This window comes from Triturus cristatus, chromosome 10 (genome assembly GCF_964204655.1).
Source record: "Triturus cristatus chromosome 10, aTriCri1.1, whole genome shotgun sequence".
Lineage (NCBI taxonomy): Eukaryota > Metazoa > Chordata > Amphibia > Caudata > Salamandridae > Triturus > Triturus cristatus.
The window spans coordinates 27597235-28750667 of NC_140593.1; the positions used below are offsets into that span (position 1 = coordinate 27597235).

Here is a 1153433-nt window from a genome sequence, read left to right on the forward strand (position 1 = left end):
CACCATGCTGCGTTAGTTTGTTATAAATCTGCCCCTCTGTTTCTACCACTCCTCCTCTCTCTATCACTCATTTTCCATCTTTGTTAATTTTTTAACCTTCTCCGTCATTCTCCTTCCCTCACCTTCCCTAACTGTCACTATCCTTTACTCATAGTCACTCCTATTCTCCTACTTCACTTTCTCCCGTCTGTATCTCACACCCCTTCACCTTTTCGCATTCTTTCCTTCAGTCAACATTTTATTCCCAATAAGTCTGGTGCCGGTTGACGAATCTTCGCGAAATTTTTCAGACTTTTGGCCACCCTCCGGTCTGCTCCTATCCTGAAAGTTTCGTGGTGATTCGTCAAGCGGGGGCTGACAAAGAAGGGGGGTCCCAAAACGCGTTTTCCCCATGCATTTTCCCATAGGACCTGTTGACGCAGCTACAGCCCGAACTGCTGAATCGAATTACACCAAATTTGGCAAAGAGGTAGTCCTCAGTTTAAACTCGTGCCTTTTGCATAAATGGTGTAAATCTGTTCAGTAGTTCCTGAGAAAATTAGAGTTAAAAAGATAGATATATCTATGGCCTCGGAGGATCTGCGCACCCTATGCGCACCCTGAACGCACCCTCTGCGAACCGAGCACGCACCCCCCGACCACGCACTGAATGCTAATTGGCTGTCAAGTGTCTGTCTACATTCGAAACCAGGAACTGTTGGCAGCCATTTTGTGCCTCGGTAGAAACGAGGCTGATTAAGTAAGGGAAATAAGTGTGTGAAAGATGTAAAGGGGGCAGGGTAGAAATACTTTGACTCTCTAGTGTTGATTAGGGGGTCAATCAATCAATCAATCAATCAATCAATCCTAGCACTTGTATAGCGCGCTACTCACCCGGAAGGGTCTCAAGGTGCTTGGGGAAGGGGTCCGCTACTGCTCGAACAGCCAGGTCTTGAGGTGTCTCCTGAAGGCGAGGTGGTCCTGGGTCAGCCGAAGGTGGATGGGGAGGGAGTTCCATGTCTTGGCCGCCAGGTAGATGAAGGATCTGCCTCCGGCGGTGGTTCTTCGGATGCGTGGTACGGCGGCGAGGGCGAGGCTAGTAGACCGTAGCTGGCAGGTAGAAGGTCAGTCGGTCGTTGAGGTACTTGGGGCCCAGGTCGTGGAGAGACTTGTGTGCGTGGGTGAGGAGCCTGAACGTGATCCTCTTGTTGACGGGGAGCCAGTGCAGGTCCCTCAGGTGGCCGGAGATGTGGCTGCGTCGGTGGATGTCCAGGATGAGTCGGGCGGAGGCGTTCTGGATGCGTTGGAGTCTTTTCTGTAGCCTGGCTGTGGTTCCGGCGTAGAGGGTGTTTCCGTAGTCCAGTCGGCTGGTGACGAGGGCCTGGGTGACCGTCTTCCTGGTTTCGGTCGGGATCCATCGGAAGATCATGGGAAGCATGCGAAGGGTGTGAAAGCATGATGAGGAGACGGCGTTGACTTGTCTGGACATCGAGAGGGAGGAGTCCAGGATGAAGCCCAGGTTGTCACTTCAATTGCACACCTCCACTGACTCATTTGGCACTAAGTACTAATCTATTCACTGCACCAAAAACTTAAAAAGATTCACCCAGTCACTCTGTTTGTAGTACTCTAATGATTCAGTCAGTACTCAGGTAGTTTTGCAGTGATCCAAGTGTCACTTTATGGACTGTTTCAAAGTCTATCCACTATTCATGTAGGTCTGTAGCTACCTACACACTTGTCTTTCACACCTTCAATATCCCAGACAGTATTCATACAGTTCCAGGTAGTTTTGCAGTGATCCAAGTGTTACTCTATGGACTGTTTCAAACGTCTATCCACTATGCATGCAGGTCTAGCCAACTACACACTTCTCTTTCACACCTTCAATATCCCAGAGAGTATTCATACAGTTCCTGCAAACACCCTGTCACTCCCTTTATACTTCTCCGGTGACTTATTCAGCACCATGTACTAATGTATTTACTGCACCAAAATACAAATACTTATAAATTCATCCTGGCACTCTCCTTGCAATACTCAAAACATTCAGTCAGTATCCAAGTACTATTGAACTGAGACAGTCCTTAATATATGGATGGATTCAAAGACGTATCCACTATGCATGTAGGTCTCTAATCACCTACACACTTGTCTTTCACACCATCAATATCCCAGTCAGTATCCATACACTTCTAGCAAACACCCTGTCACTCACCCAGTGTCTCTCCTTATAGTACTGTAATCATTCAGTCAGTTAGCATGTAGTCTTTTAGTGAGGCAGGCTTTAGGGCATGGACTGCTTCAAAGTAGTATGCACTATGCATGTAGTGTTTTAACCATCATCACACTTGTGCTTCAGGGCTATAGTTTCTTAGTCAGTATTTATATAAAATGTGTTTGTACAGTAATACATTTATTTGTGATTATTTTTTACAGATACTGTTTTTCACCATTAAAATAGAGAAATCATGCCAGAAAAAAAAAAGAAAAGAATAGAGACAGGAGAATAACTTGAAGAAACATCAACCACAAGTATTGAATGAAAAACATAATGTGGCTAAAAAGAAAAAATCTTCTGGTAAGATCACAAAGCAATTGATTAAAAATGTTTGTAGGACCAAACAGAATATACAGAATACTGAAACCTGTGAGAATGCTTCAACTAGAAAAAAAAATCAAAATAAGACGAAAAGCAAAAAAGCAAATGGACAGTCAAAGGAGACAAAGTATGGTAAAAGAAGGCAAAATCAGTATAAGGAAATAAGCAAAAAAATATTTTACAAGAGAGTAGTACATAATTTGCTGAAAGATGTGAAGAAATATAAAAAGAGAGCTCTATTTTATAAAAAGAAGAGGCATATTGAAACCATGGTTGAAAAGGCATTTGAAGTAAAAAGGAAACTATTCATTTTGTTATTAAACAGAATTCGATCACTAGATAAACCAATCCATTTAATGAAGGCCAAAAGTAGGAGGAAAAGAGTAATTAACATTTTTTAAAAATTAGATTTTTTGGGGAGTAATGGAAACACAGTTCCAGTTCAGAGCCTTTCTTTAATGAAGAGAGTTATTTACAGAGCAATAAATCATTGTATGCAGTTGACACCAGTGGTAGAGGTTATGAGGTTAGAGATGGTTGTCCAATTGACAAAGAGAAAATGGTTGAAAGAAATGCAGAAGAAGTGATAGCCGATGAAGTTCTAGGGAGACGTCCTACACACCCTGTGTACACTTGGGATTGCAGTAGTATTTGTAGAGTACAACAAGTATCTATTGATAAATTATGTAGTTTTTTTACAAGCATATAGTAAAAAAAGTGTTAAACAAAAGATTAAGGTGTTGTAAGGACTAGACCCTTGCAGAGTGAGAAAAAATACTGGTTTGCAAGGTCATTCTCTGGCTTGTCTTTCTAGGAAAGTTTGTCAAAGTGTTTTTCACCATTTCAGGATGTTGGCAGTACATCATACTCCAATGCTGAAGTTAGTGAGAAGAATCTATTATGCAAAAAGTCCAGCACTAAAGTTGAATGAGTTGAACAGTGCTCTTTTGCGTGGGTCAGTATCAGATGTCAAGAAGGTTTGTGATGATATTGAGTTTTGTTACTTTGGTCCTCAGCCAGAGAGTGCCGAAACTGACACATTAGTAGAACAAAATGTTGAAGACAATGTAGAACCTCTGATTACAAAAATTTTTGAGGATGAAATCACAAAGTTTAAGGTAATTTCAGGTGAAAGACCAAATGTTTCTTGCATTTGTTTTTGGCGAAGTCACTATAAAAATCAGACTAGGGGTGTCAATCTGTATTTAAAAAGTGAAATAGAAGATAATGATAAGTGGAATAATTTGCAACTTATTTGTTGGTAGAGGATTGTTTTGATTTGGGATCTGAGCAGCGTATTTGCAAATATTGTTATAACAAATTAGATGAGAATAAAATGCCTGCTAGAGCTGTTCATAATAATCTAGAGTTGGTTGCTATTCCTCCAGAGCTGATATATTTAAATACGTTTGAGTCTATTCTCATTCAGTGTGGGCACCCGTTTCAGGCTATTATTCGTATGGATCCTAAAACAGGTAAATTACCTCCATCAGAGTTACAAAGAGGATTGAAAGGAAGAGTTGTGTATTTACCGTTAGATTTAAAGAAAAATATTGAAACTATTGGTGTAGACCATGCCGAAAATGAGTCACTAGTCATTCTAGTTAATGGTGCTCCTACTAAGAATAAAAAAATCTGGCAAGAGTTAGTGGATGTTAGAAAAGTGCAAAAGGCATCATTGTATCTGATAAAAAATAATGAGTACTATAGAAATGTGTTTGTAGGAGAAGAAGAAATAAATTTAGCAGAAGATACTGAAACAATAAGTGGACAAATTGAAAAAGTGGACATGTCCAGATGTCAAGAAATCTATGAACATTACAGTGTACATCCACTTCATTCCAAAGAGGTGATGGGGAATACGATTGAGTTGTTCCAAATGAAAAAAGCAAGAGGAAGTCCCATGAGTGTATGGGAAGAGAGCTTGGAAGCTCGTTGTTTCCCGCACTTGTTTCCAACAGGAAAAGGTGGACGATATGATGAACGTCCCGTGCAGATTCCTGCATCTGAATATCGGACAACAAGATTTTATGCAGAAGATCCAAGATTTCGACAATGGATACCTTATATGTTTCATCTTCTGTTTGAAAGTGACTTGTCTGGACTTTCATATGCAATAAATCGAGTTTTTAAAAACTGGAATGCATCTGCAAAATGTAACTGCAAAGGATTTTATGGATGAAGTGCATCAGAGAGATGATCATTTAGAATCTCAGTTGATTAATCTGATGGCATGTCAGCGTGGGATTAATGAATATTGGTACCGTCATCATGGAGAACTGAAATGTATGCTACGGAACTTGGGAACTCCTACATGGTTTGTTACACTAAGCTGTGCTGAGTATGCTTGGGATGATTTACTTGAATTTCTTCGAGAGGCAAATTCCAATATAAAAGATATTGAATACAAGACACCTGGAGAATTGTGCTCTTTGGATCCTGTTAATGTATGCAGACATTTCAAGCATAGATTGGAAGCTATGATGTCTTTCATCTGCAATAAAAAGAATCCTCCTCTTGGAGAAGTTGTGGATTTCTTTTGGAGAAAGGAGTATCAAGCAAGAGGTGCTCCTCATATACATATGTTGTTATGGATCAAGGACGCCCCCAAATTTGGAACAGATTCAGATGAAACAGTTTTGTCTTTCATTGAAGATTATGCCACATGTGCCGTACCAAATAGCAGAGAAGAGAAAAACTTAAAACAACAAGTCTTGCGATTTCAAAGCCACAGGTGTGGAAAATAATGTCGACGAAAGTACAAGTCGAAGGATAAGTTCTATACCAAATGTCGTTTTTGATTTCCACATCCTGTATTATCCAAAGGAAGAGTGAACAGTTTTATGTCAGCTATGCGACATACCATCACAAGAAAGTCTCCAAAAAATACCTACAACTTAAGAAGAAGCGAAGAATCAAAATACATAAATGACTACAATCCAGTTATTTTATCCATGTGGAACGCTAACATGGATATTCAGTATGTTGCGAACAATTCCATTGTTGTTGCTCGATATGTAACGTCCTACATTACTAAATCAGAAAAGATGGAATTGAAAGAAATGTGGGAAGAGATTTCTCACGAGAAGACTCTAAGTAAGAAATTATACAGTTTCAGTTTGAAGATGTTATTGCATCGTGAAATTGGAGCATATGAATGCTCAGATCGGTTATCATCTGCAAGTCTATATTCCAAAAGTAGAAGAATCATTTGGGTGAGTCTAGGTCTTGCAGCAATGCGAAATCGGGTACTGAAATCTGTTCAAGAAATTGAATATTTAGCAGAAAAAGAACCAGAAAGTACAGATATTTTGAAAACGAAAATGTTGGACACATATTTCCCAAACAGAAGTCATCATCTTGAGAACATGTGTCTCTATGAAGTGCTGCAACACTACACTTTTAATCGGAATACTACAGAGAACATCAATGATGGAAAATATGCAGTGATTGGTTCCGAAGGATGTCTGGTGAAACAAAGGAAAGGAAATGTAATTATTCACAGGAAACTGAGTTGCGACACTGCTGACAAAAGGGATTTTACTATTTAGCCCTTTTGCAAATGTTCAAACCGTGGCGTTCAGAACTTGAATTACTTGGAGATTTTCAGAGCTATGAAGATTCATTTAATGCTTGTAAAGATAGCATACAATGCAGTGCTTTTGCAAATTATGTGAAAATGTTGAATGATGAAATTGATCAAGAAGCTACAATTGCAGCTTAGATTGCTAGAGACAGTTCTCAAGACAGTCAAAGTTCTGCTGCACTGAGTCAAGATCCACTAGGACAATTAACTGTTGAAAATGAAGCAGCGATTGCCATGAATGAGATGGAAACAGCAATGTATCAAGCTCAAGAAGATGTAATACAGTTAGGTAACTTGGAAGAACAACTAAATGTTGAACAGAAACAAATATATCAACAAGTGAAAGAGCAGATTGACCATGGATTACTTCATGAAAAGAAAGGGTGCTCATGTACATCATTTCAACCTATCCGAATGTATGTGAGTGGTCAAGCTGGAACAGGAAAAAGTTTCTTAATTAAAGTAATTACAAGTTATCTGCAGACAACAACTGAGTCACATTTGTCTTCTGTTGTCACTGCTCCATCTGGGTTGGCAGCACATAACATTAAAGGAATTACTTTACATTGTTTACTAATGCTACCAGTAGAGCATGGGAACAAATTGGAATACCACAAGCTATGTGGAGAAGCTTGTTGTGAAGTTTCAAGAGTCTTGAAGAAGATGAAACTTCTCATTATTGATGAGGTGAGCATAGTCTCAAACTTGATGCTTGCCTTTGTGCATTTAAGAAAGCAGCAAATTCTTAAAACAGAGTATGTCGTGTTATTTGGAGGAAAACACGTCATAGTTTTTGGAGATCTAGTGCAACTGACTCCAGTAAAAGGACAACCGGTATTTAAAACATTTGCACATGAAGATACCAGAAAGTCTCTTGGTAGTGTTAGTAACGTGAACATTTGGACTTAATTTGACTACAAAGAACTGACAACAAATATGCGACAGGCAAATGATGCTGAATATAGAAGTAATCTTCAAGATATAAGAATTGGAATTCTGACAGAACATGGCAAACAAGCTTTGGAGAGTCGATTACTTTGCAATTTGTTTCCAAATGAAAATGTAGTTCCTGAGAAAGTATACATGAAAATTGCAGAAAACAAATCAGTGATCTGCTTAATGCCAACACTGCGCGAGTGTTCCATATTCAACGAAGAACTATTGAAACTGGAAAATGAAGAAATTATAAAAATGGAAGCCATGGATAAAATAGAGCATGAAGGAATCACTATTATTTTGATGGGAAAGTTGAAAACAAAACTGGATTGTTTAGGAAAAAAAATATCTAAAACAGCTGGTTTAGAAAAGACACTATATGCATGTGTAAACTGTCGGGTCATTTTAAGGCGTAATCTGGATGTAGAAAAAGGTTTAGTTAATGGAGCAATGGTGGATTTTGTTAATTATCATAAAAAAGAAGGAATTGAATTTTTAAAAATTAAATTTGATCAGATTGAAGAAGTTAAAGAAATTGGTCGTTGTTCAGTTTGTTTTTTGCTTGTTAAAGATTTATATGTCCGTAGGAAACAATTTCCATTTTCTCTGGCATATGCAGTGACTATTCATAAATCTCAAGGATTAAGTGTAGACAGTGCATTGGTGAACATTGGATGTACCGTATTTAAAGAGGATATGGTATATGTTGCTTTGTTGCGAGTCAGAACATTATCTGTTTTGTTTTTGATTGATTTTGATGAGACAAAGGTTACTGCAGATGCAAACTGTGTAAAAGAGTATAATAGGTTAAGAAGGGCGTATGCTCCAAATTTAGGTCAATATCCTGTATTTGAAAAGCGTGTGGTTGGTCAAAAAAGAAGGTTTGAGAATATCTGCACGAAGGTGTAGAGAAGGGAAAAGAAAAGATAATGTTGTGATTGCAAGTAAAAAGAAAAAGGACACTATTGAAGAGATTGTTGGTTATCAGTTTGAAAATAGTTCAGGTGGCAACCGCTATGCTAATGTAGTGGTCAATGTTGTTTTTTATCTTGAAGGTTTGCAAGAACAAATTATGCTGAATCAGCAAAAAAGATTTTGTTCTTTGTTGCATTCTGTTTATGAAAAATTGACAACAGATACAAGTAAAATACAATCTGTTTCAGATGTTCATAATCTTTTGGATGTGTGTTCTGGTTCTACACAATTTACACAAAATATGCAACAAGATGCTCAGGAATTGTTAATGTATATGCTTACCATTTTTGAAAATGAAGGTGTAGAAATAGAAAATATGTTTGGCCTTTCTTACAAATGGGAACATCATTGTGAAAATTGCATGTATACATGTACCACTAATGTAGACACTGAAAGATTTCTGTATTTAACATTACCAGACTGTAAATCACTGTCTTTCAATAAATTAGTTAAAGGTGCAAATCAAAACATGGAGTGTAGCCAATGTAAATCAGAAATGTTATCCACATTATTTTTAACAAAATATGGACAATACATAATTTTAATGAGGCAACGTTGTACAGCTGATGGAAGAAAATTGGATACTTTAATAAAGCAATTTGTAGCAACACAACTATCAATATCAGGAAGGACTTTTGTAGCAATTGCAATAATTTTCCATGATGGTCCTTCCACCACATCTGGACATTACACTGCCTATCTAAAATGTGACAAATGTTGGACACTTTGTAATGATTCCCAGTTGGTTTTCAAACAATGTTTGCCTAGGGAATTACCAAATTCCTACCTAATATTTTTAAAGTCAAAGTTTTAGGAAGATAATTCACTCTCTGAGGAATTTATTATTATAATTAAGTAGGCTTACCATTGGACAATTTACATAAAAAGGAGTGCAAAAATACCATTTGGACTCAAGGAAAGGTGTATGTTTGAATTATGTCCTTTTTCGTGCTCATTGACTCGGTGAATATTTTAAAGTGGCAACATTTACAGTTTTTATAAGTTAAAGTTATAACATTTTGTCAGCCATAAGCATTTCATATATGTGTGATTTGTATTTTCTGGTATTTTACTGAGAATAGCATGTTGGTTTGTTTAAAACAATCTTTTTGATTGTTTTTTTTTGCCCGCTGTTAAGTTATGAGTATGATTGAAATCACTATTTCTAGTGAAATTCAAAATATTCTGAGAACATCAAAAAAGGCAAACAAATTACTTTGTATAAATGATGCTGTGTTGTAAAAAAATGTATTATTACATGTTATAACTATTTTTTCTTTTCTTTCACAGATCCTAATTCTAAAATAAGCAATTTACCCCAATTTACATTACAAAAAAAATCTGAAAAAAATGTGTACCCTTTTTAATTTCTGTTACTGTGAAGGTAAGTTTAATTAAGTATTAATGTGTAGAATGGGCAGATCTGCAAGAAGCTACAAAGTTTAAACACCTTTTTAAAAACACTCTGTTTATACCTATGTAGTTTTGAAATCTCTCTGTCATCGGATATCATGTGACTTCCAAAAAATCAGATTTGAGTGGTTCATAATATTTCCCATTGTACCTATTGAAGGACCACAATCATTTCAACCATTCTTCTTTGAGCATCTTTGCAGACAAAACTCTGTGCTTACCTTCTATCATTCGCAAGCAATTTTCAAAACAGAAATATGTCACTTTTTGTAACATAGTTATTGCGCAAGACACTCTTTCATATTTACAAAGAGAGGAAAAGGCACTCTGTGTACTTTTTCTACTCCATGTAAATACAACCTCATCATACACACCACTTTGCATTGAAAGGGTGTTCTATAAGTGTTGTTGTGCGTGATTGCACTGAAAACTCATAGAACAAGACACATCTCCAGATTTATCAGAAATCATGAATCTCGATATGTGTGTGAATGCTGCACCATTCGGCGATTGGTGTAAGAAAGCACAACAAGGAGAATTGTTTTCGTTTTTCCTCATTTTTTAATCCACAATGCATGCTAAAATGTTCAGCATACATTGAAGGAAAAAAATGCGTTTTCTGATTGTTTTTGTGCAGGAAGGTGTGTCTTCCTGCACAAAAACAAACACCACATGACACAGATATCCTTGCACCATGGTGCAAGGGTGCCTTTGTCAAGACATGGCTGCAGTTTAAGCAGCCGTGCAGACAGAAGCATAGATTTGCAACATATTTATGTACATATGTTGCATCCCTGTGCTTCGGAAGTACTACAGCTCACTGCAGTTAAAGAGGTTACTGTGTGATGCTGCAGCACTTCCTCATAGTTCTGCACTTATACATTCACCATACGCTACTAATGCATTCGTTCAGTCAATTACGTACTACACATACATTCATCTAAACTTTCACACACTAACAAACAAATATAGCTCTTTTTTAACACCAGGAAAGTTAGTTCTTAGAAGAACTTTTTTTTTTCTTCTATTTTCTTTTATATTTTTGGTTTTTTTTTTAACAACTTTTAAATTTGGGGTGTTTTTCTCGAAAAAAAAGGAAAACCAGATCTGGAGGAACAAAACAATGAACTGCAGGAAAAAAAATAAAACTAGCAATGATGACTCTCTTGCTTTCGACAGATAAGATCAATTGACTGCTCTCCATAGCATAATACAGCATTGCATTTTATGCAGAGCACTTTTAGGGTTTGAAACTGTGGACGGATGTCCAAATTTTGCACAGATGGATCCACCCTTGAAGTGCTTGGCTGCGATGGATCTGATGGAGCAGGAAGAACTCTCATTCTGCGGCATTCCTCTCGAGCAAGGTTCACCAGATAGAGGGTCCTCAGATGCTTCATCATACTTGCTGTTCCGCAGGAATATTTTTTGTTCAGGTCCCCACGGGAGAGCACTCTCTGGCAGATCTTGCAGGTTACTAAGGTGGCATTGGTTTTGGTTTGCCCCTCCGGAAAAGTGAAAAATTTCCACACCACAGATGAATATCTTGGTGAGCGTGGTGGTTCTTCCAAAAAAACATCCTCAGATGAATAAGGAGATCCTGGAGATGCCTGATGCCCTGAAGCCATTGTTTTAACAAAATAAGATAGAGCTAAGTGTAAACTTAGTCCAAAAAAGGTTCTTCTCTGCAAAGAGATGCTCCTCCAAAGAAGGTCAAAGAAGAATGATTGAAATGTGTGGGCTCTTTCAATAGTTAGAATAGGAAGTGTAATGAACCAATCAAATCTCTTTTTTTCAGGTCACATGGGATCCGCGCACCGTGCGCATAGGCAGCACACACCGAGCGCGCATCCGTGAAATTGAATTTAAAAGGAATATAGGATTAGAAGTAAAAATATATTACTTTTATGAGTAGTTTAGAGTTTGTCTTCAATTAATATTCACATGAAATACATATATATATGTTTTTTTAAATGTAAAATATTTTGCGGGATTCGCGCACCCACAACATCATACTCGCACATGACGTATCACGGAAGCGCGGCAGCGTCTCGTAACGTGCATCGTACGTGTCGCGTATAGGCTTGGAGTCGCGTACCGGTCGCATTGCAATCGCGCACCAAAATACGTACCCAATGCATACCGTACGCAGATGCTTTCGTGCAGGGATCGAGAAAGGTGCGCATAGGGTGCGCGAATCCCAAAACAAAAGAAAAAAATAAATAAATAAAGTATCGAAAATATAGTATAAAAAATATTTTAAACAATATAAAAAAATATTTTTTAAAAATGTAATTTTTTTTAAAAAACACTAAAAACAAATAATGTGTTTTAATTTTTAAAAGAATTAATTGAAAAAATAAGTTAAAAAATTGTGAAAAAAAATATTTAAAAAAAACATAATTAAAGGAATTGACACACTGAAATAGAAAAATGTAGAAATCCAATGAAAATCATTAAACATAATAGCTTTAGAGATAAGTTATAGATAAGAATTAGCATTTAAAAAACCTTTGAAATTCACTGAAAAAAACATAGGTTTCATGCACGTTATAGTTAGGAATTGGCATTTAAAAGACCTTAGAAATTCACTGAAAAAACTATAGGTTTCAGGGGTGTTATAGTTAGCTGGACATTTCACTCGTACAAAACCATTGAAATTCAACTGACGTGCCCGCAATGCACTGCTGATAACGTCACATATTACATCACTCATGACATGGTCAGTGACATCACTGATGACATCACTGATGACATCTCAAATGACATCACTGATGACATCACTAGTACACACAATATGATGGTAGAGGCTATAGATACCGCACTTTACAAATGAATAGTGTTTTCTATATAGGATTCTTACAGTGCAGAGAACCAAGGAACACTCCCCTCTATGTTCCTCACCAGGAACAAGTCCTGTCACAAAATTGCATACAAAGGGGTTCAGTACTGTTCAAAGAAATCAATAGGTATAAAAGAATATCCAAAGCGTCAATATGTTTTTCTTGAAAAAATCCTTTTCTTTATTGCATATAGGGGTGGGCGGAATTTGCGCAATCGCGTTATGCAAATCTCCGCGAAACTGTAAAAAATCTCCGCGAACACGCAGAAATTCCGCAAACACGCGAAATTGCTTGTTCGCGATGCTTTTTTCCTGTTCACAATCGCTGTTTGCGTGCTCGGGGAGAAATATCTCGTGAACACGCATTTTGAGAACGCAAACAAGCAAAAATTTCGCGAAGTCGCGGAAAGCGGAATTTTGGGCAATTTCGCGTTCTCCGCAGAACGCGAAATTGCCCAAATTCCGCAAATTCCGCGAACGGAACGGAATTTACCACCCAGGCCTAATTGCATAATCACATAAGCATGAAGAGTCATGGTCACATAGACATGAAGAATCTTAGCCGACGCCTTTCGTCTCTAAAAATAGACTTCTTCAGGGCTAATGAAAAAACATACATAAAATGTAATTAACTTATTAAGAAATATCAATATATATACAATTACATGTGTGTTTCTGTAAAGTTTAAATATGTTTTATATATTTATAGGGAAAGGCCTATGGAAGAATGAGAGGGTGAATAAGTGTGTGAATGAATGATTTTGTAGATGCGTGACTGACTCTACAAGTGAGTGATTAAATCTTTGTAAGTGCGGACTAGTGACTAAACTGTGTGAATGTCTGTATCTATCTGTCTGTTGGTGTGTAAGCAGCTGCATGGGTTTGTGAACGGCTACATGAGTGTCTATATGGGTTATTGATTGGTTGTCTAAGTATCTGTATGGGTAGCTGAGTGTTTTTGTGGGTGGGGTGTGTGTGTGACTCTGTGCATAGATGTGTGAGTGGGTGTTTCAGTGGGTGCATGGTTTTAAGAGTGCATCTGTGATGGACTGTATGGGTGGGTGAGTGTATGTATGGTTGTGTTAGTGAGTGAATACATATTTCATTAGTACATGTGTAATTTACTACATATGTGAACAGCAGTTTATATGTATGTTGGAGTACAGAAATAACTATAACTGAGAGTGTGTGACAGTGTGATTGGCTGTATGGATGATTGTATAAGACCATAAGAATTTGATAGTATTTGTATGAGTAGTTGTGTTTATTTGTGTATAATTGTATAGGTGAGTAAATGGCAGTGTGATTAATTACTTGCATGACTGAGTATATGTGTGAGTAACTCTATGGATGAGTAGCAGTGTGGGAGTGTCTATATAGGTGTATGAGTGCATATGATAGTCCTGTACTGAGTGACCATAAGTTTGAGTGACTGTACGGGTGAGTGAGTGAATGAGTGTTTAGACGTAAGAGTCAGTGATGGAGAATCTACTTATTGGTGTTGGATTGTCTATGGTTTTGAGAGTGGCAGTATGTAATTTAGAGTGGGCATATCAAAGGTTATATTAGGGTGTGACAAGAAGCATCAAATGATCACATGAATGACATCATCAGTGATGTCGTCAGTGATGTCATTTGAGATGTCATCAGTGATGTCATGAGTGATGTCATTGACCATGTCATGAGTGATGTAATATGTGACATCATCAGCAGTGGATTGCGGGCGCGCGAGTTATAGTTAGCTGAACTACCTATAACTGGGGAATTTCAATGGTTTTGTACGAGTGAAATGTCCAGCTAACTATAACACTCCTGAAACCTATGGTTTTTTCATTGAAAAAAAAATGTTATATATATATATATATGTACTAATCCTTCACGTTGCCTTGTGGGAATCGGAGTCCTTTTAATTCCAACATGGACGCTCCCTCAATACGTGCCGATTAAAAGCTCTCACATGAGCCCCAGAAGTCTCCTTTGTCCGCAATCCAGCCTTACACCCCACATCAGGAATCGTTGATATCAGCGGTTCCGTGGCCCCCCTGCTTTTGTGAGAGCTTTTAATCGGCACGTATTGAGGGAGCGTCCATGTTGGAATTAAAAGGACTCCGATTCCCACAAGGCAACGTGAAGGATTAGTACAGCCCATTGGGGCTCACGATAGAGCCGAACTAGGCCATTGGAGAACTTTCACGCTCCTTCCTGACTTTTAACCTATGAGGAAGATGGATATCGAAACGCGTCAGGTTGTCAGGTGCTTGTAATCACCAGTTAATGCTTTTGTCCAGACCAAATAAAGCGATTGGGGTAAAGTTATTGTTAGGAACTTGTTTCTATTCAAAAAGCATTTTTTCTTTTCCCAATAACTTTGGCACGGTTGATAAATCTTCGCAAAAGTTTCAAAACTTTGGTCCTGCTCCGGTCAGCTCCTATCCTGAAAGTTTCAGGGTGATTCGACAAGCAGGGGCCAAGAAAGAAGTGGGGTCCCAAAACGCGTTTTCTCTATGTTATTTCCCATAGGAAACTTTAGACACGACTACAGCCCAAACTGCTGAACGGAATTACAACAAATTTGAAAAAAGGTAGCCTTTGGTTCAGAAAGAGACCTTTTTTTTAAAGGGTGTGAATCCATGCAGTAGTTGCTGAGATATTAAAAAAATAAGAGTCAAAAAATCCATTTCCTATAGGAAACTTTATGCAAGGATTCAGCCGAAACTACTGAACGGATTTACCCCAAATTTAGCAACAAGGTACTGCTTGACTCAGAAAGTGACCTTTTTAAAAATGGTGTAAATCTGTTCAGTAGTTGGTGAGAAGATCAAATATAAAAGTTTCAATATTTAGAGGCACGGAGGATCCGCGCACCCTCCCGATCACGAGCAGCATTCTAATTGGCTGTCAACACTTTAAACCAGGAAGTGTTGGCAGATATCTTGTGCCTCGGTAGAACCTAGGCACAAGAAATCAGTAAAACAAATGCGAAAAACAGGAAAAGGGGCAGGGTAGAAACCCCCTAACCCCCTAGGCCTGCTTAGGGGGTCCCACAAGGACCCCCAGGGCCAAAAAAAGCATTTCTTTTTAAAAAATAAATCGCGGTATACGTGGAGGATCCGCCCGTGAAAATAAAAAACATGAAGCGCGGGCTCCCGCGCTTCGTTATCAATTAGCCCCTGGGTTGGCCAAGTCCCGAGGGCATATGAAAAATATATTTGTGGGGGCCCAGGGGGACCGCAGGACTGCCACCCCCTGGAGCATTCTATAAATATTGACAGGGGGCACACAGTCCCCCCCGCAGCCCCAGGGACCACCACCCCCTGGGGCTTTACTAAAATATTTGCAGGGGGGTCACAGGCCCGTCACCCCTGGGACTTGTTTTAAAAAAAAATAATGACCTCTGTGGGGGGCTCGAGCCCCCCCACATGCCCCGGGGACCGCCACCTCCCCGGGGCACTGAGATGTCATCAGTGATGTCATGATTGATGTCACTGACCATGTCGTGAGTGATGTAATATGTGACGTTATCAGCAGTGCGTTGCGGCACGTGAGTTATGGTTAGCAGAACTAACTATACCTGGGGAATTTCAATGGTTTTATACGAGTGAAATGTCCAGCTAACTATAACGCCCCTGAAACCTGTTTTTTTCAGTGAATTTCCAAAGTTTTTTAAATGCTAATTTCTAACTAAAACGTGCCTGAAACCTATGGTTTTTCAGTGAATTTCAATGGTTTTTTAAATGCTAATTTGTAACTATAACGTGCCTGAAACCTATGATTTTTTCAGTTAATTTCTAAGGTGTTTTAAATGCTAGTTTCTAACTATGCTTACAGAGGTAAGACATGTGAAGAAAGAAGAAAAAGAAATGCAAAAAGAAGCAACAGAAGTCCTCAAAGATGAAGTAAAGTGCAGGAAGAAGGAAGACATGCAGAAAGAACAAACAGAGGAGCAGAAGAGGCCTTGTTGCAAAATCATCCTGTGCCCTCAACTTTTTCAGATGGGTACTGGTGATAACTGACTCTAACTAACCAGTAGGGGTGGGCGGAATTACCGGAAGTGCCTTTCGCCAAATATCGCGAAACGGCACAAAATCTCCGCGATCTCGCGATATTTCGCGAGATCGCGGAGATTAGTGCTTCCGGTTGGGTGCCCTCGAGTCAGCTGTCCGTCATAGTGGGGGAAAGGGCGGGAAGACGATGCCCACCGCTGGTGTGTGTGGCGGGGCTTCCATGCAGTCCACATGCCGCTTGTTTATAAAGGGCCAGAGACCGATCAGAGCAGCAGATGAGGAGACAGAACCTCCTGGTGTCAGGAGCTACACGGGGGTTGAGCTCGAGAAAGTCGTGGATGCACAGAGCAGGTACATCGAGGATCACAGCCAGGTAATTTTTGACGGTAGATGTGGGGAGAAAAGCACACCTGCCCAGCCTCGACCTAGCTCCCGAATGTTTTGTGATGATTAATGCGTTACTGAATTTGAGCATCAACTCGGGCCCCTGCTTTATTTATATCTGTAAGTGCTTCCTGTTGAGGTTTAATTTTTGTGACGGGAGCATCGTGCCAGAATGAAACCTGCTCTGCATATCTACCCAAGAAGATGCCACCGTTTTGTGCAATACCTCTACTCAACTGGAGTACTTTCTACTGGCTAATCAGTAAGTGCTACCTTGTTGGGTAAATGTATAGTGCTTTTCCTGCACTGCAGCTGTGTAAAGGGCCAGAAGAGTTGTCTACAGTGACCGTGTGTGTCTGTAAACGTTGCCACGGCGCCGACGGGCCCCCTCGAGTCAGCTGTCCATCATAATGGGGGAAAGGGCGGGAAGACGCTACCCACCGCTGGTGTGTGGGGCAGGGCCATACGGGCGGGGCTTCCATGCAGTTCACATGCCTCTTGTTTATAAAGGGCCAGAGACCGATCAGAGCAGCAGATGAGGAGACAGAACCTCCTGGTGTCAGGAACTACACGGGGATTGCGCTCGAGAAAGTCATGGATGCACAGAGCTCCATCAAGGACCACAGCTAACTTTTGACGGTAGAAATGGGGAGAAAAGCACACCTGCCCTAGCTCCCGAATGTTTTGTGATCGCGGAAGTTTCGACATTTTGCGTTCCGCGCGGAACGCGAAAATGTCAAAATGTCGCAATTTCCGCGAGCGGAACGGAAATTCTCGCCCACCCCTACTAACCAGTCCTAGAGCCAGTGCTATGCTAAAAGACACTTAGAATACAGGTAAAACACCTACATACACTAGGGAACACTATGCGTTGCGGTACCCCTGTTATTAGCATTACCTCCTCTGTAAGCCTCTAGTATATATTAGTCTAGGGGGATTAAAACTACCTCTTAAAACACACCACAGGGTGCGTTTGCACACTGGTGAAGGGAGGGGGGCTGAGCTGATATGTGCAAACACGCTCTGTGGCCGTTTTAATTTGGTAGATAAAGTCCCCTTTAATCCTGACTGTCCTTTGGGTACAACTAGCCCACCAGGTATCTCCAGTTAGTGTAGCAGAGAGGTGTAAAAATGGGCATGGCCTGGACCACCTCTCTGCAACGCAGCACAGTGGCGCTTACTGGAAGCACCTGGTGGGCTAGTTAGCCCCCAAGGGCACTCAGGATTGAAGGGGAATTATTTCCCCAACTTAAAACGTGCCATAGGGCGTGTTTGCTCACGTCACCTCAGGCCCCGTCCCCTCTCTTCACCACTGTGTAAATGCGCCCTGTGGCCGTTCTAAGTTGAGAGATTAAGTCCCCTTAAATCCTAAGGGTCCCTAGGCTCAAACTAGCCCACTAGGTACCTCCAGTAAGAGCCACACGTTGCAGAGACGTGTAAAAAGGGTTGTGGCCTCTGAACACCTGTCTGCAACGCAGCTCCCTGGCGCATACTGGAGATACCTGTTGGGCTAGTTGGCCCTCAGGGACCCTCAGTATTGAAAGAGAATTAATTTCCCAATTTACAGCTCTCCCCGGGGCGCGTTTGCACAAAGGTGAAGGAAGGGGGTGTGGCCTGAGGTGACACATCTGCAAACACGCCCTATGGCACGTTTTAAGTTGTAGAATTAATTCCTCCTCAATCCTGAGGGTCTCTGGGGGCCAACTAGCCCACCAGGTACCTCCAGTATGCGCCTTAGAGCTGGGTTGCAGAGAGGTGTTCAGAGACCACACCCCTTTTTACAAAACTCGGCAATTTATCTCCGTGGGGCTTACTGGAGTTACCTGGTGGTCCACGAGTTTTTGAAAATTTCGCGAAGATTCGTCAACCGATGCCAAAGTTATTGCAAATTGAATGTTGTAAATTTCCTATGGAAAATAGGTCTTAACTATATATATATTCACTGAAAAAAACGTAGGTTTCACACACGTTATAGTTAGGAATTAGCATTTAAAAAACCTTGCAAATTCACTGAAAAAAACATAGGTTTCACACATGTTATAGTTAGCTGGACATTTCACTCGTACAAAACCAATGAAATTCCCCCGTTATAGTTAGTTCAGCTAACTATAACTCGCGTGCCCGCAATGCACTGCTGATGACGTCACATATTACATCACTCATGACATGGTCAGTGACATCACTCATGACATCACTGATGACATCTCAAATGACATCACTGATGACATCATCCAGTGAATGTGTGTTTTTCTGAAAATTACATATGTTTTATATATGTTTATCTAACGGTCGATGAAAGAATAAATGGCTATATAAGTGTCTAAATGGATGATTTGTTTTTGAAAAATGTATTGTATATCTGACTGATTAAGTGTATGTTAGTGAATACATGGCTTAGTGAGTAATGTTTAAATATGTAAATATCTGTATCAGTCTCTCACTTTGTGTATAAGTGGCTGCATGGGTTGGTGAGTAGCTACATGAGGGTCTATATAGGTTATGAGTTGTTTTTTAGAGTATCAGTACGAGTGTCTGAGTGTCTGTATGGTTCGGTGGGGGGTATTACGTAGTGCATAGGTGCATGAATGAGTGACTCACTGTTTGTATGTGTTGAAGACAGCATGTGTGCAGGACTGTATGGGTGGATGAGTGTGTGCATGGGTGTGTTAGTGAGTGAATGACTGTATCAATAGTGTCTTTATGAGTAACTACATATGTTTTAAACTAGTATATGTGACTATTGGTGTATATAAGTGAGTATATGTGAGAGTGAGAGATTGAAAGAGTTCCTGTATGAATAAGTATGTGTTTCTATAAGTGATTGTTTAAAAGACTAAGGTGCCGATTCGGACCCTGGAAAAAATTTCCCCATACGAATCGTATCCGGGATTTTTACCATACGAATCGTACAAGTAGCGTACAAACTGCCAAGTACGATTCGTATGGGAAAAAGTCCATACGAATCGCATTGGGAAAATATCCCCACACGTCCTCGGGTCGGAAAATGTGTCCGACACATCCGCGGACGATTTACCCTACGAATCGGAAAAATTAAGTCCGACCGCGCAAGTACGATCCGTCCCGTCCTTCCAATTTTACAACCGTATGGAAAATACACCGTACAGACCGAACTGCAATACCAACCATGGAGACATGTGCCCGCATACGCACTGAACCCCCCCCAGACCCCGCGGCTGTACGTGCCGTACCCCCACCCGTGTATGTACACCCGTGTATGTACGAGTCGAACCCCCACCCGTTTATGTACACCTGTGTATGTACGAGTCGTACCCCCACCCGTGTATGTACGAGTCGAACCCCCACCCGTGTATGTACACCCGTGTATGTATGAGTCGTACCCCCACCCGTGTATGTACGAGTCGAACCCCCGCCCGTGTATGTACGAGTCGAACCCCCACCCTTGTATGTACACCCGTGTATGTATGAGTCGAACCCCCACCTGTGTATGTACGAGTCGAACCCCCACCCATGTATGTACGAGTCGAACCCCCACCCGTGTATGTACACCCGTGTATGTACGAGTCGAACCCCCACCCGTGTATGTATGAGTCGAACCCCCACCCGTGTATGTACACCCGTGTATGTACGAGTCGTACCCCCACCCGTGTATGTATGAGTCGTACCCCCACTCGTGTATGTATGCGCTGGGGGTACGCACCATACATACACGGGTGGGGTACGACTCGTACATACACGGGTGTACATACACAGGTGGGGTTCAACTCGTACATACACGGGTGTACATACACGGGTGGGGGTTCGACTCGTACATACACGGGTGGGGGTTCGACTCGTACATACACAGGTGGGGGTTCGACTCGTACATACACGGGTGTTCATACACGGGTGGGGGTTCGACTCGTACATACACGGGTGGGGGTTCGACTCGTACATACACAGGTGGGGGTTCGACTCGTACATACATGGGTGTACATACACAGGTGGGGGTTCGACTCGTACACACACGGGTGTACATACATGGGTGGGGGTTCAACTCGTACATACACGGGTGGGGGTACGACTCGTACATACACGGGTGTACATACACAGGTGGGGGTTCGACTCGTACATACACGGGTGTACATACACGGGTGGGGGTTCGACTCGTACATACACGGGTGTACATACACGGGTGGGGGTACGACTCGTACATACACGGGTGTACATACACAGGTGGGGGTTCTGTACATACACAGGTGGGGGTTCGACTCGTACATACACGGGTGTACATACACAGGTGGGGGTTCGACTCGTACATACACAGGAGTACATACACGGGTGGGGGTTCGACTCGTACATACACGGTGGGGGTTCGACTCGTACATACATGGGTGTACATACACGGGTGGGGGTTCGACTCGTACATACACAGGTGGGGGTTCGACTCGTACATACATGGCTGTATATACACGGGTGGGGGTACGGCACGTACATCTGTGGGGTCTGGGGGGGGTTCGGGGCGTACCGGGCCCCCAATTCCGCTCGCATCGCGCCGTACTTCACTTTTACGGCACTTTTTGGGTGCCGTAAAAATATTGCCGTCCGGACTGGTGTCGGTTTGAATCGTACTTCCCTGTTCGTGAAACGGAGCCTGACTGCGTCCCGACGTCACGTCGGCGCTTTCCCGGATCACATTTGTATGTATATTTTCGTCGGTCGGTGTTTTTTACGATTCGTACGGAAATGGTGTTTCCGTGCGAATCGTACTTCCATGTTTGTAATGTTTTTTTACCGGGTACGAGTCGGACAGAGAAAACCCTCCGACCGACGGTTCGTACCCGGTTTTTCCAGGATCGGAATCAGCACCTAAGTATGTGTAAGTTTCTGTAAAAGTAAGTGTGGTGGTGTGTGTATAACTGTATATGCAAGTAAATGGATGTTTGATTCTTTATTAGCATGAGTGACTATGTGTGTGAGTAACTCAATGGATGAGTGGCATTGTGTAACAGGATGTATAGGTGTATGAGTACATATGATGACTGAGTACATGTATGAGTGACTCTATAGGACTGTTGGTGAATGAGTGGATGTGGATCTTAGAATAATGAATAGGTTGTTGTAACTGATATTAGTATGTTCATTGTTTTGAAAATTTTAGTTTCTATTTTTGAATGTGTGTATCAAAGGTTATATTAGGGGGAGAGGAGGTCTGCCACTCTATCACAAGGATGATGTCATCAGTGATGTCATCAGTGATGTCATTTGAGATGTCATCAGTGATGTCATGAGTGATGTCACTGACCATGTCATGAGTGATGTAATATGTGACGTCATCAGCAGTGCATTGCGGGCGCGCGAGTTATAGTTAGCTGAACTAACTATAACGGGGTAATTTCATTGGTTTTGTCCGAGTGAAATGTCCAGCTAACTATAACATGTGTGAAACCTATGGTTTTTTCAGTGAATTTGCAAGGTTTTTTAAATGCTAATTCCTAACTATAACGTGTGTGAAACCTATGGTTTTTTCAGTGAATTTGCAAGGTTTTTTAAATGCTAAGTTATGTATTTTTTATTTATATTTTTAAAATATTTGTTTTTTAAAAAATTTCCTATGTATTCATTTATATATTATCTTTATCCTTTAATTTTGTTTGGCTCATTTTTTTTAAAAATTTGCAATTAGGATAAAGTTGAACAGCATAGTTAATATTTTCTATTAGGTTATGTCCTTTTTTTTTTATATATTAATTCTTAGGGTGCGCGCTCAGAGCGCGCAGCTAGTACGTTTGCGTAAGTTTATTAAGAATTCTGTTTTACGTTAGTTACATACGCATACATACATTTTCTTTCGCGCTCGGACCGCGCACCCAGTACGCATGCGTACGTACGCGTACGTACTCATGCGACCGTACGCATGCGTGCGTACGAATGCGTGCGTACGTATGCGTACGTACGCATGCGTGTGTGCGTCGTACGTGCTCCACGCGGTACACTTCCGTATACACGTAGAGTACGCGCGCTGTTGTTCGCGTATTCGCGTGTGCTACGTATGCGCATTACGTACGCGCAAACCGCGTATGCACATGCGCTCCTACGCGTTCGCGCATGCGTAATTGCCGGGTGCGCGCTCCGAGCTTGCTCCGTGGGCGCACCTCGGGTTATGTTCATAATAAAACAACACTTCTAATTGGTTTTCATTACTTTCAGTTTCTGATTGTTTCAACTAGGCCTGGGCGATAAATTCCGTTCCGTTCGCGGAATTTGCGAAATTTGGGTAATTTCGCGTTCCGCGGAGAACGCGAAATTGCAAAAAAATCTACGTTCCGCAACTTCGCGAAATTTTTTGCTTGTTCGCGTTCTCAATATGCGTGTTCGCGAGATATTTCACCCCGAGCACGCAAACAGCGATCGCGAACAGGAAAAAAGTATCGCGAACAAGCAATTCCGCGTGTTCGCGGAATTTCTGCATGTTCGCGGAGATTTTTTACCGTTTCGCGGAGATTTGCGTAACGCGATTACGCAAATTCCGCCCACCCCTAGTTTCAACACCACACCCAATCCCCTCATTGCAAGTCATGTGATCCACAATAATGACTTTTGATTGGTTTGAAGTACTTTCAGTTCCAGATTCTTCCAACACCACTCCCACTTTCTTCATTATTAGTTCTGATTCCCTTGGAGAAGGAGCTAATCTGTTGTTGAGAGACAATGGCTGAGCAGCAACCATCTTCAGAGAGTGAACAGGACACTCTTGAGAGACAGAGGAACAGGAAGCAGAAAGACAGCTTTATATGGCAGTTTTTTACTTTCCCTGAGGGACAAAAAAATGTGAATGCACCGAAAGTTACTTGTGTATTGTGTCAAAAAGTCTTATCACGTGGGAATGCTAACAAGAAGTATTCTTTTAGCATACACACAGTGACGAGGCATGTTGAGGCAATGCATCCAGTATCTTTTCGTCGAGCTTCTGGAGCAAACACTCCAACTGCTCAGCCGACGACATCTGCAGCAGCTCAGCCGAGCACATCTTCGGCAGCTCAGGCAAGCACTTCTACTGCGATGGTGCCTTCACCTTTTTCTACTCCTCTTGTTGGTCCACCTTGTTTGACGAGGTTGTCTACACGGTGCACTGATTGCGGTAGTCTTATTTCTGTGGGGGAGACCAGTCTTGATCTCCTTCAACAAAAATTTGATGCGCATCAGTGCTCTAGGCCAAAGATGTTTTTTCTTTTTTTCGTTTTTCTCTTCCTGTTTCCGTACATTAACTCAAGAGCTCTTTTCAGAGCCACCTAAAAACTAAGCCCAAAAATATTTTTGGGGGATTTTTATTAACAATTTTTTTGGGGGGTGCGCGCACGCTGCGTGCACCCAAGGAGGTTTTTCAATTTTTTTTTTTTTTTTTAATTTTAATGAACTAAGAGAGGTGAAGAAAAGGAATCATGAAAAGGAAGGATTAAGAAATACAAATATTTTTTACTTCTCTTATTTTTAAAAAAAATTATTTTGATAAAAAACATTTTTAATAATTTGCAAGGAATCAGAATTTCATTTTTTAATTTTTCTTTCAAGTTCTGAAAAAAAAGAAAAAAAATATTAATATTCAATCATAAATTTTATAAAGCAGTACATGTTTTTACATATTTTACAAAGCAATTTTTTGCCCTTTTTTTGCTGTTTTCAGAATTTTTTAATTTTCACTTAAAATAGTGAAAACAATTTTATTCATCATTTAACAGCAGGCAAAAAAAAAAAACAATCAGAAAGATTGTTTAAAAAAGCCCCAAAACTATCCACACTAAAATATACCTTGTTACAAATATTACATATATATTACAAATACCTTTCTAGATGAATAATCATTTTTTAGATATTCCGTCTTTAAACCTTGTTGCAAAAGCACATATGCCAAAATAATATCTATCAAAGAAGTCCACATTTGTTTTTATTACTTTTCCTTTAGGCCAAATAGTAATTTCAAAATCCTTTTATTACTTTTCATTTAGTCCAAATAGTAATTTCAAAATCCTTTTTAAGTGATATCTTCAATTATAATCCTTTAAAATTACAAAAAATGCTTTCTTCAGATGCAGTTTTTATTTTTTTAAATTTAGGTTTCAGAAAAATTAAGTAAGAATTGGGTAAATCATAAGGCAAACGTTGCTTGAAAATCAATTGGGAATCATTACACAATGTCCAGCCTTTTTCACATTTAAGATAAACTGTGTAATGTCCCGAAGTTACAGTAGGTCCTTCATGAAAAATTATTGCAACTGTAACAAAAGTTTTTCCAGAAATTGATAATTGTTGTCCTATAAACTTCTTTATTAAAGTATCCAATTTAGAACCATCAGCTCTACAACGTTGCATCATTAAAATAACATACTGACCGTATTTCTGTAAAAATAACGTGGAAAACATGTCAGATTTACATTCAGAACATTCCATGTTATGATTGGCATCTTTAACTAATTTACTAAAAGTCACTGATTTACTTTGTGGTAATGGTAAATATATGAACCTTTCAGAATCAACATTACTACTGCATGTGTTCATACAGTTTTCACAGCAATGTTCCCATTTATAAGAGACACCAAATAAGTTTTCTACTTCTACTCCTTCATCTTCAAGTACCATCAGCATATATATTAAGAATTCCTGTGCATCTTGCTGGACATTTTGACTAAACTGTGTACTTCCTGAACATACATCTAAAAGATTTCTAACATCAGAAGCACTTTCTATTTTAGTTTTATCATTACTCAGCTTCTCATAGAGGAGACTCAGCAAAGAACAGAATCTTTTTTCATGATTTAGTATTATCTGCTCTTGCAAAAAATCAAGATAAAATACAACATTCAGCACTACATTTGCGTAGCAGTTGACACCAGAGCTATTTTCAAAATGACAACCAACAACCTCTTCCACACTGTCCTTTTTCTTTTTGCTTGCAGTCTCATCACTCTCTTTTTGTTTTCTCTTCTGTACATCCTCATTACAGATATTCTCAAATCTCCTTTTCCGACAAACAACACGTTTTTCAAACACAGGATACTGACCTAAATGAGGAGCATAGCTCCTTCTTAATCTATTATACTCCTTTACACAGTTTGCATCAGCACTTACTTTTGAATCATCAAAGTCTATCATGAATAACCCAGATAATTTTTTCACGCGTGACAAAGCAACATATGCCATACCTTCTTTAAACACAGTAGATCCAATGTTTACAAAAGCACTGTCAACAGTTAATCCTTGAGATTTGTGAATAGTTACAGCATATGCTAGAGAAAACGGAAACTGCTTCCTACGCACATATAAGTCTTTCACAAGCAAGAAACGAACTGAACAACGACAAATGTCTTTAACCTCTTGTATCTGATCAAATTTTATTTTTAAACATTCAATTCCAACTTTTTTCTGGTAATTAATAAAACCCACAACTCTTCCCATAGCTCCATTCACTAAACCTTTCTCTACATCCAAATTACGTCTTAAAATTACTCTACAGTTCATACACACATAAAGATTCTTTTCCAAACCAGCTGTTTTTGAAATGTTATTCTCCAGAGAATCCAATTTAGTACCCAATTTGCCTGTCAATATAACAGTTATTCGTTCATGTTCTATTTTATCCACAGCTTCCAGTTTTATGATCTCTTCATTTTCCAATTTCAAAAGTTCTTCATTGAATACAGAGCATTCATGTAGTGTTGGCATTAAGCAGATTACAGTATTTTTTTCCGCAATTTCCTTGTATATTTTCTCTGGAACTATTTGTTCTGTTGGAAACAAATTACTCAGCAATCGACTCTGTAATGCTTTTCTGCCATGTTCTGTGAGTAGTCCAATTCTTATATCTTTCAGAATACTTGCATAGTCCTCATCATTGGCTTGCCTCATATTGGTAATGAGTTCCTTATACTCAAAATATGTCCAAATATTTACATTGCCTATACTTCCTAATTACTTTTTTGTGTCTTCATATGTAAGAGTATGGAATACCGGTTGTCCTTTAACTGGAGTAAGTTGCAAAAGATCTCCAAAAACTATGACGTGTTTTCCTCCAAATAGGACGTCAAAGTCTGTCTTCAGAATTTGCTGCATTCTTAAATGCACAAAGGCAAGCATTAAGTTTGATACCATGCTTACCTCATCAATAATGAGTACTTTCATTTTCTTCAATACTCTTGAAACTTCCAAGCATGCTTCTCCTGCTAGTTTGTGGTACTGTATTTTGTTCTCATGCTCTACTGGTAACATTAGCAAACGATGTAAGGTAACTCCTTTGATGTTATACGCTGCTAACCCAGTTGGAGCAGTAACAACACAAGACAAAATGGATTCCATTTTCTTCTGTAGGTAGCTTCTAATTACATTAATTAAGAAACTTTTTCCAGTTCCTGCTTGTCCACTTACATACATTCTCATTGGTTCAAAAGATGTACATGAGCACTCTTTATTTTCATGTAGTAATCCGTGATCAATTTTTTGTCTGACTTCTTCATAAATTTGTTTTTGTTCTTCATTCAGTTGCTCCTCCAAATATGTTAAGTCTATTAAATCTTCTTGAGCTTGATTCATAGCTGTTTCCACTTCGTTCATAGCTATTGCTGCTTCATTTTCGATGATCGGTTGTCCTCGAGGATCTTGACTGAATGTCCCAGAACTTTGACTGTCTTGAGAACTGTCTCTAGCTACTTCAGCTGCAATTGTTGCTTCTTGTTCAATTTCTTCATTTAACATTTGAACATAAGTTGTGAAAGTACTACATTCGATGCTGTCTTTCCTAGCATTGAAGGAATCTTCATAGCTCTGAAATTCTCCAAGAAGTTCGTCCTCTGAACGCCATGGTTTAAACAGCTGCAAAAGTGCCAAGTAGTAAAATTCCTTTTTATCAGGAGTGTCGCAACTCAGCTTCCGGTGATTTATCAAACTTCCTTTTGTTTGCTTCACCAAACATCCTTCCTCACCAATGACTTTATATTTTCCATTGTTGATATCTTCTGTGACATTCCGTTTAAACATAAAGTTCTGCAGCACTTCATAGAGACACATGTTCTCAAGGTGATGACTTCTTTGTGGGTAATATGTGTCCAACATGTTTGTTCTTAAAATGTCTGTACTTTCTGGTTCGAACTCTGCTAAATATTCAATTTCTCGAATAGATTTCAGTACCCGATTTCGCATTCCTGCAAGACCTAAACTTGCCCAAATTATTCTAATGGATTTCGAGTAAAGACTTGCAGATGATAACCTATCTGAACATTCGTAGGATCCAATTTCTCGATGCGATAACATCTTTAAACTGAAACTGTATAGCTTTTTACTGACAGTCTTCTCATGAGAAATCTCTTCCCACATTTCCTTCAATTCTGTTTTCTCAGATTTAGTGATGTATGATGTGACATACCGAGCAACAGCAATAGAATTGTCTGCCACATACTGAATATCCATGTTAGCATTCCACATGGATAAAATGACTGGGTTGTAGTCATTTATGTATTTCGACTCTTCTTTTCTTCTTAGGTTATAGGTATTTTTTGGCGATTTTCTTGTAATAGTATGTTGCACAGCTGACATAAAACTGTTTACCCTTCCTTTTGAAAGGACAGGTCTTGGAAATCCAAATCGACATTTTGTGTAGAATTTTTCTTTGCTCTTGTACTTTCTTCGACAGTATTTTCCACACCGATGATTTTGAAAACGTAGAACTTGCTCTTTTAACTTTTTCTCTTGTGTGCTTTTAGGTATAGCACATGTTGCATATTCTTCAATAAAACTTAAAACTGCTTCATCTGCATCTGTTCCAAATTTTGGGGCATCCTTGATCCACAACAGCATATGAATATGATGAGCACCTCTTGCTTGGTACTCTTTTCTCCAAAAGAGATCCATAACTTCTCCAAGAGGTGGATTTTTTTATTGCAGATGAAGGACATCATAGCCTCAAATCTATGATTGAAATATCTGCAAACATTAACCGGATCCAATGAGCACAATTCTCCTGCTGTCTTGTATTGGATGTTTTTAATGTTAGAATTTGCCTCTCGAAGAAAATCCAGTAAATCATCCCAAGCGTACTCGGCACAGCTTAGGGTTAGGAACCATGTAGGAGTTCCTAAATTCCGTAACATACATTTCAATTCTCCATGGCGTCGGTACCAATATTCATTTGTCCCACGCTGACAAGCCATCAGATTGATCAATTGTGTTTCCAAATGATCATCTTGGTGCTGTACTTTCTCCATAAAATCCTTAGCAGACACATTATGTAGATGTACTCCACTTTTTAAAATGTGATTTACTGCATAAGATAGTGCAGACAAGTCGCTTTCAAATAAAAGATGAAACAAATAAGGAATACTTTGACGAAATCTTGAATCTTCTGCATATAATCTTGTAGTCCGATACTCAGAAGCTGGAATCTGTTCTGGGCGATCATCGTATCGTCCACCTTTTCCTGTAGGAAACAGCTGGGGAAAACATCGAGCTTCCAAGCTCTTCTCCCATACACTAACGGGAGTTCCTTTTGCTTTCTTCATCTGAAACAGATCAATAGTGTCTCCCATAACTTCTTTAGAATGAAGAGGATGTATGCTAAAATGTTCATAAATTTCTTCTTCTTTTGACTTGTCCACTTTTTCAATTTGCCCAGTTTGTGTTTCTGTGTCTTCTTGTAAATCTTCTTCATCTTCATCTATATAAATTGATTCATACCATTTATTATTCCTTTTCAAATATAAATTTGCTCTTTGTACTTTCCGTACATCTACCAGCTCCTGCCAAATCTTCTTATTCTTTGTACGTACACCATTAACCAGAATAACTAATGGTTCAGTTTCCAAACTATCTACATCAATAGTTTCCATATTTTTTTTCAAATCCAATGGCAAATACACCACTCTTCCTTTTAAACCTCTCAGTAAATCTGAAGGAGGTAATTTACCAGTTTTGGGCTCCATACGTACTATGGTCTGGAACGGATGAACACACTGAATGAGTATAGACTCATATGTATTTAAATCAGAAAGTTCGGCAGGAATAGCATCCAATTCTAAATTATTATGTACAGCTCTGGTTGGCATTCTATTTTCTTCTAACTTATTATAACAGTATTTACAAATACGCTGATCTTCACCCAATTCAAAACAATTTTCCAGAAATATATATGTTGCAAAATCCTTCCACTTATAATTATCTTCATTTTCACTTATTTTATACAGATCAACATTCCTTGTTTGAATTTTGTAATGGCTTCTCCGGCAACAAATACAAGTAATATTTGGTCTTTCATTGGAGATGATAGTAAATTTTGTCATTTCATCTTCAAAATTTTTAGTAACAGTGAGTTCTGCATTCTCTTCCACATTTTCCTCATTAACTGTGTCCTTTTCTGCACTTTCTTGTTCTGGACCGAAGTAACAAAACTGAATCTCGTCAGTAACCTTCACTACATCTGATACAGATCCACGGAACAGAGCATTATTTAACTCATTTAACTTTACTGCTGGACTTTTAGCAAAATACAATGTTCTCACAAACTTTCTCATTTCAGTATGATGAACAGCCAGCATCCTAAAATGGTGAAAAACACTTTGACACACTTTCCTAGATAGACAAGCCAGAGAATGTCCTTGCAAACCAGTATTCTCTCTCACTCTGCATGGATCTAGTCTTTGAAGCACCTTAATCTTCTGTTTTACACTCTTTTTACTATATTCTCTTAGAAACTCAAGTAATTTATCAATAGATTCCTGACGCACAGTACAAATACTACTACAATTCCAATTGTACACTGGGGCTTTTGGACGTCTCCCCATAGCCTCAGCAGCCATCACTTCTTCCTCATTTCTTGGAACCATTTTCTCCTTTTCCATCACACAACCATCTCTAACTTCATATGCTCTACCATTGGTGTCAACTGCATGCAACAAGCTATTACTTTGAAGATAACTCTCTTCATTAAAAAATGGTTCAGTACTTGATCTGTGCTTCCATTCTCCCAAGAACACTTTACAAAAGTTACTTTTTTTCACTTCTCTTTTCCTTTTGCTTTGTGACTTCATTGCATTTACTAATTTATGTAATCTACGCATCCTATTCAAAATTAAAATAAAAAGTTTTCTTTTTATTTCCAAAGCCTTACTTACAATATTGTCTATAAATTTTATTTTCTTAATAAATTTAGTTTTTTTCTTATATTTTTTCACATCCTCTAGCAAATTTAACATCACTCTTCTCTGAAACATTTTTCGACGAATATTTTTAAAATCTAATTTTCGTGTTAAATCACTTTTACTTACTTCTGATTGTACATTAGCTTTTGTTTTTTGCTGTTGACTCTGTTGTTGCTTTGTACCTAAAACACTGTTTGTTTTACATTTTTTTTCTCCATTTTTTTGTTTTTTGAAGATCTTTTTTAAGAAATCTCTACTCTGCTTACCAGTAGACTTTTTCTTTTTGCCATCACCAGCTTTTCCTCCTATTTTTTTTTCCAGTTTTGTCCAGATATAGTTGTTGTTGCTTTTCTTTCCTCTTTCTTGTCCTTAAAGGCATTTTTTTATTTTTTCACTGTTGCTCAGCAATACCTGCAAGAAACTGTAAAAAAAACACCTTTTTGTAATTATAATTCATTAAAAATTTTTTTTAGCTTTTCAATAATTTAAAATGTTTTAGCTTTTGCCTCTCATTTGCGATTTAGTGATTTCTGCTGAGTGCTAACCACCACATTTGAAGAAAACAAGCTGTCCCTTTCCTGCAAGTGCATGTTTTACGGAACAACTGCAACACAAATTACATCTCTGGCCACAATTCCTGTGCGCACACAGCCTCATGGTGTGATTCTAAGCAGAAAACAGAATTTGATTGGCAATTTCAAAGCACATTTACTACTGTGGTAGAGCAAGTGATAATTACTGTTACAGCCTGACACATTGTCCTTGTAGATTACAGAGGCAGAAAAGAGCACATGTCCTAACAGCTACTTCATACCATGAGCATGTGCAACCTGGGTGAGTGACTACACTAGAGCAAAGGAAATGAGCCTTGGTGACGTTGAATGTGTTTGCGTTACACAGTGCTATCTGAAACAGCACACAGAGCTGAGTACTATGCATGGGAGTGTTGGAGAAGCTGCTGCGTGTGTGCCAAGAGTGTGTTTCTGGAGACTGTGTATTGTCTGGTGCAAGAGAAATGAGCAAAGAGACTTCCAAAACTGCATGAAGACTGCTGGGATGTATGTAACAGTGCATGTGTGCTAAGGGTTAATTTCAGTTTTGAACATATGGCAACTACCTGTGCCTTTGCTATTTTGAAAGGAAAATCTACCCTGTTGGTTTCAAATGTTTTAGCTTTTGCCTCTCATTTGCGATTTAGTGATTTCTGCTGAGTGCTAACCACCACATTTGAAGAAAACAAGCTGTCCCTTTCCTGCAAGTGCATGTTTTACAGAACAACTGCAGCACAAATTACATCTCTGGCCACAATTCCTGTGCGCACACAGCCTCATGGTGTGATTCTAAGCAGAAAACAGAATTTGATTGGCAATTTCAAAGCACATTTACTACTGTGGTAGAGCAAGTGATAATTACTGTTACAGCCTGACACATTTTCCTTGTAGATTACAGAGGCAGAAAAGAGCACATGTCCTAACAGCTACTTCATACCATGAGCATGTGCAACCTGGGTGAGTGACTACACTAGAGCAAAGGAAATGAGCCTTGGTGACGTTGAATGTGTTTGCGTTACACAGTGCTATCTGAAACAGCACACAGAGCTGAGTACTATGCATGGGAGTGTTGGAGAAGCTGCTGCGTGTGTGCCAAGAGTGTGTTTCTGGAGACTGTGTATTGTCTGGTGCAAGACAGATGAGCAAAGAGACTTCCAAAACTGCATGAAGACTGCTGGGATGTATGTAACAGTGCATGTGTGCTAAGGGTTATTTTCAGTTTTGAACATATGGCAACTACCTGTGCCTTTGTTATTTTGAAAGGAAAATCTACCCTGTTGGTTTCAAATGTTTTAGCTTTTGCCTCTCATTTGCGATTTAGTGATTTCTGCTGAGTGCTAACCACCACATTTGAAGAAAACAAGCTGTCCCTTTCCTGCAAGTGCATGTTTTACAGAACAACTGCAACACAAATTACATCTCTGACAACAATTCCTGTGCGCACACAGCCTCATGGTGTGATTCTAAGCAGAAAATAGAATTTGATTGGCAATTTCAAAGCACATTTACTACTGTGGTAGAGCAAGTGATAATTACTGTTACAGCCTGACACATTTTCCTTGTAGATTACAGAGGCAGAAAAGAGCACATGTCCTAACAGCTACTTCATACCATGAGCATGTGCAACCTGGGTGAGTGACTACACTAGAGCAAAGGAAATGAGCCTTGGTGACGTTGAATGTGTTTGCGTTACACAGTGCTATCTGAAACAGTACACAGAGCTGAGTACTACGCATGGGAGTGTTAGAGAAGCTGCTGCGTGTGTGCCAAGAGTGTGTTTATGGAGACTGTGTATTGTCTGGTGCAAAACAGATGAGCAAAGAGACTTCCAAAACTGCATGAAGACTGCTGGGATGTATGTAACAGTGCATGTGTGGTAAGAGTTAATTTGTGTTTTGAAAACAGACTGCCCCTTTCCTGGGTCTGCAATTCATACAGAACAACAACTTCACAAATTAAATCTCAGACAACAATTCCTATATGCACACAGACTCATGCTGTGTTTGTAGGCACAAAACACAGGCTTCCCCTTTCCTGGGGCTGCAATTCTTACAGAACTAATGCTAATTTCAAATGTGTTGCCATTTTCCTCTCTTTTCTTTCAAAGTGATTTCTGCTAAATCCTAACCATCACAATTAAAAAGAAGCTGTCCTTTTCTTTCAACTGCAAGTCTTACTTTTCAACAGCAACACAAATTAAATCTCTGTCAACAATTCTTCTCTGCACACAGACTCATGGTTTGATGGTAGGCACAAAGCAGTATTCCTCATTGTTACCACTACACATTAACTTATGGTGAAAACATACTCCATAATATTTAACTAGTTAAAGACAGTTAAATATCTCCCAATCCTCAAAATGTAAAACATAACTTTTGAAGAAGATTCACAATTCTAATATTTATCTCGAAAATCACCACATACTTCCCCTCTGAAACTCATAACTCACCTTTAAAATTAGTTAGTTGTGAAAGAAATGTGCCACTCAAACAGCAGACTATCAGAGTCAGAATATCAGAGCTCTACACCTCTCTCCTCTCTCCAGAACCAGTAAATGGCAATGTTTCCCTCTCTTTTTTCACACATATACATGTTAATTTCAAATCTCAGTGCTTCCCACTTTTTTCAAATGAAATCACACATTTCTATTGGTTGAAAACTTCAACCCCTTTCCAAATGTACCCTTCCCCCAACTTGACTTCTGCCTGCTACCATAGCAACAGCTCATGGAACACTGCTGTGAGGAGAGAGGTCAGAAGTTTAGCACACAATGTTTCAAATCCAAAGAGCAAGAGTGCTTGACTTTTCAAACCTAACAGCAAATCCAATCTAATCTTCTGTGGGAACAGGATTTTCTGAACCAATACAAAACATGCTCCTAAAAATATACACATACAGCCTACTTTTTTCTGTTAAAAGATTTGAATCAGCCAATGTGTTCTTTTTATGTTAAAAAAATATGTATGCCTCCATTTTACAACTGTCTTTCATTTCATATTGCCTTTCTACTGAAAGGCACCTCCTGAGTGCATCCAGATCTCCTTGGAAGATGTTCACAGTGTGGATTGTAGGTCACAGCTATGTCTTCTGGAGTGAAAAGTTTGCAGAAAAAAGAGGTATGGTGAGAGACCTTGCTTTGCCAAATGTAGACATTAAATGGATTGGTCAGAGAGGGTTAAAGTGGCACCAATTAATGCCTTTGGTGAAAACCTTTCTACATCTCCCTCAGCCTAACCTTATTATTGTGCACTGTGGTGGTAATGACCTAGGCACTCTAACTGGGGTCGGCCTGGAAATGCTTATTAAGGACACCTTTGTGCAATTGATGTAGCTTTTTCCACAAACTGCCTTTGTATATTCTAATATATGCCAAAGGCAAAAGTGGAACTGGTCCAACCAATTTTGTCCACAGATTGACAAAGCAAGGAAGCACGTCAACAAATCTATTTCTACTTTCCTCAGAGACTATGGTATGGGTTCTATATACCACAACAACTTGCGTTACAACATGCAAGACATTTATAGAGGAGATGGTGTACACTTCACTGATGAAGGCAACAGAGTCTTCCTCTTGAACTTTAGACTCTGCATCGGTACTTACTTGTAGGTACCAAAAAAACACACAATGAACACAGGGGCTCTTTTTAGAGCCACCTTATATCTAAACACTTAAATGCGATTTTTTATATTAGGATTTTTTCGGGTGCGCGCTGGGTGCGCGCACTCGGCGAAATTTTTAAAAAAAATATTAATCTATTTTTTTGCCCTACAAGGTCCTACTGTGACCCCCTTACAATGCCTAGTGGGTCAATATCTCCCCACTCTGCCCCCTTTACATGTTCTCCCCCTTTGTTTCTCACCCCCTCTTTATGCGAGAGACAAAATGGCGGCCGCCGCTTCCTGATTTCCACTGATTCGAATGTTTACTTACTTCTAACAACCAATCAGAAGTGCGCTTGCGCACTGCCGAGTGCGCGCACCCAGCGCGTACGCTGCGCGCTTACAGATATATATATTGTTTTAAATGCTTTTTTCTCTGGAAATACTGAACAGATTTACACAAAACCTGCAAAAGGCACTTCATGGACCTTTTAGCTACCTCTCTGCCAAATTTCACATAATTATGTTAAGCCGTTCAGGCTGTAGCTGCGACTAAAGTCCCTATGGAAAAATCCATGGGGAAAACATGTTTTGGGACCCCCTTTTTCTCGGCCCCCGATATACGAATTACCCCAAGACTTCCAGGGTAGGAGCTGAGCGAAGCGCCCCATTAGTTTTGAAAATTTCGCGAGGAATCGTCAACCGGCGCCAAAGTTATTCAAAATAGAATTTTGAGATTTCCTATGGAAACTCGGTCCTAACTATAACTATCTACTGGCGACCGCCAGTAGATAATATATATATATATATATGTATATATATATATATATATATATATATATATATATATATATATATATATATATATCACCAACAAGTGCTCACTTACGGGTACGAAGTAGGCAGGACACCGCTCCGGGGTTCAAAGTGGCTTTATTGAATCAATTGATGCGTGCAAAGAAGTCCGTGAAACGCTAAGGCAGACGCGTTTCTAGCCGGGACGGCTTTCATCAGTGCCGGAATCACAGGTATGGTCTATTTCACAAGGAGATCTTTAAAGCGTTCCGAAACCACTCCCAATGTAACAGTTTCTTAGCTCCTCCTCATTTACCAGGTGTGTATCTCATCACGCAGCGTTTCCTGGCAGGCTGCATGCTGGATCATGTAGTTTATCGTGGAAACATTATCAGGTGATAAGGAGAATCCAAAACACACAGTGGTGTCCCCAAACTCGGCGATATTCACATATTCCGCCGCAGCTAGCCATGGTAAAAATATCCGGTTCATACCACTCGTATCCCCTTAATCAGGTAGTACAGTTACTCCTCCTCTCTCCCCTTGTAAAACGATACTGCTCCATGGCAATTACCAGCTTGGGGGGGCTCTGCGTTGCAATGTCATTGCGCCATACCAAAGTTTGTCAACTCTCGCAGAGCGCCTGAACGAGAGGGCGTGTCTTTTGCCGGTGTTGACAATACCGGCTAACCATCACCACCAAGTGCTCACTTACGGGTACGAAGTAGGCAGGACACCGCTCCGGGGTTCAAAGTGGCTTTATTGAATCAATTGATGCGTGCAAAGAAGTCCGTGAAACGCTAAGGCAGACGCGTTTCTAGCCGGGATGGCTTTCATCAGTGCCGGAATCACAGGTATGGTCTATTTCACAAGGAGATCTTTAAAGCGTTCCGAAACCACTCCCAATGTAACAGTTTCTTAGCTCCTCCTCATTTACCAGGTGTGTACCTCATCACGCAGCATTTCCTGGCAGGCTGCATACTTACGGGTACGAAGTAGGCAGGACACCGCTCCGGGGTTCAAAGTGGCTTTATTGAATCAATTGATGCTTGCAAAGAAGTCCGTGAAACGCTAACAGTTTCTTAGCTCCTCCTCATTTACCAGGTGTGTACACACCTGGTAAATGAGGAGGAGCTAAGAAACTGTTACATTGGGAGTAGTTTCGGAACGCTTTAAAGATCTCCTTGTGAAATAGACCATACCTGTGATTCCGGCACTGATGAAAGCCATCCCGGCTAGAAACGCGTCTGCCTTAGCGTTTCACGGACTTCTTTGCACACATCAATTGATTCAATAAAGCCACTTTGAACCCCGGAGCGGTGTCCTGCCTACTTCATACCCGTAAGTGAGCACTTGGTGGTGATGGTTAGCCGGTATTGTCAACACCGGCAAAAGACACGCCCTCTCGTTCAGGCGCTCTGCGAGAGTTGACAAACTTTGGTATGGCCCAATGATATTGCAACGCAGAGCCCCCCCAAGCTGGTAATTGCCATGGAGCAATATCGTTTTACAAGGGGAGAGAGGAGGAGTAACTGTACTACCTGATTAAGGGGATACGAGTGGTATGAACCGGATATTTTCACCATGGCTAGCTGCGGCGGAATATGTGAATATCGCCGAGTTTGGGGACACCACTGTGTCGTTTGGATTCTCGTTATCACCTGATAATGTTTCCACGATAAACTACATGATCCAGCATGCAGCCTGCCAGGAAACGCTGCGTGATGAGGTACACACCTGGTAAATGAGGAGGAGCTAAGAAACTGTTACATTGGGAGTGGTTTCGGAACGCTTTAAAGATCTCCTTGTGAAAAAGACCATACCTGTGATTCCGGCACTGATGAAAGCCGTCCCGGCTAGAAACGCGTCTGCCTTAGCGTTTCACGGACTTCTTTGCACGCATCAATTGATTCAATAAAGCCACTTTGAACCCCGGAGCGGTGTCCTGCCTACTTCGTACCCGTAAGTGAGCACTTGGTGGTGATGGTTAGCCGGTATTGTCAACACCGGCAAAAGACACGCCCTCTCGTTCAGGCGCTCTGCGAGAGTTGACAAACTTTGGTATGGCGCAATGACATTGCAACGCAGAGCCCCCCCAAGCTGGTAATTGCCATGGAGCAGTATCGTTTTACAAGGGGAGAGAGGAGGAGTAACTGTACTACCTGATTAAGGGGATACGAGTGGTATGAACCGGATATTTTCACCATATATATATATATATATATATTCACTGAAAAAACCATAGGTTTCACACACGTTATAGTTAGGAAATAGCATTTAAAAAACCTTGCTAATTCACTGAAAAAACCATAGGTTTCACACATGTTATAGTTAGCTGGACATTTTACTGATAAAAAACCAATGAAATTCCCCCGTTATAGTTACTGTAGGCAACTATAACTCACGCGACCGCAATCCTCTGCTGATGCTAATACTGTATTTAGACACTTATTTGCCCATATCTTCTTCCATTAAATTTTAGCTATACATATATTACAAATATTTTTTTTTCATAAAGACACATATGTCATCAGCAGAGGATTACGGTCGCGTGAGTTATAGTTGCCTACAGTAACTATAACGGGGGAATTTCATTGGTTTTTTATCAGTAAAATGTCCAGCTAACTATAACATGTGTGAAACCTATGGTTTTTTCAGTGAATTAGCAAGGTTTTTTAAATGCTATTTCCTAACTATAACGTGTGTGAAACCTATGGTTTTTTCAGTGAATTTGTACGGTTTTTTAAATGCTAAGTTACTTTACGCCATTTGTGGCGTGCGCGCCCACTTAACGCAGTTCGTTCCGTGCACGGTTTTTATCAACTTTAATAAGCCCTGTACATTTGGTGGCCTTCGGCCACCAAAAGCACAGGGGGTGAGGTCAATGTGGATAGTGTTTTTTTTATTTCGATTTTATAATTTCATGTTGCCAAAATTACGTTTTTTTTCTCTATTAATAAGCCCTGCACATTTGGTGGCCTGCGTCCACCAAAAGCACAGGGGGTGGGGTAAGTGTGGATAGTGTTTTTTTTATTTTTATTTTTTTACCGTAAGCTTACGGTAAGCTTACGGTAAGCGTACGGTAAGCGTACGGTAAGCGTACCCCGCGAAATTGCCGAAAAAAAAAAAAAAACGTTTTTGCTCTTGGGGGATGTTTGGGGACTCCCTCAACATGACTATGTGGGAGGGAGTTGTCAAAACAGCCCCGTAACATGTTTTTGGCCATCATGTTTGATAAACAACACTCAGTGCGAGAGACAAAATGGCGGACGCCGCTTCCTGGTTTCGGCCGATTCGAATGTTTACTAAGATGTAAGAGCCAATCAGAATCGCGCTCGCGCACGCCACCGTAAGCTTACGGTAAGCGTACGGTAAGCGTACGGTAAGCGTACCGTAAGCGGGCTCAGATATATATATTGATTTAAAGGCTATTTTCTCAGAATCTACTGAACAGATTTACACCAAACCTACAAAAGGCACTTCCTTGACCTAGGGACTACCTCTCTGCCAAATTTCTAGTAATTCTGTTCAGCCGTTCGGGCTGTAGCTCGTTCTAAAGGTCCTATGGAAAAATGCATGGGAAAAACGCGTTTTGGGACCCCCCTTTTATCTCAGCCCCCGCTTGACGAATCCCCCCGAGACTTTCAGGGTAGGAGCGGAGCGTAGCGCCCCACCTATTTTGAGAAATTCGCGAGGATTCGTCGACCGGCGCCAAAGTTATTCAAAATAGAATGTTGAGGTTTTCCTATGGAAACGTGGTCCTAACTATAACTACCTACTGGCGACCGCCAGTAGGTAATATATATATATATATATATATTCACTGAAAAAACCAAAGGTTTCACACACGTTATAGTTAGGAATTAGCATTTAAAAAACCTTGCAAATTCACTGAAAAAACCATAGGTTTCACACATGTTATAGTTAGCTGGACATTTCACTTGTGAAAAACCAATGAAATTCCCCCGTTATAGTTAGTTCAGCTAACTATAACTCGCGCCCCCGCAATGCACTGCTGATGACGTCACATATGACATCACTCATGACATGGTCAGTGACATCACTCATGACATCACTGATGACATCTCAAATGACATCACTGATGACATCATCCAGTGAATGTGTATTTTTCTGAAAATTAAATATGTTTTATATATGTATATCTCAAGGACGATGGAAGAATAAATGGGTATATAAGTGTCTAAATGGATGATTTGTTTTTGAAAAATTGATTGTATAACTGACTGATTAAGTGTATCTTAGTGAATACATGGCTTAGTGAGTAATGTTTAAATATGTAAATATCTTTATCAGTCTCTCACTTTGTGTATAAGTGGCTGCATGGGTTGGAGAGTAGCTACATGGGTGTTTATATAGGTTATTAGTTGGTTTTTTTAGTATCAGTGTGAGTGTGTGTATGGTTCGGTGGGGGTATTATGTACTGCATAGGTACATGAATGAGTGACTCACTGTTTGTATGTGTTGAAGACAGCATGTCTGCAGGACTGTATGGGTGGATGAGTGTGTGCATGGGTGTGTTAGTGAGTGAATGACTGTCTCAATAGTGTCTCTATGAGTAACTACATATTTTTTAAACTAGTATATGTGACTATTGGTGTATATAACTGAGTATATGTGAGAGTGAGAGATTGAAAGAGTTCCTGTATGAATAAATATGTGTTTAAATAAGTGATTGTTTAAAAGACTAAGTATGTGTAAGTTCCCGTAGAAGTAAGTGTGGTGGTGTGTGTATAAATGTATATGCAAGTAAATGTATGTTTGTTTCTTTATTTTCATGAGTGACTATGTGTGTCAGTAACTCTGTGGATGTGAGGCATTGTGTAACAGGATGTATAGGTGTATGAGTACATATGATGAGTGAGTACATGTATGAGTGACTGTACAGGACTGTTGGTGAATGAGTGGATGTGTATGTGGATCTTAGAATTACTGAAGAGGTTGTTGTAACTGGTATTGGTGTGTCCATTTTTTTGAAAACTTTAGTCTCTATTTTTGAATGTTTGTATCAAAGGTTATATTAGGGTGAGAGGAGGTCTGACACTCTGTCACAAGGATGATGTCATCAGTGATGTCATTTGAGATGTCATCAGTGATGTCATGAGTGATGTCACTGACCATGTCATGAGTGATGTAATATGTGACGTCATCAGCAGTGCATTGCGGGGGCGCGAGTTATAGTTAGCTGAACTAACTATAACGGGGGAATTTCATTGGTTTTTCACGAGTGAAATGTCCAGCTAACTATAACATGTGTGAAACCTATGGTTTTTTCAGTGAATTTGCAAGGTTTTTTAAATGCTAATTCCTAACTATAACGTGTGTGAAACCTTTGGTTTTTTCAGTGAATTTGTACGGTTTTTTAAATGCTAATTTTTGAATTATTGAATTAAAAAAAAAAATGTTATATTAAAAATAAAATTCCTATGTATTCATTTATATATTATCTGTATCTTTTTATTTGTTTTTGCTTTTTTAAAAAAATTTCAATTAAGATAAAGTTGAACAGTTTTTTTAATTTTTGCAATTAATTTTTCTCCACTTTTTTTTTTTTATATAAATTCTTGGGGTGCGCGCTCTGAGCGCGCTCCTAGTGCAATTTCGTAAGTTTTTTATGAATACCGTCGTACGTTATTTACGTACGCATATATACGTCATAGTGCGCGCTGGGAGCGCGCACCCAGTACGTATGCGTACGTACGTACGCATGCGTGCGTGCGTGCGTCCTACGCGCTCCGCGCGGTTTACTTCTGCAAACGCTAAAATTACGCGCAATAACGGTCGCGTATACGCGTGTTCAACGTATGCGCTACGTACGCGCATATGACGTATGCACAAGCGCTCCTACGCGCTCGCGCATACGTAATCACGAGGTACGCGCTCGGAGCTTGCGCAGTGCGCGCACCTCGGGTATATGCATAATAAAACAGCACTTCTTATTGGTTATCATTACTTTCAGTTTCTGATTGTTTCAACACCACACCCAATCCCCTCATGGCAAGTCATGTGATCAAGAATCATCACTTTTGATTGGTTTGAAGTACTTTCAGTTCCAGATTCTTCCCAACCACACCTACTCCCCTCATTATTAGTTCTGATTCGTTTGGAGAAGGAGCTATTCTGTTGTTGAGATGCTGAACAGCAACCATCTTCAGACAGTGACCAGGACACTCTTGAGAGGCAGAGGAGCAGGAAGCAAAAAGACAGCTTTATATGGCAGTTTTTCACTTTTCCAGAGGGACAAAAAAAGGTAAATGCACCTAAAGTTACATGTGTACTTTGTCAAAAAATCTTGTCACGTGGGAATCCTAACAAGAAATATTCTTTTAGCATTCACACTATGTTGAGGCATGTTGACAAAATGCATCCAGTGACTTTTTGTCGAGCTTCTGGAGCAAACCCTCCACCTGCTCAACCGACGACATCTGCAGCAGCTCAGCCGAGCACATCTTCGGCAGCTCAGCCGAGCACTTCTTCTGCAGTGGTGCCTTTGCCTTCTTCCACACCTCGTTTTGGACCACCTTGTTTTGCTAGGTTGTCCACACGCTGCACTGATTGCGGTAAACTTATTTCTGTGTGTGAGACCAGTCTTGATCTCATTCAGAGAAAATTTGATGCCCATGAGTGCAGTAGGCCATAGATGTTTTTTCTTTTTTTTCGTTTTTCTCTTCCTGTTTCCCTCCATTAACTCAAGGGCTCTTTTAAGAGCCACTTATAAACTAAACCCCCAACATTTTTTGGGGGGGATTTTTAAAAAAAAAAAATTTTGGGGTGCGCGCACCCTGCGCGCACCCAAGGGTTTTTAAAAAAAATTTTTTTGTTTGTTTTTTTTAATTTAATGTACAAAAAGAGGTGAAGAAATGGAAGCATGAAAAGGGAGGATTGAGTAATACTAATATTTTTAACTTATTTTTTTACAAAAATAAATTTTTTAGAAACTTTTTTTTTTTAAAGTATTTTGCAAGGGAACAGATTTTTTTTTTTATTTTTTCTTTCCAGTTCTGCAAAAAAAGAAAAAAAGTATTAATATTCAATCATACATTACAAAAAGCATTACATGTTTTTACATATTTTACAAAGCAATTTTTTGCCCTTTTTTTGCTGTTTTCAGAATTTTTTATTTTTCACTTAAAATAGTGAAAACAATTGTATTCATCATTTAACAGCGGGCAAAAAAAAAACAATCTGAAAGATTGCTTAAAAAAAGCCCTAAAACTTTCCTCACTAAAATATACCTTGTTAGAAATTTTACATATATATTACAAGTACTTCTCTAGATGAATAAAAAATTTCTAGACAAACCGTCTTTAAACCTTGTCGCAAAAGCACACATGCCAAAATAATTTCTGTCAAAGGAGTCCACAATTGTTTTTATTACTTTTCCTTTAGGCCAAATAGTAATTTTAAAATCCTTTTTAAGTGATATCTTCAATTATAATCCTTTAAAAATACAAAAAATGCTTTGTTCAGATGCAGTTTTTAGTTTTCAAAATTTAGATTTCAGAAAAATTAAATAAGAATTGGGTAAATCATAAGGCAAACTTTGCTTGAAAATCAATTGGGAATCATAACACAGTGTCCAGCCTTTTTCACATTTAAGATAAACTGTGTAATGCCCAGAAGTTACAGTAGATCCTTCATGAAAAATTATTGCAACTGTAACAAAAGTTTTTCCAGAAATTGATAATTGCTGTCCTGTAAACTTCTTTATTAAAGTTTCCAATTTTGAACCATCAGCTCTACAACGTTGCATCATTAAAATTACGTACTGACCATATTTCTGTAAAAATAATGTGGAAAACATGTCTGATTTACATTCAGAACATTCCATGTTGTGATTGGCATCTTTAACTACTACATGTGTTCATACAGTTTTCACAGCAATGTTCCCATTTGTAAGAGACACCAAATAAGTTTTCTACTTCTACTCCTTCATCTTCTAGTACACTCAAAATATATATTAAGAATTCCTGTGCATCTTGCTGGACATTTTCTTTAAACTGTGTAGAACCACAACATACATCTAAAAGATTTCTAACATCAGAAGCACTTTCTATTTCAGTTTTATCAGTACTCAGCTTCTCAAAAAGGAGGCTCAGCAGAGAACACAATCTTTGTCCATGATTTACTATTATCTGTTCTAGCAACTTTTCAAGATAAAATACAACATTCAGCACTACATTTGCATAGCAGTTGACACCAGGGCTATTTTCAAAATGGCAACCAACAACCTCTTCAACACTGTCCTTTTTCTTTTTCCTTGCTATCACATCACTGTCCTTTTTTTTTTTCCAATTCCAAAAATTCTTTATTTCGGTCATATAGACCATAAAAGACACAATAAAAACATTACAGACAATAAAACATTATTAAAATACATTTGAATAAAAACGACTCTCCCAGCGAGGAATGAGTTAAAATTACATTTAGAAGAATCTTTAAAAAAAAAAAATTCAAGGAGCTTCAGACAATTTTTTTCCTTCTAATCAACCAAATGGCCATAAGAAATTTGGAAACAGCAAACACAATGTGGCCCAGGGTACTAGTTTTCAAAATCCTGTATGCTTGTGCATACTCTCTGAATTCCAGGTTCTTACAGATTGGCGCTATCCAGTATTTTCTGGGCCTTTGGTATGCAGGGCACACAAACAAAATATGGGGGTCATCTTCCACATGGTTATTACAGCAGGGACATATTTTGTCGCCCCCATTTGACCACTTCGAAGTGTATGAATTAATAGGTAGTGTGCTATACCTCCACTGAACATACAATTTCCTTGCCAGGATGGGAAAGATAAAATCCATAAAAGGTTCGAAAACGTAAGAATTTTTGGATTCTAAAAATTGCAAAGTTAAGGTGCCACTATTTTGAGCAGCCGTCAAATGTGCAAGGGACCTGGCTTTATAGATTTGTGCCAGAACCTTGCGCGAGATTGCACGGCAGCCTCGTGCAGGGTCCTCCCACAGGACACGGAGGTTAATGGCAGACAGCTCGTTTTCCACAAAGGTGAGCCAGGGGATTTTACCGCTAGAGTTTAAGCTCATGACATGGGTAAGATCCTCCCTATAATGATGGAGTTCGTCCGTAGACCAGAGCCTGTGCCAGAACTTCACTGGCTTTGACACAAGCTCCTCTGCGATAGGGGGGAGACCCATGTCCATTCTCAAAGGCTGGAGTGGCGTGGCACTTGGAAGGGCTAGAAGGCGCCTTAGAAAGCTATTTTCCACTATTGATAGGCCCTTCACCGTTTTATGTCCCCATAGCTCACTGCCATACATGGCCGCTGCCTTGGCCTGGGTCTTATAGGTTTCAAGGGCCGGGCTTATGGGCTTGAAGGAAGAAGTGTTAGCCACTTTCAAGATTGCACCCGAGAGTTGGGATAGTTTAGCCTTGGATCATACTATCTGTCGGTCCCATGCCAAGTTTTCCTGCAATGTAACCCCCAGATATATGAAGGTGGAGACCCTCTCAAGGCTAGCGGTCCCCAGGGTAGGATTAGGCCTAGTTTTAGTTGGTGGGTTAAAGATCATAAACTTGGTCTTTTCTGTATTCACCTCCAACCCATGCTGATGGCAGAAGAGACCAAAACCATCCAGGATCCTCTGGATCCCCATTGGCGATTTTGAAAGGAGGAGGGTATCATCGGCAAACATGATTGCCGGTACCCTCCTACCTGCCAAACAGGGGGCGTCGTTGTCCTTGACGTTTTCCAGATGTGAGATGACATTATTGATGAATAAACAAAACAGGGTCGGTGCCAAGACACAACCCTGCCTCACACCTCGGCACACAGGAAACCTGGATGAGAGACTACCATCCTTCCCACACCTAACTTGCGCATAGTTGTTCTCATGCAGCCTGACCAAGATGTTAAGTAGCTGGGGGGGAATGCCTAACTTTTCCAACACCTCCCAGAGTTTCCTGCGCGGGACTAGGTCAAAGGCTGACCTCAGATCCACGAAGACCATGTACAATCTCCCGCCCTCGATCCTCACCGTCTTCCAGTAGAGGAGAACTAGGCGGAAGATCTGGTCCATGGTCGATGTGTTTCTCCTGAAGCCAGCCTGCAAGGGACTCAAGATGTCATTTTCCTCGACCCAGTCTAAAAGGTGGTTCAGAATGAGGCGCGCAAAAAGCTTTTGGGGCACATCTATCAGGCTGATAGGCCTGTAATTTGCAGGACTCAAGGGGGACCCTTTCTTATAAATCGGAACTATTTCAGCCCCTAACCAAGAGAAAGGGATCGCCATACCTCCCAAAATGGCATTGAAAAGGACTAGAAAGTACGGAGCCCAAATGTCAGGGTGATATCTGAACAAATCACCGGGTAACTTGTCCAGCCCTGGTGCCTTCCCCAGCGCTAAGCCCTCCAGTGCCAGCTTCACCTCCCCCAAAGAAAATTCCAAGGCCACATATGGCAAGCAGGGGGACTCTACCATCATCCCTTCCGGCCAGAAAGTGGATTCTTGATATAGAGACCCAAAATGAGCCTCCCAAACAGAGGGGGCAATATTGGGTTCTACTGCAGACAACAAATCCCCTGTTCCATTGTTTACAAGAGCCCAAAATTTTCTAAAATCTTTAAGATTTGAGGGCTCCAGACAGGTCATGCCAGTGATTCCAATCCCACTCTGCCCTTGCGTTGGCCAGTGCTACCTTGTACTCCCTCCTAAGGGCAGCGATCTTCACCTTATCACTACCATCTTTAATTGCAGAAAGAAGCTCAGACTTAGTTTTCCTACAGATGGAGGTGTACCAAGACGGAGCACAAGTCTTTTTCCTTCTAATAGGCAGGGCCGGGTTGAAGACATCTGCGAGGTCCCTTACTAGGGCCTGGTGAATGCCAGATAGTCTCTCATTATAATCTGCGGGTCTAGGTTGGTTGATGAGGGCGTCCACCTCCTGGAACCTAGGGAGTGCTATACCATAGAGGTTTGTTAAAGCTTCTTCTTTCTCAACTAGCTTCCCCCATTTCACTCGACGCCTGCTTGTGGTGAGTAATATGTCTCCCTGATCAGTTACAAGATCGGTAGTTGGCGTCCCTAAGGCAGGGGCTGGGTGCTGGATCTCCAAGGAAAGGGCATTATGGTCACTGTCTATCCTTGGGATCACTCTAAAATCTAAAACTTTAGGCCACAGGGAAATATCTATAAAAATGTAGTCCAGCCTTGACTCATGGCCCTTTTTGTTGAAGGTGCACACCGAAGGAGTGTCAGAAGGGGTGCGCCCATTACACGCCCTTAGTGCAAAATTCAGGGTGAGAGAAGTAAGTTGTACTGCCAACGGGGACCAAACTTTGGGGTGAGGTGATGAAGAAGGAGGGACTCCCCAATGGTCATCCTCGGCAGTAAAAACACCCTCCATTAAGCCCTCCAGGGGTTCAAAGTGGCAATTGAAGTCTCCTCCAATCACTATTTTCAGGTTGCCTGTCAATTGCCCTAGAAAAGATGAGAGATCAGCCAGAGTGGGAGATTCTTTGCCCACAGCGACAGGTCGAGAGTAGACATTAACAATAGCCCACGTGCTTTTGTCAGGCCAACTGAGGAGCACACACTGAATGTCCGGTGAAAGTGTATCCATACCAACCACCTGACACCCAATGTGGCTCGCCACCCAGATTGCCAAACCTCCCGAGGGTCTCCCTCTCCCATTCGATCTTGCCGGGATTTCATAAATGTCATATCCCCTCCTACCCTGAGGCGCCCTAGCCCATGTCTCTTGAAAGAGGAGTATGTCACCTTTACTAACCAAAGTTTCCCACTCTGGGGTATTCACCTTACTAGAGATGCCAGCTACATTCCAGGACAAGATGGTCAAACCTGGGCCTTGGGATTGGGGACCGACTTCACTAAGTGCAGACGGGATGTCGAATGCAGAATCACCCAAGTCACCCAAGCCAATGGTAATGGGCGGCCGAATGGGTAATTCAACAAGCTCCACCAATTGCATTGCAGCAGCAGATAATGTATTTGGTGGATCCTCATCTAACACTTGAGTGCTTCCCAATATGGTCCCTCCGTCTTTTGCAGGGGCCAGGGACCTTTTTTTATTTACGGGAACGGATGTACCTTCCCCCCTGAATGAAGACCCATAGGCAGAAATTATCGGGTGTTGCGGAATGACCCCCCTTATTGGTCAATCTACTAGGTCCAGACAGGAGAATCTATTCTGAAGGACAAGATTACCATGGACAGGCAATGAATTATACTTCGGTCTGTACCGTGAACCGTCTACGGCAAAGCCCACTCTAGTCCAACTCTGTTCCCTCCCCACTCCTAAATTGGAAACATTTGGATAGAAATGCGAGAGAGACACTACGTCTATGTTGGATTTATCCGGCCTTACCAGCCAGTTGCAAATGTAAGGAGCAACTAGTGGGCTTTTAAAGCTAATTATGATACAGTCCTCTGCCCTATTTTTGGGGGTAGTTCCAATCCATGGGATCCTTCTGACCATCAGCACATCACCTTTGATATTAGAAGGGAGAGGCCTGTTAATATTCAGCCAGCTAATTACTTTATTACGAAGTGAGTCCTGTGGCTCTCTGATATCACCAGTGAGCTCAGGAACTCCCACCATAATCGCTGTGTAAGGCACAGCCTCGGGGGGCAAATTAACCGCCCTACGTCTACTATTAGGACTCATGGGGCGATCAGTAAAATCATTATTGGCTCGCCCCCCACTCGTTGGGAGGGATGGTGTTGGTTGTTTAGATCTTCTAGGTGCCAGAACAGGGGGCCTAGACAGTTGTAAGGGGAGCAATGGGGGAGCATAGTTACTTGTAACACTATCTTGTGCCCCAACCGGGACCTGTATGCTTATTCCAGCAGTAGACGGTCCAAACCCTGCAGAATCCAGGGGAGCCGTCTGTGCACCTGGACCCAACCCCCTGCTAGGACTGATCCTATTATGTGCATCTTCTAAAGCCTTAAGTCTATCAACTATGGAATCCAATTTTGCAGACAGAGGCTCCAACATGCTCCTAAGGATAGCCTCTGTTGCATTTGGAGGATTTCCTCCGAATACGAACGGGCCAGAACACCCAGGAACCACTTTGGCTAATGGCGGATCTGAATGATCACAGCCAATTCCTGGGGAGATAACCACGGGAGAAGCCGGAATGGCAGAGCTAGCATCTAATATTGGGTTGATTTTATCTACTTTGGCCCTTTTTGCCCCTCCTAGTTTCCTTAACCTTTTCCTTTTCGAGGGGTGGTAGACTCTCCTGCCTGCGGGATCAGTTGGCGCTGCAACCTGCCCTTCATCCTGCACTTTAGACATTTCCGCACAATTAATATACGGAGTGGACTCCACCACCCCCGAGGGACACAGAGAATCACTATCCCTCAATAGATTGGAAGGAGTCCTAAGTTGTTGGAGGACTGTCTCGATTGTCTGGTCAATACTATCCATGAGAGATAGATGAGTGGCATCAAATGGTGTTGGAGTACTAATATCAATGGATGAAGAGTCCGAGGGGACCATTGAGACTGACACATTTTCCACACTTGCCTCAGGGAGAGTGACTGGTGGTATGCGGCCTTTACTAGCCGCAGCACTAGTCTTAGGAAAGAATTTGTCCAATGTGCTGGAGCACTGTTGGGCAGCCTTACTCCTGGATACTCTAGTGGCCATGGCGGGCGGGACAGTCAAAGCCACAGGCTAATGGAGTATAAAAATGAGCCTTGGGATGATGACAAAGTTAGAGAGGGGGCCCGGTCCGGTCTCTGCCGGCCTCTAACGGCCTAAAACGGCCCGCTCTTTGCCCGGTCTTCGCCCGCGCTGCGATCCGCGCTGCGAATTCGCGTGGACTGAACTAAGTAGTGAGGGGGGCGGGGCTGCCGGAAGAGGAACAGGTGAGCTGGATGAACGGAGCGCAATGCACCCAGGTCCTCGCAGTCCCGGTGAGTTAGGCAGTTCAAGGGCCCCACGAGCAGCGTAGCGTCCTGGGCACAAAGATCAAAATAAAGACCCAACCTTCAGCGCGCCAGCCGAGCCTTTAAGTAGTGGTGGTGATGAAGCCTGCGAGCGGCTCCCGCGCAGCGGGGGCCGCGAGGCGTGGCGTCGGACTGATCAGCGGGAAGAGGAACAGGTGAGCTGGATGAACGGAGCGCAATGCTCCCAGGTCCTCGCAGTCCCGGTGAGTTAGGCAGTTCAAGGGCCCCACGAGCAGCGTAGCGTCCTGGGCACAAAGATCAAAATAAAGACCCAACCTTCAGCGCGCCAGCCGAGCCTTTAAGTAGTGGTGGTGATGAAGCCTGCGAGCGGCTCCCGCGCAGCGGGGGCCGCGAGGCGTGGCGTCGGACTGATCAGCGGGAAGAGGAACAGGTGAGCTGGATGAACGGAGCGCAATGCTCCCAGGTCCTCGCAGTCCCGGTGAGTTAGGCAGTTCAAGGGCCCCACGAGCAGCGTAGCGTCCTGGGCACAAAGATCAAAATAAAGACCCTTTTTTTTTTTGTTCTGTTCATCCACATTACAGATATTCTCAAATATCCTTTTCCGACAAACAACATGTTTTTCAATCACAGGATACTGACCTAAATGAGGAGCATAGGTTCTTCTCAATCTATTATACTCCTTTACACAGTTCGTATCAGCACTAACTTTTGAGTCATCAAAGTCTATCATAAATAAACCAGATAAAGTTTTCACTCGTGACAAAGCAACATATGCCATACCTTCTTTGAACACAGTAGAACCAATGTTTACAAAAGCACTATCTACAGTCAATCCTTGAGACTTGTGAATATTTACAGCATATGCTAGAGAAAACGGAAACTGCTTCCTACGTACATATAAGTCTTTCACAAGCATGAAACGAACTGAACAACGACAAATGTCTTTAACTTCTTCTATCTGATCAAATTTTATTTTTAAACATTCAATTCCTTCTTTTTTCTGATAATTAATAAAACCCACAACTCTTCCCATAGCTCCATTCACTAAACCTTCTTCTACATCCAAATTTCTCCTTAAAATCACTCGACAATTCATGCAAACATATAGATTTTTTTCTAATCCAGCTGTTTTGGAAATGTTCTTCTCTAGTGAATCCAATTTATTTTTCAGTTTGCCTGTTAATGTAAAAGTAATTCTTTCATGCTGAATTTTGTCCTCTGCTTCCATTTTGTTAATCTCTTCCTTTTCCAATTTCAAAAGTTCCTCATTGAATATTGAGCACTCACGTAGTGTTGGCATTAAGCAGATTACAGTATTTTTTTCTGCAATGTTCTGGTATATATTCTCTGCAACTATTTCTTCATTTAGAAATAAGTTATGTAGCAAGCGACTCTGTAATGCTTTTTTGCCAACTTCTGTGAGTAGTCCAATTCTGATATCTTTCAGAATATTTGCATAATCTTCGTCGTTTGCTTGTCTCATATTGGTAGTGAGTTCTTTGTACTCAAAGAATGACCAAATATCCGCATTACCAATGCTTCCTAATGACTTCTTCGTGTCTTCATGTGTCACAGTATTAAACACTGGTTGTCCTTTAACTGGAGTGAGCTGTAAAAGATCTCCAAAAACTATGACGTGTTTACCTCCAAATAACACGTCATAGTCTCTCTTAAGAATTTGTTGCATTCTTAAATGCACAAAGGCAAGCATTAAATTTGAAACCATGCTCACCTCATCAATAATGAGAACTTGCATCTTCTTCAACACTCTTGAAACTTCGAGGCATGCTTCTCCAGTTAGCTTGTGGTATTCTATTTTGTTCTCATGCTCCACTGGTAACATTAGCAAGCAATGTAAGGTAATTCCTTTTATGTTATAGGCTGCTAACCCAGTTGGAGCAGTTACCACACAAGACAAATTTGAAGCTGTTTTTTGCTGTAGGTAGCTTCTGATGACTTTTATTAAGAAACTTTTACCAGTTCCAGCTTGTCCACTCACATACATCCTGATTGGTTCAAATGATGTGCATGAGCACTCTTTCTTTTCATGTAGTAATCCATGATCAATTTTTTTGATGACTTCTTCATAAATTTCTTTTTGTTCTTCATTCAGTTGTTGTTCCAGATTTAGTAAGTCGATTGAATCTTCCTGTGCTTGATTCATAGCCGTTTCTACTTCAATCATGGCTACTGCAGCTTCATTTTCTATGATTGGTTGTCCTAGGGGATCTTGACTAAGTGTTCCTGAACGTTGGCTGTCTTAAGAACTGTCTCTAGCTACTTCAGCTGCAATTTTTGCTTCCTGTTCATTTTCTTCATTTAACATTTGGACATAAGTTGTGAAAGTACTGCATTCTATGCTGTCTTTGCTAGCATTAAAAGAATCTTCATAGCTTTGAAATTCTCCCAGTAGTTCGTCCTCTGAACACCATGGTTTAAACAGCTGTAAAAGAGCCAAGTAGTAAAATTCCTTTTTGTCAGTAGTTTCGCAACTGAGCTGCCTGTGATTTATCAAACTTCCTTTTGTTTGCTTCACCAAACATCCTTCCTCACCAATGACTTTATATTTTCCATTGTTGATGTCTTCTGTGGCTTTCCGTGAAAAAATGTAGTTCTGCAGCACTTCATAGAGACACATGTTCTCAAGATGATGACTTCTCTTTGGGTAATATGTGTCCAACATGTTTCATTTCAAAATATCTGTACTTTCTGGGTCATTCTCGGCCAAATATTCAATTTCTCCAACAGATTTCAGTACCCGATTTCTCCTTCCTGCAAGGCCTAAGCTTACCCAAATTATTCTTCTGGATTTCGAGTAAAGACTTGCAGATGATAACCTATCTGAGCATTCGTAGGATCCAATTTCTCGATGCGATAACATCTTTAAACTGAAACTGTACAGCTTCTTACTGACAGTCTTCTCGTGAGAAATCTCTTCCCACATTTCCTTCAATTCTGTTTTCTCAGATTTAGTGATGTAAGATGTCACATACCGAGCAACAGCAATAGAATTGTCTGCCACATACTGAATATCCATGTTAGCATTCCACATGGATAAAATGACTGGGTTGAAGTCATTTATAAATTTTGACTCTTCTTTTCTTTTTAGGTTGTAGGTATTTTTGGGAGATTTTCTGGTTATAGTATGTCGCACAGCTGACATAAAACTGTTGACTCTTCCCTTTGAAAGAACAGGTCTAGGAAATCCAAATCGACACTTTGTGTAGAATTTATCTTTGGTCTTGTACTTCCGTCGACAGTATTTTCCACACCGATGACTTTGGAAACGTAAAACTTGTTCTTTTAACTTTTTCTCTTCTGTGCTTTTAGGTATAGCACATGTTGCATATTCTTCGATGAAAGATAACACTGCTTCATCAGTATCTGTTCCAAATTTTGGGGCATCCTTGATCCACAACAGCATATGAATATGAGGAGCACCTCTTGCCTGGTACTCTTTTCTCCAAAACAAATCCACAACTTCTCCAAGTGGTGGATTTCTTTTATTGCAGATGAAGGACATCATAGCCTCAAATCTATGATTGAAATATCTGCAAACATTAACTGGATCCAATGAGCACAGTTCTCCTGCTGTCTTGTATTCAATGTTTTTAATGTTTGAATTTGCCTCTCGTAGAAAATCCAGTAAATCATCCCAAGCGTACTCGGCACAGCTTAGGGTTAGAAACCATGTAGGAGTTCCTAAATTCTGTAACATGCATTTTAATTCACCATGGCGTCGGTACCAATATTCATTTGTCCCACGCTGACAAGCCATCAGATTGATCAGTTGTGTTTCCAAATGATCATCTCGGTGCTGCACTTTCTCCATAAAATCCTTAGCAGACACATTTTGTAAATGTACTCCACTTTTTAAAATGTGATTTACTGCATAAGATAATGCAGACAAGTCGCTTTCAAATAAAAGATGGAACAAATAAGGAATACTTTGACGAAATCTTGGATCTTCTGCATATAATCTTGTAGTCCGATACTCAGAAGCAGGAATCTGTTCTGGGCGTTCATCGTATCGTCCACCTTTTCCTGTAGGAAACAGCTGAGGAAAACATCGAGCTTCCAAGCTCTTCTCCCATACACTCACAGGAGTTCCTTTTGCTTTCTTCATCTGAAACAGATCAATAGTATCTCCCATAACTTCTTTTGAATGAAGAGGATGTATGCTAAAATGTTCATAAATTTCTTCTTCCTTTGACTTGTCCACTTTTTCAATTTGACCAGTTGGTGTTTCTGTGTCTTCTTGTAAATCTTCTTCTTCTTCATCTATATAAATTGATTCATACCATTTATTATTTTTTTTCAAATACAAATTTGCTCTTTGTACTTTTCGTACATCCACCAGCTCCTGCCAAATCTTCTTATTCTTTGTAGGTACACCATTAACCAGAATTACTAATGGTTCAGTTTCCAAAGTATCTGCATCAATAGTTTCCATATTTTTTTTCAAATCCAAGGGCAAATACACCACTCTTCCTTTTAAACCTCTCAGTAAATCAGAAGGAGGTAATTTACCAGTTTTGGGCTCCATACGTACTAGGGTCTGGAACGGATGAACACATTGAATGAGTATAGACTCATATGTATTTAATTCAGAAATTTCGGCAGGAATAGCATCCAATTCTAAATTATTATGTACAGCTCTGGTCGGCATTCTATTTTCTTCTAACTTATTATAACAGTATTTACAAATACGCTGATCTTCACCCAATTCAAAACAATTTTCAAGAAATATATATGTTGCAAAATCCTTCCACTTATAATTATCTTTATTTTCACTTTTTTTATACAGATCAACATTCCTTGTTTGAATTTTATAATGACTTCTGCAGCAACAAATACAAGTAATATTTGGTCTTTCATTAGAGGTGATAGTAAATTTTGTCATTTCATCCTCAACATTTTTAGTAATAATGAGTTCTACATTCTGTTCCTCATTTTCCTCATTTACTGTGTCCTTTTCTGCACTTTCTTGTTCTGGACCAAAGTAACAAAACTGAATCTCATCAGTAACCTTCACTACATCTGATACAGATCCACGGAACAGAGCATTATTCAACTCATTCAACTTTACTGCTGGACTTTTAGCAAAATACAATGTTCTCACAAACTTTCTCATTTCAGTATGATGAACAGCCAGCATCCTAAAATGATGAAAAACACTTTTACACACTTTTCTAGATAGACAAGCCAGAGAATGTCCCTGCAAACCAGTATTTTCTCTCACTCTGCATGGATCTAGTGTTTGAAGCACCTTCATCTTCTGTTTTACACTCTTTTTACTATATTCTCTTAGAAACTCACGTAATTTATCAATAGATTCCTGACGCACAGTACAAATACTACTACAGTTCCAAGTGTACACTGGGGCTTTTGGACGTCTCCCCATAGCCTTAGCAGCCATTACTTCTTCCTCATTTCTTGGGACCATTTTCTCTTTTTCCATCACACAACCATCCTTAACTTCATATGCTCTACCATTGGTGTCAACTGCATGCAACAAACTATTACTTTGAAGATAACTCTCTTCATTAAAAAATGGTTCAGTACTTGAACTGTGTTTCCATTCTCCCAAGAACACTTTACAAAAGTTACTTTTTTTCACTTCTCTTTTCCTTTTGCTTTGTGACTTCATTGCATTCACTAATTTATCTAATCTACGCATCCTATTCAAAATTAGAATAAAAAGTTTTTATTTCCAAAGCCTTACTTACAATATTTTCTATAAATTTTTTTTCTTAATAAATTTTGTTTTTTTCTTATATTTTTTCACATCCTTTAGCAAATTTAACATCACTCTTCTATGAAACATTTTTCGACTAATGTTTTTAAAATCTAATTTTCGTGTTAAATCAGTTTGACATACTTCTGATTGTACATTAGCTTTTTTTTTTGCTGTTGACTGTGTTGTTGCTTTGTTCATAAAACACTGTTTGTTTTACAGTTATTTTTGCAATTTTTTTGTTTTTTGAAAATCTTTTTTAAGAAATCTCTGCTCTGCTTACCAGTAGACTTTTTCTTTTTGCCATCACCAGCTTCTCCTCCTATTTTTTTTTCCCAGTTTTGTCCAGATATACTTGTTGTTGCTTTTCTTTCCTCTTTCTTGTCCATAAAGGCATTTTTTTTTCACTGTTGCTCAGCAATTACTGCAAGGAACTTAAAAAAAAATCCTTTTTGTAATTATAATTCATTAAAATATTTTTTTTAAATTTTCATTATTTTCAAATGTTTTTCCATTTGTCTCTCATTTGTGATTTACTAATTTGTGCACAGTGCTAACCACCACAGTTGAAAAAAAACAAGCTGCCCCTTTCCTGCAAGTGCATGTTTTACAGAACAACTGCAACACAAATTATATCTGTGGCCACAATTCCTGTGCGCACACAGCCTCATGGTGTGCTTCTAAGCAGAAAACAGAATTTGATTTGCAAATTCAAAGCACATTTACTACTCTGGTAGATCAAGTGATAATTGCTGTTACAGCCTTACACATTTTCCTTGTAGATCACAGAGGCAGAAAAGAGCACATTTCCTAACAGCTACTTCATACCATAAGTATCTGCATCCTGGGTGAGTGTTTAGAGTAGAGCAAAGAAAATGAGGCCTTGGTGACGTTGAATGTGTTTGCATTACACACAGTCCTGAGTAGTACGCATGGGAGTGTTGGAGAAGTTGCTGCGTGTGTCCCAAGAGTGTGTTTCTGCAGACTATGTATTGTCAGCTGCAAGAGACATGAGCAAGGAGATTTCCAGAACTGCATGAAGACTGCAGGGATGTACGTAACAGTGCATGTGTGCTAAGGGATAATTTGTGTAAACACAACAGGCTGCCCCTTTCCTGGGACTGCAATTCTTACTGAACAACAACTTCACAAACTAAATCTCTGCCCACAATTCCTGTGCGCACACAGACTCATGCTATGTTTTTTGGAACAAAACAGTGTCCCTGAATAGTACCAAATTTCTCTTACTGCCTGACACATTTCCCTTATCATTTACAGAAGCAGAAAACAGCACATGTCCTAACAGCTCCTTAAGACCATGACCATGTGTTACAGGGTGAGTGATTAGACTAGATCAATTTAAATGAGGCCTTGGTGACGTTGAATGTGTTTGCATTACACAGTGCTATCTGAAACAGCACACAGAGCTGAGTACTACACATGAGAGTGTTGGAGAAGCTGCTGCGTGTGTGCCAAGAGTGTGTTTCTGAAGACTGTGTATTGTCTGGTGCAAGACAGATGAGCAAAGAGACTTCCAGAACTGCATGAAGACTGCAGGGATATATGTAACAGTGCATGTGTGCTAAGGGATAATTTGTGTAAACACAACAGGCTGCCCCTTTCCTGGGACTGCATTTCTTACTGAACAACATCTTCACAAATTAAATCTCTACCCACAATTCCTGTGCGCATACAGACTCATGCCATCATTTTACGCACATAACACAGGCTGCCCCTTTCCTGGGACTGCATTTCTTACTGAACAAAAAATTCATAAATTAAATCTCTGCCCACAATTCCTGTGTGCTCACAGAGTCATGCCATCATTTTAGGCACATAACACAGGCTGCCCCTTTCCTGGGACTGCATTTCTTACTGAACAACATCTTCACAAATTAAATCTCTGCCCACAATTCCTGTGTGCACACAGAGCCATGCCATCATTTTAGGCACATAACACAGGCTGCCCCTTACCTGGGACTGCATTTCTTACTGAACAACATCTTCACAAATTAAATCTCTGCCCACAATTCCTGTGCGCACACAGACTCATGCTATGTTTTTTGGAACAAAACAGTGTCCCTGAATAGTACCAAAATACTGTTACTGCCTGACACATTTCCCATATCATTTACAGAAGCAGAAAACAGCACATGTCCTAACAGCTCCTTAATACCATGACCATGTGTTACAGGGTGAGTGATTAGACTAGATCAATTTAAATGAGGCCTTGGTGACGTTGAATGTGTTTGCATTACACATTGCTATCTGAAACAGCACACAGAGCTGAGTACTACACATGAGAGTGTTGGAGAAGCTGCTGCATGTGTGCCAAGAGTGTGTTTCTGAAGACTGTGTATTGTCTGGTGCAAGACAGATGACCAAAGAGACTTCCAGAACTGCATGAAGACTGCAGGGATGTATGTAACAGTGCATGTGTGCTAAGGGATAATTTGTGTAAACACAGCAGGCTGCCTCTTTCCTGGGACTGCATTTCTTACTGAACAACATCTTCACAAATTAAATCTCTGCCCACAATTCCAGTGCGCACACAGACTCATGCCATCATTTTACGCACATATCACAGGCTGCCCCTTTCCTGGGACTGCATTTCTTACTGAACAACAACTTCATAAATTAAATCTCTGCCCACAATTCCTGTGTGCACACAGAGTCATGCCATCATTTTAGGCACATAACACAGGCTGCCCCTTTCCTGGGACTGCATTTCTTACTGAACAACATCTTCACAAATTAAATCTCTGCCCACAATTCCTGTGTGCACACAGACTCATACCATCATTTTAAGCACATAACACAGGCTGCCCCTTTCCTGGGACTGCATTTCTTACTGAACAACAACTTCACAAATTAAATCTCAGACAACAATTCCTATATGCACACAGACTCATGCTGTGTTGGTAGGCACAAAACACAGGCTGCCCCTTTCCTGGGTCATCAACTCTTACAGAACTAATGCTTTTTTCAAATGTGCTGCCATTTTCCTCTCTTTTCTTTCAAAGTGATTTCTGCTAAATCCTAACCATCACAATTAAAAAGAAGCTGTCCTTTTCTTTCAACTGCAATTCTTACTTTTCAACAGCAACACAAATTAAATCTCTGTCAACAATTCTTCTCTGCACACAGACTCGTGGTTTGATGGTAGGCACAAAACAGTATTCCTCATTGTTACCAGTACACATTAACTTATGGTGAAAACATACTCCATAATATTTTACATATTCAAGACAGTTAAATATCTCCCAAAACAGAAAATGTAAATCACAACTTTCAACAAATAATCACAATTCTTTTTTTTATATCTAAATTAACCACAAACACCCCCTCTCAAACTCATAACTCACCTTTAAAATTAGTTATTTGGGAAAGAAATGTGGTAGTCACACAGCAGTTTATCAGACCAGAATCTCTGAGCTGAACACCTCTCTCCTCTCAGCAGAACCAGTTAATGGCACAGTTTCCCTCTCTTTTTTTCTGCAAATTTTTCACTCCAGAAGACATAGCTGTGACCTACAATTCACACTGTGAACATCTTTCAAGGAGATCTGGATGCATTCAGAAGGTGTATTTCAGTAGAATGGCAATATGAAATGAAAGACAGTTGGAAAATGGAGGCATACATATTTTTTTAAAATAAAAAGAACTCATTGGCTGATTCAAATCTTTTTACAGTAAAAAGTAGGCTGTATGTGTACATTTTTAGAAGCATGTTTTGTATTGGTTCAGAAAATTGTGTTCACACAGAAGAATAGTTTGGATTTGCTGTTAGGTTGGACAGGTGAAGCACTCTTGGTCTTTCAATTTGAAACATTGTGTGGTGAACTTCTGACCTCTCTCCTCACAGCAGTGTTCCATGAGCTGTTGCTATGGTAGCAGGCAGAAGTCAATTTGGGGGAAGAGTACATTTGGAAAAGGGTTGAAGTTTTCAACCTATAGAAATGTATGATTTCATTTGAAAAAAAGTTGGAAGCACTGAGATTTGTAATTAACATGTATATGTGTGAAAAAAGAGAGGGAAACATTGCCATTTATTGGTTCTGCTCAGAGCAGAGAGGTGTACAGCTCTGATATTCTGACTCTGATAGTCTGCTGTTTGAGTGCCACATTTCTTTCTCAAATAACTAATTTTAAAGGTGAGTTATGAGTTTGAGAGGGGATGTATGTGGTGATTTTTGCATGAGTCTGTGAGCACAGAGGAATTGCTGTCAGAGATGTATTTCGTGTCTCTCTGGTTCTTTTTGGAAGTATCCATGCATATGTCTCTTGCAACTGAAAATACACAGTCTGCATAAGCAGACTCTTAGCACACACCCAGCAGTTTATCCTGTACAATCATGCTGAGTATTCACAAGTGAGTGGTGTTTCAGGTAGCAGTGAGTAACGCTAATACATTCAACATCACTAAGGCTGATTTCTTTTGCTGGAGTGTAGTCCGTTACCAAGGTCACACATGTTCATGGTCTCAAAAAGCTGTTTGCACATGTGCTGTTGTCTGTATCTGAAAACTGTAATGAAAACGTATGCGACTGTTAGAGTACTTAACACTTGGAGGAAAAAACAGTTGTAAGTGTGCTTTGAAATTGGCAAGCAAATTTCATTTTCTGCCTATAATCACAGAAAACAGTAGTAAGTGTGCTTTGAAATTGGCAAGCAAATTTCATTTTCTGCGTAAAATCACAGCATGAGTCTGTGAGCACAGAGGAATTGCTGTCAGATATGTATTTCGTGTCTCTCTGGTTCTTTTTGGAAGTATCCATGCATATGTCTCTTGCAACTGAAAAAACACAGTCTGCATAAGCAGACTCTTAGCACACACCCAGCAGTTTATCCTGTAGACTCATGCTTAGTATTCACAAGTGAGTGGTGTTTCAGGTAGCAGTGTGTAATGCTAATACATTAAACATCACTAAGGCTGATTACTTTTGCTGGAGTGTAGTCAGTCACCAAGGTCACACATGTTCATGGTCTCAAAAAGCTGTTTGCACATGTGCTGTTTTCTGTATCTGAAAACTGTAATGAAAATGTATGCGACTGTTAGAGTACTTAACACTTGGAGGAAAAAACAATAGTAAGTGTGTTTGAAATTGGCAAGCAAATTTCATTTTCTGCCTAGAATCACAGCATGAGTCTGTGAGCACACATGAATTGTTGTCAGAGATGTATTTTGTGTCACTCTGGGTCTTTTTGGATGTATCCATGCATATAACTCTTGTAACTGAAAATACACAGTCTGCATAAGCAGACTCTTAGCACACACACAGCAGTTTATCCTGTAGAATCATGCTTAGTATTCACAAGTGAGTGGTGTTTCAGGTAGCAGTGAGTAACGCTAATACATTCAACATCACTAAGGCTGATTTCTTTTGCTAGAGTGTAGTCAGTCACCAAGGTCACACATGTTCATGGTCTCAAAAAGCTGTTTGCACATGTGCTGTTTTCTGTATCTGAAAACTGTAATGAAAATGTATGCGACTGTTAGAGTACTTAACACTTGGAGGAAAAAACAGTAGTAAGTGTGCTTTGAAATTGGCAAGCAAATTTCATTTTCTGCCTAAAATCACAGAAAACAGTAGTAAGTGTGCTTTGAAATTGGCAAGCAAATTTCATTTTCTGCGTAAAATCACAGCATGAGTCTGTGAGCACAGAGGAATTGCTGTCAGAGATGTATTTTGTGATACTCTGCTTCATTTAGAATTGTATTCGTATGAAAGGGGAAGCTTGTTTTCTGGAAATGTGGTGGTTAACATTCAGCCCAAAACAGTTTCTCAAATAAGAGGCAAATGCTAACATATTTGAAATCCATATAGTAGATTTTTCTTCGACTCTTGCAATGGGTCATGTAGTTGCTACATGCTAAAAACTCATATTAACCCTTACCACACATGTAGGTTTACATACATGTTTACAGTGTTTATGCAGTTATGTAAGGGTCCATTCAAGTCTCTCTTGCGCCTGACAGTAGACAGTCTTCAGAACCACACTCTTAGCAGAGAGCTAGCTGTTTTTCCTGTACACTCACGCTTACTAATCAGCACTGTGTGGTGATTTAGGTAGGAGTGAACGCTAATGCATTGAACATCACCAAGGATCATTATCTTTGCTGGAGTGTAGTCAGTCAGCCAGGTTACACATGTACATGCTCTAAAAAAGCTGATTGGACATGTGCTCTTTTCTGCCTCTCTAAAGTATAAAGAAAATGTGTCAGACTGTTAGAGTAATTAACAGTTGCAAAAAAAAAAAATAAGTGTGCTTTTGATTTGCAAATGAAATATCGTGTTCTGCCTAGAATCACACAAAGAGTATGTGTGCACACAGGAAATGTTCTTAGAGATTAAATTTGTGTTGGTTTTCTTGTGTTTTTCACTTGTAGGAAAGGGGTAGATAGTGTTATAAGAAAAGAAAAGATCATAACAAATATAGTAATATATTAAAATTACAAAAAGGTATTTTTTTTTAGTTTCTTTCAGGTATTGCTGCAGAGCAGTGAAGGAAATATAAGATGCCTATAAAATCAAGACAGCGAAAAAAACAGAAAAAACATGTATATTTGAAGACAACTGGAGGACCCAAGTTAGTTGAAGATGCTCATGTTGGGAAAAAGAAAAAGTCTTCTGGTAAGCAGACAAAGGAATTCTTTAAAAATATATTCAAAAAAAGGAAAAATTTAAAAAATGTCCCCATTGGAAAAACTGTTTCAAGTACAAAACAACAGGAGAATAGTGAGAATTTACTAAATGCTAATGGACAAGCAGAAGCTATAAAAATTGACTTGAAAAGAAAATCAGCATTTAAAGAGATCCGTAGGAAAATGTTTCAGAGAAGAGTGATGTCCAATTTGCTAAAGGATGTGAAAAAATATAAGAAAAGAGCTAAATTTTACAAGAGAAAAAAAGATATTGAAGCCATTGTAGCTAAGGCTTTAGAATTAAAAAGAAAACTATTCATTTTAATTTTGAACAGGATGCGCACACTAGAAAAAAAAGTCAATGTAATGAAGTCACAAAGCAAAACGAAAAGAGTAGTGAAAAGAAATAACTTTTGTAAAGTGTTTTTAGGAGAATGGATGCATAGTTCAAGTACTGAACCATTTTTTAATGAAGAGAGTTATCTTCAAAGTAATAGTTTGCTGCATGCAGTTGACACCAGTGGACGAGCATATGAAGTAAAAGATGGTTGTATAATGGAAAAGGAGAAAATGGTTCCAAGAAATGAGGAAGAAGTGATTGCGGATGAGGTTATGGGGAGACGTCCTAAAGCCCCAGTGTATACTTGGAATTGTAGTAGTATTTGTACTTTGCGACAGGAATCTATTGATAAATTACGTGAGTTTTTAAGAGAATATAGTAAAAAGAGTGTTAAACAGAAGATTAAGGTGCTTCAAGGACTAGATCCATGCAGAGTGAGAGAGAATACTGGTTTGCAAGGACACTCTCTGGCTTGTCTATCTAGGAAAGTTTGTCAAAGTGTTTTTCAACATTTTAGGATGCTGGCAGTTCATCATACTGAAATTAGAAAATTTGTGCGAAGATTGTATTTTGCTAAAAGTCCAGCACTAAAGTTAAATGAGTTGAATAATGCTCTGTTTCGTGGATCTGTATCAGATGTTGAGAATGTTACTGATGAGATTCAGTTTTGTTACTTTGGTCCAGAACAAGAAAGTGCAGGGAATGACACAGTTATTGAGGAAAATGTGGAAGAGAATGTAGAACCCTCCGTAAATAAGAAATTTGAAGATCAAATAACAAAATTTGCTATCATCTCTAATGAAAGACCAAATATTACTTGTATTTGTTTCCGGAGAAGCCATTATAAAATCCAAACAAGGAATGTTGATCTCTACAAAAAAAGTGAAGAAGAAGATAATTATAAGTGGAATGATTTTGCAACATATATATTTCTTGAAAATTGTTTTGATTTGGGTGAAGATCATCGTATTTGTAAATACTGTTACAACAAGTTAGAAGAAAATAAAATGCCAGCTAGAGCTGTACATAATAATTTAGAATTGGTTGAAGTTCCTGCAGAACTTTCTGATTTAAATACGTATGAGTCTATACTCATTCAATGTGTTCATCCGTTCCAGACCATAGTACGTATGGAGCCAAAAACAGGCAAATTACCTCCTTCAGATTTACAGAGAGGTTTGAAAGGAAGAGTTGTCTATTTGCCGTTGGATTTGAAAAAAAATATGGAAACTATTGATACAGATACTTTGGAAACTGAACCATTAGTTATTCTGGTTAATGGTGTACCTACAAAGAGTAAGAACATTTGGCAGGAGCTGGTAGATGTACGAAAAGTACAAAGAGCTAATTTGTATTTGAAAAAAAATAATAAATGGTATGAATCAATTTATATAGATGAAGATGAAGAAGATGTACTAGGAGACACAGGAACACCAACTGGGCAAATTGAAAAAGTTGACAAGTCAAAAGAAGAAGAAATTTATGAACATTTCAGCATACATCCTCTTCATTCTAAAGAAGTTATGGCAAACACCATTGATCTGTTTCAAATGAAAAAATCACAAGGAACTCCCGTGAGTGTATAGGAGGAGAGCTTGGAAGCTCGTTGTTTTCCCCAGCTGTTTCCTACAGGAGAAGGTGGACGATACGATGAACCTCCAGTCCAGATTCCTGCTTCTGAGTATCGGACTACAAGATTATATGCAAAAGATCCCAGATTTCATCAAAGTATTCCTTATTTGTTCCATCTGTTATTTGAAAGTGACTTGTCTGCACTATCTTATGCAGTAAACCACATTTTAAAAAGTGGAACACATCTACATAATGTGTCTGCTAAGGATTTTATGAACAAAGTGCAGCAGCGAGATGATCATTTGGAATCACAATTGATCAATCTGATGGCTTGTCAGCGTGGGACGAATGAATATTGGTACCGACGCCATGGAGAATTGAAATGTATGTTACGGAATTTAGGAACTCCAACATGGTTCCTAACCCTAAGCTGTGCCGAGTACGCTTGGGATGATTTACTGGATTTTCTACGAGAGGCAAATTCAAACATTAAAAACATCAAATACAAGACAGCAGGAGAACTGTGCTCATTGGATCCGGTTAATGTTTGCAGATATTTCAATCATAGATTTGAGGCTATGATGTCCTTCATCTGCAATAAAAAAAATCCACCACTTGGAGAAGTTGTGGATTTGTTTTGGAGAAAAGAGTACCAAGCAAGAGGTGCTCCTCACATTCATATGCTGTTGTGGATCAAGGATGCTCCAAAATTTGGAACAGATGCTGATGAAGCAGTGTTATCTTTCATTGAAGAATATGCAACATGTGCTATACCTAAAAGCACAGAAGAGAAAAAGTTAAAAGAGCAAGTTTTACGTTTCCAAAGTCATCGGTGTGGAAAGTACAAGAGCAAAGATAAATTCTACACAAAATGTCGATTTGGATTTCCTAGACCTGTTCTTTCAAAAGGAAGAGTCAACAGTTTTATGTCAGCTGTGCGACATACTATTACAAGAAAATCTCCCAAAAATACGTACAACCTAAGAAGAAAAGAAGAGTCAAAATATATAAATGACTACAACCCAGTCATTTTATCCATGTGGAATGCTAACATGGATATTCAGTATGTGGCAGACAATTCTATTGCTGTTGCTCGGTATGTCACATCTTACATCACTAAATCTGAGAAAACAGAATTGAAGGAAATGTGGGAAGAGATTTCTCATGAGAAGACTGTCAGTAAGAAGCTGTACAGTTTCAGTTTAAAGATGTTATCACATCGAGAAATTGGATCCTACGAATGTTCAGGTAGGTTATCATCTGCAAGTCTGTACTCGAAATCAAGAAGAATAATTTGGGTCAGTTTAGGCCTTGCAGGAATGCGAAATCGGGTACTGAAATCTGTTGGAGAAATTTAATATTTGGCCGAGAACGACCCAGAAAGTACAGATATTTTGAAAACAAACAGGTTGGACACATATTACCAAAAAAGAAGTCATCATCTTGAGAACATGTGTCTCTATGAAGTGCTGCAGAACTACATTTTTTCACGGAAAGCCACAGAAGACATCAACAATGGAAAATATAAAGTCATTGGTGAGGAAGGATGTTTGGTGAAGCAAACAAAAGGAAGTTTGATTAATCATAGGAAGCTGAGTTGTGACACTACTGACAAAAAGGAATTTTACTACTTGGCACTTTTACAGCTGTTTAAACCATGGCGTTCAGAGGACGAACTACTTGGAGAATTTCAAAGCTATGAGGATTCATTTAATGCATGTAAAGATACCATTGAATGCAGTATTTTCAGGAATTATGTCCAAATGTTAAACAAAGAAATTGAACAGGAAGCTACAATTGCAGCTGAAGTAGCTAGAGACAGTTCTCAAGACAGCCAAAGTTCTGGAACGCTCAGTCAAGATCCACTAGGACAGCCAATCTTAGAAAATGAAGCTGCAATAGCCATGACTGAAGTGGAAACGGCTATGAATCAAGCTCAGGAAGATTTAATAGACTTACCAGATTTGGAACAACAACTGAATGAAGAACAACAACACATTTATGAAGAAGTCAGAAAAAAAATTGATCACGGATTACTACATGAAAATAAAGAGTGCACATGCACATCATTTGAATCAATTAGGTTGTATGTGAGTGGACAAGCTGGAACTGGGAAAAGTTTCTTAATTAAATTCATCAGAAGCTACCTACAGCAAAAAACTGATTCAATTTTATCTTGTGTTGTTACTGCTCCAACTGGGTTAGCAGCATATAATATTAAAGGAAATACTCTCCATCGCTTGCTAATGTTACCAGTGGAGCATGAGAACAAAATAGAATATCACAAGCTAACTGGCGAAGCATGTTTCGAAGTTTCAAGAGTGTTGAAGAAGATGCAAGTTCTCATTATTGATGAGGTAAGCATGGTATCAAACTTAATGCTTGCCTTTGTGCATTTAAGAATGCAGCAAATTCTAAAGAGAGACTATGACGTGTTATTTGGAGGAAAATATGTTATAGTTTTTGGGGATCTACTCCAGCTCACTCCAGTTAAAGGACAACCAGTGTTTAATACTGTGACACATGAGGACACAAAGAAGTCATTAGGAAGCATTGGTAATGCGAATATTTGGTCATTCTTTGAGTACAAAGAACTCACTACCAATATGAGGCAAGCAAATGATGAAGAATATGGAAGTATTCTGAAAGATATCAGAATTGGACTACTCACAGAAGTTGGCAGAAAAGCATTACAGAGTCGGTTGCTACATAATTTATTTCCAAGTGAAGAAATAGTTGCAGAGAAAATATACAAGAACATTGCAGAAAAAAATACTGTAATCTGCTTAATGCCAACACTACGTGAATGCTCAATATTCAATGAGGAACTTTTGAAATTGGAAAAGGAAGAGATTAGGAAAATGGAAGCAGTGGACAAAATCCAACATGAAAGAATTACTATTACATTAACAGGCGAACTGAAAAATAAATTGGATTCTCTAGAGAAGAACATTTCGAAAACAGCTGGATTAGAAAAAAATCTATATCTTTGCATGAACTGTCGAGTATTTTTAAGGAGAAATTTGGATGTTGAAAAAGGTTTAGTAAATGGAGCTATGGGTAAAGTTGTGGGTTTTGTTAACTACCAGAAAAAAGAAGGAATTGAGTTTTTAAAAATAAAATTTGATCAGATTGAAGAGGTAAAAGACATTAGTCGTTGTTCAGACCGTTTTTTGCTTGTGAAAGACTTATATGTACGTAGGAAGCAGTTTCCATTTTCTCTAGCATATGCTGTAACTATTCACAAGTGTCAAGGATTAACTGTTGATAGTGCATTTGTATATATTGGATCTACTGTGTTCAAAGAAGGTATGGCATATGTTGCTTTGTCACGAGTGAAAACATTATCTGGTTTATTCATGATAGACTTTGATGACTCAAAAGTTAGTGCTGATGCAAATTGTGTAAAGGAGTATAATAGATTAAGAAGAACCTATGCTCCTCATTTAGGTCAGTATCCTGTGTTGGAGAAACGTGTTGTTTGACGGAAAAGGAGAATTGAGAATATCTGTAATGAGGATGTACAGAAGAGAAAACAAAAAGAGAGTCATGTGATTGCAAGCAAAAAGAAAAAGGACAATGTTGAAGAGGTTGTTGGTTGCCATTTTGAAAATAGCAGATAATAGAAAATCATGAAAAAAGATTCTGTTCTGTGCTAAGTCTTCTTTATGAGAAGCTGAGTGTTGATAAAGCTAAAATAGAAAGTGCGACTGAAATTAGAAATCTATTAGATGTATGTTCAGGACAAACAAAGTTTTCTCAAAATGTCCAGCAAGATGCACAGGAATTCTTGATGTACATCCTTTTGGTACTCGAAGATGAAAGGATAGAAATTGAAAATTTGTTTGGTCTCTGTTATAAATGGGAACATAGTTGTGAAAACTGTTTCTACACATGCAGCTCTAATGTTGATTCAGAAAGGTTTATCTATTTAACATTGCCAGAGACTAAATCAGTGACTTTTAGTAAATTACTTAAAGATGCCAATCACAACATGGAATGTTCTAAATGTAAATCAGACATGTTTTCAACGTTATTTTTAAAGAAATATGGACAGTATGTAATTTTAATGATGCAACGTTGTAGAGCTGATGGAACAAAATTGGACACTTTAATAAAGAAATTTACAGGACAGCAATTATCAATTTCTGGAAAAACTTTTGTCACAGTTGCAATAATTTTCCATGATGGGCCTATTGTAACTTCTGGTCATTACACAGTTTTTCTTAAATGTAAAAAAGGCTGGACACTGTGTAATGATTCTCAATTGGTTTTCAAGCAACGTTTGCCTTTTGATTTAGCAAATTCCTATTTAATTTTTCTGAAACCAAAATTTTAGACAGAAATTGCAACATCTGTACAAAACATTATTGCAATTTAATTGGATTACCATTGGAAATGTCATCAAAAAATATTTTAAAAATTACCATTTGGCCTAAAGGAAAGGTAATAATTTGCATTGTGGACTTCTTTGACACAAAATATTTTGGTGATTATGCTTATGCAACAGAATTTTCAGACGATATTTATTGGAATTAGTTATTGTTCTTAGGTGAGATTTTTATTGCAAATGTTACATTTCTATTACCGTATGTTTTAGTGAGAAGAGATTCTGGGCTTTTTTTAAACAATCTTTCAGATTGTTTTTTTTTTTTTGCCCGCTGTTAAGTGATGAATGCAATTGCTTTTACGATTTACAGTGAAATGCAATATATTCTGAAAACAGCAAAAAAAGGGCAAAAAAATGTTTGTTGAAATATGAAAATATGTGCACTGTATTCTAAAATGTATTGTTAAATATTAATACCTTTTTCTTTTTTTACAGATTGAGAAAGGAAAAATATAAAAAATAAACTTCTTTATAGAAAGTTAAATAAATCACTTATTTTTAATTCAGTTATTTTGATTGTCAGGTAAGTGTGAAATTTCTGGAATTATCACACATTTACTTTAATGCTCACTTTTTTTCACTACTCTTCTCTATGCTTTTCTCATTTCTGTAGTAGTCCCTCAAGGACCTTGTAGGGTGATTAAAAATGTTTTGTTTTTTTAAAAAAAAAAAAAAATGCGCGCACCGTACGCGTACGGTAAAAAAAAAAAAATTTAAAAAAGTGATTAAAAAAATTAAAAAAAAGTTAAGAGGTAAGGTTGGCTCTTAAAAGAACCGTTGTTTTCATAAAGGGAAAGAGGAAAGAAAGAATGGGAATACTAACAAGGACCACAGATGTGCTGGTCTATCCTATTGTTTATTAGGGAAACACTGGTCTCCGCATGAACAATAAGGCCATGACATCTTGTGCACCTCATTGTAACCCTCCCAAAACGAGGGTTTATATCCAGAGGAGCAGAAAAGGGTGATGCTCCCACCACAGAGGAGGGCTCAGCTGAGCTGCCGAAGATGTACTCGGCTGAGCTTCTGCGGGTGTGCTCGGGTGACTTACTGGAGATGTTTCTCCAGTATGTCGAGCATAAGTCCTGGGATGTTTATCCTTAATGTGTCTAACCATAGAGTGATTTCCAAAGGAATACTTCTTCCTTGGATTCCCTCTAGATAAGACACGCTCACAAAGTGAGCAGGTGACTAAAGGAGCGTTTACCTTTTTCTGCCCCTCTGGATAGGTAAAATATTCCCATACAAAAGAAGTCTTTTGTTTCCTCCTTCTCTCTCTGATGATGCTGCTACCAGGCTCACTCTAAGAAGAGGACTGCTGTTCTGCCATCGTATCACAAAGACAACTCAGCTCCTTCTCCTAAGGGGTCACAAGCAGTAATGAGGGGAATGGGTGTGGTGTAGGAAGGTTCTAGAACTGAAAGTAGTTTAAACCAATCAAAAGTGTTGTTTCTTGATCACATGACCAACCGTGCGCGTACATTACGCTTACGGAGCGCTTACGGAGCGCTTACGGTAAAAGTACGCATGCGTGTACGAAACACACGCGCACGCGCGCATGCGCATAACAGGCACGCACCAACACTTCCGCGTAACGTGCGCGCGCGTGTACACGTGTAAAGTATGCGCTTACGCGTCGCGTAGGAAGTACGGACGTCTACGCAAATTGCGTAACCATACGCAAACAGAGTAGAAATATTACGTACATAAAGCGAAACATGCGCTTACGGTAAGCTTACCGTACGCGCACAGTAAAAAAAAATTTATAAAAAAAAAAAAAATTGTAAAAAAGATTCACTATGTTATACAACTATATCTTACCTTTTTTTTAAAAAAAGGTGAAAATTTATATATTGCAGAATGCATTAAATTTTACCATAGTGTTTAAAGGGAAAAAAAAGTAAAAAAAAAAGATGTAAAAAACCTTGCAAAGATAAAAAAAAATGAAATGTTTCACACACGTTAAATATAAGAATTAGCATTTAAAAAACCATACAAATTCACTGAAAAAACCATGGGTTTCACACACGTTATAGTTAGGAATTAGCATTTAAAAAACTTCGCAAATTCAGTGAAAAAAACATAGGTTTCACAGACGTTATAGTTAGCTGGACATTTCACTCGTAAAAAACCAATGAAATTCCCCCGTTATAGTTAGTTAAGCTAACTATAACTCGCGCGACCGCAATCCACTGCTGATGACGTCACATATTACATCACTCATGACATGGTCACTGACATCACTCATGACATCACTGATGACATCTCAAATGACATCACTGATGACATCACTGATGACATCATCCAGTGAATGTGTGTTTTTCTGAAAATTAAATAGGTTTTATATATGTATATCTCAAGGTCGATGGAAGAATAAATGGGTATATAAGTGTCTAAATGGATGATTTTTTTTTGAAAAATGTATTGTGTAACTGACTGATAGCGTGTATCATAGTGAATACATGGCTTAGTGAGTAATGTTTAAATATGTAAATATCTGTATCAGTATCTCACTTTGTGTATAAGTGGCTGCATGGGTTGGTGAGTAGGTACATGGGTGTCTATATAGATTATTAGTTGGTTTTTTGAGTATCAGTCTGAGTGTCTGCATGGTTCGGTGGGGGGTATTACGTAGTGCATAGGTGCATGAATGAGTGACTCACTGTATGTGTTGAAGACAGCATGTGTGCAGGACTGTATGGGTGGATGAGTATGTGTAAAGGTGTGTTAGTGAGTGAATGACTTTCTCAATAGTGTCTTTATGAGTAACTACTTATGTTTTAAACTAGTATATGTGACTATTGGTGTATATAAGTGAGTATATGTGAGAGTGAGAGATTGAAAGAGTTCCTGTATGAATAAGTATGTGTTTCTATAAGTGATTGTTTAAAAGACTAAGTATGTGTAAGTTTCCGTAGAAGTAAGTGTGGTGGTGTATAAGTGTATATGCAAGTAAATGTATGTTTGATTATTTATTAGCATGAGTGACTATGTGTGTGAGTAACTCTATGGATGAGTGGCATTGTGTAACAGGATGTATAGGTGTATGAGTACATATGAGTGAGTACATGTATGAGTGACTGTATAGGACTGTTGGTGAATGAGTGGATGTGTATGTGGATCTTAGAATTACAGAAGAGATTGTTGTAACTGGTATTGGTATTTCAAATATTTTGTTAATTTTTAGTCTCTATTTTTGAATGTGTGTATCAATTGTTATATTAGGGTGAGAGGAGTACTGCCACTCTATCACAAGGATGATGTCATCAGTGATGTCATCAGTGATGTCATTTGAGATGTCATCAGTGATGTCATGAGTGATGTCAGTGACCATGTCATGAGTGATGTAATATGTGACGTCATCAGCAGTGGATTGCGGTCGCGCGAGTTATAGTTAGCTTAACTAACTATAACGGGGGAATTTCATTGGTTTTTTACGAGTGAAATGTCCAGCTAACTATATCGCCCCTGAAACCTATGTTTTTTTCAGGGAATTTCTAAGGTTTTTAAAATGCTAATTCCTAGCTATAACGTGCCTGAAACCTATGGTTTTTTCAGTGAATATATATATATATATATTACCTACTGGCGGTCTAACTATAACTCGCGCGCCCGCAATGCACTGCTGATGACGTCACATATTACATCACTCATGACATGGTCAGTGACATCACTCATGACATCACTGATGACATCTCAAATGACATCACTGATGACATCACTGATGACATCATCCTTGTGATAGAGTGGCAGACCTCCTCTCCCCCTAATATAACCGGTCGCCAGTAGATAGCTATAGTCAGGACCTAGTTTCCATAGGAAAAGTGTTTTTTCTTTTCCCGGTAACTTTGGCGCCAGTTGACGAATCTTCGCAAAATTTTCAAAACTCGTGGGGCGCTCCGGTCAGCTCCTATCTTCAAAGTTTCGGGGGGATTCGGCAAGTGGGGGCTGAGCAAAAAAAGGGGGTCCCAAAACGTGTTTTCTCCATGTTAATTCCCATAGGAAACTTTTGACACAGCTACAGCCCGACCTGCTGAACGGATTTACACCAAATTAAGCACAAAGTTAGCCCTTGTTTCAGAAAGAACTCTTTTGTTAAATGGTGTAAATCCGTTCAGTAGTTCCTGAGACATTAAAAAAAGAGGTCGAAAAATGCATTTCCCATAGGAAACTTTAGACACAGCTACAGCTGGAACTGCTGAACGGAATAACATCAAATTTGGCAAAAAGGTAGTGCTTGCTTCAGAAAGCGTCCTTTTTTTAAATGGTGTAAATCCATTCAGTAGTTGCTGAGAAAATCAAACAATAAAAGTTTTGATATTTAGAGGCACAGAGGATGCGCGCACCCTCCCGATCACAAGCATTATTCTAATTGCCTGTAAACACTAAAAACCGGGAAGTGTTGGCAATCTACCGAGTCACAAGAAAACAGGGAAACAAAGGTGAAAAAAAGAAAAGGGGGCAGGGTAGAAACACCCTGACCCTAGGCCTGCTCAGGGGGGTCCCACAAGGACCCCCCGGGTAAAATAAAGCATTTTTTTCAAAAGAATCGGCGAGATTCTCGCACCCAGCGCGAACATTGGCCGAAAAAAAATAATAATTGAGTGCGGGCTCCCACGCTTTGTTATCCAGGTGGGCTAAGTCCCGGGGGCAATATTTATTATGTATCCATCCTCTCCCACATTGTTATAGGCCCAAGCTGCAGGTTTAGGGAATGTAACAGGCAGTGTAGTGCTCACAAGCAGGATATAAAGCTATAAAATGTAACACGACCGTCAGTACCTGTTCAAAACAACATATATTTCTTGCTTTTACCTTCAGCCTAGTCTGTGAAGCAATAACGCTAAAAAGAAGGAGGGAAAATAGTACATAACATGAGGTGTTGAGTGTCCCTCCCACAGTAGCACAGAACTGTCAAAACTCCCTTGTAAAAGCAACGAAATAGCAACAGAAGTTTTCCGTCCAAACCCTGAGCGGAAGCGCTGGCATGATTCCACTGTTTGTGTGGGCGCTGGGAGGCTGGAAGCGCTGGCATGATTCCATTGTTTGTGTGGGCGCTGGGAGGCCGGAAGCGCTGACATGATTCCATTGTTTGTGTGGGCGCTGGGAGGCCGGAAGCGCTGGCATGATTCAATTTTTAGGTCTCGCCTGAGCCAGCGCTTTAGCGCTGCTCTCGTGAGAGCTTTTGTAAATGGGGGATTTGAAAGTGCAAACTAGTGCTTTCAGGCCACCAACTACAGTGCATGTGCACCAGGAGCACGCACCATTTGGCAGCCTGCGTGATCATTGAGCCGCGCGTCCACCCAGAACATCAAAGCGGCCGCGAAATGATTACTCTCACTTTACCGGCCGCACAGCCGCTTTGATGTTTGATCGCGATCGCGATCACTTTCGCGGCCGCACGGCCACTTTGCATAGCCAATAGGTCTCACTTTTTGGACCTTATACGTATTTAGTAATGCAACTATTGCATAGCTAAACACTTATAAGGTCCCAAAGGCGAGACCTATTGGCTATGCCAATGCTTGTTTTTGTGGGCGCTGGGAGGCCGGAAGCGCTAGCATGATTCCATTGTTTGTGTGGGCGCTGGGAGGCCGGAAGCGCTGGCATGATTCCATTTTTTTGTGGGCGCTGGGACGCAAGAAGCGCTGGCATGATTCCATTGTTTGTGTGGGTGCTGGGAGGCCGGAAGCGCTGGCATGATTTCATTTTTTTGTGGGCGCTGGGAGGCAGGAAAGCGTTGGCATGATTCCATTGTTTGTGTGGGCGCTGGGAGGCCGAGCAGTGTCAGCAGTTTGTACCACGTTAGATGAGGTGAATAAAACCCCCATTTCCCAGAAGTGTGCTCCGGTCAGTTTTGCACCGCCGGCCTGACAGCCGTGGGCGCACAATTGAAAGGGACAATTAGAGCCAGCAAGGAGCCGTGTATTTGACTCCTGCCCCGGGGATGTGTTCATCAGGGGGGGTTTGATCACCACTGCCGGTACTGGCCCTTGTCATTTTGCGCAATCTCGTTACATGTGGCTCGCTTCGCTACTTGACTCGGGCCCCTTTAGGAATACATACTGGAAATCATGTTTGCTATCTAGTTTTATTGCCGAGGCGAAAACATTTAGTTAGACATCAAAGAAGCAGAAAATGCTGACATGGGGATCGTTAGCACGCCAAGTCTATCCTCTTGATAGCTGAAGGAGGAAGAAATGCGATATTCTTTATTTACAACCAAATTTCGAACATTTTGCAAGGTGTCAGGATGAAAGGTGTTTAGATTATGATACATTCACTATCGGTAGCTCCTCGTTTGCAATGACACAATGCACGCTCAAAGCTGACAGGCCAGCACTGTAGTTCCTGAGTGAGTCAATACTGCGTTCCCATCCATTCCATCCCATACAGCTCTCACATGCCTCACATGGCGGATCCTGGGTCGCATTCCTTTGCTCTCATGAATATTCATAAGGGATGAAGGCAGGACGCCAGACCCTTTCGTGACCGCTGCTTGCTCTAAGGCTGTGGACTCGGATCGGAGGTCTGCCTTGGAGGTAGACATAAGCAAACTTCACTTCCTCTTCCCAATCCTAATGGAAACATTGATCGATGACTGTAGTGTGCGTTCTAGTTCTCGCACGCTGTGTGACTACGCAGCGCGCGAGGGCAGAACGCGCGAGAGCCAGTGCGCATGCGCGAGAGCGCGAATGGGAGAAGTGGAGCCGCGGCACAGAGCAAGGTGCTTGCCTGGCGCTCCTATTAGTGTAAAGTGTTTAATAAATACACACCGTGTTCCTACATCCCTGAGTTGTGTCATCCTTCAAGGGGGAGGCTAATTACGACTCTACAATGACATCATCCAGAATGCAGCTGTTCGACTCAATAAAGTACAAAGGAGAAATGTCAACCAACACGGAAATCAGCTGAATTCTCCTTGTACTAAACTTTCCATACAGTGTATTCTGAATCTTGTGCCCACCTGAGCTTATAACCACACTCGTTCCAGTTCTTTGGTGAAAAGAATGGCAGGTTACATTGGCGTAGCTGGGGGGGCAGTGGGGGCGGTCCGCCCCAGGCGGCACTCTTTTGGGGCGGGGCGGCAGTGGAGGTGGCTGCGCCGCACACGTGCTTGAAGTGCAAGCACAAATGCTTGCGAATACTGCTGCACACACGTTTCCAGGCCGGCATGGAGTCTCCTGGAGAGTCGAGGCACGCTGCTTCCAGCAGGCTTGGCGGTTGGGTAAAACTGCTCACAGGCAGCTCTAGCTGCTAGTGACAATTTGACCGCCAATCATCACGTCCTGCCGCCCGCGGCATGTGCAGAGCTAGGGTCAGTTGCAGTTCATTGGCTGCTAAGCCTGCTGCTAGCAATCACTATCTGGGGTTGATCTGGAGCCGTCCTCCAGTCAGTACACTGTACAGTACTGCAGCACCGACCGTCTCAGACTAGTGAGGTCAGGCAGCTCAGCATAGTTGTTCTGTGCACCTCGACGCCGGGCGTGGCCCCTGCCTCTCGCTGGTCCCTGTGCTGCTGGGCAGGATAAGGCATGCTGGGTTGCTTGCGCGCTCAGCGCCGCTGCCTGCGGCTGCCTGCCTAACGACGATGTAGAGTAGAAAAGCTTGGTGTTATCAGTGAGTGTCACTCCCAGTCTCACACTCCAGTCACTCTCACTCACACGGTGACGTGATTCGACTTGAGAGTTCATTATAGGCTCGTATATTTATTACGACTGATTAAGGTCCTAAAATATTTGAAAACCAATCATTGCCCTTTGACGGAAAAGGGAGGGAGGTGTAGATATTCATCAAGTGGCTTAAATGCACAATGTGTAATTCATATCACAACTTTACCACCGGACCAAACTAATCCTACACAAATCACTTTACTACGCTGTCGCTCATTTGTGAGTATCAAATCTGAGAGCACTTTGAAGGGCTGAGTTCTGGGTGTGTGCTATTCAACATCCCTTCTTACTGTGGTTTACCAGACAATTATGGTGGCGCGCATGCTTCATTCATAGGGGCATCTATAGAGTTCACTTTACAAAGTGTCTGAGCCCTCTTGGGTCATTCATGACAGTGCTGCCAGGGCATTGGGTGGGTGGCGCGGTGGAGGGATTAATATTTAAATTCTGTCACTTTAAGCAGATGCCAATCCGGTGATGCAAAATAATGTATTGAAGCGACACACACAGGTTCAAGAAATAACCTCTTTTGTCTGAAAGAGCCTTCGTCTGAGCGCCTCTGCTACTATCTGGCACTGGTTGGTTAATCTTCTCACGCACACGTGCACTGGGCTGCCTGGCCTGGGCTGGCTGGCCTGTGTCACTCTGTGTGCACTTACTGCACTGTCTGCTGCTACAAGTCGCTTTGCGGCCCCGGCCCCAGCCTTCAATCCTGTAACTCCTTGAGTTAGTAGCTGCCTTCTTCAACTTCAGGACGACGCCACGAGTGGACCAGGATGGTTCGGTTGACTGACTGTATCCTTCCCTAATATAAGTAAGTGACAATTAATTTGTATCTCTCCCTTCAGGCTCCCTATACAGTAGGAGCTTGTCTAGGTTACGATTCATGCCACAGAGGGGTGTGGGTGTGTGTGCACTGACCGATGCGTCGTTCCATTTTTCAATGTATATTTTTATTATGTCGCTGTCCTTTTCCCCCACACCTCCCCCCCCCTACCTGCCATTAGCGGCAATCTGGGGGATAGCCCCGGGCGCCAGAAGCTCTAACTATTCCACAGGCAGGTTACAAGCTCCAAGTTTATTATGCATTAATTCAGCGGTTCAAGCCATTTAGTGTCAGCAGTGAAACATTTCATGTCATTTAATTGTTGTTAGTTAAGGTATGGCACAGTAATTTTATGTATCAATTTTGGAGGAACGTGCCCACGATAGCTTTAAATACAGCGAGCGTTACTCTGACAAACCATCTATATTTATTTTAAGAAAGGAATAACAAAAGCTTTGGCAAACAGCAAAGGCTGTCTGGGAGACCTGAAAAATGGTTATGATGAAGAAAGTGACCCACTAAGCTTCTACATTTAAGGGACTGTGGGTAGTATGTGGGAAATATTTTTTGAAAACAAGTTGACCTTTCATAAAGCTGTAGGTAAATATCTGGAAAGCATTACAATCTTGAGTGTGTGGTACTATTGTGTTACTATAAACAATGCCATAAGAACAAAAAATGACATTAAAAAGGTTCTGGGAGAAATGCAACTTCTAATGAAATGCGTGCATCAGCCATTTGATTCATGTAGCACACATTAAACCTTGCATGAATGACACACAACAAACGCACACACACAACACACATGCAGGTACATACACCACACATAGCACAGGCGCACACACACACACATGCTGGCGCGCACACACAAAACACACACACAACAAATGCACACACACAGAACACACAAACAAAACACACGCAGCACAGGTCCCGGGGCAATATTTTTTATGTATATGAAGTGCTGCCGGGAGCACTCCTTACTCAGACACCTGTGGAATACGAGAGAGTGAAGGAGGCCATCTTATCTCTAAACCGGAAGACGCAACAGAGTGGAGGCTTAATCAACCAACCTGGGGAAGGGATGAATGAATGGGCGCGTCTAACTATGCAGCAATGTAAGTATTAGTGCCACTGTAAATTCAAGATGAGGGAGGCCAGGCATCAGAGTGCTTCCGAGCAAAGCTCAAACCCACAGCCATTCTGCAGTGTTAACATAGACCAACTCCAACTAAGGAAAGGATGACAGGGGGCGGAGGGGGTCTGACGGACATCCCTTCATACACAGTCACCGAAAACAAACTCTTATCAGCGGCGCCCATAGGTCATTTACAATTAAGCATGTGCTGCTGCGTAATATCCAGCAAGAAGGGAGGGGTGATTAGGGAACGCCACTGATCCCCGGCCAGAGACCCTGCTGGCCGCACGTTCATCCTTGTGAGGTTGGTGTGAAATAACCAGAGCACAAACAGAAGATATCATGGAAGGAGTGGCCATGGTCAAACTTGAGGGTGAGCGGTCTAGAGTACGTGCTCATAAACGCACACAGCCCACACACAAAAACACAACACAACACGCAAGCGCACACACACACACAAATGCACACACACAACACACACGCAGGCACATACACCACACAACATATGCACACACACAAAGGCACACACAAAACACACGCAGCACACAGACACAACACGCACACACAACAAACACGAGGTTGCACACACAATACACATGCACACACATTTACGCACACACACCACATTCCCACAGAAACACGCACACGCACAATTGTGCTGCAGGTATGCAGTATGCACAGTGTCAGTACAAAGAAAGAATTATCATATTACTAAGAAGGCAGAGAGAAACATCATGCTCACTCATAAACACATACACGTGTGCTGACAGACACGTGCACTCAAGCGCACGCTAACACAGTGCACACACACGCGGAGAGAAAGCGTTGCACTGTCCCCATAAAATACGTTATTGTTTGAAAGCAGAGCAAAATCGCAACGCCACATGTGTACAATTTTATTTACAGTGCACAGAAGATGCAATGATGTTTGCTGGACGCTATCTCAATAAGGAAGTCAGACAAGTGAGTGTCACCAAAATGCCGATGAGCCGTTCAATGGCGATGGGTGTGCACTTTAAAAAATACCACACATTACCTGGAAGTTCCTGAAGGCCCCGTAGAGGTGTGCCATATGCAGTGCCAGGCAGCGGGTCATGTACATGGCTCTGAAGACCTCCTGTGCCAACTTTGCCCCAGCCCCTTCTTCACAGTCCCTGCACTGGGAAGAGGCAACTGGCAGCACCCCGAAGCACAATAGGGCCCCGCAGTCCATAACCTCACAGCCATACGGAGAGCTGGTGCCCTCAACGAGGTGTAACAAACACGGACCAAATGGGGTGATGCGCAGCGCCTCTGACACCATGAGCTTGCCCTCCACACTGCCTTGCGCCAGCAGCGTGCAGCAGAATGCCCTGTGCGTGAAGGAATGCAGCCTGGCTCCTTTGGGGACCCTTCCTCCCCAGCTCCTGTGGGGACCCACAATCCCCTCCTTTGCCTCTGTCTTGTCCCACCCACCGGCCCTGGCACACGAGGCACCAGCCAGGAGCTGTCTGTTTACATCTGGCCTGACAGGAATTTAGGCCCCTCACACATGTCGGAATAACTGCAGAGACCATCAAAAATTGTTCACACAGGACTTTTATCCTGAAAACTGGTAAAACATATAATGATCACATTTGATGAACTTTTCACCCGCTTTTGATGACGTTAACCTAATTGGCCCGTATTTGGAGCTGTAGAATTAATACACCTTCAGAGAGCGCCTCTGATACAGTTGGGCGCTGTGCCAGGTACATAATTTGCCAACTCCAGAATGTATTTTTACAGGTGGCAGTTCCGACTAATTCCTTCGAGTCTCATTTCACAGAAAGGTAAATGTAATTACGTGTTTTAGGGAGATTTCTGGTAATTGCATCAACCCAGCCTCATAGCCGGTTGCAGAGGGCTACCCTGGCCATGAAAAGCTCTCTACCTGTGTGAGAGGCCCAAACTGCAGGTGGGGGCCTATACCACCCAAGAGGGCTTTTAACATCCATTGTCTCTCTAGCCAAAAGGACTACAGAACATTTCACCTGCTAAGGGGATTATGCCCTTGGGAGAACCAGTAAAGCAAGTCTATACCAACTATTATTGCCACCCTGTCACCCCCTTGTCTTCAAAGCAGCTCCCAATCAGTGGTGTAGCAAAATGTGTGCCCCCCGCAAAGTGTTGCCCCTGCAGTCATGCAATCACCCAGGCACTATCTACACACTACTCAAATCACCCAGTCATTAACCATGCAGTTATGCAATCACCCAGATATCACCCATGCACTTTTTCAATCACTCAGGCAATACCCATGCACTCCTACAATCACTCAGACACTACTAATGCACTAATACAATCACTTAGGTACTAGCCATGCACTCATACATGCCCTTACACATTTCTGCTGCACTTACACATTCACTCAAACACTACCCATATAATCTTCCAATCATCCAGACACTACCTGTACACTCATGCAATCAACCAGGTACTTGTTATGAACTCTTCCAATCACACAGAAACTACCCATGTACTCTTCCATGCACCCAGCCATTATCCATGCACTCCTCCAATCACCCAGATATTACACCTGCATTCATGCAATCACCCACGCATTACGCATGCACTCCTACAATCACTGAGGCAGTGCTCATGAAGTCTTTCAATCATACCGACACTACCTGTACACTCATGCAATCACCCAAGTACTTCTTATACACTCCTCCATTTACCCAGAAATTACCGATGCACTCCTCCTTGCACCAATGCACTACTCATGCACACTTACATGCACCCAGGCATTACCAATGCACTCCTCCAATCAACTAAACATTAACCTTGCATTCATTCAATCAATCACTGAAGCATTACTTATGCACTCCTTCAATCACCCAGGCAGTACCCATGCACTCGTCCAATTACCCAAATATTAACCATGCAGTCCTTCAATCATCCATACATTACCTCTACACTCATAAAATCACCCAGCCATTAGCAATGCACTCTTCCAATCACTCAGGCAGTACTTATGCACTTCTACAACCATACATGTACTACCCATGCACTGCTTCAATCACCCAGGCATTAGTCATGCACTCCTTGAATGACTCAAGCATTACCTATGCAGTTACAAAATCACCGAGGCATTTCCAATCCACACATTTAATCACTCAGGCAGGTCCCATGTACTCTTGCAAACACCCAGACATTACTCCTATATTCTTGCAATCACCCAGACATTACCCATGTGCTCCTTCAATCATCCACACATTACTCCTACACTTATGGAATCATCCAGGTATTAGCCATACAGTTCTGCAATCACCCAGGCACTTACTATGCACTCATGCAATCACCCAGACATTACTTATGCACTCCTTCATTCACTTAGGCAGTACCCATGCACTCCTCCAGTCACCCAGACATTATCGCTGCATTCATGCAATCACCCAGGCACTACCCATGTACTCATGCAATCACTCAGTCATAATCCATGCGTTTCTTCAATCACTAAGGCAGAACCCATGCACTCATCTAATCAGCCAGGCACTACCCATGTATTCATACAATCACCCAGACTTTATACATACACTCATGCAATCACTCATGCATTACCCATGCATTCATCCAATCACCCACACATTACCTCGTCACTCACACAGTCTGCATGGCATTGCCCATGCACTTACCAAATCACAACGCACTACTTTTCAACTACTCCAATCATCCAAGCACTACTCTTGTACTCATGCAATCACTCAGGCATTACTGATACACTCCTCCAATCACCCACCCATTACCTCTGCACTCATGCAATCACCCTGGCTTAACCCATGCAGTTACAAAATCACCATGCCCTACCTTTGCACTACTCCAATCATCCAGGGACTACCTATGCACTCATGCAATCACCCAGGCATTACCCATAAACTCCTACAATCACTCAGGCAGTTCCCATATACTCATCCATTCATCCAGACATTACTGTTACATTCATGAAATCACCTAGGCATTATCCCTGCACTCATGCAACAAGCCAGGCAATACCCATGCAGTCATGCAATCACTAAGGCACTACTCTTGCATTCATTCATTCCCTCAAACACTATCCGTGCACTCATCCAATGAGTCATTTAATACTGCTGCACTCATACATTCACTGAGACCCTACTTATTCACTAAAAGCATGACTCAGACATTACCCTTTCACTCATTTTAAATCTTTTTGTGTTTTTTAACTCTTTTAGTAATTTTGTTGGTGGTTTTTTAAACAAACAATTGAAAAAAACAAGGGAATGAACTAAAATATATTTTCAAAACATTTTGCAATTAAAAACTCGCTGCAAATAATAATTTTTTTAACAACGATGATTGTTTGCAGCAAAAACAATAGCTCCAACAGATTGCTCGCCTGCACACAGACGTTTCTTGCACTGAAAAAAACATAGGTTTCAGGGACATAATAGTTATAAATTAGCATTTACAAAACCTTTGAAATTCACTGAAAAAATAACGGTTTAAGGGACGTTATAGTTAGAAATTAGCATTTAAAAAAACCTTAGAAATTCACCGAAAAAACCATAGGTTTTAGGGAAAGTCATAGTTAGTTGGACATTTCACTCGTACAAAACCAGAGAAATTCCCCCTTTATAGTTAGTTCAGCTAACTACAACTCGCGCCCCCGCAATGCACTGCTGACGATGTCACATATTACATCACTCATGACATGGTCAGTGACATCACTGATGACGTCACTGATGACATCTCAAATGACATAACTGATGACATCACTGATGACATCATCCATGTGATAATTTGATACATCTTCTCACACCCTAATATAACCTTTGATATAACCACTCTAAATTACAGACTGCTATTCTCAAAACCAAAGACACTCCAACACCAATAACCACATACCCACTCACTGATTCTTAGGTTTACACACACATCCACTCACTCACTCGTACAGTCACTCATACTTATGGTCACTCAGTAAAGGACTATCATATGCACTCATACACCTATATAGACACACACACACTGTCACTCATCCATAGAGGTACTCAAACACCTAGTCAGTAATGCAAATAATTAATTACACTGCCATTTTCTCAGCTATACAGTTATACACACACCAGCTCTTATATAATCACTGATACAAGCACACACTCATCCATACAGCCACTCTCACAATCACACACTCTCACTTATAGCATGTATATACTGCAACACACATATATACTGCCTTTCACATATGTAGTTACTCACACATGTACCACTAAGATATACATTCTTCACCAACACACCTATACACACACTCACCAACCCATACAGTCCATCACAGATGCACTCTTGAAACCATGCACCCAGTGAATCACCCACTCACACATCTATGCACAGAGTCACACACACCCCAGCCATACAAACACTCAGGCACCCATACAGATACTCAGACAGCCAATCAATAACCCATATAGACACTCATGTAGCTATACGCAAACCAGTGCAGCCGCTTACACATCAACAGACAGACGGATACAGACATTCACACAGTTTAGTCATTAACCCATGCATTCAGTAAGATACGTTTAATCACTCACTTATAGAGTCAGTCATGCACCTTCTAAATCATACATTCAGACACTTACTCATTCTTCAATACGCCTTTCCCTATATATATATTAAACATATTTAAACTTTACAGAAACGCACAGGTACTGGATGATGTCATCAGTGATGTCATCAGTGATGTCACTGACCATGTCATGAGTGATGTAATATGTGACGTCATCAGCAGTGCATTGCGGGGGCGCGAGTTATAGTCAGCGGAACTAATTATAACGGGGGAATTTGTCTGTTTTTGTACAAAACTATAACTTTCCCTAAAACCTATGTATATATATATAAATATGTAAATATATATATATATATATATATATATATATATATCTGTCAATATCTCGCGCTGCGAACAACGCTAGAAACAGTCACACTCAGGATAAATTTAAGCAGATAAATTATTTATTGACTTGACGCGTTTCGACACACTGTCTTTGTCAAAAAGTCATACATTGGATAACGGGCAGCCATGTCTTTTTAAAGAAGCATTTCCGGGTTATCATCATAAACATAGAAGAAATATTTACATCTATGTAGGTATATCCTGAACACTTGTTGGAAGAAAGACAATATAATTCAAACAACAAAACTTTATCGTTAGTAATTAGCAACATAGTCACAAATTATTTTCTAAATAAGACAAATTAAGAATTCATGAGTGAATTAATTATAATTGCTCAATCAACAATAAATGGCTCGTATGTAAGAAAATACATGAATTCAAGGAAATTGAAGAAATGCCAAGTGGCATATATCTGAAAACAAACACTCGGGCCAGTGCCCGTGGCATATTGTATAAGAGTTCAGGATATAAAGTTTCAAAGGGAATGCAAATAAATCAAAGACCTAAAGTCAAGTCTGCCCATGATCAGTTTTAAGTTAGAAACATAATAAAACAGTATTGGAATGGCTTAGAAGCAAACACCGGGGCAATAGAGAAAATACAACTGGGAAGGGGGATATAAGCCTAGATTAGGCATAATCAGACCCTGGTGTCTTAGCTGCATGTGCATAGTACAGACAATTAAGGATCTCACAGCCGTGAGGATCTAACGCAGTGGCGTCCTAATGTCGTATGTAAATGACAAATAGCACAACTACACAAAATTATAGAGAGGAGAGAGAAATTCAGCCTAGGTGGACATGGGGATCTTCCTCATGGTTGAGGCCTCCTGGAGTCTTGCTTTGTAACTTCACTATGTACTCTGATTCCAGGCGTCGCAATTGACGTTCCCGGTCTCCTCCTCTCGTGGATGACACAACCCTGTCAATGCCAAAAAATGAAATTTTAGTGGTAATATCTTTGACATTAGGATGTGCCTGATCACAATGTTTGGCTATGGCATAAGACAAATCGCCATTTTTGATCGCGCGCAAATGTTCTAGAACACGCTTCTTCACCGGGAAGATTGTGCTTCCCACATAACGTAGGCCACAAATACATACCAAAACATAAACAACAAAGTCTGTATTGCAGTTTATAAAACAGCTGATTTTCCCTGTTTTACCATTAGCTAAGATGAATGTCTTAACATTTATACTGCTGTTGCATGCTTTGCATCTCCCACATTTGTGGAAACCTGGAAGTTCTTTTAACCAGGTTCCACGTGGCCTTGACTTGATTGTGAGGTGGCTATGCACCAAGATGTCTCTTAGCGACTGGCACTTCTTGTATGTTATATGTGGTGTAGGACTGACCTTTTTCCCAATAACAACGTCATTTCTGACTATATGCCAGTGCTTTTTTACTATTTTGTGAATCTCCTGTGAGGCATGATTAAAGGTGGTAATGAGTCTTATCTCATGTTTATCACTGTTATTTTCTTTAGGTAACAGTAGGCTGTTTCTGCTTATTTTCTCTGCTTTATCAGCTGCTATTCTGATAGTCCCACCCGAATACCCTCTGTTTTTAAAGCGAGCCCTCATTTGTTGTGCTTTTCGCTCGAAGGCATTCATAGTGCTACAATTACGTTTAGCTCTTAACAATTCCCCATAGGGGATACTGTTCTTAAGTCCCGTAGGATGATGACTGCGTGCATGTAAAATGCTGTTACTGGATGTGGGCTTTCTGAAGAGGCTCGTATTTAATGTTTCATGTTCGACCTCCACTAGAATATCAAGAAATTCAATTCTTGTTTAGTCGGTTTTCTGGTAAACTGTAGGTTTAATTTGTTTACCAACAGGCCTTGGATAAAAATATCTAGAGAGCTTTGTGGTCCGTCCCATATTAGAAAAATATCATCTATATAGCGGGTCCACATCATAACTTTGTCCATGTATTGTATGTTATTATCATGCCACAAATGTTCCGCCGCCCACCACCCCATACAAAGACATGCATACGATGGAGCAAAGCAACTTCCCATCGCGGTACCTGTATACTGTTCATACCAGTCATCTTCAAAGAGGAAACAGTTATTGTACAGACAAAATTGTAGCATATGCAATAGTATTTCGGTATAATCGTACATAGTGGTGGGTCTGTTCCTAAAATAGTATTTACATGCTTGTATGCCCAAATCATGTTCGATACAGGTGTATAGTCCAACCACATCAATTGTCGCTAAGATATACGTTTCCTTCCATGGAATTTCCTGTACTTTAGTTAGAAAATCCATGGTGTCCCTACAATATGATGGTAAATTCAGGACATAAGGACAAAGAAAATAATCAAGATAAATAGAAGTGTTTTCGAGGAGACTCTGTTTGGCCGATATAATGGGTCTCCCGGCGGGATCTGTTGGGTGCTTGTGCACCTTTGGCTGCATGTAGAATACCGGAGTTACAGGTTTCTTGACCAGCAAAAATGAATACTCGTTTTGGCTAAGCATGTCATCCTCGCGCCAGCCATTCAGAAGTTTATGGTATTCTAACATAGTCTTGTTGTATCTTGCCTGGCTGGATCTAAGGTAGCAACCTGAGAACTCAAGTTGCCTCTTAGCCTCTGTTCGTTACTTGTTAATGTCCCATAGGACCACGTTACCCCCTTTATCAGAGGGTTTGATAACAAAGTCAGTCGCTGCTTTTAAGGACTGCATACCAGTCTTTTGTGCAACGGTCAGATTCCTGGCAAAATTGTTGCCCTCATTTTTCCAAAGGAACAACAGATCAAGTAAAACAGCCTCATGAAATGTGTCTAATCCATCATGTAACAGGGTTAAATTTGGAAATGGGTTTAAAGTAATTTCTAGATCTTTTACTGACTTCCATGTCCAAACTAATCAGGAGGTCTCGATCTGTATCCCAATCTCTGGTACCAATTTGTATTTCCCTCATATCAGCCATAGTGTCAATATCCCGTATGGCTAAGGTGGTATCAGCGGGGGTCTGAGACATTGGACGCCTTGTATTGGAAAAAAGTAAATTTTGTTTGGAAGTATATAACTTCAGTAGTTTTAATTTACGTAAGAATAAAAACAAGTCAATATGTGTTTTAGCAAAGTCAAAGTTTGCAGTTGGACAGAAAGAAAGGCCTAACTCCAAGACCGATCTTTCCTGGGGGGTCAGGGTATGTTGAGAAAGATTAATGATAGTAAAAATAGAATTTGGTTGCTCACCCATCACTTGTTTCTCTTCGATCGCCTGATGCCTCTCCCATGTGGCGTTAACTTGTCGCTGGCCTTCGCCCCCTCTCCTGATTCTTCTCCTTTGTCTCGTCCTCTGCCTCCTCATTTTCCTCTTCCCCGTGTCGGTTTTTTGGCGGCACTGAGGCTTAGTTGCATAAAACGGTACTCCTCCAAAGATGTAAATGGTCATCTTTGTAATATTGAAGTGGTATTCCTGTCCTCGTCATCAGACGGAGCGGCGGAACTTGAACCCGATGTTTCTGATTCTAGAACTTGGATTGTTTCCATTCTCTTGTAATCCTTCCTAATTGCATCATATTTTTTGCTGAAGGTAAGAATGCGTCCTTGCGCATAATCATTTCTGTCTCTGATGAATTTCCACCGTTTCCTGGCCTTAATTCTGTCCTCGTATTTTGTTAATCTGATCTCCATTTCCTTTATAAAATTCATGATTTCCTCCTGATTGGGCAATTTATTGAGTGCTTCACGGAGCTCTTTCAGTTCCTCCCCGATGAGTTGTAGCTCCATAGCCGCATATTTGGAAAGGAGACCAAGCATCTGTTTGCACGTACCTGCCATTAGGGCAGACCATTCCTCTAAAAGTTTAGGGTTGGGATTTTGGTACGTGGGTGTGACCAAGATTCTGAGCCCCCTCGGGACACGTCCCACTTCAATATAGTTGTCGAGGGAGATAACTTCCCAACTGCGGTTAATCTCCTTTTTGCACAATTTTTCAAGCTTGGTGAGGTCTTGTTTTAAAGACCGATTTTCCCCTGTGTCTCCCACAGTCGGCCTCGTGGTATTCGCTTTTGAAGATGCAGTCCACAAGGTAAGTTTGACAAAACCTGTTTATTTCATGAAGCGGCATTATGAAACCCAGTTCAATTATTTCCCTGATGTGTTTCAGTGCTTCCAGCACCATAATCATAGGGTTGGCTTGTAGGTGAAACAAAAACGGACTGCCTCATTTTAATACCCCTATGGCACTCGCTTTTCAGCAAGCGGTATGCCGGGAAAGGTAGTCTGAATTCTTCCTCCTCGGTGAGGTCGTTTCACAAACAATGTTTAACTACCAAATATTTCAATTACTTTTGCAGGCCCTGGACGAACTTTACAACATTCATTTTTTTTTTGTTGTGGCATTGATTCAATGTTCCACATGTCTATTAGTGGTGGAACGCACCTTTAGCAGGCATTTGTATTATTCTGAAACAAGTATTGCTAGATGGTTATACACGGTGATTGTGTAGGTAAATTGAGGACAACTGCTGGGCGGCTTAGCCCCGCCCGTCTTACTCTGACGTGGCTTGGATTTCTTCTCGTGAAGCGAGACTATGTGTTTGAGCCAGCGTACGTTTACGCATGTATTATGACATTGCATTACTATTTGTACATTTTATTTTTGTGCACATTCTGAGACTTTAACCATCGATATGTAAAGGAGATTATATTCTTACCGTTACATCATGGCTGCCAAGTTTCTGTTTATTGACATGTCCTCTTTTGATTTCTAGTGTTTGTACTCGTGCTAAAACTTTATTAACTACCGCATCCTATGTGCTCTTTTCACGTGATCAAGGCTGTTTACATTCGAAACGCGTTGTGGAATAAACTTGGATATACTAAACTGGTGTCCTGCCCATGATCCTGAGAGCGTACTTTATTTGGACTTTTTGCATTGGAGATAATATTGCCGGTACGCTCTGCCGCCGTGTACACCACTCTTCTCGGGTCCCTGCACTCCAGAAGGAGCTACGCGTGTTTTTGAGATATATATATATATATATATATTATATATATATATATATATATATATATATATATATATATATATATATATATATATATATATATATATATATGTATATGTATAGGTGTATTAAAAAATGAGTGGCTGTATGAGTGTCTGAATGGATGATTTAGCAGATGCGTGACTGACTGTGTAAGTGAGTAATTTAGCATGTCTTACTGAATGCATGGGTTAGTGAGTAAACTGTATAAATGTCTGTATCAGTCTGTCAGTTGGTGTATAAGTAGCTGCCTGGGTTAGTGAGTAGCTATATAAGTTTGTATATGGGTTATTGATTGGTTGTCTGAGTATCTGTATGGGTGTCTGAGTGTCTGTGTGAGTGAACGGGGAGTATGACTGTGCATAGATGTGTGAGTGGGTGATTTGATGGGTGTATATGTTCAAGAGTGTATCAGTGTATCTGTGAAGGGCTGGTTGGGTGGGTGAGTGTGTGTATGGGTGTATTGGTGAGTGAATGGCTGTCTCAGTGGTGTATATGTGAGAAACTACATATGTGAAAGACAGAATATGTGAGTGTTGGAGTATATAAATGACTATATGTGAGAGTGAGTGATTGTGAGAGTGGCTTTACAGTTGAGTGTATGGTTGTATCAGTGATTGTATAAGAGAGTAAGTATGTGTTAGTATTTCTATAAATAAGTGAGGTGGTCTGTGTATAATTGTATAGGTGAGTAAATGGGTGTGATTGATTCTTTGCATGACTGAGTAGGTGTGTGAATAAGTCTATGGATGAGTGGTGGTGTGTGAGTGTATATATAGGTGTATGTGTGCATATGATACTGCTGTATTGATCAGTGACTGCATATATGAGTTACTGTGTAGGAAAATGAGTGGATGTGTGTGTAGACCTAGGAATGAGTGTGCGAGTATGTTGTAAGTGGTATTGTTGTGTCTATGATTTTGAACATGGTAGTCTCTATTTTAGAGTGGGTGTATCAAAGGTTATATTATGGTGCGAGGAGGTGCTTCAGATTATCCCATGGGCGCGAGTTATAGTTAGCTCTACTAACCATAACAGACAAATGCCTCTGGTTTTGTACAAGTGAAATGTCCAACTAACTATAATGTCTTTGAAAACCTGTGTTTATTTCAGTGAATTGCTAAGGTTTTTTAAAAGCAAATTTCTAACTATAACGTGCCTGAAACCTATGGTATTTTCAGTGAATTTCAAAGGTTTTTTAAATGCTAATTTCTGACTATGACGTCCCTGAAACCTATGGTTTTTTCAGTGAATTTCAAAGGTTTTTTAAATGTTAATTTCTAACTATAACGTGCCTGTAACCAACGTTTTTTCCAGTGATTTTCAAAGTTTTTTTAAAGTGATTTTTTGTAAGTGTTATATGTAAAAAATATTTTTACATAGCTTTTTATTTGATGTAAAAATAATATAATACATTTGTTTTTGAAAATATATACATTTGTTTTTTAAAAGTGTAGTCCCGTACAGATCGTGTAGCTATTTCGGTGGTTGCGCCGATTCAAGCCACCATATTGCTAAAGTCATGGTGGTTGCTTGTTTGGTATGTGACGGGTGCACGGTGTCAGGCCCTGCATAACGTCACTTACGTATGCAGTCGTGCTGGGTGCGCGACTCCCATAAAATGTTTATATTTGAAAAGTATATGTATATAGCTTTAATATGTGTATTAAAGGAAGATATTATATAAACTAAATATTAAAATCACCTATTTGTAATTGCAATAAAGGTATATTATTGATAAATATATTTTTTGAGAGTCACGACCGATTTGGTTTGCGATTGGACAGCCGTTTCCGGCCCTACATTACGTCACAAACACGCTGGGTGCTGGACTCCCGTCAAATGTTTATCTTCTAAAAGTATATATATATATATATATATATATATATATATATATATATATATATATATATATATATATATATATATATATATATATATATATATTATCTACTGGCGGTCGCCAGTAGATAGTTATAGTTAGGACCGAGTTTCCATAGGAAATCTCAAAATTCTAATTTGAATAACTTTGGCACCGGTTGACGAATCCTCGCAAAAGTTTCAAAATAGGTGGGGCGCTCCGCTCAGCTCCTACCCTGAAAGTCTCGGGGGGATTCGTCAAGCGGGGCCTGAGAAAAAAGGAGGGTCCCAAAACGTGTTTTCCCCATGCAATTTTCCATAGGACCTTTAGTCGAAGGTACAGCCCGAACGGCTGAACAGAATTACTTGAAATTTGGCAGAGAGGTAGTCCTCAGGTCAGGGAAGTGCCTTTTGTAGGTTTGGTGTCAATCTGCTCAGTAGTTCCTGAGAAAGTAGCATTTAAAAGCATATAAATATCTATACGCGCGTACCGTGCGCGCACCCTAAGCGCACGGTACGCGCACCCTAACGTGCACGAGCGAAATTGTGATTGGTTGTTACATGTCTGTAAACATTCAAATCAGTCGAAATCAGGAAGTGTCGGCCGCCATTTTGTCTGTCACACTGAAAAGGAAAGTTGGAGAACGTGAAGAGGGGGCAGGGTAGGGAGTTCCTGACCCCCTAGCCTTTGTCAGGGGGTCACAGTGGGACACCAAAGGGCAAAAAAAAAGATTTTAATTTTTTTTAAATTTGCCAGGTGCGCGCTCCCTGCGCGCACGCCAAAAAAAATGTACAAAAACGATTTAAAAAAAAAGTTAAGTGTTTAGATATTGGTTGGCTCTAAAAAGAGCCGTTGTGTTTATGAAGTGTTTTTTGGTACCTACAAGTAAGTACCGATGCAGAGTCTAAAGTTTAAGAGGAAGACTCTGTTCCCTTCATCATTGAAATGTACACGGTCGGGGGGCGTGGTCTGGCCACGTAGGAAGATGGCCGCCTAACTGTGAGGCTCTGCTCTGGGCCGCACTCAAATGGACTGAACATCTATTTGCAGGTGTCTAAGGATGTTCTTTTGGCATTTCTGAGCAATCGGAACATTGAAGCTGTCAGCTGTGAAAATTCTGTCCTGCTAGACCATCTCTAACTGGCTTTTCTGAAGTGTGGATACATTGTGGCTTGCCAGGCCTTGCAGAATCCTAGGATCCCCGGTGCTTGCGTAACCTGAACTCCCGATGACCTCACTGCTAATTGGGCTGTGACTCCAGAGACACCGGCTGGAGGAAACATTCCCGGTCAAAAATATTTTTTCTTCATGAGGTAAATTGGCCCTTTTTATAATCATCTATAACTAAAGTGTTGTATTCTGAGGAAAAAACCACTCACAATTCACTGCTAATACAACAATTTAAAGAAATTCTGCTGTCTCATATTATTAAGTTGCCTTTTTAAGCATTTTTCCACAGTTCCTTTTCAAGCAAGAAACATTGTTTCAATACACTTCTGCCAGGCCCAGCAGTAATTTATGTTCTCTGGGTTAATGTTAAGCTTTTTTCAACTGCTTCAGTGAAATAAGAAACATTGCTTCAACACATGGCTGCCGGCCCAGTAATAATTTATGTTTCCTGGAGCATGTGTGACTTGTATTCCTGCTGACTCCTCTGCTAAATGGACTAACAATGGAAAATGTATTTATGAAAAAAGGCAGCTTTACTTTTGGCTAAAAGTAATCAGTGTACAGACATGTGTTAAAAAAGGAAGTGAGTTGATAGCACATTATATTCACTGCTTACCTGCTAATTGGGCTACAAGTGTTGCAGGCCTCAGTCTGGATGTAATATTCCCTGTCACATATTTTATATATGATGAATGACAACTCCACTTGAGGCTTAACATAATCAAAGTGCAGAACTGCGCAATCTGCATTTTTTTTTTCTCTTTAACATGAGGATTATTACTGAAAGAAAGTGAGGGAAAGCATTGTTGCAGTGATTTTTCCAGCATTCCCTGAAAGGTTTAATGCTGTCTGCATGTACATCAATATGCATCAATGCTATTCATATAGCGCAAACTCCTCATTTATTTTTCTCCTCACAACTTAAGTATTTCTCTCATGATAATTTTCATTAAAATAAGGAGATTTTTCAGCTGCAGGTTTACTGGTTGCTTACTTTTCTAATCTACATAAAACTGCTGCGATATTTTCCTCCATGCTTTTTGACTCCAGTGTGGTAAATAATTTAATTACCGGGACTTAATTTGATACAGAATCTTAATAAACATAGCTCAGTAAAATAAGAGGCAGAATCCGTGGTATAAGAGGTTCGGAATGGGCTTTATTCCAATGAACAATTCGAATTGTCGACCTCAAGTTCCATCACCACGGGGGTTCAGGAAGTGAAGTACAATACATTATTGACAAGCAATCGCTTTTATAGAACATACATTACAGTGAAACCAATTTAAGAGGCGTAACAATTGATAGCAAAGATATCATCTCACATGCGTAGCTGAAAGAGGCGTAATTGGGAGTAACAAAGAAACGTCATTGGTTGTGATGTCACATATGGGCGGATCTGTGAAATAATTTCGCAATATCAGCAGAAATACTGGGCAGAGATGCGCGCACAGCAGCATGACGTGTGATTGACGTGCAACTAAGGGGTGAAGGGGACTTGACATTTAGCTCTACATGTGGAGACAAGAAGTCTGGGGGGTCAAGTCAACCTAATCCCAAATCATATCTAACATCCTATGTTTAAAGAACTATGTTATCCACAAAGGAAGGACTCTCGGACAAAATCTATTCTATACTGACTGTGTGTGCGTGCACAAGCGTCTAAGTGTCTGCATGAGATGCAAGGGGCAGAAATCTTTCCATGGTAACAGGGCTATGAATTACTTGCATGAAGACAGAGAAGCCGGGCCCTTTGCTCAGTAGCTGAAGGAAATGTTTACCTAAACTACTAGACAGGAATGCATCGGCTGAGGAGCGAAGCAGATAACTTGAAGGTAAAATACAGTTTTTGGCAGGCAGGCAGACCGGCCGAGTCAGGCACCGTTAGCCGCACAGGGAGCAGGACAAAGTTCATGGATACAGATGTGAGCTCAGACTGGAGCTGTCAGAGGTAGAAAGCAGGGAAAGGCTTGATGGCAGAATCAGGGCCTACTCGCCTGAACCGCAAAAATGGAGTAACTGAGCCATATAAAGTCGGTGGCCTTTCGTACTTAGGAATCGAATATCCAGCCCATTCATGGCGGATCTGAAAGAGGACATGTTAACGGTGGACGCACATGTATTTGCGTCTTCATAACTGGAACTGGAGGGAACATACATGTACTTATAACATGTACAGGGAACCGTTGGGGTCCAAGATAGGGGACATAACTGATCATAAAAATCCATATTTCCACATTCCCTCCTTGTCCCCTACTTGCCCTTCAAGAGATATCAATCTTCATTAATCCATTGATCTGTTCATCTAGCATCATTTGTTCTTCTTTCTTCTTTCGGGATCTTGAATGAAAACCTTGATGTGGAATACACGATGTGGCACACAGACCACAAATCGCTGGTCCACATTGCAGGCATAAGCAGCAACTGAATAGTATAAGAAGGCCAATACCTAGGAAGGATAGAACTCTCCATCCCCAGGCTGATAACACGCTCCAAAACCACCCGGACCAAGTCCAAGTGCCTGGATTCTGGTGTATCTGGCTCACAATCTTATGAAGGCGGGTTATAGCTTTATATACAGATGGTGAATTTTCTGGTATGAATACGCAGCAGCTTGATCCGATGACCCTACAAGCTCCGCCCCTATCGGCCAGGATGACGTCAAGGACAAGACGATTTTGAAGAACAACAATCCTCATCGCAGACTGCTCCTCTGTCAGGTTGCCTAGGGCGTCAATAGTTTCATTCACTACGGCTTCAAGAGTCCTAGTTAATCTACGTATTAGCTTACTATTGGTAACTGTACCTATATAAGGAAAGAGGCCTTTATTAAAATCTACATACTTTTCCCATGCCGTCTCAGTGTAATCGACAATTGGGAGATCTCTCCGTTCTCTATTGTGTACTAAATGAATATTTCTGTGGTAATCAGGAGGAGCTAGGAAAACAGGTGGCAAAAGGAATGAAATGTAACAGGTACCATCCCAATCTAGGGGCAGACGCATATATGCAGTCTGACCACATATGAAGTAGGAATGGCGAGAAGCTCTAAATGAAGACTTGCCTTGATCACTGAATTGTATTACAGTGGTGCATCTACTATGGCCCATATGTATGGAACCATTCTTTCTTACACACAATTCACCCTTAGCTGGGAACACTGACATGGCAGGCAAAATTGGTGCAACTTCGGATTCGACATTCAGAATCATGAGATTAAGTGTAAAATTACCTAATCCATATACTTCATTTTCTAGATCAGTTCCTGTTCTCTTGGGACGACCCTCCTTGTCAGGGTAGCAGACTTTGAGTAAAACTAAGTTCAGATTTCCCCATACCCAATTGTCTTGATAAACTGCTGCTTTTGAATCTAAAGAATTGATTAAACTAAACCATGCTCCACAGGAGCCATTATGTGTAAACGGATATGGAAAGAGGGGCAGAACTCCCTTATAATTCTGATAGGGAGGGAGTCGGCCACATACCCAACAATTGATGGCATTACTAGTCTGATGGGAATGATGTAACATACTAATGAAAGTGTTATTTCGCAGCGCAAATCTATAGGACACTTCATGCGGGGGTAGGTCACTAAAAGAATGTTCAGCAGTAACATTATAGACATGTTTAGAAATAGGATAATATATGTGCAACAATATACTTGCAGTAATTATTATAAGACTCAAGAAAAACGAAATTAATAACGTCACTATACAGGGAGGAGCCAAGATGGCGACCGGGACGGCAGCGTAGACTCCCGGCTCCGTGAACCTCCGCATCCCGCACGGATATCCTGCATGAGATCCTTACCCGGTGCTACGTGGTCGTGTTTATGAAGGAGAGGGGCTCCCGACGGTGTGACTCCGAGGTTTCTAGCTGCGATATTGCCGGAGAAAACGACATCGGAACTTTGCGGCCTGTGCGGCCCTGGATCCGGGACATCGAGTGGACGCCGTGGCCGGGTGGCAGTGCGACAACAGCGGCCGGTGGTGACTGGGTGGAGTCGGTCCACCGGAGCGGTGCCAAACTCGGCCTACATTTCGGCGTGGTCACTGCTACTGCCCAGCTTAGCGGCCCGAGTGCATGACCGGGGGTGCACATCTTAGATCCTCCGGTGGCTGCCCCTGCCTTGTTGGTGAGCTGCCCGGCCGCCGTCCGTATCCTACCCCGATCATTGCGGGCCGCCCCCGGATTTTTACGGGAGCTGGTCCGTGGTGGGGACGACTGTTGCCCGTGACCACGGATAGTTTTTCTTGCCTGCCCCCGGACCCCGGACACCCGCGACGTGGACATCGCGGCGCTTGTCCCGGGGTCCCGGCCCCGGTGAGGGTCGGGCATACTTGGCGGCCATCTTGGGGCCATGAAGCCTACCATCCTGACCGCTGGGCCGCAGCGGGCCTGTGAGCGTACGACTTTTGGGAGTGTGGCGGCGAGAGCACAGCGAGCTGAGCTGGGGTACGGCGACCTCCTCGAGGCTCTTGGTACTCTTCACTCCTCCTTGGTTCATGGTTTCGTGATCTTGGGGAGTAAGCTCGATGGTGTGGCGTCGGAGTTGGGGCAGTGGCGGCCCGCCTGTCCGCACGAACACAGAGACTACCTACACTGCGCGCAGGAGGACGCTGTGGCGGCCGCCCCTGAGGTTAGTACACGACTGGACGCTCCGGCCAGTATGCTACAGTGTGTTCGATCATCTGAGGGCCTGATCTGTCCCGGAAGCGTTGGCCCTGAGTGGGATGTGGTGGCCTCGTCCCGTACATGCCCTCCTGCGACCCAGGGACAACTCCAGCAACTAATGTCTGCTTTGGCTGCTTCTGCCTTCCTGAACCTTGCGTGCAGTGCAGATCCTAGGGCAGCACTGGGAAGCCTGTTTCTTCACGCGGCGGACTGTGTTGATGCTCAGAGACTTCCACCCCACCTGTGTGCGTCGCTTCTCGGTCGTTGTTGGACACTCCTCTGCCCAGGAACATTGGGTATGGTGCTGGGTCGAGGGGCTGGCATGGGCAGAATTCCACAGAGTGGTCAGGGATGAGGCTGACCCCTCGGGGGTGGTCGCCTAGTGGACGGGCGGGCTTAGGAGTGGCGTGCTCTCCGGACATGGCTACTGGCACAATAGGTGCATAACGCTCCCCATTGTGGTTTGAGAAGATTGTTTTTGTGCTGTTCCTTGTTCACTTTAGGGGAACCTTACCGTGCGGGAGGGAGAAGCCGGGGGTCTGTTATGAAGGCCCTCCTCCAGTTTATAAATACTTTCTCTACCCCCCCGTCTGGTGGGGGTCTTTTCCTACTTCCTTTTCCCTATTCTTCTATATTTCGGGTCTGGTTCCAGGGCGACAGGCACACTGCTGGGGGGGGGCCGTACTCATCTGCAGAGGTGCAGGGTGGGGGGTTGGGGGAGGGGATTCTGTGTTCTTTCATCTCTTTTTCCATGGCCTCCTTTTTCTTCTCTGATTCTTTTTGTTTTTCTTTTTCTGGGATCAGCGTGATACACCTCCTTCTGCTATGCCTTGTTGCTGTTCCATGTGTTTACAACTTCCGGGGTGTTCTTGGGGAGTTCTGGCGGGGGATTGCGGGCGCAACTGTATATTATGTTCTTTCCCATCCTGATGTTCTTGTGTTTGCGCCGTTGACCTAATAGATTGCTATGAATCGCTACCGTTCAGTACTCTGCATATCCGTGATCGTTGTTTTAAAATTGCTTGTCACCTGATCCTTCTGCCTTGTTTCATCATAAAATGAAAACCTCTTTCTCCTGGTGCCCTACTTACGCTGTTCATAGTATTAGCAGTATGATTTTGCTCCCCGAAGTGCTGCCTGTGTTTATACTTGTCGTTATCACTCTGATTGCTTAGCGGCCGGCCCTGGGGGGTTGTAGGCCCATACTTGTCTTTATGGAAATGTCAATAAAGGTTTTCGAAAAAAAAAAAAAATAAATAAATAACGTCACTATACAATGACTACGCAGTGATTTACAGTACGCATGTCGTTTCAACATTTTTCGGGTTTTTTCTCTATTCAGGTCTAAGGGATACATGTCAGAGACAAATTCAACCGCTTCACCTTGGAGAGGACTTAAACAATCAAATTGTCTGACTTGTTAGACCTCAGTTTTAATTTATATTGTTCCTGGTTACTGGGTTCAACCAAAGGGAGCTTTGAGTCAATGGGTGAAGACACACGAGGTGTGGTATTTACATCCGATGGTAGTCCATGAAATTTTTTGATATGACTTGAATGTACCCAGCCTTTTCTGCCCTCGATCTTCACGGCTGTCCTTGTGGTAAGCAAAACTAGTTGTGGCGACTTCCACCTAGGCTCCAGCTGAGTCTTCCGGTCAAAGTTCCTCACCAGCACTAGGTCTCCCGGAACTACGTCATGGGGTTTCACCTCATTGTTGTCGGGAAAGGCTGCAGCTACCTGTGAACGACAAGATTGTAGTGCAGACATCATGGAAGCCAGGTAATCTGTCAGCATATTACAGTCAACATCAGTTATTTTACGGGGTATAGGCGTCCCCCACATATTCGGTGGTCTTCCAAAGATCACCTCATAAGGGGATAGCCCTGTTCGAGAGTGTGCTACCATTCTCATGTAAAAGAGTGCAACTGGTAAGGCTACTACCCAATCGACACCCTTCTCTCTACATATTTTGGACAATCTGATTTTCAAAGTTTGATTATGTCGTTCCACGAGACCTGCTGCCTCGGGATGTCGGACACAATGAAACTTCCACTGATATCCTAGCAAAAGTGAAACATGTTTCATCAGTTCGGATGAGAACGGCTGGCCGTTATCTGAATAGACAACACGTGGTAAACCGTACCGTGGGAAGAATTCTCGAACTAGCTGCTTGGCAGTAGTCGGGGCAGTGTAATCTGATACTGGGTAAGCTTCGGTCCAGCGGGAAAGAGCACAAACAACTACGAGAACATATTTGAATCCTCGACATCGTTCCATCTGAATATAATCCATCTGGAGGACCTCAAAAGGGTGATCAGGGGGCTGAAATCCACCCTGTTCTACGGGGATGCTTTTACCTGGGTTAAACTGACAACATATCATACAGGTATGGACTTTTTGCTTAGCTGCTGCTCGTAAATGTTTGTTGAACCAAATGTGTTGAATGCTGTCTAGCATAGCTTTCTCTCCTAGATGCGCTGGACTGTGTATTGTATTTATGATAGCTTGGACCATTGAGTCAGGAAGAAACCATACAGATTTCTCCTTCGTCATCCATCCCTGGTCCGTTTGGATCCCTCCTAATTCAGTCCATTTCTTTATTTCGTCTGATGTAGCATGTGTCTGTATGTCAATTACGTCAAGAGCGGGATCCTTAATTGTCATACAATGTGTTGGTGTCTGGACTATTGTCTTTGTCATGTCGGATGTGCGAGTTTGAGCAGTCTGTTTAGCTGTTCTGTCAGCTAAATCATTGCCTTGAGAAATGATATCAATAACTTTCGTATGTGCTTTGCATTTCATAATTGATATAGCAGTGGGTAAATGGATTGCATCCAACAAAGCATGAATGAGGGATCCGTGCTGAATGTGGGTACCGTGAGAAGTTAAATAACCTCTCTCTCGCCACAGCACGCCGAAGTCATGTACAACTCCGAATGCATAACGTGAATCAGTGTATATGTTGACTTTCTTATTTGTGGCTTGAATACAGGCTTGTGTCAGAGCAGTGAGCTCTGCTGCTTGAGCTGACAAGGTATTTATACAGTTTGTTTCAATGACTTCAGTATCTGTTGTGACTGCATACGCGGCCACTAAATCTCCCGTACTTGTTCTCATAAATGAACCATCTACATACAACGTGAGGTCTGGATCTAACAATGGGACGTCTGTCAAGTCTTGTCTGGGTTTCGTCGTTATTGTAATAACTTCAACACAATCATGAGCTAGTGGGTCTGTTCCAATTACAGGTAAAAGTGTGGCAGGATTCAATGTATTACAGCGTCTGATTTCTATATGTGGCTGAAACAATGTTAATTCATAACCTGTAAGTCTTGCTATGGTCAAGTGTTGTGTTTGCGTTCGATTCACAAGAACCTCTACTGCATGTGGTACTTGTACTGTCAACGGATGTCCTAACACTATGGCATCGCTTTGTCTGATTGCTAAAGCTGTCGCTGCCACTGATTTCAGGCACGCAGGCAAAGCCTGAGCTACGGGATCTAATGTACTAGAGAAATAGGCACATGGTTTGCGTGATCCTGCTTGTTCCTGAGTGAGTACTGACAAGGCAGTACCTTCGCGTTCTGTAACAAAGAGTGTAAAATGTTTCCTATTTCATGGTGTCGCTAAAACAGGTGCTTGACATAGAGCTTTCTTTAAGCTTTCAAAAGCTAGTGTGTGTTCCTGAGTCCAAGGGAGGACAGTCGATGTGGCCGCCTCCTGTGTTGTCAACTGAATGAGCGGTTTTGCTAAAAATGCATATTGAGGGATCCACTGCCTACAATATGAAGTGAGGCCTATAAAAGCCCGCACCTCCTTTTGTGTCTTGGGTATTGGCATGTTAGCAATTAACTGAATGCGGTCGGGTGTAAGCTGCCTTCCCTCCTTGGACAGCGAGTGTCCAAGATAAACAACACGCTGGACACAGAATTGCAGCTTAGAAGGGGACACCTTGTGCCCCTTTTCGGCTAGAAATTGTAAAACCGTCAGTGATGCTTTTTCACATTCAGGTTCTCTTCGAGCGGTGATCAGCAGATCATCGACATATTGAAGCAGGGCAGTGTTGACTGGCATGTGTATACTGTCCAGTTCTCGTTTCAGTGCTTGGCTATAGATGCTGGGGCTTTCTGTAAATCCTTGAGGTGCGCGTGTGAATTTAAAACTTCGTCCATTTAAACTAAATCCGAACAAGTATTGGCTTTCCGGATCTATTGGGACGCTGAAAAAGGCATTCTTGAGATCAATTACAGTAAAGAACGTTGCTTGTGAATCAATGGCTGTCAGTAATGACGAGATATCTGGGACCACAGGGAATTGTGGCACAATGCATTTGTTTAACTCGCGCAAATCAATAACCAATCGATATACTGGCGGGGCCTTTGGATCAGTTCGTTTAAGAATCGGAATTATCGGGGAATTACATACATTGGAGTCGGTTTCCACAACCACTCCTTGGGCAATAAGCTCGTCAATGATTTGCAGTAAGGCCACTACAGCATCTGGTGGTAACTTGTATTGTCGCATTCGTGGTAGTACCACTCCTGCCTTTAGTGTGACTCGATATGGTGTAATGTTCATGCAACCAACATCAGTAGGGCCTTGTGCCCATAAATGTGTGGGTAAAGTCTGCAGTCGGTGATCCATGTCTCGAGATACATAGTGACCTTTGAAATCACGTAAAAACAATCTTACTCCTTCCGGAGAACAACATATTATCGCTCCTAGAGCTTTCAATGTTTTTATACCTAACAGATTTTCTGGACATGATTTAGAAAGCAATAAATCTGTAGTTCGTGTCAAGGGTCCAATCGTAAGTGGAAGGGGCTGTGATACTTCGTTCACAATAGGTTTTCCTGAAAAACCAAGGGAAATATTCTGTGAGCCTGAGAGGGGTGCCCCTGGAACTTCACTACGTTTTATCGTTGTTCGACTTGCCCCTGTGTCAAGTAAAAATTTTCTATCTTGGCCTAATAATTCACTGTGCACATAAGGTCCTTCTTGGTCTACAGGGATCTCGATAAGGGGTAAGTCAACTTCCCTCTCTAGGCTGGTTCATGCGTATCGTTGATACTCAGGATAGTCATACTGTGCGGTCTGGTACAGCTGTCGTGTCGTGGTTTGTGTGGCAGCCACAGGCAGCGCTGGTGCAGCTGGCACAAACTGTATAGACTGTTGCGGAGCTGGCATGGACTGTGCATGCTGCGGAGCCCCTTGTTCATTCTGATCCTGTCTAGGTGGTCGTGGTCTTTCCTTTGCAAGACCTACGGCGATATTACGTTTCAGGACTGGACAATCGTGTACATAATGACCTGGCTGTTTACAATAATTGCATGTCCCTTTTACAGGAACTGCTGAATCTCCAGAATGTGTCACACCCTTTTTGTGACCATCAGTTGGAACTGTCTGGGAGACTAACATTTTCATTTTCGTGTCTTTCATACGTCTTTGTTCATGTTCTTGTTCCTCTCTAATTCTATTGTGATGATACTGTAACATTTGTAACATTTGTGACGGAGTGTTACCCTGCCAGGTACTCTCGAATTTCAATACTCTATTCTTCACTTGGGGCAAGGAATTTTCAACTAATTTTGTCACAAATAGATGTGGATATGACTCACTACTTGCTTTTATGCCACTATTTATACCAAAACATTTTTCGAATCGGGCATAGAAATCACTAGTGTCTTCATCTTGTTTTTGTTTACAGACTGAGATTGCACCCCAATCTTCTTTTTTCGTAGTTAATAAACGTGGCAGTACCTGTACTAATAAACCTGGTAGTGCTTTAACTTTATCCCCGAGCCCTGAACCTGCAGTTCGGGCTTTTTCTTCTGCTTCTAATGCTGTCCAGTCTATCTTTTGGTCTCCCACTTCCCACTCTTTTTCCTTAAGTTTTTCATAAATGCCAGCAGGCATTAATACCTTTAATATGGTCATAATGTCGGGATAGGTATACTCTCCCATGAGTAACATGTCTTTAATTTCTCGATGAAAACCCGCTGGGTCTTTGTCATGACTGGGTACCACTTTCTTCATTTCTAACAATTCTATTTTAGATATGGGTGTATATACAAATACACGTTTAAACTCATTGTCATCGCCTTTTATTGGGTGCACTTCTCGCAAGGGATTCTGTCTATCCATGTAATACGGCGTTCTTTCCTTGATGGGCAGTGAGACATGTTCTGGGCATACAAAAAGAATGTACTGCTTTCTGGATTCTAGTATTTCTCTAATTAACTTAGTACCTGAACCTCTCCATCTATTCGTGAGTAATTCAGTTAATATATCAGGTAAGGGACCAGGATCAGAATGTTGGTTCTTATATAATATAAGAAGTTGTTGGATCATATAAATTCCAGCTAAACGCTGTTCATCTGGGCTGAGGTTCAAAAACGTGTGTGCTACTGTATCATCACCATATTTTCCGGGACTGTCAATCCAGTGAACGGCTGACCTGGCTAATTCTTGTTCATCCATAGAATCGAGTAGGTGATAACCCCTTCGTTCTCGGAGTAATTTGTCAGCGGCTTGGAACGAATGCTCGGGAGACCTCATATTTATTATAGGTGTTGGATAAGTTCTGTTATTATCTGGACATATGGGACGTATCGGATCAGTAAAACATCTAGTATTATTACAAGATCTTCCTCTACCTACATAGGCTATAGTTTCTGACTGTCTTGCGGGAAATTCTAATTCTCCCTCTTCGTTTTGTTCAAACTCGTCTACCGCCAATCTCTCTTCATGTATTCGTTCTATTTCTTTACGGATCTTTCGGCACATGGCTACTATACATGCTTGCTTATCATGTTTCCCGTCTGATATATTCTGGCTCCATCTCGTAAGAATTTGCATTACTTCCGGGTTTACCCCCGGTCGGTCTTGATTTCTGATCACACAATTTATGAGGAAACGTAACAATTCCCCCTGTATCTCCACTTTCTGGTATTCCATAGCTCTGTTAATACATTCAGAATCTCGCCCTGTTTGGACAAAATGGTATATATTATCTAGATGCATAGTCATTCCTGGTAGCTTCCCTAAATACGTCGCAGCTCGTCTGATACGTAATGATGCCAGGACCATTTCGTCCTCTTTGCCGGGCACAGGGTCATATCTACAATCTACTAGAAGTTCCTTAAGCGTGCGGGTATTTATAAGTTTGGGCGTACGTGGATGTGCTGATTCTTGAAAGGAAAACTTATTTATTCTGGGTGGCGTGGAAAAATCGTTGATAGCACCTCCGGTAGCCCCATCTGGGGTACTGGGCGCGAAAGGATTCGTTGAACGTGATACAGCAACTATAGGCGTGGGCCCAGCTGTAGAAACGGCTATGGGAACAGACGTAGAAACAGATGTGCTTGCCGGAACTTGTGTCGGAGTTTGTTGTTGCACAGATACAGACACATGGTCTTGACGTTGAACCCCCCCAGCAGACGGTCTATGTGGTGCGGGGTTAGCATACTCGGGAGCTGCGTCATCTAAATATGAGGAAAGAAAAACATCTTCTGCGGTTCTGGGATGCCCCTTTGGATGTGCTTTTATCGGAAACAATGGGGGTGGCAAGTCTTTTGGTATCTCCGGAGTAGCCTTAGGTAATCCTTCGGCCAGAAGGGGATACATACCATTCATAAGGGCATTTCTTTGTCTATCTACTTGTTCTGATTTTACCCGTGTACCTTCTTCAATCAATAGATTTTCTCGGACTTTATTTGAACTTTCCTTACTTTTCTCTTCCTGTCTTAGTGCTTTTTCTGCACGTCTATGGGATTCTTTACGCCATAACTCAACGGCGTCTTTCTGTGACTGTCTAGCTTTCCTTTTCCATAACTCTTCCTCTACTTTCATGATGCACTCTGCATCCCAGGTCCCCGCTGCGGGCCACCTCTGACTTTCTGGTAATTCCTTGGTGTAGTCCACCCATAAATCAAGAAATAATATGGCGTCTAAGCCATGTTTGTGATACATGAAGTGCCCTGGAGTGTCCCTAGGAGGAATAGGAACAGCTTCTTCGAGTACCCCTTTTCTAGTTGTGATCTGTCTTAATTTCGAAAAGAGCGGCATATTGACAACTGATCTGATACTTAATCTTGAACACACTTAATACAAAAGCACAAAAATGAACAGTCATTCATACCACAATATGCAGGACGTATTGACACATTTAACATTTAGCATTTAAATGAACAACAATAATGATAGTCTAAGAAACTAGTCACTAAACATAATTCTCGGCAATAGCTAGATGCTTCTGAATACTTGATATACTGCTAAACAGTACATATACACTGCTGAAACAGTGCAGACCGGATTTGTGTACCCAAACCCGTCTTTGACCGGCACAACCTATGTGCACGTCAGAATGCCTCCCCAGCAATGGTACTCACCGGGTAGCTCGGAACGGAAGGCCTCGGAACGGAACTGAACTGAACTGGACCGGACTGGACTCGACTCGAAAACTTCGGAACTTCGGAACATCGGAAACCTCGGAACGTCGGGACTTCGGAACTTGGTGGGCCTCTGTATACCTCGGATCTTGCTCTCTCAGCTAGGCTCTGGTCGGGATACTTCGCACTTCTCACCGCCTCGTCTGGGTTGATCGCAGCCTCAGTCGCCCCCGCTTGACCGGAGGGAGATACAGGAAATTCTGCTGGTACGCGTTATTGTCCGTCCAGCTGTGGCAGGAGACCGGGCCTGCAACGCACCACCGGCGCGTGAGATGAGAAAGTGTCCCTGTTCGGGCGCCAATCATGTGGTAAATAATTTAATTACCGGGACTTAATTTGATACAGAATCTTAATAAACATAGCTCAGTAAAATAAGAGGCAGAATCCGTGGTATAAGAGGTTCGGAATGGGCTTTATTCCAATGAACAATTCGAATTGTCGACCTCAAGTTCCATCACCACGGGGGTTCAGGAAGTGAAGTACAATACATTATTGACAAGCAATCGCTTTTATAGAACATACATTACAGTGAAACCAATGTAAGAGGCGTAACAATTGATAGCAAAGATATCATCTCACATGCGTAGCTGAAAGAGGCGTAATTGGGAGTAACAAAGAAACGTCATTGGTTGTGATGTCACATATGGGCGGATCTGTGAAATAATTTCGCAATATCAGCAGAAATACTGGGCAGAGATGCGCGCACAGCAGCATGACGTGTGATTGACGTGCAACTAGGGGGTGAAGGGGACTTGACATTTAGCTCTACATGTGGAGACAAGAAGTCTGGGGGGTCAAGTCAACCTAATCCCAAATCATATCTAACATCCTATGTTTAAAGAACTATGTTATCCACAAAGGAAGGACTCTCGGACAAAATCTATTCTATACTGACTGTGTGTGCGTGCACAAGCGTCTAAGTGTCTGCATGAGATGCAAGGGGCAGAAATCTTTCCATGGTAACAGGGCTATGAATTACTTGCATGAAGACAGAGAAGCCGGGCCCTTTGCTCAGTAGCTGAAGGAAATGTTTACCTAAACTACTAGACAGGAATGCATCGGCTGAGGAGCGAAGCAGATAACTTGAAGGTAAAATACAGTTTTTGGCAGGCAGGCAGACCGGCCGAGTCAGGCACCGTTAGCCGCACAGGGAGCAGGACAAAGTTCATGGATACAGATGTGAGCTCAGACTGGAGCTGTCAGAGGTAGAAAGCAGGGAAAGGCTTGATGGCAGAATCAGGGCCTACTCGCCTGAACTGCAAAAATGGAGTAACTGAGCCATATAAAGTCGGTGGCCTTTCGTACTTAGGAATCGAATATCCAGCCCATTCATGGCGGATCTGAAAGAGGACATGTTAACGGTGGACGCACATGTAGTTGCGTCTTCATAACTGGAACTGGAGGGAACATACATGTACTTATAACATGTACAGTGAACCGTTGGGGTCCAAGATAGGGGACATAACTGATCATAAAAATCCATATTTCCACACCAGTAGCACTTGATTATATCTTGCTTTTTGGATCGCTCTACTTGAAGGGGTCTTTGTCTGCAGTTTTAAATATTCCCCGACATTTGAAGTTAGAGGTGAATGTCTAATAACAAGAGTGGAAACACACCTCATTAACTTTTATTTGCTGATGTATTAAAACAACCACGCAAGATGTCTGGAAAAAACTCCACTGCATCAACTTCTAATAAGGCACATAATACTTCCTTGGCGGTATCCAATGCTGCCATGGATCGTCTTTTCCAAGAAATTTCAACAATCAGCTGTCGGCTAACAGACATGGATATAAACATTTCATCTCTTACCTCAGAAACTAAATCAATACGAGCTGACATAGCACTATTCCATGCTAAAACAGAGGGTCTTGATCAACGTTTGACAATTGTTGAAAATAAAATCGCATCAACGCAGTCTAGAAATGAAGAACTTCTTTTTCTGCGTAGTAAGTTAGTGGATTTAGAAGACCGCAGCAGAAGAGACAATATTTGTTTTTTTGGATTTCCCGAAAAAATTGAAGGCCAGAATACCAGAGCCTTTTTGTGTGATGTACTCCCTAAATTAGTTGGCATACAGTTCGATCCACCGCTTGAGATCCAGAGAGCACATCGATTAGGTCATCCACGGCACGGTAAAGACACACGTCCAAGACCCCTTATTGCTTGTTTCCTAAGGCATGAGCAAGTTCGACAACTACTGATAGCAGCACGTACTCAGGGTTCCTACTCTTATGACGGTTATGAAATACGATTGGCAGCTGATTTTTCCCGTGACACCAATGAAAGAAGGAAAGCGTTTCTCTCCATGAGACCTCAATTGAGGAAATTAGACATTAAGTATGGTTTGTTTGATCCAGCACGCTTTCGAGTCTCTAAGAATGGGGACACCAGAGACTTCTACAATCCAGATGAATTACAACGTTTTTTGGTTGACATGACATCTCAAGACATGGACACGCAGTCTGCTCCTACCCCTGCTCCTTCTCGGAATCCTCAAGCTATTACCACATCTGTGGATGACATGCGTCGCAATCTACATGAATCCCGTCAAAGAGGCAGAGAATTTGATCGGTCTATTCGCAGTCAAGATGATACATCTTTCGCCTTAAACACTGTCTCCACCTTAACTCAGGAACAACGTCGAGATAAGTCCCGTTCTCCTCTAAAGTCTGCCTCTAATGAGAATTTTGATGTCATGGCTCCTATATAACTTATTAAGCCATAGGTTGCAGATACTTTTGCTTATGTCTCTCTAATTGACAGATATAGATGATCTCTGTGCTGTTTTACTGGTTAAATTCTCTTGTCCTTTTGGAATGTTCTATTTAGTTTCCTGTATTCATGAATAGATAGTCACAACTCTGTAGCATTTTACATATATTAGTCATCAAAATGTCTCAGTATTAACTTTTCATGCTTATCTTTTATTAGGGCTATTATTTAGGTTATGGATTTTGATTATTCACTACTATTATATTTCTTGATGATGTCCTTTATAGGTAATTAGTGCATGATTTATCTATCACATGCAATATAGTTATTTTATCTATGATGACTATTTGACCTATTCTTAGATATTTATATATTTCAAATCCTATATCTTTATCAATATTTAGTTTACTATGACTTAAATCTTCTAATATATTTCCAAAATGTTATAATATAAATGTTATGCTCTCTTAATATGCTATCCTTTAAAGGGCAGATTTTATATCCCTTTATATTCCTTACCAGCTTAGTTCATATTTTCTATTTTTACTTTATTTTATTCTTTCAGGGTTTTCTTTCCTAGCTTCTCATATCAATGTTATTGGCCACTTTAAATTGCTTTTTTTTTTCCTTCTTTTTTCTCTCTTTAAATGTTCTAGCCCTGGATTTTCCTTATTAATGGAGTCCCAGCCCAGAGCGGTGCTATAGTGCGCCCAGACCCGCGGTTAAAAGTCTATTGTTATTCTATTATACTCTTTCTATTATTCTTTTGTAGTCTATAAATCTTTATTTATTTGCTTTCTATACTTTATCTTTATTTATCTTTCTTATTGGTGGCTTTTTTCCTTTCCTCTTCTATATCCATTTCCATCACATCTTTTTGCAAGTCCCTCTCTTTTTTTTTTTTTTTATTTATTTTATTTTATTTATTTATTTTTATTTCTAACATGGTCCTTGCTCATGATTTATTTGCTATATCCTGGAATGTCAATGGATTAACACACTATATCAAACGGAAGAAGGTTCTTTCCTATTTACAATCTAAAAAGGTGGATGTGGCTCTTCTTCAAGAGACTCATCTAAATACACTCGAGTCTGACAAACTTCGTAGAGATTGGGTGGGTAAAGTTATCCACAGTAGTATCAGCAATGGGTCTTCTTCAGAAGCAGGCCCTACTCGAAAAAGTGGGGTAGCAATCCTTATCAGAAAAACATTACCAGTTCGTGTACTTAAAACATGGGAAGACTCACAAGGCAGATATGTTTTTGCAAAAATGTGCATTGGTAATATTCATATAAGCGTGGGTTCAGTTTATGCTCCTACTGGTGCTAAAAAAGATTTCTTTTTACGTTTGAATCGTTTGCTGTCGGAGATTGATGCCTCACAATACATTATCGGAGGCGATTGGAACCTGGTGAGAGATCCAGTTTTGGACAAAACTGGACCTCTTGATAAGAATAATGCAGCGGACAGAGCCCTTATGAATGATATCATTGCAGACAACGGCCTTATAGATCATTGGCGCTTATCACACCCAAATGATGTTGAATATACATTCACATCTCCCTCCCATGGCACCTTATCAAGATTGGATTACATTTTAATTTCTCAAAGAACGGTCCAATCAATCCAAGATTCTTGTATTTTGGAGGCATCCATCTCTGATCATTCTCCGGTCCTCTTGTGCCTACAGACTGGGACACCCAAACCAGGTCGTAAACCCTGGAGAATGAACATCCAACGTCATAAAACACCCCTTGGTAAAAAACAATTGCAAGAACATCTTCATGATTATCTCACATTTAATCAAAATTCAGTGGATTCTCACAGGATCATATGGGCTGCTGCTAAAGCTGATATTCGTGGTAGACTTATGCGAGATGCAGCCCAGTTCACCAAACAAAATATTGCTAAACAAAATCAATTGGAACAAGACATTTTCCAATTTCACACGTTTATATACTAAAAGCCCTACTTTACAAAATCGAAAATTACTGGAACAATCACGCATGGCATTAAATTCTCTTTTCACCTCCAAGGCGGAATATGCCTTACAAAAAATGAAAGGAAGACATTATGAACAGGGTGAAAAAGCGGGTAGACTTCTAGCAGCACAATTGAAGCAAAGAGAGGTTGCTATGGCTTTACAATCCTCTAAGGGTTCCATGTTAACATGTCCTCAGGATATTGCTAATGAATTTGCCACATACTATAAATCTTTATACACTCCAGACGCCCATATAGATCAGGGTAAAATGTTGTCTTTTTTAAATGGATTAGAACTACCATCTCTTTCTGATGAAGATAGATCCATACTGGATGAAGACATTAGTAACGAAGAGATTTCTCACGCTATCCTTAAACTTCCTTATCACAAAGCACCAGGAGAGGATGGTTTTCCAGCAGAATTTTATCGCTGGTCCGGAGATAAAATTATAGACTGTTTGCATGCGGCATTTCAAGAAGCCGAACGTACTTCCACCTTAGGTTATATATCTAATAAAGCAGTAATAGCAGTTTTACCAAAACCAGGAAAAGATCCACTTCTTTGTAGCAGTTATCGTCCCATTTCACTTCTTAACTGTGACATTAAAATTCTAGCTAGTATTCTTGCTTCTCGTCTGCGCAGAGTTATTCCCTCTCTCATTCATAATACCCAGGTGGGCTTTGTACCTGGTCGATCTTCCAGAAATCATTTACGCTCCCTAGCTCACACTCTGCATACTGCTAAATCTTTACAGGATGATGCTTTGGCATTATCATTAGACGCTGAAAAGGCATTTGATAGAGTGGAGTGGGATTATTTATTCCTAATCTTAGAAAAATTTGGTTTGGGAGAACAATTTAAAAGAAAGATTAAATTGTTATATGAACAACCCACTGCACTAGTCAATTGTTTAGGATTTACTTCCGATACTTTTACTATACAGCGAGGCACCCGCCAGGGATGCCCCCTCTCCCCGCTTTTATTTTTATTAGCCATTGAACCTTTAGCGGCCGCTATTCGGCAATCTTCCAATGTGGTTGGTATTTCCTTACCGGTGGGTGAATCTAAACTTTATCTATATGCGGATGATATACTGCTCACTATTACTGATTTAAACAGATCTTTACCATCGTTACTTCAAATTATAGAGGAATTTTCTTCTTTTTCTGGGTATAAAATAAATTGGGATAAGAGTGAAGCACTTCCCATTTCAGATGGCACCTCAAGGGATGTGATACAGGGATATCCATTTCATTGGCAACCTCCTCGGTTAAAATATTTAGGTATCTTGGTAAATAAGGGATTGGACGCCATGGTACCAGATAATTTAGGGCCTTTAATCATTCAGATGCAACGAGATTTTGATAAATGGAAAGCGCTGGGTCTGTCTTTATGGGGTAGAGTTCAAACGGTGAAGATGGTTACGTTACCGCGCTTTCTTTATATTCTTGGTATGCTTCCTCTGCATGTTCCCTTATCCACATTGCGCCTTATAGATTCCAAAATTAAATCTTTCATATGGGGTTCTATTAAACCTCGTCTGGCTATACATAAATTAAATGCTCATCATTCCTGTGGTGGTCTCAGTCTTCCCTCCATTGAACATTATACCATTGCCTTGCATTTATCACAGCTCTCATACATGCTCCAAGATAATTTAAATACACCACATTGGGTCCATGTTGAGCGACATCTTCTCTCTGCAACAAATGGTCTTGCAGTTTTATATGGATCTGGTTCAAGCCGAATAGATCCACGTAACCCCCTTTTGTCTGCAATGCGTAAGATATGGCAAAGACCGCATCGTATCTTGGGCATTAATTCTCGTTTACATGTAAAGGCTCCTATATGGAACAACTCCAGAATACGCATTAAAGGTAGAAGCTTTCTATGGCCTCAATGGAACTCGGCAGGCATTCTCACACTAGACCAAATTCTCCATGACGGGGATCTTAAACCTCTATCACAGTTAACGGATGAATTCAACTTACCCCCGCTGCAGCATGCCAAATACGATCAACTTAGAAAATCTCTTCTGAAAGCTCTAGATGCCACACCTTGGTCATTATCTATATCACCAATAGTGTTTTATTTACAAATTTGGGGCAAACAGAAAGGTGTCATTTCAGGTCTCTACAAAACAATTACATCTCAATTATTTTCACACCCATTATCCTGCGATCTCCGTCATAAATGGCAAACACGTTTACAGATTTCTTTTTCAGATATGGAATCGATATTAGATGGTTTGGATAAGGGAGCTCGAGAAGCTCGTTTAAAGTTTTGCTTATTTAAAATTCTAAATGACTGGCATTGGTCTCCGGTTAGATTATATAAGGCAGGCTTGTTACCGCATTCCAATTGTTGGAGATGTAATGCTTCTGGATGTGATATTGTTCATATTCTTTGCACGTGTCCATTGGTTAAACATTATTGGTCTTACATAGGTCAGACCTTACATAAGTCTATCTCACTGCATTTACCCCTCTCCACAGCTAATATTATATTACATGATTTCAGACATGTTCCCACTCTTTCTAAACCACAATCTCGTTTCCTACATACCGCGCTTGCAACTGCTAAAATCTGTATATTAAGACAATGGAAATCTTCCACTCCACCATCTCAAGAGTCCTGGTTATCTGCTATGATTCAAAATGCTTCGCACGAAAGGATTATATATAATATTCAAGATCAACTAGAGTTATTTTCACAGATATGGAATCCTTTTTTACTTTCTTAACATGTTTGTATTTGTTATCATTTCGTTTTTAAAACTTGATTGTGTATGCTTTTTCACGCTTTCCTTTATATATTGTTATATATATTTATTGTCCTAGATAGCATAATATTAAATATTGTTTTATATATGAATTTACTTTTTAATCTCTATCATATGATCCTTACCCTTATTACTTGTATTTGAGTTTTCTTGTTTTTGTTTAATGATTCTGAAATGCTAATAAAAAATTTCAACACAAAAAAAAGAAATGTACACCGTCTCCTCTATAAATGTCTTGCATGTTGTAACGCAAGTTGTTGTGGTATATAGAACCCATACCATAGTCTCTGAGGAAAGAAGAAACAGACTTATTGACATGCTTTCTTGCTTTGTCAATCTGCGGACAAAATTGGTTGGACCAGTTCCACTTCTGCCTTTGGCATATATTAGAATATACAAAGGCAGTATGTGGAAAAAGTGACATCAATTGCACAAAGGTGTCCTTAATAAGCATTTCCAGACCTACCCCAGTTAAAGTGCCTAGGTCATTTCCACCACAGTGCACAATAATAAGGTTAGGCTGTGGGAGATGTAGAAAGGTTTTCACCAAAGGCATTAATTGATGCCACTTTAACCCTCTCTGACCAATCCATTTAATGTCTACATTTGGCAAAGCAAGGTCTTTCACAATACCTCTTTTTTATGCAAACTTTTCACTCCAGAAGACATAGCTGTGACCTATAATCCACACTGTGAACATCTTCCAAAGAGATCTGGATGCACTCAGAAGGTGTCTTTCAGTAGAATGGCAATATGAAAAGAAAGATAGTTGTAAAATGGAGACTTACAATATTTTTTAAAAATAAAAAGAGGTGATTGGCTATTTCAGATCATTCTACACAATAAATAGGCTGTATGTTTACATTTATAAAAGGATGTTTTGATTGGTTGTGAAAAATGTGTTCTAACAGAACATTAGTTTGGATTTGCTGTTAGGTTTGACAAGTCAAGCACTCTTGCTCTTTGGATTGGAAACATTGTGTGCTGAACTTCTGACCTCTCTGCTCACACCACTGTTCTATGACCTGTTGCTATGGTAGCAGGCAGAAGTCAAGTTGGGGGTAGGGATCATTTGGAAAGGGTTGAAATTTGCAACCGATAGAAATGTGTGTTTCCATTTGAAAAATTGTGGGAAGCACTGTGATTTGAAGTTAACATGTATATGTGTGAAGAAAGAGAGGGAAACTTTGCCATTTACTGGTTCTGCTGACAGGTGTACACCTGAGAGATTCTGGCTCTGGTAATCTGCTGTGTGATTGCCATATTTCTGTGTGAACTAACTAATTTTAAAGGTGAATTGTGAATTTGAAAGGGGATGTATGTGGTGCATTTTGATATAAATAATAGAAATGTGATTTTATTTTAAAGTTGTGTTTTAGATTTTATGTTTTGGAAGATATTTAACTGCCTTGAACTTGTCAGATATTATGGAGTATGTCTTCACCATAAGTTAAGGTGTTCTGGTATCACCCAGCAATACTGTTTTGTGCCTAGAATCACACCATAAGTATGTCTGCACACAGGAATTCTTCTCAGAGATTTAATTTGTGTTGCTGTTGCTCGGTTAGACTTGCCCTCGCAATAGAGGGGCAGCTAGTTTTCTGGAACTGTGATGGCTAGCATTCAGCAGAAATCACTATCTCACAAATGAGAGGAAAATGCTAACACATTTGAAATCAACACGGTAGATTTTCCTTCCACTTTTAAAGCTGTGTTTTACATTTTATGTTAAGGAAGATTTGTAACTGCCTTGAACTTGTTAGATATTATGGAGTATGTCTTCACCATAAGTTAAGGTGTTCTGGTATCACCCAGCAATACTGTTTTGTGCCTAGAATCACACCATGAGTATGTCTGCACACAGGAATTGTTCTCAGAGATTTAATTTGTGTTGCTGTTGCTCTGTTAGACTTGCACTCGCAATAAAGGGGCAGCTAGTTTTCTGGAACTGTGATGGCTAGCATTCAGCAGAAATCACTATCTCACAAATGAGAGGAAAATGCTAACACATTTGAAATCAACATGGTAGATTTTCCTTCCACTTTTAAAGCTGTGTTTTACATTTTATGTTAAGGAAGATATTTAACTGCCTTGAACTTGTTAGATATTATGGAGTATGTCTTCACCATAAGTTAAGGTGTTCTGGTATCACCCAGCAATACTGTTTTATGCCTAGAATCACACCATGAGTATGTCTGCACACAGGAATTGTTCTCAGAGATTTAATTTGTGTTGTTGTTGCTCTGTTAGACTTGCACTCGCAATAAAGGGGCAGCTAGTTTTCTGGAACTGTGATGGCTAGCATTCAGCAGAAAACACTATCTCACAAATGAGAGGAAAATGCTAACACATTTGAAATCAACATGGTAGATTTTCCTTCCACTTTTAAAGCTGTGTTTTACATTTTATGTTAAGGAAGATATTTAACTGCCTTGAACTTGTTAGATATTATCGAGTATGTCTTCACCATAAGTTAAGGTGTTCTGGTATCACCAAGCAATACTGTTTTGTGCCTAGAATCACTCCATGAGTATGTCTGCACACAGGAATTCTTCTCAGAGATTTAATTTGTGTTTGCTGTTGCTCTGTTAGACTTGCACTCACAATAAAGGGGCAGCTAGTTTTCTGGAACTGTGATGGCTAGCATTCAGCAGAAATCACTATCTCAAAAATGAGAAGAAAATGCTAACACATTTGAAATCAACATGGTAGATTTTCCTTCCACTTTTAAAGCTGTGTTTTACATTTTATGTTAAGGAAGATATTTAACTGCCTTGAACTTGTCAGATATTATGGAGTATGTCTTCATCATAATTTAAGGTGTTCTGGTGTCACCCAGCAAAATTGTTTTGTGCCTAGAATCACACCATGAGTATGTCTGCACACAGGAATTCTTCTCAGAGATTTAATTTGTGTTGCTGTTGCTCGGTTAGACTAGCACTCGCAATAAAGGGGCAGCTAGTTTTCTGGAACTGTGATGGCTAGCATTCAGCAGAAATCACTATCTCACAAATGAGAGGAAAATGCTAACACATTTGAAATCAACATGGTAGATTTTCCTTCCACTTTTAAAGCTGTGTTTTACATTTTATGTTAAGGAAGATATTTAACTGCCTTGAACTTGTCAGATATTATGGAGTATGTCTTCATCATAAGTTAAGGTGTTCTGGTATCACCCAGCAAAATTGTTTTGTGCCTAGAATCACACCATGAGTATGTCTGCACACAGGAATTCTTCTCAGAGATTTAATTCGTGTTGCTGTTGCTCTGTTAGACTTGCACTCGCAATAAAGGGGCAGCTAGTTTTCTGGAACTGTGATGGCTAGCATTCAGCAGAAATCACTATCTCACAAATGAGTGGCAAATGCTAACACATTTGATATCAACATGGTAGATTTTCCTTCCACTTTTAAAGCTGTGTTTTACATTCTGGTGCCGATCACGATCCGGTAAAAAAATATCCCGTACGACTCGTATCCGGTCTTTTTACCGTACGAATCGTACAAGTGCCGTACAAACTGGAAATCACGATTTGCATGGGAAAAAGTCCATACGAACCGCCTTGGGAATTATTCCCCACACGTCCTCGGGTCGGAAAATGTGTCCGACACATCCTCGGACGATTTACCGTACAAATGTGAAAAGTGAAGTCCGACCGAGGAATCACGATCCATCCCGTGCGTCCGATGTTACAACCGTATGGTAAAAACACCGTCCGCACCGAACTCCCATAGCAACCATGGAGACATGTGCCCGCATACGCGCCCAACACTCCCCCCAGCACCCATACATTCGAGTCGTACTCCCCTTGTATGTACACCCCCCCCTGTATGTACACCAGTGTACGTGTCGAACCCCCACCCGTGTATGTACACCCGTGTACGTTCGAGTCCTACACCCACCCCTGTACGTGTTGTACCACCGTGTATGTACACCCCAGTACGTTTGAGTCGTACCCCCACCCGTGTACGTGTCGTACCACCGTGTATGTACACCCCAGTATGTTTGAGTCGTACCCCCACCCCTGTACGTGTCGTACCAACGTGTATGTTCACCCCTGTATGTTCGAGTCCTCCCCCCACCCATGTACGTGTCGTACCACCGTGTATGTACACCCCAGTACGTTCGAGTTGTACCCCCACCCGTGTACGTGTCGTACCACCGTGTATGTACACCCCAGTACGTGTCGTACCACCGTGTATGTACACCCCAGTACGTTCGAGTTGTACCCCCACCCCTGTACGTGTCGTACCACCGTGTATGTACACCCCAGTACGTTCGAGTCGTACCCCCACCCCTGTACGTGTCGTACCACCGTGTATGTACACCCCTGTACGTTCGAGTCCTCCCCCCACCCGTGTATGTGTCGTACCACCGTGTATGTACACCCCAGTACGTTCGAGTCGTACCCCCACCCGTGTACGTGTCGTACCACCCTGTATGTACACCCCAGTACGTGTCGTACCACCGTGTATGTACACCCCAGTACGTTCGAGTCGTACCCCCACCCGTGTACGTGTCGTACCACCGTGTATGTACACCCCAGTACGTTCGAGTCGTACCCCCACCCCTGTACGTGTCGTACCACCGTGTATGTACACCCCTGTACGTTCGAGTCCTACCCCCACCCGTGTACGTGTCGTACCACCGTGTATGTACACCCCAGTACATTCGAGTCCTACCCCCACCCGTGTACGTGTCGTACCACCGTGTATGTACACCCCAGTACGTGTCGTACCACCGTGTATGTACACCCCAGTACGTTCGAGTCCTACCCCCACCCGTGTACGTGTCGTACCACCGTGTATGTACACCCCTGTACGTTCGAGTCCTACCCCCACCCGTGTACGTGTCGTACCACCGTGTATGTACACCCCAGTACGTGTCGTACCACCGTGTATGTACACCCCAGTACGTTCGAGTCGTACCCCCACCCATGTACGTGTCGTACCACCGTGTATGTACACCCCTGTACGTGTCGTACCACCATGTATGTACACCCCAGTACTTTTGAGTTCTACCCCCACCCGTGTCGTACCACCGTGTATGTACACCCCAGTACGTTCGAGTCGTACCCCCACCCGTGTACGTGTCATACCACCATGTATGTACACCCCAGTACGTTCGAGTCGTACCCCAACCCGTGTACGTGTCGTACCACCGTGTGCCTACACCCCTGTACGTCAGAGTCGCACCCCCACCCGCGTATGCATGGAGTGTACCCCCACCACAACATCCTAAGGACGGAGCACACCCCAGGCCCCAACATCACAACCGAATGTACGAATTGTACCAAGCCACACACAAGGACAGCACTGTACAACAAAATGGGCCATGTACACACCGTATACACGCCAAAAAATGCACGTACACAACCAGGACAAACCAAAACGACACAAGAATACACCATTTGAATGGCACAAAGCCACAAAACATGTCCAACAACTACCAAAACAACACATTCACTGACCTGCAACTGCCAAAAACAAACAGAGGCCCAAAACACCACCACTCCTTATAACACACCCACCCAAACTTCAAACACAGCCACACCCACCAATGGACCAATAAAAAGGGCCCACACACACAAACCATGAGCCTTTGCAACAGACTCACTGCTGCCAGACCCCACAGACAACCTACAGCACCAAACTAGAAGCTTCACCACACCTTACACTTGCACACATTCACACAACCACCTTCACAAACACCCCCTCATCACATTCACACACACACCTGCACAACCACACCCACACACCCACAGCCATCCACACCCACCCCCCCCACCATCCACACCCACACCCCTCACCATGCCCACTAACAAGAATCCAAAGTTCAGTAACCGAGAGTTGGAGGTCCTTGACGATGAAATCCTCAGAGTCGAGCCACAGCTCTTTGGAACATTGGTCAGACAGACCAGCATTTCAGAAAAAACAGCCATATGGCAGACCATCATCGATGCTGTGAATGCTGTTGCGGACACCAGAAGGAACAAGCAGGAATGCCAAGCCAGATGGTACGATCTGCGGAGGGGGTTCCAAACCAAGATGACGGATGAACACAACCAGGCCAACGTCACTGGAAGAGGGCCGTCCCGCAGAACCGTACACTACCATCCCTGGGAGGAGAGGGTGATGGCCATACTGCCGGTGGAGGCAGTCGCAGGATTAGGAGGACTGCGAGACCCGGGTGAGTACACAAACAACGCACCTCACATGGGGGAACGTCATCCACAACCAAACTCACAAACAGGCACGCAACCACCCCAAGCTATCGCATGACTCAACCACACTCCATGAACACGCACATGCCACTGCCGCCACCATGCCCCATGCACCCAGCTGGACAATGTCAAGTCACAGGCCACAGAAGACACCAACACATGACACGGTAACCCGGATGGCGGGAGGGTGGGCCCAAAAAATCACATAGTGCAACTCAGAAGCAGACAACAATGCCCTCTGCCCATATGGCCTAGGTCACAGCCAGACAAACAGTGTGTCCCCACACAGGAAAGACTCGCCAGCAAATGGCGGACGCCTTGCATTGACACATGGGGGTGAAGGCACTGTTTTGCACATGACAGCAGCTAATGAACAGCCAACATTGTGAAAGAGTGGCAGCACACACCACCACAGCAGCAGCGCAGAGACACACACTACACCCAATGGGTGCCTGGAGATCAGAAACAAACTCACATCAACAAGTCAAGGGCCATTCAAAGATCTGCTAACAGTGTGTGCCCAGGAAGCTGGGCTGAGGTGACAGAGGGTGACACACAGAGGGAGGGAGAGGGGGACAGAGAGGGAGGGAGAGGGGGACAGAGAGGGAGGGAGACACAGGGAGACGGACAGAGGGAGGAGGCTGACACACAGAGGGAGGGAGAGGGGGACAGAGAGGGAGGGAGACACAGGGACACGGACAGAGGGAGGAGGCTGACACACGGAGGGAGGGAGAGGGGGACAGAGAGGGAGGGAGACACAGGGAGACGGACAGAGGGAGGAGGCTGACACACAGAGGGAGGGAGAGGGGGACAGAGAGGGAGGGAGACACAGGGAGAGCAAATCAGCCATGTGGTGTGTGGGAATGTCTGCTCGTCAGCAGGTGGACTGCGTGCATGTAGACAAGGGTGGCCAGTGCCAGCACCCCCCTCTCCTCCATGGCAAAACACAGGGCCATGTCACAACCTGTGCACGAGCACAACGACAGCTACCTGCATCATATAAGTGTGTGTAACTACTTCATGTGCCCACGTACAGTCCAACACAGAAGGGGCCAATGCACGGCTCGCCACACCTGCCCACTCCACTGCTGACTGCAGTCACACTTGACGCAGCAAGTAAGACTGTGCCACACATAGTTAAAGGCACCAAAGCTGTGCCCAAGGGACACACCCATGCACAAGTGCACTGTGAGTGGAATGCAAGACAGATCCAAATTCCCAGAGGAAATGTTCCAACTTTGAAACTGATGAAACATGGATGTTGCATGGACCAAAATTAACATTGTCTCTCTCACACACAGGTCAATGTCATGGTTCACCCCCCAACACTGGGGGGGAAGACTCACAGGACCCTGCTCTGCGGGAGGCCGATCCCACCGGCAGCGACGACTCTCACCACTCTGTGGACGACCCCGACCAACCTGGCCCCTCTGGTGTCCAACCACCTGCAGCACCTGCGTCAGGTACAACGGGGCCAACCACCACCCCCACTCCTGCCACATCCCAGGAGACACCCAGGATCCCTGCCCCACCACCACAAAGCAGCCAGGCTGGCCAGGAGGGACACGGTGTCCTGGGCACCCAGGAGGAGGCAGGCGACAACGCCAATGCCACCCCTCAGGGGTCCCGGAGACCCGATGTGCCCACAAGGGCAGGCCAGGTGCAAGTGGGCAGGGGTGGTGGGAGTGGAGGACGGCGGAGGCGCCAGCCTGACCAGTTGGCTGGGGATCCGGTATATTCCCATGTCCGAAACATCCTGGACACATACCGGCAGGACACCACGGGCCTGGCCCAGGTTGTGTACGTCCTCGAGGGTATCAAGACCCAGCAGGCCCAGCAACATGCGGAGCTACATGCCTGTCTACTGCAACACCAACGGAGGATGGAGGACGGACAGGCTGAGCTCGTGACGGTGTACACGGGAATTCACGATACACTCCGTCGGATGGCCGACAACATGAGCAACCCTCCCTGTGCCAGAAGGCGTAGAACATCACCACCCACAGGGGGGGATCAGGAGGAGGAGGAGGAAACATCCGATGGAGCATCCCAAACATCGTCACGGCCTGCTTCTGAGGGTCCCCGCAGGAGGGCGGGTCGTCCACGGAAAAGACCGTGAGGGTCGGCGCTACAGCACCATCTCCCAGGACACCTGGCCTGGCACCTGGCCCACTGGAGCAACAGCAGCACAGCATCAAAAGACATTCTCTGCCACGTGGCCTTGCTGGTCACTGTCTGACCAATGTTGACAAAGACTGTGGCATGGACTCTGAGGATTTCTAATGGCAAGGACACCAACTCCCCATCTGAACTTTGGATTCCAAACACCCGGAAAGCCCCTCATGTCATACCCCCCCCCACTAAAATAAAAATTCACACCATGAAGAGAAGATGCCTGCTGGTTGCATTATTACCTTACATGTGTCTTGTAAAATCTAAACATGCCTGAGTTCTCTTTTGACTTCAACCATACACACCCTGGGGCCTGAGTCTGGCACAGGACACACGGGTCACAGTGTATTAGGCAAGACAGACATGGAGCACCATACACACCCGTGATGGGCCCAACCAGCTGAGGGGGTGGCCGCACAACCATGCTGACAGACATATTGAGTACAGCAACAGTCATGCGCAGAGGTCAGGGATCATGTCCAGTGTCCTGGGGGGCACCCAGGTATGTGTAGACAGGTGGCAGAACCATGTCCTGCAAGCTTGAGTCCGGTGGATGCAGATAATGGGGGCCTGGCCAACGTTGGATGCATGGGGATGGCACATGTCACAATACCCACACAGTCATGGACATCATGCACAATACACAGTCTCATCCCACACACACAGCTTGCATCTTGCTACTCGACACATAGACACATAGCCACTATCAGGGAAAACCATGCCAGACATGCTGGATGCACGGATGTATGACGTTACAACGCACACTTTTACAACGCATGCACTTACAACGCATTTTTTACAACGCACAATCCATTACAACGCATGACATTACAACGCAGGACACTACAACGCATTTTTAAAAACTACCTTTACAACGCATTTCCATTACAATGCATACTACCTTTACAACGCATACCATTACAACGCATAATATTAAATTGCATTTAAGGTAAGTATTAGATAGTATAGGGGTAAAAATTACTATTCTAACTCCAGGGGGTGCAACAGTAGGGTAAGTGTTGGATAGTATAGGGGTAAAAATTACTATTCTAACTCCAGGGGGTGCAACAGTAGGGAAAGTGTTGGATAGTATAGGGGTAAAAATTACTATTCTAACTCCAGGGGGTGCAACAGTAGGGTAAGTGTTGGATAGTATAGGGGTAAAAATTACTATTCTAACTCCAGGGGGTGCAACAGTAGGGTAAGTGTTGGATAGTATAGGGGTAAAAATTACTATTCTAACTCCAGGGGGTGCAACAGTAGGGTAAGTGTTGGATAGTATATTACTATATTATGCGTTGTAATGGTATGCGTTGTAATGGTAGTATGCGTTGTAATGGAATGCGTTGTAAAGGTAGTTTTTAAAAATGCGTTGTAGTGTCATGTGTTGTAATGTCATGCATTGTAATGGATTGTGCGTTGTAAAAAATGCGTTGTAAGTGTAGTGCGTTGTAAAAGTTGCGTTGTAAAGGTTGTTCCCCTGGATGCACCGTGGCAACACACCAGCATTGACTGAGAAGAGGCACCTTGGAGGCATAGGGACACCTTTATTAGTCATGTTTTCTGGATTGCAGAGGCAACTTGAAGTACACATGAACACTTCGTGTGGAGTAACATGTGGGTCCAACACTGGCACCCCCCTTCTGCAGCACAAATGCGTAATAGCCATGGAACTGGCACACAAGTGTCGGCTAACAGCTAAACACCCACAGCTGCTCACGGAGAGCCTGCCATACACCATTGATCCGCTGATGTGGAAGTCCCACAGCATGTCAAGCCAATGCAAACCGTATGTGTCCGAGGGCAGTGTTACACACATTGATGCCATCATCACAATCCACTATCCCATCACTGATGACTGTCAACAAGTCTGACCATCTATTCAGGTGTACCCAGCTGCATGTCATGTGTACCATGGTGATGCAACATGGCTGCAGAGGAACCAAACATCGACAGGGGCAGTGTGCATACATCGTCAACAACTGCCACACCCAATGCACCCCTGATGCATCCCTTACCCTAAGGAGACTTCCAAACGTGTCCGTGCCTGTAACGCAGAGTCAGCACACGATGACGTGTCCATGAGGAATAGCAGTGCCACAACAATGCAACCAGCAGACGGCATGCGCAAGTACCTGGGGAAGAGAGACACACAAGAAGTCAACCACAAAAAGCACAGCCACTTGCATGTGCATTTACTCGACACATGTATGGATGACAACATGCTAGGTCACAATTATGACTGGGGAAATACAACCATCACTGGCACCATCCCTCCAGTGACACACCCACACACACCTCTGACTCACGTGCCATATATGCAGGTGGAGACACACATCACAACACATGCCACACGGGGACCAATGCGTGCACACTCAGACACTGGTACTCACCACTAAGCAAAGAAGTCGCGTATGAGCCGAGTCCGGATGTCCTCTTGCGGCTCCACATCCTCCACATCACTAGCCCCATTGCCAAGCCCTTCATCCTCCACGGGTGGATGGTCCTGGTCATCTTGATCCAGGATGAGTGGCACAGGTTTATCAACTGCCATGTTGTGCAGCATGCAGCAGACCATGAAGATTTTGCAGACCTTCTCCGGGGCATATGGGAGGGCGCCGCCGGTCTTGTGTAGGCACCTGAATCGGCTCTTCAGCAGGCCAAACGTCCTCTCTATCACTCGCCTTGTCCGGCCATGGGCGTTGTTGTAGCGGAGCTGGGCCGGCGTGATGGGGTTGCGGAGAGGTGTGATCAGCCATGGCATGTTGGGATAGCCAGCGTCCCCTACATGGGAAGCACACGGACATCGTTAGAACAGGAGAAGCGGTCGTGCTGGAAGTCTACGCAAATTACAGGACAGACAGACTGTACCCACCAACAACACATGCTCGTTCGTTGCGCAGCTGCGTCATCATTTCAGGCATCCTGCTACGCCTCATGATGTAGGCATCGTGTGCTGATCCTGGGAAACGAGCACAGACATGTGAAATCACCATGTTGGACAGACACACCACAAGGGCATTGATGGAGTGGTAGTGCTTGCGATTCCGGTACGCTACCTCCTGTGCGTGTGGTGGTACCAAAGCAACATGTGTCCCATCTATGGACCCAATGACATGGGGCATCCCTCCCAGGGCATAGAATCCACGCTTGACCCCAGTCAACATTTCAGGGGTAGGAAAATGTATGAAGTCATCCAGGTGAATCAACAAGGCCTCTAAGAAATCATGCAGCACACGGCAGAACATGCTCTGGGACATGCCACCAACATGAGCTATGGTATTTTGAAAGGTACCCGTGGCTAGAAAATGTAGGGCTGCCATTACCTTCAGCTTGGGTGTCAGTGCCGTAGGATACCTGTGCAGGGGTTGCAGGTGTGGTGACAGCCTCGCCGTCAACTCCAGAATCAACCGTTGGGGGAAGCGGTAGCACCTGATACAATCATTCTCCCGCATGTCAGCCAAGTCCGGAATTGGTCGGGGAAGAGGCGGCGCTCTGCAGTAATTTGGAAGTGACAAGGAAGAGTGAGTGCACCACAACAACAAATAATTTGTCCTGAGCACATGTTAATCTGTCTATACACATATGCGACATACGGAGTCAGGTATGTGCCACATGCCCTGGACACGTATGGCTGCCAGGTGACACTCCTACCAAGACCCAGCTACACACGCAGATTGAGAACCTCCACATGCCATGGCATGGGATTAGCTGTGTCCCAGTGTAAGTGAACAACCAGATGCAACACAGGAGTGACATACATCCACACATCAGCAGAAGTAGGATGTCGATTGCAGAGACTGGTAGCGGAACACTAGAGCCACAGGTCACATGACATTACACTAGGACAGCCCACACACCTTGCCATGAAGGTGCACATGTCATGACTCACCACACATTCATAGAGAGTATGCAGACATGTCCTTGTTACGCTACTCCGTGTCCCATGCATACATACGCACCTCACATCCGATACCACATGTGGCATGGTGTGTGGAACAGTGTGCCATGGCCATCTACACACAGACACATGTTGGTTGCTGCAACGGCTGCAGCTTTTGAGGGAGCTCAAACATCTACCTAATGTGTGAACCCCCCACACATACATGACATAGTCACATCGTGCACCGTGGGTAGTGACATGTCAGGTGTGGTAACCCCTGTACCGGGCCTCTGTGGACACTTCCGTGTGTTGCTGTCCGTGCCATGCCAGTGACGCTCATGCCAAGTGTGCAGTACGACATGCACACATGTCAAAGGAGTCAAGGGCATGCCTGGCACACATTGCACCGTCACACATCACAAATGTACACATCTCATCATACATCTGGTGCCTTCTCCACTCAGGAGTATTGTGCCACATCACAGCCTTTCACACCTGTGCCCCACACATGTAGTACTGCCCAGACAATGCCTTGATGTCCATCCATGGACAAGTATGTCATCCCTATTCCTTCCTGTGTGCTGCCTGTCACCACTGTGATGTGTGAAAAACAACGTACTTCTGCGAAGAGGGCCTGTGTACCTTCCCGTATCACTATGGGAGTGCTGCCGTATGTGTACCCATCGTGATGGTGAGCGTACAGGCATGTGTACGGTCCGTACCACTACGAGTACGCATACGCAAGAACACTCATAGTGGTACGGCCCGTACACCCGCCTGTACGCTCCCTATCACTATGGGTGTCCTCGCGTATGCGTACTCGTAGTGGTACGGCCCGTACACACGCCTGTACGCTCCCTATCACTATGGGTGTCCTCGCGTATGCGTACACGTAGTGATAGGGAGCGTTCAGGCGTGTGTACGGGCCGTACCACTACGAGTACGCATACGCGAGGACACCCATAGTGATAGGGAGCGTACAGGCGTGTGTACAGTCCGTACCACTACGAGTACGCATACGCGAGGACACCCATAGTGATAGGGAGCATACGCACGCGTGTACGGGCCGTACCACTACGAGTACGCATACGTGAGGACACCCATAGTGATAGGGAGCGTACAGGCGTGTGTACGGTCCGTACCACTACGAGTACGCATGCGCGAGGACATCCATAGTGATAGGGAGCGTACAGGTGTGTGTACGGGCCGTACCACTATGAGTACTCATACGCGAGGACACCCATAGTGATAGGGAGCGTACAGGCGTGTGTACGGGCCTTACCACTACGAGTACGCATACGCGAGGACACCCATAGTGATAGGGAGCATACGCACGCGTGTACGGGCCGTTGCTATGCATTTGGGGTGCCCTAGGGCCCCGGAACGCACCGTACCTGTGTGTGAAGCTCAAAATTACATAGGGGACACATGAGGGACAAGTATTAAGGCCTACATGCATGCTGGTTGTCATGGAGACCAAGTTTAAACTTTGATTTTGTTCTGGAAGGTGCACAGCAGAAGTCAGTTGGAATTAATCTACTTTGTTGCAATGTGTTTGTAGGGTTGACATCATGCTGAAGAAAAAAAAGGGATTGGAGGAATCATAGGATGCAAATGTGAGTGACCAATCACTCTGCACTCCTGTGCATGAAATGGGCCAGCAAGGCAGATATAAGGCAGCCAGGTCCCATGAGGGAGCACTTGCCTGCACATCTCTGTATTCCACGACCCAGCTGCTGCTACTGATTCCCTGGAACCATGTCAAGGGCTGTGGATAGGTCACAGCCATTCACCCTGGAGGAGAACATGGTTTTGGTGGATGTGATCCTCCCACAGTACCCCATGCTGTATGGGCGACCAGGTTATCAGGTGAGTGCAGTGTGCACTGGCACAGACTGTGTCCCTTTTTTGTGACTGTGACTTCTGCCATTGTGTCCAGGTGGGACACACATGCTATGTACTGTAGGGGGGTCCCAGGGGGGGAACGCCTGATGTCTCCCAGCAGTGCCCAGAGACAGGAGGGGTGTGTGCAGAGTCCCCCCAGCAGTGCCCAGAGACAGGAGGGGTGTGTGCAGAGTCCCCCCAGCAGTGCCCAGAGACAGGAGGGGTGGGTGCCTATCACTCCCAGCAGTGCCCAGAGACAGGAGGGGTGGGTGCCTATCACTCCCAGTAGTGCCCAGAGACAGGAGGGGTGGGTGCCTATAACTCCCAGCAGTGCCCAGAGACAGGAGGGGTGTGTGCAGAGTCCCCCCAGCAGTGCCCAGAGACAGGAGGGGTGGGTGCCTATCACTCCCAGCAGTGCCCAGAGACAGGAGGGGTATGTGCAGAGTCCCCCCAGCATTGCCCAGAGACAGGAGGGGTGTGTGCAGAGTCCCCCCAGCAGTGCCCAGAGACAGAAGGGGTGGGTGCCTATCACTCCCAGCAGTGCACAGAGACAGGAGGGGTGTGTGCAGAGTCCCCCCAGCAGTGCCCAGAGACAGGAGGGGTGGGTGCCTATCACTCCCAGCAGTGCCCAGAGACAGGAGGGGTGAGTGCAGAGTCCTCCCAGCAGTGCCCAGATACAGGAGGGGTGGGTGCCTATCACTCCCAGCAGTGCCCAGAGACAGGAAGGGTGTGTGCAGAGTCCCCCCAGCAGTGCCCAGAGACAGGAGGGGTGTGTGCAGAGTCCCCCCAGCAGTGCCCAGAGACAGGAGGGTTGGGTGCCTATCACTCCCAGCAGTGCCCAGAGACAGGATGGGTGTGTGCAGAGTCCCCCCAGTAGTGCCAGAGACAGGAGGGGTGGGTGCCTATCACTCCCAGCAGTGCCCAGAGACAGGAGGGGTGTGTGCAGAGTCCTCCCAGCAGTGCCCAGAGACAGGAGGGGTGTGTGCAGAGTCCCCCCAGCAGTGCCCAGAGACAGGAGGGGTGTGTGCAGAGTCCCCCCCAGCAGTGCCCAGAGACAGGAGGGGTGGGTGCCTATCACTCCCAGCAGTGCCCAGAGACAGGAGGGGTGGGTGCCTATCACTCCCAGTAGTGCCCAGAGACAGGAGGGGTGGGTGCCTATCACTCCCAGCAGTGCCCAGAGACAGGAGGGGTGTGTGCAGAGTCCCCCCAGCAGTGCCCAGAGACAGGAGGGGTGGGTGCCTATCACTCCCAGCAGTGCCCAGAGACAGGAGGGGTATGTGCAGAGTCCCCCCAGCATTGCCCAGCGACAGGAGGGGTGTGTGCAGAGTCCCCCCAGCAGTGCCCAGAGACAGGAGGGGTGGGTGCCTATCACTCCCAGCAGTGCCCAGAGACAGGAGGGGTGTGTGCAGAGTCCCCCAGCAGTGCCCAGAGACAGGAGGGGTGGGTGCCTATCACTCCCAGCAGTGCCCAGAGACAGGAGGGGTGAGTGCAGAGTCCTCCCAGCAGTGCCCAGAGACAGGAGGGGTGGGTGCCTATCACTCCCAGCAGTGCCCAGCACCCGAAGGAACCACAGGCCCCAAGGAGGGGGGGGGGTCAGAGGAATGGGTCGCAGCGCCACTGGGGGAGGGTGTGGACAGGGGGGGGGACTCAAGCACCCTGACCGGGGACTTCCTTGACCGCTTGCGGGGTGGTGTCACTGTGGGGCTCAGGGACAGAGCGGCCATGAAGGAGTCTTTGGGGGAGATGTGGCCAGGAGAGCTGAGGGGAGGGGATTTGGAGGGAGTGGATTGGGTGGAATGCGGACTCCCACTCTGGCTGCGTGTCACACGTTTGCCCCCCGACCCAGTGGGTGTGCCTACTACACCCTGTGTGTGCGTGTCAGGAGGTGTGCGGCGGACCTTCCCTGCTGGTGTGGTGCCTGTGTCTGTTGTGGTGGGTGCATGCTGACGTCTGGGTGTTGGACAGGCCACACAGAGGGCTTGCTCCCTCCCCGCACGACAGGGCCCGAGCTCCGGCCCACCAGGCATACCCCCGCGACCAGCACCTGTACTCCGTCTCCCGACGGACCCTCTGCCCTCGGACCTCTACTCATCACGGGGTCCCGCCCCACCGGCTCCCCCGGCCGGGTCAAGCCGCCATCTTGGGCCCTGCACCACGCGGCCGCATGGCCTTCCCTCGACCCTAACCCCGGGCCTGGCCGGCCCCGACATCCCGGCACCACCATCCACCCAGGAGGTGAGCGGACCACTTGGCAGATCAATGGGAGAACGAAGTGTCAAGGCCTCTCCCCCGCCAGGTGCCGATCGCCCCCAGCTCCCCCAGGCACTGGCTCCACCCCCTGCTGGGTGTCTGGACACCTTCATCCCGGACCCTCCGACCTCCAAGTGCGAGGGTCCGGACATCAAAGGGCACCAGCCCTATAACTGAGGCAGCTCCGGAGCAGGAAGGCAGTTGTATCCTGGAGTCGAGAGACACCGAGTGAACTCAGCCTTGACGGTCTACTGGCGCTGCCGTAGCCCGCTCTTGTGAACCATCGTCCTGCCTGCTGGCGCTGCCGCGGCCTTCTGCAACCTTCATCTTCCTGGGACCTGCTGGCGCTGCCGTGGCCCGTTGTAACGACCATCATCACCGGGACCTGCTGGCGCTGCCGCGGCCTTCTGCAACCTTCATCTTCTTGGGACCTGCTGGCGCTGCCGCGGCCCGTTGTAACGACCAACATCACCGGGACCTGCTGGCGCTGCCGCGGCCTTCTGCAACCTTCATCTTCCTGGGACCTGCTGGCGCTGCCGCAGCCCGTTGTAACGACCATCCACACCGGGACCTGCTGGCGCTGCCGCGGCCCGTACCACCTAACCACCAAGCTCGAGGATTGTGAGCTCATCATCATCTCATCTGAACTACCTGATTGGTAAATAGACTGTCCCGCTACCCCCTTCCCTACCTTGCGAGACTCTAATCGAGGGGACCCCTGAGTCCAGACCTCCTTGTACCATTCAACCGTACCTTAAATAAGTGCTTATAAAGAACACTGAACCTTATCCGTGTGTGATATCTGTCTGTGGGGGGGAAGTTACTTGTCTGTACGATCGCTGGAGACGGCTCTCCCCGGAGACCTCTCCTCCTGACCCCGGCCGACCCTCCCGGTCCGTCTACCTTTTCTAACATTGGTGGCCAGCGGCGCGATCCGAATCAACGCGTAATCGTACAGAAAGTAGCTCACCCCACGACAAAGCACGATGTCGACCAAAGATAGCAGCTCCACCGAGAAGTTCCAAATGGAGAAATTAGAAGAATACAACCACCGCGAACTGAGACAATTTTGCATTGAACTTGGCATTGCTACCACCGGCCTGAGTACCAAGGATGATCTAAAACGCGCTCTTGAGTCATGGACAGAAACTGGGGTCGCAGGACCCTCCGACCAAAGCAGCGTCACACCAGACCAGAACGGCATCACACCAGAGGGGAACACCACGGCTCCCGAGGAGCGGGGAACGGGCCTCTCGCAGGAGGAGATACGAGAAAGAGACAGAGTCAGATTACACGAATTAGAGATGGCACGACTCAAGATGGATGGGGAACTTAAGTTAGCCGAACAGAAACTCAACCTCGAGCATATGCGACTTCGAGAGGAACGAGAAGAAAAGCAGAGACAGAGAGAGCTGGAAGAGAAGAAAATAACGCTCGAGCACGAGCGCCGACTGGCGGAAATAGAACTGCGCAAACAGAATAAGGAACTGGGGGTGCCTGAACGACCACACACCCCGGGGCCGATTGAGAAAAAAGTTCACATCCCCAAAGATGTGGTCCGCGAGTATGTCCGAGAAGACGACATACAACAGTGGTTTAAAGCCTATGAGATCGCAATGACCTCCCACCGGATCGACCGGAGTGATTGGGGAGCCGGGCTTTGGGGGAGATTTATCAACGAGGGTCGCGATGCCCTGCTGCAGCTCCCCGATCACCAAATGTCGTCCTACGACCACATGAAGGCTGCCCTCCTCACCCGCTACGGCCTCACGCCCGAGATGTACCGCCAGAGGTTCCGAGATTGCACCCGGATCCCAGGTACAACTTGGGTGGAATACGTGAACTATTTCAGCCGGGCCTTCGAGGGTTGGATCAAGGGAAGTCAGGTCACCACCTACGAACAACTCTTCAACCTGATGGTATGGGAGCACCTGTCAAACAACTGTTTCATCGAGCTCAGGCAGCACCTACTCGACAGTAAGCTGACTGACCCCCGGCAGCTCGCCGCCGAAGCGGACAGGTGGGAAAGCACCCGAGTGGGCCGGAAAGGGCCACACGACCAGAACAGAAGCAACCAAGGCCAGCACCGTCCTCGGGGAGGAGGAGGGGGCCAGGGGCGAGGGAGAGACGCCTTACCAGCAACACCCATGGCCAGCACCCCGCCCCCGGCCGGCCGGGGCAACCCCCCGTTGCGGCCTGGGTACCGAGCCAACGTCACGTGCCACCGGTGCCAGCGGCTAGGCCACTACGCCAATGATCCGAACTGCCCGCTAAACCAAACGACCAAGCCCCGCCAGGTAGCTGCCGCTGCCCTAGGGGAAGAGCCATCATCAGAGGGACCCGAGGAGTATGAGCCGGCCCAGCAAGGGTGGGAACCGGCCGCCATGGTCCTGGCATGCTTAGGGGGAAGGGACATGGTTCCGAGGGCTCCCCTACCCGCCAACACCAGAAAATACGGTCAGTGGGTGACCATTAATGGACAGAGAGCTGAGGCCTTGCGCGACACCGGCGCCAGCGTGACGGCCGTCCGCTGTCACCTGGTGAAGCCCGAGCAGATCCTACCGAACATTCTCTGCCCCGTCCGCTCGGCAGACAACTCGGAGAGCATGTGTAAGATGGCCTGCGTCCCGTTTGAATGGGGAGGGGTCTCCGGCCTACTGAAGGTGACGGTCCGGGACGATGCCCCCGTGGACTGCCTCCTGGGGAATGACCTCGAGAGTTCCCCGTGGGCCACCGTCGAGAGAAGAGAGCACTTGGGGATGCTGGGCCTCCCAGACTGGGCCTGCATAACCACCCGATCCATGGCCGCCCGTGCCGCCCCCCGATCAGAAGAAACCGAATGGCCAGCACCTCCACCCCCGGTTGCCCCCGTAGAGGACAACGGCAAGTCCGACCTCCCGGACCCGACTACCGAAGGAGACCCGCAACACCAGGACCTTCCGGAGCTGGCTCAGTGGCGGCAAGAAGGGGGGCCCACACGAGAACAGTTCCGCCAGGAACAAAAGACCTGTCCCTCCCTCGAGGGACTCCGCCAACAAGCCAGCACCCAAAACGCCGGGGACACCACCGGAACCCACTGGGTCTACTGGGATAACGACCTACTCTACAGCGAGCAAAGAATCGCCGAGCTGGGGGCCGGTCGAGTTCTGGTGGTACCACTCCGCTTCCGAGACTTTCTGCTCAACCTGGCCCATGATGTCCCCCTGGCTGGACACCTGGGCCAGGACAAAACGTACAGTCGCCTGGTGACCCACTTTTTCTGGCCGAAAATGAGGAATGACGTCCTGAACCACTGCCGATCTTGCCCCACATGCCAAGCCAGCGGGAAGAGTGGCCGGAAGCTGAAGGCCCCTCTACAGCCCTTCCCTGTGGTCACCACCCCGTTCGAGAGGGTGGGGATAGACATTGTGGGACCTCTGGACCCCCGCACGGCACAAGGACACAGGTTTATCTTGGTACTAGTGGACCATGCCACCCGCTACCCCGAGGCGGTGCCCCTACGGACAGTGACCGCTCCGGTGGTTGGCCGGGCCCTGATGGGGATCTTCTCCCGGGTAGGCTTCCCCCGAGAAGTCGTCAGCGACCGAGGCACGAATTTCATATCTAAATACATGAAGTCCCTCTGGCAGCAATGCGGGGTCACCTACAGATTCACGACCCCCTATCACCCCCAAGGGAACGGACTAGTGGAGCGTTTTAACCGCACCCTCAAAGGGATGATTGGGGGATTGGAAGAGCCTCTCCGTCGCCAGTGGGATGTACTGCTCCCGTGCCTCCTCTTCGCCTACCGGGAAGTTCCCCAGAAGTCCCTCGGTTTTAGCCCCTTCGAACTCCTATATGGGCACCCTGTGCGAGGGCCCCTCAGCCTAGTCAAGGAAGGTTGGGAGATGGCCCCCCTAACGACCCCTCCAGACGTCTTCAAATACATCCTGGCCTTGCGAAACCAGACCCGGCGTTTCAGGGAGATGGCCAAGGCGAACCTCGAGGCCAGCCAGGAGGACATGAAGAGGTGGTATGACCACAATGCCTCCTCCGTTGAATTCGAGCCTGGGCAGCAAGTATGGGTGATGTCCCCCACCGAACCATGTGCCCTGCAAGACAAGTGGACAGGGCCCTTCAAGGTGGTCGAGCGCAAAAGCCCCGTCACTTACCTCATCGACATGGGGTCTTCCCGGAACCCCCTGCGGGTCCTCCACACCAACCGGCTCAAACCACACTTTGTGCGTTCCGAACTAAGCCTCTTGATGGCTACAGACAGTGGCACAGAAGAAGACTCCGAGCCCCTCCCGGATCTCCTGAAGACTCAGGAGAAGGACGGCTCCGTGGACGGGGTCCGGCTCTCTGACGCCCTCACTTCGGAGCAACGCCAGGACTGCCGGGACCTCCTGCTGCAGTTCGCTGCCCTGTTCTCCCTCACCCCCGGGGTCACCCCCTGGTGTTTGCACGACGTAGACACCGGGGACAGTCCCCCTGTCCGGCACCGGGCCTACCGCGTACCAGATCGGGTACGGGCCTGCATACAGGAGGAAGTGGCCAAAATGCTCACGATCGGGGTCATCGAGCCCTCAGACAGTCCCTGGGCCAGCCCGGTCGTACTAGTTCCCAAGGCCGCTGCCCCCGGCGCCGCCCCTGAACTGAGATTCTGCGTCGACTACCGGGGCTTGAACGCTGTCACCCGGACCGACGCTCATCCCATTCCCCGAGCAGACGAGCTGATCGACCGGCTGGGGGCCGCCCGCTACCTTAGTATCTTCGACCTAACGGCGTGCTACTGGCAGATCGGCCTCACACCCAGGGCTCAGGAACGGTCAGCCTTCTCCACCCCCGATGGCCACTATCAGTTTAAGGTCATGCCCTTTGGCATGAAGAATGCCCCCGCCACGTTCCAACGCCTTGTGAACCAGGTCTTGGCGGGGCTTGAGGAATTCAGCGCTGCTTACCTGGACGATATCGCTGTATACAGCCGCCACTGGGCCGACCACCTCCGACACCTCCAAGAGGTCCTACAAGCCCTCCAGCGGGCCGGCCTCACCATTAAGGCCGGCAAGTGCCAGATTGGCCAAGGGTCTGTGACCTACCTTGGGCACCAAGTGGGGAGCGGGCTGGTGGCCCCACTACAACTTAAGATTGCTGCCATCCAGTCCTGGCAGCCCCCCGTCACCCAGACCGAGGTCCGAGCCTTCTTGGGGCTCACCGGCTACTACCGGCGGTTCGTGAAGGACTACGGCAGCATCGTGGGGCCCCTCACGGGTCTCACATCCAAGAATCAACCGAAGCGGGTCAATTGGACTCCTGATTGTCAAGCGGCCTTCGAGGAGCTGAAGGCCGCCCTGTGCACCGCCCCGATACTCCAGGCCCCCTATTACAGTCGAGAATTTGTGGTGCAGACCGACGCCTCCGACCACGGCATCGGAGCCGTCCTCTCTCAGTTGAACCCCGAAGGTCATGACCAGCCGGTGGCCTTCATCAGTCGACGTCTCCTGGCCCGAGAACAGCGTTGGAGCACCATCGAGAGGGAGGCCTTTGCAGTAGTATGGGCCCTCAAAAAGCTCCGACCCTATCTCTTCGGTACCCACTTCCGGGTACAAACCGACCATCGACCCCTGCAATGGCTGATGCAGATGCGGGGGGAAAACCCAAAACTCTTGCGCTGGTCCATTTCCCTGCAGGGAATGGACTTCACTGTGGAGCACCGCCCAGGCCAAGACCACGCCAACGCGGATGGCCTGTCCCGCTTTTTCCGCCTCGACGAAGAGAGTCCCCAAGGAGATGGGTGACTCTCCCCGCCTTCAGCTGGGGGGGACGCATGTTGGACAGGCCACACAGAGGGCTTGCTCCCTCCCCGCACGACAGGGCCCGAGCTCCGGCCCACCAGGCATACCCCCGCGACCAGCACCTGTACTCCGTCTCCCGACGGACCCTCTGCCCTCGGACCTCTACTCATCACGGGGTCCCGCCCCACCGGCTCCCCCGGCCGGGTCAAGCCGCCATCTTGGGCCCTGCACCACGCGGCCGCATGGCCTTCCCTCGACCCTAACCCCGGGCCTGGCCGGCCCCGACATCCCGGCACCACCATCCACCCAGGAGGTGAGCGGACCACTTGGCAGATCAATGGGAGAACGAAGTGTCAAGGCCTCTCCCCCGCCAGGTGCCGATCGCCCCCAGCTCCCCCAGGCACTGGCTCCACCCCCTGCTGGGTGTCTGGACACCTTCATCCCGGACCCTCCGACCTCCAAGTGCGAGGGTCCGGACATCAAAGGGCACCAGCCCTATAACTGAGGCAGCTCCGGAGCAGGAAGGCAGTTGTATCCTGGAGTCGAGAGACACCGAGTGAACTCAGCCTTGACGGTCTACTGGCGCTGCCGTAGCCCGCTCTTGTGAACCATCGTCCTGCCTGCTGGCGCTGCCGCGGCCTTCTGCAACCTTCATCTTCCTGGGACCTGCTGGTGCTGCCGTGGCCCGTTGTAACGACCATCATCACCGGGACCTGCTGGCGCTGCCGCGGCCTTCTGCAACCTTCATCTTCTTGGGACCTGCTGGCGCTGCCGCGGCCCGTTGTAACGACCAACATCACCGGGACCTGCTGGCGCTGCCGCGGCCTTCTGCAACCTTCATCTTCCTGGGACCTGCTGGCGCTGCCGCAGCCCGTTGTAACGACCATCCACACCGGGACCTGCTGGCGCTGCCGCGGCCCGTACCACCTAACCACCAAGCTCGAGGATTGTGAGCTCATCATCATCTCATCTGAACTACCTGATTGGTAAATAGACTGTCCCGCTACCCCCTTCCCTACCTTGCGAGACTCTAATCGAGGGGACCCCTGAGTCCAGACCTCCTTGTACCATTCAACCGTACCTTAAATAAGTGCTTATAAAGAACACTGAACCTTATCCGTGTGTGATATCTGTCTGTGGGGGGGAAGTTACTTGTCTGTACGATCGCTGGAGACGGCTCTCCCCGGAGACCTCTCCTCCTGACCCCGGCCGACCCTCCCGGTCCGTCTACCTTTTCTAACATTGGTGGCCAGCGGCGCGATCCGAATCAACGCGTAATCGTACAGAAAGTAGCTCACCCCACGACAAAGCACGATGTCGACCAAAGATAGCAGCTCCACCGAGAAGTTCCAAATGGAGAAATTAGAAGAATACAACCACCGCGAACTGAGACAATTTTGCATTGAACTTGGCATTGCTACCACCGGCCTGAGTACCAAGGATGATCTAAAACGCGCTCTTGAGTCATGGACAGAAACTGGGGTCGCAGGACCCTCCGACCAAAGCAGCGTCACACCAGACCAGAACGGCATCACACCAGAGGGGAACACCACGGCTCCCGAGGAGCGGGGAACGGGCCTCTCGCAGGAGGAGATACGAGAAAGAGACAGAGTCAGATTACACGAATTAGAGATGGCACGACTCAAGATGGATGGGGAACTTAAGTTAGCCGAACAGAAACTCAACCTCGAGCATATGCGACTTCGAGAGGAACGAGAAGAAAAGCAGAGACAGAGAGAGCTGGAAGAGAAGAAAATAACGCTCGAGCACGAGCGCCGACTGGCGGAAATAGAACTGCGCAAACAGAATAAGGAACTGGGGGTGCCTGAACGACCACACACCCCGGGGCCGATTGAGAAAAAAGTTCACATCCCCAAAGATGTGGTCCGCGAGTATGTCCGAGAAGACGACATACAACAGTGGTTTAAAGCCTATGAGATCGCAATGACCTCCCACCGGATCGACCGGAGTGATTGGGGAGCCGGGCTTTGGGGGAGATTTATCAACGAGGGTCGCGATGCCCTGCTGCAGCTCCCCGATCACCAAATGTCGTCCTACGACCACATGAAGGCTGCCCTCCTCACCCGCTACGGCCTCACGCCCGAGATGTACCGCCAGAGGTTCCGAGATTGCACCCGGATCCCAGGTACAACTTGGGTGGAATACGTGAACTATTTCAGCCGGGCCTTCGAGGGTTGGATCAAGGGAAGTCAGGTCACCACCTACGAACAACTCTTCAACCTGATGGTATGGGAGCACCTGTCAAACAACTGTTTCATCGAGCTCAGGCAGCACCTACTCGACAGTAAGCTGACTGACCCCCGGCAGCTCGCCGCCGAAGCGGACAGGTGGGAAAGCACCCGAGTGGGCCGGAAAGGGCCACACGACCAGAACAGAAGCAACCAAGGCCAGCACCGTCCTCGGGGAGGAGGAGGGGGCCAGGGGCGAGGGAGAGACGCCTTACCAGCAACACCCATGGCCAGCACCCCGCCCCCGGCCGGCCGGGGCAACCCCCCGTTGCGGCCTGGGTACCGAGCCAACGTCACGTGCCACCGGTGCCAGCGGCTAGGCCACTACGCCAATGATCCGAACTGCCCGCTAAACCAAACGACCAAGCCCCGCCAGGTAGCTGCCGCTGCCCTAGGGGAAGAGCCATCATCAGAGGGACCCGAGGAGTATGAGCCGGCCCAGCAAGGGTGGGAACCGGCCGCCATGGTCCTGGCATGCTTAGGGGGAAGGGACATGGTTCCGAGGGCTCCCCTACCCGCCAACACCAGAAAATACGGTCAGTGGGTGACCATTAATGGACAGAGAGCTGAGGCCTTGCGCGACACCGGCGCCAGCGTGACGGCCGTCCGCTGTCACCTGGTGAAGCCCGAGCAGATCCTACCGAACATTCTCTGCCCCGTCCGCTCGGCAGACAACTCGGAGAGCATGTGTAAGATGGCCTGCGTCCCGTTTGAATGGGGAGGGGTCTCCGGCCTACTGAAGGTGACGGTCCGGGACGATGCCCCCGTGGACTGCCTCCTGGGGAATGACCTCGAGAGTTCCCCGTGGGCCACCGTCGAGAGAAGAGAGCACTTGGGGATGCTGGGCCTCCCAGACTGGGCCTGCATAACCACCCGATCCATGGCCGCCCGTGCCGCCCCCCGATCAGAAGAAACCGAATGGCCAGCACCTCCACCCCCGGTTGCCCCCGTAGAGGACAACGGCAAGTCCGACCTCCCGGACCCGACTACCGAAGGAGACCCGCAACACCAGGACCTTCCGGAGCTGGCTCAGTGGCGGCAAGAAGGGGGGCCCACACAAGAACAGTTCCGCCAGGAACAAAAGACCTGTCCCTCCCTCGAGGGACTCCGCCAACAAGCCAGCACCCAAAACGCCGGGGACACCACCGGAACCCACTGGGTCTACTGGGATAACGACCTACTCTACAGCGAGCAAAGAATCGCCGAGCTGGGGGCCGGTCGAGTTCTGGTGGTACCACTCCGCTTCCGAGACTTTCTGCTCAACCTGGCCCATGATGTCCCCCTGGCTGGACACCTGGGCCAGGACAAAACGTACAGTCGCCTGGTGACCCACTTTTTCTGGCCGAAAATGAGGAATGACGTCCTGAACCACTGCCGATCTTGCCCCACATGCCAAGCCAGCGGGAAGAGTGGCCGGAAGCTGAAGGCCCCTCTACAGCCCTTCCCTGTGGTCACCACCCCGTTCGAGAGGGTGGGGATAGACATTGTGGGACCTCTGGACCCCCGCACGGCACAAGGACACAGGTTTATCTTGGTACTAGTGGACCATGCCACCCGCTACCCCGAGGCGGTGCCCCTACGGACAGTGACCGCTCCGGTGGTTGGCCGGGCCCTGATGGGGATCTTCTCCCGGGTAGGCTTCCCCCGAGAAGTCGTCAGCGACCGAGGCACGAATTTCATATCTAAATACATGAAGTCCCTCTGGCAGCAATGCGGGGTCACCTACAGATTCACGACCCCCTATCACCCCCAAGGGAACGGACTAGTGGAGCGTTTTAACCGCACCCTCAAAGGGATGATTGGGGGATTGGAAGAGCCTCTCCGTCGCCAGTGGGATGTACTGCTCCCGTGCCTCCTCTTCGCCTACCGGGAAGTTCCCCAGAAGTCCCTCGGTTTTAGCCCCTTCGAACTCCTATATGGGCACCCTGTGCGAGGGCCCCTCAGCCTAGTCAAGGAAGGTTGGGAGATGGCCCCCCTAACGACCCCTCCAGACGTCTTCAAATACATCCTGGCCTTGCGAAACCAGACCCGGCGTTTCAGGGAGATGGCCAAGGCGAACCTCGAGGCCAGCCAGGAGGACATGAAGAGGTGGTATGACCACAATGCCTCCTCCGTTGAATTCGAGCCTGGGCAGCAAGTATGGGTGATGTCCCCCACCGAACCATGTGCCCTGCAAGACAAGTGGACAGGGCCCTTCAAGGTGGTCGAGCGCAAAAGCCCCGTCACTTACCTCATCGACATGGGGTCTTCCCGGAACCCCCTGCGGGTCCTCCACACCAACCGGCTCAAACCACACTTTGTGCGTTCCGAACTAAGCCTCTTGATGGCTACAGACAGTGGCACAGAAGAAGACTCCGAGCCCCTCCCGGATCTCCTGAAGACTCAGGAGAAGGACGGCTCCGTGGACGGGGTCCGGCTCTCTGACGCCCTCACTTCGGAGCAACGCCAGGACTGCCGGGACCTCCTGCTGCAGTTCGCTGCCCTGTTCTCCCTCACCCCCGGGGTCACCCCCTGGTGTTTGCACGACGTAGACACCGGGGACAGTCCCCCTGTCCGGCACCGGGCCTACCGCGTACCAGATCGGGTACGGGCCTGCATACAGGAGGAAGTGGCCAAAATGCTCACGATCGGGGTCATCGAGACCTCAGACAGTCCCTGGGCCAGCCCGGTCGTACTAGTTCCCAAGGCCGCTGCCCCCGGCGCCGCCCCTGAACTGAGATTCTGCGTCGACTACCGGGGCTTGAACGCTGTCACCCGGACCGACGCTCATCCCATTCCCCGAGCAGACGAGCTGATCGACCGGCTGGGGGCCGCCCGCTACCTTAGTATCTTCGACCTAACGGCGTGCTACTGGCAGATCGGCCTCACACCCAGGGCTCAGGAACGGTCAGCCTTCTCCACCCCCGATGGCCACTATCAGTTTAAGGTCATGCCCTTTGGCATGAAGAATGCCCCCGCCACGTTCCAACGCCTTGTGAACCAGGTCTTGGCGGGGCTTGAGGAATTCAGCGCTGCTTACCTGGACGATATCGCTGTATACAGCCGCCACTGGGCCGACCACCTCCGACACCTCCAAGAGGTCCTACAAGCCCTCCAGCGGGCCGGCCTCACCATTAAGGCCGGCAAGTGCCAGATTGGCCAAGGGTCTGTGACCTACCTTGGGCACCAAGTGGGGAGCGGGCTGGTGGCCCCACTACAACTTAAGATTGCTGCCATCCAGTCCTGGCAGCCCCCCGTCACCCAGACCGAGGTCCGAGCCTTCTTGGGGCTCACCGGCTACTACCGGCGGTTCGTGAAGGACTACGGCAGCATCGTGGGGCCCCTCACGGGTCTCACATCCAAGAATCAACCGAAGCGGGTCAATTGGACTCCTGATTGTCAAGCGGCCTTCGAGGAGCTGAAGGCCGCCCTGTGCACCGCCCCGATACTCCAGGCCCCCTATTACAGTCGAGAATTTGTGGTGCAGACCGACGCCTCCGACCACGGCATCGGAGCCGTCCTCTCTCAGTTGAACCCCGAAGGTCATGACCAGCCGGTGGCCTTCATCAGTCGACGTCTCCTGGCCCGAGAACAGCGTTGGAGCACCATCGAGAGGGAGGCCTTTGCAGTAGTATGGGCCCTCAAAAAGCTCCGACCCTATCTCTTCGGTACCCACTTCCGGGTACAAACCGACCATCGACCCCTGCAATGGCTGATGCAGATGCGGGGGGAAAACCCAAAACTCTTGCGCTGGTCCATTTCCCTGCAGGGAATGGACTTCACTGTGGAGCACCGCCCAGGCCAAGACCACGCCAACGCGGATGGCCTGTCCCGCTTTTTCCGCCTCGACGAAGAGAGTCCCCAAGGAGATGGGTGACTCTCCCCGCCTTCAGCTGGGGGGGACGCATGTTGGACAGGCCACACAGAGGGCTTGCTCCCTCCCCGCACGACAGGGCCCGAGCTCCGGCCCACCAGGCATACCCCCGCGACCAGCACCTGTACTCCGTCTCCCGACGGACCCTCTGCCCTCGGACCTCTACTCATCACGGGGTCCCGCCCCACCGGCTCCCCCGGCCGGGTCAAGCCGCCATCTTGGGCCCTGCACCACGCGGCCGCATGGCCTTCCCTCGACCCTAACCCCGGGCCTGGCCGGCCCCGACATCCCGGCACCACCATCCACCCAGGAGGTGAGCGGACCACTTGGCAGATCAATGGGAGAACGAAGTGTCAAGGCCTCTCCCCCGCCAGGTGCCGATCGCCCCCAGCTCCCCCAGGCACTGGCTCCACCCCCTGCTGGGTGTCTGGACACCTTCATCCCGGACCCTCCGACCTCCAAGTGCGAGGGTCCGGACATCAAAGGGCACCAGCCCTATAACTGAGGCAGCTCCGGAGCAGGAAGGCAGTTGTATCCTGGAGTCGAGAGACACCGAGTGAACTCAGCCTTGACGGTCTACTGGTGCTGCCGTAGCCCGCTCTTGTGAACCATCGTCCTGCCTGCTGGCGCTGCCGCGGCCTTCTGCAACCTTCATCTTCCTGGGACCTGCTGGCGCTGCCGCGGCCCGTTGTAACGACCATCATCACCGGGACCTGCTGGCGCTGCCGCGGCCTTCTGCAACCTTCATCTTCTTGGGACCTGCTGGCGCTGCCGCGGCCCGTTGTAACGACCAACATCACCGGGACCTGCTGGCGCTGCCGCGGCCTTCTGCAACCTTCATCTTCCTGGGACCTGCTGGCGCTGCCGCGGCCCGTTGTAACGACCATCCACACCGGGACCTGCTGGCGCTGCCGCGGCCCGTACCACCTAACCACCAAGCTCGAGGATTGTGAGCTCATCATCATCTCATCTGAACTACCTGATTGGTAAATAGACTGTCCCGCTACCCCCTTCCCTACCTTGCGAGACTCTAATCGAGGGGACCCCTGAGTCCAGACCTCCTTGTACCATTCAACCGTACCTTAAATAAGTGCTTATAAAGAACACTGAACCTTATCCGTGTGTGATATCTGTCTGTGGGGGGGAAGTTACTTGTCTGTACGATCGCTGGAGACGGCTCTCCCCGGAGACCTCTCCTCCTGACCCCGGCCGACCCTCCCGGTCCGTCTACCTTTTCTAACACTGGGTGTATGTGGGACAGGCATGGGAGTGGGAAGTGTGGAAGGGGCAGGGGTAGGGGGTGGGACGTAGCACTGCAGGAGACCCACTGCTGCAGTCAGTGTTGAGTCTATGGACCTCAGCAAGTTGCGTTGGTCAGCCTGCGATGAATGAATGCCCTCCAAGTATGCCTCCATGTTGTTGAGGACCTGGCTGTGGGCATGGAGGACATTAAGGATCGCAGTCTGACCAACCTGCAACTGCCGCTGGATGTCCACAGACTCGACATTGGCGGCAGCAGTGGAGACAGCGGCAGGGGGTGCGGTGCCTGGCAGGAAGGAGACATGCGGTGACTGGGCATGCTGGGAAGGGACACGAGCACGTGGGAGGCAGCTGATGCCAATGGAGGGGGCAGTGCAAGATGTAGGGCTGCTGTCAGATGGTGGTGCAGCCACCGCCCACTCGGAGAGATCGTCCTCGGACCCGTCAGCTTCATACTCTGTTGTGCCAGTCGACAGGTCCCCGGCTTCACTCTCCTCCGCCTCAGTCCCACCCGATGTGCCAGCCACGATGTCACCGCTGGCACTGGTGCTCGGTCCCTCTGCGCCGTCTGTGTCCATGTCTCCCTCCGTGTCCCCCGACGATGCTGTGGGCAGGGTGAAGAGACAGAAATTAATCATACACCTGTATACATATGTCACATGAGTCCAATCTACTTAGGTTACAGTGCATAGCCTGAAACAAAAGAAGAGTTACAACTACAAAACAAGGTACATATGTAGGCCCTGCAAGACACAGTTGTTTGACTCACCATGCCACGGAAAAACTATGGAGAGCATGACACAATAGCAAATGAGATGACATGGAATTTTGACTGAGGAGCAAGGCCCTGGGGACAATCCAGCACTGCATCTGCACCACACAGCGTGGCAGGAAATAGGGATGAGCAGGGACCATAGCCAGGAACTAGAGGCACATGCAGCATAGGTAATACTGATAACATGCCCACCCTGACTGGGACACTGCACCTTGAGTGTATGTCCAGACAAACAGCACACACTGGCCAGTCCTAGCAAGGAGATTTCAGGTCTTGACATGTAGGCCATGCCCGCACCACCCACCCCCTACATGAGACAATTCTTCGGAGACACAGGAAGCACGTACATCTCTTAGTCTGGGTGAAATACACATGGGATGCAAAAATTCAATATTGCACACAAAATACCCAAGGTGCGCCTGTCCAAATAATCATGTTCAAATGGGCATCATCAGATGATTGTAACAAGACACACAGGCAATGGCCACCGTGAGTATGTACTTGGAAAATCAGGTCAGGCTGGACAGTGGACACTTGTACAACATTTCACGTCAATATACATGGTGCCAGGGGACAATGGCACAGAGCACAACCTATGCTGTAGACACAGAGATTGTCGACATTTTCGGATTACACACATGATACCTAGGTAAAGATGCCCCTGGGGACAGTAGTGGCCACACAACTCCATGCTCCTGAATGGGAATGACTGCAACACACGCTAACATCCCTGCACTATGTGTACTGCACACTCATGCACATCATGTCACAGGCCACCACATAGGACATGCGTGCTGGAAGGCCTCGCACTTGAGAGATTAACTCCCATGTCTGGACTCAGCATTAGTGCCAACTGACATGGAACCCACAAGTCCAGAACTGGACAGGGCACAGGCAAGGTCCCAAAACCTGTTACACACCACCCCCACACATGATGCTGCAGGCATAGTACACTTGGAGAAGGTGCCAGGCTACATAACCTTGTGACGGAGTGACTACACACAGACCAGGGAACACATTGCAAGGAGGGGAAGGGAGGCAGGAGAGCACTGCAATACTGTGGGTAACAGGATCTGCACAGCACCATAAAACCCTGGCAGTGTATCCATGGAACAGTGCACGTACAAATGCTGGTGAAACACAACAAACACACATGCACCTACCCCGTTCCTGCTGCTGCATCTCCTGTAGGCGCCTGTCCAAGTCTGGAAAGACCACCGCCAGCACACGCTTGTGGATGTGGGAGAGACGGCGGCGCCCGCGGTTCTTATGGCTCTCAGGTGAGTCCCCCAGCAGGACCTGTGCGATCCTCCGCGTCCAGCACCGGATATCCTGCCAGCGTTTCCTCACCTGGGACAGGCGCCGCTTCCGACCATCCGCACTCCTCACGGCGCTGACGGCGGTCAGCCATATCTGCTCCTTGGCAGAGGCGTCTAACTGTGAGGATGAACAAGTGACACTACATCAATACACCTGGCACATGTCACAGAGACACATATTAGAACACATTTGCTGTTTACAACAAGGCATTGTATGCATCCAACGCATTGCACCTTTGTCATAGGGACATGAACCTCTGGGGAAGGCCAAAAGCAGTACGTGCCATTGAAAGGACACAGGTGGAATGAGGGCAACACACAGTCAATGATCCAGGCTCACACTGTGCATCACACCCACCCCTCCTGTCTCTGGGCACTGCTGGGAGTGATAGGCACCCACCCCTCCTGTCTCTGGGCACTGCTGGGAGTGATAGGCACCCACCCCTCCTGTCTCTGGGCACTGCTGGGAGGACTCTGCACACACCCCTCCTGTCTCTGGGCACTGCTGGGAGTGATAGGCACCCACCCCTACTGTCTCTGGGCACTGCTGGGGGGACTCTGCACACACCCCTCCTGTCTCTGGGCACTGCTGGGAGTGATAGGCACCCACCCCTCCTGTCTCTGGGCACTGCTGGGAGTGATAGGCACCCACCCCTCCTGTCTCTGGGCACTGCTGGGAGGACTCTGCACACACCCCTCCTGTCTCTGGGCACTGCTGGGAGTGATAGGCACCCACCCCTCCTGTCTCTGGGCACTGCTGGAAATGATAGGCACCCACCCCTCCTGTCTCTGGCACTACTGGGGGGACTCTGCACACACCCCTCCTGTCTCTGGGCACTGCTGGGAGTGATAGGCACCCACCCCTCCTGTCTCTGGGCACTGCTGGGGGGACTCTGCACACATCCCTCCTGTCTCTGGGCACTGCTGGGGGGACTCTGCACACACCCCTCCTGTCTCTGGGCACTGCTGGGAGGACTCTGCACCCACTCCTCCTGTGTCTGGGCACTGCTGGGGGGACTCTGCACACACCCCTCCTGTCTCTGGGCACTGGTGGGAGTGATAGGCACCCACCCCTCCTGTCTCTGGGCACTGCTGGGAGGACTCTGCACACACCCCTCCTGTCTCTGGGCACTGCTGGGAGGACTCTGCACACACCCCTCCTGTGTCTGGGCACTGCTGGGAGTGATAGGCACCCACCCCTCCTGTCTCTGGGCACTGCTGGGAGGACTCTGCACACACCCCTCCTGTATCTGGGCACTGCTGGGAGGACTCTGCACCCACCCCTCCTGTCTCTGGGCACTGCTGGGAGGACTCTGCACCCACCACTCTTGTGACTGGGTACTGCTGGGAGTGTTAGGCACCCACCCCTCCTGTCTCTGGGCACTGCTGGGAGTGATAGTCACCCACCCCTCCTGTCTCTGGGCATTGCTGGGAGGACTCTGCACACACCCCTCCTGTTTCACAATATGTACGCTTAGAACATACACGTGTGTGGGTTCGCTCCATGCATACGAGGTGGGGGTACATGTCGTATTTACACTCTTGGCATGGGGGGTACGCTCCTTGCATACGCGGGTGGGGGTACGTGTCGTACCTACACTGTTGGCATGGGGGGTACGCTCCTTGCATACGCGGGTGGGGGTACGTGTCATACTTACACTGTTGGGGTGGGGGTACGCTCCATACGTACGCGGGTGGGGGTACGTGTCGTACTTACACTGTTGGCATGGGGGGTACGCTCCTTGCATACGCGGGTGGGGGTACGTGTCGTACTTACACTGTTGGGGTGGGGGTACGCTCCATGCATACGCGGGTGTGGGGGCGTGTTGTACTTACACTGTTGGGGTGGGGGGTACGCTCCATGCATACGCGGGTGGGGGGACGTGTCGTATGTACACTGTTGGCATCGGGGGTACGCTCCTTGCATACACGGGTGGGGGTACGTGTCGTACTTACACTGTTGGGGTGGGGGGTACGCTCCTTGCATACGCGGGTGGGGGTACGTGTTGTACTTACACTGTTGGGGTGGGGGGTACGCTCCATGCATACGCGGGTGGGGGGACGTGTCGTACGTACACTGTTGGCATGGGGGGTACGCTCCTTGCATACGCGGGTGGGGGTACGTGTCGTACTTACACTGTTGGGGTGGGGGGTACGCTCCTTGCATACGCGGGTGGGGGTACGTGTCGTACTTACACTGTTGGGGTGGGGGGTACGCTCCATATGTACGTGGGTGGGGGTACGTGTCGTACTTACACTGTTGGCATGGGGGAGTACGCTCCTTGCATACGCGGGTGGGGTACGTGTCGTACTTACACTGTTGGGGTTTGGGGTACGCTCCATGCATACGGGGTGGGGGTACGGTCCGTACATATCCGTCCCCACGCTATGTGATGCTTGTACGGGCCGTACCCAGGCCTTTGCCACGTGGGTACGAGCCGTCCCGCCATTGTTGGGGTGACGTAGGTGTGGGCGTGGTACGACTCGTACCCACGCTCTTAAGGCATGGGTACGGGACGTACCTGTCTGGTTGTGTTGCCGGTTCGCGTCATCAAGAACTTCCGTTGTGGCGGTCGCTGGCTTAGCTGGACACGCCCCCCCCTCGTAGTGACCAGGGCCTGAGGGTCAGTTATGTCCAGGGCATGTGTGGTGTGTGACTTTGGTGGGGGATTTGTGGCCTGCCCTGGTCCTGCCACCCCCCCCCCTTTCCCCCCTCCCTTAGTTGTTCTGACCTTCTGCGGCGTCTGCGGCGGAACCTGTAGAGGAGGTCGACTGCTATGAGGGCCGGGATGACACGTAGGTTCGGGTCCATGTCTGTCCGTCGCGTACGGGTACTCCTTGTTCGCGTCGTCCTGTCTGTCCATCGCGTACAGGTACTCCTTGTTCGCGTCGTCCTGATTTCCCGGCAGTTTTTGGCAGCCGGAAAATATTCACCGTGCGGGATGACGTCGGTGCGAATCGTAATTCCTGGTTCGTGAATGGCAGGCTGCGTGCGTCCCGACGTCACGTCGGCGCTTTCCCGGATCGCATTTGTACGTTTATTTTCGTCGGTCGGGGTTTTGTACGATTCGTACGGAAATGGTGTTTCCGTGCGAATCGTAATTCCATGTTTGTATATTTTGACGACCGCGTACGCGTCGGACAGAGAATATGCTCCGTCCGACGGTTCGTACCCGGTTTTTACAGGATCGTGATCGGCACCTTTATGTTAAGGAAGATATTTAACTGCCTTGAACTTGTTAGATATTATGGAGTATGTCTTCACAATAAGTTAAGGTGTTCTGGTATCACCCAGCAATACTGTTTTGTGCCTAGAATCACACCATGAGTCTGTCTGCACACAGGAATTCTTCTCAGAGATTTAATTTGTGTTGCTGTTGCTCTGTTAGACTTGCACTCGCAATAAAGGGGCAGCTAGTTTTCTGGAACTGTGATGGCTAGCATTCAGCAGAAATCACAATCTCACAAATGAGTGGCAAATGCTAACACATTTAATATCAACATGGTAGATTTTCCGTCCACTTTTAAAGTTGTGTTTTACATTTTATGTTAAGGAAGATATTTAACTGCCTTGAACTTGTTAGATATTATGGAGTATGTCTTCACCATAAGTTAAGGTGTTCTGGTATCACCCAGCAATACTGTTTTGTGCCTAGAATCACACCATGAGTATGTCTGCACACAGGAATTCTTCTCAGAGATTTAATTTGTGTTGCTGTTGCTCTGTTAGACTTGCACTCGCAATAAAGGGGCAGCTAGTTTTCTGGAACTGTGACGGCTAGCATTCAGCAGAAATCACTATCTCACAAATGAGAGGAAAATGCTAACACATTTGAAATCAACAAGGTAGATTTTCCTTCTACTCCCGCAATGGGTGAGGTAGTTTTTAGATGTACAAAACTCCAATAAACCTTTACCACACATGTACTCTTACATACATCTCTGCAGTCTTCATGCAGTTGTGAAAGTGTCCATGCAGATCTGTCTTGTACCTGATAATACACAGTCTGCAGAAGCATGCTCTTAGCACACAGGCAGGTGCTTCTTGTGCACTCCCATGTTTAATATTCAGCACTGTGTGGTATTTTAGATAGTAGTGTGTAACTCTGAAACATTCAATGTCAGCAAGGCTCATTTTCTTTGCTGTACTCTAATCACTCATCCAGGTTACACATGCTGATGGTCCCAAGTAGCTCTTTTCTGCCTCTCTAAAATATAAGGAAAATGTGTCAGGCTGCCATAGTAATTTTCACTTACTCTATAAAAGTCGTAAATGTGCTTTAAAATTGCCAAACAAAAATTGTTTTGTGTCTAGAATCACACCATGAGTCTGTATGCACACAGGAATCGATGTTAGAGATTTAATACGTGTTGGTATTGTTATGTCAGACTTGTAGTTGTAGGAAAGGGACAGCTCATATGATAGTATTTGAAAAGTTGAAATAAAAAATCGTAATGTATCAAAATTACATAAAGATATATTTTTAGTTTCTTTCAGGTATTGCTGAACAGCAGTAAAATTAATTAAAGATGCCTATAAAGTCAAGAAAGAAAAAAGAACAGCAACAACATCTATATTTGAAGAAAACTGGACAAAAAAAAAAGTTGAAGAACCTCATGTTGGAAAAAAGAAAAAATGAAAAAATATAACTAATGCAAATAGTGTTTCAAGTACAAAACAACTACAGAGTAGACAGAAAATACTAAAAGCTAATGTAGAATCAGAAGTAAGAAAGAGTGACTTAACACAAAAAATAGATTTTAAAAACATTCGTCGAAAAATGATTCAGAGAAGAGTGATGTTAAATTTGCTAAAGGATGTGAAAAAATATAAGAAGAAAACCAAATTGTATACAAAAAAGAAATATATTGAAACAATTGTTGCAAAGGCATTGGAAATAAAAAGAAAACTATTCATTTTAATTTTGAACAGGATGCGTAGATTAGAAAAATTAGTCAAAGCAATGAAGTCACAAAGCAAAAGGAAAAGAGTAGTGAAAAGAAATAACTTTTGTAAAGTGTTCTTAGGAGAATGGAAGCACAGTTCAAGTACTGAACCATTTTTTAATGAAGAGAGTTATCTTCAAAGTAATAGTTTGTTGCATGCAGTTGACACCAATGGTCGAGCTTATGAAGTAATAGATGGTTGTGTAGTGGAAAAGGAGAAAATGGTTCCAAGAAATGAGGAAGAAGTGTTAGCTGACGAGGTTATGGGGGGACGTCCTAAAGCACCAGTGTACACTTGGAATTGTAGTAGTATTTGTACTGTGCGACAGGCATCTATTGATAAATTACGTGATTTTCTCAGAGAATATAGTAAAAGGAGTGTTAAACAGAAGATTAAGGTGCTTCAAAGACTAGATCCATGCAGAGTGAGAGAGAATACTGGTTTGCAAGGACATTCTCTGGCTTGTCTATCTAGGAAAGTTTGTCAGAGTGTTTTTCACCATTTTAGGATGCTGGCTGTACATCATACTGAAATGAGAAAGTTTGTGAGAACATTGTATTTTGCTAAAAGTCCAGCACTAAAGTTAAATGAGTTGAATAATGCTCTGTTTCGTGGATCTGTATCAGATGTAGTGAAGGTTACTGATGATATTCAGTTTTGTTACTTTGGTCCAGAGCAAGAAAGTGCAGGAAATGACACAGTTATTGAGGAAAATGTGGAAGAGAATGTAGAACTCACTGTTACTAAAAATTTTGAAGATGAAATGACAAAATTTACGATCATCTCTAATGAAAGACCAAATATTACTTGTATTTGTTGCCGGAGAAGCCATTATAAAATTCAAACAAGGAATGTTGATCTCTATAAAAAAAGTGAAAATGAAGATAATTATAAGTGGAAGGATTTTGCAACATATTTATTTCTGGAAAATTGTTTTGATTTGGGTGAAGATCAGCGTATTTGTAAATACTGTTATAACAAGTTAGAAGAAAATAAAATGCCAGCTAGAGCTGTACATAATAATTTAGAATTGGTTTATATTCCTGCAGAGCTTTCTGATTTAAATACGTATGAGTCTATACTCATTAAATGTGTCCATCCGTTTCAGACCATAGTGCGTATGGAGCCCAAAACAGGTAAATTACCTCCTTCGGATTTACAAAGAGGTTTGAAAGGAAGAGTTGTCTATTTGCCATTCGATTTGAAAAAAAATATGGAAACAATTGATGCAGATAGTGTTGAAACTGAACCATTAGTTATTCTGGTTAATGGTGTACCTACAAATAATAAGAAAATTTGGCAGGAGCTGGTAGATGTACGAAAAGTACAAAGAGCAAATTTATATTTGAAAAGAAATAATAAATGGTATGAATCAATTTATATGGATGAAGATGAAGAAGAATTACTAGCAGACAAAGGAACACCTACTGGGCAAATTGAAAAAGTGGATAAGTCAAAAGAAGAAGAAATTAATGAACATTTCAGCATACATCCTCTTCATTCTAAAGAAGTTATGGGAAACACTATTGATCTGTTTCAGATGAAAAAAGCACAAGGAACTCCCATGAGTGTATGGGAGGAGAGCTTGGAAGCTCGTTGTTTTCCCCAGCTGTTTCCTACAGGAAAAGGAGGACGATATGATGAACGTCCAGTACAGATTCCTGCTTCAGAGTATCGGACTACAAGATTATATGCAGAAGATCCAAGATTTCGTCAAAGTATTCCTTATTTGTTCCATCTTTTATTTGAAAATGACTTGTCTGCACTATCTTATGCAGTAAATCACATTTTGAAAACTGGAGTACATCTACATAATGTATCTGCAAAGGATTTTATGGACAAAATGCAACAGCGAGATGATCATTTGGAATCTCAATTGATTAATTTGATGGCTTCTCAGCGTGGAACTAATGAATATTGGTACCGACGCCATGGAGAATTGAAATGTATGTTATGGAATTTAGGAACTCCTACATGGTTCCTCACCCTAAGCTGTGCAGAGTACGCTTGGGATGATTTACTGGATTTTCTTCGAGAGGCAAATTCAAATATTGAAAACATCCAATACAAGACAGCAGGAGAATTGTGCTCATTGGATCCGGTTAATGTTTGCAGATATTTCAATCATAGATTTGAGGCTATGATGTCCTTCATCTGCAATAAAAAAAATCCACCTCTTGGAGAAGTTGTGGATTTCTTTTGGCGAAAAGTGTACCAAGCAAGAGGTGCTCCACATATTCATATGCTGTTGTGTATCAAGGATGCACCAAAATTTGGAACAGATGCTGATGAAGCAGTTTTATCTTTCATTGAACAATATGCAACATGTGCTATACCTAAAAGCACAGAAGATAAAAACTTAAAAGAGCAAGTTTTACGTTTCCAAAGTCATCGGTGTGGGAAATACTGTCGACGAAAGTACAAAAGTAAAGATAAATTCTACACAAAATGTCGATAAGGATTTCCACGACCTGTTCTTTCAAAAGAAAGAGTAAACAGTTTTATGTCAGCTGTGCGACATACTATTACAAGAAAATCGCCGAAAAATACCTACAACCTAAGAAGAAAAGAAGAGTCGAAATACATAAATGACTACAACCCAGTCATTTTATCCATGTGGAATGCTAACATGGATATTCAATATGTAGCTGACAATTCTATTGCTGTTGCTCGGTATGTCACATCTTACATCACAAAATCTGAGAAAACGGAATTGAAAGAAATGTGGGAAGAGATTTCTCACGAGAAGACTGTCAGTAAAAAGCTATACAGTTTCAGTTTAAAGATGTTATCGCATCGAGAAATTTGATCCTACGAATGCTCAGATAGGTTATCATCTGCAAGTCTGTACGCCAAATCCAGGAGAATAATTTGGGTAAGTTTAGGCCTTGCAGGAATGCGAAATCGGGTCCTGAAATCTGTTCGAGAAATTGAATATTTAGCTGAGTACGAACCAGAAAGTACAGACATTTTAAGATCAAACATGTTGGACACATATTACCCACAAAGAAGTCATCATCTTGAGAACATGTGTCTCTATGAAGTGCTGCAGAACTACATTTTTAAACGGAATGCCACAGAAGACATCAACAATGGAAAATATAAAGTTACTAGTGAGGAAGGATGTTTGGTGAAGCAAACAAAACGAAGTTTGATTAATCACCGGAAGCTGAGTTGCAACACTACTGACAAAAAGGAATTTTACTACTTGGCACTTTTACAGCTATTTAAACCATGGCGTTCAGAGGACGAACTACTTGGAGTTTTTCACAGCTATGAAGATTCCTTTAATGCTTGCAAAGATAGCATAGAATGCAGTACTTTCAGAACTTATGTTCAAATGTTAAATGAAGAAATTGGACAAGAAGCAACAATTGCAGCTGAAGTAGCTAGAGACAGTTCACAAGACAGTCAAAGTTCTGGGACGTTCAGTCAAGATCCTCTAGGACAACCAATCGTAGAAAATGAAGCTGCAATAGCCATGACTGAAGTGGAAACAGCTATGAATCAAGCTCAGGAAGATTTAATAGACTTACCAAATATGGAACAACAACTGAATGATGAACAACAACAAATTTATGAGGAAGTCACTAAAAAAAGTGATCACGGATTACTACATGAAAATAAAGAGTGCTCATGCACATCTTTTGAACCAATCAGAATGTATGTGAGTGGACAAGCAGGAACTGGAAAAAGTTCCTTAATTAAAGTAATTAGAAGCTACCTACAGAACAAAACGGAATCAACTTTGTCTTGTGTTGTTACTGCTCCAACTGGGTTAGCAGCGTATAAAAAAAAAGGAATTACCTTACATCATTTGCTAATGTTACCAGTAGAGCATGAGAACAAAATACAATACCACAAGCTAACAGGAGAAGCATGTCTTGAAGTTTTGAGAGTATTGAAGAAAATGAAAGTACTCATTATTGATGAGGTAAGCATGGTATCAAACTTAATGCTTGCCTTTGTGCATTTAAGAATGCAGCAAATTCTAAAAACAGACTATGACTTCTTATTTGGAGGAAAACACATCATAGTTTTTGGGGATCTTTTGCAGCTCACTCCAGTTAAAGGACAACCAGTATTCCATACACTTACACATGAAGACACGAAAAAGTCGTTAGGTAGTATAGGTAATGTGAATATTTGGACATACTTTGAGTATAAAGAACTCACTACCAATATGAGGCAAGCCAATGATGAGGATTATGCAACTATTCTCAAAGATATCAGAATTGGAGTACTCACAGAACATGGAAGGAAAGCTTTACAGAGTCGATTGCTATGTAACGTGTTTCCAACAGAACAAATAGTTCCAGAGAAAATATACAAGAAAATTGCTGAAAAAAACTACTGTAATCTGCTTAATGCCAACACTACAGGAATGCTCTATATTCAATCAAGAACTTTTGAAATTGGAAAATGAACAGATTATAAAATTGGAAGCTGTGGATAAAATACAGCATGAAGGTATAACTATTATATTGACAAGCAAATTGACAAGTAAATTGGATTCTCTAGAGAAAAACATCTCGAAAACAGCCGGTTTAGATAAGAATCTTTATGTATGTAGGAACTGTCGAGTAATTTTAAGACGTAATTTGGATGTAGAGAAAGGTTTAGTGAATGGAGCTATGGGTAGATTTGTGGGTTTTGTTAATTACCAGAAAAAAGTTGGAATTGAAATTTTAAAGATAACATTTGATCAGATTGAATAGGTTAAAGACATTTGTCGTTGTTCAGTTCGTTTCTTGCTTGTGAAAGACTTATATGTACGTAGGAAGCAGTTTCCGTTTTCTCTAGCATATGCTGTAACTATTCACAAATCTCAAGGATTAACTGTAGATAGTGCATTTGTAAACATTGGATCTACTGTGTTTAAAGAAGGTATGGCATATGTTGCTTTGTCACGAGTGAAAACATTATCTGGTTTATTCATGATAGACTTTGATGACTCAAAAGTTAGTGCTGATGCAAACTGTGTAAAGGAGTATAATAGATTAAGAAGAACCTATGCTCTTCATTTAGGTCAGTATCCTGTATTTGAAAAACGTGTTGTTTGTCAGAATAGGAGAATTGAGAATATCTGTAATGAGGATGTACAGAAGAGAAAACAAAAGGAGACTGATGTGAGTGCGAGCAAAAAGAAAAAGGACAATATTAAAGAGGTTGTTGGTTGTCATTTTGAAAATAGCTCTGGTGTCAACTGCTACGCAAATGTAGTGCTGAATGTTGTATTTTATCTTGAAATTTTGCAAGAGCAGATAATAGTAAATCATGGAAAACGATTCTGTTCTCTGCTGAGTCTCCTTTATGAGGGCTTGAGTAATGATAACACTAAAATAGAATTTGCTTCTGATGTTAGAAATCTTTTAGATGTATGTTCTGGATGTACACAGTTTACACAAGATGTCCAGCAAGATGCACAGGAATTTTTAATGTATGTTCTTATGGTACTGGAAGATGAAGGGGTAGAAATAGAAAATATACTTGGTGTCTCATATAAATGGGAACATTGTTGTGAAAACTGTATGAACACATGCAGCAGTAATGTTGATTCTGAAAGGTTCATATATTTAACATTACCGGAGAGTAAATCAGTGACTTTTAGTAAATTAGTTAAAGATGCTAATCACAACATGGAATGTTCTCAATGTAAATCAGACATGTTATCTACGTTATTTTTAAATAAATATGGACAGTATGTAATTTTAATGATGCAACGTTGTAGAGCAGATGGAACTAAATTGGAAACTTTACTAAAGAAGTTTGTAGGAAATCAATTATCAATATCAGGTAAAACTTTTGTTGCAGTTGCAATAATTTTTCATGATGGACCTTCTATCACTTATGGTCATTACACAGTTTATCTTAAATGTGAAAAAGGATGGACACTGTGTAATGATTCTCAATTGATTTTCAAGCAACGTTTGCCTTATGATTTACCAAATTGTTACTTAATTTTTCTAAAACCAAAGTTTTAGATACAAATTTCAGCATCTGAAGAAAGTATTGTTTCAATTTAATTGGATTTACATTGGATATTTCAATTAAAAAGGATTTTAAAATTACCATTTGGCCTCATGGAAAGGTAAAGGTAACAATTGAGGACTTCTTTGACAGATATTATTTTGGTGTACGTGCTTAAGCAGCAAGTTTAACAGATGTTATTTATTGGAAATAGTTATTGTTGTTAGAAGATATTTTTAATATATTTGTGACATCTCTATCAAGGTCTGTTTTAGTGAGGATACATTCAGGGCTTTTTTAAACAATCTTTCAGATTGTTATTTTTTTTGCCCGCTGTTAAATGATGAATACAATTGATATCACTATTTTCAGTGAAATTCAATACCTTCTGAAAACAGCAAAAAAAGGGCAAAAAATTGCTTTGTTAAATATGAAAAAACATGTACTGTTTAAGAAAATGTTTTGTTGGATATTAATACTTTTTTTCTTTTTTTCAGATTTTGAAAGAATATTTAGGAAATGTAATCCATTTTACTTGCAATTAAAAAAAAACATTTATTTCTAATTAAGTTATTTTGTAGATCAAGTACGTTTTAAATATTTGTATTTCTCACACCTTCCTTTTCATGCTCCTTTTTCTTCACCTCTCCTCACTCTGCTTTTCTCATTCCTCTTCTCTGTCTCTTCTTGCTTTACTACTCTTTCGTAACTCCCTCATGCCCCTCTGTTTCTACCACTCCTCCTCTCTCCATCACTCTTTGTCCATCTATGTTAATTTTTTAACCTTCTCCGTCGTTTTCCTTCCCTCACCTTCCGTAACTGTCACTATCCTTTACTCATAGTCACCACTATTCTCCTACTTCACTTCCTCCTGTATGTATCTCACACCTCTTCTCCTTTTTGCATTCTTTCCTTCAATCTCCCTCACTCTGCTTTGCTCATTGACATCCTGACTCCCTTTCTCTCACTCCAGTTTAATGAATCCCTCCATCCCCTCACTCTCCATTTCTCACTTTCCCTTACCCCATTTTCTAATCCTCATGGCCGTAAAAAAAAAGAGAATTAAAAATCAAATTTAAGTGTTTTGATGGTGGTTGTCTCTAAAACGAGCCGTTATCTTTTTTGAGAGTTTAAGTGTAGATACAAGTAAGTACTGATGCACAATCTAAACTTCAAGAGGAAGATTCTGTTTGCTTCATCTGTTAAATGTACACCGTCTCTTTTATAAATGCCTTGCCACTCCCCTCACAATTTCTTCTTGTTTCTTTCAAAAAGGAGCTGAAAAGGTATCAATTTTCCTTTTAAATTGTAGAACAGTAGTCTAATTCAGGGAGTGAGGAGGAGACCTGGATCCACTCAGAAGTTGTCTTTCAGTAGAATGAGTTTATGAAATGAAAGATAGTTGTAAAATGGAGGCTTACATTTTTTTTTTATATTAAAAACAAGTCATTGGCCGTTTCAGACCACTCAACACTAAAAACTAGGCTGTATGTTTACATTTTTAAAAGCATGTTTTGTATTGATTCAGACAAATGTGTTCCCACAGAACATTAGTTTGAATTTGCTGTTACTTTTGAAAAGTTAAGCACTCTTGCTCTTTGGATTAGAATCATTGGGGCAGATTTACAAGCCCCTTGACCACTTTTGTGGCTCTTTTTCAATTTTAAAAGTGACGCAACAGTGGCGCAAGGGGCTTGTAAATCTGCCCCATTGTGTTGTGAAGTTCTGATCTCTCTGGTCACACCAGTATTCCATGATCTGTTGCTGTGCTAGCAGGTAGAAGTCATGTTAGAAGTATCCATTTAAAAGAAAGGTGGAGAACATGGAAAGGGGGCAGGATAGAGACTTCCTGACCCCCTAGTCTTTGTCAGGGAGTCCCTGAAGGATCACAAAGGGTAAAAAAACGATTATTTTTTTTAAAAAAAAATCATAGGGTGCGCGCTCCGTGCGCGCACCCTAAAAAAAAATGGACAAATAGATGTAAAAAACAAGTTTTTGTGTTTTTTTGTTATGTGGCTCTAAAAAGAGCCCTTGTGTTAATGTAGGGACAGAGGAAGAGAAAAACAAAAAAATGAAAAAAACTATGGCCTGGTGCATGAGTGCTGCTCTAATTTCCTCTCAATTAGATCAATACTGTTCTGACCCATAGAAATGAGAGCATGACAGTCTATGCACCATGTATACAGCCTCCGAAAAGAAGGGCGTATATCCAGAGGTGTAGAAGTAGGAGAAGGCACCACCGCAAAAGAAGTGCTCGGCTGAGCTGCCAATGGTGTGCTCGGCTGAGCTGTTGCGGATGTGCTCAGCTGAGCTGCTGGTGGGTTTTCACTTACAGCTCGAGCATAAGTCACAGGATGCACTTTTACAACGTGCCTTAACATTGTGTGAATACTAAAAGAGTATTTCTTATTAGGATTCCCACGTGATAAGGTCCGGTGACAAAGTTTGCAGGTGACTTTGGGTGCATTCACCTTCTTTTCACCTTTAGGAAAAGTCAAAAACTGCCATGTGAAGGAGTCTTTCTGCTTCCTCTGTCTCTGTCTCACAAGAGTATCCTGATCACTCTCAGAAGATGGCTGCTACTCTGCCATTGTATCACAAAAACAGATTAGCTGCTTCTCCTAGGGAATCAGAAGTAATAATAAGGGGAGTGGGTGTGGTGTTGGAAGAATCTGGAACTGAAACTACTTTGAACCAATGAAAAGTGTTGTTTCTTGATCACATGACTTGCCTTGAGGGGAGTGGGTGTGGTGTTGGAAGAATCTGAAAGTGAAATTAGTATAAACCAATAAAAAGTGTTGTTTTATAATCACATAACTTCGGGTGCGCGCTCCGTGCGCGAACGAGTATGTGTATTACGCGCGTACGATGCACGCATACGCATTACGCGCGCATGTGCGAACATACTACATGCAAATGTTACACGCACACGGAATACGTCTGCGTGCGCGCACGGAGCGCACACTATGACGTACGCATGCGTACGTAGATAACGTACGCATGCGTACACAAAAAACTGGGTGCGCGAAATATGACGTACGCATGCACGTAGATAACGTACGCATGCGTACACGAAAAACGTACCCATGCGTACTGGGTGCGCGTACTATGACGTACGCATGCGTACATAGATAACGTACGCATGCGTACGCGAAAAACGTACGCATGCGTACTGGGTGCGCGCACTATGACGTACGCATGCGTACGTAGATAACGTACGCATGCGTGGTCAAAAAACGTACGCATGCGTACTGTGTGCGCGCTCCGAGCGTGCACAGTAAAAAAAATCCCCCCCCAAAAAAAAGAATTAAAATGTATATAAGTTAATAGAAGATATTAACTATGCTGTTTAACTTTATCCAAATTAAAAAAAAAGCAGAGCCATTCCAAATTAAAGGATACACATAATCTATAAATATATACATAGGTAACTTGTTCTAAAATAAATATATAAAAAATATAATAAAAAATTCATAAATTAGCATTTAAAAAACCTTTGAAATTCACTGAAAAAACCATAGGTTTCACACATGTTATAGTTAGGAATTAGCATTTAAAAAACCTTGCAAATTCACTGAAAAAACCATAGGTTTCAGGGGTGTTATAGTTAGCTGGACATTTCACTCGTACAAAACCATTGAAATTCCCCAGTTATAGTTAGTTCAGCTAACTATAACTCGCGCGCCCGCAATCCACTGCTGATGACGTCACATATTACATCACTCATGACATGGTCAGTGACATCACTGATGACATCACTGATGACATCTCAAATGACATCACTGATGACATCACTGATGACGTCATCCATGTGATAAATGAGTGCATCTTCTCACACCCTAATATAACCTTTGAAACGCCGACTCAAAATTTCAGACGGACATTTTGAAAAGCAAAGGTAGTGCAATACCAATAACTACATAACCACCCATTGACTCTTAGGTCTATGTATATCTCCACTCACTCACCTGTACAGTCACTCATAATTACAGTCACTCCATACAGGGCTATCATATGCATTTATACAACTATATAGACAGTCACACACCGCCTATCATCCATTGAGGTACTGACACACCTAGTCAGTCATGCAAATAATTAATCACAGTCAAATTTACTCACCTATACAGTTAAACACACTCAAGTTCACTTACTCATAAACATACTAACAGATTCTGACGCTCTTACACAATTACTGATACAAGCACACACTCATCCATACAGGGACTCCCACAATCACACACTTTTACATATAGATAGTTATATACTCCTACACAGACATACACTGCGTTTCACATATTTACTTACTGACACATGTACAACTGAGATATACATTCCATCACTAACACACCCTTACAAACAGTCACCCAACCATACAGTCCATCACAGTTGCACTCTTAAAACCATGCACCCATAGAATCACCCACTCACACATCTATGCAGAGAGTCACACACACCCTACCCACACAAACACTCAGGCACCCATACAGATACTCAGAAAAGCAATCGATAACCCATATAGACACAGATATAGCTATTCACAAAACCATGTAGCCACTTATACACCATCACACACACACATACAGACATTCACTCAGTTTAGTCACTAGTCTGCAGTAAGATACATTTAATGACTTAGTTATAGAGTCAGTTACGCACCTAGAAAATCATCCATTCACACACTTGTACACCCACTCATTCTTCAACAGGCCTTTCCCTATATATATTAAACATATTAAAACTTTACAAAAACACATACTCACTGGATGACGTCATCAGTGATGTCATCAGTGATGTCATTTGAGATGTCATCAGTGATGTCATCAGTGATATCACTGACCATGTCATGAGTGATGTAATACGTGACGTCATCAGCAGTGGATTGCGGGCGCGCGAGTTATAGTTAGCTGAACTAACTATAACTGGGGAATTTCAATGGTTTTGTACGAGTGAAATGTCCAGCTAACAATAACACCCCTGAAACCTATGGTTTTTTCAGAGAATATATATATATATATATACATAACTTTAATTTGTGTATTAAAGGAAGAGATTATCTAAACTAAATAGAAAAATCATATATTTCTAATTGGAATAAAGTTATATTATTGTTGAATATATTTTCCTGAAGTCGCGCTGGGTGCGTGCTCGTTGCGCGCCCAGTGCGCGAACCCCATACGATTTGAAAGGAAAGCATCTTATTAGTTTACAAGGTTTTGTTTCTAAAATTAGAAGGACCCCCTCCCTTTTTTCATTCCTTCATCTACATCCGAGGAGACACTCCTGTTGTGTTTGCTAGCTACCTCGCACCTTTTGGGGGTGTTTTTTCATCTAAAAATGGCTGCTTCAACTGATGTCAACTTGGTGACAGAGGAAGAAGAAGAGATTAAGGAGGAAGTAACAAAGAAGAAAGAATCTATTATTTGGGCCTTCTTCAGAATTCCTGATGGGGAATAGAAGGTCAATGCTAGAAAAGTAAGCTGCACACTATGCCCGGGGGTGCTCTCATGCGTAAGCGATTTTTTTTTCCTGTGACACGTCCACCATGCTCAATCATCTCCAGACACTACATCCTCAGCATCTGGCCCGCGAACAACATCGTCGCGCCCAGAAAGCTGCGCAGCATGATGACCAGGATGCTAGACCAAGCACCGCTGTAGTAAACCGTGGATCTGACATTTGTCTAGAGTTTGCTAATCTTAAACAACTTTGCATCAAGTGCAACGCTATAGTGTGTTTCGGCGAGCAGTCTGTTCATGCTGTGGTTTCTGCAACAAGAAACCACAAATGTTATTTTTTTTGGCAAATTCGGGCACTTTGTTCTGTTGTTTTTCCTTTTCTTTAAAACACCTCAAAAATGTACAAAATAGTTAAAAAACACAAACAAAATTATAAAAGTGAAAAAAGCCCAGTTCTCTTCAGAACCACCTATTCTGTTTAAAAAAGAGAAATAAGTGTATGGTAGTGCCTGGATGATTGCATGGGTACATATGTAGAGCTTGAGTGACTGAAAGAGTGCATGGGTAGTGCATAAGTGATTGCATGAATGCATCACTAGTGCTTGTGTGATTGGATGAGTACATTGGTAGTGCCTGGGTGATTTCATGAGTACATGGGTAGTCCCTCTGTGATTGGACACGTGCATTGGCAATACATGACTGATTGCATGAGTGCATGGATAGTGTCTGGTGATTGGACGAGTGCATGGGTAATGCTTAGCTGATTGAATGGGTGCATGGGTAGTGCCTGCATAATTCGATGAGTGTATGGGTAATACCTGGCTGATTGTATGAGTGCATGGGTAGTACCTGCCTGATGCATAAGTACATAAAAAATGTGTGGTGATTGCATAAGTGTATGTGTAGTAGGGGTGGGCATAATGTGCATAAGAGACCTACGTGGAGAGGCACAGAGAAGAAACCAATCTCTGCACTCTCTGCATAGTTCCCATGCGCAGTTCCCAGAAGAAGACACGCTGCAGAAGGATCAGAGCCCGGGGACGCCACCGATAAGGTAAGGTTACTCTTAACAATTGTTATTCTTTTTTTTTTATTGGAAGCAAAATTCAAACAATCAGTACATCTCTAATAATCCAACACAGGAGCGTGGAGTAGAGAAAGCGTCAAATACTTCAGCAATGCAAGATACAGTTGTAAAATGAAAATAAATAAATAAATAAATAAATAAAGATTATATGATCCAGAATGCATTTAGACAAAGAGATATATATAAAAAAATATATAGAAATCAAATCTATATAATCGTTTCTAGCCATTTAGTAATCGGGGACCAGATTTTATGGCCCCGTATTCGTTTCTTGAGGCCACATCTTTTGTGAACAGATAGTTCTAAATTATATAACCGGAGAATCCTTAATCTCCAATTACAAAAAGTAGGAGCATCGGCATTGATCCAGTGGGTGGTTATACATAGTCACGTAATGGACATAGTAATAAAAAGAAAGCTAATTTCGGCACTTTCACTGGATATTCCTTCTGACTCACTCTCCACCCCAAAAATTACCAACTCAGGGGTCAATATAACAGGCATTAATAGAATTAGATTTAAAAAGTGATTAATGTCTTGAAAGAAAGCTCTTAAGCTGGGACATAAAAAAAACATATGAATAGAATCAGCCCCATATAAACCACACCGATTACAGAAGTTATATGAATTCCCCTGGAAGTGAGTCCATTTAGAGATTTTGGCAGGGGAGTAATACAACTCGAAGACAGACGAAAAATGTTGTGATTTCAAACTACCAGACAGAACTACTGAATTTGCCAATTCCAGTGATTTAACCAAATTTATGCCACCTTTATCTAGTTTCCTCTCCCAACGAGCACATTGCGATATTAAATCGTCGGGGGATTCCGTCAACAGGGTCTGACATATTACCCCGATATGTGATTGTCGTAGCAGCATTTCAATTATGCTAATTGGACCTAGATTCGCCTGCCCCACTTGTAGTTTAGAGCAAAGAAAACTCAGAATTTCTAGAAATTTTAAAAAATCATTTTTAGGAAGGCCGAACTCCTTTTGTAAGAGTGTAAATGGCTTCAAGTTTCCGTCTAAGCTTAGATCGCCAATAGTCGTAATCCCCAAATCAGCCCATCTAAATGTAGTCCTATCCTGAAATATTGACGGTAGTAGAACATAAGCTGAGAAGGGGGTATATAAATTAATATTGAATATATTAAATCGTTTCCTAATTTTCTTCCAAGCAAAATATGCAGATTTGATTATCTTAAATCTAGTTTTCTTGTAATAGCTGGGTTCAAGAGTTTTAACTAATCTTTGTCGAGCATGTTCACCTAAGAGCATCTCATAAATTGTTGGGTTAGTAGCTTCAGATCTAATTCTTTTGGTGGTAACAAGTATCTCCTTATGCTGCAATAAAGCAGCCAGATGGTATAATAAAAAATCCGGCATACCCCAGCCTCCCCTTAATCTTGGAAGGGTCATCCATTTTATAGCCCTTCTAGGCTTTCGGTAACTCCATAAGAATCGACAACAGATCTGTTCAATTTTAGAGTAAAGAGAGGGTGGAAAAATTAATGGGATTGTTTGAAAAAAATATAAGATTTTTGGAAAGATAGACATTTTAATAACATTGCATCGACCATATAATGACAAATACAGATGATCTAGTCTCTCCAGAGAAGTATTAATAATATTAATGATAGGTAATATATTGCATTCGGGAATACGTTCTACATCCGGCATAATCCTGACCCCCAGATAGGTAGCCTCAGAGGTTATAATATCTAGGGGGCAGGATTTATCCGAATGCAGACATTGCGTTGTATCCATGTTCAATTTATAACCAGAAAAATCACCAAACTGTTTAGCGCAGATATCCACAGTTGGGAGAGCGAGTGGTAAATTACTGGTAAAAATAGCTATATCGTCTGCATAGGCCATAGTTTTATACAGGGTGTTGTTCACAATTACAGGCTCAATATTAGTTTCCCTTTCAAGTTTTTCTAGAAAAGGATCAATATAGAGCGAAAATAATAGTGGAGAGCATGGGCAGCCCTGCCGGGTACCTCTGGTGATATTAAGTGTTTGTGAATTTTGACCGGATATACGGATAACTGCTTCTGGGGATGTATACAAAGCTTGAATGGCTTGAATAAATTCGGGTGAAAATCCTTTCCAGTGCAAGACAGACCACAGGAACCGCCAGGAGACCCTGTCAAACTCTTTAAAATAGGTTTTAACATTTGCCGAAATTTCCTGAAGGACTCTAAGGGGATTCCGTCCGGCCCAACTGCTTTACCAGATCGCAGTCTCAATTTCATCCCAAGTAATTGGAGAGTTAAGAATCTCGTTTTGTTCCATAGTTACTTTATTCGTGGTTATTCCATTTAAAAATCCCAGAATGCTATCAGTAGCAGCTTCTTCTTCGGCCTTTTAAAGTTGACTATAAAAGTTGTGAAATACCTTTAGTATTCCTTGCGGGGTATCCACAATTTGATCGTGCTTATCCTTTATTCTATTGATACCATTATTCACAGCTCTTTGTTTTATACGTTTAGCCAGAAGTTTCCCTGTTTGCTCCCCGAATTCAAAAATGTCTGATCGATATTGTATATATTTAGAAGCAAGTTCTTCGGCATAATAAGAGTGTATTTTGGTTTTAATAACAGAAATTACATTTAAACATTCGTCAATTTGTTGACCCGCACTAATCTTCTTGATAAGCTCTAGCTCTGCTATTGTTAATTTGTCTATCCAAGATTTTATCAACTCTTTGGTCTTCCTCTGGAGGTGTAAAGAAAAGCTAAGTGTTTCCCCGCGTAGAGCAGCTTTGAATGCATCCCATATAATGATTTCAGAAGCGTTGCCATTATTGATATTAAAAAATTCGAGGACCCATTTGGCAATATGTTGGCAATAAGCCTCTTCCAGTAAAAGTTTTTTGTCAAATGTCCATGTATTTGTATGCCTAGGAAGACCGTATAGTGGCATCTCAATAATTAATGGGTTATGGTCAGAAATAAGTCTCGGATGTAGATTAATATTGACTTTATCGGCTAACTGTTGTGAGCAAAAAAAATAATCAAGACGTACAATTTTTTATGTGGTGCTGAAAAAAAAGTATATCCGGGCTCTCTGGAGTTGTATCGGTACCATATATCCACTAAATCATACTCATTGACCAAGCCCTGTAGAGCCTTAAATGTTTTGTTCTTGCGGCCAGAATATGGCACGCTGCTGGTTAGATCAAAATTATGTTCTAAGTGAATATTGAAATCGCCACAGATAACTAGAGGCGATGGCCAAGTAGCAAGTTCAATATTGATATTGTTCAGAATTTCTGGGTCATCTAAATTGGAACCATATATGGAACAAATAGTAAAAAGAAAGCCACTAATATCTGCCACAAGGATCACCCAGCATCCTAGCTGATCCTCTTTCTTACGCCTACAAATGATAGTCCCATGTTTTGCTAAAATTGCGACCCCACGAGTGTTGGTACCCTGATGTGTGCAAGCTAAGAGATCAAGGCCCAGCTCTCTAAGTAGGTTGTGGTTGCACCAAGAAATATGTGTTTCTTGTACACAAAGTATTTCTATTTGTAACTGCTTAATTACTTTAGTAAATAATTTCCTTTTTTTATTGTCGTTAAGCCCACAAATATTGATGGAACAGATTGACAATTTGTCTCTAGCCATTCTCAAAATGTAGTAATTGAATCTGCATTTGGTCAGGGTCAAAATTTCCCGTAGATTTTTTGAATATTGCTGAATGTTATTTCTCTGTTCGTATAAAGATGTACACACAAAAAAAATATATAAAGCATGTCATTTGCCTCATTTCCCCCGCCACCCCAAGACCCGGTGCCCTGCCCTCCCTGAGATCCCCACCCCCACCCCTCTACCCAAGTCACGAGGCATAGGGAACTCAGTCCCTGGTGATGACAAGCGAGACTCAGCCCCGACCAGCGTAAACCCCTTCCCCTCTCTAAGCTAAGGCTAACCAAACATTGTTACGATAAGTATTCCTAGCAAAGCTAAATGGAGGACAGAAATTCTTGAGCTTGAATCTCAGACATAAAAAAATGAGTTTGCCCATGAAAGATAATTTTTAGCCTTGCAGGGTTTAGAAGAAAAACCTGAGCCCCTTTTGCTTGAAAAGCAGGTATCAATTGGCGCAAGAGCCATCTTTTCTCTACGGTAGCCTGACAAAAGTCAGGTCGAACAAAAAAATCGCACCCTTTGGCCTTGCGCTTTTTATCAGTTCTAGCTAGATCATATACTGCTTCTCTAGCTAGAAAGTTATTAAGTGAAATAAGGATCGCACGGGGTCTTTGCTCAGTTGATACATCAGTTTTCTTGCGGATATTAAAAGGGAAGCGATGAGCCCTTTGGATTTGTGTTTGCCATGTCCAGTGTTGGAGCTCAGGAAATGCTTCGGCAAAAAGTTCTACCACAAATTGTCGGACATCACCCCCTTCTTTCCCCTCGGGAATTCCAAGAATGCGGAGATTGTTCCGTCTTGCACGATTTTCAATATCCGTCAGTTTCCACACAGTATCATCCTTGATGGTCTTAATTGTTTCTGTGAGTGATTTTTGGGCAATTAACTCATCCTCTAATTGGGAGATCCTCGTTTCAGCTTCCCCCATTCGAGTAGAGAAATCCGAACAGGACTTGGCAACTTGTCTAATAGAGTTTTGTAGTTTACGGTAAGCCCCCTGTGCTCTTAAGCTTTCAGATTAAGTTTCCTCTCTGAGGGCCATAATGGTTTGAAATATCATAGGAAGCGTGATTTCGTCTTGAGCCAAAACCTTGTTATTACCCGCCTGTTGAATCTCTACTGGGATCCCATTGCTGTTCAATCTAGGCGAAAAGGAATAATCCCATGTCATAGAACCAGTTGCCCCCTTGAGTTGGTTTGCTGATACCTCAGAATCATGCGGTGCGGCAGTTGCACCTTGACCCAGCAGGGTTCTGTCATTCTCCTCCTCCCAGTGAGGGCTATTACAATCGCTTTCATCAGCCACAGAGTCATTTGCTGAATGTTCATCGCCGGAGGAATGAGAATAGTCTGAGAGGGAGTAGAATTTATCAGGCGCCTCCTCATCTTTATGGGTTAAAGACACTTCCTTACCCAAACTTGTTGGGAGCACAGACATGGGATTAAACTGGGAGTTACCTGAAGGGACTACAGTACCCACAATGCATTTGGTTTGATGTTCTAGGGTGCCCATGCCATTATTATCATCTTGGAAAGTGCTGCAAACTGATTCAGGTGTTTCCAAAACCCCAACAGCAGTTAGTTCATCAATAGTATGTTTCAAAGGCTCCAGAGTCAGCTCAGATGCTGATAAGTCAGCTGATAGAATTGCAGGACTTTGCAGCGTCAGCTGAGGCACAGTTTATGCTGCAGCGGTAGATACCATGAATAGTACATTGATAGATGCAATCCCCGGGTTGCCGGAGTTCGCTTTCCCTTTCCCGTCACATTTAGGAAGTGTCTCTCTATGCTTAACTCCGTGGGGTACCGTTTTGGGATTGTTCTTATTTATTCCCCCAGCCCCCGAGAGACCCCCGGCGGGAGTACTCACGGAGCAGCGTTTGGTTTCGGTATTCGCTTTGATGTCAGGAACCGGAGCAGAGTTCACTGAAGGACCGCGATTCTTTAATCCTTTCGTCCCGGCTTTCGGCGGCATCTTTTCCAACACGTACATGCTGCGTGTAGACACAGAGACAGCGCTAAGGGCTTTCCAGGGCACCAGCTGGCATGGCAATGGCGTCTCCCAGAACCAAAGCCAAGATCGCCAAATCATGGAGTACAGATGGGCTTGAAGGTGTGGAGAGGGGGTTTTCACAGCCGGTAGAGGAAGCGAGTCAGCTCACACAGCCACAGCAGCAGCCGCCATCTTGCCTCCTCAATGTTCAACACAATTGTTATTCTAATGTATTTAAGGAGGGCGGGAGGCAGGAGGCGGGAGGCGGGCAGACAACTTCCATTATGCCCACGAGTGTGCGGAGATTTGCCCTGTTTCTCCACCTATTATCGCAGAAGGCGGAAGGGCAAATCTCTGCACATTCCATGGGTGGCACAGAGTTGTTCGCCCACCCTTAATGCGTAGTGCCTGCGTGACTGGACGAGCTCATGAGTAATACTTGGGTGTATGCATGGGTAGTGCATAGAGGAATGAAGCAGTGCATGTGTTAGTGACTGGGTCATTGCATGAGTAGATGATTAGAGTACTGCAAAGAGAATGTGTGGTTAATTTATAAGTGCTTGGATATTGGTGGAGTGTTTGGTTTTGTACATGGTAGTGGCTGGGGCTGCAGGAGTGCATGGGGAGTGACAGGGTGATTCCTGGACTGCATGGGTACTACCTGGTTAATTGGAGGAGTGAAGCAGTAGTGTGTCGGTGGTTAGAGTACTGCATGGATAGTGCACATGTGTTTGTAGCCTGGGTCATTGCATAAGTACATGGGTACTGACTGGATGATTAGATTACACTAAGGAGAGTGCATGGTGAACTTATAAGTGCTTGGTTTTTGGCAGAGTGATCGGTTAAGGACATGGGACTGGCTGGGTAATTGGAGGAGTGCACAGGTAGTAACAGGGAGATTACTAAACTGTATAGGTAGCACTCAAAGGATTGTAGAAGTTCATGAGTTAGTGCCTGGCTAATTGTATGAGTACATGGGTACTGACTGGATGATTAGAGTACTGCAAGGTTAGTGCATGGTGAATTTATAAGTGCTTGGTTATTGGCAGAGTGATTGGATTAGTACATAGTACTGGTTAGGTGATTGGACAAGGGCACGGGGAGTGACAGTGTGATTGCTGGTCTGCATGGGTACTACCTGGGTAATTAGAGGAGTGAATCAGTAGTGTGTAGATAGTTAGAGGACTGCATGGATAGTATGCATGTGATTGTAGCACTGTATGTGTTAGTGTGTGGGTCATTGCATGAGTACATGGGTAGTGACTGGATGATTACAGTACTGCAAGGTGAGTGCATGGTGAATTTAAAATTGCTTGGGTTTTGGCGCAGTGATTAGATAAGGACATGAGACTGACTGGGTGATTAGAGGAGTGCATAGGTAGTAACAGGGAGATTACTGAACTGTATATGTAGTGCTGAATGTATTGTAGAAGTGCATGAGTTAGTGCCTGTGTCATTGCATGAGTACATGGGTACTGACTGGATGATTAGAGTACTGCAAGGAGAGTGCATGATGAATTTATAAGTGCTTGGGTTTTGGCGGAGTGACTGGATTAGTATTTGGTACTGGCTGGGTGATTGGAGGAGTGCATGGGAAGTGACGGGGGATTGCTGGAGTACATGGGTATTACCTGGGTAATTTGAGGAGTGCATGAGCAGTGTCTAGGTGGTTAGAGGACTGCATGGGTAGTACACACTTGATTGTAGCAGTGCATGAGTTAGTGCAGGGAACATTGCATAAGTACATGGGTAGTGACTGGATACTAAGAGTGTTGCAAGGAGACTGCATAGTGAATTTATAAGTGCTTGGGTTTTGGCAGAGTGATTGGATAAATACATGGTGCTGACTGGGTGATTGGAGGAGTGCATGGGGAGTGACAGGGGAATTGCTGGACTGCATGGGTACTACATGGGTAAATAAAGGTGTGAATGGCCAGTGTCAAGGTGGTTAGAGAACTGTATGGATAGTGCAGAAGTGAATGTGGTAGTGCATGGGTAGTGTTTGGGTTACTTAATCTTACTTTTTCGATAGTAGATATGAAAATCTTTGAAACAATTTTTTCACTTGTTTATTATAATTTAAATTTAAAAAACATTCAAACTTTAGAATTTGGGTCTGTAAAAGAGAATAAAAAATACAGTTATAATCTAATATGTTATAGCTTTAAGAACACAACATAATTCTACCATTACATAACATATTCAGTATGCCTTTTTTGCTGTTCTCAGAATATATTGAATTTCACCATATACAGTGATTGCTCATCATGTACCAGCGGGCAAAAAAATACAATCAATAAGATTGTTAAAAAAAAACAAATCTGTGTTCAATATATTTACAACAAACTTAACTATCTCTTCACAATTCCTAAAATAAACATCCTCAATAGCATTGCATATAATACAAAGATCAAATATATGAAATATTTATTTCTAAAACAATTTTGTAAATACAATACGAAAGAACAGAAACCATAATTGAATGATGTTTCCGAAATCATTTGTATTGAGAATATTTAAAATAAACTTCTTAATTCATATTCACATCTTCCTGATAGGCCGAATGATGTTTCTGAATTTGTTTGTATTGAACATTTCCAATAATAACCTCATTAATTCCTGTTAACATCTTCCCAATAGGCCGAATGACATTCTCAGAACTTTGGAATCAAAAATATTAGATATGAATTTGATAATTCATAGGGCAACCGATATTTGAATTGCAAATGGGCATCTGTAGGAAGGTGGAATCTGACGGCATGGTTGCCCCCACTTTTTTCCTGGTGTTTTAATGTTTTTTTACTTAGTTTGGCTGGAAACCTGCTATTCAGGACCCCAGCCTATCTGCTTTCTCTCAGAAATTGATTCCATGTACTTTACGTACACTCCAGATTGGATTCTGGGGTACCCTTGTGAGTCCCTAGTATATGGTATACTATGTACCCAGGGCATAGGTACCCCAGAGGCCTACCAGGGGCTGAAGCATGTATTAAGCCACCCCTGGAAAGCCACCCAAAATGATACCACAGGACTGCTACTGCAACCTGGGTAAGGTGGTGCATGCACCCCTTACTGAGGTATAGGTTCACTACACCTCACCTATCACTGCACATACAAACCTATCAGTCACTCTTATGGCAGGCCTTAACAATCCTGCAGGCACAGTGCTTGGTTATATGTGAGAGGGTGCCCAGGCATGAGCAGAGCCCCTCTGTAGCCTTCAGAATCTCTTATTCACAGTTGTCAGTGGTGCAGCCTGACCATATACTCTTAAGTGCATTATTGCTTAAATGGTTAATGCTAACTTTGGACTGGCTGCACGGAAACATGGTGTGATTGGTGTCAAACACCTTGGAATCATACCCCCACATCAGTTCTTGATGTGAGGATATTATCCCACCCTGCTAGAAGTAGCGACATGGCAGTACTGGTATACCTGGTCGAAATCTAACAGAGCCCTGGCATCACAAAATGGATGCTGCAGCCACAGACATGGGTCTGGCCTCCTGCTCCTGACCGAAACTCTGGCAGGGCAGGCCTGGACATTAGGTTTCCTGTCATAGGGAGGTGTAACCACCTCCCAGACAGGATTATGTGTATTGGGGCTGGGTGGGATCCCTCTCAGAGTGCTTTGAAGTCCTGCACTAGGGGCACAGTTTGTGTCCATGAGCATAGTCCAGCTCTGGTGAGAAACTGGACAAAGGAAATTGGTGAAGCCACCCCTCTTTCCAAACCCTCCCATAGGTGGGTCCCCAGAGATAGTCCAACCCCTGCCTTAGGTATAAGTAAGGAACCTCTGTAACCAGAATTTTAGATATCCCTGGATGAAACTCTGAAGCTGCATCCTGGAACTTCAACACTCTACTAAAGACTAGAGGACTGAAGAAATCTCTCTTGGGGTCAAGGAGTGACTCCCCTGCTTGGCAGGCACCAATGAAGCATTTTGCCGGTGTGTACCTACGAAGCTCCCACCGGACCCCAAAGTAATTGCAGCCAAGGAAGAGGATTTCCAGACATTGTAGAGGCTGACCCGAGTCCTCAGCAAAGCTAAGACCTGCAGCCCTTGTGAGTAATGAGGAACTACTAGTGCATTGACTTCTCAACGTCACTTGAAGACATGCTCAGGGTTACTTATAGCCGCCATCTCAGGCAGTAGATCCACTGAAGATTGTTGGCCTAGTCACGCCGAGTGACCCATGGGCCAGCATTTTGTGTTTCCTCTCGAGGTCCCTTTGTGATCCCTGGTCTGTGGACTGGTGGGTCCCTGTGGGTCCCTGAGGGGGTATCTTTGATTTTCCTTGGGCTTCCCTGGTTGCTCAAGACGTGCCCTGACTCCCAACCAAGTGGTGAGTCCCTCAGACCTTGCTGGTCTGCACCAAAGCATTTCTTTCTGCATGGGTTGCTGTTGCCAAGGCTTGTTGTAGCCAATCTGGGAACAGACACTGCAGCACTTGACATCCTTTGTGGGACAGTTTGAATCCAGCTCCAGGTTGTCCTCGACACCTCCTGGTCCACATGGCTGAAGAGTCAAGCTTCACCTTCTTCACCTGAAACACCTGACATCGGTGGGCATCCGCCTATCACCTTCCAGTGACCCAAACTCTGTCCCCTCTGCTTTCAGGTTCTTCTCATCTTCGATCCAGGCTTGGATCTCTTTAGACACTTTGCATCTTCCCGGCAGCAACACTTCTTCGCCAGCTCCTATTGAAATCGACGACGCGACCTGACACCATTTGACACCTATGCACCCGTGTTCCCTGGGTGAGGTAACACAAGTACTCCAGTGCTCCCATGGGTGTTCACCCTAGAACTTCCTAAGTCCCAAAGGTTTTAGTCCTGACTCATTTCTAAGTGCTCCTAATCTTTAAAAATCGAACTGCAACTTTCCCCATAGAAGCTAACGGGAGCTCTTGGCTGTGTTCTCACACTGCACACGGCCCCCGTGGGTCCCCTGTGTCCCTACCTTGGGTGGTTCCTTGGGGTCCCAGCGATTCTACAGGCTCTAGGCCTTGTGTCTAGTTAAGTCGTGGTCCATATACTACTATTTTAGTATATGGTTTGGCTCGCCCCTAGGGCCTGACGTGTATTTGTGCTTATTACTGTCATATGTGAAGTATTGCTTATTTGTTTTGACCTCTAGCCTCATAAAGAGACTAAGAGTGTGTGTTTAGAAATAAATACATATATTTTATATATATACCTGGTGTGGTTGCCTTTCATTTAGCCATTCAAGAGATTATAGACTGGTAAAACAAGCTGCTTTAAATTCCTTCAAGACTTAGCCTGAAGGCTGCTCTCCATAGCTACCACTAGAATAGCTTTCATTAAAGGTTGTCTTTAACCTATAACCAATAAGGGATTGTTTGGACTGGTACAAGGTGCCCACTATATTTAGCGGACAGCATATACCAGGCCAACTTCTCACAGCATCATTACAATTTGTCCATCCTTTATTACATTTTAAATACACAGTGTAGTGTCCAGATCTTGTAGATGCTCCATCATGGAAAATAATTGCTACTGCTTTGAAAGTTCTTCCTGAAATTGACAGTTGACTGCCAAAAAATCTTTAATATTAGTTTCCAATTTTCTTCCATCTGGTCTGCAATGTTGTATCATTAATATTACATAATTGTCCAAATCTTTCTACAAAAAATGGTGATAACATTTCAGATTTGCACTGACTACATTCCATATTTTGATTTGCTGATTTTACTAATTTTTAAAAGACACTGTTTTACAATCTGGTATTGTCAAATATATGAATCGTTCAGTGTCTATTTCCGTGGTAGAACTAAATGTCTTCACATTCATGTTTTCATCTGTAACGAAGTACAAACAGATTTTCCATTTGTACTCCTTAATCTTCCAATACTGCAAGCATAAACATGAGAAATGTATGAGCATCTTGCTGAACATTCTTTGTAAATTGTGAAGAACAAGAACATATATCCAGAAGATTCCGAATGCCAGCAACTCTTTGAATTTTAGTTTTATCAGTACTCAATTTTTCAAAAATAGAATACAACAAGGAACAAAACCTTTTTTCTAGGGTTGAGCGGAATGTGCATAGTCGCGCTAGGCAAAGTTCCGCTAAATGGTAAAAAGTCTCTGCGAGCATGCAAAAGTTCAGCGAACACGCGGAATTGCTTGTTCCGCCTGTTCGAGATGCTTTTTTCCTGTTCGCGACCGCTGTTTGCATGCTCAGGGAGAAATATCTTGCGAACACTTATTTTGAAAGCGCAACCAAGCAAAAAATTCTGCGAAGCCACAGATCACGGAATTTTTGGCAATTCCGCATTTTCCGCGGATCGCTAAATTACCCAAATTACACAAATTACTCAAGCGAAACAGAAATTACCGCCCAGGCCTTCTTTTTTCTTGATTGTCCATAATTTGCTGTTGGACATTTTCTAGAAAAAATACAACGTTCACCACTACATTAGCATAGCAGTTGATACCTGAACTATTTCCTAATTGATTTCCTGCAATCTCTTCAACAGTGTCCTTTTTAGGTCTCACCTGAGCCAGCGCTTTAGCTCGCGAGAGCTTCTGTAATCGGGGGATTTGAAAGTGCAAACTAGTGCTTTCAGGCCGCCAACTACAGTGCATGTGCGCCGGGCCCGCGCACCTTTTGGCAGCCTGCGTGATCATTTCGCGGCCGCTTTGATTTTCTCAGTGAGCCGCGCGGCCACTGAGATCATCAAAGCGGCCGCGAAATGATTACTTTCACTTTAGCGGCCGCTTTGATGTTTGATCGCGATCGCGATCACTTTCGCGTCCGCACGGCCGCTTTGCATATTTAATATGTCTCGCTTTTGCGACCTTATAAGTATTTAGTTATGCAACTATTGCATAGCTAAACACTTATAAGGTCCCAAAGGCGAGACCTATTGGCTATGCCAATGCTTGTTCTTTCTGTTTGGAATCTCAACATTGTCTTGATTTTTTTTTTTCCAACTTCACTACAGAGATTCTCATATCTTCATTTTCAACCTACTACACAATTTTCATATACAGGATATTCACATAAATTGGGAGAATACAGTCTTCTTAACCGATTATACTCGCTTACACAATTTGCATCTGCACTAATCTTTCTCTCCACAAAATCAATCAAATACAATCCAGATAATTTCTGACTCGGGACAATGCAACATATGCCATTCCCTCTTTAAACACGGTACTTCCATTGTTTACCAAAGCGCTGTCTATAGTTAAAACTTGAGATTTATGAATGGTGACCGCATATTCTAAAGAAAGAGGAAACTGTTTGCTACGAACATACAAATCTTTAACAGGCAAAAAATGAACAGAACCACGTCTAATCTGTTTTACTTCTTCAATCTGATCAAATATAATCTTTAAAAATGTAATTCCATCTCTATTTTGATAGTTAACAAAATCAACAACTTTTCCCATTGCTCCATTTACTAAACCTTTCTCCACATCCAAATTACGCCGTTAAATGACCCGACAGTTTTCACATACATATAAATTATTTTCCAAACCATCAATTTTAGATATAGATTTTTCCAAATAATTCAATTTTGTTTTTAATTTTTCTGACAAAATAATAGTATTTCCTTTGTGCTCTATTTTATCAATGGCTTTCATTTTTATTATTTGTTGTTTTTTCAGCTGTAAAAGTTCTTCATTGAATGTAGAACACTCTTGCAGTGTTGGCATTAGGCAGATTATAGATTTATTTTCTCCAATTGTTTTGTATATTCTTTCCGGAACAACATTTTCATTTGGAATCAAGTTTGAAAGTAGCCGGCTTTGCAGAGCTTCTTTTCCATGTTTCCTGCAATAAACCAATTCTTATATCTTCTAGAATGCTTCCATAATCTTCATCACTTGCCTGTCGCATATTTTTCATAAGTTCTTTGTATTCAAAATATGACCAAATGTTGACATTTCCAATACTTCCCAAAGATTTTCTGGTGTCTTTATGCACAAGTGTTTTGAAAACTGGTTGCCCTTTTACAGTAGTAAGTTGCAGTAGATCACCAAAAACTATCACGTTTTCCTCCAAATAAAACATCATATTCTGTTTTTAAAATTTGCTGCATTCTGCACAAAGGCAAGTATTATGTTTGAGACCATGCTAACCTCATCTATAATCAAACGTTTCATTTTCCTTAGTACTCTTGAAACTTCTAAACAAGCTTCTCCAGAAATCTTGTGATATTCCAACTTGTTTTCATGTTCAACAGATAACATTAGTAAACGTTGTAAGGTAATCCCTTTAATGTTCTGTGCTGCTAACCCAGTTGGAGTAGTTACAACACAAGACAGATGTGATTCTGTGGTTTTCTTTCAATAACTTGTCAAAACTTTAATTAAGAAACTTTTTCCTTTACCAGCTTGACCACTGATATACATTTCAATAGTTTTAAAAGATGTGCAGTTGAATTTTTTTTTCATGAAGTAAACCATGGTCGATCTGTTGTGTCACTTGTTCATATAGTTCTTTCTGTTCAATATTTAGTTGCTCTTCCAAATTTCCTAAGTTCATAATACTGTGTTGTGCTTGATAAATTGCTGTTTCAACTTCACTCATGGTGATTGCTGCTTCATTTTCAAGCATTCAATCAATCAATCAATCATAGGCATTTGTATAGCGCACTGCTCACCCGGAGGGTCTCAAGGTGCTGGGGGGGGGGAACGCTACTGCTCGAACAGCCAGGTCTTGAGTTGCTTCCTGAAGGCGAGATGGTCTTGCGTTGTCCGGAGGTGGATGGGGAGGGAGTTCCATGTCTTGGCTGCCAGGTAGGAGAAGGATCTTCCTCCGGCGGTGGCTCTGCGGATGCGGGGGATGGTGGCGAGAGCGAGGCTGGCGGAGCGGAGCTGGCGGGTGGGCTTGTGGAAGGTCAGGCGGCTGTTGAGGAACTTGGGGCCCAGGTTGTGGAGGGCCTTGTGTGCGTGGGTGAGGAGTCGGAACATGATTCTTTTGTTGACGGGGAGCCAGTGCAGGTCTCTCAGGTGTCCGGAGATGTGGCTGTGTCGGGGGATGTCCAGGATGAGTCGTGCTGAGGCGTTCTGGATCCGTTGGAGTTTCTTCTGGAGTTTGGCGGCGGTGCCGGCGTAGAGGGCGTTCCCGTAGTCCAGCCGACTGGTGACGAGGGCCTGGGTGACCGTCTTCCTGGTCTCGGTGGGGATCCACCGGAAGATCTTTCGAAGCATGCGCAGGGTGTTGAAGCATGAAGACGAGACGGCGTTGACTTGTCTGGTCATCGAGAGGGAGGAGTCCAGGATGAAGCCTAGGTTGCATGCGTGGTCCGTTGGCTTGGGGGTGGCTCCCAGGGTGGGGGGCCACCAGGAGTCATCCCAGGCGGAGGGTGATGATCCCAGGATGAGGACCTCCGTCTTGTCTGAGTTCAGTTTCAGGCGGCTGTTCTTCATCCATTCGGCGACGTCTTTCATCCCTTCGTGTAGGCTGGCTCTGGCGGCGTCCGGGTCGCTGGTGAGGGAGAGGATTAGCTGGGTGTCGTCGGCGTAGGTGATGATCTTGAGGTTGTGTTGACGTGCGATGGTTGCGAGGGGGCTCATGTAGACGTTGATGTTCAGGCGCTGTACCAGGGTGCGGTGGCAGACAGTGTCGAACGCTGCGGAGAGGTCCAGGAGGATGAGGGCCGCAGTTTCCCCGTTGTCCATTAGGGATCTGATGTCGTCTGTGGCTGCGATGAGGGCGGTCTCCGTGCTGTGGTTGGCTCGGAAGCCGGATTGCGAGTGGTCGAGGGATCCGTTGGTCTCGAGGAAGGCAGCTAGCTGTCTGTTGACGGTCTTCTCGATGACTTTGGCAGGAAACGGGAGGAGCGAGATGGGGCGGTAGTTCTTGAGGTCGGAGGGGTCTGCAGTTGGTTTCTTCAGCAGGCCACTGATCTCGGCGTGTTTCCAGCACTCCGGGAAGGTGGCGGTGTTGAAGGAGGCGTTGATGATGTCGCGGAGGTGGGGTGCGATGATGTGGTCGGCCGTGTTGAAGATGTGGTGTGGGCAGGGGTCCGTAGGGGATCCGGAGTGGATGGTGTTCATTGTGCGTGTTGTGTCTTCGGTGCTGACTGGGGTCCAGGTGCGGAGGGTGGCGGTGGGGGGCATCGGTTCGGTGGTGGGGTTCGTGGTTGGTGGGCCGAAGCTGTTGTGAATGTTGGCGATCTTGTCGTGGAAGAAGGCTGCGAGGGAGTCGCAGAGGTCTTGCGAGGGAGTGATGTCATTGTTTACGGCGTCGGGGTTGGAGAGCTCTTTGATGATGCTGAAGAGTTCCTTGCTGTTGTGGGTGTTGTTGTCCAGTCGTTCCTTGAAGGCTGTCTTCTTTGTGGCGCGGACCAGTTGGTGGTGTTTGCGGGTGGCGTGTTTGAGGGCCGTCATCTTGTCTGTGGTCTGGTTGGTGCGCCAGGTGTTCTCCAGGGAGCGGCAGTTCTTCTTGGAGGTGATGAGCTCATCGGTGAACCAGGAGGCTTTCTTGCTGCCGCATCTGCAGGGGGGGGTTCTTCTTCAGTGGTGCGAGGGCGTCTGCAGAGTTGGTGATCCACTGTGTGAGGTTGTTGGCGGCTTCGTTGGGGTCCGTTGAGCTGGTGGGGGGGTTCTGGCTGAGGAAGGTGGTGAGCTGGTCGCCGGTGATCTTGTTCCAGCTCCTGCGGGGGGCTTGTTGAGGGTGGTGGTGGGTCGTCGTTTTACTGAAGCTGAAGTGGACGCAGCTGTGGTCAGTCCACTGGATATTGGTGAAGTTGCTGAAGGTGACGTATTTGCTGGATGAGAAGACTGGGTCAAGCGTGTGGCCGGCGTAGTGGGTGGGGGTGGTTACCAGTTGCTTGAGTCCGAGGTTGGCCAGGTTGTCCAGCAGAGCAGTGGTGTTGCGGTCCTTGTTGTCCTCCAGGTGGAAGTTGAGGTCCCCCAGGAGGATGTAGTCGGTGGAATTGATAGCGTGCGGGCTGATGAAGTCTGTGATGTCTTCGCTGAACTGTGTGCGTGGTCCCGGTGGTCTGTAGACGAGGGTGCCTCTGAGCGTGGTCTTGGGGTCGGGGTGTATCTGGAAGTGGAGGTGTTCGGAGGAGGTGAAGTTGTCATCGGAGTTGGTCGTGATGGGGATGGTGTTCTTGTGGATGATGGCGATGCCTCCTCCTGTCTGGTTGACGCGGTCCTTCCTGGTGATTTTGTAGCCTTCCGGGACGGCGATGGCGACGTCGGGCGCTGAGGAGGCGTTCATCCAGGTTTCCGTCAGGAAGGCGATGTCTGGTGCTGTCGAGTCGAGGAGGTTCCAGAGTTCGACGGCATGCCTGTGAACGGAGCGGGTGTTGAGCAGGATGCACATCAGGTGTTTGTTGCTGGGGCTCGGTTTAGCAGGTGCGGTGTTGGGTCAGAGGCCGGTGAAGCGGCAGGTCAGGCAGGTGAAGGGTCCGTGGGTGCGTCTCGGGGTGGCTCGGTAGCAGGCGGTGTTTCGGCCGGCGTTGAGTGCGTGGAGGGTTTTGGCGTCGTAGATGTGCAGGGTGTGCTGGCGAGGGCGAGGACCAGGGGGTCTGGCGCTGGGCGTGGTCCAGGCGCGGACGGGCACAGACGGGCTTACCTTTGGCGCACCTTCGGCGCTCAATCAGCGCTCCCGCTGCGCGCGTCCGCTGCGCGGTCGCTCTGGGGGCGTCATAAGTAAGGAGCCGGGAGGGCTCTCCTACTGGATCTTGACTCAGTGGAGCAGAACTTGACTATCTTGAGAACTGTCTCTAGCAAGCTCAGCTGCAATGCTAGCTTTCTGTTCAATTTCTTCATTCAACATTTGGAGATAATTTGGAAAAACTGTGCATTCAATGCTATCTTTACATAAATTAAAATAATCTTCATAGCACTGAAAATCTCCAAGTAATTCCAGTGCCGTACGCCAAGGCTTCAAGAGTCGCAGAAGTGCTAAATAGTAAAATTGCCATTTATCAGGAGTATGGCAACTCAGTTTCCTATGATTAATAAGATTTCCTTTACTATGATTCACCAAACATCCTTCTGAACCAATCACTGCATAGTTTTCTTCATTTATGTTCTCTTTGATATTTCTCTTAAAACTGTAATATTGCAGCACTTCATAGAGACATATGTTTTCGAGATGAGGACTTCTATTTGGATAGTACGTATCCAACATGTTCGTTTTAATAATATCTGGGCTTTCCTCCGGTTCTTTACTGCTAAAAAATTCAATTTCTTGTATAGATTTAAGTACTCGATTCCGTGTTGCAGCAAGACCTAAACTAACCCAAATTATTCCTCTTGACTTTGAATATAAACTTGCAGAGGACAACCAATCCGAACATTTGTAGGATCCAATCTCTCAATGGGCCAGCATCTTCAAACTAAAGTTGTACAATTTCTTACTAATACTCTTCTTGTGGGTAATTTCTTCCCACATTTCTTTCAACTCTGTCTTTTCTGATTTTGCTATGTATGACGTTACATACGGAGAAACAGCAATGGAATTATCCTCAACATACTGGATATCCATATTAGCATTCCACACCGACAAAATAACTGAATTATAATCATTAATATACTTTGATTGTTCACTTTTTTAAAAATTGTAAGCATTTATGGGAGATTTTCTAGTGATGGTATGTCTCACTGCTGACATGAAACGTTTGCCTCTTCCTTTGGATATTACTGGATGTGGAAACCCAAAATGACATTTGGTATACAACTTTTCCTTCAACTTGTATTTCCGTTGACATTATTTACCACATAGATGAGTTTAAAACCATAAAACATGTTGCCTTAAGGTGTTTTCTTCTCTTGTTTTTGGTATAGCACATGTAACATAGTCTTCAATAAAATATAAAACAGTCTCCTCTGAATCAGTTCCAAATGTGGGTGCATCCTTGATCCATAAAAGCATACGTATATGAGGAGCACCTCTAGATTTATACTCCTTTCTCCAAAATAAATCAATAACTTCTCCAAGAGGAGGATTGTCTTTATTGCAGATAAAAGACATCATAGCTTGAAACCAATGTTTAAAATATATGCACACACTTACAGGATCCAAGGAACACAGTTCTCCAGGTGTCTTGATTTCAATGTTTTTAATATTTGAATTTTCTTCTCGAAGAAATTCAAGTAAATCATCACATGTGTATTCAGCACAACTTAGCATAACAAACCACGTATGGGTTCCTGAGTTCCTTAACATATATTTAAGTTCTCCATGATGACGATACCAATACTTATTAGTACCACGTTGACACGCCATCAAAATAATCAATTGAGATTCTAAATGATCATCTCTCCGATGTACTTTGTCGAAGAGTTCCTTTGCAGAATGATTTTAAGGATGAACTCCTGTCTTTAATATGTGGTTCACTGCAAATGAAAGTCCAGACAAGTCACTTTCAAATAAAAGATGAAATATATATGGGATACATTGTTGAAATCTTGGATCTTCAGAGTACAATCTTGTCTGAAATTCTGATGCGGGAATCTGTACTGGTCATTCGTCATATCGTCCACCTTTTCCAGTGGGGAAGAGCGGTGGAAAACAACAAGCTTCCAAACTTTTTTCCCAAACACTCATGGGGGTCCACTTCACTGTCTTCATTTGGAATAATTCAATAGTATTTTCCATCACTTCTTTGGAATGTAAAGGATGTACACTATAATGTTCATAAATTTCTTCAGTTTTGGACATGTCCACCTTTTCAATTTGGCCACTTGAAATTTCGCTATCATCTCCTAAAAATATTTCTTCTTCTTCCACCTACACATTTTTGTAGTAATCATTGTTTTTTATGAGATATAACGTAGCCTTTTGCACTTTGCTCACATCTAATAATTCTTGACATATTTTCCAACTCTTCATAGGAACACCATTAACTAGAATAACTACAGGTTTAGTTTCCTCTTTCTCTACACCAATAGTTTCAATGTTTTTCTTTAAATCCAACGGTAAATACACAACTCTTCCTTTTAATCCTCTTTGTAAATCTGTGGGAGGCAACTTACCTGTTTTAGGCTCCATATGAACAATAGCCGTAAACAGGTGCACATATTGAATCAGAATGGACTCATAAGTATTTAAATCTACCAGCTCCAGAGGAATAGCTACCAACTCTAGGTTAATATTGTAGTGTCTGCACTTCATACTTCCTTTCCCATAGTCTCCTGCCTAGCCCTGTAGAATGTTGTCATTCTTATGATGTGCTAAAATGCGCATAGCTCGAGGATTTCAGTTGAGAGTTAGGGCTGAGCTGGCACCATCCTGCTCCTGGTGGGGTTTTATTTCCTTTACTTTTACTTAATGAATGTACTCTTATCCTGTACCATCTTACTTTAAATAAACATACTGCATGAAACTACGTGGATCTTGATCATGCTTCACCACACATTTTGGTGACGATTTGGACGATCTTCAGCCTCGTTCTGAAATGGACCTTCTATTAACAATCTTCAACCTACTACCTACAAGGACTTTCAATTTCAAGCAACTACAAGATAATGAACTTCGACTTCTTCCTCATGCATACTGGCTAGCCCCACCAGTGACCAATCCACCAGTTGCCCTCTTCCTGAAACTGCCAGTCTCTGCTGTAATTGATGCCCTCTTGAAGCTAACATCCCAGACCTTGGTGCAATTTCCTGCCTAAGAAGAACACCTATTTCCTTCCTGATACCTTCAAAGTGTGTTTCTTCTAAGCGCAGTTTACTACATCAGCCCTCACCTTCCTGCTCCTTTTCCTCATGATTGCCTTCTACAGCAACTAACTACTTCTGCCTGCCTTCGGCATGCCTATCTTGTCTTCCTTCTTTATTTTTCCATCTTTATCCTGTGTTATGTTTTCCTTTTTCTCTTCTAAGTTTTTGTTCTCCTTTGCTTACACTTGCTGTTCTGGTTTTGTGCCTCTTATATAAGTGTGTTTCCTAATGTTTCCTCTTAATGTTCTTCACTGTGTCATTATGTTATTGCTATGGTTATATTGTGTACTTTTTGATTGTGTTTGTAAAGGGGGAACATGTGTAGTGTCTGCACTTCATACTTCCTTCCCCATAGTCTCCTGCCAAGCCCTGTAGAATGTTGTCATTCTTATGATGTAATAGATTGCTGCATAACTCGAGGATTTCAGTTGAGAGTTAGGGCTGATCTGGCACCATCCTGCTCCTGGTGGGGTTTTATTTCCTTTCCTTTCACTTAATGAATGTACTCTTATCCTGTACCATCTTACTTTAAACAAACATACTAAATGAAACTACGTGGATCTTGATCATCCTTCACCACAAATATGTGCAGCTCTAGCTGGCATTTTGTTATCCTCTAATTTGGTATAACAATATTTACAAATACGTTGATCACTCCCCAAATCAAATCAATCTTCTACCAACAAATAAGTTGCAAATTCCTTCCACTTATCATTGTTTTCTTTTTCACTTTTTAAATACAAATCAACAGTCCTAGTTTGATTTTTATAGTGAGTTCGTTGACAACAAATACAACAAATTACCTTAAACTTTGTAATTTCTTCTTGAAACTTTTCAGTACTACTATCTTGCATGTCTTCTTCAACACCTACTTCTATGAATGTCTCACTTTCTCTACACTCTTGTTCAGGACCAAAGTAACAAAACTCTATTTCTTCACAAACTTTTTTTACATCTGATACTGACCCATGCAAAAGAGCATGGTTTAAGTCACTTAAAATTATTTCTGGAATTTTGCGTATTACAATCTTCTGACTAATTTCCACATTTGAGAGTGATGTACTGCTAACATTCTGAAATGATGAATAACACTTTGACACGCTTTTCTAGAAAGACAAGCCAGAGAATGACCTTGCAAACCAGTATTTCTTCTCACTTTGCAAGGATCTAGTCCTTGCAGAATCTTAATCTTTTGTTTAACACTTTTTTTACCATACGCTCGTAAGAAATTTAGTTAAATATCAATAGACTCCTGTCGTATACTACAAATACTGCTACAATCCCAAGTATACATTGGGTCTTTACTACATCTCCCTAGAACTTCATCAGCTATCACTTCTTCTACATTTCTAGGAACCATCTTTTCTTTTTCAATTGGACAACCGTTCTTCACTTCATAAGCACAACCACTGGTACCAACTGCATACACTAATGTATCGGTTTGAAAATAGCTCTCTTCATTAAAAAAATGCTCTGAACTTGAACTGAACTTCCATTCACCCAAAAAAATATCACAAAAGTTAGTTCTGTTATTTAGTCTCTTCTTTTTACTTTTGGCCTTCATAAAATGTACTGCCTTATCTAATGATCAAATTCTGTTTAAAACTAAAATTAATAATTTCCTTTTTAATTCAAAAGCCTTCTCAACAATAGTTTCAATCTGTTTCTTCTTTTTATAAAATGCTGATCTTTTTTTATATTTCTTGCCAACTTTTAATAAATGAAGTGCTATTCTATTGTGAAACATTCTTTTCCTTATTTCATCAAATTGATTCTTTCTCCTTTCACCATAGATTGTTTTTTGAAAACGTGATTTTCCATTAATTTCCCCTTTTTTCTTTTCATTCTTCTTTGTTGTTGAGGTATTCTTCCTACTTTCTACATTGTGAAAACTGTTTCTAGTCTTTGAAAGTCTTTTGATACATTTTTTTGTTTTTTATTCTCTTACCGCAAGACTTTTCCTTTTTTACCACATGTTGTAGTTCATCTAATTCTTGCTGTTATCTTTTCTTTAAATAATACTCTTTCTTTTGTTGCTTCCTCTTTACTGTTTTTTTAGTCATGGTAAGTCTTTTTTTAATGATGATGAAGAATATCTGGAAAAAAAGTTATATTTTAATATAAATCTATAAAATATACCATTCTATTACTAAACAAACACGTTCTACATAAAACCCATTTAAACGCTTTGTTTTGAAATCACAATGCATTTACTGCAGTACACAGGTACTAACTGGATAATTGTAGGAGTGAATGAGTAGTGTGTAGCTGGTTATTTCATAGTGTTTAGGTGTTTAGAGGACTGAATGGGCAGTGGAATGAGGATTGTAATAGTGCATGTATTAGTACCTGAGTAATTGCATAAGTACATGGGTAGTGACTGGATGATTAGTGTACTGCAAGGAAAGAGGATGGTGAATTTATATAAGGGCTTGGGTTTTGGTACAGTGATTAGATAAGGACATAAGACTGGCTGGGTGATTCGAGGACTGCATAGGAAGTAACAGGGAGATTACTGAACTGTATGGGAAGTGCACAGGTGATTGTAGAAGTGCATGTGTTTGTGCCTGCGTTATTGCATGAGTACATTAGAGTACTGCAAGACGAGTGCATGGTGAATTTATAAGTGCTTGCGTTTTGGTGGAATAATTAGATAAGGACATGGTACTGTATGGGTGATTGGAGGAGTGCATAACTAGTAACAGGAAAACTACTAAACTATGTACGTAGTGCTTAAGGGATTGTAAAAGTGCATGAGTTACTGACTGGGTCATACCATGGGTAGTGACTGGATGATTAGAGTACTGCAAGGGGAGTGCATGGTGAATTTATAAGTGATTGGGTATTGGCGGAGTGATTGGATTAGTTCATTGTACTGTCTGGGTGATTGTAGGAGTGCACAGGGAGTGACAGTGTGATTGCTGAACTGCATGTGTACGATCTGGGTAATTGGACGGATGAATCAGTAGTATGTAGGTGGTTAGAGGACAGCATGGAAAGTGCACATGTGATTGTAGCACTGAATGTGTTAGTGCCTGGGTCATTAAATGAGTACATGGATAGTGACTGGATAGTTAGAGTGCTGCAAGGAAAGTGCATGGTGAATTTATAAGTGCTTGGGTTTTGGCAGAGTGATTTCATAAGGACATGGGACTGGCTGGGTAATTGGAGGAGTGCATAGGTAGTAACAGGGAGATTACTAAACTGCATAGATAGCACACAAAGGATTGCAGAAGTGCATGAGTTAGTGCCTGGGTCGTTGCATGAGTACATGGATAGTGACTGGATGATTACAGTGTGGCAAAGAGAGTGCAAAGTGAATTTATAAGTGCTTGGGTATTGGCAGAGTGATTAGATAAGTCCATGGTGCTGGATGGGTAATTGGAGGAGCTCATAAGTACTGACAGGGCAATTACTGCACTGCAAGAGTAGTGCTTAGGGGATTGTAGCAGTGCATGAGTTGGTGCTACTGCTTTACCATTCTACAAATACTTTTAATATTACACCTAGCCAAATAGAAAGCATGAACCATTCACATGTCTCTGCTATAAGTCTCACCATATTCCTGAAAACATGCATGGATATCTCTGTACCAAAACACTACGTACACCTCATAAATTCACAGAACAAACTTCAAATTTAAATCAAACACTAAAAATGATATGGCATATTTCAACAGTACCTCTCTAGAGACTTATAAAAAGCTAGTCTAATCACAAATACCTTAACTCAACATATGCAAGCAGAGACATACCCTACACACAACTCTATGCACACCTTAAAACTTGACAGACTGCACTACCAATTTGAAAGTGACACCTAGAATTATGAGGTATACTATAAATGTACATGTGATTTTGGCGAAAAGCGCGATGGAGTCGTGAATCCCACCAACATTATTTTAATATTGAAGCGCAGTACATGTGATTGGAGAAGTCTAAAGGTAGTGCATGTGCACTGCCTAAGTGATAGGAGGAGTGTCAAGCAGAGGAAAGCAGAGGAAAGATAAGATCCTAAGAGAACAATGGGATAATTTGGCCAGCGAGTTTAAACAACAGAAATGCCTTTGGGGCATATGTTAAAAATATGAGAACCATGGGTTAGAATTTATCTCCTCTAAGCTGTAATATAACCAGTAGCACATTTTTCAAAAATATATACAGCTCCTATTCAGAATGAGGCCCATATAGATCTTCACGTTGCTACACGAGTCCAGATATCGATAACTGAAGTTGAGGATGCTATTGATCAAAGTCTAGGTAACTAGGCCCCTGGCCCGAATGGGCTTTATATTGATATTATCAAGCATAAACCGGAGTTTTGGGTACCGCCTTTACTCAATGTTTTTAACAATCTAACAAATTCTCATATCCCCAAGACATGGTCAACTAGTATTATAGTCCCAATTTTTAAAAAGGGGGACAGGTCCAACCCTAGCTGTTACAGACGGATCTCTGTAATTGACAACACACTCAAGATACTTGAGTAGGTATTATTTAATAAAATTAGGAGCTGGGCTGAGGATGAAAGTATTTTAGATAAATGTCAGTTAGGTTTCAGAAGCAAATTGGGAACTGTAGAGCAATGCCTTAATCTAAATGTAATTATTGGTGAATACACGATAGCTCAACAGTCCCCAATTTACCTGGCCTTCATGGACCTCACCTCAGCATTTGATTTTGTAAATAGATCACGTCTTTGGCTATGTCTTTTAAATTACGGGCTGGATGAGGCCTTAGTACACTTTTTGGGTTACTTACACAGGGATCTGGGGGCTGCGGTGAGGATCAGTAGAGACGGGGCAGTATCAGGTAACATTGTGATTGACAGAGGGCTCAGGCAGGGATGCGTACTGCCCCTCTGCATTTTATCCTATATATTAATGAGTTGAATAATGAGTTGTCTAAAGCTACCCTCCTTATTGTATGCGGATGATGCGGTCCTAATGGGCCGCACACCCAATGCATTGCGCGTCTTAGTTGGGGGTTTTGTAGATTTTATGAATAAGCTGGACCTTTGTACAAATTAAAAAAAATATTTTTTAATGAGTTGCGGCCCCAAAAAATATTCTGTCAATGTAATCAACTCTGGTTCCGAAAAACTATTATGCACATGCACTTTTCCATATCTGGGCTTGGTATTTTCAGATTATGGCTCTTGGGCTGCTCATTTGGCACATAGCAGGAGTACATTTTTAGAGGCTACCAACTAGATTCTGTGCTTCCGCCAACCGAGTAGAACTGTGGTAGTGTTACCCCTACTGAAAATATATAGAACATGGGGGCATATCATCAAGCTGACGATAAAAAATTATCGCCGCTTTTGCGGCTGTTTTCGGCCGAAAAGCGGCGATAATTTTATCGCATAATTAGCAAGGCCACGCTAACGCGTGAAACCTTGCTTTAGCGCTGGGATTCCTAACGCCCAGCTTTGCATCTCTAATGAGAAGCAAAGTGGGCGTTCCTGACCTGACATGATAGGAGAAATGTCGCTAAGCGACATTTCTCCTATCATCAAGCCCCACGCTATGAAGCATAGTGGCAGGAAAAGTAGCGATAACCCCTGTTATCGCTACTTTCCTTACGCCTGCTTCAGGATTGACTTAGCCATGATATCCTATGGAAGGTGGATATCATGGCTAAGTTTGTGAGTCCCTATAAGCAAGCTAACGCCACACTACATGAGATTATCGCTGGGTTTCCAGCGATAATCTCAAGTTAGGCAGTTAGCGCCAGGATTTTTATCGCTTTTGAGATAAGCGTTGCTAATAGCACGCTATCTCAGCAATAAAAATCCACGCTAGCCGGCGATAATTATCCTAGCGCTAAGTGCGCTTAGCGATAATTATCGCCGGTTGTTGCTGATATGTCCCTCAGTGTTTACCTACTGAAACAAATGGAGCGGAAATTTGGGGCCATGCGAACTGCAACAGCATCCAGGTAGAAGAAAATAGATTTTGTCGGAGAGTTTTGGGGGCGTCGATTTGTTCTTCTTCCTTTGATTGCCATCATGAGTTAAAATTACCCTTCATTGAGGACTACACAAGGACACGTCCAGTCATTTTCTGGATAAAAGTATGGCAAAATCCAGCAGCCACGTAAACTAGAGACATCATAGTTGATTGCATTTATTGTGATAAGGGTAGTGACATACCATGGTTGGTGGCTGTCAAGGCTAGCCCGACCACTGTAAATCTGTCACACATTTTTACAGACCCAGGGAATATGGCAGGCATTAAAAAAAGATCATCCAGGGGGCCCTGTGCGAATACTATGACGACTTGAGACGTAAGCATTGAAACTTTGAAATCCTCAGTCGCCCGGTATATAACCATGGTGGATGCCGATGGCCCCCCCACAAAGCTTCCAGCCAGTTATCTTTTAAAGGTGACTAACCGCTGGGAACGAAGCTTGCTCTTTTGTCTTAGGGATGGCACTTTAAAATATTTACTTTGCTTCTCCTTAGGATTTAATATTAATCTTGAGCAAATGCCTTGTCCCTGTGGAAATCGTGGCAGCCAATCCATGCTATACTTTTTATTTTCTGTGATTTTTATCAAATATATAGCAAGCAGCTGCTGATTCCTCACTTTAAGGCTTCGGCCATTACTGATTTTAAGGTGTCATACAGGGATATTGTCATGCTCAATGGGGAAAATGTTGCCCTTTATGTTAGTACCTTTCTGAGGGAGACTGGCTGTTCGCTCCCCTGCCTCTATGAGTACAGTATAAACAGTTTCAATTGTATGCCCGATATCTGAATTAATCAATATGCGGGCCGCATCAATATCTTGCTGTATGCATTTGATTGTATTATGTTATGTGTCAAAGTGTCTGCATTTTAATATTTCATGCTGTTATATTCTAAGTATTATATTGTTACTACCTGTGATCTAACAATTTAAATTATAGATCCATGATGAATTTGTTGCACTCACCTTTTGCACTATGTATATATTTCTGTGTATTTATAGCGCCGTGTTTATCGCACTCATTGTTTTTAACTTCTTATTAATGCATGTACCGGTTTAATGTTGCACTGGTATTTTTTATTCTGTACTTTCATGGATATTTCTTTGTATCCGAATAAAGAATTGAATTGACTTTAATTGATAGGAGGAGTGCACACATCCTGACTGGGTGATAACAGGAGTGCACGGGTAGTGGCTGGGTGATGATTACATGATTACAGAAGTAATGTCTGGGGATTAGAGGAATACATAGTTAATGCCTGTTGATTCCATGAATGCACAGGTAATATGTGGGGCATTTTAGGAGTGCAAAACTAGTTCCTGGGTGATTTTATAAGTGCTTAGGTAGTGGCTGTGTGATCAAAGCACTTCAGCAGTAGTGGCTGAGTGATCGAAGGAGTGCAGTGGTAGTGCCTGTGTGATTGCATGAGAACAAGGGTAGTGCTTGGATAATTGGAACAGTAGTAGAGTAGTGCTTGGGTGATTACATAATTGCATAGGTAGGGCCTACGTGATTTTGAAAGTGCTTCAGCACTGCCTAAGTGATTGGAAGAGTGCTTAGATCCTGACAGTGTGATTGGAGCAGTGCAAGGATTGAACCAGTGTATAGCTAATGCATTGATGAATCATTGATGAATCTATGTTTGCAAACATGTGTCTGGGAATTACACAAGTGCATAGGTAATGTCTAGTGATTCCATGACTGCTAGGAAAGGTCTGGGACATTTTAGGAGTACATACAAACTGCTTGACTGATAATATCTCTACAAATATATCACAAACCTCACATTTGTGCTGCTGCTTTACCATTCTACAACTACTTATAATGTTACACCGAACCAAATGGAAAGCAGGAACCGTTCACATGTCTCTGCTATAAGTCTCACCATATTTCTGAAAACATGCATGGATAGCACTGTACCACAACACTATGTAAACCTCATAAATTCTCAGAAGAAACTTCAAATATGAACCAAACACCAACATTTTTGTGGCATATATCAACTGTACCTCTCTAGAGACTTATAAAACTAGTTTAATCACAAATACCTTAACTCAACATATGCAAGCAGAGACATACTTCACACACAACTCCATTCACACCTTAAAACTTGACAGACTGCACAACCAATTTGAAAACGACACCTAAAATTATGCGGTATATTATAAATGTACATGTGATTGGAGAAGGCTAAATGTAGTGCATGTGCACTGCCTAAGTGATAGAAGGAGTGCATAGATCCTGACAGGGTGATTGCAGGAGTGTAGGAGTAGTGTCTGGGTGATTACCAGTCTATAACTAATGCATTGATGATTACATGATTACAGAAGTAATGTCTGGGGATTAGAGGAATACATAGTTATTGCCTGTTGATTCCATGAATGCACAGGCAATATGTGGGGCATTTTAGGAGTGCAAAACTAGATTCTGGGTGATTTTATAAGTGCTTAGGAAGTGGCTGTGTGATCGAAGCACTTCAGCAGTAGTGGCTGAGTGATCGAAGGAGTGCAGTGGTAGTGCCTGTGTGATTGCATCAGAACAAGGGTAGTGCTTGGATAATTGGAACAGTAGTAGAGTAGTGCCTGGGTGATTACATAATTGCATAGGTAGGGCCTACGTAATCTTGAAAGAGCATCAGCACTGCCTAAGTGATTAGAAGAGTGCATAGATCCTGACAGTGTGATTGGAGCGGTGCAAGGATAGTGCCTGAGTCGTTGAACCAGTGTATAGCTAATGCATTGATGAATCTATGTTTGCAAAAGTATGTCTGGGGGATTACACAAGTACATAGGTATTGCCTAGTGATTCCATGAGTGATAGGGAAATGTCTGGGACATTTTAGGAGTACATACAAACTGCCTGACTGATAATATCTCTACAAACATTTCACAAACCTCACTTTTGGGCTGCTGCTTTACCATTCTACAACTACTTATAATGTTTCACCTAACCAAGTAGAAAGCAGGAACCGTTCACATGTCTCTGCTATAAGTCTCACCATATTTCTGAAAACATGCATGGATATCACTGTACCACAACACTACGTAAACCTCATAAATTCACAGAACAAACTTCAAATTTGAACCAAATACCCAAAAGTGTGTGGCATATTTCAACTGTAGCTCTTTAGAGACTTAAAAACTAGTCTAATCACTAATACCTTAACTGAACATATACACTTCCAACTTCAAAGCAACACCGAAAATCATGCCGGATACTACAAATGTACGTATCCACACACTGAAACAAAATACCATAATCAGTAATAAATGTTCCAAAATACAGATAATACTATACAGAATCTATATTAAACAACATTTAAATACATTACAACAAACTGTAGTAAACATTTCTACATTTAAAAATATACGTCAAATTTCAAAGTTTATGATTTATATTTTACCTTTAAAAACAAAGCCAACACATAATACAACTCACAAATTTGTAACTCACCTTTCAAATTGATTTCTATATTATGAAGTATCAGAAACTGAAAAGATTTTCCTATGCACATAATCAATATAATGCACTGCTCTTAGCAAAGGAAAAACAGTAATTTGCAAAGTTTCCCTCTCTTTCTCCACAAATATACATCTAAATAACAAATCACATTGCTTACCAGAATATTTCAAATTCTAAAACACATTTCTATTGGTTACAGACAGAGTCAGAGTCAGAAACAGCTTTATTCGATTTTAAAAACAAAACCATAAAAGCACACATATATTACATTTCATTCATAACAATAAAAAAAAAAAAAAAAAAAATACTTAAAAAATCGGAATATCACCAATTAAAAATAATCTAATTCATGGAGATCCTGAATCTAATAATGGTTTTAAGGAACATTGACACGGAAGAAATAAGAAATTCATCATCTAACATTTGCAATCTGACCAACGCCACTCTACATTGTCTGAGCCCTAGCTTTTTTAAGACGGGTCGAAGAATGCTTTTCCTTGGTTCTAAGTAATATTTGCAAAAAAGGATACAATGGAGAGAAGATTGAACAGAGACCTGGTCACAAGGGCAAGGGATGAGTTCCTTGAGCCAACAATTCTTCTCAGGGAAGGTGACTAATCTAAAAAAGATGTCAGCCCTGAAGCGAGACAATAACATACGGGAATAACAACTGGGGACTAATTTCAAATATGGTTGGATACCTTCATTTTTAATAAGTAAATGGTGGGCCATAACAGAACTCTTGCATTTCTCTGACAGCCAACGTTGCTCTGTTAGGAAATGCAAGCAAGTTTGCTTAAGCTTCTTTCTTGATAAACTCACCATGCTATCTGGAGAGTCAAAGAATTCCGGATGACCCATCTCCTTAAAGAAATTTCTTAGGTATTTAAACCATGAAATTTTCAAGGCTCCATCGAGACTTAGGCAATCCTTAATTATGTCCCTGTTCAAGCCTGTCTCAATTCCAGTCCAAACTTTATGCCACAACAAAATGGGCTCCAATTTAATAAGGTCCGCAATGTATGGTACGCCCAGCTCTCGATGACAGACATAAGAAGAAGTGGACCCAGGCACTGCCAGTAAATAACGCAGAAAGACATTCTGACAGGTCTGAATGCTTGGGGTATTTACTATCCCCCAAATTCCCGCACCGTATAATGCTATGGATACACATTTAGACCTGTAAATGTCAAGCAAGACTGATACTGGCCGCCCTCCTACCCTATTAGAAAAGTGTTTGACAGCCCCTATTGCTCACGAGAATGCTAGTTTTCGTGATTCACCAGCTACTGTCCAGGTTCCCTTTTTGTCAAAATTAATGCCTAAGTACGAAAAAGTATTTACAGTCTCAATTTTGGTGTTAGATAAAAATGAATTGCAGTTAAGATTCTTCTTTTTTGTGCAGCACATATTAAAAGTTTTGCTTATGTTAATCTTTAGGCCTCTGCTACCCATATACTCCGAAAAATTACTAATCGATCTCTGAAGACCGATTTGGGTCCGGGCCATAATTACAGCGTCATCTGCATATAAAAGAATGGGGATATAGGAGTTGCCGATTTTAGGATAATCCTGCTTGTCTTCCCGGAGGTGAGACGCGACCGAATTGATATATAAGTTAAACAAAAAAGGAGCTAAGATACAGCCTTGTCTCACGCCCTTTCCTATAGAAAATTTAGAAGTGCAATCCCCCTTTTCCCCAAAGCGTACCCTAGCACCTGCCTCCCGATATAGTTCTCTAATAAATATTAGGAGGTTAGGGTCCACTCCCATATCCTGCATGGTTAGCCAGAGTTTATTGTGATTAATGCAGTCGAAGGCCGAGCTTAAATCGACAAATGAGAGAAATAAGTTCTCGTTTTTGGCCTCGACATATTTGGCTACTAGGAGTGCTATGTTCAATCCTTGCTCTAGTGTTCCCAAGCCTTCCCTAAAACCATATTGAAACTGAGAGAGACTACCTGTGTCGTCAGCCCATGTTTGCAATTTATTGAGTATAACTCTCCCCGCGATCTTCATGAGAGAATCGAGTAAGGAGATCGGTCTATAACATTTCGGTATATTGCGATCTCCTTTCTTGAAAATGGGTACCACGATGGCTTCCTGCCAAGTCAGTGGAAAACCCACTTTAGTAAAGCTGTTAAGGACATTAGTTAAAAGAGGAGCCCATAGCTTATTATTGGCCTTGAAAATATCCACGGGTATTCCATCCGGGCCCGGGGCCTTTCCCGCTGGGCTCTTTTCAATAGCTATCAAGACTTCCTCCATAGTAAAAACCACATTGATTGGATAGGGTGCTACATACTGAGTTCCTAGATTTAACCCCCTCTCTGACTCTACCTGAAGGTCATCTGTGTAAAGCTCCCGGAAATAAGTCAGCCATGACTCTTCCGAAATGGCTATTACAATAGAATCTGTTGCATCATTGGTGAAAAAAGGAGCATTCACCGCTTTCCAGAAAGCAATATTATTTTTAGAATGGCAAGCTTCCCGGAGAGTATGCCAGGCCTCCTGTTTAATTTGTTTCTTTCTTTTCTTAACTGCCTGTTGGTAAGCAAGTCTAGCGGTTCTGACTTCAGTCATTACCCTAGGGTCTCTTTTTTATTGGGTCATTAAATAGGCATGGGTCTTGCTACACTCTCTATCAAACCATCGCTTAGTTCTATTGTGCCCAGAGTGCAAACGTCTCGTGAGTTGCTTTCTAATTTCGTCTGAAATTCTAAGGAATGCATCGTTGACTTTAAAAGGTTCAACGTTCTCTGTGAGACAGGTATTAAATTCCACTTCCTTGGAACGAATTAAGTTTCCAAGGAAAGCCACTGGTTCCACTTTGTCCCATTTTAGGGTATAGCCATTCTTCCTTGCGTGTTCCAGTCTAAAGTCGTATAGGTTCTGGACCGTGGTAGCAGTGTTGTTTTTCCCCCTCGAGATGGCAAGGGACATACTAATGGTAAGTGATCACTCATTGCTACCTCGCATGTTTCAAACGCAAGGATATAATGGAGATAACGTTTAGAAATTAACATAAAGTCAATGGTTGATTTACATCCCCGACCGATGAATGTAGGGGTAAACGGGACTGACGGAGAGCATAGTTCATTTACAAAACCCAGGTCCAGTGAGAAAAGTATATTGTTTAGATGGTTTCCCAGCGGTGTATGGGAGAAATGTGTCAAGGGAACACCGTCCATTTCTCCCAGTCCACATGTGTCTTTGTCGCTAAATGGGCAAAGGAAGTAGTTAAAAATCGCCAGTCCAAATCACACAGGTATCGGAGGGTTCTTTTTCATCTATGTTTTTTAGGGTCTCATATAATTCTTTAAAAGTCGAGGCCCATAGTTCTTTCGGGATATTGTTATAGAAGTTTATCAAATTTATATGCTGTTTACCCTCCAACGTTATGTGTAAGATGTGATAAAAAACAGAATCAGAAAGAAAAGAAATCTTAGTTTCTTTTAAACAGTTTGAGACATAAGTGCATAGACCCCCTTTATTTCTCCTCTCACCGTTCGATTCCAGAGTCTTTTCACTTTCGGCCGAGTGCGCCGTGGTTTGGAACTACTCAAAACCAGACGGCGCACTCGGCCGAAAGTGAAAAGACTCTCTATAATGTACCGATTCCTACAAAGGATAATGATATGCTTTTAAATAGGTATGTGTGCAGAAACCCACTTAGGGAATACAGTTTTGCTCAAAGGAGGGACTTCAGGTCCCATCATGCCACGTAATAATGATGCACTAAGCAAGAGCTCACACAATGGAACGGTGAGCGGAAATGCGCAAATAAAAAGAGCACACTCTGCAACATCCTGTGCAGCCAGCCTTTGATGAAGATGTATGGCACATTGAAACGCGTGAGGCTATGAAATTTTATCGGGACATTCAAAGAGAGCTAACAAGGAAATCCGGATGGATGGCTGAGTGCCGAGTGACCTCCTAAAGCTGCAGGGCATTTGTTTGTTAATATATATATATATATATATTCACTGAAAAAAACCATAGGTTTCAGGGGCGTTACAGTTAGCTGGACATTTCACTCATGCAAAACCATTGAAATTCCCCTGTTATAGTTAGGTCAGCTAACTATAACTCACGCGCCCGCAATGCACTGCTGATGACGTCACATATTACATCACTCATGACATGGTCAGTGACATCACTCATGACATCACTCATGACATCTCAAATGACATCACTCAGTATTGAAGGGGAATTAATTCCCCAATTTACAACTCGCCAGGGGGCGCGTTTGCACAATGGTGAAGAAAGGGGGCATGGCCAGAGGTGACATGTCTGAAAACACGCTCGTGGCGTGTTTTAAGTTGGAGAATTAATTCCTCCTCAATCCTGAGGGTCCTTGGGGGCCAACCAGCCCACCACGAACCTCCAGTATGCGCCAGGGGGCTGCGTTGCAGAGAGGTGTTCAGAGGCCACGCCCCTTTTTACAGCACTCTGCAACGCAGCACCGTGGCGCTTACTGGAGGTACCTGGTGGGCTAGTTGGCCCCCAGGGACCCTCAGGATGGAAGAGGAATTAATTCCTCAACTTAAAATGTGCCACAAGGCGTGTTTGCACACATGTCTCCTCAGGCCCCCCCCTCCCTTCACCACTGTGCAAACGTGCCCCATGGTGCGTTGTAAGTTGGGGGATTAACTCCCCTTGAATCCTGAGGGTCCCTGGGGTGCAACTAGCCCACCAGCTACCTCCATTAAGTGCCACAGAGCTGCGTTGCAGACAGGTGTAAAAAGGGGCGTGGCCTCAGAACACCTCTCTGCAACGCAGCCCCCTGGCGCATACTGGAGGTTCGTGGTGGGCTACTTGGCCCCCAGGAACCCCCAGTATTCAAGGGGAATTTGTTCCCCATCTGCAAACGCACCAGGGGGCGAGTTTGCAGAGTGCTGCAAGGAGGGGGCGTGGCCTCCGGCGCAATGCCGGTCTTTGATTTATTTATTTATTTTAAGAAGGGGGGCTGTGTGGCCCCCCCTTCTTTTTCTAATTTATTGGCCCTGGGGACCCCATCCCCCAGGGCCTCCCCCTAATTATTATTTTTTTTTTATTTGGAAGGGGGCCACGTTGCCCCCCTCCCGAGGCCTTAATCGGCCCTGGGGACCCCATCCACCAGGGCATGGCCTTTTTTAAAAAAATTCTTTAGGAGGGGGGCTGTGTTGTCCCCCTCCTCAGTCCACTTATGGCCCCGGGGACCCCATTCCCCGGGGTCGGCCTTTGTTTTTTTTTTATTTTTTTATTTTGGGGTGTGGCTCCCCTCCCGGGCCACTTGTAGCCCCAGGGACCTCATCCCCCAGAACTGGCCCTCTCCATTGGGGACCGTGGGGGGTCCCCAATCCCCCCATGGTCCCGCCGGCTTCCCCTCGGGAGCCGTAATTGCTTTTCCACATGGGGAGCTGCTAAGATGCCCCCACACAGGTTATTTGTTTTTTAAAAAGCCCCGGGGGTGGCGGTCCCCGGGGCTGTGGGGGGCAGTGTGCCCCCCCGCAATAACAATTAAGTAGCGGCCCAGGGGGTGGCATTCCATGGGCTTGGGGGGCCTTAGAGGCTCCCCAACATTAAACTAAGAAGCCCAGGGGTGGCGGTCCCCAGGGCTGGGGGGGCTGTGAGCCCCCCCGCAATTATGTTTGAAAGTCCCTAGACCTGGGGGGCCCCTTTGGGCCCCACATCCCTATTCAATTATTACCCTCTGGATTTGGCCCACCCGGGGACTAAATAGTAACGAAGCGCGGAGCCTGCGCTTCATTTTTTTAAAAATTTTGACCAAAATTCACGCTGGGTGCGCAAATCTCGCTGATTTTCTTTTTTAGATAAATGCTTTTTTGGGCCGTGGGGGTCCTTGTGGGACCCTCTGAGCAGGCCTAAGGTGTCAGGGTGTTTCTACCTTGCCCCCTTTTCTCTTTTTTCGCATTTGTTTTTCTGATTTCTTATGCCTCGGTTCTACCGAGGCACAAGAAAACTGCCAACATGAGGCACAAGATGGCTGCCAACACTTCCTGGTTTGGACTGTTGACAGCCAATTAGCATAAAGCCCGTGCTCGGCCGCGGCCCTAGATATATATGTGTTTTTACTTTTGAATTTCTCAGCAACTACTGAACGGATTTACACCATTTAACAAAAAGGGTTCTTTCTGAACCAAGAACTACCTCTTTGCCAAATTTGGTGTAATTCCGTTCAGCAGTTCGGGCTGTAGCTGTGTCTAAAGTTTCCTATGGGAGATCGCATGGGGAAAACATGTTTTGGGACCCCACTTTTTTCTCAGACCCCGCTTGACGAATCGCCCTGAAACTTTCAAGATAGGAGCGGACCGGAGTGCCCCACGAGTTTTGAAAATTTTGCGATGCTTAGTCAATAGGCACCAAAGTTATTTGGAATAGAATGTTGTGAATTTCCTATGGAAAATAGGTCCTAACTATAACTATCTACTGGCGACCGCCAGTAGATAATATATTCTCAACTGGTGGTCACTAGTAGGTAGGTAGTTAGGTCTGCTTTTCCATGAATAGAGAGTTTTTTGGTTTGCTAGTTTGGCCCAGTTTGTCAAATCTTCACAAAACATTCCAGTTAAAACCTTAATCCACTGCATCTCCTTCCTGGAACATTTTGGAGTGATCCATCAAGTAGCAACCAAGGTAAAAGGGGGTTCCAAAACTTAAACTCCTTGTGCATTCTCAATGGATTTCTTTAGACATGGCTAGATTGAAAACTTCAGAATGGAATTAAACAAAATTAGGCTGAAAGCTAGATCTTGGAATGCATATTGTACATTTTATGACTTGGTGTAAATCTGGTTAGTAGTTTTTGAGAAATTTAGGGTAAATATAATTGTATATTTGAACAGTTGGGCTCGCAAGAGTCCCACAAGCCTCCTGCAAGAGCACAAATTCAAACATTAAGCCCTGTGATTGGTTGAGAGGACAGTTTTTCCTGTGAGCTTTCACCCTCTCATGGGAGCGAGAGGCTCCCAAAATTCCCACAAGAGCAAAAGCTCTGATTGGCTGGCTGTTGGAATGTTAGAAATTAAATCATGCGATTAGCTGTTTTCTGTTAAACAATTTGAGGTGTTGTGGAAATGGAGTAAAAAACTACATAAGGAGGTAGCAGAAGGCAGCAGAAGGCCACATCTCATAGAACTCTCATGAGATTGTAAATAGCAAAAATGATATACCTCCATTCTTTAAAACCCTACTATACTCTATGCCACTCTACAGCACTCTATCCCCATTTACTTCTCTGTCCATATTTATACTCAGCTCTATGCCCGTACACTCTATTGTGCAACTCTCTTCTCCACTCTACAACAGTTTCCAACACTGTCTGACACAGCATTCCACTCTACTCCCTAGGACTCTATTTTATTTTATAATAGTTTACTCAACTCTATACTGTGCCACTTTAATGTGTGCCACTCCACTCAATACTAATCCATTATACCCTACTCCACGTCACCCCACTTGACTATACATCACTCCATTCTATGCTATTCCACTCTAGGCCTCGTCAATCTTCTATGCTCCTCAGTACAGTACACTCCTCTGTCCAGTAGCCCATTGTGTGCTACACTATGGACATCTATTCTGTGCCATTGGATGCCTTTTCACTTTACCCCACTCCACCATATGCCAATCCAGTCTACACCACTACACTGTATGCCACGCCACTGTGCTTTTTTCCACTCTAAGCTATTTAACTCTATATCATTCCACTATAATCCACTTTACACTAATCCACTGTATGTCACTCTACTGTACGCCACTCGACTGTATGCTATTACACTATACACATCTTCAATCTTTGAAACGCTAATGTATGGCATTCCACGGTACTACACTCCTTTGTACACCACTCCACTCTATGCTATTCCATTGCAGCTCACTTCGCTGTATGCTATTACACTCCACTAAATCACCACTCCATTTGATATCACTCCACTGCATTGTACTCTACTACACTATACGCAATTACACTCAACACTACTTCACTGTACAATACTCCACTCTATGCTACTCTGCTGTATGCCACATCAGTCTATGCCACTCCACTGTACACCACTCCACTGCATGCTACCACACTATGATCTTTTTAATTGTACTCGCACTCCACTCTTCACAATTCTACTGTATGTCACTCCACTCGATGCCACGCCAGTGTAGGATATCCCTCTGTATGCTTCACTAGTGTCCCACAGAGTCTTCTTATTTCTGCATATGCTGTATCACTGGGATCTCCCCGATGTTTACCTTTGCCTTTATAACACTGCACTGTGAAGTACTTATTGAAGTCATAGTTTTTAAACATAAACCATCAGTACACTAAGTAAGAGGCAAGTCAGTTGTCATTTTAATGCTGTAGGTGGTGCAGATTAATATAGAGTAAGTTCTGAGCAACATAAGAAATACCTTTGGGTCAAGTTATTGCAGTCTCTACATAATAAATGCAATTACTTACTGGCTGAGCTGTACAAAATGAAACCAGAGAAAATGGAGACATTGCAGCTTACCCACTTAAATTGTGTGATCTTAGCCATTTTATCTTACCAATAGCTGACCAATATTCCTTTTCTGTTTTATTCTGTATAAAAGCCTTTTCAAACATGTGGGGTCATTCTGCTGGGGGCTGCAGGTCCCAAACATCATCGGGGCAGAGGAGACCTGCTTTATATTGCACCCGACTCTGCTTGCTTGTGCTATATGGAGTCATCTGTGCCCCCACTGTACAGGCACATGCAGGCCATACCGGGTGAAGCCCAGGCCAAGGGCAAGACCATCCTGTACCTCTCAGTGCTAGGAAGAGGCAGGGCAGGGCCACCCACCTCATGTCCGCTTTGGACTCTCTCGTCCTCTCGCCTTCTAGATGGGAATTTCATTTCCTCCACGGCTCATCTAGCCCTGGGTCTCTATGGGCAGGAGGAAGGCTGCAGAATCTCCGGCTAGGCAAAGGACCAAAAGCTCAAACATCTCCTGGCCCAAAACTCCTACTCCAACCCAGAGGGCCCCAAAGCCAGAGGATATCAACAGGTTGATAGAGAACATTGAATCCATACTGGGAGATGGGCAAATTGAGATGTAAGTCCCAAGTAAATCAGCTGGAAGAATTGTTCCCTTATTTACCAACAAACTAATACGCCCTTTGCCAAGTCACTCAGGTGAACTCATTGGCGTGGACCCTGGTTCGACAAGTGCAGTACAGGGGGACCCAGATATGTCTGCCATGGCCCATGGACCTCCCGCTCCATTGGCCCTTGCAATTGTTGTGACAAATAGATTTGTGACCCTTGCGGACATCACAGCGCCTCAAATGTAATACCACAGAGGGTAGCAACAGAGGAGAGTGGGTGGTGTATCCTGCATGGGTGTTTGCAATGTGACCAAGGGCTCGCTATAACGGAGATTCTACAAATAAAGGTTATTTATTTGAAGGCCCAAGTGTCGGCTCCAGCCAATGAAGTAGGGAATTTAAAGAAAGTGAAATCTCCCAAAATAGCCTTGAGGATACAGCGTGCCTGATACAAGCCCTAAACACACTTATATATCTCTTCATGATAAGTGCAATCTGTGCAAAAATCATAAAGACACAGGGGTCCAGGTTAAAGGGAGCCCAAATAAGAGACAGCGCAACTCTGACACCACCCCCTATACTCATCAGTCAGCAACACCTACGCATGGGGAGAAGTAGTCCAGACCATCGATGTTTGATCAACAATCACACACATAGCGAATACCAAACCACAAGTGATGGTTTGTTTTTAGGAGGAGGCAATAGAGCAAACTTGCTTGGACATCCAACTGTTTTTTTACCAATGTTTCAAAGTATCTGCTGGGGTAAGTGAAGGCAAGGATTTGTTTCAAAATAAATGCATACATTTGATTAGACACATACACAAATGTTTCTCTGTAATCCACTCTGACGTAGTACAAGAGATATGGTTCCACAACCCCTCAAAAACAAATCGGGATTACATGTAGCTCAGAGTAAAACAAGTGCAATTGTTGGAAGCCTTGTTGGGCATGGGGCCACGCAAAAATGTTTCCTTTGGCTCATCAATCCAGTACAAGCTTAGCCCACCCCTGAGCCACCAGCAGGCCACCTCGGTCTCCTCTGATATCCCACCCGGCAATGAGGCACTCCAGGCTTCCTTGATCGACTGACTCTCCTCGGATACCTCCCAGCCTTCTTGGTAGTGGAGATTTTGACTTCCATTCAAGCCCCTATGGCAGGGGATATTATGAGCAGTGCCAGCCTCATTGAACCCCTAGGGAGGAGAGCGGGGTTGTCTGGAGTATGCATAGTTGAGCGTCCACCTGCCCTGGCATTTGAAGTTGACAATTACCTGAAACATATCAGTATCTAATCTTGGAATGTTGCAGGCCAAAAAACGAAATTGGGCGACCCAGATGGAGGAAAGTTCATAGACCAATTCAATGTGTGTCTTTTTCAGGAGACATGGTGCATGGAACCAGTATATATGGTGAGCTATTGACACTTTAGCATTCCTGCACCACTGCCAGGAAGTGGCCCTCCATCTAATATGAGCTTGGCTCTCATTGGGTGCAAAAACAAGGCTTCTCTGATTTTCAAGGCATTTGTGTATCAAGGAATGAGGGGGACCCTTATGCATCTATGATATCTACAATCGAGGGGTCAGACGGGTATTTAAGCATCTTTTGGCCCATATAGGAAATCCTTTATCCAATGACCATTTGATCATCCCAGTGGATTTAAATACCACCATTTAGCCCTTGACTAGTCCGGATGAAACTCTGGTGAGACAGAGGATGAGGAATAGGGAATCCCATTGCTGGACATACCTCCCATTAAGAGACACACAGAGGTATCTTATAAGATGCTATCCCCTACACTAGCATGTGACTTGCAGCTCTCCAGTGGACACACCAAATCAGATTCCCATGAGCATCGTACATATATTATCCAAGGACACACTAGCAAGCTTGACTATTTGCTTGTATCCCTGCCTTTATGTGGTTGATATAAAGGAAGTAACAAGATTAGACAGCAGCCACAATGCTATTCATTAGACGATGGCTGATATCACACTTCACCATTAGCCCCCTCCTTCATCCCTTAGTAGGGACTTTGGCCATGCCAACAACAGCTAGTTCTACGTTGTTATCCATCCCGAGAGCCTAAACAGTATAAACAGGGCCTTCATGATTGACTTGGAGAGCATAGATAATGTCTTTGACTCAGTCACAAGAAACCAGGGCATCCACACCATACATAAGGATTCATGTTTCTTGGTTAGCAACCATTTCCAGTCCTATTATAGGAGGGTTTGCCCCTAATCCACAGCTAATGACTCTTGATTCAACAAGGATTGCCAAAAGGAAACTCCACTCAGCTTTAAAAAGTGGAAACTGTGATCAGATGGATGCAGTATAAAGCAGTGCAGCAGAGGCGCTGTAGTTTGTGGATTCCTATTTATGGGATCCTATTTCCAATGTAGTTAAGTCCACTGACTTCAGAATATTTTGGAAGCTAGTGGCCAAAGGTAGATGACCTGCAGGAACCGCCTTGTCCAACCATATCCTGCGCCACACCTGGTGGAAAGATTTTACATCACTCTATGATAGAGTAGGGGAGGCAGATTTCCACATCCTGGATTTATGCAGTCAAAAGAGGCCTGGCCCATAATTGTACCTCACTATAAACGTTCAGACAACTAGGAGTGCAACAAGGAGTCTTATCCCTGAGAAAGCTGCGGACTGGACAGAATCCCCGGGGATCTCTTCATTGCACTTATCGACAAATAGTCGAAGTATTTGAATAAACTTACTCCGACACATTTGGGGGCCCACAAATTCCACAATTTTGGCTAGTGACTGAAATAGTCCCCATTCATAAGAAGGGCTCGAAGGACATTCCACTCAACTACAGGCCAATTAGCCTGTCAGACTCCTCCCCAAAACTATTTGCAAGGCAAATCCTCTTCTCCCTTGAAACCTGGATTGAAGAGGTGGGCACCCTTTCTCAGCTCCAGGCAGGGATCTGAAAAGAAGTCAGTGCAATTTACCAGGTTTTTAGATTTATGACTATATACTAGAAAATGGTGGCTATCCAGAAGGAGCATCTTTATGTCATCTTCATAGATGTAAAAACAGCTTTTGACTGAGGTTCCTGAGCCAAGGGGACGCCTGCTCCACCTCTTGACACCTTAATGCGTCTGCACTTGGATACCTGTGCACAAGTGCGATGGGGGAAACAAGGAGAGCGCACAAGTCCAATTAGGGTCAGACGAGGGCTCGGGATTAGCTCCTACCCTCTTTGCTCTATACTTGAATGATGCTGTGGCCTCTATGGGGCAATGTAGGGGTGATGAGCCGCTGTTAGTTGGGTGTAGAACACTGAATATGTTATTTGCTGAAGATACCTTGTTAGTATCAAGCTCCACAAGGGGTTTACAGGCTTTGATTAATCAATTTGCTGACTTTTGTATGGATAAAGTCCTTCTAATCAACCTGAGCCAAACAAAGTGTATGGCCCTTAATCCTCACAGATCTTTCAGAGGACTGATTAGTTTAGAAGTTGCCAGTTTGGAAAGGGTCTCCAAATGTGAATATCTGGGTATTAGGCTCCATCCACATGTCCTGGATCCCCCAGGTTAGAGAGTCATTTGACCCTTCATGCCTCAAGGGTGTTAAAATGTTACCATCTTTCTTAAACTAGGCAGGTTTCACCTGCTTTAAACATACATCAATCAAAAGCAGTAGCATGCGCTCTGTATGGGGCCGAACTATAGGGGCCATCTGGGGCTTGCACCCCTGGCAACCGGAGAAAAAATCTTTCTTAGATCACCCCTAAACCTCCGTGTGAGCACTCACACTTTTGGACACAGGAGTAAAGGCAATCACAAAGAAGGCTAGGTTTAGACCAATCACTCATAGGCAAAGACTGAGGTCCGCTTCAGCTCTGATTAGCCACTTTCAAGCCTTCCAAGGGATAAGGCTATACTTTCTTAAGTCAAGCATTTCCTGCTTATAAACCTTTGGGGCACGAACGCTTGATTGAAGAAATCTGTATTGGGCGTGTGTATGACGAGCAGGTGTGTGTGACACAAGTGTAGCCGCCTCACCATCGATGTCATGGACCACGAGTTAAACTGTAAGGGGCAGATTTACAGGGCCCATGCGCCACTCTTGCATCATTTTTAACATGGGAAAAGTGACACAAAAGTGGCACAAGGGGCTTGTAAATAAGCCCGTAAGTCTGGAGTATTGTTGGATCTTATTTCTGCACAAATAGCTAGGACAGCTAGAAAATTAATAATCCAATTCCACTTTTTCACTCTCTGTGTGCTGATGTTTGTCGATAATGGAAGGTTGCAGTGAGCTGCGGCACTACGTGCCCGAGCTGCCTACAAGAAGGTGAGTTCTTTTTGTACCATTTCTTTTTCAGCCTGGGCTACCCACGCCCAGGGAGGAGTTGGCTCACACCAATCTTGCCGTGAGACACTGTTTCATTGCTCTTAGGTTGCTGCCTGCTGAAACAAAACAGGCAATTGTGTGTGCATTAGACAAGTATCTTCATAGTAGTTAGATTATATGAGCAGACAAAAAATATAAAACAACCAAAAAGATTCTTCCATTTACTACTAACGTTAATATATCCTTCCGAATCTGAAACTCTTATATATAGATGGATGGCTGCAATGAGTGTAACCCAACGAATTGACCAGGGAAACACTATGTTTTTTTTTGATAACCCTCACACACCAAATGCTCATTCGGTGTCATGCTTCATCATCAGGTTCTTCCCGCCCTGCTGCGGGACCGAGCATGCTGAGACCAACGGAAACGCGGGAGCACTTTTTTGTGAAAAGACAAAGGGCCTCATGTAGGTAACATACTATTTACGGATTCATAAATACCGATTTTTACTGATTCGGTATTTAAGAATCGGTAAATAGTATGTAGGTAAAAAATCGGTAAACTTTACCGATTCGGAAAGTTTCGGTATTACTGATTCGGTATTTACCGAATCGGTAATGAGGCATACCTTCCCATTGATTCCTATGGGCCTGGAGGCCTATAGGAATCAATGGGAAGCCAATCACCATTACAGAATCGGTAAATACCGATTCGGTAATAGGGGGAGCATATACCAGGGTGGCAGGGTGTCACATTGACACCCTGTTGCACCCCTGATTCGTGCATGTGTGCACATGTGGCGCACATACATGCCATAAGGGCATGTATGTCTGCCACATGGCACTGTCATAACAGCGGAAAATAGATTATTGACAGGTATTCGATATTTATCACCAACCTATATTTGGTGGTAAATACCGAATCCTGAATACAGTCAAACACTCACTTGACTGCTCCCTACATATGAATTAAGGATTCGGTAATTTACCGAATCTGTATTTTACCGATCCATTACCGATTCGGTAAATTACCGAATCCTTAAATCATGCCTCATACATCTCAAATGCCTAAATACCGGTCGGTAACGGGATATTTACCGAATTTAGGCCGTTACCGACCGGTATTTAGCTACCTACATGAGGCCCTATGTGTGGTGCAGATGTGAGAGAGGTAGGGTCAAAAGGATTAGTGGTGCTAGTTAAAAGTTATCTGGCTAGTAGAAAAAAATGATTTATTGCTTTCCATAGCTGGTAGCACTAAAAAGGGGAATGGAGGTGATCTATTGTAATGAGATATCACCTTGTAGGTCAAGATGTTTCGAAAGCCATCCCCTTGGCTTTCTCGGCAGGACCATGAAAGATCCCTAGTCCACTCAAGCATAAATTAATAATAAATATTATGTGACTATCAATGTAAACTTCGCGCTCACCGGGGTAATACCTCAGAGGTATTACACCGGTGAGCGTGTAGCCATGATGACTGTCTGCCTACAGATGCCCTCCCCTCCTGTGCATAGCTCACAAGGCTATAGATATTCTTGAGTAATATTAGTAGTTTTGAATCAGATTCCAAATAGGTATGGTTTTGCATGCATAATTGACCAGCATGTACCGAAGCAAGAAAAAGCGCTGCATGGAATTTTAACATATGTAACAACAACTTTGCTTTTTATCAATGGAGGCATAAGTAAAAGGAACAGAACTCTGATGCCCTTGATGAGAAACTGCCGCTCTTTAGTTGTGTTTTTTCAGGGTCCCAGCTAATGAAATCAAAAGGTCAGTTGGATTTTAATCCAGTTTCAGATACTGTCAGGACGCTCAGCATTATGTAGTCTTTGATCCGGTCAAAGAAGTTGGTTTGTTAAGTCTTATATAAATCTGCATATCATCTGCATGTTGATGGGAAGGGAGACTCTATGAGTTAAAGAAATCAAGAAGAGGTTCCAGATAGAATTTAAAAGAGATGGAGGGGGTAGATCCTTGTGTAACCTCCAAGGGTGTTTACAGAGTACTAATCACAAGGGAATAAAAGGGATAATGAAGAGTGAGGTTGATTGTTATTTCAAAAATAGCAACTCTATAAAATAGAGAATATTATCTTCAAAAGCCACCTGCATAATAAGTAACTCAAAGTAATGTATTTTTCTTGCAGCCTTACCCCTCGTTACATTCGACATTTCTTCGCCTTTTTTTTTGCCATTGAGGAGATTAACAAGAATCCTGATCTTTTACCCAACATCACCCTGGGCTTTGAGGTCTTTAATTCATTTCTCAACATGGCCCAAGTGACCCTAAGCACAATGGGGTTATTATCAGGATTAGAAGATTCGGTCCCAGTCCCTAACTACAGATGTCGGTCGAGAGGGGTCCTGGCTGCTGTCATTGGTGACATGTTATCGACCACATCTGCTGCTATGGCAACCATCACTGGGCTCTACAGGCACCTGCAGGTAAGAAGAAGCTTACTTATATGACATGCCTTAGAAATTCTTCATTCTGAAACCAATACAAAGCGAATTTATGTTTCCTTTTAGGCACAATCTCCAATCAATGAATCAGACATTTGTTAAGTGTGACTACTCACACGTAAGGGTCTCAAGGCGCTTGGGGTTAGTAGGTCCAAGTCCATCAAGGGGGGGCTGTCAGAGAGCCAGGTTTTGAGGTTTCTTGCAAAGATGGGGAGCGATGTTGTCTGTCTGAGGTGGAGCGGAAGGGCGTTCCAGGCTCTGGCCGCGAGGAATGGGAAGGAGCGGCCTCCCGATCTGGTCTTTCTGGTGTGGGGGACCACGGCGTAGGAGAGCTGTGCTGATCGTAACGTCCTCTGGGGTTCGTGGAATTTGAGTCAGCTGTTCAGGTATGCTAGTCCGGTGTTGTGGAGGGCTTTGTGGGCATGGGTGAGCATCTTGAAGGTGACTCCAGCTTCGATGGGGAGCCCGTGGATTCTGTGCAGGTGCTGGGAGATGTGGCAGTGTCTTGGCAGGTCGAGAACCAGTCTTGCGGCTGCGTTCTGAATGTTCTGTAGCTTGCGGGTGAGGTTTTTGTTTATTCCACACAGAGTGCGTTGCTGTAGTCGAGTCTGCTGGTGACCGGGGCATGAGTGAGGGTTTTTCTGTGTTTTAGGGGGATCCATTTGAAGGTCTTACATTGGAGGCAGAGGGTGAGGAAGCAAGAGGATGAGATGGAGTTGATCTGGCAGTCCATTTTGAGCTTGGAGTCTAGGATGATTCCCAGGTTGCTTGCGTGGTCCGTGTGGGTGGGCGGGCTTCTGAGAGTGGGAGGCTAACAGGTGTTGTTCCAGGTGGTGGGGTTTGGGCACATGATGAGTACTTCTGTTTTGTTGGTGATTAGTTGTAGGCAGCTGTTTTTCATCCACTTGGGGAATGCTTCCATGCCTTCTCAAAAGTTGTGTCTGGTGGTATTAGGTTTGTTGGATAGGGAGAGGATGAGTTGGGTATCGTCTGCGTATGACACAATGTTGAGTCCGTAGGTTCTGATGATGGGAGCGAGCTGAGCCATGTAGACATTGAAGAGCGTAGGGCTGAGGGAGGACCCCTGGGGGACTCCGCATGTGGTTGGTGTAGGGTCGGAGAGGAAAGGGGGGTGTCTGACCCTCTGTGTTCTGCCGAAGAGGAAGGAGCTGATCCAGTCTAGGGCCTTGTTTTGGATCCCTGCATCGTGAAGTCTGCGTATTAGGGTGCAGTGAGAGACTGTGTTGAGCGCCGCTGAGAGGTCGAAAAGGATGAGGGCTGCTGTTTCTCCTTTGTCCAGGATGGGTGCGGATGTCAACTGTTGCAGCGAGGAGAGGGGTTTCCTTACTGTGTTTTTTTCTGAAGCCATATTGGGAGAAGTTGAGGATGTTGTGCTCTTCGATGAATGTGGTGAGTTGGCCGTTGAAGGCTTTCTCGATGACTTTCACTGGGAACGGGAGCAGGGAGATGAATCTGTAGTTTTTGAGGTCGGTGGGGTCCACCGAGGGTTTCTTCAAGAGGGAGTTGACCTCGGCGTCTTTCCAGTTGTCGGGGAACGAGGCAGTTGCCAGGGAGCGGCTGATGGTGTGGCAGAGCATGGGTGCAATGGTGCTGGCGGCGTTGTTGAAAATGTGGTGGGGACAGGGGTCCATTGGGGCCCCGGAGTAGATTGACTTCATCATCTTCAGTATGTCTTTGGTGGTGAGGGCTGTCTAATTATCGATCACTGGCTTCAAGGAGTCGGGGTGGTTGGTGAGGGCTCAGTGTGTTGGTTGTCTTAGTCGAAGTTGTCGTAGATGCTCTTGATTTTGTGGTGGAAAAAGGTGCTGGGTTTGTCGCAGAGGTCTTGTGAGGGAGGGATGTCGGTGGACTTACTGGTGGGTTGGGCAAACTCCTTTATGATGCTGAAGAGTTCTTTGCTGTTGTGTGTGTGAGTGGAGATTCTGTCTTCAATCACTATTTTCTAGGCCTGGGCTAAATTTCCGTTCCGCTCGCGGAAATTGCGATAATTTGACATTTTCGCGTTCTGCGGAGACCGCGAAAATGTCAAAATTTCCGCATTCTGCAGCCTAGCGATAATTTGTTTCTTGCTCGTGCTGTAAAATAATACATTCTCGTGCACGCGCGATTGCCTTACCTGAACCCCCGCGTTCGCCGACAAGTTTTCCCGATCCGGTCGCGTTCTCCACGAGATGTTGGATTGTTGGTAGCCATTTGCGCTGTCTCACGACAGTTCGCGCCCACAGTAATGTCATTCATCGCGCGATCACGTCTTTCTTCTCGCGATCATGCACCGCGAGAAGAGTGAAAACAAGATGACCGTGCCCGCGAGCAACCGCATGGGTAAGTTGGCGAGCCGCGACCACGTAGAAAATACCGCGAACAGGCAGGAACAAAACTTCCGCATCTTCGCGATATTTCCGCTTGTTTGCGGAGATTTTTAACATTTTCACGATAATTTGCGAAAGTCACTTTGGCAAATTCCGCCCACCCCTACTATTTTCCTAATTTTTCTGATGAGTTGGTGGTGGGCGTTGGTGGCGGCTCTGAAGTTGTTGTGGGCGTCTATGGATTTGGTGTTCCTCCAGGTCATTTTGAGGCGGCGGCAAGTGCGTCGGGACTGTTGAAGTTCGGTGGTAAACCATCTGGTTTTCTTGGCATGGGTGTTGTTTTTTTTGAGGGGGGCTATGGTGTTGGTGCTGTCGGAAATCCATCTGTGCAGGGCTCCGGCTGCAGTGTTGGGGTCGTCTTTTTTCGCTATGGTTAGGGTTGAGTTGCTGAGTGATGAGGTTAGCTGGTTGTCAGTGAGTCTGGTCCAGTTTCTTTGTGGGAGCATGTGCTGGTGTCTATGATGGTGGGTGTTCTGAAGGTAAAGTGGAGGCATCAATGGTCAGTCCATGGGAGTTTGGTGGTATGGCTAAAGGTGATGGAATTTCCTGTTGTGAAGAGGAGGTCGAGGGTGTGTCCTGCTGACTGAATGGATTTGGTCATGATCTGTTGGAGTCCAATGTTGTGGAGGTTGTCCAGGAGGGATGTGGTGCTGGGGTTCAGTTGGTTTCAAGGTGGAAGTTGAGGTCTCCGAGTAGGGTGTAGTTGGTGGCCATGATGGCATGTGGGGAGATGATGTCCATGATGGAGTTGGCGACAGGTCTGCAGGGTCCAGGGGGTCGGTAGATGAGGGTTCCTTGGAGGTTGGTGGTAGGGCTGGCCAGTATCTTGAAGTGAAGGTGTTCCATCAGGTCTGTGGGCTCGTCAGGGAGTGTTCTCAGGTGGGGGGTGGATCTGAGGGTGATGTTGATTCCTCCTCCCTGGTGGGTGGGGCGGTCCTTCCTGGAGATCTTGTATCCTTTGGGAATGGCGATAGCGATGTCCAGTTCTGAGGTGGAGTTGGTCCATGTTTTGGTGAAGAACACTAAGTCAGGGGTGGTGCTGTCGAGGAGGTCCCAGACTTCGGTGGCATGTTTGTGGAGGGATCAGACATTGAGGAGGATGCATTGCAGGGTCTTCGGTTTGGTTGTGGTCTTGCGGGTGGGTTGCGCCGGGTCCGTGGTCTTGGCGATGCTGCAGGTCTGCTGGCAGTGGTGACAGCTGAAGGGTCCGTGGGTGTCCGCTGGTGATGCTAGCTTGCAGTTGTTGTTCCATCCTGGGTTGAGAGCGTGGAGTGCCACTGGGTCATAGTGTCAGTGTTGCGGAGGTCCAGGGTTCCTGGCACTGGTCATGGTCGGGTCGCGGACAGGCGCAGACAGGCTTGCCTTTGGCGCGCATTTGGCATGCCAGCGGCACACCCACGCAGCAGCCGCCATTAAGCAGGTGTTGGGGAGGGCTGGACAGATGGGAGGCCAGAGCAGGGAGAGGAGCTGGATTCAGCCGGTCACGTTGGTCGTGCTGTGGGGCTCACGGGGGCAGCAGCAGCACAGAAAAACGGGCAGAAAAAGGCAAAAAGAGAGGAAAGAGCAGAAATGAGGCAGTGAAAATTTCAAGAAAAGTGGAGGAAAGAAACAGAAGGAGAGTGAGAGGGGGAGATTAAATCAGTGAAAAATGAGTAAAAACTAGGGGTGGGCGGAATTTGCGTAGTCGCGCTACGCAAAGCTCCTCGAAACGGTAAAAAATATCCGCAAGCAAGTAGAAATTCTGCGAACACACGGAGTTGCTTGTTGCGCCCGTTCATAATGCTTTTTTGCTATTCACAAATGCTGTTTGTGTGCTCGGGGGAAATATCTCACGAACACGCATTTTGTACACGTGAACAAGCAAAAACTTCCGTGAAGCTACGGATCGCGGAACTTTTGGCAATTCCGCGTTCTCCACAGAATGCAAAATTACCCAAATTTCGCAAATTCTGCAAGCGGAACGGAATTTACTGCCCAGCCTAATAAAAACAGAGGAAAGACACAGAGGGGGAGTGAAAGGGGGAGATTGAAATCAGTGAAAAACAAGAGAAAATGAAGGAAAGACAGAGAGGGGGAGTGAAAGGGGGAGATTGAACTCAGTGAAAAACAAGAGAAAATGAAGGAAAGACACAGAGGGGGAGTGAAAGCGGGAGATTGAAATTAGTGAAAAATGAGTGAAAACGGACGAAGGACACAGAAGGAGAGTAAAAGGGAGAAATTGAAATCAGTGAAAAACTTGTGAAAACAGAGAGAAAGAGCGCAGCGAGAGGTCCACTTGACCACCAGGGATGAGGCGCAGATAAAACCTGCGGGTGGAGGAGGGCCTCGAACATGAACACTCGAGAGTGCAGGGGCTCGGGGGAAGGCCGCACTTGATGGTGGAGCTGCGAGGGAGGGAGAGCAATTTCACTGACAATGAAGTCTGTTTAACAGACTTTCAGTGGGTCTGGACACATGTGAGTCGGACAGAGGGTGTTCTGTCCGTCCACCTCCTCAGCTCTCAGTAGATCCCATGAGTGCCCAGGAGATGGTTCTCGTAGGAACAGCATGGATTATAAGAGAGGAAGGGGGAAGGATGCCTCTATAGTAGGGAGGTTTATAAATTCATTATCTATTTATGTATTTGTAGTTTTGTATAGTGCTAGCATTACCCGAGGTTATCAGAGCACTTCACAGCAATACATGCTGGTAACAGTTCGCTTATGCAATCATTCCAGTTGAATTTAAACAAAACACTTCAGATTATACTCATTATGGTGTGTGGCTGAAACTTGCATTTTCATGAGGAGATGGAGGGCTTTTAAGCTGCAGCCTCCTGTCCAGTAATATCCCACTGTCAACCTTACATATACAAATTGTTAAGTAAGCAGGGGGTTCAAGGGGCATGTATGATACAGGTTAACATGCATTATTGCCTTCACGCTCACCCCTTGTGGATAAACCTGTTTGCATCTTCCAGTTACAGTCCTTCACTTGCAGCTGACCCATAGGAGGTGCCTTGAGGCAGTTGCCTCACAGCACCTTATGGATGCCTGAGCTGGATGTAAGGAGATCCCTGGATGAAGGGAGTGATCTGGCTCAAGAGCCGGACATTCTGATGTAATACTGGCCATTGCTGTACCTTCAAGTCTGCCTACAAACCTCCCTAATGGTGACACTTGGGTGACTGCACAAGAGCAAGCAGCTCAGTGCCTCTGTGCAGACAAGAAGGAGCTATTCCATCACAACCCTGATGAAGAATGCAAGGATGTCAAGGAAGTGAGAGGCAGCAGTGTCATGTATTTCATGCATGGCCCACAGCAGTGTTCACAATGTTGTCCTAACTCTGCCAGTTGTAGGCTTTAATTTCCTTTGCGCATGTTACTATATAAATCCGCTTGCCTTTGTGCCACATTGTACTTTCACACGGAACCTGCATATTTTTTGGCTTTCTGTTCTTTTCCTGGGATTTAGTCTGAGCACCACCTACAATGTCAAACAACAATGTCCCTTGTCATTCACTCTCACACCAGCACCTAGACATAACACAAGAATGTGGCTGTTGTTTATGTGTATACATATCCTATCATAGATGAGTACATGAGCTACAAACAGACACATGTAATGAGAGTTCTGAGTCAAGTGCCCTGCATCTGCAGAGATTTAGAGCATCCATCTGTGTATGCTAAGTTATGGGATCAGTCAATAATCTCAGAGATCTTTCATATAATCACATAGCTTTAGGAGCAGTGGAGGGAGGTTAGCTTACTCTGTCTTATAAAATGATACAGCTTTTCCTCGTATATGGATTATTAACCATGCTGACAGTGTTTTTACTATTCATTTGCTTCCTAATTGTGGCACATAAACTGCATTTCAGAGCACAATACTTTGAATAAATATTCTAAGCTTTCCTCGTGTCTCCTTATTATCTACCTGTGTACAAGTATGAGTGAGACAGCGAAAGGGTGTGTCTTGATTAGGCCTGGGTGGAATTCCAAGAGTTTTACTTTGTCGAACTCCGTAAAGTGACAGAAAAAGTCTACCACACTCCGCGGAGCTCCACAAGTGATGGAGCATGTTAGGTCGAGCTGCTCACACAGATTTTAAGAACCAGGAGTTTGTCCCACACTGTAAAATCAGCGCAAATGGCACTTCACATCATGCCTGAGATTGCTGATGCTTTTTGCTGCTTGAGTGGGCCTCTAACTCGAGCAGCAGTTTCCTCAACTTGAGTGGCATATTTCTCAACGTGAGCGGTCGCGACCTACTGTAAACGCCCACTTTGAGAAATCTGTCCGAAAGGAGGTATAGAATGATTTGTTTCTCATGAACACTCGCCAACTTACTGCTGGTGAGCCACACAGGAGAAAAAACTCCTCTTCACGTCACATCGCAGAGTTTTGTGGAACTCCCCACGCAATGCACAATGAGCAAAACTCCACAAACTCTGCTGGCAGAGCGGAATTCTTTGCCCATTGCTAGTCCTGTTACAGTGATCCCTGAGAGGGTCCAGATTGTTGTGCTCTGGGGTGCCAATTCACTGGTTTTCTGGTAATGTTAGGAGCGCAAGTGAGGCACTATTGGTTGTCAGACTCGGGCACATAGGTATTAAGGTCATATGGTGTCCCAGTCCTTGCATACTGATGTTCTATGGTCCCAAGCATAGTTCTGTTCCAGAGCAAAATCCCTGCAACAGCAGGACCTCCCAGGTGAGTCACAGGTTGGACTGCAGGTGCCTCAAAATGGAGACCAATGAAACCACCTCCCTTGTCTGACCCAGCAATGACTATGTCTGCGGTGGTATACTCTGGGAGTAGAGCAGATGTTGGTTCTGCCACAATAACAATAATTAAGGCAGAAAGACATGCAGTTCTCTCTGAGAGGACTAGTATAGGGACAAAATCACATCTGCTGTTGGTAGCTGCCACTGATTCTACCTCTGTAACCTGTGTCGCAATTAAAAGAAAGTTTGAAATGTGCACAGGCAGAGTGAAGATGTTTGAGTTTCACAAATCCACCATACTTTTTCATGATGGACACCCAAAACTATTTACTGACAGCCACAGAATGCCAGAAGAATATCAGAAACATTTCTAAGAAATCCCAATTCTACCAATACAGGGGCTTTTTCACATTAATAAGAGTACATATTCTACAATTACTCATATCTAAATGCCATCATCTGTGGACGAAACAACATTTTTTAAATTATTTTTTTCCCATTGATCATCACTTTGGAAATATATTTACTTCTGCCTTTGACAAAGGTTAACCACTGAATTTGAAAAACATTTCAAGGTTGCAATGGGTCTGAGATGAGTTCCTGATTACACACTCACAAATGTGCAACTCTATGTGTTTGCACAAACATACAGGGTATTGCCTTCATGTAATGCTCCCTCCCCACTCACCTCACACCCTTGGTTGTAGACCTACTTCAGTGAAAAGGGATTTACAGTCATAAATTGGAAAAGCCAATCAATCGTGCTTTGCTGTTGACAACAACCAAGAAATTAAAACTTACAATACAATCATGAAGCATATGGGTCAAAGAGTGATGTGTGAAAACTGACAAGGGCTCCACAAAGTGCAATACTGGGCTGCATATCCTAGCACCCTATGATGCTAGTTTGCAAACTATGATTGTTGCATGTTTATAAGACTTTTCTGGGAATGGAGTAGGAAGGGACTGGTGGGCCAGTTGCCCCAGGAATGATTTCCAGCTGTACCAGCATGTATTTTCCATGGAGAAGCATGATTGGGCTCTTCTCCAAGGGGAACCCATCACGCTTGGTTTAGAGGGTAGGTTTTTCCTTCCCTATTATTGCAGGTACAGTAAAGGTATAGGAGGGCAACAAATCTTGTTCTACAGCAAAGATTTGTTGAGGAGGAACCTAATGACCATCACTTTGCCATCGCTTGTTCTAGCGTGCAATAGAGCTACTGTTCTTCCATCCAGAACAACTTTTATTTCATTTGAGTAATTTCATCAGACTTGAGCTAAGTTCAACTGTACTCTCAGAGTTATCTAGAGCTCCTATGTCCAAATCACAAGTCTCCACAAAAGGTTGATCTAGATGTGTTCTCCACTTTACAATATTCACAGTTGTCCAATACATCCAACATGAAAATGTAGCCAACACGTGTTTCATCTATGTTAGGTACACCACTGACTTCATCAGGGTTATTGCAAATGATCTGAAGTCGTGCAATCAAGTTTAATAGTTAGTGCCTTCCAATATCCACATTATTATCCATGGCTGACAGCCCATATCACAGGAAATATCTCCAATTAAAATAATTTATATATAACTTGTAATATTAGGTCTCTGACAAGAGTGTGTTCCAATCATTGGCCAACATATTTATCGATTTTGTCAGCTGGCCCATTGAGTATCATCTCTTGGAATGTTGCAGGCATCACACCCAATCGGATAGACCCAGACTGGATGCAATACCTAGAAGACTTTGATAGAAGACTTTGAAATCTGCATGTTCCAAGAAAGCTGGGCCACAGAATCTTACCCTTTACAAGAGGAGCTACAGAGGGATATAGCGCAGGTCGCCCTCCACTCAAAACCCAATAATCATAAACAAACCTGCTATACATCGGGATAAACATCATGAGCATCTCCACAACAAAATCTTGGTTCAACTGCTTCGGTAACAGCTTATGAATGCTGTACACACTGGGTACTATCCCTTACTTAAAAACATTTCTCACGGCCAACATTTTTGCCATCATATCCAAAAAAGAAAATGTGTGAAGGAAGTGAAGGCACCTCACGGAAACACCACCATAGGAGCTACTGATAGGTTCTCATCAGTGTGCTCCGATTATCATCATTGGCAATCTCCACAACCGAAAATGTGAAAAAATGTGCACAAATGAATTAAAAGTGTGAAAAAGGTAACATACGAACCCCGAAAAGTATGTGTGTGCCTATCAACCCAGACCCCCTACTGTCAAAGCAAAGAAAAAGAGTTTTTCTTACTTCTACAACATAAAAACAAGCTAAACAGTCACTAGCACTACTGCCAATTTGAATCACTGCTGTGTGTTTTCTCACTTTAAAACCAAGACCTACTGTCACACTCCATCAGTTCATTATGAGAAGCCAGCATGTTTCATTGCCATTTAATAACTTTCTGGCAATTTCTTCAGGGCTAGGGGTCAATCCTCGCCACACTGTGATTTCAATAATGTACCTGGTGGTTGCCTACACCTTGCATACCAGCAGCCACCTTTCAAGGTATGTGTACATGTCCAGAATACCACAATGTACTTATTACGGTTGCTCTCTGTCAGCTGCCCTTTAGTTAGCGTCTGTCTTAATCACTCCGCGCCCCACAAAAAAGGGTATATCACCTATCAAGCTAATGCCCTTCCCTCTACCCATGGAAGGGCATCTGAGTGGTTATCAATTTGTATAAAAATACACCTCAACCTCCATATTTTGAACTTGGACATAATCTCCCCAGGTGTTCTGGGTTTAAAAATTACTCTTCCCAAGGGGAGTTGCTTATACATATACAATGTGTATTGCAGGCCTAGAAGCAAGAGTATGGAATCACCTACTCTAGCCATCTTGCAAAAGTCTGTGTGCTTAATAGTTCCAAGTGACCAGATAGTTTTAGGAGGTGAACTCAATATACATTCCGAACCCATATATAGCTATGACAAGATTTTAGAATAGGAAGTTGAGAGTTGGGGCATTCCATCCCTTAATACAAAGCAGCTCGTTCCCAGTTCAGTCGCAGCATTGCAGGTTGTAAGCTTTACGCTGGTTGAGAGTCTGCAATGGCAGGTCTACATCCGATTACAGGGAGCTCAGACATATAGTAAAGGCCAGTATCTTTAAAAAATAGATTACATCATGATCAGGGCTCCTATGTGGGACATGCTGGATAATTTCCATGTAGACTCCAGGGTGGAAAGTGATCATTACCCCTTATGTCTCAAATTATGGTGTTATGTAACTCAATTCCATCCTATAGTTGCTTCACTAACTACTACCACAACACTTGCGAATAACCGCCGATCCGCTAAATGGCCTGCTTTACTAAATAGCACAGGAACCCTCAGAGAAATATATAAAGCCTTTGCAGAGGTGTTCCCTGAGGACACCGCCCTAGACTCTCTATGTGCTCCCACCACAGATGCACAAACTAAACTGCCACTAGCCTTGAAATCAATCCTGACCAGGCCCCCTCTAAAGAAAACAACACCAAAGTAGAAAGCAACCTACGGTACACAAAATGTGCCCTGAAGCAAAAAAGGCTTTAATAATTGCTCTAAAAATACTAATTTGCAAGAGGTGCGTGTTCTAAGATGCCTTCATAAGACACTAAGGGAAGCCCGGTCAGCCTGAGAGGAAGCATGCTGGGAGGACCTTGTGATGGCTGCCAAAATGGGGGATAATGCCCTCTTTTGGAAAATGATCATGATTGGAGTAGGACTGCAACCCCAGAGATAGACTGCCACCTGAACCCAGGGGCCTGGGTGGCTTATTTCTCCCATTTATATGAGCAACCCCTGATGGACACCTAGGCACAATCCACTCTTTTTATTGATCACATTAGTTCAGATCCATATTTTATGCCTGAGGAGACTAGGTTAGACATTCTCTCAATTAAACTTGGCACGGCCCAAAGGTCCAGCTAAAATCCCTGGAGATGTGTTCCATCATGACTTTGCAGTCCGAGTTCCCTATTTCCATTGGTTGACTAATGCAGTAGCAGCAGGAGCCCCTATCCCTCACACTTGGAAAGGGGCAGAAATCATACTCATCTTTAAAAAGGGGGAGCGGGGAAACTCAGCAAACTACGCACCAGTTAGCCTACTTCATACCCTGCAGAACGTCTATGCTTGACAATTGTTAAGAATTATTAAGTAAACTTAACGATTGTATTCAGGAACTAGAGATCTTTTCCCTATACCATAGGGGAGTGAAACAAGGATGTGATCTGGCCCCTACCCTTTTTTCTCTATATATTAACAACCTAGTGATAGCTCTCCCCCTAGGGAATATAGATGCATCTAAACTGCACTCCGATTTGCCATTGCCCCAGACCTGATGGACAACCAGCAGCTCTTGACTAATTTTAACTCTTATTCTCTAGCTAAGGACCTCGAAATCAATATATCAAGAACCTGATTTATGACTGTTAGATCACACAAAACATTAAACAAGCTATCTCTCTTGGAAATTAAAACATGGAACAAGTATCGATATTTAAGAACCTGCAGAGAGGTGTAAAAAGGGTCGAGTCCTGGACCACCTCTCTTAAACCCAGCGCAGTGGCGCTTACTGGAGGCACCTGGAGGGCTAGTTGACCCCCAGGGACCCTCAAGATTGAAGAGGAATTAATTCCCCAACTTAAAACACGCCACAGGGTGTGTTTGCACACATGTCAACTCAGGCCCCACCCCCTCCCTTTACCACTGTGCAAACACGCCCCGTGGTACGTTTTAAGTTGGGGAATTAAGTTCTATTGAGTCCTGAGGGTCCCTGGGGTCCAACTAGCCCACCAGGTACTTCCAGTAAGCGCCACAGAACTGCGTTGCAGAGCGGTGTAAAAAGGGGTGTGGCCTGGACCACCTCTCTGCAACCGAGCCCTGTGGCGCTTACTGGAGGTTCCTGGTGGGCTGGTTGGCCCCCAGGGACACCCAGTATTGAAGGAGAATTAATTCCCCAATTTAAAACGCGCCACAAGGCGTGTTTGCAGAGTGTTGCTGGGAGGGGGCGGGGCCTCCGGCACGATCACGGTCTTTTTTTTTTTTAGAAGGGGGGCTGAGTTGAAATAAATATATATATATTTATATTCACTGAAAAAACCATAGGTTTCAGGGGTGTTATAGTTAGCTGGACTTTTCACTTGTACAAAACCATTGAAATTCCCCCGTTATAGTTAGTTCAGCTAACTATAACTCGCGCGCCCGCAATGCACTGCTGATGACGTCACATATTACATCACTCATGACATGGTCAGTGACATCACTGATGACATCACTGATGACATCTCAAATGACATCACTGATAACATCACTGATGACATCATCCAGTGAATATGTGTTATTCTGAAAATTAAATATGTTTTATATATGTATATCTCAAGGTCGATGGAAGAATAAATGGGTATATAAGTGTCTAAATGGATGATTTGTTTTTGAAAAATTGATTGTGTAACTGACTGATTAAGTGTATCATAGTGAATACATGGCTTAGTGAGTAATGTTTAAATATGTAAATATCTGTATCAGTCTCTCACTTTGTGTATAAGTGGCTGCATGGGTTGGTGAGTAGCTACATGGGTGTCTATATAGGTTATTAGTTGGTTTTTTGAGTATCAGTCTGAGTGTCTGCATGGTTCGGTGGGGGTATTACGTAGTGCATAGGTGCATGAATGAGTGACTCACTGTTTGTATGTGTTGAACGCAGTATGTGTGCAGGACTGTATGGGTGGATGAGTGTGTGTATGGGTGTGTTAGTGAGTGAATGACTGTCTCAATAGTGTCTTTATGAGTAACTACATATGTTTTAAACTAGTATATGTGACTATTGGTGTATATATGTGAGTATATGTGAGAGTGAGAGATTGAAAGAGTTCCTGTATGAATAAGTATGTGTTTCTATAAGTGATTGTTTAAAAGACTAAGTATGTGTAAGTTTCCGTAGAAGTAAGTGTGGTGGTGTGTGTATAACTGTATATGCAAGTAAATGTATGTTTGATTCTTTATTAGCATGAGTGACTATGTGTGTGAGTAACTCTATGGATGAGTGGCATTGTGTAACAGGATGTATAGGTGTATGAGTACATATGATGAGTGAGTACATGTATGAGTGACTGTATTGGACTGTTGGTGAATGAGTGGATGTGTATGTGGATCTTAGAATTACTGAAGAGGTTGTTGTAACTGGTATTGGTATGTCCATTGTTTTGAAAATGTTAGTCTCTATTTTTGAATGTGTGTATCAAAGGTTATATTAGGGTGAGAGGAGGTCTGCCACTCTATCACAAGGATGATGTCATCAGTGATGTCATCAGTGATGTCATTTGAGATGTCATCAGTGATGTCATGAGTGATGTCACTGACCATGTCATGAGTGATGTAATATGTGACGTCATCAGCAGTGCATTGCGGGCGCGCGAGTTATAGTTAGCTGAACTAACTATAACGGGGGAATTTCAATGGTTTTGTACAAGTGAAAAGTCCAGCTAACTATAACACCCCTGAAACCTATGGTTTTTTCAGTGAATTTCTGAGGTTTTTTAAATGCTAATTCCTAACTATAACGTGCCTGAAACCTATGGATTTTTCTGTTAATTTCAAAGGTTTTTTAAATGCTAATTTCTAACTATGCCTACAGAGATAGGACATGTGAAGAAAGAAGAAAAAATGCACAGAAAGAAACAAAAGAAGTGCAGAAAGAAGCAACAGAAGTCCTCAAATACGAAGATAAGTGCAGGAAGAAAGATAACGTGCAGAAAGAACAAAAAGAAGAGCAGAAAGAAGCCTTGTTGCAAAATCATCCTGTACCCTCAACTTTTTCAGACGGATACTGGTGGTAACTGAGTCTGACTAACCAGTCCTAGAGCCAGTGCTATGTTAAAAGACACTTAGAATACAGTGAAAACACCTACATACACTAGGGAACATTATGCGTTGGGGTCCCCCTGTGATTAGCCTTACCTCCTCTATAAGCCCCTAGTATATAATAGGGCATGGGGATTAAAACTACCTCTTAAAACAGGCCACAGGGCGTTTTTGCACACGTTAACTCAGGCCCCGTCCCCTCCCTTCACCACTGTGTAAACACGCCATGTGTCCGTTTTTAGTTGGGAGATTAAGTTCATTTGAGTCCTGAGGGTCCCTTGGGTCCAACTAGCCCACTAGGTACCTCCAGTAAGTGCCACAGAGCTGCGTTGCAGAGAGGTGTAAAAAGTGGCACGGCCTGGCCCACCTCTCTGCAATGCAGCTCAGTGGCGCTTACTGGAAGCACTTGGTGGGCTAGTTAGCCGCCAGGGGCCCTCAGTATTGAATGGAATTTATATCCCCAATTTAAAACGTGCCATGGTGCGTGTTTGCACACGTCACCTCAGGCCCCGTCCCCTCCCTTCACCACTGTGTAAACGCGCCCTGTGGCTGTTCTAAGTTGAGAGATTAAGTCCCCTTGAATCCTAAGGGTCCCTAGGGTCACACTAGACCACTAGGTACCTCCAGTAAGCGCCACAGAGCTGCGTTGCAGAGAGGTGTAAAAAGGGGCTTGGCCTCAGAACACCTGTCTGCAGCGCAGCTCCCTGGCGCATACTGGAGATGCCTGTTGGGGGCGCGTTTGGAGAGTGCTGCATGGAGGGGGCATGGCCTCCGGCACGATGCCAGTCTTTTATTTATTTTGTTTTTTTAAGAAGGGGGGCTGTGTGGTTCCCCTTCTTATTCTAATTTATTGGCCCTGATGACCCCATCCCCCAGGGCCTGTCTCCTAATTATATTTTTTTGACCCCAATCCCCAGGGCCGGCCACTGTTTTTTATTATTTTTAAAAAATATATATTTATAGACACGCCTAGGACATGCTGGACAAACCGTACAAACCTATCACCATGACGATTTGCGTGATATTCATTAAAAGGCGACTATGCATGCAATTAATCCATGTGGAATGTATTTACACCACTAGTGAAGCTCTGACATGTCGGATGCTCTACCGTGCCTAATCCCGGTAGACACCCTTGTCGTTTATTTATACAAACATGGGTAGCTATTGACGGGAACATTTAATACACATGCACACCAAGCCATTCAAAGGGGATTCGACAAAAATTCGACCAAAACTATGCAAGAAACCCCCCTCACAGTTAATAAAACACACATCCACTGCCAAATGTGTAATACTTTTTATTTTACTCTCTGGAAAGGGGACGAACATCACTTGCGAGTCACAGCGCGCTCCTGACAGAGCCCAATGCTGTGTTACACCCACCATTGCCTGCCGAGTGCCACACACCTCTGTATTGTATTCCACTAGCTAGTGCATATGCTATGACACTCTCTAGCCCATGTGCACTGTAACACCACCCCGTGAAAATGTCATGCCACACTTGTCTTCGCACGGGTTATATTGCCCCATCTAACGTGCCTTCCTCGATGCCTATGTTATAACGCACAGTGCTATGCCATACATATTACAATTTGGGATCCATATCTTTGTCACAGTGCATATGCAACGTTACACTCATATATTTTATATTACAACTTTAGAGACTAGTTAGGTTACACAACACTGCCCTGTGCATATTACACTCCAAGGCGCATATCGCATAGCACGCGCTAGTGCCTGTGCTATCTCGCGCTCTCCAATGAATCTGTCATTGCGCACAATGTATTGCATATTATATTTCACGCCTGGTTCATCTTATATCACACTTTTTGGTGCATAGTTTATACCATACACTATATCTAGTTTTCATTTTCAATCGTGCTCTCAGGACTATGTTCTATATAACACTGTGTTCACCTACCCTTTTCACGGGCATTACATTTTGCGATAGGGGGTGGAGGGTCAGGGGGTGTTTTTGCCAAGTGAGCCCGGAGTCACAGTCACTAACGTCTTCTTCTTCCTGAATAAAAGTGAGATTATGCTGCATACTTGTTCATATTTTAAGTAGTTTGCACAGACAAAATGTTTTAAAAACAATAAAGTTTCTAATACCCGCCTTCTCTGAACAGTTAGCTTGCTGCCCCATCCCCCTCCTCCCTATCCTCTGTTGTGTGAATCCATGGACTAGCCTCCTCCCTCCTGCCATGCATGGTCTGATGTGCTGCCACTGCCCTCAATTTAGTATGATGTACCAGTCCACTCCTCCTGCCCTCCATTGCCCAATTCTACGCCCCATCATTGACCTCCTGCTTAAACTCTGTGCTTAGCTTGCTGCCCCTATTCTCCTTCCCCCTGCCCTCCGATGTCTTTGTGCATGCCCCTGCTCCATCCTTTTTGCCCACCATGTCCCATGGACCTGCCACTCCTATCTACTCTGAGTGTTCTGTTGAGCTGCCACTCCCCTCCCACCTGCCTAGCATTGTCAGATGACTGTAACCTGTCCCTGCCACCTCCACCCTGCCTGTCCACATGCCATTCCTCTATCCTCTTCCTCCTGTCCTACATGGTCCATTGTACTGCCACACCCTTCTGCCCTCCCTGGTCTGTTGTGCTGCAACTGCTCCTCCTGCCTGCCCCGTGTGGTCTGTTGTGAGGCCCCTTCCCCTGAACTTTCTTGTCTGTGCACAGGTCCTGACCCTCCCTTCTATCCTCCATCGTCCTTTGTGCATGCCCCTGCACCCTCCTTCTTGCCCATCATAGCCATTGTGCTGCCACTAACCCTCCCACTTGCCATGCATGGTCTTCTGTGCTGCCATGGCCCCTCCCACCTTCCCTGTGTGGTCAGTTAGCTGCCCCTGACCCCCTCCCACCTTCCCTCCATGGTCTGTGTGTATGCCATCACAGTCTCACTGTTGCTCTTCATGTTGTGTCTTGCTTCTAGTGCCCATCCTGCCTGACCTCCATGGCCATCTTGCTGCTCCTGCCCTGCCCCCTTGCCCCCAGCCCTCTGTTTACATGTGCAGACCCCTACTCCCTCCCTCCTGGCTTGTCTGTTCCATTGTAATGCCCCTGATCCGTCCCTCCTGCCCTTTATGGTCTGTTATGCTGCAGCCTTCTCTCCTGTCTGTCCATTATGGTCAGCTAGCTACCATTGCCTCTTGCCCCTCTGTTCTCTGTTGTCCATGTGCATGGTCTTGTCCCCTCCCTCTTGCTTTCTATGGATTGTTGTGCTGCACTCCCGTCCTGCATGCCCTGTGTGGTGTATTGTGCTGCTGCAAACCCTGATGCCTGCCCTGCAGGGTCAGTTTGGTGCACCTCTCCATGTCTCTCCTGTCCTCTGTTATCCAAGTCCATGTCCTTATCCCATTTCCTTCCATGATCCAATGTACCATACTTGCGAACATTTTGAACTTGGTAAGAGGGAGATTTTGAAAAAAAACTGGGGTATTGATTTTCCCCTTTGAGTTACATTGAAAAAGAGGATATTGTAGACAGGAGACAGATCAAATAAAGCCCATTTGAGCTTAAAAACATTGGACGTTTCCTGGCTGAATCGGGTCTGTTGGCATGTATGGTTGTACTACCATTGCCTCTTCCTTCTGCCCACAATGGTCTATTACATTGCCACAGCCTTGAAGGAGGGTAGATTTTGTATCACAGGGGGCCCCTGGCCCGTTCTGTCCACACCTGAAGTATGAGACCCTTGTCCTTGCCCTGCCAGCCGCATTTGTAGGCCGTATTAAATTGACCAGCGGGTCCTGTGTTGCTATATAATTATCCTGAGACATCCTTACCACTCAGCCAGCATAAAACCCCTGTGTAGGCCCTTCTGTTCAATATGTAGGCCTCTTTGTTAAATTGACCATAGCTCTGCAATTTTAGTGTATAGCAGTCTGAAGGCAGGTCTGCGAGGCCTTCTGCTCCAAACTAGTAGCCCCCACCCTACCCGAGTGCTCCGTGCTCGGTATCAAAGTTCAACATCCCCCTGAAGCTGTCGACATACAGTAGGCTGCATCCTGGACTGGTACTTGCTTCCTGGGCAGGTTTCCCGCTTTTAAGGAAGTGGCAACCGCAGAGCGTCAAGTTAGGAGAACTGAGGAGATTTTATACATGAATATATTGAATTCCTGTACAATACCCATTATTTTCTGCTTGCTCTATGGAACTTACGATAAGCGATTGGCCTGAGAGACTGACCTTTTCACCCAGTCCATTGTCAGCATTAAGTGGGTAAATGACGAAATGTCTGGTAAAATCTGCAGACGAAGCTTTTGGGTAGCATACGTAGGTAGATGTAGCGTGCAAAGGAGCCCACAAAATGATATAAAAAGGGAGCACCCACAGATATCGACGGACAACCTCGCCGTCTGTATGTAGGTTAACAGGCTGTGCAGGTTTTCCCCAAGAACTGGGAGCTCTTGTCTTCCTTTGCTTAAAATGTCTTGCTCTGCTTTGCTTGAAGTATCTTATTCTATTTTACCTATATGAAATGTCATGTTATGTTTAACCATTGTTCTCTTTACTTTTGCATTTAAAAGATGTTGTATTGTAATTGCAGGAATGCTTGCTCTAAGAGTAAATGTGAGTGTCCCTAGGTAACATTTTCCTTGGTGTAACTTGTTTCTCATGATGCATTTATAGATGTGTTTTCTCTCTCTCTCTGTCAGTCCATTAATTGAGATACAGAGAATATCATGACAGCTGTATGATTATCTGGATTCTGTATTTTGTACTTTATGTCTCTATTCTGCGGTTTCTTTGAAGTTGCATCTTCTCATTAAACTGCCATTGTATTCTGCCTCCAATTCCATGTCTCATATGTCTGTTTTCTTCATTTTTGGAGCAAGCGTTCCTAGGCACCCCGGCTCAAATTAAGGTGCCCCTTTTGTCCCTGACTCACTCTCCTGCTCAGTTCTGTGGTGGCTCCCGGGGCTCTGGGGACCGCCCCTAGCTTCCTTGACCCGTAATAGATCTTCCCTCCAACAGCCTCTCTTGCAAGTCCTGTATTGTTGGTTTGTTGCCCCTGCCCCCCTTTCCACTGCCCTCCATAGTCTGTTGTGCTTCCACGGCCCTTCCTGCCTGCTCAGTGTGGTTAAATTGTTGCCTTTGCACCCTCCTACCTGCCTTCAATTTTCAGAGTCCGTGCCCCTGGCCTCTGCCTCTCAACAGTATCCTAATGAACAACTAGATTGCTAACATTCTATATTTATTACAAAAGTGTGGAACGCCTGACATCATCTTGATGTAATCAAAACTGTAATACCTAGAGCATTCCTTTAGAAATTACATATATGAGAGGGTCTTATTGGCATCAAAATTATGGTTAGTGCTCTAAAAGACTAAAATAAGGACATATTTTCTGAGTTTTCAAATAGCGACAAAGCACTTTTAAATTATTTGTTATCTTTATGTTTTTTTATCTAGTTGACAACTTGATTAAATGTTGCACTTAGGGGAGAGGATGTGGTGTTACTTCCAGAACTGCAGACTTTGCAACTGGGGAACCAGGTTGAAGTTTCTGCTTCAGCTCGACATTCTGTGATTCTGGTCAAATCACTTAGTCTCCCCATGTCTACAACCAAAATGAATTTGTTCTTGTGTGATGTAACCAATGCTCATGTAAAGCACTCCAATACCTGACAAGTCTGCACTATATAACACTGCAAAAACACAAAATAATAAGTGTTTTGCACACTTCTGTCATTGGGCTATATTTGGGCTATATCTGGGTGATTTTGGGCTACATTTGGGCTCTTTTGTCGCCGGTGGCCATCTTGGGAGATTTATTTGTTATGAAGTTTCCTAATTTCCTCATGTACTGCAGTCTCCTCAGTCGGAAATGCTTTCAGTTTTTTACTTTGATTCCATCATGAAGGTATTCAGATATGTCACACATTTGCCATGAATTCTGAATGTTAGCACTCTAGTTGCTCATTAGATCACTGTAGTAAAACTACTGTTCACCATGGAAGTCTGCTCCTGGTATTAAAAGTGCATGTTTCAGTCTGCATGTCAGAATTTTTTAATGAAATAGAAGAGGATTTGAGAAGTCACTCAAAATGTGCCCTCATTTTCTTTCTTCAGCATTAATCATAATTTCTATGGCAAAATGAACCCCCTCATTGTGTTCCTTTTTAAATTAAATGTTTTAAGTGTTACCAGTTTATTCCAATCAAGATGGCTTCAGGTGTGCCATACTTTTGTCATAATGAAGACAGTAAGTGCTCTAGTTGTTTTTAAGAACATTCTTGGACATTCTGTCATTGGGCTATACTTGGGCTATATCTGGGTGATATTTGGGCTACATTTGGGCTCTTTTGTCTCTGGTGGCCATCTTGGGAGACTTATTTGTTATGAAGTTTCCTAATTTCCTCATTTACTGCAGTCTCCTCAGTAGGAAATACTTTCAGTTTTTTACTTTGATTCCATCAAGAAGGCATTCAAATGTGTCACACATTTGCCATAAAATCAGAATGTTAGCACTCTTTTTGCTCATTAGATCACTGTAGTAAAGCTACTGCTCACCAGGGAAAACTGCTGCTGGTATTGAAAGTGCATGTTTCAGTCTGCATGCCAGGATTTGAGAAGTCACTCAAAATGTGCCCTAATTTTTCTTTCTGCAGCACTAATCATACTTTTTATGGAAAAATGAACCACCTCATTTTGTTCCTTTTTAAATTAAATGTTTTAAGAGTTACCACTTTAATCCAAGCAAGATGGCTTCAGGTGTGCCATACATTTATCATAAGTAGGACGGTTAGCTCTCTAGTAGTTCTTTGGAACACTCTGGAAAGCTGCAGTAGAACACAAAGGAATCAACTGACAGTCTCTGCCCTTGTTGGATGTACATGTTTTACTGAGAATGTCAGACTTCATTCTCACATGACTGAGAAAGATAATGTGAATTTACAGAAAATAAGCTCTCAGTTTAGCTTATAGATCACCTTCCAAACCTCTGTGGTAAAAGCATGAGAAAATATTTTTCTCTCAATCATGATATCCCAGCAGAAGGCTTTTTCACATGGTGAAATCACCTTAGAACATACCACAATTCCTAAAATGAGTATGGTACCATCAACAAATGATTTATAATGTAACTAAAGTCTTAAAATCTTCTATTAACTGCAATGCTTTTTAATGAGGTGCTATCATGTATATTGGTCCCAAGATGGCTGCCAACACTTCTTGGATGAAGTGCTGACAGCCAATCAGATCTCAGAATGAGATGTGTGGTTAGGCTCCGCCCACATATATATATTGATTTAAATGCTATTTTCTCAGGAACTACTGAACAGATTTACACCAGACCTACAAAAGGCACTTCCTTGACCTGAGGACTACCTCTCTGCCAAATTTCAAGTAACTCTGTTCAGCCGTTCGGGCTGTAGCTGTGTCTAAAGGTCCTATGGAAAAATGCATGGGAAAAACGCGTTTTGGGACCCCCCTTTTTTCTCAGCCCCCGCTTGACGAATCCCCCCGAGACTTTCAGGGAAGGAGCGGAGCGTAGCGCCCCACCTATTTTGAAAATTTCGCGAGGATTCATCGACCGGCGCCAAAGTTATTCCAAATAGAATGTTGCGGATTTCCTATGGAAACAGGGTCCTAACTATAACTATCTACTGGCGACCGCCAGTAGATAATATATTTATTTCAAAATATATATATTATATGTTTTGTATTATTCATTTAAAAATATATATATATATTATATATATATATTTAAAACCCTAAACCCGCCCTGAACCCCAAAAATACCCCAGCACCCCAAAACCTAAACTCACCCTGAACCCTAAAATTAGCCCCTACACCCCAAAACCCTAACCCACCCTGACCCCTAAAAATACCTCAGCACCCCAAAACCTTAGACCCACCCTGAACCCTAGAGTTACACCCTACACCCCAAAACCATAACCCACCTTGACCCCTAAAAATACCCCAGTACCCTAAAACCTAATCCCACCCTGTACCCTAAAAATACCCCCCACATCCCAAAACCCTATCCCACCCTGACCCTTAAAATTTCCCCTGTACCCCAAAGCCTAAACGTACCGTGAACCCTCAAAATACCGCAGCACAACCAAAACCTTAAACATACCCTGAACGTTAAAAATACCCCCTACTCCCCAAAAACCTAACCCATCCTAAAATTTCCCCTGTACTCCAAAACCTGAATACACCCTGAACCCCAAAAATACCCCATCACCCCAAAACCTTAAACCTACCTTGACCCCTAAAATTACCCCAGCACCCCAAAACCTAAATGCACCCTGAACCCCAAAAATACCCCAGCACCCCAAAACCTTAAACACACCCTCAAACCTAAAAATACCCCTTACACCCCAAAACCCTAACCCACCCTGACCCCTAAAAATACACCAGTACCCCAAAACCTAAACACACCCTGAACGCCGAAAATATCACAACACCCCAAAAAATTGAAACCCACTGTGACACATAAAATAACCCCAGCTCCCCAAAACCTAAATGCACCTTGAACCCCCAAAATACCCCAGCACCCCAAAAACGTAAACACACCTTGAATCTTAAAAATATCCCCTACTCCCCAAAGCCCTATCCCACCCTGACCCCTAAAAATTCCCCAGCACCCCAAAACCTTAAATACGCCCTGAACCCCAAAAATACCCCCTACACCGCAAAACCCTAACCCACCCTGATATCTAAAAATACCCCAGTACCCCAAAACCTAAACGCACCCTGAACCCCAAACATACCTCAACACCCCAAAAACTTAAACCCACCCTGACCCCTAAAATTTCCCCAGCACCCCAAAACCCTAACACACCCTGAACCCCAAAAATACCCCAGCACCCCAAAACCTTAAATGCACTCTGAACCCTAAAAATACCCCCTACACCTCAAAACCCTATACCACCCTGACCCCTAAAAATAGTCCAGCACCCCAAAACCTAAACACACCCTATACCCCTTAAATACCCCAGCACCCCATAACCTTAAACGTACCCTGAACCCTCAAAATACCCCCTGCACCCCAAAACCCTAACCCACCTTGACCCCTAAAAATTCCCCAGTACCCCAAAAACTAAACGTACCCTTGAACCCCAAAAATACCCCATGCACCCCAAAACCCTAACCCAACCTGACCTCTAAAAATACCCCATTACCCCAAAACCTAAATGCACCCTGAACCCTAATTATATGCCCTACACCCCAAAACCCTATCACACCTGACCCCTAAAAATATCCCAGCACCCCAAAACCTAAACGCACCCTGAACCCCACAAAATACCCCAGCACCCCAAAACCTTAAATGCACACTGAGCCCTCAAAATACCCCTTGCACCCCAAATCCCTAACCCACCCTGACCCCTAAAAATACCCCACTACCCAAAACCTAAATGCACCCTGAACCCCAAAAATACCCCAGCACCCCAAAACCTTCAATGCACCCTGAACCCTAAAAATACCACCTGCACCTCAAAACCCTAACCAACCCTGGCCCATAAAAATACCCCAGTACCCCAAAATTAAACACCATGATCACCAACAATACCCTAACACCCCAAAACCTTAAATTCACCCTGAACCCTAAAAACACCCCTACCCCTAAAACCCTATCCCACCCTGACCCCTAAAAATATCCCAGTACCCCAAAACCTAAACGCACCCTGAACCCCAAAAATACCCCAGCACCCCAAAACCTTAAACATACCCTGAACCCTCAAAATACCCCCTATACCCCCAAACCCTAATTTACCCTGACCCCTAAAGATACCCCGGCACCCCAAAAATAAATGCACCCTGAACCCCAAAAATACCCAAGCACACCAAAACCTTAAAAGCAGCCTGAACCCTAAAAATAACACCTTCACCTCAAAATCCTAACTCACCCGGACCCCTAAAAATACCCCAGTACCCCAAAACCTAAATGCACCCTAAACCCTAAAATTACCCCCTACACCCCAAAACCATAACCCAATCTGACCCCTAAAAATACCCCAGTACCCCAAAATCTAAAGGCACCCTGAATACAGCAGCACCACAAAACCTTAAACGTACCCTGAACCTTAAAAATACCCCTACACCCCTATACCCTAACCCATCCTGACCCTCAAAAATACCCCAGTACTCCAAAACCTGAATGCACCCTGAACCCCAAAAATATCCCAGCACCCAAAAACCTTAAACCTACCCTGAGCCCTAAAATTACCCCAGCACCCACAAACCTAAATGCAACCTGAACCCCAAAAATACCCCAGCACCCCAAAACCTTAAACACACCCTCAAACCTAAAAATACCCCTACACTCCAAAACCCTAACCCACCCTGACCCCTAAAAATACACCAGTACCCCAAAACCTAAACACCACCTGAACGCCCAAAATATCACAACACCCCAAAAAATTGAAACTCACCGTGACACCTAAAATTACCCCAGCTCCCTGAACCCTATCCCACCCTGAACCCCCAAAAATACTCCAGCACCCCAAAACCTTAAATGCACACTGAACCCTCAAAATACACCCTGCACCCTAAATCCCTAACCCACCCTGACCCCTAAAAATACCCCAGTACCCCAAAACCTAAATGCACTCTGAACCCCAAAATTACCCCAGCACCCCCAAAACCTTAAACACACCCTGAACCCTAAAAATACCCCATTTACCCCAAAACCCTAACCCACCCTGATCCCTAAATATACCCCAGTTCCCCAAAACCTAAACACACCCTGAACCCCAAAAATACCCTAGCACCCCAAAACCTTAAACACACCCTGAGCCCTAAAAATACCCCATGTACCCTAAAACCCTAACCCACCCTGACCCCTAAATATACCCCAGTCCCCCAAAATCTAAACGCATCCTGAATCCTAAAATTACCCCCTACACCCCAAAACCATAACCAACCCTGACCCCTGAAATTACCCCAGCACCCCAAAATGTAAATGCACCCTGATCCCCAAACATACCCCAGCATCCCAAAATCTTAACTGCACCCTGAAACCTCAAAATACCCTTACACCCCAAAACCCTATCCCACCCTGATCCCTAAAAATATCCCCGTACCCCAAAACCTAAACGCACCCTGAACCCCAAAAATACCTCAGCACCCCAAACCCCAAACATACACTTAACCCTAAAATTACCACTGGGCCCCAATAACATATACCCCTACAGACCAAACCCCAAACTTACCTTATACTTACATGTAAAAAACATATGCTTTTACCATTCATTCATTTACAACTAATTTTGTTGTAAAATCATGTGTGGTAAAAGCATATAAAATGTAATGCCATGCGTTGAAATGGCATTGCGGAAAATTGTATTTGCGTTGTCATGGTATGCGGGGTGAAGGTATGCGGGGTAAAATATTTGTTGTAATAGTTGTTTACACCCATCTCCCATTGAGCACTCCCTAAATACCGATGTTCTACGATGTAAACATAAAAAGAGTAGGAGAAGTAATCAGACTAAGGCCCCTTTTGTACTGGTATCAGGGTTTGTAAAGCACAGCTACTCACCTGTCAGGGTCTCAAGGCACAGTGGCAGGGGGGATACAGCGGATTAGACTGAGGGGCTGATTAGGATGTACCATATGGCCGTTAGGGTCATTGTCGACATTGCTAAGTTAGCATGAGCTCTGCTGCCTTGATGCTGCTTTTGCGCACGTTACTACATGACTTTATTTTTCAAGACTGTTTGTGCCTTTCACATGAGAACCGTCTGCTTTCTGCGTTCTCTGCCTGTTCCTGGAGTTTAGTCTGAACACGGAGTGCAAGGTCGATAAATAATGCCCCTTGTTATTCTGTTCTGGTCAGTCATTAGCATTTAGACAAAACATGTTAAGCACAGCTGCGGCTGCTGGAACCCGGTCCCTTGATATCGTGGGTATGCATGTTGGGTTAAGACACACTTGGAGAGGGACTTTTCTAGGGAGAAGAGCTATACCTTTACTATGATGTAGAAATACCATCTAGGCACTAAGGTATGGGGTCTGCTAACAAAGCCCGGAGATCTTCTTTAATATAATAAAACTTCTTCTTTCCAAGGGGAGGGTGGTTAGGCCTTATAGTCCTTTATCCACTATCTATGTACGATAATATCCCCTTTCATAATGTATGGGCTTGCTACAATGCTAACTGTATTAGGTTTACGCATTTTGCTGCTGGTAGTGGCTTGTATACTGCATTATAGAGCACTATAGTTAAAACAAACATTTTGAACCATAACAGGGAATCTGTCAATTCTTATTGGGGACAAGCATGAGTGAGTGAGCGAAAGGGTACGTCTTGCTACCTCCATTCCTGAGAGAGTCGGTAGTGTTGTTTTTTGGGTTGTCTAATCATTTGTAGCTTCGTACTTATGTAGGAGAAAGAATGATGAACTACTATCTAGTCGGTTCTTGGATTTTGGGTACTGAGGAGGTAAGAAGGCTTAGCCCCGTACCCCGAGGTCCTGTTTTCCTGCGCATAGTTATGTGTATGTGCTGAATCCCCGCAACAGATGGTAGTGAGACCCCCACCAACAGGCTGTCGGTGGCAGTCTCCCCATCATTTTAAGCAGCTTTCACACCCTCCATATTTTGATGGCAGGTGGTGTGCTGGCAGGCAGAAAGCCTGACCACCATGGGTCCTACAGTAGCAATCAGTCCGATTGCCTGTTGGACCGCTCCACATCCCCCAAATGGTGGCAGTGCCTACCAGGCACCGCCATAGGGATAACAATTGTCCCTTCCCGCCAACCTGTTCACTGTGGTTCATCTGCCATGAAAAGGATTGCGGGGAGGGACATTGGGCAGCCGTAGTGGGCCCCCCTTCAACTCCTCCTCAGATATGGGATCTGGGGGGAACCTACAAATCCCTGTATCATGTGACAGGCACTGCATGGTGCCTGTAACGTAGTGCAGGGAAATGTAAAACAGAAGCGCAAGCCACTTTCTCCTGTCTCTCCAGCAGCCTTAAACAGCATCTTACACTTTCACCGTCAAAGTGAAAGATGCTGCTTAACGCTACTGGAGGGAGCGGAGTCAGACAGTTTGACCACATACATATTCCACTTTAGTCTATGTTCTGTTGCTAGCATTATAACAGTCTGCTATGAACTTCTTTTCTCTGTGGCCAGTATTGAAAAGACTAATTGCAGAGTAACAGAGAAATTATTGAATATGCATGTGATTGCACTTCTGCAGTACAATCCGATTTTTAAAAAAACAGACCAACGTGAATAGGTTCCTACTGTGTGAGAGGGTAATAATTGGGGCCACCAGAATTATGTGGAAGTGGAGGGCAAAATATGCCGCAGGGTTGAGTAAATTATGTGGCAAGAAAAGGCAAATTACGAGGCACAATGCCACACATTTTGTGACGGTATTACTGCATTATTTTGCCATTTTGTAAACATGCTAACACTGTCTGAGCTTTGGCTCCACTTCATTAGTACCAGTGGAACACCTAAATATAGCGATAAGCAGCAGATAGGTGATCAGTCAGGCTTTGTAAAGGGCTTTCAGCAGCACTGCAAGGAAATGCATGGGTTCTCGGATATCCACTTTCGGCAGTGCCACATACTTCAGTCCATGTTAAACTAGGATGGGCCCAGGTGATGTGACATTACATTAAACAAATATATGCCTGGGCCTCCGGGTGAACAACTAGGAGGAAAGATAGAGGGCTTTCTCCCCTGGTCTGTTTCCTGTTGTGAAAAATTCCATTTTGTGTGGGGCATCTGCTTTTGGTGAATATCACTCCTGTGCACGAGTGCCTTCTCGTGGGCTCTTAGGTCTTCACGATCTGGCTAGGGAGCAGACTTATGCATGGCCCTGTGGGACATTTTAAGTCATGACTATGGTCACTGCAAAATATTCTAAAGGAAAACATCACAAAGTTATTGAAACATATCTGTTAAGGAGCATAAATAATCGTAGCACAATAAAAATATCTCGGCTCTAAAATGCATTGAATGGAATCATGTTATGTGTTCTGGAGAGTTAATGTTCTTTCCAAATTAGTTATGAGATTTAATTTAAAAAACGTAATTTATGAATTTCAATCTTTTGTTACATATTGTTATAGCCTGCTTGCAGAGCGCACACATTCATATGAGTTACCATGCTACAAAATCACTACGGATAACAGAAATATTTGTAGTGCGCAACACAAATGCTCAAATAATAATACAGATAACATTTTTAATAAAACAGATTGAGGTAGTTCGTTATTTTATGAGAGGTGTAATTAGATGTATAAGAATCACGATATTGGTCTTGTATATGAAGTTCTTAAAGAATCTTTTGTATTTTAGATGCCCCTGATGAAGGGAAATCCTGAAATGCATTGGGCAGTTCTCAATAAAGATGAGACGTGTGAAAGCTATCACTGCTCTTGTGCTTATGTGATCATCTCTGCTGTGGATTAGAATGGATAAAATGAATTGAAGAAAGAGAAAATTGGTGAAAAAATATTGAGTAAAAAGATTGGATTAAATGGAAGAATAAGTTAATAATTTGTTTGATTGGATTCATTCAAATACCCGGCTGTGCGGCTTGAGTTGGGTCCATTGTGTTCAGTTATAGTTACAGCGCTATTGGGTGGAGCGCGAATCAAGCAGGCACGCCAACAATAATAAACTTCAGTAAAAAAAACTTGGAATATAGGGTGTGCATCTCACTATTGTTGAATTCTCACTGTATGATTTTTTCCGTCCTACCAGTGAGTTTGCAATCAAGGACGTAAATGTTTAATGGAAACGTGGAACTATTGGTATAATATGCACATAAACACAAAGATAAAGAACGCAGAAGTATGGCTTCTGGTCACAAACGACGATGAGAATCGTGAAGAGAACAGACATTTAGAAAATGAAAAATAGGACCTTTTTTCTAACGAACACTTGTTGTTTTTTTAACGAACACTTGTCGTTTTGAACACATTCGCAGTAATTAGTAAATTGTATATATTTTTTAGGGGTGATTATACTTAAGGTCACAAACCATTGACAATCTATCATGCAAATTTAGTTAGTAAGATGGTCTTATTGTTATTTGGGTTGGGGAGAGTGCAACATAACCCTTAAAGGTTCGGAAGGATGCATTCTGGGTAATGTAGTATAGCTTGGTGAATCAAGTGATTGAGGGCGCGTCCGGAAGATGAAAAACCTGTGGTTTAATGCAGAGATTACACGTGACTAATCACCTGGTTGAAGTTGGGGAGGGGTGATAAAGCAGTCATATTTGATCGCAACATTTGAGCCCATCATGAAGGTGAAGGAGATCAGTGCTGCAGCACCTTTAGAAATGTTAACATACTGATAGGAATTGAGCATGTTTGTTTGGGAAGAGTCGGCATGTTACAAGCTACAGTGGCAGAATTATAGACGTAATGCAATATGAGTCACGTGAGTAGATTTAGTTCAGAGTAGTTCGAGGACTTGAATAAACATCTCGAATAATTATGGGGGTTATGATGGTTACGCTTTGTAGGTTTCAGTTTAAATGCAGTGGATAATGCTGTGGGCTTTTGAAGAAGGGATTGTTATTGATGTCATTTTAAATGCAGATTAAAAACCCCAGTAAGAGCCACAGATAAAAAATTTAATAAAAACAGATTGAGGTAGTTTGTTATTTTATGAGAGGTGTAATTAGATGTATAAGAATCACGATATTGGTCTTGTATATGAAGTTCTTAAAGAATCTTTTATATTTTAGATGCCCCTGATGAAGGAAAATCCCGAAATGCATTGGGCAGTTCTCAATAAAGATGTGACGTGTGAAAGCTATCACCGCTCCTGTGTTTATGTGAACATCTCTGCTGTGGATTATGAATGGATAAAATGAACTGAAGAAAGAGAAAATCGGTGAAAAAATATTGAGTAAAAAGATTGGATTAAATGGAAGAATAAATTAATAATTGGATTGATTAGATTCATTCAAATACTCGGCTGTGTGGCTTGAGTTGGTACCCAAATGTGGGTCCATTGTGTTCAAATAATGATAAAGCATTTGGGGGGGAAAGATGTGGTGCTGACATGTACAGTACCTTATAGGGTGCCCTACTGCTTTTTAAGATTTATTCCTTGCTATCTCCTGTCTAGCCTGACAAATCACAATCATTTTTATTTTCTCAGTATATTTCATTTCTAAAAGTATATAATTAAATAGAGAAATATGTGAGGTACTCAGCATTGTAATCTCAAAGTCTGTTATGATATATACACACATACATCCCACCGAAACACATCATATCACAACTCACCACTACATTCCACACCATGTCAGCGCCCTTACGTAACTAAACAATGCATCACTTGCACACCAACTTTACAGTACAAAACACAGCAGCTACATTGCTGTACAACATACCTCAAAAACATTGCCAATATCTCTGGCTAAACATTTAGAAGGTCCCAAAGGCGAGACCTATTGGCTATGCCAATGCTTGTTTACATTACAGCAGGAGCTGCAGCTAACAGCACCCCCCGCAATGTCAAACATGGGCAATGTAACCGCCACAGTGGTGGTTGCATCCTATATTGCCCTGTGGGACTGCTGACAGCATATCGGGTGGTCCCTATCCTCAATGGGTTGGCGGGCGGATGTAATGTCACTCACCGTCCTATCAGCCCCTAAGCACTGAGTTCATCCAAAGAGCCAGGTCCTGAGGTCTTTCTTGCACTGTTTCAGTGAGGGTGATTTTCTTTTTTTAATTTCAAAAGGTTTTTATTAGTTGTTTCCAAATAAAGCAGTACAAATAAAGCAAGACACACAATACTACAATTGAAGGGAGATAAGAAAACAAATGTATGAAAATAAATAAAATATTTGGACGTTAGGTAACATAACTATACATAAGAAATCATTTCGGGTATGGTAGTATATCGTTTTTCAAAATATACATAGCGTTTGCCTTAGATTGAGTATGGTTAACATCAGTATAACGATGTCGAAAGGTATGTTTAATTAAGGAGTAGGAGACTGTCTTTGCTCGGGGAACAGACCACAGTGTAGAACATAGCTGCTATATGGTGCTAAGATGTACTTGGTTGCAGCTAACCTTGGTGCGGGTCGTCTATGGGAAGGCGTAGCAGAAGTGGGCTACAGTGGTTCATGGCGGCTTGTGAGTGTTGAAGTAGAGGTCAAGGGTGTCCCATAAGTGCCTGATAGGGGGTTTCCAAGGTGAGGTCTGCAGAGCTATGTTGTCAGCCCCTCTCAGGTTGGATATCCAATTCAACCAACCTTTAAAGGATGCTTTACGTGTGTCCTTCCAATTACGGAGAATTATCTTAACCGCAGCCGTCAAGAGTAGATCCAGGAGTGCCTCATCTCTTTCATTTAGTGATTTTGTTCGGAGAAACCCGAATACTAGTGTCGAAAGGTCTCTATTGGGGGTGTATGAGAAGAGATTAGATATGAATTTGAAAACCTTGTCCCAAAAGGGTCTCACACATTCGCATTGAATCAGTAGGTGCTCCAGGTCTCCTATTTTATCATTGCAGTTCCAGCAGGTGGGGGTTTCACGTATTTTATGTGAGTGTATTCGGGCTGGTGTCCAGTATGCCTTATGTAATATCCAGAACTTCGTCTGGGAGAGTATTGGGCTGATCTTGTTCCTCATAACAGAGTCCCAAGTTTTGGACCAGTCTTCCGCTGAGATTGGGATAGAGGAGTGTGATTCCCAGAAGGATATAAGTTTCTTTTTGAGGGCAGATTGTTGCGGGCGTATAAGTTTATATATCCAGGAAACCTGGTGGCCCAACTTGTATAATTTTGATATGTAGGGCCTCATGTAGGTAGCCAAATACCGGTCGGTAACGGCCGATATTCGGTAAATATGCCGTTACCGACCGGTATGCAGACAAGTGAGATGTAGGAGTCCAAAAACCACTTTTCGGTAAATATGAGGCGGTAAATACCGATTCATATATACCGAATTCCAAAATACCGATTCAGAGTTACCGAATACATAATTAACGAATCGGTAAACATGAAGTGGTAAATATGAAGTGGTAAAAATTAAAATGACATGTAGGAGCACTCGGTAATTAAGAAATCCAAGAAAATCGGTAAATAAGAGTCGGTAATTAACACGGATTGAAAGCAGGTGGTAACCATCAACAGTGCAGATAAGCAATCCCAAAATGCAACAGCGTGGACAACATGCCCGCTATGTACGTCATTGCAAGGCGCCTACGTCTACAGGCAGCAGGACTGAGGGTTTGGCGACGGGAGGAACGCATCTACAGACAGCGCATCACACTATTCCAGCTGACTGATGCAGAGATACATGAGAGGTACAGGCTACACCCCAAAACCATCATGGACTTAATCAGGGACCTGCACCCACTCCTGGACCAGCCAATAAGAAGGGCGCACGCCATACCCCCACATGTGCAGGTGCTCTGCAGCCCACATCTGTTGGCATCCGGCAGTTATCAGGTGGTGACAGCTGCGGTGGGTGGTGTATCCCAGAGTCGCCTGTCCCGTTCCTTCAGGAATTTCCTGGATGCCATGATGCAGAGAATGCACCACTACATCAGCTTCCACAACACACAGGCTGCACTGCAGTAAACAAAAACAGACATTTCTCACATGGCACAGTTCCCCCATTTCATTGGCTGCATTGATGGTACACACATCCCAATCTGTCCACCAGCTGACACAGAGCACATCTACAGGATCAGGAAGTCCACCCACTCCATCAATGTGCATACCGAATTGAATGATTTTGTGAATGGTCCTGTGGGTGGCTGAACCAAAAGGTGGGCGTATGCTATTTACAACGAAGTCTGCAAGTTGTCGCACAGTGAGGCGGCTTCCAGATTGAGAGCTATTGACCAAGCAAACATGGAGAAGGCTTTAGCCGTTATAGATAATAGCTTTAGCACTCTCTCTTCTAGGATTCATACATGAGACAATAGGCACATGCAAGTACACGGCGCATGCAATGTACAAGCCCACAATTTGGCGTGCGTCCTACGAGGTATCCCAGTGCCTGTGATTACACCTTCTTTCACTCTGCTTGCAAACGGTATTCATTTAATTTTGAATAATGAAGCTTGCTGCGGGATGTGAGTGGGAATCCCGTACATAACTGTCTCGCATGAAGTTGTCTGCTGCAATACTGTTCTATTTTCCACCCCCGCATGTGCGGCTGGATGTTTCCATCTGGCCTTCGATTCCAACCTTGAAAGCAGAGTTCAACAAGTTGAGCAGAATAGAGCGCCATTGTCCCACAAAGAGGTGCCTATGACTTCCTCTCGTGAAACATTTGTCCTTCACGTTGCTAATACGCGTACTGAGGTACAGGCGCCTCTGAATACTGACCTCCCCCTGCATTTCGGCTCTTTGATCCAAACTATTTTCAATGCCTCGTCCACGACCGGCCTGGCTCATTTTTTTAAACATGTGGGCTCGGGTCTCGTGACCTCTTTCCAAACTATTTTTGGTGTAATTCCGGCATTTGTTCATTCACTGTTCTCGAGCATCTTTGGAGGTGTCCCGCTGCTCCTTGCGCTAGTGGCAGGTGTGCTGCTTTTCCTTTTCATACTCCGGAATGGCTGCTCCTTCTGAGCCACACGAGCACCTGTCCCGTCTGCATCTTCTTCGTGACAGGATGCTTGACTTCTATGGTACTTTGCCATTGGCGACTTTGAGCCTGGCTTATGGATTATCCTTCAGGTATTCCTACTTCACCTGCGTACAACCTGTATTACACTGCCTGGATTGTCCCTTTGAATGGCCTCTGGATTTGTGCTTGACCAACATGGTGTCTCCGGTGCCGGATTTCGATCGACTGATGAGGCCCTTAGTGTCTCACGAGTTGTCCTGTTCTGGTGTCCGGATCATGGCGTGTGGTGCGGCGCATGGTATCCTGGGTAATTGGGACATCTCAGCGGCAGCCTACGACTTCTTGTCCATGAGCTATTTGGAGGAACATTCCGGGTGCCCTCTGATTGTGCTAGAGGCTCCGTTGGTTGGAGAACACGTATGTTCCTTTTCTTTACTTAATTGGATGGCTGAGACTTTTAGTGGCCCTGCAAACGATTTTTTGTTGGAAGCCGTGGCCACATATGCCGCCTATACATTCATGGATTAACTGGATTGTCGTCCATTGCGCCTGTGCTACTGGACAGCACCCTGGCGCAACATTTATTCCTTTTATTTCTCTTTTTTCTCTTCCTGATGGTTGGCTTGAGTTTTTTACTATACTTGCATTGTGTTTTTTGGAATTTTATGCTGCAATTAATTGGACTTTAGGACGTTGGCGCTGCATTGGTTACGCCTTGTTCTGCTCTGACGAAACTGAACTCTGCGTTCTCTCTTTTCTTGCCTATTAAATATTGCTTCGCTCAAGGGGGCGTGTAGTGAGTTCTCCCTGAATACGTACATGCATTGTTCAGTTAGCATAACCACGTTGAATGTTATGTAGCCATCTTTTTGTCTTTGCACACGACACTGCGTTTACATGTTCTTTCTTGAATAAACTGCTGACTCGAGACTTCCTTCAGACGAGTGCATTCTGTTGTTCCCATCCCAAGCTCTGCGCAGCGACCTTGGTCTGTACATGCTGTGACACACAGTCTGGAATTTTACACAATGCATGTTTTCCACTCTAGGTTGTTCGACCCACTATTTACACATGACACACGCGCAGCTGCAAATACCTGAAAGTTGGTGCTTTTCATATCACAGACATCATGTTTATTATTCAGACCGAAGACGAGCCTTCCTGCGAGACGGCTCCTGATGCTCCTGTGATGTGATTTCACTGAGCTGATTTTTGAGGTATGGGGTCCCCTATTCAAGCCTAAGAGACCTTCTATTATGACATAATTATGATATTAGCTACTTAGTTAAGGGAAGGTGGTAGTTTCCTCGGTATTTTCCGAATCGCTAAATACCACCTCGGTATTTTCCGATTCGGTAAATACCACCTCGGTATTTACCGATTCGGTAAATACCACCTCGGTATTTACCGATTCGGTGAATTCCGATTCGTGATTACCGAATGTTACCGACTCGGTAACTGTTACCGAATTTTTACCTACATATAACTTAACGGTTCTAATTTACCGATTCGGTACGGCTCGGTATTTAAGAACCGGTGAAATTTATTTACCTACATGAGGCCCCTATTGTGGTAAAGAAGGAGATACATTTGATAGATTCACTTTGGTTAAAGCAGATTTTATTTTCTGGAAGTTATAGAATTCAAGTGGATCTAACTTATATTTGGCTTGCACCTCCTTAAAGGTTAGCGGGGAGACTCCGTTGAAGAGTTGCTGGGGGTCATAGATACCATTTGTGACCCAGGCAGCATTGTACAAAGTATTCCCTTTGTATAGGATTCTGCGGTTATTCCAGAGGGATTCAAGGTTCGATCGTTTAATGCTGACGTCTAAGAACATATCCACTTTTAGTAGGGCCAATTTTGTGTTTTTGAATATAGGTTTTGAGCAAGTGATTCCAGTAAGATTTGCGGTTAGAAGGGTCGCTGGGGTAAGGTTGTTGAAGGATAGAATTTTCGACTTCTAGCCAAACTGGGGTATAATCCTCTGGAGGTACAATCCAGTATGATCCTTGACGTCTTTTATAATTTAAAGTCAGCCAGGTTGACTCCTCCCAGGGATTTGTTTAATCTAAGCTTCTTCAAACCAATCCTTGCTTTTTTTCCCTTCCAAAGGAATTTAGAGATAAGGTTGTCGAGTTTATGGTGGAAGTCTTCTGATAGGATGAGGGGAAGCATAGTTATGCAATAGTTCACTAGGGGAGAGATCATCATCTTGATGGTTTCAATCCTACCCCAACACGTTATGAATCTTGGGGACCAAGCATCAGGAAGATATTTAATTTTCTCTATGGTGATATTTTTTGTAATGTTGGAGTGTTTCTAATAAAGTACTGCCAAATTCAATCCCCAGGTATTTGATAAACTTAGTTTGCCAAGTAAGGCCTGAGTCACCCATTATATCAAGTGTGCAGTAAATGTTCAGGGGTTTGACCTCAGATTTGTCTCGGTTCAGTTTGCCCAGAGTGTTTGGAGTAAATTTCTATGGTGGACATTAGGGCCTTAATGGAATCCCTTGGGTTTTCTGTGACAATGAGGATGTCATCCGCATATGCGGCTATTTTCACCTGAGTTGCCCCGAATGCAACTCCGTGTATTTCATTGTTTCGTTTGATGTCCTGAATCAGAGGCTCCAGGGCCAGGAGGAACAAAGCAGGGGATAGAGGGCAACCCTGTCTGGTGCCCTGTTCTAGATGGAAAGGTTCTGAAAGGGGACCGTTGATTGCTATTCGAGCTGTGGGTGCCGAATAGAGTGCCATAACCATATTAATAAATGAGTCGCCCAGGTTGAAGGATGACATGCAGTGCTTCAGGAAAGACCATGATACTCTGTCAAACGCTTTTTCTGCATCGAGAGTAATGGCGACAGAGGGGGTAGGTGTGGATTTAGCTTTCTCTAGAATATGGCATAGTAGTCTGGTGTTATCGTTGGACATACGATATGTTAGAAAACCTACTTGTGAGTTGCTGATTAGTTTTGGAAGGACTTCATTAGGTCTATTGGCTAGGATTTTGGAATATATCTTACAGTCCACGTTGATCAGTGATATTGGTCTGTAATTTTTTGTTAACAGTGGGTCTTTTCCTTCCTTCGGTATTACGATGATGTTTGCTTCTCTCATTGAGGTCGTGACACATCCTTCTTTTGCAATTGAGTTAAACAAATTTAATAAGGTAGATTGCAGTGAGCTCTCAATTTCCTTGTAGAAGGAAGCTGAGAAGCCGTCCGGGCCTGGGGCTTTATTGTTCTTAAGTGATCTGATAGCGGTTGAGAGTTCGTTTCCCGAGATGGGCTTCCCCAGCGTCGCTCTGTCGCTCTCTGATAGTCTTGGCAAGTTTAATGAGTCTAAGTATTTGGTACATTCATCTGCGTCCATTTCAAGTTTATTTTTGTATAAATCCTCATAGAAGGATTGGAAGACTCTTAGGATCTCTTTCTGTTTGTTCCGGATAGCGTTAGTGGAGTCTTTAATCGAGGTAATTGTAAACTGTCTTTGTTTGTGCTTAAGGTAGAAGGCTAGTAGTTTACCTGCTTTTTTACCTTCGCATAGCTTGAGAGCCTTGAATTTGTTAATCCATACCCCCGCCCATTTACTCACAATTTTATTATATTCGTACTTCCTCTTAATCAGCTGATCTAGTAAGTCTCTGTTGTCTATTTTCTCAGAGTGCTTTATTTTGAATGATTTAATTTCTTTTTCCAAGGTTTCCAGTTCGAGGTTTAGTTTTTTATTGATCTGTGCTTTGATGTTTATAATGACTCCTCTGATGGTCGCCTTAAGAGCATCCCAAAAATTGGAAGTGTTTATCTCTGGGAGGTCATTATCAGAAATGTATTGTTTAATTGCTGTCACGATTTTCGTTCTGTTTACTGGGTCAGAGACTATCTTGTCGTTAAAGCGCCATCTTTTCGGTGGCAGGATGGGGTGGGTACCTGCAATTTTGGTGCTGATGCAGGAGTGGTCTGAGACTAGTTTTGGGGCTATTTCTGTCTGATCTATGAGGTGCGTGAAGGAGCTTGAAATTAGTATATAGGGGCATATGTATCAAGCCCTTTTCCCGTTCGCAAACGGGCCGATTCTCAGAATCGGCCCGTTTGCGAACGGGAAAAGGCCTTTTGGGATGTATCATCCCAAAAGGGCATCGCAAATTAGAGAATCGCAAATTTGCGATTCTCTATTTTGCAATTGCATTTAAGGAATTGCAAATTGCGATTCCTTAAATGCAATGTAACAAGCACCCAAGTTATGCAATTTCTCATTAAGAAATCGCAAATTACCACCAACTTCAAGTTGGTGGTAATTTGCGATTTCTTTGAAAGATGCACTTTTTGGCATTTTTCAAAGTGCCATGTGGTGCACATACATGCCCTTAGGGCATGTATGTGCGCCACATGTGCACACATGCTCATTTCAGGGGTGCATCAGGGTGTCCTTATGACACCCTTGCACCCTTGAAATTATTCTCAATTTGCGATTTTCTAATTGCGAATCGCTAATTGAGAATGTCTTCCCATTCATTCCTATGGGCCTCCTGGCCCATAGGAATGAATGGGAAGGTATTCCTTAATTGCGATTTGCAATTTGCTAATCGCAATTAAGGAATGCCAAGGAATCGCTAACAATTTGCAAATTTTTACTTACATCTCGTTTGAGATTCCCAAATAGCGATTCTCAAAAAATCGAGATTTTGATACATATGCCCCATAATCAATCCTAGAATAGGAGTTGTGCGGGGCAGAGTAAAATGTATAGTCTCTTGTGTCTGGATGTTGGAGACGCCATGAGTCTTTAAGGTTAAATCTGGAACAAATTCTATGAAGGATCTCCTGTGCGCGTGTTGGATGGTATTTTCATTTTGATTGGCGATCTTTTAAGGGATCCATTGGCATATTAAAGTCCACTCCTACTATGATAAGGTCGTCTTGTGGGATGTTCTCAATTGTGCTTGAGATCTTTTCCCAGAAGTTAGGATCATCAGAGTTAGGGCCATATATGTTGATCACATGAATAGGGTCGTCTCCCCTCTGCAGGTGTGTAACTAGTACCCTTCCCTCCTCATCATGCGTGTGTGAAATCGGGGTGATGTTGGATTTTTTAGCTATGAGGGTAATGACACCTTTTTTTTGTGGATTGCTGGTGAGCTAAACGTATGAGAGATCCAGTTGTGTTTGATATATCCCGCATCATCTTCTGATAATTTCGTTTCTTGGAGCAGGATGATGTCTCCTTTAGTTTTAGCTAAGTACTCTAAGATTTTCCTGCGTTTGACTGGGTGGTTTAGACCCTTAACATTCAGAGATACAATGTTTAGGTCCTCTGTTATGGTTTTACTTTGAGCCATCTTAGGATCTAGTTATCGCTAATGGTTGCAGTATAGCTGTTTTCTTGTGGGCGGGTAAGCTGCATAATTATTGGTAAGCTCTGAGTGTGAGTGATGGCTGTTGTTTGGTGCAATGAGTTCGGAGCAAATATATAATCTATACCATATAGCATATCTGATGTTTCTGCATAGACTGGAAAGTAACCTAAGTATACATAGACAGATCCTACACTAAAAGAAAGTAAAACGGAAACAACCATAAGTTCATTTACCCCTTGCCCTCCTCCTCCCCCCTTCCCCTCCCTCCCCTCCCTCCTCCCCCCTCCCCGAAATAATCGAGTGCAGGAGCTGCGACGGCAGGACCGTCTGTTGACAACTCGGATAGTAATACATCATTATATTGTCAGGAGTAACAATTTCAGCAATGCAACGTTAGGAGAAACATTAGTGAGAACAACCATGAGGTTAACACAGAGATAATGAGGAAGCCACTGAGGGCTAAACGTGTCATTGAGTGGTATAATGTTATGAAAATGTTAGCAAAGTCAGTCACAGTCTAAGGAAGATGTTGCCTTAGGTATCGCCTTAGTAGCTGTTATTTGCAGAACGATAATGTGGTCGGTGGTATTACCTACTAAGGGTGAAGTGGCATCTTATTAGAGTAATTAGTAATGGTGCAGGTTACAAGTAGGAGGTTTGAGCACCATGGTGGACTCTGCTACATTACAAGACCAAAACTGTGCTCCAGTTCAAACCAGTTTAACAGTTTAACATTATAGAAACTGAAGGAACCTCTTGAGAATCCACATTAGTAGCTATTAATGGCAGAAATATTACGTAGGGCTATGTCAGAGGTTTTACGCATTGCATAGATGGAAAAAAGATGAGCCATGTAACACCCATAAAAAGGATACTAAGTCTTCCTTTTGTTGGAAGAGCCCAAAGAGATGTCCATCTCCTGGGCAGGACTTCCGTTTAAGTGTCGTGCCAGGTCTTGGGGGTCTGTAAAGATGAAAACCTTCCCGTTATCCACTATTTTAAATTACGAGGAGCCTGCAAATGAGAATTGAATATTTTTCTCTCTCAACTTGTCTCGCTGTTGAAGGAAGCCTTTCCTTGTGTCTACAGTTTCTTTCGAATAATCCTGTGTGAAAATTATTCGTTGACCTTCCCAGGTTACTTGGTGGTTTTTCCTTGCGAAGTTCAGGATAGCTTCTGTGTGTTGGTATCGAAGGGGTTTACAGATCATGGGCCGAATGCCTTTTTTGTTAGAGGAAGCAAAAGCAGGCATTCTGTGGGTTCTGTCTAGTTCCAAGCCGTGGTTGAACTTTATCCCCGTAATCATGGGTATCCAAGACTCCAGGAAGGTCGCACATGATCCCGCATCAGATTCTGACCCTTCTGGAATTCCAAAAATGCGTATGTTTCCTCGTCGGTTACGGTCCTCCAATTCTGCATTATGTTTCTTTAGATCATTAGTGACAGTGCGAAGATATTCAATCTCTTTAGTAGCTTGGGCTGACACATCTTCGACATCGCTTATTCTTTGCTCGGCTTCACCTATTTTTGAGTTCATGGTATTCATATCTGCGCGGATCGCTGTGAGTTCCAGTTGCATGGCGTCTGTATTTTGTTTTGTAGATTTTGCCAGATCATGTACATCCGCTAGTTTCTTCAGTATCATGTCCATTGTGCTGCTTAGATCTGGTTTGACTTTGATTGGCGAGTCTGAGAATGCTGGTTCTGGCTTTGCCTTCTTATATGAGGTTCTGCTTTCTTTGTCCGCCATTGCAAAGAAGGTTGAGGTGGGTACCTTTACAGTTACTTAGATGTTAAGAGTAGTGAAGCTTCTGATTTCTTTCTGATGGCGTCTGATGATTAGTGGCCAAAGTTATAGATGTGGTGGGTTAGAGATTATCCAGAGTAAAGTCTGCTCCTAATAGGCAGCAGAAATTCAGCGTCAGTGAATTAATTTCGAGTTATAGAGGCGGCAGGGTGTAGAGGGTGTAGAGTCAAGACCAATTTTATGGCAAAGTTAATCTATGGCATAGGCAGTGCACCCTGTGCAATGTGATTAGACACAGTAACGTGTTAGATAGCAGGAAAGGGCGCTTGTCGCTTGACGCCTCACTTTCTTGCTTCGCTTGATGTAGCGCCTTTATACTAAATAGTGCTGTTCAGTACTGCTTAATACTGTTATATAATTGTTAATGCTGGTGAATGCTGCTTATGCCTAATACTGTTTATGCTTAATACTGTTTACTGCTGCTTAATGTTGTTGGTCTTAACACCCCCCTCAGCGAGCTTCAATAGGCACCAGCTGTGCAGCAGAGCATTATTGATCCAATTTGGCAACGGAAACCCTCCAGGTCTTCATTGCATTACAAGCGTCGCCATCATCGACAACCTAGGCGAGGTCCGTTTGCTGCACTCCTCGTCATTACCATGTGGGTGACTGAAACCTTGTTATGATGTACATGTTGGTCTCCGTTTCAGATGCTGGTCTCCGTTACAGATCTTCCCGCGTAATCAGGAACCGCCGCCGCTTGTCGCTACCCCCTCAGAACTTCAGCATTTGCTCCGCCATCTTGGAAACAGGCTACTCGAAGTTTTTCTCCTCTAATGCCGGCGCTGTGGTTGACACTGGGTGGTGGGTGATGGCGGGAGGCAAATGCGGGCAATCAGCGTAATCATAGTCGCTCTTCGAATGTTAGTGTCGTAAACATTAGCACAGGCTGTGAGGTGAGGTTGAGAATGAGGTATGAATATCTGCTCGCAGGGCGGCCATTGCAGGGTCAGGCAAAGCGTGCTGCTAGCTTGTGGCGCTGAGAGATTTAATCTTCCTCCTGCTGCAAAGCGGTTGCAATTTTAGCGTATAGCACCCACCTTCAAGGCTAGAAGATCACACAGGTTGCTGTAGCGAAGCAGTGTAATCACGGTGTGCGGTAGAACCGCATCTTCTTGGTCGTTTTGGGCATCACCGCCATTTTGTGCAATCCAGGCGGGCTCCGCTCGTTTCTAAGTTGCCGATCTTCCGAGCAGTTAGAACGTTAGTACTCGGTCACAGAATGATCCCCACACCATTATGGGAAGAAGTCTAGTCTCCGCTTCGTTGTTTCTCGTTTTTAACCCCTGATTGCAGCCTGAATCGCTCCTCCGTTTTGACGAGCGACGGGATTAGGCAGCCATTACCACCGCCGTCCAAGCCGGGTGATTTTCTGAGGTGGATCGGCAGGGTGTTCCATGTATTGGAGATGAGGTAGTAGAAGGATATTCCTATGGTTCTGGTCTTGTGGATTTGTGGTAGCCAGGGAAAGCTGGGCAGAGATGAGGAGTCTGTTGGGTATGTGGAATTTGAGACGGTGATTCAGGTATGCAGGTCTGGCACTGTGACGTGCTTTGTATGCGTGGGTGAGGAGTTTGAAGGTTATTCTTCTGTCGACTGAGGCCAGTGGAGGTCATAGAGGTGTTGAGTGATGCAGCGCCACACTGGAGAATGTTGAGTATTTGTCTTGCTATGACATTCTGGACATTCTGGATTCTGTGGAGGAGATTCTTGGTTGTGAATTCTCGGTTGCCACCTCGGCTTAATTTAGGTACTACATCAATTACATAGTACCTAAAATGACTAAGGTTATTATTGTGATGTTGTTTAAAGTGATGGGCCATCAGATAAGTACGATCAGAATGTACTATGGCTCTTATGTGTTGTAGTATTTGTTTGTGTACTAATTTAGGGGCATATTATCAAGGACGGAGTTAAAATTATCGCCGGTTTAGCGGCAAAAAACTGCCGCTAAAGCAGCGATAATGGGCTTGATAATATGCCCATGAGAATTCCAATAGAAGCCCATGTTCACACCAGAACATGGACTTCTATTGGAATTCTCAAGGGCATATTATCAAGCCCATAATCGCCGCTTTAGCAGCAGTTTTCTCCTGCTAAACCGTCGATAATTTTTAACACCGTCCTTGATAATATGCCCCCAGTGCTCCCAATGTAACGTAACTTACACGAACAATCAAGACCATAAACTGCTAATTCAGTTTTATGCATAAGACATTTGTCAATCTTGACAGGTCTATCATGCAATGGGGAATGGTACTGGGTCATGTTGGTGCCAAATTGGCAAGCTCTACAGGAATTACATTTGTAAAATCCCTTTTTGGAATTCATTTGAAATGTCATCAGTGATGCCCTTTTCTTTTCCACCCCTCCCCTGAGTCCCAGAACCATGGCCAAGGGAAAGGGCAATGGAAAGGCCAAGGGAAAGACTGCTTGCAGTCACAGCCACGACCACCTTCCCTGCGGAAGGCGGCTCCCACATGGGGTGCAGCCATGGGCCTTATTTAGTGAGGCGGAGGTTGCTGCACTTGTTTTTTTTGTCCATGCGCCACCTCCCCTTAACCCTGGAGGTAGGCCTGGGTCTGGGTACGGGCTCCGGGAGCATCGCCAGCGGTGGGCAAAGGTGCGCCGGGCAGTGTTTTGTTTCTCTGGTGTCCGGCGCACCGATAACCAGCTGACACACTGGTGGTCCGATATCCTGGACCAGGAGCAGGACCTGCTGGACCTGCTAGAAGTGCAGGTCCCGGAGCTTGGTGAGTAGCTATTTAATATTAAATATTACTACTTTGTTTTCTTCTGCTCTGTGGTATATATTGCGAATATATTTTTTTTCTGAACAGCAAGAATGCTGCTGCTTACATTGCAGGTAAATTACGTTTAAAAATCTTCTGTGATTGTTATGACACAGGTGCTTGGTGCTAACAATCTTAATTGTTTGCAACTATACGCTCGCTTGGCATGATTATGTAAGAGTTTACTTTAGAGAACTTAAGTTAGATAATGCTAGAGAGACTCTAGTCCTTTCTTTGTCCTCCTGCCCCTAAGAAGAGATAGTGGTGGATTGATAGGTTTAGTTACTTATTAGTAGGTAATTTTTTAGTGGTCTTCATGACGCATCCTCTGTCACATCACGTGCTGCTGAGTGCTGCTTACCCCAGTCCTTAGTAGAACCTTTTGTAGTTTGTTTAGTGAGTGGTAATAGGCTTATCAGTAGCAGAACATAAGCAGCAACCAACCAACAATTTTAGTGTATGCAAAAATGTATGCACGTCCTTCATCAATGCATTTTTGAGGACCAAAATAAATGGAAATGCAGACTTAGTGAACAATTGGCCCATCTGGAATAGGTGGGCTAGGTCAGGTGATACTTAGGCTTAGTTAGTATTCTGAAATCAGAATGGAACACTGGATTAGTGATCATAATAACTAGGTGGTCCATGAATCCCGCAATACTACTTATTGCAGTGGTTGTTACCAAAAATGTGTTTGGAGCGTTTTAAATTAAAAAAAAACATTTTATTTGTTTCACACCAATCATTAATGTTTGTCTCTTTCTTTATTATATCTTACATGATCAGCACCTAGGGGCAAGAAGACGGGGTCAGACTCAGCGGGAGCAGGACAAGATGCCGCCCAAGGCCAGGACTGCTCCTCTACTGCGGGCTCTGCTGCTGGCCCCAGTAACTCCTCCAGTGGTTAATATTAATAATTATATTTCCCTAACTTTTACTGTACCGTATTTTTTTTGAAGTATTATTTTGGTTTCCTAATTCTATTTTTTACAAAATCTTCTTCGATATAGACTATCTGTTTCTAAATTCTTGTTATCCCTGCCTCTAACTGCTTCTGCTATGACTCTTGGTACTACTATGAGTAGTCTGTCTGTAGCTAAGCTTGCCCAGTTGGCCAATCTTTATTTAAAAGGTTTGAAATAAAACTCAGATTCACCAATAGCTCTACCCACTGAGTCCAGTCCTTTGGGTTGTCCTCTTCTAGTCTTCTTAATCTTGAGGCTTTTCGACAATTCCCACCAACAAAATGCCCAACCAGATATTTTACTCTTTTTGATAGGATAGTACATACTACTACTGTTGTAGGGATTCTGCACATACAGAACTATGCACAAGTAAATAGGCTGTTGGTGATGGGAGGTTGGACCTTCCTCACTCCTCAGAACCCACCACAATCCCCTGACCGGCTTGCTATAGTGTCCCATTAGCGCCCGAACCCCCCGAAGAAACCCAATGATTAGACAACCCAGAACATAACACTCCCGACCTCTCTGAGTTGCAGAAGCAATGCACACCCTCTCGCTCACTCACTCATGTAAGTCCACACCAAATACCACAGAGTCTATGTAAGTTCAAAAGATTTATTTTTAACTAACAAGCTCTGTACGTTGTTCTATAATGCAGTATACAAGCCACCACCAACAGCAAAATGCATAAGATTAAACCAATAAACATTGTTACAACCACAAGTCCATAGAAGACAAAAGGGGAAATCATGGTAACCACCCTCCCCTTGGTAGGAATATAGTTTATATAAAATTATAAATGAAGATCTCTAAGTGAATTCTGGGGGACCCCTCACCTTGGAAGAACCTAGAAGTACTGGTTACATCATAAGCTCTGCAAAGCTCTGGTCCGTAGAAGGGAATCTTCCACCTGTTATGAGAAAAATGGTGCGCGTTAGTATATTGAAAGCATTTCTCAGTCGTGCCAAAAAGTGTAGCATTTTTATGGCTAAGCAATACGGAGTAACCACCAGAGCTCCAAAACAAAGTGACTTGTTTTTTTTTCCTTGTACGCAGCGCTCAGACAGTAGCAGTATGAGCTCATGTTGGCTCAAAGGCGTCTTACACAACAAGCTGTGAGGTAAGATGCGCAAAAATAAAAGACAGTTAGAATGGTTGCATGGCTCAGACTAACTTAGTAATGACTAGAATGGGGGGGCGGAGCTAGCCGGCGGCTATGGCGGACGTGTGGGCGCGGAGCTCCCGCTCGAGACCCCTTTCTATCCGTACAAATGATCCTGAATAGCAGCATTGTACTGCGCGCTGGTGCGGAGGATCCCCCCTGGCACTGAGTGGTGTCGCCCCGGGAGTCTGGCGGAGCCGCTTGAGCCCCGGTGCGCGGATCCCGGCGAGCTCGGGGCGAGGAGGCGGGCTGGGCCGCGATCCCCGGACTGGCCTGCGGCTCGACCCGGCGTGCGTCAGCCGACGTGCGGCTGCCGGGCACGAGGCGGACCCGACCAACGGGGTCCGACCGGCTGCGTGGCGCGGTCGAGCGCCCTGGACCCGAGTGCGGGGGGTCGTCTGCGGTGGCGCCCCCCCGCCCCCCCTGGATTGCTGACGGAGTGGGCAGCTAAGTGCGACCTGCGGCCTGCGCCGTGTCGGTCTTCGGGCGCCCCGGGGTCGCGGGCACGGAGGCCCTCACCCGAGGCATCTTGGCGCTGGGAGACGCCACACTTGGAGTAGCGGGGAACCACTTGCGCAGGCACGGCGTGCCCCTCTCGCTCCCGCTCTGAGGAGGTGACCGGACACTTGCAGTAGCACATAGCCGCTGGAAGACCACGTGGCGGGGAGGTCGACATCGAGTGGAGACGGCGGTGGTCAGCCGGACTGGGCCTCTGGGCAGTGGAGGCGATCTCAGGCCAGCGGCCGTCCCCAGGCGCAGCCATGGGCAAAAGTGATAAACTACAGTCCAAACTGTCTTTTGATCCCCGCAAGCCGAAGGGAGCGGTCGAGGCCTCGCCGGCGAGACCCCCGGACGGGGCGGCTGCGGAGAGCGCCATGTGCGCCGACATCAAAGCAACACTGGCTGCAATGGAAAAAGGGCTGCAGGGCAGTCTGACCGCGATAGACGCTAAGCTTGATGCACTCACGTACCGCATGGACCGCATGTCGGAACGAGTGGATAAGAACGCAGAGCGGCTGGACGCGACCGAGCAGAGGATAATGCAGGTGGAGGAGACGCAGACGGCATGGGACGCAAACCGCCGGCAATTCAGTAAACTCCTGCAGGTCATCCAGGATAAGTCCGAGGATTTGGAGGCCCGTTCGAGAAGATCGAACGTCCGTATCACCGGCGTGGCGGAGTCGACGCACACGGGCCGAATGGAACTATTTGTGGAAAAACTACTGCGGGCCCTGCTCGGAGAGGAGGTGTTCTCCCCTATGTTCGTGGTTGAGCGGGCCCACCGCTCGCTGGGCCCTCGACCCAAGCCTGGGGCGCCTGCCAGACCTATAATTGCAAAACTGCTCAATTACAGAGACAGAGACACGGCCCTGCGGTTGGCGCGAGAAAAGGGGAAGCTGCAATATGAAGGGATGGATTTCTCCATCTACCCCGACTTCACGGCGAAGGTGCAGGAGGAACGCAGGCAGTTTGCACCCTACAAAAAACAGCTCCGCGACTTGGGCCTGGACTACGCGATGCTATACCCGGCGCGGCTCCGTATCAACAGGCAGGGGCAGTCGCACTTCTTCACAGACCCGAGGGAGCTGCAGCGATCCCTGAAAGAGTGGTCGAGGGAGCAGCGGCGTGGAATGCAGGACGACGTGACTGCCCGCACGGAGGTCTCCGACCTGGGGGGCCAGGACTAGAACACTGGCGGTGGCTGCTTGATCTGACTTGTCTCCGGGTGAGTGGACACCGACCTGTGAGGGGGGCTGCCGCTCCACAGGTGGCTCGGCAACAGCGGGGACTATGTTGGCACGCACGAGGCGATGAACGCCATGGAGGACGCTGAGGCTGCGGCTGGGTGAGGCCATTATGCTGTGTTGGGGGAGCCCCGGGCTTCGCTGCCCTAGTGCCGGATGGGGGGCGAGAGACTGGACTTCTGCTGCGGCTCTGATGGTGGGTGGGCGAGACTTTAGTGGGGAGGGCAACTGGAGCGCGCCGCATGGATTGATCTGGGAGCAATGGACCGCGACCTGGTTGACTGCCCGGGGGAGGCTGGGGGGTGCTGTGCGGATTCGGATAGACTGGGGCGCTTGCCACTGAGATGAGGTCTTATTCGCTAGAGCTGCGTTTAGCTTCGTTTGGGGGTCTGGAGGTGGGGGCACGGCCGCACGGCGGACTCTTGAGAGTCTTGAGGAGCAGCCCAGCGGAGGCCCCTGCCCCAGCGCTAATGGCTCTCTTGGCCCCCACGGGGGCTGGTTTGGGGATGATTTTGTATGGTTGTTGTTGTGGGGTAGGGTGGGGGGAGGGACGGGGGATCTGTCTGGCCAGGTTGGGGACGGTCGGCTGTGGGAGGGGGGCTGGGAAGTTTGGGGGACGTTCGGCGTTGTGCATTTGTGCTTTATACTGTCTCTTGCATGGCAAGTTATTTGATTTACTGATGTGTGGCTGTTTCGGACTGTCTGAACTAGAGGGGCGGGAGGGGACTTCCTGCTGCCCCACGTGCAGTGCTGATATTAGAACGAGCAACTGGGATGACTGGAACGGATGAACGAATGGATGACTCTGACGGGGAAGTTCTGAGAGCGCTGACGTGGAATGTCCGAGGGCTGAATGACCATCGCAAACTCAGAAAGGTCTTAAACTACCTCCACCGACATCACATCGACCTGGCATTGCTCCAGGAGACTCACCTCCCACTTACTAGTAGGTTGCTGGCGGCGAGGGGCCTGGCGGGTTCCAGCGCGGCCGCGGGCTTCACATCGCATTCTAGGGGGGTGATTACCTGGGTGAACCCACGATCGAGACTCCGGTTGACGCCGCTGCTTGCCGACCCGGACGGGCGATACTTAATAGCGCGGTGCGTGGGTAAAGGCCATGACCTGATAGTGGTCAATGTGTACGGCCCTAACTATGATTCCCCAGACTTCTTCGACGCTCTGGCGGCACAGTGCAGGCAGCACGTGTCCTCTGGCATGGTGTGGGGAGGCGACTTTAACTTCACATTCAGCCCAGAGCTGGACCGCTCGTCGGGGCCGGCCCGCCGCCCAGCGGCAGCCGCCTTACACATGCAGGTGGAGCTGATCAGGCTTGACATGCTAGATGTCTGGCGACACCGTCACTCGGGTAAAGGGGGTTTTACGCATTACTCGGCTTTCCATGATGTGCACACCAGAATAGATTACTGGTTGGTGTCCCGGGCACTGCTCGCGAGCGTCGCGGACTGCAGGGTGCTTCCACGCACGTTGTCAGACCACTCTCCTCTGCTACTGGCCCTGACCACTCCGCGTCGGCGGCCACCGCCGTTCACGTGGCGACTACCGCCGTACGCACTGCTGGATGATGTGTTCCGTGGGGAACTGGCGGACGAAATAGACACGTTCTTTAAGGTAAACACGGGCACAGTCCAGAGTTTCCAAATAGTGTGGGACTCGTTTAAGGCCTATATCCGTGGTGTAGCGATGACTAAGCATTCGGGAGTGCTTAAGTCCATCCGGCGGCAGCTCGGGGCACTGGAGTCGCAGATAGCTCAAATGGAGATGAGACAGGGAGACTCGGCGGACCCGGAGGTGGCCACGCGGCTGCAGCACCTGGTTGCTGAATTCAATAGTGAAGCGGACCGAGAGGTGAAACATATGGGGAAGTATGCCACGGCCCGCACGTACGGGGAGGGTGAGCGCCCGGGATCCGTGCTGGCGGGAATACTGCGCACTTCTAGGCGACCTCTGGTCATTGACGAGCTCGTCACGGCTGCGGGCGATGTGATCTCCGAGGAGGAGGGGGTCATAGAAGAATTCAGGGCCTATTACGCTGGCCTATACAAATCACAGTCCTCGCGTATGGAGGCAGAGATAGACGACTACCTCAGCTACCTCAAAATGCCATTTTTGTCTAACTCGAGGCGAGAATTCTTGGCCCTGCCCATACAAAAAGACGAGATCTTGGAGGCATTGGGGAGTATGCGGGCGGGCTCCACCCCGGGAGCTGACGGGCTGACGGTGGCCTTCTATAAGGCCTTTCAGGACCAGCTCCTCCCGCATCTTCTGACCCTTTTTGATGACATTTGCCTCGAAGGCAGTATGCCCGAGACGATGCGAGAGGCCCTGCTCGTTACAATCCCTAAACCCGGGAAGCCCCCTAACCAGTGCGGATCCTATAGACCACTCTCACTGATTAATGTCGATGCCAAAATATATGCGAAAGTGCTGGCCACGCGCTTGGCGCTCCTGGTCCCGGAGCTCGTGGCGCCGGAGCAGGTGGGCTTTGTCCCAGCCAGGAACCTTACGTATAACATCAGCACGGTCCTTGGCGTCATGCAACATGTGCGCCCAGAGAGTAAGGCCATAGCGCTCTTCCTCGATATGGAGAAAGCTTTTGACTCCGTGGAGTGGCCGTTCATGGTGCGGGTTCTCAGGAAGCTCGGGTTGGGGGAGCCTTTCCTACAGATGATAGGGGCTTTGTATTTCAGACCTACTGCCAGGCTTCGCCTCGGAGATCGAGTCACGGAGCCGTTTGCAATCTCTAGAGGGACCAGGCAGGGCTGCCCTCTCTCCCCACTTCTCTATGCGCTAGTGGCCGAGCCCTTGGCGTGCGCGATAAGGGAATACCACAGACTCGAGGGCATTAATTTTCCCTCCTACAAGATAGGTATCTCTACCTATGCTGACGATACGCTACTTTACATCAGAGACCCGGAGGAGAATCTCGCCTCTATACTGCGGGAGGTGGTTAGATTTGGGGCGCTATCGGGCCTCAAAGTCAACTGGAGCAAATCGCTGGCATTCCCGCTGACCACAGCAACATTGCCGTTCCCAATGGAATACCCACTGCAGTGGACAACAGACTCTATTCGCTATCTGGGCATTAGACTGCACAAGGACCCGGAGGTCTTGATGAGGGAAAACTATGGGGTGGCTTATTCCAAACTCGTGGATGAGGTGGAAGTGTGGAACAGACTGCCCCTCTCGCTGATGGGCAGGATAGCCATTATGAAAATGATCATCCTACCGCGCTTCCTGTTCCTATTTGCCAACATTCCTATAGTGTTGCCCAGGTCTTTCTTTGCGCAGCTGACTCAGACCCTCCTCCGGCTGGCTTGGGGAGGTAGACAACCGAGAGTCCAGTGGAAAGTGCTAACGTTGCCATATGAGATGGGGGGGCTTGGAGCCCCGGACCTGGAGAGTTATTACAGGGTGGCGCAGGCGTCCCATCTGCATTCGTGGATACACGCTGACCCAGAAGTCCCACATGTGCTGCTGGAGCGCTTGTTCGCGGAGCCGGTGCCACTCCCGGCGACGATATGTCTGCCCGTGGATCGACGGACTGGACTGTTGGACTCGCTCGGATCCACTAACCACGCGTGGCACATGCTTATGAAACGGCAGGACTGTGCCATCTTATACTCGCCGCTGATGCGGGTGGAGTGGGCGGTTTGGCTCCCTCCTCTGCGAGAAGCGGGGGTGACGCGGGCTTTGGGCGCCCTGGGTATAGCGAGGATGGCAGACCTGTTCCAAGACGGCGTGGTTAAGACGCTGGAGAGCGTCGTATTGGCACATCCGGGGTGCACGTTACTCCAACGCTTTCAATTCCACCGGGTTAGGGGTGCACTGCTGTCTCTTCTGGGGCCGACTGCGGCGGAGCCGCCCGAGATCCCGGAGCTCACCTATGTCATTAAAGCGGCGGCGCCGTCCAAGCTGGTCTCGACACTCAAAAAAATTGGGGATCAGCACAGGGAGCCTCAGTGCTCTGCCGCGCGGCGAGCCTGGCAAACGGACCTCGAAATGGACATCTCGGATGAGATGTGGAGATACTGCTGCTCCAGCACCAAAAAGGTCTCTTTGAACGGTCGTCACCGTTTAATACACTTTAAGTTCTTGCAGCGGGTATACTATACCCCTGAAAGACTACACAGATATGGGCTGCGCCCCTCGGCGGAATGCGAGCGGTGCCATGCTCCTGTGGCTGACTTCCTACACATGGCCTGGCTTTGCCCAGGAGTGGCCCGGTTCTGGACGGCTGTATTCCGAGAGTTGAGCAAGATCTTGGAAAGGGAGATCCCCCCAGACCCGGCTCTAGCGTTACTGGGCTACTCCAAGCCGCTTCCGCGGGCGCTGCGGCGACTGACGGATGTGGCGCTGCTGATCGCGAGGCGAGTTGTGGCGGCCTGCTGGATGAGAGGGCCGCTTCCCACTAAGAAGAGGTGGGCCAGGGATATGTTGTACTGTAGCACGCAGGCGGAAGCATATAGCGAACTGCTGCCCCCTAGAAGTCGCCCTAAGAACTTCTGGGCGCTGTACAGCACCTACATATCCGCGGAACAGGCTGAGGAACCTGGTAGCGGGGACACGCAGCAGGAAGCCCCGGCGGTGTGCGGTGGGGTAGTGGAGAGTATGTCTCCGGACTAGAGTGCGAAAGTGGTGAGATAAGCCATGAGGCCTGTGTGATGTTCGAGAGAGAGACTGGTTGGCGGGAGGAAGGAGGGGGCATCCCTTTTGTGAGGCGAGGGTTACCTAGAGACGGGCCCTCGCGGCGGGCACCGGAACCGCAGGATTGGCCAGGGCTGGAGACATGGGAGGTGAGGTCGGCCCGGAGTTCGGTACCCTGGACGGAGACAGTGCGCGTGAGTATGCATGAAACGAGTGAAGATGGATGCATGATGGCGAACGAGGGGGGAGGGGCGGGTGTTGAGACTCGAAGTGTGAAGTCACGGGTACTTGAGCAGACTGCCGTCAGGTGGGCAGAGATGGTCGATCACATTATGGCGCGGTCCGGTGGGGCACACGTACCATATGCATTGGAAGCGTTTCAGCCCGAACTGCATTATGTACAACTGCAATGCCACCGGTCCTCCGGGATGTCGGCTAAATGGCTGTGTGAGAGCTGCTGGACTACAATGGCCGTTTTTTCTGAAGTAACGAACTGCAGGAGGAGCACACGGCAGTCTGTTATGTATATTTACTGTGTCTCAATAAAGGTTTTTGAAAAATCAAAAAAAAAAAAAAAAAGTAATGACTAGAATGACCCTAGGGACCATATAACACTACTAGTGTCTACTCTACTCTAGTACCTGACTTGCACTAGTGATGTATGTTGTATATGTATGTATTAACTTTTTTTTCAATCTTGCTAGTGAAAAAGAATAAATAGGGGGAGGTGTATATGGCATCTAAAAAATATGTAATGTTTTTTCTAGGCGCACTACCAACCACCAGTGCCGGGGCCAGTTGCGATGGCGAAGCGGCCACTGAGGGAGCAGGAGATGTGGCAGTTGCAGGATGAGCTGTAGGGGGTTAGCCATCAGCAGTGGCGAGCAGTGGAAGTTATATTCCTTACTTATTGACATTACACTCGCTGCAAGAGTGTAAACTGTACTATTGAGGGAGACTAAGTTGTTGTGAACAACAGCTGAAGAAGATGACCTTTACTTAGCATTAGCAATAGCATTAGCTGCAGGAGTTGAGTAACTAGTAATGGCCTCTTCTATCTGAGTTCAGCTGAGCTGTGAAAGTATTATGGAGAAGATTAAATGTCGGATCAGATGACCTTGATGGATGGGTTAAACGAAAAGGGAAAGAAGGGTGGAAGGAGGAAGGACGGGCGAGATTAAATATTTATGACTGACAGAGAAGGATATGAGGGATGCATGCATAGGTGGCTGATAGGAATCAGTTGCATGGGTGGTTGAAAGCCTGAAACTCCCACAAATGTTAGGCGCCAAGGAAGTGGGAGGATAGATACATACAACAATTGTTATATACTGTGCTTGCTAGTGCTACTGTTCCACTATCTGTAGAATTAATTTGTCTTACTGTTTTGCTAAGAGTATATTGTTACAATAGTCTTGTTTATTCTTCTTGATATAGCTACTCCTTCCAAAGGGAAACCAGACAGGAAGAAGTTGGCAGCCATGGCCCGACGCTGGAAGCTAGAGGCCAATCAAACTGAATACCGGCGGCTGGTGGTTCTGGCGGAGGAAGAGGAGGCGGCAGCAGCTGCAGCCACCGCCAATGTCCCGGGCCTCAGCCAGTCCCAGGCCCCTCCAGTGTTACAGCTCAGCCGTCTGACAGCTGCACGCTGCTGCACTTCTTTATCTAGCACTGCAGCCCCCGTGTGGATGCAATTGTCAGGTATTGAAGCGCCACATGGCCCACCTAGAGGAGCGTAATAATGTCCTGGAGAAGTGAGCCCACCGATGAGAGTTGAGACCCATTTTGCTCTTTTTTATTTCTTTTTTGGTGGGTGGAAATTGGGCATTGGGGATTATGGACATAGACAATTGGTTGGACTTTTTTGTTTCGGACATTGGTTGGCGTTTGGGAGAGGGGTTGGTCAGGTGTTGTTGTGGGATGTTTTACAAAGTTTATTTTTGTTAGGGAATTAAATTATATTTATACTTTACATACAATGATGTTAATGTTTTGTGGGGGGTTACTGTTTTACATCACACTGTTTCCTTGTTGCTGCAGGGCCACAGCCAGTGTTTGATTTAAATAATTGGCTGATTTTGTAAGACACAACAAGATACATGTGGTACCCCTCACTGAGTGACTTGTCCTACTAGTACTGTCATTCTCTCCTCCTTGTCTATGCATTCTGCAACTGGACTCAAGGGGTGTGTGAATCAATGAATTAATTTCCATTATTAATTATGCCTCCCCCAATATTCTTCTCTTACCTGTGCTTGATGTTTAACTTAGGCACAGCGATGGCTGCATGGTGATGAATGGTTTGGTTTTGCCATGGTTGCGGTGGTAGTAGTAGACACTGGCAGTAACATTTGCAAAAAGGGAAAATGAGACAGTCAGTCACCTGAGAGAGACTGCGGGAGGAGTAGTAGAATGAAGTACAGTACAGTAGACAAGAAGACTGCCAAACAATAATAATAATGATGATTAGCAATGCTAAAGTAAAATAAAACATAATTGTGGCAGGGATAGCCTAGTCCAACAAGTTACAAATTGTAGTTGTGTCGAGTCACTCGACTAGGCCTACACTCGACACAAGCGTAACCTTTAGTGCTGTGATATGAACATGGGCTATACCTTCGAAAGAACAAAACTTAATAAAGAAATTTGGAGAAAAAAAAACCTTTAGTGCTGTGTAGGAGGATGACAAATCCAATCAGCGCCAGCAATTAATGATGATGGATTAGGTTCCTTTGGAAAAAAAAATGACCTTGCAAATATACTGATAATGGGTGAGCAAGCAGAAGAAGATCCTCGCCTCGCCTTGAAATTGAATTAGTGTTGCTTTCACCACATCCGCCCCAACAAACGTGTGATCAATTATTGGTGTACATTTAATTTAGTCACACCTCAATAAATCACACAGCACGGGGAAAGAGGGTTAGGGTTTGATGAATGGTTGAGAAGGGGGGTTTTGGGGAAAGGTTTGACAAAGAAAAACACTACGCATGGACAAACAACAAAACACAATCTTGGCAGACAACCATATCCATAAATCTGTTAAGGGAGAAAAATGAAATGCATGCATGATGATGATAACTTGATGGTTATTGATAAGCAGTACTTACTATCTACTACTAGACAATTAGATAGTACAGGGCAGGAGTATATTATGCAATTTGCCTTGACTGTCTGCCCTCAGAGAGACACAAATTACATACAGTTTCTGTTCTGCTGTACCGTGCTTACTTTAAAAGATAGCAAGGAAAATTAAAAAAGACCTGTAGGGATGAATTACAAGCAGAAAACAAACATAATAACAATGCACATTCGTAATGATTGAAGATAACAAATGAATCAAATTATTTTAAAAAGATGATGAATGTTGATACTGTTACTGTATCTTATCCTGGTCAAATTGGGGAGTTGCATCTTGGCATTCCTCTTGGTCCTCCCTTCCATGGGTGCTCCGTCCATCAATCTTGGGTGACGCCACTGCCTGCCTGGAGGATGCGGGTTGGTAAGGTAAGTGTGAGTTGTTTTTCCCAGTATAGCACAGGGTAAGGGCCGGTCTGTAATTGTAGATGGAAAAACAAAAGGGATGTTATAAAATCAAAGAGAAAAAAAATGCATACATTACGGTGGAGTGCAACAAGAACACTTTCAGAGGTGGCATGGATACATCATGTCCATTCTGTTTCCATCATTAACCTAAAACAACAACTGGCCAGAGCAGGCCCACGGCACCCGTGACCCATCCTCCATTTAGCGTACATTTTGACAAAGGCAGACAAAGCACATATACAGCCACATAGCATTTTACAAATTAAGTGACTTAATCAATGCACCGCTGTCAGTCATACACCTACACTCGACTCTACCACTACAAAGACATGTAGGTCTGCTGTGGTTGTTGTTGACTTGTTTACCTTTTATGCCACTCATGAAACGCCCTGACTTATTCCATCAATCATCTCTGATCCTACTGAGTGACTGCGAAGATATTATGTCACTGTGGTCATCATCATGGTGTTGTCCAACTCAGTGTGCAGTGTACAGAGTGAGTCCACATGCCATATTGAAAATGCAATGGATCGGCCTGCAGTAGAAGTGCAAGTTTGTTATTAAAAACAAGAAGGGAAACATTGACTTGAGTTACTTTTAGTGTGTAGATTAAATATTAGTACACAGTGAATTCACTTCATGCAAAACAAACAACAACAACACAAATCACTCAGTCAGCGTCCAATGCATGCCATAATTCATTACCTGTTCCTTCTCATCTTAAGTTAAGGGGCAGTCTCTCACGACTCGGAAAGGAGGATAGCTATTGTAGTCATCATGTTCCGCTTGTTTTAGAGGGACTCAACAAGGCAACATTTTCTTTTTTCTTCTATTATTCTACATCCAATCATCATCTGGCTTGAGGGAAATGGATTTATGGCGAGTCAGGAGGATGGAGGAGCTGGATGCGGAGAAGTGGACTTCAGTTAAATGTAGATAGGTGCAACTCCATTATGGCAATAAAAAGACTAGACGACAGTGGTGATGGATTTGTTGTGATTCGAAGTTTCGAACCCGAAAGACAGACACACACAAATAAAAGTAAATAAGGAAGGAAGAAAGTAAGAATTTCAAGCCGAATTGTCAGGGAAGTATAGCTCGTCCTCAAACTCTGGGGGTTCAACCAGAAGTAGGTAATCATCTAACACACTACTTCCGTCACCTAAGTCTCTCTCCTCATCTTCCTGCATTGATTCACGTATTGTGGAATTTGGTGGTATAAAGTGCTGATTTATTTTGATCATGATTAACCTCTCCACGGTTTTGGGTGAGAGACTGGTCTTTTTCACTGTTACAATGACACTAGCAGCACTGAAAACACGTTCAGAAGAGGCACTTGCGACAGGGCAAACCAGATAGTTTATCTCCAGCCTGCTGAGCACTGGCCATTGGCACCTTTTTCCATACCAATACCGCAATGGGTTTTGATCAATGTAGACCTCTGTTGGGTCATCCAGATAGGCCTGAACCATCCGCTCAGTGTTCAGGGGTGCTGCACTTTGTTTGGACTCTTTGGTCTTTGCATCAGCACTGGACTTAGCAAGCCCTTGCTGTAAATACCAATCCTGTGCCGATTTTACTAGGGCTGATGACCCGGTTCTTGCTGTTGTCGATAGTGTTAGTGACTGTTCTGAGCCAAAGGCACTGCCCTAAGGCTCTGAAGTGGATCTTGACACCGGATGCCCTGCTGCAGTACTTGTGGAATTGAGTAGCGGGCCTTTAATTGCCAGCCGTTCATTTTCAAAGTCACTGGCTGCCTCAGCTATCCAAGTTTTGTACCGGGCAACCTTCAGTTCTGAAAAAGGAATTACTGTTCAGTGCCGCTTTGTACCGTGTATCCAGAATTGTGGCACAAATGTAATGTTTTTCTGACACATTCTTAGTTTGCGCCCTTATATTTTCAGCTAAGCAACGGGATAAGCTTTCCACCAACTCATATGCTTCATTTTTTTCCTCCACACCTATGTACGCTTCAAACACCTCCTTCAGCTGTTACTCTAGCATGTGCAACAACGGGTTAGCTTGGCCTATAGTACAGTCCTCCTTGCTGACTTCACGTGTGAAGACCTCAAAAGTAAGAAGCATCTCTGTTAGGCATTTAACTAGGCACCATTGGTTCATCTGAAGGGTCATACCTTTCACAGTAGCATCCCCTCTTTGCATAACATATTCATTGATTGGTCTGTACTGCTCAAACAGACGGTCAAGCATGTAATAAGTTGAGTTTGAACGTGTTGCCACCTTCTGGATGAGTGCTTTGACTGGCATCCTATAGACACATTGAATTATCCTCAGCTACTTCCGGGCTTTAAAAGAATGGCTGAAATGTGTGCATATTCATCGGCAGGTGGTCAGTAAGTTGCTTACTATGGCTTCTTTTTTTCAGAAAGACTTGAACAATAATGTTAATGCAGTGCACCAAACATGGGACCCTGAAATATCTACCATCCTCCATGGCCTTAAGTACTGCCATTATCCGTGTCAACAAAACCAATCTTAAGCCCTTTTGGGTGCATCCATTCAAAGACCTTGCTGTTAAAATCTTCTAAAATATTTGCAGCAGTATGAGATTTCTCCATGCCGAACATGGCTACAGTTGCATGTTTCCGAGTAGCATGAAAAATCTCGGCAGTGTCAACAACACCTGCTTCAGATATCTTTTCTGTAACCTCCACAAAAGAGATCCAGTGTGCAGTGATGCACATGTAATCAGTGGCTTCGCAACTGGTCCACATGTCTGTTGTCAGGTGTATATTGAGAACAGCACTCTGCTGCAAAAAGTGTCCAAGCAATTCTAGCACATCATGATGTAGAGCTGGAACAGCAACTCTGGCGAAATAGGACCAGCTGGGAACCTTCCATTTAAGGCAGATGGCTGACACAAATTCAAGGAAACCCACCTCTTCCACAAAAGGAAAAGGGAGAAGGTCTAGCGCTAACATTTTAGCCAGCTTTGCATTGTACAAATGTGCCATTGGGTGGTTACGTTTGTACTGCCCCTCCAACCTAAGCATGCTGTCAATGGTAGGCTGAATTACTTTCCTTTGTGGTGCAGCTGTCTTCTTGAACCCAGTTAGGCTCAACAACGCACTTTTTTTCATTGCAGTACTCTTTTACCTTGGTGTCTCAGTCTGACTCTGAGTCTGACTCTTAGTCTTCTTACTGCGGTGCCACTGAGATGTTGCTGAGGATGTGGGCGGTACCACTACACTGCTGGGGACAGGGCTAGAAATGTCTCCCTCTTGTTCACCTTCCACCGCATTCATATTTTCTTTTACTTCTTCATCCCCACCAACAGCAATGGGTGCAATTTTACTTTTTTCTTGTATGCAGTAGGTGAGCCTCCCACTGAATTATGTGGTGTTTTTTAGATGACTGTTTTGGCCTCCGGTACAATAGTTTGTACCAAGCTTATCCCGCCTAACAGCGTGTTGATAAATTGAGCATATACCAATGTTCTCCTCCTTACTGCTAACCAAAAAGAAGTCCAAAACTGGGGAGGTGAACTTTCTGGCACTGCTGGAGGTGCCGCTTTCAATGCCAGATGAACTGGAGGGTGGGCGTGGAATTTGACTCTGTGCACTTACGGTACCACTACCTACTGAGGTGGTGGCTGAGCTGGATGCAGTTCCCTGCCGGGCCTTAGCAAATACAAATATGGAAGCTGGAGGTGGTGTTACCTGTCTTGGTGGTATCCGTGCTACATCCCTTGCAGCAATTTTGGATAGGGTAATAATGTTGGTCTCCATCTCCTCTGGGCCAGGAGTGATGTTCATGATGACTGGCTAGTCATCATCATACCCCACTTCTACATCTACCTCCATAACTCTAAGGCTTTCTGGAACCTTCCTTTTCACTAGCCTTGTCTTGTGGCATGCATCACTCTCATACTGGGCTGGTGGCTTCCAAGTGGCATCTAGATCATCAGAAGTGAGGCTTGAAGAAGAAGTTGACGGACTAACCCTCCTTTTCCTTGCTGGGGATCTGGAAGACAATGGATCTTCTGAAAGTGTGGCTTGCTCCTCTTCGTCTGCAGGAAGCTCGATTTCCTGAACTGCCCTTACCTTAGGAGGAACAACTACTATTGTGGGGTGTTGTTGCGGCTGTTGTTGCGGCTGTTGTTACCCACTTATCTGCTGAGTTTCTGCCTGCATTGATTGGGTACTACTTTGCGATAATGACATTTCAACATCACTGCTCATTAGTAGACTGGCTACCTCTGCAACAGTCTTGGGCTAGGGCCTAGGTTGGTGGGGTGAGCCCGCTGATGTGGAGGTGAGGCTCCCAGCTTGGTCCCCGGACACCGCTGATGCAGGCCTCATTTTCTGTATCCAAAAAAACATCTTGGCCGGCACACTAGTCTTGGTAAGTGTCACTTCCTTCTTCTGTTCCTTCTTCTCACTGGCAACTTTCTTGGTACTGGAGGACTTGGGACCTTTCTTTGGGGCCATCTGCTTCCTTCCGATGTCAGCAGAACACTAGTGCACAAGTTGGAGAGATGTGTATGGTCACACGTTAACGTGACGTGGTGTGCAGCAGAACGTCTATCTGGCAGTACAACGGGTGATGATGACACCTCCTTCTCTGTCTTTTTGTGTGCCCAAAAGCAAACAAGCTAGGAGAAGAACATCAATGAAATGTGGCATTTGTTGTTGTGGTTCAATTACTACTAGTACAAACAAACAAATATAATATGTAACTTAGTGTGTGGTGGTCACACTTGTTAGTTTTATATTATCACATTTTATTAACACAGTTTAAGTTATAAAAACATAACAGTGTAGCTATTTGTGAGATTTTGACAACAAGGGCTTTCATGGTATACTGTGTACACTCAGGAAGGATAGGAAAGAAGAAGAACAAAAACAAAAATACAAGTGTAATGGAAGTGGAACCTGTTTGGCATTAATTTGCTCATCACATCATTCAGGGAGCTGCAGCTGGCAAAGGGGATGGAAGCAGTAACCAAGAGGAACATAGGAAAGACATAAAGGCATATATGGCAAAAGCAGCACACTACACACAACTAAAATACCATCAGAAATGGCCACCAGCCACATGGACATTCACAGTAACAAGCAACAAGCAGGAGGCCTGGAAAACAATGAACTGAAATGGGCCTATAATAGCCAGGCAAAGGAGGCATGCAAAACAACACAGCTTTAATGCAATAAAATGCAAAAACGAAAATCTACAGGGCTAAACAAGGTGTGCAAGTTACACAACAAACACACCACATACACACAGCAAAGGCATTTATTTAACACACACCAAAAAAGTTAAATGCCCCCCCAAAAAAGACATTTTGCAATTCAATCCAATTCCATCCATGCCCTAAATGATGTTTAAATTCAACAGAACATACAGAAACAGTTGTTTCATGCACCCATCACTACACCTGAGCCTACTGGATGAAAGGCATATTGGCAGGCTAGGGCTCAAGCTTGCAGACCTATGGCAAAAGCACACTGCCTGGCTTCAAAACGGCCACCAGCCACATGGCCAGGCCCACAACAAAAAGAAACTAAAGGGAAGACAGACAATGCATGCCTATGGCAAAAGCACACTGCCTGGCTTCAAAATGGCCACCAGCCACATGGCCAGGCCCACAACAACAACAATTCTAGGACAAAAAAGAACAAATGAAACACATGCAGGCCTATATGGCAAAAGCAGCACACTTATAACTACCACCAGAAATGGCCACCAGCCACATGGACAATCACAGTCACAACAAGCAACAATCAGGAGGCCTGGAAAACAATGAACTGAAACAGGCCTATAATAGCCAGGCAAAGGTTGGATACTAAACAACACAGCGTTTAATACAATAAAATGCAAAAACAAAATTCAAAAGGGCTAAACAAGGTGTGCAAGTTACACAACAAACACAACACACACACACACAACAAAGGCATTTATTTAACACACACCAAAAAAGTGAAATGCCCCCAAAAAAAAAATTTTGCAATTCAACCCAATGCCATCCATGCCTTAATTTATGTTTAAATTCAACAGAACACATAGAAACAGCTGTTTCATGTACCCATAACTACCTCTGAGAATACTGGATGAACGGCATATTGGCAGGCTAGGCCACAAGCTTGCAGGCCTATGGCAAAAACACACTGCCTGGCTTCAAAATGGCCACCAGCCACATAGCCAGGCCCACAACAACAAGAAATTAAAGGCAGGACAGGAAATGCAGGCCTATGGCAAAAGCACACTGCCTGGCTTCAAAATGGCCACTAGTCACATGGCCAGGCCCACAACAACAAGAAACCTGGGCCAAAAAGGAACAAAGGAAACACATGCAGGCCTATATAGCAAAAGCAGCACACTTATAACTACCACAAGAATTTGCCACCAGCCACATGGACACTCACAGACACAACAAGCAACGAGCAGGAGGACTGGAAAACAATGAACTGAAACAGGCCTATAATAGCCAGGCAAAGGTCGGATGCTAAACAACACAGCTTTTAATACAATAAACTGCCAAAACAAAAATCCAAAGGGCTAAACAAGGAGAGCAAGTTACACAACAAACACACCACACACACAAACACAACAAAGGCATTTATTTAACATACCCTAAATGATATTTAAATTCAACAGAACACACAGAAACAGTTGTTTCATGCACCCATAACTACCTCTGAGCATATTGTGTGAAAGGCCTATTGGCAGGCTAGGCCACAAGTTTGCAGGCCTATGGCAAAAGCACACTGCCTGGCTTCAAAATGGCCGCCAGCCACATGGCCAGCCCCACAACAAGAAACCTTCATCTTTAGATAACAAAGTATGAATAAATATTCATAAGGCTACTTGGAAACCAGGCAGGGGCTATTGTCAGGAATCACGGGAGGTTTCCTCCCTCCACCTCCACAGTGGCTACCATTTTCTCTCTACAAACCCATCAAAAAGCAAGTAATCCCTTTAGTTGGAGTACTTGTTGGCACCGCAGAAATTCCAACATGGCTGCCAACATTCTGACACTGCAACAGCACACCGCTGTTTAGCAGTCTAGTGTTTCTAGCATCAACTGCCTGAGGAATGTTCTTCAACATTCCTCTGTGCACTTCACTGAGGAATTCATAGGAAGAGCACCTGTTATCACAGCGTCGTGGAAGTTAGTCAGGGTAGTCGCGGTTCCACGGGGTTAGATTCACTGGTCAACTTACATACTTAAAGAAAAGGTTAGCAGGTTTATTTCTGTTTATTTTAAAACTAAAAATTCTGTGAGGAATTAAATAGGTCAGTTGGCGTGTTTATATGCAAGCCGGTAGAAAAGACCTTGTGGTATTTGTATTCCTGAGACATTTCTTAGTCAGTCTTCCTTGTCTTCTCCTTGCAGCGTCTGTCAGGAGATTCCGAGTTGGCCAAAGGTTTGTTGACTGGAATGCGGGCACTTCAAGCCTTCGTGCCGCATTAACAATGTTATGAGGAATAAGGTAGTTCAAAATTAGAACGCACCTGTTGGGAGCCCTCCTCTGACGGCTCTCGAGATATTCCTAATGCATTTTAAAATAAAAGAAAAGAATGCAAGGGGTTGCCTTTCGGCAGCATTTCTAGGAAACTTAAAATTAAATGCGAAGCCTAGAGAAATAAGACGCTTCGTTACAAAATCAGAAAGGGCATTATATTACTAGCTAAATATAGCTCAGTTTGTGGTGAGCTCGTTTGTTGGGAACGCTAATGTAAAAGTGCCTTCCAAATTCAAAACTTCACATTATTTATCGAGGCTAGTTTAAATGCAGCAAAAGAAAAAAATGTATAACTGCAAGCACAAACTTAGTATATACCGCCACCTGCTGCCCTAAAACGAAAGTATCAATCAAAGGTTTTTTCCAGATTCTCTGAGTTACTAACTAGCTGGAGATTTGGAACCTGCTGATTAGAAGAAGGGTCAGGAATACATTCCTGTTACTCCAAATAAAGACTTCACGTTCAGTTCTTCACAGTGAGTAGGCCAAAAGAAAGAAACAATAAGGAACATATACAATTAGTAGATAATAGAAGTTCATACTCACCGGTTATTTCTCACCTCTCGATAATGTAGATCAGGAGCTGAAGAAACCTGAAAAAGACAAGCAAGAGAACTGAGTGAAGACTTCTCAAACGAATAGTCAGCCAACAAGGAGAAGTAAGAAGAGGGGCAAGCTCAAAACTCCTTCCTGGTAAGATAAGTAATCCATTGTAAAATATAAAAGTAAGTTTAAGGTTTTCACAGACATTTATGAATGTAAATGTTTAATCTAGACGGAGAGTAAGAAGTAAGACGAAGCAGTACTAGAAGAGTTTTGGAGCTGTCTCTTCTCTGTCCCAATCCCTTTTCCCCCTTTGAAACTTACCTGCGATGGAATTCTAAATGCCTAGCAGGGGAGGTTCTGAGAGGGGCATTGGTACTTAGCGTCATTCTGCTCCTGTGTGATATACATAAATTGGAGGTACTGGCCTTGACACCTATACACCACCTTCCTAATATCTACGCACAAGGTTCATCACACACATCATCCTCATACCCAACAATGGCCAACACAAGAACAAGGGACAAAGGGACTCTATATACTTGACTATATAAATACAGCACTTCTTGCTAGCAGTAGTTAGAGGGAACTGAGACTTCCAGGCCGACACACTGACCAGAGACCCAGAGGCTCCTGAATGCAGACACTCCAGCTGACAGTGGTCTGAACATCCATTGCGGGGTGTCCAAATCGAGACCAAGAAGGGCTCTGACATTTCTCATACTTCAGGTAATGGGTTTGACTAAATCCTAGAAGGATTCTTGGCTTTTACACCTACTCATATGCTAGGTACACTTAGGTACATCTAGATAGGCAATGTAGGAGTACACGCACTTTCATTATGCATTTTTATTTATTCATGCTAATTGCACAATCGTAGAACTGTACTATCCGTTTATATTCATAGTACTGCTAATCATATATCTCTGCGACTGTCTAATGGTTGTTACTAGGGGTGGGCGGAATTTGCGTTGTTACACTATTCAAAGCTCCGCGGTAAAAAATCACGCAGAAATTCCGCAAACACGTGGAATCGCTTATTCGCGATGCTTTTTTCCTGTTAGCGAATGCTGTTTGCTTGCTCAGGGGGAAATATCTCGCGAGCACGCACTTTGAGAACATGAACCAGCAAAAAATTTCGGGCAATTCCACGTTCTCCGCGGAAAGCAAAATTACCCAAATTCCGCAAATTCCACGAGCGGGACGGAATTTACCGCACAGGCCTAGTTGTTACAGCTCATATATTCTACACAAGAATAACAACTGTTCAATAAACCTTTTATTACAACACCCAGACTGTTTATTTTGTGTACCTCTGAGATAACCTAAATGTGCACAAGTGACCGAGCGAAAAGTAGTACATTTTTCCATGGTCTTGAGAGATCAGGGTTGTCATGTTTTGAGGCTGCCAGAAACGAATCTCTCCCCAATAAGAGGAGGCACTAGTGGCACTGTGAGCTAGCACATATGCAAACAGGCTAACATACGCCATTGGGTGCTCAGAGTTAGTCGGTCACCAATCCTACAGTTTATGTTATACAACACGCAGGTCCTGCATGGGTACTATAGGAACTACACGACGTGGCACCACCAACGTTGGTAAGGCACTTATTTAACAGTAGAATCTGAGTAGTTCAGTCATGCTAATTCTCAGAGACCCCTACTCTCAAACACCAGAGACATCTGGAGTGGGTGGGCACAAACTCCGCCACAGCTGAGTAGGCAAAATATCCTCGCTTTTGGCTGCTGGTTAATCAAGCTTGAAGGACATAGTGTTACTAAAATTGTGCATAACACCTTTCCTTAGTTCCCTTGAATAAACTTTTCTCTTTAAAAAATGACTGAGACTGGGGCTGAAAATAACACAGTTATAAATCTACACCCCTCGGAAGCAGAAAAAGAGGTGGATGGAATTCTGATTCCACCTAAATTCAGACGTACTATCACCCTGAGACTACTCGAACATGGTTTAAAACTAGGGCTGGCTTAGAAGTCTTTGTGATTGAAGCACACTGATGAAACAAAAACAGAGGTATTCTATTTGTGGGTTACATTCCCAGACGCAGATGCTAGAACACACACTTTTCACTTACAAAGAGGGAGATGCACCAGCGAAAAATGGTCCCTGCGAGGACATAGAGGTTCCACTCACGTACCAGGAACAGTTTTACTAGTTTAAAGGCGTCCTACCCCACTTAAGAAACAGAGTAAGATTAGGCCTACTCGGAGGAGACGAGTCAACATGGCCCATACTAGCAGGCTACACACTGATACAATGCCACAACCAGACTTACTCACACAACACAAAGATTTAATTAGAATCTATAGAAACTTGACTCAATACATCATGAGGACTTTCAGTTGGAACTAATGGTACTCAATCCCAGGGTACACCAACGATAATAATTTCACAAACATTGCACTGGGTAATGGGCAAAATGCCCACGAAACACGAACAAATACCATTCTGGGTAGTTCAGAAAATAACTCAGCTCCAAGCTGTATTTTCAAATACTAACATGTTTGAAAAACACAGAATGTTAACAATCTGCTTGCACATGGGGATAACACCACAGTTAGAGGATTGTACCACTTGGGGTACAGTCTTTGCTGCCATATATACCAAAACTCATGGTATTACTTCATTAACGGTGATACCTGATGTATTGAGACAATTACAGAACGAGTACGGAGCAGAGCCTGCTCTGAACTTAGAGATGAAGTTATTAAATAACTATGAACAGGTATCAGCCATAATACTGGCTAATATTAAAGGGGAAGCAGCATCAGTGGCAATCTTCCAACACCTAAGGGAGCTTGATCCTTTAGATCAACAACACGAACTACCCAAAATAATTGAAACTGCATACGCAGAATTAGGCAGAGACAGTTTGGGTGGGAAAGCTTTAAAACCACAACTGATGGGCAGTCCTGACAAGGACACTTCTAAGCAGAGACCTGCTTCTTCTTCTTCTAAAAAGAAGTGGGGTAATAAAAAACAAACAAACTATACAGAAAAGAGATCTCAATCCTGAGGTAGATCTCGTCCACAGGAGCCCTCTGAAAAGAGGCACAACCTTAGGAATAGGGATAATATTAGGAAACCTGATACACGTTCCTCTTGTTCCTTTCAGGGCTCAATGAAAACTACTGAGAGAGAAGAACGGTCAGAACACAGAGAAGAGCGTAAAAAGTCCACAGACAAGCAACACGCTCAAGACTATACTTCCAAAAAAGAAGACAAGCCAAAATCACAACCTCAATTTAAGAAAACAAAAGTTGCAGGTCTGAAGATCAGACATGCCCAGAATACTGAGGATGCAGCTTCTGAATGGGGAATGGGCGCTGGTGATGCTAGACAGTGTGGCAGAAGTAACAATAGCTTACCAGAACCTGATGGAATTTCTGGTGACAGCGGACTTGAATGATTACATGACAGTGGAAACACCAGACACCTGGGTGAGCGTCCCACATTAGTTACACAAGATAATATTTCAGATGGAGGGGGACAAGCCCGGGAAAGTAAAGGGTCTCTTTTGGGAAAATCTGTCATCCAGGTATGGCATCCTATTAGCAGAACAAGATTGGCCGCCAGCATTCGTTATGGAGTGCCCAAGGAGAAAAAATATAATGTTTCCATCTTTTTCCGACTTCGTTCCGATACATCTTAAACATGTATATGCACAGGAGTAGGCAGTAGCCCTAGCTCCAGCATTGTATAAAAATCATGCCATATGGGATGAGGACTCAACTCACCACATGATCCTGTTAAAAGTTTCACCAAATGCTCAGAGGCAATGCACTATAAAGCAAGAAGATAAACAACAGGTCAGGGAGATCCTAGGTCAACTTGAATACCAGGGGGTGATCGAAAATTGTACCTTGCCTATTAACAATACTTTGTTTCCCGTATCAAAACCAGATAATTCATAACATCTAGTTTTAGATTACAGACATTTAAACGCTTGCACAAAGACAGTTGCTGTCGAAAACACACACAGTGCAGTATCGATGAATAACATTGTGCGGAAAAAATACAAACTACACTTGATATCTCAAATGGATTTTTCTGCCAAAATACAGCACCTGAAAGCAGGTATTTGCCCGCATTCTCAGCGTTGGGGTCCCAAAGACAATTTTGTCAACTCCCCCAAGGGTATAAGAATAGCCCCGGGGTATTTTCAGCAAGGGTAACTGAGTTACTCCAACATTTTGATGAAGAAGCATTGTCCTATGTGGATGATATTTATCTTACAGGCGACGACTTAGAGAGACACTTGAGCAGAGTCACATTATTTATCTACTATTTCTGTGTAACATCATTGTATGATACTCCATGAACAAAAGTCTTGATCCACGCCACCGAACACAAAAAAAATTGCAGTCAATCTGGAATTCCTAAATTTCTGCAGAACATACATTTTAATTATGCAGAAAGAATATGGGAAATAGACCATATTAACGAAGAAAAATCATTAGCTGTGGTAGACAATGGTTTAACAACCTTGTCCTCCAAGATATTTTCTTTAGGCAACATTGTGTCTTCTGCGATAGACATCCTAGAACAAGATTTGGCCATATTACAACACGGGCAATCTCAATTACGTTCTAACATGTCATTGAGCCGGATGCTGCAATCTTTGCGTGCAGGCTTTGTGCCTTGGCGTTTTATAAATGGTACGTCTCTGTTTTCTGAATATAATCTAACAGATAAACAGGTTGAAATGGCACAAAGGGGAACAAAATATACAATCCTGCGTATTGAAAAACTGGACCGACTTCCATTTACAGTAGCGGAAGCTCAATCTGCTGAACGGCTTGTCCATGGCCACATAACTCTACTGGTCACTACTTTTCAGTTTCAAAATTGCCTTCCAGTGAAATACACTAATTGTTAAACAAAAATCTCTCTTTACATTTCAATGAACTGGCACCTTTTTTAAACTTGTGGGCACGGACTTGTGACATCTTTTAAAACTATTTTTAGAGTAATACCAACTTTTATACATTCTATTTTTTCCAGTGTGTTTGGTGGGTTCCCGCTGCTGCTCATCTTGATTTGCGGCATTATAGTGCTGTTCCTGCTATTCACTGCAGTTGTAATTGAGCACATGCTACAGCACTTTGGAATGGTGCCCCTGGACATTCTGCGTACTGAGTTTTGTTTGACCTTCCGCTATGTTTACTTTACCTCTGTGCAACCTGTGTTTCATTGCATCCGGTGCCCCTTCCAAGGGGCCTGGAAGTTTGCCTGGCTACGCCTCCATATGCTGCGCAGGATTTCAAAATGTTGATGAGTCCCTTAGTGGCCCATTACTAGGACAGCTCCTTGGGCATGCAAATTTTCCAAAACCCAGTGCTATGACCAGTGGCTGGAGATGATCCCTGTCCAATAGCACAGCGTCTTCTAGATCTCAGTATCATCAAAATCAACACAGGTTGTCCCAAGATGATCTTGTCGACTGCTGACATCGAAGAGCATCTTTGTTCTTGAGATCGGCTCACTTGGATGGTTGAACATTTTTCTTTGGAAAACTTGGATTTCTTTTTGGAATAATTTGCTTTTCACTTGTCATCCCACGCCAGTGGCCCCGGCGAAATGCTGTAATTTATTTCAAGGATTAAAAAATATATATTTTTGCAATGGCCCGTGTCTGTACAACAATGTCTGAACTATTTTTTCAAATGCTTTGGATAGGCCTAAATCCTGATTTCTGTTGTCACTTTGATGCTGCCATTCTGACCAAGGGGAGGGTGTCATATGTCTCATGCAGCCCCACTGTTGTGTTTTCCTATGTTAGCCTCAGGACATTGATTGCTACACTTTGCAATGCACACGTTACTATACAAACATATTTAGCTTAGTTCCAAGCTGTACTTTCACTCAGAACCCACTGCTGTTTTTGCATTCTGTTCTTTCATGCAATTTAGTCTGAACACCATAGATAAGGGCAAGCAACAATGCCCCTGTTCAGGCTCTAGCAGCTAGACAAAACACACAAATGCAGTTATTGTTTGGGAACATGAACTCTGTCATAGGTATGCACAGACAAACAAATACACACAGAGAGGCCCATTAGTATAGCGGGCAGATCGCCAACCACCTGTATGGCGGTGGCGATCTGCCCACTAAAAAACACCGCCCGCTTCAAAAATCCCCGCCACATTAACATGGTGGGGGGGACCCCGGTGGACGAAAAGACCGTCCGCCGGTTTTCTGCCCGGTCGCAGGGTCGACCAGGCGGAAAAACAGCTTACATGGTGGCGGTGTCAGGGAGACACCGCCATCCATATTAGCATACATGCGGGCATGTGCCTTTGCCGCCACAGAAAGGCAGGCGGTCTTTGCCATTGGGATTCTGGGGGGTGGCGGTGCACATGGGGGTACCCCCCTGCAGTTCCATGCACAACATGGCAGGCACCGCACGGTGCCTGCCACGTTGTACATGGAAGTGCATGACATGACTTCCTGGCATTGTGGCGGGCTGTGCTGAGAGCACCGCCCGCCGCAATGTTAGGAATGCAGGATGCACCCGCCAGTGTGGCGGGCGCATCCTAATGTCTACAAAGGGACCCCCGCACCGATGGCAGGGGGTCCCATTCCCCGACAGGATGGCGGGCAGACAAAGTCCGCCCGCCATCTTAATGACCCTCCTAGAGAGGAGATTGCAACTACACCTGAGATGTAGAATGTTCATCTGTGCATGCTAAGGTATGAGGTCCACTGCAGATACCCAGAGATCTTCTAATATATCGTCACTTTGCTTCTGTAGAAGAGGAGGGCGTTTAGTCTACCCTGTCTAATATCATAACATCTTTTATGAATTATGAATTATGAATTACTTACTATGCTGACCATATTTGTGTTAGGCATTTTCTTACTTATTGTGGCATGTATACTGCATACTATATATTTTAAACTTTTCTCAAGTCTCTGTCAGATCTCATTGTGGAAAAGTACGAGTGTGAGAGTGAAAGAGTGTGTCCTGTCACCATCATTCCAGAGAGGGTCGGAAGTGTTGTGTTCTAAAATGTCTAATCACTTGTCCCTCTATGAGTGAGTAGGAGGGCAAATGAGACATTATACCTAGTCCGTCCTGGGATCACGGGTACTAAGGTTGCAGGATGACTCAGTCCCTGTCTGCAAAGGTTCTATGGTCCCAAGCATAGCTCCGTGACTCCACAGAATCCCTGAAACAGTTTGAATGCAGAGCACAGACCATTCAGGTGTAAGTGGGGCTGTACTCAGCTCCGCCCCATCCTGCCAGTTGCTGCTCCATTGAGGCACACCTAATCCCTTTATTGTGTGACTGTCTGGAAGTAATTCAATAAGTATAACTGTCAGCTGCACCCAGTAATGTGACTAAAGACAGGTTGCAGGCACAAAGGGCTAAGGGAAGGAAAATGCCACCTTTCTAAAAGTGGCAGTTTCAAACTTGTAATGAAAAATTCAACTTTACCATTAAGGAGGATTTATCATCACAGTTTCATAGGTATACCGAACATGACTTATCTACATGCTCCCAATTGGAAATTACACTTATTAAATGTAATGAGCAATCCCCACTGTTATCCTGTGGTGGATGTAGACCTCACAGTAGCGAAAAACACATTTAGAGTGTGTTTCACTACCAGGACATGCAAAATGTAATAGTACACAATAGCGGCCCATGCAGGTGAGCGCATTGGGGTGGTGCGGAAAGGGCAGGGCAGTGGTGGGTGGGGGTGAAAGTGACAAACAAGGGGATAGGGAATGTAAATTAAATATTTAAATATTTAAATAAAGCCACCTACCCTGCGCTCAAAGCATCTCCGGCTCAGCCCTGGTCCTGAGTTATGCTGCTCTGTGGAATACAGCCTTTCCACTGCCATGGTCTGACTAGCCCTGGCATGTTTCAAAGCACTGACAGGGACCCCATTCACCTTGACCTGGTGGAATTGATGACTCCTACCCTTATGGATCACAAGTCTCCTACCCTTATGGATCACATTTTCCTCTGAGTTCACACCCCTACTAAGGGAGATAAGGGCATGATCTACTTCCTGCCCTGGAGTCTACCTACCCCTAAGGCCATATTGGCCAACCCTGTAGAGTTTTCAAGATGCAGAGGATTCTTACAATGAACTTGCACAGGAACAGATGTTGCCTTTTCCCAACTCCATCTCAAGGATACTCTGGAGACCGTTTACAACTTGTCTCCAAAAGAGGCAGTGGATAAAATAACAAACAACAGAAGAGGCTGATTCAGGACCACAGATTTTTTCAATTCCTCTCTTCAGTAATGGTTCGCTCTGGATTGTTGTTGGACTGGGAATACCTGAGGAAACTAAACATGAACAATTACTGCAACCCCTTTTCCACTCTATTCTTTCTTGCGTTAATTATTTCCTTATGTGCTTCCAACCTACTCAGCATCCTGAAAGACTGCGCTTCTCTTCTTTTATTTGTATTCAATTCTTTATACTGTAGTAAAGTCTCTTTCTTTTTATTCAGTAAAGAATTCAAATGGTGTTATCCTGTAGTATATTTATTTATATATCACAATTTATGCTGTTCTGATCCATTCTTATTCCTCATTAAGTGCCAATATGTTGGCTAATATTCTACCTACCCAAACTTTCTGAAAGCTGCGTTTCTCTTCAACCACTGTGTAAGTTTTCTTATTATATTCATGATTGAATCTGAATAACTATTTTCATGTGTTGAACTTTATCTCTCTTTTTAATTTTCTTACAGATATTGCTAAATTTGTCACATTTTACAGGTAAACTTTATTTTTCTTATATTTATAAATGTATGTATATAAGTGCTTTAATGTGTTCTTAGAATTTCATGAAGTCTATATTTGGCCACTTAGCTTAATTTTCTTTTTCTTTGCAGGAACAGAGGATAATGCTACTGAGGGTCTTCTCTTCTTGCTCAATTCATCCGAAGACACTCTGAGATAGATGGGAGGAGCAACGTTCGTGAGCGATGCCCAACACGGGTCCTCACTTCAGGAAATAACGAAGTGCGCAGACTCTGTGACTGAACACTACAGGAGGTCCTACTCCAGACGAGAAACAGGACGGAACAAAAACCGAGAGCAGATACTGTCGAATATCTAGGGAATTCAAATGAGGACACGGAGCAACTTTGATAAGGTACTCACTCTAGGAATACTTCAATGAAGTTGGCTGTCACTAGGGAGCACGTGCTTCACCAAGATTGCAATCAGCTCATGGAGAAAAACACTAGACTGCAATATGGGTAGGAGGGTCGGCAGCCATCTTTAAGTTTTTTTTATGCCACAACGTTTTCCAAATGAAGTCTTTGGTCTGATCTCCTCTCTTCTTGCAGCATTTCCTGATCAGTAAGGCTCACACAAATCTAGTTAGGGGATCTAGAGGTCTGACAAGAGGTTCCACCAGTGGGTGGTTTCTTTAGATAGACAGACTCTCCCTCCTTGTGTCCTACACGAGAACAATCAAAGCAGTGGTGTTAGAAATGGGGCGCACTGGGCCACTTTCTACTGGAACCTCCATCTTTCTTCTCGGAATGCGCATAGGAACCCTTTCCTTCTCCCTCAGTCTGGGACTTGTCTGTGTCTCCCGTGACTTACCCCTGACTCTGCTGGGGGGAACCTGAAACACTCTTCCTGGGTACCTTTTTGGACATTCTGGTGCTGATCCAGATGCCCGCCTCCTCAGCAAGCTTCCTGGGGCCAGTCAGCTTACTAGCTACCAGGTGTTGCTGCAGCACTGTAAAACAGGTATCGAGCATGTGTTCCCTTAGAATTAGGTTGTACAGCTCAATAAATTCATTTACCTTGCTGACCCTTACCCAGCCATTCAGTGACTTGCTGGAATATTCTAAGAAGTCCAATCAGGTCTGTTTTCAGAATATTTGGCTGTCCCTGAACCTCTGTCTTTACCTCTCAGGAGTCAGCCCAAATTAGGTAAGAAGAATGGCCTTCATGGGGTTCATACTTGGTTTGGTCCTCTACCTCAAGTGTCAAGAATGTGTCCCTCCCCATCATGGGCATGTGGCTCCACAAGCTACATTCTCAGTACTTCTCTGAGACCTTGTGTGCTGTCAGATCTACTTTGTATGCAGAGAACCATTTCATTATATCATCTTTCACCACATAACTTACCACCAGATCTTTTGGTATGCACACCCTAACCTCTCCATTGTACACTGCTGGTACACTGCCACCAATATTGCTGGACTCCATCTGGTGTCCTTCAAGTACAACTTACCATCCCCCTCTCCTCCATGGACAGTCTTGTTTCCTCCAAGACTCTCTCAGCCTTCAACTTCTCCAGTTTCAACTTGGTTAACTCCAGCTTGCGCTTGTATTCCTCTTTCCTCTCCTTCAACTCCTGTGGGCTAAGCCCCTGCTCTCTGCTCAATCTTGAGCATCTTGGTCATCTGCTGGGGTCGACTTGGGTTCTCCTGGCTGCTCCAGATCCTGTGCTGCATCCTGTCCTCCCTTGTCCCCTGCTTGTGCCCCCTCCTCCTCTTTGCCATCATTCCCATCCTTTCCTGCGGTGGCCTGCCAAATCTGTGCTCCCACAAGGCTCTGAGGGCTTCCTCCATATCCTGTTAGGTAGCCCTCCTATTGGCTTCTCAGCCCCCTCTGTTTGCAAAGTATCAACAGCTCAGCCATGCTGGCATCACAGTTGCACAGCTCCATCTACAGGGTGGAAATGGAATATAGAGGTTCATAAATTTAGAAGGAGGAGTAAACATCCAATTGAAAAACTAGGGAAGAATTTGAAAAAATGGTCATTCTGATGTCACATTATTTATCTACTATTTCTGTGTAACATCATTGTATGGTACTCCATGAACAAAAGTCTTGATCCACGCCACCGAACACAAGTTTGAGAAGTTGGGTTGCTGGTTGACTGGGGTGTGAGCCCTGGTCAAGTGACAGCCAAAATCCTTTTCCGGGTGAACCTCAAAAAGTTATTTAAATAACCTGTGCTTAACACTGGGTAGCTTGGCACAAAAAAGCAGTCAGACTTAACTTAGAGGCAATGTGTAAAGTATTTGTACAGCATATAAATAGTAATACAGTTAGAACACAAACACAAGAAAAATCCCAATTCAGTTTACTAAAATCCAGTAAATTTTAATAAATCATTTGATACCAAAATGACAAAAATCCAATCAGTAGAACCTGGGTAATGATTTTTTAAAGTTTTTTTTGTGAAAACTAGTACCTAAAAGATCAAAGCGCAAAGAGCGAACATCTGGTTGCACTAGACTGGGTCACAGATGAAAAATGTTGTGCTAGGTGACATAAAAAGCCTGCTCAGAAGCCTCATCGGGGAGGAGAACGACACACTGTTTTATCGAGCCTGCATCCCCTCAGACATGTTGATCAATGCTGAATACGATGGGGCCGCATTTAACTCACTTAAACATCAGATATGGACCGCACTGAGAGAGATTTTCCCTGAGTGCCCAGATGTAGGAGTATTGATTGCAGAAAGCATGAAGCCTGGGGAGTCCATAAGCCTGGGGCGGTGCCTCCCTTAGGGCGATGGGGCATTGCTTCACTCATATTTTGCCCTACTTGACCCCCAATTAATTGTCAATAGTTTGAATACATTATATACTACTAGCTAAACATTTTAAAGCCCTTCTCTTAGCCGCAGCCAGGTCTCAGCATGTATCACCCGTGAGAGTTTGGCGGGTCCAGGAAAAGCCAGTGTGGGCCTGAGGGGGTGGGACTTAACAATATAACTGACAGACACAGGGTAACCATAGTACCAGGGCATCTGGCCCAGGTGACCATGTCAGGTTGGACGGCTGCCTTTTTCCTGCCAGCCCGACATGTGCCTTAGAGTCCTCTCTCACACTCTCTCCACCGCACATTAGTGAGCCAGAGGTGACTCAGAGCCACAGCTGGCAGTCTCAGTAATGAGAGGTGAGGCTGCTTGCCCGAGCCATTCCAGGCGCTGCTGTAATAGTAGCAGCAGCATCTGGATTGGCTAGAGTAGAGACGCAGCAGTTACTAGGGGCGTCTAGGGCAGAGTGTGTACGTGAGGGAGCATGGAGTGAGGAGGTTTTCTACTCTCTCTTGGCATATAGAGAGACAGGCAATGTTCGCTTTGGTTAGGTCATGACCGGCTTTTTCCATCTATTGCAGTGAACGGAAGACTATGCGGAGACTCTGTGAGCCCGGGAGATCTCCAGGATGCTAGAAAATATGCACCAGCCGAAAAGAAAGTGACCCTGATTAGAGAACTTGGAAGAGTACAAGACTGAGACAACTGTTTCTATTTACCAACTCTGGGACTCTTCGGGCTCAGACCAACAGTAAAAAGTGGAAAACTGTGATGTCCTACTTGCAAAAATAAAAACTGCCCTGATAAATACCATCCCCTAAATTTAATCATGGTCTCCTGTTGAAGGTTGAAATGCGTCGGCTATTGCGCTTCGGAGGCCAAGAGCACCCATACACTCGAATGATTGCACAGAACAGTGCAAAGTCTGGACTTGATTAAACAACCTTAGAACTTGAGGCTTGACTAGAACTCTGACTCCTCTAGGACCTTGAAAGTCTCTTGAAATTGAGGACCTAATCAGATCAGGTCCGTTTTGATGCATTAGTATCTTGTAGGACAAAGATTCTCTGTTCTGTATATGTTTTTTGTCACGTATTGTACTTTGTCAATTGTGTATGTTGTGGAATGTCATATTTAATAGCTTGATTTATGCTATGCACTACGTTTTTTGTAACAAGAAGATTTGTTATGTCTGTATTCTGTAAATAATGTTTCATATGTCTACAATTTTTGCGGAAATGTCAATAAGGAGTATTTTGAAAACACTGATAAGGAGAAAAGCTGATGAATAGAAAAAATAGACATACAAAAAAAGAAGTATAAGCCCGAAGTTAATAAATATGACTTCTGAAGGCATGAAAAAAAGTGATGGTTGATTTATGGTGGGAGAGGCATTTTTCATTTGACTAGGTTTGCTTCTAGCTCGGCATGTCTTTGTAAAGAGATTCCTGCTTCCATATAGGTAATTTTAATAATTAACAGTGAGTTAGCAACCAGTGACCGTCCAAATATTATGCGTGTATTCAATACAAGTGGGTTATTACCAGATTTGGATAGTATTTTAAGCAGCAGCCGTAAGTTCTTCTGAAAACTTCTTAAAAGTGCACATATTTTAATGAAATAGTTCTATGCATTTCAGTTGTCAGGACTTCCATCTGACCAACAAACATTATTGAGGCAATAAATAGTACTATATACATGGAGTATTCAGTACACAATGTTACTGTAACACCGTTTGATTTGCATATACTATTCAACAACAACATACACCCTTTCACATCTCCAAACACTTCTACCAAGTCGTCAGTGGCAGAAACTGAGCAACACACATTCTTGAAACACACATGATCTACACATCATGTTTTGGAAAGGCAAAAGGGACCACTTGCAATCACAGACCTGTGTGCAAACACCTGGCACAGTTCATATCAGCCTTTTGTCCTTTAGTTGCCGATACAAATTACTGTTGAATTTGGTAATAGTTATGACATATTATCAATCAATCAATCAATCAAGGAATTTATATCGCGCACTACTCACCCGGAAGGGTCTCAAGGCGCTTGGGGGAGGGGGTCTGCTACTGCTCGAACAGCCAGGTCTTGAGCTGTTTCCTGAAGGCGAGGTGGTCCTGGGTCAGCCGCAGGTGGACGGGCAGGGAGTTCCATGTCTTAGCCGCCAGGTAGGAGAAGGATCTTCCTCCGGCGGTGGCTCTCTGGATGCGAGGGACGACGGCGAGGGCGAGGTACGCGGATCGTAGCTGTCGGGTGGGCGTGTAGAAGGTCAGGCGGTCGTTGAGGTACCTTGGGCCCAGGTCGTGGAGGGATTTGTGTGCGTGGGTGAGGAGCCTGAACGTGATCCTCTTGTTGACAGGGAGCCAGTGCAGGTCTCTTAGGTGGCTCGAGATGTGGCTGCGTCGGGGGGCGTCCAGGATGAGACGGGCGGAGGCGTTCTGGATACGCTGAAGTCTTTTCTGAAGCTTGGCTGTTGTACCGGCGTAGAGGGTGTTTCCGTAGTCTAGTCTGCTGGTGACGAGGGCCTGGGTGACAGTCTTCCTGGTTTCAGTCGGGATCCATCTGAAGATCTTGCGGAGCATGCGGAGGTTGTGGAAGCAAGATGAGGAGATGGCGTTGACTTGTCTGGTCATCGATAGGGAGGAGTCCAGGATGACGCCCAAGTTGCGTGCGTGGTCCGTTGGCTTGGGTGCGGTGCCCAGGGCCGGGGGCCACCAGGAGTCGTCCCATGCAGAGGGCGATGGTCCCAGGATGAGGACTTCTGTCTTGTCCGTGTTCAACTTCAGGCGGCTGATGTTCATCCATTCGGCGACATCTTTCATCCCTTCGTGTAGGTCGGCTTTGGCGGTGTCGGGGTCTCTGGTCAGGGAGAGAATCAGCTGGGTGTCATCGGCGTAGGAGATGATGTTGAGGTTGTGTTGGCGTGCGATGGCAGCGAGGGGTTTTATGTAGATGTTGAAGAGAGTGGGGCTGAGCGATGATCCTTGCGGGACGCCGCAGATGACTTCGGTGGCCTCAGAGCGGAACGGAGGGAGGCGTACTCTCTGTGTTCTGCCGGAGAGGTATGAGATGATCCATTCCAGAGCAATCCCCTGGATGCCGGTGTCGTTGAGGCGTTGGACTAGGGTGCAGTGGCAGACAGTGTCAAATGCTGCGGAGAGGTCAAGGAGGATGAGTGCCGCTGTTTCACCTTTGTCGAGCAGGGCTCGGATGTCGTCGGTGGCTGCGATGAGGGCGGTCTCTGTGCTGTGGTTGGCTCTGAATCCGGATTGCGATGGGTCGAGGGATCCGTTCGTCTCGAGGAAGGCGGCCAGCTGCTTGTTGACGACCTTCTCGATGACTTTGGCAGGGAAAGGAAGGAGCGAGATAGGGCGGAAGTTCTTGAGGTCGGTCGGGTCCGCAGTTGGTTTCTTCAGTAGTGCGCTGAGCTCGGCGTGCTTCCAGCTCTCTGGGAAGGTGGCTGTGTCGAAGGAGGCGTTGATGATGTCTCGGAGGTGGGGTGCGATGGTAGAGGCGGCCTTGTTGAAGACATGGTGGGGGCATGGGTCGGTCGGAGATCCGGAGTGGATGGTTTTCATCATGCGTGTCGTGTCTTCGAGGGTCACTTTGGTCCATGTCTGGAGGATAGCGGCGGGGTGCGTAGGTTCGGTCGATGGGTGCAGGGGTGGAGCGCCGAAACTGTTGTGGATGTCGGCGATCTTGCGGTGGAAGTACGAGGCGAGGGAGTCGCAGAGGTCCTGCGAGGGAGTGATGTCGTTGTTGCTGGTGCTGGGGTTGGAGAACTCCTTGACGATGTTGAAGAGCTCCTTGCTGTCATGGGCGTTCTTGTCCAGTCGTTCCTTCAAAGATTTCTTCTTGGTGGTGCGGATGAGCTGGTGATGTCTGCGGGTGGCGAGTTTGAGGGCGGTCATGTTGTCGGTGGTCTTGTCGAGGAGCCAGGCCTTCTCGAGTGTGCGGCAGGCCTTCTTGGAGTCCTTGAGTTCGTCGGTGAACCAGGGGGCCTTCTTGCTTCTGGGCCTGGTGAGTGGGTTCTTCAGTGGGGCGAGGTCGTTGGCACAGGAGGTCAGCCATTGCGTGAGGTCGAGGGCTGCTGTGTTAGGGTCCGTTGTCCTGACCGGTGGGTTCTGGCTGAGGGAGGTGGTTAGCTGGTCGACGGTGATCTTGCTCCAGTTTCTGTGGGGAACCTGCTTCGGGTGGTGGTGGACCGTGTTCTTCTTGAAGCTGAAGTGGACGCAGCTGTGGTCAGTCCAGTGGAGTCCGGTGCAGTGGCTGAAGGTGATGTGCTTGCTGGATGAGAAGAGGGGGTCGAGCGTGTGGCCGGCGTAGTGGGTGGGGGTGTTGACCAGTTGCTGGAGTCCGAGGTTGGCGAGGTTGTCCAGCAGGGTGGTCGTGTTGCGGTCGTTGTTGTTCTCCAGGTGGAAGTTGAGGTCTCCGAGGAGGATGTAGTCGGTGGAGGGGAGGGCGTGAGGGCTGATGAAGTCCGTGATGTCTTCGCAGAACTGTGCGCGTGGTCCCGGGGGTCTGTAGATGAGGGTGCCTCTGAGGGTAGTCTTGGGGTCGGTGTGGATCTGGAAGTGCAGGTATTCGGCGGTGTTGAATGCGTCGGTGGAGTCAGTCGAGATGCGAATGGTGCTTTTGTGAACGATGGCGATGCCCCCTCCGGTCTGGTTGTTGCGATCCCTCCTGATGATCTTGTAGCCGTCCGGGATGGCTATGGCGCTGTCGGGGGCTGAGGAGTCGTTCATCCAGGTTTCCGTGAGGAAGGCGACGTCTGGAGATGCGGTGTCAAGGAGGTTCCAGAGTTCCACGGCGTGTCTGTGGACTGAGCGGGTGTTGATCAGGATGCACTTGAGGTGGTTGCTGTAGTCCGTCTTGGTGGGCGTGGTGCTTGTTCGGAGGCAGGAGAAGTTGCAGGATCGGCAGTCGAAGGGTCCATGGGTGCGTCGCGGGGACGCTCGGTGGCATCCGGGGGCTCGGGCGGGTTTGAGTGCGATGAGCGTAGCGAAGTCGTAGGTCCTGCGGGGGGGCTGGTGGGCGCGGGGGCCAGGGGGTCTGGCGCTGGGCGCGGTCCAGGCGCGGACGGGCGCAGACGGGCTTACCTTTGGCGCACCTTCGGCGCTCAGTCGGCGCTCCCGCTGCGCGCGTCCGCTGCGCGGTCGCTGGGGGGGCGTCATAAGTAAGGAGCCGGGAGGGAGGGTCCGCTGGGAGGCGGGAGGCTGGGTGGCCAATGGGCAGGGAGGAGAGGCGGGACTGCGGGGTCAGCGGCGGGAAACCAGGAAGGCGAGTGACCGGGGCAGCGGCGGCGGCGAGGAGGCGAGGAGAGTGGCCAGCAGCAGCAGGAGGAGAGCGGCGTGAAGCGGAGGTCAGCGCAGGTGAGGAGGGAGCGGCGTGAGCGGGGTCGGTACCAGCAGGTAGGCGACAGGCGACAGGCAGCAGCAGGCGACAGGCAGCAGCAGGCGACAGGCAGCAGCAGTGAGAGGTGAGCGACCGTCTGTGTGGGGCACAGGGGTCACACTGACCAGCCCGCCGCGGTCACCTTAAGTAAGGAGCCGGGAGGGAGGGCGGGAGGCTGGGTGGCCAATGGGCAGGGAGGAGAGGCGGGACTGCGGGGTCAGCGGCGGGAAACCAGGAAGGCGAGTGACCGGGGCAGCGGCGAGGAGGCGAGGAGAGTGGCCAGCAGCAGCAGGAGGAGAGCGGCGTGAAGCGGAGGTCAGCGCAGGTGAGGAGGGAGCGGCGTGAGCGGGGTCAGTACCAGCAGGTAGGTGACAGGCGACAGGCAGCAGCAGGCGACAGGCAGCAGCAGGCGACAGGCAGCAGCAGTGAGAGGTGAGCGACCGTCTGTGTGGGGCACAGGGGTCACACTGACCAGCCCGCCGCGGTCACCTTAAGTAAGGAGCCGGGAGGGAGGGTCCGCTGGGAGGCGTGAGGCTGGGTGGCCAATGGGCAGGGAGGAGAGGCGGGACTGCGGGGTCAGCGGCGGGAAACCAGGAAGGCGAGTGACCGGGGCAGCGGCGGCGGCGAGGAGGCGAGGAGAGTGGCCAGCAGCAGCAGGAGGAGAGCGGCGTGAAGCGGAGGTCAGCGCAGGTGAGGAGGGAGCGGCGTGAGCGGGGTCTGTACCAGCAGGTAGGCGACAGGCGACAGGCAGCAGCAGGCGGCAGGCAGCAGCAGGCGACAGGCAGCAGCAGTGAGAGGTGAGCGACCGTCTGTGTGGGGCACAGGGGTCACACTGACCAGCCCGCCGCGGTCACCTTAAGTAAGGAGCCGGGAGGGAGGGTCCGCTGGGAGGCGGGAGGCTGGGTGGCCAATGGGCAGGGAGGAGAGGCGGGACTGCGGGGTCAGCGCCGGGAAACCAGGAAGGCGAGTTACCGGGGCAGCGGCGGCGGCGAGGAGGCGAGGAGAGTGGCCAGCAACAGCAGGAGGAGAGCGGCGTGAAGCGGAGGTCAGCGCAGGTGAGGAGGGAGCAGCATGAGCGGGGTCGGTACCAGCAGGTAGGCGACAGGCGACAGGCAGCAGCAGGCGACAGGCAGCAGCAGGCGACAGGCAGCAGCAGTGAGAGGTGAGCGACCGTCAGTGTTTGAGCACAGTGAACTCAACAGGCTGCAATACCTTATATTGAATCAACTAAAAATAATCATAAAAAAGATTTTCTCTGATGGTAGAATGAGCCACACATGCCTTCAGATGGCAGCAACAGCACATTTAGGTACTTAGAAAACAAAATAAAGTGTTAGATTGTACTTCTCAATCAGCAGTCAATCGAGAAGGTCTTGACTGCATTATATGTGGCATTGTACAATAATACTTAGATAGCGCTTACCATCAACAGTCCAGCACGTTGAAACACTTGCCTGCGTGGTATGTCTGCTACTCCATGTAGAGGACAGGACAGCCCACATAAAATAGCCATCCACAAAATCAAGCCCAGAGCAATGCCATTACAGCTTGCAGTCAGCCCCAGGGAAATAAGGCTACCAGTGCCCCTCCACAGCAGGGATCAGACTGTTTGCCAAATTCATGTCAACAGTCACAGCAGACAGGGAGCCCAGCCAAGAAAGGTCCAGGCCACGGCTGCAGCACGAAGGGGGGACTGTTTGGGGAGGTACAGATACATGTACTTACCTACATCCATAACAGCTGTGTAGGGTGAAAACTACTAGTTCGATCAGGAGGCCACACCAGAGTTGCCATCCAGGTGCTTACAGGAGCCTAGGCCTCTGTAGTATCCTCATGTAAGGTTATTACTGTTCTCCTGTATCTTGTAACTTCAGCCTCCCCCCACTATTGGTCTCCCATGGTGGGGCTGACTGACCACACCTGAGGGGAAGACAGTCTGACAAGGAAGCTAGGTGCCCCCCAAGCTGGTGCATAAAAGCCGACAACCAGGATCAATCATCCAAGTCCAACTTTGGGTGATCTACATGTGTCTTGCCAATTTCAAGGTTTTCTACCAAGTGGAGGCACTTTTTTAGTTCCAAAACCAGGCAAATGCTCCAATGTCAGGAGCCGTGTTCCTCACATGCATAGGGCAAAACACAGAAAAACACAATCACCCAATCCCAGCCTTTAGAGGAGAATCCATTGAGTCCATTAACATTACCCACATTGGACCAAGCACGACCAGTCTCTGTGGTAAACCGACCCTCCATGCCGCCATGGAAAGGGGGGTGGGGATTTGCTTTTGGTGCCCATTGCGGACCCCAGAGGGGGTGGGGGGTGAACTTGGGGGGTACCAATAGTACCCCCTCCATTTCCATACACAAGGTAGCAGGCACCCCTCGGTGCCTGCCACGTTGTGTGTGGAAATGCACACCATAGCACTTTGGCATTGCGACGGGTGCTGCTTACAGCAGCACCCGCCACAATGTCAAACATGCAGAATGCGACTGCCAGGGTGGCGGTTGCATCCCAATTAGCGGTGCAGGACCACAGCACATCTGGCGGCTGGTCCCAGCCCCGCGAGGATCACCCACCATCCTAATCACCCCCATAGTTGTTAAAAATATTGTTTTTTTAGTTAGTATTATGTATTTTTGTATGTATTTTAAATGTATGTACTCTATGCTTTTTTGTCTAAGTATTGCTTTTGTTTTTTAATATATGTGTTACATTTTTAGTAGTTATTGATTTTATTTTAATTTAATTTAATGTTGTGTTTTAGTTCTGTAGCGGGTTGTGGGTTTATATGGGATTAGGGTGGGAAGTAATTTCATTATAATAAATTAATTAAATATAGATTTTTATTTATTAGTATTTATTCGATTTAGAAGTTATAGTGTTAATTGTGTGAATTAATGTATTATTAATTAATTAATAATTGGCTGTTAATTTTTATTAAATAATTAATTGGTAAATATGTTAATTGTGTCATTTTATAAGGAGCGGGTTGTGGGTTTATTGGGGAATAGGTTGGGAAGTAATTTAATTATAATTGAATTATTATTTTGCATTAATTATTATGCATTTATTTAATATTTTATGCAGTTAATTGAGGGAAATATTTCATTATTAATTGTTTATTAATTGTTTGGTAATTATTCATAATTAATTGGTAATGATATTAATTGTGCCATTTTTTTAGGAATGGTAGTGGGTTGATAGGGGAGTACAGTGGGGAGTAATTTAATTTTAATAAATGTATTAATAGGTTTAATATAATATTAATGTAATTTTATTTTATAGTGTTAATTGTGTGAATACATTTATTCATAATTATTTAAAATTTGCTTTTTAATTGTTATTAATTCATTCATTCATTCATTGTTAAATAATTATGTTAATTGTGTTAAGTTTTTAGAAATGGGGGGTAGAGCTTATAGGGGAATAGGGTGGGAGGTCATTTATTTATAATTAATTAATTATTTTTTAATGAATGCTACTTAATTAATTAAAATTTAAATATAACAATTGTGCAATTAATTTGATGTGTGAGTTGGGGGGTTATAGTGGTATATGGTGGGAAGTATTTTTTTTTATTAATTAATGATGTGTGGTGAATTCATATTCATTTCTTAATGTAAATTTAGTTCGGGAAATTGTGTAATTATTTTTAGGTGTGTGTTGTGTTTATTGGGGTAGAGGGTGGAAAATAATTTAGTTTTATATTAATTAACAATTATTTGTTGATTAATATTCATTTATTTCCTGATAAATATTTTTGGTAATTGTTTATTTTTATTTTGTTTGTGGATTTTGGTTCTATAGGGGTAACATTTGGTCAGTACATTAAGTTCTACCTTTTTTAATGTGTTGTTTATTATAATATTTATTTAATTGATCATTAATTATGTTAATTATGGAGGTACACTTTTTTTAAATTTAGATGTGTGTTGTAAATTGTTTAGTGTTATAGGGTAGGAAAAACAAAATATTTAATGGATGTAATAATTGATGTTTTTAATAAAAAATATTTTTTTTACAAAATATTCATTTGTTTGTTATTTTTTTTAAATTGTTTTAAATTAATCTTTGTATGTAATCTTTAGATTTTTTACCATTATAATATGTTTATAAGTTTTGTATTCTTTTTAATTTTTATATATGTTTTGTTTTGTTGTTTTTTATTATCTTTTGTAATATAGTTGATATTTTGTTTGTTTGTAAACTGGAATAGTCCTCAGTGGGAATAGTAATTTATACCCCTCCGCTATCCAACACTTTCCCTACTGTTCCATTCGCTGGAGTGTAAATAGAAATGTATACCACTCCACTATCCAACACTTTCCCTACTGTTGCACTCACTGGAGTGGGAATAGTAATTTTTTCCTCTCCGCTATCCAACACTTTCCCTTCTGTTGTACCAGCTAAAGTGGGAATAGTATGTTTTTACTCCTTTAATATCCAACATATTCCCTACTGTTGCACTTGTTGGAGTGGGAATAGTAATTTTTACCCCTCCGCTATCCAACACTTTACCGACTGTTGCACTCATTGGAGTGAGAATAGTAAATTATTACCCTCCGCTATACAACACTTTTCCTACTATTGCATTCACTGGAATGGGAATACTAATTTTTTCTTCTCCACTATACAACACTTTCCCTACTGTTGCATTCACTGGAGTTGGAATAGTAATTTTTTCCCCTCTGCTATCCAACACTTTCCCTACTGTTGCACTAGATGGAGAGGGAGTAATAATTTTTACTACTTTGCTATCCAACATATTCTCTACTGATGCACTCGCTGGAGTGAGAATAGTAATTTGTTCCCCTCAGCTATCCAACACTTTCCCTACTGTTGCACTCATTGGAGTGGGAATAGTAAATTATTCCCCCTCTGCTATCCAACACTTTCCCTACTGTTGCATTCGCTGGAGTTGGAATAGTACATTTTAACCCTTCGCTATCTAACACATTCCCTACTGTTGCACTCGCTGGAGTGGGAATAGTAGTTTATACCCCTTCACTATCCAACATTTTCCCTACTGTTGCACTCAATGGAGTGTGAATAGTAATTTTTTACCCTCCACTATTTAACTCGTTCCCTACTGTTGCACTTTCTGGAGTGGGAATAGTGATTTTATCCCCTATGCTAGCCAACACTTTCCCTACTGTTGCACTAGTTGGAGTGGGAATAGTAAGTTTTACTCTTCGGCTCTCCAACATATTATCTACTGTTACACTCGTTAGAGTGGGAATAGTAATTTCTACCCCTCCGCTATCCAACACTTTCCCTACTGTTGCTCTAGCAGGAGTGAGAATAGTAATTGTTTCCCCATTTCTATCCAACACTTTCCCTAGTGTTGCACTTGCTGGAGTGGTAATAGTAATTTTATTCCTTCCGCTATCCAACACTTTCCTTACTATTGCATTCACTGGAGCGAGAATAATAATTTTTACCTCTCCGCACTCCAACACTTTCTCTACTGTTGCACTCAATGTAGTGCAAAATGTAGGTTTACAAAGTATCAATTATTTAGGTGCCGATTCCAATCTGTTAAAAAATGTTTGCGTACGACTCGTATCCGTATATTTTTACGTGCGAATCGTACAAGGGCCCTACATCCGGCGAAGTACGATTCGTACGTGAAAAATACATACGAATAGCGTCGGGAAAAGTGTACGAGAGGGAGCCGGACATATTTACATGCAAATCGTAAAACAGAAGTCCGAGCGCGCAATTACGATCCGTACCGCCCGTCCGAATACACAACCGCATGCAAAAGGCCCCGTACAGAGCGAACACAGTAGCACACATGTACACGGGTAAACTTGTGCACGGATACGAGTTGTTTAGCCCCTCTCCCCCGCATATGTCAGCACCGTACCCCCCTGTCCGCACTGTATCCCAGCCCCGCACCTGTATGCGCCACACCCCAGGCCCATACCCCAGCCCTGTGCTGTACGCGCCGCACCCCAGGCCCGAACCCCAGCCCCGCACCTGTACGTGCTGCACCCCAGGCCCGTACCCCAGCCCCGTACCTGTACGCACCGTACCCCAGGCCCATACCCCAGCCCCGCACCTGTACGCGCCGCACCCCAGGCCCGTACCCCAGCCCCGTACCTGTACGCACGTACCCCAGGCCCGTAGTGCCTGTACGTGCCGCACCCCAGGCCCGTACCCCAGCCCTGTGCCTGTACGCGCTGCACCCCAGGCCCGTACCCCAGCCCCGCACCTGTACGCGCTGCACCCCAGGCCCATACCCCAGCCCCGTACCTGTACGCGCATCACCCCAGGCCCGTACCCCAGCCCCGTACCTGTACGAGCCAAAGGAGGTTGTGTAAGTTAAGGTGTAGTTAACTACACCTTAACTTACACAACCTCCTTCACAAAGACCCCCTCTTCACATTCACACCCACACCGTCACATTCACACCCACACACCCACAACCATCCACACCCAAACCCCACACCATGCCCACAGACAAGAATCCAAAGTTCACAAGGGAGGAGCTGGACATCCTTGTCAACGAAGTCAAGAGAGTCGAGCCACAGCTCTTTGGAACATTGGTCAGACAGACCAGCATAGCTGAAAAATCACGCATGTGGCAGAGGATCGTCGATAGGGTGAATGCTGTTGCGCCCATCAGAAGGACCAGACATGAATGCCAAGCCAGGTGGTACGATCTGCAGAGGGCAGTCAAGCGGAAGATGAACGAGGAATGCGCCCAGAGTAACATCACTGGAGGTGGGCTGCCCCGCAGACGGTACATTACCATCCCTGGGAACAGAAGGTGATGGCCATGCTTCCGACGGTGGGAGTACATGGAGTCGAAGGAGTCGCAGAGCCTGGTGAGTACACAAACAACTGACGTAACATGGGGGTAATGGCATCCACACCCCAACTACACCAAATGCACGCAACTACTGCCAAGCCCTCACCGGACACAACCACACTCAAAAACCACGCTCATGCCACTAACATGTCCATGCCTCATTCACAAAGCAAGGCCATGCCATGTCCCAGGCTACACAAACCACAAACCCAAGACTGGATGTCCGGGATGCTGGGAGGGTGGGGCTCACAAAACACATTGTGCAACTCAGAAGCAGACACCATTGCCCTCAGCCCATATGGCCCAGGTACATACCCATGCACCATGCCCAATGCACAGGGACTGGCAAAGTACTGACAAGGTAGCTGACACTTGGCCCTGCTGTATGCAGCACAAGGCCTTCCTGTGACCACTGTACACTCAAACACCAACTCCACAAGCTCAGATATCTAGCACAGGAACTCACATTCACGTTCATGCCAGCATGCACCATGAGTGGACAGACACATCACCTGGGAGACCCAATGCCAAATCACACTACACACAACAGCTCCCCTGGTCACACACCCCCCTTACACAAGCACAAACCCCTGGGGCATGCAACGGATTAACCCACTCTCACAATGGACATGTGACACAACAAGATCAATCCATAGCCAAATAAGCATCCTAGCCAAAATTCTATAGGTCAAACACTCAGGAGAACATATCAATCTGTCCCACACAACATACCCATCCACAAGTGGACATTGAGAGGAATGCTAGGCACATCTAACTACCTGGAGGAACTGTGCCGACTTGAATATGTATGAAACATGGATGTTGCATGAAACAGCATTAACATTGTCTCTCTCTCACACACAGGGCAACGTCGTGGATCTCCCTCCAACAATGGGGGGGGGACAATCACAGTCCCAGACTCGGCGTGAAGATGATCCCACCGGCAGTGACGACTCTCACCACTCCGTGGATGACCCCGACCAACCTGGACACTCTGGTGCCCGAGCCCCTGCAGCACCTGCTTCAGGTACATCTGTGCCAACCACCACCCCCATTCCTGCCACATCCCAGGAGACACCCAGAAGCCCTGCTCGCACTAAACAACAGAGCCAGTCTGACCAGGAGGGACAAGGTTCTCCGGCACCCAGGAGGAGGCAGACAACCCCGCAAATGCCATCCTTCAGGGGTCCCGTAGACCCGATGTGCCCACAACGGCAGGCCAGGCTCGTGTGGGCAGGGGTGGTGGGAGTGGAGGCAGGCGGAGGCGCAAACCTGACCAGCCAGCTGAGGGAACAGGTATGTCACACATACGCCACATTCTGGACACATACTGGCGTGACACCAGGGGCATCAGCCAGGTAGTGGGGACCCTCACTGAGATGAAGGGGACCCTCGACGAGATGAAGAACCTGCAGGCCGATAAACATGCCAGTCAACAACAACACCAAGGACGGATGGAGGCAAGACTGGCTGAGCTCCTGGCGGTGCAAAGGGACATGAGCCAATCACTCCGTCGGATCGCCGAAAACATGGGAAACCCTCCCTGTGACACCAGCACCAGCCACAGGGAGGGAGGAGGAGGAGGAGAATTCGTCTGACGGAGCATCCCAAACATCGTCAAGGCCTGCATCTGAGGGTCCCCGGAGGAAGGTGGGTCATCCACGGAAAAGACCGTGAGAGTCAGCGGACCATCCACATCTCCCAGGTCACCTGGCCTGGCACCTGGCCCTCTGGCGCAACAGCAGCACCTCATCCAATGACATTCTCTGCCACATGGACTTGCTGGTCACAGTCTGACCAATGATGACCAACACTGTGGTCTGGACTCTGATGACTTCAAATGCCAAGGATACCATCTCCCCCTGTGAACTTTGGATTCTATGCACCCGGTAGAGCACCTTATTTTATCTACCAAAACACGCACCCCACCGCAAATAAAAATGTATTTTTTTTAATGGGATGTTGCAGTCATTTTGCATTAGTGCACAACATATGTGTGTGTAAATGTCAAACTATGCCTGAGTGTTGAACTAACTCCACCCATCCACACCCTGGGATCTGAGTCTGGTACAGGACACACATGGGTCACAATGTATCATTCAATGCAGACATGGAGCACAATACTCACCCGTGATGGCCTCGAGCTGCTGAGGGGGGGCTTGCAATACTGTGTGGACAGACCTATTTGGAAGAGTATCATTAAGGCGTAGAGGTCATGGCTCATGTGGAGGTTCCAAGGGAGGGAGTCCCAGGTATGTTTGGCCAGGTGGGAGAACTATGTCCTACATGCTGGAGTATGGTGGATGTGAAGAATGGTGGCCAGGGCAAGGTTGGATGCAAAGAGATGGCCCAACGGGGTCTCGGATGACAGACGTACAAGGTTGGTTTTGGGTCGTGGTTGTGGACTGCCTCCTGAGTGTGGGTGGGGAGTCTGAAGGTCATCCTGCAGCAGACAGTGATCCATTGCAGCTATCTCTGGTAGACCGTGATGTGGCTCGGGCGCCGGATGTTGAAGCTGAGGTGTGCAGATGCACCCTGGATGTGGACAAGTTTCCCGGGAGTTTGGATGTACTTGCTCCGTAGAGGGCAGGGCAGTATTTGACACGGATGTTGTCGTGGACCTGGGGGAATGTCTGTCTTTCTTTGGAGTGTATCTATCTGTGGATCATGTGCATAATGCAGAGGGTGTTACAGCATGAGGTACAGATGCTGGGTATTAGCATGGCAAATGTGAGCGAGCAATACATGATGCACACCATCTTGTGTGCGTGGCCACTGTGTGCTTGTGCAGGGCTCTTGCGGGTGGGACACAAGCAGTTGACCCAGCTGTAAGGGGACAATCCTCAGATGATCACCTCAGTCCTGTACAAGTCCAGCCTCAGGTGGCTCATGTTCAGCCATTTATCAATGGATCTCATGTATCCTTGTATATTGCAACTGGCAATATCTGCGTCTTTGGTGAGGGTGAGGAGCACCTGGCTGTCAATGGCATACGAGCTGATGATGAGGTGCTCTGCGCATGTGATGGTGGAGAGAGAGGTCCTGGACACATTGTAGATTGACACGCTGAGAGATGATACCTGTGCCATGTGCCAGACGACGACACCATACTACATGCTGAAGCCTTGAGTCCCACTCCCATGGCCTTTCTGGGGTGCAGAGCCGGTGGGGAGTAGGAGGGACATGACCTGGTTGGTGTGACAGGGCCTGGTAGGCGTGGCAGCACTGTGTAGGCAGTTGGAGTTGCACACTCATCATGCAAAGGTGTTGTGTGTGCGCTTAGGGTATGCCTGAGAGCAGGCGGTAGATTTGCGGATGGACATTGCTTGGAGGGTGGCTGCAACATCAGACTGTAGTGTGATGTGTGTCATGCAAGGACATGAGGGTTGTGCAATGTGCACGTTGCATGTGCTGACGGTCCAGCCTTTAGCACCGCGTGGCCACAACAGTGGCACAGACAAGCTGATCACAGCCAAATGAATGGGTCGAGGGAGGAAGGGAGGAGCATCTTTGAGGCGTGTGTGTTGCCAAATCTGGATACTTTGTGGGCCCTTGCTGCAGGGGCTGCGGCAGCAGGCGGCATGTCCTGGAAAATATGCCACAAGTTGCACACAAAGACAAGGATGTCAGAAAGGACAACTGCAACAGGCGTATGTAAAGGAAGGAGTGTCCGGTTTACCATGGCTCACCCAGAGACAATGCATGCACAATCACCAAAGATGACTGACACAGGATCAGGAAACTGAAGGCCGAGCTGCGCACAGGAGACACACCCTCAGCAGGTGTTGACGGCCCGTTGTGGGGACCAACATGCCGAAATACGTACACAACCATGTACTTCATACACAATAGAGATCATAATCCATGAAGAACTGCATGCATGTTGCTAAACTACACATGGACTCATATGCACAATCTTTGACAACTATGCCAGAGATGCCGCATGCAAAGTGGAAAGAGACCTGCATTGACAGAGATGAGGCACCTTGGAGTGTGAGGAACACCTTTATTAGTCAGGCTCACACTAAGGGAAATGCATCAATATGAACAGACTCACAGGTCATTTGGCTGACCATGTGGGACCTACACTGGACACCCCTTTCAACACACAGATGTGGTAAATCCTATTGAGCTGGCACACAGTGAAGGGGGTGAGCCAAACACCCCCTGCTGCACACGGAGAGGCTGCAATTCCCCATTGAGACTCTTATGGGGATGTCCCACACTATGTCCACCATTAGCATCCCGTATGTTCCTGAGGGACGTTTTACACACATTGGTGCCTTCATCAGAATCCACAAACCATTACAGATGACTGTCAGGAACGGTGACTATCAATTCATGGGAGTCATGCTACATGTCATGTGCCCCATGGTGAGTCGACATGTATGCATGGTAACACAACATGCACAGGAGCAATCCCCACATATTCCAAACACGTACCACCCCCAAAATGCCTTGCTGCACTCCTTACCCAAAATGACTTTTCACCATGTCCGTGCATGGAACGCTGATTCAGCACACGTTGCAATACTCATAAGGAATAGCAGGAGGCCAACGATGACACGAGCAGGCGACAGGCGCAAGAACCTGGGGATGACAGACAAACAACAATCACGTGCCTGGTCTGCCCATGTGCGTCGTTGTAACGGTGTTCTGCGGCTGTTCTGGGGTTGCGGAGAGGCGTCATCAGCCATGGCATGTTGGGATAGCCAGAGTCCCCTATATGGAAACATCATGTGAAGAAGTGTGTCAGGAGATGCCGTAAGATACAAAGATAGTGCTAACCACAGGACAAACAGAGTATACCCACCAACAAGACATGCTCGTTCGTTGTGCAGCCGCAGCATCATTTCTGGCACCCTGCTACGCCTCATGATGTAGGCATCGTGTGCTGACCCTGGAAAACGGGCACAGACATGGGAAATCAGCATGTTAGGTAGACACACCACAAGGGCATTAATAGAGTGATAATGTTTATGGTTGCGAAAAGCTACCTCCTGTGCCTGTGGTGGTACCAAAGCCACATGTGTCCCATCAATGGCCCCAATTACATGGGGCATCGTTCCCAGGGCATAGAACTCACCCTTGACACCTGTCTATTGCTCACGAGTCGGAAAATGGATGAATTCATCCAGGTGCTCCAACATGGCTTCTAAAACATCATGCAGGACACGGCTGAACATCGTCTGGGACATGCCACGTACTGGTTGCAAAAACATTTAGGGCTGCCATCACCTTCATCTTGGGATACCTGTGTCGCGGTTGGAGGTGTGGTTCCAGCAGGGCAGTCAAGTGCTCAATCAACTCTTGCGACAAGCGGTATCGTCTTATGCAGTCACGTTCCCTCATGGCACCCAGGTCTGGCATTGGTCGGGGGAGAGGCAGTGCCCTGCAGAAAATTGGAAGGAAGAACGAAGAGTGAGTACATAACAACAAAAAATGTCAATGAACTGAGCACATGCTCAACTGCTACTACACATCTGCTAAATAGAGAGTCTGGTCTGTGCAATACATCCAGGACACGTATGCCAGCCAGGTGATACTCCTAGGAAGACGCAGCTAGACCTGTTGATTGTCAAGGTCTACATTACATGCCGGGAAGCTAGCTGTGGGCCAGTGTAAGTGAACAGCCAGACACATCACAGGAGTGACATACATCCACATATCTGCATTCGAAGGATGTTATTTCATACAGACAGCTGGCGGCAAGCTAGACGCACAGGTCACATGTCATGAGAAATTTACAGATCACACACATTGCGATGAAGGGGTACACGTGAAAAACGAAAACACAGACATGGAGACAACGCAGATATGTCCTCATGTCAGAAATTTATGTTCGAACAATCCTGACACACGTAACGTGTGAATCCACATGTGTCATGGTGTGCGTATAAGTGTTCCATGCCCATATACACACAGACACATGTTGGATGCAGCAACAGCAGATGCAGTTTACGGAACACCAACAGCAAACTCATGGGAACACATGACACACACATGACATAGTCACATCGGGGCACGCTGGTAGATAGATGTCAGGTGTAATTATCCGTGTCTCTGGCATCAGGGGACAGTTGCGGGTGTTGGTGACTGTGCCATACCAGTGAAGCAGTGCTTGACACATTTGTACTACATGCACACGTGCAAAGTGTGAAGGGGAAGTGTGCCACATAGTGCCCCATCACACATGGCATGTGTACACAGGTCATCACACATCTATTGTGCTAAAACATGAGGAGACATGTGCCATATCACTGCCTGACACACATAGTCACTGCACAAGAAGGACTGCTATGACAATGACTTGATGTACAGCCTTGTGCGAGTCTGAGACCTCATTCCTTTCCTGTGCACCTCCTATCACCAGTGTAAGATGTGAAACGCACCGTACACACGCTCTGAGGGCGTGGGTACGGTCCGTATCACTATATTGGTGTTGGTGTAGGAGTACGCGTGTGTGTACGGACCGTACACATGTACGTGTGCGACCAGTGTGTACACGTACGTGTACAACGGTAGTACACGGACGTGTACACATTGGTGGTACACATACGTGTACTACCATAGTACACATTTGTGTACTACCATAGTACACATACGTGTACTACTGTAGTACACGTACGTGTACACACACTGGTGGTACACGTACGTGTACTACCGTAGTACACGTATGTGTACACACACTGGTGGTACGTACGTGTACACACTGGTCGTACACGTACGTGTACTATGGTAGTACACGTACGTGTACACACACTGGTGGTACACGTACGTGTACACACTGGTCGTACACGTACATGTACTTCCGTAGTGCACGTACGTGTACACACTGGTGGTACACGTATGTGTACTACCGTAGTACATGTACGTGTACTACGGTAGTACACGTACGTGTACATACACACTGGTCGTACACGTGCGTTTACTACCGAAGTACACGTACGTGTACACATACTGGTGGTACACGTACGTGTACTACCGTAGTACACGTACAAGTACTACCGTAGTACACGTACGTGTAAACACACTGGTGGTACACGTACGTGTACACACTGGTCGTACACGTACGTGCACTACCGTAGTACACATACGTGCACACACTGGTGGTACATGTACGTGTACTACCGTAGTAAATGTACGTGTACACACTGGTCATACATGTATGTGTACTACCGTAGTACACATACGTGTACACACTTGTCGTACACGTACACGTACTACCGTAGAACACGCACGTGTACACACACTGGTGGTACACGTACATGTACATGTACTACCGTAGTACACATACGTGTCCACACTAGTGGTACACGTACATGTACTACCGTAGTACATGTATGTGTACTACCGTAGTACACGTACATGTACACACTGGTCATACACGTACGTGTACTACTGTAGTACACGTACGTGTACACACTGGTGGTACACGTACGTGTACACACTGGTCGTACACGTACGTGTACACACTGGTCGTACACATACATGTACTACTGTAGTACACGTATGTGTACACACACTGGTGGTACACATACGTGTACACACTGGTCGTACACGTATGTGTACTACCGTAGTACACTTCTGTGTACACACTGGTGGTACACGTACGTGTACTACCATAGTACACGTACGTGTACTAACGTAGTACACGTACGTGTACACACTGGTCGTACACGTACGTGTACTACCATAGTACATGTATGTGTACACACTGGTGGTACACGTACGTGTACACACTGGTCATACACGTACGTGTCAAATGTACTGTGCAACTGGTGCCGTAGGGGTATGGGTGAAACGCACCGTACCTGTGTGTGGCTTGTAAAATTACATAGGGGACACATAAGGGACAAGTCTTAGGGCCTAAATGCATGCTGGTTGTCATGGAGACCAAGTTTCCAGTTCAAATTTTTCCATCAGGTGGCCAGCAGAAGTCGGTTGGAGACAATATACAATGTTGCAAAGTGGTTGTTGACTTGACATGATGCTAAAATTTTGAACCATGCAACGGCACTCACTGGTGTATGTTTAAAGGGATTGGAGGAAACGTAGGATGCAAATGAGTCTGACCAATCACTCTGTACTCCTATAAATGAAATAGGCCAGCAAGGCAGATATAAGTCAGCCAGAACCCATGAGAGGGCACTTGCCTGCACAACCTTTCATTCGACACCACTGCTGCTGTTTTTGCTTCCTCTGGCACCATGTCCAGGTCTGTGGAGTGGGCCCAGCCTTTCACCCAAGAGGAGAATGAGGCGTTGCTGGACGTCATCCTTCCACAGTACCCCAGCCTGTATGGGAGACCAGGGGAGCAGGTGAGTGCTGACTCCACTAGCTTTGACTGTGCAACTTTTTTGTGACTGTCACTTCTGGCATTGTGTCCAGGTGTGACAGACATGCAATGTTGTTTAGAGTGGGTCCCGGGGGGGGGAATGGCTTATGTCTCTCATGCAGAGCATGATGTAGTTCATATGTGCACTCCTCACTTGCATTGTGCTTACTGTGACATTCACTGCATGGTGCATGGCACATTGAGCCTGGCTAATCCTCTTTGGCATTTTTGTTCTATAGTCCTGAGGTGATTCAGTGGTCCCCCCGTTGTGACAGGTGACTGTACCCACAGATGTGTGTGAGTTGAGTGGAGCTGTGGTGAGAGTGTGTACGCCCCCTGGACATTGATGTGTGTGAATGTTCCTTGTCATGTGGGTGAGTGTCTATGTGGAGTGTTGCACCACAGCTGCATGGAGGAGGCAACTGCTCAACCCATCTGATGTGAGAAGGAAGCCGTGCTGTGTGTCTGACTTGGTGAGCTAGCCCCACACCTGTGACATCCCCCAGCCAAGTGGCACATGTTTGTATCCGCTGTTGCCATTGGCAGGTGATTGATCTGTGCCTGTGTGTGTCTGTGTACTCTGCTGAGGTTGCATCAGTGGCCTGGGGCATGTGACTGCTTTGAGGTGCTGTCCATCAGCCTTGTGTTGCTTGTGATGCACAGTGTGTGCCATGATCAGGGAGTGTGTCGCACCCCTCATGCCACCTGAGTACTTTCAATGCCATGTAGTGCATTGGGGCTTCCACAGAGGCAAATGTCCCTATGACAAAGGTGCTATTAGTTGGCAGCATACTATATCAAAGATGTTCAAATGTGTGTCTCTGTGACATGGAGCAGGTGTAGTGATGATGTCTCACTTTGTCATCCTCACAGGTAACCGCCTACAAGAAGGGGAGAATTTGGAAGCGGGCCGTCAGGGCCATGATAACGGTTGAGGGTCGCAGTCGGCGCCTAGCCCTAGTGAGGAAACGCTGGCAGGACATCCGGTGCTGGACCAGGAAGATCGCCCGGGTCCTGCTGGGGGACTCACCACCAAGCAAACATGACGGGCGCCGGCGCCTGACCCACCAAATGAAGCGTGTCCTGGCGGTGATCTTCCCTGAGATGGATAGGCGGTTACAGGAGAGACAGCAGCAAGGAGGGGGTATGTACATGTGTGTTTGTTGTGTGTCACCAGCTTTTGGAAGTGCTCAGTCGCCTGGATACACTGCCAGGGTTTATATGTGCAGTGCATATCCTGTTCCCCCAAGTCAACCGGTGCTGTTCTTCCTCCCTTCCCCTCCTTGACATGTGTTCCCTGGTCTGTGTGTAATCACTATTGCACATGGTCATCTAGGCTGCAAGTTTATCAAGGTGCACACTGCTTTCTGCATCATGTGTGGGGGTGGTCTGCCTGTGCCCTGTCCTGTTCAGTCATTTGGGGGTCCATAATTGTTGGCACTGATGCTGAGTCTCAACATAGGAGTGTGAGGTTTCATATGAACAGACTTGCAGCATGCATGACCTATGTTGTGGCCTCAGACATGATGTGCATGAGTGGGAGATATGCATAGTGCAGGGACGGTTGCTCCGGTTACAGTCAGATCATTCCAGGACCATGGAGCAGTGTGCCCACTACAGTCCCCTGAGACACCCTTGCCCCGGAATCATGTGTGTCATCCAACACTGTGCCCATTTTCTGTGTGTTCAGCATAGGTTGGCCTCTGTGGCATTGTTCCCTGGCCTCATTTGTATTTATCGAAAGTGTGCTACATGTGTCCACTGTACAGGGTGGCCCCATTTGGCTTGTGCATACTCACACTGGGCAGTGCCTGTGTGTCTATGTGCAACTATCTGTTGATGGTTGTTTGTCACAAATATGTGTGGGCAGCCTCACGAGGTGATGTTGATAACATTTAGGAATTCTTCAAGCACATTTTAGTGAACCCAGATTAAGAGGTGTAACTACTTGATCTGTCTGAATCACATTGTCTCAGGTATGGGGGGTTTGTGCGGGCAAGGCCTACATGTCCAAACTTTATGTCTCCTTGCCAGGTCTGACCTGTGTGTGATAATTGTCTGGACAGACACTCAACATGCAGTGACCCAGTCATGTTGTGCAGGGTTTAATGTTTGTGCTTTGCAACATGTGTAAAAAGTTAAAAGACATGGTTCCTGCTCATCCATTAGTGGCACCAGTGTGTGGTCCAGATGCTACGTAGTTTGGTCTGTGTGTGCTGACATCTGTGTGGACAATCTTGGTTCCCATGAGGGTGTCTCCTCAGTGCAGGTGCTCCTTATTCCGACACAATTGCAGGCCCATTAGCTAATGCATTGTCCTGTGTTTGGACATGTGTGCCACTCCACATGACAGGCAGTGGCTCAGATGTGTTGGCAACTGTGTCATCATGGTACGGATGGCCATGTGACAGGTGGCAAGTTGTTAGTCAAGAAGTCTTGTACCTTGGCACTCACTACACTTGTCAACATTTCTCAATGTTTTATATGCTTGAACTTGATGTTTTGTTGTGAAGGACAATAATGTGCCTGCATGACAGATGTCTCCCAAGGAAGTGCACAAGACTCCACCTTTACACTTTGCGGGGACACGCTGGCACATTTCAAAGAAAGGCACAGTTTGAAAAACAGTTGTTTTGAGATCATACATATACATGTTCCCACAGTGTGGTTGCATTTGGGTTCGTCCTTGGTTGTTGCTGATACCAACTTACGAGTGTCAAGTCATCCAGACCACCGTGGTGCCATGTATATGTACTTACTGATACCCCATTTCTTCCTAACAGTGGCTTATTTCAATAAGGCTGGCAGCTCAGACAATGACTGTGTAAATGTAGTTTTGTGTGCACCTCCTTGTGTGACTTCTGTTATACAGGCACATGTGTGTTCTGTTCACAAAGTGGCACATTCACACATTCTAAACATGTCGATTGTGTAAAGTGTTGTGATTCCCAAGGAATCACAATGTATTTCTTTTGGGTTTCCAAAGTACTCACAGGTCTCTGAGTGTGGGGACACCTTCAGCATTGGTGTCTGTTATTTGGCCTTGGGTGCACCAATACTGTTTCGCTCACAGTGAACAAGAGGTGGCATGCCTTCATAGTCTTGCTGTGCTCAACTGTTCCCAGACACTAGCTTCTCAGTATATTTGGATATCGAGTTATTTGCTGTTGTGTCCTAATTTTCCTTGTTTCCAAGTGGCATGGTGGGTCAACCAACTGGGGAGTGCAGGGCTTACATTAGTGCGGAGTATTCTAGATGTTACTCATGATGCATTTCCTGATATGCACTGTGACCTATTTTGTTTCGACTCATGTGTCAGATGTATACAGGTGACTGATTCTTTTCTGTATCTTCACCTTGCCCACAGCATCATTGGAGGACACAGAGGGAGACACCGGCACGGAACTGGAGGAGGAATCCAGCACTGGTGCCACCACTGCTGGCGAGTCGGAGGAAGCAAGTGGCACGGAGGGCGAGGGGAGTCAGGCGGAGGACCTATCTAGTACCAACACCGACTACGACGCTGACGGGTCTGAGGCTGAACTCCCAGAGGGGGCGGAGGCTGCTCCAACAGCTGGCAGCAGCACTACATCTTTCACCGCCCCCTCCATTCCCATCACCGCCCTCCTAGTTGCTCCGGTCCCTTTTGTCTGTGCTGGGCAACACCATGTCTCCTTCGTGCCAGGCACCGCACCCCCTGCCCCAGTCCTCCCTGCTGCCCTCACTGCAGAGTCTGTGGACATTCAGCGTCAGTTGCAGGTTGGCCAGACATCGATGCTGACTGTCCTCTATGGCCACACCAGACTGCTGACACAGATGGTGTCGTACATGGAGGGCATGTCATCAGCGATGTCTGACCAACGGATGTTGCTGAGGTCCATGGACTCTTCACTGATGGCAGCAGTGAGTCTCCTGCAGCACTTCATCCCCCCTTACCCCTGCACCATCCACACCACCCACTCCCATTCCTGTCCCAAGCACACCCAGACATTCACAGTCACGCACACCACCAGACACAGGCAGCACACCAACACGGAAGGGCAAGTGCACACCTCCTGTCACGCACACTCTGGGGGAGGAAGGCACACCCACTTGGTCTGGGGCACACAGGCATGCACGCAGCCACAGTCTGAGTCCGCATGCCTCACTTACCAGTCCCTCCAATGGCACTCCCCTCGGCTCCCCTGCCCCACAATCTGAGAAGGAGAGCTACTTGGCTGTGCTGGGCCTCAGCCCCACTGTCTCGCCAGCCCGCAAATGTGCAAGGCACTCCTCGGGTAGGGGAGTTGAGTCCCCACCCCTGTCCACCCCCTCCCCCAGTAATGCTGCAACCCATCCCTCTGACCCCCCCCTCCTTGGGGCCTGTGGTTTCTCCGGGTGCAGGGGAGACGCTGGGCGACCTTGCAGAAGTGTGCAGCAACGTGCTGACATCCACCTTTGGCGCTGCCCCACCCCCTGTGGTAGAGTCGTCCGTCCCTGCACCCACCACACCTACCCTTCCCCTCATGTCCCTGTGGTGCCCGGTCCTTCCCCACATGATCCCCCCCAGTTGACGAACCTGAGGGTTCTCATGTGCAGGCAAGCTAGGGGAGACGCGTGGCCATGTATCCCCCCCAAGGACTTCTGATTTGGACTGGCCTATGGCCTTTGTAAATAGTGTCCTTTAATACCTTTTGATTTAATGCTGAATAAAGCATTTTCTTTTTCCTTTGAACAGCATTGCATATCAGGTATTGATGTTGGTGCTGATGCTCCATGAGTTGGGGTGGTGGTGATGTGTTAGGTTTCTGGGAAATGTTGTAGTGTGATGCTCATGGGGTGGACCCTGGTATCTGCATGCCATCACAAGGTCTATGCAAAGAATCTTTGGTCGGGTATGCTCTTTGTGTTTGGAGACATTGTACCAAGGAGTGTTCCCTCCTCTGTGGCACCTGACATCTTCCCTGCAGAGAGTTGCACAATTGTTGTGTTGACCTGTGTCTACATTTCCTTTGTTGGTGACGGACCCCTTCAACTCTGGCCATGCCTGCTCAGCAATGTCTCCGGCTGCATCGTCTGTGCCATCCTTGCTAGTCACTGTACTTGTGTATTGAGTATGTTGAAATGCCTTCATGGAGAAATTCTCCCTTTTCAGCACCATGCATGTGTGTAATCCCAACCTAGCACACATATGGTACTTGTTCTGCAGGGTATTTGGGCACCTGACTCACAATTGTGGGCATTGTATCTGTGGTAACTCCACCCTATTCTTTCCATGAGAGACAACATCTCGGTGGCTGTCCCAGCACCTGTACATTCTTATCAGTCCTGGGATGTGCGTGACAGTGTGTGTTCCCTTTGGCACTCTTAGTTTAGTAGGCATTGAAATGACTATACAGTCTTGTGGCATGATCTCAGTGTGTGTATTGTGCTGCATCTGCCAGAGGTGGGTATGCATGTGTCATGTGTCCTCACACCCACATGTGGTGTGTCATGCAGTGGGGAAAAGACATCCATCCTCATGGGAGTGGGACACTGCTCTCACTGATGTGTTGTTATGGCACTATCAACATATTTGAAAATTAGGGATGCGTACATACACCCATGGAGTTGTGGTCATCTGATACTGATGTACACAGCCCCATGTCTCTGTCCAGTGCTGGGAGTGATAGGCACCCACCCCCATGTCTCTGTCTACTGCTGGGAGTCCTCTGCACCTACCCCCATATCTCTGTCCACTGCTGGGAGTGATGGGCACCCACCCCCATGTCTCTGTACACTGCTGGGAGTGATAGGCACCCACCCCTCACATGTCTCTGTCCACTGCTGGGAGTGATGGGCACCCACCCCCATGTCTCTGTCCACTGCTGGGAGTGATAGGCACCCACCCCTCACATGTCTCTGTCCACTTCTTGGAGCCCTCTGCACCCACCCCCATGTCTCTGTCCACTGCTGGGAGTGATGGGCACCCACCCCCATGTCTCTGTCCACTGCTGGGAGTGATAGGCACCCACCCCTCACATGTCTCTGTCCACTGCTGGGAGTGATGGGCACCCACCCCCATGTCTCTGTCCACTGCTGGGAGTGATTGGCACCCACCCCTCACATGTCTCTGTCCACTGCTGGTATTCCTCTGCACCCAACCCCATGTCTCTGTCCAGTGCTGGGAGTGATAGACACCCACCCCCATGTATCTGTCCACTGCTGGGAGTAATAGGCACCCACCCCATGTCTCTGTCCACTGCTGGGAGTGATAGGCACCCACCCCCATGTCTCTGTCCACTGCTGGGAGTGAAAGGCACCCACCCCCATGTCTCTGTCCACTGCTGGGAGTGATGGGCACCCACCCCCATGTCTCTGTCCACTGCTGGGAGTGATAGGCACCCACCCCTCACAGCTCTCTGTCTACTGCTGGGAGTCCTCTGCACTCACCCCCATGTCTCTGTCCACTGCTGGGAGTGATGGGCACCCACCCCATGTCTCTGTCCACTGCTGGGAGTGATGGGCACCCACCCTCATGTATCTGTCCACTGCTGGGAGTGATAGGCACCCACCCCCATGTCTCTGTCCACTGCTGGGAGTGATAGGCACCCACCCTTCACATGTCTCTGTCCACTCCTGGGAGTCCTCTGCACCCACCCCCATGTCTCTGTCCACTGCTGGGAGTGATAGGCACCCACCCCTCACATGGCTCTGTCCACTGCTGGGAGTGATGGGCACCCACCCCTCACATGTCTCTGTCCACTGATGGTATTCCTCTGCACCCAACCCCATGTTTCTGTCCACTGCTGGGAGTGATAGGCACCCACCCCCATGTCTCTGTCCACTGCTGGGAGTGATATGCACCCACCCCCATGTCTCTGTCCACTGCTGGGAGTGATGGGCACCCACCCCCATGTCTCTGTCCACTGCTGGGAGTGATAGGCACCCACCCCCATGTCTCTGTCCACTGCTGGGAGTGATAGGCACCCACCCCTCACATGTCTCTGTCCACTGCTGGGAGTCCTCTGCACCCACCCCCATGTCTCTGTCCACTGCTGGGTGTGATGAGCACCCACCCCCATATCTCTGTCCACTGCTGGGAGTGATGGGTACCCACCCCCATGTCTCTGTCCACTGCTGGGAGTGATAGGCATCCACCCACCCACCTGCCCGCACCCTTGGTGCAGTACACTGCTCTCCTGGGCATACACTCACCCCAATATACTGGTTAGATGCTGCACCAGGCCCTATGACAACATTCGTGGCGTGTGTACGCTCTCAGAGCGTGGGTACGGTCCGTATCCCTACGTCACCACAACAAAGGTGGTACGCCACACGTACCCCTACATCACCCCAACAATGGCGGTATGGCCCGTACCCACGACGTCAGAGTGTGGGTACGGTCCGTACCACCATTGTTGTGGTGACGTGGGGGTACGGACCGTACCCACGCTCTGAGGGCGTGGGTACGGTCCGTACCACCATTGTTGTGGTGACATAGGGGTACGTGTGGCGTACCACCTTTGTTGTGGTGACGTAGGGGTACGGATGGTACCCACGCTCTGTGGGCGTGGGTACGGGCTGTATCACGTGTACCCCTACGTCACCCCAACAATGTAGGTACGGCCCGTACCCACGCCCTCAGAGCGTGGGTACGGTCGGTACCTACATTGTTGTGGTGACGGGACGCGTCCATGTCCACTTCCGTTGTGGCGGTACTCAGGCATTGGTGGACACGCCCCCCGAAGTGACCAGACCCTGGAGGTAATGTATCTACATGATATATGTGTTAAAAATTGGGTAGGGGTTACGTTTCCTGCCCCTCGCACCCCCCTTTGCCCCTGGGTGTTGTTCTGATCTTCTGCGGCGTCTGTGTCGGTTTCTGTGCACCAGGTCATAGGCTAGGAGGGCCGGGATGACACGTAGGATGGGGTCCATGGCTGTCCGTCGCGTACAGGTGCTCTTTATTCGCGTCGTCCTCAATTTCCCGGAAGTTTTTGGCTGCCGTAAAATATGAGCCGTGCGGAGTGACGTGGGCACGAATCATACTTGCTGGTCCGTAAAACGCTGCCTGACCCCATCCGGACGTCACGTACGCGATGTCCCGGATCGGAATTGTGGGTATTTTTTCACGGCACGTAGTTTTTTACGATTCGTACAGAAATTGTATTTCTGTACGAATCGTACTTGCGGGTTTGTAAGGTGGTTTTCCCGGGTACGAGTCGGACGGAAAATAAGCTCCGTACGACCATTCGTACCCGGGTTTTACAGGATCGGAATTGGCACCTTAATGTTTTAATTTATAATATATTATTTTTTTATTAAATTTTATGTTACACATGTATATATATATTTATAATTTTTTATATGTTTATAACATTTTAAAATTAATTAAAATAAAATAGTTTTTAATTAAATATATACATTTATATTATATTGTATATATGTATGTTTATTTTTTATTAAATGTATTACTTATAATTGTTAAAATGGACAAATACATCTAAATACATGTTTTTAAGTTAATTTTATTATTTAATTAATTTCACATTATTTTTTATACATATAAAAAACAATATTTTGTACATCGATATTTTTTGCAACAATATTTTTTTGATATTTTTGTACTTAACATGATAAATATAGGACGGTTGATATTTTTGACAACGATATTTATGTCCCGATACTGTGGTGGACGATATTCTGTCAGTGATCCCATTGCAGCTACATGCAGAGACTAGAGGTATGCACACATGTCAACAAGTCCAACACCAAAGCACACAAGGTCAACACACCAAATTACCTCACCAAAGACTTCATCCAGGGCAAAAGTCTACACCTGCAACTGATATATTCCAGATAGGTATTCCAATATAGGCTCAGGTAACATCGTAACCTTTCACCTACACTCTCCGCTACAATTCACACATAACAATTCTTGGGGACTGAGCTTTTACCTAGATACTACACTGGACAAAAAAAGTGGGATTTTCCCTGGTAAAAGCCTCATACATTATGCATGAGGATTCTTGGAAACTCAGATGGACTATCATCTCCTGTATAAAAACTATGTATAAAGTTATTTCCCGACGTCATCCTAAATCCTACAAGTGGCACAGCAAGGTAGAACCCCCAGGGAGACTTTTGGGTATATAAACATCACATCTTGCAAAGACAAACAGAGAAGATCAGGACTTCCAAGCCGACACACTAACAAGAGACGCTGAGGCTCATGCATGCAGATACTCCAGCTCGAAGTGGTCTAACATCCCTTGCAGGGTGACCAACTCGAGACCAAGATAGGGTCCCGCAGTCTCTCACTTCAGATAATGGGGTTGACTTTTTCCTAGAGGGATTCTTGGCTTAACAGCTACACACATGATAGGTACACTTAGGTACATCTTGTTAGGGTAGCATCGTAGGTGTACACATTTTATTATCATGTATTTTATATACATGCCTGTATTCATGGTTATAGCAAAATGGTAGAAATCTACCATCCTTTTACTTTCTTAGTGCTTCTAATCATTTATATCTATTACTGTCTAATGGTTGTTTCAGCACACCTATTGTACACTAGAATAACGACTGCTCAATAAATGCTTATTGAAAAACTTCCATATTGTTTATTCTGTGTACATCTCTGAAACCAAATGAGCAAGAGTGACTGAGCAAAAAGTAGGACACTTTTTCCAAGGTCCTGAGAGATCAGGGCTGTCATGTTCAATAGTTGCCAAGAACTATTCTCTCCTTGGTAAGAGGAGTTTCTAGTGGCACTGTGAGCTAGCTGGTACACAGGCCAACATACCCGGTGGGGGTTTCTGGAATCAGTTTGGACAGCAAGCCCACAGTGAAAATTGTCTAAAGGAGCAGATCCTGTTTAGGTTTTATAGGAAGTACACAACAAAACTTTGTACAGAAGTGAAAGCAGGCTAACTTCGAAGGGCCCTATTGAGTAATATTTTCCACAGCAACCACCGTCAAGATGGGAGGAAGAGAAGCCTTGTTCCACTTCTCTGACGTACGACCTAATTGTTGAACTAGGGAACACCTCTCTGAAAATCACCTAATATTTAAACAAACTCTGTTTCTTACAATTGCACGCAGTCCATGCAAGTCAAAAGGATGCCGGCACCCCCATGCAAGTCAAAAGGATGCCCACCTCAATTAAACAACACACCTTTTTTAACAGAGCAGTCCACAAGGGAAAGTACTGTCCCCACCCTATCAAGGAGAGAAAGGAAACAAGTAATAGTAGCACTAAAATTAACTTAAACTCATCATTTCCCAAAAATGCTAGCACCTCATTCCAAGGCCCACTAGAGAATGTTGCGCACAGTAAATCATAGATTGTGCCAGGAGTAAGAAAACACATGAAAAACTGCCTAACAATGTGTTTTTTCCAAGCTAACCAATAAACCACAGCAGTTATCCTGCAAGTCTGCAATATAACCAAATGTACACCATCATTGCAGCAGCTGCCACCTCTTCAGCTGAAGCTTCCAAAAGAAATTTCGATCACAGCCTCCAAAAGGGACTTCCACAAGCCAACCACTCAACAGCTCAAAGAACAAAGACTACAAATTGACTTTACAGCCATTTTTTGATAACAAACTTTTTGCTCTTCACCAAGACCTCTGGGCACTAAGACGACAAACATCTCCCCCGAAAACCATCCTCAAGCCTACAAATGCTACCAAATTATGTACCCCTGCATTTTTGTACATACTCTGCTCGTGCGCACAGTCGGTCCCTGAAACTTGCCTAGTCCCATGACACCCTCCTTGTCATTCTTGCCACATATGCGCAGAGACCTCTTGCACCTCAATATATATATATATTTATATGGCAGTCGCCAGTAGGTAGTTATAGTTAGGACCAAGTTTCCATAGGAAGAACATTTTTTGTTTTGCTTATAACTTTGGCATCGTTTGATGAATCTTCATGAAATTTTCCAAACAAATTCTTTGTTCATATGAGCTCCAATGTTGTACGTTTGGGGGTGATTCATCAAGGGGGCCTGAGAAAAAAGGGGGGTCCCAAAGATTGCTTTGTGCTTTCCTGATGGCTCCTGCTACTCGCTTATGATTTAACAACATTTTGTCCAGATGGAATCTCCAATTCATCTTGTCAGAGAGTCTTACCCCCAAATAATCAAAGGTTTTGACTCTCTCTAGCTGGGTTCCATCTAGGATAAGGCTAGTTCTAAACTGTTTGCAAGGGTTAAAGGCCATAAACTTCGTTTTTGCAGTGTTTATCTTAAGGCCACGAATTGTGCAGAAAAGATGGAATCTATCTAGCAGCTTCTGTAGACCAGCGGGAGTTTTGGAGATGAGCAATGTATCATCGGCAAAGAGGAGGGTCGCGATTTTATCACCAGCCAGAGTGGGTGCGTCGGCAGGATCTTTCCCCAAAAAATCAACCACCTCATTCACGTACAATGAGAATAGGGTGGGAGCCAAGACGCACCCCTGGCGGACCCCCCTGCTGACCATGATGCTATCAGTAACTTGGCCCTGGGAGCCCCATCTTACACGAGCGTAATTATCCTCGTGTAAGCCAATCAATAGGTTTAGAATTTGTGGTGGGATGCCCATTTCTGCTAGAACTGACCACAACTTCCCCCTGGGTACCAAGTCAAACGCGGTCTTAAGATCAATAAAGGCAAGATATAGGCTGCCCCTACCAATCACTACCACTTTCCAGTAGAGGAGGAGCAACCGAAAAACCTGATCAATAGTCCCAGTATTCCTTCTAAACCCCGCTTGATATTGAGAAATGATACTGCCATCATCAATCCAATCCTGAATCCTATGTAGGAGAACCCTGCCAACCACCTTCTGAATGACATCTATCAGGCTTATAGGCCTGTAGTTGGCAGGGTCCTACTTATCCCCCTTTTTCTATCTTGGAACTACTTCGGCTCCTTTCCATGAGTCTGGGACTGGTGCGCCCTTTGCAATTAAGGTGATCAAAAGCAAAATATAGTTAGCCCATCTGACTGGTTCTAATCGGAGTAAGTCACCCCGAATACCATCCGGTCCTGCTGCTTTGGCAGGAACGATGCAATTAATTGCATCTACAATTTCTGTGGTGTTGAAAGATATGGCTTCATCAACAGGGTGTGGATAGTGCTGGTTAACCAAGGAATCCTGTTGTGAGTATAGTTTAGAGAAGTGGGCATGCCATTCTAAATTAGTGATATGGTTGGGTATTGGAACAGTACCTTTGGAATCAGCAGCTTTAATCAAATTCCAAAAGACTGTAGAATCCCTTGGGTTGCAGGCATCTTTAAGTGCCGTCCAATACGATTCCTCCCAATCACGTTTAGCATTTTTGATGGCGGCATTGTATTCTTTCCTAGCTTCTCTAATTTTCAAAGGAATTTTCCTTTTAAGGGCAAGAGATAAGGCTTTCCTCTTTATCCTACAAGCCTTAGTGAACCAGGAGTTGAGCCCTTTTTGTTTTTATATTTGTGATTAGGGAATTGCCTAATCTGAAAGTAGGAACTCATCTGACTGATAGTTGCTTCATAAATAAGAGTTGCCTTAGATGTTGCTAGTGGGTTTATGTCAACTGCCTCCAATTCCTTAGTTCTGATCGACAGGATTTCAGAAATAGACTGGATTTTAAAGTCTTGCCCAACAACCTTCGTCCACTTCAGGAACCTGCCAGAATTGGAGGGGACAACGTCTTTAGTGAATAAAATAGGATCAGTGCTTGAAGCTTGCTCGGGCCATGTCCAAGAATTCTTCAAGCGGCAGGACAGAAAATTATGGTCGCTATCCACTGTGGAGCCAATTACCATATCAGTAGATACATTCCAAAGGCGGATATCTAGTAGAATGTAATCAATGCGTGAGGTGAGCCCTACTCTATTGTATGTGTGGGCTCCTAAGCAGTCAGATGGAGCTCTGCCATTCAACGCCCTCAAACCAAATTCTGAGGTGATAGCGTTAATTTGGATAGCCACCTGAGTCCACTTCTTGATGGGTACTAAGTCTAGGGAAGGTATTCCCCATTGGAGATCTTCATCTGCTGTACCCAAGAGATCATCCGAACCCAAGGGTTCGAAGGTACAGTTGAAGTCTCCTGCTACCATGATTTTCGCAAGTGCGTGGCAGCTGCTTAGTTTTTCCACAAGAAGTGAGAGGATGGGCGAAGTCTTACCCCCAGTTGTCCCTCTTACATAAACATTAAAAAGTTTGAGGGTTTCCCCTCCCTTTAATCCTTTTATAGTGAGCCACAGGATGTCTTGGGATGGAACTACATGTTGTTTTACTGTCCACCCCAGATCAATGCTGACCCACACAATCAGGCCACCGGATGGGTGCCCCTTTCCAGCATGCACTGCTGGAGTAAAGAAAGTAGTATACCCTGACTTATGGAGTGATGTCAAACTCCAAGTTTCCTGAAAAATACAGAGATGGTGATCATCAACTAAGCTACTCCAATGGGGCAATGATACTTTATTCTTGAGCCCTGCAATGTTCCAAGAAAGGATCTTTAAGGGAGTATTGCACGGCTCGGGTTCAGTAGCCCCCGCATCAGTAGCTATGTCATTCATCAATGTGGAAGAATTGATTGTTGATTGGTCGTAACCTGGAGCTTCCTGTCCTGCCTGGTCTGTATTAGTAAAAATGGCAGGAGTAGCATGGAGAGTCAATCCCCCTGGTGGTATAGAGTCTAAGGGTAAGTTCTTAAAAACATAGGGGTAATTAAGAGCGAGCCCTTCACAACCCCTTCGGCCTGGGTCAACAGTAGATCCTGCGCTATGGCTTCGAAAGATAGCCATGTGCGGTATATCATACAAAGAGGGATAGGGGCAGCCAGGCAAAGTATATTTGCCCTGATAAAGATGTTTATTCTGCCTCGGATTCTGGACAGGGGTAATGGTAAGTCAATTTGGCTCAATGGTGAGGGAAGACCACACTCTAGAGGTTCCTGATGGCAAACTGCTCTTTTCTCTACTATAGGTGGACAGCGCCTAATCTGTATTGAGGACAACTCAGGAGAAGATGTACGATACTCCAGCACAAGCAGATTATCCGCCAGATCTACATTTGACAAGGTTAATTCAATATTGTCAAACGCCCCATTTGCAGATGGGCACCTACTTGCTCTTAATATGTCCTCCCGTATTATAGAGCGGCAGCCTCTGATATGCCGTAGCCAGTGAATAGACTTATTCACTAGCGATTCTCTACTCTCAAAACAACATGTGGGGTTTAGTTTAGGGACATTAACCATAAAAACAGTGTGCATTGCATTCATTTGGTCCCTATGATTAAAGGGAGGTAGGGGGTTCATTGGGACCCACAGTTTTAAGTGGGTCTGGGATTGAGAATCAGATGGTAAGATGGTACTCCTAGAATTAGGATATTTTTTAACTAGGGAATGATTCTCGAAAAAATTATTAGTACGGGGAGCTTGGGGTATATTGTGAGCGTTATATTTATGGTCATACACACAATGGGGCACAGAAACCTGTACCATTCCTGGCCCTTCTCTCCCTTTCCCAGTACTCGGTATTGTGAAGGAGGGACACTCTAGGGTGGGTGGATGCTGGTTTGGGAGGCAGACTGAAGGAAAAGACCTGACTATGGAGGTGAGTCCTGTAATTACATTTTTTAAAGATTCAACCTCAGCCTTAAGAGACTGGACGATTTTAATCAGATTATTGTCAGAGCATTTACAGAAACAATTTCCATTCAGGTGAGTTTGAGGGAGCGAAATGGGAGCCGTAATTTCCACCGGTGTGGTAGTGGAAAGGTCTGCTAAAATTTCAAACCTGTTTGAACAGGGTATTGGGATACCTGATTGGCTCGATATTAGGCTTGGAGGGTCAGCCTGTGAATCCGGGGCTATAGCTACGGTTTGTTTGTGGCCCAGGATCTTTAGTGATTGCTCATCAGATTTATATGATGATTTTTTAAACATTGGTGGTATGATAGTTGTCGAGGAGACTTTTGTATTAACTACTGTTGGGAGGAGAGCAGGCGGTTTCTCGATCAGAAGATCCTCACACTCTCTGACAAGGGTGTCTATCCGATCCATGACACAGTTGTCAGCAGCGCTTTTGGGAATATTCCTGGCCTTTTTTATCTTCCCTACACAAGTGTTAGAGCCGCTACCACCCCCAGCCCCCTCCATAGTTTTCTGCTTCCCCATTTTGACACCAAAAAATGTACAGCAGGCCAAAAGTACAATAAAAGCTATATTAACAATAAAGTTTTGATTATTGTTCCTATTTTTTTATGGTTTCTAGGGAACGTGCATTTGTTCATATGTTTCTCAGTACTTTAACGAGACAGTCATGTGTTCACAGTACCTCTACAATATGTTCGGCTTGCTGGCGTGAGGAAGTATGAAAGTAGGCCCAGCCCAGCCTCCTCCAGGCGATGACGGGCAAGGATGGGCCCGCCCTTGGCCTGGGCTTTGCCCGGGTGCCGCCCGCGCGCGTCCCGCTCCGCGGTGGATGCTTCGGTGCTATGAGCGCGTCTATCAGGTAGCTCCTCCCCTTCTCGTCAATGCCTGCAGCACCTATAGCAGGAAAAAGGGATTCTGGGGGTTGGAGTCCACTAGACTCGAGTGGCCCTGGGCGATATCACTTTGCCCGCAGCGACGATCCTGGGACTCCCGTCCCACCAGGAAAACACAAGCAGCGATCCCCAAGGGCAGCCGCACACGGAGCAGGCAGTCGGCGCTTCCTGCGCTGCGGTGGATGCTTCGGTACTATGAGCGCGTCTATCAGGTAGCTCCTCCCCTTCTCGTCAATTCCTGCAGCACCTGGGCCGGGAAAAGGGATTCTGGGGGTTGGAGTCCACTAGACTCGAGTGGCCCTGGGCGATATCACTTTGCCCGCAGCGACGATCCTGGGTCTCCCGTCCCACCAGGAAAACAGAAGCAGCGATCCCCAAGGGCATCAGCACACAGAGCAGGCAGTCGGCACGTGCGGAAGTAGTGTGAGTGTGTGTTTATACAATACAGGGAGTGGGAAGCGAACTACTCACCCCTACCAGTCTCAAGACTCGTGGATGAAACCATGAGCTCATTGCTGTAAAGTCATGTGCTCTGTGTAGTATTCCAATGTAAGTCATATTAGAATGTTAGTATGTAATGCTACTAGAATGTAAGTATGTAATGTTAGAATGTAGGGCTGTCGTGAGGGGAATCTTGGGGAGTTTTTAAACGGTACTGGAGAAGACGGTTGCCTTGCTGTCTGCTCCTGCTGGTGGCTGTTTAAGCTGTCTTCTTTTCCTTCAATAAATCTACTTATTGGATCCACTGCACTCTGCCTCTTCACAACATAAATTTGGCGACGAGCAGGGGAAGGTAAAAAGAAGGGAACACTCAATAATATGTCCTTGCGTTCTGCTGAAGACCCGTATTCTTCGTGAAGTTGTTTCTACTCATCCCAGGGTCATCGGCTCATTGAACTATGTCATCCGACCTCTGGTAGGATTTATATTTTTTGATTTTGGGTGTCCTCTGCCTCTTCACTACACTCTGGTTGCTGTACTACACGTGTGCAAGTAGTGTTGGTATGCATTTATACTAATTCTGTAGTTATGCAGTAACCAATGCATCATGGCCTTATGGAGCGTCACCTCCCAGGCGCAGCTCATTCAATGTCTTGGGGTGTGCATCCGCAGGACATTTATGTTTGCTATTACAGGGCAGGAACATGGCTTCCACCCTGTGATAGCAAATCCTTGTTTGCCTCTTTGAAGCGAGAGGAGGAAAACCTCGTATCTCTTCAATAAAGCGGATCCGGATGGTAACAATGGAAAAAAAACAATTAAGCGGGTTCTCAGCCGTTCATTTAAATGAGCCCCGTGGTGAGTAATGTTCCGGGGCCAATCCTATTATTATATTGCGGGGTCTCTGCAGCACTGGGCACCTTAATCTCACATGTAAATTAGGCGCGGGAGGGCACAGAGACGTTTCGCAGCCTAGGGGATCGCCACCTCCCGAGTATTGTTTACTAATTGTTCGGGGGCTTCGAGGACAACTCAAGTCCGGGAATCGCAACCCTCCGGAGCTTTACTTAGATATGCAGGGTGGGCCTTGCCAGTCCCTGAAGCCTCGGTGGCCCTAGGCAGTGCCTTATTGATTCTGTAATCACACGGGCAGTACTCATGGTGCTATAAAGTGATACACTCATAGAACCCTTGCAGTTGTAGAATTACCCAGGCTTTATTTATGTAATAGTCTGTTGGTTTATATTGTGTAGGTGCACCGCAAAATTACAAATGTTTTCCCTCATAAACTCCTATCAACCGCCGATTTTCACAATAAACTACAGACAAGTGTTGTCAGAAAAAGAAGACCCATACACTCACTTATTTATTGGTAAAAAAAAATAACCTTTATTAAAACAAAACAAATAAATGGAAACACAACTTTATTCGAAATAACAACAGTATAACATGACATACGTGGGTGGGACTCCTCCGGAAGCATCGCACAAAACCTGCAAGACAAAAAAGAAATATAAGTATGTGTGCCATGTCCAAGAGAAAAAGAAAGGTAGTCAGAATGAAAGGAAGAAAGTGAGAATGGGACAGAGAGCGAGTGGGTAGAAGGGAGAAGAGGAGAGAGAGTCAAAAAACAGAGGAGGAGGAGACAGAGCATCAGGCTACTGCACCCAGCCCTCACTGTTCACCTCCCGTCACCCGTGTGTCTGGGAAGCTGGGGTCCGCGAGAAAGAGTGCGTTCCAGCAAGTCCTTAAAATGAAACAGAGATATGAATGAGGCCAGAGATTACATTATTATCTACGACAACATCGCTTGCCTGCACCTGTGCACCCAGGCTGCTACACCCCTGCCCCTTCCCCCACACTGTGCTCAATTGCAGCTCCTGCACACCGAGGCTTCGAGGCTCACCTGCCACAACCGGTGTGTCCAACGACGTGCCGGTGCAAGCTCCAAGTCCAGGGTGTCTCTCTCTCAGGGTGGCACAGCAGGTCTCCGGTCAGGGATGGTGTCTTGATATCACGATGGAAGGCGTCAGCATGCCCAGGGCATCATTACGGGCTGAGCACCTGCTTTGCCCATTTTGGTGCCACTAACTCATTGTCTGAAAAGAGAGAAATAATATAATGTTGGAAACGTCTTGAGGTAAATGAAGGTTTATTTCAAGCTTAATAGAGAACACCAGTTGAGTGCATCCTTCCTTCTTGAAGTACGATCTACCAACTGTTAGTGATAATCATGGTTCAAAGAAGAGTTAGAGTGCATGAGAATACACAAGGTTAAATAATAATATGGTATGCCAACGTTCACATAAAAAGGAACAGAGCGCATGCTAGAAGCATAATGTGCACGTGCAATGCAGTAGCGCAAGCCTGTGTGCATTTACACTTAGTAATCAGCTCACTACAGTGCCCCAAAAGCCAACGCCACATGTCTGTGGGGCAGTGCTGCCTAATGGCTCAGGCCTAAAGTACGGTCCAGCAGATCCTTAAAATGAGACAGAGATGTGACTGAATGAGGTCAGAGATCACATCCTTACGCACAGCAACATCTATTGCCTGCACCTGTGCACCCACGCTTCTACACCCCAGCCCCTTCCCCTGCGCTCAATTGCAGCTCCTGCACACCCAGGCTTCACTGCTCACCTGCCACCACCGGTGTGTCCAACGTCGTACTGGTGCAAGCTCCAAGTCCAGGGTGCCTCTCTCAGGCAGGCACAGCAGGTCTCCGATCGGGGACAGTGTCTTGAATTCACGATGGAAGGCGTCAGCATGCCCAGGGCATCATTACTGGCTGAGCACCCGCTCTGCCCATTTTGGCGTCACTAACTCAGTGTCTGAAAAGGGAGAATTAATATAATGTTGGAAACGTCTTGAGGTAAATTAAGGTTTATTTCAAGCTTAATAGAGAACACCAGTTGAGTGCATCCTTCCTTCTTGAAGTACGATCTACCAACTGTTAGTGGTAATCATGGTTCAAAGAAGAGTTGGAGTGCATGAGAATACACACGGTTAAATAATAATATGTTATGTCAACGTTCACATACAAAGGAACAGAGCGCATGCTAAAAGCAAAATGTGCACATGTAATATAGTGGAGCATGCCTGTGTGCATTTACACTTAGTAATCAGCTCACTACAGTGCCCCAAAAGTCAATGCCACGTGTCTGTAGGGCAGTGCTGCCCGCTGGCTCAGGCCTACATTACGGTCTAGCAGGTCCTTAAAATGAGACAGAGATGTGACTGAATGAGGTCATAGATCACATCAGTACGCAAGGCAACATCACTTATTCGCACCTGCGCACCCAGGCTGATGCAACCCACCCTCCCACCGCACCGTGCTCAATTGCAGCCCCTGCGCACCCAGGCCCCACTGCTCACCTGCTGTCATTGTGTGTCCAACACGAAGGCCAGCAGGGTTCACAATTCAAATCGAGTTTTGATTGCCAGGATGGTGTACACCTCATGGATCCCTTTTTTTTATTGCGCATTGTGATATGCGAGGTGGATGCGGCCATATCACCTGTGGCAGTGTGGAAGAACTGGGACATGTGGCGTTGTCGTTATTCTATTTATATGTATGCAAAGTGGGCTGGGCTTGGTACGCCAGGCCAGTGTAGGGGTATGAATAATAATTATTCCGGGGACCTGGGCATTGTTCAGTTCCTGCCTGGCCAGGAAGAGTACTTATGTGTGTGTCCCTGTTGCTGTTTTGACGTTGCACAATCCGCAATTTACATTAATGTAGCATGTATCGGAAGGGAGGCAACTATCGCTAATGAGATGCTGTCCAAAAACATTGAATGGCCAACATCACATATCGTTGTCAAGCTTGTGGATATGCGCAGACATGCATGTCAATGGTGTGCGGTACTATTGAAAGTGTTGCTATCACGAAGCGCACATATGTGAATGTGCTCGGATGGAGGGAGGATGTGCAGTTAGGCTATATCATACACAGGGATAATGCTCATTACAGTCAAGCAATGCATGTCAAACGTGAATCTGAAAGTCTCACATATGACACACTACTATACTGGTAAAGCCTGACAACAGAGCATACTGCAACACAAATCTACACATTACTCTTTACTGTTTGTCACATGTGATCTAGGATGTGCACTCTACCCATGGCTGATGATACCCCTTCGAGCCACCACTATCCAGGCCGAAAGGCAGCACAATAACGCGCACACACAGACACACACACAGCCCAGGGGCATCGTGTAACACACATTTGTTTTTTGATGTAACGTTTCAGATGCATGGCCATCACACGTGGAAGGCTACTGTAAAGACAATGAATATTGATCAAGATGATCGTTGCTTGTTGTGTGTAGTATAAGATATGTGTACACAGCAAAAAACATTTCAGAAAAGCTCTCTAAGCAGAAGAGGTGTCTCTCATCAAACGCTGTAGAGAGAATGACTAAAATATGTGGTGTTCTCCAAATGTTACAATGGGAAATGTTATGAACCAATCAAATGCTTTTTTATAAGGTCACATGGCAATCGTGCACCGAGCGTGCATGGAGGCTGCACAGGGCGCGATTTTGAGAAAATATATTTACCATAATATAAGTTTACTACAGTTAGAAATATATAAATGTTTAAAATATTTTAAAATATCACTTGCTCTCATATACATTTTAAACTTATTTAGATATAGTTTTGAGACATAAAAATAAATGAGGGAATGGCGTACCCGGTGTGACACCATACGTCTATGAGGTAACACAGGGGCTGGCAGTGTGCACTCGTCGCATACACAACATGCAGCGGGTGCGACCCCATACGTACATGACGTAATGCGCGGCTTGGTACTGCGTACCCGTCGCATACCAAAGTAGCAGCTGGCGCGACCTCATACGTATATGATGTTATGTGGGACGTGGTGCCACAAACCTGTTGGATATGAAATGAGCATCATTTGCGAGTTTAGCAATATGGCGGATAGGATTCGCGTGCTGATGGAGCTTGGTACACTACTGGTACGGTACTCCAGTTTTCTCCCCAAAAAATAAAAGATATACGCATTTTTTTTGAAGATATAAAACATTACATAATTTTTAAAGTTAAAAAAGGATAATAGAGTTCCAAAATATTACAAAAAAATAGAAAAAATAAAGGTTTTATAAATAATTAAATATGAAAATAACATTTTAAAAACTTTTGAAATGCACAGAAAAAACCATAGGTTTTACAGACGTTATAGTTAGGAATTAGCATTTGAAAAACCTTTGAAATTCTCTGAAAAAACCATAGGTTTTACAGACGTTATATTTAGGAATTAGAATTTAAAAAACCTTTTAAATTCACTGAAAAAAACATAGGTTTTACAGATGTTATAGTTAGGAATTAGCATTTAAAAAATCCATAGAAATTCACAGAAAAAACCATAGGTTTCAGGGACTCACATAAAATCAGAGAAATTTGCCCATTATAGTTAGTTGAGCTAACTATAACTCGCGCACCCGCAATGCACTTCTGATGACATCACATATTACATTGCTCATGACATGGTCAGTGACATCACTGATGGCATCTCAAAATGGCATCACTGATGACATCACTGATGACATCATCCACGTGATAATCTGATGCACATACTGATGCCCTCATATAAACTTTGATACACCCACTCTAAAATACAAACTACTATTTTTGAAACCATACACACAACAATGCCAGATGCTAATTACCACCCACTATTTCCTAGGTCTATACACAGATCCAGTCACTTATAGAGGTGGGCGGCAAATTCCATTTTGCTTGCGGAACTTGTGAAATTTGGGCATTTTCGCGTTACGCACGGAACGCAAAAATGTCTAAACTTCCGCGATACGCGGCGGAACGGAATTTGGGGGGCATGAGGTATTTTAAAACCGCACCAGGAAGCACTTGCAGGAGCCCGAGTATCCACTTCTCTGCCTCTCTCCCTCCCTCCCTCCCTCTCTCTCTCCATCTCTCCCTCCCTCCCTCTCTCTCTTTCTTTCCATCCGTCTCCTCGATCTCGATCCTACTGACTTGCTGGCAAACTTCCTCCATTTGTTCCCCAGTGAAATGGATCCAAAATTGAATGAAACTCTGTTGCTGGAAAAGAGGTCTGTTTCTTTAATTTTTCTCTTTCAAAGTGCAGCATCTGGATGTAAAAAGTAGAGAGTGGGAAACTCTCCACGTAAAAAAAAAAACCTGCTGAATTCTGGATAAAATCCATTGTTTACTTTTTTTCGTTTCCTTATGTGTGATATTTGTCACATTTGCATTGTGCTTGGAGGTGACAGAATGTCTCAGTGTGATAGATGCTCGCCGCTGACAAATGCAGTGATCCCAAGGTCACAAGTTTTACCCTTGCTGTCAGAGAGTGGAGCCATTTCTGCACTCCCAAGCAAACAATTACTACAGTTCTCGACTGTAGCTATTTATAGTGCCCGAGAGTGAAACCGCTACAGCTGCCTGGGAGTCTGTGGAGCCACCATTAGTGCCTGGGTGTACAGCCATCACTAGGACTAAGGAGTGCAGCTGTTACCTGGGTCAGGGAGTCAATCTATCACGACTTCCAATCATAATTCATGCCTGAAAGTGAAATCTCACTAAAGCCCAGAAGTGCAGCCATCACTAGTGCCTGAAAGTGTCAACATCTGGGGATACCCGAGAGTTCAGTCCTCATCAGTGTCTGTGTGTCCAAATATCATTAGTGGCTGAGCGTGCCACCCTCACTAGTGCCTAGGAGTAAAGACATCATTCGATACTCTTTAACTACAGTCATCACCGAAACAGTGTACTGATGGGTTGTGAGTGCACTAATGGCTTGGAAGTGCACTGATGAAATGTAGTTTATTGGTGTCTGGCAGGGAGGTTTGTTGTGTACGAATGCCTAGGAGAGACTGTCAGCACTGGCACCCTGCAGTATGCTGACAACCTGGAGTTTCACTGACAGTTGTGCACGTGCTAGCTCTATGCAATACACTAGCTGATGTGAAATACAAAAGTGTCTGGATGTGCTCTATTTTTCTGACAGTGCATAGTTGTGTTGGGGTGCTTTAGTGTGGAGCTCACATGATTGCCCCAACCATCTACTTGCTGAATGTCATTGCTCTAGCTTTTGGAAGTGCACAGTCAGGATCGATGCACGGGCTCCCTCAAATAGCCCGTAAGAGCGAGGTTCAACAACCCTCGGCAAATAAATTAAATAAATAAATAAATAAAGCAAGACACAGTGACCAGATTGGTTTTATTCTCACGCAAACACAGAGCGCCAGTTTACAGGCGATAATACTTTTGACGGGCGCAGCAAAATTTCTTGCAGTTTTGAGGAAATTTGCAGAAGGCAACTTTGCAAATTCTGCCCACCCCTACACTTATACATGCAGTTACTCATCAATACAGTACTATAATATGCACTCATACACCTATACATACAGTCACACTCCGCCACTCATCCATAGAGTTACTCACACACCTAGTCAGTAATGCAAAGAATCAATCACATACCCATTTACTCATGAATACAGTTAAACACACATTAACTCAGTTATTTATACACACACCACATCACTTATTTATGCAGATACTAACACATACTTACTGTCTTATACAATCACTGATACAAGCAGACACTCATTTATACACCCACTCTTCAAGTAACTTACTCTCACGTATAGTCATTTATATATTGCAACACTCACATATACTGCCTTAAAACATATGTAATTATTCACACATATATCACTGAGACATTGATTCACTCACCAACACACCCATACACACACTAACTTACCCATACCACCCTTCGGAGATGCACTTTTGAATCCATACAACCAGTGAATCACCGACTCAGACATCTATGCACAGAGTCACACACCCCCACCCACCCACACAGACACAGAAATTAGCATTTAAAAAGCCATAGAAATTCACTGAAAAAAACATAGGTTTTAGGGAAAGTTATAGTTAGTTTGAAATTTCAATCATACAAAACCATAGAAATGTCCCCGTTATAGTTAGTTCAGCTAACTATAACTCACGCCCCCGCAATGCACTGCTGATGACGTCACATATTACATCACTCATGACATGGTCAGTGACATCACTCATGACATCTCAAATGACATCACTAATGACATCATCCAGTGACTGTGTGTTTCTTTAAAGTTTAAATATGTTTAATATATATAGGGAAAGGCGTATTGAAGAATGAGTGGGTGCATAAGTGTCTGAATGGATGACTTAGTAGGTGCGTGAATGACTCTATAAGTGAGTGATTAAACGTATCTTACTGAATGCATGGGTTAGTGAGTAAACTGTGTGAATGTCTGTATCCATCTGTCTGTTCGTGTGTAAGTGGCTGCATGGGTTTGCGAATAGCTACATGAGTGGCTATATGGGTTATTGATAGGTTGTCTGATTATCTGTATGGGTGCCTGAGTGTTTGTGTGGGTGGGGTGTGTGTGACTCTGTGCATAGATGTGTGAGTGGTTGATTTACTAGGTGCATGGTTTCATTAGTATGTCTATGATGGACTGTATGGGTGGGTGAGTGTGTGTATGGTGTGTTAGTGAGTGAATGTGTATCTCAGTGGTACATGTGTGAGTAACTACATATGTGAAAGGCAGTATATATGTGTGTTGGAATATATAAATGGCTATAAGTGAGAGTGTGTGATTGTGAGAGTGGCTGTATGGATGAGTGTGTGCTTGTATCAGTGATTGTATAAGAGCGTAAGAATGTGCTAGTATTTGTATGAGTAATTGAGCTGGTGTTTGTATAACTGTATAGGTAAGTAAATGGCAGTGTGATTAATTATTTGAATAACTGACTAGGTGTGTGAGTAGTATATATACGCACATATATATAAACATACATACATACATTATATATTGCCTACTGGTGGTCGCCAGTAAGTAGTTATAGTTAGGATCTTTTTTCTATTCAAAAAGTGTTTTTTTCTTTTTCCAATAACTTTGGCACCGGCTGACGAATCTTTGTGAAATTTTCAAAATGTTGATCCCGCTCCAGTCAGCTCATATCCTGAAAGTTTGAGGGTGATTCGCCAAGCAGAGGCCGAGAAAAAAGGGGGGTCCTAAAACAGGTTTTCTCCATGGTATTTCCCATAGGAATCTTTAGACATGACTACAGCCCGAACTGCTGAAAGGAATCACACCAAATTTGGCAAAATGTAGCCCTTGGATCAGAAAGAGACCTTCTTTAAAATGGTGTAAATCCATTCAGTAGTTCCTGAGAGATCCAATAAATAGAGGTCAAAAATCAATTTCCGATAGGAAACTTTAGACACTGTTACAGCTGAAACTGCTGAATGGAATTAAACCAAATTTGGCAAAATAGTAGTGCTTGGTTCATAAAGCGACCTTTTTTTTAAAAGGTGTAAATCCGTTCAGTAGTTTTTGAGATATTAAAGGAATTTTTTTTATATATATCTGGGCGGGACCTAACTACACAAGCAAGAGCTTGGCTCTAATTGGCTGCCAACACTTCAATCCAGGAAGTGTTGGCAGCCATCTTGGTGCAATGCTTTTAAGGTCTCACCTAGTGACGCAGCGCTTGTGCTGTACACTACACAAACAGAACTGCACTGCCCTAAACCCTAAAACACTACCCCAGCACGACTCTCTAAAATGCCCAAACACCACTGCACTACCCTAAACCCTGAAACACTACCCCCAGCACAACCCCCTACACTGCCCGAACGCCACTGCACAGCTCTAAACCGTGAAACACCACCCCCAGCATGACCCCCTACACTGCCCGAACACCACTGCACTTCCCTAAAACCTGAAACACTACTCCCAGCATGAGCCCCTACACTGCCCGAACACCACTGCATTGCCCTAAACCCTGAAACACCAACCCATGACCCCCTACACTGCCCGAACACCACTGCACTGCCCTAAACCCTAAAACACCACCCCCAGCATGAACCCCTACACTGCCCGAACACCACTGCACTGCCCTAAACCCTGAAACACTACACCCAGCAAGACCCCTACACTGCCTGAACACTACTGCACTGCCCTAACCCATGAAACATCACCTCCAGCAAGATCCCCTACACTGCCCAAACACCACTTCCCTAAACCCTGAAATACCACCCCCAGCATGACCCCTACACTGCCCGAACACCACTGCTCTGCCCAAAACTCTGAAACACCAGCCCCAGCATGACCCCATACACGGCCCGAACACCACTGCACTGCCCTAAACCCTGAATCACCAGCCCCAGCATAACACCCTACACTGCCCAAACACTACTGCACTGCCCTAAACACTGAAACACCACCCTTCTGCATGACACCCTACACTGCCCGAACACCACTGCACTGCCCTAATCCCTGAAACACCACCCCCCACACAACCCCCATAAACTGTCCAAACACCACCTTACTGCCCTAAACCCTGAAACACCAGCCCCAGCACGACCCCCTACACTGCCCAAACAAAACTGCACTGCCCTAAACCCTAAAACGCCAGCCCCAGCACAACCCCCTTAAGCTGTCCAAACACTACCTCACTGCCCTAAACCCTGAAACACCAGCCCCAGCACGACACCCTACACTCCACGAACACCACTGCACTACCCTAAACCCTGAAACACCAGCCCCCGCACAACCCCCCACACTGCCCGAACACCACTGCACTGCCTTAAACCCTGAAACGTGAATGAGAAGGATGTCCTTTGGACAGAGTGGATTAAATGCAAACAATAGTTCTTCCACAACAAGCCTCAATCAGCCTCTATTGTCACATTCATTTGTCCATACTGAGGAAGATTGAAATATATATTCACTATTACATACAGATACAATATGTCATTAGGAAAATTACACATCCGTGAAAACAATACATAGGACGTAGAACCCGGTATTTTCGTGTTTTGTACTCGTTAACTAGCGCCCGTGTTAGCAGATTGTGTAGTTTATTGATTGGTAATTTGTTTTTATTTAAGCTTACGGTTTATTAATGATGAATAATAATTTTATCAAATAACCCTTTTTTCTTTATTATATTTTGAACAACTAATAAATTAATTTGTGAAGCCAGATTTTTATAACTTTGTTTTGTTTATTTTTTGACAATATGTATTTCAACCTTCCTCGGTATGGACAAACGAATGTGACAATAGAGACTGATTGAGGCTTGTTGTGGAAGAACTATCGTTTGCATTTAATCTACTCTGTCCAAAGGACACCCTTCTCATTCACGTTTCAGGGTTTAAGGTAGTGCAGTGGTGTTCATGGAGTGAATGGTGTCGTGCTGGGGCTAGTGTTTCAGGTTTTAGGGCAGTGAGGTGGTGTTCAGGCAGTTTATGGGGGTTTTGCTGGGGGTGGTGTTTCAGGGTTTAGGGTAGTGTAGTGGTGTTCAGGCAGTGTAGGGGGACTTGCTAGGTGTGTTGTTTCAGGGATTAGGGCAGAGCAGTGCTATTCGGGCAGTGTAGAGAGTCTTGCAGGGGGTGGTGTTTCAGGGTTTAGGGCAGTGCAGTGGTGTTCAGGCAGTGTATGGGGTCATGCTGGGGCTGGTGTTTCAGAGTTTAGGGCACAGCAGTGGTGTTCGGGCAGTGTAGGGGGACCCCCTACACTACCCAAACACGACTGAACTGCCCTAAACTCTGAAACACCACCCCCAGCAAGACCCCCTACACTGCCTGAACACCTCTGCCCTAAACCCTGAAACACCACCCCCAGCAAGATCCCCTACACTGCTTGAACACCACTGCCCTAAACTCTGAAACACCACCCCCTGCAAGACCCCCTACACTGCACAAGCACAACTGCACCACTGCCCTAAACCCTGAAGCAACACCCCCAGGAAGACCCCCTACAATGCCAGAACACCACTGCCCTAAACCCTGAAACACCACTCCCTGCATGACTGCCTACACTGAATGAACACCACTGCACTGCCCTAAAACCTGAAACACCAGCCCCCGCACAACCCCGCACACTCCACGAACACCACTGCACTGCCCTAAACCCTGAAACACCAGCCCCCGCATGACCCCCTACACTGCCCAAACACCAATGCACTAACCTAAACCCGGAAACACCAGCCCCTCATGACCCCCCCAAACTGCCCGAAAACCACTGTACTGCCATAAACACTGAAACACTAGCCCCCGCACGATCCCCTACACTGCCCGAACACCACTGCACTGCCCTAAACCCTGAAACACCAGCCCCTGCACGAGTCCCTACACTGCCCGAACACCAGTGCACTGCCCTAAACCCTGAAACACCAGCCCCAGCTCGACCCCCTACACTGCCCGAAAACCACTTCACTGCCCTAAACCCTGAAACACCACCCCCAGCAAGAAACCCTACACTGCCCGAACACCACTGCCCTAAACCCTGAAACACCACCCACTGCAAGACCCCCTACAATGCCCGAACACCTCTGCACTGCTCTAAACACCAAAACACCACCCCCAGAAAGACCCCCTATACTGCCTGAACACCACTGCCCTAAATCCTGAAACACCACACCCTGCAAGACCGCCTACACGGCCCAAACACCACTGTACCGCCCTAAACCCTGAAACACCACCCCCTGCACGACCCACTATACTGCCTGAACACCATGCACTGCTCTAAATCCTGAAACACCACCCCCCACACGACCCCCTACACAGCCCGAACACAACTGCACTGCCCTAAAACCTGAAACACCAGCCCCCGCACAAGACTCTACACTGCCCGAACACCAGTGCACTGCCCTAAACCCTGACACATCAGCCCCAGCACAACCCCCTACACTGCCCGAACACCACTGACCTAAACCCTGAAACACCACCCCCAGCAAGACCCCCTACACTGTCCGAACACCACTGCCCTAAACCCTGAAACACAGCACACTGCAAGACCCCTTACAATGCCCAAACACCACTGCACCACTACCATAAACCATGAAACAACACCCCCAGAAAGACCCCTACACTGCCCAAACACCACTGCCCTATACTCTGAAACACCACACCCTGCACGCCCGCCTACACTGCCCGAACACCACGGCACTGACCTAAACCCTGTAACACCACGCCAGCATGACCCCCTACACTGCCTGAACACCACTGCACTGCACTAAACCCTAAAACACCACCCCCAGCATGACCCCCTACACTACCCGAACACCACTGCACTACCCTAAACCCTAAAACACCATCCCCAGCATGACCCCCTACACTGCCCGAACACAACTGCACTTCCCTAAACCATAAAACACCAGCCCCATCAAGACTCCCTACAGTGCCTGAACACCACTGCAGTGCCCTAAACCCTAAAACACAAGCCCCAGCATGATCGTCACACTGCCCAAACACAACTGTACTGCCCTAAACCCTGCAACACCACACACAGCACAACCTCCTACACTGCTTAAACACCACTGCACTGCCCTAAACCCTGAAACACCACCCCTGCACGACCCACTATACTGCCCGAACACCACTGCACTGCTCTAAACCCTGAAACAGCACCCCCCGCATGACCCCATACACTGCCCGAACACAACTGCACTGCCCTAAACCCTGAAACACCAGCCCCCGCACGAGACCCTACACTGCCTGAACACCAGTGCACTGCCCAAAACCCTGAAACACCAGCCCCAGCACGACCCCCTACACTGCCCGAACACCATTGCCCTAAAACCTGAAACACCACCCCCAGCAAGACCCCCTACACTGTCCGAACACCACTGCCCTACACCCTGAAACACAGCCCTCTGCAAGACCCCTTACAATTCCCGAACACCACTGCGCCACTGCCATAAACCCTGAAACAACACCCCCAGAAAGGCCCCTACACTGCCCGAACACCACTGCCCTATACTCTGAAACACCACACCCTGCAAGACCGCCTACACTGCCCGAACACCACTGCACTGCCCTAAACCCTGAAACACCACCCCAGCATGACCCCCTACACTGCCCGAACACCACTGCACTGCCTTAAACCCTGAAACACCACCCCCAGCACGACCCCCTACACTGCCCGAACACCACTGAACTGCCCTCAACCCTGTAACACCACCCCAGCATGATCCCCTACACTGTCTGAACACCACTGCACTGCACTAAACCCTAAAACACCACCCCCAGCATGACCCCCTACACTACCCGAACACCACTGCACTACCCTAAACCATAAAACACCACCCCCAGCATGATACCCTACACTGCCCGAAATCAACTGCACTTCTCTAAACCATAAAACACCAGCCCCAGCAAGACTCCCTACACTTGCAGAACACCACTGCACTGCCCTAAACCCTAAAACACCAGCCGCAGCACGACACCCTAGACTGACTGAACACCACTGCACTGCCCTAAACCCTAATACACAAGCCCCAGCATGACCCTCACACTGCCCAAACACCACTGTACTGCCCTAAACCCTGAAACACCACACCCAACACAACCTCCTACACTGCGTAAACACCACTGTTCTGCCCTAAACCCTGAAACACCACCACCAGGAAGATCCACTACACTGTCCTAAAACCACCTCACTGCCCTAACCCTGAAACAACACCCCCAGCAAGAGCCCCTACACTGCCCAAACACCACTGCACTGCCCTAAACCCTGAAACACCACCCCTGCACAACCCCCTACACTGCCCGAACACCACTGCTTTAGCCTAACCACTGAAACACCACTCCTAGCATGACCCCCTACACTGCCCAAACACCACTGCACTGCCCTAAACCCTGAAACAAAAGCCCCAGCAAGACCACCAACACTGTCCGAACACCACTGCACTGCCCTAAACACTGAAACACCAGACCCAGCACCATCCCCTACACTACCTGAACACCACTGCACTGCCCTGAAACCTGAAACACCACCCGCAGCAAGACCCCCTACACTGCCTGAACACCCCTGCACTAAACCCTGAAACTTCAACCCCAGTAAGACGTGCTACACTGCCCGAACACCACTGCCCTAAACTCTGAAACACCACCCCCTGCAAGACCCCCTACACTGCACAAGCACAACTGCACCACTGCCCTAAACCCTGAAGCAACACCCCCAGGAAGACCCCCTACAATGCCAGAACACCACTGCCCTAAACCCTGAAACACCACTCCCTGCATGACTGCCTACACTGAATGAACACCACTGCACTGCACTACCCTAAACCATAAAACACCACCCCCAGCATGATACCCTACACTGCCCGAACACAACTGCACTTCTCTAAACCATAAAACACCAGCCCCAGCAAGACTCCCTACACTGCCAGAACACCACTGCACTGCCCTAAACCCTAAAACACCAGCCGCAGCACGACACCCTAGACTGACTGAACACCACTGCACTGCCCTAAACCCTAATACACAAGCCACAGCATGACCCTCACACTGCCCAAACACCACTGTACTGCCCTAAACCCTGAAACACCACACCCAACACAACCTCCTACACTGCGTAAACACCACTGTTCTGCCCTAAACCCTGAAACACCACCACCAGGAAGATCCACTACACTGTCCTAAAACCACCTCACTGCCCTAACCCTGAAACAACACCCCCAGCAAGAGCCCCTACACTGCCCAAACACCACTGCACTGCCCTAAACCCTGAAACACCACCCCTGCACAAACCCCTACACTGCCCGAACACCACTGCTTTAGCCTAACCACTGAAACACCACTCCTAGCATGACCCCCTACACTGCCCAAACACCACTGCACTGCCCTAAACCCTGAAACAAAAGCCCCAGCAAGACCACCAACACTGTCCGAACACCACTGCACTGCCCTAAACACTGAAACACCAGACCCAGCACCATCCCCTACACTACCTGAACACCACTGCACTGCCCTGAACCCTGAAACACCACCCGCAGCAAGACCCCCTACACTGCCTGAACACCCCTGCACTAAACCCTGAAACTTCAACCCCAGTAAGACGTGCTACACTGCCCGAACACCACTGCCCTAAACCCTGAAATACCACCCCCTGCAAGACCCCCTACACTTCACGAGCAACATTGTACCACTGCCCTAAACCCTGAAACACCACCCTCAGCAAGACCCCCTACACTGCCTGAAAACCCTGCTGTGAGAAGTTGGCCTGGTATATGATGTTCACTAGTTAAAGTGACCACCTTGTACCATGCCAAGCAACCCTTATGGTGTGGTTGTAAGTCAACCTTTTCGGACTAGCTGCCCTAGTGGTAGCGTAGGCTAAGCAGTCTTTGAGGCTAAACTCGTGATGCGTGTTAAGCCAGCTGTTTTACCAAATGCAACCCCCTTTTATACCAATGAAAGGACACCACACAGATATATATTCAAAATATATATGTATTTATTTCTCAAAGTAACCCCTAGTCTCTTTATGAGCACAGGAGCACAAATCGTCAAACAAGATTATCACAGAATACACAGAAGTTGCACTTTATATGGATAGGCCCTGGTGGCCACTCAAACCATATACTAAAATAGTGGTATAAGTACCACGAACAGAAAAGGGAAAAGGCCTAGGGCCTCTAGAATCGCTGGGCCTACAAGGAGCTAACTTCAGTTAGTGACCAGGAGGTCCACGGGTTGCGTGTGCAGAGCAAATAGTCACACGCGTGCTCCCATAGGTTTCAATGGGTGCGTAAAAAGTACAAAGTTACTGCAAAGAGGATCTTCCGGATGGGCTAGGAACTCAAGATTTGGAACACAGGCACTAGAGATGTAATACTACACTTGGGCACAGGAGTGCCAGCTTTACCTCACCCACAGGAAGCGGGTGCATAGGCCTCGAAGTGCGTCGGGTTTCTTCTATCTGTTCCGTGGAGCCTGAAGACAAAGATGCTGCAGGCGACCGGCCCGGAGGAGATGCAGTAGATCCAAGGGTGGATCGGAGATGTTGAAGACCTGGAAGCAGAGGGGACAGTGTTCACAGTCACTAGCCAGTGACCAGCGTGGCACCAGGTGGGTACCAGGCGATGTCGGGTGCAAACAGGAAGGAAGGTGTAGCTTGTCTCTGCAGCCACGTGATCCCTGAAGGTCGACGACGTCCAGGAGTCGAGTCACGAGTTGTCCCATGCAGGCTCTCACTGTCGGCGGTGTCGGCGACTTGATCGAAGCAAACAAGCCTTGGCAAAAGCAATTGTTGTGGGAAAGGGAATAAGCTAATGGCTCTGACCAGCAAGGTCAGAGGAACTGCTCCTTTGGAGGGGAGCAAGGGCCAGTCTGGAGCAACCAGACCAGCAGTGTATTTTGTAGAGTTCATCGCCAAGATGGCCACTAGCCAGCGGGCCAGCAACCGGTTAGGCGCGTCGAGTGGCAAAATGCAGAAGGGCCCCACGCAGATCGTGGAGATGCTGGAGGGCTCACCTTTGGTGCAGATGCTGCTCGAGGGTTGGGCTTCTCAGATCCCAAAGCACAACTTGGAGGGAGCCTCGGTTGTTGCACTTGTCAGCTTGTCGTAGTCGTTCCAAGATGGCTGGCTCCACGTGTCTCGGTGCCTCCACGGGTCTCCTCTTTTCAGGGACTGTGGATCGGGCGGTAAGAGGTCTGGAGGTCCAGGTCTTGTCAGTCTCTGGGCTCGGGCTCCGGCGGGAGGCGGCGGCAAAGCAGACGTTGATTCACTGGATGGTGCTTGCGTTAGCAAGGTGGTCACTCCCTGACCACAGGGGAGATTGGCTTCAGTCCTCTGTGCGGCAGAGCGTCGAAGTTCCCGTCTTCTTCTTAGTTTCAAGTTGATTCCAGGATGTCTGAAGTCTTAGGACACAGCTCCTACCTTTAAGCGGATTCTAGGGGCCGGACTACCTGCTAGGTCCCTCCCTAAGGGTGGGACCAGGAAGGGGGGTGGTTACACCCCCAATCCTTTGTCCAGCTCGCCCCAGGCCCAGGACTGGTGTGCCCCAGGACCGGTTTGAACTGGCATATGCCCCGAGGCTCCTTGTGAGCCACAGGCATGTCTGGTCTCTTTCAAGCCCTACCTGACCAATACACAAAATCCTGTCTGGGGTGGTGCACGCACCTCCCCTGGCAGGAAACCCTTTGTCCACACCTCCCAAGCTGGAAGGACTCCCAGCAGCAGGAGGGCAGACTTGTGTCTGTGGTGGCAGCATCCATTTTGTGGAGCTGAGGCTATGTCTGATTTTACCCGGGTTTCAGGTACTGTACATGTCGTGTCCCTCTAGAAGGGTGGAATGCTAACCCCGTCGCCAGAATTGGCGAGGGGTTAGTATTCCAATTCGTATGACACCTTACTCGACATGTTTTGATAAAGTCAAACCAAAGATAGCATTTAACCGCGAGGTTCATAATGCACTTAAGAGTATATGGTATGACGATATCTGGAAACAGTAGAAGGAAGTTGTTCCGACCACTGCAGACAGGCTCAGCTCATGCCAGAGCACCATCTCACATGGAACCAAGCACTCTGCCTTCAGGAGTGTTAAGGCCTGCCATAGGAGTGGCTTATAGGTTACCAGGTGTCCCATTTAAGGTTAGGTATAGGTATACTACACCTAAGTAAGAGGTGGTTACACCAACTTACCCCAGCTGAGTGATCAGCCAGTTGTGTCAGATTTGTTAGGCCAAGCCTGGGGTGGCATAATACATGCTTCAGCCCCGGGCAGGCCTTGGGTACACCAATGCCCTGGGTACCTAGTGTACACTGGTACAGGGGCTGACAGGGTGATCCACTTCCAATTGGTTATGCACCTAGGGTGCATAGTTTTAATTTAGTAGAGAGAACAGCAGGCTGGGGGTCTGATTGGCAGGCCCACAGCCTCAATATGTCAAAAACCAGTGAAGCAAAAAGCAAAAATTTGGGGTGACCATAGGATAGCAGACCCTACTCTCCTACACAACCCCCCCCCCCAAACGCTGGGACATTAAACTAGCCTTGACCAGTCTCGTCTTCATGTCCTAAGTGGAAGTACCTGGAGAGACCATCTGCATTCCCATGGTCAGTACCTGGCCGGTGCTCCACTGTAAAGTCCATACCCTGTAGGGAAATGGACCACCTAAGCAGTTTGGGATTTTCACCCTTCATCTGATTTAGCCACAAGAGGGGCTTATGGTCGGTCTGAATCTTGAAGTGAGTGCCAAACAAGTATGGCCTCAGCTTCTTCAGGGCCCACACCACAGCAAAGGCCTCCCTCTCAATATCTGACCAATTCTTCTCTCTGGGGGTCAACCTTCTGCTAATAAAAGCAATGGGTTGGTCTTGACCATCTACATTAAGTTGTGACAGCACAGCTCCCACACCCAACTCAGAAGCATCTGTTTGGACAATAAACTCTTTGGAGTAGTCAGGACTTTTCAGGATAGGTGCAGAGCACATGGCCTCCTTCAGGTCATCAAATGCCTTTTGACAGCTTACTGTCCACTGAACCTTTTTGGGCATCTTCTTGGATGTCAGATCATTAAGAGGAGTCACTATGGACCCATAGTTCTTAACAAACTTCCTGTAGTACCCAGTCAAGCCCAAGAAAGCTCGAACTTGAGTCTGGGTGGTTGGAGGGGACCAGTCCTTGATGGATTGGATCTTACTCTCCAGTGGTTGAACTTGGCCTCCACCTACAAGGTGGCCCAAATACACAACCTTACTCTGCCCTATCTGGCACTTAGTAGCCTTGATAGTGAGGCCTGCCCTCTGCAGGGCCTCAAGAGCCTTCTTCAGGTGGATCAGGTGATCCTCCCAGGTGGAGCTAAAGACAGCAATGTCATCAAGATATGCTGCACAAAAGTAATCCAACCCAGTGAGGACTTGGTTCACCAACCGTTGGAAGGTGGCAGGTGCATTCTTCAGACCAACGGGCATCACCACAAACTGATAATGCCCACCTGGGGTTGAGAATGCTGTTTTGGCCTTAGACTCCTCAGCTAATCTGATTTGCCAATAGCCAGCTGTTAAGTCAAATGTGCTCAAAAACTTTGCAGAAGCTAGTTTATCTATGAGCTCATCTGCCCTTGGAATAGGGTGTGCATCTGTCCTGGTGACAGCATTGAGACCCCTGTAGTCCACACAGAACCTCATCTCTCTCTTGCCATCTTTGGTGTGAGGTTTGGGGACCAGAACCACTGGGCTAGCCCAGGGGCTCTCTGAGGGTTCAATGACACCTAATTCCAGCATTTTATGTACCTCAGCCTTTATACAGTCCCTGACGTGGTCAGGTTGTCTGTAAAGCTTGTTCTTTACAGGCAGACTGTCACCAGTGTCCACCACATGGGTACACCAGTCAGTTTGAAAACATATGTGAAAATGATTGTAGAACCTGTCTACATTCCGTCTGCTGATGGGCAGTGAGGTTGCCTCCAAGGGTCACTCCTTCAACTGAGCCATCTTCAGGGTTCTGAGACAACAGGTCTGGGAGAGGGTCACTCTCTTCCTCCTGTCCCTCATCTGTAGCCATGAGCAAACCCATGTCTGCCCTGTCAACATATGCTTTGAGCCTGTTAACATGGAGTACCCTGTGGGGACTCCTGGGAGTTCCTAGGTCCACCAAGTAGGTGACCTCTCCCTTCTTTTCCAGGATTGTATGGGGTCCAGACCATTTGTCTTGGAGTGCTGCTGGGGCCACTGGCTCCAACACCCATACCTTCTGTCCTGGCTGATACTCAACCAAGACAGCCTTTTGGTCATGCCAAGCTTTCTGTAAGGCCTGGCTTGCCTCAAGGTTTTTGGATGCCTTCTCCATATACTCAGCCATCCTGGAGCGGAGACCAAGTACATAGTCCACTATGTCTAGCTTAGGCTTTTTGAGAGGTAACTCCCATCCTTCCTTCACCAAACACAGTGGGCCTCTCACAGGGTGCCCAAACAACAATTCAAAGGGGCTGTAGCCAACCCCCTTTTGTGGGACCTCTCTGTAAGCAAACAGAAGGCAGGGTAGAAGGATGTCCCATCTTCGCCTGAGCTTTTCAGGTAATCCTTTGATCATACCCTTTAGGGTCTTGTTGAATCTCTCAACAAGCCCATTGCATTGTGGGTGATAAGGGGTGGTGAACTTGTAGTTGACACCACATTCCTTCCACATAGCTGTCAAGTATCCTGACATAAAGTTGGTACCTCTGTCAGATACTACCTCCTTAGGAAACCCCACTCTGGAGAATACTCCCAGCAGGGCCCTGGCCACAACAGGTGCTGTAGTGGTCCTAAGGGGAATTGCCTCTGGATACCTGGTGGCATGATCCACTACCACCAGTATAAATCTGTGCCCAGATGCAGTGGGAGGATCCATGGGACCCACTATATCTATTCCCACTCTTTCAAAGGGAACCCCCACCACAAGTAGTGGTATCAGGGGGGCCTTTGTTGTGCCACCTGATTTGCCACTGGCTTGGCAGGTAACACAGGAGCGACAAAACTCCTTTGTATCTTCATTCATATGAGGCCAGTGAAAGTGAGGGACAAGTCTGTCCCAGGTCTTATTCTGGCCTAGGTGTCCTGCTAAAGGAATATCATGGGCCAAGGTAAGAAGGAAGCCCCTAAATTGCAGAGGTATAACCAACCTCCTGGTTGCACCAGGCTTGGGGTCTCTAGCCTCTGAATAAAGGAGCCCTTCATCCCAATACACTTTATGGGTACCTTGAGCATTCCCAGCAGCCTCAGCAGCAGCCAGCTGTCTGAGGGGTTCAAGAGAGGGACAGGATAACTGAGCCTGCCTCAAGTCAGCCCTTGAAGGTCCCCCTGTCCCCAGAAACTCAACCTGGTCAGGTTCAAGCTCTTCAGGGACAGTTCCTTCAGGGTCCTCTAGATCAGCTTCCTGGGAAGGCTGATCATCACTCTGAGGCAGGGGGGAAGGCACAGCCTTGACCCTCCTGTTCTTCTTCTTGGTAGGTGCTTGGTCCATTGTTCCAGGATCCAAGACCTGAGGTTCAGTGAGGCACTTTTTGGCCTGTGACCTGGTCACAGCAAGGACATGTGATGATATACCTAACATCTCTGCATGAGTCCTGTACTCCACTTCTGACCATAGAGAACTCTCTAGGTCATTGCCCAACAAACATTCTACTGGGAGGTCTGCACTAACCACAACCCTTTTGAGGCCAGTTACCCCTCCCCATGAGAAGTTAACAACTGCCACACTATGTGAAGTAGTGGCATTGCTGGCATTGGTCACCAGGTAATTCTCACCTGGTATGTACTGTCCAGGATCCACAAAGCCTGGTGTCACCATAGTGACACTGGCACATGTGTCCCTGTAGGCTTGAGCCACTTTGTCATTAATTAAAGGAGTCTGTCTGTACTTGCCCAGGTTACTGGGGCTCACAGTCAGGGACAAATCAATGTCCCCATCACAGATCAGGACTGCCTGTGTCAGGGTTCTGTCTAAGTCAGAATCTCCTTCAGTTCCCAGAGTGATTCCCACTACACCCTTTGTCTGGGGACCAACACTGCTAACAGTAGTACTGGGAGCAGGTGCCTTAGGGGCAACAGTGTTGGGGGCTCCACCCTTTTTGCAATCACTAGTCCAGTGAGTTGTATTCTTGCAATGATTGCACCAGGGTTTCTTTTGACCTTCTTTCTTCTTTTTGGACTGTTGGGACCCACCCTCCTTAGCAGTAGTTTGGGGCCCTGTTGAAGACTTCTGGTCTTTAGGTTTCTGATCTCCACCCTTCTGGTCTGTTTTCTTCTGATCACCTCCTTGGCCCTGGTTCTGGTTCTTTTGCTTAACCCTGGTTCTGACCCATTTGTCTGCCTTCTTTCCCAATTCTTGGGGAGAGGTCAGATCAGAGTCAACCAAGTGTTGATGCAGTTGCTGGTTTTGACAGGTATTTAAAATCTGTTCTCTCATCATCAAATTATACAATCCTGTAAAATCAGATACCTTACTTCCCAGCAACCAACCCTCCAAAGCCTTAGTGGCACATTCAATGTATTCAGACCAGTCCTGAGTCTGTGTCTTTTGGGTGTCTCTGAACATTAACCTGTACTCTTCAGTGGTTAAGCCTAACCCATCAACTAGGACACTCTTCAGGACTCTGTAGTTTCTGACATCCTCTTCTCTAACAGTGAGGAGTCTGTCTCTGCCTCTTCCTTCAAAGGAGAGCCAGAGGATTGCTGCCCACTGGTCTTCAGGAACCTGCTGTACTTTGCAGGCTCTCTCAAGAGCAGTTATCCACTTGTGGATGTCATCCCCACTTTTGTAGGGGGGCACAACCTTAGACAGGTTTCAATTATCGAAAACCCTATCTTTGTCCCTAGGGACAATGCTGCCACCAGTGGGTATAGACCCACTCTCTTTATGCTGCCTAGCCTTGCTCAGTTTCTCTTCCATCAGGGCTACTTCTAGCTCCTGCTTCCTGATCCTCAGCTGGGCTTCTTGCATCTTGGCCTCATGTTCCCTCCTCTGAGGGGTGGTCATCCTTCTCCTGGAGTGACCTTGAGAGCCTCTAGAGCCATGGGAAGCATTGGACTCACCTGAGTGATTCCTTTGCCTCCAAAGCCCTGGGTTAAGTCCACTGGGGAGATCCAATGGGGTAAACCCACTGTCAGTCCCCAATAGCCTTGGTTTAGCTGAGCCAAGTATAACACTTGGCACTGGGCTAGTTCTCCCTTCATCCCCACTCACATCTGTATCCCCATCACTTTCCTCCTCTGTAGTATGGTGTTCATCTAAGGGATGGCTAATGGAAAGGGGTACCTCAGTGGCATCTTCAGAAGGGGGGCCTCCTGTTCCTGTCCCTAAGGGGGCTAACTGGGAGGCTTTCTTGAGCTCTCTTTGATTCTCATCATCCTGCAAGAGTTCTCTGAGCTTGGCAGAGGTAGGGTTCTTGGACTGTTTAAGGCCTCTAAGAGTTGCCAAATGTCTGAGCTCATTCTGATTAAGGGTAGCAAAGATGGATGGTGCCCTCGGGGGGTCACTCTCAACAGAGATGGGTACAGTGGACCCCTCTGCCCCAGCCATTGCTCTTAAGTGTGGGTGGATGTGTTGCAATCTACCTACACTTGGGTTTACCTACTAAACCTATCTAGTAGTTGTAGTCAGGGTGTGCTACTCCCTGTGCTCTACAACAACTAAGTTCAGTAGAACTTATGTATATCTAATCTTGTTTTATATGTACCTACAGGTACCTATGTGATCTTTCAATTGGTAACCAAGAGATTACAATGGTAAAACACAGCAAGCTCAAATCCAACCGCTGCTCACCAATGTGAGAAGTTGGCCTGGTATATGATGTTCACTAGTTAAAGTGACCACCTTGTACCATGCCAAGCAGCCCTTATGGTGTGGTTGTAAGTCAACCTTTTCGGACTAGCTGCCCTAGTGGTAGCGTAGGCTAAGCAGTCTTTGAGGCTAAACTCGTGATGCGTGTTAAGCCAGCTGTTTTACCAAATGCAACCCCCTTTTATACCAATGAAAGGACACCACACAGATATATATTCAAAATATATATGTATTTATTTCTCAAAGTAACCCCTAGTCTCTTTATGAGCACAGGAGCACAAATCGTCAAACAAGATTATCACAGAATACACAGAAGTTGCACTTTATATGGATAGGCCCTGGTGGCCACTCAAACCATATACTAAAATAGTGGTATAAGTACCACGAACAGAAAAGGGAAAAGGCCTAGGGCCTCTAGAATCGCTGGGCCTACAAGGAGCTAACTTCAGTTAGTGACCAGGAGGTCCACGGGTTGCGTGTGCAGAGCAAATAGTCACACGTGTGCTCCCATAGGTTTCAATGGGTGCGTAAAAAGTACAAAGTTACTGCAAAGAGGATCTTCCGGATGGGCTAGGAACTCAAGATTTGGAACACAGGCACTAGAGATGTAATACTACACTTGGGCACAGGAGTGCCAGCTTTACCTCACCCACAGGAAGCGGGTGCATAGGCCTCGAAGTGCGTCGGGTTTCTTCTATCTGTTCCGTGGAGCCTGAAGACAAAGATGCTGCAGGCGACCGGCCCGGAGGAGATGCAGTGGATCCAAGGGTGGATCGGAGATGTTGAAGACCTGTAAGCAGAGGGGACAGTGTTCACAGTCACTAGCCAGTGACCAGCGTGGCACCAGGTGGGTACCAGGCGATGTTGGGTGCAAATAGGAAGGAAGGTGTAGCTTGTCTCTGCAGCCACGTGATCCCTGAAAGTCGACGACGTCCAGGAGTTGAGTCACGAGCTGTCCCACGCAGGCTCTCGCTGTCGGCGGTGTCGGCGACTTGATCGAAGCAAACAAGCCTTGGCAAAAGCAATTGTTGTAGGAAAGGAAATAAGCTGATGGCTCTGACCAGCAAGGTCAGAGGAACTGCTCCTTTGGAGGGGAGCAAGGGCCAGTCTGGAGCAACCAGACCAGCAGTGTATTTTGTAGAGTTCGTCGCCAAGATGGCCTCTAGCCAGCGGGCCAGCAACCTGTTAGGCGCGTCGAGTGGCAAAATGCAGAAGGGCCCCACGCAGATCGTGGAGATGCTGGAGGGCTCACCTTTGGTGCAGATGCTGCTCGAGGGTTGGGCTTCTCAGATCCCGAAGCACAACTTGGAGGGAGCCTCGGTTGTTGCACTTGTCAGCTTGTCGTAGTCGTTCCAAGATGGCTGGCTCCACGTGTCTCGGTGCCTCCACGGGTCTCCTCTTTTCAGGGACTGTGGATCGGGCGGTGAGAGGCCCGGAGGTCCAGGTCTTGTCAGTCTCTGGGCTCGGGCTCTGGCGGGAGGCGGCGGCAAAGCAGATGTTGATTCTCTGGATGGTGCTTGTGTTAGCAAGGTGGTCACTCCCTGACCACAGGGGAGATTAGCTTCAGTCCTCTGTGCGGCAGAGCGTCGAAGTTCCCGTCTTCTTCTTAGTTTCAAGTTGATTCCAGGAAGTCTTAGGACACAGCTCCTACCTTTAATGGATTCTAGGGGCCGGACTACCTGCTAGGTCCCTCCCTAAGGGTGGGACCAGGAAGGGGGGTGGTTACACCCCCAATCCTTTGTCCAGCTCGCCCCAGGCCCGGGACTGGTGTGCCCCAGGACCGGTTTGAACTGGCATATGCCCCGAGGCTCCTTGTGAGCCACAGGCATGTCTGGTTTCTTTCAAGCCCTACCTAACCAATACACAAAATCCTGTCTGGGGTGGTGCACGCACCTCCCCTGGCAGGAAACCCTTTGTCCACACCTCCCAAGCTGGAAGGACTCCCAGCAGCAGGAGGGCAGACTTGTGTCTGTGGTGGCAGCATCCATTTTGTGGAGCTGAGGCTATGTCTGATTTTACCCGGGTTTCAGGTACTGTACATGTCGTGTCCCTCTAGAAGGATGGAATGCTAACCCCGTCGCCAGAATTGGCGAGGGGTTAGTATTCCAATTCGTATGACACCTTACTCGACATGTTTTGATAAAGCCAAACCAAAGATAGCATTTAACCGCGAGGTTCATAATGCACTTAAGAGTATATGGTATGACGATATATGGAAACAGTAGAAGGAAGTTGTTCCGACCACTGCAGACAGGCTCAGCTCATGCCAGAGCACCATCTCACATGGAACCAAGCACTCTGCCTTCAGGAGTGTTAAGGCCTGCCATAGGAGTGACTTATAGGTTACCAGGTGTCCCATTTAAGGTTAGGTATAGGTATACTACACCTAAGTAAGAGGCGGTTACACCAACTTACCCCAGCTGAGTGATCAGCCAGTTGTGTCAGATTTGTTAGGCCAAGCCTGGGGTGGCATAATACATGCTTCAGCCCCGGGCAGGCCTTGGGTACACCAATGCCCTGGGTACCTAGTGTACACTGGTACAGGGGCTGACAGGGTGATCCACTTCCAATTGGTTATGCACCTAGGGTGCATAGTTTTAATTTAGTAGAGAGAACAGCAGGCTGGGGGTCTGATTGGCAGGCCCACAACCTCAATATGTCAAAAACCAGTGAAGCAAAAAGCAAAAATTTGGGGTGACCATAGGATAGCAGACCCTACTCTCCTACACCTGCCCTAAACCCTGAAACACCACACCCTGCTAGACTGCCTACACTGCCCAAACACCACTGCACTGCCCTAAACCCTGAAACAGCACCCCCTGCATGACCCCCTTCACTGCCCGAACACCACTGCACTGCCCTAAACGCTAAAACACCAGCCCCAGCACGACCTCCTACACTACCCTAATGCCACTGCACTACCCTAAACCCTAAAACACCACACCCAGCACAACCCTCTACATTGCCCGAACACCACTGCACTTCCCTAAACCCTGAAACAACACCCCTAGCAAGTCCCCCTACACTGCCTGAACACCAATACACTGCCCTAAACCCTGAAACTCCACCCCCAGCAAGACCCCCTACACTTCCCGAACACCACTGCATGGCACAAAACCCTGAAACAACTCCCTCCGCACGACCCCCTACATTGCTCGAACACCACTGCCCTGCCCTAAACCCTGAAATCCCATCCCCTGCATGACCCCTTACACATCCCGAACACCACTGAACTGCCATAAAACCTAAAACATCACCCCTGCACGACCCCTTACACTGCTCGAAAACCACTGTACAGCACAAAACTCTAAAACACCACCACTAGCATGACCCATACACTGCCCGAACACCACTTCACTGCCCTAAACCCTGAAACACCACCCCATATGACTTTTTAAACTGCCCGTACAGCACTGCTCTGCCCTAAACCCTGAAACACCATCCCCAGCAAGAACCCCTACACTGCCCGAACACCACTGCACTGCAATAAACCCTGAAACACCACCCCTGGCAAGTCCCCCTACACTGCCTGAATACCACTGCAGTGCCCTAAACCCTGAAACACCATCCCCTGCCTGACCCCCAACACAGCCCCAACACCACTGCACTGTCCTAAACCCTGAAACACCACCCCTGCACGACCCCCCTACACTGCCCAAAAACCACTGCACTGCCCTAAACCCTAAAACACCACCCTCAGCACGAACACTACACTGCCCGAACACAAGTACACTGCCCTAAACCCTGAAACACCACCACCGCACTACTCTCTACACTGCCCAAGCAGCACTGCTCTGCCCTAAACCATAAAACACCACCCCCAGCACATCCACCTACACTGCCCGAACACCACTGCTCTGCCCTAAAACCTAAAACACCAGCCTCAGCACGACTCCCTACACTGCCCGAACACCACTGCTCTGCCCTAAACCCTGAAACAAGAGCCCCAGCAAGGCCCCCTACACTGCCCGAACACAACTGCACTGCCCTAAACCCTGAAACACCACCCCCTGCACGAGCCCCTACATTGCCCGAACACCACTGCACTGCCCTATACCCTGAAACACCATCCCCTGCACGACCCCCTACACAGCCGGAACACCACTGCACTGCCCTTAACCCTGAAACACCACCCCTGCACGACCCCCTACACTGCCCAAAAACCACTGCACTGCCTTAAACCCAAAAACACCACCCTCAGCATGACACCTACACTTCCTGAACACCACTGCACTGCCCTAAACCCTGAAACACCACCCCGCACGACTCTCTACACTGCCCGAAGAGCACTGCTCTGCCCTAAACCATAAAACACTACCCTTGCACATCCCCCTACACTGCCCGAACACCACTGCTCTGCCCTAAACCCTAAAACTTCAGACCCAGCATGACTCTCTACACTGCCAGAACACCACTGCTCTGCCCTAAACCCTGAAACACCTGCCCCAGCAATGCCCCCTACATTGCCCGAACACCACTGCACTGCCATAAACCCTGAAACACCAGCCCCAGCATGACCACCTACACTGCCCAAACACCCCTCTACTGCCCTAAACCCTGAAACACCACCCCCTGCATGACTCTCTACACTGCCCGAACAGCACTGCTCTGCCCTAAACCATAAAACACTACCCTCTCACATCCCCCTACACGGCCCGAACAGCACTGTTCTGCCCTAAACCCCAAAACACCATGTGGCGGGGTGATAGGGACAGAGTCGACAACCAGGTTAGGGCGGTGTAAAGATGGCTTTATTTTTGTCAAAGTTCTCTTTTGGCGCAATGTCCTTCTGCTAGCTAGTGACAATGGAGAGTCCGATGCTTTTTGCCCTGACGCCTCCAGGCTTCTGGTAGGGGAACGCGTCTCCGGTTTTCGCTGGTCTTGATCCGCACCCCCTGGATGTATCCGGTGACCTCTCAGCAGGGATATCGGCAACCGAAAACAAACAACAAGGAAAACCACGGATTAGGACAACGTCCTGCTTATCTTGTATCAAGGGCCGGGAGTGAGGGACACCGAGTGCTCTAGTGCTCTTTTTAACCGCCGGCGAGTGAAATGGACAGGGTGTCGAGTGAAGGGAGGGGGTTGTGGCTGAACTATACGGGTTCTTTAGAGTTACGGTGGCGGCTTCCGTCCCACCCAGCCCGCTACTTTCCCCCGTACCTGCTCAAGCCACGCTCCTCCCGTGGGAACGTGGCAGGGCGACTCGAGGGGTCGGTGGCCTCCTGGCTTGCAGCGGTCTTCTCTGCTCGGCTACGTGCTCCGGTCGTCACGTCCTTCTCTTCCTCGATCTCTCTCCTGTCTCCTCGTACTCCTTGGCTCGGTCTCTCCTTCTTCCTCCTGGGAAACGCCGTTCGTCGTCTTCCGGGTCTCTGCAGCTTTTATCCGCCCCTCTACGACAACGTCCTCGGTGGGCGGGGTTTCGTCCGATTGGAAGGCTGCATTAAAGGAGCCCAGTCCCTGTTCCAGAGTCCAGTCCTGTGTAGGATAGGAATACCACTCTGAAGTGCTGGGGTCCGCTGGTGGCTGTAGGGGAAGAGAAGGGGATGAGTCCCACGGGTACCCGACTGTTGGGGCGTAACTCTCTTCCCCGTCACACACCTCCCCCCCTGGATTCTCCCGTTCGGGGAGAGGAAAGACTCTGGACAAATAGTCCGCATTCCCATTGTCCTTCCCCTTCCGGTGCATCACTGAAAAGGCATAAGGCTGGAGGGAGAGGAACCATCGGAGAATTCTAGGGTTCTGGCTCCGGTTCTGATGCATCCATCTAAGAGGGGCGTGGTCTGTGAAAAGAATGAACGGTTTGCCCTCGAGATAGTAATGTAACTTCTCGATGGCCCATTTGATGTCTAGGCATTCCCTCTCTATCGTGGGGTACTTTGATTCCCTAGGAAACAGCTTACGGCTTATGAACAACACCGGGTGTTCCAGCCCCCTCTGGTCGACTTGTGACAATATTCCCTCTATACCTATGTCTGAGGCGTCCGTGGCCAGGACAAATGGTTTATTGAAATCAGGAGACACCAGCACCGGATGGGTGGTTATGACTGTTTTAAGGTCCTTGAATGCTCTTAGTGCCTCTGGACTGGGAGTCTGTAGCTCTCGGGGTCTGGTCCCTTTCCGTAGAAGGTCAGTGAGGGGAGCCGCTAAATCGGCGAATCTGGGGATAAACCTGCGGTAGTACCCTATAAGACCGAGAAACGCCCTTAAGTCTCTTTTGGAAGTAGGAAAGGGGGTTCCCTCAATAGCCCTCACTTTGTTGATTTGTGGACTAATGGTCCCATCCCCCAATACGAAACCCAAGTAATTCACTCGGTGATATGCTGCTCGGGACTTCTTTGCGTTAACATGTAAACCAGCCCGATGTAACGCTGAGAGGATGGTACGCAGATGGGTCAAGTGATCGGACCACGTTTTGCTATAGATGACTATGTCATCCAAATAGGCTGAACTAAACTGGTGGTAGGGTTGTAGTATGGTGTTCATCAGGCGTTGAAACGTTGCGGGAGCCCCATGGAGTCCGAAAGGCAGCACAGTGAATTCGAACAGGCCTTCGTCCGTAATGAAGGCCGTTTTCTTCCTGTCCTCCTCTCGGAGGGGTACCTGCCAGTACCCCTTTGTTAGGTCCAATGTGGTTATGTAGACAGCTTCCCCCAGTTTCTCGATCAGCTCGTCCACTCTTGGAATAGGATAGGCGTCGAAGGATGAGATAGCGTTCAGGGCCCGAAAGTCCATACAGAACCGTCTCGACCCATCCGGCTTGGGGACCATTACAATGGGCGATGCCCAATCGCTTTTGGAAGGCCGGATGACTCCTAGCCGCAGCATGTCGTCTACTTCCTTTTTGATGGCTTCTCTACGGGCTGCTGGTATTCGGTAAGGTTTTTGTTTTACCCGTTTTCCTGGGTGGGTCTCGATGCTGTGTTCCACCAGCGTCGTTTTTCCGGGTAGATCCGAAAATATATCATCGTAGGGTACTAGCGTTTGTTCCAGCTCCTCTTTCTGTTGTAGCGTGAGCTCTTCGTTGATAACCAACTTATTCAATGTCGACGTTTCTTTGTTTGAGGTGGGTATGAGTAAGTTCACTCTCTTTGGTGGGGGCCCAATCCATTTTTTCAATAAGTTGATGTGGTACGACTGTACTTTGGTGGATGTCATCTTCAAGCGGTAGGTCGTGTCTCCTATGACGTCCACCACCTCATACGGCCCCTTCCATTCAGTTTTTCCTTTACCGGCAATGGCCGGGAGCAGTAGAAGGGCCCAGTCTCCTCTTTTCAATCTACGGAGTCTTGTCCCTCTATCGTAGTATTTCTTTTGCTTTTCTCTAGTTTGTTCCAGATTGGAACACGCCAGATTTTGCAACTTTCCCAGTTTAGATCGCAGCTGCTGGGTGTAGTCTAGCATGGACAGTTGTTCTTGCTCTTCTTCTTTCTCCCACGCTTCTTTCGTGATTTCCAATAATGACCTTGGATGTCTCCCGTATACCAGCTCGAACGCCGAACATCCTAAGCTGCTCTGTTTCTGTGACCGTAGTACGTAGAGAGCCAGGGGCAACAGCCGATCCCAATCACCTCCTTCAGTCGAGAGCATCTTTTTCAGAGTGGTTTTCAGCGTCTGATTGTACCTCTCCACCAAACCATCGGTTTGGGGGTGGTATACTGATGTACGCAGGTGATGTATGTTCAGTGTTTTGCAGACATCCCTCATCAATTTAGACGTGAAGGGTGTCCCCTGGTCGGTTAGAACCTCTTTCGGAAAACCAACTCTGGAACAGAGCTCGACAAATTTTTCTGCGATATGTGCCGTTGTCGGTGTTCGTAGTGGAAAAGCCTCAACAAACCGTGTTGCGTAGTCCACAATGACCAGAGGGTAGAGGTGGCCTCTCGATGACTTGGGTAATGGTCCAATCAGATCCATACCGACCCTCTCAAAAGGTCGTCCGATGGTGGGTAAAGGTTGTAGTGGCGCCGCAGGGGGCCGGTGTACGTTCTGTCTTTGACATATGTCACATTTTCTGCAGTACTCTTGAACGTCTCTGTAGATGCCTGGCCAGTAGAAATGCCGTAGAATACTATCGATGGTTTTTTCCTTCCCACTATGTCCTGCTGTGAGGTGTGTGTGCGCAAAGAAGAGCACTTGCTCCCGGAATGATACTGGCACTAACAGCTGAGAGTCTCCTCCCTCCACCCCTTCCCTATATAGAAGATTGTTGTAGATCCTAAACCTAGGGTATCTCTGGGTTTCCTGATCCTGGGTGACATGGGCACTTTCCCAAGCGTTACACAGTGTAGGATCACTGGATTGTGCAAAGCGGAAACTGCGATCTAGCACCCACGGTTCCGCCGAGGTGAGCGCTGCTACAGGCTCGGACTTGCATGAAGGGGGAAGGGACAACGATCGTTTAAACAGAGCTAGAAACTCCGGATTATCCACCCCTTGTATCACATCCTCTGGCAGGGAATCCACCACCCCCAGTCTTACGGTGCAGGGTTCTTTACCAAGGGGGGTCAAGGTCACTTGGGCGAGGGGGTAGGGCTTTATATCCCCGTGTACACATCTTATGTGGACCTTTGCCCCTACCACATACTGTTTTGGCAGTACAAGTCTCCTACGTATCACTGATTGTCTGCACCCCGAATCTAACAGGGCCTGTACCGTCAAACCGATCATCCTTAAACTCACATAATAAGACGCTCCCATTTCGGCCGAGTAAAGTACAGTCCTGGGTAGATACCCGACCTCCATGGGCTCGTCTGCTGGTCTTTTCCGGGGACAGAGTCTTGCAATGTGGCCCCATTCCCCACAGTCGAAGCACTGGGGCCCACGTATTGGTGGTCCCTCCATCCTCGTAGGTGTGGGTCGGGTAGGTTCGGGAGTAGGCTTCCCTCTTCGTTCTGGTTTTACCAACGGATGGCCCTTCATGTTTTTCTCTGTGTCCCACCCTAGGGTTTTCGGTTGTGCTCGGGCATAATTGGCCGCCATTTCGATGGCTTGTTCTGGGGTAAGGCCGGGATGCTGTTTCAGCCATCGCTGTGTAGCATATGGTAGCGCTTCCATGAGCTGTTCTAAATATATTCTGTTCATGACTTCCTCCTTTGTACTGGAGGCCGGCCTTAGCCATTTATCCGCTGCCATCTTCAAGCGAAAGAAGAGGGTCTTGGGATTTTCACCCGGTATGCCCCGTTCCTTCCTGAACCGTAGCCGATATGCCTCCCCATCTAGACCCAGGTGATCCAAAATAACCTCCTTGATCGCCGGGTACGGTGTGATTCCCAAGGGGTTGGCCACCTGGTAGGCGAATTGCGCCTCGCCTGATAACAGTGGGGCCAGAAAGAAAGGCCATTTTTCCTCGGGCCATCCCAAAGCCCTAGCAGCCCTCTCAAAGTTCATGAGGAAGACGTCAGGATCTTCCCCCGCTGCGTATTTCTGCAAAGCGATCCCTGACGGGTTTTGAACGTTCAGTGGTCTGTTCTCCAAAGGAGTAGGGGTTGCAGTGACTGTGCCGGATTTCTGCAGGCTCTCGATTTGTGCCGTAATGGTGTTTTGGAATTGTTCCCGATCTGCTTGGGCCGACGTCATCTGCCTCTGAACCGCCCATTCTAACTTCTCTTGTCCCTTGATGAGATGTTGGATGAGTGCGTCCATCTCAGTACTACAGACGGACTTTGTTGGAGATCCCACTTCTGACACCAGTTGTGGCGGGGTGATAGGGACAGAGTCGACAACCAGGTTAGGGCGGTGTAAAGATGGCTTTATTTTTGTCAAAGTTCTCTTTTGGCGCAATGTCCTTCTGCTAGCTAGTAACAATGGAGAGTCCGATGCTTTTTGCCCTGACGCCTCCAGGCTTCTGGTAGGGGAACGCGTCTCCGGTTTTCGCTGGTCTTGATCCGCACCCCCTGGATGTATCCGGTGACCTCTCAGCAGGGATATCGGCAACCGAAAACAAACAACAAGGAAAACCACGGATTAGGACAACGTCCTGCTTATCTTGTATCAAGGGCCGGGAGTGAGGGACACCGAGTGCTCTAGTGCTCTTTTTAACCGCCGGCGAGTGAAATGGACAGGGTGTCGAGTGAAGGGAGGGGGTTGTGGCTGAACTATATGGGTTCTTTAGAGTTACGGTGGCGGCTTCCGTCCCACCCAGCCCGCTACTTTCCCCCGTACCTGCTCAAGCCACGCTCCTCCCGTGGGAACGTGGCAGGGCGACTCGAGGGGTCGGTGGCCTCCTGGCTTGCAGCGGTCTTCTCTGCTCGGCTCCGTGCTCCGGTCGTCACGTCCTTCTCTTCCTCGATCTCTCTCCTGTCTCCTCGTACTCCTTGGCTCGGTCTCTCCTTCTTCCTCCTGGGAAACGCCGTTCGTCGTCTTCCGGATCTCTGCAGCTTTTATCCGCCCCTCTACGACAACGTCCTCGGTGGGCGGGGTTTCGTCCGATTGGAAGGCTGCATTAAAGGAGCCCAGTCCCTGTTCCAGAGTCCAGTCCTGTGTAGGATAGGAATACCACTCTGAAGTGCTGGGGTCCGCTGGTGGCTGTAGGGGAAGAGAAGGGGATGAGTCCCACGGGTACCCGACTGATGGGGCGTAACTCTCTTCCCCGTCACACACCACCTCCTGCACATCCCCCTACACTGCCCGAACACCACTGCTCTGCCCTAAACCCTGAAACACCACCCCTGCACGACCCCCTACACTGCCCGAACACCACTGCACTGCCCTAAACCCTGAAACGCCAACCCCTGCACCACTCCCTAAACAGCCCGAACACAACTGCTATGCCCTAAACTCTGAAACACGACCCCCAGCGCTGCCTGAACACCACTGCACTGCCCTAAACCCTGAAACACCACCCCTCTGCATGACACCCTACACTGCCTGAACACCACTGCACTGCCCTAATCCCTGAAACTCCACCCCCCACACGACCCCCTAGACTTCATGATCACCACTGCACTGCCCTAACACCTGAAACACCACCCCCAGCACAACCCCCTACACTGCACGAACACCACTGCACTACCCTAAACCCTGAAACACCACCCCCCGCACGACCCCCTACACTGTGTGAAAAACCCAGCTCTGCCCTATACCCTGAAACGACACCCCCCAGCACGACCCACTACACTGCCCAAACACCACTGCATTGCCCTAAACCCCAAAACACCACACCCCAGTAAAACCCCAAACACTGCCCGAACACTATTGCACTGCCCTAAACCCTGAAACACCACCCACAGCAAGACACCCTACACTGCCCGAACACCACTGCACAGCCCTAAACCCTGAAACAATACCCCTAGCAAGTCCCCATACACTGCCCGAACACCACTAAACTGCTCTAAACCCTTATACACCACCCCCAGCAAGACCCTTTACACTGCCTGAACAACACTCAAATGCCCTAAACCCTGAAACACCACCCCCAGCAAGTCCCCCTACACTGCCCGAAAACCACTGCACTGCCCTAAACCCTAAAACACCACCCTCAGCACGACCCCTACACTACCCGAACACCACTGCACTGCCCTAAAGCCTGAAACACCACCACCGCACGACTCTCTACACTGAACGAACAGCACTGCTCTGCCCTAAACCATAAAACAACACTCCCGAACATCCCCCTACACTGCCCGAACACAACTGATCTGCCCTAAACCCTGAAACATTAGCCCCAGCAAGGCCCCCTACACTGCCCGAACACCACTGCACTGCCCTAAACCCTGAAACACCAGCCCAAGCATGACCCCCTACACTGCCCAAACACCACTGCACTGCCCTAAACCCTGAAACACCACCCCCTGCACGACTCTCTACACTGCCCAAACAGGACTGCTCTGGCCTAAACCCAAAAACACTACCCCCACAAAACCCCCTACACTGCCAGAACACCACTGCTCTGCCCTAAACCCTGAAACACCACCCCTGCACGAACCCCTACACTGACCGAACACCAGTGCACTGCCCTAAACCATGAAACACCACCCCCTGCATGACTCCCTAAACTGCCCGAACAACACCGCTCTGCCCCAAACTCTGAAACACCACCCCCAGCACGACCTACTACACTGCCCGAACACCACTGCACTGCCCTAAAGCCTGAAACACCATCCCCTACACGACACCATATACAGCAAGAACACCACTACACTGCCCTAAACCCTGAAACACCACCCCTAGCAAGTCCCCCTACACTGCCCGAACCCCACTTTACTGCCCTAAATCCTGAAACACCATCCCCTACTCGACCCCCGACACAGCACAAACACCACTGCACTGCCTTAAACCCTGAAACACCACTCCTGCACGACCCCCTACACTGCCCGAAAACAACTGCACTGGCCTAAACCCTAAAACACCACCCTCAGCTCGAACCGTACACTGCCCGAACACCACTGCACTCCCCTAAACCCTGAAACACCACCCCCGCATGACTCTCTACACTGCCCGAACAGCACTGCTCTGCCCTAAACCATAAAACACCACCGCCCGCACATCCCCCTACACTCTCCGAACACCACTGCTCTGCCCTAAACCCTAAAACACCAGCCTCAGCATGACTCCCTACACTGCCCGAACACCACTGCTCTGACATAAACCCTGAAACACCAGCCCCAGCAAGGCACCCTACACTGCCCGAACACCATTGCACTGCCCTAAACCCTGAAACACCAGCCCAAGCATGACCCCCTACACTGCCCGAACACCACTGCACTGCCCTAAACACTGAAAGACCACCCCCTGCACAGCCCCGTATGTTGCCGGAACACCACTGCACTTCCCTAAACCCTGAAACACCATCCCCTCATGACTCCCTAAGCTGGCTGAACACCACTGCTCTGCCCTAAACTCTGAAACACCACCCCATCACAACCCCCTACACTCCCCGAACACCACTACTCTGCCATAAACCCTAAAACACCAGCCTCAGCATGACTCCCTACACTGCCCGAACACCACTGCTCTGCCCTAAACCCTAAAACACCAGCCTCAGCATGACTCCCTACACTGTCTGAACACGACTGCTCTGCCCTAAACCCTGAAACACCAGCCCCAGCAAGACACCCTACACTGCCCGAACACCATTCCACTGCCCTACACCCTGAAACACCAGCCCCAGCATGACCACCTACACTGCCCGAACACCATTGCACTGCCTTAAACACTGAAACACCACCCCCTGCACGGCCCCCTACGTTGCCCGAACACCAATGCACTTCCCTATACCCTGAAACACCACCCCCTCATGACTCCCTAAACTGGCTGAACACTACTGCTCTGCCCTAAACTCTGAAACACCACCCCATCACACCCCCCTACACTGCCCGAACACCACTGCACTGCCCTAAACCCTGAAACACCACTCCCCCATGACCCCCTACACTGCGTGAAAAAAACTGCTCTGCCCTAAAACCTGAAACGACACCCCCCAGCATGACCCACTACACTGCCCGAACACCACTGCACTGCCCTAAACCCCAAAACACCATGCCCCAGCAAAACCCCAAACACTGCCTGAACACCACTGCACTGCCCTAAACCCTGAAACACCACCTCCAGCAAGACCCCCTACACTCCCCGAACACCACTGCACTGCCCTAAACCCTGAAACACCACCCCCAGCAAGACCGCCATGCTGCCCGAACACTATTGCACTGCCCTAAACCGTGAAACACCACCCACAGCAAGACACCCTACACTGCCCGAACACCACTGCACAGCCCTAAACCCTGAAACAATACCCCTAGCAAGTCCCCATACACTGCCCGAACACCACTACACTGTTCTAAACCCTGATACACCACCCCCAGCAAGACCCTTTACACTGCCAGAACACCACTCAAATGTCCTAAACCCTGAAACACCACCCCTAGCAAGTCCCCCTACACTGCCCGAACACCACTGCACTGCCCTAAACCCTGAGACACCACCCCTGCATGACCCCCTACACTGCCCGAAAACCACTGCACTGCCCTAAACCCTAAAACACCACCCTCAGCATGACCCCTACAATGCCCGAACACCACTGCACTGCCCTAAAGCCTGAAACACCTCCACCGCACGACTCTCTACACTGCACGAACAGCACTGCTCTGCCCTAAACCATAAAAAAACAGCCTCAGCATGACTCCCTACACTGCCCGAACACCACTGCTCTACCCTAAACCCTGAAACACCAGCCGCAGCAAGGCCCCCTACACTGCCCGAACACCACTGCACTGCCCTAAACCCTGAAACACCAGCCCCAGCATGACCCCCTACACTGCCCAAACACCACTGCACTGCCCTAAACCCTGAATCACCACCCCCTGCACGACTCTCTACACTGCCCAAACAGGACTGCTCTGTCCCAAACCCTGAATCACCACCCCCTGCATAACCCCCTACACTGCCAGAACACCACTGCTCTGTCCTAAACCCTGAAACACCACCCCTGCACGAACCCCTACACTGACCGAACACCACTGCACTGCCCTAAACCATGAAACACCACCCCCTGCATGACTCCCTAAACTGCCCGAACACCACTGCACTGCCCTAAAGCCTGAAACACCATCCCCTACACGACACCATACACAGCACGAACACCACTACACTGCCCTAAACCCTGAAACACCACCCCTAGCAAGTCCCCCTACACTGCCCGAACCCCACTGTACTGCCCTAAACCCTGACACACCATGCCCTACACGACCCCCTACACAGCACGAACACCACTGCACTGCCTTAAACCCTGAAACCCCACCCCTGCACGACCCCCTACACTGCCCGAAAATAACTGCACTGCCCTAAACCCTAAAACACCACCCTCAGCTCGAACCGTACACTGCCCGAACACCACTGTGCTCCCCTAAACCCTGAAACACCACCCCCGCATGACTCTCTACACTGCGTGTACGTCTAGGTGCTCACTATTATAACGAAGTGTGCTCTTCGTTATAATAGTGAGCACCTTTTCCCACAAGGTCTCGTAACTTTGAAATAATATTGTATCGGTTTTATTTATTTTCCCGTTAACATGTCTACCACTCCAGCACTATATATTCACACCGCAATTTTTTGACGAGAACATTTGTGTTCCTTGTTTGCACGTCTTTAACATGAGCACTATCGGTATTTTTCTTAGAAACAATACTCACCACGCGTTAACCATAACCTACACTAGCCATTATAGCCTGGCATCCTGGACCTTTGCCTATTGTCCTCCTTTATTTCTTTTGTAGAATTCCCCTGACGAAGGTCGAGTCCCGAAATGCATCGGGGACATCTGAAAAAAATCTTGGCCTTAAGAATGAACACGCATTTGTGAACCTTTTGTTTGAACTATTTTGAAAGTATGAGTAGTATCATACGCACGAAAAGTCATATGAATTAAACAAGTTACAATCAAGTTACACCGTCTGTACCTTCATTCAAAGCGGGTCTCCCGAATAATGAGTGCTATAGTGAGGACGTCTTTCACTGAGACGCAACTTGACATTGACTAAACTATAAAACACCACCCCCGGATATCCCCCTACACTTTCCGAACACCACTGCTCTGCCCTAAACCCTGAAACAACACCCCCCTCAGCACGACCCCCTTCACTGCCCAAACACTACTGCCCTGCCCTAATCCCCAAAACACCACCCCCAGCAAGACCCCCTACACTGCCCGAACACCACTGCACTGCCTTAAACCCTGAAACACCACCCCCTGCCCGAACACCACTGCACTGCACTTCCCTAAACCCTGAAACACCACACCCTGGAAAACCCCCTACACTGCCTGAACACCACTGCACTGCCCTAAACCCTGAAACACCACCCCCAGCAAGACCCCCTACACTGCCCGAACACAACTGCACTGCCCCAAACCCTGAAACACCACGCCAGCAAGACACCCTACACTGCCTGAACATTACCGCACTGCCCTAAACCCTGAAACACCACCCCCAACAAGACTCCCTGCACTGCCCGAGCACAACTGCATTGCCCTAAACCCTAAAACACCACCCCCAGCAAGCCCCCCTACACGGCCCGAACACCACTGCACTGCCCTAAACCCTGAAACAACACCCCCTGCATGGCTCTCTACACTGCGTGAACACCACTGCACTGCCCTAAACCCTTAAACAACACCCCTAGCAAGTCCCCCTACACTGCCTGAACACCACTACACTACCCTAAACCCTGAAACACCAACCCCAGCAAGACCCCCTACACTGCCCAAACACCACTGCATTGCCCTAAACCCTGAAATACCAACTCCTGCATGACCCCCTACATTTGTCGAACACCACTGCACTGCCCTAAACCCTGAAACACCACACCCTGCAAGACCCCCTACACAGTCTGAACACCACTGCACAGCCCTAAACCCTGAAACACCACCCCTGCACGACCCCCTGCACTGCCCGAAAACCACTGCACTGCCCCAAACCCTAAAACACCAACCCCAGCACGACCCCTACACTGCTCGAACACCACTGCAATGCCCTAAACCCTGAAATACCACCCCTGCTCATCCCCTTACACTGCACGAACATCACTGTTATTTCCTAAACCCTGAAACACCACTCCCTGCATGACCCCCTACACTGCCTGGCCACCACTGCACTGCCCTAAACCATGAAACACCACCCCTGCACGACCCCTGCACTGCCCGAAAACCACTGCACTGCCCCAAACCCTAAAACACCAACCCCAGCACGACACCTACACTGCCCGAACACCACTGCACTGCCCTAAACCCTGAAATACCACCCCCGCTCATCCCCTTACACTGCACGAACATCACTGTTCTTTTCAAAACCCTGAAACACCACTCCCTGCATGACCCCCTACACTGCCCGACCACCACTGCACTGCCCTAAACACTGAAACACCACCCCCTGCAAGACTCTCTACACTGCCCAAATAGCACTGCTCTGCCCTAAACCCTAAAACACTAGCCCCAGCACAACCCCCTACACTGCCCGAACACCACTGCTCTGCCCTAAACCCTGAAACACCACCCCCTGCATGACCCCCTACACTGCCCGAACACGACTGCACTGCCCTAAACTCGGAAACACCACCCCCTGTACAACTCTCTACACTGCCCAAACACCACTGCACTGCCCTAATCCCTGAAACAACACACCTAGCAAGTCCCCCTACACTGCCTGAACACCACTACACTACCCTAAACCCTGAAACACCACCACCAGCAAGACCCCCTACACTGCCCGAACACCACTGCACTGCCCTAAACCCTGAAACAACACCCCTAGCAAGTCCCCCTACACTGCCTGAACATCACTGCACTGCCCTAAACCCTGAAACACCACCCCCAGCAAGACCCCCTACACTGCCCGAACACAACTGCATTGCCCTAAACCCTGAAACACCACCCCCAGCAAGTCCCCCTACACTGCCCGAACACCACTGCACTGCCCTAAACCTACCTGAAACACCACCCCCTGCATGACCCCTACACTGCCCGAACACCACTGCACTGCCATAAACCCTGACACACCAGCCCCAGCACGACCCGTACACTGTCCAAACACCACTGCACTTCGCTTAGCCCTGAAACACCACCCCTGCATGACCCCCTACACTGCCCGAACACCACTGCACTGCCCTAAACCCTGAAACACCACCCCCTGCACGACCCCTACACTGCCCGAACACCACTGCACTGCCGTAATCCCTGAAACACCACCCACAGCACAACCAGCTACACTGCCCAAACACCACTGCACTGTCCTAAACCCTGACACACCAGCCCCAGCACGACCCGTACACTGTCCAAACACCACTGCACTTCCCTTAGCCCTGAAACACCACCCCTGCATGACCCCCTACACTGCCCGAACACCACTGCCCTGCCCTAAACCCTGAAACAACACCCCCCAGGACGACCCCCTACACTGATCGAACACCACTGCACTGCCCTAAACCCTGAAACACCACCCCCTGCATGACCCCCTACCCTGCCCGATCACCCTTGCACTGCCCTAAACCCTGAAATACCACCCCCCAGCAAAACCCACTATACTGCCCGAACACCACTGCACTGCCCCAAACCCTGAAACACCACCCCAGCAAGACACCCTACACTGCCCGAACACCACGGCACTGCCCTAAACCCTGAAACATCACCCCTAGCAAGTCCCCCTACACAGCCTGAACACCACTACACTACCCTTAACCCTGAAACACCACCCCCAGCAAGACCCCCTACACTGCCCAAACACCACTGCATTGCCATAAACCCTGAAACACCAACCCCTGCATGACCCCTTACATTTGCCGAACACCACTGCACTGCCCTAAACCCTGAAACACCACCCTCTGCAAGACCCCCTACACAGTCCGAACACCACTGCACTGCCCTAAACCCTGAAACACCACCCCTGCACGACCCCCTACACTGCCAGAAAACCACTGCACTGCCCCAAACCCTAAAACACCAACCCCAATACAACCCCTACACTGCCCGAACACCACTGCACTGCCCTAAACCCTGAAATACCACCCCACGCATCCCCCTACACTGCCCGAACATCACTGCGCTTTCCTAAACCCTGAAACACCAGCCCCAGCACGACCCCCTACACTGGCCGAAAACCACTGCACTGCACTAAACCATGAAAACAACAGCCCCAGCACGACCCCCTACATTCCCGAACACCACTGCTCTGCCCTAAACCCTGAAACACCACCCGCAGCACGACCCCCTACACTGCCCGAACACCACTGCACGGCCCTACACCCTAAAACACCATCCCCAGAACGACCCCTACACTGCCCGAACACTACTCCACTGCTCTAAATGCTGAAATGCCACCCCCAGCAGGACACCCTACACTGCCCAAACACCACTGCACTGCCCTAAACCCTGAAACATCCACCCCTGCAAGACTCTCTACACTACCCGAATAGCACTGCTCTGCCCTAAACCCTAAAACACCATCCTCAGCTCAACCTCCTACACTGCCCTAACACCACTGCACTGCCCTAAACCTTGAAACACCACACCCTAGCACAATCCCCTACACTGCGCGAACACCACTGCACTGCCCTAAACCCTGAAACACCACCCCCAGCAAGACCCCCTACAGTGCCCGAACACCACTGAGGTTCCGTGTGAGACGGGACGGCACTTTTTGAGTGGTGACGAATATGGACGAGTGTGGTATCTATGAACCGCAAATGACGAGTACAGTGGGCGTACGAAGTTTCGCAATACAGCCACGTATGGCTCGTCTCATTTTTGTGTTCGTTCATCTGAACCCTCGGGTTCCATTTTAGATACAGCGTCCATTTTGTTTCTTGCCCTCAAGTGGCCAGCGAACGGGCTTTTTGTCCGCTTCGTGACCCTGGGACTTCCAAGTTAGTACGAAGGACACGTGTTTCTTTGAGGTGACTTTTATGACGAAGGGAATGACACGAGTGAGGCAGATGGCCCCGCTCGAGGCTCATCTTGCCGCTCCGGTCTATTGTTTCAGTCACGCATACATTAGACAAGAGGTCTTTGATCCCTCTATCGAGTTTCCTTTATTGCCCCTAACACTCTTTCCTAACCTGTTGTGCATCCTCATCCTTTCCTTGTATTTTGTTTTCCGTCCTTCCTTAATGTGTTTATGGTTGGAAGGAAATGTGTTTATTGCGGAGGGAATATGTTTTTACAGTTGGGAACTGGCAATACTGTTGTAATTATGTTCCGGCATCCTGAAACATGAACGCGACCCTTTTGAAGTTTATTGTGGGAACTGAGTTGTAACCTTTGTTCACCATACTGTGCTATGGCAAAAACGTGTATAAAAGGAGCGACCCACTTCTACGAATTTGAAGCAGTCTCCGAGAACCTACACGCTGTGTACTTCTTGTGACCTCTGTATCCCTGCAGTAAATAAACGCTGATCTCTGACGTCGCTGGAAGTGTCCCGTGTCTCTGTGTCTTGTACGCCAGAACAGGTAACCCACGAAGGTTTCAGGTGTTGTCCCCTGGCACCGCTGGGTCTTAAGAATAACCCAGTCCTTCAGTTGGCGCCCAACGTGGGGCGACATCAGCGGTACCGGTCCAAAGCCCGACGATCGTGAGGAACTTCGTGTGAAATCTCCGAGGGAAGGTGCACCCCGCTTCATCGATCCAGTTGTCGAAATAAGTGGCCCGACGTCTTTTCCCGCGAAGACCCCCGCCTCCTGACGGCTGCGACGGAACGATGCCCTGACTGTCGACCTGTTTGGCACCTGGCGTAGTCCTTTGTACGGCGAGACGATCAACGGGCCTTCCTGGTGACGCCATTGTTCTCTCAGTTAAGTATTTGTGGGTCGCTCCCAGTGTTGCTTTGTTGTTTGCATGGTTCCATAGCATTCGTGGTTCTTAGTTGTGGGGTTTATTTGACGATTGCAATTGCCAAAAACCGAGGGTCTTGCATTTTTGCGAGGACATCGTAATTCGATAGCCCTTGAAGTTTGTATACTTGGCTAGTGTGCACGATGCCTGGCCGTAGTACTTTGTTTGGGTTTCTCAAATGTTGCAGCATGGATTCCCGGCTGGAGGATTCATGCCCGATACCTCCGGTTGGAACTCCGCTTTACGAGCTCTATAGTCGCCATGGCGTGGGTCCTATCGTATATAATGAATATTGGGTTCGTTATACTAAAAAGGATGGTGTCCTTAGTTGGCCACCTCATGGTAGTTTTGAGACTGCCATTTTAGATAACTTGGAAGCTAAATTATTTAAAAAGAAAGCTAGGCCGGCCATGTTTGATTCCTTCCGGTTATGGCGGAAAGAGGCCAAGCAGAAAGAAATCAAACAGAACAAGAAAAATAAACGAGAAGGTGTCATTACGGTGATGCGCAATGCAGAACAGTATCAGTTAGACAGAAATGAGAAGGAGCAGGAAGTCAGTGCTCGGCTTCACCATATGGCGGTGGACAAATGTTATCCGACGCTATCTTCTACGATCGATAAGACAGGAGAAGAATCGGTGGAAGATTCGCTTTTGTCTTATCTGATGAAATCGCCACCTCCTTATGCTCCTGACGTTGTGGGTCCCGTTCCTCCACCTCTTCCTCAACCTGCTGTTTTGGCGGCTGCTGGTCAGCCCGCCGTTCCTCCTGTACTTCCGAATCCCCTTGGGCCACAGATCGTACATCCCCTTGTTCCGGCTTCTCTCCCTGTTGCGCCTTTTCCAGTCCCTCCTCCGTCTGTTGTTCCCGCTACTCCTGCTGCTGCGTCTACCTCTACCGTTTCCGCCCCTATGGCTGCTACACCTGTGTTCTCTTCCTCTTCTCCTTCTGTTCGTAGTCGTCTCTTGACTGCTGTTGCTTCTCTTTATTCTCCGTTCTTTGGGCCGATACTTGGCTCGACTCTTTCGGATGTTGCTCAAAGACGCAGTCAGCTTCCTGATGATAGGGAACGTGAGTCGTTGGTGAAGATGGCGCGCAGATGGATTCGCAACCCTGTTAGATACACCCCACGTGTAGTGTTCAAAACGTTTTCCCAGTTCAATGTGCCCACGCAACGATTTGTGTTCGAAGAATTGTGTAAGTCATTGAAAGAGGAGTGGGACGATGATATAGTTGATGATATCCCACCTGAGGTTTCTGAGCTACAGCTTCGGTTTGCCACGGGTGTTATTGTAGGTGATAAAGTTCGAGAGGCTCTGGAACGCTTGTTATCCTTTCGATGTACAGTGCAACCACGTGCACTGTTTAAGGACGCGACTGCGGAATGGATGGCACAACCTGGTCAATATCCTATGCGGGAAGTTCCCCCAGTGTGGATGCCAGGTGATGCTGGCGCTAACCCTCCTGTCCCACCGCATTTCCAGAGAGTGTGGATACACCTCCCTTGGAAGCGATCGGAAGTTTTGCAAGTGAAGCAATCCCTACCCGATCCTCGTAAGAATCCTGCGGGTTATTATAAGGAGCTGTCCCAATTGGTGGATGCTACTGTTATGAACCTAGCCGATATTGATATGTTGTTCGGTAATGTAGTGCCTCAGCCGGTTTGGACGAAAATCCGTCATGAGAACCATATAGCCGAGTTAGGCGGTGACTGGGCTGCCCTTACAGCGGCAGATGCCCGGCAGGTCGGTGGGGCTAAACCTGAACAGGTTATTGCGGCTTTGCCCCAGAGGATAATTACCCTCATGAAAACGCTTATGCCAGCGATGCGCGTCAATTGGGACAAATTATCAGCATGCAGGCAAAAGAAGGATGAAAGTGTGTCCGACTTCTTTACTAGGTTCGAAGAAGCGTTCCTTGACCATAGTGGTCAGGACATGGGTTCCGAGGGTGGTCAGCGGTTGTTCGTTGACAAATTTGTATCGAATTTGTTGCCCGACTTGAGCAACAAATTGAAGAATTCTGAGAGTGCATGGGCTGTTTCTACCACTGCCCAAATATTGGCTACGGCCCAATATTATGAGAATAGAGAAAAAGAGGAAAGTGAGCGTGCAGAAAAGAAAACGAAGGATCTCAAAACTAAGGTCTTGCTGCAGCAAGCTTATCCTCCGCGTTCGAATTTGAGTGATACGCAGCAGCCAAACAGATCGCAACCACAGTTTTCTAGGCCACAGTCGCGCAATGCTTCGCCTGCGCCTCGCTTTGTGCTAGGATATAATCAGTGCGCATATTGTCGTGGGGAAGGCCATTTGAAGTTCGATTGTCCGGTTCTCCGTGATAGGGCCAACGGTGTGTCGGCTCGGGGAGGACGTGGTGGTCCTCAACAGGCTTCTCGTGGTAGAGGTCGCGGAGTTACCCAGAATCAGACCGAACGCTTTGCGACGTCTTCGGATTCACAAAATTGTTTCGATCGACGCGAACCATCGTCCGGTCGGTCTGCACAGTATCATGTGGATGATCATTATGTTGAGTGTGATGTTGATGTGGATGGTGTCTACTAGGACAGCCATAGACAAAGGAAGGGAGAAGTATCGGTTCCGGTTGATCAGAGAGGGCCTTATGTTGCAGTAGCCACTTTGGGCGTTGTTGAGCCTTTTCTGTTGGACACTGGTGCTGCAAAAAGTTCCATCATGCATTCGAAACTCCCTGGCGCGCCTTTGTCTGGCTTAACGAATGTTTCCGTTGGATTTTCTGGCGCCCCCGTTAGCAATCCGGTCTCTAGCCCTTTGCCTCTTACAATTGGGTCTCATGAGTTGGAAGCTCCTTTGATTTTGACTACTGGTTGTGGTGAGAATCTTTTGGGTTTAGATTTGTTGAAAAGGTTACATGCGACTTTGTACTGTTCCCCTACGGGTGTGGAGCTTACGTTGGGTACGAGCGTGATTTCTCCTATGTATTTATCGATCGACAAACTCCCCCCGGAATTAAGATCTCTTCCAGATTCCTTGTGGGCGACAGGTCCCAATGATGTGGGCCTGTTGGATATACCACCTTATGTTGTCCAACTTAAAGTGGGTGCGCGTTTGCCACGTATACCTCAGTACCGTATTTCCCTTGATGGTGAAAGGGCACTGTTAGCGATCATTTACGATCTGATCGGCAAAGATGTTATTGAGGAGACACGGGGTAATGTGTGCAACAGTCCTGTGTTGCCTATTCTGAAACGAACGGATCCCTCCAAGCCTCCCGTGTATCGTTTAGTTATCGATTTGCGAGAGGTAAACAAAGTTGTTGTTCCACAGTTTCCTGTGGTGCCAGACATTACGGCTTTACTGACTTTGATTCCAGCTACTGCATCATGGTTCTCGGTCATTGATCTGAAGAATGCGTTCTTCAGCATTCCGATTGCTGTGGAAAGCAGAGACTTGTTCGGTTTCTCATTAGGCGGTCGTAGCTTCAGATTCAAACGCGCTCCACAGGGCTACTGTGAGAGTCCATCAATCTACAGCCAAGCTCTTAAAAGTCAGCTTGATGCATTCGTGTTACCGGCTGGTGCAGCCTTGATTCAGTACGTTGATGATCTGTTAATTGCTGCTGACACTGAACAGCTTTGTCAATCTGCTACAGTGTCTTTGTTACAGCACCTTTGCGACTTCCATCATAAAGTGTCGCCTTCCAAACTACAATATTGTTGTCAAGAAGTAACCTACCTCGGTCACTTATTGTCAAAGGCGGGAAGAAGGTTGACCCCTGAAAGAATTGCAGCAATTGCTCGAATGACTGTGCCGACAACTCAGAGAGATGTGCGTGCCTTTTTAGGTATCACGTCATACTGCAGACAGTGGATCCCGAACTTTTCACTGTTAGCGAAACCATTGGTAGCTCTCACGTGCAAGGACGTTTCGACTCCTTTGCCTTGGACGGAGGAATGTCAGAAAAGTTTTTCTGAATTACGTGACGCTCTGTGTTCGGCTCCTGTGTTAGGTACTCCTGACTACAGTAAGCCTTTCACATTATACGTCCATGAGAGGGACGGTTGTGCGTTGAGTGTTCTAACGCAACAATTTGGCGACAAGCAGCGTCCGTGTGCATATTTTTCCTCGACCTTAGACCCGGTAGCTAGAGCGTTGCCAAGTTGCTTGAGGGCGACGGCGGCGGCTGCGGCGTCTATTCGGCAGTCCGCAGGTTTGGTCATGGATAATATGCTCATAGTAATGGTTCCGCATGCAGTTGATACGCTCTTGAATCGGACAAAGACTCAACATCTAACGAGTGCACGGTTGTCTGGGTATGAGCTTACCCTTTTGGCAAGTCATATACAGATTAAGCGTTGTAATGTACTGAATCCGGCGACATTGTTGCCGATTAATATGGAATCAGATAATGCGCTGCCCCATGATTGTTATTTACGGACTGAGGAAGAAACAAAAGGTCGTGTGGACCTGAAAAACACTCCCTTGTCAGATCCCGATGGTACTTTGTATGTGGATGGCTCTTGCTTTAAATTGCCGAATGGCGATGTGACGACTGCGTATGCTGTGGTGACATTGAGCACGATTGTGGAAACTGCGAGATTGAACCAGAATTCAGCACAAGCGGCAGAATTAATTGCATTGACGAGAGCGTGTGTTTTGTCGAAAGGAAAGCGTGTGAATGTGTTTACCGATAGCCAGTATGCATTTGGCGTTGCGCACAACTTTGGAAGATTGTGGAGAGAAAGAGGATTTATGACATCGCATTGTACGAAGATTCAACACGGGCAACTAGTGAATGATCTTTTGGATGCACTTACATTGCCTAAACAAGTGGCGATTGTGAAATGTAGTGCGCATCGGAAAGTGACGGATGATGTTGGTCGTGGTAATGCATTTGCGGATGAGATTGCTAAAGAAACGGCTAAGAACCTTGCGACTCGAATGTATGTTACGAGTTCAGTGAGATGGCCGGCAGAGACTGGTATGTGTGAAAATACTGTCGAGAGTGTGAAAGAAATTCAGAATGGAGCTACTGAAGCTGAAAAGACCAAGTGGAAAGAAAGTACAGGGAAATTGGATATGCATGGATGTTGGGTTGATCTGACGGAATGTCAGAGATGGATGTTACCAGATGCATATGTATTAGCTGTTGTGACGATGGCTCATGGATTGTCACATATCAGTGCGAAAGGAATATGCAAGTTCTTGTCTCCTGTGTGGAGGAATGATGGTATTGCTAAATGTGCTGAAAGAGTGGTTAAGAATTGTATGGTGTGTTTGATGCACAATCCCGGAAAAGGCACCCCCACTCCGCCTGGTCATTTCGCTCCTCCTGCCTGTCCCTTTGAGGTTATCCAGCTAGACTTCATCCATATGGAGAGATGCAATAACCTGAAGTATGTTTTGGTTGTGGTTTGTGCGTTCTCCAGATGGATCGAGGCCTATCCTCTTAAGGATAATACTGCCCTGTCCACAGCGAAAATTTTACTGAAGGAATACTTTCCTAGGTATGGAATGCCGCGGATTGTGTGGTCGGATAATGGAAGTGAGTTTGTGGGAAGTGTAATGCAGAGTGTGTGTAAGGGCCTTGGAATAAAACAGAAATTCCACAGTGCCAACCATCCTCAGGCAGCGGGTTTGGTTGAAGGGTACAATGGTACCCTGAAGCTGAAACTCGCTAAGATCCAGGCTTCGACTGGTCTGTCATGGCCTGATGCCTTGCCTCTGGCTCTCCTATCGACCAGAGCAACTGTACACTCTCGAGTAGGGCTCAGCCCATATGAGATTGTGTTCGGTCGCCCTGCGAATATTTGGGGAGTCCCGAGACCTAGGGCTTTTGATAGTCTTGAATATCCAATGTTGATCGATTATTTGTATGATTTGACCACTAAACTACGATTAATTCATCAACAGGTCTTTGAAGCTCTACCAGCGCAGACAGAGGGTCCTGGACATCAGCTCCGGCCAGGTGACTGGGTGGTCACCCGAAATTTTGGTCGGAAGCGTAACTTGGAGCCAAGATTTGTTGGACCCCACCTAGCCTTGTTGACGACGAGGACAGCGGTTCGACTGGAGGGCCGGAAGAATTGGGTCCATGCCAGTCACACAAAGAAGGTACCGATCCCCTTACCAACTGACGGTTGGGTGAGAACTGGGACTTCGGCCGAAGAAACTGAGACTCCTTCGCGTTTTGTGCCATTCAGCGACGCTCAACTTGTGGAGGATTCGTCATTGCCGGATCCACAAGTGGAGTCATCAGTAGCAGAAAACCCAAGGTCCGACTCGTCATCTGCTTCATTGAACACTGTTGCGCCATCTGAACAATTGTTCGTAGAGCAAACTCGACCTGGAAGAAGTCGATACTTTCTTCGTTCAAGGACTTCAAGGACTAATAAAAATTGATAGTATAGTGGTTTTGACGTTACGAATATTATAGACAATTACATCCTTTCTTTCTGAGTTTTTGTGCCTTCCACTGCTAAGAGGCTTGTAATAAATTTAAACGTTTCGAGGAGACCTCTCCATCCGGGTTACCGTAGGGCCGTGCGGGTACTTCTTTCTGTTTAGCAGGTTTCTGACGCTAGGTCGGTTACTTTTGTCGATTCCTGGGAACTCCTGGGGATTGATAATCGCTGCTCAGAACGAAGTGCGTCAAGTACGTCACAGACGGTTTGTAGAGGATGGCATTCTCTAAGCTGGTGGGAGAAGAAAGGGTGTTGGCACAGAGATCAGAGTTATGGAGGGTCGCACGAACAAAATGTTTTCTGTTTCAGGTGTTTCTATTGTTTCTAACTGTATCTATGTTATTGGTGGGTGGAGTGTATTTTGGGGTATCGCAATTCTTGCCTTCTGTTTCACCTACCTTTTCTCCTAACCTAAGTTCCCTCACTACTGTCTCCCCACATTCCTTTCATCCTTTGCCTCAACACGAGCAGGTTAGACGTGCGGAATTCATGAATAATTCCTTTGTTCAACTCCTACATCAGCATCAGTTGGTGGTGAACACTACCAATTGTTGGGTATGTGGGTTAATGCCACACACCATGGATAGGGGTATTCCGTACTTGGTCCTTCCATACAGCTCCCAGGGTTCAGCTCGAGCATTCCAAACTATGTTTCGCAGCGCACTAGACTCCTACCCCAGTCGAGAGCCAAGATCTGTCAGATCCGGTCCTGGGCCATACCACAAGCCTTTGGCGATAGCCATAGCAGATCTGGACAGAGATGTTTTCGATGCATCACTCATTCCAGACGAAGAAGTGCAGGCTTATAAGGATCTGAGCCAGGCTGAATATGGTACGTCAGTGGGAGATAGACAGTTGAAGAGCTCGTCCCCGATATGGATTGTACCGCACCTTGGTAATTTCTGCTTGCAAGGTTTGGGTCGAAATCCGAGAGCACAACTTGGGAACAGTGCTTGCACTGAAACGTATGTCCTGCCGATGCTCTCCTCCCCTGTTTTTCTGACTGCCAAGGGCACCTATTTTGTGTGTTATGAACGCGCATATACATGGTTACCCCGCGATTTCTCGGGTACCTGTTATATTGCGAATCTCTTACCTCCGACCTTCACAGTTGCTTCGGACTACCACAAAACTAGAGTCGTGAGAGGTGTCATTAGCAAAGAGGATACCGCTGGTCAAGAAGCGGGAGACTTCTTTAAGGGTTTCCTGCCGTTTTGGGGACCTATGGTTAATAGTAGGAACCTAAGACAGTTGACCCGCGTGGTAGAGTCGACTGCTAATATTACTGCAACTGCCCTTGGTAATCTAACAGCGGAACTACAGGCGGATAGACTCATGACGTTGCAGAACCGTATGGTTCTAGACGTTGTTCTTGCAGACAGAGGGGGTGTGTGTAAAATTATCCATTCGAGTTGTTGCATTTTCATTCCTGACAATGCTCCAACTGTTTATCAAGCCATCTCGAAGTTGCATAAGATTTCCGAGTCCATACACGTGGACGAAGGTAATTGGACGCTTCTAGGATGGTTTTGGGGCCTAATGTCAACTTGGGGTTGGAGGATTCTGATGATTGTAGGGGCTGTTGTAGCGTTTCTGTTCACGTGTTGTCTTTGTGTACAGTGTGGTCCTGCCTTATGTGGCCTATGTGCTGCGACGTGTATAAGGCGGCCATCTGTTACCAAGGAGACATTGATGAATAGAATGATGTTTCAGCAGCATCTGAACGATCTGATGAATATCGATATAGATTCCGATCTTGACTAGTGCTTGCCTACATGAGGGCAAAAGGAGCGTCTGAGGTTCCGTGTGAGATGGGACGGCACTTTTTGAGTGGTGACGAATATGGACGAGTGTGGTATCTATGAACCGCAAATGACGAGTACAGTGGGCGTACGAAGTTTCGCAATACAGCCACGTATGGCTCGTCTCATTTTTGTGTTCGTTCATCTGAACCCTCGGGTTCCATTTTAGATACAGCGTCCATTTTGTTTCTTGCCCTCAAGTGGCCAGCGAACGGGCTTTTTGTCCGCTTCGTGACCCTGGGACTTCCAAGTTAGTACGAAGGACACGTGTTTCTTTGAGGTGACTTTTATGACGAAGGGAATGACACGAGTGAGGCAGATGGCCCCGCTCGAGGCTCATCTTGCCGCTCCGGTCTATTGTTTCAGTCACGCATACATTAGACACGAGGTCTTTGATCCCTCTATCGAGTTTCCTTTTTTGCCCCTAACACTCTTTCCTAACCTGTTGTGCATCCTCATCCTTTCCTTGTATTCTGTTTTCCGTCCTTCCTTAATGTGTTTATGGTTGGAAGGAAATGTGTTTATTGCGGAGGGAATATGTTTTTACAGTTGGGAACTGGCAATACTGTTGTAATTATGTTCCGGCATCCTGAAACATGAACGCGACCCTTTTGAAGTTTATTGTGGGAACTGAGTTGTAACCTTTGTTCACCATACTGTGCTATGGCAAAAACGTGTATAAAAGGAGCGACCCACTTCTACGAATTTGAAGCAGTCTCCGAGAACCTACACGCTGTGTACTTCTTGTGACCTCTGTATCCCTGCAGTAAATAAACGCTGATCTCTGACGTCGCTGGAAGTGTCCCGTGTCTCTGTGTCTTGTACGCCAGAACAGGTAACCCACGAAGGTTTCAGGTGTTGTCCCCTGGCACCGCTGGGTCTTAAGAATAACCCAGTCCTTCACCACTGCACTGCCTTAAACCCTGAAACACCACCCCCTGCAAGACCCCCTACACAGTCTGAACACCACTACACTGCCCTAAACCCTGAAACACCACCCCCAGCATGACCACCTACACTGCCCGAACACCACTGCACTGCAGTAAACCCTGAAACACCACACACAGCACGACCCTCTACTCTGCCCGAACACCACTGCACTGCCCTAAACCCTGACACACAAGCCCCAGCACGACCCGTACACTGTCCAAACACTACTGCACTGCCCTTAGCCCTTTAACACCACCCCTGCATGACCCCCTAAACTGCCCGAACACCACTGCACTGCCGTAAACCCTGAAACAACACCACCCAGGATGACCCCCTACACTGATCGAACACCACTGCACAGCCCTAAACCCTGAAACACCACCCCCTGCATGACCCCCTACACTGCCCGAATAGCACTGCTCTGCCCTAAACCCTAAAACACAAGCCCCCGCACAACCACCTACACTGCCCGAACACCACTGCACTGCCCTAAACCCTGAAACACCATCCTCAGCTCAACCTCCTACACTGCCCTAACACCACTGCACTGCCCTAAACCCTGAAACACCACACCCTAGCACAATCTCCTACACTGCGCGAACACCACTGCACTGCCCTAAACCCTGAAACACCATTCCCAGCAAGACCCCCTACAGTGCCCGAACACCACTGCACTGCCTTAAACCCTGAAACACCACCCCCTGCAAGACCCCCTACACAGTCCGAACACCACTACACTGCCCTAAACCCTGAAACACCACCCCCAGCAAGACCACCTACACTGCCCGAACACCACTGCACTGCAGTAAACCCTGAAACACCACACACAGCACGACCCTCTACTCTGCCCGAACACCACTGCACTGCCCTAAACCCTGACACACAAGCCCCAGCATGACCCGTACACTGTCCAAACACTACTGCACTGCCCTTAGCCCTGTAACACCACCCCTACATGACCCCCTAAACTGCCCGAACACCACTGCACTGCCGTAAACCCTGAAACAACACCACCCAGGATGACCCCCTACACTGATCGAACACCACTGAACTGCCCTAAACCCTGAAACACCACCCCATGCATGATCCCCTACACTGCCCGATCACCCTTGCACTTCCATAAACCCTGATACACCACCCCCAGCAAAACCCCCTACACTGCCCGAACACCACTGCACTGCCCCAAACACTGAAACACCACCACAGCAAGACACCCTACAGTGCCTGAACATTACCGCACTGCCCTAAACCTTGAAACACCACCCCCAACAAGACTCCCTGCACTGCCCGAGCACAACTGCATTGCCCTAAACCCTGAAACACCACCCCCAGCAAGCCCCCCTACACTGCCCGAACACCACTGCACTGCCCTAAACCCTGAAACAACACCCCCTGCACGGCTCTCTACACTGCGTGAACACCACTGCACTGCCCTAAACCCTTAAACAACACCCCTAGCAAGTCCCCCTACACTGCCTGAACACCACTACACTACCCTAAACCCTGAAACACCACCCCCAGCAAGACACCCTACACTGCCCAAACACCACTGCATTGCCCTAAACCCTGAAATACCAACTCCTGCATGACCCCCTACATTTGCCGAAAACCACTGCACTGCCCTAAACCCTGAAACACCACCCCCTGCAAGACCCCCTACACAGTCCGAACACCACTGCACTGCCCTAAACCCTGAAACACCACCGCTGCACGAAACCCTGCACTGCCCAAAAACCACTGCACTGCCCCAAACCCTAAAACACCAACCCCAGCACGACCCCTACACTGCCCGAACACCACTACACTGCCCTAAACCCTGAAATACCACACCCGCTCATCCCCTTACACTGCACGAACATCACTGTTCTTTCCTAAACCCTGAAACACCACTCCCTGCATGACCCCCTACACCGCCTGGCCACCACTGCACTGCCCTAAACCCTGAAACACCACCCCCTGCAAGACTCTCTACACTGCCCGAATAGCACTGCTCTGCCCTAATCCCTGAAAAGACACACCTAGCAAGTCCCCCTACACTGCCTGAACACTACTACACTACCCTAAACCCTGGAAAACCACCCCCAGCAAGACCCCCTACACTGCCCGAACACCACTGCACTGCCCTAAACCCTGAAACAGCACCCCTAGCAAGTCCCCCTACACTGCCTGAACACCACTGCACTGCCCAAACCCTGAAACACCACCCCCAGCAAGACCCCCTACACTGCCCGAACACAAATGCATTGCCCTAAACCCTGAAACACCACCCCCAGCAAGTCCCCCTACACTGCCCGAACACCACTGCACTGCCTTAAACCCTGAAACACCACCCCCTGCAAGAACCCCTACACAGTCCAAACACCACTACACTGCCCTGAATCCTGAAACACCACCCCCAGCAAGACCACCTACACTGCCTGAACACCACTGCACTGCAGTAAACCCTGAAACACCACACACAGCACGACCCTCCACTCTGCCCGAACACCACTGCACTGCCCTAAACCCTGACACACAAGCCCCAGCACGACCCGTACACTGTCCAAACACTACTGCACTGCCCTTAGCCCTGTAACACCACCCCTGCATGACCCCCTAAAGTGCCCGAACACCACTGCACTGCCGTAAACCCTGAAACAACACCACCCTGGATGACCCCCTACACTGATCGAACACCACTGCACTGCCCTAAACCCTGAAACACCACCCCCTGCATGACCCCCTACACTGCCCGATCACCCCTGCACTTCCCTAAACCCTGAAATACCACCCCCCAGCAAAACCCCCTACACTGCCCGAACACCACTGCACTGCCCCAAACCCTGAAACACCACCACAGCATGACACCCTACACTGCCCAAACACCACTGCACTGCCCTAAACCCTGAAACACCACCCCTGCAAGACTCTCTACACTACCCGAATAGCACTGCTCTGCCCTAAACCCTAAAACACCATCCTCAGCTCAACCTCCTACACTGCCCTAACACCACTGCACTGCCCTAAACCTTGAAACACCACACCCTAGCACAATCCCCTACACTGCGCGAACACCACTGCACTGCCCTAAACCCTGAAACACCACCCCCAGCAAGACCCCCTACAGTGCCCGAACACCACTGCACTGCCTTAAACCCTGAAACACCACCCCCTGCAAGACCCCCTACACAGTCCGAAAACCACTACACTGCCCTAAACCCTGAAACACCACCCCCAGCATGACCACCTACACTGCCCGAACACCACTGAACTGCAGTAAACCCTGAAACACCACACACAGCACGACCCTCTACTCTGCCCGAACACCACTGCACTGCCCTAAACCCTGACACACAAGCCCCAGCACGACCCGTACACTGTCCAAACACTACTGCACTGCCCTTAGCCCTTTAACACCACCCCTGCATGACCCCCTAAACTGCCCGAACACCACTGCACTGCCGTAAACCCTGAAACAACACCACCCAGGATGACCCCCTACACTGATCGAACACCACTGCACAGCCCTAAACCCTGAAACACCACCCCCTGCATGACCCCCTACACTGCCCGAATAGCACTGCTCTGCCCTAAACCCTAAAACACAAGCCCCAGCACAACCACCTACACTGCCCGAACACCACTGCACTGCCCTAAACCCTGAAACACCATCCTCAGCTCAACCTCCTACACTGCCCTAACACCACTGCACTGCCCTAAACCCTGAAACACCACACCCTAGCACAATCTCCTACACTGCACGAACACCACTGCACTGCCCTAAACCCTGAAACACCATTCCCAGCAAGACCCCCTACAGTGCCCGAACACCACTGCACTGCCTTAAACCCTGAAACACCACCCCCTGCAAGACCCCCTACACAGTCCGAACACCACTACACTGCCCTAAACCCTGAAACACCACCCCCAGCAAGACCACCTACACTGCCCGAACACCACTGCACTGCAGTAAACCCTGAAACACCACACACAGCACGACCCTCTACTCTGCCCGAACACCACTGCACTGCCCTAAACCCTGACACACAAGCCCCAGCACGACCCGCACACTGTCCAAACACTACTGCACTGCCCTTAGCCCTGTAACACCACCCCTACATGACCCCCTAAACTGCCCGAACACCACTGCACTGCCGTAAACCCTGAAACAACACCACCCAGGATGACCCCCTACACTGATCGAACACCACTGCACTGCCCTAAACCCTGAAACACCACCCCATGCATGATCCCCTACACTGCCCGATCACCCTTGCACTTCCATAAACCCTGATACACCACCCCCAGCAAAACCCCCTACACTGCCCGAACACCACTGCACTGCCCCAAACACTGAAACACCACCACAGCAAGACACCCTACAGTGCCTGAACATTACCGCACTGCCCTAAACCTTGAAACACCACCCCCAACAAGACTCCCTGCACTGCCCAAGCACAACTGCATTGCCCTAAACCCTGAAACACCACCCCCAGCAAGCCCCCCTACACTGCCCGAACACCACTGCACTGCCCTAAACCCTGAAACAACACCCCCTGCACGGCTCTCTACACTGCGTGAACACCACTGCACTGCCCTAAACCCTTAAACAACCCCCCTAGCAAGTCCCCCTACACTGCCTGAACACCACTACACTACCCTAAACCCTGAAACACCACCCCCAGCAAGACACCCTACACTGCCCAAACACCACTGCATTGCCCTAAACCCTGAAATACCAACTCCTGCATGACCCCCTACATTTGCCGAAAACCACTGCACTGCCCTAAACCCTGAAACACCACCCCCTGCAAGACCCCCTACACAGTCCGAACACCACTGCACTGCCCTAAACCCTGAAACACCACCGCTGCACGAAACCCTGCACTGCCCAAAAACCACTGCACTGCCCCAAACCCTAAAACACCAACCCCAGCACGACCCCTACACTGCCCGAACACCACTACACTGCCCTAAACCCTGAAATACCACCCCCGCTCATCCCCTTACACTGCACGAACATCACTGTTCTTTCCTAAACCCTGAAACACCACTCCCTGCATGACCCCCTACACCGCCTGGCCACCACTGCACTGCCCTAAACCCTGAAACACCACCCCCTGCAAGACTCTCTACACTGCCCGAATAGCACTGCTCTGCCCTAATCCCTGAAAAGACACACCTAGCAAGTCCCCCTACACTGCCTGAACACTACTACACTACCCTAAACCCTGGAAAACCACCCCCAGCAAGACCCCCTACACTGCCCGAACACCACTGCACTGCCCTAAACCCTGAAACAGCACCCCTAGCAAGTCCCCCTACACTGCCTGAACACCACTGCACTGCCCAAACCCTGAAACACCACCCCCAGCAAGACCCCCTACACTGCCCGAACATAAATGCATTGCCCTAAACCCTGAAACACCACCCCCAGCAAGTCCCCCTACACTGCCCGAACACCACTGCACTGCCTTAAACCCTGAAACACCACCCCCTGCAAGAACCCCTACACAGTCCAAACACCACTACACTGCCCTAAATCCTGAAACACCACCCCCAGCAAGACCACCTACACTGCCTGAACAACACTGCACTGCAGTAAACCCTGAACCACCACACACAGCACGACCCTCCACTCTGCCCGAACACCACTGCACTGCCCTAAACCCTGACACACAAGCCCCAGCACGACCCGTACACTGTCCAAACACTACTGCACTGCCCTTAGCCCTGTAACACCACCCCTGCATGACCCCCTAAAGTGCCCGAACACCACTGCACTGCCGTAAACCCTGAAACAACACCACCCTGGATGACCCCCTACACTGATCGAACACCACTGCACTGCCCTAAACCCTGAAACACCACCCCCTGCATGACCCCCTACACTGCCCGATCACCCCTGCACTTCCCTAAACCCTGAAATACCACCCCCCAGCAAAACCCCCTACACTGCCCGAACACCACTGCACTGCCCCAAACCCTGAAACACCACCACAGCATGACACCCTACACTGCCTGAACATTACCGCACTGCCCTAAACCTTGAAACACCACCCCCAACAAGACTCCCTGCACTGCCCGAGCACAACTGCATTGACCTAAACCCTGAAACACCATCCCCAGCAAGCCCCCCTACACTGCCCGAACACCACTGCACTGCCCTAAACCCTGAAACAACAACCCCTGCACGGCTCTCTACACTGCGTGAACACCACTGCACTGCCCTAAACCCTTAAACAACACCCCTAGCAAGTCCCCCTACACTGCCTGAACACCACTACACTACCCTAAACCCTGAAACACCACCCCCAGCAAGACCCCCTACACTGCCCAAATACCACTGCATTGCCCTAAACCCTGAAATACCAACTCCTGCATGACCCCCTACATTTGCCGAAAACCACTGCACTGCCCTAAACCCTGAAACACCACCCCCTGCAAGACCCCCTACACAGTCCGAACACCACTGCTCTGCCCTAAACCCTGAAACACCACCCCTGCACGAAACCCTGCACTGCCCGAAAACCACTGCACTGCCCCAAACCCTAAAACACCAACCCCAGCACGACCCCTACACTGCCCGAACACCACTGCACTGCCCTAAACCCTGAAATACCACCCCCGCTCATCCCCTTACACTGCACAAACATCACTGTTCTTTCCTAAACCCTGAAACACCACTCCCTGCATGACCCCCTACACTGCCTGGCCACCACTGCACTGCCCTTAACCCTGAAACACCACCCCCTGCAAGACTCTCTACACTGCCCGAATAGCACTGCTCTGCCCTAATCCCTGAAACAACACACCTAGCAAGTCCCCCTACACTGCCTGAACACCACTACACTACCCTAAACCCTGAAAAACCACCCCCAGCAAGACCCCCTACACTGCCCGAACACCACTGCACTGCCCTAAACCCTGAAACAGCACCCCTAGCAAGTCCCCCTACACTGCCTGAACACCACTGCACTGCCCTAAACCCTGAAACACCACCCCCAGCAAGACCCCCTACACTGCCCGAACACAAATGCATTGCCCTAAACCCTGACACACCACCCCCAGCAAGTCCCCCTACAATGCCCGAACACCACTGCACTGCCCTAAACCCTGAAACACCACCCCCTGCATGACCCCTACACTGCCCGAACACCACTGCACTGCCGTAAACCCTGAAACACCACCCACAGCACAACCCGCTACACTGCCCGAACACCACTGCACTGCCCTAAACCCTGAAACAACACCCCTAGCAAGTCCCCCTACACTGCCCGAACACCACTGCACTGCAGTAAACCCTGAAACACCACACACAGCACGACGCTCTACTCTGCCCGAACACCACTGCACTGCCCTAAACCCTGACACACAAGCCCCAGCCCGACCCGTACACTGTCCAAACACTACTGCACTGCCCTTAGCCCTGTAACACCACCCCTGCGTGACCCCCTAAACTGCCCGAACACCACTGCACTGCCGTAAACCCTGAAACAACACCACCCAGGATGACCCCCTACACTGATCGAACACCACTGCACTGCCCTAAACCCTGAAACACCACCCCCTGCATGACCCCCTACACTGCCCGATCACCCCTGCACTTCCCTAAACCCTGAAACACCACCCCCCAGCAAAACCCCCTACACTGCCTGAACACCACTGCACTGCCCCAAACCCTGAAACACCACCCCAGCAAGATACACTACACTGCCTGAACATTACCGCACTGCCTTAAACCCTGAAACACCACCCCCAAAAAGACTCCCTACACTGCCCGAGCACAACTGCATTGCCCTAAACCTTAAAACACCACCCCAGCAAGCCAACCTACACTGCCCGAACACCACTGCACTGCCCTAAACCCTGAAACAACACCCCCTGCACGGCTCTCTACACTGCGTGAACACCACTGCACTGCCCTAAACCCTTAAACAACACCCCTAGCAAGTCCCCCTACACTGCCTGAACAACACTACACTAACCTAAACCCTGAAACACCACCCCCAGCAAGACCCCCTACACTGCCCAAACACCACTGCATTGCCCTAAACCCTGAAATACCAACTCCTGCATGACCCCCTACATTTGTCGAACACCACTGCACTGCCCTAAGCCCTGAAACACCACCCCCTGCAAGACCCCCTACACAGTCCGAACACCACTGCTCTGCCCTAAACCCTGAAACACCACCCCTGCACGACCCCCTGCACTGCCCGAAAACCACTGCACTGCCCCAAACCCTAAAACACCAACCCCAGCACGACCCCTAAACTGCCCGAACACCACTGCACTGCCCTAAACCCTGAAATACCACCCCCGCTCATCACCTTACACTGCACAAACATCACTGTTCTTTCCTAAACCCTGAAACACCACTCCCTGCATGACCCCCTACACTGCCCGACCACCACTGCACTGCCCTAAACCCTGAAACACCACCCCCTGCAAGACTCTCTACACTGCCCAAATAGCACTGCTCTGCCCTTAACCCTAAAATACTAGCCCCAGCACAACCCCCTATACTGCCCGAACACCACTGCTCTGCCCTAAACCCTGAAACAACACCCCCTGCACGACCCCCTACACTGCCCGAACACGACTGCACTGCCCTAAACTCGGAAACACCACCCCCTGTACAACTCTCTACACTGGCCAAACACCACTGCACTGCCCTAATCCCTGAAACAACACACCTAGCAAGTCCCCCTACACTGCCTGAACACCACTATACTACCCTAAACCCTGAAACACCACCCCAGCAAGACCCCCTATACTGCCCGAACACCACTGCACTGCCCTAAACCCTGAAACAACACCCCTAGCAAGTCCCCCTACACTGCTTGAACACCACTGCACTGCCCTAAACCCTGAAACACCACCCCCAGCAAGACCTCCTACACTGCCGGAACACAACTGCATTGCTCTAATCCCTGAAACACCACCCCCAGCAAGTCCCCCTACACTGCCCAAACACCACTGCACTGCCCTAAACCCTGAAACACCACCCCCTGCATGACCCCTACACTGCCCGAACACCACTGCACTGCCGTAAACCCTGAAACACCACCCACAGCACAACCCGCTACACTGCCCGAACACCACTGAACTGCCCTAAACCCTGACACACCAGCCCCAGCATGACCCGTACACTGTCCAAACACCACTGCACTTCGCTTAGCCCTGAAACAGCACCCCTGCATGACCCCCATACACTGCCCGAACACCACTGCACTGCCCTAAACCCTGAAACACCACCCCCTGCACGACCCCTACACTGCCCGAACACCACTGCACTGCCGTAATCCCTGAAACACCACCCACAGCACAACCCGCTACACTGCCTAAACACCACTGCACTGTCCTAAACCCTGACACACCAGCCCCAGCACAACCCGTACACTGTCCAAACACCACTGCACTTCCCTTAGCCCTGAAACACCACTCCTGCATGATCCCCTACACTGCCCGAACACCACTGCCCTGCCCTAAACCCTGAAACAACACCCCCCAGGACGACCCCCTACACTGATCGAACACCACTGCACTGCCCTAAACCCTGAAACACCACCCCCTGCATGACCCCCTACACTGCCCGATCACCCTTGCACTGCCCTAAACCCTGAAACACCACCCCCCAGCAAAACCCGCTATACTGCCCGAACACCACTGCACTGCCCCAAACCCTGAAACACCACCCCAGCAAGACACCCTACACTGCCTGAACACAACTGCATTGCCCTAAACCCTGAAACACCACCCCCAGCAAGACCCCCTACACTGCCCGAACACCACTGCACTGCCCTAAACCCTGAAACAACACCCCCTGCACCGCTCTCTACACTGCCCGAACACCACTGCACTGCCCTAAACCCTGAAACATCACCCCTAGCAAGTCCCCCTACACTGCCTGAACACCACTACACTACCCTTAAGCCTGAAACACCACCCCCAGCAAGACCCCCTACACTGCCCAAATACCACTGCATTGCCATAAACCCTGAAACACCAACCCCTGCATGACCCCTTAAATTTGCCGAACACCACTGCACTGCCCTAAACCCAGAAACACCACCCTCTGCAAGACCCCCTACACAGTCCGAACACCCCTGCACTGCCCTAAACCCTGAAACACCACCCCTGCACGACCCCCTACACTGCCAGAAAACCACTGCACTGCCCCAAACCCTAAAACACCAACCCAGCACAACCCCTACACTGCCCGAACACCACTGCACTGCCCTAAACCCTGAAATACCACCCCACGCATCCCCCTACACTGCCCGAACATCACTGCTCTTTCCTAAACCCTGAAACACCAGCCCCAGCACGACCCCCTATACTGGCCGAACACCACTGCACTGCACTAAACCATGAAAACAACAGCCCCAGCACGACCCCCTACATTTCCGAACACCACTGCTCTGCCCTAAACCCTGAAACGCCACCCGCAGCACGACCCCCTACACTGCCTGAACACCACTGCACTGCCCTACACCCTAAAACACCATCCCCAGAACGACCCCTACACTACCCGAACACCACTTCACTGCTCTAAATGCTGAAACGCCACCCCCAGCAGGACACCCTACACTGCCCAAACACCACTGCACTGCCCTAAACCCTGAAACACCACCCCTGCAAGACTCTCTACACTACCCGAATAGCACTGCTCTGCCCTAAACCCTAAAACACCAGCCCCAGCACAACCACCTACACTGCCCAAACACCACTGCACTGCCCTAAACCCTGAAACACCATCCTCAGCTCAACCTCCTACACTGCCCTAACACCACTGCACTGCCCTAAACCCTGAAACACCACACCCTAGCACAATCCCCTACACTGCGCGAACACCACTGCACTGCCCTAAACCCTGAAACACCACCCCAGCAAGACCCCCTACAGTGCCCGAACACCACTGCACTGCCTTAAACCCTGAAACACCACCCCCAGCAAGACCCCCTACACTGCCCGAACACCACTGCACTGCCCTAAATCATGAAGCACCACACCCTGCATGACTCCCTACACTGCCCGAACACATCTGCACTGCCCTAAACAATGAAACACCACCCCCTGCCCGAACTCCACTGCACCGCCTTAATCCCTGAAACACCACCCCCTGTATGACCCCCTACACTGCCCGAACACCACTGCACCACCCTAAACCCTGAAACACCACCCCCTGCATATCCACCTACACTGCCCGAATACCACAGCACCACCCTAAACCCTGAAACACCCCCCTGCATGACCCCTACACTACACAAACACCACTGCACTGCCCTAAACCCTGAAACACACCCCCAGCCCAACCCCCTACACTACACAAATACCAGTGCACAACCCTAAACCCTAAATCTACCCCAAGCATGACCCCCTACACTGCCAAACATCACTGCACTACCCTACACCCTAAAACACTACCACCAGCACGACCCTCTACTCTACAGAAACTCCACTGCAATACCCTAAAACCTAAAACACTACCCTCAGCATGACCCCCTACATTACTCAAACACCACTGTGCTACCCTAAACCCTAGAAAAGTAACCACCACCCCATGCCCAATCCCCCTTACCTTTCACTCCTTGTGGTCCCTCTCTCCTCATGGTTCCTGCTTCATGTCGTCTCTGAGGGACGGTGCATATCGTTGTGAGGAAACAGAACAGCCTTTGTTTCCTTACAACGACGTGTATCGTGTACAGTTTTTTTTAGAACTCATTTTCATTTACCATACATAACTGCATAGGAATGACTTTACGATGTACTACGCATGCGTGGTAATGCATGCATTGTAATGGTATCGCAAAGTAAAAATTGTGTTGTAACGGCTGTTTACTGATCGAAGCTGGCCCCTGTTCTTCAGTGAGTCTTTTTTTGATAAATTAGGAGGAAGGAATGTGGTTTTTTTTACCGAAAAGTGCATTCCCGTCTGTTGTATTGTGATAGTGTCCGCTTGGCCTGGTTTCATTTCCGGTGAGAGAGTGGAAGAGTCTGTTTGGATCTAAAGGGGTTCTGCTGTTGGACGGGGCCGGCGTGACACATCATCAGAAAACATAGCTAATGGAAAGTGTTGTCCCCGAAGTGTGGAGCAGTGCCATGAGAGGTCAATGAGTGTGCGTCCCACCGCAGTATGACCGTACCGCGTGACCCATGTGCTGCCTCCAGTGTACGGAAGGCAGAAATGGAATCCATCACAGGTCCTCTTGAAGACCGTTGTAGCACTAATTCTATATTTTGGAGCTAGGCCATTTTAACCTTGTTGTTCCTGCCAGATACAAAGAGAAGATCCTGTGTTATTCAGTGCCCTTGTTACCTTTTCTGTGGGTAGTGGTGCTTGTCACTTCGCTGTCCCTGACAGTGCACACGACTGGGCTCCCCACCTCGTGTGCCATCTGCAGGGCCTCTGCCCTCAGATCACTGGTTTCAGTTTCTGGAGTGGTAACATAAACAGTTGCTCCCAAAGGCCTAGCCTGAACACTTAGGTGAATATCCCCTGCACCAGCATTCTGCAGAAATTCTTTCCTAGCTCTCCCACGTCAATGACGATGTCATAATAGCACGGCTCCACTCGTGACACTGTATGACATCACAGGAGCCATAAGAGGACGTCGTCGGCGTGCTGATGACAGTTCCACCCATTTTTTCCGTGCCACCTAGGTAAACAGGTGGACCGACATATTTTCACATGTATACATAGTATACTAAATATATATTTAAATGCATAACCAATAAAGGCATAAAGAAATAGCAACAGATCAAGCATTTCTCACTATTGAAACATAAGCATGATTAAGACATATTAAAAAAATTCATGCCAAACAGTAAAAGCATCTTTTTTGTAGAAACAGGTGGACAATTGGGAGGCAGATGGGACAGTGAGGAATCCACAGACAGATACTGTATCCACCAGAAAATGTGTTACCGAAGGTAAGTAACTTGTTCTTCTGATGGATACTTCCGCCTGTTGATTCCTCACCTTTTGAATAGAATCCTCAAGCCGTACCGCACCCGGAGGAGGGTGTCCACCTGACTAGACCAACAAATCTTTCAAAACAGACCGAGCAAAATGGACACCCCTCCTAACCTCCGAATCCAATAATAATCAAATAATTTTTTGCTGAAATATTATTAATAAATTTAGACAAACACTTAAAGGAAAACTTTTATTTATAATTAATTTAAAGATATTTCATACTTTACAAATTATGCAGAAGTGCACACAACTATCGTGTAGGGTACGCGAAGGGTGCGCGACTTCTGTATAATACATTTTTTTTTTAAGTAATGAGTATAGTTTTCCTTACTTAAAATTATTCACAATTTTTTAAATATATATATAGAGTTTTGACTAATTCATAATCATCTCACGGCCCGGCGAACTTGCTCCTTAGGGGTTGGAGCGTATGCAGGGACCCAAGGAGCCATAAGGATTGTAGTTTGGCACACAGCGCTTTGCCTTGCAAGACGCCTTCCCACGTGGATTCATTTCTATTTCCCCACACAACACCATCCCAATAGTAAAGCATCTTGGGAGTTGGAGTGCCTACAGCGCTGCTTAAGGTGTGTGATCACATGATTGGTGGATGGTGCCTGTTCTTACCAATGAGAGGACTGGAAGACTAATATAAGCAAGGGTGAAACTGTGTTCCTTCTCAACAGCGGCATCTGAGGAAGGCCCTACCGGCCGAAATGCATCATGCTTACCTGTTGCTCCAATAAACTGGATTCCCCGTGTGGCCTCTTCCTTTCTCTCCGAGGGAGATTCCTCCTGCTATATATATATATATATATATATATATATATATATATATATATATATATATATATTACCTACTGGCGGTCGCCAGTAGGTAGTTATAGTTAGGACCCCTTTTCCATAGGAAATCCGCAACATTCTATTTTGAATAACTTTGGCGCCGGTCGATGAATCCTCGCAAATTTCTCAAAATAGGTGGGGCGCTACGCTCCGCTCCTACCCTGAAAGTCTCGGGGAGATTCGTCAAGCGGGGGCTGAGATAAAAGGGGGGTCCCAAAACGCGTTTTTCCCATGCATTTTTCCATAGGACCTTTAGAACGAGCTACAGCCCGAACGGCTGAACAGAATTACTAGAAATTTGGCAGAGAGGTAGCCATAAGGTCAAGGAAGTGCCTTTTGCAGGTCTGGTGTAAATCTGTTCAGTATTTCCTGAGTAAATAGCATTTAAAAGCATATATATATGTGGGCGGAGCCTAACCACACATCTCATCCTGAGATCTGATTGGCTGTCAGCACTTCATCCAAGAAGTGTTGGCAGCCATCTTGGGACAAATATACATGATAGCACCTCATTAAAAAGCATTGCAGTTAATAGAAGGTTTTAAGACTTTAGTTACATTATAAATCATTTGTTGATGGTACCATACTCATTTTAGGAATTGTGGTATGTTCTAAGGTGATTTCACCATGTGAAAAAGCCTTCTGCTGGGATATCATGATTGAGAGAAAAATATTTTCTCATGCTTTTACCACAGAGGTTTGGAAGGTGATCTATAGGCTAAACTGAGAGCTTATTTTCTGTAAATTCACATTATCTTTCTCAGTCATGTGAGAATGAAGTCTGATATTCTCAGTAAAACATGTACATCCAACAAGGGCAGAGACTGTCAGTTGATTCCTTTGTGTTCTACTGCAGCTTCCCAGAGTGTTCCAAAGAACTACTAGAGCGCTAACAGTCCTACTTATGATAAACGTATGGCACACCTGAAGCCATCTTGCTTGGATTAAAGTGGTAACTCTTAAAACATTTAATTTAAAAAGGAACAAAATGAGGGGGTTCATTTTTCCATAAAAAGTATGATTAGTGCTGCAGAAAGAAAAATTAGGGCACATTTTGAGTGACTTCTCAAATCCTCTTCTATTTCATTAAAAAATTCTGACATGCAGACTGAAACATGCACTTTCAATACCAGCAGCAGTTTTCCCTGGTGAGCAGTAGCTTTACTACAGTGATCTAATGAGCAAAAAGAGTGCTAACATTCTGAATTTATGGCAAATGTGTGACACATCTGAATGCCTTCTTGATGGAATCAAAGTAAAAAACTGAAAGTATTTCCTACTGAGGAGACTGCAGTAAATGAGGAAATTAGGAAACTTCATAACAAATAAGTCTCCCAAGATGGCCACCAGAGACAAAAGAGCCCAAATGTAGCCCAAATATCACCCAGATGTAGCCCAAGTATAGCCCAATGACAGAATGTCCCAGAATGTTCTTAAAAACAACTAGAGCGCTTACTGTCTTCATTATGACAAAAGTATGGCACACCTGAAGCCATCTTGATTGGAATAAACTGGTAACACTTAAAACATTTAATTTAAAAAGGAACACAATGAGGAGGTTCATTTTGCCATAGAAATTATGATTAATACTGAAGAAAGAAAATGAGGGCACATTTTGAGTGACTTCTCAAATCCTCTTCTATTTCATTAAAAAATTCTGACATGCAGACTGAAACATGCACTTTTAATACCAGGAGCAGACTTCCATGGTGGAGTAGTTTTACTACAGTGATCTAATGAGCAACTAGAGTGCTAACATTCAGAATTTATGGCAAATGTGTGACATATCTGAATACCTTCTTGATGGAATCAGAGTAAAAAACTGAAGTATTTCCTACTGAGGAGACTGCAGTAAATGAGGAAATTAGGAAACTTCATAACAAATAAGTCTCCCAAGATGGCCACCAGAGACAAAAGAGCCCAAATGTAGCCCAAAATCAACCAGATGTAGCCCAAATATAGCCCAATGACAGAAGTGTGCAAAACACTTATTATTTTGTGTTTTTGCAGTGTTATATAGTGCAGACTTGTCAGGTATTGGAGTGCTTTACATGAGCATTGGTTACATCACACAAGAACAAATTCATTTTGGTTGTAGACATGGGGAGACTAAGTGATTTGACCAGAATCACAGAATGTCGAGCTGAAGCAGAAACTTCAACCTGGTTCCCCAGTTGCAAAGTCTGCAGTTCTGGAAGTAACACCACATCCTCTCCCCTAAGTGCAACATTTAATCAAGTGGTCAACTGGATAAAAAAACATAAAGATAACAAATAATTTAAAAGTGCTTTGTCGCTATTTGAAAACTCAGAAAATATGTCCTTATTTTAGTCTTTTAGAGCACTAACCATAATTTTGATGCCAATAAGACCCTCTCATATATGTAATTTCTAAAGGAAATGCTCTAGGTATTACAGTTTTGATTACATCAAGATGATGTCAGGCGTTCCACACTTTTGTAATAAATATAGAATGTTAGCAATCTAGTTGTTCATTAGGATACTGTTGAGAGGCAGAGGCCAGGGGCACGGACTCTGAAAATTGAAGGCAGGTAGGAGGGTGCAAAGGCAACAATTTAACCACACTGAGCAGGCAGGAAGGGCCGTGGAAGCACAACAGACTATGGAGGGCAGTGGAAAGGGGGGCAGGGGCAACAAACCAACAATACAGGACTTGCAAGAGAGGCTGTTGGAGGGAAGATCTATTACGGGTCAAGGAAGCTAGGGGCGGTCCCCAGATCCCCGGGAGCCACCACAGAACTGAGCAGGAGAGTGAGTCAGGGACAAAAGGGGCACCTTAATTTGAGCCGGGGTGCCTAGGAACGCTTGCTCCAAAAATGAAGAAAACAGACATATGAGACATGGAATTGGAGGCAGAATATAATGGCAGTTTAATGAGAAGATGTAACTTCAAAGAAACCGCAGAATAGAGACATAGTACAAAAAACAGAATCCAGATAATCATACAGCTGTCATAATATTCTCTGTATCTCAATTAATGTACTGACAGAGAGAGAGAGAAAACACATCTATAAATGCATCATGAGAAACAAGTTACACCAAGGAAAATGTTACCTAGGAACACTCACGTTTACTCTTAGAGCAAGCATTCCTGCAATTACAATACAAAATCTTTTAAATGCAAAAGTAAAGAGAACAATGGTTAAACATAACATGACATTTCATATAGGTAAAATAGAATAAGATACTTCAAGCAAAGCAGAGCAAGACATTTTAAGCAAAGGAAGACAAGAGCTCCCAGCTCTTGGGGAAAACCTGCACTGCCTGTTAACCTACATACAGACGGCGAGGTAGTCCGTCGATATCTGTGGGTGCTCCCTTTTTATATCATTTTGTGGGCTCCTTTGCACGCTACATCTACCTACGTATGCTACCCAAAAGCTTCGACTGCAGATTTTACCAGACATTTCGTCATTTACCCACTTAATGCTGACAATGGACTGGGTGAAAAGGTCAGTCTCTCAGGCCAATCGCTTATCGTAAGTTCCATAGAGCAAGCAGAAAATAATGGGTATTGTACGGGAATTCAATATATTCATGTATAAAATCTCCTCAGTTCTCCTAACTTGACGCTCTGCGGTTGCCACTTCCTTAAAAGCGGGAAACCTGCCCAGGAAGCAAGTACCAGTCCAGGATGCAGCCTACTGTATGTCGACAGCTTCAGGGGGATGTTGAACTTTGATACCGAGCACGGAGCACTCGGGTAGGGTGGGGGCTACTAGTTTGGATCAGAAGGCCTCGCAGACCTGCCTTCAGACTGCTATACACTAAAATTGCAGAGCTATGGTCAATTTAACAAAGAGGCCTACATATTGAACAGAAGGGCCTACACAGGGGTTTTATGCTGGCTGAGTGGTAAGGATGTCTCAGGATAATTATATAGCAATACAGGACCCGCTGGTCAATTTAATACTGCCTACAAATGCAGCTGGCAGGGCAAGGACAAGGGTCTCATACTTCAGGTGTGGACAGAACGGGCCAGGGGCCCCCTGTGATACAAAATCTACCCTCCTTCAAGGCTGTGGCAATGTAATAGACCATTGTGGGCAGAAGGAAGAGGCAATGGTAGTACAACCATACATGCCAACAGACCCGATTCAGCCAGGAAACGTCCAATGTTTTTAAGCTCAAATGGGCTTTTTGATCTGTCTCCTGTCTACAATATCCTCTTTTTCAATGTAACTCAAAGGGGAAAATCAATACCCCAGTTTTTTTTCAAAATCTCCCTCTTACCAAGTTCAAAATGTTCGCAAGTATGGTACATTGGATCATGGAAGGAAATGGGATAGGGACATGGACTTGGATAACGGAGGACAGGAGGGACATGGAGAGGTGCACCAAACTGACCCTGCAGGGCAGGCATCAGGGTTTGCAGCAGCACAATACACCACACAGGGCATGCAGGACGGGAGTGCAGCACAACAATCCATAGAAAGCAAGAGGGAGGGGACAGGACCATGCACATGGACAACAGAGAACAGAGGGGCAAGAGGCAATGGTAGCTAGCTGACCATAATGGACAGACAGGAGAGAAAGCTGCAGCATAACCGACCATAAAGGGCAGGAGGGACGGATCAGGGGCATTACAATGGAACAGACAAGCCAGGAGGGAGGGAGTAGGGCTGGGGGCAAGGGGGCAGGGCAGGAGCAGCAAGATAGCCATGGAGGTCAGGCAGGATGGGCACTAGAAGCAAGACACACCATGAAGAGCAACAGTGAGACTGTGATGGCATACACACAGACCATGGAGGGAAGGTGGGAGGGAGTCAGGGGCAGCTAACTGACCACACAGGGAAGGTGGGAGGGGCCATGGCAGCACAGAAGACCATGCATGGCAAGTGGGAGGGTTAGTGGCAGCACAATGGCTATGATGGGCAAGAAGGAGGGTGGAGGGGCATGCACAAAGGACAATGGAGGATAGAAGGGAGGGTCAGGACCTGTGCACAGACAAGAAAGTTCAGGGGAAGGGACCTCACAACAGACCACACGGGGCAGGCAGGAGGAGCAGTTGCAGCACAACAGACCAGGGAGGGCAGAAGGGTGTGGCAGTACAATGGACCATGTAGGACAGGAGGAAGAGGATAGGGGCATGGCATGTGGACAGGCAGGGTGGAGGTGGCAGGGACAGGTTACAGTCATCTGACAATGCTAGGCAGGTGGGAGGGGAGTGGCAGCTCAACAGAACACTCAGAGTAGATAGGAGTGGCAGGTCCATGGGACATGGTGGGCAAAAAGGATGGAGCAGGGGCATGCACAAAGACATCGGAGGGCAGGGGGAAGGAGAATAGGGGCAGCAAGCTAAGCACAGAGTTTAAGCAGGAGGTCAATGATGGGGCATAGAATTGGGCAATGGAGGGCAGGAGGACTGGACTGGTACATCATACTAAATTGAGGGCAGTGGCAGCACATCAGACCATGCATGGCAGGAGGGAGGAGCCTAGTCCATGGATTCACACAACAGAGGATAGGGAGGAAGGGGATGGGGCAGCAAGCTAACTGTTCAGAGAAGGCGGGTATTAGGAACTTTATTGTTTTTAAAACATTGTGTCTGTGCGAACTACTTAAAATATGAACAAGTATGCAGCATAATCTCACTTTTATTCAGGAAGAAGAGGACGTTTGTGACTGTGACTCCGGGCTCACTTGGCAGAAACACCCCCTGACCCTCCACCCCCTATTGCAAAATGTAATGTCCGTGAAAAGGGTAGGTGAACACAGTGTTATATAGAACATAGTCCTGAGAGCACGATTGAAAATGAAAACTAGATATAGTGTATGGTATAAACTATGCACCAAAAAGTGTGATATAAGATGAACCGGGCGTGAAATATAATTTGCAATACATTGTGCGCAATGACAGATTCATTGGAGAGCGCGAAATAGCACAGGCACTAGCGCGTGCTATGCGATATGCGCCTTGGAGTGTAATATGCACAGGGCAGTGTTGTGTAACCTAACTAGTCTCTAAAGTTGTAATATAAAATATGTGCTGGGGAGTGTAACGTTGCATATGCACTGTGACAAATATATGGATCCCAGATTGTAATATGTATGGCATAGCACTGTGCGTTATAACATAGGCATCGAGAAAGGCACGTTAGATGGGGCAATATAACCCGTGCGAAGACAAGTGTGGCATGACATATTCACGGGGTGGTGTTACAGTGCACATGGGCTAGAGAGTGTCATAGCATATGCACTAGCTAGTGGAATACAACACAGAGGTGTGTGGCACTCGGCAGGCAATGGTGGGTGTAACACAGCATTGGGCTCTGTCAGGAGCACGCTGTGACTCTCAAGTGATGTTCGTCCCCTTTCCAGAGAGTAAAATAAAAAGTATTACACATCCGGCAGTGGATGTGTGTTTTATTAACCGTGAGGGGGGTTTCTTGCATAGTTTTGGTCGAATTTTTGTCGAATCCCCTTTGAATGGCTTGGTGTGCATGTGTATTAAATGTGCCCGTCAATAGCTACCCATGTTTGTATAAATAAACGACAAGGGTGTCTACCAGGATTAGGCACGGTAGGGCATCAGACATGTCAGAGCTTCACTAGTGGTGTAAATACATTCCACGTGGATTCATTGCATGCATAGTCGCCTTTTAATGAATATCACGCAAATCGTCATGGTGATAGGTACGTACGGTTTGTCCAGCATGTCCTAGGTGTGTCTATAAATATATATTTTTTAAAAATAATAAAAAACAGTGGCCGGCCCTGGGGATTGGGGTCAAAAAAATATAATTAGGAGACTGGCCCTGGGGGATGGGGTCATCAGGGCCAATAAATTAGAATAAGAAGGGGAACCAAACAGCCCCCCTTCTTAAAAAACTAAAATAAATAAAAGACTGGCATCGTGCCGGAGGCCATGCCCCCTCCGTGCAGCACTCTGCAAACGCGCCCCCAACAGGCATCTCCAGTATGCGCCAGGGAGCTGCGCTGCAGCCAGGTGTTCTGAGGCCAAGCCCCTTTTTACACCTCTCTGCAACGCAGCTCTGTGGCGCTTACTGGAGGTACCTAGTGGTCTAGTTTGACCCTAGGGACCCTTAGGATTCAGGGGGACTCTCAACTTAGAACAGCCACAGGGCGCGTTTACACAGTGGTGAAGGGAGGGGACGGGGCCTGAGGTGACGTGTGCAAACACGCACTATGGCATGTTTTAAATTGGGGATATAATTTCCCTTCAATACTGAGGGCCCCTGGGGGCTAACTAGCCCACCAAGTGCTTCCAGTAAGCGCCACTGAGCTGCATTGCAGAGAGGTGGTCCAGGCCGTGCCACTTTTTACACCTCTCTGCAACGCAGCTCTGTGGCACTTACTGGAGGTACCTAGTGGGCTAGTTGGACCCTAGGGACCCTCAGGATTCAAATGAACTTAATCTCCCAACTAAAAATGGACACAGGGCGTGTTTACACAGTGGTGAAGGGAGGGGACGGGGCCTGAGTTAATGTGTGCAAAAACGCCCTGTGGCCTGTTTTAAGAGGTAGTTTTAATCCCCATGCCCTATTATACACTAGGGGCTTACAGAGGAGGTCATGCTAATCACAGGGGGACCCCAACGCATAATGTTCCCTAGTGTATGTAGGTGTTTTCACTGTATTCTAAGTGTCTTTTAACATAGCACTGGCTCTAGGACTGGTTAGTCAGACTCAGTTACCACCAGTATCCGTCTGAAAAAGTTGAGGGTACAGGATGATTTTGCAACAAGGCTTCTTTCTGCTCTTCTTTTTGTTCTTTCTGCACGTTATCCTTCTTCCTGCACTTATCTTCGTATTTGAGGACTTCTGTTGCTTCTTTCTGCACTTCTTTTGTTTCTTTCTGTGCATTTTTTCTTCTTTCTTCACATGTCCTATCTCTGTAGGCATAGTTAGAAATTAGCATTTAAAAAACCTTTGAAATTCACTGAAAAAACCATGGGTTTCACACACGTTATAGTTAGGAATTAGCATTTAAAAAACCTTAGAAATTCAATGAAAAAACCAAAGGTTTCACACATGTTATAGTTAGCTGGACATTTCACTCGTAAAAAACCATTGAAATTCCCCCGTTATAGTTAGTTCAGCTAACTATAACTCGCGCGCCCGCAATGCACTACTGATGACGTCACATATTACATCACTCATGACATGGTCACTGACATCACTCATGACATCACTGATGACATCTCAAATGACATCACTGATGACATCACTGATGACATCATCCAGTGATTGTGTGTTTTTATGAAAATTATATATTTTTTATATTTATGTATATCTCAAGGTCAAAGGAAGAATAAATGGGTATATAAGTGTCTAAATGGATACTTTTTTTGGGAATTTTTTTTGTGTAACTGACTGTTTAAGTGTATCATAGTGAATACATGGCTTACTGAGTAATCTTTAAATATTTAAATATCTGTATCAGTTTCTTACTTTGTGTATAAGTGGCTGCATGGGTTGGTGAGTAGCTACATGAGTGTCTATATAGGTTATTAGTTGGTTTTTTATCACTATGAGTGTCTGAGTTTCTGTATGGTTCGGTGGGGGGTATTACTTAGTGCATAGGTGCATGAATGAGTGACTCACTGTTTGTATGTGTTGAATACAGCATGTGTGCAGGACTGTATGGGTGGATGAGTGTGTGCATGGGTGTGTTAGTGAGTGAATGACTGTCTCAATAGTGTCTTTATGAGTAACTACATATGTTTTAAACTAGTATATGTGACTATTGGTGTATATAAGTGAGTATATGTGAGAGTGAGAGATTGGAAGAGTTCCTGTATGAATAAGTATGTGTTTCTATAAGTGATTGTTTAAAAGAGTAAGTATATGTAAGTTTCTGTAGAAGTAAGTGTGGTGGTGTGTGTATAACTGTATATGCAAGTAAATGGATGATTGATTCTTTATTAGCAGGAGTGACTATGTGTGTGAGTTACTCTATGGATGAGTGGCATTGTGTAACGGGATGTACAGGTGTATGAGTACATATGATGAGTGAGTACATGTATGAGTGACTGTAGAGGACTGTTGGTGAATTACTGTACGTGTATGTGGTTCTTAGAATTACTGAATAGGTTGTTGTAACTGATATTGATATGTTCATTATTTTGAACATTTTAGTTTCTATTTTTGAATGTGTGTTTCAATGGTTATATTAGGGGGAGAGGAGGTCTGCCACTCTATCACAAGGATGATGTCATCAGTGATGTCATCAGTGATGTCATTTGAGATGTCATCAGTGATGTCATGAGTGATGTCAGTGACCATGTCATGAGTGATGTAATATGTGACGTCATCAGTAGTGCATTGCGGGCGCGCGAGTTATAGTTAGCTGAACTAACTATAACGGGGGAATTTCAATGGTTTTTTACGAGTGAAATGTCCAGCTAACTATAACATGTGTGAAACCTTTGGTTTTTTCATTGAATTTCTAAGGTTTTTTAAATGCTAATTCCTAACTATAACGTGTGTGAAACCCATGGTTTTTTCAGTGAATATATATATATATATATATATATATATATATATATATATATATTCACATCTTACGTTGTAAATACTCCAATCCTCCAGGAAAAACAACGCTTCACGGAACCCAATGCTTTTAAGGCAGAGTTTATTGGCAACACAAAACTATATATTCACTGAAAAAATCATAGGTTTCAGGCTTGATATAGTTTGGAATTATAATTTAAAAAACCTTTGATATTCACTGAAAAAACCATAGGTTTCAGGCCTGATATAGTTAGGAATTAGCATTTAAAAAACCTTGAAAATTCACTGAAAAAAACATAGGATTTCTGGGTGTTATAGTTAGCGGGACATTTCGCTCATACAAAACCATTGAAATTCCTCCGATATAGTTAGTTGTACTAACTACATCTCGCGCACCCGCAATCCACTGCTGATGATGTCACATATTACATCATTCATGACATGGTCAGTGACATCAATGATGACATCTCAAATGACATCAGGGAGTGATGTCACTGACCATGTCATGAATGATGTAATATGTGACGTCAGCAGCAGTGCATTGCAGGGGCGTGAGTTATAGTTTGCTGAACTAACTATAACGCCGGAATTTCTATGGTTTTGTACAAGTGAAATGTCCAACTAACTATAACGTTCCTGAAACCTATGTCTTTTTCAGTCAATATATATATATACATACATATATATATATATATTTTACATTACCTACTGGCAGTCGCCAGTAGGAAGTTATAGTTAGGACCTAGTTTGTTTAAAATTGAGGAGGGTTAATAGTGCAGAATGCTTTGAGAGATCTTGTGCTAGCTTCCTTTGGAGTGCAACTTCTGCTTTGAAAAATGTATATATATATATATATACATATTCACTGAAAAAAACATAGGTTTCAGGGACGTTATAGTTAGTTGGACATTTGACTCATAAAACCTGAAAAATGTGCCTGTTATAGTTAGTTGAGATAACTATAACTTGCGCGCCTGCAATGCACTGCTGATGACATCACATATTACATCACTCAATACATGGTCAGTGACATCACTCATGACATCACTGATGACATCATCCAGTGAATGTGTGTGTTAGACCTGGCACCTTGGCGTGAGTCTCCCTTCCACTTTTTTGTTGCTGTGCCTCATGTGTTTTGCTGGTGTTGGCTGCTCAGAGCACTGTGCCACTGCCAACCAGTGCCACAGTGCAAGTGCTCCCTATGTAAAATATATATGTTGGTTGGATTCCATAATTGGCTTATTTGGTTTGCTGTCAGACCCCAGTAAAGTGCACCAGGAGTGCCCAGGGCTTGTAAATACGAATGCTGCTGGTGGGCTTGCAGCACTGGTTGTTCCACCCACAGAAACAGCCTGGTAAAATGTGTCTAAGGTCTGCCGTTGCAGAACCTGCGTGCAGTCTGGTACTGTCATGCTGACTGGGCAAGTGCACCTACTTGCTAGTCCCTAAACCTTCCCTTTACTTCATGTGAGTCACCCCTATGGTAGGCCCAAGGGCAGGGTGCATTGTAAGCATAAGGTAGGACAAGCCCTGATGTGTATGGCATGTCCTAATAGTGAATTACAGCCATTTTCGTTTTTCACTATTGCAAGGGTACCTGTTCTCATAGGCCAGAATGGGCTGTTAGAATTGTTACATTCTATGATTCTAACAGACCCAGGGAACATGGTAGAAAATCGAGTTTAGTATGCCTGAACTCAGAATAATAAAATACATCTTTTAGTAAAGTTTATTTTAATATTCTGTGTTTGCAAATACCGCTTTTAGAAAGCTGGTATTTGCTTGCCTAACCATTTCAGCCCACCTCTGCTATGATGTGTATCTCCTGTCTGGTTTCTGTGAGTGACAGGGCTGGGGAATCCCAGAGGGCAGGGCTAGGTAGCCTGGTGGTGAATAGAGAGATTGACATCCAGATGGGTGGGAGGAGTACACCTGGACTCTGAATAGGGCTGTGCTCTGCCACCACAATGCTGACTCCACCTCCTGTGGAGCGGCTGATGTCTCTGCCCTGCGCCCTGAATTGAAAGTCAGAGTCATGTCAACAAAGTGCTCAGGAACTGGTTCTGGCTGGGCAAAGGCCCCTCTACCCCAGAGGAACAAAGGAATTAGGGGTATAAGTATTGGGACCCTGCTCCCAAGAAATTAGATCCTGCTTGACAAGAAAAACCTCTGCCTGAGGAGAAGGAACCGGGAAAGCTGTAAGGAGGAGTACTGTCCCTGTCCTGGGGGGCTGGCCTGCAGTGGTTGCCTTGCTGCTGAAGGAGAGGAGAAAGATTACCAAGAAACTATATTTCAACTTGTGCTTTAAGATCTCCAAGGGCTTGTGACTGAGCTTGCCCCCTGAACGAAGTCCCAGGACCAGTGGACTTCATCCGCCTCGCCATCCGCTGCTGGAAACACTGTTTTCAGCATCTGCCGAGGCCGGGAGCTTTGTATGCTCCGTACCGCCAAATCGTATCCAGCAAAGCACCGTACCCGCTTGTTCGCCTCAATCAATGCGTTCCAAGATCCGTAGATCGCACCGTGACTGGCCGACTTCGCCGCTACAATGCTGTGCTCCCTCGAATCAGCTGGTTGGTACGCTTCGCACCCTGCGCTAAAGTTTAACGCTGCCGTTCGCATCGAAGGAGGGAGTACGCACCGTACGTCCGCTCTGCACCGCAGCCAAAGACTAAGAGCCGCTCCCACAGTTCGGCACGTACGCCGCAATGAACAGCCAAAGCACCGTACACCGTCCGGTCCCCTCAAGTAACGCAATTCAAGGTCCCTACGAACCGTAAGCTCACACCACGTAAGGAGGACATCGCAGCGTACAACGCATTGCTTTCACCGCAGCATCCGTGACGAACTCTCCAAAAACTAAGCTACTGTGTACGTTTCGCCCCGTAGGGTGTACACTTCGCACCGGAGTGTCCGCAGCACTTCCAGACTCATTCTGTAGGCCACTTCATCCCCGTACGGGCCAAACCACGAAGAACAAATCACACAGAACTTTTTAAATACACTGTAACAAAGAACTGTTGATTGCTAATAGTATTGTGGGCCTTTTTATCGTTATTTGTTCTTGTGCTAAGCCTGATATAAAATACTTATTTTTGATAATCCCAGTGTGGAGTCCATTTGTGGTGTTGTCACTATGTTACTGTATGTGGTCACAAATGCTTAACCTATAACGCTCTGAGATAGGCCTTGTCTGCTCGCTCCAAGCTACCTAGAGGGTGAGCAGGGGTTGTTTAGGGGTGTAACCCCATTACCCTGACTAGAGGAGAGGATCCCTGCTTGTCACAAGTACCTACCTGTGCCAACCAGAGTCCCCAATTCTAACAGTGTGTTTCTGTAAAGTTCAAATATTTTTCATATATATCTATGACAAGGTCTATTCAAGAATAAGTCAATGTCAAAAGTGCCTGAATACATTATTTAGTAGATGCATGACTGACTCTATAAGTCACTGATTGAATGTATGTTACTGAATGCATGGATTAGTGACTAGACTGTGTGAATGTCTCTCTTAGTCTCTCACTTGGTGTGTAAGCAGCTGCATGGCTTGGTGAGTAGCTATATCAGTGTGAATATGTGTTTTTCATTGATTGTATGAGTATCTGTATGGGGGTCTGACTGTCTATGTGGGTGTGTGGGTGATGTCTGACTCTGTGCATACATGTCTGAATGGCCGATTCACTGGTTCTATAGATTCAAAAGTGCATCTCAGAAGGGCTGTATAGACAGCTGACTGTGCGAACAGGTATGTTCATTAGTGAATTGATGTCTCAGTTGTATATACGTGAGTAACTATATATGTTTTTACACACTATATGTGAGTGCTGGGGTGTATAACTGATTACGTGAAAGACAGTGATTGCAAGAGTGTCTACATACATGAATGTGTACATGTATTAGTGATTGTATAAGAGAGTAAGTATGTGATAGTATCTATATAAATAAGGAAAGTGATATGTGTATAAATAAGGCAGGTGTTGTGTATATATCTGCATAGGTGAGTACATGGGTGTATGATTGATTTTTGGCATGACTGAATAGATGTTTGTGTAACTCTATGGATCAGTAGCACTGTGTAAATGATATATACGTGTATGAGTGGATATTATACTGATGTAATGATGAGTGACACCATGTATGAGTGACTGTATTGGTGTATATAGATAGAAATCAGTGGATGGATATCTAGTATCTGGTATTGGTGTGTCTATGCTTTTTAAAACTGTAGTCTGTATTTTAGAGTGTGTCTATCAAAGATTATATTACAGTGTGAGGAGGTGTGTCAGACTATCACGTGGATGTTGTCATTAGTGATGTCATCAGTGATGTCATTTGAGATGTCATCAGTGATGTCATGAGTGATGTCACTGACCATGTCATGAGTGATGTAATATGTGACATCATCAGCAGTGCATTGCAGGCGCGCAAGTTATAGTTAGCTCAACTAACTATAACAGGCGAATTTCTCTGGTTTTATATGCGTCAAATGCACAACTAACTATAAAGTTCTGAAACCTATGGTTTTTTCAGTGAATTTCTAAGGTTTTTAAAATGCTAATTCCTAACTATAAAGTCTGTAAAACCTATGGTTTTTTCAGTGAATTTCAAAGGTTTTCTTTCATATTTTAATATTTATAAAACCTATATTTTTTCAAAATGATCTATCATACCTTGATTATTTTCCCACGCAGAATATATTTGGGAGTTTAGCTTGGGAGGACTGACTGCTCTGGACTAGCAGTAAAGAGGAATGCGTCCCACTTTCCCTAATAAAGGAATCTAATCCCGCGAAGGTTGAGATCAAGAACTTGATAGCTAATTACCCGGTACATCTCGATATCCCGCCATCTGAGGTGGTGCCTCCCGTACCCCCTATTCCTGCTACGAGTACATCCCCAATGCACGAGCTGTGCTGTACCCCAGTTGTAGAAGAATTCACTGGTAGTATTAACTGCCCTGTTCTAAAAGTGCTCTCATGGAATGTGGCGGGCCTTGTTAACAAGCTGCATTCCCCAGAATGGAACACATTTGTCAGGAGTAAAGACATTTGTATGTTCCAGGAAACCTGGGCCTGTGACGAGGTGACGTATCCAGGATACGCGTCATTTTCCATGCAGGCGAAATGGGGAGGGAAAGGACGTCCTTCGGGCGGACTTGCAACATGGTTAGCAGCAGACTTGGGATGCAGCGCTGTTTTACATCCAACCTCCACGGATGATATTCTTGTGGTATTACTGGAATGGCCAAACTTTAATAGACTTATGTTGGTAAATGTCTATTCCCGACCAGTAACTAATGGGCTCGAATCACGTACTATAGATGATCTCGCCTCAGTTCTAAGCGAAATTCCTGTGGATACTCCCTATTTAATTGGGGGTGATCTTAATTGTCATTATGAGCCCCTCTATGGCCCACTAGATGGACTGGCTGACAAAGAGGATGCGCTTTGGTCTATACCCCCTCTGGAGGCTTCCGGCCCTAGAGCATGGACACCTCTTGCGGTCCAAATTACAACCCTAACCTTAAAATTTGGTTTGCGGGCCTGCAATGGCCGGAAAAAATCAGATATCCCACCAAAATATACATATAGCCGGGGTGGGAGGGAATCAAAATTGGACTATATTCTCGTTCCCTTGGCAGCCTGGCCTTCTATCAAAGACTTTAGGGTCTTGCCAGGTGTGGATAGTGACCATCACGCCCTGGAAGCAGAATATATCCTTCCCGTTAGCGAGGCCATGAGGGTTCAAGCCTCGTCCCTTCGGACGGGTCTAATACTAGCTAATAATAGACGGAGAGTGAGATGGGAAAGACTACTTTCAAACCTAGAAAATCTTCCCCGTCTTTATGCTCGGGTAATTCCCATACTGACAAAAGCTCTGGAATTAACTGATCAAGATGATTGCCCTGATAACCGGACGGAGTGGGGAACACTCCACACAGACTTAATTCTGGCTCTGTCTGATATCCTCTTTACAACACTGCAAGGACCTACCAAACGTCCACCCAGTCCCACCTGGTACAATTGTGCCTGCCGGAAGGCCAAATCGAACCTCCTGGCGGCAATTAAAGAGGGCTTAGGGATCGAGGTTATTAGGGTTAGGCGTTCAGCTTATAAATGTATGATTGGCCATGCACAAAAGGAATGGGAGAACAACAAGTGGGAGAAACTTAAAACCACATTAGCACGTGCAGACTCCCGCTTATTTTGATGCCTTGTAAACACAGGGACGGAAACACATCCTGATGCTATTGAACCAAATATCTCAGCCACTGCATGGCAAAATCATTTTAAATCCCTATATAGTACACCTGGTTCATCGAAGTTAACCAATTTTAAAAAAATTGACGAAATTAAAGGGCACCCTTTCACTCTAAAGGAAGTACACGAGGTGATAGATGGTCTAGCTCCTGGCAAGGCACCTGGCCTAGATGGCCTGCCTGGTGATCTATTTAAACATGAGCCAGCCGTCTGGGCTCCATACTTGCTGTGCCTATTTAACTCCATTTTGGGTGGTATGGAGGTCCCAAAAACTTGGTTGGGAGCAGAGATTGTCCCAATATTCAAAAAGGGATCTCCTCTGCTCCCTTCCAATTATAGACCAATAAGCTTAATAGATGTCCCACAAAAGCTGTTTGGGAGACTGCTACTGAACCGTCTCCAAGTATGGATTGCAGAGAAGGACATACTGAGCCCATATCAAGCTGGGTTCAGAGAGGGTGTCTCTACAATAGACCAGATTTTCCGATTCAACAATTTATATTGGAAAACTGTGACTATGGGCAGAGGAACGCTGTATACAGTCTTTGTCGACCTGCGAGCAGCATTCGACTTGGTGCCCCGCGCCAAACTATGGGCAGTACTTAAAGATCTAGATGTACCGGGTGACATCCTATCCATGCTGATGAGGCTTCATCGGGGTAACTATGCCAAAGTGAGGTGTGGCAGGGGAGGTGCTCTTACAGAGGGTTTTCCTGTGGACACAGGGGTAAGACAGGGTTGTGTGTTGGCACCGACCCTGTTCTGCCTCTTCGTGAACGGTGTCATAGACCTCCTGACAGGGATAGGCAATATTGATGCCCCAGTGTTGAATGGCAGGAGGGTACCCGTAATTATGTTTGCGGATGATACCCTCCTGCTTTCAAAATCCCCGATGGGCCTTCAGAGAATTCTGGACGGATTTATGAATTTTTGTGAGCTTCGTGGTTTGGAAGTGAACGCGACTAAAACCAAGTTCATGACCTTTAACCCATCCTCTTCAACCCGCCCAAACCTTACGATAGGTCATGAAAGACTAGACCGGGTTTCCACATTTGAATACCTAGGTGTCAGCCTGAACCAATCTTTGACCTGGGACACTCACATTACGAGAGCAAACTTGAAACTCGCCCAACTTACAGGTGGCATATCTAGGATGTTATCTAGGTCCTCTTACAAGCCTCTTGGCCCACCTCTTCATATTTATAAAACTCAGGCTAGAGGTGCAGTAACCTACGGGGGTGAGATATGGGGACATGCTGCGTGTCAGAAGTTGCAGATAACCAAGAACAACTTTATCAGGCAATTGACCGCTTTACCATCAAGCACCCGCTGCTCCCGCTGAGACTGGACCTCGGCCTAAGACCAATCACTGAAGAGCTGGGACTCAAGCCCCTGACCTACTGGCGTAGAATATGGAGTTCTGTAGAGCTATCTAGCTATAGAGCAGAATTAGAAGAAATCTTGCGCCTCCCAAAGGTGCTGCAAATATCCTGGTTTAAGTACATCAAGAACACCTTTGAAAGGATGGGGAAATCGGAGCTGTGGCACGACCCGCGGAGTGCTTGTCCCAGGATCTCTCGTAGATCGCTGGCGGAGGCATACCGCGAGTATAAGCTACAGGCAGCAATCGAATCCCCCTGCCAAGATTCGCTGTCCAGACATTTCCTTGCTATCAAGGATCTTTACCATCTGGAACTGGTCCTTGATGATGTTAGCCCACCACTAACACGGAAACTGTATCTGCAGTGGCGCTATGGAACACTCCCTTTGAGGGCTCATACGGAGCATTGGCATAAAACGGTGACCACTCCAAATTGCCAAGTATGCCCTCTTAAGCGAGAAGATGATTTACATATGATTTTTTTCTGCCCTGCATATAACACTCCACGTAAATATTGGCTCGTGCCACTTCTTAGGAACCTAGGCTTTAGGGAACACCGTCCTGCATTTAGAGTTCTAAAATCTGATCTGTCTGCCTCCACTGTATGTGCAGTAGCCACATTTCTAACTGCACCATGGTTTATTCGCAACCGTTTTATGTCTAGATAATAACACACTTTTAAAATGTTTTAAGATCGGTTTATGATTTTACTATTGTCTTAGTCTTACTGTTAAATTGATATTGCATTTTTTTTTTCTCTGTATCTTTTATGGTCCTTAGTGACCGAAATAAAGATTTGATGATGATGATATACCTGCATAGGTGAGTACATGGGTGTATGATTGATTTTTGGCATGACTGAATAGATGTTTGTGTAACTCTATGGATCAGTAGCACTGTGTAAATGTATATATACGTGTATGAGTGGATATTATACTGATGTAATGATGAGTGACACCATGTATGAGTGACTGTATTGGTGTATATAGATAGAAATCAGTGGATGGATATCTAGTATCTGGTATTGGTGTGTCTATGCTTTTTAAAACTGTAGTCTGTATTTTAGAGTGTGTCTATCAAAGATTATATTACAGTGTGAGGAGGTGTGTCAGACTATCACGTGGATGTTGTCATTAGTGATGTCATCAGTGATGTCATTTGAGATGTCATCAGTGATGTCATGAGTGATGTCACTGACCATGTCATGAGTGATGTAATATGTGACGTCATCAGCAGTGCATTGCAGGCGCGCAAGTTATAGTTAGCTCAACTAACTATAACAGGCGAATTTCTCTGGTTTTATATGCGTCAAATGTCCAACTAACTATAACGTTCTGAAACCTATGGTTTTTTCAGTGAATTTCTAAGGTTTTTAAAATGCTAATTCCTAACTATAAAGTCTGTAAAACCTATGGTTTTTTCAGTGAATTTCAAAGGTTTTCTTTCATATTTTAATATTTATAAAACCTATATTTTTTCAAAATGTTTTTTAATATTTTGCAACTCTATCATCCTTTTTTAAAACTTTACAAATTATATAATCTTTTATATCTTCCCCACAAAATATGTATATATATATATATATATATATATATATATATATATATATATATATATATTTTTTTTTTTTTAGAAAACTACAGTCCTGTACCGGTAGTCTACCAAGCTCGATAAACCCTCGAATCCTATCCACCACATTTAAATGATGCGCATTTTGTATTTGACGGGTTTGTGGTACCGTGTCCCGCGTAACAACATGTACATATGAGGTCGCGCCAGCTGCTACTTTGGTATGCGACAGGTACGCACTACCAAGCCATGCGTTACGTCATGTACGTATAGGGTCACGCCCGCTGCGTGTCGTGTATGCGACGAGTGCATGCTGCCACACCCTGTGTTACGTCATAGACGAACGATGTTGCTCCGCATACGCCATTCCCTCCTTTTTTTGGGTCTCAAAACTATATCTAAAAAACCGTAAAGTGTATATGAGTGCAAGCGATAATTAAAAATATTTTAAACCGTTATATATTTCTAATTCTAATAAACTTATATTATAATAAATATATTTTCTCAAAATCACATCGGATGTGGTCTCATTGCGCACTGGCTGCACGATTGCCATGTAACCATAAAACAAAGCATTTCATTTGTTCATAACATTTCCCATTGAAACAGTTCGAAAATGCAACCCATTTTTGTCAATATCTGTACTGCATTTCATGAGTCACACCTTTTCTGCTTAGAGAGCTTTGTTCAAAACTTTTTGCAATATACACATATCTTAAACTACACACAACATGCAACCATAATTTTCAGCAATATTCATGCTCTGTAAAGGAGCCTTCCACCTATGATACCCATACACCTAAAAGTTACATTACAGACATTTTCTCCAATACCACAGGTAACATGGTTGCATACGCTGTCCACAACACAACGTAATATAGTTGGGCCCAGAGACAGTATCATGCATAGATAATGAACACACGGACACAGATAGATAGTGGAAGTGGATACGGGCACGTACACTCAACTCCTTTTTATTACCATGGTGAAATATCCAGTGACTTCTGAGCTGGATGTGTGTGCGGAAAGTCTAAAGCAGCCTGCAGACAATGGTTGCTGCTAGCATAAACTACAACAGTAATCATTGGATCACACACAGAGATTCAATATTAAAAGAATCAATAATTTATGCTGCAGTGAGGTAGGGACAGTAGATGTGAAATAATTCAGAAATAATTCCATCGTAAAAGAACAACAACTTGTGGTATACTGACACACAATTAATAGATCTGAAATAATACACAAAAAGATTATATCATAAACGCTCCATCAGTTCTAGTGCACTCACATAACCACATCAAAAGCATTCAGCACGTGCACAGCCACCGATAATGCGTGCTGTAGACAGCCCGTACTAGGAGCAATATCTGTTGCCATCAACACTGCATCATCTGCAATACCGACTCAAGCTGAATTATGAACACTGCTGTCTGCAGAGTAGGCCATAGAGAGCGGTCACAAAGGACCCACAGATACGTAAAGTGACTTCCCCTTCCCAGTTTGTCATCAGCGAAGCAACAAAAAAGAGTGAGCAAAGCCTGCAATGATACATATGCATGGTTCAGACAGTACACACTGGAGCAATGTCTTTTCCTACAGGACTACCTCATCTACAATAGCAACTCAATCTCAATTGTGAACACTGCTGTCTGCAGTGTAGGCCAGAGTGAGCGGTCACAAGGGCCCACAGCCACATGGCATTCACTTGAGCTCTACAGTTTGCAATACACAAACTAAAAAAAAACGTGTGCAGAGCCCGCAATGAGGCGTATGAGTAGTGCAGACAGAGCACACTGGAGCAATGTATTTTCCTACAGGACTGCATCATCTACAATACTAACTCAATGTCAAATGTGAACACTGAAGTCTGCAGTATAGGCCAGAGTGAGCGTTCAGAAAGGGCCCACAGTCACGTAGGATTGACTTGAGCTCTACAGTTTGCAACACACGAAGCAAAGAAAACGTGTGCGGAGCCTGAAATTATGAGTATGAGTGGTGCAGACAGGGCACACTACAGCAATCTCTTCTCTTACAGGACTGCATCTTCTATAATAGCAACTCGATCTGAATTGTGAACACTACTGTCTGCATTGTTAATTAAAAGCAGTACTCACACATACAACCATCAATACATTTTCTCACTCCCTCTTTACAAAATAAAACAACATAAATTACAGAGAACTCTACAATGAATAAATCAAAACAATTCGAATTAGGATTTCATCTCTCCACAGTCTACACTATTCACTGTTCCTTTGGACTTCCAAGATAAATTTGGTAATTTCACTAAACCTATAACTGATATAAAAAAACTTCTTGAAGCAAGTATACAAAAACAATATTGTGTATGTTTCAATAGACGTTCTAATTACTTAACTACTGGATTCTGTAATTCAGCAATTGTTCCAGCGCGGAATCCAAAATCCTCCCTACGTCACAGACCAAAGATCACACTACCACATTCTATCCATACATTCACTGGTGGGGCCCATAACACCAACATTCATACTTCAATGGTCTGTTTCCCTAGGAGGCGATTGATCCAAGCGCTGGCATGAAAGGAATATCTCTAACTCCAAAGGGAACTTAGATCTATACCACTATACCTTACCGTTTACCTATATCCCTTTCATGCTATTCAACGGATCAACTAGTTGGAGAGGTTTGAGACTATTAATATCCTTATTACCTTAAATTAGACAGTTCTCTTCAATAAATGACACAACTCATTTATTCATTTATGATCAATAATAAACATTTTATCTAAATTAATAGGACCTGTAAGGAAATGTTATGCAAACAATTTGAATGACCATATTTACCTATTCTGGCTAAAGTCGTCCTCTAAGTCCGCCAGATTGTCTTGCAGTACGCTACAGTCCCAACGAAGGGTTAGGGACCATAAGAACAAACCCGTCAATCTATGCCCTTAATTGATTTCAGTTCATCAGGAAAATAGGGCAGCAATTCAGTTCGTCAGAAGTTCAAGAAAGCTGTCCTGCAGAGTCACCGTCTTCTTTAATAAAGTTCTTTGTTTGTAAGGTTGGCAACTTTTCCGGTGCGGCCTTGACGGGTACAGCTTGCCTGGGGTCGCGCTAAGGCCATAGTTGCTTGTCGTTTGCGCAGGCGCACTTCACTCAGGAAAATACGATTGAAAACTTTTTTTCAAGACAAAGAGAGACCCGCTGAAGACAACACTTACACGGGGTTGAGACCCAAATCCTCTTTTCTCCCCCCCACCAACACGATGCCTCCAGAAGTATTATCCTTTGAGGAAGCAGTCAGCAAAGAAGTTGAACTACTTCAACCCAAAAGAAACGGATTCAACAATTTGAGCAAAAAAGAACGTGTAGCTCTAACCACCCTACAATCCAGAACGGATATTATCATCAAACCAGCGGATAAGGGTGGAGCGACCGTGATACAAAGTACCAACGCTTACAGAACAGCATGTCTGAATTTACTGGCTGATACAAAATACTACAAAATACTACAAAAAGATCAACAGGGATCCTACACAACGGATAAAAACAACTATCATGACGCTAACAACCGATGCCCTGACAAAAGAATGGATTACGAAGAAAGAACATGAATTTCTGAACCAGGAGAACCCCAGAATTCCTTTGTTCTATACCATCCCTAAAATACACAAAGGGAAGAACCCTCCCCCGGGGAGACCCATTGTCTCAGGGATAGGTTCTATTCTGGAACCACTGTCAAAATATACCAACTGGTTCTTACGCCCCTTGGTCAAGAAGATTAAATCGTATGTTCAAGATACCAAACACCTCTTCAATCTTTTGACACAAGTTGAATACAATCCAGCCGTTAATCTTTTGGTATGTCTAGACGTAGAAGCGTTATACACAAACATACCTCAGGCGGAGAGCATTAAAGTGATCCAAGAGATCCTCAGGAAGGAAGATTGGGGGTGGGCAGCTCCCATTGACTGGGTGATCACCCTCATACATTTGGCATTGACAGAAACATTTTTCACCTTTGAAGATCAATTATACTTACAAATACATGGGACATCGTTGGGGAGCACATTCGCCCCTAGTCTGGCCTGCCTGTACGTCAGTCATTTTGAGGACCTACACATATGGACTCAAAATCCTTACAGTATGCATATCTGCAAATGGTACAGGTACATTGATGATGTCCTTATGATCTGGAGAGGTGATCTAACCAGTCTTGAGAACTTCAAGATATGGATCAATTCCCTAAACCCACACCTTCATTTCACTATGAATGTGAATAAAGAAAGCATCTCATTTCTGGATGTTACCTTCACAGCTAAAGATGGCACACTCGAAAGTTCGCTGTATACAAAGCCCACGGACAGGAACAGTCTATTGAGATTTGATAGTGCCCACCCACGATCCTTAAGAGAGAATTTACCAGTAGGCCAATTCTTGAGGATTCGTAGAAACTGTTCCAGCATCCAAACATACAAAAAAGAGGCAACTATTCTTAGTGAAAAACTACAACAGAAGATGTACCCTAACAAGATCATACAAAGGGCTAATAAAAGAGCAAGCAACACACCAAGGGAAGCACTGTTAGAGACATACACTAAGGAACAACCAGACCAACTTATATGTGTGACAACATATAACTCATCATCCAACGACCTGAAAAAAATAATAAATAAAAAATGGTCAATATTGACATCAAACAGGCTATCCTTTGAAAAACCCATGTTCTCTTTTAGAAAAAATTCTAATTTGAGAAATGCCTTGGTACACACTAACTCCTTCACTCCTAAACAGACTAATCAACAGACGCTATGGGGTTTGTCACCAGTTATAGGACACTACCCGTGTGGGTCATGTGTAGCCTGCCCCTTTACAGAACACACCAAAACTTTGAAATTGGGTCTTAACTTTCCATGGGAACAGAGGTCACACACAAATTGTAACTCCGAATCCGTGATCTACATGATAAAATGCCCCTGCGGACTGATGTATATTGGTATGACGAGTCGTATGATCAAAGTCCGCATCAGCGAACATAGAAGCACTATACGTAGATCGGTCACAGCAACAAGGCTTACTGCCCATTACCAGGAGAAAAAACATAAGGACACAGAGCTGAAGTGGACAGTACTAGAAAAGGTTACCACTATGGGGAACAACTTGCAGCAAAAACTTCTAGAACGTGAACAACGATGGGTCTATCGTCTAAAGACCCATGAGAAGGGTCTCAATGATGGTATACCCTGGAACCAATTGAATAAATAGATGAAGTACATTAACTTCCATGAGCACTGGTGTAATTCAAAGTGACCATCTGGAATCTGATGGGAACCCTCCATGTGTCACCATCTCCCTATTGGTTTCCACTGTCACCATATACTGTGAGACTCTAATAACCTTAGACTTTAGAGAAAATCAACCATCTCACAACTGCAGTATATATACAAAACTGGCACAGTACCCTTTGAGACACTCTTACCCATCATTGAATAAATGCTTTCCCTAATACATTCTGCTAATGTCTGGATCAAGAATTGTGAGAAAGTGCTGTCTAGAATTTTTAATGGGTACCAAACTATTTGCGGCAGTGGAGCAATAATCTAGATCTCCTAGCAGACGAAAAAACTGACCGTTATTATCGCCTTCGTACTTACACGTACTAAACATCCATATCTTGAAATCCTATCTCGATCGGTATGTGAGTATAAAATAAAATCATAAATAAAAAATACTCGCTCTAAGAATTAAATAGCACATTCTAGGAGTTATACTGAATGAGGACGCATATATGAACAAACGGAACAATTGTTCCATTATTGTTCATTTCGGCGTTCCTCGGGCCAACCCCTTTTCCCATTGGTTTATAGCTAGGGTTACAGGTCACGTCTGACCAATCCCGTGCGGGGAATTTCCCCGATCACGTGCTGACGCTGACCAATCCCATCGCCCGCTACAAACAATACGGAAGTATAAACTTCCCGACTACCGTAACACGGCGCGAAACGCCGGGGATCGGGTCCTAATAGGTGGCGAAGCGGAGCAGGACTCTTGACGAAGTAAGTCTGGTGCGCTAGGACGAATGTCTTAAATATTGGGTCCCCTATCGGAAAAAGAATCAGCATCAATTACCTTTGATCCTGGATGCCCTAAAATTCATAAGCGTTTGATACCATTTCGCTTCATATTTTCCCTGGGGCTTACGTTAGGGTTTGACTACAGAGCTACTCCATTAGCCCTTCCATCCCCTGAGAAACGACTACCATTCGAAGTGCGGGTAAGCAAGTATGCAGGAGCGAAAGATACTTGCACAATTACCCATAGGTGTTAAGAGTCACGCATGTTTTTAATACTGTGTTTTATCACAGATAAGGTGTGAATGAGAGGTATGTGGGATGATTTTATGAGAGTCTGTTTTCATTGATAGTATCCACGGTTTATTGACTGTTTCTAGATAGAATGCGAGCATAATCGCCACCGCACAATATATCAGACACGCCAATTAACTGTACACAGACACAAGTCTTGAGTGACACACACGTGGATATAGCTGCACACTATTATGCCTTTTGACCACCTGGCACATATAGGTGTGGCTCTGGATTCCCAACACGAGTTTGAAACACGTCACTATGGAAAAACCATAATGCAAACCGATTTGTATAAGTTGGATATGTGTTTCTTTGTGTTTTTTCTTACAGATGGATTCACAACGCAAGACAGATTACTAAATCCGTCTTTCACACAAGGAGTAGCTACTCTACCCTTGTCCATAAATAAAACAGAATAGGGAATTCCCCCTTCTGTATCCCAGGGTGGTCTTATTTGCCCTGAAGAAAGTCCTGGACCTTTATGGCCACGGTGGACTGAAACATGTTGGCACTAGGGTCATAGGACCATAATATTCCTATATACACCCCTACTCATATTATTTTTAATCAACCCAGACAGACCCAAAAATAAAGGGAAACTGGGGATCTGCCTGAGGTTTTTTATCTTATAGCCTCCCTGGTCTGCAACTTCTTCAAAGCGCTCCCAACACTGTGGTTGAGCCCACCCTGACTTTTAGGCGTCGGGGTGACCCGATGATGAAGCATGACGCCACTAGGGTGTGTGAGGGTACTAAAATTAAAAGGAATTGCTTCCTTGCTCACCTAGTGGTGAAGTTATAAGTTCCCCTGCTCATCTGATAAATCCATCTATAGGTAATATTAATGACCACGGAATGGTCAGTTGGAGTAAAATTATTGTGTAGCACTTCACTCAGGACCATGCGAAGTTGCTCATGTCTCGTCAACTACGAAAGGCAGCCATCTTGTGGCAGGCCCAAATGGTCAACTTAAGCAAAGAAACACAAAAACGTAATTAATACATAGAAACAACTTATAAAATGTTATTCCCTCGCTAATACCTATATGTGTGTGTATTTATCTAGGAAAAGCAACACTCATTGCGGTTTATACTCACATTTATTAAGCACAAATCACTAAAACATTACAAAAGCAACATTTAACATGCAATATTCTATTTATCTATCATTAGTATGCGTACATATTTTAGTTTACGTAATAATTAGGCCATGCAAATGCAAATCCCACGTGTAATTCATTTATTAATAAGGTTGATTAAAGATCACTTCAAACAACTAGTAAAATTATAATTAAGTAATTATTCTAATTAGTATAACATGTAAATGGAGAGGGTATACAAAATGTTGTATTTTTCCCACTCCAGCAATCCCCTCTTTGGTGATTTTATCACCACAATCAATAAAAAAAAATTCCCTTTTTCATCTGAAATGTGTTCTTGCTCTTGTTCAAAATTGGGTTTCCTCAAATTCTTCTCTTTTTGCCTTTTTGTACATACTCTCTTTCCACTCTTCTAATGATATCTCCTCCAAATCTCTATCTGGATCTTTATCTTTTCTTTTTAAGTTTTCTCTTCTTATTCTGTTTTTAGTTTTCTTGTTTTTGCAACACAAACAACCTAATCTTATCACTAATATTATTGAAATTACACATGTTAGTGGAAACAATGTTTTACCTATAAAAGTGCTACCTATTTTAACTAAGAAATCTTTAATAGCTGATATCTTTTTACCAATTCTCTCCCAAACACCTTTAACCTCCAGTGGTACAATTTCTTTATGCAATTCAGTGATATTTCTAATGTAGACCTTTAGATCTTTGCTTTCGTCTGGAATGTAAGTGCAACAATGTTGAACTTTCAGCATTCCACAGACTCCACCCTCTTTTGCCAATAATATATCAAGGGCAAGTCGATTTTGCATTACCATAGCACGCATGGCAACCATTTCAGTGTTAACCAATAAGAATCCTCCAGCGGTGCTTGTTGACAAGCGATCCACTACAGTTGATAATTTTCTAATTTTATTTGCATTCAGAGATATTCCCACTGCTGGTATCAATGCTCCAAAAATGTCTCCTACAATCTCTGGCCAAGATTCTCTCTTTCTACGTGTTATATGATTGCCTAAAACATGTTCTCCATCTTCTCCTCTGTCTATATGGAAGATTTTTGGAAATACCAGGCCTACATAACATGTGCCATACCAATGGTCTGGCAAACGATAATATGCCTTATTCCCACAGATAAAATATAGTCCAGGAAATACTGGATCTCTTCCACCTTTAAATCCCCATCCACCCATGATTCGGTATGTATCATGGCACTCACTATTACCTAAAAAGTAATTATCATATGCAGTTTGATTCCTTCTTATGCAAAATTTCCCTTTCTGAGGCCTATCCAAAGCTATTGTTGGCGTAGATTCACCCTTCATCAAATGTTTCTCCATCTCTATGTCCCAAGCTGTTCTCTCTACCCTTCCTTCTTCTGTTTTTCTGTGCATTTTATGTCTTCTTTCCTCAACCATATCTAGAAATGTCTTTTCTTCTTTCTGCAAACTGCAAGTTAGATTATTCTTGAATACAGCTTCTAGTGTTAATTCATTAGTCTCTAACAAAAATTCACCTAATACTTTAGCAGGTTTTACCCTATTTAATTTATTATTAGCAGGTATTAGTGCAAAAATGTTATCTATATCTGAAAAATAATATTCTAATTTACCTGTTTGATAAAACAAACTAGCTATTACACTACATGTTATTCCATATGTTACTGGAAGGTGATGATAAGTCACTCCTTCTGCAAATGAGGCTGGTAACTGCATGCAGACGTAGCAGTCCCTTACATCCATCGTTTTTTACATATTCATACAACAACTTCGAAAATACATTGTTAGAAAAATCATTTATGGATCTATCTTTGTGTAAATAATTTCTGTTTATTGCTGTCGGTACTACTTTTGGAATCTTCCCTACTATGGTTTTACTATCTTTATGTCCTTCTAATGTATCTATAGTAACTTTGAAAGATAATACAAGAGCAAGTATGCTCCATAGAAGCATTAGTAATCCTGTACAACAACAACACACTTTACACCATCTTCTCATGAAGGTACATCTACCTTTGCTACTTTCTATGTTAGCCATTTTGCTAAAATGGACCGTGTCTTTTGACTTAGCCTCTTCTATTCCACAACTAGTTTTCTAACCAAAGGTTCTAAACCTACTAGGTTCTACCAGTTCTATTTTCTTTGTTTTACTTTATTGTTTCTTCATCAGCAACTTTTCTTAATTTAATCAGTTTGGCATTTCATCGTCCTTTGCCTTCTCTTCATAATCGGGATACAGAATTTCCTAAACTTGCGTTTCTTCTTCTCCAATGTCGGATAAAAGAACTCTCAGGATTTCTGATTCTTCTTCTTCTTCTTTAACCACTTTTAGTACAGTCTCCTTTGGATTTCCTTGACTATCTGCCTCTTGCTTTCTGTCAGGCAGAGCCACATACGTCCATTCCGGCGACTTATACTTTTGGTTTGGTTTCTTTGTTCTTCTGTTTTCTCTAGTTATATTTGTTTCTTCTTCTTTCGACTTTTCTTGACTCGTTATTTCATTCACCTGTTCAGCTCTTGGTGAATTCACTCGAGTTAGTCGATATCGCAATCTCTGTATTTTGTTTGGCCATACATCATCTTTGGCAACTCTTTTCAATTTGATTCCTTTGTCATTGTTTTCATTTCTCCAAGCTTTTTTTCTTACAACTCGGCCTTCTGGAATTTTGTTTTCACTTTCTTCGGATTCTGTCTCTACTTGCCTTTTCTTTCCAACATTCTCTTTTTACACCACTTGTTCTGATTTCCCTACTTCTGTCCCTCCTCGAGTCTCCGGCACGCAATCTTCCTGCTGGCTACTTGTCCCTTCACCTAGCTGGATGTTGCAGTTCCCTACACCTCCTCGGGGGTCTTTCGCAGAAATCTGTCCCTCTTTCCATGTACCTGTCCCTTGTTCATCTAAATTAGATATTTCAGGTGGAATTTCTCTCAGTCTCTCATCTGGGACTTCCTTTTCACTTATTCCTTTTATCGACTCTTCTTTATCTTTTTCTCTGATCTTCTTCTGTTCTTTTCTAGAGTCTTTCTTTCTCTGCTCGTCTTCAGAATCCGAGCTAGTATCAGAGATCTGCAGTCTCCTCCTCAGAAAGATGCTTCTGGGGACCAGTGATGAATTTTGCTCTGTTTCCCCCCTTTCAGAGTTTTCTCCTGCTTTTGGTTCTCCGACTCAGTACTTGATTCTGATTCGTCAAAGTACTCTTTTCCTGTGCTCTCCACCAGTTTGGAACTCTCAGAGTATTACTTGCATGAATCCAGTTTTTCAGTCCTGCACACTTCACTGCTGTGGTTGTTGTCAAGATGGCTTGTTTTGGTTTTCCCCACCTTGGGACCAAACAGTTTCTTCTTCTGTGGACCTTTATCCTTACCCAGTCCCCTGGGCTCAGATCATGCACTGGCTTTCTTTCAAGGGTGGTGGCATCCGCTCCCACCTGATGAAACACAGAATGAACTGCGTCAGCTAGGCCTTTACAGTACTCCAACACCATGTCATCAGATATTGTCATCAATTTGTTGACTGGAATAAATACGTGTCTCATTGCGCATCCCATGATAATTTCATGAGGACTCAGCCCTGTAGTTCTATCTGGAATAGCTTGGATGGTCATCAACACCAGAGGCAAGACATCGGGCCATTTCATATCTGTGGCCAAACACATTTTCCCTATTCTGTTTTTGATGGTACCATTCATTTGTTCAACCACACCTGAAGCTTCTGGTCGATAGGCACAGTGTAGTTTTTGTTGTACATTCAATGCTTCACTAATCAATTTTATGATCTCATTGTGGAAGTGTCCTCCACGGTCTGATTCAATTGTTACTGGAAACCCAAATCTAGGAATGAATTCTCTCAAAAGCAGTTTTGCCACTGTCATGCCATCAGTTCTTCTTGTTGGAAATGCTTCCACCCACCTGGAAAATAAGCAATCCATGACTAACACATACCTCAATCTGTTACAAGGAGGCATTTCAATGAAATCTACTTGCATTCTGGTAAAAGGTCCTCCTTCTCGGCCTATGGTTCCTAGGCTTACTACTGTTTTTCTCCCAGGATTGTATTGCTGACATATTAGACATCTCTGGCATAGGCTTTCTGCTACAAGTCTGAATTTGGGGTTGTACCAGGTCTGCTTAAAGGACCTGATCATGGCGTCTCTCCCTATGTGTCCCTGGCCATGATACATCCGTGCCATGGTAGACATCATGCTATCAGGCATAACTGGTCTTCCATCTCTGTAAACCCACACATGATCTTCTTCCCTTGGGGCACATCCTGCTTTTATCCACTGTCTCATTTCCTCATCTCCTGCTTCCTACTGCAATTGTCTCACTTCTTCCCATGTTCCTACAACGTTAGTAAACATCAAAGAGCAAGAAAAAGTTTCTTTCTCCTTAGCCCGATTGATCGAATTCTGATTTCTGGCACAATATTGGGCAATGTCATTAGCATAGTGATTCCCTGTAGAGATATAATCGCTACCATGACCATGAGCTGCACATTTCACAACGGCCAATTGTCTAGGCAACTGTATCGCCTCAATTAATTTCCCAACCACTTCAGCATTCTTGATTGGAGTTCCACTTGAGGTTAAGAAACCTCGGTGTAGCCATAATTGGCCAAAGTCGTGGACAACTCCAAAGCCATACTGGCTGTCGGTGATCACAGTCACTCTCACACTTTTCCCAATTTTACATGCTCTGGTCAGGGCCACTAATTCCGCCACTTGAGCTGATTTTATGCCATTTAAATAAGATGCTTCCAGAACCGCTGCATACTGCATATGCTGCACTCAGCACTCCTTCTTCTGTTCTCAAACATGATCCATCAACAAACATCACAAAATCACTTTTCGACAATGGCACATCTTTTGCATCTGGTCGGGGTTTTGTGCAAAAATCGAGTACATCCAGACAATCATGATCCACTTCATCTCTGACTTCTACTCTCTCTGTATCAGGCAATAATGTTGCTGGATTCACATTTAAGCATCTCACAAGACTCACATTGGTTGCACCTAATATGACCTTTTCATACTTAGTCAGCCGACTATGTGTCATATACTGAGTACGACTCCTTGTTAAAAGGATCTCCACATCATGAGGTCCATACACTTTCAATGGATATCCCATCACAATTCCCTCACTCTGTTCCAGACTTCGACATGTAGCAGCTACTGCTTTCAAACACCCAGGTAAGACTGCAGCTACTGGGTCAAGCATGGATGAATAATATGCAACTGGTCTCTTCAGTTTTCCATGTTTCTGTATCAACACAGAGAGTGCACATCCGTTTCTCTCACTGCAGTACAATTCAAATTCTTTCTCATAGTCAGGCATGCCTAGTGCAGGTGCTTCACACAACCCATCTCTCAATTGTTTGAATGCTGCCAATTCTTCCATATTCAAATCAATAGGATCCTTTACATCACTTCTTGTCAAATGCACCAAAGGTTTTGCAATGAGGGAAAAATTACTTATCCACTGACGGCAATACCCAACCATTCCCAGAAACATTCTCACCTCTCTTTGGGTCATGGGGGCTCTCATTCCTTTTATGATTCTGATTCTGTCTATCGTTATTTTTCTCAATCCTTTCTCAATGTTGTGCCCTAAATACTGTACTTCCTTTTTGCAAAATTGCAGTTTTAATGGTGACACTTTCAATCCTCCATCTGCTAGGTGATTCAATAGTGCTATAGTGTCAACTTCACAAGCTTTGCGAGTCTTCGATGTCACAAGGAGATCATCTATATACTGCACTAATACTGAATTTTCAGGCATTCGTAGACTTTCCAAAGACTTTTTCAACAACTGGTTAAATATTGAGGGGCTTTCTGTATACCCCTTGGGATTCGGCACCATGCCAAAATACGGTCTCCAAACCGAAATGCCAATATCTGCTGACTGTCATGGTGCAATGGGATGTAAAAGAAAGCATGGCATAGATCAATCACCGTATACCATTTCTCATCATGGGGATTCTGATAAAATATCACTGATGGATTTGGTACAATTGGACAACATGATACAAAGATTTTGTTCACTTTGCGCAGGTCTTGCACTATCCTGAACTTCCCATTAGGCTTTTTCAGTCCCATTATGGGTGAATTACATGGACTGCTCATTATTTCTCTCAGAATTCCTTGCTTAATCATTTTTTCTATTATTGGAGTTACTCCTTCAATAATTTCTGGTGTCAATTTATATTGAGGAACATTGGGATAGCTTACTCCTTCTTTCACAGTTATTTTTATTGGATCTACATTTCTCATTAGTCCTACATCTTCTCCGGTAAAATCCCAAACTTCTGCTTTCACAGAATTTTTCAATTCTTTAGGCAATTCTTCTGGGTTGAATACAGCATAGGTTCCAACCGTATCATTTTCTCTATTGGCTAATGTCATTTTATACAATACATCATCATAAGGTGTTTCAAATGCTATTCCATCGGGAGTACAAAATATAGTGCAATTCATTTTACACAGCAAGTCTCTTCCCAATAAATTTACTGGACTGGTGTCGCAGACGACAAAGCGGTGCATTTCTGAGAATTTCCCTATACTGACTTTCACTGGTTCTGTAAGGTAAGTCTTAATCTGTCTGTTGGACACTCCAACTACTTGGATTGTTTCATCCGAGAGAGGAAGGTTCTTAACATCAGCTGATCTAACAGTTGATCAAGTAGCACCAGTATCAGCTAGAAAAGTAATATTTTCATCATTAACTTTCCCATCCACAAATGGACCTGTCTGGTCTACTTCTAGAGTTGCGCCAAGTACGCACTCTTCTTCCTCCCTTCGGCACCGTCAATAGATTTCTTCTGCATCGCTTTCATCGCGTTGCAGCCAATACTGCGAAACAGTGTGTGCGCGTTGTTGATTATTTACGTGTTCTTCATTGTAGAATCCCGTTTCATTACTATACTTCTGTGTGTTTCTGCTCTGTGGAAAGGGTGGTTTTGGCACCTGATTCTGTGGTGTAACAATCTGCTGCTGTTGCTGCAGTTGGCCACTCACCTCACTCTGCACCTGTGGATTCAATGAGGAATTTCCGTTATTAGCACTGGGGGGGTATTTACATTCGGATTTCCAATGCCCTAACCTACCGCAATTATGACATGGGAACTTCTTTTTAGCTTCTTCTATATTAAAATTTCCTTTTCCTTTTCCTGGACTAAATTTTTTTTTGATTCCTGGGTTATTTGTTTGTTCTACTAATTGAGCTGGTTGTCTCTCTGCTACCTTTACTTGAGCCCACATAGCCTTTTCTTTTAATTTCCGTTGCTTGGCTTCGATTTCATCACTAAAATATTTAGCATGTCTCAGTACTTCATCTATTTTCTTATTTTGCCAATCAACTGTATGCTGTTTCATCATTTCACCTATTTCTGGACGTAAGCCAAATACAAACCTGTATAAAAAATGACTCAAATCTTTCTCACTCAGATTCTCATCTCCGCTAAATTGTTTAAAGGCCAGTATTAATCTTTCATAATAGGCATGTACTGACTCCTTACTTTCTTGATGTGTCCGGTCTATTTTTACCCAATATGTTTCTTTAGGAGGTACTTTACATTACCTCAGGATCTGGTGCTCCTGTCTTTGGATCTCTAGGGTATTCTTGAGTTGGCCAATCTGTCATCAGCTTGCAGTCTGTCCACAAGTCTGCTGGCACTATTATGTCAAATAGGCTATTCAGATCTATCCACAATACTTTGGACAATTTCACAAATCTGTCCACCTGTCTATACCACTCGGCGGGCTTCTTGCGTAGTCTAAGGAAATCATTGGTAAAAGACAAAATGTCCTGTCTTGTCCATGGAACATGTACATATCCTCCTCCTGGAATCTCTCTCATTGGGTATTCTGTCGCTACCCTTTCCTTTTCCCTCACAGGAAATGCGGTAATCATTTTGTCGGAAGCCTCATCACGTTTTCGGTCCCACCTACTTTTCCATTTCTCCACGTCTCCCCACTTTCAAAATAAGACAATTACATCCTTTATCTGACTTATTCGTCCTGCGGTATTCAAATTTTCAATGTCCTTTTCAGTAAAATCAACTCGATAAGCTTTTTGCAATACTTTTACTTTTTCAAGGTCTATTCCCATTTCATTTGCTACTTCTCCTAACCTTTCATGTAGATTTTTTGCTCTCCATGTTACACTTTTGCACAGAAATAATAATTCCTCATCTTGGTAAGTCTTTAATTTGTCTGTAGGGATAGTTCCTACTATTAATTCTTCTAGTATCATTCGTAATTTGGCCACATCTATTGATTGGGATTCTTTATCTTTCTTCTGCAGGCCTTTTAACCATTCACTCACTTCATCTGCTGATAGTCCTACCTGATTCTCTGTATTATCCTGTTCCATATTCTTTTGTGGTTCTAACAATGATTTTTCTATCGCTCTATCCTTCTCGGGACAATTCGGGCTTATAAACGGATTGTTTGAGACAGTTGGTTCAATCATGCTTATTGTCTGTCTCCGTGAACTTTCTTTCTGGCCCTGTTTTGGTTGTTCAGTCTGCTTATGACTTCTATAAGGAACTGTCAGACAATGTTCACTATCCTTTTGTTTATCAAATATAGGTACTACCGGACCTATTGTTACCGGAACAGTTACTGCTTCCAGATTTTTAGTCAATTCGCTTATTTTCTCTGTCAATTCTAGGGTAGTTCTGGCCAATTCTGCTGAATTTTTTCACCATTTACTCTACTTTCTGTCTGCTTTCCTACCTCACTCACAGAGTTACTTTTCCCTAAATCTGGCGACATAGTCTCAGTCTTGATAATCCATAATGTTTCTTTCATTGGGGCACTTGGTGTCAACCTCTCTGGCTCTGGACGATATGGTGGTGGATTTTTATAAAATACATCATCTAGAACATCATCTTTTGACTCACTCACTCCATAATCTCTGTTTCCTACATTATGTCTTTTCTCAGTATACTTTCGCCCTTCATTCTCTCCTGTAGTTCTTACGGGAAATAACCCTTCAGTCATGTTAGCATTCCGACACCTTTTCATTCGATCATCATGCGTTTCCTGTCCATACGGTCTACCAAACATAAACCTGTAACCTCTACCACTTCTCTGTCTTTCTCGTTCATGCATTTCATCCTCCCATTCAGTCAATGCCTCAAATTGCATCGGTCTAGGTTTTGGCTCTAAAGTCATCATCATTTCTCTCAGGTTTCTCAGAACTGCCAAACTAAATGAACCATGTTCTGGGAAAGCCAAGATTCCATCGTCCCTGGTATACCTAACCCAGTTATCTAACCAGATACAAGTATGATATCCATATTTAGCAGCCATAAAGGATGCAGGAGTTTTCGGTGGAGGAAGTAACTGTCCTCCCCTAGTCACAATCGGTTTGTCCTTTTTAAACCACTTCTTGATTCTTCTGAACCATGTTTTCTTCTTTTCTAGCGGATTGTAATACATTTTCCTATCTTTCATGTATCGCTAGTCTCTTCTTACAACTGTACGCTGTCTTGTCCAATTGCAGCGCGACTCACACTAACGCACCAATCCGGAGCGTCTACGTCACCCCGCTGACTCTCCAATCCCAGCGCGACTCACACTAATGCACCAGTCAGAAACGTGAACGTCATCCTGCAATTCTCCAATCCTTAGCGCGGCATACACTGGTGAACCAATCAGGAGCTTTCTACGCCTCCAGACTGCTAGCCAATCCCAGCGCGGTCTTTCTAACGTCAGCAGCCGCTGCTCCTGCTCCTGCTTCTACTGACCCCTCCTTTACAAAATCCTTTCGGTAACTTTCTTAAACTTCCCAAATTTACAATTCTGTTAGTAACTACATAAAAACATCTCCATTGTCCGCTTCGCTAACCCAAGAACTGTAAAAAAAAACTTTTTCACAAGAATTCAGTCTTTCCCGAGAGCAGCGCTTACATCTGCCCTTCTACGGAATCGTTACTTCCGTTGATAAAGTAGCACATCCCTCTACCTTACCCTTCTTTCAAGCATCAGTTAACCGCTTCTCTAGAATTAAGACACCTAATTGGAGACCCAATCCTCTTGAGAAATAAAAACAGAGTTTCGCAATTAACCGGAATGCCTTTCCATTCACACACTTTCACACAGGAAAAAGTAGTACATTCACACAGAATTCTGTCTTTCCCGAGAACAGCGGACAGTCTGTTCTGCTACAGAATTATAACATTAGTTAACAAAGCAGCGCTTCCCTCTGTTTTGTCCTTCTATCAAGCTCAGAAAACACCTGCTACCTTTTCAGTGATAAGCGTTATCAGAGTACCTTCTGGTCTCCTGGTACCTAAGACCAAAATTTCACAGGAAACCTTTGCTGTCATACACATGTCTTTCATACAGAAAATGTCTCTAATGGCAACACACGACGATGCTACCGAATCGAACACAGACAATGCGTCGTGCAACTTCACTTGTCACACGTTTCTCCCGCGTACCTACGGGCAACAACAATTCCGTCTTTTCCGAGAGCAGCGCTTACCTCTGCTCTACTACGGAACTATTACAAACTTCCGACTTCCTACATCCCAAAAGCCGTGCAAACAACATAAAACACGACGTAACTCAACATAGAATGTTAGTACATAAATCAATCAATAATCAATAACCCATAAGCAATGTACAAGCCATAATCGCTAAACCTCAACAATAGTTAACCATCATCCTGCTACCAGAAAAACTGTTCCAGCGCGGAATCCAAAATCCTCCCTACGTCACAGACCAAAGATCACACTACCACATTCTATCCATACATGCACTGGTGGGGCCCATAACATCAACATTCATACTTCAATGGTCTGTTTCCCTAGGAGGCGATTGATCCAAGCCCTGGCATGACAGGAATATCTCTAACTCCAAAGGGAACTTAGATCTATACCACTATACCTTACCGTTTACCTATATCCCTTTCATGCTATTCAACGGATCAACTAGTTGGAGAGGTTTGAGAATATTAATATCCTTATTACCTTAACTTAGACAGTTCTCTTCAATAAATGACACAACTCATTTATGATCAATAATAAACATTTTATCTAAATTAATAAGACCTGTAAGGAAATGTTATGCAAACAATTCGAATGACCATATTTACCTATTCTGGCTAAAGTCGTCCTCTAAATCCGTCAGATTGTCTTGCAGTACGCTACAGTCCCAACAAAGGGTTAGGGACCATAGGAACGAACCCATCAATCTATGCCCTTAATTGATTTCAGTTCATCAGGAAAATAGGGCAGCAATTCAGTTCGTCAGAAGTTCAAGAAAGCTGTCCTGCAGAGTCACCGTCTTCTCCGTCAGCATAACGTCAGGAAATCATGAAGGCAATCAAAAAGCGATGGCGATGGCCCTCTCTATTCTAGTATTTTATAGGAAAAATCAATGAGAAATGTATCGAAAATAAGGATTTCAGTCCATCCGATTGATCGGACAGGGGTCGTTATCCTGTTTCCCGCACAGTTATGTCCATGCTGTCATTATACTTGTCAGTTCCGGTTCTTTAATAAAGTTCTTTGTTTGTAAGGTTGGCACCTTTCCCGGTGCGGCCTTGACGGGTACAGCTTGCCTGGGGTCGTGCTAAGGCCATAGTCGCTTGTCGTTTGCGCAGGCGCACTTCACTCAGGACCATGTGAAGTCGCTCATGTCTCGTCAACTACGAAAGGCAGCCATCTTGTGGCAGGCCCAAATTGTCAACTTAAGCAAAGAAACACAAAAACGTAATTAATACATAGAAATAACTAATAAAATGTTATTCCCTCGCTAATACCTATATGTGTGTGTATTTATCTAGCAAAAGCAACACTCATTGCGGTTTATACTCACATTTATAAAGCACAAATCACTAAAACATTACAAAAGCAACATTTAACATGCAATATTCTATTTATCTATCATTAATATGCGTACATATTTTAGTTTACGTATTAATTAGGCCATGCAAATGCAAATCCCATGTGTAATTCATTTATTAATAAGGTTGATTAAAGATCACTTCAAACAACTAGTAAAATTATAATTAATTAATTATTCTAATTAGTATAACATGCAAATGGAGAAGGTATACAAAATTTTGTATTTTTCCCGCTCCAGCACAATCAGCGCCCAATCTAAATTGTGAACCGTGCGAACTGCAGTCTACACCAAATCCAGTGGTCATTCACAACTCACAGCTACATACCGTTGGATTCAGAAGCACGGAGTTGGTTGCACCTGATCAGATACACAAAAATCATCACAGACTTTAACTTATGACATCCTCAATCATAGAATCAAGACCCCATTTCATTGTTTGCACCTGCTGTACCATAGTATACTCCACCGACTGCTGTCAACCAAGCCCAATAATCATGTGTAGCAGTTAGCTATGGAATCACAGACTGTGATGCACCTCAACACACAAACATCTGTAAAAAGTAAGCAGCAGGTAATATTGGACATCATCCATTGTGGGATCAAGACACCGTTCTACAGTTGGGACCTAAAGTTGGATGAACCTGATCGACGAGAGTACCTTCATCTCCACTCTCAAATGCAGTTCTAATATCGTCCATTGTGGAGTCAACACATCGTTCTACTTTTGGAACCTAGAGTTGGTTGTAGCTGGTAGAAGGTAATACCTCCATCTCCACTCTCAGATACAGTTCTAACATCATCCATTGTAGGATCAACACACAATTGCACTGTAGGGACCTAGAGTTGCTTTCACCTCATCAGAGGGGGTACACAAAAATCATCACAAACTGTAACTTCTAACATCCTCAATCACATAATGAAGACCCAATTTCACTGTTTGGACCTGCTCTACCACTGTTTATTCCAGCAATACCAGTAAACTAAGCCCAATAACCATGTGCAGCCCTTAACTACAGAGGCACAAAATCTGATGCACCTCAACAGACGGAGTTCTGTGAAAAACCAGCAACAGGTAATATCGGACATCGTCCATTGTGTGATCAAGACACCATTCCACTGTTGATACCTAGAGTTGGTTGCACCTGGTCGAACGGAGTGCCTTTATCTCCACTCTCAGATGCAGTTCTAACATCGTCCATTGTGGGATTAGGACACCGTTCTACTGTTGGTACCTGTTGGACTACTTTGTAAGTAGCATACAGAGCACTCCACGGTGCTGGGACTCAGGCGAGGCGCTGTGTGCCTGTGTCGCGGTAGCCAGCATTGATCTCAGGAGCCTTTCCAGTTTGCAGACCTCGGCCAAGAAGCTTCCGCCGACACATGGTGGGCCCTCTTTCACATACGGCAGTGTCAAAAGGTGAACTGTGAGGCAAATGTGCATCGCAGCGGCCATGACCCACCGTTGCTCACGGCGTCAGCCTCGTGGCGGTGTAAGCTACGTAGACCTGGCAGACACATTCCCATTCCGGAAGAGAACCACACCCAGCGAAACATGGCTTTTATTTATACCCCTATGCTAGCCTTGCGTACGTCGAGCCAGCCCACTACGCAAAAGATTTGGGTGGGGAGGAGGCAAGTACGCACTATGTTTCCGTTTCACACTCCCTCTATAGCACACCCTATCAACCCTACAAACCTCACAGAGCTCCTACCCTCCTCTTTCCCACTTTTTTCTCCCTTCTTTACCCTTACTCGCTTCAACCGAATCACAAAATGGCGGCCAACACTTCCTAGTTGCAACCGCACGCAACGCTCGCAGCCAATCACCAGCAAGCTTGTGCTTGTAACGCCTCAGCCAATCAGATGGCCGAATTCCCAAATATCGTTATCTGTAAATTTTGATATTTCTCAAAAACTACTGAACGGATTTACACCAAGTAAACAAAAGTGTGCTTTCTAGATCGAGACCCTTCTCCCTTCCAAATTTGGGGTAATACCGTTCACCCATTCGACCTGTAGCCTTGTCTAAAGTTTCCTATGAAAATTAACATTGAAAAAACAAGAGGCGGGTAGGAGCGCTGTGAGCTCTGTGGGGTGGTTAGGGTATGCTATACAGGGAGTGTGAAGCGAAGTATTCACCCCTACCGGTGTGAAAGTGCTGTTTTGCCCAGAGTGAGATGGTGCTGTGGTGAGGTGCCGGTACAGTCGGGGATGAAACCGTGCACCTAAACCGTGAGCTGATAGCTGTAAACTGATTTGCTCTAGGCGCTGTAGCGTACTGGCCACTGTAGCATAGCTGTGCAAGTGGTGTTAGTATGTGTTTAGACTATAGCGGGAGTGGGAAGCAAACTACTCACTTCTACTGGTCTGAAGACTCAGGGATCAAACCGTGAGCCTAAGCCGTGAGCTGATTTCTGTAAAGTGATATGCTATGGCGGCTGTAGGATACTGGCCGGTATGGCATAACTGTGTAAGTATTGTTATATGAATGAGTAAATTCTATAATGAAAATAAAGTTAGGATACGATTACCAGACTGTGCCAACCAGTTCCTAAACAATGTCGTGTTTTTTGATCTTGATCGTCAGCTTGTGAGCAGAGGCTGAGGATGAGCTAATTTGTGTGAAAGGGCTTTGTGGATAACAGGCAGCCAGAGAGATGTGTGCACAAAGAATAGACATGGTTTCAAAATGGATGTCGGGTTTCTGCTAATTTAGCATGTAAATAGCGTCTTTGCATAGGCCATACATCACCCTTCCCTGGTTAGGCTGGAGACGTAAGGGGCAGTAATGAAAACAGAGTTCAAATGCCTGAGCATAGTTAGAAAGTTATTATATGAAAATAGTTCAATTGTAGCGTATTAAAAAATTTGATAGGAAAAAGTCAAAAAAGTTGGAAAAAATCAATCCAAGGATAACGTGAATTTCTTACAAGTTTTGGAGATTGCAGTCTGGAAGTTCTTCAGTGGCTTGAGATGCATAATGTTCCAAGAGGCGATTGTTGCCATCGTGTGAGAAAAGCGAAGCGATCCAATTCATATCCTGGAAGGGACAGTAATGTTGCATCCGCCATTGCTCCACTGCCCGAACAATCAAGTTCATGGTTTTCAAGATACTCCATTACCTGCTGGATATCGGGAGCGATTGGTGGGATGTTGGCAATGCATAGATCCATTCGCCAGTCGCATGGGCAAGTTTTGCAATAAAAAGATGTTTGCGCGCAGATTACATATGTGTAAATAAATGTCATGTTGTAGCTGGCTCCGATAATAGATAGAGGCAGGCAGCCGAAAAGTTGTTCCATTTTTTCACGGTATTGATGTAGGTTCACGTAGCGGTGTATTCTGTCGGACATGAGTGTTACCACAGGGAGCGAAGCCATTTTTTACAAGCAAAAATAGTAGTAGGATGGCAGCAAACAGTGCGAGAATTATGGGCACTGTTCCTGTTATTCTAGAGATGATCGAAGGAATGAAGTCTGGTATTATACCAAAAACAGTGTGAAAGCCTGTGACAAGGCCGGAAGAGACAGTGTTAAAAAAATGTGCCAGACCTTGAGTGTCAGATGTGTTGAAAATTGTGTAACAATTCACAAAGTGTAATGGAAGGTTCGCATTTTAAAGGGGCTGTATTTTACTTGAAGTTCGTGTTATCTGCAGTAGATACATTTCTTTTTCAGAAGTGAGGGACAATTCTGTTTGAAACAAAAGCACTTTAAGATTGCTCAGTTTAATGAAATCTGTTTTCAAAGTAGGTATTGAAGGCCAAGTTGAACAGTGGGAGTTACTTTGTGTGGGTGGGAATAGACATTGCCACAGGAAGTTACTCGTTTTGAAACAGTAAGGGCAAACGTTATGCCAGCTCACATTCCGTAGCAGTCCATGTTATTAAGAACCAGATAACTGTCATTAGAAAGCTGTGTGAATGTTGGTCTGATTGTGGGAGTTGGCGTGCTTTTAAGAAAGCACGCAAGATTGGGGGCTGTAAGCTTAGAAGCATCGTGCAGTTGGACATTCTTGCATAGTAATGAATGACTGCCATTGTGGTCGCATTTTTCACCTGTGGGAAAAACTTCTGTATCCTCTTTAAGATAGCGATATGTAAATGGGAGAAACCACTGCTCGTGAATAAATGTGCTACCTTATATAATCACATACAACATGACAAACAACATGTACACCTAGCAGACACAAAGACACTATGTACTGTCAGAACCGTGGCTAGCCATGTACAGAAACCAAACATGGCATGGCAGCTCTGTCACACAATTCAGGATGCGGGGAGAGATGGGAGCAAAGTATATGCGAAGGTGGCAAGTAATTCTCGATTATAAAAGTATACAATGCAAAGTGTTGACGGGATGTGCTGGACAGACTTGAGTACGCAGAGCACAGACATGTACATGTCAACATACACTGATGGTCTATTGAGTGAAGTGGACAGTGGACGCAATCATGATAGTACAGTCAGTAGGGAAGATTACAGAATGGTAGCGTTTACGTGCCTCTTCCCCCCAAAATGTTTAGGGGAGTGGGCTGGCTCGCGGGACGCAAGGCTAGCGTAGGGGTATGAATAAAAGGCATGTTTCTTTGAGTGTGGTTATCTTCCTGATTGGCGAATGTGTCTTCCAGGTCTGCGCAGCTTACACCGCCACGAGGCTGATGCTGTGAGCGAAGGTGGGTGCGTGAATGATGCTCTCAGCCTGCTGGTACTCAGAAACCGTCATGCCCGCTGTGACGCATATATGCCCCACAGTTCACCTTTCAACACCGCTGTATGTGAAAGAGGGCTGACCACGTGCCGGTAGAAGGTCCTGGGCCAAGGTCTGTGAGCTCGGAAGGCTCCTGAGATTAACGCTGGCTACCACGACACAGGCATACAGAGCCCAGCCTGAGGCCCTGGAGCGTGGAGTGCTCTGTATAATAGTAACACAGTAGTCTGACAGGTAAAAACAGTGGAACGGTGTTTTGATACCATAGTGGATGAGCATGTTCGAACAGTGAAACAAGGTCTTAATCCCACAATGGACGATATTAGAACTGCATCTGAGAGTGGAGATAAAGGCACTCCCTTCAACCAGGTGCAACCAACTCTAGGTCCCAACAGTGGAACAGTGTCTTGATCCCACAATGTACGATGTTAGAACTGCATCTTAGAGTGGAGATGAAGGTATTCCCTTTGACCAGGTGCAACCAACTCTAGGTCTCAACAGTGGAACGGTGTCTTAATCCCACAATGGACGATGTCGATATTACCTGCTGCTTGGTTTTCACAGAACTGCCTCTGTTGAGGTGCATCAGACTCTGTGCTTCCGTAGCTAACTGCTGCACATGATTATTGGATTTGGCTGACTGCCGTTGCTGGACTACACCGCGGTACAGCAGGTCCGAATACTGAAACGGGGTCTTGATTCTATGATTCAGGATGTCCGACGTTAATGTCTGTCATGATTTCTCTGTATCCCCTCCGATCAGGTGCAACCAACTCCGTGCTCCGAATCCAACGGCACGTGGCTGTGAGGCGTTAATGAAAACTGCCTCTGGCCTACACTGCTGTCAGCAGGGCTCACAATTCAGATCGAGTGGTGATTGTTTAATTACAGAATCCAGTAGGCAACTAACTACAACGTCTATTGAAATATACACAATATCCTTTTAGTATACTTGCTTGAAGAACTTTTTTTAGATTAGTTATAGGTTTACTACAATGACAAAATTCTTCTTGGTAGTTAAAAAGAACACTGAATAACAGTCTACACTGTGGACGGTAGAGATCGCAATTCAAATTGATTTGATTTATTTATTGCAGAGCTTTCTGTAATTTATGTTGTGTTTTGTGAAGAGGAACTGAGAAAAAGTATGCATGGATGTCTGCTGACTACTGCCTTCAATTTACACTGCAGACAGCAGTTTTCACAATTCAGATTGAGTCGCTATTGTAGATGACGCAGTCCTGTAGGCAAAAAACATTGCTCCAGTGTGCTCTGTCTGCACTACGCATACGCATCATCGCAGTCTCCGTATATGTTTTTTGTTGCTTCATGTACTACAAACAGGAGAGCCCAAGTCAACGCCACGTGGCTGTGGGCCCTTGCTGAACTCTCTCTCTGGCCTACACTGCAGACAACTGTGTTCATAATTCAGATTGCGTCCCTATTGTAGATGACACAGTCTTGTAGGCAAAAGACATTGCTCCAGTGCGCTCTGTCCGCACCACGGATATGCATCAATGCAGGCTCCGTACACGCTTATTGTTGCTTCGTGTACTGCAAACTGGGCAGCTCAAGTCAACGCCACGTGGCTGTGGGCCCTTGCTGATCGCTCTCTCTGGCCTACACTGCAGAGAGCAGTGTTCACAATTCAGATCGAGTCGCTATTGTAGATGACACAGTCTTGTAGGCAAAAGACATTGCTCCAGTGCGCTCCGTCCACACCACGGATACGCATCATCGCAGGCTCTGCACACGCCTATTGTTGCTTCGCGTACTGCAAACTGGGCAGCTCAAGTCAACGCCACATGGCTGTGGGCCCTTGCTGATCGCTCTCTCCGGCCTACACTGCAGAGAGCAGTGTTCACAATTCAGATCGAGTCGCTATTGTAGATGACACAGTCTTGTAGGCAAAAGACATTGCTCCAGTGCGCTCCGTCCACACCACGGATACGCATCATCGCAGGCTCTGCACACGCCTATTGTTGCTTCGCGTACTGCAAACTGGGCAGCTCAAGTCAACGCCACGTGGCTGTGGGCCCTTGCTGATCGCTCTCTCTGGCCTACACTGCAGAGAGCAGTGTTCACAATTCTGATTGCGTCGCTTTTGCAGATGATGCAGTGCTGTAGGCAACAGACATTGCCCCTAGTATTGCCCGCCCGCAGCACGCATCATCGCTGGCTGTGCTCATGCCGAATGCTTTTGAAGTGGCTATCTGAGTGCACTAGAAATGATGGACCCCTTATGATACAATCTTTTTGTGTATTATTTCAGATCTACAGCCTGTATCTCAGCTATGGTTCTTTTAGGATTGAATCTTTTGTAATTGATTTTCTATCTCTTTTTAAATTGAAATATGATTGTATAGTAGGATGGATTGACATATGGTTTTATGTGAATTATTTATACTGGTTTTATTAATCTTAAAATGTTTGTACGATCAAGTTGTTAACATTTTTTAGTATATGATGGAAATTAACGGTCCACAATATCAATTCAATTGAAATAAAGACTAAATAAATGAAAAAAATCTTTTGTGTATTATTTCACATCTACTGTCCTACCTTACTGCAGCACAAACTATTGACCCATTTATTATTGAATCTCTGTGTGTGATCCAATGATTACTGTTGTAGTTTATGCTAGCAGCAACCATTCCTTGAGGGCTGGTTTACACTCACCCCACACGCATCCATCACAGCCGTCACTGGATATGTGACCCTGGTAATAAAAAGGAGTCGCACGCACGTGCCCGAAACCACTTCCACTATCTATCTGTGTCCGTGTGTTCATTATCTATGCATGATACTGCCCCTGGGCCATACCACATTGCAATGTTCAGTGGACAGCGTATGCAACGATGTTACCTCTCGCAGTGGGGAAAACTTTGGTTATGTAACTTTTAGGTATATGGCTATCACAGGTGAACGGCTACTTTACAGAGCATGAATATTGATGTCGATGATGGTTGCATGTTGTGTGTAGTGTAAGATATGTGTACATAGCAAAAAGTTTTCAAAAAAGCTCTCTAAGCAGAAGAGGTGTGTCTCATCAAATGCTGTAGAGAGAATGACTACAATGGGTGGCGTTCTCCAACTGCTACAATGGGAAATGTTATGAACTAATCAAATGCTTTTTTTTAAGATCACATGGCAATCGCTCACCCAGTGTGCAAGGAGACCGCTCCCGACGCGAGTTTATTACAGTTAGAAATATATAAATGTTTAAAATATTTTAGATTATCGCTTGCTCGCATATACATTTTAAACCTATTTAGATATAGTTTTGAGACATAAAGAAACTAGCACACTGTCAGCGTTTAGGACGTATTTCTAAAAAGAAAGGCAAAACTGATTTCAACTGCATTAGGAACGTGTTTACACCAATCAATAAATGGTTGACCGGACGTGTTTAAGAGTGCATCGTACTGCACTATGAAGCCCCGCTGGGTGGAGTCGATGCTACATAATATATTACATAAATTAATATAAGGGGGCTGTTAACTTTGTTATTTTGTTTAGAGGTGGGGGTCTGTCCTTTAACTGAAGACCCAATAAGAGATGGCAGCTAACACTTGTTTGAAGAGGCGACCCCTTTCACTGGACCTATTTACCTCCTTTTCAGATATCTTATCCGTCACCAGCGGCCTCCGCCCATGTGAGAGACATTAAACCTCTGTTTGCACAGTCGGGCTGAGTGTCTGGTGTCAAAGGACGGCTGGTTATCCTGGGGTTCGTTGACAGGTCCTCGGCACCCGCTTTGAAGAGAAGTGAGGCAAACACGCCTGCATCCTGCAGCCAGCCAGTCAAGCGTGGTTCGAGTCACTGCGTGCCGAGCCGGAGGCAGCCGCTGCACAACAGAGTAAGACTTTTGGCACGCATGCGCACAATGTAAAGCAGGGCAGGCAAAAGAAAGTGTGAATGCAGGCAGCCAATCATATGAAAAAAAAGCATTTGCAAATGCGATAGGACTCGTATTTATGCTAGTCCTATTGCATTGTAAACAAAAAGGAGGGCGCAGAAGAAGGCAGTGGGTGGGGGGGTGGTGGTGGTCAGAGAAGTCACGGACTTTGGGAGGGAACAGGGGGAGGCACGGGAACAAAAGAGTTGGTGAAGTAAAGGGACTGATTGCCATGGAAGGATAAAAATAATGTCATTGCAGTAAGGAGAGGGACTAATACACCGGCAACCAATGAGAATGCAGCATTTCAGATTTGAACCAATCAAAAGCATGGGCAGAAAGTGGGCGTGGCTTCCCCCTCAATACTGTATACAGCATCTCTCAGCCAGACAGCACCTTCGCTGCCTAGGCGAAACCGAAAAATGAGGGAATGGTGTACCCGGCGCGACCCCACATGTCTATGACATAACACAGGGCCTGGCAGCGTGCACTTGTTGCATACGGAGCAGGCAGCCGGCTTGACCCCATATGTATATGACGTAATGCGTGGCTTGGTACCGCATACCCATCGCATACCAAACTAGCAGCTGGCGCGACCTCATACGTATATGATGTTAGGCGGGACGCGGTGCCACAAAACAGTCGGATACGAAATGCGCATCCTTTACAAGTTTAACAATATGGCAGATAGAATTTGCATGCTGATGGAGCTTGGTACACTACCGGTATGGGACTCCAGTTTTCTCAACCAAAAAAAAAAGTTATACATACTTTTTTGGAAGGTATAAAACATTACATAATTTTTAAAATTAAAAAAAAGGATAATAGAGTTCCAAAATATTACAAAAAAATAGAAAAAATATAGGTTTTATAAATATTAAAATATGAAATTAACATTTAAAAAACCTTCGAAATTCACTGAAAAAAACGTAGGTTTTACAGACGTTATAGTTAGGAATTAGCATTTAAAAAACCTAAGAAATTCACTGAATAAACCATAGGTTTCAGGGACGTTATAGTTAGTTGGACATTTGATTCATATAAAACCAGAGAATTTCGCCCATTATAGTTAGTTGAGCTAACTATAACTCACATGCCCGCAATGCACTGGTGATGACGTCACATATTACATCACTCATGACATGGTCAGTGACATCACTGATGACATCATCCACGTGATAATCTGATGAACATACTGATGCCCTAATATAAACTTTGAAACACACACTCTAAAATACAGACTACTTTTGTTGAAACCATACACACAACAATGCCAGATACTACATACCATCCACTAATTCCTAGGTCTACACACACATCCAGTCACTTATACATGCAGTTACCTATCAATACAGTACTATAATATGCACTCATACACCTATACATACAGTCACACTCCACCACTCATCCATAGAGTTACTCACACATGTAGTCAGTCATGCAAAGAATCAATCACATACACATTTACTTACGTATATAGTTATACACACCAACACCGTTATTTATACACACACCACATCTCTTATTTATGCAGATACTAACACATACTTACTGTCTTATACAATCACTGATACAAGCAGACACTCATTTATGCACCCTCTCTTCAAATCACTTACTCTCACGTATAGTCATTCATATACTCCAACACTCACATATATTGCCTTAAAACATATGTAGTTACTCACACATATACCACTGAGACAATCATTCACTCACCAACACACCCATACACACATTAACACAGCCATACAGCCCTTCCCAGATGCACTTTTCAATCCATACAACCAGTGAATCACCCACTCAGACATCTATGCACAATCACATTGACACACAACCGCCCACACAAACACTCAGGCACCCATACAGATACTCAGACAACAAATCAATAACACATATAGACACTCATGTAGCTACTCACCAACCCATGCAGCCACTTACACACCAACTGGGAGACTAATACAGACTTTCACACAGTTTAGTCACTAACCCATGCATTCAGTAAGACACGTTCAATCACTCACTTATACAGTCAGTCTTGCACCTACTAAATAATCCATTCAAGCACTTGTAAATCCACTCATTCTTCAATACACCTTCGCATATATATATATATATATATATATATATATATATATATATATATATATATATATATATATATATATATATATATGCTGTATATATACTGTCGCCAGTAGGTAGTTATAGTTAGGACCTATTTTCCATAGTAAATCCACAACATTCTATTTGGAATAACGTTGGCGCCCATTGACGAATCTTTGCGCAATTTTCTAAACTTTTGGCCAGCTCCAGTCTGCTCCTATCCTGAAAATTTCACGGTGATTTGTCAAGTGGGGGCCGAGAAAAAAGGGGGGTCCCAAAATGCATTTTCCCCATGCATTTTCCAATAGAACCTGTAGACGCAGCTACAGCCCGAACTGCTGAACGGAATTACACCAAATTTGGCAAAGAGGTAGTCCTTAGTTCAGACTCGTGCCTTTTGCTTAAATGGTGTAAATCCGTTGAGTAGTTCCTGAGAAAATCAAAATCAAATTCACATATATATCTGGGCGGAGCCTAACCACACATCTCATTGTGAGATCTGATTGGCTGTCAGTACTTCATCCAAGAAGTGTTGGCAGCCATCTTGGGACCAATATACATGATAGCACCTCATTAAAAAGCATTGCAGTTAATAGAAGGTTTTAAGACTTTAGTTACATTATAAATCATTTGTTGATGGTGTGTTCTAAGGTGATTTTACCATGTGAAAAAGCCTTCTGCTGTGATATCATGAATCATGTTTGACAGAAAACTATTTTCTCATGCTTTTCCCACAGAGGTTTGGAAGGTGATCTATAAGCTAAACTGAGAGCATATTCTCTGTAAATTCACATTATCTTTCTCAGTCATGTGAGAATGAAGTCTGACATTCTCAGTAAAACATGTACATCCAGCAAGGGCAGAGACTATCAGTTGATTCCTTTGTGTTCTACTGCAGCTTCCCAGAGTGTTCTAAAGAACAACTAGAGCGCTAACAGTCCTACTTATGACAAACGTGTTACACACCTGAAGCCATCTTGATTGGAATAAAGTGGTAATTCTTAAAACATTTAATTTAAAAAGGAACAAAATGAGGGGGTTCATTTTGCCATAGAAAGCATGATTAGTGCTACAGAAAGAAAAATTAGGGCACATTTTGAGTGACTTCTCAAATCCTCTTCTATTTCATTAAAAAATTCTGACATGCAGACTGAAACATGCACTTTGAATACCAGCAGCAGACTTCCCTGGTGAGCAGTAGCTTTACTACAGTGATCTAATGAGCAACTAGAGTGCTAACATTCAGAATTTATGGCAAATGTGTGACACATCTGAATGCCTTCTTGATGGAACCAAAGTAAAAAACTGAAAGTATTTCCTACTGAGGAGACTGCAGTAAATGAGGAAATTAGGAAACTTCAAAACAAATAAATCTCCCAAGATGGCCACCAGAGACAAAAGAGCCCAAATGTAGCCCAAATATCACCCAGATGTAGCCCAAGTATAGCCCAATGACAGAATGTCCCAGAGTGTTCTAACGGACAACTAGACCGCTAACAGTCTTACTTATGACAAAAGTATGGCACACTTAAAGCCATCTTGATTGGAATAAAGTGGTAACACTTAAAACATTTAATTTACAAAGGAACAAAATGAGGGGGTTCATTTTGCCATAGAAATTATGATTAGTGCTGAAGAAAGAAAAATTAGGGCACATTTTGACTTCTCAAATCCTCTTCTATTTCATAAAAAATTCTGACATGCAGACTGAAACATGCGCTTTGAATACCAGCAGCAGACTTCCATGGTGAGCAGTAGCTTTACTAGAGTGATCTAATGAGCAACTAGAGTGCTAACATTCAGAATTTATGGCAAATGTGTGACACATCTGAATGCCTTCTTGATGGAACCAAAATAAAACACTGAAAGTATTTCCTATTGAAGAGACTGCAGTAAATGAGGAAATTAGGAAACGTCATAACAAATAAATCTCCCAAGATGGCCACCAGATACAAAAGAGCCCAAATGTAGCCCAAATATCACCCAGATGTAGCCCAAGTATAGCCCAATGACAGAATGTCCCAGAGTGTTCTTAAGAACAACTGGAGCGCTTACTGTCTTACTTATGACAAAAGTATGGCACACCTGAAGCCATCTTGATTGGAATAAACTGGTAACACTTAAAACATTTAATTTAAAAAGGAACACAATGAGGGGGTTAATTTTGCCATAGAAAATTATGATTAGTCCTGAAGAAAGAAAAATTAGGTCACATTTTGAGTGACTTCTCAAATCCTCTTCTATTTCATTAAAAAACTCTGATATGCAGACTGAAACATGCACTTTTAATACCAGCAGCAGACTTCCGTGGTGAGCAGTAGGTTTACTACAGTGATGTAATGAGCAACTAGAGTGCTAACATTCAGAATTTCTGGCAAATGTGTGACATATCTGAATACCTTCTTGATGGAATCAAAGTAAAAAAATGAAACATTTCCTACTGAGGAGACTGCAGTAAATGAAGAATTCGGAAACTTCATAACAAATACATTTCCCAAGATGGCCACCAGAGACAAAAGAGCCCAAATGCAGCGCAAATATCACCCAGATGTAGCCCACATGTAGCCCAATGACAGAAGTGTACAAAACACTTATTTTTTGTGTATTTGCAGTTTTATATAGTGCAGACTTGTCAGGTATTGGAGTGCTTTACATGAGCATTGGTTACATCATACAAGATCAAATTCATTTTGGTTGTAGACATGGGGAGATTAAGTGATTTGACCAGAATCACAGAATGTTGAGCTGAAGCAGAAACTCCAACCTGTTTCCCCAGTTGCAAAGTCTGCAGCTCTGGAAGTAACACCACATCTTCTCCCCTAAGTGCAACATTTAATCAAGTGGTCAACTGGATAAAAAAAAATAAAGATTACAAATAATTTAAAAGCTCTTTGTCGCTATTTGAAAACTCAGAAAATATGTCCTCATTTTAGTTTTTTAGAGCACTAACCATAATTTTGATGCAAATAAGACCCTCTCATATATGTAATTTCTAAAGGAAATGCTCTAGGTATTACAGTTTTGATTACATCAAGATGACGTCAGGCGTTCCACACTTTTGTAATAAATATAGAATGTTAGCAATCTAGTTGTTCATTGGGATACTGTTGAGAGGCAGAGGCCAGGGGCACAGACTCTGAAAATTGAAGGCAGGTAGGAGAGTGCAGAGGCAACAATTTGACCACACTGGGCAGGCAGGAAGGGCAGTGGCAGCACAACAGACTATGGAGGGCAGTGGAAAGGGGGGCAGGGGCAACAAACCAACAATACAGGGCTGGCAAGAGAGGCTGTGGCAATATAATAGAGCATTGTGGGCAGAAGGAAGAGGCAGTGGTAGTACAACCATACATGCCAACAGACCTGTTTCAGCCAGGAAACGTCCAATGTTTTTAAGCTCAAATGGGCTTTATTTGATCTGTCTCCTGTCTACAATCTCCTCTTTTTCACTGTAACTCAAAGGGGAAAATCAATACCCCAGTTTTTTTCAAAATCTCCCTCTTACCAAGTTCAAAATGTTCGCAACTATGGTACATTGGATCATGGTAGGCAGGAGGAATTGGGGTAGGGACATCGACTCGGATAACAGAGGACAGGAGGGACATGGAGAGGTGCACCAAACTGACCCTACAGGGCAGGCATCAGGGTTTGCAGCAGCACAATACACCACACAGGGTATGCGGGACGGGAGTGCAGCACAGCAATCCATAGAAAGCAATAGAGAGGGGACAGGACCATTCACATGGACAACAGAAAACAGAGGGGAAAGAGGCAATGGTAGTTAGCTGACCATAATGGACAGACAGGAGAGAAAGCTGCAACATAACAGACCATAAAGGGCAGGAGGGACGGTTCAGGGGCATTACAATGGAAAAGACAAGCCAGGAGGGAGGGAATAGGGGTCTGCACATGGAAACAGAGGGCTGGGGGCAAGGGGGCAGGGCAGGAGCAGCAAGATGACCATGGAGGTCAGGCAGGATGGGCACTAGAAACAAGACACACCATGGAGAGCAACAATGAGACTATGATGGCATACACACAGACCATGGAAGGAAGGTGGGAGAGGGTCAGAGGCAGCTAGCTGACCACACAGGGAAGGTGGGAGGGGCCATGGCAGCACAGAAGACCATGCATGGCAAGCGGGAGGGTTAGTGGCAACACAATGGATATGATGGGCAAGAAGGAGGGTGCAGGGGCATGCACAAAGGACCATGGAAGATAGAAGGGAGGGTCAGGACCTGGGCACAGACAAGAGAGTTCAGGGGAAGGGGCCTCACAACAGACCGCGCGGGGCAGGCAGGAGGAGCAGTTGCAGCACAACAGACCAGGGAGGGCAGAAGGGTGTGGCAGTAAAATGGACCATGTAGGACAGGAGGAAGAGGATAGGGACATGGCATGTGGACAGGCAGGGTGGAGGTGGCAGGGACAGGTTACAATCATCTGACAATGCTAGGCAGGTGGAAGGGGAGTGGCAACTCAACAGAACACTCAGAGTAGATAAGAGTGCCAGGTCCATGGAACATGGTGGGCAAACAGGATGGAGCAGGGGCATGTACAAAGACATCAGAGGGCAGGGGGAAGGAGAATAGGGGCAGCAAGCTAAGCACAGAGGCTAAGCAGGAGGTTAATGATGGGCTATAGAATTGGGCAATGGAGGGCAGGAGGAGTGGACTGGTACATCATTCTAAATGGAGGGCAGTGGCAGCACATCAGACCATGCATGGCAGGAGGGAGGAGGCTAGTCCATGGATTCAGACAACAGAGGATAGGGAGGAGGTGGATGGGGCAGCAAGCTAACTGTTCATAGAAGTTGGATATTAGGAACTTTATTGTTTTTAAAATGTGTGTGTGCGAACTACTTAAAATATGAACAAGTATGCAGCATAATCTCACTTTTATTCAGGAAGAAGAGGGCGTTTGTGACTGTGACTCCGGGCTCACTTGGCAGAAACACCCCCCGACTCTCCACCCCCCATTACAAAATGTAATGCCTGTGAAAAGGGTAGGTGGACGAAGTGTTATATAGAATATAGTCCTGAGAGCACGATTAAAAATGAAAACTAGATATGGTCTGTGGTATAAACTATGCACCAAAAAGTGTGATATAAGATGAACCAGGGCGTGAAATATAACATGCAATACATTGTGCGCAATGACAGATTCATTGGAGAGCGCGAGATAGCATAGGCACTAGCGCGCATTATGCGATATGTGCCTTGGAGTGTAATATGCACAGGGCAGTGTTGTGTAACCTAACTAGTCTCTAAAGTTGTAATATAAAATATGTGCTGGGGAGTGTTACGTTGCATATGCACTGTGACAAAGATTTGGATCCCAGATTGTAATATTTATGGCATAGCGCTGTGCGTTATAGCATAGGCATCGGGGAAGGCACGTTAGATGGGGCAATATAACCCGTGTGAAGGCAAGTGTGGCATGACATATTCACGGGGTGGTTTTACAGTGCACATGGGCTAGAGAGTGTCATAGCATACGCACTAGCTGGTGGAATACAACACAGAGGTGTGTGGCACTCGGCGGGGCACTGGTGGTTGTAACACAGCATTGGGCTCAGCCAGGAGCACGCTGTGACTCTCAAGTGAGGTTCGTCTCCTTTCCAGACAGTAAAATAAAAAGTATTACACATCCGGCAGTGGATGTGTGTTTTATTAACCATGAGGGGGGTTTCTTGCATAGTGTGGTCGAATTTTTGTCAAATCCCCTTTGAATGGCTTGGTGTGCGTGTGTATTAATTTTGCCCATCAATAGCTACCCATGTTTGCATAAATAAACGACAAGGGTGTCTACTTGGAGAGTACCCACCAGCGGGGGTGCCGGGATTAGGCACAGTAGGGCGTCAGACACGTCAGAGCTTCACTAGCGGTGTAAATACATTCCACGTGGATTCATTGTATGCATAGTCGCCTTGTAATGAATATCACGCAAATCGTCATCGTGATAGGTGCATACGGTTTGTCCAGCATGTCCTAGGTGTTTCTATAAATATATATATTTTTTAAATAATAAAAAACAAAGGCCGGCCCCAGGGGATGGGGTCCCCGGAGCCATAAGTGGCCTAAGGAGGGGGGCAACGCAGCCCCCCTCCTAGAGAATAAAAAAAAAGGCCATGACCCGGGGGTTGGGGTCCCCGGGGCCGATTAAGGCCTTGGGAGGGGCAAATTTATTTTTTTCAACAAAAAAAATTAGGTTGCAGGCCCCGGGGGATGGGGTCCCCAGGGCCAATAAATTGGAAAAAGAAGGGGGGCCACACAGCCCTCCTTCTTAAAAAAATGAAAGAAATAAAAGACCGGCATCGCGCTGGAGGCCACGCCCCCTCCTTGCAGCACTCTGCAAACACACCCCCTGGCCAGTTATAAGTTGGGGAATTATTTCCCTTCAATACTGAGGGTCCCTGAGGGCCAACTCGCCCAACAGGTATCTCCAGTATGCGCCAGGGAGCTGCGTTGCAGACAGGTGTTCTGAGGCAACGCCCCTTTTTACACCTCTCTGCAATGCAGCTCTGTGGTGCTTACTGGAGGTACCTAGTGGGCTAGTTTGACCCTAGGGACCCTTAGGATTCAAGGGGACTTAATCTCTCAATTTAGAGCGGCCACAGGGCGCGTTTACACAGTGGTGAAGGGAGGGGACGGGGCCTGAGGTGACGTGTGCAAACACGCCCTGTGGCGCGTTTTAAGTTGGGTAAATAATTCCCTTTCAATCCTGAGGGACCCTGAGGGCCAATTAGCCCAGCAGGTGCTTCCAGTAAGCGCCACTGCTCTGCGTTGCAGAGAGGTGGTGCAGGTCGTGCCCCTTTTTACACCTCTCTTCAATGGCGCTTACTGGACTTCCCTAGTGGGCTATTTTGCCCCTAGGGATCCTCAGGATTCAAGGGGACTTAATCTCCCAACTTAAAACGGCCACAGGGCGTGTTTACACAGTGGGGAAGGGAGGGGACGGAGCCTGAGGTGACGTGTGCAAAGACGTTTGTGGCGCGTTTTAAGAGGAAATTTAATCCCCTGCCCTATTATATACTAGGGGTTTACAGAGGAGGTCATGCTAATCACAGTGGGACCCCAACGCATAGTGTTCCCTAGTGTATGTAGGTGTTTTCACTGTATTCTGAGTGTCTTTTAACATAGCACTGGCTCTAGGACTGGTTAGTCAGACTGAGTTACCACCCGTATCCGTCTGAAAAAGTTGAGGGTACAGGATGATTTTGCAACAAGGCTTCTTTCTGCTCTTCTGTTTGTTCTTTCTGCACATTATCCTTCTTCATGCACTTTTATTCTTCTTTGAGGACTTCTGTTGCTTCTTTCTGCATTTCTTTTTTTTCTTTCTGTGCATTTTTTCTTCTTTCTTCACATGTCCTATCTCTGTAGGCATAGTTAGAAATTTGCATTTAAAAAACCTTTGAAACTCACTGAAAAAAACATAGGTTTCAGGCACGTTATATTTAGGAATTAGCATTTAAAAAACCTTAGAAATTCACTGAAAAAACCATAGGTTTCAGGGGCGTTATAGTTAGCTGGACTATTCACTCATACAAAATCATTGAAATTCCCCCATTATAGTTAGTTCAGCTAACTATAACTCGCGTGCCCGCAATGCACTGCTGATGACGTCACATATTACATCACTCATGACATGGTCAGTGACATCATTCATGACATCACTGATGACATCACTGATGACATCATCCTTGTGATAGAGTGGCAGACCTCCTCTCACCCTAATATAACCTTTGATACACACATTCAAAAATAGAAACTACAATTTTTAAAACAATGGACATACCAATACCAGTTACAATAAACTATTCAGTAATTCTAAGATACACATACACATCCACTCATTCACCTACAGTCCAATACAGTCACTCATACATGTACTCACTCATCATATGTACTCATACACCTATACATCCTGTTACACAACGCCACTCATCCATAGAGTTACTCACACACATAGTCACTCATGCTAATTAAGAATCAAACATCCATTTACTTGCATATACAGTTATACACACACCACCACACTTACTTCTACAGAAACTTACACATACTTAGTCTTTTAAACAATCACTTATAGAAACACATACTTATTCATACAGGAACTCTTGCAATCTCTCACTCTCACATATACTCACTTATATACATCAATAGTCACATATACTAGTTTAAAACATATGTAGTTACTCATAAAGACACTATTGAGACAGTCATTCACTCACTAACACACCCATGCACACACTCATCCACCCATACAGTCCTGCACACATGCTGTCTTCAACACATACAAACAGTGAGTCGCTGATTCATGCACCTATGCACTACGTAATACCCCCCACCGAACCATGGACACTCATGCACTCATACTGATACTCAAAAAACCAACTAGTAATCTATATAGACACTCATGTAGCTACTCGCCAACCCATGCAGCCACTTATACACAAAGTGTGAGACTGATAGAGATATTTACATATTTAAACATTGCTCACTAAGCCATGTATTCACTAAGATACACTTAATCAGTCAGTTATACAATCACATTTTCAAAAACAAATCACCCATTTAGACACTTAAATACCCATTTATTCTTCCATCGACCTTGAGATATACATATCTAAAACATATGTAATTTTCAGAAACACACATATTCACTTATTCACTGGACGATGTCATGATTGATGTCAGCAGTGATGTCATTTGAGATGTCATCAGAGATGTCATGAGTAATGTCACAGACCATGTCTTGAGTGATGTAATATGTGATGTCATCAGCAGTGCATTGCGGGCGCGCAAGTTATAGTTAGCTGAACTAACTATAATGAGGGAATTTCAATGGTTTTGTACGAGTGAAAAGTCCAGCTAACTATAACGCCCCTGAAACCTATGGTTTTTTCAGTGAATATATATATATATATATATATAAAACATATTTACACTTTACAGAAACACACATTCGCAGGATGATGTCATCAGTAATGTCATCAGTGAGGTCATTTGAGATGTCATCAGTGATGTCATCAGTGATGTCACTGACCATGTCATGAGTGATGTAATATGTGACATCATCACCAGTGCATTGCAGGCGCAGTAAATGCAAGATTCAATTCATTATTGTTGACACAGTTCACAAACTCATTCGCTGATTCAATGGACCCATTCCAAATAATGCAGATATCATTGATGAATCTCCACCAGCGTATAACATGAGCCACATACAGCTCACTGTGGGTGTGCCTAAGCACATGCTCCTCCCACCAGCCAACGTGTAAACACGCATAGCTGGGAGAGAAGCAAGCCCCCATGGCTACGCCCTGGAGTTCCTGAAATAGCTCAATATTGAACATAAAGTAGTTATCATGTAGACAGATCTCTATCATTCGTAACAGCATAACATTAAGGTGCCAATTACGATCCTGTAAAAACCGGGTACGAACCGTCGGACGGAGCATGTTCTCCGTCCGCCGCGTACCCGGTCGTAACAATATACAAACATGGAAGTACGATTCGCACGGAAATACCATTTCCGTACGAATTGTACAAAACCCCGACAGATGAAAATAAACATACAAATGTAATCCGGGAAAGCGGCGACGTGACGTCGGGACGCACGCAGCCTGCCATTCACGAACCAGGAAGTACGATTCGCACCGACGTCATCCCGCACGGACAATATTTTCCGGCAGCCAAAAACTGCCGGGAAATCAGGACGACGCGAACAAGGAGTACCTGCACACGACAGACAGACATGGACCCGAACCTACGTGTCATCCCCGCCCTCATAGCAGTCGACCTCCTCTACAGGTTACGACGCAGACGCCGCAGAAGGTCAGAACAACAAAGGGAGGGTGGAAAGGGGGGGGCAGGAGCAGGGGCAGGCCACAAAACCCCCACCAAAGTCACACAGCACACATGTCCTGGACATACCTGACCCCCAGGCCCTGGTCACTACGAGGGGGTGGGGGTGTGTCCATCAAAGCCAGCGTCCGCCACAACGGAAGTGCTTGACGACGCGAACCGGTAACACAACAATACAGGTACGTCCCGTACCCACGCCTTAAGAGCGTGGGTACGAGTTGTACCACGCCCACACCTACGTCACCCCAACAATGGCGGGACGGCTGCACCCACGTGACAAAGGCCTGGGTACGGCCCGCACAAGCATTCCATCGTGTGGGTACGGATATGTACGGACCGTACCCCCACCCCCGTACCAACAGTGTACTTACGACCCGTACCCTCACCCGCATATGCATGGAGCGTACGTACCCCCACCCCAACCGTGTATGTACGGACCGTACCCCCACCCCAACCATGTATGTATGACCCGTACCCTCACCCGCGTATGCATGGAGCGTATCCCCACCCCAACTGTGTATGTATGACCCGTACCCTCACCCACATACGTATGGAGCGCACCCCCACCCCAACCGTGTATGTACGGACCGTACCCCCACCCCAACCGTGTATGTATGACCCGTACCCTCACCCGCGTACGTATGGAGCGCACCCCCACCCCAACCGTGTATGTACGGACCGTACCCCCACCCCAACCGTGTACGTACGACCCGTACCCTCACCTGCGTATGCTTGGAGCATACCTCCACCCCAACCGTGTATGTACGACACGTACCCTCACCCGCGTATGCATGGAGCGTACCCCCACCCCAACCGTGTATGTATAGACCATACCCATACCCGCGTATGTATGGAGCATACCCCCACCCCAACAGTGTATGTATGGACCGTACCCCTACCCGCGTATGTATGGAGCGTACCCCAACCCCAACAGTGTATGTACGGACCGTACCCCCACCCGTGTATGTATGGAGCGTACCCCCACCCCAACCGTGTATGTACGGACCATACCCCCACCCCGACCGTGTATGTACGACCCGTACCCTCACCCGCGTATGCATGGAGCATACCTCCACCCCAACCGTGTATGTACGACACGTACCCTCACCCGCGTATGCATGGAGCGTACCCCTACCCCAACCGTGTATGGACGGACCGTACCCACACCCGCGTATGTATGGAGCGTACCCCCACCCCAACAGTGTATGTACGGACCGTACCCCCACCCGTGTATGTATGGAGCGTACCCCCACCCCAACTGTGTATGTACGGACCGTACCCACACCCGTGTATGTATGGAGTGTACCCCCACCCCAACAGTGTATGTACGGACCGTACCCCCACCCGTGTATGTATGGAGCATACCCCCACCCCAACCGTGTATGTACGGACCGTACCCACACCCGCGTATGTATGGAGCGTACCCCCACCCCAACAGTGTATGTAAGGACCGTACCCCCACCCGCGTATGTATGGAGCGTACCCCCACCCCAACAGTGTATGTACGGACCGTACCCCCACCCGTGTATGTATGGAGCGTACCCCCACCCCAACTGTGTATGTACGGACCGTACCCCCACCGTGTATGTATGGAGCGTACCCCCACCCCAACAGTGTATGTATGGACCGTACCCCCACCCCAACAGTGTATGTATGGAGCGTACCCCCACCCCAACAGTGTATGTATGGAGCATACCCCCACCCCAAAAGTGTATGTACGGACCATACCCCCACCCGTGTATGTATGGAGCGTACATGGCCAGACACAGGAGGGGTGGGTGCAGAGTCCTCCCAGCAGTGCCCAGACACAGGAGGGGTGTGTGCCTATCATTCCCAGCAGTTTCCAGACGCCAGAGGGGTGTGTGCAGAGTCCTCCCAGCAGTGCCCAGACACAGGAGGGGTGTGTGCCTATCATTCCCAGCAGTGCCCAGACACAGGAGGGGTGTGTGCAGAGTCCTCCCAGCAGTGCCCAGACGCAGGTGGCGTGTGTGCAGAGTCCTCCAGCAGTGCCCAGACGCAGGAGGGGTGGGTGCAGAGTCCTCCCAGCAGTGCCCAGACACAGGAGTGGTGTGTGCCTATCATTTCCAGCAGTGCCCAGACGCAGGAGGGGTGTGTGCAGAGGCCCCCAGCAGTGCCCATGGAAAGAAAAAGGGTGGAGTACCCACAGATCAAATTGTCACAATTGTCAGTCAGGTGCACAAAGACCCTGCAGTACATGTAACACATGTGTGCGAGGCTGGGAGTACACATATGCATACTGCCTAAAAGGGAACTTGTTCGCATAAAGTCATGTCAACAGACTACATACACAAGTACAGTGATCACCCAGGATGCCACGAATGATGCAGGTGGAGACATCGCTCTGCATGCATGGCCAAAGTTAAAGGGGTCCGTCACACACCCAGCTAATGTAGACACAGCTCATATTGGAAACACCCTGCAGGGAAGATGTCAGGGTACACAGAGGAAGGAACACACCTTGGGACAATTTCAACATGCAGCAGCTGCCTACATGAACAAAGAAATTTAGCTAACACCTTGTGATGGCACACAGATACCAGGGTCCCCCCTATGACCAGCACACTACTACATTTCCCACACACCCAACACATGAACACCACCCAAAATCATGGAGCAGCCCCACCAACAGCAATACCACAAAAGCGGTAGTCTTCTAAGAAAAAAAAAAGGCTTTATTCAGCATGAGCAAAAAATGTGTGTGTGGATAAAGTTCAATATTTACAAAGCCCATAGTGCAGTCCGTTAGTCACAGCTGGATGGGGGACACAGTGGGACACATGTCCCCTAGCTTACCTGCACAGTCAGACTCCTTCGTCTTCCAGAGCGGGGAGGGCATCATGTGGGGGGGAAGGACCAGGCACCGCAGGGACATGAGGGCGAAGGGTAGGCGTCGTGGATGCAGGGATGGAGGACTCCACCACAGGGTGTGGTGCAGGGCCAAAGGCGGAGGCCAGGATGGCGCTGCACACCTTAGCAAGGTCCTCCAGCAACTTCCCTGCACCTGAAGGAACCACAGGCCCCAAGGAGGGGGAGGGGCGGAGGGATGGGTTGCAGCGCCACTGGGGGAGGGTGTGGCCAGGGGGGGGACTCAACCACCCTGACTGGGGACTCCCTTGACCGCTTGCCGGGTGGTGTCACTGTGGGGCTCAGGGACAGAGCGGCCATGAAGGAGTCTTTGCCGGATATGTGGCCAGGAGAGCTGAGGGGGAGGGATGTGGAGGGAGTGGATTTGGTGGAATGCGGACTCCCACTCTGGCTGCGTGTCTGACGTTTGCCCCCCGACCCAGTGGGTGTGCCTACTTCAGCCTGTGTGTGCGTGCCAGGAGGTGTGCGTTTGACCTTCCCTGCTGGTGTGGTGCCTGTGTCTGTTGTGGTGGGTGCATGCTGACGTCTGGGTGTACGTGGGACAGGCATGGGAGTGGGAAGTGTGGATGGGTCAGGGGTAGGGGGTTGGACGTAGCGCTGCAGGAGACCCACTGCTGCAGTCAGTGTCGAGTCAATGGACCTCAGCAAGTTGCGTTGGTCAGACTGCGCGGCTGAAATGCCCTCCAAGTATGCCTCCATGTTGTTCAGCACTTGGCTGTGGCCATGGAGGACATTAAGCATCGCAGCCTGACCAACCTGCAACTGCCGCTGGATGTCCACAGACTCGGCATTGGCGGCAGCAGTGGAGACAGGGGCAGGGGGTGCGGTGCCTGGCAGGAAGGAGACATGTGGTGACTGGGCACGCTGGGAAGGGACACGAGCAAGTGGGAGGCGGCTGATGGCAATGGAGGGGGCGGGGAGCGATGTTGTGCCGCTGTCAGCTGCTGGTGCAGCCACCGCCCACTCGGAGAGATCATCCTCGGACCCGTCAGCTTCATATTCTGTCGTGCCAGTGGACAGGTCCTCGGCCTCACTCTCCTCCGCCTCAGTTCCACTCAATGTGCCAGCCACGATGTCACCGCTGGCACTGGTGCTCGGTCCCTCCGCTGCGTCTGTGCTCATGTCTCCCTCCGTGTCCCCCGACGATGCTGTGGGCAAGGTGAAGAGACAGCAATTAATCATACACCTGTATACATATGTCACATGAGTCCAATCTACATAGGTTACAGTGCATAGCCTGAAAAGAAAGATCAGTAACATCTACAAAGCAAGGTACAGATGTAGGGCATGCAACACACAGTTGGTTGACCCACCATGCCACTGAAAAACTATGGAGAGCATGACACAGTAGCAAATGACATGAAATGTAGTTTGACAGAGGAGCCAGGCCCTGGGGACAATCCAGCACTGCATCTGCACCACACAGCGTTGCCGAAAATAGGGATGAGCAGGGACCATATCCATGAACTTGAGGCACATGCTGCATAGGTAATACTGAAAACATGCCCACCATGACTGGCTCACTGCACCTTGAGTGTATGTGCAGACAAACATCACACACTGGCCAGACCTAGCAAGGAGATATCAGGTTTTGACATGTAGGCTTTGCCCGCACCAACCACCCCCTACATGAGTCAATTTGTTGAGACACAGGACGCACTTACATCTCTTAGTCTGGGTGAAATACACATGGGCTGGATAAATGCAAGATTGGACACAAAATACCCAAGGTGCGCCTGTCCAAATAATCAAGTACAAATGGGCATCATCAGATGATAGTAACAAGACACACAGGCACTGGCCACCGTGAGTATGAACAAGGAAAATCAGGTCAGGCTGTACAATGGACACTTGTACTACATTTTACGTCAATATACATGGTGCCAGGGGACAATGGCACAGAGCACAACCTATGCTGTAGACACTGAGAGTGTCCACATTTTGTGATGACACACATGACACCTAGGAAAATATGCCCCAGGGGACAGTAGTGGCCACACAACACCACGGTCCTGAATGGGAATGACTGCAACACACGGCAACATCCCTCACTATGCGTATCGCACACTCATGCACATCATGTCACAGGCCCCAACATAGGACATGCGTGCTGTAAGGCATTACACTTGAGAGACTAACTCCCATGTCTGGACTCAGCATCAGTGCCAACTGACATGGAACCCACAAGTACTGAACTGGACAGGGCACAGGCAAGGTCCCAAAACCTGTTACACACCACCCCCACACATGATGCTACAGGCATAGTACACGTGGAGAAAGTGCCAGCCTACATAACCTTGTGAAGGAGTGACTACACACAGACCAGGGAACACATTGCAAGGAGGGGAAGGGAGGCAGGAGAGCACCGCTATACTGTGGGTAACAGGATCTGCACAGCACCTTTAAACCCTGGCAGTGTATCCATGCAACTGTGCACTTACAAATGCTGGTGACACACAAAAAACACACATGTACCTACCCCCTTCCTGCTGCTGCTTCTCCTGTAAGCGCCTGTCCAAGTCTGGAAATACCACCGCCAGCACACGCTTGTGGATGTGGGTCAGACGGCGGCACCCGCGGTTCTTATGGGTCTCAGGTGAGTCCCCCAGCAGGACCCGTGCGATCCTCCGTGTCTAGCACCGGATATCCTGCCAGCGTTTCCTCACCTGGGCCAGGCGCCGCTTGCGACCGTCCATCCTCCTCACGGCACTGACGGCGTTCATCCATATCTGCTTCTTGGCAGAGGCGCCTACCTGTGAGGATGAACAAGTGACACTACATCAATACACCTGGCACATGTCACAGAGACACATATTAGAACAAATTTGCTGTTTACAACAAGGCATAGTATGCATCCAACGCATTGCACCTTTGTCAAAGGGACATGATCCTCTGGGGAAGGGCAAAAGCAGTACGTGCCATTGAAAGTACACAGTACATAGCATGTGTGTCACACCTGGACACAATGCCAGAAGTCACAGTCACAAACAAGGGACACAGTCTGTGCTAGTAGACTCGGCACTCACCTGATACCCTGGTCGCACATACAGCAGCGGGTACTGTGGGAGGATCACATCCAGCAATGCCAGGTTCTCCTCCAGGGTGAAAGGCTGTGCCCTCTCCACAGACCTTGACATGGTTCCAGGGAATCAGTAGCAGCAGCTGGGTCGTATAATCCAAAGATGTGCAGGCAAGTGCTCCCTCATGGGACCTGGCTGCCTTATATCTGCCTTGCTGGCCTGTTTCATGCACAGGAGTACAGAGTGATTGGTCACTCACATTTGCATCCTATGTTTCCTCCAATCCCTTCAAACCTAGAACAGTCAGTGGGTTCTTTTTGTGTTTTTTTTTTAGCATGATGTCAACTCCAGAACCACATTGCAACAAAGTGGATTCATTCAAACTGACTACTGCTGTGCACCTGCTGAAAAAAAATCAAACTTTAAACTTGGTCTCCATGACAACCAGCATGCATGTAGGCCTTTATACTTGTCCCTCATGTGTCCCCCATGTAATTTGCAGTTTCACACACAGGTACGGTGCATACCGGGGCCCTAGGGCACCCCAAATGCATAGCAACGGCCCGTACAGGCGTGTGTACGCTCCGTATCACTATGGGTGTGCTCGCGTATGCGTACCCATAGTGATAGTGAGCGTACAGGCGTGTGTACGCTCCGTATCACTATGGATGTGCTTGCGTATGCGTACCCATAGTGATAGTGAGCGTACAGGCGTGTGTACGGTCCGTATCACTATGGGTGTGTTCGCGTATGCGTACCCATAGTGATAGTGAGCGTACAGGCGTGTGTACGGTCCGTATCACTATGGGTGTGCTTGCGTATGCGTACCCATAGTGATAGTGAGCGTACAGGCATGTGTACGGTCTGTATCACTATGGGTGTGCTCGCGTATGCGTACCCATAGTGATAGTGAGCGTACAGGCGTGTGTAAGGTCCGTATCACTATGGGTGTGCTCGCGTATGCGTACCAATTGTGATACGTAGCGTACACACGCCTGTACTTTCACTATCACTATGGGTACGCATAGACTTTACAAGACACATGTAAGGTAATAATGCAAAATGTAGGCATCATCTCTTTATCGTGTAACTTTTTATTTTGGTATGACATGAGGGGCTTTCCGGGTGTGTGGAATCCAAAGTTCACTAGGGGAGTTGGTGTCCTTGCCATTGGAAATCCTCAGAGTCCATGCCACAGTCTTTGTCAACATTGGTCAGACAGTGACCAGCAAGTCCATGTGGCAGAGAATGTCTTTTGCTGCTGTGCTGCTGTTGGTCCAGTGGGCCAGGTGCCAGGCCAGGTGTCCTGGAAGATGGTGCTGTTGCTCTGACCCTCACGGTCTTTTCCGTGGACGACCCGCCCTCCTGTGGGGACCCTCAAAAGCAGGCCGTGACGATGTTGGGGATGCTCCGTCGGATGTCTCCTCCTCCTCCTCATCCCTCCCTGTGGGTGGTGATGTTCTATGCCTGGTGGCACAGGGAGGGTTGCCCATGTTGTCGGCTATCCGACGGAGTGAACGGTTAATTCCCGTGAGCACCGTCACAAGCTCAGCCTGTCTGTCCTCCATCCGCCCTTGGTGTCGCAGTAGACAGGCATGTTGCTCCGCATGTTGCTGGGCCTGCTGGGTCTTGATCTCCTCGAGGATGGACACAACCTGGGCCATGCCCGTGGTGTCCTGCCGGTATGTGTCCAGGATGTTTCTGACATGGGAATATACCGGATCCGCAGCCAACTGGTCAGGCTCGCGCCTCCCCCGTCCTCCACTCCCACCACCACTGCCCACTTGCGCATGGCCTGCCCTTGTGGGCACATCGGCTCTCCGAGACCCCTGAGGGGTGGCATTGGCGTTGTCGCCTGCCTCCTCCTGGGTGCCCGGTACACCGTGTCCCTCCTGGCCAGCCTGGCTGCATTGTGGTGGTGGAGCAGGGATCCTGGGTGTCTCCTGGGATGTGGCAGGAGTGGGGGTGGTGGTTGGCCCAGTTGTACCTGACGCAGGTGCTGCAGGTGGTTGGACACCAGAGGGGCCAGGATGGTCGGGGTCGGGTTCGTCCACAGAGTGGTGAGAGTCGTCGCTGCTGGTGGGTCCGTCATCCCGCAGAGCCGGGTCCTGTGAGTCTTCCCCCCCAGTGTTGGGGGGTGATCCACGACGTTGACCTGTGTGTGAGAGAGACAATGTTAATTTTGTTCCATGCAACATCCATGTTTCATTTGTTTCTAAGTTTGCACATTTCCTCTGGGAATTTGGATCTGTCTTGCATTCCACTCACAGTGCACTTGTGCATGGGTATGTTCCTTGGCCACAGCTTTTGCGACTTTACCTATGTGTGGCACAGTCTTACTTGCTGCGTCAATTGTGACTGCAGTCAGCAGTGGAGTGAGCAGGTGTGGCGAGCCATGCATTGGCGCCTTCCGTGTTGCACTGTACATGGGCACATGGAGTTGTTCCACACACTTATGTAATGCAGGTAGCTGGTGTTGTGCTTGTGCACAGGTTGAGACATGGCCCAGTGTTTTGCCATGGAGAAGAGGGGGGGTTCAGGCACTGGCCACCCTTGTCTACATGCAGGCAGTCCACCTGCTGACGAGCAGACATTCCCACACCCCCCAAGGCTGAATTGGTCTCCCTGTGTGTCCCTTTCTCACTCCGTCTCTGTCCCCCTCTCCCTCCCTCTGTGTGTCAGCCTCCTCCCTCTGTCCGTCTCCCTGTGTCTCCCTCCCTCTCTCTCCCCCTCTCCCTCCCTCTGTGTGTCACCCTCTGTCACCTCAGCCCAGCTTCCTAGGCACACACTTTTTGCAGATCTTTGAATGGCCCTTGGCTTGTTGATGTGAGTTTGTTTCTGATCTCCAGGCACCCATTGGGTGTAGTGTCTGTGTCTGCGCTGCTGCTGTGGTGGTGTGTGCTGCCACTCTTTCACAGTGTTGGCTGTTAATTAGCTGCTGTCATGTGCAAAAACGTGCCGTCACCCCCATGTGTTAATGCAAGGCGTCCGCCATTTGCTGGCAAGTCTTTCCTGTGTGGGGACACACTGTTCGTCTGGCTGTGACCTAGTCCATATGGGCAGAGGGCATTGTTGTCTGCCTCTGAGTTGCACTATGTGATTTTTGGGGCCCACACTCCCGCCATCCGGCTTACCGTGTCTTGTGTTGGTGTTTTCTGTGGCCTGTGACTTTGCATTGTCCAGCTGGGTGCATGGGGCATGGTGGCGCCAGTAGCATGTGCATGTTCATGGAGTGTGGTTGAGTCATGCGATAGCTTGGGGTGGTTGCGTGCCTGATTGTGAGTTTGGTTGTGGATGACGTTCCCCCCATGTGAGGTGAGTTGTTTGTGTACTCACCCGGGTCTCGGAGTCCTTCTAGTCTGTCCACTGACACCACCGGCAGTATGGCCATCACCCTCTCCTCCCAGGGATGGTAGTGTACGGGTCTGCGGGGCGGCCCTCCTCCAGTGACGTTGGCCTGGTTGTGGTCGTCGGTCATTTTGGCTCGGACCCTCCTCCGCAGATTGTACCACCTGGCTTGGCATTCATGCCTGGTCCTTCTGGTGGACGCAACAGCATTGACAGCATCGACAATCCTCTGCAACATGGCTGTTTTTTCGGAAATGCTGGTCTGTCTGACCAATGTTCCAAAGAGGTGTGGCTCGACTCTGAGGATTTCGTCGACAAGGACCTCCAACTCTCGGCTAGTGAACTTTGGATTCTTGTTAGTGGGCATGGTGAGGGGTGTGGGAGTGGATGGTGGGCGGGGTGTGGATGGTTGTGGGTGTGGTTGTGCAGGTGTGTGTGTGAATGTGATGAGGGGGTGTTTGTGAAGGTGTGTGTGTGAAGGTGTGCAAGTGTAAGGTGTAGTAAAGGTTCAAGTATGGTGCTGTAGGTTGTCTGTGCGGTCTGGCAGCAGTGGGTCTGTTGCAAAGGCTCATGGTTTGTGTGTGTTGGGCCTTTTTATTGGTCCATTGGTGGGTGTGGCTGTGTTTGAACTTTGGGTGGGTGTGTTATAAGGAGTGGTTGTGTTTTGGGCCTCTGTTTGGGATTTTGGCAGTTGCAGGTCAGTGAATGTGTTGTTTTTGTGCTTGTTGGACATATTTTGTGGCTTTGTGCCATTCGAATGGTGTATTCTTGTGTTGTTTTTCTTTGTCCTGGTTGTGTACGTGCGTTTTTAGCGGGTGTACGGTGTGTACTTCGGGAATTTTGTTGTACAGTGCTGTCCTTGTGTCTGGCTTGGTACGACTCGTACATGCGCGATGTTGTGTGAAGGTGCTGGTGTTGGGGCCTGGGGTGCGCTCCGTACTTAGAATGTTGGGGTGGGGGTAAGGTCCGTACATACGCGGGTGGGGGTACGTGTCATACATACACGGTTGGGGTGGGGGTACGGTCCGTACATACAAGGTTGTGGTGGGGGTACGCTCCATGCATACGCGGGTGGGGGTACGGTCCGTACATACACTGTTGGGGTGGGGGTACGCTCCATACATATGCGGGTGTGGGTACGGTCCGTACATACACGGTTGGGGTGGGGGTACGCTCCATGCATACGCGGGTGAGGGTACGGGTCATACATTCACTGTTGGGGTGGGGGTATGCTCCATGCATACGCGGGTGGGGGTACGGTCCGTACATACACTGTTGGGGTGGGGGTACGCTCCATACATACGCGGGTGGGGGTACGGTCCGTACATACACTGTTGGGGTGGGGGTACGCTCCATACATACGCGGGTGTGGGTACGGTCCGTACATACACGGTTGGGGTGGGGGTACGCTCCATACATACACGGGTGGGGGTACGGGTCGTACATACACGGTTGGGGTGGGGGTACGGGTCGTACATACACGGGTGTACATACACAGGTGGGGGTTCGGCGCGTACATATGAGGGCTGGGGGGGTGGTTGTGCACGTACATACGGGGGCTGGGGGGGTTGTTCGGCGCGTATGCGGGCACATGTCTTCATGGTTGCTATGGGAGTTCGGTGCGGACGGTGTTTTATCCATCCGGTTGTAACATCGGACGCACGGGATGGATCGTACTTGCGCGGTCGGACTTCACTTTTCACATTTGTACGGTAAATCGTCCGGGGACGTGTCGGGCACATTTTCCGACCCGAGGACGTGTGGGGAATAATTCCCTATGCGATTCGTATGGACTCTTTCCCATGCGAATTGTACTTGGCAGTTTGTAAGGCACTTGTACGATTCGTACGGTAAAAAGACCGGATACGAGTCATACGGGGATATTTTTTACAGGATCGTAATTGGCCCCTATGTTGGTGGAAGATGATATTTCTTTTGTCGAGGTAGAATTTAACTGCATGTAATCCGTCTGAATGGCGTATGCTTGTGTAGAGGGAACAAATGTCCATGACAATGAATAAATATCCCTCTTGTCAAGGGACCGTTTGTACAGTGGATAAGAAATGGTCAGTGTCTTTGATGTATGATTGTAATTCCTCAATAAATTCATGGAGGAAAAAGTCCATGTATTTAGATATTTTTTCACAAAGACTGCTTTGGGCAGAAATAATTGGTCTCCCTGGGTTGGGCACTTGTTGTTTATGCACTTTAGGAATAAAATATAAAACCGCAGTGATCGGAAAATCAACTTTCAAAAAACTGTGTTCATTTTTATTCAAAAGACCATCCCTTTTCCATTGTCCAAGTTCTTTGTGAATGGTGTCTTTTAGTTTTCTTGTATCATTGATTGTGGCCTTCCTATAGCAGAATTCATCGTTCAAATGACGGTATGCTTCCTGTAAATACTGTCTTTTTGCCCATAACACAACATTGCCACCCTTATCAGCCTTAGTTATGATTACATCAGTGTTATTCTTCAATGTATTAATTAAGATAGAATATTGTTGATCATGATAAGATCGATGTTTACTGGTTTTCAATATTTTTTGATTCAGCACTTTAAGATCTTGGATGACGCAATCACTAAAAATGTCCAAAGCATCTTTTGGCATGAGTGGAAGAAAAGTGGAGTTTGGGCGAAAAGGGCTAAATGCTGGTGAATTTCCAGTAGTGCCTAGATTAGATAGTTGTGGTTGGGTTGACCAATCAGCGTCATCTGAATTATTGACAAGAGCATGTATTGTTTTAAGATTGGTCACATCACTGGCGGCAAGTTGTATGCTGGGTTTGTCAGAGATTGCAATGTTGGCAGCAGTGTTAGAGGCTTTGCTAAGTTTGAAGTGTTTCAATAATTTTAGTTTTCTTATAAACTTGAAAACGTCAATTCTGGTTTGAACATATTTGAAGCGACTTTTAGGGCCGTCGCCAGTAGGTAGTTATAGTTAGGACCTATTATCCATAGGAAATCCGCAACATTCTATTTGGAATAACTTTGGCGCCGGTTGACGAATCTTTGCAAAAGTTTCAAAACTGGTGGGGTGCTCTGGTCCGCTCCCTGTGTGATTCGTCAAGTGGGGGACAAGAATAAAGGGGGTCCCAAAACATGTTTTCCCCATGCAATTTTCAATAGGAACCTTTAATCACAGCTACAGCCCGAACTGCTGAACGGAATTACACCAAATTTGGCAAAGAGGTAGCCCTTGGTTCACACTCATGCCTTTTTGTTAAATGGTGGAAATCTGCTCAGTAGTTCCTGAGAAAATCAAAAGTAAAATCACATATATATCTGGGTGGAGCCTAACCACACACCTCATCGTGAGATCTGAATGGCTGTCAGCACTTCATCCAAGACGTGTTGGCAGCCATCTTGGGACCAATATACATGATAGCACCTCATTAAAAGCATTGCAGTTAATAGAAGGTTTTAAGACTTTAGTTACATTATAAATCATTTGTTGATGGTTCCATTCTAATTTTAGGAATTGTCGTGTGTTCTAAGGTGATTTTACCATCTGAAAAAGCCTTCTGCTGGGATATCGTGAATCATGTTTGAGAGAAAACTATTTTCTCATGCTTTTCCCACAGAGGTTTGGAAGGTGATCTATCAGCAAAACTGAGAGCATATTTTCTGTAAATTCACATTATCGTTCTCAGTCATGTGAGAATGAAGTCTGACATTCTCAGTAAAACATGTACATTCAACAAGAGCACAGACTGTCAGTTGATTCCTTTGTGTTCTACTTCAGCTTCCCAGAGTGTTTCAAAGAGCAACTAGAGCATTAACAGTCCTACTTATGACAAACCTATGGCACACCTGAAGCCATCTTGATTGGATTAAAGTGGTAACTCTTAAAACATTTAATTTAAAAAGGAACAACATGAGGGGGTTCATTTTGCCATAGAAAGTATGATTAGTGCTGCAGAAAGAAAAATTAGGGCACATTTTAAATGACTTCTCAAATCCTCTTCTATTTCATTAAACAATTCTGACATGCAGACTGAAACATGCACTTTCAATACCAGCAGCAGACTTCCCTAGTGAGCAGTTGTTTTACTACAATGATCTAATGAGCAACTAGAGTGCTAACATTCTGAATTTATGGCAAATGTGTGACACATCTGAATGCCTTCTTGATGGAATCTAAGTAAAAAACTGAAAGTATTTCTACTGAGGAGACTGTAGTAAATGAGGAAATTAGGAAACTTCATAACAAATAAGTCTCCCAAGATGGCCATCAGAGACAAAAGAGCCCAAATGTAGCACAAATATCACCCAGATGTAGCCTAAGTATAGCCCAATGATAGAATGTCCCAGGGTGTTCTAAAGAACAACTAGAGCGCTAACAGTCTTACTTATGACAAAAGTATAGCACACCTGAAGCCATCGTGATTGGAATAAAGTGGTAACTCTTAAAACATGTAATTTGCAAAGGAACAAAATGAGGAGGTTCATTTTGCCATACAAATTATGATTAGTGCTGCAGAAAGAAAAATTAGGACACATTTTGACTTCACAAATCCTCTTCTATTTCCTTAAAAAATTCTGACATGCAGACTGAAACATGCACTTTGAATACCAGCAGCATACTTCCCTGGTGAGCAGTAGCTTTACTACAGTGATCTAATGAGCAACTACAGTGCTAACATTCAGAACTTATGGCAAATGTGTGACACATCTGAATGCCTTCTTGATGGAACCAAAGTAAAAAACTGAAAGTATTTCCTACTGAGGAGACTGCAGTAAGTGAGGAAATTAGGAAACTATATAACAAATAAGTTTCCCAAGATGCCACCAGAGACAAAAGAGCCCAAATGTAGCACAAATACCACCGAGATTTAGCCCAAGTATAGCCCAATGACAGAATGTCCCAGAGTGTTCTTAAGAACAACTAGAGCACTTACTGTCATACTTATGACACAAGTATGGCACACCTGAAGCCATCTTGATTGGAATAAAGTGGTAACTCTTAAAACATTTAATTTAAAAAGGAACAACATGAGGGGGTTCATTTTGCCATAGAAAGTATGATTAGTACTGCAGAAAGAAATATTAGGGCAGATTTTGAGTGACTTCTCAAATCCTCTTCAATTTCCTTAAACAATTCAGACATGCAGACTGAAACATGCACTTTCAATACCCGCAGCAGACTTCCCTTGTGAGCAGTAGCTTAACTACAGTGATCTAAGCAACAGAGTGTTAACATTCTGAATTTATGGCAAATGTATGACACATCTAAATTAGGCCTGGGCAGTAAATTCCGTTCCGCTCGCATAATTTGCGGAATTTTGGTAATTTCGCGTTCTGCGGAGAACGCGGATTGCCCAAAATGCTGCTTTCCGTGACTTCGCGAAATTTCTTGCTTGTTCGCGTTCTCAAAATGCGTGTTCACGAGATATTTCTCACCGAGCATGCAAACAGCGATTGTGAACAGGAAAAAAGCATAGCGAACAAGCAATTCCACGTGTTCGCGGAATTTCAGCGGACATTTTTTACAGTTTCGCGGAGATTTGTGTAACGCGATTACGCAAATTCTGCCCACCCCTAATCTAAATGCCTTCTTGATGGAATCTAAGTAAAAAACTGAAAGTATGTCCTACTGAGGATACTGTAGTAAATGAGGAAATTTGGAAACTTTATAACAAATAAGTCTCCCAAGATGGTGCAATTTTTTTTTTTAGAGACTAATTAGGAGTCTCGCACCCAGCACTGGGCTCAGGCGGCCCCCTGGTGTGCATGCGCTGGGTGCGCGACTCCTAACGCGTCAAACACGTATATGACGTCACGTGCAAGCGCGTGAGCGTTGCGTAAAATAATACAAATGTGTCGCGTATGCACCTGGAGTCCCGTACTGGTCGCATAGCAATCACACAGGAAAATACTCACCCAATGCACATCCTACGTGAATCCTACACAACAATCCTAAAATGGCGGCTAGGTTCCATGCAGCGATTGAGAAAGGTACGCTTTGGGTGTGTGACTCCCCCCAAAAAATAGAAAAAAAATTAAAAAAAATTATATAAATATATTTTTAAACAAATAAAAGAAAAAAAAAATAAAGTTTCAATATTTGAAAAAAAAATGTTTTTCCATTTATATTAAAAATATATAAAGTAATTTAAAAAATAATATATGTACAAATAAATAGTAAAAATAATGTAGAATATCAGTATCAAATAAATAAATATAAGTATTATTACATTTAAATATTGTATTTTAAGAAATCTTTGAAATTCACTGGAAAAAACATTGATTTCAGACATGTTATAGTTAGCAATTAGTATTTAAAAAACCTTTGAAATTCACTGAAAAAAACATAGGTTTCAGACGTGTTATAGTTAGGAATTAGCATTTAAAAAACCTTAGAAACTCACTGAAAAAACCATAGGTTTCAGGGGTGTTATAGTTAGGAATTAGCATTTAAAAAACCTTAGAAATTGAATGAACAAACCATAGATTTTAGACATGTTATAGTTAGGAATTAGCATTTAAAAAACCTTAGAAACTCATTGAAAAAACCATAGGTTTCAGGGGTATTATAGTTAGCTGGACATTTCACTTGTGCAAAACCATTTAAATTCCTCTGTTATAGTTAGTTCTACTAACTGTAACTCACGCGCCCACAACAATCCACTGCTGATGATGGCACATATTAAATCATTCATGACATGGTCAGTGACATCACTGATGACATCACTTATGACATCTCAAATGACATCACTGATGACATCATCTAGTAGATGTAACATGTGACATCTTCAGCATTGGATTGCGGGCGAGTGAGTTATAGTTCGTAGAACTAACTATAATGGAGGAATTTCAATGGTTTTGTACGAGTGAAATGTCCAGCTAACTATAACACCCCTGATACCTATGTTTTTTCAGTGAATATAAATATATATCCATACATATGCATACATATATACAAACATATATATAGATCTATAAACCTATATATACCTATATACATATCTATATACAGTATCCCGGTAGTTATAGTTAGGACCTAGTTTCCATAGGAAAAGCATTTTTGATGTGCTTATAACTTTGGCATAGTTTGACAAATCTTTATGAAATGTTCCCCCCAAAATTATTTTTTCAGATCAGCTCCCATCTTGAAAGTTTGGGGGTGATTCATCAAGGCTACAGGTCCAACTGCTGAATTGAATTATGCCAAATTTGGCAGGGAGAAAGGTCTTGGTCCACAAAGCACGCTTATTTTTAAATGAGGTAAATTCGTTCACTAGTTTTTGAGAAGTATCAAATTTTACAGATATCGATATTTGAGAATTCTGACATCTGATTGGATGAGGAATATGATCACAAGCTTGCGGCACATTGTCTGTGAACGGTTGAAACTAGGAAGTGTTGGCAGCCATTTTGTGACTCCGTTGAAAGGAGTAGGGGACAAAAAAGAGAAAAAATTGCATAAGAGGGTATATTATGAACACTGTGGACTTAGTTTAAGCAGTCTGTATGGTGCACACACAGGTAGTGTGAATGTTTCGTAGACTGTGGAAATCACGTCCGCAAAACAGCGATAAGCGGTATTGCGGCAATGTTCAGTAGGCTGTGGAAATGATATCAGGAAAACAACAATGCGCCGTATTGCGGCCTTCCTTTAATACAATGCGCATTAATATTTACTTACAATGCGGTGTTCACTTTTATCACGGATAGTGTCACTTTGTTAGAGGAAATGTAATATTATGTGGGAGGGCATGTTCTGTCCCTGTGCGTGGAACAAAATTAATGTTTAATTGGCTGAGGTATGTGAGAAGTTGGCCTGGTATATGCTGTCCACTAGTTATAGTGGGCACCCTGTATCAGTCCAAACAACCCCTTATTGGTTATAGGTTAAAGACAACCTTTATTGAAAGCTATCCTAGTGGTAGCTATGAAGAGCAGCCTTCAGGCTAAGTCTTGAAGGAATGTAAAGCAGCTTGTTTTACCAGTCTACAATCTCTTGAGTATCTAAATGAAAGTTATCCACACCAGGTATCTATATTAAATATATGTATTTATTACTAAACACAGCCTCCTAGTCTCTTTATGAAACTAGAGGTCAAAACCCATAAGTTACACTTCAATAATCACAGTAAAATAGCACAAATACACGTCAGGCCCTAGGGGCGAACCAAACCATACACTAAAATAGTGGTATAAGAACCACGACTTAACTAGACACAAGGCCTGGAGCCTGTAGAATCGCTGAGACCCCAAGGAACCACAAAGGTAGTGACACATGGGACCCACAGGGGCCGTGTGCAGTGTAAGAACACAGCCGCGAGCTCCCATTAGCTTCTATGGGGAAAGTCGCGGTTAGATTTTTAAAGAATAGGGACACTTAGAAATGAGTCAGGACCAACACTTTTGGACTTAGAAAGTTCTAGGGCTAGCACCCACGGGAGCACCGGAGTATTCGTGTTACCTAACCCGGGGAAGCCGGGTGCATAGGTGTCTTTTGGTGTTGGGTCGCGTCGTTGATTTCAATGGGAGCTTGCGAAGACGTGCTGCTGCCGTGAAGATGCAAAGTGTCCAAAGAGATCCAAGCCTGGATCGAAGATGAGAAGAACCTGACAGCAGAGGGGACAGAGTCTGGGTCACTAGCCAGTGACCCGGAAGGTGATAGGCAGATGCCCCCGATGTTGGGAGATTTCAGGTGAAGGATTTGAAGCTAAACTCATCAGTCACGAGGACCAGGAGGTGTCAAGGATGACCAGGAGCTGGATTCAAGCTGTCCCACAAAGGATGTCAAGTGCTGCAGCATCGTTGCTCAGAATGGACACAACAAGCCTTGGCAACAGCACCCCTTGCAGAAAGAGAAGAAATGCTTCAATGCAGACCAGCAAGGTCAGAGGGAGTCACCACTTGTTTGGAATTCAGGGCACATCCGGAGCAACCAGCAAAGCCCAAGGAAAATCAAAATTACCCCCTCAAAGACCCACCAGTCAACAGACCAGAGATCGTGAAGGGACCTCAAGACAAAACACAAAATGGCAGCCCACGGGTCATTCGGGGTGACTAGACCAACAATCTTCAGTGTATTCAGTGCCTGAGGTGGGGGCTACAAGTAAGCCCAAGCATGACTTCAAGAGATGTTGCGAAGTCAATGGACTTGCAGAAATGCATGGTGACCAGGAGATCCGGTTCCACGCTACTCAAGAGGGCTGCGGGTCTCAGCTTTGCTGGGGACTTCGGTCAGCCTCTGAGATATCTAGAAATCCTCTTCCTGGGCTACAAATACTTCAGAGTCCAGCGGGAGCTTCGATAATGCAGACCAGCAAAATGCTTTGTTGGTGTCTGCCAAGCAGGGGAGTCACTCATTGACCCCAAGGGCGATTTCTTCAGTCCCCTGGTCTTGAACAGAGCATTTAAGGTCCAGGATTCAGCTTCAGAGTTTCGTCCAGGGTAATATACAGTTCTAGTAACAGAGGTTCCTTACGTATACCTAAGGAAGGGGTTGGACTAGCTCTGGGAACCCACCTATGGGAGGGTTTGGAAAGAGGGGTGGCTACACCCATTTCCTTTGTCCAATTTTGTGCCAGAGCATGGGCTTGTCTATGCACAGGGACACCAAGTGTGACCCCCAGTTCAGGACTTCAAAGCACTCTGAGAGTGACAGGAAATCTATTGTCCAGGCCTCCCCTGCCGGAGTTTTGGTCAGCAGCAGGAGGCCAGACCCATGTCTGTGGCTGCAGCATCCATTTTGTGATGCCAGGGCTCTATTAGGTTTCTACCAGGTAGACCAGTACAGTCATGTCTCTCCCTCTAGAAGGGTAGGATCATACTCTCACACCAGTTACTGGTGTGGGGGTATGATTCCAAGGTGTTTGACACCAAACACGACATGTTTCCGTGCAGCCAGTCCAAAGTTAGCATTTACCGTTTGGTTATAATGCACTTAAGAGTATATGGTCAGGCTGCACTACAAACAGCATCATAGAAGGGTCTCTGAATGCTGCAGAGGAGCTCTGCTCATGCAGGAGCACCCTCTCACATAAGAACCAAGCACTCTGCCTTCAGGATTGCCATAGGAGTGACTTATAGTTTTATATGTGTGTATATATGCAGTGATATAGGTAACCTATATCACATTAAGGGGTGCATGCACCACCTTACCCAGGCTGCAGTAGCAGACCTGTGGTGTCATTTTGGGTGATTTTCCAGGGGTGGCATAATACATGCTTCAGCCCCTGGTAGGGTTCTGGGGTACCTATGTCCTGGGTACATAGTATACCATACACTAGGGACTTATAAGGGCACTTCAGACCTAATCTGTAATGTACCTAAAAAACATGCAATCAATTTAGAGAAGAAGCAGCTAGGCTGGGGCCCTGAATAGCAGGGTCCCAGCCAGACTAAAGTTGAGAAACAGTGAAACATCAGCAAAACGTGGGGGTAAACATGTGAAGCAGATCCTACTCTCCTACAAGGTGTTCCAACAACGAGCTTACTGTTCATTGGCTGTGAACCATTGAACATAGAAGTGTTGCCAGCCATTCCGTCCCCCTCCGTGGAGTAGCAAGGACATCTGATTGTCTCACATGTTCTAAGCAGGACCTTCCGGAGCTTAATGTTTATTGGCTGCGAACCATTGAAAGTAGAAGTGTTGCCAGCCATTCCCTCCCCCTCCGCGGAGTAGCAGGGACATCTGATTGACGTGTTCCAAGCAGGATCTTCCCAAGCGTAATATTCACTGCCTGTAAACCATTGAAAGTAGAAGTGTTGGCAGTCATTCCCTCCCCCTCTGCAGGACACCATGGACATTTTATTGACTAAAGTGTTCCAAGTACAAGTTTGCCCCTTATTGGCTGGGAACGGTTCACTGTTGTCAGCCATTTTGTGATGCACTTCAAAGGAGTACGGGGAAAAAAGTATTAGAGGGGAGGGTAGGAACACTATTAACTCTGTGCAGTGGTCACAAGGTGGTGGACAGAGACTGTGAAGGTAAAAATTGTTTTTTATTTATTTTAAGGGACATTTATATAATTTGCGTGTGGCCTACAAATCATGGTGGGAAAATAATAGAGTGTGTTGCGGTCTTCTTTTTATTAAGTCAGGGGGTGGGATTCTACCCAAGAGCCCTATTTACTTATAATGTGGTGTTTACTTTTCTGACGGGGAGTGCTGCATCTTTGGAGCAAATATTATAATATGGAAGAGGGGTTGAAAAATCAAAGCGCGCTTTTGTGGTCTTCATTTAAATACAGTTCTGAGTAGGCTACTTCTCGGGAGCAATGTTTACTTATAATGTATAGTTATAGTGCGGTGCTTAATTCTGTCACGGGGTGTGCTACTTCCTTGTAGCAAAATAGTAGGTGTGGTTGCGCTGCAAAAACTTTAGTCTAGGTTTGAAACAGTTTTTATAAAGCAATCACAAATATACTTTCTTAGGAAAGTGTAGCTGTATATATCAGAGGGGTGACAAATAAAAACGCAATTCATAAAATATCCCTTAAGCGTGGACACCCCGTCCCTTTTTTTGTCGCCTATAGTTTGTAAAAGTGTTGCCCCATATTCTTGCTAATATAAGAGTGCATCAGTTACTTTTAGAGGAAGTAGAAAAGAAGTGCTACAAGAAACACTCCCGCACTACATCATCTCGGGTCACAACAACAATAACAAGTAAAAAACAGGTAAACAAAATAACGTCATTTTACATAGAAATGTACGCTTCATCAAAACATGAAATGAAGCACTATGTATACTATTTTTTTTAGGAACTACTATTTTATAAAACATTAGCAGTGTTACAAGCTGTGAGGTAGTAAGTTACCAACGGAATTAACTGTAGTATATGTTGTTAACTTCTCGCACAGATAGATCTCCAACCTCTTTGATCTACTATAAAGTCACAGCATTAAAATATACAGGGTGAGTTTATAGTATTCCACAGGAGAACAAGAATAAGGACCACAACAAAAAAATCTAAATTTTTACAATTTCTGTTCTGTAGAACTCGGGAAAGTTCTGTCGTAGTGCTTAGAGGTCGCTCACTGCTCCGCTAAGAGATCACATACTCCTTTAAGAACATAGAGGATAGTAGTAGAATATACACTACTATTCCTATATATTCTATAGGGAGAAGGAGACAAAGCTCACCTGAAATGCCTGCTACTTAACTGCAGATCAGCGGTGAAACATGCCACGGACCTTGCATATCTCATCCTGGCTCAGGAACTTGACCTTCTCATCCTCACCGAAACCTGGCTCACTGACTCCTCGGGACCCATCCGTGACATTTTAATCCCGCCCAGGCACAACATCATCAGACTCGATCATGGTAAGAAAACGGGTGGTGGCATAGCCTGTATCTACCACAGCTCTCTCTCAGCAAAACAATCCCGCTCAGCTAATCTCTCATCCTGTGAATATTTAAGCGACCCTTGACCCTACCAGGTAGGTCGCTCCCCCTCCGCACAGCACCGCCTGTGTGCTGAGGAAGTTCGAGGTCCTCTTCTGTGGTAAATAAAAATCTTCTTTACCGGACTGAATTTCATACGGAATCTTAAAATAAAGTAAAATAGCTCAAAATAACAAGAGGCAGAATCCGTGGTATAAGAGGTTTTCTAAATGGGCTTTATTCCATTCAAAATGGCCGACTCGAGTCGCGGCCTTCAGGTTCCGTCACCACGAGGGTTCAGGAAGTGAAGTACAATACTTTATTGACAGACATGCATTTTTATAATAAGTACATTACAATGAAACGAATGTAGAAGGCGTAACATTTGATAAGAAAAGTGACATGACAGGTACGTAATCGAAACTAGGCGTAATAAGGAATTAAAGAAACATGATTGGTTAGGATTATCAGACATAGGTGGATCTATAAGATAATACTTGGCATAGATGCGCGCGCAGCAGCATGACGTGTGATTGACGTGTAACTAGGGGGTGAAGGGGACTTGACATTAACTCTACATGTGGAGACGAGAAGTCTGGGGGGTCAAGTCAACCTAATCCCAAATCATATCTAACATCCTATGTTTAAAGAACTATGTTATCCATAAGGAAGGACTCTCGGACATAATCTAGTCTATACTGACTGTGTGCGTGCACAAACGCCTAAATGTCTATGTGAGATGCGAGAGGCAGAAAACTTTCCATGGCAGCAGGGCTATGAATCACTTGCAGGAGGACGGAAAGGCTGAGTCCTTTGCTTGTGAGCTAAAGGAAATGTTTACCTAAATCACTAGACAGGAATGCATCGGCTGAAGAGCAAAATAGATAATTCGAAGGTGAAATACAGCTTCTTGGCAGGCAGGCGAAAACTGGCCGAGGCAGGCACCGTTAGCTGCACAGGGAGTAGGACAAAGTTCATGGATACAGATGCGAGCTCAAGCTGAAGCTGTCAGAGACAGAGAGCAGGGAAAGGCTTGAGGACAGAATCGGGCCTACTTGCCTGAACTGTAAAAATGGAGTAACTGAGCCATATAAAGTCGGTGGCCTTTCATGCTTAGGAATCGAATATCCAGCCCATTGATGGCGGATCTGACAGAGAACATGTTGACGGTAGACACACATGTGTTTGCGTCTTAGAAACTGGAACTGGAGGGAACATACATGTACTTGTAACATGCATACAGAACCGTTGGGGTCCAAGATAGGGGACATAACTGATCAGGAAAATCCACATTTCCACATTCCCTCCTTGTCCCCTACTTGCCCTTCAAGAGATATCAATCTTCATCATTCCATCGATTTGCTCATGGAGCATCATTTCTTCTTCCTTCTTCTTCCGGCATTTTGAACGAGAACTTTGATATGGAATGCATGATGTGGCACACAGACCACAAATCGCTGGTCCACATTGCAGGCATAAACAACAACTGAAGAGCATAAGAAGGCCAATACCTAGGAAGGATAGAACTCTCCATCCCCAGGCTGATATCACACTCCAAAACCACCCGGACCACGTCCAAGTGCCTGGATTCTCGTGTATCTGGCTTACAATCTTATGAAGGCGTGTTATAGCTTTATATACAGATGGCGAATTTTCTGGTATGAATATGCAGCAGCTGGATCCGATGACCCTGCAAGCTCCGCCCCTATCGGCCAGGATGACGTCAAGGACAAGACGATTCTGGAGAACAACAATTCTCATCACTGATTGTTCCTCTGTCAGATTGCCTAGGGCGGCTATAGTCTCGTTTACTACAGCTTCAAGAGTCTTGGTGAGTCTGCGTATCAGCTTACTATTTGATATTGTACCTATATAGGGAAAAATACCTTTATTGAAATCTACATACTTGTCCCATGCCGTCTCAGTATAATCGATGACTGGGAGATCTCTTCGCTCTCTATTGTGTACTAAATGAACATTTCGATAATAATCAGGGTGAGCTAGGAAAACAGGTGGCAAAAGGAATGCTATGTAACAGGTACCATCCCAATCTAGAGGCAGACGCATATATGCCGTCTGACCACATATAAAGTAAGAATGGCTAGAAGCTCTAAATGAAGATTTACCTTGATCACTATATTCTACTGTAGTAACGCATTTACTATGGCCCATATGTATGGAACCAACTTTTCTCACACATAATTCACCCTTAACTGGAAATACTGACATAGTGGGCAGAATTAGTTCAACTTCGGTTTTGACATTCAAAATCATAAGATTAGGTGTAAAATTACCTAATTTATACACTTCATTTTCTAAATCAGTTCCTGTTCTACTGGGGTGACCCTCCTTATTAGGGTGACAGACTTTGAATAAAACTAGATTCAGATTTCCCCATATCCAATGTTGTTGATAAACTGCTGTGTCTGGGTCTATGGAATTTAATAAACTAAACCATGCTCCACAGGAACCATTGTGTGTGAACGGATGTGGAAAGAAAGGCAGAACTCCTTTGTTATTCTGATAAGGAGGGAGTCGGCCACACACCCAACAATTGGTAGCATTACTAGTCTGATGGGAATGATGTAACATACTAATGAAGGTGTTGTTGCGCAGCGCAAGTCTATAGGACAACTCATGTGGGGGTAGGTCACTAAAAGAATGTTCATCAGTTATATTGAAAGCACGTTTAGAAACAGGATAATACATATGCAACAATATACTTGCAGTAACTATTAAAAAACTCAAGGAAAACAAAATTAATAAAGTCACAATACAGTGGCTACGCAGTAATTTACAATAAGCATGTCGTTTCATTATGATTCTGGACTCTACGTCATTCAGACCCAAGGGATACATGTCGGGACAGATTCAACCGCTTCACCTTGGAGAGGACTTAAACAATCAAATCGTCCGACAGTTTGGATCTGGACCTGAGTTTCTGCTTATAGAGTTCGGTGCTACTGGCCTCAGCCAAAGGTAGCTTTGAGTCAATGGGGGAAGACACACGGGGAGTACTGTTTGTGTCAGGAGGAAGTCCATGAAATTTCTTGATATGGCTGGAATGCACCCAGCCTTTTCTCCCTTCGATCTTCACAGCTGTTCTGGTCGTCAGCAGGACCAACTTAGGAAGCCTCCACCTTGGCTCCAGTTGGGTTTTCCGATCAAAATTCCTGACGAGAACATAATCGCCGGGAATTACGTCATGAGGTTTCACCTCGGTGTTGTCGGGAAAAGCTGCGACTACCTGTGAACGACAAGATTGTAGTGCAGACATCAAAGAAGCCAGGTAATCTGTCAGCATATTACAGTCAACATCAGTTATTTTACGGGGTATAGGCGTCCCCCACATATTCGGTGGTCTACCAAAGATCACCTCATAAGGGGATAGCCCTGTTCGAGAGTGTGCTACCATCCTCATGTAAAATAGCGCAACTGGTAAGGCTACTATCCAGTCCACACCTTTTTCCTGACATATTTTAGACAATCTGATTTTTAAAAGTTGATTATGTCGTTCCACGAGACCTGCTGCCTCGGGGTGTCGGACACAGTGGAATTTCCACTGATATCCCAACAAAAGTGAGACATGTTTCATTAATTCGGATGAGAAAGGCTGGCCGTTATCTGAATATACAACACGTGGTAAACCGTACCGTGGGAAGAATTCTCGAACTAGCTGCTTGGCAGTAGTCGGGGCAGTGTAATCTGATACGGGATACGCCTCTGTCCAACGGGAGAGAGCGCAGACAACTACGAGAACATATTTGAATCCTCGACAACGTTCCATCTGAATATAATCCATCTGGAGGACTTCAAAAGGATGGTCAGGAGGCTGAAATCCACCCTGCTCTACGGGAACACTCTTTCCTGGATTAAACTGACAACATATCATACAGGTACGAACCTTTTGTTTAGCTGCTGCTCGTAAATGTTTGTTAAACCAAATGTGCTGAATGCTGTCTAGCATAGCCTTCTCTCCTAAATGTGCTGGACTGTGAACTGTAGCTATAATGGCTTGAACCATGGAATCAGGGAGAAACCATACAGATTTCTCCTTCGTCATCCATCCCTGATCTGTCTGGATCCCTCCTAGTTCAGTCCACTTCTTTATTTCTTCTGCTGTGGCGTGTGTCTGTATGTCAATTACGTCAAGTGCGGGATCCTTAATTGTCATACACTGTGTTGGTGTCTGAACTATTGGCTTTGTCATGTCTAATGTGCGATTCTGAGCAGTCTGTTTAGCTGTTCTGTCAGCTAAATCATTGCCTTGAGAAATGATATCAGTAACCTTCGTGTGTGCTTTACATTTCATAATCGATATAGCAGTGGGTAGATGTATTGCATCTAACAAGGCATGAATGAGGGGTCCGTGCTGAATGTGGGCACCATGGGAAGTTAAATAACCTCTCTCTCGCCACAGCACGCCGAAGTCGTGTACAACTCCGAATGCATAACGTGAGTCAGTGTATACATTAACTTTCTTATTTGTGGCTTGAATACAGGCTTGTGTTAGAGCAATAAGTTCTGCTGCTTGGGCTGACAAAGTATCTATACAATTTGTCTCAATAACTTCAGTGTCTGTTGTGACTGCATACGCGGCCACTAAATCTCCTGTACTTGTTCTCATGCACGATCCGTCTACATACAACGTCAGGTCTGGATCTAACAATGGAACGTCTGTCAAGTCTTGTCTGGGTTTCGTCTTTATTTCAATGATTTCAACACAATCATGAGCTAGTGGGTCTGTTCCAATTATAGGTAATAGTGTAGCAGGATTCAATGTATTACACCGTCGGATCTCTATGTGTGGTTGAAACAATGTCAGTTCATAACCGGTAAGTCTTGCTATGGTCAAGTGTTGTGTTTGTGTTCGGTTCACAAGAACCTCTACTGCATGTGGTACTTGTACTGTCAATGGGTGTCCTAATACTATGGCATCGCTTTGTCTGATTGCTAAAGCTGTCGCTGCCACTGATTTCAGGCACGCAGGCAAAGCCTGGGCTACGGGATCTAATGTACTGGAAAAATAAGCACATGGCTTGCGTGATCCTGCTTGATCCTGAGTGAGTACTGACAAGGCAGTACCTTCGCGTTCTGTAACAAAGAGTGTAAAATGTTTGCTATAACATGGTGTTGCTAAAACAGGTGCTTGACATAAAGCTTCCTTTAGGCTTTCAAAAGCTTGTGTATGTTCCTGAGTCCAAGGGAGAACAGTCGATGTGGCTGTCTCCTGTGTGGTTAACTGAATGAGTGGTTTTGCTAGAAATGCGTACTGAGGGATCCACTGCCTACAATATGAAGTGAGGCCTATGAAAGCTCGCACCTCCTTTTGTGTCTGGGGTATTGACATGTTAGCAATTAACTGGATGCGATCTGGTGTAAGCTGCCTTCCCTCCTTGGACAGCGAGTGACCAAGATAAATAACTCGCTGGACACAGAATTGCAGCTTAGAAGGAGACACCTTGTGCCCCTTGTCGGCTAGAAAATGTAAAACTGTCAGAGAAGCCTTTTCACATTCAGGTTCGCTTCTCGCTGTGATCAGCAGATCATCAACATATTGAAGCAGTGCAGTATTGACTGGCATGTGGATACTGTCAAGTTCTCGTTTCAGTGCTTGGCTGTAGATGCTGGGGCTTTCTGTGAATCCTTGGGGAGCGCGTGAGAATTTAAAGCTGCGCCCATTCAAACTGAATCCGAACAAGTATTGGCTTTCCGGATCTATTGGGACGCTGAAAAAGGCATTCTTGAGATCAATTACAGTAAAGAATGTTGCTTCGGAATCAATTGCTGTCAACAATGATGATATATCAGGGACCACAGGGAATTGTGGTACAATGCACTTGTTTAGTTCACGCAAATCAATAACCAATCGGTACACTGGTGGGGCTGTAGGATCAGTTCGTTTAAGAATCGGAATTATCGGTGAATTACATATATTGGAGTCTGTTTCTACAACTACTCCCTGGACAATCAGCTCATCAATGATTTTCAGCAAAGCCACTACAGCATCATGCGGTAACTTGTATTGTCGCATTCGTGGTAGTACCACTCCTGCTTTCAATGTGACTCGATAGGGTGTAATGTTCATGCAGCCAACATCCGTAGGGCCTTGTGCCCATAGATGTACTGGTAAAGTCTGTAGTCGGGGATCCATGTCTCTAGACACATAGTGACCTTTAAAATCACGTAAAAACAACCTTACTCCTTCCGGAGAACAACATATTATGGCTCCTAGTGCTTTCAGAGTTTTAATTCCTAACAGATTTTCTGGGCATGATTTAGTAAGCAATAAATCTGTAGTTCGTGTCAAAGGTCCTATCGTAAGTGGTAGAGGCTGTGATACTTCATTAACAATAGGTTTTCCTGAAAAACCAAGGGAAACATTTTGAGAGCCTGAGAGGGGTGCCCCTGGAACTTCACTACTTTTTATGGTTGTTCGACTTGCCCCTGTATCGAGTAAGAATTTTCTATCTTGACCTAATAATTCACTATGTACATAAGGTCCTTCTTGATCTACAGGAATCTCGATAAGCGGTAAGTCAACTTCCCTCTCTAGGCTGGTTCATGCGTAACGCTGATACTCAGGGTATTCATACTGTGCAGTCTGATACATTTGTCGTGTTGTGGTTTGTGTGGCAGTAGCAGGCAACGGTGGTGCAGCCGGCACAAACTGTATGGGTTGCTGTGAGGCTGGCATGGACTGTTGCTGAACTGGCATGGACTGTCCATGCTGCATAGCTCCTTGTTCATTCTGATCTTGTCTAACTAATCGTGGTCTCTCTTTTGCAATACCTGTAGCTATATTACGTTTCAGGACTGGACAATCATGTACATAATGGCCTAGTTGTTTACAGTAATTGCAGGTTCCTTTTACAGGAACTGCAGAATCACCAGAATGTGTCACACCCTTTTTGTGACCATCTGCTGGTACTGTCTGAGAAACTAGCATTTTCATTTTTGTATCCTTCATGCGTCTATGCTCGTGTTCTTGTTCATCCCTAATTCTATTGTGATGATACTGTAACATTTGTAGCATTTGCGACGGAGTGTTACTTTGCCAGGTACTCTCGAATTTCAATATTCTATTCTTTACTGGAGGCAATGCATTTTCCACTAATTTTGTCACAAATAAATGTGGATATGAGTCACTACTTGCTTTTATACCACTATTTATACCAAAACATTTTTCAAATCGAGCATAATAATCGCTTGTGTCTTCATCTTGCTTTTGTTTGCAGGCTGTGATTGCACCCAAATCTTCCTTTTTTGTAGTTAATAAACGTGGCAGTACCTGTACTAGTAAACCTGGTAACAGTTTAACTTTATCCCCGAGCCCTGAACCTGCAGTTCGGCCCCTTTCCTCCTCTGCTAATGCTGTCCAGTCTATCTTTTGGTCTCCCACTTCCCACTCTTTTTCTTTCAGTTTTTCATAAATGCCAGCAGGCAAAAGCACCTTTAATATCGTCATAATATCAGGAAAGGTGTACTCTCCCATCAGTAACATGTCTTTAATTTCTCGGTGGAAACCCGCTGGGTCTTTGTCATGACTAGGTACTACTTTTTTCATTTCCAATAATTCCATTTTTGATATGGGTGTGTAAACAAATACACGGTGAAACTCATTGTCTTCGCCTTTTATTGGGTGCACTTCTCGTAAGGGATTTTGTCTATCCATATAGTACGGCGCTCTTTCTCTGCGGGGCAGCGAGAGAGAATCCGGACTTACAAAAAGGACATACTGTTTACGTGACACTAATATCTCCTTAATTAGCTTGTTACTAGAACCTCTCCATCTGTTCATGAGTAGTTCCGTTAATATATCAGGTAAAGGACCAGGGTCAGCATGTTGGCTCTTATATAATATGAGGAGTTGCTGAATCATATATATTCCAGCTAAACGTTGTTCATCTGTACTGAGATTGAAAAACGTGTGTGCTACGGTCTCATCACTGTATTTTTCAGGACTGTCAATCCAGTGAACGGCTGATCTGGCTAATTTTTGCTCATCCATGGAATCGAGGAGGTGGTAACCCCTTCGTTCTCGTAGTATTTTATCTGCGGCTTGAAACGAATGTTCAGGAGACTTCAGATTTATTACGGGCGTCGGATACGTTCTGCTATTATTTGGGCATACAGAGTGTATGGGATCAGAAAAACATCGAGTATTTTCACAGGATCTTCCTCTGCCTACATAGGCTATGGTCTTTGACTGTCTTGCGGAATTCCCTGATTCGGACACTTCATCTTGCTCAAACTCGTCTGTTCCCAATCTTTCTTCATGAATACGCTCTATTTCTTTACGGATTTTTCGGCACATGGCTATTATACAATTTTGTTTATCGTGTCTCCCTTCTGATATATTCTGACTCCATCTTGTAAGAATAAGCATTGCATTCGGGTCTACCCCCGGACGGTCTTGATTTCTGATCACACAGTTTATGAGGAAACGTAACAGTTCCCCCTGTATTTCTACTTTCTGGAATTCCATAGCTCTGTTAATACATCCTGGATCTCGTCCTGTTTGAACAAAATGATATATGTTATCTAGATGCGTAGTCATTCCTGGTAACCTTGCTAAATACTCTGCGGCTCGCCTGATACGTAATGATGCCAGGACCATTTCGTCCTCTTTACCAACCACCGGGTCATACCTACAATTAACAAGGAGTTCCTTAAGCGTACGTTCACTTACGAATTTTGGTGTACGTGAATGTGCTGACTCTTGAAAGACAAGTTTATTTATTCTGGGTGGTGTAAAGGTACTGCTAGCACCTCCCGTGGCCCCATCTGGGGCGTCGGGTGTGAATGGATTCGTTGAACGTGACACAGCAACTATGGGTGTCGATACCTCTGTAGAGTCGACTGCGGAGACAGATGCGGAAACAGATGTGCTTGCCGAAGCTTGTATCGGGACTTGCTGTTGCACAGGGACAGATACCTGATCCTGACGTTGAACCCCTCCGCCAGACGGTCTATGTGGTGTGGCGTTAGCATACTCGGGAGCTGCGTCGTCTAGATATGAGGAAAGAAAGACATCTTCTGCGGTTCTGGGATGCCCTTTTGGATGTACCTTAATTGGAAATAATGGGGGTGGCAAGTCTTTTGGTATCTCTGGAGCAGCCTTAGGTAGTCCTTCGGCTAGGAGGGGATACATACCATTCATAAGAGCATTTCTCTGTCTATTTACTTGTTCTGATTTCACTCGGATACCTTCCTCAATTAATAGATTTTCTTGAGCTTTATTTGAACTTTCTTTACTCCTCTCTTCTTGTCTACGTGCTTTTTCTGTTCGTCTATGAGATTCTTTACGCCATAACTCAACAGCGTCTTTCTGTGACTGTCTGACCTTTCTTTTCCATAACTCTTCCTCCACTTTCATGATGCACTCTGCATCCCAGGTTCCCGCTACGGGCCACCTTTGACTTTCCGGCAATCCCTTGGTATAATCTACCCATAGATCAAGAAACAATATGGCATCTAAGCCATGCTTATGGTACATAAAATGCCCTGGAGTGTCCCTAGGAGGAATAGGAACTGCTTCTTCAAGCACCCCTTTTCTGGTAGTAATCTGTCTTAACTTCGAGAAGAGCGGCATATTGACAACTGATCTGATACTTACTCTTGAATTTTCTTAATACGAAAAAACACAATAATGAACAGTGAACAATGAACAATCATTCATACCACAATATTTGAATACTTTAAACATTAAACATTAAACATTGTAACAATGACCGACAATGATGACAGTCTGCCTAACTAATCACCACGCTGAATTCTTGACAATAACTGCATACTTCGGAATACTTGATATACTGCTAAACAGTACATATACACTGCTAAACAGTGCAGACCGGATTTGTGTACCCAAATCCGTCTTGACCGGCACAACCTATGTGCGCGTCAACACGCCTCCCCGGCGATGGTACTCACCGAGTAGCTCCTTAAAACGGAAGGCCTCAGAGAATGGACAGGACTCGATGACTGCGGACAGCGGACCCTCTGGACATCGGGATTTCGAAAAACCTGGTGGGCCTCGGTATACCTCGGATCTTGCTCTCTCAGCTAGGCTCTGGTCGGGATACTTCGCACTTCTCACCGCCTCGTCTGGGTTGATCGCAGCCTCAGTCGCCCCCGCTTGACCGGAGGGAGCTTACAGGAAATCCTGCTGGTACGCGTTTATGGTCCGTCCAGCTGTGGCAGGAGACCGGGCCTGCAACGCACCGCCGGCGCGTGAGATGAGAAAGTGTCCCTGTTCGGGCGCCATTATGTGGTAAATAAAAATCTTCTTTACCGGACTGAATTTCATACGGAATCTTAAAATAAAGTAAAATAGCTCAAAATAACAAGAGGCAGAATCCGTGGTATAAGAGGTTTTCTAAATGGGCTTTATTCCATTCAAAATGGCCGACTCGAGTCGCGGCCTTCAGGTTCCGTCACCACGAGGGTTCAGGAAGTGAAGTACAATACTTTATTGACAGACATGCATTTTTATAATAAGTATATTACAATGAAACGAATGTAGAAGGCGTAACATTTGATAAGAAAAGTGACATGACAGGTACGTAATCAAAACTAGGCGTAATAAGGAATTAAAGAAACATGATTGGTTAGGATTATCAGACATAGGTGGATCTATAAGATAATACTTGGCATAGATGCGCGCGCAGCAGCATGACGTGTGATTGACGTGTAACTAGGGGGTGAAGGGGACTTGACATTAACTCTACATGTGGAGACGAGAAGTCTGGGGGGTCAAGTCAACCTAATCCCAAATCATATCTAACATCCTATGTTTAAAGAACTATGTTATCCATAAGGAAGGACTCTCGGACATAATCTAGTCTATACTGACTGTGTGCGTGCACAAACGCCTAAATGTCTATGTGAGATGCGAGAGGCAGAAAACTTTCCATGGCAGCAGGGCTATGAATCACTTGCAGGAGGACGGAAAGGCTGAGTCCTTTGCTTGTGAGCTAAAGGAAATGTTTACCTAAATCACTAGACAGGAATGCATCGGCTGAAGAGCAAAATAGATAATTCGAAGGTGAAATACAGCTTCTTGGCAGGCAGGCGAAAACTGGCCGAGGCAGGCACCGTTAGCTGCACAGGGAGTAGGACAAAGTTCATGGATACAGATGCGAGCTCAAGCTGAAGCTGTCAGAGACAGAGAGCAGGGAAAGGCTTGAGGACAGAATCGGGCCTACTTGCCTGAACTGTAAAAATGGAGTAACTGAGCCATATAAAGTCGGTGGCCTTTCATGCTTAGGAATCGAATATCCAGCCCATTGATGGCGGATCTGACAGAGAACATGTTGACGGTAGACACACATGTGTTTGCGTCTTAGAAACTGGAACTGGAGGGAACATACATGTACTTGTAACATGCATACAGAACCGTTGGGGTCCAAGATAGGGGACATAACTGATCAGGAAAATCCACATTTCCACACTTCCACCCGCAGGCTACCACCTGGGCCTCATCCCTGGTGGCCAGTGGTAGGCCGTAGGTTTGTTCATCTCCGCTTTTTTCCAATAAATATTGTATTGTAGTGTATTGTAGTGTATTGTGTATTGTTTTGATTGTTTTCACTGTTTTTCCTGTATTGCCGTTGTCTTCATTACTGTGCCTGTGCCTGCTGTTCCCCGTCTTTCCCCGCTGCCTGTACTTGATCTGTGACGTTTTTCCCTCTGTTCCCCCTGTACTTCTGTGCCCTTTTGCCTTCTGTAACACCCGTTTTTTGAGCCCTTTTGCCTTCTGTACCACTCGTCCCCCCTGTATTTCTGTGCCATTTTGCCTTCTGTAAAACCCTTTTTTTTAGCCCTTTTGCCTTCTGTGCCACTCACTTCCCCCTTGTTTCCTGTGCCCTTTGCCTTCTGTAACACCCGTTTTCACCCGTTTTCTCCCTCGTTTTTTGAGCCCTTCTGCCTTCTGTGCCACTCACTTCCCCCTTGTTTCCTGTGCCCTTTGCCTTCTGTAACACCCGTTTTTCCACTCGATCTTGTGCCCTTCCCTCTGTTCCCTTCGTCATCCCTCTCCTCCCCTGCCGCTGTGTCCCCTGCGGCTCCACCCCCCTGACTGCCCATTCACTGCCCCCGCCTCCCAGCTACTCCTCCCTCCCAACTCCCCATATATACTGCCCGCTGCGCAGCCGCGCCTGGACCGCACCCAACGGCAGAACCCTTGGCCCCTGCTCCCGCCACGATGACCGCTGCCGCTACGATGCCAGCACACTCCATGCTCTCAACCGTGGATGGACCCTCACCTGCTTCAAGGCCACCCCGAAATGCACACATGGTCCCTTCACCTGCCGGAACTGCAACAACTCCAGCCTGAGAGCCGACGAACCACCCGCTAAGAAAGACCGCACCCACCTGTGATGCATACTACTGAACACCCGCTCCGCACGCAAACACGCCGTCGAGCTCTGAGGCTTGCTCGACACAACATCCCCAGACATTGCCTTCCTGACAGAGACCTGGTTGAACGACTCCTCCACACCCGACATCGCCATAGCCATCCCAAACGGCTACAAGATCACCCGCAGAGACCGCACCAACGGAGTCGGAGGAGGAATCGCCATCGTCCACAAGAACAGCATGAGGGTCAAGACTAGCACCGACGACGTGCTCAGCACCGCCGAACACATGCACTTCCATATCCACACAGAGTCCAACTCCACCCTCAGAGGCACCCTCGTCTACTGACCCCCCGGACCCCACCCCCAGTTCAGCACGCACGCCCTGACCTCCACCGACTACATCCTCCTCGGGGACCTGAACTTCCACCTTGAAAACAACAACGACAACAACTCCAAAACCCTAATCGATAACCTCGCCAACTTCGCCAACCTCGCCAACCTCGGACTGAAGCAACTTGTAACAACGCCCACCCACTCCGCCGGCCACATGCTCGACCCAGTCTTTTCCTCAAGACCGCATGTCTCTGTCTGCCACACCACCGAACTCCTATGGACCGACCACCTCTGCATCCATTTCACCTTCCAGAAACCCACCACAAACAACAGCGCACCCAATAGATCCCCCGCCGCTGCTGGAGCAAACTCCAACTACATGCAAACCTCGCTCTCAGCCCACCCACCGAACCCTCTTACACCGACGATGCTACCCACAGCCACAAACGCTGAATCGAGGACTGCACCAACACCCTTGCCCCACTGAAGAAACCCCCCCACAGAGACACCATCAAGAGGGCCAGCTGGTTCACCCCAGAACTACTAGCCTCCAAGCAAGCCTGTCGGAAACTAGAGAAGAAATGGCACAGCGAACAAACTCCGGACAACCGCGCAGCACACAAGGACACAATCCGCAACCACCACCACCTCATCAGGGCTACCAAGAGAACCTCGTTCAAAGACCGCCTCAACAACAATGCACAAAATAGCAAGGAGCTCTTCAACCTCGTGAAGGAACTCTACAACCCCAGCTCCAACACCAACGACATCCCGCCATCGCAAGCCCTGTGCGACTCCCTCGCTACTTTCTTCCACCGCAAGATATCAGACATCCAGGACAGCTTCAACACCCAGACAGCCCCAACAGACAGCAACACAACATACCCTCCGCACACCATCGACCACGACCCCCTGCTAGCCTGGGCCAGCGTGAGCATCGATGACACCATCAAGACCATGAGCACAATCCACTCTGGCTCCCCGTCAGATCCCTTCCCGCACCACGTCTTCAACAAAGCAAACAGCTCCATTGCACCCCACCTGCGCAACATCATCAATCTCTCCCTCGAGACCGTGACCGTCCCAGAGAGCTGGAAACACACCGAGATCAACACCCTACTAAAAAAAAACAAGGCAGAACCAAGAGACCTCAAGAACTTCCGGCCCATCTCTCTGCCCCCCTTTCAACAGACAGCTAACCTGATACCTAGAAGAAAACAGAACCCTGGACCCTTCCCAGTCAGGGTTCCACAGCAACCACAGCACCATGTCTGCCCTCAGTGCCGCCACCTACGACATCAGGACCCTGCTTGACATAGGCGACACTGCAGCACTCATCCTCCAAGACCTCTCTGCCGCCTTCGACACGTCTGCACAACACACTACGCTCACACCTCCATGTCGCAGGGATCCGAGACAAGGCTCTGGAATGGACCACCTCCTTCCTCTCCAGCAGAACCCAGAGCGTCCGCCTCCCCCATTCCAGTCCAAAGCCTCCGAGATCATCTGTGGCGTACCCCAAGGATCCATCCTCAGCCTGACACTGTTCAACATTTACATGGCCCCGCTCGCACACGTCGCACGACAGCACAACCTCAACATAATCTCCTATGCCGACGACACTCAACTGATTCTCTCCCTCACCAAGGACCCCATCACCACCAAAGCCAACCTCCACGAAGGAATGAAGGCCTTCGCTGACTGGATGAAGACCAACCGTCTGAAGCTGAACTCGGACAAGACGGAGGTCCTCATCCTCGGCACCAACCCTTCAACCTGGGATGCCTCCTGGTGTCCGACGTCACTGGGAGCAGGCCCGACACCCACCGACCACGCATGCAACCTGGGAATCATCCTCGAATCAACGATCTCAATGACCAAGCAGGTCAATGCCGCCTCCTCCTCCTCCTGCTTCAACACCCTCTGCATGCTCCACAAGATCTACAGATGGATCCTGACAGACACAAGAAAGACAGTCACCCAGGCCCTCATTAGCAGCAGACTCGGCTACGGAAACACTCTCTATATGCGGGAGCCCCGACCAAGCTCATCAAATGATTACAACGCATCCAAAACGCCTGGCACAACTGATCCTCGACATACCACGCCACGGCCACATCACCCCCACCTGAGGGACCAGCACTGGCTCCCTGTCAGCAGCAGGATATCCTTCAAGCTCCTCATCCACGCACACAAGGCACTCCACAAGACCGGCCCAGCCTACCTCAACAGACGGCTCTCCTTCTACATCCCCAACCGCCAGTAACGCTCCGCCAACCCCTCACTAGCCACTGTCCCGCGCATCCGAAGAACAACCACCGGCAGGAGATCCTTCTCCCACCTCGCCACCAAGACATGGAACACCCTCCCACTGAGCCTACAACAGATGCAAGACCTGCTGACCTTCAGGAGGATGCTTAAGACCTGGCTGTTCAATCAGTAGCGGCCCCCTCAGCGCCTTGAGACCCTCCCGGGTATGTAGTACGCTTTACAAATGATTGATTGATTGATTGATTGATTGATTGAATATAACTAGCAAGCACAGACCCATATGTAGCATCCACATCTTCTACCACCCCCCGAGACACAACCTCCAGTTCATTGAACAAACTATGGAATCCATCTCCTCCAACCTGGGTCGACACTCCCCACAGATCTTCCTTGGAGACTTCAACCTCCACTGGAATGATCCACATGATCAGGCAGTTAACACACTCAAAAACGTCCTAACTGACCTCCCCCTGACCCAATTCTGCGACAGTCCAAAGCACAAACTTGGCTCGACCCTAGAACTTATCATTGCCAATCCCAACTCCATTCAACTCGACTCTAATCTCCCCTGTGACTGGTCAGACCATAACTATATCACCTTCCGTATCTTTGAAAGTTGGAACTCCACAAGATCCCAGCCGCTAAAACAAAAACAGTGGAAAAGACCGCTCCATACTACCCATATTAATGAGCTCATATCTCACTGCCATATCTCCCTTCTGCCCCCTGCCAACATGGACAACGTTCACGATCTCACTGAGCACTATAACAACACCATGTTGTCTGCCCTGAATGCAACTGCCCCCCTTCAACTAAAAAGAAAATCCATCAAAGACTCCAATCCTTGGTTTAAGGACAGCCAAAAGATGGGCAAACACAGCCTTAGATTAGCAGAACGTGCTTGGAGATCAGCTCTTTCCACTGATCTACTAAAAAACTCTCAGACAAAAAAGGAGCAGATACAATACACTCATTAGAAAGGCAAAAGCAACCTTTTTGAAAACCCAACTTGACAAAGCCAAAAATCTCCCGAAAAGACTTTTTGAGCTGATTAAGTCACAAACTAATAACACCTCCGGCCAATCACCTCACATCTACAGCCCTCAGCCAAACTGCGATGCCGTTGCTGACTTTTTCCTCGATAAAGCGAATAAAATCAATGCTGACCTCAACTCGGCTTTCTCCAAACTCCCACCCTCTCCTGACTCCTCCCTACCTGCCCCCTATTACGCGAAGCTGTCTCTCCCCCAAAAACAACGCTTCTTGGAGCCAATTTATGCCCTTCAATGACACTACCATCCTCAGCATTCTATTGACCCTGAAATCCTCAAATCACTTCAATGACCCCTCCCGCTTACTTCTTTAAAGAAATGATAAGAACATTAGTCCCGCTCCGGTCCAAGATCATCAATGCTTTGCTTCGCTTTGCTTTGCTTCTCCTAGGGGAGATCCCGGACTGCCTGAAGGCCAGCCTAGTTCTCCCTATTCTAAAAAAAACCACAGCTGACCTTGAAGACCTTAATAAATATCGACCAAACACAAACATCCCTACCCTGGCAAAACTCCTCGAGAAATGTGTACAAGAACAACTGCGCAATCACAATGACCAATTCCTACTCCTCGACCAATTCCAATCGGGCTTCCGGAGAGCTGGAAACACACAAGATAAACGCCCTTCTCAAGAAACCCAAGGCAGACCCAAACGACCTCAAGAATATCCAACCCATCTCCCTGCTCCCGTTCCCGGCGAAAGTCATTGAGAACACAGCCAACAGACAACTAACACACTTCCTGGAGGAGAACTACATCCTGGACCCCTCCCAATCCAGCTTCCACAGCAATCACAGCACCAAAACCGCCCACATCGCCGCCACTGACGACATCAGGACCATACTGGACAACGGTGAAACCGTAACCCTGATCCTCCTGGACCTCTCGGCCAACTTCAACACCGTCTGCCACCCCACCCTGCACACATGCCTCCAGGACACAGGGATCCGAGACAAAGCCCTGGACTGGATCACCTACTTCCTCACCGACAGAATCAAGAGAGTCCGCCTTCCCCCTTTCTGATCCGAAGCCACCACGATCACCCAAGGATCATCCCCCAGTCCAATCCTTTTCAACATCTACATGGCACAGCTCTCCAACATCGTCCGAGCACACCACCACAACCTCGTCTCGTATGCCGACGACACCCAGCTGATCCTCTCCCTCACCAAGGACCCGGCCAATGCCAAATCCAACCTCCTTGAGGGAAAGAAGGCCGTCGCAGATTGGATGAAGACAAGCCAGCTGAAACTGATCTCAGACATGACAGAGATCCTTATCCTCGGCTCCAATCCCTCTGTGTGGGACGACTCCTGGTGGCCGACCACACTGGAAGCTGCCCCGACACCCACCAAGCACACACGCAACATGGGGTTCATCCTGGACCCAACGCTCTCCATGACCCAGCAAGTCAATGCAGTTTCCTCCTCCTGTTTTAGCACCCTCTGCATGCTACGCAAAGTCTACAGATGGATCCCCACTGAAACCAGAAGAACGGTCACCCAAGCCCTCGTCAGCAGCAGGCTGGACTACAGCAACGCCCTCTACGCAGGAACCACGGCTAACCTCCAGAAGAGACTCCAACGCATACAAAACGCAGGCAACCCTTGACCCTGTTTTCAGGCAGGTCGCTCCCCCACGCCGCACAGCACCACCAGTCCCTGCCCTGTGCTCGCTGCCGCTGTAAGTTCGAGGCCCTGACTCAGCTGAGTCTCTCTGCCACCTCCGTGCCCCCTGTGCCCCGTTGTTGCCCTGCTTATTTTCTGTGCCCCACTGTTGTGACTTTTTCGTTTTTGTGCCCCTTTGTTGCCTTGCTTATTTCTGTGCCCCATTGTTGTGAACTCTTCGCTTCTGTGCCCACTGCTGCCCTTGTCTCTGTGCCCCATTGTCTCCCACCTCCTCTGCTCTCCACACGTTCCTGCCGCTGCGTCCCCTGTGGCCCCACCCCCTGCTTGACCATTCACCGCCCCGTTCCGCCTCCCAACTTCTCCTCCCTCCCACCTTCCCTTAAAAGGTGGCCGCTGCGCGGCAGTGCTGCTGGCGTTCCAAAGGCACGCCTAAGGCAAGCCCGTCTGTGCTTGTCCGTGCCAGGACCGTGCCCAGCACCAGACCCCCTGGTCCCTGCGAATGCCACGAAGCCCGGCGCCGCTACGACACCAGCACCCTCCACACACTCAACACTGGATGAGCACACACTTGCTTCCTGGCCACCCCGAAGCACACCAAAGGACCGTTCTCCTGCCGGAGCTGCAGCTTCTCCAGCCTCCGAGCCGCCAAGCTGCCCAACGTGACAGGATGCAACCACCTCAGATGCATACTACTGAACACCTGCTCTGCACGTAAACACGCCGTCGAACTCTGGGACCTGCTCGACACATCCTCCCCGGACGTCGCCTTCCTGACAGAGACCTGGATGAATGGCTCCTCGGCACCCGACATCACCATAGCCATAACAGATGGCTACAAGATCACCCGCAGAGATCGCATCAACGGAGTAGCAGGTAGAATTGCCATCATCCACAAGAACACCCTCAAGGTCTTAACCAACTCCGACGACACCCTCAGCACTGCCGAACACCTGCACTTCCAGATCCACATTGATCTACAGAACCCCCGGACCCTGACCTCAGTTCAGTGACTCCATCTCCGACTTCGTCAGCACGCATGCCCTCACCTCCACGGACTACATCCTCTTCAGAGACCTGAACTTCCACCTCAAGAACAACAGCGACACCAACTCCACCACCCTTATCGACAACCTCGGACTCAGACAGCTCGCTACAATGCCCACCCACTCTGCTGGCCACACGCTCAACCCCATCTTATCCGCAAGCTCCCACATCTTCTTCAGCCACACCACCGAACTGCACTGGACCGACCACCGCTGCATCCACTTGACCTTCTGGAAAACCACCACGCACCACTGCACCCAACAGACCCCCCGCCACAGCTGGAGCAACATCTCTGAAGACCAGCTAAACACCGCCATTGCCCGAAACCCACCCAACGACCCCACCGACCCTGACACCGCCGTCAGCAACCTCAGACATTGGATCGACAACTGCGTCAACACTCTTGCCCCCATCAAGAACGTCTCTGCCCGCCTGATCCTCGACATCCCTCGACACAGCCACATCACACACCACCTGAGAGAACTGCACTGGCTCCCCGTCAACAAGAGGATCACCTTCAAGCTCCTCACCCACGCACACAAGCCACTCCATGACACTGGACCAGCATACCTCAAAAGACGACTCACCTTCTACACCCCAAACCGCTAGCTCCGCTCGGCCGACCTCGCCCTCGCTACCGTCCCCCGCATCCGAAGAGCGACCTCTGGAACAGACCGTTCTCCCACCTCACCGCCAAGACATGGAATACCCTCCCCATCCTCCTACAGCAGACCCAGGACCTACTGACCTTCAGGAAGCTACTCAAGACCTGGCTATTCGAGCAGTAGCAGCACCCCTCCCCCATAGCGCTTTGAGACCCTCACGGATGAGTAGTGCACTCTACAAATTTCTGATTGATTGATTGATTTCCGCACATCTTATCCTTGGACTGCCCCGCCATAGCCACATCACCACCCAACTGAGAGAGCTGCACTGGCTCCCAGTCAACAAGAGGATCACCTTCAAGCTCCTCACTCACGCCCACAAAGCACTCCATAACGCCAGACCAGCATACCTCAGTGAATGACTGTCCTTCTATACCCTAAACTGCCAGCTTTTCTCTGCCGACCTCTCCCTTGCCACCGTCCCATGCTTCCGCCGAACGACACCGGCGGCAGATCATTCTCCCACCTCGCCGCAAAGACATAGAACACCCTCCCCACCCACCTGCGTCAGACCCAGGACCTGCTGACCTTCAGGAGACTTCTCAAGACCTGGCTGTTCGACCAGTAGCTGCTCGCCCTAGCCCCCTTAGCACCTTGAGACCCTCACGGGTGAGTAGCGCGCTCTACAAATGTTTTGGTTGATTGATTGATTGGCCACAGCACTGAGACAGCCATCACTCATATAGTTGATGATGCCCTTTCTATGCTTGACCAGAATGAAGCCTGCCTTCTAATACTACTCGATCTCTCATCTGCATTTGACACGGTCCAACATGACAACCTACTTAACCTACTGGAATGTAGGATGGGACTCTTAGGCACTGTCCTCAAATGGTTTGCCTCCTTTCTCAACAACAGATCACAAAGAGTCAAATCCAATCAGACTCTCTCCAACTCCAGTCCCTGCACACTTGGTGTCCCACAAGGATCCTCACTCTCCACCACGCTCTTCAACCTTTTCATGGAACCACTGACTGCTATCCTCAAAGCCTCCAACATCCAATACCACATATATGCAGATGATACCCAATTTTACATGAAATTATCATCACCAGAAGATATCCAGTCTCTCAATGGCACCCTGCATAAAACCCTAAACTGGCTTACCTCCCACCACCTCAAACTAAACACCCTCAAAACTGAATTCCTCCTCATTTCACCCACTAAGCAAACCCTCACTGTGGTGAATTTCCTAACAAACCTCACCGCTCTCAACTGCACACCACACAGCATTGTCTCCACTAAATCGTTGGGGGTTGTACTCGATAATAATCTAAACATGCAAAACCACATTAGAGCATTGACCAAAGGAGCGAACTTCCAACTGAGCATCCTTAGAAAACTCAAACCTTACCTCCCACAAGATGACTTCAAATCGTCTGTGCAAGCACCAGTCATCCCTAAACTCGAATACGGCAGATCTACTCTATGTGGTCTCCCAAAAATCAATTTAGCCCCACTAAGAGCATCTCTGAATGCTGCGACCAGACTTGTCACTGGTTCCAAGAAATCCAACCGCATCAGGCTGGACCTAAAATCGCTCAACTGGCTCCTATTTGAGGCAAGGATCCAGCTAAAAATTGCCTGTATGACCCATAGAGCACTACACTTCAATACCCCTCTCTTCCTCGAAAAATAAACTTGAACTATCTGGTAGTGCCCGGACCTCAAGGAGCACCAGCACGATGCTCTGTAAACAAAAGAAATTAAAAAAACTGAAAACTGAAAACCTACAAACGTACTTTCTTCGGCATTGCCCCAAGAATATGGAATGCCCTACCTGTTGAAACAAGATGCTTCTCTAGAAGCTACTCTCCTGTTGCCCTGCCTGTTTTAAGCTGACTTTGATACCAACTGGCCTCTCATAAGGACATAAATCGCCCTCCAATGTGTCATTGTTGTTTCCGAATATATCTTGTCGTAACTGCTCCCTGGCCTCTGTCACTGCCCATTGTCGCCCTCCCTCTTGTCATTGTTGCCCCGATGTATATTACCTCATTTGTCTTAATTGTTCTCCCGCATTTATCGACCTGTGTCGTCCTCAACCCTTATGTGAAGCGCTCTGATACCCGCTTGGGTCATGTTCGCACTATACAATACTTTAAATAAATCAATTAAAAAAAAAAATGTGACTATGCCATAATAACTTACAACTCTGTAATATGTTTTTTTGTCACAAAAGAAGAATTCAACGGTAGAAAACGGAACCTGCATCACAGGATGGACATGAGTAAATAACTCGCAAAAACAAAACTAATGGATCAACGGGTGTGTTTTATATACTTTTTGGTTATTGAATATTCTATGGAAGGAACATGCGGCTCCGCCCATTTAGATGTCACGTTTTACAGTTGACACATGCTCATGTTTTCTCTGTTTAACTTGTGCACGTGTTGGGAAAAGTTACAAAATGTGAAGCAGTAAAGGTTTCGATTTCAAGCCTCACACATATAAGCTCCCCAACATACGTTGGAGAGCTTAAAAACTATTACCCGGCAAACTGTGTCATTTCCTTTCTCGTGACTAAAAACATCTATTAATTGCCGTAATTCTAAATAGAAGTTCAGAAAAGAAAAAAAATGCGTGCTAATATTTCTCATCACTATGGTTTTAAATTTTAAAAATGCCAGCATTTGTAAAGCGTACAGCTACCTCCAGAGAGGTGTCCCAGTGCTCAAGGCTTCGGGAAGATTAAGCAAGGTATTGCCCACAGTGACATAGTGGTGGGCTAAGGTGCCGCCGGAGCCGGGAATCAAACTGTGAAAGCTGTTGTTCAAAGTCAGGTATCATAGCAGCTGAGTCACACTTTTTCCACACTTATATGTTAATTAGGGCTAATTAAATTATAACTTATAACAGCCTACTGTTATAGTTTGTTTTTCACTACAAAAAGTATGCACTTCTTCTTAAAAGTCAGTCAGTCACGTACCTACTAAATCCTCCATACAGACACTTATACACCCACTCATTCTTCAATACAGCTTGGCATATATAAAACAAAATTAAACTTTACAGAAACACACAGTCACTGGATGATGTCATCAGTGATGACATCAGTAATGTCATTTGAGATGTCATCAGTGATGTCATCAGTGATGTCACTGACCATGTCATGAATGATGTAATATGTAACGTCATCAGCAGTGCATTGCGGGGGGGGTGAGTTATAGTTAGCTGAACTAACTATAACACCAGAATTTCTATGGTTTTGTACGAGTGAATTGTCCAACTAACTATAACGTTCCTGAAACCTATGTTTCTTTTCAGTGAATTGCTTTGGTTTTTTAAATGCTAATTTCTAACTATAACGTGCCTGAAACCTATGTTTTATTAGGTAATATATATATATAACCTACTCGCCAGTAAGTAGTCATAGTTAGGACCTAGTTTCTATAGGAAAAGCGTTTTTTTGTTTTCCCAATAACTTTAGTGCCGGTTGACGAATCTTAGTGAAAGTTTCAAAACTAGTGGCCAGCTCCGGTCAGCTCCTGTCCTGAAGGGTTCGGGTGATTCATCAAGCAGGGGCCGAGCAAAAAAAGGGGGTTCCAAAACACATTTTGCCTATGTTATTTTCCATAGAAACCTTTAGACGAAGCTACAGCCTGAACTGCTGAACGGAATTACACCAAATTTGGCAAACAGGTAGGTCTTATTTTTTGTTGAACAGATCTGAGCAGAAGAGGTGTGGCACAGCGGCCAGGGGTCCTGACTCCGGACCAGAGGGTTCACGGTTCGATCTCCGGCTCCGGTGCAGGTTAGCCCAGCACAATGTGACTCTGGGCAATAGCTTGCTTAATCTTCCCGATGGCCCCCAGCGCTGGGACATCTCTCTGGGGGTAGCTGTGTGCTTTACAAATGCTGGCATTTACATTTAAATCCAGCGTCATTCCTAGAGACTTAGTCGAATCCACTAGAATCTGGATACTGTTTAGTACAGTGATCATATTGGTCCATTCCTTGATCCTGGCAGAACCTTTAGGAGGGGAGATCAGAAGGCATTCTTTTTTCTGTGAGTTAAGCTTAAGATGATTACCAGATAGCCATTCAACTGTTCTCTGCAGTGTTTCGTTAGTTATGTTGATCTCTTCTGGTGATGTAATCTTCATATACAGCTAAGTGTTGTCTGCATACATGTGGGAGGAAATGTTAGCCTGTTGTAATACTTCTGTTAATGGTTTGATGTACAGATTTAATAGTGAAAGGGGGTAGAGTTGATTCTTTTGGAACCCCAATTGAATCGAAGATGGTGGGGATAGCTTGTTGTTCACCAGGAATCTTTGTGATCTGTTCTCTAGGAAGGAATTAAACCATTTCTGGACTTTTACCGATAAGCCCACCCTATTCTCCAGGTGGTCTAATAATTTGGGATGGTTTACGGTGTCACATGCAGATGATAGGTCAAGAAGGACCAGAAAACAGGTTTTGTTTCGGTCGAAGGCAAGCAGAGCGTCATCTACTATGTGCAGAATAGCTGTTTCCATACTGTGATCTGATCTGAACCCTGATTGGCAGTTGTTTAGTAGCTAAAATTTGGTAATGTTTTGACTCAGTTGTTGTTGAACACATTTTTCTAGTACTTTGGCTAGTAAGGGAATGGTTGTTACCGCCCGAAAGTTGTTTGGGTCTGAGGGGTTCTCAACAGGTTTTTTTAAGAGAGGGATGACCTGGCCAGTTTTTTGACAGTCAGGAAAAGATCCTTGGGCTAGCGATTCATGTATTAGTTTAGTCCAATAGGGGATGACCATGTGGTTGAATGTGGGCCCACATTTTGCAGGAAGAGGGTCATTGTAATGGTTATTCACTTTCAAAGTTAGTAAGAATTTTGCAATGTCATACTGGTCATGTCGTTCTACTAGTAGGGTTCTAGTACATATGCTGAGTTGTGCATTTGAAGTGGGTGATACTTCAACAAGACTCCTTTGAAATGCACAAGGGCCCTTCCATTGCTGCCCTGGTTCCAGACTCAGTACAGGGGGCGTTGCAGCTCTTTGAGTGGAGACAGGCAAAGCTCTATTCATGTGCAAGTGTCATCTCCTCCCTGCAATTTTGCTCAGGATGACCCAGCAGCCTGGTAATGGGCCATCAGAATGTGAGTTAAACACCTCAGCTCTCTTTGTATGTGACTGTTTAGAAGGAATGCACACAGTCCAGCTGTCACCCACCCCAGATGTATCTTCAGAGACAGTTAGAGGTACAGAATGGTTAAAATAAGAAAATGACACCTTTCTAAAAAGTGGCACTTTCAGACTTAGAATGTAAAAACCAAGGTTACCATAAGTTTGTGATTCTAAAATGTGAGTCAAGAGACACCAAACTTGAAATATCCATCTTGTCCCAATTGGAAATTACACTTATAAAATGTAATCCCAATCCCAATGTTAACCTATGGGGAATATAGGTCCTGCAGTAGCGAAAAATTAATTCAACATGTAAAAGTTCAACGTACACATCCTACTTTTTAAATACAATACACCCTGCCCTTGGGGCAGTCTACAGCCTACATTTGGTATGACTACTATAGCTCAGAAAGGAAGGTTTAGGCCTGGCAAGTAAATTATCTTGCCATGTTGACATGGCAGTTTAAACTATACACACAGACTCTGCAATGGCGGGCCTGAAACATGTTTAAAGAGCTACTAAAGTGGGTGGTACAATCATTGCTGTGTAGCATTTAATTTACAGGCCTTGGGCACATGTAGTGCACTTTATTTGGGACTTATAAGTACATTAAATATACTAATTATGGATAAGCCAATGTCATGTTGTTTTAGAGATAGAGCGCGTGCACTTTAGCACTGTTTAGCGGTGATAAAGTACCCAGGATCCTAAAGCCTGCAAAAATGTAGTCAGAAAAACTGGAGGTCAAAAAGCAAAAAAGTCAGTGGAAATTAGGCCAAGGATTCCAGGCTAACATGTCTACCCCTCAGCTGAAAATGGGGAGAGGTACCCAACTATTGGGGAGTTCTCATTACTAAAGCAGAAGAACCTGGAGAGACGATTAGCATTTTAGTGATCTATTCCAGGATGATGCTCCACTGTAAAGTCCATTCGCTGTAGGAGGATGGACCACCTCAATAGTTTAGGATTCTCACTCCTCATCTGTATTAACCATCTGAGGGGCCCGTGGTCTGTCTGAACTTAGAAGTGAGTGCCAAACAGGTATGGCTTTAGCTTTGTCAGTGCCCAGACCACAACATAGGCTTCCCTTTCTATTGAGCTCCACCTCTGCTGTATGGGAAGTAGCCTTCTGCTATAGGTTGATCTAGGCCCTGTTCACTTATTTGTGACAGCACAGACCCTACACCCACCATACTCTGAGGCATTTGTCTGAATAATAAATTCCTAGAAGACGTCAGGAGCCTTGAGCATGGGTGCCATGCACATGGCCTCCTTCAGGGTGTCAAAGACTTTCTAGAATGCCTCTGTCCAGATCACCTAATGGGTCTGCTTCCTAAAAGGCAGCTCTGGTAATGGGGTAACAATGGTGTGAATCTCCTGTAATAACTATTGAGGCTTAATAAGGCTCTACCCTCTGTTTTGGGTCTTGGGGGTTTCCTATCAAGAATTGTCTCTATCTTGGCCTAGAGGGGCTGCACCTTGCCACCTTGCAGTTGGTGACCCAAGTAGACCACAGATACCTGCCATGTCTGGCACATACTCACCTTGATAATCAGGCCTGCCCTCTGCATAGCCTGAAGCACTTCCTTGAGGTGACACAGGTACTCCTCCCAACTGGAGCTGAAGACCGCAATAGTATCTAAGTAGACAGTATTGAAGTTCTCCAACCCAGCCAGGACCTGGTTGACCAAACCCTGGAAAGAGGCAGGGGTGTTCTTTACCCGAAGAGCATGACTCAGAACAAGAAGAGCCCTTCTGGTGTGGAGAACTCAGACTTCTCTTTTGCCCCTTGGGCAAGGCAATTTGTCAGCACCCAGATGTTAGGTCAATCATACGGGTGAACTTGGCAGCTCCAAGTCAATCTAGGAGCAGGAGTGGCCAGAACTCACAAAGTTTTACTCTACAGAATTCCACTGAGTTCCATAAAGACTCTGAGGATACCACAGAGTGCTGACCACCCCTAGCTAATTGATCAGCTGTATAACAGAATTCGGCTAGATTGCCTCTCTGCTTAAGCCTCTTGGCACCTGCTGCAGGAGGAAGTGCTCTCTAGTGAGCACCGTGCTGCAAACTAATAAACTGATGCAATGAGACCCTGTGGCAAAAAGGAAAAAAGTCTCAGAGGGGAGGCTGTGGATGACTGAACAGGGGCATGTCGACCTTCAGTAAAAGTGGCGTTTGCCTTGTTTCTTCAGGGGATGAACTTAAGCATTAAACTCAAATATTAAAACCGACCTTGAGAACAAAACCAGATCCAAGGGAGGAGGTCAGAGAAAACACTTCCTGTCCCACTGTCGTGCAAGGCCCCCTTAAATATTAGCTCCACCAAGAAGAAGCCAGCGGTGATCACCAGCAAGAAGATGAACTAGCACATCCAACCCACGGCCCCAGAGCTGCGAGCTTACACTTCTCTCAATAGCTACAGCCAGAAGTGTAACTACCCCCTGCCACTGTCTGTACAGATACTATCACTGCAGTCCCAGCCCTGTGGGCTATGCATTGCGTTTCCTATGAGACTTACTCATATAATTGGATAACTAAACCCTGACCAAAGAGTGTGTTGCTGTGCTGTTAGCAAACTGCCACACTTCTATTGTCAAGTTATTTCTAGTGAAAAGGAAAGCAGTCGCGAAACAAGAAGCTTGCTGATTGGCGCAGAGGAGTGCCTGTGGTGCGATGGCTCATGAATCAGTGGCAGCAACCAAGGTATACAGTGTAACTCCAGGAAGTGCTTGCTGCGGCTGGAGCTCGGATAGGCTGAGCTCTAGCTGGGTGTCATGGGAAAAGACTTTCCCTGGTTAACTACTGAGGATCCTTGTAAGGAGCAGAAGTGATGAATCCAGGGTCAGTGAACCAATACATTCTGGCATGCACATGCTCTTCTTGTTGCCACTGTCTAGTGGTATTTGCCTTTACAGAGGATCCATTATTGTCTCTAAAATAGTTATTTATTGTGGTGGACCAATACACTGAGTGATCTGTAGTCCTATACTAACTAACCCTCAGACTCCTTGCCCGGACGCCAGGCATTTGTACTTGAATTGGCCCATAGTCCTAGATGAGATTGTAAAGGGAGCAGGAGGTAGGGCACCCCTTGAAAGTCTTCTGAAAAAAACAAAAGTTAGGTTTTACCCACTTTTCTTTTCTACCTCCCTACTGCCTGCCCTCCCCTGCCACCTTCATCTCCTTCTCTCCGCCCACCGAAAGCTCTGCTTTCTACAGTAAACAAATTAAAGGAGTGCACTGCTTGCTGACCCATGAATTTGCTTCAGACAGGCACAAGATGAAATTCTGTAACTTGTCCAGTATTTAGTGTGGTTTTGCCAGGAGTTTCAAAATGTAATTAATTACTAGGATTTTAACTTCAGTAGTGGTTATAATTCCCCATTACAAGAGAGACATGGAATTACTAAATTCCTCCAATTCTGCCCACCCCTATGTATGAGCTCATCAGTTCTGGTGATGGGGTGCACATGGTTCCTAGAGGCTGCATTAAGCCTTTGTTATTCCACACAGAAACAAAGTTCATATGTGACACCTGGAGGGGAAACCTTGGGGACCAGCATCACTGGCCTGGATGAGGGCACTTTGTGGGCTAAATAACCCCTAATGGATATTTTGGAGACCTCTTCCTTAATACCCACACTAGCAAGAAAGCCAGCTGGTTCACCGAAGACCTCCAGGCCTCCAAGCGAATCTGCCGAAAACTCGAAAAACTTGGATCTGTGAACGAACACCGGAAAGCTACACAGCCCACAAGAACGCCACCCGCAGACACCACCACCTCATCAGAGCCGCCAAAAGGACTTCCTTCAAAGACCGCATAGACAACAACGCACACGACAGCAAAGAGCTCTTCAACATCAAGAAGGAACTCTCCGAAACTGCCCTCATCGCCGCCACCGATGACATCAGGACCCTGCTGGACAACGGAGGAACCGCGGCCCTCATCGTCCTGGACCTGTCAGCCACCTTCAACATGTTCTACCACTGCACACTACAAACACGCCTCTACGACGCCAGAATCCAAGAGAAGGCCCTGAACTGGCAGAACACAGAGCATCAGCCTCCTCCCCTTCCGCTCCGAAGCCACCGAGATCATCTACGGTGCACCACAAGGCTCATCCCTCAGCCCAACGTTGTTCAATGTCTACATGGCACCACTCGCACACATCGCATGGTGGCATGACCTCAACATCATCTCCTATGCTGACGACACCCAGCTGATCCTCTCCCTCACCAAGGACCCCCACACTGCCCAAACCAACCTCCACGAAGGAATGAAGGCCGTCGCCGACTGGATGAGAAACAGCCGACTGAAGCTGAACTCGGACAAGACCAAGGTCCTCATCCTCAGACCCACCCCCTCAGCCTGGGATGATTCCCGGAGGCCGACTGCACTAGGAACACACCAACACCCACCGACCACGCATGCAACCTAGGGGTCATCCTCGACTCTATCCTCTCCATGAGGAAGCAGGTCAACGCCGTCTCCTCCTCCTGCTTCAACACCCTATGCATGCTTCGGAGGATCTTCAAGTGGATCCCCACCGAAAAAAGAAGGACGGTCACCCAGGCCCTCCTCAGCAGTAGACTGGACTACGGAAACGTACTCTACGCAGGAGCCCTGGGCAAACTCCTGAAACGGCATCAACACATCCAGAACGCCTCCATACCCCTGATCCTCGACATCCCTCACTGCAGCCACATCACACCCCACCTGAGAGACCTACACTGGCTCGCGGTCAACAAGAGGATAACCTTCAAACTCCTCACCCACTCACAAAAGGCACTCCACAACACCGGACCAACATATCTCAACAGCCGACTCAGCCTCTACAACCCCACCCGCCAGCTCCACAGACCACGCCCTCGCCACCGTCCCCCGTATCCAAAGAGTGACCGCAGGCAGAAGATCATTCTCCCACCTCGCCGCCAAGACATGGAACACCCTCCCCATCCGCCTGCGGTAGACCGAAGACCTTATGACCTTCAGAAGACTTTTCAAGACCTGGCTCTTCGAACAGTAGGAGCTTCCCCCCTCCCCTAGTGCCTTGAGACCCTCGCGGGTATGTAGTGCACTTTACAAATGGCATGATGGATTGAATGTTAGCCCTCACTTTATCAGAAAACCTGTAGATTTATGTTTTTGCACGTGGGCTATCTCAAGTGTCAATATCATTGGTGCACCATGCAGTGAGCATTGGGGTAAGTGAGAAGAGAGAGGCAAACTGCCCCAACAACTGGAGGCAGTCTCTCTGTTTATCTAGGGCCAGTGTAGGGAAGAGGCTAACATGGTCCACTGACCCATCCGGCTCTTTGGAATATAGGAGGTCGGGAAAGGCTCACTTTCCTCTTCCGCCCCATCATCAGTTACCAAGAGCATGTTAACCTGAGACCTCTCGGAGTGGCACTTGAGGCGAATACCATGCAGGACACTCAAAGGGTTCCTAGGAGTTTGGAGGTCCACCAGGTAGGTGACATCGCTCTTAGAAGGCTCTTTCACAGGATGACCATACAGAAGTGCAAAGGGAGTAAAACCAACCCCTTTTTGCAGTACCTCCATGTATGCAAACAAAGGGCACAGCAGGAGCATGTCCCACGTATGCCTCATGGTGTCTGATAGACCCATCATCATTCCTTTCAGGGTTTGGTTGAACATCTCAACCAACCCTTTGGTTTGAGGGTGGTAAGGAGTGGGGAACATTTAGGTCACCCAACATTCCTTCCACATTACCTTCATGTACTACAACATGAAGTTGGTACCCCCAAACAGATACCACCTCCTTGGGGAAACTAATGGTGGGCGTAGTGGGCGTAGTGGGGCTACGTGAAGCAGCACGTAGTGTGCCCAAATCTACGCACACTACGCGCTTCGCGTAGCCCCACTACGTGCCACCCACCTCCCGCCCGCCCTCCTTTTAAATAATATCAGCAATGTAAAATAAATTAAAGTAAAGCGACTTACCGTAAGCGCGGCGTCTCCGGGGCTCCCTCTTCTTCGTTTCTAATTTCTTCTGACAAATGCGCATGCGCGGACGCCCGCGCATGCGCATTTCTCGCAAGAAATGCGAATGCGCGGGTGTCCGCGCATGCGCATTTGCCAGAAGAAATTAGAAACAGAAAGAGGGAGCCCCGGAGACGCCGCGCTTACGGTAAGTCGCTTTACTTTAATTTATTTTTCATTGCTGATATTATTAAAAGGAGGGCAGGCGGGAGGTGGGTGGCGGGTGGCAAGCAGCTACGCTTCGCCCTCGGCGTGAGCGTAGCGCTGCCCTGCTTCGCCTACTTCGGAAAGTGCGAAGCAGGCAGCGCTACGTACACTACGTGGGCGAAGCGTAGTGCTACGCCCGGGGTTAGGGGAAACCCACAGGGGTGAAGGTCCCCAATAGTGCACCGGCCATGACAGATGCAGTCACCATCCTCAGGGGAATAGCTTCCAGGTACCAGGTGACATGCTCCACCAAGATCAGAATGAATTTGTTGTCCATGAATCCATAAGCGCAGTGATATCGATTCCCACCCTGTCAAAGGTAAGGAGGGTGGGCGTAGTGGGCGTAGTGGGGCTATGTGAAGCAGCTCGTAGTGTGCCCAAATCTACGCACACTACGCGCTCCGCGTAGCCCCACTACGTGCCACCTGCCTCCCTCCCGCCCTCCTTTTAAAACATACCCTGAATTTATAATAAATAAAAGTAAAGACACTTACCTGAAGCGCAGCGTCTCCGGGGCTCCCTCTTCCTGGTTTCCAACTTCTTCTGACAAATGCGCATGCGCGGACGCGCAAGCAGGTTCCCCAGTTCTGCCACTTCCTCCCTTGTAGGTACCATGGTTTCCCCCTCATGGTACCTACAAGGGAAGGAAGGTCAGTTATTCCAGGCTTCAGGTCCTTTTGACCACCCTCTTGGGCTGCCAGGGACTGTGTGGTCAGACACACCCACTCATTCAACCCTAACAGCTTGACATGGAACCTAAGCTAGACCTCCTTCCAGGCATTATGCTTCAGGTGAAGAATGAATATGGAATCAACCTAGATCTGTGACTGGGGTGAGTGTCTAAAAAGGTTCAGTGCTCTATCGATCATTTCCTTGTGTTTTCTTTGTCTGTTCTAAGTTGGCAGGGTATGCCCAGACATGGGTCCCTTGCTCACTTTGCCACTGAATTCAAGCTAGCCTGGCTGATGAGGGGTCTTACAAAATTGGTCCCACAAAGCTTGTTTCTAGTCCAGGGAATACCTGGCTTGGCAGTTCAGGCCGGACTGTTCCCATGAGTAATAGGGTCAAGACTGATTTGCATATGGCTGAGTCTAAACTGGGGTGGCAAAGTGACCCAAAGAACGGTGATGGATTCTACCCAGAGCTATGACTGGAGGTGAGTGTCTAAAAAGTTTCAGTGCTACATCCATCATCTCCTTGTGTTTTCTTTTGCTCACCCTAATTTGGCAGGGTATTCCCATCATGGGTCCCTTGCTTACTTTGCCACTGGATTCAAGCTAGCCTGGCTGGTGAGGGGTGTTATCTTAAACCCGGTTGCAGGATTCTTGTTTCCGGTCCAGGGAAGACCTGGCTTGGCAGTTTTGGCTGTACTGTTCCCATGAGGAACAGTGTCAATACTGATTTGCATATGGCTGGGTCTCAACTGGGGCAGCAAAATGATCCAAAGAACGATGATGGATTCAACCCAGATCTGTGACTGAGGGTGAGTGGCTAAAATGTCTCAACTCTCTGTCCATCATCTCCTTGTGTTTGCTCAGGTCATTACCCAGCAGACAATCCACAGGTCTAGACAGACTGATAGCTATCTTAAGCAGACCTGAGAATCCCCCATTCAAAGGGAACTAGAGCCTCTGGATGGTGGCTCTCACGGTTGTCAGCTGAAATCAATTTAACAAATTAGGAACCACCTGCTCTGAAGACACCAGATGACACCGAACGGTTGTCATGCTGGCTTCTGTGTCTCACAGAGCCTCCACCCTCTGCCCATTAGTGTTGACCAACTGACTATACTAGGAACCAGCGCTTACAACGCTGTCTCCACAACGTGCTACCTTTACAACACGGTTGTTACAATGACCAAGTTGTTACCATGTGTACATTATATCGCAAGTTGTTCAAACGACTTGCTGTAGGGAGCGCGCTGGTGTTGGATTTACAACCCAACACCTTCCCTGCTGTTGCACAAACTGAAGTAGGAATAGTAAATAATACTATTCCTAAGCCCAGCGCACCCCATACAGCAAGTCATTGTAACGATTTGTATCTAATGGTATGCGTGGTACAAAGCAGTCGTTGTAATGACCGCATTGTAAAGGCATGCACTGTATTTGCATGCATTGTAAAGAGACATATTCATTATACTTTCTAGTATTGTCAGGCATGTGAGTTCTCTGCACTTTCTTTCTGTCACCCAGGGACACTAGGGTAACCTCTGCACTATCCCCCAGACTATCGGGGACCATCTCCTCCACAAGTGATACACTAATCAACTCCAGTGACTGCCCACCATTGGGCGGCTTGCCCGCTTGGGACACTTGACATTTCCCTTGAACTGCCCTTCCTGCTGACACTCAAAGCACTTCAAGGGTTCCTTCCCTCAGACTTACTATTGGGGAAGCACTTCTTCTTTCTAGAAAGGGAGTGAGAACCCTGACAAACATGACTTGTTTGTGGCCCTTTAGTGAACTCCTTGTTTTTGTGTTTGTCCTCCCCCTCCTTCTGGTGAGGACCCTGCCCCCCCTTGCAGTGATCCCCTCAGATACCTTCTTATGGACCCTGTTTCTCTCCCATCACTATGTCTCCTTAGCAAGCTCTGTCGGGTCAGTGAGTTTACCATCCACAAGGTGTTCGCACAGATCTGGGAAACAATGACTGAACAGATGCGCTTGTGCAATCACATTGTACAACCCCTGTTTAACCTTCACATCACTGTCCTTCACCCAACTATCCAGTGCCTTGAAAAAGGAATCCACACAATCCTCCTAGGTCTGTTGTGAACGGTTCTAACTATCCCTTAATTTCTGTCTGTACTTTTTGTGAGGCCAGAACAAACTTCCTGATTAGGGTCTCCTTCGTGATGCGAAACATCATCCTCTCACCCCTCTAGGGCCAGGAGGGTGACCCTCCCCTGACTATAAAAGTGCCTCCAGACACCAGCTCCCCAATTATTCCCAGGGGCCTTGTGCATCTGCAGAGTAATCTCATAGCCCTCAAATCATCTATCTATGTTGCCTCCCACCACAAAATCAGAAACAACATCCTTGGGAATGTGGACCCTTCTCTAAGTAGACACTACAGTATTGGAGCCACAACTGGACTTTACTTGCTTAGCTTTGAAGTCCAGTTCCTTTAGGCTCCTCTCATGAGCCAAACACTCTAGTAAAAGCTTCTCCTCCATGGCCAGTTTTTGCTGCTCCATTGCCAACTTTTTCATTTTCTCTTCCTCCTCCATAGCCAATTGCATTTGCTTTTCCTCTAAATTGAGCTTGGCTTACTCCAATCTGAAATTTTTCTCCTCACTCTGTCTTCCAGCTCCTCTGGGGTCAGGCCTTTTATATATACACTACCGCCTGCTCTGTGGGAACCTCCTCACTGTTGACTCCCTGCCCCACAGGCAGATCCAGATTCGCCAGTGAATATACAATGTTATAACACATGTAATTACAACGCATGCTTTTGCAACAGTCTTTACATCACAACTACCATTACATTACATGATTTTACAACGCATGCCATTACAACACATTTTTTAAAACTACCATTACAACTCATTCCACTACAATGCATACCATTGCAACACATGCAATTACAATGCATAATACTTTTAGGGCAACAGTAGGGTACGTGTTGGATGGTGTAGGGGTCGAAATTACTATTCCCACTCTAGTGAGTGCAACAGTAGGGTAAGTGTGAGATAGTGTAGGGGTAAAAAATACTATTCCCACTCCAGTGAGTGCAACAGTAGGGCACGTGTTGGATAGTGTGGGGTTACAAATTACTATGCCCATGTACCCTGAAATCAATACCACCCTAATACTAAAATCTCCATTACTTACCTTATAATGCGTTGTAATGGTATATGTTGTAATGGTATGCATTGTAATGGCATGCGTTGTAGTGACATGCGTTGTAATGGCTTGCATTGTAATGGCATGCGATGTAAAGGCAGTTGTGTTGTAACTGTTTCGTTGTAAAGGTAGGTTGTTGTAATGACTGCATTGTAATGGATGTTTCCCTTCACCAGTGAATCCCGCTCTATGTCATAATCCTCTGTAACCGCATCATCTACTTCTGGGGTCACAGAGAAATCCTGGGCAATCTAAACATACCCTCATTGACGTTTATAGCTCTACCTTCTAGGTGAAGCCCCTCATGGAAACCCTAAACCACTTGCAGAAGGTTTTGAGCTGGGGGCAGTCTAACTCTCCAACTGGGCCATCTCACACTCCATGGTTGTAGGTGCAGATACAGGAACTCGAGATGGAGACATTATTTAAGGAAAAAAATGCCAATCAGTGAGATTTGAAAAATTTAAAATCAGAAAGAGTAGGGAAAATATTCCAATGAGGATCAGAGACTATTGATTGAAATTGGTCTTATATATGGATGGTAGTGCGTAGCAAATTACTGTAAGATACTGCATAAAATGAAGTCCTATCCTCACCGCTGAACATCAATGTTATAAATTGCATTTCTGGTGGGTAGAAGTATGCAACCTGTCCAAGCAGGTAACACAATCCTAGTCAGGGTAAGCCAGATACACACCCTAAATTAACCTGTGTACACCCCCTGATAGCTTGGCACAGAACATTCAAGCTTAACTTAAGAGGCAATGTGTAAAGTATTTGTGCAGCATTTCCAACAGTAAAACAGTGTAAGGCCCATGAAAAAAATCCACAACAGTTTTAGAAACATAGAGCTTAATTTGATAAACAAAACAAGACCAAAACAACAAAAATCCAATAAGTGGAAACACATTTATGAATTTTTAAAGAATATCTTGATTTATAGTACTTAGAGTCATAAAGCGCCATCCGGGGCTATCTGGTCGCAGTGATCCAGGTCAAATCTGAAAAGTCAAGCAGACCGGAATGGAGCGCAGGTCAGATACAGGAGCCAATCAGAGCCCTTGCAAACACTACCTTCACGGAGAAAGCGTCAATGTCAAGGAGCAGCTGTGAGGAGTGGTCAGAAGCAATGTATTGGTATCAATCCAAAGGATTGTAGGAGATGTGTCAGTTCTGAGTTGCACGGTTTGGGTATGCTTCGGTGTTGAACCCCTGGCCTTGTTGTCAAGCTATGCTTTCAGCAGTGTAGAGTTCTTGAAGCAGAGATGCGTTAAAGGCAAATTCTTCTGTTCTGACCGGCGCATAGCAGATGGCACATGGATACTTGCATAAATATCCAGCAGGAAGCAGGGCAGGCACAGAACTGCCAGCAAGCAAGAGGGCAGGCACAGAAGAAAAGGAGAATTTGAAGTGCACAAGGTGCCTGCCCATCTTGCTCTGGCTTCAGACTCACTATAGTGGGGCTGGCCATTATTTGTGTGTGGACAATTCAGATGCAAGTGTCAGCTTCTCCCTCCCTTCTAGATCAGAAAGAACCATCTACCTGGTGAAGGGCCGAACGAATGTGAATGACACACCTCAGCTCCCTTTGTGTGTGATTGTCTAGACGGAATGTACAAAGCCCAGTTGTCACCTACCCAGACATGTATTTAGAGACAGGCAGAGGCACAGAATGGTTAAAGTATGAAAATGGCAACCTTCTAAAAGTAGCACTTTCAGACTAACAATTTAAATTCCAACTTTACCATAAGTTGTGATTTTAAATTGTCAGTCCAAAGACACCAAACGCAAAATATCTATCTTGTCCAAATTGGAAACTACACTTATAAGATGTAGTGAGGTAATCGCTAATCGCAATGGTAACCTAAGGAAAAGATAGGCCTTTCAGAAATTACAAAACAATGTAATCGTTTTTCACTACCAGGATATATAAAACTTAAAAGTATATATCTTATATGTATCAAAAAAGAACGTTTCGGCCTGGAATGTGGATTATCTTGCCAGGTCAACATGGCAGTCTAAACTGCACTCCCCGGCTCTGCAACAACAGGCCTTACACATGCTTAAAGGACTACTGAAGTGATTGGTACTATCGGTGCTGCAGGCTCACCAGTAGCATTTAATTTTCAGACTCAGGGCAAATGTAGTGCACTTTACAAGGGACTTATAAGTAGATTAAATTTGTCAATTGTGGATAAGCTAACGTTACCTTGTTTTAGGAAAACAGCACAAGCAATTTAGCACTAGTCAAAAGTGGTAAAGTGCCCAGAATCCTAAAGCCAGCAAAAATGAAGTCAGCAAAACAGGAAGTCCGAAAGCAAACAAGTCAAGGGGAACCCATGCCAAGGCTGCCAGATCAAGCAAGTATTTAAACAGAATGACAACAAAACTAATGGTGTTACTTCTGTTTTGGATATGATATTGTTATTAGCAAACACCAAATGCAGAGTTTGACCAGTCCTATGTGTAGGACCCTGTATGTGTTTATTAAGCACTATTGTTTCCATAAAATCTAATCAAATCAGGTGTTTGTTAAGTGCGGCTACTCACCCGTAAGGGTCTCAAGGTGCCGGCGGGTGTGGGGGGTTCACAGGTTCCAGTCCATCAAGGAGGGGGTCTGTCGAAGAGCCATGTTTTGAAGTTTCTTGCAAAGATGGGGAGCGATGTTATCTGTCTGAGGTGGAGTGGAAGGTCGTTCCAGGCTCTGGCCACACGGAAGGAGAATGAGCGACCTCCCGATCTGTTCTTTTTGGTGCTGGGCTGATCGTAGGGTCCTTTGGGGTGTGTGGAATTTGAGTCGGGTATTCAGGTATGCTGGTCAGGTTTCATGGAGGGCCTTGTGAGCGTGGGTTAGCATCTTGAAGGTGACTCTAGCTTTGATGGGGAGCCAGTGGAGTGGGCGCAGGTGCTGGGAGATGTGGCAGTGTCTAGGCAGGTTGAGGACCAGTCTTGCGGCAGCGTTTTGGATGTTCTGTAGCTTGCGGGTGAGGTTTTTGTTTATTTCGGCATAGAGTGCATTGCTGTAGTCGACCAGGGCATGAGTGACGGTTTTTCTGTGTTCGCGGGGGATCCATTTGAAGGTCTTACGTAGGAGGTGGAGGGTGTGGAAGCAGGAGGACGAGACAGACTTGATCTGGCGGTCCATTTTGAGTTCTGAATCCAGGATGATTCCCAGGTTGCGTGTGTGGTCCATGGGGGTGGACGGGCTTCCAAAGGCAGGGAGCCATCAGGTGTTTTTCCAGGCATCTGGATTTGGGCACATGGTGAGTACTTCCGTTTTGTTGGTATTTAGTTGTAGGCAGCTGTTTTTCATCCATTTGGCGATGGCTTCCATGCCTTCTCGAAAGTTGTGTCTGGCGGTGTTGGGTTTGTTGGATAGGGAGTGGATGAGTTGGGTTTCGTCTGCATATGACACAATGTTGAGTCCGTAGGTTCTAACGATGGGGGCGAGCGAAGCCATGTAGACGTTGATGTGCACCATAGATGTAAGTAATTCAGCTGGTTTTTTGTCATCCCTGTTGTGAACTCTGAAGTTAAAGTTTTCAAGCACGAACAAATTGGAGTGTGTGATAAGTAGTGGGCTGAGAAAGTTCACTAAGATGTGATCAAAATTAGAATCAGGTTAGCATGATATCACTAGGTTATATTTATTGGCAGGCAGCTGAAAATTAAGGGCAATTAATTCACAGTTTGGCAGGGGAGCCAGAGAGAGTGGTGTTACCTTTATAATATTGAACCACAATACACCAGAGCACACCCGATCATTATATCTCTAATCCAACACAGAAGTCAAAGGAGGATAGAAAAAAAGAAAAAAATTCCCACACAAAACATTTCAGTTATGCCAATGATCAAATGTCCTTTCAATTGAGAGCCAGGCACAATCTTGAATAAGGTCTTTCCATTAATTTTTATTTCCACTTTTCAGAATACGCAGAACAGCAGCAGCCGACGCACGTTTCGCCCCCTGGGCTTTATCAAGGCCCTAATTCAAAAGTAGTCAGGTCCGATTCTTCTCGAACCTGCTTTGTATATATTGGCCTCCGTAATAAGAAGTTTATCTAAGCTAAGCTTAGCTGCCGGTCACAACTCTACACACATGCGAGAAGACTCAGAATGGACTTATCAAGGTCCGATTGATTTTATTAGCGACAAAAAGATTGAAGTGGTCCTTGTATCTGTGGGGCTACGCACTGAAAAGGATCAAGCAGTTTGCAAGCAGATAAACTTCTTATTACGGAGGCCAATATATACAAAGCAGGTTCGAGAAGAATCGGACCTGACTACTTTTGATTTCGTGGCTTAATAAAGCCCAGGGGGCGAAACGTGCATCGGCTGCTGTTCTGCGTATTTTGAAAGTGGAAATAAAAATCAACGGAAAGACCTGATTCAAGATTGTGCCTGGCTTTCAATTGAAAGGACATTTGATCATTGGTATGACTGAAATGTTTAGTGTGGGGTTTTTTTTTCTTCTTTTTCTCTAGTCTCCTTTGGCTTCTGTGTTGGATTAGAGATATAATGATCGGGTGTGCTCTGGTGTATTGTGGTTCAATATTGTTCTAGGTGTGAGTTCCTAGGAAAGATATACCCTGGTGGGTGGGTATAGTAACATCATATGAGCACCTCAAACAAATACTGTTGAATTGAATTATTTAGACTGATTTTCATCAATAGATGTGCAGATCATCAAGCAAACCCACAAGGCTCTGGAAATAAATTACCTTTATAGTATGCCTGAAGATCGCCACTGTCCCACCTCCTAAACTTCACTTTCTGGGTACCTGTATCCCATATTCCTCGGGCAAGCCTTCCCAAATTCTGGATTTATGTCCGATGAGGCCCATGTTTCCATAATAATTTGAATATCTGTTCCTGTGTCCTTAAGTAGGAATTTAACTTCTATGGTGTCTTTATGGATTCAGACTTAGTGAGTCCACAATGGAAGACTCCCTTCCCTTTATATATATTGGCGCTATCTATATTGGTGGTTTGCCCTCCTGGATCGCGGCATTGTAACTGAGAAAAAGGGGGCCTCAGGGCAAGAAGCTCTTGGGTACCTTCTCCACTTTACCTGAGTGATAAGGTCATGGAGAGCTCTATGCTGTGAGCGAAAACCAGCATAGGGGCAGGCGGTGTGTGCGGTTGATGTGCCAACACGTGAGGACAGACTTGCCTTTATGGCATGCCCACTGGGTGCCCTTTACATGTGTCCCCAGATAATCTCCCAATTCATAGGGCGGGATATGCAGTGTACAAAATAAACTATACCTTCCAAGATTGTATCTAGTGGGAGTGCTTCTGGTGGGGGGTAAAATAGGATGCCCTGTCGCAAAGGCCTCACTTCAGTCAAATGTGCAAAAGCGCGATCAAGCAACAGCGCAACAGTCTATCAGCAGCTGGTTACTCTAAACAGGAATTGATTTCTAAATGAAAGTGGACTTGTTCTGGCTCGTAATTTCCAAGTGCAGATTTTTAGTGCAGAGCGTAAGAATTCCAGCAATTCACTTAGCAGGGAATTTTAAGGCTGTTTCATTAAACAACTATAAACAGCATACATCACAATCAAACAAAAATGTTAAAAGGAAACGAAACATAATTTGGATTAGTTTCTGCAGGGCGTCCACAGTCCATCTCCCATTAAATAGGGTGGGACGTACAGTGTGCAAAATAAACTAGAACTCCTACCAAGATGCCATCTAGTGGGAGTGCTTCTGAAGGGGGGGGTTAGAAACTCGTAGTTTGAGTCCATATAGATTAAAGCAAAGGGTATGAACATATTTGATCCATTTCACTGTGAAGAGGTAGCAGACTTCCTGGAATGAGAAAGCACTTTGGAACTGAACGGATGTGTTACAGTTAAGCAAACTACAGCACTTCTGTGAAAAACATCTTGAAACACCCATAGCTTTGTAAAGTGTCCAATAGCTCATGTCCATATCTTTGTGAGGTCAGCTATGGTGCCATGGATCCAGTCTTCAATGACAGAAATCAGTTCTCATCCTTTTACCGCACTGTCCCCAATGAGATCCAGATCCACAAGCCACGCACCATCGGCAGTAATGTGTGTTCATGGAGGTTGGTGCAATATGTCTAATAGCTAATATTATGTCTTCCTCAGGTCAGCTATGGTGCCATGGATCCAATGTTCAGTGACAGACATCGCTTCCCATCCTTTTACCGCACTGTCCCCAATGAGATACACGAGGCACGCGCCATCGCCCGGCTGCTCCAGCACTTTGGCTGGACCTGGGTTGGGATCCTTATTTCAGATGATGAGAGCGGCAGGAGGGCTGGTGAGGAGCTGGAGAGAGAGATCACCAGGAGTGGAGGCTGTGTGGCCTTCCTACAAAGAGTCGACAAGTCCTGGGACATTGAGCAGGATCAGATTTCTAAAACAATCCGTGTTTCTTCTGTCAATGTGGTGATAGTTCACTGTTCATATGCTTACATGTATTCAGGCCTCCTAGACCACTTGCAAAGACTGACTACTATAGTTTGGATCACTTCTGCAGTCACATCACATCTGAAAGATTTTATAAATGACTCTGGAATGAATATTTTCAGTGGTGCACTGGAATTTTCCATTCCTAAGGGACAGATTCCTGGACTGACAGATTTCTTGTACAGTGTGAACCCTTTAAATTTCTCAGACAATTCCATGTTTGTGTGGCTTTGGGTGCTAGCATTCCATTGTTCTCCTGATTTACTGGATAGGACTTTTGCCTATGAATCCTACTACCCTCATTGTACAGGGAACGAGACAATGAGAGATTTGGACCCCTTTATGTACGATGCTTATAATTTCTACATCACTTACAGTGTTTACACTGCGGTCTACGCAGCTGCTCATGCCTTACACAACATGATCTCATCCAAGGTGCACTCAGGACATCCCTCAGAGAGTGAAAGTTTAGAGAAGGACTTCCAACCATGGCAGGTAGGAGAGTCACTTTCTAATTCTAAATATATATATGTCCATCAAATATAATATGACACACATAGTGCACATGTAATGTCATTCCTGAAGATATAAACACATTTTCCAAATTAGGCATTTTGTACAGTGTTGTTTGTCAGCATGAAGTCACTTCTGAGCCCCTGTCACAACTATTAAAGATAGGTTTATAATTTAAAGACAGTTTGCAGCTATTCATCAAGCCTTTGATGCAAACAAGTCCAAAGGCTTGATTTGAGATTACTGTACAGTACAAACCTGCATTTGTGTTTTATAATAGTTGTAAACTAATGAATGCAAGTGCTTTGAGCTACTTTGCGCCTCTTTGTTCGAATGAGGCAGCCCACCAATCCATGGATTTTGATGCAAATCACAATTCTTTTAGAAAGATAAACAAAACGTTTACCCCAAAATGTATGCCTGCTCGAAGAAGGAATAAAGTTTAGGGAAACTTTTCTTTTCTCAGCTCTCTTTCAACTTTGCATGTGTGATGAACTGTACAAATAGAAACTTCAAAAAGTCTTCAACTTGGCAAAAGCACAGTGTTTTTTACAGGAAGAGTCTCCTTCCAATAAACACTATGCTTAACATTAAGCTCACACCATCACTAGTGCAAGAGCGTGTATATTGGCACAAGGCATCCTAAATTGTGGTATGATTGAGTGGAGCATTATCTTGCCCCAGACCGACCGCACAGCTGCATTGCGCCGCATTGGCAAATAGTTAATTTTTTCTCCATTATAATCCATTTTTATGGTTTAAATCTCTTTATTGATTTCAAACAGACAGTGAACAACAACCACCCTCGAGTCTGAAGGCACAATACCAATGAGGCAACTGGGTCGCCAAGCTTAGCAAAACTACGGGTGGGAAACAGAAACCGAAGACAAAAAATTATAAAAACAGTAAAACCATACAATACCCAAATGATACCTCCCCCCTCCCCTTCCCTCGTCCGCTGTGACCGGTCAAGTGAGGGCAGCCTCTAAAGGATCAACGCCGCCGCTTGCGGCGATTCCGGGAAGTATCTTTTGGAATCTGCGTGTCCGCTAGGTGCAGTAACCGCAGATAGCGGGGACAGGTCAGCTCACGGAATTCAGACACCAGTAGGGTGAGGAAGGGCCTCCACAACTCTGGGAATTCGGATCCTCTGCCAGCTAAAGTGAGTGTGAGTTTCTCCATACCCAAAACCCCCCAGAGTCTCTGGAGCCATCCAGAGTGTGTCGGGAGCTGGGCTGAGCGCCAGTGTATCAGTATGTTTTGTGTCGCTGCGCCTAAGGCGATGGCCATCAGCCTGCCCCTCCGGGATTTGAGTGGGTATGTCAACGGGTTGGGCAAGCCTAGAAGAATATACGCGGGGAAGCGCGGTAGCTCTGTCTCGAAGTGCAGATCAATTTTGTCCAGAACCTGGGACCAGTATGGTTGCATAAAGGCACAGCTCCACAGAACGTGTACTAGGGTGCCCACTTCTCCACAATTCCTCCAACACAGCGCGCTCCGACGTGGGTCAAAGCGATGCAAGCGCTCTGGCGTATAATACCAGTAGGTGGCAATTTTGGTCAGAGTCTCCGTGAGACCCATGTGGTACGCAGAGTGCCGTGCTCTGTGGTAGATACCGTCCCATTCCTTGTGGCTTAAGGACCTGCCCAGGTCCCTTTCCCTCCGAGCCCGGCCTGCGTTATATGTGTGTGCGGTGGAGTCCAGAAGCATTTTGTAGAGGTCAGAGATTATCTGCTTATTGGACGTGCGCGTCATCAGCCATTTTTCATAAGGGGTCAGGAGACGCTGCGCCTGGGGCCTAACCTGTTGGTGGAGTGCCCAGTGTCGGACTTGTAAATATGGCATGCACTCTGACTCCGGGAGGCCATAGTGCTCCTTGAGTTGCTGAAATGTGATTATGCCATCAAAATCGAAAAGATAACCCAGGGACCTACAAGAGGAGGAGCGCCAGGCGCGAAAGGCCTGGGCGTCCGCGCCAGGGCGAAACTCTGGATTGTCGAAGATTGGGGTGAGCGGTGATGGAAAGGAGGTCAGTCGGTGGGCAAGGTAGTGCGGTCCCATGAGTCCAGCACCGTGCTCGTGATACCGGAAGCGTAGAGATTGGGTGGTCTATGCTGCTTACGAAGGAAGGGGATGCCCGCTTGGTCTTGAAACAGCCAGTGTTTCTCCGATTCCAATTGGTGCCATTCCACTAAGTATCGAAGCTGAGCGGCATGGTAGTATAGTTGAAGGTCGGGCACCCCCACCCCCCCCCGCTCCGGTGGGAGAGGCGCTACTGCATGTCGAAATCGGGGCTTATGGCCCTGCCAGATAAAGCGCGCCAGGTCCGTCAGAGTCTGTTGGATCCAGCCGGACGGTGGGCGGAGGGGAAGAGTTTGGAAGAGGTACAAGATCTGCGGGAGGACCGACATCTTGATGGCCGCAATCCTGCCTAGCCAAGAGAGCGTATAAGTTTTCCATCTGCGCAGTTCTGATCGGATGCGGGAGCGGAGATTAGAGTAGTTAAGGTCCGCGGTGGCCTGAAGTGTCGGGGCTAGGTGAATGCCCAAATAGGGGATCGAGGCAGCCGCCCAGCTCAGGGTGTGCTCTGCCTGGATTTGGGCCAGGGTGTGTGAGGAGAGCGAGACGTTAAGTGCTATGGATTTCTCCAAATTGATTTTGAATCCTGATCCCCGCGCAAAGCCATACAGTTCGATGAAAAGAGCGCGCAGAGCTGATATTGGATTAGAGAGGGAAAGCAGGATATCATCCGCGTAGAGGCTAATGGTATGGATGTCGCCTCCAAATTTAATCCCCGTGATGAGGGGATGCCTCCGCACCCTTAAAGCCAGAGGCTCCATATAGAGCGCGAACAGGAGGGGTGACAAGGGGCACCCCTGTCTAGTACCCCTCCCAATGGGGAAGCGGGAGGAAGTATAGCCATTCACCCGGACCGTCGCCATGGGGGAGCGATAGCAGTTTAAGATCCTGGTACGTAGCTTCTCCCCAAGCCCAGCGCTCTCCAGAACCATCTCGAGGTATGGCCAGTGCACCCTGTCGAAGGCCTTCTCTGCGTCGATGGCCAAGAGCATGTATTCTCCTTGCGTACGAGACGCCTTTTCGATCAGATGCAAGATGCGCTTAGTGTTGTCGCTTGTCTGCCGCTGTGGAATAAAGCCCGCCTGATCCGGTTCAACCAGGGAGGCCATATGCGGCGCCAATCGGGCCGCGAGGATGCTAGTGTACAATTTAATGTCTATGTTCAACAGGGAGATGGGTCTGTACACGCTGCAAGCCGTCCGATCCTTTCCAGATTTAGGGATAACGACTATCGCGGCCTCTAGCATTTCACTCGGGATAGCTCCCGCTTGGTCGAAGGTGTTGAATAAACTCGTCAGGAGAGGGACTACTTGGCTACAAAAGGTCTTATAAAAGGCAGCTGTGTAGCCGTCTGGGCCCGGCGATTTACCCGACTTAAGGCGTGAGATCGCTGAGACAACCTCCTCTATCCGGATATCCCTCTCCAAGAGGTCCGCCTGCACAGAAGGCAGGGAAGGCATGTGGGCCCCCGCTATGTAATCAGCGCAGGCCTGAGTCTCCAGGGGCTCCCCAGAATAGAGGCCCGCATATAAATCGCGGAATGCCTCTGCTATATCGGCGTCGTCAGTTACAGGTTCCCCCCCTAACGTCCGGATCTCGCGGACTCCCTGCTTTTGTCTGGTCTCCCGCAGTTTGTTTGCCAGCAGGCGGCCGCACCTATCCCCTCCCGTGTAGTATGCGTGTCGAAGCCTGATCGCGGCGAACTCGGCCCTGTCCTGATCCAGGGCAGCAAGCTGCTTCCTTTCTATGCAGAGCTGTCACCAGGCCCGGGAAGCGCCGGTTCTCTGATGCATTTGTTCAAGCTCTGAGACGAGCTGGGAAAGTTCCGCCCGTTTGCGGCTGCGTTCGCGGTTCTGGGCAGATGAGATGGCTATAAATTCCCCCCTCAGGACAGCCTTCAGCGCCAACCACTGTGTCGCTAGAGTCGTCTCCGGATTAGCGTTGAGAGCGAGGAAGTCCGAGATGGCTTTCTGGAGCTGTTCGATAACCGAGGGGTGGTGTAGCAGTGTATCGCGCAGGCGCCAATGTCGGAGAGGCTGCAGGGATGGTGGGAGCTGGAAGGTGGCCAGAACTGGGGAGTGATCGGAAAGGGAGGCCGGTAGGATGTCAGTGCTCAATGCGTGGGCCTGAAGTGATGAGGAACTAAGGAAGAAATCTAAGCGTGCATACGTTTTGTGTGCCCTGGAGTAGAAGGAGTAGCCCCGACTAGACGGGTGAAAGTGGCGCCACAGGTCAGACAGCCCCAGATCACGGAGACGAGCTCGTCCGGCAGCCGAGAGGACGCCCGCCTGACCAGTTCTCTGACCGGACAGGTCCAGTGCGTTGTCAAAGACAATATTAAGATCACCGCCCAGCAGCAGACAGCGGCCCGAAGCGGCGGCCGCATCGTCAAGAGCATTGAGGAGGAATGCAATCTGCCCTTCGTTAGGTGCGTAGACGGAACCAACATCCAGAGTCACCCCCCCAGTAAGAATTGATAGGTGAGGAGTCGACCCCTGATCTCCGCCCCTTTGTGTAAGACCCTGCCTGTGAAAGAGCGGGAAACCAAAATGGCCACCCCAGCTGTCTTGGAGTTGGCAGAGGAAAACATCTGTGTTGGGAAGGCTCGGGATTTCAATCTGTGGTGGTCCTTAGCCAGTAGGTGTGTTTCCTGTAAAAGGCATATGTCCGCTTTCGAATGTTCCAGGTAACTAAGGACTGCCTTTCGTTTGACGGGATTATTCAGCCCCCGCACATTTAGCGTAAGAACTTTAAGGGGGGTGTGCGGCATCTACGGTCCAGTGAGCAAGGCGGAATCGCTGAAGGACGCTAACTATCCTAAGCAAGTGTGGGTGGCCTCTAAAACCCTCTGAGACCTTGTGCCGCATCTGTCGGGGTGCAACAGGGGAAAGCGGACGAGGGAACCCATACCAAAAGAAAAAAACCAAAACCCCTTGCAAAACAAATGTATCAAGAATAACAACATTAACAAAACCCAACAGCAGAGTCTTGATCTGGTAAGATTGTTCGTCACCTTGGCAAAGCCAGGAGGGCGTTGGTGTGGGGACCATAGTGTGACCAAGAGGGTGAGTATCGGTTCCCTCCACCGCCCACCTCCCGCCGGAGACCCCTGGGTCAAGTTCGTGGAGCTACAAGTGGCCAGTGCTCATTCAGCCCCGGAAGGCAGCCCGGCCAGCGCGTTCGTCGCCGAAGCCAGAGCGTCCCGCTGACTCGTAGCTATGTCTGCTTTGTGAGGCTTCCAGCCCCATCTGCGCCCTCCCTGTCGCCGCCATCCTGACGCCGAGGGCCCCGGCTCCGGGTCCGCAGCTCGACTGTCCCCCTCCCCGTCCGGTGGCACCAAGTCCAGCACTCCGCAGGCCTCGGAGAGCGAACGTAGCTGGTGAAGTTTGCCATCGAGGCGGAAGATGATGCGGAATGGGTGCCCCCACGAGTATGGAATGCTCCGCTGCCGGAGGTGGTCCGTGACAGGGCGGAACTGTCGTCGGCGTTGCAAAGTGATCAGGGCTAAATCCTGGTAGAGCACCGGAAAGTGCCCCATATAAGAGACGGGGTGGAGGGTCCTTGCTTTCGCGAGGATAGCTTCTTTGGTTTTAAAGTCTTGGACACACACCAGTATGTCCGCAGGGGGGCTGTTGGGCGCCCGGGGTGGACCGACCCTATGTGCTCTGTCCAGGACGATCTCCGCGTCATCCGGCGCCGCCAGGATGTGGCGGAAGAGGCCCACGACGAAGGCATGGAGGTCCGCGTTGTCGTCCGCGGGTTTCACTCCGCGAATCCGGATGTTATGCCTGCGGGACCTGTTCTCCAGGTCCTCGAGGTGGGTCTGAACATCTAGCTGCTGGTCCCGCAGGCAGAGGATTTCTTGTTGGATCGTGTTCATGTCGGACACAGTGGCGTCGCTCTTCTCCTCCAACGCCGCCACTCGCTCCCCCACCTCCTCCACATCCCCGCGGATGTCTTTTATCTCTGCGGTGAGGTCAGCCTTCACTGTCTGTAGGTCAGCCCGCAGAGTCTGGAAGAGGGATTCCATGAACGCCTTGGTGACCGGCTCCTCCCCAACGCTGGGAGAACGCTGCAGGGTCGCCATCTGGGAATCCGCGCCTTGACTGCCGGGGACAGGCTGAGGGCGCCCAAATATGTCCTTTAGAGGCTTTGATTTCCTCGCCTTGGATACTGGCATAGCGTAGTGTCCCACGAAGTAACCAGCGCCGAGGGGCGCGTCGGTGTCGCCGCCGGGGATCAGGAATGGCAGGGAGGTGGAGTCTAGCAACGGCAGGAAAGTTCCCGAGCCAGTAGCAGGCTGTCTCCCGCCGTCGCCCCGCGGGTCTGAAGGCAAGGTCTCGGAGGGGGTGCCTATCGGGTAGACACGGCGCCCAGCAAAGGCCACGGGGGGGGGGGTGCCACGTGCGCCCGCAGGCCAGCGCCCGAACGTGGCCCACCGTCTATTTCACTGGCTGGCTGATCTCCGGTGGTACCCTCAGCCCCCAGGGCTCGCCTCCGTCGGCACCTCCCAAAGTTCCAGGTCCGGGCACCCACCGGGCCCCCCAGCCCCTCACCTCGCTCCCGCTCCGGCGCTCTTTTGACTCACCGCCTTCCGGGCAGCCTTCGTGAGCCCACGCGCACAAGGCGAACAGGCAGGCCTCCACACTCCCCAGGCGTCTCAGTCTGTCTCGCCGAGCAGTTCCAGGAAAGGGGTCGAGGGCCCCGCCGTCGCCGCCACAGGAACCACAGTCACCCCTGCAGCAGGCGGAGCCCGCACGAGAGCAGATCACTGGGTCCGGATCCTGCCAGCAGAGTGCCCCAGCCGGGTCCCGGTCTGCGTCCAGCCGCCGGAGCTCCAATCACAGCTCACCCCAGCGCCGGGCAGCCCTCAGTACCGGTCCACTCGTCGATCGCCCGGGACAGAGAGGGGTCCCGCTCCAGCGCCAGCAAGGTTCCGGGCACAGGCCCCGGCGAGCCCCAGAAGCCACGCCGCCGTCCAGGGTCGCCCCTCCTCGCTGCCCGGGCCTCCGCAGCTTCCAACGTCCGGTGGGGGCGGCCCGCATTCAGGTCCCCAGGCAGAGGCCGGTATCGGGGTAGCTGGCCTCGGCAGGCCTCTCTCGGGGCCTCCGCGTTGTCGAAGCCTCCGCTGGGTACCGACCACCGCAGGCTGGGTCGCCTCCCAGAGCTCCGTCTCTAGCCGGAGCCAACTGCGGCCGCCTCCCGCTCCAGTCGGGTCCCCGGGGCAGCCCCTCGCCGTGATCTGCAGACGGCCATGGGTCTCCCTGAAGCTCTCAGAAGCTTTTTCCGGCGGGCGGCGGGCAGGAGCTCCGAATCCTGCGTCCTACCTCGCCGCCATCTTGGCCACGCCCCCTATAATCCATTTTTAAACATCTATTCAATTCTTATTATATCTCCATATTTTGTGACTGATACTCCGAATCCACACGCGGGATGTTATGCCATTTTCAAGTTTCTTATGTTAAAGCTGTGCCCATCCGGACTTCTAGCTAAAACACGACAAAAGCAGGAGTTCGTCCAAAGCAGCGTTTATTTAAAACCCAATGCATTTCGGGCTAAGAGCGCCCTTGGTCAGGGGACACTGTAAATAGCAATAAAACACATTTCCATCATTACAATGACCATAGATCAACATCTTATGTAATCACCAAAACAATCAAAAAATGTCAAAAAATGTCTGAACCCCTTATACCCTTTCACCCCGTCCTCAATATGAGCAATATGTATTAACACAAGTACCCCTCTGTTCTCATGGTGAACCAAGTTCTCTGTTCAGCCAATTTCTCACACCTTCTCACTACATACTCCTCCATACGTTAAACCCACACTCTCGTGAACCCTTTCATCATTCCCACTTCACATTCATCCCACTCCATCCAATCAGTTCCCATCTCTACTAATATACTCAATGTTGCTCTTTTAAACAAGGCCCGTTTTTGTGCTCACCTCTTCCTGCTGACAACTTCCATCCGCTCAATCATTCACACTTTTAACCAAAACACGCACTCCACATGCACCTTTAACCAAAATGACACAATCCGAAAGTTCCACATACCTGCTTCAAACTTTCAAACTAATCCATCACCGTCTCCGTTTCAGCAAATGTTTGTACCACCCATAATCCCACCCTTATTTAACCACTGCCTCCATGAGCAGTGCCTCCTAATTGGCCCACTAATTAACATTCCCCCGCCATGAAAACGATAGTCAAATTACTTTCAAATGAAATCAACTACATTGCCCATAATGCAGTGTGCTCATAGTCTTGAGTTAAATCCCCGGTTCCCTCCTTAGTCCTTTGGAAACGTTTAGTTAAAAACCCAAATGATAAAATCATGCTGATCATTAATTAAATATGAGTTGTTTTAATGTCCATCATTTAAACACCGCTTCTTTTCAAACCCAGATTTTGCTCCGTTCATGTGGATGGTGGCAATCTAATCCGCTTCTGCTACGTTTCTCCTTATCAACCTGATGGGTGCTACCCCAATGTAGGGCATGATTTTGAACACACAAATGAAGTGGTGGGGTGCACACCTTTTATTTTCGTATTTCTCTATACTTGTCCATAATTGTCCAAGAATGCGTGCTCGTCGGTAAGGTACCATGCCCAGTAGGTACCTCAGTTACTAACAGCATGATTGAGTGGAGCATTATCTTGCCCCAGACCGACCGCACAGCTGCATTGCGCCGCATTGGCAAATAGTTACTTTTTTCTCCATTATAATCCATTTTTAAACATCTATTCAATTCTTATTATATCTCCATATTTTGCGACTGATACTCCGAATCCACACGCGGGATGTTATGCCATTTTCAAGTTTCTTATGTTAAAGCTGTGCCCCTCCGGACCTCTAGCTAAAACACGACAAAAGCAGGAGTTCGTCCAAAGCAGCGTTTATTTAAAAACCAATACATTTCGGGCTAAGAGCGCCCTTCGTCAGGGGTCACTGTGAATAGCAATAAAACAAATATCCATCATTACAATGACCATAGATCAACATCTTAGGTAATCACCAAAACAATCAAAAAATGTCAAAAAATGTCTGAACCCCTTATACCCTTTCACCCCGTCCTCAATATGAGCAATATGTATTAACACAAGTACCCCTCTGTTCTCATGGTGAACCAAGTTCTCTGTTCAGCCAATTTCCTTTGTTTCACCCCCTATATTCTGCAAAACAAACATCCGCCCTTTCTCTATGTAAATTTAGCTTTATATCACATCCTTGTTCACCCCTCACTTATCTACCCCACCATATACATACTGCTTTCTCCTCATCCATTAATTAAACTCACCCCCCTTGAACATTTTACTTCTCACACCTTCTCACTACATACTCCTCCACCTCAAACTCCTCAAACTCCTCAAACGTTTTCAATGATTGCGCACTGCCGGATGCTTGTCCGCACTGTGCAATCATTGAAAATGGCAGGGCGAACAGGGTACTACGCAGTTCGCGAAGTGCTATGCGTAGCACGCATAGTGCAAAGTGCACTTTGCGTAGCTACGCGCAGCTCTACTTCGCGAACTACGCCTAGGTTTATTTGAAACCAGGCTGGCACTCATGGTTGGCAATCCTGCCCTCCCTCTTCTAAAGCTTTTACATAATTCAAGACATTGCCCTTTCTGCCTAGTTTCTCCCATTTCTTTTAAACTAATGTTGCTGATTTTTAACACTGCACACTAAGGCAGTTATGTCCAGTCCCCAGTGTATGTGCAATGGCTCTTAAAACATGATAAATTGTCTAAATTCTAATTGACATATTTAGCTCCCCAATATACCAATGGCACGGGAAAGGTAAAGTATTGCTCGCGGGCTGCAGCACAGTTTGTTCCATACACTAATTTGCACCCTTTAAATATGTAGGTGAATTTGTCAAAATAACCCTTTTTGACTGGTGGAAACATTACTTTTGAAAATTAAATGTCACTTCTAAGGCCATTTAGCCCACAAGGCAGAGTATCTGGTATTTAACAGTGCAACAAGCAAGGGTTTAATATTTGCATCTTCCTACACTGAATAGCCCCAAAACCTATTTTCACTATTAGGGCTGTACCTTTCCTATAAGAAAATACCAAAGCTAAAATAAAGGCATAATGCTAATAAGTTTGAATTGGGGGAAGCTACAGAGCTGCTTAAACAGCTATTTTTAATATGTAATAAAAAAAATCCAATTCAGTGGTGAAGTGGGTTTTTTAATGAATATTTAGGAAAAGTGATTTTTTAAAAGTTTCCTTTAACCTGCCTACATCTTTAGTAGGTTAATTAGCATTACCCTACTGGCAGTTGGCTTGCCCATGCCTTCCTTTAATAAGATCTGAAAACAGCTCCCAGAGAGCCATCAAAAGCTTTGGCTTTGTTGAGAGGATATATTGTGATGAGGAAGGTGACTCATCCCATCTCAGGAAGTTCAGCCAGAAGGATTTAAGAACTTAATTAATTTGAAATGGTTCAGATCAGCGAGTTTGGCAGATGGGTCAGCCACCAAATGTATGGCTGTTCATTAGCTTTTCCAAACTCTAAATGACCCCCACATCACAAACTTATCAACTTGGTAACTCCTGACATCTCAATTATTACCCTCCAGCCTACCTCACTGACTCACCCACCCTCTTATATACTCAATCATTTGATCACTCATTCACTTTCCACTCACTGACTCAATTTCGTGCTTGATTTTTTACCCTCAACATGTCTTGAAATTAGCCCTTCAGTTGGATAAAACAAACTCAGTTTTGCACAAAAAGTAAAGTTCAGTGATAACACTCAAAGGAGTTTCCTTCTATTCAGCGCCATGAAGGGATCTTTCAAATCTGCATGGGCAGTGTGTCATAAAGAAAAGTGCTTACAGTATCTACCATGCCATCAGTCCATGTCACACTAAGCCCAAGTGGACCTAATGGCTGCCAAAGTTGTCAATGTTCTGGCTGGGGGAATTATTTCATACTGAGATCAACAGATCAACATGGCCTCCATAGTAACTTTATAGACTAGCCTGGAGAAGAGCAGAAACAGGTTAAAGAATGACCACTGCAGATGTCCAACATGTACCCCATTTAGAACATAACTCCCCAGTGTGAGACCAAAATCAAAAAGTGTGGCTTAATCAAAAGAGAAAGAGAGAGCAGGAGAAAGAGAGAGAGTACATTGAAGTTGAAAAATTGTAGTTGTAATTCTTTCACAACAACCTCTGATTAAAGTAAAACATATCAAGCAACATAATATTTTGCTACTGGTGAGTCATACTAAGGAGTTAGCGATTAATAAATCTTGTCAGCAACTATTACTTTGCTTTCACCAAGAGAAGCACACAGATTGAAGTTCAATAATGGTACACTATGGGAGAGTTCTGGACAAGCTAGCTTAGTTCTGCTTCTCAAAAACAGCCATACAGGTCATATTTTTTATCCAACACACTTCCTTTGATAAACACTCATATATGTATGTATATATCAATGTATGTATGAACGTATGTGGTATTTCTTTATTGCAAAGCTATCTAAAAGACAGTGGAGCACTGTACAAAGTCGTAACCGAGCATGAAGTCAATAACTGATAGAAGAGGTGGCAGGTTTGTAGACTGTTATTGCATTGTGATGTAGGGTTCTTTAAAGAGGTGATTCATCAACTCTTTCCCAAATTGGAAAAAGGGATGTTGTTTCTATCCTGTGTGCATAGATGGAAAACACCTGTTGTCTTTTTTTCTTCCTTACACTTCTTAATCTGTAGTCTAATGGTGTCATGGCCCCAGGTGTGCTACGATCCACCAGAGATTGTGTCAGATGCGCTAACCTGAGCTATCCTGAACCCAGCAGGAGCGATGTTTGTAATTATTCTACCACGCCCCTCACTGTTATGTGGACTGCATTTCTGATGGCCTGTGTCACAATGAAGGTAATGGGGGAATGGGACAAAATATTAAAGAAACAAGATCACATCCATTGGTTCAATGGACACCCTTGTCTGTGGTTGCCAAGTAGGCATCGTCCTTGATGTAATAAAAGGTGAGCGATGAGGATGTGGAGTACACTATAATATAAAGGTAAACATAAACAGAATTACCCACACATCTTCACACCCAATGCAAGCACTCCACTGCGCATCCCACCCCACTCATTCCAGTATCTGTACCATGTGTTCATGCAACCACATCGACAGGTAGCAGAGGATCTTTGCTCAGGAAGATGACAGTTTGTTGCACTCAGTTAAGTCACTGAATAATCGCATGAAGGAGTGGAGCTCTTCTCCAATCCAAAAGTGCTGTGGGGCAGCTCTTACACGTGTTCCACAATAATGAACTGGCCAGACCTGGACATTGTAGGAAGCTGGGCATGAGATGCTGAGGGCAGTGTGATATGTGCTAGCAGTTACAGTCCTGTATATACAGACTTGTTACATTTCCCTAAAGCTGCTGTAGCAAGATTCTATTGTAAGGCATTAAAGATGCCCCCTTGGGGTTGTGTGACTGGCAGTGTGACTTACTGTACAGTTTTAGATGCACCGATGTTCACTACAGGTCCGTTACAAAGGATGACATGCGTACATCCGCTGCAGACTCGTGAAACAGGATGACGACGCACACTGCAGGCTTGAGAAGCATAATGATTTGCTGATGTCCTCTGCAGAATCGTGACTCAGTATCAACTATATGCCATTATCCTGAAACTGCTCTGAAGATGCAATGGAGGCTGCACAGATTCCTGATTGCCTAGCATGTAGTCGGGGAGTGCCTTTATAGTCCTGGTCCAATTAGAATGGCTGATGAGTGGGGGACTCATTTTCTAGTTGTATAATCACAGGGCTCATACCATAACATGTTCTCAGTGACTATTTTCCTGATTGTATAATCATTAGGTCCAGGCTGGGTGTCTCATTTCCTGATTGTATAATCATCAGGTCCAGTCTGGGTGACTCATTTCCTGATTGTATAATCATCAGGCCCAGCCCATAATGCAATGATGTCACTATAAGAACTACACACAAACTATATGAGGTGAGAGTACATACACAATCAGAAGCACAAGTGGAAAGCCCACAGATACTCGACACAGATGCATATGGGTTATAAATGTGGGTTTATGGAGAGCACATTCATCAAGATCATACAGAGCCTGTCTAGGGATGCACATCACAATAACAAGCGTCATATATGGTGGTGTATGTCCACCTGACAGCTTGTCTGCATGATAAGTGTGGTGCTGTTTGTGATAGCTATGTAAATGATGCTGGGCATGGTCCAGGTGAGAACGAATACAGAGGGACTTACCTTTGGAGCACCTTTACCATACCAGCTGTATGCCCTCTGCACACTTCTGCTGAGCGATTGCATTGTGGTCTGCATTAAGTCCTGGGGTGGGCAGGGCTTCTGTTTTCAGGAAGAAAAGTGAGCAGGAAAACTCAGGTAGAGGTGGTATCACTGGACCAGGCTGGGACAAGGAGCAACTGTGTTGTCTGGGAGGTTAAAGTCACCCAAAATTGTGACGTGGACATGTCAGATGGATCATGTTGTGAGGAGATGTGAGAATTGGTAAGTGCAGTCCTTGTTCTGCCTGTGAGGTCTATAGAAGAAATGGAAGGCACTATGAGTTGCAGAGAGTGAGAAATGTCATGTCGGCAGCTATATGGAGTTGAGTGTTACTTGTTTGCCAAGGGAATAAGACCAGCAGGATTGATAGATTCTTATGTGTATAGTCCACACAATAGATGCTGTAACCTGTGTGAAGATGGACAACAAGCATATGCGAAGCTGTGGGTGTGTAAATGTTTCTGTGATGAATAGGGCATCATGCTTGTGACAGATATCCCCAATGTCTGTTGTGTAGAGTACTGCAGAGTGAGCGTTGATGAGCATGAGATGGAATATGTGTTGTGTAGTTTGAGGGTGTGTGGAATGTATTGGATGTGTAGAATGGTGGGTCTATGTGATGTGGGTATATGCCATGTGAGAGTCCGGGTTATCTTCATCTAGGTGTGCTTGTGTAGATTGGGAGTGTTGTGTTCTGGTTAAGGCACATGATTATATGTTATCGTGTAAGTTTAAATGGTAGAGAGGTTCTTAATTAAAGTCCTGGGATGCCTTGAAGAGTCGACTGAAAAGGGAGGAGGCAGAAAGTGTTATCAATTCCTGTACAGATGGATAATAGGAACTCCAGTGATGTCACTTCCTGTGCAGATTTCTATTAGTAAATGCAGTGTTTTCACTTTCTTTGATGATGGATGATGGGAAATTAATTCCTCTTGCCTGGTATCTTCTTTTATCAATGGTTTTGATGAGACACCAGTGATGCCACCTCCAGTGTGGATGGATAATGGGAAATCCATTGATAATGAATAATGGAAAAACAAGTAATGTCTCACTTTCTGTACAAATGGATGATGGGAAAAAATGTGTGGTGCATGGTGGACTGTGGTGCATGACTTCATATTTTGGGTGATTTTGTGCTTCCATGCTCAACTGTGGGTGAACAAAGCAAACACAAGGAGATGATGGATGGAGCGCTGAAACTTTTCAGACACTCACCCCCAGTCACAGACCTGGATTGAATCCATCATCATTATTTAGCTCGCTTTGCCACCCCAGATTGTACCCAGCAATATGCAAATCAGTCTTGACCGTGTGCCTCATGGGAGCAGCCCAGCCCGAACAGCCAGACCTGGAAATCCCTGGACCGGAAACCACAATCCTGGCACAGCTTTCGGGGTTACACCTCTCATCAGCCAGGCTAGCTTGAATCCAGTGACAAAGTTAGCAAGGGACCTATGTCTGGGCATCGCCTGCCAATTTAAGGCAAACAAAGCAAACACAAGGAGATGATGGATGGAGTGCTGAAGATTTTCAGACACCCAGTCACAGATCTGGGTTGAATCCATCATCATTCTTTAGCTCACTTCGCCACCCCAGTTTGGACCCAGCCATATGCAAATCAGTCTTGACGCTGTGCTTCATGGGAACAGTCCAGCCAGAACTGCCAAGCCAGGTCTTCCCTGGACTGGAAACAAGAACCATGGTCCAGTTTTGGGGTAACAACCCTTATCAGCCAGGCGAGCTTGAATCCAGTTGCGAAGCGAGCAAGAGACACACGTCTGGGCATACCCAGCCAACTTAGGGTGAAGAAAGCAAACACAAGAAAATGTTTGAAGGATCTCTGAAACATTTCAGACACTCATCACCAGTCACAGATCTAGGTTGAATGCATCATCGTTCTTTAGCTCACTTCGCCACTACAGTTCAGACCCAGACATATTCAAATTAATCTTGACCCTGTCCTCAGGGGAAGAGTCCAGCCTGAACTGCTAAGCCAGGTCTTCCCTGGACCGGAAACAAGAACCATGGTCCAGTTTTGGGGTAACAGCCCTTATCAGCCAGGCTAGCTTGAATCCAGTGGCAAAGTGAACAAGAGACCCACGTCTGGGCATACCTTGCCAATTAAAAATGCACATACGGGGTGTACTTTGGACAATAAATTGTGCCAGGCATGTATCGTTGAATTAATTGAGCTAAGTGCACTGTGACACCTCAAAGGGTCACAGAAAAGAGCCTGAGAGAGGGAAAGGGGGCAGCTGCTTCCCTCTCAATGTACAGATGCAGCACGTTATATGGGCCATAAAGCCAGTAGTGTGCATGCAAACTCTGAGCTGCCCTATAGTATAGCTCCTGGTCTGGTGTACTCAACCACCCCATATTTATAGGCAAAGTACGAATGTCCAACTTAACCCTGGGTTTTTTACCAACCCAGGCCAATCTAATCATTAGTGAGCATAGGGTAGCAATTAATGACCTTGCGAGTAACATTGCAATATTGTGAAACAGAAACAGGAACCTAGGAAGAATAACCACTGTCATTAGGGCTATACGCCCCATTAAAAATACCGTCAGCCTGATCCAGCAATCAACATCAGTCTCTAGTTTGTGAATCGCTGTGCCATAGTTATGGTTCATTACTATCTCCGGGTCCGTATGTATTTGGATGCCAAGGTACTGCACTGAGTCAGCGAAATTCAAATGTCGAGGGACTCGTGGATGGAGTGAGAGGAAATAATATCGAGTTCTCCTAGATAATGCACAATCCAGAAAGGACATCAAAATGAGTCACCTCTCTGAGAACAGAAGAAAGATTCATCTCTGATTTGTGAATATACAACTAAGTGTCTTCCGCATGATCTTATAAGATGAGGTGGTAACCAGGAAAATACAGCCCCCTATGGCCATGATATTCTCTCAAAGCACAGGCCAGTAGCTCTGAAATATTCACATATAGCAAAGGTGATAATGGGCAGCCCTATCGCGTGCCTATAGTATTCATAAGAGGTCTGTAACCAAATTACCAATGCAAACCTGAGCCAAAGGGGCCATATTTAGCACATTCACTAATTGCAGAAATATTTCCCTAACTTCAATGCGGCGCAGGACAGTCCTCATAAAGGCCCATTCCACGAAGTCGAACGCCTTTTTGGCATCTAAAAAAAATGGTAGCTGCCTTCACCTCAGGCTCAACGCGTTGTATTAAAAAGAATAGGGTTCTAAGATTAACCTTTATGCTATGGCCTGGCATGAATCCTGTTCGGGGCTGACTATAAATGGGACCACTGAAGCTAGTCTATTTGCCAAGATTTTAGCAAAAATCTTGGTGTCAACATTTAAAAGGGACAGGGGCTTATAAGAGGAACATAGGTTGAATTGCTTACATGGTTCAAAAGAGTGAAAATCAATTCTTCCCGCATTGAAGGTGGCATACCGTTAGCATCACCCATCTCCTCGTATAATGTAAATAGGTGGAGTATGAGCAATTCCTGATATGTCTTGTAAAAAAAGACAGTGAGGCCATCCATACCAGGGGCATCCGCAGCTCGCATGTTCTTTAATACCTCAAGGATCTCAGCAGGCTCCGGGAGGGTCATAGGGTGCTCTCTCTGTTCTGGGGTGAGACACGACATGAGTATGTGCTCCAAGTAATGAAGTATAGCCTCATAGTTGGCAGTAATTCATGAATTGTACAAAGCGGCATAGGATCTGCAAAATCTGTCCGCTATTTGTTCGCTGTCATAGAGGGACTGTCCAGTTTTGTCTAGTATTTCTGTGATTTTTTTGACATCTCTCCTAGAACGCATCAGCCCTGCCAGAGTAGCTCCAGGTCCTTCCCCATACATCCTAGCCGTTGAGTATTACCCATGTGTGTAATTTCACTGTCCACCATGTCATAATTCTCCTTAAGCTTCGTCTTGATGTCATGCAGGGTTTGGGGATCACTGAAACCTTGATGTTCCCTCTCTAACTGTGCAATTTCTACTTCCAATTTCATGAGTCTGCCTCTCAAAGACCTGAGAACCCATACATGCTTTGCAATGGTGACCCGCTGATAGAGACTTTAAATGTCTCTCAAACTGTCGTAAACTAGTCGACTGTGCCTATGTTATTATAAAGGTCTGCCTTAAAACGGGGTCTAATAAGGAATAGGTTGGGAAGCACCAGACGAATAGCTCAAATTTTCAAGGAGGAAGTGCTAAATCTAAAATTATTGGTGAGTGGTTATAGTAGGTCCTCGGAAGAGGATCACATTTAATTACTCTGGAAGCTAAGGTTTTGGACACTTACCAAAACCCAATGCGGGTGTAAATGTTGTGTACAGCCAAATAATGTATATACCCAGTGGTTTCTGAGAGCTTATGTCTCCATATGTCGATTAAATACAGTTGCTCCATTAAAACCAGGAACACCTTAGCCTTACTATTGCAATCACTGAGAAAAGTAGATGCAACAACCTATTCCTGCTCAGCGTCCACTGTGTCACTCTCCAATGACAGCAGCACCCACCACTATGTTGAAAATGCATGTTGTGCATTACAGTGCACTATGTGGCAGGTACCGCACGGTGCCTTCCATTTAGTGTACTCAAATGTAGGGGGGTACCCATGCACATACACCTCCCCCCATTGGGGGCCTGCAACAGGCCATCGAACATGATCTCCACCAGCCTTTTCATGACGGTGTCGCCGTCATGGAAAGGCTGGCTCACAGTCTGTATCATAATATGGTGGATGTGCCTGCTAGGCACCGCCACCATTTTATGCATGCAGACCGCTCCGCCAGGCATTCGGTCTGATTGCCTGTGGTTCTGTGTTGGACGGTCTTTCCGTCCGCCATGGTTGCAGTCTAGATCCCCCACCATCGTAATGTGGTGGGGGGAAATTCACGGTGCGATGGCGGAAGGACTGCTTCCGCATGGCGTTGGTGGCGGTCCTTCCGCCATTGTAATGAGCCCCTTAGTCTCTGGTCCGGTGTCTGTACCTGAATTTAGTCACTAGCTGTTACTGCCGCCAGACACTCTAGATGATTTTAGCAAACTATTGTGACTTCTGTTGTGCTGTCTAGTAGAGTCAGAGCCCACTCTCTTCTGAAGCAGAGTCCTCAATATGTGTGTCATGTCTTTTATCTCAGCCACCTTCTTCTTTTCAAATTGAGGTTTTTACTGTGGAAATTTTTCTTCCTGTTTTATTATGAAGTCAGAAGAGCATTGTGACTCCTTCATCTGTTTCACATACTCCTCCAATCTGCGCACTGATCGACCTCCTCTCTCCGAGCATTTTTTTGGATGACTCCTAAAAGGAAAAAGAAGGATGTGTATCAGTGGCCTTATACCTTTAAAGCTGTTTAATTGTATCATGGTAATGCAAATTGTAGCTCATCTCAGAAGACTCCTGTGGAGGAGATTCACCTTGTAATTTAATCTTGTCTTTATTTTTCTTATTATCCCAGCAGTCTTTAAAAGACTCTGGTGCCTGTTTTGGAGTTATCCTTTTCAGAATTACACTTAATTTGTGGTTTGTTAGGCCTGGCTCCCAAATTATCCCAACCTCTAGATGTATAGGCTTGAGCAATAATAATGTTTGGCAGTTCTCACTACTGATTCACTAATGGCATCTGGGTGAGACATTGCTATACCGCCAAATGCTGCTGCTTCCGCTTTAATAAAACTAGAAATAATTCAGGAGACTGTAGCATAATTGATAATAAGTTTCATTCCCTGATCCAGGGCATGGGCTTCCCGGTATCCATTTTGAAATATGTGTAATCACCTCTAGCAAAACAGCTATTGATTTTGTATAAATAGCAGCAATTACTGTGCCCCACGTGGCACCGTTTTCTACCGGGGGAACCATCTCCAAAGGAAGGCACGTTGTGAGAATTATATGTTTATCTTGGGGTCCTGTATGGGGAAACACTGCTTCAAGCTGATTCTTTTGTGCAACCCAGAAAGGAATCTGCTCCGGTCTAAGGGGAACCTTACCTATAACTGCATTAACAGTCACTGGACTAATTATGGGCATCTCCAATTGTGGTTGTGCAGTTTGAATAGCCCTTGCTAGGGTTGATGTTATGACTCTCATAACAAATTGTATTAGTTGTCTGTATAGTGTAATTATAGCTGCATAAAGTATACAAATTTCTGCTGTTGTGAGAACTCCCATCTGCAGATATGGTCTATAGCGGACTAGGACTGGCCATGTTACCTCCTCATTACTGAGGTTACCCAGTCTGACATTTTCTATTGTCTATGGTAGGGTACCTTGGATGAATGTGAAGGAATCGAAGGCAACTCAAAATAGTTTTTAAAAAGACATACTTCCACTATATTTTTTATAATATCAAGGGCTGACAATAACACGAGTGCAGGGTGAATATCATACAAATATTTCAATTATAATTAACTTGGTTTTAAAAACACATATTATTCCTTATCATTGTTGTATAAATTCATTTGTACACATATAAATATTAGTAATCTAACTACTCATCATTCATGTCCTCATGCATTCACCTCACCTAAACACTATAGGAACAAAACATAGAATCTGTGTAATGTAGGCTTATGTTAGGTTTTGATAATGATTGCAGGCAACTTGACAGTACTTTTTATCAGAAGAATGCAGAGATTAAATGAATATGTAAGGAGAGTGGATTAAATAAATGTGCATTTAGAATCTGCTAGTTGCTTCGATTTACCCACGTTTCAACACAATGTGAGGGAAATGTGTTTTTTTTTACAAAGTTTGAGGCTTGCAAGGAATTTTGGATAACAGAACCCAGTGAAAGCCAGACAAGTCACCCCATCCTGGATTCCCCTGGGTGTCGACTTTTCACAAATGTATAGGTTTGCTAGGTTTCCCTAGGTGCCAGAAGAGCTAGGGTTCAAAATCTACAGCTAGGCACTTTGCAAAAAAAGGGTCAGTTTTCACTATAAAAATGAAGTTTGTCCATGTTGGGTTTTGAGCCGATTCCTGTCACGGGCACTAAGCCTACCCACACAAGTGAGGTACCATTTTTATCTGGAGACTTAGGGTAACACAGAATTGTAAAGCAACTGTTATTACCTATTGACTTTTAATGCATTTCTTCCTTTCAAATGTAAGACAATGTGTAAAATAGAAGTCACTTATCATGCTACTGTGGTTACTTACAATTTCGGAAATGTGTAAATAGCTACTGTTTGTAAACTCTATATTTTGTTCCAATTTCAGAAATAGTTATGTGTCTTTCATCCCGATTTTTCACTGTATATATTTTGCCAAATTAATTGCTATATACCCGGTACATAATAAACCATTGCAAGACGCTGCTCAGTTATTGGCTCTGGGTTACTTGGGTTCTTGGTGATCCTACACGTCATATATACCCCTGCAACCAGAAAGGACTAGTGGATGTAACGGTATATTTGTTTCAAACATCTGTCATAATTAGAAGAAGTTACAGGTGAAAACGTTGGCACAAATGGCTGTTTTTTTCAACTCATTTTCAATTTTTAATATTTTCAACCTTTAGTTTCTATAAAGAAACCTTGAAGGATCTTCACAAATGACCCCTTTCTGAATTCAGAATTCTTGACAAATTTTCTAAAATGTACAGCTTTCCATGATCCATTATTGCTTTCATACCCATTTCTACCATTAACTGAAAGAAGGTTGAAAGTAGGGGTGGGCGGAATTTGCGAAATTGCGTTACGCAAATCTCCGCGAAACGGTAAAAAATCTCCGCGAACACGCAGAAATTCCGCGAACGCGCGGAATTGCTTGTTCGCGATGCTTTTTTGCGTGCTCGGGGAGAAATATCTCGCGAACACGCATTTTGAGAACGCGAACAAGCAAAAATTTCGCGAAATCGCGGAAAGCAGACTTTTGAGCAATTTCGCGTTCTCCGCGGAACGCGAAATTACGCAAATTCCGCAAATTCCGCGAGCGGAACGGAATTTACCGCCCAGGCCTAGTTGAAAGCACAAAAATTGCAAAACTAGGCTATGTCCCAGTAAAATGCCAAAACCGTGTAAAAAATGTTGGTTTTCAGACAAAAGTCTCTCAGTCCCTGAAATCTGGAAAAAATGTGATTTGAGCCCCACAAACCCTTTGTTGATACCATTTGCAAGGGGAAAAACAGATGCTTTAATTTGCAGAACTTTTTTTCACATTTTTCACCAAAAAAAAATGTTGCTGTATTTTGGCTAATTTCTGGATCCCTTCCAGTTGAATACACAAACCCTGGTACCTTTAGAATTCCCATGATGTTGGAAGAAAAGGACATAAGAACAGTGACTCCCCAAGGAAATTTTGGATACAGATCTTATTCAAATTGACCATGGCATTTCAAACATTTATCGAAGCAAGTGCATTCTTGCATACAATACATGTACTAAAATGATTAATAGGATAGTGCAGAATAATGTTACCAGCATTAGAAGTATGATGAAGAGAATAAACAGTTCAGCCATTGTACAATTGCTTTGATTCTATGAATACAGGTAATTGTACTCCTACCTAGCACTGCCTATTCTCTAAAGTATAGGGTGTGATGTCCACCAGAATACCGTAGAATGCTCTAACGGCCATTTACCTGTGGGTTGTGTCATCTGGTTGCCAGTTACAGTATAGAGCAGGCCTCTGCCCCTCTCAGGATGGTATTGACATTTTGCGTAGTGAACTTAGTCCTTGTACAGAATGTCTCACGGCCTGATAATATGCTTTCAAAGAAATGTTAGTGTAAGCAAACGAATTTCTAAGAACATTATCCCATACGGCTGCGCAAGCAAATATGTGTTAAAAGTCATTGTTTAAAAAGGATGTCAACTTTAAATGTGAAAATGTAAAATGGAGGTGTTCTGAACTTGGGGCCTATGCACCCACACAAGAAGGCATGCCTACTGTAAATTAAGCCCTCATCTCCAGTGGCTGAGGCCCTCATCACATGTACATTATGGTCTGTGTTATCATCCCATGCCAAGCATGGTAAATGTAAGCTGGTACTGCAAGTAAAACTGGCTCTGATGCATAGGCCACAAAGTAAGGCAAAGTAAACTTTTTTTTAAAGTGCATATCTCTTTGTGTCTGAGTCAGACTCTGACCTTCTGTAGCTGCTGCTAGAAATGAGCCACAGAACTCACATTCCATGCACATGTGTGTGTTATTTGCAAATATAAAATCTTTAAAAAGAAATATTGAAAATAGATAACTGAAGAACTTTATCTATTGCTGCCAATAGGGCAAATGTTACCTGTGAGCCATTCACTGTTGCTAGCTGTGGCACTGAACATGGCAGGGATTGAAGGAGAAATACAAAACTATACATCGACTTTATTGGAGTTTTTAAGGAGCAGGATTGATTCATAGATCTGCACCCATCACAGCTGCAAAGAAGACCCTTTTCTTCTAAAATACTGATGCAGGTAAGGCTGCAGCCCGAACTGCTGAACGGAATTACACCAAATTTGGCAAAAAGGTAGAGGTGGGTTCAAAAAGTGACTTTTTTAAAAAATGGTGTAAATCCGTTCAGAAGTTGCTGAGAAATTCAAACATTAGTTTCGATATCTGGCGCAGCGGTGGGTTTGCGCACCCTCCCGACCATGAGCTTCACTGTGATTGGCTGCCATGACCACAAGCTTCACTTTGATTGGCTGCCAACACTCCAAACCAGGAAGTGTTGGCAGCCATCTTGTGACTCGGTAGAACCGAGTCACAAGAAAACAGTTGAAAAAAGATTAAAAAAGAAGAAATGGGGGAAGGGTAGAAACACACTGACCCCCTAGTCCTGCTCAGGGTTCCCACAAGGACCCCAAGGCCCTTTTTAAAAAAACTTCTGAATGCACACTGGGTGCATGAATCCTGACGATATAATTAAAAAAAAATTACGCGGGTCTCCCCCTATTCATTTAAATAAGCCCCCGGGTGGGCCAGGTTCTGGGGGCAATCCTATAATTATATTGCAGGGGCCTGTGGGGCCTTCACAGCCCTGGGGACCGCCACCTCCCCGGGGCTATGTAAATTAGGTGCGGGAGGGCACACAGCCCTTCTGCAGCCCCGGGGACCGCCACATACCCTGGGCTTGATTTAAATTATTGGGGGGCCTCTGAGGCCCCCCAAGCCTCCGGGAGCGCCACCCCCGGGGCTTTAATTAAATATGCCGGGGGGGCCTTGAGGGCACCCCGAAGCCCCTATTGAAAATGGAGGGTGGGGGGCCGCACAACCCCCCTCCTGGAGAACTTGATGGCCCTGGGGACCGCCAACCCCAGGGCCGGCTCCTGCAATTTCCTGGGGAGCCCACCCCCGGGACATTGTTGTTTGCTATGAAAGGGTGGAAGCATGTCTCCCGTCCTGTCATAGCAAACCCTGGTTTGCTTTGTTGAAGCGAGAGGAGGAAAACCTGCTCTCGCTTCAATGAAGCAAAGCAGGATTGCTTTTGGGCAAGGAGAGCTGCATGTTAGCAGCACCCCTTGACCAAAAGCAATGCTGGTTCCTGCAGGAGGCGGGAAGCCGGTGGGACCATGGGGGTATTGGGGCTCCCCCCACAGTCCCCAACAAAGAGGTCAGGCCCTGGGGGATGGGGTCCCCGGGGCCAGAAGTGGACAAGGGAAGGGGGATCACTCGGCCCCCCTTCCTAATGATTAATAAAAACACTCAAGAATTGGGCATTCCCCGGGGAATGGGGTCCTTGGGGCGAATATAACTTAATGAAAGTGGACTTTTTTTAAAGAAAAGTTTGGAGTGGCGATCCTAACGTGGCGCTGAGCACGGCCCCCTAGTGTGAACGCGCTGGGAGTGCGGCTCTCAGTGCAACCCCCTAGTGTGAGCGTGCTGGGTACGTGGCTCTCAGCGCGGCCCCCTAATGAGAACGCGCAGGGTGTGCGGCTCTCAGGCCAGCCCCCTGGTGTGAACGAGCTGGGTACGCGGCTCTCAGGGCGGCACCCGTGTACTTCACAGGTCTTTAAAAGACCATTTACCTGTTAATGAGGCTTTGTGTTGTTTTCACCCCTTCTTAGAGCCCCTGCATCCCCACTCTGCCTATGACTGGAAGAATTAGCCCCCCCCCGAAATTTTTATCAGCCCCCCAAAATTTGTCTCTAGCTGCACCCCTCACTTGCGTACGCCAGCTCTGCCGACTCCGCTTACGCTTACAGAATTCCATAGATTATATCCGTCATATGTCAATGATCCAGCTGTGGGGCTGGGAATATCTTGCAGACAGGATTCTGGGCCTTTATTACCAGTGCTCCACAGACCCAGCAGCTCGCTTTAGGGGATCCAGTGGTAGGGACTGCGGGGATCCAACAGTCAGAATTCCTTGATCCAGAGATCAACGACCTGGGAGGGTATCCACTGAATGAGAATGCAGTATACCACAATGAGAACTCCAAGCTCCTGGACTCAGTTTTCCAGGCATCCCTGCGGTACTCCCGCTAGCCAATGGCCCAGATTTTAGTGGGCGGGGTACTACTGCAAAGGCTGTGGGGGTCCCATAGCAAAGAAGAGAGGAGTTGGCCTAACAGTTAGGGCGGTCGATTTTGAATCTGGGGAACTGGGTTCGAGTCTCAGCACTGACGTTGAACATCCTGGACAAATCACTCAATCTCCCCGTGCCTAACAAAAACATTAATGTGTCCTCATGTAATGCAACTGGTGCTATGTAAAGGGCTCTGATACCCGATTAGGGTCAAGTTCGCGCTATATAAAACTCTGTAACATACAATAAAATAAAATAAAGGCGCATGCCTCAGGAACCGGCGCGGTGCCTGCTCACTCTTGTGTAGCGTCAGCTCTCCCGAGGCTTGGTTTGCAATCCTGATGCTCCGCCGGGGTTGCCACTGTTTGGCAGCCAATTGGAACCAAGCTCGTGTTCGGGGGTTAGGCTCCGCCAACATATGTACATATCCAATCCCTAAGCACTTATAAATTCACCATACACTCTCCTTGCAGTACTCTAATCACCCAGTCTCTACCCATGTACTCATAGAATGATCTGGACATAGTTACATAACCAAGGTCTTCCCCACTGCCAGAGGTGACAAGGTTGCGTGCGCAGTCAACAGCACAATGTAATGTGGTAGGGCCCAGGGCCATCATGCATACATAATGAATACACTAACATAGTTAGATAGTGAAACTGGCTGCGGGCACGTGCACCCGGACGCTTTTTGTTACCAGGATCACGTGTCCAATGATGCCTGTGTTGGATGCGTGTGCGGTGAGTGTAAGCCAGCCCTCAGGGAATGGTTGGTGCTGGCAACAACTACAACAGTGATCATTGGATCACACACAGAGATTCAATCATAAAGGGTCCATGACTTGTGGTGCACTAAGGTAGGGGCACCAGATCTTAAATCACACACAAAAGATTGTATCATAAAGGGTCCATGACTTGTGGTGCAGTAAGGTAGGGGCACCAGCGATGAGCATGCTCATGTAAAGAAATTGTTAATGTCCCTTCTGGATATTCCTGATGCCTGAGATGACATTCTTGTGTCCAGTGTCTACAGCACCAAAGTCAATCATAAAGAGTCCATGAGTTGTGATGCACAGAGTTACTGGCACCTGAAGAGCTCAGCGTGTGCGCAGCCAGTGATGATGCGTCGTCAAGGCAGGCCACACTGGATGCAATGTCTGTTGCCTAATGGACTCTGTAATTAATAAATGAAGACTCAATTTTAATTGTGAGCCCTGCTGACAGCAGTGTAGACCGGAGGCAGCGGTCAGCAAGGATACATAGCCACATGGTGTTGACTTGAACTGCACAGTGTCAGGTGCACCTGAAGCACTCGGCTTGTGCGCAGGCAGCGACTCTGCAATTAATGAATCAAGACTGAATTTGAATTGTGAACCCTGCTGACCGCAGTGTAGGCGTATGGAACAAAAGATGAAATAAATATGGAATACAATGTCGAAATATTCGATCTTCTGAGTACGATCTTGTTGTACGATATTCAGATGCTGGAATCTGTACTGGTCGTTTGTCATATCGTCCACCTTTTCCAGTGGTGAAGATCTGTGGAAAACAACAAGCTTCCAAACTTCTTTCCCAAATACTCATGGGAGTTTCCTTCGCTTTCTTCATTTTGAAAAATTCAATAGTATTTCCAATCACTTCCTTTGAATGTAAAGGATGTACACTATAATGTTCATAAATTTCTTCACTTTTGGAGATGTCCACTTTTTCAATTTGGCCACTTGAAATTTTGCTATCATCAACTCAATCAGTTTCTTCTTCTTCCACATACACATTTTTGTAGTAAACTTCGTTTTTTGTTAGACATAACGTAGCCTTTTGCACTTTGCTGATATCTGCTAATTCTTGCCATATTTTTCGACTCTTCGTAGGAACACCATTAACTAGAATAACTACAGGTTCAGTTTCTTTTTTCTCTACAGCAACAGTTTAAAGTTTTCTTTTTCAAATCTAAAGGTAAATACACAACTCTTCCTTTTAAGCCTCTTTGTAAACCTAATGGAGACATACGAACAATAGCCTGAAACTGGTGTACTTTTGCCTAATGAATTCTGCCTCAATAAGGCCATATGGTGGTGACTTGTGGTGCACTGAGTTAGTGGAACCTGAAGCACTTAGTGTGTGTGCAGGCAGCAATGATGCATGGTCCAAGCGGGCCGCACTTGGAGCATTGTCTTTTGCTTACTGCACTGCTCCATGTGCAATCGCGACTTGATCTGAATTGTGAGCCCTGCTGACCGCAGTTTAGGCCAGAGGCAGCTGTCAGCAAGGGCCCACAGCCACGTGGCATTGACTTGAGCTGCACAGAGTTAGTGGCACCTGAAGCACTCAGCGTGTGCGTAGCCAGTGATGATGCATGGTCCGGGAGTGCCGCACTGGGAGCAATGTCTGTTGCCTTCTGGACTGCGTCTTCTGCAATTGTGACGTCATCAGAATTGTCAGCCCTGCTGACCGCAGCGTAGGCGGGAGGCAGCGGTCAGCAAGGGCCAACAGCGTATGTCCAGCCCTCGAGATGTTGTACTTGACGCTCCTGAAGTCCTGGGACCAGCTCCCTGGACACCTTGTTGCATATTTTGTTGTGCACGTCGCATCTGCTCCCATGCAAAATGTTTGGGGTGGATTGTCTAGAGGTGCTTGTACATGCTCGACATGCCACAAGTGTATTTTTTGTCACTACCTCTAGACAAAATGCGTGGACGGAGACTTCAACTGACCTTCCTTGCATTGACTCTCTTTTCACCATCTGGGATGGTGAAAAATGTCCACACGCTGGAGTCTGGTCTGTTTTTGGGAGTTGGTTCTTCTATCTCTTTTCGTCATCAGAAGTATGTTCTTGCTGAGGATTGGAAGACGCCATTTCCAAATCTTTCGAAAAAACATCCCAAAAATGTACAGACTAGCTGCAGAAACACAACAGGTGTCTCTCCTGTGAAGCTGCAGAGAGAATGACTAAAATGGGTGGGGTCCTTCAACTGTTAGAATGGGAAACCTTATGAACCAATCAAATGCTCTCTTTTAAAGTCAGTTGGGAGTCAGACATTGAGCTGCACAGAGTTAGTGGCACCTGAGGCACTCAGCGTGTTATCAGCCAGCGATGATGCTTGGTCCTGGCAGGCCGCACTATGAGCAATGTCTGTGGCCTACTGGACTGCGTCATCTGCAATCGTGACTCGATCTGAATTGGGAGCCCTGCTGTCTGCAGTGTACGCCGGAGGCAGTGGTCAGCAAGGCCCACAGCCATGTTGCGTTAAGTTGAGCTGCACAGTTAGTGCACCTGAAGCACTCAGTGAGTGTGCAGCCTGCGATGATACATGGTCCGGGCAGGTGGCTCTGGGAGCAATGTCTTTTGGCTAATGAATTCTGCCTTAATAAGGCTACGTGGCAATGACTTATGGTACACTGAGTTAGTGGCACCTGAAGCACTCAGCATATGCACAGCCAGCGATGATGCATGGTCTGGGCGGGCCGCATTGGGAGCAATGTCTGTTGCCTACTGGACTGCGTCATCTGCAATTGTGACTCGATCTGAATTGTGAGCCCTGCTGTCTGCAGTGTAGGCCGGAGGCAGCGGTCAGCAAGGCCCCACAGCCACATGGCATTGAGTTGAGCTTTACAGTTAATGGCACCAGAAGCACTCAGCGTGTGCGCAGCCTGCGATGATGTGTGGTCCGGGCGGGCTGCACTGGAAGCAATGTCTTTTGAAAATTAATTCTGCCTTAATAAGGCTACATGCCAGTGACATGTGGTGCACTGAGTCAGTGGCACCTGAAGCACTGAGCGTGTGCACAGCCAGCGATAATGCATGTTCCGGGAGGGCTGCACTGGTAGGAATGTCTGTTGCTTACTGGACTGCGTCATCTGCAATCACGACTCGATTTGAATTGTGAGCCCTGCTGTCTGCAGTGTACACCGAAGGCAGTAGTCTGTACAGACATAACTCTGCGGTGCAGCACCACTGGGTTCACAGGGGGCCTGTGTCAAGGAGGCTGGCGGTCACGGCGGTGGCCTCGTGGCAGGTTGAGGGCCGGCGCTCTGGCAGATGCATTGGCCTTCCCAGAAGTGAACCACGCCCAGAGCCCCGGCCTATTTATTCACACTCCTACGCTGGAGTGGTGAATGTTGGACCAGCCCACTCTGCTTCCACTTCCGCTTACAGGGGGGGACGACAAAGAGACATGACCGAGGTCTTCCCCACAGCCTGAGGTAACATGGTTGCATCCACTGTCCATAAAACTACAAGCACCAGCAGTATAATTTCACATGGAGAGGTCTGTGCTCTGCATAGTGAGGTCTGTCCAGCACATCACCGCTACACTTGGCATTGTGTGCATTGTTATTGATGGGTGACTTGCCTCCTTCGCACATACTTGGTTCCCACCTCTCCCAACATTCAGCTATTGTGTGGCTGAGGGACCATGCCATTTTGGGAAGGTTGGCTGTCCTATTCTGTGCTGCCTCGATGGTAGTAGGGGGGTCCGGGGGAGGTCCTGGGGGGGTGGCTGTGGGTGTTGTGGCCTTCTTGGGTATCGGAGCTGCATGATCAGTAGCTCCATGACATGTGTTGGTCTTCAGATGTGGCTCTGGGATTGGCTCCCTTTCATACTGTAAGTAGTCGTCCTGGTTTACACCAGTAAAAGGCAGAGGTTACATTCTTACTGATAACACGGATTATCAACTGTTTTTTTGAGATTTGGCTGGTCATTGAAAATATCAGTAGTGGTGTTTTCATGTTTTTTTGCACGAGAACGCCTACTCTGCATATTATTAGCGTTAGTTGTCGCTCGCATTCATGGCGATGTTTTTTGCGGAAGTTATCGCTGGTAAACTGGCGATATCGGTAGTTTTCACCAGGTTGAAAATGGGATGCTAATTCTTTTGCCACTTTTGCTGCGCTAAAGTGCCGATAACTCAGCAATACGTCCTTGAGAATACGCCCCATAGTTTTTTTTTTTTTTAAATTCTCTGGATTCCTGCACCCAGTTGCTTTTTAAAAAAAGAATAGTAATCATTGTTGGGCCCTGGGGCTTTTTGTGGGATCCCCTGCTTTTTGTGGGATCCCCTGAGCAGGCCTAGAGGGTCAGGGTGTTTGTACTCTGTCCGCTTTTCTTGTTTTTTTATCTTTTTTCTTGTAATTCCCATGTAGCTACAACAAAGTCCTAATAAACACAATGGCTCATTTTAGAGTTATTGGCACTTTAGCGCAGAAAAAGTGGCAAAAGAATTATCGCCCCATTCTCAAGTTAGTGCACACTGCCACATTGCCCACAGGCTGACGGTACCAACACAACAGACAATCAGCATCCTTACACAGACAAAGCTGCTGGCTGCGCTGCACCTGTTGGTCTCTAGTACCTTCCAACTAACAACTGCGAGAGTCGGAGAAGTCTCACAGCCAGCCCTATTAAACTTCCTCACATGTTTTGGATGCATGTCTTCAAAAGCAACGTAGGGCCTCTGTATTCGCACCACCCACTCATCCCAATTCGTAGTATTCCTGCAGAACCAACCCGAACCTGACACGTTGCTTGACGCCTCTGTGCTCCAGATCCAACATTGTAGTCACTGAAACAGGGGTGCACCAGGTCATGAAGTCTAGTGATCAACAGTAGTGGAAAAAGAGGACTTTATTTGAAAAACATAAATTAACAGCACAAAAACATCAAACAACGAGTGGCATTGTCAACGGGGAACATCAACTTGTGGATCGACATAAGTGTAGATTGTCCTGGAAGTTCCAAAACACAGTATTCAGAAACCTGTTAGATAAATAAAGACAATGGTCAAGTATGGTCACAAACGTAGTATGGTACAATGTATTGCACTTGGACAAACCGGAATACTTGCAGGTATGATCAATCCTGCACAAAATGACCATAACATAAGTTCTTGTGGTCGTAACATTCGTAGGAAACAAAAGGAACGTTACAACCACACAAACTTTTGTTACTGTCTTTTTATGCAGTATTTATCATACCTGTAAACATCAAGGTTCATTTCAGCTTGATACACCTGCATTTTCACTTCACCCACACTGCGTAGGAACAGCTGGAGACCAAGTAAGGGAACCACACCATAGCAGGCTTCCTGCACGTGTTGGGGGCAACTGACTGCACACATGTGCTACTTGTGCCCCCTACCAACACTGCACACAATCACTGCAACAAAAACCACACGCATTCCAACAATGTGCAGGCAAAACTGGACCACTGGGGCCTGTACTCTAATGTTGTTGCATGCTTTTCAGGCAGTGTGCATGATTCCTACATCTTTCGCAAACATCCCAGCCCTGGTCCCCAGACCAGTCCTCCGCCCAGAGATGACTGCCCGACCCTGCGCACCCAGATCTCAATGCTCACCTGCCACCACCAGCCTGACTTCAACAGAGCCCACCACGTGCCAGAGCAACCTCTTCAGCTGTTGCTGGATTTCGCGGCACAGGCCCCCAATGCATTCTGCTGCACCGCGCCGAGGAGTCATGCATGTACAGCCAGCTGCCTTTGGCGTACACATCCATATTTTCCGACTCTTCGTAGGAACACCATTAACTAGAATAACTACAGGTTCAGTTTCCTCTTTCTCTTCAACAGTAGATTCAATATTTTTCTTTAAATATAAAGGTAAATACACAACTCTTCCTTTTAATCCTCGCTGTAAATCTGTGGGAGGCAACTTACCTGTTTTAGGATATATACGAACAATAGCCTGAAACGGGTGCACAGATTGAATCAGAATGGACTCATAAGTATTTAAATCTACCACCTCTGGAGGAATACCTACCAACTCTAGGTTATTATGTACAGCTCTAGCTGGCATTTCATTATCCTACAAATACGTTGATCACTATCCAACTCAAAGCAATCTTCTACAAACAAATACGTTGCAAATTCCTCCCACTTATCATTGTTTTCTTTTTCACTTTTTAAATACAGATCAACATTCCTAGTTTGATTTTTATAGTGAGTTCGTCAAAAACAAATATAAACATAATTTGGTCTTTCACAACAAATTACCTTAAACTTTGTAATTTCTTCTTCAGACTTCTCAGTACTACTATCTTCCACGTCTTCTTCAACACCTACTTCTATCAATGTCTCACATTCTCTACACTCTTGTCCAGGACCAAAGTAACGAAACTCTAATTTATCACAAACTTTTTTTACATCTGATACTGACCCATGCAAAAGAGCACTATTAAAATCACTTAAAAATATTGCTGGACTTTTTGCATAGTACAATCTTCTTACTAACTTCTGCATTTGAGAGTGAAGTACAGCTAACATTCTAAAATGACGAAAAACACTTCAACACACTTTTATAGAAAGACAAGCCAGAGAATGACCTTGCAAACCAGTATTTTCACTTTGCAAGGATCTAGTCCTTGCAGCATCTTAATCTTTTGTTTAACACTTTTTTTTACTATACTCCCATAAGAAATTTCGTAAACTATCAATAGACTCCTGTTGTGTGCTACAAATACTACTACAATTCCAGTATACATTTGGGCTTTAGTACGTCTCCCTAGAACTTCATCAGCTATCACTTCTTCTACATTTCTAGGAACCATCTTTTCTTTTTTCAATTGGACAGCCGTTCTTCACTTCAATCAATCAATCAATCAATCAATCAATCAATCAATCAGAACATTTGTAAAGCGCCGTAAGGGTCTCAAGGCGCTGGGGTGATGCTGCTACTGCTCGAATAGCCAGGTCTTGAGTAGTCTTCTGAAAGCTAGCAGGTCCTGGGTCTGCCATAGGAGGATGGGGAGGGTGTTCCAGTTCTTGCCAGCAAGGTGGGAGAATGATCTACCACCGGGGGTCACTCTTCGGATGCGGGGGACAGTGACGAGGGTGAGGTCAGCAGAGCGCAGCTGGCGGTTGGGGGTGTAGAAGGTGAGTCGTCTGTTGAGGTATGCTGGTCCGGTGTTGTGGAGTGCCTTGTGTGCATGGGGGAGGAGCTTGAAGGTGATCCTCTTGTTGAGGGGGAGCAAGTGCAGGTCTCTCAGGTGGGGTGTGATGTGGCTGAGGCGAGGGATGTTGAGGATCGGGCGTGCAGAGGCGTTCTGAATACGTTGTAGTCATCTCAGGAGCTTGGCTGAGGTTCCTGTGTAGAGGGCATTTCCGTAGTCCAGCCTGCTGCTGACGAGAGCCTGGGTGACCATTCTTCTTCTTTCGGTGGGGATCCACCTGTAGATCTTGCGGTGCATGTGGAGGGTGTTGAATCAGGAGGACGAGATGGCGTTGACCTGCTTTGTCATGGAGAGAGTAGAGTCGAGGATGAACACCAGGTTGCGAGCATGGTCGGTGGTTGTTGGTGCTGTTTACAGTGCAGTCAGCCACCAAGAGTCATCCCAGGCCCAGGGGGTGGAGCCGAGGATGAGGAGTTTAGCTTCAGACGGCTGTTCCTCATCCACTCGGCGACAGCTTTCATTCCTTCGTGGAGGTTTGTTTTGCCGGTGAGGGGGTCCTTGGTGAGGGCTAGGATCAGCTGAGTGTCGTTGGCGTAGGAGATGATGTTGAGGTCATGTAGTCGGGCGACGTGGGCAAGCAGTGCCATGTAGATGTTGAACAATGTCGGGCTGAGGGATGAGCCCTGTGGTACGCCGCAGATATTGGTGGCTTCAGAGCGGAAAGGGGGGGAGGCGGATGCTCTGGGTTCTGCCGGAGAGGAAGGAGGTGGTCCGATCCAGAGCCTTGTCTCAGATCCCAGCATCGTGGAGGTGTGTGCGTAGGGTGTGGTGGCAGACAGTGTCGAAGGCAGCTGACAGTTCCAGGAGGATGAGGGCCGCGGTTTCGCCATTGTCCAGCAGGGTCCTGATGTTGTCGTGGCGGCGATGAGGGCAGTTTCGGTGCTGTGGTCACTGCGGAAACCGGACTGGGACGGGTCCAGGATGTTGTTCTCCTCGAGGAGGTGGGTCAGTTGTCTGTTGACGGTCTTCTCGATGACCTTCGCCGGGAACGGGAGCAGGGAGATGGGCCGGAAGTTCTTGAGGTCCTTAGGGTCAGCCTTGTTTTTTTTTAGTAGGACGTTGATCTCAGCATGCTTCCAGCTCCCTGGGAAGGTCACTGTTTTGAAAGAGATGTTTATGGCTTTCCGGAGATGGGGTGCGATGGTGGTTCTGGCTTTGTTGAAGATGTGGTGTGGGCATAGGTCTGACAGAGATCCGGAGTGGATGGTGTTCATGATTTTGATGGTGTTGTGTCGTGGTCACTTATGTTGGTCCAGGAGAGCAGGGGATCGGTGCGGATGGTGGCCATGGCGAGGTAGTGTGTAGAGTCTCATGCTGCTAAGCTGAGCTGCTGCTGGACTCGGGGATGAAAGAGTGAGCCCAAACTGTGTGTCATATGCTGTGAAGTCATGTGCAATGGCCGCTGTGCCACATCTTTGCAAGTAGTGTCAGCATGTAGTTATAGCTACTTGGAGGAACTTTTGTTTCGAACATTGTAACTTGTGTGCGGTGCTTAGGGGGTGTTATATAGGGAGTGCAAAGGTAAATTTGTGTGTATGATATGAATTTGTTATTTGGAAAGTGGAAAGCACTGACTCCTACGGCTCTGATGGCGCTGGGGGCGTACGGTGAGGTGCTGCTGGAGTTGGGAATAAAGCTGATGAACTACTGAACCCTACAAATCCGATTGGCCGCACTCTGCTCGTCTTACCAGCATGTAGCCCCAAGGAAATGTGGTCCATGTAGTGGCGACGGCGATTACGCCTGTGTCAAAGTGTTCGAAGAAAGTAAGTGTCGCATTAGCCATCCCTGGACACGTGTTTCGAGGAAGTTGCCTCTCGTCAGCAGGGAGTAGGTGAGTGTGTGGGGTTGCCGCGTAGACTGCCAAAAAAGTATTATCGGGTAAAGTACCACTCATGCCGCGCAGGTGCTGGTCCAGGGCTCGTCTGCCCAATGGCTCAAGGGGGCCGTAATACAACAAATCCGATTGGCCCCACTCTGCTCGTCTTACCAGCATGTAGCCCCAAGGAAATGTGGTCCATGTAGTGGCGACGGCGATTACGCCTGTGCCAAAGTGTTCGAAGAAAGTAAATGTCGCATTAGCCATCCCTGGACACGTGTTTCGAGGTAGTTGCCTCTCGTCAGCAGGGAGTAGGTGAGTGTGTGGGGTTGCCACGTAGACTGCCAAAAAAGTATTATCGGGTAAAGTACCACTCATGGCGCGCAGGTGCTGGTCCACGGCTCGTGAGCCCAATGGCTCAAGGGAGCCTTAATACAACAAATCCGATTGGCCGCACTCTGCTCGTCTTATCAGCATGTAGCCCCAAGGAAATGTGGTCCATGTAGTGGCGACGGCGATTACGCCTGTGCCAAAGTGTTCGAAGAAAGTAAGTGTCGCATTAGCCATCCCTGGACACGTGTTTCGAGGTAGATGCCTCTCGTCAGCAGGGAGTAGGTGAGTGTGTGGGGTTGCCGCGTAGACTGCCAAAAAAGTATTATCGGGTAAAGTACCACTCATGGCGCGCAGGTGCTGGTCCAGGGCTCGTCAGCCCAATGGCTCAAGGGAGCCTTAATACAACAAATCCGATTGGCCGCACTCTGCTCGTCTTACCAGCATGTAGCCCCAAGGAAATGTGGTCCATGTAGTGGCGACGGCGATTACGCCTGTGCCAAAGTGTTCGAAGAAAGTAAGTGTCGCATTAGCCATCCCTGGACACGTGTTTCGAGGTAGTTGCCTCTCGTCAGCAGGGAGTAGGTGAGTGTGTGGGGTTGCCGCGTAGACTGCCAAAAAAGTATTATCGGATAAAGTACCACTCATGGCGCGCAGGTGCTGGTCCAGGGCTCGTCAGCCCAATGGCTCAAGGGAGCCTTAATACAACAAATCCGATTGGCCGCACTCTGCTCGTCTTACCAGCATGTAGTCCCAAGGAAATGTGGTCCATGTAGTGGCGACGGCGATTACGCCTGTGCCAAAGTGTTCGAAGAAAGTAAGTGTCGCATTAGCCATCCCTGGACATGTGTTTCGAGGTAGTTGCCTCTCGTCAGCAGGGAGTAGGTGAGTGTGTGGGGTTGCCGCATAGACTGCCAAAAAAGTATTATCAGGTAAAGTACCACTCATGGGGCGCAGGTGCTGGTCCAGGGCTCGTCAGCCCAATGGCTCAAGGGAGCCTTAATACAACAAATCCGATTGGCCGCACTCTGCTCGTCTTACCAGCATGTAGCCCCAAGGAAATGTGGTCCATGTAGTGGCGACGGCGATTACGCCTGTGCCAAAGTGTTCGAAGAAAGTAAGTGTCGCATTAGCCATCCCTGGACACGTGTTTCGAGGTAGTTGCCTCTCGTCAGCAGGGAGTAGGTGAGTGTGTGGGGTTGCCGCGTAGACTGCCAAAAAAGTATTATCGGGTAAAGTACCACTCATGGCACGCAGGTGCTGGTCCAGGGCTCGTCCGCCCAATGGCTCAAGGGAGCCTTAATACAACAAATCCGATTGGCCGCACTCTGCTCGTCTTACCAGCATGTAGCCCCAAGGAAATGTGGTCCATGTAGTGGCGACGGCGATTACGCCTGTGCCAAAGTTTTCGAAGAAAGTAAGTGTCGCATTAGCCATCCCTAGACACGTGTTTCGAGGTAGTTGCATTTCATCAGCAGGGAGTAGGTGAGTGTGTGGGGTTGCCGCGTAGACTGCCAAAAAAGTATTATCGGGTAAAGTACCACTCATGTCGCGCAGGTGCTGGTCCAGGGCTCGTCAGCCCAATGGCTCAAGGGAGCCTTAATACAACAAATCCGATTGGCCACACTCTGCTCGACTTACCAGCATGTAGCCCCAAGGAAATGTGGTCCCTGTAGTGGCGACGGCGATTACGCCTGTGCCAAAGTGTTCGAAGAAAGTAAGTGTCGCATTAGCCATCCCTGGACACGTGTTTCGAGGTAGTTGCCTCTCGTTAGCAGGGAGTAGGTGAGTGTGTGGGGTTGCCCCGTAGACTGCCAAAAAAGTATTGTCGGGTAAAGTACCACTCATGGCGCGCAGGAGCTGGTCCAGGGCTCGTCAGCCCAATGGCTCAAGGGAGCCTTAATACAACAAATCCGATTGGCCGCACTCTGCTCGTCTTACCAGCATGTTGCCCCAAGGAAATGTGGTCCATGTAGTGGCGACGGCGATTACGCCTGTGCCAAAGTGTTCGAAGAAAGTAAGTGTCGCATTAGCCATCCCTGTGAGGTTCTGGACTTTTAAGAGTCCAGAGGTGTCAGGTAAACAACACCCGAAGACCCCTGAGTTTCTTCCTGTCTCGGTGCACAAAATAAACAGAGACGCGGGTTTCTCGATGGTGGCATCAAAGACCAAGGTTTATTTACTGCAGGGACACAGAAGTCATAGGAACCACACAGAGGCAGAATCTACGAGACTGTTCAAATTGCATTAAGTGGGTTGCGACTTAAATACACGAAATATGTCTTTAGGCAACATTACACGAATATTTCTCATGCCCAACCCGGTATCCCAAACAGACAATAAATATACATCAAACAATAATTAGTCGTAGGTTTTCGGTATTCGATCAGGTCCCCTTGTCAGTTTTCCATTCTTTGCCCGATCCTCCCCATCATAAAAATCGTAACCTCCCCATTGTAAAAGCCCAGAAGGAGAGGAGTAGAGCCAGGTGCAAAGGATTGAAAAGTAGGATAAGAGGTGTTTATGGATCATAAACGGGCATGGCTACCGTCGTCGGCCTCTTAGTCAGGACAATGGTCACGAGAACCAGTATAGCAGGACTGGCCTCAGGCAAGGGAGGCGGCTTGATTCTGCCTAGTCATGCTGCGTCAGCCTTTCTCGGGGCTCGAGCTTACGTGTCCTTAACAAGGTGATTCTGCCGGGGTCATCGCCCGTTCACTGACTATGTGAGGGCAAGAAACAAAATGGATGCCGTATCTAAAATGGATGCCATGACTTAACAACAGAATACCCTATTTCTCAGTGAATTCATGTTAGTTGCGCAGCGAAAACACTGTCATGTATATAATGGATCATTTGCGGTTCATTGGTACCAAAATCGTGTCAGTACTACGATACCGAATACACGGGTTCGGATTGCTACAGAACCTCAGACCGTCCTTTTGCCCTTACATAGGCAATAACTTACTCTATGTCAGAGTCCATTTCTATGTTCATCAGGTCACTGATGTGTTGTTGAAGCATTACTCTATCCCGTGGCGTATCTCTAAAAACAGGTGGTCTTCTTACGCATGACGAAAAACAAACGCTACATAAGGCAGGACCACACTGAACAATGAGACAGCACGAAAATAAAACTATCAACGCAACACCAGTGACTATCAGAACCTTCCATCCCCACGCAGATAACAGGCTCCAGAACCATCCCATTAATGACCAGTCACCTTCCTCTACATGAATGGAGTCCGAGATTTTGTGTAACTTAGAGATGGCTTTGTATACTGTTGGCGCATTATCTGGGATAAAAACACAGCAACTTGATTGGATCATCTTACATACCCCACCTCGATCTGTAAGTAACACATCAAGGACCATACGGTTCTGTAGCATCATGAGGCGATCCGCTTAAAGTTCAGCTGTCAGGTTACTAAGGGCACCCGCAGTTTCGGTAATAGTGGATTCAACTACCCGTGTTAGTTGACGTAAGTTTCTACTGTTGGCCATAGGCCCCCAGAATGGGAGGAAACCTTTGAAGAAGTCTCCTGCTTCTTGGCCAGCAGTATCTTCTTTACTGAAAACACCTCTCACAACTCTAGTTTTGTGATAGTCCGGTGCAGCAGTGTATGTCGGAGGTAACAGTTGAGCGATATAACATGGGCCTGAGAAGTCAGCGGGCAGCCATGTATATGCTCTGTCTTGACAAACAAAATAAGTGCCCTTAGCAGCTAAGAATGCAGGGGAAGACTGTGACGGGAAAACGTATGTTTCGATACAGTCACTCTTCCCAAGTCGAGCTTTCGGATTCCTCCCATTTCCTTGCAAACAGACTTGACCTTGGTGGGGTACGACCCAAATCGGAGTCGAGCTTTTACGTTTGTTCTCACCCATAGTAATGCCATATTCCGTAACGTTCCAACCCATGTAAACTCGCAATTCATCCTTGGGAATAAACAGAGTGTTATTGACATCTCTAACCATGTCAGTAATTCCCTTTACCAAGGCTCTGTTAGCGGAATAATATCTAGTGGAACGCGAAGTCGTGGGGGATAGGTCTCTAGGGCATAGGCGAACATGGTCTGAAATGCCCAGAATGATCCATTATAACTAAAGGGCAGAACCAGATAAGGGATGCCCTTATCCATGGTATGTGGTATCAGGCCACACACCCAGCAGTTCGTTGTGTTAATCACTAGTTGATGTTGGTGCAAGAGCTGAATGAAAGTGTTATTTATAAACTCGGAGCGTCGAGCTTGCTCGTGTGCAGGAAAAGAATGGAAAGAATGAATAGAAACAACAGTCGGAGAAACAGAAACATGGGGAGATACTGTAGACGTAACAGGTGCAAAGATCAATTGAATACCAAAAATAATTCCGCCCACCAAAGTTATTAAAACAATCAGAAGTGTCAGAGCACATTGCATTAAGAAACATTTGCTATACAATATGTCATATAGTTTTGTCTTGTGCACATTTATGACGTAAGCCCGTCGCAGTTCAAGAAGCTCCATCTTCTACAACCGTTCGCAACGGATGGTTTGTACCTGTTAAAAAATTGCCTCTGTCCACCCTGGGGGTTCCCAAAGTAAACAGAAGAAACCGACCTTGTGTCTGGTTCCCTGCAAATTAAAACAAGGCACACGTTACGACCCTACGGTAACCCAGACGGCAAGGTAAAAAATTTTTAAAGCAAACTTCCTGACTGAATGGAATGCGAGAAGATCAAATACAGTTTTCAAACAAAAAGGTAATTATGCAATGTCATTAGTTCATAGCATGAGAACGTAGATTATATCTGTACTTTCCAGGTCTTGTTTGATTTTGAAATAGCTGGTCTACAGGTGTAGAAATGTTCGACTCCACAGGTGATAAATGTTCACTTTGTACAATACTCTGTTCTGGGTTCGAAAGTGCGGTTCCTGCTGAGGTGTCAAAGTTCTGTGTTTCAGTTCGTTTGTCCGTTATGTACTCTGCATCACTGAATGGGATGAGCCTAGGAACAGGTTCTGTCTCGGATACACCAAATCCCTGTCTAACCCAGTTGTCGTAGGGGAGTGGGAGAGGGACACGCTTCGTATGGCTGGCGTGCACCCAATTCTTTCTTCCAGCTAGGCGTACAGCAGTTCTCGTTGTTAGGAGTACTTGAAACGGGCCTACGAATCTTGGCTGAAGGTTCCGGGTTCGTCCGAAATTCCGGACCACCACCTGGTCGCCGGGTTTCAACGTGTGGCCTGGACTCTCTGGCAGTTTAGGCAAGGATTTGAATACCTGTTGACGAATAAAGCTTAGTTTAGCAGTCAGGTCATATAGATAATCAATCAACATTGGATATTCGATCTGTTTGAATTCCTTTGGCCTAGGGACTCCCCAAACATTAGCAGGGCGACCGAACACAATTTCATATGGGCTAAGCCCTACTCGAGAGTGTACAGTCGCTCTGGTGGACAGTAGCGCTAAAGGCAGTGCATCTGGCCAGGATAGACCAGTGGAAGCTTGAATTTTAGCAAGTTTCAGCTTCAAGGTACCATTGTACCCTTCAACTAAACCTGCAGACTGTGGGTGATTCGCACTGTGGAACTTCTGGGTGATACCCAGACCCGTGCACACACTCTTCATAACTTTCCCTACAAACTCACTTCCATTGTCCGACCAAACAATCCGTTACATACCATACCTAGGGAAGTATTCTTTGAGGAGGATTTTGGCAGTGGACATAGCAGTGTTATCCTTTAATGGATATGCCTCAATCCATCTTGAAAAGGCACAGACTACCACTAGGACATACTTAAGATTGTTACACCTGTCCATGTGGATAAAATCCAACTGAATCACTTCAAAGGGACAAGAAGGGGGAGCAAAATGACCAGTTGGGGTTGGGGTTCCCTTGCCAGGATTATGCATCAGGCATATCATGCAGTTTTTCACCACTCTTTCCGCACACTTAGTAATTCCATCATTCTTCCATACTGGAGCTAACATTTTACTGATCCCTTTCGAACTGATGTGCGCCGTTCCATGCGCCATCGTGACTACTGCGAGCACATACGCATCAGGTAACATCCAACGCTGCTGTTCAGACAAATCAACCCAACATCCACTTGAATCCATTTTACCCGTTTTCTTCTTCCATTCATTTTTCTCATTTTCAGTTGCTTCATTCTGGATTGCCTTCACACTTTCAGTCGTATTCTCACACATGCTTGATTCAGCAATCCATCTTGCACACGTTGCAACGTACATTCGGCTCGTCATGTTCTTGGCCGTCTCTTTGGCGACCTCATCAGCAAACGCATTCCCACGGCCAACATCATCTGTAATCTTTCGATGTGCACTGCACTTCACAATCGCAACTTCATTCGGTAGGGTCAGGGATTCCAATAGATCGCTGACTAACTGTCCATGTTGGATCTTAGTCCCGTGGGACGTGAGAAAACCTCTTTCTTTCCACAGGCGTCCAAAACTACGTGCTACGTCGAAGGCGTATTGGCTATCGGTAAACACATTCACTCTCTTTCCCTCAGCTAAAACACACGCTCTTGTTAGTGCAATTAATTCTGCAGCCTGGGCAGAATTCTGACTCACTCTTGCGGTCTCCACAATTGTACTCAAAGTCGTAACTGCATACGCGGCCGTCACATCACCATTCTGTAGTTTAAAACATGACCCATCAACATATAAAGTGCCATCTGGATCAAATAACGGAGTGTCTTTTAAATCAATCCTACCTTTTGTCTCTTCCTCAGTTCTAAAACAACAGTCATGAGGCTCTGAATCACTCGACTCTTGAGTAGTCGGCAACAGCGTTGCTGGATTCAACATGTTGCATCGCTTGATCTGAATGTGACTTGCCAAAAGCGTCAGCTCATAGCCTGATAGTCTAGCACTGGTGAGGTGCTGAGTTTTCGTCCGATTCATGAGTGTATCCACAGCATGTGGAACCATGACTATTAACATGTTGTTCATGACCAATCCAGCAGACTGTCGAATAGACACTGCAGCTGCTGCGGTAGCTCTCAAACAACTTGGCAATGCTCTGGCTACCGGATCTAATGTGGATGAGAAATATGCACAAGGCCGCTGTTTGTCACCAAATTGTTGCGTTAAAACACTCAATGCACAACCTTCTCTTTCATGGACATATAAAGTAAACGGCTTACTGTAGTCAGGAGTACCCAACACAGGAGCTGAACACAGCGCATCACGTAAGTTGGAGAAACTCTGTTGACATTCATCAGACCATGGCAAAGGGCTCGGAACACCTTTTCCAGTCAGGGCTACCAATGGTTTTGCCATGAGAGAAAAATTTGGGATCCATTGCCTGCAGTATGACGTAATACCCAAAAACGCACGCACTTCTCTCTGTGTGCTTGGTACCGTCATCTGCGAAATTGCTTTGATTCTCTCTGGGGTCAACCTTCTTCCCTCCTTTGACAAAAGATGACCTAAGTAGGTCCCTTCTTGGCAACAATATTGTAATTTAGAAGGTGAAACCTTGTGATGCAAATCTGACAAGTGACGTAATAAAGAAATTGTAGCTGTCTTGCAAGTTTCCTTGTCATCAGCGGCCAGTAAAAGATCGTCTACATATTGGATCAGAGCAACACCAGGAGGAAGTACAAGAGCATCCAATTGACTTTTCAATGCTTGGCTGTAAATTGAAGGGCTCTCACAATAACCTTGTGGAGCGCGCTTGAACCTGAAACTGCGACCTCCTAAGGAAAAACCAAAAATGTCTCTACTTTCCTCGGCTATCGGGATGCTAAAAAATGCATTTTTCAAATCGATCACTGTAAACCATGAGGCTGAGGCAGGAATCAACGTCAATAATGCAGTGATATCTGGTACCACAGGAAATTGCGGAATCACTATTTTGTTAACCTCTCTGAGGTCAATCACAAATCTGTAGATTGGAGGTTTGGAAGGGTCAGTGCGTTTCAAAATCGGCAGGACAGGACTATTGCAGACATTTCCTCTAGTTTCCTCTATCACATCTTTCTGTATTAAATCTTTCACGATCAGTAAAAGTGCACGTTCACCTTCATTTGAAATTCGATACTGTGGGATTCGTGGGAATCTAACATTCGCTTTCAGACTTACCACATAAGGGGGAATTTCCAAAAGGCCTACATCGTTAGGACCAGTTGCCCAAAGAGTATCAGGGAGAGAACGCAGCTCCGGTGGGAGCTTATCCATCGACATGTACATTGGAGAAATGACTCTCTTGACCAGTGTGAGCTGCACTCCCGAAGGAGAACAGTACAGTGTCGCATGCAGGCGTTTCAACAGATCTAAACCAAGCAGATTCTCATTACAACCGGTTGTTAGGATAAGGGGTGCTTCTAGTTCGCATGGCCCAACAGAGATTGACAAAGAGACAGGATTGTGAACAGGGGCACCTGAGAAACCTACTGAAGTGTTCGTTAAGCCAGACAAAGGTGCGCCAGGGAGTTTCGCATGCATAATTGAACTTTTTGCCGCACCAGTATCCAACAGAAACGGTTCGACCACGCCTGATGTAACTACTGCGACATAAGGTCCACTCTGATCAACTGGAATTGATACTACTCCCTCTATTTGCCTGTGGCTGTCCTAGTACTCGCTTCTCTGAATCTCTTCATTATGATCATAGTAATCCTCAATATGATACTGTGAAGATCTACCTGGTTGCGCAGATTGTACATTTCGCTGATCGAAATAGTTTGAGGGGCGATCGGCCTGTGGTGTCATAGTACCACGTCCTCTACCTCTAGGAGCTTGCATAAACCCGCCATTACCTCTCTGAGCTGGGACACCACTGGTCTGTGCGTGCAGTACTGGACACTCGTTCTTATAATGGCCCTCCTTTTTACAATAGGCACACTGATTCCATGCTAACTGTTGTCGAGGAAAACCATAATTAAATCTTTGGGACGTCCCTTGCTGGAATTGTGTCTGTTGCTGAAACTGGGGTCGCTGCTGTGAATCTGACTGATTCGAGCGAGGCGGATATGCCTGTTGCAATAGTACCTTAGTCTTTAAATCTTTTGTCTTCTTTTCTGACTTTTCTTTCTCTTCTTTCTCTCTATTCTCGTAATACTGAGCAGTTGCAAGTATCTGTGCTGTCGTCGACACTGCCCATGCACTCTCAGAATCTTTTAACTTGTTACTAAGCTCAGGCAGTAAATTAGTACAAAAGGGGGTGGTGATGGACAGAGCATCAGAACCAATCAAACACTCACACCCAGTCAACAGATCTGGGTTTGATCCATCACCGTTCTTTAGCCCACTCTGCCACCCCAGTTCAGACATGGCCATATGCAAATCAGTCTGACCCTGTGCCTCATGGGAACAGTCCAGCCCGAACTGCCAAGCCATGCCTTCCCTGGACCGGAAACAAGCTTCCTAGGACCGGTTTCTGGCATTTCAGCCGTCTTCAGCCAGGCTTGCTTGAATCCAGTGGCAAAGTGAGTAAGGGACTCACGTCTGAGCATACCCTGCCAACTTATGGCGAACAAAGCAGTACAAAAGGGGGTGGTGATGGACAGAGCATCAGAACCAATCAAACACTCACACCCAGTCAACAGATCTGGGTTTGATCCATCACCGTTCTTTAGCCCACTCTGCCACCCCAGTTCAGACATGGCCATATGCAAATCAGTCTGACCCTGTGCCTCATGGGAACAGTCCAGCCCGAACTGCCAAGCCATGCCTTCCCTGGACCGGAAACAAGCTTCCTAGGACCGGTTTCTGGCATTTCAGCCGTCTTCAGCCAGGCTTGCTTGAATCCAGTGGCAAAGTGAGTAAGGCAGTAAATTAAACACAAACTTGTCGACAAACAACCTCTGACCTCCCTCAGTACTCATATCTTGCCCACTGTGGTCTACGAAGGTCTCTTCAAATCTAGTGAAGAAGTCAGAGACGCTTTCGTCCTTCTTCTGTTTGCATGCTGATAGTTTATCCCAATTTACCCGTAACGCCGGCATCAGCGTTTTCATCAGATTAATTATTCTGCCAGGTAAGGCAGCAATCAGAGGTTCAGGTTTAGCACCGCCAACTTGTTGCGCATCTGCCGCTATAATAGCTGGCCAATCACCTCCTAGGGCGACTGGGTGGTTTTCTTGCCGGATCTTGGCCCATATAGGCTGTGGCACTACATTGCCAAATAACATTTCAATATCTGCCAAATTCATGACACACGCTTGAACCGTCTGCGTTAATTCTTTATAATAACCAGCAGGATTTTGACGCGGGTCCGGCAACGCTTGTTTTACTGCTAATACTTCGGCCCGCTTCCAAGGGATGTGTATCCACACTCTATGGAAATGTGCCGGAGCAGCTGCAATACCATTAACCGCATCAGCGGCAACTGCTTCGCGCCATATGGGCGGAACTTCCCTCATCGGATATTGACCTCGTCTTTTCCTAGTAATCGGTGAACCATCAAGGTCCCTTGGCACTCGAAGAGGGGAATCATCCCTATAAGCTAAAATCAGTTCTATCGCTTCCCTTACTTCTGAACCTATCACCATTCCTGCGGCAAATTTCTGCTGAACATTTATCAGATCAGAGGGGACTGAATCTAAGTCATCATTATCCCATTCCTCACGCACAAGAGAACACATCACGTCAAAAACATAACGTTGCGTTGGTTCATTCCATTGCATAAAGGTATCTAACACTCTTCGTGCATCATACTTCGCGGCTTTCGACATCCACCTAAGAGCTGTCGAATCTAACATTTCTCGTTTCAGGGGACCAGGAAGCTGGCTACGTCTCTGTGTAGAGTCAGAAACGGGGGTCCCAATTAAAGACCTGTTGAGAGGAGTTAAGATATTAGTTACAGAGTCGGTTATTTTCCGACAAACAGAAAGCGGAGTCAGAATGTTTACAGGGTTCGGAAACAAGGCAACTGGAGCAGAAGAAATAGTAAGGGTGGGTGTAGCAGGTAAAGCAGTTTGCGAAACGACAGGTAAAGGCGGACAGGCGACCCAGGAAGAGGGGGTGCTGAAGGAACATTACCACGGGAAGGACAGGAGCTGGAATCATAGGAAGTGGAGCACCTATTCCAGGCTGACCAGCAGCTGGTTGTACAACAGGTAGTAACTGTGGTGCTGTAATACCCTGTGCATACGGTGGAGGTGATCTCAACAGGTAAGACAACAGAGGATCCTTTTCGTGGTCCTCTATCGGCTTAGCAGGACAAGATGGCAATACAGGGTAACATTTATCAATTGCCAGATTATATTTTCTATTCGCTATCTCCATTGTTTTCTCGGTCTCGTTGACATGTAGCTGCCTAGCAGACTCCATTAAAGTCAACCCTTTCTCTTTCTGTTCTTTCTTCGTCTTCCTAATTTCTCTCTGTTTGGCTTCTTTACGCCATACGCGAAAAGAATCAAACATTGCCTCCCGGGCTTTACTTTTAAACAACTTCATTTCTAGATTGTCTAGAATTTCGCTTTCGAAGCTACCATGCGGTGGCCAACTAAGGACACCATCTTTTCTGGTATAACGGACCCATACTTCATTATAAGCAATAGGACCTACACCATGTTTACAATAGAGCTCATATGTAGGAGTTCCAATCGGAGGAACCATACACGAATCCTCCAACCGGGAATCCCCGTTGCAACATAACCAGGTCAAGAAACAATTACTACTGTTAGTCATGACAAAACGAAACCAAATTCCAACCAAAATGCGCAGAGAACTTAGGCCTACCAAAATGAACCAATACCAAAACAAAGATTATCTTAACACGAGCAACCAATGATAATCTACGAATTCAAAAACAAACGTATCTAGACAACAACTGAGCGCGACCCACTTAATACTTAACTGAAATGTGGAAGACGTCACCAAGGAGAACCCGTCTACGTCTCGCCGTACTAAGGTCTGCACCTCGGGTCCAAGACAGGGCGACAGTCAGGGCAGCGGTCCTCTGTAGCCGTCTGGGAACGGGAACCCTCGTGGAGGAGATCGTCGGGCCACTTTTACGACATGCAGGGATCGATGAAGCGGGGTACCTCCCTCCGGAATCTTCACACGAAGCTCCTCAAACTTTTCAGGCTTTGGACCGGTACCGGATGACGTCGCCCCACGTTGGGCGCCAATTTGAGGTTCTGGACTTTTAAGAGTCCAGAGGTTTCAGGGAAACAGCACCCGAAGACCCCTGAGTTCCTTCCTGTCTCGGGGCACAAAATAAACAGAGACGCGGGTTTCTCGATGGTTGCGTCAAAGACCAAGGTTTATTTACTGCAGGGACACAGAAGTCATAGGAACCACACAGATGCAGAATCTACGAGACTGTTCAAATTGCATTAAGTGGGTTGCGACTTAAATACACGAAATATGTCTTTAGGCAACATTACACGAATATTTCTCATGCCCAACCCGGTATCCCAAACAGACAATAATTATACATCAAACAATAATTAGTCGTAGGTTGACGGTATTCGATCAGGTCCCCTTCTCAGTTTTCCATTCTTTGCCCGATCCTCCCCATCATAAAAATCGTAACCTCCCCATTGTAAAAGCCCAGAAGGAGAGGAGTAGAGCCAGGTGCAAAGGATTGAAAAGTAGGATAAGAGGTGTTTATGGATCATAAACGGGCATGGCTACCGTCTTCGGCCTCTTAGTCAGGACAATGGTCACGAGAACCAGTATAGCAGGACTGGCCTCAGGCAAGGGAGGCGGCTTGATTCTGCCTAGTCATGCAGCGTCAGCCTTTCTCGGGGCTCGAGCTTACGTGTCCTTAACAAGGTGATTCTGCCGGGGTCATCGCCCGTTCACTGACTATGTGAGGGCAAGAAACAAAATGGATGCCGTATCTAAAATGGATGCCATGACTTAACAACAGAATGCCCTATTTCTCAGTGAATTCATGTTAGTTGCGCAGCGAAAACACTGTCATGTATATAATGGATCATTTGCGGTTCATTGGTACCAAAATCGTGTCAGTACTACGATACCGAATACACGGGTTCGCATTGCTACAGAACCTCACCTGGACACGTGTTTCGAGGTAGTTGCCTCTCGTCAGCAGGGAGTAGGTGAGTGTGTGGGGTTGCCGCGTAGACTGCTAAAAAAGTATTATCGGGTAAAGTACCACTCATGGCGCGCAGGTGCTGGTCCAGGGCTCGTCAGCCCAATGGCTCAAGGGAGCCTTAATACAACAAATCCGATTGGCCGCACTCTGCTCGTCTTACCAGCATGTAGCCCCAAGGAAATGTGGTCCATGTAGTGGCGAGGGCGATTACGCCTGTACCAAAGTGTTCAAAGAAAGTAAGTGTTGCATTAGCCATCCCTGGACACGTGTTTCAAGGTAGTTGCCTCTCGTCAGCAGGGAGTAGGTGAGTGTGTGGGGTTGCTGTGTAGACTGCCAAAAAAGTATTATCGGGTAAAGAACCACTCATGGCGCGCAGGTGCTGGTCCAGGGCTCGTCAGCCCAATGGCTCAAGGGAGCCTTAATACAACAAATCCGATTGGCCGCACTCTGCTCGTCTTACCAGCATGTAGCCCAAAGGAAATGTGGTCCATGTAGTGGCGACGGCGATTACGCCTGTGCCAAAGTGTTCGAAGAAAGTAAGTGTCGCATTAGCCATCCCTGGACAAGTGTTTCGAGGTAGTTGCCTCTCGTCAGCAGGGAGTAGGTGAGTGTGTGTGGTTGCCGCGTAGACTGCCAAAAAAGTATTATCGGGTAAAGTACCACTCATGGCGCGCAGGTGCTGGTCCAGGGCTCCTCAGCCCAATGGCTCAAGGGAGCCTTAATACAACAAATCCGATTGGCCGCACTCTGCTCGTCTTACCAGCATGTAGCCCCAAGGGAATGTGGTCCATGTAGTGGCGACGGCGATTACGCCTGTGCCAAAGTGTTCGAAGAAAGTAAGTGTTGCATTAGCCATCCCTGGACACGTGTTTTGAGGTAGTTGCCTCTCGTCAGCAGGGAGTAGGTGAGAGTGTGGGGTTGCCGCGTAGACTGCCAAAAAAGTATTATCGGGTAAAGGAACACTCATGGCGCGCAGGTGCTCGTCCAGGGCTCGTCAGTCCAATGGCTCAAGGGAGCCTTAATACAACAAATCCAATTGGCCACACTCTGCTCGTCTTACCAGCATGTAGCCCGAAGGAAATGTGGTCCATGTAGTGGCGACGGTGATTACGCCTGTGCCAAAGTGTTCGAAGAAAGTAAGTGTCGCATTAGCCATCCCTGGACATGTGTTTCGAGGTAGTTGCCTCTCGTCAGCAGTGAGTAGGTGAGTGTGTGAAGTTGCCGCGTAGACTGCCAAAAAAGTATTATCGGGTAAAGTACTACTCATGGCGCGCAGGTGTTGGTCCAGGGCTCGTCAGCCCAATGGCTCAAGGGAGCCTTAATACAACAAATCCGATTGGCCGCACTCTGCTCGTCTTACCAGCATGTAGCCCCAAGGAAAAATGTGGTCCATGTAGTGGCGACGGCGATTACGCCTGTGCCAAAGTGTTTGAAGAAAGAAAGTGTCGCATTAGCCATCCCTGGACATGTGTTTCGAGGTAGTTGCCTCTCGTCAGCAGGGAGTAGGTGAGTGTGTGGGGTTGCCGTGTAGACTGCCAAAAAAGTATTATCGGGTAAAGTACCACTCATGGCGCTCTGGTGCTGGTCCAGGGCTCGTCAGCCCAATGGATCAAGGGAGCCTTAATACAACAAATCCGATTGGCCGCACTCTGCTCGTCTTACCAGCATGTAGCCCCAAGGAAATGTGGTCCATGTAGTGGCGACGGCGATTACGCCTGTGCCAAAGTGTTTGAAGAAAGAAAGTGTCGCATTAGCCATCCCTGGACATGTGTTTCGAGGTAGTTGCCTCTCGTCAGCAGGGAGTAGGTGAGTGTGTGGGGTTGCCGCATAGACTGCCAAAAAAGCATTATCGGGTAAAGTACCACTCATGGCGCGCTGGTGCTGGTCCAGGGCTCGTCAGCCCAATGGCTCAAGGGAGCCTTAATACAACAAATCCGATTGGCCGCACTCTGCTCGTCTTACCAGCATGTAGCCCCAAGGAAATGTGGTCCATGTAGTGGCGACGGCGATTACGCCTGTGCCAAAGTGTTCGAAGAAAGTAAGTGTCGCATTAGCCATCCCTGGACACGTGTTTGGAGGTAGTTGCCTCTCGTCAGCAGGGAGTAGGTGAGTGTGTGGGGTTGCCGCGTAGACTGCCAAAAAAGTATTATCGGGTAAAGTACCACTCATGGCGTGCAGGTGCTGGTCCAGGGCTCGTCAGCCCAATGGCTCAAGGGAGCCTTAATACAACAAATCCGATTGGCCGCACTCTGCTCGTCTTACCAGCATGTAGCCCCAAGGAAATGTGGTCCATGTAGTGGCGACGGTGATTACGCCTGTGCCAAAGTGTTCGAAGAAAGTAAGTGTCGCATTAGCCATCCCTGGACACGTGTTTCGAGGTAGTTGCATTTCGTCAGCAGGGAGTAGGTGAGTGTGTGGGGTTGCCGCGTAGACTGCCAAAAAAGTATTATCGGGTAAAGTACCACTCATGGCGCGCAGGTGCTGGTCCAGGGCTCGTCAGTCCAATGGCTCAAGGGAGCCTTAATACAACATATCCGATTGGCCGCACTCTGCTCGTCTTACCAGCATGTAGCCCCAAGGAAATGTGGTCCATGTGGTGGCGACGGTGATTACGCCTGTGCCAAAGTGTTCGAAGAAAGTAAGTGTCGCATTACCATCCCTGGACACGTGTTTCGAGGTAGTTGCCTCTCGTCAGCAGGGAGTAGGTGAGTTTCTGGGGTTGCAGCGTAGACTGCCAAAAAAGTATTATCGGGTAAAGTACCACTCATGGCACGCAGGTGCTGGTCCAGGGCTCGTCAGCCCAATGGATCAAGGGAGCCTTAATACAACAAATCCGATTGGCCGCACTCTGCTCGTCTTACCAGCATGTAGCCCCAAGGAAATGTGGTCCATGTAGTGGCGACGGCGATTACGCCTGTGCCAAAGTGTTTGAAGAAAGAAAGTGTCGCATTAGCCATCCCTGGACATGTGTTTCGAGGTAGTTGCCTCTCGTCAGCAGGGAGTAGGTGAGTGTGTGGGGTTGCCGCATAGACTGCCAAAAAAGCATTATCGGGTAAAGTACCACTCATGGCGCGCTGGTGCTGGTCCAGGGCTCGTCAGCCCAATGGCTCAAGGGAGCCTTAATACAACAAATCCGATTGGCCGCACTCTGCTCGTCTTACCAGCATGTAGCCCCAAGGAAATGTGGTCCATGTAGTGGCGACGGCGATTACGCCTGTGCCAAAGTGTTCGAAGAAAGTAAGTGTCGCATTAGCCATCCCTGGACACGTGTTTGGAGGTAGTTGCCTCTCGTCAGCAGGGAGTAGGTGAGTGTGTGGGGTTGCCGCGTAGACTGCCAAAAAAGTATTATCGGGTAAAGTACCACTCATGGCGTGCAGGTGCTGGTCCAGGGCTCGTCAGCCCAATGGCTCAAGGGAGCCTTAATACAACAAATCCGATTGGCCGCACTCTGCTCGTCTTACCAGCATGTAGCCCCAAGGAAATGTGGTCCATGTAGTGGCAACGGCGATAACGCCTGTGCCAAAGTGTTCGAAGAAAGTAAGAGTCGCATTAGCCATCCCTGGACACGTGTTTCGAGGTAGTTGCCTCTCGTCAGCAGGGAGTAGGTGAGTGTGTGGGTTTGCCGCATAGACTGCCAAAAAAGTATTATCGGGTAAAGTACCACTCATGGCGCGCAGGTGCTGGTCCAGGGTTTGTCAGCCCAATGGCTCAAGGGAGCCTTAATACAACAAATCCGATTGGCCGCACTCTGCTCGTCTTACCAGCATGTAGCCCCAAGGAAATGTGGTCCATGTAGTGGCGACGGCGATTACGCCTGTGCCAAAGTGTTCGAAGAAAGTAAGTGTCGCATTAGCCATCCCTGGACACGTGTTTCGAGGTAGTTGCCTCTCGTCAGCAGGGAGTAGGTGAGTGTGTGGGGTTGCCGCGTAGACTGCCAAAAAAGTATTATCGGGTAAAGTACCACTCATGGCGCGCAGGTGCTGGTCCAGGGCTCGTCAGCCAAATGGCTCAAGGGAGCCTTAATACAACAAATCCGATTGGCCGCACTCTGCTCGTCTTACCAGCATGTAGCCCCAAGGAAATGTGGTCCACCTACTTTTGCACAGGTGTACTCGCTGTCGCCACTACATGGACCATAGTTCTTTGGGGCTACAGGCTGGTAAGACGAGCAGAGTGCGGCCAATCGGATTTGTTGTATTAAGGCTCCCTTGAGCCATTAGGCTGACAAGCCCTGGACCAGCACCTGCCCGCCATGAGTGGCACTTTACCCGATAATACTTTTTTTGGCAGTCTACGCGGCAACCCCACACACTCACCTACTCCCTGCTGACGAGAGGCAACTACCTCGAAACACGTGTCCAGGGATGGCTAATGCGACACATACTTCTTCTCACTACTTTGGCACAGGTGTACTCGCCGTTGCCACTACATGGACCATAGCTCTTTGGGGCTACAGGCTGGTAAGACGAGCAGAGTGTGGCCAATCGGATTTGTTGTATTAAGGCTCCCTTGAGCCATTGGGCTGACGAGCCCTGGACCAGCACCTGCGCGCCATGAGTGGTACTTTACCCGATAATACTTTTTTGGCAGTCTACGCAGCAACCCCACACACTCACCTACTCCCTGCTGACGAGAGGCAACTACCTCGAAACACGTGTCTAGGGATGGCTAATGCGACACATACTTCTTCTCACTACTTTGGCACAGGTGTACTCGCCGTCGCCACTACATGGACCATAGTTCTTTGGGGCTACAGGCTGGTAAGACGAGCAGAGTGCGGCCAATCGGATTTGTTGTATTAAGGCTCCCTTGAGCCATTGGGCTGACGAGCCCTGGACCAGCACCTGCGCGCCATGAGTGGTACTTTACCCGATAATACTTTTTTGGCAGTCTACGCGGCAACCCCACACACTCACCTACTCCCTGCTGACGAGAGGCAACTACCTCGAAACACGTGTCCAGGGATGGCTAATGCGACACATATTTCTTCTCACTACTTTGGCACAGGTGTACTCGCCGTCGCCACTACATGGACCATAGTTCTTTGGGGCTACAGGCTGGTAAGACGAGCAGAGTGCGGCCAATCGGATTTGTTGTATTAAGGCTCCCTTGAGCCATTGGGCTGACGAGCCCTGGACCAGCACCTGCGCGCCATGAGTGGTACTTTACCCGATAATACTTTTTTGGCAGTCTACGCGGCAACCCCACACACTCACCTACTCCCTGCTGATGAGAGGCAACTACCTCGAAACACGTGTCCAGGGATGGCTAATGCGACGCATACTTCTTCTCACTACTTTGGCACAGGTGTACTCACCGTCGCCAATACATGGACCATAGTTCTTTGGGGCTACATGCTGGTAAGACGAGCACAGTGCGGCCAATCGGATTTGTTGTATTAAGGCTCCCTTGAGCCATTGGGCTGACGAGCCCTGGACCAGCACCTGCGCGCCATGAGTGGTACTTTACCCGATAATACTTTTTTGGCAGTCTACGCGGCAACCCCACACACTCACCTACTTCCTGCTGACGAGAGGCAACTACCTCGAAACACGTGTCCAGGGATGGCTAATGCGACACATACTTCTTCTCACTACTTTGGCACAGGTGTACTCGCCGTCGCCACTACATGGACCATAGTTCTTTGGGGCTACAGGCTGGTAAGACGAGCAGAGTGCGGCCAATCCGATTTGTTGTATTAAGGCTCCCTTGAGCCATTGGGCTGACGAGCCCTGGACCAGCACCTGCGCGCCATGAGTGGTACTTTACCCGATAATACTTTTTTGGCAGTCTACGCGGCAACCCCACACACTCACCTACTCCCAGCTAACGAGAGGCAACTACCTCAAAACATGTGTCCAGGGATGGCTAATGCGACACATACTTCTTCTCACTACTTTGGCACAGGTGTACTCGCCGTCGCCACTACATGGACCATAGTTCTTTGGGTCTACAGGCTGGTAAGACGAGCAGAGTGCGGCCAATCGGATTTGTTGTATTAAGGCTCCCTTGAGCCATTGGGCTGACGACCCCTGGACCAGCACCTGCGCGCCATGAGTGGTACTTTACCCGATAATGCTTTTTTGGCAGTCTACGCGGCAACCCCACACACACTCACCTACTCCCTGCTGACGAGAGGCAACTACCTCGAAACACGTGTCCAGGGATGGCTAATGCGACACATACTTCTTCTCACTACTTTGGCACAGGTGTACTCGCCGTCGCCACTACAAGGACCATAGTTCTTTGGGGCTACAGGCTGGTAAGACGAGCAGAGTGCGGCCAATCGGATTTGTTGTATTAAGGCTCCCTTGAGCCATTGGGCTGACGAGCCCTGGACCAGACTGACCGCTGCGCTAACGCTACGCTGTGATTTTAAAATTATTGTTGGTGATAAAAATAGAGTGTGAAGTTTTGTTGTTTTAAAAATTGTATATTTCCTTCAACAATTGTATATTTGCTGCTGTGTCGTCACTAATATCTTTTACCTGCTCCCCCCCACTGACCGCATTGCCTGCACGTAAAATTTCGACAACACCATTCACCATTTGGGTGTTTGCATTCGTTCACGATCCCGACCGCTATCTTGAGAGTAGGGCTGAGACGCCCGAGACGGGTCCGAGGCCGCGCTCTAGTTGAAACGAGCACCGCCTACCACACCCTATTTAAAGGCCATTATGGTCGCGTGCAGCGTACACGCACAGCGTCGCGCCGGAGGTGCGCCAGAGGTAAGCCCGTTTGCGCCCGTTCGCGCATGGAACGCGACGGATGCGGAAAATGCTGTTCCTCCGTTCACGGGTGAGTTTACCTACTCCCGTGAAGAACTCTTAAGATTGAACCCCAGCGCCAATACTCAACCCTTGTCCAAGCCTCATAACATTTGCAGAGGTCCAGAAACACTGTCTTGCGGTCTACTAAATGTTAGATTGCTTTGTAAACATCACGAAGAAATTGTGTTCCTTATCGAGTCCGAACATATCGATATACTTTTCATGACAGAGATCTGGACCAGAGCAGATAGTATGGTGGACCTGGGCCTAGCCTGCCCTCCAGGTTATAAAATCAAACATAAACCCCGAGTGGGAGCCAGGGGAGGTGGAGTTGGCATAATTTTTAAGGACTCCTTATGTCTCTCCCAGATTGATATCAAGGCCATCTTGGGCTACGAACTACTGGGTTTTTCCCTAAATAGTCAGGGAGGAGCCCTATACTCTGGCCTGCTGTGCCATAGATCTACGGCTGGCTCCTTATCAGAGGTAACAGGGCTCATTGACCTGTTCCATGATTTATTTAACTCCCACACCAGACTTCTGGTATTGGGAGATTTCAATCTATGGCCTGATGGACCAATGGATTCTGCTTTTAGAGACCTGGAGCAGGCCTGTAGTAATGTACAGCTGAAACAGCTAGTTACCCTGCCGACTCATTCAAAAGGTCATAATTTAAATATGATTTTTGCAGATGTAGGGAATGTAGCTTTTCAGAACACTCAACCTCAATGCTGGACAGACCATGCGTTGGTTCACTTCACCCTTTCTCTTCCCGTAGCCTCTATGAAGAAAGGCAGCTTAGGCACTGCTAGGGTGGGTAGACAATGGTCCAAGCTCATGAAGCAGTCCACTCTGCCTGCCTTACTTCCGACTGGTTTTTCGTTAGGAGACAGTGTGGACGCGAGCTATAAAATGCTTAGTCAACGAATTGTGGCTTCGCTTGACTCATTAGCCCCGTTGCCAAAAATTAGAGACCAACCCACTCCTGCTATGCCATGGTTTTCAGAGGAACTGCTCCAATCTAAACTCCAGTGCAAGAGGATGGAGCGTGCCTGGAGGAAACAGTATCGGCAATCTGATAGAGCTTGTTATAAGCAAACCCTGGCAACTTATAAAGCACAGATTAGATGTGCCAAAGCTAAATTCCTAGAGGACTCCCTATTGTCGGCGGCAAATAAATCTCAGGCGCTGTTCAAAATTGTCAAAGATCTCTCACGCCCTGCCTGTATTGCTAATGATGTCCCTGTTTCTCAATCTTTGTGTGACTCATTGGCACTGGCCTTTGAGGAGAAGATTGCTACCATCTTGAACAATCTCGCTATTTCATCAAGTTCCGTCACTCAGCCCTTGCCTACTCCCACTTTGACATCTGTCATGGAGGGTGATGTCGGTCCAGAACGTCTAAATAGCTTTCGGTTCCATCCTTTGAGGAATTTAGTGCTCTGGCTGATAGCGTCTCCTCTGGCTCTCCCCTTGATCCACTTCCCCAAAAATGTTGGAAGTTATTTCGGGAACAACTCTTTCTGCCATTATTTGCGACCTGTTGTCAATCTCTCAGGTCTGCACGAGTACCGGATTGCTGGAAGTTGGCAGTGGTGTCCCCTCTTCTTAAGAAGGAAACTTTGGACCCTTCTTGCCCTGCCAACTACAGGCCCATTTCCCTTCTTCCTTTCCCAATTAAAATCTTGGAGAAATGGGCCACAAAACATCTTTCCAGCTATCTGGAGAGTAATGCTTGCCTGGATGTGGCTCAATTTGGATTTAGACCAGCCCATGGGACAGAGTCAGCATTGGTGACTGTTGGAGGGAGGACCACCGGGGAGTCGGAGGGACTACTCCGGCACCTTCCTACTTCCAAGTTATAGCCGAGCGCCGCTGAGAAGCCTCCTAGGAGAGGTCCTTCTCCTATAATCGTACTAGGCTCAGTAACACCACCACACAGGACTCTGTATCAGTTGCTTATCTTGGTTCTTTATATAAACAAGGAGCACGGTCAATCTGTACAGTGGGATCGAGAGATCCAGTAAGAGTCTCAATGTCTCGAAAGGAATAGGGTAGCGGGACAGTCTCAGTACCAACCAGGTACGGGGGAGGGGGCTCTGCGCCAGACCTTGGATGCTGTCTCAGAGCGGCTCGGACGTGGAGAGCCGCGACGGCGTCAGCAGGGCTCGGGTGGTAGTTCCGCTTGGGTCGAGCCGCGACACAGTCAGCAGGGCTCCGGTGGTAGGTCCGCTTCGGTCGAGCCGCGACGAGGTCAGCTGGGCTCCGATGGCAAGTTCAACAAGGTCGGGCCGCGACGGCGTCAGCAGGGCCCCAAAGGTTCGTAAAGGTCTTATAAGCATGATGGAGCCACGACGTCGTCAGCAGGGCTCAGCAGGTAGTTTCAGGCAGAGTCTTTCTCCGTAGGGTCAGCCGCGATCCGATCAGCAGGGCTCTTGACTCCAGGATACAACTGTCCTCTTGTTGTCGAGTCGCCCCAGATATAGGTCGTGAGCCCTTTGATGTCCGGACCCTTGCGCCCAGGAGGGCGGAGAGGCCGGGTAGGGCGTGGCCAGACGCCCAGCAGGAGAGGCGCCAGGCCCCAGAGAGCTGTGGGGCGGTCGCACCTAGGTGTGGAAGGACGGTTGGGGGTCCCATCGATACTGCCCTCCGCCGGGAGTGGAAAGGGCTCACGTGGTATCCCCCGGGCCAGGGGTGGGTGCCTCGATATCGGGCCTCGCTGGGACTGAGGTCGGGTAGAGCAGGGTCACGGAGGTGGTCACGTGGAGTGACGTGTAATCCAAGATGGAGGAGCCCCGAGGTGCATGGGACCTCGTGCAGCTGAGCGAGGGGGAACAGGACCACGCCACGAGGCCGGCTCCAACACGCGTCCCCCCCAGCTGAAGGCAGGGAGAGTCACCCATCTCCTTGGGGGTTCTCCTCGCCGAGGCGGAAGAATCGGGACAGGCCGTCAGCATTGGCGTGGTCGTTGCCGGGCCGGTGCTCCACGGTAAAGTCCATCCCTTGCAACGAGATGGACCATCGCAACAGTTTGGGGTTCTCGCCCCGCATTTGCATGAGCCACCGCAAGGGCCGGTGGTCAGTCTGGACCCTGAAGTGGGTGCCGAAAAGGTAGGGCCGGAGCTTCTTGAGAGCCCATACCACAGCGAAGGCCTCCCGCTCGATGGTGCTCCACCTCTGTTCTCGTGGCAGCAGTCGACGGCTGATAAAGGCCACAGGTCGGTCGAGGCCCTCGGCGTCCATCTGGGAGAGGACCGCCCCGACTCCGTACTCGGATGCGTCGGTCTGCACCACAAATTCCTTGCTGTAGTCAGGGGCTTGTAGCACCGGGGCAGCACACATGCCTGCCTTGAGGGCTTCAAAAGCGGTCTGGCAGCGGGGCGTCCAGTGCACCACCTTGGGCTGTTTCTTGGAAGTGAGCTCCGTAAGGGGGCCCACAATGCTGCCATAATCCTTAATGAATCGCCGGTAGTAGCCTGTGAGGCCTAAGAAGGCCCGGACAGCGGTCTGTGTTGCGGGGGGCTCCCACACCCGGATGGCATCGACCTTCAACTGGAGGGGCGCTACCTGGCCACTCCCCACCTGGTGGCCCAGATAGGTCACAGATCCTTGACCGATCTGGCATTTGCTGGCCTTAATTGTGAGCCCGGCCCTTTGGAGAGCGGCCAGGACTTTGCCGAGGTGTCCCAAGTGCGCGGCCAAATGGTCGCTGAAGACTGCAATGTCGTCGAGGTAGGCCGCGCTGAAGGTCTCCAGCCCGGCCAGGACCTTGTTTACCAGCCTTTGAAAGGTTGCTGGGGCGTTCTTCATACCGAAGGGCATCACCCGAAAGTGGTAGTGCCCATCGGGGGTGGAAAAGGCGGATCGTTCCTGGGCGCCGGGAGTGAGCTTGATCTGCCAGTACCCAGCGGTGAGATCAAAGGTGCTTAGGTAGCGGGCGGCCCCTAAGCGATCGATCAGCTCGTCTGCCCGGGGCAGGGGGTGGGTGTCGGTCTTGGTAACTGCGTTCAGGCCCCGGTAGTCTACACAAAATCGGAGTTCCGGAGAAGTACCGGGGGCGGCGGCCTTCGGCACCAAGACCACCGGGCTGGCCCACGGGCTGTTGGAGGGCTCAATGACTCCGAGGGCGAGCATCTTGGCTACCTCGGTCTGTATGCATGCCCGGACTCGGTCGGGTACCCTGTAGGTGCGATGTCGCACAGGGGGGCTGTCCCCGGTATCCACGTCGTGTACGCACCAGGGGGTCACCCCGGGCGTGAGAGAGAAGAGGGCAGCAAAGGGTTGCAGCAGCCTCCGGCAGTCATGGCGCTGTTCCGGGGTCAGCGTGTCGGAGAGGTGGACTCCTTCTAAGGAACCGTCTTGGCTCGAGGACCCCAGGAGGTCGGGCAGGGGCTCGGAGTCGCTTTCGCCCCCATCATCAGTAGCCAGCAGCAGGCTTAGTTCAGTTCGGGCAAAGTGGGGCTTGAGCCGGTTGGCGTGCAGGACCCGGAGGGGGTTCCTCGGGGACTCCATGTCGACTAGGTAGGTGACGGGGCTCTTCCTCTCAACCACCTTGAAGGGCCCGGTCCACTTGTCCTGCAGGGCGCAGGGGTCCACGGGTGACATGACCCAGACTTGCTGGCCTGGCTCGAACTCGATGGTCGAGGCGTTTGCGGCATACCAGCGCTTCATGTCTTCTTGGCTGGCTTCGAGGTTGGCTTCTGCCAGGGCCCGGAACTTCTGAGTCTGGTTCGGCAGGGTCAGGAGGTACCGGTAGACGTCGGGGGGGGCATCTTGGATGTTCGCCTCCCAGCCCTCCTTGACCAGGCTGAGGGGCCCTCTGACGGGGTGCCCATGCAACAGTTCGAAGGGGCTGAAGCCCAGGGATTTCTGCGGTACCTCTCGATAGGCGAACAGGAGGCAGGGCAGCAGGACATCCCACCTCCTCCGCAGGGGCTCTTCCAGACCTTGGATCATCCCTTTTTAGGGTCCTGTTGAACCGCTCGACCAGTCCGTTCCCCTGGGGGTGGTAAGGGGTAGTGAATCTGTAGGTGACCCCACATTGTTGCCAGAGGGATTTCATGTACTTCGAAATAAAGTTCGTACCCCTGTCGCTCACCACTTCTCGGGGGAACCCCACCCTGGAGAAGATGCTCATCAGGGCCCGGCCCACCACTGGAGCTGTCACAGTGCGGAGTGGGATGGCCTCCGGGTATCGGGTGGCATGGTCGACCAGTACCAGGATGAATTGGTGTCCTAGGGCGGTTCGGGGGTCGAGGGGCCCCACGAAGTCGATCCCCACTCGTTCGAATGGGGTGTGGACGGCTGGAAATGGTTGGAGGGGGGCTTTAACTCGACCCCCAGTCTTCCCGCTAGCCTGGCAGGTCTGGCAGGACCGGCAGTGGTGGTCCACGTCTCTCCGCATTCGGGGCCAAAAGAAATGGGTCACTAGACGGCTGTAAGTCTTGTCCCTCCCGAGGTGTCCGGCGAGGGGCACGTCATGCGCCAGGTTCAGGAGGAACTCCCGGAACCGGAGGGGAACCACCAACACCCGGCCGGCTCCCAGCTCGGCGACTTTCTGCTCGCTGTATAGTAAGTCATTGTCCCAATAGACCCAGTGGGTTCCCGTGGGGTCCCCCGAGGCCTGGGCGGCCGCTTGCTGTCGGGCCCCCTCGAGGGACGGGCAGGCCTTCTGTTCCTGCTGGAACTGTTCGCGGGTGGGGCCTCCATCGTGGCGCCACTGAGCTAGCTCGGGGATCTCGCTGAGGGAGGCGGCCTCGTCGGGAGACAGTTCGGACGGCCCGGCCTCATCGTCGGGTTCCTCCGTGCCGGAGGGGGGTGATAGTTCTGGGCCCATAGGCTGGTCGGTGGCCGCGGCAGCGGCGGGTTGGGCGGTCATGGACCGGGTGGTGGCGCAGGCCCACTCAGGCAGCCCTAGCATCCCCAGATGCTCTCGGCGTTCCACCTGGGCCCAGGGGGAGCTCTCTAGGTCATTCCCCAGGAGGCAGTCCACGGGGGCGTCGTCGCGGACAGTCACTTTTAGGGTGCCGGACACTCCTCCCCATTCGAAGGGGATACTGGCCATCCGGCACATACTTTCGGTGTTGTCCGCGGTCCGGACCGGGCATAGGACATGTGGCAGGATTTGTTCGGGGGTCACCAGGTGGCAGCGGACAGCAGTCACGCTAGCCCCAGTGTCCCGGAGGGCTTCGGCCCGTTGTCCATCGATGGTGACCCACTGCTGGTACTTCTGGGTGTTGCTCGGGATGGCCGCTCGGGGCACCATTTCTCGGGAGCCCAGGCAGACAAGCGACATGGTAGCTGGTTCCCACTCGGGGGACCCGTCCTCGCGGTTTTCTTCCTCTTCTTCTCCTTCCCCCAGGGCAGCGGCGGCTATTTGTCGGGAGGGGGCCCAGCGGTCCCGTTTTGTCGGTTCACGGGGCAGGCCGGGTCGCTCGCATAGTGGCCGGTCTGCTGGCAGCCGAAGCAGGTCACTGGTGGTCGGGGTCCTGGTCGGGCGATGGGGGTCCCCCTTCGGCCCAGGGTCGGGGATGTGTGGTTGGCGGCTTGGCCTCATGGCGGGCTTCTGGGCGGTCCGGTCAGGAAGTCTCGGCTGCGGTGGGACCCCCCCCTCCTCCGCCCCGCTGGCGAGGGGGTCCCGTGGTATTCCGTTGGTAGTCCCCCACGGGGTTCCGGGGGACCCTGGTGTTGACCCATCGGTCTGCTTCGGCGGCGAGCTTCCGGGGCTCGGTCAACTTACTGTCCAGGAGGTGTTGCCTTAGTTCTACAAAGCAGTTGTTGGCGAGGTGCTCCCAGATAATGAGGTCGAACAGCTCATTGTACGAGGTGACCTTGCTCCCTTTTATCCACCCTTCAAAAGCCCGGCTGAAGAAGTCCACGTACTCGACCCAGGTGGTACCGGGGAGCTTCTTGCAGTCCCGGAAGCGCTGCCGGTACATCTCGGCTGATAGTCCGTAGCGGGTGAGTAGGGCTTCCTTCATGTGATCGTAGGAGGTCATCACTGCGTCGGGGAGTTGCAGCAGGGTATCACGGCCCTCGCTGAGGAACCTCCCCATAGGCCGGCACCCCAATCCTTCCGGGGTACCCGATGGGAGATCATGGCTACTTTGTAGAGTCGGAACCACTGCTGGATGTCGTCGTTCTTGTAGTACTCTTTGACGACATCCTTGGGGATATGAACCTTTGGCTCGGTCAGTGGCAGGGCGTCCCGGGCCCCGGGGGTGCTGGTCTCCCCCGTTTTGGATTTCAGTTCGAGTTCTTTGAGGCTCCTCTCGTGCTCGAGGGTTAGCCGTCTCTCTTCGAGCTCCCGATGCCGTTTTTTCTGCTCGATTTCCTCTTGCAGCCGTAGTTGCTCCAGGGCTATTTTCTTCTCCGCTAGCTGGAGCTCGTCATCCAGCCGGAGTCGTGCGAGGTCCATTTTGTGTGCCCGGACCCTCTCCCGTTCTCGTATTTCTTCGTGGGATAGTCGGGCTGCGGGGATGCCTTGCCCCCCATCTTTCGGGGTTGTGGTCGGCAGGTATTCGTCCCGGGCCGAGGTCCCTTCGGTGCGGGGTGGAGTGGCCTCGGCTTCGGCCCAGGCTTTCAGGGCTTTCTGCATTTCTTCCTTGGTGCCCAATCCTGTGGTTGGGATCCCTTTGTCTTTGCAGAATTGTTTTAGTTCTTTGTGGGTGTATTCCTCCAGTTTTTCCAGCTGGAAGGTTGCGACCACGGTTGCTTCTTGTCCGTCGATGGTTAGGTAGTGGGTGCGTTACTTGCTTGTACGATTGCGTCTGGCTCGGATGCCGTCGCTGGCCACCAAATGTTGGAGGGAGGACCACCGGGGAGTCGGAGGGACTACTCCGGCACCTTCCTACCGCCAAGTTATAGCCGAGCGCCGCTGAGAAGCCTCCTAGGAGAGGTCCTTCTCCTATAATCGTTCTAGGCTCAGTAACACCACCACACAGGACTCTGTATCAGTTGCTTATCTTGGATCTTTATATAAACAAGGAGCACGGTCAATCTGTACAGTGGAATCGAGAGATCCAGTAAGAGTCTCAATGTCTCGAAAGGAATAGGGTAGTGGGACAGTCTCAGTACCAACCAGGTACGGGGGAGGGGGCTCTGCGCCAGACCTTGGATGCTGTCTCAGAGCGGCTCGGACGTGGAGAGCCGCGACGGCGTCAGCAGGGCTCGGGTGGTAGTTCCGCTTGGGTCGAGCCGCGACACAGTCAGCAGGGCTCCGGTGGTAGGTCCACTTCGGACGAGCCGCGACGAGGTCAGCTGGGCTCTGATGGCAAGTTCAACAAGGTCGGGCCGCGACGGCGTCAGCAGGGCCCCAAAGGTTCGTGAAGGTCTTATAAGCACGATGGAGCCGCGACGTCGTCAGCAGGGCTCAGCAGGTAGTTTCAGGCAGAGTCTTTCTCCGTAGGGTCAGCCGCGATCCGATCAGCAGGGCTCTTGACTCCAGGATACAACTGTCCTCTTGTTGTCGAGTCACCCCAGATATAGGTCGTGAGCCCTTTGATGTCCGGACCCTTGCGCCCAGGAGGGCGGAGAGGGCGCGGCCAAATGCACAGCAGGAGAGGCGCCAGGCCCCAGAGAGCTGTGGGGCGGTCGCACCTAGGTGTGGAAGGACGGTTGGGGGTCCCATCGATACTGCCCTCTGCCGGGAGTGGAAAGGGCTCACGTGGTATCCCCCGGGCCGGGGGTGGGCGCCTCGATGTCGGGCCTCGCTGGGACCGAGGTCGGGTAGAGCAGGGTCACGGAGGTGGTCACGTGGAGTGACGTGTAATCCAAGATGGAGGAGCCCCGAGGTGCATGGGACCTCGTGCAGCTGAGCGAGGGGGAACAGGACCACGCCACGAGGCCGGCTCCAACAGTGACTGTGCTTGATGACCTCAGGACGCGTGCCGACCAAGGTTGGGCAGCCTTTTTAGTGCTGCTCGATATGCCGGCCGCGTTCGATACGGTCAGCCATGTGATCTTGCTCAGGAGGCTGGAGGAAGTGGGGGTGACAGGCTTGGCCCTTGATTGGCTGACGTCCTATCTGGATAACAGACACCAGGTAGTGGCCCTGCCACCGTTTAAATCTACTATCAGAAGGGTTGGTCAGGGTGTGCCTCAAGGGTCAGCCATCAGTCCTATTCTTTTTAATCTTTATTTCTGCCCCCTGATCAAGTTGATAAAGTCTTTTGGCATCACAGTCACCAACTACGCGGATGACACCCAACTTATCTTCTCGTTTGAGGGTAAGGAGGCGGTGTCACAAGAGATCTTTCATCGCTGCATGACTTCCACGGCAGATTGGCTGTGTCACAACTCTTTGAAATTTAATAGTTCAAAAACTGAGGTTCTACACTGTTCAACTGACTGCACTCCCAGGCCTCTTCCATTGAATTTCTGGCCACCATCCTTTCAGGGCACCAGTTCATCAGCAGACTGTGTGCGGAATCTGGGAGTTTTCTTCGGCTCCAACCTTCAATTGGATGCTTCTGTTAATAAAACAGTGCTTACGTGCATGGTGCTGCTTCGCACGTTAAGAAAAATTTTACCTCTACTCCCAGCGCAGGCAAGACCAGAGGTAGTGTGGAGTACCATCTTAAGTAGACTTGACTACTGTAACGCACTACTTCTGGGAGCTCCTGCGACTCTGGTGGGTAAACGGCAACGCGTGCAGAATTGTGCAGCTAAACTGGCTCTGTCACGCCGGCATGTGGATTCTTCCATCGCCGCGCTCAGGGACCTCCACTAGCTGCCGGTCTCTCAGCGGATCGAATTCAAAGCCCTTTGTATGGTATTTAGAGCCCTTCATGAACAAGGCCCCATTCCTCTACAGAACATGTTCTCTTGGTATACTCCGTCTAGATCTCTCCGCTCTGCTACAGCCTGCTTGGTGGTAGTTCCAAAAATCCTGAGGACTCAGCTGGGAGGCCGGTCCTTTAGATTTATAGCAGCAACCTTGTGGAACTCTCTACCGCTGGCTTTGAGGAGCATGGGAGATCTCCCCTTTTTCAAGAAAGCCCTGAAAACTCATCTTTTTCCAAGAGTGGCGTAATTTTCTTACGCAGTGGATTGTTTTTTATTGTGCTAGTCCCATCAACAGTCTAAGCGCCACGATGCCCGCCGGGTGACAGTCATTGCGCTATATAAGTATATCCATACATACATACATACATACCAGCACCTGCGCGCCATGAGTGGTACTTTACCCGATAATACTTTTTTGGCAGTCTACGCGGCAACCCCACACACTCACCTACTCCCTGCTGACGAGAGGCAACTACCTTGAAACACGTGTCCAGGGATGGCTAATGCGAAACATACTTCTTCTCACTACTTTGGCACAGGTGTACTCGCCGTCGCCACTACATGGACCATAGTTCTTTGGGGCTACAGGCTGGTAAGATGAGCAGAGTGCGGCCAATCGGATTTGTTGTATTAAGGCTTCCTTGAGCCATTGGGCTGACGAGCCCTGGACCAGCACCTGCGCGCCATGAGTGGTACTTTATCCAATAATACTTTTTTGGCAGTCTACGCAGCAACCCCACACACTCACCTACTCCCTGCTGACGAGAGGCAACTACCTCGAAACACGTGTCCAGGGATGGCTAATGTGACACATACTTCTTCTCACTACTTTGGCACAGGTGTACTCGCCGTCGCCACTACATGGACCATAGTTCTTTGGGGCTACAGGCTGGTAAGACGAGCAGAGTGCGCCCAATCGGATTTGAACTACTGAACCCTATTGTGAACTTTTAACGTGCACGTGCCATTGAATGTTCACTAAAATGTTGCAAAAATATACTGTTACGTTAAAAAAAAAAATGAACTTTTAACCTGCAGGTGTCTTAGAAGGTTCTAGAAAGTGTGGTTATAAAAGAGGTTGAACTTGTGACCTGTATGTGGCACAGAATAATAAGTAGCTTTTCGGAAGGAAAATTCAAAATTTACCAATGGAGGCATGTTTTGGAATGTCGTTGAAGGTATGAAAAATTCTGATTTGTTCTTTACATGTATTTATGTGTGGAGCGACAGAGAAATTGTGCCATTCCTGGTTTCATTTCTTGATGAAGTCGGAGCTTTACATGTACTATGTGAGAAAGAAAGAATTGTATGCATGTATCATACGTGTGTCATTTGAAATCTGGATAACAGAAATAAACAAGGTGTGTTATGTGTTTTATAGTATTGACTAAGTATTTGAGGTGATGTTTTTAATTTTGAAAGTATTTTTTATTTCAAAGTGATATAGTGTTAGTAAAGTGTGGTGTTTGATATTGGTTATGAAATATGCATAACATTTGAGCTGTTGTTATAAGTATTTTATATATGTTTAGGAATTTTTCACAGAGAAGAAGTGTAGTTTGTCATCTTTATAGGACTGTATTGTTTTGAAAATGAGGTACAGCGTTAATTTGAGTTTGTAATATATTTGGGGATATAAAGAAAATATTGCATGTTTGCAACTGATACTTTTTGTGGAAATAGTGGGGTTGGGGGTGGTGGTAGGAGAAATGTGTTATTAAGTTAAAAGCGATAAAACAAAATGCAGAAATGTTATGTGGGTAGGGTGTGGTCTTATTTTTGACACTGAGAGGTAGGTTTGAATGTAAGTCAGGGTAGGTTGTTGTACAGTGGGGCCGTGTACAGTGTTTGGAGATTACATGGAGAGGAGATGGAGTTAGGAAAAGTGATACGTTCTTTTTATATGTACGCATAGTTTGAATCATGTGATCCTAAGTTGAGATAAATATGAATATGGTTTCTGGTTTGCATTTGGGTATAGTGAATAGTTTTTGTAGTTTCTGACTAGTGAATAATAAAAAGGTAGATATACTAAAATATATGGTAGTAAACATATTAATTATTGTCTGTTCTTATGGAATAGAAGTATTTGGGGAGTGCTTCTTTAGAATAGATGTTTTATAAATGTGTGAGAGATAAAAAAATGTAAATGTGCGGTATATTTTCCGTATGACTTTGATGACATTAGATAACTACATGTGATTATAAGTGATACTGTTTGTCAGGCTGTGTCGCTGTGGCGGATATATGTAGGTGTTGAAGTTGTTCGTGTTTTACTGTTGGTGAGCTTCACTATCCTTTTTGAGACACTCGTCAATTTATTCATTCCATTTAATATCTTTAATATAGATACAGTAAAGGGACTGTATATCAAAAGTTTGGGAATTAGAACTTTGGTTACTCTCCCCATGCCCTGCTATACACTCTACAGAGTGTTTAAACGGCTTTCATAACATATAGATGTCTAGCTAGTAAAGGTGCTGTAGTTCGACTGGGCCAATTTATAAACCGTGCTATGAGATGGTTTATGTTTCACCCGCCAATTTGCATGTTTGAATATTTTTTGCTGATAAGTGTTCTGGCAGAAACCTGTTAAAATTAACGTCGTATATGGTTATAGTGGCACTACTGGGAATGGTGGGGGTTTCTGTTTGATTTTGTGCGGTTAAGCAAGGGCGGGGGTGGGTGTGGGGGAGGTGGTTATGTTGCAGATTGAAGCACAGAATATAGTAACGTGCAGATGTCAAGCTACTAAAGGTGATCTAGTACCACTGGGAGCACTTATAAAGCGCCCTATGGCATGGGAAATATTTTAGTCGCAAATTTGCATGTTTTAATATGTTTTGCTGATGAGCGTTTCGGGAGACATCTGTTGAAGTTAAGGCTGTGTATGGCTATAGTGGAGCTTCTACGTTTGCTTGGGCTCTTTCTTTTATTGCGTAAAGTTAAGCAAGGGCAGGTGTTGAGGTGGTGTAGTGGTACTGTGACTATTTATAAACCGTCTTATGGTATGGTGTATGTTTGAGTTGCAAAATTGTAAGTTTTAATAGCTTTTGCTGATGAGAGTTCCGGCAGACACCTGTTTACATTAAGTCTATCTATGGCTATAGTGGCGGTGACGGGAGTGCAGGGGCTCGTTGTTTGATTTCGTAAGGTTAAGCATGGTATGGGTGGGGGTGGGGGATGTGAGTATTTTGCTGATTATAAGACGAACATTTGTAACGTGGGCATGTGTAGTTAGAAAAGGTAATGCAGTTTGAGTGGGCCTATTTATCATGCTATGGTATTGTTTATGTTTTTCCTGCGAATCTGCATGTTTGAATACTTTTTGTTGATACGTTTTCTGGTAGACATGTTAAAACTAAGCCTGTGTATGGGTATATTGGTGCTACTAGGAATTGGGGGTTTCTGTTTGATTTCGTACTGTTAACCAAGGGCGGGAGTGGGTGTGGGGGAGGTAGTTATGTTGCTGTTTGAAATACAGAATATAGTAACGTGGAGATGTGGAGCTACTAAAGGTGATATAGTACCACTGGGAGCACTTATAAAGCGCCATATGGCATGGTATATGTTTTACCTGCAAATTTGCATGTTTTAATACGGTTTGCTGATAAGCTTTTCAGGAGACATCTGTTGAAGTTAAGGCTGTGTATGGCTATAGTGGTGCTTATACGTTTGCTTGGGCTCTTTCTTTTATTGCGTAAAGTTAAGCAAGGTCAGGTGTTGAGGTGGTGCAGTGGTACTGTGACTATTTATAAATCGTCTTATGGTATGGTGTATGGTTGAGTTGCAAAATTGTAAGATTTAATAGCTTTTGCTGTTCCGGCAGACACCTGTTTACATTAAGTCTATCTATGGCTATAGTGGTGGTAAAACTGGTAACGGGAGTGCAGGGGTTCGTTGTTTAATTTCGTAAGGTTAAGCATGGGTATGGGTGGGGCTGGGGGATGTGTGTATGTTGCTGATTATAAGACGGACATTTGTAATTTGGGCATGTATAGTTAGTAAAGGTAATGTAGTTTGAGAGGGCCTATTTATTAACCGTGCTATGGTATTGTTTATGTTTTTCCCGCAAATTTGCATGTTTGAATACTTTTTTTTTATAAGTGTTCCGGCACACACCTGTTAAAATTAAGCCTGTGTATGGGTATAGTGGCGCTACTAGGAATGGTGGGGGTTTCTGTTGTATTTCGTATGGTCAAGGAAGGGCGGGGGTGGGTGTGGCGGAGGTGGGTATGTTTCTGATTAAAACACAGAATTTAGTAACGTGCAGATGTCAAGCTACTGAAGGTGATGTAGTACCACTGGGAGCACTTATAAAGTGCCCTATGGCATGGTATATGTTTTACCCGCAAATTTGTATGTTTTAATATGCTTTGCTCATGAGCGTTCCGGTAGACCGTTGTTGAAATTAAGCTCTTGTATTGGTTAACCCTGGGCGTAGTTCGCGAAGTAGCGCTTCGCGTAGCTACGCAAAGTGCAGTTCGCACTACGCGAGCTACGCGTAGCACTTCGCGAACTGCGTAGTACCTTGTTCGCATTGTGCAAGATGTTGTTTTCAATGATTGCACAGTGTGGACAAGCAACCGGCACTGTGCAATCATTGAAAACGACATCTTGCACAGTGCGAGCTGTAGCTTTCTGCTGCTCAAGTAGATTTTTACTCGAGCGGCAGCTTTCTCAATGTGAACTGGTAGTTTCTCATCGCGAGCGGTCACGAGCATACGCGACCACTCGCAATGAGAAACCTGAACTCCTCGCATTGGGAATCTCGGCGGGAGGTTTATTTTCGATGCTCGCGATCGCCAACCTGATGTTGCTGATCGCGAACAAGGAAAAAGTCTCGCCGGGATATCATTTTGCTTGCTCGCGGTCGCCAACTTGAAGTTGAGGACCGCGAGCAAGCAAAAAATGACCGCAGCGCTACGCAACACTACGCTACGTGTGTTTGCACTGTGCTACGTGCAATTCGCGTATTGCGATGTAGGGCGAACTTCGCACACTACGCAAGCATAGCGTAGTGCTTTGCCCAGGCTTAGTATTGGTATAGTGTGTTTGCTAGGTTTGGTGTGGCTCTTTCTGTAATTTTGTAAAGTTTAGGAAGGATGGGGAAGAGGATGGTGCAGTGTGCCCATTTATGAATCTCTTTATGGTATGGTATATGTTTTTCTGGCAAATTCCCATGTTTTTATACTTTTTGGTGATGAGTGTTCCAGCAGACAGGTACAAAAATTACACAACATTTCTGTGGATAAGACATCTTCGTGCTGATATACACTCTTGTACTGTTGTAGAAGGCTGATAGCGTTGATGTAAATTGTAGATTTTAATGGAAGGTTACACTGTTTGTTTGTTACTATGGTATAGTTAGGGTTCTAAGTGGGAGAAAAAAGTGGGGGTGCTCTAAAAGGGGGGACAAAGCTCTTAAAGGGGTGTGGGCTATGCATGTTGGGGGGGTGGTCTAAATCAAGATAAGTATCATTGTGTGCTTTAGAAAATCCTCTCCAATTATCGTAGGTTTGGAAAAAAACATTGTTTAAAGGATTTCCCTTTCCCTTTCTTCTACAACATGGATAACCTAGCGTGATGTCTCCAGTTATCAGTAGTGAGCAAAGAGAGGGCCGAAAATAGAGCCTGGTAGAGAGTCGTTTGGAGGCTGCCTGAACATAAGTGCCGGTCCCCAGACCCGGCCCAATTAAAGCGCAGTATCCGTGCATCCTAAGCACTGCGCCATTCAACCATCTTTTAATTGATGGATATATTCCTACTTATATATATACATAAATCTGTTTGTCCGCTTACCTTAAGCATCTATGAGCGCACTCACCTATTGTAAGCACTGTGCCATTCATGCAGCGATACGACTATATATGCATAGATATATCTGTCCCAGAATCAATCCTAAGCATTTATCAGCCCACCCATCTATCATAAGTACTGGTCTTTGCATTCATTCATCCTTCCATCCATCCATACATTGATCTATGTATCTATCCATTGATGCATCTGGCCATGCATCCACTCGCCCTTTATTCAACTATACGTTGTTATTTCCGTGGATCGTCCGCCCCGATCTTAAATACGATGTATTATACTCATATAGCTACCCTCTTAATGCGTTGAAAAGGCTTGCGAGAAGCATTGACAGGCAGATTTTTTAATAAAGAATAGCAATGCTTTGAGTTACTCTTTGTGGAGCATACTTCAACACCGTTCTCTTGTAGTGTTTTAAACAAAGGTACGTCTAGCGAAAGAAATGTAAAAGAGCTTTTAAGTGTAATACGTTAATTTAGAAACATAAAGTTTTGTCGAGTTGTTTATAGATACACTGTTTTAAAGTGGCCGTGACTGACAGATACTGAATACCTGTACTTCTTATATTTGAGAAAGTATACCAGAGAGCTAATTTGGGGTGGTGAGAACCTTGAGTTCTATATTTCCATGTGAAGTACAGTATAGGAATATAAAAGTAATTGGAATGCTTTTGTGTTCATATGAAAGAGGGGGTGTGAGAACTTAGTGAGGCAAGCAAAGTGTGTGTTTTCATAGCACTGAAACAAGACAATGTGTAAGGTGAGAGCAGTGCTGGAGTTGCCGTGCTGTTGTTTGCAGAGGCGCAACCAGAGGGAAATTCAGGGGGAGCCTAATTCTTTCAGCAATAGGCAGTGTGGGCATGTAGGGTTGTAAAAAGGGGTGAAAAAGAACAGAGTCTCCTTTACAAAAAAATGATGTTTTGAAGACCGGTGAAGTACTCAGGTGCGGCTCTGTGTGTGCGCCCGGGAAGCTGTGTCAGAGAGTCTGGGGCAATGGGCTTTGCGCGCCTGGTGGTCTGTCTGCTAATCACCCCACCATGATGTTGCTGGTGCGTTGCAAAAAGAGAAGAGAAATACTGAGAGAAAATTGCTCTCTTTAAAGGATTTCCCTTCTCCTACAATGCGAGTCACTTGGCATGATGTCTGAACCTGAAAGTAGTGAGCAATGTGCATGCTCTCACAGTGTCACTGCAGTGCAATAAAGAAAAAAACCAGATTACGTTGGTAAAGTCAGAAAATAGAGCCCTATAAAGACCCGTTTCGAGGCTCCCAAAAATAAAGTGCTGGTGGTCACATCCCCACAGACACCCCCTCCAGTTAAAGCCCTGCGTGCAGTGTTATGTTTGAGAAGTTGTTGATAACATTTGATAGGCAATAATGGAAATTTTTGTGTGTGCTGTTTGGTTGATAATATCATTCTAAGTACATAGATTACAATTTTTAAAAATACTATTTATAAAGTTGTGTGCCGTGTGTTGCAGAGAAAGTGGTATGGGGTGGTGGGGTGTGGCGGAGAGGTGAAAAGTATGAGGTTGAGCAGTTATATATATATTGTAAAGGAGTATGTAAATAATGAAATAAATACTTGCTGTATGTTCTATGGCACTACTTGTCATCCTAGTGCTCAACTGTCGTGCTCCATCACGTTTCAGCACTGGGTCTGGAAGTTGTTAGTGGAAGTTTTGCAATTGTATGTTTTTATTTTCACATACTGAAGAAATGTGAAAAATAATTAAATCTATATTTTGTTTTTCAGAAAATTATTTCGTTTGGATTGAAATTTGGAAATGCCTACAAGAAGTGAAAAAAAAGAAAAGAGAAGAAAAATATATATTTGACGAAAAGGAAAGATCTTGAAGTAGAAAAAAATGAGAGTAGTAGAGAAAGTGTTTGTTTGAGTAAAAGCAAAAGACAATTTTTGAAAAAAATATTACGAACATTGAGGGGCTGATTCCGATGCCAGGTCGGACAGCCATCCGAGAGCTGTCCGTAGCCTTACCATGCGACCGAAACGTACCCGTAGCCGGTCTGTCCTGTATAGGAAGTACGATGCGCACAACTGCCAAAAACACGACCGACATGTAGGCTGTGATTCAAGCTCCATTTTCCGTCCGAGCCGCAACCCCAAACGCCGAACTGAGTCAGCCGGAAGCAGTATCCATACCAGTTTCCAGACTGACAAGTACGATGCGTACTTCCTATGCGCTGGACGGGTCGCCACGTACGGCACGTCACAGCTTCCGGAAAACAGGCATATCAGCTACGATTCGTGCCACAACTCAATCCACGGCAACAAGACGGACCAGCTTGCAGCGGGTACGAGACGGAGCAACAAGCAGCATGTACGACACAAACACAACATGAATCCCATCGCGCAGGTCATACCAGTACTCTACACCTATGACCGGATCAGGAACCGACGCCGATGGCACAGGCGGTAAGTCAGACACCTACCACACAAACAAACGACACGTACCCGCAAAATGGCACACACACACAGGGGATCCACATCCTGGCCACTAACAACAGGCCACCATAGGGGTTGTATGGCCAGCACCACTACCACCCCCACCCATAGGGCTCATGTTGACCATCACTACTGCTACCCCCACTCATAGGGGACCTTTTGCCCAGCACTAATGCCACCCCCACTCATAAGGGGCCTGTTGCCCATCACCACTGCCACCCCCACCCATAGGGGACCTAGTGCCCATCACCCCTGCCACCCCTACTCATAGGGCTTATGTTTCCCATCACCCCTGCCACCCCTACTCATAGGGTACCTGGTGCCCATCACCCCTGCCACCTCCACTCATAGGGGACCTATTGCCCATCACTACTGCCACCCCCACCCATAGGGGACCTGTTGCCCATCACTACTGCCACCCCCACTCATAGGGCCTATGTTGCCCATCACCCCTGCCACCCCCACTCATAGGGATTATGTTGCCCATCACCCATGTCACCCCCACCCATAGGACATATGTTGTCCATCACTACTGCCACCCCCACCCATAGGTGACCTGGTGTCCATCACCCCTGCCACCCCCACTCATAGGGGACCTGGTGCCCATCACCCCTGCTACCCCCACCCCTAGGATGAGTAATGCACCTCACATCATTATACTCCAACATTAGGTATGTCAGCAAAATACATCCCCCCTAACATCATGACAACAGTATGTAGTCTGTGACAAATGCCCACAACAGTGAATATGACTTTGAACATAATATGTAACTAACAGCACATGTGTGACCAAAAAATGAGTGTGGCCTACACAAGGCACGCATCACTATAGCACTGTGTCAATGTAAAAATAACACCACCTCACTGTGTAGAACGAAAGTTAAGTGTGGGCTTCCAAACTGCAGCAGATGTCGAGCATTGTGGTGATGGGGTCTAATCCCCCCTTATCACAGTGACCAAAAGGTAAGTGTCATCATGGTCAAAGATGCAAATAACAAACAGCATGGATGATCCCTGCTCCCAACACATTAAACACTTCTGGGGCGAAGTAGTGGTTGTGTCCCATTCCCACAGAGATGTGGTGAGGCTAACATTTCTGTGAAAACATAACACACTCTCGGACATGTGCTGACAGGCACCACACATGGGGGCTGACAATGCATACAGTGTATAATGACACAAGAGCAGAAGTGACCATCTCAAAGCATACACACATCTCAAAAATAGACACACTAATCAAACAAACCTGTGGAGACTGTAGGTGGCAGCTCACAAACTCCCATTCCATGCCAGCAATGGCACCTAACAACCAGGATGAATGTGCACAATGATGTGATATGACTCACAGGTACAGCAGGGTAAATCACAGAAACAGCATCCAGACAATGCCCCACAAAAGTAATACCAATGCACTGATGCAGATGCACAATCACAAACAGGCACCCTCACACTGCACATCTGACACAACATGTGTGTGTGTGTGTGTCTCAGTATCCCCAGGCAAATACATAACACATGATGGGGGGTCGCACCACAGTGACACAGATGTGGACACAGTGCCATACAAAAGTAAACCATCATTGGGACACCCTTAGTGGGCAGCACAGCAGACACATGTGACACAAGCTGGAATTATCACCAACTAACACAGCAAGAGACTGACACACAACAGCACTACCCCCAGTGACCGGATAATGGGGTGACACAAGCATGCATGACACCTCCACTGTGATGACAAAGGCAGATGTTGCACTAACTGGGAAACCCAGACATGTGTCCTTTACCACAAATGTACATCACACATACACAAACACTAATCACTCAGCATGGCCCCTCATCCATGGACAAACGGGAGCTAGGGGACCACCCATGCAAACATTTACATCAGTCCACCCTCAACACCACACACCCTGAACTGCAACAATGTGCATCTGTGAAGCCCACATGGACAGGTGACATTGCACATGCACCCATGACAAACACAGGAATGTTGGGAGGAACTAAGGTGCACAGACTCATCACACAAGGACAGTTTGCAACCCTGGGGAATGACAGACATACTACACAGTATGCGGTACATGGCCATGACGTCAAAGCACATGTAACCTTCAGAATACCTGCCACAGTCCCAGGACAATGCAGAATCCAAGGAGAACCACAAGGCACACATACTGATACCTGCCAACATGGCAGCCATGAACCCGACATGTGGGAGCAGTCACACACACATACACATGTCTCAATCACTGAAAGGTACCACCTAGGGACAACTACATGATATTGCAAATAAACAAGTGCCTCGGGGAACCATGACTGTGTCCCATCTGTGTCATCATCACCACTCAGAACTGACAAATCCCAATGATGATACACCAATTAACAGTAGTGTGTCATGCACCCACACATCTGGTATCCCATGGCAAAGTAGTGGGCTGAACCCAGTATCACTCAGCAAGCATCAACAACAGGAACATATCAAGGGAACACTGCCTGTGTATGAAAAGGGATGTGGAGTGGACACACACACATGTTCATACAACACACACCATGGGCCCAGGCTATGTCTCAGGACAACACACTTACTTGAGGGGACCCAATTCCTGTGGAAGACCAGCTGTGCCAAACATATTCACAGCACATCTCACTCATGTCAGCAGAACACGTGGTCAGTCAGCCATGAGTTACCACACAATGAAGACTCTGGTCAGAACAGCCTGGGTACCTGAGTCTAGCCTAAGTCATCTGCACATATTCAAAACATATGTCTAGCAAGTTGCACAGAGGACCCAGTTGCTCCTTTACCAATGATGCCCACACCTGTAGGTCGAGTGTTGATGCGCACAAAGTCTGTGAAATTGACAAATTGGACAATGGGAAGCACATCATATGTGCATGGGTGCAAGCCAGAGATGTGACCATGCAAATGAAATGTTCACAGAGATGTTCACAAACAGTTGATCATGACACACCCAGGTAGTTGCAAAGGATGACATGCATACCCACCAGAATAGGATACATATCTCATGGACCACATGGAGTACCTCACATCAACACATCAGTATTCAACATTGGAAACCAAGCATTACAGGTGCAAGGGCATGTTAAACAACATCAACATAATTTACAGCTAAATCAAGTTCACAGGGATAAAGAAAAAAGCTTTATTCAGCATATTAAAAGTTAATAATATTAATAATATAATCTTTATTCGTTTTTTTACAATTTTAAAAACCATAAAAGAACACTTTTTAAACGATACAATACAAAAAAAACACATGTATCAAAACATAAATATATGATGGTTAAAACCATTCAGGTATCGTATAGTCTCAGACCAAGGATTCACATAATTTTACTTCATTTACCTAAACTAAAACTAAAATCAGGCTCCATATTACAGGTTATTCCTATGTTTTACAATGCATCTTAAAAAGTTAAGGACATGATAACAGATCAGTTCGGAGTCTAACATTTGAAGACGTAACATCGCCGGGCGACATTGTTTTAGTCCCCATTGCTTTAATACAGGTAGTAACCAAACCTGCCTATGTGGATGATAAAATTTACAAAACAGAATAGTATGTATATTTGACTGTATTGATACTTCATCACAAGGACAAATAGTGGGAATCAAATCCCAACATTCGGGAAAAGAAACTAATCTGTAAAAGAAATCTAATCTGAATCTTGTCAGCAACATTCTATGATAGGTGCTAATCTGTAATGTTAAGTATGGTTGAATGAAATAGGTGGTCTGAATCAGATTGGCGTGAAGGGCCGATGGTTTTATTGCCACAGAAGTCAACCTTAAGGACTCCAAATGCGTTAACGCCAATTTTTTCAGCGCCCTCTTTGGTATTTCGATAATTTTTTGGGGGTTGAGATAATATTTCTCTAAGCCAAGATCCTTGAAGAAATTTCTTACATAGGATAGCCATTTTATCTTTAGAGGGTGATCTACGGTCATTGAGTCTATCAAGATTTCCTGCGAAAAGACGTTAACATCAGAAGTCCAGATACGTCGCCAGAGCAATAGGGGCTGAATTCTTATCAGGTCCTCGAGGTGGGGTATTCCGAGCTCCAGGTGGAGAGCGTATACTGAAGTGCTAGTTGGTAAGGCTAAAAGAAATCTCAAAAAATATTTTCAGCAACCTGAAGAGCACTGACCTCTACGGATCCCCACACTCCAGCTCCGTAGAGGGCAATCGCCTGGCATTTAGCTGTGTAGATTTTTAAAAGCTCCACTGGTGGCCTTTTCCCTAGTCTCTGTGAAAAACTTGTCAGGGACATTATCGCTCTTTTGAACAAGTGACATCTAGCCTCAACTGCTGATCTCCAATTGAGCCCGTCGTCAATCATTAACCCCAGGTAGCAATACTTAGTAGTCACCTCCAATTTTTGATCTTTGAGATAGATGTTCTTTACTCGCTTTTTGGATCGACCGGCTACCATAACAAAGGTTTTTTTGACATTGACTTGTAGGTCCAGGCCACCCATAAACTCGACGTATCTATTTAGGGATTTCTGCAGTTCGCAAGGGGTGCGGGCCAAGATGACCGCGTCGTCCGCATAGAGCAAGGCATGTATCAAACGCCGTTTTACCCGCGGTAGGTCCAACGCCCCCCTCAACATCTCCACCTCCAAACCATTTGTATACAAGGAGAAGAGGAAGGGGGCGAGGACACACCCCTGCCTAACTCCTCGCTCCACTCCGAAAGGCGCGGTCAATTCACCCTTCAAGCCAAAACGTACCCTTGCAGAAGCCCCTGAATATAACTCTCTCATAAAATACACGAGAGGGGGGTCCACTCCCATACATGTCAGGATGTTCCAAAGTTTTATGTGTGAGACACAGTCAAAAGCAGCGGATAAATCTACATAGACCATGTAAACCGTTTCTTTTTTTGCTTGGCAATATTTTCCCATGATCAGAGTAAGATTATGGGCCTGCTCCACCGTTCCAAACCCCTCCCGAAATCCAAATTGAAGATCTGAAATAATATTTCCCTCCTCGGCCCACTGCCGAAGTCGTTCAAGCCCAACTCTACCAACCACTTTGCCTAACGAGTCCAAGAGGGAAATGGGACGGTAACAGTTAACGTCTTGGCGATCTCCTTTTTTAAAGATTGGGACCATAATTGACTTTGTCCAGGAATCAATCAGCCCCACTTTTGCCGCTGCAGTACATACTCTAGTAAGGATGGGGGACCAGAGATCCGAATTAAATTTAAACAGGTCTACTGGAACCCCATCAGGGCCAGGGGCCTTCCCACTCTTACTTGCTTTCAGGGCCGCTAAGACTTCCGTAATGTCAAAATATAAGGAAATGGGATAGTCAACGTTTGGGAGAGAATGTGCTGAACCTTTGCTACCGGTTACTGTATCTTTAAAAATCTTGGAGAAATGAGCCACCCACGTATCTTCATCGATGGCCACTTCTATCTTAGGGCTGTCTAAATCCAGAAAATATGGTGTTTTGACAGTACGCCAAAAGACCGAGCTATTCTTTGCTGCAGCACTGGAGTGTAAATCATCCCATAATTTCTTTTTTAGTTCAATAATTCTTTGCTTTCGTGCATTAACATATTGGCGCCTCAAGAATTGGAACGTTTCTGGAACTCTATCTGTTTTTTTTATTTCCTTTTTTAGATTGGCTAGGGCCGTGGTGCAGGAGTGATTAAACCAACCTTTGTTGGTTGGAAGTGACCTCTTTGATGTTGTGGTAAGAAGTTCCTTAATCTTCTCTAATATTTGTGTGAAATTAGTTAAAATTTCTTCATCAGATAACGATAGATCGAGGCAATTGATTATATTTATATAAGCCTCTTTTACCAGTTTCCCAGTAATTTCTTCCGGGTTGATCACCTCCCACTTCAATGTATACCCATTTGTCCTGCCTAGCTCCAATTTGTTTTGTGCGAGAGTTGTCGCTATGGCGTCCGTTTCAGGTTGAGCTTTCATTCGATGTAGTTCTAATCTAAGAGCAGAATGATCGCTGAAAGTGCTTATTAACACCTCACAGGATCTCACTCTGGGGGACAAACCTGACGAGAGAAAGATGTAATCTACTGTCGTACTATAGCCCCTACCCACGTACGTTGGTTGTAAGAGATTTGACCCTAGAACTAATTCATTTATTATTTCAAGTTCTAACTCCAATAACATATTGTTCATGGCAGTCCCCACTTTACTATGGGTAAAGTGCATAATAGGAGCGTTGTTTTCATCCACAATTCCACATCTGTTTTTTCCGACGTGTGGACATGGATGTATATTTAAATCTCCACCACATATGAAATGGACTGGGCCCTTACCAACTATAGAGTTATTTCTCAATATCTCCTTAATATTGGCGATAAGAGACAGAAATTGCTCATCCTCAAGATTGTTGTACAGATTAAGCAAGAGGATGGGCTCAGTTTTTTTGGGAAGAAGCTTTAACAGTTGGAAATTTGGGTCCGACGCGACCAACGATGTTTTAAAATAATTTACCGTATTGGCAATATATGTGATCAGCCCCCCCTTAGGTCTACCAATGCCACCTCCCGAAGCTGGCGTAAAATATGTTTGAAACCCAGGGAGATGAAGCTCCGTTAGAGACCAAGTCTCCTGTAAACATATAATTTTCCCCTGTTCTAGGAAATGTACTACCGAGTCATCTTCAATTTTGGAGCGAAGCCCCGCTATGTTCCAGAAAAGAATAGATAGCGGGTGCGATTCTGCGTTAGTCGCTACATCTTGAATTGGACAATTCATTGTGGCATTAGATATTGAATGTGATGTACTATGGTTGATGGCTTTAGATGGAGTTAATGGTCTGTCAACCATTTCGAGGACACTAAATCTATTGTCCATTGGGATCCCAAAGCAGGGTTCCCTTTGAGTTGGTTCTCTGTTTAACATCCGCTGTGGGTGGGCACCCCATTCATCTCTTCCTCCACCCCAAAATCGTGGTCCCGGTATATGCTGGTAACCACCATGCTCGCGGAAGCGGGAACCCACTGTTTGCCATTGGTTAGAATAATTGTCATGAGCTAAGGCTGTTATTTCCCGGGGAGGAGCATTGTTATTTGAGAACTCCCTGAGAAACCTAGAGGGATAGAAGAAAGAGAGTCTCCTAGTTTCTATTTCACCATTAGTGTTTGGAAACTCCCAGGAGCATATGTAATCCGCCACCCAGGGATGTTCAAAAGAAATCAAGATGCAGTCTCCCGGTATCGTTTTCCTACTATTCCCCACCCAAGGGGTTCTACGGACCATCAGAATCCTAGACGACCCGGGTTATGTGATGGGGCGATTATTGTTTAACCAGTACTGGACCTTGTTTTTCAACGACCATGTAGATTCCACAACATGATCTTCTAGCTCGGGTACTCCTGTCATAACTACAACGTATGGACTTGCTTCCGGTGGCAAGTCTACCGCCAATCTAGTTTTAGGGAATCCCCTCGTATCAGCTCTGCTGGTATCAGTTGTTGCTATTTTAGGAGCCTGCTTATTTAAGGTCAAAGTATTGATTTGATGCAACGATTTTTTCCCCCTAGGTGAAGGAATTTTAGGACCTGACGTTGGTGCTATCGGAACATTAACCTGCATAGAGTTTATATTAGTATTAACAGTAAGTTCTGCTGCTCTCTCTGTAATACGTACCTCGGAAGGTTGTACTTCAAAGGGAGACTCTATTTGAGAAGTTTCGTGTTTTTTTTATTATGCGTGTGTGGCAGCTTTTGAGGAGGTGGCTTAGTTCCCCTCTTTGTCTTATCCCCTAATACTTGTTTAGGTTTTAGGATATTAGCAAGATGCTGTAATTGTTGCTCCATCCGGGACAGTCTTAATTCGAGTGGAGCAATAGCAATTTTTAAGAGCTCTGCTATGTTATTTATTAGTTGTGAGTTTACATTTCCACTTTGCGTGTTACTCGGGGGAAAATGAAATGAATTTACTACGCTGGTGGAATCTGGACTGTCATGTAGGGACTGCTTGATAGCTAAGTTGTCAGGAGGGTATTCGTCTTGTGAAGGTGTTGTAGCTTTTACTTCGTGTTGGATACTAGAGTCATGATAGATTGAATTTTTTACATTTTTCTTTCGTTTCCTGATTGCTCTCTCCCTCCTGCCTCTGATGTTCCTTATTTCATCTGGAGTTATTTCGGGAATTAATTCTGGGGTCCTTTCTATGTCCAGGCTTAGTTGGAAGTCAGAAAGTTGAGAGGCCGATAGATCTACGTTATTTGGGAGGCTTCTCCTACCCTTGGAAATCGTCCCGCACCCCCCATTGGCCTGGACCTCGGGGGTTTTTGCATTCTTTAGATTTCCCATGGACGACCTTTTTGCCAATGCAAGATCTAGAGACTCAGGGCCAGATTCACAGAACTAACTTAAGACAAAATCCTAAACTTACTACCATTTTGGTATTCACAGAAGGCACTTACTCATTTTGGTATTCACAGAAGGCACTTACTCATTTCGGTATTCACAGAAGTTAGGAGTCCTAACTTTAGGACTCCTAAATGCCTTCTGTGACTACCGAAAGTCTTAAAATTAGGATTTTTCTCAGTTTACTAGTAGTATAGTTAGGACTCCTAACTTTAGGACTCCTAAATGCCTTCTGTGAATACCGAAATTCTTAAAATTAGGATTTTTCTCAATTTAGTAGTCCTAAATCTAAGAGCCACCTCTTCTGGCAGTTGTTTATCCGGCCCTTGTAGACCCCCACCGAACGAACAGCCCGGGTGATGGTCAGCCATATCTCCTGCTTCTGGTGGGCATCAACCTTTGAGGATGACAAAGTTAAAAGTACATTAACACACATGCCCCAGATTTGTGCTGCACACATTTGGATATACATGTCATCATCACAAAGGGAAATGAGTCACACAGGTAGTACAACCATAGGGAAGGACACATCACCTGCATGTCTGACATGTGAACAATGCCTGGGTAGTTTAAGCTTGCACTAATGCACTTTAGCAGCAAGACACCTGTTCATTACATGTACCTACACACTTTGGGTGATGAAAGTAGTCAGTGAGAATACTTGCCACTGGTGTACACACTGCTAGTCCTGCTAGTCAGACAACATGCATAATCAGGAAGACAGTGGACAGCACACTCACCTGCTCCCCTGGTGTCCCATAGATCTTGCTGTACTCTGGAAGGAGCCCGTCCAGCAGGGCCTGGTTCTCCTCCTCAGTGAAGGCTGGGGCCCTCTCCAGAGTACGTGCCATTGCAGGAGCCAGAGGATGCAGAGACAGCAGCAGTGGTAGCAGGGATGTGGTCCAGTAGCATGTAGTGCAGGCAAGTGAGCTTCCTGGGTTGCAGGCAGCCTTATATCTGTGCTGCAGAGGCATAATCTGTGCCATGTGTCCCAAGTGATAGGTGCAACACAGTTGCATTCTATAAATCTGGTTAATCCATGGAATTGAATGACTCGTACACGCCTTCCGCATCGTTCAAATCTTCACCTTCATGAAACACTGGAAATTGCAACATTGTTGTAGGCATCCAACTGAATTTCTTGTGCACAACTCGTACAAGTTTTGAATCCGCATCCGTCTCCATGACAGTACAGAGCCAATGGGTACACCCGGCTCAGTCAACTGACTGTACAACACGTATTTTGAAAATACACATGTACCCGTCTTCATACGATTTAATGGCCAAGGCATATGCCTGTCTCAGACCATGACTGCCCGACGCATACGCATTGTCACCCGCGTCGGACATCATTGCAGTCAATGACAAAGCGTATGCACAACTCCGTCATGGACCATGCAATGCGTACAAATTTTCACCCTTGTCGGACATCATTGCAGTCAATGACAAAGCGTACGCACGGTCGGTCATTGACCGTGCAATGCATATGCATTGTCACCTGTGTCGGACCTCATTGGTGTGACTATTCTACGGATTCAACACACAATTACTAGCCAGGGACACATGTGCACACCTACCACATTACAGCAATTGCCACACAGTGTCCCATGGCATATAAGGCTGCATTCCCTGGGTGTTGGAGGGGGCCACATTTGGTTTGTTGGGTGGCACTTTTGTGCAGCCACTCCCAGGCTGTGCACGTGTACATGGGGGCAGAATCCTTTGTGTGTTGTGCCCATTACCACTATGATGTGCAATTGTACAGTAATGGGCATGAGTCACGGACTCAGTTTCATGTTGGATATGTTTGGGCCATGTCACATACACCCTGAGTCCATGGGGTGATGGCACGTACATCACAATGTGACCTGTAGCCACAGTACTGATGTGCAACCACAGTCTGTGTACAAGTTGTGTCTCAGATGTGTCTGATCAAATGTGCCCAATGGGTGACAGTCTCCACATACATGTGGTATATGCATAGACCTTGATGGTGTGTGTGTCTAAGAGATGTACATGTAGGGCCTGCGGGAACAACAGTGACCACTACCTGTGGGACTCACGCTTTCCTTGTGGTGTGTACGTGATTTGCTATGTCCATGCCAGTGTCGATGTGGCAATACAGGGACCCTGGGTTTCTGCATGGCAAAGATCTGTGATGCCTGTGAGACATCAGGCCTCACTTGTCACTGTGGTGTGTGTTTGTAACGTCACAGCAGTACATAGGTCGGGTGACACAGCCAGATGATTGTCCATTGCACTACATGGGACTCATGTGGACATGTAGAACTGAGATGTGAGGTTATGGTCATGTAGGTGACATGTGTGTCCATGCCCAACAGCACACACCTCAATACATTGTGAAATGTCATGATGTATCATGTGATATTGAGCCTGGGCATGGCCACATGGGTGGATGAACTGACAATCTTCCTTTGTGCATCTCTGTACTGCAGGGCACCAGTTGTCCATCGACCGTTCCCAGACCTTGCGACTGCATCAGACGGTACCGCTTCACCAGGCCAGTGATTGAGGAGTTGGCGGAGCAGTTGGCGCCACATCTGCTACCTGGCTGGACATACCCTACAGCACTGATCCCAGAGGTGAAGGTGATGGCAGCCCTGCACTTCTTTGCTATGGGTACCTTCCAGTACACTGTGGCTACTGCTGGTGGTATGTCACAAACGATGTTTAGTCGGGTGCTATGCGATGTCTTGGAGGGGATGTTGCATTTCCTAGACCTGTACATCAAGTTCCCGAGCCCAGCTGAACTCCCTGAAATAAAGGATGCCTTTTATACGCTGGGGAGGATGCCGAACGTCATCGGATCAATTGATGGGACAAATATGGCACTGATACCACCACAGGCACATGAGCAGGCATACCGGAACAGGAAGCACTACCACTCCATCAATGCTCTGGTGGTATGTGCTGCTGACATGTCCATCACACATGTTTGTGCACGGTTCCCTGGTTCTGCTCACGATGCCTACAGAATGAGGAGTAGTCGCATTGCAACACTGATGTCACAGATGCCAGCTCAGAATGTCTGGCTTGTCGGCGTGTACTGACTGTTTCTCATTGTGTGTGTTTGTCAATGTTGTATTCCACACTCCTCATCTACTCGTTCATTTTTGTGTGTGTAGGTGACTCCAGATACCCTAACATGCCGTGGTTGCTGACACCCCTCCGGAACCCTGTGACACCAGCCGAGCTGTGCTACAATGAGGCACATGGTCAGAGCAGGAGGGTGATTGAGCGGACATTCGGCCTCCTGAAAAGACGCTTTCGCTGCCTGGACAAGACCGGAGGGGCCCTCCCATATGATCCAGCAAAAGTGTGCAAAATAATCCTTGTATGCTGCATGCTACACAACATGGCAGTGTGGAAGGAGGTGCCACTCTTCCAGGATGACGATGACCAACCTCCGGCACCTGTGGAGGATCCCGGCCTGGGCCAAGATGCCAGTGATGATGAGGATGAGGGTGACGTCTGCTCACAGCTCATCAACAACTTCTTCACCTGAATGTGAGTTTCCAGGGTTTTTATATCAATGTATGGAGTTAGCCTGGAATGGGTTGTGGCTGCTCTGTTGCTTCGGTGTGCCCCTTGACCGGATGCATGCAGTGATGTGTCCATTCAGGTGGTGTGTACTCCACAATAGGGTAGTACTGCTAACTTGTTTTTGTGTAGGTTTCTTGCAACATGTTTTGTGCATGTGTATTGCATTTCTCTCCTGTTCTGCTGTGCTTTTGACTGTGTCTTGTGTCTGTCCTTCACAGGGTACTTTGCCTGTTGTTTGGTCAACACTGACCCCCAACGCTCAGAATCCAACACCAGTGTGGAAGTTGTCAATTCCTATCAACTGATGTACCACACATCCCTGGACTTCAATTCTCTGACACTTTGTGACCTTGTGTGAGAAGGTGGCCTGATATATGCTGTCCACTAGTTCTAGTGGGCACCTTGTATTAGTCCAAACAACCCCTTATGGTGATAGGTTAAAGACAACCTTTATTGAACGCTATCCTAGTGGTAGCTATGGAGAGCAGCCTTCAGGCTAAGTCTTGAAGCAATGTAAAGCAGCTTGTTTTACCAGTCTATAATCTCTTGAATGATCAAATGAAAAGACAACCACACCAGGTATATATTCAAAATGTATGTGTTTAAGATAAATCACACCCCTGTAGTCTCTTTATGAGACTGCAGTTCAAAGTACTTTAGTTACAAGTGTTTAAGCATCAGTAAAAGCACAAATACACGTTTGGGCCCTAGGGGCATTCCAAACCATATACTAAAAAAATGGTATAAGAACCACGACTAAAATAGGCAGGGTGCCTATTGCCTCTAGAATCGCTGGGACCCCAAGGAACCACCCAAGGTAGTGACACAGGGGACCCACAGGAACTGTATGCAGTGTGGATACACAACCGCGGGTTCCTATTACTTTCTATGGGGAATGTTGCGGTTGGAATTTTAAAGATTAGGGACACTTCAAATCGAACTAGGACCAAACCCTTTTGGACTTAGACATTTCTAGGGCTAGCACCCTCCAGAGTACCGGAGTACTAGAGTTACCTCACCCAGGGAAGCTGGGTGCATAGGTGTCTTTTGGTGTTGGGTCGTGTCGGCGATTCCAATGGAAGCCTGCAAAGAACTGCTGCTGCCGTGAAGAGAAGTGTCTGGAGAGATCCAAGCCTGGATCTAGGATGTAAGGAACCTGAAAGCAGAGGGGACAGAGTCTGCGTCACTTGCCAGTGACCTAGGGCAGGATGGACCAATGCCCACAGGTGTCGGGTGCTTCAGGTGAGTTGATGGGTGTCTTGACTCTTCAGCCACGAGGTCCAGGAGGTATCGACGAAGTGCACAAGTCGGATTCGAGCTGACCCACAAAGTCTGTCAAGTGCTGCGGTGTGGGCGACCAGAAATGACCCAACAAGCCTTGGCAACTGCAAGTCTCAGGAAATCAGAGAAAGGAATGCGGTGCAGACCAGCAAGGTCTGATGGACTCACCCAGTGAGGGTAAGTAAGAGCAAGTCTGGCACAACCAGAAATGCACAAGTTAAGTGGAGTTGCCTTCGTGGGAACCTGCTAGCCAATGGGCTAGTGATCGCAAAGGAACCGTGAGTGGTCGCACTTGGAGGTGGCCCATGGGTCACTCATGGAGTGGAGACCAACACTTTTCGGTGCAGAAGGGGCTCAAGGCTGGGGCTACTTGGAGACCAAAGCACAACTTCGAGGATGACCAGGAAGGTGTTGTTGCTGCAAAAGTTCACGGTATCCAGGGGTCATGGTTCCACATTACCCACGATAGCCACGGGCCTTAGCTTTGCTGTGGACTCAAGGTAGCCTCGGGGAAGTCTGGAAATCCACCTCTGGTGATGCAGAGACTTTGGCGTCTGGCAGGAGCTTCAGCAATGCAGACCGGTCAGTTGCTTCTTTCGTGCCTCCCAAGCAGGGGAGTCACTCCTTGACCCCAAGGGAGATTTGTTCCGTCTTCTAGTCGAAATAGAAAGTCAAAAGTCCAGGATATATGTTTCAGAGGTTCATCCAGGGTAATCTAAAGTCCTAGGGACTGGATTCCTATACTTATACTAAGTTTAGGGGATGGACTAACTCTAAGGCCCCACCTATGGGTGGGCCTGGGGTGGGGGTGGTTACCCCCTTCCCCTTTGTCCAGTTTCATGCCAGAGCAGGGGCTGAATGCCCCTGCAACCGGTTTGAACTGGGCTATGCACAGGGTCACCTTGTCTCAGTGTCTCAAAAGCATTCTGTGAATGCACCCACCCTGCCCCAATACACATCAGCCTGTCTGGGAAGGTGGTTACACCTCCCTGTGACAGGAAACCTATTGTCCAGGCCTCCCCTGCCGGAGTTTCCCCAGCAGCAGGAGGCCAGACCCGTGTCTGTGGCAGTGGCATCCATTTTGTGATGCCAGGGCTTTGAAAGAGTTTAAGCGGGTTTAGCCAGTGTGAACATGTCTCTCCCTCTAGAAGAGTGGAATGCTACCCCGGCTGCCAGAACTGGCGGGGGGTTAGTATTTCAAAGTGTTTGACACCAAACACGATATGTTTTGATGCAGCCATTCCAAAGTTAGCATTTACTGCGAGGTTATAATGCACTTAAGAGTATATGGTATGGCTGTATCACAGAACAGGCATAAGGAAGTATTTCCGAATGCTGCAGAGGGGATCAGTTCATGCTTGGGCACCCTCTCACATAAAACCAAGCACTCTGCCTTCAAGATTGTCGAGGCCTGCCATAGGAGTGGGTTATAGGTTTATATGTGTCTGTATAATATTGATATAGACAGCTTATATCACAGGTTGCAGTAGCAGACCTGTGGTGTCATTTTGGAGTGCTTCCTAGGGGTGGCATAATACATGCTGCTGCCCCTGGTAGGCCTCTGAGGTACCTATGCCCTAGGTACATAGTATACCATATATTAGGGGCTTATAAGGCACTCCAGAATCCAATTAGATATGTACCTAATGTACATGAACGCCATTTTACAGAGAAAGCAGATAGACTGGGGCCCTGAATAGCAGGATCCCAGCCGAACTAAGTCATAATCCAGCAAAACACCAGGCAACAAGTGGGGGCAACCATATAGTCAGATTCCACCTTCCTACATAGTGTGTCCACTGTCACGTAAAATTAACTTGCAACTATTGTGGAATAAACATGTTGATGATGTGTAATGAACCTGTGCTACGCTTTGTTATGTGTGTTGTCTGTCTTCCCACATCTGACTGACATCTGCTTACCTCTCCTGTGGACTTGTTACCACTGACTGAAGTTGGTGTTGTGTCTGTGCATGCCAATGTGTTTCAGGTCAACATCATTGTGTGGGATGGGTGACATGGCCATGGTGAGTATGTGTTGCGGTGCAATGGTGGTGTGTCTCCCTCACATGTGTCACATCAGCATGACTCACCTAACGTTGGTCACATTGTAGCAGTATTTGGCATGCACTGTGTTGTGTAGCAGATCAACATCTCCATGACACATGACAAGTTGGAATCACAACAGAGGCAAGTATGGTGTACTGGTGAGTTTATTTGCGAACATGTGTGAGGAAAGTGCACAGGATGGTGGGTGCTGTACATTGGTTTTGGAATCCAAAGTTCACATTAGAGTTGGAGGTGCTGGTGTATGAAATGTCCAGAGTAAAGTCCACAGTCATCTGCTGCATTGGACCAACATGAACCCTCCATGTCATGTGGGCGAGTTGTGTGCGATTGGACAAGGTAAATGGGTTGCGCACAAAGGACATTGTCCAGAACAGGTTTATTGGCCCTGGGGGATGTGCAGGGACATCTGCCTCTCACATGTCCCTCTTTGGATGACCCCTATTCTTCCTGGGGGGGAATCCTCAGGTGCATGCCTCTGCGGTGCAGGGGACTCTCCGCCAGAGTCCTCCTCCCTCCCTGCGGCGCTGGCAGATGGTGTTGCAACAGATGTAGTGGCCACACAGGGAGGTGTAGACAGGTTTGTGTTGATCTAGCGGAGGCATTGAAGTATGTCCCGAAGCACCACAGTAAGGGCATCCCACTTGGCCTCCATGTGGGCATGGTGGGCAGCCTGATCCTGTTGCATGTCCTTGAGGATCCCGACTACATGACGAAATCCTCCGGTGCTATCCTGGTATGCATCTATGATGCGTGCCAGTTAGGGGTCATCGTGCAGTCCAGACCCCTCTGCAAGGCACGCCCTCGGCCTTCCACCCCTCCCAGCACCCTTATCCACACGGGCAGGTCCAGCGGCGGTACGCACAGGTGACACTGGGACCCCTTGCGTGGTGTTTCTGGTGGTGTTTGCTGTATCTTCCGGGGGGTCCTGTGTCCCTGTGCTGTGGGTGTTCAGTGGCCTTGGTCTGTCCGTGTTGGCGGGGGTGCCCTGTCAGTTTCCAGATGCTGGAGGTGTGGGTACAGGGGGTGCAGATGTTGGTACTGCTGGGGCTGCATGATGACTCGCACCGGAGGGGCCAGGTTGGTCGTCGTCATCCGAAGAGGAAAGAGACAGAGTCAAACCACGCGCACTAGGAATACCTGTTTCAGCCGTGAGGGAAACGGCCAAGCTTTGCTCCAGCTCCTTACTTTCGCACCGTGAGGGGAACGGCCAGCCCGCCCGTTGACCATCCGGTCTCGCCGTGAGGGGAACGGCTGTTACTGATTACTGACTACAAATCCCAGCAGGCTCTGGGTGGCGCAGGACAATCGCGTCACAGCAGCGCCGGGGACAATAAATTACCAGCAGCCCTCCCGCAGCGCGGGACGCGCACTAGGAATACCTGTTTCAGCCGTGAGGGAAACGGCCAAGCTTTGCTCCAGCTCCTTACTTTCGCGCCGTGAGGGGAACGGCCAGCCCGGCCGTTGACCATCCGGTCTCGCCGTGAGGGGAACGGCTGTTACTGATTACTGACTACAAATCCCAGCAGGCTCTGGGTGGCGCAGGACAATCGCGTCACAGCAGCGCCGGGGACAATAAATTACCAGCAGCCCTCCCGCAGCGCGGGACGCGCACTAGGAATACCTGTTTCAGCCGTGAGGGAAACGGCCAAGCTTTGCTCCAGCTCCTTACTTTCGCGCCGTGAGGGGAACGGCCAGCCCGGCCGTTGACCATCCGGTCTCGCTGTGAGGGGAACGGCTGTTACTGATTACTGACTACAAATCCCAGCAGGCTCTGGGTGGCGCAGGACAATCGCGTCACAGCAGCGCCGGGGACAATAAATTACCAGCAGCCCTCCCGCAGCGCGGGACGCGCGCGGACGTCACCGGACGAAGCCCGGACTAAGGGCGGACAGTCTGTGACAGTCCGGGACAGGAGCGGGTAGGAGGGGGCCATTACCCTTGACTGTATACCGTTTGCTGTTATTCTGCCCAATTGGTTGTGTGACCTGCCGTGTCGTAACTTCTATGAGTGAGGGGCAGTGAATGACATAGTGGTTTTGGTCGACGTGACCCTCTGTGCTGGGTAGCTTTATTTTGCCTTGGGTAATAGGTTGGTGATTATTGTCGTGTCATGCTGTTTTTGCATTATTGGTACTGGCACAGCTTGATATCTCAATGCCTAAAGCCAAACCAGCGGCTGCGTTGTCCACTATGGATAACTATCTGGTAAAGATGGTGGATAAAATTAATCAAGAAAGGAGGAAGTCCTTAGGACGATCAGGGCCACAAAGTATAGGCCCTCCTTCCCCTATCGAACCAGCATCTCAGTCAACCTCCATTCTTGATGCTAGTGTCCACACGAACTCAATGGCCAGTCCCGTATTGGTTGCTACCAATGACACCATAAGAGAGCCAATTGTCACTACCATGCCCATCAATGAAGTAGAATCGGATGTAGAAATTTCTTCAGACCCAATAGCCCCAAATGTGCAGGCCCCAAGGCCACAAAGATCAATACGTTCTTGCAGGATTATTAGCAAAACTAATCTGCCCAAACGAGGGGGGAATCGCCCTGTTAAAAGAATTGACCCCTTATTTTCCAATACTCAGCAGGATCAAATTAAGTTACTAGACGGTCCCGCGATCAGTTTGAACAATGAGCAACTAGATATTTTGCTTAATGCTATCGAGGCAAAGCTTGATCTACTTGTTACACCCCTACTGACCAAACTTGCTACAATCTCTGACGAAGTAGTCAGACTGGGCGGTTTAGTGGATACCCTCCTAAATACCGCAAAGGTAGTAACTACTGTCGAAAAAGATTTTGTATCTGCTGTGGCGTCTTCTAATCCCCACATATCTGACCCGACGACGGTTGAGAGCAGTAAGTCTAACTCAGGGAATGATCGTGTTGCAACTCCTGCTGTACCTAACTCCCTCCTGCAGTTGCCGGCTCAAGCTAAACCTTCCTTTAGCTCAGTACTAAGGAAGCAGATGGGTCCCAATGTGAATTACAATAGTCTTAGTAGCCCCCAGCCGGATCTACCACCGTCCTGTGCACCATTTGTAGCAGTGTTAACAAATGTCCCCCCTTTAAGCATGTCTGGAAGCAACCACGGCTTGGTTGAATCACACTCCTCTCTAAAGAATAAAACCGTGGATTGGCTTCACAGGCAGTGCGGTTTTCCAATTGCACTCTCTGGGGATATTTTAAGCACTAGAAGAACCAATTGGGTGGGGAAATCACACAAGACCTGTGGAGGGGATTGCATAGTTATCAACTTTCGAAATCCGCAACTAACCTCCACGGCGCTGATTAAAGCTGCTTCTCTTCCTATACGAGATGAAGGAATATCCCTACGTCCCTTGGGGTTCTTCTATAGAGACTTTGATATTCAACCAGATGCTGAGCGTTATCAAGGGAGGTCTAGAGGTTTGAATATGTATGATGGCCCTACCATTCCCACGTTCAATAGATTTCAGCCCCTGAGTGGCCTTGATTGCAATGATTGACTGGGGCTACCTTCGGTGGTCCCTGGGACTGTGACTGTTTCTATGGGAAAGGGAAGTTGTAGTATGATCAGGGGGGCTCATGAATTAGCAGAGACCATCAGTCTAAAAGACCCCAATGTTAATCATATTGATGTTTCAATGGATAGCGGACCAGTAAGACCGATCACTGGCGTTGGGGACAGGATTGATCCAACTACACCCACCATATTAGACAATAGAGGCCGGTGCTCCATTGCATGTTGGAATGTTGCTGGCCTCTTACATAAGGATACTTGTCTAGGATGGTTTGATTTTATCAACAATTTTAACATTATTTGTTTTCAGGAAACCTGGAGTCTGGTACCCATTAACTATTTGGGTTTTGTTTCTTACCATTTGCCGGCTGTGGCTTCCACTTCAGGCAGAGCTAAGGGTGGGCTTCTGACTCTGATCTCTGTGGACGTGCCACTTATTGTTAAGAAACATGTAACCATTGGGGACCATTCCCAGATTTTATGGCTTTCTCAGCAGCTGGGTAGAAATACCCTTTTAATCAACTTTTATAATAACGTATTTGACAATTCTAGGCACGAGGTAGTTTTTGCTTTGGAGTCCGCTTTGGCAGATATAGCTACGGGCAACAATGTTATGTTTGATTTTATTTGGCTAGGGGATTTTAACACTGTTGTATGTCCATCCCCTGTCCATAGGGCCTGTGGTTTTGTTAATTGTTGGGGGGAGGGCGTCTGCCACTTTCCCCACAATTCCTACGGAGAGTCACTAAATAAAATCCTGATGACTTATGATTTGGAATTGTTGGAGAACTTGAATGGTGCCTCTGGTGAAATCATCCCTACATTCACGGGCCGGAATGCAAATACTGTGATTGACTATATTTGCATCTCATCTAGCCTCAACCAGTGGTGTACAGCCCCTCTGATAATAGATAACCTAATCAGTGACCATAACTGTCTAACTATGGAGGCCGTACTATGGACGGCGAAAAGGGGCCCCAAACCCAACATAATAGGTAATATCGAACCCCATCGTCCCAACGGTACTATAATTAGGTGGAAAGGGGATAAAGCAGATATCTTGTCCAACTCCATTATTAATATTTGTCTTAACGATATTTCCGTTATTTTAAAGAGTAAAGAACTGACGGATGTAACTATCCCTAAGTTTATTAATATTAATACTACTATCGAGGCAAAATTTACAGTGTTCCTTAAGGGCAAATCGTGCAGGCAAAAGGGATGGTTTGACCATGCTAGCACCATTGCACTTAAGGGTCTCAAAGAGGCACTTGCTGCTAAACCTAGAGACATAAATTTGGTTAGGGGGCTTAGAGCCACCTATCAGGCAGCAATTGTCAACAGGAAGGCCGAATTAAGGCAAGACGCCTGGGACAAGTTAGACCAGGCAGCTGAAACCTCAGACTCCTCTCTTTTCTGGGCAACAGTTAACTGTCCATTTCTTAAAAATGAGGAGATGCCTGAGCTGACTGCTAACGTTAGTGCAGAAAGTTGGGTTTCCCACTTTTCCATGATTTTTGAGTCGGATAAATCCCTGGATGTAGATCGAGGTGACTGGCCTGTCATTCCTTTAGATATAACCATCTTTGAAGTTCAGGATAGTATTTTTGCCAGTAAGGGAGGTAAGGCCCAGGGGCCAGATGGGGTGCCCATTGATGTCTATAAAAAAGAACCTGAGATTTGGGGCCCGCTACTAACAAATGTGTTCAACGCAGCAGTCTGCTTCGGTGTCCCACCCTCATGGGAGGAATCCATTATAGTACCTATCTACAAGAAGAAAGAGAGGAGGGATGCCAAGAACTATCGACCAATCTCCCTTCTAGATTCCTCCGTAAAAATTATGAGTAGGGTGCTCCTGGTCAGACTCGAAGAATGGGCCGATTCTAATAACATACTGGCAAACTCTCAATATGGTTTCAGGAAGGGACGGGGGACAGTAGAACAGTGCCTTAACCTTGAACTTCTAATAGGGAAATATACGAAGGCCAAGAAAGGTTCTCTTTTTCTCTGCTTTGCAGATTTGAGTAGTGCCTTCGACATGGTGAACCACAAGATTTTATGGGAGAAACTTCTGGAAATGGGAGCTCCGGAGGGCATTGTCCATTTCTTGGCCCGGCTATATGCCAATCTTAGATCTAGTGTTCGGTATGGCCCGGGAGGAGAGTGCACTCCTAAGTTCCCTATTAGACGTGGTATCAGGCAGGGGTGTGTACTCGCCCCCCTACTTTTTACACTCTTTATTAATGAGGTTGAATCGGTCTTAAAAACTGTAGCGGCTGATACCCCCAAAACCCTTGATTTTCATATTCCCGTCCTACTTTACGCTGACGACGCCGTTATTTTATCTAGGACCCCTATCGGCCTTCAACGTCTAATGGACAGATTTTCTCTGTTCATCAAGGACAGGAAGTTGAAGATCAATAAATCAAAAACCTTTGTCATGGAGTGTGGTAATAGTTGTAAAAAACCACATTCCTTTTTCATCGAAGGGCAAAAGGTCCAAACGGTGGACTCTTTCAACTACCTAAGTATCACCTTTTCCAAATCAGGTAGTTGGTCCAGCGAGATTAACTATGTAAGGGGTAGAATGGCGAAAAGTGCCCATGGGGTGTTTCAGTTTGCTTCTAAACTTGGGGATAAATGGCTCATGGATATGCTGAAAATTTACCAAATGAGGTGTGTTTCTATTACTCTCTATGGTGCAGGTTGGTCGTCGTCATCCGAAGAGGAAAGAGACAGAGTCAAACCAGAGAGCTCAGTGTCCAACAGAGTCTGGGACTGGGAATCCTCATCATTTGGTGCTGGGTGCCCAGCACCACCTGTGTTTGGAAGAGACACACAATGTAAGTTATGTTTCTACATGCATCAATGGATCACAAACATGACATTTTCTACTTTTCAAACAGATGCCTGCCTGTACACTGCTTTTTCCCAGCTTGTCACGGACAGAGTTTAATATTGTTGTTGCCCATTTCCCAGCATGGCCTTGTGCTCCCCACAACAGAGCTCAGTGTCAGACATCTTGTCAGTCCCTTCCCACTCCCTGTGGGGTGAGCATGGTTCAGTGTGAGCTTGCTGGGCCATGTGAGTGGGTGTGGAATGTCTGTGACTGCAACTCCCATCATGCTACTGGCTATACCCCCCTTCCCAGCATACCAATACTTCCCTCCTCTTGACTCTGCTTCCCTGTGAGGGGGTGTGACAGCAATGGCAAGATGGCTGACTGTGAAATCCTAGTGTTTGTTTGGCTACAAGTCCAAAGAGAGCCCCTGTGCTTCACACAGCAGCACCCAGTACGGTGTATCTTTTGCCAATATTTCACAGAGGTGTGGGTCAATGCATTCTACACGGTGAGTTGTGTGGAGTTTGTGTTGAGGGGTATGTGTGTCTCCACACGCTGGTAAGTATGTTCAGAGCTGTCAGTCCTCCTTCCCACCCGGCCAGACATCCCACCATGAAACGTGCTTCCATTGTAGGGTGTGCAAGTTGTCTTTCAGGATGTCAGTCAGTAGTGTCCTGCTTCTGATTTGCGCACATGCCCTAGCCAGGCCTTGTGCTCCCCAGAGCAGGGGCCAGTGTCAGCCATCTTGTTAGTCATTTTCCACTCCCTGTGATGTGGGCATGTTTCAGAGAGGTCTTGATGGGGGAGGGGGAGCATTATCTGTGACTACAGGCCCCGTCATGTTTTTGGATACACTCACTTCACCTGCATCTCCACTATTCCTTCCTGTCAGTCCTCTGCACTGTGAGTTAGTGTGTTTGTGGTGGCAAACTGTCTGGCAGTGTCGGTTTAGCTTTGTGTCACTGGCTTGCTCTATTTGTTTGTAGGTTGGTGCATGTCATGACACAGTTCCAAGTCACTATGAGATGGCAGGTATTGTGCTTGTCTGACTGGCATACACATCTTGGCATGATCATCTATTGGCTACTGTAGCTTTGGGTGCGGTGCATGGTTTCACTGTCCCCTTGCCACACAATCTTGGGTATGTTGTTTGTGTACTCACCAGGCTCTGGTATGTCTGTTAGCCCATGGACGCTCTCTGGGGGTAGGATGTCCCGCACCTTCTCCTCCCAGGTCCTGAAGTAGACTAGTTTGGCAGGAGGGCCACTGCCGGTATGCTGACTCAGGGCGTGATCTTTTTCTATGAGTTTCTTCACCTTCCTGCGCACGTCATACCACCTGTTCTGGATATAGTCCTTTGTGCACCATGCTGGTACTTGAGCATTCTCCTTGTCCACAATCCTCACCCACTTCTTTGTTTTCTGTGAGATGGGGGTCCTTTGGACCAATGTACCAAACAAATGTGGCTCTACTCTGATGATATCGTCTACCAGCACTTCTAACTCACTATCTGTGAACTTTGGATTCTTCTTTGGGGGCATGTTGATGGGTGGTGGTGGTGAGCGATGTGTGTGTGAGGGTGAGAGTGAGGGTGGGTTGGTGTTGGTTTTGCTAGCTGTATGTGTGTGTGCTTTTGGATGAGGTGCTGATGGTGTGTGGGTTGTGTGATGAGTGAGTTGTGAGTGTGTCTGTGGTTGCTGTGTAATGGTGTTTGCTCTGGCTGTGTCTCCTGTTTGCAAGGGATGATGGTAGTGATTGTAGTCCTTTCTATAGTTGGAGTTGTGGGTGTGTCTTTGTCCCAGGATTTTTTTATTTGATATTTATTGCCTTTGTCATTGCTTGTTTGGCCCTTTTTTGTTTTTTTTCCTTTGGGTTTTCTAGGCATGAGGGAGATGTTCTTTTGACGGATACGGAGGCTGGTGTAGTCTCGTGCGGGCTTCTCCGCCTCGTTCACGTTGCCTATCTTCTGTGTTTCACACGCGTCGGTCGCGGGAACTCCATTACTTGTGGGCCTGGTTGTCTGTGTGTGTCGGTCGTGCGGCTTGGTCTCCGTGCGAGTTGGTCTGGTTTTACACGCATTGCATCATACTGCGCGGATCAGACATCGTGGGTACGTGTCGGTCGGGTTCATTCCGGGTTCGTGTTGGTCAGTGAAATTCACGTTGGTTTTCCGAACGGATCACTATTTTCCCTACGGCTCGGTCGTACGGCTTATATTCTGTACGTGTCGGTTGTGATTCACTCGCGTTGCATCGTACTGTACGGGTCGTAAGACGCCGGTCCGTGTCGGTCGGTATTCGGTCCGGGTCCGTGTCGGTCGGTTCGTTTTGCAGCCGGAATCGGAATGGGCCCCTGAATGAGAAAAACCTCACACAAAGCAAAAAGAAGAATTTTTCAAGTAAGGTGAAGCAGAGTTCAATTTCAAATACGAGGAAAAGGAAAGATGATGAAGAAATAGTATCTGGTATTCGGAGACAAAAACAATTTCAAGAAATTCATCAGAGACTTTTTCGATCTAGAGGATTCAGAATGTATTGAAAACATGCAGAAAATATAAAGAATGTACCAATTCAAAGAGAAGCCATATCTGGGGGGGGGGGGTCCTTCTGGCCACCAACTATCCGGGATGAGGGGTAACATTTCTTCCAATGGGCAGAAATTCTGTTTTATCAGTGTTACATTGCAAATGGTTATCCCTCATCCACTGTATAACTTGTGATAGGCAGATTTTGAAGTTCACTTCGGCATCTGTGTTATCGTTGTCAAGGGAGACGATCATTTGGGTATCGTCAGCGTAAGATGTTACTTCGATTCTGAAGGAGCTTATAAGAGAGATGAGAGGGGCCATATAAAAATTGAACAACAGAGGACTTAAAGAGGAGCCCTGAGGGACTCCTGTGGTTATGATTTTCTCTGTTGAAAGAAAGGGGCCTAGGCATATAGTTTGTCTACGATTGGTTAAGAATGATTTAATCCATTCTAAAGCAGTGCCTGAGATGCCGCCGTGTTCGAGTCTCTTCAAGAGGAAGTCATGTGAGATAGTATCGAACGCGGCCGATAGATCAAGTAGGATCAGGACTGCTTTCCTTCCCTTGTCTGCTAGAGTTTTTAATGCCTCCGTGACCTCCAGAAGGGCTGATTCCGTTGAGTTCCTTGGATGGAAATCATAAGTTTCAAGCTATGGTGTCTTTTTATCTGTAATAAAAATAATCCACCTCTTGGAGAAGTTCAGATTTCTTTTGGAGAAAGGAGTATCAAGCAAGAGGTGCACCTCATATACATATGCAAGTATGGATCAAGAATTCACCTAAATTTGGAAATGATTCTGATGAAACAGTATTGTCTTTCATCGAACAGTATGTGCCATGCGAGATTCCAAGAGAAGGAGGAGATAGAAGCTTGAGACAACAAGTTTTACGTTTCCAAAGTCACTATTGTGGAAAGTATTGCAGAAGAAAATACAAGTCTAAAGGAAAATTATCCACCAAATGTCGGTTTGGTTTTCCCCGTCCAGTCATTTGTAAAGGAAGAGTAAATGTTTTTTTTTCTGTGAGGCACACAATAACTCAGAAATCTCCAAAGAATACCTACAACTTAAAAAGAACAGAAGTGTCAAAATATATCAATGACTACAATCCAGTCATTTTATAAATGTGGAATATGAACATGGGCATCCAGTATGTTGCGGATAACTCAATTGCTGTTGCACGTTATGTTACATCATACATAACAAAATGTGAAAAAACAGAGATGAAACAAATGTGGGACGAAATTGCACAAGAGAACAGTCTTAGAAAAAAATTGTACAGCTTTAGTTTGAAAATGCTTTCCCACCGAGAAATTGGATCGTATGAATGTTCACACCGCTTGTGTTCTTCAAGTTTGTTTTCAAAGTCACGAGGAATCATTTGGGTAAGTTTAGGTCTTGCCTGCAAACAAAATAGAGTGTTGAAATCATTGGAAGAAATCGAACAACTAGCAGCAAATGAGCCAGATAGTACAGACATTCTTAAAACTAATATGTTGGACACCTACTATCCGAAAAGGAGTCAACATCTGGAACAGCTATGTCTGTACGATGTACTTCAACATTACAGCTTCAAAAGAAATGTTAAAGAGAATTTAAAAGAAGGAAAGTTTGCAGTAGTTGAATGTCATGGTTGTTTATTAAAACATGCAAAGGGTAATCTTATAAACCACAAGAAACTTAGTTGAGAAACTGCACATAAGCGAGAATTTTACTATTTAGCACATCTGCAGCTGTTTTAACCATGGCTGGCGAAAGTGAATTACTTGGAGAGTTTGACTGGTAGGAAGATTCTTTTAAAGCTTGTAAAGATAGCATTTGATGTCCAATTTTCAATACATATTTAAACATGTTGAATGATGAAGTTTTACAGGAAAAGACTATTATAGCTGAAATAGCTCATGAAAGTACTCAAGATAGTCAAAGTAGTGGTCCATGTAGTCAAGATCCTCTTGGAAAACCAAAGCTGGAAAATGAAGCAGCGATTGCTATGCATGAAGTCGAAATTGAAATGCAACAAGCACACAAGGAGAATGTAACATTGGAAAAGTTAGAAGAACAAGTAAATGTTGAACAGAAAGAAATATATGTGCAAGTGAGAGAATGTCTGTGTTCATCTTTTAAACCTCTTCTGATGTAAATCAGTGGTCAAGCTGGGCCAGGTAAAAGTTTTTTAATTAAAGTTTTGACCAGTTATCTTAAAAAAACTACTGGTTCACATTTACGTTGTGTGGTAACAGCTCCAACTGGATTAGCTGCACACAATGCTAAAGGAGTTACTTTGCATAGATTATTGATGTTACCTGTGGAGCATGATAATGAATTAGAATATCAGAAGTTGTCTGGAGAAGCTTCTTATGAAGTGTCAAGAGTGCTGAAGAAAATGAAACTTTTAAATATTGATGAGGTGAGCATGGCCTCAAACTTAATGCTTGGTTTTGTACACTTAAGAATGCAACAGGTATTAAAAACAGATTACGACGTTCTCTTTGGGAGCAGACATTTAATTGTATTTGGAGATCTGCTACACCTAACCCCTGTAAAAGGAGAACCAGTGTTTAAAACTCTTCTACATGAAGACACTAAGAAATCTTTTGGACGTATTGGAAATGTGAATCTGTGGTTACATTTTGAATATAAAGAACTCACTCAGAATAGGCTATAAGCAAGAGATGAAGATTATGCAAATATTCTAAAAGATGTAAGAATTGGTGTTCTAAGCAAACATGGTAAACAAACTTTTCAAAGTCGTCTACTAAAGAACTTGTTTACAAATGAAAACACACCAGCAGAAGTAATGTACAAGAAAATGAGAGAACAAAGTCTATAGTTTGCTTAATGCCTACAGTGGAAGAGTAGTATAGAGTTAATAGAGAGCTTATGAAATTGGAAAATCAAGAAATAGTTCACATTGAAGCTATTGATAAAACAGAGCATCAAGGAATAACAATTGTTCTTTCAGAAAAACTACAGACTAAATTGTATTCTTTGGAAAAGTCTGTATCAAAAACTGCTGTCTTTGAAAAAAATGTAGATGTATGTTTAAACTGTCGGGTAATTTTGAAGCGTAATCTGAATGTAGAAGAAGGTTTAGTGAATTTAGCAATGGGGAAAGTTGTTGATTTTGTGAAATATCAAAATAGAAATGGAATTGAATATTTGAAAGTAAAATTTGATCAGATTGCAGAAGTAAGACAGATTGCACGTTCTGCCGCACGTTTTTTGCTTGTAAAAGATTTGTATGTTCGTAGAAAACAGTTTCCCTTCTGTTTAGCATACGCAATAACTATTCACAAATCACAAGGTTTAAGTGTAGATAATACTTTGGTAAATGTTGGAAAAACTGTGTTCAAAGAGGGAATGGTATATGTTGCATTATCTCGAGTTAGAACGTTGTCTGGTTTGTATTTATTTTTAATTTTGATGAGAACAAGGTTAGTGCTGATGTTAATTGTGTAAGAGAATATAATTGTTAGAGAAGGCATTATGCTCCAAATTTAGATGAATATCGTATTTATGAGAAATATGTTGTGTGTTCAAAATGCAAATATGTTGAAGAGTTAACTATGGTTGAAAAGCAGAAAGAAAATCAACAGAAAAGAAAAGATATAAAGAAGCAGAAAATACAAACAAGTGATGATGTTGTTGGATACCAATTAGAACATGCTTCTGGTGTCAAGTGCCATGGTAATGTCATTCTAAATGTTATATTTTATCTTGAAGATGTTTGTGGTGAAATTATGGAAAGTCAGGAAAAAACTTTATGCTCTGCACTCTACACTTTATTTCAAGAACTCAGAACTGATAGAAGTAAGATTCATTCTGTTTCTGGTATTCGCCAACTGTTGGATTCATGTCCTGGATCTTTAACGTTCAGTGCTAATATACAGCAAGATGCACAAGAATTTCTGATGGTTATGCTTGGAGTACTATAAGATGAAGGAATTCAGATTGAAAGTTTATTTGGACTCAGTTACAAATGAGAACATAAATGTGAAGAATGTTTATTATCTTCAAGGACTATAGTTGACAGAGAACGATTTTTATATTTAACAATACCTGACTGCAAATCTGTACCATTTTCCAAATTAGTAAAAGAAGCTGATCACGAGATGATCTGTTCTCGTTGTAAATCAAGAAAGCTATCTGCATTATGCCTACAAAGATATGGAAAATATTTGATTATAATGCTGCAACGCTGTCGAACAAATGGAAGAAAAGTGGAAACCAAAATCAAAAATGTTGTTGCTAATCAAGTTTCTATTTCTGGAAGAACTTTTGCAACAGTTGCTATTGTTTTCCATGCTGGAAGTACTACCACAAGTGGACATTCTACAGTTTATTTAAAGTGTAATAATGGTTGGAGTCACTGTAATGATACACACTTGGAAATGAAAACGAGATGTCCTTATGAGTTATCCAACCTATACTTAATTTTTCTGAAACAAAGATTTTAGATACACTATTCGGTTTTAATGGGAAGGTGTGTAGATCTTTGAGGAATTCATACTGGATGCTTTCAAAGCAAAGTTTTTGATACATTATATGCGTATTGGGAAAATCTGCAGAGAAACTATGTAAGATCATTAAGGAATTCATACTGAATGTTTTCAAAGCGAAAATTTTGATATATTGTCTGGCGTATTGGGAAAATGTGCAGAGAAACTACGTAAGATCTTGAAGGTATTCATACTGGATGCTTTCAAAGTGAAATTTTTGATACATTATCTGGCGTATTGAGTACATTTGCAGACAATCTACGGAGTAAAGGTAAGCTTTGAACATTTGAAGTACTATTGGATGTGTTATTTGTGTTGATTTTGTATTATATTTGAGAGAATTAGTTTTTTTTTTTTTTAACAATGTAGTTTATTGTTTTTTTTTCCTGCTGTTTATGATGAAGCTACACTGGCATTACTGTGAATAGTGAAGTTAAGTAGTAGCTGGTGACAGCAAAAAAAGGGAGAGAAATTGTTATCTGAATGTTATATTGTTTTGTATTATTTAAAAACTCATTGTAATTTGTGAAATGTATTACGTTACATAGTACTTTTGCAGTTTATTTTATGTAGTTGAAAAGTTAGAAAAAATAGTATTAATGACAAATACACAATAGTAGTTCGATATTTAAAAAACCTTTGAAATTCATTGAAAAAACCATAGGTTTCAGAGACGTTGTACTTAGAAATTAGCATTTAAAAAACCTTAGAAATTCACTGAAAAACCATAGGTTTTACAGACATTATAGTTAGGAATTAGCATTTAAAAAACCTTAGAAATTCACTAACAAAACCATAGGTTTCAGGGACGTTATAGTTAGTTGGACATTTGACTCATCTAAAACCAGAGAAATTTGCCTGTTATAGTTAGTTGAGCTAACTATAACTCGCGTGCCTGCAATGCACTGCTGATGATGTCACATATTACATCACTCATGACACGGTCAGTGACATCACTGATGACATCAATGATGACCCTCTAGCACTGCTCAGGGGGTCCCACAAGGACCCCAGGGCCAAAAAAAGCATAGTTTTTAAATCGTCGACATTCGTGCACCCAGGGCGAATTTCAGCAGAAACTTTTAAAAAGACAAAGCGCAGACTCACACGCAACTTGACTCATTAACCGATTTCAGAAAGAGCCTTAAAACATGGCTCTTTCCGAAAGCCTAATCCTCTCGCACCGGTAATAGTTGTGCTATATCAGAGCGCCAGGATACCCGTAGGGTCACAGCAGCGCTATACAAGAGTCAATACAATACAATACAATACAATTGTTATTATTTAGCCCCCTGGTGGGCGAAGTCCCAGGGGCATGTGAACATGTAATAGCAGGGGCCCAGGGAGGCCCTCGCAGCCCAGGGGACTGCCACGCCTGGGGCTTTCCATAAATATTTACGGAGGGTTCATGGCCCCCACAGCCCCGGGGACCGCCACCCCCGGGGCTTTGTTTTATTTATGTGTAGCGGCCTCCAAGGCCCCCCAAGCCCCCGTGACCACCACCCCCGGGGTGTTCCTTAATAATTTTGTGTAGGGCACATGGCCCCCCTGCTGCCCCAGGGACTGCCAACCCCTGGGGCTTTTATTTTTTAAATAACACCTGTGGGGGGGCTTGAGCCCCCCACACACCCTAGGGACTGCCACCTCCCCGGGGCACTAATATTCAAATTCGGAGGTCCGTAGTGGAAACCTGCTCTCGCTTCAATGAAGCAAAGCAGATTGCTTTCCCATAAGGGAAGCTGCATGTCAGCAGAACCCCTTGTGGAAAAGCAACGCCAACTCCCGCCGGAGGCGGGGAGCTGGTGGGACTGTGGGGGAATTTGGGTCCCCCCACGGTCCCCAACGGATGGGGTCGGCCCCGGGGTATGGGGTCCCTGGGGCCAGAAGTGGCCCAGGAGGGGGTCCACTCTGCCCCCCTTCCTATAAAAAAAAAGGCAGGCTAGCCCAGGGGGATGGAGTCCCTGGGGTCATAATTGGCCTGAGGAAAAATAAAAAAAAGCAATGGCCAGGCCCCGGGGATTGGGTCCCGGGGGCCAAAAGGGGCATCAGGAGGGGGGACAGGCAGCCCCCCTCCATAGTAAAAAAAAATATTTGGATATGCCCCAGGGAATGGGGTCCCCGGGGCCGGAATGGCCCATGGGAGGGGGGCCCACGCAGCCCCCTTCCCGTTAATATATATATATTTTTTTTGAATGGGGTTCAGGCCCTGGGGGATGGGGCCCAAAAAAAGTCAAAAGAAGGGGGGCCACACAGCCCCCCTGCCAAAAAAAAAATACCAAAACACGTGATAGTTCCGGAGGCCCCGGCCCCGCCCCCTCCCAGCAACTCTCTGCAAACGCGCCTTGTGGCGCGTTTTAAGTTGGGGAATTAATTCCCCTTCAATACTGGAGGTCCCTGGGGGCCAACTAGCCCACCTGGTACCACCAGTAAGCAGTGTATACAATAAGGAGCTCTAGAGGGAAAATAGCCCAGGTCGCCCTCCACTCAAACAGTCTATCACAACAAAGACCTGGGTGTCAGAAGGTATTTTGTGCCATACAGGTTGGTTCGAACCTTATAGGTCTTTGGTAACGCCCCGAGTCAAAAGACCTTTTTTTTGGGGTAGTTGCCAACTAGTTGGCTACCTTCACTTTCTTAAAAACCAGAAAAACGATAGATGGTTTTACTCTCAGCAGTCTCCCTAATGATCGTGAAGGTGTCTAAACTCAAATGTGGTACACCTAGGGTTTCTCAATTCAGTTAACTAATGAGTAAACCGTAAAAGGACACATAAATGTGCAAAAAATGTGAAAGAGACGTGATGGCACCTCACGTGTGCAACCCCAATTGAGCTTGCTGGCTGGTACTCGTCAGCATTGCCCACTCTTCTCATCATCGGCAGCCATCACGCTCAAAAATAATAATAAAGAAGAGGTGTCCAAAAGAAAAACAAGTTGTGTGACTTAATAGTGAACGTTAAAAAGTGAAACAGGTACACCCACTCCAGTTTCAAACTTTATTCCTCCTTAGGAGTGCACCTACTTCAATGTTTAAAAAGGTTGCTAAAAATGCATAACCTCCTTAGATGCCAACATGTTTCATCGCCTGGATTCTTACTGGCGATTTCGTCAGGGCAACAACAGTCGCTTGGCACACGATAAGGACACTTCTTAAAATCACATTCGGAGACCTCGTGGAGCCTGGGCCTCGCGTACCAGCTCAATGAATGAGGTCTCCAATAGGCTCCCTATGTGAGTCCTCGGGGTTCTGTGTGGCATTCCCCCGTAATGCCAACCCCCTAAAGCCTCACGGAGCTCCTTCTCTCCACCGGCGGAGTGAGCGTGATGGCTGCCGATGATGAGAAGAGTGGGCAATGCTGACGAGTACCAGCCAGCAAGCTCAATTGGGGTTGCGCACGTGAGGTGCCATCACGTCTCTTTCACATTTTTTGCACATTTATGTGTCCTTTTACGGTTTACTCATTAGTTAACTGAATTGAGAAACCCTAGGTGTACCACATTTGAGTTTAGACACCTTCACGATCATTTGTGAGACTGCTGAGAGTAAAACCATCTATCGTTTTTCTGGTTTTTAAGAAAGTGAAGGTAGCCAACTAGTTGGCAACTACCCCAAAAAAAAGGTCTTTTGACTCGGGGCGTTACCAAAGACCTATAAGGTTCGAACCAACCTGTATGGCACAAAATACCTTCTGACACCCAGGTCTTTGTTGTGATAGACCACCAGTAAGCACCAAAGGGCTGAGTTGCAGAGAGGTGGTCCAGGCCACGCCCCTTTTTACACCTCTTTGCAACACAGCTCTGTGGCGCTTATTGGAGGTACCTGGTGGGTTTGTTAGACCCCAGGGACCCTCAGGATTCAAGGGGACTTTATACCCCAACTTAAAATGCACCACGGGGCACGCTTGCACAAAGGTGAAGGGAGGGGGCAGGGCCTGAGGTGACACATGTGCAAACACGCCCTGTGGCACATTTTAAGTTGTGGAATTAATTCTTCCTCAATCCTCAGAGTCCCTGGGACTAACAACCCCACCAGGTCCCTCCAGTAAGCACCACTGCACTGCGTTGCAGAGAGGTGGGCCAGGCCACGTCCCTTTTTACACCTCTCTTCAACATAGCTCTGTGGCGCTTACTGGAGGTACCTGGTGGGCTAGTTGGACCCCAGGGACCCTCAGGATTCAAGGGGACTTAATCCCCCAACTTACAACGTGCCAGGTGGTGCGTTTGCAGAGTGGTGGAGAAAGGGGGCATGGCCTACCTCTCACCAATCCCACTGTGTGGGGCTTACTGGAGTTAAAAGGTAGGCTACTTGGCCCCTAAAGGACCCCCAGCAGTGAAGGGGACTTCAATACCCATCCAAGAGCGTGAAAGGGAGCGTGTTTGTAGAGTGGTAGACAACGTGGGCATGGCCTGGTACAAGTACTTACCAGTGCTGCTGTGTGGGACTGACTGGAGGTAATAGTTTGGGAAGTTGGCCTCCAAGGATGTCCTTGGAGGCCAACTACCCCTCTTGTACGTCCCACACAGTGGGATTGCTAAGACGTCTTCGGAGGCCATGGCCCCCTTTCTCTACCACTTTGCAAACGTGCCTCGTGGCAGACTACGGGATGGGCGATGATGTCCAATTTAGTCCTGAGGGAGTTTGTGGGACAAGAATCCCTCCTGGTACCTCCTGTAAGTCCTATTCAGCGGAATTCCTGAGAGTTGGTTGGACACCCAGCACCCTTTCTCCACCACTCTGCAAATGCGACTACTAGTTAAAGTAGCATATTTCTGCACCTCAGACTTAGAGGTAGTTTAAATCCCCCTGCCCTATTATTTACTAGGGCCCTACAGAGGAGGTCATGCTAATCACAGGGGTACTCCAACGCATAGTGTATGTAGGTGTTTTCACTGTATTCTAAGTGCCTTGTAGCATAGCACTAGCTCCAGGCCTGGTTAGTGCGAATCAGTTAACACTAGTACTCGTCTGAAAAAGTTGTGGGCATAGGATAATTTTGCAACAAGGTCTCTTTCTGTTCCTCTGTTGATTTTTTCTGCACATGTCTTGCGTCTTCCTGCACTTTTCTTCATCTTTGTGAAATTCTGTTGCTTCTTTCTGCATTTCTTTTGCTTCTTTCTGTGCATTTTTTCTTCTTTCTTCACATATCCTACCTCTGTAAGCATTGTTAGAAACTAGCATTTATAAAACCTTGGAAAATTCACTGAAAAAACCATTGGTTTCAGGCACGTTATATTTAGAAATTAGCATTTAAAAAACCTTAGAAATTCACTGAAAAAACCATAGGTTTCAGGGACGTTATAGTTAGTTGGACATTTCACTCGTACAAAACAATGGAAATACCCCATTATAGTTAGTTCCCCTAACTATAACTCGTGCCCCCACAATGCACTGCTGATGACGTCACATATTACATCATTCATGACATGGTCAGTGACATCACTGATGACATCACTGATGACATCATCCATGTGATAATACAATGCACTTCCTCACACTCTAATATAACCTTTGATATACCCACTATAAAATACAGACTATCATTCTCAAAACCATCGACACACCAATACCAGTTACTATATACGCACTCACTGATTCCTAGGTCTACACACACATCCACTCATTCACCCATACAATCATTCTTGCATGTAGTCACTTATCAATACAATACTAACATAAGCACTCACAGACATACACAGACACGCACACACCACCACTCATCCAGATTTACTCACTCACCTAGTCAGTCATGCAAAGAATCAATCACACTTCCATTTACTGACCTATACAGTTAAACACACACTACATCACTTATTCAAACAGAAACAAATGCATACTTACTCTCTTCTACAATCACTGATACAAATACACACTCATCCATACAGCCACTCTCACAATCACTGACTCTTATGTATAGTCATTAAATACTTCAATTTTCACATACACTGCCTTTTATGGAGTTTCTTGGAGATGTACAGTTGAGACATCCATTCACTCACCAACACACCCATACACACTCACCCACACATACAGCTGTTTCCACATGTACTCATGAACCCACACACCCAGCGAATCAACCACTCAAACATGTATGTACAGAGTGACACATTTCCCACACAGCCACACACACACTCGAGCACCAATACAAATACTCTGGTAAACAATCAATAACCCACATAGACACTCATGTAGTTACTGACCAACACATGCAGTAGCTTATACAAAAGCAGAGAGACTGATACAGATATTCACACAGTTTAGTCACTAACCCATGCATTCAGAAAGACACATAAAATAACTCACTTAAACAGTCAGTCACACACTTACTAAATCCACCATCCAGACACTTAGACACCCAATCATTCTTCAGTACACCTTGCTATATATATAATACATATTTAAACTTTAAAGAAAAACACATTCACTGGGTGATGTCATCAGTGATGTCATCAGTGATGTCATTTGAGGTGTCATCAGTGATGTCATCAGTGATGTCACTGACCATGTCATGAATTATGTAATATGTGATGTCCTCAGCAGTGCATTGCGGGGGCGAGAGTTATAGTTAGCTGCACTAACTATAACGGGGGATTTCTATGGTTTTGTATGAGTGAAATGTCCAATTAACTATAACGCCCCTGAAACCTATGGATTTTTCAGTGAATATATATATATATGGGTACTGACTGAATGCTTAGAGTACTGCAAGGAGAGTGCCTGGGTGAATTTATAAGTGTTTGGGTTTTGTCGCAGTGAATGGATTAGTACATGGTGCTGAAAGGGTCAAAGGAGGAGTGTAAGGAGAGTGACAGGGTGTTTGCTGGAGTGTATGTATACTGACTGGGGAATTGAAGGTGTGAAAGACAAGTGTGTAGGTGGTTAGAGGCCTGCATGCATAGTGGATAGGAGTTTGAAGCAGTCCTTGTGCTAAGGCCTGGCTCAGTGCATGAGTACTTGGGTACTGACTGAATGATTAGAGTACTGCAAGGAGAGTTACTGGGTGAATTTATAACTGTTTGGGTTTTGGTGCAGTGAATGGATTAGTACATGGTGCTGAATGGGTCACTAGAGGAGTGCAAGAGGAGTGACAGGGTGTTTGCTGGAGTGTATGTATACGGACTGGGGAATTGAAGGTATGAAAGACAAGTGTGTAGGTGGTTAGAGGACTGCATGCATAGTGAAGAGGGGTTTGAAGTAGTCCATATGCTAAGGCCTGGCTCACTGCATGAGTAATTGGGTACCAACTGAATGATTAGAGTACTGCAAGGAGAGTGCCTGGGTGAATTTATAAGTGGTTGGGTTTTCACTAGGGGTGGGCGGAATTTGCGTAATCGCGTTACGCAAATCTCTGCGAAACGGTAAAAAATCTCCGCAAACACGCAGAAATTCCGCGAACATGCGGAATTGCTTGTTCGCGATACTTTTTTCCTGTTCGCGATCGCTGTTTGTGTGCTCGGGGTGAAATATCTCGCGAACGCGCATATTGAGAACGCGAACAAGCAAAACATTTCGCGAAGTCGCGGAATGCAGATTTTTGGGCAATTTCGCGTTCTCCGCGGAGCGCGAAATTACCCAAATTCCGCAAATTCCACGAGCGGAACAGAATTTACCGCCCAGGCCTAGTTTTCACACAGTCAATGGATCAGTACATGGTGCTGAATAGGTCACTGGAGGAGTGCAAGGGGAGTGACAGGGTGTTTGCTGGAGTGTATGTATACTGACTGGGGAATTGAAGGTATGAAAGACAAGTGTGTAGGTGGTTAGAGGACTGCATGCATAGTGGATAGGGGTTTGAAGCAGTTCAGGTGCTAAGGCCTGACTCACTGCATGAGTACCTAGATACTGACTGAATGATTAGAATGCTAAAAGGAGAGTGCCTGGGTGAATGTATAAGTGGTTGAGTTTTGACACAGTGAATGGATTAGTACATGGTGCTGAATGAGTCACTAGTGGAGTGCAAGGGGAGTGACAGGGTGTTTGGTGGAAGTGTATGGATACTGATTTGGGAATTAAAGGTGTGAATGACAAGTGCGTAGGTGGTTAGAGGACTGCATGCATAGTGGATATGGGTTTGAAGCAGTCCATGTGCTAAGGCCTGGCTCACTGCATGAACTTGGGTCCTGACTGAATGATTAGAATACTGCAAGGAGAGTGCCTGGGTGACTTTATAAGTTTTTTTTTAAATTCTTTTTATTAAAAAACTTCATATACCATATATTGCAATACAGCACAGCATAGAATACATCCATTGGTAACTATACAGAAAAACAAAGAAAACAAAACAAAAACCCTATCTATCAATTATAATAGAAAATAGCTTGTGTGATAACTCATAAATCTTTCTTTCAAATAGGGTAATGTAAACAACATGGCTAAATTTTAAACCATTTGCTCTTTCCATCTCCGTATTGGATCCCAGATTCTCAAACCCAGCTGCCTCCCCTTTCTACCTTTACGCTCATAGATCCCTTTTTCTAAATTATAGGCTGCCAAAAGATTGGACAGCCATTGATTCCTTATGGGAGGTGTTTTATCCATTCGTGCTCTCGCTATCACAAGTCGAAATACTGCCATGGCTACAAAAATAAAGTCTTGATTGATAGCATCACTATCTAAAATTATTCCCAGTAAAATCACAGTTGGTGTAATTGTAATTTGAATCCCGAGGAACATCCCCATGAATCACTCCACCTCCTTAATCAGCGTAGAGAGGTGGGGGCAGGTAGCGAAAATGTGGACTAAATCCGCCTGTAATTCATTACAACGTGGGCAATGAATCCCTAGAGTACCACCCCATTGTGTTATTCTAGCCGGTGTATGATACAAGCAATATAGAGTTTTATAATGCTGTGATTGTAATGGTGCCGAGCAGAGCACTATATGTCCCAAATCCAACGATTCCTGAAAACAGGCATTCTCAATACCCAATTTCATAGCCCATTTATCGCCATATTTAGCAAGATCATCTATTTTGCCAGCTACTAAACTTGCATAAAAACTGTGTATCTTGCAATCTCCCCCCTTCCCAATCTTATCTAGAATTTCATTATTATTAAACCCGATGGTCCCTCCTCGCTTATTATTTAAAAAACTTCTAACCTGCAGATATTTGAAAAAGCTCCTACTGTCTATTTGATATTTAGTTACTAAGTCAGCAAACTGCACAATCCCTTCTGGACCAATAATATCCCCTATCCTCCTGATCCCATTATGTTCCCATGTTGCAAAGACCAAATCTGCGAATATCTCTCCTGGTACAGATTTATTCTTAAACATTCGGGTATATCTATTATACCTGCCCAACCCAGATTTTTTCAGGAAGGTCATCCAGATATTAACAGTGGCAATAACTGTCTTAAACCTTGTTCTTTTGAAGTAGGAGAAATCCGTACAGTTTAAAAACACAATTCTTGGGTGACTTTATACGTTTTTGAGTTTTGGCGCAGGGAATGGATTAGTACATGGTGCTGAATGGATCAATAGAGGAGTGCAAGGGGAGTGACACGGTGTTTGCTGGAAGTGTATAGATACTGACTAGGGAATTGAAGGTGTGAAAGACAAGTGTGTAGGTGTTAGAGGACTGCATGCATAGTGGATAGGCGTTTGAAGCAGTCCATGTGCTAAGGCCTGGTCCCTGCATAAATACTTGGGTACTGCTGAATGATTAGAGTTCTGCAAGGAGAGTGACTGGGTGAATTTATAAGTGTTTGGGTTTTGGCGCAGTGAATGGATTAGTACATGGTGCTGAATGGGACACTGGAGGAGTGCAAGGGGAGTGACAGGGTGTTTGCTGGTGTTTGTGGATACTGACTAGGGAATTGAAGGTGTGAAAGACAATCATGTAGGTGGTTAGATGAATGCATGCATAGTAGATAGGGGTTTGAAGCAGTCCATGTGGTAAGGCCTGGCTGACTGCATGAGTACTTGGTTACTGACTGAATGATTAGAGTACTGCAAGGAGAGTGCCTGGGTGAATTTATAAGTTGTTGAGTGTTGGCACAGGGAATGGATTAGTACATGGTGCTGAATGGGTCCCTGGAGGAGTGCAAGGGGAGTGACAGGGTGTTTGCTGAAGTGTATGTATACAGACTGGGGAATTGAAGGTGTGAAAGACAACTGTGTATGTGGTTAGAGAACTGCATGCATACTGGATAGGGGTTTGAAGCAGTCCATGTGCTGAGGCCTGGCTCACTGCATGAGTATTTGGGTACTGACTGAATGATTAGAGTACTGATAGGAGAATGCCTGGGTGGATTTAAAAGTGCTTGGGTTTTGGAACAGTAAATGGATTAGTACATGGTGCTGAATGGATCAGAAGAGGAGTGCAAGGGGAGTGACAGAGTGTTTGCTGGAGTGTATGTATACTGACTGGGGAATTGAAGGTGTGAAAGACAATTGTGTAGGTGGTTAGAGGACTGCATGCATAGTTGATAGGGGTTTGAAGCAGTCCATGTGCTAAGGCCTGGCTCACTGCATAAGTGCTTGGGTACTGACTGAATGATTAGAGTACTGCAAGGAGAGTGACTGGGTGAATTTATAAGTTGTAGAGTTTGGGCGCAGCGAATGGATTAGTGCATTGTGATCAATGGGTCCCTGGAGGAGTGCAAGGGGAGTGACAGGGTGTTTGCTCAAGTGTATATATACTGACTTGGGAATTGAAGGTGTAAAAGACAAGTGAGTAGGTGGTTAGAGCACTGCCTGCATAGAGGATAGGGGTTTGAAGCAGTCCATGTGCTAAGGCCTGGTCCCTGCATGAGTACTTGGGTACTGCTGAATGATTAGTGTACTGCAAGGAGAGTGCCTGGGTGAATTTATAAGTGCTTGGGTTTTGGCACAGTAAATGGATTAGTACATGGTGCTGAATGGATCAGTAGAGGAGTGCAAGGGAAGTGACAGGGTGTTTGCTGGAAGTGTATGGATACTGACTGGGGAATTGAAGGTGTGAAAGACAAGTGTGTAGGTGTTAGAGGACTGCATCCATAGTGGATAGGCGTTTGAAGCAGTCCATGTGCTAAGGCCTGGTCCCTTCATGAGTACTTGGGTACTGCTGAATGATTAGAGTACTGCAAGGAGAGTGCCTGGGTGAATTTATAAGTGTTTGGGTTTTGACACCATGAATGGATTAGTACATGGTGATGAATTGGTTACTAGAGGAGTGCAAGGAGAGTGACAGGGTGTTTGCTGGAAGTATATGGATACTGACTGGGGTATTGAAGTTGTGAAGGACAAGTGTGTAGGTGGTTAGAGGACTGCATGCATAGTGGATAGGGGTTTGAAGCAGTCCAAATGCTAAGGCCTGGCTCACTGCATGAGTACTTGGGTACTGACTGAATGGTTTTATGTACTGCAAGGAGAGTCCCTGGGTGAATTTATAAGTGGTAGGGTTTTGGCGCAGTGAATGGATTAGTACATGGTATTGAATGGGTCACTAGAGGAGTGCAAGTGGAGTGATAGTGTGTTTGCTGGAGTGTATGGGTACTGAATGGGGAATTGAAGGTGTGAAAGACAAGTGTGTAGGTGGTTAGAGGCCTGCATGCATAGTGGATAGGGGTTTGAAGCAGTCCATGTGCTTATGCCTGGGTCACTGGATGAGTACTTGGGTACTGACTGAATGATTAGAGTACTGCAAGGAGAGTGCCTGGGTGAATTTATAAGTGTTTGGGTTTTGGCACACTGAATGGATTACTACGTGGTGCTGAATGGGTCACTAGAGGAGTGCAAGGGGAGTGACAGGGTACATTTATAAGTGGTTGGGTTTGGCACAGTGAATGGATTAGTACATGGTGCTGAATGGGTCACTGGAGGAGTGCAAAGAGAGTGACAGGGTATTTGCTGGAAGTGTATGATACTGACTGGGGAATTGAAGGTGTGAAAGAAAAGTGTGTAGGTGGTTAGAGGACTGCATGCATAGTGGATAGGCATTTAAAGTAGTCCATGTTCTAAGGCCTGGCTCACTGCATGAGTACCTGAGTACTGACTGAATGATTCGAGTACTGCAAGGAGAGTGCCTGGGTGAATTTATAAGTGTTTGGATTTTGGCGCAGTGAATGGAGTAGTACATGGTGCTGTATGGGTCACAAGAGGAGTGCAAGGGGAGTGACAGGGTGTTTACTGGAGTTTATGGATACTGATTTGGGAATTGAAGGTATGAAAGACAAGTGTGTAGGTGGTTAGAGGACTGCATGCATAGTGGATAGGGGCTTGAAGCAGTCCATGTGCTAAGGCCTGGGTCACTGGATGAGTACTTGGGTACTGACTGAATGATTAGAGTACTGCTAGGAGAATGCCTGGGTGAATTTATAAGTGCTTGGGTTTTGGCACCGTGAATGGATTAGTACATGGTGCTGAATGGGTCACTAGGGGAGCGCAAGGGGAGAGAGTCCTAGAGCCAGTGCTAAGCTAAAAGACACTTAGAATACAGTTAAAACACCTACATACACTAGGGAACACTATGCGTTGGGGTACCCCTGTGATTAGAATGACCTCCTCTGTAAGCCCCTAGTACATAAGTGGGCAGGGGGATTAAAACTACCCCTTAAAACGCGCCACAGGGTGCTTTTTCACACTGGGGAACGAAGGGAGGGGCTGAGCTGACATGTGCAAACAAGCCCTGTGGCTGTTTTAATTTGTGCAGTGGCGCTTACTGGAAGCACCTGGTGGACTAGTTGACCCCCACGGTCCCTCAGGATTGAAGGGGAATTATTTCCCTAACTTAAAATGCACCACAGGGCGTGTTTTCACACGTCACCTCAGGCCCTGTCCCCTCCATTCACCACTGTGTAAACACGCTCTGTGGCCATTTTAAGTTGGGAGATTAAGTCCCTTTGAATCCTGAGGGTCCCTAGAGTCCAACTAGCCCACTAGGTTTCTCCAGTAAGCACCACAGAGCTGCGTTCCAGAGAGGTGTAAAAAGTGTAACAGCCTGGACCACCTCACTGCAACCGCAGTGCAGTGGCACATACTGGAAGCACCTGGTGGGCTAGTTAGCCCCCAGATTCCCTCAGGCTTGAAGGGGAATTATTTCCCCACCTAAAAACACGCCATAGGGCGTGTTTGTACACATGACCTCAGGACCCGTCCCCTCCCTTCTCCACTGTGTAAACACGCCCTGTGGCCGTTCTAAGTTGAGAGATTAACCTGGTGGACTAGATAGCCCCCAGGGTCCCTCAGGATTGAAGTGGAACAATTTCCCCATCTTAAAACCTACCAAAAGGCGTGTTTGCACACGTCACCTCAGGCCCCATCCCCTCCCTTCGCCACTGTGTAAACGTGCCCTGTGTCTGTTTTAATTTGTGAGATTAAGTCCCCTTGAATCCTAAGGGTCCATAGGGTCAAACTAGCCCACGAGGTACCTCCAGTAAGCGCCACAGAGCTGCGAAGCAGAGAGGTGTAAAAAGGGGTGTGGCCTCTGAACACCTGTCTGTAACACATCTGCCTAGCGCATACTGGAGATACCTCTTGGGCTAGTTGGGCCTCAGGGGCATTCAGTATTGAAAGAGAATTAATTCCCTAACTTACAACTCACCATGGGGCGCGTTTGCACAATGGTGAAGGAATGGGGCGTGGCCTGAGGTGACATATCTGCAAACACGCCCTGTGGGGCGTTTTAAGTTGGATAATTAATTCCTCCTCAATCCTGAGGGTCCCTGGGGGCCAACTAGCAGACCAGGTACCTCCATAATGCGCCAGAGAGCTGCATTGCAGAGAAGTGTTCAGAGGCCATGCCCCTTTTAACAACACTCTGCAACACAGCTCCATGGTGCTTACTGGAGGCACCTGGTGGGCTAGTTGGCCCCCAGGGACCCTGCTAATGAAAAAAAAAAACAAAGCGCGGGCTTCCGCGCTTCGTTTTGATTTAGCCCCTCATGGGCCAAGTCCCGGGGGCAATTTCTTTATTATAATGGGGGGCCCAGAGGGGCCCCCCAGCCCAGGGGACTGCCACCCCCCGGGGCTTTCATTTGATGTATGTGGGGGGGCTCATGAGCCCCCCGCAGCCCCGGGGCTGCCACCCCCCGGGGCTTAATAAATAAATAAAATACCTGTGTGGGGGGCTCGAGCCCCCCCACACGCCCCGGGGACTGCCACCTCCCCGGGGCACTAATTATTTAAAGTGGCGGGGTCCGTTACGGACCCCCAAGCCCCAGGGACCACCACCCCCCGGGGCTTTAACGTAATGGGAGGGGGGCTGCCCGGCCCCCCCCGGAGCCAATGATGGCCCTGGGGACTGACACCCCCAAGGATCCAGGAGTCCATAATTCTTGTAGTACATAAGCACTAACGTATTTATTGAAAAATGCCTAAATGTATTTATTAACTTGTTATATAGGTCCGGTATCATGTAGTACATCTTTACTGCTGCCGTAAGAGGGCAGCAAACAACCGATCTTATTGCAGAGAGGTGTAAAAAGGGGCACGGCCTGCACCACCCCTCTGCAAAGCAGAGCAGTGGCGCTTACTGGAAGCACCTGGTGGGCTAATTGGCCCCCAGGGTCCCTTAGGATTGAAAGGGAATTATTTCCCCAACTTAAAACACACCACAGGGCATGTTTGCACACGTCACCTCAGGCCCCGTCCCCTCCCTTGCCCACTGTGTAAACGCGCCCTGTGGCCGTTCTAAGTTAAGAGATTAAGTCCCCTTGAATCCTAAGGGTCCCTAGGGTCAAACTAGCCCACTAGGTACCTCCAGTAAGCGCCACAGAGCTGCGTTGCATGGAGGTGTAAAAAGGGGCGTGGCCTCAGAACACCTGTCTGCAACGCAGCTCCCTGGCGCATACTGGAGATACCTGTTGGGCGAGTTGGCCCTCAGGGACCCTCAGTACTGAAGGGGAATTAATTCCCCAACTTACAACTGGCCAGGGGGCGCATTTGCAGAGTGCTGTAAGGAGGGGGCGTGGCCTCCAGCGCGATGCCGGTCTTTTATTTATTTTATTTTTTTAAGAAGGAGGGCTGTGTGTCCCCCAGGGCCTGCACACTAATTTTGTTTGTTGAAAAAAATTAATTTGGCCCTCCCAAGGCCTCATTCGGCCCCGGGGGCCCCACCCCCTGGTCATGGCCTTTTTAAAAAAAAAATCTTTAGGAGGGGGCTGCGTTGCCCCCCTCCTCAGGCCACTTATGGCCCCAGGGACCCCATCCCCCGGGGCCGGCCTTTGTTTTTTATTATTTTTAAAAAATATATATTTATAGAAACACCTAGGACATGCTGGACAAACCGTATGTACCTATCACCATGACGATTTGCGTGATATTTATTAAAAGGCTACTATGCATACAATGAATCCAGGTGGAATGTATTTACACCGCTAGTGAAGCTCTGACGTGTCTGACGCCCTACCGTGCCTAATCCCGGCGCCCCTGCCGGTGTGTACTCTCCAAGTAGACACCCTTGTCGTTTATTTATACAAACATGGGTAGCTATTGACGGGCACATTTAATACACACGCACACCAAGCCATTCAAAGGGGATTCGACAAAAATTCGACCAAACTATGCAAGAAAACCCCCTCACGGTTAATAAAACACACATCCACCGCCTGATGTGTAATACTTTTTATTTTACTCTCTGGAAAGGAGACGAACCTCACTTGAGAGTCACAGTGTGCTCCTGGCTGAGCCCATTGCTGTGTTACACCCACCAGTGCCCGCCGAGTGCCGCACACCTCTGTGTTGTATTCCACCAGCTAGTGAATATGCTATGACACTCTCTAGCCCATGTGCACTGTAACACCACCCCATGAATATGTCATGCCACGCTTGCCTTCGCACGGGTTATATTGCCCCATCTAACGTGTCTTCCTCGATGCCTATGTTATAACGCACAGCGCTATGCCATACATATTACAATCTGGGATCCATATCTTTGTCACAGTGCATATGCAACGTTACACTCCCCAGCACATATTTTATATTACAACTTTAGAGACTAGTTAGGTTACACAACACTGCCCTGTGCATATTACTCTCCAAGGCGCATATCGCATAGCACGCGCTAGTGCCTGTGCTATCTTGCGCTCTCCAATGAATCTGTCATTGCGCACAATGTATTGCATATTATATTTCACGCCCCGGTTCATCTTATATCACACTTTTTGCTTCATAGTTTAAACCATATACTATATCTAGTTTTCATTTTCAATCGTGCTCTCAGGACTATGTTCTATATAACACTGCGTCCACGTACCCTTTTCACGGGCATTACATTTTGCGATGGAGGGTAGAGGGTCATGGGGTGTTTCTGCCAAGTGAGCCCGGAGTCAAAGTCACAAACGTCCTCCTTTTCCTGAATAAAAGTGAGATTATGCTGCATACTTGTTCATATTTTAAGTAGTTCACACAGACACACATTTTAAAAATGATAAAGTTCCTAATACCCACCTTCTCTGAACAGTTAGATTGCTGCCCCATCCACCTCCTCCCTATCCTCTGTTGTCTGAATCCATGGACTAGCCTCCTCCCTCCTGCCATGCATGGTCTGATGTGCAGCCACTGCCCTTCATTTAGCACGATGTACCAGTCCACTCCTCCTGCCCTCCATTGCCCAATTCTATGGCCCATCATTGACCTCCTGCTTAGCCTCTGTGCTTAGCTTTCGCCCCTATTCTCCTTTCCCCTGCCCTCCGATGTCTTTGTGCATGCCCCTGCTCCATCCCTAGTGGGCTACTTTGCCCCTAGGGACCCTTAGGATTCAAGGGGACTTAATATCCCAACTTAAAAAACGGCCACAGGGCGTGTTTACACAGTGGGGAAGGGAGAAGATGGGGCCTGAGGTGACGTGTGCAAACACGCCCTATGGCGCGTTTAAAGTTGGGGAAATAATTCCCCTTCAATCCTGAGGGCCCCTGGAGGCTAACTAGCCCATCAGGTGCTTCCAGTAAGCGCCACTGAGCTGCGTTGCAGAGAGGTGGTCCAGGCCGTACCACTTTTTACATCTCTCTGCAACGCAGCTCTGTAGCACTTACTGGAGGTACCTAGTGAGCTAGTTGGACCCTAGGGACCCTCAGGATTCAAATGAACTTAATCTCCCAACTAAAAATGGCCACAGGGCGTGTTTACACAGTGTTGAAGGGAGGGGACGGGGTCTGAGTCAACATGTGCTCTCTCTTCCAAATACCAAAGGAGCCCTGTCCTTTGCACCATCCTTTTTGCCCACCATGTTCTATGGACCTGCCACTCCTATCTACTCTGAGTGTTCTGTTGAGCTACCACTCCCCTCCCACCTGCCTAGCATTGTCAGATGACTGTAACCTGTCCCTGCCACCTCCACCCTGCTTGTTCACATGCCATGCCCCTATCCCCTTCCTCCTGTCCTCCTGTCCTCCATGGTCCATTTTGCTGCCACACCCTTCTGCCCTCCCTGGACTGTTATGCTGCAACTGCTCCTCCTGCCTGCCCCATGCGGTCTGTTGTGAGGCCCCTTCCCCTGAACTCTCTTGCCTGTGCCCAGGTCCTGACCCTCCCTTCTATCCTCCATGGTCCTTTGTGCATGCCCCTGCACCCTCCTTCTTGCCCATCATAGCCATTGTGCAGCCACTAACCCTCCCGCTTACCATGCATGGTCTTCTGTGCTGCCGTGGTCCCTCCCACCCTCCCTGTGTGGTCAGCTAGCTGCCCCTGACTCCCTCCCACCTTCCCTCCATGGTCTGTGTGTATGCCATCATAGTCTCACTGTTGCTCTCCATGGTGTGTCTTGCTTCTAGTGCCCATCCTGCCTGACCTCCATGGTCATCTTGCTGCTCCTGCCCTGCCCCCTTGCCCCCAGCCCTCTGTTTCCATGTGCAGACCCCTATTCCCACCCTCCTGGCTTGTCTGTTCCATTGTAATACCCCTGATCCGTCCCTCCTGGCCTTTATGGTCTGTTATGCTGCAGCTTTCTCTCCTGTCTGTCCATTATGGTCAGCTAGCTACCATTGCCTCTTTCCCCTCTGTTCTCTGTTGTCCATGTGCATGGTCCTGTCCCCTCCCTATTGCTTTCTATGGATTGTTGTGCTGAACTCCCGTCCCGCATGCCCTGTGTGGTGTATTGTGCTGCTGCAAACCCTGATGCCTGCCCTGTAGGGTCAGTTTGGTGCACCTCTCCATGTCCCTCCTGTCCTCTGTTATCCGAGGCAATGTCCCTACCCCAATTCCTCCTGCCTACCATGATCCAATGTACAATACTTGCGAACATTTTGAACTTGGTATGAGGGAGATTTTGAAAAAAAACTGGGGTATTGATTTTCCCTTTTGAGTTAGATTGAAAAATAGGAGATTGTAGACAGGAGACAGATCAAATAAAGCCCATTTGAGCTTAAAAACATTGGACGTTTCCTGGCTGAAATGGGTCTGTTGGCATGTATGGTTGTACTTCCACTGCCTCTTCCTTCTGCCCACAATGGTCTATTATATTGCCACAGCCTCTCTTGCCAGTCCTGTATTGTTGGTTTGTTGCCCCTGCCCCCCTTTCCACTGCCCTCCATAGTTGTTGTGCTGTCACTGTCCTTCCTGCCTGCCCAGTGTGGTCAAATTGTTGCCTCTGCACTCTCCTAACTGCCTTTAATTTTCAGAGTCCGTGCCCCTGGCCTCTGCCTCTCAACAGTATCCCAATGAACAACTAGATTGCTAACATTCTATATTCATTATAAAAGTGTGCAATGCCTGACGTCATCTTGATGTAATCAAAACTGTAATACCTAGAGCATTTCCTTTAGAAATTACATATATGAGAGGGTCTTATTTGCATCAAAATTATGGTAAGTGCTCTAAAAAACTAACATGAGGACATATTTTCTGAGTTTTCAAATACCGAAAAAGCACTTTTAAATCATTTGTTATCTTTATGTTTTTTATCCAGTTGACCACTTGATTAAATGTTGCACCTAGGGGAGAGGATGTGGTGTTACTTCCAGAGCTGCAGACTTTGCAACTGGCAAACCAGGTTGGAGTTTCTGCTTCAGCTCAACATTCTGTGATTCTGGTCAAATCACTTAATCTCCCCATGTCTACAACCAAAATGAATTTGATCTTGTGTGATGTAACCAATGCTCATGTAAAGCTCTCCAATACCTGACAAGTCTGCACTATATAAAACTGAAAATACACAAAAAAGGAGTGTTTTGCACACGTCTGTCATTTGGCTACATCTGGGCTACAACTGGGTGATATTTGTGCTGCATTTGGGCTCATTTGTCTCCTGTGGCCATCTTGGGAGATTTATTTGTTATGAAGTTTCCTAATTTCCTCATTTACTGCAGTCTCCTCAGTAGGAAATGCTTTCAGTTTTTTACTCTGATTCCATCAAGAAGGTATTCAGATATGTCATACATTTGCCATAAATTCTGAATGTTAGCACTCTAGTTGCTCATTAGATCACTGTAGTAAAGCTACTGCTCACCACGGAAGTCTGCTGCTGGTATTAAAAGTGCATGTTTCAGTCTGCATATCAGATTTTTTTTATGAAATAGAAGAGGATTTGAGAAGTCAAAATGTGCCCTAATTTTTCTTTCTGCAGCACTAATCATAATTTCTATGGCAAAATTAACCCCCTCATTTTGTTCCTTTGTAAATTAAATGTTTTAAGTGTTACCACTTTATTCCAATCAAGATGGCTTCAGGTGTGCCATAATTTGTCATAAGTAAGACTGTTAACGCTCTAGTTGTTCTTTAGAACACTCTGGGACATTCTGTCATTGGGCTATACTCGGGCTACATCTGGGTGATATTTGTGCTACATTTGGGCTTTTTTGTCTCTGGTGGCCATTTTGAGAGGCTTATTTGTTATGAAGTTTCCCAATTTCCTCATTTACTACAGTCTCCTCAGTAGGAAATACTTTCAGTTTTTTACTTTGATTCCATCAAGAAGGCATTCAGATCTGTCACACATTTGCCATAAATTCAGAATGTTAGCACTCTTGTTGCTTATTAGATCACGTAGTAAAGCTACTGCTCACCAGGGAAGTCTGCTGCTGGTATTTAAAGTGCATGTTTCAGTCTGCATGTCAGAATTTTTTTATGAAATAGAAAAGGATTTTAGAAGTCACTCAAAATGTGACCTAATTTTTCTTTCTGCAGCACTAATCATACTTTCTATTTCAAAATTAACCTCCTTATTTTGGTCCTTTTTAAACTAAATGTTATAAGAGTCACCACTTTATTCCAATCAAGATGGCTTCAGGTGTGCAATACGTTTGTCATAAGTAGGACTGTTAGCGCTCTAGTTGTTCTTTAGAACACTCTGGGAAGCTGCAGTTGAACACAAAGGAATCAACTGACAGTCTCTGCCCTTGTTGGATGTACATGTTTTAATTAGAATGTCAGACTTCATTCTCACATGACTGAGAAAGATAATGTGAATTTACAGAAAATATGCTCTCAGTTTAGCTTATAGATCACCTTCCAAATCTCTGTGGGAAAAGCATGAGAAAATAGTTTTCTCTCAACCATGATTGATTATATCACAGCAGAAGGCTTTTTTCACATGGTAAAATCACCTTAGAACACACCATCAACAAATGATTTATAATGTAACTAAAGTCTTAAAACCTTCTATTAACTGCAATGCTTTTTAATGAGGTGCTATCATGTATATTGGTCCCAAGATGGCTGCTAACACTTCTTGGATGAAGTGCTGACAGCCAATCAGATCTCACGATGAGATGTGTGGTTAGGCTCCGCCCAGATATATCTATCTTTTTAACTCTAATTTTCCCAGGAACTACTGAACGGATTTACACCATTTAAGCACTACCTCTTTGCCAAATTTGGTGTAATTCCATTCAGCAGTTCGGGCTGTAGCTGTGATTAAAGGTTCCTATTGAAAATTGCATGGGGAAAACATGTTTTGGGACCCCTTTATTCTTGTCCCCCACTTGACGATTCACACAGGGAGCGGACCAGAGCACCCCACCAGTTTTGAAACTTTTGCAAAGATTCGTCAACCGGCGCCAAAGTTATTCCAAATAGAATGTTGCGGATTTCCTATGGATAATAGGTCCTAACTATAACTACCATCTGGCGACGGCCCTAAAAGTCGCTTCAAATATGTTCAAACCAGAATTGACGTTTTCAAGTTTATAAGAAAACTAAAATTATTGAAACACTTCAAACTTAGCAAAGCCTCTAACACTGCTGCCAACATTGCAATCTCTGACAAACCGAGCATACAACTTGCCGCCAGTGATGTGACCAATCTTAAAACAATACATGCTCTTGTCAATAATTCAGATGACGCTGATTGGTCAACCCAACAACAACTATCTAATCTAGGCACTACTGGAAATTCACCAGCATTTTTTCTCGGCCCCCGCTTGATGAATCACCGTGAAATTTTCAGGATAAGAGCGGAAAAGAGCTGGCCAAAAGTTTGGAAAATGTCGCGAAGATTCATCAATCGGCGCCAATGTTATTCCAAATAGAATGTTGCAGATTTCCTATGGAAAATAGGTCCTATCTATAACTACCTACTGGCGACTGCCAGTAGGTAATATATATATATATATATATATATATATATATATATATATATATATATATATATATATATATATATATATATATATATATATATATATATATATATATATATATATATATATATATATATATATATATATATATATATATATATATATGAAGACACAATCCAGGCACTGAGTTTAGTGGAACCAAACGTGCAGGAACGGACCACAAGGAGACTGCAGATTTCTTTATGTGTAATTTATTTCTCCCACAGCAACATGACGAGTTTCGACCGGGTCACCCCGGTCTTGATCACATGACATGCCGGAACCAATAGAGTGATTAAATACTTTCATTCAAAGGTATAGCCACCCACTTATTGCATGAAACTAAACAACAGACTATATAATGCATAATTGTTGGAAAACACGTATTTACACATAAATATCAGTATAATATACATATATTCGAAAACAGTGTAACAGAAATATTTCATTTCAGAACAAATAATAGTTATTATATTAAATAAGTACTGAACAGGAAAATATATTAGTAATCTTTTTCTGAGATGCAAAATGCATGTTAAAATAAATGGCTAGTGTGCCCGATTACTAAGAAACACATGTATTGACCAACTAGAATAATGCTAATCTGTGAATATTGCTCATGTATGTGGTACAGTACCTTATGTGATAAAATTAGTGCAATATACACCTCAAGTGATAAAGCAAGTTTTACCATAAAAATTACTAAAAAAAATCATAACTATACTGGATGGACCTAGATGTTAAAAGTTCAGAATTGCCGTCCATATAAAAAATATATGTTTATAAAGTGCTTGTGCAAAAATACTATGTGCAAAAATAGCTTACTAGTGCAGGAAGGAATAAATACAAAACAGAACAGATGCTGATATCAGAGAAAACAACGTATCTCTGAATGGAAATCGGAGAAAGAGTGTCAGTATTAGGCCTGGGCCAAAATTCCGTTCCGTTAGCGGAAATTGCGATATTGTGGCATTTTCGCGTTCCGCGGAAAGCGCGAAAATGTCAAAATTTCCGCATTCCGCAGCTTAGCGATAATTTTTTTCTTGCTCGCGCTGTAAAACAATACATTCTCGCGCGCGATCGCCTTACCTGAATCCCTGCGTTCTCCGACAAGTTTTCTTGACCCGGTCGCGTTCTCCACGAGATGTTGAATTTTGGTAGCCATTTTGCGCTGTCTCGCGAGAGTTCGCGGCCGCATTAAAGTCATTTTTCACGCGATCACGTCATTTGTCGCGCGATCACGTCTTTCTTCTCGCGATCATGCACCGCGCGAGTATGAGAAGATTGAGATCTCGAACATGTCATTCTACATCGCGAGCCAGAGGATGAGAACGCAGGCACGTGAAATCGAACGCGAACAGGAGAAAGAGACCGCAAACACGTCATATCCAACGCGACAGGGACAAAGAAGAGAACGCGATCATATCGTTTTTGACACGCCGGCGGAAGTAATGTGAAGCTCGAGAACTCAACAACGTAAAATTTACAATTTAGAGAGGAATATCGGCTCTAGCAGCATGAACCCATCTGCAAATACTGATTTTGGATGAAAAGAACTCCTTACATTCACATTTGGCTTTCCTTTTTTGTGCAAGGAGTCATTTTTTTACAAGGTGGAGAGAGGGAGGAAGTGACACAGAATCTCCAACTTCCTGTTCCTGTCCAGCAGGCTCCTCCCAGTGCTTTGTCCATCTCCTGCTCATTCTGCCTTTGGATTTGGAGCTGGAAAGATCACTCTTTTTGTCTGCTGCATCATTGCAATTGGATTTCAGGATTTTTGGAATAGGATATTTTACAAGTAAGTGGTTGTTGTGTTTGATTGTGGGCATTGCAGTTGTTGTGTAACTACAATTTATTTTTGATAATTAATTAATTATCATCATTCTTTTTTTTTTTTTTTTTTTTTAATTTTGTGGGTTGTAGTAGTAGGCCCGAGCTAGCCATGGGCATGGCCTCGTGGGTGTGTGTGTGCATGATGAAGCAACTGTTCCTTTTGTTTTTTGAATATATTTCATTTTCAAGCACATTTAGGGCATGGATGGCATTGGATTGTGTTGGGGAAGTGTGTTTTTTGGGGTGGCCTTGCTGATGTTGTTGGGCCTGGCCATGTGGCTGGTGGCCATTTTGAGGCCTAGGCCTGCAAGCTTGCCTGGCCTTGTCTGCCAACAGGCCTGCTTTCATCCACTGCTACCAGAGCAGGTAGCCACAGCTTTAGTAATCTACTGTTTTCTGTGTGCTCTGTTGAATTTAGACATCATTTAGGGCATGGATGGCATTGGATTGAGTTGGGGAAGTGTGTTTTTTGGGGTGGCCTTGCTGATGTTGTTGGGCCTGGCCATGTGGCTGGTGGCCGTTTTGAGGCCTAGGCCTGCAAGCTTGACTGGCCTTGTCTGCCAACAGGCCTGCTTTCATCCACTGCTACCAGAGCAGGTAGCCACAGCTTTAGTAATCTACTGTTTTCTGTGTGCTCTGGTGAATTTAGACATCATTTAGGGCATGGATGGCATTGGATTGAGTTAGGGAAGTGTGTTTTTTGGGGTGGCCTTGCTGATGTTGTTGGGCCTGGCCATGTGGCTGGTGGCCATTTTGAGGCCTAGGCCTGCAAGCTTGCCTGGCCTTGTCTGCCAACAGGCCTGCTTTCATCCACTGCTACCAGAGCAGGTAGCCACAGCTTTAGTAATCTACTGTTTTCTGTGTGCTCTGTTGAATTTAGACATCATTTAGGGCATGGATGGCATTGGATTGAGTTGGGGAAGTGTGTTTTTTGGGGTGGCCTTGCTGATGTTGTCGGGCTTGGCCATGTGGCTGGTGGCCATTTTGAGGCCTAGGCCTGCAAGCTTGCCTGGCCTTGTCTGCCAACAGGCCTTCTTTCATCCACTGCTACCAGAGCAGGTAGCCACAGCTTTAGTAATCTACTGTTTTCTGTGTGCTCTGGTGAATTTAGACATCATTTAGGGCATGGATGGCATTGGATTTAGTTGGGGAAGTGTGTTTTTTGGGGTGGCCTTGCTGATGTTGTTGGGCCTGGCCATGTGGCTGGTGGCCATTTTGAGGCCTAGGCCTGCAAGCTTGCCTGGCCTTGTCTGCCAACAGGCCTGCTTTCATCCACTGCTACCAGAGCAGGTAGCCACAGCTTTAGTAATCTACTGTTTTCTGTTTGCTCTGGTGAATTTAGACATCATTTAGGGCATGGATGGCATTGGATTGAGTTGGGGAAGTGTGTTTTTTGGGGTGGCCTTGCTGATGTTGTTGGGCCTGGCCATGTGGCTGGTGGCCATTTTGAGGCCTAGGCCTGCAAGCTTGCCTGGCCTTGTCTGCCAACAGGCCTGCTTTCATCCACTGCTACCAGAGCAGGTAGCCACAGCTTTAGCAATCTACTGTTTTCTGTTTGCTCTGGTGAATTTAGACATCATTTAGGGCATGGATGGCATTGGATTGAGTTGGGGAAGTGTGTTTTTTGGGGTGGCCTTGCTGATGTTGTTGGGCCTGGCCATGTGGCTGGTGGCCATTTTGAGGCCTAGGCCTGCAAGCTTGCCTGGCCTTGTCTGCCAACAGGCCTGCTTTCATCCACTGCTACCAGAGCAGGTAGCCACAGCTTTAGTAATCTACTGTTTTCTGTGTGCTCTGTTGAATTTAGACATCATTTAGGGCATGGATGGCATTGGATTGAGTTGGGGAAGTGTGTTTTTTGGGGTGGCCTTGCTGATGTTGTTGGGCCTGGCCATGTGGCTGGTGGCCGTTTTGAGGCCTAGGCCTGCAAGCTTGCCTGGCCTTGTCTGCCAACAGGCCTGCTTTCATCCACTGCTACCAGAGCAGGTAGCCACAGCTTTAGTAATCTACTGTTTTCTGTGTGCTCTGGTGAATTTAGACATCATTTAGGGCATGGATGGCATTGGATTGAGTTGGGGAAGTGTGTTTTTTGGGGTGGCCTTGCTGATGTTGTTGGGCCTGGCCATGTGGCTGGTGGCCATTTTGAGGCATAGGCCTGCAAGCTTGCCTGGCCTTGTCTGCCAACAGGCCTGCTTTCATCCACTGCTACCAGAGCAGGTAGCCACAGCTTTAGTAATCTACTGTTTTCTGTGTGCTCTGTTGAATTTAGACATCATTTAGGGCATGGATGGCATTGGATTGAGTTGGGGAAGTGTGTTTTTTGGGGTGGCCTTGCTGATGTTGTTGGGCCTGGCCATGTGGCTGGTGGCCATTTTGAGGCCTAGGCCTGCAAGCTTGCCTGGCCTTGTCTGCCAACAGGCCTGCTTTCATTCACTGCTACCAGAGCAGGTAGCCACAGCTTTAGTAATCTACTGTTTTCTGTGTGCTCTGGTGAATTTAGACATCATTTAGGGCATGGATGGCATTGGATTGAGTTGGGGAAGTGTGTTTTTTGGGGTGGCCTTGCTGATGTTGTTGGGCCTGGCCATGTGGCTGGTGGCCATTTTGAGGCCTAGGCCTGCAAGCTTGCCTGGCCTTGTCTGCCAACAGGCCTGCTTTCATCCACTGCTACCAGAGCAGGTAGCCACAGCTTTAGTAATCTACTGTTTTCTGTTTGCTCTGGTGAATTTAGACATCATTTAGGGCATGGATGGCATTGGATTGAGTTGGGGAAGTGTGTTTTTTGGGGTGGCCTTGCTGATGATGTTGGGCCTGGCCATGTGGCTGGTGGCCATTTTGAGGCCTAGGCCTGCAAGCTTGCCTGGCCTTGTCTGCCAACAGGCCTGCTTTCATCCACTACTACCAGAGCAGGTAGCCACAGCTTTAGTAATCTACTGTTTTCTGTGTGCTCTGGTGAATTTAGACATCATTTAGGGCATGGATGGCATTGGATTGAGTTGGGGAAGTGTGTTTTTGGGGTGGCCTTGCTGATGTTGTTGAGCCTGGCCATGTGGCTGGTGGCCATTTTGAGGCCTAGGCCTGCAAGCTTGCCTGGCCTTGTCTGCCAACAGGCCTGCTTTTTCATCCACTAGGATCAGAGCAGGTAGCCACAGCTTTATTGATCAAGTGTTTTCTATGTGATCTGTTGAATTTTTAGACATCACCTTCCTGAGAGTGTAGTGTGTGGCTGTACACAGTACTAGTAGTATAACATAGCTCTAGTTAAAAAAAAGTCATAAATGGGTAGACTATCTTTTGTTTGCACTAGTACAGTATGTTCTCAGATCTTTTCACAGTACTAAGTAACTGAACCACAAAAACAAATGCAACATTTCACTGATGTTCTTCTCCTGTCTTCTTTGCTTTTAGGTGCACAAAAGACAGAGTAGGAGGTGTCATCGGCATCACCTGGCTACCCGTTGTACTGCCAGCCAGACAGAAGTCCTGCTGCGCATCACGCCCACGTGTGACCAGAACTTGTTGTGCATCTGCCTCCTGCCTGACATCGGAAGAAGATGGCCCCAAAGAAAGGTACCAGGTCCAGTACCAAGAAAGTTGCTGGTGAGAAGAAGGAACAGAAAAAGGAAGTGCCATTAACCACGACTGGTGGTGTGCCGGCCAAGGTTTTTTTTGGCACCAAAGCGTTGTCCGGGAACCAAGCTGGGACCAGCACAGCGGTCCAGCAACCCCACCAACCTAGGCCCAAGGGCTTTACTGTCGCAGAGGTAGCCAGTCTACTAACGGGCAGCGATGTTGAAGAAATGTCATTACCGCAAAGTAGTACACAATCAAGTTCAACGCAGGCGCAAACTCAGCATATCAGTGTCAAGCCGCCGCAACCAGAACAGCAGCAGCCGCCGCAACCAGAACAGCAGCAGCCGCCGCAACCACAACAGCAGCAGCAGCCACAACCAGAACAGCAGCAGCCGCCGCAACCAGAACAGCAGCAGCCGCCGCAACAGCCCACCATAGTAGTTGTTGCTCCTGACGTAGGGGCATTTCAGGAAATTGAGCTTCCTGCAGACAAAGTGGAGCGAAGTCAAACCACTGTTTCAGAAGATCAATTGTCTTCCAGACCACCAGCAAGGAAAAGGAGGCTTAGTCCATCATCTTCTTCTTCAAGCCCCGCTTCTGATGATCGTGATGACACTTGGGTCCCACCAGCTCGGTCTGAGAGTGAAGTACGCCACAAGACATTGCTTCTGAAAAGGAAGGTCCCAGAAAAACTTAGAGTTATGGAGGTAGATGTAGAAGAGGGGGGTGATGATGTTGATGAAGACGAGCCAGTCATCACGCACATTACTCCCGCCCCAAAGGGATTGGAGACCGACATTCTCACCCTATCCAGAAAGGCTGCTACTGAGCGGGATGTAGCACGGATCTCACCAACACAGGTTACACCACCACTACCTCCAGCTGCCATATTTTCCAAGGCCCGGCAGGGACCTACATCCAGCTCAACCATCTCAGTAGGAAGTGGTAGTAAAAGTCACAGTGTAGGTGGACAGGGTCACATATTTTCAAGCACCCCCTCAAGTTCATCTGGTGTTGAAAGTGGCACATCCAGCAGTGCCAGAAAGTTCTCCTCCCCAGTTTGGGACTTCTTTTCTGTTAGCACCAAGGAGGAGAACGTTGCTATATGCGCAATTTGTCGGCAAGGTGTTCGGCGTGGTAAGCTTGGTACAAACTATGGTACCGGAGGACAAGCAAGTCATCTCAGAATACACCACACTATCGTGTGGGAGGATCACCTACGTAAGTTAAAAGAAAGTAGGAAAACTAAACCCTTTGAAGTTGGTCAGGAATCAGGGAGCGATATTATTGTGGTGGCAGGTGAAGAACAGGGAGGCATTTCTAGCCCTGTCTCCAGTAGTGCAGTCACTGCAGTGGTAACGCCCACATCCTCCTCAGTAACATCAGAGTGGCACCGCAGTAAGAGCCATACTCAGAGTGTGGGAGAGACACCAAGGCGACCGGCGAGTACCTCAATGAGACAAACTGGGTCGTTGAGCCTTAGTGGGTTAATGGCACCACTAAGGAAAGTAAGCCAGCCTACCATTGACAGCATGTTTAGGTTGGAGGGGCAGTTCCAACGCAACCACACAACGGCACGATTGTACAATGCGAAGCTGGCTAAAATGTTAGCGCTGGACCTTCTTCCTTTTTCATTTGTGGAAGGGGTGGGTTTCCTTGAATTTGTGTCTGCCATCTGCCCGAAATGGAAAGTTCCCAGCCGGTCCTATTTTGCAAGAATTGCTGTTCCGGCACTACATCATGATGTGCTGGAATTGGTTGGTCACGGTTTGCAGCAGAGTGCTGTGCACAATATCCACCTGACAACAGACATGTGGACCAGTTGCCAAGCCACAGATTACATGTGCATCACTGCACACTGGATCTCTTTTGTGGGGGTTAGAGATCAACTATCTGCACGAGGTGTTGTTGACACAGCTGCGATTTTTGAAGGTACTCGGAAACATGCAACTGTAGCCATGTTCGCCATGGAGAAATCTCATACGGCTGAAAACATTTTAGAAGAGTTTCGCACCAAGGTTTTGTAATGGCTGCGGCCCAGAGGGCTTGGTATTGGTTTTGTTGCCACAGACAATGGCAGTAATGTACTTAAGGCCATGGAACTTGGTTCCTATTTCAGGGTACTGTGTTTGGCACACTGCATAAACATTATAGTGCAAGACTTTTTGAAAAAAGAACCCATAGTAAGCAATTTACTGGCCATCTGCCGAAGAATATGCACTCATTTCAGCCATTCTTTTAAAGCTCGGAAGCAGCTGAGGATCCTCCAACGTGAGCGTAGGATGCCAGTCAAGGCACTCATCCAGGAGGTGGCAACACGTTGGAACTCAACGTATTACATGCTTGATCGTCTGTACGAACAGCAGAGGTTACTCAATGAATATGTCTGGTACAGAAGCAGTGATGCTAGTGTTAAAGGCATGACCCTTCAGAGGGAGCAATGGACCCTAATTCAATGCCTGACTGAGATGCTGTCTCCTTTTGAGGTCTTCACACGTGAAGTCAGCAAGGAGGACTGTACAATGGGCCAAGCTATCCCATTGTTGCAAATGCTAGAGCATGAGCTGAATAATGTGTCTGAATCCTACAAAGGTGTAGAGGACAGAAGGCAAGCCCATGACTTGGTGGAGAGCTTATCCAGGCGCTTATCAGAAAATGTAAGGATACAAAATAAAATTTTGTCACAAGAACATTACATTTGTGCCACAATTCTGGATCCACGTGCAAAATTAGGACTATTCCTTTCTTTTTCCGACACTGATGTTGCCCGCTACAAAAGTTGTATAGCTGAAGCAGCCATCAAGTTTGAAAACGAAGGGCTGCTAATTAAAAGCCCGCCACATCAACCCACAACAAGTACTGATACTGAAGCAGGCCATGCAGAATCAAGTGCAACTTCGTCGGCTGAGGGCAGTGCGGTTGGCTCACAATCGCAACACTCACCATCACCATCGACTACAAAAACAATAACTGGATCATTCGGCCGAGTACAATCATTATCAGATTGGTATGTAAAGATGGGCCTTAAGCACAGTGCTGATGCACAGAAAAAACAGCACAAAAGCTTACCAGCAGCAACCCTGAACATTGAGCGGATGGTCCAGGCCTATCTGGACGACCCAACAGAGGTGTACGTTGATCAAAACCCAGTGCAGTATTGGTATAGGAAAAGGTCTGAATGGCCACAGCTCAGCAGGCTGGCGATAAGCTATCTGGCTTGCCCTGTCGCAAGTGTCTCTTCCGAACGTGTTTTCAGTGCTGCTGGTTCCATTGTAACCTTGAGAAGGACCAGTCTATCTCCCAAAAACGTGGAGAGGTTAACAATGATCAAAATGAATCAGCACTTCATACCACCGAATTACACAATGCATGAATCAACAGAGGAAGATGAGGACAGCGGCTCAGGTGACGGAAGTATTGTGTCAGATGATTACCTACTACTGGAAGATCCCCCAGAGTTTGAGGACGAGCTATACTTCCCTGACAATTAGGCTCGCACTTACTGTCTTCCTCCCTTTTTTCCCCCTTTGTTTGTGTCTGTCGTTCCGGTTATAAACTTGTGAATCGCAACCAATGCATTATCACCGTCTTCTACTCTTCTAATTTAAGATACAAGTTTCAGGTGTCTGCCATTTGACACTACAGTCCTCAGAATCCAGCTCCTCCGCTCGATCATACTGCATCTCCTGGTCAATTCCATTTCCCTCATGAATGATGATTGGATGATGGTAACAACAAATTCAAACTTTCCTCGTCCTTCCAAAACAAGTGGACCATGAATCTGATCACTTCTATAGCTATCCTCCTTCAGAGCCGAGAGAGACTGGCCATTAACTGAAAATAAGATGCAACAGGTAATGATTGATGCCATGCATTGGCCGCAGAATAGCAGACTGAATGATGTAGATTTTGTTGTGTGTGTTGCGCATGAATGAATTGATGTAATTGTGCACTGCCACTAATCAACATTCTACAGAACACACTAATTTTCCCCTTCTTGCAAACAAGAAATGTGTACTTCTTCTGCATCTTGGTGATACATTGCTTTTAATTCAATACAGGAAGGGGACTCACTCAATCTGCGCAATGCAAATGACTGTGACTTAACAGCACCGTCCATCATGATGATGGCGAAAGAGACGGCCTGCAGCGTTAACGAGATGAGATGCAACAGGTAATGATTGATGCCATGCATTGGCCGCAGAATGGCAGACTGAATGATGTAGATTTTGTGGTGTGTGTTGCGCATGAATTGATGTAATTGTGCACTGCCACTAATCAACTTTCTACAGAACACACTAGTAATTACTAATTTTCCCCTTCTGGCAAAAAAGAAATGTGTACTTCTCCTGCATCTTGGTGATACATTGCTTTTAATTCAATACAGGAAGGGGACTCACTCAATCTGCGCAATGCAAATGACTGTGACTTAACAGCACCGTCCATCATGATGATGGCGAAAGAGACGGCCTGCAGCGTTAACGAGATGAGATGCAACAGGTAATGATTGATGCCATGCATTGGCCGCAGAATGGCAGACTGAATGATGTAGATTTTGTGGTGTGTGTTGCGCATGAATTGATGTAATTGTGCACTGCCACTAATCAACTTTCTACAGAACACACTAGTAATTACTAATTTTCCCCTTCTGGCAAACAAGAAATGTGTACTTCTCCTGCATCTTGGTGATACATTGCTTTTAATTCAATACAGGAAGGGGACTCACTCAATCTGCGCAATGCAAATGACTGTGACTTAACAGCACCGTCCATCATGATGATGGCGAAAGAGACGGCCTGCAGCGTTAACGAGATGAGATGCAACAGGTAATGATTGATGCCATACATTGGCCGCAGAATGGCAGACTGAATGATGTAGATTTTGTGGTGTGTGTTGCGCATGAATTGATGTAATTGTGCACTGCCACTAATCAACTTTCTACAGAACACACTAGTAATTACTAATTTTCCCCTTCTGGCAAACAAGAAATGTGTACTTCTCCTGCATCTTGGTGATACATTGCTTTTAATTCAATACAGGAAGGGGACTCACTCAATCTGCGCAATGCAAATGACTGTGACTTAACAGCACCATCCATCATGATGATGGCGAAAGAGACGGCCTGCAGCGTTAACGAGATGAGATGCAACAGGTAATGATTGATGCCATGCATTGGCCGCAGAATGGCAGACTGAATGATGTAGATTTTGTGGTGTGTGTTGCGCATGAATTGATGTAATTGTGCACTGCCACTAATCAACTTTCTACAGAACACACTAGTAATTACTAATTTTCCCCTTCTGGCAAACAAGAAATGTGTACTTCTCCTGCATCTTGGTGATACATTGCTTTTAATTCAATACAGGAAGGCGACTCACTCAATCTGCGCAATGCAAATGACTGTGACTTAACAGCACCGTCCATCATGATGATGGTGAAAGAGACGGCCCGTCATGATGATGGTGAAAGAGACGGCCCGTTAACTTAAGATGAGAAGGAACAGGTAATGAATGATGACAATTAATGGCATGCATTGGACACCTGACTCTGAGCTATTGGTCTTTGTGTTTGCGTTGTTTGTTGTGCACAAAGTGATGTCAAAGTGTACTAGTGGTAATCTATCTTTCTGTACACAATAAAGAATGACTCAAGTCAGTAATATTTATATTTCTACTCTTGTTGTGTTATAAAAATTACACTTGTACTGCAGGCCGATCTCCAGTTAGTCAGTAGAAGTATCAGAGCTGATGATGAAGTCAGGAGGATGTTTCATGAGTGGCATAAAACGGAAAAGCCTAAAGGTAAACACGTCAACAACAACCACAGCACACCCAAATGTCTGTGTAGAAGTTGAATAGAGTGTAGCGGTGGGATGACTGCAGTGCATTGATTTTACTAACTGTAAAATGCTATGTTTGGAATGGATAATGTGCTTTGCGTTTGTCCAACTCTTTGAGAGAAAAAAAAGGACTCTAAAGTGTTATCGTAGGATGTGCTAATGGTAAGCACTGTGGGCCTGATCTCTCCTGTTACTGTTGAAGGTCTATGCTGGAAACAGACTACAGTAGAGATGATGCATATGCATACATGCCACCTCAGAAACTGTTCTTGTTGCACTACACCATCACTTGTGCATTTGTTTTCACTTTCTTTCTGAATATCCCCTTTGGTTTTCAATCTAAAATTACAGGCCGGGCCTTGGCCAAAGCTTTGTAAAACATTACAATGCATATTAATTACCTTACCAATCAATCACCTTTTTATTCCAGCCGGGCAGTTGCGAGTGGCGAGGCGACACACCCAAGATTGATGGACGAGAGGAGCAAGAGGAATGCCGAGATGCAAAAAACCAGTCCACATTTTTGACCAGGATAAGACAGTAACAGTATCCACTTTTCACTTCTTTTAAATAATTTGATTAATATCTTGTATACATTCTTTACAACAGTGTGTTCTTGGAGTTGTTATTATCAATCATCATTACGTTTGCTCTGTGTTTACGATTCTTCACTACCAATATTTAAAATTTCTATTTGCTATCTGTTAAAGTATTAAGGCCGGAACAGAACAAGAAATAGAAGTGTATGTAATCCGGGTCTCATCATCATGCATGCATTGCCTTTTCCTCCCTTAACATATGGAATGGATATGGTATGGTAGTCTTCAATGATTGTCGTTTGTTTGTCTATGTATGCATACTGTTTTTCTATGTCAAACCTTTCCCAAAATCCCCCTTCCCATCCAATCAACGGACCCTAACCCTCTTCCCCCGGGCTGTGTGACTTATTGTCGAGGTGTAACTAAATTAAATGTACACCAATACTTAATCACACACTTGCTGAGGCGGATGTGGTGAAAGCAACACTACTTCAATTTTAATGCAGAGCGATGATCTTCTTCTGCTTGCCCACCCATGAGTAGGATATTTCAGAGGTTATTTTATTTAACAAAGGAACATATACCTCAGCATGAATTGCCGGCATTGATTGGATTTGTTTGTTGTCATTCCTCATATACAGCACTAACTGTTAGACTGTAGGCATAGTCAAGTGACTCGAGTCGACAAAACTATAGTTTGTAACTCTGTCTAGTAGGCTATACTCATAATAACCAGCATTCAGTTTTTTTGTCAAATATTTGAGCATATAATTGTGGCTCGGTAAATTCTGTGATGTACTTCATTCAACTACTCCTCTAACAGTCTCTCAAAGGCTATTGACTATCTCCTTTTCTTTTTTTCGAAATGCTGCCACCCTGCCAGTGTATACTACTACTACTATACTACCACCACCACCACCCCAATCATGGCATGTATGAAAAAGGAAACCATCTTCACCATGCAGCCAGTGCTGTGCCACAGTTGGACATAAACATCAAGCACCGGTAAGAGAGAAGTTTGGGGGAGGCAGAATTAATAATGGACATGTTGTCAATGATTTCAGTTTCAAACACCACTCCAAAGAATGCATAGTAGGACCAGTCAATGAGTGAGGTGTGTTGCATCTATCTGTTTGTGTCTTATACAGTCAGCAAATTATTGAAATCAAACACACGCTATGGTTGGCCATGCACCAGCAAGGAAACAGTGTGATGTAAAACAGTTACCCCACCTACAAAACATTAACAACATTGCATGTAACATAGAAAAATATATTTAATTGACCCTAACAAATAAACTAAACCCACAAAAGCTGACCCACCCACCTCCCTAACCCCAACGACTGTCCATAGAAGTAGAGAACGCCCAAACGAGTGAAGAACGAACAGGAATTAAAAAAGGGGCAGTGACAGGGACTAACTGGTGGGGCGGGACTGGAGGAGGACACGCATCTGGTCCTCTAAATGGGCGACGCGGCGTCTAAGGCCGCGGCAGTTGCAGCCACAGTGGGGGGGGACACCGGAGATGACACGGTGGCGGCGGGCAGCTGTCCGGCGGTGGCGCCGTACCGCTGGAGGGCGGTGGCTGGGGCCCGGGACACTGGAGGAGGCTTCAATAGCTGCAGAAGCCTCCTCCTCCTCCTCGGCTAGGACCACCAGCCGCCGGTATTCCTGCTGGATTGCCTCCAGCTTCCGCCGCCGTGCCTTGGCGGCCAACTCCTTACGGTTGAGTTTCGGAGTTGCTGTGTATCAAAAAGAAAAAAACAAGACAATTGTAAAATATAGTCTTAATAAAACAGTAGGACAAGGTAATTATTTATACACATAGTGGCATGGTAGAGTAGCACTATAAAATAAAGCACAGTAGTACATAACATTTTAAATGTCGCCCGTCCTTCTTCCTTCCACCTGTCTTACACTTTTTAGTTGAAAAGTGCACCAGGTGCTCTTCTCCATAAAACTTTCAAAGCGGAGTTGAAATCAGATAGATGAGGACATTGGTTACTCAATATTCCGGCTCCTAGTCCTATACCAATTAAAGGGAATTCTAGTCTTCTAATTCACTCTTCAAACGTCCCCAAGAACTCATACTTACTTACGACATCGGATAGCGGGCGGACTTTGTCCGCCCGCCATCCGACTGCTAAAAAGGGTGGGTGTCCCGTGGGGACAATTAATTAGGATGATGCGCCCGGCACAGTGGCGGGCGCACCCTGTTTTTTAAAATTTAAATTCTGGTTGGCTTTGCTGAAAGCAATGCTAAAATGTTGTGCTGCTTTTCCAAGCACAACATGACGGGCCTCGCACGGAGCCTGTCACGTTTTGCTTTGAAAGTCGGGGGGGTACCATAGCATCGGTAGGTACCCTCCATGGGGGCCCCCAAGCATACTCTGCAATGTGTGCATGCCATTCCGTGGCGGACGGCAATGCCGCCACGCAAAGGCATTCCAAAATGCAGATTATATGGCTGCCGGTGTGGTGAGAGAGACACCACCGCCATATTGAACCCTTTTCCGCCTGGACATGTCTGAATATTTTCTACAGGGATGGCGGGAGGTTTGGCCCTGCGGTGACGGCAGTGAATTCCAGCCGGCCCGGCGGGGGCAATACGCCCACCATCCTAATGGGGCCCTAATTCACAACTGTACAGTATACATATACATACAGTACACCTTTGCAGTGAGTGTGCTGTCAAGTTCAACAATAGTTAAAGATTATGAATCTAACTTACCACCGCCTGCCACTGGTGCTGCCACTCCCCCTCCGTTGCTATCTGCAACTGCCGCATCCTCGCCCTCGGCGTCGCCTTCGCTGGCCCCAGCAATGGTGGTCGGTAGTGCGCCTAGAAAACATTACACATTTATTAGGCGACATATACACCTCCCCCCTATTGATCAGTAGCAAGGTTGAAAAATGAGTTAGTACTAACATACATCACTAGTACAAATCAGGTAGTAGTAGAGTAGACACTAAGTTATATGATCATTGTAGCATTTGCTTGATTAGCCCTAGCCATGCACATGTGACGTTACCTTTACCTTGCAGCTTCTTAAGACACCTTTGAGCCCACATGACCTGCCTCACACTGCTACTGTCTAGTCTACGCGCTGCGTACAAGCGGTCAACAAACATTAACAAGCCACTTTTTTAGGAAGAACTGGTGTACTACTGTTACTGTTAGTCCATATTGCTTATCCATAGATGCTACACTTTTTGGCACGGCTGAGAAATGCTTGCAAGTTGCAATATACTAACGCACACCATTTCTTTTTTCGCATTACAGACGCAAGATTCCCTTCTACGAACCAGAGCTTCTGAACGATGCACCAACTACCAGTACTAGGTTCTTCTGAGGTGAGGGGTCCCTTGACTCACATCTTCATTTATAAATGTATATAAACTAAATTGCTATGGGATGGTGGTGCTGCCTTCCACCACTGTTCAGTTATCATGATTTAATTCCCAACTGTATAAGTGTAACAATATATATTGTTTTAATGTTATTGATTTGCCGGTTGGTGCTGCTAAGAAAACAGTGTACAGACCTTCTCAAATTGAAATAAACATTTTAAACTTACATAGACTTCGTGGTATTTGGTGTGGAGTGGACTAACTTACACGAGTGAGCAAATTAAAGTAAGGGTGTGCATGTGAATTGCTTCCACGACAGAGGTTGGGTGTGTTATGTTCTGGGTTGTCTACTTGTTGGTTATCTTGGGGGGAGGGTTCCGAGACCTAATAGGTATGACAAGACAGTACTATAGTCAAGCAGTGGAATTGTGGTGGGTGCGGAATTTCTGATTGAGGTGTGCAAGGAAGGTCCAACCTACCATCACCAACATCCTATTTTCTGGTGCAAATGTATGTGCAAGATCCCTACAACAGTGGTATGTCCTATAGGGTATCATATCAAAATATTAAGAAATCTGGTAGGGCTGTTGTTGCTGTGAATTTTCAAAGCCTCAACATCAATAAGAGTAAAAAGTAGTACAAGACAATGACTCAACGGATTGTACGAGCTACTGGTGAATATGAGTTTTATATTACAACCTTTCACAAAGAGTGGCACTGGCCAACTGGGCAAGACTAGCTACTACAGTACAGACAGACAGACTGATAGTATGTAGTAGTACTCAGTCATCATAGCGGAGGCAGGGATAAGCTTTTTGAAACCGTACAGATCGAAGGATAATTGGTGGTAAAAAAATAGCATTTGGAAACACACTATAGTTCGGGAGAAATGGGGCAGTAAAAGTTATGGAATAAGAAATATTATTAAAAACAAGAAGACTTACTGGGGCCAGCAGAGGAGCCCTCAGCGGTGTCCTCCTGGTGGTGTTCCTGTCGCGCCGACTGTCCAGTCCCTGTCGGTCTGCCCCTGGGTGCTGATGGACAGGAGAGATATAAGAATTAAGAAAGAGACAAACATTGATGGATGGTGTCAAACAAATACAATATTTTTCAACAACGGTCAAAAAACACTTATGTAAACAACAATTGCAATAACTACATTGACCGATCTCATCTGGTCAACATGTAATATCGTGGGATTCGCAGTTCGACTACTTAAGTTACTATTTATCAACAGTAATCCATTCTTCCATTCTGATTCCAGAAAACTAAGTTACAAGTAAGCCTAAGTATTAGTACAACGTACCACCCAACCTAGCCCACCTATTCCAGGCATGCCAATTGTACATTAAGTATGCATTTCCACTGTATTCCTCAACAATGTGTATGATCCAATCATGGAGGACACATGAACATGACTACATTTTTTGTATACACCAAATTTTGGTTTGATTGATGCTGATCTGCCACTGCTAAGTAACTGCAAAGCCTACCTCCACTCATTGAACAAACTAGAAAAGGTTCAAAAGACTGCCGTACTAGCAGCACGTCACGTAACTGAGTGAGGGGGGGCATCACGCATACCACTAACCAATTAGAAGCTCATACAAAGTACCTAAACCTAAGTATCAATCCGCCCCTATCTATTAGTGACAGGACAAAGTAAGGAGTGGACGTGTGTCACTGTAGCATTACGTAACTTAATTTCTCTAAAATAAACTCGTAAAGAATCACGCTAAGCAAGCGCAAACGCAAAGCTGCAAACAAGTAAGATTAGTAGTAGCGCAGAAGAGCACCTGTGTCATAATCACAGAAGACTTTTAAACGTTATTAACCTGGAATGTATTGTAAGCAGCAACATTCTAGCTGGTTGGAAGGAAAAAAAGATATTCGCAATATATAACATAGAGCAGAAGAACAGACACAAAGTTGTGATAATTAAATAGGTACTCACCAAGCCCCGGGACCTCCACTCCTAGCAGGTCCAGCAGGTCCTGCTCACGGTCCAGGATGTCGGACCACCGGTGCGTCAGCTGTGCCTGGGTGCGCCGGACCCCAGAGATGCGCGACACTGCCCGGCGCACCTTCCCCCACCGCTGCCGACGCTCCCGGAGGCCGTACCCGGACCCAGGCCTGCCACCTGCTGCCAGGGTTGAGGGGAGGTGGCGCTGCACAAAGAAAATTAGTGCAGCCAACTCCGCCTCCCCAAATAAAGCCCGTGCATGCACCCCTTGTGGGCGCCGCCTTCCGCAAGGAAGGCGGTCGCGGCTCTGGCTGCGCCGGCGAACAGCCCTGCCCTTGGACATGGTTCTGGGGACGGGGCGGGAAAGAAAAGGTAAAATAAATAAAGGAGTAAAGGAAATAAATAGCGGGCAATACAAAGAGAAAAAGTAGCTAAAAAACAAAAAAAAAAGTAGTCAAAAAACAAAAATATAGAGGCAGGAAAATAGTTAGAGAAATAATAAGTAATAAAGATCCAAAAAAAGTGGCTATAAACAAAGGATTGAAAAGATTTAGGGAGGATTGAAAATCAGGCCCCAGAACCATGCAATAGAGTGGAAAACAAGATGGCCGCGCCCATTGCGACCACATGCGCAAGTTCACGCGATATTTTCTCCCTGAGCAAGCAAAAAGCAACGCGATCAAGTAAAAGCGGTCGCGAACAGGAAATATCGACCGCGAACATGCATTGCGCGACCCGGAACAGGAAGTAAACATCGCCAGAGGGCGGGACAAGTGAAAACAAGATGGCCGCGCCCGTGAGCAACCGCATGGGTAAGTTGGCGACCCGCGATCACGCAAAAAATACCGCGAACAGGGGGCAAAAAAACTTCTGCGTCTTCGCGATATTTCCGGCGTGTTTGCGGAGATTTTCTGCATTCTCGCGATAATTTGCGGAAGTTAATTCCGCAAATTCCACCCACCCCTAGTCAGTATGTATACATAGAATTCCATATGTTTGAACAAAAATATTGTATATGTACGCAGAGGCATATTCTGTTGAAAAACTGTCAAATAAAGCAGCCCTGAAAAATAGATGTTCAGCATTTAAAAAACCTATATGCGTTCATTATTAAGGTTGGGCGTAGTGGGGCTACGTGAAGCAGCACGTAGTGTGCCAGAATCTACGCACACTACGCACTTCGCGTAGCCCCACTACGCGCCACCCGCCACCCACCCACCCTACTTTTAACAGCTAAAATTAATTTGTAATAAAGCAAATTAAAGGCACTTACCTGACGCGCGGCGTCTCCCGGGCTCCCTCTTCCTGGTTTTTAATTTTCCTGACAAATGCGCATGCGCGGACGCCTGCGCATGCGCATTTCTTGCGAGAAATGCGCATGCGCGGGCGTCCGCGCATGCGCATTTGTCAGGAAAATTGAAAACCAGGAAGAGGGAGCCCCGGGAGACGCCGCGCATCAGGTAAGTGCCTTTAATTTGCTTTATTACAAATTTATTTTAGCTTTTAAAAGTAGGGCGGGCGGGAGGCGGGTGGTGGGCGGCAGGCAGCTACGCTTCGCCCTCGCGTGTGCGTAGGCGCTGCCTGCTTCGCCTACTTCGAAAACTGCGAAGCAGGCAGCGCTACGTACACTACGTGGGCGAAGCGTAGTGTCGCGCCCAGGGTTATTCATTATGGATTTGCTCACTGAAATGGTATGTATATTTAAGATATGTATATTTAAGATGAACCACCATAACAATATTACCACTAGCTGTAATGGATCAATAATCAAGATTCCAATACCCCACAGACACTGAATAAAAAACTACTAAAACCGGAGAACCAGTAAAACCAGTTAAAATTCAATAAAAGTGAAGTCTTAAATCACAAATGGCAATCATGCTAAAATGGTATATAAATATGTTAAGATATAAATAAATCAATAATATAACAAAAGATGGAAACTCAAGATTAAGTTGCTGCAATATCAATACATTAAAGGAAGTTATATAAGTCTTCCCCCGTATTAAGGCCATTGGTATGATGGTATCTAACTGCAGGATATACTGACTCTCCAATTGGCGCAATTTCTTTTCTCTGTTGCCTCCCCTTATCAAACATGGGACTGCATCAATTACACAATAATTAAGATCTTTTAAATTATTATGATGCACCAATTTGAAATGTCGTGCGACTGGATATGTAGGATCCGAATTCACAATCGCACGCAAATGCTGCAGGATACGGTTGAAGACTTGTAAAAGTACATTCTAATACATAGACAGCATGGTCTGTTTTGCATGATTGTAAATAAACCTCTAATTTTACATGGAACAGGGGAAAAAGCATCAGAATATTCCTGTTTATTGATCCCAAATTTACAGGCTCTACAGGAACTACAATTGTAGAACCCCGTTCTGTTAGACAACCAATGCTTAGTTTCTATTACTTCAGGACTGGTTTTAACTAACGCATCTCTCATGGATGGTGCCCTTCTGAAGGCAATAGCAGGCGATATATCTAACTCAGGAGCCAATGTAATATCTGTTTGTAAAATAGACCAGCTTTTGTTTAGAATCTTTCTTATCTGTTTTTCTTGGCAGCTAAAATTGGTTATGAGCCTAACCAATGGTTTTTTGGTTTCCACTCTGGGAGTGTTTTCCAAAGTTATACATTCAGTGCCAAATGACTCAGCGGGTTTGCCATCTGTGTTCATAACTCTACTGATGGCATTTTGTAAATCATTGGTTTTATAACCCCGAGCCTTAAATCTTTGTTTGGATTCATTTAAACAATTGGCTAAATCAATTTCATTGCTGCATATCCTTTTGATTCGTAAAAACTCCCCATAAGGGATGCTTTTAATCGAGTGTCTCGGATGGGTGCTGCTTGCAGGAAGTATTGAATTCCCTGCAGTGAATTTCCTATGTAACTTGGTGTGTATAGAATTGTCTTTGATATAGATTTCTACATCTAAGAATTCAACTTTTTGATTGCTAATAGTAGCTGTAAATTCAAGATTCAATTTGTTGTTATTAATTTCATTTACAAAAATTTGAGCTGATTCTTTAGAGCCCTTCCAAATTACAAAGACATCATCTATATAACGCCACCAATTGGTGACGTGAAGTGCTAGTGTATCTTTGTGTGTGTGCCCGAGGACATGTTCCTCCCACCAGCCCACGTGCAAACACGCGTAGCTGGGAGAAAAACATGCCCCCATAGCCACACCTCTCAGTTGTTGGTGCACTTCCTTGTTGAAAAGGAAAAAGTTATTAATTAGGCATAGTTCAATCATTCTAAGCATCATCTTATTATGTTGATTATACAATATGCTTCTATTTGCAAGAAAATGGCCAATAGCTTTTAGTCCATCACTATAGTTTATGCTAGTGTATAATGAGCATATATCCATAACAATAAAATAACAGTCAGCATTCCAGGTAACACCTTGTAGTTTGCTTAAAAAATGTCCAGTGTCTTTGACATATGATGGAAGACTTTCTACATACTCATGTAGAAAAAAATCTACATATTTAGACATTGGTTCTAATAACCCTCGTTGTGCTGAAATAATAGGTCGACCAGGTACAGGAATTGTTTGTTTATGAACCTTGGTAATAAAATCTGTGGGCGTTATAGGGTAGTCTGATTTAAGAAAACCATGTTCTTCCTTGTTAATTAGGCTTTCTCTTTTCCATTGCGCCAATTCTTTGAAAATTAGATCTTTTACCACTTTCAGTTCTTGAAAAGAAGCTTTTCTATAGCATGCTGGGTCATTAAGATGTTTCATAGGTTCCTTCATATACACATCACGAGGCCACAAAACGATCTTTCCTCCTTTATCGGCTTTATTTACTATTATTGCGTTGTCATCACCAATCTTGTGCATCAATTTCGAGTACTGCTGCTCTGCATAACTCCTCTTTTTGATCTTATGAGCTAACGTTTTATTTAATTCCTTGAGGTCTTCAACAACAACCTCACCGAAGATATCGATAGCATCTCTGGGCATCTCTCGTTTTTTCAGTGAATTTCAAAGTTTATTTAAATGCTAATTTCTAACTATAATATAGCACTCGCCTTTTCAGAGTGGTGGAGAAAGGTGAGCGTGGCCTCCAAACACCTTTTAGCAATATCACTGTGTAGGATTTACTGGAGGTAGTTTGCCCCCAACGTCAACCTTGGGGGCCAACTACCCCTTTTATTACCTTCAGTAAGTCCCACACAGTAGGATTGCAAATTTGTTATATCAGGCCCACCTCCTCCCTGCACCGCTGTGCAAATGCGTCCTCTGGCACGTTGTAAGTTAGAGGATTAAGTCCCCTTGAATCCAGAGGGTCCCTGGGGGCCAACAAGCCCACCAGATACCTCCAGTAAGTGACACAGAGCTGCGTTGCAGAGAGGTGTTCTGAGGCCACGCCCCTATTACAACCACGCTGCAAATGCGGCTTCTGGTGCACTACTGCTCGGAGGATGAAGTCCACTTGTCTCCTGAGGTCCTCAGACACAAGTGGACCTCATCACCCCACCACAGTGCACCAAGAGGCGTGTTTGGAGAGTGGTGTAAGAAAGGGGCGTAGCCTCGGACCACCATTCTGCAATCCAGCTGTGTTGCGCTAACTGGAGGTACCTGGTGGGCTAGTTGGCCCCAAAGAACCCTGTAGGACAGTAGGATCTGCACTTATGTTGCCCCCACTTTTTTTCTGATGTTAACGCTGGTTTCTGGCTATAGTCAGGCTGGGACCCTGCTAATCAGGGCCCCAGTCTCTCTGTTCTCTCTAAACAACTTGGAGTGCATATTAGGTGCACTAATAATTGGATACTGTGGTACCTTATGAGCCCCTAGTGCCTTAGGTACCAAGGGCCTAGGTACTTCACAGGCCTACCAGGGGCTGAAGCATGTATTATGCCACCCCTGGAAAGCAAACTAAATCTGACACCACAGGCCTGGGTGAGGTAGTGTTAGCACTCCTCACTGAGATATAGGTTCCCTATATCTCACCATACACACACATATAAACCTATCAGTCACCCCTAACGCAGGCCCTATTAATCCTTAGGGCAGGGTGCTTGGTTTACATGTGAGGGGATGCCTCTGCCTGAGCAGGGCCCCTCTGCATCCCTCAGAGTCTATTCTCTGTGGCTGTTTGTGGATGCGGTTAAACCATAAATTCTTAAGTGCATTATAACTTTGAGGTAAATGCTAACTCTGGGATGGCTGCATCAAAACATGTCGTGTTTGGTGTCAAATGCTTTGTAATCATACCCCCACACCAGTATCTGGTGTGGGAGTATGATCCCATCCTTCCAGAGGGGTAGACATGTACCTACTTTGGAAACACAATAGAATCCTGAAAGAGCCCTGGCATCACAAAATGGATGCCACCAGCACAGACACTGGGCTGCCCTCCTACTGCTGACCGAATCTCGCAGTGCAGGAGGCCCAACAATAGGCATCCTGTCACAGGGAGGTGTAACCACCTCCCAGACAGGATTTAGTGTATTGGGGCTGGGTGGGTGCAGTCCTAGAGTGCTTTGAAGTCCTGCACTGGGGAGCAGTAGGCTCCTCTGTGCATATGCCAGCTCAAACCGGTTCAGAGGCTACCTGCCCCTGCTCTGGTGCGAGACTGGACAAAGGGAAGTGGGTGTAGCCACCCACTCCCCTGACCCTCCCATAGGAGGGGTTATAGAGCTAGTCCCTCCCTTCCTTGTAGTATAAGTTAGGGAACCCTTGCCATTGCAAGTTAGATATCCCTGGATGATGCTCTGAAGATGAATCCTGGATCTTCGACGTGCCACTACCTTTGGAAGACTGAAGAATCTCACTTGGAGTCAAGGAGTGACTCCCCTGCTTGGCAGGCACCAAAACTTTGAATCAATGGTCGCAAACTTTCCCGCTCCTGCCGGAGTCTAAAGTCCCTGCAGCCCTGGAAGTAGATTTCCTAACTTCTCAAAGGCCATCATGAGACCCCAATGAAGCTGAGGCAAGTGGACCCCACGAGTGACGAGATACAGCAATACCCGTGTACAGTGCACTATTGTCAAGTGCAATCCCTCACGACATTCTATGAACTTGTGCATTGGACCACGTATGATCCAAGCCTCCAGCATGATTTCCACTGAAGATCAGAGGCCTACCTCGTTCCGAGTGACCGTGGGCTCCTGTGAAGTGAATCCTCATGAGGCATTTCACAATCCCTTGCCCATTGGCTTGTGGGTCCCTTGAATAATTTTCTACCAAACCAAAGGGCTCCTCTGATTGCTCCAGGCCTGCCCTGACTTACCCTTGCTGGGTGAGTCCCTCAGACTTTCTTCACTTTCTACAACACTTGCTGTTGTCAAGGCTTGTTGGCTCCAATCCGGTTACCGACACCTCAGTATGCTGCAGACTTTGTGGGACACTCCGAATCCAGCTCCTGGTCATCGTCAACACCTCCTGGACCTCGTGGCTGAAGAGTCAAGACACCCGTGATCACCTGAAATCTACCGACGACTGTGGGCATCCATCTTCCTGGCACCGGGTCAGCGGCAAGTGACTTTGAACACTGTTTCCTCTGCTTTCAGGTCTTCTTTCTTCTGAATCCAGCCTTGGATTCCACCGGACACTTCTCCAGTCTTGATGCAACTACATAAAAGGGACCGGGGGTCTAAAAAGAAACACAGTAAGTGATGTATATGCTAACGAAAGGTCTTCTTTTATCCCTGGCAATCCGAGCTGAGCATGATTGCCATCAAATTATATCATGTGATAGAGCTAAATTATCAAGCCCTGTAAGTCATTGTTATCACGTGGTAATCTGCCACATCCATGAGGATGACCGTTAGATCGTAAGGGTCTCCTCCGTGGCGAGCTCATATGCTCTCCGTGGATGCCATTCCCCACCAAGGCAAACAATTCTCCAATCTTCACAAGCAGCAAGTCTTCTTTGGCTCCTATTGAAAACGATGCCGCGACCCGACACCAAAAGACACCTATGCACCCGGCTTCCCTGGGTGAGGTACCTCCTTCACTACAGGGCTCCTGTGTGTGTTGGCTCTTGAACTACTTACCCTGTAAGTGACTTGCTTGTAGACTCTCCTGAAGTACCCTAGAACTTTGAAATTCCAACCGCGACTTGCTCCATTGAAGTCAATAGGGAACCCGCGGCTGTGTTCTCACACTGCACAGGTCTCCCATGGCTCCTTTACTAACCTTCCTTGGGTGGATTAGTGAGGCCCCAGCGCTTCTGAAGGCCCTAGGCCTTGTCCCCTTGCAAGTCGATATTCCTTACCCTCTTTTTTAGTATATGGTCTGGTTGTTGTGAAACATTGATCTGTGCATATGTTCCTGACTTCTAATCTCATAAAGAGATTAGTGGAGTGTGTCTAGTAATACATACATATATATTTTATATATATACACCTGTGTGGTGTCTTTTCCTTTGGTAATTCTAGAGATTATAAGGTACAACAAGCTGCTTTACATTCCTCTGAGACTTAGCCTGAAGGCTGCTCTCCACAGCTACCACTAGGATAGCTTTCTTTAAAAGGTTGTCTTAAACCTATCTACCATAAGAGTCGAATTAAACTGGTGCAAGGTGGCCACGTTAACTAGTGACCAGCATATGTCAGGCCAACTTCTCACAAACCCTCAGTATTAAAGGGGACTTAATTCCCCAATTTAGAACGCACCAGTGAAATAGTGAGGGGAGAGGGGGTGATATCATACACTTACACCATTGGTAGGGTGTTAACTATTAAAGTAATCAGACTTTATAAAATATTTAAAGGCACCCATGAGCATGTACGCAAAAACCAATAGATGTGTCATCCAGGTGGCTTTCTTCTGATTGAATTTGGATGAAAATTGAGGATGAGCCACATATAGTTGAAATAGGGGCGGGGGGGCTTTAGACAGAGAGTATGCACCTCTGCCTTTACTGTGTAATGCAGTTCTGACACCAACCACAGGATGGCGCTGTGTACAGATGTTTGTGATGAAGTAGCTTGAGGGTGAGGTTTCTGGTTTTGTTATGCAGTCACATTGTTATGAAGCTGACTGACTCTTAATTCTCTTGTGGTTTCTAGAGGTGCGTATGTTAAAATTCTTTGAAAGAAAAAAGTGTCAGAGCTGGCAGGCTCTATCAAAAGAACTATGTACCCGAGGAAGCTTTCAAAGGCAGAGTCGACAGGCAGTTTACGTCTAACAACGTGCACCAAACGTGTTTTTCTCAGTGTGCTGTACCTTTTCTGAGACAACGGGCTGAGACAAATGGAGGATGAAAAGTTGATAAACTGCCCACCTCATTTCGAATCTACACCTTTCTTAAGGTGCCTCTTGGCAAAAGCATGTCCTTTAAGTGTTTCACATGGACCTGTAAAGATTACAAGATTGGAGAGAGGATGTGATGTTACTGCCAGAACTGCTGACTTTGGAACTGGGGAACCAGGCTCGAGTCCCGGCATCAGGTCCTTATCCTGTGATTCTAGGCAAAGCGAAAAAGTATATCTGACCATGTGTAATGTTACTAGTGCTCATGTAAAGTGCTCCAATGCCCTTAGGCCGACTTTGCACGATAATAAACTGCAGAAATAAGTACACATAGCGTTATTTCAAAGGCGGCTTGTAGCAAACACCGAGGTTTCAGTTCGAGTGTTGCACATGCAACACAGCCATGCATAGAACGTGTGGCCAAGTGCAGTCCACTGGCATACTGTCTTCAGTGTCGAGCAAGGGGAGCTATGCGTCTTAAGAGACTAGGTTTTGGCAAGTCTTAAAGTACTTCTCAATACCCATCTGTGACAATGAGTGCGACACTACACTGCCAGCCAGAGAAAATATGATGCACGCATATTTTAAAGATGCTAGTCTGATTCATTGCAGCGCTTTATGATAACAAAGGGCCTCATTTATGAGGTTTTGCCCAAGGGAAGCGCAGCAGGCCTTCCTGCTGCCCTTCCCTACAGCAAAAGAAAAGGGCAGAAATGCGCCATATCTATAAGATACGGCGCATTCCTGTCCTTTTCTCCTGCGCCGGCGCACAGTGGGCTGCCGAGCGCCAACGCAGGCACCTTTGCACCATGGTGCAAGGGTGCCTGCCTGGCGGGGATGATTATTTTTGTACAGGAAGGGAAACCTCTCTGTACAAAAATATTCACAAGAGGCTTTTCCTCTTTGAATGGGTGCTACAGAATGCAGCACACATACAAAAAAGGAAAACGAGGAGAAATAAAGATATTTCTCCCCGTTGCGCCTCCCTTATGCCTCCCCTGGGGAGGCGTAAGGTTTTGGCTCTGCCTCAGATGTACGATTTCTCGTAAATCTGGGGCAGTGTCAAAAGGCCATGGATGTTGCTGGGAACGCCCCCAGCAACACCCATTGCACGCCCCTTTAATGCACAACACTGCATTAAAGGGACTGATATTTATCAGGCAGTATTAAGCCAAAATAAGTGGCTTAGTGCTGTCTGATAAATATCACACAGGCTTCTGCGCCACGGAACATCACAAAAAGTGACATTCTGGAGGCGCAAGGGGTCTCATAAATGAGGCCCAAAGTGTATTGTTGTACCATGTGTCACATGCAGATTCAAATGCAGCAAAAAGACTCCTTTATTTATTTGAAAATACTTTGTGTTCTTCTCCCCACGGGACGCTCTTGGGCACTTTACAACTACCAGCAACCCACTGCTCACAGGTGGCGTGGACCTGCGGGGAATATGCACACAAAGGGGCAGTCAGGGAAAGGTTAACCCAGAGAGTCTGTGTTGCATTTCTTTCAGGCTGTCCTAAAATAGCCAGGGCCTCTGGAAGTATGCCATTGTGCGGCTCCAGCGATTTTTGCATAATTACATATTTACAGCATTTGCCACATAATCTATTATCTGCTGCATAATCTGCAGATTTTTTTTTTTTTTAAATGTTTCTAGCTCAAACGGTTCAAAAGTAAAAACATTTTTTACAGTGTTGCCATGCTATGGAAGGCTCTTAGCATAGTGGCACTGGTCACCTCTCTATTGCTTATTGCTATATTTGGGCATTAAACTGATACTAATGAGGTGCAACCAATGCCCAGAGAGTGTTATCAAGTTTAAATATAACGAATTAATTAAATACTATATAAAAAAAAGTGCAGTATTCTGCTGCATAATTTGCCTTTTCTTGCTACATAATTTTCTCATACCTTGCACATAAATTGGCCCTCTCCTGCAGCATGATTCCAATGGTGATGACTATAGCTCAGTGCAGGATGAACCTATAGAGACATAGGTGTTCATAACCTGGACTACGAATCAGTGCCTCCATTTAGACTCACAACTAGTTCCAGATATATGAGATAGGATTTGACTTATAGAGTGAAGTGGAAGACCGGGCAAATGGTTTTATTTTTTTTATGTGGGGTATCTAAGTGTTGTCCATGGATGCATTTGTGGGAGAGGCGCTCTTGAATCCCCCCCACCCTTAGTTGACAGGTCGATGATATCCTTTTTAACAATTATATTAAATCCAAAAATGTGTTGCTGTATTTGCTAGCGACCATCTCACCATGGGCCTCTGTAGCACATTTGTGAACAATGTACTTGGAAAGTTAACTTCCCTCAGTGCACTTCTGTCGCAGACGTTTCTGACTCTCAAGCACTCTTGCTAACTCCTTTGCCTTCGTTGAGAAAGGGTGCTTATGAGTCAAGTTCACTATGAGGTATAGAGTCGTTTCCAGAGGGGAGCCTCAGTGTTCAGTACTATGACATGGAGTACGGCACACAACATGCAGTACCACACACGAGTGCTGATGGGGCTCTGTGGGAGCCTCAGTGTTCAGTACTATGACATGGAGTACGGCACACAACATGCAGTACCACACATGAGTGCTGATGGGGCTCTGTGGGAGCATCAATGTTCAGTACTATGACATGGAGTACGGCACACAACATGCAGTACCACATACGAGTGCTGATGGGGCTCTGTGGGAGCATCAATGTTCAGTACTATGACATGGAGTACGGCACACAACATGCAATACAACACACGAGTGCTGATGGGGCTCTGTGGGAGCCTCAATGTTCAATACTATGACATGGAGTACCACACACAACATGCAGTACCAGACACGAGTGCTGATGGGGCTCTGTGGGAGCCTCAATGTTCAGTATAATGACCTGGAGTACATCACACAACATGCAGTACCACACACGAGTGCTGATGGGGCTCTGTGGGAGCCTCAATGTTCAGTATAATGACATGGAGTACAGCACACAACATGCAGTACCACACACGAGTGCTGATGGGGCTCTGTGGGAGCCTCAGTGTTCAGTACTATGACGGGGAGTACCGCACACAACATGCAGTACCACACACGAGTGCTGATGGGGCTCTGTGGGAGCCTCAATGTTCAGTATAATGACCTGGAGTACCTCACACAACATGCAGTACCACACACGAGTGCTGATGGGGCTCTGTGGGAGCCTCAGTGTTCAGTACTATGACGGGGAGTACCGCACACAACATGCAGTACCAGACACAAGTGCTGATGGGGCTCTGTGGGAGCCTCAGTGTTCAGTACCATGACATGGAGTACCTCACACAACATGCAGTACCACACACGAGTGCTGATGGGGCTCTGTGGGAGCCTCAATGTTCATTAAAATGACATGGAGTACAGCACACAACATGCAGTACCACACACAAGTGCTGATTTGGCTCTGTGGGAGCCTCAATGTTCAGTATAATGACATGCTCTATAACACACAAGAATGCTGGTGCCGGGTACTATAGCATGCAGTACCTCACACAAGAGTGCTGTTGGGGCTCGGTGATCCTGTGATCTCAAGTTGTCAACAGAGGTGCAACTAGAGCCAAAGTTCGGGGGGGGCTACTAAAACGTTCAGGGGGGCTGACTCTTCCAGCAATATACAGAGTGGAGATGCAGGGGCTATAACAAGGGGGGGAACAACAAAGCCTCGTTAACATGCAAATGGTCTTTTAAAGACCTGTGAAGTACTCGGTGCCACTGCAATAAGACGGTCGCCTGCCCGGGAAGCTGTGTCAGCCCGGGCTGCCACACACGACGGGGGCTGAAGCCCTTTGAGCCCAATGGGCATTGTGCGCCTGCATGTCAATGTAGAGAGTCAACTGATTATTGTGGTGAGCAGGTAACAGGAAATGATGTCACCGCCATATACTTCTTCGGTGAAGGACTGAAGGTTCCTCGCTTGAACCAGGAGATGATTGTGCTGGTAAATTGTATGAACATGAGCCTTTTGTTTTCCCTGCAAAATTTATCTTTGAAAACGCATGTACGAATATCCTTGCAACTAAACCGTCATCACGGATGAACTCAAACTTTTCAAACATGGTTCTATCAAGCACGTCTCCATCCTTCCCGTGAATCATAAAGCGCATGTTCTGCACCTTCGGCCCTGGCTTCAGTTAACTGATAACGTGCTTGAGGCAGAGAGAGTCGGGAATCCCTGCCTGTCACATTGTACACAATATTTGCTGCTAAGATAATGTGTTATCATTGTTTCATGAGATAGTTCAGTTAGAACATAATACAATTCACACGAGCCTGCCTCGGGACCCAGTTCAGCAGCAGGAAACTCGGATACCCCTTGTTTCCATCAGAAACTCAGCATAGAAATGCTGAAATAGAACTCATTGTTGAAATATCACTTGGCAGATCTACCCAGATATTTTTCCAAACATCACTCTGTGATCAGGCGCTGCACTCAGTATCTCTGTGATTACTTCTGTATGATGAGAACAGATTCAACGTTGCCCTGCCACACCTTCCTCTTCAACACATAGTGCATGACCACAGCCCTTGGCTCTTTGTAACCATGCTCTGCCATGCCTTCCTCCTCAACACATAGTGCATGACCACAGCCCTTGGCTCCTTGTCACCATGCTCTGACATGCCTTCCTCCTCAACACATAGTGCATGACCACAGCCCTTGGATCTTTGTCACCATGCTCTGCCATGCCTTCCTCTTCAACACATAGTGCATGACCACAGCCCTTGGCTCTTTGTCACCATGCTCTGGCACACCTTCCTCTTCAACACATAGTGCATGACCACAGCCCTTGGCTCTTTGTCACCATGCTCTGCCATGCCCTCCTCTTCAACACATAGTGCATGACCACAGCCCTTGGCTCTTTGTCACCATGCTCTGCCATGCCTTCCTCTTCAACACATAGTGCATGACCACAGCCCTTGGCTCTTTGTCACCATGCTCTGCCATGCCTTCCTCTTCAACACATAGTGCATGACCACAGCCCTTGGCTCTTTGTCACCATGCTCTGGCACACCTTCCTCTTCAACACATAGTGCATGACCACAGCCCTTGGCTCTTTGTCACCATGCTCTGCCATGCCTTCCTCTTCAACACATAGTGCATGACCACAGCCCTTGGCTCTTTGTCACCATGCTCTGCCATGCCTTCCTCTTCAACACATAGTGCATGACCACAGCCCTTGGCTCTTTGTCACCATGCTCTGCCATGCCTTCCTCTTCAACACATAGTGCATGACCACAGCCCTTGGATCTTTGTCACCATGCTCTGCCATGCCTTCCTCTTCAACACATAGTGCAGGACCACAGCCCTTGGCTCTTTGTAACCATGCTCTGCCATGCCTTCCTCTTCAATAAGTAGAGCATGGCGACAGCCCTTGGCTCTTTGTAACCATGCCCTGCCATGCCTTCCTCTTCAATAAGTAGAGCATGGCGACAGCCATTGGCTCTTTATGACCAAGCCCTGACACACGTATCCTGGCTCTGTCCACTGAATAGCTCCAGTTATTGCCTTCATGGCCTGCCATCATGACCAACTCCTGCAACACCTATCACTTCAATCTGACCTGTCTGCCCAGTGCCAGCATCCAACGCTCTTCAACAGGCATGGTGTGGTCTCTACCACTGATGTCCATCTTGTATCAATAGCACATTCATTGCCTCAAACCTAGTGCAGCAGCTCTTTCCCTGCATGCTCTGTCTACATAACTAAACTGGACCATAGAGTTACCATGTGGTGCATTGATTTGGAACCTTTATGACCTGTGACCCACCAAAAAGGCTTTAATCACAACCGCCCGTGCAACAATGAAAGTAGCAGCTCAGTCAGGACCCTATTCATTCTACTGTAGGTATTATTGCAATGTGTGGTTATTTATTTGCTGTGTCCACTTTCTGTTTCTCTGTCTTCTTCCAGTTACATCATTACATGAGGGATCTTCACTTTAAAACTTCCTCTGGTGATGAAATCTACTTCGATGATCTCGGGGACCCGCCCACGCGCTTTGACATTTTTAACTGGTTTTACCATGGTCTCGGTAACTCTACAAGAATCAAAGTGGGAAGCTTCCATCAAAGCCCTTCTGGGGAGGAACAGCTCATCATTGATGACAGAGCCATTCGTTGGAACCTCGACTTTAAACAGGTAATGGCTCCTGTCTGAATTATGAACAAACTTGGAAAAAAGGTGAGAACCACATGGATGTGCAAGAATGAGAATAATCAACAGAGAAGTAATTGTTGCCTCATTTTGAGTTTGTATCAGCAGGTGAACCCCAATCTATCACGGGTCAGTTGCCCCACTTAACTCTCAGGCACATATTTACAAGCCATTAGCGCCACTGGAATGTCACTTTTTATATGCTCCAGTGGCGCTCTATGCAAGCCCATATTTAGAAGTCTGCGCTAAGCCATTTTGCATGGCTTACCAGTGCCTTGCGAATCTGGCCCTCTGCAACAGTTTTCTGCAGCAAAGGGACATGCAATGGGTGTTGCTGTGTGCGTTCCCAGCAACACCCATGGCTTTTTGACACTGCCCCAGATCTACAAGGATCCGTAAATCTGACGCAGCACTAAAAATGTGCCTTTCAAAAGGAGGAATTAATGGAATGGAATGGAAAGGAATAATATTTATATAGCGCATGGCTACCCGGAGGCATCCCAGCGCCTGTGGTGTAATGAGTAGAACCTTTTATTTCTCGTAATTTTTCCTATATAATATTTTGATGCACTGCAGCACAGCAAGCCTTCCTGCTGCACTGCTGTGCATCAAAATAAAAGGGTAGGAATGAGCAGTATCTATGAGGGTGCCTGCGTTGATGCACGTCATCCCATTGTGCACCAGTGCAGGGGACAAGGACAGGTATCGGTATCTATGAGGGGGCCTGCGATGATGCATGTCATCCCATTGTGCACCAGTACAGGGGAGAAGGACAGGCATCAATATCTATGAGGGTGCCTGCGTTGATGCACGTCATCCCATTGTGCACCAGCGCAGGGGGGGAGGAGGACAGGTATCAGTGTCTATGAGGGTGCCTGCGTTGATGCATGTCATCCCATTGTGCACCAGTGCAGGGGAGAAGGACAGGTATCAGTATCTATGAGGGTGCCTCCGTTGATGCATGTCATCCCATTGTGCACCAGTGCAGGGGAGAAGGACAGGTGTCAGTATCTATGAGGGTGCCTGCGTTGATACATGTCATCCCATTGTGCACCCGTGCATGGGAGAAGGACAGTGTTAGAAATGGGATTTCTGGTTGGCTAGGGCTTGCGCCAAAGCCAGGCAGAAACCACCACTCTAGTCAGGGCTGGGGAGTTACACGCCAAAGATAACCCCATGCTCACCCCCTTGGTAGCTTGGCACGAGCAGTCAGGCAATGTGTAAAGCGTGTGCGCACGCACCCAGCAACAACACCCAAGGCCCACCACAAAGGAAACTCCACACAAGGTATTATATAAAAAATAGCCTTTGTATTACACCACAACACATTAGATAAAAATCACGCAATTTACACTGTGCCAACTGGCATGGGCAGAATTTACAGGGGACTATTTACACAAGACAGGGCCACAGGGGCCACTGTCAAAATTAGCACAAATCACCAAATGTAAATGTAAAAAGGTAGAACAAATAATAAATGTAGCGCACAACCAGTAACCACTGGTAACAGGTAAGTACTACCTACGCAATCCTAAAACCTTTAGGTACACATCATGCAGGGGAACTGTGAACATACTAGCATTATTTCTACTAGAAAGAAAACAATCTCCTATGCATGAACACAGTTAGGCATAAACTTAGCATAAAGACATTGCGCAGGCGCAAAAGTTCACAATTAAAAACAACCCTGTACCCTAGGTGAGGGTACAACACAGCAAAACTGTTCCCAGGCCAACTTGGCCTCTCAGGGGCTCAAACGCCCTTTGTCCCGCAGAGTCATGGCAAGGCTGCGCAGGCTGCGCAAGCTAGGAGCAACTGAGCACAGCCTACACGTTGCAGCTGCCCACTAAGTGCTGGGCAGCTGAGAAAATGCTGGGGCACCCCTGTGCCTTTTGAAACATATGCCCTGCGTTGGAGCCTCTCTGGGCTCTTGAACAAATGATAGGGCCAACGTGGGAGCCTCACAGGGCTCTTCAACCAATGTGCCTCGCTGGAGCCTCACAGGTTCTAAACAAACAATCTGCCCCCGTAACTTGGAGCGGCCTAGCGCTCTAAGATAAAGATTGCCCTTCTCATTGGAGCCTCTCTAGGCTCTTACACAATGTGCCAGTCGTCGTCGGAGCCTCACAGGCTCTTTAACACTGCAGAAATGCCCCCGTACGCTGGAGCCTTCTCGGGCTCTTAACACTGCAGAAATGCCCCGCGTACGTTGGAGCCTTCTCGGGGCTCTGAAACAATATGCCCCCTTGGAGTCCTTCTGGACGGTCTAAAATACTGCCCTCGCAACAACGTGGGAGCGGCCCGCTGCCTCCTCTCAGCAAGAACAAATGCCCCCGAGTCCCCCTCCGGGACTGAACAAAGACTTGCCCCACACGTTGCAGCTGCCCGCTGTCAGAGGGGGAGCTGGGAGACACCTTGCACAGGGGGCCGGCCACCGTCAATATGGCCCGACACGCCCCCCCAACCACCGAGGACCGCACCCCACTCACCGGCTCTCTTCTCCTCCGGTCTCGTGGGGACGGCGGCCACTGGGCTGCACACGCGGCCCTCTTCTTCCTCCGGTAGGCGGGGTAGGCTCCCGCCGAACCTCAGGCTCCGCTTCCTCTTGCTGCGGAGCTCTCCTTCACCGACGGAGGTGGGGTAGGCTCCCGCCCTCCGTCCTGACTCCCGGCTTACTCTTCTCTTCCTGGTCTCCGTCACAGGAGCGCGGGGTGGGCTCCCGTCCGCTTCTTGTTTAGACCACGCCCACGTCCCTTCCGCAGCTGCCTGACTTCCTGAGAGCCCGGCCGTGGGGGTGATTCTAGACTACGGCAATAAGAGGGGTAGGCTACCTCGTTATAAGAAATATACAGCGGGGTGGGCACCCGCCGTAAAATACAAACGAATAAGCGGGGTGGGCACCCGCCAACGAGCACACCAATGCGGGGTGGGCACCCGCTATGAATCCAGGGCAAAGCGGGGGAATCCCTACGTCGGGGTTCCCTCCGAGGTTATCGTCGTGCCGCGCTGCTGGCCACAGATGCAGGTGCTTCTCAGCAAATTAGTATAGCGCTCCCCAGGCGCTTTGAGCAAGGTCCAGCAACAGAGTCCTGGCAAAGTTCAGGCAGGTAGGCAGGGGGCAAGGCTGGGCCAGGGGCCAGCTCGCTGGGCCCTCCAGGTGGGAAGGCAGTCCCAAGTGGCGGTTCCTCCTGGCCTCCAGCAGCAGCAGCCCCCCTCAGATAGGATCCTGGATTTTACTTGGGGTCGCAGCCCCATTTTATACACAGGTTTACCTTTGTTTCAAGGTGCAGGGAAGGGGTGAACCAGTTACAACTGGTTCCTGAGCACTTTCTTTTGCTCAGCACCTCTCCCTATTCACAGAGCAGGCCAGGGTCATCAGGGGGCGGAGCCAGCATTGTGTGGGAAAGCCCAGCCCTATTCAGGTCCTAGGTGTACTCCTCCCACCCATCTGGCTGCTGATCTCCCCATTCACCACTGGGTGACTCCTCCTGACTCTGGGGATTCCCTAGCCCATCACATGACCTCAGCCAGCCAATCACGCGACAGGCAGTCACTGCTCATTTATGCCTGCGTCTAAAAGTGGCACTTCCATACTAGCTACATGGACACCGCACACATCATCGCACAGCATTTCATCACACGAGTCCGCACATACCAAACTCGCACTTGCACTCCCCACGCACCAGGAACTACCAGGGACACATACATTCCCCATGCATTCCTATGGGAGGGCAGGCCAACCGCACTACACGCACGCACTTTACCCTGGGACACAGTGGTAAAGTACGCAGAAACCAAAAATCACTAACACCGGGTCACAATAAAAAGCAAAAAGTTTCAGGGGTGATCCTGCCAGAAGGGCCAAGTCCAACACAACCCCCTTCCAGCCAAAACGCAGGGTAGGCCAATCACCACCGTGATGGTCTTCCTTGCTTGGGGCGATAACACACGGACGCAGGCCCGCAACGGCAGGGACACTCTCCGGTTTTACGCCACTCTGAATTCACGTGGTTCCCTCTGAAAAAACTCGGCGGACTAACTGGGCTACCCCACTGGTACTACTCAGCTGTCCACGGCCATGACCAGGGCCTAGGCCACCCAGGTCCCACTGGTCCTTGCCTAACCACAGAGTGGGGGGTAGTAACCCCTGGCACATAGCAACCATTCTCCACTCTACCCCTCATCAGGGCAGTTCTAAACTGCCACTGATCCTCCAGCCCAAGGTCTCTACCCTCAAGCTGACCAAACGTCACGGGCGAGGCTCTCCTCCCCCTACCTCTTCTTCTAGGGTTCCGCCCTCTCTTCCTCTGAGAGGCGACCTCGTAACGCAATTCACCTACCAGCTCAGGACCCCTCCCTGAGAACTGGTCTCCCAACCTAGGGTATCACCCCTCCGGTTGCACCGGGGTCAGAGGTGGGCTCTCTCACCCTCTGCACCCCCTTCCAGAGTCCTGCTCCCTACCAACTGGGGCGGTACCTCTGGAAGAAGAACCGGTCAGGACACTGGTTACAGTTGTCCTACCCTTCAGGTCAGGCTGATCCTGAACCTGGCCTCCCAAACTCTGGTCTAGAACCTTTGGTGGAATAATCGCCAGGCACTCCAGGCCTTCTGGGGATTCACACGCCATCCCCCTGAGGCTGACAGATGACCCATGTGTCGTGTGACTATCTGTCTGGCGCAGATCTCCCGTCCCCTGTCCACCTGACAGTGCGTGAATATCCCCCAGAACAGAAGTGGCGCCACCCGGGTCCCCCCAAGAAGATGTAGCCCAACTGGCTATTCCCTGGTCCACTGGTGCATCCACTGGGAAACTCATCCCCCAATCACTCCTCCTGCTGAACTCCTGTACCCTCCCTACTGGAGTTGTACTGCCAGACTCTAGAACCACAGGAGCTCTGTTTACAGGCGCTCCAGGTCCTCTACTCACTAGGTGATCCTCCTCAAATGGACTAACCGGACAGCCTAGGCCCCCAACCTGGTGTTCCCTGAAGAAACCATCCAGGCTCTGAGACTGGGTTTCGGGCCTCTGGGGACTCGAAGTCACCCACTCACTCCTACTCCACTGAGATAGGCTGTGAGCCCCTCCACCCCTCTCACTACTCTGGGACCTAGCTGGGCTACTCTGAGCCTCTTCCCTCATACTGGATGGGAAGATACCTGAGCCACTACTGCTAGAAGTACTCTCCCATTCCTCATCAGAACCTGGGGCACTTTCCCAACGGTCTGCTTCCTTTGCAAGTTTCCATGGACTAGCGAACCCACACTCTAACAGGTGTTGGCGCAACCCGGGATAAAAACTACTGAATAGCTGCTCTTTGATAACCAGATCATACAGTCCGTCATAATCTCGTTCCGTGTTAACCTTTACCCAGTCATCCAGTGCATCATCACATTCATCCAGAAACCCCTCCCAAGACTGGTGAGACAGCTTCCTACTGCCCCTGAATTTCAACTGGTACTCCTCCTCCTGGGAAACAGGTACCAGACTGGGGGAACTGGGACTGGGATGTCCTGCACTGGACTCTATATCGCTGCCACCACTGGACTCAACCCTCCCTGGGGAGCCCAGAAAACTAAGACTGCGCGCAGGGGATAGTCTACCCTCCAGAGCTGATTTCTCCCTGGTGAAGGCCCTCTCAGCCTCCTCTATCCTCTCCTGCGCTAAGACCCTCTCGGTCTCAAACTTTTTCTCCTCCACATTCAGCTGCGCTATCGCCTTGGCATGCTCTAACCTGAGCTTCTCCAACGTCAGCTGATGCTCCCTTTCTTACCTCCTATCTACCCACTCCTCTGGGGACAGGAAAAGGGATGGGGTGCTGCTCCTGACACTGGACCCAGCAAGGGACTCCCTATCTATGGGGTCTCCACTATCTACTGGCGTCCCTGTCAGGTCACTTTTATCCTCCTCTTCAGATTCCTCAGGGCTCCCCTCAGACCCACCACCCTCTTGGCGTGTGGCCCGGGCCCTATCTTCCTCACGGCGCTCACGTTCCCATTCATTCTTTTGCCATAGGATCAGGTTGTCCCTCAGTTTGGACTGGGTGTCTGACTCACCCACCTCTATGTCTCTCTCTTCACAGAACCTGACCAACTCTAACATACTGCATCTAAACAGACCACAGAAATTAAAAGCTGGCTCTGTAGTGAAGAGTATCCTAATACGTACATACATTGCTAAGTTAGCATAACCACGTTAGATGTTAGAAAGCCATCTTGCTGCTTTTGCGCACAACACTGCAGTTGAATGTTATTGATTGAGAAACTGCTTGCTTGCGTTTTTTCCTCACATGAGACCTGTCAGTTGTTAACATCCCTAGCAGTGAGCTGCAACCTTGGTCTGTACACAGTGTAACAGAAACAGTCTGGGTCGCTAGACAATGCATGTTTTCCATTTCAGGTTGATCGACTCACTATTTAGCCATAACACACATGCAGCTGCGAATACCTGAAAGTCGGGTGCTTTTAATATTGCTGGCAGCATGTTTAACACACATTCCGAAGAAGAGCCTTCCTGCGAGAAGACTTCATCTGCTCCTGTGATGTGATTTCACTAAGCTGATCTTTGAGGTAGGGGGTTCCCCATTCAAGCCTAGAGACCTTTTATTAGTCTAATAATATTAGCTCATTAGCAAAGGGAAGGTTGCTGTAACCCACTGTCATTTATAATATGATTTCTCCCTTTATTTTCTATGGTATTGTAACAATGCTGATGGTTTTGATATTAATCATGTGTCTGCTTGTATTAGCCAAGGCACTGCATCTTAGGACATGTGGTTTATAGAATAAACTCTTTTTATTTTTACTGTGTCTTTGTTTACTCTTGTTGTGGACTGATATGAGAATAATATACGAACAGGTATTTCCGATTCCCACCATTCCTGAGAGTACACTGAGTCGCTTGTTCTGGGTTGTCTTTTCATTGGGACCACCGAGCTAAACCTCGGATAACGAATGGGACACTTATGCTAGCCGGATACGGGGTCTGGGTTCTGAGGTGAGTTTCTGTACACCACAATTCACTGAGGTCCTGGTTTCCTACGCATAGTTCTGTGTATAAGCAGAATCCCTGCAACATGGGGCACCTAACGTTTGGTTTATAAAATTTGAAACGCCTTAGTGGTGCTTATATTAGTCCACGGCACCCTCACTCTTGTTTTCGGATAAAAGGAGTGACGGATTCAGACCTACCTATTACTATCGTACTAGGTTCCTTCAAGCTTGATCATTAAACAGGTTTCTGAACCCTTGTGCTACTGATTAAACTAGGTGTAGTTTGTCTTTATGGCGGTCGAAATAGCCGCTCATAGCCGTGCAGCTCTGCGACGTCATTTGACGCAGTATGGGGTGCCGGACACTGGCCTGGCTGTGATATTTGTGGTAGGAGCCGATGCTGCTTACCCGTATGAGTTGTTTTACTCATGGGTGACTATTCCGGTGGTGAGTGAAGATGATAATACGTTTCATTCATATACTGCCACTGCCATGCCAGCGAACTGTACTCCGTATAGGATACAAGAAATACCAATTTCTGCTTGGCAGCATCTTATTTGGTTTAATGGCGCCCTTCCCCATGCGGTTATACCGGCGAGAATGGGCCCTTTGTCCATTGCAGGGGCCACATGGCCGGTACTGGCCGGATTTACGCCTCATCCCCGCTACTTACAAGCAACGGTGGCTGAGTTGCGTGTACTCCACACAGCTCTTATTACAGTACATAGGGCTTTAGTGCAGTACGTGTCACGCAATGTGCAGGTGGGGGCACCTGCTGTTGCGGGACACCCTATTGACCACCATGCGGTGGTCATTAGTCCTGTTATGGTTAATTCGGTTATGGGCAAGCGCCCCCAGAATAGGGATGACTTCCCTTATTGGCTTGCTGAGAAATTTGACCATATAGAAGCGGTTTATCCAACTACAACTCCTGTGGAGAAACACAGGATCCTTACCATTAGTTTGCCGAAAGGCTTGGTCCCAGATATAGCTGATTGCGAAAACTGGGGCAAGGTCTTTGCAGCGACATACTCGAAGTGCTTCGGCACTCCGTCTGTCAGTACTGCCCTCCGTTATTAAACGTGTTCAGGAGAATCACGGTGCGGAGTCTGCGGTAGAATTAGGGATGCGGCTTGTTGGACAGTTTGATTTGGTGGCTACTTTGATAATGGGTAACCTCAAAGGTGATGCTATGCAATTCCAAGTTCTTAATGAATTGAAGAAAGTAGCAGAAGAAGAGAAGCAGCGGGAGTTCGCAAGAATAATCTCGAATGCCTATAAACAGGTTGATCGTAGCACTTTGGGCGTTAAACCAGTTGTGAAAACTCCCGATTCTAAGCAGCAAAGTAAGGCAGACTCGTCTGGTAAGGATGACCGCCCAAATTTTCCAAAACAAAATTGGCGATCAAAACAACAGGAAAAGCAGCAGCAGAAACAGGGGTCTCGGCCTGCATCTCCCGTTCAGTCAAGTAGTGAGCGCACCTATGATCTGCGTGATGGTGCTACTATTAAGTCACCTGATAGATTTCAGGTTTCTGAACAACGTTCTCCTCGTTCTTCACAGGAAACATCGGCTTCACAGTCCGGTGGCGGAGGCAGTGGCAAAGGTCGGGGTGCTCCGCAAACACGAGATCAACCCCGACAGACTGAAGGTAAAGGCAAGCAAGAAGAGTTCACGAGACAAAGACCCCCGTTTCAGAAGAAGAAAGTGGCTGCACTGACGGCGAGGTATGCCTCAGATAGTGCGGACACGGCTTCGGAACCGGACATGGGCTCTGACACTGCTAGACAGCGCAGCGGAAGTTACCATAGTGCGTCAAGCGCTGCATCCATTTCTGGCGGCGACAGCAACTGATACCTTGGTTGTTGTTGAAACAGCTGACACCAGAGTGGCACCCCCTGATAGACTCTATAAGATAGTATTACTTATAGAAGGTGACATACAACGAACAATACAAGGGATTTTTTGGGATAATCTGACGACCTCCTATGATATCCTCTTAGCGGAGGCAGATTGGCCCCCAGCTTTCATTTTAGACGCTCCTAGAGGGGAGGAAGTAATCCTCCCGTCCTTTGCGCACACAGTGCGAAAGGACCAGGCTAATCAGTTCGCTGAGGAGTGGGCACTGGCGTTAGCACCAGCATTGTATCATACTCAGGTGGGTTGGGATAGCTTGTCCCCCTGCCATGAGATTCTATTGCGGTCCATGCCCCAGCCACAGCCCCAATATCCTATGCGTTGTGAAGCAAGACCGCACGTCGCAGCAATCCTTGACCAATTGGAATATCAGGGTGTTATTGAGACTTGTGTGTCACCTATGAATAACCCTTTATTCACTGTGACGAAGCCTGACGGGTCGTACCGTTTAGTTTTGGATTACCGGCACTTAAATTCGCATTGCCAGACCTGCGCGGTACAGAATACTCACAGTTCGGCTCTCGTCGACAGTCTCGTGCGGAAAAGATTTAAAACCACACTTGACATTTCCAATGGTTTTTACAGCCATAACCTGTACTCACTAAGTAGTCAGTGGACAGCGTTTACCTCTGGCGGCAAACAGAAACAGTTTACAAGATTAGCCATGGGCTATAAAAACAGCCCTGGCGTCTTTGCCGCATGCGTGGTCTCTCTCTTAGAGAGAATAGACCCGGATGCATTCTCGTATGTCGACGACATTTATCTCACGGACGACGAGTTGACACTGCATCTGTGTCACGTTGACAATATTATTACGTGTTTTGCAGACTACGGCTACAAATTCAATTTTGCGAAGTCTCATATTGCGGAATATACAGTGTTGTTTTTGGGCTACGAGCTCAACAATGAAGGTAGAGGATTGGCTCCTCACTTTCTGGAGAAGTGCGCATGCTTGCGTGCTCCTACAACATTGAAAAAATTACAGTCTTTGCTGGGCTTTCTGAATTTCGGTCAAACTTATATTCCTGATTATGCCCAGCGTATCAAGCCACTTTATGCCTTGGTACAACCTTCTTTTTCGAAGTCTAGCTGGCAGCTAGAGCATTCAGCTATTTTGCAGTCATTACAGGCTGATCTTCTTGCTTCAAAATACTTACTAATGCGTGATAACCACACTAACCTGGTAATAAGAATAGTACCGGGCGCTGTGGGTTTCACGTACTTAACGTTCAATGAGGGCGATACAGTCCCCATTGCGTACAAATCTCACTTGTATACCTCTGCTGAACTGCGCTTTTCCACTGTCGAGAAAGTTCTGACAGCAGTACAGATGGCGATCCTTAAAGAACGTGCACTGTCACAAGGGAAATGCATGTTGGTTGTGACACCATATCCTGCTCTTGAGGCGGTGACAAAAGCAAGTGTACCAAATTCTAAAGCTTTGCATCCGAGGTGGATACAATGGGCCACGACATTGACATCACCAGATGTCACTTACATCTTTGACGCCTCATTACAGACTCAGGAGTATTTGCAGTATGAGTTTGTTCATCCTGCCCCTCTGTCTTTGCGCCCGCTCGAAGATTACCATTGTGTCATTTACACTGACGGTTTGGCGCAACCGGCAATTGGATCGAAGCATGCTTATTCAGCGGCTTGTGCAATTGCCGTAGGTACATTCTTAAATGGTGAATTCCAGTCTGATGTCGTGCATACGCAGTCATTAGGTGATTGTACCGCACAATTGGTGGAGCTTCGGGCTCTGGTGCTAGCACTGGAGTTTGCTGATCCCCCGCGTCACTACTCTTATAGTAAGTGACTCTTTTTATTGTGTCCAGTCATACAACGACAATCTACACTTCTGGTCTCAAAATGAATATCGCGATACCAAAGGTAGCACAATTAAGCATAAAACACTTTGGGTTCGGGTGGCAGATTTTAAAGAACGTCTGCCACTCGTGAATGTTATTCACACTCTTGGTCACCAACGACTTGGTGTCCATGCTGTCGGTAACAGATTGGCTGACGAGGCAGCAAAAACAGCAGTGGCAACATACTTAGTAGCAGCAGTTACAAGATCCAAAAGTAAGATTGATGATGACATCTTGGCAGCTATTGCTGCTACAGAGAAGGGAAGTGATTATCCGAAAGGTTTTTCTTCTCGTTATTATTATCACTTAAGTCCTGATAACGTCCCATTAGTAAGGATTAACGACGTTGGTGACAGAATTATACTAGCAGCTCACGAGGGCTTGGCGTCTGCGCACGCCGGCGTTTCAGCTACTGTATCTTTGTTACAACAACGTTACTGGTCGTTCGGTTTATGTAAACAAACGCGCGCTTATGTCCTTGATTGTGATAGTTGCCAACAGATTAGACCTTCAACTGTTGCGCGGCCACCTCAAACTCAGTTGTACATCTCTAATAAACCGTTTGGATGTGTCAATTTAGATCACTGCGGTCCTTTGTCCTCTGATACTGCGTACAAGTATATCTTGTTTGCAGTGGATTCGTGCACACGTTTTTTATGGGTGTGGCCGCAAAGGAGTGCTGATTCACAGACTGTCATCAGGGATTTGCGTGTCTTTGTGGGAACTTTTGCATGTGGTACCCTTCATTCTGATCAGGGCCCTGCGTTCGCCTCTAAGGCGTACAAAGAAGCAATGAGAAATTTGGGGGTCCAAGTCAAATTTTCGTCTCCCTACCGACCTGAGGGTAATAGTGTGGTGGAGCGAATGAACCGTGACTTAAAGCAATCTTTGACAGCACGTGTTTTAGGCACAGGCTGGAACTGGCTTGCCCATTTGTATAACGTTCAACGTGCACTTAATAATCTCCCTAGAAGGTGTCTGGGTGGGCGAACCCCACACATGATGCTCTTCGGAATCAGGATGTTTGTCCCGGACCTTGATGGTCTAGACATGGCGGCGTCAGCCGCACCCTTTGACGTAGATGATCACTGTGCTGTTTTGCAGACTCTACAAGAAGCCAGAGACACTCTATCGAAGGAACATTTGCCCTCCACATCTGATGCTGAGCTCCAGATTCCAGTAGTCGGCTGGCTACCTCGAGTTGGAGACCTGGTCCGTCAGAAGGTGGAGAACAAGAAGGAGTTCGGCCCCTCTTATCGTGCACCGGTTCCAGTGCTTGGCGTGCAGGGTACAAGAACAGTCATTTTACCTCCTCTTCCTGGTCGCAAGGATAACAGGTACATCTCTATTGACAATGTCAAACTACAGCGAGTGGCCGATACTACTTAGCATGACTCCAGCGGTGTCATGCCCTGCGATGCTGAGAAATTCTGTGTTAGCCCCTCCATCTACCACCTTGTCTGATGTTGCCATTGAGATGCAAACAGTTGCTGAGCCCTTGATACAACCACCCGTTGGTGGTCTGCCTGAGGAGACTGAGTATGCTTATCCTACAGATGTGACTTTGCCAGTTTTGCAGTCAACAGCGATTGCAGAGTCACGTTTCTCCTTTGACATTAACTCAGTGACTTCCAATGCCCCCTCGAAGATTTCTATTTTTGCTGTCTGGTTTAAAAGACATTTTTTGGTTGCCCCTTGGACTTATATTTGGCTAGTGCTCATAAGTATATTTTTGTTTATGTCCATTGGATTTGTAGTGGTATTTTTTTGCCTGATAAACGGTCTACAATTAGACTGATTGATGGAACTTTGGCACCCCACTCCTCTTCACACATCATGAAAAGGGACCAGACTTTTGTGAACATTACTGCCTGGCCTGTGTTAGATGGTATTGCGTGGGATGCTGATAAATTCCAAATTCATGGCCCTACAGAGGTCATCAATGTACCTAATGTATTTCGTGTTTCTATGGGTGATGTGGTTAAACAAAACATTTGTTCTGATGATTGGGACGTTCATGCCATTGAAGCACTGTTTTCTGATTTGAAATACTATGCCGCATTTGATGCTGAAGATTTGTATTCAGACACTGCAAATTATGGAGAACAGTTTTGTTTTCAACATTATGGTAATCATTTTTTGCATAAAGCAAATACGTTTCGCAATTTTGTAAATTATACACAATGGGAACATTGTCCGACACCAATTTTAGGTAGCTCCTCCACATTGGTAGATAATACACATATTTTTCTGATTTCAGTGTTTCCAATCCTGCCTCCTTTTATTTTAAATTGGCAGCTGAGTATGCCTCGAAAGTGAGGCTGACACATACTAAATTATTATATTCTAAATCATTTATGGATGAGTTGTCAATCAGAGGTTATGGTCTATGGAAGGCTACTATTGATCTTAAATCGGTTTGGGGTTCCAAACCGTGGCAAGTTCAAGGAACAGAAGCTTTGCATCGTGCCTGCCTTATACCTAATCACATGTTGTTTTTAAATTCAACAATCTTCCAAACCACCTGTCTTGGATTGGCTACTACGAAAAAACTAAATTTTCCATCTATTCCGGATCTGGGTGCTTATCCTGATTGGGATAACCAAACTTATCTGTCCCTTGATGCGTTGCAGTCGTCTATCTCTAATACATCCTTCAATATTTCTAAATTAAGTCCAGAAGGATGGTTAATATGGCAAAAGAGTTCAGATTCCTGTCAACATCGATTTCTGGGTCTGCAACCTGGATATACTCAGGTGCGCGTGGATCCTCGCTTTGAGTCCTCGCATACAGTAACCACCTACTCAGTAGGGAAGTTATGTCAATCTTGGCTGCAACACTCCACCTTAGCATCTGTTAAACTACATTTATCTAAATTAAATGACAAAATATATTTGAATGATTTTGTTAAAGGCCCGGTGGGTGGCAGGTCCAAACGATGGGTTTATGCTATTTACAACAAAGTATGGAAGTTATCGCAGATTGAGGCTGCTTCTAGATTAAGAGCTATTGATCAAGCAAATATGGAAAAAGTACTAGCCGTTATTGATAATAGCATTAACACCCTTTCTTCTAGAATTTATACGTTAGACAATATTGTTTCTTCTGTTGTTGATATTGTGCAAGATGACATGTCTGTGTTATATCATGGTCAAAATCAATTGCGGTCTGTAATGCAGTTTGCATGGACATTGCAAACGTTAAAGACTGGGAAAGTCCCCTGGGATTACATGAATACTTCATCTTTGTTCCTTCCTTTTAACCTGACCGCAAAGCAGCAATTTATGTCAATGAAGGATGCAGCATATTCATTACTACATATTGAAAAGTTAGAACCTTTACCTTCCTCGGTGGCAGAATTAAATTCGGCCGTGTGGCTTATTCACGGGTTGATCACCTTACCTTTTCCACTGTTCAAATTTAGTTCATGTATGAAACATTATGCCCGAGGTAGATATGAAAAACTTGGTACTGCATTTTTACACAAAGTTTGGTCACTCTCCTTTACGTACAGATGTATGAGAGATGGCAAGGAAGTCTACTTGAAGGGTGAGGAATGCACTTCGGCACCTGATCACTCGGTAGTATGTAGACACATTCAATTGCATGGCGCATGCAATGTACAAGCCCCTAATTTAGCTTGCGTCCTGAAAGGGATTCCAGTGCCAGTGATTACACCATCTTTCACGCTGCTTGCAAACAGTAGTTATTTGCTTTTAAATAATGAAGCTTGCTGCGGGATGCTAGTGGGAATTCCGTATATAGTAACTGTATCACAGAGGGTAGTTTGCTGTAATAATGTTCTATTCCCACCCCCGCATGGGCGGCTGGATGTTTCCATCTGGCCTTCCATTCCAACCTTGAAAGCAGAGTTCAACAAGATGAGCAGAATAAGGGCTCTATTGTCCCAAAAGGAGGTTGCACTGAATTCTTCCCGGGAAACATTTGTCCTTCACGTGGCAAATACGCGCACCGAGGTGCAGGCGCTTTTGAATACTGACCTCCCAATCCATTTTGGAGCTTTGATCCAAACAATCTTTAATGCCTCGTCAACAAGTGGCTTGGCTCATTAGGTCTCGCTGAGGCCAGCGCATGCTGGCTCGGAGAGACATTTTGTAGTTGGGATTTTTAAAGTGCTGCCTGTGGCCTAAAGCGCGCGCAGCCGGCAATCACTGCTGCGCGCGCACCACTCACGTGCTTGCCACACAGCGCTCCCGTCCAAGCGATCGCCATCACTTTTGCTTTGATCGCGATCGCTATTACTTTCGTTTTAACATTTTTTTGCTTCCCGACTGCTTTAACATTTTTTTGCGTGACGGTGAAACAAACCCGAATTGCTTACTGCTTTAACATTTTTTTGCGCGGTGGTGAAACAAACCCGAAGTGCTTACTGCTTTAACATAGTTTTATGCGCATGTTTGTTTTCTTTAATGGCGCCCGAATTATCTTCATCTTTCACAGTTGTTTGCGTGCGCACTTGGTTTTATTTAATGCCGGTGAAATATACCAGAACTGTGTTCAGCTTTCACAGTTCTTTGCTTATTACTTGTAGGCAGACAACAACGTTCACAAAGCACTTTACGATAACAATGCGCTTTAGATGGTGGTGAAACAAACTCAAACGGCTTTAAAAAAAAAATTGCGCGCGTGTTTCTTTTCTTTAATGACACCCAAATTGTCTTCATCTTTCACAGTTCTTTGCGTGCGCGCTTGGTTAACTTTAATGGCGGTGAAATAAAACAAAAATGTTCAGCTGCCTCTTCCTTTAGCGATTTTGCATTACTCTTACTGCTAACACCCCCCTCCAACCCCTCAAACAGCACACCTTATCTTAAACACATGTCGCAATATGATGCAGAGCCATTCCTTTAATACAAACTGGCACCACCTACATTTACATTTTTAACTGGATGAAAGACCAAAACAATTCACAGGATCAATTGTCGGTGGCTTTCCCTCGCCTGCAGCCACGTGTCCCAGCCTCCCGCTGACTGGCATGGGCATGATTTGTGATCATTTGTTTTCCTTCCCTATGTGTGTGGCCTAACTTAGCGCAACTGCCAGCGATCACACAGATATTCCGGGACTTTGTTTGTACCGGTGTCATAACGTTTCCAACAAATGCAGACTACATTTTTTGAATGAATACCACAAATACATGTTTTGGCAGGAAATTACCTGTTACACCAACTACCAACTACTAACTGCAGCAATCTTTCCCCTCCTGAGGCGGAAGCCGGGAGGTGTCTTTCTTTTACTTTGAGCGTTCTGTGCACTCTGTGCATTTTAGCATTTTGACTGTAACCTCACCTGTATGATCTATTTCGCTTGTTCAGAGCGGTGTGGATTGGATTCTTTTTCGCGCTCCTAGGCGCTGTGTGTTCCTTCCCCCCTTCCCTGCCTCCGGACTGCCCTCGGCCGAGTATCGACGCCGAGGGCTGGCTTCCCGGTTTTTGTCGGCCATATTGGGTGTGGGGCATGCGGGTGACGCGCTCTAGCAGCGCTTTAAAAAGGGAATTGCAAGCCTGCATCGTTGATTACCAACTTCAGCAATCTTTCCCCTCCTGAGGCGGAAGCCGGGAGGTGTCTTTCTTTTACTTTGAGCGTTCTGTGCACTCTGTGCATTTTGACTGTAACCTCACCTGTATGATCAATATCGCTTGTTCAGAGCGGTGTGGATTGGACACTTTTTCGCGCTCCTAGGCGCTGTGTGTTCCTTCCCCCCTTCCCTGCCTCCAGACCGCCCTCGGCCGAGTATCGACGCCGAGGGCTGGCTTCCCGGTTTTTGTCGGCCATATTGGGTGTGGGGCATGCGGGTGACGTGCTCTAGCAGCGCTTTAAATAAGAACAGCTATGACTCCGCGCAGCGGACGCGTATTGAGGACGCGCCGGATCTGCGCCGGAGTCGTGCCAGAGTCCTGCCCGTCTGCGCCCGTCCGCGACAGGACGGAACCAGGGGCCTCGGACCAGACACCCACGCCCATCACATTTGCAAAGGCCATTCACATCAGGTATGCGGCGCAAACGCTACTACACCTTAGACCACTCCCTCTCTCAGAATGCTCCAGAGATTCCTGGCCGTGCCCTGAGGGCCCTTTCTCTTGCATATTTTGCAAATATCAAACCCCTTTCATAAAACCCAGCACTGAGAAGTTAGACCAAAGGGAACAAACTCCATTTACAGGGACTAAGGGGACAAAGTGCATTCTTCTAAATGTACGTTCCCTACCTAGACATCAACTTGAGGTATGGGATTTAATACACACTACTCAACCTGACCTTTGCTTCCTAACGGAAACGTGGCTGAAACCCCATACTGTCACCGCTATTGCTGTAGGGGTTCCTCTTGGCTACAAACTTGTTCATTTGGATCAGCCAGAGAAAACAGGTGGTGGCTTAGCCCTCATGCATAAGGAACACCTGAAGATCATCACACTAGAACAGAAGCACAGCCCTCTCTTTGAGATAATAATTTTCAAAATGCAATTTACAACCAACAGATTTTGGAAAGGAGCCTTAGTTTATCGCCCTCCAGGGCCCTCTACAGGCTTCTCCCTAGCATTATTGGAATTTTTGGCCCCACATTTTAAAGCAAAAGAAGATTTCCTTCTTCTTGGCGATTTTAATGTCCATGTTGATAATCCCGTACTCCCTGAAACAATCTCTTTGATTTCTGAATTATCCTCCCTCGGTCTGACTTTGCAAAACCACGAGCCCACCCATATAGGTGGTAACCTTCTCGATCTGGTATTTACCAATTCCCCCAAAGTACAATGCTCCTCCCCGGTTCAAATAATTTAGTCTGACCACTTCATTGTGGAATTTTTACTATCCAAGGTGGAGAAGTCCTCCAATAAAAACTCTCTACCACCAATCTGGCGTCGACAATGGCATAAAGTCACTGTAGAGGATTTGCAAAAGGAATGGAAGCAGCCCATTCCTACAGAGACAGATAATATAGAGACCATATTAACTAAATGTAATACTTCCCTCAAAGAAGCAATCGACAAAATAGCACCTCTAAAACTACACAAACAATACCCTGCCACCAAACAGGAAACATGGTATACTGAGGAGCTTAGAACAGAAAAACAAAAATGTAGGAGGCTGGAAAAAAAGTGGAGAAAAACACGAACCGAAGAAAATAAGAAAGCACATCATGAGGCCCAGACCAAATATTATAAAAACATCAAACTTGCTCGTAGGAATAGCATCTCCCAACAACTTGCAGAAGCCGGAAACCAATCTAAGGAATTATTTAAAATTCTTCAGGAGTTCGTAAAACCTACTGCATGCAAAAGCCCTGATGACTTTTCCCAACAATTATTTGACGATATCTCCCTTTTCTTTGAAATAAAATCAATTTGATCTACGACAAAATTTTATTGGCCGTCAACCATAATCAAAATCTAAATAGTGATAACTCTATGTTGCCCACACGAAATAAAACCACACTCAAGATATTTCCAGCAGTCAATGACTCTGATGTCACCTTCCTCATGAGCCATATAAAATCTGGATCCCCAGATGACTTCTTATCAGCTTAAATAACTGTCTCTTTGCAATCCCTGCTCGGGCCCCATATTCAAACATTGATCAATCATTCTCTAAGTGAAGGATCTGTACCCATAGAATGGAAAAAAGCAGTGGTGAACCCAATCCGAAAGAACGCAGCAATTCCATGGACCGATCTCTCCGATCTCCGACCCATCTCTCTCCTACCCATTCTCAGCAAGATGACGGAGAGACACGTAAACACTCACTTGTCCAAATATATCGAGGCAACGGAGGGCCTAGATTTTTCACAATCTGGATTTAGGCCCAATCACAGCACAGAATCTGCCCTCCTCTCAGTGACTGAAAACATCAAGATGTCACTGGATGGAGGAAATTCAATGATTCTAGTGCTGTTAGATGTATCCGCTGCCTTCGACACTGTGTCTCATGAGATACTCCTCGATCGTCTTAGGGAGAGGGGAATAGATGGTGTGGCTCTTACTTGGCTGGAAAGCTTTCTTTCGGACCGCCAACAAGAGATAAGATTGGGCTCCCACCATTCTATCTCAAGGGAGCTCACTAAAGGAGTGCCACAGGGCTCATGCCTAAGCCCTACACTTTTCAACATATACGTAGCCCCCTTGGCGGATATTGTAAGATCTCATGGATTCACCCCTGTGTCGTACGCCGACGACACTCAGCTTTTGTTCCCCAATAAAATCCTGACGCCCGCAATACAAAAATCCTTTGCGGACGGTATGAGGGCAATATCACACTGGATGGCTATTAATCACCTCCAGTGTAATGTAGGCAAGACTGAGGTAATGTTGTTTGGAGAGGCCACACTTCTGTGGTCCCCGGAATGGTGGCCCCCGGATTTAGGACCAACTTCTACCCCCAAACAGACAGTCAAAAATCTCGGTGTGCGCTTAGACAAATCTCTTCTGTTTAAAGAGCACACAAACCAAGTAGCAGGCTCCTGTTTTCAGGTCATTGGTCTGCTACGACGAGTCTTCCCATTTCTGTCAGACTTCTATAGGAAGGCTCTTGTCCAAGCCTTGGTTATAAGTAGACTGGACTACTGTAATGGCCTGCTGGTCTCGGCAAATGAGGAACAACTACAGAGACTACAGTATGTCCAAAATACGGCTGCGAGACTAGTTCTCAATGCTCAGCCAAGGTCTCCATCATTCCCCCTCTTGACAAAACTCCACTGGCTGCCAATTAGACAGCGTGTAAATTTTAAAATCTGCTGCACTATCCACAGCTGTCTGTTTGGCAATGGACCTAAATATTTAAAAGAACTATTCAAATCCTACATACCCAGTCGTACCCTGCGCTCCAGCAGCCAGCAACAACTCCAGGTTCCAAGGATAAAAAAAGCCAGGCAGGGAGGGCGAGCCTTGTCTTACAAAGGCCCTATCCTTTGGAACTCATTGCCTCCTGCTCTCAAAAATATTATTAATTTTCAATCTTTTAAGAAGTCCCTGAAAACCTTTTTATTTGTCGCCTGTTAGGTCTCTCACCCCCTTCCTTTTTCTGATCAGTATAAGATCTTGGCTCCTTGGTAAAACGTAAGCGCGGAGATACCCCTCCGGGGATTGACTTCCTGCGCTATACAAGAATACAAATAAATAAATAAATACCTTATCTTAAACACAGGTCGCGATATCCTGCAGAGCCATTCCTTTAATACAAACTGGCGCCACCTACATTTACATATTTAAGTGGATGAAAGACCGAAACAATTCACAGGATCAACTGTCGGTGGCTTTCCCTCGCCTGCAGCCACGTGTCCCAGCATCCCGCTGACTGGCATGGGCATGATTTGTGATCATTTGTTTTCCTTCCCTATGTGTGTGGCCTAACTTAGCGCAACTGCCAGCGATCACACAGATATTCCGGGGCTTTGTTGCTACCGGTGCCACAACGTTCAAAACAAAAGCAGACTACATTTTTCAAATGAATACCTTAAATAAATGTATTTACCGGAAATTATCCGTTACATCTACTTAATGCATATGTAAATTGCTCTTACTAATTTTATATAGCGCAAACTCGACCTGAAGGTAGGTTTGGGAAATATTTTATTAAGGCATTACGTGCACTCCATATGTCCCAGCCACCCGTTGACAGGCACGGGCAGGATTTGTGATCACGGAATCTGCACAGTGGCACAACAAAGTAGGCTGAGAGAAATAAAGAGCGTCAGTCACATTGCTTTATTTACCTTCTTTATGCCGCAAAGGCATGTGCGGGTGACAGGCTTTATGCCCAGTGCATCCAACATCAGAACAAGCATTGGCATAGCCAAAAGGTCTCGCCTTTGGGACCTTATAAGTGTCTAGCTTTCAACAGTTGTTGTTGCACTAAGGATATTGTGCTGCATATTTAAATACTTATAAGGTCCCAAAGGCGAGACCTGTTGGCTATGCCAATGCTTGTTTTTTTTTAGTTTTGGGCTCTGGCCTTGTGACCTCCTTCCAAACTATTTTTGGGGTGATCCCGGCATTTTTTCATTCAATTTTTTCCAGCGTCTTTGGCGGTCTCCCGTTGAGTCTGGCGCTGGTAGCAGGAGTGCTATTATTGCTTTGCAAACTACGCAATGGCTGCGCTCTATGTACCCCCCGGCAGCCTGCCCCGGCTGCACCATCTTCGTAACCGGATGCTTGAACATTATGGTACGCTGCCATTGGCGACTTTGAGCCTGGCTTATGGATTGTCCTTCCGGTTTTCCTATTTTACCTGCGTGCAACCTGTGTTTCACTGCCTAGATTGTCCCTTCCAATGGGCTCTGGATTTGTGCTTAACCAACACGGTGTCTCCAGCCCCGGATTTTGATCGACTAATAAGTCCCTTAGTGCTCATGAGTTGGACTGTTCTGGTGTCAGGATTATGGCCTGTGGAGCGGCGCATGGAGTTCTGGGGAATTGGGACATCGGAACGGCTGCCTATGACTTCTTGTCAAGGAGTTATCTAGAAGAACACGTCGGCTGCCCTCTGATGGTGCTAGAGGCTCCGCATGTTGAAGAACATGTATGTTCATTTTCCTTATTAAACTGGATGGCAGAAACGTTTAGAGGACGTGCCAACGATTTTCTGTTGGAAGCAGTTGCTACTTATGCTGCGTACACGTTTTTGGATTAAGTGAACTGTCGCCCACTTTTTTTTTTCTCTATTCTCAGACACCTGAACTTTAAAAAAAATTTCTCTCCCCTTCGCTGTCTTAACATTGCCTGGGACTCAGGCAATAGCAGTTTTTTTCTTTTCTCCTTTTTTAGGTGTTTTTCTTTTTCTTTCGAACTTTCACGGCACCGATATGTGGATTTCATTTGCGTGCACTTGGTTCTGCTCAATCGAACTTGAACTCTGCGTTCTCTGATTTCTTCCCTACTGGCTAGTGATTCGATCAAGGGGGCATGTAGTGAAGAGTATCCTAATACGTACATACATTGCTAAGTTAGCATAACCACGTTAGATGTTAGAAAGCCATCTTGCTGCTTTTGCGCACAACACTGCAGTTACATGTTATTGATTGAGAAACTGCTTGCTTGCGTTTTTTCCTCACATGAGAACTGTCAGTTGTTAACATCCCTAGCAGTGAGCAGCGACCTTGGTCTGTACATAGTGTAACAGAAACAGTCTGGGTCGCTAGACAATGCATGTTTTCCATTTCATGTTGATCGACTCAATATTTAGCCATAACACACATGCAGCTGCGAATACCTGAAAGTCGGGTGCTTTTAATATTGCAGGCAGCATGTTTAACACACATTCCGAAGAAGAGCCTTCCTGCGAGAAGACTTCATCTGCTCCTGTGATGTGATTTCACTAAGCTGATCTTTGAGGTTCCCCATTCAAGCCTAGAGACCTTTTATTAGTCTAATAATATTAGCTCATTAGCAAAGGGAAGGTGGCTGTAACCCACTGTCATTTATATTATGATTTCTCCCTTTATTTTCTATGGTATTGTAACAATGCTGATGGTTTTGATATTAATCATGTGTCTGCTTGTATTAGCCAAGGTACTGCATCTTAGGACATGTGGTTTATAGAATAAACTCTTTTTATTTTTACTGTGTCTTTGTTTACTCTTGTTGTGGACTGATATGAGAATAATATACGAACAGGTATTTCCGATTCCCACCATTCCTGAGAGTACACTGAGTCGCTTGTTCTGGGTTGTCTTTTCATTGGGACCGACGGGCTAAACCTCGGATAACGAATGGGACACTTATGCTAGCCGGATACGGGGTCTGGGTTCTGAGGTGAGTTTCTGGTACACCACAATTCACTGAGGTCCTGGTTTCCTACGCATAGTTCTGGGTATAAGCAGAATCCCTGCAACAGCTCCATTTTGGCGGACGTTCTCGAGAAAAGATTACACAGGGAACCTAGGGGTCTGAGCTTAACACAGGAGTACACAATTCACAAAGGATTCAGCAAGCTCTCTATCCCAGAGAACTAACACTCACTTGTCTAGTGCCACACACCATTCATCCACACACAACCCCCCCTCAGACTGGTAAGGCAGTTTCTACCACCCCTGATTCATCAACCTGACCACACGTGACACAGGTACCAAACTCTGGGCGCAGGGCGGGGGACAAATGTAGTGGACACAATTACACAATGATTCCTTCAGGAGAAGAAATAATGAAACTTCAAAAACAATAATCCCCAAAACATGTGATTATCTAAATGCAGAGTTTTGTAGTGCAGCCAGTCGTCGCTGCGGTACTGCGCAAACGCAAGTCCTAATCCCACCGCTGATCACCAATGTTAGAAATGGGATTTCTGGTTGGCTAGGGCTTGCGCCAAAGCCAGGCAGAAACCACCACTCTAGTCAGGGCTGGGGAGTTACACGCCAAAGATAACCCCTGCTCACCCCCTTGGTAGCTTGGCACGAGCAGTCAGGCTTATCCCGGAGGCAATGTGTAAAGCGTTTGCGCACGCACCCAGCAACAACACCCAAGGCCCACCACAAAGGAAACTCCACACAAGGTATTATATAAAAAATAGCCTTTGTATTACACCACAACACATTAGATAAAAATCATGCAATTTACACTGTGCCAACTGGCATGGGCAGAATTTACAGGGGACTATTTACACAAGACAGGGCCACAGGGGCCACTGTCAAAATTAGCACAAATCACAAAATGTAAATGTAAAAAGGTAGAACAAATAATAAATGTAGCGCACAACCAGTAACAACTGGTAACAGGTAAGTACCACCTACGCAATCCTAAAACCTTTAGGTACACATCGCGCAGGGGAACTGTGAACATACTAGCATCATTTCTACTAGAAAGAAAAAAATCTCCTATGCATAAACACAGTTAGGCAAAAACTTAGCATAAAGACATTGCGCAGGCGCAAAAGTTCACAATCAAAAACAACCCTGTACCCTCGGTGAGGGTACAACACAGCAAAACTGTCCCCAGGCCAACTTGGCCTCTCAGGGGCTCAAACGCCCTTTGTCCCGCAGAGTCAGGGCAAGGCTGCACAGGCTGCGCAAGCCAGGAGCAACTGAGCACAGCCTACACGTTGCAGCTGCCAACTAAGTGCTGGGCAGCTGGGAAAATGGGAAACATATGCCCTGCGTTGGAGCCTCTCTGGGCTCTTGAACAAATGATAGGGCCAACGTGGGAGCCTCACAGGGCTCTTCAACCAATGTGCCTCGCTGGAGCTTCACAGGCTCTAAACAAACAATCTGCCCCGTAACATGGAGCGGCGTAGCGCTCTAAGATAAAGATTGCCCTTCTCATTGGAGCCTCAGTCGTCGTCGGAGCCTCACAGGCTCTTTAACACTGCAGAAATGCCTCCCGTACGCTGGAGCCTTCTCGGGGCTCTTAACACTGCAGAAATGCCCTGCGTACGTTGGAGCCTTCTCGGGGCTCTGAAACAATATGCCCCCTTGGAGTCCTACTGGACGGTCTAAAATACTGCCCTCGCAACAATGTGGGAGCGGCCCGCTGCCTTCCGGGGCCGCTCCTCTCAGCAAGAACAAATGCCCCCGATTCCCCCTCCGGGACTGAACGAAGACTTGCCCCACACGTTGCAGCTGCCCGCTATCAGAGGGGGCAGCTGGGAGACACTTTGCACAGGGGGCCAGCCGCCGTCAATGTGGCCCGACACGCCCCCCCAACCACCGAGGACTGCACCCCACTCACCGGCTCTCTTCTCCTCCGTTCTCGTAGGGACGGCGGCCGCTGGGCTGCACACGCGGCCCTCTTCTTCCTCCGGTAGGCGAGATAGGCTCCCGCCGAACCTCAGGCTCCGCTTCCTCTTGCTGCGGGGCTCTCCTTTACCGACGGAGGCGGGGTAGGCTCCCGCCCTCCGTCCGGACTCCTGGCTTACTCTTCTCTTCCTGGTCTCCATCACAGGAGCGCGGGGTGGGCTCCTGTCCGCTTCCTGTTTAGACCACGCCCACGTCCCTTCCGCAGCTGCCTGACTTCCTGAGAGCCCGGCCGCGGCGGTGATTCTAGACTACGGCAATAAGAGGGGTAGGTTCCCTCGTTATAAGAAATATACGGCGGGGTGGGCACCCGCCGTGAAATACAAACGAATAAGCGGGGTGGGCACCCGCCAACGAGCACACCAATGCGGGGTGGGCACCCGCTATGAATCCAGGGCAAAGCGGGGGAATCCCTACGTCGGGGTTCCCTCCCAGGTTATCGTCGCACCGCGCTGCTGGCCACCGATGCAGGCGCTTCTCAGCAAATTAGTATAGCGCTCCCCAGGCGCTTTGAGCAAGGTCCAGCAACAGAGTCCTGGCAAAGTTCAGGCAGGTAGGCAGGGGGCAAGGCTGGGCCAGGGGCCAGCTCACTGAGCCCTCCAGGCAGGAAGGCAGTCCCAAGTGGCGGTTCCTCCTGGCCTCCAGCAGCAGCAGCCCCCCTCAGATAGGATCCTGGAAGAGAACATTTTACTTGGGGTCACAGCCCCATTTTATACACAGGTTTACCTTTGTTTCAAGGTGCAGGGAAAGGGCGAACCAGTTACAACTGGTTCCTGAGCACTTTCTTTTGCTCAGCCCCTCTCCCTATTCACAGAGCAGGCCAGGGTCATCAGTCGCACCACAGGGGGCGGAGCCAGCATTGTGTGGGGAAAGCCCAGCCCTATTCAGGTCCTAGGTGTACTCCTCCCACCCATCTGGCTGCTGATCTCCCCATTCACCACTGGGTGACTCCTCCTGACTCTGAGGATTCCCTAGCCCATCAAATGACCTCAGTCAGCCAATCACGCGACAGGCAGTCACTGCTCATTTATGCCAGCGTCTAGAAGTGGCACTTCCATACTAGCTACATGGACACAGCACACATCATCGCGCAGCATTTCATCACACGAGTCCGCACATACCAAACTCGCACCTGCACTCCCCACGCATCAGGAACTACCAGGGACACATACATTCCCCATGCATTCCTATGGGAGGGCAGGCCAACCTCACTACACGCACGTGCTTTACCCGGGGACACAGTGGTATAGTGCGCAGAAACCAAAAATCACTAACACCAGGTAACAATAAAAAGCAAAAAGTTTCAGGGGTGAACCTGCCAGAAGGGCCAACTCCAACAGACAGGTATCAGTATCTATGAGGGTACCTGCGTTGATGCACATCATCCCATTGTGCAGCAGTGCAGGGGAGAAGGACAGGTATCAGTATCTATCAGGGTGCCTGCGTTGATGCATGTCATCCCTTTGTCACCAGTGCAGGGGAGACGGACAGGTATCAGAATCTATAAAGGGTGCATGTGTTGATGCATGTCATCCCAGTGTGCACCAGTGCAGGTGAGAAGGACAGGTATCAGTATCTATGAGGGTGCCTGCATTGATGCATGTCATCCCATTGTGCACCAGTGCAGGTGAGAAGGACAGGTATCAGCATATATGAGGGTGCCTGCGTTGATGCATGTCATCCCATTGTGCACCAGTGCAGGGGAGAAGGACAGGTATCAGTATCTATGAGGGTGCCTGCGTTGATGCACGTCATCCCATTGTTCACCAGTGCAGGAGAGAAAGACAGGTATCAGTATCTATGAGGGTGTCTGCGTTGATGTACGTCATACCATTTTGCACCAGTGCAGGGGAGAAGGACAGGTATCAGTATCTATGAGGGTGCCTGCATTGATGCACATCATCCCATTGTGCACCAGCGCAGGGGAGAAGGACAGGTATCAGTATCTATGAGGGTGCCTGCGTTGATGCACGTCATCCCATTGTGTACCAGCGCAGGGGAGAAGGACAGGTATCAGTATCTATGAGTGTGCCTACATTGATGCATGTCATCCCATTGTGCAGGAGAGAAGGACAGGAATCAGTATCTATGAGGGTGCCTGCGTTGATGCATGTCATCCCATTGTGCACCAGTGCAGGGGAGAAGGACATGTATCAGTATCTATGAGGGTGCCTGCGTTGATGCATGTCATCCAATTGTGCACCAGTGCAGGGGAGAAGGACAGGTATCAGTATCTATGAGGGTGCATGCATTGATGCATGTCATCCCATTGTGCACCAGTGCAGGGGAGAAGGACAGGTATAAGTATCTACAAGAGTGTCTGCGTTGATGCACGTCATCCCATTGTGCACCAGTGCAGGGGAGAAGGACAGGTATCAGTATCTATGAGGGAGCATGCGTTGATGCATGTCATCCCAATGTGCACCAGTGGAGGGGAGAAGGACAGGTATCAGTATCTATGAGGGTGCCTGCGTTGATGCATGTCATCCCATTGTCAACGAGTGCAGGGGAAAAGGACAGCTATCAGTATCTATGAGGGTGCTGCGTTGATGCACATCATCCCATTGTGCACCAGTGCAGGAGAGAAGGACAGGAATCAGTATCTATGAGGGTGCCTGCGTTGATGCACGTCATTCAATTGTGCACCAGTGCAGGGGAGAAGGACAGGAAACAGTATCTATGAGGGAGCCTGTGTTGATGCTTGTCATCTCATTGTGCCGCAGTGCAGGGGAGAAGGACAGGAATCAATATCTATGAGGTGGCTGCGTTGATGCTTGTTATCCCATTGTGCACCAGTGCAGGGGAGAAGGACAGGAATCAGTATCTATGAGGGTGCCTGCGTTGATGCATGTCATCCCATTGTGCACAGTGCAGCGGAGAAGGACAGGAATCAGTATCTATGAGGGTGCCTGCGTTGATGCATGTCATCCCATTGTGCTTCTGTTCAGGGGAGAAGGACAGGTATCAATATCTATGAGGGTGCCTGCGTTATTGCATGTCATCTCATTGTGCACCAGTGCAGAGGAGAAGGACAGGTATCAGTATTCATGAGGGTGCCTGCATTGATGCATGTCATCCCAGTTTGCACCTGTGCAGGGGAGAAGGACAGGTATCAATATCTATGAGTGTGCCTGCGTTGAAGCATGTCATCCGATTATGCAACAGTGCAGGGGAGAAGGACAGGTATCAGTATCTATGAGGGTGAGTGCGTTGATGCATGTCATCCCATCATGCACCAGTGCAGGGGAGAAGGACAGGCATCAATATCTATGAGAGTGCCTGCGTTGATTCATGTCATCCCATTGTGCACCAGTGCAGGGGAGAAGGACAGGTATCAGTATCTATGAGGGTGCCTGCGTTGTTGCACATCATCTCATTGTGCACCAGTGCAGTGGAGAAGGACAGGTATCAGTATCTATGAGGGTGCCTGCGTTGATGCACGTCATCCCATTGTGCACCAGTGTAGGGGAGAAGGACAGGTATCAATATCTATGAGGGTGCCTGCGTTGATGCACGTCTTCCCATTGTGCACCAGTGCAGGGGAGAAGGACAGGTATCAATATCTATGAGGGTGACTGCATTGATGCATGTTATCCAATTGTGCACCTGTGCAGGGGAGAAGGACAGGTATCAGTATCCATGAGGGTGCCTGCATTAATGCATGTCATCCCATTTTTTACCTGTGCAGGGAGAAGGACAGGTATAATATCTATGAGGGGTCTGCGTTGATGCATGTCATCCCATTGTGCATCTGTTCAGGGGAGAAGGACAGGTATCAGTATCCATGAGAGTGCCTGCGTTGATGCCTGCCATCCCATTGTGCACCAGTGCAGGGGAGAAGGACAGGTATCAGTATCTATGAGGGTGCCTGCGTTGATGCATGTCATCCAATTGTGCACCAGCGGAGGGGAGAAGGAAATGTGTCAGTATCTATGAGGGTGCCTGCGTTGATACACGTCATCCCATTGTGCACCAGCACAGAGGAGAAGGACAGGTGTCAGAATCTATGAGGGAGCCTGCGTTGATACACGTCATCCCATTGTGCACCTGTGCAGAGGAGAAGGACAGGTATCAATGTCTATGAGGGTGTCTGCATTGATACATGTAATTCCATTGTGCACCAGTGCAGGGGAGAAGGACAGGTATCAGTATTTATGAGGGTGCCTGCGTTGATACATGTCATCCCATTGTGCACCAGTGCAGGGGAGAAGGACAGGTATCAGTATCTATGAGGGTGCCTGCGTTGATGCACGTCATCCCATTGTGCAGCAGTGCAGGCGAGAAGGACAGGTATCAGTATCTATGAGGGTGCCTGCGTTGATGCACGACATCCCATTGTGCACCAGTGCAGGGGAGAAGGACAGGTATCAGAATCTATGAGGGTGCATGTGTTGATGCATGTCATGCCAGTGTGCATCAGTGCAGGTGAGAAGGACAGGTAGCAGTATCTATGAGGGTGCCTGCGTTGTTGCATGTCATCCCATTGTGCACCAGTGCAGTTGAGAAGGACAGGTATCCGTATCTATGAGGGTGCCTGCATTGATGCATGTAATCCCATTGTGGACCATTGAAGGTGAAAAGGACAGGTATCAGTATCTATGAGGGTGCCTGCATTGATGCACGTCATACCATTGTGCACCAGCGCAGGGGAGAAGGACAGGTATCAGTATCTATGAGGGTGCCTGCATTGATGCATGTCATCGCATTGTGCACCAACGCAGGGGAGAAGCACAGGTATCAGTATCTAAGAGGGTGCCTGCGTTGATGCACGTCATCCCATTGTGCACCAGCGCAGGGGAGAAGGACAGGTATCTGTATCTATGAGGGTGCCTGCGTTGATGCATGTCATCCCATTGTGCAGGAGAGAATGACAGGAATCAGTATCTATGAGGGTGCCTGCGTTGATGCATGTCATCCCATTGTGCACCAGTGCAGGGGAGAAGGACAGGTATCAGTATCTATGAGGGTGCCTGCGTTGATGCACGTCATCCCATTGTGCACCAGTGCAGGGGAGAAGGACAGGTATTAGTATCTAGGAGGGTGCCTGCGTTGATGCATGTCATCCCATTGTGAACCAGTGCAGGAGAAAAGGACAGGTATCAGTATCTATGAGGGTGCTGCGTTGATGCACGTCATCCCATTGTGCACCAGTGCAGGAGAGAAGGACATGAAACAGTATCTATGAGGGTGCCTGCGTTGATGCATGTCATCCCATTGTGCACCAGTGCAGGGGAGAAGGACAGGTATCAGTATCTATGAGGATGCCTGCGTGGATGCACGTCATTCAATTGTGCACCAGTGCAGGGGAGAAGGACAGGAAACAGTATCTATGAGGGAGCCTGTGTTGATGCTTGTCATCCCATTGTGCCGCAGTGCAGGGGAGAAGGACAGGAATCAATATCTATGAGGTGGCTGCGTTGATGCTTGTTATCCCATTGTGCACCAGTGCAGGGGAGAAGGACAGGAATCAGTATCTATGAGGGTGCCTGCGTTGATGCATGTCATCCCATTGTGCACAGTGCAGCGGAGAAGGACAGGAATCAGTATCTATGAGGGTGCCTGCGTTGATGCATGTCATCCTATTGTGCTTCTGTTCAGGGGAGAAGGACAGGTATCAGTATCTATGAGGGTGCCTGCGTTATTGCATGTCATCTCATTGTGCACCAGTGCAGAGGAGAAGGACAGGTATTAGTATTCATGAGGGTGCCTGCATTGATGCATGTCATCCCAGTTTGCACCTGTGCAGGGGAGAAGGACAGGTATCAATATCTATGAGTGTGCCTGCGTTGAAGCATGTCATCCGATTATGCAACAGTGCAGGGGAGAAGGATAGGTATCAGTATCTATGAGGGTGAGTGCGTTGATGCATGTCATCCCATCATGCACCAGTGCAGGGGAGAAGGACAGGCATCAATATCTATGAGAGTGCCTGCGTTGATTCATGTCATCCCATTGTGCACCAGTGCAGGGGAGAAGGACAGGTATCAGTATCTATGAGGGTGCCTGCGTTGATGCACATCATCCCATTGTGCACCAGTGCAGTGGAGAAGGACAGGTATCAGTATCTATGAGGGTGCCTGCGTTGATGCACGTCATCCCATTGTGCACCAGTGTAGGGGAGAAGGACAGGTATCAATATCTATGAGGGTGCCTGCGTTGATGCACGTCTTCCCATTGTGCACCAGTGCAGGGGAGAAGGACAGGTATCAATATCTATGAGGGTGACTGCATTGATGCATGTTATCCAATTGTGCACCTGTGCAGGGGAGAAGGACAGGTATCAGTTTCCATGAGGGTGCCTGCATTAATGCATGTCATCCCATTTTTTACCTGTGCAGGGAGAAGGACAGGTATAATATCTATGAGGGGGCCTGCGTTGATGCATGTCATCCCATTGTGCATCTGTTCAGGGGAGAAGGACAGGTATCAGTATCCATGAGAGTGCCTGCGTTGATGCCTGTCATCCCATTGTGCACCAGTGCAGGGGAGAAGGACAGGTATCAGTATCTATGAGGGTGCCTGCGTTGATGCATGTCATCCAATTGTGCACCAGCGGAGGGGAGAAGGAAAGGTGTCAGTATCTATGAGGGTGCCTGCGTTGATACAGGTCATCCCATTGTGCACCAGCACAGAGGAGAAGGACAGGTGTCAGTATCTATGAGGGAGCCTGCGTTGATACACGTCATCCCATTGTGCACCTGTGCAGAGGAGAAGGACAGGTATCAATGTCTATGAGGGTGTCTGCATTGATACATGTAATTCCATTGTGCACCAGTGCAGGGGAGAAGGACAGGTATCAGTATTTATGAGGGTGCCTGCGTTGATACATGTCATCCCATTGTGCACCAGTGCAGGGGAGAAGGACAGGTATCAGTATCTATGAGGGTGCCTGCGTTGATGCACGTCATCCCATTGTGCAGCAGTGCAGGCGAGAAGGACAGGTATCAGTATCTATGAGGGTGCCTGCGTTGATGCACGACATCCCATTGTGCACCAGTGCAGGGGAGAAGGACAGGTATCAGAATCTATGAGGGTGCATGTGTTGATGCATGTCATCCCAGTGTGCATCAGTGCAGGTGAGAAGGACAGGTAGCAGTATCTATGAGGGTGCCTGCGTTGTTGCATGTCATCCCATTGTGCACCAGTGCAGTTGAGAAGGACAGGTATCCGTATCTATGAGGGTGCCTGCATTGATGCATGTAATCCCATTGTGGACCATTGAAGGTGAAAAGGACAGGTATCAGTATCTATGAGGGTGCCTGCATTGATGCACGTCATACCATTGTGCACCAGCGCAGGGGAGAAGGACAGGTATCAGTATCTATGAGGGTGCCTGCATTGATGCATGTCATCGCATTGTGCACCAACGCAGGGGAGAAGCATAGGTATCAGTATCTAAGAGGGTGCCTGCGTTGATGCACGTCATCCCATTGTGCACCAGCGCAGGGGAGAAGGACAGGTATCTGTATCTATGAGGGTGCCTGCGTTGATGCATTTCATCCCATTGTGCAGGAGAGAATGACAGGAATCAGTATCTATGAGGGTGCATGCGTTGATGCATGTCATCCCATTGTGCACCAGTGCAGGGGAGAAGGACAGGTATCAGTATCTATGAGGGTGCCTGCGTTGATGCACGTCATCCCATTGTGCACCAGTGCAGGGGAGAAGGACAGGTATCAGTATCTAGGAGGGTGCCTGCGTTGATGCATGTCATCCCATTGTGAACCAGTGCAGGAGAAAAGGACAGGTATCAGTATCTATGAGGGTGCTGCGTTGATGCACGTCATCCCATTGTGCACCACTGCAGGAGAGAAGGACATGAAACAGTATCTATGAGGGTGCCTGCGTTGATGTATGTCATCCCATTGTGCACCAGTGCAGGGGAGAAGGACAGGTATCAGTATCTATGAGGGTGCCTGCGTTGATGCATGTCATCCCATTGTGCACCAGTGCAGGGGAGAAGGACAGGAATCAGTATCTATGAGGGTGCCTGCGTTGATGCATGTCATCCCATTTTGCACCAGTGCAGGGGAGAAGGACAGGAATCAGTATCTATGAGGATGCCTGCGTTGAGGCACGTCATCCCATTGTGCACAGTGCAGGGGAGAAGGACAGGTATCAATATCTATGAGGGTGCCTGCGTTGATGCACGTCATCCCATTGTGCACCGGTGCAGGGGAGAAGGACAGGAATCAGTATCTATGAGGGTGCCTGCGTAGATGCACGTCATCCCATTGTGCACCAGTGCAGGGGAGAAGGACAGGAATCAGTATCTATGAGGGTGCCTGCATTGATGCATGTCATCCCATTGTGCATCTGTTCAGGGGAAAAGGACAGGTTTCAATATCTATGAGGGTGCCTGCATTATTGCATGTCATTCCATTGTGCCCCAGTGCAGGGGAGAAGGACAGGTATCAATATCTATGAGGGTGCCTGCGTTGATGCATGTTATCCCATTGTGCACCTGTGCAGGGGAGAAGGACAGGTATCAATATCCATGAGGGTGCCTGCATTGATGCATGTCATCCCATTTTGCACCTGTGCAGGGGAGAAGGACAGGTATCAATATATATGAGTGTGCCTAAGTTGATGCATGTCATCCGATTGTGCAACAGTGCAGGGGAGAAGGACAGGTATCAGTATCCATGAGGGTGCCTGCGTTGATGCATGTCATCCCATTGTGCGCCAGTGCAGGGGAGAAGGACAGGTATCAGTATCTATGAGGGTGCCTGCGTTGATGCATGTCATCCCATTGTGCACCAGTGCAGGAGAGAAGGACAGGTATCAATATCTATGAGAGCGCCTGCGTTGATGCATGTCATCCCATTGTGCACCAGTGCAGGGGAGAAGGACAGGTATCAGTATCTATGAGGGTGCCTGCGTTGATGCACGTCATCCCATTGTGCACCAGTGCAGGGGAGAAGGACAGATATCAGTATCTATGAGGGTGCCTGCGTTGATGCACGTCATCCCATTGTGCACCAGTGCAGGGGAGAAGGACAGGTATCAGTATCTATGAGTGTGCCTGCGTTGATGCATGTCATCCCATTGTGCACCAGTGCAGGAGAGAAGGACAGGTATCAATATCTATGAGAGTGCCTGCATTGATGCATTTCATCCCATTGTGCACCAGTGCAGGGGAGAAGGACAGGTATCAGTATCTATGAGGGTGTCTGCATTGATGCACTTCATCCCATTGTGCACCATTGTAGGGGAGAAGGACAGGTATCAATATCTATGAGGGTGCTTGCGTTGATGCGTGTCTTCCCATTGTCACCAGTGCAGGGGAAAAGGACAGGTATCAATATCTATGAGGGTGCCTGCTTTGATGCATGTCATCCCATTGTGAACCAGTGCAGGGGAGAAGGACAGGTATCAATATCTATGAGGGTGCCTGCGTTGATGCATGTCATCCCATTGTGAACCAGTGCAGGGGAGAAGGACAGGTATCAATATCTATGAGGGTGCCTGCATTGATGCACGTCATCCCATTGTGTACCAGTGCAGGGGAGAAGGACAGGTATCAGTATATATGAGAGTGCCTGCTTTGATGCATGTCATCCCATTGTGCACCAGTGCAGGGGAGAAGGACAGGTATCAATATCTATGAAGGTGGCTGCATTGATGCATGTCATCCCATTGTGCACCCGTGCAGGGGAGAAGGACAGGTATCAGTATCTATGAGGGTGCCTGCGTTGATGCATGTCATCCCATTTTGCACCACTGCAGGGGAGAAGGACAGGTATCAATATCTATGAGTGTGCCTGCGTTGATGCATGTCATCCCATTGTGCACCAGTGCAGGGGAGGAGGACAGGTATCAGTGTCTATGAGGGTGCCTGCATTGATGCATGTCATCCCATTGTGCACCAGTGCAGGGGAGAAGGACAGGTATCAATATCTATGAGGGTGCCTGCGTTGATGCACGTCATCCCATTGTGCACCAGTGCAGGGTAGAAGGACAGGTGTCAGTATCGATGAGGGTGCCTGCGTTGATGCATGTCATCCCATTGTGCACCAGTGCAGTGGAGAAGGACAGGTATCAGTATCTATGAGGGTGCCTGCGTTGATGCACGTCATCCCATTGTGCACCAGCGCAGGGGAGAAGGACAGGTATCAGAATCTATGAGGGTGCCTGCGTTGATGCATGTCATCCCAATGTGCACCAGTGCAGGGGAGAAGGACAGGTATCAGTATCTATGAGGGTGCCTGCGTTGATGCATGTCATCCCATTGTGCACCAGTGCAGGGGAGAAGGACAGGTATCAGTATCTATGAGGGTGCCTGCGTTGATGCATGTAATCCCATTGTGCACCAGTGCAGGGGAGAAGGACAGGTATCAGTATCTATGAGGGTGCCTGCGTTGATGCATGTTATCCCATTGTGCACCAGTGCAGGGGAGAAGGAGAGGAATCAGTATCTATGAGGGTGCCTGCGTTGATGCATGTCATCCCATTGTGCACCAGTGCAGGTGAGAATGACAGGTATCAGTATCTATGAGGGTGCCTGCGTTGATGCATGACTGACTGACTGACTGAAATATTTATAAAGCGCTCGAATGCCGCGGCGTCTTGGCGCTGAAGATATAGAGCGGAGGGGAAGGCGAGAGGCAAATCGATCTAGGTAAAAAGCCAGGTCTTTAGGGCTTTCCTAAAGCTGGTTTTACATTTTTGTGCACGAAGTGCTGGGGGTAGCAGGTTCCAAATTTTAGCTGCCTGGTAGGAAAAGGATTTTCCCCCCCAACGAGCTCTTTTTATTATGGGTTGGCACACTAGGTCGTGGGAGGCTGACCTCAGTGTGCGTGAGGGAACATATCGCGGTAGTAGATTGTTGAAGTCGTCGGGTCCCTTGCCATGTACCGATCTATGTACCAGGCAAAGAGCTTTGAACTGAATGCGGCATCTGACCGGGAGCCAGTGCAGCTCCCGGATGACTTTGGACATAGGGTGATGTCTGGGGAGGTTCAATAAGGCTCTGGCCGCCGCATTCTGGATTGCCTGTAGTTTGGACAGTTGTTTTTCTCCTGCTCCTAAATAGAGGGAGTTACAATAGTCTATTCGGGACATTACAAGGGCTCCCATCACCGTCTTCCTTAACATGTCCGGGATGTAGGGTAGGATTTTCCTAAGTATCTTGATGTTATGGAAACAAGCGGAGGTTACCTGATTCACCTGGGCTTTGCAAGAGAGTTCTTTGTCAAACAAGAAGCCAAGGTTTCTGACCTTGTCTACGGGGAGAGGGCAGGCTCCTGCTTCCGGGGGCCACCATAGTTCATTCCAAATGGAAGGTTTATGACCGAACTCGATGACTTCAGTTTTATCTGTGTTCAGTCTGAGAAAGTTACTACTCATCCAGTTCTTAATCTGAGTAAGGCAGCTCCTAAAACACTCCACCGTAGCATCAATAGCTTGTGAGACGGACACAATAACTTGTGTGTCATCGGCGTAAGACACCAGTTGTAGGCCATGGGATCTAATCAGGGCAGCCAGGGGGGTGACGTATAGATTGAAAAGTGTCGGGGACAGTGCCGAGCCTTGTGGGACCCCACCTGGAAGGGAGAATTCAGCAGATTGAAGTCCATTCCAAATCACTTGGTTAGTGCGGGTACTAAGAAAAGAGGTGATAAGGGCCAGGGCAGGACCGGTGAAGCCTAGGGAGGTAAGTCTTGTGAGTAGGACAGAGTGATTTACGGTGTCGAAAGCCGCTGTAAGATCTAACAGTATCAGGGCCGATCTCCCGCCTTCGTCCATGGTTTTACAAATTTTTTCAGTATCCATGATAAGGGCTGATTCAGTGGAGTGTAGGGGTCTGAAGCCGTGTTGTGATGAATCCAGTAGCTTCTTTTCCTCCACATGCCGCATTATTTCCTGATTCATGACAGGAAATGGGACGATAGTGTTTGTGCTCAGAGGGGTCGAGGGTGTCCTTTTTAAGAATGGGTCTGATACATGCCATTTTCCAATTTTTTGGGAATTCTCCTTCAGAAATAATTTTATTGAGCAGGGGGGTCAAGATATTAGCAATGGTCTCAGGGCTTAGATACAGTACATAGGGGGGGCAGGGATCTAGCGGAGAACCAGATTTCATCTGAATGATAAGATCGTGCACTTTTTGCTTCTCGAGTGCGGAGAAGCTGGGGAAATGGGGAGGGATTATAGTGACATGTTCAGTTTCGTTCATGGGTATGGTAGATACCATAGTTCGAAGATCATCGTATACTGTTTGCACTTTCTTTTGAAAGAAAGTGGCCATTCCATCGACAAAACATTGATCAGGTCTAAAGACAGTATCTCGAGGAGTTTTAGTTAAGTGGGCAACGGTTTTGAAAAGTTCCCTAGAGGAGTTTGCGGAATTTAGAATTTTTTCTGTAAAGTAGACAGATTTTGCTTGAACTATTGTATTTTTGTACTCCTGTAGAGTTTTTATATATTCCAATTTTTTTCCATGGCTATAGTCAGAGCGCCAGATCCGCTCTACGCGTCGGCATTTAATCTTAGCTGCCTTCACCTCGGCTGTATACCATTGAGCGGTAGCAAGCCGTTTCCTGGATTTCTTTGATTCAGTTGGAGCCAATTTATTGATAGCCTCGGTGATCCATTTATTAAAATTGAGGGCCCAATCCTCGCTGTTACCACATTTAAAGTCGGGCTGATTTCTATGCAGTGTCTCAGCAAGTAGATTGGATTCGAGTTTTTTCCAGGGGCGGGTTTTTTCAGGGGGTAGGTAGCTTCTACGCTGGGATGTGGGATTTTTTATTTGCAGATTAAAAAAGATGGCATTATGGTCCGACCAAGGTACCGGGGTTATAGACCTAATTGTGATGGAGTTGCTGTTGGAAAAGATGCCATCAAGAGTATGCCCTGCTGAGTGAGTAGGTTTGTCAATCAGCTGCTTCATATCGAAGCTAAGGAGATTGTCAAGAAGGGTAGCTGAATCAGGATCGTTGTTTAATTCTAAGTAATAATTAAAATCACCTAGGATAGTGTAGGTGGGTGCGTCAAACGTTGTTTCTAAAAAAGTGAGTAAAGCCTTGGTGAAGGGACTTCTAGGGCCAGGGGGACGATAAACTAATAGTCCCTCGAAGATCAAATGGTTGTTCTCTTTGATCTTAAAGGTCATAGCTTCGGCCTCTAGGTATGGTTGAGGGCAGGCAATTACTTTAAGATGTGATCTATAAATTATCCCAATACCTCCACCTAGGAAGCCTGTACGGTTCATGCATTCGACAGAATAACCTGCAGGCGTAGCGAAGTTCCAGTCAGGGCCAGAGGCGGAAGATGCCCAGGTTTCTGTGAGGAACATGAGATCGGTGCTGTGATCGATGAGTAGAGCTTCAATCTCATGTTTATGCTTCGGCATGGATCTTACGTTGAGAAGTAAACATTTGAGAGATCTATTCCTATGTGGCACTGTATGAAAGCAGTTGCCTGGGGCGGTAGCCTGAGGTTGGTTAGTTAAGGCAGGCTGCGCCTTTTTGTCTAAAGGTAAGTTGGCCAAGTTAGGTGTGACAGTACATGGGATGATTGGCACATGAAAGCCGCAGGAAGGACAAGTGGGGGTAACATCGGCTTCCCTAAGATCAATTTTAGTCGGGTGTTTGCAGCAGCGGCGATCAAAGCTACGTAGCTCAAGGTTAGAGTATCGAAGGCCAGCAAAACAGGCAGGGTTTTTGGCACTAGGCGCGGATCCGGCGCGGACGGGCGCAGAAGGGCTTGCCTTAGGCGCGCCTTCGGCGCGCAAACGGCGCGCCCGCTGCGCTCGTCCGCTGCGCGTCCGGTGACTGCATATGTCTTATAGGAAGGTAAGGCGTAGGTGGGGGGCATGGCCGACCGTAGTGGGCGTGGCCTAGGGAGTCCCCGTCCGTGTCGTCACAACGGAGTTGGTGAGTCCCAGTAGCGAGAACACCGCTAGGCGGGAACCAAATTTTAAAACAATTGCAAATTCAAAAGTGCCCAGGGGAGCAAGGCAGTTAAATGTACAACAGAACACACAATATTAAAATAACGTTGTCGAGCGATCTATCTCCCGGCTGCGCCTCAGGAGAGCTATATCTTTTTTGCATGTGATCCCATTGTGCACCAGTGCAGTGGAGAAGGACAGGAATGCACTGTATCTTGTAGATATTGCGCATTCATACCCTTTTCTTTTGACACACGGCAGCGCAGCAGGAAGGCTTGATGTGCTGCAGTGTGTCAAACTATGGTAAATAAGGCTCATTGAAAGAGGTCAAACAATGTGATTTTTCTTCCGGTAGAGCCTAAATATTCTCAAGTGGCAGAAACCTTTAACCTGATAGCTTGTCTTCCACTTGACCGCCAGCTTACAGTAGCAAATACCTGTGCTGTATTGGGCAGAATGAAGGTCACAATGTTTCCCAGCCCTGGGCTACCATGTCAGGCTTGGCGACCCATGGCAGGGAAATTGTCAAATGATGCCCACACTCAAGGAAAAAATTCCTCAAATTCCAGGACCATTTACTTCATTGTTTTTCATGAAAAAACTGTAGCTCATGAACTATAATATAAAACACAAAAGTTTGTATCTTTCAAGTTCTTATGCCTTCAAAGCAAACACCACTGCAGTGGATGCTCTGAAGGCTTAGAGGTCCCCACCAGGAATGCGGGGGTCTCTAAATGCAAGTGGCAGCACTCTAGCAGAGGAGCAGAGAGTGTAGCCTTTGCTGACCTCATGGGTAAGCACATTTTCCACCACAGTCTGAATGCCAGTTTCCATGTGTGCAGGATTGACCACATGCTGATGACGTTGCTAATATAATCAAGTTTACTAACCACTTACAATGGTTGCTGTTAACAAATGAATACACTAAGGGCCAGATGTAGGTGGCCAAATAGCGATCGGTAAAGCTGAAATTAGCAGAATTCCAGCGTTAGCTATCGCTATTTGGCTGCGAGCAATGTAGGTGAGTTTAAACCTACTAGCAAAATAAGGAATCGCAAAATTGCGATTCCTTATTTTTTTCTTGCATTTAAGGAATCGGAAATTGCGATTCCTTAAATGCAATGTAAGCACAAAAGTAAGTGCACTTTAGCCTTAAGGAATCACTAACTACCACCAACTTCAAGTTGGTGGTAATTAGCGATTTCCTTTAAAAAAGCACTTTTTTGCTTTAAAGTGGCAGGTGGCACACATTCATGCCCTTAGGCATGCACATTTCAGAGGTGCCACAGGGTATCCTTTTGACACCCAGGCACCCTTGAAATAGCCCCCGCTATTTGCCATTCTTTAATAGCGAATCGCTAATAGTGAGTATCTTCCCATTCATTCTTATGGGCCTCCTAGCCCATAGAAATGAATGGGTAGGTATTCCTAATTAGATAATCTCAATTTTCGATTTGTTATTAAGTAATGATAAGGAATCGCTAATATTTTAGCGATTCCTACCTACATTCAATTTTGCGATTCCTTAATACCGAATTGTTATAATTCGCTATTAAGGATTCGCAAATTTGATTTTACCTACATCTGGCCCTATGTGCCACATGTACAACCAATTCATTTTGTGACTCTCAAATCACAATTTGCAAGTTGCTAAATGAAAAGTACTGTGCATCAGATACATCTAGCAATTCCCAATTGGATTGCAAATGACCTACCTCATTAATTTTCATGAGGTAGGTTGCAATTTGTAACCCATAGGGTATGGCCTGTGATCACAGGGATGGTGGGACCACTGCCTGCTCTTAAAATTTTCTTTTGCTACCATTCACGAGGGGGAAGGGGTCCCCTTACTAATTGCAACTGGCCAACCACCTACTTGAAGTAGGCAGTAAACTCCAAATATTTTGCAGTTGCAAAACAAGTGTACATACCCCTGTGACCCCTGTGAAGAAGGGGCACCCTTGGCACACTCCTTCCTAATAGCATCTAGCAAACCCTATTTTCCAAGTCAGAAATAGGTTAATGACTTGCAAAATAGGGTTGGCACATGGCAAAAGCCACTTTATCGGTGGCAAATGGGCCGAATCTCCTTTTGCAACAGCTAAAAATGGTCGTATATGTGCCAACTTCTAATCCTCGCAAATTACTCTTTCAATGATCCATTTGTAACTGCATCCAAATTAACTTAATTACATAATTTTAAGCTTCAACTATGATTTTTAATGCTTTGCTAATATTTGAGAATCAATTCCTGGGCAATATCTTTAGCTGTCAAGCTTTTGTTTTATACCAAAGATCCAACAATTTGATGGGTGCAGGGAGAGTCCGGACCAGGGTGGATCTGCTCAGTTCTTTTGCAGAGATTCACCCAAGGAACCAGATCTTCAAATGTTTTGGAAACAACAAATTCTTTCAGTCTGAGATTTGGGGGGTTAGAAATTGAGAGTGCATAAGAATTATACTCTTCCTCTTTCTTAAGAAGGTTGCGTTTAGGTAATGTAAAGTGGTGATTCCTCTCCAAGGGCATGAGGATAAGGTCCAGCAACGATCCTATGCCCTATGTGACTGTATTCTCTTAAATAGTAGGTGTTGATGGGACTGCTCGCTGGCACATCAGGGTAGAAGTCTTCCAGACTAAATACTGAGTTGCAGTAGTCTGGTTGACTTCTCACAAGATCTGAGTGGACTGAGACAATGTGGCTCCATGCCTCAAAGACCAATCAGCAAATCCTTATTAAAACACAAAGTTGAGCTCAGCATCTGGGTTGGATGCCAGGCAGCAGTTTTGTCCAAATAAAACAGGGTGGCTAGCTGTGTGGTGATACCAAATACGAACAATCAATACTTGCACTTTGGAATAGCGATGCATGTTATGATAAGGTTTTGTTATTCTATGTTATGCTATGTTATGTTCATTTGTATGGTGCACTAATCACACATGAGTGGACTGAGCCGCTTGAAGAGAAATGTAGGCATGTAGTCCCTGTATCATGATTCATCATGGGGCTTTGCTCCTCGTGGGGCCAGGACTGCAATTACGCACGGGCCTGACTAGAGGGCTACTTGGAAGAAATCTTCTGTTTAAGCCGTATAGCTGAGTGGAGGTCTGTAAATTTAGGGTTGAGTGTATGTGAAGAGAACTGTGATTACAACTACCTAAGGAAATCAAGGAAGGAATTCAAAGAGCCAAGTCTTATCCTCTTGTGGAACTCAAGAAGTGAGGAGGAGGCTCTGATCTGATGAGGGAGGTTGTTCTATGTTTTTGTGGGATGTAAGAGAATGAGAGACCTTCTGCTCTGCTCTTACGGCTATGTGGGGTGAGTGCAAGTATGAGTGAAGTAAAGCAGAGTTGTTTGGCAGGCTGGTGGACGTGTATGTGACTTTTGAAGTAAGTTGGTGAAGTATTGTTTAAAATGTATGTGTGCATGAGAAGCTGGAATTAGATGTGCTTGTGCATGAGTAGCCAGTGAAGCTCTTTGAGGTGAAATGCGATGTGGGTGCGGTGTGAGAGGTTACATTTGAGTCTTGCAGTAGTGTTCTGGATGATATGAAATCTGAGAATAAATTATTTGGAGATTCTGACGTATAGTGCATTGTCGTAGTCTAGACAGCTAGTAAAGCCAGCTAGCAAAGTGTTCTTGAATAACTGTCCTTCTGGTGTTCTGGGGCATCATATTGAAGTCTTTCATAGTATATGTAGGATGTGGAAGCAGGAGACACTCTCTGCATTGACTTGTGCCATCACTGGGTCCTCTAGGAAAACCCCCAGGTTTTTTGCAGGGTTGGTAGATGTTGGTCCTAGCTCCAATGGGCAAAAGTTGTAGCCCCATGAAAAGGTCCTGGTTCCAAAGATCAGAACCTTGGTCTTGTTAGAGTTAAGCTTAAGACAGATGGTTTGCATCCATTCTGCTACCATGGTCATGCATTTGGTGAAGTTGGTTCTAGTGGCAGTTGTATTGCCCATCAGGGAGAGGATGAGTTGGGTGTCATCGGCAAAGGAGATGACGGTGATGTCTTGTGATTGGATGATGTTGGTGAGAGGTGTCATGCAGAAGTTGAATTGGGTAGGGCTGAGGGACGATCCTTGAGGGACTCTGCAGATCAGGTGCTTGAGAATTGAGAATTGCTTGTTGATGGCTTTCTTTTGCAGCAAGGCAGTCTGTCTTTGGAAGCTGTTCCTGTTACATAATCAGGTTGACTTGGCTGGCTCAGGTACAGACACTGGGACCAATTCATCTGGACAAGGAAGAAAAGGCAGAAAATCAGAGAACAATATATTTTATCTTGGGGTAGGAGAAAAACAGGCTTGTGATGTAGAAAAACGATCCAAATTCTGGCATGTGTTCATTTCGGTTCAGTTTACGTTTTTAACTAGAAGGCTCTCTTCTCTTAACACTCACGTGTGTCCACATTCTTGGGTGACACGTTTAACAAATACTGCTCTGGACCCCCAATCAAACAATTTAATGTACTGATAAAGTCATTTCAGAGACAGAAGTCAGTCTAGACAAGGTTGTTTCTACTATCAAACACAGCCTTGTAGGGAATGCCCTGGACCTGATGGTGTCTTTATGAAATTCTACATATTATGTTACAATAATTTATATTGCACACAAATCACCCCCAGAGGGTTATCTCGGCAAAAGGAGCCTCCTGACACCATACCACTGTCACCACAGAAACTATCCCTAAAAGAGTTCAGTTTTAAGTTATCTACTACATTTGAGATGATCCATACAGAAACATAAATGAAAAGGGAGAGCATTCCAGTAGAGAGGAGCTAGAGAGGAAAAAGCTCTGCCCTCTAAGCGAGACTTTTTAATCCAAGTGATTACAAGCAGCCTTTTTCCATGTGAGCAAAGAACCTTTTTAGGACTTTACAGAGTGTGCCTCGAGGTTAAGCATTGTGGGCCCTTCCCTATTAGGGCTTTGCGAGTCATACAACAGATCTTAACCCCTTGAGTGCCCATGACGAGATGGTCTCGTCATGGGCCGCGGTTGAGCTGCGCCCATGACGAGACCATCTCGTCATAAACCCCGCCCCGCTAATAAAAAGCCCGGCACAGGGCGGGGCACTCAAGGGGTTAAAGACAATCTTCTTACGAACTGGCAATCAATGTAAAGACGGTAAAAGAGAAGCAGATGAGGACCTTGCAGGAGCTTTGCAGATAAGAGGGCTGCTGTGTTTTGCGCCACCTGTAGTTTTGTCAACTAGGACTCATTGAGAGAAGCGAGTAAAGCATTGCCATGATCCAAGTGACTCACAACGAAGGCTTGGACAAAGGAAGGAGCGGGATGGCACTTCTTCACAAACGTAACATTTAAAAACAAAGTCCTACAGTTTTGTAGACCTGAGCTTCCAAAGACAGGGATTGGCCCAGGAACACTCTAAGATGTTTAACAATCATCTTTGTGGTTGGAGCAATACCAACTTCTTGTGACCACCAATTTGAGGCCCATAGGTTGTAATCTGTTAGAAATGGGGGTCTCTAGTTGGCAGAGGTAGGTACCTTTGTCCAGACCCCTGGAGCGGAACCCCCTTGCTGAATTGTCAGGGCACCTGTGGCAGGTGTCCTGCACAATTCACCCACCAGTTCAGAGGTTCTATCCTGCAACTCGGATCCCAGCCCAGGGTCTGTACCCTTAGACTGGGCAGAGCTTCAACTGCCTTCGGATCCTTCGCAAGACCTTCAAATGGATACACCCCAATACAGAAAAACCATCACCCGCGCTCTCACAACAAGCAGACTGGACTATGGCAACACCTTCTATGCCGGAATAAACAGAACTCTCCTATGCAGGCTCCAAACCATCCAGAACACCACAGTCAGACTCGTCCTCGGAAACCCACAACACAAGCACATGACCCAATACCTATGAGACCTCCACTGGCACCACATCGAGAAGAGAGTAACCTTCAAACTGCTCATGCATGCCTACAACTCACTCCAAAACATCAGACCCAAATACCTTAACAAGAGAGTTTGCTTCCACGTACCCGAGAGAAATATCCGCTCCGCCGACCTCTCCCTCGCAGAGATGCACAACATCCGCAGAACCGGAGCAGGTGAAAGAGCCTTCTCCTACATCACAGCAAAAACCTGGAACGAGCTCCCAGTCAACGCCAGATGTTCCCCCACACTGCATGCCTTCAGGAGGAGCCTCAAGACCTGGATATTTGACTGAATCAGAGCTGCCTCCTCCCCCCTGCACCTTGAGAGCCTCACGGGTAAATAACATGCTTTATAAATCCCTGATTGATTGATTGATTTATCTGTCTCCTTGCACTCCCGGTCCAGCTGCCTCAGCCTCTTGTCACAAGCACGAATCAGATTCCTCATTTCACGAGCCAATTTTTCGCAAAATGTTTCCTCCTCAGGGCCACTGCCATCTTGGTAGTCTGGCTGGGGATTTTCCCCCTCAGATTCCTCCTCAGGGTCATCTGCTAGTGTTGCTTCCCAGCATAGCACCTCAGAGCTATGCAGGGCTGCCTCAAGATCCTGCCTTGTGGATCGCATCTTCACAGGAAGCCCCCTCTCCTTACAAAATACTTTTAGTTCCCTCATCTTGTAGATGTGCAGGTGCCAAAAGTTGACTTCCATTTTGATAAGGCCCAACAGGTGCAACAATTAACCAGAGTTCCAACAACCAAATTACACCATATTCACCGCTAACCACCAATGTTAGAAATGGGCAGCTCTAGTTGGCAGAGGTAGGTACATTTGTCCAAGTAGGGACCCTTGCTTCTAGTCAGGGTAAGGGGGATCCTCTTCTAAAATAACCCCTGCACACCCCCTTGGTAGCTTGGCATGAGCAGACATGGTTATCTCAGAGACAGTGTGTAAAGCATTTGTGAACACATACCGTAATACAGTGAAAACACTACAAATGGACACCACAACAGTTTAGAAAAATGAGTAATCTTTATCTAAACCAAACAAGACCAAAACGTAAAAAATCCAACATACAGTATTAAAAATATGACTTTCAAATGGTAGAAATATTTCAGTTCAAACCAAGTTGCAGATGCAACACTTTTTACGAAAAGTACCTTGAATGTGTCACTCACACAAACAAAAAGGGTCACAGGGAAAGTGATGCGTCTGTTCCTTACACTCAGGGAAGGTGATGCGTCAGTTTCTTGCTCTGGGGGAGGTTATGCGCTGGTTCCCTATTGCTGCCCAGGGGAGATGATGCGTCAGTTTATTACTGAAGAGGAGGTGATGCATCGGTTTATTACTGCGTGGGGAGGTGAAGCGTCAGTTTCTTACTGGAGAGGAGGTGATGCATCTTTTTTTTACTGCGTGGGGAGGTGATGCGTCAGTTTCTTACTGCATCCCCAATGATGTGACAGACTGGCGCCTCAATGTGATGCAATGATCTGTGATGAGGCATGGGTTTTTGCAGCCGCACAGCAGGCCTTGCATCGGAATCGGTGTTGTGATCTCGGACTTTGGAGATCGGTGCACTTGATGTACAGTGCGGTGATTTCTCGATCTGCGGGAAGGCGCTGCGATGATTTCTTCGGCGATGCATGGGAAACAGGTGCGGATGCGTTGTGCTTCTCAAAGTTGTGTTACTTTTCCCCGGCAGGCACCTCTTAGCAGGAGCGAAATCCCAGCAAGGAACTTCAGGAGAACTGGTGGTGAAGTCGTTGTGTCCCTGAGACTTCAGAACAGGAGTCAAGCTCAGATTCAAGTCCTTGGAGATCTTTCTCAAGCAGGGGACACAGCAAAGTCCTTTCTCCTTTCCTTGGCAGCAACTAGCCTCTGCAGGCCAACCTCAGACAGCAAACCGCACAGGGGCAGTATTCCTCCTCAGCTTCTACAGCTCTTTTTCTTGGCAAAGGTTCCTCTTGATTCCCAGAAGTGATCTAAAAGTCTGGGGTCTGGGACCCTCTTTTTATACAGTAAATCTATTTGTTCTCTTCTGGCCCAGGGCTCTGAACCCAGTTCTGGGGGGCACTTTGCAGGTGCACAACAACCTCCATTGTCAGTGTGAGTCCTGGCTCCAGACACACCACAGGGGGGCAGAGCCATCAACAATCGAGGTCCGTGTCCTTTTAGTCCATGGAGTAGGAAATGAAAAGGAGCAGAGTAGTTTTACATATTACCTACTGGCGGTCGCCAGTAGGTAGTTATAGTTAGGACCACGTTTCCATAGGAAAACCTCAACATTCTATTTTGAATAACTTTAGCGCCGGTCGACGAATCCTCGCGAATTTCTCAAAATAGGTGGGGCGCTACGCTCCGCTCCTACCCTGAAAGTCTCGGGGGGATCCGTCAAGCGGGGGCTGAGATAAAAGGGGGGTCCCAAAACGCGTTTTTCCCATGCATTTTTCCATAGGACCTTTAGACAGGGCTACAGCCCGAACGGCTGAACAGAATTACTAGAAATTTGGCAGAGAGGTAGTCCGTAGGTCAAGGAAGTGCCTTTTGTAGGTTTGGTGTAAATCAGTTCAGTTGATTTTGAGAAAATAGCCTTTAAATCAATATATATATCTGAGCCAGCTTACGGTACGCTTACCGTACGCTTACGGTAAGCGTACGGTGGCGTGCGCGAGCGCGATTCTGATTGGCTCTTAGATCTTAGTAAACATTCGAATCGGCCGAAACCAGGAAGCGGCGGCCGCCATTTTGTGTATTTCACTCTGAAAAAAAAGAGTGAAAACAAGGAAAGGGGGCAATGAGGAGAGTTACAGACCCCCTAACAATTGTAAGGGGGTCAAAGAAGGACAGAAAAGTACAAAAAAAACATTTATTGATTTTAAAAAAAATCACGGGGTACGCGTACGGTAAGCTCACGGTAAGCGTACGGTAAAAAAAATAAAAATAAATAAATGAAAATCAGATTTAAGAGTTTAGAAATTAGGGAGCTCTAAAAAGAGCTGTTGTGTTTATGGAGTCATTTTTTTAGTGGTACCTACAAGTAAGTACCGATGCAGAGTCTAAGGTTCAAGAGGAAGACTCTGTTCCCTTCATCATTGAAGTGCACACCATCTCCTCTATAAATGTCTTGCATGTCGTAACGCAAGTTGTTGTGGTAAATGGCACCCATACCATAGTCACGGAGGAAAGCAGAAACAGATTTGTTGACGTGCTTTCTTGCTTTGTCAATCTGCGGACAGAAATGATTGGACCAGTTCCATTTTTGCCTTTGGCATATGTTGGAAAACACAAAGGCAGTTTTAGGGAAAAGTGTAAACAGTTGTGCAAAGGTGTCCTTCATAAGCATTTCCAGACCTACCCCAGTCAAAGTGCCTAGGTCATTGCCACCACAGTGCACTATTATGAGGTCAGGGTGTTGGATTTGCATGAAGGATTTCACCAATGGCATCAATTGGTGCCACTTTAACCCTCTCTGACCAATCCATTTAATGTCTACATTTGGCAAAGCAAGGTCTCTCACCATATCTGTTTTCTCTGCAAACTTTTCACTCCAGAAGACATAGCTGTGCCCTACAATCCACACTGTGAACATCTTCAAAGGAGAACTGGATGCACTCAGGAGGTGTCTTTCAGTAGAATGGCAATATGAAAAGAAAGACAGTTTGGAAATGGAGGCATACATATTTTTTACAAAACAAAAAGAACTGATTGGCTGTTTCATACCATTCTAGAAAAAAAACTAGGCTGTATGTGAAAATTAATAGAAGCATGTTTTGTATTGGTACAAAAAAATGTGTAACCAAAGAACAGTACTATGGATTTGCAGTTAGGTTTGAAAAGTCAAGCACTCTTGCTCTGTGGAATTGAAACATTGTGTGTCGAACTTCTGACCTAACTGCACACAGCAGTGTTCCATGAGCTGTTGCTATGGTAGCAGGCAGAAGTCAAGTTGGGGGAAGGGTACTAGGCAGAAGTCAAGTTGGGGGCAGGGTACTTTTGGAAAAGGGTTGGTTTTCAACCAATAGAAATGTGTCATTACATTTGAAAAAAAGGGGGAAGCACTGAGATTTGAAACTTACATGTATATGTGTGGAAAAATAGAGGGAAAGTTTGCCATTATCTGGTTCTGCTGAGAGGAGAGAGGTGTACAGAACAGAGATCCTGGCTCTGATAATCTGCTGTTTGAGTGACACATTTCTTTCACAACTAACTAATTTTAAAGGTGAGTTTACAGTTTGAGAGGGGATGTATGTGGTAACTTAAGAAATGAATAATAGAAATGGGAATTGTTTTTGTTGTAGTTACACATGGTGGATTCATAATGTGTCAGTCTGTAAAAGAGATTTTCACTTGGCCCGAAAAAAAAAGAGCAGTAAGTGTGCTTTCAAATTGGCAAAGAAATTTCGTTTTGGCACTAATGTGAAAACATGACTGTGTGTGCATAGAAGAATTATAGGCAGAAATGTATTGCGTCTTGCTCTGGTGATTTCACAGTTGCAGTAGATGGAAAAGAGGAGCGAATTTTTGGGGGAAGAAGCAGAGGTTTAGCACACACCCATGTGGTTGCCATGTATAGTCATGCACAGTAATTAGAAGCGAGTGGGGTTTTCAGGTTTAAGTCTGTAATGCAAATACATTCAGCATCACTAAGGCTGGTTGCCCCTGCTGGAGTGTAGGCAGTCACAGAGAATGCACACGGTGGTGGTCTGAAAAAAAAACAGCTTGGACATGTGCATTTAAATAAATTTAAAAAAAAAGGTTTCAGAATGTGTCAGTCTGTAAAAGTGATTTCAAAGTGTAAAAAGAGATTTTCACTTGGCCCGAAAAAAAAAGAGCAGTAAGTGTGCTTTCAAATTGGCAAAGAAATTTCGTTTTGGCACTAATGTGAAAACATGACTCTGTGTGCATAGAAGAATTATAGGCAGAAATGTATTGCGTCTTGCTCTGGTGATTTCACAGTTGCAGTAGATGGAAAAGAGGAGCGAATTTTTGGGGGAAGAAGCAGAGGTTTAGCACACACCCATGTGCTTGCCATGTATAGTCATGCACAGTAATTAGAAGCGAGTGGGGTTTTCAGGTTTAAGTCTGTAATGCAAATACATTCAGCATCACTAAGGCTGGTTGCCCCTGCTGGAGTGTAGGCAGTCACAGAGAATACACACGGTGGTGGTCTGAAAAAAAAACAGCTTGGACATGTGCATTTAAATAAATTTAAAAAAAAAGGTTTCAGAATGTGTCAGTCTGTAAAAGTGATTTCAAAGTGTAAAAAGAGATTTTCACTTGGCCCGAAAAAAAAAGAGCAGTAAGTGTGCTTTCAAATTGGCAAAGAAATTTCGTTTTGGCACTAATGTGAAAACATGACTCTGTGTGCATAGAAGAATTATAGGCAGAAATGTATTGCGTCTTGCTCTGGTGATTTCACAGTTGCAGTAGATGGAAAAGTGGAGCGAATTTTTGGGGGAAGAAGCAGAGGTTTAGCACACACCCATGTGCTTGCCATGTATAGTCATGCACAGTAATTAGAAGCGAGTGGGGTTTTCAGGTTTAAGTCTGTAATGCAAATACATTCAGCATCACTAAGGCTGGTTGCCCCTGCTGGAGTGTAGGCAGTCACAGAGAATACACACGGTGGTGGTCTGAAAAAAAAACAGCTTGGACATGTGCATTTAAATAAATTTAAAAAAAAGGTTTCAGAATGTGTCAGTCTGTAAAAGTGATTTCAAAGTGTAAAAAGAGATTTTCACTTGGCCCGAAAAAAAAAGAGCAGTAAGTGTGCTTTCAAATTGGCAAAGAAATTTCGTTTTGGCACTAATGTGAAAACATGACTCTGTGTGCATAGAAGAATTATAGGCAGAAATGTATTGCGTCTTGCTCTGGTGATTTCACAGTTGCAGTAGATGGAAAAGAGGAGCGAATTTTTGGGGGAAGAAGCAGAGGTTTAGCACACACCCATGTGCTTGCCATGTATAGTCATGCACAGTAATTAGAAGCGAGTGGGGTTTTCAGGTTTAAGTCTGTAATGCAAATACATTCAGCATCACTAAGGCTGGTTGCCCCTGCTGGAGTGTAGGCAGTCACAGAGAATACACACGGTGGTGGTCTGAAAAAAAAACAGCTTGGACATGTGCATTTAAATAAATTTAAAAAAAAGGTTTCAGAATGTGTCAGTCTGTAAAAGTGATTTCAAAGTGTAAAAAGAGATTTTCACTTGGCCCGAAAAAAAAAGAGCAGTAAGTGTGCTTTCAAATTGGCAAAGAAATTTCGTTTTGGCACTAATGTGAAAACATGACTCTGTGTGCATAGAAGAATTATAGGCAGAAATGTATTGCGTCTTGCTCTGGTGATTTCACAGTTGCAGTAGATGGAAAAGAGGAGCGAATTTTTGGGGGAAGAAGCAGAGGTTTAGCACACACCCATGTGCTTGCCATGTATAGTCATGCACAGTAATTAGAAGCGAGTGGGGTTTTCAGGTTTAAGTCTGTAATGCAAATACATTCAGCATCACTAAGGCTGGTTGCCCCTGCTGGAGTGTAGGCAGTCACAGAGAATACACACGGTGGTGGTCTGAAAAAAAAACAGCTTGGACATGTGCATTTAAATAAATTTAAAAAAAAAGGTTTCAGAATGTGTCAGTCTGTAAAAGTGATTTCAAATTGAAAAAAGAGATATACACTTGCCCCCGAAAAAAAAAGAGCAGTAAGTGTGCTTTCAAATTGGCAAAGAAATTTCGTTTTGGGACTAATGTGAAAACATGACTCTGTGTGCATAGAAGAATTATAGGCAGAAATGTATTGCGTCTTGCTCTGGTGATTTCACAGTTGCAGTAGATGGAAAAGAGGAGCGAATTTTTGGGGGAAGAAGCAGAGGTTTAGCACACACCCATGTGCTTGCCATGTATAGTCATGCACAGTAATTAGAAGCGAGTGGGGTTTTCAGGTTTAAGTCTGTAATGCAAATACATTCAGCATCACTAAGGCTGTTTGCCCCTGCTGGAGTGTAGGCAGTCACAGAGAATGCACACGGTGGTGGTCTGAAAAAAAAACTGCTTGGACATGTGCATTTAAATAAATTAAAAAAAAAGGTTTCAGAATGTGTCAGTCTGTAAAAGTGATTTCAAAGTGTAAAAAGAGATTTTCACTTGGCCCCGAAAAAAAAAGAGCAGTAAGTGTGCTTTCAAATTGGCAAAGAAATTTCGTTTTGGCACTAATGTGAAAACATGACTCTGTGTGCATAGAAGAATTATAGGCAGAAATGTATTGCGTCTTGCTCTGGTGATTTCACAGTTGCAGTAGATGGAAAAGAGGAGCGAATTTTTGGGGGAAGAAGCAGAGGTTTAGCACACACCCATGTGCTTGCCATGTATAGTCATGCACAGTAATTAGAAGCGAGTGGGGTTTTCAGGTTTAAGTCTGTAATGCAAATACATTCAGCATCACTAAGGCTGGTTGCCCCTGCTGGAGTGTAGGCAGTCACAGAGAATGCACACGGTGGTGGTCTGAAAAAAAAACTGCTTGGACATGTGCATTTAAATAAATTAAAAAAAAAGGTTTCAGAATGTGTCAGTCTGTAAAAGTGATTTCAAATTGAAAAAAGAGATATACACTTGCCCCCGAAAAAAAAAGAGCAGTAAGTGTGCTTTCAAATTGGCAAAGAAATTTCGTTTTGGCACTAATGTGAAAACATGACTCTGTGTGCATAGAAGAATTATAGGCAGAAATGTATTGCGTCTTGCTCTGGTGATTTCACAGTTGCAGTAGATGGAAAAGAGGAGCGAATTTTTGGGGGAAGAAGCAGAGGTTTAGCACACACCCATGTGCTTGCCATGTATAGTCATGCACAGTAATTAGAAGCGAGTGGGGTTTTCAGGTTTAAGTCTGTAATGCAAATACATTCAGCATCACTAAGGCTGGTTGCCCCTGCTGGAGTGTAGGCAGTCACAGAGAATACACACGGTGGTGGTCTGAAAAAAAAACAGCTTGGACATGTGCATTTAAATAAATTTAAAAAAAAAGGTTTCAGAATGTGTCAGTCTGTAAAAGTGATTTCAAAGTGTAAAAAGAGATTTTCACTTGGCCCGAAAAAAAAAGAGCAGTAAGTGTGCTTTCAAATTGGCAAAGAAATTTCGTTTTGGCACTAATGTGAAAACATGACTCTGTGTGCATAGAAGAATTATAGGCAGAAATGTATTGCGTCTTGCTCTGGTGATTTCACAGTTGCAGTAGATGGAAAAGAGGAGCGAATTTTTGGGGGAAGAAGCAGAGGTTTAGCACACACCCATGTGCTTGCCATGTATAGTCATGCACAGTAATTAGAAGCGAGTGGGGTTTTCAGGTTTAAGTCTGTAATGCAAATACATTCAGCATCACTAAGGCTGGTTGCCCCTGCTGGAGTGTAGGCAGTCACAGAGAATACACACGGTGGTGGTCTGAAAAAAAAACAGCTTGGTTTCATAATGTGACAGTTTGTTATACAGATTTTCACTTGCCCAAAAAAAAAGAGGAGTTTGTGTGCATTCAAATTGGCAAAGAAATTTCGTTTTGTGACTATTGTGAAAAGAAATGTAGTAATATATTTAAATTCAATAAAGAATTTTTTTTTTAGTTTTTTTGCAGGTATTGCTGAAGAACAGTGAACAAAATTTAAGATGCCTACAAAATCTCGAGTTCAAAAAACGCTAAAAAAAAAACTATATTTGAGGACAACTGGAGGACCAAAGTTAGTAGAAGATGCTGATGTTGGGAAAAAGAAAAAATCTTCTGGTAAGCAAAAAAGACAATTCCTAAACAAAATATTGAAAACAAACAAAAATGTACAAAATGTCTGTTCTCGGAAAAATGTAACAAAACCTACAGAACAGCAAAAAATTGAGGATTTAGTTAATGCAAATATACCTTCTGCAATTGAAAAGTTTAACATAAACAGAAAAACAGCATTTAAAGAGATACGTAGAAAAATGTTTCAGAGAAGAGTTATGTCCAATTTGATAAAGGATATAAAGAAATATAAGCAAAAGGCTAAATATTATAAGAGAAAAAAAGAAATTGAAGCCATTGCAGCAAAGGCATTAGAATTAAAAAGGAAACTATTCATATTAATTTTGAATAGGATGCGTACATTAGATAAAATGGTTAATGTACTGAAATCACAAAGCAAAAGCAAAAGAGTAGTGAACAGAACAAATTTTTGTAAAGTGTTTTTAGGAAAGTGGATGCATAGCTCAAGTAGTGAACCTTTTTTTAATGAAGAGAGCTATTTTCAAAGTAATAGTTTGCTGCATGCAGTTGACACCAGAGGTCGTTCATACGAAGTAAAAAATGGTTGCATAATGGAGAAGGAGATAATGGTTCCAAGAGATGAGGTACAAGTGATGGCAGATGAGGCAATGGGGAGACGTCCTAAAGCCCCAGTGTACACTTGGAATTGTAGTAGTATTTGCACTGTGCGTCAGGAATCTATTGACAGATTTCGAGAGTTTCTAAGAGAATATAGTAAAAAAAGTGTAAAACAAAAGATTAAGGTGCTTCAAAGTCTGGATCCATGCAGAGTGAGAGAGAATACTGGTTTGCAGGGTCATTCTCTTGCTTGTCTATCTAGAAAAGTGTGCAATAGTGTTTTCCATCATTTTAGGATGCTGGCTGTTCATCATACTGAAATGAGAAAGTTTGTGAGACGGTTGTATTTTGCCAAAAGTCCAGCAATAAAGTTAAATGAATTGAATAGGGCTCTGTTCCGAGGAACGGTATCAGATGTAGAGAAGGTTGTTGATGAAATTCAGTTTTGTTACTTTGGTCCTGAACAAAACAGTGCAGAGAAGGACACAGTAAATGAGGCAGAAGTGGAAGAGAATGTAGAACCTTGTGTAAGTAAGACATTTAATGATCACATAACAAAATTTGCAATAGTCTCTAATGAAAGACCAAATGTTACTTGTATTTGTTGCCGCAGAACTCATTATAGAAAACAAACTAGGAATGTTGATCTCTACAGAAAGAGTGAAAATGAAGATAACTATAAGTGGATGGATTTTGCAACATATATATTTCTTGAAAATTGTTTTGAATTGGGTGAAGATCAGCGTATTTGTAAATACTGCTACAACAAGTTAGAGGAAAATAGAATGCCGACCAGAGCTGTACATAATAATTTAGAATTGGATGCTATTCCTGCTGAACTTTCTGAATTAAATACATATGAGTCTATACTCATTCAATGTGTTCATCCGTTCCAGACCATAGTACGTATGGAGCCCAAAACTGGTAAATTACCTCCTTCAGATTTAGTGAGAGGTTTAAAAGGTAGAGTGGTGTATTTGCCCTTGGATTTGAAAAAAAATATGGAAACTATTGATGCGGATACTTTGGAAACTGAACCATTAATTATTCTGGTTAATGGTGTACCTACAAAGAATAAGAAGATTTGGCAGGAGCTGGTAGATGTGCGGAAAGTACAAAGAGCAAATTTGTATTTGAAAAAAAATAACAAATGGTATGAATCAATTTATATAGTAGAAGAAGAAGAAGAAGAAGATTTACAAGGAGATACAGAAACACCAAGTGGACAAATTGAAAAAGTGGACAAGTCAAAGGAAGAAGAAATTTATGAACATTTTAGCATACATCCTCTCCATTCGAAAGAAGTTATGGGAGACAATATTGATCTCTTTCAGATGAAGAAAGCAAAAGGAAATCCCGTGAGTGTATGGGAGGAGAGCTTGGAAGCTCGATGTTTTCCCCAGCTGTTTCCTAAAGGAAAAGGAGGACGATACGATGAACGTCCGGAACAGATTCCAGCTTCTGAGTATCGGACTACAAGACTATATGCTGAAGATCCCAGATTTCGACAAAGTATCCCTTATTTGTTCCATCTTTTATTTGAAAGCGACTTGTCTGCACTGTCTTATGCAGTAAATCACATTTTAAAAAGTGGAGTACATTTACAAAATGTGTCTGCTAAGGATTTTATGGAGAAAGTGCAGCACCGAGATGATCATTTGGAAACACAACTGATCAATCTGATGGCTTGTCAGCGTGGGACAAATGAATATTGGTACCGACGCCATGGTGAACTAAAATGCATGTTACGCAATTTAGGAACACCAACATGGTTCCTTACCCTAAGCTGCGCCGAGTACGCTTGGGATGATTTACTGGATTTTCTACGAGAGGCCAATTCAAACATTGAAAACATCGAATACAAGACAGCAGGAGAACTGTGCTCATTGGATCCGGTTAATGTTTGCAGATATTTCAATCATAGATTTGAGGCTATGATGTCCTTCATCTGCAATAAAAAAAATCCACCCCTTGGAGAAGTAGTGGATTTCTTTTGGAGAAAAGAGTACCAGGCAAGAGGTGCTCCTCATATTCATATGCTGCTGTGGATCAAGGATGCCCCAAAGTTTGGAACAGATACTGATGAAGCAGTGTTATCTTACATTGAAGAATATGCAACATGTGCTATACCTAAAAGCACAGAAGAGTACAAGTTAAAGGAGCAAGTTCTACGTTTCCAAAGTCATCGGTGTGGAAAATACTGTCGACGGAAATACAAGAGCAAAGAAAAATACTACACTAAATGTCGATTTGGATTTCCTAGACCTGTTCTTACAAATGGAAGAGTCAACAGTTTTATGTCAGCTGTGAGACATACTATCACAAGAAAATCACCTAAGAATACCTACAACCTTAAAAGAAAAGAAGAATCAAAAAATATAAATGACTACAACCCAGTCATTTTATCCATGTGGAACGCTAACATGGATATACAGTATGTTGCTGACAATTCCATTGCTGTTGCTCGATATGTAACGTCTTACATTACGAAATCAGAAAAAACAGAATTGAAGGAAATGTGGGAAGAGATTTCTCACGAGAAGACTGTCAGTAAGAAGCTGTACAGTTTCAGTTTGAAGATGTTATCGCATCGAGAAATTGGATCCTACGAATGTTCAGATAGATTATCTTCTGCAAGTCTCTACTCGAAGTCAAGAAGAATAATTTGGGCAAGTTTAGGCCTTGCAGCAATGAGAAATCGGGTACTGAAATCTGTTGGAGAAATTGAATATTTGGCACAGTTCGAACCTGAAAGTACAGATATATTGAAAACAAACATGTTGGACACATATTATCCCAAGAGAAGTCATCATCTGGAGAACATGTGTCTCTATGAAGTGCTGCAGAACTACATTTATTCACGGAAAGCTGCAGAAGACATCAATAATGGAAAATATAAAGTCGTTGGTGAAGAAGGATGTTTGGTGAAGCAAACCAAAGGAAGTTTGATAAATCACCGGAAGCTGAGTTGCGACACTACCGACAAGAAAGAATTTTACTACTTGGCTCTTTTACAGTTGTTTAAACCATGGCGTTCAGAGGATGAACTACTGGGAGAATTCCAGAGCTATGAAGATTCTTTTAATGCTTGCAAAGACAGCATACAATGCAGTACATTCTCAACTTATCTGCAAATGTTAAATGAAGAAATTGAACAGGAAACTACAATTGCAGCAGAAATTGCTAGAGACAGTTCTCAGGACAGCCAAAGTTCAGGAACATACAGTCAAGATCCCCTAGGACAACCAATCGTTGAAAATGAAGCATCAATAGCCATGAATGAAGTGGAAACGGCTATGAATCAAGCTCAAGAAGAATTTATAGACTTAGAAAATTTGGAAAGACAACTGAATCAAGAGCAGCAACAAATTTATGAAGAGATCAAAAACAAAATTGAACACGGATTTCTACATGAAAAAAAAGAGTGCTCATGCACATCATTTCATCCAATCAGGATGTATGTAAGCGGACAAGCTGGCACTGGAAAAAGTTTCCTAATTAAAGTCATCAGAAGCTACCTAAAGCAAAAAACAGATTCTACTTTGTCTTGTGTGGTTACTGCTCCAACTGGGTTAGCAGCATATAACATAAAAGGAATCACCTTACATCGTTTGCTAATGTTACCAGTGGAGCATGAGAACAAAATACAATTCAACAAGCTAACTGGAGAAGCATGCTTGGAAGTTTCAAGAGTATTGAAGAAGATGCAAGTTCTCATTATTGATGAGGTGAGCATGGTATCAAACTTAATGCTTGCCTTTGTGCATTTAAGAATGCAGCAAATTTTGAAGACAGACTATGACGTGTTATTTGGTGGAAAACACGTCATCGTTTTTGGGGATCTTTTGCAACTTACTCCGGTTAAAGGACAACCAGTGTTTAATACTGTGACACATGAAGACACGAAGAAGTCATTGGGAAGCATCGGTAATACAAATATTTGGTCCTTCTTTGAGTACAAGGAACTTACAACTAATATGAGGCAAGCAAACGATGAAGAATATGGAAGTATTCTGAAAGATATCAGGATTGGACTACTCACAGAAGCTGGCAAAAAAGCATTACAGACTCGGCTGCTACATAATTTATTTCCAAAGGAAGAAATAGTTGCAGAGAAGATATACAAGAACATTGCAGAAAACAAAAGTGTCATCTGCTTAATGCCAACTCTACGTGAATGCTCAATATTCAATGAGGAGCTTTTGAAATTGGAAAAGGAAGAGATCATGAAATTGGAAGCAGTGGACAAAATTGAGGATGGAAGAATTACTGTCACAGTAACAGGCAAACTGAAAAATAAATTGGACTCACTAGAGAAGAACATCTCCAAAACAGCAGGATTAGAAAAAAATCTATATGTTTGCATGAACTGTAGAGTGTTTTTAAGGAGAAATTTGGATGTTGAAAAAGGCTTAGTAAATGGAGCGATGGGAAGAGTTGTGGGTTTTATTAATTATCAGAAAAAAGATGGAATTGAATGGTTAAAAATAAAATTTGATCAGATAGAGGAAGTTAAAGACATTTGTCGTTGTTCAGTTCGTTTCATGCTTGTGAAAGACTTATATGTACGTAGGAAGCAGTTTCCGTTTTCTCTAGCATATGCTGTAACTATTCACAAGTCTCAAGGATTGACTGTAGATTGTGCATTTGTGAACATTGGATCTAGTGTGTTCAAAGAAGGTATGGCATATGTTGCTTTGTCACGAGTCAAAACATTATCAGGTTTATTCATGATAGACTTCGATGACTCAAAAGTTAGTGCTGATACAAACTGTGTAAAGGAGTATAATAGATTAAGAAGAAGCTATGCTCCTCATTTAGGTCAGTATCCTGTGTTGGAGAAACGTGTAGTTTCTCGTAAAAGGAGAAATGAGAATATCTGTAATGAAGATGTAGAGAAGAGGAAAAAAAAGAGGAGTGATGTAATTGCAAGCAAAAAGAATAAGGAAAATGAAGAACAGGTTGTAGGATGTCATTTTGAAAATAGCTCTGGTGTCAACTGCTACGCAAATGTAGTGCTGAATGTTGCTTTTTATCTGGAAAGTTTGCAAGAGCAGATAATAATAAATCAGGGAAAAAGATTCTGTTCAGAGCTCAGTCTCCTTTTTCAAAAGCTGAGTAAAGATAAAACTCAAATAGAAAGTGCTACTGATATTAGAAAACTTTTAGATGTATGTTCAGGACGAACACAGTTTTCTCAAAATGAACAGCAAGATGCTCACGAATTTTTGATGTATTTTCTTCAGGTAGTGGAAGAAGAAGGAGTTCCCATTGACATTTTTTTTGGTCTCTCTTATAAATGGGAACATAGTTGTGATAATTGTTATAATATAAGTGGTTCTATTGTTGATAATGAAAGGTTTATTTATTTGACATTGCCAGAGAGTAAAACAGTCACTTTTGCAAACTTAGTTAAAGATGCTAATCATAGCATGAAATGTGGTGAGTGTAATTCTGACATGTTATCAACATTAATTTTAAGGGAATACGGACAGTATGTAATTTTAATGATGCAACGATGTAGAGCTGATGGATCAAAATTGGATACTTTAATAAAGAAGTTTACAGGACAGCAATTATCAATTTCAGGAAAAACTTTTGTAACTGTTGCAATAATTTTCCATGATGGACCTACTGTTACTTCTGGACATTACACAGTTTATCTAAAATGTGAAAAAGGATGGACACTGTGTAATGATTCCCAATTGATTTTCAAACAACGTTTGCCTTTTGATTTAGCAAATTCCTATCTAATCTTCCTGAAACCTAAATTTTAGAGAGACTTGGCAAGATCTGGACAAAATAATTTTACCATTTTACAGGATTACCATTGCAATTTTGTAGAAAAAAGATTTTTAAAATTATCATTTGGCCTAAAGGAAAGATAACCAATTGTAATGTGGACTTTTTAAATTTTTAATGCAATTTTGAAAAACCAATAATTTAGAGATTATCGGTAACTTCTGCACATTTTAAATTTTGGAATGTTATTGGACTGCCACTGGAAATTTTTTCAAAAATAATTTCAAAAATTACTATTTGGCCATGTGGAAAAGTAAGCAATTCTATTGTGGACTAAATAAATTATTCGAAAAATTTTCGTGAACCAAAATGTTACAGAGAATCGGTGAGATCTGGACAGATTAAACTTTAGAATTTTAATGGTTTTCCCTTGGAAATTTATTCCAGGGAAAGAATAAAAAATACTATTTGGCCTAAAGGAAATAAAATCAGATGTATTTTGGAGTTATTTGAGATATATTATTGTGAATGTACTTCTGAAACAAAAATATCAGACGGTATTTTAAAGAAAAAAGTATTGTTTTTAGATGACATTTTTTAAGAATAATATGCATTTCTGTAATGATAAGTTTAAGTGAGAAGAGATTCTGGGCTTTTTTAATACAATCTTTGAGATTGTTATTTTTTTTTGCCCGCTGTAAAATGATGAATGCAATTGCTTTCACAATTTATAGTGAAATGCAATATATTCTGAAAACAGCAAAAATAAGGCAAAAATATTTTTTGGGAAAAAATGTAAATATGTGTACTGTATTATAAAATGTTTTAAAAATATTAATACTTTTTTCTTTTTTTTCAGATCGATATAGAAAATTTTCGTAAACTACAACCATTTTAAAAACTATTTTTTAAAAAAACAAATGAATAAATATTTTTTTCAGTGAGTATGGTAAGTCAATAGTAATAATTGTAGTCTTTCAAGGACCTTGTAATGTGAAAAATGATTTTTAGTGTTTTTTTTAAAAAATAAAAAAAAAGGTACGCTTACCGTACGCGTACGGTAAAAAAAAAAAGTTTTTTAAAAAAAATGTAAAAAAAAGATGAAAGATAAGGTTGGCTCTTAAAAGAACCGTTGTGTTCATGCAGGGACAGAGGAAAGGAACCATGGGAAAATCATTCAAAGCTACAAATGTGCTGATCTATTTTGTTATTCACTAGGGAAACACTGGTCTCCCTATAACAAATTAGAGCTTTACAAAATGTGCAATGAATATCAACCTTCCGAAATCGAGGGTTCATTTCCAGAGGGCCAGCAAAAGGAGATTCTCCCCCCACAGATGAAGGGCTCACCTGAGCTGCAGAAGAAGGAGTAAGCTCTGCAGGTGATGGTCCAGGCTGAGCTGCTGTGGATGTACTGGCTCGTCTTTCTGAAGAGTTACCTCCAAAAAGTTGAGCATGTGTCCTTTTGTGTACATCCTTGAGGTGCCTCATCATGGTGTGATTCCCAAAGGAATACTTCCTGTCAGGATTACCTCTAGAAAGTACACGCTGACACAGCTTGCAAGTAACTAAGGGTGCATTCACCTTTTGCTGGCCTTCTGGAAAAGTAAAATAATCCCAAACATAAGAAGGTTTTACTTTCCTCGCTCTCTGCCTCAAGACAGTGCTGCTGGTGCTAGCCTCACTCTCAGAAGAGCTCTGCTGTTCTGCCATCGTATCCCAAAGACAAACCAGCTCCTTTTCCCAAGGGATCACAAGCAGAAATGAGGGGAATGGGTGTGGTGTAGGAGAGTTCTAGAACTGAAAGTAGTTTCAACCAATCAAAAGTTGTGTTTCAAGATCACATGACCTACCGTACGCTTACGGTACGCTTACGGTGCGCTTACGGCAAAAAGTACGCGTGCGCGTAAAAAAGACACGCGCTTGCGCACATGCGCATAACAGTCATTTCCCGGCACTTCCGCGTAACGTGCGCGTGTTGCGTAAGCGCGCACGCGTCCCACGCGCAGTACGCGCGGCTACGCAAAGTGCGTAACTATACGCAAGCAGCGTAGATAGATTACGGACGTTGCGTAAACCGTACGCTTACCGTGAGCTTACGGTACGCGTACTATAAAAAAAAAAAAAAAAAAATCTGGAAATAAATTTTACATGTTTATTTTAAAAAATATATATAAAAAAAATATTTAAGGATTTTAAAAATTAAAGCATAGTCTTTATAAAAGATAAGAAAATTAAAATAAAAATATGTTTGAAAAAAATGAAGAATATAAAAAAAAAATAGCATTTAAAAAACCTTGCAAATTCACTGAAAAAACCATGGGTTTCACACACGTTATAGTTAGGAATTAGCATTTAAAAAACCTTGCAAATTCAATGAAAAAACCATGGGTTTCACACACGTTATAGTTAGGAATTAGCATTTAAAAAACCTTAGAAATTCACTGAAAAAACCATAGGTTTCACACACGTTATAGTTAGGAATTAGCATTTAAAAAACCTTAGAAATTCAGTGAAAAAACCATAGGTTTCACACATGTTATAGTTAGCTGGACATTTTACTCGTAAAAAACCAATGAAATTGCCCCGTTATAGTTAGTTCAGCTAACTATAACTCGCGCGCCCGCAATGCACTGCTGATGACGTCACATATTACATCACTCATGACATGGTCAGTGACATCACTCATGACATCACTGATGACATCTCAAATGACATCACTGATGACATCACTGATGACATCATCTAGTGAATGTGTGTTATTCTGAAAATTAAATATGTTTTATATATGTATATCTCATGGTCGATGGAAGAATAAATGGGTATATAAGTGTCTAAATGGATGATTTGTTTTTGAAAAATTGATTGTGTAACTGACTGATTAAGTGTATCATAGTGAATACATGGCTTAGTGAATAATGTTTAAATATGTAAATATCTGTATCAGTCTCTCACTTTGTGTATAAGTGGCTGCATGGGTTGGTGAGTAGCTACATGGGTGCCTATTTAGGTTATTAGTTGTTTTTTTGAGTATCAGTCTGAGTGTCTGCATGGTTCGGTGGGGGGTATTACGTAGTGCATCGGTGCATGAATGAGTGACTCACTGTTTGTATGTGTTGAACACAGCATGTGTGCAGGACTGTATGGGTGGATGAGTGTGTGTATGGGTGTGTTAGTGAGTGAATGACTGTCTCAATAGTGTCTTCAGGAGTAACTACATACGTTTTAAACTAGTATATGTGACTATTGGTGTATATATGTGAGTATATGTGAAAGTGAGAGATTGAAAGAGTTCCTGTATGAATAAGTATGTGTTTCTATAAGTGATTGTTTAAAAGACTAAGTATGTGTAAGTTTCCGTAGAAGTAAGTGTGGTGGTGTGTGTATAACTGTATATGCAAGTAAATGTATGTTTGATTCTTTATTAGCATGAGTGACTATGTGTGTGAGTAACTCTATGGATGAGTGGCATTGTGTAACAGGATGTATAGATGTATGAGTACATATGATGAGTGAGTACATGTATGAGTGACTGTATAGGACTGTTGGTGAATGAGTGGATGTGTATGTGGATCTTAGAATTACTGAAGAGGTTGTTGTAACTGGTATTGGTATGTCCATTGTTTTGAAATTTTTAGTCTCTATTTTTGAATGTGTGTATCAAAGCTTATATTAAGGTGAGAGGAGGTCTGCCACTCTATCACAAGGATGATGTCATCAGTGATGTCATCAGTGATGTCATTTGAGATGTCATCAGTGATGTCATGAGTGATGTCACTGACCATGTCATGAGTGATGTAATATGTGACGTCATCAGCAGTGCATTGCGGGCGCGCGAGTTATAGTTAGCTGAACTAACTATAACGGGGCAATTTCATTGGTTTTTTACGAGTAAAATGTCCAGCTAACTATAACATGTGTGAAACCTATGGTTTTTTCACTGAATTTCTAAGGTTTTTTAAATGCTAATTCCTAACTATAACGTGTGTGAAACCTATGGTTTTTTCAGTGAATTTCTAAGGTTTTTTAAATGCTAATTCCTAACTATAACGTGTGTGAAACCCATGGTTTTTTCATTGAATTTGCAAGGTTTTTTAAATGCTAATTCCTAACTATAACGTGTGTGAAACCCATGGTTTTTTCAGTGAATATATATATGTATATCATTTTTTGGGTGGTAAAGTTATAAGTAGTACAGGCATATCGGTTTGAAATAAAAGACTTTTGTTGTTATGGCCTTAGTTCTATATATATATACGTTCTATATATATTCACTTAAAAAACCATAGGTTTCACAAGTGTTATAGTTAGCTGGACATTTCACTCGTAAAAACCAATGAAATTCCCCCGTTATTGTTAGTACAGGCAACTATAACTCACGCGACCGCAATCCTCTGCTGATGACTTCAGATATTACATCACTGATGACATATGTGTCTTTATGAAAAATAAATATTTGTAATATATGTATAGCTAAAGATTAATGGAAGAAGACATGGGTAAATAAGTGTCTAAATACAGTGATGTAATATCTGACGTCATCAGCAGAGGATTGCGGTCGCGTGAGTTATAGTTGCCTGCACTTACTATAACGGGGGAATTTCATTGGTTTTTACGAGTGAAAAGTCCAGCTAACTATAACATGTGTGAAACCTATGGTTTTTTAAGTGAATTTGCAAGGTTTTTTAAATGCTAATTCGTAACTATAACGTGTGTGAAACCTATGGTTTTTTCAGTGAATATATATATATATATATATATATATATTCACTGAAAAAACCATAGGTTTCACACATGTTATAGTTAGCTGGACATTTCACTCGTAAAAAACCAATGAAATTCCCCCGTTATAGTTAGTGCAGGCAACTATAACTCACGCGACCGCAATCCTCTGCTGATGCTAATACTGTATTTAGACACTTATTTGCCCATGTCTTCTTCCATTAAATTTTACCTATACATATATTACAAATATTTTTTTTTCATAAAGACACATATGTCATCAGAAGAGGATTGCGGTCGCGTGAGTTATAGTTGCCTGCACTAACTATAACGGGGGAATTTCATTGTTTTTTTACGAGTGAAATGTCCAGCTAACTATAACATGTGTGAAACCTATGGTTTTTTCAGTGAATTTGCAAGGTTTTTTAAATGCTAATTCCTAACTATAACGTGTGTGAAACCTATGGTTTTTTCAGTGAATTTGTACGGTTTTTTAAATGCTAAGTTACTTTAGGCCATTCGTGGCGTGCGCGCCCACTTAACGCAGTTCTTTCCGTGCGCGCACCTTGCGCTTCGCACACCGTGCGCGCACAGTGCGCACGCGGTGCGCTTTGCGCACCGTGCGCCCACTTTACGCAGTTAGTGCCGTGGATGGGCCATGTACGCTCGATGCGCTTCGCGCACCGTGGGCACGTGGTGGACATATTATGCGCTTCGTTGTGAAAGATAAATATTTATATACAGTTTAAATTAGATGTTATATGCCATGCCCAACTGGTGCCCTACGGGCACCCTTTGCACACGGGGTGGGGAGATTTTGGATATTTTTTTTTTAATACATTTTTTTACCGTACGCGTACGGTAAGCGTAATCGGCGAATTTGCGTAAAAAAATTCAAATGAATTTTTGGCCTTGGGGGTTCTTTGGGGACACGTTTAGCAAGCCTAGGTGGTTGGGAGCTGTCTAAACAGTCCCTTTTTCATCCCCCCCTCAGAGTCCGAGAGAGAAAATGGCGGCCGCCGCTTCCTGGTTTCGAGCGATTCGAATGTTTACTAAGATCTAACAGCCAATCAGAATCGCGCTCGCGCACGTCACCGTACGCGTACGGTAAGCGCACCGTAAGCGCACCGTAAGCTGGCTCAGATATATATATTGATTTAAAGGCTATTTTCTCAGAATCTACTGAACAGATTTACACCAAACCTACAAAAGGCACTTCCTTGACCTGTAGACTACCTCTCTGCCAAATTTCAAGGAACTCTGTTCAGCCGTTCGGGCTGTAGCTGTGTCTAAAGGTCCTATGGAAAAATGCATGGGAAAAACGCGTTTTGGGACCCCCCTTTTATCTCAGCCCCCGCTTGACGAATCCCCCCGAGACTTTCAGGGTAGGAGCGGAGCGCAGCGCCCCACCTATTTTGAAAATTTCGCGAGGATTCGTCGACCGGCGCCAAAGTTATTCAAAATAGAATGTTGCGGTTTTCCTATGGAAACAGGGTCCTAACTATAACTACCTACTGGCGACCGCCAGTAGGTAATATATGTGTGTGTGTGTATATATATATCTATATTGCAGCCAGGATTTGCGACAGGAATTTCCTATGCACTTCGTGCTTGACATCACCTTGAAAAGCGAACTGGAAGCTGAAAACGGTGGTAGTGGGATTTCCCTGTTGTGAACTGTGGCCGAGGTATGGAACTTTCCTTTTATAGCATGTATTGCACTCGGGACACAGTTAAATCAGCAAAGTTTTGCCAAAAACTACATTGGGAACCAGTAAAGCTAAAAGGACAGAAGTGAAGCATTGTGGGAGATGAAGTCCCGAAAATAAAGTTAATATGAAATAAATGTTGCAACGAAGGAACACAGTGAACATAAACCACTTGGGGCTTTAGGATTAACCTAAAGAAAAATGAAAAGACTGTACTTACCTTCGCTGCATAAAGAACATATAAATAATGGATGAAATTCTGAACACTTGAAAATGAAACTGTTCCTTTAATTTGGAAGAATTGTCCCTTCTCAATGTTTAATAAGTTACGTTTTTAAAAGCTAATGAACCCACCGTAATTGCAGCTAGTGGCATATGATTAAGAGTCGCATGACTCGAAACGCGTAATGCCTGTTTGTTTTTTTCTTAATTAAAGAACTGGTGAACAAGCACTGTTGGTGTGGCCCGTTTGACGCTTCTGGAGGAAGCGCGTGTTTTCCTGAGGATATATATATATATATATATATATAATTTTTGGGGTGGTTCTATATATATATATATATGTTCTATATATATATATGTGTGTGTGTGTGTGTGTGTGTGTGTATATATTCACTCAAAAAAACATAGGTTTCAGGTACGTTATAGTTAGGAATTAGCATTTAAAAAAACCTTAGAAATTCACTGAAAAAACCATAGGTTTCAGGGGCGTTATAGTTAGCTGGACTTTTCACTCGTACAAAACCATTGAAATTCCCCCGTTATAGTTAGTTCAGCTAAATATAACTCGCGCGCCCGCAATGCACTGCTGATGACGTCACATATTACATCACTCATGACATGGTCAGTGACATCACTCATGACATCACTGATGACATCTCAAATGACATCACTGATGACATCATCCAGTGAATGTGTGTTTTTCTGAAAATTACATATGTTTTATATATGTATATCTCAAGGTCGATGGAAGAATAAATGGGTATAAAAGTGTCTAAATGGATGATTTGTTTTTGAAAAATTGATTGTATAACTGACTGATTAAGTATATCTTAGTGAATACATGGCTTAGTGAGCAATGTTTAAATATGTAAATACCTGTATCAGTCTCTCACTTTGTGTATAAGTGGCTGCATGGGTTGGTGAGTAGCTACATGAGTGTCTATATAGATTATTAGTTGGTTTTTTGAGTATCAGTATGAGTGTCTGAGTGTCTGTATGGTTCGGTGGGGGGTATTATGTAGTGCATAGGTGCATGAATGAGTGACTCACTGTTTGTATGTGTTGAAGACAGCATGTGCGCAGGACTGTATGGGTGGATGAGTGTGTGCATGGGTGTGTTAGTGATTGAGTGAATGACTGTCTCAATAGTGTATTTATGAGTAACTACATAAGTTTTAAACTAGTATATGTGACTATTGGTGTATATAAGTGAGTATATGTGAGAGTGAGAGATTGCAAGAGTTCCTGTATGAATAAGTATGTGTTTCTATAAGTGATTGTTTAAAATACTAAGTATGTGTAAGTTTCTGTAGAAGTAAGTTTGGTGGTGTGTGTATAACTGTATATGCAAGTAAATGGATGTTTGATCCTTTATTAGCATGAGTGACTATGTGTGTGAGTAACTCTATGGATGAGTGGCATTGTGTAACAGGATGTATAGGTGTATGAGTACATATGATGAGTGAGTACATGTATGAGTGACTGTATAGGACTGTTGGTGAATGAGTGGATGTGTATGTGGATCTTAGAATTACTGAATAGGTTGTTGTAACTGGTATTGGTATGTCCATTGTTTTGAAAATTTTAGTTTCTATTTTTGAATGTGTGTATCAAAGGCTATATTAGGGTGAGAGGAGGTCTGCCACTCTATCACAAGGATAATGTCATCAGTGATGTCATCAGTGATGTCATTTTAGATGTCATCAGTGATGTCATGAGTGATGTCACTGACCATGTCATGGGTGATGTAATATGTGACGTCATCAGCAGTGCATTGCGGGCGCGCGAGTTATAGTTAGCTGAACTAACTATAACAGGGAAATTTCAATGGTTTTGTACGAGTAAAAAGTCCAGCTAACTATAACGCCCCTGAAACCTATGGTTTTTTCAGTGCATTTCTAAGGTTTTTTAAATGCGAATTCCTAACTATAACGTGCCTAAAACCTATGTTTTTTTCAGTGAATTTCAAAGGTTTTTTAAATGCTAATATCTAACTATGCCTACAGAGATAGGACATTTGAAGAAAGAAGAAAAAACGGACAGAAAGAAAAAAAAAATGCAGAAAGAAGCAACAGAAGTCCTCAAAGATGAAGAAAAGTGCAGGAAGAAGGATAACATGCAGAAAGAACAAACAGAAGAGCAGAAAGAAGCCTTGTTGCAAAATCATCCTGGACCCTCAACTTATTCAGACAGATACTGGTGGTAACTGAGTCTGACTAACCAGTCCTAGAGCCAGTGCTATGTTGAAAGACACTCAGAATACAGTGAAAACACCTACATACACTAGGGAACACTATGCGTTGGGGTCCCCCTGTGATTAGCATGACCTCCTCTGTAAGCCCCTAGTATACAATAGGGCAGGGGATTAAAACTACCACAGGGCGTGTTTGCACACCTCACCTCAAGCCCCGTCCCCTCCCTTCCCCACTGTGTAAACATGCCCTGTGGCCATTTTAAGTTGGGAGATTAAGTCCCTTTGAATCCTGAGGGTCCCTAGGGCCCAACTAGACCACTAGGTACCTCCAGTAAGCACCACAGAGCTGCATTGCAGAGAGATGTAAAAAGGGGGACGGCCTAGACCACCTCTCTGCAACGCAGCGCAGTGGCGCTTACTGGAAGCACCTGGTGGGCTAGTTAGCCCCCAGGGGCCCTCAGGATGGAAGGGGAATTATTTCCCCAACTTAAAACGCGCCATAGGGTGTGTTTGCACACGTCACCTCAGGCCCCATCCCCTCCCTTCCCCACTGTGTAAACACGCCCTGTTGCCATTTTTTAAGTTGGGAGATTAAGTCCCCTTGAATCCTGAGGGTCCCTTGGGGCAAAATAGCTCACTAGGTACGTCCAATAAGCGCCATTGAAGAGAGGTGTGAAAAGGGGCACGGCCTGCACCACCTCTCTGCAACGCAGAGCAGTGGCACTTACTGGAAGCACCTGCTGGACTAATTGGCCCCCAGGGTCCCTCAGGATTGAAAGGGAATTATTTCCCCAACTTAAAACGTGTCACAGGGCGTGTTTGCACAAGTCACCTCAGGCCCCGTCTCCTCCCTTCACCACTGTGTAAACATGCCCTGTGGCCGTTATACGTTGAGAGATTAAGTCCCCTTGAATCCTAAGGGTCCCTAGGGTCAAACTAGCCCACTAGGTACCTCCAGTAAGCACCACAGAGCTGCATTGCATAGAGGTGTAAAAAGGGGCGTGGCCTCAGAACACCTGTCTGCAACACAGCTCCCTGGCGCATACTGGAGATACCTGTTGGGCGAGTTGGCCCTCAGGGACCCTCAGTATGGAAGGGGAATTAATTCCCCAACTTACCACTGGCCAGGGGCGCGTTTGCAGAGTTCTGCAAGGAGGGGGAGTGGCCTCCGGTGCAATGCCGGTCTTTTATTTATTTAATTTTTTTAAGAAGGAGGGCTGTGTGGCCCCCTTATTTTTCTAATTTATTGGCCCTGGGGACCTCATCCCCCAGGGCCTGCACCCTCATTTTTTTTGTTGAAAAAAATTAATTTGGCCCTCCCAAGGCCTTAATCGGCCCCAGGGACCCCAACCCCCGGGTCATGGCCTTTTTTTTTTTTTATTCTTTAGGAGGAGGGCTGCGTTGCCCCCCTCCTCAGGCCACTTATGGCCCCGAGGACCCCATCCCCCGGGGCTGGCCTTTGTTTTTTATTATTTAAAAAATATATATATTTATAGAAACACCTAGGACATGCTGGACAAACCGTATGTACCTATCACCATGACGATTTGCGTGATATTCATTAAAAGGCGACTATGCATACAATGAATCCACGTGGAATGTATTTATACCGCTAGTGAAGCTCTGACGTGTCTGACGCCCTACCGTGCCTAATCCCAGCGCCCCCGCCTGTGCGTACTCTCCAAGTAGACACCCTTGTCGTTTATTTATACAAAGATGGGTAGCTATTGACGGGCACAATTAATACACACGCACACCAAGCCATTCAAAGGAGATTCAACAAAAATTCGACCAAACTATGCAAGAGACCCCCCTCACGGTTAATAAAACACACATCCACCGCCGGATGTGTAATACTTTTTATTTTACTCTCTGGAAAGGGGACGAACATCACTTGAGAGTCACAGCGCGCTCCTGGCAGAGCCCAATGCTGTGTTACACCCACCAGTGCCCGCCGAGTGCCACACACCTCTGTGTTGTATTCCACCAGCTGATAATTTTCCTTTGGGATATAAGATGTACTTAGGTTAGTTGGCATGTGTTTTTATTGATTCTATTGAGAGCTTTTCTTAGTTTTTTCCTTGCTCTTTTAGTGAGAACAAGTGTTTTTGTGCTAGAGAATGATTCTGAATTATTTATAACAGGATTAGCCTCACCGATGTGCATTACATTTTGTTGATTAGCTTTGCTTTCATTAGGAGCAGCCAGAGAGACTTGGACGCTGTTAAAAATCACTTCCTTGCCCTATTGTGGGGATGTTACTTCTTTTTTCCTCTTTAATAAATTGTACTTCTGGATGCTGAATGTGCTCTCGAGATTCATTGATATTAATGCCCTCATTTCCATCCATCTCCTTACTTGCTTTTCATGAGAGGCTTGTTTGTATGTTTGGGCATTCGATGCTTTGATGACACGGCTGTGGCTATGATTAATTACATTTACTATCTCTGGTTTATTCTCAACTGACATTCGTTTGACTTCATCTAATAAAGAACCAACCAAATTCAGTATACATTGGATATTTTATCTATGATGTGAGCACAGGTACAGGTGATCATTTGATTATCTCTATCGGATTGAGCCCTTGCCACTAAGATGGCGATTACGATCCTGATAAAAAATTCCCCGTACGACTCGTATCCGGTCTTTTTACCGTACGAATCGTACAAGTGCCGTACAAACTGCCAATCACGATTTGCATGGTAAAAAGTCCATACGAACCGCATTGGGAATTATTCCCCACACGTCCTCGGGTCGGAAAATGTGTCCGACACGTCCTCGGACGATTTACCGTACAAATGTGAAAAGTGAAGTCCGACCGCGGAATCACGATCCATCCCGTGCGTCCGATGTTACAACCGTATGGAAAAAACACCGTCCGCACCGAACTCCCATAGCAACCATGGAGACATGTGCCCGCATACGCGCCCAACACCCCCCCAGCCCTCCTATGTACGAGTCAAATCCCCACCCGTGTATGTACACCCGTGTATGTACGAGACGTACCCCCACCCGTGAATGTATGGAGCGTACCCCCACCCCAACCGTGAATGTACGACCCGTACCCTCACCCGCGTACGTATGGAGCGTACCCCCACCCCAACCGTGTATGTACAACCCGTACCCCCACCCCAACCGTGTATGTACGACGTGTACCCCACCCGCGTATGCATGGAGCGTACCCCCATCCCAACCGTGTATGTACAACGCGTACCCTCACACGCGTATGCATGGAGCGTACCCCCACCCCAACCGTGTATGTACGGACCGTACCCTCACCTGCGTACGTATGGAGCGTACCCCCACCCCGACCGTGTATGTACGACCTGTACCCTTACCCACGTATGCATGGAGCGTACCCCCACCCCAACCGTGAATGTACGACCCGTACCCTCACCCACGTACGTATGGAGCGTACCCCCACCCCAATTGTGTATGTACGACCCATACCCCCACCCCAACCGTGTATGTACGATGCGTACCCCCACCCGTGTATGTATGGAGCGTACCCCCACCCCAACCGTGTATGTACGGACCGTACCCTCACCCGCGTATGCATGGAGCGTACCCCCACCCAAACATTCTAAGTACGGAGCGCACCCCAGGCCCCAACACCAGCATCTTCACACAACATCGCGCATGTACGAGTCGTACCACTATGAGTACGCATACGCGAGAACACCCATAGTGATAGTGAGCGTACGCACGCGTGTACGGTCCGTACAACTATGAGTACGCATACGCGAGAACACCCATAGTGATAGTGAGCATAAGCACGCGTGCACGGTCCGTACCACTATGAGTACGCATACGCGAGAACACCCATATTGATAGTGAGCGTACGCACGCGTGTACGGTCCGTACCACTATGAGTACGCATACGCGAGAACACCCATAGTGATAGTGAGCATATGCACGCGTGTACGGTCCGTACCACTATGAGTACGCATATGCGAGAACACCCATAGTGATAGTGAGCGTACAGGCGTGTGTACGGTCCGTACCACTATGAGTACGCATACGCGAGCACCCATAGTGATAGTGAGCGTACGCACGCGTGTACGGTCTGTACCACTATGAGTACGCATACGCGAGAACACCCATAGTGATAGTGAGCGTACGCACGCGTGTACGGTCCGTACCACTATGAGTACGCATACGCGAGAACACCCATAGTGATAAGGACCGTACACACGCCTGTACGGGCCGTTGCTATGCATTTGTGGTGCCCTAGGGCCCCGGGACGCACCGTACCTGTGTGTGAAACTCCAAATTACATAGGGGACACATGAGGGACAAGTATAAAGGCCTACATGCGTGCTGGTTGTCATGGAGACCAAGTTTAAAGTTAGAATGTTTTTAAGCAGGTGCACAGCAGTAGTCAGTTTGAATTAATCTACTTTGTTGCAATGTGGTTCTGGAGTTGACATCATGCTCAAGAAAAAAACACAATAAGAACCCACTGACTGTGCTAGGTTTGAAGGGATTGGAGGAAACATAGGATGCAAATGTGAGTGACCAATCACTCTGTACTACTGTGCATGAAACAGGCCAGCAAGGCAGATATAAGGCAGCCAGGTCCCATGAGGGAGCACTTGCCTGCACATCTTTGGATTCGACGACCCAGCTGCTGCTACTGATTCCCTGGAACCATGTCAAGGTCTGTGGAGAGGTCACAGCCTTTCATCCTGGAGGAGAACCTGGCTTTGCTGGATGTGATCCTCCCACAGTACCCCCTGCTGTATGGGCGACCAGGGTATCAGGTGAGTGCAGAGTCTACTAGCACAGACTGTGTCCCTTGTTTGTGACTGTGACTTCTGGCATTGTGTCCAGGTGTGACACACATGCTATGTACTGTAGGGGGGTTCCCAGGGGGGGAATGCCTGATGTCTCCCAGCCAGTGCATGCTGTGGTGCATGTCTGCCGTCCTCACTTGCATTGTGTTTACTGTGACAATCACTGCATGGTGCATGCCACATTCTGCCTGTCTTGTCCTCCTGGGAATGTAGCCTCTACAGTCCTCATTTTATGATGTGGTCAGCCCAGTGTGACAGGTGACTGTACCCACAGATGTGTGTTAGTTCTGTGTACCTGTGCTGAGAGTGTCCACATGATGTGTTTGTACCCTGGACATCGGTGTGTGTGTAAGTCCCCTGTCATGTGGGTGGGTGCATATGTGGAGTGTGGCAGCCGGGCTGCATGAGGGATGGATGTACCCTGCCCATGTGATGTGAGCAGGGAGCAGTGCTGTGTGTCTGACGTGCAGAGCCAGCCCCACACCTGTGAGCCCCTCCCCGTCTAGTGGCACATGTGCAGAGTGAGGTTTGTCGCTGCATTTGGCAATGGCAGGTGAATGTCCTGTGCCTCTGTGTGTCTGTGTACTCTGCTGCGGTAGCGTCAGTGGCCTGTGGCACGTGACTGCTTAGAGGTGCTGCACATTATCCTGGTGTAGCTTGTGATGCACAGTGTGAGCCTGGATCATTGATTGTGTTGTTGCCCTCATTCCACCTGTGTCCTTTCAATGGCACGTACTGCTTTTGCCCTTCCCCAGAGGATCATGTCCCTATGACTAAGGTGCAATGCGTTGGATGCATACTATGCCTTGTTGTGAACAGCAATTTTGTTCTAATATGTGTCTCTGTGACATGTGCCTGGTGTTTTGATGTAGTGTCACTTGTTCATCCTCACAGGTAGGCGCCTCTGCCAAGAAGCAGATATGGATGAACGCCGTCAGTGCCGTGAGGAGGACGGAGGGTCGCAAGCGGCGCCTGGCCCAGGTGAGGAAACGCTGGCAGGATATCCGGTGCTGGACGCAGAGGATCGCACGGGTCCTGCTGGGGGACTCACCTGAGACCCATAGGAACCGCGGGCGCCGCCGTCTGACCCACATCCACAAGCGTGTGCTGGCGGTGGTATTTCCAGACTTGGACAGGCGCTTACAGGAGAAGCAGCAGCAGGAAGGGGGTAGGTACATGTGTGTTTGTTGTGTGTCACCAGCATTTGTAAGTGCACAGTTGCATGGATACACTGCCAGGGTTTAAAGGTGCTGTGCAGATCCAGTTACCCACAGTATAGCGGTGCTCTCCTGCCTCCCTTCCCCTCCTTGCAATGTGTACCCTGGTCTGTGTGTAGTCACTCCTTCACAAGGTAATGTAGGCTGGCGCTTTCTCCACGTGAACTATACCTGTAGCATCATGTGTGGGGGTGGTGTGTGACAGGTTTTGGGACCTTGCCTGTGCCCTGTCCAGTTCATTACATGTGGGTTCCATGTCAGTTGGCACTGATGCTGAGTCACTCCAGACATGGCAGTTAGTCTCTCAAGTGTCATGCCTCACAGCACGCATGTCCTATGTTGTGGCCTGTGACATGATGTGCATGAGTGTGCGATACGCATAGTGCAGGGATGGTGGCGTGTGTTGCAGTCATTCCCATTCAGGACCATGGAGTTGTGTGGCCACTACTGTCCCTGGGGCATATTTTCCTAGGTGTCATGTGTGTCATCACAAAACGTGGACACTCTCAGTGTCTACAGCATAGGTTGTGCTCTGTGCCATTGTCCCCTGGCACCATGTATATTGACGTAAAATGTAGTACAAGTGTCCACTGTACAGCCTGACCTGATTTTCCTTGTCCATACTCACGGGGGCCAGTGCCTGTGTGTCTTGTTACAATCATCTGATGATGACCATTTGTACATGATTATTTGGACAGGCGCACCTTGGGTATTTGGCGTCCAATCTTGCATTTATGCAGCCCCTGTGTATTTCACCCAGACTAAGAGATGTAAGTGCTTCCTGTGTCTCAACAAATTGTCTCATGTAGGGGGAGGTTGGTGCGGGCAAAGCCTACATGTCCAAACCTGAAATCTCCTTGCTAGGTGTGGCCAGTGTGTGATGTTTGTCTGGACATACTCTCAAGGTGCAGTGAGCTAGTCATGGTGGGCATGTTTTCAGTATTACCTATGCAGCATGTGCCTCAAGTTCATGGATATGGTCCCTGCTCATCCCTATTTTCAGCAACGCTGTGTGGTGCAGATGCAGTGCTGGATTGTCCCCAGGGCCTGGCTCCTCTGTCAAACTCCATTTCATGTCATTTGCTTTTGTGTCATGCTCTCCATGGTTTTTCAGTGGCATGGTGGGTCAACCAACTGTGTGTTGCATGCCCTACATCTGTACCTTGTTTTGTAGATGTTACTGATCTTTCTTTTCAGGCTATGCACTGTAACCTATGTAGATTGGACTCATGTGACATATGTATGCAGGTGTATGATTAATTGCTGTCTCTTCACCTTGCCCACAGCATCGTCGGGGGACACGGAGGGAGACATGAGCACAGACGGAGCGAAGGGACCGAGCACCAGTGCCAGCGTTGACATCGTGGCTGGCACATCGAGTGGAACTGAGGCGGAGGAGAGTGAGGCCGAGGACCTGTCCACTGGCACGACAGAATATGAAGCTGACGGGTCCGAGGATGATCTCCCCGAGTGGGCGGAGGCTGCACCAGCTGCTGACAGCGGCACAACATCTCAGCCCGCCCCCTCCATTGCCATCAGCCGCCTCCCACTTGCTTGTGTCCCTTCCCAGCATGCCCGGTCACCACATGTCTCCTTCCTGCCAGGCACCGCACCCCCTGCCCCTGTCTCCACTGCTGCCGCCAATGCCGAGTCAGTGGACATCCAGCGGCAGTTGCAGGTTGGTCAGGCTGCGATTCTTAATGTCCTCCATGGCCACAGCCAAGTGCTGAACAACATGGAGGCATACTTGGAGGGCATTTTTTCATCGCAGGCTGACCAACGCAACTTGCTGAGGTCCATTGACTCGACACTGACTGCAGCAGTGGGTCTCCTGCAGCGCTACGTCCAACCCCCTACCCCTGACACATCCACACTTCCCACTCCCATGCCTGTCCCACGTACACCCAGACGTCAGCATGCACCCACCACAACAGACACAGGCACCACACCAGCAGGGAAGGTCATACGCACACCTCCTGGCACGCACACACAGGGTGAAGTAGGCACACCCACTGGGGCAAACGTAAGCCACGCAGCCAGAGTGGGAGTCCGCATTCCACCAAGTCCACTCCCTCCAAATCCCCTCTCCTCAGCTCTCCTGGCCATATATCCGGCAAAGACTCCTTCATGGCCGCTCTGTCCCTGAGCCCCACTGTGACACCACCCCGCAAGCGGTCAAGGGAGTCCCCGGTCAGGGTGGTTGAGTCCCCCCCCCTGTCCACACCCTCCCCCTGTGGCGCTGCGACCCATCCCTCCGCCTTCCCCCTCCTTGGGGCCTGTGGTTCCTTCGGGTGCAGGCGAGTCGCTGGAGGACCTTGCAAAGGTGTGCAGCGCCATCCTGGCCTCCGCCTTTGGCCCTGCCCCACCCCCTGTGGTGGAGTCCTCCATCCCTGCACCCACGACGCCTACCCTTCGCCCTCATGTCCCTGCAGTGCCTGGTCCTTCCCCCCCACATGATGCCCTCCCCGCTCTGGAAGACGAAGGAGTCTGATGACTGTGCAGGCAAGCAAGGGGACACGCGTCCCACTGTGTCCCCCATCCAGCTGTGACTAACGGACTGCCCTATGGGCTTTGTAAATATTGAACTTTCTCCACAAATACTATTTTTGCTAATGCTGAATAAAGCCTTTTTTTTCTTAGAACTCTACTGCTTTTGTGGTATTGCTGTTGGTGGGGCTGCTCCATGATTTTGGGTGGTGATCATGTGTTGGGTGTGTGGGAAATGTAGTAGTGTGCTGGTCATAGGGGGGACCCTGGTATCTGTGTGCCATCACAAGGTGTTAGCTAAGTTTCTTTGTTCATGTAGGCTGTTACTGCATGGTGAAATTGTCCCAAGGTGTGTTCCTTCCTCTGTGTACCCTGACATCTTCCCTGCAGGGTGTTTCCAATGTGTTGTGCTGAGCTGTGTCTACATTAGCTTGGTGTGTGACGGACCCCTTCAACTTTGGCCATGCATGCAGAGCGATGTCTCCACCTGCATCATTCGTGGCATCCTTGGTGATAACTGTACTTGTGTATGTAGTCTGTTGACATGACTTCATGTGGACATGTTCCCTTTTAGGCAGTATGCATGTGTGTACTCCCAGCCTCGCACACATGTGTTACATGTACTGCAGGGTCTTTGTGCACCTGACTGACAATTGTGGCCATTGGATCTGTGGGTACTCCACCCTTTTTCTTTCCATGGGCACTGCTGGGGGCCTCTGCACCCACCCCTCCTGTGTCTGGGCACAGCTGGGAGGACTCTGGACCCACCCCTCTTGTCTCTGGGCACTGCTGGGAGGACTCTGCACCCACCCCTCCTGTCTCTGGGCACTGCTGGGAGGACTCTGCACCCACCCCTCCTGTCTCTGGGCACTGCTGTGAGCGTTAGGCACCCACCCCTCCTGTGTCTGGGCACTGCTGGGAGGACTCTGAACACACCCCTCCTATTTCAGCATATGTACGCTTAGAACATACACGGGTGTGGGTTCGCTCCATGCATACGAGGTGGTGATACGGGTCGTACTTACACTGTTTTGGTTGGGGGTGCGCACCATGCATACGGGGGTGGGGGTACGGTCCGTACATATCCGTCCCCACGCTATGTGATGCTTGTGCGGGCCGTACCCAGGCCTTTGCCACGTGGGTACAGCCGTCCCGCCATTGTTGGGATGACGTAGGTGTGGGCGTGGTACGACTCGTATCCATGCTCTTAAGGCGTGGGTACGGGACATACCTGTATTGTTGTGTTGCCGGTTCGCGTCGTCAAGCACTTCCGTTGTGGTGGACGCTGGCTTTGCTGGACACGCCCCCACCCCCTCGTAGTGACCAGGGCCTGGGGGTCAGGTATGTCCAGGGCATGTGTGCTGTGTGACTTTGGTGGTGGTTTTGTGGCCTGCCCCTGTTCCTGCCCCCTCCCCCTTCCCCCCTCCCTTTGTTGTTCTGACCTTCTGCGGCGTCTGCGTCGTAACCTGTAGAGGAGGTCGACTGCTATGAGGGCCGGGATGACACGTAGGTTCGGGTCCATGTCTGTCCGTCGCGTGCAGGTACTCCTTGTTCGCGTCGTCCTGATTTCCCGGCAGTTTTTGGCTGCCGGAATATATTCACCATGCGGGATGACGTCGGTGCGAATCGTAATTCCTGGTTCGTGAATGGCAGGCTGCGTGCGTCCCGACGTCACGTCGGCGCTTTCCCGGATCACATTTGTATGTTTATTTTCGTCGGTCGGGTTTTTGTATGATTCGTACGGAAATGGTATTTCCGTGCGAATCGTAATTCCATGTTTGTATATTTTTTCGACCGGGTACGCGTCGGACGGGGAATATGCTCCGTCCGACGGTTCGTACCCGGTTTTTACCGGATCGTGATCGGCACCTAAATGTGTTAAATTTGAGTAATAAAGGGCCAGAATATTTAATAGATCCACCTGGATATTCAATTTATCTGGGCTGTGGCTATAGCGTCCATGGTTTTAAGCAAACTGTTCCATATTTCTGAATGAAAGTTTATAGAGTCCTCTTCTTGTCTTGTTCTCACAGAGAAAAGGGTGTCATATTAAGCTAATAATGATAAATCAGCAGAATTTAAAGGATTATTCATAGAGTCTTAATTCTCTAGTTTGTACGGCATATGAGCACATTCAATGTGTATTACCTCAGGGATCAAAGCAGGTTTGAAGTCAAGGTTTGTTCTTCCTGTTGTAGGTGTTGGACTGAAGGGATCTATTTTAATTCCATTTTTCAGACTTGAGGATGCTTCTGGTCTTGTCATTTGACAGTTTAGGTCCCTATTATGATTGGATTAGACTAATTTGCCTGGTGACAATATAAGGGAAGGCAGGAATACATCATCACCTGTGGTTGTCTCAGTGCCTGATGTAATATTAATCACCAGACTTAAGTCCAATTACGCTCTATCTGAGAATGCACCCTCATTATCAACATTTGCAGAACTTTTTACTGATCCGTTGCTATTATTAGTGGTTGCCATTTTCCAATTCCTGGTCCTACTGTCGATATTTCTAGACTTAAATGTTACAGCTGAGGTACAGGGAGCATAAACCTGGGCTTTTACGACCAAAGGGTGATAGTCCGGTACCTGAGTAGAGGCTGCGTTGCTTACTTCAGATGGCTTTTGTGGGCTTGTTCCAACACCTGTATATTTTTTCGTTGAGACTTTCCCAAAGTGTTATTGGAAAATAGGTGTTGTTAGAACTGATTTTACACAGCTTAGTTCTATTGGTGTTGTACCTCTGTTCATTTTTGTTTGAATCCCGGGGACAATTTTACTATCCTTGATCTTCTTTGATGATTTAAAATAATCAGTGATGGATGAAAGAAAGGCCCCAGTACGATCAATTGGAAGATTCTCTCCACTAATATTTGGGTGCTGACCCACTAGAGGGCAGGTCACAGTTGGACATAGCAGATTTATACTTTCCCCAGTTAGTATGCCTGGCCCTCCACAAATTGTCTCAGGATCAAATTTTCCCAATCTTCTTTTCTGCTGCTTTGTATGCTGTTGTAACGCTGCCCCACACAGGCGGGTGGCCCTCATAGTCCTGCAATTGTACTACTTTCGAGGCCTGGATACTTCTATGTTTTACAGTCAAGCTCAACAGTGAATTTCTGGCGTATGCTATATTTATTTCTGGATCTCCCACACTAACATTATCACATCTGCCCTGCCTCTCTTCCCATCGGATTCCTCACACTGAGTTATCACATCTTCCTCACATCGCAATCTCTTTGGACCCTCACACTGATAGTATCACATCTGCCCAGCATCTCTCACTCCCTGAATTGTTCACACTGATATTATTATGACATGTACCACACATCTCTCACTCCCTGGATCCCCAACACAGATAGTATCACATCTGCCCTGCATCTCTTCCTCCCTGGATTCTTCAAACTGATGCTATCACATCTGCCCTGCATCTCCTCCTCCATGGATTCTTCAAACTGATGCTATCACATCTGCCCTGCATCTCCTCCTCCCTGGATCCCTCACACTGATGCTATCACATCTGCCCTGCATCTCCTCCTCCCTGGATCACTCACACTGATGCTATCACATCTGCCCTGCATCTCCTCCTCCCTGGATCCCTCACAATGATGCTATCACATCTGCCCTGCATCTCCTCCTCCATGGATCCCTCACACTGATGCTATCACATCTGCCCTGAATCTCCTCCTCCCTGGATCCCTCACACTGATGCTATCACATCTGCCCTGCATCTCCTCCTCCCTGGATCCCTCACACTGATGCTATCACATCTGCCCTGCATCTCCTCCTCCATGGATCCCTCACACTGATACAATCACATCTGCCCTGCATCTCCTGCTCCCTGGATCCCTTGCACTGATATCACATGTGCCATGCATCTCCTCCTCCATGGATTCTTCAAACTGATGCTATCACATCTGCCCTGCATCTCCTCCTCCCTGGATCCCTCACACTGATGCTATCACATCTGCCCTGCATCTCCTCCTCCATGGATCCCTCACACTGATGCTATCACATCTGCCCTGCATCTCCTCCTCCCTGGATCCCTCACACTGATACAATCACAGCTGCCCTGCATCTCCTCCTCCCTGGATCCCTCACACTGATGCTATCACATCTGCCCTGCATCTCCTCCTCCCTGGTTCCCTCACACTGATGCTATCACATCTGCCCTGCATCTCCTCCTCCCTGGATCCCTCACACTGATGCTATCACATCTGCCCTGCATCTCCTCCTCCATGGATTCTTCACACTGATGCTATCACATCTGCCCTGCATCTCCTCCTCCCTGGATCCCTCACACTGATGCTATCACATCTGCCCTGCATCTCCTCCTCCATGGATCCCTCACACTGATGCTATCACATCTGCCCTGCATCTCCTCCTCCCTGGATCCCTCACACTGATGCTATCACATCTGCCCTGCATCTCCTCCTCCATGGATTCTTCACACTGATGCTATCACATGTGCCCCACAGCTCTACCACCCTGGTTCACTAACACTGTAGTTATCATATGTGCCCTACATCTCTCATTCCCTGGACTCTTCAAACTGATGCTGTCACATGTGCCCACATCTCTTTCTCCCTAGGATCCCTCACACTGATGTCATCACATCTTCTCTGCATCTCTTAATCCCCGGATCCCTCACACTGATGCAATTACATGCTCTCACATCTTTCACTCCCTGAATCCCTCCCACTGATCCTATGACATCAACCCCTTATTTCCTCCATTTCTGATCTCTCACATGACAAAAATACAAATTCTTTCTCAGTCCTCAAGATGTGTGATAATTCCACATGTGCCCTTTGTTTCTTCCCTGTTGATGTCTCACACATCTCCCTCTCTTCCTCTCCAGGTCCCTACCTCTGTATGCAGTGAGAGTTGTCCTCCTGGATACAGGAAGGTCCCTCTAAAAGGGAAACCTGTCTGCTGCTATGACTGTGCTCTCTGCACAGAAGGAGAGATTACCAACAAGAGCGGTAGGTGATAAAGCACAGCGTGCCAACCAATGATCCTTTTCAAAGACCCAAATGAGAAGATGTGTAACTTGCTCATCAGTGTAAGTTACTTTGGCAAATAACACTCTTCATTTGAAATATTTACTTTACATATGTTCACCATGTCAGTCACATGGAAATAAAGTTATGAGAACAGAATGATAAAATTTTAGGATCTGCCAAAGCTAGAATTAGTCCATGGTCATCAATTAAACCACATCTCTTTTTCTATTATTCCCTCTACCCCTCCATTCTCCCAAGCCAGTGCTTGCTTTGAGGTGCTGCAACTGGTACAGTCACACTAGGTGCCAATGTCAAGGAGGAGCCCTCTGCATGGCAGGCTGAACTGAGATAAGAGCATCCTGCAGAGATATTTGTGTGAGCAGCATTTTCAGGGGGTATTTACAACAGCATGATAACTCTGGTGATTAATGCACTCGGAGTGATCTAAGATTTGTATTTCAAAGTTTTGACCCATGAAATAGTAGCATAGAGGGTTAATGTTCCTGCTGCAAAGCACAACATGTGACATGCAGATCACAGATTAATATTTTATGTTCATAGTGTAGTGGATTATTGTTTTTATTTCATAGATCCCGCTGAAACTTTGAGTTCAAAAGTGACAATCCTTTAGATATAATGCATTGAGCTATGAACCGGCCTCAACGTCTTGCATGCAAATTGAAAGGCAGAGGTTTAGAACCTAATTGTTTTCTTCCTCTCAATCCTTTGTTATTCCACCATTGCGTAAAAGGCATCCTGTGGGGAGCAATGCAATTTTATTAGCTTGACTCCTCAATCATGCGTTACATTTATGGGCAGATTTAAAATGACTTTGTGCCTGGTTTTCATCACAAACTTGTGAACCTGATGCAAACTATTGTTTTGGGGCTAACTTTCCAGCACAAATACTAATTTGCACTGGACAGTAACCCTAAGTAACACAAAGAAGCACTCTGCATTAGTTAGGAAAGGAGGCATACCATGGGTACCACATGAACTTTCCCATGCACTCACCCATAGATTTTGATTTCTATCTACTAACTTCAGTATGAAAGAATTGACATAAATAAATAATGCATCCATGAGGCAGATTTGAAGTTTAAAAAATTATTTCTTTTCTCCGAACCTTTCGAACTTTACATACATGCTGCACAGTGCAACACACATACAAAGTGGTACAGGGTCACACTTTGTCAAATATAGAATTTTGTGCTGGAAGGGAACCCTTCCAGTATAAAACCTAAGTTTGGAATCACCTGAACTCCCTTTCACATTGGTGCAAGTGTGTTTGCATTGGTGCAAGGCAGCCTAAGGTATGCAAACACTGGAGGAGAGGTCAACAACATCATATATTAGGGCCCCTTCGTTTCTCCATGGAAATTACTATAAAATGTAATGCCTACCTGTGAGAAAGTCATCCTTTTTATCCCGATCACCCCCATTGTTTGATTGATACTGGTGGTAACTCACTCTGATTGTGCCCTGGGCCATGCGAACCAGACCCAGGGCCAGTAGTCTGTGTAAAATGTACATGGTAATTAGGTGAAAATGCAATTAATATGAAAAACAACCTGAAAGCCCCTAGTATATGGTAGGGCATGTAGGTTTAGAGGCCCAGCAGAGCTGATGCACATGAGTGTGTGTTGCTGTATTGTCTGCTGTCATTTTCAAGGCAGCTCTGCTTTGTGGGCTGCCTTTAAAAGTAAATTATATTCAAATTCGACTTTGGAATTAAAGGTATTTCTAAAGTCTCAAACTGGCTTACTTTTACATATGTTACCCCAAAAGTCACCCATAGGTGCCCCAGGGGTAGGGTGCCCCAGGGGTAGGGTGCCTGACAACTATAAGCAGGAACATTATATAAGGATTTTTTATATGCCCAGGTGAGGAAAAAACTGCCAATTTCATGTCTTCCCATCGTAGCACATGGGCTTCAACTGCTATTGATAGAAGCAAGTTAAAAATGTACTTCAAAATATTAAAGTGATTGCTAGAATAAATCCAACAACTTGCTATGGTTAGATTTATTATAACTATCACAGAAAATAGGTTATAGAACAATGTTTTCCGATGTAATAAAAAGCCAGCCTTCCAGCAGTCTCTCCTGATTGACCATCCTTTGACAGGCTGAGCCAAGCTCCTCTGATGAAGGGTGAAGTAGCCTAAATCGCACATAGGGCATCTGGTAGGAGGAGATCTGCACGCTGCAGAGCAAAAGGCAGGGTGGGCATGGAGTAGCTAAACTGGTCTTCAAAGAGGGAATGACATTTAGGACAGGGCACAAGCTCAGACCCACTTCCTGTACCCCGAGCCAGACAGGAGCCCCACTAATTGAATTAGCAGAGGGACTTGAAGGGAAGTGTTAAGGAAACTTAGCCAGGCCAGTGGGTTGGCTTAGCCAGATTTTAACCTCCAGTGGATAATTTCTCCATTTTGGATTTTAAAGGAATAGTGTTTCTGGGACAAGAATATGCCACACTTTGGAGGAAGGGGTTATACCTGAGGGTGGCACCCTGCCATCCATTGATCAGGGGTGCCCCGGGCTTATCACCCAAGACCACAACATGTTAAAAGAGATCCACTTGCATCATCTCCAGCAAGAAGAAACCAGTTGACTACCTTCAGCTGGACTTTAAAGGATTTGGCCAGGTGCATTGTGGGCAACATAGGAACAACATCCCAAGGAGCAACTCAGAGCTTCTGTAACCTTGGATTTGTGTTTTTACCCTTCAGAACCCAAATGGTCAATCTGGAAGAAGATCCAGAAGTTTGGAGAAGATTAGAGAATTTTTGGCAAAAATCTCCATAAAGGTGACCAACCCATTGACGGTAGTCAAGCCGGAGACGTCAAATTACGACCCGGCCTGAGATTCACAATTGCCCCACTGAAGCTCAGGAGCTTTTTGTCCTTGACAAGACTTCCAGAAGATGACCTATAGATCACGCTGAACCAAACATCTGTCAAACCCGGCTTGACAAGGTTCCTTGCTCGATGTCGAGAGAAAAAGCTTCAAAAAAGTAAGGTAGTCAGAAGGTAAAAACTTGCCAGGGCACTACCGCTAAGTGTATACAGGCGATCATGGTTGGCCTGAAACTTTGACTTTGTCCCGGTTAAGCACAACCGGAGCACTCAAAATGGTGCTTTTAGCTTTTAGGCATTAGAAAGTGTTTATTCTTTAAAGATCATTGTCTCTGGTTTCCTACATTGTATTTTTCTTTTTTTGGTGTCATTTTAATCATAAAAGTATTTCCTATTTTTATAAATTGGTGTTGGATTTTTATTGTGTGATGTCGCTTACTTATTTAACATATTGGTGTTTTTAATACTGTACACTCCTGTCTCCTAAGTTAGGCCTCCATGCTCGTAGCCAGCTTACAAGGGTTGATCAAGGGGCTCATCTTTTCAGACCTTGACTGGACATTACATTGTGATTGTGGCCTTATTACTAGTGGTAGGGACCCACCTACACCTACTGATAAACTACATTCCAACCCTACCATTGAGGATGACACGTGACTCCTACATCTTTTAGTCATTATTGTTCTAAGTAACATTGCCTATTCATAGATTTACACACTTTTAAGGCTCTCTGTATGTAATGTAAAGCACTAGGACAGACTTCTTTGGGATGATTAGTGCTATAAAATAAATACATGTCAGGTGGGGGCTAAGGAGAGATGGGGGCACCATTGGCAGGTGGCAGAGAGGGAATGAAGAGGAGGTTATGATGGAGCCAAGCAACAATTGTTGCACTGGGCGACACTAATGATGGTGACGGCCCTCTCTCTACCCCTCAGTGAAAGGCCTTCTCTTCCTTTCTTTCAGTTTTCAGGATCATGGACCACTCACTAGACCCTCTTCCCCTGTCAGCACAGAGCACTCTCTGTACCTTTATGTTTGCTCTGTGCAGTGTGGTCTCTCTTCTTCCTTCTGTCCCCTCCTTGCAACTCATCTTTTTATGTGTGTCTTTGTCAGTCTGTGGGCCAATCTCTCTCTCTCTGTCTCTCTACTCCTTCATACTCTGTCCTTCCTACTCTCTTTCTCTTTCCCCTAGTTCTCTCTGTCTGTATCCATCCATCTCCATGTTTTCATTTCTTTTACTCTCTCTCTTCCTACACTGCTTTGTCTCCATTTGGCTCTTTTGTTTCCTCTATCCAATGTTGTCTTCCCTTTCTTCTCCCAATTCTCCCTGTTTCTCTTACATTCTGCCACTCTGTCTCTGTATTTTTTGCTCTCCTACTCTCTACATTGTCTGCCTTTCTCTTCATTTATGTTTTATCTCTTCTGTCTCTCATCCAAACCACCTATGCCACTATACTCCCCATTAGACCATCTATACAAGTGAGCAGGAGACAGAGGTGAAGTAAAAAAAATACAGAGGTTTGAATTAGAGGGGGAGAAGCAAACACCTATAGTATCAAACAAACAGGAGAGATAAACTAAGAGAGACAGAAGGGGCCAAGGAGGGGCTTGGGAGAATATCAAAGTTCAGGCAAAGATATTGATACTCAGGTAAATTTAGGCCAATTCACAAGCTGCATTTTGTAGCACAAACAATAGTGCTGCTCACAGAATACAAAGCACTATTCACACACCTACATGCAGAGGCCTACGTCTCTGTCTCTCCTATTATTTAAATGCAGAGACCTCTATCTCGTTGGAGGAGATCTCCATAAACATACATCTATGTTTTTGTTGTAAATGTGGATTAGGGGCAGGGAGCAATTACTGGAAAATGGGGAATACTTACTACAAACTGAGAGGGGACTAGAGAGGGTTAAAGAGGAGCTAAGGGAGGCTCAAGGCTGGGTTTAGGGAGGGACAAGCATTAACACTCAAATGAGTAAGGCCATTGCTATTCACAGACCTAGAGTAAACCCAGCACCACGCACAGCCAACCACTGGCACTGCAACACTCCTCTAGAAATAATAGAGGCAGGGGCGTAAAATAACACTATACAGCAAATACTGTTAAAATAAATTAATGTATTTTTAATTTTTATAATTATATATGTAATTTCACACTACAAACCATTTTCCCATGTGTTGTACACATAACTGGTCCCACAAACACCCTGTATTCCACCCATTGGGTCAGGGTACTTGTACCCTGACGCCTTCTATCACTCTCATTGTTTAATTTCAGCTTCCAGAGACCGTGTCCTGTTACATAACATGGTGGCCGGAACTTTCTATACAGGTTGCGGCCAGCCAATCACAGCATTCCTGTTGGTACATGAATTTGCGACTCATTGCAAAATAGGCCAGAAGGATTTGTGTCTCTAGATATACAAATTTGTTTTTACATCAATATCTCAAAGACCACTGAATGGATAACAAAAAGGGCTCTTTCTGGACCTAGAGCTACCTTTCTGGCAAATTTGGTGTAATTCCGTCCAGCGGCTTGGGCTGTAGTCGTGTTCAATATCCCTATTGGAATTATCACGGGAAACACACTTTTTTTGCAACCCTTTTTCTTAGCCGCTGCTTGACAGATCCCCCCATAAATTTCCATGTACAATATAACCAAGGGGAACATTTTTGGGGGAACATTTTGTGAAGCTTTTTCAACCTGCGCCAGAGATTGAGACAGGTCAAAAAACACTTTTTCCATGGAAACTTTCTCCAGAAAAAGTCCTTTTTGTTATTTGGGGGCATATCAGCAACAACCGGCGATAATTATCTCTAAGCGCACTCAGCGCTCGGATAATTATCGCCGGCTAACGTGGATTTTTATCACTGAAATAGCGTGCTATTAGCAATGCTTATCTCAAAAGTGATAAAAATCCTAGCGCTAAATGCCAAACATGAGATTATCGCTGGAAACCCAGCGATAATCTCACGAAGTTTGGCGTTAACTTGATGATAGGGCCTCACATACTTAGCCATGATATCCACCTTCCATAGGATATCATGGCTAAGTCAGTCCTGAAGCAGGCGTAAGGAAAGTAGCGATAACAGACATTTCTCCAGTTATGTCAGGTCAGGAAAGCCCACTTTGCATCTCATGAGAGATGCAAAGCTGGGCGTTAAGAATATGGGCGCTAATGCAAGGTTTCACGTGATAGCGTGACCTTGCAAATTAGGCGATAAAATTATCGCCGCTTTTCGTCCGAAAACGGACGCAAAAGCGGAGATCATTTTATATCGCCTTGTTGCTAATATGCCCCTTGGTGCCAATTTCTTCAGTAATGTTTGAGATATTACAGAAAAAACTATATCAAAGGTGCAAAATGTATTTTGAATTAATATAAAATAGTTTAACATTTGTTTAAATGTAATAATGCATGTAACTTTAGGTGTTTAAAAATGAATATATTTATATTAATTTTGTATATAATTTTGGGTAATATTTTACTACATAATAAATAAATATAAACATGTCACTTTAGGTAGGATTTTTAAAAATTAAACCTATGAAAATAAATCTCTGTTATATTTAATATATTTCAATTATTATATATTTAGTTAAAAATTATCCTAATTGTGCTGCAGTATTACTTTATTTTTTTCTACTGAGAAAATTCATATTTAATTTTAAGTTTCCTTAACAGTTACCATGGAAATATGTTTTAGATGTTTTTTAAAGTTGAATATATTTTTTTTAAATTTCACTCTACTTTACCATGGGGAACTATCCACCCAGTGGTGAAGATTTCCACCTATATGTGAAAAATTATTAGTTGTAACTATCCACTTTAAAAAATGAGGCTCTTCCTCCATGCTTCATGGAGTGGGGAAACATAACTCTACACTATGGGGCCGATCGGTCAGAGCCTTTACAAGCCGCATCGTAATGGAAAGCTCGGTTTTGGTTCTAGGTGGTCAGAAAGTAATCCAGCTGCTCATTCTGGCTGGCTTTCGACGGCTAGTCTGAATCCCACCAGGAATCTCAAAAGCGGGCCTTTCCACCCTTGAGATAATGATGCACAGTTTTCAGCATGGTTTCCATGCCGGCCTCTCTGACATGGAAACCATGTCAGAAAGTGTTTTGGAGGCCCACTACAGGGCCCCCTTGGGTGTGCAGCCTCTGGTTGAGGGCCTTGTTGATCCCTGCACCCCATACAGGGATCAACAATGGTGCAGGGATGAAGCACACCCCTCATTTACTCTTGGGAGCATGCATTAGAGACGGTTTACAGCCATAATGCATGCACCTATAGTGAAATGTAGGAATGTGACTGAACAGTGTTCAGTCGCACACTAATTAGGGGGGTGGGACCACTGACCGGGTGTTGGTCGGTCCCAGGACCAAGTCAGGCGGAAGGAAGACTTACCGACATCGCAATAAGGCCCTATATAGTAAACATACACTCGGAAATGGTGAAAAGCCAAAAAGAGAAATTTGCTACAATGAGTTAACTTGAACATGTGGATTTTCTCATTTGTGAATTTCCTACATTTGGTTATTCACCATTTCCAAATGTAATATTAATAAATATTAATTTTTAACAAACATTAAAGAAAGAAACAACCTAGCAATTTTATTTTCAGTTACTATTTATTCAAATTAATCACAAATACGGTTTAATTAATGTTTTTTTTAAAATGTTGAATGTTTTTTTTTTAAATTACTGTTATTTGTTAAACTAATTACAAATGTAATTATTAATTGTGTATACTTTTTAAGACACATACACACATATGAACATAATTTAAAAGTAAACATAATGTAATTATTTTAAAATTCTTTTTCTACTGGGTGTTTTATTGCATCTCTGCTACCATTATTTTCTATGGGAGTGTTTTGCACAACTGTGAGAGGCCTTGTGTGGAGCTAAACTTATTACAAGGCTTGGCTGGAGTTTGTTTGCTACTGTTGTTTATGTTTTTTGTACTTTTGAAAGTATCTTTTTTTTATTTTTATACAACTGGGTGGAAAGCAGACACCCTACCACAACAAACTCAACATGAACTTGAGGGTTTATTACATCACTTGATGCAGTATCACTCCCTAATATCTCCAAGTTAGTCGTAAAGGGCCCAATGGTAAAAAGAAACAGATAATTCAGAGAGTAACAGTACATTGTATTATAAATCCAATTTAGATGCAGCCCAGACTTGACCTGCGTACCTGACCACGTTCCTCATCAGAGCATGTCATCCATGACTTGTCTCCAAACTCCCTACACTTTGTTGAATTTCTTAGGACATCCCCGGCTTTGTACAGAATTTTTTTGTAGCTCATACACCAATCCACATTGGTCTTGCAACTTCTCTTCTTCAGGACCTCACTACTAGGGTGGGTGATAAATTCTGCAAGGCTGGAGAATTTGCAGAGTTTTTCTCACAGCACATTCCACATTCCACATGGAACGTGGAGTTCAGACAAAACTCTGTCAACTGCAGTGTGGTGGAGGTTTTTCTCATCCGCAGCTCCTCAACTTTAGGTTTTCAAGAGGGTGAGGGAATTTGCATCCCCTAGTGAAATGTTGTCAACAGAGGCAGTAGCAACAGGTTCACACTGAGAAAAGTGCCATCCCTCAACAAGCCCACATGAAGCTCACCCTCATTAACTGTAGATCACTCGCTAAACATAAGACAGAAATCTATGACTATCTCACAGACCACCAGCCTGAGGCCCTGTTTCTCACAGAAACCTGGCTCAACCAAGACTCTGCCCCTGACATACTTGAGGCGCTACCTAACAACTATTGCATGCTGAGACAAGACCGCACCCTAAAATGCGGAGGCGGAATAGCTATAATTTTCCATCCATTCATCAAGTGCACGCTCGATAAAGCTCTACTAGGCAACGCAGAGGCAGCCCTCTTTAGCTTAACCCGTTGACCGCGGGGTAAAATCTGCCGCGGTGCGGGTGTTTAATTGCGCGGGCGAGGCCGCTCGGCCAACGGATGTGCGCAGCACTACGAAGGTAGTGCTCGCGACGGCCGTTGCCCGACAGGCTAATGGAAAGGGTTAAGCAGAGCCAATGGGACCATAACGAATGGTCTCCTATCTATTGCCCACCAGAACCATCCAATGATTTCATAAATAATCTTATGGATCTGGTAACCCAGTTGGCGCTGAAATACAATAATCTCATAGTTCTAGGTGATCTCAATCTCCACATTGATGACCACCTCAAAACCGAGGCACAAACCTTATGCAAGGAACTTACCAGTATACAGCTCGAATTCAAATCTGCGGCGCCAATACACCACGCAGGCCACCTGCTTGACCCTATTTTCTCGAACCACACGGGGATTGTAGTAAAACAACCTGTCCCTTTCCCATGGTCCGATTATCACCTCATTGAATTCTGTATACCGTTACCTAAACAACGCCCTATGGAAAACGCTGAACCCACTTGCCCACGCAGAAACTGCTCCAAGTTTAACCACAAGAGCTTCTCCAAAGCACTTCAGAAAACACCACCGCTATTGCATAATGACGCCAATTTGGCAAATACTGCAATTAACAAATGGATAACAGAGGCGCTCGATGATGCAGCCCTACGGATCACTAAGACTCCTAAGAGAGGGTCTAAATCAGCACCCTGGTTTAACAAGGAGCTTTGAACCACCAAACAGGGTTGCAAGCACATAGAAAGGAAATGGAGAATTGCCTTCTCCAAAGAAGTGAAAGAAGATTACAAAACAGCTCAGAACAAATACCATTCCCTCCTCAAAAAGAGGTGCTCCATGTACTACAGAGAGAGAATTGATATGGCAAAAAATTCCTCCATGGAATTATACGCCACGCTTCAAGAGCTCTCATCCCTGGAGAGAACACTCACAACACCTCACAGCTCTGTTGAGAGATGCAACGTTATTGCAGACTACTTCCACCCAAAGATATTCACTACATATAACACCTTCCCTGAGGAAGCCCGCAAGGACCTTAATGAAACTAATGAGGAAGCTACTGAGACAAGCGCGCCGTTCTTACTCGAGTTTTTCACCCCCCGATACTGGCGCTCGAGGAAACGGCCTTTCAAATAAAAATGGGAAAAACAGAATGCAAATGAAAGCGTCTGGGTTTTTCTCTGCAAATGGTATCAAAAAAGGGTTTATGGGGCTGAAATCACCATTTTCACAGCTTTTAGGGAATGACAGACTTTTGTCAGAAAACCAACATTTTTTACACAGTTTTGGCATTTTTCTTGGACATTTTTGCTATTTTTTTGCTTTGAACCTCCTTCTAGTTAATGATAGAAATGGGTCTGAAAGCAATAATGGATCCTGCAAAGCTATACATTTTTGAAAAGTAGATAATTCAGCAAGGGGTCATTTGTGTAGTTCCATCAAGATTTCTTTATAGAAACAAACAGTTAAATATAGGAAAAAATGAAAATTAGCTGAAAAAAACAGCCTTTTGTGTCAACATTTTTACCTGTAACTTCTTCTAATTATGACAGCTCTTTGAAAGCAATATACTGTTACATCCGCTTGACCTTCCTGGTTGTGGGGATATATAGGACTTGTAGGTTCACCAAGAACCCGACGATCCCAGAGTCAAAAACTTTGCAGCAATTTGCAATGGTTTTTTATTATGTTCCGGGTATATAGCAATTATTGTGGGAAAATGTATACATGGAAAAATCTTTATGAAGGACACCTATGTATTTCTGAAATGGGAACAAATTAAGGAGTTTAGAAACAGTACATATTTGCACATTTTCGAAATTGGGAATACTCATACTAGCATGAGAATTATCGGTCATTTTTCAAAATGACTTACTTTTTACACAAAGTCCTTCATTTGGGTGGCAGAAATGCATCAAAAATGAATAGGTAATAACAGTTGCTTTACAAATCTGAAATACCCACAGTCTCCCAATAAAAATGGTACCTCACTTGTGTGGGTAGGCATAGTGCTCACAAAAGGAAATGGCTCAAAACCCAACGTGAACACAACATATTTTCACAATGAAAATGTAGCCTTTTTTTGCGAAGTGTCTAGCTGTAGTTTTTGAACACTAGCTTTGCCAGCACCTAGTGAAATGTTGCAAACCTATAAATTTTTGAAAACTAGACACCCAGGGGAAACCAGGATGGGGTGAGTTGACTGCCTCCCACCAGGTTCTGTTACCCAAAATCCCTTGCAAACCTAAAAAATTGTCCAAAAAAATACATTTTACCCACATTTCTGTGGTGGAAAGTTCTGGAATCTGCGCGGATCCACAAATTTCCACCCACCTCGCGTTCCCCAAAGTCTTACAAGAAAAATGGTACCTCACTTGTGTGGGTCGGACTAGTGCCCGCGACAGGAAACGGCACAAAACGCAACGTGGTCACACCTCAATTTCGCAGTGAAAAATGACCCTTTTTTGGCAAAGTGTCTAGCTGTAGTTTTTTAACCCTAGCTCTGCGGGCACCTTAGAAAACCTAGAAAACCTATACATTTTTTAAAACTACACACCAAGGGGAATCCAGGATGGGGTGACTTGACTGCCTCCCACCAGGGTCTGTTACCCAGAATCCCTTGCAAACCTAAATAATTTTCAAAAAAACATTTTTTTCCCCATTTCTGTGGTGGAAAGTTCTGGAATCTGCATAGATCCACAAATTTCCACCCACCCCGCGTTCCCCAAAGTCTTACGAGAAAAATGGTACCTCACTTGTGCAGGTCGGCCTAGTGCCCGTGACAGTAAACGGCGCAAAACGCAACGTGGTCACACCTCATTATCGTAGTGAAAAATGACCCTTTTTTGGCAAAGTGCCTAGCTCTAGTTTTTGAACCCTAGCTCTGCGGGCACCTTGGGAAACCTAGCAAACCAATACATTTTTTAAAACTAGACACCCAGGGGAATCCAGGATGGGGAGACTTGACTACCTCCCACCAGGGTCTGTTACCCAGAATCCCTTGCAAACTTAAAAAATTGTCAAAACAAACACATTTTACCCACAATTCTCTGGTGGAAAGTTCCGGAATCTGCGTGGATCCACAAATTTCCACACACCCCGCGTTCCCCAAAGTCTTACGAGAAAAACGGTACCTCACTTGTGTGGGTCAGCCTAGTGCCCGTGACAGGAAACGGCGCAAAACGCAACATGGTCACACCTCATTTACGCAGTGGAAAATGACCCTTTTTTGGAAAAGTGCCTAGCTGCAGTTTTTGAACCCTAGGTCTGCGGGCACCGTGGGAAACCTAGCAAACCTCTACATTTTTGAAAACTAGATACCCAGGGGAATCTAGGATGGGGTGACTTGACTGTCTCCCACCAGGGTCTGCTACCCAGAATCCCTTGCAAACCAAACAAATTGTCAAAAAAAACAAATTTTCCCCACATTTCTGTGGTGGAAAGATCCGGAATCTGCGTGGATCCACAAATTTCTACCCACCCCGCATTCCACAAAGTCCTTCAAGAAAAATGGCACCTCACTTGTGCGGGTAGGCCTAGTGCCTGTGACAGTAAACGGCGCAAAACGCAACGTGGTCACACCTCAATATCGTAGTGAAAAATGACCCTTTTTTGGCAAAGTGCCTAGCTCTAGTTTTTTAACCCTAGCTCTGCGGGCACCTTGGGAAACCTAGCAAACCAATATATTTTTTAAAACTAGACACCCAGGGGAATCCAGGATGGGGAGACTTGAGTACCTCCCACCAGGGTCTGTTACCCAGAATCCCTTGCAAACTTAAAAAATTGTCAAAACAAACACATTTTCCCCATATTTCTCAGGTGGAAAGTTCCGGAATCTGCGTGGATCCACAAATTTCCACACACCCCGCGTTCCCCAAAGTCTTACGAGAAAAACGGTACCTCACTTGTGTGGGTCGGCCTAGTGCCCGTGACAGGAAACGGCGCAAAACGCAACATGGTCACACCTCATTTTCGCAGTGGAAAATGACCCTTTTTTGGCAAAGTGCCTAGCTGTAGTTTTTTAACCCTAGGTCTGCGGGCACCTTGGGAAACCTAGGAAACCTATACATTTTTTAAAACTAGACACCCAGGGGAATCCAGGATGTGGTGACTTGACAGTCTCCCACCAGGGTCTGCTACCCAGAATCCCTTGCAAACCAAACAAATTGTCAAAAAAAAACACATATTCCCCACATTTCTGTGGTGGAAAGATCCGGAATCTGCGTGGATCCACAAATTTTCACCCACCCCGCATTCCCCAAAGTCTTACAAGAAAAATGGTACCTCACTTGTGCGGGTCGGCCTAGTGCCTGTGACAGGAAACAGCGCAAAACTCAACATGGTCACACCTCAATATCGCAGTGAAAAATGACCCTTTTTTGGCAAAGTGCCTAGCTCTAGTTTTTGAACCCTAGCTCTGCGGGCACCTTGGGAAACCTAGTAATCCTATACATTTTTCAAAACTAGACACCCAGGGGAATCCAGGATGGGGTGACTTGACTGCCTCCCACCAGGGTCTGTTACCCAGAATCCTTTGCAAACCTAAACAATTGTCAAAAAAACCACATTTTCCCCACATTTCTGTAGTGGAAAGTTCCGTAATCTGTGTGGATCCACAAATTTCCACCCAGCCCGCGTTCCCCAAAGTCTTACGAGAAAAACAGTACCTCACTTGTGCGGGTCAGCCTAGTGTCCACGACAGGAAATGGCACAAAACGCAACGTGGTCACACCTCAATATCGCAGTGAAAAATTACCCTTTTTTAGCAAAGTGCCTAGCTCTAGTTTTTTAATCCTAGCTCTGCGGGCACCTTGGGAAACCTAGCAAACTTATACATTTCTGAAAGCTAGATACCCGGGGGCTTCCTGGGGGGTATGGCTTGTGTGGATCCCCCAATGTTTCCTTACCCAGAAACCCTTGCAAACCTCAATTTTAGCTGAAAAAATCCCTTTTTTCACACATTTTTGTGTGGGAAAGTTGTGGCATCACCGGGCTCACTCAAATTTCCTACCACCCAGCGTTCCCCCGGGTCTCCCGGTAAAAATGGTGCCTCACTTGTGTGGGAGGCCCAAGTACCCACGACAAGCAAGGGCCCAAAACGTAGTGTCTAGTTTTCAGAAATGTGTGGGTTTGGTAGGTTTCCCTAGATGGCCACCGAGCACGGGGCCAAAAACCCAAGTAAACCCCCTTGCAAAACCAGGTGGTTTAGAGATAGGCAATTTTGATGTCACCTCACTACGTTCTGAGCCCTTGCCTTTCGCAGGTACTTGGGCCTCCCACACAAGTGAGGGACCATTTTTACCGGGAGACCAGGTCAACTTTGGTGCAGGAGAACACTCCTTGAACACAACAAAAGCATTGAAAGTTGCTAAATTAAAGAGATGGATGGCCAACTTCTTATACCAAACGTAAGCCTTACGAATAGCAGTGTAAGGTTCCAACCTCTGATCTACTCTATCAACACCACCTATGTGCTTATTGTAGTCTAAAATGCACATAGGTTTGCGCACTTCCGAAATCTGACCCCAAACAGCCACAGGTGAAGTACTCTCATCATGGATGGTAGTCAGCATGTACACATCCTTCCTGTCCACAAATTTCACAGCTAGTAGTTCATCACTACGCAAGGAACTGCACTGTCCCCTCAGAAGTTTTCTGCAAACAAGCTGCTTTGGATAACCTTTACGGTTAGAGCGGATTGTGCCACAAGCAAAAGTGTCCACTTTGAACAATTCCTTAAACAATTGCACAGCAGTGTAGAAGTTATCAAGGTACAAATGGTGGCCTCTGTTAAACAGTCCTCTAGCAAGATCCCACACAAATTTCTCAGAAACTCTAAAAGTGGACGGACAACCAGGGGGGTCAATAGTGGAATCCCTAGCAGTGTACACACGGAAATTAAAAACATATCCTGTCCTACTCTCAGACAACATATACAGCTTAATTCCATAGCGTGCCCTCTTGCTAGGGATGTACTGCCTAAAAAACAAACGACCCTTGAACAAGACCAAAGACTCATCAATAGATATTTCTTTCCCTGGAGTATAGATCTCTGAAAATCGATCTACAAAGTGATCAAGAACAGGCCGAATCTTAAAAAGACGGTCACAGTCAGGGTGATCTTGTGGCAACGCCAAAGAATTATCAACAAAATGCAGCATCCGTAGCAAAAGCAAATACCGATCACGAGTCATAACTGCAGGAAATATGGCCGTTGCCATCAAGGGACTGGTAGACCAATATGAAGCCATGGACGGCTTCCTTATCAAACCCATCAATAAAGTCAAACCCAAAAACTTCTTCATTTCTTCCAAATTTGTGGGAGTCCACCGGGTAGCTTTAGAGTGGGGCCTAAGATTGTCACTGTTGTCCCTCAAAAACTGTTCAGCTTACAAATTAGTCTGCTCAACAATTTCACCCAAAAATACATCATCCATAAACAACTGAAAAAACTGTATAGGCAATCCACTCTACACCCTGCAACACCACTAAAGGCAGGCAACACCGGCTGCACCATGTTTGGATCAACGCAGACTCCAGCACTTCCAGTAGGAAGCCTAGCAGCTTCAGGCTGCAATCCAGATGCCTCTTGCACCATTGGCATAGCAGTATCCTCCTCTAAAACAGGCACTTCATCTGCACTGAGAGTAGCTTCATCTGCACTGAGAGTACATTTATCATCCGATGATTCCATGTGGAGAGAAAACTCACTGCCTGACTCTTCCCCTCCCTCCTCTCCCTCAGATGCACTGTCAGTCTCATAATCCTGCTCAGAAGAAGATTCAAAAAGCATACCAACCACCTGCTGAGCAGTCATTCTACGGCTAGCCATACTGCTTACTAATAAACGTAATTTGTCAAACAAGTAAACAACAACAAACACTTTGCAAAATAAGTAATAAACAAAATGCACCTTTATCAGAAATACCTATATACTCCAAAACGATACCATTCGCTTGCCAGAAGCAGATAAATTCACCACCACCTACTCTGCTCAGACACAGCATGGATCAACAATATCCCACTAAAAAAGAAAGAGAAAAGAAAATTGCAGATAAGACAATGCAAAACACATCGCAAAGAATTCCATGTACAAAACACTAACTAAATAGGCTGCCATTATGACACCACTTACAAAAAAATTCATTCATATATGACACAAATACTAATTTGGAGTATATACAACAAAAATGTTTTTCTTACCAAAAGAATGCAACTACGCAAAACTGCAGAACACCACTGTCGAAATTGGGAACAGGAATCAAAAGCTTTACACTAGAATAAAAAGGATAAAAAAACATTGCAATCACATATGCAAATAATGCACCAGTCCACACACAATCCACCAGCCAAGCTAATGGGTAGGTGAGCCTAAGAGTATAAATAAAATATTCACCCCCATAAAAGTTGAGCAACCCTTGCCCTTGAGGGCACTCCCAAGCACTAAGATAAAAAAATAAAAAACACAGGTGGATAGTGGCTTCTGCCCCCCTTGAGGACAGATGGGCCTAAAAACATACTGCTATTCTGCCACCCAAAGAGGGCAGAAAAGACCACAATCATCCTCCCATAAAAGGGAGCGACCCTTGTCCAAGGGGCCGCTCAACAACATAAAAAAAAAACCCGGGTGGCCGAGTGGCCCTACAAATAAACAAATCAGCCGATCTGCCCCTCAGGGTGGCAGAAATGGCCAAATTAATACTCACAAAATGGGAGCAACTTTTGCCCAAGGGGCCAAGCCACACAAAAAAATCCCTGGTGTCTAGTGGGCCCAATTAAAAAAAAACATGCCCATCCGGCCCCCTGCGAGGCAGACACAGCCACAAAGATTGACCCCAAAGGAGAGTGACCCTTGCCCAAGGAGTCACTCTCCACAAATGAACTCCCTGGTAGCCTAGTGGGACCTACATTAAACAAGCATTTGCAATGCAATTGGTCTCGCCTTTGGGACGTTATATGTTGAATATAAAGTTAGACAGAGGTCATGATTGTTGGAAAATCCCCCTCCATGTGGTATACAACCTGGTGGCCGCAAACACTGGGTCCTATCCCTGAGCCTAAAACCGAGGATTAAAACCTAGCAGTGTGGCTTGATCCCAAACTCTCTTTTGAGTCTTAAACCAGAAAGGTGGCAGGGAGATGTTGCAGCACCTTGAAGATGTTGAAGAAAACCCTTGACTTCCTGCCGGTGTCAGCCAGGAAAACCATAGTCCACACTCTGGTGACCTCACAGCTAGATTATGGAAACGTTCTATGTCTGGGTGCAACAAAAGAATGCATGACATGCCTCCAACGCATTCAAAAGGCAGCGGCACGCCTTGTCCCCAATCTTCCTAGCCGCTCTTCAATGACAATAGCCCGGGACTCCCTTCACTGGCTGCCGATCGAGAAAAGAGTTCTTTTAAGGCCTTGTGCTTTTGCCACAAAAGCCTATAGGGGAAAGACCCCAGCTACCTCCATGACTTCATCACCCCTTACAATCCCAGTCACCAGCTACGTTCAAGGGGAGCACACTTACTTCAGATCCCCAGGATAAGGAAAGCTAGGATGGGCTACCTGGCAGCCCAAAAATGTAATACTCTCCCTCTCTGGCTATGTGTTGAGAAATCTGAACCAACCTTGAAAGTTGAAAACCTGGCTGTACAAACAGTAGCTCAATAGTCTTTAGCTTTCTTCTTGCAGATGTGCTTCTAGCACGGGGACACACCTTTAGGGGTAGCCAGGCGCTCTACAAATGAAGCATCATCATCATAATCATCATCATCATCATCATTCGAGTAGAAAATCAACTTGAGCTGCAGAAAGAAGAAGCACGCTCTGGTGCACCGTGTAGTGCCATTCACACTGAATTTACAATGTGGAACAAGCTCTGAGCGCTACAAATCAGCATAAGCAGCATGGCATGCCAAATTCTGAATGCTCCCAGAACTCTGCATCATTACATAAAAACTCTCTGAGTTCCGCCCACCCCTGCTCACTACTCCACAACATGCAAATGATATCCTGCTTGGCTACCATAAGAGCTGTACAGCAAAAGAGCAGGGCTTATCTGTCTAAAGACTTGTTGCTCCATATGCCCAGGGCTACCAACTGGGGGTCAGTGTGATCGTACAGTTTAAGACTCTGCGAGCCACCTATAAATTCCCCCCCCCCCCCCAGTATTGCAAGAGGAATGGACAGTCCCACAAGATTTGGACTATGGTCTCTCTCTGTCGACAGCCTCTATTACAGCTGTATGATTAAATCTTCACCATTCAGAACAGTCGAATATAGCATGTTACTACACATGCTATTACATCGCGTTCCATTACAACGTGGTCGTTACAATGACCGCGTTGTTAGAACACGATACCTTTACATTGCAAGTCCTTAGATCGGCTTGTGGTAGGGGGCACGCTGGACTTAGGAATAGTATAATTTACTATTCCAACTCCAGCATGTGCAACAGTAGGAAAGGTGTTGGAATAGTAAATTGTAGTATTTCTTAGTTTAGAGTGCCCCCTACACCAAGTAAATCTAATCACTTGCGATGTAAAGGTATCACGTACTAATAACACAGTTGTTGTAAGAACCACGTTATAAAAGCACTGCAATGTAATGGCAGCGTTGTAAACGCTGTTTCCCCTTCTCGAGGGTATCTGCAGGTTGCTCCCTCAGTCGTCATCCTCCATTTTACCGAGGACCCCTCCCATTTCTCCCTGAGGCTATCCAGTGGGGGTGCTATTTTGTAGTTGGGTGGAGTATAGTTGAGACACCGCATGGCTGGTAAGGGGTGGGCCTAACACTCTGTACCGCAAGGGAGATTCACCTGTGGCCTCTATCAGGACCTCCACATGTGGGCGAAGGAGGTAACTTAGGGCCTCATTACAATGTCAGTTAGAAAGCATTCAGACTGACCCCTTGTCGGAATCGTTTCTGAACGACTCGTTTCGCGGAGTCCGACCGATCAATTACGATGGTTCCAAACACTGTTTGGTCTGACTACCATTGACTTCAATGGTAGCCTGTGTTCAGACAGACAGCACAGGCTCCCATTGAAGAAAGGGGTGGTGTGGAAAACCTTGCACCCTGTGGCGGGCACCCCATGGTTCTAAAGAGGGAACCCATGGGTACCCCCATGGGCCCCAACCTGAGGCCTCCGGGTGAAGGGGGGCCTGCTACAGACCCCCAAAGTCAGTATCGGACAGCAGTTCCATTGTAAGACAAACTGAGTCAGAAAGGCTGTCCAAATCCGACATAGTAATAAGTCCGTCGGAAACGCAGTCCATAGACCTATACGATTCAACTCGGAACAACTTGGTTTCTGCGAATGCCGGTTGGCACCAAGTCGTAATCGATCAGTTGGAAATGTTTCCAAGTCTGTCGGAAACATGGGTTCCGACTCCAGTTAGAGAAAATTTGAATGCCATTCGGAACCTTTCCGACCAACATCGTAAAGAGACCCTTAGTCTTGGCGTCTGAGGTATTGCCCATCTTGAGAGTTCATATTGGTTTTGACGTTCCTGGTATGGAATCATCTCCTACCCCCTCACTATGTCCCTCACCTAAGATATTCAAGTCAGTTCCCATTTGGCATGGCCATTCATCTCCCATAGCTCCCTAAGTGATCCGAGGTCCATAGGTTGTTCTCCATTGTCACTTTACCCCTCCCACCCAGGACGCTGGTGGCTTTTTTCTATGTCTCTACCACCACGTGTGTAGGCACCAGCAGCAGAGATAGTTCCTTGTTGTCGTACAGACACCAAACATACATTTCTGGCTCTATTGCTCCCCTGTCTGCCATCACCAATGGCTCGTTTTGAGACACATAAACTCAGTCATTGATTATCTGAAGTTGGGTCACCCAGTAGTATAAGTGGGGTTCAGGGAGTTTTGTGTGTTCCCTGCATGGCCCATTATAATTTTCCTTAGGTCAGCCTAACTCTGCACGTAGTGGGCCTCATTTTCTTTTGCACATGTTAATATAATAACACCCTTGCGTTTGTGTTCTTTTCTTTGCTTGAGATTTAGTGGTCCATTATGATGTTGGGCGGTGCTGGTGGTGCAGAAAAATGCTTTTTTCCACCCGCAAGCAGCAGTCCTCACATCCACCATATTAGTATGGCCAAACATACCCAATTTCCTGACCGCCGTGGTGCGACGCGCACAGCCATCAAAGTGCACCCGCCACAGCGGCGGTGGGAGCCAACGGAGACTCGTGCGGAATGACATCTGCCCCGCTCCACAAATTAGGATGTCACAAACAAGCAGACGCACGACAGCGGAGATACTGCCCAACCAGAGACGGCGGAAGCTCGACAGTGGAGCACGAAACCAGAGTCCCGGTCCACACCACCCGGTCATGACCGCCATGGATCCAGCTCTACACGTCTTTCCGGTGCTGTACCTGCTACATCACCAGGAACTAATGGACCGCCACGGACACCACCGCAAGTACGCATTAACACAAACACAACACACAAAACATGGGCAGACACAGGTCCAAATCCACATTAGACACCCTGGTGGGGACAGGGACACATCGACAATGGCACCCACACATCACCCACCTGCCACCAAGTCACCCCTCTGCATCCTGGACACACAGATACCACCACCATGCAGCAATGTTCCGTTCACGTTACCGCAGCGGTGAACACAAGGGAATACATGTGCACAATGCAGAAGGCAGAGCCAGTGCCAGGCATGGGCAGGGCACAAAGACCACAGGACCACACCCCCTTCCACCACACACTAGCATACCCCATGAAAGCACATGCCATGTGCCCCTACTGTGCACCCCATGCACCACACAACAAACAATCATGGAGACAGACACTGCAGGAGTGGCTGCACAGGAACACACAACACACAGCACAGTAGCACAGGGCCAGGGAAACATACACACCACCACAACACCACACTCAGGGAAACAAAAATCAAGGACAAGCACCAAATGAACACATACCAGGAATTAACATCCAAATGGACACACAGTCTGCATAGTCACACATACATACCACAGACTGACACACAGACACATACACACCCCACATGCCAACAGCAATGGAGCACAACAAATAGGGAAACCAAAGTGGGCTGCACACAAATGGAAGGCCATGGAGACACACAACAAGCATGTGTACATCACATGCAAGACAAGGAACAGAGAACAACACCCTCAGACCATCAAAGCACACATGGCTGGTACAGTCAGTGAGGTCAAACCACACAAACACAGGGAGACAGCAAGGCAAACCATGAATAGGCACAGGGATGAAAGGAAGGCCCTGAAGTCAAACTGTGAACAGCCACACATGTATACAACTACTTCACAGGAGTGCACAAGCAGCACTACTCACAGGGCCCATTGACACACACCATGACTGAAAAACACCAGTAGGAATCTACACACATATCACCCCTCACACCAGCACCACACAACACCAGTGATAAACACACTGCAGGCTGGCAATACTTGCCAGTCAATACACACACAAACAATCACACACCCTGGGGGTAGCCACAAACATCACACACACAATGGGATGCCACAAAAATGTCTTCACAAAAACAACAGACACACACATAGCCCAACAGAAACACACACAGAACCACATCAAGAACAGACATGCCCTTTGCAGCTAAACTGTGGAAAGGCAATGGGAGCACAGACACAACAAGAGTGCACAACCTCATCATTCAGGAACAATGCACAGACAGCATAACACAACACACACAAGAAGTGCACCATCACAGACCAAGATAGCCACATCAAACAAACAACAGATGCACATGCACAAAAATCACATAGCAATCACAGCAAGACATCAGGGGATGCACACCAGGCAATGACAAGGCAACATACACACACAGCACTACATGCACAACAAACAGTGTATGCACACCAAGCATACCAGCCACACACAGACATCAGTCACAGAACAGCAACCCACACAACACCATACAGTACAGCACAAAGACAACAGCACACCCAGGAAGTGAAGCAAGAACACAGCCAACACACATACATCCAACACAACACCAACAGATGCACAAGTCTGGGACACAAAAGTGGAAACAACTTTACCAGAGGACTGTGCAGCACACACATTTGAACTGCATAGGAGCAACCATGTCTGACAAACAGCACCAGAACATCATATACAACCCATTGGTGAAATGCCCTGAGTGACACATTGACCCTGGCCAAGCGACTGCACCACAAAGAACAGTGTCACAAATTAAGTGATGGGGAGGCACACAAACATGTAAACCAAGGGGATAGCTGATACCAAAGAGAAGTGTACTGCATGTCAGTAGGGCACATGGCAGGAGAGTACATTACACAAAGAGAGGGATTGCAGACCCACAATGGGTAGGCATCTGAAGCACAGATAGGTGATGGTATGACAATACACACAACATGTCACACTGGAGGCAAGAAGGCACCATGTGACAGCAATGCATGAGAAAACACAACCACAATGGCAGTGTGGAACAGCAGGTCTGCACAGTCTCCACAAACAGCAACACGACACATGGATGTGCAACAAAACACAACACTGACTTGCCAGTCACACACTCTGCATAATCACAAGTGACAAAAACAACAAGTAAGAGTCATACAGAACTGCAAGGACACACCAACACACTGTACAGTGCACAACATACAACTCACACATGGGCATACAACCACATCCACAGGGCTGAACAATCAAAACAACAGGCATACAACTCCTGGGTGACATGTGTGTAGTTGACAATGCAGGGGCATGCACACATCAACACTCCCGACAAACTCACCCCCTTCACACTGCACACTACCTGACCATCCACGAGCACAAATGGAAAGTAAGCCATGGGACTAGGATGACTGGACATCACAAAATGAGTAGGGGTGGGCGGAATTTGCGTAATTGCGTTACGCAAATCTCCGCGAAACGGTAAAAAATCTCAGCGAACACGCAGAAATTCCGCGAGCACGCAGAATTGCTTGTTCGCGATGCTTTTTTTCTGTTCACATTTGCTGTTTGCGTGCTCGGGGAGAAATATCTCGCGAACACGCATTTTGAGAACGCGAACAAGCAAAAATTTCGCGAAATCGCAGAAAGCAGACTTTTGAGCAATTTTGCGTTCTCCGCGGAACGCGAAATTACGCGAATTCCGCAAATTCCGCGAGCGGAACGGAATTTACCGCCCAAGCCTAAAAATGACCACACACATACACCACTGGGCACACATAAAGGAATAAGACACATACATGATGACCCTGGCCAGCCTGCCTACAATACTGTGTGCAGAAACCCACTCTGTGCTGGCAGTGCCCCCCAACCTGACATGTGTACAATATAGCCAACATGAACAAATTAAGTAAATGACAACTGCTAACCATTGTAGATTGACACCATTGCCCCCACAGGTATCTGGGTCAGGAAGAACTGAATACCCTGTCACCCCTGAAAAAAGAGAGTAAGTGAGCCCAAACATTGACTATGTTGAAGTGGCACAAGGACCATGTGGCACAGTAAACCATATACACACAGCAAAAGAACTTTATTCAATAGGGACACTGATAAAATAGACAACTGGAGCAACTGTCTTTAGTGTCATATTGCACAGATAGGCACCATGAGAAGAGAAGAGCAAGGCACAAAATGGAGAGCATGTCCATGAGAAGCTGCCTAGGGAATGTGTGCGACTGTACCTTTCCATGGTCAGCAACACAGTCAGTGGGTAGCAATGTGCAGTACAGGCCTATGTGTGCGAGAGACAGGTGTGTGAGGGTGACTAACACTCAGACTGGAAGCTGGCTGTGTCTCGGGGACTGTCGGGGCACTTGACTGGGGAGAGAGTGGAACAGCTGAGGTGGAGCTATCAGTATCTTGGCAAGCCGGAGGGCTCCTTGGAAAAGGTGGAGTGGTGGCACGTGGAGGTAGAGCCACGGTGTGGCTGGGAGATTGTGGAGGGGTGCCTTTCCACTTCTTAGGGATCCTAATTGGCTTGACTGACTCTGGATCAATGGGAAGTGGTGTGGACACAACAGGAACACTCACCACCAAAGCTGCATGAGGTGCAGATGCTGGCAGCCCCTCTAGTGAGGTGCTGGACCCAGCCAAATGCTTTGCCTGGCTTTGCCTATGCCCCCCCTTCCCCTGTTTACTAGGTGTCACCCCTACAGTGATCTCATTCCCCTACTTCACTGGACTTGGAATGGAAGTCAAGGTGGTGGGTGAATCTGCCTTGGAGCCCTTCCTAGGTGTACCCTTTGCATGCACCACCTCCTTGGTGGGCACATACACTGTATGCTTCTCTTTGCGAGATGCTTTAGGGTCAGGAGAGTCCTTGGATGGGGATGCCTCTAAAGCATGTGCGCCTGAGGTCTGCTGCTTTGTTTTTTGTCCCCTGGTGTCGCCTGACAGGCTTTTCTCTCTGTGCTCTGGGGTGGCTTTGATCTTCTGTAGGGGTGGTGTCTGCGCCCAGGACTGCTTGGGTTGCTGCTGCTGTGTGCTTCGTGTGCCATATTGTGACTTTGATGTATGTGGATTGTGGTCACTATCGTCAGACATGGTCACTGCCAGGGGGGCGGACAAAGGGACCGGAGCTGGACTGTAACTATGTGCCTGTTGAAGGGCAGATGTCACTGTTCAGGACAAAGCCTGGACAGTCCGGTGCAGTGAATCCACATCAGAATGTATGCCCTCCATGAAAGCAACCACCTGGGCCAATTTTTTGTCGTGGTCAATGAAGGCATTGAGGAGAGCTGTTTGGCCTACACACAGCTGGCACAAAATTCAGCACTGATGGCAGCAGGGGGGACAGGGGCAGGGGCAGCGGTGCCAGGGGTGAAGGACACTCTTCCCCTCTTACTGAGGTGGACACGGGCAGCACCAGAGGAAGTGGCTGGGAGGGTGGACACTGGCCGCTGTGTGGTGGAAGACGATGCAGAGTCCCCATTCCCTGTATCTGCCAACATAGATGCATCCCCGCTGGCATCAGATGATGTGGTGCTTTGATGACCAAATCTACATGTTGCACACCACCCTCTGCAATCACATTGTGCCAACTCACTATATAGACTCAAGCAGTGCATGGAAACTGTAACCTCAGGCATGAGTGAGCCATGTGATGACCACACAGCACAACACCCTACTTGTGGCTCTATTCGACCACACACCTAACTAGCTCTGAGCACACCTAGGGACATGATGGGGGCACACTACTTGTTGCCAATGATAGATCTGGATGGAACAGGAGGGGACAACACAGACACAGACTCCAGCATGACAGCCCACAATGGCCATTAGCCCATGCCACCCACCATGTTGTACTTTGGTGACAAAAGATGGTCCACATTGTTGTCAGATGTCTAGGCCTCCCCAATCTGGGTGCATGCAATGGACGCATTGATGAAGGCACAGTCAGATCGGGCACACTGCCGTTCCCTCCCATGGGATTCCCAAGACTACCCCAATGCAGAAGAAACCTGAAGAGCACAACTCAGAATGCAATGTGATGCATAGCATCCAAATCACCTTTGTAAATACAGGTAGGGCAAATGCATGACACCGGCACCCAGCCCAGCAGCCACTTACATGCCACTGCATCACACTACCAACATCTCATAGACCAGCACTGGCACAGGCTCTGTACACATTCAGCCACTACCAGCCAAAGTCACCCTCCCCAAATGCTCATCCCTGGCTTGCTGCTGATGCTCCTTCAAACATGCACCCCATTAGTGGTTTCATGCTGTGCCATGTCAAATGCCCAGTGCGAGGAAGCAGCCCCAAGGTCATCTCCGCCACGTTCTTTGGCAGCCGGCTGATGTCGTCCCATCTCTTGTGGCAGTGGGTGCACCATCGGTTTGAGACCACCAGAGCTCACACCTTTGCTGCAGTGGCCCTCCACACGGCCTTACGCTGGGGGACCATGAGCTGCAGGCGTGGGAGACGAGAGGGGGAAATTATCAATGACACAGTGTCATGTACCGACATCTATCAGTATAGCAGCAAGATACAAACTCATCACATATCCAACGATATGTCTACCAGAGACTAGAGTACATCTCACATGGTACATCTGCATGGGAAAAGCTGATGTAAAAGCATGCAGGTGTGAGGGGGAACACAGTCCCTGCACATCTCACACACATGCAGGATGCCTACACTGAAACATCTATGTAGCCTGCCCACACCTCCAGTCCATTGTTGGCTTGAGCAACACATACATCACAAATCAACCTGTGTTTGGGGTAGACTCAATGTGTCCAAGACTGCGCAGCCCTCAATGTCCCTGCCATGTGAATAGATGACTGTGTCATGGATGTCACATTGAGGGACATGATCTCACAAATCCAAAATCCTCTTCACAGGGCCGGTCATGTGCAATCCACAGTGCTGAGATGGCCCATAGCTGGATTGCAATGTGAAAAGACTGATGTAATACTCTGTAAGTGAAGTGATGTGTCCTTGTCTTTGTGGGCGGGGACTGTGCTGGACAGCTGGGCACACACTGAGTTGGACTACAGGGCCACACTCAGCCTTTCAGCCAAGCAATCACTGTCCTGACGCCTGCATGAACAACCTTCTGCGTCACTGTATGGCTGACAACACGTCATAGGTCACTCATGCATACATGTGCAGGCAGGCAAACCTGTGGCATTGGGTACACACACCTTGTTCCTGGAGACAGCATGTCAGGCAGTGCATGACACAACCCCACACTCCCAGGCACGTACTGCATCAGTCCAACCATATGTGTGCCACCCTGACCTACACCCCCACTGTTGAGGACTTTTGGGGCACCATATAGCCTTGGGTACTGTACGAGCACCTCGTCCACCAGGACCTCCAGCTCCTCGCTCATGAAGGTACTGGCACGGATCATCTCTGGCCTTGCCATCACTGTGGACATGAGACAACAGCAGAGGAATTGGGTGGTGAGGGGTCTCAGGCAACAGTCCCTGGATGCAGCAGCAGGTGAGGGGTCTGAGGCAGCAGTCCCTGGAGGCAGCAGCAGGCAGCAGGTGAGGGGTCTCAGGCAGCAGTCCCTGGAGGCAGCAGCAGGTGAGGGGTCTCGGGCAGCAGTCCCTGGATGCAGCACCAGGCAGCAGGTGAGGGGGTCTCAGGCAGCAGTCCCTAGAGGCAGCAGCAGGTGAGGGGTGGCAGCAATCCCTGGAGGCAGCAGCAGGTGAGGGGTGAATGGCAGCAAGCTCTGAGAGCAGTTGAAATGTGAGGCTCACTCCCACACATATATAGCCCCCTGGGGTCATTTAAAAGGTGCCAAGCTGCAGCAATTGGTGGTCCAGGTCTGCCTCTTTCAAATGCATCCAATGACCGCCTCTGCGGTGGCGGAGCACGCCCACCGCGATCTTCAAAATTACATCATGCCATCACTACCAAGGTTCCCATTGGCTCTAGGACAAGCTCCATGGCGGTGACACACCGCAGGTGCATGGTGTGTGCTGGCGCAATGGTGCATCTTTCAAATGCATCCAATGACCGCCTCCGCGGTGGTGTAGCATGCCTACAGCGATCTTCAAAATTGAATCATGCCACCGCTATCAAGGTTCCCATTGGCTCTAGGGCAAGCTCCATGGCGCTGACACACCGCAGGGTCCCGGTTTTGCGCTAGCACGATGGCGCATCTTTCAAATGCATCCAATGACCGACTCCGCGGTGGTGGAGCACGCCTACTGCGATCTTCAAAATTGCATCATGCCACCACTTCCAAGGTTCCCATTGGCTCTAGGACAAGCTCCATGGCGGTGACTCACCGCAGGGGCATGGTGTGTGCTGGCGCAATGGTGCATTTTTCAAATGCATCCAATGACCACATCCGCAGTTGGCGGAGCATGCCTACAGTGATCTTCAAAATTGCATCATGCCACCACTATCAAGGTTTCCATTGGCTCAATGGCAAGCTCCATGGCAGTGACACACCGCAGGGGCCAGGTGTGCGCTACCGCAATTTTGGCGGTGGAGCATGTCGACCGCCATTTCCCCATGTCTCCATGACTATCACTACTGCTCTTGTGTGAAAAGGGGGTGCTGGTGACACACCGCATGTGCCAGGTGGTAGCTACCGCGATATGGGTGCCATACATTGACACGAGGCACCGCTATTCAGGCGGCGGAGCATGCGAACTGCCATTTCCCCATGTCTCCATGCCTATCACTACCGCACTTGTGTGAATGGGGGTGCTGGTGACACACCACGGGGCCAGGCGGGAGCTACCAAAAAATGAGTGCCATACATTGACATGAGGCACTGCGATTCAGGCGGCGGAGCATGCCAACCGCCATTTCCCCATGTCTCCATGCCTATCACTAACGCATTTGTGTGTATGGGGGTGCTGGTGACACACCACCGGGGAGAGGCGGGGCCAAGCAGTAGCTACCGCAATGAGTGCCATACAATGGCAATGGCCATCAGGCAAACCTCAACAGTGCACAGTACCCACATGGTCAATGGCACATAATTTTGCAAACGATACCAATGTTCCATTTACTCCACTGGTGACTACACATGCCATGTTTGTGTGTGTGATTTCGTAGATTGGCCTGTACTCACTCACAAGTTACTTATGAATTTGATGGTCGTGTAGGCAGGACAGTGCTGTTCTGGACTCTACAGTGTATACATGTCAATGTGTTGAGGTGCAGTGACAATCACAGCAATGCTCGCCTCAATGAATGAGGATCTATTGTGCATGGCCTCTCATGTCTGCTCATGGGCACATTCGTCATTCCTGCGCCGACTGTGGTCATTTTGTGGCAGATGTGTGCCAAGTTGAAATGACGCATGAAGGTGTGATAGGTGCAGCATCTAGGTAGGAGACAGTGGTGTTGATTTGTTACACATATGCTAGATGCTATACTCCCAGGTGTGCCCATGTGAAATGTGACCATATCTCCATGTGTATTCACATTGACCAAGGTGGTGTTTGAGGTTTTTGTTTTGTGTAAGTTGACAGGTGTGCCCTTTGTGTAGCTGAAGGTGTCCCTACATGTAAGCTTGTCTGTCACTCAATATTGATAACAGTCTTTGTTGTCTTTGTGTCATCCAGACCGTGAGATGCTGTGCCCATCTCATGATGTATTGCATTGACATGTGTCCACTTTCATCTCAAATAGGAGGAGGCCAAATCTGATTTGTCACTTGACGGTGCTGGAGGACATGGAGGATGTGGCGATCATCCAGAAATGCCATCTGGATAGAGCCACCCTAAAAACCCTTTGTGATCTGTTGGAGTCCCACCTGCAGCCTCACCAGACATATCCAACAGCTTTCACCCCTATTTATAAGGTGATGGCGGCCCTGCATTTTTTTGCCACTGGATCATATCACGAGACAGTGGCCAGCGCTGGTGGGATGTTACAACCGATGTTCATTATTGTTCTGCGTGATGTACTGTCCACTATGATGATATACAAGGACAGATACATCCATTTCCCCAGGGATGCTGAATTGCCAGCTTTGAAGGGAGACTTCTATCCCCTTGGACACATCCCCAATGTTGTTGGTGCCATTGATTGCACCCATGTTGGGCTTGTGCCACCACAGGAAAGTGAGCACATTTGCAAGAATCGCAAACTTTACCACTCCATAAATGTGCAAGTGGTGTGCCTGGCAGATATTATCTTCTCCCACATGTGTGCCAAATTCCCAGGCTCTGCCCATGACTCCTACATCCTGCGGAACAACATTGTGGCCCTGCTGATGGCTAATCTGCTTCCCGAGCGTGCATGGATTGTGCGTGAGTATGCCTAGTCATATGGCGTGCTGGGTGTGTGACCTGCTGTCGTCTGCCTCAGCGACACTGCAATGTATATTTGTGTTTGTCATACCTAGGTGACTCTGCATATTCCAACCGTCCCTGGTTGCTGAGCCCACTGCGGAATCCCAGGACCCCAGCTGAAGGCCGCTACAATGAGGCACATGGGAGGACACGTCGTGTGGTGGAGCGTACATTTGGTCTGCTCAAGTCACGTTTCCGCTGCCTGGACAAGACCGGAGGTGCAGTGGCCTACTCGCCCAGGAAGGTGTGTCAGATTGTAGTGGCATGCTGCATGCTCCACAAACTAGCCATTTGCAAGGAGATTCCCCTGCTCCTGGATGATGGTGAGGACCCAAAGACCCAGCCTGCAGACCAACCCGTGTCCAGTGATGAGGACAGTGGAGAGGAGGAAGGTGTTGACCTGCGTGAACAGCTCATCACCTGCTACTTCACTTGAAGGTGGATGACAATGTACAACATATCCATTGTCTGTTGATATTGCTGTTGTTGTGAAGGGGTATGTGAGAATTGTAACAGCAGCCAGTTGTACACTCAGCAGTGGATGGCAATGTTTCTGGGACAGGTCATTTGGGAACATCTACAGGACGTGTATGTTGACACTTGTTGCCCATTGTGATGTGTGCATGTTGGGTTATCCTGATAGTAGGTGTTGTGTGATGTCTGTGATGCCACACTCAGACCAGTGAATGTTGTTCTGTTGTGTTTCCCTAGGTGCCTTCAACTTCTCCTTACCTACATACAGCCCATACTCCTGGTACATTGTGATCATGTTGAAGACTGTACATCCTGCAATAAAGACGGTGCAGACAAATGGTTGATTGATTGTCACGACAACATGTGTGTAAGGATATATTATTTGCAATGGTGACAAGTGAGGGGGTGTACATTTCCATTGAGGTGGTGGTGGAGCAGTGAGTTGACAGTTATGGTAAATGAGATAATCAAGTATTCACCACATTGATGTGGTGACCCAGTCCAAAAGACAGATGCCATTCACAAGGCAGTGTGGGGAAGGACAGTCCAAAAAGTCAATGCAGTGGTGAAGATGGTTGCCATCATGGCTGGCTCCGTGACTGGTGTCTGGCAGGTGCTTTGCCTCTAGATACTCCCAGGATCTTCTTAGGACGGCCCCTTTGTCGTTTGGCAGGGGGGGCCTGCTTCAGGTCCAGTGGGGTCTGAGGACTCACCCCTCTCTGTGGGCGCAGGGTAGGATGGTGAACTGTCATCCTGCGGCCCACCAGAGGGAGGTGGAGGTGTTGGTTGTGGTGCAGGCTTGTCCCTCAGTACCGCCACTTGCTGGCCCAAGAGGTCCACAATTTGTCTCATGCTGGTGTTGATGGACTTCATCAGCAGGAAGAGCTCGTGCAACAGTTTGTCTGACCGGCCCGTTCGTCCTTGGGCCTGTTTGTATGTGCCAAGGACTCTGGTGATGTGTTCCAGGGATTGGGTCCCAGCCTCCTAGTGTCTGTGGGTGACCATTCCCCTCCCACCCACCCTGCTGCCTCGGACCTGTTGCCTCACCACTGTGTGCACCCACATCCTCTCCCTGCCCACTTCTGTCGGTGGTGTGGGGTAGTCATCCTCTGGGACAGGGAGGGTGTTGCAGGCAGCACTGGTGGTGGTGGTGGTGGAGGTGGTGGTGGCAGTGGCCACTCAGGCCATAACAGCATGGGTCTGCAGTGAAGTTATTATTACCGCAGATGTGGTGGGGGTATGATAGGGTCCTGGGACCTGTTGCTCCCTGGCACACCAGATGGGCCGGCTTCGAGCTCATCATCCAGGGAATCCTGGCAGTCCACTTCCGAGAGTCCATGTACCGGGGGAAGACTGGCTTTGCAGGTTGCTGGTGTAGTCCTCTGCAGTGAGTTCTTGGTCACCTGTGGATCAGATGGGAAATGGTCATTGTAGTGAACCCCACAAGCTTTGTGTTAGCTGTGTATCATTCACGTTTTGTACACTGCAAAATTGACTGATCATCACATTGTTTACTCTGTGCACTACTGTGATTCCTGACAAGATGCAGTGGTACAGGCATTACTTGTCCATGGTTTGAGGTGTCAAGGCATACCATGTGACCCGTGCATAATTCATGATTACAGGGACCTGTTGTCATCTTGGGACTGGCACAACATGTTTTTCATTGAGGACTCTTTTTTGATTTTTTTGACCTGGCAGGCGTCACATGGACTGGCCATTGTCATCTACTGCATACCTTTGTCCTGTCATGTGCATATCTTGATTTGTACCACTACACATGCTTTCGTATTTTTTGAATGGTCCTTGTTGCACTTGCCCCATGGTGATGCACATGTCAATAGGTGCCCAGACTTCTTCTACATGTCCATTGGTGTGTCACACTTTGGTAGCTGTCACAGTTTCCTTAGCTTACCTGTGTGCACACTGTGAGTGGCAATGGGGTAGGTGAGCATATTTGTGCAATGAGAGATCTGGTTTTGTCATATGGCACCATTTCTTTTGTGGCGAATGTGTGGGTGCACATACTGGCTACCTGTAATGTGCTCACATTTGGCTTTGTTGTGTGACACATCTGTGTGTGCATGCTGGAGGCATACATCCTGCTCAGTGGGGTCACAAGACAGAATAATATGTCTACCTACCTGTAAGTTTGTTTGGTGTACTGCAATGGCTTCCAACTGCTTCTGGGCGGAGGGAGGGCTCCATCCTGCTGAGGTGTGGGACAGGGGGCATGGTGGGAGTGGGGGTGCAGGCCTCCTAACCCCAGACACCCTCCCAGGGAAGATGGCTACCTACCTGTAAGTTTGTCTGGTGTACTGCAATGGCTTCCAACTGCTTCTGGGTGGGGAGTGCTCCATCCTGCTCAGGTGTGGGAGAGGGTTCATGGTGGGAGTAGTGGTACAGACCTCCCACACACAAATACCCTCACTGTGAATTTGGCTACCTACCTGTAAGTTTGATGAGGGTAATGTAATGGCTGACACTTGCTTCTGGGTGGGGTGAGGGGAGGGATCCATCTTGCTGATGCTGTGGGACAAGGGGGCCTGGTGAGAGTTGTAGTGCTGTCTGCCTGTACACATGCCCACATGGTAATGTTGGTAGCTACGTTTAGGGGAATGTGAGTGGGTGAATGTTGGATCCGTGAAACATGTTTTTGTGAGTGTATGGTGCAGATGGATGGAATTTGTCCTAGGTGGTGTAGCTTTGTAGTTGTGCAAGGCAGTACATATCAGTGCGGTGGTAGTCATTTGTTTGTACTTACCAGCCTCCACTCCCCCGGCTACTCCTGTGAGACTCTCTGGATGCAGTATGGCAAGCACCTTCTCCTCCCATGATGTGAATGGTTTTGGTGGAATGGGAGGGCCACCACCAGTCCTCTGAGCCAGCTCACGGTTCTTGCTTCTCCTCTCTTTGACAACCCTCTTCAGATCACGCCACCGCTTCATGATCTCCTTTTTGGATCTTGGGGTGGTCCCTACTGCATTGACGCTTTGGACTATCCTTGCCCACATTTGTGTCCTTGTGACTAATGGTTTCTGCTGGACCAGGCTACTAAACAGTTGTGGTTCCACTTTGACTATCTCATTTACCATGACTGTCAACTCACTCTTAGTCAATTTGGGCATGTTATGTGTTACCATGGTGTGTGGTGTGCAAAGTGGTTGTGGGTGCAGGGGTATGAGTGGTGGGTGTGGTTGTGATGTGTATGGTGTGTGATGTGCAGGGGTTAGTGGTGCAGGTGTGGAAGTGGTGGTGGTGCAGTGTGAGGAGTGGCTAGTGATGTTGTGTTATTTGCCTCTCCTTTAAGCTGGTGTGTGTGTCCCTTCCCTGCTGGAGTATTGCAATGGATTGTGGTCAGGGAAGGGGCTGGTTTTATACTCAGCTATGTGGGTGTGTCCAAATGGAGTATTGCTGTCAGGTGTGGTGTGTGGGTTGTCCTGGGGAATTTATTTTTCTTTTTGCCATGTGATTGTGTCATTGGGGTGTATTTTGTGTATTTGGGGGGCATGGCTAGTTTGCTGTGTGCACTTTTTAGCCTTTTTGTGGGTTTTTTGCTTCATCCGCCATAATTTTCACGGATCGTCCACAGCGGTGGCTGTGCTGCAGCTCCTCAGCTGGCTCTCCCATTCATTCCAGTGTGCGACCGAGGTGGTCGGAAACAGCGGTACGTACCGTGGGACCATCGGGATATCCTAATTTCCCGTGCGGTGTCTCCGCTATGCTTGCAGCGGGTTGGTGTTTTTCCAACACGCGTCCGACCGCCGTGGACGGATTTTGGCAATCACTACCCGCTGTGGGTGTTTTTTCTTTGCCCTGTTCTGCCACAGTCGTTGTTGTTTGGCGGATGATCCTAATTTGACCACCGGTTTTTCCACGGTGCCGTAGGGGCGGTTGTTTTCTGCTTCCATGGCGGTCGGGGTGGTTTTCCCGACCACCATCCTAATAGCCTCTTAGTCTGAACACCACTTGCACGGGCAAACAACAATGTCCGTTGTTATTCTTTCAGGTCGGGCACTAACACCTAGACATTGCATGAGAATGCCATTGTTGTTTGTCAGTAAGCATGTCTGGTCATATAGATGAGCACTGGAGTCCAAAAACACACATGGGGCAAGAGTTTTGAGACAAGAGCATTGCAGCAATTGAGATGTTGAATAGATGTGATAGAATATCGAGGAACAAATTTCGACTCACCATAATATCGAGTGAAAAATATCATGGAATGGAAATATCAAGTGCAAGAATATCGATTTGAAGGTAAGTAATATCAATTTTTAAAATATAGAAGTCATTAATATCATATCCATAAATATAGTCGTTAAAATTATTGTTTTTAAATAGTTATGTTTTAGAGTAGATATTTTAAATTTATGTGACATAATTATTTGGTTAATCATTGTTTTATTTTCTTACTATATCAGTTACATTTTTATTAGCTATGAAATTTAATTTAATTATATTTTGTATTTTTTTGTTCTGTAGCGGGTTGTGGGTTTATAGGGGTATAGATTGGGAAGTAATTAAATGATAATATATTAATGTTTTTTTTTAACTAATGTTAGTTACTTCATTGATATTTAAGTTTCTTAATTGTGTTATTATTTTTTATGTAAATGTGTTTGCAGGTTGTGGCATTTATATAGGGGTAAAGTGTGCATAGTAATTTATTTTTACTAAATTAATAATTAGTTGTAAATTAATATTATTTAATTAATTGATCATTAATTATGTTAATTGTGTTTTTTAGGTGCTGATTGTGGGATTATAGAGGTAAAGGGAGGGAAGAAATTGTTTTTTTATTTGTTAATTAATAAATGTGTTTGCAGGTTGTGGCATTTATATAGGGGTAAAGTGTGCATAGTAATTTATTTTTACTAAATTAATAATTAGTTGTAAATTAATATTATTCAATTAATTGATCATTAATTATGTTAATTGTGTTTTTTAGGTGCTGATTGTGGGATTATAGAGGTAAAGGGAGGGAAGAAATTGTTTTTTTATTTGTTAATTAATAATCATTACGCGTGCATCGTACTGGCTCGGTCGTAAATCGCATCCATTGTACGCCACGCTTAGCTTACAGCCGAGACGTACGGAGTGGTTCGGACCCTGAAACGACTCGGTCGGTGAATTTCAGGTAGCTCGCATCGCACTTGCTCGCTGGTACAGCTGTACGAGTCGGGTGGAAAACACGCGTACGCCTCATAGTTTTTCCGGCCGGATCGCGTTCGGTGCCCTTCCGACCCGGATCTGAATCGGCCCCTTGGTGTTTGCCCATAATGTGTGCAGACAGGATTCATCTTAAAACTGTATTGTATGTCTCTCACAGGGTGAACTACTAGGCTGTTGTCCCCAAGTTCTCCTGGAAGTGTTGGGGGCTAGTCTCCATCATGAGTTTCTTATTTTACCAGACTGCTAGGTCCCAGGGGTCCAATTTCCAACCCCCCCTTGATCTCTTCATGCCTGTCTTCAGAAGTACTGTCAGTGGTGAATGGTTAGATGTGCCCTGTGAATGTATCTCTGGGAGTCCAAATCATCCTACTTGGTGTTTTATGGCAAGGGAGTAGTAGAAGGTGTCTAATTGGAGATATAGGTGTTTTGGTGGGTTTCTGGATGTTTCTCTCAGCACAGGTGTACCAATCCCATGGTCTTCAGGAAAATCTCTAGGAGTGGGTCGGGACTTGGTCTTGGTAGATCGCCTGATTTTGTCATTCTGTCTCTTTCCCCATGATGTATTAAATTTAGGTAATGTCAATCAGCGGGACCGAGTCCGCCACTTCCGCTAGTTACACTCACATTTTGACTAGTCCCATTGTTTGTAAACCTGCTGGAAGGACCAAGTGGCCAGTGTGAGGGCGAGTCCATTACACTGGCCACTCACTGTTGCTTGGCATCCCAACTTGTCTATCCATGTGTGTGTTACCATGAGGGGTAGGGATCAGTGAACTAGAATGTCTACCCATCTTGATCTTGGTGAGTATCTATCATGTACTAGTGGGGTGTATTGCCATGGTGTAGTATACTACTAGCGTTTCCTGTGAGATGCATCTCTTGGAGAGGAATATTTGGATTCAGTTGTGTTAAGTATTTCCACATTACCCCCACTTCCATTCACATCCCAGCCAACTTATGTTGCAGGATAACACCTTAAGTGGAAGATTCTGTTGTGTTAGGCAATATGTGACCATTTTGTAGGTATCTCAGTGTGCCTATAATCATCCCCTGAATGGCCCCCACCCAAACGCCTCACGCTGTGGTTTCAAAATGTCCCGCGCTCCCAATTCCCGAGGTATCTGTAGCCCCCCAACAAATATAACAACATTGCATTTTTGAATTACAAGTCTGCTCTTAGGAATCTAAATCCAGAACTATAGAGGTACCGGGCAAGCTGTAGTCACCCCTCTTGTCACCCTTGCTGTAGTCACCCTTCTTGTCTAACCAGCCCAGCATCTGGAATAAGTCGTAGGCCACTCAACAGTCTCCCATCGGCCTGTATGAGCCATCGCTAACTTCAAATTATTGTGTACACTGTCATTGGAGTGACTACTGGCCTGTCAGTTTCTCCTGAGCATTCCCTTAAGTAGCTTTCATTTTCTTCTGAGTTCTTCATCAGGGCCTCCTTTTTGTTGCTTGACACCCAAATCTGCAGCTCTGGATGTCTGCAACCACCTTGACACGTTCCGCCCTTTGCCTGGGATCTTATTGGAGCCAGCACTGCCCCCCCAGTCTTCTCTGCCTCTGTTTCTGCCTCCTCCACTTTTGATTAGTGGATTGTTTGCCTCAATCCAGGAGGAGGTAGCAACCCCACTCCCAGGCATCCCCAGTCGCGTGGAAAAGTTATATTCAAGGTTGTGTGGAGGTGTTGCTTTACCCCACAGAAATTATTTCTTTGTTTTTGTATGGCATTGGCATAGTTGAGATACAGGGTCTGTGTGTCCGTGACACCTGCAGGATATGGTCCCTGTCGTGGAAGTTGCACGGCAATGCCACTATCGGTTGAGGTGGTTTGTGATTGTTTAATCATCAGCATTTTAGATGATTTGCCTTTGAGAACCTCCCTGGGGAGCCAGTCCTCCAGAAACAGAGACATGATTGGCCCCTCCTTTAACTCTGGGACTTCCACTATTCTCACATTGGTCCGTCTTGAACACTCTTCTGCGTCTTCGACATTTTCCTAAAGTTGGGCTACTGTTTGTAGGAGGGCCTGAAATTCCACATTGCTGCCCCTAACCCGGGACCCCAGATCTCCCCGGATTTGCTTTGTTCCATCCACTCTCTCCACCAGTTTCTTGTTGTCTGTCCTCAGGAGACCAAGATCCAAGGCTAATGCAGTTTTTCTTGTTTTCTGGGGCTAGCCTTTTGTCCTTAATTACTGGATACTGACTGTGTGATTCTTTAGTCCATTCTCAGGTGGACTACATCCATTCCTGCTATATGGGAGTCTTGGAGGGTCTGATATGGGACCCATATTCCTTGGCTGTGGGGGACATCCTCCCTAGGTCTCGGGGGGCACCCCTTGGTCCTCCATCATTCAGGGTGGGTTGCAGTGTGTGGTCTGATGTCTGGTCAGACTCCGTCTTTAGGGCCACCTTCCACAAGGGAAGTGTGGGTCTTCTGCCCCCACCAGGGCCTCCCTTCTTGACCCCCATTGGGGCCAACCATATAGCTGCGATGTTTACAGTGCACGCCCCAGCAGGAGTCAACTCACATCCCTTCCCATAGGCACTAGCACCCTCCACCTACCTCTTAGCTCCACAGCCCGTCACTGCGTCAGCCTCATCTCCAGCTCTCATGATACCCAGTGTCTCCCCTCTTTTGCATCTCACCTCCTGCTCACAGCCAAGAGGGATACGTATGTTGCAGGGGGGCTGCTCTGTACTCCCACCAGGTCCCTCAGTACCCCCATGTAGACACCACCTGAGCGGGCCTCGTCACAGTGCTCAGAGGTGCCTCTTTATGGTCATCGTTTCTTGTCAACCTCTCTTGGGGTCATTCTTCAGCTGGTCGCACTACAGTGGGGGACTTTCCCTGACTTCCCAGAGTCTACTGGGATCCAGCTAGCCCCAACTATTCCTCCTATTGTCTGCATCAAATCCAGGGCCCCACAGGCCCTCAAGCCACCTGGATGTCATTGTACTGTACGCTCAGTCAAAGCCCCAAATCTCAGGGTCCCCCCAGCATCCACTGTCCCGCTAGACTAATCAGAATTCTCTAAGTGGCACAGGCATCCAGCGGGGCCCCCACACTTTGTACATTGGGCACCCCCTTTTGTCTTGGCATCTCTCCTGGCTATGTTGGATCCTGCTTTTGCTCGTTTCAGCGGCCCCCTCCACTGTGCTGACAGATGCCAGCCACTCTGGGGGCACATTGTGGAGGGGAGCTTGTATATCCAGGATGATGGGCCAGGCCATGAACGGAGCTCCTCAAAATGCCTCCTTCCTGACCGCCATCTTAGCAATGCCCCCATTTGCTACTGTTTTGTCACCTTTAGTGCAGTAGTAACCATAGACATGTAATTTGTGACTTACAATGGTCTTATTTATTTGTGGGTGGTTGCTGTTATTAGCATGTTCATTAATAAACTACTCCTTACCTCATCCTTTACCCCTCCTTGCTACTCCCTAAACTACTTCCATTTACCTGCAGCTATTCCCTATTTTTGCACCACTCCCAGATTCCCTATTACATTAATTACTAGGGCCCAATTCCGATGTCGGACAGGCTGGAGTCCATCCTACATCGGTTGGGAACTGGAACCGAATGACCTCCTGTCTTCGGTTCCGGTTCCACAAGTAGGGTCGGTCTAAATGCTATTCTTTACAATGGGAACATGCATTCCGAACGGAATTCATGCTTTCATTGCAAAGAGCAGAGGTGCAGTTCATAACTGCACCCGGTGGCAGGCACCTCAAAGTGCCTGCCACCGGGTGCAGGGGTCAACATGGGGGCCCCTTAAGTGCCCCCTAAGCTGCCATTCGGTGGCCTTGCACCCATGGGGGCCCTGCTGGGGGCCCCCAAAGACAGATTCCTAAAGCCTGTCTGTGTCCAAAAGTCTGGCACAGAAAGGCTGTGGCTATCAGCCATCGTAATCCCTCGTCTGTAAAGAGCCAGCCGAGGGATTACCGAAGGCTTCCGAATGGCAAACGGGCTCTCCGAGTCTATCGGAGGCCATTCGGAAATCCGATTTGAATTCCCTTCCGACCGACCCCATCAAAATGGGTCGGTCAGCAAGGAATCCAACCAGCCGATTATGATGCGATCTGAAGGGCTCCAACCAATGGTTGGAGTCGTTTCAGCCTGCATCATAATTGGGCCCTTAGTAGGAAACACATGCATGTAAAATATACAACAGTTGGGGGTGGAGATTTTGAACCATAGGTTTTTGACCTGCAATAAGTAGGAAAAAAGGAGTACTACAGTAGTACGATGTTATGTACTACAATGTGCAGTTTATGAATTAGACCCCTTGAGTGCCCTTCTCTTTATTTAAATGGGAGCATCATGCTTGAAGAAGGAAGATGGAGGAAGAGTATGACCTGCACAAATTCTTTGCCCCAGGATATCCAGGATGGTACCCCTTTTTTACCGCACACACTCAGGGCACGGACCTAATTTTCTGCAGTGCGGTACAGTACCTTGCACACTCAGGGCTCATACCTCGGTTTCTTCAGTACAGTAAAAAAACTTACTCACTCAGGCCACAGATCTCAGTTTCTGCAGAACTCTACACTGCTGTAGACACTCAGGCATAGAACAGTACAGTGCATTGTACATTGAGAGCACAGATGTTAGTGTCTGCAGCACAGTATGCTACTGTGCACACTCAGGGCACAGGTATTCAATTTACAGATCAAAGGTGTAGACATGTAACTGGAAAGTCATGTATGGAACATATTAAATGGCAATCAGAGACCTCTTTGCATATGTGGTCCGGCTGCATTAAACTTCAGGTCTAAAGATAGACTTGAGATCTAAACTTAGGGGCATATTTACAATGCCCCTGTGGCACTTTTACTGAGCTTCACTTTTGTGATACTACGGAGGCGCAGTGTGCCGGCCTATAGCTACAAGGCCAAGCAAAGCCACTCTGTGTGGCTTTTCATGGCCATGTCAATATGCATTAAAGCAATGACTTACTCTGCCTGAAAGGGACATTCCATGGGTGTTGTTGTGGGTGTTCCCACGCAACACCCATGGGTTTTGACACTGCCTCAGATTAACAAAATAGTGTAAATCTGGGTCAGTGTCAAAGCTAATGCCTTCCCAAACAGACGTAACGAGGAGAAATGTGTTCATTCTCTTTTTCCCTCTTTCTATGTGTGCTGAAATCTGAAGTATACCTAGAACGAGGGAAATGTCCCCTATGATGTCCCTTCGTGCCCAAAAATATTCATGCCAACAACACAGACATCCTTGCACAATTGTGAAAGGGTGCATGCTTTGGCACTCGGCTGCAGTGTGTGTGCCAGCGCTGACAGAAAGGACAGGAATGCGCTACATCTTGCGGATACAGTGCATTCCTGCTCTTTTCTTTTGATGTGGAGAAGCACAGCTGGAAGGCTTGTGGCGCTGCCCTATGCCAAAATATTGTAAATATGTGCCTCAGACTTAGGGTCTTAAGTTAGAATTCAGATGTAAACTTAGACTTAAGGTCTGAATGTAGAATTGAGGTCTAACCTTTGATGTCAGGTCTAAAGATAGACTTCATGTCTAAACTTAGACATCAGGTCAGGTTGTGAATCTGGCCCTCTTCCTCTTTAGTTTACACGAGACTTGTTCCATGCTACTTCAGTAAACCATATCACCATTAGAAGAATAAATTCAGAAAATGCCTCAAGCACGCCCTTCTGAAGAAAAGCTTTCGTGTGCACCAGTCAGAACAGAGTATCCCACCTGTGTGGCAAAGGGACAGTCAACTCACAACATGTGTCAATCCACGATCTTCTGCACTATGGCATTCAAACATTATGGAAAGAATTGGTTCTAATTCGACTAGGATAACATATGCTTCCTCCAAAAAGCGGTACAAGCAAGCCTGGCTGAAGACGGCTGAAATGCCAGAAACCGGTCCTAGGAAGCTTGTTTCCGGTCCAGGGAAGACATGGCTTGGCAGTTCAGGCTGGACTGTTCCCATGAGGCACAGGGTCAGACTGATTTGCATATGGCCATGTCTGACTAGGTGGCAGAGTCGGCTAGAGAACGGTGATGGATCAAACCCAGATCTGGTGGCTGGGTGTGAGTGTTTGATTGGTTCTGATGGTCTGTACATCACCACCCCCTTTTGTACCGCTTTCTCAAAAAAGCAGCACTTTTTATTCTGGAAAATACTTAATAGGACTGATTCAAATTAGATTTGATCAAGCAACCATGGGGAATATTTACAAGGGGATTGCGCCACTGGAATGTCACATTTACGAATGTTCTGGTGGTGCATTGCCCTGCATCAGATTTATAAAGTGGCGTTAAGCGTTGGCGTTGTAAATATGGTACCCTTTTATGCAGGTATCTGCATGAAATGGGTGTGCAATGGGTGTTGCTGTGGGTGTTCCACCGCAACACCCATCTTTTTTTGACGCTGCCCCAGATTTACATGGAGGCGGCGCCATGCAGTAGCTGGCATTAAAATGGCGCAACGAGGAGAAATACTTGTATTTCTCCTTAGCTTTTTCACCCTGCAGCACACATAGAAAGAATAAAATGGCGTTATTGATTGCTTATGTCAGAATGTATCAGAGGAAAACTTTGAGGGTGTGATAATTATCCAACAACTCATCATTTCAGGATCGGAATTTAGACTCACACCTGCAATCAGGGTCCACACGAGAGTAGTGGACTCCCGAATCTGAGGTCAAAGCTGCCCAGCTAAGCAAGATTCCCACCTCTCTGTAACATTCGCCTAAGACGTTCCCCCGACTTAGGACCAGTGCAAGAGGTCTGACAGCAACAGAAGAAAAATAAGAATAAGACAAGTCAGTCAAATTACAATCCTGCTAAGGTTTAGAAAGTCCACTTGTGTGTGAGAAGAAAACATTCTTGCAAAAAATCTATGGATTGCCTGTGTACATTTCCTCACAGTCTAAATATTGTTTTGCTGTTTACAGTATGATATTTATCTATTTATAGTTCAAAATCTGACAGAGGAAACCTTAATAAGAGAACAAAAGAGCTGTGCGTCGAGGTATTGGGACGTCAAGATCGTGTCCATACTGCAGAGGAGGGGCCTTTTTTTTTAATTTTTTTTTTTTATTGATTTTCACAGCAGCAAGTAAAAGTTGATCAGACACATTATTGTCCCTTTAGTTATACGAAAACATAAATACAACATAACAGGAAAATCAATTTACGTACAAATTATACTTTAGCATTGTAACCAATCATAAATAGGAGCCCAGAGTTTAGAGCCAAAGTTCCTCTTTTTCGTCCCCTTTAAACGATAAACAGCATTCTCCAGTTGATACATGTTTAGCAATTTAATTTGCCATTGTGAAAATGAAGGGGGATCTGCATCAAGCCAGTGCGAAGTGACACAGTATCTAAAAATAGACATTGATATGAACAGGAATCCCTCTTCAGCACGTGTGAAAGGCCGAGCTGTATTAAATTGAATGCCAAGTATTACAAGATCAGCAGATAATACTAGGGGAATATTCATTATTTTGTTTAAAAACAATTGAACTTCAGATTTAAATTGGGATAGTTTAGGACATAAAAAGAACATGTGAATAGAGTTTGCACCTATACATCCACAGCGATTACATTTATCTCCAGTATTCCCTTTCCATTTTAGTAACTTGGCAGGAGTATAATATAAGTCAAAGGTGCTCATAAAGCTCTGGCTCTTTAGCGATCCATTAATTAATATTTGATTGGACAGTACCAAGGTATCCAATACGTCTATATTTTCAATATCCATCTCTTTTTGCCATTTTGTATTATAAGATACAAGATTATCTTCTAAGCCTTTAATCATTGCTTTATATATCACCCCAATTTTCTTTTGTTTCAAACAGCATTCTAATACCTCATGTTTCTTAATTTTGTTAGAATTCACTAAATTCTTTGAGTTTAGAAAACTACGTATTTGAAGGTATTTGAAAAAATCTGATTTGGGTAAATTATACAAATGTTGAAGATGAGAAAATGTTGTAAATTGTTCATTAGGAAACAAATCCCCAATTTGACGAATATTACAATTTTTCCAACGCTGTATAACACAATCAGAAAAAATTGGTGGCAACGATGGATTATCAAATAAAGGTGTGTAAAAATTAAAGTTACTATCTAAATGAAGTCTACGTTTGCACATTTTCCATAATTGGAAGACTGTAACCATTACCTTGAACCTTGTTTTCTTATAGTAACTTGGCTCTAGAAAACGGACCAGACATCTTTGTGCTTGACTACCAAGAATCATTGTGTAGATTGAGGGATATAAGAAATCATCCAAGATTATCCCCTCGAAAATTAAACTGCTCATTAGTCTAAGTGATATCGCCATATAGTATAAACGAAAATTAGGGATTCCCCAGCCACCTCGAAGCGAGGGTAAAGTACAGCTAAGTAAAGACTTCCTTGCCCTTTTATATCCCCATAGAAATCTAGAAATTATCCTATCTAATTTAATAAAGAAACTGGATGGAAAAAGTAATGGTATAGTCCGAAAAAAATAAAGAAATTTGGGAAGGAAAAGCATCTTAACAACATTAGCACGGCCATACAAAGAGAGATGTAGATTATCTAACCTCTCGAGGGACCTATTCGTAGCAGCAAGTACTGGATCAAGATTAAGCCCAACAATGTCTTCTACTTTAGGTGACAAAATCACACCCAAATACAAAGCCGTCTTCGATAATAGTAAACCAGTTGGCGCATCAGAGGTAGAGTGAATCATCTGTGTTTTTGAGATATTTAATTTATAACCAGAGTAAGATCCGAATTCACTAGCTATTTCAACAATCTTGGGAAAAGCTCGATTAATGTCTGAGGTTACTATAGCAACATCGTCGGCATATGCCAAGATTTTATACTCAATTTGGTGGATCGTCACCGGGCAAATATTGTCATCACGTAGAATTTTTTGTAAATATGGTTCTATATATAATGCAAATAACAAGGGGGAACATGGGCATCCCTGCCTTGTCCCCCTCGTTATTGTAAATGTTGTTGAAATGTCCGAAGCAATTCGTATGCTCGCCTTAGGGTCAATATATAGGGCTTTCAAAGCTGTTATATATCTGCTTGGAAATCGCTTCCAGGCTAGGACAGACCAGAGAAATCCCCAGTCGACCCTATCGAACGCTTTTTCAGCGTCCAATAGTGCCACACCGACTGGGGATCTCGAGGCCTGAGCCCAGTCTAGAAGGGTAATAATTCTTCTTACATGATCCGTTGTATCTCTATTTTTAATAAAACCATGTTGGGTTTTTACAACTAAATTAGGCATAAAATCTTTCAGTTGGTTTGCTAATATCTTAGAGAAGATCTTGCTGTCGCAGGTTAGTAGAGAAATTGGTCTATACGACCCCAAATCCAGAGCGTCTTTACCTTTTTTTTTTAATACAACAATGGTTGCTAGTGACCATGAAGGAGGAGGTCTACCTGCCAAAGCTTCTTGAAAGACTTTTAATAATTCGAGTTTTAAAATGTTACGAAAGGTACGATAGAATTCTAAAGGGATATGATCCGGGCCCATCGCTTTACCGATAGCCAAACCCAATATCGATTCCTCTACCTCTTCCCATGTTATAGGGGCAGATAATGTTTTACCTTGTTCGCTAGTGAGGAAGGAGGGACTATCTAGATTTGAAAAATAATTAAACACATCATTCCTTATACTGGTACCGTCATTTGATTTATTATATAAGGATTGGTAAAAATCCCGGAATGCCCCTAATATGCCTACAGTAGACTCCTGAATTACACCATCTTGGTCTTTTATTTTAAGAATTTCCGTGATGGCAGCTTTTTGTTTCAGCCTTTGAGCCAAGGTCCTTCCCGTCTGCTCACTTAATTCATAGCAGTCTTTTTTAAATAGTTTGTATTTTATCGCTACTTGTTCAGCCAGGAAAGAATAAACAGTCGAACGTTCCACAGCTACAGATTTCTGAGCTTCTTGAATGCAAATACCGTTTCTAATACAAGAAGCTAAATTTACTTCTGCAGAAGTAATTTTATCCAAAGCAACCATAAATTCAGCTTGTTTTTTCTTTAAGCGATGTTGCGAGAAGCTCAGAGTCTCACCTCTAATGACCGATTTAAAGGTATCCCAAACTACCTGTATCGATGTAGATCCATTATTATTAACAAAAAAATCTTTGATAATCCCATCCATATGAGATAGGTAATCCTGATCTAACAATAGGTTTCTCTGAAAAGACCATTGTCTCTTATTGTGATGTTCAGAAGAAGGAATTGAGAGCTTTAAAACAATAGGATTATGATCAGAAATCATTTGTGGTAAAACCTCTATGCTTAAGTCATCAAAAACCTTAGGAGAGATAAAGAAATAGTCTAAGCGAACAAATTTACGATGCGGTGCAGAATAATAAGTAAAGCCTGGTTCTGTTGGTCTAAGTTTGTTCCAAACATCAATCAAGCCGTTCCCCAAGACTAAATTCCTAAGAGCCCTATAAGATTGAACCTTCCGTCCTTGATGACACCTAATATCTCTTATGTTACAGTTTGCTCCAATGTTGATATTAAAGTCACCACATATAATTAAGGGTTGATTCCAATTTGCTAATTCACAATTAATAAGATTAAAGACTTCTTTATCGTCTAGGTTAGGACCATATAATGAACAAACTGTCATTTCTACTTTATCTATAAGAATCTGTGCAATTCCCCATCTGCCCCATTTGTCACCTAGCGTTTTACTACACTTCCCAATCCCTTGTTTTATCAAAATAGCTGTTCCTCTTGTAGTTCCCATTTGTTTAGAACAAACTAAGAGCTCAAGACCTAGTCTTTTTAACAAATCCCTCTTGGCCCAAGAAATGTGTGTCTCTTGAAGACAAAGAACATCAATATTCAGTAGGTGAATCAAATAACGTAAGACCCCGATCTTCCTATAGTAATTCAAGCCGTTAATATTTAACGAGCAAATTTTTAACTTTCTCCCCATATTGAATTCTTAAAAAATATTTATAAGTACATTTCTGCTCATGAAATTTATTTTTTTGTACATTTCTGACATCTAGGTCAACCTTTCTTGCTGCTTTACACCCCAAACCCCACCACCGAAGCCCCCCCCCACCCCCCGGTACAAGACCTTAGGCCCACCCCCCTCCCCCCCCCCACCTTATGAGACCCAGTGTTAGACTGATTTGCATATGGCCATGTCTGAACTGGGGTGGCAGAGTGGGCTAGAGAACGGTGATGGATCAAACCCAGATCTGTTGACTGGGTGTGAGTGTTTGATTGGTTCTGATGCTCCGTCCATCACCACCTCCTTTTGTACCGCTTTGTTCACCATAAGTTGGCAGGGTATGCTCAGACGTTGAGTCCCTTGCTCACTTTGCCACTGGATTTAAGCAAGCCTGGCTGAAGACGGCTGAAATGCCAGAAACCAGTCGTAGGAAGCTTGTTTCTGGTCCAGGGAAGACATGGCTTGGCAGTTCGGGCTGGACTGTTCCCATGAGGCACAGGGTCAGACTGATTTACATATGGCCATGTCTGAACTGGGGTGGCAGAGTGGGCTAGAGAACGGAAGGATCGGAATTTAGACTCACACCTGCAATCAGGGTCCACACGAGAGTAGTGGACTCCCGAATCTGAGGTCAAAGCAGCCCAGCTAAGCAAGATTCCCACCTCTCTGTAACATTTGCTGAAGACGCTCCCCCGACTTAGGACCAGTGCAAGAGGTCTGACAGCAACAGAAGAAAAATAAGAATAAGACAAGTCAGTCAAATTACAATCCTGCTAAGGGTTAGAAAGTCCACTTGTGTGTGAGAAGAAAACATTCTTGCAAAAATTCTATGGATTTCCTGTGTACATTTCCTCACAGCCTTTTGTTGTTTACAGTATGATATTTATCTATTTCTAGTTCAAAATCTGACAGAGGAAACCTTTATTAGAGAACAAAAGAGCTGTGCGTCGAGGTATTGGGACGTCAAGATCGTGTCCATACTGCAGAGGAGGGGCCTTGATGTGAATGAGGATTATGTAAAATCAGGAGACTGGATTAAAACATTGAACAATTCACATAATGTAGCCTAAGGGGCTGCATTTCCAACCCAGCAGCACCAGGGTACATACAACAGGGAGTCTTTTTCCAAGTAGGGGCAAGACTCTGACATTAAAGGTGCTGCTAGATGACCCCTTCTCTAAAGATATTCTTTTATTGGCTCCAGACATGCCTCTGTGGACAGGAGCATCTTCCTGTTGCCTATGTGCATGACCTATTAGAGACTAATACATACATGTATGTGGACAGGATGAGTGAGCCACACCCTATAGCCAATCACTTGAAAAATATTCTTCTACTGCTCCTAGGTTTGTGATGGATTTTATAAGACACTCACGCGCTGTGGGGTGACTCCTGCAAGCTGCCAGCTGCTCTTATGTGTATCCTTCTTGACACCTCAATGGAGATGCCGGGTCAATATGCTTTTTTAACTAATGACTTGCAAGGCCCAGTGTGCATGTTCCACAGACAGTACACCCGCACACAGGTACACAGAATGACTCTACTGTGTCACATTCCACTCATCTCTCCCTACTTGAAAGCATCTACTGTAATACTGAACAATTTTCTTTTCCTGCAGATATGGCAAACTGCTTAGCATGCCCTGAAGACCAGTGGTCCAATCAGAAGAGAGATGCCTGCATTCCACGGGTGGTAGAGTTCCTGGCCTATGGGGATCAACTGGGAGTAGCCTTAACCTCCATTACAAGTTTATTTTCCCTCTTCACTGCTGGAGTGCTAGGAATCTTTATCAAATACAGGAATACACCTCTGGTTAAAGCCAATAACAGGGATCTTAGCTACATCCTCCTCATCTCCCTCCTGCTGTCCTTCCTCTGCTGTCTTCTGTTCATTGGACGTCCTTCAAAGACTTCCTGTCTCCTCCGGCAAACGGCCTTTGGAATCATTTTCACTATAGCTGTTTCTTCAGTTTTAGCAAAAACTATCACAGTGATCATCGCCTTCAACGCCACAAAGCCGGGCAGCAAGCTCAGAAAGTACGTGGACCCACGAGTTTCCAGCTTTTTGGTGCTCTTCTGCTCACTGGGGGAGGTGGTGATCTGTACTGTGTGGCTCCTCCGCTCTGCCCCATTCCCAGACATTGACACCAGATCAGAAACTGGGAAGATGATCTTACAGTGTGACGAGGGTTCTGTTGTTGCCTTCTACGCTGCGGTTGGTTATATGGGATTCTTGTCTCTTCTGAGTTTTGTTGTTGCCTCCATAGCAAGAAAGTTACCGGCTACTTTCAACGAGGCCCAGTTTATCACCTTCAGCATGCTGGTGTTCTGCAGCGTCTGGGTCTCCTTCATCCCAGCATACCTGAGCACCAAGGGCAGGTACATGGTGGCCGTGGAGATCTTTGCCATCCTGACTTCCAGTGCTGGACTGCTGGGCTGTATCTTCATCCCCAAAATCTACATCATCCTCCTTAGGCCTGAGCTCAACACCAAGGAATATCTAATGGGGAAACAAGGGACCCCCTGAGACTTACAGGACTGGGATAGTTGTATCTCACAATACTGAGTGACAAATTATCGTTCTGCAACAATATCAAATGCAGAATATTGGATAGCACTATATCGTCAAGGTGGGCATACATGTGTGTATTTAGATTTACTATTCTTAACTTCACCTCTATGGGCCTGATTAGGATGGCGGATGGACTCATGGGTAACCCATCCCTGTACTACGTGACAGGCACCATGCAGTGCCAGTTACTTGATACAGTGATCTTTAGGGGGGCACCATAGGTGACCCCCCACACCCAAAGAAAAGTCTCTGGGGTGTAGGGAGGCTCGCTACAGGCCCCCAATGTCCATCCCATCCAGCCTTTCCAGCCATGGATGAACTGTCATGGAAAGGCTGGTGGGGAGGGACCCTCCTAATCCCTATGACGGTGCCTGGTAGGCAACACCACCATTTTAGGGATTGGGAGGCCCTCCACCGACCGGTGGCCTCAAGGAGCCCGTCGGATGCATGGCAGTTGGTCTTTCTGCCTGCCTGCACCATGCCCGCCATCAAAATATGGTGGGTGGCAAAGCAGTATAGGATGGCGGGGAGACTGCCACCGACAGCCTGTCGTTGGCAGTGTCCCCACCATCCTAATCAGCCCCTAAGTATCATGACAACATATATATCATCAAGGCATATCGGTGTGGAGGTAAAACTATTAAGGGGATTTAAATCACCCTTGCGCCACTCAAGAATGTGCAAGGGTCACGCAAACCATAGCGAGGATTCATCAAGCCATGCAAGGCCACCTTTCGTGGCCCGGAGTGGCATGATAAATCCAAAGTGATGCATCTCAAATTGATGCATTGCATTACTCTGCCCTTGGAAGGGGTTCCATGGGTGGATGTGTGGTTGTTCCCAAGTATCCCCCCATGGAATCTGAAGCATTTCCAGATTTACCAATACTAGTAGACCTGGGAATATATCAGACCTGCTATGCCTTCCCAGGTGAGGCATAACAAGAAGAAATATCTGTATATCTCCCTGTTGCTTCATCTTTAATGTGTGCTCTACACTACAGCACACATAGAAGGAAAAAACCTCAGGAGAATGTTTTTGTGCAGGAAGAGTCCCTTCCTGTACAAAAAGAACCTGCTCAACACACAGGCACCCTTGCACCATGGGGCAAGGGCGCCTGCATTGGTGTTAGCCAGAGCATTGTGTGCCAGCGCATGCTAGCCAGAGCATTGTATGCCAGCGCAGGGAAATGACAGGAATTGTTAAGTATGGCACATTATTGCCCTTTCTCCATCGCACAGTGCAGTGCAGCACTGATATCTTGACTTACCAATGTACCCACCTTGACAATACAGCTGCAGACGCTGTCCTGACTTGATATTTTTGCAGGCCAATATTCTGCACTCAGTTTTGTGTTAGAAAATCCACTAGAGCGCAACGTACAATGATCAAATAGGTGTCATGTTGTACTGGTGTATTGTCACAGTTCATAATTTACACACAAATAGCTTTGTGTTGTACAGACTCTACTGACTCTAAAATGTGACCGTTATTGAATACTTTATCAGCTTGTTGTTCTAGTGATCAAAGCTTTACTGTTGAGAGCGATGATTTTAAATGTGTGTCTAACATTATATTTTTGCACTAAAAGTAAAAAAAAGCACTTTGCAAAACTGTATTTTCCTGTGTTGTCAGAACTAGGTGCAAACTAGGCCTAAACTCCATCTTGAATTCTAAAGCAGCCATGATTTGTGTTTTCATTTCTTCTCTCGTCGCATGTGACAAAATGTGCATCATGCATGGACATGCTATTCTTGAGGAATGCCGGAGGAAGAATTTACTACATTTCAAGGCTCCTACTGTCTGTACTCCTGCAGTGCCCTTTACGGTTTGAGATTGTAAGTGTGTAAGTGGAATTTGATTTGTACTGAGACATCTGGTTGCATTAGGGAATATTCAATTAGGGGTTGGTGTTGGGATGGTGTTAAATGATACAGCCTTCCATTTTGTGTTCTATTTGTCACCTTATGCTGACAGTGTGATTTTCATTGTGAAATGTATTCCACAAATAGTGATTTTGGATGTGTTCTATGTCTGGTTTGCCGTGACTTTAGAGAGCGGACTCACGTTAGTCTGTCTCCTGATTATGACGTAGAGTAGTTTACTCTGAGATTTGACTTCATGTCCTTCTCTTTGCTGCATTTGACTCAGCCTCATGCTAATTGCCTGTATTGATTTACCGTGCATTTTGACTAACTATTAATTGTGGCTTCTGTATCACACTTTATTATTAGATAAATCTTCATGGGTTCAAAGGCGTGTGGCAGGTTTATTCAATCAACAATACTGATTTATTTAATGCCCCACTGGTATCTGTCGGGGACATTGCCTCATATGTTTTTGAGGTTAACACCATCTTCGATCCTGCTCAGGGGCTGTATCTTAGATTATCTTATGAGATGACATCAACACTTTCTTGAACATGAGATCCATTAGACACTACCTTAACTGCATAGTGTTGCTGGAGGATGGCATGGGTTGTATCTGGAAGTTGAGGTTCAATCATGTTACAAAAGCATGAGACACAGCTGTCCAAGGGGATGAACCATCTGTGGTGCTTCATAAACCCAATAGAAGCTCTTTCATCCAAGCCTGTCTTAGGGGCTCATGCCATTGTTGCATGCTGGGGACTGACTGCCGGTAAGGCGGCGGTCCCGCTAAGTGAATTATGATGTGCCCGCCATTATGGGGGTGCATCCGGGGCCCTGACCATTGCGGATGGTTCTGCTAGTTGCAGCACCGTTCGCAATGTGAAAATGCCACGTAGTGCATTTCCCTGCACTACGTGGCAGGCACCACATGTGCCTGCCATTTTGTGCAGGGTAATTTGTAGGGGGGTCAGTGCTCAACCACCCTCCCCCCAAACAGAGGGGGCCCGCAACGGTCAATCCCCAATCCCCGCCAGCCTTTCCATGAAGGCAGGTTTAAACACACATCATTTTAGGCACCCTGCACCATCCACCAGGCAATCAGACCGATTGCCTTTGACGGTGAAGTGGCGGACGGACTTTGCATCTGCCGCGCTACCCACCATCATCCTAATTGGGCAGTGGGAAATCGTGTGCGATGGCGGAAGGACCGTCACTGGAGTCCGGCAGTAGCGGTCCTTCTGCCATCGTAATTACCCCCTTAGTGAGGTGCTGAGTTGGCCAGCCTTAGTGAAGCACAGTTACCGCTTGATGATACTGTAGACCCACGAGGACATTGATATCACTGCCTCCTCCGCTCTTTCCTGATGACATTGGGCTGAACATCAAATCTAGTGACAAGTCAACTCATCGCGGCTGCAGAGTGTGACAAATATTGTCCAGCTATTGTGTATTCTTGCGCTTCAGTGTCACAGCACCTGCTAACTGTACTGCGGCTCAGTAACCATGAACCATGGTCTATCCGAAGAGCAACCTGGCAAGTGCTGCATGATGCTGTTCACATGCCACACTCGACCAAGCGTTGTAAGCGATATATCCTGCAGTGACTCCCAACTGCAGTGCCTACTCACAGCATTGATTACACACACTAAACATGTGAAGTCACTGGGTTTGTAATGAAAACGGACTTACAATGGGTGGACCAGCAGATTCCCCACCTGGCTACCACCAGCGGTAATTGAAACAGTGGCACTGCTCATGTCGAGAGCCACTCAAAAAAGAGAGTAGCGCTCTCTCGCCCCCTCTCTCTCCATCCCTCTTTTCTTTCTCTCGGTCCATCCCTCTTTTCATTCTCTCTCTCATCCCTCTTTTCATTCTCTCTCTCATCCCTCTTTTTATTCTTTCTCTCCATCTCTCTTTTCATTTTTTCTCTCATCCCTCTTTTCATTCTCTCTCTCCATCTCTCTTTTCCTTCCCTCTCCATCTCTCTCTCTTTTTTCTCTACCTATCTCTATCTCTCTTTCTCTCTCCCTCTCTATGTGTCTCTTTTTCTCCACCTCGCTCCCTTTCTCTGTCCCTCTCTATCCCTCCCCCTCTCCTTCTGGCACTGAATGGATCACAAACAAGTGTAATTGTTCTTTGCAAAGGAACCCTATGTACTCATATTTGGATTTATCGATAAAGTGCATAGTGAATTAAAACCATTACGACAAAATGTATTTTAAAAACATCACAATGAGATATTTCCATGCTATAAATGATAAATGCTTTCAGAACAGCAATTTTTCATATGAGATCAGTAAGGAAAGTCTTTCCAATGGGGTAGCTACTTAATTTCCTGTGTCGCTTTTACCTGCAATTGTTTTGCACTCATCAACTGGCCCTTTGCCATCAGAATAGACGAATGTGCAAACTTCACAACCCTTATGTTCAAAGCAGTATTTTCAGGGTTGAGGGCCTGTATGAGTGCGTTTCTACAAGTTCTAACTCCGACTTGGTTAAAATAACCTCTTAAGAGTTTTTTTTCTTTAGGCAGGTAACCCCGGGCAAATAGTTAACAGGTGAACAATCAGCTCTGTACTCCCCCCCCACAGCCTGCATTTGTCCATTTATTTTGTCCTGGACCAGACAGGCATCTGATCCTGGGAGGACTGGTCACCAAAATTTAGCCACATAAATGACAACTTTAAATGGAAAGGGTATGCTTGGCTGTAGTAAGACTGAGGTTTTAAAACTTTGTAGGAGTTAATAACTTGTCAGGTGTGCCGCATCATGGCCAGAGTGCTTTGTTGTCCTAGAAGGAAAGTGCATTGGTGTTAGAATTGATATTTCTCTTAAATTATTTAGATGTTCAAGTTCCATATGATTTTTGCTTGGAGAGATTATATTACATTGTATAGATAAACATATAGCCCCTCTTCTGAGTTGACTGAATTTATATCCTGCCAGACCCGAGTTGTCACAGTGTTGTTATCAGCCTGGTGGAAGGAGTGACAGATTTTCAAGAAGGCTTTTTTTAACAGACTAGCAATGCTTTGTGAGGCCAAATTCAAGGCACAACTGGGCCTGTGAGGTGTGGTTAGGCAATATAACAACTGAGCAGCAGGTCTTAACTGTTAGTAGATCTAAAAAAAAAACATTTTTTCCTCTCACAATTTTGAAGCCATAGGCTAAGGTGGACAGACGTTTGGCTACCATCACCTTATACGGAGGACCAAGGATGGGACCATGCAAGGTTTTGCAAGCTGCCGAAATCCTGATGTTAAAGACGCAGACTTTAGCTCCATGGTCTCCCTGTGTGGGATGGAGGACCTAACAGAATCAAAACTCTCCAATATATTTATAATGTGAGGTGCACTCAAGGCGAGATTCGCCTATGGACCAGGCCCCTGGAGGTCGACATTTTTTCGCGAAATTTACTACTTTAGTTTTAGACAGGGTCCCTTCTATGTTTAAAATATTTTTTATTCAGTTTTTGATAACAGAAAACATATCAAAAAGAACTACGAAAACGTACAAACGTTAATCCAATAAAACAATATGTAAGTAGATAAACATTATAATTTATAAATAAGCATCAAGAATATTTTTTAAAAGTACCTACAACACAAAAATCATATCACTGTAAACGAAATTAAAAGGACAGCATCATAATTCTATATCTGCAGCTTTATAGAGCTACTAAGTTAAGAGTTAAGCCTAACCATAGAATTTTATACTATACTAACACTTACTAAAGATTCAAATTCAAATAATCATCAATTGGTTTCCAAACATTTTGATAATTCAGAGTATTATGAATGGTACCAGATAATGTCAAATTAGCACCTCTTCTAGTAAAAATTATCCAAGCCCACCACCTATGAACTGATATTAATAAGGTATGTTTCTAATTAGTAGTAATTGACTTTAAAGCTGTGGAAATTAAGAAATCAAAAAGTTTGTTATTCAGCAGAGACATGTTAGAGGAGAGAGAAGAGAATTTACAAAAAACTATTGTATATGATAACGTATCTGTAACATGCAATATGTGAGTAATTATCTGCCAAACTTCATCACAGAACTTCTTAACAATATGACAATCATATAACATACGTCTTAACAAACCTATTTTTAAAGAACAGTTTTAAACAGTAGAATGTATTTAAAATTGTGCATATAATTTTAAAGGGGTCCATAGACAATTACAAATTATAAAGGAATTAGTTTGATATGAAGTTACAGGCAACCATTCCAAGACAAAATTCAACCAAATCTTCCTTCATAAACCCAAAGATAAAGACAAATCTAATTCTTTATTCCAAAAAACAGATACAAAATTGATTATACCCCCACCAGAATTATAATTTTTTTTATATAACAATGACACCACGTGGGTTGAAGATGCAATTGTTTGGAGATAGACTTCTAAATCAGAAGAAACTATTGAAGGAAAGTCATTCAGGAATGAATGAAGAATAGAGTTACAGAGCAGTTCATATATAACAATATCTGACGGTTGCAAATGAAATCTTTGTTGTAATTCATCAAAATTCATCAAAACCTAAAAAGGCATTATTATAGTAAATATCTTTAATATAAAAAATACCAGCTCTTTCCATGAAATCCCAAAATTTGTGCGACAAGCTAATTTTAATGACGGATTATGCCACAAAGTTAAATTCAATGTATGTGAAATAGAACACTGGAAAATATAATCTACATTATGTAAAATCAGTTTAGTAGATTCCAACATTTCTGATTTCTTTAACAAAGCAGAACAATTTGAAATTGTAATTAAAGCTGGTAAAGGAAATGGTGATACTAAATTTTGTTTAATACAAAGCCATGAAGGTGAATTATTATGTTCTAAATGCGGTAACTAAAAAATACTTTGTTTTAAAATAAAAGCTTTATGATACACAAGTAAATCTGGTAAACCAAACCCACTATTGTTTTTAGACAATTAATTAATTTAGAGAAATATTTGTCAATGGTCCTATAACATTTAAGAGGGAGTTGAACAGGTATCATTGAAAAAAGATAAAAAAGTTTAGGAGCCACAATCATTTTAATTGCATCCAATCTTCCTGACATAGATAAACACAAGGAGGACCATTTTTTTCTATACAATTTCAAATAGCAGTTAATAGGGGTTCATTTGCAAAAAGAAAAAGTAAGGGAGATAATGGCCAACCTTTCCTAGTTTTCCTAAAGAGGAAAAATGTATGGGAGAGTTGACCATTAATAAAAAGTTTGGCAGACGGACTAGAGTAGAGAGCTGAAATCATACGAACAAACAATGTACCAAAATGGAAAACAGACAAGGTGCAAAAAAGGTGTTGCCAATGAATTTTATCAAAAGCCTTTTCCACATCTAATGCTAGAGGAGCCCCTGCTCGAAACAGCAATAATGATCCAGCATCGATTGCATGAAATATTAATTTAGTATTATTTGTTGAATGTCTATTTTTCATAAAGACATACTAGTCCACATGTATAATATGAGGAAGAACAATAGCTAATCTAGTCACAATCTTTTTAGCATAGAGTTTACAATCTTGATTTATTAAAGAAATGGGGCAATAATTTGTAACCAGAGAAGAATCTGTATCCGGTTTCGAGAGGATTATAATTAGCGCACCAGAGAACAACCCCGAAGTAGACCCGGTATTACTAGGATAGGAAAACAAAGAAAGCAGATGCAATGAAAGCTGAGGTGAAAACTCTTTATAAAAGTCTGCAGTAATGCCACCTGGACCTGCAGATTTGTTTAACTTCAGAAATGTAATTGCTGAAATTATTTCATCTAAAGTAATAAGAAGATCCAATTGAGTTCCATCTTCTTGTGAAATTGTAGGTAAACCACAGCCTTTCAAAAAATTATCACTATGCACTATATACAGATATTGGTTTGATATCTAAATCTGAATAATATTGCATACATTCATTAATTATGTAACTGTGAGATAAAGCAAATGAACCATTTGCATTTTTTTTATACGGAGATAGTTAGCAAGAGGTCTTAAGATCTATTGGCACTAAAGCAAAATTGACCTTTGTGATTAGAGATTTGAATGCCTGCTCTTTTGCTTAAAACAGAGTTCAATTCATAACAACATTTCTGCACTTGTACCTTATATTTGATGTTATTAGAGGTAATATATAGACGTTCATATTTGGCTATTAGTTTATCCAAATCTTTAATTTTAGTATTAAATAATGTATTTTCATGTGCCATAATGGAAGTAGTTTATCCTCTGACAAATGTGTTAAATGCATCCCATTGATTAGTGATGGATGTAAACCCTTCAGGGTTGAATGAAAAATACTCATCAATTTCAGATTTTGGCTTATTTTTGTCATTAAGAACAATATTGGTATTCATGCACCAACGACCTTGACCATGTTGACGGAAGTTGCAAGATAAAATGCATGATATCAGAACATGGTGAGAAATATTTACATTCTGAACAGTGGGATTAGAAATTGAGGATATTGTACTATGAGAAATTAAAAAATAATCAAATCAAGAATAAGAATCATGTAGATTAGAAAATAAAGTAAACATCTACCATTTTAGTAGTTTTATCCCCTTGCATGCTGACGACGGCTCCCAGCCGTCGTGCATTACGGTGGGCGTGTGCGCACGACGGCTGGGAGCGTTGTAATCCTGAACGCCGTTTATTTCTCCCGCACAGCGGGAGAAATAAACCAGCACGCAAGGGGTTAAAGAAGGATTTGAGAGTGAAAAAAGCTTTTGTTGGACGGAGTTTGGTTTGGGAGATTCTATCCAGTAAAGGTTCAGAAATATGATTAAAATCCCCTCCAATGATCAGAGGATCATTGCCCGATTTTAGAACTTCTGAGGTAAATCTGGAACAAAAATCAGGATCATCATTTGTTGGCCCATATACATTAATTAGGTGTAACACCTTATTGTCAATTTTATTATTGACTATAATGAAATGACCATCAGAATCAGAACGTTTATGCAAAATCTGAACATGTTATTTTTTTACTAAAAGAATCGCAACTCCATTTTTCCTATTGAGAGTCGGAGACGAAATAATAGAACCCACCCTTGTTTTATTCACATAAGATAAAACTGTATCATCTACATGAGTCTCTTGAAGTAAACATTTGTCTGCTTTATACCTAGCTAAATAATCTAAAACCTAAGTGCATTTAACAGGGTGCTGTAAACCTTTAACATTACATGAAACAATTGTAATACTGTTCACGCTAGACATTATGAAAAAAGAACAAAGATAGATAAAAGGATTGACGAGTCAGATAGAATGAAAAAGAAATGTAGCTCTAAATCCAATAAAGGAAAGAAAAGAAGGACTCAGACTGACACAAAAAATAAACATTAGACAACATGGTAACATAAATAGTCCTCTTGAAATGCACACATGCATGCCAAGAATAAACATACTTAACATGCCCTTATAAAATACTCTAATCAAAAGGCTAGCAAAACAGAAATTCAAATGTCATTGAGGTCAGGTATCCATCTCATTTGTTTCCATGGAGGACTGCGACTGTTGATCCAAAAAGCGACAAAGATCATCTGGTTGCTGAAAAGACTTAGAAGACCCATCTTTCCATATTTGCATAGTAGACAGATCAAATAAACCATATTTATAACCAGCATTTCTCAGTCTGGATTGAAGATCAGTGAATTCCTTGTGAATGTTGACTGTTTCCTTAGAAAAATCTTGATGAATACAAATGTTATTCCCACTGACCATAAAAGAAGGAATGTCTCTGGCAGCCTTTTGTATCAAAACTAAATGGTGATGATGCAAAACTTTGAAAATCATTTGCAAAGGCTTCTCTTGTCTTGAATTACGATGAGAGGGAATTCTATGTGCCTTATCAATCTAAAATTTTTCAGGAAATTTTATGAGTAAAAGACCAGGTAATAAGTTTTCTAAATATAACCTGCAGTCATTACCAACTACATCCTCTGGTAAATAAACAATTTGCAGTTTATATTGCCAATTGTGGTGTTCTAAGTCCAGTAATAATTTATTAATTGGTACTATTTTAGCTGCAATAGGTAGAAGATGGTCAATTTTAGATGTATTATCCTGAATTGTAATAGCATTGTCAGAAATTTTCATGGAAAGACCAGCCATATCTTTTCGTAGATTTCAGCTGATATCTGTGGTGGAACGCACAGCTTGCAATTCCTCTAGTAAAGTAGATAATGAAGGCTCATTAATATCCTAAATAAGGGCTGTGCAGCAGCTACAACCAGCTGTGGGAGTGGCCATGCCACAGCTGTGCCCTTTCCTGGAAGTCACTCCACCCTCCTGACAGGAAGATTCAGCAGCACCAGCTCCCATGACACCGTAGGGCAGCTCACCTCATGTTGTTCCTCCTAATCATCAGGAAAAGGCACAATAAGGTAATAGCCAGAGAGTGCTTACCAAAAGAAACCTCCTCATTTTTTTCAAACTGCTGAGACGTTCACTTCTAATTTCTTCTGCTGTGTATAAGAGAAAATTATGTTTAAAAGGTGCTGTAAGCCTACTGGGGTTACACTCGTTAGTAGCAAGTCATTCGCGAGCAAGATGTGCGTCGAGGGTGAACCACCAAGTTTTGGGGGGGTAACCTTTTAAGGTGTTTAGAGCATCTGGTAGGTCTGAAATATATATGTCGAACAACACTGGGGTAAGAACACACCCTGCTTCAAGTCCTTTGTTGTCTGTATCTTCTGTGAAGGTTTTGTACCATCTCCCAACTTCACCCTGAACTAGGTTCAATTTACAAAAGTTGACATGCTTTTAGAATATTGGTTGGGATTCCAGATTGCTCTAATCACTGTCATGATAAGTCACATGGGACCTATGAAACGCCGCTTTAAGTCCACAAAACAATTGAAAAACGTGGCTTTGGTGGTAAGGGTGGATCTCATATGAATATTGAGGGCAGTTAGATTTGAAAAAGTGCCCTGCCATGTGTGGAAACCAGATTGATTCCACAGACTAAGGTCCAGGAAGTTGGCCCACGCTGCTAGGTCATGAAAAACTAGACTTGCAAAGTATATGGCTTCAAGATATAAGCTCATGATCAAGAATGCTCATCCCTCAACCCTAATAAATTGGATGCAATATTGGTCCATGCCATGACTCTGGTGTCAACTGGTTCACCAGCACTGAGCTATATAAAAGATGAAGAGATTTTAGACAGTATTCGATGTTGCATTTAAAGAGTGCAGTGTGAAAACCATTGGGGTCCGGAGCCTTGTCGTCCTTGCTCCCCCTAATGATATCTTCAACGGTTCTTAAATTTTGTTCAGTTGGCTTTGTGGGCCCGCTGTCAACATTAGCCAATGCTGGCAACATGTTTGTTTGATTACATGCTTATTCTTTAAACTCATTGTGAGCTGAAAATGTGAGTCCTGTGCTTTTCCTGTAGTGCTGTATGAATTTAAATCAAGTACCTTATAGTTATCTTGTAATAATTCACTGATCGGGGTTGCGGTTCCTCAGGTTCAGATCCCATAACTCCTCAGTGACATTAAAGTTGCATGATAATGATTTATTGATATCATTTATGATTTCCCAAAAGGCTTTTTTTTTTTTTTTTTACTTGCATGGATGCTGGACCTGGGCCATCTTTTTTGGCTCTCTACACAGCACACTTATAATTCTGGTATATAGTTCTTAATTTCTCCAGCTGCATTGTATTCATGGTATTCTTTTTTAGTTTAGGGTATACTCTGTTAAGTGACTTCCTTACTGAGATTAGCTGTTTGGTTAGCCAAGGGTGAAGTTTCCCTTCCATAGTCACCCTGTTCCCTTGGACTTACAATACTTCTTTAGCTCGCCGTTAGTCTGGAATATTCCAGGCTAAGGGCCTAATTTAAATTGTGGCAGATGGGTTACTTTGTCACATGCGGATAGTAAATTGTCATCCAGCCTGAGTTTTAAGAGGCGTCGACGTTTTGACCCGACACAGTGGAGGGGACCACTGAATGCCTCAAACACGGGCCTTCATCAGGACTAGAGAAGTGGGTGATGAGAATATCGCGACCTGGATGTAGGCGTCAACCAAGTTTGACAACGAATGCAGAAAAACATGAGTCGAAACAGGCCACTAGGCTCCATATCATCAGGTGTTAACGATCCACCTGGATAACAAAATCACCCAATACAAATCATTTCTGTGGCCAACGTGAAATGAGACACAGATGCTGGATAAGATAATTGAATTATCACATAAAGACCACAAATGGAACCATTTTGAATGGCTCTAACCTACAAGGTGGACACGCATCACCAAGAAGTAACCAAAAAAGCCATTGGCCACAGAAGTGATTTTTTGAACATTTACTATCAGCATGTTTACAAAAGTAATGTCTCAACTGTGCCCTCTATATGATAGAGATAATGCCATGCCTATACATTTGACAGGCGTGTAGATGCAGAAATACAATTCTTAAAAGGATCAAGAACCCTCAAATTCCTATCTTCTTTCATGCACATCTTCCCAGAGCACCATTCGATTTCTAATTCCTTATAATCCCGACCACTTATGTGATTGATTCAAATGTCTATGAACAAATTAGTAGGTTTTCCCGAAATTTCAACTAAAAACTGTTGATGTGCATATATGTGTATATGTCTCCTTTCCGAATTCAATTGTTTTTTGCTGCCTTTCCCAACAAGTGTTTTCTCATACATTGTGAAAATGTTCATTCTACAATCACCCCTCTTTGTGGTGTTTGCCTCCCATGATTGGACCATTGTTTGTTTGTATCATGTATGAATGTACACAAAATGCACCGATCTTTATACATACTCCGCCCTCCATTGTGGTCATCAAGTCCAATGGCTCTCAGTTCTTGCTTTATTGATTGCATTAAGGCCGAGCACAGTTTTGTTCATTATTTTGAGCATTTCCCACCAGGTTATTTGCAACCAGCAGTCATTCACTTTTGTGTGCATGGTGAAGACGGATATGGACCCTACCACTGATACTAGGGCACCAGTGAACAGTCTGAATTCCTCTGGAATGTCCTTGTACTGTGCCCAGCCAAAAGAATCAGCATGCTCTTTTCTATAGAGCCTGATGCAACAGAGTTGTCTTTTTCCTTAGCAGGTGTTGGTACTTTGCAGTGTTATAAAATTGTGATCACTGATCCCTTCATATGGTGTGTGTGAGGCGTTGAGTGTTAGCTGATTGCTTGGTATGATGTTGGGGTGAGCATACATCTGTGTTCTATTCTGCTTAGAGGTATGATGGAACTGTCAGACTCCCTTTTTACCTGGCACCCTTCTCTCCCTTGGACCATATCTTATTTGGCAGTTACTTGGAAAACTTTTAGGGAAAGGAGAATGCAAAATATCACGGCATGGAGAGCCTGGAGCAAGGCTAAAAGCTTGTCAAAGTTTGTCCGAATTATGGGAATGAACTGGGACGGCTGGAGGCTCTAGTGAACCCCCTGTACTGACTGGGTGCTATGTTGTGCTTCGCCATCTGTCGGACCTCAAGCATGTGCTGTGGAGGCTATGGGGTATTCACTATAACAAGCGTACAGGAAGCCTGACTGCTAATACTGGAGGACAGCTCTGTTTTTTAAATAAAAGGGGGCATCCATTTGGCTGGAGGCCACTAACATTTGGGGGCAGTATTGTTCTAGGGACTACACAGCAAAGGCATTCCAGTCCCGGCTGGGTTTCTGAGAATGGGGACCTTTTTACTTGGTAATTGGAAGCCATCCCATTTGACTTGTGGATGTGGGGATCTAGGGGGCATATTTACAAGGCGGTGATAAAAATTATCGCCGCTTTTGTGGCCGTTTTTGGCCAAAAAGTGGTGATCATTTTATCGCCTAATTAGCAAGGTCACGCTAACGCGTGAAACCTTGCTTTAGCGCCGGGATTATTAACGACCAGCTTTGCATCTCTAATGAGATTCAAAGTGGGCGTTCCTGACCTGACATGACAGGAGAAATGTCGCTAAGCGACATTTCTCCTATCATCAAGCCCCACGCTATGAAGCATAGCGGCAGGAAAAGTAGTGATAACCCCTGTTATCGTAGTGATAACCCCTGTTATCGCTACTTTCCTTACGCCTGCTTCAGGACTGACTTAGCCATGATATCCTATGGAAGGTGGATATCATGGGTAAGTTTGTGAGCCCCTATCAGTAAGCTAACGCCACACTACGTGAGATTATCGCTGGGTTTCCAGCAATAATCTCACGTTAGGCAGTTACCGCTAGGATTTTTATTGCTTTTGAGATAAGCGTTGCTAATAGCACGCTATCTCAGTGATAAAAATCCACGTTAGGCGGCGATAATTATCCTAGCGCTAAGTGCGCTTAGCGATAATTATCGCCGGTTGTTCCTGATATGCCCCTTGGTTCCCACATTTAAACAGTGGTCAGGGAGCCGTCATGCCCCCCTGATCCGACTGCCATCCCCTTGGAGTGTGGCTGACTAACCCTGCCCTGGGTGATGCACAGCAGAGTGGGGCCTAGGCTTGAGAAGGCACCCTAAATGGCAAACTCTTGTGAGGATACCCGATCGACAGCACATATACCGCAGCCCTGAGTTTCCTGAATGCAAGTAAAGGCTTGAATCTCTAATGTTGTCCCATTTGCCTTTCTTTTGAGTTTTAGTACAGCAAATGTTAAGGTGTATGCGAAAAGGATGCTTGCATTGGGGGTGTTACACTACTTCACATTTGGGTTCTACATCAGTGCGAAGGCATTGCTTCCCCGAGCAGTTACCCCTCCCTCCTGCGGTTGTGGTACTGGTCCTTGTTGGACCGTGTCCCTGTCTGTGGCTTTTGATGCCATGTGTTAGTCTAACTAACTGACCCTTGTTGTGGTGTTGAGGAAGCAGACTGACTTCCCTGCAGCTAAAGGTGCATTCAGGTTTTCTCGTTTTGTGGATGGAAATTCGGCTGGGACAGACCCCAGATCACCAACTACTGCTTCTGATATGCCCTTAGCCTGCATCTGTTGGCCATGTGGCCCTTTCTGTCAATAGTGACATTCTATAGGTCTGGCTGCTGTCAACCTCCCTGATTTCTATTGTTATTGGTATATTAAAAGTCTCTGGTTTATTGGGGTGGAGCCCCTTATGTAGTGGTGCTTTTGCTATATGCTTCCATGGGTTTTATGTACTCCATGCCTTTTTACTTGTTGATGTTCGACCATTTTGCTGTAGGCTATTGCTGTAGGCTATTGTTGTTTGACAAGATAGCAGGCAGCCATTTTGTGCAGCCAGCCAGTGTGATTTTTCCACAGGCTTGAATGTGTTCATTGCTCTCTATGCCTCATATTGCAGGGATTCTTCACATAGACAGAACTATGCACAGGATTATAGGATGTTGGTGTATAGGGACTGGGTCTTCCGACCACCTTAGTACCCAGGTGCCCAGGACCAACTAGCTATGGTGTCTCACTTGCTCTGCTCTCCTACTCACTCACAGAGAAACAAATGATTACACATCCCAGAACACAACACTGCCAGATCTTTCAGGAATCATGGTAACAAGACCCAACCTTTCGCTCGCACTCTTGTACTTGTCCACAATAAAATCTGACAGAGACATGAAATAGTTAAAATATTTATTTTAACTAACGTGCCATAACATGCAGTATACATGCCACAACAAGCAGGAAAATGCATAGTACAAATATAGTCAGCAAAGCAGCTAGTACATAAATCATGAATGGAGATGTCATCATGGAAAGACAATAGAGCCTAACCTCCCTCCCCTTGCCACGGAGCAATATTATTATATGTTAGAAGATCTCTGGGCTGTGTCAGCAGACCCTATACCTTAGCGTATCGATGGTAGATCTACATCATAGGTGCTGTCTCGCTCTTATTGTCAGGGTTTGAGGGCCAGGGCGCCTACGTAGTTGCGCTGAAAAAACCAGTGGAACTACATGTCCCAGCAACCCCAGACGAGGGGAGGGGCGAAAGACTTTATCAACACGAACAACGCGTCGGGACGTTGTTCGTGATTCTGGAACTTGGGAGCAGCTGAAGGCTTTCGAGCGGCTGTTCAACTTTCTGCTCTTCCTGTGTTGGAGTAGAGCCTCGAGACGAGGTACAACGTTCCCCGTCCGGCCGTGGGTGATCGGCAGGAGTTCCGAAGAGGGCGCAGCGGAGCAGGTCTCGTCTGCGTAGCGAACTGCGGGACGGCGGACGCGAGGTGAAGAAGCCGGTGATTGTAATTATTCACCGCAAACCCGCTGCACGCGCCGCATTGCGCGTACACCAGCAAACAGTGGCAGGTAAGCCGTGAGGGATTGCACGGCGGCCCAGACAGTGGCAGGTGTCTATTCATACGTTTTTTAGTATTGTTTCTTGTTATAGCTGGATTCTTGTTAACGGCCATCTGGCAGCCATGTGGGTGGAGCCGGCCACTTACTTTCTTTTGGGAGTTTTGATTTCATCGGCCCTCTGGCAGCCAAATAGGTGGAGCCAGGCCCAACGCTAATAGGGTACTAGACATTCTAAGAGTGTGGCGGACATTGGGAACTTACTTTAAGGGACAGAAAGTGATTCCTCAACCGACAAGTAGAGGAGCCCTGACAAAAAGGGTTCTCTCGTCTTCTTTCTTTGAACCTCTCCTTCATTCATCAGTTTCTGGATAAAAGAGAGTGGGGGGGTAGGAGTTTGGTACGTATGTGGACGGGGGAGTGTGGAATTCTTGTGGGAGTGAATCGTTAGGCGATCCAGTGTTAACCTTTTGTACTTTTTGGTTTTGGTATAGATTAATGCACAGCAGTCTCTGAGAGACGACTGGTATCTGCTAGAGGAACTATCGTCAGGGAGACGCCTTGGCAGGTAGGAGGAAGAACTAGTGAGACCCTATGAGAGTAGGTAGCATGTGAGAGGTTATTAATTGCATGTACTTTGTTTTTCAGGTGTCCCTTCCCACGCTGCCCCTACCCTATCCTTCCCTCGCCTGATCGCCTCAACACTCTGGATATCTTGAATCAGAGTTTGGGGATGTCAGGAGGTGGACCCCTTTGAGCATCGCCCTGATCCTGAGGAGAATTGGAAGGCCGTGACACTTATCTCTGGAAAGTCCCTCTCCATGTATGAGCTACCTATTCGTGTATCCCACGAAAAAAACCAAAGTACGTTGTCCAAACAACAGCTGCATCAGTATGTTTTGTCTAAAAGCTACAGTCTGGCCGGAACAAAATAAGAAGGGGCAATGTTGTTCGACCTTGCACATAATGTTCAGTCAAAATCCCAGGAACATGCAGAGAGCAAACACAGCGATGAGTTCTCAAGTGAAAGCAACCAAATAAAATATTGCAAAAAATAAAGACATGTAGCAACATGCGCAAAGCAGCAGGCATGCTGCAATGTGCTCATGCTAACTCAGTGAAGACTACAATGTCCCAATGGGTGATGTGACACTCATTGGTCACTGATGTTGTTTGACGATGTGGCCTGAGGCTTTTTTGTTCAGTCAGTCAGTGTGCTTTTGTCATAGGCTTACATATATTCTTTGTTCTCCATGCCCCTTTGTTCACTGTTGTTGTTTGACCATGTGACCGGCAGCCATTTTGTACAGCCATCCAGTATGCTTTTTCCATAGGCTTGCAGGTGTTCTTTGTTCTTCATGCCTCATTGGTCGCTTTTATTTGACAATGTGCAGCCAGCCAGTGTGCTTTTATCATAGGCTTACATATATATTCTTTGTTCTCAATGCCTCCTTCTTCACTGTTGTTGTTTGACAGTGTGGCTGGTGGCCAATTTGAGCAATCAGCCAGTGGGCTTTTTCCATAGGCTTGCAGGTGTTCTTTGTTCTTCATGCCTCATTGGTCGCTTTTGTTTGACAATGTGCAGCCAGCCAGTGTGCTTATCATAGGCTTACATATATATTCTTTGCTCTCCATGCCTCCTTGCTTGCTGTTGTTTTTTGACCATGTTGCTGGTGGCCATTTTGTGCAGCCAGCCAGTGTGCTTTTTCCATAGGCTTTAATGTGTTTTTTGATCTCCATGCCTCTTTACTTGCTGTTGTTGGTTTGAACATGTGGCCGGATGCCATTTTGTATATTCAGCCACTTGTGCTTTTGCAATAAGCTTGCATGTGTTCTTTGTTCTCCTTGCATCCGTGTTCACTGTTGCAGTTTGACCATGTGGCCAGCAGCCATTTTTTACAGGTAGCCAGTGTCTTTTTGACATAGGCATGCATGTGTTATAAGTTTAATAGTATGCTTAAGGATCATTGTAGTATATGTATATTACGAATTTGATTATGATGAACAGTGCTTTATAGTATATGCAGTTTTTTTAAAAATTTCACCTGCACCTTGTTGCCTCCCAATAGGTTTCTCCTACTCCCTTAGAACAAACATTACTAATTCATTTTTCATTCTTTGTATTTTAATTTTTACTTATTTTTTATTTTTGGCTTATTCTGATTTTTTTGTATTTAATTTCAATTATTGTAATTTTTTCACTGATTTTTTTTTTAGTTGCATTTTGCTTCCATTCACGATCCAGCCACCCGTTGGCTGCCATAGGCTTATAGCCACACAACAGCATTCATATTTTTAGGTATTATTCTATTTCCCCCGAGACCCTCTACCTGCCGTAGGGCAGGTGTACTACACAGACACTAGCATCATTCATTTTTTAATGATTATTCCTTTTCCCCAGACCACATTGCTTGCTCTTCGCACACTAGCCTTCATTGTTTAAGGAATATTTAATTTACCCATGTACCTCCCTGACTGCCACGAGTGTCTCCTTTACAATAGATGCACATAAAGCAAAGACCTATATCTGTCTGTTCTGTTTTAACCTGATTGAAAATGAAATGATATGTTATGGTTGTGTGGTTTGACTTTAAAATGGTTGAATATATTATTGTTAATTATTATCTAAGTAACCAACCTCACTAAATGATATTGTCTTTATGTATACCAATTCAAACTGCAACAACAATGCCATGCTTCACTAAATGTTATTCTTGCATGTAGGCTTTTAGATGCACAAGAGAAGAAACTTCACCCACAGAACTGCCAAACAGAAGGCCTGTCTAAAACATGTGGCCACACAACACGTGACGTCAGTCCTCCATCCTCTTCTACCTGTGCATTCAGTGCCACTACCAGCTGGCAGCTTTAAGATGACCTTCAGAAGGGTAATGCCAAGAAAGTGGGAAGAAACAGCATGCAACCACTGGTGTGGCAACCACAAAGTATTTTAGGAGATGAATGTCTGCTGCACAGTCCTCCGGGAAATCTATGGAAATGCCAATGAACAGTGACGTTGAATTGGATTTATCCCTTTCGCAAAGTAGCACCCTTATCATTTCAGGAAACAGAGCAAAGTGGGCAGCAGCCGCAGCCAGCAATAGTAGATCTTCCTGAAGTTGGAGAAGAACAGGAGATTGAGCATCCTGCCAAGCAAGAACCTCCTCTTCTAGAACCATTGGCCTCCAGTTGTTAGCAAGAAAAAGGAAGGGTACACCACCATATTCTCCAAGTACCCCTTCTGATGATGATGATGATCTGGACATGAACATGGCAGAATCCGAGAGACACCAAGAGAGGCAAGGGAAACATTTCTAAAAGCCCTAGAATTATGGAAGGGGATGAGGAGGAGGTTGATGACAAGACAGTCATTGTTATGGAAGCTGGCACAAAGGAGTTCGACATTACCCCTCCTATTCATCCTGCTCCAAGGGATGTGGCACAGGTACCTTTGCTAGCTCCCATATTTCTATAGCGCCTGCTGAGACCTGCACCAATACCTACCTTAGTAGAAGCATGCAGAGCAGAGAGGCAATTGATGACATGCCCCCCTACCTCCAGTTCTTCGTCAGGGATTGGCACTGGCACACTAAGAATGTACTCAACCCCAGTTTGTGACTTTTTGTTCACTTAGCAAGTAGGAGTACATTGTAACATGCTCCATTTGCCATATGAATGTTCGTCAAGGTAAGTCTGCTACATACAATAGTACTGGAGACCGAACTACCCATATGAATAAACATCACAAAATCCGTTGGGAGGAGCACCTTAAAATATTTGTGGGATGTCATGAGGAAGAAGAGGGTGACAATTTTACACAAATCAGCCTTGTCCCGAGAAGTGCGAAAGCATCACCCACCTCAGTGACCTCAAAATGGCACAAGACTCAGAATCAGATTGAGGCACCATGGCTTACACTGACTACCCCAAGACGGACATTGAGTCTACAACCTCCTACTTCTCTGAAGTCGTCTGCATCAGTGGCCCCAGAAAAGAACAAAATCCAGGCCACTATCATAGGATAGTTTAGACAGGAGGGTCCCTACGACTACAACCACCCAACCACACATTTGTACAGTGGGAAACTGCAGAAATGATAGTGCTGCATCTCCTCTCTTTTTTTGTTGAAGGAGTGGGATTTTAAGAATTTTTGGCAGCCATCTGCCCCAAATGGAAGGTTCCAAGTGGGGCTATTTTGCCAGAGTTGCTGTTACAGCACTCCATCATGATGTGCTGCAATTGGTTGCACAACCTTTTCAGCAAAGTGATGTTCACACTGTCCACCTGATGACAGATATGTGCACCAGTTGTCAAGCAACCGATTATATGTATTTCACTGCACACTGGATCTTTTAAGGCCATTCAATGTCATGCAAGAAGTCTCAGGACTGGATTTGTTGCCACAGGCAATGGCAGTAATCTAGTCAAGGCCATGTCAGATAGCGGCTATTTCAGGGTCCTGTACCTAGCGCATTGCATCAACCTGGTTGTGCGGGATGTTTTCAAATTGAAGACTGGGCCTGATTTAGATCTTGATGTGACTTCTGTCATCCCTCCATGGTAGAGGTTTCAAGTACTGAGTCAAGCTGGTGGATTACCGCCATCATATTTAGTTGTATTGCGGCTGAACCTCCGTCCGCAGTGACAGAGTGTTTTCCGTTGCATAAGAGGTACACTGCCGACTGCGCTGTGGACTCCTATGATGGCTAACATTAATCAGTCACCTCCAGGCTGGCAGATTACTGCCAAGCATGTTAGGATTTCACAGCTGTGCTGGCGCGGTTGGAATGGATTCTAGAAGCACCTACCTGATGAACTGTGGCTACATGTGTCCACCTGCATATCACATGATTTTTTGCCATACCACCACAAAACAACATTTTCCTGCAAGAAAAACTCATAGTAACACAATGAAACACACATCATACATACATTATTGACAATATACCCACATACACCACAACCACAGCAACCACCACAATAAAACAATCATCTAAACCAACACACTGACACAAAAGCACACCTACATACATGACAACACCAAGCAGAACCAAATAACCACACTCACATGAATATTACATACCAGCTCAAAAACATACAACCAAACATTCACAAGAAATACCCGACCCACATGCAACTGCCAAACATACAGACACAACCACATCACTCCCTCTAGCTCCTTCTACCTCAACCAGCCAATCCACTCCCACCCCTCCCATCCTTACTCTTTCTTCCCAGTTCTTAAACTACCTTGTGTTTACCTCTGCCAGACCTAATCCCACCACTCCCAAGAAAAAGCCTTGAGGTTCCTTCATGTGGCCAATAGATGCCCCTTCCGGTGGAGGTTACCCCTGGACTATATGCAGGAGACAAGTTATGGGCCAGGAAAAAATGTATTTTCCAAACATCAGTCACGGTCACATATATGTTACATTGCCAAAATATTGTACACAAGAGATATATTACAAGATTGATTTTTTTAGTTGAACTTCCACAAAGTGTGTCCAACATTGATTCATTCTGTATAATCCAGTTAGTTAATGGAATGGAACTGATGTAATAGTGAGGTGCATATTCTGACTCACATACATTACTGGAAATACAACATTTCTCTGACATGTCCCATTGTAAAGTTCAAACATTGTTAGTGCTTCCAATTGTAATGGGGTTTGAAAATGTTGTGCACACATTAATTTCGGAAATTTATAAAAATACTTTTGTTTTTATTTAAAATTAGGTGATGACACAGGTCTGTTCCATCTCATTTCTGACACAACTAGATTAAAAACATATGCATTTCACAAGTAAATTAAAAAAAATGAATATGATATTTAAGTCAATGCATGGGCCCAGAGCAAATGTTAAGTGACAACTCAATGCACACAAGTAATGCGGATTGCTCACATTCGATTCCGGTGATCAAGTTGCAGCAGCAAAGGCAGGACTTGTACGATCGGGTTTACAAAGGAAACGAAAGAGTAGAAGGGAAAAAGATAGGTTTTCACCTTCTATGCCTTCCAATCTGCCAACTCAGGTGTGGAGGTTACCCAGCCACAATTGCCTTCGCAGGAAGGCACATCCTGATTGGCCTGGCTGTAAAACTTGCTGCGTTCCTGCTGCCTCCGCTGTTTCCTATGGCGCCATTGACGCAGATGTAAAGTGCTGGTGGGGAAGGCTGGACTCGGGCTGTTTTTTGTCTAACGACCCACCAGCATCTAAATTGAGTGGGTGGACAGCCTAGACGGCAGATGGATTGTCTGTTGAAAAAACAATGGTTGGACCAATTGCACCAAAATCTAAATCTCGCCCATAGGCAGTAGCATACTGACTACCTGCAGAAGAATCTGCACTAATTGTTTCCATTCTTTTAAAGCCTGGAAGAAGTTGTGCATTATTCATAAATTACCAGTTAAAGCCCTCATACAGGAGGTGCTACCACATTGGAATTTGACCTAGTACATGTTTCAATGTCTGTTTGAGCAATACAGACAGATCAATGACTATGTCATTCAAAGAGGAGGGGGCTCTATTGGGAAAAGTATAACCCTGGGTGGAGTTCACGGAGTTGCACTATGCGAAGCTACACGAAGTGCAAAAAATCTCCGCCGCACTACATGGAGCTCCGCGAGTGGTGGAGTACGGTAGAAAAATGCTGTTCGCAGTGATTGCACAGTGCTAGATGATTGTCCGCACTGTGCAATCATTGCGAACAGCACCATGCACAGCACAAGCCTACCATTTCTGCCGCTCGAGTAGATTTTTACTCAAGCGCCAGCTTTCTCAATGCGATTGGTTAGTTTCTCAACGCGAGAGGTTGCGAGCATACGTGACTAGTCGCAATGAGAAACCTGACCCTCCCCGCGTTAAGAAATCTTGCCGGGAGGTTTATTTTCCGCGCTCGCGCTCGCCAACTCTGCTCTGCTATGCGAAACAGAGTTTTTCAGGACTCCACGAGCCCTGCGTAAAGCGGAGTGTGGGAAACTCCGCAAACTCCGCGAGTGGAGCGGAGTTCACCTCCCAGGGTTAGAAAAGTATGACCATGGATGTGGAAAAATAGGGCCTAGTCAAATGCCTGCCAGAGATGCTCCTCCCTTTTGAGGTTTTCACACAGGAAGTTAGCAAGAAGGACAGCATTATGGGCCAAGCTATCCCGCTGTTGCATCTGCTACAGGACCAATTAAAGACGGTGTCTGAAAGGTTTGCACTTGCAGGTGTGAATGAAAACACATAGGCGCCTACTTTGGTTGAGAGCTAGGGGGCATATTATCAAGACAGGTGATAAAATTATCGCCGCTTTAGCGGCAGAAAACTGCTGCTAAGACGGCGATAATGGCCTTGATAGTATGCTCTATGGAATTACAATTGAAGCCCATGATAGATGTCCTTCACAGCACAAGAGATGGTTTGTTGAGCAAGCCAGAGACTTGGAAGAAGAATGGCTGGAAATTACTAATGTCCCATTCCTAGGCATTACATCTGGGTTGGCGTCTTCAACTTTCAGAGAGGACAGACTTGTCTAACAGAAGCCAAAACCAGCAACAAGTGGCAGGTCTTACGTCCAGTGCAGAGGCAAAGGCAACGGAGGTTGAGCAAGTTACAGCGCTAATCACCACTAAGAGGATGATCCAGGAGTTTCTGGATGACCCAAAAGAGGTCTATGTTGATCAAAGCCCATTGGTGAATTGGTATGTGAAGATGCACCAATGGCCAGTGTTCAGTATGCTCGCAATATAGTATCTGGCTTGTCTGGTAGTCAGTGTATCTGCTGAACATGTGCTCAGTAAAGCTTACACAGTGCAGCTGACACAGTTGTCACAATGAGAAGGACGAGATTCTTGCCTCAAAACATGGAGTGATTGGCTTTGATTAAAATGAACCAATATTTCATACCACACAATTGCACCGCTCCTAAAAGAGCACAGAAAGAGGAAGATGATTAGTCAGAGTGTTAGCTGACCAAATACTGGTTGAACCACCTGAGTATGGGGACAGACTCTACTTCATTGACTGAGTATTGCACCATAGTACTTTGTAAAAACAACACTTGATGAGCAGAATGCAGAACAACGCCATACATTCACCCCAGTACTGAGATCTGGTCCTAAATTCATAGTTGTATTGCTCACCATGCCATTCCATTGTGAACCCAGCCATATGCAAATCAGTCTTGACCCTGTGCCTCATGAGAAAAGTCCAACCCGAACTGCCAAGCCAGGTCCTCCCTGGACTGGAAACAAGCATTCTAGGACCGGTTTCGGGGTTTCACCCCTCTTCAGCCAGGATAGCCTAATTCCAGTGGTGTGGAGAGCACGGGACCCACGTCTGGGTATACCCGTCCCACTCAGGGTGACAAATGCAAAAACAACAGTTGATGGACAGAATGCAGAACAATGTCATACATTCACCCCAGTACAGAGATCTGGGCCTAAAGCCATCGTTTTTTTGCTCACCATGAAGCCGCGGCCCGTGGAGGGAGTTCCATGGGGCGGGGCGGGGCGGGGGAGGGGCAGCGTGGGGGGTACTAAACACCGGAATATGGATAATTGCAGGTAAGTAAAGAAAGACACCATGTTTTTGTTTCAGCTTGTAATCCATTGAAACGTTTGCAAATGTTGCATTAACTGAAGCGGACATGTCATAGCCAACACTGCAGTGCCAAATTGAACCATGCTGCTGATAGGTCATGGCCCATGGGTCACAAAATGCCATGGGTATGGAGGTCATGAATAATGTTGGGTGGGATCTGCCTTGCTTAATAAATAGAGTGGTATACTAGTAATTATCAATAACCAAGCAATGTGACTTACCAATGCCCATCCCTGCTGCTGCAAGAATACCCCCTTAACCACTACATCATCTGGCGCACTGGTGCTGACTCCAATACTGGTGGTCTATGCGACTAGAAAAAAACATTACACATTTTAGATGTCAGAAACACCTCCCCTTTTTATTTTTATTAACAAAATACAACCACAATATATCACTACAGTTCAGTTCGCAGTATCTTCTCCTGTATCTAAAATATTACTTTGGGCATTTTGTTGGTTGACAATGTTAGAAAAGCCAGGTAGTCAAGCCAACCAAAACCTTTTCTTAATGGAGCAGTAGACCTACTATATTTGGAGCTATAATGCATTGCAACAAATGATCTTTGCTTCACAACACACTTTGATGGGTCAACTCAGGCCGTTCCCTTTAAAACGCACAGATGCATACTACACATAATTGGGAGATTTCTCTGGACTTTACGAGCTACGTAAAAAAAGATAGACACAGAGCACGCTAACTTGCTGATATTACTACTACCACAGTACCACTATCTTATTGACAGGATAGAGGAGTCTGCATGACTTCTTAAACATTCATCCCAAGCGAGCGCCGGCAACTATAAGTACAACTAGGCAGCACCAAGCATCTGGCTCGCTAATTTGGATCACCCATAAGTTGTAATGTTACATGAAATTAACTTACCTCTGAGTCTAAGCAGCATGCTTTTTGAAAACAGAAAATTAGCATTATAGGACACAACACATACAAAATTACTTACCACAACCTGGATGCCCAACAGGCACAACAGGTTTTACTCCCGGTCAAAGATGTCGGCCCAGTGGTACACCAAAAGCAGCTGGGTGCGCCGAACTCCAGTTCACCTCCACACACATGAGCGCACGCTTCCCCTTAGCAGCCGACGCTCCTGCAGGTCGTACTCACTCTTGGACCTGCTGCCTGCAGTCACCATTGAGGAGAGAAGGATGCTGCACAAAAAAGACTAGTGTGGCCACTTCCAACTCAGAAAAAAAGGCACAGGACTGCGCCCTTTGGCAGCACGGACAACTGCAAGTTGGCGCTGGTAGCCCCTGAACTGGCTCTCCCTTGTCCATGCTGTGTCATGGCACTGGGTGGGAAGAAAAAAGAATAGGAAATAGAATGACTAGAAAGGAGGAAATCAAGGGAAGTAAAGGGAAAAATGTAAAATACACAAACACAAATATACACATTAATATAATAAAGGTAAAACAGGGGTGGATAAGTGCAATGGGGTGAGGATTACAGAGATTAAGGGTAGATTAAAAATTAGGCCCAGTACCATGCACAGAACAGGTAAAAAAAAATGTCTCTGTATGCATGTGACCGCGTGGTGCCGTTTGTGCTCGCTTTGTAACAGAGCATGATACTTGCACCAATCAGCACGTACGAGCAACCGAACACAACTCCGCCCATTCGCGGAGTAAAACGGAGTTCTTGTGGAGTTTTTTTAGTCACTCCAGGGGATTCTGCATGGCCGAACTCTGCGAGTTCAGCCTAGGCCTACTTTCCACTATATATTCCAGAAATACTCAGAATTCTTTTTCTGAACAAGATGTTGACGTACACTCTTCTTGATAGCGCAGCAGAAGCAGCAATACTTAGCCAGACTCTTCAAGGGTTTCTGGTCGTGAGACCGCCAAATTACGATGCACAGGTTGGAACTCCATATTAATCGGACATACAAATTGAGGGTGAAATACCACATACAATTAAAGTCATAGTCTGGCCAAATTTAGCTAACGAATATGACATTCTCTTTGCTGAGGTAGATTGGCTGCATGAGCTTGCTAGAAAAGTCCCACGAGGGAAGATGTGATACTACCTTCCTTTTCTATTCTTGTTCCAGAGGAAGTTAAATAAGCATATGCTGCAGAATAGGCTCTTGAGCAGGCCCCAGCATTACATCACAATTAGGCAGGTTGGGATAAAGACTCCCCTTATTATGTTGTACCTTTAAGATCCAGCCAGCAGGTGAAACCATAATATCTTTTTAAACATGAAGCCAAATACCCTGCAAGGGAGATTATATCACTATTAGAATATCGATGTGTGATTGAGTCTTGTGTCGTATCTATGAATAATCCATTATTTTCTGTGATTAAACCTGATCATTCCTATCATATTGTCTTAGACTATAAACATATAAACAGTCACACTCTGACCTTTGTTGTATACAATTTGCACAGCCTTAATAAATAACATTGTTTATAAAAAATACAAAACTATATTGGACGATTCCAATGGCTTTTTCTGTCAAAATATAGCACCCGACAGTTGCAATTTGATGGTGTTCACAGCACTAGGAACTCAGCAAAGATTGTGTAGGCTTCCACAAGGGTTTAAGAACATTCCAGGTTTGTTTGCAACCCAAGTGACGTCCATTTTACAAGAAATTGAGTCAGAAGCATTGTCTTATGCTGATGACATTTACCTCACAGATAATGATGTAAACTCACATTTGGCCAGAGCAGATCCCATAACTCTGTGATTCGTTGACCGTGGCTATAAATCACATTTTTCAAAATCTAAAATTGCTTTTCTCAGTGTCTTTTCTTGGGATATGAATTATCAAATGAAGTCCAAAGCCTAGCACCACATTTCTAAAGAAATCTCTTTTGCTACCACCAAATACCCTGAAAAAGCTTCACTCACTTTTGGGCTTTCTTAATGTTAATAGAAGATACATTCCAGATTAAGCATCAATGGGTAAAACAGTTGTACAATTTAATGCATTTTGACATTCTACTATTCCCATAAAATCACAAACAGACATGTTTGAGTCTAAATACTTAAAAACTTGTATTAACACTACTAATTTAGTGATCCGCATAATTGTGATTCCAGTAGTTACACATATGTTTCAGTCAATGAAGTTGAAACAGTGCTGATTGCAGTTCAAACAACTATTCTGAAGGAACATCCATTGGCTCAGAGGAAACACATAATTGAGTCTTAGAGGCTGTAACCAAGGACAGTGGTCCACTCCTAACATGAAAGCCTTATAGCCAAGATGGATCCAGTGGGCCACTTCCTTAACAGCTACTGATATATAGTAGGTTTTTGACCCTATTTTGAGAATATTTAAAACACCTTTAGTATGAACAATCATAACCCATGCCTAGTGAAACTTTACCTCTAGGTCAGTATGCTTACATAGTATATATTGGTCATTCAGCCCAGACCGTGGTTGTGCTGTAAAAGGTGTCTTGAAAGAATGGTGTATTTCTGGCACAGAAATTATTTACAGAAACCTTGGGTTACTGTACAACTCAGCTGGCTGGATTGTGATTTGAATAGTCTTTATTTGGCAGTAGTAAAAAGCCATAAAAGATAGAAGACAGAAATATAAAAAAAAAACATTTCATTCAAATGCAGCATGTCAAAATTTGTGCAAAATCACAAAGTCCTAGCAACCATCAGAGACATCTGGAGTTTATGCATCTTAATGCTGCTCTTAGAAAAATCATTACTATAAAAAGCGTGCAAACATTAGGCAGAAGCTGCAGATACTGTAAAGCAACACAAGCATTCCTAAATCTCAAGTCTTTTAGCAGCAGGTTTAGGAAACAGTCTCCTAGGATGAGTAAAATATTTGCATTAAAGAACAAAATGTAAGGTAACCTGTGGAAACCTATTGTCGCATCCACAGAGACCTCTATCCTCTGCATGTAAAACAAAACCAGCCGCAGATGCCAACCGATGGTGGAGCAAATTTGATCTACAATGGGTTATTAAAAATCTATCAGAGGTACTACATAAAATAGAGAGATATTTCTCCATACCCTTAACTGATTGAACTAAAACATGCCCTATTACCATGGGTTTGCTAAACTCGTTACCCTCACGGTAGGCCATGGCATTTTTATACAACAACTCTTTTACTATTTTCATGTCCCGGGGCTTCACTGTATTGATTTCAAGAAAATGTCTGCTCTTCCCAAGGCCGTGAGGGTAACCATGGGATTTTAAATGCATGGTCTTTTGAGAGGCAGCCCAGAATAACTGAGTGATTGAAAACTGTCTCATCACTAGACCAGATATTCACACAACACAACAAAGGCTTAACTGCCACCAGGGCAGTTATATACTTAATACCTAAATATTTGTGCACGGAAAATAATGGGGGTACCCTGGGGGACTTTCAAAATTTGTCTCAAATGTTTGTTTTGTGCAGTCTGTAGTTTGTTGTCTGCCATACACCCCCAGACCTCACTACCATACAAGACCTTAGAGATGCAGAAACACTGATATAATTTTAAAATCACCCCCGGTGACTAACAGCCTCATGCATCAAGCCAAAATCCAGTCGGTAAAATACCGATTCGTTATTAGCTCCCGGTAGCGAGTCCCAAATACCCAATCCCAATGCATCAACCCAAAACGTGAGCAAATAACGAATCGCAAAATAAATATCCGCTAACATACCGAATCGCTAATACCCAAAGTGCTAAATTACCGAATCGCTATATACCGATTTTGCAGTTACCGAAACACTAACAGCTCCCGGAAAGTGCCAATAGCAAATAACGAATCGCACCCCAATGCAACAAAACTCGCTAATAACGAAAATCCCAAAAATCGCTATTTTGCAAGAGCTAAATAAGGGGAATCAAAACCTGGAGGTAAAGTTAAAAAAAAAAAAAAGGTAATGCAAAAAAAATTTCTACATGTGCAAATGATTGAGGCAATCACTAAACCCTTAAATGTGGCCCAGGAGACCCTGTTGGCTCCCACAAAATGGCTTCCCTCTACGTGCTTGCAAGGAGGATGGGGATCAATGCAGCAGGACAGCGCAGGAGAAGGGTCCAGGAGCGGGTTTTCAGACTGCGCATAACCTTGCTCGGGCAGAATGAGGACGAGGTGTACCAGAAGTATCGCCTCAATCGTGCCATGATCATGCGCCTGATTGCAGACCTGGAACCATTACTGCAGCACCAGACACACCAGACAAATGCAATCCCTGCGCACGTTCAGGTCCTATGCAGCCTGCACCTACTGGCCTCAGGGAGTTTCCAGGGGGTAATTGCGGTGGCTGGAGGTGTTTCTCAAAGCGCACTGTCACGCTTCTTCAAGAAATTCCTCGACGCCATGCTGACAATGCTCCACACACACATCAGCTTCCCCACAACCCCACAGCAGTTGGACCGCACCAAACAGGCTTTCTACCAGGTGGCACAATTCCCACATGTGATTGGATGCATCGACTGCACGCACATCCCCATATGTCCGCCCGCAGCAATAGAGTACATTTTCCAGAACCGCAAGTCATACCACTCGATCAACGTGCAGGTTGTGTGCGATGCCAATAACATCATAACGGACCTAGTGGCACAATTCCCAGGGAGCACACACGACTCCTACATCTTCCGCCACAGTGGAATGCACAGGCGACTAATCAACGGAGAATTTGGAGAGGGACTCCTGCTAGGTACGTAGAAATACGCTTCCCCACACCAACACCACACATGTATGAACATCACCAATGCTAAGTCTATGCTTCTATCTTCTAGGTGACAGTGCTTACGCCCTGCGTGAATACATACTCACCCCATACCTAAATCCAGCAACCCCGCAGGAACATCGCTATAACGCTGCACACATCAGCACTAGGAATGTGATAGAGAGGACATTTGGGATTCTCAAGAACCGCTTCAGAATCTTCCACAAGACTGGCGGCGCCATGCTATACCAACCTGAAACATGCTGCCGGATAATTGCTGTATGTGCAATGCTGCACAACATTGGCACCAGAAGGGGGATACCCATAGAGGTGGACAGGGATGCGGAGCACCGGGATGACCAACCACCCGCCCAACAAAGACAAGCACACATCCCAAACACAGCAGAGGGCCATAGGAGGCGGACATACATAATGCAAAATCATTTTTGAAACATTGGAAAATGAGACATTACAAGTTAGTTTGGGGTGCAACTGTTTTATGCACAGTAGCACAGAGGATTGTGCAACAAAACTAGCATTGTAAATCATGCTCCATTGGCATTAATGTAAATTAAAGGTGCCTTAAAGTCACGCATGTGCATACACAGTATTTGGATGGCCATGGTTGCCCCACCATGGTCCTGCATGCATGTCCAACTGTCTAGTGGCGCTTCCCACGTACCCCAAGCCTCCGCTCAGGTGTCTCCAATGCCTCACCACGGCCTGTCCCCGTGGAGGCACGCGAACTGCGGCGCCTGGTGCTGGCCTGTGCCAGTGACACGCTGCTGACACTGGAGGCAGCCTCACTTGTGTCATCCCCTCCCAATGCAGCAGCACTGCATGTGCTGCTCTGTAGGTGTTCCATTGCAGTGGTGATGTGTCCTAGTGACTTAGCGACATCCCCGCAGAAGTGCCCAAGGTCCACCTGCAGGCAGACTGAGCGGTGTGCCAACACTGCGGTGCTGTTGCTGTGCCGTGTTATGGCCTTGGTAGCGGCGGCAGAACGCAACAGTTGCTGCCGGTGCCTCCTCTTATGGCACTCATGGCCCTCCCTCATGGCACGGGTGAGCTCATGTACCTCCTCCCTGAGCTGCGCATTGCCCTCTGCAACCGCAGTGGTCATGTCCCTGACCGCCGTGCTCATGTCCGTGACTGCTTCAGTCATGGCGCGCATCTCCCTGGCAAGGCGCACGATATTGCAGCTAATGCTAGCCACATGTCGTCCCTGCAGGCGCTGTGTACGCAGCATCCTCTCCTCAATTGCAGAGGTTGTTGGGACATCCTGTTCGGCTGAGGAGACGGAACTGCGACGAGCCCTGTGCCGCCGTGTGTGTCTTGCGCCTCCAGGTGGTGCATCAGGTGGTGTGTTTGTGCGCTGCCTGGGTGCCAATTGCAAGGAGGGTGTTTCCATCTCCTGCAAGGGCGCAACTTGGGACCTGCGCCTCTGCGCTATTGTGGCTGTAGTAGCTGCAGCCTGTTTGGCTGGTGCCGTTGCTTGTGGCGCTGGTGCTGGTGCCGTTGCTTGTGGCGCTGATGCTGGTGGCGTTGCTGGTGGTGCTGGTGGAGCTGGTACTGTTGGTGTGGCAGGTGTTGGCGATGCATGGGCGTCCTGCGCTGTCTCCTGGTCTGACTCTACGGGTGTTTCCGAGATGATCAGCTGGCCGCTGTCGTCCGAATCCCCAGGTGATGCATCTGTGTGTGAGACAGTGCATGGTTAGTGGGATAATTACAACTACATAGTGTTGTACACATTAATGTCCCTCTGTGGTCCACTAAATGAACAGTCTCCATCCATGTTCAACTGCTGTGGTGTATGATCATTGGATTTACGCCTGTACATGCACACTGGGCTGACTAGACTACAACTCCCAGGATGCACTAGTGTCATGTGTAAAGCTGTCTGTGCCAGCGCTGCAGACACACTGAGATCGGGCTGGGGGCGTGGAAATGGATTTACGCTACGCTGGGTGTGGGCACAGGCATGCATCTTACCTTGGGCACTTGTGACTGCGCCGGACGTGTCCATCTGGGTCACCCCCACGACGGCTTCCCGCTCTATCATCCCTTCCACAAGGTCCTCCAGGGCTGTGTTGGATGGTAATGTAGATGGTCCGCCTCCAGTCCTGCTCAACTCCCGGAGCCTCTCCGCAATCCTCTCTTTGGCACGCTTCCGCAGGTCGTACCACCTTTTTTTGAGGTCGTCGATGCTGCGGGTGGTGACGCCAACTGCATTCACCCTCTCACGGATGCGCAGCCATATGCGCCGCTTCTCCTGCTCAGGCACCTTGAGGGACAGCTTGCCAAAGAGGCGATCATGTTTGCTGGTGACTCCCTCGATTAGGTACTCGAGCTCCCTGTCCGAAAACTTTCGCTTTCGCTTGCGTGCTGACTCAGCGCTGGATGGCACTTCCTGCGCCATGATGTGTGTTTCCTTGGATTTGCTGAGTCGGTGTGGCCTCACTCTGCACAGGCAGTCCTCCTTCCCAGCTCCTGTCTGCTCCTCTGTCGAGGCTATGTGGGTGGGGCAGCAGTATTTCCTGGTTGGTGATGTCATCTGCACGTTCCCGGAGCGACGCGGCAAATAGCGATTTCGCTATTACCGATTCGGTAATAGCTAACTCGGTATTACCGAACTCGCTATTAGCTAATTCGGTATTACCGAACTCGCAATTTGCTAATGGGAGTTTGCATGCCCCGCTATTCAGAAATCAGTAAATTTAGCGATTTTTAAGGAATCGCTAAATTTTACCGAATCTGTTGATGCATGCCATATACCGATTCCTTAATGGCGATTCCTTATTTTTCGCTATTAAGGAATCGGTATTCCTTTGGTTGATGCATATGCCCCTAAGTGCCTAATCTGTGGGAGTAGTTTGCAATAGCACCCATGGATTTTTTCATGTCCGTTAGCTTCCCCTCCTGCATGTGTTTCCAGTTTAGTACTGCATCAAATAGGATTGCTAGGTATGAAAAGGCAGGGCCTTGGCGTCCGCGCATGCGCATTTGTCAGAAGAAGTTGAAAATGGAAGAGGGAGCCCCGGAGACGCCGCGCTTCAGGTAAGTTTCTTTACTTTTGCATTTATTGTAAATGCGGGGGTTTGATTTAAAAGGAGGGCGGGCGGGAGGCGGGTGGCGGTGGCAGGCAGCTACGCTTCGCCCTGGGTGTGCGTAGCGCTAGCCTGCTTCGCCTACTTCGAAAACTGCGAAGCAGGCAGCGCTACGTACACTATGTGGGCGAAGCGTAGTGTCTCACCCAGGGTTAACCAGTACATCACTTTTTGTGATGTACTGGAGGTGCATTTCACTTCTCCATATTTACAAGGAGAAGAAAAGCCACCCTGCGTGACCTTTCCTCTCCTTGTAAATATGGCCCGTTCCATGGGTGTTGCTGTGGGTGTTCCCACGCAACACCCATGGAACGAGACACATTTTCAGATTCAGAAGGAATCGTAAATCTGGGAATGCATGTCAAATGTACACCTCCCCGGGGGAGGCGTAGCAAGGCTCAAAGAGGAGAAATATTTTCAGTTCTCCCCGTTTTTTACTCTTTCAAAGCATGCTGCATTTTACATCATGCAATTAAAGAGGAAAATGCCTGTAGTGATTGTTTTCATGCAGGAAGGTGCCCCTTCCTGCACAAAACAATCTCACCATGACACAGGCATCCTTGCACCAAGGTGCAAGGGAGCCTGCGCCAGCTCAGGGTTGCATTTTTTGCGCCAGGGCAGGGGAGAGCACAGGAGTGCAACATATTATCGTAAATATGTCGCATTCCTGTGCTTTGGATGTGCTGCAGTGTTGCACAGACAAAGGGCTTGTGTTTCCAAGCTGTGGCACTTCCTTGTAGATCTGCCCCCAGGTATTTAGTGTCTCATCCAGCTTTTTGGCTCTATGTTTCCTCTTCAGTGCTGGGGGATCCCTGAATCCGCACCTTGTGATGACACTAGGATTTCCTTGCTGTTGTCGGGCCGCAAGACAAAATGATGGGGCTAGAGGCCTCTGAAACTGTCGGTGCAGCCCTCAAGATGGGTTCCTGTGAGCTTGGGTCAACCATGTATAAGGCTTTGCTAGGCAATAACATAGAGAGGCCACCAGATCCTATAGATAGCCTCCTCTCTGCCCTGTCTAAGTAATTTGAGATGTCCCTACTGCTTTTGCTAGAAAGGAATCAATAGTTGCCCACTTAGGGCCAATAGGGGTAACAACGGTTGCTGTCTTCCTCTTCCCCATTATGCCCAGGTGCAGGAAGCCTGCGATGAACAAAAAAAGCAGGGTGCAGACCAAACCACACACTGAACAGATTACTCACTGTGGAAGCTTCTGTTAATTTCCTGTGGCCAGAAAGACAACCAATGTTGAAGCTAGGTCCCCTCAACAGGTTTTGACTAGCAAGAGGCTGCCCGGCTACCAGCCTATGCAAGCCAAGAGACGGGCCTGTTCTTGGTTAGGTCTTCACCTGGACACGCACCTGGGAGCATCCCACACAGCAGGAGCCCTCAGCTCAATTTGTGGATTGCGGTCCTGACCGCAGCAGTGGCGGTATGCAGCTCCTGCTGCATTGCTACCTGGGGTATGTAGTCTGCCCTCAAATGCCTTCCAACACGAGTCTTACGCAGTGGGAGCCCACAGACCAATTTGTGGAGCGCTTCCAGGTGTGCTCATGTTTTCAATGTTGGAGGTGATAGTGTGCAGCTCCGACTGCTCTGCTACATTGGGTATGTAGTCTGCCCCCAAACGCCACTCAATAGGTCTCCCCTGGCTGAATTGAAAGCTTTGGCTCTGGTATGGCAGAATACAGATCTAGAATACCCAACACTTATGGTGTGTGCTTCCTATTACTGTGTCCAGTCATTTAACAACAATTCACCTTGTTGACGCTTGAATGAATTCAGAGATTCTAAAGGAAATCTATTATCATCAGCTTCTCTGGTGGAAAGGTGGCAGCACTAAAATATGCTTCGCCACAAGTTCATGTAATTCACATATTTAGACTTCAGCGTGTTGATGTGGATGTTACAGGGAATTTGTTGACTCATGAAGCTGCCAAGGCAGCTGTTCAGACTGTGTGTTAGTACCTGTGTCTACTCTTCCACATACAACGATAGATGTTGACATAATGGCTGCGGTCACTGCTTCGGCTAGTGGCAAGCCTCTACCTAAAGGCTATTCACATATCACATCTATCTATTGAGTACTCAAAATATTCTCTTTGTACTGCATTACTAGGGAGGGTGATCAAACCCTACTAGGACCGTCGGTTAGACTTAATAATAGCTTCTCATCCTGGAATTAGTATCTGTCCATACTGGTGTGGCAGCTACAGTTTCTTTATTACAGAAACAATACTGGTGGCAGGGCCTTTATGTAGAGACTAAGAAATGTGGCCTTTGCTGTGATGTTTGTCAACAAATTAAAAGTTCCACCATTGCACACACACCGCTGACACTACTATTAGTTTCAAATGAGCTATTACACTGTGTCTATTTAGGTAATTGCGGACCACTTCATATGAATGGTGACTTTAAATTTGGCTGTTGATGCTTGTTCTCAAATTCTATGGGTGTGGCCACAGAGATAAGCTGATGCTTGAACTGTTATTAAAGATGTTCAAGTCTTTCTCAGTATATATGCAGTGGCAGCATTCCACTCAGACTAGGGGCAGGCTTTCACCTCTAAGGCTTACCGACATACTATGGACACCTAGGGTGTTGGTGTGCATTAGTCCACTCACTATCATTCTCAGGGAAATCTGTTAGTGAAACGGAAGAATCAGCTAGAGTTTTAGGCTCAAGCTGTAGTTGGATCGGATCCATCACATGTATGGAATCCACAAAGCATTAAACAGTCTGTCTAGACAGTCGCTGGGTGGTCGGACTCATGAGCTGTTATTTGGGATCCAAATGTCTGTAACATATCATGATAGCTCTGGCACAGTGGCGGTAGATACGCCCTTTGAGATCAATGAATGTTTTGCTCTCCTATAGAAATTCTAAGACATCCAAGAAGAGCACTCAAATTTGACTTTTAAACATTCCGACAAAGCAAAGGAGAAACCAGTGGTTTCTAACTGGATTCCTAAAGTTGGGAACTAGTCCAAGAGAAGATTGGAGACAAAAAAACAATTAGGCCCATTCTATCATGCATCAGTGCCTGTTCTTGCAGTCCAAGATCCTTGAACTGTGATTTTGCCACCGCTTGCTTGTAGTAAACAGAAAACTTTCCATTGATTCAATCACATTGCATCATGTGTCCAGTTCTCCACAGTAGGCCAAAGGGAATTTGGGTAGTTCCTTGTCTCCTCTTCCTAACCTGCATGAAATACATCTACATGCACTAAGTAGTCCTGATCTTTCTTCTCCCTGGCTGGGGACGTCCGATGCTTATATAGGATATACACTATTAACTGCCTTTAGAGGTGCCTACCTACTCTACTTTGCCTGAGGAGGTCTCTGTTTTTACTCAGGCTGCTCTGGTTACTTTGTCATTTACTTTGAATGCATTTCAGTTTTCTTCCTGCTGTTGGATGGACATAATCTCTCAGTTCGATCTTCTCCAGAACTAGTAGCTGATTTGCTTTCACCCCATTCTTCTTCACATAGAATTAAAGAGACTTGTCCCTTATGAACATTAGTTCATGTCCTTTCTATGATGGTATACTTTGGGATAAAGTCCTATATGACATTTTTGGTCCTACGGAGACATTGCAAATTTCCTATGTGGAAAAATATCTATGGATGACATTATTATCCTAGCTCCATTTTTTGATGAAACGGATCTTGAGAATGTTTCCAATATACTATCTTTATTAGAATTCTACTCAGTATTTGACAATGGGGATTTGTATTTAAATTCTTCAAAATATGGTGTAATGTTTTCCTATCATCATTATGCACATCTCTCTTTACACAGAGCTAGTACTGCACATGTTGTTTTAAATTATACCCAGTGGTAACAATGTCGAACACGACATGCAAGTAGTTCTAAACCATTTTAAAAACATTCACTTGTTTCTGAAAATGTTTCTACAGACCCAGTTTCATATCATTATAAGCTAACAACTTCCACAGCAAAGAAAAATATGCTCATACAAATTAAATGTATTTATTCTGGCTCATTTATTTCACAGTTACCCCTGAAGGGTTATGAGTACTGGAAGGACAATATTGAACCTAAATGTGTTTGGGGTACATAACACTGGAAGGTTCAGGGAACTCATGCTTTAAGTAGAGGTTCTCTGATAACTCACAAAATAATCGATTGAAACAAAACAGTACAACAGATATGTCTTGGTTTGGCTAATTTTTAAAACCTGAAATACACCTACAATTTCCACTAAAGCATGGTTTGCTAATTGGCAACAGTACATTAATTTCATGGAAGATTAGCTTAATGAAATTCTAAAGAATGGAAAATACAAGTCTTCAGTTTCTGGCCAGTTGATACCAATGGCTGTAATTTCCATTTTTTAAACTCTTCCAAGTGGTTTAAAGCAAGAAGGCCAGACCCCTGATATATTCAGTCACAGCACTTGAGGATGCTCACAGGTTACTGGCTTGCCGTCCCTGATATACAGCAGCCCACTGCAATAGGTAAGCCCCGTTGCGCCTGCAATTGGTGCAGTCCCACCCACCTTGATCTCACCCTTCTTAATTGCCCACTCTCCTTCATTTAGGTCACTCTGATTTTGAGACTGCAACGCGGCTCAAACATTTCAAACGCCTCCTTTAAGCTTTTAGTAACTTTATTAGGTAAGCTCCTTTCCTCCTTCAGCATCCTGCCAATCTCTATGATCTTCTCTTAGATCCACATCACTTGTCATTTTTCATGTAGGTAGACTCTGACCCAGCATCAAACTGCACAGACCTCTGCTGTCTGCATCCTTTACTCTCCTTGTACTTGGCCTGGACTTCTCCTCAGTCTTCGCCTGAAACAAACCTCTTCCAAGTCACTCTGACCTAAATCTAGGTATTACTATCTTTCGCTAGCAGCCCTCAAGCACTCTACCCACTGGCACTGTTTTCACAAGCGCTTCAACAGTGGATGCGTTTGCCACTTTTTAAATTATTCCTTGTTTCTCTTACACAATCCCATGCCCATTTTGCTTTCAACACCAGCACTTTACTGGCACTAGTTTCGTGGGTTTTTCACCTCTCACCAAGCTCTCTACCGCATTGCGCGTTTTATCACCACGCATGTATGACTATGTCTTTTAGCAAATATTGCTTGTAATTGCGTAATTCTTTTACTCTTGCTTCACAATTTTATGCGTTCTGCTCGCTTCTCCGATATCATTGTACTCATGTGCAATCCTCTTACGTTGGTCTGACATACACTGCCCTCACCAGCACCCAAGTTGGTTTCAAATTGTTTTCCACCCAAGCTAACTTTCATATGTCTCTTTTTCTTTTTTCATCCTTTATTCCCTCCTACGGTTTTATTTATTAGAGGCAAAATATATACAGGCATACCATTGTTAATGTCCTGATGATGATCCTATATCTTTTGTAAGGATTAAAACGCCGTTGGCTTGCTGTACACCATATACTAGGGGTGGGTGGAATATTTGAAATTCACTTTCGCAAACTATCGCGAAAATGCTGAAAATCTCCGCAAACACACCGGAAATATCGCGAAGACGCGGAAGCTTTTTTCCCGCCTGTTCGCGGTATTTTTTGCGTGATCGCGGCTCGCCAACTTACCCATGCGGTTGAACACGGGCGCGGCCATCTTGTTTTCACTTGTCCCGCCCTCTCACGATGCTTACTTCCTGTTCCAGGTCGCGCAATGCATGTTCGCGCCCGTTCGCGGTAGATATTTCCTGTTCGCGAACGCTTTTACTTGATCGCGTTGCTTTTTGCTTGCTCGGGGAGAAAATATTGCGCAAACTTGCGCACGTGGTCGCAATGGGCGCGGCCATCTTGTTTTTCACTCTATTGTATGTTTCTGGGGCCTGATTTTGAATCCTCCCTGCATCTTTTCAATCCTTTGTTTAAAGCCACTTTTTTTTATATCTTTCTTATTTATTATTTCTCTAACTATTTTCCTGCTTCTATATTTTTGATTTTTGTCTACTTTTTTTTGTTTTTTAGCTACTTTTTCACTCTTTCTATTGCCTGCTATTTATTTCCTTTACTTCCTTAATTTTATTACCTTTTCTTTCCCGCCCTGTCCCAGAACCATGTCAAAGGGTAGTAGGGCTCGCCGTCGTAGCCAGAGCCGCGACCGACTTCCTTGCGGAAGGCGGCACCCACAAGGGGTGCAGGCACGGGCCTTATTTGAGGAGGTGGAGTTGGCTGCACTAATTTTCTTTGTGCAGCGCCACCTCCCCTCAGCCCTGGCAGCAGGTGGCAGGCCTGGGTCCAGGTACGGCCTCCGGGAGCATCGGCAGCGGTGGGGGAAGGTGCGCCCCAGGCAGTGTTGCGCTGCTCTGGGGTCCGGCCCACCCAGACGCAGTTGCCGCACCGGTGGTGCGACATCCTGGACCGTGAGCAGGACCTGCTGGACCTGCTAGGAGTGGAGGTCCCGGTGCTTGGTGAGTAACTATTTAATTATTACTACTTTGTGTCTGTTCTTCTGCTCTGTGTTATATATTGCGAATATCTTTTTTTTCTTCCAACCAGCTAGAATGTTGCTGCTTACATTCCAGGTTAATTACGTTTAAAGTCTTCTGTGATTATGACACATGTGCTCCTCTGCGCTACTACTAATCTTACTTGTTTGCAACTTTGCGTTTGCGCTCGCTTAGCGTGATTCTTGAGGAATAAAAGAAGTGGAAATGCATACTTAATGTACAATTGGCATGCCTGGATTAGGTGGGCTAGTTCGGGTGGCACGTCGTACTTAGGCTTAGTTGTAACTTAGTATTCTGGAATCAGAATGGAAGACTTGATTACTGTTGATAAATAGTAACTTAAGTAGTCGATCCGCCAATCCCCCGATACTACTTGTTGACCAGATGAGATCGGTCAATTTAGTTATTGCAATTGTTGTTTACATAAGTGTTTTTTGACCGTTCTTTAAAAATATTGTATTTGTTTGACACCATTCATCAATGTTTGTCTCTTTCTTATATCTTTTCTGTTCATCAGTACCCAGGGGCAGACAGACAGGAAGTGGGGAGTCAGCGGGACAACAGTCCGAACAGCACCAGGAGGACACCAATGAGGGCTCCTCTGCTGTCCCCAGTAAGTCTTCTTGTTTTTAAGAATATTTCTTATTCCATAACTTTTACTGCACCATATTTTTCATGAACTATTGTTTCAGTTTCCCAATGCTATTTTTTACCAACAATTATCCTTCGATCTGTACGGTTTCAAAAATCTTGTTATCCCTGCCTCTGCTATGATGACTCTCAGTACTACTACTACTATCAGTCTGTCTGTACTGTAGTAGCTAAGCTTGCCCAGTTGGCCAGTGCCACTCTTTATTTGAAAGGTTGTAATAAAACTCAGACTCACCAGTAGCTCTAGCCATTGAGTCCAGTCCTTTGGGTCGTCCTCTTGTACTACTTCTAGTCTTGTTAATCTTGAGGCTTTGACAATTCACAGCAACAAATGCCCAACCAGATGTATTACTATGTTGATATGATAGCCTATAGGACATACTACTACTGTTGTAGGGATCTTGCACATACAGACCTTTGCACAAGAAAATAGGATGTTGCTGATGGTAGGTTGGACCTTCCTCACACACCTCAATCAGAAATTCAGAACCCACCACAATACCCTGCTCGACTATAGTACTGTCTTGTCATAGCTATTAGGTCTCCGAACCCTCCCCCCAAGATACCCAACAAGTAGACAACCCAGAACATAACACACCCAACCTCTGTCGTGGAAGCAATGCACATGCACACCCTTACTTTAATTTGCTCACTCGTGTAAGTTAGTCCGCACCAAATACCACCAAGTCTATGTAAGTTCAAAATGTTTATTTTGAATTGAGAAGCTCTGTACATTGTTCTATTATTTAATGCAGCACCAACCGGAAAATCAATAACATTAAAACAATAAACATTGTTACACTTACTTACAGTTGGGAATTAAATCATGAAAACTGAACAGTGGTGGAAGGCAGCACCACCATCCCCTAGGAATTTAGTTTATATAAATTTATAAATGAAGATCTCTGAGTGAAGGGACCCCTCACCTTAGAAGAACCTAGTACTGGTAGTTGTTGCATCATTCATAAGCTCTGCAAAGCTCTGGTTCATAGAAGGGAATCTTCCGTCTGTAATGCGAAAAATGAAATGGTGCGCGTTAGTATATTGCAAGCATTTCTCAGCCACGCCAAAAAGTGTAACATTTATGGATAAGCAATATGGACTAACAGTACACCAGTACTTCATAAAAAAGTGGCTTGTTAATGTTTTTGTTGACCGCTTGTACGCAGCGCGTAGACAGTAGCAGTGTGCGGCAGGTCATGTGGGCTCAAAGTTGTCTTATACAAAAAGCTGCAAGGTAACGTCACATGTGCAAAAATAAAAGACACAAAGGTAAAATGGTTGCATCGCTCGGGCTAACTAAGCAAAGGCTAGAATGACCCTAGGGGGGGCCATATATAACTATTAGTGTCTACTCTACTACTACTTGATTTGTACTAGTGATGTATGTTAGTATTAACTCATTTTTCAACCTTGCTACTGATCAATAGGGGGAGGTGTATATGATGCCTAATAAATGTGTAATGTTTTCTAGGCGCACTACCGACCACCATTGCCGGGGGCCAGCGAAGGCGACGCAGAGGGAGAGGATGCGGCAGTTGCTGCAAATACCGACGATGGAGCGGTAGGGGGAGTGGCCACACCAGTGGCGGGCGGTGGTAAGTTAGATTCATAATCCTTAACTATTGTTGAACTTGACAGTACACTCACTGCAAGGGTGTACTGTATGTATACTGTACTGTTGTTGAGACTTAGGGCCCCATTAGGATGGCGGGTGTATTGCCCCCGCAGGGCCAGCGGTATTCACCGCCGACACCGCAGGGGCAAACCTCCCGCCATCCCTGTAGAAAAGAGTCAGACCCCCCCACATGTCGACCAGGCGGAAAAGGGTTCAATATGGTGGTGGTGTCTCTCTGAACACACCGCCAGCCATATAATCTGCATTTTGGAATGCCTACCCTTTGCGTGGCGGCATTGCCGTCCTCCAAGGAAAGGCATGCAGACATTGCAGAGTATGCTTGAGGGCCCCCATGGAGGGTACCTATGCTATGGTACCCCCCCTGCCTTTCAAAGCAAAACGTGACAGGCTCCGCGCGGGGCTTGTCATGTTGTGCTTGGAAAAGCAGCACAACATGTATTTTTAGCATTGCTTTCGGCACCGCCAACCAGAATGTAAAAAAAACAGGATGCGCCGGCCACTGTGCCGGGGGCATCCTCCTAATTGTCCCCACGGGACCCCCACCCTTTTTAGCGTGAGGATGGCAGGCGGACAAAGTCCACCGGCCATCCGATGTCCTAAGTAAGTATGAGTTGTTGTGAACGTTTGAAGAGTGAACTAGAAGACTAGAATCCCTTTAATTGGCATAGGAGCAGGAGTATTGAGTAACCAATGGCCTCATCTATCTGATTTCAACTCCGCTTTGAAAGTTTTATGGAAAAGAGCACCTGGTGCACTGTTCAGCTAAAAAGTGAAAGACGGGTGGAAGGAAGAAGGACGGGCGAGATTTAAAATGTTTTGTACTACTGTGCTTTATAGTGCTACTCTACCATGCCACTATGTGTATAAATAATTAACTTGTCTTACTGTTTATCTAAGAGTATATTTTACAATTGTTCTGTTTTTTTCTTTTTGATACACAGCTACTCCTAAACTCAATCGGAATGAGTTGGCCGCCAAGGAACGGCGCCGGAAGCTGGAGGCGATCCAGCATGAATACCGGTGGCTGGTGGTCTTCGCAGAGGAGGAGGAGGAGACTGCAGCAGCACTTGAAGCCTCCTCCAGTGCCCCGGGCCCCAGCCACCACCCTCCAGCGGTACGGCGCCACCGTCTGGTGGCTGCCTGCCGCCACCGCAATGCCATCTCTGGTGCCCCCCCACTGTGGCTGCAACTGCCGCGCCCTCAGACGCCACACCGCCCGTTTAGAGGAGCAGATGCGTGTCCTCCTTCAGTCCCGCCCCACACCTTTAGTCCCTGTCTTCAAGTTCTGCCTCTTTTTTAATTCTTGTTTGGGTGGGTGGGAACTGGTTTGGGCGTTGGGTTTTTGCTTTTTGGACTACTATTTTCTCCTGGACTTTCCTACGGACATTGGTTGGGGTTAGGGAGAGGGGTGGGTCAGCTTTTGTGGGTTTTTAGTTTATTTTTGTTAGGGTAAATTAAATATATGCAATGTTGTTAATGTTTCGTAGGTGGGGTTACTGTTTTACATCACACTGTTTCCTTGCTGGTGCAGGGCTGCCCCTAGCCAGTGTTTGATTTAAATAATTGCCTGACTGTGTAAGACACAAACAGATAGATGCGACACACGTCACTGATTGACTTGTCCTACTAGTACTTTCAGTCTCTCCTCTAGGCAATGCATTCTTTATCTGGACTCAAAGGGGTGTGTGAAATTGAATTCATTGAAAACATGTCCATTATTAATTCTGCCTCCCCAAACTTCTCTCTTACCTGTGCTTGATGTTTAACTTAGGCACAGCAATGGCTGCATGGTGAAGATGGTTTCCTTTTTCTAACATGCCATGATTGGGGTGGTGGTGGTAGTATAGTAGTAGTAGTAGACACTGGCAGGGCGGCAGCATTTGCAAAAAAAGAAAAGGAGACAGTCAATCGCCTTTGAGAGACTGTTAGAGACTGTTAGAGGAGTAGTAGAATGAAGTACAGTACAGAACTTACCGAGCAACAATAATATGCTAAAATATTTTACAACAAAACATAATGGTGGTTGGGATAGCCTACTAGACAGAGTTACAAATTATAGTTGTGACGAGTCACTTGACTAGGCCTACAGCCTAACAGTTAGTGCTGTGTATGAGGAATGACAACAAACAAATCCAATCAATGCCGGCAATTAATGCTGAGGTATATGTTCCTTTGTTAAATAAAATAACCTCTAAAATATCCTACTCATGGGTGGGCAAGCAGAAGAAGATCATCGTTCTGCCTTGAAATTGAAGTACTGTTGCTTTCGCCACATCCGCCCTAGCAAGCGTGTGATTAAGTATTGGTGTACATTTAATTTAGTCACACCTCGACAATAAGTCACACAGCCCGGGGGAAGAGGGTTAGGGTTTGTTGAATGGATGGGAAGGGGGTTTTGGGAAAGGTTTGACATTGAAAAACAGTATGCATGGACAAACAAACGACAATCTTTGAAGACTACCATATCCAGATGTTAAGGGAGAAAAAGGAAATGCATGCATGATGATGAGAGACCCGGATTACATACATTTCTTGTTCTGTTGTTCCGGCCTTAATACTTTTACAGATAGCAAATAGAAATTTTAAATATTGGTAGGGAAGAATCGTAAACAGAGAGCAAACCTAATGATGATAATAACAACAACAAGAACACACTGTTGTAAAGATTGTATCCAAAAAAATTATTCAAATTATTTAAAAGAAGATGAAAGCTGATACTGTTACTGTGTTATCCTGGTAAAAAATGTGGACTCGATTTGCATCTCGGCATTCCTCTTGGTCCTCTCATCCATCAATCTTGGGTGTGTCGCCACTCGCCACTGCCCGCCTGGAAAAAAAATTCGATTTATTGGTAAGGTAAGTGTGCATTGTAATGTTTTCCCAAGTATAGGGCAAGGCCCGGCCTGTAATTGTAGATGGAAAACCAAAGGGCACATTGAGAAACAAAGTTGAAACAAATGCACAAGTTTTGGTGTAGTGCAACAAGAACAATTTCCGAGGCGGCATGTATGCATCATCTCTACTCTAGTCTGTTTCCAGCATTGACCTTCAACAATAACAGGAGAGAGCAGGCCCACAGTGACAGGCCTGAAGGCACGTTGCTTAGCAGTAGCACATCCTACGTTTAGACTTTAGAGTACTTTTTTTAGAGTTGGACAAAGGAAAAGCACATTATCCATTCCAAACATAGCATTTTACAGTTTAAGTTAGTAAATCAATGCACCACTGTCATCCCACCGCTACACTCTATTCCACTTCTACACAGACATTTGGGTCTGCTGTGGTTGTTGTTAACGTGTTTACCTTTAGGCTTTTAAGTTTTATGCCACTCATGAAACGTCCTTCTGACTTCATCATCATCTCCGATACTTTTACTGACTGACTGTGAAGATCGGCCTGCAGTAGAAGTAAAATTGTTATTACACAACAAGAGTAGAAATATTATTGACTTGAGTCAGTCTTTAGTGTGTACAGAAAGATAGATTACTAGTAGACTTTGACTTCACTTTGTGCACAACAAACAAACAAGGAAAACACAAGCACCAATCGCTCAGAGTCAGGTGTCCAATGCATCCCATTAATTGTCATTACCTGTTCCTTCTCATCTTAAGTTAACGGGCCGTCTATTTCGCCACCATCATCATGGACGGTGCTGTTGTGTCAATCATACTCATTGCGCAGATTGAGTGAGTCCTCTTTCTGTATTGAATTAAAAGCAATGTATCACCAAGCTGCAGGAGAAGTACAAATTTCTTATTTGCAAGAAGGGGAAAATTCACCTTGAGTTAAGTTTAGTGTGTACTGTAGAAAGACGATTAGTGCACAATTACATGACTTCATGCACAACAAACACAACAAAATCATTCAGTCTGCGACTCTGCGTCCAATGCATGGCATCAATCATTACCTGTTCCATCTTATTTTCAGTTAATTGGCAGTCTCTCTCGGCTCTGAAAGGAGAATAGGTATAGTAGTCATCTGATTCATGCTCCACTTCTTTTGGCGGGACTAGGAAAGTTTAAATTTGTTCTTCTATTTACCATCATCCAATCATCATTCATGGCATGAGGGCAATGGATTTGGTCTGGAGATTCAGTATGATGGAGCGGAGGAGCTGGATTCGGAGGACTGTACTGTCAAATTGCAGACACCTGAAACTTGTATATTAAATTAGAAGAGTAGAAGACGGTGGTAATGGATTTGTTGTGATTCACAAGTTTATAACCGGAACGACAGACACATAAACAAAGGGGGAAAAAAGGGAGGAAGACAGTAAGTGCAAGCCTAATTGTCAGGGAAGTATAGCACGTCCTCAAACTCTGGGGGGTCAGCCAGTAGTAGGTAATCATGTGACACACTACTTCCGTCACCTGAGCCGCTGTCCTCATCTTCCTCCATTGCTTCATGTATTGTGTAATTCGGTGGTATGAAGTGCTGATTCATTTTGATCATGGTTAACCTCTCCACGTTTTTGGGCGAGAGACTGGTCCTTCTCAATGTTACAATGGAACCAGCAGCACTCAAAACACGTTCGGAAGAGACACTTGCGACAGGGCAAGCCAGATAGCTTTTCACCAGCCTGCTGAGCAGTGGCCATTCAGACCTTTTCCTATACCAATACTGCAATGGGTTTTGATCAATGTACACCTCTGTTGGGGCGTCCAGATAGGCCTGGAACATCTGCTCAATGTTCAGGGGTGCTGCTGGTAAGCTTTCGGGCTCTTTTCTCTGTGCATCAGCACTGTGCTTATTAATGCCTAACTGTACATACCAATCGTCTAACGATTGTACTGGGCCTAATGATCCAGTTATTGTTGCTGTTGTCGATAGTGATGGTGAGTGTTGTGATCCAAACGCACTGCTCTCAGACGACGAAGTTGCACGTGATCCTGCATGCCCTGCTGCAGTACTTCTTGTGGGTTGATCTTGCGGGCTTTTAATTAGCAGCCGTTCGTTTTCCAACTTACTGGCTGCTTCAGCTATACACGTTTTGTAGCGGGCAACATCAATCTCTGAAAAAGCAAAGAATGTCTTCAGTCCAAATTTTGCATGTGGATCCAGAATTGTGGCACAAATGTAATGTTCTTGTGACAAAATTTTATTTTGTATCCTTGCATTTTCAGCTAAGCGACGGGCTAAGCTCTCCACCAAGTCATAGGCTTCCCTTTTGTCCTCTACACATTTGTATGATTCAGACACCTTCTTCAGCTGATGCACTAGCATTTGCAATAATGGGATAGCCTGGCCCATTGTACAGTCCTCCTTGCTGACTTCACGTGTGAAGACCTCAAAAGGGCAAAGCATCTCAGTCAGGCATTTAATTAGGCTCCATTGCTCCATCTCAAGGATCATGCCTTTAACAGTAGCATCTCCTCTTCTTTTCCAGACATATTCATGGAGTGACCTGTACTGCTCATACAGACGATCAAGCATGTAATACGTTGAGTTCCAACATGTTGCCACCTCCTGGATGAGTTCCTTGACTGGCATCCTATTTTCACGTTGGATGATCCTCAGCTGCTTCCGAGCTTTAAAAGAATGGCTGAAATGAGTGCATATTCTTCAGCAGATGGCCAGTAAGTTGCTGACTATGGGTTCTTTTTTCAGAAAGTCTTGAACTATAATGTTTATGCAGTGCGCCAAACACGGAACCCTGAAATAGGAACCAAGTTCCATGGCCTTTAGTACATTACTGCCATTGTCTGTGGCAACAAAACCAATACTAAGCCCTCTTGGCCGCTGCCATTCCAAAACCTTGCTGCGAAACTCGTCAAAAATGTTTTCAGCCGTATGAGATTTTTCCATGGCGAACATGGCTACAGTTGCATGTTTCCGAGTACCTTTAAAAATCGCAGCTGTGTCAACAGCACCTCGTGCAGATAGCTTATCTCTAACCCCCACACAAGAGACCCAGTGTGCAGTGATGCACATGTAATCTGTAGCTTGGCAACTGGTCCACATGTCTGTTGTCAGGTGGATATTGTGAACAGCACTCTGCTGCAAGGCTTGTTCAACCAATTCCAGCACATCATGATGTAGTGCCGGAACAGCAATTCTTGCGAAATAGGACCAGCTGGGAACCTTCCATTTAGGGCAGATGGCTGACACAAATTCAAGGAAACCCACCCCTTCCACAAATGAAAAAGGAAGAAGGTCCAGCGCTAACATTTTAGCCAGCTTCGCATTGTACAACGGTGCCGTTGGGTGTTTGCATTGGAACTGCCCCTCCAACCTAAGAATGCTCTCAATGGTAGGCTGGATCCTTTGTGGTGCTGTTTTCATTAACCCACTTAGGCTCAACGACACAGTTTGTTTCATTGTGGTACTCGGTCGCCTTGGTGTCTCAGTCTGACTCTGAGTATGGCTCTTACTGCGGTGCCACTCAGATGTTACTGAGGAGGATGTGGGCCTTACCACTGCACTACTGGGGACAGGGCTAGAAATGCCTCCCTCTTCTTCACCTTCCACCGCAATAATATTGCTCCCTGATTCTTCCTGACCAACTTCAATGGGTTGATTTTTTCTACTTTCTTTTAACTGAAGTAGGTGATTCTCCCACACGATAGTGTGGTGTATTCTGAGATGACTTGCTTTGCCTCCGGTACCATAGTTTGTACCAAGCTTACCCCGCTGAACACCTTGCCGACAAATTGAGCATATAGCAACGTTCTCGTCCTTGGTACTAACAGAAAAGTAGTCCAAAACTGGGGAGGAGAACTTTCTGGCACTGTTGGATGTGCCACTTTCAATACCAGATGGACTGGAGGGTGTGCTTGAATTGTGACCCTGTGCACCTAGACTGTGACTTTTACTACCACTACCTACTGAGATGGTTGAGCTGGATGTAGGTCCCTGTCAGGCCTTGGAAAATATGGCAGCTGGAGGTAGTGGTGGTGTAACCTGTGTTGGTGATATCCGTGCTACATCCCGCTCAGTAGAAGCCTTTCTGGATAGGGTGAGAATGTTGGTCTCCAATCCCTTTGGGGCGGGAGTAATGTGCGTGATGACTGGCTCGTCTTCATCAACATCACCCCCCTCTTGAACAAGAAAGATGGTGTTTCGGGAAATGTGATATCCTAGGTGGGGAAACATGGCGGCGGCGAGTTGAGCTGCTGCGGTGCTCCGCTCATGGTTTCTCGTCCTAGCGTCTTTTTGACTTTTTTAATGTAGTCGTCTGCGTGAAATGAAGTCAGCCCGGTTTCGGATGTTCTAGGCACTTTCTGGAGGTCTTCGTACTTGGATATTTTTTGATATTTCCTTCGTTTTTTTGGTTTACCTCATATCGCTACACTACGCTAATACGCTGAGCCCCATGTGTGCGGATGGGGCGTGTCTCAGCTCTCCCGAAGATGCAGATCGAGTTTCTTCTCGGCGTCTCCCGCAGCCTTCAATCTCCCCGGAGCCTCTGCAGGCTGTTACAAGCTTGCGGCGCTGGAGTCTAGCCGACCTGGAGCTGCGACGGGGGCGAAGGACCCGCAGCCTCATCCGCGGTTCCTGTGGTGCAGCCGCCAGCTCCCGTGTTAGTGCATTGAGTGCGGTAGGAGAGATTTCTAACGCGGCAACATCGCTGGTAGGAGGTTCCAGGGGGGCACACAACATCACTGCGGCTTGCCTTGAACCTATGGGTAATGGAGCCCTGGTGGAAGTTTCAGGGCAATCAAGGGGTAAGCGCGGATTAAGAAGAGCAAAAAAATAGAGGCTGCAAGTGGTAAGAATGACCCTGGTTCTGATTTTAGTAAAGAACCTGAGCAATCGTTCTCTGTGTTAAATTCCACGAGTCCATCAAACAGAAGAAAAATGTCATCTTTTTTGACTGGACAGGTTAAAGCTAAGAGAGCGTATACAAGCAAAGTAGTCAAGGCCTCCAGAGGTCCCAAACCCATTATCAACGCTGGGTCAAAGATAACCCCTTCTCTACGTTCCTATTTCAAGGTAGTTCCACAGGTTTTACATCTTGCGGAGCAGTACCCTGGAAAAGAGTCTTCAGGAAATACGCTGATCTCTATGGCATTGTTAGACCCTAATGAGGTGACTCCTGTGAATTCTGTAGCTACATCTGGCAGCATGTCAGCGGTTTTGGAAACTAGCATAGTCGCTGTAGATGTGGGTACTTTAGATGTGCAGGTGAGTTGGTGGGAAAGGTGGACGTAATGGCAGATGGAGTTTTAAAAATATGTGTGTCTCCTACTTGCACCCCAGAAGTTCCAGAGCCTTTGTATCTTCTTTGTCCTCCTGCCTTAGAGTTAGAACCATCACCCTTAGTGGTTCCACCAAATTCTTTAATGGGGTCATCTAGTAGTGAGGTACTACAGCATGAAGTTCTGCAAGACTGCGTGTCTGCTCTCTCCGGCCCTCTGGCTGAGGGTTATGATAGCACATCATTAATTAATTTCCTACAGGGTATGTTTACATCTTTGTCTGCAGATATTAAAAAAGGGTTCGAAACATCAGCAGCGAACCAGTCTGAAATAAGAAGCTTCTGCGAGTCTCTCGACAGCAAAATCAGCGGTCTGTCTACAAGAACAGAAGTACTGGAAAATACTGTAACAGAACTGTCCTTATATTTAGACGAAGCAAGGGCAGACATTGTTAAGCTTAAAAAAGAGTATATGATGTTGGCTGAGTGGATGGAGACTTTAGAAAATCATGCTCGACGCAACAACCTCCGTATTCTGAATGTACCGGAAGATAGTGAAGGCTTAGATATTAAGAAATATATCATCTCACTGTTGAAAGAATCCCTGGGATTAGATCAATCAGTGGAAGAGTTAACCTTAGACATTCAGCGTATTCATAGGGATCCTTTCAGGAAAAATCCCTAAAGAACTAAGCCAAGGAAGATCTTGGTGAATTTTCATACATATTCTCTTAAGGAGGCTATTCTCAATCTGGCCCTTAAGCAGAAATCTGTAAGTGGGAAGGGGTATAATTTTCAGATCCGGTCTGATCTCTCCAGGACCACCCTAGATAAGCAATGGGAGTTCGGAAGGAGGCTCGAAGCTTTCAGAGGCTATGGTGCAGTGGCCCAATTAGTTTTTCCTGCTGCACTAAAAATCATGTATAACAATAAAATGCATAATATTAGAAAGGTGCTGGCAGCAGATGAGCTACTAATGTTTATGGGGAAAGATAAGGGGGTTTCAGGGCAAGCGTAGCATGAGTGTATGAGAAACTAGTACGAGAATAGACACTTAGTAATATATGGTTATATAAGTACGGGCGTATACATCATAGTACGCAGTAAGTAGTTGGCTATCCTGTATAGGGAGTTGTAGGACGGGAACTCAGTGAGGGGCACTACCTTCTGGAATTTCCAGATAGATAGGGTAAGGGTTTCCCATGGGAGTGTGAGGGGTAGAGTAGGGTACGGGGATGGGTTGCATTGGGTAAAAACCCCCCAAAAATTCCTCATTTTCGTCCTTGTTTTTGTTTATGTTTTGAAGAGTTGCCATTGTTGTAGTGTTGTATGGTCATCTTTCTATTTTCTAATGAAGATGGCTATTGGGTTTGTTTTGTTTTTGCTTTTGAAATGTTGGGTAACTGGTATGGGGATGGTGATGTTGATGGTGGGAGGATTTCTATGTTATGAGTAAGTTGAAGATTATCTCTTGGAATATTAATGGCCTGCGCACTAGTCCTAGGAAAAAATAAGATAATGCAATATCTTCGTGACTCTGATGCGCAGGTGATTATACTCCAGGGGACTCATCTAACGGAATGTGAGTTGCTTTCTGTGGTTAAAAAGAATAGATGGATTGACTTTTGCGTAATGACCTCACAAACAACACACATTAGGGGTGTAGCAATCTTTTTTAAGAAATCTGTTAACGCGAGATTAGTTTCTAAGATGGTAGATTCAGGGGGTAGATGGGTTATTGTATCTGTAATTATAGCTGGATCCCCTATTACTATAGTAGGACATTATGGTCCTAATTGCGATGATCCTTCAGTCCTGAAAACCATTTTCTACCACCTGCTCTCATTCCCAGAGCCAGTCATCATAGCAGGAGACTTTAATATTGTTTTAGATCCTATATTGGATAAGTCGCCGACCAGTCGAGCTATAACTTTGTCTAAGACTAGGAGTTTTTTTGCTTGATAATATGAAACAGTTAGGTTATGTAGACATCTGGAGGGTAAAATCAGGGCAACAAAGAGGTGTTTCATTCCGTAACCATAAGTACCATCATCAGTCGAGAATTGACTATATCTTGATCAGTCAAAAATTGGTTAATTTGGTGCAAACTATCTCTTATCTCCCATTTCATCTTTCGGACCATGCGGCCGTTTATTTAGAATTGGAGGGCTTTTCTAAAAAACCCACGAGAAGCTGGGCCTTTGATCGCTCTTTGCTTTTGTCATCGGAGGTTATTAATTTTCTTAAAATAGAAGTTCAGAATTTTATGGATAACAACATTGGTTCAGCTTCCCCTGAGTGGGTATGGGATGCATTTAAGGCATTTTTAAGGGGCCTGATAACGAACAAGGCCACATATAAGAAAAAGATCTATAGAGAATTGGTTGCCTCTTTGGAGGCTGAGATGGCTAGAGTGCAAACAGAAATAGTTTCACACCCGGACGTCCCTGCTAACACTCTACAGGAGTGGCAGAACAAGTTAGTTGTCCTGAAAGGGGAACTGGGTTCAGTCTTGAATTCACGGGTCCTCGAGAGGTGGGAGGCGAGCAAATTAGCTCACTTCCAATATGGAGAGGGGGCAGGGAAGTTGTTAGCTTGGAAGGCAAAAACCAACCAGGTTAGAAATGATATAGATTCAATTATTTTTGGGGGTGTAACATACTCTTCCGATGAAGATATTAGAGGAGCGTTTCGGGATTTCTTTAGCAACATATATCACGAAGATAAAGATATTGAGGAAGTGCAAGTGGAAGACTGGCTGGAGGGAATATCCCTTCCTGAACTGACGCCTGAACAGATTATTTCTCTGGATCGGGAGATTGCGCAGGAAGAGGTTAGACGTGCTATCTTAAACTGCAAGAAGGGTAAGGCAACCGGCCCAAACGGTTTGCCATCTGAAATCTATACTGCCCTGGTGACAATAATTCTCCCTTTTCTTACGGCTTTGTTTAACCAGATTCTTCGGGAAGGATTGTCTCCTCCTATTTCATGGAATAATGCTTCCATAACTCTAATATTGAAACCAGGAAAGCCAGCTACATGTTGCAGCTCATATAGACCGATTTCCATCCTAAACTCTGACTACAAGATTTTTGCATCAGTTTTGGCTTTTAGACTGGGAGCAGTAGCAACGGGGGTTTTGCATTTAGATCAGAAGGGTTTTGTGAGGGGTCGACAACTGTATGAGTTGACATATGATCTTATAGCAGCCATTGATATGGCAACTATGGAGTCTCTCCCATTGGCTGTACTTAGATTGGATGCCACCAAGGCCTTCAAAAGGGTGAACTGGGTGTACCTGTCGAGGGTCTTGGGTAGGTTTAACATCGGGGAGAGATTCCGGCGAGCTGTGAGACTCCTATATCAGAATCCTTAGGCTTCTTTGTTGGTAAAAGGAGAGTTGTCTAAGTCATTTAACATTACGCATGGTACACGTCAGGGCTACCCTCTTTCCCCCCTCCTATTTGATTTATACATTGAGCCCTTCGCTCAACGGCTGAGAGATGAGCATAACATTAAGCCTTTCACTGGCTGGGGGTGGGGAAAGAAGGTAGCCCTATACGCGGATGATATTCTTGTTTTTTCCTCAGAATTATGTACGGCTTTCCCCTCAGTGATTGCCTTGGCTCTCGATTTTGTTAAAGTATCAGGTTACAAGATTAATGCCTCTAAAACTGACATCATGGCAGGGGCTCATGGAAGGGGCTCAGTTGAGCTCTCGCTTGCGGTATCTAGGCCTTAATATTGTCAAGGATATAAATAAAATTGTACCATTCAATTTTTCTAATGTTGCTAAGGAATGTCGAAGACTTATGCGATCTTGGTCTTCGCTTCCTATATCAATTTTGGGCAGAGTAAACTTAATAAAAATGTCTATTTTGCAAAAATTTTGTTTTTGTTTAACACCATTCCCTTATTTTTTTAACCCTCTTTGATAACTAAACTTCAGAGTAATATTAGTTCTTTCATATGGAATGACCACACACCCAGGATTGCCTGGGAAAAACTTAGATGACATAGAGAGAAGGGGGGCTTAGCGGCGCCTGATATACAACTATATGCATGGGCATTCCAACTTTCCCATGCTAGGATGCTGCTAAAAATGCCCACAAATTTTGGAATTGGATGTATGTTTGCAGCATTACTTAGAGGAGAGGGTGTGACCCATCAGGGTTTTTTGTTTAAATATGGTGATCCGAATTTTTAAAAAAAGGTGAAATTGAAGGTGTTGCGAGACATCACAAAACATGGGGTAAACTTAAGTGTTTTATAAAGATTGGTTATTTTTCAAGCAGGTCACCATTGTGGAACTCACCGGGTAGCCCGGACTGGCTCTTGGATAGCCTTGCAATACCATTGAGAGAGGCAGGTTTGGAGGTCTGGGGGGACTTATTTGTGGAAGGCTGTTTGCTTCCATGGGAAGCTTTAATATCTAAAATAGGGCCGGACTTCTCCAGGTTTAAGTCCCTTCAGATTGCAAGTTGGGCACACTCACAGCTTTCTGCTATGGGCAGATGCGTGTTAGGAGGAGATAGTAATCTAGTGACGTATTTATTGGATAAGCCACCAGCCAGAAAGTAGGTTTCACTATGGTATGAACTACTACTAGAAGAAGTGGATGGCGAATTCCAACTGCCAGAGCTGTTGTCGGCTTCTTCCATTACTGACCAAAACATCTAGAATTTGTTGTTTACATCTTTTAAGATCATGTGGGATATAGTGAAACCTGCCTGGCTCCGTAGGAACCACCTTTTTACCCTACATATGGCCTACTATTCGCCACAGAGACTTTCAAAATTTTCTAAAGACTCTTCAGTGGCATGTCCTAAATGTGGGCTAATAGCTGCCTCAGATATACATATGTTCTTTGAGTGTTCTTTTCTGCTCCATTATTGGAATGAAATAAGACTATCACTTTCAACTGCTTTGGGTTTTGAAGTCTTGATAACCTCTTCTCTGGTAATTTTTGGAGTTTCATCTGAGATTCGGGGCCCAGCGAAAAATCTCCTCTTCTACTGCATATTGCTGGCTAGAAGAGACATTTGTAGAAAATGGAAGGACCCGACTCCACCTACTTTGCTGGACTGGTGCACTTCAGTTCTACAAACCTCTAAAGTTGATTTAACAAGAGATGGTAATCCTGACAAGAGAAGTTGCTGGCTTCTGTTGAACTGGGCGTAATCGGAACATCGGGCTTTGGGTTTTATTTTTTTTAATTGTTTTTTTTTTTTTTTCCCCCATGGTCCAATGATTAAGCTGCTTGGGAACTCCATGTGTTGGTATACCCATCAGGGCGTTCTCGACATTAGCAATGGGTATTTGACTGTACCAATCCCACTCTTTCTCTTTTATTGGTTACCTTAAGGAGGTGCTATGGGAGTATTGAGACAATACTGGGATGCAATATCCTACAAACAGGTTTGCGCCTCCACCAGTTTCTCTGCGACAGTATATCTCTCTTCTTGCGCCTCTATTGGTAACCAAGGGCGAAAAATGAGGACCAAAAGAAAAAAAAAAAAAAAAACATCACCCCCCTCTTCTACATCTACCTCCATAACTCTAAGTTCTTCTGGGACCTTCCTTTTCAGAAGCATTGTCTTGTGGCGTATATCACACTCAGACTGAGCTGGTGGGTGCCAAGTGGCATCACGATCATCAGAAGCGGGGCTTGAAGAAGAAGATGATGGACTAAGCCTCCTTTTCCTTGCTGGTGGTCTGGAAGACAATAGATCTTCTGAAACAGTGGTTTGACTTTGCTCCACTTTGTCTGCAGGAAGGGAAATTTCATGAAATGTCCCTACGTCAGGAGCAATAACTACTATGGTGGGCTGTTGCGGCTGCTGCTGTTCTTGTGGCGGCTGCTGCTGTTCTTGTTGCGGCTACACACTTATCTGCTGAGTTTGCGCCTGCGTTGATTGTGTACTACTTTGCGATAATGACATTTCTTCAACATCGCTGCTCGTTGGTAGACTGGCTACCTCTGCGACACTAAAGCCCTTGGGCCTAGGTTGGTGGGGTTGGACCGCTGGTGCTGAGGTGCTGCTCCCAGCTTGGTTCCCGGACAACGCTGCTGCAGGCGTAACTTTTTTGGTGCCGAAAAAAACATTGGCCGGCACACCACCAGTCGTGGTTAATGGCACTTCCTTTTTCTGTTCCTTCTTCTCACCGGCAACTTTCTTGGTACTGGACCTGGTACCTTTCTTTGGGGCCATCTTCTTCAGATGTCAGGCAGGATGCAGATGCACAACAAGTTCTGGTCACACGTGAACGTGATGCGCAGCAGGACTTCTGTCTGGCTGGCAGTACAACGGGTAGCCGGGTGATGCTGATGACACCTCCTCCTCTGTTTTTTTGTGCACCTAAAAGCAAATAAGCCAGGAGAAGAACATCAGTGAAATGTTGCATTTGTTATTGTGGTTTAGTTACTTACTACTATACTAGTGCAAACAAAAGATATAGTCTAGCCATTTATGACTTTTTTTTAACAAGGGCTATGTTATACTACTGTGTACAGTCACACACTACACTCTCAGGAAGGATAGGAAAGTTAATTAGAACCACCAAAATAAAAATGTAATGGAATGGGGTGGACCATATTTGCCATTAAATTATTTGAGCATCTCAGCATCCATGGAGCTGCTGCTGGCAAAGGGGGTGGATGGATGGAAGCAGTAAGCCAATAGGAAAACCATGCAGGCCTGTATGGCAAAAGCAGGACACTAATAACTCCCAACACAAAAAAAGGCCACCAGCCACATGGACACTCACAAATCACTAACAAGCAGGGGGCCTGGGAAACACCAGGAGCTGACAAAAGGCCTATAAAAGCCAGCTAAAGCACACTACTCTGCCTTTTTAATGCAACAAAATGCAAATACGAACATTCACAGGCCCCAAAAAAGGTCTGTAGGGTGCATGCATTGCACACCAACACACACCAGACACACACAACAAAAGCATGTCTTTAAGACAACCAACATCAGAAAGCCCACCCCAAAAAAACACACTTCCCCAACTCAATCCAATGCCATCCATGCCCTAAATGATGTCTAAATTCAACAGACCACACAGAAAACACTTGATTAATAAAGCTGTGGCTACCTGCTCTGATCCTACTGGATGAAAGCAGGCCTGTTGGCAGACAAGGCCAGGCAAGCTTGCAGGCATAGGATTCAAATGGCCACCAGCCACATGGCCAGGCCCAACAACATCAGAAAGCCCACCCCAAAAAAACACACTTCCCCAACTCAATCCAATGCCATCCATGCCCTAAATGATGTCTAAATTCAACAGACCACACAGAAAACACTTGATTAATAAAGATGTGGCTACCTGCTCTGATCCTACTGGATGAAAGCAGGCCTGTTGGCAGACAAGGCCAGGCAAGCTTTCAGGCATAGGATTCAAATGGCCACCAGCCACATGGCCAGGCCCAACAACATCAGAAAGCCCACCCCAAAAAAACACATTTCCCAACTAATTCCAATGCCATCCAGGCCCTAAATGATGCTTGAAAATGAAATACATTCAAAAAACACCAAAGGAACAGTTGCTTTATCATGCACACACCCATGAGGCCATGACTAGCTCGGGCCTACTACTCACTACTACTACACACAACATTTTTAAAAAAGGAATGATGATAGTTACCAAAAATAAATTGTAGTTACAACAACTGCAATGCCCCCAATCAAACAGACACAACAACCACTTACTTGTAAAATATCCAAATAAAAAATCCTCAAATCCAATTGCAATGATGCAGCAGACAAAAAGAGTGATCTTTCCAGCTCAAAATCCAAAGGCAGAATGAGCAGGAGATGGACAAAGCACTGGGAGGAGCCTGCTGGACAGGAACAGGAAGTTGGAGATTCTGTGGCACTTCCTCCATCTCCCCACCTTTTTAAAAAAGGACTCCTTGCACAATAAAGGACAGCCAAATGTCAATCTGAGGAGTTGTTTTCATCCAAAATCATCATTTGCAGAAGGTTTCATGCTGCTAGAGCTGATATTCTTCTCATATGGCGTGTCCAAAATGACTTGATCGCGTTGTCTCGCTCCCTGTCGCGTTGGATATGACGTGTTCGGGGTCTCTTTCTCCTTTTCGCGTTCGATTAGACATCCTCGCGTTCGATTAGACATCCCCGCGTCCTCACGCTCTCGCTCGCGGTGGAGAATGACGTGTTCGAGATCTCAATCTTCTCATACTCTCGCGGTGCATGATCGCAAGAAGAAAGACGTGATCGCACGACAAATGACGTGATCGCGTGACAAATGACGTTAATGCGGGCGCGAACTGTCGCGAGACAGCGCAAAATGGCTACCAACAATCCAACATCTCATGGAGAACGCGACCGGGTTGGGAAAACTTGCCGGCGAATGCGGGGATTCAGGTAAGGCGATCGCGCGCATGCGAGAATGTATTTTTTTACAGCGTGAGCAAGAAACAAATTACCGCTAAGATGCGGATTGCGGAAATTTTGACATTTTCGCGCTTTCCGCGGAACGCGAGAATGCCAAATTATCTCAATATCCTCGAGCGGAACGGAATTTTGGCCCAGGACTACCATATACACCTCTTTATTTAATACTTATTATGTGTGATGGTGTCTCCACTATAATTTGTTTGTCCTACCAAAATGTGTCTCATACAAACAATTTGCTCTGCCTGAGCTTTTTTGTTTCATGTTCTACGTCCTTCCCACTAAGTTGGATACAGGCTTGTGTCCCACTTTATTTGTTTCTTGCTGAATTTTGTGTATATTTAAGCAACTAAATATTAAAAACAGCTGTAAAATATAGTACTAATTGGGTCTATATTTATTGCTTGCTCTCATTAACCCTTGTCTAGGGAACACTGTCTTTAGAGGCAATTGATTATCCAAGGTCCCTGACCAACCTCATTTGTGTTCCCTTGTTCTTCATAACATACTATCTATAGTGTATGAAAATTATGTCCAGCAATGGTTACAGCATCCCTCCTTCTCAGCAGTAAAAAGACCACGTATCTCTTTTCTATAAAATGATATGGATTTACTAGAATTTCTGTTTGGTTCAAGATCTCTTCATTCTAAACATTTTATATATGCCCTTTATAATGAAATGTTGAAAGTTTCTCAACAAGAAGCTGCTAACCAATTAAGAAAAATTCATAAGCAAAATTTGGAAAGAGCTTTAGCTGTTATCGATAATGGCATGACTATATTGTCAACTCGTAATTATTCATTAAATAACATTGTTTCATCTGCGTTAAATGTCACACAAAATGACATGTCTATGTTTAACATGTCCAGAGTCAGTTGAGGTCGATTTTACAATTGAGTTGGATGTTGTTCATTTTAAAATCGAATTGAGGGTCATGGAATTATTTGAATGAAGCTGAATTGCTTTGCCTTATAGTTTGACAAGTGTGCAGAAAATCATCAGAGGTGGGTGAAAAGGTGCAGTTTCACTCCACAGAATTTTGTGAACTTACAGGAAAACTCCACGGACGCCTTGAATGTGTGGAAATTGGCAAGTCGTGTGGCTTGCGCTGATTTTGAGTGCTGAATGGCAGAGAGCGCTGCTCCTTGAGTTCATTTCGCTGCTGCTTTAGTGGATTTTCTATTTGGGTGTCATCTTTTTCACTGCTAAAGGTCTCAAATGCCTGCCACCGTTCGCGGCGAGAAAATCTCACCAGGTGCCCTCCTAGTACCCAAAATTGCAATAGGGGACGCCAATTCTTGCTCTTCAAGTTTTAGTTGGTAAGTTTCATGGGAGAAAAAACTCTGACCATGCAGCGGTTGGTGACATTTTGGCTGGAACTCCAGGTCCAAAGCATAAGCTAAGTGGGCAAAATTCCAACAGTTCCGCAAATAAATCTTTCTACCACTCCTAAAAATAATGGCTAGAAAAGAAACAACCTACACTATGCTTAATATTGAGGGTTTAGGAAAATGTACTTTTACTATCTCTGGAACACCATCTGCCATCTGGTTCAAACACATTTAATTTCTCTTCTCATTTCAGGGTTTCTTTTCACATCATGTCTCAGACATTTTCAAGTCGGCGGATATGAAGCTGTAGGTGCACGTTTTTTACACAAGACTTGAATACAGATGTATACATGAGAACAAAGAGGGTTTTTTGTCTACATGAGTTTGGAACCTCTTTAGGTCACTCCTTCATCTCTAAAGCGATAACAGTCCATGGAGTTTATAATGCGTCCATGGCTAACCTTGCGTGTTATTTGAAGGGTGTTGCCGTACCATTGATAAAGTCAGAATTTGTGTTGTTTTCTAATAAAAGGTACTTCATTTTAAATGATCAGAGTTGATGTGGCATGAAATTGGGTGTCCCCTATGTAGTCACAAGACCAAAGTTGTGACCTGTTGTATGAATATCCTATATCCTCCCACACATTCAACCTGGGAAGTTCCTTTGTGGCCAAAGTTCACTGTTTCTCCAGTAAACTTTGATAAATGATGCAGACTAAAAGCCTTATTGTTTCAAAACGATATGGCACTATTATCTTCCTGAGAAAAGTTTAATCTCCACGTAGCCCATTATTCATCTATGCTGTATAATTGCTTTTATGCCCTCCATTGCCACATCATTTTGGTGAGCTTGTTCACCGTATTTTCATACTTCTAACATGGCTGGAGTGGCACACCTTTTTCAAATGCTTGTGTCTAGAATAGTTTCTATGTTCCAGTGTGTACTTCCTTTCTTGAATCCTTGTTTTCAAGCACTTTTGGAGGCATTCTGATTGAGTTGTTGTTTCTTGTTGCTATTTTGGTTTTATTTTTGTTTTGCTCCCCAATGGATATCCCAAAACGAGGCCTAATGGCGAAAGAACTACCACACGCCCTTCTGTGTCATGAATGCACGATACAGTATTTTGGAGTATCTTTCCTGTCTGAACTGAACAAGAACTTGTCTCTGTCCTTCCAGCCCATGTAGTTTCAGAGAGTATGAAGTACTCCAATTTTTGAGACCCCAGAGGTGCTAGGGGTAGCACCCTATGACTTCGAGTCCTTCCTGATGTGGTATTATAGAATTCTGCATATCTTGATAATATAACAAAGAACTTGGCAACAGAAGCTGAAATATGAAAAGACATCTTTATTAAACTCAAATGAGTGAGACTATGTCGCACAGAAGCCTTAGCAACTGAATGAGGCAGTCCCCAGAACAGAAACCAGTCTCCTCTTTTATGGAGAATGTTACGCTCTGGGCAACACCGCCCTTCTCTTGCAGTTGGTCATTCACATGTATACACTGCAAACGAAAAGGCAGAGTCATGATGACCATCCCACATTCCAGTTAAGCCAGCCCGTAATTATTTACCCAGCAAGGCTCAGATCCCACATCAGATATCGATAGGCCCCAATAAACATGAGCATCTCCTGTTTTGGGAAACAAGCCATAAAGCAGGAACAGTCAGGTGTGAAAGAGATTAGCCGGAGGCTTGTGTAGGATGAAAAGACTTTATGGTGTGTCAAGCCCTGATGCTAATCACAGGTGGCCAGAGGACGGGGAACTCGTGAGACCAGTTTGACCTGGGGTGGCGGAGCCAAGCTGCCCAGGTCACAGAAAAGTCAAAGAAAGGCACATGTGCTCTAAAAGGCCCGTTTTCACTTCATGCTATATAGCCTATGTGAGGGCAACCATGAGATGGCCACCGCTACAAAATGGAACGCACGGAGTCAATGTATAATAACGTATACATAGTGCATTCATAGCTAAAACATTACACAAAGCACTTGTACATACCGCATTGACCATTCGCGGTTCGCTAATACCGGGATAGACAGGGGTAGGGCCCTGCCTCCTACGCGGTCCCAAATTTTAATGTACGACAGACCCTCCTTTTGCCCTTACATAGGCAATAACTATACTCTCATCAATCCGAGTCCAGGTCTACAGACATGAAGTCATGGAGATGTTGCTGTAGCATCATCCTATTACTTAGCGACTCTCACAGGACACGTCTCCTTACACACGTAGTAGCACAAAGGCCACATATGGCAGGACAAAATAAGGAATACCTCTATCTAGGTGGCATAAGATCACACCCCCAACAATTAGTGATGTTTACTACTAACTAGTGTCGATGCAGAAGCTGTACAAAAGAATTGCTTACGAATTCTGATCTTTTAACCTGCTCATGTTCAGGAAAAGGGTGAAAAAAATGCAAAGAAACAGTGGTAGGGAAAGACATAGGTTGGGAAGAGGGTGCAGAAGTCAATTGAGTAGAGAAAATCAATCCCACCCATAAATGACAACGTCATGTTTAAAAAAACACTAGAAAACACGTTATTAATAGACAACGGGAGAAAGTAGCGACCACTATTACAAATGAAATAATAATTGTCTACAACCCTGAGCAAAAAGCAAATCCTAAAATTATTTAGTAACATTTTAGGGCTCCTATACATTTTGTATGTTCAGGTGAAACAGTGGTGACCCTCATCAATACTTTGAGGTGAAAAGGGGGTACTCTTCCACAGAAAATTGATTTTATTCTGCTTATACTAGACAATGCCAGCAAAACAAACAGTCTTCTAACACCTAGTCTATACAATCACACGGAAACCTCTTGTGAGACCACCTATGCCCAGAGTCCGTTCAAAAGCCTCTCTGGCAGGCTTCTATTGTCCATCAAATCTTCTTCTGTTGTTTTCTTTTGCCTGGGCCTCTTCATTCAAGCCTTTCATGAGAAAAGTACTGCTTAGTTGGAGTGCCCTCCTGGCAAACACCCACAGCTCACTCGAAAAAGTCTCAATGTCTCAAGGCAGTGCGCCAGTATTTTTCCTTTACGGCGGGCACTACAGGTAGTGTGCTCTCCATTGATCAAGGGCACAGGTCATCTCGTGCAGATTCGGGACCATTCTCAGACTCCAACACTCGTCATTCAGTGTCAGAGGACGCTCAGGCTGCTCTTCCATGGGCACTGGAATATAGTGCCTTCTGTCAATCTTGGATCCGCCGGTGCACTGCACTTCCATTGAAGCAAAGGAAAAGAGGGGGGGGGGGGTGTGGCCAAAAACTCAGGCCAAGGGGCTCAAGGGACTGCACACTGTCAGAGGTTACCAGCACATGACAGGCGCTCTTTTGCACTGGAATTCTGGTTCTGTGGCAAAACCAGCTCCTCCTTCTTTTCTGATGTTGAACGCCTTCTGATGAAGCAAGTGTGATGCTTTAAACAGTTCGTTGTATAACAAGGGGACTGTAAACAGGTGGCCTGTGATTTTCAAAGGAGTGGCCACACGCCATGGGACAATTTTCATCTAGAATACACTGTCTTTCTCAGGAAGCAATACAAATAAAAAGGCAGTAGGCAAAACAGTGCCTCTAAGCTTTTCAATTGGGTTTCCGTGTGAGAGCCTCCATCATCTAAGGGTAGATAACTACACGAGAATTCTATCTAAATGGATGTCTTCACATATGGTGGCATTGTCTAATAGGGCAAACACATTTTTTTTCAATGATTATATATAAGTGTTTCTAAATTCCTTATCTAGGACATCTCAATAGAGAAATCACATGGTACAGATTATCATAGGCAGGTAGAAACCTTTCACATCAGGTGCACTAGGCAATACACAGGCTAATAGTCAGATGTGAAAACAAAAGACAAGAACTAGAGGGTCCTGATATTTGCATGATTAGAAACTTCTGATCCCACCGAAAATTAAAGCAGCAGGAACAAAAATGGTAAAAACCACATTAAAAAATAGACATTGAAAATTCGTCATGTTTAAAAAAGGTAAGCGTAAGTTATCTCCTATCGGGATGGAAAACTTGTCTTACTATAATATAATATACTTGACAGTCAGGCTGGAAAACATTGAAGCAGGCCTAGGGACAATTCTTGAAAACCAGTCTGGTCATACAAGAGGGCATTATACATAATATGGAGGTTCCTGGTGCATCACTGCAGTCTGGAAGTGTGTACCTGAACAATACACCTACAATAATAAATGCGCTGACTGGTGAAAGGAATACGGAAAAGGGAATTGGAACTAGGACACAACTAAAATCCCCAATAACTAAGCATGATGCGACATAAGAAGCAACAAAAGCAATAAAAAATAAAAATCTATAGGAAGGACAAGAATTTACTTGGGTGATAGTCACTACACCAAGAGTACGGGTGGTACACAAAAGGCCAAAGTTACATACATTTTAACTCTACCGCTGGCGACTACACCATATACGGTAATCTTAGCTAATGTTCCAGTTCCTTCTGCAGGGAAAAATGAAAACCTAGTTTTCTTTTAAGAAGCAAAGGCCATATGCTACTTAGGAGACAGGACACCATTAACTAATGTAATATAGAAATTAGGCCACCTTGAGTCACAGATCTATAATTTCATCCATAGGTCCAATCAAGGATACATAAACGTAGGGCTGCCTGTTCCTTTAAAGGAAAGGGGCAGTAACGTGACTAACTGCAGGTGACACACTTTGATCCTGTAGATCTCTTTTAGTTTTCTGTAATACCATTATAGCCAATTTAGACATGCACTGGTAAAGTGCTGCCTCTCATGTTCACAGCATGAAATATCATTAGCTGTGGAATTTAGTAACCAGAACATGTTCAACCAACTGTTGCGTAGCGATGGGCATCGTCATGACCATCCCCTCACAACACAGGTAAACTTGTAATAGTATAAAAAGCAGCAACAAAAACAACGAAAACATGCAAAAAATAATAAAAACGCACAAAACGTCAAGCCATCAGATATACTTGCTGTATATCAAGCACAAAAAAGCATAGACAAAACAATAGCATATGTAAAATAAGCAGTGACACACAACACCATGTCATGTACTTTTATGCACTGTAAACCTGCTGCCCAAAACTCAATATTTGGGCCTGTTTAATTTGTCAGGTTTAAAATCCTTATTACCCTCCTGTTTGACAGTAGATCACCAGGCAATGGAAATCTGCTGTCAAATATAACGTTACTGTCTCTCTTCTAACATACAGGACCAGCAAGAACAATTCATGATAGGACCAAATACACAAAAATAAATTGCCATTACTTAACTGTACCCCCTTGTCAGTCCTTGCAACATCCAGCCACTTTAGTTTTACCTTTCTAAAAAAATCGTCACACTGACACTCCATATTAATTTGGCACCTACAATTTCCACTGTGAAAAATAAGTCGTAATTTGTCAATTCGTGTTAAAAAATGTTAGAATCTTTTTGTCTGTCTAAGACTTAATGCAACACTCCGTTTTCTGTTAAATAAGAGCTAATAGCAGGCATCATTTTTTTTTTTATTTTTTTTTAGAGCGAGACGCAAATGTATCAGTTCTGCAAAGCATTTAACATGATGTTTGGGCTTCCAAAGAAACCCCTTTGCTATATTTTCCCTTTGGAATTAAGTTCTTTAGTTTTATTGATGTTCTTATGGAGAAACCAGAAACCCCACCTTCAGAGGCCCGTGTAGCAAGGTCATTCTGCATTCCACAGAGGCAAGGCCCTAATTTAAAAGGTCATAAATGTCAACGTGGCAGCCTACTCCATTGAACTAAAGGTAGCATCTCAACAGCGTAACTTGAGCCAGCCTATGCAGCTCTCCAACCCCCAGCTCCTGCCACTCTGAATTTGTCAAAGCCAGAAGGCCTTCCTAATTCCTCCTAACTTGCAATAATTCACTCTATTTTGAAAAATAATTTCGCCATTTTAGGCGCTAAAAAAAAATTATCTCTATTCCCATATTATTAAACTACATTTACTGTGAATAATTCACGAAACTTAATAACACACATACCACTTTTTAGAATAAATCCTTGTTACAATCCTATGTAATGGTACACATTTCAACAACCTTAAATGAATGAACGTGTCAGTAGGCCCAGCTAAAGTTAGACTGAACTCCAGCAATTGGGACCGCTTTCTGCCCCAGTCCACTGGCACTGCGAATTGCATTTGCAATGAGTTTTGATATTTTCTTCATCATTTAGTCACTTGCCTTTATTCAAGCTCTGTTTGTCGCTTTCATATTAGCATATGAAACTCAGTGCCTCCCGTTAGGTAATTACAATATTTTCACCCCTACTGCTAGAACTTGCAATCTCATCTTTCCCCTCCCACTTACTCAAACCGATACCACATTCCTTTTTATTCCCTTCGTCAATACAACCTTCCTCACGCTACTCTTCATGTCTTTATTACTCCCCTTCATCATCTCTCTTCCCTCCACGGCATTCTATTTTCCCAATTGTTCTTCTCCTTTCTACGTATTACCCAGTTCCTATAACCGTAATTCTACATTCCTCCACCCCTCTATCATTACTGACTTCATCACGTACCTGCTCACAAACATCCTCTTTTTCCTTCATCAAAAAAGAATTCTCCATTTCTCTTTCTCTATGTGGGTGCTAACTCCAGTAAGGCCGTTTTTTATTAACATCAAATAGTTGCGGGTTGCGACACCATATTTTATTTAATTTCTCCAAGTTTTAAAAAGGTCCTGTTTTTCAAAGCGTGTTCAGTAGTATCGTGACAGACACAGCTAAAGTTAGAACCTTCAACCCTGATATTAAAACAAGCCTTTGTACTGGCACATTGACTCATTGAATCATAAGAAGGCACAACCTGTAAATATATATCAAACCTAAACGTATGCATTTACTGAAGTCTGAGACACTTTAAAAAGTACTCTGAATGGAAGAAAATGCAGTTCAAACAGTGTTTTCTACCCAAATTCGACTTTCATTCTTTTGGCATTAAAAAATGAATATCCTACAATTTTTTTGCATAATATGCATTACCAGAATGTTTATTACATAACCCATGAGTCAGGCATTGGAAATAATAACTTATACTTTATAGAAACGGGCTTGTTTGCGCCTGTGCCAAGGGAAAATTGTACACGCGAATGCTTGTCATTTTAGTGATGCAACACAACTTAAATCAAATTTTAATGCTAGGAGGTCATGGTATGAGTATTAAGCTTTATAAATATCAAAAAACGATTTTGAAAAGCACTTATTTTTTTAAAATAATTTTTCCATGATTAATAATTTTCTTTTTAAAAAAATCCCAATTATTCGTTTTTGTGATAAATCCATGTATAAAAAACAAGCTGCATCCCTTGCCTATCATTTTGGACACATTAACTCACACGCCTAAGTGCATAAGCCCAACTTGAAACGCGTCACATTTTTGCGCCACTTTCATTTAAAAGGACGGTTCTGCAAAATTCCACCTGTGTTCAACTTGGAAGGTGCTGGCTGAATGAACATTTCTATCAAATATACTGCAGCTGAAAAGTTTGCCTGTGAACATCTAATACAATGCATCTAAGGAAAATGCTGTAAATTTATTTACTTTTGCAAAAATAGATAATTTCGTTTTTGGGGCCTGATTTATATCTATTGAATGTGTTTCTAATGTTATCCTTTAAGCATTTAACGGCAGTTTTGTATATGTGCACAATTGCTCATTCTATAAATCAAAGAGCACCATATAGCTATTTTAGCAGGTCACATGGTTCGTTTCTGGATTTCTTTTTTAAGTTTCTACTTGATATTAATTAACCAACAATTTACTTAACAGACTGGAAACATCAGAAGACCCACAAACACATATTGAGCTCATTTCAGACATAAACAGAAAGGGGTTAAACAGATAATACAGCGCGCTTTAGCCATTTTTCATAAATAGCGCCGTCGCAATTTACTTACAGAAGTTGCACTAATGATAAAAAAAACCACAGACATTTAAACACACAGTTGACTTACAAATCAATACGCATGACAGAAAGAAAGAACAGCTCACAGACTATACTTGAAACAAACCATTTGCAAATACTAGTTGTAAGTCATATTTACAAGCAACGCTTTTCAATAGTGTTCCAAAAGGCTGCATGAACAGCCCCACAGACAGATGCATGTCCAAGAAGTAGTGAATGCGCTCAATTCACTAGCTTTGCCTAGCAGAACACCACACAAAATCGTTCTGCATATCTTCATTCATGAAACTGCGCAGAACGAAGGATCCTTGTTTTGTATTATGTTATATTTTAATTCCCTGGGGATACAAAATCACCAAGGAAGAAATATGTTTTTAAATTTAACCTATTTAGATATTTCCCACACTATGGTACCTTTCAAAACAAAAAGCAACACATTTTTCCATGTGAGCTTACAAACAGGCATGCGAAAAATACTGCGGAAAACGCAAGTATTATAATCAAAACCAAATGGAGAAATATCTCCTCATTACCTGCCTACACAAATTGCAATTCGCATATCCAAACCTATACAAACCAAAAGCTACATTTCCAAATTTGCTAATATCAGGCATCTTATAGCTCACTAATCTAGCTTCAAACTTCAAGAGGTTATCTCTACCAATACACTCGCAAATATGCGAGACCCTCGGTTTTGGTGATTGCAATGACCAAATCAGAAACCAAGAAACCAACCCCTCGGCTTTGGTAATTGCGATAACCAAAGTAAAGACCCAAAGAACCAAAGGACTGGGAGCGACCCACTTATACTCAATTCGTATTCTTAATAATCAAAAGGTTATCCAAATTCTAATTGTCAAGTTCTACATGACCAAACGTCTTCTATAATACTCACGCCAAAAGGGTTCTTTTTCTCACCTTTTGAGTGACATCATGTGGAGGATCAAAATCAGGAAGAGCAGAAATATACCGGGCTACATAATCAAAGAATCTCCAGAATCCCTGTGCACAGAGTACCTTCTTGGTAGAATCCCGTTCTGTCCTCCTCAGTAGATTTCAGTCTCCTGACAAGATCACTCCCACAGAAAGTCACTTCTCTGGTGAGGCCCCACGTGGGGCGCCAACTGAAGTACTCCAATTTTTGAGACCCCAGAGGTGCTAGGGGTATCACCCTATGACTTCGAGTACTTCCTGATGTGGTATTATAGAATTCTGCATATCTTGATAATATAACAAAGAACTTGGCAACAGAAGCTGAAATATGAAAAGACATCTTTATTAAACTCAAATGAGTGAGACTACGTCGCACAGAAGCCTTATCAACTGAATGAGGCAGTCCCCAGAACAGAAACCAGTCTCCTCTTTTATGGAGAATGTTACGCTCTGGGCAACACCGCCCTTCTCTTGCAGTTGGTCATTCACATGTATACATTGCAAACGAAAAGGCAGAGTCATGATGACCATCCCACATTCCAGTTAAGCCAGCCCGTAATTATTTACCCAGCAAGGCTCAGATCCCACATCAGATATCGATAGGCCCCAATAAACATGAGCATCTCCTGTTTTGGGAAACAAGCCATAAAGCAGGAACAGTCAGGTGTGAAAGAGATTAGCCGGAGGCTTGTGTAGGATGAAAAGACTTTATGGTGTGTCAAGCCCTGATGCTAATCACAGGTGGCCAGAGGACGGGGAACTCATGAGACCAGTTTGACCTGGGGTGGCGGAGCCAAGCTGCCCAGGTCACAGAAAAGTCAAAGAAATGCACATGTGCTCTAAAAGGCCCGTTTTCGCTTCATGCTATATAGCCTATGTGAGGGCAACCATCAGATGGCCACCGCTACAAAATGGAACCCACGGAGTCAATGTATAATAACGTATACATAGTGCATTCATAGCTAAAACGTTACACAAAGCACTTGTACATACCGCATTGACCATTCGCGGTTCGCTAATACCGGGATAGACAGGGGTAGGGCCCTGCCTCCTAGGCGGTCCCAAATTTTAAAGTACGACAAGTACAGCCTGTATTTTGCTGTCTATGATTATCTTTTGAGTGTTTATATAATGTTTGCCTCGCTTTGCAATTGCTATAGTCTATGAATATGAATCTGCTTGTGCGTTCTTTGTGGTTGCATTGTCTGTGTTGTCCTGTGATGATTTTTCCGTTGTTGCAAGATGCTTACTATGAGTAAGCCTGGGCAGAGTTTGCGGAGTATCACTCCATGGAACTCTGCGAAGTGCCAGATAAACTATGCAGCACTCCGCGGAGTTCCACCAGAAGTGGAGTCTGGTAAGTCACGCTGCTCGCACAGTTTTTTAGTGCTGGGAGTTGCAGCACTCTTTAATGATATTGTCCAGTTCCTTTTCAGAATGCGCAGCCTCTTTTTGCCTTCTTTCTCACTTGTTTGGCTGGCCATCTTGATGCACTGTTCTCTCTTTGGCTATCAGTGTTCTAATGAGCTGCTGCACCATGCCATGTGCTTTTAGTTTTATTAAGGATTCTCCAGAGTACCCTGTTATAATGAATCAATTTCCCTCTCTGATTCATTCTATTCACTCTAATATTTTCCCACACTCCTTCTTATTCACTCACTCACCCATCACTCACCCATGGCACCTCACTTGCAGTCACTCTTACGCAAACTCATCAATTCTCACTCTCTCAGACTCACTAACACATACTGACACTCACTCTGTCGTATTCCCATTCACTAATAGACCTGGGCAGAATTTAATATGCCTGGTAATTTGAATAATTACTGAACTTTTTGTTACTCTTCCTGACACCGCTTTGCATAATTACATGCACCATCTGCTTTAAAATTCACTGCAAAGGTTTGGAACTACAGAACACAACCGGCTTTTGTTTGCAGTGCTATTATTTTTTTGCACTTCTTTTTAGCATCTAATGTGACGCATTCCATTCTAAAATGCAGCACTAAATGACTCTTGTATTACATGTAATTCAAAGTAAGTTTGCTGAAATGTCACGTAATTACACAAAAACAAAAAATGCGAATGCGCCTACCCTTGCCTGTCACTGACTTTTGCTCACACACATCTGCTTACACATTGACACACACGACCACACACATACATGTTCGCTCTCACATGAACATACTGTCAACCACAAGCATGGCACGCACACAAGTTATATTTAAAAGCATTTTTTTTACTTACCTCAGATGCCAAAAAAGGTCCTGTTTCAGTTAATTGTTTTCCATTTTTTATTACATTAATAGTGAATAACAAAGTATTATTCATTACAGTTGTAATACAAATGGGCAGAATGCAAGGAGTGCCCGACCTGAAGCCCACAATGGCCACAGTGATTACAGGTTTTACACTGAGTTCACCAACAGGCAGTCAAGTCTTCACTTCTTGTTATTAAGGCTCAGAAGGAAAAAGTTTAGACGTGGGACAAGCGTGTAACAGGTAATTGGAGTTGGGGGGCAAACGGTTTGAGGGGGCACCTTTCCTTTTGTCATGCACTTTTGGCCCTGCAGCAAGCACTAAGGAATCCATGTGGCCTTTGAACATCGGAAGGCTAGTAGCAAGAAGTTCTGGAATGCAATATTATATATCTTGAATAAAGTACTAAATACTGTGAGAAAAATTACACCCGCTTAAAAAAATCTGCTAAAAATAACACCCGCTAAAAAAAAACCTGCTTAAAATAACGCCCGCTGAAAAACCACCTGCTAAAAATGACACCCACAGCAACACCCATGGAATGCCAAGGGAACGCCCCTTTCACACAGAGTAATGCTTGAATCGGGCCCATGTTTACAAGAATAGTCACGTAGGTTGACCTCACATGGCCATATTAATATGGGCAAGTCCATTACGCCACCGGTGCATCAAAAAAAAGTGATGCACCGGTGGCGCAATGGGCTTGTAAATGAGGCCCTAAATACGTAACACTGCACTCACAAAGCACCTGAGCATATTACACACATTTTTTCCAACCATTTCAACTAGAGTAATTGGCCACTGTGTGCTTCAGATCTCTCAGTGCAATACTGCCCTCTAGTGGAGACTGCTCATTACAGCTGGTGGAAGAACTCCGTCCAGAAGAAATAGTATTATGAAAGAAACAAACCATTATAATACATGGCACTCTATAATCCTTGTAGAATGCCAGTCTCTCATTCATTTACAATACATGGCTCTGTGTAATACCTGTATAAACGCCAGTCTGTCATTTGTTTATAAAACATCGGATTCTGTAATCCCTGTTTAAACACCAGTCTCTAATTTCTTTATATTCAGCAACTTGTGACACCCTCAGTCGTCGATTATAAAGAAAAGACATCAGAACTAATATTACATTATTACAGTCGAGTTCTGATGCAACACTGCCTGCTGCCACAGCTGAGGTGAAAGGCAAATCAGGCCACTGAGCAGCTGTTTAAAGTAAGGAGAAGGGGAAAGTTGCTTTTCCTACGCCTTGTTTATCTAGTTCACAATGAGAATGTTTATTTTTTGTACTCCTTGGATAGTTAGAGAAAAGGTAGAATCTATCTGCATGCACATATTTTGTGCTACAGCACCATCTATTTATTTTTTAAAAACTGACTTGCGTTGAAGTGTTTTTAATGTCTGTAAGCAAAAAACATCTAACAGGTTTAGTGTGTTTAGTTTTGCACTAGAGGTTTTATTTTTATTCTTCATGCTTGACAACATGCTCAATCTTTCATAAGAAATAGCTGTGCACCAAGATTTGAAGTGGTTTGTGGGAAAGGTGATGGTATGATCAAGTATTATATGGGATAAATGACCCCCTGGTGTATACGATAAGCATATTGCAAGTCACCTCAGAGTTCCAAAACTTTCTAAAGGAACTCGGCCTTCAGCTCGGTTTCTTTGTATGATTATGGAACTCCTAGGTGACCTGAAATATCCTTATAGTGTACAGCAGGAGGTACTTTTTCCTTGATATTCTTTATGTCACATGTAATAAGGCGGGTGAATATCTATATTTTTTGTGACCGAGTAACCTGCCAGCTAAAATAAAAATCAGGCCCTTAGTCTGTGCATGAGAAGATGAAAAGCTAATGAATTTACATGTGGCAAATGGATTCTCTGTCACAAATAGCATTGACATATGGTGAGTTGGGATAAAATCCTTCATGTGGAGCTAGGCATGTTGGGGTATCGGGTACACATTGTAACTGTTCTTCAAGATCTAAATCAGGCCATTAATTCCAAAAGTACTTTTGAAGGTGGGCATCTCTGTCCACCCTTAGAAGTTCAGGCAGGTGCCGCTTCCACTGTGAAAGGTGACAGGCTGCTCCTATTACCCGGTATATCACAAATCCCTGCCCCCAGGACAAGAGGTGGACGGTACCTGCCCTGGGAGCAGTGAGATATCAGTAATAGAGTGCACTGTTCCTGTTTACACCCTGCACACCAATATGAAGGTGCACCAAGGCGCACACAGGCACAGTGTGTGCTATTAGTGTAACGGCTCATGGTGCCTGAAAGCAGATTATCTATAATTTGTGTATGCAAGTCATTTGAAGGAGGCGGAGACAACAAGAGCATGTCAGTATAAGTAGTCCCGCACATTTCATTTTATCCCAAGTGGGTTTGCTGAAGCCAAACATGAAATTAAAACACAATTCATCACCATCCAGTGGGCAAATTCAAAGTAACATTACCAGGTTTGCTGGAAATCTCCTGCACCTGTTGCTCCTAATGTTACAAAATATAAAGTCACAAGCAACTACTTATACCAACATCCACTTGTTGTGATACTCAAGAGGCCCACTTCAGGGTAGAACTTGGTGAGCATGTGCTTGCAATAATCTCCTGAATTGTCATGCAGTTGGCCTGTGAGCACGGACTGTGGAATTCTGAAATGAGTTAGGCCTCTGAAAATAAGAATTCTCTGTATGTTGCTGGCTTTGCTGCATTCCAGAATAAATCATTGGAATCTGTTTGGAAGTGCACCTTTGTCTAAGGGCAAACTTTCTTTTGCATATATAGGTAGGTAGTTATAGTTAGGACTTAGTTTCCACCAGCAAATCGTATTTTGGTTTGCCAATAACTTTGGTGCTATTTGATGAAATTTCACAAACTTTTCAAAATGAAAACAACGCTCACTTGTGCTGCTATTTTGAAAGTTATGGGGTGATCTGTCAAGGAGGGGCCCAATATGAGGGGGTGCTTAAAAGTGTATTTTCCCATGGTAATTCCCATGGGACCTTTAGACACAGCTACAGCCCAAACTGCTGCACAGAATGATACCAAATTTGGCAGGAAAGTAGATGTTGGTTCAAGGAAGTGCCTTTTTTTGATTTGGTGTAAATCCGTTCAGTACTTCCTAAGAAAGAAAACAAAAAAATCACAATTGTATATATAGGGACGCTGTGCATCTGCGACCCCTCCCGATCTCGTGCTGACATCTGATTGACAGCCAACAGTTTAAACCAGGAAGTGTTGGCAGACATCTTGTGGCTCAAAAGAACCGAGTCACAAGAAAAAACAATTAAAAAAAGAAAAGGGGAAGGATAGAAACACCCTGCTCCCCTAGGCCTCTTGGGGGGGGGGGATAACACAGGGACCTCCCAGGGCCAAACAAGATTTAAAAAATATATATTTGGCAGGAGTCACGCTGGATTCACGACTCCTGCCGAAATAAAAAATAAACAATTAAGCGCTGGCTGGTGCTTTGTTAGAAATCAGCTCCTAGGTGGGCCAAGTCCTGGCGCATTATGAAAATATAGGAGTGATGCACAGGGCCTCTCTCCTCGGACAGTTTAAGCCCCGGGACCACCACCTCCCCCTGGCACAAATATTCTTTAAAAAAATGTGGAGGAGGCACTACAGCCAACCCCACAGTCCGAGGGACATTCACCTACCCGGGGCACAAAAACACAACAATGAAAGGGGTTGTTGCAGACTCCTGCCTGCCCCTGGGGACCACCACCACCCCAGTCTGGCACCAGCAATGTTCCGGGGTGCCCGACCTCGGGACATTACAGTTTGATATAGCTTGTCAGGAGCTGTAGCAATTTCAGTTCTGCTTTTAACAAAGTGAGAAAACAAAATGCTCTTGCTTGCTGAAAGTAGAGCATGTGTCTGTATCCCTGCCCACTGTGAAGCAAGCAGTGAAACAGACATTGCTTTGGGGTTCAGGGAGCTGCATGTTAGCAGCTCCCTGGATCTCGAAGCAGTGCTGGCTCCCGCAATAGGTGGAAGGGACAGGCACCGGGGAATGGGGTCTCTGGGGCCCAAAAGGGCATAGAGAAGAGGAGCCACATGGCCCCCCCTTCCTAAAAAAAGACACGGGAAACACAAAAGCTGGAAACTCGCCGGAGACCCCACCCCCTTTCTCCACTACTCTGCAAATGAGCCTTCTGGTGCACTGCTGGTTGGGGGCTGAAGCCCCCTTTTCTGCTGAGGGTGTGTAGAGACCAACAAGGTCTCCTGTTACCTCTAGTAAGTTTTACACAATGGGATTGGTCAGAGGCCATGCCCCCTTTCTCCACCACTTTGCAAATGCGCCTCCCTCTGCATTGATGGTGGGGAGATGAGGTCCGCTTGTCCCCTGCGGACTAAAGTGGAATTCTTCCCCCAACAAGGAGTGTGCCAGGAGGCTCCTTTGTAGAGCAGTGGAGGAAGGAGGTATGGCCTGTGACAAACTCTCTGCAATCCAGCTGTGTGGGTCTTACTGGAGGTAACAGGAGGACTAGTTGGCCCCCAAGGACCATCAAGGGCCAAGAGGATTTCACCCCACAGCTAGTAGTGCAACAGGTGTGTTTATAGAGTGGTGGAGAAAGGCTGTGTGGCCTCTTACCAAGTCTCAGCAATTCAGCTGTGTGGGACTTACTCGAGGCAACAGGAGGAGTAGTTGGCCCCTAAGGAAATCCTTAGGGGCCAAATACCCCTCCTGTTATCTCCAGTATGTCCTACACAGCAGAATTGCTCAGAGATCTTTGGAGGCCATTTCACCTTTTTCCACCACTCTGCAAATACAGCTCGGGTCAACTACTTGTTGGGGCCTGAAGTCCATTTACTCCTGAGGGACCTTGGGGGCCAAAAAGCCCTCCTGGTACCTCCTGTAAGTACTACACAGCTAGAATCCTGAGAGCTGATCGGAGGTCCAGACCCCTTTCTCCACTACTCTGAAAACTTGACTACTATATAAAAAAACATAGAAATTCACCAAAAACACATAGGTTACAGGGACGTTATAGTTATCAAATAGGATTTGATCAATCTTAGTAATTCACTGAAAAAATCAAATAGTTAGGGTCAGAATTCACTCGTACAAAACCAGTAAAATTCGGCAGTTATAGTTACCAGAGCTAACTATAACTTACGACCCCGCAATGCACTGCCAGTGACATCACTCGTAACGTGCTTTGCAAGGCTCCTTAGAAAAGCCCGTTCTGGATCGTCGTGCCTATGAATACCGTAGCAGCGCTCTGCGTAGGCATCTGCCGAGCAGGGATTAAGGAGGACAGATAAGGACAGTTTGAAAAACACCAGCGCAATATATTTTTTATTTGGATCTATCCGTGTTGATTGCAGCCTGAGTAATATTTAAAAAAAACCTTTTAAATACTTGCAGTGGAACCAATGATATTTTAAGATGAATTAAGTGTATTATGACAAACATGGTTTGTTACTACAAACTATGAGTATTTTTTCCATGTTTATTGAAGGGGATGAGCTTAAAAAGAGCATTCGACATGGCGATTTTAAGAACTGAGCAAGATTGATGAATGTATCAAGTGCTGAAACAAGTCTCTTGATTGTGCCAAATAAAGCCTTAATGTCCTGCCTGCATAGTGCATGGTCTCTTTTGGAAGAAAGGAGCAAATGTTTATATTAGAGCACTTTGCGGAACTGCTCCTCAGTACACCACCTGTGGTTAGGCGCTCACCAGTACCAGTCACCATCAGCCAAACAAACTGCACCCATCAAACAGAGATAGAATTATGCAATTTTATGTATTGTGATGGATTGAGTCTGCTCTAGCAGGTGACCATATCGCACTTCAATGGGCAAAAATGTGTTTATTATTATATGGTTCATCTCTCGTGAGATGTACTAAAGATCTGAGAATCATTGTGAACAGGAGAGATTCATGCTCTTGATGCATGGAGCTATGGCCAGCTTCTGCTTCTGATCCGGTCTCCAACTGAAGGACAAAGGAAGGTTCCCTATCAGATATGATGCAAGAATATCCACTTAGACCATTAATTACATAGATCATATTGAAAAACCCTGGCAGAATGCCCTATTGCATCTGCCTTAAGGAAACCTTGAACCCCAACTTGCTATCTATTTAGCCAATCCTAGAATGTATTCTACCTGAACAAAAATATGTTTGATATAGAAATGCCAAAAGCTCCCGATAGACTTGAAAAAACATTTGAACAGGGCTTTTCACAATTTGGTAACACACTGTGCTGCAGACACACAGTCCTGGCCAAAGAGCACACATCACTGGCTCTGTTGTGAATTAGACATTTTACAGCAAAGTATCCCGCAAGAGGTTTTAAGCAATGTATGAGACACTGAATTTCTTTGAGTGACTTCTTTCCTTCTGTTATTACTTCATTGCATGTCACCTCGCAAAGTTCTGATGTCTAAGTCTAATGCAAAGTCTGAAATATGGCCATAAATGGATGTTTCATTCCACGATTCTCTCTGGGACACCATTCCAGCTAATCCCTTGCATCTTGAGAAAGGAAAGCTGATGCTGAGTTAGGAAGGTCTTTACACAGGTGGACAGCTGTCAATGGCTGAGGTTCCCTGTAGTAAAGAGGAGTGTGGATGATTGCTTAAGTTGATGTATTAAGTTGTGTAGAGACTCGCAACTGCATAGGAGAGCCGATCTCCCCTGAGCTCCTCCACCACTGGGGATATGTCACAGCTTCTGTTACCTTATATCTCGGCCCTTTCAGACTGATGAGCCTCATCCTCATTCCCTGGAGCACACCTTGACCTGGTCTGGGGGCACTGCTCTCCCACCCTTGCTGTACCATTGAGTTCCGAGGCTGCCTTGCCATGCTCTATGCCCCTGGTGGGGTGGCCTTCCTCCTCAGCATTCAGTGGACCTTTCCAGCAACCTCAATGCAGGGCCCGCACGACGACCACTGACATGTCGCCGGACCCCACCACTCTGTTCGGGCCAATCGGACATTGCAGAACTATGGGGGTCTTTTGCCGGCATTCCCTCCTTCCGGCCCAAGAGGTTAACTCCAACCCTATACCTAGGAGCTGCCAACCACACGTGGGGGTGCCATCTCCCCCTTGGCCGCTGATATTTCATTCCAGTGGCCTCCACTGATCATGCTAGATCCGACAGTCAGTGGTTGTGTGAAGCTGGGTTTATGTTGCAGTAACCCCCCACTTATTGCCAGACTACTGATGCACTTTGACTTGATGTGACCTGGGTCCCTGCCAATCAGGTTCCCCGGGCCTGTGTTCTTGCTCCAAAACTGCACTTTCTACACCCAATTGGCACTCTCAGGCCACAGGTCAGCCCCTGTTAAATGGTACCAGAGGTACCCAGGGCACTGTGACCAGGAAAGGCCACTAAGGGTTGCAGCACTTATTGTGCCACCCTTAGAGGTTCTGTACCTTTACACTCACACACTGCTTTTGCAGGCTGAGTGTTGTGGTTCAGAACAAAGTGAAGAGTCGGCATAGCACATATTCCTGTGTGCAATGCCTACAACCCACTGCCCTGGCATAGATAAGTCGCCCCTTTAGCTGGGTGCTCTATACCAGTGGTGAGGGTACAGGTGCATGAGCCCTGTACCCCTACAGTGTCTATGTCCTTTTCTATATGGGAAAAATCCAGCCCAAACTACAAAGCCCAGTCTTCCCTGAACCAGGAACAATCATCCTGGGACCGGTTTGATACCCTCCCAACTTGGGGTGAACAAAGTAAACAGAAGGAGTAATTGGACGGAGCACTGACACTTTTCAGACACTCAAACTCAGTCACAGATCTGGGTTGAATCCATTATCATTCTGTAGTGAAAACAGCAAGCATTCGAAGTTGAAGGTACGTTTATTGTAAATCAAAGTCAATATCCCACAGATATCGCACAGCAAGCGTGCGAGAGTGTTGCAGACATCGCACCAGCTGTCCTATCACATTGTCAAACTGTCAACATTCGATCAGCAACGGGCAGTGCGAGACAGTTATCTAAAGAGTGTCCACGTGCGAGGGGCACACGTGGACAGCACACTACACATATCTCTTTCCTTGGAGAACGGAAGGGAAAAGGGAGGGAAAAGAAAGGAAGAGAGAGAGAGAGAAGGTGAATGAGAGATAACTGGAAGAAAACTACCTAAACCTGACAGGTAATCTAGCATCAATGCAACTCCTCCTGGAGGAAACAAGAGGGTTATTAACAACATCCAAAGCACTGTGAGTTGGAACAGAAGAATGCATTGAGACCGTATCAAAACATGGGACCGATCTCTCACCAAACATATCATTGACTTTAACAATCTTGTTCATATTCCACCAGTTACACTTATTGACACGTGCAGCACTCCGACAGTTTTTATCAATGGTAACAGGTTTGCTGAACCTGGAGTTACCTTTCTTAACCCCTTCCATGCTGCGCAGATTCCGCCGCTGTGCTGACGGAATCTTGCGCGGGCGTGGTCATGACGGAACGATTCCGTCATGAGCACCGAAGGGGTTAACAAAGCCTTGTTTCTTTATTCTCACTATGTCACCTACTGCAAACTTACTATTGGCGACATGTTTCCTAGAGTCAAAATATATATTTTGTGTAGATTGTACGTTGCTTATTTTGTTTCTAAACAAAGCATCAAGCTCGTGGGCAGGGGTGCTATGTTTGAACCACTTAGACATCCATGTGGGTCTTAAATCAGTGCTGGCCTTTCTGCCTTTAAGCAGTTCGAAGGGAGACACTCCCATGAATGAGTGGGGCATGGTTCTGTAGAACCACAGCATGGTTCTTACAGCCATGGGTATCACTTTGTTGTGATCAATGGCCCACCATACACAGTCCCCAATGACTCTGTTAAGTCTCTCTAAAAGCCTGTTGGTTTGGGGATGATAGGGAGAGCTTTTGAGGTAGATGATAGAAGATTCTTTGAAGAATTCTTCAAAATCAGCAGATATAAACTGTACCCCGTTGTCAGAAATGACTGTCTTAGGAAATCCATCCTGCATAAAAATATCTTTCATGAAGTCGAGAATTTCTTTCGAGTCAACTTTGGCTACAAATTTGACTTCTGTCCATTTTGAGTAATAGTCAACTAAGACTATGACAAACTGCGTCTGATGGGGGTAAGGGGTGCGAGGGTCCCAACACATTGATTCCCAGTATTTCCCAGGGATTGTCAGGAAGGGGAATGGGAGTAAGTGGTGGGTTAGAAATATGTAACGTCTTGTCACTACCAGCACGAATGGTGCATTCTTGGACCAAGGCGTCAATGTCTCTGTCCATCTGGGGCCACCAGAAGTATTCACAAACTCTTTGTTTGGTGAGTGAAACACCCAGATGACCATGGTGAGCTTTGGTCTAAAGAGTTTTGCTGAGGTCAGAAGCAGGTACAATTTTATCTAGCCTAAAAATAACCCCATCTTCAACATATCATTCATCACAGATTTTTACATAAGGTTGTGCATCAACATTTAAACTCTTCTCTTTGGGCCAGCCTTCAGTAATGTATTTTTTTACACATTTCAATACTTCATCACTGTCCATGGCAGAGTACCAATCATTTACATTAACAGAACAAAAGTGTTGTAGTTCTATGCCTGCAACTATGCAGTCCTCAATCTCTTCATCGCCATTGGGTTTCTTGCTAAACTCTGACCTGTTAGGAATGGGAGGCAAGCTTGAAAGTGCATCTACACGTATGTTCTTCCCCCCGGGATGTGTACAATGTCGAAGTTCAATTGGAGGAGTTTAGAGGCAAGACGGGCTATATGTGGCATAGTGTTGCGATAGCTGGTGTTGCCTAAGATGGCCACTAGAGGTTTGTGGTCCATTTGAAGGGTAACATTACTGCCCCATAGGTAACATTTAAATTTTTCGATGGCCCAGCAACATGCAAGTAGTTCTTTTTCGATTACTAAGTGGTGTGATTTGGAGTCTCTCAAAACCCTAGATGCAAACCCTATTGTGTGTTCTTGAGTCCCTAGTTGCTGGGTCAGGACAGCACCAAGACCGTAACAGCTGGCGTTGACAGTTAAGATGCAATGTATTGAAGGATCAAAAGGTTCCAACGCTTTGACCATTGTGAGTTTAGTTTTGAGCCACTCAAAAGCATGCCTACATTCATTATCACACACAAAAACAGTTTGATGTTTAACAAGTTGGAGATGGGGGCGTACTTTGGTTGCATAATCGGGAATGAAGCGAGAATAGAACTCAGTCAGCCCAAGTAATGACTTCACTCCTGTTTTGTCTTTGGGAGGAGAAGCATCCAAGATGGCTTGAACAAGACTGGGTTTGGGTGTTACACTAGCACTCGAGATTGAGTGACCAAGGTATTCTACAGAGTCTTTTGAGAACACACATTTGTCTCGCTTGAGGATAACCCCATGTTCTTGAAATGTGACAGAACTTGACACCATGTTTCATCATGTGTTGACTGGTCAGCGACGTGTATACGGACATCATCTTGAAAGATGGCGACGTTCTTAATCCCTTTAGGAAAATTGACCATGAGGCGCTGAAAAACTGAAGCTGCCGAAGCCAGACCAATTGGCATTCAACAGAATTGGTACATGCCTGATAGTGAATTGAACGCGGTGAGATGGCGTGAGTTTCTGTCGAGTTCAACCTGGTGATTATCTGAAGCAAGGTCGAGTTTAGAAAAAATCCTTGCTCTAACCACCATGTCCAGCATTTCAGAGATGTTAAAATCCATAGTTGTAAAGCGCGAACTACTCACCCTTACGGGTCTCAAGGTGCTGGGGGCCATCGTGGAAATTAAGTGAGCCATTGCACAGAGTCACATGGTGCTGAGCTGAGCTGCCGCCGGAGCTCGAACCGTGAACCCTGTGCTCTGAAGTCAGCTGCCCTGGCCGCTGCACCACACCTCTCTACCCAGATGTTGGGCAGAGGGTGAGAGTCTACCCATATTTCTTTATTTAGCCTGCGCAAGTCAATGCATATTCTGAGATCATTGTTCATTTTACGCGCTATGACTAAAGGAGATAACTAATCTGAGGATTCGATAGGTTCAATCACACCTCTTTTACACAATGTTAAGAGTTATTTCTCCAGATCTTCTCTGATGCTATACGGTACACTTCACAGTTTGTGTTTTATTGGAATCGCACCATCTCTCACTTTTATTCTATGTTTGAAATCTTTTATTTTACCTGAGTCACCTGGGAATACTTTAGGAAACTTGTTCAATAGATCTTCTACTTGTGTGGAATCACGAATGGCTAAAACCTGTTCCTTTGCACCAGGACACAACATCACGTTGAACAACCCTTGGTGGAACTACCCTAGGATATTCAAACCTTATATGGCTACATAGAATTTACCTTGAATGTGCCTACCTTTAAACTCCATGATGTCTTTAAAATATCCTAGGATATCGATCTTACACCCTTCGTAGGATACAGGAGCATGATCAGTGGGCAGTAACTGTCTTTCGCCCCAATTGGCTGTAAAAAGTGACTCAGAAATCATGGTAATGCGTGCAGCTGAATCCACAAGGAGACGTAGCTTCTTTTCACCAACAATTATGTTTGCATGGGAGTCAACACAATCTGAGGGATCCCCGTTCCTGATTTCACTGTCCGTGACTACAAGAATCATGTCTATCATTTCGGACAAAGGCTCTTCATTGTCACTGTCACTAGTGTCTTTGACACGCCCTCTTCTGACATTTTCTCTTTTGTGTCCAAGACACACTTTATCAAAATGGCCAACTTTACCAAAAGACCTGCAAACCACATTATTTGCTGGACATGGTCTGCCATTTTTTTAATGAACAGTATTACCACACCTAAAGCATATGTCTGTTCTTCTCAAAAAAACTGTTCTGAGAGATATCTCTCTTTTTTGTTGTTAGTAATGGGTAACAACCTCAAGTGTCTTGTTTTAAAGTTCCTTCACTGAGACCTGTGAAGTTTCTATGCTTTTGGCAATACGAATGGACTCTTCAAGAGAGGGGTTCTCTAGTGACCGGAGCTTCTGTCTAATTGTTCTGTCAGAACATTGACTTATAAATTGGTCTTGTACCAACTGCTCATTAAAGTTTTCGAATTCACAATCAGCAATCATTTTTCTATGAGGAAGTGATGTATGTGTCTACATCCTCGTCATTCTTCTGCACACGTTTGAAGAATTTGTGTCTTAATACAACAATACTAGGCTGGACATCATATCTTTTGGCTAATTTTCTAATAGTGCCCTGATATTCATCGAGTTCTTCATTTTCTTCACCCACAACATCAGGTAAGTGTTTGAGAGTAGCCCTCCCTTCAATTCCGAAGGAATGTAATAGTAAGAACTTTTTACTTTAAGGTCTAAACCTGTGTGCACCTATAGCGCCTAAATAGGTTTCAAAGGCATCAAGCAAATGACGCCAATTAATGGGCGGTTAACCGGGTGAGTCTAGAAACGGTGGTGGTGGGTGAACTGATTGCATAGTGGTAAGGTCAAGGGAGGATGACAGCTAAAACTTTAGAAGGGAGCTTTTTGTAGCCAGAAAAAAAAAACAACACAGGAAAATACTATAAATAACACCTGGTGTGAGAGAAACTATCAGCATAAAAATGTAATATGAAAATTCTAGGTAGAATACTATTTATCCCATGGAAGTATACATAAAGGTAATTAGCAGGAGAAAGATGAGGTGTGTGTGTCACTGAGTAAATAAGTGCACACACAATATCATTACATAGGTTAACAAAGATGTGAGAGTCACTGTGTTAAATTGAAGTATTTTTTCACAAGTGTGTTGGTCTCCGACAGTTGAATGCACATGCCGTTGACTTGATTTGCCAAGAAAGGTGTGCATATCACCGTGTAGCTATGCGCACAAATTGTACCAAATCCTTCAGTGGAACAAGGTGTGCGTGTCACCGTGAGGAGATGTGCACAGTGTAGAGTGCGAACTTGGGAATTATACAAAAGAAAATCTTTACCTGAAAGAGTAGAAAACTGTTTAGATGGTGTGCAGGGCAAAGAAGAGTGTAAAGGTAGAGAGGCTGTAAGCAAACAGCACCTCAGAAGAGACGGCAAGACAAAATTCACTGTGACTACAAATGTGCTCTGCTGTCGCTGCTGGGAGACGTCCCAAAAGGGTTAAGCGATGACAGGAGGCATTCATTTCCTTTGGTTTTGCTTTGTTCGCCATAAGTTGGCAGGGTATGCTCAGACGTGAGTCCCTTGCTCACTTTGCCACTGGATTCAAGCAAGCCTGGCTGAAGACGGCTGAAATGCCAGAAACCGGTCCTAGGAAGCTTGTTTCCGGTCCAGGGAAGACATGGCTTGGCAGTTCGGGCTGGACTGTTCCCATGAGGCACAGGGTCAGACTGATTTGCATATGGCCATGTCTGAACTGGGGTGGCAGAGTGGGCTAAAGAACGGTGATGGATTAAACCCAGATCAGTCGACTGGGGTTGAGTGCTTGCAATGTTCAACACTCCGTCCATCATTTCCTTTGGTTTTGCTTTGTTCGCCATAAGTTGGCAGGGTATGCTCAGACGTGAGTCCCTTGCTCACTTTGCCACTGGATTCAAGCAAGCCTGCCTGAAGACGGCTGAAATGCCAGAAACCGGTCCTAGGAAGCTTGTTTCCGGTCCAGGGAAGACATGGCTTGGCAGTTCGGGCTGGACTGTTCCCATGAGGCACAGGGTCAGACTGATTTGCATATGGCCATGTCTGAACTGGGGTGGCAGAGTGGTCTAAAGAACGGTGATGGAATAAACCCAGATCAGTTGACTGGGGGTGAGTGCTTGCAATGTTCAACACTCCGTCCATCATTTCCTTTGGTTTTGCAGGAGGTGTTGGTTGCCAGGAAGATGTCAGCATACGATGTTGAGTGAGGAAGGTGTTCCACTCATGGAAGGCATTTCCTAATGACGTGTCACGTGCAGTGTTGTCTTCCACTGGCATAGGATCTGTCAACTGGCAGGCGGAGCTCATAAACAGGACTTCCGGGAAAATCTCTTCACGGAAGTGAAACATTGAGCTGATGACAGGGCTGACTTGAACTTTAAGTAATCCACTCACTGACCTACCTCACATATATGACACGCAGAGACACAAGGGTACCGCAGGGTAGTTGTGGCTCAGGCCAGACGAAGGTGTAAGCCTTACACTTGATATAGACAACACACCAGCTTCAGGAGTGTTTATGAATCTGCCAGTTGTCATCCATTAATTTTTCTGTGATAAAGAAATGTCCTTGACCACGGCGTGGGTGATGTGTGGGATCTTTCTTCTTCTTGCTCGTTGCCACAAAGAATGTAGTGAAAACAGGAAGCATCCTAAGTTGAAGGTACGTTTAATCTAAATCAAAGTCAAGATCCCACAAACATCACACAGCAAGCGTGCAAGCTCGTCGCAGACTTCGCACCAAGTGTCCTACCAAACTGTCAACATTTGATCAGCTCGCGTGCCAACTGGCAGCGCAAGACATTTATCTAAATATTGTCCATGTGCGAGGGGCGCACGTGGACAGCACACTACACATTCTTTAAATCAATTCACCACCCCAGATCAGACCCAATTATATGAAAATCAATCTTGACCCTGTGCCTCATGGGAACAGGCCAGCCTGAACTGCCAAGCCAGGTCTTCCCTGGACCTAAAAAAAAGCCTCATGGGACCTGTTTCAGGGTAACACTCCTCATCAGCCAGGCTAGCTTGAATCCAGTGGCAACGTGACCCATGTCTGGGCATACCCTGCCAACTTTGGTGAACAAAGAAAGCACAAGGAGATGATGGAAAGGCGCTGCAACCTTTCAGACACTCAACCCCAGTCACAGATCTGTGTTGAATCCATCATTGTTCTTCATTTCACTTTGTTATCCCAGTTCAGGCCCAGCTATATGCAAATCAGTCTTGACCCCCTTCTATATGGGAACTGTCTAGCCCAAACTACTAAGACAGGTCTTACCTGGACCACAAACAAGCATCCTGGGACCGGTTTTGGGGTAACACCCCTCATCAGTCAGGCTAGCTTGAATCCAGTGAACAGAGAGCAAGGGACCCACGACTGGGTTACCCTGCCAACTTAGGACGAACAAAGCAAACACAAGATGATGGAAGGAGCGCTGCAAATTTTCAGACACTCACCCACAGTCACAGATCTGGGTTGAATCCATCATCATTATTTAGCTAACTTCACTACCCTAGTTCAGATTTAGCCATATGCAAATCAGTCTTGACCCTATTCCCCATAGGAATAGTTCAGCCTGAACTGCCAAGCCAGGTCTTCCTTCAACCGGAAACCATCATCCTGTTACCGGTTTCAGGGTAACACCCCTGCTCAGCCAGGCTAGCTTGAATCCAGTGGCAAAGCGAGCAGGTACCCACATCTGGGCATACCCTGCCAACGTAGGAAATCAAAGAAAGCACAAGGAGATGATGGACAGATGGCTGAAACGTTTTCAGACACTCACCCCAGTCACAGATCTGGGTTGAATCCATCATCGTTCTTTAGCTCACTTTGCAACCCCAGTTCAGAACCAGCCATATGCAAATCAGTCTTGACCCTGTTCTTGATAGGAACAGTCCAGCCCGAACTGCCAAGCCAGGTCTTCCCTAGACCAGAAACAATCATCCTGGGACCGAGGTGAGGGCGATCAGTCCCGTGGGTCCTTGGAGTAAGTGTGACTACAGGACCACGGTCCCTCGCCGGTCCCGGGTTTGGAGACTTTCTAATAAACCCTTAAATTGTTCACTCTTGGAAACTGTTCAGAGTACAGTACTAAAAACGACAAGCGGCTGCCTGTCTTCTGAAGGTAACGAATCCCCAAATAGGGGTTAGACTATAAACCTAAGGGACCAACAACCTGACGAATGCCAGTACGACTCTTGTGAGCGTTTAAGTTGGCAGAAACATGTTGGTACAAGCAGCTGGGATTTAGGGGTCTTTACCTCCCCTAAATAATCCCAACAGTTTACTTTTAAATTCTGCCAGGAGGTGACAGGAATAAAATTGTATACAGTCTCCCCCTAGGTAGTTTTAGTATATATGTCTGCACACCTTTGGTCCCTTCTTGAGGGAATATTTTTCCTTACTTTGTTTGTTGTCATTATTCGTATTTGTTATCACCTTTCATCTTTCTGTGACCTCACCACTACTTTCTTCATCTCTTAAAAAACATTGCGCTCTGCCCTCTGTGTTGGTCTGCACGGGGGCGATGACGCGGCCCAATGATGAAGCATGACACTGCAAAGTGTGTGAGGGCAGTATTATAAGAATAATGCTTTTTCCTTTTCACAAACACTCTAGGTTCTGATAGTAAGGGATAACAGTGTGTCTTTCCCACTATCATGGTTACCTGTTACTAAAAATTTTGGGTAGCTCTTCTCTGTATAGTGAGTTCTAAACGTTTGTTAGGGGAGTCAGAGAAGGCTTAAGCTCTCCCTTGTATCTCTTCCTTGTGATAGTACCAGTTTGAGGGTAACACCCTTCATCAGCCAGGCTAGCTTGAATACAGTGGCACAGTGAGCAAGGGACCCACGTCTGGGCATACCCTGCCAACTTAGGGTGAACAAATCAAGCACAAGGAGATGATCAACAGATGTCTGAAACTTTTCAGACACTCACCCCAGTCACAGATCTGGGTTGAATCCATCATCGCTCTTTAGCTCACTTCGCCACCCCAATTCAGACACAGCTTTATTCATATCAGTCTTGACCCTCTCCCTTATGGGAACAGTCTAGCCCAAACTGTCAAGCCAGGTCTTCCCTGTACTGTAAACAATCATCCTGGGACCAGTTTTAGGGGGACACCCCTCATCAGCCAGGCTAGCTTGAATATAGTAGCAAAGTGAGCAATGGACCTATGTCTGGGCATACCCTGCCAACTTAGGGCAAACAAAGCAAATACAAGGAGATGATGGACCGAGCGCTGAAACTTTTCAGACACTCACCCCCAGTCACAGATCTGGGTCGAATCCATCATCGTTCTTTTGCTCACTTCACCACCCCAGTTTAGACCCAGCTATATGCAAACTAGTCTTGACCATGTGCCTCATGGGAAACGTCCAGCCAAAACTGCCAAGCCAGATCTTCCCTGCACTGTAAACAATGATCCTGGGACCGGTTTAGGGGTAGCACTCCTCATCAGCCAGGATAGCTTGAATCTAGTGGCAAAGTGAGCAAGGGACCCATGTCTGGGCATACCCTGCCACCTTATGGCGAACAAAGAAAACAGAAGGAGATGATGGACGGAGTTCTGAAATTTTCAGACACTCACCCCAGTCACATATCTGGGTTGAATCCATCATCACTCTTTAACTCACTTCGCCACCCCAATTCAGACCCATCTATACGCAAATCAGTCTTGACCCTCTTCCTTATGGGAACAGTCTAGCCCAACCTGCCAAGCCAGGTCTTCCCTGGACTGGAAACAAGCATCTTGGGACTGGTTTCAGGGAAATGCCCGTCATCTGCCAGGCTAGCTTGAATCCAGTGAACAGAGAGCAAGGGACCCATGACTGGGCTTACCCTGCCAACTTAGGACGAACAAAGCAAACACAAGATGATGGAAGGAGCGCTGCAACTTGTCAGACACTCACCCACAGTCACAGATCTGGGTTGAATCCATCATCAGTATTTAGCTCACTTCGCTACCCTAGTTCAGATTTAGCCATATGCAAATCAGTCTTGACCCTATTCCCCATAGGAATAGTTCAGCCTGAACTGCCAAGCCAGGTCTTCCTTCGACCGGAAACCATCATCCTGTTACCGGTTTCAGGGTAACACCCCTCCTCAGCCAGGCTAGCTTGAATCCAGTGTCAAAGTGACCAAGGGACCAACGTCTGGGCATACCCTGCCAACTTAAGGCGAACAAAGAAAATACCAGGAGCGCTGAACCTTTTCAGACACTCACCCCCAGTCACAGATCATGATGGAATCCATCATCGTTCTTTAGCTCACTTTGTTACCACAGTTCAAATACAGCTATATGCAAATCAGTCTTGACCCTGTTCTATATGGGAACTGTCTAGCCCAAACTACCAAGCCAGGTCTTCCCTGGACCGGAAACAATCATCCTGGGACAGGTTTTGTGGTAAAACCCCTCATCAGCCAGGCTAGCTTGAATACAGTGGCAAAGTGTGCATGGGGCCTATATCTGGGCATACCCTGCAGACTCAGGGCAAATAAAGCAAACACAAGGAGATGATGGATGGAGTGCTGAAACTTTTCAGACACTCACCCCCCTGTCACAGATCTGGGTTGAATCCATCACCGTTCCTTAGCTTGTGTTTGCTATGTTACTAAAATCAGCATAATTAGAACGGTGATCACTACAAACAGTTCAACCTTGTTAATTGTTGCTAATGTTACCTCAATGCTATTTGTTACTAATACTATACTGCCAGATCAATGGGGATAAGCTAACCTCCATACCTTTGTCTTATGTGTCAGGAAGTCAGTCTAAGTGTGCAGGCTACCGTCCATTGCAGGATAAAGGTAGGAGTCAGCTGGGCTGCGTCTCACTCACAGTTCACAGGGGTTCCATGATAATCCCTGCATGAAGTGCCCCTCTCATCAAACATATCATGGATGCCTTTTATATAATAAAACACTGTCCTTATAGCACTGTCACAGAGGTGCAGAGTAGCATAAACAGCTTGTCTCCTAACAAACAAGCACAGAAAGAGCAAGGAATCGTATTCTGATTGTCTTCTCCAACCCTGGATCAAACGTGTAGACTATAGTGCGACAATGCCTACCAAGAATAAATGCGTGTGCTTCACATTCTTGCGTTAGTGGAAAAATGTGTAAACAAATGTGTAAAAAGTCACTATAAGAAAAAGATGTCAGAATAAAGCTGCAATCTAAAAAGGAAACTAAGTGCAGGCCCTATTCCTTCAAATGCCTTGACCTCCAAGGGCACTTCTTCTGTCAGCTGCTCCCATCCCATATGACGACCTGGACTCTTGAGGAAGCTAGACTCGCTGCTGACAGTTTAGATCTCTCGGCTCATCCTGGTTTCATCTTGACTGCTGTGCTTGGGCCTTGTATCCCCCTCTTCTTTTTCTTTAAAGCCCATGTCATACCTTTCATTCCTCTCTCCTCCTCCCCCATGCTCCCCCCAATCTACTCCAGGCTCCCTTCCCTCCCTGGACTCCTGCATTGAGCAGCATTTCAGCTCCTTTGCATTTCCATTTTCCATCCAGATGGTGCCCATTTGACCGTTCCCCATTTGCTTTGATTCCTCAGATCATCACCATATTTTTCTCTCGTCCCCCATCACCATGATGTCTCGCCCATATACCACTATTTCTGCCAATGCAAACAGGATGACCAATTACACAAAACACAAAAGACTCTATTCTTCCTTGTTTTCCTAAAAATGTACATTGCCCTCTGTCAAGAAATCCTCCTTTCCCTCAGGGGCAGAAAGACGTAGGATGGGCTGGGTGGGAACGGCTGCACTTATGTCCTTACTCCCTCTCAATCTGGACCTCACACTTCATTGATACCCTCTACAAGGAGTGGGGTTGCTATCCTTATCCGCAGAGCCCTCCCCAGTTCTTCATACGTGGACCGATGACAGTGGGAGCTATACTTTTGCATAGCTTAGGATTGCTTCTGCACTTCTTGGGAGCAGATACGTATATGACCCTATATGAACCATGAAAAGGCAGTGCCATGGGACCGCCACAGTGCTTCCAATCATGGCATGGACTGTGAATTCCATACTGTGCTGGAACTGGGAGAGCATTCACACGAAGGCACAACATGTGCCTCCCTGCATGCACCCTCATGCATGGGGCAAAAGGGGACCCTTTATGGTCACATTTGTTTCATGACTACCAGCAGTATCATGGAGTAAGGACCTTCATGACTCCTCCGGCGGTCCTGAAAATTGTAATATGTATGGCAGTGTGGCAATGGCACCACTAGCATATTGTGAGGCTCAGACCACTGGGTCACCACCAGGGAACATGGTTCCCTGGCAATTGCGACAATCCAGTGGTGGTCCAAATGCTAGACCACTGACACATTGTCAGTGAAATTGCTCTCCCTCCCTCGCAGCTCCACCATTAAGTGACACCTTCCCCTGAGCCCCTGCCCTTTTGAGTGTTGGTGTTCGAGGCCCTCCTCCACCTGCATGTTTTACATGCTCCTCATCCCTGGTGGTCCAGTGGACCTCTGTCTCCTTTCTCTCGCTCCGCTTTTTCTCTCCTTTTTCACTGTTTTTTCCCTCATCTCTATCTCCCCCTTTCACTCTCCTTTTGTGTGACTTTCCTCTTTTTTCACTCATTTTTCCATCATTTCAAGCTCCCCTTCACTCTCCTTCTCTGTCTTTCCTCCATTTTTCACTCAGTTTTCACCCTCATCTCAATCTCCCCCTTCCACTCTCCTCTGTGTCCTCTGTGCCTTTCCTCCACTCTGCTTGCACTTTTGCTGCCTTATTTGCTCTTTCCCCTCTCTATTTGACTTTTTCCTTTGCCTTTTTCCACCCATGTTTTCCCTGCCGCTGATGCCCACGTGCCCCCTCAGCACAACCAGCGCGACTGGCCCAATCCAGCTCCTCTTCCCGCTCCCGCCTCCCAGCTGTCCAGCCCTCCCCGGCCCCTACTTAATGGGGGCCACTGTGCGGCCTTGCCGCTGGCACGCCGAAGTCGTGCTAAAGGCAAGCCCTTCTGCGCCCGTCCGTGACCCAACCGCGACCAGCGCCAGGAACCCTGGATCTCTGCACCACCAATGCTATGACCCAACAGCACTCCACGCACTCAACCCAGGCCGCAACAACAACTGCAAGCTAGCATCACCGGCCAACACACACGGATCCTTCAGCTGTCACTGTTGCCGGTACACCTGCAGCACCACCAAGACCGAGGACCCAGAGCAACCCGCCCGCAAGAACACAACCGAACCGAAGACCCTTCAAAGCATCCTCCTCAACGTTTGATCCATCCACAAACACGCCACCGAAATCTGAGACCTCCTCGACAGCACCACCCGTACTTAGCATTCTTCACCGAATCCTGGACCAACATCACCTCCGGACCGGACATCGTCATTGCTATTCTCCAAGGATACAAGATCTCCAAGAAGGACCGCCCCACCCGCCCAGGAGGGGGAATCGCCATTGTCCAAAAGTCCACCCTCCGCCTGAGCACACTCCCGGACAAGCCCACAGACCTGACAGAACACCTTCACTTCAAGATACTGGCCAGCCCCACCTCCACCTTCTGAGGAACCCTCATCTACTGACCCCCTGGACCCTGCGGAATTTTCACCATTATGGACATCATCTCCCTGCATGCCATCGCGTCCACCAACTACACCCTACTGGGAGACCTCAACTTCCACCTCGACAACCAACTGTACCCCAGCATCACATCCCTCCAGCACAAACTCCACAACATTGGACTCTGCCAAATAGTGACCGAACCCACGCAGTCAGCAGGACACACCCTCGAGCCCCTCTTCACAACAGGAAACTTCATAACCTTAAGCCACACCACCGAACTCCCATGGACTGACCATTGATGCGTCCACTTCACCTTCAGAACACCCTCCATCCACAAACACCAGCACCTGCTCCCACGAAGAAACTGGACCAGAATCACAATGACCAGCTAACGTCATCACTCAGCAAGTCCACTCCAACCATCATGGAAAACGATGACCCCAACACCGCAGCCAGAACCCTGCACAGATGGATCTCCGACAGTGCCAACCCCATAGCCCCCTCAAGAAAAACAACAACACCCACACCAAGAAAGCTAGATAGTTTACCACCGAACTTCGTGAGTCCAGACGCACCTGCCGCCGCCTCGAAAAGGTCTGGAGGAACACCAAATCCACAGAAGCCCACAACAAATTCAGAGCCACCATCAACGCTCACCACAAACTCATCAGAAAAACGAGGAAAAAGCTATTGAAGATAGAATCTCCACTCAACAGAAAAGAACTCTTCAACATCAAGGAGTTTGCCCAACCCACCTGCGAGTCCACCGACATCCCTCCCGCACAAGACCTCTGAGACAAACTCAGCACCTTTTTCCACCACAAAATCAAGAGAATTTACGACAGCTTTGATGAAGACAACCAACACACTGAACCCTCACCAACCACCCCGACACCCTGAAGCCAGTGATCTACAACTGGACAGTCCTCACAACGTAATGTAATGTAAAAATGTAATGTAATGTAATGTAATGTAATGTAATGTAAAAATTACTTATAAAGCGCAGCATACACCAGACGGTTTCTTGGCGCTCCCAAAGACACACTGAAGACGATGAAGTCAATCCATGCTCTGACACACCATCAACCGCTCTCTGGCAGCCACCTCGTTCCCCGATGACTGGAAACACATGAAGATCATCCTCCTCCTGAAGAAACCCTTGGCAGACCCCACCGACCTCAAAAACTACAGACCAATCTCCCTGCTCCCGTTCCCAGCGAAAGTCATCAAGAAAGTCATCAACAGCCAACTCACCACATTCATCGAAGAGCACAACATCCTCGACTCCTCCCAATCCGTCTTCAGAAGAGACCACAGTACGGAAACCGCCCTCTTCGCTGCAACAGATGACATCCGCACCCTACTGGACAAAGAAGAAACAGCAGCCCTCATACTCCTCAACTTCTCAGCGGCGTTAGACACAGTCTCTCACTGCACCCTAATACGCAGACTCCACAACGCAGGGATCCAAGACAAGGTCCTCGACTGGATCCGTTCCTTCCTCTCTGGCAGAACGCAGAGGGTCAGACTTCCCCCTTTCCTCTCAGACCCCACACCAATCACCTGCGGAGTCCACCAGGGATCCACCCTCAGCCCTATGCTCTTCAACATCTACATGGCTCCGCTCACCCCCATCATCAGAACCTATGGACTCAATATTGTTTCATACGCAGACGACACTCAACTCATCCTCTTCATATCCAACGAACACATCACTGCCAGACACAACTTTCAGGAAGGCATGGAATCCGTCGCCAAATGGATGAAAAACAGTTGCCTACAACTAAACACCAACAAAACGGAAGTTCTCATAATGGGCCCAAACCCCAACGCTTGGAACAACACCTGGTGGCCCCCCGCCCTCAGAAGCCTGCCCACCCCCATAGACCACATACGCAACCTGGGATTCATCCTGGACTCAGAGAACTAAATCGACTGCCAGATCAACTTTGTCTCATCCTCCTGCTTCCACACCCTCCGCCTCCTACGTAAGACATTCAAATGGATCCCCCTCAAAGACAGAAAGATCGTCACTCACGCCCTGGTCATCAGGAGACTCGACTACGGCAACGCACTCTATGCCAGAATAAACAAAAAACTCACCCACAAGCTACAGAACATCCAAAACACCGCCACAAGATTGGTCTTCAACCTGCCAAGACACTGCCACATCTCCCAACACCCGCGTACACTCCACTGGCTCCCCATTGAAGTTAGAATCACCTTCAAGATGCTCACCCACGCTCACAAGGCCCTCCACGACACCGGACCAGCATACCTGAACAGCCGATTCAAATTCCATGCACCCCAAAGGACCCTACGATCAGCCCAGCTCTCCTATGCCGCAGTCCCCTGCACCAGAAAGACCAGATCGAGAGGCCGCTCCTTCTCCTTCCTCGCGGCCAGAGCCTGGAACGACCTTCTGATCCACCTCAGACAGACAACATTGCTCCACATGTTCGCAAGAAACCTCAAAACCTGGCTGTTCGACAGACCCCCTCTTTGATAGACTGGAACCTGCAAAACCCCCCCAGCACCTTGAGACGGGTGAGTAGTCGCGCTTAACAAACACCTTGATTGATTGATTGAAATGCTAAAGTTGTAATACGGCTGTCAGACAGCCGGTGCAGCGGTGACTTGACCTCCTCTACTGCGACATGAGTTTGGCAGTCCTCCAACCACCAAACTTATAATCAGCCCCTTTATGTTATTGTGGCAGCCATCTTTAAATGTTTTTTGTAAACTTTCTGAGACCTCATTCAAATATGACTGCTCTGGATTGTTCATATTCCAGCAGACTTCTAGGGTGGAAAAAGATTGCCAAAAACAATAGGTTTCACAGCAGAGACCTATTGGCTTTTCAAATGCTTCTTTTTTCTCTGTTTGCTAATGTGTTTCATGGAACCTTCACTTTCTCTCCTGTATACATGTTTGTGTGGAGTGAACACACAGCTTTGCTGTTTGATTTGGTGTGTTTTAATTGAGGCAAAGGACTGCACTTCACACGGGTCGCAGAGCAGGCAGAGTAGATCATAACCATTTGCCAATAGAAATCTGCCCCAGCTGAATCCTGACAAGGCTGGAGAGGAAAGATTGAAGTGCTATAGGGAGACAATACCAACTCTAGAAAGTGAGCACATCCATACTCACAGACAGACAGACAACGAGGTCATGTCAACACCAAAATACCGAAACCCCACAGGTTCTCATCAAATACAACTGCAGCATTGGTGGCTTAATAGACAACTGTGGGGTCCAGATTTAGGACTGCCTTTTCCAGATATGAATTTAAAGATGCTGTGCAACCCATGTTCCATGATATGATGTTAGTTTATTATGCAAGAAGTTAAGGTTGTGCTAGTACACTTGGCTTCCTATTAATCAGTGAAAAAGTTGGTCTAAAACACAGCAACTCAACCGGCTCTGGACAGCTTTCCCAAATAACCAGCATTGGGCATCAGGAAAGCTGAAAGGAGTACACTGGAGACACAGGAACTCAAATGTTTCGGCCACGCAATGCTGCATACCAGGACTTCAACAGAGCATGCATTCCCATGAATGTACACAAAGAAGTAGGGATTAGTATCTAAGAGGGAGGCTTTTCACCAGATGAACAGCACTATTGATGATATGTTACAATATTTACAAATGGTAGTGGTGGTCTTATTGCTAGCAAATCATTCTCTATGTGCATTATGCATTATTTCACAGTATTGGTGCCCCTCAAGGTAAGAGATCCACACCCCACTACCTGAGGTGTGAGCCCACTGTGGCCCAAATGGACCCAGTGGTAATGTCAAAACATATACATAAACCTCGGCACTTTAATCAATTTGATATTGATTCATACAAAAATGTTTTTAAATATGGGTCAATTTGAAACACCAGCAAACAAAAAAGTTTTTTGCTTGCTGTTCAATTTAATATACATATGGAACATACAGATTTATTCCATATATTTGGAAGCAATAACATTTTACCAAGATGATGAAAAGCTTTATACAATGATCCTTCTGTCAGACGTTGGACCGGAAGCCGACACGTGTTTCATTTCAAAGAAACTTTTTCAAGGCTGCAATTAATGCCATAAAAAGAAATCAAATATTTACAACAAGAAAATTGTAATTTGAAAAAACAACAAGGGAAACAAGAATATGAGTTTTCTCAGAAATAACGAGAAAGAAGGAATACATTTATATATAAAAAAGAAGCTATATTTCACAGTCAAAGTGTTTTAGTAAAGGGCAAAAAAGTAGATTTTTATAAAGGCTTGTAAGAATAGACCAAAAACAACCAATGGTAAAATCACATAATTTATGCAGCGCTCGTCTGCCAAGATATAAGTGGTTAGTGGAATGGACCCAAAGTAACCAGTGGTGAAATCACATATTTCATGCAGTGCTCGTACACCAGGATGCATGTGATTAATAGATCCTATGATTTGCGAATAAGCATAACAGGTGATGAGAACTATTATAAACAAATCCATTTATGATACCTTCAGTGGATAATAAATAAGTTCTCAAAGTATTCCATAAATATTTGTTCTGGTCTTCCAGCGGTGATATTCAGTCCCTAGCAAATAATAATGAGAGCAAAATGCAAAGAAGTCTGGTAAAGAAATCCGAGTCCAAGAGTGGATATAGATATTATTTTTATCCGGAACGAAAGTAGTGCCCCATAATTTCAAATGAATCATGTAATAAGCATCTGTAAAAGAAAGAAAAAGACAAGTAGTTTTCCTCATGGGTATGATATAAGAAATCTTCACAATTCCAAAGATTAAAAGATGCACTATGTAATAGTTTGGTTGATGTCTGCCTAATCCCTTGAGATCTACTTAAAATAGCCATAATTGGCCACAGAGTAAAAGATTTATTTGGATTCAACTTAAGGATTCCTATAGTTTGTGTACTCCAAACTATCATTTAGGAAATAGTAAAGTGGTTCTATTTTCACCAAAATATTATTACATATTCATATTCATGTCTGCCAAAAGCCGAAAGACATATATATCAGTTCATCATGTCGGGCTATGATATGTCCCTAAAAATATAAGAGAAACAATAGTATATACATTAAACAGGGATATGAAGTATGTTATTTGCATACAGAGACTTATTTTTGTACTAAAAGAACATACCCCCGTTAGACATGACTTCTATTTAAGTTTCAAATCGGGTGCAGCAACATAAATACTGCTAGTTATCCCATATTCACAATCAGAATAATATAGTGAACCCCAACCTATTGTTTAATTAAAATTTTATGTAGTAATCGCGTCCTTAATATTTCTATAATGGTCCGGGGAAATGCAAATGAGTGTGCTATTACAACCAGTGACTCATAAAATGTTAACCATATATATATAGTATTCAGTTAGTAAACAGAGACCCCCAAAAAGTTTTTGGTTTAAGAAAAGGGGCTGTTTTGCAGTTCCAAGTAACAGCGTTTAGAGCCCCTGGTACGTAAACACGAACCTGTCTTTATGTATTACGCCGTGCACCGAGGCCGTTCTGAGTAGGTCAACAAACATTTCTTCAACTCATTGACACTCCTTTTAAGCGCCTTCCTGTCCATTACGTACGATGTATTGTCGAGTAGGTTGCCACTTCCATTCATTTCATTGAAATGGAAGATGGACTAATGCAACCAAAATTCATTGTATTCTATTAAGCCGACGGCGGCCATTACCAGATGGTGTTTATTCGAGTGTTGTATATCGAGTTAAGCACCTATATCTAATGCTTACTTCAGATTAAAAGCAAGTTAATAAAAGTTTGCACAAGAGCTTATTAGGTTGACCATATCCATTAGTAAAATTAGTAAAGAAAAATGAAGAATTCAAATAGTCATTAATAGGTGAGTATTGTTTGTAATTGCTTAAGTAACCATTATTGGGTCAATGTTTATACGGTGCCTTTTAGATTCTAGTTCAAATGTTAGTATATGAAGAAAATTAGATAGAAAAGGTTTTTCCTCCAAACCTTATAAAACATTCTGATCAAGGGTATTTAAATGACCATATGTAGCAATTCTAACACATATTCTTCAATCCTTAGATATCTAACAGCCATTCATCACAGTTGCATCTGTATTAAGTACTACATGACATACCCATGTGCACCAAAATAAGTACATACTTAATTAACGGAAGTGCCGATCATATGGTGCAGTTGTTAACATATAATTTGATATATTCATATTCTTAAAAGAGAAAACTAAAATAACAGTAAAGTCTCAACATATATTGGACAGTATGAGCATCTATATAATAAGCATTTCCATGAATTCTCAGGTTATGAAACAGATATTTTTCTAATCTGTTATACGTTTGCTCAGAAAGTAATAGATTCTCAAAACACCTGTCTAATCCTTCAGGAAAACATATAATTCTTTATCAATGTTAATGCCTCTTTCTACTGCGCGAAGGCGGATAATCCATTGTGCTTCGGCTTTTCTTGGCCTTAGAGTCCTGTCTCCTCCTCTGGCATCAGATTGAATTTCAACGATGCCATGGAAACTCAGACGTGTTAGGGTTCTATTTGGATGGTCGGAGTTAAAATTTACAGCTAGAGGGTAACTAGAATCGTTGTTTCTGATGGCCCTCATATGCTCTTGGATTATCTCCTTCAACGGTCGTGTTTTGCTGCCTATATATATTAAGACACACATGCAGCGTATGCAATAGATGACATATCTAGTATCACAATTGACAAATTGACAAATCTGATATATTGTATTTGTATTGTATTTGAATTCCTTTAGTTTGTTACAAGCAAATTGGCACATATTACAATGTGCACAATTGTAAAAACCATCTGGTTTATTGAATAACCAAGTATTGTCAGTATGTTTAGGGGGTAAATAACTTGAACACAAGAAATCCCTTAGTGTTTTACCTCTTCTATAGACAATACTAGGATTAGGTGTAACAAACTTCTTCATTGCGTTATCTAGATTTAGAAGGTGGCAATGTTTCTTCATGATTCTATAAATCTGGTGACCGTGCACATTGTAATTAGTGACAAGACTAATCTTGTCTCCACTTTTTGTATGACATTTGACTTTTTCAATATAGAATGTCCGGTCTTCTGTAAGACTCTCTTTCTAGATTCTTTTAGTACCTATGAAGAATTTCCTCTGTTGAGAAAACGTGTCTCTTTTGACATAGTCTGATTGAATATGTTTTCCTCACTACAATTTGTCTTAAGTCTGGTCATTTCACCAAAGGCTCCTCTGCACCAACACAGGCCCCCTTGCACCAATGCAGGCTCCCTTGTACCAATGCAGGCTCCCTTGCAACAATGCAGGCCCCCTTGCACCAATGCAGGCTCGCTTGCACCAATGCAGGCTACCCTGCACGAATGAAGCTTTCTATGCACCAATGCAGGCTCCCTTGCACCAATGCAGGCCCCCTTGCACCAATGCAGGCCCCCTTGCACCAATGCAGGCTCCCCTGCACCAATGCAGGCCCCCTTGCACCAATGCAGGCTCCCCTGCACCAATGCAGACTCCCTTGCACCATATGCAGGCTCCCCTGCACCAAATGCAGGCTACCCTGCACCAATGATGCTTCCTATGCACAAATGCAGGCTCCCTTGCACCAAGGCAGGCCCCCTTGCACCCATGCAGGCTCGATTTACTGAGTTCATTTGCTTTTGTGTGGAACTTTTTTTCTGTTAACTTCTCCTGGCTGCACGCTTTTACGATACTTCTACTAAAACTGTTCACACTGTGTAAGTGCCATTCACTGTCAAGATAAGATCTCTTCCCACAGAAAAGACAGACAGCTGCTGGAATGCTTGATTTGCATTACTTAGTTGTGTAAAGCAGATGCTTTAGCCTTAGAATGTTTGTGGCATTTCCTATTCACGCCTCAGTACCTTTCTTTGCACTTGGTAGGCATGATAACATTTATTTTTTTCATCTTAATCCATTTGGTCATTATAATCAAATCCTAAATGTTATAACAAACATTGCACATAAAAAACTAAAGTTAATATACAAGAGTTATGCTATATTTCCCTATTAAACAGGCAACCGCAAGAGCAGTTCCCTGGCAGACAACAGGGTCATGATTTGAGTGGTGCAGCAGGTGCAGTAGCACCGGGCTAAACTAAAGTGCAGGTACCGTTCAGACAAGGGTCATGATTTCAATGGAACAGCACGTGCAGTGACACCAGGACCTTAGGCTCTAGGCACCCCACTAAACACTGATTATTGCTATATTTTACAACTAAACAGGCAGTCAAAAGTGCTGGCATCTTTTAGGCACCATGGTCAGGGTTTGAATGGTGAAGCAGGTGCAGTGGCACCGGGTGTAGGAGAGTAGGATCTGCTTACTATGGTTATCCCCACTTTTTGCTGGTGTTTCACTGTTTCTCGACTTTAGTCTGGCTGGGGCCCTGTTATCCAGGACCCCAGCCTAGCAGCATCCTCTCTAAATTGGTTGCATATACTTTAGGTACACCCCAGATTGGTTACTGGGTTACTCTTGTGAGTCCCTAGTATATGGTACCCTAGGTACTAAGGGCATCAGTACCCCAGAGGCCTACCAGGGGCTGAAGCATGTATTATGCCACCCCTGGGAAGCCTTACGAAATGGCACCACAGAACTGCTACTGCAGCCTGGGCAAGGTGGTGTATGCACCCCTTACTAAGATATAGGTTACCTATATCTACCTTTAAACGCCGACATATATAAACCTGTCACTCCTATGGCAGGCCTTATCAATCCTGAAGGCAGAGTGCTTCGTTTTGTGTGCGACGGTGCCTATGCATGAGCAGAACCCCTCTGCAGCTTTCGGAATCTATTCTCTGAGGCTGTTCTGTGATGCAGCCAGATCGTATAATCTTAAGTGCAATATAACCTTGTGGTAAATGCTAACTTTGGAATGGCTGCATGGAAACATGTTGTGTTCGGTGTCAAACACTTTGGAATCCTACCCCACCCCGCCAGTCCTGGTGGTGGGGGTTGAATTCCACTCTTCTAGAGGGAGAAGACATGTGCACACTGGACTAACCAGTAATAGTTTAAAGGAGCCCTAGCATCACAAAGTGGATGCCACAGCCGCAGACACGGGTCTGACCTCCTGCTGCTGGACGAAACTCCGGCAGGGGAGGCATGAACAATAGGGTTCCTGTCACAGGGAGGTGTAACCACCCCCCAGATAGGCTTTAGTGTATTGGGGCTGGGTGGGTGCATTCAGAGAATACTTTTCAGACAGTGCTGGGGGCACACTTGGTGTCCCTGTGCATACCCCAGTTCAAACCAGTTGCAGGGGCGCTCAGCCCCTGCTCTGGTGCGAAACTGTACAAAGGGAATGGGTGTAACCACCCCTCTTCCCAGACCCTCCCATAGGTGGCTCCCTAGAGTATGTCCAACCCCCTATCTTAGTATAAGTATGGGACCCCAGTCCTTAGGACTTCAGATTACACGTGGACGAATCTCTGCAACATATATCCTGAAACTTCGACATTCTACACGACTAGAAGTCTGAAGAATCTCCCTTGCCGGTTTGCATTTCTGAGGCTCCAACTGGACCCTGAAGTATTTGCGACTCAGGACATGGACTTTCAGACTTCGAAGAGGCCAACATGAGATCCCAGCAAAGCTGAGATCCGCAGCCCTCCCGAGTGACGTGGAGCCGGAACTAATGGACACCGTGCACATTTGCAAGTGCATTCACTTCCGGAGTTTTCCCAAAGTTGTGCATTGGGCTACGTGTATCGAAGCCCCGAGCACCATCTGCACCGAATTTAGTGGGCCTACACTCCACGAGTGTTCCGTGAGCCCGCTTCTAGCATTTCCGCTCGAGGACCCATTGCAATCCCTGGTCCGTTGACTGGTGGGTCCCCACGAAGGTAACTCTTCTTTCCTTTGGGCTTTCCTGGTTGCTCCAGATGTGTACTGACTCCCCACCGAGTAGTGAGTCCCGCAGACCTTGCTGGTCTGCACCAAAACCAATCTTTGCTTTCTGCATGGGTTGATGTTGCCAAGGCTTGTTGGGTCCAATCCGTAAAACCAACACTGCAGCACTCGACATCTTTTGTGGTACAGCTCAAATCCAGCATCTGGTCATCGTCAACATCTCCTGGTCCTCATGGCTGAAGAGTCAAGTTTCTCCTTCTTCACCTGAAATCACCCGACATCGGTGGGCATCCGCTCATTGCCTTCCTGGTCACTGGCTAGTGACCCAGACTCTGTCCCCTCTGCTTTCAGGTTCTTCTCATCCTTGATCCAGGCTTGGATCCACCCGGACACTTTCGACTTGGTCGCCAACAGCACTTTGCAGCAGATCGCCATTGAAATCGACACCAAAAGACACCTATGCACCCGGCTTCCCTGGGTGAGGTAAATCAAGTACTCCGGTGCTCCCGTGTGTATTGACTCTAGAACTGCCTAGTTCTAAAGGGATTTACTCGAAGGCCTCTTCCAAGTGTTCTTTAACTTTAAAATTTCAACCTCGACTTTCCCCATAGAAGTTAATGGTGATACGCGGCTGTGCTTAGACACCGCACGCGTCTCCCTTAGGTCCCATGTGTCACTACCTTGGGTGACTCCTGGCGGCCCAAGCGGTTCTAAAGGCTCTAGGCCTTGTATCTATGTCAGTCGTGGTTCTTATACCACTTATTTAATATATGGTTTGGTACGCCCCTAGGGCTCAATGTATATTGTGCTAATTTACTGTGTGCTAAATGGTGCATAGTCAGAATATCGAAAAAAAAATATCGAATGGACATATTATCGAGTCTAAAATATAGAATGGACATCATATCGAATGGACATAATATAGTTGTTAAAAATATCGAACTGCAGGTAAGTAATATCGAAGTACATAATATAGGCATTAAAAATATCGAATTTACATTAATATCGATTTTTTAAAGTGTTTTGCATGTTAGTATATGTGTTAAAAGTGTATATTAGTTTTTGTAATGTATGTTTAATTATTTTTAAAGTAATGAATTTTATGTTATTTAATTTTTGTGTAATTTAATTCCGTAGCGGGTTGTGGGTTTATAGGGGATTAGGGTGTGAAGTAATGTAATTATAGTACATTAAATAATAATTTTTCGGAATTTCGGAATTATTTTAAATTTAATTTTGCGTTTTACTTCTGTAGCGGGTTGTGGGTTTATAGGGAAATAGGGTGGGAAGTAATTTAATTGTTATTAAGTAATTATTAATTGGTGTTGATAATTAATGTATTGTAATTAATTATTAATTGGCAATTAAATATTAATAATTGGTAAAAAAATGTTTTTATTAATTTGTATTAATTGGTTAATTGATAATTATATTAATTGTATTAATTTATTATTCGGTGTGGGTTGTGGGTTTATAGGGTAATATGCTGGGAAATAATTAAATTATAATGAAGTCATTATTGAAAATATTGTTGTGTATTGATATTTAATTTACTGTTAATTATTAATAGGTATTTTTAAATTATTTATTAATTTTTGATATTGAAAATTAATTGGTTGTTAATTAATTATTAATTGGTAATTAATTAGTATTAATTGGTATTTTAATTGTATTCATTTTTTATTTGATAATCATGTTAATTGTATTAATTTTTTATTTGTAGCGGGTTGTGGGTTTATGAGGGAATATGGTGGGAATTAATTTAATTGTAAATAATTAACTTTTGAAAATATTTTTGAATATTGATAATTAATTTCTTATTAATTAATTATTAATTGGTATTATTTGTATTTATTCATTTTTGGTATTGGAAATTAATTGGTTGTTAATTAATTATTAATAGGTCGTTAATTAAAATAAATATTTATTGGTATTTATAATTATTAATTATTAAATATTCTGTGATTGGTAATTAATTGTAATACATTTTTTATTGGTATTAATAATTAATGTATTTTTAATAAAAAATTAAATTATTATTTTCCCTAGTATTGCACTCACTGGAGTGGGAATAGTAAATGTTACCCCTACGCTATCCAACGCTTTCCCTACTATTGCACTCACTGGAGTGGGAATAGTCATTTTTACCCCTACGCTATCCAACACTTTTGCTACTGTTGCACTCTTTGGAGTGGGAATAGTAAATTTTACCCTTATGCTATCCAACGCTTTCCCTACTATTGCACTCACTGGAGTGGGAACAGTAAATTGTACCCTCCCGCTATCCAACGCTTTCCCTACTGTTGCACTCTCTGGAGTGGGAATAGTAATTTTTACCCCTACGCTATCCAATGCTTTCCCTACTGTTGCACTGTTTGGAGTGGGAATAGTAATTTTTACCCCTACGTCATCTGACGTTTTCCCTACTGTTACACTCACTGGAGTGGGAATAGTACATTTTGCTCTCACGCTATCCAACGCTTTCCCTACTGTTGCACTCTCTGGAGTGGGAATAGTAATTTTTACCCCTCCGCTATCCAACGCTTTCCTTACTATTGTACTCACAGGAGTGGGAATAGTAATTTTTACTCCTATGCTATCCAACGCTTTCCCTACTGTTGCACTTTTTGGAGTGGGAATAGTAATTTTTATCCCTATGCTATCCAACGCTTTCCCTACTATTGCACTCTCTGGAGTGGGAATAGTAATTTTTACCCCTCCGCTATCCAACGCTTTCCTTACTATTGTACTCACTGGAGTGGGAATAGTAATTTTTACTCCTATGCTATCCAACGCTTTCCCTACTGTTGCACTTTTTGGAGTGGGAATAGTAATTTTTATCCCTATGCTATCCAACGCTTTCCCTACTATTGCACTCATTGGAGTGGGAATAGTACATTTTACCCTCTCGCTATCCAACGCTTTCTCTACTGTTGCACTCACTGGAGTGGGAATAGTAAATTTTACCCTTCCGCTTGAAATGAAATGAAAAATTATATTTATATAGCGCGTAACTAGCCGGAGGCCTCGTCGCGCTTCTGCAGATTACTATGATGAGCTCCAAGGTACATTAACACGCTTTCGCAAACAAATGAGTTTTTAGGACTTTCCTGAATGCCAGCCTATTGTTGATCTGTCTAATACTCAAAGGAAGGCAATTCCATAGTTTGGCGGCAGAGTGTGAGAAGGAGCGACCGCCCCAACGAGCTTTGATAACCTTTGTTGAAGTTGCTAAGTGCAGTGAGCTTCCAACGCTTTCCCTACTGTTGCACTCTCTGGAGTGGGAATAGTAATTTTTACCCCTACGCTATTCAATGCTTTCCCTACTGTTGCACTCTTTGGAGTGGGAATAGTAATTTTTACCCTCCCGCTATCCAACAGTTTCCCTACTGTTGCACTCTCTGGAGTGGTAATAGTCAATTTTACCCACTCGCTATCCTACGCTAAAAATATTGAATATTTTTTATTAATATTACGTCAATATATATATGTATTTAAGAAAATATTTTTTTTACTTACATTAATTATTTATTAATTTTAAAGTTAAGTTTTTTTAAGTATGTTTTAGTTTATTATATTTATTATTTCATTAATTTTACATTACTTTTAAGACATTTAAAAAATTTGATATTTTTGACCAACTATATTTTTCACAACGATATTTTGGAATCGATATTTTTGTACTTACCTGTTTGGAGATAGGGATTCGATATTTTGGCATACTATATTTTATCCTCGATATTTTTGTAGGTCGATATTCTCATCGTCGATATTCTGTCAGTGATCCGTGCTAAATAAGTTTACTGAATGTACTTTTGCCTCTAGCCTCATAAAGAGACTAGAAGGATGTGTTTAGAATAAATACATACATTTTGGTGTCGATTCCGATCGGGTAAAACCCAGGTACGAACCGTCGGACGGAGCGTTTTCTCCGTCCGACTCGTACCCGGGAAAACCACCTTACAAATCCGCTAGTACGATTCGTACAGAAACACCATTTCCGTACGAATCGTAAAAAACACCTACCCACAAAAAAATACCCACAATTCTGATCTGGGACACCACGGACGTGACGTCCGGATGGAGTCAGGCAGCGATTCACGAACCAGCCAGTACGATTCGTGCCCACGTCACTCCGCACAGACAATATTTTGATTTCCCGGCACCCAAAAACTGCCGGGAAATCAGGACGACGCGCAGAAGGAGCACCTGTATGCGACAGACAGCCATGGACCCCAACCTACGTGTCATCCTGGCCCTCATAGCAGTCCACCTGGTGTACAGAAACCGACGCAGGTGCCGCAGAAGGTCAGAACAACACCAAGGGGCAAAGGGGGGGGGGGGGGCAGGGGCATGAAACATAACGCCCACCCAAGTTCAAACTCATACATGCCCTGTACATACCTGACCCCCAGGGCCTGGTCACTTCGGGGGTGGGGGCGTGTCCACCAAGGCCTGCGTCCACAACAACGGAAGTGGACATGGACGCGAACCGTCAACACAACAATTGTGGTACGCACCGTACCAACGCCTGAAGAGCGTGGCTACAGGTCGTACCACGCCCACCCATACGTCACCCCAACAATGGCGATACGGCCCGTACCCAGGCCTTTGGGACGTGGGTACGGGCCGTACCCCCATTGTTGGGGTGACGTAGGGGTACGGCCCGTACCCAGGCCTTTGGGACGTGGGTACGGGCCGTACCCCCATTGTTGGGGTGATGTAGGGGTATGGCCCGTACCCAGGCCTTTGGGACGTGGGTACGGGCCATACCCCCATTGTTGGGGTGACGTAGGGGTACGGCCCGTACCCACGTCCCAAAGGCATGGGTGAGGGTGCTGGTATAGGGGCCTGGGGTAGGGTGCGTACAGGCACGGGCAGGGTGTAGGGGCCCTGGGGGTACATACCGTACATACGGGAAACGAGGGTACGGCGTGTACATCCGGGGGGGCTGGGGGTACGGCACATACATACGGGGTGCTGGGGGTACGGTGCGTACCCCCACCCCATAGGTGTGGGGCGTACCCCCACCCCCGTACGCGCTGGTGGTACGCACCGTACATACAGGGGGGGTGGGGGTACGCACCGTACATACGGGAGGGGTGGGGGTACGGTGCGGATATGGGGGGCATGGGGGTAGGGTGTGGACATGGGGGGGTGGGCTGAGGGGGCGTTCGCGCGTATGCGGTCACATGTTTGGGCGTCTCCATGGTTGCTATGGGAGTTCGGTCCGTACAGTGTTTTTTCCATACGGTTGTGCATTCGGACGGACAGGACGGATCGTACTTGCGCGCTCGGACTTCAGTTTCCCGATTCGTACGTGAAACTGTCCGGGGACGTGTCGGACACTTTTTCCGACCCGAGGACGTGTCGGGGAATTTTCCCAATGCGATTCGTATGGATTTTTTTAAATACGAATCGTACTTGCCAGTTTGTACGGGACTTGTACGATTCGTACGGGAAAAAATCCGGATACGAGTCGTACGGGGAATATTTTTCACGGATCGGAATCGCCACCTTTATATGTATATATATATACCTGGTGTGGTTCTTATTTCATTTGGTCATTCATGAGATTATAGACCGGTAAAACAATCTGCGTTACATTCCTTCAAGACTTAGCCTAAAGGCTGCTCTCCACAACTACCACTAGGATAGCTTTCTATATAGGTTGTCTTTAAACCTCCCATCAATAAGGGTTGTTTGGACTGGTGCAAGGTGCCCACTAGAATAGTGGACAGCATATGCCAGGCCAACTTCTCACATTGGTGGCAGCGGTCGGATTCCAGCTTGCCATTGTTTTACCAGATAATCTCAAGTGATTGATCATTTGAAAACCACTAAAGGTACCAGAGGTACATATAATACAAGCTTACATACAGGAAGTTCTACTGAACTTAGAGTTGTGTGTTAAAGGCTAAGCACATCATTTCTACAACTCAAGAAAGTTTAGTAGGTAACAACTAGAGTAGGTAGTGCATACACCACACCTCACTAGTAATGTCTTAAGAGCCAGGAACCAGTGTGTCCCTGCAAGATGTCAGCACATTGCAGACATCCAAGTATGACACATTCTTTTTTATTTTTTTTTAAAATACTTTATTTCGGTTCTTTTACAAACCATAAAAGTGCATATACAATATACAATACTTTGTCACAAAGAAAAAAACCGTACATTTCACCAAGTGCCAGTGCAAAGGAGAAAAGACATTGATGGTATAGGCACATAAGAAGGACAGAGTTTCACAATTTAAACATTACTGGTCCAGACAATTTCTCAGTCTGACAGATAATTTTAAAAACTCCTTGATTTGGAGGATACTATCACTGTGCAAAAGCTGCAAATACAAAAGTGCCGGCCTGATTTGTTTAAAACCAAGTTTTTTTAAAAGAGTTACTAAGTATCGCTTGCGTGGAAATTCATAAAATTTACATAAAAAGATAAAATGCAGCATATCCTGCGGAGACTTTCCGTCGCAGCCGCAAGGCGCTGCTGATTTATTAAAAATATCAGTCTTAGGTCCAATAAGCAGATGATGGAACAGATTAAACCTGAATCTGGTCAGTAAGAATTTTTCATGTGTGGTCAGTGAACCTGCCAGGTATGGTTCAAGAGCCTCAGTGGTCTTTAACATAACAAACTTCCTCACACTATGTTTCTGAAGCTCCACTTCTTCTCTCAGGATTCTCCTGTCCATCAGGAAGGCCTGTTTAACGAACTCCATATCTCCCTTTGAATTTAGGCATGGATTGGCAAAAAGCTCAGATCGTCCAAGTTTTGCAAAGTTTAACTTTAAATAGTTTAGCCAAGGGGAACACATTTCCTTGTCCAGGCCCATAAAGTCCTTCACGAATAGATGTGTTAGGGGTATGTCCTCATTTAGCCATAATTTGAGCCAGCAGGTCAAGGGACGTAGAGAAAGCAGATCAGATAAATATTGCGTCCCCAACTCCTCATGTACAACAAGGTTAGACCTACCAATGGGGACACACAATAGGCGCTTCATAAAAGAATTTTCCACGATCTGTAATTGCTCCCCGCCAACATACCCCCAAATTTCGCTGCCATAAGATACAGTTGCCACGGACTTTTGCATTATACAATTTCAGCATGGCGCAAATGGGTTTTTTCCCCAGTTTGGCAGCAAGGTTGAAAATAGATGCATTAACCCTCACCATTTCTCCTTTCTTTTTTACAAGATGAGGTTCCCAATTTAATTTTGCGTCACAAAGAACTCCTAGATAGGAGAAAGTTTTAGATAAGGAAATTACTTCTTCACCAATTTTAAATGAGAAGGACCTTTTTGGTTGCTGACCAACTTGTAAAACAAACGATTTTGTATTATTTACCAGAAGGTCTCTGTCCGTCATAAACAAATTAAAAACATTTAACAAGGATTGAAGCCCCTTCTCTGTTCTTGAAATTAAAACCGCATCATCTGCATAAAGAAGTATTGGAATTCCACGCCTGCCTACTCTTGGGCAATCAGCACAAACATCCTGTAACACACCATCTAACTCATTAATATAAAAGTTAAAAAGAAAGGGGGCCAGAATACAGCCCTGCCGGACACCCTTTCCAAAGTTAAAATTATTTGTTACTCTCAGATCTTGGGAGTATCTCACGTTGGCTCTGGTATTACAATGTAAATCAACCAGAAAATCAACCAAACCGCTATCTACCCCCTTCAACCTCATGGACTGCCACAGCTTTCCCCTGTTTACACAGTCTAAAGCGGAAGACAAGTCCATAAAGGCGAGATGGATGGTGCCTTTTTGTATTACGGTGTATTTGCTTAATATCAGAAAGAGGTTGAGGCATTGGGTTATTGTCGAGCGGCCTTTACAAAACCCATACTGCGAGGGGGACATAATATTCTTTTCCTCAACCCAATCTGTAAGTCTTTGCAGTACAATTCTTCCTACAATCTTGACCATAGAGTCTATCAGTGAAATGGGTCAGTAACAGTGTGGGCTACCCTTGTCCCCCTTCTTAAAAACCGGGACAATTGTAGAAACACCCCACGATTGTGGACAGCCTTCTTTCACAGCAGCATTAAAGACAGACTCTAAGATGGGTGCCCAAAAATTAGGTTCAGACTTAAATAAGTCAGGGGGAATCCAATCAGGCCCAGGGGCTTTCCCACCTGTGAGCACCAAAATACCCTAAAATACTTCACCTCTATTAAAAACAATTTGCTCACCAGTATCAATACAGGCAGAAGTCGTAATCGCATCCACTGTACAACAATATAACTTCTTAAAATACGCTTCCCAATCCTCCTTGGATATATAACTTTCTAGGCCGTCTCCCGGCACCTGGGCCAGGAACGGTTTCCTCACCAAGGCCCAAAATCTAGTACTACTCCGAAGGGTGGCAGGATCTAGAATCTCTGACCACGCCTCTTCCCTAAGGGATTCCTTATGTTTAGCAATAATATTTTTATAGGTCTTTCGACACAACTGAACATCAGCTTTAATCCTAGGTTTTGACGCCAGTGCTGCTCTTAGATTTCTGGCGGCTTTTGAGCAGTTGTGGTTAAACCACCTAGGTCCTTTAAAATCCGACTTCTTTACAGGTGCTGACAATAGCTGAGACACCTTATCCGCTAGACATTGGAAAGCATTTAAGACAGTATTTGGGGGTGCACCCTCTTGTGTACAAACCGTAATATCATCTGCACATGTAACTTTAATTTCATTATACAGCAGATCGGGGGTAACCGTGGACCATCTCAACCGGCGTCTGCCGTCTGTGGTATTCACCCTACCAATAGAGGAGTCTTCTCTTTCTTTAGCTATAAGTGGACCCCTCAAGAAAACAGTGAGAGGGTTATGGTCACTGAATTCATTAGCTTCAATGGAGAAGGATCCCACAAAAAAGACTGCATTACTGATGTTAACAGAACAAAGTCTATAAAGGTTCCCCCCCCATTCCCCTTAAATGTCGGGGTATCAAAGCACTTGGTAGGGGCCATCAAAGCCATCGTAGTTGTTAGGTCCAACTCATTAAGCATGTCATTTAAATGTTCCCCCTCAGTTGTATGCTCAAAATGGAAATCCTCACAACGTGAGCAATTAAGTTCTGTAATCATTTTAAAAAGGGGATCTCCACAGGGATGCACGTTAAAATCCCCCATCACCATGAGGTTGTGAATGCAATCCTTCATAGAGTTACTAATGAAGGTGTTCAGTGCTACTATCTGACTGGAAACAGTACTTAAATTGATAGCATTATAAAAATTGACCAGGCCGGCCCTACAGTTATCCCCTGTTAAAACTAGCCCAATAATACCAGTATGATTTGTTGTGATTCTCCGCACCTTACAGCACAGTGCTATAGAGATAAAAATAACCATTCCCCCTTTGTGTCTGCCCCTAGTGGTCGCTACTGCAGGGACATAATAAGCCTTATACCCTTCCAGAAAATGATTGCAGTCAATTCTTGCAAACAGATAATTTGGTACTTCTTAATGTACCCAATCCAGTTGCGGTCCACAATTTTTATACCTAAACCCGCAATATTCCAGGAGATTATGTTATTTGAATTTGTTACTGCCAAAGTACTCTCCATACATCCCAGGTCCTCTGATCTTCGAGTTACCTGCCCAGCAGATACCTCATGTCAGTCACATGACTCCCGAGAGAGCATCAAATCTATTATGTGTTACAATATTGATACCATTCCTACTCTGGTTACCAGCATTGTACAAATAAGCTCCATTGGGGGTCAATGGCTGTAAAGATATACATGATCTAAGAGGCCCAGGGGTCGGTGGATTTTTAATCAGGTGGGAGAAAAAATGCCCCAGAGTGCGTATGCAAATGCTATTAGAAGTATAAACCATTGATGCTGCTCTTAATAAAACCGTGGCAACATGTTGAGGATGCCTGAAGTTAACAATAATACAGTCACCATTTGTTAACTAACTAGATGGTCCAATCCAACTCACCCTTCTTGTTGTTATTATTTGGTCAGCAAATTTAACAGGAAACCCACAATTTTTATAGAGCCAAGAGACCGTTTTATTCTTTAAAGAATCGTGAGTTTCCTCATGGGCCTGATATGCATGGGACTCAATGGGAGGGACATTTGTAAGTACAACCACATAAGGTGCACAGTCAGGTGGAAGATTGACATGGCGAGTTTTCTTTACATAACTGTGGACTGACATGCCATCAGGAACTCCCGTAGCCCTTATGTTCTGCATAATTGGTGGGTTGGGATCAAATGGGGCAGGCTCAGCAGCAGATGTATACTACCTAGTAATTTTTAAATTAACTCTGCCTGTACCCAGACCCTCAACAGTTGATTTATTATTCTCTACATTTGAGTTTCCTGTTGCTAAAGGATGTTAACAGCCCACCTAGTCTTCCCACTTCCAGAGCCATTATATCTAATTTAAATAACAGGGGTTGCATCAGCTCAGTAATGTTTGCCTCTATTTCTTCTTCCAGAGAATGAATTAGAAGAGCAAATGGTTCCAAATCTATATTAATACTGGTGCCACCCATACCACTGCCATCCTCTGGGTCCTTTCGAGCTACCACACTACTAGGGACTAGATTGCTCTTTCCTACTCTAGGTTTACAATTCTTCCCCCCACGTTTAAACTGTACCTTCCTGCACAATCTTACTAGACTAAGGGGGGGTGATAAGGGTGGTGTCTCTTTTTCTGACAAGTCAGGTACTGTTTCTGGGTGGTCATCAGTCTGATCTGCATGTACCTGCGCCACAGTAATTGTGATAGCCCAATTACCCCCTTCCTGTCTATCTGTAGCCACTAGATCCACCAAAGGGGGGGGCAACTCTGCTAATAAGACAGAATCATTACCTCGCCCTAGAGACGCTCTGCGGGTATTATTAATTTGATGAACCTTTTGTACAACATAATTTTCCATGGAACCTGCCCCAATTACGGGTTTATTAGCCTTAACCTTAGCCATTTTGCCAGGCTTGACAATAATCCTCAGCACGACACAAGTTACCGGCGAATAAAGAACAAGCTACTAACTTCTGGTGACAAACAAATAAAAACTCACACTTTAGTGAGTAAAACAAGACCAAAAGGTCAGATTACAGGGTCCATGGCCCAGCCCAGCCTCTTCTGGCCCGCCTTTACCCGGGCTTAGCACGGGCAGTCAGGTAAGATTATGCTCCTCCTGGTGCACCTTTACCTTTGCCGTACAAATACCTCCTGAATAGCACAGACCACTTGTGTCCGGGCGAATGACAGTACCGCAAGTCTGAGTGTCTTTACTCCGGCGAAAGGGGGGTGGCCCAGCCCAGCCTCAATCTGCCTCGGACGGCCTCAGACGGCCCGCCCTTTGCCCGGGCGTAGCCCGGCGCTGCCCACGTGCGTCTCGCGGGACGAGGATCCGCACTGACCTTTATGGGCCTCCTGGCTCCCGGTTTCCGCGCCTGCGTCGACCTCGCAGGTAGCAGTGCTGCTGGGGGATGTAGTCCTGGGAGAGGGCAGTGGGGCTAGCACACCACAGAGAAAGTCAATGAGGCAAGGGTGCGGCGGAGCAAAGCCCGGCCAAAAATAAAAAAGATATTGCCAACAGCGTCCCTTTCTCTGGGTTAAGGAATCTGTGTACTATGAGGAAACGGAAAACAGGCAAATGTGCCACCACCCAATGCCTCAGAGAGGTTAGATGACCTGAGCAAGGCTTCAGAGCCTGAAAGGGTAGGCAGTGGGGTGGGAGCAGCAGATAAGGAAGATCCCAGTGGTCCAATCCCACAGGAATCAGACTCTGATGCTGATCAGGAAGGTGACAATAACCTTGACCTTGATAGAGCAGCTCCGACTGGAGATGGAGATGGAGGCCCAGTGGGTCCCTTCTTTGTCCCCCCAGGAAGAGTTGGAGGTGTGCCTAGAAGGCCAAGATCTCCTTCACAGGAATCTAACCATTCTGACACATCTGTAGGGACTTCTGTTTCTTCTCATAGGAGGGACACCTCCAAGGAGAAGAGAGAAAATCAGATGAGACTACAAGAGGCTCAACTGAGGATAAGGAGACAGAAGGTAGCCTTAGAAAGGGAGACCTTAGAGCTTGAAAAAGCTAGAAAAAAGATGGTACTAGAGTCCCATGGTGGCAGCAACATTCCTAGTGGTAGAGAAAGGTCTCATGACCACAGGAATTTAAACTAGATTGTCCCTCCCTACCAGAGTGTGAGGATGACATCCACAAATGGATAACTGCATTGGAAAGGGCCTGCAAACTAAGGAAGGTCCCTCAGGAGCAGTGGACAGCAATCTTGGGGCTCTCCTTTGAAGACAAAGGTAGAGACAAGCTCCTCACTGTCAGAGAAGAGGATGCTGATGATTACAAAGTCCTGAAGAGTGCCCTGATAGATGGGTTTGGCCTAACCACTGAGCAGTACAGAATACAGTTCAGAGATACCAAAAGACACAGACTGGGTGGACTTTGTTGATTGTGCTACTAGGGCTCTGGAGGGCTGTTACTGGGCAGTAAAGTGTGTGATTATACAGGATTATACAACTTGATAATGAGGGAGCAGATCCTTAATAACTGTCAGAATCAGCTGTTGCATCAGCACCTGATAGACTCTGATCTGACCTCTCCCCAAGAATTAGGAAAGAAGGCAGACAAATGGGTCAGAACCAGGGTGAGGCAGAAGGTACAGAAACAAGGTGGTGACCAGAAGAAGCAAATCCTAATAAGGGTGGGGAGAAGGGTAAAGACCAGAAGCCTTCACAAGGCCCCCAAAAATCTTCTAATGGTGGGGATTCCCAATCTTCGAAAAAGAAAGGCCAAAAGAAACCATGGTGTAAAATCTGTAAGCAGAACAGCCATTGGACTAGTTATTGCGTTAAGAAAGATTCAACTCCAGCCACCATTGACCCTAAGGCAACTGTTCCCCCTAGTTCAGCTCCAAGTGGTGGTACTCAGCAGAAGGGTGTAGTAGGGTTAACCCCGGGTACTTAGATGGGCTCTGGCCTAGTCAGAGTGCCAACTCAGGCTGTCTTGATCTGTGATGGAGGCATGGATATGTCATCGAGTGTGAGTCTTAGTAACCTGGGCAAATAAAGTCAACAGCCTTTGATACATGGAAAAGAGGCTTTAGCCTACAGGGAAACAGGAGCAAGTGTCACAATGGTGATACAAGACCTTGTGGACCCTGGACAAACCATACTTGGTGAACTTTACCAAGTGACCAATGCTAGCAATGTCAGGACCAACCATTCCCTGGCAGTTGTTAATTTCTCCTGGGGAGGGGTAACTGGCCTCAAGAAAGTTGTGGTAAGTGCAGACCTCCCTGTAGACTGCTTGCTTGGAAATTATTTAGAGACTTAAGCCTGGTCTGAAGTGGAGTTAAGGACCCATGCAGAAATATTAGGGATCTCCGCACATGTCTTTGCTGTGACTAGGTCACAGGTCATAAAGTCTAACACTGAGCAGGCCCTGAATTCTGAAATAATGGACCAGGTGCCTTCCAAGAAAAGGAGCAGTAGGGTAAAGTCAATGCCTTCCCCCTGACTCAGAGTGAGGATCAGTCTCTTGAGGGAGATGATTGTGCTCCTGAAGAAGAAACTGTACCAGATGAGCTTGAGCCTGATCAGGTTGAGTTCTTGGGGACAGGGAGCCCTTCCAGGGCATATCTGAGCCAGGAGCAGCTGAGCTGCCCTTCTCTTGAGCCCCTCAGATGGCAGGCTGCTGCTGAGGCTGCTTGGAATGCTAGTGGCACCCATAAGATTTATTGGGATGATGGACTCCTGTACTCAGAGGGTAGAGACCCCAAACCTGGTGCAGCCAGGAGGTTGGTTTATACCTGTGAAATTCAGGGGCTTCCTATTGACACTAGCCCATGATATTCCTTTAGCAGGACACCTGGGCCAAAATAAGACTTGGGAAAGAATTGTACCTTACTTTCACTGGCAACACATGTCTGTAGACACAAAGGAGTTTGTCGCTTCTGTGTCACCTGTCAAGACAGTGGTAAGGCAGTTGGCACCACAAAGGCCCCCCTGATACCACTACCTGTGGTGGGAGTTCCATTTGAAAGAGTGGGGATTGACATTGTTGGACCAATGGATCCTCAGACAGCATCTGGGCACAGGTTTATCCTAGTGGCGGTGGACCATGCCACTAGGTACCCAAAGGAAATACCCCTTAGGACCACTACAGCACCTGTTGTGGCAAGAGCCCTCTTGGGAGTGTTCTAAAGAGTGGGTTTCCCTAAGGAGGTAGTATCTGACAGAGATGCAAACTTTATGTCTAGCTACTTGACTGCAATGTGGAAGGAGTGTGGAGTGAACAACAAATTTACCACACCCTATCACCCACAATGCAATGGTTTAGTTGAAAGATTCAACAAAACTGTAAAGGGTATGATCAAGGGTCTCCCAGAAAAGCTTAGGCAGAGATGGGACATCCCACTACCCTACCTTTTATTTGCATACAGGGAGGTCCCTCAGAAGGGGGTTGGCTACAGTCCTTTTAAACTTCTGTTTGGGCATCCTGTAAGAGGCCCATTGTGTCTGGTGAAGGAGGGATGGGAGTTACCTCTAAAACCCCCTAAACAGGACATAGTGGACTATGTACTTGGTCTCTGCTGCAGGATGGCTGAATACATGAAAAAGGCAACTAAAATCCTTGAGGCTAGCCAAGAACTGCAAAAAGCCTGGCATGACCAAAAGGCTGTACTGACTGTTTACCAGCCAGGACAGAAAGTGTGGGTGTTGGAGCCTGTGGCCCCAGCAGCTCTCCAAGACAAGTGGAGTGGACCCCACACTATTGTTGAACAGAAGGGAGAGGTTACCTATTTGGTAGATCTAGGAACTCCCAGGAGCCCCCATAGGGTGCTTTATGTCAAAAGACTTAAACCATATGTTGACAGGGCAGACATGGGCTTGCTCATGGCTACTGATGAGGGACATGAGGAAGAGAGTGATCCATTCCCTGACCTGCTCTCACAGAACCCTGGTGATGCAGCCAGCCTCACTGACCAGCAGCAAACTGATTGCAGACAGGTTCTCAATCAGTTCAGACATATGTTTTCCCTGACTCCTAGTCAGACTACCTGGTGCACTCATGAAGTGGACACTGGAGACAGTCTGCCTGTTAAAAATAAGATTTACAGGCAACCTGATCATGTCATGGACTGTATCAGGACTAAAGTCCAGAAAAAATTGGACTTAGGAGTTATTGAACCCTCAGATAGTCCTTGGGCTAGTCCAGTGGTCTTGGTACCTAAACCTCACACCCAGGGTGGTAAGAGAGAGATGAGGTTTTGTGTTGACTACAGGGATCTCAATGCAGTCACTAGGACTGATGCCCATCCAATCCCAAGAGCAGATGAGGGTATAGATATGTTGGCCTCAGTCACATTTCTGAGCACATTTGATCTTACAGCTGGCTACTGGCAGATCAGATTAGCTGATGATGCAAAGCCAAAGACAGCATTCTCAACCCGTAGCGGGCACTATCAACTTGTGGTAATTACCTTTGGTCTGAAGAATGCACCTGCCACTTTTCAAAGGTTGGTGAACAAAGTCCTAACAGGCCTGGAAGACTATAGTGCAGCCTATCTAGATGATATTGCTGTCTTTAGCTCCACCTGGGAGGATCACCTGGTCCACCTGAGAAATGTTTTGGAGGCCCTGCAAAAGGCAGGCCTACCTATCAAGGCTACTAAGTGCCAGATAGGGACGAGTCAGGTTGCGTACCTGGGCCACATTGTAGGTGGAGGCCAGGTTCAACTATTACAGAGCAAAATCCAGACCTTCATGGAATGGGTTGCTCCAACTACCCAGACTCAGGTCAGAGTTTTCTTGGGCCTGACTGGGTACTACATAAGATTTGTCAAGGGGTATGGTTCCATTGTGACAGCCCTGAATGACTTAACTTCTAAAAGAATGCCAAAGAAAATTCAGTGGACAGTCAGCTGTCAAAAGGCATTTGATGGCCCGAAGCAGGCCATGTGCACTGCACCAATTCTGCAAAGTCTGAACTACTCCAAAGAATTCATTGTCCAAACAGATGTATCTGAGTTGGGTGTAGGGGCTGTGCTGTCACAATTGAATGATGAAGGTCAGGACCAGCCAGTAGCTTTTATTAGCAGGAGGCTGACCCCTAGTGAGAAGCGTTGGTCAGCTATTGAGAGGGAAGCCTTTGCTGTGGTTTGGGCTCTGATGAAGCTGAGGCCATACTTGTGTAGCACGCACTTCACTGTTCAGACTGACCATAAGCCCCTCTTATGGCTAAAACAGATGAAGGGTGAAAACCCCAAACTTTTGAGGTGGTCCATTTCGCTACAGGGGATGGACTATACAGTGGAACATAGACTTGGGAGTAACCATGCCAATGCAGATGGACTCTCCAGATTTTTCCACTTAAAACATGAAGACTCAACTGGTCAAGGTTAGTTTAATGTCCCTGATTTTGGCAGGGGTTGAGTAGGAGAGCTGGATCTGCTTACTACGGTTACCCCCACTTTTTGCTGATGTTTCACTGTTTCTCGACTTTAGTCTGGCTGGGGACCCAGCCTAGCTGCTTCCTCTCTAAATTGATTGCATGTACTTTAGGTACACCCCATATTGGTTACTGGGTTACCCTTGTGAGTCCCTAGTATATGGTACCCTAGGTACTAAGGGCATAGGAACCCCAGAGGTCTACCAGGGGCTGAAGCATGTCTTATGCCACCCCTGGGAAGCCTTCCAAAATTGCACCACAGGACTGCTACTGCAGCTTGGGTAAGGTGGTGCATGCACCCCTTACTAAGATATAGGTTACCTATATCTACCTTTAAACACTGACACATAAACCTATCAGTCCCTCCTATGGCAGGCCTTATCAATCCTGAAGGCAGAGTGCTTGGTTTTGTGTGAGAGGGTGCCCATGTATGAACAGGACCCCTCTGCAGCTTTTGGAATCTATTCTCTGAGGCTGTTCTGTGATGCAGCCAGACCATATACTCTTAAGCGCATTATAACCTCAGGGTAAATGCTAACTTTGGAATGGCTGCATGGAAACATGTCGTGTTTGGTGTCAAACACTTTGGAATCCTACCCCCCCTGCCAGTCCTGGCAGCGGCGGTAGAATTCCACTCTTCTAGAGGGAGAAGACATGTACACACTGGACTAACCGGTAATAGTTAAAAAGTGCCCTGGCATCACAAAATGGATGCCACAGACACGGGTCTGACCTCCTGCTGATGGACGAAACTCCGGCAGGAGAGGCCTGGAAAATAGGTTTCCTGTCACAGGGAGGTGTAACCATCTCCCAGACAGGCTTTAGTGTATTGGGGCTGGGTGGGTGCATTCAGAGAATGCTTTTCAGACAGTGCGGGGGGCACACTTGGTGTCCCTTTGCATACCCCAGTTCAAACTGGTTGCAGGGGTGCTCAGCCCCTGCTCTGCCGTGAAACTGGTCAAAGGGAATGGTTGTAACCACCCCTCTTCCCAGACCCTCCCATAGGTGGGTTCCCAGAGTATGTCCAACCCTCTATCTTAGTATAAGTATGGGATCCCAGTCCTTAGGACTTCAGATTACACCAGGACGAAACTCTGCAACATATATCCTGGAACTTCAACATTCTACACGACTAGAAGATGGAAGAATCTCCCTTGGGGGCAAGGAGTGACTCCCCTGTTCAAACAGGCACCAAAGAAGCATCTTGCCGGTGTGCATTTCCGAGGCTCCCGCCAGACCCCAAAGTATTTGTGACTCAGGACATGGACTTCCAGACATCTTAGAGGCCAACACGAGATCCGAGCAAAGCTGAGACCCGCAGCCCTCACAAGTGATGTGGAACCTGAACTCCTGGACACCGTGCACATTTGCAAGTGTATCAACTTCCCGAGCTTTCCCGAAGTTGTGCATTGGTCTACTTGTAGTCCAATCCTGAGCACCATCTGCATCAAAGATAGTGGGCCTACACTCCACGAGTGTTCCGTGAGCCCGCTTCTAGCATTTCCGCTCGAGGCCCCATCGCGATCCCTGCTCCGTCGACTGGTGGGTCCCCATGAAGGTAACTCTTCTTTCCTTTGGGCTTTCCTGGTTGCTCCAGACATGCCCTGGCTTCCTACTGTGTGGTGAGGCCTTCAGACCTTGCTGGTCTGAACAAAGCCAATCTTTGCTTTCTGCGTGGGTTGCTGTTGCCTAGACTTGTTGTGTCCAATCTGGAAACCAACACCGCAGCACTCGACATCCTTCATGGGACAGCTCGAAAACAGCATCTGGTCATTGTCGACTTCTCCTGGTCCTCGTGGCTGAAGAGTCAAGTTTCTCCTTCTTCACCTGAAATCACCCGACATCGGTGGGCATCCGCGCATCATCTTCCTGGTCACTGGCTAGTGACCCAGACTCTGTCCCCTCTGCTTTCAGGTTCTTCTCATCCTTGATCCAGGCTTGGATCCACCCGGACACTTTCGACTTGGTCGCCAGCAGCACTTTGCAGCAGTTCGCCATTGAAATCGACGACGAAACTCGACACCAAAAGACACCTATGCACCCGGCTTCCCTGGGTGAGGTATCTCGAGTACTCTGGTGCTCCCGTGGGAATTGACTATAGAACTGCCTAGTTCCAAGTCCTCTTCCAAGTGTCCTTTAACTTTAAAATTCCAAACGCGACTTTCCCCATAGAAGTTAATGGTGATTCGCGGCTGTGTTTAGACACTGTACGCGTCCCCCGTGGGTCCCCTGTGTCACTACCTTGGGTGATTCCTGGTGGCCCCAGCGGTTCTAAAAGCTCCAGGCCTTGTATCTATGTCAGTCGTGGTTCTTATACCAATTTCTTAATATATTGTTTTCTACGCCCCTAGGGCTCAACGTATATTCTGATGATTTACTGTGTGCTAAATAAGTTTACTGAATGTACTTTTGCCTCTAGCCTCATAAAGAGACTAGAGGGATGTTTTCCGAATATATACATATATTTTATATATATACCTGGTGTAGTTCTCCTTTCATTTGGTCATTCATGAGATTATAGACTGGTAAAACAAGCTGCCTTACATTCCTTCAAGACTTAGCCTGAAGGCTGCTCTCCACAGCTGCCACTAGGATAGCTTTCTATATAGGTTGTCTTTAAACCTACCATCAATAAGGGCCATTTGGACTGGTGCAAGGAACCACTAGAATAGTGGACAGCATATGCCAGACTAACTTCTCACACCTGGCACGAACGTTGTCAGAACTTCTCCAAACACCTAATATTACTATATCTTACTACTATACAGGCAGTCACAATTGCAGTTACCTTGCAGTTGAAAGCGGCTTGATTTAAATGGTGCAGCAGGTGCAGTGGCACCAGGGCTAAAGGATGTCATAAGTCCTCTAAACACCTAATATTGCTATATTTTGCAGATAAACAGACAGTCCCAAGTGCATTTATCCAGCAAGCACTAGGGTCATGATTTTAATAGTACAGCAGGTGCAGTGACATCAGAACCAAAAGCTCCAGGCACCCCACTAAACACCGATTATTGTTATATTTTACCACTAAACTGGCGGTGACAAGAGCAGTTACCTTACAGACAACAGAGTCATGATTTGAATGGTGCAGCAGGTGTAGTGGTACTGGGCCCAAAATATGTCATGACATCCTCCAAACACCTAATATTGTTATATTTTACTAATATACAGGCAAATACAATTGCAGTTACATTTATTTAAAAAAGTTTATATAGCGCTATCTTGACCCGTGTGTATCAGAGCGCTTTACATACACACAGGCGAGAAAAAAAATTGCATTACATAGTAGGACCTAAGGAAACAAAAAGACATAAGTAAAACATAATAATTAGTCAAACAGTGAAGGGGAGGAAGAAAAACGCATTCAAGTAACCACCTATCCTTGATGGTCAAGTGAGAGGGGAGTCAGCTAGGATATAGAAGTCTAGGTAAGTTGACGTTGGTCTGGAAAGTATTTGTTGAGGAGATGGAGTTTCAGTTCCCTTTTGAAGCAGGTGAAAGAGGGGTTGCATCTGAGGTCTCTTGGGAGTGCGTTCCACATCCTGGGTACGTTACCCGAGAAGGAACGGCACTGAGTGGTATTCCTTTTCAATTTTGGAGGGAAGAGAAGGAGTGAAATGGAGCTTCTCATAGTTATGGATTTTTCTGCTTTTTCCAGTTTGCTGTTTAGGTAGTTGGGAAAAGGTGAGTGAAGAATTTTGTGTGTGATGCAAGCAAGTTTGTAAATACATCTCCCTTCCATAGGAAGCCAGTTGAGGGAGTTGAGGGTTGGTGTGATGTGTTCGAAGCTTTTTACACCAGTTATGAGTTTAGCGGCCATGTTAAGGACTGACCTTAGTGGGGCTAGGTGAGCTTTTGGTGTCCCTGTTAAGATGGTGTTCCCATAGTCCAGTTTAGAGAGGACTAGGGATTGTACTATTGTCTTGAGATTATCTTGGGGAATGAAAGGTTGAATTTTCTTGAGGTGTTTCAGTGAGTAAAGTTCACATTTTGCAGAGTTTTTTGATGTGGGTCTTCATTGATAAGTTCTTGTCCATGGTAAGGCCTAGGGACCTAACTGAGACAGATAGGATGAGGGGGCAGTTTAGGGCATCAAGATTTTTGAGCCAGTCTTGAATTGATCGGTGGTTACTTTTCGGACAGAACATTATTAATTCCATTTTTTCCGGATTCTGCTTTAAGTGGTTTGCATTGAACCAAGATTGGATTTTGGTTAGTGTGACATGGAGGTGTCGGATGTCGCTAGGTGATTTGATTTTGTGGTAGATTTGTGTGTCATCTGCATATAGGTGTGTAGGAAGGTGGAATCTGACTGCATGGTTGCCCCCAATTTTCTTCCTGGTGTTTGGATGGTTTTTGACTAGTCTGGCTGGGATCCTGCTATCCAGGACCCAAGCCTATCTGCTTACTCCCTTAAATGACATGGAGTGCATATTAGATGCACTAGTGATTGGATACTGTGGTACCTTATGAGCTCATAGAATATGGTACCTTAAGTAACAAGGGCATAGGTACTTCAGAGGCCTACCAGGGGCTGAAGCATGTATTATGCCACCCCTGGGAAGCAGATTACATCTGACACCACAGGCCTGGTACTGCAGCCTGGGTGAGGTAGTGTTAGCACTCCTCACTGAGGTATAGCTTCCCTATATCTCATCTTACACACACATATAAAGCTATCAGTCACCCCTAAGGCAGGCCCTATCAATCCTGAGGGCAGGGGGCTTGGTTTCCATGTGAGGGGGTGCCTCTGCCTGAGCAGGGCCCCTCTGCAGCTCTCAGAGTCCATTCTCTGTAGCTGTTTGTGGATGCGGTTAAACCATATACTCTTAAGTGCATTATAACCTAGCGGTAAATGCTAACTTTGGGATGGCTGCATCAAAACATGTCGTGTTGGTGTCAAACACTTTGGAATCATACCCCCATACCAGTAACTGGTGTGAGAGTATGATCCCATCATTCTAGAGGGATAGACATGTACCCACTGTGGAAACACGGTAGAATCCTGAAGAGCCCTGGCATCACAAAATGGATGCCACCAGCACAGACACTGGTCTGCCCTCCTGCTGCTGACTAAAACTCGCAGTGGAGGAGGCCCAACAATAGGCATCGTGTCACAGGGAGGTGTAACCACCTTCCAGACAGGATTTAGCGTATTGGGGATGGGTGGGTGCACTCCTAGAGTGCTTTGAAGTCCTGCACTGGGGGAGCAGTAGGCTCCTCTGTGCATATGACAGCTCAAACCGGTTCAGAGGCTACCAGCCCCTGCTCTGGCACAAAACTGGACAAAGGGAAGTCGGTGTAGCCTCCCACTCCCCTGACCCTCCCATAAGAGTGGTCATAGAGCTTGTCCCTCCTGTCTTTGTACTATAAGTTAGGGAACCCTTGACATTGCAAACTAGATATCCCTGGACGATGCTCTGAAGAAGAATCCTGGACCTTTGACGTTCCAATACCTTTGGAAGACTGAAGAATCTCCCTTGGAGTCAAGGAGTGACTCCCCTGCTTGGCAGGCACCAAAACTTTGCATCAATGGTCACAAACTTTCTTGCTCACGCCAGAGTCCAAAGTCCCTGCAGCCCCAGAAGTGGATTTCCTGACTTCTATATGGACATCGTGAGTCCCCAGTGAAGCTGAGGCAAGTGAACCCCATGAGTGACGAGGAACAGCAATACCCGGGAACTGTTGATGAATATAGGCCCCAGCTAGGCCCGCAGAGTACAAGGGTTCGCTCTCCTGTAACGGAAACTAGAAGGAAGTTGGCACGGAAACTGCAAAGTACAAAGACAGAGTTTATTAACCCTTAAGGGTGGTCCTACAACCTATACAACACTCTTCAGTATTGCATAGAGTAGTACAAAGAACTTGCGTACACAGTCCCCTTTTATACACAACAGAGGGGCTCATAAGTGGGTGGATACAACATGAAGCAAGGAATGTTGCCTTTTATGGACATTTTCGATACAGAATCAATATGTGGGCGGAGTTAACACACTCCTTGAGCCCGCGAAAACATGGTCAAGCAAGGACTAACTGATAACATATGTGGTCAAGTCTGGGCATGCGCCAGACGGACAAAGGAGCTATTTATAGACTGTTACTGGGCAGATATAAAGAGCAACTGATACGGAGATAGGACTCTTCTCGTGCTGAGCACGTGGAGACACGACAATGCAAAATGGAGTCCAAACATTAGTCAACATAAGGGAAGAAACTCGGTCTTCGGAATTCATGTCTTTAGTGAATGCTTAATCACATCGCTGTTTCAATTTTCAACACTGTGCACTACTGGCGAGTGCAACCCCTTCACGATGTTCAACAAACCTGTGCATTAGACCACGCATGGTTCAAGCAGCAGGATTTCCACTGAAGATCAGAGGCCTACCTCGTCCCGAGTGACCGTGGGCTCCTGTTGAGTGATCCCTTGCCGACTGGCTTGTGGGTGCCCAGAAGACTTTTCTACAGAACCAAAGGGCTCCCCTCGTTGCTCCAAGCCTGCCCTGACGTACCCTTGCTGGGTGAGTCCCTCAGACCTTGCTGGTCTGCACCGCTGACTTTCTTCATTTTCCACAAGACTTGCTGTTGCCAAGGCTTGTTGGCTCCAATTTGGTTGCCGACACCTCAGTAAGCTGCAGACTTCATGGGACACACCAAACCCAGCTCCTGGTTGTCATTAACATCTCCTGGACCTCATGGCTGAAGAGTCAAGACACCTATGATCACCTGAAATCACCAGACTACAGTGGGCATCTAGCTTCCTGGCCCCGGGTCACTGGCAAGTGACTTTGAACACTGTCTCCTCTGCTTTCAGGTCTTCCCTCTTCTGAATCCAGCCTTGGATTCCACCGGACACTTCTTCTGTCTTCACAAGCAGCAAGTCTTCTTTGGCTCCCATTGAAAACGACGCTGCGACCCGTCACCAAAAGACACCTATGCACCCTGCTTCCCTGGGAGAGGTAACTCTAGCACTACGGTGCTCCTGTGTGTGTTGGCTCTAGAACTACTTACCCTGTAAGTGACTTGCTTGTAGACTCTCCCGAAGTATCCTGAAACTTTAAAATTCCAACCGCGACTTGCTCCATTGAAGTCTTTTGGGATCCGCGGCTGTGTTCTCACACTGCATGCGTCTCCCGTGGGTCCTTTACTTACCTGCCGTGGGTGGATTAGTGAGGCCCCAGTGCTTCTGAAGGCCCTAGGCCTTGTCTCCTCGCAAATTGATATTCTTATACCTCTTTTTTAGTTTATGGTCTGGTACGACCCTAGGGCCCCAGCCATATAAGTGCTTAAATTGTTGTGAAACGTTGATTTGTGCATATGTTCCTGACTTCTAATCTCATAAAGAGATTAGTAGAGTGTGTCTAGTAATAAATACATATATTTTATATATATATGCCTGTCTGGTGTCCTTTTATTTGGTAATTCAAGAGATTATAAGGTAAAACAAGCTGCTTTACATTCCTCAGAGACTTAGCCTGAAGGCTGCTCTCCACAGCTACCACTAGGATAGCTTTCTTAAAAAGGTTGTCTTCAACCTATCTACCATAAGAGTCGAATTGTACTGTTGCAAGGTGGCCACTTTAACTAGTGACCAGCATATGCCAGGCCAACTTCTCACATTGGTGGGCAGCGTGTGGGATTACAGCTTGCCATTGTTTTACCAGAAAATCTCTATTTGAATTACTAACTGAAAACCACTAAAGGTACTCAAGGTACATATAAAGTCAAGCTTAGTATCAATAAGTTCTACTGAACTTAGAGCTGTGTGTCAAGGGGTAGCACACCCTTTCTACAGCTCAGGCTAGGATCAGTAGGCCACAAACTAGTGTAGGTAGCACAACACTGCACAACACTAGAATGGCCTTAAGGGTTGGAACCAGTGGGTTCACCCAGCCTCAGTATAAGGACATGACTTTCTATGACTTGAAAGCCATATGTGCTGCAAGGCACCTGAGAATAGGACAGAGTCCCTCCACACTTCACCTGATAGATCTGCTGACAGCAGATGATCTTAGATTAGCTCTAGGAGCTAAGGTGTCTGAATCAGGGGGTGGGTCAACTATAGTCTCTGGGTCAGATGATGAAAATCAAGATGACCTTGACTCTGTGGTTGAAGGGCCAAACCCACAAGTGTCTGAAAAGGACAGAGGAATTCTCCCTAAGAGAGCTGACAGAGTGGAAGAGAGGCCTAGGTCCCCTTCAAGGGAATCTGACCACTCCTATCACTCTGGCAGAGTATCTGTCCAACAGAGGAACTCATACTTTAATAGAAGAGAGACCACCTCTGAAAGCATGTACAAACTGCTGCGGTATGAGGAAACAAGAGTTGCCCTCAAGGCCAAGCAGTTGGCATTACACAAAGAAGTGTTTGAGCTCCAGAGAGCTTCTAAAAGAGATGGGTTAGAACCCCCTGGTGGCAGGAACTGTGTCCCTAGAGTCAGAGAATACATTCCAGACCATAGGAACCTGTCCAAGGTTGTTCTTCCCTACCAGAGTGGGGATGATATTCACAAATGGATAACTGCTATGGAGAGGGTCTGTAGAGTACAACAGGTCCCCCAGAAACAGTGGGCAGAAATCTTGTGGCTCTCCTTTTCAGATGAAGGCAGAGACCATCTCCTCACTGTTAGAGAAGAGGCTGCTGATGACTATGAAGTCCTGAAGAGTGCATTAAAAGACGGGTTTGGCTTAACCACTGAACAGTACAGGTTGAAGTTCAGAGACACCCAGAAAGCACAGAATCAGGACTGGACTGACTTTGTAGATTTTGCTAGCAAGGCTCTGGAGGGTTGGATAATTGGCAGTAGAGCAACTGACTTTAAGGGATTGTATAATCTAATGATGAGAGAGCATATCCTTAACAATTGTCAAAACCAGCTCTTACACCAGTACCTGGTGGACTCTGATCTGACCTCTCCCCAAGAATTGGGAAAGAAGGCAGTCAAATGGGTCAGAACCAGGGTGAGGCCCAAGAACCAAGGTGGTGACCAGAAGGAAGATTCCACTAAGCCCAAAGAGAAAGGTGGGGATAATACAAATACAGAAAAGTCCTTTGAAGGGCCCCAAAAATCCAGTTCTGTGGGTGAGTCCCAAAATCCTTTCTCTTCCAATAAGAAACCATATTGCCATGTGTGCAAGCAACCTGGCCACTGGAAAACTGACTCCAGCTGTCCAAAGAATGTCAATAAAGAAAATGTTCCTCCCACTGCAGCTCCAACACCTCCTGTTACTACCAGTAGTAATCCCCCAGGTGGTGGGAGTGCACCCACAAACTTAGTTGGGTTTTCTTGGGGAACTCAGGTGGACTCTGGCCTAACCAGGTCCCCTACACAAGCAACTATTGTCTGTGATGGTGGCATAGGGTTTGCCAACTTTACTATGAGTCCCAATACTTTGGCCAGGTACAGACAAGAGCCCATGATCAATGGTCAGAAGGCTGTGGCCTACAGGGACACAGGAGCTAGTGTCACCATGGTGACAAAGAGACTAGTATCCCTAGAACAGCATTTACCCGAGTTTAGGTACCAGGTGAACAATATTGATGAAATTAGGACAGATCATCCCATAGCAGTGGTAAATCTCAGCTGGGGAGGGGTCACTGGCCCAAAGAGAGTGGCAGTGACCCCAACCTTACCTGTAAATTGTTTAATGGGGTATGATCTGGGAATCTCAGCCTGGGTTGAGGTGGATCACAATGCCCAGTTAAGAATGTTAGACATCCCTGAGAGAGTGGGTGACACCCTGAGGGCCTCCCCTCCACCCCAGGAGAAATTAAGGGGAGTGAAGCCTGAAACAATGGATCACTCTACACAAACAGAGAGCATAGGGGGTGAGGAACAGTCCTCCCCCACCAGACTAAAGGTAAGGGTCAGATTTCTAAGGGAACTGATCCTGCCCCTTGTGAAGTAACTGTCCCAGAGGTGGTCAGGCCTGTCCTGACCACATCTCTGATGGCACGGGACCCTTCCAAGGTGGTACCCAGTCTGGAGCAGGTATCCTGCCCCTCTCTACGCTGCCTCAGTCAGCCCAGGGCTGCAGAGGTCAGGGAGGTCAGTGGACCCTTAGTGGGCCCCTGTCCAGAGGAACCCCCTCATCAACAGATTAGGGACACCCAGCAGAGTAGTTCTAGCCAGGTGAATATTCCTCTCCATACTGAGGGATCTCCATTACCCCTAGGCATAGGTATCCCACAGATGGACTCTGTTGGGCACAGGGAGACCTGGGACATAGTTGCCCCAAACATTCCAATGCCCTCCACTATTCCAACCAGAGGGATCCAACCCCCAGCTGTAGGCAGCCAGAGATTGACCCTTAGGGCCAGATATGACACAGTCATGGACAGAAAGGCTTCCATGGTGACCAGTGCCCTGAGGAAGTTGAGACCACCCCAAATAGGGCCTCACTTCCAGACTCAGACACCCCACCAGCCTGCTTCTGTACCAAAACACAATACAGGTAATTTCCCTAGACTTTGGAGAAACTCCAGAACCCCTTGGGGTAGGATTTCCCAAGTGGACCATGAGACAGGGAGCAACCATGCTAGTGCAGGTTCTTCCTTATATTGCCACTCAGGAAATAAAGGCTTATCTGGACAAGATTAGCCTTATGTCCTTTCGTTTGGGATGGGGGGTTATGTAGGAAGGTGGAATCTGACTGCATGGTTGCCCCCAATTTTTTCTTGGTGGTTGGATTTTTTTTGACTAGTATGGCTGGGATCCTGCTATCCAGGACCCCAGCCTATCTACTTACTCCGTTAAATGACATGGAGTGCATATTATATGCACTAGGCTTTGGATACTGTGGTACCTTATGAGCTCCTAGTATATGGTAGTATTCCACTACCTTTGGAAGACAGAAGAATCTCCCTTGGAGTCAAGGAGTGACTCCCCTGTTTGGCAGGCACCAGAAACTCTAATCAACGGTCGCAAACTTTCCTGCTCCTGCCAGAATCCGAAGTCCCTGCAGCCCCAAATTTCCTGACTTCTCGACAACCATTGTGAGTCCCCAGCAAAGCTGTGGTGAGTGGATCCCACGAGTGACGAGGAACAGCAATACCCGGGTAACGTGCACTATTGTCAAGTGCAACCCCTTCACGATGTTCTACGAACTTGTGCATTGGACCATTTGTGGCCCATGCCTCCAGCAGGTTTTGCAGTGAAAATCAGAGGCCTACCCCATCCCGAGTGACTGTGGACTCCTGTAAAGCATTTCCTCATGAGGCGTCTTTGCAATCCCTTGCCCGTTGGCTTGTGGGTCCCTCGAAGACTTTCTTATCCAACCAAAGGGCTCCCCTGGTTGAACCCGGCCTGCCCTCCCTCATCCTTGCTGAGTGAGTCCCTCAGACCCTGCTGGTCTGCACCGCTGACTTTATTCACTTTCCACAAGACTTGCTGTTGCCAAGGCTTGTTGGCTCCAATTCAGTTGCCAACACCTCAGTAAGCTGCAGAAGTCACGGGACACTCCAAATCCAGCTGCTGGTCATTGTCAATCTCTCCTGGACCTCGTGAGCAAAGAGTGAAAACACCCTTGATCACCTGAAATCACCCGATTTCCATGGGCATCCACCTTCCTGGCCCCGGGTCACTGACAAGTGACTGTGAACACTGTCCCTTCTGCTTTCAGGTCATCTTCATCCTGAATACAGCCTTGGATTCCACCGGACACTTCTTCAGTCTTCGCAAGCAGCTAATCTTCTTTGGCTTCCATAAAAAACCAAAAGACACCTATGCACCCGGCTTCCCAGGGTGAGGTAACTCGTGCACTCCAGTGCCCTAGTGTGTGTTGGCCCTCGAATTACTTACCTTGTAAGTGGCTTGCTTGTAGACTTCCTCAAAGTACCCTTAAACTTTAAAAATCCAACCGCAACTTGCTCCATTGAAATCAATAGGGAACCCGCGGCTGTGTTCGCACACTGCACGCGTCTCCCGTGGGTCTCTTACTTACCTGCCTTGGGTAGATTAGTGAAGCCCCAGCGATTCTACAGGCCCTGGGCCTTGTCCCCTTGCAAGTCGACTTTCCTAAACCTCTTTTTTAGTATATGGTCTGGTACGACCCTAGGGCCTCAGCCATATTTGTGCTTAACCTATTGTGAAACGTTGATATTTGAATGTGTTCCTGACTACTCATCTCATAAAGAGATTAGTAGAGTGTGTCTAGAAATAAATACATATATATTTGATATATATATACCTGTGTCGGTCTTGGGGTGGGCGGAATTTGCGATATTAACTTTCGCAATTTATCGCGAAAATGTTAAAAATCTCCGCAAACACGCCGGAAATATCGCGAAGACACAGAAGTTTTTTTCCCGCCTGTTCTCGGTATTTTTTGCTTGATTGCGGGTCGCCAACTTACCCATGCGGTTGCTCACGGGCGCAGCCATCTTGTTTTCACTTGTCCCGCCCTCTCGCGATGCTTACTTCCTGTTCCGGGTCGCACAATGCATGTTCGCGCCCGTTCGCGGTCGATATTTCCAGTTCGCGACCGCTTTTACTTGATCACGTTGCTTTTTGCTTGCTCGGGGAGAAAATATCGCGCGAACGTGCGCACTTGGTCGCAATGGGCGCGGCCATCTTGTTTTTCACTCTATTGCATGGTTCTGGGGCCTGTTTTTCTATCCTCTCCAAATCTTTTCAATCCTTGGTTTAAACCCACTTTTTTTTAATCTTTTTTATTTATTATTTATCTTACTATTTTCCAGCTTCTATATTTTTGGCTTTTGTCTCCTTTTTTTGTTTCTTTAGCTACTTTTTCTCTTTCTATTGCCTGCTGATATTTATTTCCTTTACTTCTTTAATTTTATTACCTTTTCTTACCCCAGGCCCAGAACCATGTCTAAGGGTAGGGCTGGTGGACGACGCAGCCAGAGACGCGACCGCCTTACTTGCGGAAGGCGGCGCCCCCAAGGGGTGCAGGCACGGGCCTTATTTGGGGAGGTGGAGTTGGCTGCACTAATTTTCTTTGTGCAGCGCCACCTCCCCTTAACCCTGGCAGCAGGTGGCAGGCCTGGGTCTGGGTACGGCCTCCGGGAGCGTCGGCAGTGGTGGGGGAAGGTGCGCCGGGCAGGGTCGCGCTTCTCTGGGGTCCGGCGCACCCAGGCGCAGCTCATGCACCGGAGGTCCGACATCCTGGACCGTGAGCAGGACCTGCTGGACCTGCTAGGAGTGGAGGTCCCGGGGCTTGGTGAGTACCTATTTAATTATTACAACTTTGTGTCTGTTCTTCTGCTCTGTGTTATATATTGCGAATATCTTTTTTTTCTTCCAACCAGCTAGAATGTTGCTGCTTACATTCCAGGTTAATTACGTTTAAAAGTCTTCTGTGATTATGACACAGGTGCTCTTCTGTGCTACTACTAATCTTACTTGTTTGCAACTTTGCGTTTGCTTAGCGTGATTCTTTACGAGTTTATTTTAGACAAATTAAGTTACGTAATGCTACAGTGACTCTAGTCCACTCCTTACTTTGTCCTGTCACTAATAGATAGGGGCGGAGTGATACTTAGGTTTAGGTACTTTGTATGAGCTTCTAATTTGTTAGTGGTATGCGTGATGCCCCCTCAGTTACGTGACGTACTGCTAGTACGGCTGTCTTTATTAGAAGTTTAGAACCTTTTCTAGTTTTTCAATGAGTGGTGGTAATTGGCTTAGCACTAGCAGAACATCAGCATCAATCAATCAACCCAAAATTTGGTGTATACAAAAAATGTAGTCATGTGTCCTCCATGATTTGACCATATGCATTGTTGAGGAATAAAGTGGAAATGCATACTTAATGTACAATTGGCATGCCTGGAATAGGTGGGCTAGGTCGGGTGGTACGTCGTACTTAGGCTTAGTTGTGACTTAGTATTCTGGAATCAGAATGGAAGACTGGATTACTGTTGATACATAGTAAATTAAGTAGTCGATCTGCGAATCCCCCGATATTACTTGTTGACCAGATGAGATTGGTCAATTTAGTTATTGCAATTGTTGTTTACATAAGTGTTTTTTTACACCAATGAGGACTCCTCTGCTGGCCCCAGTAAGTCTTCTTGTTTTTAATAATATTTCTTATTCCATAACTTTTACTGCCCCATATTTTTCACCAATTATTGTTTGTTTCCAAATGCTATTTTTTTACCAACAATTATCCTTCGATCTGTACGGTTTCAAAAATGTTATCCCTGCCTCCGCTATGATGACTCTCAGTACTACTACTACTAATACTATCAGTCTGTCTGTACTGTAGTAGCTGGTCTTGCCCAGTTGGCCAGAGCCACTCTTTATGTGAAAGGTTGTAATATAAAATTCATATTCACCAGTAGCTCGAGCCATTGAGTCCAATCCTTTGGGTCGTCATCTTGTACTACTTCTACTCTTATTGATCTTGAGTCTTTGTTAATCTTGAGGCTTTGAAAATTCACAGCAACAAAAGCCCAACCAGATTTATTACTATTTTGATATGATAGCCTGTAGGACATACTACTACTGTTGTAGGGATCTTGCACATACACAGACATTTGCATCAGAAAATAGGATGTTGGTGATGGTAGGTTGGACCTTCCTCACACACCTCAATCAGAAATTCAGCACCCACCACAATTCCACTGCTCAACTATAGTACTGTCTTGTCATAACTATTAGGTCTCCGAACCATCCCCCCAAGATACCCAACAAGTAGACCATCCAGAACATAACACACCCAACCTCTCAGTCGTGGAAGCAATGCACATGCACACCCTTACTTTAATTTGCTCACTCGTGTAAGTTAGTCCGCACCAAATACCACCAAGTCTATGTAAGTTCAAAATGTTTATTTTGAATTGAGAACAAATCTCTGTACATTGTTTTATTATAAAATGCAGCACCAACCCGAAAATCAATAACATTAAAACAATCTACATTGTTACACTTATACAGTTGGGAATTAAAACATGATAACTGAACAGTGGTGGAAGGCAGCACCACCATCCCATAGCAATTTAGTTTATATACATTTTTAAATGAAGATGTGAGTGAAGGGACCCCTCACCTTAGAAGAACTTAGTACTGGTAGTTGTTGCATCATTCAGAAGCTCTGGTTCATAGAAGGGAATCTTCCGTCTGTAATGCGAAAAATGAAATGGTGTGCGTTAGTATATTGCAACTTGCAAGCATTTCTCAGCCGTGTCAAAAAGTGTAGCATTTATGGATAAGCAATATGGACTAAGAGTACACCAGTACTTCCTAAAAAAGTGGCTTGTTAATGTTTTTGTTGACCGCTTGTACGCAGCGCGTAGACTAGACAGTAGCAGTGTGAGGCAGGTCATGTGGGCTCAAAGGTGTCTTATACAAGAAGCTGCAAGGTAACGTCACATGTGCAAAGATAAAAGACAGAAAGGTAAAATGATAGCATGGCTAGGGCTAATTAAGCAAAGGCTACAATGCTCATATATAACTATTAGTGTCTACTCTACTACTACCTGATTTGTACTAGTGATGTATGTTAGTATTAACTCATTTTTCACCCTTGCTACTGATCAATAGGGGGAGGTGTATATTACGCCTAATAAATGTGTAATGTTTTCTAGGTGCACTACCGACCACCATTGCCGGGGCCAGCAAAGGCGACACGGAGGGCGAGGATGCGGCAGTTGCTGCAGATAGCAACGGAGCGGTAGGGGGAGTGGCAGCACCAGTGGCGGGTGGTGGTAAGTTAGATTAATAATCCTTAACTATTGTTGAAATTGACAGTACACTCACTGCAAGGGTGTACTGTATGTATATGTGTACTGTACAGTTGCGACTTAGGGCCCCATTAGGATGGCGGGCGTATTGCCCCCGCCGGGCTGGCGTTATTTACTGCCGACACTGCAGGGGCAAACCTCCCGCCATCCCTGTAGAAAATATTCAGACCCCCCACATGTCGACCAGGCGGAAAAGGGTTCAATATGGCGGTGGTGTCTCTCTCAACACACCGCCAGCCATATAATCTGCATTTTGGAATACCTATGCGTGGCGGCATTGCCGTCCGCCACGGAAAGGCATGCAGACATTGCAGAGTATGCTTGGGGGCCCCCATGGAGGGTACTACCTACCTATGCTATGGTACCCCCCTGCCTTTCAAAGCAAAACGTGACAGGCTCCGTGCGGGGCCCGTCATGTTGTGCTTGGAAAAGTAGCACAACATGTATTTTTAGCATTGCTTTTGGCAATGCCAACCAGAATGTAAAAAAAACGCGAGGTTGGCGGGCGGACAAAGTATGCCCGCAATCCGATGTCGTAAGTAAGTATGAGTTGTTGGGGACATTTGAAGAGTGAACTAGAAGACTAGAATTCCCTTTAATTGGCATAGGAGCGGGAGTATTGAGTAACCAATGGCCTCATCTATCTGATTTCAACTCCGCTTTGAAAGTTTTATGGAGAAGAGCACCTGGTGCACTCACTGTTCAACTAAAAAGTGAAAGACAGGTGGAAGGAAGAAGGACGGGCGAGATTTAAAATGTTATGTACTACTGTGCTTCAGAGACAGTGCTACTCTACCATGCCACTATGTGTATAAATAATTAACTTGTCTTACTGTTTTTCTAAGAGTATATTTTACAATTGTCTTGTTTTTTTCTTTTTGATACACAGCTACTCCGAAAATAAATCGTAAGGAGTTGGCCGCCAAGGCACGGCGCCGGAAGCTGGAGGCAATCCAGCGGGAATACCAGCGGCTGGTGGTCTTAGCCGAGGAGGAGGGGGAGACTGCGACAGCAATTGTTGAAGCCTCCTCCAGTGCCCCGGGCCCCAGCCACCACCCTCCAGCGGTACGGCGCCACCGTCTGGCGGCTGCCTGCCGCCACCGTAGTCATGAACAATTGTGGGGGGAAGGGATGCACACCTTTTTCTACTGTTCATTTGTCCAAGTTTTGTCCATTATTCAACAAGTGCGTGCAGACTGGTGAATAGTGCCTTGCCCATTTGGCACCAGATTGGCTTAAACAGTGAGGGGTGGGGCGTCCTTTTAGCCCCTACCAGTCGCACAGCTGTGTGCGCCATCGTGGCGATCCAAAAGTTAATCCGTTTTAATCAATATTAATCACTCTGATCCTTGTAAACCTGCGTTTTGAACATCCTTTCAAGTTGCGCTTATTTGTCAAGCCACACACGGAATAGTTTGCCATTTCCCAAGTTTCTTATGTTCCAACCGTGCCCATCCAGACCTCATGAAAGAACATGACCAATGCAAAGATTCCTCCAAGGCAGTGTTTTATTAAATTAAACCCAATGCATTTCGGGCAATCAAGTGCCCTTCATCAGGGGCCACTGTGAATAACAATAAAAACAACAATATTCAACATTGTCATTTAAAAAACGAAAATAATCAACATTACCATTTAAAAAACAACATTTCTAAATTTTACTTTAAACTAACGTGTACAAATGCGTTTCTCCACATGCCAAATTACAATACACTCTTCTATGTTTCCCCACTCTGCCTCCCTCAGACAGTACTAATATACATCCATCGTTCATCTTACAAGCCTATATAATGATTGATACATTACCCAGTATTTGCACCGTAGTTACTCAAAACCTGTTCAACAATCGATGTCTCCAAATAACACTCAATTCACACTCACAGCACTCCCCGCGATGACCTAAACCCTCCTCCTTATCCTAATTCCATCACCCTACATGCACCAAACCGAGTTCTCTCCCCTACTCTATTAATCATAACACTTGTCTCATTCTACTGTCGGTTTTCTACGTGCAAACACTCCTGTCTCCTTAGATCGATCTATTTCAGGTTTCCCTGACTTTTCCTCTTGTCACTGTTACAATTCTTCAACCATTTCTCCCCCCATAACTCAGTCTTTAACCCCACGTTTACCCTTCAGTTATACTAAACAACCCTTCTCCTCCCGTACCTGCCATGAGCGTTTTAAAACCATCCAGTCTCCTCTCCGTTCCAAACCAATTGTTTACTCTGCAACCCTCCCTTATTTAACCACGTGTGTCTTTTCTTAAAGCTCCCTGATAGGCTCATTACGAACGCTTTCCCGCCATCAGTGCAGAAGTCAAACCTACTTTCAAATTCAACCAACTACATTACCCATAATGCAGTGGACAGGTCCTAGTTACGACAAAACTAACACCATCGCATTACTCCCTAGCCCATGGAAAACAAATGATGTGAAGTAATTAATAAAGTTAATCACCAACTCGTAATGTCAATTATTATTATGAATATCAATTGTTGTGATAAAATGTTTTTTATATTGCTTTTTATGAATAACCATTTCCTTTTTAATATCACCACCGACTTGAATGATAAATCGGCGAAACATAAAGCGCCGCGTCGCCCGTTTAGAGGGCCAGATGGGTGTCCTCCTTGAGTCCCGCCCCACACCTTAGTCCCTGTCATCTTGTTCTGCCCCTTTTTTAATTCTTGTTTGGGTGGGTGGGTGGGAACTTGTTTGGGCGTTACGGACATTTTCTCCTATGGACATTGGTTGGGGTTAGGGAGGGGGGTGGGTCAGCTTTTGTGGGTTTAGTTTATTTTTGTTAGGGTAAATTAAATATATTTTTCTACGTTACATGCAATGTTGTTAATGTTTTGTAGGTGGGGTAACTGTTTTACACCATACTGTTTCCTTGCTGGTGCTTGGCCACCCATAGCTTGTGTTTGATTTAAATAATTGGCTGACTGTATAAGACACAAACAGATAGATGCGACACACTTCACTCATTGGCTTGTCCTTCTAGTACTTTCAGTCTGTCCTCTAGTCTATGCATTCTTTATCTGGACTGGTGTGTGAAAATGAAATCATTGACAACATGTCCATTATTAATTCTGCCTCCCCCAAACTTCTCTCTTACCGGTGCTTGATGTTTATGTCCAACTGTGGCACAACAATGGCTGCATGGTGAAGATGGTTTCCTTTTTCATACATGCCATGATTAGGGTGGTGGTGGTGGTAGTATAGTAGTAGTAGTAGAAACTGGCAGGGTGGCAGCATTTGCAAAAAAAGAAAAGGAGACAGTCAATCGCCTTTCAGAGACTGTTAGAGGAGTAGTTGAATGAAGTACAGTACAGAACTTACCGAGCAACAATAATATGCTCACATTTTTGACAACAAAACATAATGGTGGTTGGGATAGCCTACTAGACAGAGTTACAAACTATAGTTGTGTTGAGTCACTTGACTAGGCCTTCCAGCCTAACAGTTAGTGCTGTATATGAGGATTGACAACAAACAAATCCAATCAATGGCGGCAATTCATGCATAGGTATATGTTCCTTTGTTAAATAAAATAATCTCTGAAATATCCTACTCATGGGTGGGCAACTGAGCAAGCAGAAGAAGATCGTCGCTCTGCCTTGAAATTGAAGTAGTGTTGCTTTCGCCACATCCGCCCCAGCAAGTATTGGTGTACATTTAATTTAGTCACACCTCGACAATAAGTCACACAGCCCGGGGGAAGAGGGTTAGGGTTTGTTGAATGGATGGGAAGGGGGTTTTTGGGAAAGGTTTGACATAGAAAAACAGTATGCATGGACAAACAAACGACAATCATTGAAGACTACCATATCCATATGTTAAGGGAGAAAAAGGCAATGCATGCATGATGATGAGAGACCCGGATTACATACACTTCTAGTTCTTGTTCTGTTGTTCCGGCCTTTGAGAAACAAAGTTGAAACAAATGCACAAGTTATGGTGTAGTGCAACAAGAACACTTTCCGAGGTGGCATGTATACATCATCTCTACTCTAGTCTGTTTCCAGCATTGACTTTCAACAATAACAGGAGAGAGCAGGCCCACAGTACTTAGCAGTAGCACATCCTACGTTAACACTATAGAGTCCTTTTTTTTTTTTAAAAGAGTTGGACAAACGCAAAGCACATTATCCATTCCAAACATAGCATTTTACAGTTTAAGTTAGTAAAATCAATGCACTGCAGTCATCCCACCGCTACACTCTATTCCACTTCTACACAGACATTTGGGTCTGCTCAGCTGTGGTTGTTGTTGACGTGTTAACCTTTAGGCTTTTCGATTTTATGCCACTCATGAAACGTCCTCCTGACTTCATCATCATCTCCGATACATTTACTGACTGACTGTGAAGATCGGCCTGCAGTATAAGCAAAATTTTTATGACACAACAAGAGTAGAAATATTACTGACTTGATTCATTCTTTAGTGTGTACAGAAAGATAAATTACTAGTACACTTTGACTTCACTTTGTGCACAACAAACAAACAACGAAAACACAAAGACCAATCACTCAGAGTCAGGTGTCCAATGCATGCCATTAATTGTCATTACCTGTTCCTTCTCATCTTAAGTTAACGGGCCGTCTATTTCGCCATCATCATGATGGACGGTGCTGTTGTGTCAATCATACTCATTGCGCAGATTGAGTGAGTCCCCTTCCTGTATTGAATTAAAAGCAATGTATCACCTAGCTGTAGGAGAAGTACAAATTTAATATTTGCAAGAAGGGGAAAATTGAATTTACCTTGAGTTAAGTTTAGTGTGTTCTGTAGAAAGTTGATTAGTGTGGCAGTGCACAATTATATAAATTCATGCACAACAAACACAACAAAATCTAAATCATTCAGTCTGCGACTCTGCGTCCAATGCATCGCATCAATCATTACCTGTTCCATCTTATTTTCAGTTAATGGCCAGTCTCTCTCTGCTCTGAAAGGAGGATAGCTATAGTAGTCATCTGATTCATGCTCCACTTCTTTTGGAATGACTAGGACAGTGTGAATGTGTTGTTGTATTATTTACCATCATCCAATCATCATTCATGAGGGAAATGGAATTGAGCAGGAGATTCAGTATGATGGAGCGGAGGAGCTGGATTTGGAGGACTGTACTTTCAAATTGAATACACCTGAAACTTGTATATTAAATTAGAAGAGTAGAAGACGGTGGTAATGGATTTGTTGCGATTCACAAGTGTGTAACCGGAACGACAGACACACAAACAAAGGGGGAGAAAAGGGAGGAAGACAGTAAGTGCAAGCCTAATTGTCAGGGAAGTATAGCTCCTCCTCAAACTCTGGGGGTTCAGCCAGTAGTAGGTAATCATGTGACACAATACTTCCATCACCTGAGCCGCTGTCCTCATCTTCCTCCATTGCTTCATGAATTGTGTAATTCGGTGGTATGAAGTGCTGATTAATTTTGATCATTGTTAACCTCTCCACGTTTTTGGGCTATAGACTGGTCCTTCTCAATGTTACAATGGAACCAGCAGCACTGAAAACACGTTCGGAAGAGACACTTGTGACAGGGCAAGCCAGATAGCTTATCGCCAGCCTGCTGAGCTGTGGCCATTCAGACCTTTTCCTATACCAATACTGCAATGGGTTTTGATCAATGTACACCTCTGTTGGGTCGTCCAGATATGCCTGGACCATCCACTCAATGTTCAGGGTTGCTGCTGGTAAGATTTTGTGCTGTTTTTTCTGTGCATCAGCACTGTGCTTATTAAGGCCTAACTTTACATACCAATCCTGCAATGATAATGATTGTACTCGGCCTAATGATCCAGTTTTTGTTTCTGTGGTCGATAGTGATGGTGAGTGTTGTGATTGTGATCCAAACGCACTGCCCTCAGCCGACGAAGTTGCACTTGATCCTGCATGGCCTGCTTCAGTACTTCTTGTGGGTTGATCTTGCGGGCGTTTAATTAGCAGCCGTTCGTTTTTCAACTTACTGGCTGCTTCAGCTATACAACTTTTGTAGCGGGCAACATCAATCTCGGAAAAAGCAAAGAATGTCTTCAGTCATAATTTTGCACGTGGATCCAGAATTGTGGCACAAATGTAATGTTCTTGTGACAAAATTTTATTTTGTATCTTTACATTTTCAGCTAAGCACCGGGATAAGCTCTCCACCAAGTCATGGGCTTGCCTTTTGTCCTCTACACCTTTGTATGATTTAGACACATTATTCAGCTCATGCTCTAGCATTTGCAATAATGGGATAGCTTGGCCCATTGTACAGTCCTCCTTGCTGACTTCACGTGTGAAGACCTCAAAAGGACACAGCATCTCAGTCAGGCATTTAATTAGGGTCCATTGATCCATCTCAAGGTTCATGCCTTTAACACTAGCATCCCCGCTTCTGTTCCAGACATATTCATGGAGTGACCTGTACTGTTCATACAGACGATCAAGCATGTAATACGTTGAGTTCCAACGTGTTGCCACCTCCTGGATGAGTGCCTTGACTGGCATCCTTTGTACACGTTGGATGATCCTCAGCTGCTTCTGAGCTTTAAAAGAATGGCTGAAATGAGTGCATATTCTTCGGCAGATGGCCAGTAAATTGCTGACTATGGGTGCTTTTTTCAGAAAGTCTTGAACTATAATATTTATGCAGTGCGCCAAACACGGAACCCTGAAATAGGAACCAAGTTCCATGGCCTTAAGTACATTACTGCCATTGTCTGTGGCAACAAAACCAATACCAAGCCCTCTGGGCCGCAGCCATTCCAAAACCTTGCTGCGAAACTCGTGTAAAATGTTTTCAGCCGTATGAGATTTCTCCATGGCGAACATGGCTACAGTTGCATGTTTCCGAGTCAAAAATCGCAGCTGTGTCAACAACACCTCGTGCAGATAGCTTATCTCTAACCCCCACAAAAGAGATCCAGTGTGCAGTCATGCACATGTAATCTGTGGCTTGGCAACTGGTCCACATGTCTGTTGTCAGGTGGCTATTGTGCACAGCACTCTGCTGCAAAGCTTGTCCAACCAATTCCAGCACATCATGATGTAGTGCCGGAACAGCAATTCTTGCGAAATAGGACCGGCTGGGAACCTTCCATTTAGGGCAGATTGCAGACACAAATTCAAGGAAACCCACCCCTTCCACATATGAAAAAGGAAGAAGGTCCAGCGCTAACATTTTAGCCAGCTTCGCATTGTACAATCGTGACATTGGGTGGTTGCGTTGGAACTGCCCCTCCAACCTAAACATGCTCTCAATGGTAGGCTGGATTACTTTCCTTTGTGGTGCTGTTTTCATTAACCCACTAAGGCTCAACGACACAGATTGTCTCATTGAGGTACTCGGTCGCCTTGGTGTCTCAGCCTGACTCTGAGTATGGCTCTTACTGCGGTGCCACTCTGATGTTACTGAGGAGGATATGGGCGTCAACACTGCACTACTGGGGACAGGGCTAGAAATGCCTCCCTCTTCTTCACCTGCCACTGCAATAATATCGCTCCCTGATTCATCCTGACCAACTTCAATGGGTTGAGTTTTTCTACTTTCTTTTAACTTAAGTAGGTGATCCTCCCACACGATAGTGTGGTGTATTCTTAGATGACTTGCTTGTCCTCCGGTACCATAGTTTGTACCAAGCTTACCACACCGAACACCTTGCCGACAAATTGAGCATATAGCAACGTTCTCCTCCTTGGCGCTAACAGAAATGAAGTCCCAAACTGGGGAGGAGAACTTTCTGGCACTGCTGGATGTGCCACTTTCAATACCAGATGAACTGGAGGGGGTGCTTGAAATGTGACCCTGTGCACCTAGACTGTGACTTTTACTACCACTACCTACTGAGATGTTTGAGCTGGATGGAGGTCCCTGCCGGGCCTTGGAAAATATGGCAGCTGGAGGTAGTGGTGGTGTAACCTGTGTTGGTGATATCCGTGCTACATCCCGCTCAGTAGCAGCCTTTCTGGATAGGGTGAGAATGTTGGTCTCCAATCCCTTTTGGGTGGAAGTAATGTGCGTGATGACTGGCTCGTCTCAATCAACATCATCACCCCCCTCTTCTACATCTTCCTCCATAACTCTAAGTTTTTCTGGGACCTTCCTTTTCAGAAGCATTGTCTTGTGGCGTATATCACTCTCAGACTGAGCTGGTGGGAGCCAAGTGGCATCACGATCATCAAAAGCGGGGCTTGAAGAAGAAGATGATGGACTAAGCCTCCTTTTCCTTACTGTTGGTCTGGAAGACAATAGATCTTCTGAAACAGTGGTTTGACTTTGCTCCACTTTGTCTGCAGGAAGCTCGATTTCCTGATATGCCCCTACGTCAGGTGGGCTGTTGCGGCCGCTGCTGTTCTTGTTGCGGCGGCTGCTGCTGTTCTTGTTGCTGCAGCTGCTGCTGTTCTTGTTGCGGCGGCTGCTGCTGTTCTTGTTGCGGTGGCTGCTGCTGTTCTTGTTGCTGCGGCTGCTGCTGTTCTTGTTGCGGCGGCTGCTGCTGTTCTTGTTGCGGCTGCTGTTCTTGTTGCAGCTGCTGCTGTTCTTGTTGCGGCTGCTGCTCTTCTTTTTGCGGCTGCTGCTGTTCTTGTTGCGGCTGCACACTGATCTGCTGAGATTGCGCCTGCGTTGGACCTGATTGTGCACTACTTTGCGGTAATGACATTTCTTCAACATCGCTGCTCGTTAGTAGACTGGCTACCTCTGCGACACCAAAGGCCTTGGGCCTAGGTTGGTGGGGTTGGACCGCTGTGCTGCTCCGAGCTGGTGCAGGCGTAACTTTTTTGGTGCCAAAAAAAACATTGGCTGGCACACCACCAGTCGTGGTTAATGGCACTTCCTTTTTCTGTTCCTTCTTCTCACCGGCAACTTTCTTGGTACTGGACCCGGTACCTTTCTTTGGGGCCATCTTCTTCAGATGTCAGGCAGGATGCAGATGCACAACAAGTTCTGGTCACATGTGGACGTGATGCGCAGCAGGACTTCTGTCTGGCTGGCAGTACAACGGGTAGCCGGGTGATGCAGATGACACCTCCTACTCTGTCTTTTGTGCACCTAAAAGCAAATAAGCCAGGAGAAGAACATTAGTGAAATGTTGCATTTGTTTTTGTGGTTCAGTTACTTAGTACTGTACTAGTGCAAACAAAAGATAGTCTAGCCATTTATGACTTTTTTTTAACTAGGGCTATGTTATACTACTGTGTACGGGGAACAACCTTTACAACGCAACTTTTACAACGCACTACACTTACAACGCATTTTTTACAACGCACAATCCATTACAACGCATGACATTACAACGCAGGACACTACAACGCATTTTTAAAAACTACCTTTACAACGCATTCCATTACAACGCATACTACCATTACAACGCATACCATTACAACGCATAATATAGTAATATACTATCCAACACTTACCCTACTGTTGCACCCCCTGGAGTTAGAATAGTAATTTTTACCCCTATACTATCCAACACTTACCCTACTGTTGCACCCCCTGGAGTTAGAATAGTAATTTTTACCCCTAAACTATCCAACACTTACCCTACTGTTGCACCCCCTGGAGTTAGAATAGTAATTGTTACCCCTATACTATCCAACACTTTCCCTACTGTTGCACCCCCTGGAGTTAGAATAGTAATTTTTACCCCTATACTATCCAACACTTACCCTACTGTTGCACCCCCTGGAGTTAGAATAGTAATTTTTACCCCTATACTATCCAACACTTACCCTACTGTTGCACCCCCTGGAGTTAGAATAGTAATTTTTACCCCTATACTATCCAACACTTACCCTACTGTTGCACCCCCTGGAGTTAGAATAGTAATTTTTACCCCTATACTATCCAACACTTACCCTACTGTTGCACCCCCTGGAGTTAGAATAGTAATTTTTACCCCTATACTATCCAACACTTACCCTACTGTTGCACCCCCTGGAGTTAGAATAGTAATTTTTACCCCTATACTATCCAACACTTACCCTACTGTTGCACCCCCTGGAGTTAGAATAGTAATTTTTACCCCTATACTATCTAATACTTACCTTAAATGCAATTTAATATTATGCGTTGTAATGTTATGCGTTGTAAATGTAGTATGCGTTGTAATGGATATGCGTTGTAAAGGTAGTTTTTAAAAATGCGTTGTAGTGCCCTGCGTTGTAATGTCATGCGTTGTAATGGATTGTGCGTTGTAAAAAATGCGTTGTAAAGGTATGCGTTGTAATAGCATGCGTTGTAACGTCATACATCCCTGTGTACAGTCACACAGGAAAGATAGGAAAGTTAATAATAACCACCAAAATAAAAATGTAATGGAAGTGGGGTGGACCCTATTTGCCATTAAATTATTTGAGCATCTCAGCATCCATGGAGCTGCTGCTGGCAAAGGGGGTGGATGGATGGAAGCAGTAAGCCAAATAGCCAATAAGAAAACCATGCAGGCCTATGGCAAAAGCAGGACACTAATAACTCCCAGTCTAAACACAAAAAAAGGCCACCACCCACATGGACACTCACAAATCACAAACAAGCCGGGGTCCTGGGAAACACCAGGAGCTGACAAAAGGCCTATAAAAGCCGGGTAAAGGATGCATGCTAAAGCACACTGCTCTGCCTTTTTAATGCAACAAAATGTAAATACGAACATTCACAGGCCCCAAAAAGGTCTGCAGGGTGCATGCATTGCACACCAACACACCAGACACATACAACAAAAGCATGTCTTTAAGACAACCAACATCAGAAAGGCCACCCCAAAAAAGCACACTTCCCCAACTCAATCCAATGCCATCCATGCCCTAAATGATGTCTAAATTCAACAGACCACACAGAAAACACTTGATTAATAAAGCTGTGGCTACCTGCTCTGATCCTAGTGGATGAAAGCAGGCCTGTTGGCAGACAAGGCCAGGCAAGCTTGCAGGCCTAGGCTTCAAAATGGCCACCAGCCACATGGCCAGGCCCAACAACATCAGAAAGCCCACCCCAAAAAAGCACACTTCCCCAACTCAATCCAATGCCATCCATGCCCTAAATGATGTCTAAATTCAACAGACCACACAGATAACACTTGATTAATAAAGCTGTGTCTACCTGATCTGATCCTAGTGGATGAAAGGAGGCCTGTAGGCAGACAAGGCCAGGCAAGCTTGCAGGCCTAGGCTTCAAAATGGCCACCAGCCACATTGGCAGGCCCAACAACATCAGAAAGCCCTCCCCAAAAAAGCACACTTCCCCAACTCAATCCAATGCCATCCATGCCCTAAATGATGTCTAAATTCAACAGATCACACAGAAAACACTTGATTAATAAAGCTGTGGCTACCTGCTCTGATCCTAGTGGATGAAAGCAGGCCTGTTGGCAGACAAGGCCGGGCAAGCTTGCAGGCATAGGCTTCAAAATGGCCACCAGCCACATGGCCAGGCCCAACAACATCAGAAAGGCCACCCCCAAAAATCACACTTTCCCAACTCAATCCAATGCCATCCATGCCCTAAATGATGTCTAAAATAAATTCAACAGACCACACAGAAAACACTTAATTAATAAAGCTGTGGCTACCTGCTCTGATCCTAGAGGATGAAAGCAGGCCTGTTGGCAGACAAGGCCGGGCAAGCTTGCAGGCCTAGGCTTCAAAATGGCCACCAGCCTCATGGCCAGGCCCAACAACATCAGAAAGGCCACCCCAAAAAACACACTTCCCCAACTCAATCCAATGCCATCCATGCCCTAAATGATGTATAAATTCAACAGACCACACAGAAAACACTTGATTAATAAAGCTGTGGCTAGCTGCTCTGATCCTAGTGGATGAAAGCAGGCCTGTTGGCAGACAAGGCCAGGCAAGTTTGCAGGCCTAGGCTTCAAAATGGCCACCAGCCACATGGCCAGGCACAACAACATCTGAAAGGCCACCCCAAAAAAACACACTTCCCCAACTCAATCCTATGCCATCCATGCCCTAAATGATGCTTGAAAATGAAATACATTCAAAAAACACCAAAGGAACAGTTGCTTCATCATGCACACACACATGAGGCCATGCCCATGACTAGCTCGGGCCTACTACTACTACCCACAACATTTAAAAAAAAAGGAATGATGATAGTTATCAAAAATATATTGTAGTTACAACAACTGCAATGCCCACAATCAAACAGACACAACAACCACTTACTTGTAAAATATCCTATTAAAAAAATCCTCAAATCCAATTGCAATGATGCAGCAGACAAAAAGAGTGATCTTTCCAGCTCAAAATCCAAAGGCAGACTGAGCAGGAGATGGACAAAGCACTGGGAGGAGCTTGCTGGACAGGAACAGGAAGTTGGAGATTCTGTGGCACTTCCTCCCTCTCCCCACCTTTTTAAAAAAGGACTCCTTGCACAAAAAAGGACAACCAAATGTCAATCTGAGGAGTCATCCAAAATCAGCATTTGCAGAAGGTTTCATGCTGCTAGAGCTGATATTCCTCTCCAAATTGAAAATTTTACATGTTCGAGTTCTCGAGCTCCACATTACTTCCGCCGGATGTCGACGGCGTGTCGAAAATGACATGATCGCGTTCTCTTTCTCCCTGTCGCGTTGGATATGACGTGTTCCGGGTCTCTTTCTCCTTTTCGCGTTCGATTAGCCGTGCCCGCGTCCTCACCCTCTCGCTCGCGGTGTAGAATGACGTGTTCGAGATCTCAATCTTCTCATACTCGCGCGGTGCATGATCGCGAGAAGAATGACGTCTTCGCGTGACAAATGACGTGATCGCGCGACAATGCGAGCGCAAACTGTTGCGAGACAGCGCAAAATGGCTACCAACAAACCAATATCTCATGGAGAACGCGACCGGGTCGGTAAAACTTGTCAGCGAACGTGGGGATTCAGGTAAGGCGATCGCGCGCATGCAAGAATGTATTTTTTTACAGCGCGAGCAAGAAACAAGCTATCGCTAAGCTGCGGAATGCGGAAATTTTGACATTCTCTCGCTTTCCGCGAAACGCGAAAATGCCAAATTATCGCAATTTCCGCGAACGGAACGGAATTTTGGCCCAGGCCTAGTGGTGTCCTTTCATTTGGTAATTCAAGAGATTATTAGGTAAAACAAGCTGCTTTACATTCCTCTGAGACTTAGCCTGAAGGCTGCTCTCCACAGCTACCACTAGGATAGCTTTCTTTAAAAGGTTGGCTTAAATCTATCTACCATAAGAGTCGAATTGGACTGATGCAAGGTGGCCACTATAACTAGTGACCAGCATATGTCAGGCCAACTTCTTACACCAAGGTCCTAATTTTGTAGTCTAAAGGGGAGATCACAAGGGACTGGACAGCTTGGTGCAGGGCGGAGGGCGGCAGGAACTTTTTGATTATCCTTAATGTGCAGAGTTGGTAATTGGCTCCTCTTGAAGCACTGATGTGTTCCTGCATATTTAGGCATTTTTCCAGAATTAGGCCTAGTGATCCAGTGGAGTTAACTAAATATGGCGTGTAGTTGAGGGCTGTTAGCTGTTTGAGCCAGTCCTCAATGGGCGCAGTATGATTGTGATGGGCGAGCAAGGGGAACTCTGTTTTGAGAGAATTTAGCAGAAGGTAGTTGTGCGATATCCATTGTTGGGTTTTTAAGAGTGCAAGGTTGAGAATAGCAATGTCTTCAGGAAAAGAAATCTTCATATACAGTTGGGTATCATCAGCATTCATATGGTATTGAATGTTAGATAATTTCAGAATGTTAGTGAGCGACTCCAGATACAGGTTGAAAAGAGTAGTTGATAGTGCCGATCCATGTGGGACTCCAATTGAGGCAGGAATTCTATTGGAAAGGTCATTGTTTACTTCAAGTCTGTGAGTTCTCCCTTGAAGGAATGAGATAAACCAATTTAACACTGTACCTGAAATCCCCATCCTTGTTTGAAGTAGGTCAATTGGTTTGTCGTGTTTGACCGTATCAAACGCTGAGGAGAGATCCAACAGTCTAAGTAGGCATGGTTCATTCTGGTCGAGAAGTCTTAGGGCATCGTCTACAATGGGTGTTAAGGCGGTTTCTGTACTGTGACCCGATCTGAAGCCAGACTGGTATCGGTCGAGGAGATGAAAATGATCAGTGTGATTACAGAGCTGAGTAAGTAAATATTTCTTGAGAAGTTTGGGTAGAGTCATGATATTGAGAAATAGGTCTGAAGTTGTTGGAATCAGATAAATCTACCTTCGGTTTCTTTGTGATAGAGATGACGTGACCAATCTTGAGGCTATCTATAATTAGGCCTTGCGTGATCGATTCATGTACAATCTTCAACCACAGCGGGAAAATGGATGAGGTAAACTATTTTAAACATTTAGTGGGCATCGAACCGTTGAAGTGATTTGATGGTTTTAATATTGTTAATATGTTAAGCAGGTCAAGATCATCCAGAAGTCTAAAAGTATTCCACAAGGAATCATTTTTGGCAGCCGCATCAATCATAGGACAGCTCATCCATGGTAAATTGGAGGCCTGGGAGCTTGATTCTGTAAGTCTAGTAAGGAAAATTGTAGATCTAATTTGATCTTTCTTTTTTTTCAGTGAAATCGGCTGAGAACTCCTCAGTGCTAGGGATAAAGTCTTAAGTGTCAAGAGTTGGTTAATGTCACGGTCCCTCAGAGGCCTCTCAGGATCGGTTCGTTGCTCAATGGGGTCCACCTATTGACAACCTCAATTTCCGAGATGCTGTAACAGCACGGATATTAGAGGGGGTCAATCGGGGGAAGGAAAGGAAGGGAACAGCGGGGAGGGAGATCTGTGGAGAAAAACGATGATTAAGACACACTGCACACTGCACCTCAATCCTTAGCTACCTTAAACCAGGAAGTACCCACTATACATATTGGTCTATAGGTATACCTGTAAAGAAAACAAAGAACTCAAGGAAAGCATCTATAACTAGAAGGACGATTGTTTCATCATCTGACCCTCTCAAGTGTATGGGATGCTTGTCTGATTGTTCATATCATCTATACGTGATACACAGCAGAGAACTGTGGATTACATAAAACGTATTAGCAATAATCTTCCTTTATACTGTTGTTACACAATCTCAGAACATGAGCTCCTTACCCACCATAACCAGTGCAACTGTGGGCCTCACAAGGGAAGAAGGTATTACGCAATATGTTCAGCATTCAGCACCTCTCTTACATCCCCTGCTATGACGAAACAATACACACAGATATTAGACCACTAATATGGAGAACTGAAGTCTGGCAGACAAGTTGCAGGAAATCGTAGAATGATGATATACCACCTGGTATGGGTTTCTTGAGTAATGAGTAATGTCTGTTTATACCAAGATATATGGTGGCAAGGGTTCTAACCGGCGCTCTGATCCCACAGGGCCGTAAGACAACAATGAGCAGGTAAGGACTTGTGGCATTGGCACTCCGTTCTGAAATGACCACTGGTCAACAATTACACTAGCGGCGTGAGTCTCAACACCAGGAATACTGAGAAATGCAAAGTTATGACTCTTGGCGGTGTCACCCAGGTCCGCTATGGCGGAGAATCAAAGGCAGTACTAGCGGCGTGAGTCACAACGCCGGAATACTAAGTAATGCAAAGTTATGACTCTTGGCGGTGTCACCCAGGTCCGCTATGGCTGATAATCAAAGGCAGTACTAGCGGCGCGAGTCACAACGCCGGAATACTAAGAAATGCAAAGGTATGACTCTTGGCGGTGTCACCGACACCCTTACCCCACCAAAGCCAATATGGAAGCAGCAAGGTCCTCGGAACGTCCTCCTCTGTCAGCAACTCGAGGTGAAATAATCTGCGCCCATGCCTCAGCGTTCTCGGCTTACGTAGCCGGGCGGATGAACGCAGCGTTGTCTCCTGCCCATGCGCGCAGTCAAGGATGCCGGGAATTGTAGTGAACCAGAGAGCCCCTCCATATCTCACGCATCTCGCGGAGATGGAGCGCGGCTCTCGTCCACCAAGCGTTGTATGGCTGTCTTTGCAGGGAGTGTGCAGCGGTCGCCACGGAGGACGTGACAGCACATCCCTCTCCCAACGACCGCTGACACGAACCAGGTTTGTTGGGAAACCGTTCGTAAAAGGCTTTTACGCACCGGGGAGCATGTACGCCCACCGCTGGTTCCCACGAATTTTCTTCCGCGCCATATCCTTTCCAGGACACCAAATACCACAATTTGGATCCCCTCATTTTTGAGTCCATAATTGACTGCACTTCATACTCCGGCTCGTGATTGATCCAAATGGGCGCCGGTCTTTTCTTTATGGATGTATATGAGGGCTTCAATAAGGACACATGAAAGACCGGATGTATTTTCATGGCCTTGGGCAGAGCCAATTTCATGGCCAACGGTGAGATCACTTTGATGATTTTATAAGGTCCAATGAACTTGGGATTAAACACGCTATATCGACGGAATCGAATGTTTTTCGTCGATAACCACACTGCTTCTCCTACCTTGTAGATAGGTGTGGGTTGTCGGTGTTTATCCGCCTTAGTTTTGTAGATCCCTTTGGCCTTTTCCAAATTTCTTCGAGTGTGGTGTAGGGTTTGTTGAATGTGTTTCACCCTGTCTTGTGCTTCCGGCACTTCAGGGATGCTTCCAGGTTGAATCAAAGAGATGAAGCGTGGATGGTATCCGTAATTACTGTAAAAAGGCGTGAAGTTGGTGGATTGGTGTTTGGCACTGTTGTATGCCACCTCAGCCAAACACAAGAGATCCACCCAAGCGTCGGTGTTTTTTTTCCATGTAGCACCGTAGGTACTGCTTGAGCGTTTGATTCAATCTTTCTGTTTGCCCATCAGACTGAGGGTGAAAACTGGTACTTTTGGACGTTTTCATGTGTAATGCCTTACACCATGCTGTCGAAAATCGAGCAGTGAATTGGGGGCCCCTGTCAGACACTATATTTGCCGGAAGGCCATGAAGCCTGATCACATGAAACAATAGTAATTTGGCCAATTGTCCTGCCGTGGGTTCTTTAGCACAGGCTATAAAATGTCCCATCTTGGTGAGACTGTCCACCACTACCACGATGTCTGTACATCCTTGATCCATTGGCAACCCAACGATAAAATCAATAGAAATGGTTTCCCAGGGTACCAAAGGAGACGGTAGGGGTTGTAACAGTCCTTTGGATTTCCCGTGTTCTGGTTTAGCCGTCACACACGTCTCACACCTGTGAATCATGGCCGTGGTGTCTTCCACCACAGTTGGCCACCAAAACTGGCGAGAAATGCGATCTAAGGTCTTCTTAATACCGTTATGTCCCGCACTGGGCGTGTGATGACACCAGTGGAAGACCTCTTTCCTTAAGGTCGGATTGGGTATTAATAACTGTTTGCCTTTCATTGGGAGACCCTTAATCATTTTCTACTGCGGGTGGCTCCGTAACCATTTCTTCCAGTAAGGATTCTTCACCCCTTTGATTACTTTCTGTAGAAAGGTGTCCATTTGTAGTGATCCTATGACCCTTTGAGGGTCCAAAACTGACTGCGACTGTTCTATCTGGGTTCCATCAGGGATGTCTTTGCGGGACAAAGCGTCCGCCTTTTTATTGTCTGCCCCAGGTCAGTAAGTGACAAGGTAGTGAAACTCTGAAAAGAATAGCATCCAGCGTAACTGCCTGGGAGACAACATCCGCGTCGATCTCATGAACTGCAAGTTACGATGATCGGTATATACAGTTACCACATGCTTGGCCCCTAATAGCAGGTGTCTCCAATCACTAAATGCTTCTTTTATGGCTAGGAGCTCTTTTTCGGCGATGGTATACCGTGTTTCGGCCAAATTTAATTTCCTGGACATATAGGCCACCGGATGAAGTTGGCCCGTCGTCTTATGGCGTTGTGAGAGTATGGCTCCTACTGCCACATCGGAGGCATCTGCTTCCACAATGTATGGGTTCTCTGGGTCCGGATGTATTAGCACCGGGGCAGTAACAAAAGCATCCTTTAAGCCTTGAAAGGAGGCCTCTGCTTCTGGTGTCCACCGAAATGGTTCGTTTTTTCGTAACAGCTTGGTAAGGGGAGCCACTACCGCAGAGAATTGGTTAATGAATCTGCGATAAAAATTTGCAAATCCGAGAAAGCATTGAATGTCTTTAACATTTGTAGGTTGGGCCCAATCTTTCACGGCTTTGATCTTTCGTTCTGACATAACCTGGCCTGAGGGTGTCAGCATCACTCCCAAGAATTCCACTTCTTTCACGTGGAACTCACATTTACTGAGTTTACAAAATAGTTTATTCTGTCGTAATGCATCAAACACCAACCCCACATGTGCCCTATGTTCCTCCTCCGTGGAGGAATATATCAGAATATCATCGATATATGCCACCACAAACTTGTCCAAATACTCCAGCAGCACCTCGTTAACGAAGTATTGAAATGCGGCGGGGGCAATGCACAGTCCGAATGGCATCACGGTATACTCATAAAGACCATAGCGGGTCCTAAAGGCGGTTTTCCACTCGTCCCCTTCCCGAACGCGTACCAAGTGGTAGGCCCCCTTTAAATCAAGGCAAGTGTAGATTGTGGCTGACTTAACCTGTTCTATCAGAACAGATATCAAAGGCAGAGGATACCTATTTTTGACCGTTACGTTGTTTAATGCCCTGAAGTCAATGCAGGCTCTCTTCTCCCCGTTGGCCTTGGGAATAAAAAAAATAGGAGAGGCTGCCGGGGATCGTGAAGGGCGTATAAACCCGTTCTCCAAGTATTTGTCTAGGTATTCTCTTAAGTGAGTATTTTCTGTTTCAGTGAGTGCATATAGTCTTCCACAAGGTATAACAGCCCCTGGGACTAAGTCTATACGGCAGTCATAATGCCTGTGAGGGGGGAGGATATCAGCAGATTTCTCACAGAACACATCTTGATAATCTGCATACCACGCAGGCAACTTTACATCTGTTTCTGCGGCTGTGGCTATTGAGTTGGGACTTTCCTGACTACAAGCAATTACCCCCACGTTGTTAGTACAATGCTCTCTGCACCAGGAACTCTTAAACTCCACCTTGTTATTTTTCCAATCGATGGTTGGGTTGTGTAATTTCAACCAGGGCAGGTCTAGGATCACTCCATACTGCGGGGCTTTGATAACATTAAAAGACACAATTTCAGTATGCCCCTCCCCGCAAGTCATGGGCATATTATCTGAATGGTACCTGATAGGGCCTGTGCTTAACACCTTCCCATCTACAGCCAACACCTCTTCGGGGGAGTCTTTTTTAATCAACTCGATCCTTAAACGCCTGGCGGTCCCTAGGTCCATAAACAATTCTGTGGCTCCAGAATCAACCATGGCTTCACATGTCTGCCAACCTCCTGGCGTTTTAAGAGTGATGGTTAAAAACAAATGTTGAGACGATAATGCTAGGGTATTCATGGTAGAAGGAATATGCAACCCACCCAAGGACTTCCCTCCTGCTTTCCCTGGGTGAATCAGTTTTCCGGCACGACCTCTAAGGACAAGCCAGACACTCTTTTGACCCCTACGTTGGTTTTGGGTTTGGCCAAACATTCTTTCACGAAATGCCCTTTTTTTCCGCAATACATGCAGAGCCCAGTCTTTCGCCGAAGGTCTCTCTCTGCTGGCGTAAGTGGGGCTCGAATGGTACCTATGTCCATAGGTTCCGATACAGGGGCCACCCCCACTCCCCACTCCCGACCCCCTACCTTTCTCAAATCTCATAGGCTGCCGCTCTACTTTCCTTCTGTCCCCACGGCGTTCCCCTATGCGATAATCTAACCTTAACGTGAGGTTGATAAGATCTATACAAGTGGACGGTTGCGGGTCTATCTGGGCTAACACGTCTTTCATGTCGTCCCTCAGCCCATGATAAAACACAGCAGCCTTCTTTTCCTCTGGCCATTGTGTTTCGGCTACCAAACGTTGGAAGGTATTGATGTACACCACCAAGTCCTTAGTTCCCTGTTTAAGTTCCAGCAGTTCTCTATCTGCTGAAAAGGAAGCTGCCCTTCGATCGAACACAAGCTCGAATTCTTTACAAAACGCCTCCCAATCGTATAGAAGGGGGTCGTCGCGCCGCACATAAGGTACGGCCCATTGGGCCGCATCACCTGTTAGGTATGAAATCATAAAAGCCACCCGAGCCTGATTGGTGGGAAAGGCCTTGGGTTTACATGAAAAGTGTAATAACACTTGAGTCATAAAGACTTGTACCTTGGATGCCTCCCCATAAAACCTCTCAGGAGCGGCCAAAGGAATGGGCGTAGGCATTTCCACTGTAAGTGGAGAAGCCACAGAGGATGATCCAAACTGGAATGTACTCCCACCCCAAGTTCTACCTGATTGTGCGTCAAATGGGTTTCGTTGTAATCTAGTGACTGTGTCTTGCAAGGCTGCAGTTTCGGCCCTAGATGCCGCTATCTCCACCCTGGAGTCGGCTATCTCCTGCTGAAGTGCCCCTAAGGTAACCAGAACGTCTTCCAAGGTGGCCATCGCAGCAACGACCCGACCGGGAGAGGTATATTTAAGTAGGCAGATTATTCTGTCACGGTCCCTCGGAGGCCTCTCAGGATCGGTTTGTTGCTCAATGGGGTCCACCTATTGACAACCTCAATTTCCGAGATGCTGTAACAGCACGGATATTAGAGGGGGTCAATCGGGGGAACGAAAGGAAGGGAACAGTGGGGAGGGAGATCTGTGGAGAAAAACGATGATTAAGACACACTGCACACTGCACCTCAATCCTTAGCTACCTTAAACCAGGAAGTACCCACTATACATATTGGTCTATAGGTATACCTGTAAAGAAAACAAAGAACTCAAGGAAAGCATCTATAACTAGAAGGACGATTGTTTCATCATCTGACCCTCTCAAGTGTATGGGATGCTTGTCTGATTGTTCATATCATCTATACGTGATACACAGCAGAGAACTGTGGATTACATAAAACGTATTAGCAATAATCTTCCTTTATACTGTTGTTACACAATCTCAGAACATGAGCTCCTTACCCACCATAACCAGTGCAACTGTGGGCCTCACAAGGGAAGAAGGTATTACGCAATATGTTCAGCATTCAGCACCTCTATTACATCCCCTGCTATGACGAAACAATACACACAGATATTAGACCACTAATATGGAGAACTGAAGTCTGGCAGACAAGTTGGAGGAAATCGTAGAATGATGATATACCACCTGGTACGGGTTTCTTGAGTAATGAGTAATGTCTGTTTATACCAAGATATATGGTGGCAAGGGTTCTAACCGGCGCTGTGATCCCACAGGGCCGTAAGACAACAATGAGCAGGTAAGGACTTGTGGCGTTGGCACTCTGTTCTGAAATGACCACTGGTGAACAATTACACTAGCGGCGTGAGTCTCAACACCAGGAATACTGAGAAATGCAAAGTTATGACTCTTGGCGGTGTCACCCAGGTCCGCTATGGCGGAGAATCAAAGGCAGTACTAGCGGCGTGAGTCACAACGCCGGAATACTAAGTAATGCACAGTTATGACTCTTGGCGGTGTCACCCAGGTCCGCTATGGCTGATAATCAAAGGCAGTACTAGCGGCGCGAGTCACAATGCCGGAATACTACGAAATGCAAAGGTATGACTCTTGGCGGTGTCACCGACACCCTTACCCCACCAAAGCCAATATGGAAGCAGCAAGGTCCTCGGAACGTCCTCCTCTGTCAGCAACTCGAGGCGAAATAATCTGCGCCCATCCCTCAGCGTTCTCGGCTTACGTAGCCGGGCGGATGAACGCAGCGTTGTCTCCTGCGCATGCGCGCAGTCAAGGATGCCGGGAATTGTAGTGAACCAGAGAGCCCCTCCATATCTCACGCATCTCGCGGAGATGGAGCGCGGCTCTCGTCCACCAAGCGTTGTATGGCTGTCTTTGCAGGGAGTGTGCAGCGGTCGCCACGGAGGACGTGACAGTTAAAGGGTTGGTTTAATTGTTGTTTGATAATTTCGAAACTACATTTAGATCTATTTCTTTCCTTCTCAAGTTGCGATCTAAAGTGATCAGATTTAGAGCTGCGTAGATGTTTGTTATACGAATTTTGAATCTTCCTTAGTAGTTTGAGGTTAGCTAGGGAAGGAGAAGATCTCCATGATCTTTCAGCGAGCCTTAGACTATGTTGTTATTTGTTAAGGGAGCTGTTGAAACAAGGTTGAGAACGCTTGCTAGGGATTCCTTTGCAATGATGAGGAGCAAGTGCATTGGAAATATCCCTCATGGACAGAGTGTAGTGCTTAGTGAGATCATCCAAATTTGTCATGTTGTGGGCGGCTGAAGAAAAATATTGCTCATAATAGTAAGATCATTTACGTTGATTTTTCTCAGATTTCTAGACCATTGTTTGTTGTCAGGTTGACCTTGTCCGATCAGTATTTTTTCCATGATGCAAGCTGAAATTAAGAGGTGATCTGACCAGTCGCAAAGTACTATATTGTCAAGTTGAATGAGGTTCTCTTTGGCTAGGATAAGATCTGGGGTGGAACCTTTGATATGCGTGGGCTTGTTGCAGAATTGGGTAAGATTAATGTTGAATAGGAAGGTCTTGAAGGTGGCTACTAATGGATCCTTTTCATTGTTCCAATGCAAGTTGAATTCCCCAAGGAAGATATGGTTGTGAGATTGGTCCACTTTCACTGAAATGGTCTCCATCATTTGTTCAGTGAACTCAGGATTATCTCCAGGAGGGTGGTAGATAGTGTGGAGTGTATATATTATTTTGTCATTGTTCCAGATTTTGAGTTCCAGGTGTTCATAAGAGGACCTCGGAGCCAAATGACTCTGTCTCAAACAGAGACTAGATCGATTGATGCAAGTAACTCCACTTCCATTTTTAACCAATCTATCCATTCTAATAATATTTTAGTCTGGGGAAACTAGAATGTCCAGAGGTTTCCTTGAGCCAAGTTTCCGGTAGGATCAGGAGGTCAAGAGCAAGTGAGAGGATCATGTCTGCAATATCAGCTGCTTGCCTTGCCACTAATCTGCAATTAAAAAGCATTGATTTGATGTGATATTTAGTGACAACGTTTTTCAGGTGTTATTTGAGATTCATCTTGGGGCAGAGGAGTTAAAATTATAGCCATCAAATGTTTAATTCTCATAAAGATTTTGTCAAATTGTTCTTGGTTTTGAATCGATGATTAATTAAGAGTGATCCCATTGTTGTATAAAGAAATGGAGAGGTCAGCATTGAAGATTGTAGAGTGAATCATGGATAATCTAAAAACATGAGGTGTTCTCTTTATTTATTTGGCACTGAGCATGGATGTAAACGCTTTTCTCCATTGTGCTCTTCTGTTTGTGAAAAAGATTAGGTCATTAACAATGATGTCTTTAGATGAGCATATGTATGCATCAGATATAAGTGTTTCCGGGTGCCTCTAGAGAAGGTTGTGTTTGTAGTTCTTAGGAATTTAGACCCACCAGTGAGAGTTGGACCTCAATAGGGCTGGTGATAGTTGGCACCATGGTGAAAGGGAGACCAAAGAGTGAGTTAAAACTGTGTATGATATGTGCAGTAATCAAGAGGCATTATGAATTTAAGGGATTAACAGGCATCAACTTCTGCTGTAGAATTTATATTGACGAATAGTGCGCAGAAAAATCCTGGCCTCAATGGTGAAAAGTGCATCCGTGCGCAGGATGGGAGGTGGGGAGAGATCTGAGTACGACTTGCCTGTGAATAATAGAGACACACTTCTGAGATGGCTGCTCCCAGGTATAGCTGGATATGAGTCCTATTTTACTTTCATGTAAGTCAAAAATGCTCATAGTCCTCCTTTGACTTCCATTACTATCTTGTGCTGGAGTCCTACATTTCTTTCAGTGGAATTTAGCTGGGCCAGAGTCCTCTTTGACTTTTAGGTACTTTCTTGGGACATGATATTCAATCTGGTGGGATGGGCATCTTGCCACTGGGAAGGCAGAATGAGCTGGAAAGTGGGCTAACCAAACTGATAAACATAGACAATGAGCATGGCAATTACAGCCAACAGTCCTGCAAACCCCATTCTACTCAGCTTTGTCTTCTTCTTCTGCAAACTTCGCTTCCTGGCACTGGAATGTGGTGGGGCAAGCCATAAGCAAGCATGAGAGTCAGAACAGAGCAAGCCCGAGCAGGACCTCACTCCACTCCACTTTGCCTTGCCCCTCTGCAAGATCTGCTTCTTGGTACTCAAGTGAGTGTGTGGGGGATCAGGCCACAAGCTAGCATTATATTCACAGCAGAGCAAGCCCGAGCAGGACTCAGCATAAGTCCACATTCCAGTTTGAGTGCAAAGGTGCAGGTGTGGGGGTGGACTGGCGGACTACCACTCCAACACTGCACTCGCTCAGTCCCCAGAGATGCAAACACAGCCCACGCAGAGTCAACTTACCCATGGATGAAGGAAGCATCTGGATGCACTCAGCCTGCAACACATTCAGAACAGGTGTCAGCCTGCTTCGTCTCCCCCCCCCACCCCCCCACCCCGGAAAGCAGCGGCAGCCGGATGTCACTTTGGGCACTGATCAGACCTTCCTTTTGAAAATGAAGCAGGCAAACGACCGCTCAACAGATCAGGGAGGACCAGCGTTTGGGAGAAGTGCCAAACTAATACCACTACTGGGGCTAGCTCATCGCCGCAGGGCCAATGGACGCTCCGTTGACCCCAGCAAGGCACTAGTAAGTCTTCCTCACAAGTGATGACTGCATCAGAGGTTTGGATGGCATGGATGGCAGGGGCTAGCACATCATGTTTGCAGATTGCGATCCTGAAACCCCGGAGCTTCGCGTTGTTGCCCCGTCTAGGCGGCCATCTTCAATTGATGTATGAAAGAAGTAGGTTCCCATTTTCAGTTTTGTCCAGAAATGCAGCTGGTAGCTATGGGGGAAACTTGCATACTCAGACTGGGGACTCTGTCAGGGAATTTGATGTGGTTATACTACAAGAGATATGGGCTCTAGAAAAACTCTTGTTGTTAGGGTTCACTAACTATCGCCTAGAGGCATTACCATCTAGGGCAGGACAACCATCAGGGCGATTATTGATCTGGGTCTAAAACATGCTCTATGTTGGAATGTTGGAAAAAGAAGCCTTGAGCCTGGCTACTGCAATGCATTAGGTTTAAGCATCAGTGGGGAAAATGGGCATCAGGCAAAAGGGTACAATATATACAATCGCACCACACCTGTAGTGTCCTGCAAGACACGTTCTAGTGTCCCGCAGGAAGCTGTCATCCCAACCACTCCTTCGAGGGCTGGACACACTGCATCCCCATACCCATCCATCACGGGTGTCACGAGTGATGTGGCCCCGGCAATAAAAGGGCCCGGGTGCAAGTGCTCGTGGCCAGTTACTGCTGTATTTCTCTGGGTGTCTGTGTCCCTCATTTTCCGTGATGTGGGCCCTAGGCCCAACACTACACTGGCGACGAGGCGGGTAGTTCACCCCGCATGCCTGCGGCGCTGCTTCATTGTTCCTCGTAGGGTAGGAAAAGAGCCCGGCAAGCGACCCCCTCGGCGAGCTGTCCACAGCCACCCGTGACTGCAGGGGGAGACTGAGCTCCTTGTGTCACCGCTCACCGCCTCCTAGACCCGGGAGGATCAGTGTTGCCTGCACATTGACTTTCTCATACTACGTGCCTGCACGGAAGTCAAAGCCGTGCTGAGGGAAAAGCAAGCTACCCGGCACATGCACCGGCATCATAGGAGAAGTCCTGGTAGCACCTGCAAATGGCAGCCATGACAGCAGTGATGCCAACCAACCAGCCCGACAGCAGGTCAGTCTCCTAAGAAGCACGACAGAGATTTGTCGCCACTAGCGATGCGTTGGAAGTGCCTGAGACCCTGACCCTCGGTGTACTCCACCCATACCCGGAGGCACCCACAGGCCGTCCCACCCGCCGTCATTGCACCAACACCTACAAGGAAAACGGGCATGACATGGTACGGCCATTCACGGTGCCGCCAGCAGCGGCCTGATACAAGAGGCGCTCTCGAGACTGGAGAGGCTGTACAGCCTGGATGCCCACTACCCCGCTCTCAGCCCCTGCATCCTTGCCGCTGGTATCGCGCACCAACCGGCACTCACCTCGAAACCCCCAGCAGCTGGCCAAAGACGACAGGGCGCCGCAGCCTGGTGATGTGAATTCGCGCCGATTCACGGCCTCCCCGTTGCTGCACACAGGAGCGAGTGCGGCGCCCCAGGAGGACATCTGCAGAATTGAAAGGGAAGAGCCTATGCCCAGCCGCACTGGCAGAGGGTGATGCTTTCTCCACGCCAGGCCCTGTCAACTCTCTGGAATCAGCGAAAGTACTAGCAGCACCACCTGGTGGTCAGGAGCAATGGTGCATCTGCTCTCAACAGAAACTAGCAAGCACTGCAATCGTCGGTCTAAACCCCACAAGCACATGTCCCCAGAGGCCTGCCACACCAGCAGCATTGCTCCAGGCAGCGTTTTCCCCGCAGGAGCCCACAGCTCCAGAGAAAACAGAGGAAAAGGAAAAATCTCCTACATTCTCCGGGCTGGTCACCCCGTAAACAATCTCACGGACACCTGCCTATGCGATGACCCTGACACAGCATGGCCGGCAGCATGTGACAGGCTGCCACGCTGAAAACTGAGGCGCTACACCGCCACCTAGTGGCCACAGGTAGTACTGCAGCCACACCACCCAACACGCGAGGGAGAAACAGCTGGCTGTGCAAAAACCAACAGGACAATAAATTCCTCATAGCAGGGAGATCCATGCCCATGCACCCACAGAGCTGCTGCGACCAGTAGTCCCCCAGCTTAGGCTGAGCAGTAAGGAATGCCTCGGACCCCAACACGAGTATGAGGGGCAGCTCACGTCACCTTGGCACCAAGTGAACCACACGGCGTTCCCAACTCCCACATTGTGGCCACTGACACAGTAACGGCACAGAGCCCTACACCAGTCCCTCCGGCACTCAAAATCTGAAGCAATCAAAGCGAGCCACTGCAACTCCACCTGGCAGCTCCCAGACGCGACACGCTAAAGGATGGACGGACTGCCTGGCCAGAGCGGTTAGCCAGCTGTGCCCCACAACCGTTAGCCCAGGCAACACCACGGACCGGAGGAGAGACCTGGACACCCCACTACCCTGCCAGAAATGCAAGATCAGCAAAAGGAGATTCCAACGTCCTCCTAGCAGGAAGATCCACACTGGCGCATCCACAAGGCGGACGAGCACACTGACTGCCCACCGCGACCGACATCAGGGTAGCTGCACTGCGCCCCACAGACCAGCTGTACTAGAGCATAGCATCCTGCTAACCAACCGGCAATGGGAGTCAACAGGAAGACTGCCTGCTCACACCCAGTATCTGAGACGGACTGTGCCAGGCACAGCAAGTTGTGCCCTCAGAGGAGAATGATCATAAAGCAGCCCTCCATACCCCGCAAACGAGAACAGCCAGGACGCCTTTGAAGACAATGGAGCCTCCACGTAGCTGCCACACTCAAGAGGCCTCAAGACGCCCCAAGCTGCACCAGCGCAAACCGGCATCATATAGGCATAAGCACTGCCTGCCACCTCTGCAATGTACAAGGAGAGACTGACAAACCCCGCAAAGAGCTGCAAGAAACTCAGAGCTATGCACGGACAGCCACCACAGACAAGAGTGGACAACCAGCCAGAGCAGCAACGTCTCAAGGTCGCTGTCCCCGCTAACAGCTCAAGAGAGGCTTGTGCAGAGCGAGCGTCACATGTGGTTGCCCTACGCCACTGCCGAGGAGAGATCGCATCACTCGCCCCTCCTAGTACACAGACCTAATTGCAAGCTACGCTACAGGCACACGAAGCACCAGAAGAAAGTGTCCAGACAGAAGACGAAGCATGCAAAGTCCGAGGCGCGCTGACGGTACGCAGCGGACGTCTCCAAGCCAGCGGCCATGTCCTGAGCCCCTCAGGTTAAACTACGAGTGTGCGCCGCGAAGGTCCTGCTGCAAGCCAAGTTACCAGCCCATGTCTGATGTCGTCCTGCCACCTGACTCGAGAGACTGATGGACCCTGTGGTATTTAGGTAACTGTTCATCCCCACAGGTTGGACTAACATGTTGTTTGTTCCTCAATAAAGTTGGGGAGGAATGTAGTGTCCTGCGAGACACGGTCTAGTGTCCCGCAGGAAGCTGTCATCCCAGCCACTCCCTCGAGGGGTGGACACACTGCACTCCCACACCCATCCATCACGGGTGCCACGAGTGACGTGGCCCCGGCAATAAAAGGGCCCAGGTGCACGTGCTCGTGGCCAGTTACTGCTGTATTTGTCCGGGTGTCTGTGTCCCTCATTTTCCGTGATGTGGGCCCTAGGCCCAACACTATAACACCCAGGAACACTGACTAACACCTGGTCATTGGCCCACCACCTCTCCGCGTGCTCAGATACGTCGCCCATTTACCTTTAACTAGCAGGTGACTTTAATGCTACACACGAGCCCCTGGAAGGGTTCACCTCTATCGTCTAGGAAGAGGCAAGGGGCATACTGCGGGTGGAGGGCTAACTTCTCAATAGTGGCTCGGCCACAGCTCTGCTGTGATGTTCCCTGACTTTGATGCTCGGCTTACCGGCCTGCAGTGGCAGGTTCAGGTCAGAGGACCAACTTGCTCCACCTTTTGAAAGAGGTAACAGTACAAGCAGAACAGACTACATTATTCTAGATATCGCCCTTTGGCATACTGTTTTAGATTTTGAAATTCCATCCCGCACGGATAGTGACAACAATGCCCTGAGCATGACACTCAAATGCAATTTATATACAACTGACACAAGCCCAGTTCTGTATTCGGAAGCATTGCTATCACTCTCAAACAACAGACGGGCTCTCAAAGAAGCCAAGTCACACCTCAGTTGTGGCACATCAACACGGACACCCGGTCTGGACAGCTGAAGCCAGGGAGTCAGGGAGGGGCCAGGACTCCATCTTCCAGCCTGCATAGCGGCTTGTAGTGCCTCTGTCATCCCGTCTATGCCAGGAGGTGTTTAAATTCCCTGCAGGGCTCCCAGGATGCGCGCAGGCCACGCACAGGCCAAGGGTGGGCCTGTCCGTGCCCGTCAATGACAGGAAGAGGCAGGTCAGGGCCACTACCATTTTATCTGCCCTTGATTTGTCCTGCTGGACGATCTTTGCTTTTGAGGTACTGTGTCCACTTCCCTTAACTATTTATTTATTTATATATTTTTTATTTGTTTTCCTTGCAAAGGAACTGTACAGAAACTTGGTTGGATTTTAATCAACTGCCTGAGACTGACCATAAACGCTGTACGGCTGCCTGCTAAAGACATTTTCTCATACTTTCTTTGCAATTTCATGTTAATTGTATCGCTGAAACGGCTGGAGCCCTGGATATTCGTTATGCTCACTGATTTTTACTTTGTCTGTGGCCTAGAAGGAGGAGAAAGAGGAAATCCATGAAGGGCAATGGTGGTGATGGCAGGGGTGGCCTAGTCAGGAGGGGGAAAAAGGTTAGGAAGATGTTGAAACATGCAGGTAGCAATAATCATTGACCGCATGAACACCCTCATTAGTGAGGGCGAGGGCATCCTCGAGGAGGAGCCAGCTGCCATGATGCACACTAACCCTGGCCAATCCCCCTCCCATAACTTTGGTTCCAGTCGCTCAACTACTATTCCAGCAATGTTCCAGAAAGCGTCACTTAAAGGGGCTCTCTCACTTAGCCAGGAGGTTTCATTAACCACTGCAAGGGTTTGTACACTCCCTATTAATTCCCACAATACCTCCAGTAATAATATCTCGCAGTCAGGACCTATTATCCCCTGCTCAAACAGGTTTTCTCCTTTAACTGACCTGCAAGATGATCCAAGGAACCTTCCCCTTCCCTCCCCTCTGCTCTCATAGTACTTGCCCGAGAGTACCCATCAACTTAAAGATATGCTCAAAGCAGAAATAGGGTCTTTGAAATTCATGACTAAAGGCCTCTCCTCCCTAGTCAAATCACTATTGCAGAACAGCCCACTTGGTCAGTTGGGTGCCATCCCTGCCCCAGGGACCCATTTGCAGCCTCTCTAATTATTGTACGTCATGTAAAGCACCCACCCACGGCAAAGGCAGCCCTTCTCATGGCCCTGCCCAGCCCCTCACTGCTATCCCGGTGCCTAAACACGTTCTACCCAAAGCCATCGCCAATCAAAACAATTATACTATTAACCCCTTCTATGCTCATGACGGAATGCTTTTGTCATGAGCACAAGTTCTAGTGTGCTCATGACGCAACCATTTCCTCATGAGCACATGCTCAGGAAATCCCTCTGCTGCAAACAGCAGAGAGATTTCCCATTCATTTTGCCTGGGGAGGTGGGGAAGAGCTTCCCCAACCTCCACAAGCCTATTTTAGATTTCATTGCAATGACGATCGCACTCATGTTGCGCAATCGTCAGTGCAACAAAAACGGAACTGAAACTTAGTTTCAGTTTCTCAGTTTCGGTGCTTGTGGGGCTTTCTCAGCCCCCTGAGCACCGAAAAAGATGGGAGAGATATTGTTGGAAAGGGGAGAATCTCCCCTTTCCAATGGTACCCTTCCCTATTGGATCCCTGCTAGGGGTTCACCCCAGGAGGGCGATCCCCAAGCAGGAATCCACCCACTAGCACCAGGGAGGGGGAGCACCACTTGGGCAAGGGCCTTTGCTCCCCCATGTATGCTTGTTGGCAACAGTCTTTCTGCCCCCAATCTGACCCCCTGGGGGGACAAAATGCCCACTAGAAATTAGGGATTTTTTAATTGACGTTGGGGTGAGGGCTGCCCAAAAAAAGGGCATGGCAATGCCCCACCCCCCAGAGAAATGTAAGTCTTTCTGCCCCCCCGGGGACAAATAAGGGCAGTAGCCCCAAAACTGCCCACCTGGGATTCGGAAAGCCCACTAGAAACTAGGGATTATTTTTTTAATGACGTTGGGGTGGGGGCTGCCAAAAAGGGCATGGCAATGCCCCCACCCCCCAGAGAAATGTAAGTCTTTCTGCCCCCCTAGGAGACAGATGGGGGCAGTAGCCCCCAGTCTGCCCCCCGGGAGGCAGAAAGTCCCACTAGAAACCAGGGATTGTTTTTTTGTATTGATGTTGGGGTGGGGCTGCCCGAAAAGGTCATGGTAATGCCTCCCTAGAGAGAAATATCAGTCTTTCTGCCCCCCCAGGGTGTAGATGGGGCAGAAGCACCCATTCTGCCCCCCAGAAGGTCAGAAAGCCCACTAGAAACCAGAGATTTGTTTTATTGACATTGGGGGTGTCCAGTGCAGAATTGGCTAAAAATGTATTTTAAAAAAAATGTAGCACTTAGAATTCTCGGTGCCATTCCCTTATTCCCTATGTTTAGGGCTCTTCCCAGTTACAGGCCCTTGCCCCAACCTCACAAGTGAGGTATCATTTTACTCGGGAGACTAAAGGGAACTGTGTATGGTAGGACATTTGTACCGGCATTGTGATTCCACCTGCAAATATGTGGAAAATGTGTGTTTTTTAACTGCATTTGAGGTTTGCAGGGCATTCTGGGTAGCAAAACGTTGGGCGACCCAGGCAAGCCATACCTCGCTGTGTAGTGTAGTTCCTATTTCCCTTATAGGCTCTGCACATTGGAATAATATGCATTGTAGATTTTGCATAACACTGAGGTCAGTATGCCTCTATCGTGTACATTAAACGTAATTACTTTATATGCCAGCTAACTCAGAGGTCACTAGAAACTTCTTGAATAAACAAGAAGGGAGCAGTTTCTGACAACCGCATAAACATGACAACTTTGTTTCCCTTAGAATCGGAACATGTCTCAGAATCGTGGAAACAACAGATAACAGTTTCACTCAGTCAATCGTGCATGCTTAGTTTCTTCAGAGTAACACAGAAATAGATAGACGAGCATTTTAATAAAAGGATTTATTGAACAGTCTTGTAAGAGATATGAGCTGTTACAATCGTTAGACAGTAAGCAAGATATAATACGCACAGCGTAAGCAGTAAGAAGAAATAATACTGCAATAGCATTGTCTTTTAGCTATGACATATATTCATATATACATACATAAATAACACAGGCTAAAAAGTGAATATTCGTCTGATGCTTCTAAATAGTTCTACCCCAGTGTACCTAACCTAAGTGTAGTACAAGGTAAGAAGTAGGTGCTGTTTTCTATAGTATGGTATATACTAAGTTTATATGCCAAGAGTCCCTCTAGGTTCTAGTCAGCTCCATACCTTATAATGAGTGAGGTGGGAGTCTCTTTCCGAATCTCAAACTCCAACACCCCGCGAAGGGAGTCAGAACACTGGAAGCTGGATTCTCTGCGAGCAGGAATGACGGCGTCTGGTCAGTGTGTCAGGCGGGAACTCAAATTCCTTCCGAACTTGCCGTGGCGAGCCATATTGAGCTAAGGCATGCCGTGCTTGCCATGGTAAGGGAAGGTATATTTATACCTGGAAGGTGCTTAGGAATGCTAGCATTGACGTAAAGTCGGGCAGAGGAAGACATCATGAATGAACCCCTAAGGAATAGTAGTCCATGCATAATAGATGAGTTCTTGGAGAAATCAATAATCCTAGCTAGGGAAAGTCCCGATGGCTTAAGGGTCTGGTTTCTAAGAACTCGTTGTGACGTGGGATGGACGGATGTAGGTGACCATGCTTGTATTTGGATAGCATGGCTAATGCCTGAATGAGGACTGGAATTCTATGCCTAAATAAGGGCAATGCGAATTGTGTCTAAATGGACATGATTCAGGGAAACCTATGTACGGGCATCTAAATTGAAACACAACACACACTCCATTGACGCATGATTGATATTACTAAATGCTAAACATGCTAAACACATACAATTGAGTATCATATGTTCACTAAAACATTTCTAAAAGCAAACTTAAAAATAGGTTCATGTTAAAATGCAAATGTGCTATACATATTTAAAGTAATGTTTCACCTGAAGCATGTTTACAATGGATGCTAAATGAATGCACTGAAATATACACATACATAATTAAATTGTCCATTTTTACAGAAAGGAAACAAATAGTTCAGAGCCATTTCATGTCATGATTACATAGATGCGAAGAAATGGTGGCAATGTGTTCCTGGAAGTGCTCAAAGAAGTCTGTTGTCGATGAATAGTTTTACTGTAAGCAGAGTGTTTTAGCCATAAAAAGAAAAAGTCAATTATCTGAAAAAGGTTCCAAATGTTGTCTTTTGTTTTGAAAAATGAAGGCCAAATTCATAGATTATCCGGGACACTGTGAGCCAAATTTAAAGTTAGTGTAAGATGCTGGTGAGAACATGAAATCTTATATTCCTGTAGACAAAAAATCATCTACCCTTGTTGGTGATAGGTCGATTACCTCGTTTAGACGACAAACTGCACATAGATGTGACATGTGACACATCGTCAGTAGCAGTGGTCATTACCGATGTTACCTGTGTGCCTGTTGATCCATCTCGTACATCAGCAGCAGCATGTTGCGTCTGTGAGATCTCAATGAATGCCATCATCAGGATTGGTAGCCTCTGGGGACAACACAGAGCATGGGCCGTTATCGGGTCCAGCTGAGTATCGACATCCGTTGGCATGACTGATGGGAGTGTTAGACAAATGTCTAGCATGCATTCTTCACCGCAAAGCAGGCAGCGTAGAACAGGTAACATTGCCAGATTGGTCTGAACGACAGAAACCATGTGGTATTTAGTTCTCGTAGACAAGGTAAACCCAATAGCTGTACTATGCGCTCCCGATACTTCCTCTCCAGTAGAGCTTTCTCCAAATCTCAGGGAGTGATGCTGGTGGGTTGGCTTGCCATAAAAAAAATAGGATTCCTGCAACGAGTGCTAGAATTAGCGGTAGACCACCAATAATCCTAGCTAGGGAAAGTCCCTTATAATGAGTGAGGTGGGAGTCTCTTTCCGAATCTCAAACTCCAACACCCCGCGATGGGAGCCAGAACACTGGAAGCTGGATTCTCTGCAAGCAGGAATGACGGCATCTGGTCAGTGTGTCAGGCGGGAACTCAAATTCCTTCCGAACTTGCCGTGGCGAGCCATATTAAGCTGAGCCGTGCCGTGCTTGCCATGGTAAGGGAAGGTATATTTATACCTGGAAGGTGCTTAGGAATGCTAGCATTGACGTAAAGTCGGGCAGAGGAAGACATCATGAATGAACCCCTAAGGAATAGTAGTTCATGCATAATAGATTACTTCTTGGAGAAATCAATAATCCTAGCTAGGGAAAGTCCCGATGGCTTAAGGGTCTGGTTTCTAAGAACTCGTTGTGACGTGGGATGGACGGATGTAGGTGACCATGCCTGTATTTGGATAGCATGGCAAATGCCTAAATAAGGACTGAGAAAAAGTGATTTTTTTTCAGCTACATTTGAGGTTTGCAGGGCATTCTGGGTAGGAAAACGTTGGGGGACCCACGCAAGCCATACCTCACTGGCCTCCCCCAGGTGTCTAGTTTTCAGAAATGTGTGGGATTGGTAGGGTTCCCAAGAAGAAAGTTGACCCGCTTGCAAACCCAGGTTGTTTTGTGATAGATCATTTTGAAGTCGCCTCAATAGGTTTTGGGCCCTTGCCTGCCACAGGTACTTGACCCACCCATGCGACTGAGGTACCATTTTCATTGGGAGATCTGGGGGAATGCTGGGTGGTAGGAAATGTGTGGATCCACGTAGATTCCAGACTTTACTCACACAGAAATTTGAAAAAAAAGTGATTATTTCATCAAAATTTGATGTTTTCAGGGGATTTTGGTTTTGGGTAGAGATGTTTTGGTGGATTCACGCAAGCCATACCTTCCTGGACTCCCCCAGGTCTTTAGTTTTCATAAATGTGTGGGACTGGTAGGTTTCTCTAGATGGCGGCCAAGCCCGGGACCAAAAAATAATGTGACCCCCCTTGCAAAACCAGATCATTTTCGGATACTTAGGGGGAATCTGAGTTTTTGGTCCCGAGTCGGCAGCCATCTAGGGAACCCACCAAACCCTTACATTTCTGAAAACTAGGGACCCTGGGGAGTCCAAGGAGGTATGGCTTGCATTAGTCGCCAACGTTTTCCTACCCAGAATCCCCCGCAACCTTCAACTTTTGATTAAAAAAGAATTTTTTCTCAAATTTCTGTGTGGGTATGTTCTGAAATCTATGTGGATCCACAAATTTCCTACCACCAAGCGTTCCCCCAGGTCTCCCGAAAAAATTGTACCTCACTTGTGTGGATCGGTCAAGTAACCACGACAGGCAAGGGCCCAAAACCTATTGAGGCAACTTCAAAATGACCTATCACAAAACAATCTGGTTTTGCAAGGGGAGTCACCTGGGTTTTTAGCCCCAGGCTCGTTGGCCATCTTGGAAAACTACCAAACCCACACATTTCTGAAAACTAGACTCCCGGGGAGTCCAGCGAGGTCTGGCTTGCGTGTATCCCCTAACGTTTTCCTACCTAGAATGTCCTGCAAACCTCAAATTTAGCTGAAAATACCACATTTTCCACATATTTGTGAGTGGAATCACTGTGCCGGCACAAATGTCCTACCCCACAGCGTTCCCCTCAGTCACCTGAGTAAAATGATACCTCACTTGTGTGGGTGGGGAAAGGACCTGTGACTGGGAAGAGCCCAAAACATAGGAATAAGGGTATAGCAACAAGAATTTTAAGCGCTACTTTTTAAAAAAATATGTTTTTAGCCAATTCTGCATTGGACACCCTCACAAGTGAGGTGTCATTTTACTTGGGACACTAAGGAGAACGCTGTGGGGTAGGATATTTGTGCCGCCACAGTGATTCCATGCAACAATATGTGGAAAATATATTTATTTTGCTAAATTTGAGGTTTGCAGGGGATTCTGGGTAGGGAAACGTTGGGGGATCCACTCATACCATACCTTATTGTGGGTGTCTAGTTTTAAGAAATGTGTGGGTTTGGTAGGTTTCCCTAGATGGCAGTGAGCCCGGGGCCAAACCCCAGGTGTCCCCCAAAACCAGGTGGTTTTGTTATAGGTAATTTTGAAGTCCCCACAGCATGATTTGGGCCATTCCCCAAAGTCTTCCAAGAAAAATAGTACCTTACTTGTGTGGGTAGGCCTAGTGCCCGCTACAGGAAATGACCCAAAACGCAATATGGACACAACACATTTTCACCGTGAAAACTGACCCTTTTTTTGCAAACTGTCTAGCTGTAGATTGTGAACCCTATACATTTTTAAAAACTAGACAACCAAAATAATTCAGGAATGGGTGACTTGTCTGGCTCTCACCAGGTTCTGTTACCCAGAATCCCTTGCAAATCTCAAAATTTGTCAATAAAAACATATTTTTCTCATATTTCTGTGGTGGAAAATTCTGGAATCTGCGTGGATCCACAATATTCCACCCAGCCCGCATTCCCCAAAGTTTTCCAAGAAAAATGGTACCTCACTTGTATGGGTGGCTCAAGTACCTGAGACAGTCAAGGGCCCAAAACCAATTGAGGCGACTTTAAAATTACCTATCATAAAACAACCTGGTTTTGCAAGGGGGGTCCCATGAGTTTTTGGCTCCGGGCTCGGTGGCCGAATTGTAGAGCAACTGTTAATCCCTATTGACTTTCAATGCATTTCTACCTTCCAAATGAAAGACAATGTATACAAAAGAAGTCATTTTGAAAAATGACCTATAATTCTCATGCTAGCTATATGTGCAATATATACTGTTTCTAAACTCTATATTTTGTTCCAATTTCAGAAATACATAGGTGTCTTTCATGCCGATTTGTCCATGTATATATTTTCCTAAATTAATTGCTATTTACCCGGTACATATTAAGAAACCATTACAAGACTCTGCTCAGTTATTGGTTCTGAGTTCGTCGGGTTCTTGGTGAACCTACCAGTCCTATATATCCCCACAACCAGGAAGGTCCAGCGGAAGTAACGGTATATTGCTTTCAAACAGCTGTCTTATTTAGAAGAAGTTACAGGTGAAAATGTTGACACAAATAGCTGTTTTTTTCTACTAAATTTATTCAACGGTTAGTTTCTATAAAGAAACCTTGAAGGATCTACACAAATGATCCCTTGCTGAATTCAGAATTTTGCCTATTCCTAAAATGTGTAGCTTTCTATGATCCAATATTGCTTTCATACCCATTTCTACCATTAACTGGAAAGAGGTTGAAAGCACAAAAAATAGCAAGAATAGGCTGTGTCCCAGAAAAATGCCAAAACTGTGTTTTTCTGACAAAAGTCTGCTTGTCCATGAAAGCTGGGAAGATGGTGATTTCAGCACCAGAACCCCTTTTTTGATACCATTTGCAGGGGAAAAACCAGACTCTTTCATCTGTAGCCCTTTTTCCAATTTTTCCCCAAAAATCAACATTTACCTGTATTTGGCTAGTTTCTGAGTCCCCTCTAGGGGGAATGTACAAACCCTGGGTACCTTTAGAATTCCTATGATTTTGGAAAAAATTACGCAAATTTGGCGTGGAAACCTTATGTGGTCAAAATGTTACAGGGGCCTGAGCGCAAACTACCCCAAATGACGGGCTCAACTGAGGTCTCCGCAGGGACGAGAGGCAGGAGATTGATGAAAGGATCCCAACTTCTTTCTACCACCGGCCTGCCCAACAAAGTCAAAGCAGCACAGGTGAATAGGGGGAAGAGGGGAGACAAAGGGAGAAAGAAGAGAGAGGCAGGTCCAGCACACGTCCCACACCACCGTAGCATCACTGGGGTCCTGAGGAATTCCTGTAAACAGAAGGCTGAATTAATAATTGACGACACTAAGTGCAACGATGTGTATAGCTGTGGTTCTTCATAACATTCTACCTGATAATCTCCCCTCTTCCATGTGTGTCCACAAAACATCCAGGGCATAACCAAATGCGAATACTTCCTAAACACAGACAAAAATAACAATTAATTAATGCTTTCACTGATTCAGGGGTATACAGTCATGTGATGGCGTAATTGAGCAGATTACCTCAGACCTATGAGGAGCTCGGATGTAAGGCAGCCAAAATAAGAAAAGAATACAGAAGTGGGTTGTTAACAGCACAACCCAATGTAAAAGCGAGAACCAAAATGTGTAGCTGCCTAATCTGTAGAGCCAAGCTGAGAGCAATAGAGAGTAAGTGAGATTTCCTGCTAGCTTGAATGCTCTGAAACTACAGATATACTCCTTGCCTCGGGAGTCAATATAGCTGACCTTAAGGTGTGGAGATTCACTCTACTGTCAATACCGCCAACGATGTGCGTACTCACCTACAAAGATGAAGATCATAAGGAAAGTGCAGATTCACAATGCGCAACCCAGAATGTGACCCTACATGGCAAACAGTAGAACAGCCTCTTGGGAAGCCACTGGTACTAGCGCTAGTGCTTTACTGCCCAATCAATGAGAACTCGGAGGCAGGGGCCAAGAAGAGCAGAGACAAGCCAAGGAAGATTTCCAAACTGCCGACAGGAACGACTTTTGCAGGAAGGCAAGGAAACACATCTATCTATCTTACAATCGTAAGGACGATGTGGCAGAAGAGTCGTGGTCTTTTGTTTATCAAACACACCGCCCAGTCTAAATAACAAGAGGGGAGTTCAGGTTCGGACGGTATACAGGATCCCAGCAAAGGGGCTACAACTTTTACTTGTTCTAAACAATGTGTACTGCAGAAGTCTGAAAAAACGTAATCGTTCTACAGGTCCAATCGATAATTGGATTGTGCTGCGATAACCGAGAAACCCCCAACACAACAGGAAACTGTGGGTATTTAATCAGATCAAAAATAACTTTCTCAGTATGTATCTCTTCAATGCACATGGACAAGGGAATGTTAGCATGAGTAACCGAACCAGATTTAATGGCACTCCCATCTATGGTTTTCACTTCCTCTATGATAGCCTTTTTTTTTTTTTTTTTTAAGTTCCAAAACCTTTATTTAAACATTTCACAGTTATACAGTCTCACGCCTACAACCCCACGGGCCGGCTATAGATGACACATCCTTGAAGGCACTATCCATCCTGTACACAGCCAATTGACCGACAACCCGGAGGTCCGGTGGCAAGTTCCTACATATCTTCTTTGATATTAGGTCTGCGGAATGCATTTCAATCTAGGGCAACAAGCTGAGTGTCCTGTCCACTAGGCACATGCGCTCTGCGTGCCAATTGCTAACATCGAACATGGTGTGTGGATGACCAGGAGCACACCACCCTACGGGAGTTCATAAGTGTCACTGTCGCGATGGGCATCCAACCACTGTACCCTACGGGTCATGTCCCTGAAGTAGGCAGGCCACACGGCTCCGTGCAGCCCCGCCAGCCATAGCCACATTAGGAAGTATCAACTTAGGGCAACCTCACTTTATGCCATGTAACCGTGCCAGCGTGGCTCACCTCCATATTCCCCGCCTTTTCAGCCTATCTCACTTGTCACATACGGAGCCATTTGTACCAATTCCATGTATCTCTACTGTCCCCCTGTTAGCCCCAGCATTTGTCAATGTGAGCAACATTAATTCCCGGAGTCCTACCATACCCAGAGCATCCAGAACCCATCTTTTCCCCCTCTACACAACGCGTCTTCATCGTCTATACGCCTCATTCAGCTACTTCTAGTTAGATGCCGTATCTATCGGCCCAGCACCCGCTGGTACCTGTCTCTCCTCTACAGCAGAGCTGGAGTGTGTTGCCAAATACGTTCTAAACGGATCCCATATGTTCTTAGCCCTGCTATGCAATGGTTGTGTGTCAGCATATATAGCGTTCTGTTCCTGGCAATACAGTAAATCCTCTATCCATTCCTTAAACTTTGGTGCGCGTCCCCTACCCCACCTGCATGCAACCCGCCGCTTTGCCAACAACAGCGCAATGTTCCCAAATTTCCGATTCACCTTCGGTATCGACATAGTATAGCCCAGTAACATCGTAAGCGGGTCCATCTCAATCACATCACCCAACATAGCAGTCAGCGCAGTGTGTACTTGCAACCAATACTCGGCCACCCTCGGACACATCCAAGCCAGGTGTAAAAAATCAGCTCCCTCCGAGTGACATCTCTCACATTTATCATTGTCCGCTAACTGAAATCTAAGCTTTCTAACAGGTGTGTAGTATAATCATTGCAGAAACTTGTAATGAATAATTCGCAATCTGCAGCTGGAAGATATCTGGGAAGTGAGCTCACAGCAATACAACCACTGCTTCTCCGTTATGTCCCTGCCCAGCTCAACACTCCACAGTTCGCGCGCTTTACAGGCCGCACTCACACCCTGCTCTCGAATACTGCCGTATAGTTGAGAGACTAAGTGCCTGCCATCCTCGGAAGTAAGCATTACTTGCAAAGGCCGTACTATTTCAGGTTCCTCCGGAAAATGTGGCAATACCGTCCTCAGCCCTAGCCGCAGCCGAAGGTAGTAAAAGACATCCAGTGGAGTAGGCCGGTATCCACAGAACAATTGCTCTCTCGTCTTAAACAAACCGTTCACAAAGAGATCACCCCAATGGCGGACCTTTAGCTTAGCGCATAACCCCTGGAATCCCCCTTCCTGCAACAGAGATAGGTCCGGGTGATAAACGAGCGGCAAAGTCGGAGCATACAAGAACTGGAGCGCCACCCTGCGCAGGACCCGCTGCCACGCATCTATTGTACACGTAACCGTAGTAAATGGCGTTTCAATAACCCTTACGGGGCCGTGAAGAATGCCATTCAGTGGCAGCGGTCGGACTATCCTGTCCTCCACCGCCAGCTGCGGCATGAATGGCGTGGGTGCAAACCAGTGGTAAGCAAAGTGGGCCTGTGCACCCAAATAATACGCCAGGAAGTCGGGAACATCAAACCCTCCAGTACTATATGGCTGGGTAATAATCGACCACGCTAGTCGAGGCTGCTTACCAGCCCAAAATAGTCGCAGTAGCTCGGAGCGCAGCGTCCGGAAAAAAAACGCACCCGGATAGTACGGAATGTTCTGGAATAAGTATAAAAACCGAGGCAATACCACCATTTTGATCAATGAGGCCCTACCAGCCATGGTAAATGGTAGTGATATCCAGCGAGTAACATCCTCTGCCAACTTAGTTATGGCAGTACCATAATTCAAACGCAACGTTTCCTCACGGACTTTTGAGATTTGGACCCCTAAGTATCTAAGATCCGTATCGCACCATTCGAGCGGGTAGTCCAATGAGAACCGTCCCACCGCGGGCGTCAGGGGGAAAAACTGCGACTTCTTCCAATTGATTTGAATGCCAGATAGTCGCCCAAACACCAGAAACTCTCGAAGCAGCGGATTTAAATTAGTCTGCGGATCCACCACGTACAGCGTTAAGTCATCAGCATATAGGTACACATCTATCTGGCGTTGGAAACATTTAAAGGCACTTTGCTTATGCAACTGTCGGATACGGCATGCCAGAGGCTCGATTGCTATAGCGAATAACAGTGGGAATACCGGACACCCTTGTCTGGTGCCCCTGGTTAGTGGAATCGGATCGGACATCTCACCATTAATCAGCACTCTCGCTTTCGGGGCAGTATAGAGTAATTTTACCCATGCGACAAAGATTTTGGGAAACCCCATCCTATACAGAATAGCAAACAGATAACTCCACTCAACCGAGTCAAATGCCTTGGTAGCATCAAGAAATACAGCCGCGACAGGCAATTCCGGCGCTATCGTATGAATCAGGGAGAATAGAGTACGCAAATTGCTAGCAGTGGATCTTCCCGGGACGAACCCCGCTTGATCTGGAAGGGCAATTTTAGTCATAAACAGAGAGAGTCTGGTGGCCAGCACCTTCGCCAGAATCTTAGCGTCGCAATTTATCAAGGAAAGCGGCCGATACGAATCACAATCCATCGGGTCCTTACCTGGTTTCAGCAGGGAGGTAATCACCACCTCCCTCATTGTCCCCGGCAACACTCCTACGTCCAGGGATTCCTCATAAACCTCACGAAGCACTGGGGCCATGACGTCAATATAGCACTTATAAAATTCCGCCGGTAACCCATCCGACCCTGCCGCCTTACCATTACTCAGAGACATAATCGCTTCACGTATTTCATCAAGTTCGAAGGGAGCTCCTAGAAACTGCCTATGTTCATCGCTCAACCAGCATATTGCTACATCATCCAAGAACTCTCCAAACGGGATATCCCCGCCGCCGTGTGCTGCATATAACCCTTCATAATGCTCAATGAATTGATCTAAAATTCCCTTAGTGTCTTGATGTACACCCCCACCCGGTGCTCGTATCTCTAATATGTGCGAAGTTCCCCGTGAATGCCTAGTTATCTCCGCTAAGGCGCGACCCGGCCTCTCTCCTTCACAATATCTACGGGCTTGCCAATATTTGCCTCTGAATTTGGACTCTCTATCCGCTTCCTGCTCATATAGCGTAAGCTTTTCTCTAAATTCCCTGTGGGCAGTACCCATCGGCTCCCGGGACATCCTGGTTTCCAGCTCCTTAAGTTCGGACTCCAATTTGGTGAGCGAGCCTCGTATAACCTTCAATACCCCAAAGCTCTTTGATATGTAGTATCCTCTGACCGTCACCTTAAACGCTTCCCAGATGGTCTCAACACTATCTACCGACCCCTTGTTGCGTGGAAAAAGCTCCGTTATCTCCTCCCCCAATTCTGTCTTGAACAGTGGATCCAGCAGTGCCGTGGGTTGCAAACGCCACTTCGGTGCAGCCCTCCTGTACCCCGGGACTGCTACCTGAACCAGGACTGGACAATGATCCGAATAAGACCTCGGCAAGTGCGACACCCTACCTAGGTCCACCGCTAATCCACGAGATAGAAAACAGTAATCAAGCCTGGCCCACGTGTTGGCATGCGCTGTAAAGTGTGTCCCCTCCCGAATACCAGCATGCACGAACCTCCAACTATCTATTAGTCCCCCTTCCTCTACTATACCAGCCACAGCGTCCCTCGCACCCTTGTTGTATTGTGGGCTACCATCAGACCTGTCCAACCCAGGGGTCATTGTTACATTGAAATCCCCGCCCCATATAATATGCATGGAACCTGTATTCAGTATCTTGCCCCACAGCCTAGTGAAAAAGGCAGGCGAATCCACATTTGGACCATAACAATTTACTATAGTGACCGTGTCAGTACCAAGCCTACCCCACAACAGGACAAATCTACCCTCCTGATCCGTATGTTCACCGAGCCTCACAAATGGCACTGTTTTCTTGATCAGGATCGCCGCGCCCCTAGCATACCCTGAATATGAGGAGAAGCTCCGCACCGCCAACCATTTGCTCGCGATGGTATAAGTGGCCCGGGGGCTTAGATGCGTTTCCTGCAGCAAAGCAATATGCGCCTGATGTTGCTCTAGATAGGCCACCACCCTCCTACATTTTCTCGCATCATTTAACCCTCGGACATTCCAAGATAAAATCGTGATTTTCGAAATGCGTGTATTTTCAGCCATCACTTGTCAACCTCACACGATCCGAATAGCCCCCCACCGTCAAATGCAGCTCCCGCTTCATGAACAGACCACACACCTCTAGACCCCAGCGTCTCCACATCGTCAGCCACTCATAAATAAGCATGTCAATAGTGCCATGTACTTCTGCCAACTCACTACTACATAGCCAGCCGCCCCATCGCCATCTCGAGACAATCTCCCCCACACTGGAACTCCAAACAACCAAACCATAACTGTATCCCTTGTACCTCCCCCCTCCCACTGAAGCACACCCCAACCTGCCAGTACCGTTCCCCACCCACCCCTCCCACATTTGCCCCAGAACCAAGGGCAAGTGCACTCCACAGCCCCATAACCATGTGCTAGGGTATTTCCCAACGGGAAGCATATCCAGGTGGCATCACTAATACGCCCCGACCACCAGACCGACCACACCATGTGCAGTCCAGCCCGGCGATACAGAGGGGCGTCCGGCGCTATAATCAGAGGCATCTGAGGCCCACAACCGGCAGCAAGTGTCATCGCTGAGCCAGCAGTAAAATAAACCACACCCCATGCAGCCGGGGAGGGTCCCGATATTGCAGAGACCCCAGATACGCACAGCCGTCCCCCCATACTCCCATCCACAAAGCAAAAACTCTGATGCAAAGTTCAATGCAATGTCTTTCAGCCAGGGACCCCAATCCTAACTCATGGGTACCACTCATCTCTGCGTGCAACACAATATGTAAGCAATGTTCTCTCCACTCACGGTTCACCATCCACCAGCACCTTACTTTGAGGGTCCATGTCGTCCTCCGCTCAGGCCCCAGGTCTGTGATCTCATTTGTATTGTTTGAGAAAGTCCTCCACCTGCTGGGGATTCGTGAAGAATTTCTGTCTCCCCTGGTACGTGACCCGCAAACGGGCCGGGTAGAGCAATGCGTAGTCCAGTTGCAAATTTCGCAGCTTAGCCTTAACTGCCAGAAACTTCCTACGCTCCTCTTGGACTATCGGAGTGAAGTCAGGGTACAACGTGAAGGAGTTACCATCATATGACAACGATCGCGTGCTTCGTGCGACCCGTAAGGCCGCATCGTGATCACGATAATTCAGCATCCGGGCTATGATCGGCCTGGGCGTCGCCCCCGGTTTCGGCCTGGGGCCCATGGCCCGATGCGCCCTCACCACTATGAACTGGGGAGAAAAGGCATCCGAGCCAATCGCCGCCACCAGCATCTTCTCGACGTACTCCTCCATTTTGCCCACATTGGTCGACTCCGGAATACCTACAATGCGTACATTATTACGCCTACTCCTCGCTTCCAAATCCTCATTTTTAGCCACGATGATGCGCAGCAGGTTGTCCATCCTGGAGAGCTGCGAAGCGTGATGTGTCACCGTGTCCTCCGAGTCCGATATCCGCTGTTCCGCCCCCTTCAACCGTTCCTCGTGCGCGTCCAGCTTGTGCACCACCGCATCCATACGCGACGACATCCTGTCAACTTTGTCCGCTATTGTCGCAAATCCTTGGCGCATCTCTCGTAAGACATCTTGTAGATTTGTCGCCGGCTCCGCCGACCCTCCAGCCGCCACAGACGTCTTCGCCGGGCTGTGAGTCCCCTCCCCAGGCGTGGTCGTTTTCCTGATTGCCTCAAACGTGAGTTTGGGCTGCCTCGTGTCCGTCCTGCCCATCCTGATCCCAGGCTAGAGCACTCCGTCAACACCAGCAAGGGATTACGAAGGATGCAATCAGCGTCTGACCAGCCGTAGCGCCGAGCAGCCCCCCGAAGCTTCTTGACCTATCGTCCCGCTCCAATCTGCTGCCACGAGTTCCCAGAGCAACTGGATGTAGCATATCGCTCCACTTGCATCAAGCGACTCCCCAGCTCCTACTTAAAGGTCACCGTTCATGGCGAGCAGCCGCTCCGCCACAGCAGGACTGCAGGCCGCTAAGTCACCCAGCGTAACTCAACGCCGCAGTGTCCGAAATCGAGGCAGCGCCAGCCTCAGTATTCTCCCTTGAGGATCATCTCATGCTCTCTTTCTCAGGCCGCCAACAGCCACAGACTTCGCAAGCATAGTGCTCTCATCCAGCTTTACCGCCCTTTTCTGCCAACTCACCAGGCACTGCGCACTTGGCACTCGGGAGTCCTCAGCACCACGTCGTCCTTGGGGCCGGAGGGGGGGAGGGGGCCAACGTCCCACACCGCCACCCCAGAGGCTGGAAGCAGCTCAACAATCTCGGGTCCACCGCCCACAGTAGAAATCCATTGCCGAGTCCCGTCCGAGGAGCAATCAAAGTAAAGTCCAGGCACTCGCTCCAAAGCGGGGGGGAAGGGGGGCCCTCCTACATACCCCTCCGAGCAGCCCGCCAAACGCCTCCGATCTCCTCCGGCGTCCTAGATACAGCGTCCCCGACTGGTCTCTCGCGACCGCAGCATCCGCGGCCTACGGCCGTTTCTGCAGCCTCGGCCTCGCCTGGCAACTCGATCCATCACCACGGCCCAGCGTCTCCAGCCGCTCCGTCCGCCGTTACTACCAAGGCCTCTGTCACCGTCCCTGCACCACCAAAATCGCTCAACTTTGGCCAGTCTCCTCCGGCGCCTGTGCCGATGCCCCGCTGACGATTACGGCACCCAGGTGTGCCAATTAAGGATTAATAGACGGATAAATACCGCCGGACAGCGGGAGCCCTACATGAAGGCGTCCATTCGCTAGTGCGCCACCTAGCGCCCCCCTCTATGATAGCCTTTGCTTCAGTCGGTATACCATTCTTAGTGGCCAACTGGATGTCCATAAAATTGCCTGTAGCACCGGAATCAACCATTGCTCGGACTTTGATATGCTGACCTTCCCACTCTAACCTTGCGTCTACATAAAAATGTGAAAACTGAGCTGCCTGAAAGTTGTGTACCCTTAGATCCCTGGCTGATTAGTTTCCCTGCTCTTTTGGTTTTTTCGGTTTAATGGGACACGCCTTCAAGAAATGCTCCTGTGTGCCACAATCGAGACATAACTTCTGGTCCCAACACTTTTTCCTTTCCTCACTACTGATAGGAGCTCTTAAGCTCACTATTTGCATTGGTTCACCCTCTGCCGCAGACCTCTCCAACTCAGTGCGCTTTTCTCTGTAAGTTATAAGCCGTGCCTCAGACCTCCCCCTCTCCCTCCTCCACTCATGTAACCTATGATCCAGTTTCACCATCAAGTCCATGAGGGCCTTACAATCCCCAGGTGGGTCTACTACCTGAGCTAATAAATCCTTTAGTTCATCTTTGAGCCCCCTATAAAACAAGGTACTTCTCTTCAGGCCATCCGGCTTCCACCCCAAGGCGATTAAAGTCGGCAATATAAGTTATTAAGTCCTTTGAACCTTGCTTCAAATTCAGTAATTCTGAGTCTACTGACTGCACAAAGGAATGTCTGTCAAACAACTTCTTTAATTCCTCTTTAAACAAACTGTAGTTGTTCAAAAGAGGATCATTTTGTTCAACTAATGGAATCGACCATGTGGCTGTGACTCCACCCAGGTATGATAACACAAAGGCTACTTTTGCTTGCTCAGTCGGAAAACAAGTGTCCTTGCACATAAAGTTCAACTGGTATTGATTAATAAAAGCTGCAAACCGAGAGGGATCTCCCATGAATCTCTCAGGAGGGGCCACTGGTATTGTGGGAGGAGTGGTGACCTGTATAACAGGGCTACTGACTACTAGTGAGGTCATAAATGGATAACAATTAATTAATGCTTTCACTGATTCAGGGGTGTAGAGTCATGTGATGGCGTAATTGAGCAGATTACCTCAGACCTATGAGGAACTCGGATGTAAGGCAGCCAAAATAGGAAAATAATACAGAAGTGGGTTGTTAACAGCACAACCCAATGTAAAAGCGAGAACCAAAATGTGTAGCCGTCTAATCTGTAGAGCCAAGCTGAGAGCAATAGGAGTAAGTGAGATTTCCTGCTAAGTTGAATGTACTGAAACTACAGCTATACTCCTTGCCTCAGGAATCAATTTAGCTGACCTTAAGTTGTGGAGATTCACTCTACTGTCAATACCTCCAACGATGTGCGTGCTCACCTACAAAGGTGAAGATCATAAGGAAAGTGCAGATTCCCAATGCGCAACCCAGAATGTGCCCCTACATAGCAAAGAGGAGAACAGCCTCTTGGGAAGCCACTGGTACTAGCGCTAGCGCTTTACTGCCTAAACAATGAGAACTTGGAGGCAGGGGCCAAGAAGAGCAGAGACGAGCCAAGGAAGATTTCCAAACTGCCGACAGGAACGACTTTTGCAGGAAGGCGAGGAAACACAGCAGTTCTCCAGGCGTGACAGCTTCCGTGGACGTGACGCGCCCGCACTGGAAACGAAACCTTGGTGTCATCGGGAGCGATTTGAGCTCGGGCAATGATGGTGTCAGTGTGAGCACTCGAGCGATCCGCTGCTCACGCTGGTTGCGTAGCCGATCGACTAGACGCCCTGCGATGCCACGATGCTCAGCTCAACGCGCAGACTGACAGGGAGAGGATTGCCAGTGCTGGGCTCGCGTTCCTGTAAGAAAGTTTCAACTTACTTTTACAACATCGCAATCACTATAAATCACCAGAAGCTACCCGCCTGGAGGCTGCTAACTCAGCTAACTCGGCTCCTGTTGTTTATATTATTTTTGTTATTTATACCTTCTGAACCCACTGCATCGATCTGCATCTCTGGACACGGAGAAAATCGCCGGCGGCAGCGACAGCTCTATCGAGGCCTCCTGACAATGAGCAATAGAGGGCCCAAGAAGGGAACTAAACCGAAGGCTGCCGTCAACAATGATCTTAAAGACATGGCCCCTGAGAACATTTCAAGGCCCAGACCAAGAGGTTAGTGGCAACAGAAAAGTGCTGGGGTGACTGGGGGGGCAGGGGTATCTAGAGACTCAGCTGGTGCTCAGCCACCACTTGCCAAAATGTTTTTGTGCTCCAAGGGACAACCACCTGCTGCAAGCGCCAAGACCCTTCTATTAGATACCCCGGAGGCCCCCTCCCTAGATTCACTAACCCCCCAATCACCTACACTAAAATTATGTCAAGAGATCAGCCTGGCAGATTTAAAGACAGTAGGTGCGCCACAATCTGGCGGAGGAACTATTACGGATTCACCAGATTTAGCCAAACATTGAGCAACTCCCTCTGCTTGCCTAAAGATGATAATGAAAAAAAGAAGACTATAGAACTTGATATTCACCCATCCCTTGCTGGCATAGCTCTAAGTAATCGAGATTGCACCCATCTGAGCTGTCCTGATACTCCCTCTATAGCCCCAGATATCGATGTTGTCAATTACATTCAGGGCCTGGGAACCGCTGTTGGTGCGCAAGCACCTTGGACTCCGGAACCTGGGCCCGAGAACTTTTACTCGGTTTCCGATGGCACAGAAACTACCTCTGATGAGAGAGGTACTGACTCTAGTGAAGATGGCAGTGAGGAGTCAGTCAAAGACACCGGTACGGTCCAAAAACCCAAAAACCCAAAAGAACTAAAAACAAAGGAAAGAGACGCAGTCAACTCAAATGGGATTACTCTGACTCACAGATGTCTTATCCTTTGGACGAAGACGACTCCCAGCCTGCAATCTGGGAAAAGACAAAGAACTTACCAATGGTCGCTACAGAGCCCTCACTAGTGTCAATCCTAGCCTCAATTAAAGAATTCCAGGAAGAGGTTCGAGCAGACAACCGAGCAGCCAAAGGGGCAGCTAAAAAACTACAAGGAGGTCTGAGGCGGCTGAATAAGACATGCACCGACATAAGCGACCGCGTCTCCATGGTCGAGGGGCGCACTGAGTACCTTGAATCAGAGACTACTGCTACTAAAAAACAAAGCGAGAGCAATGCCGCCTGCCTAATAGATATCATGGCAAAGATGGAGGAGCAGGAAAATCGCCAACGCAGAAACAACCTACGTTTATTAGGCCTTCCGGAAGGGAAAGAAGGTGAAGACCCCAGGCGGTTCATTGTCAAACTCCTTCAAGAATCCTTCCCTGAACATCCAGGCTGGGACTGGGACCATGAGGTGGTGCAGAGGGCACATCGCTACCCCTTCAACATTAGAAGACAGCGTGGTGGTAGCAGGGCTACAGATGAACAACCAAGAGTATTCCTGGTATACTTTGGGAACTTCTTGCTGAGGGAATTGATCTATGACCAGGCTCGCCCAAACTCCAAGAAGGGGGCCAACGGAATAACTTTCTTCGCAAAACCTGACTTTTGCCACCAGACCGTGGAGCGCATATGGCGTTTAAGACAACTAATTTCCCCATTTAAGCAGGTAGGAGCAGATGTCTATCTCATGAACCCTGCTAGACTTAAAGTGATTTTTAATGGGGGATTTAAAATATTTCTGTCTGAAATAAAGGCTGGGGAATACCTAGAGGAAATTAAATCCAAAAAGGGTCCAAGATAGAGAGCTAGAGATAGCACCACCGGCACAAGTATAGACACATACACATACACTGAAAATGGTTAATGCAAACGGGTGGATGGGTGGGCTAAACAATTTTTTTCAATGTCCTAATTTTTTTTAGGGTTAGCTTTGCTACAGACGAAGTAAAAACTCTATCAATGTAGTAATGTAGCAATGTCCTACACTAAACTCTCAAGAGTAGACTAGTCGAGCACACAATTTAACTCGTACGGCGTGATCAGCGGCGGAGTCTCACTAATGACTACCATCATTCAGGTCATTCCTGATCGCTCAAGAGAAGGGGGGCGTGGGGGGGCGGGGTAAGGGTCACTTTTAGATTAGCACAATGGAATCAAGGACACAGTTTTTCACACAATTTTTTACTCACTCATTTAGTAAGCACAACTAAAGAACTTAGCAAAGGAACACATCTAATCAATCAAAAAACTTCTGGCTATTTCAAATACCCAAATGGCTAAAAAAAATACTCTCAGGCTTATTTCCGCAAACATCTGTGGGTTAAACGACGCCGTAAAAAGGCGAAAGTCACGCAAGGCATACGGTCTTTAGGGGGCGACATCATCTGTCTCCAGGAGACACATATAGAGGGATCACAAAAACACCTATTGAATTCACTAGGGCTTAAAATTATAGGGGCTACTACACAAGGAGCTAGAATAAAGGGGGTAGGAATTATGGTTGACAGGAGACTTCCTTTAAAAAACCCACGTGTTAAATCTGATCCACTAGGCAGATGGGTAATCACTGAATGCCATCTCTTTTCTAACCCCCCTTTTACTCTATGCTCTATCTATGGTTGTAACTCTGACGACCCAGGGGTCATCAATTGGATCTCTGGAGAGTTAGCTCACTGGCCCACCCCAATAATTATTTGTGGTGACCTCAACATTAATTTGCCCTGCGACTGGGAAACCGATACTAGGTGGAAATATAAAGGCAGAAAACCGCTAGTATATCAAGCAATCATTAGCTTAGCCCAAACCCATGGGCTGAGCGATGTTTGGTCTAAACTTAATTCCAACCAACCCGGATATACCTACTTTTCTGCACCCCACCGGTCATTTGCTAGACTAGACTATTTTTTCATTTCTTCATCCCTACTGGGCAAATGTACCATAGACACAGCGCCGCGTTTTATGTCAGACCACAACCCACTTATTTTGGAAATCAAGGAGCTAGAGAACTGGAAAGAGCCCCCAAGATGGAGCTTTGAGAAAGCCCTTCTACAAGACATAGGCTATAGAACTCACATGCAAACCTGGATTCAGGAGTTTCTGGAGATAAACATTGGAACGGCCTCAACTATGGTAGTCTGGGATACACTAAAAGCGGGTATTCGGGGAGAAACTTTAAGGTTCTCGATCAGGAAAAATAAGAAAGACAAATTGAAAATACTCAATCTCCAGGAAAGGCTTAAATGATCAGAAATTAAACTAGTCCAAATGGTTCACACTGGTCAGGATGTCGAGAACCTACAAAATGAGGTTATATTAATCAAGGCCGAGATAGGGACAGTATTTGCTGAAAAAACCGCAGCTAAATGGGCAGCAACGCGAGAAACAAATTATGAATGTAGCGATTGCATTGGTCATCACCTTGCTGTCAAAACTAGACAACAGACCATAGAAAACCAAATACTTTCGATTCAAACACCAACAGGAGTTGAAACTAGCGATCCTAGTGAAATACAAAAAAGCTGTCAAGACTTTTACTCTAAACTGTATTCAGAGGAGAATAACACACCAGCCGATTTAGAAGATCTTGAGACTACCAATTATCTAAAAGAGATAGAGTTAAGACAGCTTAGCCAGGAGTATCGTGATCAACTGGAAACTATCCCGAACTGGGATGATATCCTGGAAGCCCTAATCAGCCTTCCAGACGGGAAAGCCACGGGAATGGATGGCATTCCCGTGGAGTTCTATAAAATATTCGCATCTCAAATTAAGCCTATCCTTCTTGCTGTGATAACCACCATATTTAACGGGGCTTCCCCTCCGGCCTCCTGGTCAAATGGCAAAATCTCTATCTTTCTTAAAAAAGACAAGTCACCTCTAGAAATGGGCTCTTATAGACCAATTACACTTATAAACTGCGATTCCAAGGTATATTCCAAAATACTTGCTTCAAAAATTTCTACTGTAGCTGAATCCCTGGTGTCAGAATGCAACACGGATTCATACCCAAGAAAGGCACCACTGAACACATTAGACGGGCCATTACTCTGTTTGACGCAGCACAGGTAACAGGAGACCCGATGTCTTTGATCTTACTAGATGCTGAGAAAGCATTCGACCGGGTCTCCTGGCGGTTTCTGTGGTGTGTCATGAAGAGAATGGGCTTTGGGCCAAAACTCACGCAGGCTGTACAAGCTCTATACCAAAGCCCGACGGCCTGTGTGCTGGTTAATGGGAGACTGACCGAGCAATTTAATATCTCTCGGGGAACCAGGCAAGGCTGCCCCTGCTCCACCCTACTCTTTGCCCTTTATATAGACCCTCTAATCAAGAGGATTGAAAAGAACCCAACAATTCTGGCAATAAGCATGCAGGGAATCGACACTAAAATCATGGCTTATGCCGATGATCTGGCCATAACCACTTCTGAACCCAAGAGGGCCATTTTGGCATTGGAATTAGAGGCTCGAGAATTCGGGAAAATTTCGGGATATGCACTGAATAAAAATAAAACCCAGATAATTATAAACAAGAAAATCAATTGGATTGATCCCCGGATCGTGACTCAGGCTAAATATTTGGGGGTCATAATCACAGCTAACATAGATGAAATTGTAACTGAAAATATATCCCCCTTGATTACCGAAACCAAAAAAGCGCTGAAAAAAATAGACAACTTACACCTGACTCTTGTAGGCAGATGTAATGTAATCAAAATGACCTACTTCCCGAAATTGTTATATTATTTCCGCTCCATCCCATTGGAATTCAGCAAGGCCAAGCTCCAGAAACTCCAACAAATTTTTACGCAATTTATCTGGGCTTACTCACAACCTAGACGAGCACTAAAACAATTGTCTCTCCCCAGGGAACGAGGTGGTTGGGCACTTCCTAATATAGCACTATACTATTGGGCCACAGTTCTACAATACAGCACTGAACTGTTGAAGGAACATTCCATCCCTTTCCCAACCGGCCTTCCTTCACCATTTCACCTTCTATTGGGAGAAGAGACCCGCGGCTGCTTATTTAGACAAATATCCTTCGGATACTATAAGCATGTTAGGTTTAAGACATTGATGAACTCTTTTAAGGTCTTTCGCAATATCCGCAAAACCTATGGGCTAGGAACTTTTAACTATTATACTCCTATTGCCGAGAACCCCAACCTTCCTGCCATTTTTGACAGGTCTTATCTACTAAATTGGTATACGGCTGGTATAACTAAGCTAGGAGACCTAATCTCCAATAAAGGAGTTAAGCCATTTCCAGAGCTACAAAGCAAATACGGACTGAAAAATCATGACACCTTCAAATACCTTGCTATTCATGACTTTCTCGCTCGAAAAGTCGGGGGGCCTGCAGGATTCTTGGAGAATGAACTCATTAATTCACTGCGAACCCCAACGACCCCTCGAATAGGTCTCATTTACTCTACTCTAAATAGCCAAACCCCAGATGACTTGCTTAAAATAGCAGATGGCTTATTAAATTAGAGGCCCCGCACAGTATGTTCTACAACTCACTGGCGCTCTCTCAAAGCGACTTATTGTCAGCAAAACTACAGGCGCAACATTTCAAGACTATTTTCTTTCTATATATTACACCCAGTAAAATTGCAAAATGGGGGACAGACAGGGTGACAATGTGCTCCCGATGCTCGGAGTTTGGTGCCGATGTAGTACATATGTTTGCCGCCTGGCCCAAACTTACTCCAGTTCTCCGCAGAATTCAGGATTTTCTGGGAAGGGTCATCACACAGACTATAGCTCTGACCCCTATAACCATACTACTGGGAACCCAGGAAGAGATTAATAGGGAGAAAGGTGGGGCGCTCATCTACGTCGCTATGACAATATGGAGGATCTGTGTGGCATCGGCTTGGATTGAGACTGACCCACCTTCTTTCCCCCAATGGTTAGCCAGGCTAGTTGCGACTTATCATCTCGAAAAGGCCATATACGCTAAAAAAGGACGCAAAGGGCAAAAAAGAGGACTAGACATCTGGGGACCCTTTTCCACCTGGTTGGTACAATCAGATCAGTCAGGTTCATATGCTTAATCGGACTGCCTTCTCTTTCCTTTTCATATTTTTCTTTGTGCTTCTTTTTTTCACTTTACTTAAAGCTTCCTTAACGATTTTCGTACTTATTATTCTCAAGCTGTACACCTTTATCTGTGTCCTTGAAATTTGTCATTCGACAGTGAGGGGGGGTGGGAGGGGGTGGGGGGTGGGAGTTGGTATAACTCAAATTTATGTATCGTATGCATTGGACAATAAAAAAAAAAGGAAACGAAGACCCGGAAGTAACACAGATGACCCAGACGAGCGAGCTCTGGGGAAAAACAACTAGAACGCGAAGCACCAGCGCTTCGCTGACGTCTCGTTTTATGCAGGCAGAGACTCCGCCCCCACCTCTCTGCCAGCCACTACACCAGACCCGGCACAACCATAACACCAAATAGCCAACAAAAGGCTAAGCACAGGGGGGGGGGGGAAGGCCTAGCAGCGAAGGGGTTAATAAGCCTAAAAAACCCCAAAGTACTCATTATAATATAATGGCCGTGCAGGACTCTTCCAATAGTATTAGATCCACTCTCTTGTCTCAGGGTCAGCGATTGCCTTCTGAAGGTCATCATCCGCCGACCCATCCTGCCACCAGACATCTAGCATATGCCCCTAAAATGTATATTTTTAACATCCTCAAACTTGATAAAGAGAAGGGATATGAGGGTGAAGATGCCTTGACCAACAAAGTAATCCATTGGATCCCCCACATCAAGGGCTGTCGCTCAGTAATCCTAGATAACATTATAAGGGCTCAGAGATGCACCTCTCCTGCTCAGCCACTTGACTGTATCAAGCTTACCCTTAAAGGGGCCGACCTGGCAGAAAACCTCATTGCACAGGAATTCTGATCATTTCCCTCTGATACCTCTTCCATCCAGTTTAAGTATTCTCCAATTTGCGACCTGGGTAGACAAGCTGCCCCTCACCTATTTACATATCTTGTGGCTGGTTCCTCACTGTAGGCTAACGATTGACTGCAGAGTGTAGTCTCACAGCACCTTGATTTACACATCACCTCCCCTAGTTGTATGGTTAGCACCACCAGCACTTTGACCCTGCAGACCATGCCCAAGCCAAAGGAAGACAGTTTCCAGGGAAAAGTTGAAATGAGCAACCTCAACATTAGTCTCTGTGAGATGTTGGTCAAAGATCCTCCAACACGTTTACTCCCAATCCCCTCCACAAGTTTTACATAGTGACTGTACTTCTACTTGGTATACTGTTAGTAGTCCTGCAACTCACCAACAGTTGAGGATATTATCATGGAATGTGGACGGGCTAATCATCAAAATACCAATACCCCACTAGATGTTCTTATTGAGGGTTTTGACATCTGTATTTTTCTAGAAACTTGGAGCCTGGTTTCTCTACATAAACCAGGCTTTGTCTGCTTTTGCTCACCTGCAGCAACTATAGGTAGAGGGCGACCATCAGGGAGTCTGATCATTTGGGTGAGCATTCCACTGGGCTGTCTAATTACCTGTCTCACAAGCCCCAGTTCCGATATTTTGGGGATTAGTATTAGGGGGCCCAGGGGGGGGCCAAAGTGAACTTGTTTAATTTCTATGTCAGGTGGACCAAAGGTGGCAGACCCTCACTGATCATCTCAGCTTTGGAAGAGAGCCTAGATATCTTCCCATCCCACGCAAGAACGGTGGTAGTAGGAGATTTTTACTGCACCCTTGAACTGCTGGACATAGAGGATCTGCTAGGAATTGAGGATAAGGACACTAAATAGGTCGTATCTGCTCTAAATCTCCCCCTAGTTAAAAGATGGACGCAGCCTTTGCTCCAATTTAATGCTCATACTGTCTGAGGGCAGCCAATGGTAGAACGCCATCAGATAGGCAGGGTGCAGACACATACAATAGAGCCAGCTGCCAATACCGCATTGATTATATTCTTCTTGATGTGAGGCTATGGGGAGACCTGATTGACATGAGCGTGGGTACCACCACTCAACGCGATCACAACCCCGTGTCTAATTATGAATCTCCCGTGGAAAGCCCCCTGCCATTCAGTGAGCACCCTACCCCTGATCACCACTAGAGATGTTATCCCTTCGAATTGTAACAGATTTCTAAAATGGCGGAAGGTATCCTTGAAGGAATCTAAGATCGCAGGTATACGAGATGACCTGGCTGCTAGTACATTCAAGCTCCAGGCCGCAGCCTCGAGCTCAAATGGGTTGGCCACTGTACCCATGGTCCGCTTTTGTACTGTGGATAGACTCAAAGAGCATTTTATAGCTTCTAACCCGGGCAACATGCACGGCAAGCCAGCAAAAGGGCCCCACTCATGGTATACTAAAGGGAGAAGACGCAAGCAAACACTTTTAACAGCAGCAAGCAATAAGAATTGCCCTTTGATTAAAGCTGCCAGGAAGGCCTATAGAACAGCTCTCCACCAGGTTAAAATAGGTGAGAGGAATATCGCTGGCGGCGACTCAAGGAAGCAAGCTCGTCCAAGGACGTTAATTTATTCTGGACTTTGGTTACTTGGGTTAGCAAGACGGGTGCAACCCCTCCCACTAACTACATAACAGGCAAGGAATGGTATGACCACTTTTAGAGCCTCTACTCAACATCTGAGGCCATGCCCCTTACGGAGCTTGCTGCTTCGTCTGGATTTCACATTGAGGACAAGCTTTTTGGTCATGCTGAGATAGAGAATGCAATAGGAAAAGTTGTGCCTTCAAAGGCAGCAGGACCAGACGGTTTGCCAGGTGATCTATTTCTTGCAGATACTCCGAATTGGGCAGGTTATATTCTTCTTTTGGTTAATGCAATAGCTAGGGGGGGCTCATGCTCCTGGGTCCTGGAAAGGCGCAGAGGTGGTCCTGATATATAAAAAAGGTGCCAGAGATGACCCCCCAAACTACAGACCCATTAGTCTGATTGATGTCTGCAGAAGGTCTTTGGTAGAGTCCTCCTGCCGAGGATCCAGCTATGGGCAGATGAGGATGTCATCCTGCTTGTTACTTATCTACTGGAAAGTAGTGGTGATCGGTAAGGGTAGCCTCTACCTGGCATTTATTGATTTAGAAACAGCATTTGATCTGGTCCCCAGGAGCAAATTGTGGCTAACGTTTAACAACATGGGCATTCCCCCCTTCATCCTTACTCTGTTGGTCTGGTTACATGAAGGAAACTATGCCCAGGTCAGATGGGGGGGTGCAATTCCAATTGACAGAATGCATCCCAGTCAATAGGGGAGTACGGCAGGGTTGTGTCTTGGCCCTCACCCTATTCTCTCTTTATATGAATAGAGTGGTGAGTTTTCTGCAAGAAGAGCCAGCAGATGCACCAGCCCTAAGGGGTGACAGACCCTTCTTTTTGCTGACCACACCCTGCTGATGTCCAAGACCCCTGCAGGGCTGCAACGACTGCTCAACAGGTTCCAACACTCCTGTGACAATCGGGGGTTGGTTATCAACACACTCAAAACCAAATTCATGGCTTTTAACCCCCACAATTCTTACAAGAGTAATCCTCTACTAGGCAGGACTTCCTTGGAAAGGGTGTGCACCATTGACTATCTTGGTGTCCGACTCTCTGACAAACTGTCGTGGAAGCCCCACCTGGTGAAGATGTTGTTGGGGCACAAACGTGTAGTTGGAGCACTTGGGAGGGAACACTGACTTTCATACAGTAGACCTGTCGCCCCTGCCCTCTAGGTTTACGATGCTAAAGCAGTTAGTGAAGCATTGTATGGAGCTGAATTATGGGGATTTGAGAAGGCCCATGACATCTGTAGATCTGAGCACAAGCTTCTCAGGGAGTTGGAAATGCGCATGCGTGGGCGTCCGCTCATGCGCATTTGTGAAAAGAAGTTGCCGTCAACGAGGAAGAGGGAGCCCCGGGACGCCGCACTACAGGTAAGGCATTTCATCTTATTTTTTATCATAGTTTACCTTATTTTAAAATGAGGGTGGGCGAAAGGTGGGCGGTGGGCGGCAGGCAGCTCTGCTTCACCCTGGCGTGTGCGTAGCGCTGCCTGCTATGCCTACTTCGTAAACCGCGAAGCAGGCAGCGCTACGTACACTCCGTGGGTGAAGCGGAGTACTACGCCCGGGGTTAGACAAAACCACAGCACCGAGACAGTCCTCATTGCCGCCACAGACGACATCAGGCACCAACTAGACAATGGCGAAACATCAGCCCTCATCCTCCTAGACCTGTCAACCGCCTTCGACGTGGTCTGCCACCGCACTCTAAAGACACGTCTCCAAGAAGCCGGAATCCAAGAGAAGGCCCTCGACTGGACCACGTCCTTCCTCTCCAGCAGAACCTAGAGCGTCCGCCTCCCACCCTTCCAATCCGAAGCCACCACCATCATCTGCGGCGTCCCCCAGGGCTCATCCCTCAGCCCGATGCTGTTCAACATCTACATGGCCCCCCTCGCACAAGTGGCCCGACAGCACGACCTCAACATCATCTCCTACGCCGATGACACCCAGCTTATCCTCTCCCTCACCAAGGACCCGCACACCACCAAAACCAACCCCCAATAGGGAATGAAGGCCATCGCTGACTGGATGAGGAGCAGCCATCGGAAGCTGAACTCGGACAAGACGGAGGTCTTCATCCTCGGACCCACACCCTCAGCCTGGGACGACTCCTGGTGGCCGACCACACTGGGAACAGCACCGACACCCACCGACCACGCATGCAAGCTAGGATTCATCCTCGACTCCTCCCTCTCCATGTCGAAGCAGGTCAGCGCCATCTCCTCCTTCTGCTACAACACCCTCTGCATGCTCCGCAGGATCTACAAGTGGATCCCGACCGAAACCAGAAGAACAGTGACACAGGCCCTCATCAGCAGCAGTCTGGACTACGGCAACACACTCTACTCAGGCATACCAGCCAAACACCTGCGTCGACTACAACGCATCCAAAACGCCTCCGCCCGATTGATCCTTAACGTGCCCCGCCGCAGCCACATCACCCCACACCTGAGAGACCTACACTGGCTCCCCGTCAACAAGAAGATCACCTTCAAGCTCCTCACCCACGCACACAAAGTACTCCACAACGCTGGACCGGCTTACCTGAACAGCAGACTCAGCTTCTACACCCCCACCCGCCAGCTCCGCTCGGCCAGCCACGCCCTCGCCGCTGTCCCCCGCATCCAACGAAAGACCTCCAGTGGCAGATCTTTCTCCTACCTCGTTGCCAAGACCTGGAACACCCTCCCGACCCACCTACGGCAGACCCAAGACCTACTCACCTTCAGAAGACTCATCAAGACCTGGCTCTTCGAGCAGTAGCGGCACCCCCCCATCAGCGCCTTGAGACCCTCACGGGTAAGTAGCGCACTTTACAAATTCTTTGATTGATTGATTGATTGACTGTTCCCATGAGGCACAGGGTCAAGACTGATTTGTATATGGCTGGGTTCAAATTGGAACGGCATGGTGAGCAAAAAAACAATGGATTTAGGCCCAGATCTCTGTACTGGGGTGAATGTATGACATTGTTCTGCATTCTGTCCATCAACTGTTGTTTTTGCATTTGCCACCCTGAGTGGGAAGGGTATGCCCAGACGTGGGTCCCGTGCTCTCCAAGCCACTGGAATCAAGCTATCCTGGCTGAAGAGGGGTGAAACCCCGAAACCGGTCCTAGGATGCTTGTTTCGAGTCCAGTGAGGACTTGGCTTGGCAGTTCGGGCTGGACTGTTCCCATGAGGCACAGGGTCAAGACTGATTTGCATATGGCTGGGTTCAAACTGGAACGGCATGGTGCGCAAAAAAACGATGGATTTAGGCCCAGATCTCTGTACTGGGGTGAATGTATGACATTCTTCTGCATTCTGTCCATCAACTGTTGTTTTTGCATTTGCCACCCTGAGTGGGAAGGGTATGCCCAGACGTGGGTCCCGTGCTCTCCATGCCACTGGAATCAAGCTATCCTGGCTGAAGAGGGGTGAAACCCCGAAACCGGTCCTAGGATGCTTGTTTCCAGTCCAGTGAGGACCTGGCTTGGCAGTTCGGGCTGGACTGTTCCCATGAGGCACAGGGTCAAGACTGATTTGCATATGGCTGGGTTCAAACTGGAACGGCATGGTGAGCAAAAAAAACAATGGATTTAGACCCAGATCTCTGTACTGGGGTGAATGTATGACATTGTTCTGCATTCTGTCCATCGACTGTTGTTTTTGCATGTGTCATTTCCTAGAGCAGAGCAAGATATTCAATCAGTCAATCAATCAGGGTTTTCTATAGTCCTCTACTCACCCGTGATGGTCTCAAGGCGCTGGGGGAGCAGCTCCGGATCAGTTGAAGATTCAGGTCCTGAGGTCCATCCTGAATGTGTGCAGGGTCGGAGAACGTCTGATGTTCACAGGGAGCTCGTTCCAGGTCTTGGATTTGATATGGAAGAAAGACTGTGCTGCCTGTTCTGTTTCTGCAGATGCGGGGGACCTCTGCCAGGGCAAAGTCACCGGAGTGGAGGTTCTTCTTGGGTGCGTGGAAGGATAATCTCTCGTTGAGGTATTTTGTTGCGATGTTGTTGAGTGATTTGTAAGCGTGGGTGAGGAGTTTGAAGGTGACCCTCTTTTCGACAGGGAGCCAGTGGAGGTCTTGTAGGTGTTGGGTCATATGTTTGTGAGGTGGTGTCCAAGCATGAGTCTGGCTGCAGTGTTTTGGATTGTTGGAGTTTGTGTAGAAGGGTTCTGTTGATACGGGCATATAGGGAGTTGCTGTAGTCCAGCCTGCTAGTTATGAGTGCGTGGGTGACGGTTCTCCTGCAGTCGGGGGATCCATTTGAAAATCTAGCGGAGGATGCATAGGCAGTTGAAATTGGTGGAGGCGTGGCGTTCATCTGGTGGTTAATGGAGAGGCAGTAGTCGAAGGTGATACCGAGGTTTTGTGCGTGGTCTGTGGGGGTGGGCGGACTCCCGAGGGTGGTGGGCCACCAGGTGTTGTCCCAAGCGGAGGTGCAGGGTCCGAGGATGAGGACCTCTGTCATCTCAGAGTTGAGCTTCAAACAGCTTATTTCATCCAGGCTGCCACATTCTTTATTCCTTCCTGGAAACAGAGTTTGGTGTCTTCGTAATTCTTCGTGAGTGAGAGGATGAGCTGGGTGTCGTAGGTGTAGGATACAGTGCTGAGCCCATGCTGTCCAACGATGGCAGCGAGGGGGGCCATGTAGATGTTGATGAGCGTGGGGCTGAGAAATGATCCTTGGGGAACTCCACAGTTGGAATCGGTGGGTTCGGAGAGGAAGGGAGTGTAGGAAGGTGGAATCTGACTATATGGTTGCCCCCACTTTTTTCCTGGTGTCTTGCTGGTTTATGACTTAGTTGGACTGGGATCCTGCTATTCAGGGCCCCGTCTATTGGTTTCCTCTCTAAAATGGTTTCCATGAACATTAGGTACATATCTAATTGGATTCTGGAGTGCCTTATAAGCCCCAAGTATATGGTATACTATGTACCTAGGGCATAGGTACCTCAGAGGCCTACCAGTGGCTGCAGCATATATTATGCCACCCCTGGGAAGCACTCCAAAATGACGCCACAGGTATGCTACTGCAGCCTGGGTAAAGGTGTGCTTGCACCCCTTACTGTGGTATAAGCTACCTATATCACTACCCTACACAGACACATATAAACCTATAAGCCACTCCTATGGCAGGCCTTGACAATCCTGAAGGCAAAATGCTTGGTTTTATGTGAGAGGGTGCCCATGCATGAGCTGAGCCCCACTGCAGCTTTCGTAAATACTTCCTTATGGCAGTTCTGTGATACAGCCATACCATGTACTCTTAAGTGCATTATAACCTCGCGGTAAATGCTAACTTTGGAATGGCTGCCACAAAACGTGTCATGTTTGGAGTCAAACGCTCTGGGATACTACCCCCACCACTTCTGGAGGCAGGGGTAGCATTCCACCCTTCTAGAGGGAGAAACATGTTCACACTGGGTAAACCCAGTACGACTTTCCTGAGCCCTGGCATCACAAAATGGATGCCTCTGCCATAGACACGGGTCTGGCCTCCTGCTGCTGACCAAAACTCCGGCAGGGGAGGCCTGGACAATAGGTTTCCTGTCGAGGGGAGGTGTAACCACCTCCCAAGACAGGCTGATGTGTATTGGGGCTGGGCGGGAGCACTCTTTGGTGCTTTGAAGTTCTGAACTGGGGGCACACTTGGTGTCCCTGTGCATACTCCAGTTCAAACCAGTTGCAGGGGCTACCTGCCCCAGCTCTGGCGTGAAACTGGACAAAGGAAATGGGTGTAACCACCCCTCTTTCCTCACCCACCCATAGGTGGGGCCTTAGAGTTAGTCCATCCCCTAAACTTCGTATAAGTATAGGAATCCAGTCCCTAGGACTTTAGATTACCCTGGACGAAACTCTGCAACATATATCCTGGAACTTCAACTTTCTATCATGACTAGAAGACAGAAGAAATCTCCCTTGGGGTCAAGGAGTGACTCCCCTGCTTGGCAGGCACCATAGAAGCAACTGACCAGTCTGCAATTCTGAAGTTCCCGCCGGACGCCAAAGTCTCTGTATCCCCAGATGTAGATTTCCAGACTTCTCAGAGGCTACCCTGAGTTCACAGCAAAGCTGAGGCCCGTGGCTATTGTGGGTGACGTGAAACCATGACCCCTGGACACCGTGAACTTTTGCAGCAACACTATCTTCCTGGTCCTCCTCAAAGTTGTGCTTTGGGCTCTTAGTAGCCCCAGCCTTGAGCACCTTCTGCACCAAAGATTGTTGGCCTCCACTCCACTAGTGACCCGTGGGCCAGCTTCAAGTGCGACCACTTGTGGCTCCATCGCGATCACTAGCGCGCGTTAGCTAGCAGGTCCCCATGAAGGCGACTCCTTTTCTGATTGGGCTTACCTGGTTGCTCCAGAAGTGCCCCAACTTACCTTTGCTGGGTGAGTCCCTTAGACCTTGCTGGTCTGCACCGCAGTCCTTTCTCTGAATTCCTGTGACTTGCCGTTGCCAAGGCTTGTTGGGTCCATTCTGGTCGCCGACACCGCAGCACTCGACAGACTTTGTGGGACAGATCGAATGCGGCTCTTGGACTTTGTTGACACCTCCTGGACCTCATGGCTTAAGAGTCAAGACACCCATCAACTCACCTGAAGCACCCGACATTTGTGGGCATTGGCCCATCCTGCCCTAGGTCACTGGCAAGTGACCCAGACTCTGTCCCCTCTGCTTTCAGGTTCCTTACATCCTAGATCCAGGCTTGGATCTCTTCGGACACTTCTCTTCACGGCAGCAGCAGTTCTTTGCAGGCTTCCATTGGAATCGACGACGCGACCTGACACCAAAAGACACCTATGCACCCGCCTTCCCTGGGTGAGGTAACTCGAGTACTCCGGTGCTTTCGTGGGTGCTAGCCCTAGAACTTCTTATGTCCAAAAGGGTTTGGTCCTGACTCGATTAGAAGTGTCCCTAATCTTTAAAATTCCAACCGCAATATTGCCCATAGAAGATAATAGGAACCCGCGGTTGTGTTTCCACACTGCATACAGCTCCCGTGGGTCTCCTGTGTCACTATCTTGGGTGGTTCCTTGGGGTCCCAGCGATTCTACAGGCTCTACGCCTTGTGTCTAGTTAAGTCGTGGTTCTTATACTACTATTTTAGTATATGGTTTGGCTCGCCCCTAGGGCCTGACGTGTATTTGTGCTTATTACTGTTATATTTGAAGTGTAACTTATGTGTTTTGACCTCTAGCCTCATAAAGAAACTAGGAGGGTGTGTTTAGAAATAAATACATATATTTTATATATATACCTGGCGTGGTTGTCTTTCATTTAGCCATTCAAGCGATTATAGACTGGTAAAACAAGCTGCTTTACATTCCTTCAAAACTTAGCCTGAAGGCTGCTCTCCATAGCTACCACTAGGATAGCTTTCAATAAAGGTTGTCTTTGACCTATTCCCCATAAGGGGTTGTTTGGACTGATACAAGTTGCCCACTATAACTAGTGGACAGCATATACCAGGCCAACTTCTCACAGGTTGGATCACATGACTGCCTGGAATGGTAAGGCCATATTTTGTTCCCATCTGAACTTTATCTTAGAATCAGACGGCAGTTTGTTGGGGGTAGGGAGCCAGATGTGGAAGGATCTCCCCCAGAGGCCAGTGGTCCAGGGAAGAATGCTTAGAACTCCTAGCAGGGTTCTTTGCTAGAAAAACCCTATTTCCTCACTCCAGTTGAGGAAATAGTGGCAGCTAGGTGGAATTAATCACTGCACCACCCAATATAGTAACAAATAATATATCCTTTTACACCAATGTTGCCCGCCTCAAATGATCATACATCAAACACTATAGAACATAAAGGATGAATGGCAACATATAAACAAGACAAATCCATTCACCAGAAATCGACTTTCAGTAGTCGACAAATGTATCCATAGTCTGTAGTTTTTCATTTCTTCTTTTTCAAACTTGAGATTTGCTACAAACAGACGCAACAAACACATTTCGCACAGACAAGTGCCTCTTGCTACCGCGAAGATGCGAAGTGTCTGACGAGATCCAAGCCTGGATAAAAGTCGAGACGAACCTGAAAGTAGAGGGGACAGAGTCTGGGTCACTTGCCAGTGACCAGGAAGACGATAGGCGGATGCCCACAGAGGTCGGCTGATTTCAGGTGAAGGAGGTGAAGATTGACTCTTCAGCCATGAGGACCAGGAGGCTTCGAGGATGACCAGGAGCTGGATTTGAGCTGACCAAGAAACGATGTTGAGTGCTGCAGTGTCGATGCCCGGATTGGACGAAACAAGCCTTGGCAACAGCAACCCAAGCAGAAAGGAGAAAGATGCTTCGGTGCAGACCAGCAAGGTCTGTAGGACTCACAAGTTGATAGGGAGTCGGGGCACGTCTGGAGCAAACAGGGAAGCCTAAGGAAAATCAAAGTTACTCCTTCAGGGACACACCAGTTGACAGACCATGGATCGGAAAGGGACCTCAAGACAAAACACAAAATGGCAGCCCACATGTCACTCGGGGTGACTAGGCTGACAATCTTCAGTGGATTCTGTGTTTGAGGTGGGGGCTACAAGTGAGCCCAAGCATAACTTCAAGAGATGTCGAGAAGTCAATGCACTTGCAAAAGTGCATGATGACCAGGAGTTCCTGTTCCATGCTACTCACAAGGGCTGCAGGTCTCAGCTTTGCTGGGGACTCAGGTCGGCCTCTGAGATGTCTGGAAATCCTCTTCCTGGGCTGCAAATACTTTGGGGTCCGGCAGGAGCTTCAGAGATGCAGACCGTCAAAATGCTTTGTTGGTGCCTGCCAAGCAGGGCAGTCACTCCTTGACCCCAAGGGAGAAGTCTTCAGTCCTCTAGTCTTTAGTAGAGAGTTGAAGTTCCAGGATTCAGCTTCAGAGTTTCATCCAGGGATATCTAAAGTTCTGGTTGCAGAAGTTCCTTACTTATACCTAAGGAAGGGGTTGGACTAGATCTGGGGACCCACCTATGGGATGGTTTGTAAAGAGGGGTGGCTACACCCATTTCCTTTGTCCAGTTTCACACCAGAGCAGGGGATGGAAGCCCCTGAACCAGTTTGGACTATGCACAGGGACACCAAATGTGCCCCCAGTGCAGGACTTCAAAGCACTCAGAGAGAGCTCCCACCAAGCCCCAATACACATACGCTGGTCTGGGAGGTGGTTACACCTCCCTGTGACAGGAAACCTATTGTCCAGGCCTCCCCTGCCGGAGCTTCGGTCAGCAGCAGGAGGCCAGACCCGTGTCTGTGGCTGCAGCATCCATTTTGTGATGCCAGGGCTCTATTAGATTTCTACCGGGTATACCAGTACTGTCATGTTTCTCCCTTTAGAAGGGTGGGATCATACTCCCACATCAAGAACTGATGTGGGGGTATGATTCCAAGGTGTGTGACACCAAACACAACATGTTTCCATGCAGCCAGTCCAAAGTTAGCATTAACCGTTTTACATTTAATGCACTTAAGAGTATATCGTCAGGCTGCACCACTGACAACCCCGGAGAAGAGATTCCGAAGGCTGTAGAGGGGCTCAACTCATGCCTGGGCACCCTCTCACATATAACCAAGCACCCTGCTTTCAGGATTGATAAGGCGTGCTATAGGGGTGACTGATAGGTTACCATGTGCAGTGATAGGTGAGGTATTGCAAACCTATACCTCAGTAAGGGGTGCATGCACCACCTTACCCAGGCTGCATTAGCAGACCTGTGTTGTCATTTTGCATGGCTTTCCAGGGGTGGCATAATAAATGCTGCAGCCCCTGGAAGGCCTCTGGGGTACCTATGCCCTGGGTACATAGTAAACCATATACTTGCGACTCACAAGGGTACCTCAGGATACAATCTGTGGTGTACCTAAATTACATGCAATCAATTTATAAGAGAAAGCAGATAGTCTGAGGACCTGAATAGAAGGTTCCCAGCCAAATTAAGTCAAAAAGCATCAAAACACCAGGAAAAAAGTGGGGGCAACCATGCCGTCAGGTTCCACCTTCCTACATAACCTCCCAAACGAAAGGAGATAGGGCTAACCTTGGCCAGTTGAGCCTTTTATTGACTAAGTGGCCATATAAGGAAGTACCTGCACTAGCATGGTTACCCCCTGTCTTATGGTCCACTAAGCTATCCCTCACCCTAAGTGTACGAGAGGGTCTCCACCATGGGGAATTACTACCTGTGGTGTGTTTTGGTAAAGACAAAGGCTGGAGAGGTGTCTGAGTAGGGAAGTGAGGCCCTAATAATTTTGGCCTCAGCTTCCTCAGATCACTGGTCACTATGTATGCCTCTCTTTCCATGACTGAGTTGCACTTTGCTCTAAGGGTCAACCTTTGATTGCCTACAGCTGGGGGTTGGGTCCCTTTGGGTGGAACACTGGAGGGACAGGGTAGGTTTGGAACCTTTTGGTCCCAGGTTTGCCCTTGCCCAATAGAGACCTTCTGGGGGAGGTCCCTACACAAAGGTATGGAAGATCCCTCAGGGTGTTGAGGAATTTTTGCCTGGCTAGGGCTACTAGACTGGGTGCCCCTAATCTGCTGATAGGGGGGTCCTCTGGACAGGGGGCCCTGTGGGGTCCACTGACCTCCCTGACCTCTGCAGCCCTGGGCTGACTGAGGCATGGTAGAGAGGGGCAGGTTACCTGCTCCAGACTGGGTACCACCTTGGAAGGGTCCCCTGCCATCAGAGGTGTTGCCAAGACAGGCCTGACTACCTCTGGGGCAGTTCCTTCACTAGGGGTAGGATCAGTTCCCTGAGGAGGATGACCTTTACCTAAAGTCTGGGGAGATGAACACTTTCCTTCAACCCCTGTACTCTCTTGTGGACCATTCTTTCAGGCTCCTTCACTTCAAAATTTCCTTTGGGTGGGGCTGTGGCCACCACAGCCCCATCAACCTTCTCAGGGAGGCCTAACATTCTTAAATGGGCCTGTATCTCAACTTCAGCCCAGGCTGAAATGTCCAGATCATTGCCCAACAGGCAATCCACAGGCATGTTTGGGAACACTGCCACTCTCTTTGAGCCAGTGACCCCTCCCCAGCTGAGATTGACTATGGCCATGGGATGATCTATCCTGATACCATCTATGTTGGTCACCTGGTACTTAAACTCAGGTAAAAGCTGCTGAGGGGGGACTAGTTTCCCTGTCACCATGGTGACACTAGCCCCTGTGTCTCTGAATGCCCAAGCTTTTTGACCATTGGTCAAGGGTTCCGGTCTGTATTTATCCAAAGAGTTGGGGCCCATGGTAAAAGTGGCAAATCCCATACCACCATCACAGACTGAGCAGGCTGGTGAGGGGGACCTGTCTAAACTAGTGCCCACCTCTCTTCCCCATGAGAATGCACCTAACTTTTTGGGTGCAATGTTACCGCCGGGGGGATTACTACTAGTAGTACCAGGAGGAGTGGTAGTATTAATTGGAGGAACACTTTCTTTATTGCCATTCCTGGGTCAACTGGGACCGGTTTTCCAGTGGCCAGGCTTTTTACAAACATGGCAATATGGTTTCTTTTCAGGGGAGGAAGGAGTTTGGGACCCACCCACAGGGGAGGACTTTTGGGGCCCTGTAGGAGACTTATCGTTAGATTTATCCCTCTTGGGACTTGGTAGAATCTTTCTTCTGGTCACCACCCTGACTTTTAGGCCTTACCCTGGTTCTGACCCATTTGTCTGCCTTCTTTCCCAATTCTTGGGGAGAGGTCAGATCAGAGTCCACCAGGTACTGGTGTAAAAGCTGTTTTTGACAATTATTAAGGATCTGCTCCCTCATAATCAAATTGTACAATCCTTGAAAGTCATGCAAACCTTCCAGAGCCTTGGTAGCACAGTCTACAAAGTCAACCCAGCCTTGAGTCTGAGCCTTTTGGGTATCTCTGTACTTCAACCTATACTGTTCAGTGGTTAGGCCAAACCCATGAATCAGAGCACTCTTCAAGACCTTGTAATTGTCAGCATCTTCTTCTCTAACAGTGAGGAGCTTATCTCTACCTTTGTCTGCAAAGGAGAGCCCTACGATTGCTGCCCACTGCGCCTGGGGGACCCTTTGAACTTTACAGGCCCTTTCCAGTGCATTTATCCATTTGTGGATGTGATCCCCACTCTGGTAGGGAGGGACAATCTGATTATGGTTTCTATGGTCATAAGACCTCTCACTATCTCTAGGGATGTTGATGCCACCATGGGACTCTAGTCCCAACTTTTTTCTAGCTCTGTAGAGCTCTAGGGCCTCCTTATCAAGGGCTACCTGCTTCTTTCTGATTGCAAGCTAATCTTCCCCATACTTAAGCAGTCTCTCCCTCCTCTCCTGTGAGGTTTCCCTCCTATGAGAAGAGATAGAGGTCCCTATAGATGAACCAGAATGGTTAGACTGCAATGATGGAGATCTAGACCTTCTAGGCCCACCACCAACTCTTCCAGGAGGGAAAAAGAGGGGACCATTGTGGCCTTCCACCTCATCTTCCAGGGGAGCTGGATTTTCAACGTCCAGATCATTGTCATCTGCCTGGCCAGCATCAGAGGTCAGGGCATGGGGAGTTTCACCCCTAGGCCCTTCCTCATGTGCTGTACCACCCACTCTGCCTACCCCTTCAGACCCTATAGGTCTTCTGAGATCATCCAGCCTGAGTACCTCTATGAGATGCTGGGTGCTTGGACTTTTGCCTATCTTCAGTTTCCTAGCTGTGCATAATACTCTCAGTTCCATGAATGGGAGGTTATCATACCTGGAAACTAGAAGCCCATTGGCTTCTGGCAGGGACCCACTGGTTCCTGGCCTTGAAGACATTACTAGTGAGGTGTGGTATATTGCACTACCTACTCCAGTGTGGCCTACTAAACACTCTTGAGTTGTAGAAAGGGTGTGCCAAGCCCTTTACACACAACTCTAAGTTCAGTAGATCTTACTGTATTCTAAAGCTTGTATTATATGTACCTAGGGCACCTTTAGTGGTTTTCAGTTAGTCACTCAATTGAGATTATCTGGTAAAATAATAGCAAGCTGGAATCCCACACACCGCACACCAATGTGAGAAGTTGGCCTGATATATGCTGTCCACTAGTTATAGTGGGCACCCTGTACCAGTCCAAACAACCCCTTATTGATGATAGGTTAAAGACAATTTTTATTGAAAGCTATCCTAGTGGTAGCTATGGAGAGCAGCCTTCAGGCTAAGTCTTGAAGGAATGTAAAGCAGCTTGTTTTACCAGTCTATAATCTCTTGAATGGCTAAATGAAAGACAACCACACCAGGTATATGTATAAAATATATTTATTTATTTCTAAACACACCCTCCTAGTCACTTTATGAGGCTAGTGGTCAAAACACATAAGTTACACTTCAAATATAACAGTAATAAGCCCAAATACACGTCAGGCCCTAGAAGCGAGCCAAACCATATACTAAAATAGTGGTATAAGAACCACGACTTAACTAGACACAAGGCCTAGAGCCTGTAGAGTCGCTGGGACCCCAAGGAACCACCTAAGGTAGCGACACAGGTGACCCACAGGGGCCGTGTGTAGTGTGAGATCACAGCCGTTAGCTCCCGTTAGCTTCTATGGGGAAAGTCACGGTTAGCTTTTTAAAGATTAGGGACACTTAGAAACGAGTCAGGACCAAACCCTTTGGGACTTAGAAAGTTCTTGGGGCAACACCACCGGGAGTACCGGAGTACTCGAGTTACCTCACCCAGGGAAGCCGGGTGCATAGGTGTCAAATGGTGTTGGGTCGCGTCGTCGATTTCAATGGGAGCTGGCAAAGAAGTGCTGCTGCCGGGAAGATGCGAAGTGTCCGAAGAGATCCAAGCCTGGATCAAAGTCAAGAAGAGCCTGAAAGCAGAGGGGACAGAGTCTGGGTCACTTGCCAGTGACCAGGAAGGCAATAGGCGGATGCCCACCGATATCATGTGATTTCAGGTAAAGGAGGTGAAGCTAGATTCTTCAGCCACGAGGACCAGGAGGCGTCGAGGATGACCAGGAGCTGGATTCGAGCTGTCCCACAAACAATGTAGAGTGCTGCAGTGTCAGTGCCCAGATTGGACACAACAAGCCTTGGCAACAGCAACCCACAAAGAAAGGAAAAAAAATGCTTCGGTGTAGACCAGCAAGGTCTGTGGGACTCACCACTTGGTAGGGAGTCGGGCGCATCTGCAGCAACCAGGGAAGCCCAAGGAAAATCAAAGTTACCCCCTCAGGGACCCACCAGTTCACAGACCAGGGATTGCAAAGGGACCTCTAGAAGAAACACAAAATGGCGGCACACAGGTCACTCGGGTGACTAGGCTGACAATCTTCAGTGGATTCTGCGCTTGAGGTGGGGGCTACAAGTGAGCCCAAGCACGACTTTAAGTGATGTCAAGAAGTCAATGCACTTGCAAAAGTGCAAGGTGACCAGGAGTTCCGGTTCCACGCTACTCACGATGGCTGCAGGTCTCAGCTTTGCTGGCGACTCGGGACGGCCTCTGAGATGTCTGGAAATCCTCTTCCTGGGCTGCAAATACTTCGGAGTCCGGCGGGAGCTTCGGAGACACAGCCCTGCAAAATGCTTCATTGGTGCCTGCCAAGCAAGGGAGTCACTCCTTGACCCCAAGGGAGATTTCTTCAGTCCTCTAGTCTTTATTAGAGCTTTGAAGTTCCAGGATTCAGCTTCAGAGTTTTATCCTGGGATATCTAACGTTCTGGTTACAGAGGTTCCTTACTTATATTTAAGGAAGGGGTTGGACTAGCTCTGTGGACCCACCTATGGGAGGGTTTGGAAAGAGGGGTGGCTACACCCATTTCCTTTTTCCAGTTTCACGCCAGAGCAGGGTCTGGAAGCCCCTGAACTGGTTTGAGCTGGACTATGCACAGGGACACCAAATTTGCCCCCAGTGCACTCCGAGTGTGCTCCCACCCAGCCCCAATACACATAAGCCTGTCTGGGAGGTAGTTACCGCTCCCAGTGACAGGAAACCTATTGTCCAGGCCTCCCCTGCTGAAGTTTCAGTCAGTAGCAGGAGGCCAGACCCGTGTCTGTGGCTGCAGCATCCATTTTGTGATGCTAGGGCTCTATTAGATTTGTACTGGGTATACCAGTACTGTCATGTCTCTCCCTCTAGAAGGGTCTTCCTCTAGAAACCGGTTCCAGGATGCTTGTTCCCGGTCCAGGGAAGACATGGCTTGGCAGTTCGGGCTGGACTGTTTCCATGAGGCACAGGGTCAGACTGATTTGCAAATGGCCATGTCTGAACTGGGGTGGTGGAGTGAGCTAAAGAATGATGATGGATTAAACCCAGATCAGTTGACTGGGGGTGAGTGTTTGATTTGCTCTAACGCTCCATCCATCATCCCCTTTGGTATCGCTTTGTTCACCCTAAGTTGGCAGGGTATGCCCAGACGTGGGTCCCTTGCTCACTTTGCCACTGGATTCAAGATAGCCTGGCTGAAGAGGGTTATGAACCCAAAACCAGTCCCAGGATGCTTGTTTCCGGTCCAGGGAAGATATGGCTTGGCAGTTCGGGCTGGACTGTTTCCCTGAGGCACAGGGTCAGACTGATTTGCATATGGCCATGTCTGAACTGGGGTGGTGGAGTGAGCTATAGAATGATGATGGATTAAACCCAGATCAGTTGACTGGGGGTGAGTGTTTGATTTTCTCTAACGCTCCGACCATCATCCCCTTTGGTATCGCTTTGTTCACCCTAAATTGGCAGGGTACGCCCAGACGTGGGTCCCTTGCTCACTTTGCCACTGGATTCAAGATAGCCTGGCTGACGAAGGTTATGAACCCGAAACCGGTCCCAGGATGCTTGTTTCCGGTCCAGGGAAGACATTGCTTGGCATTTCGGGCTGGACTGTTTCCATGAGGCACAGGGTCAGACTGATTTGCATATGGCCATGTCTGAACTGGGGTGGTGGAGTGAGCTAAAGAATGATGATGGATTAAACCTAGATCAGTTGACTAGGAGTAAGTGTTTGATTTGCTCTAACGCTCCGTCCATCATCCCCTTTGGTAACGCTTTGTTCGCCCTAAGTTGACAGGGTATGCCCAGACGTGGGTCCCTTGCTCACTTTGCCACTGGATTCAAGATAGCCTGGCTGACGAGGGTTATGAACCCAAAACCGGTTCCAGGATGCTTGTTTCCGGTCCAGGGAAGGCATGGCTTGGCAGTTCAGGATGAACTGTTTCCATGAAGCACAGGGTCAGACTGATTTGCATATGGCCATGTCTGAACTGGGGTGGTGGAGTGAGCTAAAGAATGATGATGGATTAAACCCAGATCAGTTGACCTGGGGGTGAGTGTTTGATTTGCTCTAACGCTCCATCCATCATCCCCTTTGGTATCGCTTTGTTCGCCCTAAGTTGGCAGGGTATGCCCAGACATGGGTCCCTTGCTCACTTTGCCACTGGATTCAAGATAGCCTGGCTGACGAGGGTTATGAACCCCAAACGGTCCCAGGATGCTTGTTTCCGGTCCTGGGAAGACATGGCTTGGCAGTTCGGGCTGGAATGTTTCCATGATGCACAGGGTCAGCCTGATTTGTATATGGCCATGTCTGAACTGGGGTGGTGGAGTGAGCTAAAAAATAATGATGGATTAAACCCAGATCAGTTGACTGGGGGTGAGTGTTTGATTTGCTCTAACACGCCGTCCATCATCCCCTTTGGTATCACTTTGTTCGCCCTAAGTTGGCAGGGTATGCCCAGACGTGGGTCCCTTGCTTACTTTGCCACTGGATTTAAGATAGCCTGGCTGACAAGGGTTATGAACCCGAAACCGGTCCCAGGATGCTTGTTTCCGGTCCAGGAAGACATGGCTTGGCAGTTCGGGCTGGAATGTTTCCATGAGGCACAGGGTCAGACTGATTTTCATATGGCCATGTCTGAACTGGGGTGGTAGAGTGAGCTAAAGAATGATGATGGATTAAACCCAGATCAGTTGACTGGGGGTGAGTGTTTGATTTGCTCTAACGCTCCATCCATCATCCCCTTTGGTATCGCTTTGTTCACCCTAAGTTGGCAGGGTATGCCCAGACGTGGGTCCCTTGCTCACTTTGCCACTGGATTCAAGATAGCCTGGCTGAAGAGGGTTATGAACCCAAAACCAGTCCCAGGATGCTTGTTTCCGGTCCAGGGAAGATATGGCTTGGCAGTTCGGGCTGGACTGTTTCCCTGAGGCACAGGGTCAGACTGATTTGCATATGGCCATGTCTGAACTGGGGTGGTGGAGTGAGCTATAGAATGATGATGGATTAAACCCAGATCAGTTGACTGGGGGTGAGTGTTTGATTTTCTCTAACGCTCCGACCATCATCCCCTTTGGTATCGCTTTGTTCACCCTAAATTGGCAGGGTATGCCCAGACGTGGGTCCCTTGCTCACTTTGCCACTGGATTCAAGATAGCCTGGCTGACGAAGGTTATGAACCCGAAACCGGTCCCAGGATGCTTGTTTCCGGTCCAGGGAAGACATTGCTTGGCATTTCGGGCTGGACTGTTTCCATGAGGCACAGGGTCAGACTGATTTGCATATGGCCATGTCTGAACTGGGGTGGTGGAGTGAGCTAAAGAATGATGATGGATTAAACCTAGATCAGTTGACTAGGAGTAAGTGTTTGATTTGCTCTAACGCTCCGTCCATCATCCCCTTTGGTATCGCTTTGTTCGCCCTAAGTTGACAGGGTATGCCCAGACGTGGGTCCCTTGCTCACTTTGCCACTGGATTCAAGATAGCCTGGCTGACGAGGGTTATGAACCCAAAACCGGTTCCAGGATGCTTGTTTCCGGTCCAGGGAAGGCATGGCTTGGCAGTTCAGGATGAACTGTTTCCATGAAGCACAGGGTCAGACTGATTTGCATATGGCCATGTCTGAACTGGGGTGGTGGAGTGAGCTAAAGAATGATGATGGATTAAACCCAGATCAGTTGACTGGGGGTGAGTGTTTGATTTGCTCTAACGCTCCATCCATCATCCCCTTTGGTATCGCTTTGTTCGCCCTAAGTTGGCAGGGTATGCCCAGACATGGGTCCCTTGCTCACTTTGCCACTGGATTCAAGATAGCCTGGCTGACGAGGGTTATGAACCCCAAACGGTCCCAGGATGCTTGTTTCCGGCCCAGGGAAGACATGGCTTGGCAGTTCGGGCTGGAATGTTTCCATGATGCACAGGGTCAGCCTGATTTGTATATGGCCATGTCTGAACTGGGGTGGTGGAGTGAGCTAAAAAATAATGATGGATTAAACCCAGATCAGTTGACTGGGGGTGAGTGTTTGATTTGCTCTAACACGCCATCCATCATCCCCTTTGGTATCACTTTGTTCGCCCTAAGTTGGCAGGGTATGCCCAGACGTGGGTCCCTTGCTTACTTTGCCACTGGATTTAAGATAGCCTGGCTGACAAGGGTTATGAACCCGAAACCGGTCCCAGGATGCTTGTTTCCGGTCCAGGAAGACATGGCTTGGCAGTTCGGGCTGGAATGTTTCCATGAGGCACAGGGTCAGACTGATTTTCATATGGCCATGTCTGAACTGGGGTGGTAGAGTGAGCTAAAGAATGATGATGGATTAAACCCAGATCAGTTGACTGGGGGTGAGTGTTTGATTTGCTCTAACGCTCCATCCATCATCCCCTTTGGTTTCGCTTTGTTCGCCCGAAGTTGGCAGGTTATGCCCAGACGTGGGTCCCATACTCACTTTGCCACTGGATTCAAGATAGCCTGGCTGACAAGGGTTATGAACCCGAAACGGGTCCCAGGATGCTTGTTTCCAGTCCAGGAAAGACATGGCTTGGCAGTTCGGGATGGACTGTTTCCATGAGGCACAGGGTCAGACTGATTAGCATATGACCATGTCTGAACTGGGGTGGTAGAGTGAGCTAAAGAATAATGATGGATTAAACCCAGATCAGTTGACTGGGGTGAGTGTTTGATTTGCTCTAACGCGCCGTCCATCATCCCCTTTGGTATCGCTTTGTTCGCCCTAAGTTTGCAGGGAATGCCCAGACGTGGGTCCCTTGCTCACTTTGCCACTGGATTCAAGATAGCCTGGCTGACGAGGGTTATGAACCCAAAACCGGTCCCAGGATGCTTGTTTCCGGTCCAGGGAAGACATGGCTTGGCAGTTCGGGCTGGAATGTTTCCATGAGGCACAGGGTCAGACTTATTTGCATATGGCCATGTCTGAACTGGGGTGGTTGAGTGAGCTAAAGAATGATGATGGATTAAACCCAGATCAGTTGACTGGGGGTGAGTGTTTGATTTGCTCTAACGCTCCGTCCATCATCCCCTTTGGTATCGCTTTGGGATCATACTTCCACATCAAGAACTGATGTTGGGGTGTGTTTCCAAGGTGTTTGACACCAAACAGGACATGTTTCCGTGCCACCAGTCCAAAGTTAGCATTAACCGTTTTAGATATAATGCACTTAAGAGTATATGGTCAGGATGCACCACTGACAACCCCAGAGAAGAGATTCCGAAGGCTGCAGAGGGGCTCTGCTCATGCCTGGGGACCCTCTCACATATAACCAAGCACCCTACCTTCAGGATTGATAAGGCCTGCCATAGGGGTGACTTATAGGTTCTCATGTGCAGTGATAGGTGAGGTATAGTGAACCTATACCTCAGTAAGGGCTGCATGCACCACCTTACCCAGGATGCATTAGCAGACCTGTGGTGTCATTTTGCTTGGCTTTCCACTGGGGTGGCATAATACATGCTTCAGCCCCTGGTAGGCATCTGGGGTAACTATCTACCCTGGGTACATAGTATATCATATACTAGGGACTCACAAGGGTACCGCAGAATCCAATCTGTTTTGTACCTAAAGTACATGCAATCAATTTAGAAGAGAAAGCAGATAGGCTGGGGAACTGAATAGCAGGTCAAAAACCATCAAAACACCAGGAAAAAAGTTGGGGCAACCATGCAGTCAGATTCCACCATCCTACACAACCACCATTGAAGTTCTGTTCTGGTCTGCAGAGTTAGAACAATCAATTTTTAGTAAGCTACTCCCTTCTGAAGATGGTAGATCCTTAAGCACTCGAGGGCTCTGTATTTAAGAGGGGCCGGGAACATGGCTTAGATAGAGGAAGACAATATTCCTACTATCCTGGCTAGCCCACTCAAGGACACTTTGTCTTTGGGAAGGGTGAAACTGATCTCCTTCTGGACTGTGCATAATGTCTGTGGCAGAAGGGAGAACTGGGAAGATAGGGAGTCGATTTGAAACCCCAGGAATTCCATGCAAGTAGATGGATCTTCCTGTTCAAATGACGTACCAGTATTTGCTTGTCTTGTGTCATTAAGATACTGTTGTCTAAGTAGATAATCAGATGATCACCTCTTGAGTGAAGGCTTTTGAATACTGGGAGCATGACCTTGAAAAAACACCAAGGAGTGAAAGATGGGCTGAAGGAGAGCTCCTTGAACCTGTACCATTGATCGTCTCACACAAACTGGAGGATTTTCTGGTGAGGAAGAAATAATGGAATGGAGATGTATGCATCCTTCAAGTTCAGGTGTACCCCCAGTCCTTTTCTCTGAGAAGAACCGGTGGGGGTAATTCCCTCCATTTTGAAATGGCTGTATGTATTCCACCTGTTGAACTCCTTAAGGTTGATAACTAGCCAGGAACCCCTGCCCCGTTCGTTCATCACAAAAACATTGTCATGAAAACCAGAAGGATCTAGTTGGCAAGGGCAAAGTGAGCCATTTAGCAGGTTTGTTTATTTCTGCTTGAATAAAGTATTGATTTTATTGGGAAAATTGGTGGGTCAGGGAGGAGAGGGTTGGGTGGGAACATCAAAGAACTCCAGCTTGAATCCTGTCACTGCCTGCGGTACCCATGGGCCGGCAGTCAGTGAAGTCCATCTGGAGTGAAAGTATTGAGTCTTGCCCCCAAGACAGCGAAAGAAGGTTGAATCAGCCGTACTTTGGGGAGTTGATCCAGCAGTGTACCTTGGAAACATAGAGACCCTCTCCAATAGTGATAGTGATCTCCTAGGACTTGGGCGGGGTAAAAGGTTTCTCAGTTTTGCTTGGATTAACCATGGCCTCTCGGTGGATTGAAAGTCTGGGGGCTTTGTATATTGGTGTGGCCGGTTGGTCGCTTTCTGTAATGGCCAGCCTTGGAAAAAAGGCATTCGTAGAAAACCTTTGGAAAAGACGACAGGGCATTTTTGAGACCCTTAAAGGTATAGACAAATTTGTCCAAGTCTGTGACAAACTTGTCCCCAAATAGCATGCCATTGGATCTGCCTTCGCAGTGATGAGTTCTATCAATTTTGAGTTGATGGGACTGAACACCTGTGTTCCACAGACAGTTTACAGATGCTGATACCCAAAAAGTAGAGCATCGGTTGGGTTCAACCCGCTAGGGTGTCAGGTTCTACTGTTGTATCTGTCTCCTTGGTGACTACCACCATGCCAAGTATCTTACATAATAGCCAGGTCAGGTCTAGGAACTTAACTTGGCTGACTTTCCAGAACTTGTCAATACCCCTCTTGGTGTCATTGGTGGAGGGCTTCAAAAAGTGGTTAGTGTAGTGCCAGAGGCGCTCCCATGTATTGGAACCAAGTGATGACCTTTGACTACCATTATTTTAATTGACTTTAGGTGTTTATTGAATATACAATGTGAGAAGTTGGTCTGATATATGATGTCCACTAATTAAAGTGGGCACCTTGCACCAGTCCAAACAACCCTTATGATGATTTAAGAGGTCAAAGATAACCTTAGAAAGCTATCTGTATGTGAGAAGTTGGCCGGGTATATGCTGTCCACTAGTAATAGTGGGCACCCTGTACCAGTCCAAACAACCCCTTATTGATGATAGGTTAAAGACAACCTTTATAGAAAGCTATCCAAGTGGTAGCTGTGGAGAGCAGCCTTCAGGCTAAGTCTTGAAGAAATGTTAGACAGCTTGTTTTAACAGAATGCGATCCTATTGCATTGGTTAAATGAAAGGAGAACCACACAGAAGTTATACGAATATATATTTATTATTATAACACCTTAAATACCTCACAGTGTCTGCTTTGGTGTTGAAAACTAAAACAGCGATATGATTAAGCATTCACTGAAGACATGAATTCTCTTTGAGTTAAAACGTGTTCCTTGTCTTATGTTGACTGATGTCCGGACTCCATTTTGTATTGTCATGTCTCCACGTGCTTTGCACGAGAAGAGTCCTACCTTTTCGCTAGTTGCTCTTGTAATCTGCCAAGTAACAGTCTATAAATAGCTCCTTTGTCCGTCTGGCGCATGCACAGACTTGACCACATCTGTTATCAGTTAGTCCTTGTTTGACCATGTTTTCGCGGGCTCAGGAAATTGTTAACTCCGCCCATATATTGATCCTGTATCGAAAATGTCCATAAATGGTAATGAATTTTGCTCTATGTTGTATCCACCCACTTATGAGCCCCTCTGTTGTGTATAAAAGGGGACCACGTACGCAAGTTCTTTGTGCTACTCTATGCAATACTAAGAGTGTTGTGTAGGTTGTAGGACCACCCTTAAGGGTTAATAAACTCTGTCTTTGTATTTGCAGTTTCCGTGCCAACTTCCTTTTAGCTTTCGTTACAGGAGAGAGAACCCTTGTATTCTGCGGGCCTAGCTGGGGCCTGTACTCATCAATTGGTGCCCGTCACGTGGGGCTCATCGGCGACTCGGATGCTCGAAGGACTGGTCGTGACGAAGGTGAGGAATTTGGCAGGGGATGTGATCACTGCCAGCGGCGTCTTTTAGTCCTGGCATCCCAAGGTTTCTTCCTTACCTTCCGAGCTGACCATCTGGGTGGCGCCGGTCCTCGACTGAGACCTCTTCTGTCGGTTTGCCGTGTGATAGCCGTTTGGGCGAATTTTGGAACTTGGCAGTTGGAATCTGGACACTCTTGATTGGTAAGAACCGTTGTCCGGTACTTGCTCTGAGTTTTGAAGCCTGGGTTGGCTATTTGAGTTTGATTTGTGATGACCGGTCATGTTTTGTATGGATTACTGTGAGAATATATGCGTTGCAACACATATAGGCAGGTAATGTGGAGATATTTCTCCGGAGTTGTTTAAATTTGAACGGCGCAACGTTTAAGTGCCATTTTTTTTTGATAATACTGCATATTTTGCATTATTTTTGAGCATGCCTGCTTTTAGCGCACTTCGTAAGTGGTGCTGCTGCTTTGGAAACCGGTTAAATCTTGAGGAATCCGCTCCAGCCCCCCCAGAGGGGACTCCTAATAGGGATATGTATGTGAAGCATGGTCTTTCCTCTATAATGTACAGCACAGTGTGGAGGAAATACACCAAAAAGGATCCTGAGTTACGATGGCCTTTGTATGGATCGTTTGATATGCGTAAGATTGAGTATGTGGAACAGTGTATGTGTAAACGGCGTGCTCGGCAAGACATGTTTGAATGTGTACGGTTATGGGTGAAGGAAGTGCGTGAACGGGAGAAACGTGAGAAAGCGCTGATTGATAAAGAGCAACGGAAAAATGATCATGTGAGAGCACAGGAAGCGAAGCGTCGGGAGGAAAGAGAACTGGCGGAGAGACAAGAGAAAGAGCGTAGGTTGCAAGTATCGGGTCAATATGCTGTCCGCCAGCCACTTTATCCTGTCCTTACCAATCTTGAAGATGATTTTCATTTATTAGATCGCTCTCCGCCCCCTTATGTTGGCGCGTCTGCCCCGAGGTCACAGGATTCTGGATCGGTTTTGGATAAGGTAGACACGCGGTCCATGTTATCAACTGATCGTATGGGTGAGCTTCGGAAAATTTATTTTCGTGCGCTTAAAGGCAAGCTATCTCTAAAGTTGGCAGGATAGAGAAAAGTTATATTTTGTTGAAACTTTTTCTGATGAAGTGGTTACTGCCTTTCGGAAATATTCTGATGTTTTTGAGCCTGATGATGTAGTATTAGATTCTAAAGCATTACGTAACGGTGTCTTTTCTCCCTCTAAGGTACCCGATGCGGTCCGACGGCTGTTTGCATTGCGGGACGCGGCGTTTGAACTCAAAGAGAAAGCGCGCCAAAAGACAGGGGAGAAGGAGCAATCGGATTCACACATCGGCGGGAAACAATCGTCTAGAGGCGGCACCTTTGTATGTTCCTCCTAAAGGAGCAGGAACTAGTTCAGACATGTCTTCCCCGATGCTAGGGGATATTTTGTGTATAATTGGGTTTATACTCCCTGGCCTAGGACTGATGTTATGGCATTGAAGAATGCATTGCCTGACCCCCGCAAGAATCCAGCGGCCTTTTATGAAGAGGTCGAAGGGGCCTTGAATTCTTGTACCATGACTTTAGCAGATATAGATTTGTTCTTTGGGCTTATTTTACCACCGGATATGTGGCGATCTGTGCGGAAGGTGGATGATCAAGCCGTTTTTAAGGCCAAATGGTCTGAGATTGAGGATGAGGATAGGGAGAGAAAGCCAGCGCAAAAATTGCCCCAGCTTATTTTAGATCTTCCTGCTGCTATCTTGACTAAGTTGAAAACGATTATTCCCCCTAAAAAGATTGACTGGAATATGTTAGCCTCGTGTAAACAGAAGGTTGATGAATCAGTTTCAGACTTCTTTACGCGTTTTGAGGAAACATTTCATGATTTTAGTGGCCAGTCACTTACGGATGATACGGGTCGACATCTTTTTGTTGATAAATATGTGGCGAATTTATTACCGGGAATAGCAGCTCGTTTAAAAGCGAGTGAAAGCTCTTGGTCCACCTCGTCTCCGGCATCCCTCCTGACTATGGCTCAGTATTATGAGCGTCAGGAACAAGAAGCGAAGGGGCATGAGGAGAAGAAATCGAAAGATTTGAAAACTAAGGTGATGTTAGCACAAGTGTATGGTCCGCCTCGTCGGGGTGTTGAGAGAGGTAGAGGAGGATTTTATGGCCCCCCTTCGGGTCGGTCGGATGTTAATAGAAATCAATGTGCGTATTGCAAACAGTTGGGTCATTGGGCCAGGGATTGTCCGGTATTATATGCACCCCGTCAGGGACGTGGTCAGGGACCGCCGAGAGGTAGAGGGGGCTTTTCGAATTTTAGAGGGAATCCCAATGATCGTGCTCGTTTTGAGCCTACCGTGCAGCAACGAGATAGACCTAATGTGTTTGATCGGCAAAATCAGTATCAAATGGCTGGAAATGATCGCTCTGGGTACCATGATTCGCAGCATGCGTAGGATTGCGTTGGGTGGGGGTTGGAATCAGTTGAAGTGCCAGTTGATCAGAAGGGTCCTTATGTTACAGCAAGTGTTCTGGGTTCTCCTGATCGGTTCCTAGTTGATACAGGAGCTACTCGCAGTGCGCTGTCCAAACAATTGTTTCCGAGGGCTCCCCCATCTGGCTTAATGGTTACATCGGTAGGGTTTGATGGTACACTCTCTCGAAGCCCTCTATCCCAACCCCTTGTATTTCATGTTGACCAATTTTCTGCACCCTGTCCGTTTTTTCTTGCTCCGAACACGCCTGACAACATTATGGGTCTTGATATGCTTAAGCACTTCAGAGCTACGATCCGCTGCTCCCCTACTGGAGTACGTGTGATATTAAATGACAATCACCCTATGTCAGAACGGATGTGTGTGGTTGCAGAGGATACTGTATTAGCTTCTCTCCCTCGTACTTTGTGGGCCACTTCGGATACTGATGTGGGACAGATGGTGATTCCGCCTGTCCACATTAATGTCCAGGAGGGTGCTGTGTTACCACGCCTCCCTCAATATCGTATTTCCCAGGAGGGGGAGGAGGCACTCATACAGATTGTGCAGGATTTGAAAAGGTGGGAGTAGTGGAGGAAGTTCCCTACAACGTCTGCAACAGTCCTATTTTACCCATTTTGAAGAAAGATACCGATACCAGGGTTTATCGTTTTATTATTGACTTAAGGGAGGTGAATAAGATAGTGATACCTCAGTATCCTGTGGTTTCTGATATCACGACGCTGCTTACTCTGGTCCCGCCAACGGCGACCCCATTTTCGGTTATCGATTTGAAAAATGCTTTCTTTTCGATTCCTATTCATCCTGATAGCCGGTACCTTTTCGGCTTCACTTTGAATAATCGGTCCTACAGATTTTGTAGAGTCCCTCAGGGTTATACAGAGAGTCCTAGTATTTACAGTCAAGCATTGAAACGACAATTGGATTCCTTTGTTCTGCCTGATGGTGTAGCCCTTATACAATATGTCGACGACATCTTGTTGGTGGCCGACACTCCTGAGCTGTGTGAGAAGTGCATGTTATCCTTGCTTTCCTTTTTGGCATCACACAATCACAAAGTGTCGAAGAAGAAATTGCAATTCTGTAGACCAAAGGTCACTTACTTGGGTCACCTTTTGTCTAAGGAGGGGCGTGCACTCACACCAGATCGTATTCAAGCAATTTTGGACACGCCAGTACCGTCCACACAGAAGGATGGCGTGCATTTTTGGGTCTTGCTTCTTTCTGTAGGCAATGGATATTGGGGTTTTCACACATAGCTAAGCCATTGTTAGCACTTTTGACAAAAGATACCCCAATTCCTCTTCCCTAGTCAAATAGTTGTGAAATTGCCTTTCAGAAATTGCGACAAGCCCTTTGCTCAGCACCAGTGTTAGGCACCCCTGATTATACGAAGCCTTTTACATTATATGTACATGAGAAAGATGGATGTGCATTATCAGTTTTAGTGCAGATGCACGGTGACAAGCAGCGCCCTTGTGCATATTTTTCGGCCGTACTTGATCCTGTTGCCCGAGCATTGCCTGGTTGTTTTCGCTCGGTTGCGGCGACAGCTGTGTCAATACGCCAAAGCGAGGGAATTGTGTTATCTCATAAGCTGTTGGTATTAGTTCCCCATGCTGTTGATGCCCTGCTTAATCAGACAAAGACGCAGCATTTGACCAGTGCTCGTTTAACGGGATATGAATTGACGCTTTTGGCTCCTCATATTACGTTAAAGAGGTGTGCAACGTTAAATCCAGCCACATTGTTGCCATTCCCGGAAACTCAGTCTGAAGCACGAAAAGCACATGACTGTATTCTTGTGACTGAGGAACAGACAAAGGGTCGTATTGATCTCCAGGATACGCCCTTTACAGATGTAGATGGTGAACTATGGGTGGACGGATCATGCCTGAAGCTACCAGATGGTACGACTTCAGCAGCGTATGCAATTACCACATTACAAACAATAGTGGAGACAGCACGCATACCGCAGAAATCAGCTCAAGCAGCGGAACTGATAGCATTAACACGAGCATGTGAGCTCAGTGCAGGATTGTGTGTGAATGTTTATACAGATAGCCGCTATGCCTTCGGAGTAGCGCACGACTTTGGCCTACTCTGGAAGGAGAGAGGGTTTCTAACGTCACATGGAGCACAGATAATGTATGGAGAGTTAGTTCACAACCTTTTGACTGCATTAACATATCCAAAGAAGATTGCTATAGTTAAATGTAGTGCCCATAAAAAGGTGGTTGATAAAGTTGGAGAAGGGAATGCTTTGGCAGACCGGGTGGCACGAGAGACTGCAATGCAGCCTGACTCTACTGCAATGTATGTTGTGAAGTCGAAGGTAGAAAGATGGCACGATGCTAGGAGAGAAGTGCTGGAGGTACAGAGATCCGCTTCCGATAAGGAACGGGAGCAATGGTCCAATGATGGAGAATTAGATGACGAAGGGTGTTGGAGAAATAAGCAGATGGATAAATGGAAGTTACCCACAGCTTTCGTGCAACCTATGGTTCAGATGGCACATGGACTAGCGCATGTCGGAGCTTCCGCAATTGTCAAATTACTCACACGAGTTTGGGAGCATCCAGAGATCGCTAGTACGGCAAAGAGGGTAGTGCAGACTTGCATGATTTGCCTGAGGTATAACCCAGGAAAGGGTACACGAACTCCAGCAGGAGGATTTGCAACACCTACTGCACCCTTTGAGGTTTTGCAGATGGATTACATTCAGCTTGAGCGCTGTAATAATTTGAAGTATGTTCTAGTAGTGGTTTGTGCCTTCAGTAAATGGGTTGAGGCATACCCTACGAAAGACAATACTGCAATGACTACAGCCAAGATGCTATTGAAGGAGTTCTTCCCTCGATATGGTGTTTGTAGATTGTTGTGGAGTGATAACGGACCTCATTTTATAGCAGACGTTATCAAGTATGTCCTGAAAGGACTGGGAATTACCCAGAAATTTCATGCAGTGTTTCACCCTCAGTCTGCGGGATTGGTTGAGAAATATAACGGTACTTTGAAGCTTAAGATCGCTAAGATCCAAGCTTCGACTTCTTTGACTTGGCCAGATGCTTTGCCGCTGGCATTGTTGTCAATTAGATCGATACCGCATTCTCGGACCGGTCTCACGCCATATGAGATCGTGTTTGGACGTCCAATGAATATTTGGGGTCCACCGAAGTCAGTGTATGATGTATCTTGTGTAATGATGAATGATTATCTGGCATAGTTAACGGATAATTTGGTTTCTATTCATCAACAGGTTCGAGAAGCGCTCCCTGATCGGTCCACAGGTGAAGGACATAACCTCCGGCCTGGAGACCATGTTATGATCAAGGTGTTTGAAAGGACGAACAGTCTGGAGCCGAGATGGGTTGGTCCTGAGCAAGTCTTGCTCGCAACGAGGACAGCTGTGCGAGTCTCCAATCGGAAGAACTGGATCCACTCCTTGCACTGTCGTAAAGTGCCGCCTGGATTAGTGGAGCCTGCTGTATTGACCGACCATCGAGAAATCCTGACTGCAGAGACAAGCCGTGCTGTGGAACCGAATGACACTGAGGAGCTCTTCCCGGACCAAGCGATTCCTGGAGGTAGAAGATATCATCTCAGACCGAGGAAGTGATTTTCTTTCTGTATCAGGACTTTGTCAGAACGGCCCTTAGGTTAGTGAAACGGAGAGCCAATGAGGCAAGGGGGGGGGATCAGCCCTGCATTAGTGTAGTGACACCCGTCTTGGCCCGCTGGTGAAGAAATCAACGGCTGCCTAAGGGGAAGAGTTCTGACAACCTTTTAGTTTCAGGAAGATATTGACTTTTACTACAAAATGGAGAAGAAGATTTTTTGTGCGACAAGTTTTATTATCATTGTAGTCATTGTTGGTATAACCACGTGGTTTGTTGAGGATGTGACTCCTGCCCGTGAGTTGCTTGTTTTGACTACTCCAGTGCCTGAGGAGCACTACTTTTACACCCTTCCGTATCAAGAATTGAAGCATCGTCAGTCTTATTTGAATAATACTTTTATCCAGATGTTGCATCATACCCATGTTGCTACAAATGCTACGAACTGTTGGATATGTGGTATGATGCCAGCTCATCAGAAGAAAGGAGGAACGCCGTTCATACCTCTTCCTTTCTCTCATAATGGCTCTTGTAGAGCATGGTACACTTTGCTTTTTGCCACACGGAAACCTACAGTGGGACGACTACTTTTTAGACTTAATAGGGAATGTCATCAAGATAAAGAAGGCTATCCACAAGCGAATGGGACAATATGGGAGTGGGAAGAATATCGACCAGATAATTAATCAATCCCTTACATCTTCACGAACACCAGAGACACTGCTGGAAATGAGAAATTTGTAATTCAAGTGGCACAAGCTCAAGCGGACCTGTGTGTTCAGAGTGTGGGTCATATTCCTGTTGGTGTTAGTGACTGTATTATTGTGTTGAATATAGATGTATTAAATAATAGTACTTTCTTAGCTTCCCATAATACGTACTTCGTATGTGGGAATAAGGGTTATTATCGCTTACCAGCCGGCTGGTCTGGAGTATGTAATGTAGCGTTCTTATTACCCCCTGTATTCTTAGCACCTGCATCCTATCATAAAGACTTGAAGTTATTGAACAATGTAACTGTAAATAGGTATAAACGTACTCTATCTATTGATGATGTTGACCAAACTGACACTAGCTTACAACAGTATGTTGATTTTAACTTAGGATTGTTTTTCTTTGTTGGGGCTGCTCTAAATAGTAGGAAGGTTCAACGATTAACGAGAGTTGTAGAGGCTGTAACAAATCAAGCTGCTGCTGCTCTTGGGAATCTTACGGAAGAATTACAAATCACTAGAATTGTTGCGTTACAGAATCGTATGGTATTAGATGTTATGTTAGCAGACAGAGGTGGAGCACGTAGGATTATCGGAAGTAGTTGTTGTGTATTTATTCCTGACCACACGCCATCAGTCTATAACGCTATTAATAAATTGCATAAAATCGCAGCTGAGATTCATACAGAAAATGGCACTTGGACCTTTTCTGGATGGTTTTGGGCATTGATCACTACATGGGGATGGAAAGTTTTAACTGGTCTCTGTATTATTGTAGCAGTCCTGTTTTCCTGTTGCATCTGTGTTCAGTGTGGTCCTTTACTCTGTTCTTTATGTGTGTCATTTTGTATTCCTGATAAGAAAGCTATTGCCAATGTCACCTATCAGAAACATTTAAACAAAGAGGTGGAAGAGATGATGAAAATTGACATATATGATGATTATCCGAATAAGCCGAATGTCTTCAGTAAATGCTGAAAGGGTCGTCTGTTGAAAACTAAAACAGCGATATGATTAAGCATTCACTGAAGACATGAATTCTCTTTGAGTTAAAACGTGTTCCTTGTCTTATGTTGACTGATGTCCGGACTCCATTTTGTATTGTCATGTCTCCACGTGCTTTGCACGAGAAGAGTCCTACCTTTTCGCTAGTTGCTCTTGTAATCTGCCTAGTAACAGTCTATAAATAGCTCCTTTGTCCGTCTGGCGCATGCCCAGACTTGACCACATCTGTTATCAGTTAGTCCTTGTTTGACCATATTTTCGCGGGCTCAGGAAATTGTTAACTCCGCCCATATATTGATCCTGTATCGAAAATGTCCATAAATGGTAAAGAATTTTGCTCTATGTTGTATCCACCCACTTATGAGCCCCTCTGTTGTGTATAAAAGGGGACCACGTATGCAAGTTCTTTGTGCTACTCTATGCAATACTAAGAGTGTTGTGTAGGTTGTAGGACCACCCTTAAGTGTTAATAAACTCTGTCTTTGTATTTGCAGTTTCCGTGCCAACTTCCTTCTAGCTTTCGTTACAGGAGAGCGAACCCTTGTATTCTGCGGGCCTAGCTGGGGCCTGTACTCATCATTGGGGCACGCAAAGTGGAGCAGATTATGGACATCCTGTTGTTGCTCTTACAGAGCTGGTCACAGGCATAGTCAGTGACAGCTGACATTGGAGTCCAGCCAAAGGAACGGGGGTGCATGATAGCACCAGGGTCAAAGTCCGGTACAGAGACGGATTCAGTAGAGCTTAGGAGGAGGCAGCAGAGTGATGGTCGCGCTGGCTCCAGTGTCTGCATTTGTGGCGTTGAGTGAAATCGTCAACAGTGTCAGGGGAGAGCATGTTTTTATTGTCTGGGGTGCTGGGAAACAGAGACTGCTAGTGGATGGCTCAAGTGAGGAGAACCTGTGGTCTGGCAGAAGGACTTGAAATATGTGACCCATAGGTGCTGCAAGTCACTGGATGTCAGGCGGCAGCGTCATGTCGGAAAGTGTACATCCCAGGGGGTTCTGGGTCCACTGGGGGCACAGAGAAAGCATACCTGCTCAGGAGGTGGGTAAAGGGCTGGAGGGTTGCAGCAAAGGCCCTATTAACAGATTGAGTTACTGAAACATTGAGGGTTTTGATGATGTCAACTGCTGGAATGGCCTCATTGCTCTCTGCCATGGCTGAGCAACTGGTTTGGTAAAAGATGCACAGGGTAAACTATACAGGGGCACCCCAAGCATCCATAGAAAGTAGGCAGTTGAGAGAGAGAAAGAAGCATGTGGCTCTGAGGCAGTGTTTCCAAAGCCCCTCAAGAAGTGTCTTGTGATGGCCTGTACTTGTGCAGACTGTTGGTGTAGGGGACAATTCTTTCTGGCTCGGATGTGGCAGAGAAAAGGAATGTGAGAGTAAGCTCAAACTTGAATAGCCCAGGTGCCAGACTCACACAACCTGATACAATTTGGGATTCCTGATGTGCAAGACATGTGTGCGGAAAGCAAAGTCAAAGTGGACTTTAAACAAAGACTGCCATATCCTTATGAATTAGCGCTCATTGTACAAACCATAAAGTAAATACCAACTATGTAAAGGAAGCGAGGACCGGCAAAATAGGAGGATGTAAAATGGTGCCAACACACTTTATATGATCAGAGAGACAGTGATTGGTGCAGGAGATATGATGTCATGATTAAGGTCATTGTAAATGTGGTTTATTAAAAGGAGTCTCTTTGGATTGGCTGCTGTTAAGTTTGCAATAATAAACAAAAAATCAGGAAAAGCATAAACCGAAGCTTCTGATCCTGACATATATTTTACAAATCTACATAACATAACATAACATAAAATAATGTAACATAACATTTTGTCGAGAGGCAACATGATATAACAAGGGCTCCTGAATCTCAGGATTATTTGTTGGAAAGTCTCTGGTGTCAGTGACGTGGACACTGAGGATGATTGAGAAGATCCTTATGCCCATCATCTCTCCCTGGAAAATACATCTCTGTCAGAAAAAGGAGGTGCTTTTTACTCTCAAATACCTTTTGTTCTGCTGCCTGACCTAACAGAGGAATTGCGGTACTCCCTAGGAGATTGATGTTAGAAAGAGCTACCTGGTTAACTATATGGATCAAGACAAGTGTTTCCTTGATTAGATGAGAGAAGGCCAACAGGGCTCTGTAGACCACTTCTATTTCTTTCCCGTTTGAAGAATTGAGTTATTTTACCCTCTGGGTTGATTAATGCTCCAAAACACCTCAGCTAAGAATGCTTTCATCTGTTGTATTTGTCTGATCAAGGGGTTGGGAAATCAATACCCCCTTGTTCAGGTTGTTGCAGTCCAACCAACATTGGACTTCTGGGCTACGGTAGAGAGGACTCGTAATGTAGTCACACAGTTGAGAGTTGGATCCCAGCACTGCAGGAGATGGTAAATCAGGAAGGTTGGATGAAGTGGAGAAAAGGGAACCAAGAACAAAGCTGCTAGCATGTCCCCCTTATGCATCAGCCAATGTCTTTTTGGAGTCAGACAAGTTTCTGGAGAGAGAGAAACACTTTTCCAAAGTCAGTCTTGAAGAGCCCTATCTAAAGATGCTTCTGAGGAGGCACCAGGAGTGACTCGGCTGAATTAAGGAGGCACTCACGAGTTGTCAGACACTCACAAACCAACGTGACCACTTCTTGACCCTTTGAAAAAGAAGAGACAAATATTAACTAATCATCCAGTTAACGGGAAAGCAAGAAACCCTCACAATGGAGGTTCTCCACCAATGGTGCCGAAGTCACCTTTGAAGCTCAGGAAAGTCCAAAGGGTAAAACAGAAAATTGGTTATGTTGACCCAAAGCATATAATATTGGTAATGTCAGCGAGTACAGACCAAGCACACAATAAGCCAATTGAAGCTAAAAACATGCCAGGAGAAAAAAAAAGAAAAAGATATCCTGGGCACTCACCATCTTGAATCTTTGAAGAGGAATGGATATGTTGATTTCCTTAAGATCTAAAATAGAGCGACATTCTCCTGAACTCTTCTGGAACAGAAACAAAATGGAGTAATTTAACAAAGATATTAAACCTAACAGCCTTACGGTTGTCTTCCCCCAAACTTTTAGCCTGCCCCCCTCATTTTTCAGACCTTGTCTTTGTTGGTACTAGGACTCTGTGCACATTACCACTGCTAACCAGTGCTGAAGTGTGTGCGCTCACTTCCCTAAACATGGAAATATTGGTTCATCCCCAATTGGCATAATAAAATTACATGTAAGTCTGTAGTAAAGTGGTACCGCCTATACCCACGGCCTCCAAACTAAGTGACAATAGGGGCCTGCAGCATTCATTGTGCCACCCACTAAAGTAGCCATTTAACTTTGTCTCAGGTGTGGCTCTGCATACCATAGGTGTGCAGTTCACACTGCCATGTTGCCCTGGCAAATTAACCCTTTTGCCAGGCCCACACTTTCCCTTTTTTTTTGATAATCAAGTTTATTGATGTTTAAGTGAGAGAAAAAATGTACATTGACAGCAAAATCATGCACAGTACATCTGAAAGTATTAACAATTCCAGCAGTGACATAGTCCTGTGCACCGGGCACCATAGCAGGCCACTGCTGGAATATAGCAGGAAAAGCAAGGGTACACATAGTGATCAATACAACAAGTTGAGACATTTACCCCAGATCTTTTCAAACATTTCAGGGCAGCCCGGGCCTCCTCCCGTTGCCACCTCGGGACAGTATGAGGTTTTGCCTGAGACCAGCCAGCCTAGGAAACGTTTATCGGCTCAAGAGCCCTCCAGTCCATAAAACACTCCCAGGAGGAGATGTAATGGGTCTGTGTAAGCTCCAATTCCACACCCGCCCAGGAACGAGTCAAGGGAAGGGCACTGCCAGACCATATGATAAAAATCAGCTGGGGCATGGTCGCACCATGCACAGGCCAGGGAGGAGTGCAGCCGAGCTCTGTACAGATGCGCAGGAGTAAGATATGCCACATGGAGGGAGTAAAGCTTTGGGGGCCATGAGAGTGTCCCGCCAGTCTGCGTCCTCCTGGGGGCCAAGCCATCCCTCCAAGCAAGTGCGCAGCGAGTCCAGGGTCGTGGGGGCATTATTCACAAGGGAGCGATAGATCTGTGACACTCCTCCTCTGCCTAGGTTCCCCATCATAACCTGATCCTCTAAGGGACTGAATTTGGGAAGGGAGGTGGCCAACGGAATGTGCACAGTGAGGGCGTGGCAAAGCTGTAAATACTAGTAGAACTGAGGGGTGTGAAGGGAGTGGTGCTGCTGCAGGTCCGAAAAGGCTCTCATATCGTCACCTACACAGATGTCACCAAGGAGTGAAATCCCGATTTGATCCCACTGCCGAAAGTCTTTGAGGGTCGAAGTCTCGCATAAACAGGTACCATGCCACAAGGGTGTGTGTTGAGTGAGTTTCCCATCCCATCTTGTGTAAGGCAATGCAGTGTGCCAAGCCAGTAGGACTGCTCTAGTGACGGGGGGATGACCTGCATTATGGGGTCCCAGTACAAATAGGCCTGGAGCTTTGGAATATCCATAGTCCTGAGCTCAACCTGGTATGCCGGATAGGACCAGCCGCCAGCAAACCAGTCATGGACAACAATGAGACTAGTGGCCAAATAATAAAGCTGGAGATTAGTCACACCCATGCCACTGTCATAGGGGGGTATCCGACAGCGAGCCAGGGTCATACGCGGTCTCCTGCCCTTCCACAAGAACCGGGTGAGCTGACCATCAATTTCGCGGAACCAACTCCATGGAAGATGAAAGGTTATGTTTTGACGAATATATAGAAAACGGGGCTGAACCATCATCTTAAAAAGTGCAGTACTACATAGAGGGTTGAGAGGAAGGGATTGCCAACGTTTGAGGTCTGCCTTGGCTTTTGTGAACAGGGGTGTAAGATTAATGGCCCACTCAAGCTCCGGGAGCAAGGTCACCCAAATTCTCAAATACTTGAATGACTGTCTGCGCAGAGGGATAGTTGACTGCCAATCGAAGCAGGCCCACGATGGGTGGAGGGGGACCAGGGTGGTCTTCACCGGGTTGAGCCGCAGGCCGGAGACCTGCTCAAAAGCATGGAGGACTTCCAAGCAGTGTGGGCTGGAACTCTCAGGGTCCGCTAGGAAAATGAGGACATCATCAGCATACAGGGCGATTTTATCCACGTGATAAGGGTCCCAAGTCCATCCACGGATGCGGGGATCATTGCGTATGAGGCAGGCCAGGGACTCCATTACCAGTGCGAATAAGAGTGGTGAGAGGGGGCAGCCCTGACGGGTGCCCCTCCGGATGGGAAACCCCCGGAGAATGCACCAGTGGTCAGAATCCGTGCTTTAGGGCTGGAGTACAGGGCTCGAACAAGGCGCATGAATGGGAGGCCAAATTCCAACAGAGCAAGCGCAGCCTCTAAATAACTCCAGTCAACCGCATCGAAGGCCTTTTCAAAGTCGATGAAAAGCAGGGCCAGGTACGGGGTGAGTTGGTGGCGGTGTGCGAGGGCGAGGTGGAGGCGACGTGTGCAGTGCTGGGTACCGCGGGCAGGCATAAAGCCGCATTGGTCCGGGTGGACCACTTCATGCAGGAGGGGCGGAGGCGTTGGGCCAAGGCAGTGGCAAAGATTTTCATCTCAGTGTTGATGAGAGAGATTGGGCTGTAGTATGTACAGGAGAGAGAGGGTGGCTGGGTCTTGGGAATAACCACAATAGTGGCCACGTCAGTCTCCGGGAGGAAGGACCCCATCTCTACCACGAGTTGTAAGAGGTCAACTAAGTGGGGGACCAGTAAGTTGTGGTAGGCCGCATAGTATTCCTGCAGGAAACCGTCTGGCCCAGGCGTCTTACCGGAGTGTAAGAGGAAGATGGCCCCATGTTTCTCCTCTGGGGTAAGGGGGATGTCTAGGTCCTTCAAAACAGTCTGGGCAAGATGGGGTGGTTGAACCTCGTCCCCCTCCAACAGGTCAACCAGGGAGGCCTCAGGAGCCCGGGCCATGTAGAGCTGGGCATAATAGCCCGCAAAAGTGAGCAATGACCTGCGAAGACTAATGGTGGGTGCCGGTCGCGTCACAGATTTCGGTGTTTATATGGTTGGCTTTTGGATAGGAGACCAAATTGTGGAGCAGTTCTCTGTTCTTGTCCCCCCAACCGTATACACGGGCCACTGAGTAGTGCCATAACATTTTAGCCGAGTCGAGGGAGATCAGACAGATCCCTTCCCGGAGCAGCGTAAGCTGTCTAGCGAAGTGAGCATCCTCTACAGCGGCGGGAGCCAATTCCATTTGTGCGGCTTGAGCCTTGAACTGTGTCAGGCGAGCAGTCTGTGCTGCCTGTTTCGTGTGAACCAGACCTCTGGCCACACCCCACATGGTAGCCTTGCCGGCCTCCCACAGTGTGCCCGAGGAAGGGACCGAGCCTTTGTTGACTAGGAAGTATTGTTTCAGTTCCCGTCCAAGGGCCTCAGTGATCTCCTTGTCTTGTAAAAACCATGCGTTCAGCTGCCAGACCGTGCACATCCCACCGGGGGCATGTCCCAAACGGAGGGAGATAGGGAGTGATCTGAGATGCCTCGAGGGAGGATAGTGACACCAGATACCAACTGGCAATCGGTGGCCGGCAGTAGGACCAAATCAATGCGGAAGTGGGTATGGTGAGCCATGGAGGTGTGTGTGTATTGTTCTCGGTGGGGGTTTCAGACCGTCCAAGTCGAAAGGCGTTTAGCAGAGGTGAGGCGGGTCGTGTCAAGAGAAGGCTGCATAACCACATTAAAGACACCTCCAATTATCGTCTGACCCTGAGGGAAAGTAGACACTTTCCCTTTTTATACATGTCACCCCTAAGTTAGGCCCTGGTCACCCCAGAGGTCAGGGTGCAATGCATATAAAAGGCAGGACATGTACTTTTAAGTTTTATATATCCTGGTAGTGAAAACCTTCAAAGTTGTTTTTCACTACTGCAAGGCCCATCCCTCCCACAGGATAACATGGGGATTACCTTATTACATGTTATATGTGTAATTTCCAATTGGGAAGAGATTAAAATGTGTCTGGTTTCTCTGGAATCCTTCTTTAAAATCCTAACTTTTAGTGAAATCAGATTTTAAATTACCATTTTGGAAATGCCACTTTTAGAACGTTGTCATTTAATTACTTTAGCCATTTGGTGCCTGCTGCTTGTCTTTGATTAGCATGGGGTAGGTGACAGCTGGACTTTGTGTACTCCCCCTAGACAGCCACACAAAAAGGGAGCTTAGGTGTGAGTTGATTTGCCACCCTGGGATGATGACACCATGACTTCAGTATACTTCTGGATCTGTAAAGCCTCTACCAGGAAGACGTGCTGCTGAAGGATTGTCACCTGGCTCATGGGGATATTGTCATTTTTTCTAAGCTAGCATGAGCACGCTGCAGCTTTCCTACTGCTTTGCACATGTTACTATACAACTTTATTTTTACAATAACTTCTATGACTGTTTTCACATGAGAACTTGTCACTGTGTTCACTGTCTGCAGGTTCCTGGGATTTTGACTGAACATTGTGAGCAAGGTTGAACAACAACGCTCCTTGTTACTTTGTTCTAGCCAGGCTTTAGCCCTAAGACAAAACATACCTATTCAGCTGTTGTTTGGACAACATACTTTGGTTTTATTTGAATACACACATAAGTAGCACACACTTGGAGAGGGTCATTTCCAGCGAGAAGAGCGAGACAGCACGGATGATGTAGATCTACCATCTGTAGGCCAAGGTATGGGTTCTGCTGACAATGCCAAGAGATCTTCCAACACATAATAATACTGCTTCCTGGCAAGGGGAGGGAGGTTAGGCTCTATTGCTTTATCATGATGACATCTCCCTTCATGATTTATGGACGAGCTGCTATGTTGACTGTATTTGTACTATGCATTTTCCTGCTTGTTGTGGCACGTATACTGCGTGTTAGGGCACATTAGTTCAACTAAATATTTTAAAATGATTTGTGTCTCTGTCAAATCTTATTGTGGACAAGTACAAGAGTGTGAGCGAAAAGTTGTGTCTTGTTCCCTTGATTCCTGAGAGATCCGGATGTGTTGTGTTCTGGGATGTCTAATCATTTGATTCTCTATGAGCGAGTAGGAGAGCAAGCGAGACACTATAGCTAGTCGGTCCTGGGTGCATGGGTACTAAGGTGGTAGGAGGACTCAGTCCCTACACACTAAGGTCCTATAATCTTGCACATAGTTCTGTTTTGGGGCAGAATCCCTGCAACAGGATTGACATTCTGCTGCCCTGCTGCCTGTGGTTCCCCTGCCTTTGTGGAAAGGACTGGTCAGCATCACTTGAACCTCCTGATCCAAAGTCTGAGGGACATAAAAGACTTCCAACTTACCTGCTTCTGTACCTGGTCTCTGACACCTGTCAGTCTGCCTAGTCCTGGACCCTTGGAAGTAGTCCTAGGGTGGGCCTAAAATGGGCTCCCGTATAATACATGCATCCTTGTCAAACCTGCGCATCACTACTGTAGCATGGTTTGGAAATGGAGCACCACCCCAGTTGCATGGATCAGAATTGGTGCATGGCCTTTGCTGTGTGGAACGTCCCAGACTCATTCCCTCTGGAACCACTGTTGTGCAACTCTCTTCCTCGTGCAAGATCTTCACATCTCCATCAACGGTCTCCTTGAAGATGATACTGAATCTCGGCATCTCAGATCTATGCTCATTGGAGCGGATGCTTTGCCGCTGCTGCATGGATCAGGATGGCACATAACCTCAGATGCACTCTGCATCTCAACGTCTACACAGTCAAGATTAAGGTACGTTTGTTCAGTAGTCCTCACTTGGTCCATGTATGCGGCTGCGCTCCATCATCATCTGTGGAAACTTTTAACTTTGACCCTGTCTGGCACGAGCAGGTATGCCAAGTAAGCACTTCTTGCTTTTAGGTTTTATTTATTTTACAATTTATTCTTTTAAAAATCATATTTTAAGTTCTACTTATTGGATTTCTGTCCTTTCGGTCTTGTTTTATTTATTACATATTGTTCTTTTTGCGTGAGGTTTTCACAGTTTTAGTGTTTGAAGTGTTGCATAAATACTTAACAAACTTCCTCTAAGTTAAGCCTGACTGCTCTGTGCCAAGCTACCAGAGGGAGAGTACAGGCTAATTTAGGGTTTGCTTGACACTTACCCTGACTAGGATGGTGGTTGCTGTTTGCCTAAGGTTCACACGCCAGTCCACCAGCATCCCAGTTTCTAACAAAAGATAATAAAGAAAAGACAATACTTATTGTTCTGGTGGGTTAATTCATCAGCGACAGAAATCAAAACAGGAAGTCTCCATCTCGCTCCTCCTACTTGTACTGAAGGGTCATAGAGGGAAGGGCAAGAATGGCCTTTTTGTTAGCTGAGTGAATGCTGTCAGCAAATAGAGATAGTGCTCAATATGTATGGACTGTGATGAGGAAAACAGACGAGGTAGGTAAGAGTGAATTGCACAATGCTAAATATCCATATTTCATCGAGCATGCGTTTCTCTGCATGCTCTTCTGTGTGGATGTTAGGTCTGCATACATCATTCCTGTACTGATTGTTAACACAGTTTCGGTAGGTGAAGGTCAGATTGTCACCAAGCAGCTACATCTCTGTTTCATAGGCGCTGGAAGTAAGGGTGCTGGGAGTGCTGCATCACCCCAAAAAGTAAGCATGCTGGAGTTCAGAAGGTGAAACATCAATGAAGTTGCATTTAAATTTTGTTTTCATCTTGTCACATTTGCTACGCATTCAAAGGCAGAGATCAAATGTCAGGGGCTCTTCTGACAAATTGCTACTTATTCTTAAACATTCAGGGGCAGATTTATAAGGAACTGTCGCATCTGCATAGATGCGTCAGTTTTCGTGCATCAATGGCACAAAGTTTAAGAGATGTGTCTGGAATTCTGATGCATCTGTTGGCACAAAAATAACGCATTGATGGAGTAGCTCATGAAAGTGACGCTACTCCAGCAATGCGCCACAACAGATGGGTGAGTCCCATTCAAAAAGCCCTGCGTCATTCCTTACGCGTGGTGTGAGCAGGCATATGGATTTTGACGCAGTGAAGGCATAGAGTGATGCAGTGAAATCTTGTAGATTTCACTGCGTGAGTTCTACATGGCTTTATGTGTGGGAACGCCCACCCTGCATGCATTATACCTGATGCAGGTATAATATGACGCAGGGCTTTCAACGTCACTCATCTCCCTGGATGCGTCATGTGGTAACTTGGCCGCATTTCTTAGGCTGCTGCAACATCAGAAAAGGAACGCAAAGGCAGGGTAAAAGTGTCGTCAGGGGCTTGTAGGAGAGTAGGATCTGCTTCACATGGGTACGCCCACTTTTTGCTGGTGTTTCACTGTTTTTCGACCTGTGGCCCTGCTAATCAGGACCCCAGCCTAGCTGCTTCCTCTCTAAAATGGTTTCCATGTAGATTAGGTACATCTCTAATTGGATTCTGGAGTGCCTTATGAGTCCCTTGTATATGGTATACTATGTACCCAGGGCATAGGTACCTCAGAGGCCTACCAGGGGCTGAGGCATGTATTATGCCACCCCTGGGAAGCACTCCAAAATGACACTACAGGTCTGCTACTGCAGCCTGGTTAAGGTGGTGCATGCACCCCTTACTGTGGTATAGGCTACCTATATCACTACCATTGCACACACATATAAAACCGATGAGTAACTCCTATGGCAGGCCTTAACAATCCTGAAGGCAGAGTGCTTGGTTTTTATGTGAGAGGGTGCCCCTGCATGAGCAGAGCCCCTCTGCAGCATTCGGAGTTCCTCCTCTGATGCTGTTTGTGGTGCAGCCTGACCATATACTCTTAAGTGCATTTTAACCTCGCGGTAAATGCTAACTTTGGACTGGCTGCACTGAAACATGTCGTGTTTGGTGTCAAACACTTTGGAATACTACCCCCGCCAGTTCTGGTGGTGGGGGTAGCATTCCACCGTTCTAGAGGGAGAGACATGTTCACACTGGTCTACCCGGTAAAGACTTTCTATAGCCCTGGCATCACAAAATGGATGCCTCTGCCACAGACACGGGTCTTGCCTCCTGCTGCTGACCGACCAGTGCAGTTCCCTGAGCAATGGAATCGAGGTGGAACCTGCAGGACGGTTTAGAATCATTCTAGCTGTGGTGTTCTGTACTACTTGGAGTTTGGCCAGCAGGGTCTCTCCCACTTCCGCCAATTACCATTGCCTGGACTAGAGTACTGCGGTGGGCATGTAGGGAAGGATTTTTCGAAGTAGCCGTAAGCTATAATAGCATGAACTGGTGGTGGCCGCGATGTGATCCTTCATGGTCAGAGCCCGGTCCAATTTTAGACCTAAGTTTTTTACTGATTGTTTGGGAGTGGGGGCTGTGCCCAACTGAGCAGGCCACCAATCGTACGACCAGATGTCTGTGGCTTTACCCATTAACATAAGCTCCATTTTTTCTCGGTTCAGTTGGAGACAGTTTCCTGTCATCCAGTTGGAGATGGCGAGCATGCCAGTGGCAAAGCGGATTTTGTCAAGCTCTGGGTTTGATCCGATGGTAAACATAAGCTGCGTATCATCAGCATACGAAATGATCTCGAAACCCATCTGCTCAACAATCCTTGCGAAGGGAGCCATGTAGATATTAAAGAGAGTTGGGCTCAGACAGGAGCCCTGCGGAACGCCCTTGTCGAGATGCATTTTCGCCGAGTTGTATGGTCCTAACATAACAGTTTGGGTTCTCTCAGACAAGAAGTGTTGAAGCCACTTCAGGGCTGTCCCTTGGATACCACAGGAAAGCAGTCTCTCCACCAGCTTTAAATGGGAGATGGTATCGAAAGCTGCAGAGAGATCTAGGAGGATCAGTATTACTGAGCCTCCTGCGTCGATTGTCTGCCTGAGTGAGTCGGTCACCGCCAAAATGGCGGTCTCTGTACTGAAACCTGGCCTGAAGCCCGACTGCGATGGATCCAGGATATGATTACTTTCCAGGTAAGAACTTAGCTGTCGGTTGATGATACTTTCCAGTTGTTTACCCAGGAGCGGTAGTAAAGAGATGGGATGATAGTTGCAAGGATTGAAGGGTCTGCAGTGGTTTTTTTTTTAGTATTGGGCGTACAAATGCCTCCTACCAGATGGCAGGGATGGTACTGGTTTGAATGGAATGGTTAAATATATCTCGGATTACGGGGGAACAGCTCGAGGCTAGAAGCGTCATAGTTTTTTGTGGACAGAGGTCTGATGGCGACCTGGATTTGGCAGCAGCTAGGCATTTAGCGACCTCCTCACTTGAGGTCGGTTCAAAGCTGTATAGGGAGCTAGTTACTATCTTGTCAGGAGGGACTAGTGGAAGGAAATTCTCGTATATTTTAGCTATATTCTCATGAAAGTAGGTCGCCAGGGAGTTACAAAACTCCTGGGATTCCATTAGCGACTGTCTACAGACTTTAGGAGAGACAAAGTCCCTTACTATTCCAAACAGGGTTTCGGGGTGTTGCTGGCGTTTTCTATTTGGTTAATGATGAACCGGCTCCTGGCTGCTTTTAGGTTCAGATGATATTTGGATAGAGACTGTCTATAGAGAAGTCTGTTTTGAAAGGTCTTACTGGTTCGCCAAGTTCTTTCCAAACGCCTACATATGGCTTTTTCTATTTTTAGTTCCTCCGTATACCAGGGGGTAGAGGGCCGCCGTTGGAAGAAACCCTGTTTTTTTGGTATAACAGCATCAAAAGCTGTTTCTAAGGCGGTATTAAAGACCTCCAACTTTTTAGATACTTCCATGATGTGAATTACTGCTTCTGGGGAGAACACCAGCCTTGCGTACCCTGGTACACCCAGTGTCCCCTCGAATCAGGAGCTTAGCGACGAAATAGCCAAATTCTTCTGCAGTAAGGTGGAGGCTATTTCCGCCACATTTAATGGCCCTACAACACATGGGAAATTAGGTGTCGGAGAGAGATATAAATTCCGGTCAGGTTTTCCTTTCAGTTTTTATGAGTTCGCACCTTTACTCATCGGAGAGACTCATAAGTTACTGATGTCTACTAAATCAGGCTCTCCTCATGATCCCTGTCCGGTGGTGGTTTTAAAGTTAGCCCCAGAACCGATTGTTATAATGCTGACCTCTATGATAAATGCCATGTTCAAGGAAGGACATTTTCCTATAGCCTGAAAAACGACATCAATTTTGCCTCTACTCAAGAAACCCAATCTGGACCCGAAGGATCCCAATAACTCTCAACCTATCTTGTGTTTTCCTCTGCCAGCTAAATTGGTTGAGAAAAGTATGAACGCACAACTAACCACATGCTTACGAGAAGCACAAGTATTGGCCCCAACTCAACACGGGTTCAGAGCAGGGCATAGTATGGAGTCTGCTCTTCTAAAATCTACAGAGGAAATTAGGGCCGTACTATATCAGGGAGACAAAGCCGCAATGATCATGCTGGACTTGTCCGCGGCCTTCGACACTGTCCATCATGATTTGTTGATGCACCGGTTGTGGGGATGTGGAGTCCAAGGCAAAGCGTGGGAACTTTTGAAGTCCTTCCTTTCGGACAGAAAGCAAACAGTGTCACATGGCACATTCTGTTCTAAATCGTTTTCATTGCCCTGCGGAGTTCCGCAGGGCTCTTCTCTTAGCCTGACGCTTTTTAATGTTTATGTTTCCTCTCTTGCACCCCTGATCAGGTCATTTGGATTCGCTCTGACATCATATGCAGATGACACTCAGATTGTGGTGTCTCTGCTACCAGGGCAAGAGAGGGGGACAGACTACGATTTCATGACTGCATAGAAGCAGTGGGTAAATGGATGTCCCAAAACTGCTTAAAACTTAACTCAGGTAAGACTGAGGTTATTCTGTTTGGCAATGCTCCCAAGTTTTGAACCCCAAGTTGGTGGCCAGCTTTGCTGGGTGTACTTCCAATTCCCACCAGGAAAGTAAAGAAACTTGGGAGTCCTGATCGACGATAAGCTTCAGCTCGAAGACCAAGTTGATTCAGTTGTTTCGGCTACCACATTTGCTCTGAGAACATGTAAGAAAATTTTACAGTATCTACCAATGGAAAACGTACAGTAGTGACTGCATTAACTATGACGAGGCTGGATTATTGTAACAGCCTCTATCTAAACATTCAGTAATGACTGTTGCATAGACTCCAACTTCTACAGATTTCGGCCACTAGACTGCTTTCAGGGACGGCTAAATTCGCCTCTATCTCTGGTGACAACAGAAGTCTTCACTGGTTACCCATTAAGAAACGGGTGTAGTTAAAATCAGTCTGTACTGTTTTTAAAGCTCTTCACGAGACCGGTCCAGAGCATCTGAAGCAGCAGTTTCAGTGGTATGTTCCCAATAGACCACCCCGCTCCCTAGGAGCTAAATTGGTAGCGGTTCCTATCTTTAGAAAAGCCGGCTGGGGAGGTAGGAGTTTTCGGGTGGGGGCAGCCAAGGCTTGGAACGCCCTCCCATTTCAGCTTCGAAATATTATGGATCTTTTGGCTTTCAGGAAAGCCTTAAAAACTTGGCTATTTAGTGTTTAATCTGTGGCCTCTTTTTTTTTTGGTGAGCTCTTTGGGAGGTTCTTTGTAGATAGTGCCAGGACACCTTCGGGTAACAGTTTGCACTTTAGAAATACTATAACATAACATAACATACCTCATTAAATGCTTCTATGGAGATATTGCGCCATGTCCTGTGCTGCTCAGGATTTTGTCTGATAGATAATTTAGAGCTCTTCTGACAAGACTACTGGATATAGATTGTGATCATAGAATTATCCGTCCAAGGAAGGGAATCTGGGGGGTCACATCTCAGCTGGTCTGTGTTGGAAAAGACCAGGTCTAATAGGTGGACAGCTCGATGAATGGAGCCAGTATAAGTATAGGAATCCAGTCCCTGGGACTCTAGATTACCCTGGACGAAGCTCTGCAACAAATATCCTGGACCTTCGACTTTCTTTTTTCGCTAGAAGACTGAAGAAATCTCCCTTGGGGTCAAGGAGGAACTCCCCTGCTTGGCAGGCACCAAAGAAGCAACTGTCCGGTCTGCAACTCTGAAGCTCCCACCGGACACCAAAGTCTTTGCATCACCAGAGGTGGATTTCCAGACTTCCCCAAGGCTACCCTGAGTCAACAGCAAAGCTGAGGCCCGTGGCTATCGTGAGTAACGTGGAACTGTGACCCCTGTACAACATTAATTTTTTGCCGGTCCATCATCTTTCTGGTCTTCCTCGAAGTTGTGCTTTGGGCTCCGAGTAGCCACAGCCTTGGGCATCTAGAGCACCAAAGATCTCTGGCCTCCACTCCACGAGTGACCCGTGGGCCAGTTTCCAGTGCGACTGCTCAAGGCTCCTTTGTGATCGCTAGTCTGTTGGCTAATGGGTCCCCACAAAGGCAACTCCTGTTTCCTGATTGCTTCAGATGTGCCCCGACTTACTCTCACTGGGTAAGTCCCCCAGACCTTGCTGGTCTGCACCAACATCTTTCTTCTATTTCCCCTTGACTTGCCGTTGCCAAGGCTTGTTTGGTCCATCCTGGTCGCCGAGACCGCAGCCCTCAACAGACTTAATGGGACAGCTCGAATCCAGCTTCTGGTTGTTGCCGACACCTCCTGGACCTTGTGGGTGAAGAGTCAAGACACCCATCAACTCACCTGAAGCACCCGACATCTGTGGGCATTGGACTATCGTGCCCCTGATCACTGGTAAGTGACCCAGACTCTGTCCCCTCTGCTTTCAGGTTCCTTCCATCCCCGATCCAGGCTTGGATATCTTCGGACACTTCTCCTCTTCACGGCAGCAGCACTTCTTTGCCAGCTTCCATTGAAAACGACACCGCGACCCAACACCATTTGACACCTATGCAACCGGCTTCCCTGGGTGAGGTAACTTGAGTACTCCGGTGCTCCCGTGGGTGTTGGACCCAGTCACCTCTAAGTCCAAAAGGGTTTGCTTGTAGTCGTCCTCTAAGTATCCTTAAACTCTTAATTTCCAACCGTGACTTTCTCCATAGAAGTTAACTGCGATTTGCGGCTGTGTTCTCACACTGCAAGCATCACCCGTGGGTCCCCTGTGTCACTACCTTGGGTGGTTCCTTGGGGTCTTAGCGATTCTACAGGCTCTAGGCATTGTGTCTAGTTCAGTCGTGGTTCTTATACCACTTTATTGGTATATGGTTTGGTATGCCCCTAGGGCCCAAACGTGTATTTGTGCTTTTACTGTTGGATACTGACTTGTAACTTAAGTACTTCCCATAAAGAGACTAGAGGGGTGTGTTTTATCTTAAATACATATATTTTAAATATATACCTGGTGTGGTTGTCCTTTCATTTGGTCATTCAAGAGATTACAGACTGGTAAATCAAGCTGCTTTACGTTCCTTCAAGACTTAGCCTGAAGGCTTCTCTCCATAGCTACCACTAGGATAACTTTCAATAAAGGTTGTCTTTAACCTATCACCATAAGGGGTTTGTTCGGACTGATACAGGGTGCCCACTTTAACTAGTGGACAGCATATACCAGGCCAACTTCTCACACCCTTAAATGTCAATGTACTTTTCTTTTTCTGGCTGCATAGTTAGAAAATGTCTTCAAACAAACTATTTGAGAATCTTGCTCGGATACAGGGAGTGTAAAAGGACAAGCTGTAGGATATCGGTTTTCATAACACAATTTAAATTCCTGTATATGAAACATACTAATAGTTGGGAAAGAACAAAAGAAGCACATTTGTTTCTAATTCTGAAGTGTGATGGACACAAAGATTTTAGTAGGATCAAAACAAATCAAGACACTTTACATAGTGATGTGCAAATGAGGAGCAGGGTCAAGACTGCTTTGCATATGGCTGCGTCCAAACTGGGGTGACATGGCGAGCATGATGACATTGGTTTAAACCCAGGTCTGTGACTGGGGGTGAGTGTTGGAAAAGTTTTAACACTTCATCCATCATTTTATTTTGTGATGTTGTGATGTGCAAATGATAAACCTTTGCTGAAACTGATTTCCACACGTTGTGGGTGTGCTATATAGTTGACTCAGTAAAACTGCATATGAGTGTGCATTGTGTTGTCATTTTCTCCTCCTGAATGGCCGTGGCTCATTTGATTCACTTGTTCTTTGTTTGAAGCTTTGTTGTCTCACAATCCATAATGACTTTGGTGATGTGACATTGATGGCAGCACCCCCCCCCTGAAAACTATTGCAGCACCACTGCTCCATTTCATAGGCAGGCGGTTGTACTGGATCCGCAGAGGAAACAAAGGTAAAGCTGTTATGCCCTGCCTTACACTTTTTTGGGAATACCCCTGCCAGTCCATACATCTGGCACATTCAAGGAGTGCCAGCGGCGGCGACTGCGATGCAGATGTAGAGCCAGGCAGAGAGATGTGATGCCTCTTCTGTACTGCCACCAGCTCCAAGTGCACCTGCAAAAATGTGCTAAGGGAAAACATCGCTGTGTCATTTGTTGTCTGTCATACACTTTATGCAGCACAATGACACAATACTGCACATAGTTGTATAGACCTCGCAGAACATAGACTCAGGCATCCAAGCAGGATGGTTTACGCCGTGGCTGCAATGATAACACTGGTTCTTTGAAGAAACCAGCTATTAGAAACTGTATGCAGTGAGTACCTTGCCTTGGCACTAACAGCAGTTAGTAATTCAAGTGAGTTCCTGCCATGATTAGGGAGTCTAAAAACTAAGGTGGGATGCTGCTGTAGTGTGGGCAACCCTACTATCATCAGAGGATCCAGTTATGGACTTTATTATGGGTGTCTCACCCTGATAAAATACTAAATAAAGTATTGTGACTGGTGTCCTAGAAAATAACATTGAAACAATATGAATCACTTCCATGTATCCTGTGACATCACATATAACCAGTGCAGGTCACTCAGAGGAACTTCCTTTTAGTGCTTGTGACATGTGTGATGAACATTTTGTACCGGATTCCACTTTGTGTCTGGCCCTTATCCTTGACCCATGAATTCAACAGTGAAAGGAACATATTTGAGAAGATGTCCGTCTCTGCATTCACTGACCCCTTCCTGCATTGGCATTGTCTGACCTGTTGTATGGTGAATGAAGCTATGAATCTGACCCGGGGTGGTCCATACCCTGTGGACCCCAACACTACTGTCCTGCCACAAGGAGATCACACATGTATCTAGTTATCTTGCACTTTCTATCTTGGTTCAGAGTCTCTGTCTTGCCAGCTGTGACACATGTTGTGAACCTGTTTTCTTGTCCCAGATCCTCCTGAGACATCCACATTTAGAAGTGATCATCTCTGTATCTACTGGAGGTCCACCTGTGTCCACAGGCGTAACCCAGCTGTCAGATGATGGCCATCATCTAATAATACAAATGTAATATCTTGTTATTCTTCTCCCATAAACTGTTACCACTGAGAGACTGGAAAACTGAACAAGTGCAAATTATATCAGCACATGAAAGAACCTAGGAGTCTAGGTGTATTCAGAGGGTCTGGATTGGGGGGGGGGGGGGCAGCACTGAACCACTCATAAATAGGCACCAGAGCCACAGTGTGCAAATACTAACATTCTTTCAGACAAAGGCAAGAAGGATAAAGAAGGAACAAATCAGATTGAAACATTCATTTCAAGTTCTCAAATTTTTCCTGAAACATTGTCACTGTGTGTTGCTGCTTCCCGCCCTCAGGTAGTTAAGTTAGATTCCAGTTCATTTTTTAGAACACCGGTTTATCAGCAATGTTCGGTTGGACCCTGTTGGTGCTCATGGAGTTATATTTGATTTTCCTGACTCCAGTGCTGGTGATCACGTTCATTGATGCAGGTGAAGCACGTGAAACACAAGAGCACAGCTGTGTCTTAGAAAAAAACAATGAATCAGCAGCTAATAATGATCCGCCAACTAGAAGAGACGGGACCCTGATCCTGGGTGCAGTGATGCAGTTTGGAGATGAGGTTGAAAGGCCACTTCATGACTTTACAATAAAACCTATCTTCATTGATCCCTACACGTATGTATTTTATCTCAGACTGAAGTTTGTTTGTTGGTAATATGGGTCTCTGTTGCCAAAGCATCCCTCTGAAAGAGCCTTGATGTGTTTGAATCTTTTCATTAACAAAAAGTAAATTCTTTTGAAGGATTAGTGACATGGGGAATACATTAAGCATTTACATGAACAATCAAGAAAGTGATAAAATCTGTTTTACACAAGCATAAAAAGCTAAAAGACGGTGATATGTGCTACCACATAGACACATATACACCTTCCTGTGATTATCTATAAACATAAGACAGTTGTGCATTTTCAGAATTACGTTTGTTTCCAAGATGTATTTACTTTTCCTCGGAAAATAATTCATGATACAGTTGAAAATGGTTCCCCTTGGCACCTGCCTTCTTAACTACCCTTTTTTACTTGCCACTTTTATCCTCTGACTCACTCTATCACTCACTCTCCTTTCTACACCTTTTAGCTCATAATCTTCCCACTCACCTTATCACTCACTCTCATGCCAACACATTTTAGTTCATATTACCCTCTCACTTGCTCTGTCACTCACTCGCCTCTCTACTCCATTTAGCTCTTGTTATCTTCTCAGCATCTCAATCATTCACTTTGTTCTCTACACCATTACCTTATGTTACACTCTGCTCCCTTTATCACTCACTCTCCATTGTGCACATTTTAGCTTGTTATTTTCTCCTCCCACTATCTCCCACTCTTCTCTACACCTTTTATCTCTTGCTATATTTTCCTCCCTCTATCACACACTCTCCTCTACACCTTCTAGGTCATGTTATCCTTTCCTTTCTCTATCGCTCACATTCCTCTCTTCATCTTGTAGTTCATGTTATCCTCTCTTCAGTCTATCACCCACTCTCCTCTCTACTCCTTTTAGATCTTGTTATCCCCTCACCATCTCTATCACTCACTCTCCTCTCTACACCTTATTGCTGTCGTTATCCATCCAATCCCTCTCTCTCCCTCATCTCTTTACTCCTTTTAGCTCTTGTTATTCTCTCACCATCTCTATCACTCACTCTCCTCTCTACACCTTATTGCTGATGTTGTCTTTCCACCCCCTCTCACTCACTCTCCTATCTACTCCTTTTAGCTTTTTTTATCCTCTCCTTCGTCTATCACTTACTCTCTTCCATACACGGTTTACCTCATGTTATCATCTCCTCCCGCCATCTCTCACTCTTCTATCCCCATATTTTAATTAATGTCATCCTCTACCATCTGTATCACTCACTCTCCTTTATATACATTTTAGCTCATTATTCTCTCCTTTCACTAGCACACTCTTCTCTACACCTCTTAGCTCATGTTATCCTTTCCTCCTTCTACTGCTCACTTTCCTATCTACATATTATAGTTCATGTTGTCCTCTCTTCTCTCTATCACTCATTTTCTTCTCTACATATTTTAGTTCATGTTATCTTTTGCTCACTTTAATCTCCCATTCTTCCTTCTCTCTACAAATATCAGTTCATGCTGCACTCTTACCATTTCTATAACTCACTCTCCTCTCTACACCATTGAACTTCTATTATCCTCTCACCCCTCTATCACTCACTCTCCTCACTATACTCTTTAGCTCATGCTATCTCCTCACTCACATTATCACTCACTCTCCTCTCTACACCTTTTAATTCATGTTATCATCTAACCATCTTTATCAGTAACTCTCCTTTATTCACCCTTATCATTCGCCTCATTACACCTTTTAGCTCACGCTATCTTCTAGTTCAGTTTAATCACTCACTCTCCTCCTACACCATTTAACTTATGTTCTCCTATCACCCCTTGATCACTCACTCTCCTTGCTGTAACTTTTAGCTTATGTAATCCTCTCACCCGCTCTGTCTCTCACTCTCTATTATACCTTTTAGTTCAAGTTATCCTCTTCTCCCTTTAACACTCATTCTCTTTTCCAAATCTCTTACGTCATTCCATCCTCTCACTATCTCTATCACTCACTTTCCTCTCTATACTGTGTAGCTAGTGTTATCCACTCACCCTCTCTATTACTCGCTCTCTTTTCCAAACCTTTAATCTCGTTTTATCCTCTCCCACTTCTTTCACAAACTGTCATCTCTCAGCCTTTTTTATTTGAACTATCCTCTCTTCCCTATATAACTCACTTACCTCTCTACAACTTTTAGTCCCTGTTATCCTCTCCTCCTTCTATCACTCACTCACCTTTCTATTCCTTTTAACCCTTGTTATCTTCTCACCATCTCTATCACTCACTCTTCTCACAACACTTTTTAGCTCATGTTATCCTATGACCCCCTGTAGCTCCTACTCTCGGCTCCATGCCTTTTGCCTCATATTATCCTCTCACCCCCTCCATCTCTCACTCTCCTCTCCACATCTTCTAGCTAATGTTGTCCTTTCACCCCCTTACTCGCTCTCCTCACTGAACGTTTTATCTCATGTTATCCTCTGCTCCTCCATCACTCACTGTCCTCTCCACATCTTTTATTTTGTGTTTTACTCCGCTCCTTCTTTCACTGACTCTCCTCCACCATCTTTTAGCTCATGTGTGCCTCTACTCTTTGTATCGCTCACTCTCCTATCAACACTCATGTGACCTCTGCTCCCGTTATCACTCTCTCGATATCTTTTAGCACATTTTATCCTCACCTTCTGTCTCTCACTCTCCTCACTATACCACTTGGATTATAATATTGTCTTGCTACCTTCATCACTCACTGTACTCCCTTCAAATTTAAAGTCCTGTTAATCTCAATCCTCCCTCTATCACTCACTGTCTTCTCTTCTCCTTACCTCACATATTTATGAAGATATGCATGTATTTTTTTATGTGCGTTTAACAGTTCTATATAGTGATCCTATTACATAAAGATGTGGTGTACTTTGTAACCTGTGAGAAAGTACAACCATAGAGAACATTAATGACATAGAAAAACAGAGCACTGAAGCTAAGTTACCATAATTGTGTTCTGGAATGTCTACCAGGTTTAGTGGGTAGCACGGTTGTTCAGGTGCAAGCAGACAAGGTGGAATTCAGTCACTGTTGTTTTCTTAGTGTTTGCAGACTTGTTGCAGTTCATAGTTTGCAGTGAAGGAGTATTCAGAAGGATTCAGCAGCACCCACACAGTTTAGGTTTAGCTCCTGAGAGATCTTAAAATTAGCAGTGGCAACGTATAAAGACCACTTTTGCAAACATATGTTAAAAAGAAGCTCAACAGATAATGAAAGCAGAGTTGTAAGTGATGCTTATGATATAACAAATAATATTTTCTTGGTGGGAAAACAGTGGATTTTTTGGGAACTGACAATCTGTAGTAATTTTATTATATGGAGACATAAGTTATGCTGTTCATAGAAGTCCTACTTTGAAGGTAGAGGGGGAGAACTGAGGGACACCAGCCAGGTTTCTGTCTCCAGAGCCAGGCTGGGCAAGGAGAAGTGCAAGTGCAGACATTTTTAGCTCAGCTGGAGCAAGACCCTTTATTGATTTTTATTGATTTTTGAAGAAGTGAGTCCCCATTTGACAAAAAACATTGAGTCCAAACTTGATTATTCAATTCCTTGTTTGTGCCTTTAGAGGGTTCATCAATTCCTGAATAAGCTCCAAGAATAAACCAGACAGAACCTCTATGTCCCTCAAGAGTAAAGTCTGCACCATGTGCATTAGAACATGACTCACAAGCCAATAAGAAGACCCTTTTTAGATCAGGGGCTCTGCGGTGCTTACCGCATGCCAGAGGTCACCAGCAGGTGTAGGAGAGCCGACCACATCAAAAGGATGCATTGTGACCAAAAGCATCACATGGAAGAAGAAAAGGTGCTGCTACTTGTAAACAGAATGTCAATCAGGCAGTCCTTCCTTCCAACAATAAAGTTGTGCAGGAAAGAAATGTCTACCAACCAAATCAAAAGATCTTTTGAATGAGATGCTCTGGCAACAACCAAGTATGATCAGGATCAAGCAGCAATGGAAAGGTGAGATGAACTGTTCCAGTGAGAAGACAGACCAGTTCGTACCAGTACAGGTGTTTCTGGTGCTAACATCGCTGGCATGTTCTAGAGTGCATAATGTTAATGTAACTAAGCCATAGATTATGTTCAGAGGAGAGAGCCTCACAAGGATGCCAAGTCAAAGCTTCATGAAAATATTAGATAATGGAACTGATTCACAAAGGTAAATCTACATGTGTATTATTACTCAGCTGTGTTTTCACTCCCACGCCCAGGTGTAACTAGCCCCTTATTTTCTATTTAGGACTTTCAAGTGCAGATCTTCACCTAGGTGTAGACTTTCGTTAGCATGGACACCTTTATAAGCATGTTTTACAGTGCATTAACTTCATCAAAGCTTTGTGGTACTTTTCCTTGCATGCTGTGTTTGCTATCCTTGAGGTACATATAATTATCCCCATGCATTTAACACAGACTTTTTTAGGCAGTGCTACCCTAAAGAAACTGCTGAACGGAATTACATTAAATTTGACAAGAAGCTAGATCTTGCTACAGAAAGACTTATTTTTTCTGATTTGGTGTAAATCCATTTTTTATGTGCTATGATTGGCGGTCAGCAACATGAAGAAAGAATTTTCATGCAGCCATCACAGGACTTAGGGACTAAGAGGCTGAATAAGACTTTGAGGTGTGGGGAAGGGGCCACAACACTGCCCCACTCCCACACTGTCAAAGCCGACCACCCCCAGTATTACAAGTTGAAATCTGGGCAGGCGGTGCTGAGGCAGCGGGTGAATGGTGATGCCTTTCAAAGCCTCATGGGAGAATCTTAAAAAGGCAGAACCATGGGACCAGCACAGCGCATTCTTGCACAGGCATGGACTGTTAAGTTCATGACATGCAGAAAAAGGGGGTGCATGCACCTAGGGTGGCACACAATATGCCCCCCGGGAAGTATGCTGCATGACCCTGAGACAACAGAGGGCCCTGTAGGACCCCCTTTGTTTCCTCACCACCACAATGTTCATGATGGGCTCACTGCCTTGAAAACTGTGGCTGTGTGGATACAAAGAATATACTTGGTGGTGCCTCAGCGGCATTACCATCACATTGTTGGAAGAGACTCCTGCACCAACACCAAGGTCTTGCAGATCCCCGGTGGTTATGGTGGGCCTGTGACGGTGGGACTGCCACACTCATAATGCAGCAATAGGACCGCCAGTGCTGTGGTTCCTACCATACCACTGCCAATTTGACGATCTGATGGACCGCTAACCTCATAATTAGGCTCTTAGTCTCTTGTCCTAAAAATAAAAAAAAGATATAATGGGGTGCAGTTTCGGGATACCCTGTCCTTTAGCCCTTGTGTGTCAATCCCAGAGGAGCCCCTCTGGGGCCAAAATTATAGAACCAATTGTTTTTCCCTGTAATCTCACGGCACTTTTCATGGGAGCACGAAAAAAACACAAATGGGTGACCCCTGTTTTGGGTCAGGGCCTGGGAATCAATGTTTCCATTTATTTCCCGCTGTTCTGCCCTCAATTCTTCCAGCAAAACATTGACAGGCCATCCCTCCAACTCCTCCTAAACACTGGATTAGTGTTATTTCATTGCTGAAGCACTATTGTGTGCAGGGGAGTCTCTGCAATGCCTGAACTCGCAGGGGCTGTGCTGGGAGCTAGTCAATACATGGGCGCTACCAATGAAACCAGGTTCAATCCGGCATTGAAAGCACAAGGACGAGGGGCTTTTTCCACCCACCACTCTCTCCAGTTTGTGTGCAGCTTGCATGACATTTGCCAATGGATGCTTTCTAGGTAGGTTTATGTTGATGCCTTGGGATGCTGCAATGGATTTTAGTTCCATGCAGCAAACCTGTTGGTGACAAGCCCATGAAGAGGCACCTAACAAATTATAAATAGATCATCTGTTTGGAGAAAAGAGGTGAATTAATTTACCAGTTATACTGCTGTTGGCTCACAGAGTAATATCAAAGGTGCAAAAAAGAAAAAAGAGGGGTCCAGAAAGAGGTAGGAGAGGTGCACAAAGATGCAAGAGAGGTACAGAAAGAGGCAGGAAGGGGTGCAGAAAGAAGCAACAGAGGTGCTAAAAGATGCACGAAGGGTGCAGAAAGAGCAAGAAAAGTGCAGAAAGAACTAACAGAGATACAGAAGGAGAAAATTGAGGAGCAGAAACAGGCAGAAAAGGTACAGAAAATGGGAACCGGGGTGCAGAAAGAGGCAAGAGAGGTGTGGAAACAGGCAGGAAAGGTGTAGAAAGAGGGAACAGGGGTGCAGAAAGAGGCAGGAGAGGTGCAGAAGGAGAAAAGAGGGGTGTAGAAAGAGGCAAGAGGGGCACAGAAAGAACCAAGTGAGGTGCAAAAAGAGGCACCAGATGTGGAGAAAGACGCAAGAGAGGTGCAGAAACAAGGAAGAGAAGTGCAAAAAGAGGCAAGAGAATTGCTGAAGGAAGCAAAAGAGGTGTGGAAAGAAGCAATAGAAGTGCAGAAAGAGACAAGTGAGGTGCAGAAATAAGCAAGAACATTGCAAAATGAACCAACAGAGGTGCAAGAGTGGTCCATAAAGAGGTAGGAGAGGTGCACAAAGAAGCAAGAGAGGTACAGAAAGAAGGAAGAGAAGTACAGAATGAGGCAAGAGAAATGCTGAAAGAAACAAAAGAGGTATAGAAAGAAGCAAGAGAAGTACAGAAAGAGGAAAGTGAGGTGCAGAAATAAGGAAGAGAAGTGCAGAAAGAAGCAACAGAGCTGCTAAAAGAGGCACGAAGGATGCAGAAAGAACAAGAAAAGTACAGAAAGATCTAACAGGTACAGAAAGAGGCATGAGAGGTGCTGAAACAGACAGGAAAGGTGCAGAAAGTGGGAACAGGGTGCAGAAAGAGGCAAGAGAGGTGCAGAAAGAGAAAAGACGGCTGAAGAAGGAGACAAGGGGTGCAGAAAGAAGCAAGTGAGGCGCAGAAAGAGGCAACAGAGGTACGGAAAGATGCAAGAGAGGTGCAGCAACAAGCAAGAGAAGTTCAAAAAGAGGCAAGAGAATTGCTGAAAGAAGCAACAAAGTTGTGGAAAGAAGCAAGAGGAGTGCAGAAAGAGGCAAGTGAGGTGCCAAAAAAGGCAAGAGAGGTGCAGAAAGTCGCAAGAGAAAAGCAGAAAGAGGCAAGAGGAATGCAAAAAAGGAAGAAGGGTGCAGAAAGAAGCAAGAGAGGTGCAGAAAGAAGCAATAGAGGTGCAGAAAGAGGAAAGACAAGTGCAGAAAGAGACAACATTGGTGCAGAAAGAGACAACAGGGGTGCAGAAGCAAGAAAGAAAGAAGAAGCAAGAGAGGTGAAGAAAGAGGCAATAAAAGTACAGAAAGAAGCAACAGGAGTGCAGAAGGAGGCAAAAGAAGTATAGTAAAAGAGGTGCAGAAAGAATCAAGAGCAGGGCAGAAAGAACCAACAGAGGTGCAGAATGAGGCAAGAGGGGTGCAGAAAGAGGTAAGAGGGTTGAAGACATTTGCAAGAGAGGTACAGAAAGAAGCAAAAGCAGTACGGTAAGAAACAGCAAAGGTACAGAAGGAGACAAGAGGGGTGGAGAAAGAGGAAAGAGCAGTGCAGAAAGAACCAAGAGACGTGCAGGAAAAGGGAAGACGGGTGTAGAAAGAGGCACAAGGGGTGCAGAAAGAAGGAAGAAAAGTGCAGAAAGAAGCAACAGAGGTGCTGAAAGAAGCACAATGTGTGCTGAAAGAGGAAAAATAAGTGTAGAAAGAGGCAAGAGTGGTGCAGAAAGAGGGAAGAAAGGTGTAGAAAGAGGCAAGAGAGTTGCACAAAGAGGGAAGAGAGGTACATAAAGAGGCAAGAGGAGTGCAGAAAGAAGCAAGTGAGTTGCAGAAAGAGGCAAGAGAGGTGCAGAAAGAGGCAAGAAAAGTGCAGAAAGAGGCAGGCGAATTCCTGAATGAATCAACGGAGGTGTAGAAACAAGTAGGAAAAGTTCAGAAAGAGGCAAGTGAGATGCAGAAAGAGGCAATAGAGGTGCAGAAAGAGGGAAGACAAGTGCAGAAAGAGACAACAGGGGTGCAGAAAGAAGCAAGACAGGTGCAGAAAGAAGCATGGGAAGAACAAAATGAAACAACAGGGGTGCAGAAAGAAGCAAGAGAAGTACAGCAAGAAGCAATAGAGGTGCAGAAGGAGGCATGAGAACAGCAGAAAGAGGCAAGCGAGTTGCAGGAATTGGCAAGAGAGGTGCAGAATAAAGGGAACAGGGGTGCAGAAAAAGGAAAGAGAGGTAGAGAAAGAACTAAGAGATGTGAAGGAAAAGAGAAGCAGGGTACAGAAAGAGGCACAAGGTATACAGAAAGAAGGACGAGAAGTGCATAAACAAGCAACAGAGGTGCTGAAAGAGGTACAAAGGGTGCAGAAAGAGGCAAGAAAAGTGCAGAAACAGGCAAGAGAATTGCTGAAAGAAGCAACAGAGGTGTAAAAAGAAGTGAGAAAAGTGCAGAAAGATGCAAGTGAGATGCAGAAAGAGGCAAGGGAGGTACAGAAAGAGGGAAGAGGGTGCACAAAGAAGCAAGAGGGGTGCAGAAAGAAGCAAGTGAGGTGCAGAAAGTAGCAAGAGAGGTGCAGAAAGAGGCAATAGAGGTACAGAACCAGGCAAAAGGAGTGCAGAAAGAGGCAAGAGAAATGCTGAAAGAAGAAACAGTGGTGTAGAAAACAGTAAGAAAACTTCAGAAAGAGGCAAGTTAGATGCAGAAAGAGGCAAGAGATGTGCAGAAAGAGGGAAAACAATTGCAGAAAGAGACAACAGGGGTGCATAAAGAAGCAAAACAGGTGCAGAAAGAAGCATGGGAAGTATGGAATCAAGCAACAATGGTGCAAACAGAAGCAAGATAAGTACAGCAGGAAGTAATAGAGGTGCAGAAGGAGGATAGAGATCTGCAGGAAGAGGCAAGCAAGTTGCAGAAACAGGGAAGAGAGGTGCAGAAAAAGGAAGAGGGGTGCAGAAAGAGGCAAGAGAGGTACTGAAAAACCAAGAGATGTGAAGGAAAAGGGAAGAAGTGTGCAGAAAGAGGCACATGGGGTAGAGGAAGAATGAAGAGAAGTGCAGAAAGAAGCAACAGAGGTGCTGAAAGAGGCACAAAGGGTGAGGAAAGAGGCAAGAGGCGTGCAGAAAGAAGCAACGGAAGTGCAGAAAGAGGCAAGAGTGAAGCAGAAAAAGGAAGAGAGATATAGAAATAGGTAAGAGAGTTGCACAAAGAGGGAAGAGGGGTGCAGGAAGCGGTAAGAGGGGTGCATAAACAAGCAAGTGAGGTGGAGAAAGAGGCAAGAGAAGTGCATAAAGAGGCAAGAGATACAAAAACAGGCAAGAGAAGTAGAGAAAGAGGGAAGAGAATTGGTGAAAGAAGCAACAGAGGAGTAGAAAGAAGCAAGACAGGTGCAGAAAGAAGCATGGGAAGTGCAGAATGAAGCAACAGAGGTGTGAAAGAGGCAAGAGAAGTACAGCAAGATGCAACAGAGGTGCAGAAGGAGGCAAGACAACTGCAGACAGAGCCAAGAGCGTTGCAGAAACAGGCAACAGAGGTGCAGAAACAGGGAATGGGTTGCACAAAGAGGCAAAAGAGGTGCAGAAAGAATGAAGAAGGGTGCAGGAAGAGGAAAGATGAGTGCAGAAAGAAGCAGGAGAAGTGCAGAAAAAAACAAGTGAAGTGCAGAAAGAAGCAACAACGGTGCAGAAAGACACTAGAGGGTACAGACAGAGGCAAGAGAAGTGCAGCAAGAAGCAACAGAGGTTCAGAAAGAGGCAAGAAGAGTGCAGAAAGAGTGAAGAGGGGTGCAGAGAAAGAAGCAGTGCAGACAGAAGCAAAAGAGGCACAAGGCTGAAGGGAAAAAGGTACAGAAAGAGGCAAGAGAAGTGGGAAAGAAGCAACAGAGATGCAGAAAGGGGGAGGAGAAAGAGGAAAGAGGGATGCAGAAAGAAGCAAGAGAGGTGCAGAAAGAAGCATGGGAAGTGCAGAATGAAGCAACAGAGGTGTGAAAGAGGCAAGAGAAGTACAGCAAGATGCAACAGAGGTGCAGAAGGAGGCAAGAAAACTGCAGACAGAGCCAAGAGCATTGCGGAAACAGGCAAGAGAGGTGCAGAAAAAGGGAATGGGTTGCACAAAGAGGCAAAAGAGGTGCAGAAAGAATGAAGAAGGGTGAAGGAAGAGGAAAGATGAGTGCAGAAAGAAGCAGGAGAAGTGCAGAAAAAACAAGTTAAGTGCAGAAAGAAGCAACAAAGGTGCAGAAAGAGGCTAGAGGGTACAGAAAGAGGCAAGAGAAGTGCAGCAAGAAGCAACAGAGGTACAGAAAGAGACAAGAAGAGTGCAGAAAGATTGAAGAGGGGTGCAGAGAAAGAAGCAGTGCAGACAGAAGCAAAAGAGGCACAAGGCTTGCAGAAAGAAGGGAAAAAGTTGCAGAAAGAGGCAAGAAAAGTGTGAAAGAAGCAACAGAGATGCAGAAAGGGGGAGGAGAAAGAGGAAAGAGGGATGCAGAAAGAAGCAAGAGAGGTGCAGAAAGAAGCAAGAGAAGTACATAAAGAAGCACCAGTGATGCAGAAAAGGGGAAGTGGGGTGGAGCAAGAGGCAAGATGGATACAGAAATTAAAAAGCGAGGTGCAGAAAGAATGAAATTAAATGAAATACCAGTATTTGCAAAGCGCACAGCTACCTCCGAAGTGGTGTACCGGCGCTGGGGGCCGTCGGGAAGATTAAGCGAGCTATGGCCCAGAGTCACATGGTGCTGGGCTAACCTGCTGCCAGCGTCTGTGATCGTACTGTGAACCCCGTAGCCCAGAGTCTGGCACTCTGGCCACTGCAACACACCTCTTCCACGGAAACAAATGAAGTGCAGAAAGAGGGAACAGAGTGGCAGAAAGAGGCAAGTGGAGTGCAGATAGAGGGAAGAGGGGTGCAGAAAGAGGCATGAAGGATGCAGAAAGAAGCAAGAAAGGTGCAGAAAGAAACAAAAGAAGTGCAGAAAAAAGCAACAGAGGTACAGAAAGAGGCAAGTGGAGTAAAGAAAGAGGGAAGAGGGATGCAGAAAGAGACACGGGGGGTTTAGAAATAAGCAAGAAAGGTGCAGAAAGAAGCTAGAGAATTGTAGAAAGAAGCAACAGAGATGCAGAAAGCGGGAAGTGGGGAGGAGAAAGAGGCACGAGGGATACAGAAAGAGGCAAGAGACTAGCAGAAAGAAACAAAAGAAGTGCAGAAAGAAGGAACAAAGGTCCAGAAAGAGGCAAGAGGGGTGAAGAAAGAGGGAACAGGGGAGGAGAAAGAGGCAAGGGGTGAAGAAAGAAGCAAGAGAGCTGCTGAAAAAAAAAACAAAAGAAGAGCAGAAAGAAGAAACAGATGTGCAGAAAGAGGGAAGGGGTGCAGAAAGAGGCATGATTGGTACAGAGAGAAGCAAAGAGGTGTAGAAAGAAGCAAGAGTAGTGCAGAAATAAGCAACAGATGTGTAGAAAGAGGCAAGAGGGGTGAAGAACGAGGGAAGAGGGGTGGAGAAAGAGGCAAGGGGTACAGAAAGAAGCAAGAGTTCTGCAGAAAAAAACAAGAGAAGAGCAGAAAGAAGAAACAGAGGTGCAGAAAGAGGCAAGAGGGGTACAGAAAGAGGCAAAAGGGGTGCAGAAATAAGAAAGAGGTGCAGAAAGAAGCAAGAGAAGTACAGAAAGAAGCAACAGAGGTGGAGAAAGAGGAATGAGGGGTGGAGAAAGAGGCACGAGAAGTGCTGAATGAAGTAACAGAGATGCAGAAAGAGGCAAGTGGGGAGCAGAAAGAGGGAAGAGTAGAGCAGAAAGAGGCACAAGGCTTGAAGAAAGAAGGGACAATGGTGCAGAAAGAGGCAAGAGAAGTGGGAAAGAAGCAACAGAGATGCAGAAAGGGGGAGGAGAAAGAGGAAAGAGGGGTGCAGAAAGAAGCAAGTGAGGTGCAGAAAGAAACAAAAGAAGTACAGAAAGAAGCAACAGAGGTACATAAAGAGTCAAGAGGAGTAAAGAAAGAGGGAAGAGGGATGCAGAAAGAGGCATGAGCGGTGCCGAAAGATGCAAGACAGATGCAGAAAGAATCTAGAGAATTGCATTGAAATGCAAAAGAGATGCAAAAAGCGGGAAGTGGGGAGGAGAAAGAGGCACAAGGTATACAGAAAGAGGAAAGAGAGTTACAGAAAGAAACAAAAGAAGTGTAGAAAGAATGAACAGAAGTCCAGAAAGAGGCAAGAGGGGTGAAGAAAGAGGGAACATGGGAGGAGAAAGAGGCAAGGGGGTGCAGAAAGAAGCAAGAGAGCTGCAGAAAAAAACAAAAGAAGAGCAGAAAGCAGAAACAGATGTGCAGAAAGAGGGAAGAAGGGTGCAGAAAGAAGCATGATTGGTACAAAGAGAAGCAAAGAGGTGTAGAAAGAAGCAAGAGTAGTGCAGAAATAAGCAACAGATGTGTAGAAAGAGGCAAGAGGGGTGAAGAAAGAGGGAAGAGGGGTGGAGAAAGAGGCAAGGGGGTACAGCAAGAAGCAAGAGTGCTGCAGAAAAAAACAAGAGAAGAGCAGAAAAAAGAAACAGAGGTGCAGAAAGAGGCAAGAGGGGTGCAGAAAGAAGAAACAGAGGTACAGAAAGAGGGAAGAGGGGTACAGAAAGAAGCAAGATCGGTACAGAGAGAAGCAACAGATGTGTAGAAAGAGGCAAGAGGGATAAAGAAAGAGGGAAGAGGGGTGGAGAAAGAGACACGGGGTACAGAACGAAGCAAGAGAGCTGCAGAAACAAACAAGAGCAGAAAGAAGAAACAGAGGTGCAGAAAGAGGCAAGAGGGGTGCAGAAAGAGGCAAAAGGGGTGCAGAAAGAAGAGAGAGGTGCAGAATGAAGCAATAGAAGTGCAGAATGAAGCAATAGAGATGCAAAAAGAGGTGAGGAGGTGACGAAAGAGGGAGGAGGGGTGGAGAAAGAGGCATGGTGCTGCAGAAAGAAGAAAGAGAGCTGCAGAAAAAAAGAGCAAAAAGAAGCAACAGAGGTGCAGAAAGAAGTAAGAGGTGTGCAGAAAGAGGCAAACGGGGTACAGAAAGAAGGAATAGAGATGTAGAACGAAGCAAGAGAAGTGAAGAAAGAAGCAACAGAGTTGCAGAAAGAGGGATGAGGAGTGGAAAAGAGACTAGAGAAGTGCAGAAAGAAGCAACAGAGATGCAAAAAGGGGGAATAGGGGTGGGGAAGGGCGCAAGAGGGGTTCAGAAGGAAGCAAGAAAGGTACAAAAACAACAGAAGAAGAGCAGAAAGAAGGAACAGGGGTGCAGAAAGAGGCAAGAGGGGTGCAGAAAGAGGGGTGCAAAATGAAGCACGAGTGGTACAGAAAGAAGCAAGAGAGGTGCAGAAAAAAGCAACAGAGGTGCAGAAAGAGGCAAGAGGGGTGCCAAAAGAGGGAAGATGGGTGGAGAAAGAGGTACGAGGTGTGCAGAAAGAAGCAAGAGAGGTGCAGAAAGAAGCAACAGAGGTACAGAAACAGTGAAGAAGGGTGGAGAAAGAGACAAGAGAGATGCATAAAGAAGCAGCAGAGGTGCAGAAAGAGGGAAGAGGGATGAAGAAAGAGGCAAGAGGGGTACAGAAAGTAACAAAAGAGGTGCAGAAAGAAGGAACAGAGGTGGCTAAAGAGGCAAGAGGAGTGCAGAAATAGAAGAGGGGTGCAGAAAGATAAGTATAGAAAGAAGCAACAGCTATGCAAAAAGAGGGAAGAGGGGTGGAGAAAGAGGCAAGAGAACAGCAGAAAGAAGCAACAGACATGTGTAGGAGAGTAGGATCTGCCTCTTATGGTTACCCCCACTTTTTGCTGATGTTTCACTGTTTTTCAACCGTAGTCTGGCTGGGTCCCTGCTAATCAGGACCCCAGCCTAACTGGTTCCTCTCTAAATGATTCTATGCACCTTAGGTACACCACAGATTGGATTCTGAGGTGCCCTTATAAGTCCCAAGTATATGGTATACTATGTACCCAGGGCATAGGTACCACAGAGGCCTACCAGGGGCTGAAGCATGTATTATGCCACCCATGGAAAGCCCTCCAAAATAACACCACAGTTCTGCTACTGCAGCCTGAGTAAGGTGGTACATGAACCCCTTACAGAGATATAGGTTCACTATATCTCACCTGTCACTGCACATAGAAACCTATCAGTCACCCCTGCGGCAGGCCTTCTCGATGCTCAAGGCAGGGTGCTGGGTTATATGTGAGAGGGTGCCCAGGCATGAGCTGCAGCATTTGGAATCTCTCCTCCGGGATTGTCAGTAGTGCAGCCTGACCATATACTCTTAAGTGCATTATAACTAAACAGTAAATGCTAACTTTGGACTGGCTGCACGGAGACATGCTGTGTTTGGTGTCAAACACCTTGGAATCATACCCCCCACACCAGTAACTGGTTTGGGAATATGATCCCACCCTTCTAGAGGGAGAGACATGACAGCACTGGTATACCCGGTACCAACTTAAAAGAGCCCTGGCATCACAAAATGGATGCTGCAGTCACAGACACAAGTCTGGCCTCCTGCTGCTGACCGAAACTCCGGCAGGTGAGGCCTGGACAATAGGTTTCCTGTCACAGGGAGGTGTATCCACCTCCCAGACAGTCTTTAGTGTATTGGGGCTGGGTGGGAGCACTCCAAGAGTGCTTTGAAGTCTGCACTGGGGGTGCATTTGGTGTCCCTTTGCATAGTTCAACTCAAACCGGTTGCAGGGGCTACCAGCCCCTGCTCTGGGCCAAAACTGGAGAAAGGAAATGTGTGTAGCCACCCCTCTTTCCAAACCCTCCTATAGGTGTGTTTCCAGATTTAGTCCAACCCCTTTCTTAGGTATAAGTAAGGAACCCCTGGCAACAGGACTTTAGATTAGGGCTGGGTGGAATTTGCGTAATGCCACTACGTGGAATTTTGAAAAAAATAGTGGAAAACGAGCGCACGTCCTGAGTAGGGCTGGGCGAACTTTGCCTAGCGCAACTACGCACAATTTTGAAAGAAATTGTGGAAAACGAGCGCACAACCTGAGGGGCCGTGTGCCCGGGACTGGGTTCCCTCGTGCTTGGGCAGGCTCCCCGATCTCCCCGGCTCTGCGGGCCTCCCATGCCTGAGTCCTAGCGTGGGGTCTATGAGCCCCCCTGAGCCCTGCAGCCCCGGAGCCCTGCAGCCCCGGAGCCCTGGAGCCCTGCAGCCCCGGAGCCCTGCAGCCCCGGAGCCCTGCAGCCCACCGAGCCCTGCAGGTCCCGTGCCCTGCAGCCCCCGAGCCCTGCGTGGACAGGCGGGAACCCTAGCGCGAAGGTTCAGGGTTGGAAAGATGGGAGTCCTTTCGGTTCCGGCCATCTGGTCACACCTTTCCCCTCAGCCCTCTGGTTGCGCGCAGTGCTTTCCAGATGGCTGGGCCGGACTGGAAGTCCCGATGAGGGCTCATTTGCCTCCCGGATCCCAGCCAGGGCTCCAGGAGGTCAGGTTCGTCTGGGCCTAGGGTCCCCTCCATCACTCGGTGTGCATGGTTTACCAGAAAGGGGGGTAGCCTTCCTCCGGATTACTAGGGGCATGGTATGCCGGGATGCCCTTCTTGGGGATGGTGGTTCTCAGGCAGGGACCAGATGGGCTAAGCCCGGACGACACTTCCCCGGGGCATCTGGTGCTCCCTCCTCCAGCCCGTGGTGAGGCAAAGTGCCCGGGACGGGTTCCATGGGTCCCCCGGGTGTCCGGGCCCTGGGTGCTCCTGCGGGCTTCCCATGCATGAGGTCCAGCATGGGGTCTACAAGCCCCCCCGAGCCCTGCAGCCCCGATGCCCTGCAGCCCTGGAGCCCTGCAGCCCCAGAGCCCTGGAGCCCTGCAGCCCGGAGCCCTACAGCTCCCGAGGCCTGTAGCCCCCCGAGCCCTGCAGGCCTCATGCGTGGGCAGGCGGGAACCCTAGCGCGAAGGCTCGGGGTTGGACAGATGGGAGTCCTTTCAGTCCCAGCCATCTGGTAGCACCTCTCCCCTCGGCCATCTGGTCGCACGCAATGCTTCCCAATGGGGCAACCAGATGGCCGGGCCAGTCTGGAAGTCTCGATGAGGGCTTATTTGACTCCCAGATACCAGCCAGGGCTCCAGGAGGTCAGGCACATTCATGCCTAGGGTACCCTGAGCCTCGCGGTGCACGTGGGTTACCAGAAAGGGGGGTAGCCTTCCTCCGGATTACTAGGGTCAGGGATTGCCGGGACACCCCACCCAGGGATGGCCGTTCTCAGGCGGGGACCAGATGGGCTATGCCCGGACAACACCTCCCTAGGAGTCCGGGGCACCCTCCTCCATCCCGTGGCGTGGCAAAGTACTCGGGAAGGGCTCCATGGTTCCCGGGCAGACATCCCCCGGGCGTCCGGGCCCCGAGAGCTCCGGTGGTCCTTCCCCGGGCTTGAGTCCCAGCCGGGGTCCCTGAGCCCCTGGGAAGCAGAGCCCCTGAGCCCTGCGTGGGCAGGTGGGAACCCTAGCGTGAAGGCTCAGGGTTGGACAGATGGGAGTCCTTTCGGTCCCGGCCATCTGGTCGCACCTCTCCCCTCGACCATCTGGTCACGCGCAATGCTTTCCAATGGGGAGACCAGATGGCAGGGTCGGCCTGGAAGTCCTGATGAGGATCCATTTGCCTCCCGGATCCCAGCCAGGGCTCCAGGAGGTCGGGCGCGTCCGCGCCTAGGGTCCCCTCCATCACTCAGAGCGCGCGGGTTACAAGAAAGGTGGTTAGCCTTCCTCCGGATTAGTAAGGGCAGGGTATGCGGAACACCCCTCCGGGGCTGGTGGTTCTTTGCCAGGGACCAGATGGGCTATGCCTGGGCAACATCCTCCCGGGACGGGCACCACGGGTCCTGGGCAGTCCTCCCCCGGGCGCCCGGGCCTGAGAGCTCCGGTGGTCCTCCAAGTGCCTGAGGCCCAGCCGGGGTCCCCGAGCCCCCCGGGAAGCAGAGTCCCCCGAGCCCTGCATGAGTGGGCAAATGCAAAAAGAACTATTTATGGACGGAATGCAGAACAAATCAAAACATTCACCCCAGTCAAGAGATCTGGGTTAAATCCATCATTCTTTTGCTCACCATGCCACCCCAGTTTAGACCTGGCCATATGCAAATCAGTCTTGACCCTGTGCCTCATGGGAACAGTCCAGCCGGAACTGCCAAGCCAGGTCCTCAGTCCTGCAGCGTTGCAGGGTGCCCCGAACGAGTTCCCGTGTGATCCGTCCTGTCTCCTGCTGGGTGGCCTGGTGCCCAGGATGGGGTCTGGCGGGCCTGGGAGGCTTCACCTGTGCCTCTGGGCCTGGGAGCCCCGGCTGGGTTCAGGGCCCCGGGTCGGGGACTCTGGCCCTGGACCCCGTCCCCCAGCCTGCGAGACTGCTAAAGTCCTGGGACGGGGTTCCTTTTCGGCCCTGGGCCCCATCTTCCAGCCTGCCGCTCCACCAAGGGCCCGGGACTGGGGTCTGTCGGTACCGTGCAGGCCAAGGTGTGTGCGGGCCCCGGGTCGGAGGGCCCGTCGGGTCCCCCACGCAGCCTCCATGGCTGGGGCCCAGCTGGGGCCCTGGACCTCTGGTCCCCCATGCCCCGGCGCCCGATCACTCTTTCTTTGGGGTACAGAGCGACCAGATGGCTTTCCTTTCGAGCCTGGCCATCTGGTCGCGCCTTTCCCCCTTGGCCATCTGGTTGCACCTGTCCCCTCGGCCATCTGTTCGCGCATGTCCCTTCGGCCATCTGGTCGCGCCTATCCCCTCGGCCATCTGGTCGCACGCAATGCTTTCCAATGGGGTAACCAGATGGCCGGGCTTGCCTGGAAGTCTCGATGAGGGTCCATTTGCCTCCCGGATCCCAGCGAGGGCTCCAGGAGGTCGTGTACATTTGCGCCTTGTGTCCCGTCTGTCACCTTGTGTGCACGGATTACAAGAAAGGGGGGTAATTTTCCAATGGATTACTAGGGAGAGGGTCAGTCAGACCTCCGTGAAACAGGGTAAGGTAGAACCTGGGCTTGCCCGCCGGGGCCCCCAGGGGCCCGGGTACGCACCTGCTTCTTAGCACCTTCCTGATGGTCCTTTCTCTCCATGTTTGCTGGGTCAGACCTCCGTGAAGTCCGGGGATCCCGAGACAGGGGAAGGCAGCACCCAGGCCTGCCCGATGCGGGGCCCCCAGGGGCCCGTGTACGCACACCTGCCTCTCAGCCCCCTTCCCGATGGTTCTTTTTCTCTGAGCTTGCTGGGTCAGACCTCCGTGAGGTCCGGCGATCCCGAGATGGGGGAAGGCAGCACTCGGGCCCACCCGTCGGGCCCCCAGGGGCCTGGGTACGCACCTGCCACTCAGCCCCCTTCCCAATTGTCTTTTTTCTCCAGGTTTGCTGGGTCAGACCTCCGTGAGGTCTGGCGATTTCGAGATGGGGAAGGCAGAGCCCGGGCCTACCCGCTGGGGCCCTTGGGGGCCCGGGTGCGTGCCTGCCTCTCGGCCCCTCCCCGATGGGGCTTTCCTTCAAGCCCGCTCACCCCAGGAGCAGGCAGGGATGTGAAGCCGCCATCCTCCCCGCACTGGGCAGGCTGCCAGGGGATGCTCCGGCCGTACTCTGATCGATTGGGCACTCTCGGTCCGTTTAGGGATGGACTGCTTGGCCAGCCTCGGCTGTTGTTTCAAGCAAGGAGCTTCCTCCCCGCATGGACCGTCCGACTCGAGGGTCTGCCACCTGGCGGGAGGCTCTTTAGCGTACCCAGCAGAGCGAAGGCCGAGCGGCCCCGGCAGTTCATGGCCCCCAGTGGTCTGACTCCAAGCGGAAGGGGTCGGGTAGTGCCAAGACCTCGGACGCTTCTACCCAGCAGGTCCGTGGGCCCTGAGCACCACGCCGTCACCCCTTTCTGCCCAGCACATTTCAGCAGCAGTTCAGAACGACCGTTCCGAGGGGTGCCGCTGCTGCCAGGCTCTGGCACCCCTGCGTCTTGCTCAGGCTGCGCCCCGGCCCGCCTCTCCCTCCCGGGGGAGACGGCTGGGCCTGCCGGTGCCCATGTGTAGGAGAGTAGGATCTACACTCATGTTGCCCCCACTTTTTTTCTGATGTATACACTGGTTTCTGGCTATAGGCTGGCTGGGTCCCTGCTAATCAGGGCCCCAGTCTCTCTGTTCTCTTTAAACGACTTGGTGTGCATATTAGATACACTAGTGATTGGATACAGTGGTACCTTATGAGCCCCTAGTATATGGTACCTTAGGTACCTAGGGCATAGGCACTTCACAGGCCTACCAGGGGCTGAAGCATGTAATATGCCACCCCTGGGAAGCAGACTCAATCTGACACCACAGGCCTGCTACTGCAGCTGTGTGAGGTAGTGTTAGCACTCCTCACTGAGGTATAGGTTCCTATATCTCACCATACACACACATACAAACCTATCAGCCACCCCTATAGCAGTCCCTATCAATCCTGAGGGCAGGGTGCTTGGTTCACTATGTGAGGGGGTGCTACTGCATGAGCAGGACCCCTCTGCAGCTGGCAGAGTTTATTCTCTGTGGCTGTTTGTGGATGCGGTTAAACCATATACTCTTAAGTGCATTATAACCTCGCGGTAAATGCTAACTTTGGAATGACTGCATCAAAACATGTCGTGTTTGGTGTCAAACACCTTGGAATCATACCCCCACACCAGTAACTGGTGTGGGAGTATGATCCCACCCTTCTAGAGGGGAAGACATGTACCCACTGTACTAAACGACAGAAATCTGAAAGAGCCCTGGCATCACAAAATGGATGCCACCAGCACAGACACTGGGCTGCCCTCCTGCTGCTGACTGAAACTCGCAGTGGAGGAGGCCCAACAAAAGGCATCCTGTCACAGGGAGGTGTCACCACCTTCCAGACAGGATTTAGTGTATTGGAGCTGCGTGGGTGCACTCTTGGAGTGCTTTAAAGTCCTGCACTGGGGGAGCAGTAGGCTCCTCTGTGCATATGACAGATCAAACCGGTTCAGGGGCTATCTGCCCCTACTATGAAGCAAAACTGGACAAAGGGAAGTGGGTGTAACCACCCCCTACCCTGACCCTCCTAGATGAGTGGTCATAGAGCTAGTCCCTCCCCTATCTTCACTATAAGATAGCAAGCATTGCTATTGCAAAACAGATAACCCTGGACGACGCTCTACAAAGAAGAATCCTGGCCCTTCGACGTTCCACTACCTTTGGAAGACAGACGAATCTCCCGTGGAGTCAAGGAGTGACTCCCCTGCTTGGCAGTCACCAAAAACCTTAATCAACAGTTGCAAACATTCCCGCTCCTGGCCGAGTTCGAAGTCTCTGCTGCCCCAGAAGTTGATTTCCTGACTTCTTGACGGCTATTGTGAGTCCCCAGCAAAGCTGTGGCAAGTGGACCCCACGAGTGACAAGTAACAGTGCACTATTGTCAAGTGCAAACCCTAAAAAATGTTCTATGAACTTGTGCGTTGGACCATTTGTGGCCCAAGCCTCCAGCAGGTCTGGCACCAAAAATTAGCTGCCTACCCCATCCCGAGTGACAGTGGGCTCCTGTGAAGCATTTCCTGAGGAGGCATTTTCTTGATCACTTGCCTGTTGGCTAGTGGGTCTCCCGAAGACTTTATCATCAACTAAAAGGACTCCCCTGGTTGCTCCAGGTCTGCCCTCACTCACCCTTGCTGGGTGAGTCCATCAAACTGTGCTGTTTTTCACCATCGACTTCAGTCTACACAAGACTTGCAGTTGCCAAGGCTTGTTGGCTCCAATTTGGTTGCCAACACCGCCATCAGCTGCAGGCTTTATGGTACACTCTGAATCCGGCTGCTGGTCATCATCAATCAATCAATCAATCAATCAATCATGTCATTTGTAAAGCGCACTACACACCCGGGCGGGTTTCAAGGCGCTTGGGGAAGGGGAGGGGAGGAAGTTACTGGTCGAAGAGCCAGGTCTTGAGTTGTCTCCTGAAGGTCAGCAGGTCTTCGGTTTGACGTAGGTGGATGGGGAGGGTGTTCCAGGTCTTTGTGGCGTGATGGGAGAAGGATCTGCCTCCGGAAGTAGTTCTCCGAATGAGTGGGACCGTGGCCAGGTCGTGGTCAGCGGAGCGGAGTTTCCTGTTGGGTACGTAGAAGGAGAGTCGGCTGTTGAGATAGGCTGGGCCGGTTTTGCGGAGTGCTTTGTGTGCGTGGATCAGGAGCTTGAAGGAGATTCTCTTGTCTACGGGGAGCCAGTGCAGGTTCCTCAGGTGGGGGGTGATGTGGTCGCGGCACGGGACGTCAAGGATCAGGCGTGCAGAGGTATTCTGGATTCTCTGTAGTCTGCTGATGAGTTTGGCCGAGGTTCCGGCGTAGAGGGCGTTTCCGTAATCGAACCTGCTGCTGACCAGGGCTTGGGTGACCATTTTCCTCGTGTTTGTCGGGATCCATCTGAAGATCTTGCGGAGCATGCGGAGGGTGTTGAAACAGGTGGAGGAGACTGCGTTGACTTGTTTGGTCATGGGGAGTTTTGAGTCGAGGATGACTCCCAGGTTGCGTGCGTGGTCGGTGGGGGCCAGGATGGACCCGAGTGATGTGGGCCACCAAGAGTCATCCCATGTGGAGGGGTTGGACCCGAGGATGAGGATTTCTGTCTTGTCTGTGTTCAGTTTGAGGCAGCTGTCCTCCATCCAGTCGGCGACAGCCTTCATTCCCTGATGGAGGTTGGATTTGGCGGTGAGGGGGTCCTTGGTGAGGGAGAAGATCAGTTGCGTGTCATCAGTGTAGGAGATTATGTTGAGGTCGTGATGTATGGCGATGCGTGCTAGTGGTGCCATGTAGACGTTGAACAGCGTCGGGCTGAGGGAGGATCCTTGTGGGACGCCGCAGATGATCTTGAAAGCCTCAGAGTGGAAAAGGGGGAGGCGGACTCTCTGAGTTCTGCCAGAGAGGAATGAGGTGATCCAGTCCAGGGCTTTGTTTCGGATCCCTGCGTCGTGGAGGCGCGTAAGTAGTGTGCGGTGGCAGACGGTGTCGAAAGCGGCGGAGAGGTCTAGGAGGATGAGGGCCGCTGTCTCGCCGTTGTCTAGCAGTATCCTGATGTCGTCTGTGGCGGCGATGAGGGAGGTCTCGGTGCTGTGGTTGCTACGGAATCCTGATTGTGATGGGTCCAGGATGTTGTCTTCGAGGTGTCGCGTGAGCTGGGTGTTTACCATCTTCTCGATGACCTTAGCTGGGAACGGGAGCAGGGAGATGGGTCAGTAGTTTTTGAGGTCGCTCGGGTCTGCTTTGGGTTTCTTCAGCAGGGCGTTGATCTCTGCGTGCTTCCAGTTCTCAGGGAAGGTGGCTGTCTCAAAGGAGAGGTTGATGATTTTGTGCGGGTGGGGTGCAATGGAGTTGCTGGCTTTGTTGAAGATGTGATGTGGGAGGGGGTCTGAAGGGGAGCCGGAGTGGATAGATCCCATGGTCTTGATAGTGTCCTCGATGCTCAAATTAGTCCAGGTGGTCAGGGCTTCGTGGGTGGTGGGGTGCGGTGGGTTAGGTGCGGCGTGGTCGGCAGGGGTCATCCGGGGTCTGAAGCTGTTGTGGATGTCGGTGATTTTCCGGTGGAAGAAGGTGGCAATCGAGGTGGTCTGTGAAGGAGGTCTTTTTGGCGGCCCTGATGAGGTGGTGGTGGTTGCGGATGGCGTCTTTGTAGGCAGTGTGGCTGTCTGGCATCTTGTCCCTGTTCTGAGTGTTTTCTAGTTTCCGGCAGGTGCGTTAGGAGTTGAGGAGCTCCATGGAGAACCAGCTGACTCGTCTGCTGGTGCCTCTGTTGGTGGGGTTTTACAGTGGTGCGATGGTGTTGGCGCAGTCGTTCATCCAGCGTTCGAGGGAGAGTGCCCCCTTGTCCGGGTTGGTGGGGTTTGTCGGAGGGTTGAGTGCGAGGCTTGTCTGGAGTTGTTCTTCAGTAATCTTGCCCCAGCGGCGGCGGGGGGTCTGTAGGGTGCGGTGGGGTGCGAGCGGATTTCAGAAGGAGAAATGGATGCAGTGGTGGTCGGTCCAGGTAAATTCAGAGACGTGGCTGAAGGTGACGTGGGTGCTTGAGGAGAAGATTGCGTCAAGTGTGTGGTCGGCGGTGTGGGTCGGTGTTGTGATGAGCTGTTTGAGTCCGAGGTTGGCGAGATTGTCGATCAGGGTGGAGGAGTTGCTGTCGTTGTTGTTTTCCAGGTGATAGTTCAGGTCTCCGAGGAGGATGTAGTTGGTGGAGGTCAGTGTGTGTGGGCTGATGAGGTCGGCGATGGAGTCGCAGAATTGAGCCCGGGGTCCTGGTGGTCTGTAGATGAGGGTGCCTCTAAGGGTGGTCTTGGGGTTCGTGTGGATCTGGAAGTGCATGTGTTCGGCTGTGCTGAGGTTGTCGTTGGTGTTTGTAGAGATCTTGATGGTGTTTTTGTGAACGATGGCGATGCCTCCTCCGGCTCTGTTTACACGGTCTCTGCGGGTGATCTACCAGTCTGGGATGGCTATGGCGATGTCAGGCGCCGAGGTTTTGTTCATCCAGGTTTCGGTCAGGAAGGCGACGTCCGGAGATGTAGTGTCGAGTAGGTCCCAGAGTTCGACGGCGTGTTTGTGTGCGGAGCGAGTGTTGATCAGGATGCATCTGAGCTGGTTGGTTTCCGTTGTGGTGGGTGTCTTGGTGCTTTCGTTGCAGGAAAAGTTGCAGTTTCGGCAGGTGAAGTGCCCGTGGGTGCGCCTCGGGGCGACCTTGCAGCAGGTGTGAGTTCTTCCTGGGTTGAGAACGATGAGGGTCTTGGCGTCATAGCGGAGGCGGTGCTCCTCATGTCTGGCACGGGGGCCAGGGGTTCTGGAGCTGTGCGCGGTCCAGGTGTGGACGGGCGCAGACAGGCTTGCCTTAAGCACGCCTTCGGCGCGCCAGGGGCGCACCTGCTGCACACGTCCACTGCGTGGCCGCACAGCGGGCGCCATATATGGGGAGGTGGGGAGGAATGAGCAGCGGGGAGGCGGGAGGCGGGAGGTGAGGGACGGGAGCGGCGAATGGGCGCGGAGGGGGCGGGGCCGCCGTGGAGGCAGCGGCAGGGACGGGGGACAGGAGACCGGTGAGGTGGTACAGAAATGAAAACGGGGCACAAAACAGGGTCACAGGCACAAATTAAGGACGCGGACGGCGAGGTGGTACAAAAATGAAAGCGGGGCACAAATCAGGGTCACAGGCACAAAATAAGCACAAATTAAGGATGCAGACGGCGAGGTGGTACAGAAATAAAAGGGGACAAAGCAGCGGAGCGGCGAGCGAGGGGCAGGGGGCGCGGCAGATATAGGCACAAAACAGGGTCACAGATGCAAGAAGGCGAGAGACAGCACAAGGCAAATGAATGAACCTAAGGCCACCACTGGCCACCAGGGATGAGGCGCAGGTGGAGGCCTGCGGGTGGTGGAGGGCCTCGACTTCTCCGGCGGCAGCGGCGACAGCGGGGGTGCAGGCGGAGCTGCAGCGGGGGGGAGCGACCTACCAGAAGGTCAAGGGTCGCTTCTCCTCACCGCGCAGCAGCGCCATATATGGAGAGGTGGGGAGGGAAGAGCAGCTGGGAGGCGGGAGGCGAGGGACGGGAGCGGCGAATGGGCGCAGAGGGGGCGGGGCCGCAGGGGAGGCAGCGGCAGGGACGGGGGACAGGAGACCGGCGAGGTGGTACAGAAAAGAAAACGGGGCACAAAACAGGGTCACAGGCACAAATTAAGGATGCAGACGGCGAGGTGGTACAAAAATGAAAGCGGGGCACAAATCAGGGTCACAGGCACAAAATAAGCACAAATGAAGGACGCGGACGGCGAGGTGGTACAGAAATAAAAGGGGACAAAGCAGCGGAGCGCCGAGCGAGGGGCAGGGGGCGCGGCAGATATAGGCCCAAAACAGGGTCACAGAGCCAAGAAGGCGAGAGACAGCACAAGGCAAATGAACGAACCTAAGGCCACCACTGGCCACCAGGGATGAGGCGCAAGTGGAGGCCTGCGGGTGGTGGAGGGCCTCAACTTCTCCGGCGGCAGCGGCGCCAGCCGGGGTGCAGGCGGAGCTGCAGCGGGTGGGGAACGACCTACCAGAAGGCCAAAGGTCGCTTCTCCTCACCGCGCAGCGGCCGCCATATATGGGGAGGTGGGGAGGGAAGAGCAGCTGGGAGGCGGGAGGCGAGGGACGGGAGCGGTGAATGGGCACGGAGGGGGCGGGCCGCAGGGGAGGCAGCGGCAGGGACGGGGGACAGGAGACCGGCGAGGTGGTACAGAAATGAAAACAGGGCACAAAACAGGGTCACAGGGCCTTCCTGGACCTCGTGAGTGAAGAGTCAAAACACTATCGACGACCTGAAATCACACGACATCAGTGGTCATCCATCTTCCTGGCCACCGGTCACTGACAAGTGACCTTGAACACTGTCCCTTCAATTTTCAGGTCTTCTGCATCTTGAATCCACCTTCGGATTCCATCGGACACTTCTTCAGTCGACGCAAGCAGCAAGTGTTCTTTGGTTTCCATAGAAAACAGCGACTCGACCCGACACCAAAAGACACCTATGCACCCGGCTTCCCTGGGTGAGGTAACTCGTGCAATCCAGTGCCCTAGTGTGTGTTGGCCCTCAAAGTACTTACCTTGTAAGTGACTTGCTTGTAGTCTTCCTTGAAGTACCCTAGAACTTTAAAAATCAAACCGCGACTTGCTCCATTGTAATCAATAGGGAACCCGCAGCCGTGTTCACACACTGCACGCGTATCCCGTGGGCTTGTTACTTACCTGCTAACACTGCAGTAGTGAAGCCCCAGTGATTCCCCAGGCCCTAGGCCTTGTCACTTTGCAAGTCGACTTTGTTAAACCATTTTTATAGTATATGGTCTGGCACGCCCCTAGAGCACCAGCCATATTTGTGCTTAATTTATTGTGAAACGTTGACATTTGAATGTGTACCTGGCTTCTAATCTCATAATGAGATTAGTAGAGTGTGTCTAGTAATAAATACATATATATTTGATATATATCCCTGTGTGGTGTTCTTTCATTTGGTAATTCAAGAGATTATAAGGTAAAACGAGCTGCTTTACATTCCTCTGAGACTTAGCCTGAAGGCCGCTCTCCACAGCTACCACTAGGATAGCTTTCTTTAAAATTGTGCAGGTAGTACAACACTGCACAACACTAGAATGTCCTACAAAGGTGGAGCCAGTGGGTTCACCCAGCCTCAGTACAAGGACATGGCCTACACTGACTTGAAGGCCATGTGTGTTGACTCCAAGGCCGATCGAAAGGGAGTCGGGTTCAGATCCCCAAACCCCAAAGTGGCGGAGACGGGTGCCCTCGTTGCGTCCAGTGCGGTAACGCAAACGATCCCGAGGAAGCCAGCGGGAGCCCCGGGGAGAGTTCTCTTTTCTTTGTGAAGGGCAGGGCGCCCTGGAATGGGTTCGCCCTGAGAGAGGCGCCTGAGCCTTGGAGAGCATCGCGGTTCTGGCGGCGTCCGGTGAGCTCTTGCTGGTCCTTGAAAATCCGGGGGAGATGGTGTAAATCTCGCGCCGGGCCGTACCCATTTCCGCAGCAGGTCTCCAAGGTGAACAGCCTCTGGCATGTTGGAACAATGTAGGTAAGGGAAGTTGGCAAGTCAGATCCGTAACTTTGGGATAAGGATTGGCTCTAAGGGCTGGGTTGGTCGGGCTGGGGTGCGATGCTGTTCTGGGCGCGCGCCACAGCTAGACGAGGCGCCTCCCTCCGAAGCAGCGCCGACTCTGGACGCGAGCCAGGCCCGTCCTGTGGATCGCCCCAGCTGCGGTGGTCGCTTTCATATCATTGGGCTGCTTCGGAAAGTGTTTCCTTTACTTCCAGATGCCACAAGAAAGACCTTGGTGCAAGCGCTAGTTTTGAGCAGACTAGACTATTGTAACGGTCTGTTACTATCAGCAAACGAAGGAGTCATCTCAAGATTGCAGGTGGTTCAGAACACTGCTGCTCGCCTTGTACTAAACGCACCCCCTCGAACACCTTCCAAACCCTTGTTGGTTAAACTTCATTGGGTGAAGTTTAAAATATGCTGTATCATACAGAAATGCCTGACTGGGAGAGGCCCGGCATACCTGGCCAACAAATTTACTCCGTATGTCCCCACACGCTCTCTCAGATCTAGTGAACAGGCCTTGCTATGGGTCCCCAGAGCTAGGAAAGCAAGACAGGGGTCCAGAGCAACTACCTCGAAACACGTGTCCAGGGATGGCACACGCCACGCATACTTGCACGCACTCTTGAGCATAGGTGTATCCGCCGACGCTGACCTTCAGGGACCATTTTCATTGGGGTAACACGACTGGTAGGTGTAGCAGTGTGCGACCAATCTGATGTAACTTTATATTCAGGCTCCCTTGAGCCGGTGGAGTCGACGGACTCATGGTTACGCACCTGCGCGCTAAGAGAGGTACTAGACCTGATTATGTTTTTAGCAGCTTACACAGCAACCCCACTCTCATTTTCCTACTCCCTGCTGACGAGAGGCAACTACCTCGAAACACGTGTCCAGGGATGGCACACGCCACGCATACTTGCACGCACTCTTGAGCATAGGTGTATCCGCCGACGCTGACCTTCAGGGACCATTTTCATTGGGGGAACACGACTGGTAGGTGTAGCAGTGTGCGACCAATCTGATGTAACTTTATATTCAGGCTCCCTTGAGCCGGTGGAGTCGACGGACTCATGGTTACGCACCTGCGCGCTAAGAGAGGTACTAGACCTGATTATGTTTTTAGCAGCTTACACAGCAACCCCACTCTCATTTTCCTACTCCCTGCTGACGAGAGGCAACTACCTCGAAACACGTGTCCAGGGATGGCACACGCCACGCATACTTGCACGCACTCTTGAGCATAGGTGTATCCGCCGACGCTGACCTTCAGGGACCATTTTCATTGGGGGAACACGACTGGTAGGTGTAGCAGTGTGCGACCAATCTGATGTAACTTTATATTCAGGCTCCCTTGAGCCGGTGGAGTCGACGGACTCATGGTTACGCACCTGCGCGCTAAGAGAGGTACTAGACCTGATTATGTTTTTAGCAGCTTACACAGCAACCCCACTCTCATTTTCCTACTCCCTGCTGACGAGAGGCAACTACCTCGAAACACGTGTCCAGGGATGGCACACGCCACGCATACTTGCACGCACTCTTGAGCATAGGTGTATCCGCCGACGCTGACCTTCAGGGACCATTTTCATTGGGGGAACACGACTGGTAGGTGTAGCAGTGTGCGACCAATCTGATGTAACTTTATATTCAAGCTCCCTTGAGCCGGTGGAGTCGACGGACTCATGGTTACGCACCTGCGCGCTAAGAGAGGTACTAGACCTGATTATGTTTTTAGCAGCTTACACAGCAACCCCACTCTCATTTTCCTACTCCCTGCTGACGAGAGGCAACTACCTCGAAACACGTGTCCAGGGATGGCACACGCCACGCATACTTGCACGCACTCTTGAGCATAGGTGTATCCGCCGACGCTGACCTTCAGGGACCATTTTCATTGGGGGAACACGACTGGTAGGTGTAGCAGTGTGCGACCAATCTGATGTAACTTTATATTCAGGCTCCCTTGAGCCGGTGGAGTCGACGGACTCATGGTTACGCACCTGCGCGCTAAGAGAGGTACTAGACCTGATTATGTTTTTAGCAGCTTACACAGCAACCCCACTCTCATTTTCCTACTCCCTGCTGACGAGAGGCAACTACCTCGAAACACGTGTCCAGGGATGGCACACGCCACGCATACTTGCACGCACTCTTGAGCATAGGTGTATCCGCCGACGCTGACCTTCAGGGACCATTTTCATTGGGGGAACACGACTGGTAGGTGTAGCAGTGTGCGACCAATCTGATGTAACTTTATATTCAGGCTCCCTTGAGCCGGTGGAGTCGACGGACTCATGGTTACGCACCTGCGCGCTAAGAGAGGTACTAGACCTGATTATGTTTTTAGCAGCTTACACAGCAACCCCACTCTCATTTTCCTACTCCCTGCTGACGAGAGGCAACTACCTCGAAACACGTGTCCAGGGATGGCACACGCCACGCATACTTGCACGCACTCTTGAGCATAGGTGTATCCGCCGACGCTGACCTTCAGGGACCATTTTCATTGGGGGAACACGACTGGTAGGTGTAGCAGTGTGCGACCAATCTGATGTAACTTTATATTCAGGCTCCCTTGAGCCGGTGGAGTCGACGGACTCATGGTTACGCACCTGCGCGCTAAGAGAGGTACTAGACCTGATTATGTTTTTAGCAGCTTACACAGCAACCCCACTCTCATTTTCCTACTCCCTGCTGACGAGAGGCAACTACCTCGAAACACGTGTCCAGGGATGGCACACGCCACGCATACTTGCACGCACTCTTGAGCATAGGTGTATCCGCCGACGCTGACCTTCAGGGACCATTTTCATTGGGGGAACACGACTGGTAGGTGTAGCAGTGTGCGACCAATCTGATGTAACTTTATATTCAGGCTCCCTTGAGCCGGTGGAGTCGACGGACTCATGGTTACGCACCTGCGCGCTAAGAGAGGTACTAGACCTGATTATGTTTTTAGCAGCTTACACAGCAACCCCACTCTCATTTTCCTACTCCCTGCTGACGAGAGGCAACTACCTCGAAACACGTGTCCAGGGATGGCACACGCCACGCATACTTGCACGCACTCTTGAGCATAGGTGTATCCGCCGACGCTGACCTTCAGGGACCATTTTCATTGGGGGAACACGACTGGTAGGTGTAGCAGTGTGCGACCAATCTGATGTAACTTTATATTCAGGCTCCCTTGAGCCGGTGGAGTCGACGGACTCATGGTTACGCACCTGCGCGCTAAGAGAGGTACTAGACCTGATTATGTTTTTAGCAGCTTACACAGCAACCCCACTCTCATTTTCCTACTCCCTGCTGACGAGAGGCAACTACCTCGAAACACGTGTCCAGGGATGGCACACGCCACGCATACTTGCACGCACTCTTGAGCATAGGTGTATCCGCCGACGCTGACCTTCAGGGACCATTTTCATTTGGGGAACACGACTGGTAGGTGTAGCAGTGTGCGACCAATCTGATGTAACTTTATATTCAGGCTCCCTTGAGCCGGTGGAGTCGACGGACTCATGGTTACGCACCTGCGCGCTAAGAGAGGTACTAGACCTGATTATGTTTTTAGCAGCTTACACAGCAACCCCACTCTCATTTTCCTACTCCCTGCTGACGAGAGGCAACTACCTCGAAACACGTGTCCAGGGATGGCACACGCCACGCATACTTGCACGCACTCTTGAGCATAGGTGTATCCGCCGACGCTGACCTTCAGGGACCATTTTCATTGGGGGAACACGACTGGTAGGTGTAGCAGTGTGCGACCAATCTGATGTAACTTTATATTCAGGCTCCCTTGAGCCGGTGGAGTCGACGGACTCATGGTTACGCACCTGCGCGCTAAGAGAGGTACTAGACCTGATTATGTTTTTAGCAGCTTACACAGCAACCCCACTCTCATTTTCCTACTCCCTGCTGACGAGAGGCAACTACCTCGAAACACGTGTCCAGGGATGGCACACGCCACGCATACTTGCACGCACTCTTGAGCATAGGTGTATCCGCCGACGCTGACCTTCAGGGACCATTTTCATTGGGGGAACACGACTGGTAGGTGTAGCAGTGTGCGACCAATCTGATGTAACTTTATATTCAGGCTCCCTTGAGCCGGTGGAGTCGACGGACTCATGGTTACGCACCTGCGCGCTAAGAGAGGTACTAGACCTGATTATGTTTTTAGCAGCTTACACAGCAACCCCACTCTCATTTTCCTACTCCCTGCTGACGAGAGGCAACTACCTCGAAACACGTGTCCAGGGATGGCACACGCCACGCATACTTGCACGCACTCTTGAGCATAGGTGTATCTGCCGACGCTGACCTTCAGGGACCATTTTCATTGGGGGAACACGACTGGTAGGTGTAGCAGTGTGCGACCAATCTGATGTAAATAAATACATATATATTTGATATATATCCCTGTGTGGTGTTCTTTCATTTGGTAATTCAAGAGATTATAAGGTAAAACGAGCTGCTTTACATTCCTCTGAGACTTAGCCTGAAGGCCGCTCTCCACAGCTACCACTAGGATAGCTTTCTTTAAAAGGTTGTCTTAAACCTATCTACCATAAGAGTCGAATTGGACTGGTGCAAGGTGGCCACTATAGCTAGTGACCAGCATATGCCAGGCCAACTTCTCACATTGGTGGGCAGCGTGTGGGATTCCAGCTTGCTATTGTTTTACCAGAAAATCTCTATTTGAATTACTAACTGAAAACCACTAAAGGTACTCAAGGTACATATAAAGTCAAGCTTAGTATCAATAAATTCTACTGAACTTAGAGCTGTTTGTGAAAGGCTAAGCACACCCTTGCTACAGCTCAAGCTAGGTTTAGTAGGCCACAAACTAGTGTAGGTAGTACAACACTGCACAACACTAGAATGTCCTACAAAGGTGGAGCCAGTGGGTTCACCCAGCCTCAGTACAAGGACATGGCCTACACTGACTTGAAGGCCATGTGTGTTGACTCCAAGGCCGATCGAAAGGGAGTCGGGTTCAGATCCCCAAACCCCAAAGTGGCGGAGACGGGTGCCCTCGTTGCGTCCAGTGCGGTAACGCAAACGATCCCGAGGAAGCCAGCGGGAGCCCCGGGGAGAGTTCTCTTTTCTTTGTGAAGGGCAGGGCGCCCTGGAATGGGTTCGCCCTGAGAGAGGCGCCTGAGCCTTGGAGAGCATCGCGGTTCTGGCGGCGTCCGGTGAGCTCTTGCTGGTCCTTGAAAATCCGGGGGAGATGGTGTAAATCTCGCGCCGGGCCGTACCCATTTCCGCAGCAGGTCTCCAAGGTGAACAGCCTCTGGCATGTTGGAACAATGTAGGTAAGGGAAGTTGGCAAGTCAGATCCGTAACTTTGGGATAAGGATTGGCTCTAAGGGCTGGGTTGGTCGGGCTGGGGTGCGATGCTGTTCTGGGCGCGCGCCACAGCTAGACGAGGCGCCTCCCTCCGAAGCAGCGCCGACTCTGGACGCGAGCCAGGCCCGTCCTGTGGATCGCCCCAGCTGCGGTGGTCGCCTCTGCATGTGCCCCCTCCCCGGGGGCAAGGGGCCGGTGTTCTGCCTCAGCCGGCGCTTAGCAGCTGACATGGAACTGGTGCGGACCAGGGCAATCCGACTGTTTAGTTAAAAAAGAGCATCGCGAAGGCCCGAAGCGGGTGTTGACGCGATGTGATTTCTGCCCAGTGCTCTGAATGTCAAAGTGAAGAGATTCAATGAAGCGCGGGTAAACGGCGGGAGTAACTATGGCTCTCTTAACATATTCTCAGTTGTAGTGGCCTTTACCTCCAGGTGGTCCAGCCGGTAACTGCCTCTATAGTACTAGACTCTGCGTAGAGAAGTCTATAGAGACAGGCTGAACAAGGTTCTATCATGGCAGCGAGCGTGATAGTGAGAAGTGGCGAAGCAAACGAACACATTTCCAGATGGGGTAGTTCCTGGAGAATAAAAACCCCATTAAGATGGCGTAAGGACGTGCTGTCTTTCCAAGAAATCATTAGCCTCCTCACCGAATTTGACAAACCAGCACCCGCTTCAAACAATACAACAAGCAACAATGATTCAGGTCACGTTATAAGCCTTAGTTCCCCCTCCGAAGCAGAAGAAAACACAACAGTAGACCTCAGCGAAACCATCGAATTTGTGGCCTCCTCAGCCAAGAATGACATTGGTACAGCCAATTTTGAAAATCTACCCGATGTATACGAGATCAGCAAAGAATTGGTAACAAAGAAAAGTGACTACACAAAAAAAGTCACATATTGGAAATACCCAAACGAAAAATATGAATGTGACTTGTGTGGAGACATATTGGGAACTTTCAAAGAATTGAGAAAACATGTCTCCAACAAGCACAAATGCTTCTATCTCAAAACGTATTGTTCAAAATGTTACAAAGAAGCCGAATACCACAATATTGCATGCCATGTAAAGGAAGACCTCAAAAAGGAGAGTTGCCATTCCTGTGCAGCTTCTGTGACCTCAGATTTGGAACAAAGATTGGAGTTTCACAACATACTCGACACGCGCATCCAAGAGCGCAAAATGAGGCTAGACTAGCAGCTCTAGCAAGTGTGAGAAGTTGGCCTGATATATGATGTCACTAGTTCTAGTGTATACCTTATATCAGTCCAAACAACCCTTTTGGTGATTGGTTGTAAAGTCAACATTATAGACCAGCTATACCCTGGATGGCGTCCAACTATTTGCAATGTAATGTTGCTAAAACAGAGGTGATGTTATTCGGTGAGGCCAAACTCCTGTGGACTCCGGACTGGTGGCCTCAAGATCTTGGGACAGTCCCTGAGCCTAAACTGGTAGTGAAGAACTTGGGTGTCAGGCTGGACCAGGAGCTCTCCTTAAAACAACATGGTAATCAAGTGGTGGGCTCATGCTTTCATATCATTGGGCTGCTTCGGAAAGTGTTTCCTTTACTTCCAGATGCCACAAGAAAGACCTTGGTGCAAGCGCTAGTTTTGAGCAGACTAGACTATTGTAACGGTCTGTTACTATCAGCAAACGAAGGAGTCATCTCAAGATTGCAGGTGGTTCAGAACACTGCTGCTCGCCTTGTACTAAACGCACCCCCTCGAACACCTTCCAAACCCTTGTTGGTTAAACTTCATTGGGTGAAGTTTAAAATATGCTGTATCATACAGAAATGCCTGACTGGGAGAGGCCCGGCATACCTGGCCAACAAATTTACTCCGTATGTCCCCACACGCTCTCTCAGATCTAGTGAACAGGCCTTGCTATGGGTCCCCAGAGCTAGGAAAGCAAGACAGGGGTCCAGAGCTTTATCTGTGGCAGGTCCTATGTTGTGGAACAGCCTCCCCATAGCTATCAGACTGTACAGAGAACATTTTCCGTTCAGGAAACAATTAAAAACCTTCCTTTTTCAGAATTAGGACACCACTTCAATGTTATAATGGTACACGGCTAGTGTCTGTTCTTTTAATTATTGATGGTGCTAAAGGGCGCGGAGATACTCCTCAGGGAGTCGATTCCAGCGCGGTACAAACATTCAAATAAATAAATAAAATAAATAAATAAATCCTAGTGGTAGCATGGACAAGAGCAGTCTTAGGCTAAACTCTGAATGGCATGTGAAGCCAGCTGTAATACCATATATAATCCCTTGAATACCAAATGAAAGGACACCACAACAGATATATATATAAAATAAAGTGTATTTATTCTAGTCGAACCCTCAGCACTCTTTATGAGATTCGAGGTAAGTACAACACAGTCTTATTTAAGCATACATTAAGTCACACAGGTAAGTAATACAGTTAGGCCCTAGGGGCCACGCAAAGCATATACTAAAGAAGTGGTATAAGGACCACTGTCACGGAAATAGAATAGGCCTAGGCCTAGGGAATCGCTGGGGCTGTACTACACTACCAACAGTTAGAAAGTGGGAGGCCCACGGAATTCAGGTGCAGAGTGGGAACACTCACGCGTAATGCGTATAGTCGATAGAAATAGTACAGTTTTGAAATAAGCAGTTTAAGGACACTTCTGAAGCAACTAGAAAGTCGAGACTCGGAAACTAGACCCTAGGATAGTCACTACCCTTGTGAGCACCGAAGTACCCAAGTTACCTAGCCCACAGGCTGCGGGTGCATAGGTGTGAACTTGCGTCGGGTTTCGTCGTGGACTTCTATGGATGCCTGAAGGAAAGTTGCTGACAGGCAGTCAGTGCAGAGTGTCCGGTGGATCCCAAGGCCGGGATCAAGAAGGAAGGGTACCTGCAAGCAGAAGGGACAGAGTCAAGGTCACTAGCCAGTGACCACGTGGAACCAGGAAGGAACCAGGCAATGTTGTGAAGATTGCAGGTGAATGGTGAAGCTTGTCGCAGCAGCCACGGGTACCAGGAGATGTCGAGGATGACCAGGACCAGGAGGCGAGCTGTCCCTCGAAGGCTCTTGCTGTCGGAGGCGTCGAAGTCGAGCTAGGACTCACCAAGCCTTGGCAAGCGGAACCCGCGAACAACGGAGGACTTGCTTCTGGTGCAGACCAGGAAGGTCTGGGGTGCTTCTCTTTTGCAAAGAAGCGGGAGCCAGTCTGGAGGAGCCAAACAAGCAGTGAAGATTTCAAGGTGTGTCGTCACAAAGGCAGCTAGCCAATGGGCAAGCAACCGGACAGACGCGGCAAGCAGGAAAATGCAGAAGGGCCCCACGCAGGACTCGTGGAGTGTGGGGGGCTGATCTTCAGTGCAGATGGTGCTTGGGGTTGGGGCTTCTCAATCCCCGGTGCACAACTTCGAGGGTACCTCAGAAGCTGCGCTGGAAGATACTCGCCACTTTTCCCAGGTAGCCGGTCCCATGTCTCTCGTCGCCTCCACGGATCTCAGCTCGGCTGTGGATGTGGATCAGGGTTGGAGAAGTCTGGAAGTCAAGGCTCTGGTTGGGCTCTGCAGTCGGTCCCTCGTAGAACTTTAGCAAAGCAAAGGGTAGTCTCTTGATGGTGCCTGTTTGCACAGGGTAGCCACTCCTTGTCCACAAGGGAGATTCTTCAGTCTTCTTCTTTCATCGAATTTCGAAGGTCCAGAGTTTCTGTTCAAGTTGCAGGTTCAGGATAATCTAATCTCCTGGGGCCCAGCTACCACTCTTATACTAATCTGGGGGGGTGGGTTGCCTGCTAGGTCACGCCTTATGGGTGGGACCTGGAAGGGGGATGGTTACACCCCCTTCCCTTTGTCCAGTTTCGCGCCAGGACTGGGGCTGGTGTGCCCCAGCACCGGTTTGAACTGGACTATGCATGGGACACCTTGTGTGCCCCAGGCAGTGTCTCGTTTCTTTCATCCCTCCCTGCCCCAATACACTAAGGCCTGTCTGGGGTGGTGCTCGCACCTCCCAAGGCAGGAAACCTATTGTCCAAGCCTCCCTTGCCGGGATCACTCCCAGCAGCAGAAGGTCAGACTTGTGTCGTGGCAGCAGCATCCATTTTGTGATGCTGGTGCTCTGGTTAACTTTAACCAGGTAAGTAGGTTACAACATGTCTTCTCCCTCTAGAAGGGAGGGATAATATCCTCATCACCAGAAATGGGATGGGGGTATTATTCCATAGTGTTAGACACCTTACACAACATGTTTTTATAAAGCCAAACCATAGTTACCATAACCGTTTAAGATTATAAGGCACTTTAAGAGTATATGGTAGGCTATATCATAGAACAGCTATAAGGACATGGTTCCGAAAGCTGCAGACAGGCTCAGCTCATGCTAGAGCACCATCTCACATGTTACCAAGCACTCTGCCTCCAGGATTGTTAAGGCCTGCCATAGGAGTGGCTGATAGGTACACATATGTCTATATTTAAGCTAGGTATAGGAATACTACACCTAAGCAAGGAGTGATTACACGACCTTGCCCCAGCTGAGTGATCAGCCAGTTGTGTCAGAATGAAAGGCCAGGCCAGGGGTGGCATAATACATGCTGCAGCCCCTGGTAGGCCAAGTTACACCTATGCCCTGGGTACCTAAAGTACACTGTACAGGGGCCAATAAGGTGATCCTATCCAAATGGGTTATGCACCTAAAGTACATAGTATTAATTTAGAGAGAGAACAGCAGGGCTATGGGTCTGATTAGCAGACCCACAGCCACATCTAAGTCGAAAACCAGTAAAGCAAAAGCAAAAAGTGGGTGTGAACATAGAAAGCAGACCCTACTCTCCTACACAAAGCAGCAAACCATCAAAACTATGGTCACAGGAAGAAATACTGCTATGAGCAGAATTGGAAAAAGTGTATGAGAACAAAAGAAACATTAATGCACTGATGATTCCACATTTTGACAATAAAAATAGTAAACAAATTGCAGAAAAAAGAAGAGATAGAAGAGATAAGAGCAAAAAATTGGCAAAGGATGTACTGCAAGCATCCAATATCTCTGAGAATGACTCCTGCGATGAACCAGAGATTGCAGTAGAAGTAACAACAGAAAGGCGCAGAGACTTTATCAATCGGAAACGAGCGCCAAAAATAAAAAACTTTGATGAACTGAATGATAGAATCACAGAAATCGAGAAGTACACCAAAAATATCCAGCATCACGATGCTGCTATGGATCTGATGGATGAGATAGTGATTTATATATCAGAAAACACCAATGATATAAGTCCTGTACCAGCAAATCGTACCAAACCAACGAGCGAACCCAATAATGAACCTATGAACCCTGCTCAAGATGAGCAACAGGCTGCCTCTGTACAAAACAAGATACCAAAGAAAGATAAGAAAAATGGAAGGCTCAATCAGACACACAAGAACAACTATTCAAAAGCAAAGGGCAGCTACAAAGAATACCAGGCAATGTTTCAAAAGACAAAAAGAAAATTGCCAGGATAATCACTGATGGGGCAGAAGATGCCACCTGCCAAATCAGTGCTGATGAAATCTTCCAATAATATAAAGACATAATTGAAAAAGAAAACAAGAAAAATCCCAAATTCATCCCAATTGACTGGATACCAGATGAATGGGAAATTGGAAGTCTATGTAAAGAAATTACACTGCTCGAAATAACTAAAGCCTTCGATGAATCAGATTTAAAGAAAGCAGTGGGGCCTGATAAGATTGGGCTGAATGACTTATATAAAGTGCATAGCAGGCAACCAAGACTGCTGCCCTGAATCTTATCGTTTTGGTTATCGATGAGAAGAGTACCAGAGAGTATTAAAAAGAACCGGTCAATACTAATACCTAAGAATGTACCGATTAGTGAACTCAAAAAGATAAGTAATTGGCGTTCAATTACCATCGGTACGGCATTCATGAAGTTGTTCACGAAAATATTAACTAAAAGACTCACATTTTTTGTTGAAATAAATACGAGACAAAAAAGCTTCATGAAGGTGAGAGGTTGTCTCGTTGACAGTGGTGTTCATCGATATCTCAAAAGCTTTTGACTCTGTCAGCCATGGTCATATTCTACAGAGTCTTGAAAGACACAGAGTTCCATCATGCATCAGAGACATAATAAAAGACTTTTACACTGACTCAACAACATTTTTCAAGGGAAAAAACAATGAAGCAACTCCAGAAATAACAATGAATCAGGAGTTAAGCAAGGTGACTCTTTATCCCCACTGCTGTTTAATATCGCCATGGATCCTCTGATCTGTGATCTTCAGAAAGACGGCAAGGGCTTCACATTCGGCTCCAATGATCTCATTAAGCAAATCACCGCTCTGGCCTTTGCCGATGACATTGCAGTACTCAGCAACACCTGGGAAGGAATGAGTACAAATCTGAAAATTATTGAAAAATTCAGTAAAACAACAGGATTAAAACTTAATGTGAAAAAAACACCTGGATTTTATATAAGTCACCATAAAGATAAGATCCTGGTTAACAACTGTAAGCCATGGCAATTCGAAAAACAAAACATTGAAACATCCATCCAGGAGAAAGTGAGAGATACCTCGGACTGAACTTTCATCCACACACCGGCCATTCAAGCAACAACAAAATTAATGAGGTTCTTGTTGACTGGGCTCAAAAACTGGACAATCTACCACTTAAGCCCACACAGAAAATAGAAATATCGTGTCAATATTTGATCCCTAAACTGTCATTTAAACTGGAAATGACAGGAACAGAAGCTAAAACTTTAAACATTCTGGATCAAACAATTAGAAAGTATGTCAAACATTTTCTGCACCTACCTGTATACATATGTGATGGTCTCCTGTATTCGAAAAGATCCTTTGTGGGCCTCAGTATACCAAAATTATGTACGATAATTGGTCTGAATAAAGTTAATAACTTATTGTGTCTCAGGGAAGCAACAGATCTGTACATAGCTCTTTCATTCATGTATGCAGGAGAAGTAATCAATGAAAAAATTGATAGCATCATCAAAACACACAAACTCAATATTTTAGACAGTAGATTTCTGAGTCATAAATTGAATTTGGTAGCAACATATGATTGGAGGAAAGAGGAATTTGAGAAATGGGCAAATCTCCCTGTCCAAGGTGATTTTATAAAATACTTAGCAAGTAATCCAACCTCAAATTTTTGGATCAGCAAACATAATAAAATAAAATAAAATCAATACATAGCTGCGCTGATGTTCAGAGCAAATGTCCTGTATACTAGAGAAACCATCACTAGGGGAAGAAACCGTACATTTGCGACTTGTAGATACTGCAAAGATGTGTGCAAAACAATTTCACATATTTCAGGGCCATGTCCTAAAACCAAAGATATAAGGATAAAAAGGCACAACAAAGTGTTGGAATTGCTAATTGATAGAGCAAAAAGGTGTGGGTGGATGACATACAGGGAACCTCATGTCAAAAATAGTCAAGGTGAACTAAGAAAACCAGATGTAGTGTTCACCAAAAATGGTACTGCTGTAGTGGTTGATGTTTCAATTCGTTATGAAAACTCACAGAATTCCCTTGAATTAGCGTATGAGAGTAAAGTTAAATACTATCAGGATCTATCACAGCAAATCAAAGATCTTACCAACTGTAAAACTGTAAAATTTCATGGCTTTATTGCCGGATGTCGGGGTATTTGGCCTCAATGCAATGATGTTGCTCTGGCTGATCTTGGTCTGCAAATGTCGTTCCCATTCAAGAAGAATGTTTGCCTGACTACTTTAATGGACACTTAAATTTCAAGCCAAACACCGAGATGTACACTATCGTACAGCACACATGTCACTTTCATAAACGTATTAGCCTAAAATGTTGATTCACTAAGATTTACATGTGGTTTAACAGTCACATAATAGTTAATAGTTGGCACAAAAATTAGTATAGATTTGCGTCGCTCGCTGCCTCTTCACATAGACCTCACCAAGACCGACCCGCAGGGAAGCTTCACGGCGGTGTCGGGGTGTTGGGAGGGCAGGACGCTTAATCTACTCTCAGTCTATGTCCCCCCAGGCCTCCAGGCCGGGGCCTTTGCTGACCTGGGCTCATTTCTCCTTTCGCTTCCTGAGGGGCAGCTTGTGCTTGGAGGGGACTTTAATGCAGTAGCGTCGGGATCTTGGGATAGGCAGCCACCTAGAGAACTGCCCCAGGGGCAGAGGTGGCTGGCGGACTTTCTAGAGTCCTTTGGGCTTACTGACATATGGCGCATGCTCCACCCCACCGAAAGTCAATTTAGTTTCTTCTCCGGGGCGCATGACTCCTTCTCACGGCTGGACCACATCCTTACCCTGCTGCAACACGATATGGCGGTGCTGGAGGCCGTACTCCTCCCTCGAGGCATCTCTGACCATTCACCGGTCCTTACACATATCGTATTCGGGAGTAGACGGGAGGGCTGCACTGCACCAATAAATGCCTGGCACCTGAAACATGAGGTCACTAGGAAACACATTTCCACCTCCATTTCGCGTTACTTCAAAGAAAATGATGGATCGGTGGACTCCCTGGTCACCCTGTGGGAGGCATTTAAACCTGTGGTGCGGGGTGAGGCGCTGTCGGCCATAGCGGCTAGACGGCGGGACCGAAGCCAGCAGGTCACAACACTTGAGGCGCAACTGGAAGAACTAGAAAGGGAGGCAACGGCTAGCGGCGACCGGGAGAGCAGGCACAAGATGCAGCTCAAGGCTGCGGAATACAGAGCGCTGGTGACCCACGAAGCCCAGACTGTGGCGCGGCACAAACTCGGCAGAATATACGACCAAGGCGATAAAGCCGGGAAACTCATTGCTTGGCTTGAGCGGAAACAACGGGCCGGTAGGGTGGTGCCTGAGTTGCGCACTGTAGAAGGGAGATTGATTACAGAGCCCCGGGAAATAGTACAACAGTTTGCTAATCACTATCAGCAGGTCTATAGGCGGGAATCGGACCGGCCGGAGGAGGACTCCATGGACCTCCTTGCTGACATACGCATGCCCACTCTCTCGGACACAGACCGGGAAGCTCTGGATAGCCCACTCACTGAGGCTGAGCTGCAGCGAGCGATTGGGGACCTCCGCCCGGGTAAGGCGCTCGGTCCAAACGGCATTCCCATAGAGATCTACAAGCTCCAGCCAGACGTCACTAGTAAGCACCTTAAACTTATGTTCGACCGTAGTAGGGAAGTGGGGCTACTGCCCCGGGATCAGCGCATAGTGACCATAGTGGCACTACCGAAAGAGGGAAAACCTAAAGACCTATGTGCATCATACAGACCCATTTCGCTTCTAAACGCCGAACCCAAAATACTGGCTAAAACGTTGGCCAATAGGCTTAAGCCGGTGCTATCCTCATTGATCCACCCCGACCAATCGGGGTTCATGCCTCGCCGCAACACGGCCCTCAATATCAGGAGACTCCATGGGGTGCTAGGGCAGTGCCATAGGCTGCAGGAGGATGCGGTGGTGGTCTCATTGGATGCCACCATGGCCTTCGACACCTTGGAATGGCCGTATATGTTCGCAGTCTTGCGCAAGCTGGGCTTTGGACCTCACTTCATTGCGTGGGTGCGCTTAATGTACGCGGAACCCCTGGCGCAGGTGCTGGTAAACAACAAGGTGTCTGAAGTCTTCACGCTGGCTAGAGGAACTCGACAGGGCTGCCCCCTTTCGCCACTTCTTTTCGCCCTCTCCCTGGAGCCGCTTGCGGCCTGGATAAGACAGGTTGCCACCGTGCAGGGCATAGCATGGGCGGAGGGGTGGGAGGATAAAATATCTCTGTATGCTGATGACATACTTCTTTACCTCTCTAAGCCGCGTGGATCTATGATCGCGGCGCTGGACATACTGGCTAGTTTTGGTCGCAACTCTGGATTCCGAGTCAACTGGGCTAAATCGCATCTCTACGTCCTGCGCGGGGATCCTCCCAGACTCCCTGCCACTTGCCCTATTCGGTTGGCGAAGGACGGGTTTAAGTACCTCGGAGTGTATATCACCGTTAATAAGGCCCTGCTGTACGAGCACAACCTCAAGCCACCGCTGCTCCGGCTCCAAAGGGAGGCGAAATCCTGGCAGAACCTCCCACTGTCCTTGCTGGGCCGAGCAGCGCTATTTAAGATGCTATCGCTCCCACGATTCCTATACGCGCTGCAAAACTACCCAGACCTGGTTCCGAACAGTTACTTTCTGGCGATCGAGACTGCGGTACGCACCCTCCACTGGGCCGGGATGCCCCGTATCTCGCTCGCTAAGCTCACGCTGGGGTGGTACGATGGTGGAATTGCTCTCCCCGACATCCGTAAATACTACTGGGCGGGCCACCTGTCCGCGATTAACCAAGGGACATACGGGGACGGGAACGACCCAGCATATGGTATGGATAGGTGGTTGCTTCCCGGGGGGAACTATGAAATAGCACTCTACTCTAAAAGAGGGGTGAGCCGACTCACCGGACCGACGCTCCACTCGGTGCAGATATGGCACATCGCCCAGAAGAAGCTCGGTTGGTCTGGCGTCCCCACGATGGCCACGCCACTTTGGGCCTCCGAAGCATTGGGCAATCTAAGACGCACCAAGGGGTTCCGCAACTGGGACCTGATCGGCATCTCCCAGATCAAAGATATCTGGGGGCCTGCCGGGATCCGCACGTTCGCCCAAATGCGAGAAGCATACGAGCTGGCGGATACCGAATATTTTAGGTACTTGCAGATAAGTCACTCCCTGCAGGCCAATATCCCACCGGAGGCCAAACTGCCACCGGCCTCCCCCCTTGAAGATAGGCTGCTGGATGGACATCTCGTGGAGCACGCCATATCCCTCACCTACAAAAAACTTATCAATAACCCCCCAGATATGCTTCTTCCCCTCAAATAAAAGTGGGTCGCTGAAGGGTTGGAGATAGATGACGAGGAGTAGCTTTATGCCCTGCCTTCCCCGCGTGAAGTCGCGATATCGGCCCGATTGCGGCTTATTCAACTGAAGATTCTACACAGAGTCTACATCTCTTGCACGAGACTACACATGATGGGGAGGGCAGACACAGCGCTCTGTAGGAGGGGTTGTGGGGACACGGGAACCTTTTTCCACGTAGTGTGGGGCTGCCCGAAGATTCAGAGGTATTGGAGAAGAGTGGTGCGGTGTATGGAGGAGGTGTGGGAAGTGGAGATTCGCCCGGAGGCTAAAAGGTGCCTCCTCAATATATGGGAACCAACTGACCTGCCGCCAAAAGGGAGGCTCTGGGTCACACTCGGGCAAATGGTTGCGAAGAGGAACATAGCCAGGCTCTGGGGAAGCGCTGTTCCACCAAAACTATCAGATTGGAACAACGATATGGATTGGTGCATGCTGCAGGAAAGAACTGTGTATGTGGCGAGAGGGTGCCCTCGTAAGTGGGTTGAGGTATGGGCCAAGTGGAACGATTTTAGGGGGGGCATTTGTGAGCCTCCTGCCATCGCGCAGGATGAACCCGGAGATGTCTAGTATCCTGATGCTGCAGCTTGGGGTGCTGGGGAGGGGGACGGAGGCTGCAGCCCCGAGCCATGGACACATATGACGAGTGTAGTGTTGACCGGTAGTTAAGGGGTGGGAGGGGGGGGGGAGTTTGATTGTTTGGCACCTTAATGCCTATTGGGGCACTATGCCCATACTTTTGTGGATGTTCTGAGGGACACTAGACCTGCAACATTCTGGTTACACCTTGGTACACCTGCATCCTTCAACGCCGCCGTACCTCCGGGTTGACGGCACAGGGCTGTGTGATCCGAGACATATGCAAGTATATTCTCCGCGGCCGGCCCATAAGTGTTGTAGGCTCTCTGCTGTGTACCGTGAATCTCTGAATAAAGGTCTTTCAAAAGAAAAAAAAAAATAATTAGTATAGATGTGGATTTTATAGATGTGAATTTTTATAGAGATGTATTTTCAAACTAGATGTGCAATTTATAGATGTATATTTTTATAGTTGTGTGCTTATATTATAATGATTCATATACAAATGTGTACATCATGACTATTGAAACGTCTTTAATAAAAATAGGTCTCAAATAACTACATACACATAGTCACTACATATTGCATTGATTATTGATGTCCTGCTGAACAGGACTGTTCGTAGACCATTTTATATTGTTGGAATAGTACTGCAGGGTGTACTATCTTTGGCCTATACGTGACCCCAGTTCCAGTGAGGACAGCTTAAAGTGTGGCTGTACTCCAGATCGAACAAATGTTGTATTGTTGGAAGCAAAACCGATTTGACGCTGATGGGCAGCATAATAACCCAGAATGAGCCACTACGAGGTGTTAGAGATAGCCAAATGCCTCGTCATCTAATTAGTGATGCACATGAATGGATGAACGAGATTCCCACTGTCCCTACCAACTATCTAGCGAAACCACAGCCAAGGGAGTGGGCTTGGCAGAATCAGCGGGGAAAGAATACCCCGTTGAGCTTGACTCTAGTCTAGCACTGTGAAGAGACATGAGAGGTGTAGGAGTGCCGGTATTGAAATACCACTACTCTTATTGTTTTTTCACTTACCCGATGAGGCGGGGGGCGAACCCTGTGGGGCTCTCGCTTCTGTCTCCAAGCGCCCAGCGCCCGCCGTGCGCGACCCGCTCCGGGGACAGTGGCAGGTGGGGAGTTTGACTGGGGCGGCACACCTGTCAAACAATAACGCAGGTGTTCTAAGGTGAGCTCAGGGAGGACAGAAACCTCCCGCAGAGCAGAAGGGCAAAAGCTCGCTTGATCTCGATTTTCAGTATGAATACAGACCATGAAAGCGGGGCCTCACGATCCTTCTGACTTTTTGGGTTTCAAGCAGGAGGTGTCAGAAAAGTTACAACGGGGATAACTGGCTTGTGGCGGCCAAGCGTTCATTGCGACGTCGCTTTTTGATTCCTCGATGTCGGCTCTTCCTATCATTGTGAAGCAGAATTTACCAAGCGTTGGATTGTTCACCCACTAATAGGGAACGTGAGCTGGGTTTAGACCGTCGTGAGACAGGTTATTTTTACCCTACTGATGATGTGTTGTTGCAATAGTAATCCTGCTCAGTACGAGAGGAACCGCAGGTTCAGACATTTGGTGTATGTGCTTGGCTGAGGAGCCAATGCGGCAAAGCTACCATCTGTGGGATTATGACTGAACGCCTCTAAGTCGGAATCCCCCCTTAACCGTAATGATACCGCAGTGCCGTGGAGCCTTGGTTGGCCTGGAATAGCCGGCCTCTCTCGGGGGGCAAGTGCGTAGAGCCGCTCGCTTGGGGACCGGAGTGAGGACGGAAGGGGGCTGCCTCCCTCGCCCTTAGTGCACCGCATGTTTGTGGGGCACCCGGTGCCAAATCATTCGTAGACGACCTGAATCTGGGTCAGGGTTTCGTAAGTAGCAGAGCAGCTACCTCGCTGCGATCTATTGAAAGTCATCCTCTGAGCCAACCTTTTGTCTCTCCGTGCGTGGGCGCCCGCGGACGCCCTCCTCCACCACACCCAGGGGTGGGTCCCTCTGCTGCCTGGCCGGTGGGAGGGACGTGGAGGGGGTACTGCAGGTCTGCGGGAGGCTGCCTCCACCATGTGCTCTCCGGCAAGGGGGCTCCCCCTCCCGTCCCTGCCCCACCGGGGTGCAGGGATGGGGACACCATCCCTTGTGGGTCAGCAGGGTGAACAGATGTCCTGGGGCAGCCGGGCCTCCCCTTCTGGCTGCTCCCGGGCAAGTCAAGAAGAGAGGCGAGCAGTAGCAGCCACGGGGGAAGGAGCATCAGGAGCGGCTGCCTCGGAGCACCTGGCTACCCTCACTGGACTGCAAGGGCGGCTGGGTACGGCACCCACCCAGGCCATTCGGGTGCTGGGTCATCCTGGGTCATCTGGTCACCTGGCTGCACGACCAGATAGCCCTGTGGGATGGGCAACCAGATGGCCCCGCAGGCCAGGTGACCAGATGGCCCTGCGGGCCAGGTGACCAGATGGCCCTGCGGCCTGGGTGATCAGATGGCCATGTGTGGCAGGCTGTCGGGGAGGGGACGTGGCCTGGGCTTAAACCTTCTTGGTTCCAGCCAAGGGTCTGGGCGCTGGGGACCGGGGTTCCACCGGGGCCCGTGGAGACTCTCCCCAGCCTGGCTAGGGTTCGGAAGCTGGGCCCGGTCCCGGGTCTTGTGCTCCGTCCCAGTGTCCCAGGGTGCGGGAGCCCCCCATCCTGCAAGCCAGCAGAGGATCCGGGCGCTGGGGAAGGGTGTCAACCAGGGCCCGGGGAGGCTCTCCCCAGCCTGGAGAGGGTTCGGAAGCTGGGCCCGGACCCGGGACTTGTGCTCCGTCCCAGTGTCCCAGGGTGTGGGAGCCCCCCGTCCTGCAAGCCAGCGAAGGGTCCGGGCGCTGGGGAAGGGTGTCGACCGGGGCCTGGGGAGGCTCTCCCCGGCCTAGCTAGGGTTCAGAAGCTGGGACTTGGCCCGAGGCTCGTGCTCCGTCTGGCAGGCCCCGGGGTGTGGGAGCCCCCCGTCCTTCAAGCCAGCCAAGGGTCTGGGCGCTGGAGACTGGGTTCCACTGGGGCCCGGGGAGCAGGGGTGGCTGGCTTTATCTGCTACACTGGCAGAGCGTAGTTTTCTGCCCACCCCTACTTTAGATATCCCTGGATGAAACTCTGCAGCTGAATCCTGGAACTTCAACGCTCTACTCAAGATTAGAGGACTGAAGAAATCTTCCTTGGGGTCAAGGAGTGACTCCCCTGCTTGGCAGACACCAACAAAGCAACTGCCGGTCTGCATCTCTGAAGCTCCAGATGGACTCTGAAGTATCTGCAGCCCAGGAAGAGGATTTCCAGACTTCTCAGCGGCCGAACCGAGTCCCCAGCAAAGCTGAGACCCACAGCCCTTGTGAGTAACGTGAAACTGAAACTCCTGGTCACCGTGCACATTTGCAAGTTCATTGACTTCTCGACGTCTCTTGAAGTCGTGCTTTGGGTTACGTGTAGCCCAAGCCCGGGGCACCGTTTGCATATATTTTATATATATACCTGGTGTGGTTCCCTTTTATTTGGCCATTCAGGAGATTATAGACTGGGAAACAAGCTGCTTTACATTCCTTCAAGACTTAGACTGAAGGCTGCTCTCCATAGTTACCACTAGGATAGCTTTCAATAAAGGTTGTCTTTAACCTATCGTCAATAAGGGGTTGTTTGGACTGGTGCAAGGTGCCCGCTATAATTAGTGGACAGCATATACCAGGCCAACTTCTCACAACATGCAGAAAGGAAAAAGAGGGGTGGAGAAAAAGGCAAGAGGGGCGCAGAAAGAAGCAAGATTTGTGCAGAAAGGAACAAAAGAAGTAACAGATGTGCAGATCGAGGCAGGAGGGGTGCAGATATAAGGAAGAGGGGTACAGAAAGAGGCAAGTGAGGTGTAGAAAGAGGCAAGAGGGGTGCAGAAAGAAGCAACAGAAGTGCAGAAAGAGGAAAAAGAGGTGCAGAAAGTAGAAGAGATGTTCAGAAAGAGGCAAGAGAAGTACAGAAAAAGAAAGAAAGGTGCAGAAAGAAGCAACATAAATGCAGAAAGAGGCAAGAGTGGCACAGAAAGAAGCAAGAGTGGCTTGCACACCATTGGTACCAACGTAACACCCACATTTAGCTATAGGTAACAGGTGACAATTCTAGGTTTACAAAGGACCTTTCACCACGCTAAAACACTTGTCGCTTGTTTAAATCTGCAGATTAGGCAGCAGATGATGAATTATGTGGCTAATGTGGAAAATGTATAATTGTGCAAAAGTTGGTGCAGCTAAACAGTCGGATAATTCCAGTGGCTCTCTCATACATCTGACTAGGTCCAGAAGTGCTCCTTAGTCATTCCTTCTTTTTTGTCTCATTGATTTAATAGTTTAGCTTCTATGGAAACGAGAAAGACCAAACCATAGTGTAGGAGAGTAGGATCTGCACTTCTGCTGCCCCCACTTTTTTTCAGATGTTGACACTGGTTTCTGGCTATAGTCTGGCTGGGTCCCTGCTAATCAGGGCCCCAACCTCTCTGTTCTCTCTAAACAACTTGGAGTGCATATTAGATGCACTAGTGATTGGATACTGTGGTACATTATGACCCCCTAGTATATGGTACCTTAGGTACCAAGGGCATAGGTACTTCACAGGCCTACCAGGGGTTGAAGCATGTATTATACCACCCCTGGGAAGCAGACTAAATCTGACACCACAGGCCTGCTACTGCAGAGCCTGGGTGAGGTAGTGTTAGCTCTCCTCACTGAGATATAGGTCCCCTATATCTCACCTTACACACACATATAAGCCTATCAGTCACCCCAAAGGCAGGCCCTATCAATCCTGAGGGCAGAGTGCTTGGTTTTCATGCGAGGGGGAGCCTCTGCCTGAGCAGGGCCCGTCTGCAGCCCTCAGAGTCCATTCTCTGTGGTTGTTTGTGAATGCGGTTAAACCATTTACTCTTAAGTGCATTATAATTTATTTATTTATTTATTTTTGCAGTTTTGTATAGCGCGAACAAGACCCTTACTGGTATCAGAGCGCTTTACAATACAGAGATAACAACATAGAAAACATATAGATATCGTGAAATAGGTGAAATAGGTGAGGAAAGTAAAGATTAGCATACACTCGTATCACGTATCACGTATTTACAAGGGAGTATCAAAGAATCACGTGAATTTGGCTAGAAGAATAGATTTCACTTCTTTTTTGAAAAAAGCTGCCGATGGGTTAAGTCTCATTTCTTGGGGCAAGGCATTTCAAATCCTGGGCGCCATTCCTGAGAAGGAGCGGTAGTATGTTTTCTGCTTGGAGAACCGTTGTGGTTTAAGCAGAAGATTGTTGGAGCTCCTAGTGGATCTGTTGCCACCCGATAGTACCAATTTCTCCACTAGGTATCTCGGTGTTTTGTGATGTAAGGCCTTATGATTCATACAAGCGATTTTCAAGTGAATTCTGGCCTCACGAAGGTCAGGGGAGATGTGGCTGTTTCTTTTGGAGCCTGTGACGAGCCTAGCAGCTGTATTGATTGTGGCTCTTAGGGGAGCGGTCGTTGATCTGGGTAGGCCACAGAGAGCAATACTTCCATAATCCACTTTGGGCATTACTCGAGATTGAACTGTCTGTTTAAAGTCTCTGGCCGGTATGAAGGGTTACAGTTTTCTCAAGGTGTTAATCTGGAAATTAGCTCCTTCAGTTGCAGCGCTGATGTGTTTCTGCATATTTAAATTATTGTCCAAGGTTATACCCAGTGATTTAGCTGAGTCGATGATGATAGGTGGGCAATCGAGTGCTGTAATGTGCTTCATCCATTCAAGGATGGTGGTTGTTTGGTTGGGAGGGGCGATAAGGAGAAATTCAGTTTTTAGACTGTTTAGTTTTAGATGATTTTCTGCCAACCAGATCTGTGTTTTGTGGAGAGTTGAGTTAAGGGACTTGATGTCATCAAGTGAGTGTACTTTGATGTAGAGTTGGGTGTCGTCAGCATACATGTGATATTGGATGTTTGACGAGTTGAGTAGCTCCGTAAGAGGTTCCATAAACAAATTGAAGAGTCGGGGAGAGGGATTAACCCTGGGGTACTCCCAGAGTGACCGGGGAGGGGTTGGATAGTGATTGGTTAATCTTGAATCTTTGTGTTCTGTTTTGGAGGAAGGATGTGAACCAGTTAAACACAGTACCAGATAGTCCCATCCTGTGTTTCAGGAGGTCTAGAAGATTGTCATGTTTGACTGTGTCGAAGGCTGAGGATTAGTCAAGCAGGACTAGAAGGCATCCCTTGTTTTGATCCAGAATTTGTAGTGTGTCATCAATTATGTGGGTCATGGCTGATTCTGTGCTGTGTTCTGATCGAAAACCTGATTGGAATTGATCTAGCAGGTTGAAGTGATCTATGTGCTTACTGAGCTGCACGTGGACACATTTTTCTAGCAATTTGGCGAGGGTCGAGATGTTGGAAATTGGGCAATAGTTATTCAGGTCAGATGGGTCCGCCGATGGTTTTTTAAGGATGGGGGATATCTGACCAACTTTGAGGATGTCTGGGATGATTCCTTGTGAAAGAGAAGTGTTTATAATCCTGGTCCATAGGGGCACTAGCAGTGGCGTGAAGGTTTTTAAATGGGTTGCTGGGAGGGGGCCTGTGAAGTGATTGGAAGGGTTCAGTGCTGTGATCATTTTTAAAATGGTTTCTTCATTGTAGAAGCTGAAGTCGGTCCAGGAGGCCATGTTTTTGAGTACGAGCTTTGGAGAGCTTATTGTCGAGATACTGGGTGTGATCGGTGCATCACTCCCTTATGGGCCGGTATGTGATAATAGATCGTTATGTAGGACTGTCTTTAAGTTTAAGTTTTCAGTCTTAGTTGAGAAGATCCTCACAATTGGGAAGTGTTTCGGGATCAGCTTAGGGAGAGTGGGAGACACCCTTGGATTGAGCTTTGATAATTTCGAATAATCTTTTGGGCCGATTCTTGGCTTGGTCTAATTGTTGACGATTGAAGTCAGCTTTCGACCATCTGATCTTTCTATTATAGGAATTTCTTTTACTTCTTAGCAATTTAAGGTGGGCTGCTGATGGAGCAGCTCTCTATTGTCTTTCAACTGTTCTTAGAGCTCTTCTGTCTTCATTTAGCCTACCATCATACCATGGGTTTGATCCTTTTGTGGTGGCTCTTTTCAGTTGTAGTGGGGCTAAGTTGTCAAGAATCTGGTTCATAGAGTGAAAGTAGTGGATGGTTAGAACATGAACGTCCTTTAGACCCTCCAATGGGGGTGTGAGGGTGTGACTAGTGGTTGTGAGAGAGGCAGAGGTAATGTTTTCTAGGTTCCTCTTCCAAATTTTCGTTCTCATCGGTTGGATAGAGAGTGGCTTGACTACCTTCTTGATGTGGAAAGTAATTATGTGATGGTCAGACCAGTCGCAAGGGAGGATCGATTCCAGCCGGGTAGAGTCTGTTTTGGCAATTACTAGGTTGAGGATGGAGCCCTTTTCATGGGTGGGGCAGTCACATATTTGGGCCAGATTAAGGTCTGACAGAAAGGCTTTGAGGCTATTGACCTCTGGGTCTTCCGGATCATTCCAGTTTAGGTTGAAGTCCCCCAGGAAGATTTGCATATTTTGTTGGCCGACATTTGCGGCTATGATATCCATTATTTGTTCGATGAAGATGGGATTGTTTCCAGGAGGGTGGTAAAAGGAATGTAGAGAGCATAGGGGCTTGTTATTGTTTGTGATGTCTAGGCAGAGGTACTCACAAGAAGAAAGCGTCGGTGAGTTGATGCTGTTCACCGAGAGGTAGTTTCTATGAATGCAGGTGACACCACCCCCTGGTCTATCTAGTCTGTCGAGTCTAGAGATGTAATAGTTAGGGGCAACTAGTATGTCTAAGATGGGCGTGGATGGGTTTGATAAGGGACACTTTTTGCAGGGCGTCTGTCTGTATAGTGTCCAAGGAAGGGGGTGAGGGTGCGTAGGAGCGAAGTAAGGAGGTAAGATCATTCGTTGAGATGGGGGATGTTATCCTGTTGGGACGTGATGGGGCATTGGGGTAAGGTACTGTTTTCCATCTGGGGGGGCGACTGAGACCTGGGGCTAGTGCGTTGCTGATGAGTGTATTTAGTTAGAGGTTTGTGTGGTTGCCGAATCAGGTCGTGAAGGGATTGGATGTCCTCTTTGATTTGGTGTAGGGATATAAGTATCCTGTCCAGTCTGTGATCTGATATATGGGTTGTCGTGTTTGAGAGGGGATGTGTCTGGGTATTAATGCGTACTTTCGATGTAGCTGGTTTAGTATAAGGCAGTGTATCTGAGTGGCCGACAATGGCTGGGGGGGAGTACATAGGGGATGGGAGGGGGTGTTGATGTGAGCGGAAGGCAGCGGGACTGTGCGCTTCGTGGTGCAGGGGAGGAGGAAGATGGGACAGCATGCTGATCAGGAGTGGGTTTGCGAGGAGCGATGGGGGCCAGGTCAGCCGAGCGGTTGTTGGGTATGATAGTGGAAGTGGAGGGGGGAGTACTATAAGTGGGGTATGAGATGGTGTCCTTTAGGAGATGGGGGGTGTTAGTGGTAGGCGAGGGGGCGTGTGTGAAGGCTAGGGGCGAGATAGTGCCAGTGTAAGGCAAGGTAGGCATAAGAGAAATTTTGATGGTGCTGGGTGCCGAATATGAGTTATGTAGGTGAAGGTTGCTTAGTGGGTTGTTGGCTATACCAGGGCTGAGGGTTTGATTGTTATGGGATAATGCTAGGGGAGGTCCATGTGCGGAATCAGATAGGGGATCAATCCGATAGTTGGGGGAATGGTTAGTTGGTGTGGTGGGATAGGGGCTTGCAACCTTTGCTTTGATGATCGGGAAGATGTTGTCCAGAATGTGAAGATTATGGTCAGATGCCTCATGAGGATGATACCATTATGATAGATGGTGATTGTGGCATTCGCTATGAAGAAAGGGTAAGGAGTGATGTTCAATGTAAGACCGTGTGCAGTTTTTTGGTGATGCAATCGCGAATAGTGTGAGGAAGGCTTTCCTCCATTGTGCTCTTCTTTTGGTGTAGAAAATGATGTCGTTAGTTGTGCGTCCTGTGTTATAAGAGAAGTAGGAGTCAGCAATTGGTGTTTCGGGCTGAGATTTTAACTGCCTATGTTTAAAGTCTTTGGCCGCCTTTTTTGAGAGGCCCGGGGGATATTTGATTGAGTAGGTGTGCAGGCCTATGGACTCCATAGTGTGAGGCTGGAGAGATAGGGGGCTTAATGGGAAGGGTAGGCGGGCTCAGGAGAGGGGGAGGTGGTCTAGAGAGGCTGAACTAGAGGCTTCTATAAGTATGTAACTTACACGTATTGGCTTATCCGATCAAGTCAGAGCAGCTGCTAATATGTGTAAGCGGTGACACCATCCTGTGCATCTTCCTCAGAGATGTCATGGGCACCGTCGAATTAGATAAAGGCAATTCCTAATATTTATAGGATGTAGGTAACACTGAATTAACGGGTTATGATGACTAGGTATGGGAAGAATGGGTATGATCAGGTGTGAATGCCTAGAAAGATGGAGTGACCAGCTGGCTGTAGATGTGGTGAGACAAATCTTGTTAGTCCTATCACTCTTTTCGTGTCAGAAGCCTATTTTGGGATAGTCCTTTGTCCATTTCTATGTGTGAGTTGCTGTGCCTGTTAGTCCTATGTCTTTGTCTATGATGTGGTGGAGAAGGGTGGTGTTTATCTATTAGAGTATTATAAGCTCGCGGTAAATGCTAACTCTGGGATGACTGCATCAAAACATGTCGTGTTTGGTGTCAAACGCTTTGGAATCATACCCCCACACCAGGAACGGGTGTGGGAGTATGATCCCACCCTTCTAGAGGGGAAGACATGTACCTACTGTGGAAACACGGTAGAATCCTGAAAGAGCCCTGGCATCACAAAATGGATGCCATCATGTGAGAAAGTGTTTCTGTATATACTGTTCCCTAATAGGTACAGGGTGTACAGAGTCCACAGTCCCCAAGGGTTTTGCAGAGGCAAAAGTTAGATATAACCTTACTCTCTAAAGTGGTAGCTTGGTCGAGCAGTAAGGCAGTATCAGAGGACAGTGTAAAGCATTTGTTGTACACACTCAGTCAGCAAATGGTCTCACACACTCAATAACTGAACTCTAGGCCAATGGATTATATACAAAAAATATATGCTTGTTTTATTTTAGAACCAACAATTGGCATTAAAATATACTTTCTCAGAATGAGTTGCTTTATATAAATACTTTTGCAATATGCAATTAACTTTGTAAACAGTTACAAGTGGTTGCAATAGGCAACACTATTTTAAACACAAAAATGCATTGAGCTCAATGGAAGTTTCAAGTTATTTGTAACAGATTACTTTTAGGATTACTTTTGGAATTCCAGGACTGGATCCTAGATTCAGTCCTGGGTCAGTACTTAGAATCAAGTGATAAAAGTCGACTTAATTACTGTGATGATTTTTAAACAATATTTAGCTATTTTAAAAGTTGACACTTAGAAAATATTTCATAGAAAATCAAATCCAAAACAGGTAAGCAATTACGTTTTCAGAAGTTACACGATTTTTACGGAATATTTAAAGGTTCCAGAAATTGACAGAAGAAATTTCACAGAAAGTCTGTCAATGATTTCCTATGGGAGAAAATTCAAGGTACAGTTATAGTACGTTCTCGTTACTTCTGTAATCCAGTACAGGGTACCTAGACTCAGTACTGGGACCCTTATCCAAAACAGGTAAGCAATTACGTTTTCAGAAGTTATACGATTTTTAAGGAATATTTAAAGTTTCCAGAAATTGACAGAAGACATTTCACAGAAAAACAGTCAATGATTTCCTATGGGAGAAAATTGGGTTACTGGTAAGTACAGTTGTAAGTATTTTCCAGAGTCAGTGCTGGGCACCAAGATCCAGCACTGGGAGCTCACCTAAGAGCAGGTGAGTATTTTAATTTTCGTTACTCGGCTAATTTTTGGTAAATATTTCAAGATTTGAAAAGTCCACACTTTGAAGAAATTTCAGGAAAAAGCCAGTCAATGTTACCCTATGAAGAAAATAGAGTTATTGGTTTAAAGGTAAGTACTCAACTGGTAGAGTTGAGATTCTGGGCATTGACTCAGGGGTCCCCCAGGGTCAGGTAGGTACAGTTGGTTCACCCTCAGCGACACTAGGGCGGCTGGGTGCAGAGAGAGTTAGGCCCAATGTTATCCTATGAGGGATAGGGGGGCCTTGGTTGGTGGCTGCTGACAAGCAAGCCACGCGGCTGTGGGAGCTGGGCTCCTGGTCACTTACTCAGGGCAAGTGGGGAAGTAGGTAGGTGTAGAGGTTGCACTGCCAGGGCCACTCGGGTGGCTGGGTGCAGGGTGTTTTTGAGCCTTCGGGTGCGCTATTGATTTCAATGGGAAATCTCCGGTTTAGAAAAAGACTGCAAGCTCGGGGACGAGGATTCTTCAGGTGCCACCACCGCTTCGAGAGGTAAGTTGGGTAGTTGGAGGATAGGTAGGTACCCCGGGATTGGGCACAGGGGACCGCGGGGCGCCGCGTGCATGGGTGCCTTTTGGTGTCGGGAAATCTTACCCTCTGTTGATCGCGGTAGGGAGGGCACCTTGTTTTGAGGCTGCAGGCTTCTTCAGGAGTATCGAGGGAGGTCCTTGGGTGCCGGACTCAGGGTCACAGTCTCCGTGGGGTGGTCCTCGTGGTCTTTGTTTACTCCGACACCGGCCAGGCTTGGCTGGTGCAGAGTGTGCAGGGTTCGCGGTTCCGGGCTGATGCCAGGGATTAGAAGTAGGTTTTGAGTAGAGCCTCTACTCATGGGAGTCCCAGGGGCTTAGATCCAAAAGGTAGCCAGGTCCTCCGGAATTTGTGAGGTTGCTGGCCACAAGAGATGCCGGGTTGGAGCAGGAGCAGGTTTGAGGGTTGACAGGCCAGTAGGGCTGGGGCCAAAGCAGTTGGTGTCTTCCTCTTCTTAGCAGCTGCAGGGCAGGTCTTCTTTCTTCTTGCTCTTCTTTGTATTTCAGAATCTGGAATCTGGGGAAGGAAGGTTCAGGGTGCCCCTAAATACTAGATTTAGGGGCGTTACAGGTAGGTGAAGGGCAGGGACAAATGGGTCCCAGTCCTGGGGTGGGTACACCCCCTATCCTACCTCTCTCCTGTGGGAGGGGGACAGTAGCCTAGTCCTGATTGGGTAGGGCTTCCCATCTTCAAGATGGCGAGAGCCCGGGGATGTGCTTAACCTCGCATCCCGCACCTGAGGGGTGGGGTTGGCAGGCTGGCACATCCCCTGTCCTTATTTGGGGTTTCCAGCCAAGCTTCTCGCCAGAGTGGGGGGTTGCAGTGGCCTGGGGAAGCTCACAGAGGCGGCATGCCTTTGAGGCTTCCCCCTGCCCATCCTGGGGGAGGAGATTTAGCACCTTGCCCAGGATGTGCATTGTTGCAGGCCCAGGAGAGCAGGGGCTCTCCTAGCCAGGGGTCCAGCAACATGTCTGCTGTGTGGCAGCCTAGGCAGCCTCAGACCAGACGTGGATTGTAGGTTAGGTTTTAGAGGGCACCTCTAAGATGCCCTCTGGGGTGCTTGGTACATTAAATCCCACACTGGCATCAGTGTGGGTTTAATGTGCTGAGAAGTTTGATATCAAACTTCTCAGTCTTCAGTGCTGCCTTTATGGTGCTGTGGAGTTCATGTTTGATGAGCTCTCAGCACCATGTACTCTTAAATGGCAGCTCTGCACTTACAGTGCCCAGGAATGGACCTGGGTACTGTAGGGGCACAGGGCTCCTGCTCCTGTGCCCACACCATTGGCATAGGGCACCCAGCTAGAGGGGTGGCTGATGTATGCCATGGCAGTGTAGGTGATGGGCATGGCACACAGGGATGTGTGCCATGTCGACTCTTTGTTTTGTCTTGCACCCAGACACCCAGCCTGCAAGGGCAGTGTGTGTGTGTAAGGGTACAGGGCCTCTTAGGGTGGCACAATGAGTGCTGCAGCCCTTAGAGGCCTTCCCTGGTCACAAGGCCCTGGGTACCTAGGGTAACATTTACCAGGGGCTGACATGTGGGCAGGGTTTGCCAATTTGGGTTTTGTAATTTTAGGGAAGGAACATAGCCCCTGGGCACCTGATTGGCAGGAGTCCAGGGTACACTCAGTCAAAGAACATTCAGCAATTCAGCAACAAGTGGGGGCATACCATGCAAGAAAGATGGCACTTTCTCACACACCAGCACAGACACTGGGCTGCCCTCCTGCAGCTGACCGAAACTCGCAGTGGAGGAGGCCCAACAATAGGCATCCTGTCACAGGGAAGTGTCACCACCTTCCTTACTGTATTGGGGCTGGGTGTGTTACGACTCCGCCCTTAATCCGGTACTCCTCGGGATCCGAGTGATGCAATAGGGTATCCACCTCTTGATATCCTCAACTCCCGCAATTACTGCACTGAGGATTAGAGCGATCAAGTAAGTGAAGGGTAGGAAGGGAACAGCGGGGATTAGAACCTGAAAGAAAACACCACATAACAAACATGACATGCAACACTACTCTCATGAATTCTCACTAGGACGATATCTCCCTTAGGCAGGGTGTTCCTGGATCAATCTTCAATTCAGACCAACCAATGGGGTATTCTATCATACCGCACAAACTCAACAACAAAGGAAAAATCAGCAGTGGTTTACGCAGGAGACCGGAGAACCACCTAGACAGTCTCGGAAGTCCTGGCTAAACTCGGGTGCTCACACTAGCCCCTATATCCAGAACATAATGATGTCCTCCTTTCTGTGCTGTCCCGAACACTGAGGTTTGCAGGAATGAATGTCCCGGGATATTTCAAAGGAGGTCTCCTGAACAGCACCACACTGGATTGGGGTTCTTTGGAAAGAGGAAATAAATTAACTTTATAAAACAAAAGTCTCACTCCGGAGTAAAGCAAGTCACCACTCTCTTTTCTTAAAGGATTCCCCCACAGTGAGAGGGTCTGGAAATTGTCTTGCATTAGGGAGGGGCAGCGTTGCTCATTCCACAGGGCCCTGCTCTAGTAAATGGGGAATCCAGGAGCCAGTCAGTATCTCCCAGGCCCCCCCGAGGCTCTGCTGAACACACCCGGCTCCTGGCCAATACAAATCGCCGGACGGGGTAGGCAGGGACCCACCCGGTCTGGCCTCCCGTTACCTGAAAAGCTGCTGGGTTCAGGGCTCAGTCCAATACTCCTATGTGTGGCGCAGTCCGCGCCTCTCCCGGTCCACGTAGGAAGCGGGTTGGTGCTGGGGGGGAAACGTAGCCGCCGGAGGACAGGCTCTTCCAACGAGGGGGCGAGACGCGCCCCTAGGCATCCTGGCACGCTCCTCGCTAATGGAAATGAAGATCCCAGCTGGAGTAAAAATGCAGGACGGACTCGCTTCAGGAATTATGCATGCCGGCCATGGCCTCCTGGGCATTGTAGGCCAGGCAGGCGTGATGCGTCGGACGGGTGGGCGCGATGCGCGATCTCTGACAGGGTGGGTGCACTCCTAGAGTGCTTTGAAGTCCTGCACTGGGGGAGCAGTAGGCTCCTCTGTGCATATGCCAGCTCAAACAAGTTCAGGGGCTACCTGCCACTGCTCTGGTGTGAAACTGGACAAAGGGAAGTGGGTGTAACCACCCACTCCCCTGACCCTCCCAGAGGAGTGGTCATAGAGCTAGTCCCTCCCTTTCTTTTAGTAATGATAGAGAACCCTTGCCATTGCAAACTAGATATCCCAGGACGACGCTCTGAAGAATAATCCTGGACCTTCAATGTTCCACTACCTTTGGAAGACTGAAGAATCTCCCTTGGAGTCAAGGAGTGACTCTCCTGCTTGGCAGGCACCAAAACTTTGAATCAACGGTCGCAAACTTTCCCGCTCCCGCCAGAGTCCGAAATCCCTGCAGCCCCAGAAGTGGATTTCCTGACTTCTTGATGGCCATCGTGAGTCCCCAGTAGAGCTGAGGTGAGTGGACCCCACGAGTGATGAGGAACATCAATACCCAGGTACCGTGCACTATTTTCAAGTGCAATCCATTCACGATTTTCTATAAACTTGTGCATTGGACCACTTGTGGTCCAAGCCTCCAGCAGGATTTCCACCATAGATCAGAGGCCTACCTTGTCCCGAGTGACCGTGGGCTCCTATGAAGTGTATCCTCCCGAGCCGTCTTTGCGATCCCTTGCTCATTGGCTTGTGGGTCCTCTGAAGACTTTTATACAGAACCAAAGGGCTCCCCTGGTTTCTCCAGGGCTGTCCTGACTTACCTTTGCTGGGTGAGTTCCTCAGACAATGCTTGTCTGCACCGCTGACTCTCTTCACTTTCCACGAGACATGCTGTTACCAAGGCTTGTTGGCTCCAATCCGAGAGCCGACACTGCAGTAAGCTGCAGATTTCATGCAGCACGCTTAATCCAGCTCTTGGTTGTCGTTGACACCTCCTGGATCTTGAGGCTGAAGAGTCAAGACACCCATGATCACCTGAAATCAACCGACGACTGTGGGCATCCATCTTCCTGGGCCCGGGTCACTGGCAAGTGACTTTGAAAACTGTCTCCTCTACTTTCAGGTCTTCTTTCTTCAGAATCCATCCTTAGAGTCCACCGGACACTTCTCCTGTCTTCACAAGCAGCAAGTCTTCTTTGGCTCCCATTGAAAACGACACAGCTACCCTACACCAAAAGACACCTATGCACCCAGCTTCCCTGGGTGAGGTAACTCGTGCACTCTGGTGCTCCTGTGTGTGTTGGCTCTAGAACTACTTACCCTGTAAGTGACTTGCTTGTACTCTCCCTAAGAAACCTAAAGCTTTAAAATTCCAACCGCGACTTGGTCCATTGAAGTCTATCGGGATCTGCAGCTGTGTTCTCACACTGCATGCGTCTCCCGTGGGTCCTTTACTTACCTGCCTTGGGTGGATTAGTGAGGCCCCAGCGCTTCTGAAGACCTTAGGCCTTCTCCCTTCTCATGTCGTTCTTCTTATACCTCTTTTTTCGTATATGGTCTGGTACGCCCCTAGGGCACCAGCCATATAAGTGCTTAATTTGTTATGAAACGTTGATTTGTGCATATGTTCTTGACTAATAATCTCATAAAGAGATTAGTAGAGTGTGTCTAGAAATAAATACATATATTTTATATATATACCTGTGTGGCGTCTTTTCATTTGGTAATTCAAGAGATTATAAGGTAAAACAAGCTGCTTTACATACCTCAGAGACTTAGCCTGAAGGCTGCTCTCCACAGCTACAACTAGGATAGCTTTCTTTAAAAGGTTGTCTTAAACCTATCTACCATAAGAGTCGAATTGGACTGGTGCAAGGTGGCCACTTTAACTGGTGACCAGCATATGCCAGGCCAACTTCTCACACTAAGGTTACCACTCCACAACACAGACTACCATACCACATAATTACTCTCCATAACACATAATCCCACTCTACATAATTCCTATAGACTAAATACCACATACTTTCTATTCACATAATTTCACTGCACAACATACCACATAATCCTACTACACACAATGTACATCCACTCTACACCAAACATTCATTGGTAAAAATCTTTTGCATTTAAAACTCCTGTAGCTCTAACTCTCACAAATGCGAGACCTATTACATTACAAATGCTTCTTTAACTGGTAGTCGAGTTTGCAGAGTGGCGCATATAGGGGGCTGGGCCTCCAACCAGCACTCAAGAATTCTACTGCGTAGGACTTACAGGATGTACCAGGGGGGCTTATTGGACACCAAAGTCCCTCTAGAGTAAAGTGGACTTCATCCCCCAACCAGTACTGCGCCAGGAGGAGAGTTTGCAGAGTGGTGGAGAAAGGTGAGCGTGGCCTCTGGCGACCTCTTAGCTATCCCACAGTGTTGGATATACTTGAGGTAACAGGAGGGGTAGTTAGCCACTAAGGTCAACCTTGGGGGCCAACTACCCCTCCAATTACCTCTGGTAAATCCCACACAGCAGGATTGCTGAGTTCTCATAGCAGGCTACACCCCTTTGTCCACCCCTCTGCAAACACGCCCTCTGGCGCATTCTAAGTTGGGAGATTAAGTCCCCTTGAATACTCAGGGTCCCTGGGGGCCAACTAGCCCACCAGGTACCTCCAGTAAGCGCCACACAGCTGGATGAATTGAACTCGGACAAGACGGAGGTCCCCATCATCGGATCCACCCCCTCCACCTGGGATGACTCATGGTGGCTGGCCGTGCTGGGAGCTGCACACACGCCCACTGACCACGCACGCAACCTAGGGGTCATCCTGGACTTATCACTGTCAATGACCCAGCAAAACAACGCCGTCTCCTCCTCTTGATGCAACACCCTCCACATGCTCCGCAAGATAACATATAGATCCCCACTGGAACCAGAAAGACGGTCACCCAGGCCCTCATCAGCAGCAGACTGGACTACGGCAACACCCTCTAAGCAGGAACCTTGGCCAAACTCCAGAAATGACTACAATGCATACAGAACGCCACTGCACACCTCATCCTTAACATTCCCCACCACAGCCACATCACAGCCCACCTGAGAGACCTGCACTGGCTCCCCGTCAACAAGAGGATCACCTTCAAGCTCCTCACCCATGCTCACAAAGCATTCCACAACACCGGACCAGTGTACCTCAACAAACGACTCACCTTCTACACCAGGAACCGCCGCCATCTTTGCTCCGCTGACCTCGCCCTTGCCACCGTCCCCCACATCCGACCAGCGACCAGCGGCAGCAGATCAATCTCCCACCTCGCCGCCAAGACTTGGAACAACCTCCCCATCCACCTGTGACAGACCCAGGATCTGCTGACCTTCAGGAGACTTCTCAATACTTGGCTGTTTGAGCAGTAACAGCACCCCCCCAGCGCCTTCAGACCCTCACGGGTGATTAGTGCACTCTACAAATGGATTGATTGATTGATTGATTGCAGAGAGGTGGTCTGAGGCCATGCCCCTTTTTAAAACCACTCTGAAAACGCACCTCTTAGGGTACTGTTGCTCGGGCGATGAAGTCCACTTGTGTCCTGAGCTCTTGCTTCAATCAAGCAAAGCAGAGTTTGCTACAGCACGGCAGGAGCCGTGCTCCCGTCCTGGCATAGCAAACAGCAATGTCCTGGGGATGGGCACCTTGAGACATTGCAGAAGCTGGCCCTGGGGGGGTGGCAGTCCCAAGGGCCATCAAGGGCTCCAGGAGGGGAGCTGTGTCCCCCCCTTCATTTCTAAAGCCCCAGAGAGGTGGTGGTCTCCAGTCCCGGGGGTCCGTAACGGACCCCCGCATTTGAATATTTAGTGCCCTATGGAGGTGATGGTCCCCGGGGCATGTGGGGGGGCTGTGTGCCCCCCGTAAATCATCAATGAAGCTCAGGTGAGGTGTCAGTCCCCGGGGGTTGGGGGCACCCCTGCGGGTCCCCACTATCTAATTTGGGAGTACCCGCACTTCATTGTTTTACATTTTCTCAGCAGGATTCACACACCTAGCACAAATCCAGCCATTTAAAAATAAAATAAAAAGAATCTGGGCCTGGGGGTAAGATGTTTCTATCCTGCCCCCTTTACTTGTTTTTTAACTGTTTTTTTGCTGATTTCTTGTGACTCAGTTACCGAATCACAAGATGGCTGCCTACACTTCCTGGTTTGGAGTATTGGCAGCCAATCAGAGTGAAAGAAGCTCATTCCCGGGAGGGTTCGCAACTCCTTCTCGGTGCTCAGATATCTATATTTTTCTTGTTTTAATTACTCAAGAACTACTGAATGGATTTACACCATTTAAAAAAAAGGTCGCTTTCTTAACCAAGAGCTACCTATTTGCGAAATTTGTTGTAATTCCGTTCAGCAGCTCGGGCTGTAGCCTTTTCCAATTTTTCCTATGGACATTAACATGGGAAAAACGTGTCTTAGGACCCCCCTTTTTTTCGGCCCCCACTTGATGAATCACCCTGGATCTTTCAAAACAGGAGATGACCGGAGTGCCCCATTAGTTTTCAAAATTTTGCAAAGATTCGCTCAAGGTATTGGCAGAAGAATAAACGTTCTTTGAATAGAAACGAGGTCCTAACTGTAACTACCTACTGGCAACCGCCAGTAGGTTTTAAATATAGATGGGCAAAGACTGACTATCTGAAAGAGGCATATCTCCAATTAAACGATAGAGAATGCTATGTCAAGAACAATGTGGCTAATCCTAAAATCATGTACAATGAGTTCTATAGGAAATTGCTGATTTGGAAAGGTGCTGGCCTGCTCAATATGCAAGAATACAAGTTCCTGAAAAATGAGTCGCCAACTGTACCCACACTATATTTCATCCAGAAAGTACACAAAAATCCCCTAAGATCACCAGGCAGACCTTTCATATCTGCCAGGGATAGCCTGCTTGAACATGCCTCTCAATATGTAGATCATTTTTTACAAGAGCATGTGAAAGCATTGCCATCTTCCATCAGAGATATGAGGGATTTTCTGTGTAAACTTAATAACTTCAAATGGGATGATTCATACATTCTTATGGCTCTAGACATGAGTTCCCTGTACACAAGCATAAATCACAGGGATGGGGTAAATGTATTAGAATTGTATCTAAACAGGAAACCAACACAGTACATACAACACAACAAAATGCTGATCGAAATGGTCAAGATGTGTCTAAAAAAGAATCTGTTTATGTTCAACAATACCCTGTACCAGCAAACACGGGGAGTAGCCATGGGTGCCAGCTTCTCCCCCAGCTACGCTGGTCTCCACATGGGCTGGTGGGAGGAGCTGGTTCTCGGCACTGTGCATAAGGAACATGTCAAAACAATGTAAAACTCTGGCTTAAATGTATTGATGAATTATGTGTGGTATGGCACGGTACTAAAGAAACAGCTACAGAATTTGTCAATCTCATAAACGTCAACGAGATCATCTTACACTTTACAGCCAATATTAGCCAGGAGTCTGTACATTTCTTGGACACACAAGTATATGTACTCAACAACAGATTAGAGATGAGGCTGCGTCACGAGGAGACTGCTGGAAATTCTATACTACATGCCAGCAGCTCTCATCCCAGACACTTAGTAGACAGTGTACCCTACGGCGAGGTGTTGAGATTCAGAAGAATTACCAGTAGGGATTAAGACCTAGAGGAGGCACAACAAGCCAGTATACTAAGATTCAGGGAGCGTGGATATACCATGAAAACCATCAATAGAGCCATTGAGAAATCCATGATGGTAGACAGAGCTGAGCTACTCAAGGAGAAAGACAAAAGTCTTGTAGTAAATAAGAAAAGGGCTAAAGATACTCCAACATTTAAAAACCAAACAAGGAATTTAGAATTATCATCGGATATAGTAAACAGGAGCAGAGTATAAGGTCCATAATCAGACAGAATTGAACATTAGTGCTCAAGGATCTGCTGACAGGACATATGGTACCCAACAAAGTATCCCTCTCTCATAGTAGGGGGCCCTCTATGAGAGACAGTTTGGTAAAGACGAGCCCTGAGATATTGGAAAATACCAATTGGCTAAGTACCCATAAGGGTTTCTTCAAATGCAAAACATGCAAGGTGTGTCTTATCATACCCCCTTTGGAGGCTGGGAACACAAGATCAGTAAGGCCACGACATGTAAAACTGATCATGTTATCTTTGTTCTCCAATGCCCTTGTAACTTGCAGGATATTGGGAGCACTATACTGCAAGCACACACACGGGTGCACCAGCACCTAAGAGCCATACAGAATCAAGATAAAACGTACCCTATGGCCAGACATTTCAAGGACAAAAATGGATCGAAAACAGAGGGGTAAAAATACTTTGTGATAGACACTGTACCACCCAGCAGAAGAGGAGGAAATAGAGCGGCAAAACTAAGGAAGTTAGAAGACCTGTATACGCGCCTATAATGGAGCCAAAATGAGTGAATTGTAGTCCCGCAAATACAACAAGAGATAACCACATAACATTTCCCCAATGATAGATGAGGATTTATCCAACTAATTTGAAAGCACTGAACAAATATGAATGAGTTAGGGTATTTATACCGGGAATATAGTATCAGCCGTCAAACAGAGTGTAATTGACAATCATGTGTATATTAGTCATGGTGAAGATAGAAAACATTTCATTAAATTATTTTTTCACCATGAATTAGATTTTATTAGATTTTCAGCACTTTAGCACATTGCACTTTGAGTTCTGTGATATAAAACTGATATGTGGAACCAATCACTCCACATATGAGGCAGTGTCCACCTGAAACTCAGTTGATCACAGACAATTTTAATTCATTATTATCATAATTATTAATTTACACCTGCACTCAAGAAAAACGCATTTTAGACATAGACTAGGGGTGGGCGGGATTTGCGTAGTCGTACTACGCAAAGCTCTGCTAAATGGTAAAAAATCTCAGTGAGCACGCAAAAGTTCCACGAACATGCTGATTTGCTTGTTCCGCCCATTCGCAATTCTTTTTTCTTGTTCGCAAACGCTGTTTGCATGCGCGGGTGAAATATCTTGCGAACACGCATTTTGAAAGCGCGAACAAGCAAAAGATTACGCAAAGCCGTGGATGGCAGAATTTTTGACAATTCCGTGTTCTCCGCGGAACGCGAAATTACCCAAATTCCACAAATTCCGCGAGCGGAACGGAATTTACAGCCCAGGCCTAGCACAGATGTGCAAACAAGAATGCAATATCAGCAAGGCAAAGGATTGTATTTTACAAGGGATTTTATCAAGTATTTATGCAGATATTTATATATTTATGTTGATTTTAACAATGATGTGTATATTTATATATACAAATTGTTATTTATTGCCATGGTCCAATAGCTGCTACATATGGTATATTATGGCAGCATTAAGGATCGCAAACTGGAAAGTCCGCAAATATAGGGCTTTTCTAGAGTTAATGAAAGCACGAGACTCTGAGCTGTTCAGACAAAAGAAAGACTACAAATGAGTATATGTTGTCTATGTCTATGCTTGCGTAATTTGAACGTTTTCACTATGCACCAGTCACTTTAAATGTAACATTATTCACCGTAGCAGCAACAGGGATATTCTACACCAGAGTGTGCTCTGAGGCAGCAGTGATCCTCTGTGTGCTGTTTAAACTGTGTTTTATAGGGACTGGAGAGGGAGTAAAGTTTGACACAAACACTATTTTCAGAGGACAAGTTAGGCCCTTACCTGCAGAAGTCCAAAGTGTGGATTGAGCCTGTCTGTCTCCTAGGAGACTCCGAGCAAGAGAAGCAGCTCCCCAGTCCCAGCCCCACCCCCAGGCCAGAAGACCTATGACTGGTGGTTGGCTATTCAGTTCCCAGGCAACCCTGAGCCCTCCCCTCACACCTGCCTAGGCCCCTTAAGGCTTTGCTGGGTCACCCCAAATCATTCTCCTCTATCTTGTAAGTTGCAGCCTAACTGTGCCCCAGATTGCAATAAGCAGAGTCCAGGAAGTGGTAAGGAGGCAAACTGCTGTCACTTTCCTAAAAGAGTTAAAAAAATGATTTTCCTATCTGTGATTACTGTCTTTGCCTGTGGTTGTTATATTTTAAAATTGTAGTTTTAACCTGCCCGTGATTGCATATTTAATGACCTGTTTTGTGTTCAAACTTGTGGGTTTTCCTGCCAATGATTGCTTCCATTTAATGAGTAGAATTGTGGGATTCGCAGTCCTAAATCTCATTAGTTTTTCCCTCTCATTGACGGTGACTATCAGGTTTACCTCCAAATTTCCCCTTGTCTCTGTGCTAAGACCTGTATGTTAAACAGTGCACCCCCAGCCACCATTTTGTGTTAAGAAGTCAGTGAAACCAGCCCCTCCATCCCCCAATAAAACAACGATATTCTACACCAGAGTGTGCTCTGAGGCAGCAGTGATCCTCTGTGTGCTGTTTAAACTGTGTTTAATAGGGACTGGAGAGGGAGTAAAGTTTTATACAAACACTATTTTCAGAGGACAAGTTAGGCCCTTACCTCCAGAAGTCCAAAGTGTGGATTGAGCCTGTCTATCTCCTAGGAGACTCCGAGCAAGAGAAGCAGCTCCCAACTCCTTGCCAGCAAACCTTGTCTGAGGTTGGTACATGTATATACTGATTGGTGGTTGTATCTGATGTTTCTATCGCATATGGGTTAGTGTCCTCATTGGTTGGGTATTTGAGGGTTCTGATTGGTTTCTGGGACTGTGATTTAATCAATGTAGGGTTGGGATTAGGGCTAGGATTTCTATTGGAAGTAGGGACTAGAGCTTCCTGTGTTATTGGTTGTTGGGACTAGGGTGGGACCAGGGTTAGGGTTAAGCCTTTAATTGGAAGTAGCGATTAGGGCTTAAGGTGTGATTGATTGCTGGACTAGGTGTGGTACTAAGAGTAGGGTAGGATTTCTATTGGAAGTAGGAACTAGGGCTTCCTTTGCCATTGCTTGCTTGAACTTGGGTTGGGACTACTGATAGGGCTAGGGCCTCTATTGGATGTAGAGATCAAGGTTTTTGAAAGTTATTGGGTGCTTGGACTAAGTCTAAGATTGGCCGTAAGGTCCTGGTCTCCTATCGTTTCTAGATTTTAGGGCTAGTGTTGTGATTGGATAGGGTTAGGGCTAGGGTTCCCATTGGCTGGAGGGGGTCACCTGATTACTAGGGCTATAAAAGGCTGAAGCTTAGGGCGTCTCAGCCCGGACGTCGAGGCTAAGGGCAGAGAGGACACGGGAAGTTACCTGTTTGAGCCTGCTCAAGACTGGTCGGGACTAGGGCCAGAAATGCTGCCCATGTTCACATTCAGTAATAGCTACCCCACACCATCCACAAACATAGTAACACATTCACACCAAATGTACACCACGCACAACCCTATGGACAGACCAATGTACAAGCATGTACAACAAACTCAACCAAACCACATCAATACACCCTTCTATCCCAACTACCACACATACCCACCATCAACTACAAACTGTACACAACTCTATTCTATACCACTAACCAATCTACTCATCACCAACTCAACACCATACATAACTACATCCCATCCATACACACACTCCCTGCTCTAATTACACCTAACAGACCACCTTTTATTACTAACAAACATATATTCATCCTTCCATCATTTGTCCAACAAACACCCTCCTCTCCCTACTACCATAATACCACTAACGCACAACACACACACTGCACACGACAACACTTTTTATAAATCATCAACAAACCAGTCTAATATAAACACTCTCACCTCTACTTCATTCCCTTCTACACACAACATACACTCTACTCATAAATACATCACTACCCCCTCTACCTTACAACCTCCCCTCACAAACAATACTAAACAACCAAGTCCATTGCATGAAACAAATACACCAGCACCCATTTTCACTACTCCTCACAAACAAAACATATCACACACACCAGCACAACAAGATCTTCAAAGCGCAACACATTAAAATATACCATCACAAAATACAAACAAACACCCACGTTTCTAACCACACAAAGGAACAGACTCCAATACCAAGCTTTCTCTCTTCCACCACACCTAACACAGATACAGCAACACAGCAACTCTCTTATAACCACCTCTCATCCATTGGACAATTTAGAACCTTACTACATGACCCACATGCTGCACCACCACCCCTGACTCATACACCTTCGACCATCAACACACACAAACAACATAAGCAAAGTGCCACACCTCACAACTTTGCTTCCCCATGTCTACTGCACAACATGTTACACTACAAAAACAACACAGCACACCAACTCACTCTCAAACAGCATCTGCAGACCCATCAAAATGCCTTCTTAGCATTCTGGACGGGGAATATGATACAGAACAGCTACACGATTGCTATCCTAATACAGCTAATGCCAGCACTAAAAACACACCTGCTACAAACACGAACAATACTATTCACTCTACTGCAAAACAAAGTCTCACTATCACCAAAGGCCATTCTCTAAACTTTCTACTAATAAATGCTCGATCCTTCTCCTAAAACAAACATCACATCTATGACCTTCTCACAGATGCAAAACCAGACATACTATTCATAACTGAATCATGGCTGGGAGATGATACGGCTCCAGTCCTGAATGAAGCTGTTCCTCTAGGCTATCAAACAATCACCCAAAATTGTATAGCCAAAAAAGGAGGTGGTCTAGCTGTTGTGTTCAGGCAAACATTACATGTAACAAAAGTTGATGACATATCCATAAAGAATTGTGAGGCTCTTCTAACAAGATGCAATACTACACCGTCTTCATCCTGTAACTTCCTGCTCCTTTACAGACCTCTACCTAGCAAGGCGACATTCCCAGACGCACTTCTAGACACAGTTTCTAACCTGATAACAATACACTCCAACTTATGCATTCTGGGTGACCTCAACATTTGGTTTGACAAACCCAATATGACGTATCCAAAAACAATAATCACTGGCCTAGACGCACTGAACCTGCACCAGATTGTCAACAAACCCACACACATCACTGGACATATCCTAGTTTTTCGACCTTAGTCTGGCTGTGGCCCTACTAATCAGGACCACAGTGTAGCTGCTTCCTCTCTAAAATGGTTTGAATGTACATTAGGTACATATCTAATTGGATTCTGGAGTGCCTTATAAGCCCCTAGTATATGGTATACTATGTACCTTAGAGACCTACCAGGGGCTGAAGCATGTATTATGCCACCCATGGGAAGCACTCCAAAATGGCACCACAGGTCTGCTACTGCAACCTGGGTAAGGGTGTGCTTGCACCCCTTACAGTGGTATAGGCTACCTATATCCACATATATATATATAGACACATATAAACCTATAAGCCACTCCTATGGCAGGCCTTGACAATTCTGAAGGCAGAGTGCTTGGTTTTGTGTGAGAGGGTGCCCAGGCATGAGCTGAGCCCCTCTGCAGCTTTCGTAAATACTTCCTTATGGCATACTCTTAATTGCAATATAATCTCACGGTAAATGTTAACTTTGGAATGGCTGCATCAAAACATGTTGTGTTTGGTGTCAAACGCTTTGGAATACTCTCCCCCACCAATTCTGGCGGCGGGAATAGCATTCCACCCTTCTAGAGGGAGAGACATGTTCACACTGGTCAAACCCGGTAGGACTTTCCTGAGCCCTGGCATCACAAAATGGATGCCTCTGCCACAGACACGGGTCTGGCCTCCTGCTGCTGACCGAAACTCTGGCAGGGATAGCCTGGACAATAGGTTTCCGGTTGAAGGGAGGTGTAACCACCTCCCCAGACAGGCAGATGTGTATTGGGGCTGGGCGGGAGCACTCTCTGGTGCTTTGAAGTCGTGCACTGGGGGCACACTTGGTGTCCCTGTGCATAGTCCAGTTCAAACTGGTTGCAGGGGATACCTGCCCCTGCTCTGGCGTGAAACTGGAAAAAAGAAATGGGTGTAACCACCCCTCTTTCCTGACCCATCCATAGGTGTGGCTTAGAGTTAGTCCATTCCCTAAACTTGGTATATGTATAGGAATCCAGTCCCTAGGAATTTAGAGTACCCTGGACGAAACTCTAGAACATATATCCTGGACTTTCGATGTTCTATCCTGACTAGAAGACTGAAGAAATCTCCCTTGGGGTCAAGGAGTGACTCCCCTGCTTGGCAGGCACCAAAGAAGCAAATGACCGGTCTGCATCGCTGAGGCTCCCACCAGAAACCAAAGTCTTTGCATCACCAAAGGTGGATTTCCAGACTTCCCCAAGGCTACCCTGAGTCCACAGCAAAACTGAGGCCCATAGCTATCATGGGTGACGTGGAACCGTGACCCCTGGTCACCATGAACTTTTGTAGCAACACTGTTGGGCCGATTCATAGAACTAACTTAAGACAAAATCCTAAACTTACTACTTTTGGTATTCACAGAAGTTAGGATTTTTTCTTAAGTTTGTCTTAAGACAAACTTAAGACAGACTTAAGACAGTTTTAAGACAGACTTAAGACAGTCTTAAAACAGACTTAAGACAAACTTAAGACAGACTTAAGAAAAGACTTAAGACAGACTTAAGACAGACTTAAGACAGACTTAAGACAAACTTAAGACAAAATCCTAACTTAAGTATGTCCTAAGTTTGTCTTAAGTCTGTCTTAAGTTTGTCTTAAGTCTGTCTTAAGACTTTCTTAAGTCTGTCTTAAGACTGTCTTAAGTCTGTCTTAAGTTTGTCTTAAGACAAACTTAAGACAAAATCCTAAGTTGTGTGAATACCAAAAGTAGTAAGTTTAGGATTTTGTCTTAAGTTAGTTCTGTGAATCGGGCCCTATCTTCCTGGTTCTCCTTGAAGTTGTGCTTTGAGCTCCCAGTAGCCCTAGCCTTGAGCACCCCCTGCTCCAAAGATTGTTGGCCTCCACTCCATGAGTGACCAGTGGGCCAGCTTCTACTGTGACTGCTTGAGGCTCCTTCACGATCACTAGCCTGTTGACTAGCAGGTCCCCACAAAGGCAACTCCTTTTCTACTTGGGCTTTCCTGGTTGCTCCAGATGTGCCCTGACTTACCTTCACTGGGTGAGTCCCTCAGACTATGCTGGTCTGCACCGCAGTCCTTTCTCTGAATTCCTGTGACTTGCCGTTGCCAAGGCTTGCTGGGTCCATTCTGGTTGCCGACACTGCAGCACTCGACGGACTTTGTGGGACAGCTCGAATCCGGCTCATGGACTTCGTCGATGCCTCCTGGACCTCGTGGCTGAAGAGTCAAGACACCCATCAACTCACCTGAAGCACCCGACATCTGTGGGCATTGGTCCATCCTGCCCTTGGTCACTGGCTAGTGACCCAGACTCTGTCCCCTCTGCTTTCAGGTTCCTTCCATCCTATATCCAGGCTTGGATCTCTTCGGACACTTCTCCTCTTCACAGCAGCAGCAGTCCTTTGCAGGCTTTCATTGAAATCAACGACACCTATGCACCCGGCTTCCCTGGGTGAGGTAACTCGAGTACTCCAGTGCTCTCATGGGTGCTAGCCCTAGAACTTCTTAAGTCCAAAAGGTTTTGGTCCTGACTCAATTCCAAGTTTCCCTAATCTTTAAATTTCCAAACCGCGAAATTGCCCATAGAAGTTATCGGGAACCCGAGGTTGTGTTTACACACTGCATACAGTCCCCTTGGGTCTCCTGTGTCACTACCTTGGGTGGTTCCTTGGGGTCCCAGCGAGTCTACAGGCTCTAGGCCTTGTGTCTATCCCAGTCATGGTTCTTATACCATTTTTCTGGTATATTGTATGGTACGCCCCTAGGGCCAAACGTGTATTTGAGCTATTACTGATAATTGCTAACTTGTAAACAAAGTACTTCGAACTCCAGTCTCATAAAGAGACTAGAGGGGTGTGTTTTAACCTAAATACATATATTTTGAATATATACCTGGTGTGGTTGTCCTTTCATTTGATCAGTCAAGAGATTATAACCTGGTAAAACAAGCTGCTTTACATTCCTTCAAGACTTAGCCTGAAGGCTGCTCTCCATAGCTACCACTAGGATAGCTTTCAATAAAGGTTGTCTTTAACACGTCTGTTCACCCTGTTACTGCTTCACTAGGGTCATAACAGTGTGTTCACCCTGTTACTGCTTCACACGGGTCATACCACATCTGTTCACCCTGTTACTGCTTCACTCGGGTCATAAAACGTCTGTTCACCCTGTTACTGCTTCACTCGGGTCATAACACGTCTGTTACTGCTTCACTCAGGTCATAACACGTCTGTTTACCCTGTTACTGCTTCACTCGGGTCATAACACGTCTGTTCACCCTGTTACTGCTTCACTCGGGTCATAACACGTCTGTTCACCCTGTTACTGCTTCACTCGGGTCATAACATGTGAGTTCATCCTGTTACTGCTTCACTCAGGTCATAACACGTGTGTTCACCCTGTTACTGCTTTACTCGGGTCATAATTAGTCTGTTCACCCTGTTACTGCTTCACTCGGGTCATAACACATGTGTTCACCCTGTTACTGCTTCACTCAGGTCATAACACGTCTGTTCACCCTGGTACTGCTTCACTCAGGTCATAACACGTCTGTTCACCCTGGTACTGCTTCACTCGGGTCATAACACGTCTGTTCTCCCTGGTACTGCTTTACTCAGGTCATAACACATCTGTTCACCCTGGTACTGCTTCACTCGGGTCATAACACGTCTGTTCACCCTGTTACTGACAGGCGGTCGCATTCATCAGACAGACTGATGCCTAGGACAACTTTGTTGTATTACTGCTTTATTGAAAATATACTGGACTTATCTTTTGTTACCAGATGTCGTTTTTAAAATGCCAAGCACACCCATAGTTAATTGAGAAGCTGTTTGAGGTTTTTGCGGTAGGAGCCCACCAGCAATGGGACTTTGCATTACAATACTGTTCAGTGTGGTGTGACACAAGGCTATGGGAACGGAGAAAAGTAAACACGCCTGCCACATAAATAAAAGTGCATAGTTTTTCAAAGAAATGCAAAACTCCTGCACAAAAAGTCACTTGTTTGCAAGACCAGCAAAATGTTTTCCTTCGAGCTCCTTGCATTCACAGAACCATTATCCTGGTTACCAAAATAAATGTCTTTACCATTTTGTTTCATTGCAACGCTTTATTGGATAGGAAATAGCCCAGTGGGGTGGGCTCAGGGTTCCTTTGATCCATCTGGACCTCATTATGGCATCCACAACAGATCTTGATTGCTGGGGAACTAGCTCGTTTCCATTCACTGTGCGGTAATGTGGTTATCCACCCAGGGACTTAACCACAATTGCAAGCTGGCTCGGAGGCGTTGAGAAACCTTTATTTGTAATACCCCCACGTAGAGTAGAATTGTCAGTAAACAACTTATTTGTATCTTGTTAGAAATGGGATCTCTGGTTGGCTAAGGCTTGCGGCAAAGCCAGGCAGAGACCACCACTCTAAGTCAGGGCTGGGGAGTTACACTCCAAGATAACCCCTGCTCACCCCCCTTGGTAGCTTGGCACTAGCAGTCAGGCTTATCCCGGAGGCAATGTGTAAAGCGTTTGCGCACGCACACAGCAACAACACCCTAGGCCCACCACAAAAGAAACTCCACACAAGTTTAAATATATAAAAAATAGCCTTTGTATTATAATAAACACATTAGATGATAATCACATCATTTACACTGTGCCAACTGGCACTGGGCAGATTTTTACAGGGGACTATTTACACAAGAGAGGGCCACATGGACCACTGTCAGAATTAGCACAAATCACCAATTGTAAATGTAGAATATATACCAACGGAAACACAAATTATAACTGTAGAGCACAACCAGTAACTACTGGCGCAATAATGACCTCACCATTATCACAATAAAATCAGGTGTAAAACCTATCCTGTATACATCACAGGGGCATAAACCCATTATGCAATTTCTCACAAGTCTAACGCATTAGACCTTACCTCCTAAGTATAATTACACTAGGGGCGTACATCACACAGGGAAGAATAATCTCCCTAACATAAACCTAAACAGGTAAAAGAACCTCCTATGCAGAAATCATATCTAGAGGTATAAAACACAGAGTGCCCAAAACATACTACACACAGTACATTTCCTAACACCATAAGCATTAAACCACAATAGTACTTTAATCACATTAGGGTCCAGGTTGCGCCAGAACCTAAACATAGCAGCTGCCCACTACTTGCTGGGCAGCTGGGGACAAGAACAGGACCTAAACGCTGCAGCTGACACTAAGTGCTGCGCAGCTGTGGAAGTCAAATATGAGGAAATCAATGTGCCCCACGTTGGAGCCATCTGGCTCAGAAAATAAACATGTCCCCCGAACTGTGGAGCCACACGGGGCTCCTGAAATCACTATGTGCCAATACAGAAAAGAACTGGCACCCAAAACACTATGGAGCGCACTGGCGCTTCCAATAAAATATGCCCCCAACCATTGGAGCCACACACCGGCTCTGGAAACAAATGTACCCCTCGTTGGAGCCACATAGGCTCTTAGAACAATTATGCCCCGTCGTTGGAGTGGCTCACTCACTGGCGGGACCACTCAGTACTATTTGTTCAACACAGTGCCGCGATCGGCACTAACAATGCGCCCAGCCTCCCCCCGTAGCCGTCTCAACTCACCGGCTCTTGACAGGGAAAGGACTTCTCTCTTCTGCTGGCACCGCGGGGCTCTCCTTCAAGGCGGCGGCATTCTTCTCTTCGGCGGCGGTCATGGCGAGGCTCTCTCACCTCATGAGAGCCCCGTCCTCTCGACGTGCCGGTCTTCACCCGGTCCCCCATCTCGGGACCGGGACTTTGCAGGGGGAGCCTGCAAGGCTCCTGGACTTTCTCTTCCTGAAAAATGGCCGCATTTCCGCTTCCGTCCAGCGGCCCCGCCCACAACCAGGCGGGCCGCGGACTCGGCGGCAATCTTTGAACGTGGCTCGGGCCGCGGCAGGGAAACACGGGTGGGCACCCACTTTGGGTATAAGTTACAAAGTGCCATGAGGGGTAGGCTCCCTCCAAATTTGAAATTACCTTCATAAGGCGGGGTGGGCACCCGCCGCTATTACTGCGAGAGCAACAGAAACGGCAATGAGGGGAGTGGCACACTTCAGGCGTACGATGTGCACCTCTGTAGATGCCCGTCTGAGCGGGGAAATGCTTCGGCTCTGTGTAGTCCGGGAGAGTGTACGCGTCGGCGTACGAAACGTCTCCGGGGCGATGCGCGGATCTTTCAAGGTCTCCCCCCCCAGTGGGGATGAGGCAGGCAGAACAGTGCGCCCTTCAGGGGAGGGTGAAGCGGGTGTGGGCATCCCAGCGACACGGTGTGGGCACGGCTCATGGTCAGAGCGGGTCACATGGGTGCGGGCAGGCACAGGTTGGCTTCGCGGCAGCCTAGCGACACAGAGTGTTCACGGCTTGTGGTCAGAGCGGGTCACACGGGTGCAGGCAGGCACAGGTCGGCTTCACGGCAGTCCAGAGATACGGGACGCACTTGGGGGTGGCTCCAGCAGCAGAGGGAGAGGTCAGCAATGTTTTCGCGGCTCAGATGCAGGCAGGCAGAGTCCAATGTTCCTGGGACTCAGGTCAGGGGGCCAGCTCGCTTCCAGGCCCTTGGAGATCGATGTGAGCACAAGTTCCTTTTCAGATAATAATCAGTCTTTGAAAAGAAAAGCAGCAGGTCTGTCAAACAGCAGCCAGTCTTTGTGGGGCAAGGGGCCATGCAGGGCAAGGCTTTCAGGGCAAGGACAGTCTCCCAGCCATCCTCAGGCCAGGCAGGAGGTTCCAAACTAAGTCCTCCAGCATCTAGGGCATCCAGGGGCTGGGCAGGGCCCAGGGAGGCAAGTCTTCCCCTGAACCCCAGCAGCAGTCTGCCCCTGGTAGTTTCTAGTCCAAGAACAAGAACATTTTCATGGGGTCACAGACCCTCTTTTATACACAAAATCCTTTGTCTCCAAAGATGCAGGGAAGGGGCGAACCAGATGCAAATGGTTCCTGAGCACTTTGTTTTGCTCAGCCCCTCTCCCTATTCATAGGACAGGCCAGGGACATTAGACGCACCACCGGGGGTGGATCCACCATTGTGGAGGGAAAGCCCAGCCCTATTCAGGTCCCAGGTGTACTCCTCCCTGCCATCAACATGCAGCTCTCTCCATTCACCACCGGGGCAGACCCATCCTGACTCCTGAAGCCAGGCACACCAGCCAATCACAAGCCAGACAGTCACTTCACATTTATTACACAGATATGCCAGCTTCTAGAACTGGCACTTCTACACTAGACACAGTAACGCCGCACACATCATCACACAGCATTCAATCTCACGAGTTCACACATACCAAACTCGACCCTGCACTCCTCTCACATCAGGACTTAACACGGTCACTGTGATCCCCCATGCATTCCTATGGGAGGACAGGTCAGTCTCACTAACACATATATAGAGCACACGCACTTTCCACTGGGACACAGTGTAAAAGCGCCTAGAGGTCTAAAACCACTAATACAACATAGGAAAAAGGCTATGATAAATGCAAAAAGTTTTAGGGGTGAACTTGCCAGAAGGGCCAAGTCCAACATATCTGCTGTGCTAGTTTCACGCTAAAGGGATCTTTTTTTTCCGATTGTGATGATCACATTGAGAGTCGCATATTCTATTCAAAAATGCGTATGTGTTTTCTTGTCCGTGAGCAATTTGATATTACAATTTTAACTCTGCTTGCCAATGGTGCTATTAATTCCCAATTTTAATTTCTAAGTTGGTTTGCTTGGATTGACATTCTGAATATTAGTACTGATAAAAGCTTTAAGGGAACACCATGCCGCATGTGATTGCTCGCCACTAGCCTCCCGTACAAATTGTTGGTTGCTGTGGACACCATGTAACAAAGTAACGCGCCAGGGGAATTGAAAAGGTTCTTAATTTACAGGAGCTCCACAAATGTTGCTACATCATCTTGGAGAACCATAGGGAAAGGGAGGTGAGTGTAAAAGAGGCTCGAGAAACATGGACTATGTTGAAACATGCATCGGAAATAAAGTCAAAATAGAATGTCCTTTCTACGCAAACTGCCCCGCATGAAAACATACTTTGAAAACTGTGATACCTTAAACAAGCTCGCGCGCCGCGCGCTGAAGGGGGAAAAAAAAGAAGAGGAGAGGAGGAGGCAGTAGGGGGAGGAGTGAGAGGAGGGGGCCTGCACCTGTTTCCCTTGCGGGAGTGAGCAGGAACCATATGTTTGTAATTAACACATGGTTTGAAAGCTCGCTCCCGCAAAGGAATTGCCAAACGTGCACGCGTTGCCATTCAAAGCAATGCAACGCTTGCATGTTTTTGGCAGCAAAACTGAATCGATAGCTAAAGGTCTTCTCCTATGTAGCACATGCGCGCTACATAGGCGAGACCTAAAAAGGGCTCTTTCTGAACCAAGCTCTACCTTTTTGCCGAATTCAGTGTAATTCCATTCAGCAGTTCGGGCTGTAGCTTTGTCTAAAGTTTCCTATGGAAATTAACATGGGGAAAATGCGTTATGAGACCCACCTTTTTTCTCAGCCCCCACTTCACAAATCACCCTGAAACTTCCAAGACAGAAGCTAACCCAGAGCAGGCTACTTATTTTAAAAATTTCACGAATATTCATCAACCGGTGCCAAAGTTATTGGGAAAATAAAAATGATTTTCCTATGGAAACTAGGTCCTAACTATAACTACCTACTGGCGACCATCAACCCTTTTTCTCATGCTGTACCCTACAACCTGGAACCAGAAACAGGCTCGGACTTCACTTTCTTTGTGCAAGTTTTTGTTTTATTAATTTGTGCACTTTGCTGCCTTGATGCCTTTCGGGCTTTGCAGGCCTTGATCACATGACGTGCCTACAAGTCCTTCCCACATTTAAAGTGCAAAGTGCAAAGACAATATGAAAAACAGACTAGTGTTCTGAGTTCCGGTGTCACAATTAGGCCTGGGCTAAAATTCCGTTCTGCTCGCGGAAATTGCGATAATTTGACATTTTCGCATTCCACGGAGAGCGCGAAAATTTTCAAAATTTCCGCAATCCGCATTTTACCGGAAATTTTTTGCTTGCTCGCGCTGTAAAATAATATATTCTCGCGTGCGCGCGATCGCCTTACCTGAATCCCCGCGCTCGCCAACAAGTTTTCCCGATCCGGTCGCGTTCTCCACGAGATGTTGGATTGTTGGTAGCCATTTGCGCTGTCTCGCGACAGTTCGCTCCCGCAGTAACGTCATACATTGCGCGATCACGTCTTTCTTCTCGCGATCACGCACCGCGAGACAAGTGAAAACAAGATGCAACCACATGGGTAAGTTGGCGAGCCGCGACCATGCAGAAAATACCGCGAACGGGAGGGAAAAAAACTTCCGCATCTTCGCGATATTTCTGCGTGTTTGCGGAAATTTTTAACATTTTAGCGATAATTTGCGAAAGTGAATTTCGCAAATTCCGCCCACCCCTAGTCACAATACAAAAATAGCAGTTCATTGACACGTTTATAAAAGCTGATCATGACTATGATAATCATGTGCAAAATACATACATAAATTACCTGTATAAATAGATTAAATATGCCATGCATAGGTAAAAACATTCGTATAGTCCCTTAAAAAGCCCAATGCTTCCCAATTGCAATGTAGTGCATTTTTGCATGATTTAATACTAAAATAATGTTAAAATCATAAAAGACCAGTCTTAAAAGAGTGTCCAAGAGGAATACTGCCCTAGTGGGCATTTACTCAGCTGCCAATAGTTGTAAAGTCAAAAGTTGGTTCAAAGTGCAAAAAAATTGCTAATTTGTATATGGGTATGCTCTGGAGAACATATTTCCACAAATAAAGTGTCTACTTTAGGAAGGTGAAAAGGAAGGTTCTATACAGGGATTATGAGGTACAGCGTGTTTTGACTATATATGCCTCACTGCATGTGAGTTAAATCAGATACATTACTGGACATTGGAGTCTAACCTAGAAGAATTGCTAGAGCCAAGTACACACATCCTCAGTGGTGTTGAGCCCCTGTGGGCTATTGCTATCAAACTCCAAAATATACCTGGTTTCTAATCTCCTTACAATGGCCTCTCTGTCTCCACCTCGTCTTAATGGAAGAATTGAGTCCACGGCATAGAATTTTAGATGTTCCAAATCATTACCATGGACTTCTCTGAAATGGCGGGCCTCTGGGTAGGTTGAATCCGAGTTAGTTATGGGCCTTAGGTGCTGGAGAATCATCTTGTGGGCCTGCAGTATTGTGCTCCCCACGTACCACAGTCCACAAGAGGACTCCAGCATGTGGATACTAATTCCGAACTTGTACGCCCTACAGGAGGAGCATCTGACAAAGCCTTTCCGACCTGCCAACCAGCCTGAACCTGATCCTACTTTTGGGCTGCTACTAACTAGGAACTTGCTAGTGGATGGGACCTTCCTGAAAGTTATTGTAGGTGTCTGTGGAAGTTTAACCCCCACCAAGGGGTCGCTGAGCACTAAGTGCCAGTTTCTCTTTTTAATCCTGCTGCTGCTGCTGGCTTCTTTCTCTCGCAGCACAATTGAAGTCGCTAGCCTTTTTAGAGTGTTTTGCCTGATAATATCGTGTTTCTTTTATAAAAATACTATTTGCCATTGACTTGATACTGACGTTTTTAGAATTTATGACGCGTGTCTAAATATTGGGGGCCATCGCTTTTTATAATATCATTGTAATCTTGTGGGGCACATTTGTTGTTATTTACCACAAGGGTCTCTCCGGTCCACCACGGTCCCTTGCATGACCGATTGAGTGTAGAGAGGAAACCCATGACAAGAGGGGCACTAAGCGGGCGCCATTTTGGGAAGTTAGCGCTCTAGTGATCCACCGCTGAGTCATTTAACGGGACGTTACTCGCAGACACGCCTAAGGCAAGCCCGTCTGCACCCGTCCGTGCCTGAACGCTGCCAGCTGACAGAAATCTCTGCCATACCTCCCATTTTCAACAATGCCGCCTCTAACCTATTCCAGGGAGGAGCTGTTGGAACTGGGGACAACTAGCATCTGCCGGGAATGTGAGGACAGGTTTTGCCTGTATACTGGAGCCTTTAAAAACTGTCGCCCTTGTTGCCAATGGCTAGTTATTCAAGCCCAGAAGGCAGGGAGTCTTTGGAACAAGAATCGGCCCTCAGGGCCGCAAGCAACTTCCAATACCACCCTGAATGAAGACATAAATAAAGGTATGAGGACAGACGGCACCTTCCAAGGGCTATACATTAATGCCAGATCTATATCCAAGCATGCCATGGAAATTTGGGATCTTTTGGATGATCAAAAACCGGACATATGTTTCTTTACTGAGACTTGGCTACATATACATTCCACTCCCTCTCTAGCTATCGCCTTTGCTTCTGACTACAAGGTATAAAGGTTGGATAGAACTGGAAAAAAAGGTGGAGGGCTGGCCATTGTGTCCCGTTCTGTCTTAAATTTAAAAGTGTTGGACACAATATTGTCTCCTATGATGGAGCTGATGATTGTATCTATCGATTTGGTACATAGCCACAAAGTGATAGGAGCGGTTGTGTATCACCCTCCTGGGGAAAACAAGAATGTCTTTTGGGCCTCACTATTAGAAATACTGTCTCCATACGTCCTGCAAACGAAGGATTTTTTCCTTTTAGGAGATTTCAATTTTCATTTTGACATGAATTTTAATATTGTCACTGTTGATTTGCTAGCAGCTATGGAGTCGTTAGATCTGTTGCCTAAAGTATCTTCTCCAACTCATATAGCAGGCCATACGCTAGATAATATATTCACAAATATCCCTAGCTGGAGCACAGAACCACCTCAAGTAGTTAGTTGGTCGGACCATATGGCCCTGAGTTACTCTTTGTCGGCTCCTAAAGGTCTGGACAAACCGCAAGGGCGGAAAGTCTTACGTAGACAATGGAGGAAAATAACACCTAAGACGTTCAGTACAGTATTCTCACCTCCTTTGCTCAATGAATGTCAGGACATCAATGTAGCCTTATGTAAATTAGAGTCAGAGGTCATAAGGACTTTTGACAAGATCGCCCCGAGCAAAACAGCTACAATATATGATTAAAAAAAGTCCAGCTCCATGGTATTCGGATAGTTTAAAGACTCAGAAGGCTGCCTGCAGGGTAAAGGTATGAAAATGGAGGAAAACAAAATCGTAGACTGATAGACTTGCTTATAATATTGTACATAGGATGTATCTCAATAACTGCAATACAGCAAGACGAACATTCCTGGCCACTTGCATAGATGCCCGTCTGCACCCGTCCGTGCCTGAACGCTGCCAGCTGACAGAAATCTCTGCCATACCTCCCATTTTCAACAATGCCGCCTCTAACCTATTCCAGGGAGGAGCTGTTGGAACTGGGGACAACTAGCATCTGCCGGGAATGTGAGGGCAGGTTTTGCCTGTACACTGGAGCCTTTAAAAACTGTCGCCCTTGTTGCCAATGGCTAGTTATTCAACCCCAGAAGGCAGGCAGTCTTTGGAACAAGAATCGGCCCTCAGGGCCGCAAGCAACTACCAATACCACCCTGAATGAAGACATAAATAAAGGTATGAGGACAGACGGCACCTTCCAAGGGCTATACATTAATGCCAGATCTATATCCAAGCATGCCATGGAAATTTGGGATCTTTTGGATGATCAAAAACCGGACATATGTTTCTTTACTGAGACTTGGCTACATATACATTCCACTCCCTCTCTAGCTATAGCTTTTGCTTCTGACTACAAGGTATAAAGGTTGGATAGAACTGGAAAAAAAGGTGGAGGGCTGGCCATTGTGACCCGTTTTGTCTTAAATTTAAAAGTGTTGGACACAATATTGTCTCCTATGATGGAGCTGATGATTGTATCTATCGATTTGGTACATAGCCACAAAGTGATAGGAGCGGTTGTGTATCACCCTCCTGGGGAAAACAAGAATGTCTTTTGTGCCTCACTATTAGAAATACTGGCCCCATACGTCCTGCAAACGAAGGATTTTTTCCTTTTAGGAGATTTCAATTTTCATTTTGACATGAATTTTAATATTGTCACTGTTGATTTGCTAGCAGCTATGGAGTCGTTAGATCTGTTGCCTAAAGTATCTTCTCCAACTCATATAGCAGGCCATACGCTAGATAATATATTCACAAATATCCCTAGCTGGAGCACAGAACCACCTCAAGTAGTTAGTTGGTCGGACCATATGGCCCTGAGTTACTCTTTGTCGGCTCCTAAAGGTCTGGACAAACCGCAAGGGCGGAAAGTCTTACGTAGACAATGGAGGAAAATAACACCTAAGACGTTCAGTACAGTATTCTCTCCTCCTTTGCTCAATGAATGTCAGGACATCAACGTAGCCTTATGTAAATTAGAGTCAGAGGTCATAAGGACTTTTGACAAGATCGCCCCGAGCAAAACAGCTACAATATATGATTAAAAAAAGTCCAGCTCCATGGTATTCGGATAGTTTAAAGACTCAGAAGGCTGCCTGCAGGGTAAAGGTATGAAAATGGAGGAAAACAAAATCGTAGACTGATAGACTTGCTTATAATATTGTACATAGGATGTATCTCAATAACTGCAATACAGCAAGACGAACATTCCTGGCCTCTTGCATAGATGGGGCAAAGGGTTCTTCTAAAGAACTTTTTAGGATTCTCAAGGAATTTACTGCTCCCAGCGTAGCCAATTGCACCTGCCCCCCCACATAGGAATTTTGCGATAAGCTTGCGATACATTTCAAAAACAAGATAGATAACATCTATGACTCCTTCAAGCAGGTACCAGATAACAGGGAAGGAAGTCTAATCACTGATAACCCCTCTTTGGTGAGATTAGAGACTTTTGCAACCATCACTAGAGAACAGGTGCTATCACTACTGAAAGGTATTAAGTCAGGCTCCCCGTCTGATATAGCCCCCCCTATGTGTTGTCGGATCTAGCAATGGAGCTAGTAAACCCCATAACGGAAGTATGTAACTTATCTCTAGCTACCTCGTCTTTTCCGGCCAGATGGAAAAAAGCCTTTATTAAACCCCTGCCCAAGAAACCATCTTCCGACTGTGCCGATCTGCAGAATTATAGACCCATTTCGCTCCTCCCGGGCTGCTCTAAAGTTATGGAAACTTTGATAAATCGCCAACTTTCAGACCATCTGGATCAGCACGTCCTTTTAGATCCCTTGCAGTCGGGCTTTCCGTGCTGGTTACAGCACGTAGTCTGCTCTGGTGGAGGTAACAGACACAATCAGGCTGCTACTGGATGAAGGGACTCCGGTTGTGCTGGTCCTACTTGATCTGTCAGCAGCCTTTGACACCATCTCACACAGAATTCTGTTGAATAGACTGCGAGAGATAGGTGTCACTGGAATGGCATGGGAGTGGCTGCGGAGTTTCTTTTCGGACATATCTCAATGTGTGCAGTTAGACTCATTTGTCTCTCAGACCACAGTCGTGTATACGGTAGTTCCTCAGGGCTCCATTTTAAGCTCCACCCTGTTCAACATCTATGTGGCATCTCTGGCTACCATTGTAAAATCCTGTGGATTCCAAACCATCTCCTATGCGGACGACACTCAGGTGTTAATCCCCATAGAGAAGGACCACACGGCGACCAGAGACAGATTTGAGAGCTGTATGATTAAAATATCCACATGGATGAAAAACATCTACCTCCAACTTAATTCCAACAAGACGGAGATCCTACTGTTTGGTAAAGTGAAGGAATTGTGGACTGTTGAGTGGTGGCCGGAGGAAGTAGGATTATCCCCCTCCCCTAAAAAATGGGTAAAAAATGTAGGCATTGCAATGGATAACAATTTATCCATGGAAGAACATGTTAAAATCCTATCAGGCAAATGTTTCGGCCTGATTCGCACATTGAAGAAGGTCTTCCCATGGGTTCCTCTCTCTGCTAGAAGGGTTCTGATCCAGTCACTGCTAGTCAGTAGACTGGACTACGGAAATGCTTTCCTAGTGGGGGTGAGGGAGGACCTTCTTTCTAGGCTACAAGTCGTGCAAAACACGGCTGCTCGTTTAGGCTTAAATAAGCCTCCACTTACTCCATCTTTACCGCTATTGAGAGAGTTGCGTTGGCTGCCGATAAGAAAGAGGGCACTTTTAAAACTTTTGTGCCTAGTTTTTAAAGCACTCTCCGGACAAGGACCCTTATACCTCACAAAGAAGCTGGAATGGTACACTCCGGCACGACTGCTAAGATCCAGCGGCCAAAAGCTTCTCCCAATGCCGAGAATTAAAAAAGCTAAGATGGCGGGCCGTGCCTTCTCCTATCTGGCTCCTAATTACTGGAATATGCTGCCCCTAGATTTGCGCTCTTGCTCAAACTTAACCATTTTTAAGAAGTACCTAAAAACCTGGCTATTCAACTGAGTCGCTTTGTTCTTGGAAGCCTGCCTCCCAAGGCGGCGAGAGATCCCTTTGGGGATGATTTGTGCACCATATAAAAATAAATAATAATAATAATCCTAATGAGACTAATAATAATTGTATTGCCTGATTAATTAAACTCTTACAATTCAAGAATCACCAAGTACCCGCGACAACATTTTTTGATCGGCAATGTTGATTTCGCCTCACAACGTTTTGAGCCTTTGCCTGTCGCGGTTACTAGGGCCTCCCACACGAGTGAGGCACCATTTTTATTGGGAGACCTGGGGGAACGCTGGGTGGTGGCAAATATGTGTGAGCCCGGTGATGCCACAACTTTCCTACACAAAAATGTGTGAAAAAAGTGATTTTTTTCAGCTAAAATTGAGGTTTGCAGGGGATTCTGGGTAAGGAAACGTTGGGGGATCCATGCAAGCCATACCTCCCTGGAAGCCCCCGGGTGTCTAGTTTTCAGAAATGTGTGGGTGTGGTAGGTTTCCCTATGTGATGGCTGCACTAGGGCCCTAAATCCACAGGTAGGCATATTGCTAAAAACAACTCTGTGCCTAGTTGACTTTCTGCCACCCGGGGGGGGCATCGGAGGGGGGGAGGGTTTGCCTCGATATGCCCCCAAGGGGGGCAGAAACACTGTGGCTATTTTTTGGGGGGTGGGGGCATTGGTATGCCGATTCGGGGCAGCCCCCACCCCCACACAAAATAAAAGCCAGCGTAATCGTTTTCGTCCAGTGGGCTTTTTGCCCTCCAAGGGGGGCAGATTGAGGGCTACTGCCCCTATCTGCCCCCCCGGGGGAACAGAAAGTCCACTAGACGCCAGGGATTTTTTTGGGCAAATTTTAATTAGGGTGGGGGCTGTTCAAAACGGGCATGCCAATGCCCCCACCCTAATTAAAATTTGCCCTGAAAAATCTCTGGTGTCTAGTAGGCATTTTGCCCCCCGGGGGGGCAGATTGGGGGCTACTGCCCCATCTGTCCCCGACGTGGGGCAGGAAGGCTGTAACTTTTGCAGGGAGGGGGTGGGTGCATGGGCATGTCAGTTTTGGCCAACCCCCAACCTAATTAAAATTTTCCCCAAAATAATCCCTGGCGTCTAGTGGGCTTTTTACCCCTCCAACAGGGCAGATTGGGGGCTGATGCCCCCATCTGCCCCCCAGAGGAGGCAAAAAGTCCACTAGACGCCTGGGGGTTTTTGGGGCAAATTTTAATTAGGGTGGGGGCTGCCCAAAATGGGTATGCCAATGCCCCCACCGTTTTTTGGCATAGAATAATCACAACCCCTGACCTGGCCCCTTATGCCGCTGCTTTTACTGAAGTTTCTACCTTGGTTAAAAACCATAAAATTGGGTGGATTAAACACATAGATACCATGCGGGCAGGCATAGGCGTGCCCAAGGAGCTAGAAGGTCTCCCACCCACATACTCTAGGAATCAATTAAAATCTAAGTACTGGGCATGGGTAGAACAGAAGAATTTCCTGAAAATCCAACATGGCTGTTTAATTGATGTTTTTAATGACACAAAATCCATCAGCCGGCTAGAAAGCTATCTTGATTTTATTAAAGTGTCGGCAGATAGGAAATTGTGCACCCAGTTCAGACATGGCTGCCTACCCATTAATGCTTTCACTAACTCCTGGCTGATAAACACATCACAGCCCAAGGGCTGTCCCTCTTGTCCATGCACTTATGAAACAAAAGGCCATGTCTTTTTTGCTTGTGCTGCCTATGCCAGACCTAGAAGGAATTGGCTAACTCAGGTATGTAGACAACCTGGGACACACAGCCACAAAGACGCCCTACGCATTTTAAAGTCTACTGCCCCATCTGCCCCACAGGGGAGCAGGAAGGCTGTTATTTTTGCAGGGGAGGGGGATGGGGGCATGGGCATGCCTCTTTTGGGAGCCCCCACCCTAATTCAAATTTGCCCCAAAAAAACTCCCTGGCGTCAATTGGGCTTTTTGCCCCCCTGGCGTGGCAGATTGGGGGATACTGCCCCATCTGCCCCCCAGGGGGTAGGAAGGCTGTTATTTTTTTAAGGAGGGGGCATGGGTATGCCCGTTTTGGGAGCCCCCGCCATAATTCAAATTTGCCCCCCAAAAAACCCTGGCATCTAGTGAGCGTTTTTTCTTTTTCCTCTGGCAGGGCAGATTGGTGGCTAATGGCTCCATCTGCCCCCCAGGGGGGCAGAAAGTCCACTAGATGCCAGGGAGTTTTTTGGACAAATTTTAATTAGGGTGGGGGTTGCCCAAAAAGGGCATGCCAATGCCCCCACCCTAATTAAAATTTGCCAAAAAAATCCCTGGCGTCTAGTGGGCTTTTTGCCCCTCCGGGGGGGCAGATTGGGGGCTGCTGCCCCATCTGCCCCCCAAGGGGGGCAGGAAGGCTGTTATTTTTGCGGGTGGGTGCATGGGCATGCCCGTTTTGGGAGCCCCCACCCTAATTCAAATTTGCCCCCCAAAAATCCCTGGTGTCTTGTGGGCTTTTTGCCCCCCTGTGGGGCAGATTGGGGGCTAATGCCCCCATCTGCCCGCCAGGGGGGGGGGAAGAAAGTCCATAAGACACCAGGGAGTTTTTTGGGCAAATTTTAATTAGGGTGGGGGCTGCCCAAAACTGGTGTCTTCTGGACTTTTTGACTCCCCGGGGGGGCAGATTTTGGGCTAATGCCCCCATCTGCCCTCCAGGGGGGGCAGAAAGGCTGTCATTTTTGCGGAGGGTGGGTGGGGGCATGGGCATGCCCATATTGGCCAGCCCCCACCACAAATTATAAGAAAAAATGAATCCCTGGCATATAGTGGGCTTTCTGCCCCCTGGCGGGGCAGATTAGGGGCTACTGCCCCCAACTGCCCCCCAGGGGGGGCAGAAAGGCTGTACATTATGTGGGGGTGGCATGGACATGCCCTTCATGGGCAGCCCCCACCCAAAGAAATTTTGTGCGCAAAGTAAATATCCCTGGTGTCTAGTGGGCTTTTTGCCCCCCTGGGGGGCAGATTGGGGGCTACTGCCCCCATATGCCCCCCAGGGGGGGCAAAAAGACTAAATGACACTAAACATATTTGGGGGGAGCAAAAGCCCTTGCCTAAGGGGCCGCTCCCCCCTCCCTGGTGTCTAGTGGGTGGATCCCTGCTTGGGGATTGCCCTCCTGGGGCGATCCCCAAGCAGGGATCCACTGGGGAGGGGTACCATTTGAAAGGGGAGATTCTCCCCTTTCCAATGATACCTCTCCCGTCTTTCTACGTGCCCAGGGGGCTGAGCTAGCCCCCTGAGCACATATAAAGTGAAACTGAAAAGAGCCTAAAGGCTCATTTCAGTTTCGGTTTTTGTGCAATGAAGACAGCACGACGTGCGCGCTGATCTTCATTGCACAGAAACCAGGGAGGGGGCCTCGGGAGCTGGGGAAGCTCTTCCCCAGCTCCCAAGGTCAAACGGATTAAATAGAAATCCCTCTGCTGTCTGCAGCAGAGGGATTTCTTGCCCCTGGCCTCATGACGGAATGGTTCCGTCATGAGCACAGGGGCACCGATGCTCATGACGGAACCATTCCGTCATGAGCATCGAAGGCGTTAAGGCCTTTTGTCATGTGAGGGGTTTGGTCATCAACACTACTAAAACCAAGTTGATGATGCTAAATCCCCACAAATCCTTTAAAGGTAACTTAGTCCTAGATAATGTCCTGCTCGAGTGAGTTGGTTCCTTTGATTAACTGGGAATCAAGCTGTCCGAGGGAATGGCCTGGAAGAAGCACCTAGGCGTCCCTGAAATGTTCCCATTTAACTGGGGCTTTGCGGCGGGAGCACTGCCTTTCGTATACCAAGCCTGTAGTCCCCGCACTCAAGCTGTATAGCTGCAAGGTAGTAAGTAGTGTGCTTTACGAGGTAGAACTGTGGGATTCCATAAATGTTAACACCCTTTTAACAGTGGAAAACAAGTTCCTTAGGAGTTTGGTATCACTCCCCCAAAGCACTCCCCTTCTCCCCTTCAAACTTGACTTGGGTGTTAAGTCTATTAATGACCAAGGGGCATATGTATCAAGCGATTTTTTACTCGCAAACGCTGCGATTCGCAAAAAACAGCGTTTGCGAATAAAAAATCGCTAAACGGTATGTATGAGCCATTTTTCAGCGCAAATTTAAGGAATCGCTAATTTTGCGATTTCTTAACTTTTCGTAAGCATGTAAGAAATCACAAATTGCGATTTCTTAAATGAAATGTAACAGGCAACAAAGTTTTGCGAAAAATCCTTAAGAAATCGCAAATTACCATCAACTTCTAGTTGGTGGTAATTTGTGAATTCTTTTAAAAATGCACTTTTTAAAATTTTAATTAGTGCCACGTGGCGCACATACATGCCCTTAGGGCATGTATGTGTGCCATATGTCCACACATGCTGATTTCAGGGGTGCATCAGGGTGTCATCTTGACACCCTTGCACCTTTGAAATTATTCTCAAATTGCGATTAGCAAATTGCGAATCGCAATTTGAGAATTACTTCCCATTCATTCCTATGGGTCTCCTGGCCCATAGGAATGAATGGGAAGGTATTCCTTAATTGCGATTTCGCAATTTGCTAATCGCAATTAAGGAATTTTAAGAAATCGCTAAATATTAGCGATATTTTAAATACATCCCATTTTGCGATTCTCAAATAGCGATTCTCAAAAAATCGCTATTTGAGAATCGCAAATTCGGGTTTTGATACATATGCCCCCAAATGAGCTTACGACAACTGCTCTTTTGGCACAAAATGGTCACAACCCCTGACCTGGCCCCCTATGCATCTGCTTTTACTGAAGTTTCTACCTTGGATAAAAACCATAAAATTGGGTGGATTAAACACACAGATACCATGCGGGCAGGCATAGGCGTGCCCAAGGAGCTAGAAGGTCTCCCGCCCACATACTCTAGGAATCAATTAAAATCTCAGTACTGGGCATGGGTAGAACAGAAGAATTTCCTGAAAATCCATCAAGGCTGTTTAATTGATGTTTTTACTGACACAAAATCCATCAGCCGGCTAGAAAGCTATCTTGATTTTATTAAAGTGTCGGCAGATAGGAAATTGTACACCCAGTTCAGACATGGCTGCCTACCCATCAATGCTTTCACTAACTCCTGGCTGATAAACACATCACAGCCCAAGGGCTGTCCCTCTTGTCCATGCACTTATGAAACAAAAGGCCATGTCTTTTTTGCTTGTGCTGCCTATGCCAGACTTAGAAGGAATTGCCTAACTCCGGTATGTAGACAACTTGGGACACACAGCCACAAAGACGCCCTACGCATTTTAAAGTCAGATGCGAGACCACTCCATGCTTGTGCAACTGAAAAATTTCTGGACCAGTTTTGGGCGATGAGAATGAGGGTTATATCTACTTCCCCAACTGGCATGAATAAATCAAACTGAAACTATAATGATCAGCCCAGTCGGGTGTGTATTTTGCACTAGCATTTTGGCTTGTAAATAAATTGTTTTTATGGTACTATTTTAAGCTTTTTATCCTTTTTATTGGATTTAAAATGGCTCTTGTTGTGTAATCGGGCTGCACTAATCAGCAAAATGTGATATAAACAATATTAAACAATATAAAACACTAACTTTGTCCCGATAGGCAAAATCATTTAAATTTTGAAATCTGTTTTGCTCTGTTCCCTTTTTGTGCTTGTACATTTGCACCAAGAATTTGTCAATTTTTATTTCTCTCTTTTTATTGCTAAGAGTCTGTATAGGAAGCATTTTATAGTACCTTTTACCCCAACAATGTCAAACAAGATTCGTGTGTCTGTCTCTTTTATGGCACTGTAATACCGAAATAAAGACTTTGATGATGATGATAGTCTATTGCCCCGCCAGATTGGATGCTCTGGATTGGATGCTTTCTTTCGTAGGGGAACGATCCCAGTCCATTAGACTGGCTCCCTTCAATCCCTCTCGGGCTAACACCACATGTGGGTACCTCAGGGGTCCTCCCTTTCGCCCCATCTGTTTAATATATATATATCTGTCCTCCGATTCATGCTCTCCAAGAAAAAGGAGTGAAGGTATACAACTATGCAGATGACATGCAGTTGATATTCCCGCTTGATGATACAAATGACTCCAAGGGCCTATTTCAACAGACTATGCTTTTCATCAAGGAGTGGATGACTCATAATTATCTCAAATTAAACTCTGATAAAACAGAGATAATTATCTCTAATAACAGAATAGAACAGTGGACACCAGCTCACTGCCCAGCTGCATTGGGTACCCCTCCCATACCCAAAAATTCAGTTAAAAGTCTGGGAATCAAGATAAATGCTAATCTTTTCATGCAGGACCAGATCAGCCTGGTTTCATCCGCATACATTTATCAATTCCATGCAGGTCCAGATCGGCCTGGTTTCATCCGCATGCGTTTATCAATTCCATGCAGGTCCAGATCGGCCTGCTTTCATCCGCATGCGTTTATCAATTCCATGCAGGTCCAGATCGGCCTGGTTTCATCCGCATGCGTTTATCAATTCCATGCAGGACCAGATCAGCCTGGTTTCATCCGCATGCGTGAATCAATTCCATGCAGGACCATATCAGCCTGGTTTCATCAGCATGCATGTATCAATTGAGGACCCTATTAGAAAATCAGGAAATTTTTCTCCAGGGAGGCCAGCATAGCTATTTTGCTTGCCCTAATATCGTCCAGGTTGGATTATGCCAATTCCATTTACCTAGGAATCCCTGGTAGCCAAACGTATAGGTTACAGCTTATCCAAAATCAAGCGGCCAGGCTGGTCTTTCAGCAACCGAGACACTGCTACACTAAACCGCTGATGAAGCAGCTTCATTGGCTTCCTGTGATCTATGTTCAAGACCGGTTGTATGGTCTTTAAAGCACTACATGACACAGGTCCCAAGGTCATATCCACTAAGATCTCAAGATACTTGCCTAAACGGAATCTTAGATCGGCCACAATGAACATGTTGATGACTCCTAGATTTAAGCGAAAGAGAACAGGTGGCTCGCGCTTTTCTGTACTAGGCCCCACACTCTGAAATTCCCTACCAATTGAAATCAGATTAATCTCAGAATATACCAGTTTTAGGAAAAAGCTAAAAACATGGGTATTCACTCAAGCCTATTGTTAGAGTCCTGGAGGACAGCTCCCCTCTCCCCAGAGTGCAATACGACCGTTGGTATACGTGCGCTTTATAAATTCTATAAACATAAACATTACAAAAAGGTTGTCGATGTACCTTGTCCACTTAATCTCATGGTCTGCTAGGGTGTCTGCATATTTAGTATTTAAAATAATCTCCTCCCATCATCCTATATGTAGGCAAGTATAGCTTGGCATAAAGCTTGCCCCCAATGCTACACCTCTGGTTTGTTGGTATACCTGCTGTTGGTATAGAAAGAAATTGTTTTCTAAGCAGAAATTCATCAGACTGTTGAGCATTTTGTTGTGCTCATTAAATTCAATCGGTCTGGTGCTCAGGAAATGTTCCAATGCCCTTACCTCATCTTTGTGATGTATTGATGTATATACATTGGATAAATCCAATGTCATTAGCAAGTAATCCTCTTGCCATCTTCGAGTGAGGATCCCTTTAACCTTCATGATGTTTCGCGGATCCAGATATCGGTGTCAGAAGTCGAGGACGCCATTCAGCAACGTCTAGGTAATAAAGCCCCCGGCCCTGTTGGGCTCTCCATTGACCTTATTAAGCATAAAAGAGTTGTGGGTGCCCTTTTACTTAATGTTTTTAATAATTTAACAAACACTTTTATTCCTAGCACATGGTCTATCAGCATTATAGTTCCGATTTTTAAAAAAGGGGACCGATCCAACCCCAGCTGTTATAGACTGATCTCCCTGATTGATAACACACTTACGATACTTGGGAGGATCCTGTTTAACAAAATTAGGTCTTGGGCTGAGGAGGAACGCATTTTAAACAACTGCCAGCTAGGTTTTAGAAGTAAATTGGGAACTGTGGAACAATGCCTAAATATCAATCTGATTTTTGGCAAATACACTATAGCTCGGCAATCTCCCATTTACTTGGCTTTTATGGACATTACCTCAGCCTTTGACTTTGTTAAGATGTCACGTTTGTGGTCAATCCTTTTAAAATATGGGTTAGATGAGGTTTTAGTTCATTTTTAGCTTCTTTGCACAGGGACTTGAAGGCACGGGTGAGGATTGGTAAGGACAGGGAGGTTTCAGGTGACATTAATATTGGTAGAGGGGTCAGGCAGGGGTGCGTACTGGCCCCTCTCCTATTTATTTTGTACATCAATGATCTACACAATGTACTGTCTGAACTTACCACTGACGTCCCGAGAATCAATGGTAGTACACTCCCCGTCCTAGAATATGCGGATAGTGCGGTCCTAATGGGCTGCACTCCGAATGCACTATGCACTTTAATTAGGGGCTTCATAGACTTTATGGCTGGCCTAGATCTTTGCACTAACTTTCAAAAATCATTCATAATGAGCTGTGGCCCCAAAAAGCACCTTATTAATTCAATTGCCTCAGGATCTGAACGCTAGTTATGCACTCGCACTTTCCCATATTTGGGGCTAGGATTTTCAGACACTGGTTCTTGGGCAGCTCATTTGGCGCACAGCAGGAGTAAATTTCTAAAGGCCACCAAGTCAATTTTGTGCCTCCCGCAACCTAAAAGAACTGAGGTAGTGCTGTCCATAACTAAAATTTATAAAACACAGTGTGTGAGAAGTTGGCCTGGTATATGCTGTCCACTAGTTATAGTGGGCACCTTGCACCAGTCCAAACAACCCTTTTTTGATGATAGGTTAAAGATCAACCTTTATTGAAAGCTATCCTAGTGGTTGCTATGGAGAGCAGCCTTCAGGCTAAGTCTTGAAGGAATGTAAAGCAGATTGTTTGACCAGTCTAGAATCTCTTGAATGGCTAAATCAAGGGCAACCACACCAGGTATATATATAAAATATATGTATTTATTTCTAAACACACCCTACTATTCTCTTTATGAGGCTAGAGGTCAAAACACATAAGTTACACTTCAAATATCACAGTAAAATAGCACAAATACATGTTAGGCCCTAGGGTCAAGCCAAACCATATACTAAAATAGTGGTATAAGAACCACGACTTAACTAGACACAAGGCCTAGAGGCTGTAGAATCGCTGGGAACCCAAGGAACCACCCAAGGTAGTGACACAGGGGACCCATGGGGGCCGTGTACAGTGTGAGAACACAGCCGCGAGCTCCCGTTAGCTTCTATGGGTAAGCCGGCTGCATCGGCCTTGTGTCTAGTTACGTTGTGGATCTTATACCACTATTTTAGTATATGGTTTGGCTCGCCCCCTTATGTGTTTGGACCTCTAGCCTTAAAAAGCGACTAGTTGGGTGTGTTTAGAAATAAATACATATATTTTATATATATACCTGGTGTGGTTGCCTTTCATTTGGTCAGTCAAGAGATTATAGACTGGTAAAACAAGCTGCTTTATATTTCTTCAAGACTTAACCTGAAGGCTGCTCGCCATAGCTAACACTAGGATAACTTTCAATAGAGGTTGTCTATAACCGATCATCAATAAGGAGTTGTTTGGACATGTGCAAGGTGCCCACTATAATTAGTGAACAGCATATACCAGGCCAACTTCTCACAGAGAGGTGCAGAAAGCGGATCACTGACGAAATATCGAGAAGAGGAATATCGAATTGCCAAAATATCGAAGGAAAAATATAGAATGCCAAAATATTGAAGCCCTATCTCCAAACAAGTAAGTACAAAAATATAGAATCCTAAATATCATTGTTAAAAATATAGTTAGTCACAATATCAAATTTTTTTAAATGTCTTAAAATTAATGTAAAATTAATTAAATAAAACATATAATTCACTGAAACATACTTAAAAATACTTAAATTACTTTAAAATTAATAAATAATTAATGTAAGTAAAAAAACAAATAATAATACATATATATTAACGTAATATTTATTTAAAAAAAGCAATATTTTTTGCGTAGGATAGCAGCGGGTAAAATTTACTATCACCACTCCAGTAAGTGCAATAGTAGAGAAAGCGTTGGATAGCGGGAGGGTAAAAATTACTATTCCAACTCCAGAGAGTGCAACAGTAGGGAAAGCGTTGGATAGCGGGAGGGTAAACATTAGTATTCCCACTCCAGACAGAGTGATAAAGGGAAAGCATTTGATAGCGTAGGGGTAAAAATTAATATTCACACTCCAGAGAGTGCAACAGTAGGGAAAGCGTTGGATAGCGGGAGGGTAAAAATTACTATTCCCACTCCAGAGAGTGCAACAGTAGGGAAAGCGTTGGATAGCGTAGGGGTAAAAATTACTATTCCCATTTCAGAGAGTGCAACAGTAGGGAAAGCGTTGGATAGCGGGAGGGCAAAATTTACTATTCCCACTCCAGTGAGTGCAACAGTAGGGAAAACGTCAGATGCCGTTGGGTAAAAATTACTATTCCCACTCCAAAGAGTGCAACAGTAGGGAAAGCGTTGGATAGCGTAGAGGTAAAAATTACTATTCCCACTCCAGAGAGTGCAACAGTAGGGAAAGCGTTGGATAGCGTATGGGTAAAAATTACTATTCCAACTCCAAAGAGTGCAACAGTAGGGAAAGCGTTGGATAGCGTAGGGGTAAAAATTACTATTCCCACTCCAGTGAGTGCAACTGTAGGGTAAGCGTTGGATAGCGTAGGGTAAAAATTACTATTCCCACTCCAGAGAGTGCAACAGTAGGGAAAGCATTGGATAGCGGGAGGGTAAAAATTACTATTCCCACTCCAAAGAGTGCAACAGTAGGGAAAGCGTTGGATAGCGTAGGGGTAAAAATTACTATTCCCACTCCAAAGAGTGCAACAGTAGGAAAAGCGTTGGATAGCGTAGGGGTAAAAATTACTATTCCCACTCCAGAGAGTGCAACAGTAGGGAACGCGTTGGATAGCGGGAGGGTAAAATTTACTATTCCCACTCCTGTGAGTGCAACTCTAGGGTAAGCGTTGGATACCGTAGGGGTAAAAATTATTATTCCCACTCCAGTGAGTGCAATAGTAGGGAAAGCGTTGGATAGCGTAGGGGTAAAAATTACTATTCCCACTCCAGTGAGTGCATTAGAAGGGAAAATAATAATTTAATATGTTATTAAAAATAAATAAATTATTAATACCAAATAAAAATATTAAAATTAATTACCAATCACACAATATTTAATCATTACTTTATTATAAATCTCATTTTTTTTATTAATAACCTATTAATAATTAATTAAAAACCAATTAATTTTCTATACCAAAAATTATTAAATACAATTAATACCAATTAATAATTAATTAAGAATAAATTAATTAGCAATATACAAAAATTATGTCAATAATTAATTATTTACAATTAAATTAATTCCCACCATATTCCCCTATAAACCCACAACTCGCTACAAATAATAAATTAATACAATTAACATAATTATCAGTTAAACAATTAATGCTAATTAATTACCGATTAATACTAATTATTTACCAATTAATAACTAATCAACAACCAATTTATTTTCAATACCAATTAATAATTACCTAATAACAATTAAATTACTTTCCACCCTATTCCCCAATAAATCCACAACCCGCTACAGAAGTAAAACGCTAAATTAAATTAAAAATAATTAATAATTCCTAAAAATTATTATTTAATGTACTATAGTTAAATTACTTCCCACCCTAATCCCCTCTAAACCCACAACCCGCTACGGAATTAAATTACACAAAAATTAAATAACATAAAATTAATTACTTTAAAAATATTCAAACATACATTTCAAAATGTATACATACTTTTAACACATATACTAACACTTAAAACACTATAAAAAAATTAGATATTTTTAACAACTATATTATGACTGTCGATATTACTTACTTCTATATTATTTAAATCCATATTTTATTTCTTACCTGATTTTCGATATTCTTCACCACTATATTTTGGCAATTCGATATTCTGTCCATTCTATATTAAAAACTCGATATTCTGTGCTATCGATATTTTGAATTCGATATTATGTCTGTTTACCGTAGAAAGCTGAAGAAATATGCAGAAAGAAGCAAGAGAGATGCAGAAAGAGGCAAGAGAAGTATATAAAGAGGCAAGAGAAGTGCAGAAAGAGGCAAGAGAGGTGCAGAAGGAGGAAGAAAGGTACAGAAAGAGGCAAGGGAAGCCCAGAAAGAAACAAGAGAGGCGCAAAAGAAGCAAGAGAGGTGTGGAAAGAATCATGAGAGGTGCAATAGTACTCAAGAGTGGTGCAGGAAAAAGCAAGAGAGGTGCAAAAGAAGCAAGAGACGTGCAGACAGAAGCAGGTGAGGTGCAGAAAGAGGAAGATAATTGCATAAAGAGGCAAGAGGGTTGCAGAAAGAAGAAATAGAGATACAGCAAGAAGCAATAGAAGTGCAGAAAGAAACAAGAGTGGTGCAGAAACAGGATAAAATGTGCAGAAAGAGGCAAGAGAGATGTAGAAAGTGGCAAGAGTAGTATAGAAAGATAAGAGAGGTGCAGAAGGAAGCAATAGAGGTGCAGAAAGAAGCATGAGTAGTACAGAATGAACCAAGAGAGATACAGAAACAGCAGGAAAGGTGCAGAAAGCAGCAATACAGGTACAGAAAGAAGGACAAGAAATGTAGAAAGAGGCAAGAGATGTGCAGAAAGAAGCAAGAGAAGTGCAAAAAGAAGGAAAAGAGGTACCTATAGAGAAAGAAATATGCAGAAAGAAGCCAGAGTGGTGCAGAAAGAAGCAACAGATGTGCAGAAAGAAGTGAGAAAGCTACAAAAATAGTCAAGAGATATATAGAAATAGGCAAGAGTGGTGCTGAAAGAGGAAGACATATACAGAAAAATGCAAGAGGGGTGAAGATAGAGGGAAGATAATTTCAGAAAGAAGCAAGAGAGGTTCATGAAGAACCAAGAGAAGTGCAGGAACAAAAGAGGTACAGACAGAGGAAGAAACATGCTGAAAGAGGCAAGAGAGGTGCATAAGGAGGGAGGAAAAGTATAGAAGGAGGCAAGAGAAGTGCAAAAAGAAGAAATAGAGGCACAGAAAGCGGAAGAAATGTGCAGAGAGAAGTGAGAGGTACAGAAAGAAATAACAGAAGTGCAAAAAGAAGAGAGTAAGGTACAAATAGAGGCAAGGGAGGTGCAGAAATAGACAAGAGTGGTGCAGAAAGAGGAAGAAATATGCTGAAAGAGGCAAGAGAGGTACAGAAAGAGGCAAGATAATTGCAGAGAGAGCAAAATACATGCAGAAAGAAGCAAGGGAAGTGCAGAAAGAAAAAAGAGAGGTACAGACAAAGGAAGAAATGTGCAGAAAAAGGAAAGAGAGGTATAGAAAGAGTCAAGAAAAATACAGAAAGAGGCAAAATAAGTGCAAAAATAAACAAGATAGTTGCAGAAAGAAGAAAGAGAGTTGCAGACATAGGAAGAAAGATGCAGAAAGAAGTAAGTGAGGTGCAGAAAGAGGGAAGAGAAGGGCAGAAAGAGGCAAGAGTGGTGCAGAAAGAAGCAAGAGAAGTTCAGAGAGAAGCAAGAGAGGTGCATAAAGAGGAAGAAATGTGCATTAAGAGGCAAGAGAGGTACATAAAGAACCAGGGGAGGTGCAGAAAGAGGCAAATGGGGTGCAGGAAGAAGCAAAACAGGTATAGAAAAAAGCAAGTGAGGTGCAGAAAGAGGCAAGAGAAGTGCAGAAAGTAGCAAGAGAGGTACAGAAACAAGCAAGAGTGTTGCAGAAATAGGAAGAAAGATGCAGAAAGAAGCAAAAGAGGTGCATAAAGAGGGAAGAGAAGTGCACAAAGAGTCAAGAGAGGTGCAGAAAGAAGCAAAGAGGTGCTTAAAGAGGCAAGAGGGATGCAGAAAGAAGCAAGAGTGGTACATAATGAAGCAATAGAAGTGCAGAAAGAAACAGGACAGGTGCAGAAAGAGGCAAGAGAGATGCAGAAAGAAGCAAGAGAGTTGTAGAAAAAAATCAAGAGAAGTGCAGAAAGAAGCAAGAAAGGTGCAGAAAGAGGGAGAAATATGCATAAAGAAAGAAGAGAGTTGCAGAAAAAGGCAAGACAAAAGAATTGCAGAAAGAGGCTAGAGAATTGCAGAAAGAAGCATGCGAAGAACAGAATGAAGCAAGAGAGATGCAGAAAGAAGCAACTGAGGTGCAGGAAGATGCAAGAGAAATGCAGAAAAAATCAATAGATGTGCAGAAAGAAGCAAGACAAGTGCAGAAATAAGAAAGAGAGGTGCAGAAAGCAGAGGAAATTTGCACAAAGAAGCAAGAGAGATGCAGAAAGTGGCAAGAGATATGCCTTCTGTTTCTCAGCTGCCCCTGTATTCTTGTGCCCTGTTTGCCTTCTGTGACACTCATTTTTAGTGTATTTCTGTGCCCTTTTTGCCTTCTGTGACATTCGTTTTTCCTGTATTTCTATGCCCTCTTGCCTTCTGTGACACTCGTTTTTCCTGTATTTCTGTGCCCTTTTTGCCTTCTGTGTCACTCGTTTTTTTCCCTATATTTCTGTGCCCTCTTGCCTTCTGTGACACTCGTTTTACCTTGATTTTTGCCCTTTTTGCCTTCTGTTCCCTTCATCGTCCCTCACCGCCCTGATGCTGAGGCCCTGCCCCCCTGACTGCCCACTGCCCATTTGCTGCCCCTGCCTCCCGCCTCCCAGCTGCTCCTCCCTCCACCTCCCCATATATGCCGGCCACTGCGTGGTGAGGAGAGCGACCCTTGACCCCACCAGGTAGGTCGCTACCCCTCCACACAGGACCGCCTGTGTGTCCCTGCCCCAGCTGCCGCTGCTGCTCCACCACCCACAGGCTAACACCTGCGCCTCATCCCTGGTGGCCAGTGGTAGGCCGTAGGTTTGTTCATCTTCTGTTCTACTGTTTTATTGTATTGCCTGTATTTCATTGTTGTGTCTGTGACTGCTGTTGTTCTGTCTTCCCCCGCTGCCTGTTTGTGGTCAATGCCCGTATTCTTCCCCTCGCTGTCCCCGTGTCTCTCAGCCCGGTTTTTCCTTCTGTATCCCTCACTGCCCCCGTGTCTCTACCCGGTTTTTCCTTCTGTACCCCTCACTGCCCGTGCCTCTCTGCCCGTTTTTGCCTTCTGTTTCTCAGCTGCCCCTGTATTCTTGTGCCCTGTTTGCCTTCTGTGACACTCGTTTTTCCTGTATTTCTGTGCCCTTTTTGCCTTCTGTGCCACTCGTTTCCCTGTATTTCTGTACCCTCTTGCCTTCTGTGACATTTGTTTTATCTGTATTTCTGTGTCCTTTTTGCCTTCTGTGCCACTTGTCTTTTCCCTGTATTTCTGTGCCCTCTTGTCTTCTGTGACACTCATTTTACCTCACTTTTGTGCCCTTTTTGCCCTCTGTGCCACTCGTTTTCCCTTGTTTTTTGTGCACTTTTGCCTTCTGTTCCCTTCATCGTACCTCACCGCCCCTGCTGCTGCGTCCCCTGTGGCCCTGCCCCCCTGACTGCCCACTGCCCATACGCTGCCCCCGCCTCCCATCTGCTCCTCCCTCCCACCTCCCCATATATGCTGGCCGCTGCACAGCCGAAGGCATGCCTAAGGCACACCGGTCTGCACCCGTCTCCGCCTGGACCGCACCCAGCGCCAGAACCCCTGGCCCCCGCACCCACCAAGATGACTGCCGCCACTACGGCGCCAGCACTCTGCACACTCTCAACTCCGGATGGGCCCACACCTGCTTCAAGGCTGCCCTGAAATGCACACACGGTCCCTTCACCTGCCGGAACTGCAGCTACACCAACCTCAGAGCCGACAAACCACCCACCAAGAAAGACCCCAACCACCTCCGATGCATACTACTGAACACCCGCTCCGCACGCAAACATGCCGCCGAGCTCTGGGACCTGCTCAACAAAACATCCCCGGACGTCGCCTTCCTGACAGAGACCTGGCTGAACAACTCCTCCACCCCCGACATCGCCATAGCCATCCCAGACAGCTACAAGATCACCCGCAGAGACCGCACCAATGGAGTCGGAGGAGGAATCGCCATCGTCCACAAGAACAACATCAGGGTCTCAACTAGAACCGACGACACGCTCAGCATCACTGAACACATGCACTTCCAGATCCACACAGACCCTAACTCCACCCTCAGAGAGACCCTCGTCTACAGAACCCCAGACCCCGTCCCCAGTTCAACGACTCCATTGCCGACTTCATCAACACGCACGCCCTGACCTCCACCGACTACATCCTCCTCGGAGACCTGAACTTTCACCTTGAGAACAACAACGACAACAACTCCACAACCCTGATCGATAACCTCACCAACCTTGGACTGAAGCAACTCATCACAATGCCCACCCTCTCCGCCGGCCACACGCTCGACCCCGTCTTCTCCTCAAGCCCACACATCTCCATCAGCCACAACACTGAACTCCTCTGGACCGACCACCGCTGCATCCAGTTCGCCTTCCAGAAACCCACCACACACCACCACACCCAACAGATCCCCCGCTGCTGCTGGAGCAAAATCATCGAAGACCAGCTACATGCAAACCTCGCTCTCAGCTCACCCACCGAACCCTCCAACACCGACGACACTGCCCACAGCCTCAGACGCTGGATCGTGGACTGCGCCAACACCCTTGCCCCGCTGAAGAAACCCCCCACAGAGACACCAGCAAGAGGGCCAGCTGGTTCACCCCAGAACTCCTTGCCTCCAAGCAAGCCTGCCGGAAACTAGAGAATGAATGGCACAGTGAGCAAACTCCGAACAGCCACGCAGCACACAAGGACGCCATCCACAACCACCACCACCTCATTAGTACGGCCAAGAGGACCTCCTTCAAAAACCGCCTCGAAAACAACACACACAATAGCAAGGAGCTCTTCAACATCATGAAGGATCTCTCCAACCCCAGCTCCAACACCAACGACATCCCGCCGTCGCAAGCCCTGTGCGACTCCCTCACCACCTTCTTCCACCCCAAGATAGCAGACATCCATGACAGCTTCAAAACCCAGACAGCCCCAACAGACTGCAACGCAACAGACCCTCTGCACACCATCGACCATGACCCCCTGCTAGCCTGGGCCAGCGTGAGCGTCGATGACACCATCAAGACTAAGAGCACAATCCACTCCGACTCTCCGTCAGACCCATTCCCGCTCCACGTCTTCAACAAAGCAAGCAGCTCCATCGCACCCCACCTGCACAACGTCATCAACTTCTACCTCGAGACCGTGACCTACCCAGAGAGCTGGAAACACACCGAGATAAACGCCCTACTCAACAAACCTAAGGCAGAACCAAGAGACCTCAAGAACTTCCGGCCCATCTTTCTGCTTCCCTTCCCAGCCAAGGTCATTGAGAAAATCGTCAACAGACATCTAACCCGATACCTCAAGGAAAACAGAATCCTGGACCCTTCCCAGTCAGGGTTCCACAGCAAAAACAGCACCGAGACTGCCCTCATCGCCGCCATCGACGACCTCAGGACCCTGCTGGACAACAGTGAGATCGCAGCACTCATCCTCCTAGACCTCTCTGCCGCCTTTGACACCATCTGCCACTGCACATAACGCGCACGCCTCCATGCTGCAGGGATCCAAGGCAAGGCTCTGGAATGGACCACCTCCTTCTTCTCCGGCAGAAAGCAGAGCGTCCGCCTCCCCCATTCCGTTCCAAAACCTCCGAGATCATCTGCGACGTACCCCAGGGATCCTCCCTCAGCCCTACACTGTTCAACATTTACATGGCCCCGCTCGCACATGTCACCCAATAGCACGACCTCAACATAATCTCCTACGCCGACGACACTCAACTGATCCTCTCACTCACCAAGGACCCCATCACCGCCAAAGTCAACCTCCATGAAGGAATACAGGCCGTCGCCGACTGAATGAAGATCAGCCGTCTGAAGCTGAAATCAGACAAGACTGAGGTCCTCATCCTCGGCTCCAACCCTTCAGCCTGGGACGACTCATGGTGCCGATGGCACTGGGGTCAGCCCCGACACCCACCGACCATGCACACAACATGGGAATCATCCTCAACTCAACGCTCTCAATGACCAAGCCAGTCAATGCCGTCTCCTCCTCCTGCTTCAACACCCTCCACATGCTCCGCAAGATCTACAGATGGATCCCGACAGATACAATAAAGACAGTCACTAAGGCCCTCATCAGCAGCAGACTAGACTACGGAAACGCCCTCTACGTGGGAGCCCTGACCAAGCTCATAAAACGACTACAACACATCCAAAATGCCTCGGCACGACTGATCCTCGATGTACCATGACACGGTCACATCACCCTCCACTTGAGAAACCTGCACTGACTCCCCATCAACAAGAGGATATCCTTCAAGCTCCTCATCCACGCACACAAAGCACTCCACAAGACTGGCCCAGCCTACCTCAACAGACGGCTCTCCTTCTACATCCCCAACCGCCAGCTATGCTCCGCCGACCTCTCACTCACCATCATCCAGCACATCTGAAGAACAACCACCGGCTGGAGATCCTTCTCCCACCTCGCCGCCAAGACATGGAACACCCTCCCACTGAGCCTTCGACAGACCCAAGACCTGCTGACCTTCAGGAGGATACTCAAGACCTGGCTGTTCGATCAGTAGCGCCCCCCCCAGCACCATGAGACCCTTGCGGGTATGTAGTATGCTTTACAAATGATTGATTGATTGATTTAGGTGCAGAAGGAAGCAAGAGAGAGACAGAAAGAGGCCAGAGGGTTACATAAATAAGCAAGAGAGGTTCAGTAAGAAGTAGGAGAGGTGCAGAAAGAGGCAAGACAAAGGATTTGCGGAAATATGAAAGAGAAGGGCAAAAAAAAGCAAAAGAGGTGCAGAAAGAAGCAAGCAAACTGCAAAAAGAGGCACGTGAGGTGAAGAAAGAAGTGTGCGAGGTGCAGAAAGAAGCAAGATCGGTGCAGAAAGAAGTAAGAGATCTGCAGATAGAAACAAGAGATGTGCAGAAAGAAAAAAGAGAGGTGTAGAAAGCAGAAGAAATGTGCATAAAGAAGCAAGAGAGATATAGAAATAGGAAAGAAAAGAGCAGAAAGGATCAAGTGAGATATAGAAAGAGGAAAGAGGGGTGCAGAAAGAAGCAAAACATGTGCAAAAAGGAGTAAGAGAAGGGCAGACAGAAGCAAGTGAGGTGCAGAAAGAAAAAGATATGTGCAGAAGCAGGCAATAGTAGTGCAGAAATAGGCAAGAGAAGTGCAGAAAGAAGCAACAGGAGTGTAGAAATAAGCAAGAGAGGTGCAGAAAGAAGCAATAGAAGTGCAGAAAGAAATAAGAGAGTTGCAGAAAGAGGACCAATTGTGCAGAAAGAGGTAAGAGAGGTGCATAAATAGGCAAGAGAATTGTAGAAAGCAGGAAGAGAAGTGCTGAAAGAGGCAAGAGAGATGCAGAAAGAGGAAAGAGACGTACAGAAATAAGAAAGAGATGTCCAGAAAGAAGCAAGACTAGTACAGAAAGAAGCAATAGAGGTGTAGAAACAGGAGGAAAGGTGCAGAAAGAAGCAGGACAGGTACAGAAAGAGGGAAGAGAAGTGTAGAAAGAGGCAAGAGAGGTTCAGAAAGAAGCAAGGAAGGTGCAGAAAGAGTCAAGAGGGGCACAGAAAGAAGCAAGAGAGGTGCAAAAAGAAACAAGAGAAGTCCAGACAAAAGCAATAGTGGTGCGGAAAGGGGAAGAAAGGTACAGAAATAGGCAAGAGAAGTGCAGAAAGGAGCAAGAGAGGTGGAGAAAAAAACCAAAAGTGGTGCAGAAGGAAGCAAGAAAGGTGCAGAATGAGGAAGAAGGGTGCAAAAAGAAACAAGAGCGATGTAGAAAGAGGCAAGAGAAGTATTGAAAGAGTGAAGAGAAGTGCAGGAAGAGTCAAGAGAGGTGGAGAAAGAAGCAAGAGAGGTGCAGGAAGAAGCAAGAGGAACAGAAACAGTAGGAACGGTGCGGAAAGAAGTAAGACAGGTACATAAATAGGGAAGAGAAGTATAGAAAGAGGCAAGAGATGTGCAGGAAGAAGCAAGAGAAGTACAAAAAGAAGAAAGAGAGGTACAGAATGAAGAGAGTAAGCTACTAAAAGAGGCGAGAGTGGTGCAGAAATAGGCACAAGTGGTGCAGAAAGAGGAAGAAATATGTAGAAAGAGGCAGGAGAGGTGCAGAAAGAAGCAAGAGAGGTACAGCAAGAAGCAAGAGGTGCAGAGACAGTAGGAAAGGTGTGGAAAGAAGCAAGACAGGTACAGAAAGAGAGAAGAGAAGTGTAGCAAGAGGTAAGAGATGTGCAGTAAGAAACAAGAAGAGTACAAAAAGAAGAAAGAGAGATACAGAAAGAAGAGAGTGATATGCAAAAAGAGGCAAGAGAGGAGCAGAAAGAGGCAAGAGAGGTGCAGAAAGAAGCAAGAGAGGTGCAGAAAGTGGCAAGTGGGATGTACAAAGTGTAGGAGAGTAGGATCTGCTTCACATGTTTACTAGGGGTGGGCGGAATTTGCGTAATCGCGTTACGCAAATCTCCGCGAAACGGTAAAAAATCTCCACGAACATGTAGAAATTCTGCGAACACACAAAATTGCTTGTTCGCGATGCTTATTTCCTGTTCACGATCGCTGTTTGCGTGCTCGGGGAGAATTTTCTCGCGAACACGCATTTTGAGAACGCGAACAAGCCAAAAATTTCGCGAAGTTGCGAAAAGCAGAATTTTGGGCAATTTTGCGTTCTCCGCGGAACGCGAAATTACCCAAATTCCGCAAATTCCGCGAGCGGAACGGAATTTATTGCCCAGGCCTAATGTTTACCCCCACTTTTTGCTGGTGTTTCACTGTTTTTTGACTTTAGTCTATATCTGGGGGAACATTTGCTGTCCCTGTGCATAGTCCAGCTCAGACCGGTTCAGGGACTTCCAGCCCCTGCTCTGGCAGGAAACTGGACAAAGGAAATGGGTGTAGCCACCCCACTTGCCAAACCCTCCCATAGGGGGGTCCCCAGAGCTAGTCCAACCCCTTCCTTTGGTATAAATAAGGAACCTCTGTAACCAGAACTTTAGATTACCCTGGACAAAACTCTGAAGCCGAATCCTGGACCTTCAATGCTCTGCTCAAGACCAGAGAACTGAAGAAATCTCCCTTGGGGTCAAGGAGTGACACCCCTGCTTGGAAGGCACCAATGAAGCAATTTGCCGGTCTGCATCATCGAAGCTCCAAAGTATTTTCAGCCCAGGAAGAGGATTTCCAAACATCTCAGAGGCCGACCCGAGACCCCAGCAAAGCTGAGACCCGCAGCCCTTGTGAGTAGTGTGTGTAGAAGAGTAGGATCTGCTTCACATGTTTACCCCCACGTTTTGCTGTTGTTTCACTGTTTTTCGACTTTAGTCTGGCTGGGACCCTGATAATCAGGGCTCCAGCCTAGCTGCTTCCTCTCTAAAATGATTCCATGTACTTTAGGTACATTACAGATTGGATCTGAGGTGCCCTTATAAGTCCCTAGTACATGGTATACTATGTACCAAGGGCATAGGTACCCCAGAGCCCTACCAGGGGCTGGAGCATGTATTATGCCACCCCTGGAAAGCCACCCAAAATGACAACACAGGTCTGCTACTGCAGCCTGAGTAAGGTGGTGCATGCACCCCTTACTGGGATATAGGTTCACTATATCTTACCATATACTACACATACAAACCTATCAGTCACCCCTATGTCAGTCCTTATCAATCCTGAAGGCAGGGTGCTTGGTTATATGTGAGAGGGTGCCAAGGCAAGAGCTGAGCCCCACTGCAGCCTTCGGAATCTCTTCTCCGGGGTTGTCAGTAATGCAGCCTGACCATATACTCTTAAGTGGATTATAACCGAATGGTAAATGCTAACTTTGGACTTGCTGCACGGAAACATGTTGTGTTTGGTGTCAAACACCTTGGAATCATACTCCCACACCAGTAACTGGTGTGGGAGCATGATCCCACCCTTCTAGAGGGAGAGACATGACAGCACTTGTATACCCAGTAGAAACTTAATAGAGTCCTGGCATCACAAAATGGATGCTGCAGCCACAGACACCGGTCTGGCTGGCTGCTGCTGACCGAAACTCCTTCACGGGAGGCCTGGACAATAGGTTTCCTGTCACAGGGAGGTGTATTCGGGCTGGGTGGGAGCACTCTCTAAGTGCTTTGAAGTCATGCACTGGGGCACATTTGGTGTCCCTGTGCATAGTCCAGCTCAAACCAGTTTAGGGGCTTCCAGCCCCTGCTCTGGTGCAAAACTGGACAAATGAAATGGGTGTAGCCACCCCTCTTTCCAAACCCTCCCATAGGTGAGTCCCCAGAGTATGCCTAACCCCCTACCTTAGTATACGTATGGGACCCCAGTCCTAAGGACTTTAGATTACCCTGGACAAAACACTAAAGCTGAATCCTGGACCTTCGACGCTCTGCTCAAGACCAGAGAACTGAAAAAATCTCCCTTGGTGTCAAGGAGTGACTCCCTTGCTTGAAAGGCACCAATGAAGCAATTTGCTGGTCTGCATCATCAAAGCTCCCGCCGGACTCCGAAGTATTTGCAGCCCAGGAATTGGATTTCCAGACATCTCAGAAGCTGATACGAGTCCCTAGCAAAGCTGAGACCCACAGCCCTCGTGAGTAGCGTGGACCCGAAACTTCTGGCGACTGTGCACTTTTGCAAATGCATTGACTTCTCGATGTCTCCTGAAGACATGCTTATGCTGACTTGTAGCCCCTACCTCAACCACTGAATTCACTAAAGATTTTCGGCCTGGTCATTCCGAGTAACCCGTGGACTGCCATTTTGTGTTTCGTCTCGAGGTCCCTTCACGATCCCTGGTCCGTTGACTGGTGGGTCCCTGAGGGGTTAACTTTGTATTTACTTGGGCTTTCCTGATTGTTCCAGACGTGCCCCGACTCCCTACTAAGTGGTGAGTCCACAGACCTTGCTGGTCTGCACCAAAGCATCTTTCTCATTTCTATGTGGGTTGCTGTTGCCAAGGCTTGTTGTGTCCAATCCAGGCATCGACACTGCAGCAGTCGACATCCTTTGTGGTACAGCTGAAATCCAGCTCCTGGTTGTCCTCAACACCTCCTGGTCCACATGGCTGAAGAGTCAAGCTTCACCTCTTTCACCTGAAATCACCCAACATCGGTAGGCATCTGCTCATCGCGTTCCTGGTCACTGGCTAGTGACCCAGACTCTTTCCCCTCTGCTTTCAGGTTCTTCTCATCTTCGATCCAGGCTTGGATCTCTTCGGACACTTCGCATCTTCACGGCAGCAGCACTTCTTCGCCAGCTCCCATTGAAATCGACGACGCGACCCGACACCAAAAGATACCTATGCACCCGGCTTCCCTGGGTGAGGTAACACGAGTACTCCGGTGCTCCCATGGGTGCTAACCCTAGAGCTTTCTAAGTCCAAAAGGGTTTGGTCCTGACTCATTTCTAAGTGTCCCCAATCTTTAAAGATCTAACCACGACTTTCCCCATAGAAGCTAATGGGAGCTCGCGGCTGTGTTCTCACACTGCACATGGCCCCCAGGGGTCCCCTGTGTCACTACCTTGGGTGGTTCCTTGGGGTCCCAACGATTCAACAGGCTCTAGGCCTTGTGTCTAGTTAAGTTGTGGTTCTTATACCACTATTTTAGTATATAAGGGGTTGTTTGGACTGATACAAGGTGCCCACTATAACTAGTGGACAGCATATATCAGGCCACCTTCTCACATTGGTGTGTAGCGTGTGGGATTCCAGCTTGCTATTGTTTTACCAGATAATCTCAATTGAATTGATCAACTGAAAACCACTAAAGGTACCTAAGGTACATATAATATCAGGTTTGCCTACAATACGTTATACTGAACTTAGAGTTGTGTGTTAAGGGATAGCACACCCTTTCGCCAACTCAAGAGAGTTTAGTAGACCACACTAGAGTAGGTAGTGCAATACACCACACCACACTAGTAATGTCTTCAAGGCCAGGAACCAGTAGGTCCTTGCCAGAAGCCAATGGGCTTCAAGATTCCCAGAATGATATTCTCCCATTCATGGAACTGAGAGCATTATGCACAACTAGGAAACTGAAGAGAGGCAAATGTCCAACCACCCAGCATCTCATAGAGGTACTCAGGTTGGATGACCTTAGCAGATCTTTAGGATCTGAAGGGCTAGGCAGAGTGGGTGGAACAGCACCTGAGGAAAGGCCTAGGGGTGTAACTCCCCATGACCTGACCTCTGAGGCTGGCCAGGCAGATAACAATGATCTGGACCTGGAAAATCCAATTCCCCTGGACAGTGATGGAGAGAGTTGGTGGTGGGCCAAGAAGGTCAAGATCTCCCTCAGTAGAGTCTAACCATTCTAACTCATCTATAGGGACCTCAATCTCCTCTCATAGGAGGGAAACCTCTCAGGAGAGAATGGAAAGATTGCTTAAGTATGAGGAAGCTCAGCTTGAAATCGGAAGAAAACAGGTATCCCTAGATAAGGAGGCCCTAGAGCTCTACAGAGCTAGAAAAAGATGGGGCTAGAGTCCCATGGCGGCAGCATCATCCCTAGAGATAAGAAAGGTCTCATGACCATAAAAACCTGAATAAGATTGTACCTCCCTACCAGAGTGGGGATGACATCCACAAATGGATAACTGCACTGGAAAGGGCCTGTAAAGTACAAAGGGTCCCCCAGAAGCAGTGGGCAGCAATCTTATGACTCTCCTTTGCTGACAAAGGTAGAGATAAACTCCTAACTGTTAGAGAGGAGGAGGCAGATGATTACAACATTCTGAAGAGTGCCATAATTGATGGGTTTGGCCCAACCACTCAGCAATACATGTTAAAATTCAGGGATACCCCAAAGCCACAGACTCAGGACTGGGTAGACTTTGTAGATTGTGCTACTAAGGCTCTGGAAGGTTGGTTACTTGGCAGTAAAGTGCATGACTGCCATGGATTGTACAATTCGATTATGAGGGAGCAGATCCTTAATAATTGTCCGAATCAGCTGTTGCGCCAGTGCCTGGTAGACTCAGATCTGACCTCTCCCCAAGAAGTGGGAAAGAAGGCAGACAAGTGGGTCAGAACCGGGGTGAGGCAGAAGGTACAGAACCAAGGTGGTGAACCCAAGAAGCAAGATCCTAAAAACTCTGATAAGGGTGGGGAGAAAGGTAAAGACCAGAATTCTTCACAAGGGCCCCAACAATCTTCTTCAGGTGGGGATTCACAGTCTAACAAGGGAAAAGGCCAAAAGAAACCATGGTGCAAGATTTGTAAACAGAAACCTCACTGGACCAGTGATTGCACCAAGTCCAACGAATCTACTCCAGCCACCATTGCCCCTAAGGCAACTGTTCCCCCTAGTAGGTGGTGGTAATGTTCATAATAAGGGTGTAGTAGGGTTGACCCTGGGTTCTGAGATGGACTCTGGCCTAGTCAGAGTTCCAACTCAGGCTGTTCTAGTCTGTGATGGGGGAATGGATATGTCCCCTTTTGTGAGCCCCAGTAATCTGGGCAAATACAGACAACAGCCTTTAATAAATGGAATAGAGGATTTGGCATTCAGGGACACAGGAGCAAGTGTCACCATGGTGACAAAAGATCTTGTGGATCCTGGGCAGATTATACTTGGTGAAATGCACCAAGTAACCAATGGTAGCAATGTCAGAAAAGACCATTCTCTGGCATTCGTTAACTTCTCCTGGGGAGGGGTAACTGGCCTTTAGAAGGTTGCTGGAAGTGCAGACCTACCAGTCGAATGCTTACTTTGCAAAGATCTGAAAATTTCAGCTTGGGCTGAAGTGGAGCTCAGGACACATGCAGAAATGCTAGGGATCCCTGCTAATGTCTTTGCTGTGAATAGGTCACAAGCCAAAATGTATAAAACTGGACAGGCCCTGGATTCTGGAATAATGGACCAGGTACATCCCAATAGGAGGAGCAGTAGGGTTAAGGCAGTGCCTTCCCACCTGACTCAGAATGCAGATCAGTCTCCTCAGGGAGATGATATTGAGCCTGAAGAAGGAACTCTCCCAGAGTAGCTTGAACCTGACCAGGTTGAGTTCTTAGGGACAGGGGGCCCTTCCAGGTCTGATCTGAGCCTGGAGCAGAAAACCTGCCGCTCTCTTGAACCCCTCAGAAAGCAAGCTGCTGATGAGGCTGCTGGGAATGCTAGTGGCACCCATAACGTTTATTGGGATGATGGACTCCTTTAATCAGAGTGTAGAGACCCCAAGCCTGGTGCATCCAGGAGGTTGGTTATACCTCTGAAGTTTAGGGGATTCCTACTGACACCAGCCCATGATATTCCCCTAGCAGGACACCTGGGCCAGAACAAGACTTGGGACAGAATTGTCCCTCCCTTTCACTGGCCTCACATGTCTGAAGATACTAACGAGTTGTGTCGCTCCTGTGTGACCTGCCAAGCCAGTGGCAAGGCAGGTGTAACCACAAAGGCCCCCCTGATACCACTACCTGTGGTGGGGGTTCCCTTTGAGAGGGTTGGGATTGATGCTCCAGCGGAAAAAAGCAAATTTACATATCCTCCCTGCGTCACAGACCCGTCATGACACTTACTCATTCACACATAACACCAACACTCACACGTCTCACTCGAGTCTGCACACCGGAGGAAAAATAGCGCTGGACATGTGGGGGCACCTTGTTACCTATTGGGAGAAATTTCTTTACATTATATACATCAGTACCTATAGAATCCCAACTTTAACATCAAGGAACTCCACCACTTGGTCAATGGACCAATTAGTTGGACTGGTTGATTGTGATTTAGAACCAGCTAAAACACATTTAAAGGTTCTGAACCTTTCGGTTAACTCTCAATACCTTATTAAAGAATCACAAACTCTATTCTTATTAATCAAAGTTTAGTTTATCTAAATTAGTTCACTCCGTGTTGGCATATTCAGAATTACAGTTCAAATCATATTTCTATTGAGCGATTTCCAATCTTTGATCTTGAACATAAATTGACATAACATTTATACTTACCTAAATTTGAACATTGGCGACCACCTCCAGAAGAACCCGTCAACCCACTGCAATAATCCAATCCCCTCAGATGGAATCGTCCTTTTATAATCAAAGAAAACCCAAGTACATCCAGGAAATCTCCTTCAGCTCGCTGCAGTCCCCTCGAATCAGCCAAATGACTGGGCGATCGAACCAATGAACCAACAACCCAGCAAATCACCCTCCACACCAACAGCAGTCGACAGCGAAAATTATAATATCTCCCCCTCTTCGAAATCCCTTTCTTTTATATTCTTTTTCTCCTTACTTTTAGGATAATGCATAACAATTTAGGGGTAAAAAGTGTTCTGATTGGCTAAACCCTCTGAATTATGTAAGTCTCTTGATTTTTCACAGCTTGCCTGTTTCCCACGAGACCGGGCATGACATTTCTCAATTGTGTTCTTTTTGGTAGTTTCACAGGCAAAAGGTCCGAAGTAACAACTTGTAAGTTTCCTTGTACAGGACTTTCATTGTCCCCTCGGCCATTCACACTAGTCTTTGTCTTGGCAGTCCTCCATGTTCCTATCCTTGACAAGGAACATCTCGGTTCTTGTCGGAGGTCGCTTGGAGATCTTCACAGCCATCTGAGTCTGAGCAGTAGACATCGCACTCACATGACGGTGGCCACTTCCGAACTCCATTTTAAGAACTGCGGCCTAGTAGGCCCGAATGCCAATTTAAGCAAAAACAAACATAACAGTAATTAATATGTAGAAATGAAGATTCTAATGTTAAACCTGCACTAATCCCAATATGTATATTAGTATTTTCCTAACTTGTAGCTTCATTTGAAGCAATAATACTCACCATTCTGCAACACAGGAAGCACAAACCATCACAAAGCAACATGAATGATGCAATTCTCTTTTTCAACACATCCTAAAGTTCGTTTGCATACCACAGTAAATCATTTAATTAGTTGCCATGCAATTAGCATTTTAGTCCTCTGTGTATCCCGTGTTTATTAAGGTGCACTTGTTGATTAATTATACCACTCCACACAATTAGTACAAGTTAATATTTAGAATGATTACATAATTAATATTTCATGATAAATAGTGGAGGTATGCAAACTTTTGCTTTACCTGCTCCATCATTGACATTGTTGGTCCCATGGATCCCCAGACATCATCTGGGCACAGGTTTATGCTGGTGGTGGTTGACCATGACACCAGGAACCCAGAAGCAATTCCCCTTAGGACCACTACAGCACCTGTGGTGGCAAGAGCTCTCTTGAGTGTGTTCTCAAGAGTAGGCTTTCCTAAGGAGGTAGTATCTGACAGGGGGCAAACTTCATGTCTTGTTACTTTACTGCTATGTGGAAGGAGTGTGGTGTGAACTACAAGTTCACCACACCCTATCACCCACAATGCAATGGTTTAGTTGAAAGGTTCAACAAAACCTTAAGGGCATGAACAAAGGACTCCCAGGAAAGCTTAGGCGAAGATGGGACATACTCTTGCCCTGCCTTTTATTTGCATACAGGGAGGTGCCTCAAAAGGGGGTTGGCTACAGCCCTTTTCAACTTGGGTTTGGTCACCCTGTCAGGGGTCCATTGTGTCTGGCTAAGAAAGGATGGGAGTTACCTCTCAAGCCCCCCAAGCAGGACATAGTGGACTATGTACTTGGTCTCCGCTCCAGGATGGCTGAGTATATGAAAAAGTCAACCAAAAACCTTGAGGCTAGCCAGGAATTACAAAAAGTGTGGGTGTTTGAGCCTGTGGTCCCAGCAGCCCTCCAGGACAAATGGAGTGGCCCCCATACAATTGTTGAACAGAAAGGGCAGTTAACCTACTTGGTGGACCTTGGAACCCCTAGGAGTCCCCACAGGGTACTTAATGTCAACAGACTAAAACCATATGTTGACAGGGCAGACATACACTTGCTCATGGCTACTGATGAAGGACAGGAAGAAGAGAGTGACCCACTCCCTAACCTGCTTTCTCAGAACCCTGATGATGGGTCAGTTGATGGTGTAGCCTTGGCAGGCTGCCTCACTGCCCAGCAGCAAACTGACTGCAGAATACTTCTCAGCCAGTTCAGAGATATGTTTTCTCTGACTCCAAGTCAGACCATCTGGTGCACTCATGACGTTTACACTGGGGACAGTCTGCCTGTGAAGAATAAGATCTACAGGCAACCTGACCATGTCAGGGACTGTATAAGGACAGAAGTCAAAAATATGTTGGATTTGGGAGTCATTGAACCCTCAGATAGCCCTTGGGCTAGTACAGTAGTCCTGGTACCTAAACCCCACACCACAGATGGCAAGAGAGAGATGAGGTTTTGTGTGGATTACAGAGGTCTCAATGCAGTCACTAGGACTGATGACCATCCCATCCCCAAGGCAGATAAGCTAATAGATACTTTGGCCTCAGCCAAGTTTCTAAGCACATTTGACCTGACAGCCGGCTACTGGCAGATCAGACTAGCTGATGATGCAAAGCCAAATACAGCATTTTCTACTCCTAGTGGGCACTATCAATTTGTGGTAATGCCCTTGGTTTGAAGAATGCACCTGCCACTTTCCAAAGGTTGGTGAATCAAGTACTTACAGGGCTGGATCCTATAGTGCAGCGTATATAGATGACATTGCTGTCTTTAGCTCCACCTGGGAGGATCACCTGGTCCACCTGAGGAATGTTTTGGAGGCCCTGCAAACATCAGGCCTAACTATCAAGTATATATCAGGCCAAATTCTCACACAAAGAAGTAAAAGTGGTGTGAGAAGTTGGCCTGATATATGCTGTCCACTAGTAAAAGTGGGCACCTTTTATCAGTCCAAACAACCCCTTATTGGTTATAGGTTAAAGACAACCATTATTGAAAGCTATCCTAGTGGTAGCTATGGAGAGCAGCCTTCAGGCTAAGTCTTGAAGGAATGTTAAGCAGCTTGTTTTACCAGTCTATAATCTCTTGAGTCACTAAAAGAAAGATATCCACACCAGGTATATATATATATATATATATATAAAATATATGTATTTGTTACTTAACACACCCTCCTAGTCTCTTTATGAGACTAGAGGTCAAAACCCATAAGTTACACTTCAATAATCACAGTAAAATAGCACAAATACACATCAGGCCCTAGGGGTGAGCCATATACTAAAATAGTGGTATAAGAACCACAACTTAACTAGGCACAAGTCCCAGAGCCTGTAGAATTGCTGGGACCCCAAGGAACCACCCAAGGTAGTGACATAGGGGACCCACGGGGGCCGTGTGCAGTGTGTGAACACAGCCGCGAGCTCACGTTAGCTTCTATGGTGAAAGTCGCGGTTAGATTTTTAAATATTAGGGACACTTAGAAATGAGTCAGCAGCAAACCCTTTTGGATTTTGGAAGTTCTAGGGCTAGCACCCACGGAAGCACAGGAGTACTCATGTTACCCCACCCAGGGAAGCCGGGTGCATAGGTGTCTTTTGGTGTCGGTCGCATCATCGATTTCAATTGGAGCTGGCAAAGATGTGCTGCTACCGTGAAGATGTGAAGTGTCCGAAGAGATCCAAGCCTGGATCGAAGATGAGAAGAACCTGAAAGCAGAGGGGACAGAGTCTGGGTCACTAGCCAGTGAGCAGGAAGGCGATGAGCAGATGCCCACCGATGTCGGGTGTTTTCAGGTGACAAAGGTGAAGCTTGACTCTTCAGCCACGAGGACCAGGCGGCATCGAGGACACCAGGAGTAGGATTCGAGTTATTCCACATAGGATGTCGAGAGCTGCAGGGTCAGTGCCCAGATTGGACACAACAAGCCTTGGCAACAGCATCCCACGCAGAAATAAGAAAGATGCTTTGGTGCAGACCACCAAGGTCTGTGGGACTCACCACTTGGTAGGGAGTTGGGGCATGTCTGGAGCAACCAGGAAAGCTCAAGGAAATACAAAGTTACCCCCTCAGCAACTTACCAGTCAACAGACCAGGGATCGCGAAGGGACCTCAAGACAAAACACAAAATTGCAGCCCACGGGTCACTTGGAATGACCTGGCCAACAATCTTCAGTGGATTCAGGGCTCTTGGTGGGGGCTACAAGTCAGCCCAAGCACGACTTCGGGAGACGTCAAGAATTTAATGCACTTGCAAAAGTGCACAGGGGCCAGGAGTTCCGGTTTCACGCTACTCACGAGGGCTGTGGGTCTCAGCTTTGCTGGGATCTCAGGTCGGACTCTGAGATGTCTGGAAATCCTTTTCCTGGGCTGCAAATACTTCGGTGTCCATCGGGAGCTTTGATAATGCAGACTAGCAAATTGCTTTGTTGGTGCCTGCCAAGCAGGGGAGTCAGTCCTTGACCTCAAGGGAGATTTCTTCAGTCCGCTGGTCTTTAGCAGAGTGTCAAAGGTCCAGGATTCAGCTTCAGTGTTTCATCCAGGGTAATCTAAAGTCCTAAGGACTAGGGACCCACACTTATACTAAGGTACAGGGTTGGACATACTCAGGGGACCCACCTATGGGAGGGTTTGGAAAGAGGGGTGCACTCATGAAGTGGACACTGGGGACAGTCTGCCTATTAAAAATAAGATTTATAGGCAACCTGACCATGTCAGGGACTGTATCAGGACAGAAGTCCAGAAAATGTTGAATTTGGGAGTTATTGAACCCTCTGATAGCCCTTGGGCTAGTCCAGTGGTCCTTGTGCCAAAACCTCACACCAGTGGTGGGAAGTAGAGATGAGGTTTTGTGTTGACTACAGGGGTCTCAATGCAGTCACTAGGACTGATGCCCATCCAATTCCAAGGGCCGATGAGCTTATAGATACTCAGCCAAGTACCTTAACACATTTGACTTGACAGCTGGCTACAGGCAGATCAGACTAGCTGATGATGCAAAGCCAAAGACAGCTCTGGAGAGTCCATCTGCATTAGCATGGTTACCGCCAGGTCTATGTTCCATTATATAGTCCTTCCCTGTAGGGAAATGGACCACCTGAGAAGTTTGGGGTTTTCACCCTTCACCTGTTTTAGCCATAAGAGGGGCTTATCGTCTGTCTGAACAACGAAGTGAGTACCAAACAATTATGTCCTCAGCTTCTTCAGAGTCCAAACCACAGCAAAGGCCTCCCTATCAATGGCTGATCAACGTTTTTCTCTGGGGGTCAAAATTCTGCATATGAAAGCTACTGGTTGATCCTGACCTTCATCATTCAACTATGACAGTACAGCCCCTACCCCCAACTCAGATTCATCTGTTTGGACAATGAACTTCTTGGAGTAGTCAGGATGGGAGCAGTGCACATGGCCTGCTTCAGGTCACCACATGCCTTTTGACAGCTAACTGTCCACTGAAACTTTTTGGGCATTTTCTTAGAGGTTAAGTCATTCAGGGGTGTCACTATTGATCCATACCCCTTGACAAATCTTATATAGTACCCAGTCAGGCCTAAGAAGACTCTCACCTGAGTCTGGGTAGTTAAAGCAAACCAGTTCATTATGGTATGGATTGTGCTCTGCAATGGTTGAACCTGGCCTCCACCTACAAGGTGGCCCAGGTACACAACCTGACTCTGCCCTATCTAGCACTTAGTAGCCTTGATAGTGAGGCCTGATTTTTGTAGGGCCTCTAAAACATTCCTCAGGTGGACCAGGTGATCCTCCCAGGTGGAGCTAAAGACAGCAATATCATCTAGATATGCTGCACTATAGTCTTCCAGGCCTGTAAGGACTTGATTCACCAACCTTTGGAAAGTGGCAGGTGCATTTTTCAAACCAAAGGGCATTACCACAAATTGATAGTTCCCACTCGGGGTAGAAAATGCTGTCTTTGGCTTTGCATCATCAGCTAGTCTTATCTGTCAGGAGCCAGCTGTCAGGTCAAATGTGCTTAGAAACTTGGCTGAGGCCAAAGTATCTATCAGCTCATCTGCCCTGGGGATGGGATGGGCATCAGTCCTAGTGACTGTATTGAGACTCCTGTAATCAACACAAAACCTCATCCCTCTCTTGCCATCTGTGGTGTGAGGTTTAGGTACCAGGACTACTGTACTAGCCCAAGGGCTATCTGAGAGTTCAATAACTCCCAAATCCAACATCTTTTGGACTTCTGTCCTTATACAGTCCCTGACATGGTCAGGTTGCCTGTAGATCTTATTCTACACAGGCACACTGACCCCAGTGTCCACTTAATGAGTGCACCAGGTGGTCTGACTTGGAGTCAGAGAAAACATATGTCTGTACTGACTGAGAAGCTTTCTGCAGTCAGTTTGCTGCTGGGCAGTGAGGCTGTCTGCCAAGGCTACACCATCAACTGACCCATCATCAGGGTTCTGAGAAAGCAGGTCAGGGAGTGGGTCACTCTCTTCCTCCTGTCCTTTATCAGTAGCTATGAGCAAGCCCATGTCTGCCCTGTCAACATATAGTTTAAGTCTGTTGACATGAAGTACCCTGTGGGGACTCCTAGGGGTTCTAAGGTCTACCAAGTAGGTGACCTCCCCTTTCTGTTCAACAATTGCATGGGGTCTCTCCATTTGTCTTTGAGGGCTGCTGGGGTCAAAGGCTCCAACACCCATACTTTCTGTCTTGGCTGGTAAACAGTCAGTAAAGCCTTTTGGTCATGTCAGGCCTTTTGTAATTCATGGCTAGCCACAAGGTTTTTGGTTGCCTTTTTCATATACTCAGCCATCCTGGAGCGGAGACCAAGTACATAGTCCACTATGTCCTATTTAGGGGGTATAAGAGGTAACTCCCATCCCTCCTTCACCAGACACAAAGGACCCCTAACAGGATGGCCAAACAAAAGTTCAAAAGGGCTGTAACCAACCCCCTTTTGTGATAACTCCCTGTAGGCAAACAAAAGGCAGGGCAAAAGGATGTGCCATCTGTGCCATAAGCTTCTCTGGGAGACCTTTGATCATGCCCTTTAACGTTTTGTTGAATCTTTCAACTAAACCATTGCATTGTGGGTGATAGGGTGTGGTGAATTTGTAATTCACTCCACACTTCTTCCAACTAGCAGTTAAGTAACTTGACATAAAGTTTGCATCTCCATCAGATACTACCTCCTTAGGAAAGCCCACTCTTAAGAATTCACCCAAGAGAACTCTTGCCACCACAGGTGCTGTAGTGGTCCTAAGTGGGATTGCCTCTGGGTACCTAGAGGCAAGGTCCACCAACACCAAGATAAATCTGTACCCAAATGCAGTTTGGGGATCCATGGGACCAACAATGTCAATCCCAACCGGTTCAAAGGGAACCCCCACCACAGGTAGTGGTATCAGGGGGGCCTTTGTGGTTCCACTTGCCTTGCCACTGGCTTGGCTGGTCACACAGCAGCGACAAAACTCCTTAGTTTCTTCAGACATGTGGGGCCAAGTAAAGTGAAGGACAATTCTGTCCCAAGTCTTGTTCTGGCCCAGATGTCCTGCTAGGGAAATATCATGGGATAGTGTCAATAGGAAGCCCCTAAACTTCAGAGGTATGACCAACCTCCTGGACGCATCAGGCTTGGGGTCTCTACTCTCTGAGTAAAGGAGTCCATCATCCAAATACATTTTATAGGTGTCACTAGCATTCCCAGCAGCCTCATCAGCAGATTGCTTTCTGAGGGGATCAAGAGAGTGGCAGGTTTTCTGCTCCTGGCTCAATTCAGACCTGGAAGGGTACCCAGTCCCCAAGAACTCAACCTGGTCAGGTTCAAGCTCCTCTGGGACAGTTCCTTCTTCAGGCTCAAGATCATTTCCCCCAGGAGACTGATCTGTATTCTGAGTCAGGTGGGAAGGCTCTGACTTAACCCTACTGCTCCTGCTCTTTGGAGGCACCTGGTCCCTTATTCCAGAATCCAGGGCCTGTCCAGTGTTAGACATTTTGGCCTGTGACCTAGTCACAGCAAAGACATGAGCAGGGATCCAAAGATTTCTGCATGTGTCCTGAGCTCCACTTCAGGCCAACCTGAAGTTTCTAGATCATTGCCAAGCAAGCACTGTACTGGTAGGTCTGTACTTACCACAACCTTCTTAATGCCAGTTTCCCCTCCCCAGGAGAAGTTAACAACTGCCAGAGAATGGTCTGTGCTGACATTGCTAGCATTGGTCACTTGGTACATTTCACCAAGTATAATCTGCACAGGATCCACAAGATCTTTTGTCACCATTGTGACACTTGCTCCTGTGTCCCTGAATGCCAAAGCCTCTCTTCCATTTATTAAAGGTTGTTGTCTATATTTGCCCAAGTTACTGGGACACACAAAGGAGGACATATCCATACCTCCATCACAGACTAGAACAGTCTGAGTTGGAACTCTGACTAGGCTAGAGTCTTTCTCAGAACCCAGGGTCAACCCTACCACACCCTTATTCTGAACATTACCACCACCAATTGTAGCTGCACTAGGGGGAACAATTGCCTTAGGGGCAATGGTGACTGGAGTAGATTCTTTGGACTTGGTGCAGTCACTTGTCCATTGAGTTTTCTGCTTACAGATCTTGCATCATGGTTTCTTTTGGCCTTTTCCCTTGTTAGAATGTGAATCC

General features: G+C 46.0%; 1 protein-coding gene and 1 pseudogene across 1 annotated transcript; both read left to right on the forward strand.

Annotated features, from left to right (window-relative positions):
* The first annotated feature begins 204826 nt into the window (after nt 1-204826).
* On the forward strand, nt 204827-793036 carry LOC146788752 (vomeronasal type-2 receptor 26-like). Its single transcript, XM_085630962.1, has 6 exons — nt 204827-204879; nt 207034-207331; nt 507249-508088; nt 662321-662548; nt 744152-744275; nt 792129-793036. The coding sequence occupies exons 1-6, from the start codon at nt 204827-204829 to the stop codon at nt 793034-793036; spliced, it is 2451 nt and encodes an 816-aa protein (XP_085487088.1).
* A 284944-nt stretch (nt 793037-1077980) lies between these two features.
* LOC146788753 (28S ribosomal RNA) lies at nt 1077981-1079004 on the forward strand (annotated as a pseudogene).
* The last annotated feature ends 74429 nt before the right edge of the window (nt 1079005-1153433 follow it).

What these genes read in the sequence shown, in the direction of transcription:
- LOC146788752 (XM_085630962.1), top strand. Translation starts at nt 204,827, where the DNA reads ATGGAAGGTTGCAGTGAGCTGCGGCACTACGTGCCCGAGCTGCCTACA. An exon ending in GGCTCTACAGGCACCTGCAG is followed by an intron (nt 207,332 to 507,248) that starts GTAAGAAGAAGC and finishes TATGTCTAATAG; the next exon opens with CTAATATTATGTCTTCCTCA. An exon ending in AGGACTTCCAACCATGGCAG is followed by an intron (nt 508,089 to 662,320) that starts GTAGGAGAGTCA and finishes GTCTTCTTCCAG; the next exon opens with TTACATCATTACATGAGGGA.